The sequence below is a fragment of the Sminthopsis crassicaudata genome, chromosome X (genome assembly GCF_048593235.1).
Source record: "Sminthopsis crassicaudata isolate SCR6 chromosome X, ASM4859323v1, whole genome shotgun sequence".
Taxonomy (NCBI): Eukaryota; Metazoa; Chordata; class Mammalia; order Dasyuromorphia; family Dasyuridae; genus Sminthopsis; species Sminthopsis crassicaudata.
Genome location: NC_133623.1, coordinates 15887668 through 17041100, shown reverse-complemented (window position 1 = coordinate 17041100; position 1153433 = coordinate 15887668). Strand labels below are relative to the sequence as shown.

Genomic DNA, 1153433 nt, shown 5'->3' with positions numbered 1-1153433 from the left:
AATTGGCTTCTCAAGTACCCTATTCTGTGCTTCATGGATAAAATGTCTATACATTAACACCATAGTAAAGCTCATGCCAAACACTTAAAACTCCATTAAGAATGCCACCATCCCTTGAGCACTTCAGAGCCTTACATTCTGTATTTATGTGTGCACCTTTTCCAGGCCAACTCGGGAAACTCAGAGCAGAGGGCAAGGTCAGGGGCAAGAGCTTAATAAATGATCAAGACAAAAGGAAAGGGGATCAAGTATTGGCCCCAAACTGTATGTGGGCAAACAGACTGAACGGGACTCATAATTTTAGCAGGGGTCAACTGGGGGTGGGGCAAAACACAAAATCCTTTTAGCATCTGGTACTCCTACACTGAAGCAGCAATGGCGTTCTTAGTTATTGAAAATTCACACTGTGGTAATTATCCCACCTCTGACTTAGAAAACATGTGGGACCTTAAGGACGTCCCTTCCCCAGGCCTCAGTTTTAGGCTCTATGAATGAAGTATTGGGAGAGTTGGCACCTGAGGCCCCTTCTAGTACAAGAGCTTGGATCCTTCAATAATCACAATTTGAGAAAACACCAAGCTGGCGCTTTAGCAGCTCTCTGGTTCTTCAGCATTTCCATTTAGCACATTCTTTTATAAAAAAGCCTGCCATGCAACTATTTAAGCAATAGTAAACAACTAAGAATAATGGACTTAACAAAGATTTGTGTAGTTTTGTGTAGTTCTATAGTTTTGTGCAGTGGGATTCCTAATGGTGAAAATCAAATGGGGGCAAAAATTTTGTCTACTTCAAAGTGTGCGGAAGGGCAACATTTGTTTTCCATGTTCATGTCGTGAATATTCAACCAAAGCATCCGTATTGCAAATTTTGCCTTTGTATGTATCTCTTTCCATATATATTGTAAAGGGATATTGATAAGATAGAGACCAAGGAGAGAAAAATACCCATGATTGTAAGTACCCTTGAGATCGCAGCAAAAGATTACCTGGGTCTTATGAGTTTCCAGAAAAGATTTAGGGAATGGGGTCATAGGAGGTGTGATAACTGTGTGAAGCTATGTTTTTGGCTTGGAGGGTAGTACAAAACATGGTGGAAGGTACAAAGAGGTAAACTTTAATTTGATGAGAGAAAAAATAAAATCCTATCTATTAGAAGTAACCACAGTGGAATGTGTTGCCTCTGAAGATATAGTCTTTCCCCTCCTTAGATTTCTTCAAGCCAAATCTAGATGATCAGTTATCAGAAAAGGTGTAGAGAAGATTTTTTGCTGTACTAGAAGACCTAAAAGGCTCCCACCAACTTTGAGATTGTGTGAAGGACATACATTTGTATGTTTGCAGACACAGTTTCATCCTAAAACCTTCCCTAATATTTCTAAATGGCACTCATGATTCAGGTACTAGACAGACAGAATGGATTCCTTCACACGTGATTTGAGTGTCACCACATGTAAGGTCTATAGTTCTGGGTAAGATGCTTGTCTCAACATATTTTCCCCAAGCTCATGTAAGAACAATTTTACACATTCATTTATTAAAAATCATGAGTTCCATCGAAAAAAAAGAAAGAAATCAAAAGCCAAAGTTCTGAAAATAGCCAAGTAAAGAAGAGGGAGAGTTTGGATACATTTAGCCTTCCAACAATCTTCTCTTGAACAAAGATGCTAGATTGTTATATAGCAAGCTTGTTTTCCTTCATTCATTAAATGCTCCTACTATTCAAGGAATTGTTGGCATTGAGATCTGGCTTTGTAATTTCTAGCTCCTGAACTAGTACTCAAGAAATAACATGCAGATATTACTATAAAACATTAACTTTTTGTGTAACAGGTTAGATCACTTTTACTTAGCACTCCAAAGTACCTCAAGAACAGATGAATGCTTTTAGGGAACAATCATTTCTCATCATGAGTCATAATAATTTAGAGAACTTTTCATCCTGAAAGACTTCAAGGTCTAATGGACACTTGTTGATATGTGACACCCTACTGTTTTTCATTCTTAAGGATCACTGTGGAGTAACAGGGAGATAAGAGGGAAAATTTAAATGTATGTCATCATTGTGTAACACATCAGAGCCATGTGTTTGCTACATTTTTCTTAAGAACAAAACAAATAAAATGGTTTTAACCTTAAGTTTTCTTCCCCAAAGGACTCATCTACATCTTGGGACCACTTTTATCAAGTGAAGAAAAATAGCATCTAAGTCACTTTCTAAGTAAAGGTAAGGAGGACAGGTCCTTTTCATTTGTCTTCACAGCCCTTTCCAAGCCCGGCTGTGTTTGTTCCCTTCTCCCTGAAAGGTGAATGAATGGAAATGTCAACACTCTTGGAAAGAGACACATGGAAGAATAGGAATAAGAAGTTGCCTAAACTTCTTAGCAAAAAGGACCTGACAAAGGAACCAAATAATAATGCCCATTCAGTGGTACTTCTGGGACTTCATCAATCTGGCTTTTCTCAGTTCAAAAGGCAGAGCAAAATGTGACATGAGCAAGTGCTTCCTATGCAACTGATTTGAGCCAATAAACAGAAGGAATCCGACGGCTCCATCTATCTGTAATCCATCTGCAAATGGAGTAGTCAGCTACCAAATATGGACTATAACAGATATTGTAAATGGTTATAACTTACTATCTGCATATTTTATTATTTCATTTTTAGAGAATATAGAGCTATGATCAATCAATGAATAAATTTACTAATTCCTGGGACTTAACAATCCATCTCCTGTTCCCAGCCTGGAATGCTCTCACTCCTCACTTCTCTTAGAATTACTATTCTTTCAAGGCTCTTCTCCCTCTTACAGCAATCCTTTCCTGAGCTTCCAATTAGAATCCATATATTCCTCAAATTACGTTATATTTACTATGTTTATGTATATATATACACATACATAAACACAGTACAGTACACACACACACACACACACACACACTCACACACACACAGACACACACATTTACTTATCAGCAGGCATGTTATTTCCTTTAGTAAAATGTGAGCTTCTTGAGGATGACAATTAATTTTCATTATGTCTTTGTATCCCCAGCAACTCATATCAACCTTTACTTAGGACTGAATATTTGTTTCATTGGATTGAATTGAAGGACTGAAAGATGAAATCAGGAATCAACACGAGAGATCCTAGGGCAAAAGAAGCAAAGGTAGCAATAGGCTGAGCCTCAGAGAACAAAAATGGGCTCATTGCACATCATAGTTTCATTGATAGAAGAAACTTGAGCTCTGGCTAATGTATGAGTAAGATAACAAATGAAAATCATATTTTCAAATCAGTAGGCTGATGAACTCCTCAGTGAAGACAGAACACACATCAGTCATGGGTGACAAAATCCCCCATTTATATCTTCTACAGACTCCCAGGAAGTGTTCAACCATTATCCCAAATGAAGAAAGTTCATGCAACATGAAGGGTTCTATAGGTAGATGCAGAATGGCTTCTAAATTCCCAGAAGACTTAGAGGAGACGCAGGGGTAGCTCCCCAGGATACTTTAAGGGTAGCAGCTGAGTAATAGTGATAATACCAATTCCTTCTGATACTTTAGGAAAACTATCCATAGTCATAGCTAGGAAGGTCCAGGATTTGGATCTAGTTTTCTACTGGGTCCAACTACAGCAAAGTTTCCACAATGCTATGTAGTGGTAATGAGAAAAGTGGCAACATTTCCCTTACTCAATTAGCTATATAGTTTGAGACTGGATTTACTCTACCAGAGTCAGTACCACATTCTTAGTCTGGCTAATTTTGAATGTCAAAGAACAGCAACGTTAAAATTAGCAGCGTTTATACCTGGGGCAACACGGACTGGGATCCAGTCAGTTGGTCCAAAATGACTTCAAATCAACTTTTCAAGTCAGAACACTAGGAGCTCAGAACCAGAGAGCCCAAGACACCAGAGGCTGCTGCTGAAGAATCCAATTAGAAGGCAGTTAAAGGATAAGGCTAGGGAGGAGCTTAATAGCTTAATACAAGATATATTTGGCTGCCATAGGGAGTAGCAGGGCATCTGGTAACTTCCTCTTTCACCTAATTCTATTTCTTAACTAGGTAATAAGCTCCGTTTCTCCTCTGCTGAAGGACTGGAAGTGTTTTCAACACCTTCCAAATCTGGTGCTCTCCATCTAAGGTCCAAGTGCCCTGCCCTAGGCACAGCTCTATAGAACAACACCAAAAGGAGTTGGAGCCTATATGAAAATAGCATTATTCCAACTCTAGAATAGGTTATAGGATCTAGGGCACAAATCATAGGTATAGTGGAATTTGTGAGCAACTGAGGAAAAAGAAGAGATTCTTGAGGAAGAAGAGCTAGACAATCTATCATTCTGTGAAAGCTTCCTACTGTAGGTTTAGAAAAGTTCCACTGAGGTCTAGAGAAAGAGAATTGTACTTGCTACAATTAAACATTAGGATCATATACCTAGAACCAGTTATTAGAGAATAGCTAGTCTCTCGTGGTGAAGAACAGCAATGAGAGGCTTAGTGAGATGTGACTTGCCCCAAAAACCACAAAGCCAGGCTCAAACCTCATTCTGGGGACTCCAAATTCTGGACTCTTTCCCCCTTGGACTGTTAACATCTATCTGGGTTGAAAAAAAATTACCCACTGGTTCAAATCACTATGGTAGTACACAGATGTTCAAGTGCCTAACTGGGCACAATTCAGTTCTCTTGTATTGGAAATTGGTCAGGACATTTTAACTCTGAGAAGTCGTCCCAGGAGACTGCCAGGGTAACGTTTACTAGGTGGTCCTGGAAATCCCATAAAACCCACACATTTTTGCAGGTCTTTTTTTTTTTTAAAGCAAGTTCTGTTTTTTGTCGTAACTGAATCAGAGAGGTACAAAGAAACACCAAAATCAGATGTGTTTATTTGGAAAACTTAGCAAAAATTATGTCATCAACTAAAGCATTATCAAATCAATTCCATGCAATTTAGGGCCGGATGAGATCTATATGGGAACAAAGCTTAAAAGTAGAATGTATTGCTTTAAAAATACCAGTAGGTATGTTTGACTCTTTGTATATAATTAATTGATTTATTCCTTACACTTGAGTGTCTTTTGAAAGTTGCATTATAACTAATAAAACTAATACTGTCATATAATAAAATGTACCACTTAATTTAAAGTTAATTACTTTCTTTTATTCAACATTAACTGACAAAGCAAGAACTTTCATTTGGTGCCAGGATTTTACAAAGTTGCTTTGAATTTATAATACAATTTAATGTCAAATGACACTGAAGCAATTTAGAAATGAAGTCACGGAAATAGAAGTGGCCACATCTTCCATGGTTTAAGCAAGAGGAACCCTTTTAAGTAGTTGTGGAAACCAATACCCAGTCCAATGCCCAACCAGGCCTATTGTCCAAAATTCACATGGACTTCTCTCTGGGTGAGGATCCCAAGCCTAGGGGGAAGAACTCCGATATGAGAAAGATCAGCTCACCTCCCAGAAGCATACAGTACTGCTTTGGGGGTATAGTGCTTAAGGAAAGTGGGTAGCAGAGCAGAACTTTAGGGGTAGGACCCTGGGTAGCCAGGACTCCATAAGAAGTCAATCTGGCCTCTGTTAGGAAGCTGGGTTGAATCTTTTCCCATTTTTCCACCCGCTGATAATTTCTAACATAGGTAGAAGTTATTCTGGCAAGTCAGCTTGAGACATTGAAACATGCTAATAAATGTGGCTACAGCAATTACAAAAATAGAGAAAATAAGTTCTAAACAATAGACAAATAGGATTCTTCGACATGTAAGCTAGATGTGAAACAGGTTTCTTCCCTAGGATTCTAAATAAAGCACAATCAGTATTGGGTTTTCTTTTTCTTTTTCTTTTTTTTTTTTTTTTTGTTTGTTTTGTTTTGTTTTTTTTGTTTTTTGTCTTATTTGGTTTTTTAATAAAATATCACACACCCTTGACAGGAAGCTTTTCCAGGACTCTAGCATTCATGCATGTGGAACCTGATTCCCATCTCATTTCCTAGAAGGTGTTCTGCTTCTTTCCCCAATCTTCCCAGCACATATATTTATTCTCAACTACACAGAGAAGAGAGTAACAGAAACTAGAAGGTTGTGTATCCCACTGGCTTTCCAGCTGTTCAAAACTGGTACAAGCTGGATCAGGAGCAGCCGGGGTCAAACCTCAATAAACCATAGATATGAAAATACTTGGGAAACTTAAAAATCAGAGACAAATGCAAATGCAATATTCAGACTAACACCAGAGAAGACCTTTGGGTTTTTCCCTAATAACCCTAGGCAGTGGCTGGGATTTAGAATGTGTCAAGAATTCAAGTCAGTTCCCTGTTTCTTACATGCCTGATATATCCAAGCACAAAAATAAAATAATCTTTATCCTCAAGAAACTTTCAACCTAGTAGAGGGTGTGGAGTGGATAACATGTACATACATAAGTAATAGTATGAGAAGCTAACATTTACATAGCACTTTGAGTTAGTTACTATTATTAACCCCAATTTACAGATTGGAAAATTGAGGCCTACAGAAATGAAGTGACTTACTCAGGATCACGTGTCTTAAGTGTTAACTAGTCAGGTTCTAACTCAGATCTTCCTTACTCCAAGTCTGGTGCCTTTATTTACTACTTAAGCACCTCTAATATAAAGCCTTTTAAGGTGCTACTAACTGGAGAAAAAGGAAGACCTCAGAAAGGCTTCATAAGAAGTAGTACCTAGCTGTGCTTTCAGTAGATTGTAAGTTAAACAAAACCAAATCCTGAACTAATTCTATCCTTGACTGCAAATAACAGTCTTATTGTAGGAGTGGCATTTTAGGACAGACACTGAAAAGCTGTGACTTATCACAGGAGAGGGAGGCTATGACAGGAAGCAGTCTGGACCATAATCTATACAAAGGGAAGTGGAAGTGGTAAGGTAAAGGTAGGTGGTAAGTGGAAGTGGGAAATACGGATGTTCAGGGAGGACCAGCACTTGTGCTGTGAAGGCGGTTCATCCATATCTACCTAGCACCCAGCTCTCTCTCGAGACTCTAAGATTAGCTGCACCCTGTGCACACCCCAGGAAAATTCTCTCTGGAGATGGTCCAAGCCAGGCGAGAGTAACTAAGAAACCCTCTGGTCAGGGAAGTGTGTACCTCAAGCAGGTCAACACTTCTCTGGCAGAATGGCTATGGAGAACCCTTTGTTCCAACAGCCAGAAAGGCAGCTGAAGTAGGAGCTGTGGAGGGTTTAGAGTTTTGTCAGACATCAAAACCACCAAAGCCGTCTACTACATCCTGAGCTATCGCCAGTCCTCTTAACTTTTGTCTTGCTACCGGACTTCCATGACTCTGGAAGACAGTGAGGCTTGTGACCTTGTACAACTCGGTCTCACTTAAATCCAATTCATGCTCTGGTCCAAAGGCCCAAGAGATGCCTGTTTTAGATCAATATCAGCAAAATCATCCTAATTACCCAAAGTCTCCCAACATGGGATGGGTCATATCTGCAAATCACAGTTCCCCTCCGTGAATATTTTTCCATCAAGATCACATAATTACTTAATAGCAAAAGTGTAGAAGGGACTCCTGGTCACCTTCAACTAGATGGTCCCGAAGACATCTTCCAATTTTGGGACTCTCTGAATTGGAGATTCTCCTAAGGTGGGAGTTATTTTATGGTATGCAGCTAGACAGCATTACTGGGAGAATATTAGTGCTACAGAAAGGGTTTGGGGGTCTGGAAGAACCTTGGAGTGCTTTGGAAGAGCTGTGAAATTTCCAGGAATTTCATTGTCATGGACTCTCTCCTGTAATATGGATCTGTTTTACATATTAAAACACTGCCGCCCATCCCCAGAGGCACTGGTTTATTCCTTTACAAAATGTTAATTTGCAATCTAACAGACATGGCTTAACTAAAAAAATGATCAAGGGGTCATTTTTTAAAGCATTTTCCCACTCCTCAGCTCATGGCAGTCTCAGAAATGAGCTTCACTATTCTAGTCAACAATATGAAATGAATAAAATAAAAGAGAGAAGTCAATTCAGACTTTAACATTGCCCGGTTCCCCGTCACCTCTCTTGGGAAATTCACTCTTTCTCTTTAGATGATATAACTGATCCTATCCAGCACAGGATGTACATGGAATGGAAGGCAATGGAGATGTGAGAAGAGCAAGCTGATCTTAAAACAAGTATTGTGGAAATGACTTGATTTAAAGGGATGCATCTGTCTCTCTGTCAGTGCTGCTCAGGACTGACTTCAGGCCAGGAACAAGTTATTCCCCATCTATGCTTTAGCCTCCTAATAGGCCAATTTATGACCGCTTTCCTTCCAGAGACACAGTACAGCTTGTCTGCGGATTATCGATGGCCTTCATGGTACAGCACGCAACAGGACAGGCTGCTGTTAGCCTTATGACTGCCCTGGGAGATGTGGCAGTCTTCTCTACTGAGGACCATGCTATAGCATTTGGGAGCCAAGTTAAGCTTTCTTCATCTCTCAGAGGAAGGCACAAAGATGGCAAAGTTTCTACATCACTACAAAAATCTAGTATAAGATTTCAAGCTCAGCTTCCATCAAACTTACTAAAAGTCTAAGATACAAAATGTAGCGTTCTGTTCGAGCCATGAACAATTGGAGTTGTCCCGGAGTGACCAACAAATAAGAGGCACTTGATAAATGCTTCTTGGTTGATTCAGAGTGGGAATGAGCTGTACATGATGGGAGAGGCCCCAACAAAAGCCCCATCAGTCCAGATGGTTAGAATGACTTCTGACCACATGCTCCGTAACCCAACACTGGACTAAGGGTTGAGGGAGGGAAAAGAGAACTCTGAAGATGTGATCCTCAATTCAGAGGAGCCAACACTCTGGTTGAGGAGATATGAGCTTCAGGTTCCATACCACAAAGCTTAAAACTCCTTGAGGAACCCCTGTTCTTTTGAAAGCTAGTATCCGAAGACCACAAGATCATAGCTTTTGAGAACTTGGAGCTCCTCTAGTCTAACCATTCCGTTTGACAGATGAAGAAACTGAGGGTCAGAAAGGGCAACCATTTACTTAAGGTGACTCAGAGAATAGGTGGCAAATCTTGGTTTCCAGCATGGGTCCTTAGACTCCAAATCTAGGCTTTATCATTGCACTGCAAGGTGTGAAATGTCATTCAATGTATCATGATATTCCTGGACCATCAAAAGCCCAAGGTGCTTGACTTGAATGAGAGCCTTTCTAGCTCTAAAAAGATGTGGGGGGTGTTGGGATGGGTGAAAGGGTGGGACGGTAGCAGGAGACAAGGTAGAGAAGGAATGGGATTGCTTCCATTGTGAACATGATGGTCCCATTTTGCACGCTTTTTTTCTAACACATGCTTTTTTTCTTTGCTATGCTACCCCAGCAAAAACAGTTCCCCTAACAGACAGGGACAGCCCAAGACATCCTTAAGGGACAGGGGCATTCCATTATCTGACGTGAAATTCTGACCAATCACAGTCTGATTTTCCCTTTGTGTCACTATTTGACACCAAGTGGTAAGCATCAAGGGGGATACCATGTGCTATGGCTGGGCAAGGTATAAATATATGAAGCAATTCTGAGTCTAGCCTTCTCCTCTATAGTTGGTCAGGGAAAAGGGGTAAGCTCTGTGACTATACATCCTCTGACTAGGGTAAGTAAAGGACACAGGCTCCCACTGTTTATAGAGAGGATGAACTCTTGGTCCCAGACCTCACAAGAATATTAGGTATAAATCTGCACTGGATCTTACTGATGCCTTCGATATATAAAGAAAATACATAAGACAACAAAAACTAGAGAATGGAATGAGAGCCCTTTCAGATTTATGGTTTTGTGGGAAGATTCAAAGCCAAACAGAGGAGAGAAGAGAGCACAAAAGACAAAGGAGACAATTTTTATTCTATGAAACACAAAGCTCTTGCATGAATGGAATCAAGGTAACTAGAATAAGAAGAGAAATTAATGACTTGGGGGGGAATCAATTTATCAAATGTCTTTGATAAAGCATTGATATCAGATACACAGGTAATTGGTATAATCACATAAAACATGAGCTATTTTCCAAGACATAAATGGCCAAAAAGTATGAAGAGTTTTTAGAAGATGGATGCAAATGATAAATAACCATAGGAAAAACATTCCAAATTCCTAACAATAAGACAAGTGCTAATTAAAACAATTCTGAAGTTTAATTTCACACCCATCAAATGGAGGAAGGATGATAAAAGGTAGAAATAGTCAGTGTTAGGAAAGCTCTGGGAAGACAGTCATGCTCATATATTGTTGGCGAGCTGTGAATCTGACTGACCATCTGGAAAATAATCTGTAATGATGGTGACAAAGTTTGCGATGGGGAATTTACTAACCCTCAAGAAGTCAGAAGCAGAAGGTAAGATGTTACACATAACAAAATGCAGAGAACATCAAGTCTTGTTTGTGGCAAGAAGAATTTAGTAACACAGCAGTTTACCCATTGATTAGAAAGAAGAAAATGCAATGTGAATGTTGGGAAAAGGACTGAATTTGTGATTTCTCTGATTTAAGGAATTTCCTGGTGAGGAAATTCCCTGTAACACTGCAAATCTGTATGTAATTTGCACTTCTACTCCAATAGCAGTTCAAAGACTGGTGCAGGGACATGCAGCCAGGATGCAGCAGGGTTAGGGTAAAAACCCACTTCCTTCTGACTTCAGTGCCAGTACTTTATCAACTATAGAGCAAATGTAATGTGATGCAGGCCCTATACTGACTTAGAAAACCACAAACAAACATCACCTATGTCATATTATGTTTTTTATTTATTTTCTTGAACATTCCCAACAACATTTTGGGGGAGTCTATTAGACAACAAGGAGATCAAATCAGTCAATACTAGTTCTTGGACGGTCAAATATTGAAAGTGAAGCTTAAATCCTGTAGCCATCTAATATCAAGACAGAACTCACTGGAAAAGACTCTGACACTGGGAAAGATTGAAGGCAAAAGAAAAAGGGGATGGCAAAGGATGAGACAGATATAGGGAATCATGGAAATATGGAACTTTGGGAAATAACAGACATTAGAAGGAAGGGGCTTATGATCCATAGGGTCACAGAGAGTTGGACTGAATCAGTAAGCAACAAAAAACTGGTTCTTGTCTTGAGAAGCTTGTGGCTTCCAGGCAGGGAGTTTGGCTCCCATGAATTCTAATGGACAGCTACTGAGCTGTAACAAATGGTGGATGTGAAACAGAAAAAACTTGGGAAAATTTGTAGGAGATGACATGGAGTAAAGTAATCAGAATCAAGAAAGCAACTGACTTAATAAGCACGATGCTATAAAGGAAAACAATGAAAGATATTTGAATTCAAATGAGAGGGAGGGGAAGCAAAAGAAGAAAAAGAAGAAGAAAAGAATGGAGCCTGTTTGGGACTCACAGCCTCTTGTGCATTGGGGTTATTTGCTTCTTAGTCCCTATTTCCTGTGGCTGCCATCAGATTGTCTCAGAGTCCAGTCTTGTCTCTATTTTCCTTTCTTGTTAACAGAGCAGTGGATACAATTCCTGCAATTAAGTCCCACCAGGTTTCCAGAATTAATTTTAGAAGGCTTTCATTATTTCATCCCCATGAAATTTCTTTCCATTTAGGAGCAGATGCTATAAACACCAGTCTGGCTCCATGTATCATTGTGAAAGTATGACACTGAAAAATAAGTAGGATTTTTAAATAGACTCTTCGGAAGTAAAATGTCATCTTTGTTGTTTATGACCTTTGCTTTATGGATGGAGACAGGTCACATCCACCCCAGCAGCACCTGGCTTCTTTGGGGATTCAGGGATTTTAAATATCCATCTTCCAACTCCTGGTTGTATTAGAGAATCACAAAATCTCCGAGGCCAGATACTCTAATATATAATTGTACAAGACTCCCCTTTTCCAACAAACATGCTGGAAAAATGGTCACCTTTCCTTCACGTGAAGACTTCCTGAGAGGGAGGCCAACTGCCTTTGGAGGCGGCCCATTTCGGTCTGAAAGGTTTGTTCTTCCCACTTAGGACAAGAACAAGAAGTCTAATCTTTCTTTCACCAAAAAAGCACTTCATATGCTCAAACATGGCAACCATTCCCTAAACTTCAACTTCTCCAGGAAGATGGATAATAGGGGTGGCTGGGGGATATATACACAAATGACAAAGATAGGAGATGAGGGTGCTGAGTGCAAAAGAAACATCAGGGTAAAGTACTACGTGGGGAAAAAAAGTGACAGAATATTCCTGGCTGAGAGAAATCAGGGACAATTCAAGAAGTAGTTCCCAACTGAGCTGGAGTTAATTTGAAAGGAAGGAAGGGAGTAATCTAAACAAGAAAAAAAATAAAGATAAAAATGAGGCTGGCATGGTTAAGAAAGAATGGATGGAAATATATAGGAAAAATATGCAAACAATAGTGCCTAGAAACTAAGTGAATACGGTAATATAGGGAAGGGAGTGATAAGGGAGAGAGAAAGAGCAAGGAGGACTCTGAAGTTAATGAATTGTAGATAACTAAGAAGATGCTGTTATCATGAAAGGCAATAAAATTAATGGAGATTTGGCTGGGAAAGGTAAGTTCAGTTTTTGACACGATGACTTTGAAGTGCCAGGGAGACATCAAGGTATAGATACTCAGCAGGCAACTGAAAGTACAACATGAAAAGTGAGGGCAGAGATAAGTTTCATAAAGATTATAAATACAGCCATGAGAATAGATGTCAGCACAAATGAAAGTTAATGGAAAGAGAATATGAGGGCTGAGGAGAACATTGAGAGACATCCATGTTTCATGGGGCAGGAAGAAGATGAGGCATCAACAGTGAAGAATGAGATGGTACAGAGGCAGAAGAAAATCCATACGTACATTTCCATGGAAAGCATGGGATTAAAAATGTATTAAATCTATCAAGTACTTCAGGGAAGTCCAACAGGATGGGGCTAATACAAATGGCCACTTAATTTAAAAGAAAAGTACATTAGTATAGAAATCATTATTTTTGTACCATATTCCTATTCAAAAAGACCTATTTAGCCTGAAGCAACATATTCACAACTTTCACACCTTGCAACAGTCATTCAGGCTTAGGTGGAATCTTCAGAAAGGACGAAGTTAGAAAAGGAAGAAGAGGAGAATGTTGGTAATGAAAGTGGGACTTGCTTTTGTCCTCAGCTTACACTGAGGAGATGGTATTTAAGGATGGAGGGAATCTATTAGAAACTCTTCAATTAATATTATTGTTGTACAAGAAACAATCAGCAAGATGATTTCAGAAAGGCTTGGAGAGTCTTACATGCATTGATGCTGAGTGAAATGAGAAGAACCAGGAGATCATTATACATGAAAACAAGAAGATTATACCATGATCAATTCTGATGGACTTGGCTCTCTTCAACAGTGACATCATTCAGACCAGTTTCAATTATGTTGTGATGAAAAAGCCATCTACACCCAGAGAGAGAACTGTGGGAACTGAGTATGGATCACAGCATTATCACTCTTTTTGTTGTTGTTTGCTTGCATCTTATTTTCTTTCTCATTTTTTTCTAGTTTGATTAGATTTTTCTTGTGCAGCAAAATAATTGTATAAATATGTGTGCATATATTGCATTTAACATAGATTTCTACCCCGTTTAACATATATTGGATTACTTGCCATGTAGGGAAGGGGGTGGGGAGTGGGAGGGGAAATTGGAACACAATGTTTTGCAAGGATTAATGTTGAAGAATTATCCATGCATATCTTATGAAAAATAAAAAGCTTTAATTAAAAAATCTCTCCAATTTCACCTGAGCATGTGGCAGACTGCTTCGTGGAAGAGAAAAAGAAGGAGAGGGGAAGCAAGAAAGAAGGAAAACCAAGGAAAAGAGAAGGAGAGGGAAAGGAAAAATGATAGGGAGAAAAAAAGAGCAGGAAGAGGGATAGGGAATGAGAGAAAAGGAATCTCAGTCCTTTGTGCTATGAATCTGGGACACAAGCTTGCGGGTAGATTGCCAGAAAGAGCTTCTTTGGTGGAACAATGAAGAAAGTAGCTAACTCCTAAGATGCAGAGACGTAAGGGAGTGGATACTAAAGTAGTAGAGGATTTACTGCTGTCAAGGACAGGGGCTTGCCTTTCTTTAAGGATAGTGCTTTTATCATGTTCCACAGGTACTATCTGCATCTTTTTCTTCATTTTCATCTTTGTCACGTATCACATGAGATTGTAGATTAGATGGAACCTTTGCACCTAGCCCCATACTTTTAGCCATTACAGTTCCAATAATTGCCATTACCTAATGCTTTGTCTTAGCATGAGAAATCTACCTTGGGAAGAATATGCTTACAAAGTAGAGAAATATTTTATTCTCTTCAGTGTAGCATATGTCTGCATCTATATATTAACAATAGCCAAGACTCTGAATATGCAATGTGACAGGATTTTGAGTGCTTGCATGTTAGCAGACAGTTGCAGTATTAATTAATGCCACTTAATGTGAAACAGAGCCTGTTTTCTTAAGTTATCTCCTTCAAGAACATTGTATTTTTGCCCTCATTGATATTCGACTCTTTGCTCCCTTATCTAGCAGAGTTAAAATTAGACTTTTCTGACTAAGCATAATTCTAGCTAAAAAAATTATTTTGATTGCCTTATTCCTTGCTTCAGAAAGGATAGGGTTTACAGAGCAAATCAGCACTCATATAGCACAAGATGTCATCATTTTTCCATTAAGGTAATGGAGAGGAAGTAAGTCTTTCAAAAAAAGGTACCCACCCATTTCACAGAGGAAGTTGGCTCCATATGGCTCCACAGGGCACCATTTGGGCAGCTTTTGGGCTCAGGTAGAAAGCAACTACTTTCTTTTTCTTTGTGAAATGGTAGCTGACCCCCACCTAAAAACTGCAAGAGTCAGGAGAAAGAGCTCTGCAGATCCAATTTCAGCTACGTGTGTATTTGCTCAGTGAAAATAATAAAAACTGGAGGAAACAACGAAAGGAAAAATGCAAGCATGGACTTTTATTATCATAATATACTGACATTGACAGATCCATAATTTCATCTGTGAGAGTCCTCCAGCACCCACAGATACTGCAACCCTTCCCTGAATCTGACCTTGAACAATACCTCAAAAGATTAGGGTCCATGTAAAGACTACAGCCCTGCTAAGCCTTGTGGGCTCTGTAGATTGGAATGGCCAATGTTCCTCGTTGAGGTAGGCGCCAACTTGGATTGCTGGGATGTGTGTGCTGGGCTGTTCCATCTGGCTGGGGCTAACTGACTGGATTGGGGCTCAGGAGAGCTTTAACTACACTGCCGTAGCCTTTGATGTCCTTGATAAACCATTTTGCTGAGTGGGTGATGTCACATCAAAATAGAGCTTTGTCAGAGTACCAAAGTCATGAAGATGATGATGACAGTGATGATGATGATGAGAACTTTCCGCGCATATGTTTTGAAAAATAAAAAGCTTTAATAAAATAAAAAAAATTAAAAAGATAGATACCCAAGACCAGCAAGGTACGATGTGGAAGCCTCGGAACTACCCATCTGAAGTGTAACAGAGTTATCAACCTCTCCTATAGGTCTACCACTAGATTCTAATATAGATCTTTTTGATAAAGGTAATTTTGATCACGAACATAAGCCTGACCATTAAATATAGTGCAGTATGCTAAACCACTCACCTTACACAGCTTTGCAACTAGCTGCTACTGCAGTAACCACCTCTGGGCAATGGCCGTGATAATAATGTTAAATTATTAAGAAGAATGGAGATATAGAAGAGGAAAGACCCACATTTAGAACTGCAGAAAGAAGTTAGTGAAATATCATTCAATGTAAAATATAGCTTTTAGAGTTTTGGCAACAAGTTACATCATTTGAGTTTACATCTTTTTACATCAGGGCAATTTGTGATCATGTAGAACATATTTTGACAAAATGTATTGACAGAAAAAAAGTCAATGCTTATAACATTCCCTATTCACAATTAAAAGCTACACCCCACAAGAACTCTTGACATTTATTTTTGCATCTCTTGCTTGTATCTAAGACATTTCATTTAGTCCACATGTCACACAAGTCCTTGTAAAAGTAGGCCACATTTTACCCGCAGATAAGGAGATCATCTCTGTGTATATAGGTCAGAGTGGTTAGAATGAAAGTCTATACAGGTCAATTTCACTTTGCATAGAGTTACTAGGGATGCTTTTATCTACATACAGGATGAATTGACTAGAGCACCAATTCAATAGACCAATTGGTATAATTCACTCAAGTGTCTCCTCTGGATCACGTTCTGCCCAAAGCAAAATTCAACTACAAACCTCAAAGACTTGGGTTAAAGACTGAAGGCTTCCAGAATTGAACAACACCTAGAAACTTTTATCTACCTCTCTGGAGGATCTGACAGAGAACTGGGCTAGATACATATATATATATATATATATATATATATATATATATATATATATATATATATATATATATATATATATATATATATATATATAAAATAAAAATATATATAATATATATATAAATTTTTTTACATTAATTCCAAATTTATTTGAATTCCAATTTTTTTTCTTTTTTTCCTCCCTCACTGTCCCCCTCCCTGATACAGTAAGCAATTTGATATAGGTTTAATAAGCATTTTAAAGAAAATAACTTTTCTTTTTCTTTGCTACCATATTTAAGACAAAGAGAATCTCAAATTATGTGTCAGTCCTGCTCTCTCTGACTCCATTATAATGACTTCTTAAACTCCCTACTGAATATCATACTGAGTGTAGCAAACAGAGCACTAGACCAGGAGTCAAGAAAACCAAAGGGTAATGTCACTAGGACCTAACTAATGAGACTTTCAAGGAGCCATGTACACATCTCTGGAGTATACTCAAGATGAATGACCATTCATTTGGCATCCTTAGCCCTGGATCTGCAGAAAATAGACTAATTATGGGCATAGGGCATACTCTGTCATTTTCAATATACCCACATATAATCTCTATATTTAGACCTAGATCTAGCACGCTCTCTCTCTCTTTCTCTTTTTATATATATACATATATATATATAATATATATATAATATATATATATATAATATATATATATATATATGTGTGTGTGTGTATGTGTATACATGTGTGAATATGTACCTATATTTGTATGTTGAAATATTCATATTTTGTGATGTTTGATGTGTCATTCTGTTAAAACAATTAGATAATTTCTTGCCTTGCTTTGTCAAAAAATTTGCTTTAGAAGATAGAGGAACTTACAAGAACCACTATGCTGGACATTTTTTGGTCCAAAAATGGAAAGGCCTGCCTAATTAGGTAGTAAGTTTTCACCCCTTACAAATATTTAAGCAGATAGGTTCTTTTTAAACCACTTGAATTCTTAGCATCTACCTGACTCAGAGTAAGAACTCAATAAATACTTGTAGACTGAATTACATAATTCAATATCTGTCATGATGAATCTTAATTGAGAAACCAGTAAAGTCTAACAGTGGAACTTTTTAAAAAATGACTGTACAAGAAGAGAATACACAGCCGGAGTATATCATACAAAAGAAAGGGGTCATGGGCTTTAGTAGACTGCACACCATGAGTGAACACTGACATGGAAGTCAAAAGAGGTAATGCAATTATAACCTTTATTGAAGGAAGTATGGTACCTGGAATGGGTCAGGGAACTGTTACCAAGAGGGTAACTGTGCTGGCAGGACAAATTCTCCAGTATTCCATTCAGTTAGGAGAACTACACTGTAGGAAAGACAAATAAAGACAAACAGAATTACTGCCTAAGGAGAATGAGGTGAGGGGATAGAAAGGAGACTCAGAAATGTCGTACATAAGAATTGGTTGAAGTATTTGAGGCTAAGTCATGTTAAAATTGCTTTAAATTTTTTTTGATGTATGTTAAGTAGAAAAGAGAAAAGACCCAAGAGGGGACAACTAAGAGCAACGAGTATAAACTACAGGGCCAGATGTTGGCTTGATATGAGGAAAATTTTCCAATCAATTATTGGAGTTGAATGAGTGGTCTAGAAAAATTAATTTTATATCAAAGTTTTAAGCCATTTTCCAAAATAAGTTCAAGATTAACATGTGACTAGTATATTAAAGATCATACCATAAAAATTAGAAGAGAATCAGATCATTTATCTTTCACAACTTTGGGAACAAAATGAATTTTTAATCTAACTAAAGAGAGGGGCAACTCCAGAAGATAAAACTGACAGTTTTGATTTTAATTGAAAATATTTTTGCTTACAGAATAGCTAAACAAAATGCAATATATGAATGCAAAGAATGATAATTATTATACTGTAAGAAACAACACATGTGATAAATAAAAAAAAATTGGAAGGAATAAAGCAACTGTTTTGGAATGAATTAAGAAAAACCTGGAAATAATATACACAACACTACAATAATAATCATTAGGCAACAGAAACTGAATGTTGTACATGATGAAGAACAACCTTGGACCCATCAAAATGTTGAGCGGGTTGAATTAATAATTCTGTTCAGAGAAACAAAGGACCAAAAAAAGTAAAAGGAGATATTTGGGTTTCAGTCCTGAGGAGGAACAAAGTAAATAAATATTTCTAATTAGATAACTGGATTTCTGTTTTTTGGCATGGTTCCTCAATTGTGCTAGGTATGATGTGAATACGGTAATTATAGGTATCTGAGCAAAGAGGTTGCCCTTTATAAGAAAAATAGGAAGCTAGATATGAATAAATAAAAGTCATAATATCGTAGTGACAGGGGCTTCAATTATCTACCTATCTACTGGAACTCTGTTTTAGGCAGAGAAGGTGAGATGGCATAATTTGACTCAATAATTTCATCATGAAAAAACACAGGAAAAGAAAAAGATAAATGTCATTTCAAACCTGATTTTGACCTATAAGAAAGAATTCATTGTCAAAGAAGAAATGATTGGATCTTTGAGGGCTTCCCTAGGTGACTTCCATCATGGACTTAATAAGAAAGAATGAAAGACAAGTCATATTTATTTTAATCAATTGTGGAACAATAGATTTCCTAAAAAAAATCAGAGAAGAGATAGAGGATTCAGCTACCTAATATTCTATACTTGTAGCTTGGCCAAGAATGATAAACAACTACTTGTGAATAACCCAAACAGAAATGATTTCAATGTGAAGTCAAACGACAAGTAGGGTAAAATAAATCTGACCTGACCACAAAAAATAGTAACTAAATCAAATTTTTAGAAATTACCTCATAATATGAATCAACTGTAGGTAAGGGAAGCAGAAACTGAATATAAAAGATTAGAATACTCTTACAGAAACAGGGACAAGAATACCAAAGTACAGATTGACCTTTGAGATTCCATCTAACTGAGAAATATCATATGTTATAAAGGAAGTATTAACTCCATAAGTTCAAAAAAGCTACAATTGAACATGAAATTTATCATTTCCAATATTTCTCTCTAGGAAGGAAAGTATTTCTGTTTGGTTTCTATAGCCCTTTACAACTTGGGCCTTTTGACTTTTCCAAAACTTCCTATACTTTACTCTTTTCCAAATGTTGTACAATTGGCCTTCTTGCTGTTCTTTGTATGATTTTTTTTTGCTGTTTTTAAACAGTATTTTACTTTTTCCTATCACAAGTAAAAATAGTCTTTAACATTCATTTTTAAAAATTTTAATTCCATTCTCTCTCTCTCTCTCTCTCTCTCTCTCTCTCTCTCTCTCTCTCTCTCTTTGTCCTCCACTTCCTAAGATAGCAAGCAATCTGATATAGGTTCTACAAGTACAACCATGGAAATATTTCCACATTAGTCATGTTGTCAAAGAAGAAACAGAAAAGGGAAAAGCCATTAAAAAAGGTACAAAAATGTGAAAATAGTAGGCTTCAATCTGCATTCAGATTCTTTAGTTCTTTCCCTGGAAACAGAGCATTTTTTATTATGAGTCATTGGGAATTGTCTTAGATAATTGTATTCCTGAGAGAACTAAGTCAATATAGCTGATAATCACACAATGGTAGTATTACAGTGTACAATGTTCTCCTGGTTCTGCTAACATCACTCAGCATCAGTTCATGTAGATCTCTCCAGGCCTCTCTAAAATCATCCTGCTGATCTTTTCTTACACAACAATAATATTCCATAACATACACACACACACACACACACACACACACATATATATATATATATATACATATATATATGTATATATATATATATATATATGTATATATATATATATATATATCATAACTTATTCAGTCATTCTCCAACTGATGGGCATCTACTCATTTTCCAGTTCCTTGCCACTACAAAAAGGGGTGCCAAAACATTTTTGCACATGTGGGGCCCAGTAGAGACACTGTTGGATCAAAGGGTATGCACAGTTTGATAACCCTTTGAGCATAGATCCAAATTGCTCTCCAGAATGGTTGGATAAGTTCACAACTCCACCAACAATGTATTAGTGTCCCAGTTTTCCCACATCCCCTCCAACATTTATCATTATCTTTTCCTGCCATCTTAGCCAATCTGACAGGTGTGTAGTGGTATCTCAGAGCTATATTAATTTGCATTTCTTTGGTCAATAGTGATTTAGAACACCTTTTCATCTGACTAGAAATAGTTTCAATTTCTTCATCTGAAAACTGTCTATTCATATCCTTTGACCAATTATCAACTGGAGAATGGCTCAAATTCTTAAAAAAAATTGAGTCAATTCTCTATATATTTTAGAAATGATGTCTCTATCAGAACTCTCTGAATTTAAGAGTTTTCCCTAGTTTATTGCTTCCCTTCTCATCTTGTCTGCACTGGTTATGTTTGTACAAAACTTTTTAACAACATAATCAAAATTATCCATTTTGCATTCAATAATATATTCCCATTCTTCTTTGGCCACAAATTCCTTCCTTCTCCACAGATCTAAGAGATAAACTGTCCTTTGTGCTTCCAATTTGCTTATAATATCTCTCTATGTTTAAATCATGAACCCATTCCAATCTTATCTTGGTATAGCGTGTTAAGTGTGCATCGGTGCCTAGTTTCTGCCATACTAATTTCCAGTTTTCCCAGGAATTTTTGTATAGTGAGCTCTTATCCCAGAAGCTGCAATCTTTGGGTTTATCAAACACTAGATTACTACAGTCAATGACTATTGTGTCTTGGGAACCTAACCCATCCCACTGATCAACTACTCTTTTAGCCAATACCAAATGCTGATTTATAATATAGTTTTAGGTCTGATATAGCTAGGCCATTTTCCTTTGCATTATTTTTCATAAATTCCCTAGAAATTCTTGGCCTTTTGTTTTTCCAGATGAATTTTGTTATTTTTTTTTTTAGCTCTGTAAAATAATTTCTTGGGAGCTTGACTGGTATGGCACTGAATAAGTAGATCAATCTAGATAGAATTGTCATTTTTATTATATTAGCTCGGCCTACCCATGAGCACTTGATATTTTTCTAATTGATTAAATCTGACTTTGTGTGGAAAGTCTTTGTAATTGCCTTCTTATATTTCCTGGCTTTGCTTGACAAGTAAACTCCCAAATATTTTATATGTTCTACAATTATTTTGAATAGAATTTCTCTCTATATTTTTTGCTGCTGGACATTGTTGGTGATCAAGTCACTTCACCCTGTTTGCCTCAGTTTCCTCATCTGTAAAATGAGCAGGAGAAGGAAATAGCTTGGAAAACCCCAAGTGGGATCAAAGAGTTGGACATGACTAAAAAGGAACTGAACAACAACAACAACAACAACAAAGATACTAGAAGCAGCCTCTAATGAACATATTCTTTTTCCCTCCCTTATTTGATTCCTATGACAGATGAAAGTTTTGTAAAGGACTTTCTTTCCCACAGTTGTGAGGCTTATAAAGCCAGGTCCTATGGAAAAAGATAATTTGGTTTATTGCTTATTTTACAATATATCCTAGCAGTTATTTTACATTACTGATGTTGAATTAAAAAGAAGCCAGGAGACAAATAATCATGGTTTTAACAACAAGTGGGATGGTTGAATACTCAGAATATATGAAATGTGAAAATGCCACAAAGTTAGGAGGGATAGAGAGTGCATTTGATGATAGGCATTTGAAATCCAAAAAGACCATAATGGGCTATATCACTAGACTGAATCTAATAAGACAAAATGAATTAAGCATGGATATTCTGATTTGCACTTGTGTTAAAAAATTCAGCCAGAGTTAAAGATGAAAGAGTTATATATACTTAGAAGTGTCCCTGAAAAAGATTTGGGAGTTTTAGTTGACTGCAAGTTCAATGTGAGTCAGCAATGGGACTGGCACCCAAGAGAGCTAATTGGGTTGTGGGCTATATTATTAAAGTCATGGGCTCCAAGAGTAAGGAACTGATCATTCCACTGTCTTTTGCCCACATGAGTCCATCCCAGCAGATCTCTGCTCAGCTGTATATACTATAGCTTCAAAAGGGCTTGGATAAGCTGAATAATGTCCAGAAGAGAGCAAGCAGGGTACTGAAGGGACTGGGAATCATGTTACAGGATGAGAGGTTGAAGCAAATAAAGATATTTGTTCTGAAAAAGAGAAAGCTCATGATGGTTATCTTAAAGAGCTTAAAAAGACTATCATATGGCAGAGGTATCAGAGTTGTTCTGTTTGGTTCCAGAAGGCAAAATTGGGAGCAATGGATAGGAATTATAAAGAAACAAATGTATGGAAACAGATTTTAATCTAAAACATTGTCCTAGAGTAAAAAGGGCTATTTTTACCAATGATATTTTCTTCTGTCCCCAGGCAGATGCTAGATGACTGCCGGTCTAGCATATTGTACTGGGGATTCCTTTTGGGATGATATTTTGACTCCAAGGCTGCTGAGTCTTCATCTATCATCAATTATATGGCATATTTTCTATGGAACATTCTGTCTTGATTGTTTCTCAGTATTGAATAACATCCAGATATTGTGGCCTTCATATTTAAATGCAAGACCCGTCTATTCAATCAGGACTTCCTTGATTAATTTGTTCATATCCTCTAGTTAGGTTGCTGCAATGCAAGTTGAGTTCTAACCTTAACATCATGGGATCTGATTAAACCTTGTTTTGTGGGATGTGCATACAAATATCCTTTGTAAAGCTGGCCTCATTTTATGAACTTTTCCACCTGTGCCTTGAACCAAGTTGAAACTTAGCATAAATATTCAACTGAATCTTATTTGTTACCTGGGCATTAGCAGGTGAACTCATGTATCTCAGATTCCTCAGAGAAATTCAGCTTCAGGACCTGATGAATTCTGGGATAGATTTTGGTTATGTATCACAAGTCAACTGTTTTTGCAATACTGTTTTCTCCTGATTTTCCTTCAAAGTGTCTGAATATTCCTCAGTCTCCTTTTCTGTTTCTGTAGATATTCAGTCTGCTAATTCTGAGTATAGCTTGAGATGATATTTTGAGTCCTCTTCATTTTCTATACTTATTAGATTTCATGAGTTTAATGATCATCTCTATGGAAATGTCCCCGACATCTATATATCAAGACTCATTCTCTCTTCTGAGCTTTAGTTCTTTATCACCCAATGCCTTTTGTACTTTTGTCAGATGTCCCAAAAACACATTAGACTCAACATGACCAAAAGAGAATTCATGAATTTTCTTCCAAATGATCCCATTCCAAATTTCCCTATTTCTATAAAAAGGACCACCCTTCCTCCAGGCTCTCAGGTTCAGTTTTATCTTCAATTCTTCAGTTTCCCCCATGCCACATATGCCATCACTTGCCAAATCTTGCCATCTTTCAGTTCAACCCTTTCTTCAATCCTCTGCTCCACTTCTCTCTCTCACGCTACCTCCCTCGCACGCATATGCACGTGTGCATACACACACACATACACACACACACACACACATACACACACACAGCCATGACTAGTGCTCAGGCCTCTCACATACTACTAATTCAATGGCTTCTGTGTGGCCTCCAGACTTTTGCCATTTTCATTCATTTTTTTATGTAGTTGCCAAAGTGATTTTCCTTAAGCACAGATCTAAGCATATCACTCCTCATTCCACAATAGCAACTCTTTGTTATCAGTAGGATAAAATAGAAACTTCTCTATTTTGTATTGAAAGCTCTTCACAACTTGGCTTCAACAGTCAAGCTAATAGACTCACTTGAAGCTTCTCTCTTTTTCCCTTTTGGGAAAATGAGCCTGCCCATAAAGGTCTAGGCAATCAGAAGACAGTTCTGTTGAAGTTTCTTATTTCTGTACAAATTTTATAGTTTCTCTGTATCCTATTTTTTCAATCAATAGGTCTAAGAGTGAGCTGGCATAAAATTACTCAGTGATTCTTTAGGTTATGTGGTCACTGAATGGTTCTAAGGGACACATTATATCCAGAAAATAAGATTTAAGGTGAAAGATCCCTGAATCCAAATGCATTATTTGTTCATGAGTATGTGTGGGCATGCAACTGTAGCTAAAATGACAGGCAGCTGTAGCTTGTGAAAAGGCCTTTTCAAAGTAACAGAATAATACAGCAAATCTAAGACTAATTTAGAGTTCCCAGTTTTGAGTGTTTTTTTGATAACACTGGTTTTACAAAAGGTGATCATTTCTTCACACAGCTTGAACTGGGCTCCCATAGGGATAATGACCAAAATGATATCATTTTTTTCTAAGGAAGTTGAGTGCAACAAAAGAATCATCAATTCCAATTTGAGTTAAACATAAAATTACTTCCAAATGTATATAGATGCCAAAAGATTTGCTAATAATGTGAACTTCCAAAGAAGTATGCCGAGAAAAAAATGGCATACTTAACTTATCATTTTAGCTCAGGGTTTGACAACATCTAAAAGGATGAAATAGTTCTTGGACTAGTAGGGAGATTAGAATCCAGTTTTCAAAATTCTTATCCATTCGAGAGTAAGACAACTCATCTAAGGATGCAGATGATATCTGGTATAATACCAAACCTTTGCTTAAATAGAATTAAATGTCATTTTGGGGGAATACATTGGGGAAATTAATGCTATCTCTGATTGAAGAAAAATAAAAACATCTCAAGGATACCAAGTCAACCCATAATCATATAAAAAGAAGCTATAATGCATTTTATTATAATCAAAACCATTATTCCAATGCGGAATATATATATATATATATATATATATATATATATATATATATATTAAAAACAGTGAGGGGAGATCTAATGTATAATGTCCACAAGTTAGAAAAAATTATCTAAAAGTGAACCAGTATTATCAGAGAAGTTTTGGTAAAGCTTCAAAAAGTGTCCAGTAAGTCTTCTGAAATTATGCTGTATACTCACTGTAAGTCAAATGAGCCTCATTCATCAGTATCATAGAACAAAAGAGATAACACTCCCAAACATACTAAAAGAACAAAAAGAAAGTACATAAATCATAGATTTTCCAGCATTCCACAATGAATCTTAGAGGTTATCAAGTTCAAACTCTACTTTCTGCATAAATCAAAGGATACAGTATTTGTAAAGCATTTAACACAGTACCTGGAACATAGAAGGCACTACATAAATGCTAACTATTATTACTGTTGTTAATACCATTTTATATTGTAAATCATAATGCTATTAGTGTTCATAACAACAACAACAATAACGATAGTAATAATAATAAATAGTTCTTCCACAAAGTACAAATATAGAAAATCTTCCAGAGATGGGAAACATCACTTTATAAGGGAACCTATTCTATTTTTGGACAACTCTGATTATCAGAAAATTGCTGATATCAGAAAATTATATTTAATCTTGCCCTCCTTTATATGCTTTTCACATTGTTGTAATGTAAGTCATTTGATGAACCCCCATATGCATAATAAAGGTCTAAACCAGAGGTGACAAGCTGCAAAACATCTGAGTGCATCCTGAATCAGATTAAAATTTAACTGGAGAATAAACAGATACACAATAGATAATGTTAACTTGTGGCTTTCTAAGTCAATATGTGATCATCAGGGATCCATTTCTATATGAGCTGGTCTAAAGCACTTTTCCCGTAAGATCCTCAGCACAGAGATCTCTGCCCAACATTTGACAGACCTGACCAGCCCTTTGGGACTGTGCTAAGGACGTCATGAGGGGTAGGCGGGAGTACTTTAGATCTTTGCTAAATAAGCAGATGTCTGTGAAACAGCTGTTGTGCTGGAATTTAATATTAAACTTGTAAATGTTTGTATTTCATTCTAGGTTTCTTGTTGTTTTGGTAATGAAACTGATTCTGAAGAATTCATCTGGAAAATTTTGCTGTGTCATTTGGGGGACATTACATCACTTCTTTAGGCCTTGGTTTTCTCATCTGTAAAAAAAGCCTACAACTTTAAGCAAACATCTGGGAGAACCCATTAAGAAAATGTATTTTAATTATGTTGGTGTTTTTTTATTTTTTTTTAAAGCAATAGCTAACATAGAATGGCAGAGTCAAGAATCTTGACATTCTATAAAGGTCAGAACAGCAGGCTGAATTAAGTAAGGTACTTTTTCATAGGGATAAACACAATCTTCTACTTATATTAAAAAATGGAATCCAAAATAAATAAAGGCCATAGGTACAACATAGGGAAAGTATGACAAGACAATAAAGAAAAAACTCTTGGCATTTTAGTGTAGTACAAGCTCAATGGTTTGATATGGCAGTCAAAACAGCTAACGTGACTGTAGTCTACATTAAGAGAGGACTACTATTAAGGAAGAGGAGATGGGAGTTGCAGTACTGCCTGTCCTAGACAGACAAAATATAGAATCATAGATTTAGAGCTGGAAGAGACCTTAGAGAACATGTGATCTCTCTTAACTGAGGGCCAAAAAAAGTCAAATGATCTGTCCATGGTTAGATTTGTAAAGTGGCAGCTCTTTCATTGAGCCACATTGCCACCTCACCTTGAAATAACATTGATTCCTGCATACCATATTTGAGAAGGAGACTAATGGCTCAGAATAAGCCCAGACGCTTGTGATAAGGATGGTAAAGGAAATAAAAGTTCAGGCATGCATGGTTAGAATTCAGGAACTTAAACTAGAGACAAGAAGGTGTGGGGGTGGAAATGAAAAGCCGCATTCAAGAATTGGAAAGAATGCCATTGTAGAACAGAAATAAGTACTGTTTGTTGACCTAAAGCAAGGAATACTGGGTAGAGGATTAAGAGTGATTGATTGGGGTAAAGTATAATAAGAAAATTCGTAACTGTATAAAAGTGGAACAGACTTCCTCAAGTAGTGTGTTCCTCTTTAATGGAGGCCTTCACAAAGAAGTTGGAATAACCATTTGCCAGAGCTGGTATTGATGTAATACCATATTTGTTGTGGGCTGGATTACATGATCTCGGCGGTATCTGTTTTTTGAGATTTCAAAATTTTGTGATTCTGAAATGTCTACTACTACTGATGCCATAGTATATAAGGTACATTAAAAATCAGAAAGTCTCTTCAATAGTTAATGGATCCATTTTCATAAAAAGGACACATGGAACATATTATCTGCCTCTCTTCTAAACCTACCTTTATTTAGCATACAGTGAAAGTGGGTTCTCTAAGAATTATGATTGCTTTCCTTCTTAATCCTTTCTATTCCACAAGGGAGAGAGAAATGAAAATGCAGAGTAAGATGTGTCAGTTTGCCTATATAATTGTGTGATTTAAGTTGAGAAAAATCAATCTCGTTTCCTCTGGGGTCCCTGCATGATGATATTAGGAGTAGCCAAAAGGATAGATATCTACACATCTCCTAATTCTCCTTCTTTCTTGATTTTTCACAATTCTCTTAGAAGAGCTGATTACTGTTGAAGTACCATTTTATGAACTAAAAATGAGACAATCTATCAAATTATATGTTTCTAATTTATGAAGGGGACAAAATCAGAACTTTACTCTTTTTTGCCATTGGCTTTAGAACACAATGACTAATAACTGATTTCTATTCCCTTGTCAAAAATGTTTCACTGTTTTAGGGTTACTGTTAAAATTATATTATCAACCTCTAGAACAGTCATTTTGATAAGTTAAGCGTTCCCCCAACATTTCAGTCATTTGGTAAGCTTCAATAAATTTCTCTCTCTGGACCAAAAACAATTTGTTTATTTAGAAGGACTTAATCAATTATAAGAATTTATTAAATGTTTACAAACATTGTGCTAGATGCAGAAGATATACAGATATATAGAGAGATTGTATTCTGTTGAAGATCCTATTGAAGTTAGAGATCTATGCACAATAAATACAAATTGATTTCATGGGAATAGGGATAGCAACTTGGAAAAACCAATTAATTTCCTCGGATAGGAAGTGACATTTAATTTGAACCTTAAAAGGTGCCAGGAATTCTAAGAGGTTAAGATAAGGAGGAAAATACTCCAAGCATGAAGAAAATGTTATACAAACACATAGAAATGAGAGGTGGAATGTTGTGAATAAGTAACATCAGGCAGGACACTAAGGTCGGAAAACAGAATTATGAGGCGGGGGATAAGGTGGACCAGGTCCTGAATGACATGCTAGAGTTAGATTGCAAAGGTCTTTAATGTCTAACAAAGGAGTTCCCATGGTCCTTGAGATAGGAAAGAGGAGGGACACATAGCATACTGTAGTAATATCAAAACAGAAAACATGAATTAAAAGTTATTTTAAAAGAAGAAAAGGAAACTCCTCAGATCTCCTAGAATCAGAGGGTGAAGTAGAAATAGAAAAAAAATCAACTGCTGACCTCCTCAAAGAAACTCCAAAATGAGGATCAAATGAGATAATATATGTAAAGTGCTTATCACAGTGCCTGGCACACAGTAAATACTACAGAAATGTGCTGGGGGTCTATAAGTTTTTGTTGCTTCCAAGGTGGTGTGATCCTGGGACAGATATGGTCACCTTGTCCCCTTGTCTGTGCTCTGGTGTTTATGAAGGAAGGGCCCCTCAACTCTAGAAGCCAAGTAGTATCAATCAACAAAGAAAGCAGTTTGAGGAGAGGCTTAACAGTCTTGTCAGGATGAAGATCTGTGTTCTAGCTGACACATATTGGTTCTAGGGCACTGAGTCAAGTCACATGCCCTCTCAGTGCCTACATCACTTTCTAAGACTGAAGAGGCAGGCACTGATCTGCATTGTGCAGAGGGAGTTCCATCCCTGGGGGGTTCCTTACACTGATAAAATAACACGTCTGAGCTAGAACATTGCAAAAATTTAAGATTTCCTTGTTGTATTCATGAATAATTCTCTATAATCTCTGAAACATATTCAAGTTGCCAGTCTCCAGTGAAGAAGAGCATGAGAGATGAAGAGGTTACATAAGTTGCCTACAGTAATAGAGAGCCAGTGGTAACAAGAAGAGGAAAACTCAGGATTTCTTTTTTCTATTTTTATGCCTGTTCCACTAGGCTACACTTCCTCTGAAGCAAAGCTCCATTTTTTTTTTTGAAGTTTTCTTCTCGAAATACTCTTTGCAGTATTTTTGTAACAATCGGCTAATGAGTCCCAACCCACACAGTAATCTTAATACCCACACAGCCAGCTAGGGTCCTTTCATAATTCTAAAATTGTCATAATTAATCTGGAATTCAAATTAACTATATTAATGTGATAACACTTCTGCCTGAACAATAAGAGAAAAATGTCTACTGAAGTTTTCTTTCCTATGAAGTTATTGAAAACCTCCATTTTGACACCATATCGATACAGTGATATCTCAGTTAACAGTTGCTTAAAAAAACTGAATTTCCAATAATCTCAGCAGCATTGAGAATTCCTGTAATGTTATATATACTAAACAGTATACTTTTAGAACATCTATTTTTCTCGATTTAAAAATGATTTGATGCTTTTATTTTTTTCCTTTTTGAATTTTACTTCATTCTCAAAAAAGTTAAGTCTATTAGAACAACTTTTATTGTGAAAAATTGTAAGTGTTCGAAAGCTTTAGCATTTGTATAGAACACTATTCCTATCTACAATGACCTCATCCTTCCTCTCTGTTACTCTCTTTAGGAATTAAATCAAATTTTATCTCCATAAAAAAGCCTATAAGTTCTATGAGGACCTAATTATGTTATTATATATTCCCTAGCTTCACTGTGACATCAAGATGACCCTGGGTTCTCAAAGACTATGCCAGCAGAGTGGAGTCCCTGGCAGGCTCTCCAATGTTGGAAAGGATTCAAATGTACTCCCAACAATAGAGTATCTGCTTTGCAAGGCCTTGCTCAGCTAAGTGCAGAGGGGCACATCACCTATCAGCCATCCATTTGTTTTTGGCTACAGTAAGCTATGAAGTAAAAAAAGGAAGACTCTTAATGACCCTTAATCCTGTGTATTCTTCCATGATGATGACAAAGAGGGTCAAGAGTGCTTAGAATCGCATAGTTTCTAGATAGACTATAAGTAATAATTTGGATGTTAATACTCAAAACATAAGATCCTTATCCAGTGACTCATTATGGACAATAATAGGGATATATTATTAAAGCAACTTAATAAGATTAATCTTCAGTCTTGTAATAAGTAAAGCAAGAAGTCAAAAACTATGGAGTAAAAGAAAAAAAATACTAGATCCACCATCAGAGTTCCTCAGTTTGAATTGAGCTTCTAATATAACCAGTGCAAACTTGGGCAAAACTCTGTCTACACTTTGGTTTCCTAATTACCAAAAAAAAACCAAAAACAAAAACAAAAAAAAACAAAAAAAAAAACAAAACAAAACAAAACAAAAAACAAACAAACAAAAAAAAAACAGGGTTGCAGGCAATAACCACTGAGATCCATTGTGCCTAAAAATCCAATTCCAGTGCCTGGATTCTAGGAGCACATCTCCTAATGGAGGTGATGTGATGTAAATTAAGAAGATATATTGATTGAGGGAAGATAATCTAAGAGAAGAAAGCAGTAGACACTGACCTGACTGAGAAAGGCCTCTTGTAGAAGGTGAGCATTGAGTTTTGAAGAAAGCTAGGCAAACAAAAAGCCAGAAGTGAAGGGACAGTGTCCACTTAAGGTTGACCCTAGATGACTAACGACAGCATGAAAAAGTCTGGTGCATCATCCAGGTAGCCTTTGATCAACTGAGTCCAAGAAATCTGGGCCACAATCAGCAGGGACCAAGGCAAGAGTGTTATTATAGAAGGTGGGACCTCATCTTAGTTACTAAACTCAGTACCAAGTTAGGCATGCCCGTATTATCTAGCAGCATGAACATGAAACCTGAGCCAAGCACAAGGCAGCTAGGGATATGAATACATAGAAGAAAAAACACAATGAGAAAATCCCTTGTACAGGAAGAAGACAAAGAAGTAAGTCCAGAATCAGAGAATATCCACACAAATCCAAGCACAGTCTCAGAGAAAAATACACACTCTGTTTCTTTTTGTCTTTCTGTATTTCTGTCTTTGTTTCTGTCTCTCTTTGTCTTTGTATGTCCATGTCTGTCTCTGTCTGTCTTTCAGTGTCTGTGTCTGTGTCTGGCTATATCTCTCTGATGTATACTTGCATACAAACACAAATAGAACATGATGTAGACATACATCATGCAAAATAAGAGATGGGAAGAGAGATCTTTAACACAGGATAGGTGAAAAAATAGTCATGACTGAAACAAACTCGAGTGTTGAACTGGGGAGCACAAAGAGGTTATTAATGAAATGAAGAACAACTGGAAAAAAAAACTATGCTAGGAGATGAGGCAAAGGGAAGAGCTAAATCATGGCAGAAACAGGTTGTTTTGTTTATTGATAAGTATAAGGAACATTCATTTTATCACTTTTTTATTTGTAAAGAGAGACAGAAAAACATACAAGAAGACAGGATGGAGGGAAATCAATAAGTAACAATCATAGCTATGAACATAAATTGTTGAATTCATCCATAAGATGGAATAAGATAGGAAAATGGATTAGAAAACAGAATCTGATGCTACTTTGATTACAAGAAATATATTTGAAATATAAAGATTGACAAAAAATTACAATTAGGGGTTGGAGTTCAGGTGAACTCCAAAAAATATGAGCTGCTACTGATTTCAGATAAGGCTATAGTAAAATAGTTATGTTGAAAAGGTATAAACAAAGAAACTAGCACTTTTGATATTAGTCAATATAAACACAATATATATGCACTAAATAGCACGGTATCTAACTACTTAAAATATAAATTAATCAAAAGCAGGGAGAAATAGTAAAATTATGAAAGGAAGGATAGTAATGTACTTCTTTCGCTTTCACACATAGAAATATCTAGCCAAAAGGCAAATGAAAAAGAAATTGAATACCTAAACAAAACTTTAGAAAAAATAGTGACAGTACAACTCTGACAATTACTAAATGGCAACAGGAATGAGTTTACTTAACATATGGCTAAGCTATGCACGGCACCTTTAAACACACTGATCATATATTGGAATCTTGCACTAGGACATAAACCATTGACAAGATGCAGAAAAGCAGAAATACTAAAGATCGTTTACTGATCAAGGTATCAACAGCTACATGGAAAAAATACTTTGGACCACAAAAAAATTAGAAAAATATTAATTAAAGTAACTATGAAGTTTAATTTTATACCCCTCGGATTACCAAAAATAACATGGGAAAATTACCAAAATTAGAGGATGTAAAGGAAAACAGATAAACTAAATATAGACATATAGAGATAACAGTGATGAAGTATATCTCATAGATGTATCCAGAAGGGGCCTAGGAAATGAAGACTAGAGTTCAGTAAGACAATATTTCCCAGAGCAGGTGTTACATGAGCTGTGATTTGAAAAAATAATAATATTCAGGTAACTTTTGAAGTAGTTATCCCATGTCAAGAAGAGTGAATAACCAACCTAAATAAAGGAAGGAAAAAGGAAGGAAAAAAGCCCTGGCCAAACAAAAGTCCAACATATGACATCAGTAAGTGATCATTTTTAGATAGCACTAATTGTTAGGAAATTTATCTTTGTTTAAGTTGAATTCTGTTCCTTTCAAACTTTGAAATATTTCTAGTTCCACCCTAAGAGACCAAAAAGATTAAGTATAATTCCTCTTTCATATAACAGCCCTTCAAATACTTGAAGGCAGCTCTGGCCTAAATAAATGTCCAAGGTCCTCTGATTCTTAAGGGGCTTGGTCTCCTCAACATCCTAGTTGCCTTCTTCTAGACATATTCCAACTTTTCAACATCCATCAGAAAAATGTAGTATACAGATTTGGATAGAATATAATAAGTATTACAAGTAAAGTTAGAGCATTTATTAAGTGGTTACACAATGCCAAGTGTTGAAGATACAAATTCAAGCAAAACAGATCATTACTCTGAAGGACTTGTGATGAAAAATGCTATCCATACCCAGAGAAAGAACTGATTGTATCTGAATATAGAATGAAGCTTACTTTTTTTCAACTTTCTCTTTTTTGGGTGTTTTTTGGGGGGGCTATGTATGTTTTCTTTTGCAAGATGACTGTTATGGCAATGTTTCACATAACTTCACATCTAACTTCTGGCAGATCCCAGAGAGAAACTGGAATCAAAAGTTTTAAAAAAACAAATGTTAAAGACTGTTTTATATATGATTGAGAAAAATAAAGTATAAAATAAATGGAAAAATAAATTAAAGTTCAATTTTAAAACGATCAAAAAAGGAGAGGGGGACAATATGAAGAAAGGGAAGTGAGAAGAGAGAAGAAAAAGCAAAATGTGAGGAGATAGGAAGGTAAGAAAAAAAGGAAAATAAGGGAAGGAGAATATATTAGTAAAAGGTAGGAGAAAAAAGAGTTGAGAAAAGAAAAAGGTGAGGAAGACAGAAAACAGAGAAAAGAAAGGAAGGAAAATGAAGGCTAAGCTATACATCATAAACTCAAGTCACATCTTGGTTGAATTTCTTCAGAGTACCAACTATTTGTAACACAATGTCAAGCATCACAAGCTCAGAATCTTTACTAATATTAGTGAGTATACTTTTATAAGTGATAAGTCTGTTTTGTTAGTAATTATCTAAATTGTCTCCTACATAGAAAAATATAAAATCCCTCTCTGGAAGGGAGATTTAATCACAACACTGCTATATGCTGATACCCTATACTAAATGTGGTTCACAAAGTATTATCCTAGGTAGAAACAAGGGAAACATACAATTGCATAGATCAAGCGATCTAGAAGTATAGTCATTTTTTCCTTTTGCCTTTTGCTCAACTTTGATGGATATTCTAATTATGATATCTTCTGAATGAAATCTATTAAATGTGGGGAAAATATCGTAAGAATTTTGAGATGCCTTGTGGAATAATTATACTGATAACAATCCGACAACTATACCTGGGCCATTATATTAATTAGAACTCACTTTATCCAATAATATAAAATTGTTTTCTTTTAGAAAAAAGCTTTCTACACAAGCACACCTGGTATTTTTGCAAATTACTATATGTAAGAATAGTGTCACACTTCTACAATAGCAAGTACATCATTTACATAGAATTTATATGAAAAAGGCCACCATCATCTCCATAGTGCCATTCTCAAATCTCCCTATCTTGCCTTTCTGATCTACTGATTTCCATTCTCATTTATGTAACCGCCTTTCAGACATCTCAAACTGGATGCTTAGAAGACATCTTAAACTCACTTTGTCTGAAAGTGAACTTAACTTCCTTCCCATAAATTTTGACTTCCTTCTATCATTTCTATTAGTGCAGGGAGCCACAACATCCTCCACTATTTCAGGTTTACAATCTATGTTACCCTTGACTCATTATTTCTTATGCCCATATCCAGTACATGACCAGGGCCTACCAATTTGACTTTTGCAACATTTCTCATATATGCCTCTTCTCTCACCTCTGATATTGTGTGTGCAGAACCTCACTAATTCATACCTAGTACTGCAATAACTACTGGTAGGTGTGCCTGCCTCAAGTCTCTTCCCACACCAGTACATCTACATTCAGCCATTCAAGTGATTTTCCTGGGGCAGCTATGTGGTGCAGTGGATAGAGCACCGGCCCTGAAGCTAGGAGGACCTGAGTTCAAATCTAATCTCAGACACTTAGCACTTCCTAGCTGTGTGACCCTGGGCAAGTCACTTAACTTGCCTCAGGGGGAAAAAAAAGGAATTAAGTGATTTTCCTATAGTGATATCAAACTCAAATAAGAATAGAGGCCATTAACTATGCACAAAGGGCTATAAAACTATGCATACCCTTTGATCCATCAATGTCTCCATTAGGCCTGTATCCTAAAGAGATCTTACAGGAGGGAAAGGGACCTGTGTGTGCAAGAATGTTTGTGGCAGCCCTCTTTGTGGTGGCCAGAAACTGGAAACTGAGTGGATGCCCATCAGTTGGAGAATGGCTGAATAAGTGATGGTATATGAATGTTATGGCATATTATTGTTCTGTGAGAAATGATCAACACTAGGAGATGATTATATACCACAACAGCAAGATTATATGATGATCAATTCTGATGGTTGTGGCTCTTTCCAACAATGAGATGATTCAGGCCAGTTCCAATGATTTTGTGGTGAAGAGAGCCATCTGTACCCAGAGATAATGCTATGGAGACTGAATGAGGATCACAACATAGTACTCTTACCTTTTTTCTGTTGTTTTCTTGGTTATTTTTTTCCTTCTTATTTTTCTTTTCCTTTTGATCTGATTCTTCTTGTGCAGCATGATAAATGTGGAAATAAGTTTAGAAGAACTGCACATTAATGTTTAACCTATATTGGATTATTTGCTGTGTATGGGAAGGCAGGGAGAAAATGTTGAAACACAGAGTTTTTCAAGGATGAGTGTTGAAAATTATCTGCATATATTTTGAAAAATAAAAAGGTATTATTATGAAAAAGAGAATAGAGTCCATTAATCCACATATAAGAATTCCTATAGACAACATCAATTTAATTTTAAAATAGGATATTATTTATGTTTTATTGTATTTTTATTTTATTAAATATATCTGAATAACACTTTAATCTAATTTCCTTCCCTCAGGAATACAGTGGACAATACATAGTTTATTCTGCTTATTTGATACCTCTGTCCTAAAGCGCAAGTCTAATCCTATCACTTTCCTACTAAATAAACTGTTGTGGCTCCCTATCACCTCTAGGATCAAACATAAAATACTTTGCATCCACTCCTGGCACACCTTGCTCCCTGTCATGTATTCTTCAATAAATCCAGTGACACTGGTCTCCTGGCTGATCCATTAAAAAGACATTCCGGCTCTCAACTAGAGACATTTTTTTTGGCTGTCTCCCATTTGTGGAATGTTGTTGCAACACATGACTGACTATCCCTTGGCTTCATTGATTTCCTTCAGATTCCACCTAAAATCCCATCTTCTACAGGAAACCTTTCCCAACCCCTCTTAATTCTAGTGCCTACTCTCTGTTAATTATTTCCTCTCCCATACATAGCATCTTTGTACATATTTGTTTGCTTGTTGTCTCCCCATTAGATTGTGAGTGGCTTGAGCACCCAAATTGTCTTTCCCTTCTTTTTTGTATCTCCAGGATTTAGTACCATGCCTGACGCATAGTAGGTGATTAATAAATGTTTGCTTAATAACTAACTAATATGGCCTCAAGTTAAGGAGCTCCTATTGTCCTAATCCTGATTCTATTTGGGGCTCTGGTCTCTCTCTCTAGCAACCTCATCTGCTACTTCTGAATCTTACAAAGAGCAAGATATCTTGCTGAAGTTTACCTTCCATAGAAACTAGATCTCCTTACACTATTATATTCTTCCTCAGTTCACATTCTTTTAGAAAAAACAGTCACCTACATTAAGTCTATACCTTTTTATTTGGCTGATATAATTAACTTAATCTTAGTTATTTCCTATATGAGATGGAGTCGATTTTTGAAAATCACAAAAATCTTTTTCTTCATGGCACATTAAACATGGCTACAGTCCAATGTAGTGAAAATTGTACTGGACTTAGACTCAGAAAAGACCTAGGCTAGAATCCCCCTACTGTGTCTCCATGCGAATTACCTAGAGGTCATTTAATCTCTCTAGCCATGATATACATACATACGTGTCTGTATATGTGTGTATAAATATAATTATTATTATATTAGTGGTTCTACCACAGGGTTGCTACTGGCATTAAATAAAATAATATAGGCAAAATTCTTTGTAAGCCTGAAATGTCAGCTATTTTCTCGATTATTTCATGGTTCAAGGACAACACAGTCTTTTTTTCCATCATGTACTATGAATAAGGTATTTTTCCACTATGGACTGTTAAAATCAGGAAACATCATGCACCAGATAAAATCATAGTCACTTTTTCAGGCAACATGGACCATTTACAAATCTGCACATTACATATTTAATAGATTTAGTAGCAAAAAAAGCAAAAGTGTTCCTCATAGGAACGCTCTCTCACCATTTTGTTCCATTGGAAGAAAGTGTTACAAAAGAATGATGAAGCCCTTTGGACATTTTATAGGGTGAGAACTTAGCTAGTTCTGGTTTGTTGGTGCCAATTCCAGGAAATGAGGAGGACAAGAGCTATACTCTGAGGCTTCATATTTGGTAATTGTTACCAAGTCACTGTAACTGGCTCACTTGATGCCCTGCCATTTTTATGGATGCACAAATAGCCTAGTGTAGGAATACATGGACACAGGTAAAGAGCAGAGCCCTTATAACTGAACCAACAGAGAGAGGGCAGCAAACATGATTTCTTACAATTTTATCAGGTTTTAATAAGGGAGAGTCTTTAAACCAAGGTTGTAGCATGAAGCAACATGTATGTGGAAGAGGGAGGAGAGGCTGTGGAGGAGATGGAGCAGTAAAATAAGCTTCCCTCAAACACCCTGTCATTGTCTTTGAAAGCAAAAAGGTAATGCCACTGTGAAATGCTTGCAATTTTTGAAATTGTCCCTCTATCCATCTTATTTTCTGGTTTCTCTCTAATTTCCCTGGAAAAGGGAACTAGGACTTTTAAAAATCTTCTGACAATGATTTCCAAACATTCTAAATATTCTAGGCAAGCTTCTTGAGTATTCTATTTTTCAGGAAGCCCTACTCTTCATAGTTCTTTCCAAATACTCCTAGCTTTTCATTCTAACTACATTTAGCACCCCAACTTCTGCTTTTCTACCCTTCTCTTGATATCAGACATAAAACTTGGGACCCCAGGATGTAACTTAGGCTAATTCAATCAAGTCCTTCACATTACATGCATTAGGGAGGAAAATCAATATTGGCAGTGATAATGATGGTTGATCTATTATTAACCTTGCCTCTAAGACTGGAATTTTAAAATGATGGTCATCCATTCCCAAATCTAGAGTCAAACTAATCAATAAGAGACAAGTACTGATACTAACTAGTAACATTATTTCCAGACCCTTCAATGAGCAAATTAAACTTTTTCAGATTTTGGTTCCTACCAAATTGCTAAAGGCATATGAATCTCATGAAATAGGAAATCATATGCTATTGGAAATTACTGGGATTTATACATTGTTTTTAAAATGATGCTCTGGTCCCTTTATAAGCAGACACTTGCTTTTATACTTATTTATATGTACCCTATGAAGGCATAACTTTCAATATGATATGTTAATTACTGTGCAGTCATGATATTGAAATCACTTTCCTTACCCATTTAAATTTTGGGGGCCCCTACAATTCTCCTAGACTTGCCTGCAGTGCTATTTTATTGTCACATACTTGCAAAATGCTGGGAAAACCAGGGGGGGAAAATATGGTTTTTCAGGTGATGAGTGCATTTGGGAGATCCTAAGCTCTGTGTTCCCAGATGAAAGAGGCCCAAACGGGAACTTCCGTTACTCAGTAGGGACAAGGTCAATCTATGTTCCTGGAAAACTATGTCATGGCTTCTTCTTGGAAAGTATTCAATTCCACTAACCTATTTAGAGAAACACTTGACAATCTAAAGAAACTCAAATCCTCCTGCCCCAACCATACTTTTGAAATGCAGATGAAGGGGGATGTTGATTTTAAAATCTGATTATAATGGGGACTCAAACAGCAAGAGTCAACTAACAGAATCACTAAGAAACACTGTTTAGTGAACGTTTCTTATGTGCAGATGCTACAAAAGTTCCAGGTTATTACGATTCCAAGTTACAAATTTAAGTGATTTGATGACAAAATCCCTCTTTCCCTTCTCTTTCAAGATCAAGAGAACCATGTAAAAACAGCATCTCATTTTGTGTTACAGTAGTTTCCTCTTATCCAAGTAGAAAACAACTTTTCAAATGACCATGTAGAATGAAAGATTTTATATATATAGCTCATAAGAAAGGCCTTACAGTGAAAGAACACACAAGGCCATAGGTAGAGGAACAAGTGAAAGGAGATATGGGAGATTTATAGAGGAGTAAAAAGTCATAGAACCAAAAGATTTAGGGAGATTTACTCATTCCAGTTCTTCCATTCCCCTAGTAGGTTTCTGCCTAGGTTAAAAGATCTAGGATCTTGGAAAAGAGGATGAATTACAAAATGGACTCCATTATATTCATATAGTGCCTTAAAAACCTAGGGGGAGTGAGGGAAGAGGTGATAAGTAATTGCTGTTCCTTTTTAGGCAGCAACAAAGAACATAAAGGCCTGGGTTGCAATTCTGTCAAGAAAATGAAAGGGAATGAACCGGCTTATCATTCCAGGTAAAGGAAAGAATGGCCTTCCACCCCAAATGCCAACTTCAAAAGAAAAAGAATTCCATAAATAACAAATAAGATAATTTATTATAAACTACCAGGAAAAAGTACAAGACTTGAGCTTACCAAAAACCTGGGTCCAAATCTCAATTCTGATATTACAACTTGGGTAACTAGAGACAAGGAGTCTACTTAGTCTCTGTATTTAAAATAGAGACAGTAACATCTGGAGAATCTTTTTGAGGGGCTGTTATGAGAGTCCAGGGCTATAATGAGTATAATGCATGTGGCAAAAATTCAAGAGCTATATAAAAATCAGCTCTTATTATTAGGTTATTACTGTCATCAGGGAAGGTTAAACAGTCAAGTTCTTAGGAATCTATCTTGAAATGCAAATATCCAAGAAGCAAGGCATTCCTTCTGTCAATCCTAACATATTAAGAGTTCCTTGTTGACTGTCCCCAGCCTTCTATCCAGGTAGCTCTGGGGAGGGAAAAAGTCACTGCATTTAAATGCATGTTGCAAAGCTCATATCCATGAAGGACTACCCAGTGATTGGAAAAGATGCTTCAGTTTCACTACCCAGAAGGAATTGAAAACTCTACCTTACTGCTTTGTGCTTCATGGAGAGCTTCATGGAGAGCACAATGTTATGTATTAGGGAACAGAATATAAAAGAAATTCACAGCATCAGGGCTTAGCTTTGCTCACCCTCATAATACATGCTGAGAACTCTAGTATTATTTTCCTCATGTGGAAGGGAGTTTGCATATAGCAAATTATAAATCTAGCTGGTCATTAAGGTCATGGGAGTCCAAAGATTAAGCTACATACACACACACACACACACACACACACACACACACACACACACACACACTTGGCGTGCACACGCCTTACCCAGCAATAGACTAGTCATAGAGGGAATGAATAGGATTTATATTTAATAGGGAATTTCTCATTAAGTTTTGGTTATAAACCACTTAATGTGGTAGCTAATTGTGGAGGGCTAGGCTCAGAATTCTAGGTGATGGACTAAATTTTAATTGATGTCCATATTTTACTAAAGGCTATCTAACCAAGATACTGCCTGCCTTGTGAATCAAATGACTATTTACGTCTGCTGTCTAGAAAAGGAGTCTTCGTCTCATTACCACGTATTTACACAAGGCAAGTTTTAGTTCAGCAATGCATCTGCTAAATAAATAATAAAAAGTCCCCCTGAAATATCTAATTACTACTTCCCTTCCCATTGCTTCCCATCTCAAATAACCACACACACATTCGGGCACACGTGCGTGCACATACACACACGTATGTGTCAACATTTATTTACTGCCAACTGAGAGACTGAGGAAGCCACCAACCATGGCAGCCCTGTAATTAACTGAATTTGAGTACAAGTTAGGGAGAAAACTCAGAACACATTACAATGATAAGGAAGCTTCAGCAATTTCTTTCAGAGCTAATGCCTAAGAGTTTATAGCCTCTGCTTGCAGTCTGGTTTATTAAACAGCTAAAGTCTCTTAAAACAACAACATACAAAAAGTATTTGATGATTTTCAATATAGGGAGGAAACTACCTTCAGTCAAGAGAAAAGTTTTAATAATAAGTGCTTGATGGAATTAAATTATTTTCTTTTAATATTCACATTTAATTCACAAAAACGGAAATAAACATGGAAGAAGCCTATATTGTTTTGGATGTATAAAGGGGCATAGCTGGGGCACTGAATCAGTAGGTCAACCCTTACACAAAACCTTTGGCTAAAATGATAAGAAAAACGGGAAGTCTCACATAAAGAACTCATGTTTCCAAAGGTCGGGAACAAAATGCACAATCACCAGCAGGTGGGGGAAAGTAGGAATGCAACGAGCTCACTACCTGAAATCAAAATGGATGGTTTAAAAGCTGACAGGTAGAAAACTGTATTCTTATCTTCAAAATGAAATAATGATATCATTTTTATTTCATATATTTTGAAGTCGAATACACTAGTGAATATGATAATGACAATGATATAATTGGGAACCGTTTTAATAGTGAAGGAAGGGAAAAGACAACAAAATTATGCATCCCCAATGTGGATATAAGTTATAGAAGAAAATAGCACCAACTAATGAAAAACAAAATTGAAGGAAACAGATAAAACAATGTTATTGAGGATAGAAATAAGAATAAATTCTCTTGTGTTTTCCTCAAACATTCCAGAACAGAAAAGATTCTAAAGCTTTGAGGTAGCACTTTATAACCTAGGTTGATTTCAGAGAAGCATCCAAATGGAGTTGCATACAATTTACAACTCACTTGAAGTCTCCACTGTTTATAAAGTGAAGAATACATGAGGGATTTTAACTGATGTAAAAAGGAGACAAAATTTCCTAAAACCTGTCCCCTGTTCATCCTGTCTCCAAGCAGGAACTTCTACAATATCCTCAAACAGGTCATCCAGACACCAAGTGAATACTTCCAGTAATGGAAAACTCTTTGCCCCCAGGTGCTTAGTTCACCTTCTGCCATCTATAATTGTTAGCAAGATTTTTTTTGTTTCTTTTTTTGTTTTTTTTTTATATTGAGTCAAAATATGCCTCTGTGCAATTTCTGACTATTGCTCACAGTTCTTGTCCTTTGGAGTCCACTGTAAGTCTATTCTATTTTTCACATGATGTTGTTTTTCAGCTGTTCATTTGTGACTGATTCTTAATGCCCCCATGGATCACGGCATGTTAGGCCTTTTTTATCCTCCCCTATCTCCTAAAGTCTGTCCAAATTCATGGTCCATGTTTCCATGATACTATCTACTTGTCTCATCCTCTGCCATACCCTTCTCCTTTGGCCTCCAATCTTTCCCAACATCAGGAAGTTTCTGATAAATCCTGTCTATTTAAAGCTTTTAACAGGATCTGCAATCTTTTGTAATTATATAATCTAGGTAAGACACTTTGAATATGTTAAATAGTAACAACCATTAAGCATGGTTCACACTCTTTCAACTTTTTCTTTGTTGTACTTTTAACTGTCAGTTTTTAGCTAGTTAACAGATTAAAAGCAAAATTGTGCCATAAATAATATTCAAATGCAGCAAGTCTTTAATCTCCAAGTTTTTAAGTCTTCAATCAAAAACAATGCTATGTCCTTTAACTGGTCTGTCTATGGGATGGTTTTAAAACCATTCAGCATCAGTGTTTTATAGCATGTCTTCCCTACTATGTGCTTGAAGAAGTCATTCATTTGAACCTAGTTATAAGATTTGATATTTAATCTTACTGAATTTCATCTTACCAGATTCCAGGCACAATCCTAATTCCTACCTCTTTTTGTACTGCTTCTACTAGTCCATTTCCCAAGAGACACATGGTCAAAGGACACGAAAAAATGTTTCAAAAAATTAATAGCATCAAAAATCATAAGAAAGACTGCTCTAAATCACTTATAAAAGAAATGCAAATTTAAAAAATATCTTTGGTTTTACTTCACACTCAGGAAATTGACAAAAATGAAAAAAAAAAGATGGGAACAGTCAAGCTTGAATGAATTTTATTAAAGTAGGCCAAGTCATACTTCTGCTAGTGAATTAGTCTAACTGCTATGGAAGACAATCTGGAAAAGTCACTAAGTTGTATAGATCTCTGACCTAGAGATCTCAATACTGTGGAACAGAAGCAGAACCTCTGTGGATACCAAAATATTGGTACAGCACTTTCTGGGATAGTGAAAACCTGGAAACAGAATAGATGCCCATTGCCACAAAAAAAAAAAACAAAACAGAGAGAGAGAATATAAGAACTATGGAAATACATGGGAATGCTTGTATGAACTTGAGACAAGCATAGAGGTAATCGATACAAATAAACAGAAGGAAAGGAATATTTGAAATGTCTAGAATCATATAAAACAAAGAATCATGTGTTTCATATCGAGCAAGACTCTGAGGATTTATGACCAATTTTGTCCCCAGAGAAGACATGAGGAAAAGGATCCGAATCCTTTGGTTAGGGAGTCCTGCAGAGGCTCTAGTCTGCAAATGACATTGAAGGGAGTACAGCAAGCTCCACGGCATTGCAGAGCCTCCTGGAAGAAATCTGTTATCACTCAAAGGAGTGGGGTGGATTTATCTGCACAGGAAGGAAGGGTTAGATGAAGAATATCTACTGCCAGATTTCAACATGCATTTGGATGAATAAATAGAGCATGGCCAACAGTATGTACATGTGGGACAAAAAGTACAGATGTACAATGAGCTGGGCCCAGAGATGAAGAAGGGATGGAGACTGGAGTAGATTGATTTCAGGAAATTGCAAAGCTCCATTTACTGATTCCAAGCTTTCCATGAAATAAAGACCCATATTTTCAATATGAATATTATAGTAGTATGGTATAAAAATATGGATACAACTGCCTATTAAGAATCCAAAATGGGGACTTCCAGCCAAATGGTGGAGAGGACACACACATCTCTCTAAGCTTCTTCTTGCTCTCAGAATACTTTATTTCATGACAAGCCTTGGAATTAGGGCTTGACTGAAAAAAAAACACAAATAATTGCCAAGAGAAGACATCCTCAAATTTCACTAGAAAAGGTCTGTTTTTGCTCGTGTGTGAGGACAGTTAGATCAGGCCCAGACTGAAGGCAGGCAGGGAGAGAGTGGCAGGCAGCTCACACTGAGCAGACCTGAGGGGGATGAGGTGTGATCTCAGCCATTTCTGCAGGGAGAACTTTACCACAGTGTGGCAAATTTGCCCTGGCAGTAAGCTAGTAGATCAGCAGAGAAGCGGTAAACACAGGGGGTAAAGACTATAACCCCAAAAAGCTAGAGCCTCTCCATACCTGGCCACACCCATCCAGAGTGACTCAGCATGTTCTCAGAGTCTCAGAATGCAGATACAATGCAGCCATTGCTGTCCTGCTTGTGCCTCACTGCTGTCCCCTGCAGTCTATGGAGGTAGCTGGAAATGCATGAGATGACTTATCCAGACTCTGTTGCCAAGGTTCTCACAAGAGAGCTAGAAGAAAAAGGGGAAAAGGAAAGGGAAGCTTGGCAAGAGAGTCTGGATAAGTCATCCCATGCATTTAAAGATAGAGTGGATAAAGAAATCAAATCCTTGAAAAACAAAATTAGTGAGTTGGAAAAAGAAAATAGCTCTCTAAAAAATAAAATTGGCAAAATGGAAAAAAAATTCCATACAACAAAACAACTCAGTTAAAAACTCAATTGGACAATTAGAAAAAGATATAAAAAAGTGAGTGGAGAAAATACGTTCAAAATATGTTCAAATAAAGTCAGATTTAAATAATTGAAAAATATTAAGTGTTCTTGGATAGGCCGAGTGAATATAATAAAGATGACAATACTCCCTAAAATAATCTATGTATTTAGTGCTATACCAATCAGACTCCCAAGAAACTATTTCAATGACCTAGAAAAAATAACAACAAAATTCATATGGAAAAACAAAAGGTTGAGAATTTCAAGGGAACTAATGAAAAAAAAAATCAAATGAAGGAGGCTTAGCTGTACCTGATCTAAAACTATATTACAAAACAGAAGTCACCAAAACCATTTGGTATTGGCTAAGAAATAGACTAGTTGAGCAGTGGAATAGGTTAGGTTCAAAGGACAAAATAGTCAATAACTATAGCCATCTAGTGCTTGACAAACCCAAAGATCCCAACTTTTGGGATAAGAATTCATTATTTGACAAAAACTGCTGGGAAAACTGGAAATTAGTATGGCAGAAACTAGGCATGGACCACACTTAACACCATATACTAAGATAAGCTCAAAATGGTTTAGGCATAAAGAATGAGATCATAAATAAATTAGAGGAACATAGGATAGTTTACCTCTCAGACTTGTGGAGGAGGAAGGAGTTTGTGTCCAAGGGAGAAGCCGTGGCTAGAAACTGGAAGTTGAATGGATGTCCATCAGTTGGAGAATGGTTGGGTAAATTGTGGTATATGAAGGTTATGGAATATTACTGCTCTGTAAGAAATGACCAGCAGGAGGAATACAGAGAGGCTTGGAGAGACTTACATCAACTGATGCTGAGTGAAATGAGCAGAACCAGAAGATCGCTGTACACTTCAATACTGTATGAGGATGTATTCTGATGGAAGCGGAAATCTTCAACATAAAGAAGAGCTAATCCAATTCCAACTGATCAATGATGGACAGAATCACCCACACCCAGAGAAGGAACACTGGGAAATGAGTGTAAATTGTTTGCATTTTTGTTTTTCTTCCCAGGTTATTTTTACCTTCTAAATCCAATTCTCTCTGTGCAACAACAGAACTGTTCAGTTCTGCACACATATACTGTACCTAGGATATACTATAACATATTTAACATGTATAACATTGCCTGCCATCTAGGGGAGGGGGTGGAGAGAGGGAAGGGAAAAGTTGGAACAGGAGTGCAAGGGAAAATGTTGTAAAAAAATTACCCAGTCATGTGTTCTGTCAATAAAACATTATTTAAAAAAAGAATAAAAAATGGGTATCATATAAGGTATTGAAGAGGCATACATGGTGTGTATGAACTGGCTGAAATAACCAACGGAGAAATCCTGAAGTAAAAGATATCATTAAGAAAGTATGTAACATGAAGAAAATACATACATTACATGGCAAAAAGGAGAGCTGCCCAGTAGCAAGAGTGCTCTGTGGTGTTCCCAAAATGTCAGGAGAAGCTGTTACCTATATCTGTAGCTTGACAGCAGTGGAAAACTGGACATTAGACTTATGTGAGCACATGCAATACTTAGGGTGAAAAACATCAGTATCTGCACACATTCCTAGAGTGGAGCCACAACTTGTGCAGGGCATACAGGGATCTGAGCACAGATGGTATCATCATTCAATATTATTTTCAGATACAGGGGCCCATCACCATGCCTGGGCCTACTACATCCAGATTATGAAAATGGAAGAAACTCCTTTCAGCAAGTACCAGTAGCCTGCAGTCAAGAATTTTCACAACTCTAAAATCAAATTCCCTCTGTCCCACAGAGTCCTGACTTGCCAGTACTGACCATGTTTTATTGCCAAGAGGCCCACCATGTTCTTCCAAATGCAGAGACAAGGTACATGTTTCATGTGATATGGTAAAATCAAATTTTCAGTTGAAAAAACAATTCTATCCCTTAGAAATCAATACAATGTTATCAGTCAACTTTTTCTTAGACTCAGTCAACAGCTTTGTGGACCTCTTTGCTCATCCCACAGATTTTTTTCCTTTCAGCTTCATTTTTTCCACACTTCTAATGTCGTTTGTTTGTTTCATTTGGGGGAATGGGCAAGACAATTAGGGTTATATGATTTGCCCAGTGTCGTATAGGCAGTAAATGTCTGAGGCCAAATTTGAACTCAGATCCTCTGAACTCCAGGATCAGTGCTCTATCCACTGCACCATCTAGCTGCCTGCTTTTTATATATACATATGTATATATGTACACACACAGAAAGACCAGAACTATGTTTCATCAAAGAGAAGTCTGTATTTTTCTTTTTTTTTTTCTTTTACCTCTTTTTGATCTGGATCTATCATTCTGTCTATGTGGGGCAACTGACCTCTTGGCACAAGTAAATGACTCAGAATTCCTCCTCTCCTCCTGTCTCAGGCTCTAACCCAATCCTTCACCTCCAACTGTGCCTCCAACTGTAGCCAACTTCACCTCTGACTCTCCCTACAACCTATGTTGTAGAGGTGTTGTGATGTCAGGGAATTATCCATGGTCCCAAAAAGCCAGCTGTTCCTGGCCTCATGGCTTTTAGAACCACTATTCTGATTCTGAAATGATTCCCAAGACAACTAAAAATAAAACTTCCTCCTGCCCAGCATCCTCTCCTCCTAATACTTTAATCAGAATTCATGAGATGTCATCAAGATGTCTTTTGCTGAATTTCAAATGGCTCAGTATAGAAGGGTGGGGCACTGATTGAAGACTAAGGGGGAGCCTGAAGCCTAAGGGGCCACTTTTGACATTGAATCAGTCCCCCAGTCCAATCAGTGCTGATTGTCTTTGAGATGAGCTGCAAAGCTCCTCTAGCCCCTACTATGTGGAGGCACTAAATTCCAGACAGTATTTCATATAATAGCAGAGCTAATAACTCTACTGTCCAGGTCATATTCCACGTGAGCTACTTCTCTCTATGAACATCATTTCCCCTTACTGTCTGAATGTGATAGTATACCCTATTTCATCCATCTAACTTGTCTTATAGGATGGCTGAGAAGCAGTTAAAATAATCCCTCACCAAAGTAATCTTCCACTCATTTTGCTTCAAACAGTAAATCCCCTTGTTCAGGCTCATAAATTCATTTTTATTTTTGCACTACATTAAAATTCGATTCTTTCATAGCTCTCTTTTGCCACCTCCACTTCCTGATCTGCAAGATGAAACTCTTTCCAGGGCCACTGGCCATTAGACCATTCTGCCATATTCCTTATCAAACACTTAACTCGGAATTGTTTTCCCTGGGAGCAAAAAGAGTTGGGGGGGGGGGGAGGTAGCTAGCTGTGCAGTGGCAACAGCTGGAAAAAGGGTAGCCTGTAGGTAAAAGAAACGATTTCTTTGCTTTTTTTTCTCCTCCAACCTCCTTCAATCTTTCTCCTACTACTTGCTCTAGCATTTGGCTACAGACTCTAGAACAGGCACAGAGATCAAGAGAATAGTCTAGGGACCATCAGACAGAGGAAACAGCTCCTGAGGGTGATATTCCAGGCAAAGCCCTCACACTTTCACTCTACTTATGAATGGCAGCTTTAGAAAATTCCCAGTGCATTTTGGGAACAAAAACCAATCCCTCCAAAAAGCAAAGCAAAAGAAAACCAAAGGTCTTTCCTTTTCCAAACTGGGATGCTGGAACCAGGTAGGCTGAGAAGGGAAGTCAAAGAAAAACTGAAGGATAGGTAGAATGCTTGTTAAGGGGGTAGAGGTGTATAATAAATGATCAAGATAATAAGAAGGTAGAGCTGCTTAAAGATGCTATTTTTTGATGTTTTCTCTGTTAAGGAGAGGGCCACAGCCAAAATGTCTATTAAAGAAGTAATATCTCGTATAAGCAGGGAAACACTGAAAGCTCACCAAACAGTCTTTCATAAGTTCAGGGCCTAGACCTAGTACATCAGAGAGTACCAAAAGAATTGGTAAATGGGATTTCTGAGCTGTTGTCAGGAATCTCTAAGGATTGTGGGGAACAGAAGGAGTATAGCAGGATTAGAGATAAAGGATAATATCTACATTTTGCATCAAACAGGTGTAGGGAAGGGAATTGCAAACACTAGGCTTCACTTCTGTTTCAGCCAAATTTTCAAATATATTATGAAAGGGATAACTAGGGAACATCTGTAAAAGAAAGTGTTCATACAGAGATGTATTACTTTGTTCCTAAAAAGGTCATGCCTAATAAATCTTATTTCCTTTGTTGATATTGTCAATAATTATGAGAATGGAATAGAGTACACTAAGATTTTAGTAAATCTTTTAACAGTTTTTCTTGATATTCTTGTGAGAAAAAAAAGGTACTCATACTACTTATTTAGATTTGAAATGAAAAAAATGGATGGACCCAAAGGCTTTAATTTAAAAGTAGGTCTCCGGTAGAATGTACCAGATCTCTGCTCAACCTCTTGGAGTTTATTCATGTTGTTATCAATGAATCTGGCAAAGACGTAATGTATACCCATAAAATTTGTGGAAAACACAAGCTGGGAGGGTTAGGTAATACAATGGAGAGCAGAATCTGAATTTTTGGATATGTGGTCAAGTAAAAACATTGGCCTATATCTGTGAGATGCTGCATAAAGAACATCCATTGGAGAAGGACCTAGATGATCAAGGCCCTCAAGTTTATAGGAGGACTCTTTGAACAAAATGGGGATCCTGCTCTAGAAAAGAGTTGTTCAGGGATGTCTTTGATGCCTGGAACAAAACCCCCCTTTTCACTTTTACCCTAAATATTCCTTCAAAGTTTAGCTTGGGCCAAACATTCAACATGAGGCCATTCCTGATTCTTCTCGGCTTCTAAAATGATCTGTCTACATGTTGTTTCTCTCAACAGAGAAGCAGAGACACTATTCGATTTTGTCTCTCAAGAAATGAGGTCAGTGACTGGCATATAGAAGGTGTCTACTAGATGCCTAGTGACTGACACGATAGCTGTCTCATGATTGTTTTGCTTGATTCCACAGGGCAGAATCAGGAGCAATGAATGAATTGCAAAGAAATAAATTTAGTGGGGGAAACCATCTTTCTACTAACAAAAGTCACTAAGGAACAAGTGTAATGGGCTGGCTTAGGAAGGGCAAGAAGAAGTCTTTAAGCAAAAAAATGGAATGGCATCCTACATTAGAGATGGGATTTGTGTTCAGATACTGTTTACTTCTTATCTGTATATATCCAGCACCTTGCATAGTATCTGACTCGTAGTAATGCTTGCTGAATTAAGAGTAATAGTAGTAGTAGTTGTAGTAGGAGTAATGGCTGTAGTGGTGGTGGTAGTAGTAACTGTTATTCTTTGTCCTCTTTTCTTTGATTGTAGCTACGCACATATGATATATATGTTGATGTCCACACATATAATTAGAATTGGAATCGCACTTCACTGGTGTAAGGTCAGGAGGAATGCCCTGTATCACTGCAAATAATAGTGCTCTGTAACTTGTATTAGATATTGCCTGATTCTCCTAAGTCACCGTCTCCTCCCTCTTTCTTTTCTATTCCTTCATTTGGGGCTGAGGAGGCTAAGTGAGATGGCATAGGAGGTCCTACCAAAACTAATGATTCCAGGAAATGCAGCTGGGGTCCACTGGAAGCATTCTTTTTGTCTGTTTCCAGTTTTCCATTTGTAGCCATGAAAAAGGAACCACATCTGTCACTACTGCTTTCTCTGGGTAAGTGATTTACCATGTAGCCAAACAGCCATTTCTTCAGCTTTCACACATAAAAAATGGAGAAGGTAATACTTAGTGCCATTTGTATAGCATTCCACAGTTTGTAACCTGTTTATGCCAGGTCCTTTGAAGATCCCAACAGCCTTGTGGGAGAAATCCTACAGGGTCTTTATTTTATAGTGGGAAAAAAATGTGGCCTTAGAAAGGTATAATGACTTGGCCAGGTCACGTGCATGATTGAAATTTAGCTCTTCCTAAGAAGCATCCTAGACACTATACCATAATGCCAGAGGAAAACTGTCTGTAAGAAGGGGAGGAGTAAATATTAACCTTTTCCAATAGCCAAAGATAAAAAAAATTGCATTTTCCTTTTGTTTTTGAAAATTATTTGTTTTGCAAATCTAGGTCTGTTCCAAGTACAATATGATGACTGGTAGTGATAAGACTAAGAGATAGGTCTCTCAGGCATTTCTCCAAAAGCTGTATTATTTTTATCAAAACAACAAAATAACTTTAACGAGAGTACATACATTAAAAACTCCCTTCCTTCCCTTTAGGGGAAAAAGCTGTTCTACATTTCCTTTTCCTGCCCTCTAATTGACATGTTTTCTATCCAGTATCCTCTTCCTTTGAACATTTGCTGTCAGGGATGACCCAGCTATAAAGTAAAATTAATTTGGCTGAATCCCTAATTTTGTTCTCTTGTTAAAAAACAAAACAAACCAAAGCTCTGTCAACTGATGCAAACCACTGCCAATGGAACATCTTATCCAACATTCAGATCTTATTTTTTATAGCAATAATGTGCAAAGAAAATGTTTCCTTGAGGATTCATTCACTCTCTAGCTTCAAATTAGGATTTATAATTTTTAAATATTCGGCTTTTCTACAGCTTGGTTGTTAAAACCATTTCAGCCTTACTTTTTATTCATCAGGGTATTTGACGTCAAAACAGCATGATAAGTTACAAAGACGTTTATTAAGGCAATATCTAGGTCCAAATGAGATTTTTGGGCCATATGCAGAAGGCCAAAGAGCACTTACTTGTTTTTACCTTTTTCCCAGAGAGAAGAGAACTTTTTTAATTCAATAAAAATTTCCACCATGAACATGAAGCATTTCCCTCTTGACTTCACACTGGAAATCTTACTTGGGTCCCTGTTTTAGTAACAGAAAGAGAAAGATGTGCTCCTAAGAAATAAAAACACATTTGACATGAGCAATCACTTAGATTGTCCAGGAGAGCTTCTCAATTTTGCTCTGGACGGAATGAGAAAATGAAGAAGGTGGGATATCAACTGAGTCCTGATGAAAGCCAGGGAAGCTAGGAGATGGAAAGTAAGACAGTATTTCAGACATGAGGGATCGCCATTATAAAGACATGGAATTTGGAGATGGAGTTCGGGGAACTGCAATTAAGTGAGTGTAGATGGATCATAGGATAGGGAAAGGGAAATTAAAGTATGAGAAAACTGTAAAGTTAGGAAGAGGACAGAATATGATGGGCTTTTAAGGCCCAAAAGGGGACTCTAGGGACTATCATTTGCCTTTATTTCCACCCTCAGGACTTAGCACCATGTTTACTATTAATAAAGGATGTGTTGATTTTATTCAGTCAGCTGATAGAGGAGAGGACCAGGAGCCATTGCAGTTTATTGACTAGTTGGAATACCAATGTGATCAGACTTGCCCTTTGGGAAAATCACTTTGGGAGCTTTGCTAACAGTGGATTAAAGTGGAGAGAAGTTTGAGAATGGTAAAAAAACAAGAAAATTTAGAAAAGTTCAGACATAAAGTGAAGAAGGCCTAATTGTGTGAGCAGAGACAAGAGAAAAACATGAAAAATGTTATGAAGGTTGCAACTAGCAACAGCATAGATAGGAGGGAACTGTAGGAAGACTAACTGTTGGCACCCAGGAGGTAAAGATAACATTGAACTTTAGACCTGCATGATTAGGATGATGGGGCTAGCCTATATCTACAGAACCATATGTGTAGATTTCATATAGACACACATATTTGGATATACATACCTTGGTATATACAATACATACATTGATGTATACATGTGTGTATATATATGCATATATATACACATACTATACACATACACACACACACACACACACACACACACACACATGGGATTAGCCACTTTCCTCACACACTTCTGATGATGTAAGAGCTATGGAATGGGTCTCACTAGGATGGGAGAAGACAGAAAGAATCAATGAGCTACCCAGGAAGTCCAGCCCTATGTGGTCTTGGGGTAAAAGGGCTCTGTAAAAAAAAAAAGGGGGGGGCAACATAAAAACACTAGCAACCAGGGATTGTGTGATGGCATTTACAAAGGAATAGAAAGCCCGGAATAGGGATGGAGGAGGAATCAAGGCAAATTTCTGCAATTTCACAATTTTCCAGCTTCACATTCTGACACCAGAATAAACATGTTCTACATCGTTATGAGTGAAAATTTTAAACTAATCAGAACTCCTACATTCACTTTGAAAATCACCAAGTTTGGATTTGTGACCACTAATGATCCCACTTTGTACTATTTCAGAGCAAGATAAAGTTAGCACAAAGCTTTAGAGAGCACATCTACGCCATTCGCCAGACCTTAAGTAAACCATTCCAGAACCAATAGATCTGTTTTTAAACATCCCCTTTGGTTAAATTTTGCCAAAGGGTTAGGTCTTGAGTATGTTGAGTACTTTTTGCCTCTCAATTTCCTCAAATTTATGGAACTCTCTGGGGTTATTTTTTTGTATGTAATGCAATAGGAGCCATGGACAATGGAACTGACATCAATTAAATATCTCTTTCATGGCCACACATTCTCTGGAATACCCCCAAATGCTTTTTGGAACAGTGAGGAACAGAGCCTGGGAACATGCTTCCATCTAATCCTGCAGCTGGCTCCTTGAGCTCTCCACTGACCTACCATAACTTCTACCCCCTAATTAGACATCTGGAAAAACCCAGAATTGTATAATGGGAAGCAGGGGGTGGTGGAGGAGGGAGAACTTATAGAGAGGCTGTTCAAGGTAATTTAGCTATACCTCTATCTCTTCCATAACTGCACCTATTCTATGTAATACACAGTTCTAGGCCCTGAGGGAGATACAAAGATAAATTAGGCCCACTTCAGGCTTTTCTGGATTTGATGGTTTACCCAATAGTTAGAGAATGCTTGCCAGAAATCTTTGCTGGACTATTAAATTCTGAGGAAACTATCACCCTTAAAGCAGACGGCCTCAGGTTCTCACTGAACTTTCCTTTCTCACCCAACCTCCAAACCTTACTCTGTATTCTAGGATCAAGGTGTTTCCAAGATAAAGAGAGGTAGATGAATTGGGTGCTGGGTCAGGGCAGGGAATGCCCATATCCCTGAGGTGCAGAGTCACTGGGATACTGAAGTATGTGGGAAGATAGAGAGGAAATGTATATAACACACCCAAGGACATGAGTAGTTGGGCGGGGGGGCAGCAAGCATGCTATAGAAGGAAAAGTTAAAAAACAGCAAGATTCAGATCCTGCCTGGCTTCTTATTATATCTGTGTGATTTAGGCTAATCTCTGTGCTTCAATTTCCTCATCTAGTATATGGAGGATGGAAGGGAAATTAAGATCTGGAAGGGCTCTGAGAAATCATCTAGACTCTATGGGATTCCAAAGGCAAGGCTGTTTCATCTCTAGAAGAGTAGACGAATAATCTGGTTGGTGTCCAAACTCAGTAAACCTTGAGTAATCCTCAACTCCAGAGTCCTGATCAGCTGGATGTCAGCTAAACTCCCTCTTTTCAGAGATTCTGTTTATGAGAATGGCATAGGCCTTTTATAAAATACCGTGCTCTTTTTCCCAGTGTCTAGACTGGAACAATAGTGGAAGTTCAAAACACTCCTATATTAATGTACAAAATATTGTAATATGTAATATGATAATAATAAAGTACCAATATCACACACAGGTACACAATACAAATGTGGGGAAAGGAGAGGGGAGGTAGAGACCCATCTCTGATTTCACTCTCATAGGGAACCCCCAGCATTAATATATTTTTTTTGAGGCTGGGGTTAAGTGACTTGCCCAGGGTCACACAGCTAGCAAAAGTGTTAAGTGTGTGAGAAGAGATGTGAACTCGGGTCCTCCTGCTGGTGCTCTATGTACTGCACCACTTAGCTGGCCCAATAATTTTTATTCATATAAAGAACAGCAACAAGAAATGAAATGATTTGTCAATAGTCTCTAGGCTACTTTATACTAGTGGCAGTGTGTGAATATAGGTCTTCCCAACTCCAAGGTTGATCCTAATCATACTACATTATTATTTTAATAGTTTTTATTTACCAGATATATGCATGGGTAATTTTACAGCACTGACAATTGCCAAACCTTTTGTTCTAATTTTTCCCCTCCTTCCCCGCCCCCCCCCCCCCAGATGGCTGGTTGACCAATACATGTTCAATATATTAAATTATAAATTAAATACAATTTATGTATACATGTCCAAACAGTTGTTTTGCTGAACAAAAAGAATCGGACTTTGAAATAGTTTGTACTACATTATTTTGCCTCCAGAAACACAATTAGTATCACTGTTGTTAGTTTCTGTCCACAGGGACTAACTCTGTGAATGCTAGCTAAGTCTCTTTCTTCTCCTGACTGGAGGCAGCCAGGGAGAACAGTGGATAATGAGCCAGGCCTGGAATCAGGAAGACCATTCAAAGTCAGCCTCAGAAACTTAGTAGTCTGTAACCCTGAGCAAGTGACTTAATCTTTGTTTGCCTCAGTTTACTCATTTGTAACATAATGATAGCACCTACCTTCTAGGGTGGTTGTGTAGCTTAAATGAAATAATATTCAAAAAGTGCTTAGCACAGTGCCTGCTACATAGGTAGTATATAATTGCTTTTTCCCTTTCCTTGCCCAATCAACCTGGGAAGAAAAGAAAATGGGAGTTCAAGCATAATAGAAGCATGGTGCTTGTAACCCCCAAATGTTTCCTTACCACTTCATTAAGATGCTAGGACTCATTCTTGACTTTGCTTCTGTTCACGTTCTCTTTGCCGTTAGAGCTTCGAGCAGATAATGGAGTCTACAAGAAGGAGCGCTTGGTAAGGTAGCACAAGGCTTGAGTTTTGAGTCTTACTTCTGCCCCATACTGACTGTGACCATGAACAACTGAACCCCTCCATACTTCAGTTTCCTCATCTTTGCAATGGACATAGTAATACTTCCATATCTGACTTTCCAGGGTTGTTGCCAGCAGAGAACTTTGAAAGTGACCAAGGTCATTAATACATCCATAATGGCTTCCCCTTTCTTTCTTCTCCAAAGGTACCAAGCTCTCCATCTGAAACATATGCTGGACTGCCTCACGGGAGACCACCATTCCTTAATCTTTAAATATTTATTATTACATCGCCTGTGGTTATAGTCACATATGATAAATATACAAAAGTTTAAAAAGCGAAGAATGCTGGTAATCAGGTAGTTGCTGTGTCCCCAGCAAGCCAAACAAGCATTTGTGCTGATTTTGGTCCCTTGATTGACAGGTTGTTTTGTATTACATCAAGCCCACCATAGTCTTGTCAATATCACCACTTTCTTCAACTGGTTAAAATATGGTTCTAATGAGACCAAGGTGACAGGCTCAATCAGTGCAATCAGCCCACACATACCAATCAACCAGTCTCTCCATCAGAGCACATTGCCTAGCTTATGTCTGCTTGACAGGAAACAGGACGGTAGTTTGCGTAAGCCTCTTAAAGTCAGGGATTTGGCTATCATCCCCTTTCTCTGATAACCAATCATAGCTCCCATCTGCAAAGAGATGTTTGAATGAAACAAAATCTTTTACAGGCAGAGGATCACCCTGGAGGGGCTTCATTTTCTAGATGTGAAAGCAGAAGCTTGGGAAATTACATATAAACACCTTCTGAGTCACTTAGCCGCAGAGCTAAGACTACAACCAAGGTCGCATGGTTCCCCAATCTGGTGTCTATTCTACCTGGTAGCCAGCTTATCCACTGAATGGCTACCAGGGAGGTTTAAAATGACATCTTAAAACTTAAGAAAAAAAGAATAGAAAAAGGATTCTTTAAGGAAGACCACTTCTCCATGGTAGATCACAAGCTAACATTTAAAGGGCTGCAAAAATGTGATCATCTTTCTTAGAAATCAAACAGGAAATTCATTGTGTACCTCCTTTTAAACTTATGCTTATTTGAATATAGGCCTTTAAAGAAAGTAAACAAACTCACTTGAGTAGAAGAAACTTCTAGCACTGGTTCTGGAGTTCAGTCTCTTCTTGATGTTTCCTTAAAATGCATAGGTTGGACTGGATAGGTTCTGAGGTCCCTTTCTGTTTTAGATTCTATAATCTTATGACCATAGGAAAAGCTGGGCTGTTTTAAGGGCCAAGGATAAGGCTTTCATTTTGTCAGATGAGTTTCTGCAGTGTTCTTGGCAAATGTGCAAGTTAAAAGTCCTTTTTAGTATCAAGGTCATTTTTCTATGTGGATAAAGTTCTTTCCAAAAACTCTCAAATTTTGCTATGGAAATGAAGTAATTTTAAGTAAAAAAAATGCAGTTTTGACAACAATTCAGGAACCCCATGTGAATTTGTTCAAACTTCTCAGTACAAAAAGAATGCCAAGGGATAGCATAAGTCTATCGTGACCACCCTAAGAGTCTGATGTGCCATCAATATTTGGACTCACTCTTCCAATATATTCTTATTTGTAGAAAAAAATAGTGTCCATCTCTGAATGATGATTCAACCTAAACCACTTATTACTCAAGGCATTTCATAAACCATCCTGGGTTTAATAACAACAATATGCATAACCTTAATTCTAAGTACTCTGTGTCAGCAGATCCCTTTCAAGACACCAAGCTCATAAAACAAGAAATTATTTTGTACTAACCTGTACATACTTGGATATGAAAAGTTTGGGGTACATGAAAAGGCAAGGAAAAATGGTTATGTTCTTTTACTTGTAAATGAGACTGAGAGACAGAAAGGTAAAAGTGTAAAACAGGCCACAGGATCATAGACTTCTGAGCTGAGAAGGACCTTAGACAGAAAATGCTCCAATCTCCTCATTCTGTGGATGAATCCCAGAGATGTCAACTAATCTAGCCATGGCCATGCACGCAGCAGAGTCAGGAAGCAAAGCTGACCTTCCAATTCGAAAGCTAGAACTTCTTTTACTACATAAGGATGATGTGTTTAACCTAAAGATTTACTTCCTTTCTGCACCAAGAGGTTTTCAACAATTGGTTGAATTGGGCAGTTCATGAGTGACAAACAGAATACGGTGCTTCCTATGTTCTTCTGAACATTTTTTGGTTGGCCCATAATGGCAATTCCCTCTTCATGGTTGGTTTTAATTTGCTAAATCAATTGATTAAATTTAAAAGAGAGACTTAATTAAAAGGCAAGGATGGGAAAGCAAAATCAGAAAGTACTTATTAGGACTCTCTGATCTAACATATCTAAGCTCATTCTCTTTTACTTGAATGTTGGCCAGATGAAATTTTATGAAAGCTTGAAAATAATGGCTGGGTCCCAGCCTTTATCTGGAGATACTGCACTTCCTAAGTGGAGTCTTTAGATCAATGACACCCCCGTGTCCGGTAAATGGGCCAGACTGTTTAAATATTGGCTTGTAACCTATATCATGTGTCATCAAATCATGAAACTAATGTTCTTAGCAAAGGCTTCTCAAAATAGCATTACCTAATTTTCCACAAGGTTTTCGGTTACATATGAACAAATCATGGTAGGCCTTATTGCCTGGGATTAAAAAAAATGTCCTAGAATGTATCTGCCACCATTCATATGGGAAGCTCAACATACTTCATCTATATCACTTCATTGATTTCAGTAATTTTTCTGAGAATAACATGGCTTATGTTAGATTTGGAAACAGGGCATAGATTGCAAAGTTGGACTCAGGTTATTCTTTGTTCCCCAAACCTCCATTTGAATAGGGCCAGAAGTAGGGCCCAGAATACATTTCCCCCAATGTTCTGGTGTGTCAGCCAGGCTCCAGGCATTGTTCTGCGCATTGGGGAAGCCACACATTTCACTGAGTCAGTCCCTGCCCACAGCACATCATTCCCAGAAAGCAATTCCAACTCAGCATATGGACCCAAAGGGTCCAAAGCACAGAACACAACTCACAGGAGTCACATAATATATGTTTTTTTTAACTGAATTAATTTAAATTCTTGGTACTCACTCACTACCATCATCCTAGTAAGTGAAATAACAAAGTGGACAGATGACGAGACCACAAGCATTATAAAGTACAAAAGAGAGAACAGATTAAGAGAGAAAGTAGGCATCATTTCTTCTCTGTGGCTGCATTATTTTCATCTGTACAATAAGTGAGGTGGACTCAATGAGTTCTAAGGGTAATCTCAGACAGAGAGAGACAGACAAAGAAAGACAGAGAGACATAGAGGGACAGACACAGAGAGAAACACACACACACAGAGAAAGACAGAGACAGAAAGAGACAGGGAAAGAGACAGAGAGAAGGACAAACAGAGAGTGAGACAGAGATAAAGACAGAGAGACAGACAGAGACAGAAAGAGAGACAGAGAGAGAGACAGAGAGAGAGAGAGATTGAGAGAGAGAGAGAAAGAGAGACAGAGAGAGAGAGAGAGAGAGATTGAGAGAGAGAGAGAGAGAGAGAGAGAGAGAGAAAGAGAGAGAGATTGAGAGAGAGAGAGAAGGAGAGACAGAGAGAGAGAGAGAGAGAGAGAGAGAGAGAGAGAGAGAGAGAGAGAGAGAGAGAGAGAGAGAGAGAAACTCTGCCAAAGGCCAGCATTGGTCAATCATAGCTACCCTCAGAGTGGGACATGCTGTTAGCATTTGGCTGCACGCCCTACTTCATTCTTCTAGTATGTTTTAATTTGTAGAAAAATTGGTTGACATGATTGAATGATAATCAAACTTAGCCCTCTTATGAAAGAGAGGCAGAAATAAAGACAGAGAATGGGTGAAGTGGAGAGAGACAGAAACACATTACTTCTGGTTGGTGGAATCACAGAAGGCATCTGCACTTGTGACTGGCTTTGGAAAATGGGTGGAGATAGGAGCAGAAAGGATTATTCAAAGTTGAAAATGATATTCAAAAACACTAGCAAAAGCATGGGGGTAGAAAAGTATGGTTATGGAAATAGTCCATAATATATGTGTAGGAGAACAGTGAAAATAAAAGTACAAAGGTAAATGGCCTACTACTCATAAAAATCCTGAATTCCAACCTTGGGCAGCAGGCAGTCATTAAATGTTTATGAGTAAGAGAGCAGCTTGATCACAGAGCTCCCCCATGGAAGAACAAGACAATATCCTTGCTAAGAGCCTAGCACATATAGTCCCAACCTAAACAAGCCAAAAATACTCACACACTTGAATGAAAGGATCAATTTTTTATTTTTAATCTCAAAATTCACAGTTCTTTGTTTTTTCTGCCATGCATCCCTCTGGCAATCTAAGGAACCTTATGGATGGATTACTTTCCAGAATTTTTCTTTTTAAAGAAATAAAATAAAATATATAATATTACAAAGAAAACCAGTTATTTTAAAGTTAAGTTATCAAAACTAAAAAAAAAAAAAAAAGATTACATGGGCAGGTAGAAGCTTCAGTGGATAGAGCACCAGCCCTGAATTCAGGAGGACCCGAGTTCAAATCCAGACTCAGACACTTAACACTTCCTGGCTGTGTTACCCTGGGCAAGTCACTTAACCCCAATTGCCTCATGGAAAAAAAAGTTTACAGATAAAGAAATCCTGCTCTAAGTAGACAACCTACAGGATACTTTATCTACCCTCCCCCATCTACATTTCCCACAATCATACAAAGTACTCTGGCTTAAAAAAATCAGTCAATAGTTAATAAAACACCTTCCATGTACTCTAAATCTTATAGAAGAGAAGTAAAAGATAAGATAATTTCCATGACTTGAGACATCCTATGTAGTGGACATAATATTTTCATCTCTGATCCTAGGCCTGATGGGGCTCACTAAGCTGCAGGGACCATTTAGATATGTAATCTTACTTATATAACACAGAAATCTAGAACAATGATACTGATGGCACCAAAATAGGGTACTGTTCATCAGACACACGTAACCTGCTAAAGTTCTAAAGTACACACTAGAACCCTGCTGTATAAGTATTGCTAAGGTGGGAGCAAGACTCAAATTTCAATCATTTTTAGCAAGTACTGGTGAAAGGGATATTTGGTGTGAATCCCATTTCTTCCATTAAAATTTATGGATTAAGCTCAGTGAACAATGAATCTTCCATTTCACTTCGTGACATGTATTTCTTTTCTAATTGTTTCATAGGTACTGATGAATTCACCCTTCTGTCCAAGTAGACTGTAAGCTGATTCACTGATTGGTTAAATGTGCTAAGTTCAACCATGATGATGAGAGGAACCATATATAAGTCAGGCCAAAGAAAGAAGTATGACTTTTAGGACCTGACAGACTCCTTACTCCCATGAAGGCAGCTGCTGCTGCTGCTGCTCCTGAACAGGATATAGCCTCCTAAGAAACTAGGGGACTTAGAGAAGAATGTTCCACAATCTAGTACATATCCTGATGAAGTGTCTGCACTTATTTAGTCCTCTCATTCTTATCTATTAAAAAGGGATATGTGTGTCTGTGTTTGTGTGTGTGTGTGTGTGTGTGTGTGTGTGTTATATTTATCTTTTTAAGGTTTTTTGACATCTGTTTTGTTAACACAAGCTCACCAGACTGCTAATACTTCTTTGGGGACCAGCAGGCACCTAACCTATAGCAGCTTACAATCTAGTTGAGCAGAAAGGTGACTTTATTGGTTGCTTTAAAACAGCTGGAAAACAATATAGATATTTCCAAATGGTATAGGGAATATGTTGTACACAGGGCTGAGTTCATAAATTTTAATGGAAGAAATGAGATCCACAACAAATATTGTTTCCAGCAATTCTTTCCCCCCCCCAAATTGCCCTATCAAAGTTTGATTCTTGCTCCCACTTGAACAACATTTACATTTCCCCATGTCTCTAAAGGACCTCTATAGATATGAAATAAAATAGCAACCATAAAGATGGAATGAATCATCATCATACAGCAGATAAGTAATCAAAGGTTGTGAAGAGTTTCAAATGAATTCTAAATTATACACGACTATAAGAATTTAAGCATCGCATGAATAACAGTAAGAGAAATAGGAACTCTGAGGTTTCACATCACACCATGCAAAGTGGCAAAGATAAGGAAGTGAGGGATAGCACAATGGGCAGAATCAAGAGAATAACACATACAATGAATAGCACATAACTGAAAAGTCATTAAAGTAAAGATGAACTCTGAAGAAATAGAAACAACAACAACAACAAAGGATCCAGAAATATCTGCCCTTGCTCAAGAACAGAGAGTGGAGGATTGTTGGGTCAAAATATTGTACACAGTGTCAGATAGGAGCAACGAATCAGACTTGGCTAACTTTATTTTGGTCAAAAAAAGGGATGAATTTAAAGTACTGGGTGAGAGATGACTGTGATAGAGAAAAAGGGCATCAGCAGCAACTATACTTTAAAAGAAGGCGTACATCTCATTAGAGTCCATATGAATTCTGTTCTTCCTGCTTACAAATGCAATTTTATTTTTCCTTTAAGTAAACCAACTCAGAAGTAGTTTTATTTGAAATTTAGAATCTATTCAGCTATTCTTTTCTTTTTTCTTTCACTAAATAGATGAGGATAGGTTGTTGCTCTGTGTTATTTTATTCCTCACCTGAACGGAAAATTTGCTTTATATTTTGCACTGTTGTGGACAATTATATGTTCTGGACTTTCATTAAGGCAATAATAAAGAGGTCATTATTAAGATCATGGTGACTAGCTGAGAGACTGATACAAAGCAGTTCCCTTGTGAAATTATTTACAGAACAATCTGAAAATATTTAACAAAAGATCCCATGGTTTAGTCAAATGAGAAAGTTTCAATCTAAGGCATTTTTCCTTTATGCGTATATACACCTGAAATGTGTTTCCTACAAGGAGCAATTTAATCCCACAGACTTTTACCAGAATAAGCAACATCAACAGCCCCAAGTGCAAAGCCACATCTATGTTTCTTACTGGTAATGACCATTACCTTTAATGTGGTTTGTTATTTCTTTTTTTTATTTTTATTAAAGCTTTTTATTTACAAAACACAGGCATGGGTAATTTTTCAACATTGACCTTTGCAAAGCCTTCTATTCCAACTTTTCCCCTCCTTCCCCCCACTCCTACCCCAGATGGCAGGTAGTCCAATACATGTTAAATATGTTAAAATATATGTTAAATCCAATATATGTATACATATTTATACAGTTATCTAGCTGTACAAGAAAAATCAAATCTAGGAAGAAAAAAAAAAGCCTAAGAAGGAAAACAAAATGCAAGCAAACAACAACAGAAAGACTGAAAATGCTATGTTGTGTTCCACACTCAGTTCCCATGGTCCTCGTTCTGGGTGTTGATGGCTCTCTTCATCACTGAACAAGTAGAACTGGTTTGAATCTTCTCATTGTTGAAGAGAGCCACATGAAGGTTTGTTATTTCAATGGATCTATAATCTCAATGACAAAGGCCTTTTCTTTTTCAATGCAGGCCTTCTTAGGGTCTCCTATAAATTCCCTTCTGGGGGCCACATGAAATACCAAAAGCCTTTCTCCCCACCTCTTGACACTGCTAATGGAACACAGAGACTGGCCACCGGAGTATTTCTGGATCTGTCCTTATGACCAGTCTGCTCTCTTTTCCAAGGAGACCTGTCTCTCATGAAATCTTCTAAGCCAGTCCTTCTACTAACTCTACTAACTAATCTCTAACTGGTAATGTGCTGGGAACTACTCATAGCTACCAGGTACTTCTTCTCTGCCCTGCTAGGAATTCTACAACTTTAAATTTTAGGAAGTTATGGTATTCCATGAATTAAAGATATAAAACATTAACTAGAAAAGTATCAATATTAAAATATGGTATTTAATTTAAAGGAGAAACTTGGATCATTAAAAGTAACCTATAGTTTCTCAAAGACAATCAAACTTGCTCTTTCCTATTTACTTTGGTGCCTAGTTCATTTTAAGAGCGTTTAAAAGTAGGGGAACAACAAACAGACGAAAAATGGCCAAGAGATTTGTGACAAACTGTTCTATTTCAGTTATAGCAATTAGAGCTGTTGTATTTAGATTTGAAAATCATTGTGCCGGATGCGCTTACAAGAAAGGGGACCTAGCACCAAAGAATACATATATGGGAAGAGAAGTGAGGGTGGACCAAGTATATGGGAGGAAACCCAAGACCAACAAAAACTTTCCAGATAAAGAATAAAGTAAGGATAGCCAATGGCTTTATTAATATTTTATATAGTGTTAGAAATTTCAGCTATAGTTAGAAGAAAAATAAATTAAAGGAATAAATATAGGTCAAGAAAAGGCAAAATCATCTCCATTTGCAGATGATATATTTTTACTTAGAAATTCTGGAAATCAACATCAAAATGCATTAAAACAACAAATACTTTGTGGTGAAGTATCAGAAGACAACTTACTATCAATATCTTGCAAACAGAAAGAAACACACCATCTAAAATAACTACAAAGTGCAAAAAAAAGAATGTTTACCTACCAAGATACATTGAGAATTTTCATAAATACAACTACAAAACATTTTAAAAACCCACTCATGTTTGCACTGTACCAATATAATAAACATTATTATAATAACTTAAATAAATGTATTTACATATTTAGCACTATGGCCAACTACTGGGAGTAGGTGTCACTTTATGGAGCTAGATAAAATAAACAAAATTTATCTGTAGAAGTAAGAGAACAACAAATCTGAAAGAAGATAATAAAAGGTAAAGCAAAGTAGGGGATAACAATATCAGATTTCAAAATTCATTGAAAGTACATCATCAAAGGTATTTGGTAATGAACAGACTAAAACATAGGAAAAAATCAGCAGAACCAACTAGAGAAGCAAGGGCCAAAAGCAAAAAGGATTGAACACAAACAGCTCTCTAATTGATAAGAAGTTTGGGAAAACTAAAAAACAACAGGGCAAAAACTGAATATAAACCATCAACTCACACCATTTACCACTATAACCTCAAGATGGACAAGTAATCATAAGATGACAAAATGTCACATGACTTTTAACATAAGAGAATGGAAGGAAGTGCCTTTTCAAATCTAAAGTTTTGAAGAAAATCCATAACCAAAGAATAAAGATCTCAACAGATAAAAATGAAAAACATTACTATAAAAACCTAAAAAGTTTTTGCATAAATAAACTAATATAACTAAAGTGAAAAGAAAAATATCAATTGAAAAACCTCATGAGTAGTCATGGATAAAGATACAGGATCAGAAAAATGTGATGGATTTATATAAAAATGTAAGAGCAAGAACATCCCAATAAATAAGTAGTCAAAATATATGAATAAATAGTTCTAAAAATAAATGGGAACTATTGACAACCATATGAAAAATGTTCCAAATTATTAATAATTTTTAAAAATGTATATTAAAATATTGGCGAGGTTTAATCTCATAGCCAGGAAATTGGCAAAAAAAAAAAAAAAAAAGACAAAAGACAGAAATAGTTAATAGAGTAAGTGCTCTGGAAAGACAAACACACTAATCCACTGCTGGAAGAGCTATAAATTGGTCTAAAAAACCATTTGAAACAACATTAAAATAGAGAATTAACTATTCATTCCCTTTAACTTAGAAATACTGCCACTAATTAGAGACAAAAGGAAAGATCCACATTTGTCAAAATCTCTATGGCAGCCCTTGTTGGGGTAGCAAAAATGTGGGTACTCACTGATTTATGAATGTATGTTCATAATAAAACATCACTGTATACTTAGGAATGACATATATGAGGAATTCAGTGAAACTTTGGGAAGACATAGATGAACTAAGGGAAATAAGGAATCAGGAAAAACAATAATGAAATCAACAATAATGAAAATGGAAATATTTTTTTAAAAAAACACAAAACAATTCAGACAAGAAATATAAGCAGCCAGTATTTCAAAAGATTCATGATGAAACATACTTCATTCCTCTCAGAAAAGAGTTGGAGAACTAAAGGTAAAGAAAAAGATATAGACTGTTATTGCCAAGAGCTAAATTTCTTTTGTTGAACCTCACTTCCATGTTACAAGAGAGAAGTTGATCAGAGTGCTGGATTGGGAAGTGACAGTGATTTTTTTTTAAAGAAGCAAAACTTTAAAAAAAGACATAAAGAAGATAGAAGCAAGATCAAATAACAAAATAAATACAAAACCATGATCTTTTAAGAATAGTATCAGGACTGCTAAAATTCCCAAATGAGTTGAAGTTGGTGAGAAAAGCTAAGAATAACCAAAAAAGATTGTTTTTAAGCTATACTGATGGAAAAAAGGAAGATCAAAGAAAGGATAAAAAGAGTGCTTGGAATGAATAGTATGATTGACAAGGATAAATGACAACAGAGAAAAGTTAGAAATACACATTTTTCTTCTGTTTTCTCTAGCAAAAAGTATGGTTTTTGGACTAGAGATGAAAGAAAAAAATTTTGTAATGTAGTAAGAAGTTGATTTAAAAAAAAAAAAGGTAAGAAGCACTTAAATGCCCTCAATAAGCCAAACCTGAAAAGGCTAGAGGCCAAGTCAAATACAATGAGACAATTTCAATCTGTTAAATTTTAAGTGTAGTACTTTGGTTCAAAAAATCAACTTCATAAGTTGATAACTAAGTGACAACTAGACGAGAGTCTGCAAAAGATCCAGTGTTTTAGTGGGATGTAAACAATATGAATCAATACTGTGATATGGTGGCAAAAGAAAATTGATATAATCTTAGGGTACACTCAGAGAGAAGGGGCCCAGGACTGAAGAAGTGGTAGTCTACTGTGTCAGACCACATGTGGACTAGTGTGTGCAGTTCTGGCAAGTATTCAGAATAGCGGGTCTAGATAGCAGATGGCTCAGATATTTATACATGCTAATCAGTTTAGGGAGGTGGAATTTTTTTTTTCCTGGAAGAGAAAAAGACTAACTATTTGCAGTATGTGAAGGACTTTCACGTAAGAAAGGAATTACAATTGTTCTTGGCCCTAGAAGGCACTATAAGGAACAAGAGATATAGTTTCAAAGAGACCAATTTAGACCTGATATTAGGAAAACTTCCCAAAAGTTGGAAATATCACAAAATACAAAGGGTTGCCTAAGTAGGTAGTACCTGTTATGTCACAGGAGGACTTCAGGGAAAGGCTGGATGACCACATAAATATGTTAGAAAGGATACTTGTTCAGGTATGATGTCTAGAATCCACTCCGGCTTTGAGATTCTAGGATACATCTATGCACGAAAAGGTTAATTAGGATTCCAGGTGATAGGAGTTAACAGAGGTCGTAAGAATTCCAGAAGTCCATCTTCAGAAGTTCATGTACAGAAGGTAGAGAAGAAGAAGTAGGACTTGTGGTAGAAGGGGTACTTTGGCAATGTAGATGTTCTTGTCATAGTTTGTGATACGTAAAAACCTTTGTAGAAAAAGATTCTTGTCAACTACTTGGATTTTTTTTTCTTCTACAACTTCAAACATCCTGACGTTTCAAAACCTCTGGATACTCAATTTCATCGTTCAGCTGTCCAACAGATGCTCACTGTCATAATGACATAGGCCAGAATCAACTTTTTCATTTACTCTCAATCAGCCATTTATCTTCAAACACTGCCACCCCAGTAACTTTTCAAAGTTGCAGAATCTGAGGAGCTCCTTGTGGAGACAGTTCACATCTTCTAAATGTTTCACATTCTACACCACACCTGGGACATAGTAAGTACTCAATTACTGACAGAATTGAATCAAATTAAACATGCCCGCAGGTATATGGACCATTTTCATGGGGATTTTGAGAACAGTGTGCTTTTATCTTACAAAGTAAGAAGCAAGTACAGATATGCCATTACTCCCCCCTGCCAACTCAAGAAAAATGTGCATTTACTTATCCACAAATAAACTTTTATATTTGAACTGAATTCTCACAGCTCATACTCAAAACCCTAACTAAACCACACTATATTACAACAATATGATGAAACAAGCTCAGACAAGACAGCAGCAGAAGCTTATTTTCATGAGAAGGGAAATGTTAAATAAATGGTGTTGTTTCTGCTGAGTGTTCTCATACAAGGATATATCTCGACAGAAAAAGACTGAGAGACTCTTCATTTTCGTGGCTTGTAGAGACTAAGAGCACTGACATTCTGACTCTCAGGCCTTTAGACAGTGATTTTCCCCAGCTTCCATGTCTGGCTATTCCTTTAAAGCCGCATTGTCCTAGGTTCTGCCAGCCAGAGGCACTGGAGCTGCAATCTCACTGAAGTGTGGCAGGAACTGAAGCAAATGATAGTTACAAAAAGAAAAATCCATTCCCACAGCCACCCAACAAAGCCACAAAAGAAATTTTAGTGAGGAAAATAACCATCCAGACCATGGCTTTGCTGCATTTGACAGGATGTGCCCTAGTAGAGCTGAAGTCCAAACATTAGTTAACTTAAAACAAAGAATCCAGTATATTTTCAGTCAAATCCATAAACTTTCTTGTACTTTATAATGGCTGCCAGTTAAAGTTTATCCATCATGTTCAATTATGTTGAGACTTGGTTGTTTTGTGATGGAGAGAAAAGAGAAAAGATTCAGAAGGAGGACTACGGGGACTGAATATGGATCACAACACCACATTGTCGCTTTTTTGTAGTTGTTTGCTTGCTTTTTTTTTTTTCTTTCTCAATTTTCCTTTTTTTGATCTGATTTTTCTTGTGCAACATGATAACTGCACACGTTTAACCTGTATTGAATTACTTACCTTGTAAGGCAGGGGGGTAGGGGGAAGGGAAGGAAAAAAATGAAGCACAAGGTTTTTCAAGGGTGAATGTTGAAAACTATTTCTGCATGTACTTTGAAAATTAAAAAAAAACATTATTAAAAAAAACATAAAAAGACATTGTTGCCATTTGTTCTCAAAGAGGACCAAAATAACAACACTGTGTTAGAGTAAATTTGGAGTGTGTTTGACTGTGGCTGATCAGATCAATATGAGCTCAGAATGCTCTGCCACGGATTAGAGACAAGTAGTCCCTATGAAGTCCCTATGAACTTTTGGGGTGCTTCTCTAACTTTGCTAATCTCAGGTTTTCTGAATTAATTCGATTCTGCCTTGCTCATAGAGCACAGCACCTTCCCTGATGAGGGCACGCCATGCCGGGCAGTCCCATGCCAGCGTCTCCCTCATCATAAATTGATTCTAAAGTTCTTAAGAGAGACCTTGAGAGTGTTCTTGTATCATTTTTTTCTGACTACCTTGTGAGTTTGCCCTGTGTGAGTTTTCCATAAAATTATCTTTTTGGCAAGCTCATATGTGGCATTCAAACAATGTGGCCAACCCAACAGAGTTATGCTCACTATGGTAGAGTTGGAATGCCTGATAATTTATTTCAAGAAAAGACCATAGTATCTGGTACCTTCTTTTGCTAGGTGATCTTTTAAACTCTCCTAAGACAGTTCATATGGAAGCAATTCAATTTCGTGGCATGGAACTGATAATAACAATTCAAAGTTTTGGGGGGGAGTTTGTTTTTCGATGTTGTTTTTAAGAGTACTAGCATTAATAATTAATGTGCAATAAGAAAATGGCATTTACACACATATATTGTATCTAGGTTATATTGTAACACATGTAAAATGTATGGGATTACCTGCCATCGGGGGGAGGGAGTGGAGGGAGGGGGGGATAATTTGGAAAAATGAATTAAAAAAAAAAAGAGTACTAGCATCCATTAGGACATGACCTGTGGATAGCCTAGTATAAAGGCTATCAACCAACTCCTGGATCATCCTCTTACCTTTAGACTAAGCTATTCACAAATCATTACTTGTAGATGTCTGTCTGTCTTATTTTTTTTCCCAAACATCCAGTGAAGATTAAAAAATAAAAACCCTCCCTTAGCAGACAAATCTTGCCTTTATCTTTATAGGCCATAATTCTGTGTTCCAACACCAGAGGCTAAAAAGATAGATTCTTTGTCCATAAACCCAATCTGCTTATTGAAACCATCACCAAAACAGTATCTCATGGAGGACTTATACAGGACATGCGGTGATGAGCTTTCAGAAAGAGTTCTAGACTTCGCATAAATTCTGTAGACCTGCCCTAGTCTGGATTTGTACTGTCAAGAACTCAGTGTAGATTTCCCTATAGGGTACACCATGACAAGGAGAAAGCCTACCTATCCTGAGACAAAATTACTCTAAACCAGGCTACAGGTGGTATAGTTAAGGGTGATTGCATCCTTAGAATTCAGATTAAGGGAAATAACTTAAACATCACAATACTTGATTTCTAAAAGGGCCTCATTTGTTTTCGTTGATAATACTAGAAAAATATTCACAATTTTCATGGATAATAAGATGCCTTAAGAAGCAAACTATAAACTAGCTTCTCTGTTCCATTATTTTGTATTAAGCTGCTTTGTATTTTCTTTGAAAACAAATATGATTGTATCTTATTAAATATTCAAAGATTTATGTCTAACATCTTTGTTTGTTTTCCATTTTCAAGGAAGTACCAAGGAGTTAAAAATACTTTCATTGATGTGTAATTTCTTCTTCCTATTTCATCTAGTATTCACTAATCAACTTTACTAAAGTAATGAATTAATGAAAATATGAGTGAAATTACCACATATCTCGAAGTTATAAATCTCAAAAAAAAAAAAAGCTTCAAAATGTGTTTTCCCCAGAATTTAATTAGCTAAAACTATTTGGTGAATCAGCCCTTCCTTTCTTCAGCCTAATTAAATGAATATTTATATGTCCAAATTAAAATAAAATCTTAGCTGAACTAACTTTTCAATTTGGGCACAATCCTGATCCTGATATCTAATAAGGCATATGCATTTTGGGGGTGTTTGGTTTGTTTTATTCACCTAAACCTAAGTTTTCCTATAAATCTGTTCAAGGGGGTCATTCGGGCCCCAATCCAGTAAAAAACGAAAATAGATTGGGACTCTGAAAAAGTTATCAGTTAGCAAGTTTAAATACGACCTAAACCAATAGATGCCGCTCTCCAAGGAGAACATCATCTCAAGGTACACAACATTCTGACACCGTTTCTCCAAAGAGATGTGGCTTGCTTCGGCAGGCAGTAAATTCACTTGCCAAGGAAATGCCAAGCTCCCTCACATGTTTCTGCCTAGTGGGAGAAAGCAGCAGGTAGCTTCTCCTGAGGAGGGAGAGAAGGAGGCAGTTGGCAAGAGCCATGGGTGGCCTCCGAGGGGGAGGTGTCATCTGGGATGCTTGACAGGTGGCTGTAGCTCTAGAGAAGGAGGTGACAGTTGGAGGGAGCAGCAGGTGTTTGCTTTGGAAGAGAGGGACCTCTCACCAGACTTGTCAGTGACTGCTTCTGCGTGCAACTCTGCAATAATCTGGTACCAAGCATTTCCCCTGACAGCTCAGATATGCCTAAAAATAATTTCAGAGCCTATTCTTTCGTTCGTTGAACAAAAGGAATAAGGTACTATTGGAGCTTATGATTAGGCCAAGAACTCAGCAGCTGGTAGAAGGTTAAGGGTGGCCACATTTTCCAATTGCTGCTCAACAAAATTGCTAAAGCTAAGATGAAAATTCAACATCTTTTGCAAGAATCCGAACATTGTAAATAGGCTCCATTTTCAGAGCATACAGGATGTAATCATCTAAATTGACCAGAAAAGTAAGAGCAGTGAAACAGAACGATGGTCAAGTTACAAAAATTAGTTTCAAAAAACCAAATTCACCACTACCATCATTTTATTTTTGGTGTGTCTGGGACATTCCTCCTCATGTCTTGAGGTTCAGGTGGCTCTCAGATATAATCTCAGTCAATAGGAGCCATCAAAAAGCCTAGTACTTGATCCATTTTCCTTGAGATAACTACAGAAAGGGAGGGTGTGGACATTCCTAGGAACACTCTTGTTCCCCTCTTTTTCTTAGGACTTGACAAGACTTCACTGTGGTTAGCTGAGGCAGGGAGTAGAGAAGATAATGAACAAGGAAAATGATGATGATCTAGAGCAGAGTCCTCACTGGAAAATTTTGCCCCCAGGGCAAATACTTCAATTGGAGGGAATGGAGTGGGAAAGCAAAGAAAGCAAAGGAAAAAGAAGTTGAATCCCATTCACCACTTGTTACCTTTTTCAACTAATGATTAAGTGCTTTTGGTTTTGTACCAATGAATGACTATAACTATTGTCAACATCCTCAAACATATTTCCCCCAGAACAAAACCCTAGTAACTCTATTCTAGTGACAACTTCAATCTGGGGTCACAGGAAGAGAAATATACCATCACATTCAATATCGCTACCCATTGGGCTGTGATGTTCAGAGAGATATTTGCCCTTCATTTTTGAAGAGGACTAATGACATTGCAGGGTGATGTCTTGATTCCTATTGAGCTGGACTTAAGCGAGGCAAAGTTGCACAAAGATCTCAACCTCATTCTCCCAGAGTCATCAAAGCCCAGTAACAGGACTTGTCCACCATTCTATGATTGGTTACTAGTAGAGCTAAAACCAGACCTTCTAAGTAGTCCCCCATTGCTAACATTACAATTAGTACCTGTCCAATGTAAACTTTCTCAAAATACAAGAGATACCTACGTCTCAGTTGATTAAAAGTGAATTCTTCATGTCTCTGTTCTTCATGGGGTAATAAAAAAGGAAAAGAAAGCAAACTGGAATGAGAAGGAGGAAGAGGAGGGAAATTGTCTTCCCCATGCCTTCTTTCTTCCTCACCAAAGGCTTAAATACTTCTGGGTAGTTCCTATGTGACAGTGAAAGGATTAGGAATTAAGGATCTGTTTATTTTATAGTTAACCCAAGAGAAGGGAATTTGTTGTTTTAACTATCTCAGAAGCCACAATTTTTTAGTGACCATTCATTAGTAGGACATAAAAATGCACATAAAAAACAGCTTGGAAAACTATAAATAGAAGTAATGGTGACCCTCCTCTTGAAGGCCTTCCATGAAGTCTTTTTCTTCATCTATTCTATGAAGTCTTTCTTAAGGACCTAAGTCTAAAATGATCCCCCTCCATTCTTTTATTCAACTGACTTGTTTTTTGTATTATAATTGCTTTTATACTTGTTTAATATTTTCTACTAGACTTCAAAGTCTTTAAGAATGGAGACTGAGCCTAATTCATCTTTCTGTCTCTCTCAAGACTTAGCTAAGAACCTTGGCAGGTAGGTTCTAAGCAAAGGCTTGTTGAATTGAATGGAAGAGAAATCGGATTGAAGAAAAAAGGGAAAAGAGAATACATTTTTCCTATGTTTGCCTCATGTCCATCCTTTCCAGCACAGGGGCTCTTTCAAGTGCCTGGAAAACTGGAGAATTTCAAGGAAGATGGGTTTATATCCACCTTCTCTGAAGTAGCAAGTGAAAGGGCCTCCCTGAGCAAGCAGGCCATGAAGGCAACAAAGGTCAGACTTGTTCATCTCAGGTACACCGTCTTCCTTGCCAATTCTGCTGTACTTATGTAGGAATAGGGAAGGTAAAAATACCACATGTGTTAGGTCTCAAAACTAGCTTTTTCCTATGACCTTCTGTCATGTTATCCTTCCCCAAAAGCAAACTCACATCAAAAAATGAAAACACTTCAATATTCTTTCTTTGAAAATTAAAGATGAGCTACAAAGAAAAGAAATATCTGTGGTACATTACATATTCTGCTAGAAAATGAATTTAAGCAACAGAGAGAAAAACTGTAACTGAGGTTCCACTCCCAGAAGACAAGGAGACATGAATAAAGTTTTCATTGACCTAACTCTGAGGGCTTTTGGTCTTCAATATGATTAATGTATCACAATCAACTTTAGAAGAGATCTTTGAAGTGAGGTGAGCAAAACCAGAAGAACAAGCTACACAATCAGTAGTACAATAAGGGAAACCACCTGTGAAAGACTAAACCAGTCAGATCCACCACAATTGCAAAGGACTCGTGAAAAAATATCCATCTATCCAATTCCAGATGGAGAATTGACAAACTCACACTTGGCCTAATTGTTTTTCTTGATTTTTTTCCTCTCTTTCTTGTTCTTCCTTCCTCCCTCCCTCCCTCCCTTCCTTCCTTCCTTCCTCCCTCCCTCCCTCCCTTCCTTCCTTCCTTCCTTCCTTCCTCCCTCCCTCCCTCCTCCTTTCCTTTCTTTCTTTGAACATGTAAAATGTTCAAATGTGTTTTGCATAACAAAACAAAAAAGTTTTTAATACCTTTTTATTCTCTTCTCAAAGGTGGAGGAAGGGGAAGAGAGAAAGAAGAGAATTTGATAATGGAGAGAAAAAATGTTTCAGTTTAAAAATAAATTTAAAAAACAGAGTTGTGGAAACTTTGAAGGGTTTTCCCAATCATTTCAAGCCCTCAGATGGCTATATACAAAAAAACCTTCACCATTCCTTTTTATTATTGCAATAATATAGCTGATCAGTGTAGATACTGTGGTCCTCAGGTAAAAAACCAACAATTTACAGATCAGTACTGTTTCAAATAAAGTGTTAAGTATCCCATTTTGCCCTTGTTACAGCAAAGAGCCTTATTTAAGCTTTTTAGCAACCTTATTTAACTAGAAATCCAGTGAACTGCATGGATTTGAAAAAAAAATTTCCATAAATAATGTTTTAGATATATTTAATAATTTCTTTTCAAAGAGATAGAAGTGGCTTTGTTTTCATTCGATGTTTTTGGGATTTAATGCAATTTAAATGATATGCCCCATGAGGTTAGCTTTGGCCTTAGACCTAGGGCTAATTTGTGTTCCTAGAGATTTTGCTCTAGATATTAATCCTCATTTAGTGGTTCAGATCTTTGTTTTGGACATATTTTCCATTATCTGTTTTGCTTCCTATTAAAGATAAAAGATCTCTGTAAATAGTTAACATTGAATTTAGATTCATAGTATTAGGAAACTTAATATCTCATGCCTGGATTATCATTCCATTTTAGATCTCTAACATACTACAGGCATCGTTAGTGGATGTCTTCAAATAACTTAACACACTTTGAAGTAATTTAATGATGCTTTCCAATTCTTGAAGTGATAAGGAACTTAGCTCAGCTCCTTCTACTTCAAGTGAACATAATTGCTCCAAATGAGGTAGGAAGATATTCCCAACTCCAATACTTCAACTCTGTGGGCAATTTAGGCTTTTTGAGCAGGATCAGAGTTGATCTCTGGAAAATTATGGGATGTTCCAAGATCAATGTGATAGTCTCATAAGATCGAGAACTGGACAAGATATCTGATTCAACCCCACTGTTTTATGGGTGAGGAACTTGAAGCCAAAAGAATTTAAGTGCTGTATCCATGATCTCATGAATATTAACTAATGAAATTAGGACTCCAACCCAAATATCTTTGGTACAAATTTAAGAATTGACCCACTCCACTATGTTTCCCTTCACTATTGAGTCTCTCCTTTGTGGTGTATGCCTTCATTTTTGAAGAACAAAAAAGAACATCTACCTCCAACTTATCATTACATATTGACAAAAATGATAACAGACTATTTTATATCTAGCAAATTGGAGACATCAAATTTTTGGAGCAAACTTTCATTAATTATATAAATAATTCATTCCTCGAAGAAACTCTGAAGACAAGGTACAAGCCCCATGCCCATTCAAAATCCAAATCTTTACCTTGGCTTTCTTCTCTTTCTCTCAGAAACATAGATTTGTATGACCACTTTATGGACCTTTCCAAAAGGCATACATCAGAAAGAAGTCTTAACTTCCACAAAATTAGGAACCATGCCACATAATTTTCTTTTATTCCCTGCTGCCTAGAACAGTGTCTTACTCATAGTAGTTGCCAATACTTTTTTTTTCTGATGGATTTACATGTTTTTAAAATGCCTCAAAACCTTCTGTATAATGTAATGTTTAACCCAATTTGTTTTGTCTTGAGATTCATCCCATTTCAGTGTACAAAATAATGTTCTGTGTTCAGAAATAAATATAGAAAAACTGTGAATGGAATAATTTTCTTTCCAATCTGTTCAATATCCTACAATTCTAGGTATGCAACACATAATATCTGATGGCATTTCTCCATGAGTTACAATAGCTTTTTATATACTGGATATCTAAATAATTTCTTAAACTTTCTCATAACACTCCATTAAAGAAGTTTAAAAAATCTGTTTCCTAGTTTCCCTTTTAGGAAGATGAAAAATATATTCTAATTGAGAACTCTTCCTAAAGTGTAGCACTTGGGGGACTGAAAGAAAAAAAAAAGTTTAAAAGCAATATTGGAAAAGACAAACCCAAAACCATTAGAAAAGGACACAACAGCCAGAAAAGCTGATAAGGATAGAGATGTGAATCTCCAGGAAGATCTGAAGAACTCATCTTAACCAAGAACCAGCTTGATCATAATCACTTTATTCCTATTGATACCTGAAAGGATAGTATCAATGATTTCTCTTTTATCCCTCTTGGTCACTGTTACCTATTTTCTTACACACATGGACATGGCTTCACTGATACATGGAAGAGGTTAGACTAGTAATAAGTAAGTTAGATGATGAAGACATCTTATACCTGAAACTAATGAATAAAAAATATTGGAGATTTCTCTTATCAAACAACACGGGAGCCTGTGTTATCAGCAGTAACCTAGTTTATGAGTACATCTATTGAGTGTGATCAGGACACTAAGGACTACAGAAAAGTACTGATGTCACTGTCTGTGGTACTCAGTGTCTACAAAAGACATAAAACACTAGATGAGAAATAAAAAAGGATTTTTTTCTCCTTAAATTTCTTTATCTCTTCTTGACAGTTTTAAAGATATAATAATAGTAATGTACATAAATAGTAAAAGACACCAAATGATCCAAAACAGATAAATGCTCTTTACACAAAGAATTACATGGTCACGGTGAAGAAGCACAGGCTTTTGGAGACTCATTCAGAAATTATAAGTGTCCAGAAAGCATTACAGACACTGTGAGTTGAAAGGGAACTTAGAGGTCATCTGTTTCTCAACTACAACAGAACAAGAATCCCCTCCACAAAACTAGAACAAGAAATCACCTAGCCTTTGCTTAAAAAGCTTCTGAGGAAGTACCTCCAACTTTTGGAGAGCTATGCTTGTTATGGAAAGTTTCTTGATATGAAGCCTACCTCCATCTTTGTGAAATGCCTACTGATGGCTCTTGGTTCCACTCCCTGAAGCCAAGCAGAAATGATCTTGTCCCTTTCCCATGTGACAGGTCTTCAAACAACTGAGGACAACTATTATGTCACCACTAAGCCTTAGCTTTTCCAGGCTTTCATACATCACCGCTTCCTTCAAATGATCCTCAAATGACACGATCCTGTGGTTCTTCACCATTCCAGTTGCCTTTTATTAGATGCTCTTTGGTTCATCAATGTCCTGCTGGAAATCTGGTGCTCTGAACAGAACACAACATCCTAGAAGTTGTCTCACCAAAGTACCATAGAACTATTCAACTTGACTACCACTTATTAGGTTTAAAACCACATGCAAGAATTGTGTTAAGCATGGGAATAAACAGCCAAAAATGAAACAATAGCTGCCATCAAAATAAGTAAATACAAAATAACTTAATGAGGGAGAAACCTTAATAAATTCCTGTTGTGTACTGCATTATACTAGGGGAACAGGGGTGGATGGGTCAGGAAATTTGACATAGGTGGTGACACCTAAGCTGATAATTAAAGGAAGATGTCAGTAAATGTCAAAAACTATTTGTAAGATGGATAATTGCTACTGAAGAAATATTGCTTAAATATCTGCTAAGCATTCTAAGAGGGAGGATTATAGGGGACTGTATTCTAAGCACAGGGTGGGCACGAAGAAGGGAGAAGTATTGTAACATTTAGGGGATTCTAGCAACCCAGTATGGCTGGACTGCAAAGGGCATGAAGAGGAATGATAAGAAATAAATCTTGAAAAGTAGGTGGGAGATAAATTGTGGGTGTTAAATGTCAGGAAATGTTTGTATTTTATCCCAGATGCATTAGGTAATCATTGAAGATTTTCTAATCAACATGGGTAGCATTATCAGACTTGTGTTTTAAGAAAATGAATATAAAAATCAATCCAACTTATTAAGCACCTACTCTGAACCACAGATTTTTGTCAGATACCAGAGATACAGAGACAAAAAAATGAGAGACATTTCTCCTCTCAAGGAGATTATTTTCAATGATGGAGACAACGTGTATATACATAAATACATACAGAATAAAACAAAAGAAATATAGAGTGTTTAAGGAGGAAGTGCACTAACAGTTGGAGGAAGAATCAAGTTATATTTCATGTAAAAGGTGGAGGCTGAGTTGTGTCTTGAAGGAAATCAGGGATTCTTGGAGGCAGAAATTAGGCAAAAGTGCATTCTAGGTATGTGGGGAGGGAAAAAGTGTGAGGGGTAATCAGTACAAAGGCACAGAAATGAGCTCCATGAAGGATAAATTAGAGGTAAGATTAGAACTTCCTGGTTTTAGTCCAATGAAAGGACTATTGCAAAACCCAAGATTAGAAGGCCTAAACTAAGAGAGTAGCTATCAAATTGAAGATATGTGTGATATACAAAATGTGGAAGCAGAATCCATAAGATTTGATCACCAACTGTCCATGAGAAGAAAGGATGATGGAAGAATCAAAGATGATTCTAAAGTTGCAAAATTTACTGACTGGAAAAAAGCCAGGAGAATTCTGAGTGAGGCATACATAGATTTAGAGGGGAAGCTGTTGAGCTCCATTTTCAATGGAAATGTGCCATTTCCGAAGCAATGTGCCAGGAGTATTTTTCCTTATCGCTTGACACTGCATGGATACCAGGAGAACATGGAGGCCCTTCAGTGTATATACTCTGTTCTGGCTACACGATTATCTCAATTCCAGATCATGCATGTCTCTCACATAATTTCTGCTGGTTTTTGCATATTTCGTTACTGGCAATAATAGTATAGCCTATTCACATTCACTATGCAACTCTTCCATTATCACCAAAATTTAATTCTTTGTAGACCATGGCATTGCATTACTTATAGCCATAATAACAGCCCAGTTCTTTTTTTCAGATGAACTATCTTCTATGCTAACTCATCTTGTACTTTCAGAGCTGATTTTTGAACCGATGCCTAAAATTTTGCATTTATTTATTCAACTTTATCATCTTAAAATTTTACTCAATATTCTCATCTGTCAAGATCACTATGGAGTCTAACTCTAGAATCCAACATTTAAGCTATCCCTCCTAGCTTCTATCTCATCTATGTATTTTGTGAGGACATGCTCCTAAGGCAGTATTAAAAATATTAAAGGACACAGGATCAAGTACAGGTCCCTGAATAAAAGCAAGTATATGTGGATAAAGCTTTTAGCTTGATAAAAGTTATATGTCTTATGGAGAGATAGATGTATAGATATACACAAATATGTACTTACATTTATGTAAATATGGCATACATATACAGACAGATATAAAATAATAAATTACAGTGTTTGGTGTCAATCTGAATATATACATAAATGCATTTAAAAAGCAGGGAGAGGTCAAGGCTAAAAAAAAAAAAAAAGCTGTTTCTGAGCAAATAAGAATTCATCAGATCAATAGTCTTGTTCCTGCCAAGGTTGCTTATTACACTGACATACAGGAACTGCTCACAGGTTCAGGAATACAAATGAGAGGCATCAACTTTCCTGCAAGGTAAATGGTCTGCCATTTCAGCTTTGATTACAAGGAAAGTCCTAGTACACTATCACAAACTGTTTTCAGGGTAATCCAGTGGCCCTTCCCTACAAATGGTGGTACATCTATCACTGACCAACCAGTTCTCTTCAGTCAAATCTTGCCTATCATATCAGTAATAATAATAACAGCTTGCTTTTCCAGAAGTCAGTAATCTCAGCCATTTAGAATGTATCCAAGAACCAGAAGAAATGAAAAGAACTCTGAGTAATTAACATAGTATAAAATTGATGAACTAAAGCTCATATACTTTACTCAAAGAGAGCTCCCTAGGCTCTCACTGAGAAACTACTTATTCTCCCTTTATTTATTATTATTTTAACAAGCTAGATTATCTACTGCTCCAGACCATAGAAGATTAAAAATAAGAAATCTGACAAAGGAAGGAGGTGCTGCTCGCCATGAGGAGACAGCATCAGAAAAAGTATAATTTTAGTGAGAGATGGTATTAGAGCAAGGGAGAGGATCCCAATCTGGGAAGAAGTTGGAGACGCTACTAAGAGGGAATGCCCAATTTCTTTGGGGGGGGCTAGTATAGTACCTTGCACAGAAGAGTTAATTATAATACACTTGATTGGATTCAATTAGTTAAGTATTGCTCCTAAAGACACAGGCTTTTGCATTTGTGATCATTGAAAACAGCAATTTCTCAAATTCATTAAAATCTGCTTGCACCCAGTTTTCGATTTAGCTCAATCATCTGTATCCATTCTTCAAGAAAGATATTTTTATGGAATAATTCCATTCCACCCACCTGCATGTCAAAGTTTGGGGCAGTATGTGGTTTTAACCTACTTTATTTTTCACAATGTAACTGTTAAACCAATGTCTTTCACATTGCTATGGATTCTACTCAGAAGGCTTTCTAGTGCTTGATGCAATACAAATATTACAGAACAGGAACATCTGGAGAACCATCCTTTAGCGAGGGCCTTCCATGTGATTACTGACACAGAATTTGGAGTTATTTTTTAACAAGTCTTGTTCATCTCTGGTTGTAGCTCTTGCAATTGCTTTCTGACTTTTGTCGCCTCTATCATTTCTTCTAATTTGATGTTTACTTGGACTTTTGCTCTTAGCTGATAATCTGACAGCTGATTATGAAATGACTACTAGCTCTGTCACCAGCTGCTTCCTGCCTGTTAAGATCACAAATTTCATGATTTTATGACATTGTTAAGTGCTCTCCAGATCAAGCATCTTCTGACTCCCTTCTAGAAGCATATGGAATGTACAGGCATGAGTCTTCTGAATAGTCTACCAGTCTGTGACCTCTTTCAATTCTGTGCCCATTACCATATTTTCCAAGTACTTTTTATAGTTATTTTCTGTGCCTGCTTTCACTCTGAAGTCACTGAACATCAGATTATTCATCGAGTTAGTTTGGAAAACTTGTCAGTTGTGCTGTAAACCTTCCCAGGGTCTTCATTTTTTTTTTTTGCACCAGATGTTGGGGAGTAAGCTCCAGTTATCTGCTGCGTTTGCTTTCATTCTACATGAATACTACAATACCAAGGAGCTAAGAAACTGATGTTTCCTGTTACTTTAGGGAACATTTTGACATTAAATCCTGCAACTGCTTTATTGTTTCTCCAAGAAGAACATAAGAAGTAACCTTCTGTTTAGCAATCATCTTTCGTTAAGTCTTACAAAGACATTTAGAGCATGGCTGGCAACCATGATATGGCTTAGTTGCTCCAATAGCCATTGGGCAAATATTGTGCCTTGAGAGTACAAAGATTAATTAGGATTTGTAGATGATTTAAGAACAGTGTGACTTATCAGCAGTTTCTGGCCCCTTTCCCTAGTGTCACCACAGAAATCAACCTTACACTACTGAAGACCAGTACAAATTCATTTCCTAGGACATTATACCAGAAAACCATCACCTTCTAGCAATAAAAGTCAAAAGAGTAAATTGAAAAATTTACTTCTGTAGAACTCTCTTAGACTTCACTCATGAGGTTTTCATATAATATGATCAGTTAGCAGACATTTGGTAAATGCTAACTAGGTGCTAGGCATTGTGCTAATTGCTCAAGATAACAAGACAAGGCAAAAAACAAAACAAAATTAAACATATACATGTGCATGCAAACACATATACAAAACCAGCTTCTGTCTTCAAGGAGATCATATTCTAACTGGGAAGGCAACATGTAAATAACTAGGTACATAGCAATTTACATACGAAGTGCTTAGAAACCTAGATGAAAGGGGAAGAAGGTTGAAAAAATTATCCTTTAGTGGTCAGATTCCAGCACTGAGTCTGTGAATTTTCTTTGGCAAATCCTGTATTCAAAGCCTTTCCATTTTCAGGGAGCATGACAGAGCTTCCACTCTAAGACTGAGAAGCACTTCTGCATCTTCCTGAGGCATACCCCAAGGAGTTGAGCAGAAGATTTTCCAAAAGTTAGTCTCCAAATACTTTACTTTGACAGGTACTGATTTGTTCATGATTAAGACTCTGGTGCCAAATTTCATTTCCTTGCTCACTAATATTTTCTTATTTACTGTGACAAAAAAGTTTAGACCGTATGGGCTAGATTTGTGGGTGAAAAAAGTAATTAATGCTCAGAAATCAAACTTTTTTCACCTTAGAATTAATTATTATGCCTATTTAAGACAATACAAGAATGGAAAACAGGTGCACAAAACATTTTTTTTTTCTGATGACCATGAAGACCTTGAATATTTCAATGTTTGAAAAAGATCTGTTTTCTCTCATGATGGTACTGCCTCCATCAATGCAAACTGCAATGCTTCTATACCCTGATGTAGATGATTTCATGAGTGATCATCAGCTTCTGGCCAGCCTTTCAGTGATAAGCATCTCTGCATAAAGCCAATTCTTGGATACGAATACATTGGTGGTTCATAGTCAGTCATTTTGGTTATTTCCCACTCTCTATGGCCCCATTTGGAGTTTTCTTGGAAAAGATACAAGAATGGTCTGCCATTTTCTTCTCCAGATCATTTTATAGATGAGGTAACTGAGGCAAATAGAGTAAAGTGAATAGCCTAGGATCACACAGCTAGTAAATGTCTAAACCAGATTTGAACTCAGGAAGATGAGCCTTCCTGATTCCAAGCCTAGTGCTCTGTGTACTGTGGTGCCCTCTAGCTGCCCATTGCCAGACCCATCCTATTTTGCCTTTTTATTTGGTGGTAGCTGCCAATTCTTGCTCTCTGGAGAAATGTCTTAGAGAAGGCCACACTGAAGTGCCAGAGGAGGATTTTTTAGATGATGGGGGAAAAAATCAAAAGGTGATGTTACCTCTCAATGGTCTATTTGACTTCCTATTTGAAGACTAAAACTGTTAAAACCTAAAAGATACTTTGGTTTTCCTATGAGTGGCAATATTAAACATTATATGGTTTCCAGTGCCCTAGGCAACTTTCAAAGACTTTAAGGTGCAGGATAGGTATGAATTTAAATGAAAAGAAAGAGTTCATTGCTGGCAGCTCCCTATACCTGAGGTGTCAAACATACACTAGAACCAGGACCAAAACGTGAACAGGAATCAGATTCAAATATCACTGGGGAATTTTTAACGAAATAAATCAAAATGTAGTAAAACAGAGATAACATTCCATTTTAAAACTAAATCAATATGTGGCCCAAAAGGACGCTTACGCATAGATTATTGCCTGCTCCCATTTCTATTTGAATTTGATACAACTGATCTACACCAAGTAGATTAAAAAGGTTTACAAAACATTCTCATTACTAACAAAAATAATAGTTAGGCCTTGAACATGCTATGAAGTCATTTTAACAGGCTATACATACTTTTTCATGATGTCAACTTATTCATTTGCAGTACCTTTGTAAAATGAGAAAAAAACAAAGTATCTGTTGATATGGTTTACATGAAAGCCAAGGTCAATGAAAAAGAAAAACTACATTTTTAATTCGCAAAATGAATAGTAACAACAGCAACTTGCTCTAAATAAACAGATAAGGAGTCAGCTATTTAAGTTAGCAGGGGAAAGAGAGTTTATATGGAAATCTACTAAAAATAAGAAATTTAAAACCCGATACCCTTAAACTGTCTCTGGCTTCCATAAGGAGTTGGTGAAAGGCAAAAAAAAAAAGCCTCATAATCTAAATCATTTGTATCACTTCAACAACAAATGGAAATGGAATCATGAGCAATAATAAGCCTATTGCTTCTAAGGCAAAGGTTGTTAGACTTTCATCCTCCAAGACATCAAGGAGATGATGCCATGACATACAAATTAATTTGATTTAAGTGAAGGAGGGCTGTATAATATTAACAGCTGCACATTCTCCTCCAGAGCCATCTGGGTGCAGGGGTCATATCTAGGATGATTGGAAATGTCCCTGGATACAGTGGGTGTCTTGGCCTTTTCAAGGTAAGGTCTTTAACAGGTCTAACTTTTCCCTTCAAGTCTCATTGCTAACACTGGGCAAACCATATAGAATCTAAGTGACTCCCATAGAACTCTTCAAGACCCCAAATTGCAGAGCAAGGGTGTTTTACATTGATCGGGGTTTTTTTCGTTTTAAATTTGTTTGATTCTGAATAAATAGCAAAAATAAGAGAGTATTTCCATAGACAAAATAGGAAAAAGTAGATTATTTGTGAAAACACAAATATGTATTATATAGTGTATTTTTTAAAAAATATATCAGAAATTCAAAACATTATTTTCTAAGATATTCTACTTGTCTGTGTTTTGGTTTTACATATATATATATATCCTATCAATAATAATAATTATTGATATTTAATAATATTTAATAATTTAGTAATAAATATTGATATAGGGAAGTAGGCTATCCCCATCCCTAAGGAAACTGAGGTTTAGAGAGGTACTGAGTGACTAATTGAAGTCAAGAATTGGATTTGGAATAACTTACAGCTCTAGCAGTCTTTCATTCCATGCATTTGGTATAAGGAAACAGTACAAATGTTAAATCCATTACTACACTCTGTCTTTAGCCAGAAATTAAAGGTCCCACATATGTTGTTGTCATTCTTCCTTTTCTCTTTTATTTTACCAAAGTCACTCCCCTCCATCTGCTCCATTCTCAAAACAGGGTTTCTCCCATTCCTATACATAGTTCCCAGTTGGTTCTCTGAGAAATATTCTTTCCCCCATTCCCAACTTTAAAGAACAACTGAAATGCTGCCTTTTCTGGGACATCTTCCATCTCAAGTACTCGTAGAACCCTTTGTTTTGTAGTCCCAGTAGGCTTACTGTTTATAATTATTTGTTGATAATTATTTATTATAATTATGTGCTTGTCACAGCTCTCTAGCAGAGGATGAGCTTTATGAGGGTGGTGACCGTCTTAGCAAAGTTTTATCCCTACTACCTAGTGCAATGGACACTGAATGTAGGAACGAATGATCGCTGTGTGTTTAAAATATTTGTAAAGTACTTTGTACAACATCTGCCACATAGAAGGTACTTAATAAATGCATGTTTTCTTCTTCCTTCCCATTGGCAAAGTCAGCAAAGACACTCTACGAAATGCTTCTACCACAGGGCCCATTTTGCTGTGATTTCACTTCCATCCAGTACAACTCCTTTGGGAGTCACGGAGATGAGGCCAGGACATCTTTAGTAGTATCTGACCTTATTGTATTCAGTATTTGTGGATATGGGATATACAAAGGCACACAAGCAAGTGATATGCAATTAGACAAGTGAATAATAGAGATACTATCTAGCTCAGGGCTCCTTAAACCACTTGACACCTTTTTACCTGAGAAATTTTTATGTAACCCCAGCTATATAGGTATATAAAACAGGTATACAAATCAAACGGTTTCTGATAAGAAATCATTATTTTGTGACCCCCACATTCAGGTGTGTAACCTCATGTGGAGTCACAACCCACAGTTTAAGAAACTTTGGATCTAGCTTACACACGTGGAAACAATTTTAGGCTTCAGAAACTCTACTGCGAGAAAAGGCTTTATTGTAACCTTCCACATTGGGATGGGTCTAATTGGCAGGTACTTCATGCAGATGTCAAACCTACATGAGCTGCTTTCCAACTTTCACCCACTGTTCCTGGCTTTGCCCTCATAGACAAAAGTCAACAATTCTTCTCTCTCAGCCATATGGCATATTTTCAAATGCTTGAGTTGTGCTATTATTTCCAGAAGTCTTATCTTCTCCAAATTAAGCATCCCCATTATCCCACAGCAGGATCTGAAGGCTCTTCACCATCCTAGTTGTGCTATAATTTATCAACGTCCTTTCTAAAATGTGGCAGTCAGAAATGAACATAGTTCCCCAGATGTGGTCTGACCAATAGCTTTACAAGAGGGATTGACGTTTTCCTCCCCATTCCTGGAAGCTCAGCCTCTCTTACTGCAACCAAAGAGTGAATGAACTTTGGTGGATGTGAATCACACACACTGCGATCTAGCCATGGCTCCTCCATCTTGTATTTAAAAAGTCAATTTGGTAGTCCATGTTAAACTTTGTATTTACTGTCCCTATGAAATTTGATCTTGGCCATTTCAGCCTGTTGAGATCATTCGGAATCTTCCCACTGTCCCAGAGAGTATTATCTCTCCCTCCTACCCTTGTAACATCTATAACTCTTCTCTTAATTCTTGATTTAAAAAAGCACAGGACTAACTGGAGATACATGGGGAAATGTATGGAAGACCTTCTTCCAAGTAGACACCATTCATTCTTTCAATAAAGATTTTAAGTGTTTACTATGTGCCGGACACTGTGCTAAATGCAAGAGAATATAAAAAGAGCCAAAAGATCATTAATGACAATTCTTGGGATCTAGTAATTCAATTAATACTGAATCTAGCTCATTATATTATCCTGTAGCCAACAAATGTCTATATTTTTTTCTGAAGAACAACGTAAGTCTTTCTCAAATGCTTTCCTATAATCTAAACAAACTATAGCTATAGCATTTTGGTAGACCTGTCAAAAAAGGAAATTAGTTTGCTATAGTATGGACTGTCATTGATGCAACCATATTAGGTCTCAGAGAGTATTGCTTCCATTTCTATGTGCTGAATAACTATCTTCTTAATAAAATAATAAGTAAAGAAAAAAGCTCACTTTATTTCTAAATCTGGGGTTCTTTGCATCACATCATGTAAAAACCAAGTGTACAATTAATTCCAGCAAACCATTGGGGAAAGAATCCAGGAGAAGATGATAATTGGAACCAAGGGGTACATAACAGCAAAGCAGGGGCTTAGGCAGCATGTACACTCATCATCTTGGGGGCTGGAAGAATGGCAAAAGTTGGAAAGAGATTTTCATGATCAATTTGGAAACACAGTCCTCATTAAAAAGAGACAAAGTCCATAATCCACATAAAAATAATTGGTGTTATATAGCAAGGCAAGATTCAAAGCAAATAATGACTTTTCTCAACATTCTTTGTATTTTTAAGAAAATGTTATTCCTTAGCCATATAGCCATGTTCTAGTTTATCCTCCTTTGAAGTCTTTCTCTGACATCATCAATGATTCTGAGTTACACTTTAACTGTAGCAACATTTCCTTACAATCAGCCTAAATCAGCATCGTCTCTTTTCCTCCCTTTTCTCCTTGTTGTATCCTTTGGAGTCAAGCAAAAGAAGTCTTTTACCTGCTCTATTCCCTCTAGTCCTTTCTTCTCAAAACTAACCATTCCTAGTTTCTTCAAGTAATTTTCATAGACCATGAAATCAAAGCCCTTCATCAACCCGGTTGCCCAGGGATGGTCACACTTCAACTAATTAATGTCTCTCCTAAACCATAGCACTCATAAATGAACACAGTACTAGAAAAGTAATATGACAAATGCAGAGTATGGCAGCTCTATTAAGTCCCTCAAAATACTGCCTAAAATTATTTGAGTAATTTGCAGTTCTCTTTGGGGTCTGTTTCTTAACCGACCAAGATTGACATTTAAAAGTCCTTTAATTGCAGTCCAGTACTTGGCACTAGGCTGAACTGGAATGGTTTCAGAGAAGGCTGCATACAACATACGCCGTATGGGGATAAGATAACCTTGAGATAACTGAATGCCTTTGCCTATTTTGCCTGACCTTTATGTCGTTTCAGTCCCTACGATCCATGGCCAAGCACTGCTTCCCATTTGTTTATTTCCCCCATGACTAATTGGGTTTGATGCCAACATGTTTAATAAGAAGCCATGGTATACGAGGGAATTTTCAAGCCTCTTCTTGATAATCTCTTCATGTAAGAAGAAGAGAAGAAGCTTTACAATTTATTAATGGATTATTTAAGATGATAGATTTCAAGAAATTATACAGAAAAAAAGAAAAGTTAGCTGGGATTTGATCCTTCTTTTCAACTTATGACTTCAATGCTACAGTTTGATGGGTTAAAATGAACAAGATAGAGAGAGAACATTTCTACAGGAAAAAAAAAATCCCTTTCTTCTACCCCTTCTATGGAGAGCAGCAGACGCAAATGGGAAATTTGCACAGCTGAAATATGTGATTTGTGGGAAAGAAGATACATTAATGGCAGAATGGACTAGAGATCTCAATAAGTATTTTAAATCTTTATTTTCAAAGTTCTCTGATCAGACATTGATGTTTAACAGTATTGGCCTGTTCAACAGAAAATCTTGAGTCCAAAAGATCTAAACATGGGGAAAAGTGGAGTTTCTGCCCATTTGGAGAGCAGGAGACAAAGGCTCTATACAAATTCACAGGGTTAGTAAAACCTCAACATTTATTTCCCAATTTCTCCATTTCCCCCAGAAGAAGATAGATATTTAGATTTGTTCTATGTGACAAGGATGCTCTTATTTAACAGTGCCAAAAAAGAAATCCTAACAATTTTACATCAGAAATATTATACATAGGACTGGGGTATCATGGTTAATGATATGTAATTAAAAAGTAGAAGAAACTTCAGTAATCACCAAATCATAAATTATATCTCTAGAGCTGAAAGGCATCCAAGGTCATCCACTTTACCCTGGCATTTGACAGATGGGGAAAAAGTGAAGTGACTTCCCCAAGATCATATACTTCACAGAGTGTACAAAAAGGCATCTATTCTCCTGGTGGCAGCAACACAGACACAATTCAGACAAGTCCTGATTTCTGGTCCAATGTTCTTTTCATGGAACCATACTACCTCTTCATTACAACTACTCATTTTGATGACTTGTTTTCTGTTATAAAATTTAAGGAACATGGATTCAAATTTAAACAGAGCTTTCACTCAAGAGGAGACACAGTGAAACTCTAATGGCCTTTTGCATTTTTCATCCTGAAACTGTTTTCCCATATGCCTTATGGCAACCTCATGTGAGTTGATTGATAAGTTGAAATCGATGAGTAGTAATGTCTATATTGACTTGGGGAGGAATCTTGCTAAGGCCCTCACAGGTTTTTCTCATGCTACTTTTTCTTTGCAACAAACCACAATGCTTATTTTCTAAATACCATCAGTTATGTCTTTTTACTTACCCTCATCATGACTACAGTTGCGAAATGACAATGAGGCCTCAAGAGTATGTGGCACTGCTTTTGGATACAAGTTAAAACCAATTCTGCTGGATTTTTAAAAACTTTTCCTTTCCAAGGAGCCATCCTTCTATTTACATACTCTTTGTCCAGCTTTTCCTTCCCCATAGAACAAGACGATAAGCATTAACATGGTTTATTTTCCAAGTTGACATTCATGTATTTTACTCAGTTGGTCACCAGAGCAGGATCTCGCATTCAGAAGCCCAAAAGTTAAATTAAGATGAACAGACAGTCGAAACCTTTGCAATTCTAGGAATAGTATGGCATAGTGAATGGAGTAGCAAATTTGGACTCAGGATATGAGTTTTAATCCTTCTTCCAACACTTAGTATCACTGTGATGCTAGGTAAGTAATTTTCCCACTTAGGGCCTCGGTTTTCTTCTCTGAAAAGGGACAGGTTTGTATTCATTGACTCTGAAATCCCTTCTAGTTTGAAGTCTACAATGCAAAAATTGTAGGACTTTCTCTACTCCAGCCCGGTCCTCATAGATGTGCAATGGGACTTTGTGGAACTCAGAGCATCTTGGTATTTTGATCTCCCATTGTTCGTCATGTAGTGGACATTACACTGGGGACCAGTTGCTTTATACTCAGCTGGTTGACATCTCAAGCAGACACTGAGTCATGAGACCTTCCTCACTCAACTGAAGCTTCAAAACCTAAGTGGTGTCACTAGCCTCAGCCTTTGAGGATCCAGGATTATATCTACATCAAGGATGACTGGGTGCCTGAAGCCTGACTCAACAAAAAGAGGCTCCAGATAACTTTCTCTTTAAGCTCCTTTTGCATTTCATGGGCATCTGTTTTTTTTCCTTGAACATAAAATTTCCTCTATGATGTGCTCCATGTAAATTTGTGGTCATGAAAAGCACTAGAGTTAAAAGTCTGAAGAAGTGAATTCCTATTTCAATTCTCTCATTAGCTAGTGATTTGATCTTAGGGAGGTCACTTCTCTATATCTCACTTTATACATTTACAAAATGAGGGTGTTCTGCTAAGAGAGGGAGGGGGTATGGTGAGTTATTAGAGAAAATATCCAAAAATTTCTAGTGGACTACAAGTTCCATAAGAGTCAGCAGCATGATGTGGCAGCCAAAAAAGCTAGTGAGCTATTGGACTGCATTAAGAGGGGAATGTCCTCCAACAATAAAAAAGGCAATAGGCCCATTCTACTCTGCCTTCGTATGATCTCATCTGGAGTATTTGGGGCAGTTCTGGGTAACCCAGGTTAAGAAGGATACTCAAGTGGTGAGTATATTGAGAAAGGAAGTGATGTTAAAAGGCCTTGAAGCTATAGCCTATGAATATCAGTTAAAGGATGGTTAAAGGCCTGGACAAAAGAAGATCTATGAGCTGTATTCAAGTATCTGAAGGCCTGTAGCATGAAGAAAGGATTACACATCTTCTATTTGGATTCACAAGGCAGAACCAGAGGCAAGGAGTGGTTGCTGCACAGAAGTAAGTTTATGCTCTAAGTCAGAAACGACTCCCTTACCATGAGAGCTTCCCCAAAGGGTAACAGGCTGCCACAATGGATAGTGAGTTACCCTTAATGCACTACTGGTGGAGCTGCCATCTGAGATTATGCAAGATAAGTGACTAAACTGTCCCAATCATGTGAGTCATTCCTGAACATATAATTCAAAGATAAAAACAAAAACCTGAACGCTGCCAAAATGTTCATAATGGAATTCCTTGAGGTAGCAAAAGACCGGAAACAAAGGGGAAATTGAAAACCACTGAATATCCCAGAGAGCAGATATTCTTCCATTCTCATGGCAAAGAAACAGGGACTATGAGGATTGAGAGCTGTGTACCTTGTCAAATACAGTCACTCTATCAGATATTTGTGTTTAATTGTCTCCCTTTGTTACAAGGAAGAGCTCAGTTTTGTGGGGAGGAGGAGTAGATATTTTGAGAACTGGTTGTGATGAATAGACAGAAGGTATATATAAAAATCATTTTAAGGGAGTTAATTTTTCTTGCTTCAGTACACATTCCTTTATATTTCTTCCCTCTATCTCTCTTGTCAGGTCTTTGTATAAGCAATTTCAAAATCTCATTCCTCCCAATAAAAATACAGGATTATTAATTTGAATTGGAATAACAGAAATGCCAAAAAAAAATTTAAACCTTAGTATTCTATAAATACAATTTTTCTTTGTTATTAAAGTGACTGCTAAAATGATGAATAATGAAACTTTATATTTTAATTCTGGCTTATTTTATAGTAGATAAATTAGAATTATCCACTGATTGATTCATTCATCTATTCAATATCCTTGGAGCACCTACTACAATTACAAGCACTATGCTAGGTCCTGAGAAGGTAGAAAAATGAATAAAAGGAGACTATCAACTAGTTTGTACACAAAGAAGTAAAGCCAAATAGAATGTGGTAGGCGCATTAGAGTATTCAGAAGGCTACAATGTTAAGATACCCAAGAAAAGGTATTTGGGGAAGGAAGCATCTTTGCTGGGATTTGCTGCAAGATGGGTAAGATATCAATAGGTACGTATGAGGAACAAGATATGCCATCTCCCAACTCCGGGCATTTCAAGTGGCTGTGACTCAAGCCTGGAACTTTCTTCTTCCCTATCTCTGCTTCGTGGTTTCCCTGACTTCCTTCAAGTTCCAGCTCAAATCTCATTTTCTATAGGAAGCCTTTCCCAATTCCCATAATCCTAGTGTCTTCCCTCTACTGATCACCTCTAATACTCTTGTATCTCAAGCTTGGGGGTACATAATTGTTTGCAGACTGTGAGCTCCTTCAGGGCAAGAACTGTCTTTTGCTTTGCTATATATCTCCAGAGCTTGACACAGCACCTATCACACTTTTGGAACTTCAGAAATGTTTACTGACTGACTGGAGCAGATGTTAGCAAAAACCTGGAACATGCTCTGAGAATGGTGACTCATCTGGGTGACCTAAAGAATACAGTACCTAAATGGAGGTAGTAAAAAAGAAGGCTAAGAAAGCAAATGGGATCAAATAGAATAGGAATCTATGATGGAACAAGGGTAAGGGACTGGGGCTTTAGTTTACAGACAATGAGGAGCCATTGAAGGCTGGAGATCAGGAAAGAGTTCAAAGTTATCCTTTTAGAGGTACAGTCTGGCAACAAAAGGGAGTGCAGTTGGGAGAGACTGGAGGCAGAAAGGCTAGCTAACAAAGTTATTACAGTAGCCTCATTTTGAATGAATGTAAAATTGTAAGAATGCAGATACCTTGACCGGGACATCTTAAGACTGTTGGTAATTCAGAAACAATCAATCTTAAACTCCCTTAGATTGTACTCATGAATGATTACATTACATTAACATATCACCAGTATGTAAGGATGGGGCTGTACTAGTGATAAAGGAAAGGAAAAATGAAAGAAAGAATGTGCTCTTTCCTGAAGCCATATTCACTTGGATACCCCTGAAGTGACTCAACAAATGAACTAAACAAATCGCACCTCAGCCAGGACCAATACGTCCAATATGAGGTTCCGTGAGCCCCAGTCAGCTTAGAAACTAAGATCTCTATGATCGAAATGACAGGGAAACTATCTGCCCAAGGAGAGTGGATGGAGAGAATCATTTGTTTAGGAAAAATTCGCTTTTAAATAGTGAAAAGGTTCTCATGGTCTTTTCATTCCAATGTTAAAGAACACTTGACAAGGAATTTTAAAAATTAAGTCGGACTAACCAATACCTCTGAGAAATCAAATAGGACTTCTGCAACAAGTTGCATAAACAAACTTTTAAAAAGCAAAAAAAATTAATTCTTACTTTTAAAAGGAAAAATAATTAGAGTTCAAAAAACATATAAATGACATGTTCTACTGACCTATGGAAAAATTCATCTTAAGAATGAGTTTAGAATTGGTTATTTTTGAATTACCAACAGATCTAAGATGGCCCAGTCAAGGTTCTATTGACAACCATATAACTAGAAAGTACTGGATACTCACTAATGACTCAATAAGAAATGACTTTTTTTTTCTGGAAATTCAATCCAATATTGTACTATCTACCTTATTTATTTGGCATTGTAATGGAAAACTAGATTGAATGGAGGCGGAAAGGGAGCAGTTGAGTGGGGGAGAATGCTTATAGGTTTTCCTAAGAACAGAGTGAAAAGGATAATTTCCCAGAAAAAATAATTCACTGTAGAAAACTAGCTCAATCATCTTCATAAGAAAAGCAGAAATTTGGATTATTAGAAAGAACAATTGGAAAAGGACAGTCAGTACCCCTCATTCTGCCACTCACTTCACTTCTGATTTTGGAAATAGGTATTCTTTAACCCAAATAAAGAAGAGAAACTGGAGATAAAGGATATAAATTGTCATATTCCATTATGCATGGAGAATCAGGGCACAAGCGATAGATGACATACAAAACTCAGAGATACTGTCACATGGTTACCAAGTACCCTAGCTGCCAAGAGAGACTAATGGGGCCACTTTTTAAGTATAAGGAGCCCATGTACATTTTTCCAAGGGCCCAGGCAACTTCAGGTTTGGGGGAATGAATGGTATGACTCCCAGACCACCTGAAGCAACCTCAGAAGCCATTGGATGTCACCAAGACCAAGTTGTACTTGTTGCCCAAGAATGCACTTTCCAACCTACCAACAAAGTTATCTCCAGGCTCTTCCTGAAGACCTCGTGAAGGAAGACTAACAGCCCCCTGAAGCAGTCTATTTCACTGTTTGATTCACATTGTTGTTAGAAAATTTTCCTGACGTTGAGCCTAAATTTGTCATCTTACAACTTCCACTCATTGTTCCTGCCTCTGCCCCATGAGGCTATCTGGAATACAATTTTACATTTCCAATAATATTACAGATCTAGAATGACGGATGACGAAATTGAGGGTAACAAAGTTGTGCCAAGTAATAAGCTTCAGAAGAAGGATTTGAAACTAGGCCCATCAAAACATTGTACTATATCACTTTGCACCTAATAACTCTCCCACATGACAACGAATATGTTAAGATACGTGAAAGCCATTCCTTGGTCTTCTCCAGGCTAAACATCTCCAGGGCTTCAGGCTCCTCACCACTTCTATCATCTAAATCTCCATGTAGATAGAGTGTCCAGAGATAAATATCCATAGGTGGTCTAGACACCAAACCCTTCCATGTACCCTAAGAATGCATTTGTGGTTGCTTTATCACACCATTGTGTGAATCATACCGACTCATATTGGGCTTTTGTTACTATCAAGTTATTTCACTTGTATGTGACTCTTCATGGCCCCATTTGGCATTTTCTTGGCAAAGGTACTGGAGTGGTACTTTCTAGCTCCTCTTCGTGTGCTTTTTTCTTCCAAATAAATGTAAGCTTCTCAAGGGCTTGCTTTGATTGTATTTGCATCTCTTGGCACTGTGACTGGAACATAGTGCTTAAGAAATGCTCTGCCTCATTAGTTTCAGTCTTATGTTGTAATCCGTCAAGACCCATTATTTTGACATGTTATGTGTTATTTAAATCCACCAATTTTGTGTCACTTGTAAGTCTGATAAGTGTTCAATCTATGCCTATCCAAGTCCTTAGTAAAAATGTTAGACGGCTCAATTTTAAATACAGATTTCGGAAGCATTTCACTGAAGACCTCTTTCCCAGTTGCTATTAAATCACTAATGATATACTTCGTTCTGGCAGGCATCTACATGGTGCTGTGGATAGAGTGTCTGGACAGATACTTCCAAGCTGGGTGACCATAGGTAAGTCACTTCATCTCTGATTGCCTTTGAACTATAATATGAGGATTATAACAACACTTCACTTCCAGGGTTGTTGTGAGGATAAGATGAGATCAGATGAGAATATCTGTAAAATACTTAACCCAGTGCTTGGTACATAGCAGGCACTTAATAAATGCTTGTTTCCATTATTGTCTTCATTTCAGAAGTTAGGCATCTAACTAAGTATGCTAATATATTCCATATCCTTCCATCATTTTCACAAGTATATCACAAACATGTTTGTGGAATAGAGTGCTAAAATCTAGGCTAGTCAAAAAAAAATGGAAAATAAGGTTACTCTGCTCTATCATGCACTTGATGAAACCAAGCTAGGTCTCTAGGACTGCATTCTCCTTTTCTAGATATTTACTAATCATGCTTTTCATGCTATGTTCTACAAATTTACTAAAAACCAAAGTCAAGTTTACTAATCTATAATTTGTATACATTTTTCTCTTCCCTTTTATGCAAACTGAGCTATTTGTTTTTCTCCAGTACTACAGTTCTTCTCCAATTCTCAATGATATATATTTTTAAAAATCATTATTAGTGACTTGGGAATCATCTATTAGTTCTTCCAGAACTCAAGAAAATTGTTCATTTGGGCATGGTAACTAGAAAGTATGGAATATAGCAGGTGGTTAATGAACATTAACTTTCCATTAGCCCTTTTGTTCCATCCTTTCTAGGGAAAGTGGATTCTCCTGGGCAGAGAAAACATTGCTTTACCTTACTTCTTTCTTCTGTCCCTGTATTTTAAAATCAAAGGTGCTCAATGAATTGTCTATACATCACCTGTGGCCACTTTGGACAACTATCTGTTTTCTTCTTTGTTAGAATGAATGAGATTTTAGTTTTGAGTGGCTCCCATTTCTCCTGGTTTGACTCCACTTCTACAACTTCATTCCACAGCATTGTGTTTTTGTTTTTTTTTTAATTCTTTGAAAGAGTAGGGTATGCATGGCTTTCCTTTCCCTGGCACTAAGAGAGGGCTATCCATCATTATTAGTTCTCCAAAGTTCTCCTGACATTGTTTTAGGACCCCAAGCTCAGCTTCAAGAGTTTGAGTACAGAGTTTATATTAGCCAACCCTCTGTGGACACACAGAAGTTCCACTTTAGACAATAGAAGGTACAATGAATTCTCTGATTCCTCACTTACTTAAGCAAAATAATCCTATTTCTCCAAGTCATTTCTTCTAAAGAAGAACCTAGAATCTCTAGATCAAAATTTAAGATAAAGAATGAAATACCAAGAATTAGCAAGCACGAAAAACAGAGGGTTATTTAAATGTAGATATAAGGCACTATGGATGACAGCATCAAGGAACTTACTGTTTGGCTCCACATAACAGATCTAGGCACAAGAGGTAGAAAAAGCAAAGAGGCAAATTAAATTTGAAATCAGGCAAAACTTCCTATGTATTAGTTTGATTTGAAAAGTGCAATGGGCTACCCCAAAGGATACTGGGTTACCTCTCACTAGTAATCTTTGAACAATGGCTGGATAGCCACTTGTTGAGGATGGAGATACAAGGATTCTTGTTCAGATACACATCAGATGTGATGGCTTCCCAAAGTCTCTTCCAGTTCAAATCTTATGATTTTGGTATTTTCTCTTGATTTAATAGATTTGAGTAAGTTCTCATCACTCTCTGAAAACAGTAATCTAATCAAATCAAGAATACTACAATACTCTTCCCAGGGCACTATTCCCTCATATGGGTAGTCTTTTCTTATTATTGTCATAATAATGACAGCAGGAATTTATACAGCTCTTTTAAATTTTCAAACTATTTTATATATGTCATTCCAATACTCTCACAACAACCCTGAGGGGAAGTGGTTCTCAGTAAGCCCATTTTACAGATGATAAAACTGATGTTTAGAGAAGTGAAGTGAATGAATTGGGTTCATAAAACTAGCAAATCTCTTGAGCCTGAATTAGAATTCAAGTCTTCCTAACTAAAAGTGAGGCACTCTTGTCACCTACTAAGCTTCTTGAGGACAGGGGCTATTTTTGCTTATTTCTACTATATTTACATATCCACATGACCTGAGAATAAAGAACAGACAAAGACAACAAACTGGGCAGGGCACATGGAAAGCAGTTAAGAAAGGTTTTTTCATTCATTTGTTCACTGATTCACTCAGTAGCAAAAAGTCCTGTAGAGAACAGGAGGGCTAGATTTGCCTTGAAAAGCTGGTGAGTTAAAAAAACCAAAAAAACAAAAACAAAAACAAAAAAAAAACTGTCAGGAATCAAACAAGATATTTGTGGGTGTTATTATTTGGCCTTGGGCCTTGGAAGTTTTGACGGCTGCTGCTGCTCCTTCTGCTGATGTGGGTTGATTGATATCTTAATTGGAAAACTGAATCTGGTTCCTAGCAGTTAGGCACCTCAAATGTCCGAATTAGTCTGAGAAACCCCAAAATATGTTTACCACGTCCAAGGCCTACACTTGCTTAAGTACAAGTGATGACAGCAGAGGGAATGGCACCAAATACCACAAATTACTATGATATCAATTTAGGAGTAAACTATAGATTGGGGACTTTGTGTATGAAGAACAATTGGAAGCAGTTACTTTAATGGATTTTCCTTCAGTTACCTCTTGGTTGGTATTGTTCTGTTGGCAAGGAGGAGGGAAGGCAGGTCAGGTCAAAATAATTTATATAATTTAAATGATCTGCCCATATAACAGAACTTCATTTCAGGATAATTACCATATTCCCTCAGCTGTAACTATCAAATAACATTTAACTGTCTCTGCAGCGCCTATATGTGATACTGACAAATGGAGTCTTTCATTGGGTTTCTAAGAGGATGTTAGTTAAAATAATAATTTATATAGAGCGGTTAGACCACAGGGTTAAAGTTCCATATTTGACACTCACTGGCTGAGTAGTCCTAGGCAAGTCATTTAATACCTCAGTGCCTCAGGCAACTTTCTAACATAATAATTACAATGGAAGTAACCAGCTGCATAGGGAGAGGAAGTGTCCTTATGGAAAACACCCTACACCAATGAAATGACAAAACCCCAAATAACAATTTCAAGGGGCTTGAACAGAAGAACTGGGAGTCAGAGATCATAGCTTCCAACTTTGGTTCTGCCTGATAGCTTCGGGATTCAGGGCAAGTCTCATCAGATACAAATTGGGGAGATTAGACCAGAGGACTTTTAAGGACTCTTCCAGTTCAAAGTCTGTGGTTTTATAATTCCTTTTTAATTTTTTTTTACCAGTGCTTTAGAATTTCCAAAAGAGATTTCACAACCATTATCACAACCAATCAATATGGATTTACTAAGCAACTTCTATGTACCAGGCCCTATGCCATGCATGCACAGGGAATATAAAAGGCAAACATACAGGCAGTCCCCAAAGTCCTAGGGCAGCTTTAAGCCATGGCAGTTTTAACGGCTTAAAATTACACCAAGACTTTGAGAACACGATGGATGATCCTTGAAGAGCTTATATTCTAATAGGTAAGACAGTCCATATTATATAATATATGTATATACACACACACAAAGTACATATCCTTAGAGACAGAGAGAGGAAGATTCTCTCCAGTGGGAAGACAGGAAAAGGTCTCCTACAAAAGAAAAGCTGACATGAGTTGAGTATTAAAAGAATCTGGATCTTCTAGGAGGTGGGGTTGATGAAATAGCATGGAGGGCAGGAGGAAGGATAGTCAACAGAAAGGCATGGAAATGGGAGCTGGAGTGCCATGGGCAACAAACATCAAGTAGGCCGCTGTGGTTGTATTGTCTGGTCTGTGGAGGGGAACAGCAAAGAGCTAAGTTATCCTGAACAGTGAAGAAAGTCCATAAGGCACTGAATGAATTGGTTTGGATCAGGGTGAAAGAATTTGAGGCAGCACAGAAAATTCATAGCAGGATTGAATATATTTTTAAATACAGTTTTTGTGAATAGAGTGCTGGATCTAAAATCAGAGAGACTCATTTCTTGAGTTCAAGTCCAGCTTCAGACACTTCCTAGTAATGTGACTCTATACAAATGAGTTGGAGAAGAAAATGGCCAAGCACTCCAGTATCTTTGCCAAGAAAGTTCCCAAAGGGATCCCAAAAAGTTGTGCACGAATGAAATGACTAAAGAACAACAGCAGCAAGGTGGTACAACACATCTGGAGTCAAGAACACCTGGATTCGAATCCTAACTCACATACTAGCTATGTAATTCTAGGCAAGCCACTTAACCTCTGTCTGCCTCAGTTTCTTCATTTCTTAAATGGAGATAATTATAGCATCTACTTCCTAGGATTGTTGTGAGGAACAAATAAGATAATAATTGTAAAAATAAAAACAAAAAACTTTACATGTTCCAATTGATCAATGGTCAGAGGATATGAACACTTTTCAGATGAAGAAATTGAAACTATTTCCACTCACATGAAAGAGTGTTCCAAATCACTATTGATCAGAGAAATGCAAATTAAGACAACTCTGAGATACCACTACACACCTGTAACATTGGCTAAGATGACAGGAACAAATAATGATGAATGTTGGAGGGGAATGTGGGAAAACTGGGACACTGATACATTGCTGGTGGAGTTGTGAAAGAATCCAGCCATTCTGGAGAGCAATCTGGAACTATTCCCAAAAAGTTATCAAACTGTGCATACCCTTTGATCCAGCAGTGCTACTACTGGGCTTATATCCCAAGGAAATACTAAAGAAGGGAAAGGGACCTGTATGTGCCAAAATGTTTGTGGCAGCCTTTTCGTAGTGGCTAGAAGCTGGAAGATGAATGGATGTCCATCAGTTGGAGAATGGTTGGGTAAATTATGGTATATGAAGGTTATGGAATATTATTGTTCTGTAAGAAATGACCAGCAGGAGGAATTCAGAGAGGCTTGGAGAGACTTACATCAACTGATACTGAGTGAAATGAGCAGAACCAAGAGAATATTGCACATAGAAAAAAGAAGATCATATACTGATTATGGATGGGGCTCTTCTCAACAATGAAGTGATCCACACCAGTTCCAATAGTCTTGTGATGAGGAGAGCCATCTGCACCCAAAGAAAGGACTATGGAGACTGAGTCTGTATCAATGTAGTATTTTCACTTCTTGTGTTGTTTCCTTGCATTTTATTTTCTTTCTTATTTTTCTTCCTTTTTGATCAGATTTTTCTTGTGCAGCAAGATAATTGCATAAATATTTATGTCTATATTCAATTTACATACATTTTACCATGCTTAACATATATTAGATTACTTACCCTCTAGGGGAGAGCATGAGAGGAAGAGGAGGAAATTGGAACACAAGGTTTTGCAACGATCAATGTTGAAAAATTATCCTTCCATATGTTTTGGAAATAAAAAGCTTCAATTAAAAAAATTACAAACAAAACTATTTAGCATAATGTGTATCACATAGCAAGCACTATGTAATGGTTATTTATTCTTCTTAAAGGAGGAGGGGCAGGGAAGAAAGAGCCAGAGAATAAGTGAGGTGCTGGGGGTACTGTAGGAAAGAGCGAAAGGATTTTGAGAGGCAGAAAAGGGCTGCATGTGGGTACTAGCATCCTTTGTTTCTGCCTTACTTCCATCATAAGAAGCTTCTTAGTTTTTGCAGCTCAACCCAGGGACACATTCTAGGCCTTGTTATTTCTATCCTTGATTAGAGAAGATCAACAAATAGAATACACAGGTCTATCACTGTTTTATTCATTAAGCTAAAAAGTCTGGGGTTTAGGAAGCACTGAAGACTGGATTTATGGGTTTCTCTTTGGAGAGTCTTTTCTTCCAGTTATTTTGAGGCCACAATAGACAATGAAAATCCCAGAATTCACATACTCAAGTAGACTGAGCCCAGAATGTTCTAATACATGAGTCATAATCTAACAGATGAGTTACTTCAAAAATTACTTGAGACTTCCTTTCTTAAAACCTCCAAAGTGCTCAATCTGAAAGAATGGACAGATAAGACTCAGAAAATGAAAGGTGGACCAAAAGCAAAACTAAGCTGGCTGACAAACAAACGATACACATTTTACTTTTTTGGCCCCTGAAAACCACTATTAAACCTCATTCAATCATTTGTTAAAAGTCTTCATTTTCACAAAGCTTAAGCTGAAACAAACCCAAGAGGTCAAACAGTCCAAGCCCCTCATTTTACAGTTTTGGAAACTGAGGATTGAGAAGGTAACCTGATTTGCCCAAGGTCAAAGAGATAGTAAACATTAGAGGAAATATGTGAATGCACACTCTCTGACTCTAGAACCTGGTTTTTTTTTTTTGTTTTTGTTTTTTGTTTTTTTTGTTTCAACTGAACAATGCACTATAAGCTTTACTTTAAAATATACAGCTAGAGGAGGAAAAGGATTCAAGCTGTCAATGAAGTTAACTATAAAGCAAGCTACAAATGATGAAAACAACCAAGAAAATTATTTGCTGAAGGTAAATTTCTAACTCCCCAAGATCTCCCTCCTGAAGGTGATTTTTCATCTTTTGTGAAATGTTAACTGAATCAAATATTGATTGTTCCATGTCCAGGATTTTACCATCAACTTTATAATAAGTGTAAATTAGTACTTGGCAATAGGCTGGATAACTTTTAGGAGATTAACAACCTTTGATAAAATCCATGCAGACAGAAATAATATATAAAATTTGAAAAGACTGAATAGTCTTAATTTCTGTTAAGCTTTGCATTTGATTGGGGGGGGGGACATCAATGTAATTAGACAGGAATCAATGGTATAGCTATGTTGTATTCCCTTAGAAAACCAAAAACTTGGGCTTTGAAAGTTTTTACGTACTACACTGAATGTTTGCAATCCCATCTAGAGAAGGTTACAAGGCAAATAGCCCTGAGAGAATGATTGGACTTTTGAAGGACAAGGGTCTTTCTAAAATCCACAATATCCCGTTTACTTGCCCTGCCTGTTTTTACATCAAGAATATTGCTTTGCTTTGCTTTGTGTGTCCAGCTCAGAGGGCCTCTTTCCATTTGATGCCTTGGACTAAATCAGAGTTCGATGTTGCTTCTAAAACCATTCCTCCTAAAGTTAGGTCTCTATGAAGATGGTGAATAGATGCTTAAAATTATGTGTCCCAAGATGCATTTTTCCTGTTCCTCTTTCTCTGTCTTCACTGTATGTAGTGAAATATTTCATATGGGTATATGGCTTTGCTTTTCAGCCCAACTCATCCCTTTAGTGGGAATGCTCTGATAATAACTGGTGTTAGCCTAATAACATTGAAATGAAACTGTCTAGATTTAGGCTGCCAGGTCAGCCCAGAGGGTACCACCCACATGTCCTTCTAGGAAGGGAGGACAGAAAAGACTCTTTCCCTCGGTTCACTTTTGTTGCCTAGAATAACTGGGTTTATGTCCAAAGACTCACTTCCTGAGGGTGTACTCCCAGTCAGCAAAGGTGGCTATTATACTATGCAACCACAAACAGTCTTGTCTTTTAGCAGGAATCCCAGAAGAGCATCTCCTTCCTCAGAACAGTGACCCTTCAACTGTGCCAAAAGATCTCATTTAAACATCTACCAAGCAATGACAAATCAGAATGGCTTCGACGGAAACATATAGCTAAGAAAAGAGCATCTTTGGCTCCTCTGAACTATCTAGCTCTGCCTCCCTGTCCTGGAATTTTGTCTTCTTGGAGATATGGACCGAGAAAACAAGATAAGAGTTAAATCAAACGGTGGTATATATGGAATCAGGATTCCCATTACTTCTGACTGTTAGAAGAGAGGTTTTCAAAAGGAGAAAAAAATGGACTGAATTTATGGCAGAATCCTCTTGAAGTACTCTGGGAGGATAGTGGATATATCAGCACATATTTAAAGTATCTTTTTCATATACTTAAAAGGAAGGGAAACCTAACCCATGATACTATAAGACAACCAAGCCCTTAAAATGAGGAATATTATTTTCTTTTCCAAAGGCATACATTTGCATGATTTAAACTAGAGACATTTAGAAAGTAAGTGGATAATGAAAATTACAATGGATCAAAAACCAATATATTATTATAAAATCTAGTCAGTGGGAAACCAATTAAACTGAACAAGGAAATGAAAAATATAAGAGTGGAAAAGATGGAAGGAACAGAAGGTCTATGCTTTTTAACCCTCACATTCAGTTAAGTACTGGAGGAAGCATCTAATATTAAATTAAACTAAAAAACTTTCAGTCTTCTATTTATAAGGTTATGATGAGGCTAATTTTCAGAATCAGGTGATTTCTTTCAATCTTTGGAGAAAATTATTCTGAAGATTTACCCAAAGGAGAAGAAAAAATGAACTTAAGAGTTAAAAGAATCCCAGAAGCCCCAAGCTGGGAAGGACTTAAGTAGTCCAACTCTGACCTGAACAAGAATCCATACATACAAATCATTTAATCCCTTTCCCATGTCCTAAGGCAATCAAGTCCATTCCATTCACTGACCCCAAATGGAGGGCATTACACAATGACTTGGAACCCCGCCTCCCCCCCCAAAGTGTCTTAGCAGGTACATGACCATGAACTTAGAATGGGATACTCAACTCACTAATCTAATACGGCAGGATGCCCCATTGAGAAGCCCACCTGGATAGTGCTGATGATGATCCCTTGGTTTCATGTAAACATGGGATGGAATTCCAGTCACAGTTTTAGAATGAAATAAGGAAGGACACATTGTTATATCCTTCCCTAGATGGCTGGGAATACAGAATAGATCACAGGGATTCTAGATCAGGGCTTCTTCTTTTTTTCCACTCTTGACCCCTTTTTGCTCAAGAAATTTTTATGTGACTCTGGGTATATGTGACTCTGTAAAATCAGTATACAAATCAAACATTTACCAATCATAAATCATAATTTCAAACCTCTACATTCAGTTACAAGACTCATGTGAAATCCTGAACCAGTTTATGAAGCTGAGCTCTAGAATACCAGAGGAAATCTTAAAGATTCCATAATCCAACCCTCTTGCTTAATGAGGAAGAAACTGAATCCTAAAGAGGTTAAGGGAGAAGCATGGAATAGTTGGGGATTAGGGGGAGGAAAGAACAGCAAGAATAGCAGCAACATCAACTCTGCAATTGCAGTGAGGAAAGCTGGGTTCACATGTCAGTCCCATGACATTCTCCTGGCTATGTGGCTCGAGCCAAATTGCTTCACTTTGGTGTGGGTGCCTTGTTTTTCATATCAAAAAAAAAAAAAATAGAGAATACCTCCAGATTTGTCTCACACGTTAAGGAAAAAAGTTCTTTATAAATCTTCAATTACAAAGTACATGATTTTGTTAAGATTTAGCAAGGTCACCTAGCTGATGGATGATCGGTGGCACTGGCACTTGAAGTCAACTATTGCTATGTTCTTAGCTCTGAACCATCCTGTGCTGAATGAAATGGCAGCTTGTAATGTTGGTCTTGCCAGGAAACAAGTAAGTGAAGATCCTACATACTCTCCCTGCAAAACATTAAACAGAGGCTGATGCGATAGGAAGTAAAACAGGTCTACAAAGAAGTAATATCCCATCACTTCATTTCACTGCTTAACTTCATACTTCCTGCAAGTTTTGAAACCTGCCAGGCATTGAGGGCCAGGAGAAGAGGTGAAGGAGGAGGAGAACCTAGAAGTAGCTCTTGGTCCAGGACAAGAGATTCAAAGAAGTGAGCTGAATAGCACAGAGCAAATTCTAGGACCAAAAGATTTATTGAAAGCCATTCCAGAAGGTAGATTTGGGTTAGCCTCAATTCCTGGCCAGGCAAGGTTCTCAGACAGGAGAGGCCATACTTGGGTGCTAAATAATCATGCTGCATTTTGTTTTCTTGTGCTTCTGTGCAATGAAACAGGAACGCAACACTTCCTAAATGAAATGGCATTCCATTAAGGTATAATTGCCAGACTTCTTTGATGGTGACCCTTAAAAAAGACATAACTCTTAAAAAAGAAATGTGACTGCAGGAAAGCAAAATGGACAGAAATCCATCCTGACACCATCCGCCTTCCATGCTGAGATAAAATGTTATTAGCTACATGACACATTCATTCATAAGCAAGATAGAAGCAGACCAACTGTGATCCATTTCTTTCACCATGATTATTAGAAAAAAATCATAGTAATTTTACTTTGATGTAATATTTAAAAATCCCCATGAATTCTACCAGTCTGCATTCAACCAATGACTATAAGAGTTATGTTTCTGTAGGTTATGAGGGTAATTTAGACTGTGCTTTCTGAGTTTCATGTCTCTCAACTTGTGATATATGGGATTAATGGGAACTTCCACTTTAAAATTTTCCCTCTCCTCCTCCTAAGCAATCCTTAATGACTGAACAATAAGATGAAGAAGGGGGGGGCGGGGAACCTACAGCTTTCTGGGGCATTTACTAACTTTTTTTCTTTATATATCACCAAGAGCAGTAATGTTTCTTGTTATGCAGACAGCTTTAAATTGGGATTGGAAGGAAGGTGATTGATGGCTACATTTGCGGACCCTTAAGTCAAATGTATTCCACTCCCATTTCAAAATATGTCCAGTTTTGAAATATTCCTTTCTGTTAGGAAATATTCCATTAGTTAGTTCTGATGAAAGCAAATCAATGGGAACAAGTCTGACTTTCGGAGTAAAAAATTATGACATTCAAAGAAAGCCGATGGCATTTCTAATGTTTCTGCACAAACAATGGACCTTTTCCATTCCTTGTACTGAACTGTGATACCAACACAGCCATGGAAATGTACTTTCCGGGAAGGAAAGGAAAGAGCAAGCATTTATATAGTGCCTACTATATGCAAGCCACTGTACTAAGTGCTCTTTACAAATATTATATAATTTCATCCTCAAAATAACTGAAATATAGGTGCTTTTATTATCTCCATTTTACAGTTGAAGAAACTAAGGCAAACAGAGTTTAAGTGACTGACTTGGGGTCCCATAGCTAGAAAAGATCTAAAGCTGAATTTGAACTCCAAGCCCAGTATTTTATCCACTATGCCATCAGCTGCTTCTTTCCAGAAGGAAGAAAAAAAACTGTGCCCAAAATGAGGAACCTTGCTTTAAAACTGGCAAGTCTCAAAGGCCAACTCGTGAGATCCATTCACAAGTGAGAGGCAGAGAGACAAGGAATGGCTACCTACCAGTTCATGATTCTGTAACTGGCAGGACCTTGGAAAGGTCATTGGTCCAAGCATATCATTTTGTGGAGAAAGAAATGATTCTGCCAGCCACAAAGATCACTGTCAAAGATAAGATGGGAATCTAGGCCTTTCTAACTCCAAAGACAACATCCTACCTCCCTGTACCAAGTTTGGCAAATCCAAAAATAACCCAACATTGAGAAATTGAGTTGAAACCATAGAGGAGTCAAAATTAACCTTCTCTTTGTTAAGTAGCAGAAAGAAAATCTTAAGTAGAGTTTATATGACTAGAAGTAAATGGATATTCTTCCTTCAGTTATGGACTTTCTCTAGTGATTGACTATCTCTAGTCCCTATTCTTAGATTGCTCAAGTGTATGAATCTATATTAGAAATGTGTTGTCTCAGAGTTTACTGTGATACAGATGTGAAATCACAACCCTCCAATAATCAGATCTGTCTATTTTGCATCTAGTAGCTGCCATTGAAATGGTTTGCCACTAAGACAGGCGCTCATCCTGCTCTCCCACGCCAACAGAAAGAGGTTTCCCTACATTTACAGGCACCATGAAGACCACAGGAAAACTTTTTTCAACTTTCAGAATGAGTTCTGCCTCAAGTATCTTTGGAACAATTCTTCAAACTACTTAGCAAAAAAAAAAAGACCTATATGTTATTTGTTTTTTCTCTTATTTCTAGTGTTAGGTCCTTTTTTTCACAGCTTGTGCTTACTTTTGTTCAGTTTAAAGTCATAGTCTGCTTAGTCATATGTCTACGATTTCAATTTAAGAAGCATTTATAAGTGCCTAGTATATGCAAGGTGCTAAGTTAGGCACTGGGTCCTTACCCTCAGGGAACTTAGATTTTGGAGTTAATAGGGTGGGATGGCAAGAGATTTATATTCAGAAAGATGAGAATCCAAAATGAAAATTGATTTGAGGCATAGAAGAAATCCTAAATGAATGCTGTAGCAACATTTAAGGAGGAATTATCTCATTTCCTATTACATATCCACTATTCCCTAGGCAGGGATTGGGACAAGAGGTAGAGGGACCAGAAAAAGTTACATAGAAGTAGCACACGAACTGAACTTCAAAAGAAAATAAGCATTCTTAAACATATAAGACAGAAGAATGTATTCCTGACATTGGGGAGAGCTTGGATAAATGCTCACAGGTAAGATCTTAAGTTCAGATAACAATAGCAGAGTCTAGCTAGAACACAGAATATGTAAAGAATACAATATGTAGAAAGAGCTTCCTTCATTTTCCGACAAGATGGAAACTTTTTTTGAACAGTAGCGTTTAAAGAAAACAGAAAGGAAAAAGGTATGGCTTTCATGAAAGGAAGAATGTCCTCAGGGCCGAGACAAGGCCATGTCAAAGCCAGTGGCCCAAGAATATTCATGAGCTGAGAGAACTTACTCATGGAAAGATGCCAAGCAAAGATATACCTAACACCTAAAGGGATGGTTTGATTCCTGTTTAAGGGAAGGGAAAATTGAGATAAACTTAGAGAATTTTCTTTTCTCTACCAGACCTTCCCTTGCAGGTTAACAGTGGATAGACTGACAAATCTGGAATCTCGAAGACTGAGTTCAAATCTGGCTACTTACTAGCTGTGTGACTCTGGAGAAGTTACTTAATCCTGTTTGTCTCAGTTTTCTCATCTGTAACATGAGCTGGAGGAAGAAATTACAAACTGCTTCAATATCTTTGTGAAGAAAGCTCCCAAAGTGGGCATGAAAAATCATGTAGGATTGAAATGACTTGAACAACAACAAGAGCAATCCTTCAGTACTTTAATATCCACAAAACACCTTTCTTTCATTAACTCAGTGTGAGAAGCAGGCTTATTGTAGGCTTCTTGGTTTCACATTCAAAGGCAGCATCATGAAATAATATGATATGTTTTAGAAAAAATCCAGCCTCTCTTTGCTTGACCTCTTCCCAAGGCATCTATCATATTTTGTCACACAAACAGAAGCTAAAGCAAAACACGGAGATTTGGGGGAACAAAGCATACTTGTGCTAACTGACCCTCATTTTCCCCAAGATTCTTCCTCCTACTGGGTATACCTTATCTTTTTCACAACCAACTTCTGGCAATCTATGGGGGTTCTTTGTCTGGACCACAAATCTACTAACTTAGAATGGAGCCTCAGAGGTCAGGAAGAGGGAGTGGGCTGGGCAGTACTATTGGTCATAGCCTTCAGGCATTAAGGGGCTGGACAGGCCCCAAGCCAGAATGGCTATAACAGTAAGGCCAGCAGTCCACCAAAGCTGATAACTCTTTCCACTTCCCCCAAAAGCAGCACCACTACTTGAACCCTACTGAAGTGAGGGAGAAGGGTGGTAAATGTGACTATACTGATAATTGGATATTTTTAGAGGACATATTAGTTGACATTTTCTCTAAGTTATAAACACTGTTCTTCTAAAAGACCAAATTCTCTGCTCATTTTATGTTCACACCTCCCACTTCATTGGGAAAGAAAAGCACATAAGCAGATGAGAAAGATTAAAGGCACCTTTTTCTCCCCTCTGCAATCCTATTGAGAATCCGAATGGCGCCTGATTTCCTCAGGGCAGTGGGCTGGTTAATTGGTACTAGATATGTCATAAAGGTGATTCAGGCACTAATTCAACCTTAGGGATAGGTTTATATAGCTTTACCCGCTTATGCATTTTCATCCTCCCCTCTCCCTGCTAGAGGTGTCAGTGGGATGATGTGTCTGAAAAAATCAATATCAAGCGCCAGAAGAACAATACTTCCTGAATGGCTTTTCCTGACATGATTTCTTCCTTTCAGGCTGATTTCTAACTCCAGTGGCCAATCCTGTTAGAACAGCCCAAAGGATGCAGCAGCATTCAAAAACTTAAATGTATAACTTACTGCAATAAAAATCTCATTTATTCAGATCCCATTCATTCCAAAGTTATAATCATTCAAAGACAGGCTGAGCTGAACTTGGTCTCTGAACTCTAAGGAAAGGATTTCCTCTGCAAAGTAATCATGGAAATACAAATAAGAGGAGGCTGTTTAGCCTCCCTAAGAGCAAGGACTGTACCTAACACTTGTGAATGAGGAATTTTAGAGTAAGATTATGAGGGCTAGAACGCCCCTTAGAGATCATCTGTATAGATCATCATCCTTAGCTTCTCACTGTATAGTTTGGGAAACTGAGGTACAAAAAAGAAAAGTCACTTGCCCAAGTCACTTGAAGCCTTCTTTACCACAGAGTAAGAGGGAAGACTTCAGAGCTCTTGGCCTTCAGGCCAAAGCTCTTTCTACTCCAATACAGGGGTTAAGATGCTAAGTACTATTCATTTTAATAAGAGATTGCATTTTTCTATCTATGTGCAAACAGATACACACACACATATATTAATTTGAGATTTAGAAATACTTTTTTTAGCTAAAATAGGTAGGAAGGAAGGAAGGAAGGAAGGAAGGAGGGAAGGAAGGAGGGAAGGAAGGAAGGAAGGAAGGAAGGAAGGAAGGAAGGAAGGAAGGAAGGAAGGAAGGAAGGAAGGAAGGAAGGAAGGAAGGAAGGAGGGAAGGAAGGAAGGAAGGAAGGAAGGAAGGAAGGAAGGAAGGAAGGAAGGAAGGAAGGAAGGAAGGAAGGAAGGAAGGAAGGAAGGAAGAAGGAAGGAAGGAAGGAAGGAAGGAAGGAAGGAAGGAAGGAAGGAAGGAAGGAAGGAAACATTTATTAAGTATCTTACTATGTGCCAAGCACCTTACACATATTATTTCATTTGAAGTAGAGAAATGATAATATTTTGGATCAAAGAGGTTAAGTGATTTACCCACAGTTAGAGTTAGAAAATGTTGGGTCTAGGACTGGAAACCACTTTTCTTCTTACTCCAAGTTTAACACACTCGCCATCATACTGTTGTTCCATTAGCAATGCAGAAAAGTCAATTTGGAAGGAGGCACATCATGTTAACATCCCGTTATCTACCATGTGTCATATATATATGAAGGCAAACTTATCTTTCTTTTCAACGAAAAATGTTCAGCAATTGAGGTTTTCCACAAATTCAGATGGTCATCTAACATGTTTTCCAAATTGATGAATTCTGGATGCTTGTGTAAGACACCAAATAGTCATAAAGTACTATATTTTACAAAGGTGGTCTTTTGTTCCCCAGGTAGCTATTTTGCCTCTCGTCCCTGAGTACATGTGGTCGTTTTCCCATTTCACTTGGCATCACTCATTCCAGGCCATCAGGAACAGGAACTCTTTGAATACCTTTCCCCCAGCACAACTTCCTGCAGTCTCACTGTTTTAAGTCCTGGTCTGGCCTAGCCCATCACCTAATCAGGATGCCAGGGCACACCTGAACCTCTTCCTTGGGTTGTAAGAATCAAATTAACATTCTTATTTCTATTGGAAAGGACGGGGACCTATCTGTCTCCACACAGCATCCTTATTATACAGACTTTGGGTGCTGCTTCTACTGAAGCTCCATGCCCTGCCTCCCACTCTCAGTTCTTTGGCGTCCATCACAGCTGCACATCAATTCTTTTATTCTGCTTGAGCAATTCTCTCCCCTACTTCCCACAGTAGCTGTCCCAAGGCTTCTATCGTTTGCTGAAGTCTCCTGTACAATCACCTCTGCACTCTCTTCAGAGACCCTCACCTGACAATTCATTTAAAAAATTTGGAACCACCTTTCCTCCCCATTTCCCAAATCCAAATCACCTCATTGCTTTCTTGCAGTCTTTCCTCCAGTCACTGAGGAGGAAGGGCCTGTTATCCTTGCCAGTGCTGACCTTTTTGTTTGTTCTCTAAATCCCCTCCACTCTCTTCTCTTTTAGGAATTTGTTCTCTCGTTGTCCCATTTCCATAATTTTCAAATTCTTAGCCACTAGTAGTTCCTTCCTTTTCCACTATTTAAAAGCATGCTCAGATCATTGTCTCACCCCTCTAAAAAATTCCCCTGATCCTACCACCTTGTCTTATCCTGTATTTCTTCTCTCTTCAAAGCCCATTTCTTCAGAAAAGTTGTCTGGACTTATTGTCTTTACTTTTTCACCATTCATCCCTTACCCTCTTGCGATCTGGCTTCCACCTCTACTTCTATGACTGTAACTACTCCCTCCAAGGTCATCACTGATCTCTTCATTATTAAATACATGGGAGTATTTTCAGTCTTCATCTTTGTCAGAAGTTATTTCTGAACCATTTGAAAGCACTGAGCAGCCCTCCTTCTAGAAATTCCTCTTCTCCCTAAGTTTTCTGGATACCTGTCTGTAATGTTTCTTTTCCTATCAATCCTTCTCCACACTCCCCCCCCATGGGGTTGTCTTCCACATCCTGTTTCTATGTGTGGGTGTAGCCAGGGTTCCTTCCTGACCTTTCTTTTCCTCCTTCACAGAAATCTCATCAACTCCCTCAGGTTCAACCATTTCCTATATGCAGCTGGCTCCCAAATGTAGACACTCACAGCTCGCATCTCTTTTTTGACCTGTAGTCATACATCTCTAACAATCTGATGGAATTCTTTGGATGTTCCATAAGTCACCTTAGACTCAACATGTCTGAAGATGAATTCCAACCCCTCTTCCTAAACTCTTCATTTCTACTTCTTGGCATCAGAGTTTGCAATCATCCTCAATTCTTCCTCTGTACTCACTTCCCATACCAGTCTCATCAGTTCTCCCCCTACTGCTGGCCCTGTCCATCCCCTTCTTTTTGTACACATAGCAGCCATTATACTTCAGGTATTCATCACCTCTCCTGTGAATTTACCACAAAAGCCTGCTCATCTGTTTCCCTCTATTCAGTTTTTATTCTTCCTAATCTGTGCAACATACAGGTTCCAATTCAATGATAAAATACTGCATCATAAAGGCTGGAGCATAGCCCATTACCTATGGAGTAAAATCTAAATTCATTCCTTGATTTGATTTTTCAATGAAGGCTGGTTTTGTATTTCTCCCACTCATGAACTCTAAATTCCTTGAGGTCAGGGACTGTTTCACTTTTATCTTTATATTCTGATACTTAACACAGTGACTTAATAAGTGCATGTTGGTTTTCATCGAAAGCAGAAGTTTTTTGCACCGTCTTCTAAACTGTTTCACGATTCTGCCACATTTGTCTGGAGCCCGGGATTGCGAACACCAGTAAATGGCTTCCCAATCACGCTGAGCTTCTGGAACTCAACGCAAATGCCAAGCGTTCTTGAAGGGCATAAAAAAGTAAGTTTCAACATTTCCTTTCTGACAAGCTCTCGGATTTTGTAAACATATGTCACAAAGACATTATCTAGCAAGATCACCCCAACCTCCCAAAAGAAGCACACTAGGAAGAGTACAATTTTTTGAGCATCTGTTTTTCACCTTTTAGGATTGGATCAAAGCGCCATTGTTTTTGTTCTCTGAGTTCAAATAACAGGCAAATATTCATAGGAGGTTAATTTGCCATGTTAAGAACTGTCAGATGTGACAATTTGCCAAATTTCCTGGGCATGCGTTTCTGTTTTCTTGTGGGCAGATATCTGCATGTGACATTTCCTTGTCTTCAGTATCTCACTTCCTATCCATATGTGTTCTCCAAGAAAATTCATCACCACTGATTTTTTTTTCTTGGCTAGAAAAGTGCCAACTGCTCACTCATTGATCTTACATTAATAGGGCTAGCTCTGAACACACCAATTCCTACTTTTGGACTTTACAAGTACCAATGTTATTTCTTCCAAGCAGGGCTGGGCACACCTATAAGCCCTCAATGAATAAGAAAACCTTTTGATGTGGGTGGGCTTGGCATTGACCATTTCACCAGTGGAAAGGGCCCGAGAGGCCATTTTGTCCAACCAGCTCATTTTAAAGGTGAAGAAACTGAAACCCAAAAGAGGAGTAATGACTTCCTCAAGGTCATACAGCCAGGACTGGAATTAGAACCCAGGTCTTTGAACTCCAAATGTATTTGTCTTTCCACTATACAAAAAGAAAGGTACTTTAAATTCCCCCAAAAAAATCATTGCAAAAATGTCCTAAAAGGTTTCCTAAGGAATATGCACTATTTTCATGTATCTTAAGTGTTGCTTAGAAACCACATGGATTTGCCAGGTCACTCGGGTCTACAGCATCAGATACTTAACCAGAACATTCTTTTTGGTTCTTTTAGCAGCCATGTCCAAGAAAATATCAGACTTCCTCTTTAGGTTTAATACATATTTATGAACTGAGTCCTGGGGCAGGTAGGTGGCACTGGAGTAGAGAGAGCACCAGTCCTGGAGCAAGGAGAACCCGCGTTCAAATCTGGCCTCAGTCATTCAACTCTTACTAGCTGTTTGACCCTGAGCAAGTCATTTAACCCTGACTGTCTCACAAGACAATAAGTAAGCAAACAAACCAATAAACTCAGTCCTCTTACTTCTGAATTATTCATGTTCAGGACTCTCTCACTCCTCATGGATTATGTTTGCAAAACACTTTCTTCTTAACAAAAGTAAAGGAAAACAAACACCATTTTTCTAGTTTGGAAAGTTCAGTATTATGCACAAACATTTTCATTTTGTTGAGTGTAAATTCAAATGTAACATCCTAATAAAAAAATTAACTAAGGGAATAAGGAAAAATATATTTTGTTGAAGGTTACATCTGGTACTTGGCACCTACCACATTTTGCTATATGTCCCAACCAACTGTGGCAGCACCAAGCTATAGAAAATGCTATCATGAAGTGCACTGATTGCATCCCTTCCGGTTAGTTCTACCACCAAGTAAAAATACCCTGACATGACATAGCAAGGGTTAAATGTTGGTGGAATAATTGATACCTTTTACTACTGCCAAATTTTTGTGACCCCCCACATTTACTTAGATTGTGCTTATGGGATCATAGCCCACAGTTTAAGAAGCATATACTAAATACAATATATGTATACATATTTATATAATTATCTTGCTGCATAAGAAAAATCAGTTCAAAAAGGAAAAAAAATGAGAAAAAATACAAACAACAGAAAGAGTAAGAATGCTATGTTGTGATCCACACTCACTTCCCATAGTTTCCTCTCTGGGCATAGCTGATTCTCTTTATCACTAAACAACTGAAGCTGATTTGGTGCATCTCTATGTTGAAGATTTCCACTTCCATCAGAATACCTCTTCATACAACATTGAAGTGTACAGTGATCTTCTGGTTCTGTTCATTTCACTCAGCATCAGTGGATGTAAGTCTCTCCAGGCCTCTCTGTATTCCTCCTGCTGGTCATTTCTTACAGAGCAATAATACTCCATAACCTTCATATACCATAATTTACCCAACCATTCTCCAATTGATGGGCATCCATTCATTTTCCAGTTTCTAGCTACAACAAAGAGAGCTGCCACAAACATTCTGGCACATACAGGTCCCTTTCCCTTTTTTATGATCTCTTTGGGATACAATACAAGACCAATAGAGACACTGCTGGATCAAAGGGTATGCACAGTTGGATAGCCTTTAGCCATGGTTCCAATCATTCTCCAGAATGGCTGGATGTATTCACAACTCCACCAGCAATGTATCAGTGTCCCAGTTTTCCCACATCCCCTCCTACATTGCGTATTATCTTTTCCTGTCATCTTAGGCAATCTGAGATGTGTGAAGTAGTACCTCAGAGTTGTTTTAATTTCCATTTCTCTAATCCATACTGATTTATATTTTTTCATATGACTATAGATAGCTTTAATTTCATCATCTGAAAATTATCTGTTCATATCCTTTGACCATTTATCAATGAAGAAATGACTTGTATTCTTATAAATTTGACACAGTTCTCTCTATATAACTTCAGAAATTAGACCTTTATCATAAGCATTGGCTGTAGATTTTCCCTAGTCATCCTCTTTTTAAATGTACACCTGGACAAGGGGCAAGGAATCAAAATGTAATGCCTGTAGCAGATAATTCTTTTAAATGTCAAGTCCAGTATCCCATAAAAAAGTTTATTTTCGTTTTCTGGAAATCTGAAAGGCCAGCCAGCCATCAGTGGCTTTTGAAGAGCCCTGTAGAAATTTGGAAATGGTCATGAAATCATCGTTTGGCCTTCCCCTCTTTAATCTGAATAATGCTAGTTTCTGGAATCTTCTTTGCCCACAAGACTTTTGCTCCCTCTGACATTTGGAAAAAATTTTACTCTCTTTCTGAGAGAATTCTCTTTTCTTTTACTTTTGATAGTAATTGTCACATATTGGTATTGCTCGAGGAAAATAATGTTGTTACAGTACAGCTGTAGGAAAGGGATCCTGAAAAACTATTCTGGCACAGATTCATCAGAGAAACCATCTAGTTAAGAGCTGGACGCAGCCCTCAGATAGGAAAAACAAATCAAAAGCAAACAACACAACTTTCTTCCTGTGTGGGCCAGTGCTGGACAAGGATTTCAAAGGGAAAAAACAAACATGTCTTGGGGCCATTGGAATCAGGGGAGCTGATATAATGCAGATGGTCTCTGGGGAAAGCAAAGCCAAAAGGCCTCTAGGAAAACTAGGCCTGGGTACTAGCATAGGCCATTCCGTGAAGGCTCAGTGTTCACAAGTTAGAGTAAGACTAACATTTGAATATGAAGGATGTTTCAGCCAGTACAATTTCCAGGAGGGGGAGAGATAAGATAGTCTGACTTGAGGGCAAACAAAAGGCCTGCAGCATGAGGAAGAATCTTTGCAAGCCATGGTACAGTTGCTCTTTCCTAGCCTCTTGGAACACAAGGCAACAGTGGTTTAGTGGCTGTCTTGCCTGCATGAAGAGATCTTGCTCTAGGCTATCTCCATAAGGAAAGCTTCTGCAACTTCTTAAATGCATTTGTCACAGTAAGTTGGTGATCAAAATTAGGTTCTTTGATCTCAAAGTTAAGGTTAGTGTTGGAATGGCTAGGTAATGATGGGAAAGAATCCACTGATTAACTACTCTATTCCTAAGCCACTATCTAATGTTTTTGATGATTGCTGCTTTATAATATAGTTTGAAATTGGGTACAGCTAGGCCACCTTTTCTTAAGTTCACCAGTTTAAGGGAGACACAGTGTTATAGTGGAAAGAACACTGTAGAGTCAGGAGCTATAGGTTCAAATATCCACTATCTCTGTGCCTTTGGGCAAGTATCTTCCCCTCCCTGGGTTTCAGTTTCCTCCTCTGTAAAATGAGAACTAGAACACTTCCTCCTCTGACTATGTCCTCTCAATTGTCATGGAGGTGATATTTACTTTCATTTCTTCAGAGATTATAGGCTCCTGTGCTTCAGTCATTACAACACAAAAATAATATGTGGTATAAATAATAAAATATGGTATAATAATAATAATAATAATAATAATAATATGTGGTATAAAAAGGTAGGCTAGGTCTCATAAAGAAAGACCGAGGAGTACAAATATATTCATTATCTAGATTATGGCAAGCTGTTCTAAGGACATTTCCTAGCGTTTGTCTATCATTGGAATAGGTTAGATTCACAAGACACAATTCAATGACTAGTAATCTAGTGTTTGATAAATCCAATAACTGGGATAAGAACTCACTATATGACAAAAATTGCTGGGAAAACTGGAAAACAGTATAGCAGAAACTAGGTAGTGACCAATATCTAACACCGTGCACCAAGATAAGATCAAAATGGATCCATAATTTAGACATAAACAATGACATTATTTTTTTCCTCTTGAACTCTTTTTTTTCTTTATTTGGTATATTTTATTTTATTATTATTATTGGACTAAGTTGGAACTATGTCCAAAGGGTTATCAAATTGTGCATACCCTTTGATCCAACAGTATTTCTACTGGGACACTATCCCAAAGAGATATTAAAAGAGGGTAGAGGACCCACATGTGCAAAAATGTTTGTGACAGCCCTCTTTGTAGTGGTACGGAACTGGAAACTGAGTGGATGCCCATCAGATGGAGAATGGCCAAATAAGTTATGGTACATGAATGTTAGGTTCTTACTAAGTGCTAAGTCAGTACTTAACAATTCTCAGACTTCTGGAGAGGAGTTTACATGCTTAGGAGGAGCAAGTTCATTGGTTGAAGTATTTTTCCCACAAGCCCCTGAGTTATTCCATGTCCATTCTCTGGGAGGATAAAAGAAGAAGTTAGAGTCTGGGAAGTCAGTTCTGGATTGGGTCAAGGAGAAGATGTCCTTTGGATTTGCAAGTCCAGCAATCCCATACTTTTGGAGGGGAAGAAGAGGACAGAGAAAAAGACAGAGAAAAGAAACCTCCTCCTAGAGAAGGATTACAACTGAGAGAAAATCAGAACTTTACAAATGAATGTTATGGAATATTATTATTCTGTAAGAAATGACCAGCAGGAAGAATACAGAGAGGCCTGGAGACACTTACATGAACTGAAGCTGAGTGAAATGAGCAGGACCAGGAGAACTTTGCATGCAGCAACAACAAGACTATATGATGATCAATTCTGATGGATGTGTCTCTTTTCAACAATGAGGTGATTCAGCCCATTCCAATAGACTTGTGATGGAGAGAGCCATCTGCATCCAGAGAGAGGACCGGGGAGACTGAACATGTATTAATAGTATTTTCACTTTTTTAGTATTATTGTTGATTGCTTGCTCAGATTTTTTTCTTTCTTTTTTTTTTTTTACCTTCTGATCTGATTTTTCTTGCACAACATGACAAATATAGAAATATGTTTAGAAGAATTACACTTGTTATCCTATATGTATTGCTTGTTGTCTAGGAGGGGGAGGGAAAGGGAGAAAAATTTGGAACACAAGGTTTTACAAGAGTGAATGTTAAAAACTCTCTGCATGTATTTGGAAAAATAAAAAGCTATTATATTTTTAAATGATGAGCTTAGTATGGATAAGTTGTTAGTCACACCATAATATTTTCTTCAAATTCTCTCCATCCCTCCTTTGTTATGAAATCTATAACTAGCCCTTAGTGAGGAGATGCTGAAAATAAGTTGTTAGCTTTTAGGTTCTCCAACTTCACTCTCACTCTTTCTCTCTCTCTCTCTCTCTCTCTCTCTCTCTCTCTCTCTCTCTCTCTCTCTCTCTCTCTTTATATATATATATATATATATATATATATATATATATATATATATATATATATATATATATATATATATATATATATATATATATATATATTTAATTGGCACTATCCAGCACTAACAAGGCCACAAAAAGATTTACATCAATTTTCAAAATAGTAATGTTGTTAGCCATCCCAAATGACCTTCCCCTTTGTATCCTCACTCTTCAGCACAATGCCTGATATATAATAGGTGTTTGATAAATGTTTGATGAAGTAACTTGCAATCAATATTCTAGTTGTTAGAGATTTAAAAGGCAAAACCTACACCATTCAACAGAAATACTATGAATATACTTGAAAAAGCAATGTCCCAGATGACTTGAACTCACATTACCACCCTCACAGCCTACCTGCTCAAAATCACATCATCTACTGAAGTCACCAAGTATCACAAAGTCGTGCCCAAGTTGAAGGAATACTTACTTTCATCTGGAAGCAATTGGGGAGTTTCCTGGAGGCATTGGCATATGATCTGGGTCTTAAAAACAGATTGCATTTCAATAGGCCCATTAGTGTATCCTTCATAGACACAAACATAAAAATCACTGTCTAGCTCGGTCATAAAAGGGATGAAGTGCTGAGCTTAAAGTCAGAAAGATCTGAGTTCAAAACCAACCTCAGACACATATTAGCTCATGATTCTGGGAAACTGACTTAACCTGTCTGCCTCAGTTCCTTCAAGTGTAAAATGGGATGATAATATCACCTATCTCCAAGGGTTTCTATGTGGGTCAAATGAAATAATATTTGGAAAGTGCTTTATAAATCTCAAAGTGCTAGCTATAATTACTATCATTATTAGTGATCCATTGGTTCTTGATTGGCCAGAACTCTGAACTTGAAACAAAGGATTCTTACAAGGTGCTAAGTCAGTGGAATTGATAGAGACAATGGTTATTTAATATGATGCTTAACAGTTCTCTAATTGAGTACATGTACTTAGTCCTTACTGTAGTTCTACAAGATTCACATCTATGATAAGAGAGCATATAAGCTCGGACAAACTCAGCCAGAATCAGAACCAGGGAAGACAGAGAAGTGGTGGCAGGCTGTCCTCCTTCACTTCTCCACTGAAACCAAGACTCTGGGAGGCCTCCAGAAAAACTAGCCGAGCCCTAAGTGAAGGAGACAAGACTTTGAAGGAGACAATAAAGGATCTGGGCTTTAACCCCTGGCTGCATTTGGGGTGATTACACTGAATTGAAAGGAAGGCTGCCTCCAGAAGCCCCTCAAGAAACCTCAACAGAGAATATAATATTTTAGAGAGAATATTACAGGTTCTAAATATCAAGTCAAACAAAACACAGAGCAAGGAGATGCATACTTACCAACAGTATGTTGCTCAGCATATGCAGGCAAGACGTGCTGAACAGAACTCTTTAGATGGTGACAGCCTCAGGAGGTTCCTGTTTGTAGACAACATTGTGCTGATGGCATCAAGCCCTAGAAAGTTTCCAGACTTGCTTAATATAATTGACAACCAGTCCATAAGCAGCAATCTAACAATCTACCTTGCATCTAATAGTAAGATATGGATGGGTGGGAACTCCAATGAGATAATCTATCATTAAAAAGCTATGGGATAAACAATCGGATCCAAAATGAAACAGGAGCAAGAAAGAAAACTGAATTGTCTTGTGGAAATTGTGCAGCACTTTTAAATATCAATTACCTTGAGATGCTCTCTAGCCAAAAAACAACTACTTTTCAACACTATGATTATGTTTATGAATCACGTAATACACCAAACATTCAAAGCCCTGAGGAAGGTCTTTAGCATTGGTGAATATATCCATGATGAAGGACTTAGGAGAAACTATGCACAAGCGCTTATGCAGCAGATAAAAAAAAATGTGCTTGTGCTGCAATCTGTCTCCGTGAATAGCATGTTCACATTAGGAAGAGCACAACTCTTGAGCAGCATTATTCCCAACATCATTCCTTCTTTACTATAGCTCCCTGAGCTGTCTGTTTAACTATAATACAGCAAAGAGGCAATTTAATTTTCATGCTTCCAGGTACAGCCAAAAAAGTCATGGAAGCTAAAACAGTTGGGGAGGGGGAAAAGGTTTCTTAGGAGATGTCCTGACAAAGAGTTATGATTGGAGAGAAAGTTGACCAGTCAGAAACTAAAGAGAATAGGCTTTTTCTTCTATCCCTCCATCACACCTCCCCTCTCCTTCAAAGCAGAGATCATAATATTAAGTTCCTTGGTACAGATTTGAAATAAAATTTGGTGAAGCATTGCCTTGAAACTTGCAAATTGAAAACTGCCATATAAATATAAGACATTTTATTGTACAGGATCTTGTCTAATTCTCTTCCAGAAGCAAGGTCACTTTTAAGGAATGTTTCTAAAAGAGAAGTATCAGAGGTAAATTGAAGCTGAGCCACAAGCAAAGGCTTTATTGAACCAAAATTTTATTCCTATTCCTCCTCTCATTTTCACTGGACAAGAGGAAGCCATGCACTATAAATTCCTATATGTCTGACACATAAATGTAGTATCTAACAAAATAGAACCCCCAATCATAAATCAATTTTTCCATAAATCAAATCAGAGATCAATTTTATCTATCCTGCTATATATTTCAATAGAATATGCCTAACCCCATAAAAATAACACCTGATCATTAGCTTTTCTCTTTCGGGGTAGAAAGACTATTGATTCAAAGTTTCAATGGTGACCTGGAATCGAAGCAAATATTTCAAACACAAGGTTATTGATAACTTATGGTGTATCCATAAGAACCCGCTAAGCCATGTAACTTCTAAAGTTGGCAGCACACCCAATGTTTTATTTGCCCCCAAAATATGTGGTATAAATAGCTAAAGTGAACAACCAAAAGTAAATGAAGTCCCATTTTGAAGATAAAGGACTCCACAGCTCATGGGCAAAATGTCAAAGATATTCTAAGCACGTTTCCCAAAAAGTCAGAGCTAAATTAGAGATTTGCCATCTCCAAGGTCCTGTGTCCATAGCTTTAGGATCCATCTCTGAAGAGTTAATTAGGCCTTCATTAACTGAATGTTGATTACATTTAATACAGTTGGCATTTTAGCAGCTCACATTTTCCACTGCCTTTTCAAAGGTAAGACGACTTCTCTGTTCTCGCTAGCAAATCATCATCATGTGATGGCTTTTAGGCTGTATGTTAACAGATTATACCTCATTATCCTGGAATCAGACTGCCATTTGTGACGAGACAGTGTATTTATTGAAAGGTAAATAAATTATACTGATATAAATTTATGAGTACATGATTGTCACTGTGGAATAGTATATAGTAGGACAATTTTGTGGGGTTTTTGTTTTTGTTATTTATCTTTAAGACTGCCACCCATCAAAAAGTATCTGATATCTGTGGGCCTTAATCTCAGGTCATCTGGCATATAGAAAAAGGTCCAGTTAGTGTTTGGAAAGTACAGTCAATCTTCCCTTTGAAGCTGTAATAAGCTATCATTTTCCTGAGTGCTTAGACAGTACTGCTTTGGAGGCCCTGGTAGTGAATTGAAGATTGGTAATAAGATGAGCAAAAGATTCCTTTTTGCATATCATCAGTACGAGAAAATGTCTAATGCAAAATGAATTGGTTTGGGTTCAGGTGGGATTTCGTCAGTCTAATCATTATTGCTCATTTTGCATATTTAAGACCCAATAGTTGGGGCTTTTTTCTCTTTCCTCGAGAATTTTGTAGGAACTCCAGGGAAGAGAGAGCCCACTAAAAAGAGCTATCAAATTCTAAGGCAGAACAATAATTATTCACATGTATATAGCACTGCGGTTTATGAATGACTGCATAAATGCATTAACAAAGCCAATGAAATAATATCAATTACCCATTTAGCTAGGGATTAGGATTCAGCAATGCACATGACTGAAAAGAAACACCACATGAAGCTCCAACTTGTTTTGGCCCTGGGTCCTCAAGGGAATGATAGGTCAGTCCAAGAAGAGAAGAGACAGAGGAAAAACACTATGGAGAAATGAACACGTTTTAGGAAGGATACTCTGAAAGGAAAAAAAAAACTCATTTAGAAAACCAAATGGGAAAAAATGTAAAACTCCCACTCTAGCCCAACAGTGCTACTGGTAGAAGAAGAGAACAGATATGAAGAGAAGACTTGATTTTTCCATCTATTAAAAGAGAAAAAAATCCCTGACTTAAAACAAGAATTTTTCAATAAAGGGCTGGAAAAACGAGGGCCTAATGATTGGAGGAGGTATAATAGCCCCTGCCAAGTTTCCAGCCAACACCGCTGCCGACAAGCAAAGGAGAGAGCTCATCTACTGACTATATCAAACCCCGAACTGGAATGATGACACTTCAAGAAGGGAGAGAAGCAGCTTCCAGGGCCAGGGGACAATCCTCAGTCACATGTAGGATTTGTATTTTAGTACCTTTTGCTTCAAGCCTACTCTCCCCAGGGACCTTTTATAAAGGAGAGATGATGTATACCCCATATGAGTGTGGGGATGTTTTATCTCCACCACTTAAAACTTGAGTCTACTCTGCAGGGACCTAGTGTGTGCCAAGAGGAAAGTGTGCCCCAGTTTGGGAGACATTTTTGTACTTCTGTTCTTGCTATACCTTCTCAGCAAATATGCCTTTATCAGAGCTAAATGATGTTTGACTTATAATGAGAAATATGAACTGATTAATCAGTATTGTGGAGTAGCCCAGATAGGATTCTGTGAGAAGTATGAGTCCCCAATCCTCTGGAATAACTAAAATCATGATGGGAAGAGTAATGCTCACTCTCTAAAGAACAACCCTGACAGATAAAATGGAAGTTCAGAGAGAAAACCAAAAGGGACATCATTCCTCCAAAACACACACACATGTATGTATATAAACCTGGGGAAGGAAGACCCTCAGGGTTTCTGGATAAAACAGAAAAGACTGCTATTTACATTCATTCAGAGAGGAGAAGACAGGAGAAGCTATGTTTTCTAACTGGTCAATTCCAGTCGAATCCCCCAAAGGACAACTCCTACTACTACTCACAGAGGCTGTTGTTTGTCTTTTGTTCTCTGGAGAGGACCATAACATCAGAGAATCCTAAATATGGGGTAGGAATATAGATCAAGAGCCAAAATGGACCTCAAAGGTCACCTAGTTGAACCCTCTTGTTTTGTAGCTGAGAAACCTGGGGCTAAGGAAGGGTAAGTGGCTTGTCCCAGATGATAAAGGTAATGTCAATCTAGTAGTAAATAGATGGCCCTAGAATATCTGGAGAGATTTTATAAAAAGAACATTAATGGAATATGTCCTTAATTTCAACCACCAAGTTATTGTACCCAATTGTGAAAGGAAAGCCACAGGGAGAAAGTCAGAATATTCTATTCCATTACTTCATTATCATTTCCAATTTTTTTTAAAAAAAGTATATTCATTGAAATGGAAACTATTAGGTGCTCGTGGAAAATTATAGAGCACTAATTAAATGCTTCTAGGATTGCTTGGCCAAAAGTCTGTCTAAAGCAACTGAAAAACTTTATCTTAATACCCTTAAGGTTTACATTAGTAGAGGCTTGGGGAGAAAGAAATTCAGAGACTGTCTTGACTTTTCATTCAATCCAACGCTACTTCTAAAGTCAAACCACTTAGACCATCTTCTAGAGAATTCTAGGTAATAGCTTTTATGCAAGTCTCTTTTGAACTTTATACTAAAAGATAATAAAGTAATCACACTGGTCCTAATACCATTACTACCACTGCTCCACTTACATATTTTTAATACACAGGAACTGGCCAGTAAGCAACTAAACAGAAGATTGCGGTACTATTTTATATACCACCTAGACTTTATATTATTTCTTTTTCTATAGTATTGTTTCTGAACTCAACCATTCACACCCTTATAAAGGACTCACTATGTGTTAAATATTATATTAGGAATCATGTGAAGACACAGGGATGTCTCCAACTCTAACCCTCTGACTCCACCATGACTGCAGCTTATGGGAAGTTTGTCATCTAGTCAGTAAAATAAGTTACCCATACAGGAAAAGTTGGATAACACGAGGCAGAATGTGAAAAGAACAGAAAGAAAGTGATAAGGGAAATGAAAGGATGGAGAGAAATTGATACAGGTTAGACTGGTTGTTAGAAGCTTCAAGGAATAAGAAGGCCTTGAGACATTGCAGTATGAGTGATATTTGGGTAAACAGAGACTAGGATGAAATTTTTAATTTGATAGAGTTATGGTAGTCTGTGAACCTCAGTGGGGGAAAAACGATAGTTTTATTTTTCTTTTCCCTCCCCCAAATGAAACGTAATATTTCCTTCAAAGATGTTCAGACATGATTCTGAGAAAGGTTAGAGGCCATGGGCTTCACCAGAATGCCAAAGGAGAATCCTGGGAAGGTTGTAATTTCAGGTCAAATGACTTGACCAGGCCACTTGGAAAATAGAGTTCATGCTGAGGAATAGTTGGAGGTAAAGTCAGAAAAGTAGACTGAAGGAGATGGTGAGAGAACTGAATTCTGTTCTAAGTAAGCAACAGAGAATGATGGAAAGTTGTGAATAGGGAACTGATAGGAAACAAATGGTGTTTTAAGAAGGAAAATATGGCACAGATGTCTAGAGGGAGACAAGAAAAGGACAGTGAATAAATGTAAAAAGGAGGCCAGTAACATTTTCTTGAGAGGTTGGACATGAACAAGTATCACGAGGAAAAGAAAAGAAAGGACAGAGACAAGAGACATGAAAGAATAATCTTTAGGCTTGGAGTGGCTACATAAAAAGGACAGAAAAAGGCCAAAATAGAGGGAAAACTCAAAGACAATTTCAAAGTTTCCAATACAAATGGTCTGGAAGAAAGAAAGTGGCCTATCAAGAGAATGGGTCAGTCTGTACAAAGTTGGAAATAATAAATCTAAAATTGCTCTTAGATATGGCGAATTTGGGCTGAGACTTCCATGTGGAAATATCTGGTTAGTAAAGTCCAGAAGAGACTAGAGAAAGAAAAAAAAAGCAGGGCTAACAATATGATTTGGCAATCACCTTCAAAAGAAGTGTATGAATTAAGAGGCAGCTGCCATGGAAAGAGTGCAGGTGTCCACAGGACCTTAGTTCAGATACAAACTCAGCCTCTTCCCAGCTGGGTGGCCCTGCTCACGTCACTTAACTCCAACTGCCTTTAAAAAAAGTGTGTGTATTCCTTGAATAGAGGGAGCACAGTAGATGAAGCTGACTAGGAGGTGAACCTTGCAAAGCGTTATTGAAATCAGATTTTCTGGTTTCCCCTGGGGTCTCAATGCTACTTGGCAAGGTTTCCCTTCTCTCTCTCATTTTCCCCTCAATGGCTATTTGGAATGCTTGCTATTCTCAAGTTCTGCTCTCTCTCATCATTCCTGCTTTGCTTAAATTGCATATTAAGTCCATCTAGCATCTACAAACTGCCCTCTTCTACACAGCAACAATTCTTCAAGATCTTTACTCATCTCTTCCTTTCATTCTTTCTGTTTCTTTCCTTTTCTCTTTCTTCTTCATCATTAAAGACCTTGTGTACCTTGGATACCATCAAAGATGAGTACCTTGCCAGTACCCATCCTCTTTTTGAAGGAATAAAAGACAATTCCTTCCTCTCAAATTTTACTTCAGGATTTCCACTCCCTTGAACTCTACCCTCAAAGGTTTATATTAGGACACAGAAATAGAAAGCCAACCTCTCAAAGTGACACCAAATTAAAGAGTTGAGAAGGCGACAAATTAGTTAATCCAGTTGCTAATTTAGTATCATGATCAATCAGCTATTTTTTTTTTCAGAAGAGGTTGTATTGATCTATTCCTCTATGTCTCTGTTCACCATTCTTTGAATATTCCTGACCCCAAATTCTCATCCTTGACCATCATCCTCTGACATGTGTTACTTCTCCAATTAGAGTGCATAATTCTTGAGAGAAGAGGGTACTACTGTACCCTCTTTTTGTAGTCCAGGGCTTATCATGATGGCTGTCACATAATAAGGACTAAAAGAAGTTTTTTTTCTTTCATTAGTTCATTAATATCACATTGGATTCAACAAGATAACATTCTATAAGCATGGAAGTATAAAAGTGGCCTAAGGATATTAAAGAGCATCTACTTTATCCTTTTAATTTTACAATAGAACAAAGGCTCAGACAATTTGTGTAACATGACCAAAGTCACAGGGGTAAACAGCAGAACGGCGACCGAAACTCAGACGTTATGATTTACAAAATAATCTAAGTCCAGTCCTTTTTATGTTGTATAACACTGACTCCTTTCAAGTTATCTTCTGGTCATTTTTTCTTTTAATAAATATGCTGAAGAAGTGTTCTATCACATTTTAAACAAAACTAACATCTTCAGAGTCAGAAGAAAATAGTGTGGTTCTGTAGTCCAAATCATATCTAAAAAGGAATTCATACTTTTCCTTCTTTCTCAAAACCAAGTGGTCATCCATCCTTTAATTGCAGAGCTTTTGATAGCAGATGACTAACTCCAAAAGGAGTTCATTCTACTTTGGAGTAGTTAGTCAATTTCTCCTGACATAACTTAAACTAATTTAGTTTTGGTCACTGCTAATAATCCAGCCCTCTGGCATCATGAACAAGATTTATGCAAGAGATATACCCTTTCAAATATTGAAGTCCTATATCAATATTCCTACCTCATAACACAAGACTATTTATCACCTTCATTGTCCTCCTTCACCCAGTATTTGCCATATCAATATACATCCTACGATGGAACACTGAGAACATGATATTCCAGATGTGGTCTCACCAGGGTAGAGTACACGGAAAATAAACTTATCCACAAAAATGGAAACTATTTCAGACTGGATTATCAAATATCACCATCATTTTCGGAATATGAGAAATACAATAAGAATAATTATGTAACTCGTGTTTACATAGCCCTGCCATGTGCCAAGAACTATACTAGCACTTTACAAATATAATCTCTGATCCCCACAACAACCCCATGAGCTAGTTGCTGATATTATCTTCATTTTCCAAGTGAAGAAACTTTGATAAAAAGAGGTGAAGTGACTTTGCAGGGTCAAACAGTCAGTAAATGTCTAAAGCCAGATTGTAGTTCAGAATTCCTGATTCCAACCCCAGTACTCTATCCACTATTGCTACTTAAAGGATTAAAGTAGAGGAGAAACTAGAATAAAATTAATTCTGCTTAAGTTGACTCCCCCAAAGCAGTAGTTACAACCAGGAGACACTGTAGGAGGCATCTCTGGGTGAGTAGGAAAAGATAGGATATCTAAAGAGACCAAGGCCAGGGGTACTCAAAGATTCACTGATCAACTTAGATTTTTTTTAAAGAAATAAAGAGAAAAATTAAATAAGAATAGGTAATGAAGGATGACTACAAAAGTATAGCACTGACCTGTTTCAATGTAATGGAAGTGCTAGAGACTATTCAAGAAGATTATAAAAATAAACCTACAAAAAATAAAGGCATTTCTATAGGAAAATAAAAAAAAAATCAAGGAGGTAATATTAGTCTTGTTCAAAATAACTAAAAAAGTATAAATTATATAGGAAATATACCAAAACACATTCACTGCTTATCTAAAATCAATTTTAATTTTTTCCTTAAAGAAGTAAAGAATTTAGGGGCAGCTAGGTGGTGCAGTGGATAGAGCACCAGCTTTGAAGTCAGGAGGACCTGAGTTGAAATCTGGTCTCAGACACTTCACACTTCCTAGCTGTGTGACCCTGGGCAAGTCACTTAACCCCAATTGCCTCAGGAGGGAGAAAGAAAGAAAGAAAGAAAGAAAGAAAGAAAGAAAGAAAGAAAGAAAGAAAGAAAGAAAGAAAGAAAGAAAGAAAGAAAGAAAGAAAGAAAGAAAGAAAGAAAGAAAGAAAGAAAGAAAGAAAGAAAGAAAGAAAGAAAGAAAGAAAGAAAGAAAGAAAGAAAGAAAGAAAGAAAGAAAGAAAGAAAGAAAGAAAGAAAGAAAGAAAGAAAGAAAGAAAGAAAGAAAGAAAGAAAGAAAGAAAGAAAGAAAGAAAGAAAGAAAGAAAGAAAGAAAGAAAGAAAGAAAGAAAGAAAGAAAGAAAGAAAGAAAGAAAGAAAGGAAAAGAAAAGAAAAGAAAAGAAAAGAAAAGAAAAGAAAAGAAAAGAAAAGGAAAGAAAAGAAAAGAAAAGAAAAGGAAAGAAAGAAAGAAAGAAAGAAAGAAAGAAAGAAAGGAAGGAAGGAAGGAAGGAAGGAAGGAAGGAAGGAAGGAAGGAAGGAAGGAAGGAAGGAAGGAAGGAAGGAAGGAAGGAAGGAAGGAAGGAAGAAAGAATTTAGATAGATGGTTCATGCCAATATATGATTACCTCAGAAAACATCATTTACAGAGTTGATGCTGTGCCAATCCTACTAGGAAAATATATTTTACATATCTAGATAAATCAGCAAATTCCTATGGAGGAACAAAAGACCTAAATATGAAGGGAAATAAAGGAAAAATGAACAGTACTTCTACACTTTAAGTATATCATAAAGCAGCTCTCATCAAAATTGTTTGGTTAGAGTTATAAAATAGAAAAGTAGATAAATAGAACAAACTAGCTAAAGGAGAATCAGAAATAATGTTTTATAAACATAAAAATATAAATTATCTAAGAATGATACAAATTACTTGACAATAACTTCTTGGGAAACTAGAAAGTAATCTAGTAGAAGTTGAACTTAGACCAGTATTTTATATTCCATCTCATGATAACTGTGAAATGGAAAATGACCTGAATATTAAAAATAACACTATTAAAAATTATATAAAGATTTTATACCTGTCACACATATGGAGAGGGGATAAATTCTTAACAAAACAAAGGATAGAAGCAGTTAGAAAAGTAAAGTAGATCATTTCAAATATATAAGAAATACTTTTTACACAAAATTAATGTATTTAAGATAAGAGAGGAAGCAGTCAAATGGGAAAATATATCTCTGTTAAACACATCTGGAAAAGATTTGAAATCCAAGATATATAGGCATCTGACAGAAATATATAACTCTAAAATTCTTTCATCAGTAGAGAAATGGCCAAAGAATCTGAATTAATAGTTAATGACTCCAAAAGATTACAAGAAATATTAAGATAAAATCAAAAGAATTAAAAATAAAACAAAATATAAGGTATTGGATATAAAAATCAATCAACCCATATCAAGGAAAAATAATTTAATAATTACTAGGCTGCATGAAAAGCATGACAAAAAGGTTAGAAATATTATAAGAAATAAAACTTTTCAAAGCCATTACAACTAGAGAACCAGAGGATGATGAAAGTATATACTCATTACCTCTCTTCCTCTTTCTCCTCCTCTTCCTCTTCCTCTTTTTCTTTTTTGTTCTGTTTTTTTTTCCCTTTTGACACAATCAGGGATAAGTGACTTGCCCAGGCTCACTTAGCTAGTAAGAATCAAGCATCTGAGGTAGGATTTGAACTCAGATCTTCATGACTCCATGGCCAGTGCTCCATCCACTGTGCCCCATAGCTACATCTCATTTCTTCCTAAGAAAATACAGTGTATTCTAAAAACTTTAGTTTGATTTCAAGTTTTCAATAGATATTAAAATTAGGGTTTAAATTTTACTATGTATTAAAGCTTAAAACTATACTAAATCTTTGGGGGGTGGGGCATGCTGGATAAACTCCTAGCAATCTTGAAGCAAAAACAGGAAATGGTCAGATCAGAGAAAAAAATTACCACCAACAGCGTAAAAAAAGTCAGATACCAAGGAATAACAGTCAAGATCACCCATGATTCAGTAGCTGCTACAACAGAGCAAAAACATCGAACATGATATTCCAAAAGGCAAGAGAGAGAAGCATAAAACCAAATAACATTTCCAGCAAAAGTTAGTATAATTCTATATAGAGAAAAAGGAGATGAGTAGAAACTTAGAAATACAAATACAAATCACAAAAAACCATAAAAAAGTAAATACAAGTGAACAACTTGAAAGAAATAATGTATAAGGATGGAAAGATATTACATGGGTCTCTTTACAAGCTGAATGTAATAGGAGGTCATAGAGGATAGCAGGCCTGGGCATGTTTATCTTATGTTTTGATGAAGTTAAAAGAAGAGAGGAAAAAGATGGGGAAAGAATAAAGGAGGGGGAGAGGCAAAGTAGGTGGAACTTACTTTGTATAAATGGGGTATGCAATCAGCAGTCTATTCAAAAATGGAGTGGATTAGGGACAATAAAACAAAAATTTGAGGATGTTGCTAAAGGAGTTCTGAAGGGAAAATTTATATCTCTAAACTATTTTATTAATCAAAGATAGAAAGAAAAGGATTGAGGAATTGGGCATGCAATTAAAAACAAATCAAATTAGCAAAACTAAAAATAAAATGAAATATCAAAACAGAAATTGTGTCAACTAAAGAAACTGAAGTTATTGAAAGCATAAATAATATTGAATTTCAAATTAAACTAGAAACTTTTTTTTTAAATTAAAAGAGAAACCATTAGCTAATTTAATTAAAAAGAAAACCAAACTTTAAGTATTAAAGAGGAATAAGAATATGCAACAGATGAAGAAGAAATAAAACACATTAGTAGAAACAATTTTGCCAAATTCGATGCCCATAAATCCAGCAGCTTAAATGGAATGGAAGAATACTTCTATGTAAAATAACCAGATTAACATAAAAGGAAATAGACATTTTAAACGATCAGTCTCAAAAAAAAAAAAGAAACTAAATAAGCCAGAAATTAATTTCCAAAGAAAAAATTCCTGGAATCAAATGGATTCACAAGAAAGTATCAAGTATTCAGTAGGTGGTTAATTTCAATATTACACAATGTGTTTGCAAAAATTTTAAAAGGAAGTGATTCTATTTCAAAAATGGTCTTGATACCTGAACCAGATAAAGTCAAAACAGAGAAAGAAAACTATAGATCAATATCCCAAAAGAAAATGTCAACAAAGAAGCTACAGCAGCATTTAGGTCAGTAATGTAGTACTGATTTAATATGAGGAAAACTTTAAACATAATTAATTGTCTTTAATAACAACAGCAAGGTCTAGTATAATAAGTAATGAAGATAAAACAAAGTTCTTTCCAACAAGATCAAAGATTAAGTAAGATGTACACTGAAAGTACCACTTTTAAGCACAGTCTTAGAAATGCTAGTTATAACAACAAGCCAGGCAAAATTAATGGAAGGAATAAGCACAGGCAAAGAAGCAGCACAAGCACTACTTTTTTGCAAATGATAGGATGGTGTACTTAGAGTAAACCCCCAAAGGCCTAATAAAAAAGGAAATTGGAAGCGCTAATAAGTTCAGCAAAGTTAGATAATATAATATAATTTGACATAAATCATCAGCTTCTTCAATATGTTACCAATAAATCCCAGCTTTCAAAGAAAGCTTGAGAAAATTTAAATTTAAAATAACAACATAATGTATACAATCATTGGGAGTCTACAAACTGATATTCATAAGGAAACTATTTGAATATACATTTCAAAACATTGTTTAAAGAACTACAGACTTAAATATTTGGGAAAATATTAATTATTCATCAGTAGCTTGATATGAGGCACTAAATGGGTCAGAGGACAAAATACTGGGCCTAGAATCAAGAAGACCCAAGTTGAAAACTGACCTCAGATATTTACTAACTGTGTGAAGCTGGGTAAATCAGTTAAGCTCTGTTTGCCTTAATCCATAGGAGAAGGAAATAATCTATTCCAAAATATTTGTGAAGAAAACCTCATGGACAATTGATTACGGTCCATTGGATCACTAAGAATAGGACACAATTGAATGACTGAAAAGCAAGGTTGAATCAACATAATAAAAATGAAAACACTACCTCATTTAATTTCCTTGCACAGAACCATACCAATCAAACTACCAAAGAATGTGATTTTTTTTTAAACAAAATCCATCATTTGGAACAAAAGATCATGAATCTTAAGGAAATAGTGAAAAAAGTGGGAAGGGGCCCAAGAGCACCAAGTCTCTCTCAAATTATAGTAGAAAGTAGCAATCATAAGGACATAATCATACTGCTTAAGAAATAGACAGATCAAGCAGTGGAACAGATTAAGTAGACAGCAAGCATATGGAAGTAAATAAACCTAGTAATCTAGTGTTTGATAAACTAAAAGACCCCAGCTATTATGGGTAAAGTTTCACGATTCTGCAAAAAAAACAAAAAACAAAAAAATAAAAAAAAAAACAAAACAAAACAAAAAAAAAAACAAAAACAAAACAAAACAAAACAAAAAACTGCTGAGAAAATTAGGCCCTTAGACCAGTATCTTATATGAAATACCATGATAAACTCCAAATGCATACATGATTTATAAAAGGTCACATCAAGAGCAGATTAGAAAAATAAGGAAGAAATTATCTTGTAAATTTCTGGAGAGGAAGAGTTCATAACCAAACAAGGGATCCAGAGGATCAGAAAAGATAACATGAACACTTCTGATTATATAAAAATTTAAAAGTTTGTGCATAAACAAATCCAAATACATCTAAGATTAGAAGAAAAAAGTTAAATGGGAAAAATAATCTTCACAATAATTTTCTCTGCTAAAGCTGACATGTATAAAATACAGAAGGAACTCATTCAAATTTATAAGAATAAAAGATATTTCCCAAGTAATAAATGCTCAAAAATAATAGCACGTTTTTCTTTATTATTGTTGATAATTTTTTCTATTTTTAATTAGATAAGCTAATAACGTATTGTGTTTTTTAAGCAGCACTTAGTTTTATTTCTGCATTAAATTTGTTAACTTCATTTTCAGAATTTCTATTTTATTGTTATTTTTTAGTTGAATGTCTAATTCATTGATCAGCATTTTTCTCTCTCTCTTTTGTTTAAGGGTCTAGAGATATAAATTCTCCCCTGAGGAATACTTTGTTTGCATCTCCAAAATCCTGGTATTTTTCTCATTATTGCCATTATCCTTAATGAAATTATCTATTGATTCTATTACTCTGACAACCATTTCTTTAGAACTAAGTTTTCAATTATTTCAAAATTATTTTCAGAACAAATGAATATGAAATGAAGGAAATAATGAGAAACTACATTACACAATTATGGGAACCCAGGTCATCAATATAAGAGAGAATTATAGAAAAGGGTATAGAAGAATGTCTATATATGTCCTATCATAAGTCCTGTCCAGGGATCTACTCGGCAAGCTGACGGATTGTCTTACTTCTAGCCTACGGATATTATTGGAACACTCAGATTATTGGAACACTGCTGTTATTCCTCACTATTTGACCATGAAACTCACCTGTCATTTTTTTTCAATCACATTTCCCTGTTGTCAATCTTTTACCTCTAATTCATTGACAGAGTTCCTTGTTTATTATTTGCTACAACCTAATTATATAATGTACTTCTCCATTGTCCTTTATGAGGTAGTCATTCTCAAGTTTTTGAAACTATATTGTTTCTTGATTAGCAGTTATATAACACCACAGTACAATACTGCTATTAAAAAGATTCTAAATAGTCTGCAATCAGAAAGGAATTCTGCAAGCTTCCAAAGGCATTTTTCCCTTATGGCTAAAGATAGCTTGGATTTCTCTTCCTTTTAAATTTACACAAATTCCTCTTAAAATTTTAAATTTACAGAAATACCTCTTAAATTTTTAAATTTACACAAACACATATGTACTATATAGATATATTTGTGGAGAGCTTGCCCATCATATATACATACATACATACATATACATACATACAAATACACACACATATACTCAAAATGTATACTTAGCTATTTAATTGGATTTTTAAAATTTATTGGTTTTCAAGGATTTTTTTTTGGAGTTTCAATCCCAATTCACTGATCTTTTCCTTCTCTCCTTTGTGAATAAAGGAGTCTAGAGATATAAATTCTTCCCTAAGCACTACCTTGGATACATCCCTCAGATTCTGGTGTGTTGTCTCATTGTTATCATTATCTTTGTGTTTGCATATATGCTTTCATGCATAATATATGGAATGCATATATATGCATATACCTATATATATATATATATATATTGATTTATATGAATGATATGGGCAAGCTACATAAGTTATTCAATGGTTTGCCATGATTGAGACATAGACAGACACATATACACACATGCATAATAGTGTATAAATACGAATGAATATATATGTACATACATATATGTGTATACACACACACACACACACACACACACTGATATTTGTATACACCGAGCTACATAGGCTTTACCTTTAATGGTGCACAATGATTTGAACAGCAGACATCTTTCACCCACTTTGCTTTCCTGCATACATTGTTAGATCATATTGTTTTTCTCAAATGATCATACATACCTTTGAAGAAACTCCTCAGTGTTTTAGGATTTCATACAACTGTCATCACAATTATAATCCTACTAATAATAAGCCAAAAGCATAGTAATACTAATGTGCAATAAAACAGACACAGAGCCAATAGATGGATGGTTGAGTGACCCTGATAGCAGAAAATCCTACTTCTCATGCATTTTAGCCACATAACAAATGTCAGGGTTCTCTTTCTTACTATTTTTGCTTATTAGTCCATTTCTCCCCTCTTTTTTTCTAATATGAGCAGAAAATATTCTTTTTTTTTTCTTTCCCACTATTGTCTCTGTCTTCTCTCTTTTCCTTTCTCTCCTCTTCCCACCCTTCATCTCTGAAAGTGTTGCATAACCTATAGTGTTATAATAATGCCAGGTACAGTCATCACTTATCCCTCTTCCTCTATCTCCTTCAACAGGACTTCTCTTGTCCCCTCAGTTGTTAGTGTCCCCTGGCCCCACCAAAAAAAAAAACCCCAACAGAATTATTGTGTGTTATAGAAGGTGAGATGGTCCAGAATATTAATAATTGAATTTGTAGCCAAGAAAAAGTTGATTTAGAATTCCACTCTTCCCAAGTTCCACACACTTAGTACGTTTACTTTAGTCAAGTCAATTGAATCACCCTGAGACTCAGTTTCCTTGTCTGTAAATTAGGGATAAAAACAGTACCTGCTTCAAGAGGTGAACTTGAGGATTAAGTTTGAGGATGTAGGTTTCAGGTTTAGGTGTAGGATTAGGTTTGAGGACTAAAGTACTTGGCAGCCCTTGAACTACTTTGGGAATGTGACTTTTAATTATTATTATTAATATTGATTGTCGGTTTCTTACATTCACTTATTTCTGAATGTGTTCTAACAGAAGATAGAAAGAACCATATTTTTATATCCTGAGTACCCGAGATTTTTCAAAGATAGGTACACTGTCTGGAGTGTTGAAGATCAGAATGAGCAAAAGCTGATAAGGAAACCTATAAAAGCAGTAAGAATGAATTTTCAGACTGAGATTTTTTTCTTTTTCTTTACTATTTGGGTGGAAAGAAGAGGCTCAAAACTAGGATAGGTATGTGTTTTAGAATAATCTGGATGATGCTAAGAGGATTTTCAGTAGTAAAGCATTCTGAAGCCCCTTCCACATTGTAAGGGACAGGTGCCCAAGTCTCTGACCTTTGGCCAAGATGCCACAAAATACTGCCCTTCCAAATTATGGTAAGAAACAGTTGGCTACATAAAGTGTCATGGAGGGAGAGGGACTTCACAAAGGACTCACTCCTTTGAGACTCATTGCTCCTACTTCATTGTAGTTCTCCAGTTCTTGAAGAATTTTTTCTTACAAAAGTTCCTTGCAGAAACATTTTTATGTCCCAAAATCCCTCAAATGTTGTCTTTCTTTGACCCAGATTAGAAACTCCAGCAGGGAGGGATTGCAAGATAGGGTATGAGCCCCGGATCAGAAGTGTTAAACCCACTGCCTACAGGGAGCATCCAGTCCCAACACTTGCAAGAGGGCCCCAACCAGACTGAAATGTATTTGGGAAATGTAACTTAACAAAATAAATTAAAATATAGTAAAACAAAGGTGATAGAATACTTTAAAACTAAGTCAAGTAGGCAGATGAGGGCATCTTTATGTAGGGATTGGTGACCCTCTTTTTCTCTTGGGTTTAATGAAACTAGACAAGACAGTCCTGAGCATACCGTTAGCACTTAGCAAATGTACATTGAACTGAACTGGAATGAAGAAGCAGAAAAAGGTGGGTGTGGGTTGGGGATATGAAATTTCACACAAAAAAAACCCATCTTCTGAAACAGACAAATTCTCTTAATGGAATTTCTTTTCTTCCTGAAATGGCACTGTTGAGTTGCCACAGATCTGAGGACTGCGTTACTTACCTATTCTTCTAAGAAGCCAAGATATGCCATTAGGAAATAGCTCTTTCTTAATCTTGGCTATTTTTTCCTATGTTCTGCATTTTGCAATTGACAAAATTTAATAACAAAATGGAATTTTTAAATTGGTGATAAATTTTGTGCTAATAACTTTCAAGTAATAATGAAAGGTACATAAAACATAACCAGGTTACAGGATAATAAAATGAGTTACAAAGAAATGTAGCTATAATATTAAGATTTAAGGTTTTTTTAAGTTTAAATGAGGTAGCCCCTTAACTGCAGCAATTTTGAATTCATGCTAATTAAAATGGTTGTACAATATTACCAAGTGGACACAGAAATGCTGATTAATAGAAAATAAAGTCCAGAGAAAACCTTCATCCCTAAGTGAGACAGAACTTGAAAATAAAAGAGCTTTGAAGAAGGTGTTAACTTTATTACCATTTTATTGTGGCAAATCTTTGAATTAACTATTATTATGGATTTCTAGATATACCAGGGATTGTTCTCTTAACTTTTCAGTTCAAAGCTATGGTTGTGTGTTTATTTGTTATTGTTCTTTTTTTTTTTTTCTTTTTGAAATTATGGAGTCTTTGTTTGGACATTTCAGCCTGGCTTCCAATCTGTATCTATAGAGTTAAATGGACTACATGCATTGACACATTTTGAACAGTAGCCCCTTCATCAGTACCAAAGGAAGACAACAAAATGTCCAGTCACCTATCTTTTATATGCCAGAGCCAACAGTCCAGGCATGCAACCTTCACCTACTTTCCTAAAATTTTTAACCAACAGTCTAAGGTAATATTCTTTGTGATTATACAATACAAACACAACTGTTTGAAAGATGAAAATTTTAATGAAACAAAGTCACATGGAATATTTTGTTTTGTCTAATTTTCATTCAATTTATCATCCATAAACATTTATTAAGGGTCTAATATGTACCACTTCTATTAAATTTTAATTAATTTAATCTAATCAAAATAATTAATTTCATTGATTCTCAAAGGATCCTCTAATTCATATACAAAGTGGGTCCTAATATTACAGGGGGACTTTGAACCAGAACACCACATTTTGAGCTCCACTTCACTACTTCCTAGCTGTGAAATCGTGGATACTTAATTATTTTGCATATAAGGCTCTTAATCTGGAAAATGGGGATTATACTACTAGTATTCTGTTGCAAGAAAAAAAAATTATAGAGGTAGTGAAACAGTGTACAGGATGTCCTAAGCCTTAAGCCTTAGACTAAATAAAGACTTTGGGGATACCATCTAGAAATGTAAAATACTCCCCCCCCCCAAAAAAAAAATCACTCATTTATAAGATTAAATTAAACATAGATATGGTCTGTGTTTCCTTGAGAGTATATACATCTGTCAGACCATTTTATAGAGTTTTTACATGAGTATTTGAGGGGGAAATAGAAATAGATCCATATTTTTATGCATTTACTCTACACTATAAATTTATATATACTATACCTATACAGATACTATACATTTTTATCTATAACATAGCCCCTCTGTCTTTAACTTTTTCATACATACATTTTTTGCTATACAAGATGAAAATCTAAAGATCTTTTCATATTTCAGATCCATTATCTAAACAGCAAAGAGCTAAAGAATGATTTGCTAAATAAAATAACTGTACTAAAATGCTTCAAAAGGAAACTCTACTAGGTTGATTCAAGATGCAATTTTTTTCCAAAAGGAAACATTAACTAACATTAAATTCACTCTTTTTAGCAGTAAAAGAAAACTTATTTTCTAGAAAAAGAAGTTATTTTAACAGGAAATCTTTACTTAAGTAAATATACAAAGTCAGTAACAGACCATTTCCATGAATGTTCTAAAAACCAAACTGGTCCCCACAGGAGTGAGTCCATGCTCTTCTAAAGTTGGATGATGAAGGCAAACTGTTCATGGAAAATCTTGTTTTGTCCTTACTCTCAAAACTGAAAACATAAATCTGAGCATAAAGTTCAAGTCAACATAACATAACTCCAAACAATTCTGAAATGTGTAAACTGTTCAAAACAAATCAAGGACATTTTCATTTAGACGAAACTATAAAGATCGTGCATTGATAGGGAAGGACGTAGGTGGGGACGTCACTTTCAAATAAAAGCTTCTTGAAGCCTTTTAAACTTTGTTACCTGTGCCCTAGTCATCTACTTTACAGCAGTAGGCCTCAAAAGGGTTCTTCTAGGGATGCAGAGGTGGTATCTGGGGATGGTACTTCTAGCTCAGTTTCTTCTGGGGACTTGGCCACAAATAAAAACTGCTCATCCAAGGATGACACATCCTGAAGCTCTTCAGCATTCATGAAGACTTTCTGCTGAGTCTCAGAGCTATCTGAGAAGCTGGCTAGGTTTTCTGTTTCTACTATCATTTCATCCAGGTGATTCTCACTGGTCATCTCCAACTCTGCCAACTGGGTCACCTGTTCAAAGGCTGGCAAGATATTTGCTTCAGGCCCTACCCACCGGACAAGATTCTTGGCCTTCTTCTCCAGGAGGCCAATGCCATCCAGCACATTGGTGATATCATACAAACGCCGCTTGTGGACATTCAGCTTAATTGCCACATCATTGAGGTCCATGACCCCTCGAGGAACTGATTTAAGGATAGCCACAAACTTCTGAGTCAGGTACACCAGAGATCCGCTCTTGTCATTCCTCCTGGCAAACTTTCTCTTGGACTTTAGCTTGTATGGTAAAGTTAATTGCTTTGGTACAGGCCTCTCTATCTGTCTAGGCTGCAGCATAGGCCCCTTCCCCTGCACAGGTTGCACCATAAGCTCTTCCGTCTGCATAGGCTGTAGCATAGGTCCCTCATTCTGTCCAGGTTGCAGTATAAATTGCTCCATCTGTCCAGGCTGTATCATAAGGTCCTCTATTTGCCCAGGCAGAGTCATAAACTGCTCCATCTTCCCAGACTGCATCATATGCCCCTCCACCTCCCCAGGCGGCATCATAGTCGGCTTCATCTTCACAGACTGCATCATAAGCCCTTCATTCTGTCCCGACTGCATCATAAGCCCCTCCATCTGCCCAGGCTGTATAATAATACCTTCATTCTGTCCAGGTGGCATCATAATACTATCATCCAGTCCAGATTGAATCACATGCCTTTCATTCTGCCCAGATTGAAGCACAAGCCCTCCCACCTGTCCAGGTTGCGGCACAAGCTCCTTCACCTGTTCAGGCTCCAGGATGGGTCCCTCTATCTGTGCAGGTTGCAACAAATAGGTTCCCACCTGTCCAGGCTGCATTAGACGCCCCTCCATCTGTCCAGGCGGCAGCCCGATCCCGTCATTCTGCCGAGGCAGCAGCCCGATCCCTTCATTCTGCCGAGGCAGCAGCCCGATCCCTTCATTCTGCCGAGGCAGCAGCCCGATCCCGTCATTCTGCCGAGGCAGCAGCCCGATCCCTTCATTCTGCCGAGGCAGCAGCCCGATCCCTTCATTCTGCCGAGGCAGCAGCCCGATCCCTTCATTCTGCCGAGGCAGCAGCCCGATCCCTTCATTCTGCAGAGGCTGCAGCCCGATCCCGTCATTCTGCCGAGGCAGCAGCCCGATCCCGTCATTCTGCAGAGGCTGCAGCCCGATCCCTTCATTCTGCAGAGGCTGCAGCCCGATCCCTTCATTCTGCTGAGGCTGCAGCCCAATCCCGCCATTCTGCCGAGGTGGAAGCCCGATCCCGTCATTCTGTCGAGGCTGCAGCATGATTCCCTTGTCCTGTCTAGGTTGCAGCACATGCCCTTCATTCTGCCCAGGCTGCTGCACAAGCGCTTCATTCCGTCCACGTTGCAGCAGAAGCGCTTCATTCTTCCCATGTTGCAGCAGAAGAGCTTCATTCTGTCCACGTTGCAGGAGAAGCGCTTCATTTTGCCCATGTCGCAGCAGAAGCGCTTCATTCTTCCCATGTTGCAGCACAAGCGCTTCATTCCGTCCACGTTGCAGCAGAAGCGCTTGATTCCGCCCATGTTGCAGCACAAGGGCTTCATTCCGTCCACGTTGCAGCAGAAGTGCTTCATTCTGCCCGTGTTGCAGCAGAAGCGCTTCATTCTTCCCATGTTGCAGCAGAAGTGCTTCATTCTTTCCATGTTGCAGCAGAAGAGCTTCATTTTGCCCATGTTGCAGCACAAGCGCTTCTTTCTTCCCATGTTGCAGCACAAGCGCTTCATTTCGCCCATGTTGCAGCACAAGCGCTTCATTTTGCCCACGTTGCAGCACAAGCCTCCTGACCTGTCCAGGCTGTAGCACAAGGCCTTCATTCTGCCCACGTTGCATCACAAGCCCTCCAACCTGTCCAGGTTGCAGCACAAGCCCTTCGTTCCGCCCAGGTTGCAGCACAAGCCCTTCATTCCGCCCAGGTTGCAGCACAAGCCCTTCGTTCCGCCCAGGTTGCAGCACAAGCCCTTCGTTCCGCCCAGGTTGCAGCACAAGCCCTTCGTTCCGCCCAGGTTGCAGCACAAGTCCTCCAATCTGTCCAGGTTGCAGCACAAGTCTCTCACTCTGTCCAGGTTGCAGCACAAGGCCTTCATTCTGTCCAGGTTGCAACAGAAGCCTCTCACCCTGTCCAGGCTGTAGCACAAGCCCTTCATTCTGCCCATGTTGCATCACAAGCCCTCCAACCTGTCCAGGTTGCAGCACAAGGCCTTCATTCTGCCCACGTTGCAACACAAGCCTCTCACCCTGTCCAGGTTGCATCACAAGCCCTCTGACATGTCCAGGTTGCAGCACAAGCCCTTCATTCTGCCCATGTTGCAACACAAGTGCTTCATTCTGGCCAGACTGCAACACAAGCCTCTCACTTTGTCCAGGTTGCAGCACGAGGCCTTCATTCTGTCCAGGTTGCAACACAAGCCTCTCACCCTGTCCAGGCTGCAGCACAAGGCCTTCATTCTGTCCAGGTTGCAGCACAAGCCCCCCGATCTGTCCAGGACATATCACAAGCCTCTCATTCTGTCCAGGCTGCATCTGTCCAGGTTGCAGCAAACGCCGCGCCATCTGTCCAGATTACAGCACAAGGTCTCCCACCTGTCCAGGTTGTAGCACAAGCCTCTCCAGCTGTCCAGGCTCCAATCCGGTCACTTTTATCTGCTCAATCCTTTTCACGCTTCTTCTGCCACCAGCACTGCTGCTCCCAGCGGTAGTCTCCACATTCTGCACCAAAGCCACAGGAGATTATGAAAAGGCCTTTTTTCCAAACCCAGTCAAACCACAATTGGGCACATCACAGTAAGCCGCATTATAGCTCGTCTGGTTGCAGGGGACCAGACTACAGCCTTCAACATTGCAGCTACCTGCATCACAAGGGCCCACAACACAAGGGTCCATATTACAAGTGCCCTTATCACCACAGGCACCCATTTTGCAACTGGGCACATCAAAAACGCTCATAGCGCAAGTACTTAGATCGTAGGTGGTCACTTCATAAGCGCCCATAAAGGGAAGGGGTTATATTGAAAGTGGCCATATCACAAGCACCCACCACTAAACAGCTGGTGAGGTTGAAGCCCCGGCTTATAGGGAACCAACTCACAGCTAATCAGAATACAGGGAGGCAGGCTGAAGCTGTCTATATTACACGCTTCTGGGATCAGAATCTTACCCTTTGAGCCACCTAGCGTGATCACGCGGCAGCGGCCTGTAGGCCAGATCTGGCTGAGGCGTCTTTGGGGCTTCTGAGGAGAGTACTGAGTTTAGCCTAGTACATAGAATATTTTCCCAGTGGGTTGATAACTCATCTTGCCAAAGGGAAGGGAGAGCTAGGTTTTGAAATGTTTGAGGGATGGCTTAAAGACTCGGCACCTTGATCTCTAATGGCCGCCTGCCCAATCACCACCTCCTTAGAATTATAGTCTGCGCAAAATCACCACTTCCTCGGGACTGTGACTTTCCCCGGCAGGATTCGACCTTTCCCAGCAGAATGGCAGGATTATCGCCTTCCTGGCAGAATTACTGCCTTCCCGGCAAGATCGCCACTTAGAGACTGTGACTTTCCCCGAAGTGATTACGGCCTTCCCGGCAAAATGGCAGGATTAAGGCTTTCCCCTGGCAGGATGGCAGGATTACTTCCTTCCACCCCACGATGGCAGGATTACGACCTTCCCCTGGCAAAATGGCAGAATTACTGCCTTCTTGGCAAAATCACCACTTCCTCGGGACTGCGACTTTCCCGGAGTGTTTATGGCCTTCCCCCGGTAGCATGGCAGCATTACCACTTGCCCCCAGAATGGTAGGATTATGGCTTTCCCAGTGGGGTGGCAGGATTACGGCCTTTCCCCGTTCCCGGCAGAATTACTGCCTTCCCGGATGGCCACTTCCTCGGGACTGACACTTTCTGGGAAGGATTACGGCCTTCCCACCCCACCCCGCCCCCCCTCCTGCAGGATGGCAGGATTACAGTCTTCCCACCCCACCCCGCCCCCCCTCCTGCAGGATGGCAGGATTACAGTCTTCCCACCCCACCCCGCCCCCCCTCCTGCAGGATGGCAGGATTACAGTCTTCCCACCCCACCCCGCCCCCCCTCCTGCAGGATGGCAGGATTACAGTCTTCCCACCCCACCCCGCCCCCCCTCCTGCAGGATGGCAGGATTACCGTCTTCCCACCCAACCCCGCCCCCCCCCTCCTGCAGGATGGCAGGATTACAGTCTTCCCACCCCAGAATGTTGAGATAATGGCTTTCCCCTGGCATAATGGCGGGATTGCGGCCTTCTCGGCAAAATCGCTACCCTCCAAAAGATGGTGGCCTTCCCGCAGGATTAAGATCTTACCGGTGGGATAATGGCTTTTCTGGCAGGATTGCTTTCCCAGGAGCCCAGGACAGCGAGTTTTCGGGTTCCCAGGATCACTTCGAGGACTCCCAGTTCATTCTGTGCACACATTATTCCACAGGCGCACGAGCTCCTGGTCAAGTGTTTCTGCACCAGCAGGCTGCTCGAGAGAGCCTCCGCATGGCACAACCCAGAGGGTCTTTGCTGCTTGTCTCCGCCCTCAGACGCAGTCTGGGGGAGATTCTCACCAACCACAAGCTCCAAGGGCTCGCGTTGCTTGCAAATTTTTGCACCCTGCTCCTCAGCTCTTTTGGAATGACCCACTTGCCTGTGACCCCTCAAATGCAAGGACTGACTTTTGCATTCTAACACTTGAAAAGCACAAAGAACATTAAGGCAAAGGGTCTTTGCAAATGCTCCCGATGTACTGCAAAGACCAGAAGGGAAGGGCGCCTGGCAGACATATCCAACTAGATTGAAAATCCCCCTCTGAAAAAATAGAATGACTCACCTTTCATGGGTCAGGGAAAATAGGAACAGCCTTTTTTTTTTTTTTTTTTTTTTTTTTTTTTTTTTTTTGAACAGCCCTTCTTACAGGAGACAAAATAGAACATACTTCTGCTTAACTTTCACACAGTAATATTTACTTCAAAGACTTTGATAATCAACCATATACAAACTTGCAGTTGCATAGATTATTTCATATGAGCAAGTGGAAGATTGCTGAGTTAGTTATCAGAGGACCAGGGTTCCAATTTGAACTTGTCCACTTAGGATGAGCACAGTCTCGGTCGAGACACTTCAGACGGGCACTCGGGTTCTCATCCTGAAAATGAGCAGGTTGCACTAGACCGCTTCTGAGTAGCCATTCTCCCCTAAATCTCTATCACTGATCCCTTTTTACCAATGAGTAGTGGAAACATGCTAATGCCGAAGAGGTTTGCCCAGGGCTCCACAGATCTGCAAGACCACATGTGTGCTATGAGATTAGCTTCTTGTTGGCAAATCTAGAAGCATCCTGCCCCACAACAGCATGGAATCGTTTCACAGCAATCTTTTCACAGGAATTGAATTTCAAGAGTCAACAATATTTGGGAATTCTCTGAATTATTAGAAGTACCTTCCAAGAGGGATCCTAAAATCACAGAGTATCATTTACACAAACCCGATTTGTCTTTTCAAATCACATCCAATTTACAGGATTCACCAAATTCTAAAACACCACCTAATGTCCCCTGTAAGACTAAGTTCAAGTGTCTCACCATATCTGACTTTCTATATTGTTGTGATCCCTCCTCCTGATTTTTCTCCTTCCCACTTGCTCAAAGGCTTTGTCTCTAGAAAAACAGCACAAAACTATGACAGAAGTTAGATGAGGAGCAAAATATCGTTTAAGCCCATGTGGAGAGAAATTGCCCTAGGAAATCTGAGTTTGAAAAACTTTGGGTTTTGCAGTTCAAAGAGAGTAATGTTGCATTCTGATATGATGAAAAGGATATCCTCAGTAAAATAGACTATTTCAATGAAATACTTAGTACATTAACTCTGGGACCTGGGTTTCTTAGAATGTTTCCTGAAAGAGGTTCCCAAACTTGAAAACACACACACACACAGAGAGATAAAAAAAACTAACTCTGGCATTTTAATAGCTGATTGGTGTTATTTAATTGATTATGGCATGTAAGTCAGTTTAACAAAAAACAAAACAAACTAACCAAATGGCATGCAAATGATAGCCCCACATCAATATTATGATTTATTATGAGGCTTTCTTATTAGGAAAAGACTGCTTAAGCAGGCTCTCTCACCAAATACATCTACTCATCCTACTTTGCATCAAAATGCTATTAGTAAATTCATTAATTGGGAGGGGTTTCTTATTATATTGTGGAGGATAAGAAAGGATTTTGAAGGACACAGGGCTGAGCAGTGGAAAGTTACTGACCTTAAGACTCAATTGGAATTCCCATTCTGGCATTTAGTTGTGTAACTCTGGGCAAGTCACATAAAGTTGGGGTGCCGCAAGCAGTGTCCTAATGGGGTAAAATCTACTCTACTGAGGAAAGGAAAGAGGGAGAAAGGATTACCTGCCTATTAAGCCCTAGATAGAAATTTGAAAGTGAAACCATATTTCATTCCAAATTGATTATAGTTATCTGTTTTTAATTTGTAATTTAAAATGAATTGTGAAAAGGTGACCTCATGTTTTACTGAGAACAGAGTTTATTTGCAAATTTTCTCACATTCTTCTTTTTCTTGGCTCTGCCATTTATTTACCTCTATGTACTTGGGGAAAGTCCATAACTTCTCTGGACCTCAGTCTTCTCAATTATAAGAGGAAGAATCTGGGAGGCCTCACATGGCCCCAAAGTAATAATACTATAAGTTCTATCCCCAACATACAACAATCCTAGTACTGTCAATATCCATTTGTTGTTATTTAATCAATAATTATCCTCCTTTTGAATAATATTCCTAGAATTTAAATTACACAAAGTAAATAAAGACACATCTATTTTTAAAACTTCCCTGAATCTCAAGATTAACTGGAATGTAATTGTTTTGCTACTAATTTTATTAAATTGTCTATTCCATTCTCTGCCTGGCAGATTTTGAAAACAACTCTCTAACCACTATCTTGAACAGGTCTGGATTTTAAAAAACCAGAAGCAGTTTCACTGTCTGTACATTTCACAACTTACTTCTGAAAAAGGAAAACAATAACCAGTTGTATGCCTCATTAGAAAACAAAATCAAGGATTTAATTCATCTCTAGAGCTGCTTAAATGGAAAAGTGCAGTGTGTTAACTGTTTAATTAAAAACACAAGCCTAGTTCATTGTTTTTCAAAAGAATGATGTGTATCTTGACTTGGAAGATGCTTGGGAGATTAGATGCATTCTAACCTATACCTACTTTAGAAGTGGTAATTGTCAAGACCTTTCTCTGGAAAGTTGTTACTGAGTCTATAATTTTTTGGTTCTCATTTATTTTCTTCTATTGTTCAGTCTTCATCAAGCTTGATGGAGGGAAAAGACAGTATTTCTAGTTAGTACCCCCATATATGCCAGTCTTTACAAAATTCTTATTGTCAGGTAAAAATATTTTATTTTCTCCCAACTATATGAAAAGACAATTTTAACATTCTTTTTTTTTTAATTGAGTTCCAAATTTTCTCTCTCCCTTTCTCATCTCTCCTTTACCTGAGACAATCTGATATAGGTTATACAAGTTCAATCAGGAAAAAGATATTAGTGTATTAGTCATGTTTTAAAAGAAGTCACAAAACTGAAAGGGGAAACACACACACACACACACACACACACACACACACACACACACCAGAAAATGAAAAAATAATGTGATCTGTATTCAGACTCTATCATTTCTCTCTCCTGGAGACAGTATTTTTATATATAAGTACGCTGGAACTTTCTTATTGTACTACAGAAAAAAAGTCATTCACAGCTGATCATCAGATAGATCTCATGGTTCTGCTCACTTCTCTCAGCATCAGTTCATAGAAGGGTTTCCAGATTTCTCAGAATCTGCCTGCTCATCATTTCTCATAGCATAATAATGTCCCACTCTTATTTGATTATTCATTTACCACAACTTATTTCAGCCATTCCCCAAATGATGGGCATACTCTCAATTTCTAATTTTTGCTGCCATAAATGTTTTTGTACAAATAGGAACTTGCTGCTCCCCCTCTTTTTATCACTTTAAATATAGATCTAGTAATGCTATAGCTGGATCAAAGGTTATGCACAGTTTTCTCTACTCAATAGTGACTTAAAGCATTTTTATATGACTGCAAATAGCTTCAATATCTTTTTTTTGTGTGTGTAACAATCTCATTCTTGCTTTATTTATTGACATTGGGAAGAATTTTCAAGCTCTCTCAATGGCCCTATGTATGAAATGGGTTTCTGTAGGTAATTGAACAATAAAGTCCACAGCAAATCTACAAGCTGCTTTCTATCCAACTGCAGGTTAACACACTGGAGACTTAAGGGAGAAGCAAAAAAGCCTGGCTTTGGTAATAAGAAATTTCTTTTAAAAAAAATTATACAGTGAATTGAAATAGGAACAGATGAATTAAAATACTCCCCACAAAAAGTCTACATTATGCTGGAGGAAAAAAAAAGTCAGTACCATATGACCAAAATTTTTTATTTAACTAAATCTCTATTTCATGCATAAACCTGATGATTTTCCCCAGTTTATTGGACTTAGGCAATTTAAAAAATAAAACAAAAGGAAAAACACAAGCAGCCTTGTACAGAACAGTGAAATGCCAAGGATAAGGGTCGTCTACAGTTTTACTGTAAGATAAATATACATACATATATATATATAAATATAAATATAAATATATATATATATATATATATATATATATATATATATACATATACACACACACACAAGGATGAGGGTCGTCTACAGTTTTACTGTAAGATAAATATATATATTTAAAGGCCTCCCTCCTTTTGGCTACATCAACTATGACTTCAGGTTATTAAATACAGACTAATTTTTAAAACCACTTCTTTATTTCTCCACAATCCTCAATGCTGTCATCATTGACCTGGGACCACTTTTCCTGAATTACATCACTAATGTCATCTTTAAAGTCTCCCTGAATGATGACTTCATCCTCTCCTGTAAACTGAGGCACCACAGGAGAATTTCTGAGCATAAAACCTTTGTGCTTCTTTAAGGTCAATCTCAAAAGTTGCAAGGTCACACACTCTTGTTATGTGTTTCTTCTTTGCTCTGGGAATTTTGGGTATCATGAACTTTTGTGAACCGGCTTCTTTTGTTGTTGTTGTTTTATTTGACCCTTCCACCTCTCTTTTGCTTTTTCTGCTCCTCCTCTTCTCTTGCCGTTCCTTGACCTTCCCCAATTCCAGGTTCTTGTTTGGGTGAATTTTCTACAGTGAGTTTTGCAAACTCATTTGGAAAATTTTGCTCTAGCCACTGTCTACATTTAGCAACATCAGGCATATATTCACAGTCCTCTGTTGGTAAAGAACAGACTCCACAGTACAGGACCGGAAGTGAGTAATCCATGTCTAGCTTGGTGTTGCTCTTCGGGTCTCCTTTGCAGTCTGGGGCAATGGACTCAGAAAAGTCTGCAGCCAACTCACAAATCTGTGCGATCGTACAGCCCCCACTGCCTCCGGTCACAGAAGCGACACATGCAGCTCCCCAGCCCGGCCCAGACCCCGCAGCCCCCGCAGCCCTGCTCACTCCTAGCTTCGATATCTTTAACTGAAAACTGTGCGTATCTTTTGGCCATTTACCAATTGGGGAGTGGCTTGTGTTCTTATAAATTGGACTTAAATCTTTATATATTTGAGAAAGAAGGCCTTTGACAGAGACAGGTGCTGTACAAGTTTTTCATAGCATTCTGCTTTTTTCTAATCTTGGGTGCTTTGGTTTTGTTTGTGCAAACCCTTTTTAATTTAATATTAATCAGAATTGTACATTTTACATCTAGTAATACTTTCCATCTGCTGTTTGATGATAAATTCTTCTCTTCTCCATAGATCTAACAGGTAAATTATTCCCTGCTCTTCTAATTTGCTTATGGTATCACTCTTTACATTTTAATCATATACCCATTTTGAATTTACTTTGGTATATGGTATAAGGTGCTAGTCTATGGCTAATTTCTGTCATATTGTTTTCCGGTTTTCCCAGAAGTTGTTCTCATTTCTATTCTCACAGCATCTTATGAGATTAGTATTTCTGATAGTGAAAATACTATAAACGGACAATGTCTTCTTTATACCAAGAAGAGTATTTGCCAAGATATAGGTGGAGTGAGAAAAGAATTCATGATTTTGACAGTGATGAGCCTTATTTCTAAGGTTTAAAAAATTATAACAGTTATCTAGTTGTGACAGTTTTGAAAACTTCTTCCACAATATGCTTTACATAAAAGTTATTTATGAACTAGTTTATTGACTATCCTACTTCTTCCCACTGAAGGACATGATAATTTGATATTTGAGGGGAGAAAAAAGGGGAACAAAAGCAAAAGAAAAGAGAAATCTAGAAAAATTAGAGAAAATAACTCTCCTACTCTACTCTGAATTTCTGAACTCTGTCGCTGCCATTTATATTCCCAAAGTCAATGGTAAATCTTTCACCTTGGTTGCCAGTTAGGAACAAAATAAAATATGGAAGTAACAGTCTACTTAGAAATATGATGCTTAATTTGTATTGTGGGTGAGTTTATTTTATATCCATCTATTTTACTCTAGGGCAGCTAATTGGTGCAGTGGATAAAGCATTGGGTTTGGAGTCAGGAAGACCTCAGTTCAAACACAGCCTCAGACCCTTACATAGTTGTGGGACCCTGGGCAAGTCATTTAGCCTTGTGTACCTCAGTTTACTCATCTGTCAAATGAGCTTAAAGAGGAAATGGCAAACCACTCCAATATCTTTTTATAAGAAAAACTTAAATGGGGCCCAGAAGAGTTAGATAGGATTGAAATGAATAAATACTAACAACTTTGCTATCGTTGAAATGACACTTCAATCTCTAGCATCCTGGAACTTGATGATATCATCCACAAAACCCAAGCATTTTGCTTCCTCTCTATTTTTGCTCATTCCCTCAATTTTTTCTTGTTTTGCCACCTTAGGAAGTAGTTTAAAAACTATATAAAATAATAGTGGTCACTCTAGGCATCCGTACTTTTTTTTTTTTTTTTTTTTTTTGCCCAGGGAATTGGAGTTAAATGACTTGCCTAGACTCACACCTTAGGAAGTGAAGTGTCTGAGGTCATATTTGAACTCAGGTCCTCCTGAGATTAGAGCAGCAGCTCTAACCAACTAACTGACTTTTTTGTCCAGGCAATTGGAGATCACACAGTTAGGAAGGATGAAGTGTCTAAGGCCAGATTTGAACTCAGGTCCTCGTGACTTCAGGGCTGATGCTCTAACCACTGCGCCACCTAGCTGCCCTTTTTTTTTTGTCCTGAGTCAATTGGGGTTGAGTGACTTGCTGCAGTATCAGTCAGCTAGGAAGTGTAAAATGTCTGAGGCAAAATTCGAACTCAGGTCCTCCTGAAGTTAGAGCTACTGCTCTAACCACTGTACCAAACAACTGCCTTTTTTTTTTTTAACTTACTTATCTTACTAAAGTTTCCAGAATTCTCAATTACATTTATTAACTATTGGTTCCTTGATAGTATATAGCATATTAAAGAAACGTTCAGTATTCCTTTGTTTTCTTTTAAGAGAAATGTGTATTTGATGCATTTATTCACTTTGTTCTTAAGTCAGCTCCTACTCTTCATGTACCCAATTGTTTTTTTGGCTAACCTACTGGAATGAATTGCCATTTCCTTTTCTAGTTCATTTTCCAGATTAAAAAAAATTGAAGCAAACACTGTTAAGTATCTTGCTTAGGGTCACACAGCTAAGTATCTGAGGTTGGATTTAAACCCAGGGAGATAAATATTTCTGATTCCAGGACCAGTATTTTATCTACTTCACCACCTGGCTGCCCCATATTTATTGCTGCAATCACATAATTTTTTTTCTCTTATTAATGTACTTAATTATATTTATAGCTTTCCTACTACTGAACCAATCTTGCAATGAGATAACAAATTCAACCTGGTCATGGTGTTTAATTGCTTAAATATGTTCTTGAAGTCTCTTAGCTAATATTTTACATGATGATAGGCACCTATGTGAACAGGAAATAGAGCACTAGAATTGGGACAAGAAGATCTGAGTTCCAATGCTGACTAGCTATGTGATTCTGGGCATATCACCTAACCTTTCAGCCTCAGTTTCTTCTGTATGGAGAAAAATAGCATCTAGCTCATAAGATTACTGAGGCAAAACCTTAAATGCTATATAATCACTATCATTAATATGTTTACATTGATATTCAACATTTTCTCTGTTTTGACACTACTTATTTTAGGGATCATTTAGATACATTTATATCACAAAAGGAATTTGGTAGGGTATAGTTTCTTATTTTAACAAGGTTTATATAAATGTTGGGGCAAACTGCTCTTTGAATGTTTGCTGTGATTTAACTATAAATCTATCTTGTCCTTTTTTCCTTTGGAAATTCATTTATCACTTTTTTGATTTCCTTTTCTGAAATTGGGCTACTCTAATTCTCTACTTCTTATTCTCTTAATCTATATTTTTTAGATTTTTGCAAATCTGTATCTATTCCATTAAAATTGTTGGCTTTGGTTATAATCAGATGAAATCAAAAGAGACTTTTCCCTTATTCTTCATTATTTCTTACAAATTTTCCTTTTTTTTTCTTTTTGATACTTGCAGAAAAAGATTAGGTAATAATATTGTTAGTCTATCTTTTAGTTTGTCTAATATTTCCTAGTTTTATATAACAATTCAATAAAGTCTTATTTTTATTTTGTGCTCTAGTTATAACAAAGCCGGAAAGTTTTTATTTGTGTTTTTTTTTAAATACAGCATCCAATTTAACACATACTTTAACATATTTAATATGTATTGGACTACCTGCCATCTTGGGGAGGGGATGGGGGGAAGGAGGGGAAAAGTTGGAACAGATTTTGCAAAAGTCAATGTTGAAAAATTACCCATGCATATGTTTTATATATAAAAAAGCTATAATAATAATAAAACAAATAGATAAAAAGTACAGTATTCAATCTTTCTCTTTGGTCATAGTTTTCAAGCACTTTAATGATTCCTAGATTACCTCTCTCAGATCTTTTTTTGCTGGTCAGTAGACATTTGGCATTTTCTTTTATTTTTCAGTGTTTTCACTTTAAATATTTCTTGTAATCTCAGAAAGTCATTGATTTCTGTTTTCAATCTAATTTTCAGGATGAAGTTTAGAGAAGATTTAACACTTTTTCTACTAAGACATTAAGTTTCCTTCTTTTTCCCATCACTCTCATTTCATTTCCAGTTACATTTGTTAGTTTCTCAGTTCATTTCTGTCAGGTATTTACATAATACCTGTGGCCAGACCGTTTTTCTTCTCTGAGATTTTGCTTGTGATTGTTGTGTAGTGCCTTTTCAAAGGCACAGTGTAGTACAATGGAAAAGAGCTATGGATTTGAAGCAGAGCATAGGGGGTTCAAATCAAATGATCTATCTGTATGACCTTGGCCAAATCATTTAACCACTACAGACCTCAATTGCTTCATCTATAAAATAAGAAAGTTGGATTGAATGATCTCCATATTCCTTTACAACACAATACCCATAATCTTATAAGATAAAGTGTCAAAGTTGGGTAAAAGAAGTTGGGTAAGCATTTATTAAGCACCTACTATATCCCAGGCACTGTGCTAAGTACTTTATAAATATTCTTTCATTTGATTCTCACAACAAACCTATTCTTGATATCTCAATTTTACATTCAAGGAAATAAAAGGCAGTCAGGAGTTAAGCTATTTGCTGAGGATCACACAATTGCTAGTCAGTATTTGAGGCTGTTTGAGCTCCAGTTTTTCTGACTCCAGGCCTAATGGTTTATCCACTTTTCCACCTCACTGAAAGGATCAGTTTTACTATAATGCAGTGGTATCAAACTCAAAGAAAAACAGGTTTGAGCCACATATTGACTCAGAAAACTGCAAATTAACTATCTATGTCTTATTTATTTTATCTATGTTTTCCATTGTCTGTTATTTTATTTTTATTGATTTTGTTAAATATTTCTCAATTATATTTTAATCTGGCCCAGACCAAATTTAAGACTTTTGAAGGCACTAGTTATAAGCTGCGAGTTTCATGTATCTGTAGAGTTCATGGAAGCAAACAATACACAAGATGCCTGGAAAGGTTGTCTGGAGTCATACTGTGAAGGTCTTTCAAATGCTAAACAAAGGCATTTCTTATCTGAAAAGCAAGAGGAAGCCAGTGAAGCTTCTTGAGGAGAGAAGTGACAGGTTTTGCTTTTGGAAGATGTTGATTTTGGAATTTCTGTGGAGGAAAGATTATTGAGAGAAAGAGCTTGGCAGCTGAGAGTCCCATGAGAAGACGGAAACAGTCCAGCTGAGAGGTGACAAGAGCCTGAAATACAACGGTTCCCTGTGAGTAGAGGGAACTGAATATGCAAGAGACACTAGAGATTTGAAAACTGGATGTGGAGCACAGGGGGCTGGCGAAAGATAAGAGTTGATAATGATATTGAGACTGCAAACCTGGTGCCTACAAGTATGGTAGTATCTCTCTTAGAAAGATCGAGTTAAGATTTAAGTGGAAAGAAAATGAATTTTGTTTTAGACACTGATTTTGAGATACCCACAAAACACTCCATTAGAGAAGCTTAGGCACAGAGGCAAAATCATTTTGGAAATAATCTACATACAATCTCTATGTTACTGTCTGTCTCACACATATACACATGCAACCTGGCACTCACACAGTTGATTTAGGTGAGTTTCCTCCTTGATGATATTTTACCCCAAAACATCATCAAATAATATTACCAGAGCACACTGACAGCTGATGGATGGTGCAAAGACATGGAGAATAAACTTAATGCATGAGTCAAAGAGTAGATAATCTCCAGATAGACATTTCAAAACTGAATATAATTCCGAATTCTCTCTCTCCCTTGTTAGCATTATTTTAGGATTTCAAAAATATTTTTCATTTTACATAGCTGATTTCTTTCCCCCCAAATTCATGATTCCTTAAGCATTATTATAGAAAATAACAATATAGGCAATAATTACATTATAATCATTCATAATTAGTATAAGCGTTAATTTTACAATTACGCAAAGGATTAATGATTTTGTCAGTGTGAGGAAACCTCTTCTACCAATGCATATCACAACCCATTTGTGACTCACATAAACAGATGAGACTTCATTTGTAAAGTGCTTGGCATATTGTGTGGTACACAACAGGCACTATATAAATGTTAGTTATCATCATCATCATCATCATTTCAGAGCTGAAAGGGATTGCAGAGGCCAGTTGGTCCAATTTATACTAGAAATAGGGACCCTACCTCAACATGTCCAATAAGTAGTCTTCCAGCCTTGGCATGGAAAACTCTAAGAAGGAGGGTATCATTCCCAAAGTCATACGCTGAATTTTTAGACAGCTCTAATTGTTAGGAAATTTTCTCCTGATGTCAAGTCTAAATTTACTTTCTTTTCAACTTGCACATACTTTTCTGAGTTTTGTATTCTGGGGGCAAAAAAAGTTTTCTCTTCTTCCAGTTAAATATTCCTTCAACGGGCACTCATACATTATGTATTTAAGGTGCTTCACTATCCTGAATGCTTCCATATTCTGTGCATATTTTTGAAATTTAAGTTTATGATTTTTCTGTACATTCATAATAGTTTCTTGGGATAACATAGTTTTCTCTATCTGAATTTTTCTTCTTTGTGTTTTCATAGTTGATTTCCACTTGTAGAATCTTTGTTGATGGAATCTACTTTTCCTTTTTATGAACTTATCATTGTATATTTGAAATCTGCTCTCCTAAAATCTATGGTTTATGCCAGGCTATGTCCAGCTTTCCTTTTCTCTATCATATACTCTAAGAGAGATTGACTGCTCCCCCTCCAAGCTTTCCATTTTTCCATCTAAGAAACTAGTTTTTCTCTGTTGGGAAAAAATCAGATCTAGCACAAAATAAGACTCCCTTATTTGTCCCTTTATCTTTTTAAAGACTGAATTATCATTAAGCAAGGGAAAATGTTGTGAGTTGCTCTGCATTAAGCAGAGAGACAATTCTTGTGAGTACTGGGACAACTGAGTTTCACTATTGTTACTATATTCATTCATTTAACAGTAAATGAAACAGCAAGCACTCTTTCAGCACCTCCCATGCCTCAGTTTCCTCGTCAGTAAAATGAGAAGGAAAGGGCCGGCCACTTTGTGAAGAAAACTCCAAATGGATTACAGAGACATGACTAAAAAAACAACTAAATGACAAAATGAAGGAAAAATTACCCCTATGTTACCTTGAATTCCATCTTTCAGTATTCCTCTTCCATTTCAATTTTGGAAAATCAGAAGTTTTAGGGTATTTTCCTTTATGTATATCAAAAACCCACCTCTTAGCAATTCTATCAATCTCATTGCATTGTTTCTAGTACTATCTATCCTTAAAGTCAAGAAGAAAAAGGCTTGTCATCCCTCTGGCACATACTACATGATTATATAGTCTGTATTGATTTGACTTTTTCTCATGACACCTCTTCAAATGATTAAAAGTAACATCATATCCATCCCCAATTTTTCTCCAGAAAAAAAAAAAAAAACTTTCCTAGGAACTTTTTTGTTTCCTTCATAAAAAAAAATCATCATGTATTTCCTGAGGGTCTACTATGCGACCAGCAGAAGGTAGATTCCAGACATTTACATTAATCTTAGACCTCTCATATGATCTTGAACATCTTGTTAGAGAAAATTGATCAATGAAAACATAGTTAAAATACTGAAGTCAATGAAGAAATATAATTCTTCTCAGTTACATGTTAAACAATTTTAAACATTTATTTTTAAAACTTTGAGTTACAGATTCTCTCCCTTCTTCCCTCTCTCCACCTTTCCCATTAAGAAGGCACATATGAAACATTTTTTATAAAAGTCACATTATGAAAGAAAACATAGATTTCCCCCAAAAAATATTTTCAAGAAAAATAAAGTTAAAAAAGAGTATGCTTCAATTTGTATTCAGACCCAGTTTTTTTTTCTCTGGGTATAGATCGTATTTTTCATTCTAAGTCCTTCAGAGTAATCATGGATCATTGTATTGATTTCTGCTAATCTTCATATACATGTTGCTTTACTCTCAAGGAGGAGCCTAAGACTCCTCGAGGTTAAATGATTCACCCTCGGGCACACAGCTAGCACACATCAGAAACAAAGCTTGAACTCAAGTTTTGCTTACTCCAAAGACAATCAATTGTGCCACCCTGTCAATCTCTGTGAGCTTATAGATACATGTATATATATTTACATGAGATAGAACCTACATTGTTAGCTCTATCATTGTAAATGGAAGGGAAACTGTTCTCTCTGGGCCACAAAAAGTAGGGGATTTGTCCTTTTTAAACCCTTTCTTAGTTCACAGAGATTCTTGTAACTCAGTGATAAATGACATTTAGCAAACACTAGTATCTGTTTTTGGCCTAGACTGTAAAAAGTAACTGAACTATTCACTCTTTTTGTTGTTGTTTGCTTGCATTATGTTTTCTTTCTCATTTTCTTTCTTTTGGATCTAAACTTCCTTGTGTAGCATGACATTTGTGGAAAATACCTATAGAGAAATTGCACATATTTAACTTATATTGGATCACTTGGTGACAGAAGGAGGGGATGGGGAGAAGGGGGGAAAAAGTAGAACACAGGGTTTTGTAGGAGTGAATGTCAAAATGTATCCATGTATATATTTTGGAAATAAAAAGCTTTAATTAAAAAAAAATTAACTGAACTCGACCTGGAGGCCCAGATGTGATAAGGGAAAAGGCAAGTGAACACAAAGAAATGACAAAATACAATAAGCATTTCTCAACTTCCATACAGGATCTACAGACTTTTACTTCCAAAATACTTTGTACCAACATTATAATTGACTTCATTATATTTGAAAATTGCTGCTGCAAGTCAGACTGGCTGACTACACAGCTCCTATCATCAGAAAATAATACTAGAAAAAGCTAATTGCTGAATGAAATTTTTAACTGCAATTTATTTCCATAGAGTGTATTTATGTGTTCAACACTAAAAACGACTGCAATGAATTTGATTGGAAAAATGTCACAAAAGTCCAAAGCTGCCTAGTCCCAAGTTTAAAAACAAGGCATAGTGACATGTAGACAAATTCTATATTTAAAAGTGCCCATATTTCCTATAAGGTAGTTTCTAAACAAAAAAAATCTTCACTTGTTGGGTAAAAGGATGGAGTAGCCCAAAGCATAGAGCACTGGATTTGGAAATCAAGAAAATCTCAGTTGAAATCTAACCCTAAACATTCAATAGCTGTATGACCCTGGTCAAGACACTAAATCTCTCAGCATCAGTTTCCTTATCCTTAAAATGGTGTTGAGAATAGTACCCAACTCATAGATTTATTTGTAGGAATCAAATAAGAGAAACTAAGTGAAGAGCTTTGCAAACACAAAAGTGCTAAATTAATTATTATTATTGTCATTATTTTAATATTTTATTTTAATAATTTAATAAAAATAATAGAATTGTTATTTTAGTAGTAATGACAAGAGCAAGAACAAGGAATATTATGAAGCATTTGACTGGCATAATGAAAATAGCACTGGATCTGGAGTCAGGAAAATCTGAGTTCAAATCCAGTCTGAGATATTTACTGTCTGTGTAACCCTAGGCAAGTCATTTAACCTCAGTCTGCTTCCATTTCCTCATATGTAAAATATAAATAATAATAGAACCTACATTACAGGGTTGATGTAAGAGCAAATGAAATGAATAATTTTCAAAATTCAGCACATTGACTGGCTCATAGTAAGTGCTATATAAATGAAAGCTATTATTATTAATATTTTATTGCAAATTTCAAATGATTTAGTAACTTACAGATTCAAAGTCAGAAGCCTGAATTCCTAGGCTATTTATGAAAAATAAAAATCAATTTCAGAGAAAAAGAAGCATGACTTAATGGGTAGTGAGCTGGTTTTGAAAAGGACTATCTAGATTCAAATCCTGTCTGAAACACAGGTTGTGTGGTCCTGGGAAAGTCATTTACTCTCTTATAACTATAGGTAACTGTAAGTTACAGTGAAGTTACTGACTTGTGCTAAAAGAGTGTTATTATGTCTAGGAGTTTTCTTTTTTACTCTTTTTCTTTTCTTTTCTTTTTAACATCCATTTTGAAAAAAAAATTTTTGAGTTCCCAGTCATGAAGTCAGCAGGACCTGAGTTCAAATCTTGTCTCAGACACTTAACCCTTCCTGGCTGTGTGACCCTGAGCAAGTCACTTAACCCCAATTGCCTCAGCAAAACAAGTAAATAAATAAATAAAAAGGGAAGCTAGTATGTGCAGTGGTTAGAACACCATCCCTTAAGTCAGGAGGACCTGAGTTCAAATCTGTCCTCAGATACTTAACACTTTCTAGCTGTGTGACCCTGGGCAAGTCACTTAACCCCAATTGCCTCAGGAAAAATAAATAAATAAATAAACAAAATAAGATAAAATAAAAATTTGAGTTCTAACTTCTCTCTTTGCAGTCCCTTCGCTATTCATTGAGAAGGCAAGAAGTATAACACCCATTACACATGGGAAGTCAAGCAAAATATAGTTGTACATTAACCATGTTAGGGGTGAAAAGAAGCAAAAAACATAAAGTGAGAAACAATGTGCTTCAGTGGTAATTCTAAGTTCATCAGTTCTCTTTCTGGAGGTGAATAGCATTTCTTATCATTAGTTCTTTGGATTTGTCTTGGGTCATCTGTATTGATCACGGTAGCAAAGTCTTTTGCAATGGATAATCATTATAAGATCGTTGTTGCTATAACCCGTGTTTTTCTGGTTTTCCTCTCTTTAGTTTACACCACTTAATATAATTCAAGATTTTTGTGAAACCATCCCCTTCAGCATCATTTATCCTACAACCATATTCTTATCAAAACAATATGCCATAACTTTTCCAGTCATTTTCTGACTAATGGACATCCCCATTATTTCTAATTATTTAACACTAAAACTAAAGCTACTAAAATATTTATGTACATAGAGAGTTTTTTTCCCATTTTTTTATTACTTTAGGACACATATCTGATAGTGACAGTTCTAGGTCAAAGAGTATGCATAATTTTATTTTCCTTTGGGTGTAGTTCCAGATTGTGTTCCAGAATGATTGTACCTCTTCACAGCTCCACCAATAATATATTATATGTGCCTATTTTTCTACATCCCTTCTAGATTTGACATTTTCTTTTTCTTTCACGTCAGCCAATCTAACAGGCATGAGGTGAGTTATTTTGATTTGTATTGCTCTAATAATTATGATTTAGAGCATTTTTTACAAGAGCATTCGTCTGAAAACTGCCAGTTCATATTCTCTGGCCATTAATTGGGGGATGGTTCATATTTTTACAGATTTGGGGGGGAAGCTAAGTGGTAGAGTAGATAGAATACCAGGTCTAGAGTCAGAAAGACCTGAGTTAAAATTTCATCCCACATACTTAGTAGTTGTGTGATTCTGGACAAGTTACTTAAACTTCAGTGTCTCACCTGTAAAATAAGCTGGAAAGGTAAATAGCAAACAATTCTAGTATCTTTGCCAAGAAAACCCTAAATAGGGTCATGGAGAATTGGACACAACTGAAGAACACTAAAAAACTCTAAAAAGAAATAAAAGTTTTAGTTAAATAAAATTTTAAATTAGATTTGGCTCAATTTCCTTTATATTTGGAAATAGACTATCAGAAAAACTTGCTGAAACAAGTTTTGCCCATATTGACCTATTTTCTTTGCAATTTTAACTGCATTGGTTTCTGAGAATTTTCCTTACCTATGACATCCCAGGTCCAGACTTTATCCATATCCCAATGACTGTCCTTCAGTGTCCATTTGAAGCTATCAGAGAGTTATTTTTTTTTTCAGGCACATAGCTTTTTTATTTATAATTTGTTTTTTTTAATCAATTTCTCACAGTATTTTATTGCTTTTTCCTGGTATTTTTAATAGTTTTTATTTACCAGATATATGCATGGGTAATTTTACAACATTGACAATTGCCAAACCTTTTGTTCTAATTTTTCCCCTTCTTCCCCCCCTCCCCTAGATGGCAGGTAGTCCAATACATGTTAAATTTGTTAAAGTATAAATTAAATACAATATATGTATACATGTCCATACAGTTGTTTTGCTGCACAAGAAGAATCGGACTTTGAAATAGTGTACAATTAGCCTGTGAAGGAAATTAAAAATGCAGGTGGACAAAAATAGAGGGATTGGGAATTCTGTGTAGTGCTTCATAGTCATCTCCCAGAGTTCTTTCACTGGGTGTAACTGGTTGAGTTCATTACTGCTCTATTGGAACTAATTTGGTTCATCTCAGTGTTGGAGAGGGCCACGTCCATCAGAATTGATCATCATACAGTATTGTTGTTGAAGTATATAATGATCGTCCTGATCCTGCTCATTTCACTCAGCATCAGTTCATGTAAGTGTCTCCAGGTCTCTCTGAAATCCTCCTGCTGGTCATGTCTTACAGAGCAATAATATTCCATCATATTCATAGACCACAATTTATTCAGCCATTCTCCAATTGATGGGCATTCGCTCAGTTTCCAGTTTCTGACCACTACAAAGAGGGCTGCCACAAACATTTTGGCACATACAGGTCCCTTTCCCTTCTTTAAGATCTCTTTAGGATATAAGCCCAGTAGCACTGCTGGATCAAAGGGTATGCACAGTTTGATAACTCTTTGAACATAGTTCCAAATGGCTCTCCAGAATGGCTGGATGTATTCATAATTCCACCAACAATATATCAGTGTCCCTGTTTTCCAACATCCCCTCCAACATTTGTCATTATCTTTCCCTGTCATTCTAGCCAATCTGACAGGTGTGTAGTGGCATCTCAGAGTTGTGCTAATTGGCATTTCTTGCTACCAGAGAGTTCTAATTGTCACAGCCATATAACCCTAGCATTTCAACTGTGTTTTGCACATCAGACCAGAAAAAGAAACATTCTATGCAATGGAGAAAGTGTTTGATGTATCACCTCTGGAAAATGTATGTGCAATGGGGAGCAGCAAGTAAAAAAGACAATCTAATTTAGTAGAATTGTGGATGGATTAATAACTCTAGCAAAAAATTACACCTTTTCTCTAGAGTTCCAAAATTTAGAGGTCATTTAACAGACCCTTCCTTCCTTCAGCAGGACAACAAAATGGGTTTAGCATCTAATTAGTAAGAATAATTGCTTAAAAGAGAAAACTACCAAATGACCACTTTTATTTCTCTTCCCCATTATCCCTTGGCAATTGCCTCTTTGGTAGTTCTGCTCCTTTTATGTCTAAATAATTCCCAACCCCACCAAGATCTCTGTGTCTTACTCAGGTATATTTCAAGGTGTCAGGATTATTCATTATGAACAATATTTTGGTTATAAATTTTATTTATTGTCTAGGAAACAGGCTAAACCAGAAATTGTTTGCCATGCCAGAGTTTCCGAGAGGTTCTTCTCCAAACCTGAAGACATTTCCATTTCTGCCTCTGTAGAGCAAATGGATTGCTTTGCTTTTTTTTTTCTTGCTTTAGAACTGCCCCTCCGATTAAAATAGCTGTCAATGTTTTTGAGTATACAAATTTTCTTGTCCTCAGATTCATCAGTTCATCTTCTAATTATGAAGTTTAGTATTCACACTATGAGGAAAATATCTTTGGAGGTACATACAAAATCAATCCTTTCTTTACTTTGCTGTCAAATCCATTACCAATATATCTAGACATTTGACATCTCTCTCTTTTTCTGTTATCTCCAAGTGGCCTTCATTTTGCCCACTTTCAATAAGTGCCCCTCATTACAAAAGGAATGGGAAACCATTGATTCTAAACAAAATTCCAAATTATTTTTTTTAATTTTCCCCTACTACCTATTGCTTTGAGACTGTATCCTGTGGATTATACCTTAAGAATCCTAAATTTTCTAATTCGAAGGTAAAATAAATACCAAATTTGAGCTTCAACACTATTCTTGCTTTATTAGCAGTTTAAACAAACAAGTATTTCAAGCATTTTTGTTTCTTCTGGGTTTGTAATCTTACTACTGGAATCCCTTAGGTTTTCTAATCAAAATAATTTGAGCTATAAACAAACAGAGAAGGGTCTGCAAGCTCCACAACTGGACCGAATATCTTGAATGACAATACTGCATTGTTCTATTATGTGAATTGCTTGTGTAAGGTGTGCATGATGCTGACATGGATAACATATATCCAGATGAGTTGTCTAAATGGATCTCTGGGAGAGGCATTAATAAGTGAATTTTGATCACTTGAATCTTGCTCACCCCTCTCTAAGAGAAAGGGCCATGCTCTTCTCCATGATAGAAGAGTACCAGACGAGAATTATTTGTCTGCCTCCCTAAGTATATTGCTGGTCTAGGAGAAATTTTATTTTGCTTTTATTTTTGCTCTGTTTTATTTTTAAATTTCAAACTAGTTTGCCTGGCCGTGATCCATTAAATTGGAAAAGATACCCTAATTTTATGTCCATAGAAATGACTTCTACCTATTAAATACTATTTTATTTATTTATTATGATTAGTTTATTAAATACTAAATTTAAATACTAAAAAATTAAATACTAAATATTATTTACACAAAAGACTATCACAAATAGTGAATCATGACTAACCAATCCAAGAAATCAGAAAATGAACAGAAATTGGAGAAGTTACACTGTTTAGAATATGCCAGAAAATAGAATAAATGAGCATTTCTACTGGAAATGATATATCTGAGAGACAGAGACAGAGAGACACACACAGAGAGGCAGAGACAGAGATAGAGAGGGTGGGAGGGAGAGAGGGAGGACTCAAGCCCACACTATATCCTCACTGGAAAAATATTCTAAAATCTCTAGGGAGAAAAGCTAGAAATCAGAGACATGTTGAGAAACCAGCTCATTCCTACAAGTCTGCCTTCCAAATAATATCATGAACAGATTCGAGAACTATATATATTCTCCCTTAAGGCAGGAATGAAGAGCAATGAGTCCCTTTCCAAAGCTATCACACAGGCTTGCAGCACTGAGTCATCACTTTCTCTACCAATATGGAGAGCCTCATGCAAATGGTCCAGGCTTGAAACTAGAGTTATACTTGAAAAACCATGGCATAATAAAAGAATAGGAACACTGACTTATTCTGCATATGCATATCACATCATAGAATTAGTAGTATCTTCTACAAAGCTGTACAGTGTCTATCATAAATAGCATCACTATTCATCATGAAGCAAAGTTTTGTTGATAATGTTATTACCAACAATGGTAAGTACAACCTAGACAGATAAGAGTTCAAGTAAAGAAAAACAAACAAACAAAAAACCCAGAAAATTCCTTCTGTTTTTAGTACTCAACTATAAATCATTCAAAATCTGGCAATTCACTGGGGATTATGTTATATGTCAAGAGTTCAATAAATTCCCCACAAAAAAAATATAAAGCCTGCAGGAAGGAATTTGTCAACTAGTGTAAGCACGAAAAAGGTGTGAATTTGTTACAAAAATATATTTAGTTTATTTTGAATTTATTTTAAAAACAGTATCAGTTCAAATGTGGATTTGTTTAAAGTCATTTTATAGAGTACATGAAATCAACATTTTACACGCTACCTTGCTTAATCATATGACAACAGAAATAATGTGAATATTTAGGAAAGCCAATAAAGAGAAAATAATGAAAGATGAAGGACTAACTTATTTGGGCCACCCATTTTTTTAGCCTGTATATTATTTTCAATGGTTTTATTCTTATAAAGAAGTTAAATTTCTTTTAAACATTCAGATAAGAAATTTAATTGAGTGCAGCAAGCATATATAATTGTCTATTGTGAGTCACCTCAGGATTAGACTGAGGTAATCAATAAACTTCTTAGTGCTACATGTACAATCAATAATAAATATGTGTACATATATAGAATGTTAAGATATTTTATCCTCAGCAATACAATTTTTGAATGAAAAAAAAAAAACTCCTTGCATTATGTAACTTATATCAGGCATATTATGTATTAGTTCTAATAATAATAAATGATTACCACTAAAGATTAAGAAGTATTATAACAAAGGTATGGAATTATTAATATCTGAGTTCAAATCATTTAAAATCACTTCTGGCACATATTGGTTGAGAAACCATGGTAAAGACATCTTATCTCTCAATGTTTCAAGAAACTCTCAGACTAGAATTTAATTTTGAGTTGCCAGTATGCATTGGTGAAAGGAATTTCCATACCAGGAGTTTCATCAACAAAGAAGTTGTGGGTTTGGTAATTTTTTTAAAGTAGGAAGGAAGAAAAGGAAGAAATATAATTTCCTTGTCATAGCAACCATAATGTTAGCAAACTGGAAATTCAAAAGAAGTGAAATAAATATCATCAGTTTTCAATTAAAGCATTTAAAATATTATTTAATCATTAAGAATATATTTTCTGGCCTGGAGAGACTTCCATGATCTGATGCTGAGTGACATGAGATCGTTGTATACTTCAACAACAACACTATATGATGATCAATTCTGATGGACGTGGCCATTTTCAAGGATGAGATGAACCAGATCAGTTCCAATAGAGCAGTAATGAATTGAACCAGCTACACCCAGCCAAAGAACTCTGGGAGATGACTATGATATGAATATAGAATTCCCAATACCCCTATTTTTGTCCGCCTGCATTTTGGATTTCCTTCACAGGTTAATTGTACACTATATCATTCTTTTTGTACAGCAAAATAACTGTATGGACATGTATACAATATTGTATTTAACATATACTTTAACATATTTAACATGTATTAGTCTACCTGCCATCTGGGGGAGGGGGTGGGGGGAAGGAGGGGAAAATTGGAACAAAAGGTTTTGCAATTGTCGGTGCTGAAAATATATCTGGTAAATAAAAAGCTATAATAATAAAAAGAATATATTTTCTCTCACTCCCAAAAACCTGTCTATGGAGGTAACAAGTCCGTAATAAATATGTGTAGCCTTGTAACAAATATATGTAGCCAAGAAAAACAAATTTACACATTGGCTGTATTTTTAAAATGTATGTCTTGTTATGAATCTTGAGTCCATCACCTCACTAGCTGAAGGTAAGTAGCATTATTGATCATAAATCCTCTTATACTGTGGTTGATTATAACATTAATCATCCCTCTTAAGTGTTCCATAATTGTTTTTCTTTCTAGAATTGTTATTAAGTAAGTAGTTTTAGTTTCACTTCACACTGGATAAGTTCCTTCAGATCTTTGCAGGTTTCTCTGAACCCATCCCTTTCATTAATTATTACTGTACAAGAGTACTCTTCCCATATCATAACTTATATATTAGTCATTCTTCAGTTGATGGACACCACTATAATTTCCAGTTCTTTGCTGCTATGGAAAGAAAGGCTATCCATGTTTTTGTAATATACCTCTCTTCTTTCTTTGATCTCTCTGGAAGAGTGGTGTCAGCCTCAAATATAACCAAACATATATTGACTAAGGAAACCACAAATTAACATCTAAATTGCACTGTATTTTCATTTATTTTGTAAAACATTTTCCAATTATATTTTAATTTGGTTCAAACGGTATTTGGGAGTTGGACTGCTCTGAAATCTAGGCCTAAATAAAAGTATTACAATTCTCTTTTAAAGGGCTGCTAATATATGGTCATATTCTTTTACCATATCTGTTTTAAGAAAATTTCTGGATTATATGTGTGTGTTTGTATGTGTGTGTATATATATATATGTATATATATATATATACACACATATATATGTATATATATGTGTGTGTATATATATGTATATATATACATATATTTGTAAATATATAAATCCCCATATATATTGAATGTCACATTTTTTCATACTTAATAGTTTTTCTTCTTTTAATAACTGCATTGATTTTGTTCCTGAACAATAAGTATAATATTAATAATAATAATTGACATTGGCAACACTCTTTACAAATATTATTTTATTTGATTCTTATAACTTACTTCCTTTAGGGCAGATGCTACTATTATCTCCATTTTACAGATGAGGAAACTGAGTCTAAAATATTATGTGATTTACTCAGTGTCACACAGCTACTTAAAAGTCTAAGGTAGGATCTGGATTTAGTTCTTCTTGATTTTAGCTCCTCTAAGTACTATACCAGAAGTATTAAATTCTCAACCAGAGGACTTCAAGGGATCTGGAAAATTCTTAAATGCCTCAGGAATAAGATTAAAATGTAATTGGGACATATATATATATGTATATATATGTATGTATATATATATATATATATATATATATATATATATATACAAATATATATAATATATATACATATATATATATAAAGAAATAAAATAGAATATAGCAGAGATAATTTTAATTTGTCATTTTCTAAGTTAATATATAGCTAGTAAGGATCTGTTTCTCTTTGAGTGTGACATCCACTACTATACTATACTACCCTAGTTATCTCAAAAACATAAGATGATGATTATTATTTTTGGTTCATAGTGGTTTAAGTACTCCTGATAAGGAAAATCCCTCTATAAAGAACTTGTAGTCTTAGAGAGTTGCCTCAGGAATTTAGATGCTAAGTGACATTCCCAGAGTCACACAACTAGTATGTCTTGGAAATAAAACTTGAATTCTGGTCTTTCTGATTTACTCTGTCTACTAGGTTGTGCTTTCTTTTTCTTATAAAATTTTATGGAATAAAAAATGTCATTTCAATTTATTTTTTGATTAGGAATGCAATTGTAAAAGATACTCTTTTTTACTATATTATGATGTATGGTATAAGATGCTGCTCAAAAACTATTACTTTTCCAAAATGCTTTCTAATTTTTCTAGCAGGTAGCAAATAGGGAATTCTTTCCTAAGTAGTAGAGGTCCTTGAATTTATTGAACACTGATTATTAGCTTGACTTCCTCTCACCCAGATTTATCTAGATTGTACCACTGATTTACTCCTTTAATTTTGTCAGCACGTGTTAATAATTACTGCTTGATAATTGGCTGTAGGCCTTTATGCTTGAAGAGGACCAAAATGATATCACAATGCTGAGGTCAAGATAAAGTGTGTTCAAACTGTGGCTGATCAGACCAATATGAGTTTGGAAGGTTCTATCACAGGTGTAAGTTAAAATGATATAATGGTATGGGTGATGTCTTTTGGCACACACATAAATTGGATTTATGTGAGGCAGAGCTGCACAAATTCATCAGCCTCCCTACCTGGTCTAGAGACATCAACGTCCAAAAGTAAGAGAAAAGTCAAGATGACTTGAGATGTCCTGGGAAGCAGTGAATGACTTTGGAATCTTCAATGACTGAGCAAGCTCTAAGTGCACCACAGAACCTATTTCAGCCACATTGGCTACTAGAACAAATTTCTCATCCACCTATTCTGTCAGGGGAAATCTTCATATGCTAGAGCTCCTTAAACATCCATATTTTCCCTTTGTTATATATATGGAAGAATATTTAAGAAGTCTCATATATGCGCTCTCAATGATTCTTTGCTTATGGGGTCCAATGAAGAGAATATAATCTCTGATCTTGACAGTTTCAAAGGGTTGGGAAAGCAAGCCACAGGAATCTGGGAGACTTATTCCAAGTCAAGTATTGAAGCCAGCACAGAATAGATGTCTTAAGGAGCAAGAAGTGTTCTTAAGGAAGAATATTAGGCTCCCTATTCAGAAAAAAAGCTAAGATACAAGGAGTCCTCAAATGAAGATGCTGGTTTTAGATATAAATTTTGTGAGGTCAGCATAGGAAAGGAGATAAATTGGGCTTATTCTCTTCCAGAGAATAAGGTGGTATAGGGGAGAGTATGCCCTGAACATGGTAAGAGAAATATCTGTATGTTTGTTCTGGCTAGTTTTTGAAGTAAATATACATTTGTATAAGCAAATCAATATGAAATGTTTAAATGGAACTAGGATGTTAGTCACTTAGCCTTTATCAATGTAAGAAATGTGGACTCCCGTCAGTGGCAATAGAGAAAAGGCTGCCCCAAAGAACTCTGGAACTTAGAGTGCAGAGATTTAGACTGCTTGGTCTTGAGAGAGAGAACTTCAATAACAAAATCTTTTTCAATTTATTTTACAAGGGTAATTTTGCCAAGCCTCAGCTTTCTCATCTAAATATGGGGATCATATTTAAAATAAGCATCTTACAGTACTGGTATAAGAAAAGTGCTTTGTAAACCTTAAAATACTATAAAAACTAAAATGACTGTGATTTGGTAAAGAATTAGTGCATTATTAGGGAGATAATATACTTTAATGCCGAGTGGTTGGATTTTGGATTTTTACTATCTTGCTATATATTCTTGGACAAATCACTGTGGCAACCATTATCATTTACCTTGTGATTGGTAAGAATATCTATTTATAAGGATAAAAGTAAGGATGGACCTATAACTTCATCAGCACAAAAAGGTCTTGAATGAGGACATTCCCCCTTCCTATGCACAGAGCCAACTTCTTAGGAAGTATCAAATTTATGGTATTCAGCCAAAGCAGATCTTAGGAGAAATTTTATATCTCTAGATGCTTAATTGCATAAAATACAAAAAGAGAAGATCAATGAATTGGGCTTGCAACTAAAATGCTAGGAAAAGAACAAATTAAAAACCCCCAATTAAATACCAAAGCTGAAATTCTGAAAATAAAAGGGGAGATTAATAAAATTGAAAGTAAGAAAACTACTGAATTAATAAACAAAACTTAAGAGGTGGTTTTATAGAAACAACAACAAAATAGATATCCATTTAGTTAATTTGATTAGAACAAGAAAAGAAGAAAATCAAATTGTTGCTATCAAAAATGAAAAGGAAGAACTTTTCACCAATGAAAAGGAAATTAGAACAATAATTAGGAGCTATTTTGCTCAACTACATGTCAATAAATCTGATAATCTAAGTGAATGGAGGAATGCTTACAAAAATATAGACTGCTCAGATTAACAAAAGTGAAATAAATTACTGAAATAGTCCTATTTTAAAAAAAGAAATTGAACAACCTATTAATCAACTCCCTTAGAAAAAATCTCCAGGGCCAGATGGATTTACATGTGAATTCTACCAAACATTTAAAGAATGATCAATTTCAGTACTATGCAAACTATTTGAAAAAATAGGGAAAGAAGCAGTCCTACCAAATTCCCTTTATGACACAGATTTGGTGCTGATACCTAAACCGGATAGAGTGAAAACAGAGAAAGAAAATTATAGACCAATTTCCCTAATAAATATTGATGCAAAAATCTTAAATAAGATATAAGCAAAGAGATTAGAGCAAGTCATCTTCAGGATAGCACACTATGACCAATTAGGATTTATACCAAGAATGCAGGGCTGGTTCAATATTAGGAAAACTATAAGCATAGTTGACTATATCAATAACTAAAATAACAAAAATCATATGCTCATCTCAATAGATGCAGACAAAATTAGAAGGGAAGCAATAAAGTGGAAAAAAATTTACACTAAAGGGTTCTGATAAAGACCTCATTTCTAAAATATACAGAGAATTGACTTTAATTTATAAGAAATCAAGCCATTCTCCAATTGATAAATGGTCAAAGGATATGAACAGACAATTTTCAGATGAAGAAATTGAAACCATTTCTAGTCATATGAAAAGTTGCTCTAAATCACTATTGATCAGAGAAATGCAAATTGAGACAACTCTGAGATACAACTACACACCTGTCAGATTGGCTAAGATGACAAGAAAAGATAATGACGATTGTTGGAGGGGATGTGAGAAAACTGGGACACTGATGCATTGTTGATGGAGTTGTGACCTGATGCAAACATTCTGAAGAGTAATTTGGAACTATGTCCAAAGGGCTATCAAACTGTGCAAACCCTTTGATCCAGCAGTATTACTACTGGCAAAAATGTATGTGGCAGCCTTTTTTGTAGTGGCAAGAAACTGGAAGCTGAGAGGTTGCCTATCTGTTGGGGAAGGGCTGAATTAATCATGGTATATGAATGTCACAGGATATTATTGTTCTATAAGAAACGATCAGCAGGATGATTTTAGAGACGCCTGGAGAGACTTAAATAAACTGATACTGAGTGAAGTGAGCAGAACCAGGAGATCACTGTACACGGCAACAGCAAGACTATACAATGATCAATTCTGATGGAGGTGGCTCTTTTCAACAATGAGATGATTCAGAACAGTTCCAATAATCTTGTGATGAAGAGAGCCATATGTACCCAAAGCAAGGACTATGGGGACCGAGTATGGATCACAACAAAGCATTTTCACTCTTTTTGTTTGTTAGCCTTTTGTTTTCTTTCTCATTTTTTTAAATTTTTTGATCTGATTTTTCTTATGTATAACTATGTATAGAAGAATTGCACATGTTTAACATATATTGGATTACTTGCTATGTAGGGAAGGGTGTGGGGGGAAGGGCGGAGGAAATTTGGAACACAAGGTTTTGCAAAAGTCAATGTTGAAAAATTATCCATACTTATGTTTTGAATATAAAAAGTTTTAATAAAAAAATGTTTCCTGGAACACCGACACTACTTGTCAAGGTTCAGTGAAACAGTATAGAGGTACTTCTTGAACCTAGTTTCTCCTGACACTTGACAACCTCACAGTCACTGTCACATTATCTCTATTACTAATATTTTCTTATTGATAAAAATAATGCCTAACATGTACCTAGCACATTAAAGTTCAGAAGATACTTTACACAAACTAACTTCAAACCTCATAATAACTTCATTAAGTAGGTAATATAGGCATTGTATACACCTCTTACAGATTAGGAAAGTAAGAGTAAGAAATTTTAAATAACTTGCCAAATATACCAGAGACAAGATTTAAATTCAGATCTAACTTATGTCAGTTCCAATATTCCATCAGTCTCCCATAATTATCTTCATATCTTGGCTGGAATTACCAGGGGTCCAGTCTTTAACCTCATCTACTCACCTGTGCAGCCTTGTAGTTTTCCTCTCTATTTCCCCAATATGTAGGAATATCCACCAAATGAATATGTCTTTACAATATTTACTTCATATGAACTTTTCTAAAACAAAACTATTCTAATAAAGGAATATCCACACAAGCATAGTCATGAGGACAGCAAATAAAACGTATAAACATGAGAATAACATTCATCTTCCAACAGCAAATACATGGACAATCCAGCCTAATTACTTAGGTTTATCAATTTTATAGACCTCATCCTAGATTTTTCTCAAACAATATTTGAATCAAGGGGTGCTAAATACATCCTAATAAGATAATTCTATGCACTCACCCAGATCATCTACTTAAAACATTGCATATTCAGGAGAATATAAAACTCTCTGTCTATTCAGTGATGACAAAAGCATAATATTCATGGAAGCAAATAAACATTATTAATACCAATAAGCACTAAGAAGAGCTTCCATAAAATTCAGAATCTGTGTAATTTACAGGAAGTTTTGAGTTACAGGTTATAAAGTACAGTCTGATAGAAAGAAAGTGTAATGACCTGGGAGTGAATTTCCTCATCACTAAATTGAAAAAAATATTTGATCCTTTCAAAGTTCTTGAAGGATCATTAAAATATTCCATTTGGAATGTCTTCACCAAAAATAAATTAAATCACCTAGAACCGCAGAAAGTTAGAATTGGAAGGATAATAGGACCACATATTTGGGGAAAGAAGGAACCCTAGAAGTCTTCTTGTCCAGTTCTTTTATTTTCAGATGAAGAAACTGAGACTTATAGCATTAAATGATTTATCCAATAAATGGTTTATTACACAGGTAATAAGTTGCAGAGCTGGGACACAAATTCAGATCCTGGGATTGCAAAGATAACACAGTTGAACTTCACTCATTTTACAAATGAAAGAACAGATTTCCAAAATGAGGAAATGACTTGCCCGAGGTTATACTGTTAGTAAATAATAATAAGTAGCATTTTGTTTTGCTTTCAATGTTATAGCATTTTTCCATACTAATAGTGAAATGGCTGTGGGATGAGGTTTTACAAATAGCTGAGGAGAGAAGGAAAATGGAAAGATAAGGAGAAAGGGAAAGCTATAACCAACTGAATGCAGAATTCCAGAAAAAAACTAGGTTAGAAAGATAGAAAGATTTTCTTAAATGAACAAATGCAAAGTAATAAGAGAAAACAATGGAATGGGGAAGACAAGAAATTGTTTCAAGAAATTTAGAGATATCAAAAGGAATGTTTCATGCAAAAACGATATAAGAAAAAATGGTAGAGCCTTAAGAGAAGCACAAGATTAAGAAGTGTCAAGAATACACAAAAGAATTATACAAGAAAGATCTTAATATCACCAATAAATATGATGGAGTGGTTACGGAACCAGAGCCAGACATTCTGGAGAATGAAGTCAAGTGGGCCTTAGGAAGCATTGCTAACAATAAGGTTTGTAGAGGTGATAGAATTCCAGTCATGTTATTTTAAGCTCTAAATGATACTATTATTCAATATGCCATCAAATCTGGAAAACTCAGCAGGGGCCACTGATAGGAAAAGATCAGTTTATGTCCCAATCCTACAGAAGAAAAATGTCAAAAAAAATTCAAATCACCAAACTATTATACTCATTTCATATTCAAGGAAGGATATGCTTGAGATTCTGCAAACGAGGCTTTAGCAATACATGAACCTAGAATTACCAAAAAAAAAAAAGGGGGGGGCAGGCTGATTAGAAAGCAAATTGTCAATATTCTCTGAATTATGGAGAAAGCAAGAGAAATACAAGAACAACAACAACAATGACTACGACATCTACTTCTGCTTCAATGACTGCACTTAAGTCTTTGACCATGGGGATCACAACAAAATGTGACAAGTCCTAAAAGAGAATGGAGTACCACATCATCTTGCTTGATTCCTGAGGTGCATCTATGCAGGCCAAGAAACAACAATTAAAACCAAACATGGAAAAATTGGTTTAAGATTGGAAAAGGAGTATGACAAGGCTGTATATTATCATCTATTGCCTATGCTAGACTAGAAGGTTCCTTTCCACTCCTAATTCTATGGATTAATCCTTATACTAGCTTCTGAAAATCACATTGGTGAGGTCAATTTTATAGAAACAAAATTTCTCAATGTGTTTTTGGTGGTGAGTAAACATATTTTTGCATAATAGTGGCATGATTACCAATGTCATGACTATATTCCTCTTTCCATACATCAACAATAAGGACATTTTTTTGGTGGATTGACAGTTTTTCCAAGGATTCTGTAAAGGTTATGCAAATCCGATGAGATTAATCCCAAATCTTTACCCTTTAATCTGGTTTAATGGAAAAGCAAGTTGCACAAAGCCACCCTCAGTTGAGTCATAGTGGTGAATCTGGACCCTGAGACAGTGGCAGGAAGCTATTGCTGAAAATCTTTTATGCCAAGAATTTTGGGAAGCATCTCAGTCCAACATCTAGTAGTTTTGTAGCTAACTGATTATTCTTCTTTCTCTGACTCTGTTGAGTACTGCCCACACCCTCAAAATTCAACACTCTCTAATGTCCATGTCCTGAAACAAAGTTCCAACTGTTTTACTCCAGTTACTTCTCTATCTTTGCCACATGTTCCAAATTCAATGGAAAATAAATATTTTTAAACAATTATTAATTTTCCAGAGCTGAGAGAAGTTTCAGTATACTTTAGAAATTGGAATGTCTTTTGATCATTCATATTTCAGATGATAGAGGAGTAAACTCATTTAAATTCTCTACTTCAAATAGGCACAAGGGCCTATCTGAAATAGCTATTTTATCTATTAAGATGATCAATTAAGTAGCACAAATTAAAAGGGTGACTATGGCCTTTAGCCTCCAAATGTGATTAAAAGTCAATTCATTGTTCCAAATAATACCTGCTATAAAGTAGGTTATGCCATGAAAATTGAGTCTACACTCCTTGGTGCTATAAAACGTGTTATGACTAGATAGAATAGCAGCAGAATGTTATATTTGTGTTTGAATCTGTCTTTCTCAGACTGCTGTACTGTAGTTATAAATTTCCCAAGTGATGACAGCTTAAACTAAGACATTAATTCAAGGAAAATCTCATGGTTTAGACAGTTCTCTTCTTCACACATCACAGAAATCCTACAAGTTAGTGGTGAAAGCCCCAAATTAAATAAGATATACTTATACCAGCAGAGCTTTAAAAATGGGGGGGGGGGCAAAGGAAATTCAAAGATCAAGTATAGAAATTTGTTAAGTTAAAATGCATAGTGGAAATGAAGGTGGCATTTACAAATTGTTTTAAATAAAAATGGGCAGGCTCCCAAATCTAAGGGTGAATTTTTCCCACTCAATATGCTATTTGATTTTTACAACACCAATAGTAGGTCTTGAGACACCTCTTCTCATTGAGGACTCAAGGCTATTTGTAATCTTTCAAAAGTTATCATCAGACTCCAAGTTAAACAGAGACAAATACTGATAGCTAGGAAATGACTTACCCCACACCATAAAAGTCTACTTCTTTTTGTTAAATATCCATGGGCCAGATTTTTCTTGTTTAGCAAGATAACTGTATAAACATGTATACATATATTTAACATATACTTTAACTTATGTAACATGTATTGGTCAACCTGCCATCTGGGGGAGGAGATGGAGGGAAGGAGGGGAAAAGTTGGAACAAAAGGTTTTGCAAGAGTCAGTGTTGAAAGATTACCCATGCATATGTTCTGTCAATAAAAAGCTATAATAACAATAATAATAATAATAATAATAATAATAATAATAATAATAATATCCATTGGCTAGCTTCTCAATTTTCTCAAACAACTGGTGGCTTTATGGGTCTATATGAGACCAAGATATTCCAATGATTGTCTAGTGTGGTTCTTGTCCCAATCTTTCTATAAGTACACCACTCAACTTTTTTTTTCTTTTGATATTTTAAGGATATCAATGGACTATATAGACTGTCCACTAATTATCCCTGGGTTTTGAGATGTTACCAGTCCATCTTCTTTTTCACACATACATTTCTTTGCTAATATGTTTTATTTCACTTCTCCCTCATAATTTCTACTTAGTGTACCCAGCCACTGTGCACCTGTCTGTTCCCTTCTAGATTTCAATTCCTAGGAAACTGGACTCATGGGCAGATAACAACTGGTAAAAATTGAAACTTAAAAAAAAAAACCTTGTGAATCTCATTGACTGAATCCTGGCTCTGAATCTCCTGAAGTCCCCAGCCAGCACAAAGGTGGAAGCTCAAGAGTAGGCTTGTGGGTTTCTTCTTATATAAACTCTCTTAAAGGTGTGAACTCCTTTGAAGGTGTGAACTAAGTACATAAGCATTAGCACCTTGTTTCAAGTTCTGGACCACAACAAAGTAGTATCATGATTGCTCTGAGATGATTGAAAATTACTCCTGTTGAGAGCAGTATGGAATCCAGGTCCAAATCCTGTGTCTAAACCGTACTTGTTGGGTGACCATAAGCAAGTCACTCAATCTTGCTATGGCCCTATGCAAATTTCTAACATTATAAATCAGAGTTGCCTTACCCGTATCATTTAGGGTTTCTAAACACTGGAAGTTCTCTACAGTGATACATTCATAGACTTGGACAAAAACAGAAACAAAAAAAAATGAATTAGCAAAAAGTTTAAAATGAATGTAGCTTGGGGAATTAAGGTCTTGTTGGAAAATGATCAAAATTATTTTATTAAGAAATTTGTCACTGGGGGCCATATTGGGCAGATTGGTTTCAGTGAAATGACAAGTAATGATAAGTGTAGATGGCAGGGGATTTCTAGAAGATAGGTCTTTGGCACAAAACATGTAAGGAGAGTGCCTAACGAATGCAAAAGGGAGGGGAGTTCGGTTTGGCCCAGGCTGATCCAAATTGTTATCATGTCATCACTTCTTTTCTGGCCTCTCTCTCACATCCATATCTATCCACCACCATTCCCTTGCCCCAGCCTATCACTGTCTACACCTAGCTTGGCACTCTGACCAATGAAAGCTACTGACAGAGTGCGGAAACTCAGAGTTTTGAAAATAGAAACCTGCCTATAAAGAATGCCCACTTTGACTTGGTATCAGTAAGAAAGAAAAGTTCCATAATAATCCTTTACTCTGACAGATTTCAGAATGGTGTTATCCAAGGGGAAGAAAAAGATTTTGAAAGCCCAGATCCACACTCAAGAGAAAAGAATATCATCTCTGCAGTACCTACCCAAAGAGTTTCCTGATCTTTAATGCTTTTTCCTTTTGAAAAAATGCAATTTTATGATTTCCTTATAAACAGATCTACATAATTATACCGTAATCAGCTTATACAATGATACAAAGCTACAATTTTAGAATCCATTATGTCATGTGACATTGTTTGGAACGTTCCAGATTCCCTTAGAGGGTTGTAATATGGAAAAGTGTTTGGGGGTTCAGAACCCCCAGTACAGTAAGTCTTTCCCTCCATGCAGATAAGTAACCCTTCTGTAACTTTGAGCTTTTAAGAGGTGGGCAGTGGAAGATTAACTGACCTAGGGGCAGTAAATGAAGCCATGTCTTCCTAAGTCAAAGGCACTCTGCCTACTCTACTATGATACTTTTTCAAAAAGTTACCAGATATTATCATTCCCTTGGCACATCACCAGAAGAGGAGAGAGCCATATATTTGCTATTGAGAAAACAAACCACTAAGGCACAGGATTGATATGTTTCATTACAAGGAAAGATATCCCATGGACCTGAAAATCTTATGGCAATCTTACTGAATTCTCTCCTCTTCTTTCTGTGGCCTCTACAATTGACCCTATGACTTTACTTGGTCTGAAATCTTCAGCTGCAATTTGTTTTGTAAATAGTCTTCCTAGTCTTGTATAGACCTAAGGACTTCTGACTCAAAGTATAGTGTATTATGGAGAGCAATATTTTTTTAGCACGTATTGTAAATTTTCACATCCAGAGTTTTATGTCAATAGTTTCTAGTAAACCAAGGAATGAATTTAAAAGCATATTTAGGTGAAGAGACCCTAGCTGAAGCTGAAAATGTTTGTTCAGAAAATGATTATATTCAGGTAAGCACAATGCAACAAATCAGGAAGATTGATGAAAACCCAAACCCCACATTTTTCTCCGGTATCTCAGGGCAATCTCTAGCTCTCCCTTGCTGAGTGCTGTTAATACTAACAAGCCAGTCACATAAACTGGAATCTAGTTCTTGCTAGCATGGTCACATACAGTTTGTGGTCAAAAGAAACATTTCTGAAGGAGGCTTTACTGGACAGAGTAGTGGATGTGGCATCAAATCCCACTCACTAGCTATGGGACCCTGGGCCAGTCATTTAATTTCTGGGTGCCTCAGTTTCTGCATCTGTCCAGTCATATTTAATGGCTTCTCCTGTCACTCACAACTCTAAATCTATAATGTTATGAAAAACAGGCCTTAAAATATTTGGGCAGACCTGGATTATTTCCTTCAATGTTGCTCCCTAGGGTCCCATATCACAGTTTGCCTGTAAAGGAAGTGGAACAGTAGTGATACATGTTCTTTTGTTTGATCTCTGCCTCTCTCTTGGACTTGGAATTCAGGGAACAGCTCTTCATCGAGCTTAAAGAGAATGTAGGGAGGGAAGAATAATATACAATAAGGCTATAAAGATACATTAGAAGCAGACCGTGGAGGGCCTAATTGCTAGGGTGAAGTGGCAATAAGGGGCAAGGGGAGAGCTATTGGCAGACTTGTATTTTAAATATCAATAATACTATGCCTATAGCATCCCCACACTCCTAGGTTAAGTAAAGCATCAAGCTAGGAATTAAAGCTAAATCTGGTATAACCTCCTGTGTTAACTTCCTCCTATTCTGATCCCACCCAAAGTTCACAAAAATCACTATTTTAATACTATACTCTAGAATGCTGCTGGAAGGTGAACTCAGACTCAGGGTCTATGGCTTGCTGACTCTTCCCTTGCTTTAAAAAAAAAAAAACCACAGGAGAATATTTGCCTTGCTCTAGTCTTACAACACCTCTCATTCTGCTTAGTCTCTCAAATATCGAAGAGAGCAGAGCAACCATCAAATTGGAGAGTTCTTTCATGACCCTGGGATGCAATTTGTCTGAGCCCAGAGTAACCTGAATACTTTATGAATGAATTAAAAAGCAATTATTCAACACATCCTTGGTATTAAGCACTGCAGATTGTGAAAATGGAATGGTGAATGACCTTACTAATCACCTTGATTGCTTCATATCCCTTACTATAGGGAGGAGACCAGACTGAGCCAGGAATCAAAACCAGCCCCACAAGAGAGGAAACTGAACAATCCTGAAGCTGAGAATATGGGAAGCTCCTTGGAGTACTATCTCAGCTAGGCCAGATAACTAACTCAGATTGATTCATGCCAACTGTCATTTCTAAAAAACAACCCAGCCCAGGGATAACCCCAGGGGACCACTGTGGGTTTACTTCCTCTCCCCCCCCCCCCATTTACTTGACTTGTCTGGGTATATTGTTCAGCCGGGGTCTTTTTGGTCTTTCTTTTTAGTCTTTCTGACCATATGCTGCTTGAGCCCAGCCCTAGCTCAATTCTAGCTGTGCTCCCATGTATACATATCCACCTACTTAGAAGGAACAAACCCTTTGGTACAATCTAACTTTATTTGTCTTTCTTAGCCCCAACTCTGAGGGAAAACGTTTACAAGATATAAATAGAGAAGCAAAATAAGGTATTGATATTTTAATTGGTAGAGATGGCACATGTAGGAGAATAGAAGCCAGGGAAAGGAGTTTTTGGTGTAGCAAAAGTAGTAAATGTGAGATTTTTTTAGTTGATATTGCAAGGCCTACCCAAGATCCTTTACCCTAAACATTTTTCAACATAGTACTGCCAAGTCCTATTCCCAAGCAGGCTAAAAGTGCCTATCTTCTGTAATTGTATAAAGTGCCTTGCTGGTACATCCTCAGCTCTCAAACAATATTTTCTACAGGTAGTCTGTAGCTCTTTCATTGAGATCACTTATGTTTAGTACATGTGCCATACATGTGTACAGACTATGAGTTTCCTCTATGGGCAAGAACTGGTACACCTGACCTATGCTCCATGTATCATGGATGATCTCTGCCTATGTAACCGATGCCACTGAAGCCCATTAAATTTTACAAAAGTCATGTGCATTTGGCAAGTTACACTAATTATCATTTTGTTTAAATATGGCCAGAGATGGCACTCATTGCCTATGACTAGTGTATAAACTGGATGACCACTAAAAACAGAAACCAAATTGCAAGCTGTTGGGGTAAAACGAAGCCAACCCTTACTTGGGTTATTAATGAGAGTAGTCATTTCTATAACTTCATAATAACACTTAAACCCAACAAAGGGGACCCAATGAGCCAGAGAAGCTGCCCTGGATATTTCAGTGACCAATAATCACTCATTCATTCCATCAACCAGTCGACAAAAATTGTGTAAGTACCTTTATACAATGTGCCAGGCACTGTTTTGCTACTGGAGAATACAAAGATGAAAAAGAGCCCTCAAGGAATTTATGCTATATTCTCTTAGGGAAGAATCACTGCTGAGCTTTCATTAGTTGAAGGAATTTTGCCAAGGATCCATGATTTTGTTACTAAGAGGAAATTCCCTCTACCAACTCAGAGAGCAGCCTGTGTATGACTTAACATATCTAGCGTGTTAGTCGTCAGAAATGCATAATGGGTAAATGACTTACTTGTCCACAGCCATGATGCTAAAGAGCGTAATGTCATATCTGAAACTGGGTGTTCCTGGTACTCCATTCACTACGTACCCGGGCCCAAAGAGTTTCAACTCAAGTCACAGTATAATGAAACTTACTAATCCTGTGTCAAAATTCAGCTTTTAATGTCAATTCTTCTATCCTGAATTATCTTTCTTGCAATCAAATATTGCAGTGCAACTGAAATCCCAGTTTTTGAAGAGAACCCAGGGTCCTTAAAGTCAATGGTAACAATCCTGGGAAGTTTCCAGGGCCCACAAGAGCTTTTTCATTGTTTTAAGTTTCTTTATTCCTTCTTGATGTGGGAAATTAAAAAAAAGACCTTCAGCTAATAGGGCCTTGCTGTTAGGTCTTAGGTGTTGCTACAATTCCGTGACTAAGTCCTCTCAGTGATCTGCTTTACATCGAAGAGCCAGCATCACTGATGGCTTTTTACTAGGGGAAAATAGAGTAATTAGAATGTACATTTCTTTTCCTAATTAAAGGGAGGAATTTACTTTAGGAGACTTGGGATTTTCTGCATGGCTGTACATTTTCAGTCTATATTCTCACTGTTTGGGTTCCTGTACACTGCAATTAGACTCATACATAAATTAACAAGGCAATGTAAAGAATTAAATTTATTTTCCAAGTGTGAAAGCATTCATTGTTATGGTATTGTGTAGTTCTAATTCCTGTTCCCTCCAACCTACCACCCAAGGAAAAAAAAATGAAGGGGAATTGAGTATGGAAGAATCTTTCCCTCGGCAGCTTGTATGGAATTGACATAAAGCATTCTAAAAATGATTTATGCCTACTCAGAAGTCAAAGGGCAAATACCAAAAAGAAGACAAGGGAAGACATGAAACTCTGGATCATTAGTGTTCATTTCCATATTTTAAGTGATTTTTGGTTTGTTTTTGGTTTTGCTCTATGGTGCCATGATTACAAATTCTTCTTCCTTGGGGACAAAATATCTGGTTGGGGAGAAATGTTGATGGGGAAGAGAATTTCAGCACAAATGGATTAATGACAAGAAATATACTGTCTTGGGGAGGAGAGAAGGACAACAGAACAGGGGCCTTGCACTTCCTCTGCTACTTTCACCCCTGAAGAGACCCCCAGGATGATGGGAAACTGCTATTCCAGAGGAAGATAAATGCTGAAAGACGGAGTGAGGCAGACCAAATAAAGGACAAACTTCATGGGCTTGTGGTTGCTGGAAAGAGGACTGTGCCTTTGGGTAGCTTCATCTTTTAACTAGTTATTCCAGCTAACTAGGTGTTTAATTTCACTTGTTTGTGTCAATTGAAGGAGAAGAACCTAGTTGAGCACTAGTTGAGTTGTCAGCACTCTGGGGCAAATCTGTGGAATGAAATCTCAGTGATCTACCAGGTTCTAGCTGAAGATGGTCACAGGGGAGCTATTACAGTTTTGTGGTGTCATGAACTCTGATGTAACTTGGGCTCTCTGACCATGCTCAGTTCTAACATGAGCCCAGCTACATCCCCTACCACGTGGGAAGGGGGAGCTTCCTTTCTTTAGTTGTCTATGTCTTTACACCTGGTGGAGCTGAGGTTTCCTGCTTTGGCATGGCAACTTCAGAGCCAGTCTGGGAGACAGGGTGGTGCAACAGCCAGCTGAGCATGAACACTGGGAAACCAAGATGCCCAACACTTGAACTTTCTGTCTCATGAAGATCACCTCTAAAACATGAAACTGAGAAGGACAAATAACACAGAAAAGAAGTAAACACTCCCAGGTCCATTTCTGGGAACTGGGGTAAAAGGGAAATAAGTCAGAGGACAGTCTTTCCCCTTTGACTAGTTTAGTCTAGTCAGTCTGAAAGGAGGCTATTCCCACCCAGGTGGTAGAGGATGTAGCAGAGCTGCATCTTAGAACTGGACCTATTCACAGAGCCTAGTTTGCACACAAGAGCAAATATCAATCCAAGTGTTCTTCACAAAACTGTTATAGAATTCCCAAATGACATCTTGGACTTCACTGGCCAGGGATTCCAGGAAAAGGAAATTCTAGAATTCTCTAGTCCAAAGGTCTTAATCCAAAATGGAATACAAGGTCAATGAGCCTCTTCTCTCCCAGGACAAAGGAGGGCGCAGAGAACTGAAGCAATTGTTTTAATTGCCAGTAAAGGGCCTGATGGCAAGGGTCAAAGGAGCATAGCCTGGTAGGAAATAGTGGCATAGTTGTCTTGAATACTCTCCTTACATGTAGGTTCAGGAAGGAACTCTTCAACCCAACTATTCTCTAATCAGGAGAGACCCTACAGTAGAGGGTACTGAGGAAGTGTGAATTCCAGGGTTGAACTGATCTTGCAGAATAATGAGCTACCTGGGGTATGATGGGAAAATAAAAAGGAAGGACACTGGGTGGGAAATGAAATGTGCATGCAGGCACAAGTAAATAATTTTTAGAGCACAGATTTACTCACTTCTTCATTCACAGGAACTGAAAGAACTGTCATAGAAATCAAAACTTTTTATTTAGCATACTCTATGTTACTCAGTAAACCTTTACCAGAGCATAAACATCAGTTCTTACTGACTTATGGGCTCAAAGACCAAATGGCAAAGCTGTTGATTTAAGGTAAGACCTCCTTCTCTGAAATATTACTGTCCTGCACATCTTGTTTAATCCTTCTGAGAATGCACTATCAATAAAGTTTACAAAGATGTCCCTGAAAAACAGATTTCACTTTTTTTTACACAAAATCATCTTCTGGTGGCTTTTCTCCAGGACAAATAAGATGCCTGTGATTTAGCGAGTATAATCAGACATTTTTCCCCTTTAATGGTAGATAAGCTTAGTACATGGTCCTCAACAGACAGATGGTTTGCTTGAGATACCTTGTAGTGATACTCTTCCTACCTTGTTTCAATATATTATAATATAATAATAATAACAATAATAATAATAATAAAATATAATACTTCATTACTACAGCAATATGTGTTAAACACATCTCTACATAGACTCAACTGGGAACACTCAGCAGCAATACCAGAGCACTGAGTTCAAAGGTGACATTGCATTTATTTATCTGAAAAGAGTGGGTGAGTAGGGAAACACAAAGAAAATACAAGAAGCATATAGGGCTACCCTATTAGAAACATTATCCAAACATCAAAGTGAATGTACACTTGTATGCGTCTTACAGGGAAAATTTGAGGCTAGAAGTGAGATGGGACAGAATCTCTTCATGCCTTCAAACTTCAAGTAACACTCCTTTTTAGTCAGTTTTTTATGTAAACTATAAAGTGAAATTTTCCTATTTAATTAAGGTAACAGCTTTTTTGTAGAAAAGCAATGTACATAGTTGATAGAAAGTTGGTCTCTGAGTCAAAAGACCTGGGTTCAAGTCACTTCTGACATACCCTGACTATGTGACCAGGGGCAGGTCATTAGCAATCCAGAATACACTCTCAAGACTACATATTTGAGAGGATTGCCAACCTTTAATGTTAGAGATAGTTAGTTTTCCCACCTAGGAATTCCTTAGAATAATTAAATAATAGATCTACTCTCTCTCCTTTTCTCACCTTCATCTAATCTCACATCTGGGTTTTTAGGGAAGACCTACTGGAGCAAGTGATTTTGGAACTTGTGGTCATTGGTTTTCTTATGGATTTAAAAGCATGAGTCAAATTAAAATTATATCTTGTATTTGATTTGTCTTCAAAACATACTGAAAAATACACAGAAATCTCTGTTCTTTACTTTAGACACCTTCTTCAGCATTAATCATTAAAATGTAAAATCATAATGTACGTACAAGAGTTTCTGTTGGTTGGTTTTCCAAGGGCTGTTGTTTATCCCAAGAGAACTGATCTGTTCAATCTTCTTCACATTCAAGACAGTATAACACTGTGAAGAGAACAGCACACTTATAGTCAGGGAGATCTGAGATCTGATGCTACCTTATATGCTTAGCAGTGGGACCCATGGCTCCATTAGCAGGGCCCATGGACTTTGATCAAATATCTAGGATTGAATTAATTTCAGAAGTACCTATTTTCCCTTTTGGATGGATGTGAGCAAGACAAGATAGGTGAATGGATAAATGAATGACAAAGCATTTAATTAATGTTGACTAGGTGTCATGCAATGTTCTATGCATTGAGGATTCTCTTAGTCTTCAGGAACTTAAATTCTAAATGGTAAATACAGTAATGATAATGAAGTGGTAGTCAGGGAAAGAAACTGTGGTTTAGAAACTTTTAGGTGGGGCAGCTAGGTGCCATAGTGGATAGAGTACTGGCACTGGAGTCAGGAGGACCCCTGATTTCAAATCCAATCTGAGACACTTGACACAGCTGTGTAACCCTTGATAAGTCACTTAATGGAAGGAAGGAAGGAAGGAAGGAAGGAAGGAAGGAAGGAAGGAAGGAAGGAAGGAAGGAAGGAAGGAAGGAAGGAAGGAAGGAAGGAAGGAAGGAAGGAAGGAAGGAAGCAGAGAAGGAAGGAAGGAGGAAAGGAAAGAAGGAGGGAAGGAAGGAAAAAAAGAAGGAAAAAAGGAAGGAAGGAAGAAAAGGGAAGGGAATGGAGGGAGGGAGGAGTTAGAGGGATAGTGAAGGGAGCCATAAGGAACTAAAGTGAAATATGCTTTTTAGGAATAAGGACAGCACTGATTTGATTATGGTTTTAAAACTGGATAGGAAGGAGTTGACTAGGAGTGGATGGTCATTATATGCATGGAAACATGGAAGCTGGTTAGGTTGATAGAGAGTCAAATGTATGGATGGTTAATCCAAGGCTTAGCAAGTAAATGGAGTAACCATCAATCAGCACTGGAAGTCCCCAAGGTAGGAGTTCTAGGCATGAAAGTCTTCCAAGACTTGGTTTCCATCTAGTTTGTGAAGCACATAGGCTTGAGAAATAGACACAAAGGAAAATACCTTAATAATGTCTATAATTTAAATCTGAATCTATGAGAACAAAGAGGTGAGAGGAAATAAAGCTTGTAGAACTCAATAGAAATTCTATTGAAAATATGGCCAAATTTTTTTTTTTATTTTAAGCATTCCCACTAGTTGATTGTCACAATGAACAGCCAAAATACAGCCTCTCATCTAAATTGGAATAAGTAGTTCATATTCTTTCCATCTTTATAATGTGGCTTCTCTATGGAAGTAAAACAAAATCCAATACATAGGAGCATAGTACCTAGACTTACTTTGGACTGTAGTTCTAAATTTAGAACTAGAAGAGACTTCAAATATTGTCTAGTCCAACTCCCTTTTTTTTTAACAGATGAGGAAATTGAACAAGAGAGCTTAAGCAATTTGCCCAATGCCATAGGGATAAGTGTCAGAGTCAAGATGGAACCCCAGGACTTCTCATTCTAAAGTTAGCCCTTTTCCCACTGGGCTTCTAATATTTCAGGAATCTCACCAATGCAGATCCCAATCCTTCTACAACTTAATAGATGGTCTTTCAGAGCTACCACAACCATATTGTTCCATTTTTTACACTTGAGGTCAGAGGTACAAAATGTATCTGGAGGAATAGCATAAAACATTCTAACTAACTTTAGATGACAAATTCAAAAGGAAAATGGGTTGGCTTTCATGGCCTCAGATATAGTAAACAGAGCTTCTGGGGTGATTACTGTCTAGGACGGAGGCAGGACCAAACTAGAGTACTGTGGCAGAGTGAGAAAAGAAGAAGCTCTCCATATAACTAATTATTCTTGGTAACTAGCTATTAAGCTCAGTTGTTTCCATGCTGCTTAAGAACTATACATCTTTGTCATAGTGCTTTCTCTGTTTCAGAACCCTGAGGCAAAGCTTCAGTTCTCCTACCCAAGTTACAATTGTCAGAGTTGTCATGAATGAAAAAGCCATCATTTGTGAATAAACTTACAATGAAGCATCTCTAGTCTGAGCTAGACTAGTTGTCAGACAAAAGATTTACTATATTAATAGACACCTGGACAATTTTTTCTAAAATAGATTTTTGCAATTATTAAATACTTATTTTTTTTTCTAAATCTCATTTCCCCTTTACAAAAAAGGAAAACCCTTTTATCAAATGTGAAGCAAAACAAATTGTGACACTGGCTGTGTCCAAAAAGAAAGGTCTCGTTTTGCATCTTGAATTGTTCAGTTGTCTGTCAGAAGATAAGTAACATTTTTCACCAATGATCAGAGCTCTTAAGTCATTCCAACTCTTCACAGGTTTCTCAGAAAGCATTCTTTTCATCATGGCTCATGGCACAATAGTATTCTCTTACATTCATTCACCATAATTTGTTTAGCCATTATTCAGGTGACAAGCAGCACCTTAGTTTCCAGGGTTTCTTTGTTTACTTTGCTACTACAAAAAGAGCTATTATCAAATGTTTTGTGTGTATAGGCTCTTTTTAAAAATTTCTTTTACCTTTTTGGTGATCTTAACACCAATTTGATTGGCAAAGACAAGAAAAGAAGAAAATGATAAAATGGGCAAACAGGCACAATATGCCATATTGGTGGAGCTCTGAATTTCTCCAACCATTTTGAAAACTAATTTGGAACTGTATCCTAAAACTCATTATCACAACACACACACACACACACACACACACACACACACACACACATTATATAAAATCACTGAAGTAATTTCAAAGTTCCTTTGTGTTTCCCTAATTAATCATTATTTAGAGTCTTTTGTCATGTAGCAGTTGAAAATTTGTTTTTCTACCTTTGATAACTGACAGTTAATATCTTTTGACTATTTATCAGGTGGTGAATGTGAGTATTTGTACAATTAGAAAACACAAAAAAAAATTCTAAAGAATACCGAGAAATCGCATTGGAATTCAATCTTTATGATGACAGAGACCTTTCCTTTTTTTGTTTTTGGTTTTGGTTTTGTACCCTCTGAACCTAGTATTAGTGACTTGTACATAATCAATGCTTAAAACATGGTTAATTGAATGGATCACTTATTGTTTTTCTTTTTGCAATTATAACCTTTTTGAGGTCCTTATCCAAGATGTGAGGAGTTATATGTATAATTTTTAAAAAGGTCTGGGCATTTTCCAATGATAAGGTTGAAATGTCTTTCTGAAACATCCAAATACTTCAAAGCCCCTGAGAGATATCTAAAACCATCCCAAACAATGTGAGAATGAAATTCCAATCTCACCCTCCACTCCACAACTTGCCAGCTTATGTTGAAATTCATAATTAATTTTGCACAAAGTGCGTGAACCTTTAAGTATTAACTTTGCCTTCATGTATTAATTATACATTCACCATTGATTTGGCCACTTTTATCTTTATAACCAAGCCCTTTTGTGGTGGTGATTATGGGGGCAACGTAACGTCAAAGTTGTATGGCACTAAGATCCTGTTAAAAGCCATTTTATGGTCCTCTAATCATTAGAACCGGGAGTATCACTGGGGCAGAGAACACAACTTTTTACCTACTACCTTGGGATAAGTGCTACCATTATGCTGAGGCCTAATGGAGTAGGTAAAAAGGCCAAGCACAACAAAAAGGCCCTGTGTTATGTTCGACCTCTGAGCAGTTAGCACTACATGGGGAGGGAAGCACAGCTGTCAACTTGTACTCTCCAATATACATAGAAAGCAGACAAGTGATAGCCTCTTTTCCAGGCCAAAGCAAACCAGGGAAGGAAATTTTAAAAACATATGGGAGGTAAGCAAGCTTGAAAGAGAGGAAAATATATTCCCCAGCTGAAGCAAAGTTAGTTCTGCATGGATGCCAGAAATGCACATCATCATGGTACACAGTAGTGAGACCCATACACAAGGCTGTGTTTTGTCTGATAGGTGATTTGGCTACCTCTTCATGGAGCTGTTCATTTGAGTTTCCAGTGACATATGAGAAAAGCTTTGAAAACAAGGGGACCATTTTCTTCACTTGAAGAGCCCACTTGTCTTTCAAGGTGAAAATAATGTGTTGAATCTTCACTTCACTTAGTTCAACCTAAAAATACCGCACCTGGCAACTTCTTTTAACATGTCTAAGGCACCCATCCCTTTCCTCTGTTTTCCTTTTGAAGTGAGGCATACAATTGTTTATAAAGGGAGTTTTCAGTTTCACCTCCATCCTCTATACTTGAGCTAACTCTTTCCCCAGGTTTCTGGGGCAACAGGAGTTATCATAGTGTATAACCAAATGTGAACACATTTTACATTTTATCTTGGACCAATTTCATTCTGTATATGGTTATTCTGAAAAGGTCAAGTAGCACGAGGGAAAGAGGGAATTCAAATAGGCCTAACTACTGTTAAAATATACATTGGAGGGATTTGCAAAACTGCCAAATACCTCCTGAGGCAGGATGGAAAAATGAAGAAAAGGCACTCGTTTCTATTGGAACACAAACGCCCGCGGGGATTTTCAATTTTCATTGAAATGTTTAATTTCTCCTATTCTTGGCCATCTTTTAGAAACTATCATACCACAAGAAGCCTAAGTGTGAACAAAATTACCTCAACAGCTTGAAACAGCAACAAAGCACACAAAGGGTACGTTAATTATTTCTTGGCACAGGGAAACTAGCAAATAAAAAAATTAATTTTGGCATTTACTAGTCAACTTAGGAATAGTCAATGTACTTCAAGTTTCATTTCCTAGTAGGCCCAGACACCATAACACACTCCAAATCATGTTCACAGAAAAGGAAAAATTAAGACTATCACTTAGTATTTCCATCTTAGCTTATTAATGGTCAGTTTGGGGAGATTTTGCTGTGGAAAAAACTACAGTTTTAGTAATGTTTCTCTGAGTTCTTCTCTGGGTAATGAAGAACAATAAAATGTGTGCTGAGATAAAATTTTAGCTCAATAAAAAAATTGCAGATGAATGTTTCTATTTAAGGGAAACACCTGAGACAGGAAGATAAAATGACGTTACAAATAGATGTCCCATCTATGGATAAGGGAAGAGTTTATGATAAAAGAAATAATAGAGAAGATCAGGATGACAGAGTGGAAAATTTATGACATAAAACTTAAAAGTTTTTGTACAAACAAAACTAATACTGCTAAGACTAGAAGAGAAAACAGTTAACTGGGAAAAATATCTTTGCAACAAATATCTCTGCCAAAGGTCTCCTTTCTAAGACATATATAAGGAACAGATTCTAATTTATAAGAGCCACTCTCCAATTAACAAAAAGTCAAGAGTTAAGAACAGACGCTTTACAAAGAAAGAAATCCAAATTATCAATATCCACATGAAAAAAATGTTCCAAATCTCTAATAATTAGAGAGTGTAAAAGAAAAGCAACGCTGAATTTCTGTCACATAATTGGCCAATATGAGAAAAAAAGGACAATAATAAATGTTAGAGAACAACAGGAAAAGAAAAATACTAATACACTATTAGTGGGGCTGTGAAATGATGCTGCCATTTTTGAAAACAATTTGGATCAAAGTCTCAAGGTTACTAAAATGAACACATTTTAACAGAGAGAACAAAGGAAGAGAAAACTAATCCATACGTACAAAAATATTTGTAGCATGCTCTTTGTGGTACAATTGGAAGGTATTAGTAGATATTGGAAACAAAGGGAAATTTGATAAATTGGAAAGACCTAAAAAATACATTATAGGAATAATTAAATACTACTGAGCCAAAAGAAATGATGAAGAGATTGGTTTCAGATAAACTTGGGAAGGCTTAAATGAATTGATACAGAGTAAAATAAACAGAACAAAGGAACAATTTATAGAGTAACAACAACGTGTTACAGGCAACAACTTGAGAAAACACTTTGGAGCTCTGATCACTGCAATAATTAACCATGATGCCAGTGAACCAGTGATAAAGTAGACTACCTAGCCCCTGACAGAAAGGTATTGAACTCTTTTTGTTTTTCTTTTTATTTATTTTCAAATTTTTAATTATAACTTTTTATTGACAGAACATATGCCCGGGTAATTTTTTTACAACATTATCCTTTGCACTCACTTCTGTTCCAACTTTTCCCTTCCCTCCCTCCACCCCTTCCCCTAGATGACAGGCGGTCTCATACATGTTAAACATGTTAAAAGTATATCTTAGATACTGTTTTCTTGTTGCACAAGAAAAATTGGATTCAGAAGGTAAAAATAATCTGGGAAGAAAACAAAAATGCAAGTAGTCCACATTCATTTCCCAGTGTTGCTTCTCTGGGTGTAGCTGATTCTGTCCATCATTGATCCATTGGAACTGAATTGGATCTTCTCTTTGTCAAAGATATCTACTTCCATCAGAATACATCCTCATACAGTATTGTTGTTGAAGTGTATAATTATATCCTGGTTCTCCTCATTTCACTCAGTATCAGTTGATGTAAGTCTCTCCAGGCCTTTCTGAAATCTTCCTATTGGTCATTTCTTACAGAACAATAATATCCCATAACCTTCATATACCACAATTTACCCAACCATTCTCCAATGGATGGACATCCACTCATTTTCCAGTTTCTAGGCACTACAAAAAGAGTTGCCACAAACATTTTGGCACATACAGGTCCCTTTCCCTTCTTTAGTATCTTTTTGGGATATAAGCCCAGTAGTAGGTGTTGAACTCTGAATGAGGAATGAGACATAATTTTTTATGTGATCAATGTTAGGATTTCATTAATGTGGTTATACAGATTTCCTATAAGGATTTTCATTTTTTTTCTCCCTTCAATAGCAGAGAAATGAAAGGAATTGAAAAAAAGAACATCAGAATTTATTAATTCTTTAAACTAATAATTAAATATGCAAAATGCGTTAATGAATTTATGATTTCATCAATGTGGATTCTCCTTCTAGCCAAGCAAAGGGCAATTCAGCCACACATCCATGTCTGTCCATCCAATGTGACTCGCCTATATTTCTCCATCAACTTGTCCTTGAGGTCCACCCGGTATTCTAGGGTATTCATCATTTTTTCTGTACCTCACAACAATATCATTGTATGTAATATGATGGTTGTCCCTTACTCATCCCTCCCTTACTCTCTCCAGGTGACTAGCTTATCTTCTTTATTATTAATATGTTGCACTGATGACCTCTTTTTCTTTAGTAATTTTTCTTCTTTGTAATTTTTGAGATGTGTTATAGCCTTCTCATGTTGATCATGTGCCTCTCTATTCTCCTTTGGATGATCCTCACTTTGAATTCTTTGGAGAATCTAGGATACCATGATTCACAGCTATATTAACCACACTGATCAAATTTAAATTTTATATTCTTTTTTCAGGGAGAAACTTGGGATTATCTAATTGATTTTGAAAGAAAGACCTACTCATCTAGAAAAAAATAAATTTGGACAACAGGACCAAGAGCAACAAAAGTGATTTTTTGGTAATGTGGTAATTTAGAATAAGTTAATGAGTTATTACTTCTCCACCTGGGCTATTTATCACTTCTTAAGTCTATGTTGAATGAGATGAGCACAGAATCCCTGAGGGACCAATGGTTGTCCATGTGAGATTAATAAATTTTCATATCAGCATGTTATTTATTGACCATGAACTATAACCTACCAAATGGTTCCCTGGAGTCCCAAAAGAATTCACATACCTCATGTGGCTTCAAAGAAGGACAGCCAAGATTCTCTAACAATCTAGCATTAGAAATCTGAGACAAGAGGTTTAAATGATGAAGAATACAAATATTGAGGAAAACGTTCTGTGAACCTTCAAAAAATTAACTACAAGTACCTCAAAAGTCCAAGTCATTTTTTTAAAGACTGTCCATTTAGCACCCCAAAAAGGGGAACCGTCATCACAATCACTACATTCCCCATTAAAGGTTTGTTGCATTAGCAGTTTTTAATAGAGTGCTTTAGGGAGACTGCAGTGAAAGGGATGAGTGCTGATACAGTATGGTATGACTGTCTCAGTCATCACAGTAAATTAGTTTCTTTGTTTTAGAACTAATCATAAATGAAACACCATATGTTGGCATCTTTTGTATGAAAAAATAAGCCTCCTGTGATGTAGAATAAATAATTTTGCATCCGTTTGGGGCCCATTTAAGACTTGCAAAAGGGTAAATGATGCCTTTGAAAAATCAAGGACTTTTTTTTTCTTAAACGACATTTGAGAGATAATTTAACACTAATTCTAAGGTAATTGGTACAGAATGGCAAAGACATTTTTTATTCCAATTCAAGACTAGGCTTGGGATATGCTCATTTCCTTTTTTTTTTTTTACTTTTTAAATTAATTTTATAATTATAACATTTTTGACAGTACCTATGCATAGGTAATTTTTTACAACATTTTCCCTTGCACTCACTTCTGTTCTGAATTTCCCCCTCCTTCCTTCCACCCCCTCCCCTAGAAGGCAGGCAGTCCCATACATGTTAAATATGTTATAGTATATCCTAGATACAATATATGTGTGCAGAACCAAATTTCTTGGTTGCATAGGAAGAATTGGATTTAGAAGGTAAAAATAACCTGGGAAGAAAAACAAAAATGCATACAATTTATACTCATTTCCCAGTGTTCCTTCTCTGGGTGTAGGCTCATTTCCTGAACAAAAAGTTTAGAGGCTTTTCTGTGGCATTACTTCAGGAAGGCCAAACTAGATGTTACTTAATTGTCTGATTCTGCAACTAAAAAAAATTTCAGATTGAGGTAAAGCAAGAAATGGTTTCCTATATACCAATTAAGGGTAGCTTTATTACATCACAGTGAGAGTAAAAACAACACAACTCAAAAAAATGTATTTCCCTGGGATTCATTGCTGGAACAGATAAATTAGATGGAATAAGCAGAGGGCTGAGTTGGGCAAGTGTGGTTTAGAGAGTGGTGGTGCAGATGACCTAGTTCCCATGTAAATGACAAAAAAGGAACTTGATTAAAAAGTGTTCAAGAATGCAAGTCCTCAACTGTCGTCTGTAGACGGAACAGGAGTAGACTGACTGAATCCTTAATGTTGGACACTGCCAGGTTACCCATGTTCCTTAAAGTGAGTTTTAATGAATTACAAACTGCTCATGCTAAGTTTCAAGTTACTTTCTGTCATCCATCTGAAGGAAACAGTAACCAGCTGTTACTGGACCACTGGGACATGGTATACATGGGTGGAGAGCCCTTAAATCATGTTCTACTCATCGTCTAACTGGTACACCGTCCGTGTGCCAGCTCCATATCTTCTCCTTTCAAAGCCATATTCAAGTCCTGCTCCACAAAAGCTCCTTTGTAATGTTTTTCATGTATTTGGCATTTTATCCACTTCTTAGATGGAAGTTCTAGTTTTGCATGCTTGCACTAAACTCAACATGAAAGACTGTTGTATATTCACTGCCCACATGCAAATGCACTTAGCTGCCATTACTTTTCTTGTTGATGAAAATTCTACATCAAATCTTAAGCACTAAAGCTTCAGACAAAATTTGAAATCATGGCTTTATGGGGGAAAAATGAAAAATGTGTTACCGGTATAGAGTGGAGCAAATTGGATCCCCAAGAAGTGTCTATAGCCAATGTAAACCAATGACAAGGTAATTTTTTCCCCCTAAAATAAGCAGTAAGAACAAAAGGAAATATATAATTCATGGTTTTAGGGGAATGGCATTGGTTTATGTTTTCTAAGCAGAACCATAGGTTACACTCAAAGAACTAACCTATTGTGACAACTTTGGCCATGTGTGACCTAATTCAGATACCCTCTAAGCTAACTTTGGTGTATACTTTTCACCCAAAGACAAGAAAGAAGTGAGATTCATTTCTTATGAATATCAGCAATATTAGATCTTCATAAAACTACTGACAAGTACTGGAATTTATACAGCATTTTCAAATTTGTGAAATGTTTTGCATACATGATCTCATCAGAGACTCAGAATAATCCTTGCTGCTAGTACCACTGGTATGGTTGTTTTTCCTCCTTTGTTTTTGAAGAGGGCCAATAACATCATTAGATGATGGCTTGACTTGTGCATGAATTGGGATTTAAGTGAGGGAGAGTTGCACAAAACTGTCAGCCTCATTCTCCTTTTCAGAGACATCAAAAATTCACTGACAAGACAAAAGTCAAGAAGTCTGACCAAGGTCCAAGATGAAGTGATTAACCTTGGTGTCTTCAATACCTTATCAACACCTAAGCACTTCAAAGCTGCTTCAAGCTGCCTTCATGGCCTGTGCAACAAATTGTTCTCATCTGTGCATTATTCTGAGGAAATCTTCATATGCTTGGGGTATTGTTGATATTAACCCCATTTGATAGAATGAGAGGTTGAAAGAACCTGAGGCTGACATGAGGCATTTCCTGGGATCACAAAATCAGTAAATATTAGTGATAGGATTTCCCAAGCTTAACAATCTATTCACAATACTATGCAGAGGATAAGAAAATTTGTATAAATTCCTATCCTGAAATTTTCAAATAAATCTCCCCTGTTGTAGGTAGTTTTTCTAAGGCCAATGTAGATTTCCAGTTTTATCTCATGTTTAGAAAAGGAGATGAAAAACATAAAAAGGGTTTTAGGGAAATCATTGTGTTTCAATACTGAAGTTATTTTGATATGTTTTAATGAGCCAAGACAAATCTGTAAATAACATTTTCTGATTTTAAGATTATGGCCAAACCCAAAGGCAAAAGGGGAAAATTAAGTTCCTGTATACTTTCACTATAAATATCTGAATATTTAGTTCTAGGTCTAGCTAAAGACCTGTTAGAATTTGTACATGATATCTGAGATCAACTGAGTAGGGGGTCAGGTTTGTGAATATGCCATCTAAAGATATATATCCATAGCTCATGTTAGTGGGACTAATAATTGAAGGCCTAACTAATATATTCCAGTGGTTGGCCAATAATAAGACAGGAAATATATTTTAAATGAGGCTTCTCTAAATTTGTAACCTGAAGTTTATTTAATGATTGAAAAACTTTATAAGAACCAAAGCAATCTTAATAGTTAATAAATAAGAAGGCCATAAGTTTCAGCCATACAAATTAACCTAGCAGCTTTTAAGTGCAGAACCATGAGTATCTGGGGAACAATGTTTTTCACTTTGTGTTTATATGTCCATTGCATGTATATTATATATACACAGATTCATATGCAGTAGACACTAAGCAAGTACTTACTGGATTCAACTAGACTAAATAAAATAAATCTGATGTAATAATAAAAACAAGACAAAGAAAGCCTATTATAAATATCTGCTGATGTTTCAAACAATGGTACTTTGGCATTTAATCTTTTTTAGTTAGTAATACTTTACTGAGCTCTGTAACAAAGGATCTATAAAATATGGAATGACAGCCTGTCCACTGTCAGGCCTGATCACTGACAAATCATACTTCATACAAAAACAATTTATCTACATTTTTCATCCCAAGAATTTCAAAGATAGAATTGGAAGAGAATGAAAGTTAGGTCAAGAATAGTCATTTTGCAAATGTTGGAGGGAATGAGAGGAAAATGAGACCCTTATACATTGCTGGTGGAGTTGTGACCTGATTCTTCCCTTCTGGAGAGCAATTTGGAACTATGCTATAAAGTCAGGCTTACACTTTGAGCCATCAATACCACTAATAGGCCTGTATCTCAGAGAAAATAACCACAAAGGAAAATGACTCATCTGTACAACAACATTTATAACAGATCTTTTAGTGGTGGCAAAGAGTTTAAAAAATTGAGGGTATATGCATCATATGGATAATGGCTTAAACAAATTGTGGTATGTGATTGTGATGGAATATTATTGTGCTATAAGAAATAATGAGCAAGATAGTTTCAGAAAAATCAGGACTTAAATCAATGCAAAGTCACATGTACTGTGTTCAAAGTAACAGCATTGTTGTAAGATGATCAGTGGTGAATGACTTAGTCATTCTCAGAAACACAGTGATCCAACACAACTCTGGAGGATTTAGGATGAAAAATGCTATCCATTCCCAGAGAAAGCAGTGATAGTGTCTGAATACAGATTGAAGCTTACTTTATTTTTTTCCTTTTTTTCTTTTTGTTGAGTTTTTTGTCTGTATTTTCTTTTACAACATGACTGATGTGGAAATATATTTTGTGTGAATACACATGTATAAAACCTATGTGAATTGTTTATCTTCTCAATGGGGGGGTGGTGAGGGAGGAAGGGAGTGAATCTGGAACTCAAAGTTTTCAAAACAAATGTTAAAATTGTTTAATATGAAATTGGGGGAAAAACAAAATACTAAACAACGGAAGAAAAGCCATTTTGTTCATTTGTTTTATATCAGTTTCTTTTGTGGGTGATTTTCTCATCTTCTCCTGAGATAATTTCATACAAACTGAAAGGTGCCATTTTTGTAATTAGCCACCATGTAGTAAACATCCAAGAACAACATTTTCCAAACTGTATTCTGTGGAGCCCTCATTATTATCCCCATTAAAGATGATGATACATCTATCAAAAATCATTTTATGTGCAGCTTATATTTTTGGTCATAGCTAAAGCCAATCTTGTGGCATGAGTAAGGGATAATCGACGGATGACCCACATACTGCACTGGCAGTCATGAAAGAGTCTTTTGGATGGATTACTTTAAAAGGTTTTAGGAGAAGTCATCAATTTTACTCCTTTCCCATTACCTAGATATCTTATCCATCTTTAAGCAAAAAAGTTTTTACTAATATAAGGTGGCACAAAGGGTTAAAAAAAATCATTGTGGCTGGCTTATCCCAGGTTAAAACTCCACACATTTTTTAAAAGATCACAGTCCAATTATATACATTGTGTTTGTTATCAACTACAATGAACAGATAACTGTGAATGAATGGCCCTGAGGCTAGGACTGCATATGCTCTACTGGTTGGTGGTTAAAAAAAAAAAAAAAAAAAAAAAAAAAAAGCAAAACAAAACAATACTGATTATATGCAAATTAGGGTTTTAAATTCAAAGGTGAATAAAGTGAGAGACTTTTGCAAATTAAAAAAAAATGTTGATGATGGTGATTAGTGACTTGATTTCCCTCTTCATTACTTATTACTTCAGGACTTTGGATTTTGCAACTGAGTCTGAATAGGAGTGACAATTTTGCCAATAGAACTTGCTTAAACTGAAGGTTACCACCTTACTATTTCAGCAGGTGAACGTGGTCTAGGCATGATGTTTATTCATGGTAAATCCCAGTCTGGCCTTCAATGAAGGAAGTATCTGATTTGTAGCTTCCCAATGCAGACTGTATTTTTGGGTGGAGAATCCATTTTCAACATTTCTAGGAATGATCATTCCCTTTTTTAAAAATTAACTGACTCTGTAAAGATTACTGAATAGAACGTGAGTCCTCACCTTGATTTTTCAACCCTGCTTTTATAATATTGCCCAAGTTAATGTGACTCTGGACCACTTGTAAGTTTGAAAGACAGTTGGTTGAAAAACATCTTTTATTCAATAAATGTCCAACAGGAAGAGAAGATGAGCTACTCATTTGGTGAAGAAGAGGTTAAGGGATTAGAGGCAGATAATCTAAGTGTTCTCCTAATACTCCTGCAATAATCAGGGGAAATCAAGAATGCCTTTGGTATAGGGGCAGAACTCTTGTAGCAAAATTATAGGAATATTTGGACAAGCAGCCCACCAGGTGGGCTGATAAGGATAAGCTATAATGTAATTGAAGGGAATATATGTGTGTATATGTGTGTGTGAGTATATACACACATATACATATTTGTATGTATATGAGTAAATCTAAACACACACATATATAGCCTTAATCCCTTTGAATATCTGGGCCAATTTGAAAAAGGACTGGCCAGTTTCTTTATGTGAATACACACACACACACACACACACGCACACACATATATCTCATATAGTTAATTCAATATTTAAGAGACCCTTAATTACTATAGTGTATATATACCCATTGCCCTTAGGCATAATCACAACTGTTACAAGCTATGGATTAGTGTCCACAATGCTAGACTGGAAGACAGGATCATGTGTGTCTGAATCTCACCTCTAAAACTTACTAGTTATTTGACCATAGTCAAGTCACCCAAGTTCTCTGGCACCTCAGTTTTTTCCACTTTAAAACTGATAATGATGGGGGCAGCTAGGTGGCGCAGTGGATAGAGCACCAGCCCTGAATTCAGGAGGACCCGAGTTCAAATCTGGTCTCAGACACTTAACACTTCCTAGCTGAGTGACCCTGGGCAAGTCACTTAACCGCAGCCTCAGGGGGGAAAAAAAAAACAAAAACTTGATAATGATGTCATGGAAAACTACCTTGGAAGATTGAGATAATGATATAAAATAGTTTGCAATCCTTAAAATTCTATATAAATCCTAATAGTTCTTAAGTAAATACTTCATGACTTGTTATGGCTAAAATTATTAATTATCTGGTAGCAAATCTGTTCAAGAGGCTTTCTGAACTTAGCTAGGTTGGTCCCAGAGTAAGAGAAACATAATGTGTTTTTGAGACAATATTTAAAGCTTTTCCAACTTGATAAAGGCTTCTAGCACTTATACTTCACTGATAGCTTTCAATAGCCCCGAATCTTCATTAGAATTGAACTTTAGTAAAATAATACATACATATTTATACATAAAATCTATATCTTTCTATCTATATATCTAAACACATATGGATACAATATATACATATGTAATTCAATATAAATAAGGTATGTACATACTGCCTTAAAGGTTTTCATTCTTTATTCTCTCTCCTGTACTTGTTAACTATGTTTCTTATTTTATCCAAAGTCATTTAGTGTCACTGAACATATTCTATATTATTGGGCTGATGATCTAGACAGATTCTATAGGAAGATCAGATCCAAAAGGATTAGGAGTCACATTATTTTTCATCATCAGGGAACATGCCATAGTTGAATGCTTAATTTTTATCATTAATTGTTTACTAATGAATGGAAATGGGAAAAAAGCTCAGCTCCAATTAAATTCAATCAATGGTCCTTTGGATATCAGAGTTGCTCTTTTGGTACTCTAAGAAATATTTTCAGTAGAGTTACAGAAAGTTAGGAGAAACTTTAAGAACAACACTCTAGCTTATTTTCTATAATTATTGTGAAAACATCAGAAATGGGACCTCTGTAATTCTCCCCAAAGAGTAAGAGATGACATTTTTCAGTACACTATTTTGTTACATAACTGTATATAAAAGCAACATTTTAACTGGCAATATAAATTGATGTTCTTATGGGTAATTGAGGCATGGAGAAAGAATGGAGTTGTCCTGGAAAATAATGTTGGAATCTGTGAACCCAATTATTGACCATCAAAGTGTTGTCTAAAACACAAGAACATTTTTCTTGGGATCAATAAAGTATAAAGGAGTAAAAAGCAACAGCAGCAGCATGACATGATAAAGCTATCCGATTCCTCTAATATTACTAAAAGAACAGGCCTGTCCCTCTGTTGGTTTGAGCCCCATGATGAGAATTGAGTTGGTAATATGAAAACCATTACTCTCCATGATCATATTCAAAGTCAAAATAATTTCATATGATTACTTTTAAATTATTTGATAACAGTCCAATTTCCAGCTATTCTACTCTCACAACAGGCCCTATATATTTCTTTATATAGCTACATATTTAACTGGAAGTAACAATAACTCAATTCAGAATTTTGAAAAGAGAAGCTAGTGATAAGAAAGGAACAATGAAGGAAAAAAAGTCACACTACAACTAGAATAGATCTCTTCAATTTTGTTATAGGATACTGTTGGGAAGATTCCACAATAGAATTTGTGATACGTGAGAGGGACAGAATATTTCCGTTTCCACTGCTGTCAACCAGGCACCTAATTCACTTGAGAAAATAATAAAAGAATTCAATCTGCAATCATGAATGAAACGTTTTGGACTGTCAAAGAGATGAGAGTTTATGGGGGATGGTTACCTGTGTTCAAAGAAGAAAATAACGTGTCAGAAATGGAATCAGACTTTTTAAACTGCATAGGTAGTTGTGGATGGTCTTATACCAATCCTAGACATGCTCCAAATACAGTTCCCCACTTTCCTATACATCTGTAAAGTTATAGTTTCAGACACTTAAAACAATCCCAGGTACTCAAGACAGCTGGGAACACCATGGAGTGGAACCAAGACACTGTGTGGTAATGTAGTTTTGAATTGGTGAGAGAAGGAAGAAGGGCAGAGGACCAGGGAGAAGGAAGAAGGAATAGAGAAGAGGGAAGATGGCAGAGGAAGAGGGAATATGTCTCTTATTATTTCTGTATTAGGAAACGTAAATTACCTGTATTGCCTCCTCAATACATGAAAGAATTCAAGAGATTGATGTGACTGGCCCTAGAGGAAAACAACTTGATGTACATTTTTTAAACAATTCAAGTTTAGTGGAAGTGGCGCTCCTTCAAACAGATCTTGCAAAAATGATTTAAAGGTTACATTGAGATAATTTCTTTTATTGTTAAACTATTCATTTTATGCATATATTCTTATATGTTTGCTTTATTTGCATGCATGGCATAACAGCTCAATATATTGGAAAAAAATGGCTGATTTAGTACCGATGGGCCTATGATGTCATCAATTTCCACCTGTTGCTCTAAGGACAGTCATTACATATTAGTTACTACTGGGGAGGTTGTGACAACCTGCCTTGCGGCTCCTCAGAACACAACTCCCTGCCCTGGCCACCACTTCTCTATGTGTATTGTCTTTCCTATTAGCTACGTGGTCAGCTAAGTGGCACAGTGGATAAAGTGTCAAGTCTGGAGACAAGAAGTCCAACGTTCAAATCTGGTTTAACCCTTTAGTAGCTGTGTGACCCTTGCCAAGTCACTTTACCCTGCTGGCCTCGGGTCCTCATATGTAAAATGAGCTGGAGAGGAAAATTCCAGTGTTTTTGCAAAGAAAACCCCAAATAGAATCATAAAGAATTAGACACGACTGAAAATGACTGAACAAAATAAAATCCTTGAACTTGAGACAAAGATTATCTAATGTTTATATGTGAATCTAAAGAGCACTTTTCATCCATTCATTCATCTTTCACTCTTGACATTTGACCAGTCCATCTTCTTTGTAGCTGATTCATTTCATTCATGATATCCTTCACTCTACTTCTCCTTCCTAACACCTTATTTGTGATACAATAGAACTTGCTCCTAACTACTGTTTTTCTCAGTACTTCCTCTGAAAGATGCTCATTTTAAATTCTTCTGAGATTGCAATATTTCAGGGCTTGTAGTCATACATCACTGTTAAAACAACATGAAAGTTTGCAACTATATTATCTGATAACCTTTACTTTGCTATTACCTATAAACACATGCTATATATGTACAAACTTTTCTTGGAAACTTGAAAATTCATTCTATGCATCTACACCCACATGTAATAAATAGAAAATTTTTTCATGTGACAGAATGAAAAACAATGGGGTCAAGAGATCAGAATCATGAAAAGCCTCATGTAGAAACATTTTAAATGAGCCCTGAAGATGCCTAGATATTCTAAGAGACAGGGATGAGGAAGGAGCCAAATGAGAGCCAAGATGTGCAAGGGCATGGAGAAGAGAGAGAGGGAAGGGGAATCGAATTTCAATAGATACCAAATAAGATATTATTTGTAAAGTGCTTAGCATAGGGCCTCGTGCATAATATGTAATTAATGAATGCTTATATCCTTCCTTCCCTGAATAAAATGAAAGAAAATAAATAATTAGCAGAAAATAATCAGAAGACAGAAGAGTCATTGCTCTTAATTTGGAATTCTGATGGTAATAATCAGTAAATGTTCAAGCTTTTGGCATGTCTATCATGGCACCGACAAGTAGAAAGTACTTTTCAGTGAGGTATGTATCCAGGGAATTTATTTTTTTAAGGCAAACATATTGCCTTATAAATAAAATGAAAACACAATCCCTAAAATTTAACAATTTATTTCAACATTAACAACAAGACTCTAAAAATACAGATTTTGCAAAAGGATCCTTCTAAACAGACCCCAAAATACAGAACAATTTTTAAAATTCTTATCTTCTTGGCTAAAAAAGCCTGCTTCCAACTGATCCTTGTTTTGCTGTCCTCACAATTTGCATTAGAAGCAGAGTTTAAGGATGGGTCACCAGAAGTGCCTGCTTTCAAAATATAAAATTTTAATATTATTTATCTTCCTTGTCCATGCTAAACAGAGCTCTAGGGTTACATATTATGGAAGGAGGTGCTTTGACAGAAAATTAAGTGTCCAGAGTAGTCAAAAGAGGAAAAAATAACTAATTGATTTTTTTCCCTGCTCTAGCTATCTCTGGAGTCCTAGGAGGGGGAAGGAAGATGATCACAGCCTGGGAAGATTGATCTAATTCAGTGGGCCTACCCGTGGCACAGAGAGCTGCTGGCACTTTGTCACCTAGGCTCACCTAATATGGTCCAGACTCATTTCTAGGGACCAAGTATCACATCTTTGAATAACAAAAGCAACAATTATTTTCAAAGTGCTTTGAGGCCCTTGAAGGTTACTCTGTAGACACAAAATGGTGTTTCTGTTACCATAAAAGTACATTAGTAAATAGTATTAAACTTAAAATATTATGTTTGGGAAAATAATGAAAAGCTAAACAAATTCATATAGCTTTATAAACATATAACTCTCCCACTCTCCCTCCTCCACCAACCATTTCCTAAACTCTTCTTAGCCACTTGGACCCGACATCCTGATTTCTGCCATCCTATGACACAGACTTCACCCATATCTTACATAGCCTACACAGCCGAGCAGATCCCAAACTATATACCTATTTAAAAAAATAACACCACTGCCCTTAATGTACATTCCAAGTTTTTAATACCATGTATGGGTCTTTCCATAACTTTAAGACAAATGTGCATTAGTAATTAACCTGATACAAAGTGCTTTTCCAACTGTAACAATGATAAGGGGTAGATGGTTAAAATGCTTTTTAAATCCCATTTTACAGATGGAGAAACCAGAATCTTGGCAAAGCAGAATTTATCAAGTGGAAAGAACTTCCTGGCCAACTAATGCAACTCCTGTAGAGAAGGAATTCCTACCACAACATATAGCATATGGGGCCATTCTGCTTCTGTTTTAAGCTCTTCAACAAGGGATAGCCCAACACCTTTAAAGGCAGTCCATTCTACTTTGGAACAGTTTGAATTATGGGAAAGATTTCTTATCTCCTTTCCTTCCTCCCTTCCTTCTTTCCTTCCTTTCTTTCTCCCTCCCTTTTCTTTAAAATCTCTTCTCTGACTATATGTCTTCCTATTCCTGGGTGTCAGCTGCTCCTAGGATCTCTTATTTCCCTTCTCCTGAGGCAGGCTATATAATATCATCAAGTAATAAATGCTTAAAGATAAGATCCACTGTAAGTTTCTAGTCTCACTTTACAGAATACATTTCTTTTAATTTTTTTCCCACCATTGAAAAAAATTTTTTAAATGTATTTACTTTTAACATTCTTATTTTTAAATTGAATCATTTTCTCTTTTCTTCTATCTTTTTGTCATGTAAAGCTAGGTATATAAGCACAGGTTTATAGCCCTTCACCAACAAAGCCTAAGCGTACCTATTTTTCCAAATTCCTTCTGCCATTGGTCATTTTCCTTTTCTGTTATTTTGGTCAATGTGATAGGTGTGAGGTAATATCTCAAAGTTATTTAAATTTGCATTCTTTTTATCAACAGTAATTTAGAGAACTCTTTCTTTTGAAAATGGTTTCTATCCTGTTATATCAATTGGGGAATGACTTATTTTTATAAATTTGGCTCAGCTTCCCATATATTTGAGAAATAAAGGCTTTTTGAGAGAAACCTACTATAAACATTTTCCCCAATTTCCTATTTTCCTTATAATTTTGGATGCATTGATTTTGTCTGTGCCCTTAAGAATTTGGATACTCTGACGTTTGGTATATAAGCACACATACATAATTGATATTACTTGGGTTTATTTAATATTTTAGTAAAATGTAGTTTGCTTGATTGTCTCTTTTAATTGCAGCTACTTGGACTTTTGTTCTCTGAAATCATGACTGCTACTCTTGCTTTTTATATCTCAGTTGAAGCATAATAGATTCAGTTCTAGCAGCTTAGTTAAACTGTGTGTTTTTCTGTTTCAAGTATGTTTCTTGTAAACAACATATTGCTGGATTCTGATTTCTAATCTATTATGCTATTTACTTCTGTTTTATGGGTGAATTCAACCATGCACACCCACATTTAAAATTACTTATCTTAACTGCATGGCCAACCATATTATTTTCTTCTGTTTTATTATTCACTATCTCCCTTTTTACCCTATCCCTCCACTAAAGTCTGGTTTGCTTTTAACTACTCCCTTAATCTTTCTTTTTATCACCCCACCTTCTCTTATCCCCTTCCCCTTTTATTTCCCTGTTGGATAAGATAGATTTCTTTGCCCAGCTGAGCTCTTCCCTTTTTGAACCAATTCTGATAAGAATAAGTTTTAAACATAGTCCATCCCCCTACATGAGATACATTTTCTCATGCTTCCTTTGTTTTCCCCCTTCTCCCAGTGTATCCCTCTCTCACCTCTTCTCTTTTTTTAAAGCTCATCCCAGCATAATCAACCAACACCCAAGTCATCTGTCTACATAAACTCCTTTTAACTGCCCTGATTATGATAAAATTCTTAAGAGTTACATGTATTATCTTCCTATATAGGTATGTAAACAGTTTAATCATTGTAAATTATTACTCTTTCATATTTATATGTTTATATACTTCCCTGAATCTTTTTTTTTTAATTTTCTATTCAGTTCTGATCTTTTCATCAGGAATGATTGAAAGTCTTCTATTTCATTAAATATTCATCCCCCTCCAAAAAAACAAACCCTAACCCTCTGTTTTGTTGGGTGAGACATTTTTTGGTGTAATCCTAACTTCTCTACATTCCGGAATATCATTTTTCAAACCATCTTCTCCTTTAATGCAGAAGCCACTAACTATTATGTGACCCTGACTGTGGAACCAAGACAGAGTTGCTTTCTAGGAGCTTGATCTGAGAGCACTGGTATTTAGCTATAATACTCATGGAAGTTTTAATGTGGGGATCTCATTTATCAAAATGGTCAGTGAATTATTTCAATTTCTTTTCTACCTTCTTGTTCTAAGATATCACAAAAGTTTTCCTTGATAATTTCTTGATATATGATGTTTATGCTCTTTTGTTGATCATCACTCTCATGCAGACCAAATTCTGTTCTCCATTTTCCAGCTTTCTTCCTGGTTTTGGCTAAATGTATTTGGGTAAAAACTTAAGTTTTCAAAATTATCATTTTGTCCTCCTGTTATCTTTTCTATCTTTTGTTTAGTCATAAACTCTTCCCTTATCTATATATTGCAGGTAATTTTTTCCTTTCTCCCCTAATTTGTTTATATCACCCTTTATGTTTAAATCATATACTTATCTTAAACTTAAATTGGTATAGAGTGTGAAATGCTGTTTTATGCTTACTTTCTGCCAGATTGTTTTACTGTTTTCCTGGCAGCATTTGTCAGATAGTGAGTTCTTGCCCTAATAGCCCTTGAATCTTTAGATTTTAGCAAACACTAGGTTACTGAAGTCCTTTCATTTTGTATGTTGTGTTCCATTAATTAATAACTATATTTGTCATCTAGCAGTTGGATCTTTAGGTTTAGCAAACACTAGGTTACTGTAGTAACTTACTTTTGTATATTGCTCTCATGATTAACCACTGCTGCTGGACTCCTGGACTGCTTTGATGAGTTTTATAGTACAATTTGAAATCTGGTACTTCTAGACCAGCTTACTTCATTTTTTAAATAGATTTCATTAATAATCTTGACTTATTTTTTTTACTATTTTTCTAGTTCCATAAAATAATTTTAATAGTTTGCTTGGTATGGTACTGAATAACTAAATTGATTTAGAAAATATTTGTTATTTTTATTCTATTGGCTTGGACTTACCTATGAGTAGCTAAAATTTCTCCAATTTCTAAGATGCCTTTATTTGTGTGAAAAATTGTTTTGCAAATGTGTTCATACAGGTCCTATGTAATCTTGGGAATTAGACTTCCAAGAAATTTATACTATCCTCAGTTATTTTAAGTGGGATTTCTCCATCTCTGACTGCTAGATTTGTCAGTAATATAATAGAAATGCTGATGATTTATGAGGGGAGATAAATTTCAGTTTAGGATATGCTTTGTTTCTAGGATTGTCATTGACAAAGTGGAGAACATCCAGAAGAGTATGATCAGGATGATGAGTGGATGGGAAATTGTTTGAAAGGAGTAAGGGTTTGGTCTAAGGAGAGAAGATCAGGCAGGAGGCAGCAGTGATGATTGCTATCTGGATTTGGAAGCCTGTAATGTAAAAAAGAGATCAGATATATTCTACTTGGTCCCACAGGGGGAAAAATTAAGAGCAATGCATAGAGGTTACAAAAACGTAAATTTGGGCTTCATGTAACCACCAAATATCCTTAGAATATTCCTTAGTAAAATGGGCTACCTTGAGAAGGAATGAGTTCCTCCTCACTGGAGGTCTTAAATGATAGATTGTATGAACATTTCTCGGGTATATTACAGAGATTCCATCTCTGACAGTATGTGATTGATAAAAGAAAACAAAGAGGGAAGAGAAAGCAAATTCTCAGCATCAAGACAAATCATATTCTCTGAACAAACTAAATAGCAGGTCGATAAGCCTTAAAAATTCCCTCCCTCTACATGAGAATGCAAAAAGAAATGTTCCAAGAAATGTAACTTTGAAGGCACAATGCAATATTGGTAGAGAAACTTGATTGAGTAGTTGATAGAGTTCAAGAAATATCCAACTTTTTTTGCAAACAAACTCCTTCAAATAGCTAAGTAAACAATTTCAATAGACCCATGAGGTACCACTACTTCTTTAATTCCCTTCCAACTTGCTGCTCTTCAATTCACCAAACATTTATTGAGCATGCACAAAGTGCCTGGCACAGCATTCAGCAAAGCAGGACTGTAATTGCTGTATATCACAGAGATGACACACTCTCTCTCCCAGGGGGGTCGGAAATACCAGGAAAGAGCTTGTTGTCCAGATGTCAGCCATGTTTAAACACTCAGTGCAGTACTTAGAGTTCTTTGAGACTCTCGTGTCCTAATTTGAAGCAGAAATAAGTTCTTTTCTATTTGGTAGACAAGTTAATGTTCTCAATGGAAAACAGGTCTTACTTCTGCTTGGAAAAAGAAACTTCTAACATTGAAACTTTTGGACAGGCAATGACAATGGGATTCTTTTATGGGGAGATCATGTTTTAAATGCTTGACTCAAAGTTTTAAGCCGTGAAGTAAGTTGAAATGAAGACAAAATCTCTAGTTCATTTAATTTAACAAGTATTGAGCACAATAAGTATGATAGTCGTCTCAGAGTTATGGAAAAAGAAATATATTCCATATTCTTTATCCTTGAGAATCTTACAATTTTCTGGGCAGAAGACAGGAAACAAAAAATTAGGTTAAATACTAAATTGAGTATACACAAGAGCCAAAATACAATGGTATAGACTATATATATGATAAAGTAAACAAGATGAAACATATTGACTAGAATTATCAATCATTAAAGGAGGTCAGATTGAGCCAATTAATATTTGATTCCTTTACTCTACCAAAAAACCACCAAGAAAATTCAATATTTTCTACTCAGTCTTTCTTTAATAACAATAATATATAATAGCTAGCATTTATAGAGAAGTTTAAGGTTTGCAAATTGCTCTGGAGATTTTGTCTCATCTGATCTTCACAAGAACCCTGTGAAGTAGTACTATTAATGTTTTGTTTTGGTTTGGGCTTTTTTGAAAATGGGGAAATAAGGTTGAGAGAGGTTAAATACTTTGTCCAAGGTCACAGAGCCTGTGAATGTCTGAGGTAGGATTTGAAGTCAGGTATTTCTGATTACATGTCCAGTGCTGATCCACTGTGTCACTTGGATTCCTTCCTTTAAGGTTTGATCCTAGATTATGTCAGTTACGAGGGATCTTGACATTGTGGACATATCTAGACAAAGGTCACTGGGAGATGGGTAGACATCTCACCCTATAAAGACTGAATGAAGGAACATGGAATATGAAGCTGAGAAAAAGAACACTTAGGCATCAAATAATGGGAGTCATCATGTATTCCAAAAATACAGTTCAGGGGCTTCATTAGGGGAGTAGAGGTGACACAAACCAAACGGCAGAGGAAAATAAACTCATTGCGAATCTACCAAAAAAAAAGCTTTAAGTGATACCCTAGCAGTAAAATACTAGAGTCTGTCTGAGGGTCAGCCTAAGTGTAGACAGGACATCACTAGGAGATAGGGTAATAGCTCCAACACAGGATGAAGGAAAAGAATAAGGTTACACAGGCCTAATGCCAAGATACTTACAACTAAATCACCACTGTATACTGAAACTCAGCAGCCTAAATATGAATGCTGACACAGGGGAAGACAATTAAAATATTTGGGAAAATAAGGATTATTTTAAGGCTTGTGTTTTACTCAGAGGCCTAATGATTCTATATCATTAATGGCAATCACTATACACTGATTTTTTAATGTAATTGATTTTATCTTATCACATAAGACATCAGTGGTTACTAATACGATAAGAGCAAAATGAACACCAGATTAAAAGGATAAAGGAGAAGAAAAGATAAAGATGAGGTTCCCATCTTGTACTGACAATACAACACCAGTATTTTCCTGGTAAACCTAGTTGGCTACCAGTGAAGTTGACTACCATTTTGGAAAGATGAGCACTAGAGATAAGTCAAAGAGTAGGAAAAAAAAATTAGGCTATTTGACTTTATCAATAATGACTTTATAACAAAAAAACTTTCCATTTTTAGGCAGCTGTAATTGCTATGAAAAATATTTTATGTTATCTCAAAATTGGATTTATTTATTCACTAACTTATACCTACTGGTCCTCATTCTGTCTTCTAAGTCACACAGAACTCTAGTCCCTCTTTCCCACAGCATACTTTGATAGATCAGTAAGGCTGTGGTCTCATCAATACATGCATTCTTTCCAAAGGTGAACTGGTTTCCCAAAGGGAAGCTGACTAGCTTTCTCATGAAGGCCTACTGCCTCTCACAGGCCCCCATTTAATGTGTTCTCTAATACTATTTAACCAGTTGATAGCTCCCAGGGCAGAAAGAAGGTACAGTAGATAAAGAGTGGAGGCTGGAAACAGGAAGATTCATCTTCATGAGTTCAACTCCCACTTCAGACATTTTACTACCTCTGTGACCCTAAGCTAGTCACTTCATCCTGCTTGCCTCAGTTTCCTCACCTGTAAAAGGAGCTGAAGAAGGAAAAGGCAAAGCACTCCAGGATCTTTGCCAAGAAAACCCCAGATGGGGTCATGAATAGTTGGATATGACTAGAAAACGACTGAACAACAATATCTTCCCAGTTTACCAGCTAGCTATTTTATTTTCAACTAGCCATTTTAAAGTGATACTTACTGAAAAGGTAGGGCAGGGACAAGAGTACAATATTCTCTCCACATATGTAAACAGAAATCTGGAACACAATTTCACACAAGTATCTAGTGAATCTACAGTACATCATCAAGAATGACTGAGTATGTTAGGTTATATAAAGGTAATGGAATATTATTACTCTATAAAAAGTAATAAAGAATCTGATTTTAGAAAGGCCTGGAAAGATTTACACAAACTGACGCTGAGCAAAACAAGTAGAAACAGGAATAGTGTGTACGCAGTAACAGTAAGATTGTGAAAGGATCAACTATAAAAGACTTTGAATAGAAAACACTATCTGCATCCAGAGAGAGAACTATGGAAAACATGTGCTATGTTCACTTTTTTTTCTTTTTCTTCTGTTTTTTTTTTCCTCTCATGGTTTTTCCCTTTTGTTCTGATATTTTTCTCCCAACATGCTTCATAAAGAAATGTGCATTTTAAAAAATTAATTTAAAAATTTTAAATTAAGTATGTCATTATCCATTGCTGTTGGGTCATCATTCTTACGAGCAATAGGAAGTTTAAAGTTTATGACTTTTCAAAGTTTACAGATGTTTTCCTCTAGTAGGGGGCATGAGAAAGAGAGAGATACTCACTACTCTCCAGTTCCTTCCAAGAAATGCCCCTCAAGGGCTTTCCAGGAATTGTTGTACCACTAAAATGGCCTGCTATTTTGAAATATCAGATTATGAACTGGCTGACCTTTTTTGATTCAAACCCCACAAGGGATGAATAATTCTCTTTAATTAGCCCTAATGCACTTCCTTTGTAGTCTTTTCTCAGTTCATCTTAGTGGTCTGGAAATGTTTAACTTCTTCCAAACTTTTTTCCCCACCTAGTAGATGTCTTTGATTGACTGATTCAGTAGAAATGTCTAGCAATTGTTCACATCAATTGGATACGTTTCATTGATTCTGTAGCTCAAAGATGTTTTCTTAGCCTATAAGGGTAACAGACCAGGAATCCAGCTTGGTAGTTACATTAACTGAAGATAGGAGTATAAAAATATCCTTCAAAAACGTACATTCAAACAATGACATAAAAGATATTTTAAGGACACATACAATTATAAAAGGAGTCATGTAGTGAGCATCAGGAATAGGCAATAAGAGTTTTGAGCTGCTCTCCATGGAATATTAAAATATCTAAAGTAATATATACAGTGTACTAAGTATATATTTTGTAGGGTATTTATGAAGGGAGCATGGACACAATTTGGATACAGCAAAGTGTAGGTGAATCATAATTTGTCCTTATAGAAACTCTACTGACCAATCAAAGTATGCTTTACGAAAGAGGAACTAGAGTTTTGGGTGATTTCAGAAGACAGAACGGGGACCAGTGAGTGTGAGTTATACAGTGAATAAATCTAATTTTGATACAATGTAAAAAAATTTTCCTAAAAATTACAACTGCCTAAAAATACAAAGGTCATTATGTAAGATATTATTCCTATCATTGGAGATGGTAAAGAAAAACCTGAATGATCATTAGTTAAATATATTACATAATAATAGTGATAAAGATACTACTCTGCTACTACCATAAGAATAATTATTATCATTATTATATATAAATTTTGAGATTTCCAGATGAATAATATCATTTCATTTTATTCTCATAACAATTCTGGGAGGTAGGTACTATTATTATCTCAATTTAATAGATGAAGAAAATGAGGTCGAAGTTAAATGCCTTGCTCAGGATGACAGAGCTAATATCTGAAACTGGATTTGAATTCAGGTCTTCCTGATTCCTGGCCCAGGGCTCTGGTGTATAGAGTATACTTATATACTGGGGAACAAGAGACTAAATGTCATAAGGCAGTGTGGTACTGTGTAAAGTATGATGGCTTGGGAGTCATAGTTCAAATACCACCTCTCCTACTTATCCCATCTTGATTTCTCATTTTGATGAATTGCTCAAGGAGAGGGAAAAAATGTGGTTTAAAAAATAAAAGTGTGGGAGTTGGTAAATAATTCACTAAAGAAGGCTTGTTTTTATTATTATTCTCTCAAAAAAGTAGTCTTGGAAATACATGGGTACTGAGGAAGAAGCCAGAAATGAGAATTAAACACAGAAGTTACTATTTCAAGAATCATCAAATCATAAAATATAGATCAAGAAAGCATGTGAAGGTTATCTCATGTCCAGTATCGTTCATCACTTCATAGAAACAAAAAAAACTCTATTAAAGCTAATGATGATGGTGATGATAATAGAGATAACAATACCAAAATTTATGGAATGTTGCTAAAAAAGATGTCAGAGGCAAATTATTTTCCATAAATAATATAAGTCAAATTATCTTTTTTATTAACTTTATAATTATAAAAAATTTTGACAGTATATATGCATGAGTAATTTTTTTATAACATTATCCCTTGTAGTCATTTTTCCAAATTTTCCCCTCCTTCCCTCCATTCCCTTCCCTAGATGACAGGCAATCCCATACATTTTACATGTGTTACAGTATAACCTAGATACAATAGTAAGTCAAATTATCAAAAGTAAAGGAGAAGATTACTAAATTGGACCTGCAGTTCAAAGAATTAAGAAGTCTAAAATAAACAGACATGAGATGGTTAAATAAGATCAAAGAAGAAATTATCAGCATTGAAAATCAAAGAAAATATGAGTAATCAAAGAGCTGCTTTTTAAAAAAAAAGCAATGAAATCAATAAATCATCAGCTAAATTAACCAAAAATAAGGGGAAATAAAACCAAATTATTAAAGAAAAACAATGAAAAAATAAAATAATATTAGGGAATATCATGACTGATTACATGACAACAAATCTGAGCATGCTAAAAGTCATGAATTAATATGAAACCCCCAAACTGATCAAGAAAGAAATAGAAAATCAAAATAATAGAATATCATGAGAATGACAGAGTAGAACATTCCCAAATCACTATGTTAAAAAGAAGTCAGGTCCCGATTAATTCCTGAGTGAATTCTATAGAATATTCAAAGAAAAAACAATTACAATACTATATAGTTTTTTTTTTTTTCAAAAACAGAGAAATGCAGATCTCTACAATTCTTTCTATGGGATGAATAAGGTTCTTATCCTCAAACCACAGAATGCACCAGAGAAAGAACAATAAATGAATATAATTAACAAATACTAAACAGAAATATAATTGCTAAAATTAAATAAAAATGACAAGTAGCATACAACAGATTAAAATTTAGTTGTATTATCAAATGTTACCAAGTAAATTAACCAGAAAAGTAAAAATGGTTCTATTTTAGGGAAAAGAGCTAAGCTCATATCTCATCAACAAGAAAATAATGAAAACCATATGATTTGATAAAAATGTAATGCCCATCTGCTTAGTGTAATGTGAGGTAGTTCAGCAGGACAATACTGATCAAGTGATTTCCCTCCCATCCCCAGAAAGTAAGGAACAGATAATGGAGATTGTAGTCTTGAACCAAGTGCAAAGAAGTGTCTGTAATGTGTTATTTTTTTGTAAAAAAAATTCTTAAGTCAAGGTGATAGAATTGGAAAGTAGCTAGTCTTAGGGTGACTGAAAGACTACTGAAATTAAGGGCTCTTTAGATAGCTCTTTAAAAAGCAAACTAACCTCTGTAGAGAAGAGTTGAGGCAGAATACAGTTTTGGAGTGTGAGTGCTTGTAGTGTTGAAGAGCGTCAGATAGACATGACATGAAATTTCACAGTTCATGAAAGTGAAATAATCTGAGTCTTGGGACTAATTAGGATTTCTTTCTCCATCTTCCACTTTAACATTTTTTTTTGTTTTACTGTTGTAGTAAATTTATTTTTTTAAATACACATTGCTTTATAAATCATGTTGGGAGAGAAAAATCAGAGCAAAAAGGAAAACTATAGGAGAGAGAAAAAAACAGAAAAAAGAAATGTATATAGCATATGTTAATTTACATTCAATCTCCTTAGATCTTTTTTTGGATGTAGATGGCATTTTCTGTCCAAAGTCTATTGGGATTGCTTTGGATCACTGAACCACTGAGAGGAACCAAACCTTTCATACTTGACCATCACACAGTCTTACTGTTATTGTGTACAATGTTCTGTTGTTTCGCTCAGCATCAGTTCATGTAAATCTTTCCAGGCCTTTCTAGAATCAGCTTGTTCCTCATTTTTTTACAGAACAGTAATATTCTATCACCTTCATGTACCACAACTTGTTCAGCCATTCACCAGCTGATGGGCATCCACTCCTTTTCTAGTTCTTTGCTACCACAAAAAGAGGTGCCACAAACATTTTTGTACATGTGGGTCCTTTTCCTTCCTTTATGATTTCCTTGGGATACAGACACAATTATGGCACTGCTGAACCAAAGGGTATGCACAGTATAATAGCCTTTTGGGTATAGTTCCAGATTGTTCTACAGAATAGCTGGATCCGTTCTGAGTTTCACCAACAATGTATTAGTGTCCCAGTTTCCCCACATCCCCTTCAACATTTACCATTATGAGGTCTTCTTTTTTATCCCTATTTTTCCTGTATATAATATATTGTACAGAGTTGTTAGCACATTGTCTCCCCATTAGGTTATGAGATGCTGTCCTGAGGAAACAATGTACTCAGAGAATAGCACAAGAAATCCATAGGAAGGCAAAGGACAATGGGACACTTCAGTGCTAAGGATATGAATTGTGTGAGATCTTTCAAGGGTCATAGCTACTACTGACACACTGTGCATAGCTGTGTGAGAGTGTGCCCAAACCTTCTGGAAAGAAAGTTTTATAGCCCCAGTTCTTTTTTTGTTTTTGTTTTTTTTAATTTTATAATTATACATTTTTTGACAATATATATGCATGAGTAATTTTTTTTATATAACCTCAGTTCTTATGGTGTTACTTTAATAAATGCCTTTGCTTTGAGCTTACTATATGCTCTGCCTGAGTTTTAAAGGTTAAACACTGTTGGGATGGTTATAAGCTATAGACCCACAGAGAACCTGGATATGAGGGTGAGGCATTGGTGTCTCTCTAGACACCCAAAGAACAAGTGGCAAGTGCTGAGTTGGAGATAGGGACTATCCTGAGGAGACTGCTACATTTAAACTAGATTTTTTAAAGTATAGGAATGAGGGCAGCTAGGTGGCACAGTGGATAGAACACCAGCCCTGAGGTCAGGAGGACCTGACTTAAAATCTGGTCTCAGACACTTAACACGGCCTAGCTGTATGATCTTAGACAAGTCACTTAACCCCAATTTTCTCATCAAAAATTTAAAAAAAAATTTAAAAAAAAATTAAAGTATAGGAATGGAAGGATTTTCCTTAATATAATGGAAACCATTTATTGAATTCAAAATCCAGTATTCTATCTAATGGGAAAACATCAGACCTTTTCAACTCTTAGCATTATTAGATAGTCTAGGAAAACTTAGCAGCAGCAACAAAGTAATTTTTAATAGTATTTTAAGAATAGATATTGGTTAAAGGGAGGCTAAAACATCTCTTATTGTAGATAATACAATGTTTTATTATAATACCTAAGAGAATCAACAAAAAATACTAATAAAAAAAACTTCAGCACAATAGTAAGATATAAAGTAGTGGAAAGGATCTGGATCTAATTTCACTGGTACATAAAAATCCTGGATGCAGAAACCCTCAATGCAAGGGATACCTTCTTTATAATATTAGATATTTCCCTAAATCATTGAAAAGTAAAATGACTTGCCCAGAGTCACAGAATCAATATGTATCAGAAGCAGGACTTGAACTTACATCTTCCTGGATCCATGGGCCAACCTCTACCCACTATACCACAATGCCAAGATAAAACTATGCAAATAATTAGCATTTCTACATGCACCAATACAATTTTCAAATAGGTTATAAGAAGAGAAATAGTATTAGAAATAATTAAACATTCTGTGAATTAAATGGACAGTTGACTATTCACTTAGTTAACCAATATTATTTCATCAATAAGTATTTCTTGTTGGCAACTACAAAATGCTAGGTACTGAGGACACAACAGCACAGTAAAAAAAGCTTTGTCCTCAAGAACTTTATATTCTGGGGCAGCTAGGTGGCACAGTGGATGGAGCACCAGCCTTGAATTCAGGAGGACCCGAGTTCGAATCCAGACTCAGACACTTAACACTTCCTGGCTGTGTGACCCTGGGCAAGTCACTTAACCCCAGCCTCAGGGGAAAAAAGAACTTTACATTCTAACTAGACATATAATATATGTAGGTAGTGGGTATGTTGGTAGAGATGTATGTGTATATAAAATGTATACAAGACTGAAAAAGAAATGTATTTAGAATCTACTCTATACCAAACATTTTACTAAACATTAGTTATACATATAGAAAACTGAGATAGTTCCTGCTCTCAAGGAGCTTACATTCTATTTGGGGGAGATAATATATGAGAGTTCAGGAAGAGGGAAGATAAAGAGACTAAGTGACCCCCTCAGAAAAAAATGTCTGGACAGATAGATTCAGACCAGCATACAGATATACATGTGTATAGGCATATAGATAGATAGATACATAGATATACTATACTTACCATAAATATTACAAACACTCACACACACACACACACACACACACACATATATATATATATATACTATATATAATGTAAATCTGAAGGTCATTTTAGGGAAAGATGAACTAATAGATGGGGACTTCAAAAAAGGCCTCACAAAGAATGCAACACCTGAGCTGAGCTTCAAAGGAAGCTCGATATTTTGAGAATGAGGCGATGAATTAAAGCATTTCCCACAATGCCATGAAAAGTAGTTGATTATGTATCACATCTGAAGACCAATGAGAAGGCCAAGAAACTACTCTGTTGGGACTCGATGGTATGTGGTGATGGCCTTCAGTATTCAAGAGACAACCTAAAGACTCCCTTTAGAGGGTAGGGCCCAGAGGACTAAAGAGAAGAAAGAAGACAAGGAGTAGAAAACTGTACAGAGGCCTGAAAAAAAATGTCACCTACTCTACCACTCAGCAATTCTGCTTCTTCATTTTTCCTTCAGTACAAATTATCTCAGTTTCAATCACAACATTTATAAGGAATCAGATCTTGCCCATGGTGCCCCAGAAGTATTATCATAAATAATTAAAAATTTAACTACACTTGGAAAAATAAGTTAAGCTACATTTGAATAATTCCTTGTATTTCTATCCTACATATCTCCAAAGTGTCTGAAAGATTTTACAGTCTCTTCTCATTAATATTCACAATAGCCTTGTGAGGTAATTATCTGGTATTACTATTGTTGCCCAATAGTGCTGGGGTAGAAACAGTATCATTCTTGATTGCCACTATGGCCATGGGCTGGCTCTCATTCTTTCCGCCAAGCCTCATGTGGTAAAACTGGCCTCATCAATTGTTCAATTGGTATGAGCAAACATAGGAAGGATGAAAGGAAGACATGGTTTTCCAGTTGAAAAAGAAAAATTATTTAACTTATAGTATTTTCCCTTTGCACAGAATTAAAGGAGAGAGCATATAATTTCTATATATTACTACTAATATATGATACTTAATTCAATGGATTTGTGATCTTATCAATGCGACTAATTCCTGCAACAACACAGATGATAACCAAATCCCTCATTCTCACCATAACTCCTTGTAGTCCATATTTTTTCAATGTTCTGGGACGTTCCCTGAGATATGAGGGAACAATGAATAACATTATGCAGCTACTAACAGAAGAAACAAGTTGTTAGACCTCATTTTCACTCTATCACTCACCCACCTCCTTGTCTACTTAGAAATTTCTCTGATGATATTTTTGACGCTTCCTTCTATACAATCCTATGGAGGTAACTTCACACTCACTACAGTTTTTTTCCACTATTGCTTAAATGAGCCACAACTTTAAATCTCTAATGATAGGTATTTCATGACTGACACCTATGCAGAATCACAAGTACTGTTTTTTCAAAGATTCATTTTTTCTTTTAGGAAGAAGCTTTAGAATCAATGAAAGGCCAGCCCAATTTCCCAAAGTCATCCAGCCCATTTTCCTCCTCCTAGTCATTTCTGGGTCCAGTTTACTATTTAGTCCAGCATCACGCCAAATAAAATGTAAAAAGAGACGGTTCGACAGGCTATCCAACCAACTATGGATCATGTTCAGGACAATAGGCTTTGTTCCTTCATTTACTTTTAAAGATTATGACTTCAAAATCTCTTGAGAGATTTTAGCTCTTACTTGGCTCTACAGTACTCCAGTTATGCAATTGGCACAAATCACTCATGAACAAGATCACCTGGAGAACTTCACCATCTATAGCTAATCTTCATGTTTATAGTGTCTGTGGATGAACTGATGCTGAGTGAAAGGAGCAGGACCAGGAGATCGTTGTACACTTCAACAACAATATTATATGATGATCAGTTCTGATGGAGGTGGCCCTCTTCAACAATGAGATGAACCAAATCAGTTCCAATAGAGCAGTAATGAACTCAACCAGCTACACCCAGCTAAAGAACTCTGGGAGATGACTATGAACCACTACATAGAATTCCCAATTCCTCTAATTTTGCCCGCCTGCATTTTTGACTTCCTTCACAGGCTAATTGTACACTATTCCAAAGTCTGATTCTTTTTGTACAGCAAAACAACTGTTTGGACAAATATACATATATGGTATATAACATGTATACTTTAATATATTTTAACATATATTGGTCAACATGCCATCTGGGGGGGGAAGGAGGGTAAAAATTGGAACAAAATGTTTTGCAATTATCAATGCTGAAAAATTACCCATGCATATATCTGGTAAATAAAAAGTTATAATAAAAAATAATAGTATCTGTGGAGCATCTTCCATGACCATACAAAAAGCTACGTATGGGGGCAGCTAGTTGGTGCAGTGGATAAAACAACCAGCCCTGAAGTCAAGAGGGCATAAATTCAAATCTGGCCTAAGATACTTGACACTGCCTGGCTGTGTGATCCTGGGCAAGTCACTTAACCCTAATTGCCTCAGGGGAAAAAAAAGCTATATATGGTAAGTCTATGTCTCCAAGCATTAAACCTCATTTGATATTAATAATCAGAAACAAAGTCCTCAAAGTTATCTTTGTTGTTAAATCTTTCAAGGAATCTTATACCATTAAAATAACCTTTTGCTGCACCAAATTCAGAGAATATTTTAGTCAACAAATAATAAATACAGTTCAATTTTTTACTTCTGATACATTTTAGTTACTTATATAACTATTAAGGTATGGTTTACTGTAAAATGTCAAATATCTAAGCTTGTTTATTCCATTTTAGCACCTTTTTAGCATTTTAATTTATTATTCATTTATTTTTAATATTCTTTTCTTTTTAAATTCCTAGTTCCAAATTTTCTCCCTCCCATTCCCTCCTTCACCAACTGAAAAGACAAACAATATATCAATTATATATGTGAAATCATATCAAATATATTCCATAGTAGCTCTATTTCAAAAAAAAGCAAGAAAAATAAAAGGAGAAATTATATTTCAATTTGCACTTAGAATTCATCAATTCTGTCTTTGAAATAGTATCTGTTTCATTGAAAATAATGATCTTCTGGTTTTTCTCACTTCACTTTATGTCAGTTCATTTACGTTTTGTCATGTTTTTTTCTAAAATCTCCCCCTTCATTATTTTCCATACCACAATAATACTCCACTACAATCATATGTCATAACTTGTTTAGCCACTTACCACTTGATGAGCACCCCCTCAATTTCCAGTTCTTTACTACCACAAAAGAGCTGTATAAATATTTTTTTGCACATACATGTCCTTTTCCTTTTTCTTTGATTTCTATGAGATATAGAATGAGTAGTGGTATTGCTAGGTCTAAGAGTATCAAAAGTTTTAGAAGCCTGTGTACCTAGTTACAAGTTGCTCTCCAGAATGGATGGTTAAATACATACTCCATCAGTACATCCATACATCCATAAACCATACTAATGAGTATGGGTATTTTTCCCTCATCCCCTCTGGAATTTTTCATTTCTGATAGATGTAAGGTGATACCTCGGTTATTTTAATTTCGATCTTTCTAATCAATGATATTTAGAGCACTTTTTTCATGTGACTATAGATAGCTTTGATTTCTTCTTCTGGAAACTGTCTGTTTATATCCTCTAAATGTTTATCAATTTGGAGAATGGTTCTTATTTTTATAGATTTTCTTCAATTCTATACCCATTTTATATTTGAGAAATGAGGTAATATTAGAAAAATAGGTTGGAAATTTTAAAATATTACTTCATTGTCTATGATACCTTTTGGCATAATATAGTTTCCCTGATTATCTTTTATAATTTGGTCAGTTTTTGCTTTTGCTCTGTCTGAGATTATGATTGTTACCTCTGCCTTTTTTACTTAGCTGATCAGCTTTGTGCCTTTTTGTTTCAAGCATGTTTCTTGTAAATAACATATTGTCGCATTCTTTTTTTTTCCCCTGAGGCTGGGGTTAAGTGACTTGCCCAGGGTCACACAGCCATCAAGTGTTAAGTGTCTGAGACCAGATTTGAACTCGGGTCCTCCTGAATTCAGGGCTGGTGCTCTATCCACGGCACCACCTAGCTGCCTCCTGCATTCTTATTCCTTATGCATTTTGCTATCCTCCTCTATTTTATGGGTGAATAAGACTATTAATTATGTATTTCTCTACAACCCAATTTTTTCTTCTCTCTCTCTCCCTCTCTCTCTCTTCCCTTTCTATCCCTCCTCAAAAGCCTATTTTGCTTTTCATTACTGCCTTCCTTAATCTAGCTTTCTTTTTATCATCTCTCTCCTTTCTCTTATCCTGATCCCCTGCTATTTCTCAATTGGGTAAGTTACATTTCTATAAATAATGGAGTATGTGTATACATATAGATGCATGTATATATTCTTCCCTTTTGAATCAATTCCAATGAAAGTAAAACTCAAAAATTGACTCTCACCCTCCCTACTACCTCTTCCCTTGTAATATCCCTTCCCTGCAAACCTCTTTTATGTGAGATAATTTTTCCTATTCTTCTTCTCCATTACTGCTTTTTGCAATGCATTCCTCTTTCTCATTCCTTCATTTTTAGAGCTCATCCAAGTATAATCAAATTACACACACGCCTTCTGTGTCCCTAAATTCCTTTTAACTACCCTAATGATGGTAGAGTTCTTAGGAGTTACATACAACATGTTCCTAGATGAGAATGCAAAAAGTACAACTTCATGTAGTCCCTTATGATTCCACTTTCATGGTTACCTTTTTGAAGCTTTTACTCTGTTTTATGTTTTAATGTCAAATTTTCTATTCAGCTCTGGTCTTTTCATCAGAAATGCTTGAAATTCCTCCCCCTCCCCCTAAAAAATTTACACTCAGTTTTGCTGGGTAGGTTATTATTGAATATACTCCTAAATCCTTTATCTTCCAGAATATCATATCCCAAGCCCTCTTCTCCTTTTATGTGAAAACCACTAAATCTTGTGTGACCCAATCATTGAATTGTTTCTGGCTGCTTGAAGTATTTCTTCTTTGACAAGGGAACTCTGGAATTTGGCTATAATTTATCTTGGAGGTTTCATTTTGGAATCTTTTTCAGGAAGTGGTCAGTACATGTTACCCTTTTGTTGTAAGATATCAGAAAGGAGTTTTTCTTGATAATTTCTTGAAATATGTTGTCAAGGCACTTTTTTGATCATAGGTCTTCAATAGTTCAATAATTCTTAATTATCTCTCCTTAATCTATTTTTAAGTCATTTGTTGTCCTGATGAGATGTTTCACATTTCTTTTGTTAAAGTTGGCCTCTTCTCATCTAGGAGTGGGGATGGGAACACAGCCCCATGCTTCAAGCTTTTTCATGCTAAAGTTTTCAAACCTAGTTCTGAGGATCTGCAAGTTTTTGGTGCTTCCTAGGTGGTGTGATCCTGGGAGAGGTATGGTTACTGCTCTCCTGCTCTGGTACCCAGGAAGGATGTTCCACTGAAGCCTCAAATATCAGCTAGTGCTCCTCTTTGATCTGGAACCATGGGCAGGTCCCTTGTTTTAACTTGTGACCAACCACTAGCATTCTTCTCTGCCCTGAAACTGTTACCCAGAATTGTGTATAGGCAATAGGCCAATCAGAGATAACACAGTGACAGCATTAGGTCCCCTATAATTTCTTTCTGAACAGCTGTTCCATCCTGGGCTCTGGGCTGAGAGGAAGTTTCTACTGTTGCTGTTGTAGGAGCTGTGTATGGGGGCTCTAACAATCCTCTCCCTAGTACTCACAGACTTCTATTGTCAACCTCAAATTTTATTAGGCTTGGAAAGTGTCTTATCCCCAACCTTTTTTAAAATTCTGCCACTCCCAAACTTGATGTATGGTGTTATTTTAAAGTTGTTTGGAGGGGAATATGGGGAGACTTCAGTTTGGTGGCTGTCCTTAATTCACCATCTTGGTTCCATTGCTCTCCATCTTCATCACAGATGTGCCTGATGTCTGTGTATAGTATTGTCATGAATATTTGGTCAAGATGAGAAAGAAGGCATGAGGTCAATAATTATTAATATTTTCTTGATCAGCTTTTAATTGGTAGCAATAAGAGATTTTTCTAATATATTTGCCATAAAACTCTAAAAATTGTATTGCCTTCAGCACAGACTTCCTCTAAATATACTTGGTTTTGATGCTGTTAATAGAGAAAAATGTCTGTTAAAGTCTTTAAAGATTTTTTTCACTCTTCAACCATTCATTCTTGTTTCATTCTTATATGTCTTTAGGACGATCTAAGTCATGCCTCTTGAAACGTTTTCTGGAAAGTTATTTTTCTCTCCATTAATTCTTAGTCTTTTATTAAATGGTGCTGATCATAATATCCTACCATCCTCCGTAAGACCTTGTTAGTAAGTTTATATTCTAAATTGGTATTTATCTTGGAAAATTTATCTCTCTGTTTGACAAAGAGATCAAGCATTTACTGGCTGAGATTTATTCTAGGCCCTTTTGGTCTCTTTGTTGTGCCAAATGATTTACATTAGTTAACCCTCCTCATTAAATAATGATGGTTTATGTGAATGTTCATTCTTTTATCCAGTTACTACTTTATTTTATTAACTTATTGTAACAGACCAGACTGGAGTTGCCTCCATTGTGTTTTTGTCCAATGTGATATCATCTATCACATTTATTCTAATTTAGTATTGATTTTGACTTCTGTTATAAAAACTTGGTGGCCTGACTACATAGGTTAACTGAGAAATGACTCAAATCTACAATCATTTCTTCTCTTTTTAAATATCAATTCCTTTTCTTGCAATTATTATTTAGTATTCATTGTCCATTGCCTTCAAATTATCTTCTTGAAGAAAGTCGTCATGATTTTTAAGAAAGTGGCTTCTGTGAAATCTACAAACCTTTGTCATCTCTTGTTTTTACTGCAACATATTTTTCATTATTTTCCCCAGGGCCATCTTTGCATTGAATTCACTCATTATTAAATCACAATTTAACTCAGATTATCTTGTCAAGTCTTTGTCATGGAACTTCTCTACCACCTCAAACTCAGAAACAGATAATGGAGCACAAATTTCATATATTTTCAGTGTTTTTTAAATGACTATCATGAGTTCTGCAATATAAAATGATGACAAAATGACATTTTTTCATTGCCTTTAGATGCATGATAAAATTCATTCTGCCAAGTCCTTTATTTGCCTATGAAGCATGCTTCCATTAGGCTGTGCTATGCTTTTGATTTCTCATTTGATTTATAATAATAATGTCAAGATTATTATGATTTTGTTCCTCTACTTGTATACCCATTCACTGGTCCTGGACAAGTGTCTTACAAAGTACTGCCATACAAGATACTGTTTATAGATCACTGAAAACCATGTGATTTTTAATCATCCTTGAACTTATTCATCAATTCTGTCTTAGGGCATAAACAGAAAGGACTAAAGAGCATTTTGAATTTTTCTTTGTACATGGGTTACAATGGCTAAAGATTGCAACCATAAGTAGCCAACCAACTGGTTGAAGAGCTGCTCTATTCTTACCTTGATTTCTCAGAAATCCATCACAGGCTGTTACTGTGACTGTACTTGAAGCTCTTCAGATATAATATAACTTGTTAGTGCTTGTCCTCAGCTGATATTGTTTCCAAGAATCCATGGTCATTTCTAAGCCTTAATGATGCATTGGAGAAGGATGCTGTGGCATATTATTATGCTGAAACTTCTTTTATAGGATGACAGAATAGTGCTATCATTTCAGAGTTGTGAAAAGAGTCTCAAAGATTCTCCAGTTCAACTCACTAATTTTACAGATGAGGAAGGTATGATCCAAAGGGATAAAATGACTTGCTCAAGGTTATACAGTTGGGAAATGACAAAGCAAAGATTTGAATATGTATGTCTCCAAATTCAGAATTTTTCCCTATATTATATTATGAAAAATAATTTTTATTTCATAGTAGTATCCCAATGTGGAAAAGGCTGTGTAGGAAAAGCAATACAATAGGAAAGCAAATTTAGAAAGAAAAAAACCCTTCTTTCCAAGTATTTTGCCAACACTTACTCTTGTAGGATTCAATTCTAAATCCATTCCAATATCTTAGGGATTTTGAGTTTACTTTACTTTTAGAGATTTACTGCTAAATCCCCTCAGTTCTTTCCCCTGCGTCTACTAGCTGAACCAGTTTTCTAGGTACATTTTAACATAGGATCATGCTTTCTAAAACCCCAAAGCATTGATGTATTCAGGAGATTTTATAAATAATGATAATAAGATAAGCTAGTAACTAATAACTGAAGTCCAGAACATAAAGTACTATCACATTATCATGATGAGAATCAAAGAATGTCAGATTGGGAAGGCACCGAGCAATTTATCTTTTCTTAGCCTTACTTGAACAAAGAGTGTGAGATGAGTATGTCATCTATGTCTTTGTCGAAGCAATTGATAAAAATGTTAGCTAGTGCAAGGCCAAAACCAGATCTTTGGAGTACAGCAACAGGGAACTCTTTTGAAGCCAAGATAGAATCATTTTTTTCTTTTTTTATAAGCTGAATTTTGCTTTTTTTTTCTTCCGTTAACAAGCATCTTTCTTTTATTCCTCCCAACTTAAACTCCCCCATAGTGAAAAAAGAAAAAGAAAAACAAAATCCATGCAACAAATAAGCAGAATAAAACTTAGTCCCGCATTGGCCATATCAAAAAATCTTCATCATACTCTGCATACTCATACATAGCCATCATCTTACTGGTAGGAGCTGAGCAGCATTTTAAATCTCTTGTTGCTGTTGTTCAGTCAATTCAGTATGTCTGACCCTTCGTGACCCATCTGGGTTTTTCTTGGCAAAGATACTGAAACTGAAGTTGTTTAACATTTTGTTCTCTAGTGGATCCATTTTGACAGAGGTTAAGTGACTTGTCCAGGATCACACAGCTAGAAAGTATCTGAGGCTGGATTTGAACTTAGCTCTTTCTGACTCCAGTCCCAGTGCTCTATCCACTGAACCACTAGCTGCCTTGCTAAGTCTTTGGTCTTTTAGAATCATGGTGGATTATTAGAGAGATAAGGTTTTAAGTTATTTGTATTTTTCAAAAAGTCAACATTTCTGAGAATATTTTTCTACTAATGTCTGCAAGTCATGGAATGTCTCAGTTACCAAAGAATTAAGTCAACCTAAAGGTAATGGCTGGGGTCCTGTTGGGGGGCAAATACAGTGTCGCATGTCACCAAAGAACAACTGCACAGGAGAAGTGATATGAAGAATGTGATCAGGAAGACATAAAAAAAGAAGTGATGTGTCAGGAGTGAACAAAAGACCTGTGTTCTCCACTGCTATCACATAATATCAGGCGCTATAAAGGAAGGCCTATGGCATACTGGATAGACTCTGCCATGAGTGATGCATGGGAGAACATACACAAAAGTCACATAGCATGAGAAAAGTATGGATGGGAAGCAATCTGCATTGTTCAAGGAAGAATTTAAATCAAATATATATTGGGGGATAAAGACATATAGATATAGATATGTCACACACATAATCTGCAAGCCATTTAGTAAATTCTCACAAAATGAGTCAACTGTACAAAGCAGATCTATTTGTAAGCACTGCTTTTAGTGAGAAAATCTTAATATAGTAACAAAGAACACAGCAACTTGTCAAAGAATCAAGTTTCAACTTGACCCAAAGAGACTTGACTTGAACAAACAAGTTGCCGATTTTTTTGGCCCCAAACCATAATTCTATTCAAAATGATTAAAGGTAAAAGCTAACTGATACTGGTCTTGAGTAATTTGTAAGATGATTTTTCTCAATGTGTTGACTGGCCACCTTTCAGAATGAATTTTCCCACTGAAAAAGTAAGTATTCAAGAGTTGCTTCATTAAGCAGCTAGAAGGTAATTTCAAAATGGGGAAAGACTACAAAAGCAAAGGATATTTGACACCAATACTTATAAAAGCCTGACTCTAGTAGCTTTTAGCAATAAAGTATTCTGAGAGAAGACAAAATATAATAAGACCAAGGAAACTGCTGGCTTTGAACAAAAGGTAGAAAAAGCTTATCCAAGTTGGCCTGTTGGTAGTTACTGAAAACTTGGGAAAGGAAAAAAAAACCAAAAAACACTGAAATCCATCAACCATATTTAAATTCAGGCAGGGAAAGTCAATGTCATATGTCTTTTTGTTGCTGTTGATAGAAAAAAAAGGAGTCCATACAAACACAAGGCTGATAATGAAATTATTACAACTTCTTTGTATTTGATTTGATGTGGCAGGAAAAAACCATCGGATTCATTGGAATCTCGCTGATGTTCCCCTCTTTGTAACAGTGGCTTATTTGTCCTGTGGGTTTTCTGAGTTGATCTTTGCGATTGTCAGTATAATTAAAGGAGATATTTGTCAAAATAACCTCCGCACTGTCCTTGAGACTTCATGCCAAAATCAAGGTGGCACAATGTGCAGAACCTAAGCATCCTTAGTGAGAAAGTAAATGATTGCTTTTCTGACATCATTTTAGCTTAGGTAATTCATCTCAGCTCTACTCCCGACTGACTGCAACAATATTTATGATGCTGCTGACAATGTGTGTGGGTTGAAAGAGAAGAGGTGGGAAGCAGCGGTGGGAGTTGAACTCTGTGGTCAAACATAGGGGATGCTTGATTGAATGGTGCATTTGAAGAACACATTCCCTAAGGACAAGTCACCCACAGTAGGCCTCAGTCCACAGTGAGATTTTTGCCTCCATCTTTAATATGAATAGAGTTAGAGACCACATTCAGCTTGAGTATAGAGTCTGCCAAATCAATTACTCAATTAACAAAAACTCATCAAGAACCTATTATGTTCTAGGCTCTGTGCTAAATGCAGAAGATACAAATATTTTTTATTTTATAAATAAAATAATAAAATTATAAATAATAAAATAATCCCTACTTACAACCCAGCAGACATCAAAACAAAAGGGCTGAGAATAAGTCTCAAGCAAAAGGGCTATTTATTTTCCACTGTATGTTTTTGCAGTTCTTGACCCAATCTTTCATTCCAGCGTTTTCCCATTCAAGTGAGTCTCTGGGAGAAAATTTCAATGCTAGGAATTTTTCTCATATAAAATATTAATTTTTCAAAATTTATATTTTGAAGTTTTATTTTATAAAGCGCCATCATTTTCCAGCATCATCCCTGGCCCACATTATTAAGCGAAGTCGAACTACCAAACAACCACCACTAACACTGTCTGTAGCATTGTTTTCCCACAGTTACCAGTTTTCCACCAAGAAGATGTGTTTCTTTGTATATTTCCTGGGTCTGACTGGTCATTATATTTCACTTAAGCCTTTTAAATTTGTTTTCATTTCCATTATCATAGTGTGTGTGTGTATAGACACACACACACACACATATATATTTCCTTTTTAATTTAAACTGTTTCAATGTAAACTACATACATATATACTGTTCTCTTGATTCTGCTCACTTTGCCATAAATCAGTTCATTCAAGTCTTCCCAGGATTTTTCTGAAATACCTTTTAATATATTAAATAAGATATATCTGAAATGTTGTTTCTTTTATATATAAAAGTATGCTTGATTCCTTTGACTTTTGCTTCAAATCCAATTGTCCCTTCAATTGAGAGACATTCTAGGTTCCCCATGGTGGTCTATCAATATATTTCAAATACAAAAATGTCCTAGAGCCAAATTAGTTTGGGAAAGGCAGCCTTAAACAATTTTCCACTGAATAGAAAAGGAGGAGTTAAGTTAATAGCAAGGAGTTGCTCAATACACAACCATGCATGAAGTTCTGTACTCTAATCTATGTGTGGGTTTAACTGGGATCATTATTTCTTAGGTTGAGGGATTTAAGTTTGAAAGGAGGGGGCTGAAGCTGAAATTACCTTCATGATGAACTGCATTGTCTGAAAGACACGTGATCACATTTTCATCAAGTTGAGTGCCCCAATTTCTTTTGGCCCTGTGATTTAGTTTCGTTAGAAAAGTCAAACTTAGACTGCAGCTGAACTAGACAGCTCCATTTGGATACCCTCAGTAACCTGGGTGGTATGCTGTAGGACAAAACAGCCCTCCATGTCATTCCAAGGCTGGTCTCAATAAGCCTCCTTGGTGCTTTTCCAGAGTCCTGAATTCTCTGGGCCAAAATTTTGCTGCCTTACTTCTTTCTACATAGGATTAAACATAACACCTGGAGGTAGTGTGGAAGGGAGCAGAGGGCAGTAAGAAAATGATGGATGGCTTCAACAACCAAATAAATAATAAAATGTTTTGTACAAGAGAATCAGTTCAGGTTTTCAGAAATGAATGCCCAAATATACTAGATAATTCCTTTCTAAGAATTCTGTTGTTAGGTGAGGAACACAGTACTAACTGGAATTGAACTCGATATCTCTGGCAACACATATAAGTGATTTTTCATTTATTGGTAGGCTATATCTGATTCCAATGAACTCTTCCTAATTTTTCCTACTCCTCCTCTTGGCTATCTCAAAACCATCTTTATGTGGACAATAGAAATTACTGGGGAATTTTCCCTGGAATAAAGGAGGGGTAACAGAGAATTCATTTTACTGTACTTCTTGTATGTTTGGAGCCAAAGGCCTTTCTTCCCCCTTTTTATTTTCCTTAGCTACCCTGAAGTTCCTAAAAATCTTAACTCCAATCTGGTGCTATGTTGTGAGGCTTACCCTCCCTTCCCCAGGGAGAAACCAATACTCTAAAACCATTCCATAAGCATACATCACTTTAAAAAAAAATCTTAGACAAACTCACACTTAAGTATTAATAACTAAAAAAGTTTAAAGAGTTACCTCTCACAAGAGGATGGAAATTTCCTCTGGAAACTTTTCCTTGTCAGATGGCATATATGCTTCTTCTATTAAAAAGTCAAATATCTTTAAAAAGGGCTAATACTTTACATTGTTATCCATCATTAAGAATTCTTCCCCCAAAGTTTCACACTGATACCTTATCCTGATATCCCAGGTGATCCTGAACTCTCCTAGTCTGAGTAGAGATGAAAAGGCTCTGACCCTAAACAAAGAGACCACAGTGAAGAGAGTACCTACATCAGAAGACAAAGCATGAGATTCTTTCAAAAAGCTGACAATCTTCTAAACTGCCTTGAGATTTGAAATTCTCAATTCAGAGGTAAGCACATGAGAGAACAATGTTAGAAAATATGTTTCAGGATCAAGAAATGAAAGGCCAAAGGTCTCATACCTGTTCAACATGAATTCTTTCTTCACAAGAGATGGAAGCTGTATAAGGGGAGCACCAGAAAACATCACAAAAAGTGAAACTGACTATATCATAACCAAAAGGATATGAGTGGCTCTGTCATCAGCCCATCCACTAGATATACAAGTCAAAATCAATGCTCAATTAGAAGAGAGAATAAATATGAGAAGATATCTTGGGCGATTTGTAGCGGTTGTAACCATACCTTAACCAAGTTATTGACCTCAAAATACAGGACATAGCAAAAAGCAAACATTATCACTATTTCTAAAAGAAATTTACTGCTTCAAGGATCTTATGTCCAGGACTGCTTGAGTCCTCTTTGTGGGTCCTACTGTCCCGTGACACAATCTTTCACAGTTTCTATGGCTGAGGTGATCATCATGCAGCAAAGTTGATGAGGAACTCAGAACTCAGCTCATCTAGCACTGAGCCAATAGACAGCAGTCTACCATGAAGCCAATACTTTCCTTGGCACATTATATGGCTGAAATTGATAGAATACCATGATCTCAGAAAATGAAAAGTTTTATGTGAGCTGAAGGGCAGAGGGAAGACACATGGCAGAAGTTAGCAGGCTACCGTACATTACCAAAGATGACTTGAATTTAAGAGGTGACAAATAGTTAATCAGGCACATAATTCAAAAAGGTGATAAACTGATCCTGTAACAAGAGAGATAAAAGCTAGAGTCATAGCACTACACTTGTGTCTGCAACATGACCCCCCATATCAGAGCAAGGACTACAATACATGAGGTGTATTGTATAAGGAGGATTTACCAGAAGGTATGGATAAGATTTACACAGAATGAGGAATGGGGGGTCTGCAATCTGTACAAGAGAAAGGATTTCCTCATCAATGAAAATATAGACCAAATGAAGCAAGCAGGGATTATCAGTGGCTTCATCCAAAGAAAGATACCATCTCAGGGGAATTTCAGACACTTCAGTGGATCAGTGGAGAAGACGTTGAGTTAATGGGTCTTGTTATCACTTCCCAAACCAACAAGAAAAACTTCAATTGCTCTAGTACTTTAAGGTTCATAAAGAAAAGTTCTCAAATCCTATGAGGCAGACAATGCAAATTCCATCCCATTAATTCTACAGATAGGGAAACTGAGATCCAAAAAGGTAATAATAATAATAACAGGATTTATATGGCATCTACTATGTGTCAGGCACTATGCATACTACTTTTACTATTGCCTCTTTTGATCCTCAGAAGAACCAATGAGATAGGTGCTGCTGTTTATCCTATTTTACAGATGGGGAAACTGAGGCAGACATAAGAAAAATGACTTGCCCAGCTAATACATGTCCAAGACCAGATCTGAACTGTGGGCTTCTGGACTCCAAGCCCAGTGTATAGCACTACCGAGATGCCAAGAGGCAATGGTACATTCTCATTGACACAACTAAGAGATGTTAGAGCCAATATTTGAACTTAGATCTCGTGCCTCTAAGGCCAGCACTCTTTTACTTCAGGATAGCTGGCCTTTCTTGACTGTCATCCTCTTAGCCTCTTGGGAACAGTCTGGATGGTAGATTTCTGACTTGGGTTGGGAACAGATTAGGTGAATTACAAACACCAAGCTAGACATGCATATTCTTCCCTCTCCTCACTAGAATATTTCTTACACTTGCAGTCAAAGCTGTTTTTGATTCAAAATGTAAAAGAAAGGAATACACAAAGAATTTTCTCAGAACAAAAAGAAAAGCCCTTCCTTCTGGAAAAAAAGAACTTAGCCAAGGAGCAGTTTTTCCTTGATATTTTGCATTTCTTCCATCTTCATGCTGCCTCAGGGCTCTGAGCCCAAAGGGCAAGTGCTGCTCACAGATTTCAGCAAGATTCCTAGAAAGCTGGAGCAGCCTGGCACTTGGGTACCACAGAATTCAACCCTTACTTGCGCACTTAGGGAAAGCCAGCCTAAAAGAGAAGCCTGCTCTCTATGGCATCGCTAGGTTATGGCTGAGCTCCACTCAAGTTCCAGCCTCCTAAGATCCCCCTCTGGCCTTCTTTTCCAAACATCATCTGTCTTTCCCAATATACTCAAGTCTTGCTCCTTTCAGAGTTCCACTGAACCATTACCTCATACCTGAGGCTTGGGCTCATTCTGCAGACTCACCTCCCAAGGACATATAGTTATTTGATATCCTAGTTCTGTGGGTAGATGGGCTCACAGCTCAGAAGATATGAGTTCAAGTCCTGCCCCTGACATCCTGGCAAGTCACATCAGCTCCCAGCACCCCAGGCAACTCAGTAGCACTGTAAGTGGGAGAGCACATGCTAAGCTGTGTCGGGAACAAGTTTCCTCACTAAGAATGGCCTATATCAAAGCAACCACAGGGCCAAGCCTAAATAATGCTTTCTAGCTATTTATTTCTTTGCCCCCAGTCAAATGAGATCTCCTTAAGAAAAAGTCTATTTGTTTTGGGGTACCTGCAGAATGCCTAGACTTTAGCAAAGTTATGGTGAATGAATTAGAGTTAGAGCCAGAACTGGGCTCTGAAACTATCTCAATCTGCTATTTCATTACTCTGCTGAGGTCCAAAGCAGGGCAACTTGCTCCAGATCACACAGATGGTGGTTAGGAAGAACAGGATTCAAAACAAAGTCTGTTGGCTCCAAAATGGGTTCCCAAACTACAGAAGCAAAGAACTCTCTATCTCAGCTCTACATAGCTTTTCTCTTCCCCCCCTCCCCCCCACTCCAGTTCCACTAATTTTCTCCTTGTAATACATTAAGATGGCAGAGGCTAGCAAGTAGATCATTGAAAATCAGACCCTCCCAGGCTCTGGGCCCAGGAAAAATTCCCTGAGGGTTGAAGATGGGAAGTTGGGAGTTGGGGGGGAAGGGAGAAGATTTCTGATCCTCTGACTAGATCTAGACTCCTGATCTCCTTGGTAATTCAGAAACACTACTACTCATACAGTTTCCTCTCCCCTCCCCCCTTTTGAGGGCAAGGACATTATTTTGACTATGTATTTTCAGTACCTAGCACAGTACCTGATACACAGTAGTCACTTATGAAATGTTCTTGAATTATTCCATTTAATTCAATATCACTAAATAACTACCCATAGGAGAAAACCATTTTCTATAAATGAATGAGCTTCTTAGTAAAAATCTGCAAAGATAATAAATGTTCTTTTCTTCTGAATCGCCTCCAACACTAATTTTATAGTAAATTAATGCAAAGAGGCACAAACATTACTGAAGTAATACATTTGATTGTTCTGAGTGGTTATAAATGGTATTGGCAGTCATGGAAACAAACAGAGTAGATTTAGCAGCAATTATCGGAAGCAAACTGCAGACACCCACCATAGCAGCTTTTCCACATAAGAGTGCTGAAATGGGACTAAGCAAGGCACCTGATAGGACCTCAGATCTCATATCTTTTCCAAAGTAAATGATGGAGCATGGGAGAAAGGGTCCAGCTTCAACTGGCATTTCTAGCCTTGTCTCATCTTTCTCCCTTTCCCCTCCTCTGTTCTACCCAGCCTGGCATACCCATGATACCTCGGTGCCTTCTCTCAGGTCATCTCTCACTTCAATGCCTCTCTCACTCAGTATCTTCTTTTGAAATGTGCCATTTCCTTAGGCAAGTCCTTTCTGACTCAGCTACTTGCCAGCCTTTTCTCCTTCCTTAAACTGGTCTGCTGTGACTTCACTGTGTACATGCTAAATCCTGTCAGTGAACTCTATGCTCTTTGAAGACAAGGATTGTGTGTGCTAACACACATCTGTTTCCTTAGTCCCTGCCTTTAACAGACAATTTATCACAAGATGTGTATTGCGAGCCTCTAGGAAGGGAAAGTGACTTCTCCCAACTCAGACAAATGGTAAGGGAGTTTCAGAGCCAAGGTCCAGACGCATGTTCTTGGGTGGTAAATCCAAAGCCTTTCATGCTGGATCATGCTATCTCCATATTTGCTGAAATGTCAAGAAAGATACCTTGTCTTTGAAATCCTGAGTCACTTTCAAAATACTTGACTTTGGCAAAATAATTCCAAGAAAGAGCTTCTTTGCCCCTTGGTTTGTGAAATATCTCTTCATCCTCGTGTAATCAATAATGGAGGGAAAAAGACAAGGGAGCAGACAGGCCAAGATGGCTCCTGAGGTCCCTTCCTGCTCTAGATTTCATGGTCTCTGAAAGTATTTGGCAGGGAGGTTTGATAACACTGCAAGGACCAGATTGTACATTTGTTATTCAATTAAAAAACAAATGGCTAGTGTCCTTGGAAGGGACGGACCAAGACAAACGGGGTTTCTCCTGACTTGCTCCCCAAGTCTGTCCCCTATAGACTTAGCTTTCAAAAAAAAAAAAAAAAGGAGAAAGAAAAGAAGGAGGAAGAAGAGGAAAAGAAGAACAGAAAAAGGCAAACAGAACATCTTCATGCCTTCTTTTTTATTTTGTTTTGTTTTTGCAAGCAATTGTGATTAAGTGATTTGCCCAGGGTTACACACAGCTAGTGTTGAGTATTGAGGAAAATTTGAATTCTTATCTTCCTGACTCTAGGACCAGTGCTCTATTCACTGCACAATCTAACTGCCCCTCCTCATAACTTCTTTCAGAGTCAAATTCAACGAGGAATTTCATATTATCTCATATATTAAAAGAGATATTACTTTCTAGCGGTGTGGTGTTTGATAAATTGCTTAACTTCTCTGAGCCTCAATAAAATGTGAGTTTTAGAGTAGATTATGTCTAAAGTTCTTTCCCTCTTCTAACAATCTTTGATCCCATTGTAAGGATATACTTTTGCCCAGAGGCTTGGGAGTTCATGGCTCCATACTGATAAAGACTCTCATGTGGATAGGATCTACAACTGAACTAGAAACAGTACACACACACACACACACACACACACACACACACACACACACACACACACACGGCATGGGAGAGAAGTGCTATAGATAGAATGTGGATTTCAGGGAAGCATTGCTAACAATTTTACCTTAAGAAAGTTGGGAGGGCATTTTTCTTCTAACCATTTTATACAGATAGAAAATGAAGTTTATGAAAATGTCATCTCTCAAACATCTATGAAAATCCATAACACTGGCTTATGAGTCCTGTTTGGCAAAGTAATAGCAGTTTCAATTACTTACCTTTTAAATGTCGAATGTCAAGTTTCAACAGTCAAACTGTCAACATGTCAAAAATATATATCATAGGGATTTCTTTCTTATCATTGTTGAGAAATATGTAAATATAGCACAGCAGGCTTGTTCAAAGAAGTAATAATGTTTTTTCCTCATGAGTAATAACATTTTCAGAGTGAAACTTACTGAAATGTATTCCCTAATTTGATGTAATTTTCCTTGGGCTCGGACTGAGCAATGCTTGAATTGGTAGGGCTATTGCTTTTACATCAGCTATTTCTTTGACCAAAAGTACTTTTTTAGAGACAGCTTGCTCTATCAGATAGATCACTTCAAGTCAGGAAGACCTGAATTTAATTTCTACCTCTGAATACATAGTGGCTGTGTGACCACTTCCTAATATGTCAAGCTACTCTCTAAGTAATAGATAAATTGACAGCCTCTATCAATGCAGCTTACCAGAATGGAAAGTTTTCTAGATTTTCTGTAAGCTTGAATTTGAATTCTTCTTGTCCTCTTCGGTGTACATAATAAACTTGTCATATGTTGTATGCCTTGGTAGAAACAGTTCCTCACAAATGAACTGAAGACCTCTAGGAAAGAGCTAGAAATGACTCAAATTCAAGGGTTCTCTGGCTTTGAATCATACATGGAGGCAAATATGATCCAAAGAGTACAAATAATTTTAAAGGCTCCCAGAGTTGAACATATTAATATAATTTCCAAGCTTGGATTCTTAAAACAAGAGTCACATTTACTTTCTTTGTATTTTGTACACTGCGATGCACACAAATTAGATAGTCTTGTTCGGGGTATTGCGGTTGAATCACATAAAACTTGAGCAAGATAAAGTTCCTGCCTTCAAGGAGTTTTCCATCTTAAAGAAAACTATTTCAGTACTGCCTATTAGACGCTAAGAGGAAGGATAGAGTTTCTCATGTGGCTGAAATAAAGATGATCAAGAGAGTAAATAAGAATTTCCCTTCAATTCACACAAAGTTGGAAAAGGGAGAGTCTTCAGACTGGAAAGTATGGACTAAGCTTGTAAACTTGTAAATGAGCATTTGTGGGTTATTATTGTTAGTGTTATGAGAACTATGCCCAAGGCCAGAATATTTAACTTTAGACTTGCTATTAGACTTTCAATCAAGCATTTTTTATTGTACTTTCATTCTGGAAAAGTGCTAGTTCTTCATTTCTCTGTCTCCTAATTCATCTTCTTGTCCTGCTTGCTCAGGAAGTTAGGTACTAATGCTCCATGTGTGACATTCTTTGCTATAGCTATGATTATAATTGCAATTTTGCAAGGCCAGATTTATGCACAGTGATCAGTATAATGCTTAGGATGAAGAGTATATGAAATAACAAAGGCTTCCTTTTTTTAAAGGCACTAATAAAAGTTCTGTGCTTCTGAATTTAAATTAAATACCATTAGCATAGTTGTCATTATTTAATATTTTTACATATCATCCAGAAGAATCTTTGCTATTATTCTATGATTTTTCTTACTTAATCTGCAACTTGGTTTAAAAGGACCATATTGTTGAAGGAATTCCTCATTGTTATATTCACTGAGCTTGAGGATAAGTCCTGATTTTAATAGGCTCAACAGGCTAGAAAGCATCAGGTCACAACATCAAGTCTTGCTTGCAGGTCAGCAACTAAATAGTACAAGACAGTTGGCTCTTTATCTTATTCAAAAAAGAAAAACAACTTAAAAACCCTATTTTTCTCTTTTCTGCCATTTAAATCCCTTTTGTCTCTCAACTGGCAGTGCAAAAGGGGAGCAAATCAGGACCATTCATTCAAGATTCCACTTCAAGACTGCTTTGTCTTTTGAGGGTCCTAAGCTTTGTATCTCAACTTCCCTCCTTTGTTTCCTCAGTAACAATTTCCCTTTTCCCACCAAACTTGAAAAACCCCCAAAGAGAAATCCTGGGAAGTAGAGAGATAGTTAATGAAGGAAGCCTTTGACATAATTAGGCCCACTCCATATTTTGTTTAGAGATTACTGGATTTTCTTGCAAAGAATAATTGTTACACCAAGAGACCAGCTCCAATTGCCTGAAATGCTTAGAGACTTAAGACCATTTGGTTTTTCTATTCTTTAATGAACTTCACAACAGTCCTTTAGACAAATCCCCAAATTCTCTAAAGCAATTCTGTCCAATTGTCTTCCCTCCAAATCAGACATAACAGAAAAGAGGTAGCAAAAAGAAAGGACTAGTGGGAGAGGTAGTGAAGAACAAGCTGCCCTTTCAGTCAAAAAACCTCAGGTTCAAACTCATTGTGCAACCCTGTGCAAATTGGACACGTAACCTTTCTGAGCTCTAGTGTGCTCCTGTATAAAACAGGGCAAAGAACAACGGTCGTGACCTCCTCCAGGATTGAAATAGCATAGGATGTAAATCACTTTATAAAAGAGATGAAGTTCTCTAAAAAAGTGTAAAGGTCAATGTTGATCTAACTGATTGCCCGGTTCTTCCCCTAGACCTGATACTTTCATCATTACTTGTACAGATTAGGCAGATATGTAAATTAGATATGAATAAAGCTTAAACATGCTTCCTTGAATGAACAGCTCAATCAAGCAAAGGAAATTCAAGTAGAGATAAAACCCAGACTATTTGGAATGGTAGAACAGTTTGAGCATTCCTTATGGGCATTAAACAAAACCATCAAGCTAGTTAGAAATCTGGGATTCGAGGCAGTGGGGAGCCAGCAAAGAGTGATTCCAGCCAAACCTCTGGGCAAAACTTTTCGGGTGGGAGGAAGGGAGGGAGAAGAACATCACCTTAGTTTTGGTCTCAAACTCCTATTCACCTCCTAGCCTCTTAGCTGAAGGAAGACTTGGGACCTTCAAAAGGCTGGACGTTATGGGTCTTCCCAACAGCACCCCACACTTAAAAGCATCATGGGAATCAGCAATGCTGAAGCTGTGTGGGTATCAGGAGCCAAAGACAGGGGAGACAAAGTGGACAGGCGGCTTCAAGACTCCACAAGGGACTTCACAGAAGAACTGGTGACACATGCTTAAGGACAATTTCATGAGCACCCTATGAAGGAGGGGGAAGAAAACGAAACAAAAATAAAACTTCTAGCAACCAAGAATTGAGTTATCCCTTTACCACATGAGTCCTCTGAGCCTGGGCCTACTTTCTCCTAACCTCTATTAAGTGCTGCTGGGAGAGGGTGTCACATATGTTTAGTGGATGTTTTCAACTAATCATTCTTTAACTAACTACTTTGATAAATCACACTTTCTAAAATCTGTATCAGCTAATAATCACTGGGGAAGTGGAGGAAGTACAATGATAAGGGTTAATAAGTTGCATCATTACAACCCAATCCCTCAAGCTTCACCATCCTATGAGGAGCTAACTCTCCAGTGAAAGGAGGACTTAAAGGAGCAACCCCAGAACACATCCTACAAAAGTCTATTCTATTGTTATCAATGAGGAAAGTGGGTGGAGTGATCAGAGACAAAAAGCTTCAAGTAAAGCCTCCAGGGGAACAATTGATAGGATGGGACTTTGAGATGAAAACAGGCATCTCTACTCCAAGGGCAAGGATAACAGTTTAGGTCTTAGCTCAGAGACTGAGAAATAAAAATGTTTATGTAGCATTTTAAAGTTTACAAAGAGTTTGATGTATTAAGCTAATCTGAGTCCCTCAATAATCCTATGAGAAAAGGTTTATTATTGTTACTTTTGCCATTTTATAACTGAGGACATTAAGACATTAAGGGATTTACCCAAGGTCATAAAGCTAATAGGTTTCATAGGCAGGACTTGAACCTGGTCCTCTCCTGAGTCTATCCACTCTCTCCTGCGGCTTCTAATAAGAAATTCTAAAATAGAAAGCTGCTGTATTCAAATAAGGTCTTCTCCTTACCTTTAATTTTCAACAACTTTTCTCACATCATTAACTTCTTTAATTAACTAATTCATTTTTTTAAAATGTGCTTTCAATTTTGTTTTTTCAAGATGCTATTTGGGAAATAAACTCAATTTAAAATGTGTATGTGTTAATAGAATGACAACACATTTTTCTAAACTAGCCCAACTTTGTTCAGTTGTCTGCAATCATATGGCTGGAAGAGACCTTAAAAATCATCTTGTCCCTCCCCCTCCTTCCAGTAGCACCCCTTTTCTACTCTTCCAGGTGGATAACAATCTTTTTTTCATTTTAAAGACATTAGAGGTAATTCAGACAAGAGTAACTTTGGTCCAAATCCCTCAATTTCTGTTGAAACCATAGTCTTCTTGTTCTATCTTTGAGGAAGAACTTTTTGTTGTTCAGTCATTCAGTCATATCCAACTATTCATGCCCCCATGGACCATAACATACCAATACGGACTCCCGGGTTTTCTTGACAAAAGTATTGGAGTGGATTGCTCCTTCCTTCTCCACTGGATTAAGGCAAATGGAGGTTAAATGACTATTGGGTCACACAGCTAGTAAGTTTTGAGACCAGATTTGAACTCGGGTTTTTCCAAGTCCAGACTCAGCACTCCTACACACTAAGGCACCTAGCCATCTTCTTGATGAGAAGCTATCATCCTTTTACATTAGATACTACGAAAAGGAGGGTATTTCTATAGTCATAGTCTAAATATGATGAGAGTTGGAGGGAAATAATATAAGGGATTAAATAAATCCCCTACTCCAAATCAGATAAGGAAACTGACCCTCATAAAAAAAGGAATGACTTCCCCAAGTTCAAACCCATAATAAGGAGTCATGGCAAGATTTGTCCCAGGGTCTCTAAGTCTCACATCCTTTCCTCTTTTCTGACTAATCCTCTGCTGTAACTAATGTTCTTACTTGCTAGCTAATAGCTGTGCAATTTATCCCATACATTAGACCCCTTAGTGGGGCGATTCTGGGAAAGTCATTTATCTTAAAATTGTTTCCTCATTGATAATGTGGGTATAAGAAGAAAAAAAGATGCCATCAAGGAGATGTGTAGCCCCAAAGCTATCAGTCATGTGATATTGGACTTAGAGATGGGAAGACCTGATATTTAGTACAGCCTCAGACACTTACTACCCATGTATCCCTGGATAAATCACTTAATATCCCATCCTTCAATTTCCTTTTCCATAAAATGGCAGAAGATAATAGTACCGACCTCACAGAATTGTTGTGAGGATCAAATGAGGTAATATAGGCAAAGTGCTTTGCAAATCTTAAAGTGTAACATAAGTGTCAGATATCAGTATTATTATTTACAAAGAAAGAGAAATAACCAATAGAGAACCTCTGAGTGTACTCAGTAGTAAAATACACTGAAATAGGTCTTCAACACTTTGCGTGGACTCCAGTGGAAGATAGCTAGGAAGCACTGAATGAGAGGATCCAGGATGCACAATTATGGATGGACTTCAGTCTCCATCTGTGGAGAACCTACTTATACCAATAAGGTCCAAGCTCTATCAGAGTATCAATTAGGTAGTTCCAAAGCTTCTTTGTACTGTGTAAGTACCCTAAGTTCTCCCAAATTCTGCCAGGTAAGTGTCAGCTCTGGCATTTCATACCAATTTAGAAAGGCTCTGAGAAGGGGCCGAATGACATATTGGATGGAGATAATCTGGGTCGCAACCTAGCAAAGGTTAAAGAGGCTCCTCATCATGTTCAACTCAGGGGGATACATTCTGGGGCACAAGAAAATGTGAAAACTCTGAAGAAGTTTCCAACTTAGATGGTTGCTTGCACGAATGACTTTTCCCACATCTTCCTGAACAAAGTTCAAGCATTTGTATCTTTGTTCTCTACACTGTCTTGACCAGTTCGATTACATATATTTAGCTGCTCTTGAACCCCTTGCTCTGCTGTCCTACTGCTCATTCTACTTCTACCCCATCTTCTACCTCTGTTCTCCCTTAGATGTTATGAAAAATTCTTGAATAAAGTCAACATATATTCTAAACCCATAACGAATATTCTCTAATCCCAAATAGAAACTCACTATAAAGTGGAAATCTTATCACTCACCCTCAATTAATTTGCTTCTCCAAAAGCATTGATTTCTAATTTTCTCTTCTTTCTACATAATTCACCTAAAAAAGTCATATCTTGTAAAGTCCCTCTTCTCCCCCACTCAAAATGTCAGAATTCTTCTTTATTATCCCTCATCTCTTGTTCGTTGTTCCAGTCTCACAGAAAGAAAGGGATCTTCTCTTTGTCAAGGCCATCTCCACTTGTACTCTTGAGCTCATCCTCTTCCTCCTTCTTGGGAACTTCCCCCTCTCAAATTATTTCCTTTCTCTTTCCATCTTCAGTCTCTCCTTATTCACTGTTTCCTTTCCCACAATTTAAAACATCCCTGTATCTCCTCATCTTAGCAATCATCTCCTTGATCCCTTATAGAGTCTGGTTTCCAACTCCAACACTCAACTGAAACCATTGGCTGGGAGTCTCCAGGAGCTTTTCACTGCAAAATCCCAAGGCCTATTTTTGTGACTCTTTTTTTACTTGTCTTCTATGCAGTTTTTGGCCTTCTCAAGCACCTCATTCTTTTTTGGGGCACTCCATCTTCCCTTTCTTTCTTTACTTAAAACTTAATTGTAAAAGCAAAGTAAAAAAACAAACTTTGCCATGTGAATAGCAGAACATAGAAGATAATTCAAAATAGAAAACAATGTTTCCATTTTAAGAAAGCCTATTTAATAGTACTTGTCATGTTCAAAGCTGTCTATCTTTGCTTGCTTGTTTTCTTCTAAGCTGTACACTTTCTTTCTCCTTTTACAAATAGGAAAACTGAGGCTCATAAAGATTAAGCGACTTATTATGAATCACACAGTTAGTAAGAAAGAGGCAGCATTTCAACTCAATTATCCTGACCCTCAACCTAATACTCTTTCTGTTCCACCACACTGCTCCAAATTTCTACCTAGAAGTTCCATAGGCTTCTCAAGGTCAACATGTCCAAAAAAAGACAGCGATATATTTTCTAACTTGTCTGCTTTCTGTTGGGGGATAGCACCTTGTTTCATTTAACTGGCACTTTCCTCCATTCTTTTCTCTTCCTTAACTCCTAGGTTCAATCATATAATAAATGTATAAATTACAATATAAAAATCAGTTTTTAATATTTTCAATCTCAAAGTAAAGCAATAAATGTATAAAATAAATGATTAAACAAACTTAATCTTGAAATTCAACTTCCTTATAACTCAAAAAGGGGATAGAAGAGCATGAAATGTCACTTTGAATCATTTGTTCAATCAACTGTTGGCCAGCAATCAACAATAGACAAACCAATTGCTATATAAGACGAATACCTAAATATTGCATTTGATGGATGTACTACTTATGTTCTCTGTCAGAGTGTCTATAACTCGTCACTTGCATAAATTAAAATAAAATGTACATAACCAATTGCTCTCAGAGGTAAATTCCAATTTGATGAACAGGAAATGAGAGTCATCATTGTATTAAAACAAGACTCCTTCATGAAAATTTGTTTTCCTCATTCAAATCTTGATGCCTTTACCCAATGTCTATCTGGATAACTAGCAATGGTCAGGAATTGGAGGATCATCCTTCCCAAATGAAATTGAAAAAGATAACAATCTAATTCTTGAGTTAAAGAGACAACATTTCTCTCTAATTCCCAAGACCTGTTTTTTTTTTCCATTCTTAGCTTTTATTTTGAAATATTCTGCTATCAGCTACTTAGATTGCATGTGGCACCTGTGCCCAGTTCACAGGATGAGAAAATAATTTGGCTTTGTTTTGTCTCTGTGGACTTAGTCCATGCACATAAAATCATAAAGGGCCAGTGCTTCTCTTTGTGCTCTGAAACCATGGAGAACAAACTCTGAGTCTGAGACCCTTCCTCTATCCTCTCCTTGAGCAAAGTACAGTAGAATTCAAGCAGAGAACTGACCCCCTAGCAGGAATGAAATTCTGAATCATTTGTAAAAAAAACATGTATCTAAAGAAACTGGTGTGGAGGCACAGGAAAGCAACTCACTGAACCAGGATTTAAAAAAACAAAACAAAACAAAACAAAAACTGTTCACAAAGAGCCAGCAAGGACAGATAACTGAGTAATAATACAAAAAGTGGCTTGACCCTATAAGAACAGTATCAGGAACATGGTGCCTGGTACATTGTAAGTCCTTAATGAATGCTTATTCAACTGAACTGCATTAAATTGAGCAGTAAGGTTTAGAATGAACTTATGCTGGGAATAAATAAGAAGAACAACAACAATCACTACCAAAGCTTGTAGAACTCTGCTGGAAGCAAGACAAAGCCCAAGGGAAAAATAGGACCGCTGCTCAGGAGGTTGGGGAGATGAAGGGAAGGCAGAATTATTCAAATCTTTCAATGCTTCCATTTTCTCTACCAAGAATACATTTTTTTCAAATAAAGAGGAGAGGATCCAAAAAGTTGCAAAGGGAATTGAAAGCCCAGAAAAGGGAGGGACTAGTAAGGTAACAATAAGCTACCTTCAATGAATTTAGACTGTGGGTACTGAATGAGCTACATCCTAGGATTCTATAGGTGCATGCAAATGGCACTACAGAACCACCCACTATAAGGATCTATGCAAAAGTAAGGGGAAAGGAGCAAAGGCATGGAGAAAGGCAAATGGGATCCCTGGATCTAAAAAAAAAAAAAAATTATGGGAAGCTAGACTTCACTTCCTGGAAAAATAATTCTAGAAGACTTTATGTGAAAAAAAAATAATTTAGAACATGTAGAAAGGATGGTCAGGAAGAGTCAACAGAGATTCATCAAAAGTTCATTGTGTTGGAGGATGCTAGACTTAGAGTTAGAAAAAGCAAAGCAACAACTAGCATTTAAAGGGAGCAAAATGTTTTATGTGTATTATATCATTTGAGCCTCATAACAACCCGTGAGGATTCAAATTCAAGTCTTCCCGAACGCAAGTCCAGCACACAATCCCCTCTACTCTGTTGCCGGTAAGATAGCTTCTAACAACCAGCCAATTGGACATATACAAGCCACTTAAAACAAAACAAAACAAAACAAAAAAAATAAAACTGTTCACAAAGAGCCAGAAAGGACAGATAACTGAGTAATAATACAAAAAGTGGCTTGACCCTGTAAGAACAGTATCAGGAACATGGTGCCTAGTACATTGTAGGCCCTTTTTGATTTTGTGCTCAGCAACTGAGAAAGGAGTTCCCACACCAACGGAAAGACTGATAATCATGCCATTTCAAAGAAATGGACAGACACGGAAATGCTGTGCACACAGTATGCCTGGATTTCAGGAAGCCATCTGACAGATTCTAATGACATCTGGACAGAGGTGTGCTAGACAAATAAACAGATGAGTAGAAAACTGGTGCACTCTCCAAAGATGATTAATTAGTGGGTCAATGCCACACTGACAGGGAGCATTTGGTGGATTGACTCAGGGATCTGCTTTGACCTCTTCTGCTCAGCACTTTTATCCATGCCACAGAAGAACAGGAGGCATGCTTGTCAACTTTGTAGGTGGAAAAGGGGAGGGACAGCTGACATGCTGGCTGAGCAAACTTTGATCCAAAAGAGCTTCAAACAATGAGCTGAATCTTATAAAATACCCATTGAGAGTATCACACTCCCCCCAGTCTGCCAGGCTAGGTTTCATCCTTAACTTTTCACTCTCACTTGAGCAAACCTGGGTTCAAGTTCAATCTTACAAATCTCAACTAAACGATATTAGCAAGCCACATAACCTCTAACTGTCCCTGGCAACTTGGAGCATAAGTCATAACTTAGTTCTTAATATTCACTGTTTCAATTAGTGAGAGAAAAAGTTCAGCTAATGTGAAGTGTGAGAGTTAGGTGAGGGTTTTAACATGCTAAGTATCATCAGACTGCATCTCAATGTGGATATAATATGTCGCTATGTGCCATATTACCAACAGTGAACAGACTAATCACTTTTGGAGTACTCAGGAAAACTGAAGGAACTCAAATTAGGCTTTGAGTGACGGGGCAAAATTTGAAAAGTAAGAGAGGAGGTTCCTGAAAAGAAATGGTATATGCAAAATTAAATAGCTTTACCAGGTTTTATACCAAGAAGATAAGGCATACAATGAAAACTTGGACACAAATGGCAGACTTCTGACTGACAGTTTTAAGACTTTGGAGTTAGGAAAGTTTCTGAGCAGTTGAGTGACTTGATAAAGGAAATGTTTTAAGAAGATGAATTTAGCAGTGGTGTGGAAGATAGACTGGAGGAGGAAAGTCAGAGAAACCAATTAGGAGGTTATTGTTGCATTGGAGAAATGAGATAAGGACTTGAATGAGGATGGAATGACAATGAATGAATGAAGGGGAGGAGACAGAATTTGGTGACTTGCTTTAGAGGAGAGCAAGGGTCAATGTCACTTTTATGTAGCTATCATTCCCATATCTTCTGCCACATCTGGTACAGTACATCTGGAAGATCTATCTTCCTACATCTACATATTTATATATTAAATATATAACTAAATAGCTCTCAAGACAGACAGGGAACTTAATGACTTCTCAATGACACTAGTACTTTCCTCACAAGTTTTATCCCTAATTAACAGAAGAAAAAACTGAGTTTTGAAGTGAAATGATTTGCCTGTGATCACAAAGTAACTCAATATCTAAAGCAGGATGTAAGTTCAGGCCTATGAATTTCAACTCAAACACTCTCTCTACTGCACCATGATGCTATATGTTGAATTAATAACCAAGATTTCAAACCAAGATGAATGCATTTGGGGTAAATGAGATCATGTACATAGAGTGCTTTTTAGAGTATAAAGTACCTCTTAATATAAGCCATTTTTCTCTGTTATGTTAATGATATTTTTGCTAGACTAAAGGGAATTCTTGTACTTACACTTACTTCTGAACATGTGTTGTATTTAATAAAACAACAAGCACGCTATTCACACACAATTTTTGTGTTTTTTTCTTCTGGCATAAATTTTTGAGCCAGTGTTTGAAAATAAATACTACATCTTTATTATATATGATGGTTCTCTAATCAAGTCACTCAACATACATATTGAATAATTTTAGGAATGGGGCCCTAGGGCACTCTTAGCATCCTTCCTATAAAACAAAGAAAAGGAAGTATGACCCATTCTAACCTCTTTAACATTTAACTACAAAAATTTTAAATGGGGTTAATATTGCTGTACAACAAGTTTTCCAAAATAAAACATTAGAAATTTGCAAAATGCCTTGCATAGACTTTACCTCTCACAAATTATTTTTGTTCTCTTGCTTCAATGAATTGATTGGCAAGCCTTTGGGAGGTGCCCGATATATGCTGGATGCCATGCTAGATATTAGGAAGGCAAACAGAGAAATGAAGCAATATCTACCCATGAGGAGTTCATATCTTGTCCAAGGATAAAATATATGGGAAATAAATATAAAGTAGTTTTTAGAGAGAAAGCACTAGCAGGCAGGGATGGGGGATAATTAAGAAAAACTTCCTGTAAAATCTTCCTGAAGATCTGTTTTTATTTTGCATGTGGACATTCTGTAACTGGCTGTGGTCAGGATAGTCTTTGACTAGTTACGGAGGCACTCAAAAAGGCCCATCGGCATGATTCCACTCGCAACATCTGGCAAGAGACCACAGTGGAAGTAAGGAGAAACACCTTAAAGACTGGTCCCCTCTAAATCCATGTCAATTCAAGAAACAGGTCTGGGTCTCTGGAATTTTTGTTTGTCCTTTTCAATTCTAGATGCATGAAGTCTCATGACCTATTAAATCCAAAAGGTCATTGGAATTTTAGCATTCTACAGTTTAAGTTCCAGAATCAGTATAGTATTGACTCCCTGCATATAGTATTGACTCCCTAGACATAAACATGGATGGATGAGCCAAAGCTCTAAAGGAACACAGATAAATGTTGAGCTCATTCCCCTGGAGCCTGAAATGGTACAAGTGACAGTAGGCCCTGCTTCAAACTAAGCAACAGATAATTAGACTTTTCCCAGAAGAGGGAATATGACCTTCCAAGGAAGAAGTAGTTGCAAGTACCCAGGAGTGAAAATACACATCCAGTTGCCCTCAGGTAAGATAAAACTTAAGGATGAGCCTAAACAGAAATGAGGGCTATTAAAATGTCAAATTGATGATAACACAATAAAATCTTTAATTGATAAAGCAGAGGATACAGATTTAAATGGAGCCTAATTAATGATAGCTTGAATAATAAATCCACTAAAGGTCAAATAAAAACAGTAGTTATGTTAAAAGAAAAAGAAGGTAAGAAATGGAATACTTCCAATACAGTTAGGTATTCTCTGAACTAATTGATGGCTGGCCCTGAAGTGTAATTTTTAATGATTTGATATCAATGTGGAAAGAGGTGACTACTGGAGTGCCACAGGAATCTATACTTGACTCTTTGCTACTTGTTTTCATTAATGAGATGGATAAAGGTAGAGATGACAAATTTATGAAATTTGCAGATAACATAAAACTAAGAGGAAGAGCTCCTAATGATTAGATGATCAGTTAGAGCCTAATAACATCATGACAGCCTAGAAAACTATCAAAAGAAGATGAAATGAAATTGAATAGGGAGAAGTATAAAGGGTCACGAGAGTTAGGGTTAGAGTCTGCAGGGAGGCAGGTTGGGGTTAGGGAGTCAGGAAGCATTTAGGGTAAGGGTTAGAATCCGAGTTGGGAGGAGTGTGCATTCAGGATTAGAATAAGGGTTTAGTGTTACATTTAGATTTACTTTGAAAAATCAGATAGGAAAAGCAAGGCATGGTATTATAAAAAAGACTGGGGAGTTGCAGTTGACTCTAAACGCGCTTAAAAAACTCTGAGCAAATAGCATAATATGGCATTCAAAAAAGCTCCAGCAATTTTGAACTACATCAAGAAAATACGGTCTTCTTTCCTACTAGTCTTTATGGATTGTCTTCCCCCACTAGAATCAAAGTTTCTTGGGGACAAATGTGGTCTTTTGTATTTGTAGCTTTAGCACTTAGCAGAATGCCTGACACATAGCACATAGTAAGTATTTAATGAATATGTGCCACGCTGCCTTCTTTGCCACACAGAATCCTCTGAAGCCCTGAAAATGTAGCCTGGAGAAAGTGACACGGAGGACAAATGCCTTAGGCATAAAATACACAAAAGCAGGATGTGCAATATGAAGTCCAGATTGAGAACAGTATCAAGTGAAGGAAGGAGAGGATCAGAAGAAGATTAACAAGGCCATAGTACTTTGGATTGAGAACTAGAAGAACTCTCCTGATACAAATCCTTGGTTCAACAGATGAGCAATTTGAGGGTGAAGACAGAAAAGCTAGTTTTTCCAAGTTCATTCAGCTATTAAGTGGCAGAACTGCATTTTATACTCAGTTCTTTTGAATCTATGCCTAGTGCTGTTTTTCTAGCATCACACTGGTTGCATCTGGATATAGAGGTAGCTGCAAGGTTAATGCAGTATTTCATAGCCTTGCTGGATATTTTCAAAGACTCTTCTTCCCATGAGAAATTTATTTTTATTGAAATAACTGTCAAATGACTTAACTGATTTGTATACACAGATTTATTCTCAAATTTACAAGCAATACAGGTTGGGTTCTCTGTCTCTCTTTGTATCTGAGTGTCTGTGTCTACGTCTCTGTACATCTCTGTCTCTGTCTCTCCCTCCATTCCTTCCTTCCTTCCTTCCTTCCTTCCTTCCTTCCTTCCTTCCTTCCTTCCTTCCTCCCTCCCTCCCTCCCTCCCTCCTTCCCTCCCTCCCTCCCTCCCTCTCTTCCTTCCTTCCTTCCTTCCTTCCTTCCTTCCTTCCTTCCTTCCTTCCTTCCTTCCTTCCTTCCTTCCTTCCTCCCTCCTTCCTTCCTCCCTCCCTCCCTCCCTCCTTCCCTCCCTCCCTCCCTCCCTCTCTTCCTTCCTTCCTTCCTTCCTTCCTTCCTTCCTTCCTTCCTTCCTTCCTTCCTTCCTTCCTTCCTTCCTTCCTCCCTTCCTCCCTCCCTCCCTCCCTCCCTTCCTTCCTCCCTCCCTTCCTTCCTTCCTTCCTTCCTTCCTTCCTTCCTTCCTTCCTTCCTTCCTTCCTTCCTTCCTTCCTTCTTCCTTTCCTCCTTCCTTCCTTCCTTCCTTCTTCCTTCTTTCCCTCCTTCCTTCCTTCCTTCTTCCTTCTTTCCCTCCTTCCTTCCTTCCTTCCTTCCATCCTTTCTTCCTTCTTCTCTCTGTCTGTTTCTCTCCTTTCCTTGAAGAGCAGAGTTTATTTCAGCTTTTAATGAGTATCTGTAAATGGCACTTAAGCCTTTATTAGGCAGAGCCATGATAGGCCTCTACCTAATAAAAGCTTAAGTGCCATTTATAGATATTCATTAAAAGTTGAAATATTCTTAAAAATAATTACACAGCATGGATAATAAAGATAATCAAAATCAATAGAAGATGGCGGATCAGTAGGTTGCTATTGTTTTAAAAGATGACAAGTGGGGACTTGGCGATTATCAAAACGGTACATGTTCTTCATTTTGAAAACACTGAATAAATATGGACTCCTACCGTGGCTTTTGATGAATCATGTGGAAATTATTCATTGTGCATGAAGGCAAAACCATATGGCCCATCATCTGCTGAGAATGTTTGTGTTCAATGATGCCCACAGTTCTAGCACTAGCAAGTCATCCTAAGCTGTTTGCTATTTAGAGAACTGAGCAAAATGAGTAGGTAGTCTCCATTTGGCTCCTGGTGCTGAATGGGTCCTTGTTTACATTAAAGCAACAGCTCCTTGACCCTTCCCCACTGGCCACTAGCCTGAGGTTCCCCAGCACTGAGGTTTGGTCATACAAAAAAGGCCCAGACTTAACTGTCCTAGCTAAAGAAGAATAAAGAAGCTTCTGAATTTGCTTCTCTCCAGCTTAGCCTGGAAAGAAAATGTCATTAAGTAACTGAAATGTGCACTCCCTAAATTCACATAAAGCCTTCACCTTTCTCTTCTCCACTTACACAGTCCAATTAGTTTCAACTGCCAAGTTTTGTTCCCCTTACAATAGACAAGCCTGAGTAAATAGGAGTGGGCAATTGGCTGAAAACCTGTTGGGGGAAAATACCCTCAAGCAGAAAGGGTGCTGCAGTAATTACTCTCAGGCAGCAGTGCCTTAAAAAAGCCAATAGTCTCTGTTCCAGTGATTCAAAATAAGATCAGATTAAACAGGTTTATAATCACCTGGACCCAAATAATCACATTAAAAGGACATTCTTGAATTACTCATTAATTGAGAGAGAAATGCCTCATTGGTCACAATCACATTAACATGAGGATTCTGGGAACACCAAAGAGAATAATGCCTGCTATGACAGACAAGGAAAAACTTCACCTGGGGCTTTGCTTATTTAGCCCATCAGGTAGTACATGGGCACACTAGGAAAATCTAATAAGTGACGGTAGCCAGGATGAAAGAAAGAGGGGGAGCAGTCACATGGCATTTCCCACTGCTGGCCAAAGAGAAATGCAAAGGGGATGTTTAGGAAGAAACAAAGAGGCTCCCTTTAGAAAGTTTGTGGGGTCTGGGACCATGCCAGTTGCTGACTCTCTCTGTTAGCAAGTCCAATCAGACAATCCAAAACTAACAATCAAGCTGTCCTTGAGATTCCTTATTTGGAACTATGCGATAATGGTGGGTCCAGACACCTCTGAGAAGTCCAGTGGTGATTTCAGACAGTTCTTGATAGTGTATTGGCTAATCCATGCTCTCATGAGTGACCTGAAAGCAAGGACTGCTTTATTTCTGTCTTTGCATCCAGCTAGGACGGAGCCTAAGGTATAGCGTCATTAAACAGAATAAGTGAACAGAGTCTAGTAAATCGTTTCTGGGCTCCCCTCCCTCTGACACCCAACCACAATGCTCTTTTGCTTCTACCATATCTATCTTGGGTCTACGCATCCCTCCTCCATACCCCATTTCTTTTTTTATTATTATTATAACCTTTTATTGACAGTACCACAATTTACCCAACCAACCATTCTCCAATTGATGGGCATCCACTCAGTTTCCAGTTTCTGGCCACCACAAAGAGGGCTGCCACAAACATTCTTGCACATGCAGGTCCCTTTCCCTTCTTTAAGATCTCTTTGGGATATAAGCCCAGTAATAACACTGCTGGATCAAAGGGGATGCACAGTTTGATAACTTTTTGGGCATAATTCCAGATTGCTCTCCAGAATGGCTGGATTCTTTCACAACTCCACCAACAATGCATCACTGTCCCAGTTTTCCTGCACCCCCTCCAACATTCATCATTGTTTTTTCTGTCATTCTAGCCAATCTGACAGATATGTAGTCACACCCCATTTCTTAATTTAAAGAGAACAAAGTAGAGATAAGCTAGTCTATTTGATGAAAGGCAATGCAGCATAAAATTGCTCATTTTAGTATGTAATATTCATATTATATAATTATTTTGCAATATTTTATGCATATCCATACATGGCCCTTAAATGTGGTATTTGTAATAGCCTTAGGTGATATTCAGGTGTGTGCTGGACTAGAAAACAACTTAGGCCTTTTCCAGTTTTGAGATTCTCATATTTTCCAACTTTAATTTAAAAGTCATAATACAGAGATCTGAATTCAACTCTAATTACATTATAGCTAGGTGACTTTAAGAAAGTTATTTGACTTTTCAGTTACCTGTCCTTCTCAGCTGTAAAACGGGGACCATAATAGCTTTTCCTTGATCAGAGGATTGTTACGAGGAGAAGTACTTGAGAAAACTTAAAGCATTAGAGAAATGTGAATAGTTACTCTATCTTCTAAGATTACTACTCAACTTCCTTTGGTTCAGTTTAGATTTCCTTTAATTCTTTGATAGTGAATCAGTAGTTATTTTCATGGCTGAATGACTATCAAGCATCTTTGGAAATTAAAACCAAAATTGTCATTCTGAGCTTTTCTATGTTGGGTTTATTTCCACAATTCAACCCAAACAGTTTATTGACAGATGCTGAGGAGAGAAGTAAGGAGTGAGACAGGGAATGATGAGTCAATTTTGTAAGCTTGATGAAGAGTTGAATGGTAAAGTAATCAATAGTCCTGAACAGTTGATATTTGTCCACAAGAGAGTTGAGAGTCCACATCTGACAGCCAACTCTATCTCATTAGACACAGCCAGACACAAATCATTTCAGTGGGTTATGAAACATGTCAAAACATCATGTTCATAACAACTGTACTTTTCTCATAGGACAGTGACATAATTTAATAGGGGGCAAATTAATTGTTTTGCTCTTCTAGGAGGAAAAATCTACAATTAGGCTTCATAAAAGCCTATCCCCCTGTGACCAAGATATCTGACATTCTCTCTCCCCACTTTCTTCCTCCTCCTCCTCTCTCTTTTTCTCTCTTTCCTTTCTGCATTTTTTTTTACTTTTTTTCAAAGTTCTAGGAGAAGAAATTTCACCAGAATAACTACCTTTCATATCACAGCAAAATTTGCATCATGAAAGCCCCAGTAACAGAAGAAAATGATTGACAACTGGAGAATAATTTGAAAAACATTTCTCAGAGTCCCATCAGAAAGATGAGAGAGACCCTGTTTAAGTTGGAAAGGGCTTTCAAGACCATCTAGACCAGGTGTTCTTAAACATTTTCTCTATGCCCTTTGATATCCTGGTGAAGCCTATGAACTCCTTCTCAGGATAATCCTTTTAAAAATATGAAATAAAATGCATAGGATTATAACAGGAACCAATTAAATCAAATACTTAGCAAAATATTTTTTCCTAAAAAAGTTTATGAGGCGCAGCTAGGTGGTACAGTGGATAGAGCACCAGCCCCAAAGTCAGGAGGACCTGAGTTCCAGTCTGGTCTCAGACACTTAATACTTCCTAGCTGTGTGACCCTGGGCAAGTCACTTAACTCCAATTTCGTCAGGAAAAAAAAAAAAAAGCTAAGAACCTAAGATCTAGTCCAACCTTACGTATTATATATATATATATATATATATATATATATATATATATATATATATATATATATATATATATATATATATATATATATATGTATGTGCAAATAGCCTTAGAAAAGGAAAAGGCCTTTTCCTAGGTCATCAATGCAATGTGACAATTTTCATCCAACAAAAATAATCAAGACAATATGGAGTTGTAGAGAAGCTTCTAATCTGCATTCATAGGAATTTCTATGTCTTCTCTATACTCATGAAAACATAAGCCCTATACCCTATGCCTAACCATCAGCTTGGGTTGGAACAACCAGTCTATTTATCTTCATTTAGTGGAGAAAAAAAATCAAATTGGTTATTTGTTTTTTAAACAAAAAACCTGGATAAATTGGCTCAACTAGTCTGTACATGAGTATAATGAGATTCGCTCAGGAATGGAGTTTGGCAAAGTGTCCAATTCTTTTTTTGTAAACCGCCATATCGGCTAGTAAAAGGAGGTCCAGATTGGGTAGCAGATTTCCTTTCCCAAAATAAAAGTCATTTTCTTCTTCCATTTAAGAATCTTACTTTGGTCAGATTTACCTTTACCTTGGCAATTCCATTCCAAGAAGAAACACTACGACACTGAAATGAAGTCAGCTCTCTCTAGAAAAGAAGCAGGATGTCCTTGTAATGTATTTACCCATTTATGGGAACCATTTTATATAGAGATATGACACACATCTTTTGGCCAAGTTAATTAAATTATTTTTTTTTCTTAAAGCAATGGACTCTTGAGAACTGTAGAGAAAGGGAGAAAAATTCTTCCAACACCTCTCTCCCTAAAGTTTTGAGTTCCAAAGGCAAAGAAAGGAGCCTGAGAAAAGTGAGATTTAGAACCTCCATTATCTGTCCTAGGGCCAAGGCAACGGCTTATACTGACTCCACAGGAACATATAAAGAGAAAACATTTGCTGTTGACTACTTCCTTGCTGCCTAAAAGCAGCTGCCTTCCTTTATGCATGGTTCAACTAGGATTTCAGCATAATCCTAACTTTTAAAAAGGCCCAAGTTTTCTCCGATTCCACTGTAGTGTTAGTGTGGTTCCCACAGGTTTCCTAGACTATAATGCAGAAGGTTTGTGTCACATTGAGGAAGTCTTGGCACTAAGTCTCCATGGTAGACGAGCCAAGAGCAGAAAAATTCCCAGACACATGTTTGTTCAAACACATGGAATATTATTCCAGTGCGGGTTTTCTTCCTTTAGAATGTGTGGCAATGTCATGCCATGCATGTGTAGGCTGAGGCTCCAAAAGGCTCCCTGTGTTTATTGCCCCCACCCATTTTTTTCTTCATAAATGACAGAGCAGACTGTCCAGACCTTGTGGTTCCCTTTCATTAGCTTTCTTGTTAAATGGTTCTGTTAGCAGATGCTTAACAGAGTGGGAACAAGTGATGACTGTAGGACACCTGAAATGTACCACAGATTGTGGTCCTCAAGGCTCCCCAGAGGAACATCTCCCTTGTCGTCCTACTGATGCCAGTTGCTTGTTGCTTAAGAGACTGTGTGCTCTGTTAACTCAAGTGTGTCAGCACAGTAAAGCAGTGTGATGAGCAAGATGAAATCCGAAAATTTCAGAGAAAGAAAGGCCCTCAGAGGCCTAACCTAACCTGTACCTGAATGAGAAGCCTCCACAATAATAGACCCAAAAAGGTCAGTCAGCAGAGCCCAGCCTCTGCCCAAAGTCCTACAAGGACTGGGCGGAAGGCCCACTTACCTCTCTGCCTAACACATTCTACTTTGCTCCTCTTCTCATTTTAGGGCATATTTTTTCTTTACATGAAGCCCCTTTCTCAGCTTTCTTCAAGGGCTGCAGGTTCTGTCTTTGGAGGCCAAGAAAAACAAAGACAATTCCTCTTTCACAAGGCATTGCTTTGGATATTTACATTAGCATGTCCTTCTACTAGGTATGATCTTCTCCAGGCCAAATTATATCCTCAGGTCCTGGACAAGATAAAATATTACATCACCATAATTGCTTTCCTCTACACATTCTCAAATTATTCAATGTTAGCCCTAAAATGTGCTGTCCAGAACTGAATACAATCCTCTAGATGTGATCTGCCCAATTCAGAAGGAAGTGGATCATCCCCTTCTTATTGTTTCATGTTATGCATCTCTTCATAAATCTTAATACTGGTCTTTTTGCATTTTAACTCTGTAATCTAGTGTAATGAAGCCTACTAGCGTATGACCAGTGCTAATCCTACGTGGCCTGTGTCATTTCCAAGTTTGATAAGGACATCATCTATACATTTATCCAAGTCAGCCACAAAAATGTTCAATAGCAGAGGGTCAAGAACAGGTAACAAACAGGGGCACCCCTTTGCAGACCTCCTTCCAAGGTGCCAGGGAACCAGGAAACACTAAATTTTGTACCTAATTCAACTCAATGAGCATTTATTGAGGGTTTACTCTGTGCCAGGCACTGTGCTGGACACTTGGGGCCAGACATAAATTAAATTAAATTAAAAGATGCAAAAAGAACTTGACAGGATGGGGTATTGGTCTGAACCAAATGAGATGAAATTTGACAAAGGTAAATGTAAAATCTCAAACTTGGGTTTAAATATATTTCATAAGCCTAAGATGGGGGAGACATTGCTAAATCGTATTCAGAAAAAGATCTGGAAGTTATTTGGAAAAAGTACAATATGGAAAGTCAAGAAAGTTAATGAGGTTTATGAATTTATGAAGAGATGCATAACATACAACAGTAAGAAGGGGATGGTCCCATGAACTGATCAGTCCATATCAAGAGGATTGTATTCAGTTCTGGATAGCACATTTTAGGGCTAATGTTGAATAATTCAAAAATGTGTCGAGGAAAGCAATCATAGCAGAGTAGTATTTTATCTAGTCCAGGGTTTGGAGATGTCCTTTGGGCTGGAGAAGATCACACCTAGGAGGAGGATGAAATCATTCTGCAAAATGAAATCACCTCTGAAGCTCACACCTCCTCAATATTTCCTGGCCCTGGGGCCCCTTCCTCCTTTTTTGTTGGACAGGGTTGGTGGCAGTCAGCTGACAGCTTCTCCCAGATCCTGCCTGCACCATTTAAGAATGGTGAACAAGGCATTCACTTCATCATTCTCCACCTGGCTGATCTTTTGAAGTTCATGATCTTCAGAAACTCATCATCCTCCAAAATGAAATCATATTTCCTCAGATCATTTCTCACCTCAGCCCCCATACCTGGCATTCTCCCTCCCCCATTTTCCAGTTACTTTCTATGTATTGTATTCCTCTATTAAATTGTGAACTCTTTGGTGGCAGATACTATCTTATGCCTTTCTTTGTATCTTCAGCACCTAGCATGGTGCCTGGACTATAGTAGCTGCTTAATCTATGTTTATTGACTGACTCAGCTAAAGGGATGGTTGGTGAATATATAAAGAAGGAAACAATCATCACTTAGTGCTAGCATGGCTTAATTAAGAATGCCATGCCAGACTAATCTAATTTAGTTTCTTGACAAATTTATGAGAAAGATAGATTAAGAGAATGCTGTAACATTAACATATGTGCATTTAGCAATACATTTGAAAAGGCATTCATGCAAGTCTTGTGGAAAAGATGGAGATACTGGGGGATAGAAAATACAGTTTGGTGAATTCAGAAATGGTTGGATGGCCTTGTCTGATTCTAATAAAATGTAAGCAGAATGATGAAGCCTAGTGGGAAAATCTGAGGTTAAATACCTCTTTAAGTGTGCCTAGAATTAAGGTGTCACAATGACCAGTTGTATGTCAAATCTACTCTCTTACTTTTTTTCAAAACCACAATAATATTTCCAGTTCTCTCATCTCATCATACCTCCCTATTTCCTATGATCTTACAAAGATCATTAGCAATGACTTAGCAATCATATCCACTAGATGCTTCCTTCATGAGAGCTAGAAGGAACCTCAAATTCCATCTTCAACACCTTCACTGTCAGATGAGGAAACCGAGACTCAGAAATGATAAGCGACTGGCACAAAATCATTCAGGAGGTAAGCAATGGGGGTGGAATATGAATCTTGGTCTTCCTAAGTAAGACTCTTTCCAGATTTAAACTCATCAATGGTAAGTGCTGTCTTACTGTCTCCTTATTGATGTTAAGTTTCAACTGCTATATCATAGGAATGCCAGTTTCTAAATGTAAATATAATACATTTTCCTTATGCTATTTTCCTAATGATTTTTAAGTATGAAAGTTGGAAAGAATTAAGTTTAACAACGGGTTCTTCCTTTTATCTATCATTAATCAATACATTTTGGAGGACGATGCCACTGGGTGGAGATTTCTCCAATAGATGGTACAGAAAAAATACAAAAGAACTATATCAACCATGTGAGAAAAAGTTTGAATTACAGGTACTATAAGGAACTTAACAATAACCAGCTACTCTATAATTATAAATCATTCTACCCAAGGAATTAAATCCATTAATTACCAATTAAAAATAAGTTAAGTGCCATATTCATCAATACAATATGGGTATCAAAGTGAGAGTGATTTGTTTTATTGGCTGTAATCATACCTCATCTAATCTCATTTGTAAATGCAAAACAGAAGTTCCATCTGCCTTTACTTTGAATCTTTATAAAACACATTTCTTAAAACCTCAAAATTTATGTTGGGTCATGTAAAATAAGAGAGGGTCAGAAAAAGTGTTATAATGAAACAAAATCTATTATAACTCATTGTAATGTAATTCAGATATTAATTTATCACATTCTGTTACTTCCTTTCCTAGACACTATCCAGAACTCTATTAGGGAAGGTTTTCTTCTTCCTTTTTTTTTTTTTTTTTTTTTTAAATACGCTAAGTAGTTGAAGAGTACATTTTAGCACTTCAACAATTCTGTTTCTGATTTTTAAAAACAATGATCACTATAGAGATATCCCTGAAAATTAAAAATAGCTTTCTCTGTAAAGCACTGGCTAATGGAGGGAATACTTCATCTCATACAAAGAAACAGAAAATTTGCTTAAGCAAGAACTTGTTAAGTAATCTCTGACATTGTAGAAATGTAAAAGGACCAGTTTTCATTTTGTATTGGGTGTCTTGTTCTAACTAATAGAGAGATGCTTCAAGAAAAAAAATGAACATTTCTTCCCCCTCTATCCCCTTGGCACAAATGGGCATGGTTAGTAAAAGGAAATCATTAGACTCCATAGGGATCAGGTAAGTTGGATGTGGCAGCAAGATGCACTAGACGGAATGCCATATTTAAAGTCAGAGTCTCGGTCTCACATTCGTTACTTGCCATGTCTGTGAATCTAAGCAAGTATCTTGTCCTTTCTCCTCAGTTTTCTCTTCAGAAAGATAAGATTGGACCAGATGGCTGTGGGATTTAAAGTTATGATACTACGGTCCTGATGCACTGAGACTTTGGATATTAATTTCACCTATCAACTAGACATAATAATGATAGTAACAGCTAAGGTAGTATTTTGAAGTTTGCAACATATTTGACATACGTTCTCATTTTATCCTCAAAACCACCATTCAAATCAAATGTTATTATTAATCCATTGAGATAAGGAAACTGAAGAGCAGGTAAAATAACTTGCCTACCATCATATGGGGGGAAATAGCCAAAGCGGGGTTTGAAACAAGGACCTCTACAAATCCATAGTCTCTTCCCATATATACCATACTGTCTCTCTATTCAATGTCTTCTTGGATCCTCAATCACGGATGAAGAAGCCAGCAGACACTGCAAAAGCAGGTGCTTAAGAAGAAACAAGTAAAAAGGGATGAAGTAAAAAATGATTATCCTAATTCAGGTCCTCCTCAATGTCAAGGGAAAGAAATGAAGGGTAAATGAGCCCCAGTTCACCGACACTTCTTCCTAAATGGCACTGAGTCTTAAGTAAAACTTTCTAATCTAGCCAAGACTGAAAAAAATAGCTTACTTGGATCTTGTCAAAATTTTGGAAAATTAGTATTACTTTCCAGCTTACAAATGAAAGAAACTGAGGCTCAAATAGAACAAATGACTTTTCGGTGCTTTCACAATTGTTAAGTATCAGAGGATGAATTCAAACCTTAGATGTCATCTGACTTCAAATGTGACATTCTTTTTCAGTACACCACACTGAATGGTTTGAATCAGTGGAAGGATGAGCTTGGACATATGAGTACAGAATAAAAAACATCTAGAAGATAATTTCCAAAGAAAACATCTAGATCCTTATCTGTGGGCAGAATCTGCTCATGGTCACAGAGTTTAGTCTTTGTTTTCCAAGATACTGTCAGAGAAGAACTCCACCTTTTAGAATGCTGCATATTATAATATGCTTGACTTCAGAGAAGAGATGAGAAAATGTCCCTTCCTCCTTACTTCACAGAATTTGAGCAATATGGGGTGTTGACCTTTGCATATTCTATCTAACTTTGTGGATGGTGTTCATTAGCTTTGCTTGATTAGATTTTTTTGTTTGTTTGTTTGTTTGTTTTTTATTCTTTGTTATAAGAGAAGGCTCACTGGATAGGAGAAAGGGGAGAAATATATTTGGAAATAATGATGGAAAACCAAAAGCTATCAATACAATGTTTTCAAACATTTTAAGATTTATTAGCGAAATAGAACTTTACAACCACCCACAAAGGTAGGCGGGGCAGGTATTATGTACATTTTACCAATGAGAAAAATGAATCAGAGAAGTTAACTTGGATAGTCTCTGAACTAGCTAATGGTAGAATTAAGACCAAGACCCAGATCTCCTGACTTTCAGCTGCTCTATATTACTCCCATTACAATATAGGCTATATTTTCTGTCTTGAAATTTTCATGGCATCTACTTATTTCAAAATATTTCAATGGATCTGAGATCTACGGAACCGGCCTATACCATTTTTTTTTCTGGCTGTACATTTGAAGATATATTATATCCTTTATGCATGCAACTTGTGATCAGTAATATTCTCTAGCCTAGGAAAGCCATTGACCATTGGGTGACTTGCAGTTTTTTTCTCCTAATGACTTTGCCTCAAAAGAACTCAAAAATTCCAATGGAAAATCTACTACTCGAGAATAATAGTATTTACACTTAAAAAGCACTTTCCAGTTCCTAAGGTACCTTCCAAACTTGATCTTATGGGATCTCGGTAACTACCTCGTGAGATGTTACTTAACAGAGAGAGACTCAAAGGGCTTAATAGGCATGCCCAAGATGAGACAGAATGAAGGCTGCAGCAGGACCAGCTCCTGATCTTGGGCATAAAGTGCTTGATTCACTGTACTTTCACCTTCCCAGTAAAGAGAGAGCACTAAGCAAGAGTTGGGTTTTTTCTATTGCTTATTCTTTCTTAGCTAGAGTTAATTTGGAAGCAAAAACTATAACTCTTTTTCCTTTAATTTCTTTAGAGTTAGGGAGGGAATGGTCACTATTTTCTGTAGTCTTAAAGATCATTACTCTGTTGTTTTCTTAGCTTGCTCCTTCTGGGCTAAAAGATTCATTTTTATTTGAGAAGACTCCTTGAACAAAGACATTTTCACACATGTTATAAAGCAATAAAAAGCAGAGAGAGAATAATTAAAATAAATTTTAACATCCTTTCTTACTAAGGTGCTTCAGTCACTGCACATTTAGGAAGTTAATAAATCATCATAAAAATGAAAAAAATGAGTAATAACTGAAGGCCTATTCTTAGAATAAGACCTTTAGTGGCGAGATTGCAAATAATACATATGAAGAAATATTTCTAATCCTTTGTTTATGAAATGAGAGAATATACTAAGACTTAAGTATATTAACATTCAACTAAATTACAACATAGCAGCAGGTAACTGAGATGTAATTGACACATCCTCTGTTCATTAATGTGAGATTCAATTTTCAAATGCATCTACAGAGTTTGCTATCATAAAACAGGAATACTAAAGACTTTAATTTAGGTTCTGACTAAATGGAGTTGATCTTTCAAAATGTCTTGATAGTCTAAAAGTCTTGCTTTTCTTTCAGATGGCTAGCAAGGAAACTGAACTCAGTTCTTTGGGGCAAGTTCCTGTTGAGGACAAGTAATAGTAGGTTACAATAACATGTCTACGGCTAAAGATTCATTGATATAACAGTTAAAGGTTCTGAGTTCTCAAATATCTTCAAAGTAGATGAGTCTTTACTAACAAGAAAGGACCTATAGGCCTAGAAATAATGATTATTCCATTTACTTATGTGACAGAAATGCTATGACAGTTAGCTTGAGTTCCTAAGGGTTCTGGGTACGTATGTTTGTGTGCATGTCCGTGTGTTTGTGTTTTAAAGACAAACGCCCCTGCTGACCCATTTATTGAGGTGTGGGAGGTCCCACAGGTCGGTGAAGCAATACAGAGATTTGTGTATAAGACATATGTGACCACTGGGAGCCATATAGGGCTTAGTTAAGCATGGATTTTGTGAGCAATTTATTCAAGACCTTATTCTCATTCACACAAGACTGCTCAACAGGACACCTTTGATTCTCTGGAATGTGAATGGCATCTGGCGCTTAGGCAGGCAGGATCCTCAAAATCCCCTGTATTCCAGTGTTTGATTTAGCAAGGAAAAAAAAAAAACATATGTACAGACAATAGATGTCTTCAAACAGGAGAAGAAACTAGGTCATTCTTTTCTAACTCAATTTTTTCTCTCTCTGTTTAACAAATTATTTCTCTTCATCTCTAAACAACATCTTCAATTTTTAAATTACCAATTTAGAATTTTCCAAATCCAATCTGGGTCAAGTAGCAGCCCCCAAAATTTATTTGAAATTACTTAAACTTAAAGAAGCATTTGTATACTGGCTCTTTCTTTCACTCTTCTTCCCTATAATTATTCTCTTCCTCCCTACAAAATAATGGCCATCCCCCACTCTTCAAACTCACCTCTTTCAAGAAATCTACTGATGAATCCACCTCCTCTCAGCTTCAGTAGGGTCCTCTCTAAGAGTTGTTATTGATGAACAATATATCCTTTGGCCTCAGCTCAGAATGGTCCTTGGTCCGCAGATCATTATCAGACTCTCATTTGAAGCTTGACTAGTTTGGAAATAACTGGACTCAACTTTGTAGAGTTAAGAGTCACCTGCCTTCAGACTGATGCAGCAGAGAAGAATTTTACTGTAGGAAAAACACAAAACCAAAAAAAGAGATTCAGCTCATTACTTTCTTACTTTGAAGCCTATTAGCAAAACATATTTAGATATATATAGGAAGATCTTCTTCCAAAAGGGATTTGATTGTGTCTCAGCCAAATTTCAGACGTGTTTAGCACGATATTAAGTGTATCAATGAATAAATGTTTACTGAATGCAACTGAAACAAAATTTTTAAGCTAGAAAGTATTTCTCCCTCTTGATAGCTGGCCAAACTTCTTTTCCCTTTTCACAACCACAGCGCAATCTTTCCAGAGCTTCCTTTTGGTATTTTCTAGAATGTTCAGTAATATAAATGTTAAAAAAAAACATTTTAAACAATTTATTAATGTTCTACTTAACTAAAATCTATTTAGAGTTATGAAGTTATTCCAATTCTATCTTTGTGTAGCTTTAAAAATGGATGTATAGAAAAGGGAAGAGGTACAGTACACATTTAAGGGCTTTAAAATGCTATTACCTTCCAGGTCACAAGACTAACAAGATGACAGGTTATGTTCTCTCAAAATCTCTCCCCACCTCCAATCAGTTTAAAAAAAAAGAATTATGCATAAGATACAGAACAATTCCAGCTGAATCCATAGAAATGAATCACCAAAATAGAATAAATTAATCTAAATGCTATAAAATTGTAATCACCAGGAATGTCCCTGAAGAAGAGAGATGTAAAGGCACTTTCCCTCCTTATTTGCAGCACTTGGAGAAACTATGGGTATGGAATTCTACAGATAATGTCAGACTCTTTTTATGTGATGATTAGTTTTGCTGAATTATTTTTTCTCTTTTTTTTCTTTGTTATAAGGGATGGCAGATAGAAGGGAAGCACTACATGGATACACACAGATGATACAAAAACAAAAAAATGATAAAATTTATTTCAACAAAGCAAATGCTATTACTATTACATATGATCCATTCTAATTAACCAAAAATATCATTTCACCTAAGCAAATTTTGTCCTGAGTGTTTTAGCCTCAAGTCACGAGATTACTTACTTACTTTAATGTATAAATAAATACTGCAATTAGAAAGAGGAATGTAGGAGTTATAGAGTTCTGCATGTGAAAATAATAAGTGTTAGCATGAAAATAAATAATGGCCATTGGTAAAAGATACATCTAAGTTTATAGCATATTATGCATTACCTTTTAATTTATGTTAAAAATACCATAGCCATCAATAATATTAAATTGGGTGTGATTTTTGCAATAATGTCACTAAACAAATAGAATAACAACATTTAAAGCAAATATAATACTAAAGCACTTATTTGTTTTGGTTGTTTAGTATATTATTGTTATTACTAATTGTCCATCTTAAGCTTTGAATAATGACAATGGAAGTAGAGATAACTTGTTTAAAATTCACAACTGCTCAGGGTACTCTGTGAATTGTTCTCTCATGGAACTATCAGAAGTTATTTTCTTTAGTAATTGCTAACCAAGCCCAAGCTAAATTTAATCAGTTTTTATTATATTAGTTAGTATTTGTTTGGTACTATACATTTGAATGGTGGGTTACAATCATATTTATTCATTATTCTCATACTTGAGAAATAGCTCTCATCTCTCTCGATCTCATTCTCGTTCTTCTCTCTCTATCACTCTTGCTCTTCTCAGTCCAGAGGGCCTGGACTATTTTCTGTGGACATACAAATTCCTGAGTATGGAACTATGGATGGCCATGAGAAATGCCATCTCATTAGGCTTGGCAGGACTCCAAACCAAATAAACAAATATTTGAGTTATTCAACACTGTGCTAGATGCTATAAAGTAAGAAGGACTCAGAATTTAGTAGATGCTTCCCTTATTTATCATATTAGCAGAGATGATTCTCTAATGGAAAGAATAAAGCATGTTCTTGACCCCTCCCAAGCCAGACTTTTCCTCCTTCCCTCTAACTCATTAATTGTGTAGCCAAGGGCTCATTCCTACAGATGGGAATACTCTTGTGTGGCAATGTGTGAGGAGTGCTAACTGGCCTGGCACTATGCTAGGTACAGGGTATATAAAAACAAAAAGAAAACAATTCCTAAACACAAGGTGTTTACATTCTAATGGCAGGTGTATAGCAAATACATGAATAAGTATAAATACAATGAATATAAAATAAGTAAATAAAAATTTTACATAAAGCATTTAAATAGATGGTAGTTTGGGAAGGAGGGTTCCAGGAGATGAGAAGAATAGTCAGAAAAGACTTCATGTAGAAAAGTGTGCATAAGCTGTATCTGAAAAGAAGAGGGAGGTTGTATGAAATGGAAGTAAGGATGTGGTACATGTTAAAGAAAGGAGACAGCCAGCACAAAGACAAAGAAAAAGGAGATGGAGTGTTATAATTGAGGAACAGAGAAAAGACCACCTTCACCGCACCACAGAATAAAGGAAAGGAATAATGTTTAGTGGGTCTGGAAAGATGACCTGAAGTTTGGTTTTGAAGTTCTGACCAAGATATAAAAGCTCTTAAGTCTAGGCCCTGAAACAGAGCATGGAACTCATTCAGTCACAGAATATTTATTAAGTGCCCATTATGCACCAGGATGATAGGCAATGGGAGAGAAACAAATTCTAGGTAGGACACGGTCCTCAACTTTATGAAATTTACAGGCACAAATAGTGATAACTATTCTACAGTGTTATATAAGTACATTAAGGAGGTGTAAAACAAAGGATCTTATAAGTTCCAAGTGGGAAGGTCTTTAGTGACCAAAAAGATAACACTTTAGGAAAAAAGATATTTAAGTTGGACTTTAAAAGATAAGTAGAATTTCAAGCAAAAAAAAAAAAAAAGAAAGAAAAAAAAAGAAAAAAGAAAGAAAAAGTAAAAGGGCATTCAAAACACAAAAACAAATTGCCCAGAGCTAGCACTCTGATTTTATACAGATCCATTTCAAATGGGCTTCAAATTGATCTTTGATTCATTCTACCACCCATCTCCCCAGAAAATCCAAATTCTGTTCCTTTTGCCTGCACCCAGGAGCCCCTCTGGGAAAATCAGGATGGAGTTCATGATTATGTATCTACATTAAAGATAAAAAGGGTTCTCAACTTCCATGCAAGCTCTCAAAGCACCAATATGTCAAATTTAAGATACACTTTATTTTGTCAGACAGAAAATACAAAACAAAGGATTCACTGCAGCCCTTTCAGAGAACTATGTGTTTGAAGGAATGATATGGCTCCAAGAGAGAACAAACTGATTTCATCAAACAAAGGAACAGAAACTAAATAAAAGAATCAATTTTCTTCAGTACCTAGAGCAAGACAAATTTATTAAAAAAAAGACTGAAAAGAAATCTGATTGAAGGCTAAAAGAAAGAACAAAGAGGGATTACCAAGGGACATGAAGATCAAGGATCTCTGAGGCTTAAGCATTTAAATCAAGAGAAGGGAAAAATGAAGAAGAGAATTAATAATCATATCTACCTATGTTTCTTATACATGAACCAATATTTTAGGGAGGTACATAACAAAAGAAAGTCATTCCAGGTGAGAGAGAGAAGGAAAGAGGTGAAATGAAGTTTAAGATGTACTCACCACCACCAAAGTCAAGCATTATCCAGCTACTACTCATGGGCAGGCAAGTACAAGAGCCATAGGAACATCAATGTCCCCCATAAAATAGCTCTTGCTTCCAGCCCATTCCAGCCATCATCCAGGGAAGCAACTGTAGAGAACAGTCCAGTCATTTATAGCCACAGAGCAACCAAGCCATTCAAGCAGCAAGTCAGCTTGAGGGAGAGTGAGGAGGTTCCATGTACCAAGCAAGTCAAACTACCCATATCATCCTGACCATACTTCCCTTCGGATCCTTATTGCCACTGCCGCTACCGAATTGTCACTGCCCAGAACCCTGGACCTCAAAGCCACAGCTTCCTAAGGACCATAGCACCTTTCTATCTGACTCGTAGCTAAAACCTTCTTTATGAGTTCTGTCCTTTTAGAATTTGCATTTCTTGAGAGGAAGGACTATCTAATTTTTCTATTTGTATCCCTGGACCTAAGCATAGTGCTGTGCACATTTATAATATATAGTTAATGAATGTATATTCATTCATTCATTTCTATTCAGCCTGTATATTAACCAAGAAGGAATACTAATTTCTTCATTCTCTCTGCAAAACTGGTAGAGGGAGAAGAATGATAGGCTAAGAGCAACTGAGGGACCAGCTCAAAGAGAGGTAGGGAAATGGGTGTCAAAGTTGACCCTCTGATTGGGGAAATTAAAGGGTTTCCTTGGAGACATGTCAGCTTCATAATAGGTTTGACCAAGAGAAAACAAGCACATTAAGAGTTTACTTTCACTAGGAAGATTTGTGATTTTCAAGACTGCATATTATTCCAAAAAAAGGAAATGATGAATGGACTCTCCTAGGGATGGTGAGCATCCAGGACAGCAAGAGAAAAATGGATTGAGATGTAAGATGTAATGGTCTTATCATGGGTACGTAATCACAGTAAAGGCAGGTGGATAGGACTCATAACTTAAGACCCAGTCTCTTAAAATGTAATTTTCAAAGACTAGATACAGTGCTCCTCAAACTTTTTAAATAGGGGGCCAGTTCACTGTCCCTCAGACTGTTGGAGGGCGGGACTATAGTGAAAACAAAAACTCAGGCTCTTCTCCGCCCCTCAGCCCATTTGCCATAACCGGGCGGGCCGCATAAAGGTCCTCAGAGGGCCGCATCTGGCCCCATGGGCCATAGTTTGAGAACCCCTGCTATATAGGGTCTCATAACTCCATAACAGGAAAGAGATTCCAGAAGTCCTACTTTTCATGAGGATAGATATGGAAGTATAAAGAAAAATCTGTGTGTGTGTGTATGTGAATGTGGGTGTGTTTGTGTGTATAACAAATAGCTGGGAAAAGTAGAATTTAAAATAAGTTAACTAAAGAAAGAAAGAAGGTGAAAAAGTCAATTAACATTTCTGTGAAAGGACCACCAGGAAAAGAATGGTACATAAGGTAAGAGGTTGGATGGGAAAAGGGGAATGAAGGAAGAAGCACAGTCTAATCTAAGCAAAAACAAGGAAGCTTCATAAGGGAAAATATGTAAATGATAGAAAAAAAAATGAACAAAAATAATTTCAGGGCACTGTGCTGACTCAGGAGTTAGGACAGTAAAAGTCAATAAAAAAGAGGAAAGTATAAACTTTTCCTTCAAAATCTTAAATGTAAATACAGATTTTAAAAAATCAATAAAATGAAAGCAAACTTCAGAAAGATAAGAAAACCAAGCACAACAATTTATTACCCAGAAATATAGACATGTGTGTGAGAGAGAGAAAGAGAGAGAGAATATACTTCAATCTGTATTCAAACACAATCAGTTTCTTTTCTGAGTATAGATAAGATTTTTCATTATAAGTCCTCCAGAGAAGTCGTGAATCATTGTACTGTTGAGGAAAGCAAAGTCATTTACAGCTGATCATCCCAGAACATTTCTATTATTTTATATATAGTATATTTCACTTTGAGTTCATGGAGGACTTTGCAGGTATTTTCTAAGAACATCCTGCTTATCATTTCCCACAGAACAGTGATATTCCATCATACTCACATACCACAATTTATTCAGCCATTCCCCAATTGATGGGCATCCCACCAATTTTCAATTTTTTGCCCTGAGAAGAAAGATGCTATAAATAGTTTTGTACACAGAGTTTCTTTTCCTTTTTTTTTTTTCACTCTTTTTGGAGTCATGCCTAGTAGTGGTATTCTTAGATCAAAGGATCTGCATGAATTCATAGCCCTTTGGACATAGATTATATCTTCTGATCATTTACCAATTTTATCAGTTTTTGTAAATTTATAAATATAAATTTATAAATTTTTATAATTTTTAATTTTTTAATAAATTAGATTTCTATAACTCTATTGAGTGTGTATGTCATTTCCTATTTAAGCTAATTCTGATGAGAGTAAGGTTCACTCACTCATCCTTTCCTCCCCCTCTTCCCCTTCACTGTAAAAGCTTTGTCTTGCCTCTTTTTATGGCAGATAATTTACACCATTCCATATCCCCCTTTTCCTATCTCCCAATATACTTGTCTCTCACCCCTTTCATTTTTATATTATCCCTTCATATTCAACTCACACCTGTGCCCTCTGTCTATATATACTTCTTCTAATTGCCATAATAATAACATTCTGAATTATAAGCATCATCCTCCCATATCAGAATGTAAACAGATAAACTTTATTAAGTCCCTTATGATATCATTTTCCTGTTACCTCCTTAAGCTTCTTATAAGTCCTATATTTCAAAATCAAATTTGCTATTCAGCTCTGTTCTTTTCATCATGAATGCATGAAAATTCTCTATTTCATTGAATGTCCACCTTTGCCTCTGAAGGACTATATTCACTTTTGCTGGGTAGATGATTTTTGTTTGTATTCCCAGCTCCTTGCTCTCTAGAATGTCATATTACAAGCCTTCTGGTCCTTTAATGTAGAAGCTATTAAATCTTTTGTTATACTGACTGTGGTTCCATTATAATTAAATTGTTTCTTTCTTTCTGGAAACTTGCAATATTTTCTCCTTGACCTGGGAATTCAGAAATTTATCTAAACATTCCTAGGATTTACCCTCTGGTTCTAGAACCTCAAAACAGTTTTCCTTGATAATTTCTTGAAAGTGGATATCCAGGCTCTTTTTTTTTCATCATGACTTTCAGGAAGATCATTAATTTTTAAATTATCTCTCCTGGATCAATTTTCCAGGTCAGTTTTTTTGATAAGACATTTCACATTTTTCTAGCTTTTCTTTTTTTGTTTTGCTTTACTATATTTTGATTACTCATAAAGTCATTAGCTTCCATGTGCAGGATTACAATTTTTAAGGGATTATTTTCTTCCAAAAAATGAAGCAATTACTCAACATCTTATCCCTAAACTACTATAGTTACCTGCTGCTTAGTCTCTGCACCAGAAGTCTCTCCCAATTCCATTTCATTTTGTGCTCAATTATCAACGGGATCTTCCTCAAGTACAAACATAACCATGCCACCGCTCTACTTAATATACTCCTTATCACCTTTAAGATCAAATATAAAATCATTTCTTTTATGTACAAAGTTCTTCATACTCTTCTACTTTTCCAGTCTTCTTATACATGATACACCATGTCCAACTCTGTGATCCAGTAACACTGTCATCCTTGCTATTCTTCAAACAAGACACTCCATCTCTTGACTCTAGGCATTTTTACCAGGTATCTCTCATGCTTTGAATGCTCTCCCGCCTTATATCTACTTCCTGACTTCTTTGGATTCTTTTAAGTTCCAACTAAAATAGGAATCCTTTCCTGATCTCCTTTAATTCTAGTGTCTTTTCTCTGTTAATTATTTTTAATATATGCATAACCATATATAACCTGAATATATACATTTGTTTTTATTGTTTTGAGTTGTTTTTCAGTCATGTATGACTCTTTGTGAACCTCTTTGGGGCTTTCTTGGCAAAATTATTGGAGTGGTTTGTTATTTTCCTCTATATCTCATTTTACAGATTAGAAAACTGAAGCAAACAGAGTTAAGTGACTTGTCAAGAATCATATACTTAAGAAGTGTCTGAGACTAGATTTGAAACTTGGGTCTTCTTAACTCCAAGCCCAATGGTGTACTTAAACTGTGACATCTAGTTTATTCAATATACACATAGTTATTTGCATATTGTCTCCTCTCTTATACTGTGAGTTACAAGAGAGAAAAAAATGAACTCTCTTTCCACCAAGCATTGAGCATATAGCACCTAGAATGTAGTAGCTAATTAATAAGTGTGTAAACTATTTAGGAGATAAATATAATTTTAATATTTAAAGCAAGGGGAGATAAAGCAGAGAAAGAAAATTATAAATCAGTATTATTGATGAATATTAACAATGTTTAAAGTACTAAGAATATATTTTAAAAATCATTAAGAATAAATTTAGTTTATACCAGGAATGCAAGAATGATTTTACATCAGAAAACCAATTGTCATAATTAATCTAATTATTAAAATGCTATCCATATAATTCTGAAGATGTAAAAAAAAAAGCCTTTGGTTTGATAAAAGTTAGAACTTGTTTTTGTTTTTAAAAAAATTCCTTAAAAGACATAGGAATAGAAAATCTTTTTTCACATGATAAAAATGACATATCTAAAAATTTCAAACTAGTGCTATCCATAATATAGAAACTTGAGATGCTTTTGCAATAAATATAGGAATTAAATAAGGATGCTTTTCCTCCTTTCCCTTGTGTTCTAGAAATGCTAGCTATAGCAATAGGACAAAAGGAGATACTTAAATATATAAATATAAACAAAGAAGAAATGAGAATATCTCTTATTTGCAGATAATATCACTGTTTACTTTAAAAAACCTCAGATAATCAGCAAAGAAACTACTAGGAAAAAGTTAATATCTTCAGTCAAATAGTAGCATACAAAATAAATACAAAAAAGTAAATTCTTTAATATAGTAATAATTTTTTTTAAAACTAGGAAATTATCATGGAAAGATATACCTCACTCAAAATAATTAGAACATGTATACAATCCTAGGTAGTCAATATGCCTAGGTACACTCAAAACTGATACAAATAAAATGACAAAATACTCTTTACAAAAATAAAAACATAATAGGAGGGATATTCATTGCTCCTGTTTTGTCACACCAATATAGTAACAAATGTCATTATTACTAAACCAACCAGGCAACAAAGGGATTATTTCATAGAATTAGACACAATAATAAAAAGGTTCATCTCATAGAACAAAAGGTCTAGAATCTCAAGGGAAATAATAAAAAAGAGATGAAGGAAATGGGAATAGCACTTCAAGATCTCTAACTACATTATAAAGCCGTAATCATCAAAGTTGGTTAAAAATAGAAAAACAGATCAATAGAAGAAACTGGATAAACACTCACCAGAAACACTCAGTAAGCCAGTGACTAAAATTAACTACTTAGAGAAGGATTTTTTTTTGTATTTCACAGAAATTTCTGAGGAAACTGGAAAGCACTCTGACAAAAAATAATTTTGATCAATAACTCCACTAAATACCACGATGAATTCCAAATGAATCCGCGACATAAAGATTCTCATAATATTTTAAAATGGGTGGGGGGAAGAAAGGAAGTATTTAGATTTTTAGTAAGGGAGAGAGTTATTAACAGAAAATTATACCAAATGGGAAATTGACAATCTTGATCAAAATAGGAGTGGAAAACTTTTATAAGAACAAAATAAGAGTACCAAGAATATGAAAAGAATTCATCAAGTGGGGAAAATTTGTATCAAATATATCTGATAAAAGTCTTATATCCCTGATATAAAAAGGAATTAACATAAACATTAAAACAGGAATCAACAATTCTTGAAAGAGATACAAACCCTTAACAACCACATGAAAGGTTGCTCCAAAGCACTAAGAATAAGAAAAAGACAAATTAAACTAACTCTGATGTTTCACTTCATATCATAAAACTGGCAAAGAAGTCAAATGATAGAAATGATCAATGTTAGAGGGGCTATAGAAGGAAAGGCATAATAATACATTGTTGGAGCTGTGTCCTAGTTGAACCATTCTGGGAAGCAAATAGAATTAATCAAAAAAGTGATTCAACTTTTAATTCTCTTGGACCCACAGATCCCAGTGTTGTGTCTATATCACAAGAAGATCAAAGACAAAAAGAGCTCAGAACAAAATTTTGATAGCAGTACATTTTGTCAAAGAAAAAAAAGTTCCCAATAATTAGAGAGCAGGTGAACAAACTGTGGTATATTATTAACTTAATGGAATATTATTGTTTCATGAGAAATTACATAATGTAATTCAAAGAAACACCAGAAAACTCATATGAGCTGTTGCAGAATAACGCAAGTATAACAAGGAAAAGAACATACATAATAACACTGATGAAAAGATAACTAAAAACAAGCCAAATGCTGTAATTTTAATAAACTATCTTGACCTTAGAAAAGAAATGAAGAAATATATATTGCTCCTTTCAGTAGAGGTGGGGAAGAGAGAATATGGGCATGGAACGTTACATGTTATGATGAGAAGTAGACAGAAGGTCAGTTGGTTTTGCCATTATATTAAGTACATAAGTAGGCTCATTGTATTAGGTGGAGTTATATCTGGAAATGATGGTGATTTAAAAGCAAAAGCCCATGTGTGTGTGCATGTATACACATATACACATATCTCTATCTTTCTAGGTAAACTATATCAATTTTCCCCAATCTATCAGTCTGTCACCAATATATATATATAATCTTTCATCGTGATAGCCTCTTTAGAACTTTGAAAAGCCACCTTTTGTTATCAAACATGTTAATCTTCCCAGATTTATTTCTTCTGCAATTTTTTACTAGGCTGATGAGTTCATATAAGTCAATGATAAAAATGGTGACTAGAATTTGGCTAAGTATGGAGCCTTTTTCTAGCAATGGAGATTTTCCATTCCTTCTAGTTCTGATTATTCAACAATTTGGCTTGAGGTGTTGGTGAGAAGGTTTTGAGAGGGTTTCATAATGGGATAATTTTATATGGTCAGTGTTATGGGCCAGAACTCTGAACTTGAAACAAAGGGTTCTTACAAGGTACTAAGTCAGTGGAATTGATAGAAACAACAGTTATCTAATTTAGCGTGGTTGATTGCTCTGATCCTACAAGAAGATGTGATGGGCCAGAACTTGAAACAAGGTACTGAGTGGAATTGAGGAGACAATGGTTGAATCTAGTTTAGCAATGATTTAATCCTACAACAAATAATGGTTTCCTAGGGATGTAATGATTGGTGTATACTCAGGGTAGGGAATATAAGTAAGAAGCTCTCAGGGCCAGAAAGACAAGCACACTAGAAGCTCTCAGAGCCTCAGCAAGGATGCAGTCAGGGAGATGCAGATGCCAGAGAAGGCAGGCAGGAGCTCAAGCTCTTGGAACCAAGGCCAGACCGAGAGGCTCTCTAGAAAGCTGCCCAGCCCCAGGAAGGAGATAATAAAGAATCTGCAGTATAAGAAAGCTAATCGGGCCACAGGAAAGGAGAAAAGACTTCGAAAGGGACAATAAAGGATTTGGACTTTAATTCCTGGCTGCACTTGTGATGATTACTGAACTGAAAGGAAGGATGCCTCAAAGACCCCCAAGAAAACCTCAACAAGAGAACATTACATTTTAGAGAAAAAATATTACATTTCAGTCTTTGTAACAGTGACTGAGAAAAAGTGTTTTCTTACAATTAGGAATCTGCAAGTAAGGTAAAGTAAATTTAAATTAGTAAAATCTAACATTTCTTTTAATCCGTTATCATTAGGAAGATAATAACTATACTGTGAATGAAGCTTAGAAATATTTGTTCAAATAGTATGTTGAGATTTCACTATTCACATGACAGCTGCATCCTAAAGTATATTGTCAAATACAATGGCTATGAAAACCTGAGAAGTTAATCAGATTTCAAAGTATTGCTCATTTATAGCAAAAATTGAAACAAGGTCATCCTGGAAACAATTTTTCCCCTAATTAAAGCCAAATTGGCAGAGATTCTGCATGTGTCAAGACACTTTTTGCTAACAAGATACGTGAATGGCTTCTCAAAATATGGGACCTATCAGTATATCCTGAAGAAGTCTTATGAGGGAGGTCTCTAATCAAATGGCATTATCATGCTCCTTCTTTCCATTATTTTCTTTGGTTTGTATGGAGCTTGGGGAAGGAGCTGATAGCAACATTCCTTGCTTCATTCAGAGATTTTATTTTAAGGCTCAGCATTCTTCCATTCAGAGAGGACTGAGTATTACATTCCCTTCTATCTCTTCTCTCAGTAAGGTTTCAGGAAAATGAAAAGTAGTTTTATCATGCAAAAATTTGAGGGACCCCCAAGCTTAGAACTTCATGTTCCATGTTTCAGCACTGATTAAAACATGTTTTTCCTTGGACAGACAAGTTGCATTTGCTATATGACTGTCTTTTTGGAATGTACTTATCTTTTATCTCCCCTCCACTTCCACAGCCCTTAGAAGTAGAATATCTTCAGTTCTTTCTGGCTTCAGCCAAGTCCATTCTCATTTTGACCCTTCACAGATCATCTCAGTTGTCAGAGGTTTTTCACCATTACTACAGTCAGGCTTTGGACCTCCCAGGCTTCTAATTCATTATTTCTGCTTTCATTACAATTGAAACAAGACTAGAAAAAAAGCACTGAACCTTTAATGACATTAAGGTTAGCTCATCATCCCTTTATGTAACTAGACTGCTGCTTTGAATGTTTAACAACTGCATCACTTGGTAGAAGTGCTCTTATTGGGAATTTTCTAGTGAAATGAGGACTCTGCAACAGTGTACAGAACTGATGGACGTAATGTCAGAAGTAGAGTTTTTACAACTCAAACCAGTAATATTTTACACTAAAGTCTCATAGCTGATGGTAATGATGATTTCTAAGTACATACATATATATATGCCAGTAGAATCAATGTGCCAGTTTCAAAGAAGATAGCAATATTTATAAGCTAAAAACTGAAATGCCATGTACCAAATTCTGGTTAGTTATCACAACAGATTGTCCCATTAACAACTTTGAAAAACTTAATTTTAAAAGCGGCACATGAACCATGGCCCAGTAGAATAAGTGAATAATAATATCTCATATTCATATAGTGCTTACTATTTGCTAAGTGCTTTACAAGTATTTCTCCTACAACAGGGGTTAGGGTGCAACATCCCACAATCTGGAAAATTTGTATAAAATGTTTTGGCCCTTCCTTCATAGCAGAGTGAGTTATTATGGCATTAAAAGACAAAATATGTTAACATTACACCATTACATAAGCATATATATATATATATATATATATATATATATATATATATATATATATATATATATATATATATATATATATATATATGAAAGCATTTCTGTGTCTCAAACTTTTTCTGTCATCTGCTGGCCTCTGTATGTCATTTGAAGCTTCTGTAAACCCTTCCTCCCAAATTCCCATTGAATTTCTTATGCCAAGACAAGATGCATTGAAAACATAAAGGGATAACTATACAAACTTTTTCTCATTTGAACTTGAAGAGGAGAGATTTTTATTTGCAGATTAAGAAACTCAGGCAAACATTTTTTATTTTATTGATATTTATTGAAAATAATAATTTTTTTCAAAGGTACCATCAAAAAAGGTTTTCATCCATAAGAATAATAAAGAAACTGAAGTTAACAGTAGATTTTGTCAAGCTGTGGAGACCTTGAATATAAGACCACTGAAGAGCTATAAGTTGTCTGATGACTGACCTAAGTTTGGAAAAGCAGTAAGATAGTCATTAGGAGTGGGAAGAGACTGGACTTATTATTTCATGAGAACTCTTAGGTGAAGAAACTCCCTCTACTAATGCAGGTTGATGCATATAAATTGCAGAATTTCCCTTGTAAAGTTTCCTAGAGCATTAAGAGGAATAAAGTAACTTATTCAAGGTCACAACTGTCAAAAATATAACATGCACTCAGGTCTTCCTAATTCCAAGACCAGCTTTCTATTTTCTACACATTGGGAGCCACCCAGAGATTTGGGTTTGGGATTTAATGAGTCATACATTAAGAGCTGTTCAGGGTTGCAATTAGCATCAGTAGAGAGAGTACCTACAGAGAGATAAACAAAATCTGGAAGAAAGGAAAATAATGTATTAGAAAGTGTTGAATCAGTGCGTATGAAAAAATAGGTCTTGTCTCCATGTTTCCATGTTTTTTAAAAAGAAGAATTACATAGTAAGGAAAGAATATATCCTATTTTAATATAATTTCCCTGCCCTTGAAGAAGGGGATGGTAGAGTTAAAACAAGTACATGTATATAAAATACTTATATATATGTATATACATACATAAATATGCATATATATGTATGTATATACATATATATGCATATTTATGTATGTATATACATATATATACACATATATATGTATGTATGTGTGTATATATATATATATGTATATATATATATATATATATATATATATATATATATATATATATATATATATATATATATATATTTGAGGAACTGAAACAAATGTGAAACTTCTAGCACTCAGAGAAAAGAAAACCAAGCTGATGCCATCTATCATCTTTGGTTACAGAAGGCCTCCCTTCTTCTTTCCTCTCTCCCTCCTCATTCATCTCTTACTGTTTCTCCTCTATCTCTCAACTTCATCCTTAAGGAGGAAGATCTCAAAATGGACTTTATTACTGTAATACAATTAAGCAAAAATGAGATAAGCACTAGGTGACAAAAGCTCATTAATTAAATGATCAAAGAGCATAGCATGCTGCTCAAGATGAAATACTTATGAAAAAGCAAATATATGTAACTATGGCTCAATGATAGAGTCAACATTAATAGCAAAGAGGTACTAAATAGTAGAGTCATGCCTTTTAAATCACATATAATAGCCTTTTAAAAATCACAGTTCACAATGTAAAATATCTAGACTGATATAGGCCAAACTGGTCCAGTTTAGCTTTACTGTGCCTTATTTTATATCTCCCTCCCCTCAGTCAGTTTCTTTTTCAAGTTGTTAAGCAACAAGAAAAGATTATTTATCAAGGCTATTTATGAATATGCACATATTCCACTTTTTATAATAATCTATCATTTTTCTTTAAAGAATAAGACTTATTTCAGTATAAAAAGATCATATATGAGCAACCTAAACTTGCTATGTGCCATTACGCCCATGAATAATTCTAGCTGCTAGCTCTGAGACTGTGGAGGGAAATGTATTAGCATGTAAAATCTGAGCTGCCTCACTCAGTACCTGTCTTGAACATGTCACATTAATGCCACATGGTGATACTTTTTGGAACTACTCGACTTGATATGGTTTTCGGAACATTGTCCTATGAATATCATTTGCTTTCAATGAAACTCAATCACAGGGTATTGAGAGTCCCAAAAATAATGATCTCAGAAAGGATGTCTAGATATTGACATCTGTGCCCCAAGTGACTGCATTGTTTCCAGTCCGGCTTGAATTGTGAATACATGTCTGCTAGTCCATACACAGCAATAGAGTTTAATCAGTCTGCTGGAGGCAGATTGGCCTGCTGGCATCAACTTTGATCCCACCCTCTGTCTGAGAGCCTAGATTCCACAATATGGGCTATCATCCCAACCTTTTGTCATATCTGACTCTTGATGACCCCATTTGGGGTTTTCTTAGCAAAGGCATCCAAGTGGTTTGTCATTTCTTCTGTCAGTCCTCATTTGAGGAATGGAGGCAAATGAGGGTTAAGTGATTTGCCAAGGGTCACACAGCTAATGTCTGAGGGGGAATGTGAACTCAGGTCTTTCTGACTCCAGATCCACAATTCTATACACTAAAGTGGTACCTAGTCAATTTCATGTTCTTATGATGTAGCAATGGGGGGAAAGCTGAGACTCAATGGTCTTTTTAGAAATCTGTATCTCCCTGGATTATAAACTCACTTGAGATAAACTAGTCTATGTACTTTAAAAACATTTACCTGTGAGATAGCAAGGCATCAGAAAGCAGTTCAAATCTAGCCTCAAATACTCACCAGCTATGTGACTGGACAAGTCACTTAACTTTCTTTGCCTCCATTTCCTTATCTATAAGAATAAGCTGGAGATGGAAATGGCAAACTTACTCCAGTATCTTTTTTTTTCACTTTTTTTACTCTTGTATCTTTGTCAAGAAAACCCCAGAAGGGGTCCCAAAGAGCTGAACAACTACTATTAAACTACTAAACTACTAAACTAAATGACAATTGCCTACCAGGACTGGCAATTTAAAAGTGACTGGCAATTTGAAATTTGAGACTTAAAGTGGTCTCTCCTGTCCATCCAACCAAGGCATTTCGGCCTTGGCGTTTTTTTAATAAACTCATTTTAATTTTATCTACCTCAGTTTTGCCTCTTAATTGGAGGAAAGACCTGAACAAAGATTTTTTTAAAACAATTCTGACTAGCACAGACAGGAAAATATTTTGCCTAGAGATAGTAACAGGAGAATTATAATTTGAATTGCAGTGAGCAAACTGGGCAAAAAATCAGGGGATAGTGGAGAATAGTTCTCATAATGCAAATTTTCGTAATTTTCCTTTCACTTGTGCATGAAGAATAGCAAGTAAAGGTAACACTCAAGCAGAAAATAAAGGGTTAGTGAGATGTTTGCAGGGCAGGCACTGGACTACCCCTATTTACAAGGGAATATATCTATTCAAATTCACTTAGGGATCTGGAGGAGCCAGTTTCCTCCTGACTATCTGGGAGACAATTCATTAAAACTTGGGGGAAAAAAAGAAACCCTGCTGGGTTTTGTCTACTGGGCTTCAGCATTATATAGGGACTGAGAAAGTTGTGGGAAAAAAAATAAGGGAAAAAAGAAGGATCAGTCAGATAAAGGATGAGATATTGGGAATTATAGTCAGTCAGATATGCTGTCCAAAATAAGACTTAAATATCAGCAGCCTAGGCAAAATGGGATTTAGGTGTAATTGAGAGGTGCTTTCCATTCATTATCAATACAACTAAAACCAAAATCCCCTTGAGGGAAGAGACTGAGGAGAAGGGATTAAGGAGAGATAAGGAGGAAAACCTCACCAGCTGGTCTTTCTATGTTTCTGTCTAGTCCTACTGTCTGTGTTTTGAATCTTGGGAAATTAAACTAACTTTTTCTCATGGCTCAATCAAACAAAGAAAAAGGGATATAAAGAGTGGAAACCTTTCTGTAGTACTTTCAAAGTCTTCAAAAATCTCTCTCTCGATTTACATGAACTGATGCTAAATGGAGTAGAACATTGTACACAGCAACAAGATTATTATACAATGATCATTTCTATGGAAGTGGCTCTCTTCAACAATGAGATGATTCAGGCCAGTTCCAATGATGGTCTTGTGATGGAGAGAGCTATCTTCACCCCAACAGAGGACTGAGGTGACTGAGTGTGGGTCACAACATAGTGTTTTCACTTTTTTTATTTGCTTGCATTTTGTTTGTTTTCTCATTTTTTTTCCTTTTTGATCTGATTTTTCTTATGCAGCAAGATAATTGTGGAAATATGTGTAGAAGAATTGTACTTGTTCAACATATACTGGATTACTTGTGAATGGGACCAAGTGAAGAATTCTCAAAAAATCTATGAGATGAGTGGGTCAGACCTTAGGACTAAGTTTCAGGAAATCACATGATTCCTATGCTTAGAGGGCTATAGGGCAGAAAAGGTCAGACCCTAGGCCTAAGTTTCAGGAAGTCATGTGACCTACAGGAAGTAGACAGCATTGCTGACCATGGATCAATGGTATCCAATGAACCCAAGTCTTTTGCTATTTAATCAGTTAAGCAGTTTGGACTCACCAGGCCAGACACAATCTGGAAGATGAGAGCAGAGAGGCTCTGTGTCTGCTCAGCTGAAGTGCTTGGATCACTCCTTGCAAGGACCGAATAAACGCTTCCTGTTTGTTTCTGAAGATGCCTCTGAGTAGTCGATTTGGGTAAGGGGCTCCAACACCTACCTATTCCACATACTTGCCACCTAGAGGAGGGAGTGGGGGAAAGGGAGGGAGAGAAAAAATATTTGGAACAAAAGGTTCTGCAACAGTGAATGATGAAAACTATGCATATGTTTTGAAAATAAAAAGCTTTAAAAATAAACTCTTCTCTCTCCTCCCTCCCTCCCTCCCTCCCTCTCTTTCCCTCTCCCTCTGCCTCCCTCCTTTTCCAACTAACCAAGTTGAGACACAGATAATAGACAACATTAGATAAGAGAGAAGGCAATTCTTTTCTCTAGTCTAAAGGAATTAATGGCCTTACAAAGTAATTAGAGATTAAATTTGTGATTGAAAAAGAATTTCACTATTGTTAATTTTCATGTTGTGCTTTGAATATTTTTATGAATGCTAAAATGCTTTAGTGAATTTTGTGGTATTTGTTGTAAAAGAAAATAAGAATAAAACTTTGTGAAAATCACATGGAAATAACACAAACTTTTTTTATCACTTTTTCCTTGAAGAGTGACAATTTATTGTTTGGTGCAAAGGAAGAAATGATTTCACTGATTGGGGGTAGAGAATGGGGAGAAGTGAAGTTAGTTTGAAAGTAGTATCAATGAAGTTCCAAAGTTTTAAAAATGGGTTTGTAATTTGCTATTTAAATTATAAGAAGAGTCTAGTATTAACTCTTTTCTTGAAAATGAAAAAGAGAGAAGCTTGTTTAAATCAAGGAACAACTTAAAAGTAAGTAAAAATTAATTTGGAAGAATGTTTTGTTACCTCTGTATTTTCTTCTTTGAATGATATGACAGAACTGAATTGTTTAGGTTAACTAGAAGCAAAATTCCCCAAAGATAGTGGAATACATGATGTGTTTGGAAGCTTTTAAAAATCCAAAGACAACAGTATTGCAATTAATTGATATAATATAAGAAAGACATGAAATTGAAAGGGAAAAATTAAGTAGAGTGAAGATCAGCTCTATAGATAGTCTGTGATGCGATTGGGAAATAAAGAATTGAGGAATTAAGAAAATAGAAGAAAGTAAAAGAAGTATCAGATCAGAATATAAAAAGGTTTTCTTTGAAAGAGGTTTTAGCAAGGGTTTTGATCTCATTCAGATAAGAAGGATATTAATTTGAATATTCTTTATGATATGGAAAATATATTTGTAGCACTGAATTATTTGGGGAGAACATCAAAATTTTGGCTTTGAATAATCATTGGACAGGTATAATTTAGTCCTTATGCAAGAAATATAATTCTTCATTTCACTGCCATATAACTGAGGTTATGTTTTCAAATTTCAGCTTCTGAAAATCTTCATGGATCCTAAAAGAGTGATGACAACATAAGACTATGTCTCTAAGTACTTGGCCATAGACTAACTGAAAGTATTTGGCCCTATTATTTGAAGAAGTTGGGAAAATTGAGGCTCTAAACATTACTATTTGAGATTGTAAAACCAAACTTGATTTGACAGAAATTTTGTCCTGAAATTAAATGATGTGGCCTCATTTATAGTGAAATGTGTTGTCCTATTTAGAAGAGGGAGTGATCTCTGTTGGCAGACTCATGTTATGTGGGACATGCCTTATACAATAATACAATTTGGGGCATTAGATAGTACAGTGGATAGAGCACTGAATTTGTAATTAGGAAGACTCATCTTAATGAGTTCAAATCTGGCCTCAGACACTTCCTAATTGTGTGACCCCAGGCAAGTCTCTTAACTATGTTTGCCTCAGTTCCTCATCCATAAAAATGAGCTGGACTAGAAAATGACAAACCATTCCACTATCTTTGCCAATAAAACACAAATAACAACAACAACAAATAGCATGATTTAATTTGTGATCTAAAATGATCACTGTCAAAATGAGTATAGGATGGTGAGGAAGAGAGAACACGAAGACTTTGGTATGACTTGCTCTAAGTGGAAAAATGTATGGAAAAATGCCCTCCTATAAGAATTTTCAATTCTAAATACATTCCATTCTACACTGTGAAAATAACCATTGCACAGTTGCTAAACTGTCTATAAACAATTAAGATGGAATATATTCTAAGAATTATTTTTATGTAGAGTTGATTTAAGTTCCAGACTAGTGTCAGTTTCTTTTTCAAGATAGAAAACTTGTAATTTAAATTTTGTACTTTATTTTATCTTTCAGCATCCAACTGCTATTATAGTGAGTATTTTGTCTAAAAAGTTTTTTTCGAATTATACTTGAAGATTGTAGCAATTTAGTGGCATATCACAAAATATATTTACAAACTGATATACTCAAGAACAAAGCACCATAAATGAATAAAAAGGCAGCTGTTTGACTTACATGTCAGGGAAGGTCAGAATTTGCCTAAAAGGCAACTGAATAGTTCAATTCAACTCAATTCAATTCACAAACATTGGTGTCTAGCCTACTAAATGCCAGGCACTAATCATACTCAAATTTCATACTCAAATGGACCTTTGACCTCATCAGTGAGGTTCTTTCCATCAGTAATGCAAATCTCATCCCATCCATACTTAACCATTCCATGAAATTCTTGTTCAAGTGTTCTCAAAAACCTGAGACCCCTCTTTCTTTTTCCTGACATCACAAGGATGGTGTAGAGTTCTTGTGTTCTTCTTTGCTCTAACCCCACGATCAGAACATCTTTTTTTTTTAACCACTCATTTCTCAGATGCTATCTACCTCATCTTTTCTATGGAATTTCTCATTTGTTCTATGTTGCAGTCTATTCACATCAATGATGCACCACTGTCTTTTGTGTACTGTTTATTTTCAGTAATTCTTAAATTGCTGTATTGCAAATCTCAAAGTCATATAATGATAAAAAGTGAAACTTCCTTTCTAGGGCAAGGGTGCTAGAACCCCCTTTGGCAGTCTGGTAAAGTTGAAGGACTTCTTTTCAGAATAATGATTTTAAATGCACAAAAATATGCAGGATTACAAATAAACCAATAATACTGAAATCGTTATCATTTTTTTAAGTTCATGGACCCAAGTTTAAGAATTCCTGATCCAGGAAAAGTTTGGGGTCACTAAAAGAAATGAGCAACTTCCTGAAGGCAATACAATTCACTCTCTTTGTTCTATTCAACATTGAGCCAAGTTCATCATCCATCTGTAGTGAAACTGATGGGCAAGCTCTTGAAACTACCCATCCAACTGAACACAAGGGAATAAGCATACAAATATAATAAGGAAATAGTTGTACCCTCAAGGAGCTTGCACTATTTAAAGAAGAAAGAGTATTGAAAACTGGGAGTAAATCAGGAAAGCTGTGTTAGAAGACATATCTAAGTGGGATATTGGGAAAATGAGAGGTGAGGAAAAAGTGTAGTTTGGACCGAGGGAACCACTTATGCAAAAGCATGGAGACATGAAATAGAAAGGAAAGTTCTTGGAAGAGTGACCAGCCTAGTTTGCATGAAAAGATAAGGCTGGGAAGAGTACTAATAGGAATTAAAACTCGAAAGCTAGCAGAGAGCTAAATTGTAGAGGACTCTAAATGCCATACTAAATTGTGAAGATTTTTGTTGGTGTGATCCTTTATAAACATTATCATCAGATATTCTACTTAAAAACAACATGAAAGATTTTACCTATAGTCTTTCCTCCTTAACAAAAAGGAAGAGAGGCTGTACTGTAGATGAAAAGCAAGCTGGCTTATAAGACTATAGCAGAGACCCCTAAATGTTTGTGACCATGAACCACACAATAAAATACTTTGGGACATAATGTTCCCATCATATGCATATTTACTTATTTGTAGATTACATTATATGTATACTTGTATTAATAATTATTTCTTTTATAAATTCTAGACAAAGAAGAGAAACAGAAAAAAGATTGAAATGAAGATGAAATAATGTTTGATCCTAGAGTCAACAAGAAATCACTGGAGTTTACTGAATAGGGAAAAATGTGGTCAGATGAATTTTAGGACATCCACTCTGGCAACTGTGTGGAGGACTAGAGCAGGGAGACTAACTCTGAGAACAAATAAGGTTATTACAGTAGTCAGGGAGAGAAGTGATGAGATTTTGTCCAGGTAGAAATGACAAGATTTGACATATGACTAGAACACTGGCAGAAGGGGAATAAAGGCATAGAAAATCAGGAATTGAAAATGACACCAAGCATGTGAATACATATTACTAGAAAGATGACAGTACTTTCTCAAATGACAGGAACGTCTGTGAAAGGGGCAGGTTTGGGGAGGGAGAAAGATAATGTAACAACAGCTGTGATACAGATTGTAAGACATCCCTGTCAGTTCATCTGATAAAACTCTTAGGCCCTCCAAAACAAAAAGGAGTAGGGACAAGAGTCATTATCTTCCATCCTGGAGACCTTCCTCCAAACCACACTTCACACAGCCATGAGGAGAAGGGTGGGGCGAGGGTGGATTATTTCATCAGTACCTATGGGTCCCCAGTTAGTAGTCAGTTTATAGATACCCTAGCTGTCTACTGGTGGTTTAGAAGGGAAGAGGTTGGAAGCCTGTACATCAGAGGGAGAGAGCAGAGTATAAGGGGAGTGGGAGGCAGAAGGATAATGGTAAGTGTAGTTGTGCTGGAGACAAGCTTCAAAACTAGTTATTGTAGGGAGGGTGGGGTGTGACCCTTCTTTCTACTCTCAGATTGCCTGATCTCATAATCCTTAGGAATCTAGCTCTGGTTCTGGCCCTGCCTTTTCAGGTGGTCTCACACTTACTACTTGTATAACCTTTGTAAAAACATTTAACTCCTCTGGACTTCAGCTTCCATGTATTGTTAATAAGGAGAAGGCATATAGGAACTCTAAGGTCTTTTCCAATTCTAGATCTGTGATTATGGTGTTCTTTTGGGGTTTTATCATGTGTCTGGAAATTAAAGAATTTTGAAATTATAGAGAGTCACAGAAGTAATCTAATTCAACTCAGTTTTTATAGAGAAGGAAACTGAGATCCCAGAAAATTAAGTAATTTGCCCAAGGTCACCCAACTAATAAGTAGTACACCTGAGATTTGTACCTGAGATCTTCAGTTCCCAATCTGATACTCATTCAATGCCACCCTTCCATGCTAGCAGCATTTTGGTTAAACTTTTTCAAATGTTATAATTTGATAAAAGCTGATTTTTTGCAAGTATTCAAAATATAAAATATAAAGAGAATTCAACTAGAACAAGTTATAATGAAATCATCTAAATATTTAAAAGCTTATCAATATCCTAATTCTTTTTTTTTCACTATTTTTTATTATTATAGCTTTTTTTTTTCACAAAACATATGCATGGTTAATTTTTTCAACATTGACCCTTGCAAAACCTTCTGTTCCAAATTTTCCCCTCCTTTCCCCCACTCCCTCTCCTAGATGGCAGGTAGTCCAATACATGTTAAATATAATACCCTAATTCTTGAGGAAACCCATTTTTCTAAGTGCTGGGTCCTGTTTCTCCAAATTCAAAAAAGGAAGATCTACTTTCAGCAAAGTTACCTTCCATGTTGACTGCTTTCCTCTACTTACTGATCACTATTTTAAACAGACATTAATGTGATTGGAAGAACAATTCTAACACGCTATTTTTTTTTCTGATAAGCTATAAAGATGAACACTAAGTATCTATATGTTCATCTCCTTGTACTACAGACACCATAGACAAAAAAAAATCTTATTGCTAAGTAATCATGTTTTGGGGCCAAACATCTGTACACCTGTACACTATAATTCATAAGGGTTAACACTGTAGGGAATGTTTTGGAAATGACCAGCTCCCTTTGCTGCCTGCATACTGAAGGGGTGGTCATAAAGTAAATGAAACTGAGGACCTACCTTACTCTCTGCAGTTCTCTTAATAGTTTTTTTTTTTATAATTTTAATTAGGTCCCTCCTTCTACCAAAGCCTCAAAGGACTTCTCAAGAGATGAAAGAAGTGAGACAAAAGCAAAAAATGGCACTGATGGTGCCTGAGGTTAATCGATGGCCCCAAATGTTACAGTTATTTTTCAAGTTTACTCGTTCTCTATAATGGAAACTATCAAAAAGGCAAATTTCCTTAGTAGCAAAAAATCATCAGAGAACATGCAGTATAGCTGCTTCTTTACATCCTTTACACATTAAGTATGGGCTATTTAGGGCTGTCACATTTCTTTTTTAAAAAAATGTTCAAAAGATTTAGGGTAAAATGTTCCTTGTGTACTTTTAGATTAAAATGGAATCTAAGAAAATCTCATAAAAGAGATATTAAGTACAATTAGGTCCCAATTAATGCTAATAACAAATTCCCTGAAGTAGTCATATTATTTGAATTTGTACTATATATTTCCACTGGACTGGAACCAATTACCATATTTTATATAACTATAACCTCAAATGGTGACAATTTAAATAAATATGACCATTTCAGGGAACCCATTATTCATATCATTCAGGATCTAGCTGTACCCTTTGAAACAATGTGAACCAGTACAAAAAATGCTTCTTTAGAATAGAGAGTATTTGGTTCAGATCCCAAAGCCAATACTTATTACTTCTGTGGTGCTGTGTAACTTGCAACCTCTGGGTCTCTGCTTCCTCATTTGTTAAATTGGGTTAGGAGACTAGATTATCTCTTAAGACCCTTCTAGCTCTAAATCCTATTGTTCCATGAACTAAGGAACTTACATATTGGTAACAACTACGGTGTTGTACTCAAAGTTAAATAGAAATGGCAAACACTAATCTTCATATAATAATATCTGTAGGCTCCGTATTGATTTAGATTTAAATTTTAATGTTATCTATGTTTTATTTTATGTTATTTATTTTAATAACTATTTCCCAATTATATTTTAATCTGGTTAATCTTGCTCATGCTCAGGAGTATTGTGGGCTTCATGAAACCTGAAAGCCATGTGTTTGACACCTGTGACCAGGAAGATAACTCCTTATTAAGTTAATGTGTAATACATGTAATAGAGTGGTTAAAACACACTGGAATAGAAAGTAGCTCCACATTATAGATCTATTGTTGGAAGGGAACCTAGCAGCCATCTTGTCCAACCCCCTTCCCCGTTCCATCACCCCTCCCATATAACAAATGGAAAAGTATAGGCTGGAAGTAAATACTTTGCACAAAGCCATTGATTTAATATGTGGCAGAACTCAAAACCATGATGAGAATGGTTCTATGGTCTTTCTTGATTCTATGGTACCGCTGCTTTCTTGAAAAGAAATCTACATTTGGCATTTGAAGGGTTTCTTAGGTAGCTTAAAAGAGCAGAAAATCTTTCTAAATGTCTAATATAGACCAGAAGATTCTAATAAATTGCAACAATGGGATATGGTGACCACTGCCTAGAAAAAGTTGGGCACATTTTAACTGAGGAGCTTCAGAGCACCACAGGTACCCCACATAAAGCACATTTTTATCTTAACTATTATGTAAATGAAAATATCTCCCCATTCCTTAAGATAATCAAAACACTAAGGGGGCCTTGGTCTTTAAGATTCATAGACAGTGATACAGTAAAATATTCTACACAGTTAGCTGACTTTATGAGATTTAATTCTCAGTTCAGAAGCTAACTGTAATAACTTTGGCACACATACTAAATTAGCATAAATGCTCATGGTAGCAACACTAATGTAAAAGTGACAGTGATGCATGCCAGGCACACAAGTCAGTAAGGGCTGCAGCTGAAGAAAGACCAGACCCTTTAGGACCTTCATACAATATTCATACTTTCCAATGGCAAGTACTAATTTGCCACTTAAGCTATAGATCAGGGGCAAGAATAGCAAAGCACTTACATAATATAATGATTCTGATCCAAGTTATTTTACTTGTTGAGAGAAAAAAGTCATTTATAAAATGGAAATTCTGCTCTGCTAGAGGCAGGAATGAGAGCAATCCTTTTGTCACTTTGCCCAGAGCACTACTATGACTGCCAGTAACACAAAATTAGTGATCGAGTTTCTATGAATGGCTATCATTTACGATAATTTCTAACCAAAATATTGCCTTGATTGAGTTGCAATATGGCACTTTTTTAAAAGATTGCTTTGTGAGAATCTGGTCATTCCCAGTATTATAATTACAATGAGTAAGAATACACTAAACATTACTTAGGATGGTTCGCTGGTAGAGATGACTGAATTATCGTCTGTTAGAATCAAGGATATTTAGATATTTTTACAGGTCATGATATCCATTATGAATACACTAGTCAAAATAAGTTGTTTTTTTCCATCAGTACTTACATATCAAATAAACTTTATAAATAACTCCTGTTAACAAAAGAAGAGCAATGTGACCTCCAAACTCTCACTGAATATCTATGGTCAGATATTCAAAGCAACAAAGAGGACACTGGACTAGAGGAGAAATGGGTCATACGATGAAAAAGAGTACAGAAACTCATTGAGGTTAGACTGGAATATAGACTGCATGAGGCTGCTGAAGGAAGAAAATGATGAAGGAGATCTAGCATTTTGCATGTATAGGGGGGAAGGAGGTGGAAAATATATTAAGCAACTCACAAACCCACTATCTGGCCATTTATAAAACAATCCTTGAAAAGTGAAATGATTCCATTTGAATTACTGTGTACTCTGAGGATGATCTTAGCCAAAAAAAAAAAAAAGCCTAAAGAGTTCCTTTCCAGAAAGTAGCAAGAACAGGAAGAGTTTGGTAGTGACTTCTATAAAATGTGACATGTTTGTGTAACTGCAATGACTAATAACTATTCCCTACATTTTAAATGCAGACTCTTCAGAAGGTAAGGGGACTTGAATAATGTCTCTATAGTCTCCAGTTAATCAGGGAAAATGGTAAATTTCTTTTATTTATTTTTATTATAACTTTTTATTGACAGAACACATGCATGGGTAATTTTTACAACATTATCCCTTGCACTCACTTCTGTTCCGACTTTTCCCTTCCCTCCCTCTACCCCCTCCCCTAGATAGCAAGCAGTCTTATACATGTTAAATATGATATAGTATATCCTAGATACCATAAATGTGTGCAGAACCAAATAGTTCTCTTGTTCCACAGGAAGAATCGGATTCAGAAGGTAAAAATAACCTGGGAAGAAAAGCAAAAATGCAGGTAGTCCATATTCATTTCCTTCTCTGTGTTCCTTCTCTGGGTATCGCTGATTCTGTCCATCATTGATCAATGATCAATGTTCCTCTAATTTATTTATAATCTTGTTCTTTTTGCCTACCCATTTTGACCTTATCTTGGTGTATAGTGTTAAGTGTGGGTCCATATCTAATTTCTGCCATACTAATTTCGAGTTTTCCCAGCAGTTTTTGTCAAATAGTGAATTCTTACCCCAAAAGTTGGGGTCTTTGGGTTTGTCAAACACTAGATGGCTATAGTTAGTGACTATTTTGTCCTTTGAACCTAACCTATTCCACTGATCAACTAATCTATTTCTTAGCCAGTACCAAATGGTTTTGATGTCTGCTGCTTTATAATATAGTTCTAGACCAGGTATAGCTAGGCCACCTTCATTTAATTTTTTTTTCATTACTTCCCTTAAAATTCTCGACTTTTTGTTGTTCCATATGAATTCTGTTGTTATTTTTTCTAGGTCATTAAAATAGTTTCTTGGGAGTCTGATTGGTATAGCACTAAATAAATAGATTAGTTTAGGGAGTATTGTCATCTTGATTATATTCGCTCAGCCTATCCAAGAGCACTGAATGTCTTTCCAATTTTTAAAATCTGACTTTATTTTTGTGGCAAGTGTTTTGTAGTTTTGCTCATATAGTTCCTGACTTTCCTTTGGCAGAGAGATTCACAAATATTTTATGCTATCGACAAGTTATTTTGAATGGAATTTCTCTTTGTATTTCTTGCTGTTGGATTTTGTTGGTGAGGTATAAAAATGCTGAGGATTTATGTGGATTTATTTTGTATCCTGCAACTTTGCTAATCTGACAAAGAAGAAAGGGAAAAAGATGGATCACAAAATACTTGAAGCTAAGTGACAGATAAGAGAATCTTCCTCAAGAGGAAGAAGCTTGATTCTCTGAGGAAGGGGTACCTACTTGTTCTCTAAGAAATGATATGCAATCACAAGTTTTAGTAACATGTGCAGGAAGAGGAGAAAAAGTAGCAGTGGTTGAGAACTCTTTTCTGATCATTACTGAGGAAGCAACCTGTTAGGCAAATAATAAAAGAAATTTCTGCCATATTGCCAGGGCCTTAGGCCCTGTCCTAACAGATTGAACCCTTGAGATTTTCTTTTTTTAAACAGATGATAATTACTATTCAATTTTGATGATTTACTTGAGCACAAAAAACAGTCAGAACAAAGCTAGGAATTAGTGATAAGATTATGATCATGGAAGACTTTAGGAACACAAGTACTCTTTTTATTGCTACTGACTGAATAAAGGCAAAGACTTCCAGAGAGGAAGGCACATTTAGGGATTAAATAGTTGGTTTAGAAGAAGGAATTGAGGATGCAATTTGGATTTCTTGGCTAGGGTTTCAAGTAAATGAATTATATACCTCTGGTCAAGGGACTAATTTTTATTTTAAAATATTTTTATTTTCAATTCTAAACCCTAACTCTGACGCCCCTACCTCTCCCCCCTTCACTAAATTGAGAAGTCAAGAAATACAATATTATATACACAGTTATTTTTAAAAATATTTCCTCCAATTACATATAAAATTTTTTAACATTTGCTTTTTAAAACTGAATTCCAAATTCTCTATCATCCTCCCTTCCTCCTCATTAAGAAGGGAAGCAATTTAATATAAGTAATACATGTGCAGTCATCCAAAACATATTTCCATATTAGTCATATTGTGAAAAGAAACACAATCTCCCCCTCCAAAAAAAAAAACTCTAATAAGAAAAATTAAATGAAAAAGGATGTTTTGATCTGTATTCAGACTCTATCAGTTCTTTCTCTGGAGGTAGACAGAATTTTTCATCACAAGTCTTTCAAAACTGTCTCAGATCATTGTATTGTTCAGAATAGCTAAGTCATTCACAGCTGTTATTGTGTACAATGTTCTTCCGGGTCTGTTTACTTCACTTTGTACCAATTTATGTAAAATTTCCCCAAATTTTTCTGAAAGCATCTTGCTCACCATTTCTTAAAAGCACAATAATACTTTATCATAATCATATATCACAACTTGTTCAGTTATTCCCCAATTGATGGGCATCCCCTCAATTTCTACTTCTTTGCCATCACAAAAAGGTACTATAAATATCTATGTACATATATGCCCTTTTCCCTTTTAAAAAAATCTCTCTGGGATATAGACCTAATAGGGCACTGTTGCTGAGTCAAAGGGTATACACAGTTTTATAATGCTTGGGTATAGTTTCAAACTGCTCTCCAGAAAAGGTTGAGTCAGTTCACTACTCCACAAACAGTGCATTAGTACCCCAATTTTCCAATATCCTCTTCATCATTTATTATTTTTATTTTCTGTCATATTAGGTAATCTGATGGGTAGCATCTCAAAGTTGTTTTAATTTTAACATTTAATTTGCATTTTTTAAAATCAATAGTGATTTAGAGCATTTTTTTTCATAAGACTATAAATAGCTCTGATTTCTTCATCTGAAAACTGCCTGTTCATATGCTTTGATCATTTACAAATTGGAAAGTGATGTATATTTTATATATATATATATGTATATTATACATACAATTATACATATTATATGTACAAAAACTTATTTCTACAACAGACATCCTACCCTCCCAAAAGCTAGAAAAATTAGGAAAGTGGGAGAAAAAAGGTCTCAATTTGTATTCAGAGTTTATCAGTTCTATCTCTGAGGATAAAAAGCATTTTTCAGCTTGACTCCTTTGGAATTATGGATCACTGTATTGATCAGAATCGCTAAATCTTTCACAGATGATCATCAATATTGCTGTACATTGTACACAAATCACTTCACTTATCACAAGCTCATATAAGTCTGCCCAGGTTTTTCCTGAAACTATCCCCCTCTTCATTTCTTATAACACAATAGTATTTCATCACAATCATATACCATAATTTGTTTAGTCATTCCTCAGTTGATGGGCATTTCTTCAATTTTTAATTCTTTGTCACCAAAAGTAGCAGATGAAAATGTTTTTGTACATACAGGTCCTTTTTCTTTTTTCTTGATCTCTTTGGGATAGAGAACTAGTAGGGGTATTGCTTGATCAGAGGGTATACACAATTTTACCCTTGCCTTTGTTAATTTTAGCCAAAATATAACAGATTCTACATGTCTTGTATATGTCTTATGGTTTCAAGAATGCCTTAGTTTCTAATTTGTTCTGCTATCTACTTCTATTTTATGGGTGAGTACAAGTTATCCATATTTACAGTTATGACTGATAACTATGTAGTTCCTTCTATCTCCTCTATTTATCCTTCTATCTTTTTTTTTTTTTTAACATTTCCATCTCAATATTCTATTTGCTTCCAATCACTGCTTCTCTTAATCAGCCCTCCCTTTTATTGCCCATACCAGCTTTTGTTAGCCACTTCTTGATAAGCTCTAAAAGTCAATGAATAAAGCTATACTTTAATTTCTTCATCTAGTCTAAGGAGAAAGCAAAGGGGAAAAAAAAACAAACAAATAACAAATGGCATTGAAACTGTTTTTAAAAGTGTGTTCAAGATTTGGAACTATGCTCAAAAAGTTATCAAACTGTGCATACCCTTTGATCCAGGAGCATTACTACTGGGCTTATAAAGAAGGGAAAGGGACCTGTATGTGCAAGAATGTTTGTGGCAGCCCTTTTTGTAGTGGCCAGAAACTGGAAACTGAGTGGATGCCCATCAATTGGAGAATGGCTGAATAAATTGTGGTATATGAATATTTTGGAATATTATTGTTCTGTAAGAAATGACCAACAGGAAGAATACAGAGAGGCTTGGAGAGACTTACATCAACTGATACTGAGTGAAATGAGCAAGACCAGGAGATCATTATACACTTCAACAATACTACATGATGACCAATTCTGATGGACGTGGCTCTCTTCAACAATGAGATGAACCAAATCAATTCCAATAGAGCAGTAATGAACTGAACCAGCTATACCCAGCCAAAGAACTCTGGGAGACGACTATGAACCACTACATAGAATTCCCAATCCCTCTATTTTTGTCCACCTACATTTTTTATTTCCTTCTCAGGTTAATTGTACACTATTTCAAAGTCTGATTCTTTTTGTACAGCAAAACAACTGTATGGATATGTATACATATATTGTATTTTACTTATACTTTAACTTAAATATTTAACATGTATTGGTCAACCTGCCATCTGGGGGAGGGGGTGGGGGGAAGGAGGGGAAAAGTTGGAACAAAAGGTTTTTCAATTGTCAATGCTGAAAAATTGCCCATGCACATATCTTGTAAATAAAAAGCTATAAAAAAAAGTGTGTTCAATTGTATCCAACTTTTTTTTTATTTCACTTAGAGGTTTCTTGGCAGAAATAGTAGCTATCCCCAGTTGGGTAAAATGAATTTCTGTACCCAATTGTTTCTGTGTATGCATTATTCCCATTTAGAACCAGTTCAAATGCAAGAGAGGTTCAAGCTTTGCACTCTTCCCATCCCTGCACCATTTTCCCCCTCCATTATAAAACTTCTTTCTTGCATGTCTCTTTTAAATGAAATAATTGCCCCCATTCTTCCTCTGCCTCCCTCCTCTTCCCCATACACCCTTCTTTCTAAGCTTTCTATTCTTTTAGATCATGTCACTCTAACAGAATCACATTTATGCCCTCTAAGTCAACTCCTAACTTTGTGAGTAATGAAAATGTTCTTAGTGACTATGTATCGTCTTTCCATTTGGGAATATAACTAGTTTAAACTTATTTAAACTTGCATTTATCAGTCATACTTTTAGGTTTCTCTTGAGTCTTGTCTTTGAATGTCAAATTTTCTATTCGGTTCCAGTCTTTTCATCAGAAATGCTTAGAAATCTTCTATTTCATTGAATATCCATTTTCCCCCTTCAGGATTATACTGTCTAGCTAGGGAAGTTACTAAGTTTTGTGTGATCGTGGCTATGGCTCCATTATATTTGAATGGTTTCTTTCTGGCTTTTTAAAGTAGTTCCTCAACGACTTAGGAGCTCTTGAATTTGGTTATAATATTCCTGGGAATTTTCATTTTGGGTACTCTCTTAGGAGGTAATCAGTACATTCTTCCAATTTCTGTTTTGCCCTGTTTCTAAGATTTCTGAACAGTTTTCCTTTACAATTTTTTTTTTGAAATAGGAAATGTAGGCTCTATTTTTGACCACGGCTTACAGGTGGTCCAATAATTCTTAATTATCTCTACTTGAACCATTTTGAAGTCCATTGTGTTTTTTTCAATGTGATGTTTAACATTTTCTATTTTTAATTTTTTTTGCTTTATTTTATTGTTTCTTCCAGGAAAAAAAAAAATGTTTTTTTATCTCTTGGAATCATCAGCTTTTGCCTGCACAAATCTAAGTTTTAAAGATATTTTTTCCAGCGAAATTGTATAACTCTTTTATCACTTGGCTAATTCTTATTTTAAGGGGGTATTTTCTTCAGTGAGTTCTGGTACCTCATTTTTACACTTATTCATATGTATGAATCAAATTAGATAATGTTTGACTTCAAAGTGCTGAAATGGTTCCTTATTAAGTTTCAAGTGAAGCTTTACCTATCTGCTTGCCATTTGAGGCCCTCTACAATTGAAAAACATTTGATCTGGAACAGATCACAGAACTGGAAGATTGGAAGGGACCTCAGCAAGCACCTAGTCCAACCAATACAAGAAGCAATCTCCTTACTATAACAGCTCTGATAAGGAGTTGTCTAGCCTCTGCTTGAAGACCTCCATGGAGAGGAATCTATCAGCACTCAAGGAAAATCATTTCACTTTAGGACAGTGTGAATTGTTACAGTTTTTTTTTTTTTTTTTCTGAGATCAACTCACATTTGGTGTATTTGTAACTTTTGCCCACTACTTGTTTCTACCTTCCGGGGCTAAATGAAACCAGTCTCATTTCTACTCCACTAGACAACCTTCAAATATTTTAGTTGAACATAGTTATTATGGCCTCTCTCCTGTCCCGGGCCAATCTTCTTTTTATTTATTTATTTTTTTGATTAACATGCCCAGTTCCTTCAATTAATCCTTATGTCATGAAGTCAAGGTCCTTCACCATACCAGGTTCCTTCCTCTACACACTCTGGCTTATCAGTATTCCTCCTAAACTGGCTTGCCTGGGACTGAGTGTGATCCATTCAATTGGGTCTGTGAAGGGCACAATTTGGGGGATTCTCACCTCCTTGTCCATGGAAACCCTGCCCCTTCTAATACAGCCCAGGGTCTCATTAGCTTTTATGACTATCATATCACACTGCTGACTGACAAAGCTTGCAGGCCATGAAAATCTTCATATCCTTTATAGAACTGCTATCAACTCACGCTTCCCCCATCTTATATTCATGGAGATTTTTGTACATTAGTATAAATAAGGCTCTATATTTATCCCTATTAAAACCTATCTAATTGGATTCAGCCAAATTTCCTAGGTTTGGCACGGGATCCATGAACTTTGATAAAATATTTTAATGATTATGTTGTATTACAATAAGTTTCCTTTTTAGTGATATGTATTTTATTTTATGTATAACAAATATATTTCTAGGACTGGAAAATTATATGAGAGTAACCTCTATCCCTTTATCCAAGTCAATTACTTTAAAAATATGTATACAAATATGTATGTATACTTATGTGTACATGTACACATATGTATATATGTATATGTATATATATGTTTATGTGTGTATGCGTGTCCTTTATTGGGATCCTCCAGTTGCACAATCACTGAACCATTATCAGCTTCTCCTTGCATCTGCCCACTCCAGCCCTTTCCTGCCTTATCTTATACTGTTATTGTCCGGTCTTTCTATTTTCTGGTGAAAGCACAACAGTCTTTCTTCCTGACACATCCCCTGCTATTCGACCTCCATCCTTTGCACATATTTCTCTCGATGATTTTTGCTTGCTTACCCTTGCCCACCTTTAAGAGTTTATGAAAACTTCCATGAAGAATTTCCTGATTCCATTTCACCAGTCAACAGGGATCTTCTCTCTTATATTTTCTTTCACAAATGTCTAACATGCTAATCATGAAATAATGTGTAGCAGAGTTATTGATCTGTATCTCCTCCCCCACCGTGATATTGTGAGCTCATTGAAAGTAACAATATTTTCTTATTAAACTTTTCCATCAACTCCAGTGCCTAAAATAAAGACAAAAGGCAACTCAAACGATTTACAAAATATCTACTAGGTCCTATGTGCCATACGAATCATTTCTTTAAGAACAATCTCTTTCCTTTGTAGATTAAAGATTCTTGGCAATTTCTAAAAAGCAAGTGGAGTAAACATGAAGTACAGATAGAACAACAACAAAAAGAGTTGTTCAGGGAGCAGAGATGAAAGTCACAGACTCATAGTTGGAAATAACATCAGATATTACTGAGTCCCAATTGGACCTGAACAAGAACCACTCCTGAAACAACTCCAAAAAGTGCACAAAGGCTTGCAGTAAAAGACTCTGTTAGTTCCAAAGAAACCCAATGCCCTTCCAGAAATCGTATGTGCTCTCTGTATAATCTGCCCAGTAAACTAAATAGCCTCTTACGTTTAAGTTGGGGGAAGGAGATAGAACACCAGTCCTGGAGTCAAGAGGACCTGAATTAAGATCAGACCACAAACATTTAGTAGTTGGGCAAGTCACTTCTCTGTGTGTTTCAGTTTCCTCATCTGTAAAATGGCCAATCACTCCAAGATCTTTGCCAAGAAAACCTCAAATGGGCTCATGAAGAGTCAGACATGACTAGAACGACTGAACGAGAATAAAATTTACATCAGCCGTGAGAATTGATGAGAATATAAGGTATATAAAATTAAAAATAATTTCCATAAGCTTTCAGACTTGTTAAATATTTCTTGAACAACTAATGTGTAAAAAGGGGCTCTTTGTTAAAAGCCGTAGGAGAAAGCTTAATAGTATAAATGCTGAATAAATGGAAATGTCTTAAAAATACTGTCATATATTTAGCTACTTAAGCCCTAGTTACATAGTCTAACAGAATATTGTGTAAACACATTTGTTTGGTTTTCAGGAAATACTAAAAATACAATTTGATCTTATTTGCTATACCCATCACTAACTTCCCATATTTGGGAAGCTAGGTGGCATAGTGGATAGAGCAGTGGGCTTGAAATCAGGAACACTCATCTTTATGAGTTCAAATCCATCCTCAGACACCTCCTAGCTGTGTGACTCTACTCAAGTCACTTCATCCTCTCTGCCTCAGTTTTCCTCATGTTAGATGAAAAAGGTGATGTTGGGGCTAATATAAGGCTGAGTTAGATTAAATAACTACCTTATATAGCATCTCTAAGTAGTACTGAATATTCTTCATTGTCCCTCTGGGCCTAGAAGTTTTTCCTTCCTCACCTTCACCTCAGGGAATCCTCCTCCTCCTCCTTTTGCAAAGGTATGCCCAACAAGAACCTATTCTGGTAGCTCCAATTTCCAGTTCCCTCTCTCATTAATAGAAAGTTGAAGATCCAGATAGTTTATATGTGTACATCAATGTTCACACACATATAATGCCCCTGTGTTTAATGTTTAATTTTTGTCTGCATCTTCAGTGATTGAATCTAATAACGTTTAATAAATGCTTGAATAATTAAATTGAATTTTCTTATTCAAACGATTCCCAGATCATCTAGATTTGAGTTACAAGTGCATGTATTTGTCTTGGAGGGTTTCGTGAATAAGTGCTAAAACACTACAGGAAAACAACAGCCAGAACATTGCTCTATCATTCAAGTGCTACTCTAAACAAAACGTCTTAGACAATTATGCCCTGGGAAAAGAGAATTTTCTGGCCAATTAGGGTTCAAAGTCTAGTTTGAGAAGGTTCATGGGGAACAGGAAATATTTCTCCAGGATTTATTGATGTTTGTCTTACTTATTCCAATAGTCTCATCGGATGAACTGTATAAAACTATGCCTGTGTACAATTCCAAGGAAACAACAGTACAAAAAGAAGGGGACAATTTCAATAGAAAGAATGCTTCGGGCTACCAATCTGACTGGATAATCCATATCCCAACAACTAGAGGAGAAAATTAGTCTGCTCTACCACCTACAAAGGGACAGAGAAAAGAGAAGAATGGCAGTTAGCTCTGAACTCTTACACTCAGGTAATAGAGATGAAGAGGGGAGTAAGTGCTTGAGACACAGCACAAACTGTTCCCTACAAGCGAAGAGGATCAGGCACTGTAGGTGCCCTTCTCCTGATATGCATGAAGCTCTCAAAAGGGATCAAAGATAAAGAAATGACACTACCCCACCCATCCATCCTTTCTTTCCCTCCTGTTATGAAGTGTAAGTATTATAGTTCTGCTCAAGTGGCCAGAGAGGAAGGATGCTAGGTTCTATTAATAAGATTATCTCCTCCTCTTTACTCTTTTACCTTAAAAATCACAAGCTGTCCTGTCACTGCCCTTTCACCTGACATTCCTTCAAGTGCAGGGGATCTTGGATGTAAAAGAGGCAGAAGAAGCTAGGTTCAAAGATTAACATACCGACAAATGAGTGACATTTCCAGCGGCTTTTGATGGCCAAAGACTTGGGGATTGTAGAGAAGCCTCACATTTATATATCATTCTCTATTTAAGGGAAGAAATGAGAAAAATAAACATGACAAAAATAGCACACAAAAGAATAAATAGACAATATGAGACAAGAAATAAGTGGTTACTGGTATGGAAACAATTTTCCTATCAGCTGCCTGTGCATAGTTAGATAACCAATTCATTATAACAAAGATTGAATTTGATACCAAATCAGAAATGGGAAGATCTGGTATGCAATTAAAGAGTATTTCATCCTGATCTATTTAAAGTCTATTGATAAAGAAAAAATGGATAAAAGAATAGAGGTTGACAGATTAACACCATTCCTTAAGAAAATGTAGCCAATGCAAGGAACTGGTAATTGAGTGGATGCCCATCAGTTGGGGAATGGCTGAATACATTATGGTATATGAATGTAATGGAATATTATTGTTCTATAAGAAATGGCCAACAGGATGATTTCATAAAGGGCTGGAGAGACCTACATGAACTGATGGTAAGTGAGGTGAGTAGAACCAAGAGAATATTTGTACACAGCAACAACAAGATTAGGTGATGATCAAGTCTGATAGACGTGGCTCTTTTCAACAATGAAGTGATTCAGGCCAAATCCATCTGCACCCAGAAAGAGGACAATGGGGAATGAGTGTGAATCACATCATTTTTTTTCTACATTTTTTGCTTCCTTTTTGTTTTCTTATTTTTTTTTCATTTTTGATCTGATTTTTGTTGTGCAGCACGATAAATGTGGAGGTGTGTTCAAGGCATGCTTTAACATGTATTAAATTGTCAGCTGTCTAGGGGAGGGAGTGGAGGAAGGGAGGGAAAGAAATTTGGAACATGGGGTTTTGCAGGGGTGAATGTTGAAGACTATCTTTGCATGTGTTTTGAGAATTGAAAGCTATTTTTTAAAAAGAAAATAAAATTTCGGTAACTTAAACATATTGCCAAAATGAATAGACCAGAAGAAACTAGAAACTGCTTCAATAAACAAACACTCATTTGTTTTATCAAATAAAGAGATGTAAAAATCAACAACACCAGGTGAGAATATATATTCCTATGGAAAATCTCAGAGGGGAGGTTGGTGGCAGATTGTAAGCAGCCTTATCTCATAAAATAGAAAAATAATTGGTGGAGGAATAAACAAGTTTATAGAAATTCATGCATTTAAGAATGAAACTGGAAGAGTCCTTTACAGATAAAAAATGGGAAAGTACAAAGATTTCTATGACAAATCTTTCTCCCTCGTGAGGAAGTGGAAGTGGCATGAAAGAAAACAAAAATGTAAAAAATAATTGCGCTAGATTAGAGAAAATATGTACACAGGAGATCTGTACCAAGGGTAACACAATTTTGAGGGTATCAAAGAACTGATTCTCAAGGTACCTGACAGTAGTGCTTACTAAAGCTTCAGAGAAAGGCACAGTCTTTATCACTGCAAAAAGGGGGGAGGAGTAATTAACACTATATCACATTTCAACATCTCTAAAAAAGCTCTAAGAAAATAATTTACAAGTGCATCAAGTGATTCTTTAATGAATGTTGGAAAATGGAAGAAACAGCAAGTTTTCACAAACAATATTCCATAGGAGACTCCATTTTTAGAACCAAATTGCTGATTGAAAACTGTATAAAATATAACATCCCACTGTGGCTTTTTTTGTTGACTATGAAGAAGCTTTTGAATCGGTGAAACAAATTACTGTTCCAAAGACTACTCTAATCAGATTATTCCATGCAAATGTTGACAATTTCTTAAGATTTGATAAAAATGGAATTCTGGAGTTCCCTTGGACAATTTTACAATTATTAATATGAGGCAAGGCATAAAATAGTGAGATGTATGTGCATTGAAGATATTTGTCAATGTCGTAGAGGATGGTTGGCCCATAGGCTCTACTGCATTCAAACGAAGTCATGATAGCTACAATAAGGACTTCAGCATACTGAGTGAGCCCCTGTGTAGGATTTGAACAATGGTCATGAACAGTGATAAAAAACATGAGAATGGGGTGTGCCCTGCATTGTTGAAGGGACTATCCATATAGATGAGATCATAGGTCTATCAATGTAAATGCTTTTCAATAAAACAAATTGGTTCTCTAATTTCCAGTCATACCCTGTGTCCCAACTTCTACTTCTGTTGTGCCCTCAAATATCTTTACACTATTTCTCCCAACTGTTCACATCAAAAGTACCTGGTGTTCCATATAAATATATAATGCCAGACATCTTTTTGTAGTTCAGTCTTTTCAGTCACATCCAACTCTTTAAGACTTCATTTGGAGTTTTTCTTAACAGAGATACTAGAGTGGTTGGCCATTTCCTTCTCCAGCTCATTTTACAGTCGACCAAACTAAAGCAAACAGGATTAAATGACTTGCCTAGGGTTATATGTGTGTGTGGATATGAATTCAGATCTTCTTGACTTCTACAGTCAACCCACTGTGTCATCACCTAGCTGACTTGAAGTCTGCAGTGTCTTTTAAAAAGCTAAGATGGCTACCAGAAGAGACACTTCCCATATACCTCCACCAGCAAAACTAGGAAATTTTCACTAAATGGAAATCCAATAATAAACTATAGTAACTGATTTCTTGTATCACAGAATTGCACATAAAGGTGACCAAAAGCCCACAAGTTTAGGAAAAGGTGCATGAACGCAATTAGCACAGGATACTCAGTGACAGTGAAAATAAACAGCATAATCAGGGACACTGTGGCTTTCAGGTTCTGTCCAAGGATGACAAGAGAAGTTCACCTGAGAAAGCCTCAGTGTGGGAATATTAGAAGTTCAGGGGGAAAACAGGGACCAGCATGGACATGGCAGTGCCTCCATTGGGAGAGCTCAATTGCCCAGAGATGCCACAGAGAGCCCTGAAGATCTGACACTCTGACCCTCCCAGATCCAAGGGGGAATGATCCTGGGAGATGGAGGAAAGATAGCACAAGAATCCAGAGACCAAGTCAAGACAGCTCCCTCAGTCAAAAGCACAGCTAGAAACAGAGCCTGCCTCAGCTTATTTGTTACCACAATCTAGATTGTTCTCTTCTCTTTTTTCAAGGGTGGAGAGGCAAAAATGAGAAACAGAGATTCTTTAAAATAAAGGGACAATGAAAACTACCCCCCACACATTAGAGAACTGAAGGAAGCACAGAGAAGGAAGTCAGTTTTGAAAGGAATGTTTGGATTTCATTACTTTTTAAAACACAAATATAGGAAACAAAGCTCAGTTTGACATGCAGTATTTATGGCTTCTGCTGAATTTATGGGAATGTTCTTTTAAAGTCCTGAATAAAATTTCAAAGTCTAACTCACATGTTTGGAACACCAGAGAGGATGTGGCAGCGCTTTATTTCCAGATTTACACACAAAAAATCTTGATTGGGTCTGGAGCATGTGACAACAGAAGTTAACCACTTACTTTGTTTCTATCACAAGTCTCATAATGTTCAGGAACTGGCAAATAGTTTAATTCCTGTGTCACTCACTACCTAAGTAGCATTTCAGTTATATGTGAGGACATCCAATCAAATTTAAAGCGATTAAAAACCGTACAGATACACATACACACATATTTAAACTACTGGTCTATTATAATGGAAAAAATCTATGGTTAAAACTTCAAAAGCTTCCAAGACTGTACATATGCTGTAATATAATCAAAATTCCAGCTAAGTGAGTGGGTTCAAGATCTTAATGAAATAGAATATCTGTTTATATGGAAAAATCTCCTTGGTGATATGATGTTAAAAGAAATAAAAGGGTAAGGTGTTACAGTTTGCTTGCCCATGATACAGAAAACAAGAGAGAAGCAGAGGCAAAAATGAACATTAAAAACAGACATAAAATATCGGGACTTAAAAATTTGTTTCCTACTTTTGTCCTCAGAGATTTTTTTAAGTTATCCTCACATGTTGACCCACAAAGCAAGAAACCTTGTGCATTATTATCCCTATTTTACCAAGTCTTTTTTTAATATTACAAAGACAATTACTAGGGCTAACACCTGCACAGAATGAGGCCCACAGCCCAGGTAGAGCATGGGAGCAAGTAGATGAGAGGAGGGATAGAGTCCCAGGCCATCTAACTACCTGTGTGTCCTTGAGCAAGGCACTTGAACTCTCTGAGCCTCAGTTTCCTCCTCTGTAAAATGGGGCAAATCCCCTAATGATCTTGCAGCCTTCTAAGAGGCTCAAGATTTCTAAGAACTCCTGAATTCAAGTCCCAATGTCACTATTTAACTACCACTGGACAAAGATTTCTCCAAACAGGTGCCTGAAGAAACTGGAGCCGGAAGCCTAATGAACACGTATGGGAGTTACTTGTATTCCAACTATCTCTCTAAGTTATCAGAGTCAAGAGAGCAGTTTTCAAAGTCTTGTTAAAAACAAGCATTGGGGCAAGAGCTAGGCCCAACTCTAAGGTCCTGGGACATCCAGGTCACTTTGGCACCTTCAAAAAGTAGATTTACTGAAGGGAAGATATTCTTGTCTTTAAAAACATTGATATGTCCTAAAAAATTCTTTTAATAAAAAACTCCATTTCTGGAATAGTGAAGTGTTGAAGTCAGAAAGACTTAGATGAAAATGATAGGTCTGACATTGAATAGTTGTGTGACCAGAAGGCACAAGTATATGTTCACTTGTGAAATAAAGAGAACCATTCCTGCAGCATTCACCTTAGGGAGTCTGGGAGTTAAATGAGATAAGGTAAGTAGGGTTCTAGAAGTCACAATTAGAACTAAAGAATTTCCAAAGGCTAATGCTAGGGAACCTTAATGTATGGCTATGAATGGCTTCTACTGTCCCATCCAGCTCTAAGAATCTGTGGGTTTGGAAAGCACAGGACCTGAAGCAGGCTGGGAGGAGCAGAGGGCTAGCTCCAAGGCAAGGGAAAATCAGCGCTGGGTTTCTGGTCTTTGATGATGCTGGACAAAAAGAAACAGATCTAGAGATGGATGAGGTCAGACAGGAAGCTGAAATATAAGAGGTAAAAGAGCATATTTACCAGGCAACTTCACTGCAGAGGAAGTTATGCTTCCAAACTTTTGCTCTCAATTTGATTTTTAAAAAATCTAAAAGGACTTGGAAGTAAGTTTTTTTGCCAGTTAAGGACTGACTTTTTATGTTAAAAGTTCTTGCGGACAAGGCCATCTTTATGTGATGAAGAGCTAAAGAAGATTATATAAAATAAATTACAGATCTGTAAGACGTGTATATGTGCATATGTGTATTCACATGGGCATACATATATGCATATAGACATACAGTCTACATTCAGAAACTCTATTCTCCATTTTGACACATCAATCTGTTAATTATTATCATTAATCTGAATGATACAAGGCATATTTTTGTGCTATCGGAATACTGATGTGTTTTTTTTTTTCTGGCTGCATATGGAATAATGGATTTTCAATTTCATTTTTAGTAATTTGGGGGCATTGTTGGAATTAATGATGTTTCCTGTATCCTACTGTCCACAATTTTTTCTAGAAAGATATTTGGCATATATTTACTAGAAAACTTCCAGAAGAAATAGCAGAAGCAAACCTGCTCAGTATAGTATAGAATGTCTCATTTTCAGTCCTTGAAATAGTTTGTACCAACTAATATTTTTTCTAGGTTACCCGACCGTACAATCTTTAGGAATCTCTCCTCCGGTGCAAGCTGACCTGACTAAAATCAGGTCCTCCTAATAGTTTTGAAAATGCCAAAAATAAAAATAATAACATCTACCTGTCAGTATCATATCTTACCACCTCTTCATCTCACTGTACCTACTAACATGTCTGCATGAAACATAAAATCAGGGTGCACATGGACTATCAGGTACCTGCTCTGGCAACAGTGCCATTTACTTTGTAAAGGGGAAGGGGAGAGAAACTGCATTGCATAGGAGGCACCACTATGTTGAGGTGATCAGGGAACAATTATCCTCCCCTCCTTTTCCCAATCCCAGGCAATCTCCAACACATTTTATTGGATGGATTCAAATTAAACCTCTCACCCCTCCATCATCCCCGGTATTTATATAATGCCTTTGTGCCACACACTGGGATAAATGCTTTCCCAATATTATTTTGTCTGATCATCACAACCACCCTGGGAGAAAGGTGCTATTATGATCTCCATCTTACAGATGAGGAAACTGAGGCAAGTAGAGGTTCAGTGATTTGCCCAGGATCATACTAATCTTCCCATCCCCAGGCCCTCTGCTCTGTCTATTGTGATATCCCTTTGCTACTCCTGCTTCCATATTTGCATTTAATTATTGGTGTACCTGTTACTTCTCAGCCCCAACTCCCAGAAAGTTCAGCCTTTCTCTTCTGAGCACCTCAAAAAGAGATGCTTGCTGAATCAACCTGGTTGGGAGCTAAGTGACCGGGAGCAAAGCACCAAGGCCCAACTGAGCATTTGTTTTCATTTTGTTCCACTGCACACAGCCAGTCCCTACTGGAGTGAATCCCTGCACACATCACTAAGATCATCACACGCTTCTCTCCCCACCCCACCGGCAAGCTTACTAGCATTTCCTCTTTAATGTATCTAAAATAGACTAGAGATGACACAGTTTTATTTGTTAAAATCCAAAAATGCTAATTTGTCTTTCAACTATTGCAGTCTAAACAGCTTTAACTGTATACAAAGTGAGTGTGAGTGGGAAGCCCAAATTGGGCATGACTTAGCTCCTTCCCTCATCTACTTCAAGTCAAGAGGCACTGATGAAGCATTTTCTATATACTAGGCCCCATGCTCAGCACAGGGGATACAAAGCTCAGTCCTTGCACCCAAGGAACTCAAGTCCTAATGGGGAGAACACATAAATAACTAGATAGGTACAAGATATATAGATGTCCAAAGTGTAAATGGAAGATAATCTGAAGAGGAGAGCACTAACACCTAGGAAGACTAGTGGTGGTAAAGTCCTCTGTAAATCCCTAAGAGCAAGAGAAGTGAAAATGTGCACTGATGTAAAGGATTCCTTGGTTCTGGTGACCCAATCCCAAAAGAATGTTGTCCTTTCAGGATATTTTTGAGCTAAGCATACTGCAAAGTCAGCTCTAGAAGAAGGTGTGTATCTCCTTTAAAATAATATGGCATTTATAGAAGAGCTAGAGTTACATTAACCTGACTTCTGGTTGATGGTGTGACATTCACTTCTTGTATTATTTTCCAGTCACTCCTCAGATTATTTGGGGTCCTGATTCAGTTCTTTTTTTTTCAGTGGCTTGAGCATAAAGCCAGAGGAATTCACAGAACATTCAGGATAGGGATGAAAGGGATAGAAGGAACACAGTACATTGGTTCCTGACTTAGAGGTTAGCGAGAACAGTGAGTTACTGCAAATGGTCCATGAAACTATTCACGTATCAAGCGCTGACATTTGGATCTTTTATTAGCTCCAACAAAATATGCAGTGAGACTCAGTATAATAAATAATAAGCAGCTATGCCTTCTATAAACTGCATAATGTCTCACACATGCATATTACTACTTTTTTAACATATGTACATGCTGTTATGATTAATATAATTCATCCATTTAGAAAGTATTACTGAATTCATATTACTTTTTTGTAGTATATTATTTCAATCAATAGATAGTAGTAATATAAGCATTGGGGGGTGGGGGAGGTAATGGAAGGGAAAACATTCCAACATTTTTCCACGTCAAAAAATGTCCCCGTGCTGAAAAAAAGTTCCTAGTTACGCCATGTGTGCATTAGACCTGTCGGGTGGCAGTTCAAAGGGCCACCAAAGACCACATGTTACTAGCATGAGACTTCTCCAGCAAATAATCACTAACTGAATAGTTTCATTAGGCCACTGTATTGATTTCTGAATTGACTTCATTTCCTTTTAGCCAATATCAATACAGAATACCAGGACTAAAGGGCCACATTTTTGGTTTTTTGTTTGTTTTTCTTTTTTTATAAAAGCTTTTCATTTTTTCAAAATACAAGATAGTTTTCAACATTCACCCTTGCAAAACCTTGCGTTCCAATTTTTTTTTCCTTCCCCCCCCCCAGACAACAAGCAATCCAATATAGGTTACACACATGCAATTCTTCTATTTCCACATTTATCATGCTAGGGCCATGTTTTGAGAATTTATTAAAGCATCCAATATGGCAGCTCAGTATAGTGGCCAGAAGACTGGAGTGGAAGTCAGGATAACCTGAGATCACATCTTATCTATCCCACACTTATTAGCTCTATGGCCAGATACAAGGAAATCCCAGCTTTTTGCCTTCAAATAGTATTTTTTAGGAAAGCCTTTTTAATGGAAGACAACACTGGTGTAAGTTTGTAATAGAGCATAATTTAATAATGCTCTAACTTGCTACTATAATCCAGTACATTCTCCTGTATAACAGAAAGAACACAAATCCACATTAGTGGTAGCAGAGAGCAAAGAATATTCAGTGGAAGAAAAGGTAACCCTTATTTCTCAGGGATAATTAAAATCATTGAGCTTATTTTTTAATACTGAAGAGTCCACTCTCTTTGAAAGGGAAAAATTTACACAATTTCCCCCCCAACTGCCTTGATGTAAAGTAGCATTCTTCAAAATTACCTTACCCACAGGCACAGTAAGCACAGCAAGAGGAAATTGACCCAGGAGACCAAAAACAGAGTTCTTTTGGGGAAATGGCAGCCAGAGAAATCATTGACACATGCAAAAGAAATATTATCACGGGTATATTTTTGCAGAGTCCATAATATGCAAATACCCAACAACCCCCCCAAATCATCCAAACAGCATTATGGGCATTCAAGGAAAACAACATTGTGCAATATACAGTAATTCATTTTTACTGAAGCAGCAAAGTGTCAGAAAACCCTCACGGTAGCCATTAGTATGGAAACAGAAATGACTTGGGTTAGATTTTCCTGTTAACTAGTCTGAAAATAGCCCCCCACCAAAAGCTAGAGAGCAAATAAATAACAATTAAAGAACAATTTGACTCTTTAAATCTAATTCAATCCAATCCAATCTCAAAGGCATTTATCAAAAGCCCTACTATATGCAACGGATGTTAATGGGTGTTAAAGATACAAAGACAAAACAGAAAAATGGTCCTACCATTACTGAAGTTTATATTTCATAGAAAGAATGAAACATATAAGTGCCTAAGAACATTGATGATAATTGAGAAAAATTGGGGCTTGAAAGCAGCCAGGTAGCCCAATGAATCCAGTACAGGACCGGGGTCAGGAAGACCCAAGCTCAAATCAGACACATAGTAGCTATGTGACACTGGGCCCAGGTTTTTAACCCTGTTTGCCTCAGTTTCCTCATTTATAAAATGAGTGGAGAAAGAAATGGCAAACCACTCCACTATCTTTGTCAAAAAAAACCAAAAACCAAAACCAAAACCAAAAACCAAAAAACAATGTAAAAAAAGAGTCAGCCAAAACAAACTACTTAACAAGAACCGTAACAACTAAGGGGAAAGGGTTTCCCAAAAGAGGTGGCACAGGTGTCAAGTCTTAAAAGAAAGGAAGGAAATCTTCCTTTTTGAGAGGTGAAGGAATACATTATAGCCACAGGGAACAACAACCGATATAAAGACTGGAAGCTGAGACTGAAATGATTGAAAGAAAGGTTCTAAAATTACTGACCAACTGGGTCTGTGTTCCAAAGAGATAATAAAAGAGGGAAAAGGATCCATACATGCAAAATTGTATGCAGGAGTCCTTATGTGGCAGTCCTGTATTAGCAAAGAACTAGAAGCTGAGTGGATGCTCATCAATAGAGGAATGGCTGAATGAGTTATGATGGCATATGAATGTTGTGGAATATTATTGTTCTGTAAGAAATGCAGCAGAAGGTTCATTTCAGAAAACCTGGAAAGAATTACATGAACAATACTAAGTGAGTAGAAACAAAAGAACACTGTGCACAGCAACAAGATTATGTGATGATCAATTATGACAGACTGAGCTCTTCTTAGCAGTGTAGTGATCCAAGATGATTCCAATAGACTTGGGATAGAAAATGCCCTCCACATCTAGAGAAAGAAATATGGAGACTGAATGTGGATCAAAGCACAGTATTTTCACTTTTTTTCTTTGTTTGCTTTTTCTTTCTCAGGTTTTTAACCCTTTTGTCTGACTTTTCTTGCACCACATGACAAATATGAAAATATATTTCAAATGACTATACATGTATAATTCATATCACACTGTTTGCTGTCCTGGGATGGAGGCAGGTAATTCAGGTAGGGCAAAAAAATCTGGAACTCAAAATTTTACAAAAAAATTAATATTGAAAATTATCTTTACATGTAATTTGAAAAATAAAATACTATTAAGAAAAAAGTTTTAGCTAAAGAATATAAACTTAAACTGACATTTCTATTTAAAAAAAGAAAAAAAACCAGAGTTATTGCATTCATTCCTCCTCCTGTAAAAACTGCACTGTACAATTCACTGAGACAAAGTAAAATAATTAAATTTCTTGTTTAGACAATAAAATGTACAACTTTTTACAACTTTAAAAAGAGTTTAATGTCACATGTCCTCTTGAATGCAACCACATGCAATTGTGTCCTACATGATCTGGCATTAAATTCACAAAATCTTGCTATATAGCTTTTAGTTCATCATGTGATCACGCATCACAATGCATAGAGTAAACATAACTTCGACAACAATCCATTTTCCAGTTTCCACCTTGACTACCAACCATAGATTTTTAATGGTACTTAAAGTCCAGACTTCTTAAAGTATGTTTGCCTCCATCACTTAGCTAAATTTCTAAATCCTTTGTGATATGGGTCACAGTGTAACATCATGTTATAGTATTCAATTTGTATCTCCTATTGGGAATTTCTGCAACAACTCTAAATCTCAATAGTTATGTTTACAGTTAGATTTCCTTAATGGAAATTATTTCAAAAGCACAATAGATGTATATTTAGAAAAATCCCTTCCTTCCCAGTTTTTAGAGCGTAAATATGTTGTCAGATACAGATTTCCAGGTCTTATAGGCTCATTTCTACAGTAAAAAGGTTACTTTTCCCCCCAATCTAACTGCCATTGTGAATTTAAAATGTTTGTTACAGGCAGTGCAAAACAAATACTTGTTTCTTTACTGGTCTTCTTTCTGTTCTTCCAAATCCAAGAAGCCTACAACTGGGGAATCATGAACTAGCCTCCTAAGGTTCCAAGTAGCTGTGAAGGACTTTAACTAATCCTGTTTAATCATTAGCTTTAAGGGTCCTTGCAACATTGAACTTCCTCATGTGAACAGCTTCTTCAATAACTCTTATAGTGACTAAAGTGTGCTCTTTAAGAGCTACAATTTTAGCAATTTTCTGCAGTGTATTATCTGTTCTTAAAAACCACAGAATTAAAAAACAAAACAAAAGAAATCAAAGAAACACATATGCATGGTATAAAATTCAACCCTCAACTGACAAAGAATAAAGATAAGGAAAACAGCTCATCTGGTCAAGGTAAGGAATTCTAAGCCACCTAAGGGTCAAGAGAAGCACATGCATATGATTATTGCAGCCACAAAATAATAAAAAAAATATTAAAATTACAGCTTGCTTCAAGTAATTTATATATGACTATATACATAAGTTAAAACACAGTTCTTTTTAAAAAAATGCTTAAAGAAAGTAATTGCCTAGAATGTTGTAGTGGCTAGAAACTGGAAACTACGTGGATGCCCATCAATTGGAGAATGGTTGAATAAATTGTGGTATATGAATATTAGGGAATATTATTGTTCTGTAAGAAATGACCAGCAGGAGGAATACAGAGAGGCCTGGAGAGACTGACAGGAACTGATGCTAAGTGAAATGAGCAGGACAGGAGATCATTATACACTTCAACAATGATACCGTATGAGGATAGATTCTGATGGACGTGGCTCTCTTCAACAATGAGATGAACCAAACCAGTTCCAATAGAGCAGTAATGAACTGAAGCAGCTGCACCCAGCGAAATAACTCTGGGAGATGATTATGAACCACTACATAGAATTCCCAATCCCTCTATTTCTGTCTGCCTGCATTTTTGATTTTTCACAGGCTAATTGTACACTATCTCAAAGTCCAGTTCTTTTTGTACAGCAAAGCAACTGGACGTGTATACATATATTATATTTAATTTATACTTTAACATATTTAACATGTATTGGTCAACCTTTCCATCTGGGGTGGGGGAAGGAGGGGAAAATTAGAACAAAAGGTTTGGCAATTATCACTGCTATAAAATTACCCATGCATATATCTGGTAAATAAAAACTATTTAAAAAAAAAAGAAAGTAATTGCCTTAGCCAAAATAGACAAGACCAAGGAAATATTTAAGGAGAACCATACATGCTATATTTGTTAGATTTTTCCATTCAGTCTTCTATTTTGTCTGAGTAGACAGTATGCTATCCAGGTCACAAGTCTTGATGAGAGTATTCAGTCTCAGGTTGTGATAAAAATCTTTCCTTTTTGGGGGGAAGGGAGGAGAGAAGGGGATGGGAAATTAGGAAGAGGTTGATATATGGATGGTTCTCTAAAGCAGAGTTTTACTAAGTACTCTGCTAGTGATTTGGAATATCACAAGTATGTCCTCCCACTCCCAAAATCTAATGACAATGAAGCTGTCATATGTTCAATAAATGAACTAAAGCCTGGCTTTCCTATTCACAGAACCATAGCAGTGAATATGAATTAATTACAGGAGCCAATATATAAAAGAACAATCTCCACCTCAGATCTCAAGGATCAGTGGTACTTATATTGAAGATTTTTGTTCTCCAACTTAAAAAAAAAAAAAAAAACTTCTCTCCTTAGCAAATATGCCCTGTATTGCTAACTCCCTCCTATTTATTCTTCCCCTTAGCAAACAAAGCAGAAAGCCTTATAGCTTTCTAAAAACCATAGAGAAATGAGTACTTGTAACTTGCATCTGCCTAATAGGCTGTAATAGGAAAGAATCGAAAAGTACACTGTGACTGAGTCTTGTTCAGAAGTCTTTAGGAAGGAGAAAGAATTGGTATCTCATTCTCCCCAGAAGAAAGGACCGACTCTAGGAAGATGGCTTCTCTTGGATGTGGGGAACTCCCCACACCACAAAGGCATTTTATTTACAACTGAGCCTTGTTCGTTCTCTAACACCTTCCTATTATTTGCTCTCAGGTTTACTTTGAGAGTAATGGAATACTATGAGTATAAGAATCAGTCACTCAAAACTGAAAAAAAATGTTCTAAAAGTGTTGATAATTTTCTTTCCAAACACAGTTAGTTGATTTGGGAAAATTAGAACAAAACAGGATGGAGGAAATAAGATAAATTTCATCCTTGTTTTCTTTACCTTTCCCTGCTTCCCTCTTCATGGGCACACTGAAGCAAGGAGAAGTGTAGTATAGAGAAAATCAAAGGGGAGAGTGAGTACAAAGTCTTTCCAAAGGGAATACTGAGCCAAAGATCCTAAAGGGTAGAACACATTGAGGGCATTTCAGAAGTACATAAAGGCACACAGGGCTCAAGAGAAACCATTTTGTACAGAGAAGGTATGGACACGTTTATCTTGAATAGACGGTCACATTGGGTACACAAAGCCTTGAAAAGACAGAACCCGAAATATGTTATGATTGCAGGCATGTGTGTACAAATATAACGGATGCTTGCTTAACTTTACAAACTAATGCCAAAGTCTATATTTGGCATATAAATATACAAAGTTAGCACAGAGCCTGGCTTATAAGTAAGGGCTCCATAAGTGTTTGTTTCCTATTTGCTTCCAAACTCAGGGCAAAGCTCTTGACTTTGCTATTAAAAAAATCCAATTAAGACAAACATTTGGGAAACACCTACCAGAGAAGCCTTCACAGGCTGGGGAGAGTATTGAGGGGTAGAGAGTAGGAGGTAGTAAAAAATGCAATCAAGTGGGAGTAAAAACACTTGTGGAGTGATCTTGGTCCAAACACAGACTACAGGTCCTTGGGGACAGCATTTAATCTTTCTAGCCATTAGGGTCCTCATCTCTATATAACCCATGTGTCCTATCCTGCCAGAAACAAAACAAACAAGGTGTGATGACGGCTAAGAATAATCTCTATTTCACAATCTTCCCTAGTGCAATTCAGCAAGAATTTTTTAAAGTTCCTACTATATTTCATACTGGACATATAATGATAAAAATAAAAATTTCTTGACTTCGTGGAGCTCACATTCTACTTGGGGTAAAACAACTTACACACAAATAAGTAAATGCAAAAGACATACACTACAAAACAATTTCTAGGTAAATACTAACAATGGGAGGGATTATTCAAGGCATGTTGGTTTTTGTTTTGTTTTGTTTTTGATTGATATAATCTTGGATATAATCAAAAACCATTTGCATTCCATTTCTAAATCTTCCTTGATCATAATGGGGCATGATGGGATGACTTGATGGTGCTGCAATGGACAGAGCCCAGAACTTGGAGTCCAGAAGTCCTGAGGTCAAATCCCCCCTCAGATGCTTCCTGACCTTGGGCCAGCCACTTAACTTCTGTTTGCCTCAGTTTCCTCCTCTCTAAAATGATGACAATAGCAACATCTGATTTGCAAGGTTGTTGTGAGGATTAAATAGATATTTGTAAAGTATTTAGCACAGTGACAGGCACGATAGAAATACTAGCTATAATGATGGTGGTTGTGGATATTTTTTGATGGACCATTGGACACTATTTGGGGCAATTTTACTTAGTATTTTTGTGTCAGGACTAAATACTCCATTGTGATCCTCCCTGTGTCAGTACAAAACAAGGGAAGCCTCTATTATATTGGATAAACAATCTATGGTTATTTTTTACTGGAGGATATAGATAAGCATGGCCTAGGGTAGGCAGGTACAGATGGGCTGTAATTTTCATTGTTGGACAGAACAACCAAACCAAGAAATTACTGATCCATTAGAATGTTGAATAGAGACCACTAACATTCATTAATATTGGTGAAACAATTTTAATTGAAAGTTTTGTATTTATTCAGCCAATGAAATGATATTCATATTGCCTCTTAGAAGACCTGAAGGGGAAGAGTATCACTGTGGGACAGGAAATTGGTGGTCAGAACAAACATCTTTTTTATATGTTTGGAAACACTCTGTTTGTATTACTTGGTCTTTTAAAGTCCTATAGGATTTATTTATGTCTAATGTCTTTTTGTAGGAGAGCTCTTTAATGAAATATCTGATTTCTCCTTCAGAGATTGCTTATTACATTGTCTACTTTGCTGAATGACCCTGGGCAAGACAGTTTCCTTATCTATAAAATGAGGGAGTTAAACTCGATGGCCACTAAGTACCTTCCAGTTCTAAATCTATACTCCCATGAAATTCCCTTTTTATTTATATGAGCATCCCATTTGTGTATATCAACATCCATTTCTTTTAGTATGTCTAGAGTATGACCATAGGAACTAAGTATAATAATAACTGATAATTTTATTGACTTCTTTTGCTCTAGTTGTGATCTTTCTTTTCTCTGTATCTCATTTTGGTGATTTAGATTTCTTCTCTTCCCTTTTTTATTAGACTCACTAATTGTTGATCAATTTTGCTAGTCTTTGTATCATTTCAATTGTTTTCTTATTTTCGGCTGTATTGATCTTTGCTCTAATCTTGGTTATTTTTCTTCCATTTTCTATTGGTTTGTTTCTTTGTACGTTTTGTAAGTTTTTATTTTTGAGGTGTCGGCTGGATTTGTTAATTTTCTGTTTCTTCTTTATTGATATAGACATTCAGGATTATGGATTGGCCTCTGAACACAGCCTTCCCTACAGCAAAGATATCTCAATAGATAGTATCTGCATTGTCATTATCTTGATGTAATCAGTACTATTTTTATCCTTTCCTTACATAATAACAGACTTCGGTGGTTGGAAAAGACTTAAGCAGCATTGTAGACTAAACCTATACACAAAAGGAATCTCTGCTATAAAATGGCCAATAGATCTTCACCTGTTACTACTTGATGACCTCCAAGGAGAGAAACTCACTACCTCTTAAGGCAGTTCATTACACTTTGGAACTCTATTCACAAGTTTTTTTCTTTACAGAAAGTCCAAGTTTGCCTCTGAAGCTTCCTCCCCTTCCCAGTGATCCTGATTCTATCCCTGGGGCCAAAGAGAACAAATCTAAGCCCTCATCCACATGAAAGCCCTTCCGATACCTGATGCTTGCTTTCAGTTCCCTGCTGACTCTTCTGTTCTACATGTTCAATATACTCATTTCCTTTAACTAGTCCCCATATGTCATGAATGGTCTTTTACCATTGTGATGAAACTCCTCCAGATAGTCTACACAGTATCATATCCTTCTGAAACTGTAGCACCCAAACCTAACCATAATTTTCCTGATGACATCTGATAATGGCAGAGGACAATCAATGCCTTTATAAATTTTGATACTTAACTATTAGATACATACATACTTTAGATTTGGCCATGATAAATTTTAAAAGAGCTCACCATTTTGAACTTTTAAAAAAATGTTTCTGGATTTTTATTCTGATGTTTAGCATTCAATCAACAAGCATTTATTAAGTGCCTACTTTATACCAGGATACAGAGACAAAAATCCAACAGTCCCTGCTCTCAGAGAACATGCATTCTATCAGGAGAAATAACATATATTTATGTAAGAAGATAATGAATAAATAAAAAAAAATAAAGACAAGGTTGTTTTCAGAAGGAGGGAGGGCTTTAGAAGCTAGGGGTAGGGGCCGCTAGGTGGCGCAGTGATTAGAGCACCAGCCCTGAATTCAGGAGGATCCGAGTTCAAATTTGATCTCAGACACTTAACACTTCACACTTCCTAGCTGTGTGACCCTGGGCAAGTCACTTAACCCCAGCCTCAGAAAAGGAAAAAAAAAAAAAGAAGCTAGGGGTATTGGGAATGCTTCATGTAACCGGTGGTGCTTGAACTGAGTCCTGAAAGGACTAAGAGATTCTAAGAGACAAAGAGATGTGCCATAAAATGCTCTGCTTGAGGAATAGTAAGAAGAGCAATTTGACTGACTCATAGAGTGTGGGAAGGAAATCATCTATGAAACTGAAAAAAGTAGGTTGCAGCAAATCTGTCTTTTAAATTCCATCAGGTGTTTATATTTTCTTCTAGAGGCTATATGGAACTGTTGGAGTTTACTAAGTACAGGACTGATGCGGACAGATTTGAGCATAAGGAAAAACACTTGGGCAGCTGCACGAACAGTGCTACCTCACTTAAAGCAATCCCCTTGGAAGTTAAGAGATCACCCTCCTGATGTCATTGGAGTTCTTCAAGAATGAAGGACCGATGAAAACTTAATTGCAACATTGAAAGGGAAAGAGATCTGAGACAAGGAGACGGTAGAAATGCCATTATTATAGGTCAGGTGACAAGTAAATGAGAGTGGTAACTGTAGAGAGGAGTCAGAAATGAGAGATGTTGAGAGTTGTAAAGAGACAGCTAGCAGATGCAGCAGTGGATAGGATGCTGGATGCAGACTCAGAAAGACTCCTCGTTATGAGTTCAAATCCAGCCTCAGACACATTAGCTCTGTGATCCTGAACAGATCACTTTACCCTGGTTTGCTTGAGTTTTTACAATCTATAAAATGAACTGGAGAAGGAATTGGCAAGCCACTCTTGTGTCTCTGCCAAGAAAACTCCAAATGGGATCACAGAGATTCAAAGAAAAATAAAAATAATTTAGCAACAACTTTGAGTTGTAAGCAGCAAAACTTAGCAATGGCCGAGCTAATGGGGGGGGGAATAAAGGAAAGAGAGGAGGTGAAAATAGCATTAAAGGTTCAAAACCTAGAAGACCAGAAGGATGATGATAGCTTTAACAGAAATAAGTCTAAAAGTGAAGGATGTTGGAGAGGGAAAGATAATGAGTTAAGTTTTGGACATGTTTGAGTTTGATTATGAATTCAATCTATTTGTACTTAGCATTACAATGTTAAATTAATCATGCTATTGGAAGGGAATACACTCGTCATTATTATTTCTATTATTAGTTCAAATTAAACAGAAGCTTCTGTCTTACACATCACTGCTTGTCTGAATGTCATACTTCTTTTTAAACTTTTTAAAGTTTATTTTTAACATTCCTTTTTTAATTGAGTCCTAAATTCTCTTTCGCCTTCTTGCCCCTACTACACCCATTGGGAAATCAAGCAATATATTGATTATATATGTGAATTCATGCAAAGTAAATTTTCATATTAGCCATGCTGCAAAAAAAAAAAGAAAAGAAAAAGAAAGAAAATGGGAAAAGTATACTTCAATCTGTACCTAAAGATCATCAGTTCTCTTTTTTTAAATAGATAGCATTTTTTTTTTCATGAGCCTCTTAGAATTGTCATAGATCAGTTTATTGATCAGACTGACCAAGTCTTTCACAGTTGATCATTACAATATTACTCTGTGTACACTATTCTCCTGATTGTGCTCACTTCATTTTGCATCACTTCATATTAGTATTCCCAGATTTTTCTAAAATATCTAGCCTGCTCATTTCCAAGATATATAGAGAATTGATTCTAATTTATAAGAAATCAAGCCATTCTCCAATTGATAAATGGTCAAAGGATATGAACAATTTTCAGATGATGAAATTGAAACTATATCCACTCATATGAAAGAGTGTTCCAAATCACTATTGAGCAGAGAAATGCAAATTAAGACAATTCTGAGATACCACTACACACCTGTCAGATTGGCTAAGATGACAGGAACAAATAATGATGAATGTTGGAGGGAATGTGGGAAAACTGGGACACTAATACATTGTTGGTGGAGTTGTGAAAGAATCCAACCATTCTGGAGACAAACTGGAATTATGCCCCAAAAGTTATCAAACTGTGTGTACCCTTTGACCCAGCAGTGCTACTATTGGGCTTATATCCCAAAGAAATACTAAAGAGTAGAAAGGGACCTGTGTGTGCCAAAATGTTTGTGGCAGCTCTTTTTGTAGTGGCTAGAAACTGGAAGTTGAATGGATGCCCATCAATTGGAGAATGGTTGAGTAAATTGTGGTATATGAATGTTATGGAATATTATTGTTCTGTAAGAAATGACCAGCAGGAGGAATACAGAGAGGCTTGGAGAGACATCAACTGATGCTAAGTGAAACGAGCAGAACTAGGGGATCATTATACACTTCAACAACAATACTGTATGAGGATGGATTCTGATGGAAGTGGAAATCTTCAACGTAGAGAAGATCTAATCCAATTCCAATTGATCAATGACGGACAGAATCAGCTACATCCAGAGAAGGAACACTGGGAAATGAGTGTAAACTGTTTGCATTTTTGTCTTTCTTCCCAGGTTATTTTTACCTTCTAAGTCCAATTCTCCCTGTGCAACAAGAGAACTGGACAGTTCTGCACACATATATTGTATCTAAGATATACTATAACATATTTAACATGTATGGGACTGCCTGCCATCTAGGGGAGGGGGTGGAGGGAAGGAAGGGAAAAGTTGGAACAGAAGTGAGTGCAAGGGATAATGTGGTAAAAAATTACCCATGCATGTGTTCTGTCAATAAAAAGTTATAATAAAAAAAGAAAATATCTTGCCTGTCACATCTTATATTACAACATGTTGCATCAAATATATGTGTGTGTGTGTGTGTGTGTGTGTGTGTGTGTGTGTATATATATATATATCTCATAAATTTTCAGCCATTTGCCAGTTGATAGGCATTATCTCAATTTCCAATTGTTTGCCAACACAAAAAGAGCTGCTATAAATATCCTTATGTCCTTTGGCTCAATTTATAGTGAGAATGAAAATCACATATTGGCCTTTTCTTCCAGCTGGCTATCAACTCATTGGTCATTGGGTATTAAGCATAACAACCATTAAATTATTTTTAGCAGACATTAAGATTCTTAGCACTCTCTGGCACCATTATTGGGGCAGAAGATTGGAACTATTTAACATTTTTATCGGATTTAACAGTGGCCATGGTAAAAAAAAATCATTACTTTGTGGTCATATTTCTAATATTGAGTATTTAGACTGGCTGATCCATAGACTGCTGACACAATCTATATCCAGGATCAAACTAGGAGAGCAGAGAGGGGGGAAAAGATTAATTAATTAATATGACAAAATAAAGCAATGTTTCCGAAAGCGACCATTTTATTCTGTTTTTTTTTCCCACCTGCCAAAACATGTGTGCCAATATTTGGTTGCAGTTTCTAGCTTAACAAATGGAGACATTTGCTTTCATCACAAGCTAAAACATTCTAGGGCTAAAAAGATAGCCAAATGCTGTCACAGATCAGTAGCCTCTTCCCAAGTGACTCAAAGCAATTTCTGTTAATACATTGGTGCAATAGGAACAGTCTTTGCAGATGAATTTAAGTTCTCTTGAATGGGCCCACCCTCTAATATGGCCAGTTGTACTAAGTAACTAGCTTTGAAAAACCACTTCACTGTTTATTTAAGGGATCTTTACTGTTGGCAACTGGTTTGGGATGTTGGAGGGCTTAGTACATATTTTGAGGACTTTTGCCTACTATCCCTGACTTTAGAGGGACCACAGCTATAGATAAGAACCACAGGATTCCTCTAGTCCAGAAGTTCTTCATTTCTTTGGTGCCATGAACTCTTGTGGCAATCTGATGAAAGATTTTAAACTGTTTCTCAGAATCATGTATTGAAATGATTGAAGGAGATACCAAATTTCGATCAGAAGTTAAAGAAAATAAAGATTATTTTTTCTTTTCCAAGTTCACAGACCCTTTGAAATCCATCCCTGGATCTCTGGAGATTCGTGGACTCTGGGTTCAGTACCCCTTATCTTGTCTTCACCCTTTCATTTTTTTAGATGAAGAACCAGAGGCCCAAGAGGTTTCAGTGACTTTCTTAAGGTCACGTAGGTCCTATTAAAAGTGGGGTTTGAACCCAGATCCTCTGTATTGACAATTTAGAAACAGGTTAATTCCTGCCACTTAGCATTCTTCAGCCAGCTTCAGGAAGAGTAAACTGCCATCCAGCTTCTCTCCCAGGCACACAGTTAAACCAGGATTTCATAGAGTGTTGTCTCCCCAAAATGGAATGGGTTGCTGTGGGAGCTAGTAGGTTGTCCTCATACACAAAAGGCTCTGGGGTACGTGGCAGAGACCTAATGGGGGAATGTTCCCCAGCTTACCAAGCAGCTGGCCACGTCTGCTGACTCTTTGTTAGTGTTTATTGAACTAAGAACTCCAGCTTACACACAGGCATATATCCCATGTCATTTAATACAACACATTAAAAGAAATTCTCCTCTGTACTCTCCAAGTAATTTGGTACTTCAGGGAGATAGAGTTTTAATGTGAAAGATCAAGGACTTTCCTTCTTTTTGGTGTCTTTTCTATAACATGTCTTCTTCACCTTATTACAGTCTGGATTGAAAAATGGAAATCAATGATTGTTCTTTTCACTTTTCTGAAAAATACATTTGTGCCCGAACCTCGTTTTCCCAGACAGCTTATTATAGTTTGTGAAACAATCATTAGCAGCCACAGTAATTCCTGTGTTTATGCAGTACCTTCTTCTCCCCCCCCCCCCCACTGTGGAGCCCAAAATTAGTAGCAGTTAGGCCTCCAGCTTCACTGCTTGCTCTGGGCCCCTGCACAGCTCATCATCATCAAAAATATTTATGAAGCACCGTCCCCCTCATCCTTTTGTGGGCCAGCTGCTCCAAAGACCCAATCATTTCCATCTGGGAGTTCTCAGAACAACAAAAAAAGACAGTAAAATACAAACCAAGGCCAGCACATTAACACCCCCAGTTCTTTTGTATCCTCACACACAATGTCTTGTTTTAGTGTGAGGCAATATAACAATGTCAAGATCAATCAGAAGAAACTAGGGATGTTTACCCTGGGGAAGAGAAGGCAGAGGGGGTGACTTGAGAGCTGTCTTTAAGTCTTTGAATGGCTGACAAAGTAAGGAATAGGACTTGCTCTGTCGGCTCCCAGAGGGGGAAGAGAAGCAATAAACACTAGTTTCAAGGTGGCGAACAGGTTGGCTGTCTGGCCCTACCCCCTGACAAGTGGTGCTAGCCCCCCAAAATGGCATGGGTTGCTATGGGAGATGGTGAGTTGTCCTCACTCATGGAAGGCTCTGGGGTATGTGGTAGAGACCTCTGAAGGCCTGTAAGGGCCTTTCTTTCACTGCTGTAGATTTCAGAAGCATTTCCCAGCATACCAAGTACCACTTCAGCTGAACCATGGCACTGCCTCAGCAAGACCCCGGGAAGGTTCTCAGGATGAAGTGGGGCAAATCACTCGGCCCACCTGGACCCCTGTCTGTAAAGAATTCAGCATTGCCGTGAGGTAGATGATATGGTTATCAGTCTTTTCCTGATTTTGGAGATGAGGAAGCCAAGGTTCAGTGACTGGTCTAGGATCTCATGGCTTCACCATACTTTTAAGGTCCCTGCTGCTGGCTGCCTGTGAGACCTTGGGCAAGCCAATTTGCACTTCTGAGCTCAGTGTTCTCTTCCGTTGGTCTAGCTGGGTTCCAAGGGTCCCTTTCAGCTTTAACTTCCCCGATCCAGGGGTTCCGTTGTCCAGCGCCTGTCCCCAGTCACTCTACAGGGCTCGTGAGCCACACGTGATGGAATGGCCCAAATCTAAATAGCTCTAAGAACCAAGCGGAGATGCAGGCCGGGTTTTATCTAATAACTTCCAGGAGCACTTGGGTTTTCTATTTCTCCTGGAAGCATTAACGACCCAAAATGTCATTTATCTGATCTCAAATGTCTCTGGCTCTCTGAAGCCTGCCACTTCAAAACAAGAGTAAGGGGGATCAGTGCATTTGTGAGAGTAGAAAAGCAATACTCCTGGGCTGCTTTTCAATTCATAGATTTATTTCCTCCAGCAAACAGGCTAATGAATCAAAGTGGTGATTATCTCTCTGAGCATTCCATTCCACCTTGAATTTACATAGCACCTAATTACCCCAGCTTCTCAGCACTTTCAAGATGGAAAATAAAGATCCCAAGGCCTGCTTGTCTGGTGCTCCCGGGCAAAGTGTTTTGCAGAGCAATTTAGGGTCTTGCACTCCAAGGCAGCCACCAGAGCCTGGAACAGACAGAATCTAGAGGAGGAATTTAAATATAGACTGGATACACAAATAGACAGGATTTATTTGCTCCATCAATCATCCTCACTCTCTCTTTCATCTTTAATCTCTCTCCCTCTCTGCTGCTTCTTCCTCTCTGCCCACAAACAGACTGGGGCCTAAAAAAACAAGGCCAATGCCAAACAGCTCACATGGGCTCTCCTCCCTCTCTCCTCGGGGTCACTCTCAGCCTTTCAGAGAGAAGAGGTCACACCCACTCATCCCTTCCAAGTCAAGGTCTCCCCTAGCCCAGAGCCCCATCCTGGCTGTCTTTCCTTCCCTGTGCTCACTCTCCAAAGTCCCGACTCACCTCAGAGTTGCCCCATTTGTCACTGCAGACATCCCATTCTTCCTGCCATGACTACACCTTCCCTAAGGGCTCCTTCTTTTGAACTTTCATGGTTCACTGCAGTGAACTTCTTATAAAGAGAGGCAGGATCAGAGGAGCTAAGTTCAAATCCTGACTTTAGCTGAGCATCCTTTAACTCTCTGAGCCTCAGTTTCTGCCTGAAAAAGGCAGGCGTTGGACAAAGGGATCTCTAAGGCCTCCTACATCCATGAGCTTCCTCCCCTGTGATATCTAACTAAAGTCATGATTTTCAAGCAGGGGAGAAACCAATGAAAGAGGTTAGTATAAAAGGAACGCACACACAAATATGTGTTTTCGATCAGGAAAGCTGGCTCTAGGCGAAATGTAGAGTTGGTGTTGTTTATCTTTACTTTCTCTGCTACTCCATTCTGTACCCTTTCCCTAGAGATGGCATAATGCCATAAGAGAGCCCTAAGCAGATCAAATTGGAAGAGAGAGGAGGAATATTGCCATAATGGCATGCTAGGAAGAACTCTGAATTTAGAGCTAGGGCAGCTGGGTTAAAGTCTTCATCTTGCCACTAATTGCTCTAAGACTCTTCTTTCTTATCTGTAAAATGGGAACAATAATGCTTACTCTGGATACCTCTGGTTCTATTGGGAGGAACAAAAGAGATATATACTTAGTGCTTGGTAGATTGTAAAGCACTCTATCAGAGTGTTGGAGGGAACTAGGTAGGTTTGGGTCTATTCATAGTTAAGGAATAGAGCGGTCCTGATTCACACAGGTTGAGGCAGTGTTCATACCCATAAAATTACTGGATCACAAACTCTTATGAGTCCCCAGGATCTTCTGTATGACTGGTTCTGTCAGTCTGATGCTGAAAAATTAAAGCTTTTTATTTCGCTTAGTGAGCATCTGAAAGTGGGTAGAGAAGAATTTTCACTTTCTATATACACCTTTGGCAGAGGCAGTGAGTCATAAATACAAGCCATTGCACCCAGCAGTTGAATGCTCTTCTAAATGTTAACACCCCCATTTGGATAAGCTACCTGAGGGCAGGGATTATCTTGCTTGTCTATTTGTATCCTCAGTACTTCGCAAAGGAACATAGGAAGATCTTGATAAAGTTACTTTCATTCATTCTTCTATCACAATCATTTCCACTTGCTCTGTGTTAGATGCTGTGTTAGCCTCTTGTAGCGAGCTGTCGTCTCCAGAAGCTGCCAGATCGCTCTCTGGGAAGAGATCTGCTGTGTCTACTCAAATCTCTCAGACAGATTCTTCTTCCTGTAACGAACAGTTGTCTCCAGACAGTTGCTGTTAACTCTTGTCCAGAGAAGTGACTTCCCTTCCTGCAGAGAGCCCCGTCAGGCCTGATGTAGTGCAGAGACTTCTTCTTGAATCCTGGCTCTGAATCTCCTCCAGCTCTTATCCTTCTCCAGGCAGACTGCTCTCCAGGCCCAATGTTGCCTCTTTTATCCTCCCAGAGAATGGGCGTGGGATAATGCAAGGGCTTCTGGGAAGAACCACTTCAGCCAATGAGCTTGCTCCTTCTATCAAGTCAACCTGAGTTCTCACCTTGTAATTGTCCAGACAACCTGAATTCTCACCTTGTCATTGTCCAGACAACTTGAGTTCTCACCTAGTATTCCTAACAGCCTCTTGGGCTAGAAGGACAAAAACAAGAATGAGAAAAACTGAATTTCCGGGATTACATAATGAAAATATAAAGCCACGAGCTGCATTTCCAAGCTTCTCTATATTCATCATGGAAAGAAAAGCACTTCATGATGGAATGAAAAGACTTCTATGAAGTGATAGAAAGGAAAGCAAGCAGAACACAGAAAAGAGTCTCCACAATGATTACAACAATGTCAGTGGAAAGCTCCTGACAACAAATGATCAAAAGTGAAACTGTGAAATTATGATGAGCAAGCTTGAAGGTAAAGAAAAGCAAGAAGACACTTTCCTTCTTTCTCTGCCAAAGGAGGAGATTATGGATATAGATACCACAAACAACATCTCATTTATTTTGATATGTTGTTTACTTTTATGAATATTTTCTTCTGTTTCATAGTTTTTATAAGGATGGAGAGAATATATTGAGAAATATAGATGAAGTAAAACCGAAATATATCATTACAATTTTGTTTAAAAAAAAACCATGAGCTACACAGCAAAAATCCCCCCTCACCTGCCAGTCATGTTCTACTAGATCGAAAATTCCCTGTCTCTTTTGGGGTTTCTGAATTAGGACATCAGGTCATTGAGAAGGAGAAGCACATGATTATAGTCACACACTAATGCAGAAGGGTCTATCTGACTACCTCATCAGTAGGCATTGTCACTCCACCGAATACAAGATCCAAAGGGAATAAGAGAAGTGGGAGGAAATTGGGAAGGTGTGGGAACATGGGAAGCATTCTGCTGGCTCTAGCTAGGCGTTACAGTGAGGTGTTCTGGGTTGAGGGAGCAGAATATGTAACCACTGGGCATTCAAAGGTAAGAGGTGTTCAATGTGGTCGAGCTCTGCTGCTTCCAGCCTATGGGACTTTGGAAAAGCCCCTTCAATCAATCACTAATCATTAAGGTGCATTAAGCATCTACTATTTGCCAGGCACTAGGCTAAAAAAAAAATCCTGAAGAAATACTATCCCTGCCCTCCAGAAGCGCAGTCTAATGGGAAAGGCAGCATATGTAACTCAGGTAGCACAGTGGATAGTATGGTAAGTTGAGAGGACAACCTCAGTTCAAATGTAGGCTCAGACACTTACTAACTGTGTGAACCCAGGCAAGTCACTTCACCTCTGTCTCCCTCAGTTTCCTCATCTGTAAAAAAAGGGCATTGCATTCAGTGCTCTTTGAGGTCCCTTCCAGCTCTAAATCTCAGAGGCTGTGACTTATGTCAGGCTTTAAAGTTTACAAAATACTTTTCAGAACTGAGGCCATTTAAGTCTCAGGACAACTGGATGTATCTATTATACAGAAAAGGAACCTGAAGTTTAGAGAGGTTGAGATTCTCCAAAGATTATACAGAATCTCAGTGTATTGGTGATCCATTCAGGAGGAGGTGAAAACATATCAATTGGTAAGTTGCTTTTTACCTCAATCCGGGTCATTACATGGCTTTTGAGTTAGCCAGATGATTAAACATTTGTTGCCATACTATAAAGGTCCCCCCAGCCAGTATTATTATCAGATGAAGAAGAGAATGACTACAGCCCTAGCTTCTGGTAACAGCTGGGAAGAGATGGCATTAAAATGGAGCAGAAGCACTGTGAGTCAATGGGAAATATGGATATGGAAGATAAAACAATACTTTGTTAGCTATACATAATTATAATTTTGGTTGCCTGTGGAAACAGCTCTCAACATATTAAGCAATCGTACTCATTTTAATTGAATTTGGTATTGCACGCCTCCTTTAATCTTTATCGGATAATTAACTGATTGCTTGTACTGCGGCACCCAAAGAAGTGTCTGGGTTTTAAATTAAAATGTTGTGAAAGTTCACGGAAGCCTCAGATGGACAAAAAGAAGAGGGCAAAAAACACCCACACAGGAGAAGAGGAAATTAATTGTTCTATGTGGATTTCTAAGGCATGCAATCATTTCTTTTATTTAATTAAATCTCACTGGAGCTTGTGTGTCTTTTATCTTTGATTCTTGGTGAATTGATTGTGCGTATGGTCTCAAGCCTAAGGGCAGCATGAAATTTCCAAACCCAGTAGAAAAAAATATTTTTGTTTCAGTATTAAAATATAGACATGGGGATGAAATGATCAAGAGGCAAAATAGTTCTAGAAGTTGAATCCCTTATCTTTGACAAAGAGAAGATCTAATTCAGTTCCAATTGATCAATGATGGACAGAATCAACTACACTCAGAAAAGGAACACTGGGAAATGAGTGTAAACTGTTTGCATTTTTGTTTTTCTTCCCAGGTTATTTTTACCTTCTGAATCCAATTCTTCCTGTGCATCAAGAGAACTGTTCGGTTCTGCACACATAGATTATATCTAGGATATGCTATAACACATATAACATGTATAAGACTGCCTGCCATCTAGGGGAGGGGGTGGAGGGAGGGAAGGGAAAAGTCGGAACAAAAGTGAGTGCAAGGGATAATGTTGTAAAAAATTACCCAGGCATATGTACTGTCAAAAAAAAAGTTACAATAATAAAAATGTTGAATCCCTAGAGAAATTGGAAGATGGCCATATAAAAACTTTTCAATGCGATCCCCAAGAGGCTACTTCATTCCATCCTTTGAATCTGGTAGTTAATAGCTACTCTGGGTCATATCAAAATAAAATCTCATCTCCCAATCTTTTCCAAATGAAAACTTGATACAGTTACCCTGTGATTTAAAAGCTGATGAAAATCCAATTGCTGCAAAAAAAATCAACCGATTCCCAATGTATCCATCTGGAGCTAGGAAATTTGCTCCAAAGTGCAATAAGACCATTTTGTGCCATATGGTACTTCCAGAAGGAGATGAAAGACCACTACCAGGAAAGGGGAGGCTTGATCCATGATCTAGGAGCAACGGATCTCACCAATGTCTCAACAGCACTTAGAAAGGGCTGGAAAGTCTACATTCCCTTCTCATAATTATACCTCCCACTTCCAAAATACCATAGCTGGTCTGGATACATGTGTGGCAAGAGAAATAGAATGGATAACCAATATTGTTTTCCTTCAGTCAAGGAGGAATCAAAAACTGTGCCTGGCATTTCTAATCTCAAAGTCAGTATTAAGAGCTGAGCTTCAGATGAAAAGATGAGGGACAAAAACACATTTTAAAATTCTCCTCGGGGCAAGTAGTGCCTAATAGATCATTTCCTGCTTGATTCAAAGTCACCCCTGTTGGCACATGGCTTTTTCCTACAGGCAGCTTGGAATCCAGTTGTGCACAGGTCCATTCCTCTGCACAGGTATTTAAACTTCTGCTTGCTCTCTGGCTGGAAGGGGGGCATTTTTCTCTAGTCAGGGGTGGGGACTAAGTCACCAAGATCTTCCTTCCCTTTCAACAAGGAGGATCTCTATTTGATTTTATGATTCATGTCTGTGACATCATTCATTTCTGAGACTTAACATGTATCTACCAAAGCCAGCCTCTTGACAGACTGCTAATGCCTTTTAGGTTCCAAAAGTCTTATAACTCAGTCTCATTATATTGACCAGCAGCTTTTGATCCCCAAAAAGACATTGGTGCTGCAAAGGTGCACTTATCTGACACACGACCACCAAGTTCCATTGCTATCGCCCACACTGTCTGTATCTCTTTGGCTAGGCTTCCTTTCTTTGAGGTACTCATGGCCTGCCTTTGGATCAGATGAAATTGCACCAGAGGTTAAAGCTAGAGAATATGGATTTCGTATTGAACAGGTGAAACTATGCCCACTTGAAATCCCAGTGCTGACATCTGGCAGATTTCTAGTCAGAAAATTATATTTCGTGGCTTCTTTTTAGATCATTTCGTCTCTTAAAAATTGAAACTTACAAGTATTAAGCTTATGTTTCATTCAGAACATAAAATCACAATTACAAATAATAATACGTGGTGTTTATAACACCTTAAGATTTGCCAAATATATTACAGTAATCATTATCTCATGTGATCCTCACTACAACTCTAGAAAGGCCAAAATCTTTGCCTCTTGACAGCCTCCTCCCACAGGCTGATCCTCTGTTAACCACTTAATGGACAGCAAATGAATTTGAAATATTGTCCAATCTATATATAGTCTAGTCCAGAGACTAGACTAAGTCTCATCTGCTCTCACACAGCTAGAGGGGAAGAAAAATCAAAGTAGACCATATGACCTTGCAGAAATACAGAAATATTTGATTGGATAACTTATTTTCCACTTTGAGGCATTTTTTTTCATCATCTATGTAATTTCAGTTCCTTCGAAGGGAAACACTCTTAGAAGCTCTTCCATAGTGAGGGAGGGGAAGAGAAGGCCCAGGCATGGAGATCTTTTATGTCAGAAAAGGCCAATTTTTTAAGGAAGGGAGAGTGAAAAGTTCTGACCTAAGAAGCAAATTAGGCATTTAGGGATGAGCATTAAGATTCTTAGCATAGTGGCTAGAAGACCAGCCTCATAGTCCAGATGACCTGAGTCCAAGCCTCTAATAAGTAGTAGTATAATAATAATAGGTAGGATTAGCATAATGCTCCAAGACTTGCAAAGCACTTTACAGAAATTATTTCATGTGAATCTCACAATAAGTCTGGGAGAGAAGAATGATTATTATTCCCATTTCATCAATGAGGAAACTGAGGCAGACAGAGGTTAAGTGACTTGCCTAAGATTATACACCTGAGTAAGTGACTGAGGCCACCTCTGACCTCAGGTCTTCCTGATTCCAGACCTAGAACTCATGACCACATAATCCAGTTAATTTCTGTGAACCTCAGGCAAATGTCTAAGGATATCATTTTCAGACAAGGTATAAAATGTACAGTGGTAGAAAGAGTTCCCTACACAGTTTAAATCACAGTTTTGAATTTTATAAACAAAGGACATTAAGTAAGGGACACCTTAGTTAGACAAGTAAGGGAACCATTTAGGTGATGAAAGTACATTTTTAACTCAAGCCATTCTCCAACTGATAAATGGCCAAAGTATATGAACAGATGATTTTCAGATAAAGAGATTAAAACCATTTCTAGTCATCTGAAAAGGTGTTCCAAATAACTATTGATCAGAGAAATGCAAATTAAGATAAATCTATGATACCACTGTATACCTCTAAGATTTGCTAAGATGACAGGAAAAGACGATGACAAATCTTGGAGGGGCTGTGGGAAAACTAGGATAATGATACAGTGTTAGTTGGAGTTGATCTAGCTATTCATTCAACCAGAATGGTTGGATTCTGGAGAGGAATTTGGAACTATACCCAAAGGGCTATCAAACTGTGCATACCCTTTGACCGAGCAGTGTTTCCATTGGGCTTATATCCAAAGAGATCTTAAAGGAGGGAAAGGGACCCATATGTGCAAAAATATTTGTGGCGGCCCTTCTTGTAGTGGCAAAAAAACTGGAAACTGAGTGGCTGCCCATCAGCTGGAGAATGGCTGAATAAGTTATGTTATATGAATGTGATGGAATTACTGTTCTAGGAGAAACAATCAGCAGGATGATTTCAGAGAGGCTTGGAGAGACTGACAGGAACTGATGCTGAGTGAAGTGAGCAGAACCAGGAAATCATTGTACATGGCAACAAGAAGATTATGGTATGATCAATTCTGATAAACATGGCTCTTTTCAACAATGAGACAATTCAGGCCAGTTCCAATGGTCTTGTGAAGTAGAGAGCCATCTACACTCAGAGAGAGGACCATGGGAACTGAGTGTGGAACACAACATAGCATTTTCACTTTTTGTTATTGTTTGCTTGTTTTTTGTTTTCTTTTTCAGTTTTTCCTTTTTGATCCTATTTTTCTTGTGCAATGCAATAATTGTGGAAATGTGCATAGAATAATTGCACATGTTTAACATATATTGGATTACTTGCCATCTAGGGGAAGGGGGAAAGGAGGGGAAAATATTTGGAACACAAGGTTGTGCAAGGGTGAATGCTGAAAATTATCTATGCATATGTTTTGAAAATAAAAGGCTTTAATAAAAATAAAATAAATAGGTTCAAAAAAGTACATTTTCATGAACCAAAGCCTAATGTAATAAAAAAGCCCATGGACTTAGAATGAGGAGAAGACTAGGTTTGGGTCCTTCCTTTGCCACAGAGAAGCTGCATGACTCCGGGTTAATCCCTTCTCTATGCCTCAGTTTCCTCATCTCTCAAATGAGGTTACAGTACACCATCATCACGACCTTGTTCATCACACAGGAACCAACATCACTTAGTAGTTATTATGAGGCTCCAATAAGAGACTGTGCTTCAGAACAGTTCATGATGTGTTTGTGCACATGTGTGCATGCATATAGTAAAAGCAATCGATGTGACTGCAGAAGGTTGGAATAATTGGCTTAAAGATTCCTCAGTCCTTTCCAGTTCTAAATCCATGGACCCAAGAGCTTAGTAAATCCCCAAATACTCTAAAACCATTAGTTATTATTAACAAGTGGACTCCACAAAGATTCTCTCTCTTGGTTTTTCCTCCCAGGAAGCAGTTTGCACCTGAGGACAACCCCCCCCTCCGATTTATTTTCCATGCTCAAGAGTTTGGGGAACAGTAACACTGTGTGTAGGAGTTGACACACTTGGCTTTCTCACTTCATCATTTTTCCACATTTGGATTTCAGGGAGGAAAAGACCATTTTAATTATAAATACCATTTGGTTCAGAGTTTAATGTGAAACTGTTTTCTGCTCTGGTAGGAATGAAGCCCTCATAAAATGAACTGTGAGTTCTTTCTGAATCAGTCTTAGGAGAAAACACAATTTTGCTTTCAATTACAAGACAGGTTTAAAAATAAGGAATTTCTCTACTGCATGTTAAAGCTCATGCCGGACGAATCAATCATTTTACCAGTTCCCTAGAAATAAATCTGGCGTTTTGAATGGGAAAAGTCTGAAATGAGTAATTTTAGTTATCTGTTTCAAATGGGACACTAGGTTTTGCCCATCACATAAATCTCATAATTAGAGTTTGAAGCCTCCCATTTGTCTTTTCTCTTGACACACTCTGTGTATAATTTGAAGCCATTTGAGGATTCCAGACAATTTTCTAAAAGGCCTGGCCTGGTGTCTTAGTCCAGTACATCTGATCAGGTCCTTCCGGAGACAAAAAGAAGCCAGGAATTTAGCATTATTAGCATATTCAATCGAGAGAAAGACAGGGAAGCAAGAGACGTGTTATCATGTTTCAAATGAGAAATTCTGTGTAGTGAGAGGAAGTCCATTAACACTTTTGGGAGGGCTGCTCACTAGATTGAAAACTGCCTGAACAATCAGAAAGCACTGAGAAAACAGCAGGACCCACGTCTCCCAATGACCTGACAACATTGCACTTTTTCTGGAAAGAATCTGATGCCATATTAAAGAAGGACTACTTAACTAAACTTCCAATGCGCGGAGTCATCCCTGGTCCTTCCTGGGCAGTTTTAGCTGGGCAGGATAGCTGATCTCTGAAGAATAATGGGGATCATTCTTCCTTCTATTTCTGAGATCACTCAAAGAACAGGGTACATGCCAAAATCCAAAGCAACAGCAGGGAAGTGAAGCTAACAAATCCAACTTAACATTTATTATGTGTTGGAAAGTGTAAGACTTCCCACAAAAGGCACAGACCTGTAAGTCTTCAGACTTAGAAGAACAAGAGTCAGAAAATGGGTTCCATAAATCAATCATGAATCTGCTGGGATCCTATCATCCTCAATAGCTCCTCCCCTTGCTCCTACTCCTGTTCCTGTTCTTTGGGGTAAGAGAGAGAAGAGAGACTTCCAGGAGTGAGATGGGATAGGTTGTTTTTGTTTCTTTTTCCTAACACGCTTCTGGGAGTAGTGTGGCTATGGAGGTGCTGCCAGCCTCTGACAAGATCTTATCACCACAGAGAAGTGTTTTCAGAGGCACTGCTCCAATAAAAGGTGCTGCTGAAAATGTCAGGCTTTAAGATCTCCCTATGGAGCTTTCAATAATGCATAGAGAGCTATTCATTCTTCTTGAAGCCTGAGAATTAACGTTTTCATTAACCCTTGATGCTGAGCCGTCATAGCCCAATATTTAAAATTGTCTTGGCTGCAATGGTCCACCCAGTTTTCTTTACTGTTGCTTTCTACTGCTCAGTTCTCCATTCTCCTCAGTTTTTCTTGACTCTAACTCATGAATTGATTTTTATGCATGTGAACAGGGAAAGGGAATGGACTTTTGATTTAATTAGCATAGGGAACTTCCAGGTGAAGGCATTTCTTCCACCAAGGCAGGATAGCAGGACAGCAACTTATAATCTAGAACCTTGAAGAGGTAAGCAAATTGAACAATCACACAGTCAGACTGTGTCAGATGTTGCCTCTGTGCATTTAGGTACATGTATATTTCTGGTTAAGCCATATATGCTAAGACGATAGAGACCATTCTATCACATAGGTCTAAAATACTCTAAAGAGCATGGAAGCAAGATAAAATTAGATTGCATTCATAGCAAGTACCACACATCAGAGAGAGGAATACTAGTGTGGTGCTAATTAGAGAGATGTCTGAAAATATAACTTTCTTCTCTTTTTGTTACTAGGACTGTGCGTATGTAACAGACTTCCAGGTCCTGAGACTAGAAATGATCCCATCTCTGGAGTTTGGGGCTTCTGAGCCTATTTGTTAGAATATAATGAGAAGTAAATGAAGGCACAGGCTCTAGCCTCATTTGGATCATTTAGCTTTCCTCAGCCACAGCCATCTGTCAGTGCCATGGAGGCGTGAAAACAGCTCCAGGCCCCATACCCATCGCTCTACCAAAAGAGCAGCTTCAAGTGGAGACCCTACAGAACATGAAAATCACCAGTATCATATATATGCACGGCACAAGACAAGAACTTTCTCAACCCATTTCCAAATGCAACTTTGATTTTGTTGTTTCACTGAAAAAAAAGTTGTTTAACTCAATACCTACAAACTTGGAATCCTAAGCCATTCCAGTGAGCAAAGAGCCAGATACACAGATATCTGATCAGCTAGAGAGACAATGCAGCACTGTGGAAAGCACACTGGATTTAGCATCTGAGGACCTGATTTTCCTTCTTAACTTTGCTATCTTAGACAAGTTACTTCCCTTTTGGATTAAAATGAGAGAGGCTGAACTAAATGCTCCTGAGGATTCTTGCCTAAATTGATCATTCTTTGATTATACCACTTATTACTGTACCACTTTCTGTACATTGAAGATTTTTAGTTTATTCTCTGTTAATGCTGAAGCATTACAGAGTCTACATACTCTTCAAATCCCTTCAAAATGCTTAAGAGTTGTTACCAAGCATTAACCAGGGGGCTGAAATAATGGCAATGAATGAAAACATCAAGATCTTCATATACTTACTTGTAAGAGGGCCTGCCAACCCCCCGCCAGCCTTGGACATTACACGGGGCACGGCTCAGGTAATCCGAGGGTAGCCTTGTAAGGGTGAACAAGATGGTGTTGGGAGGAAGGGGGTCCCACCCTAAGGAGCAACATGGCAGTTCCCAGGAGAGGCGTGCCGGACCTTGGAGGGGAGTATCTTGAATGTCCTTACTAGGAAAGGAATGCACACATCATATCTACGTGTAGCTTCCTGTAGGGAATCATGTATCTACTATAGGCCAGAATGTGATTACTTATGAAGTAGGAAGTAGAAACAAGCACCAAGATGATAAAAGGACCTGCAGTCTTTGTAATAAATGGAGTCTCACACCACCCTGGCTCTTGCCCCCCACTGCTCACAGTCTTCGCCATTTCAGGTGGGCAGGCAGTGCTGGTCACATAAGGCTTGTTCCACTCGGGGGTTGAGGTCGTGACCCCTAACACTTACTATCCTCCCATGCAAGAGGATCCACTATTCTCAATGTAGCACTGGCCATGTTAAGGGTGTTATAATTAAGATACCTTCTCCCCTGCTCAACTAAGACGCCATCTTCTCTATGTAGCCTCCTTTGTCAAATCTCTCCAAGCATTTGGATTATGTTCTTCCTCTTCTACTTCTCAAGAAATGCATTGGATACCCGTTTGTCACTTTTACCTACTACTTGTTATTCTACTTATGTGTGTACAAGCTTGAGTCAATTTCATAATTCAACAGGGTCTTACCACATGTTGGGTACTGTGGTACTACCCTCAAGGTACTACATTATCTTAGAGGGAATATTTCATGTACACAGGTAAGTGTACATGAAGTATGTGTAGAGTAAATACCAAGTATTTTTTGAGTGGGATGGGGAATTAGGAATAATGCCCTTTAGGGGAGAGTACAAACTTGGTGGAATCAGAAGTTATGCCCAACTGAGCTGGACTTTCAAAGAAAATACTGCTCCTGCAAGGTGGAGGCCAAGAAGAAGATTTAAAAGCTGGGAGATATCCTGTGCAAAGACAAAGGTACAGATGTGGGTGACAGAATGCTATGGTCAGGGAGTGATAGGGCACTTTGGCTGAAACACATAGTAGGTGAAAGGAAATAATATGCAATTAGTCTGGAAAGATAGGTTGGAGTCACATAGCTAAGAGTTTTAAATGATGGAAACAGGAGCTTCTAGTTTAATCTTCTATCTGAACCTATCCTAGGCACCAGAAATCGCCCAATGGCCTGTTTCATAAATGTAAGACAAATCAATACATAAAGTACTAAACAAAAAACAGTGATTGTTAACCTGTTTATGTTAATGTTTTAGGGCCCGGATGAGATTAGATCAGAAGAGTTGAGTTACATCAGAAATTCAGGCCATGAAAAAACTCAGTGACCTTTGGTTCTTTGTTTTTACCTTAAGCTAATGGCCACCTGTATGGAGGGGCAAAGGAGTGGGAAATTCACCAAATATTGTTTTCCAGAGTCCAGCCAAAACCATGAGAGCAGGTGCCAGTTGGGGCCAAGAAATATAGAAGGTCAGCTTTGGCATGAATTGGACTCTTTGCCCTCCTTCCCTTTTTCTTTCCTTGGGTTCTCCTCTAATGATTATGTTCAGAGTTGTAAAAATATAGATCTAAGAATGGCAGTATCAGATCCTCATCATTCCTTGTCCTACAACCAATGGAACAAAAGAAAAGTGATGAAACATCACCCTGATACGGGTGATGTGAGATGGGGATTTCCCTGCATTAAGTGGGAAAATGGGAAGCTATCTTTGGAGCTGCCAGGTCTGGAGCTTAAGAATTTCTAGCATCACACTCTCTTGGTTAGATACAAAGGATATTCTTCTAGCATTACAAGCTACTAATAATCATTGGAAAGAACCTCCAAAACATCCATATAAAAGAAATATAAACTTAAAATACCTCGAGGGTTTTACCTTACACTCAAAAAACCTGACAAAGATGACAAGAGATCGGAATAGGCAATGTGAAAGGGCCTGTGGGTAGACAGGCACGCTAGTGTATTATTGGTGGAGCTGTGAATCAGTACAACCATTCTGTAAAGCAATTTGGCATTATGTGAAAAAATGTGTTCACACCCACTGTTCCAGAGATTCTGCTACTAGGAATATATCCCAAAGAGGTCACTGGTAAGAAGAAAATCCCATACTGACTGCAGAATTTTTGTAACTGCAAACAACTAGAAACAAGGCTGATGGCCACTGAATGTGAATTAATGACTGTAGCACAATAACTTTCAATAAAACTAATTTGTAAGCACAAGTTTTATGCATGTGCCTTTGTTCAAATCCGACATTTGACACTGTGTAATCACGGGCAGGTCTTTTAGGCTTTCTGAGCTTCATGAACCTCTCTAAAATTTATCTATTACATTAGAGGAGCTGATGAAATCAGAGTCCTTGATGCATTAAAGTGACTTTCTTGTGTTCATGCAGTCCAAGAGTGGCACAACCAGTATGAGAAGCCAGGCCTCTTGATTTCAAGGCTTTGTTGTTTTTTTTTTTTTTTTTGCTGAGGCAATTGGGGTTAAGTGACCTACCCAGGGCCACACAACCAGGAAGTGTTAAGTGTCTGAGACCAGATACTCCTGACTTCAGGGCTGGTGTTCCAAGGCTTTCTTTACGCTAAATTGAGCTGTATGAATAGTTTATATAAAGCAATGAACAGTCCATCGCAACAATTTCTAAACAACACTTCCTAGAAAATCATCATCATTGCCAAAGTTATATGAAGACTTTAACAAACATGGACACTTTGGCAGAGTCCCTGTGGTGAGTTGGATGTCCACTCTCTGCATACTTGTGTCTGGGGAGACACTGAAAATACCCCAAAAAGCTAACTGACAATACAAGGCAGTAAATGGCGAGACTGATAAAAGCCCTAGAAGTTCATTAAAGGGAGAGAGCATTGAGTATGCTCAGAGATGTCTCAAGATGTATGAGAAAGGCATTCTATGGAGGGGAACAGAAAGAATCACAGAGGTCTCAGATCACAGGATCATAGATGATTTAAAACTAGAAGGAAGTTCTTATAGGGCATCTAATCTGGTCCAATCCTTTTATATTGCTGGTGAGAAAACTGAGGTTCAAACTGGGCTTAAGATCACAAAGCCAACAAGTATCAGAGGTGAAAGGTGAACCCAGGTCTTTCTAACGCCAAGTCCAGAGCTCTCTCCACTATGGCATGCTGCTGTTCTCAGCTAGGAATGGGTATTGACATAACTGACATGGACCAATAATGAGACAAGTGTATCTGAACCTGATAGGGTGATCATAGAGGCTCCCAAGTTTGCATAGCAATCTGGAGACAGGGAGAAGTCATAAACTGATTTTCAAGAAGGGAATGTCCCGACAGAAATTTGATTTTGATTTTTTATCCTAAAGAGAATATGCAGACAATGAAGATTTTTGAGGTGGCAGAAAAGGAGGGGCCATGGTCAGATCTGGGTTTAGGAAGATTACTCCAGCTTTGCTATGCAGGGCGCATTGCAAGAAGGAGATCACAAACTAGTTCAGACTCTAACCTGATGTAATGGGCAAGGGCAGAGATCAAAGAGAGCAGCAAAAGAAGTAGACATCCATGATGGTAGAAATGTCCCCTTCTCCTTTCTCCATGCATTCATCCCATCTCATCCCATTTTTATTACTTTGGGCACTTTCCCCCCATTATGTTAGTTTCTCTCTATATATACCTTGGATCTTCAAGTTCTCCTCCATGGGATTCTTCCCCCTCCCCTTTAAATATTGGAGCTCTTTTGAAATCAACTTTCTCTTTCTATGTGGTGCAGGAGCTAGAGCCTTAGGCTTGAAATCAGATTAGCTCTAAATTCAAATCCAGTGTCAGTCACTTCATAGCTGTGGTGATTTTGGGCAAATCACTTAGCCTCTGTTGACCTCAGTTTCCCCAACTATAAAAGTAACACCTTCCTCACGAGATTGTTGTCATGATTAAATTTTGGAGCCCTAAATTCCCTTCTCCTTTTGTAAAAGTTAATCATGAAGTTGAACCTGCTGTATGACTGAGGTGGGGGGCACTAGCAGATGGGGCGGGAGAAAATGGGAATCACAGAAAAAGAAAGGAGAAGGGATATGAATAATGGGGTTCAAGAACTCACCGTTGGTTGGCTACAGCAAAGTGTAAATGTGAAACTACACAGTAAGTGAGCCAAGCAACCCATCTGGAGTGTGATTCCATGTCCTATTTCCTCACAGATCCAGAATCAGCATAAAATTATGGGACCAATGAAGATGTAGTTACTTGTCCATGCTGTATCTCCCCATTCTTGCTGACCTGGAAGTTTTGGCAGATTGAGCCAAGCCAAATATAGCTCACCTTTGTCACCTAGTCAAATCTCTGGGACACAAGCTAAATTAGGGGCTTCATCCACAATTAAGATACAGAGAAAACTTTATTAGCTGACCAACTAAGCTACTCACTCAGGGCCCTGAGAAGGGAATCCTGGAGGAGCATCAGCACTGACAGAAGATGTCAGAAGCCTGGCAGATATTTAAGAGCTAATTGCTTTCTTCCATGTGCCCAAGAAAAGCATTCAAGGGCATTCACCCCAGGAATAAGGCTTCCCGTGTACCTTCTTATGGATGACTGGCCTTTGCAGGGCTGTCGGAATTCAAAGTTGAGCCTGGATCAGCAAATAGGGAGTGAGAGACAAACCTTAGCAGCTTCAGAGCCAGGGTGACAACAGTGGTCTGAGAGCCACTGAATCCAATGATGGAATCTCTGAATTGGCTTCTATCCAAGGGATGAGGAGCCATTATTGGAAGGTGAGGAACCAATGAATGTTACTTTACCTGGAATGATATGTGAGTTGTTTTTAAGATTGTGACTAAAGGAGATAGTTCTTGCTTACCTAAGAAAAGGAGCATTCATTGGCTATTGGGAAGGTGGGGAGGGGGGGGGATACATCAAGAGAGATAAGCTAAGGCTACTGGGAAGATGAGTAGACCCCCTAAGGCTCATGGGATCTTGGCTTGGAGGAAAAAAAAGATCCTGTAAGTCATTCATTTCCCAAATGATAAAATCAGGGCCTCTGGAAATGCCCTACTCAGGGTCTCACAGATAATGCCAATCTGGGATCGGAGCCCAAGTCCTTTAACCCCAAATCCAGCACTTATTATACATTATCTGCTTTTAAAGAAAAAAAAAAGAATTGAGCCATCAGGTAGGTAGAAAGACCACTAGTAGGGAGTATATAGAGAGAAGCCAAGGGAATATTCATGAAGAGATGACAAGAATTAAGAGACATAACCACATAGTATGTGATTGTAGATCATCATAGATTTCATAGCTCATCAGGCCACTGAAGCATCGAAGTAAATATCACTTGGGAAGTGAAGGCAGTCATTATTTATTATTTTAATTTTTTTTTATTAACTCTCCTCTTTTACGATGAAGTCAAGCACTATCTTCTACATGAAACCTTTCAAAAAATCTACCCATTTGCCAGTTCCCTCCTTCTCTATCTTATATTTAACTGTGTTGTATTTATTTGTTTGTTTATATCATGCTGCACATATTTTTATAGGCATTTGTTGTTTCCTCCATTAGGCTAAACACTGTTTGAGTAAGGGTTATTTAATTTTTCACACTTGTATTCCTAGGGCTTATCATACTGTCTGATACATAGTAGGTGCTTAATAAATACTTTTTGATTATTTAACCTAAAAATTAAGTGCATCTTAAGAAACATAGAGATGTAAAGGCACTTGGAAATCATCTAGTTGAACCCCTTCAAATTGCACATGAGTAAATTGAGGCCCTGAAAGATTAAGTTACTTGAATAAGATTGTATAGATATTAAGTAATAGAGCCAGGATTTGTACCCAGGTTCTGAGACTGTAGATCCAGGGTTCTTTCCACTGTGGTCTTTTATGTACCTACTTTTAATTCAAAATGATGACAAAGTACAGAAATAAGCAATAATTCTTCTAGAGGATGAAGATTCCTTTTATAAAATCACTCTGGGTGTTCTGACGCGCCACCTTCCCCTAGCAACACCATTTAGAATATGAAGAATACAGAGCACTTTTGATTTGTGTCTAAATGGCTCATTGCTTTTCTGCAATCAAAACCAATTTGCCAACCAAACATTTTTTGTCATTACCATTTCATATAAAGGTGACTTGGCCTCCTGGTGCAAATACCAGTTGCATAGAGAAGAGAGGACCCCCTCCCTATCTTGGCAGAATGATGGTAGTAGGACAATGGCTCTGGTATTTGGATATTTAGGCTTTAAATGACTCTAATTAGCATCATGTGACAGGGACACTTCCCTTTGAATGGATAAGACAATATGTGGCTCCAAACTTAGCCCGCATAGGGCATTTGGGGGTATGTATTTCAGAGGGAGGGTCTCTGGCTTACTTGTGCCTCTCCAGAGACTTCAGATAGAAATCATGTCACTGTCTTGTGCCAAAAGCTGCATTACTCACAAGCTATTGAGAGTACAACCCAAACTCATCGAAAAGAATGAGTAAATGAGCCTCTGGGGAAGAGGTACAGGCTTTTCTCTGAAAATGGAAGGGAAGGGAATTCACATCCCGTCCTTCTTTCTGCAGTGGAAATAAATGGAGCGATAGGAGTGTTTGTGTTAGTGTTATTGGATTTGGTGCTATTTCTGGGGAGTAATCTGAGTAGCTGCCACAGGTCTCAAGCTGCCTTCTCCCTGAGCCTTTCAGAATGTCTAATGGCCATTTTGTAAGGGGAATAGCAGTAAGCATGCCAATAGTGCTCTCCATTTCTCAGATGCAGATAGCAGCCCTCTCAGCCTCCATGAGTGTATTAATGTTATCATGTCCAAAATCTCTGAGGAGGGTGTAGTAATAGACATATGCATAAGCATGTGTGAAGAAGTGGTTGCAAATGGAGAAAAGTATTTAGTTGAACTGAAAATTGTGCTAAGAGTAAGAAGCTGCAAACTTTATCTTCTCCTGGAATAAAACATTTTCAAGTACCTGCTTCAAAGGCAGCCCGGGGTGATAGTTGTCAAGAAATTGATCACAAACCTTGTGGAAGAAGAGGAATATGTCAGGTTGTATTCTATCTGATGGCTAAGTAATGTCTAAAGGCCCCTCCTTCTTCCCCCCCCTTTCCCCTTCTCTTTCCTTCTTCCTCAACAAAGCTTAATAGCCAGTCTCAATATTTTGTACAGGTAAATTTTACTCATAACATTTTTACTTCTTTTCTATTGAGGAAACAGAAGCAATGTGTAGAAAATCATTATTAAAGAAAAGTATGAAAAATAACAATGGAAAACTATTTAACTTTGATGACTTACAAAATATTTTAAATGTAAAAAGGAATAAATATAGTATATACACTATTTATTATATGTAAATATATAGTATAATATATATATATATAAATAATATATAGTATATATAGTCTATCTTTTATATTTTACTATATATAGTTTATACATGTGTATATATATATATATATATATATATATATATATTATGTGTGTGTGTGTGTATATATATATATGTGTGTGTCTGTGTGTATAACCTTTCTTGTATTTCTTTCTTTGCTTTTCCCATCCATACTTTTTTTAAAAGCTCAACTCCAATACAGAGATAGTTCTGTCCTTTCAGCAGTCCAAGTACTCCCTCCAATAATCCAGATGACAACCCAGCCAATGTTCAGCCTGTGTAACTCTGGTCCTTGTTCTCCCATACATTTGTTGTAGGGGCTTCCCGTAAGATGCTAGACAGGGGCCTTTCTTGTTTTCTCTCATTATCTTGAGGGTAATACTACAGCACATGAACTGTCCATAGATTACCTCTAACAATTGTTTTTGCTTGTTTATTTTGTTTTTTTTCCCCTCTAACCAAGACCTTCATCATTTTAAAAATGAAGTAGGAATGTTAAGATAATTATTTTTCCTCAGTAAAGTTTCCTTTACCATTATTACATCTTCTTTTAAAAACTGTAATTATTACAATTAGAGCTTTTTTTGTCCCCTGGTAATACCCTGCATGCATAGATCTAAATAGCCCAAATTACACTATTTTGTACAGTTGAGTTTTATTCCTATCCTCTTACCATTTATCTGCTGGGCAAATAGATATAAAATATAGAAAACTATAAGAGAAAAATATGGGAAAGAACAAATAAGAAACTTTATTTGATTTATTGGCTAACAACATAAAACACTTGAAATGGGATAAAGGGATTAAATACTGAAATTGACTTTAAAAAAAACTGGTGGAATTTGACCAATTTGGATTTTAAATATATACTTATGAATTTAAGCTTAATTTTTCATAGATAAGAGTCATCAGTTCATGATATTTAGAAGTACAAGGGGCCACAGTTTCTACCTAGTCCAATTTCTCCATTCTCCAGATGAGAATATCAGGGTCCAAAGAATAGAAATGATTGACCCATAGTCACATTCTTAATGACAAAAATGATATTCGATCCCACAGCTTTTGACTCCAAAGAGAATGTTTTGTCCACTAAATCCAGATACTGATTTTTTAATTACTTAATCTATTTATTAAAATTATTTTCTTGTTTAAAATTATTTATTTCTAGTAGCACTGTGATAGAAGAGATGGAAAGCCAACTTTCAAGCCAGGAAGATCTAGGTTCAAATGCTACCTTTGAAATATACTGATTGTGTCACTCTGGGAAAGGTACGTAACCATTCATTGATCTAAGTAGCTCTCTAAAAACTATAAATTGCAAAGAAAAAAGTACCAATTTGAATTAGGACAGGCCATTTTCTGATCCTGAAGTTCCTTAAACTAATGAAATTATAGGTCCAATCCCTATCCCATCCCTTTTTCTAGAATATTTTGAAAGAAATATAGAAAGCAGCATGGCACAATAGATGATGCCCTGGAGTGAAAGTCAGAAAATCTGACTTTATATATGGTCACTTACTTGCTAGCTTGGGCAAAACACCTAAGAATTCTGAATCCCAGTTTTCTTACTTGTAAAATCAATGGGGAAGAATAGATCAGACTCCCTCTAGCTCTAACATTCAATTATTCAATAAAGATCCATAGATCATGCCTACCTCTAAGCCCAATTAAATGCACTTGTAATGTATCTTATAAAACGGTGCTGTATACAGTGGTTTTTTCATGGCCAATGGGGGAATATCAACACATGAATCTATTATTTTTATGTTTCCATTTTTAATAAAAAATAAGAAATCATCTCTAAATCAAGTAAGTCACTTACTTAGTAAGGATGCAGACGTTCAGTACTTGAATGGAATCAAAGTGTGGAGAAGGGAGAATTGTTTTCATTTCTTTCCCAACCATTCATTACCCTGAGGAGAATTTTGTGCTGCATATTGGACACCTAGAATGAGAAGACTAACAGTCAGTTAACTATATAGGCCACAAAAAGGGACTATATGAATTTAGGAATCATCTAAAGAGAAATGAAAATTAAACCAATAGGAGCTAATGAATTCACCAGAAAAAGACAGATACAGAAGAGGGCTCAACATTTGAGATATTCCTTGAGGTATTCAAAAAACTTGAAATATTCCTATCCTTCATATTTGGCTACCTCTTGGTATTAATTCACTGTATTAGGAGTTCATTTTGTGTTTACTCATGATATCAGCCTCTTGGCTGGTTTTTAGTGAGGTTTTCTTTTGAGGAAATTTCTTCCATTTCTCCTCCTTTTTTGTGTTTTTGGTTTGGGTCTATTAATTTTCTTGGTATATTTCTTATTCCAGTGAAGTGATAAATGGGAACTTGGGTTCAACATGGTTCTTATTTAACCATCTTTTTGGAAGTTTGAAAAAGATCTTTATCTGATGGAGGCATGGGGAGTTTGGTGTAGCATTTTGCTGGGTCTTGAAAGACTGGCGGAATCTCAGGAGATGGAAAGAACATTCTAAGCATAGAAAATGGGATAAATGTAGGCATGAAGGGGTTGTGTATATGAAAGAGGCAGTTTGGCTGAAGTGCACTGTATGTACTTGGGTATAATATGAGACAAAGTTAGAAAGGTAAGGAGATATCAAGTCATGAGGACTCTGACTGCCAAGCTATGGCCTTAGTGAATGTAAAACCAAGAAAACATGTGAATAGTGACATGATCATGTATAAGGCAGATGAAAGGATTAATTAAAGAAGGGACACATTGAAGGAAGGCACAGAGGTTGTTCATGGAGTTCTTGAGGTGATTCAGATGAATGGAATTTAAAATAATAGCCATAGCACCCAGAGTGATTTTTTTTAGGTTACTCCTATTTCATACCATCTGATATACCCTCATTCTGACACTTATAGAGGTCACGCTAATAAACATTTCATTGTCTGTTCACCCTTCTATTTTCATGCATTCCTTCATTGAATATACTGTGTAAAGTGCTGGGGCCAATACTAGGTCAAATAAAGCATGGCCTCTGCCATCACAGTGCTTACAGATATGTACAGCTAAATATAACATAAATGGACGTTTTGAACCTATCTGTATGAGAGAAAAGCAACTCTCTTTTGTAAAAAGTCCATTCCTGCTAATTAATGCCTGAACTACAACTAGTATGTAGACATTCCCCAAGATCCTGCAGGTGAAGTTAAAAGGGAACATAGAGCTTTGCTGTTGTTACTGTTCTTCTTCTTCTTACAGATAAGAAAACCGAGAAGACCTGAAAAAATTAAGCAACTGAGCCAAGAGGACAAAGGTAGTAAGTGGTAGAGCTGGGATTAAAACACAGATCCTTCAACTCCAAACTCAACATGCTCTCTACTGAGTGAGGCTGCTTACTGCCTTAATGACTTTGGGTTAAACTGTTTTTTCCCCTACTGGGAATAAGTACTCTTTCCTCCAGAAAATATTCACTGTAAAAAGTGACTTGTATTTTTTTTAAAATCACCTTAGATAGTAGACAGCACAACCTTTATGGCAGAAGGGTCACTAATAAAGGTAGGATTTAAAGAGTCAGCTTCATCATCAATACTCTGACAAATAAAAGGTTTAAGAAATAGTGAGTGAGTGCTTCCTTTGATATTCATGTACTGTTATATACTGTACCTTATCTTTCTTATATCTTACAACTGTAGGCATAAATAGGATAAAAATTCATCTCCTCAGTATGTTGCACATTTTCAGACTAATTGGCATGGCGAAGCCATCTGCTCCCATAATTAGACACAATAGTCCAGCAGTAGTCCAGCTGTTGCCATCATATAGAACTTCCAATTGTCCAATAGGTTGACACAGACGTCGCATGAATAATTGAGACATCTGTGTGTATAATCCAATGGGGTGTTTGTGGGTGTTTGGAGGGATGGGAGGGGGAATGCAAATGGGAAGGACAAACATGCTGGGACTCCTCTGCTCAGCTGCTGACTCCTTGTGTAGCCACATAAAATATATCCATTAGTCAGGGTTGAAAATTAGCTGGTTTTATTTCAATATTTTGAGTGACACTTCAGTAGGATGTTGTACTTGGAGTCAAGAAGAACTGGTTTCAAATCCAGTCTCTGACTCTCAATGAACTGCATGACCTTGAGCAGAAGACTAAAGCTTCGAACAACTCTCAAAGATCTGTCCATTGAGCAATAGATGGGTTTCAATCTGCCTCAGGTAGAAGTAGGTCCCTCACTAATAAAATCACAGCTCCTTTTTGTATTGACATATTATCTTGATATTGGGATACTGCACAGATCCATATTTTCTCACAGATCATCTCATGTCTTTAGAACAAAGTCTTATGCAGTTTTAATAAAGCAATAATGCAGCTTTGTTACAGATTAGTATTACCTATCACAGCTATTAAAGCTTTAGATTACAGTTTGAGTTTTATTCCCATCAGACAAGTGCGCTCTCTCTCTCTCTGTCTCTCTGTCTCTCTCCCATCTCTCTCTCTCTCTCCCTCTCTCTCTCTCTCTCTCTCTCTCTCTCTCTCTCTCTCTCTCTCTCTCTCTGTCTTTCTCTCCTCTCTCTCTCTCTCTCTCTCTCTCTCTCTCTCTCTCTCTCTGTCTCTCTCTCCTCTCTCTCTGTCTCTCTCTCTGTCTCTCTCTCTGTCTCTCTCTCTCTCTCTCTCTCTGTCTCTCTCTCCTCTCTCTCTGTCTCTCTCTCTCTGTCTCTCTCCTCTCTCTCTCTCTCTGTCTTTCTCTCTCTCTCTCTCTCTGTCTCTCTCTCTCTCTCTCTGTCTCTCTCTCTCTCTCTCTGTCTCTCTCTCTCTCTCTCTGTCTCTCTCTCCTCTCTCTCTGTCTCTCTCTCTCTGTCTCTCTCCTCTCTCTGTCTCTGTCTCTGTCTCTGTCTCTCTCTCTCTCTTTTCTCTCTCTCTCTGTCTCTCTCTCTCTGTGTCTCTCTCTCCTCTCTCTCTGTCTCTCTGTCTCTGTCTCTCTCTGTCTCTGTCTCTCTCTGTCTCTCTGTCTCTCTCTCTCTCTCTCTCTCTCTCTCTGTCTCTCTCTCCCTCTCCCTCTCTCCTCTCTCTCTCCCTCTCTCTCTCTCTCTCTCTCTCTCTCTCTCTCTCTCTCTCTCTCTCTCTCTCTCTCTCTCTCCCCTTCCCTCCCTCCCCCCCACATGCATCTAGATTTTTGCCCATGATGTTGTCTAACCTTTAAATGTTCTCCAACTCAATATTTGTGTACTGAATTCCTAATCTTTCTTTTAAGCCAACTCAAGAGTCACCTATCCTGTGAAGTCTTCCATGACTCCCATTTACTAATACAAAGTTCCCCTCAAGATTTAACAAAACACTTTCTTTTGCATTTCTTTACATTTTCTTACAATAAAATATTCTTCCTTAGAACTATTTTTGTTTCAGTCTTTTTCTTCTACTCTACTGGAAGCTCCACCAGCTCAAAGTGGCTTGTCTTACCTAAGCCTTATAACTCCTGCAAGAAGATAAATGCAGTGTAGGAGCTTAATAAGTGCTCATGGAAATTATCTGAGTACCTCCTATTGGCAAGGCACTGTTGGAGACAAAAAAAATATGGGGCCAAGATATTGACATCTCCAGTTATAGAACAGCTGACATGTCTTCTCCTCTCTGTCCTTGCCCCACCCAGGGCTAGGCATAATACAAGCACGATATTTTCATCATTTATTCATAGAATTGTATTGTTATTAGTTTTCTCTTAAAATGACAGACAAGAAAGTGGAAATATACATTTTATGAAAACTCCATTTGTGATGATTTGAGTTATGGTACATCTCCTGAATGGATACTAGGAGGAGTTTGAAGAGTAGCAAAGGAATTGTAATGATGTGCGACCATTTGTGAACATCTGGATGATGTTTAACTAAGGGAGCACTTATCATGGATCAAATATAATTATAGGAAAACATCTTATTAAACCAATGGTGCTGAAATAGACAAAGCATTTTACATAGTGTTCATTTGTCTAGAAATAATCCAAGCAATAAAAAAAACCAACCCTACCAACTATGGTTCAAGGCAAACTTTGAACAAAGAAAGATTTTCAATGTTCTGCTTCCCACTGGTTGATTTCCCAGCACCTTCTCATTAGACATTAGTTTTCAGAGAAGTCACGGTGTTGATTAGCATCCTCTCTGCCTATGTCATCCACTAGAGCCACAGCACAGCACGGAGGTAACTCTGGTTTCTCAAGGGCTATATTTGTAGAGCACTACTCCTGCCATGTTCCACCAAGCCAGAATGGCTCCAACTATATGGCCAGCTATGAAGTGGTATCTTTTTGCACCATACCTCGGTTCACAGAGGACCATTACCAATTTGACTTCAGGGAGATGAATTTTTGAGCCAAGGTGGCTATGGTGGCTATGCAGTTTCACCTGAAATCAGAGATCCCTGGAATATGGAATTTCCAGGATCCTTACATAGGCCTCAGCTGAGTGTCACCCTGACTACTGGGAAGGCCACATAACCTAGAAATTCACCTGCCTGTTCTTTTTTCTTATTTTAAAATAATCTAAGTCTTGAGAAATATGTTGCCCCATTAATGACAGGAGTACAATAACAATTTCCTTTTGCAATCAAATGGACAGCATGAAAGTCCATTCATAATCCACAGATAAAGAAATTGAGCATAAGTTCCTTGAGGGTAGGGACTAGGTCAGTTGTTTTGGTCAATATTGCTCAGAATCTAGAATGTAGGAGGGACTCAATACATTATTGAATGGTGAATTGTTGAGTCAACACTAGTATCAGACATCACCAAAACAAAAGGAAAGAGATATAGCTAGATGGCAGTTCTTGCCCTTCCTCTCAAAAAAGATCTGGAGGCTTCAGTGGACAATGTACTCAATACATACAAGAGTATAACATGGGAAGCAAAAAGACTAGTCAGATCTTAGGTTGCATTAAAAGACTCATAGTGACCCAGACTAAAGAGGTGATAAGTCACATCATACGCTGGAGTACTCTAAACAGTTGTGGTCTGAGCATCACATTTTAGAAAGACCATTGACAAAATGGAGAGTAACCAAGATGGTGACTCAAGATCATGCCATATAAAAATTAATAGGTGGACCTAAGAAAATACACTCTGAAGAAAAATCTAGGGGAAGGAGAAGCATGAAACCTCTCTTCAAGTATGTAAAGGGCTAACACACAGAAGAAGGATTAGCTTTGTTCTACCAGGCCCCTGAGGGAAGAACCAGGAACAGCTTGATGTCCAAAAAATTTCTAGCTATTACAGTTGCTTAAAAGTGGGATGGACGACCTTGGAGGTCTTGAGCTCCCCTCAATGGAAGAGTAGACTAAGTGATGATAGCTATAAATCTGATTACTGGCATGGAGCACACTTCCTTGTCCTAGGAGAAATATCTGACCATAGACCTCTGGACCTGACAACAGCTCCATGAAGGAATTTGTGTTGAATTGGCCCTCACATAGGTAGACAAAGATGGGAAAGGAAGGCAGTATAGGCTAGGCTAAGAAATAATACTCATTGCTTGTTAAATAAATGAATAAATGGTGGATAGATGGATGGACACTCTTCATTAGTATTCCTTGAACATTGACCACAGCGCTTACATAGCACTTGCTATAAATGCTAGTTGATTCCATTCAGTTTACTAAATATGGAGTAAGCATAGAATCATAGATTCACAGCTGAAAAAGACTTTCGAGGCCATCTAGAAGAATTCTCTTTTTTTTTAACTTGAAATTAAGTACAAAAAGGTAAAAGGACTTGTCTAGGATCATACAATTAGTAACTATCTAAAACAGGATTCAAACTCAGGTCTTCCTCATTCCAAGTCTAACATCCAACCACTAAGCAGCTGCTTCCAAGGCATTATTGTGGACTAAAAGGATAAAAATGACATAGTCCCTATGCTCAAAGAGTTTATAGTTGGATGCAGTAGAATAAAAAAAGCTTATTAGTAAGTATGATAAGGAAGAATGTGATAGAAATGGAAAAAATCATTCAAAAAAAGGAGAAATTGCTTCCTTGGAAGACTCTAACCCTAACTCTTCCAGTTTTGAAGTTCAATGACCTGAGAACTAGAAGTACATCATGAGATCACCAAATAGGAGACCTTCTGAGTTAGAAGGATATCAAAGTTTGTAGGGAAAAAAATGAATTTCTAGCATAAGGATTTCATTCTAGGGCAGAGAGTTCTGTCCTCAATCTTCTTCCAGTGAACACCTGAAAACTTCAGTAAAATAGATTCCTCTACTAGAACTGGTGGTGGAGGGAAGGAGTTAGTATTATCTGGAGAGGTCTGATGGCTTTGTTTCCATGAGACAAAACTCAGAAGTAGAAAAAGAAATAGAAGCAGAGGTGTTAAATATTTGGGGGATCAACTATCTTAACTAACTAGAAATACAGCATGAACCTATGATTTCAGTGATATAGGATAGTCTCGGGTGAGGAAATTCCTTCTACCAGTATAGGTTGGAACTTTTTCTTCAAATCCTAGTCTCAGAAAGCTGCCTAGAGCAATGAAAAATTAAGCAATTTTCCCAGAGGCCTATGGCCATTAATGCCAAGCAGTACCAGAACCCAAATTTTCCTGATTCTGAGGCTGGCTCTGAATTTGTTATATCATGCTATGGTTAGGGGGTATTTTTCCACTTCAGCAATACTCTATGAATATTTCTTTTGTTAGGTACAAGACTAAGAAAAATAAGGGTTTCCCACTGCATTGCTGCCTCTTTGTTTAACCTGGCACATTAATACAAGAAGCCAAGACTATCTAATTCAAAACAACCAAATTAAGGCACTGAGTCCCTTTCCATGTTCCTTCTTCTCTTCCCTGCTGCCTTAAACTCATTTATCATTCTGGTTTCCATTCACTGTCAAAAGAGAAGGATTACAGTCAAATCATCTTATGACTTTTGAACCTTTTGTTCATGAATCTTCTCATTCCTTGCTCACTGACGTCAAGAAAAGAGTGATCTGCAGATATTTGCAGGGCAGGGAGTGAATCTTAACCTTAGGGCTTCATTTGGGAAGGAAAGCAATAAACACTAGCTAAAGATTGATCCTTTCTTTGACATGGGTCCCTGTCTTCCAATTTAATCAAACTGTAACGTCCATCATCTGGGAGAATCTCAAGACTGCTTGGCAATAGGTCTCTTGGACTGAAATGAACAGAAATCATCTCCTCTGTCATCATTTGGTTCACACTTGTACACAGAGAACATTTGAATGGACAATAAGAAATGGCTTGATACTTCTGGCAGGTCTATGTCATTTTGCTTTTAATTAACCAGAGGTAGCCATCCCCGTTGGTCACAACCTAGGCCAGTGTGTACTGGCACCTCTAATTACCACAGCATCAACAGGTGATGAGAGATTATTCAAACCGAATTTGAGCATTTCTTACTTTCCTGGAATATTATAAAATAGCCATAGGAAAGAAGAGTTTGTTTTCATGAATATTTGTCTAGGTAACTGGTATCCAAAACTCCTTTGGGTTGTGCTAGTAGCCTAGGCAGTGGGCAGGGAAGGATAGGTGGTAGCCATGTAGGCCCGTAGATGGTATGGGCCATGACTTAGTGTTAAAACATTCCTCTTCCTGTGGGCCTGACTTTATGAGAGAGATCAACACAGAAGGAACAGAGATGTCAGGAGTTGGCAATGGGAGTAGGGAGAAAGGCACAATCTACTAAATTCTAAGTTCCTTGAGGGTAGTGATAATGGCAGTATATTTACCAGTACAGAACAGAGTAGGATCTATTCAATAAATGTCTACTCAGTGAATGAGTGACAGTCTGAAACTCTTGCTCTTCTGAAGCTGGCCTTTTGTGGGACAGTCTATCTCTGATCTAGCTATTACTGTCCCCCTCCCGCCTGATATAATGCCCTTCCACCTCCTACCAATCCTGCTAGTCTAGAATCTTCCATGCTGAAAACTTTTCATCCTCACTAATTGGCATTTCTTTGATCATACAAAATACAGGAAACCAATCAGTTAATACATCACCCTACCCTAGAAAATGCCTGACTCTCTCCCTCCTGTATGAGCAGGAGTTAGGACCTATTGCTTAGGTCCTAACATCTGTTTTGGCAGCAAAATAAGAGAAATGACCAGATTTTGGCATAACTTGAAAGCCAGTTTGGGGCGGGGTCAACTCTCACTGACCACAGATGGCTTTTAATTTCCTGTAAAATGAGTGGGTTGGGTTGGACAAGGTGGCCTCTGAGGTCCCTTCCAGCATTATATCTATGGTCCAAGACACTAAATTACCATAGGCCACACAAATACAGAGTTCTGTCTATGAAGAAGAGATAAAGCATCAAACTGCATGTTGATATATACCCAATGAAAATGAGAACTTGATGATCAGAATATTGGGAAAGTGCTATGATTTCAGCTTTTCCATTCTCCTTTATTTAATTTTGTATGAATCACTGTATTTTATCTTTGACAGATAATAACCCAATAACGTTACTCTTAGTACCCTGGGAGGCCTTTGGATTTAAGAAATCTTTAAAAAAATGAAAGAGAAAGAAAATCAGAAAAAAAAAAAAAACTGGTAAGTAGAATACAACCCCCCTAATGGTTTTAGCTTGTCATTTTTTTTCTCCTTTTTGTATGAGACACAGAGATGCAACTGTGCTGCATTATCAAAAAATTAAATCAAAAATTAAAACATCAGGGAGCCTGAATGTCTGCTTCCAGTGACACAACACTTAGTCAATATCTATCATTTAGATTTGCTCATGGAGCCGACGTTTTGTTGCACTGTTTAATCGTCTCCATGTTAAGTCACATTTAAATGAGAAAAGACTAAGAATGTTTGTTGAAGGGAGCTAAGCACCTCAGTACTTTTTCTGAAGTTATATTCACTCTGATCACAATAAAAACCCAATCTATTTGTCTTTATCCCTCATCGCTGTCTGTTCCCCAGCCCCCAACCTCCTTGGATAACAGAACAAAACAAAACATGTTTTGTTTTTCTTTTTCTCTAAAATACAAAGGAGATTCGTGGAATATTACAGTGAACGAACTCAAAGTTGGGGTGCGGATATAGACCAGAAAGCAAAATCACAATATTAAAGGAAAATAGAGATACTTGCAATCAGTCAAAGAAATGATGTTGATATGAATGAAAAATGACTTCTAATGATTTATAGTTTCATGCAACTAAGGTGCTGAAACTTTTGAAGCCACTTAGCACAACCATCCATTTTCTAGAAAAGAGAATTAAGGTCCAGAAAGTTGGAGCGACCCAAGGTTGCAGGGGGAGCAATAGGATTCAAGTCCCATTCCTCTGAAACTGAAGGTAGCACACTCTCTACAGCAGCCCATCAGCTTCCTAACAGGATCGTGCATCCCACACAAAAATCATTCCTCCCAGGAGAATTAGAATCTGATTCATCTTCTATATGGGCTTTTGTTTTCACATACTGGAACAATCAACTCTCAAACAGTAAAAGTTTTCAATTTCATTCTCTCAATATTTCTTACCTCATTAGAAAATTTTCACAATCTTCTCATGCAACAAAATAGCAGGAGCAAAAATAACTTACTAGTGGTTTCAACCAACAGCAACACTGAAAATGCTATTCTTTTCTCATCTCAACACAGGATTCTCAGTTGTTCAGCTAAGGGTTCCTGGTTCAAATGCATTGTTTGGTCTCACTTAATCGAAGTGTGCCATCCCTAGAGACAGCTAGATGGTACAATGATTAGAGCAGTGGGCTTAAAATCAAGAAGACTCATATTGGTGAGTTCAAATCCTGCTTCACTAACTGTGTGACCCAGTGTTAACCCAGTTTTCCTCAGTTTCCTCATATGTGAAAGGAGCTGGAGAAAGAAAGAGCAAATCACTCCAGTATCTTTGCCAAGAAAATCCCAGAGGATATCATGAAGAATCAGATACAACAGCAGCGACCCATCATCATGATTTGGAGCCAAGAAGTTTCATAATTTTTCCCTCAAGGTCCAGTTACCTTTTAGTCATTAACTCCTTCACAGCTCCACTGATTAACTGTCATTTTGTATGAGAGGAGAAAAGGGATATCAGATCCAGTTTCCTATATTCTCCTAGAAATTATCCTTCTTGAGTCTTTTTGAATCAATCAAGTGATTCTAACTCTGTTTTTTTTTGTTTGTTTATTTTTTTACAAACTGGTGATGGTATGTTATGCGATACAAAACATAATTACTAAGGACAATAAGTAAAAAAAAATGATATTAATACAGGGCTCATTCCAAAACAATGACGAACTACCCATTTTTATAAAATCAATCTTAATAATTATTTGTGCAAATATTTTAACATTTGCATTTCATTTATTGAACAATTTCTGTGATTATTCACGATTATTCAATAAATACTGTCTAGACAGTTTGATCCATCTGTTTAATATTAAAGGTTAAGTAGATATTCCTAACTCCTCAAAACTAAATGTTTCATTTTCTCTTCAGTGTTATATATTTTAGTAAAAAGGAGAAACAATTCTGAAGAGAGTAAAATGTTTTATTATCATTTTGCATGACTATTATTTATTTCAAGTACCTATTCAATATTCTCTGTTGTTAGAGTCTGTCACTGTTCAACCTACTTGAGTTAAATAACTTTAAAGAGTGTATAAGTCATCCAGAAATGTTGGCTGTTAGCTGGAGCTTGTCATATATATTATTAAGTCAGTTATGGCATTTGAAAAAAAATTCCATTAATTTGAGCTATTAATATACAAGGAAATAACATCTTGGATGTTTTGTCACAGAAAATAAGAAACTGAACAAGATGTTTCTGTGTTGCATCCAATTGTCCCTTCTGCATTCCTACACAGGTGGAGTGAGGGAGGAGGTGGAAGGAGAGGTGATAATACTGCTTTTCAACTCTGCACAGGTCTGAGATGGGTTCATCTTACTGTGTAGAGGGCAGAGGGAAGATGATTTGGGATAGGCTGGTAGCTTGCCTCAGTTTGTCCCATCCCCTTAATCTCTTAATAGTCCTCTGTAAAGAAGAGAACAATTATGTTTTCCCAGCTTGGAACCTCAGCACGGCCTCACTGTGGTTTTCTAGTATCAGTGCCCCAGTTTTGTTCCTTACTTGGACCTAGTCACAATCTGCAGAGCCACTTTCACTGCCAGATTCCAGCTTTCCTGTTTTCTCCGGGTCGCAGCCCAAGTATGGTGAGTGAAGTGGGTAGATGAGAGCAAAACCACAAACCATCTCCTAGTCAAATGATAACCATTTCCCAATATTATTCCAAAATCCTGAGGGTCACAGAATCCTAGAATCTCAGGGCTTCATCTGAAGGACCTAATATGCTTGATTCTGGATCAGTGAATTAGGAAGTATCAGATTTTTTGCTGCAGTGATATATATGTGTTCTAAGTGATATAGTAAAAACCAGATTCTGATAAAATAGTCAGATAACACGTAGGAGACATTGCCCTCCTCACCTTCCCCAGGGAGACACAATAGGTATAAACAAACCAAAAGTGGTACAATCTGTTCCTAAATAATTCTGGGTTAACAAGATAAATGTTTCTCAAAATCCACATGAAATATAACCTACTGGTCAAAGCAAAATTAGAACATATGATTGAGCTTCAATTCCACTGACATTCGAAAAGGTTTCTTCTGTAGTTTTGTTCCTAGAAACACCATGTTCCTACCCAACCCCAAAGGAAAATACATTACAAACGCTCAGCTCTCTATAGAGAAGGGAATAAGAAGATTTTCCATGATGAATAATTAAATGGCCGGATAGCTTGAATAGATGGCTACCCAGAGCAGCAGTCTAGACATTAAGAGTGAACCCTTAACCAAAGGTCTGATTTACATGGCTGAGGGAGAAAACCCGTGACGCTAGCAAAGCAGGCAGGAGCCAAAATGCCCTCAGCTGAAATTCATTAGCAGCGGCGGAAATTGTTTTTATTCAAATATTTGGACCAAAGATTTAAATCTTGTCTCAAATGCACCGAGCCTTTACCACCACAAGAAATGCTAAAATTTCTACATGAACCTCTCTTGATTTTAAAGCCAATCTTTTGGTTTATGGCTCCCGAGATAGAGAGGTTTTTGGACTCTTTTATGGAGAGAAAAAATAATGAGAAAATGATAGTTTGGGGAACATTTTTTATTTCCAATTGATTGGGAGGTAGTTAAGGGATGCCTAGTTAGCAAGCCAAGCACATTGCTTTGCGATTCTAAACACTAGACAGAAGATCATATAACTAAAAATAAATTCTGTTTGCAAATTGCCATTATTTTTTATTCTTCGGGTATAAGGAAATAATGTGCTTTGAGTTGCTTACATGTTTGTATAATGTGCTGCTCTGTTATACTTTCAGTGCTTAAAAATACATAATGCATAATTTTTTTGCTACTGTCAAAAGCTTTGGTGTGCTGATAAGCTGCAATTCCAAAGGAGAGGAGAGATATATAGGACAGAGGTATTGTTATATTTTCAGTGATCTTTTGGCTGTTAGTTTTCAACAGGGAAAGAGTCATGGAGGAAGACTGCTAGCTGTACAGAAAGATGGTATTCTCCTGGCTCATACTTTGAGTTTAGAAGAACAAAGAGGCATATGTCAGGATAATGCACTCTGTATTCTTCAGGTTAGATAATACAAACAGCGTCAATACTTCGTTTTGAAAAACCACTTTGTATGTATACTTTGCTTGTAGTCAACATGCATTAATTAAGCACCTATTACATACAAAATATGCAGGATGCCAGACACATAGGATTTCAAGATCAAAAGTGATACTATCATAAAGGCATTTAGTCTATGGGATGGGGAGGAGATAAATAAGGTGGTGACATCTCATCTAGTGAAACCTGAGCTAGAGGTCAAAGGAAAAGGACTTCAGCTGAAAGAAATATTGAAGAAGTATGTCCCAGTGATAGGAGATGGCCCACTAAGCAAAGAAAAGAGAAGGACAAGCTAGATGAACAGCTACTGTCCAGCGTGGCCAGGATATAGAGTATGTCAAATGGAGAATATTTGAAGATACTTTAGGTTAGATACACACTGTGTATCCAAAATGTGAAAATAAGGAGTTGCATTTTGTCCTAAAGATAATAGGGATGACTAAAGGTTTTGGAGTCTATGTAATGATTTATGATTCTAATTGCTTTTTCTTTTAACCATTTGAAATCTACCCTCTGAACATCTAGTGTACTTATCATCCTCCTGTTGCCTCATTTCCCTCTCTCTGTCATGCATTTTAAGTTGGAAGGGTTGTTTCCCCATAAGGTCCCCCTTAACTTCAACATTAGCAGCCAGATCCTCTGTGTTCATAAGAATCTGATACAGAATAAAAGCTTCCCTAATTGTTTCCTCCACCTTTTGATGGGTAGAATTAGAATTAAGGTTAGTCAAGAAATAGTTAACTGATCAGCATTTGACAGAGAGAAAGCTCTAACAGTTGTACAGATGACAAAAGCGACCTATCACTACTGTATCATACCATTATATCAATTTTATTTTCTATTTCCTAAACTCATCTATCTCCTCTTTCTGTCCAGGTGGTCTATAGTGACCTGATGGTAATAGCATTCATTACTGTGTGCACTGATATTACACTTGTTCTCTATCATTTCTTCTCCCTCTAGTTCCTGGATTTTCTAACACTAACAGATCTTAATATATACTCCCATTCCACCACCCATCCCATCCTCACTTTTTAGCTAACTTACTTAAGTTTTCTGATTCAAGCATATGTTTCAAGGGGCAAAATTACTGATTAATTAAATTTGTATTTAGTATTCAAGTCAAATGATTGAAGTTTTCCACCTTTTATCCCATTTTTCTGCCATAACAGATGGAGTTTAAGACAAGTCGATGACAAGGGAAGAGATGATACTAATAAAATCTCAGATTGGTTGTGGGAAAACAGTTGAGAAGGCATAATAAAACAAGCAGATTTCCTTGACCTAACTCACCAACTTCTGCAAGCAGAAGGATGGCAAATAAGGACACACTACCCTAGATAAGGAATTACTTGGGAGAAATAGTGATGCTATTAGACATAACGTTAGAATGTAAACTCAAAATACGAATTACTTTTAACAAATTAGGTCACCACTAGAATGGCAAACAACATTCTATTTTTAAGAAAATTATTATAACATGTAAAAGAGAAATATGAGCTTGTCTAATGTTTTGATATTTGATGGTTTTGTTTAAAGTAAGCTATTTCCAAGGGCATGGAGCTTTTACTGTGAATTTGTTTACTCTAAGTATGTTTATATGGTAATGACCAAAAATCCTTAGGCTTGGAGTGATGATTAAATCATTTCATTATTTGGTTATTACATTCAATTAGTTAAAAATACTTATTAACCAGTAATATTCTAATCATGGTACAAAGGTATCATTTTTGTCAATGAAAATCAAGTGACTTAATGGATGCTTTTAAAGTCTTGTGGAAAAGTTACTACTAATTTGGAGGTTCTTTTTGAAGATGACTCCAAAATATATTAAAGACCATCCACTTTAGTTCTTAATGAACAGAATGGAAATAGTAGAAAGAGGTCTTGATTCGGAGCTGGTAAGCATGGGTTCAAATCCTGGCACTCCTTTTACAGTATAGCTTCACTTCTTTGACTTTTGGGTTTCTCATATGTCAGATGGGGAAAACAATACTAATAATAGCAATTCCATGGGGCTGTTAGGCAGATGAAATGGGATTTTGGCAAAGTGTTTTGCTAACTTTAAAGCACCATGTGAATTTCATTTATGAAGAAGGCAATAAAGATGATGATACAGTAGGAAGGGGATGAGAACAAAAACAATAAGAAAAAGAACAAGAAGAACAAAAATGACAATGAGAGCAAGAACAACAACGACAAGAATGACAAGAAGTATGAGAACAACAATAAGGATAAGAACCACAAGAATGCAGAAGAGGAGGAGGAAGAGAAAATAGAGGGAAAGTAGGGAGAGGAGGAAGAGGGAAGGAAGAGAAGAAATCATTTTCCCAATTAATTTTTCATATCAAATTAGTGTCAGGACTCAATTTTAGATCTGATGTCAATTGAATTCATTTCCCAAATAATTAATGAAGCTCTTATTATGTACAAAGCTTTGTTCTAGGCCTGAAAATAAAAAAGATAAGGAAAAAGCATCTTAGTTGCCTCCCTTAAGAAGTTTACATTAGATTCTTAATCTCCTGGTTTCCAATATGAAACTTTCCCGCTCTACTTTGCTGTCTCCTATCTGTGTTTTCTTAATAACAATAATTTGTTAGCATTTCTTTTTTCTAAACATATCAGAAAATAATTCTTCCTTTTACAGATGGAGTATAGATAGAATGTGATATTGTCAGTATTTTTAAATTCTCTTCCCACCCCCAGCCTTTCCCTAGGTAGTCAGTGTCCTTGCTTTGTGAATATGGGCCTAGTCCAATCTGACTGATGGAGACAGTCTAATTTAGTGTAAAATGGGAGTGGGGTATTTGGTCAAGGTCACTTGCTAAGGTTGTATCAGTGCTAGAAATCATAGTGAGAACTCATCTGAAATATTATAAAAGAGCCATGCATCATACCCTCAAGGCTACAGCCAAAAACTGAAAAAGAATTACCTTACAAATACCTGTCTTTTTTTCTTACTAATCTTCTCTCCTTCAAATTCCACACGAAGAAGGTAATTTCATCATGCCCACTCTAGGCCAATAATTGTGTTGGTTCAATATTTTGATCTTTGTAGCTTCAGCAAAATCTGAATCTTTCTTCCTACAAAGGGCCAGGCTGAGAAATGTCTCTTCTCCGAATAACTTTCTCCGAAGCCATTCGATTATGACTGCTTGTCAAATAATCAGATGGCAAACAGGCTTCTTCTCTCTGCCCGCCAAATACGCTGGCACAGAGTTGGTGCTGAGCACGATGCCTACGTTCCTACTCATTAGCTGGAGTGACTCTTGGGAAAATGGGGCATGTTTTAATGATGTGTTTTATAATAAAGTTCTTATGTGAAAAAAAAATTTAACCTAAATTAGGTCATTTATTTCTTTTAATAGCAGGTTAATCCTCCCCATTCACATTGTTCAGACAACAGCCGCCCTTCTCTTGTGCAGGATTTCAAAGTTGTTTTTAGCCCAGGTGACAAGGATGGGCTGAATCCAGCATCCTAGATGAATTTACAGCTTCCTCCATCAAAATCCAGCTGCTGACAGCAAGCATGATGAAAATGCCAAGCCAGCCCTTCCCAGAAGGGCAGCACTCCCTGAGGTAATAGGCAGAGAACTTCTCTTGCACCCCGTTCATTAAAATGCTGCTTTTTTGTTCAAATGAATTGTAAATTAGTTATTTACTGTACTTACAACCCTTCAGCTTATGTCACTTTCAGTATATGATATATGAATGAATAAATATTTCATACAAATTCTATACTAAAAGTCATAAGAATAAGAGACATATTGATTTTGGATCTTATCATGGAGACTCCTATCTATATGGTTTGCAGGACTTCCTCCCAACCCATGCATGTGGTCAATTCTCCCTCTGTCTCTCTCTTTCCCTCTTTCTTCCCCCCCCAAACACATACAATTTATTTTCTGGGATTTCCATTTACAATATGAAATTTTCAGGTTTACAAGAGAACAAATTCTCAGGCCCATATTGCATGTCAGGTAAGAAGATCTCCATCTACTGTGCTGACATTTAGCTTCCTGTAATATTGTACTCTATCAAAGAGCATCAAAATGACATTTCTGTTCGGATTTCAAATAAACTTTCATTGACATTTGATGGAATTGAATAGTACGTCAGCTTTCATTGGGAAACCGTCCAAGCTATGTGGCTGTGTAGATTCTCTGGACCTTGGTTTTATTCGGGGTTAAAGAGAATCTTTGGCCAATCACTGAATGAGGGGCTTTTTCCAAAGCATATCTCCCTGCACGTATTCTGAAGACTTTTTTTTTTTGGTGGGCGGATTGGCACAACCACATCGCTTCCCCAGAGCTGGGAAGTTTGTTTCTTATGAGCTACTTCACCCTAATCATTAAGAGAAAATTCTTTTCTGTAAAGTTTCCCACTTGAAACAGATTTTCTTTCTGTTTGTCACATTTGAACATATCTCCTGCTGCTGTTCTGTAAGTGCATTTTATAGGGCATAGTAACCAGGTCAACAAATGAAGCATAGAAAGCACATTAACACAATGTTAATAGTACAAATGCCAGCACAATATCACTGCCAGGAAAGACTTCACCATGAAAGAAAAAAGTCTCTGATCCCTATGATGCTCATTGCTGAGGAGCCACCAAAGATCTTAAGATCCCTAGAGAAAGTGCTATAATATTCCATACATGTAGCCAGGAGCATACTGTAATTGGAAAGCGAGGCCTTTTTGGAGAGGCACTTGGTGCAACGCATCACCAATGAGGGATTGCAAAGAAGTGGTATAAAGGATGTATATAAGGTACATGTGTGTTTAAAATACAAGATGGGTTGGTGGTGTAGGAAGAGTAAAGGATAAGTGATGGATGGTACATATGGGTCCTAATTGTGTCAAAAAGCTGAGAAGACGGATCCTTTGGTTAACTTATGGGAAAACAGAGACAAGCGTCCCAAACTAACAGGCATAAATGGATTGTGATCCACATCCTTGGAGTACTCATACTGATAAGATTCAAGATTCAGTGGGGAATTACAATACAGGATATGAATGAGTAAAAAAGCATCTCTTGCTGTTTATTATATGCCACACACTGTGCCACATTTTGAGGAGCAAAGACAGTCTCTGCCCTCAACAATCTACATGCTAATGAAGAAGACCAAACATATTCAGGGAGTGGAGGCCAGGAAGGAATACTTCTTGATCCACAGAGTTACAGGATTGGTGAATAGAACCCTAGAAAAACAGGTTTCCTAAACTATTTGGTTACCTTTGGTTTCCTTCAGTAGAGTAGATAAATGAAAGTAGCGGGGGGAAATGTTTTTGTTGTTATTAAAGTTGCAATTTGAAATTCTAAAACTTTGGAATCCCTTTTCTTTGTTTTATAAAAGTAGAATAATGAGACAATGGGAAAAGCTCACTGGTTCCAAAGTTAGAGCACCTGAGTTCAAATACTACCTTAGCCAAATGATGAATAATCCTTCATTTTCAGGTTTGTAACAGAACAAATTCTCAGAGTCATGTCAAGTATGGGTCTTCGGGCCTTGGTTTCCTCATTGTAAAAAGAAGCGATTGTGTTGGAGAACCTCTGAAGTCTCTTCCAATTCAAGATGATCTTATGAAGAAAGGTCCTAAGCATCAGAAGAAACAATATATAATGTATAAAATAAAAGACATGTTGGGGAAGGCAAGTTAGCTCAGAATTGTTTGCAACCTTAAACTAAATATATTCACTTAAGCTCCACAGTGACACTCCACTGAGTTAAATAAGGTAGGAAATGAGGCATTGCTGATTCCTGAGAACTGGTTAATATTAGTATTCCTAGGTCACACACATTATAACAGCTATAGTTTCACCAAAGAAGCCATTCATATAATAAACTTCTGGTGGAGTTTAAGGATTTCAGGACACTGAAAAATTAGACTCCATAAAATAAATCCCATCATGTTCCTCCTCCTTCCCCAAGTTTTCTTCCTTAAATATAATACGATGCAGAGGCTCTATGAATTGTAAAGGTCTAAACAAATGTCAGCTAGGGTTAGAGTTATAATGGAGTCATTCAGGTCTCAGAGGCCCCTTGGAGAAGAATTCCACTGGCAAATTTAAAAAAAGAACAAAAATGAAGATGTGGGGAGCTTCCCCCACCCAGGGATGCTTAGGAATACAGTTATGATAGAGATGTTAGAGGAGCTGTTGCTGCAGAGCAGAAAGAAGGTGAAGGAGACCATGACCCCAGAGATAATTGAGTAACTGCAAAATTCCAATTTAGAGCACAGGCTGTGGGATGAAGCTTAAGAGAAGAAACCAAAACCCTATTTAATCTTGTACAGAGCATGGGAAGGCTTGAAGTAGCCAATTTATTCTCCTTTTAAAATTATGTTTTCCAATTACCAAGTCTTCATTATCTCTTTTACCTCCCACCCTCCTACTAGAAAAAAGAAAACCTTTTAACAGATAAACCTAGTCAATCAAAAGAAATTCTCCCTCTGACTAGATACAAAACTGACTTCTTCTGCAACTTGAGTCCATCACTGTCAGAAGGTGAGCTGTGTACTCCATCAATACTATGCTACAATCATATCTGATCATTGAATCGCTTAGAGTTTTGAAGTCTTTCAAGTTGTATTAAGAGTCTTGCTACAATCTAATTGGTCTCCTGGTTCTGCTCATTTCATTCATTATCAGTTCGTACAAGTCTTCCCAAGTTTATCAGAAACCACTGCTTTCATCACTTCTTACAGCACGGTAATATTCCAATTATATTTATATACCATAATTTGTTCGGCTTTTCCCCAGTTGATGCCCCTTCCCTATAGTTTCTAGTTCTTTGTTATCACACAAAAAAAGAAACCTCGTTGACTGGATCCACTACAAATTTATGTGACATAATTTCAACTGGGTCCTCATAGTAGCAAGACAAACTTTTTACCCTATAGTACTCAACATAGAGGCTTTTCCAAATCTTTTCATCCTTCCTCAGACCTCCCATAACTTCCCTTCTCTCCCACAACCTTGTCTATTATTCCACCAAAAAATGAGGCAATTCACCAACAGCTTCCTCTTCTTCCTTATTCATCATCTGACATCACTTTGAAGTCTTCCTTGACTACCATCTTCCTCACTCCTGTCTCACCTGCTGAGTTCATCCTTCTTGTGAAAACAAAGCACTGTGCATGTAATCCATTGGATCAAGTGATCCAATCTCCTTATGTCTTCTTCAGAAGATTCCCCCACCCTCCCACCAGCACTCTCTCACATTTTCAATCTTTTCCTGTCTACTGGCCGGTTCCCTGTTACATATAAATATGCCCATGTCTTCCCCATCATCAAAAGACATTCATCATTCATGAAAATTGTTTTCTGCAAAGTTACCCATGGTCTCTTAATTGCCAAATCTAATGACCTTTATTCAATCCTGATTTTTCTTGATCTCTCTATGACCTTTCAAAAATGTCCAAAACCATCTTCTCCTTGACAGTGTTTTCTCAAGAGATTTCTGTGACAATTGCTCTCTCACAGTTCTCCTACCCATATGATTTCTCTTTCTTAATTTCCTTTTCTGGGTTCTCATCCTGGTCACAGAGTTCTCAGCCTTTTTCTCTGTTCCTTCCATACTATTTTGTTTGGTAACCTTAACAGCTCCCAAGGATTACATTATTATCTCTATGCGGATGATTCTCAAATCTACTTATGCATTCTTAACTTCCAGTCTTGCACCTTCAAGTACTTGATAAAAATCTTGAACTAGATGTTATGTAGACATTGTAAACACAATATGTTCAAAACTGAACTCCTGATCTTTCCCCCCAAATCTTCCCTTTTCAGAACTGTTTTACTTTCTAAGAGCACCACTACCCTCCTCTCAGTCACCCAGACCCAATACTAAGTGTCATTTTCAACTCCTCATTTTCTCTGAATTCCCACAATGCTGCCAAATCTTTTTTTTTTATCTTTAGGACATCTTTCCTCTTTGACATTGCCACAAACCCTTCCTTTATAGCAGAACTACTGTTAGTTGGGCCTCTTGCTCTCTCCTCACTTCAGTCTATCCCATATAGTATCAAACTCATCTTCAGCAAAGCACAAATGTGACCACTCCATAAACTCCAGTGCTGTTTAAAATCCAAAGCCCTTTATGACCTTGCCTCTTCCTACTTTTCCCATCTCCTTATATCTTAACTTACCCCAATGTACTCTGCAATTCAGTGATAAAGCCTTGATATTCCTCATTCTTCCAAGCATTTGCACTGGATATCAGCATGTCCCCCATGCCTGAAATTGTCTCTCTTCTCTTCTTTGTCTCCTGACTTCCTTCAAACACTACCACAAATCCTACCTTTTATAGGAGATCTTGCCTGATTACCTTTAATTCTAATTCCCTTTTCCATGTTTGTACTGTATGCAGTTTGTTTATTCACAATTATTTTCATATTAACTTTCCTATTGCACAATGAGATTCTTGAGAGCAGGGATTTTGCCTTTTTCTGTATTCCCAGTATTTAGCATAGTGCCTGGAAAATAGTAGATGTTTAATAAATGCTTACTGACTGACTTATTTACAAAAAAAGAGCTGTTACATATTATTTGTATATATGGGACCTTCTCTTCTTTCTTTAATTTCTTTGGAGTATAAATTTAATAATAGTATTACTGGGTCAAAGGGTATGCAACAGTTTCATAATTTTGGAGGCATAATTTCCAAAATGATTTCCAGAATAGCTGCAACAATTCACAACTCCATCAAAAGGGCATTGGTGTGCCCATTTCCCTGTAGCCTTCCAATATTTGTTTTCCTGTTGTGTCAAATTTATAAATCTGATGGATGTGAGGTAGAGTATATTTCTTCATATGGGATTTCTTTTCCCTTGAGAATTGACTTCATATCTCTGACCATGTCACTTGGATAATAGCTTCTGTTTTTATAAATTTAAATAAATTCCTCATCTACCTTGGATATGAAACCTTTATCAGAAAAATTTACTGCAAAGATTTTTTTCACTTAAGTTTTTCACTTCTAATCTTAGCTGCATTAATTTTGTTATATAAAAACTTTTAAATTCTATGCAATCAAAATTGTCTGTTTTCATCCTCTGGCATGCTTTCCATGCTTTATTTATTTGTTCATGAGCTCTTCCCCTCTCCATATATCTTAAAAGTAATTTCTTCCTGGTTCCTCTAATCTGTTTATTGTGTGACTGTATATCTGTTATATATCTATTTGGAGCTTATCTTGGGAGAGAGTATAAGGTGTTGGTGTATACTTAATTTCTGCCATAATGTTTTCCAATTATTCCAATTATTTTGTTTTGTTCCAATTTGTTTTGTTTCCATTTTTTTTGTTTTCCAATTTGTGAGTATTTACTTTACTAGCTAATCTTTCTCTGTATGTTTTATGCATAATATGTTTCACTGATCAAACTATTTTTAACCCATATCAAATCATCTTGATGATTAGAGATATGTATTATGATTTGAGATCTGGTACTTCTAGGCTACTTTATTTCCCACTTAATTAATTCTTTGGTAAATTGTATTGCACTAAGGAAATTATTTTAGATAGTATTGTCATTTTTATTATATAAATTCAGTTTATTTCTAATGAGGTAAATCTGCATTTATTACTATAAGAGGTTAGTGACTCACCCCCAAATCACACAGATGATAAATTGCAGTTAGGAAATGAACTCAGTTTCTCTGACTCCAAATCAAGTACACTTTCCAGATGAAACTGCCTTTCAATGGCTGGATTTAAGGTTTCTACCAGTGGGCTACTCAGGACCATCGAGGTCCTTGGTAATGTGAGCTAAACCTCTGGAGAAACATTTAACTAGGGATAGAAGTTTGGAAGTCACCTATAAGGACATGATCACTGAATCCATGTGAATAGATCACAAGGGGAGAGTATAAAAAGTGAAGAGAGCCTAGGATTAGACTTTGGGGGATTCCTACATTTAAGGGAAAGGAAGTTGAGAAACAAGCAAAAAAATTAGTAAAAGGGCTCAATCAATAAATCAATAAACATTTATGAAGTGCTTACTATGTGCCAGGCACTGAGGTAAGAGCTGGAGATACAAAAATATATTCCTTGCCCTCAAGGAGCTTATAAGAAAAATGGTAAGGAGAAAATCATGAGAGTACTGTGGCATGGGGAGAGGTTGAAGAGCCAAGAATAAAGAAAAAAGAAAACCACCCAAGGAAACAAAGAGAATATGAACAGCCCGGAACACAATGTATAGCATTTATTATGTAAGCTTTCTTGAAATGGAAATTTATTGCTTTATATTTTAGATCCTCTCATGTTCTGCTGTGCACATGGCAATGCTTTTTTTTCATTTTCTATTTTATAATGGTTTCAAAAAAGAATCATTCAAGCATCAACAATACAAAAAAAAATTCTTTGATTTGTCAGCAAGGAAGTTATTGAGTTATTAATTAGCTATTTCAGGAGAATTGTAAGAATGGAAGCCAAAGTGTCAAAGTTTGAAAAATAAATGGGCACTCTTTTCCCTTAGTTTGGCAGTGATGTGAGAGACTAAGAGAGACAGACAGACAGAGAAAATTACTACTTCATTCTTCTTCATATTAAGAAAGCAGATGCGCCACTGTACATATTTTCCTATCAGATTAGTTAGACCCATTCAACTTGACATGTCCATGTGTTTTCCCTTAAACTCCCCTCTCCTCTAAGTTTGCCTATTTCTTTTGAAGGTGTCATCACATCCTTGTAGTCACCCAGCCTTTGACTCTTGAGCCTTTCTTGCCCTCTACATTCGACCAGCTGCTAAACCTTATTATTGCATCTGCCAGACAGCTCTTGTATATGCTTCTTTCTCTGTACTTTCAGGGCCACAACCCTAACCTGTTTTTACAACAGCAGAATGTAAATTCTTTGAGGACAGACTCTGTTTTCCATTTTCATCTCTGCATCCCTAGTGCCTGGGACAGTGGCTGGCACACAAGAAGTACTTAATAAATGTCTGTTGAATGAAGTTCAATCATAGGATCATAGATGTAGATATGAAAGGGAGGGTAGAGATTATATAGTCCAACCCTTTCATTTTATGAGTGAAGCAAGTGAGAGTCATAAAAGTGAAGTGGTTTCCCTAAAGTTACACAGGTAGTGATAAAGACAGGATTTGAATCCATATCTTCTGATCCTAAAGATAGTGAACTTCTGTATCTAATTATGCTGTAGGTGTTCAAAAGCAAGGATCATCAGGGATAATGAGTGAAAAGTTTGTGGAAGAAACTGGACTAGAGTGGGATGTGAAGAGTTGAAATAGGCAGAGAAAAGAGGGAGGAACTGAGTAGAGGGAACAGAGAGGTCATTAGTTTATCCAATATTTCAAATTTTTTTAGAGGGAAAGGAGACCAAGAGTATTAACTATGGTAGATAACCCCAAATTTCCAGTTTGTGTTTCATACTGTGCTTTTCCCACATTTATTTCTACACTAGAACCCACTTTGAAATAAATATTTTTGGCCTTCTCTGTGAGCAAAATCTAGGTGATTGTCTATTTATACTACATTAGTAACTCCTAAATGAGACCAATTGTCCTAAGCCATTCTATAAAGTTGTCTTTTAAGAGAATCAATGCACTTTGTAGTGGGAAAAATAAGAGTAGTGAAGTGTATAAGAATTATGTTCCTGTTGGCATAGAAATGGAATGTTGCAAAATCACTTCTTTCAAATGTTCAACAGCTTATAATTAAACATATCAACTTATTATCCTACAGAATTGTAAGTAAACACATACTTCTTTTAACTTGTATTTGTTATTTTCTTTTAAACAATGCTTTCATTTTAGGGAATAGTCACTCTTATAAATCTTCTGTCAGGCCTCTTCTTTGTTTTATGGGGGAAATGTTATTTCTTGCTATTTCTTATAAGGGACAGGAAAGAAAGGAGCTGATTTTAGACATCTTTCTTCTACTCTGGGGAAATATTCACAACTGAATTTTTATGAGTTTCTCCTGTCTTTGTTCCAATCCTCCATGTACAATCCTCCTACAAGATGCTCTCCCCAAATGGGGGACTAGTAGATTACATTAGCCCAATTATCCTCTACTGTGACTCATGAAATTACACCTTTCTTTAAAAGGGGCCTGCCATTTTTTTACTGAGTCAGCATCTCAGGTGGAACAGTTTCCCCCTCTTTTTATAGTAAGCATGCATTTTGATACCCTAAATTGCTCAAAGACAGTTTTAAAATAGTATTTGCCACCCTATTCAAGCTTTCCTAACAGTTCTGTCGAGAGGTTACTGTCTGATAGCGTTAGTATCATAGGACTAGAAGCTAGGGGTGATTGCCTTATTCCTGAGATTGTGCTCAAGTGAAAAGCTTCACATTTAAGTTTCATGCTACCTGCTATAAATGACAAGAAAGAACATAGTTTGAGTGTAATGTTCAAATCATTCACTCAGTATTTCTCATTTTGCTTGCTAATGAAGCTGTTCATTTTGTTCAATAAATTATACTGTGCCCAAAAATGCCAAGAGGTTTTTTTTAAATATATTTTTCCTATATGCTAGCTGATAAAATATAACATCATGATGGCACTGAGTTTCCAAGTGAAATGCTATTTTCTAAATAAATGAAGAAATGGCTGATGGGACAAGACTTTTCATAGTACCATGGGATATAAAAATTGGAAGAGACTCTACCTAAACAAGAACATCCTTTACATCTATGATTCTTAAACTATTTTTGATCATGGCACAGAATTCTTAGCCATGAGGAATCATGGCAACTCATTACCTGGACAGTTCTCTGCTTTTCCACCCCCACTTTATTCTTTTTATTTTTTATAGCACATTATTCTTTTTTTTAAGTTTTTTTTTATTTTAAAGCTTTTTATTTTCTAAATATATGCAGTTTTCAATCTTCACCTTTATAAAATCTTGTGTTCCAAAGTTTTTTCTCCTTCCCTTTTCCTACCTACTCCTCTAGATGGCACGTGATCCCACATATGTCAAAGATGTGCAATTCTTCATAACATATATATATATATATATATATATATATATATATATATATATCCACAATTATTGCGCTGCACAAGAAAAATCAGATCAAAAAGGGAAAAAATGAGAAAGAAAACAAAAAGCAAGCAAATAAGAACAAGGTGAAAATACTGTGCTGTGATCTACATTCAGTCCCCACAGTCCTCTCTCTGGGTGTAGGTGGCTCTCTCCATCCTAAGACCTTTCTTTCTGTGCTTCCTGAAGATTCAAAATGGAAAAGATGGCTTTGTGCCTCTACGAGGGCAGAATTGCTATGGTGACTTTGATGCATGATAATCAGGAATACTTAGAAGCAAAGTGCATCTGGAGCCAAGGGCTGGGGAATATGGAAGTCCCTGGTATGGGAAAGGATTTTAGTCAAATTTACACCACTTGAGAACTATTGTTTTCCTTCAATATCTACAAACCCTTCACTAGATCTGTGATCTCACTGATTTTAGTATTCCCTCTATGGGTTTCAGTGAGAACCCATCTATGGGCATTTATCTTCTGGGATTCTTTTCATGTTCTCCTTTAGATCTTCCACAGAGAGTCTTCCCATTGTAACAGAGACTTTCTCCTAAGTCTTTAACGTTTTGTGGGTATTACTGCAATACTTGAAATATCTGTTGTACCTCAATTTTTGCTTTGTGATTGCCTTACCCCTTTATCTGATCAAATATTTCTTCGATGATATTACTTGTCATTTATTCAATTCAATTCATCCAGAATTCACTAAGCTTCTAGTATGTCTGGCACTGTGTCAGGTTCTGAGTACATAAAGACAAAAATAAACCTGTCCCTGGCCACAAAGAACTTAGGTTTTGTACTTTTTGCACACATGCCATCATTGGAAACGTGCCTACTAGAACTCATTATGCATCTTTTCATTGTTCTTTCAGTCAGCCACAACTCTGATTCCTTGGATATTGTACTCTTCTAAATCTTATGGAGTCACCCTGCAAGTATCACCTGGAGATCATGTATGTAAAAATGGTATTTTGTGCCTGGAAAAAACCCCAAAGCATTATCACACACAATGTTGACCACGCACTTCTTTGTATTCCATTCTGATACCAATTCATTGCTCATCTACAAAGCTTTCCCCAAATATCTGCATTCTTACAAATGACTGGCCATCTAATTGTCAGCACCTGAACAAGAAATAATTTTGCTTGTTTTGTGTCAGTTTCCATTTGGTTTTTCTATATGGAGTCTCCATGTGGCTCAGTGGATAGTGTGCCAGCAGGAAGCCAGGACGACTCCTCTTCCTGAGTTTAAACCTGACCTCATATACTTTCTAGCTGTATGACTCTGGGCAAGTCACTGAACTGTTTGCCTCAGTTTCCTCATCTGTAAAATTAGAGAAGAAAATGACAGGGTCACTCCAGTATCTTTGCCAAGAAAACACCAAGTGGGGTCACATAGATTTGGTCATGACTGCAATGACTGAACAAGAACAATATGTATTAATTATTAGACCTTTTCATTTGAATAAAATGAACATTTGTTCAAATAATAAATCATTTCTACAAAACATGGAACAAACGGTCCTCTAACCTCTACTTGAACACATCCTAACATAAGCAACTCATTACCTCAAGACATAGCCTATTAGTTTCTGAATTTTGAAATTTGAGGGAAATTGTTTCTTATATTTAACTAAAATCTGCCTCTCTAGAACTTCAACTAAATTCATCCTAGTTATGGCCTCTGGAGCCAAACAGAACAAGTCAAACCTTTCATCCACATGAGGGACCCTCAGGAATTTAAATACTATCCTCAGATACCCCTTAAGATCTGTCTTTTCCAGGCTAAGTAGCTTGTTTTCTTAAGCTGCTCCTCTGTCTTGGTTTCTAGCTTCCTCACTATGCTAACTGCCCAACTCAGGATTTGTTCCATCTTGCCAGACTAGGATTCTCCAGATGTGGCCTGATCAGATGATAATCCAGAGCAATTATTCTCCACCTTTCCACTGTACACTATGCTTTGCTTTTTTATTTTTATTTGTTATTTTTTTCACATTATGTCTCTCTTAATGTTAGCATTAAATCACTGAGAGATGCCGGTGTGCGTGAAAATCGCTGGGGAGCCAGCCCCAAAATAGAAACATGATTGTAAGCATTTCAGGGAGATCACAAGTTCCTTGAGTGCGGGCAGCAATGGAGCCTTTAGCCCCAAAGTCCCAAGGACAATGCCCAGAAAAGGAGGGAGCTCAAAAAAGTTTAATTTTTTATAGGGGGAACGGTGTTGCTTCACCTTACAAAGATTTCATTAAAACTTGTTTTTCTAAATGCTTCAACAATTTGGATCCTGATTGACTCTAAGCAAAGGGAGAAAATACTAGGTTTGCAGTCAGATTTGTATTTATCCAGCATAGTATCTGTCACACAGTGAACCCTCAAAAATGCAAAAATGCATGTGTTATAGAGAACACAGGATGAGGAAACATCCACTCCCTGGGGAGAAGATCAATAACTGTTCAAGCACTTAGCACTTCAGTGTCTGGGGCACTTAGAGGTTAAATGATGTGTCCAAAGTCACACAGCCAATCTGTGTCAAAGATAGGGCTGGAAATGAGGCCTTCCTGACTCAAAGGCCAGCTTTCTGGTCCTTCCTCCATTCTTCCTCTCACTTCTGAAAATGCTTTGTGAGCAGCTGCCTATGTTGTCCGCCCTCCCCATTTTCTCTGGATTTATCATTAGAGCAAATGGTTTGGTATGGAGGAGGCATGAGGAGGAAGACGACGCTAATGATAGTAAGAATGACATACTAACAGTGCTTTTAAGTTTACAAAGTTTCCCCCTCACAACAAACCATTGACTGCAAGCATTCTAATTTTACAGATTGGGAAACGGTGGCTTACGGAGTGACTTGTTGTGTACTAGGATCTTTAGAAAAACATCAATCCAAAAAACTAATCATAACTTACATACTTTCTCCTGATTGATGTTCTCTCAAGTGTGCGGAGTTTGGGAGTGGGAAAAGTATGTGATTGTCTGTGGGAGGTGGAGTTGATGGCACTGACAAAGATACCAAAAGAGAAAGCAAAAGAAATGACTATATAGGAGAAAATTTAAAGTTCAGGAGATACAAATAGGACAATTTTGTTACTACCATGTTGGATTTTCTTTATACTTTTAAATAACTTCATAGGTAACGCTCTTTTTTTCTCCTTTTTTTTAACTGAAATATCCACGCTTGTGTTCAAGCTCCTAATGAAAAAGAAAATTTAGTAAAGGCGAGGGGGATTCTTCAATTCTCTTAACTAGTCTTCAGAAGGCAGTCTTCACAAAGTGACAGAAATTTCCCTCAAAGAGACTGGACCACAATGATTGGGTTGGACAATAGTCACTTGTAAAAAGCTCCCGCCCTTCCCTTCCTTAATGTTAATCAACTCCACCCTGGCCCATAGACCTGGCTGCTGCTCAGAAAGCACCTGTATTCTGGACCAAAGCATCAGGTAGTGTAGGCTCTCTTGAGAAGCTAAGAATCTTTCTGGTATCCGATTTGTATATAGTACCACTGATGGTTTGCTTCAATAAACTGGAGAATAAGTTCTAAGTTGGTCCCCAGTGGTATTTCTGTTACTTAATAATTAGAACCATATTCAAAGATACTAATTTTATTTCTAAAAGCCTAGTGTTTTCAGACTAAATTCATATCACTCTCCATCCTACATCAGCCCAATACGTGACACCTTATCTCCCATCTCAGGGCCTTTGCAATCTTTATATGTCTTATTCCCTCATCTTGTTTTTTCTTTTGTTTGTTCACTCATGTAACTCATTAATATGCTTACTTCCTCACTTTGTCTCACTCCACACATCCAATCAGTCGCCAGATATTTCCTTTTCTACCTTCACAACCCTGTCTTCAGTCTGCCCCATCTCTCCACTAAGAAGCCACCCCCTAATTTAGGCCCTCCTTATCTCTCATTCAAACTATTGTAACACACTCCCAACTGGTCTCCCAGAGTGTGATTACTCCCTACTCTAGCCTATCTTCCACATACGTGCCAAAGGGATTTGCCCTAAACACGAACAGGATCCTCCCTAATAAATTCCCCTGGTTCCCTATTGTATCTAGCCCTAGGGAATAAAGTGCTAGACTTGGAACTAAGAATCCCTAAGTTTGAATCCTGCTTCAGACACATACAAGGTGTATAATGCTGTTCAAGTGACATAGCTATCTGCCTCAGTTCCCTCAACTGTAAACTGCAGATCACAATAGCATCTACCTCCCAGGGTTGTGGTGAGAATCAAGTGAAATGGCATCTGTAAAGTACACTGTGAACCTTCAAGTGTTCTAGAAATCCTGGCTATTAGCAGCATATTATTTTAAATCTGTGCCAATCTGGCTTTGAGCTATCTTTTCAGCCTCATTGTATATTATTCCCTATCTTAAATTCTGCAATCCAGCCAAGCAAGTCTTCTGTTTAAATATATGCATACATATATTAAAAATACATACATACATTAAATATATACATATATATTCATATTTATGTGAAATTCATATTCAGAGAACTACTGAAACTTCCTAGGCAGGAAATTAATCAATTATTCAATCATCAAGCAATTATGAAGCACCATAGATACCAGCAAGGTAGTATGGTAGACAGAAAACACTGGGTCTGGATTCAGGAAGACCTTTCTAGCTGTGGGACCCTGAGCAAGTGACTTCATCTCTTTTCCCCTCAGTTTCTTCCATTGTAAAATGGGGATAATTATGGCAGTTACCTCATAGAACTATTGTGAAATATTTTTCAAGCTAAGAGCACAATACCTGCCACATAGTCGGTGCTATATAAATGCTTGTTTCCTTTCTTTCCCTTCTTCGTTTGTTAGTTATGAGGATACAAAAATAAAAAACAAAGACCACCTCTAACCTCAAGTCCTTAGGGTACTTCCATTCTTTTAAGGGAATGATACTGTTGTGTCCTGTTTTCTAGAGCCCCCAAGTTGGGGTGACAAAACATACCATGATTTCTAGAGCCCCCACACTGGGATGATTAAAATACTCTTCCTTGTGGAGAAGTGATGAGGTGCAACTCCTGAGGACGGTGGAAAAATGGAGTCCATTTATTTCAAGGGCTTTGCCTTTTTTATAATGTAACAAAAACAACACTGAACAATAGGACCACATGAACAACTTGCTATTATATGTAGTTTGCCACCTACTATCACTCTGCTTCAACACAGGTCGTCACCACCCCCTGACTTCTCAGGAAGGCCGAGAGTCCTTAGGGGAGATGGGGAGCCCGACCAGGCACTGTTAGCAGGTTCCCTCTGGGCTGAAGGGTCATATACCTCACCAAGACTTTCCCCACTGACTGTGACCCTCTACATGACACGATCAGAACTGTGCTTGAGCAGTACCATTTTGTCTGCTAAGTAGAAGATGGACCACAATGAGGAGAGACTTGAGACAGAGAGTCCAGGACAAAGACAAAGTGGGCCTGAGCTAGAAGAGTGGAGGTATGAGTGGGGAGAGGAGGATGGAGGAGAGGGAGGGCAAGGGGATTTCAAATTCTGACTCTGGGGAGTGCCCATTCAATCCAAATGTCTTCACTACTTCCCTACGGGGGAAGCCCTGGAAGTAAACATGGGACAGAACATTAGCTGAAAAGCAGGGCTCCCTTAAGGGCAAGATTCAGAGCCCCACATTCTATGGCTATACTCCATACTATTTGCCTTGGGCTACATTAAAGATGGGGGAGCAATCACCCCAAGTGTTTGGTGCCTAGCTTCTGCTTTCCAGGGGAGCACCCAGAAAGGTGAATAGAGAAAGACTAGGTGCTCCTTCTTGCCCTCCCACCCTTGGGCCTGACAACAGGATGGCTGGTGACAGCAGAATCCTGCCTTTGTCTCCATCCCCAAGTCCAGAAATATCTTTAAAATATCCTAGGCTAAGCTCAAAATGATGTCTTCTCACTTGTATATTTCAACAGTAACTAATCATTGGCTTAAACCTTAGTTGAAAATGTGTTTAATTGCTGACAATCTAAATAAGTAGCACTCTGTCTAATGAACAAGTTACAAGTATATTATGAAATCCCATTTTCCTAGATTTTGCAGATACAGCAGCAGAAGTCAGTTACAAGGGGCTAACTAATGTTAAAAAGCCTTCTAAAATATTTCTGGATTGACATTTTTCTGGATTGGGATTGCCCACAGTGTGCCAAGTTGTCTTGCTCCAAGTCACAAGAGACAGGATATTTTTGCGTGGTTTTGTTTTTTCCCCTAAGTGATTCCTGAGAAGAAGGCACAAAATCCCTGCCTGGGGTAGATAGCCTTGATGTAAAATGCATTAAAGTCTGTGGGAATTCTGAGCACCTACTGCCTCTTCCCCAATCCCTAGCACCAAAGCGAAAAGCAGCATAAATCAAAATACTGAAATACTTTCCTTTTAAGTCCTATATGCTAATGTGACCATGAGTTGCAATGTAAAGGGAGTGGGGAGGGGAGGAAGGAGAAGAAAGTGATTAATCTAACATCTGTAAAAATCATTCCTCTACTAAAAATCCCTGTCTGCCAATCTAAAACCAGAAGAGACACACTCCATTCCTTCAAGCCTTTACTGTGTAAATGGAAAACTCTGTCCCAGGGTTTATGGGAGATTTTACCAGGTGTACTCAGGAAATCAAGCAAGGTGGATGCAACTGATTTTCTCTCTGACCTTTCCTACTGTCAGCTCAAAACAACCCAGTCCATTTTAAGTCATTTAAGAACACTATGAACATTATCAGAGGGGTTCAGAACCATCTCACATGACCTTTGAAGCTCACAGATGACAGAACACCTCATACAATAAGCTATCTTAAAAAGCAATATGAGAAACAAAGTAATCTCTTATCCTGCTAAAACTGGAAAGGAATGTTTTTCTATCATTTATTATTGCAATTTTTGCTGTTGTTTTTGTAAATATTATTATTAACTTGTCTGAAACAAAAATACTTGCTGAAATCAATCCCCAACCTATTGCTAAGACTTGTCAGTTCAGCTGCCTCACCATCTCAAACATTATCTGTTCCTTTCTCTCCATTCACTCAGCCTCTCATCACATTTCATCTAGCAAGAGCCTCCTCCTGGGTATTCCTACTTTCTGTCTTGCCCGTGTCACATCAGCCTCTACAGTTGAAAAAATAAGCTTCCTCAAGTTAAAGCTCTGAGCAAATTGCTACCTATGGCTCAACACGCCCTTCTTTAAATCATATTTTATTTTTCCAATTACATGTAAAGAAAGTTTTCGACATGCATTTTTATAAGATTTTGAATTCCCTATTTTCTGCTCCCTACCCTCCTTCCTTACCCTCTCCCCAAGATATCAAATAATCTGATATATATGTATATACACACACATATATAAATCATATTAAATATATTTTCACTTTAGTCATGTTGTGAAAGAATAAGAACAAAAGGAAAAAGTTACAAGAAAGAAAAATAAGTGAAAATAGTATGCTATGATCTTCATGTAAACCCCATTGTTCTTTCTCTGGATGTGGATACTATTTCCCTTCATGGGTCTTGTGGAATTGTCATTTTTCATTGCATTACCGAGGAGAGCTAAAACTATTAAAATTGATCATCACACAATACTATTGTTACCGTGTCCATGTTCTCCCAGTTTTGCTCACTTCACTCAGAATCAGTTCATTTAAGTGTTTACAGGTTTTTCTGAAATTCACCTGCTCTTCAATTCTTATAAAACAATAGTATTCCATTACATTCATATACCAAAACTTGTTCAGCCATTCCCCAAATGATAAACGTCACCTAAATTTCCAATTCTTTGCTACCACAAAAAAGAATTGGTATAAATATTTGTGTACACATCTTTTGTTTTAAGGAAATGTTTTATTGTTTCATATGTATTTGATAGTGTAATAAAAAACCTATGAAATTCTCAGTTACTCACTATTATCAAGATATCCCTAAATTTTGATATAAGGCATGTCACATGAGGAACTGACAAAGTAAAGCTTCCTTAAAGGGGCAAGGATATGGGAAGATCTTGAGAAGTCTAACATTGGCTTGTTCTTGTCTTCTAAATGAAGTTCCAACTCATATGTTGTGTGGCAAGGCAAGGGGGAAACAAGTTCTGCAATGAAACTCCTTACATCTATCAGTTGTGTCTTAGATATCATTGGGTTAAACTTCACCATGGCTTCTAATCTTGCTTTTTTTCCAAGCTTTGTGCTCTTTAGAGCTCTTCACAGGCATTACTTAATGTCTTGGCAAGCCTCTTAATTATGCCAACTGGCTGAACAGTTTTGATTATGTATATGGCCAACTAACTTCTAGAGCTCAGAAACAAAATTTTACTCCTTTCTGTGAGAAAACCTCTGAATTCTATTTTAGTTGTACAAGACATGGTGAGAATAAGGCTTGGACCATTTGTACTGTATCACTTGGGTTAGTTGACTACTGTTTTTTATCACATGATGTTACAGTTCCTATGATTTGGAAAAAAACAAAAAGTCCATTCAATAGACAATTATTTTTGCCTCACAAATATACAAATTACCACCCTCAAGTCTAAACATATTATATGATACCCAAATCAAAAAGAATAACTGGTAAGTGCCCCATGTGATAATCAAATCAATGAATGCCTCCCTTGCTGGTGGAAAGGATGCGTCAGTGGACTCTCTTGCCACTCCCCTCACTATCCTAACATAAGACAACTGATGAAAGAACAGTTGGATGAAGGTGAAAGACCTTCATGGATATGTTTTTTTTTTTTTAAGTTAGCAATAACTTTTGGGAAACCACAAGGCAGAAATTTACCAAAAAAAATTGCAAATGATCTTCTCAAAGTCCATAAAGTTATGGTATACAATGTGTCATGCAAGAGCCATTTCTCTGATTCATATTTGAACTTCTTCCTGGAAAATCTGGGCACTTATCAGTGATGATCCCTGAGAACAAATCCATCATCAGCTGTCCACGATGGCTGTTGCTGCTTGTCTTTCATTCTCAAAGGCGTCCATGAAGTCAGAAAGGAGACACCATGACTTGCAAATGAACTGGACTGAAATGAGGGAGGGCTAGGCAAAGTCACCTATCTCACTCTGTGGCCAGTGGCAAGAAATAGATCATAACTACTAGAAATGAAGTGGGAGGCGTTTGCCTTTTTAAACCAAAGTCTTTCCTGGGTCTCAGTCTCACTGAAGCAATGTCCATTCAATGATTAGGACTAAGTAAAAAATGAGGTGGAGAATGGCCTCTTTTAACTAGTCAAAAAAATCAATCTGCATGAAGATACTCAGGATTTCTGGCCAAAATAGAAACTGCAATTTACATTTACTCTGAGCCATTGGGGACCAAACAATGATCTGTAAGGCTTGGGCTAGGACTTATTATTGGCCAATCAATGAAACACAGAGCAATTTGGGTTTAAGACATGGCCCTTGAAAAAGAAGTATTGCCCTTAAACTCCAAGATATCTTGTGAGGATTCAGGGATCAAAATTTATATTAAAAAAGGAAATGAAGGGCAGGCACAAGAGTGACTGGGCAGGCGGATAGGCTGCAATCTCTACTCTCTGGAAAAGGTTGAGCCTTAACATATACTCAGGGTCTGGGTTCATACCAGTCAATCCAGTTCTCACCCTCTCACAGACACCGGCTAAATAAAGCCCAAACATGATGGATGACTGCAATTCATACTGAGCAAAGCTATATCACAGGTAAAATACCATAGGAAATCACCAGCACCTACCTTTTAGGTAAGCTAAACAAATACAATTTTGTTTAATAAATAAAAATATACACACAGAAACTTGCATATGCACACATGTATGTGCATATGTGTGTTTGTATATATGTATTTGGTGTGATTCCCAAAGAAAAGGAAAGGAATAGCCAAAATCTGAGGGCACATTTAAAATCAACACAAAAATACTACAAAGTTTTACAAGGACTACAATATTTTGGTGGGTATGAGAAAAAAAAATCACAAAATGTTGTTTGTTTAAATTTTGATTGTTATTGTCTGATGGCTCCTTATAAAATTCTTTAGGGGCTCTCTACTGCTTCTGGGATCAAATCTAAAACATCTAAAACCTGGCATTCAGAATATCTAACAGTCTAGCTCTAGCCCACCTTTCTATAATTGTTTCACAATCTTCTTCCCGCAACCTCAGTTTCAAACTCATCTATTTGTCTTGCTCCGAAATCACCATTCTGTCTCCTGTTTCTATGCCTTTGTAAAGGTTTCCTATATACCTGGGATACATCCCCTTTCCATCTCTGACTCTAAGAAATTTTAGCAACCTCAAGGCTCAGCTCAGTTATCATTTTATATGGGAAAGCTTTCCTGATCCCCTAGTTGTTAATGATCTGCCTTTTCTCAAGATAGCTCATATTTACCTACTGGTTACATCCTCCAGGAGTATAATTTCTTTGATGGCAGGAACTGTTTTTCATTTTTTTCTTTGTATCCCCAGTATCTTGTGTGTAGTAGACACATCTATCTATCTGTCTGGATGTCTAAGACTCATTTTCTCTATCTGGTTTAGAGGGGCAGTACAGCAGCCACTTATGAGTGGATCCCACTTGTGATTAGTGGGGAAACTTTTTTTAATTAAAGCTTTTTATTTTCAAAAAATATATATGGATAATTTTTGACATTTACCTTTGCAAAATCTTGTGTTCTAAACTTTTCCCCTCCTTTCTCCCCATCCCTTCCCCTAGATGGCAAGTAATCCAATATATGTTAAACATGTGCAATTCTATATATCTTTCCACAAATATCATGGTGCACAAGCAAAATCAGATCAAAAAGGGAAATATGAAAAAGAAGACAAAACGCAAGCAAACAACAACAAAAAGAGTGGCTATATTGTGATCCACACTCAGTTCCCACAAGTCTCTCTGGATGTAGATGGCTCTCTTCATCACAAGATCATTGGAAGTGGCCTGAATCATCTCATTGTTGAAGAGAGCCACGTCCATCAGAATTGATCATCATATGATCTTGCTGTTATCATGTATGATGACATTCTTAGTTCTGCTCACTTCTCTTACCATCTGTTCATATATGTCTCTCCAGGACTCTCTGAAATCATCCTGCTAATAGTTTCTTATAGAACAATAATATTCCACAACATTTATATACCATAACTTATTCAGCCATTCTCCAACTTATGGACATCCATAGTGGGAGAACTTCAACTTACTCCACTTCCAAGCTAGGCAAGTTCACCCCTCCTGAGATAGCCTAATGACTGCTGACTCCCAGGAGCGCACTATATTTGTGTCAGACACATTACAGATTTCCAATAGGTTTGGGTCCTACTGAAGCTCAGAACTCCTGAGCTCAAGTGATCTACCAGTCTCAGCATCTTTCATAAGGTAAAATGTATCACTTGTACTAGGGAGCATTTCAATATCTAATCACAATAGTGATTTTTTTCCTTTAGAGAACAAAATGATTGCTTCAAATATCTCTTTTATTGTTGATTTGAACAATTAATGAAAATAAATGGAAAAGGTTCTGATTACAAAAATGTGCCTTTCTCCTTTGTTGCTTTTGGGTGTGGTCTATACAGAGGAGGTGACTTAATTTCAATTCATTAAGCATTTATAAAGCATCTGCAATATATCAGACATTGTACTGGATAATTAGGATATAAAGTCTAAGCCAATTTATCAATTAAGTGTTTATTAGGCCCTTTCTCTACTGATAGATGAAGCCATTATTAAACAGTATGTGCCAAGTACTCTTCTAGGCTCCAAGGATACAATTAGGAAAACCATCTTTACCTTCAAGAAGCTTACATTCTAATTAATGTAAGACAATACAGAAAAGGGAGCTAGTAAGGGTATAGGAGGGTGGTATGTATGTATCTGTCTCCCTCTATTTGCTGATCTAACTTTTCTTATCTACACACACACACACACACACACACACACACACACACACAAATTGACACTGATACACTTCTTACCATCCTTAGGACATCCAGACAATATAAAGTACCGCATTTTATAGTTCATGTAGGAACAAGAGCTCCCTTTCTCCAACATCTAGCACAGTAACAGGCACATAGTGGATGTGAAAAATACTTGTGGATTTATTCATTTTAAATCAATATCCTCATCATCTAACATAGTTCCCAGTATATGATAGATGCTTGATAAATGCTTGTTGAATGTGAAGTCACTTGCTTTATACAGGCTAACTGCAACTGAGGGTAACAATTTTGATGACCTTGGGAAGGGAGGGTGGCATATTCTTGTAGTTGGAACCTTTTTATTAATCATTAAAATAAATAATAAAATGTATATGTAAAGCAATCATTCTGTTCTCTAAATGAAAAAAAAAAGAACATTATTGTGCTTAGATACTAAAATACTTTCTGGTACAAGTAACACATTTCACATTATTCACAGAAATTGTAAAGATTGCTTCCTGACCTCTGATGAAATTGCATAATTCTTTATATATGCCGCTGCTTTTCTTAATGACATTTGTTAAATGATTAAAGGTATATAGATTTTCAGACATCATAGATTACAACCTCATTATTCATTACCTTGGGAAAGAAACTCATCTTCAGCTTTAGTGTGAACAAAGATTGCTTGCAAAATAGGCCTTCCTCTTTAATAATGCTTCATGCTTACAACGATCACTCCTTTTTTCCTCCTAGTTCGGAGCACTGTTCATCTGCCTTGTTAATACTTGAGGATGCTCCATTTGGTAGATGGCAGTTATTATCCCCATTCTCATATGGAAAAGCAGAAACCCAACAAAGTTGCAGCTAAACACTGACACAGTGACAGGGCTGACAACAGAATTTCTATCTCCTGACCCTAGACAGAGGCCTTGAAATCTCTTTGGCTGCTTAACAAAAGTAAGAGCACTTTGAGAAAGGCTAATTAATTCAAAAAAGGGAGTACACCCTTAAGCTCAAAAGTATTTAAAGGAGTGATTTTTAACTGACATGAGAAATTTGGAATTGGAGGTCCAATCTTCCATCATGCTTTGTATTGTTCTCTCTCTCTATAGGGAACTAACTCTCTTAGAAGGGAAAGGGGGCAGAAGAGGCTGATTCGTGGTACAAAAGAATGAATGGCACACTAAAATAATGAGACTTTTGCATTTAGCATCATGAAAATTGCTTAGGATCCACTAGGCATCACAGTTTATGGATTGACAGCCCAAAGTGCACATAAAAATAGAAAGGAGGAGGAGCCAGAAAAAGAAGCCAAGCTTCAGGGTGGTTAGTTTTCAATGTAGCACACATCAAAAGCGATCAACATCTGAAAAGGATTTGGTGTATTAAAGAGAGGAGAGCAACACATTTCAATGTTTAATGTACCCAAATGGCTAAGAAAAGTTCAGGGAGGTTAAGATTTGACAAGTGAAGCAAAAAAAAAAAAAAATCCAGAGGGGCCTGGGATTCACACATTAATTCTTTTTCAGGAAATAGCAAAGAGTCCTAGTGTCCTGGAGGTTTGCCTTGGCTATTTACATGGTTCCCGTAATTGAGGAGACCATTTCTGGACCATGCTAGCTCACATTTGTGATTTCTTAAGGCCCTGGTCAGATATTTGTCTTTGATGGGTTATCCAAATAATGTTTCTCAAGGAGAAAAATAGCTATGGAACAAAAATCAAGAGGACCAGCGGAAACTTTCCCATGTCAGCTGAAAGTGCTCAAATGATGGTGCTGTATTTTTGGCAGTTCATGAAACAGAAAGAAGTGGGACTCTTCCAGATCACAAGTCATTGAGGCTGTGACATTGATAAGAATAGGGAATTTATTGAGTCCTGGCCATGTTGTAACTGGGAGGCAAGATTTGTATCACTTGAAGAAGAGGCCCCCCAATAATTTATGTTTATACATCTCTAAATAGCCAGTTTTATATATATATGCATGTGTGTGTGTGTGTGTGTGTGTGTGTGTGTTATGATTAATTTTGATCAAAGAGAAGGAAACATAAAATGTAAAACATCAACTCAAACAGACCATTCATTCCTACAACAACATTTACTAGCACCTACTATGGGCCAAGCACAGTGCTAGGGATAAAAAAAAAATCAACAACCACTTCCCTCAAGGATTTTACATTCTACTGGAAGGACACAACAGTAACAGAGAAATGAGAATATCAAATTTCATGTTTGTTTTTCAGAGACATTAGTCCAATCCATGCCTAAGGAAAAGAGCTGGGGCTTTGAGCGGCCTGCAAGCTGAATAGTGGTCAGCAGTATGATGTAGCATCTGTCTTTCTGGTATAGCTTCTACTACAGTCCCACTGTACACTACTCTTGTCATACCTCATCTGAAGTATTGTACTCTGTTCTGGGTGCTTTGAAGGACCCCGATAAGCCTTAGATTTCCAGATAAGATGAACCAGAATAGAGAAGGGGCCTGAGGTCATGAAATATAAAGAATGGTTTAGGGAACTAGGCTTATTTGGTCTGGATGGAGGACATGATGACTGCACTCACAGATTTGAAAAGCTGGCATGTGGAGGGGAAGGAAAAAGAGAAAACACTTACTATGCTCCAGGCATCGTCTAAGTACTTTACAAATATTATCTCGCTTGATTCTCTGTAACATCATTTTAAAAATGAGGAGACCGAGGCAAAGAGAAGTTAAGTGATTTTCCTAGGGTCCCACAGCTAGTAAGTGTCTGAGGCCAAATTTCAACTCAGGTTTTCCTGACTCTTTACCCAGCATCCTCTCCAAGATGGAAACTTTAATTTCAACATCAGAGAAAAAAATACTAATGATGCAAGCTGGTAGAATGTGTATCCTCCAGCAGCTAGACTGCTATCATCTCAGGGTTCGACCAGATGGCCACTGAAGTTCCTTCCAATTTCAGTTTGGCCATTCTGTATTCCCTTCTACACAATTTCTCGAAAAAGATGACTGTCGCCTCCTTGATCTTAGACATGAAAGTTCTCTAGATGCAACCTAAGACTGCTTTAGCTTGTGACTGAATATAAAAGGCCATATCACAAAAATATTAGGCAAGAAGGAAACAAGGGACTCACAGTTCTTGGCCTCCCAGCTTGGTACAGGAGCCATCAGAACTTGTGCTCAGCGGGCATACCTTTCAAAAGGCCAAGGACATATCCATACCATGAGGAGCTACTGGAAGGGCACTTTATTGTAGTAATATTCATAATAACAATTCACTTTATAATAATAATACTTCATAAAATATAATATCATATATAACAAGCAATAGTTCATGTAAACAGTTCCTGTTTGTAATATTTCTTATGTATAACTATAATAATCTTTTGCATTATAGTTATACTTAAAGATTCATAAAGTGATTTCAACTCATTTCAGTTTCATTCAGCAAATATTTACCAAGTATCTGCTATACACAAAGCACTGGGCTATGTGCTGGTGATGCAGAACAACAAAGAAAGTCATCTCTGCCCTCAAGTAAACAGTGCAAATATTCTGATCCTCATTTTCGCAGATGGAGAAAATGAGGCTAAGGAAGGAAGACTGACTTGTCAGAAGTTATCCAGAAAAGTGGTGTTTGAGCTGGACCTCAAGCACGTGTCTTTGAGGTCAAATTCAGTGACTCTTAAGGGGTAGCTATTATAGCTCAAAGTAAAAAGTGGCATGGTGAATAACTCATCATTGGTACCCACAACAGTTACAGGATCGAAAATAAAATGGAAATTGACAAGCATGGGGAAAAATCTGGAATTAAATCTTAAGCAAAATCATATACTAGAAAATATGCTAGTGACGTACAGTCTCCTAATGGGTTTTCCATTAAAATTAATTTTTCAATTTTCTCTGAACCATGGTTTATATTTTCTCCAAAGATGCCATGTTGAATAATTGAAGGCTGAACTGATTCTGAACATTTCCTGCACTAAGGAAAAGAGAACAGGAACATTCAACAACTGGTAGATCATTTGAAATAGTAGTGCAATGGCTAAAAAAGCAGATTTTAAAAATCAATATGGGGATAATATAGTATATGGTTTAATTAATCCCCTTGCTATTCATAATAGTTTCTAAATGGCTAACTATGATTAAAGAATCAAACACAAACAAAAAGCGGGAGATTAAGACAAGTCCAACCATTTTCAAAATACAATCAGTTGCTTTAACTAATAGAGGCAGACATTTAGCACTTTAAAGTTTCAAAGTACTTTGTAAGAATTAATCCATTTCATTCTTATAATAACCATGTGAAAACTGTAGGCATCACAAGTCTCATTATCTCCAGTTTACAGATGTAGAAACTGAGGCTTAGTGAAATTGAACAACTTGCTCAAGATGAGAGGGCCAGTAAATATCAAGGCAAAACTTTGACTGTTTGAGCTTCAACTCCAATATTCCTTTCACTAAATTGCACTAACTCTCAGAGCCAAACTACTGAAGACAGTCTTAGTAATCATAAACTTGCAAACTTTCCACTGACTATCGACTGTCATCATCTATTATTTGAAATTTCTGAAGCATATCCATTTTTACCAGCTTCAAGGAAGAAATGTTCCCCTCTCCTTTGATACGCCTATTGGGGACTTTAAAAAACTGTTTTAGGATGATGAATGCATTCTTTGTGACAGAAATACATTCTTAATGCATAGAAGTGGCCAAAGAGATATAATAGGACCAGGAGCATTGAGAGGAAACCATACTTCAGAACACTTGCTCAGAGAAACAGGATGTTCTGAGAATCAAAAATCGCCACCCATACACTTTAATTGCAGATCTCACAGAGGCCAAGAGTTGACTGTAGCTACTCCAAGGAATACAAGGAGAGCTAGATATGAACTTGAAGCTGACAGACTTTATTGCGATCCTTTGTCATCATCATCATTGTTCTGAAGCTCAAACTGCCTGCTCTTAACTATTAAGATTTATGAGGCAACCTCTTGTGTTGGTCACAGTCTAAACTGAAAATGCATTTCATGTACCAAAAATAGAGGAAGGCAGATCATTGAAAATGAGAAAGTCTCCATTGTAATAAAGAGGATGATTGGTTCTTTCAATGGCTTCCCTCTTTCTTAGTACCCAAAGGCACCAATGTCCTCTTCAGCAATTCAACAATTCTCTGAGGCAAGCCAACTTTAGGTACAATTGAATGTCTCCACTTGTTAGGTGGAAATAAAGGAAGCTGTCGAATCTATTAGAAGCCTTGGGAAATTAAATCTTTGGTGCTGGGAAAACTTTTTGTATGTGTCTTAAGTGACCTTATTCTAAAGCAGATAGACACCTGGAAACTGACTTCTTATAATATTCTACTCATAGCACTGAGTGGGGAGGAAGGGAAATAGAGAACTTGGTTGGGAAAAGGCTGGCCAGGGGGATACATTTCTAGAAACAAATGAAATAACAAAATTAAAAGGACTTATGGCAGGGGGAAGAGAGAGGGACCTAAACTATTGTCCCATGCTAATAACATACCTGCAGAAATTTCCCTGGGGAATGTTAGAAATGTTGGGAAGCAAAATTGAAAGTGCCTTAATTCAACCACATTTTCAAATCAATCATCTTCTAAACTGCTCAATCAAGTTAAAATTCAAAATTTCCCTTCAGAAGTTATCTTCCCCTTCCAACTGTCTCCTCCTCAAAACTTCCCCTTAGTTGTTAAGGACACCACCAACTTCCAAAAACCCATGTTTGCAACCTCTCTGTTATACTCGATTTCTCATTCACAGATCCAATGCAGACAGAATCGTGGCCCCCATTTGACTGTGAGCCCCCTGAGGACAAGGACACTATTTTCTTTGTAAACCCAAGCACTTAGTACAGTGCCTGAAATGGAGTAAGTCCCTAACATATGCTCACTAACTGACTGGCACCATAATACACTACATGATAGAGTAAGATACACAATAACAATAACTTATGTTTGCATAATACTTTAAGATTTAAAAGCACTTTAAATACATTGGATTTCATCTTCACAACAATTCTGTGAAGTAGGTCTACTATTATGCCCATTTTACAGACTGAACTGAGTCTAAGAGAGGTTAAGTAACTTGCTTGGGTCACACAGAAATTAGCATCTGAAGTAGCATTCAAATGTATGTCTTCCTGATTCCAAGCCCAGCACTTTATCTATTATGGCACACTTCAGGAAAAGAGGACTAGGTTAGGAACTGTAAGGCATGGAATCTATGAGCTATGATTTAGCTGGTCCTGATTTAAATGTGTAACTCTGTCATTCACTCTCAGCTTCAGTTGCCTTATCTGGGAAATTAAAGTAGTAAGATTGATGATCTTTAACCTCCTTTCCAGTTCAATAATTATAGGACTCTAAATTCATCCCCAAATGTGATTCTCTTCCCAAAGCATAACTAAAGACAAGCAGATTGTTCCTTGCTCCAAAAGAAAGACCTCTAAATCAAAGGAAGGTATATGGTTGCTATGTCACAGAAACATCCAGAAGCTGACTGGTTTTTTGTTTTGTTTTGTTTTGTTTTGTTTTGTTTTGTTTTGTTTTTTGAGGAACAGGGAGCAGATTTTAGACCTGGCAGATATACCAAAAACTCAATGGAATACCTACTTTACTACAAATAACAGATATGTCCTAGGCAGACAAGCAAATAATTTATAAGATGACACTTTTTAAAAGACATTAATCTGTTTTTTTTTCCTGGCAGGGTCAAGCAAAATGTTAGGACAGAAAATCATCATCTTATTTAGTACAGAACCAAATCTAGGATTCAAGAGAGATGTGAAAGAAAGAAGCTCATGCGATTCTGGGATCCAGAGCTAGGAGAGATCTCAAATCTAAGATACTGAGGGAGATCTGGAGAAAGTAACTGGTTTAACAATTGGCAAAATATCTTGTCACACTAATTAACTTGCCCAGTGGTATGATATAAAAGAACATGAGGAATGATGACTACGTTTTTGATCATATACCCCTAACAGAAAAAAAGGATCTCTTAATGTGAATATTTACTTTTTCTGAATTATATACACGTACTACTACTGCTATAGTAATACACACATATATATATATATACATATATATATATATTTATCTTCTACTATAGTAATAATTATGTATTTTGTAAAACATGAGTACAATTAGGGGACTGACCAGTGGGGATGAAACTTGTCCTTGGAGCATGTTAAATCTTCCACGGCTGGAGCCGATCCAGATGCTTGGGGAGCCTGCTTTCAGATACAGGAGATGGAGGAGACCTTTGCCCTCCACTTCAGAGCATGCTCAAGTAGTCAATGACTGTTTCCTCTGTAGTTAATGTGTAGTGATGAAAAGCTTTTTTTTTTTTTTTGTCTCTCAATTCTGTTTTCTTTTTCTTTCTTTCTTTTGATGAAAAACTTTTTAAAATTAGCTGTTGAACTGGGACTGAGGGTTCATACAAAATATTCCATCAGAGGCCCTGTGCTCCTGTTCTCATTCTATCTGCCTGTCTGTCTCTCCGCCTGTGTCTATCTCTCTGTGTCTGTGTATCTCTGTCTCTCTCTGAATCTCTGTCTCTGTCTCCAAATCTCTGTGTCTCTGTCTATCTCTCTGTGTGCCTGTCTTTGTCTCTGTCTCTATCTGTCTCTGTCTCTGGGTATGTGTGCATTTCTGTCTTTTGTCTCTGTGCATGTTTCCCTCTATGTGCCTCTTAGTCTGATTCAGTCTCTGTCTCTCTGTGCGTTCATTACTGTCTTTTGTCTCTTTGTGTGGATTTCTATGTGTCTGTTTCAGTCTCTGTCTCTGTGTCTCTATCTCTGTCTTTCTCTCCCTCTATTCTTCCCCTCTAGAGATCCAGAGCTCATATGAGTAGTCAGCAGCAGAACCAGAATTTGAACTAAAGTCCTTTCAAATTTCATATTCATTTCCCAACACTGCACTGCACTGCCTTGGCAGAGGGAATACCCACTGCACTCCTGATTTTCTAATGAGTTCCCCCAGGGATTCCCTGGGACTCCCTCCTCACTTCCACTCTCAGTGGGAGCTTTTACCTCTTGTTCCTCTGATAGTTCCAGACAGCCAACAACAAATTCCCTCCCCTCCCCTCAGCTATTCTCAATATATCTCTGTCATTAACTTATCTTTTCATGTTTCCTTCTGACTCTGAGACTCAGAGAAAGTGGGGTGTCCTTGCCCTACATTTCATCCCTTTCAGATTAATGAGGGAATTTGCTCTGATAATTATCCTTTCTCTGGTCACTATCTTCGATTTCTCCCCTTTCACTGTTTCCTTCTCCTCTGCTTTTGAGTACTCAGTGCTCCTTTCCTTCCTCAAATTCCCTGTCTCTGAATCACTGCTCATTAGAGTTCCAGTTCTAGTACCAGAGAACGTTAAGGTAAAACAGACCCTTCCTTGTTAAGTCTATCCTCACCCCAAAGGGGGATCCCTTCTAAACCACACTTCCCAAGACACCACTGAGATATATAGATATAGATATAGATATATAGATAGAAACATATAGATATAGATATAGATATAGATAGATTTAGATAGATATAGATAGATACAGATAGATATAGATATAGATAGATATAGATATGGATAGATATTTATATCTATCTATCCATATCTATATCTATCCATATCTATATCTATCTGTATCTATCTATATCTATATGCATATCTATATCTATATCTATCTATCTATCTATATACATATATATAATATTTCTGGCAAGCTCTTAGAAGGCAGCTAGGTAGCCCAGTGGATAGAGCACTGGACCTAGAGTCAGGAAAATCTGGGTTGAAATCCAGCTTTAGATACTTCCTAGCTGTGTGAACCCAAATAAGTTATTTAGCCTCCGCCAAGCTTAATTTTCTACCTTTCAGGGTTCATTGTGAGGATCAAATAACATCATATTTGAAAAGTTATTACCAAACTGTGAAGTGCTCTAGAAATGCTGACTATCATTTAGCCAGTGCTATTGTTTAGGACCAACATCTGACTACCTGCTGGACAGAGCTCTGTCATTTGTCATGACACAAAATAAATCGAATCTTGTTCCATATGACAGCCCTTCAAATATTTATCATAGAATTTTACTGGTGAAAGACATTCTAACCTTCAACCCAATGTAGGAAACCCCTCCAAAACTTGCCAATTTTGACATGAATTCCTCCAGGGATGGAGAACTCAGTAGTTCTCAAGGCAGCCCATTTCATCTTTAGACAGCCATTATGTGCCCCTCCCCAATTTGTCTTGTTTCTGGGCTAAGCAGCCACTGTTCCTTCCCCTACCCACACATGACATGGTTCTCACCCTCTTTACCAGCCTGGTCTCCTTTGATCCATGTGCTCACAGATCCCAGTGTCCCCAATAGGTAGGTAGAATGGTCTGTGACCAGAAATTTGAATAACAAGTTCACAATGATTAAGTCTGTGCATCACTACTTATTTTCAGTATCCAATACCAGGACACAATGCCTCTGTGACACTCTTAGTATTTTTGCAGGATCCAATGAGCACATTTTGAAATATTCATCAATCAGCTAACCATCAAGCATCTATTAACCATTTACTACATACCAGGCACTGGGCTAAGTGCTGAGGATACAAAGAAAGACAAAAACATGGAACCTACCCTCAAAGAAATTATATTCCAATGCAGAAGACAAAATGTAAGGGATAGGTATATATAAGCTAAATAAAGAAGAGGCAAAAGCCTGACCTTAGGTGGGAAGGAATGAGTGGCTGGGGGAGCAAGAAAATTCTTCAAGCAGACAGTTGTATTTGAGCTGAATCTTAAAGAAGCCTGGGAAACTGAGAGGTGAAGGGGAGGAAGAAGTGTGAACAGAACTATACTCTTCCAAACACTCCCTTCTGAATTGCTCATTTAAATTAGGACAGACCCACTTGAACCAGAAAATGTCTTGAATTCATACCCCCTGTAGGATTTTTGATTGAAGTGTGAAGGAACATAAAATCAGCCAAAAGCATACTCTGTTGAGCTTATTGGAAAAATGACTGGAATAAAAAGGCTAAATATTCTCTTTGGAATTTTGTGGAGAGGGAGAAAATCTGTAATTTTATCAGTATGTTCCATTGGGAAATTGCTTCCACTGACTGGGGTCAGCGATTCCTCTGTAATTTATACTCTTGAAGAGCTGTCTGAGGCACTGAGAAGTTAAGCAATTGCTCAAAGTCACACAGCCAGTGAGTGTCAGATGTTCCACCACACTATCTTATTTACTTCTAAAAACTCATTTTCAAGAATAGAAAGTAAAGGAAAAGAATGTCTGTGTTAGCAGTGAACTTCTTTCGATCAAATTAGGGTGTGAGCAAACGATGTCTTAAATAGAATGTGAAAGCATTCTTCTAAAGCTCTGCTCTCCTAAGATCTCTTTGTAACTTTGGACTGCCCCTGAACCTCCCAAGAGCCCTTTTTGTGGCAGCAGTACTAGGTACTTCATGTAGGGATGCTGGGAAAGCCAGAAATCTTTCTGGGGAGGTTAGGAAGGAGGGGAGGAGAGGAAATCATAAAGATGCCATCTGCAAGATAGACTGTTCCTTTTCAGCTGAATTCACTTCACAGCTCAACTTTCATGGAAATAACTATGAACATGGTATTCACATTTACATATGAGTTGACCAATCGGTGGTATTGTTGAGCAGAGATCCAAACCTCCATGGGACCCTTCATTTCTATCTAAGACACCATTTTTTAGTGATAACTCCCTTTGAAAGCAATACTGTTACCCAGGTTTAGCATAAGTGGGCTTCAAGGAGGGCCAGGAAAAACACCAAAACACCAGATCATCTTTTTTGATTAAATAAAGTAAGTCTGAGAATTTTTTTTTATTCTCTGGCTGAATAAATCAAACACTTATGGATATTCTCGTCCTTGTTATGCTTTAAATGCAAACATCCATTTGGAGAATATGCATTGGTTAAGGTGCCTCTGGCAATTCATGTCTATGTTACAGATTACAAAATGCTTTCTCTTCTCAGCAATGTTGAGAAGTTGATAGTGCAAGCATTATTTTTGTTTTACAGATGGGTAAACTGAGGTTCCCATGGGATGAAGTAAACATGAAGAACACATGGTGTTCTGAGTACAGGTTAGGAAGATCATTCCTTAGCCATCTTCATTGCCTGCTGCTTATATCCTGGCTTCCTCTCATTATAACTCAGACTCTTATCCCTGAGACTTTGGGCTCTGAGGAATGATCTTTTCCTTTATCTTAATTCCTGGCCTACTATATCACTTCAAAGAGATCTCTGCCCCCTTCCCCTTCAATTATTGCTTCCTTATTAGAAGGTAAATTCTCTGGGAGCAGGGACTGTCTTGCTTATTTATACTGGTATCTTCAACACTCAGAGCACTGCTTCTAACTCAGGAAGTACTTAATAATCTGGTTTTTGCCCATTCTTTCACATTGATAAACTGAAAAATATCCAAGAGAGAATGAGGGTTGTAAAGGGACTTACATTTATGTCATATGAAGACTGAATGAAGGAGCTAGGGAACTGAGTTTAGTATGGAGAAGAGAAGACTCGGAGGGAATATAGCCATGTTCAAATAAATGAGGTGTTATCATGTATAGAAGGGATGGATTAGTCTTGTTCTCTTTGTCCCAAGAAGGTACAAACAAGAGCAATAGGTGGCAGTTACGAAGAAGAAAAGTAAGGCTGAGGAATGAGGGGGCAAAACAATGTCCTAACAATTAGAGTATCTAAAAATGGAAAGGACTTCCCAGGAAGGTTCCCTCTCCTTGGAGCTATTCAAGTAGAAGCCAGATGATCACTAAGCAGATATTGTAGAAGGGACATATTTCTGGTTATGATTTTGATGGGATGTCCACTGAGTACTTTTCATGCTGAGTTGGCCAGTGGCATCTTGCTAGTACATGGAAGAATCAAGTCTATCTCCAAGTCTGCCACCCTGGGAAGACACCCACTGATGTCGAGGCCATTCTACTTTATTATCTTATGTATTCATAATTTCATTGCAAGTTTGAGTCATCACCAAGCCAAAAACAGGATGCTATCATCTCAATGGCATGCTTCAGAGAAATATTGAAATCCTTCTTAATGTCTAACTCAAGCAAATCTATTTTCTAGATCAATTCCAATGTGTTTGGGTTGGGTTGGATTGGGTTGTAACTAAGCAAGGTTAAAAAACAAATCTCAAGGAAATTTCAAAAGACTTGGGATGGAAAATGCCATCCACTTCCAGAGAGAGAATTATGGAAGCTGAATGTGGATCAAAGCATAGGGTTTTCACTTTCTTGTTTCTTTGTTTTTTTCTTTCTCGTGGTTTTTTTCCCTTTTGGTTTGATTTTTCTTGCTCAACATAACAAATATAGAAATATGTTTAAAAGCATTGTACATATTTAACCTATATCAGATTGCTTGCTATCTTGGGTAGGTGGGTGATGAGGGAAGAAGGGAAAAAATCTGGAACACAAAGTCTCACAAAAATGAATGTTGATGATCAATTCTGATGGACGTGGCTCTCTTCAACAATAAGATGATTCAGGCCAGTTCCATTGGTTTTATGATGAAGAAAGTCATCCACATCCAGAGAGAGGACTGTGGGAACTGAGTGTGGTTCACTACATAGCATTTTCACTCTTTTTGTTGTTGTTTGCTTGCATTTTATTTTGCTTCTCTTTTTTTTTCCTTGTGTGGCATGATAATTGTATAAATATGTATACATATATTAGATTTAACATATATTTCTGCCATGTTTAACATTTAGTGGACTACTTGCCATCCAGGAGAGGTTGAGGGGGAAGAGGGGAAATTGGAACACAGGGTTTTGTAAGGGCTAATGTTGAAGAGTTGTCCATGCATATGTTTTAAAAATAAAAAAAGCTTTAATTAAAAAAATGTTGAAAACTATTGTTATGTGTGTATGGAAAAATAAAATACTATTGAGAAAAAAAAAGAAAAATACTAAACAAATAAACTTTAAAAATAAAAAAAAAAGCTTTCAGTTATTGCCTTTTATAAGATATTCTTTTTTTTTTAAGTATACTTTGCACTTAGCACTTTGTATTGTAGGAATCTTCCAAAACTTTATCAGAGAAAAGCATATAAAGAGAGGGAAAAGGTATTGAACTTGTCATTGACACAACCAGAATTGGGTCAAAGAGATCTGGTTCCAGGCCCTCATCATCCACTAAAGTTTTCTAATATATTTTGGCAGTTAAATAAGCCTGTATTTAATGATACCTTCTGAAAGTGAGATTTAGTGATAAAACCATGTTTGGAAGGGAATCAAATGATCTGCTTGGAAGCCCTAATATATTCACTTTCAACTGGGAGAAGATGTTAAATGACCATTAATACTGATATTTTTAATAATGACATTTTAAAACATGCACTGAATAACAATAATATGTTAGTCATTTAGAAGTACTGATTGCACACATGTAGTTTATTTTAATTATACCCATATGAAAAAGATGTTTGTAACATAAAGCTCTCAATTTTTCAGAGCATTATTTTTTTAAATTGCCCCCTTCCCTTTATATCAAACCTCACAGATTACAAATATTCAACCCCTAAGAAATTTCAGAATAAATAACTGCCAAAAAATTACTTTATCAACCTAAAGTCTGAAGATATTTGAAAAACACAAACAAACCAGGGGGTAGAATCTAGATAAGGGTGAAAATCGACATTTTTGCCTAGTTCTCCCAACGTGTTCCTTAAGTAATACACAAGATTGAATTCTGATTTCTGACTGGAAACCAACAAAAAAATTATGAGTCATTTTTCCAGCTCAGAGAAGCTTAGAAAGACAGACAAAGAAGTCAGTGAACACTATGGTTGGGAGCACAGTGTGACAGCAGCAACCAATACTGATAGTGTGACCATTGCCAGGATCGGAAGGAAAACAATCCCAACAAACCTCTGGCAGTATAAATTATCAATGACATTTCTGTTCATTGCCCAGTTCTGGGTCACAGGCATAGTGAGCACAAAAGAAATTCCAGAAATTACCTGTGTGCTCTGAGACAAGGAGTAGAGGGTGCCTCAGTTCTAACCTTTATGGGCAGGATAATCGAGGCAGGAGACTAAGATCATAAGAAAGCCAGCAATTCAATTGCTCTAAACCTGCAGAGCCTTCCAGGAAGCTAGCAGTCACTCATTTCATCAGTACTCTGCTGAAACTATACTATATAGAAGTCAACAGACCTAAAACTGAGGCAGGAATTTGTATATCTTAGACAAGGAATTCAGTGGAAAGATGTTTCCCTTGATCATGCAACTTTGAGCAAACTGTAAATTTTCTGATCCCCAGATTGAGTTGCTAAATAGCAAAAGGTCAAGGCAAACATCCCCCCCAGAGGTAAGCAGAACTCACTCCTAACAAAAAAAAATTCCAAAGGCAAGAAGGATACTGGAAGAATGAGTAATTTTTTAAAAAAATCTAACATAAAAAGTCATTATGATGACAGGAAAACTCATGATAAAAAAAGACAGAAGATTGATGAGGTGAAGTCTAATTTTCAGGGCTCCCGGTATAGGAACCAAAATATGATGAGGTTTTGGGGTCCCTTTTAGTAGGGAACCAAATGATGAGGTCTAGATTTAGGGAACCAAAATGAGATTAGGGTTTCTGGTGGTCAAGGAGTTAAATGATAAGGTCTAGTGGCAGGTTCAGGGAACCAAATGGAGAGGTTTGGCTCCCGTGCATTCCCTTGGGATTTGGCACAAGAGTAGAGAGTTTTGGGGAAACCCCCCTTCTGGCAGCGTAGGGAGTCTCTGTAAGGGAATTTACAAACCTGAAAACCTAAACTGATAAAAGGTTTATTATAGGGATTGGGAAGTAAGGTTAGAAATCCTGAGTGGTAGAGGAAAAATAAAAAGGAAAATAAGAGCTAACCAGGAAAGCTATGAAAAGAGAATTAATAGAGAGTTAATAGCTTAGTAAAAGTTTCAAAACCTCAGTGAAGAAAATAACTTCTTAAAAATTAGAATTTACTGAATGGAAGCTAATGACTCCAAGAGTTATCAAGAAATAATAAAATAAAGACAGAAAAATTAAGTATAAGAAAATATGAAATATTTAAGAGGAAGACAAATGACCCAAAAAACGGATTAAAGAGAAAGAACTTAGGAATCATTGGTCCACTTGAAAACCATCAACAAAAAGGAGCCTAGATATCATATAAATTAAATAAATAAATTATAAAGGAAAACTGTCTAGATATTTTAGAACCAGACCCAGAGGTCAAAATAGAAAGTAAAAGAATCTACTGCTCTCCTAAGAGAAACTCCAAAAAGAAAATTCCCAGGAATATTAAAGCCCAGAACCAGAATTCCCAGATCAGAGAGAAAATATTGTCAATAGTCAAAAATGAAATAATTTAGTCACCATGGAATGATGATCAGGACCTCATAAGATTTAGCAGTCACCACTATAAGATACAGAGAGTTTGGAATATGATATCCCAAAAAGCAAAAGCTCTAGGATTACAACCAAGAAAATTCTGCAATGATGATATACTCAACTAAATTAAAGATAATGCTATGAGGATTAAAATGGGCATTTGGAGCAGAAAATTTTCAAACATTCCTGATGAAAACACCAGAGCTGAATAGAAAATCTGACATTCAAACATTGAACTTAAAAGAAGCATAAACAGTTATATGTGACTGAGAAATAATATAGAACTAAAAAAAGTTAAACTTTTTACATTATTATATTAAGAGATAAATGATGCATATAAACCTTAAAAACATAATCATCACTAGGGCTCTCAGGAGTCTAATTAGAGAGATGAACAACACTGAAAGTTAAAAAAAAGAACACTGAACTAATAAATAAATCCAGATTTTATTAAACTAATAAAATAGTTAAATGATTGCCTAATTTGATTTTTAAAAATAAAGAAGAAAATTAAATTATCAGTGTCAGAAATTAAGAAGGTAAGTTTACAATTAATAAAGATAAATAAAAGAAATCATGAGCAGCTATTTTATCCAACCAACTACATGACAATGAAACCGATCATCATAATGAAATCGATAAATGTTTACAAAAATTTCAGTTGGTCAGATTAACAGAACATGAATTAGAATATTTAAATAACACTATCTTAGAAAAAGAAATTTTAAAATCCACAAAAACATCAGGATAAGATACATTTGCAAGGTACGTCAAGCAAATATTTAAAGAACAAGTAATTTCAATACTACATAAGCTGTGTGAAAAAAAAAAATTAGGTGAAGAAAGAATCCTACCAAATTTCTGTCGTGATATAATTTGTTCTTGATATTTAAATCATAACGAGTCAAAACTGAGAAAGAATATAAATCAATTTCTCTAATGAACACTGATGCAAAGAGACTACAGCAACTTATCACAAAGATCATACAATATTACCAGGCTATATTCAATATACCAGGAATGCAAAGCTGGTTCAATATTGGGAAAATCATAAACATAAATGACAATTAAAAACAAAACCAAAAGAATCATATGACTATTTTAATAGATACATTATAAACATCTCACAAGATGTTAGGCCCATTTCTTTTAAAAACACCAGAAACCAAAGGAATTAATGGACCCACCCTTAAAATGCTAAGTAGTATCTATGTTAATCAAAGAGCAAGCATTATCTGTAATGAGAATATGCTAAAGACCTTTTCAATAAGATCTAGGATGAAGCAAACTTGCCCTTTATAGTCACTACAATTAAAATTTGTGCTAGAAATGCTAGCTATAGCAATAAAACAAGGAAAAAGATACTGAAAGATTAAGCATAAGGAGGAAACAAAACTATCACTCTTTACAAAAGATATGAAAATATATTTAGAAAAACCTAGAAAATCAACAAAAAACCCAAGCAAAACAACAACTTCAAAAAAACTGGAGGATATAAACCTATACAAATCATCAATGTTTCTATATATTACCACTAAAACCCAGCAGAAAGAGAAATTCCACTTGAATACTTGGAAGTTTACCTGCTAAGAGACCCAGTAATATAAGGATGCATTTTAAAAACTGTTCACTCAAATAAAGACTGGGTTAAATATTTGGAGTACTATTAATTGCCCATGAGTAAGTTGAGCCAATATGATAAAGATAATGTTACTACCTAACTCAATTTACTTATTCAGTGCCATACCAATCAAATTACCAAAAAAAGTTATAAAATTCATGTGGAGGAACAAAAGGTCAAGAATATCCAAGTAATCAATTAAAAATGGGAAGAAAACACGACCAGCAGTGTCACACATCAAACTATATTACAAAACTGTAAATATCAAAACAAATTTAAACTGGGAAATAGAAAGGCTGATCATTGCAAAAGACTAGGTATACAACACACAGAAGCAAATAAGCACAGTAATAATGACTGATAAATCCAAAGATCCCAGCTACTTGAATAAAAACTCACATTTTGACAAAAACTGTTTGGAAAACAAAAGCAGTCTGGTAGAAACTGGGTACAAAGCAGCATTTAACATCGACTACCAAGATAAACTTGAAATAGGTTAAATAATTTAAAAATAAAGACTATCAAAAGCAAATTAGTAGAGTGTGAAAGAAATTACCTGACACATCTATGGATGGGCAAAAGTTCAAGCTCAGGCAACATATAGAGTTCTCTGGCAGGGAATAAAAGAGATATTTTAGATTGTATAAAAATATTAAGTTTTTACACAAAAAAAAAAACCAATGCAGATAAAATTAGAAGAAAAGCAAGCCACAACTTTCTCTCATAAAGGACTTATTTCTAAAATAAAGATAACTGATTCAAATTTATAAAAATAAGAACCATTCTCCAATTGATAAATTCGTAAACCGATAAAAGGATAGGAATAGGCAGTTTTCAGAGGGAAAAGCCTAAGTTATCAATAGCCATATGAAAAAATGCTTAAATACTGATAGAGAAATGCAAATTAAAATAACTCAGAAGTACCACCACATATGCATCAGATCGGTTAAATTAACAGAAAAAGAAAATGACATATGCTGTAAATGAATATTGTAATGCATTGTTGGTGCACCTGTGAACTAGTCCAACCATTTTAAAAAGTAGTTTGGGGACTATTCTCAAAAAAAGCTATTAAATTTTGACTCAACAATACCAGCACTAGGTTCTAACACAAAGAGGTCAAAGAAAGAGGAAAGGGTCTATATATACAAGAATAATTATAGCAGTTCTTTCTGTTGTAGCAAAGAACTAGAAACTGAGGGGAAGCCTGTCAATTGGCAAATGGCTAACTAAACAAGCTATGTTATACAAATATGATGCAATACATTGTGCTATAAGAAAAGATGAAGGGATTGATTTCAGAAAAACCTGGGAAGATCTGTATAAAATGACATAGCAAAGTCCCTCAGGACTCTGTCCTGGGTCCTCTTCTCTTCTCCTTCTATATTGCTCCACTTGGTGATCTCATCACCATCATGGATTTAATTATCATTTCTATGTTGATGATTCTCAGATCAACTTATCCTATCTCATACTCTTGCATCCCTGCCATTTAGACATCTCAAATTGTCCATTAGACTTCTGAAGTTCAATATATTCAAAATCGAACTCATTATATTTTCCCTTAACCACCTTCCCTGAATTTCTGTACTATAACAGAGATCAGCATCATTTTCCTAGTCCCTCATGCTCATAACCTAAGAGTTAAGCTCAACTCATTATCTTTCACCCCCAAATCCAATCTGTTGCTAAGGCCTGTTGATTATATCTCTGCCCTTTTAATTCCAGTGCCTTTTCTTGGTTAATTATGTTCCACTTTTGTTCTATGTAGCTTGCTTTATATACATTTGTTTGCATATTGTCTCCCCTTGTAGATTATAAACTCCTTGAGGGCACAGATGTCTCTTTTTTTTGTTTGTTTGTTTTGTTTTGTTTTTGTATCCCCACTGTTTTGAACTGTGCCTTGAACAAAGAAGGTGATAAATAAATGTTTATTGGTTGACTGATTAATAAATGAGCAGAATTAGGAAAATAATTTTTGCAATAACAGTAAAATTATAAGGCTAATCACATGTGAAAGACTTAGTAACTGATCAATACAAGGACCAACTACAATTTCTAAGGATTCTTGAGGGAAAATGCTATCCACTTCTATACAGAGAACTGATGGACTCAGAGTATAAATTGAAGCAAATTTTCTTCTATTCCTTTTTTTATTGCTTTTTTTTCTTGAAACAAGGTTAATGCTGGTTTATTATACATGCCTGTATATACTTGTAATGAGTTTTATTTTTCTTGACTTCTCAGTGGATGGTAGAAGGGGAAGGGAGAAGGAGCGAATTTGAAACTAAAATCAGAAAATGGAAAAAATAAGATGTTAGTAAAAAAAATTTAAATGGAGTGAAGTTGAAACAGAATTAAAAACTGATCATGATTTTTGCTTGTTTTAAATAATAATAGCTGACATTAATATGGGGTATTAGAGTTTGAAAAGGCCATTATATCTATTCTTATTTTATCCTCATAAGAACATTGTAAAATAGTTATTACGGATGAGATCCTTGAGGCACAGGGAACTGGAATGCCTTGCTCACAGGCTTTCACACCACTTATAAGTATCTGAAGCAAAATTCCAACCTAGGCCAACAATACTATCCCCTACACACACTACTTCTCAGCACACCACACAATGATTTCAGCAAAAAAGGGTTGCAATATCAAAAGGCTCTCCAATAAAATGCAAAGGTAAGTTAGGTGGTGGGTGGCTTGACCCCACAGAGATGCCGGCTGAGCACATAGTGTGAAATATATTCTGCCCAATTTAACACAGGCCATAGTAATAGAGAAAGGATAGTATGTCCATCTTTCATTCTAGGATGGAATGTGTATATGTATACAGAACAGCCAAAGTGAATTAGATTGGCCTCTCAAACTTGGCCATAGTTGTATAGACAAGCCACTATGTTTTCCAAATAATGGAAGAATCAGCCTTATTGGCTCATTATCTTTTTTTCCTCTTCTTTTTTTTCCCCTCAGAAAATCCACTGTAAATTACTTTGCAGAATCGTAAAAAGAATCCCTCAACTCTTCAGTATTTTGTTAAAGGACACTCTTGTTATTCTGGGGCAGTTCTTTTAGTATGTTTAATTTGCATATCTCCAATCAACAGTGTATTTGAGTATTTTTCCATATGACTATATAGGTAGTTTTGATTACTTCATCTGAAACTATTCATATATTTTGATCATTTATCAATTGGGGAATGGCTGTTCTTTTTTATAAATGTAAGACTTACCAGAGAAACATGCTTCAAATTTTGTTTACAGTTACTTTTGTTAACTGTATTTTTCTCCATCTTATACCCAACACAGTTTATTCTATTATTTCTCCTTTCATCCTGTCCGTTCTCAAAAGTGTTTTGCTTTTGATGATCCCCTTCCCCAAACTTCCCTCCCTTCCATCACTCCACCCCTTCTCTTATCCCTCTCCCCTCCTACTTTTCTATAGGGTAAGACAGATTTCTATATCCAATTGAGTGTGTATGCTATTCCTTCTCTGATCTAATTCTGAGGAGAGTAAGGTTCACTCAGTTCCCCTTACCCCCTCTACTATAAAAGTTTTTTTCTTGACTCTTTTTTTGTGAGATAATTTACCCCTTTCCCTTTCTCCTAGTACATTCCTCTCTCACCCATTAATCATATTTTTAAATATTATTATTATCCCTTCATATTCAACTCACACCTGTGGAGCAGAATTTTTAAGGGTGTCATGGTATGGAGAGAGAATAAATTGTCAATGAGTCCCAAAGTTTATCACAGAGTTCACAGCCCAGAAAATCTAATTGAATATTAGATCTGGAGAAGAGATGATGTGTTTAGCTTCTGTACATCCATTCTACTTTTAAATTCATAGAACTGTTTGTCATTATTATTCTATATTTACTTTGGACCCTTTTCTGCTATTCAATGAAGGCATGTGACCATTTAAGGCAATCTAAAAAACCATAATTGATTACCACAAACAGTCTTTAAATCAGACTATTAGAAGGGAAAACCATTTTTAGATTCAGAAATTTAATTAGAGAAGGATCTGAGCTATAGTATTTCTGTGTTCTTTTCAAGAGAACAAAGAGAAAACACGATTCCTATTTCCTTGATAATATTTTAGTTTGTCTTATGAAGGATCATAATTTGGGATTCATTTCAACTTTGGACAAATGTAAAGTTTTGAAATTCTTGACAAATCTTGGGGCCTCCTAGGGTGTTTGTTGTTTGCAACACCAAACTAATATAACAAGTCTGCTTTTTTTAGTCTAGTTTTCTTTCATGTTTAAACATATAACTTATGTGGGCTTTTGTTCAGTATTTGCCATTTAATGACTAGCTATAACAGGGGATACCCTGTAAATGAGATGAAATAACACAAGCGTGTGCATCCTGGTAAGATATATTTAATAAAAATGTAAATCAATCAATTTATCTCTCTCCTCAGGCAGGAAAGGTGTATGAATTTATATGCATCACTTTAAATTCTACTGAGTGTACTAAAAGTCTTTCCAGGAAAGAAAATTTAAATTTTGTTTCTGTCATATGGACAGACAATATTGGCAACAATGTGTATAGCTTTTTAGTTCAAATTCAGAATGACCAACTTAAATATGAAAAGTCATATTATTTGCTAGTCAAACGTCATGATACAGAGGGCAAATGATTTCAAGCAGACTCAGAATTACATTTATATTATCTAATCTAAGATGAGACAAATGTGGTGTGTGAACATCATTACTTCAAGAACTGAAGTGACTTGGAATTAAGAAATTTCTCACTGGTCATGTGACCTTGGGGAGGTCACTTTGACATGTCAGTTTCCTCAAAAGTAAATAGAGCAAATAATATTTTCTAGATTTAATTCAAAGGCTTATTGGAAGGATCAAATGTAGCACTGCACAGCAGATAGAATACTAGATCTGGAGTCATAGGTCCAAATGGTGCTTCAGCTGCCTGCTCCTCAGCTGCCTCATAAGTAAAATAGTACTTACTTTCCAAAAATGTTTGATGTTAAAAATAGACAATATAGATACGCAGGGCTCTGTGTAATGTTCTAATACATATGCTAGTTATTGTTTTTTTTGTGATGTATTCTTGTGATGTACCAAAAAAAACATATTAATATAAGCTAGATGAAGATGATGTTTGTCCAGTATGAGATAAAATGAATTTCCTCTTTACATTTGTGAGAGAAAGCAAAAGGTACTCCAAATGAAATTACTAAATACAAATATTGGACTACAATCATATTCATGAGAGAGCCTATATATTAAAACTGACCTGGAGAATTAAGGCAAATATCTAGATAACTCAAGCTAAGGAAATATGTTTGTCTTGATTTCCTCTCTATTCTAGACCAGGAGTTCTCAACTTTTCTATGCGTGTCATTAGACCTCTTTGCCAGTCTGCTAAAACCCCAAAACTCATGAGAATACTATTTTTAAATGAATAAAATACATACAGTTAGAAAGGAAATCAATCCCACTGCAATGAAACTATCAACCTTTTTTTTTAAGTTCATAGACTCCAGCTTAATAACTCCTGCTCTGAACAAATGGACTTTTTACTCTGAATTATTCAGATACTTGCTTCAGTTTTCCCCTTCACTTTACTTGTATAGACATGATCTATGTGTCCTTCAGAATAGTCTACAGCCATTTCAAATGTCCTATTTTGAAAATAAAAAATCAGTGCTTCATTCAATTAGATTCTCACAAAATAAACCTAATAAAATGAACCAAAAAGCCTCTTAATATTCCATAGGCAACATATATAGACTATAATTAGTACCACATGACATTAAATTAATCTTCAATCAGGTCTAGTAGTCTGTCTCTTGCAATGACAACAAGGGACAATTTGTAAACAGTCCTAAGGTATCCTACTGGGTGCCAACTTTGAAAGAAGAAGGTCTATCACAAACCAGTCTTGTTACCTGAGCCCAACTTAGATCCATTGTCCATGTGTTCATCTAACTTGCTTTTGAACTCAAATGCCTTTTTCAATCATGAGTTCCAAAAGTTCACTGTCTACTACATAAAACATTGATTGCTTCTCTTTATTTGCCATAATCTAACTATTTCTTCTCTAGCTTCAAAGGCTAGCTTACTTTTTTCTTGACTTCAGAGTCCTGACTTTTTCAGTTGGTCTTCAGAGGACACTGCAGTGTCTGTTTTCTGCTCAAGGAGTGGTGCTTTACATTTTGAGTGATTTGGGAAACACAATCAATATGTTTTTAAGCAAAGAAAGACCTATATGTAATATCATTGAATTATCTTATATGGTAGTGACACTATTCTATCATTTTAGAGAAATCAAAATAGATTCCAGAAAAAGAAAGTGGTAGAAGACTGAAGACAGAGAAAAGTCATAAAGATTGCCTAAAAAGAAGAAAAGGGCAAGTTGGGGCAGATTATTGGGCATTTGGGCATCATGCATGTGTAGAAAGGCAAGTGCTGATCACCAGGACTCAGCTTGACTTCACTTAGAACCAGTCCTGCCAAATTTCCATCATTTCATGTTCAATAGTCTAGACCAGCAGAACCTTCTGCACATCTTTGATTTTTCAGGACATTTTACAAAGGTTCTTAGGATTTGCCTCAATAAAAGAAAAACCTTTCTAACAATCAGGATAATCCAAAAAGTAGAATAGACTCTCTTTGAGGTAATAAGTATTCTGTCCATAAAATTATTCAAACAGTGGATGATAACCAGCTGATGGAAATGCCTAGAGATGATTTTTATGTTGGGTGGAAGTTAGATAAGATGACCTTCAAATTCCTTCTCAAGTCAGATCTCAATTTTTTTTTTTTTGAGCTGTTTGATCTAGTTCTTCCTCCTATATGAATATGTTGTCCAGAATTAGGGCATGCAATGTAAATAAGAGATAATAAGGCAATCTTTCTTTCTTTCTTTTTGTAGTTTCACATTCCACTGAGTGAGTCGATTCTTCCCAATGAATACCTCCCCTTCATTCACATTCAAGAATTCCCCCATTGGCGCCCATGAATCAATTCAGATACTGCCTTGCCAGTGATTAGTGCCATCTACTGGAAGAAATTGGCATAAAAGACCCATCTGCCTATTTTATGGTCACAAAGTTCTATAAAGGGATCATTTTATTTGACCATTATAATAGTGGGTGATGGTAGCAAGAGAAGTACTTTTTTTTTTTTAATAAATGAGGAAACAAAAGGTTAAATAGATTAAGTGACTTGCCCAACAACATACATCAAGTCAGTGGTGGAGCTTGGACTAGAGATCCAGATTTCTCCTGACTTCAAAATCACTGCTTTGGCTACCACAGTGGATCTACTTTTGCAAACAGTTTCCAAAACCATGTTGCAATTTAAAAAAGAGAGAACTGCTTATATTTATTCTTGTTCATTAACAACCACAGAACCATCTACCTACATTCCCATCTATTTAAATTTTTTGCTGAAAATAATATACACATATTGATGAGGGAATTAGGAGATAATAGACTTTCGCAAGTGATATTCCATAGTGGAATGAATTTTTGTTATTATACAATTATATTATATAATTATATAATTACCATTATACAATTGTAGATAATATAGAATGTAGAAATCATATTGTGATTTTTGTTAGTTGATTTTAAAAAAGACTTCTGATTCAGTAGAGCAGAACACAGTATTGAAGATTTTCTTCTAAAAGGCTGTCTGCCATTCATACTTCAAAATTTAATAAGATTTCTTGAAAGATGTAACAAAAAAGATAAATGCGTTCAACAATCTTCTGAACATAAACATCAGGTGAGCATACAAAATGGAGACATCCACTCACCAAAGATGTTCACTACTGTGATGGAGGAAACCCAGTTCAAGATGAAGACTCATCATGGTGGTAATACCTAAACAGATGCTTCTCACCGCAGATGCCACTGTATAGACTTCATTACGTCTTAGAATAATATGGAGTCTCCTAAAAGAGATGCAAAAAGAGTTTCGATGAGTCATCTACACAGGAAAAAACAGAAACAAAGAAATGGGAGGAAGAATGACTTCTAACTAGAGCAAGTCTTAATCTTTTTCATGCCAGGGACCCCTTAGACAAACTGCTCAGACTCTTTTTAAACACATAAAATAAAAGACATAGGATTAAAAGGAAACCAAGTATATTAAAATTGAAGATTAAATCTTTTCTAAGCTAAGTTCACAGACCCCTTGAAATCTCCCCATGAAGCAGGAAAAGAAAAAAATCCATCTTAATTTGCCCTGACATCTAATTGAAATTTAGTACTTCTTTCCATTATGGATTTTTTTAATGTGAGAAGGGGTCCAAATACCTAAATTGCTTAGCCAAAAAGATTAAGAATCCCTAAATTAAGTGGGATTACCTATACAGTTTGCTCATTGGTGTACATTTCATATGGAGCAGCGCTCCTTAAACTTTTCCCACTCAATCCTGAGAAAATTTTGCCTGAGAAAATTTTAAACAACTCCAGGTATACAGGTATATAAAATAGATAAGAAAATCAAACATTCACTGATAATAAATCATAATTGTGTGGTCACTGCAGTTACCACAACTTCATAAGTTTTGATATAGATAAAGCAAATGGCTAACAAAGGACCCATAATTAAACAGAAGAAAAAAAGTAAGCTGGATTGCCTTCTGAAAACTTCAAAGTTTCTTTAATGACCCCCAAACCCTCTCCAGAAACAAAGGTCCATTTTTGTAGCATTATTATTCTATCACTGTTGTTGTATTGCTATCAAGCAGAAAACAACCATAGTCTCCAAAGAGTGAAAAAATCAGTTTCCCTCAGAATACAAGGGAGAGATGTAGAGTAGGTGTGAGTCAGCAACAACACATAACAAATCAGGAGTTGTAAAGAAAATCTAGAATAAAGATTATCTCTGAAGAGATGTATGAATAGAAGAAAAGATAGACTGATCATTTGCAAGAGCAAAAGAATTAGTAGACGCCCTTGCTATGCTCACAATGTCAAAAGAAACTGAGGACCGCCAAGGTCACACGGCAAATAGGAAGCAAAGTTAGGACTTGAACCCAGCTCTCCCTAGGTACATTGGGTGATAAGCAAGCGTCAGCATCAGGAAGGCCTGGGTTTAATGTGCTCTCTGACATGCATTGGCTATATGGCTCAAAAAAAGTCACTTATGATCTCTGTGCCTCAGAAACCTTCTAAGACTACAAAGTAGCTACTTGGTGCTGACTTTCCCTACAGCAAAGAAATCACAGATCAGTTCATCTTCTTCTCCTATTATTATTATATTTGTATGATCTCATATTAGCAATGTAGGTCCAAGGCAAAATGGTAAAGGAAGAGATATTTTACATACTCAAAATAAAATATATAGGATTAAAAGGACACCAACTGTATTAAAATTAAAAATAGAATTTTTTTATCCAAATTCACAGACCCTTTGAAATCTCCCTATTAAGTAGGATAGGAAAAAAATTCATATTTCACCCCTTTCTGGGATTCCTGATAGACTCATAATCCTCTCTGATAGCCTTTAGCCTCTCATGCATCACTCCCAATTCTCCAGACCTTTTCCTACCCATTGCTTCTTCACATCAAACCATACCTACCTGAGGCTCACTCTCTGATGGCCTCCCTACATGACTTGAATATGATCTAAGAAAAACTCAATGGAATCAGGATCAAAAAGGATCTGCATTTTTAACTTGAAAGTTAATGGCAAAAGTGAAAGACCCAGACTTTCAGGAACGCAAAAGCTTAAGAAAAAGGATATGGATTGACGATTCTGGAAATCATTTTGGAACTATGACCAAAAAGTTACTAAAGCTTGCATAGAAGTTGGCCTAACATTAAGACCTATGCTTCACAAATACTTTTTTTAAGTACACATATGGACCAAAGTATGGAAAACTGCTTTTTTTAGTACTGGCAAAAAAACCAAAAAATAAAAAATAAAAAACACCAACCTATAAACCAAGAGAATGAACCTCAACTGCAGTACTGATGAACAAATTATGATATGTGGATGAATACCATTTGAAGTAATGAAAGGAACAGTTTCAGAGAAACCTGAGAAGACTCTTGTAAACTGGTACAGACTGAAGTCAGCAGAAACAGAATGGTTTATAGAGCATTATAAAGACAAACAACTGTCTGAATTCTATGATCATTGCAACAACCAATCAGTTTTAGAAGACTGATGATGAAGCACGCTACTAACCTAACAGATATGTGAAGAACTCAAGATGCAGAAAGTGACAGTTTTTGACATGTCCAATGGGAGTTTTTTCCCCTTGATTCTCCATACCTGTTAAGACATCTTTGATTTCCTTTTTTATTTTTCCCTGATTGGAAGGGGGAGTAGGAAAGCTGAGGAATAGGAGGGAGAGAATTTTTTTTTGTCAATTGAAAAAAACAATCAAATAAAGTATTTTTAAAATATAGAAAGAGAAAGAATTTTCAACTTTTCCCAAAACAAACCCCTGATCACCTGCCTAGAAAGCTACCATAGCTATCTAGCATACTAGACTGGCCCAAGGCATGCAAGAGTCAACGTGGTCAAGTAGAGCTAATACAGCCTTCCACTAGAAAGAACAAGAGAACGCTCTGCTGTGATGAGGGGGAGAACACAATTATGATTTATTATCAGATTTATTATCAGATCACAGATATACAGAGGGAGGAGTCACAGAGCTCACCTTCAGTTTGCAAGTCTCTGACAAAATGCCAGCCAGCAGCTGAGAGCCTCTTTAGAAAGACAAAAAGAAACTAGGTGCATAGCTACCCAAGAGTCAGCTAAAGGATACACTATTTCAAATCAAATGGTTCTGGGACTTTGCTGCTAACCATACCCAGAGACATTCACGGAGATCCTCATTCCTGTTGACTTTTCCAAATCTTCAAGTAAAAGGTATGTATTCATCAATGATTTCACGTGAAGTGGTTCCCCCTCATGATCCTTTAATGGCTAGTATAATAATCAACAATAACCATTCTTTTGTGTTCCATTACAAAGTTGGAGCCATTCCTTTTTAAGGAACCTTGTTTCTGAACATTAATTTTTGCTTTCTTTCTTAAACTTAAAAAAACTTTGCATTTATTTGACTTTTAATGAAGTAAACCCCATAAAAAATTCAAAGGGAAATCTCACAGAAAATATCACTCTATGAGTAATCTAGTTAAAAACAGAAGAGACATTTGTCACTCAAGAAGATAGGAACCCATCTCAGGACCTGTGGTCTGTTTATTTGTAAAAAAGACAAGTCACCCAAAGTCTCCTCTGGGTGAATTAGCACAAGAGATGTATCTCACTAGTAAGTATTCATCCAATAGCACTGTGATGCCTGTTTTTATTTTGTTTATGTAACAGACCTCTCAGAAGTCACTGAGGCACTCAGTCAACAAACCTTTATTACCCACTTAATTATGTGTCAGATAATATGCTAAGAGGTGGCGATACAAAGAAAGGAAAAAGCATAGTCCCTGCCATCCAGGGGCTCACATTCTAATGAGGGAGACAACAAGCAAGGAACTATGAACATACAAGATCAAATAACTTTGTCCATAGAATATATATACTATATAATTGCAAAGTAATCTCAAAGGAAGGTACAAGAAGTGGAAGAGATCTGAAAAAGACTCACAATGAAGCTGGAGACTAAGTGGAAGACCTGTCTTGGAACAAGAAGGGAGTCCCTCCAATCTACAGAGGGTGACAGAAGCTCAGGAAGAAACACACTCCAATCCCAGAAGCAGCTTCAGTACCAAGTGTTCTTTGGCTCCCCAATTTGGGGTGGATTCCTTTAGCTTATACCTCACTGCCCGGTATCCCACTTGCATGCTTATCACAAACTCTTAGATACTTGAGTCTTACAGTTAGTTGAGCTAGCTTGGTCTTCAGATTTCCTCCCCTCTCTTTCCAGCTCAAACCTCCCCTTTTTCCCACTTCTGCAGCACTCTGCAGTTTATGAAATGTCTTTTTAATGTAGCCTCTCATTCACTACTCACTGTGTTATTTGTCCCCTTTTGCAAACTCTAAGGAAAGCTGAGAGATCTGGAAAGAAGTCAACCCCATATTCCACATTTTATGGATCAGGAAAATGAAACCCAAGGATAGCAAGCTGCCCAAGTTGTTTTAGGATGCCTTGTGTCTTCTCCTGTGTGCAGCCATCTTACTCTCAGCACCCTTCCCAGGATTATTTATATTCCAATTAAAAAAAAAAACCCTGGAGTCTAAAACACCTTTGACACCCAGTAGGTGTCCAAAGGCAACTACTCCAAAGTGGAAAGTGGGAAAAGGGTGGGAGAAGTATCTTTCCCCCTGCCCTCTTCCTCACTTTGAGAATGAAGAACAAACACCTTTACATTGTGAAGGTAGCTACGAACTCTGCCTACTGGTCAGACTGGTCCTATTTAAATCAATATCATATAGGACTAGCTTAAGCAAATCTATCTTAGCATATCATTATTTGATTCTATTCTTGGCTCCCATCCAATGAAACAAGCAAGACAGAAGTTGGTTTACACAGATGTGTTATACTTGAAGCTACATGAGTTGGCAATATTGCCAGATAAGCTTCAAGCTGAAGAAGTATAAAAATACATTTCACAAAAAAATTATCCAAAGTATCCTACAAAATGATAGTCTTTATACTATCACATAGATCCCAGGAAAGTGATCCTAAATGAAGTACCGTCAACTCTCTCTTCTGGACTAATGCAATAGCCTCCTACTTGGTCTCCCTGTTTGCAATCCAAGCTTGTTCCCACTCCATTCTATCCCCACCCAGATTCCAAAGTGATATTCCTAAAGGACAGTTATGACCATGGTACTCACCTGCTCAAGAAGCTCTTGTCTCTAGGATGAAAGAACAACTCCTATGTCTGGCTTTTAAGGGCACCCACCTACCTATCTTGCTTTTTGCACATTACTACTCTCATTTACACACTGGGATGACCCACCTCACATTTTTTATACTCCATATGCCATTTTCATGCCTTTTCAGAGGTTGTTGCCATTGCCTAGGATGTTCTTCCTCCTCAACTTCATCTCTTGAAATGCCAGCTCCCTTCATGAATCAGCTCAAGAGCCACATTCTTAATGAAAAGCATTTCCTGAATCCTCCCACCTATTAATGCCCCATCCTGGAAAAAAAAGATATATGTGTGTGTGCACACCCTTATGATTTCCTAGGTATCTTCTCTGGAATGAAATAATGGCTATGCTGCAGGCAAGAACTATATTGCTGCCATGAACATCGTATAGGATTTGGAGGTATGGACTTCAGCTCTGATAACAATAATGGCTAGCATTTCTACAGTACGTGACTTTTTGCTATTGTTTGTCCTTTCTTCTTGAAGATGACCTTGACATGAAGATGACCCAAAAGATTGTCACTCTTCAGTCGGTAACTAAAAATGCTAACACAAATAAAAATAAAAAGGGAAGATCAGAGTTCATGAAATTAAAGAAGTCAAAGAAAGACTTCTTCACCAAGTTCTAGAAAACCACTAAGATATCTCTTCTGGGGCCCTAAAAGAAGCAACTAAAATTGCCTTAATAGAAGAACTACTGGACTGGAGGGGGGAGGAGGTCAAAAAATTTGAGTTCTTACCTCACTTGTTCTACTACTATTTATATGACCTTGGACAAGACAGTTCCCTTCTCTGGACTTCAGTTTCCTTTTCTGAAAACGGTAGGCTAGATGATCATATGGTTCCTTCCAGATTTAATATTCCTTTATTTTAAGTACATCTTCAAATGGCAGGGAATAAAGTGAAGGAATTCATTAGCCAAGGAGATAACAGATGGAAAACATCCATCAACTCAAAAAAGTGATAAATACATGGATGACAGATTCATAATAATTATTAATACTATCCAGAATATTTGAGAATATATACTCAAACTTTCAAAGTCAACATCCAGAAAGAAAAATAGTTTCTTCCACAAAACATTCTTAGATATCACTTATAAGAGACAGAATTCAGGGTTGGGCAGACCCATAGAAATGACTGGTTTTGGTAATTCTCATGTAATCACCCCAGCAATTCCAGGCTCTGAGTTTCCACTCTAGGCTTCTTTGAAATTATATGTATGGATTTTAAAAAAACCTAGTTGTCCACTGTACACCAAGATAAGGTCAAAATGGGTCCATGATTTAGGCATAAAGAATGAGATTATAAATAAATTAGGAGAACATAGGATTAGTTTACCTCTCAGATCTGCAGAGGAGGAAGGAATTTGTCACCAAAGAAGAACTAGAGATCATTATTGATCACAAAATAGAAAATTTTGAATATATCAAATTAAAAAGCTTTTGTACAAACAAAACTAACACAGACAAGATTAGAAGGGAAGCAATAAACTAGAAAAAATTTTTACAGCTAAAGGTTCTGATAAAGGCCTCATCTCCAAAATATATAGAGAATTGACTCTAATTTACAAGAAATCAAACCAAATGGTCAAAAGATATGAACAGACAATTCTCAGATGAAGAAATTTGAAACTATTTCTACTCATATGAAAGAATGTTCCAAATCATTATTGATCAGAGAAATGCAAATTAAGACAACTCTGAGATACCACTACACACCTGTCAGATTGGCTAAGATGACAGGAACAAATAATGATGAATGTTGGAGGGGCTGTGGGAAAACAGGGACACTGATGCATTGTTGGTGGAACTGTGAATGGATCTAGACATTCTGGAGAGCAATTTGGAACTATGCTCAAAAAGTTATCAAACTGTGCATATCCTTTGACCCAACAGTACTACTACTGGGTTTACATCCCAAAAAGATCTTAAAGAAGGGAAAGGGACCTGCATGTACAAAAATGTTTGTGGCAGCCATCTTTGTAGTGACCAGAAACTGGAAACTGAGTGGATGCCCATCAACTGGAGAATGGCTGAATAAATTGTGGTATATGATTGTTATGGAATATTATTGTTCTGTAAGAAATGACCAACAGGATAATTTCAGAAAGGCCTGGAGAGACTTACATGAACTGATGCTGAGTAAAATGAACAGGACCAGAAGATCGTTATACACTTCAACAACAATACTATATGATGATCAATTCTGATGGATGTGACTCTCTTCAACAATGAGATGAACCAAATCAGTTCCATTTGTTCAATAATGAAGAGAACCAGTTACACCCAGCGAAAGAACTCTGGGAAATCAGTGTGAACCACTACATACCATTTCCAATCCCTCTGTTTTTGTCTGCTTACATTTTTGATTTCCTTCTCAGGTTATTTTTACCTTATGCCTAAGTCTGATTTTTCTTGTGCAGCAAAATAACTGTATGGACATGTATATATATATATATATATATATATATATATATATATATATATATATATATATATATATATTGTATTTAACATATACTTTAACATATTTAACATGTATTGGTCTACCTGCCATCTAGGGGAAGGAGGGGAAAAGTTGGAACAGAAAGTTTAGCAAGGGTCAATGCTGAAAAATTGCCCATGCATATATCTCGTAAATAAAAAGCTACAATAAAAAAATTAAAAAGTGGGAAAAACCCTAGTTGTTTCCTGATCTTAGTTCTTCTCCTCTCCTAATAGTCAAAAAGGAGTAATTCAAAAGAGATGAACAAGATTTAAAGAGCCTCTTTGCTGAACTATTTGTTGATCCCTCTGATACAGTTCAATCCAAATCAAACCAATCTTCAACTAAGCATAGGAAAAGCCACGTACTAGTCCCTGGGGCTATAAAAAGAAAAGCCAAAGCAGACATTACCCTCAAGGAACTTACCTTCTATTGAAGGATACAACTCATATAAACATAAGTAAATACAATATAATTTGAAGAGAAAAAGACAGAAACACAGAAACAAGCAGACACAAAAGAGACACAGAGAGAGACACAGAAAGACATACACACAGAGACAGATAGAGACAGAGAGAGACACACAGAAAGACAGAGAGATAGAGATGGACAGACACAGAGAGACAGAAATAGAAAACATACACAGAGAGACAAAGACAAACTCACAGACACAGAGAAACAGAGAAAAAGAAAAAGACAGAGACACACAGAAAAAAGAGACAAACATATAGAGAATGACAGACACAAACATACACAGAGACAGAGAAATATATACATAGAGAGACAGACAGACACACAGAAAGAGATTGACAAAGAGAGAAAGAGACAGAGATAGAAAAAACCCAGAGAGACAGAGAGAGCACTGATGATTGGGTGGGGGGGATCATGAGAGGCTTGAGTGGGGCAAATGACATCTAAGCTAAAACCTGAAGAAAGCTAAAGATTCTAAGAAGCAGAAGTGAGGAGGGGAGACATTCTAGGTTCAGAAGAGCTGGATCCAACCATTCTGGAGAGCAATTTGGAACTAAGCCCAGAGAAAGGGCTATCAAACTGCGCATACCCTTTGACCCAGCAGTGTTACTACTGGGCTTATATCCCAAAGAGATCTTAAAGGAGGAAAAGGGACCTGCATATACAAAAATGTTTGCGTCAGCCCTCTTTGTAGTGGCCAGAAACTGGAAACTGAGTGGATGCCCATCCATTGGAGAATGGCTGAATAAATTGTGGTATATGAATGTTATGCAATATTACTGTTCTGTAAGAAGCAGGATGATTTCCTGGAGAAACTTACATGAACTGATGCTGAGTGAAGTGAGCAGAACCAGATCATTGTACAAGGCAATAGCAAGATTATACAGTGATCAATTCTAATGGGTGTGGCTCTCTTCAACAATGAGATGATTCAGTCCAGTTCCAATGGTTTTATGATGGAGAGAGTCATTTACACACAGAGAGAGAACTGTGGGGGCTGAGTGTGGATCACAACATAGTATTTTCACACTTTCTGTTGTTGGCTTGCATTTCATTTTCTTTTTCATTTTTTTCTTGTTTAATTTGATTTTTCTTGTGCAGCAAGATACTTGTATAAATATGTAGGCATATATTAGATTTAACATATATTTTAACATGTTTAACATATATTGGATTATTTGCCATCTAGGGGAGGGGGTAGGGGGAAGGGGGGGAAATTGTAACACAAGGTTTTGCAAGGTTTATGTTGAAATATTATCCATGCATATGTTGTGAAAATAAAAGGCTTGACTTTAAAAAAAGCAAAAAAAAATTTAAAAAAAGGCAGCCTGGAATAAGGCCTGGTGATGAAAAGGGGAATGCTGAGGTCAGGAACATCAAGTAGGCCAGGTTGGCTAGAATGTGGAGAATATGCAGGATGCTTGGAAGAGAAGTGTCACATGACTAGTTTTGAAGAAAACAGTTTCACTGTATAAAGAGAGTAGCTAGAGCTTTAATAAATTAAACCTTGCTTTTTATAAAACTTGCTGACTCCATTTACATCCTTTCCTCTAGTTCTTTCATGATACGTCCATGCTATTTATCTACACTTTTGAGGACAGAATTGTTTGTTTCTGTACAAATCAGACCACACTGTTAGTCCTTAATGAATGGGAGGTGGAACTGTATATTTCATTTGATTATTATCAAATAATAATTTTAAATTTAGAAATATTCAAAATGGAGATTTTCCTACTGTATTTGAAAACATTTGAAAGGAGACACTGAACTCTTTTCAGAGTTAACCTCACAGTACAAAGGTACAATAATTCTCTCTGAAATAGATGATCTGCTACAGATTTCAATCTACTTCAGCTTTCAAAAAAAATTGGATATTTTTTTTCAATTGCAAATAAGAGCCCATTCTCTATTCAGTGACAGTTACATAAATATTCATCCCCTCTGTTATTATGAACAATACAAAATACAGTAAAACTTGCCCTTTTCTGAACTAAATAATATATCCCCAAATCTGGCATTAAAAGCTCATAAACCAATTATTTCTATTTCAAATTATAAATAAATCACTGGAAAAACCATGGACCTAATGGGAATGGAATCCAATTGCTCTCCCTTTCCTTCGTCAAATCTATTTCTTCTCCTTTATTCTACTTTTCACAGGTGGTTTCCACCTTACCTCCCATTTTACTGCCTAAATTTGTCACTTCCTGCACACCTTCTCCCTCTCTCCCACAGTAAGTAGGAAAGTGCAAAAGTGAAGGTTTGTTAACACCTACATGAGGTGCCAAACTTTCTCTTCCTTTTACTGTACATAACATAACATCTGTCTGAATGGCCTATTGGAGTGACTTCAGTCCCAACAATGGCTTTTAGTCTGGATGGTAATGGTTAATGGTAAAAATCACAGTTATACAGTTGGGAAACAAAATGTGAAATTGCATACATACATACACACACATATGTGTGTGTGTATATATATATGTATGTATGTATATATACATATATGTATGTATGTATGTATGTATGTATTGAGAGATAGAGGAAATGTGGCATAATGAGTAAAAGACAGGCTTCGGAGCCAGGAAAACTGAGGTTTATGTCCTAATACATCCATATGAGTTATATGACAATGGGAAAGTAATTTAATTTCTTGTGCTCCAGATAAGTCTTTTTAACTGCTTTGATAGAAGGAGTCTCCTCATTAAGAGTTCCCTATACCAATGAAACCACAGATCTGCTCCAGTCATACTGAAATACTCCATTAGAGCAGGGATTTCACGGGGGGGGGTACTCCCTCCAACAGTGCAGCTTGCAAACCATCTATGTCTTCTCAGTCTATAAACAGTTTTTTAGTATCAAAACACCTCTCAGTAGTTACGCTATCAGTATCCACTGACTAAGAAAATACCTCATGACAAAAAAACTACTATAAATTTCCAAATACTTTTATATGAATTTCTTCTTTACTAATCACAACATCTATGTGTGAAGATGTTGATATAGATTTATATATATATATATACATACATATATATGTATATATACATACATACATATATATATATAACATATTAATTATCCAGGCTTCAGAAAGAATGTTTGCATATTATATTAGAGTAATTTAATGAAGCAAACCCCTTGCAAAGTGCTTAGTTGTCCCACAGGTTGGAAATCAAGATCAGGTCTTTTGAAATTTGACAGATACATCTAGCCTACCCATCTTTCACTACATGACCAGCCCACTTCCCTTTCTGATCACTTGTTTCTTACATGATAGACTTTACATCATTTTCTGCTGTAGTCTATATATACATATGTCTCCCATGTGTCTCTCTATATCACCTTCTGAGTCATCATAATTCTGGATTTTTAGAAACAGTCATGTTCCTTGATCCACCGCCATACAGCATCACTGGGAAGATACTCTTATTTTAAAAGATGGGTTTTCATATCAATAAGTATCTTGGGATTGTTGAAAGTTCTATAAAATTTCCCCAAAGAAAACCATCCTTTCCCTCCCTCCTATTCAAACCATTTATCTACTGAGCCTGTTTGATATATATACATATATATATGTATGTATATATATATATATATATATATATATATATATATATATATATATATGTATGTATGTATATATATATATAGAGAGAGATCTACATATATATAGATAGATAGATAGATATTGAGATATTAACTTACTTGACTGTCTATTAAACTACATAAAATAATCTAAGCAAGAGATATTTCTCTGGCCTGGAATCAGGAAGGCAAAAGTTCAAATTCATTCTCAAAACCTCAGTATCTGTATGACTGAATAAGTTATTTAACCTTTATCTGTAAAATGGAGATATTAATAGCAATCTTATAGTTTTGAGAATAAAATGAAATAATATTCATAAGAAGCACTTGCACTGTGCCTGGCACATAACAGGTGCTACAGAATTGTTTATTTCCTTATCTTTCCCTAGTTCTGTACATTACAACTCTCTTAATGCAAGTTGACAGTCATGTTGCACTCTGAACTAATATTTACCTTAGAGCTCAGTGTGGTTGTGAGAATCAAATTAGTTCAAGTGAATAAAGCAGCTTGCAAACCTTGAAATGCTTTATAAATGCTTATTTCTTATTACTATTAGTAAAATTCCCAGATAGTTTTCACAGAAATGATTGGCTAGCCATAAGCATTTCATAGGATATGTAGATCTAAAGCTAGAACTAAATTTACAGGTCATCTAGTCTAGGAAAAATTTTTTCCACTTGCAACCCCTTTTTACATGAGAAATTTTTATGAAACTCTGGGTATACAGGTATAAAAAAACAGCAATACAAACCAAACATTTACTTAGAATAAAGTATTATTTTGTGACCCTCACATTCAGTAAAGCGACCCCATGTTGTCAAACATTAAGAAGTTTGATCTAGTTCAATCTTTTCATTTTCTGAGGAGGAAATAAACACCCAGAGAAGTAAAATGACTTGCTTATACTCAGGCAAGTAGTAAGTGGCATATCTGAGTTGAATTCAAACTTGGGTACCACTATTCTAAGCTCAGTGCTCTTTTCATACTCAGTCAGAGAGCCCGGGTTCTAATCCTAATTCTGTCATTAAATATTTGTGTGATCTTCCTCACACTGCAAATGAGGGGGATAGGCTAGATGCTGTGCCAGCTCTGGTTTCCTTGGCCCCTTCCCAAGAAGCCTTTCCCCAGTATTCTTTATTTTACTGGCTTTCATTTGAAATGATCTCCAGTGTATCCTGTATTTATCAGGGTTGAACATAGATGTTTGCATGTCATCTTCCCAGTTTAGATTGTGAGAAGCTTGATAAGGAACTATTTGTTTTGGTTTGGATTGGTTGTGCCTTTCTTTGTCTCCCTGGCATTAGCAGTGCCTATTGTTTAATAAATACAAGTTGATTAATCATTTGGCTAATGATCTGCAGCTCTAAATGTAGTGAAGTTGATTTTGTAACCCAAATGTAGACATTTATATCTTTTTCAATTTCTGTTCACCCTACTAGCCTATCAGACTTGATTTTAGGTTCTGACTCGTTCACCAAAAATTATTCCAGTTTAGTGTGATGTGCAAACATATCAACTTTGACTTCATCTAAATCACTGATAAAGGTGTTGAAGTGTTCAGAGAAAAGGATGGATCCCTGGGGCACTTCAGTAGAGACTTTTCTCTAATTGACACCAACCTGTTTTGATTAGGTCAAGCAAGTAGTAATGTATCTACCTCTGTTATTTGGTCCACATGTCTCCAGTGAGAGAGACTCTGTCAAGTACTTTTTCCCTCTGAGGCAATTGGAGTTAAGTGACTTGCCCAGGGTCACACAGCTAGGAAGTGTTCGAGGTCACATTTGAACTCAGGTTCTCCTGATTTGAGGGGTGGTGCTCTATCTACTGTGCCACCTAGCTGCCCATTCAAGTACTTTCTTGAAACTTAAGTAAACTTATCAACATTCCCCTACTAATAAAGTAACACTATCCAAAAAAGAAAATGACATCCAACAGGGGAATAGAAATGATGTTAATTTTTCCAATGTCTGCCTCATGTAGTTATTGTAAGAAACACATGGTATAAACCTTAATGTGCTTAATGAAGTGCCTTAAACATAATAAATGCTCATTGACTGATGGGAGCTATTATCATTATTATTCTAACTGCCAAATCACAAAAAAGCAAGAATGACACTTATAATATCAAGGTTGTATTCAAACCAGGAAGTATTTTTAAACAAAGGAACATTATATTTTGACAAAGGTCTCTATACCAAAGGAGAGTGTACCTTAAATATATATGCATCTAATAAATATGCTGCAAAATCCATGAAGATAAACCTCACAGCCTTGCAAAAAATTAAAATAAAACATCTATAAGTATGTGTTAAAACAAAAGTAAAAATTCACACTCTTCAATGGTCAATGGACATGAGTGGTTCATTTATGAAGGATAAATAACCACATGAATATGTGCTCAGACTCTTTTTAAGCTATACAAGTACAGATCAAAGCCGCTTTAAGATATCACCTGATACCCCCAGAGTGCCAAAATTGGTTAGCAATACCATGTTGGCTGAATTGTGGAGAAACAGCCACTGTAATACATTGATCTGGGTATGCGCACTAGAACAAATATTTTGGAGAGTATTATGAAACTATATAATGAACACAAAACATCATAGTTTTCAGCCCAACAAGTCTTGACTTATAAGAGGACTTTGTCACCAAAACAACATAAAAAGGAATAAAGCTTCCTATGTGCTTCAAAATGTTTCTAATTACTTTAACTGAAATAAAATTGAAATAAAAAATCAGAAGCAATCTGGCTGTCCATCAATTAGTGAACTTCTGAATAAATTGATATGTATATCATACATGATGTTATAATGAAATATTATGATATCCCCTCAAATGATAACTATTAAGCTTATGAGGAAATATGACAAGACCTCTATGAGGTAAGATACAGCAAAATCAATAGAACTAGTATTCTATACAAGTTAATAGTGGTAATTGAAAAGAAAGAAGGCAGGAAAGCAATGTACCTTGTTAAATGTGCTAAAACTCTCAGAGACCTACAAACGGACAAGGAATCAAAGCATTTTCTTTGTTGGTTGGTTGGTTTTAAATTACTTTGGTTCCAGATTGTTAAAGGCTAGATTCGACTGTAAGATTTTTTTAGATTGTGTTATTTACAGTTACCAAATTTATAATAATTTTTTCCAGAGAAAATAAGATTAATTTGACATGACCTATGAAACCATGATAATTTTGAGCAATTACTGTTTCCATACCTGGAGGGAGTATACCAGTTTCTGAGGAAGTTAGAACATAATATAATGCTTCTCCCTCCCCCCCCCCAAAAAAAAAACCCTCTGAAAAATTTTACAAGCTTTATTTTCTGTCAAGAAACTAAGAGTTTCTCAAAACCGATGAAAATGCTAAATGAGTTATTGAACTATATTAAAAAACAGTATTTCCTTGCACATTACAAGGTACTGGTCAATCAAAAAAGCATAACAAAGGAAGTCTACTACATATAAGATCCCTTAAATAGTGCATCCTAGAATTCTGTCAGAAATAGAAATCAAGGATTACTGGTTGGAAGAACCAATCTTCTTACCTTTGTGAATATTGGGATATTAATAGTAGTGGAGTGGATATATAGAGCTCATCTGGAGATATTAGATCTATTTAGGATAAGGAGAGGAAAGAATGATTGTGCTTCTTACTCCCAATTTCACAAATAAAAAGTAAACTCTTTCCTTGCTTAAGAATAGCTTAAACCCATATTATCTACTTAACACATTGCAAAGAGTTTTAATCTGGTTAAAGTAGAAATTGTTATGACATGGCTTTGAGTGCATATAAATAAAATATAACAAAGATTATAGTGTTCTTAACAATAATTGATTTGTACATTTAATGTCTCAGAATACTATCATATTAGAGTAATGTGATACTAAGGCATTCCAAATGTACATGCCAGAAGTTCTAATAAGCTACTTATGCCTTGCATTCATATGCAGGGAGACACAATTTATCTTACTCTTCATTTCTTCAAATGGGTTGTGTTTTTTTTTTCCCCTTGCTTAGCCTTTACCAAATTCTACATATCTCTTACCTTGAAAAGAGACACTTGGCTTCCATGTGACCAACTTTTATGCTGCACTAAAGATGGACTACAATATGGATTTTTCCCCTGTCTTTCCATTTCAACCAATTTAGGTAGTATAAAAGCCTGACTGGTGATCACCTTCCAACTGGATCCCTTGCCAGTGCCTGGATGGGTGATTCCCTTCTCTCTCAGCACCCAAGTGGGGTGCCTCATCCATATGTTGATACTTCCCTGGATACTGGACCAGAGGTTAACCTTTTTTGTGTGTGCAAAGGATTTTTTTTGATAACCTGGTGAAGCCTATGAACCCCTTCTCAAAGCAAGATTTTGAATGGATAACATACATAAGATTATAAAGGATCCCAACAACACTGAAATACTGACATCAAACTATTTAAATAACAAGTTCATTGACTAGAGGTTAAGAACCTTTGGTCTAAAGACTTAGTGGCTCTTCCCTTTCCTCCCTCTCTTAATAACCATTGAGGCTATTGACATTTCAAGAGGCTGCTTCTTATAACATCCAGGGCACATGGGTGAGTCTGGGGAGAAGGTGGGAACAAGGATGTCTTTGCCATTGACCTAGGCTTAGGCAGAAGAGAAAAATTTCCAATCTCTGCTATGTGTTCTATTAAACAGTCCCTTAAAATTTGCATTATGGCTTTTTTTAACATTATATGGTAAGCACCGTTATATATTAGTATGTTTCAAATTCATACAAGCTAAATAACCAGGTAGGAAAGATAAGAAATAGAAGTTTAAATACATTTCATTGGACTTTTATTTACCCTAGACTGAGTGATAAAAATAATGCTTTAGTATCCTTTTCTGAAAATTCCAGAACATTAAGATTCTAGAAAAAAACGGACCATGTGGGCTGCAATTCTGCAAATTCTTCTAAATATGCAAATAATCTCCTTTTTGAACAAGAATCTCTGAATGATTGGTAATTTCTAATGGAAAGTGATTTACCCTAGGACATGAGCCACCAACAAATAGCTCTGTGTGTATACTGTTTACCTTTTAAAACCTTTCTCCATAATAAAGGTTCCTTTGCAAGGAATTTTCCTCTGAAACTGCAATATTTTTGCAATAAAGAGCCTTTTATTAGTCTAGCACAAAGACTCGTTGGGGCACCAGCTCTAGAGGAGCCAGAGCTCCTTTCTCCAGGATGAAGGTGATAACTGACGAAAGAACCTTTGAGAACTCCTAAGCTTGTTCACCTCTTGTTTTATATCCATCTCATAAAAATGTGGCTGCTTCCCTGGTTCTGCTGTCTAGTTTAGTAGTCAAGGACTACGTTTTACAATAAATCATTTTCAAGACTCTTTTGATATCCATTCCCTTGATTCAGCAACAGAATCCTGAAATGGCAAAAGTAGAATAAATCTCTCTAAGAAGATTTCCCATTGTACAGCTGTAATATATCTGGTATACAGACTCCCAGGATCACAACTGTTCTCCCAGATTATAACAATTTCAGCTGCAAACTTACACTTAACAGAATGGAAGGGAAAGGAATATGATCTTTCAGTATAACACAAGCTTTACAATCATTGTATAAAACCATTAGGACCAGAATCTTAGATCAACAAATGTTTCATGTTTCTTCCTCCTTTTCTTAGTCTCTAATAAGGAATTATGTGATACCCATTACGAGCATGACATTTATTTAGGTTGCATGGGTTGCAAAGTCTAGTCACACATAGAATCACATAATAATTGATCTGGAGCCAATCTTAGAGGTCAAGTCCAACTCCCACATAGTACAGATGAGGTAACTCAGGTCCAGAGAGTTAAAGAGACTAGCCCAACTTTTCCAAGCAATTAAGATGAAGTAGAACTCAAAACCAAGTATCACAAAGCCAAGTTTGCCATTTATTCTGCTACACTATTAGGTATCTAGAAAAATATAAGGTCATATTGAACTCTCCTTTTTCTTGGTACAATATCAGGGAGGAAAACTACCAATTAGGATCATGGATTCTGAGCTAGAGATACATCAGGGGCCATTTAGTTCAACTTGCTTATTTTACTGATGAGGAAACTGAGGCTCAGAGACCAATAGGCTTGCCTGTATACAAGAGTTCATAAGTGATGGAGTCATTGTGATGCAGCCTCCTCAGAGTCCTCCCAATGATAACACCTCTTCAGGAAATTTTGGTAGTTTGAGAGATTTGCTTAGCATTCAATTCTGTGTGGAAAATTAACCACATTGTTCTATATCGGTCATCAATTATCTGACTACCCACAGGACTCTACCAGAAGCTGTCAGTGAAACACCCCAGATATGTTAAGGGCTAGTATTTTTGGAATCAAGAGATCTTAGTCAATGTTCACCAGATGGGTCAACACAAAACAGGAGCAAATTATTATTTCTCTTTATACCTCTTACCTAAAGTGACAGATGACCAGTAGAGAATCCTAAAGCATTCTCTGTTGTCAATAAAGTCTGAAGAAGGCTCCCTAGCATAGACATTGCCATAGAGAACTACCTAATTAACTCAACATGAGACAATCTTATCTGGCCACAATGGGACAAACTTTAAGGATTCTATGGAACTCATAAAAATGTAAGAGGTTACTATTTGTATCTTGATAAAAGAGAGAAGATTTGTCTCTTTCCTGGAATAAGTGCATCCTATCTTCCTAAAATGGATTGCCCATCAAAAGGATACTATCCTTATCAATGATGTAAATATGATGAGGTAGTCCTTAAAATAGAAATAAAAATCAATCACTTAGAAAGACAGGTATCTTTAAGATTCATGAATCAAACCAGAAAATGCTAACACTGCTCTCCAAGAAGTATATTTAGAAGGGAGTCAGCATTTGCATATCAGATTTGGTACAGCAATATCTATTTCCAAATCATTTTCTTTTCTCCTACTGCCAGATGGATCACACTTTTTGCATTTGAATTTGGGACATTTTCAAAACTGATCTCCCTTTTCCATCTAACTAAGATCTTTCCTATGTCAGGAACAGAAAGGAGAGTAGACTTTTAGCTTTTCAAAGTACTTGGTAAAAGAAGAATAAAGTAACACCTAAGTAGGAACGCATCATTTCAAGAGACTATTTTCATCATGAATTCTCAAACATAAGAATGAGGTGCAGATGTTTTCCTTCCAAATCAGTTTTTACAGAAATTAAGAACCCCCTCCTCAAAAATCATTGAATTAACACCTGATAGAGTTTTGGGTAATTTTCTGCCATTTTAGAAATTGCATATTTACCAACACAACCTCTGACCACCTGCTCCTTGACTCCCTAAAAATGGCAAGGACATATAGACAGGTGGTTTGACTTTGAAGGAGCATCTTTTTCTAAATCTAAAAAGTAATACCCACCACTTCTCAAGTGAACATATTACTCTTGGCCAGAATTACTTCACTTCTGCAAGTATATATTCCTATAGTTTACATTTCCTTCCATGTGTGAGTGTATGCATGTGTATGTATATCAATATATTACCTATTTATATATACAATTACACATCTGTAAAATAACATTTTATGTTTATGTATTCCCTTGATCCTTTCATATTTTTATAACTTCAACTGTCTTTAGTTCCGCATCTTCTAGTGGACTTCCTCTGTGTAAATGTAGACTCTGAAATAGGTGATACCATTTCATTGAGTGAGTTCATTTCTGTTATCTTAGCAAAAACAAAATAATAGTGGAGCCTACATCATGACAAGATAACATGCATAACAGAATGCAGAGCAACCAAGAGACCTCCTTCCTTGAGAGTATGCTGTCCTAACTCTATTTGGCAAATGGTCTCATTTCAGGTCCTAATTATATGAAGGGGATATGTTCTAAATTGTTTGCATTTGTTGCCAAATGACTGGAAATTTGCTCATTAAGTGTTCAGGTGGAGGGAAAAGCTTTCTCAGGTGCAAGAAGATGCAATGCCGTGCAGTCGGTGGAAAGAAACATTCAAACAATTATATGGCCCACTGCTCTAAGCCATATTAAAACAATATGTAAACTAATGCAACACAAGACCTCATAAATAGCAAAGAGGCTCCATGTCTTCAAATTTAAAAAAAAACCAAATTACCCAATCATTGCTTTATTCTACAAGAGTTTAAATGCCATGTCTGTTCTATTCATGGGATGCAGAATTGGAGTTTTCTACATGGATAGTAAGTTCTGTATAAATAAGCATGTGATAAATTTCCCCCCTTTTAGAAATTCTAGTCTCAAATAATCAGAGAAAAGACAAGGTAAAAGTTGTTATAATATTTTAGGTTCCTGCCTTCAGGATTCTTCATATCCCTGGCTGTGAGAATATAGCCACAACGTGAAATGTACAGTCACAAAAATACAGCTTTCTTATCCAAGAGAGGTAGTGAAGAGGGGTCTGCTGCAGAGTAATGAAGACCTGCTTCTAACATTCCCTAGTCGTGACTTTACTCCAAGGGTCCCAGGCAATTAGCAAAGATTCCAAGTTACAAATGAATTATTGTTTTGCTTCAGTGAAGGGAATGTCCCCAGCCAGATGAGACCACAGGCTGAATCCTTCTCCTATATTCTCCCTTCACCCCCTTTACCCCCTCCCCCAATCTCATGCATAGCTTTGGAGTTTGTAGCTCATATTTCCATTACAAAATTCCATTTGTAGCAACTATTACCTTAAGAGCATAAAATGCTTACCATTAGTTATAAGAAACAGCATGCTGTCATGGAAAACACACTGCACATGGAGCCAGAAAATCTGAGTTCTAGTATATCTCCACCTCTTAGCTTAGTGACATTGGGCAAGCTAATTAACCTCAATACTCCTCAGTTTCCTCCCCATGAGGATGGATAGAAAACCCTATATCTCTCACAATATTGTTATAAAGATGGTTTTACATGCAAATGCCTAGGAGTTTATAAAGCTCTATACAAATGTAGCCACATACTACAATCTTGTCATTCTACAATTTGACCCCTGTGGGAATTTCCTAGAGCAACGAATGCAGAGCACAACTCCTGCACACTTGCCCATGCCTAGCAAGTCTCAAAAAATCTTCCCAGAGCGAACCATCATTATTATTATGAATAAGGAAATTGATCCAGAATGTGCATCTATATACCGCCAAAACATGTCAAGTCAGTGAAAAAGAGAATCAAATTGGATATTTGACAGTTGGGGGGAAAAAAAACACCCGGTGGCAAAATATTCCTCTTTTCAGCCAGTTGCTTTGGGCCTAGCATAGACAGCTGACCAAGAGGATGCTTGTGACATTGCAGAAGACTTGGTGAGGGGGCAAAAATTTGTGCAGAGGAGATTTCTGAGTGAATGGACCATAACTCAGTAGAGATCCAAACAATCCCTTGGATACCCCAAGTGAGGAAAGCTTTCCTATGTAAACTTCAGAACTTCAGAGAGTTATATTAGTTGGTACCAAAGTGAAGAGGTCACAGAATCTCCTTTTTAAAATGTACATATCTCTAAAAAAACTCCCAAATTCTAAAGAGCATCTTTCAGAAAAATATGATGCCCGCTGAACAATTAAGGAAGCAAAGTTTTACATCCTCTTTGCTTATTTTGTCCTGTGACTTCATTTGAAAAAAAATGGATAGTACTAACAGGAAATAATACAGCATTTGAAGGCAGGCATAGATGATTAGGTTGTATAACTGCGAGACACATCAGCCCACCAGCCCCTGGATCAAGTTTGGTATTTTCCAAGGGTGCCGACATAATCAAAGCCAAACTCAATCGAGCTCCTGTCAAGATATCCAGGAAAAATCATAGCCTGGAAGATTAAGGTCACACTCAAAAAATAAATGTAACATGAGCAGTTGAGAATAAGGCTGAGCAGAGGAGTGACCATATATCATGGCCAAAAGGCCAAAAAGACAACTCTGGTTGTGAAGGGAGATGCCACCCTGGACTCCAAAGGAGATGGAGCAGGCCCAATGGAGCCAATCTTCAGACAGAAACATGCTTAATTTTCTGACAGATTTTCACTTGGGAAGAGTGTAAAAAGTGTATTTTCTAATCTCCTTAGTGCTCACCAGATCCTCAGGGATTATTTTCTCTCCCACATTGATAATGGGCCAGAGAGAAAGAAAGGGGAAACTATTTGCTTCCAGAGGCTGTCTGTTTATTTTGTAATTAGTAGAAGGCAACAGATGATACCCCATGATACCCCAGTTTAAAGGGCTTTTCCAATCTTCAAAGCATACATTTCATAGGATCTTCAGCTGGCTCAAAGAAATTGGACATGCTACCTAGTCTATACCTGTCATTTATAAATAGAGAAAACGGAACCCAGAAAAGATATGGTGAAGGTCACAAAGGTATTAAGACAGCAGGGATTCAAATGCAGCCTTTCAACACCAGTGTCCACCCTTTTACAATCAAACCAAACACTTTCATCTCGAAAATTTTCATTTCGGGAAACTGAATTGAAGTAAACTCTGGTGATTAGACTTCCTACTTCCATTTTTACCCTTATGGGAATAAAAGATTATGAAAGAATGATATATTTGAGGGACAGAGGAGAGAAAGGAATAAGCATTCATATAGTACCTACTATGCTCTAGGCATTATGCTGAGTTCTTTTTACAAATATTCTCTCACATGAGCCTCTTCAGAGGAGTGACTACAAGGTATAAAGAAAATTTCCCCTGGTTCCTCCCTTTGATCACTGGAATGGAATTGTGTGTCAATGGACTTTAAGATCAATCAATGAGTCAACAATCATATATTAAGCGCCTATTGTGTCTGTACCAATCCAGGTGTTTGAGAATGCAAATATAATAAAAAAGCAACTCTTACTCATTTTCTAATGAGGTTTCTCAATATCATGGCAACCATCTTTATTCTGCCCCTGTGTGTTCTGAGCTTACTTGCAAAGTTCATTCTCATGAGCTCACCTAGCTCAGGTCTATAAGGTTAACTTCTTAAAAGCTACAAAAAGTAGAAGTGTCTTTGAAAATATACTGTATTCTGATGGAAGTAGATATCTTTGACAAAGAGAAGATCTAATTCAGTTCCAACTGATCAATGATGGACAGAATCAGCTACACCCAGAGAAGGAACACTGGGAAATGAATGTGAACTGTTTGCATTTTTGTTTTTCTTCTCAGGTTATGTTTACCTTCTGAATCCAATTTTCCTTGTGCAACAAGAGAACTGTTTGTTCTGCTCACATATATTGCATCTAGGATATGCTATAACATATTTAACATGTATAAGATTGCTTTAGGGGATTTAGGGGAGGGGGTGGAGGGAGGTAGAGGAAAAGTTGGAACAGAAGTGAGTGAGTGCAAGGGATAATGTTGTAAAAAAAATTACCCATGCATATGTTCTGTCAATAAAAAGTTATAATAATAAAAAATTTTCTAAAAAATTAAGAAGAATCCTTATACAACATCCACCAGGAGAGGATGAACATAAAACCACAAAAAGGGATTAGAGTACAGGGAAATAGGAATGGAATGGATATCATCACAGAAAAATTCACTAGATATGGCAAAGGGGAACGTGGCAAAACTGGTGCACGACCACTGTCATCATAATCAGTAATGGGCATTGATACAAGGAATCTACAGAACCATCAAGGGGGAACAGAGTGGAGTTCTGGCATCCAAAATCATCACCTAGGTACCAGGTTGAGATACAGGAGTTTTAATGTGTCTGCTGGCAAAAAAAATGGTCAGAGGCACCAGATAAATTGTTTTCTTGGATCTTGAGCACAGAAAAAAAGCAGAAGACAAAGGCTAGTCCAAGATCTGCTCTGCTTTTCACAGGGGCTGTGTGAAAGCAAGCATACCCTAGACCAGAATGAAATCCAAATGCTAAAGCAGGTGACAGCTAAGCTACCTCCAGAGTGAAATTTAAGATAGAAAAAACAAAGGAGGTAAAAACAAAAGAATCTGTTTTTCAGCTCTTTGGAAGGAAAAAAATGTTTCCAAGAATGTTTCCAGAAATTAGGCTAGAACAATTTTTTTCATTTTAAATAAAACCAAAATTAATATACTTTTTTAAAAAGTACAAGTATACTTCAAATATTTCTGAAATTCTTTATCCTCATTGGAGGTAGCAAGTGCAACCCTTTTGCACTTTGGCAGATGGTGTTGAACAGTTGACTTGAGCAAGGAATTCTTGAGTGTCTGGCTAGCCTGGTGAAATACCCTTCCAAGCCTATAGAATCTGGTCCTAGGACAGCAGACATCCATCCGTCCCATCACTGGGCCCAGACACAAAGTCTTTCCAGCTTGGTAGGAATTATGTCAGCTGGCATAGTTTTTGAAGATCTAGTGTCACTTCTCCACCATATACAAGACATTGATGGAGGACTTTAGTGGAAAGGGAAAAAATGTAACCTGAATAAAATATGGATCTGGAAAAGGTATCATTCACTGTTTAGGCCTTTTACACAGTGACATGGAGAAAAGGGTAAATAGTTCATGAGACCATAGATTTAAAACCAGAAGAGGTCTTTAATGTCATTCAACCTAATTCCATTTTCCAGAGGAGAAATCTGAGGTCCTGAGAATAAAGAGATATGCTCAAATAGTGTGCTTACTGAGGTAGTTAGGGGGAAAAGGAAAGAGGAACATCTATGAAGATTTAGAAAAATGTACAGAAGAGAATAGAAGAAGATTTAGAGGCAAACAGATGAGTGAGACTATTTCAGAAACTAATGTGCTGACTTTAGTATATAACTAAAGAAAAAAACAAACAAACTGTACATAATGAGATTTGCAATTTCATATACAACAACCTTCTGTTCTTTGTCTATCGAAATGTTTGTGGGCGTTGGTGTTTGTCAAGATCAGAATAACAAAACATATTTCTTTAATTAAAAAAAAGAATGGGTTTCCTTTAGGGTCACTGAGTCTTTGTAATATTAATATATAACAGAGCTGCTGGATGCCAAGGCCTATGGCTATCTGAGCAGGATAGGAAAATGACACTGCTATTTTTACATAGAAAGACAAAGCATTCTTGTTCTCTGGTATTGCTGAAACTTCAGGCTGAAAAGCTTGGGTTTACTTCTACCTTACGGACAAAGCAGTAATGAGACAGATGCAATCAACAGTGGCCAAACCAAGATCGAGCCACTAAAGGGCATTATTATTTCTGTCAGTGACTTTGACTGTATTTAACAGAATAGCAGAATCAGTGAGAATGAAGGCCCACAGCTTCATAGGATTTAATATTGGAAAGGACTTTAGAAACCATTTATAATGCTCAACTACTTCCTTTTACAACAGAGAAAACTGAGAAGGAAAAAGACTTACCCACAGTCATACTTAAAGGAAGCATGAAAATTAAACTCAATACAAATGTGAAAAGGGACTTTGGCTCCTTGAAAATTATCCTTGCTTTTGTCCCTTTCCCTCCTCTTCTCAGCATGTTCCCATAACCATCTCTGATGCCTTGATTCTACTATTTCAGTTCTATTATCTTATTCTGTCTTTTCCCATCCAAGACACTAAAATGACTGGAAAAACCAATTCAAGTGGAATTTACCTTTTCATTAGCTTCTGAACATGACAAAGAATTCAAAAAACAGTTTCTCTTTAATGATGCATCAGCTTACTCCTAGTATTTTTTTTCAAATACAATATCTGCTGGCAGAAAGTGGGTACATTTAACTAATAACACTCTGAACAGGCTAATTTATATTTTGCCCTTTATGAAGTAAGCATTCAGTGATCTGGATTATGATAAAATGGTCAGGTAAAACTTTTCAAAGAAAGTAGAACAGCACTTGAAAGCTGGAGGGATAGAGTAGGGATGCGTTTAGAGGTTAGACAACTAAGGTACAGGACATACATAACTTGCTGAGATAAATTAATCCCACTAAGAGTTCTAAAACAACCCCTTCTCTCTTCATCATACATACACCACCCACTGATTTCCCTGAGAACTGTGCATGCACATCTAGCAAGTGATTGTAAGCTGCAATGAATGGGAAAGATTTCTATGTGGAATTACTAAATTACACAAAACAACCTATACAGGGACTACCTACTTTCCCCAGGACAAATCTTAATAAGCAGGAAATTACATTTGCAGATGCTTAGTATTGCCATAAATTTGATGTAGTTTATAAAGTATCAGCATGAATGAATAAAAGTTGCATTTTAAAGAAGGAGTTCTGGGTTTGTTGAGTGGGATAAACTAAGGGGGAACCAAAAAGCATCTTAAATTGGGGGATTGACAGGACTTTGCTCTTCAAATTGAAAATGAGAACCAATAAAAGGCTTCAGATGAAAAATCTGATCCACATTTGGTAGTTGATTATCTTTATTAGTGGATAGATGTGGTCACATGTATAGTGTTTTGTTTTTATAAATACAGGCAGTGGTGACAGTCGGTTCATTTATTAAGGGCCTACTTAGGCTCAAAGATTACTGTAGATTACAACTGCAGCCATGAAATTAAAAAAATGTTCCCTCCTTAGAAGCCATGACAATTCTGAGAGCAGACTAAAAAGCAGAGACATCACCTCACCAACAAAGGTAGGTACATTCAAAACTATGGTTTTCCATAGCAATGTATGGCTGGGAGAGTTGAGCTATAAGGAAAGCTGAGTGTCACAAAATCAACACTTTCCAGTTGTGCTGCTATAGGAAACTTTTGCAAATCCCTTGAACAGGATGGAAATTAAATCAGTCAATATTTAAATTAATTCAGGTTATTCACAGGAAGTTCAAATACTGATGCTGAAGTTTAAATACTTGAGCCACAATGAGAAGAAAGGACTCATTGGAACACAAAGATTCAAATAGAACTGAACAACATGAGCTAGTGCTAAGTAGTGGGGATACAAAATGAGGCCAAAAAAAAACAGTCCTGCCCTCAAGGAACTTAGTCTCAATGCAGGCAAACAACAAGCCAATATGTACAAATAAGCAATGCACAGGATAACTCAGGAGTTAGAGAGGGAAGCCATTGGAATTAAGAGGGATTAGGAAAGCCTTCCTACAGAAGATTGAGTTGGTCTTAAAAGAAGTCAGGCAAGTCAGGGAAGCATAGGGCAATGTCTGCCTCAAAGTATGTGCTGAATAATTTGTTGATTGACCAGCAAGTATGGATAGAATGGCTTTGGCTTTGAATCTAACCTTACAAATTCATTCTCTTACCCTAGCAAATAAATCACTTCATCTCTCTGAGCTTCAGTTTCCTCATCTGTAAAGTAAGATAATCAAATCTACTTCAGAGGGTTATTGTAAGGATTAAATGAGATAATGTGGAGATTAAATAATATTAATATTAAAGTAGCTTTTCAAAGAACATGCCACAAAAATTTGAATTATTTTAATATTCTGTTGCTGACATCTTTAATTTTCATATCTACCTTATTTCCTTACCTGGTGAGCTAGTTTATGAAATAAATTTTTCAGCACAAATTTATGATTTTTAAGCAATTTCATTCATATAGAATTATGGAATCAGAATCAAATGTCATGTAGTTCAAATACCCAACCAACACAGGATTCCATTCTTAAAGGGCATCCAGGATCTCCTTGAACAATGCAACAAAAAAAAATATTAAAAGAAAACAAACTAGCTATACCAACCACCATAAGAACTGTCTCTGAAAGTAAATAAAATGTTACACATCCAGTATCCTACTTCTACAAGGAAGGTTGTGGGTGGGAGACAGAGAAGAGACAGTGCATTTTCTCTATTCTTCTCTGGGTCCCAGCTTGATCATAAAAAAATAGGTAGAAACTAATTTTGGTCTTTAGGATTTTTTTCCACTTGCATTTCTTTGTACTCACTGAATGCATTGTTTGCCTGCCTCTGCTTATTTCATTCTACATCAATTTGTCTAAGTCTTCTCATGGTTTTTGTTTTTTTGTTTGTTTTGTTTTGTTTTGTTTTGTTTTTTTAATTCTTGTTTCTTATCATGCGGTAATACTCTATTGCATTCATATACCATAATCTGTTTAATTGTTCTCTAATTTGCTTCAAGTTCTCTGCTACAACAAAAAGTGCTGCTATGACTAGTTTGGTAGGCATGAGACATTTCTTTTGGGCTTTGATCTTCTTAGAGCATATACCTAAACAGGGGGATCTCTAGTTCAAAGGGTATGGCCATAATAGTTACTTTCTTAGTATAAGTTGTTTTCCAGAATGTTTAGACCAATTCACAAATTCACAGGTTCCCTAATAGTGTGCCAGTGCCCCTGTCTTTCTGAAGTCATGCCCCCAATTCTAGCTTCATTTTCTGTATGTGAGATGAAATGTTATTATTAATATTAATCCATAGTGACTCTAATAAACATTTTTGTGCATTCACATAAATGTAAGCATGGTCTGATGTTCTGGAATTTTGCAGTAAAAAAAAAACAAAACTGATATAAGCACACGTAGAGAAAACATCCAAGTGCTAGTACCCATTCTGTGCATGGGTTGTACCACCACTCATTTTATTTTGATAAAATGCTATTCATATGCACAGTATTATTTTTATTGTCATTGTTGAATATTTTTCAGTAAATCTCATTTGAAGTCTATAATATTCCAAATGGGATCTCTGAGTGGATTTTTAAATTTAAGAAAAACATAAATGCCTTATTCATGCTTTTCATTCCCTTTGCCTTTCAAAATGACTTTGAAGTGATTTGTATGCCAGTAATTAAGAATAATGGACATTTAGGTAGTAGTGATCCTCATGACAACTCTAGAAGGTAAATGCTACAAATATTGCCAGAATCATTCAACAGATGAGAAAATTGAAGCTGAAAAAGGTTGCATGGACTTGCAAGGGTCACAAAGCTACTAAGCATCAGAGATAAAGTTGGAACCCAGATAGTCTGAAAATCAAGTCCAATATTTAATTCACAATGATCTTTACTAGCCTAATTCCTAGGAGTCCTTCAAAGCCCAAATTTAGAAGCCATCTCTTATGTCTGTCCTCTGGTTCTCCGAAACATATTTTATTGTCTTTAACCCTAAAGCATTTGCCATGTAATACTTTGTATCTTAGTTTTCTGGGGTGGTTTCTTATCATCCTATTTAGAAGGTAAGATTTTTGAGGGTAAGAACTATTTTAGCTAAGCTTTATATTTTCTTCAGGGACCATAAATAAATGCTTAATATTTTCTTTTGTCAAAAACAGACAGACATGCACACATACACACACACACCCTGATCCTAAATACCTCTACCGGCTTCTGTGAGAGAGTCCCTACTCGGTTTCCCTGTTAGCTAGCTAACTACTTCTTGTTAGTCTTGTCTTCCCTTACTCCGTCTTTTTCTTTTATCTCTATCTTCAATTTCAGGAATCTCATTGGCCTTTGTAACTTCAATTATTTCCTCTCTAACGAGAATCCCCAAATCTCTACCTTCAATACTGATCTTTCCCCCAAATTGTAGTCCCATGTTGTTGTCAGTTGACAACTTCAGACAGGTATCTAACATTTCAAATGTCTCTCCATCACAATTTCCCCATTTTTACTGATAGCATATTTCCCTAAGCTTTAAAACCTAAAAGTCTTCCTTGATTCTTTGTTCTCCCTCTTGTCTCACATTCAATTAGTTGCCAAATCCAGTCTTACTTCTGCACCACACATTCCCCCCTAATCTAATTGCCACCTCCATTACCTTTCAACTGAGCTATTAAAATTGACTCTTACCAGACATCCCTGTCTTCAAACCTCTCCACTTATCATTGCACCCATTCTTCAGGGGCTGTTTGAATCCCATCTCATTCATGAAGCTTTAGCAAACCATTCTAGCTCATAGTGATCTGTCCCTTCACTAAACACACAATATTAATTGGTCTGTACTATTTAATTAATAATTAAGTGTCTTACTGTGCCATAACAATAATCAATGTTTATATGGTATTTTAAGAATTAGAAAGCACTTTCCTTACAACCACTGTAAGGTTGTGAAAATAAGTACTGTTGTGTGAAAACTGTGATAAATGTGGGGGTAGAAAAGAACAAGAGTCCAAAAGGCATGGGTGAGCAAACTTTAATCTACATTGTTAGGGAGACTACACAAATTGATGAGGTTACAGATCCATATGAGTATTAGAGCTGAAAAAACTAAGACTCAGAAATATTAAGTGACATACTCATGGTCACACAGCTGGGAAATGCCAGAGCCAGCCCTGAAACCCAGACCTCTTAACTTTTAAGATTAGTCCTCCTTCTACCAAACTAAGATATTGCTTTTATTTGGCAAATTTTCATTTTTTTTTTGGTTTTAGCTTCTCAGAAAGGTTTATTAGCTTTATAGGAACTATATTTTATTTATTATTAAAATACCCTCTAAAACCTAGTATTTGTTAAAAAAAAGTTTGTCAAAATATCAAAAAGAGCAAATACTTAATAACTGATTATTAAAATATGTGTTTATCCAGACAAAAATTGCATGGCTCTCACTTTTGATACTAATATGAACCCTAAATTTGGACTGATTCCATCTCCATGTCAGACTTCCAATTCCACTTGACCATTAGCTTTCTGAGCCATTTTAATCTTCATGCCCATCTCCCATTAGGCTTTCTTTGCCTTCCTTCAGACTCTTGGCACCTGCTCCTTACCCTGTATCTACACCCCCACTTGGAGTCCATGCCTGATGCTAATATGATCACTTTCATATGGTCAACCCATTAAAAAAACAAACAGGATTTATAATAATATATTAACAGCTGTACCCTTAGAAATTGTTCTCTATAGAAAATCATGTGACTCAACATAGTATTCCAACTTCTCAGTTTAGCCCAACTCGATAAATATGCTGAAAGTGATATCCTTATTAATATCTCGGCTTTTTTCTTAAATGATGCAAAAGGAAGTAACTGCAGCCCTAAGAAAATGTAGATTGGTTTCAAATCACTGTCTGACATTTTTCAGATCAGCATTTCAATTTTTAAAAAATAATGACAAATAATTACATTGGTATTTCAATTTTGTTGTAACTGGAAGATAATTTTGGGAAAGGGAAATGGTAAGCATAAGCAAAAGAAAATCTTTAGAACGAGTTATTACAAGAAAGTCAAGGAATTTTCAGGTTCTTAGGAGAAAAAAATACTGTACCTAAGTTGCTGGTTTTTTCTTTTCTTTTCTTTTTTTTTTTTTTTTTTTTTTTTTTTTTTGACTGAAGGAACAAACATAGTTTTGTTTATATGACACAAAAGCCTTATCCAATGCGGTCTACTTTTTAAGCTGTTGTGACTGCCCCACAGTGGTATCTAAATATAAAAATAAAACCTCAGAGCTTTTTTATTATTTTACCTCTATATGTGGAGGAGGGAGAAGAAAGAAAAGGTTGGGGTAGGGAGAGACAAGGAAGATGGAAGAAGGAATAGGAATCATTATCACTTTCTTCCAGAAAGTCATGTTAATGATCCATACCTATCAGCCAAAGAAAAGCGACCAAAACATTGCAGCATTTTTCTTTGGAGATTTCTTATCAAAGGCATTATAAATGTGCGCCATTTTCCATTTCTCAACAGTACTTTAGATTGCATGGATTAGAGCTGAGTGTAGCTAAATAACACAGATTCAGACAATAAGAAAAAGAAGGAAGGTCTAAACAGGCATCTATAAAATGTAAAAATCTCAATGTAGATGCTCTACACAGCTGCACAAATGAATGTATTATTTCAAAAAACAAAACTGAGAACCACTAATTGTAATGCAATGATTTGTGGCATGCTAAATAATGATGACATTTATGGATGCTTTGCAAAGTGCTTTATATGCATGAGTTTATTGGATCTGATAGAAACTGGTCTTACAGTCAGAAAAGTTTAGGCCCAGTACTGCTTCTAGTCTACTCTAGGAATACAATCGTGAGTCCCAAATCAACCCTCAAGACAATAAGCTATGATTGCTGCTATTGGGCTTATATCCCAAAGAAATACTGAGGAGGGGAAAGGGACCTGTATGTGCCAAAATGTTTGTGGCAGCTCTTTTTGTAGTAGCTAGAAACTGAAAGATGAATGGATGCCCATCAATTGGAGAATGGCTGGGTAAATTATGGTATATGAATGTTATGGAATATTATTGTTCTGTAAGAAATGACCAACAGGAGGAATACAGAGAGGCCTGGAGAGACTTACATCAACTGATGCTGAGTGAAACGAGCAGAACTAGGAGATCATTATACACTTCAACAATGATACTGTATGAGGATGGATTCTGATGGAAGTGGATATCTTCAACATAGAGAAGAGCTAATCCAATTCCAATTGATCAATGATGGACAGAATCAGCTACACCCAGAAAAGGAACACTGGGAAATGAGTGTAAACTGTGAGCATTGGGTTTTTTGTTTTGTTTTGTTTTGTTTTTCTTCCCAGATTATTTTTACCTTACGAATACAATCCTTCCTTTGCAACAACAACAACAACAAAATTCGGTTCTGCACATATATATTGTACCTAGAATATACTATAAGATATTTAATATGTATGGGAATGCCTGCCATCTAGGGGAGGGGGTGGAGGGAAGGAGGGGAAAAACTCGGAACAGAAGGGAGTACAAGGGATAATGTTGTAAAAAAATACCTATGCATATGTATTGTCAAAGAAAATGTTATAATTATAAAAATTAATAAAAAAATAAAAATTAAAAAAACATCAAACAAACAAAAAACAAAAAAACAAAAAAAAAGACAATAAGCTATGGAAATGTTGCTGTCTTGAGTGAATGTTTGTGCTTAATGGTGATTAATAATAAAGGATTTATCAAATGTTTTAGTTAAGAAATATTTTCAGTCTTTCCTGAAAATCTGCTACTTCCCTCCTCCCCCTTTCTAAACTCTTGTTTGGCTTCTTGATTTGCCAGCATCTAGACACATTGTTTATTCTGATGTCTTCACTGTTGAACACAGAGCTTGGCACCCAGTAAATACTTAATACATGATTTTCAATTGATTTAGTGATTACTAACTTCCAGGCACCGTGCTAGATACTGAGGATGCAAAAATCAAAACAGTATTATCTACCCATTTCTAGCAGTTTGCATTGTATGGGAGGACACAGAGAGACAGAAAGAGGAGAGAGGGAGAGGTGGAGAGGGAGGAAGGAAGGGAGAATCTGAGAGAGGAGTAACTGCCAAATATGTAAAATCAATACAATTAAATTTTGGAGCAGGGAAAGGTGCTACTAGAAGAAGGAAAGGTTTCATGAAGGGAGGTTGTAGTAATTCATAAGTTAAACTCTGAAGGCAGCTAGGGATTCAAAGAAGTAAAGGTGAGGAAGGACCATGCTCCAGACCTGGGGAAACGTATGGAGGTGGGAAATGGAATTTCATTATGACAAGAGGAGCAAGTCAGTTTGCCTGGAGTGGAGAGTGTGTGAAGGATATTATTGTGTAATAAATCTGAAAAGGTAAGCTGGAGTGAGATTATGAAAAGCTTTAAACGTCAAAAAGAAAGATTTGTGGTTTATCCTCAAGGCTTCATTTATGAGAAAATATACAGCACCTTCATCTGGTCATAGTAGCTTTCACTTTCAGTCATCTCATTGGGAGACACTAGATTTAGGGTGAGAGATATAAATTCAGTTTTACTTCAGAACAATAAAGTCTGACACGTTACATAATACTGAGTGTTACAGGTCAATGAGCCACTCTTAGCTTTAGACCTGAGTAGTTCAAATTCCTTCTACTTTTTAATTGAACCTGTGCCACATTGATTTCATGTAGTAATCGATTCTCTATCTACCAGCCCTAGTTGGTGATCAACAAAGTTGGGACCCATGATCACAGAACACTTGAGTTCACATTATAGTAACACTTTCATAGGAAGTTCAAAACTAATTTGAATAGTTGATACTCTTTGCTTCTATATGTTTCCCTTTTTTATTTTACTTTGTTTTTTAAATCAGCAGGATAGGGATATGCATTTTTTCAACAATGGAAATGGTACAGATGATTGTTCTCTCTCCAGCTTCCCTTCCCTGGGCTCACTTCTCTGAGTCCTTTTAACTGTAGAAACCTGTCTTATAAGTATGCAATAAAATTCCTGAATAATAAAATTAATTACCTTCAGACTACTATAATGCATTTCAAAGATCATCTAAAATCAATTTAGCAGAATGCTTTCAATTTTCAATGTCATGTTTCCTGTTTTATACAAGTGCTGTTCTACCTTTGTCAGGGAAAGTATTTAGAAAATTTTCCCACCTGGTTCACCTAAACATTGCGTGCTATCAAATTAAAGCCTTAATGAATTACCTCTACTTCATGGCTATTTGTACCAGGAATTACCATTCAAAGTTCATATATGCCCTTCAGAATAGATTCAAAATCCACATCAATAACTGAAGCCAAGACATTTCTCAAGAGGTGCCTGGCCTAGAGAAGAGACCTAAATAAAATTCCAGGACTTCAAATCCTACCAGACTAAGTGATTACAATATCCAGTTACTATATAAGAAGGGCAATAGACACTAAGGGCATGTTGTAGATCAAGTGTTTCAGAAGCATCCAGAAGTTCTGGAACATACCTAAGGCCCAAAGGATCAAGGAGGGACAGTTGCTGAGAGACCCATGCTAGAAGCAATAATATGCAAGCCAGAATTCCTTCGGTGAACATAAGAGATAAAAAGAGAGTGAGGGAGAGCAACCCAGAGCAAGCCATAAAGGGAGTGACAAGACAAAGGGAGGGGGAAAGAGAAAAAGAAAGGGGAGAGAGGGAAAAGGAGACAGAGAGTCTTTTCCCCATTTTGAAAACATGAATTTCCCACACTATTCACCTTTGGAAAAGACCTTAATCTTCGAAGTGGTATTTGTGTGTATTTATTTATATATATAAAAATACTTATACCAGCTTTTTATAGTAGCAAAGAATTGAAATTGAAGGGATTCTCATAAATTGGGGAATGGCTAAATAAGTTTTGGTATATGGTTTGACAGAATATTATTGTGGTTTTAAAAATGACAAGCAGGCTGATTTCAGAAAAGCCCAGAAGAATCTCCATGAACTGATATTGAGTGAAGTGAACAGGCCCAAGAGAACATTGTATACACAATAACAACAAGATTATGTGATGATTGACTGTGATGGACTTGGCTCTTTGCAAAAATGCAGTGATTCAATTCAATGCCAATAGACTTGTGATAGAAGGTGCCATCCACATCCAGAGAGAGAACTATATGTTCTCAATATGGATCAAATCATAGTATTTTCACCCTTTTTGTTGCTGTTGTTTGTTTGCTTGTTTTTTTCTCATGTATTTTTCCCTTTTGATCTGATTTTTCTTGCATAGGGAATTGCACATGTTTAACCTATATCAGATTGTTTGCTGTTTTGGGGAGGGAGGGAGTGGGAGGGAGAAAAATTTGGAATACAAAGTTTTGCAAAGGTGAATTTTGAAAACTATCTTTGCATGTATTTGTAAAAATAAAATACTATCAGAAGAAAAATTAAGGTTAAAATATCTTTATATGTAATCGGAAAAAAATAAAATAACTATTTCAAAGAAAAAAGAACCTATATATTATAGGCATTGTGCAAAGCAGTGAAACATATACTAGAGTGACCCAATCCCTGTCCTTAGAGAGCTTAACTTCTTTTTATCTGCCTCTTCTTGATCTGCCTACTCTCATTCAACTGAACATTCCTGGAAAAAGTCCAAGAGCCTTGATAATTGAGTGTATTATAAGTTTACATTATATAATTTCAACAGATGTCTTCCAACTACTATAGGGCAAACCTTTTATTCTGCTCTATCACAATCTTCACAAAGGCTTTTCCAAATCTTCCCATCTTTCCTTATCCTTTCTGCTCAGCAAAGCTCTCTTAATTCATCTCCAGTCATCTATCTACTACTGACTCTTTTCCTTTTATCTACAAATTATCTACAAAGATGCTCAAGTCTCCTCCATCCCTGTGTTTCTAGATATTGGAAACCTGTATTAATTCTAATAATTTTAGTCCCAGGAAGACAGCATTTGTTCTTTCTCTCTATGAGAGGACAGACACTATTGCAAATGCTGGACTGGGCTGAACTGAGATGGAGCAGCAGCAAGAGTCACTTAGTAAATAAAACATTTATTAACCATGTGTTATGTGTCAGGCATTATGCTGAGTGCTAAAGATACAAAGAAAAGCAAATGATAGTCCCTGCAATTGAGGGGGATGTTATTTAATGAAGAAAACAACATGCAAACAATTAGGTGCAAAGAACTAAGAACAAACAAGCTTTATACAGACAAATATAAAATATTCAAGAATGGAAACAGATTGATATAAGCTTCCTGTAGAAGATGGACTTAATCTGGGACTTGAAGAAAGCTAGGATGAGAAGGGAGAGCATTGCAACCTTAGGGGACAGCCAATGAGAGCTAGCTAGAATCCTAAAATGAAGTGTCTTGTTTGAAGAATAGCAAGGAGGTCACTAGATCAAAGAATACTTGGGTAGTGTAAGGTGTGAGAAGAATGGAAAGAGGTGGGAAGCTGTGTGGAGTTGATTGTAAAGGGCTTTAAATGCCAGAAGATTCTGTATTTAATCCTGAAGGTGACAGAGAGCCATTGGAGCTGATTGGGGGGGGGGGGCTGACATGATTGGACTTGCAATTGAGAAAAAGTATTTTGATGGACAACGGGAGAATAGCAGGGGCATAAAGGAGGTCAGAGAGGAAAATCGAGAAGCCCTGGCAAGTGTTTTGGCAATAAACATTCAGAGATTAAATTGGGAAGGATACAGGCTTGCATTAAAAGGCCACAATATAGGCTCTAATAAAATACTTCTGAGAGTGGTTGGAATAGTGCTGGTGACTGCCACTCCATGGTATCAATAAAAGGATAGGAAATATAGAAAACCCTTCTTCAGTGACTATCACACAGAGTTAGAAGTATTCCTTTTCAACTTCTCTGTTCCCTTCAGAAGATAAGAGAAATCATCTTCTATATTACATGTTATAAGAGACAGACAAATGTGGAACTAGCTATCATGCACATGTTGGGAAATGGATATAAACCCCAATTCATACCATATTCTCAGTAAATTCCAGCTGGATAAGAAATAAACAGAAGGATTGAAACAAATTCAATAGATGAGGAATGAAAATGACATTTTCTATTTAATAAATAAAAAGAATTATTAGAGAAGCAACAGATATACTTGGCTGAATTAATATACATCTCTACCTAACACAACATGTAATTGAAAGAACAAACAATACACTGGGAAATATTTATGGTGTATGTGATAAATTAAAACCAGATATCTAAAACATATAAGGAACTATTAAAAGTTAACAACTATGAGTCCCAGGTGATAATGGTCAAATTATATAACTAAGTTTTCTTCATTGGTTATAGAAATAGAAGGGATGGAATGGAATAGAGGGAGGGAAGAAAAACAATCTTAAAATTAGAGGGGAGAAGCAGTTGTTACTTCTTACTGAAAATAATTATTCTATAACCCTCTCATATATTTCCTGCCACAAATCTGTACTAGTGGATAGACAGTCAACCAGGTGGGCCACTGGATAGATATTATGTCTGGAATCAGGAATATCTGAGTTCAAATGTGGTCTCAGACACAAACTAGCTATGTGAACTTGCACAAGTCACATAGACTGTCTGTCTCAGTTTCCTCATCTGTTAAATGAAGATATAACAGCATCTGCCCCACCCCCCTAGGGTTGTGAGGAATAAATTTAATATTTGTTAAGCACTTATAGTGCCTATCACATAGTAAGCAGTATGTAAACTTTTATTTCCTTTCTCTTCTCAGAAATAGGGAGTTGAAGCATTTGGGACACAATGGTAGAAGTTTCCTTCCTAGACATCCACATTCTAGGCCTCTCAGTCTTGGAATCTGTTTATCAGTCAAAATGGCAAACCTGCTTTTCAGTTGGCATTGCATTCAATCAACCCCTGTCGCCAGTTCTCCATTAACTTTTTACAGCGGTTCCTCAGCAGACTGAAGGTAGCAGAAATCTTGATGGACTTCCTTTCTCTGACTTTTCAGGTTCTGCACATCCCTGGTTTAAGATGACATAAAGAGGACAAATGGAGGATTCAAGAGTCATTTTCTTTCCATTTGACAATTTTCATACTAGTGAAGGAGAAGTAAGAGAAAAAAATTGAGAAAAAGAGACCTACAAAGAAAAGAAGAGAAAAAGGAGGGTGAAGAAAAGGGTGAACCAGAAGTGCAGAAGAAAGGAATACAAAGGTGTGATTCATAATTTATGAGCTAGGTGCTTAAAAGGTATGAGAAAGCCACAGATAGCTGCTCTTCCATGAAACAAAAGTCTACTTTTGCCAGTGCTAATTACTGACCCAGTGAGTTGGGAGGAATCAGAAATTTCCAGGGAGGCAACAGGTGATTTAAATGCTCAAAAGCACCAAGTTTTAAGGGCAAATTTTGCTTAATACAAAGAAAGACCTTAAAACTTAATTGGAAAAACTCAAGGTCCTTAGTAGAGTTTTAAGAAAGGAAAAGGAGGCAAAGAATATATCTTGGATCTCTGACAACCAGTAAAGTAGAAAGAAGGATACAAAGTAAAAGGATATCTGGGATATAGACACAGAATATGCAGGGTATAGATACAATAATGTATGAGCCATGTAAGAAAAAGGAGATGCTCTAGGTGATAATGCACCCTCTCTTTCATTCATGGTACTTTAGCAGTTCAATATAACAAGCTGGTGGAAAGAGGGTCAATCATTTTACCATATTTTGAGAAACACCAGGTTGGTTGTTACAAGCTACAGATGAGTAGCAGCACAAGCCAACTATGAGTTCAGCATGTATTACCAGCTAGGGAAGACGAACAGCAATACAGAGATGGGTTTATTTTATAGGTCTCATATGTTCAAAATCATGGTGTGCCCATAGAACGGATGAAAGGGATTTGTGACATCCAGGGACTTTAGCCACTAATATGAAATTGCACTTAAATCTGGAACTTGCACTAAAAAGTATACTAAATGTTTTATGTTTCATCTAATCCTTCTGGCTCTATTTTTCCTTAGATGGGAAACAAATGTAATGGGAACAAATACATGAAAGCTGTTTACAAAAAAAATGATACAGGTGACATTTTCCTTAGGACTCCAATGTCATTCATGTTATTGAGAAAGAGAGACAGACAAACAGAGACACAGAGAGACAGAGGAAGAGAGAAACAGAGATAAACGCACACAGAGATGGGAGAGAGAGAGAGAGAGAGAGAAACAGAGAGGGGGGGGAGGAAGGGAAAGACAGACAAAGAGACGGAAAAAGACAGAGACAGAGAGAGACACAGAGACAGAGGAAACAGAGAGAGAAAAAGAGAAAGACACAGAGAGGAAACAGAGAGACAGAAAGAAAGACACAGAGACAGACACACAGAGATAGACATACAGATGCACAGAGAGAGACAAAGAAAGGGAGGAAAAGAGACATACAGACAGAGACATACAGACAGAGACAGAGAGACAGAGACAGAGAGAGAAAAGAGAGGAGAGAGGAGAGCTGTGAAAGGACTAAAGAACTAATCCAGCATGAGAGGGAAGCAGGTGCTGCTCTCCAAAGCCTTCTGCTGCAAAAAACTCAATGACTTTTGAAGTCAAAGAAGCCAGGTCCCAATACCACCTTGTGGTGACCTATGTGACCCCTGAATCTGTTAAACTTTCTGGATTTCAGTTTCCTGAAAGGTAAAAGATGAGCAGGAGGGAGGAAGATGGTAAAATAAGGCAGAAAATTCCCTAACTCTCTGAAATTCCCCCCACCCCCACCCAATGAACCTATTTGCAGTGGTCCTCAAACTTTTTAAATAGGGGCCAGTTCACTGTCCCTCAGACTGTGGGAGGGCCGGACTATAGTAAAAACAAAAGCTCACACTCTGTCTCCGCCCCTCAGCCTTTTGCCATAACCCGACGGGCCGCATAGACGTCCTCCGGGGGCCACATCTGGCCCGTGGGCTGTAGTTTGAGAACTCCTGTATTAAAGTGACAGAAAGCCTGTCAGGGTAAAGCAGTCCCTCAGCCACTTGGGAGGACATTAGAAAAGTTGTGCCCTATTAGGGTGGTAGTATTGGGGGGGAGGGTCGAATACCCGCAAGTCTTCAAGCAGCCATGCCTGAGGGCAGTTGTGTGGACAGCAGCCTCCGCTTCTCGAACTTTCACTCGACTATGGCATGGGGGTTGGGCAGTTGCTCAAGGGAAGCTGGCAGGGCCTGGGGCAGGGCTTGGGGCAGGGCCCAGGCCTTCCCGGCTGGGCACGGGCTCTGGGCACCACAGGGCAGAATGCAGGGCCGGGCCTGCTGGCGCTGGGCGTGGGCTCCAAGCACTCACCCGCCTCAGTCTCACCCTGTGGCTCACCAGCCTCAATCTCACCCTGTGGCTGAGGGGAGGAAGTGTGCAGCCGTCCCAGAGGGGCGGGACCCCGCTGGCCTTGTCACTCAGGGGTCCTGGAGTTCAGTTCCGGGTAGAGGGCAAGCTGTCGCTTCAAGCTGCCGGAAGGCCCTCCTGAAGAGTTTTTGAAGTGAAAGTATTACTGAGGAGCACTGGTTGAGGCTCGGGGGTGTAGAGAGGAGTTCCTGAGGTCACTTAGAGACGGAGGCCTGAGGTGCAGGAGCAAGGAACAAGGAACACTGGAAGAACCAAGAGGTTAAAGAACCCCAGAAAGAGGTCACACAACTTTAGTAAGAAGCATCCAGAAACCTGAGCTGCCATTCCCCCATTCTCCGGGAGCAGAATTTGACTCTAATAGCCAGGTAACAATCCAAAAATAGGCTGTTAAGTAACGAGTAAACTAGAGAGAACCTGAGCCTAGATATTATGGTGTTAGAAAAGCTCAGGATTCAAACTCAGAAGACAATGAAGACAGGAAAGCTACTTGTAAAGAAAAATGCAAAAGCCCCCAAAGGATTCCTAGAAAAGGACTTTCAAAATCCAATAAAAGAGTAAAAACAGTAAAAAGTGAGGGGAAGAAATAGGAGTGATGCAAGAAAATTAGGAAAAGGGCCCATGAATTGGAAAAAGAGATTTTTAAAACTCACTGAAGCAAATAACTCTTTAAAAATTAGAATTGGGCCAGGGGAAGTGAATGACTTCACAAGACATCAAGAAATAATAAAACTAAATCAAAAGAATGATAAAAATAGATGAGAATATGAAATATCTCATTGGAAAAACAAATGCCCTGAAAAACAGATGCAGGGATAATAAGACAATTGTTGGATAACCTGAAAGTCATGATTAAAAAGAGTCTAGCCATTATCCTTCAAGAAATTAAGGAAAATTGCTCTGCAGTTTTTGAACTAGAGAGTAAAATAGTAATTGGAAAAAAATCCAACAATCACCAATTGAAAGAAATCTTCAAATGAAAACTCAAAAAAAATATAGCTAATATTCTAAGCTCCTAAGTCAAGGAGAAAATATTATAAGCAACTAGCAAGAAACAATTCAAGAATTAGTAGCTTTTACATGAAAAGACTGAAGGACTTGGAATATGATATTTCAAAGAGTGAAGGAGCTAGGTTTTGCAAGCAGGAATAACCCATCCAACAAAGAAATCTGAATATAAACTTGCAAGGGGAAAAAAAAGGATGTTTACTTAATGAAGAGACTTTCAAGCTTTCTTGAGGAAAAGACCAGAACTGAACAGAACATTTGACTAATAAATAGAAGAATCAGAAGAAACTTTAAAAGGTAAACATGAAAGAGTAATCATAAGAATTTTTTGAGGTTAAATTGTTTACTTTTTACATGGGAAAAACATATTTATGACTATTAAGAATATTATCTTTGCTAGGATAGTTAGAAAGAAAATACAAAGAGGACTTGGGCTTGAGTTGATCATAACTTATTGTCATTGTAACTGGGTAAAAGGGAGATTAACATGTGTGTGTATTTGGGTATAAAACTTAACTTAAAGAGGAGTAGGGAGTCAAAGGGATAAGATATGAGAGGGACTCTTTAAAAATGTATATGGATTAGGGAAGCAGTGGTCAGAAATAAATTAGACTTCTGAGGAGCAGTAGTGGAAAGACAGAAAGAAGGATAAACAATGGGGGGAAATAGAATGGAGAGAAATATACAGCTAGTATTATGGCTCTTGATTGTGAATGAGATGAATTTACCCATAAAGTAGAGATGAAGAACAAAATTGGTGAAAAACCAGAAGCCAACAATATGTTATTTACAAGAAAGACATTTTAAAATGGGAGATGCACATCAAGTAAAAATAAAGGGCTTGCATAGAATTTATTATGCTTCAGCTGATGTAAAAAAATCAAGGATAGTAAATTCTAATCTCTCTACAAGTTAAAGCTAAAATAGATTTAATTAAAGGAGATAAGATGGAAAACTGTCTTAAAAGGGACCATGGATAACAAAGAACTATCAATACTAATATAATATCCAAATTTATAAAGGAAAAGATAAATGAAGTGCTTGTGGAAATATATAGAAACACTATAATAGTGTGATATTTCAACCTTTGCCTGTCAGAACTAGATTAATCTAACCAAAAATAAATAAGAAAGAAGTCAAGGAGATTAATAGAATCTTAAATGAGACAAATATGATGTCTATCTGAAAAGAACTGAATGTGAATAGAACTTTTTCTCAGCAATATAGGGCCACTTTACAAAAATTTGATCACATATTAGGGCATAAAAATCGAATAACCAAATACAGAAAAGCAGAAATTTTGAATGCATTCTATTCAAATCTTAATGCAATAAAAATTACATTTAATAAGAAACCATGGAAGCAAAGATTGAAAACTAATTAGAAAGTAAATAACCTTTAAAATGATTGGATAAATGAATATATCTTAGAAACAATAATTTTATTAAAGATAATGACAATAATGAAACAACATATCAGAACCTGTGGATGCAGCAAAAGCAATAATCAGAAGAAAATTCTTATCTCTAAATGATTATATCAATAAAACAAAGAAAGAACAGATCAATGAATTGAGCATGCAATTAGAAAATCAGAAAATGAACAAATTAAAATTCACCAAATAAATAACAAATTACAAATACTGAAAATTTAAGGTGAAATTAATAAAATTGAATTAAGAAAACCATTGAATTAATAAAGCTAGGAGTTAGATTTATGAAATGAACAATAAAATAGATAAGCCATTGGTTACAATATTTTTTAAAGAGAGGGAAAACCAAATCACTAGTATCAAAAATGAAAAGATTGACTACATACTAATGAAGATGAAATCAAATCAATTAATAGGAGTTATTTTGTCCAATTATATGCCAATAAATTTGACATTTTAAGTGAAATGGAAGAATACTTAAAAATATAAACCATTCAGATTAATAGAAGAGGAAATACATCTAAATAAACCTATTTTAGAAATAAAATTGAATAGTTCACAAATCAGCTTTCTAAGAAAAAAGCCTCAGGACCAGATGGGTTTACAAGTGAATTCTACCAAACAGGTACAGATCAATTAATTCCAAAATTAAATAATTATTTAAAATAATAGACTAAAAGAAGTCCTATGACACTCCTTTTATGAAACAAATATGGTGCTGATACCTAAACTGGGAAGAGCAAAAATAGAGAAAGAAAATTATAAACCAATTTTACTAATGAATATTGATCAAAAAATCCTCTATGAAATACTAACTAGGAGATTACCACAATGAATCACAAAAATTATACATTATAACCAATTGGGACTCATACCAGGAATGTAGTGCTGGGTGCTGGTTTAGTATAAGAAAATCTATTAACATAATTTATTATATCAATAACAAAAGCTACAGAAATCATGATGCTATCATTAGATGCAAAAAAAAAAACAAAACTTCCAATTAAATGCAACATTCCTTCCTCTTAAAATAACTATAAATAGTATAAATGGATTTTTCCTTAAAATGATAAGAAACATATATATATAACTATGAGCAAGAATTACCTGCAATAGGGATAAGCAAGAAGCCTTCTCAATAAGATCAGTAGTGAAGCAAGGATACCCATTATCACCTATATTATTTAATATTATACTAGAAATGTTAGCAATGCCAGGAAGAGAAGAAAAAGAAATTGAAGGAATAAGAATGAGAAATGGGGAAATAAAACTCTCTTTTTGAAGACATGATGGTATACTTGGAAAATCTTAGAGATTGGTTAGCAGTTATTGTTTGGCAAAATTGGTTAGCAAAGTAGTGAGATATAAAATAAAACCACATAAATCATCAGCATTGCTATATCACTACCATAGCACTGCAAAAAGAGATAGTAAGAGATATTTAATTTAAAATAGCTAGAGACAATATAAAAGATCTGCTAAGACAAACCAAAGAACTATATGAATATAATTTTAAATATTTTCATATAAATAAAATCAGATTTACATTAGAGAAATATTGATTGTTCATCAGTGGGCTGAAACAATTTTTAAAAATTACAGTTCTACCTAAGCTAATCTGCTTGTGTCAGTCCCATCTCAATTAAACTACCAAAAGTTATGTTATTGGACTAGAAAAAATAATAACATAATTCATTTGGAAGAACAAAAATGTAAATAAAGGAAGTCTAGCAATATCAGTTTTATGCTATATTGTAAGATGTTAATGATCAAAGCTATCTAGTAATGGCTAAGAAATAGAATGATAGATAAGTGGAAGAGAGCAGGTATACAATGATTAAAGTATGATTATAGTGACTTTATGGTTGATAAATGTGAAGATATAAGCTTTTGGTATATAAAAGTTGCTGAGAAAACTGGAAAGCAGGCAGACAGAAACTAGGTTTAGCTCAATATCTTATACCATTTACTAAGATAAGGTCAAAATAGATATACAACGTTGACATAAAGGTCATTAAGTTATTTGAGAAGAGCATGGAACATATTTAAAAGATGTATAGATAAGAGAAGAATTTATTAATAAGTAAAAAATAGAGATCATTGTGAATCATAAAATGGACAATTTTGGTTATATTAAATAAACAAGGTCTTGTACAAATAAAAGCAACATAGCTAAGATTTGAAGGAAAGCAGAAAATTGGGCAGGAAATTATCTTAAATATATAGAGAACTCAGTCAAATTTGTAAAGATGTGAATTTTCCCCAATTGATAAATGATCAAAGGATGAAAGAAATCACTGCAATATATAGTCATATGAAAAAATGTTTTTATTGATTAGAAAAACACAAATTAAATTAAGTTTCAAAAACCATTTCAAAAAATGGATTAATTTTACATATACATTGGTGGAACTGTGAAGTGATCCAACCATTTTGGAGAACAATCTGGAATTGTATCCAAAGAGTTATAAAACTGTGTATATCTTTTGTCTGTGCAATACCACTATTAGGTTTGTGTCCCAAGGTGATCAAGGAAAAATGGAAAGAACCTATATGTTCTAAAATATTTCTAGTAGCTTTCTTTGTGGTAACAAAGAACTGGAAACTGAGGGGATGCTCATCAATGGGGGAATGAATAAATAAACTTGTGATGTATGTTTGGGAGGAAATACCACTGTGCTGTAAGAAATGATTAGCTGGCTGATTTTTGAAAAACATGGAAAGATTTACATAAAGTAATAAAGAATGAAATGAGCAGTTCCAAGAAAATATAGTATATAATAAAAGCAATATTGTTCAAAGAATAACTGTGAATGACTAAGCTATTCTGAGTAATATTTATATTCAAATCAGCTAAGAAGGATTTGAGAAGGAAACTGCTATCCACCTCCAGAGCAAGAAGTGATTGTGGAGGCATATATTGTTTTGTTGTTGTGGCTATTGTTGTTCAGCCATTTCAATTTCTCCGTGACTCTTTTTAAGGTTTTCTTAGTAAAGATACTGGAGTAGTTTGCCATTTCCTTCTCCACCTTATTTTACAGAAGAGGAAGCTGAGGCAAATAGGGTGAAGTGACTTGCCCAGGAACTCACAGCTAGGAAATGTCTGAGATCAGATTTGACCTCAGGAAAATAAGTCTTCCTAACTCCAGGCCCAGCATTCTATCCACTAGCCAGTTAGCTGCCCCATGTATTATATGATCCCCCCCCCACATATATATATATATATATATATACACATACACATAAGTACATGTATACATATGCATGTATACATATATACTACAGAAGACCAATATTTTATTATGGTATGTATATGGATATATAATAAAATGTTGGCCCTCTCTAACATGGGATTGGGGGTGGAGAGAGAGACAATTTAGAACTCAAAATGTAACAGAAAATAAATATTTTAAATAAAATGGAGGTGTTATTTAAATAGACAATCTCTAAAGTTCATTCTAACTCTAACCTAATTCTAATTCTAACCTGTGAAAGATATACATGGCAATTTGGACCACTTGTTCCAAGAATTCTGGAGCTGCTACAAAGTATTCTACTGACCCAAAAAAAGGGCAGGTGTACATACAGGAAGGGTGAGACCCATAATCAATGTTTTCAAACTACTGTTTATCTGATGAGTGTACCAGCAAACCTGTGGAGAATGTGTACAGATTTTTTTTACAACTCTTGGAGAAGAAAGAAAGCAATATGGTAAAAAAAAATTTTAATACTAACAACCAATTAATCGAGTACAGAAAAGTATACTGAGTCACAAACCAAAAAAATGTCTAGGTTGACAAGATGCTAAGGTATTATTGGATAAGTTTCCATTAGTATATGGCTTGCCTGCCTGGAAACATTCTGGCCAAAGTCAAAATTTTGATAACATGCTTCTCAAAAATCATCAAGAAGTTCACAACTATGCCTTAACTTCAAGAAGATTATCAACCAGTGTTTTAATTGGGTGTTATGAAAGTGAACTCAGATAGGTACATGATGCTTTAACTGACTCCTAGGGATGACAGCTAAGGAATAAAATCCAGCTAAGAAATCCTGTTCAGAGGAAATACAAGATATCAGGCTAGAAGGCTGGGCCACTTGATAATCTACAAAATCATCCCCAAAGAATGGTCAGGAACCTGGAGAAACAGTAATGTATAACTACCTTCTGTCAGTACTCAAGACTCCTTGGGAAACAGAATAAGCAAATGGACAATTGGTCAAGCTGATTTTAAAGAGACTTAGCTGCATATTGACTGTGGAGATCATTGATGAAATGAAGTTTAATGGGTGCTTTTTAAATAACAAAAAGGGATGTTAAGTGTTTGGTCTGCAATATGCTACTTTGTTTCTTACATGTACTGTTTCTGAATGTGATCCATATGTTTGGTCTGTTATATATAATTCAAGTGATTGTCCTTTACTTGGGAACTGTACATATAGTGTAAATTTGGGATAATCAACTCTAACCACACAACTTCCAAATTATGTTTGATTTGTTTGTAATTGTACGGTGTGGTCCCACACTGTTCAAAGGTTATAGAGGGCCTTATTGCTAATGCGTTAAGTTAGTTGAAATACATTTCCCAAAAGTTTTATGAGCTCTACAGTAAGGCAATACTAATCTATATGGTCTATGTAATTGGAGAGAGTCCAGGTTAAAAGACTGAGCAATCTTTTAAGAGAGGCAGGTGGCTTGGGAGGTAGTGCCAAAAAGATAGAAGCAAGACACAAACCACTATATCCAAACTATGCTAGTACTAGAATGACCAGAAGTGACTACAAGGCTAGGGAGGTATAACCTAGACAAGCTGCTGCACCAAGAGAAGCCAACACATCTCAATGCATTATAGTTGCCATGCTAAAATAAAAGACATTGAACAAAAGAATCTCTGGTCAAGTTTATAAGGATTGAAGTTTTGTTGGCATCAGGAAAGTATTTCTCACAATAGAGTCTGGGCACCCGTACTGACATCTTGTTAAAAATGATAATGAACAGTTCCTGATTTCTTTCAAGTGAGTAAGGTCCAAATGATTGGGTTCTACTCCTGAGATTGTTCATTGGCCATTTCTTTGGAGAATAAATTACCCTTTTGCGCTGGCCATAAAACAGTGATAGCTTCCAGCCCTCTTGAACATCTTTTTCTTTTTCATAGTTCACAAGACAGGACAGCCTGAAACAAAAATGTAGCTCTTTGGGAGCAAAAGGATATGAGAGTTGTTTGCTCATTCTACCCCAGAGACTTTGCTGGAATAAAACTCCAAGTGAGCACAACAAGCCAACAAAGAAAACCCTACTTTCTTTTGGTTCATCTCCCAGGATAAGACCCAGTCTGCACCAGAACACATAAGAATTTTGGGGAGAAAAGGGAAGTATTCTATATGCAAAACTCTGCCACCCAGAGAGAGGCTGTGCACCAAGGCAAGAGTAAGTCCTAGGCCCATACCAAGTACCAACTCACAGCCTTATCACCCACTACCTAGTTCCAAGTCACAAAACTAAAGCAGAGTTCGAAGGGGACCTGAGCAAGAGAGTGACATTCCACAATAGGAAGACATTGAGCAGAATCCTGAGAAAGGAGACAGTTCAGAAAAAAAGAGCAGTGTTGTGTCTCAGACCTTAAAAGCAGAACAGCATTTCAGTTCTGGTATCTAGCCCAGCCTTAAGAAGAATATCTAGGTCAGGAATTGAAAACCTAAGAGGAACCTACAATTCTGTCAGTCTGAATTAAGAGTTTTCCATTTGGTTGATAGGGACTGTATCCAGTGGGATCTACTCTTGCTTCGGATGTTAACCCAGGTCAGGAGCTTACAGGGCTTAGATTATGAGCCCAGAAATAACACTTTGCTCTGGATCAAACCCTTTGGGGAGCACCAACAGCTTGCAGGTCCCCAGTCTGTCCCTGAGATCCTGGATAACACAACACTTAATACGTCCAATAAAATAGCAATGTAACCATCCCAGACTGTCCCTCCAGGAATACTGCAGAGTTCAACCCTGACATCAAAACCAATATCGGTAAATAGGATGGAAGAAGAGGCAAACAAAAAAGAATCCCACCATAATGGACTACTATGGTGGCAGGAATGCTCAAGACCAAACAAAATGAGAGAATGACAACCAAACAACTGCAAGCAAAGCCATGGAAAAACACAGCTTAGCCGCAAACTCAAATTGCATTTCCCCAAAAAATTAAGGGGAAAAATTAAAGAGTTTAAAATTAATAAATGAAATGAGAGGGGAAATGGAAAAGAAATGACAATTGTGGAATAATTGGAAAGGAAATTAACTGCTAGGCAAAGAAAAGGCCTTTGACAAAGTACAAGGTCCATTTAATTTAAAAATATGACAATGTACTGACAAAGACATATTTTTAAAAATATGTTAAACAGTATTTATCCATCTAAAAACAAAAAACTTGAATAATCTGCAGTGAAAATAATCAAAGGAAGAAAGGAAGAGTGCCTCTTCCCTGATGTTATTTAGCATAGTTTTACCAAGCTCAGCAATAACAATAAAAAAGAAAGAAATTAAAGTTATAAAGAAAAGTGAAAAGAAAATTATCTTTATTTGCTGATAATATGATGGCTACTTAGGATGTCCCAGGAAATAAGCAAAAGAAATAAATTGAGAAAATCATTTGCTTTGCTAAAGTTATCAGGATACAAAAGATGAGTATTTCTATATTAGCAATCACAAAATCCATAAGAGAATAATAGAAATGGAAGTTATATTCAAAGCAACTACAAAACACATAAAATGTCTAGGACTCAGTCTACCAAAACACACTCAATACTTGCATAGATATGATTGCAAAATGTCCCTTAGAGAAATAAAGACAAATGTTATACCAATACAATAAAAAAGGCAATAAATGTGAAATTATTTTAAAGAAATCTTGCCCTAGCAACAAACACTCTGAAAATGAGAATGGACCAAATAGAGGCTAATAACTTACTCCATGAGACAGCAACAAATAATAAAACAAAGTCAAAACACTGGGGAAAACAAAGAGATCTTAAAGAAAGGAAAGGGACCTATATGTGCAAGAATGTTTGTGGCAACCCTCTTTATAGTGTCCAGAAACTGGAAACTGAGTGGATGCCCATCCATTGGAGAATGCCTGAATAAATTATGGTATATGAATATTATAGAATACTATTTTTCTGTAAGAAATGACCAGCAGGGTGATTACAGAAAGGCTTGGAAAGACTTACATGAACTGATGCTGAGTAAAATGAGCAGGACCAGGAGATCAATATATACTTCAACAACAATACTGTATGATGATCAATTCTGGTGGACGTGGCCTTCTTCAACAATGAGATGAAGCAAATCAGTTCTAATAGAGCAGTAATGAATTGACCCAGCTATACTAGGGAAAGAACTCTGGGAGATGACTATGAAGCACTACATAGAATTCCCAATCCCTCTATTTTTGTTCGCCTGCATTGTTGATTTCCTTCACAGGTTAATTGTACACTATTTCAAAGTCAGATTCTTTTTGTACAGCAAAATAACTGTATGGACATGTATGCATATATGGTATTTAACATATACTTTAACATATTTAACATGTATTGGTCAATCTGCCATCTGGGGGAGGGGGTAAGGGAAAGGAGGGGAAAAATTTAAGCATCTGCCAATGCTCAAAAATTGCCCATGTATATATCTTGTAAATAAAAAGCTATAATAAAAAGGCTAGGGAAAAAGGAAAAGACCAGGTATCTGTTAGCTAAAACAATTGACCTGCAAAACAGATTGAGTAGATAAAATTTAAGAATCATTAGACTACCTGAATGCCACGACCAAAAAAGAGAGCCTGAACATTCTATTTCTTTTTTCTTTTTTTGAACATTGTATTTCAATAAATATTTGAAGAAAACTTCTCAGATCTTTTAGGAACAAAAGACAAAATCAAAATATAAAAGAATCCCCAGTTACCTCCTAAAAGAAAGTTAAAAACTCCAAGCCCACCACTCCAGCCACAGTGCCACTTAGCTGCAACAAACTTTATTTGTACAAAAATATTTACAACTCTTTTTAAAGTGGCAAAAAATGGCAATCTGAAGGGATGCCTATAAATCTGGGAATGCATAAACAAGTTTTGGTATATAAATGTGATGGAATACTACTGTGTTGAACTATTATCAATTATCAATCTACCAGGATTCCAGAGGACTGACATTGAAATATGCTAATAGTAATTGAATACCCTGATAGTAAAGTGAATGCAAGATGAAAAAAAAAATCTGTTTTGAACATGGTCAGTGTGGAAATTTGTTTTAATTAGCTATAGTTTATGTGTGTGTGTGTGTGTGTGCATGTGTGTGTGTGTTTAGCCTCAAATGGAAAGTGGGTGAGGGAGGGTTGAATGGGAGCTTGATGAGACAGATTTTTACAGATTGAAAAAGTTGAATAATTTTTAAAAACACTAAGGATTTCATGGAAGGCAACAGTTTTCAAATTTAGGGTGAGAGCCATTTCTAAAAATGTTCACCTTCTTTCAACTTTATGTTATTAATATATTCAATTTCATGACTATGACTACTGAATAATATTTCAGGTAAATAATTAGTAGATTAAGTTTAATATAGTACATATAGTAATAACCAATTCAATTTTTGTTTTATTTTATGGGTTTTAAAGGTGGTTTAAATAGTTGATCTCATTTGATTCTTATAAGATAGATAGTAGAAATACTTTTCCTATCTTTCAAATGGGGAAACTGAGGGTCAAAGCCAAACATCGAATTCAGAGAAAGCTGAATTGTGACCAACATGCCAAAGGTCATGGAACTACTAAATAGCACAGATAAGATTGGAATTCACTCACCTAAAGTTTAGCAATCTGTGCTGGAGCTTTCTTTTGGGAGAGGACATCAGAAGAGGAAAGCTAACTACACAATTTTTTGTGTTTGTTTTTTCCCTTGCAGTCTTGAGGTAGCTTATGATTTAAAATACCTAGCTCTATGAGAGAGGACAAAAAACATCTCATTCACGCATAACTGGGTCAACTGTTTTAGGAAAAGATGCACTAAGTGGTGCTCAGTGTGTATCTAAATGTTTTTCAATTTCCTTTCTCATTGTTTATGTGTGTTATACTGACAAACTTGGTTTTAAGTTTCAGTAATAAAGCTAACAGTCAGATAACATTCTGAGGTTAATTACATGCCCCCTTCCAGATTCATTCAAAGACGACTCAGGTTTCATGTTGACCTTGCCCTAAGAAGAGTTTTCTAAAATCCCAGGAGGTAATCTCCCTTCTAAATGTACTTTCCTTCATGGCATTATGCTACTTTATAAAAGTTACTCTGTTTTACAGATCAACCCTGAAGAAATAAAATTGGCTTTCTTAATGAACAAAACCTGTATTTATCTTGTGCAAGAGTCAGAAATATATTTGACACCCCAGAGGTGAATTTTTGTTCTTTATAGTTATATATCTGACAAGGCAAGGATTTGATCATCTGAAAAGACGATGGCAGCTTCCCAAATAATGAAATTAGAACTGTCATATAAAAAATGTATTATTTCTCTGGTGAGCTATTATACAAATCAAGAAATTAATTTTTATTTGTTTTCTAAAATAATTGGTAAACTTCAAGTTGCACTGTTTGCTGTACTCCCTCTAGTGCTCTTGCCATGATTACTACCATTATTTATATTAATCAAGTGCAGAGAATCATTGCAAAAATCTAAGACAGGATTATTCTAGTAGTCATGGGATATTCTTAGCAATGGTAACTGATTTTACAATGAATGTCCTCTCAAAAAAACTACAGCGACACTACTGATATTAATAGATTAATAGAAATATTCGGATTGTATTAGACTAAGTATTTTTAGAAACAAATAATTTGTTTCTTTCCAGATGATGCAAATTGAGTTTGTGACAACAGAAGTATATGGAATTCCTGGGATATTTCTTAAAGGATGATTAAAAATAACTAGCTAACAATGCATGAAGTGGTTATCACAAATCCATGCAGCTACATAATGAATTGAATCACCCTTCTAGTCTGGTTAACAATTAGTTATTAATCATTTAGTATTTTATATAGAATAGTTAATACAAGATAACTTGTAACCCCAAGAAGTTTTATATCTAGTTAAGTGAAGTATAATGGATGATTTTTTCCCCTGAAGTTCAGAATTCTATTTGAAAAACCTGATAAAGACCAAATCTAATCACAAAGTTCCACTTAGGAATAAATGTTTACAACCATAAGGGTATTATTCTGCCTTACAATTAGAAGCATAATTCTAAAGCTGATTGAAGATTTATACTGAGTTCTATTACAGGTTATTTTTGGAAAAGAACATGTTTGATAGGTTTAAATATGAATGCAAATAGAATTGGGAAGTTAGTTCTATAAATTCCTTAATTATTTTTCAAAAATGACTTTGGCTAACAGAATAAAACTGCAGATGTCATTGATCTATTAAGTATATTATTGCCTGTGGAGAGTTTAATAAAAAATACCAAAAATAAGTGTTATTTCCAAATTTCTTATACTAGGAGACTATTTTTAACTTCAACTAAAAAGAGAGATTTGTACATACAGATTTAAAACCCAAAGTTGACGGCCAAAATTGATATGGTAGACCATAATTGCATAGTAGGTCAATAATCCACAAAGTGAAATTGACATATAAGATAATATGGCTCCTTACAGTTAGTCTGATGAATTATACACATTTTCATGTGAACATGTATATTCTCAATGTTTTTTAACAGTTGAATACTTAACGAAAAGGAAAGGAAATTAACACAGAAGTTATAGCCAAGTGATAATGACTTACATTTGTATTGTGCCTTTCTAGTGAGCACTTTAGAAGACCATTAATATCAGTCATCAGAGGGGGTGAAACTTGGCAACTATTTAACATAATACAACATAACAGAGTAGTTTAGGACAGGAAGTGGAAGAAAATGATATTTAATTATTGTAAGGGGAATTTTAATTAGGCAGAATGTCATTTAGCAAAAGTTGGACTTCCATCCAACAACTAATTTTACCATTCCTATAATCTTGGATGTTTTGATACATTAAAATTAAAAAGTATGATACAGAAGCCTGTGATGAACAAGGGTGCCTACTCACTCAGAATCCTTCTGATTAGGGGAGAGGTTTAATATTATTCAATATAATATTAAGAAACAAATTCATCAGAATTTTAGAACATTAACATCATTAATAAAGAATGCTTTCCATATTTGCATTTAATCATTTTTATGACATTTTTATAACACATAAGCATTTTTCTTATTATATACTCCACTGCCAAGAAAAATATTAGTAAATAGTGAATGAATTATTGCTTTGTCCCTATAAAGATCACAAATACAGTTCGAGGCTTGAGATTTGTTTTCAGGTGGTCAGGGACTTTTCCCACTGGAATAAGGAAGAGGCTAAAACTGGTACCAAAGTACTGGGCCTGGAATCAAGAATACCAGAGTTCAAAACTGGCTTGAGACCCTTCCTAACTATGGGATCCTGGGCAAATCACTTTACCCTGTTTGACTCAATTTCCTCATCTGTAAAATGAGCTGGAAAAAGTTAATAACAAACCACTTCAGTACCTTTGCCAAAAAAAATAAACAAAAAACCCAAATGGGCTCACAAAGAGTCAGACATGACCTAACTGAATGAACAACAACAAACCTGGGAAGCATACATTGTAAATTCTAGGTCTCAGCTAGCAGTATGAGAAGTTGGAAGCTTTGGTCATTAGAGTAGATTATAACAGAACTGAGTTAAAAAAGAATTGAAGTACTGCTCCATTAGTATCTGCTTGATGGAATTAAAGAACTTGTTGTCATGTTTGTATGCAGAGATACCTTTCCTTTACTCCCACAATCCAAAATTTTTAAAGTTATCTCTGCAATATCTATGACATGCATCCTTTCCTTCCATTCTTATTGCTATCATCTCTTCTTTAAACTGTAATAGCCTTCTTAGTTGGACTCTGCCTTCAATTTCTTCTTCTAATCCATCTCACTTGTCGATGTCAGGTTGTCTTGATAATTTTAGTACACAAAAAATACAAATAGTTTAGTATTCCCTTGCTGCTTTGATCACGAACTATATCAAACTTCCATCTTTGGAAGAGGGAGGGAGAGAAAAAAATACGGAATTCCAAAATCTCATAAAAATGAATACTAAAATTTCCTTGACATGTAACTGTAGTAAAAATAAAATACTATTTAAAATGAAAAAATAGCATTTTAGAAACCTGCTCTGAAATTTATAATCTTAGAGATGTGATTAATTAAGTGACTTGTTTTTTTATACATAGTGAGTACATCAAAGGCTGACTTGAAGCAAGTCTTCTAGGCTTTAAGACCCAGTCTTTAAATATGATGACATAGGTTAATAAAATATTAATTAAAGTTATAGATTAGATTCATTTACATTATTTTGGGCATTAAGACAACAAAAGGAATCAACTAATTGGCATTTCTTTGATGAAATACCAAAACAAACTAATTTTCAAACAATTGACATGGCCTTTGACCCAACATTAAATGTTTCAGAAGTCCAAACATCTTGCATCTCCTAATTTCTAAAATTGTTTTCCTAAGTCCATGTTATCTTTTAAATTTTCTTTATAGGGTCAATCTTTAAACCCTTTATTGTTCTTTGAGATGCTCCTATAAAAATTAGCATTTTTAAGTAATTTCACTGCTTGGGCTATTGAAAATTAGTATATGTTGCTTTCTTTCTTCATATGCCAACATATTCTATTAGGAAAAAAAAAAGAGTAAAATGTCATTCTGCTTTCTCATTTCATGGGGCGGAGAGGGAAGAACGAGTTCCTTCCTTAGTGAGATTTCAGGAAGTTGTTAGCACATTTTTTACATATTTGACTAATGGTCTGTATCTTTTTAACAAGCCAAGAAAACAGAATATCTCATTTCTTTGGCACTTATCTCCTTTTGAGCATTTGTTATTATTTTAAAGGCAGATGAGTTTAGTTACTTAAAGTTCCATGCTAAAGTGAAACCTAGATCGCAAATCTAAAGAAAGCCAAGTTGCCAAATACCATGCTAAGTGATTTTGAAATCTTTCAACTGATTCTCACAACAACCTGGGAGCTATGTGCTATCATTATCCTTACTTTACAGATGAGGAAATTAAGGGACAGGAAGGTAAAGTGACTTACCAGGATTAGACAGATTGCAAATATGTGAGGTGGGATTTGAGCTCTTATCTTAATGACTCTAAGACCTGTGCTCTCTCTGTTCACCTTGCTATCTTGATATCAGACTAGGAAATTTTGAACAGAGGCTCAGTGAAAGGACATTGCTCCCTTTATCCCAGGTAACTATCTTACCAATGTGTGAGGTCACAAGAGAGCTTCATCAGTATCACTTTAAAAACTACTTGAGAAGAGTTTGACAGTGAATTTTAATTCAGTCCTATTCAGCATATAATTATTTTGAAACTACTATGTGTACATCATTGTGCTGGATATTTGGAACACTGGAAAAAAATCTAAGACCTCATGAACATGTATCATTCTATCAAGAAGCATCTATTAAGCACCTGCTATATGAGATGCAATATGGAGTCATATACTAAGAGTTAGCCTTGGAGTTATAGAGACTTGAGATCAGGTTCCAAATTTGACAAATACTGGATGCTTGACCATAGGCAACTTTTAAAGTCTATAACCTAATGAATTTCCCATCAGAATTAGTAGTGGTTTACTACTAGAAGTAAGATTGCTGTTTCCAAACCAATGGGATAATAGATCCTGTCTAAAAAATGCCAGGAACTCTGTGAGTGTTGGGAATACAAGAACAATAATGGAACAATTTCTGCCCTCAAACAGCTTTTTTTCTACTTGGCATACTATTGTGTTCATTACTAGTATTATATTTATATCTAAAGAACAGCACACATTGATTATCTTTACCTCAGATATTTAAATATACCTTACATCACCTACAATGGCTTGGCAAAAATGATTCTGTGTTTCGGGGGGGTTGTTAACTCTTATTATACATATATATATATATGTATATACATATACATATACATATATACATATGTATATATACATATGTATATATACATATACATATACATATATACATATGTATATATACATATATGTATGCGTATATATATATATATATATATATATATATATGCATATACAGGTTGTTCAATTACTTAAAGCTTAGGTTACTCACTTCAATATATCAAAAACTGTAATTTTCCTAGGAAAACATTTCCCCGTTAGCAACATGAAAGTTTGAAAAAATGAATCAGAAATGTACAAATAAGGTCTGTGGTTGATTATTATTTCTTGCTAAAGTAAAGTAAATTTATTGTCACATTCTGTATAATCATATTAGTCTATGGAACATTTAACATTTTTGTTGAAAACAGGTTGAAAAAATACAGGCCAACAGTTAGGGGTAGATGAAATTAGAGAAATCACTTCTTGTCCTTAGTCATTTATGATGGCAACTGAACTGTTCAAATTCTACACAGGAATTTTTTAAAGAAAAATTTAGAGGAATTTTATACAATAGCATGCTCAAGGGAATGACTGATGTGATCATTTTCTAAATTAAATTCAGTTTTAAAACTGAATTTCACATAATTTCTTAGGCATTTCATATGTACTTTAAATTTGAAAAGAAAAAAAAATTCCTCAACTAAAGTTACAAATGTTAATATTGGGATTCATGAGGAACATACATTGAGGCTATAAAAGTCTTTTTGGATCATACAGACCAACTCCCATTTTTTTTATAAAGATTTTAAGTTAAGCAACTGGCCCATGGTCACAGAGCTGGCAGAGACAGGATTTAAACCCAGGTTTTTCCATATTGCCATTATAACTAGTCATAAGTAGAAGTCTATTCACCTAGTCCTAAAAGGAAAGCTTCAGTCTTCCAGCCCACAGGAGTTTTATGTAGAAATTCTGGGTGAGTTTAGCAGTGTTGAAGTGGATACAGGGGTCTAGGTGAGTCAGGTCAGACACATCCACAATCAAACATTTAGAAGGGATATCACAAGCAGAATAGAAACTTGGCAGGGAGATGAGTGGCGGGCCATCACCAGAGGACAAAACCCCAAATGGCTCCATTCTCCAGTAGGAGCATTCACAATAAAGCAGGGATCCAGAGATACAGAGTTCATTCAACAAAGGGTCTCAGGCAGGGAACCCAAGACAGATAACCTATCTGTTGTTGCTCATTCATAGCAGCTGTATTTGACTTCATGACCCCGTTGGCGGTTTTCTTGACAAAGATACTGGAGGAGTTGGCCATTTCCTTCTCTGGCTCTTTTTTACAGATGAGGAAACTGAGGCCAACAGGATGAAGTGACTTGCCCAGGGTCACATAGTTACTAAGGATCTAAGGCTGGATTTGAAGGTCTTCCTAGGTCTAGGTTCTGCACTCTATCTATTGCTCCACCTACTGGTCCTAACTACTTGGATACATGTCCCAAAGAATGAGGGGTGTTCAGTTCCTGGAATTAGGTTCGAGGTCACTGCAGGACCAATAGCAAAGTTAGCTTGCTGCTCAGTTCTCTGAGCTATGGATCCATGAGGTCTTATATTTTCTCTGGCTACAGTGGGGTTAAGTGTGCTGACCTAGCAAACATAGAAGCAAAGGAGCAAGGTTGGTCCGGACACTTAACAACAACAACAATAACAACAACAAAACCTAACCTGCTGTGTAATTTCCTAGATAACAATGACCAATTCTACTTTAGAGTTCTATACCATCGTGTTCTAATTTGTCCTTTAATTAAAGGAACAAATCTGTTCCACTAAAGATGTTTGTGTAATTTTTTCTAATGTGGGCAAAGATTTAAGTCCAAGAGGAGTGGGGGGAAATTGCTGCAAGGACTCTCAAATGCTAGTCTAAGAAAAAATGATTTTATAGAGGCAAATTAACCCACTCAGTGGGTTAAACTAAAACTGCTAAAAGTGTTATTTATGTTCCATTCTTAAAGGTGCTTTACCTCCGGTTTGTCCAAGTGTGAAATATAGTGACCTAGTCACATATTAAACATTCTATCAGTCATTCTGCCAGCTTGGCTACCATTCCAAGATCTACACTTAGAACAAGCTGCTGTTGCCAAAACATGAATGACCTACAGTCAACTCAATACTTATGATCATCCATATGCTGCCTAAATTATCAGTCTACTCAGTTTGTACCCAACTAAGGTCTCTTAGAAGAGAACTATTTTAGGGGCAGAAATATTTCACGGGCAGACCAGAATCAGTTTAGTGGGCTTACTCTCCCTTTTCCACCCCAGTCCTCCCCATCCCTCACGAATAACATTTTGTTCAGATGTGGAACTCTAAGTCAAGATCCATATAGCATAATGTGAAGGAGAGATTTTGGTTAATTTTATTCAAGCAGTGTAGACAGTTATTATACTAAGGATTTTTTGGAATGAACCAATTGGATAATTGCCAGCTTCCCTGTTCCTGTAATACTATACAGACATAGCCTAAAGCAGATTTTATGCATAAAATGATTTTCAAAGGGCTGCCAGAAGAAATGAAAATGATGTTAAATAAAAGTATAAATGTTTCTAAACAAAAATGTGAAAGAATTATGCCAAAATTAGCAATAGTGAAGTTCTTTATTTATAAAATTACAATTTACAGTTTCCTTTAATTTACATTTTTTTTTTTGGTCTCCAAAACCTTGAATATTTGTACTGCATTTCCTACTGGCTAAGATTGAATGGGTCACACTGGGACCGAAGAGTAGAAAAAGTGCAGGAATCAATCAACAAGCATTCATTAATCACTTACCAAGTGCAGGGGATACAACAAAAATGCATAAATAACCCTTGGGCTAAAGGAAATTGCATTCTAATGGATAATGCATCTACACAAATAGATACCTAGATACATACAGGGAAAGGGAAAGTAACTTTAGAAGGGAAGACCCTAGTCCTGAGGAAGCCTGAAAAGGAAATGAATCTTGATGGATGCTGGTGATTGGAGGCAAGAGTTACGAAGGAGGGCATTCCTGCCAGGAGGATCATCCATTGCAAAAGCACTGGAGATAGGAGATGGAGCACTGTGTATGAGGAATGGTGAGTAGGAAAATTGTTCAGGGAAGGATAAATGGCCCAGTTTAGCTGGAATGTAGTGTATGCTAGGGAGGGTGTTGTTGTTGTTCTGTGTGTTACCACAGTTTGGGACCTCTTGGGGGATTTTCTTGGCAAAGATATGGAGTGGTTTGCCATTTCTTATTTCAGCTCATTTGACAGATGAGAGAACTGAGGCAAACAGAGTTAAGTGATTTGCTCAGGGTTATATAGCTAGTAAGTGTCTGAGGCTGGGTTTAATCTTAAGCTTTCCTGACTCCAGGCCCATCACTCTATCTACTGTGCCACTTAAATGCCCACTAAAGAGAGTAGAGGGGTCTCAAATTGAAAAGACTGTTGGATATAATTTAACATATTTAACATGTATTGGACTACCTTCCATCTAGAGGAGGGGGTGGGGGGAAGGAGGGGAAAATTTGGAACAGTAGGCTTTGCAAGGGTCAATGTTGCAAAAAATTACCCATGTATATGTTTTGTAAATAAAAAGACATAATACTAAAAAAGAAGGAAAAGATCGCTGGAGGGCAATGAATGCCATGTTAAGGCATTTCTTATATTCATATTGCTTATGCAAGAGATTGATATGGATTTTTTAAAAGTAGAGAAGTGACACGAAATGTGGCAGTAGTATTTTGGATAGACTGGAGGGGGCAGAGACTACTAGATAACACCAAATCTCATGTAAATAGCAAAAAGGACCTTTCCATTTTTAAGATTTACCCCCTTAAAGTAAAACAATAGCTGAGTAACTGTTTTGTTTCCTTCCTCAGCTATTTACTGAGTGAGACTTTTTAAAATATTAGTTTCGGTCTCTATAAATGCAGAGTGTTGAACTAGATGGTCTTTGTAAGGTTAACTCAACTCTAAATCCTATGCCATTAGATCTTATCCACTCTGACCCTATCTCTTTGATCTTTTTGCCCCAACATTGTTAAATCCTATTAGAAATATTTCCTTACTGCTTAGAGTTTTTAATATTTTGAGTTTTAAAAGATCAGTCATATCAGCTCATTTTTCCATCATATTTGTACTGCCCACCCAAAAGGTACCTCCAAAAAGAGCTTTTCTATGTCAGAAGATTTAAGAATACCTGCTCTCTGTCAGTTCTTCCAATCCAAAAGCCACCCCCTGGCAGCATAAAGGCAGCATTCCTGCTGTTTCCAGGCTTTCTCCTTTCTACACCAGACTAGCCTAAACTGTTCTGTGTGGCCAGGGGCCCAGACACTATCCCTCTCCCTTCTCCCAGGGGATTGTCTTGACAGGAAAGGGCTGAAAGGGAACTTATTCTTCCTCTCCTGATATTTCTCAACATGTATTTTTGAGTATTACTGCATCTCTTCCCATACAAGGTTTGCCTGTGATGCTAAGGATCCAGTTTAAAAAAAAATAGTTTTTTTTTTCCTGCCATCAAAAGAATGTAAGGGTAAAGGTCATAAATGTTAAACTTCACTTAAATAACTTTGTATTTTCAATTCTTTGAAAAAAATAATCTCACCTTTGTATTAATAGAAAATATCCAATTATAATTTATCCTCATGATTGAAACCTATTTTATGACAAAAGTATTTTTGTACATTCTCATGTCTTGATTGCATTTCTCTACAAGCTATCCTACAGGACAAACAGACTTTTTTTTTTAACCACTCATTAACCCAGGAATACTTTGGAAGAGGTAAATACTCTAGAATTGTACTCTTAAGATTTTGAAAGTTAATTGCAGTACCTGAAGCTTTTCATCTTCCTTCAAGAGCTATTCTATTTAACAGTGGTTGACAAATATAGTTGAATACTTCTAGGGTTTCTACTGAACTTGTTTAACTTGGAGATCCTCGACAACCCAGGATTTAAGTTTCATTGTGCCAGCAACTGAGATAACACTTCAAATTTGACATATCTTTTGTCTGTAAATCTCTTTCCAAAAACATAGTGGTATTGTTAGCAAATGTATACAAGATAAACCTCGAATGAGTTCTGTAAAAAGGGGGATAATAACTTCAAAAATTCATGAGACATTTAGAAGAAACTGTTGTTGCCACATTAATACTTGAGCAACTTAGGGCAAATTGCTTTTTTAAATGTGGTTTAATAAGTAAAATGACCAGTTGTCATCTAAAGTTCCTTCCCATTCTAAATCTATAATAAGAAAGTAATTTTATGACAAAGTTGATTTTACATTCCTTTACATTTTGCCCTGATTACTATAGTCTTATAATCATTTTTTCCTGGAGAAGAATTTATAATTAGAAAGGACAAGTCTTAGTGTTGTTTGTCATTACAGTAACATTTTTATTAATCTTAGAAAATCACAGAAAAGTTGCTAATATAGTCTGACTATTCCATCTTTTTTCTAGACTGTGAGCCAAGGTAAAACATTAAATGAGAGACTAAAAGACATTCCCCTCTCTATTTTTCTGTTGCAGCACAGCTTCTGTAAAGAGCAAATAGCATTCTAAAAAATAAATAATACTGACGTCAACATTTGTGGACTAACAGAGAACTTACTGAAGTTGCAATTAGACATCTTATGTTAATACTGATACAATGTTTAAAAAGTTAAATTAAGATTTCTATTAAAATCAGAAACATTATCAATTATAGTTTTTATATTAGTAAGGTACTCTCTCCACTCTGCCATCTAATTACCCCTGTCTCCTGATTTTGTAGCTTTTCACTGGTTCACAGGCATTTATTTCCCCCATGCCCGAAATGCTCTGTCATCTCTCTCCAGCTTCCTTAGCCTCCTTCAAAACTTCAATCTCATCTGTTCCAAGAAGTCTTTCCATTTCCCTACATCACTAGTACTTTTCCCTCTGCTATTTTTGTGTACATATTTTTTAAAATATATTGTCTCTCATTGGAATGTGAATTCCTTGCAGGTAGGGGTCACATTTTTGCCTTTCTTTGTATGGCAAGCACTTAGTTCAATGCCTGCATATAGTAAGTGCTTAATAAATATTTGTTAATTAACTCCCAGATAACATGTGTTTTATCATGATAAGAGAACTGGATTTGAAGTCAAAAGAAGTGTTTGAATCTTGGTTTTGCCACTTACATAAAGAAGTCATTTCTAAATTTCAGTTTCCTCATCTGTAGAATAAGAGGGTTTTGTTTTCTCCAGTTGTAACTCATTCAATTGAATAGCCCTGTGCCAATAGGGATTTTCTAGCTGTCTTGGTTTGCTTTTACTCTTTTTTTTTCAGATTCAAAGTATTCTCTGTCCAGAATTTCAAAGGCATATTTTGGGACAGATGGACTCCTGTTGTGCTTTGTGTTAAGATTTTTGTTGCTTGTTAAATATAAATTTCCCCTTTTTATGAACCTAATAAACATGAATAATGTATATGAAATTGTGAACTGTTAGATATATAGATTTAGTTTTTAATTATATATTACAGTTAACATGATAATAACAAAACTCCCTTGTTTGTGGTTGTTCCTGACTGAATTATCTTCAGCTTTCTTGTGTACATGTTGTTCATCTTTCATCGATGCTCTTTTCTTTCACATTCTCTTTTTTATTTCCCTATCATTATCCAACAATCTCCCTTCCTATAGAATCCCTCCCTTATAATACATATAGTAAAGTCAAACAAATCATTATATTGGCTTATACCAAAAAGTGTTTATATATATTCATCCTGGAACTCTAGGCAATATCCTCTCTGCCAAGAGGTGAGAGGCATGTTTCTTTATCAGTCTGATGGTTTTGTAACATTGTTTTGCTTGACATTATTGTGGCCATTGCATAAATTATCCAACTGGTTTTGTTGGAATGTAATAAATGTTTTTTAACTAGGTGGTTCCTTTCCCTCAGTCTTTGACCTTTTTGTAATATATGCGGGGTAGTATCAATGGATCAATTTAGTGAATATAGTGGTGGAATATAGTTCCAAATCATTTCTTAGAATGATTAGACTAATAATACACAGATCCTCTTGAGTAATGAATAGTGCATTTGCATATCTGTCTTCACACATGCATTCAACACCTGTCATCTTTCTTCAGAGTCATTTTTGCCAATCTGAAGGGTGAGGTGGAAACTCATCTATGTTTTAATATGCTTTTCTTTATTTTTAGTAATTTGTAACATTTCATATGGTTTCATTTCTTCTTTTAAAAACTGCTTATGCATATCCATATCCATTGGCTATTAGCAAATAACTCTTAGTCTTAAAGCACTTATTATATATTAATATCAATTCTCTGTATGTGTTGGATAGCAAATCTTCATCTGAGAAATTTGGTATAAAGATTTTCCCCAGGTAACTTTTTCCCTTCCAATTCTAATTGCATTGATTTTATTTCAGCAATAGCTTTTCATTTTTTGTAATCAGAATTGTTCATTTTGTCTTTTGTGATTATGTCTATCCCTTATTTAGTTAAGAATTCCCCTCTTTAGTTATACCTGTCTAAGATATCACCTCCCCTTCTTCAATTCTGATGCTATGAATTTTTATAGTTTCAATTGGATATCCAATTGATCTATATTGTGGTATATGGTGTGAACTTTTTGTGGTATGTGGTATGGGTATAAGCTTCAACTCATGCCAAGGAGGCAACAATCTATTCTACCAGAATAGAGATTTAGCTTTGATTCAAAAATATAAAAAGAAATGCACTGCATTTTTCCTAACTCCTAAGTCTCCATAAAATATAGAGTTTCTGGTTTAGTACATTTTGGAAATTCCATAGACACAATTGAACTATTATTTTTTGCAAAGCATTTGACAAAGTTTCCTGTGCTGTTTTCATGGGCAAGATGGAGACATAGAAGTGAATACAGAAAGAAGATCTGTTTCCCATAACTGCTGCTGCTGCTGCTCTGCTACTGCTTACTGCTACTGCTGATAATGGTGATGATGATGATAATGGTGATGATGAATAAAAAGAACAACAACAATAATTAACAGCTTAAATGTAAAAAACATCTATTAATTTGCAAAGTTCTTTGCATGGGTATTGTTGATCTTTATTGATCCTCACAACTCTTCTTTAAGGTAGTTGATGTAAGTCTCTCCCATTATAGAAGGATGACAATTGAGGTTCAAAGAGGTTAAGATCATAGCACTAGTAAATGGTCATGTTGGGATTCCAACCTCAGTGTTCTCATTACAGCTTTCCTTCCCTTCCCTTCCCATTATACTATTCCTGTGCTAAAAAGTTTGGTTCCAAATATAATAAAATTGCACACAAGAATGCAGCCAGCCATTTTAAAAAATTGTATGGAATTAAAAATCAATAATGTTATAAAATATAAAAATATTAGATATATGCCAGATAACTAGAGTTCTTTATTTTAGGCAATTGGAGTTAAGTGATTTGTCCAAGGTCACACACCTAGTAAGTATCTGAGGCTGGATTTGAACTCAGGTTTTCCTGACAGCAGGGACAGTTATATTCACGCAGCCACTTAGATATTTCTACAATTCATTTTATATTTGACAAATACCACAAAGTTCCAAAGTTTAAAAAAAACATTGACTGTTTAGCTTAATTGAAATCATTATCTTTATCAAGTCTTTATCAAGTTCCCTTCTTCAAACATACAAAGCAAGAAAACTGCAACTACCCTAATTGTGCTTTGTTTTCTAGTGTTTTCATGGAGTTGCTGACTTAGAGAAATGAGAAAGTTTAGTATGGATTGTAGGGAGTCAACAAAAGCACAGTAGAATCAACTATTTACACTTTACTTATATGTCCTTATTCTCCCCCCCTAATAACTACTGATTAAATGCTTTTTCTGATGTAAACAGAAGACTTAATGATTTTTTTTTTCAAGACTTTAAGGATTGTATTTTGATTTTGTTTCTATAATAGAGTCAACTGCAATTATCAGGGCCCATGCTTTGGGCAACAGTGGAGGAGAGCAGAAGCAAGCCGGTAACCTAGGACCAGAGCAACCAGGAATATGCTGAAGGTCAGGGGTCTAGACAACCAGGCAAGTAATCAGGATTCCTGAAACAAAAAAAAATAATAATGATGATAATGATAAACATGGCAAATAGAAAAGAAAAAAAAATCCAAAAATAGATTTGGAATAAGCAGAGCTGCTAAAAAAAAGTATATATACCATTGGATTTGCAAAAACTTAACCAGAAGTTGTTTACTTCTGGATGGAGTCTCTGAAATGACTAAGATCCAAGAATGGAACATGGGTAACATCTACATGAAGTCAGTTGGCTATATGTTGAAAAGGGAGTATTGAGCTAATGGCTGACTGGTGTTTAGGATAATGAAGGGCTTTATGATTGAGATTCAGAACCAGATTATTGTCACCAGAAATTGTCTTTGTGACCCTAGATTTCATCCTTGATATAGATTCTGCAAGGAAACTATGCAAACCACAATACATCTCCGTGGGTTATTAAAGTTCAGTGCCTATCAAATACCAAATATCCAGTCATCAAGACTGGATACCAGAGGCTCACTTTCTTTCATGGACTGACATGACAAATCTTCACACTATAAATGCAGACCTCAAAGCATCCTATCAAACCCTATTGGACCTTGACCATTATCACAAAACAAATGATTACTCACAGCTGTCTAAACATACCATACATACTCCTATATTTTCTAATCTATATGTGAAATGAAAAGCTTTCAAAACATAAAAACCTATTCATAGCTGTGTGACTTTGGGCAAATCACTTAACCCCAATTGCCTCGCAAAAAACCAACCAAACAAACAAACAAAAAAGTGATTAAAGGAGATCCAAATCATGGGGGAACAGGGTGAGATAATGATTATCCCAGTTGTACTGCTTGCTACTGGGTTTGTACTGAGTATGCTCTCAGTGAACATACAGAAGAGGAACTTAGATCCTAATGCTTTTATTTAACTACAAAGAGCAGTTTTGTTCACCGGGTGCAATCATTTCTGTAATATGAAATATAAAATTATAGGAGTGGGAAATTGACTTTTCCCCAGGGTTGTTTCCATGTAAACCTGGTAGATACAGATGAGATTAATGAGATGATAAAAACAAAAAGAATGTTCACAAACCATGTTCACATTCACTACCGTTTGATCCTCACAATCATACCCTTATAAGATAATCAAGTAAAAGTGTTATTTTACATATCAGAAAACTCGGACATAGAGAGCTTAAGTGCACTTCAATTGTACAATAAGTCAAAGGAAGCAATAGGTCAGGAAGTAAGAAGATAAGCAAATGCAAATACTGGACTTGGGGGAATGAGGTAGCCCAGAAAATCACCTTAGAGGTTAATAAGTCCAATCTGCCACCCAGTGGAGAAATCCCCTTACTAAGGACTGACAACTCTAGCTACTCGCTCCATCGAATTTGTGATCTGTTTTCTGTGTTCCAACTGTTTAAAGAAGCAAAGGACCCACTGTTTATAGTGAGGATGGAGGTACAGTGAAAAATGCAACTTCTTGTCCCTAGAGAAAGAATAGCAGAAAGCTATAAATCAGCTGTCTTCTGACCTATGTACTGGAGGCAGTCTAGAAAACTAAACTTCATATATCGGGGATGTGAGAATCAATCCCAGAGGTAGATAGAAGCTGTCACCATGAAGGAATGTTTTTATTAATATTTTGTGTCATCCACAGAATTTAACTTAGTGCTGAACACATAGTAGGCACTCAATATCTATCTTTCTATTTATCTATCTTTGGATATACTTCCTACTTTAAAAATTGCATTATACTGAATTTTATGACAGAAATACTTATGACCATTTCTATCATTATCTACAATTGTCAAATCTGCTATGAAAAAAGATCTATACATTTATCTCTCATGAACAATTTTGCTCAGATAATTATTTTCCCCTTGAAAATGGAATCTGCTATTTACTCAAGTTTCCTTGAATATCTAGCCCATCAGGAGGAAAAAATAACCACAATAATGTGGCAAACTCTCCGTGGTTTAATATGATCTGAATTGAATCTGATCCATGAGAAGGCAATATTTTTTAAACCAAGGAATCTTATTTTCTTATTAAAATAAAATAAATCTCTATCCCTTTACATTTATGAAAGGGGCATAAAATAAATGTTATCATATTGAAAAGTAAGACACTGTAGGGGGTAGATGGCCAGCCTCAAAAATAAAAAGACATGGGTCCAAGACTGTCCTGTGACATATATTAGCTGTAATTTAGCAAAGGTACTTATCTCCAAGATTATAAACCGTTGCAAAGGTGCCCTCCCTTGTTTTGAGAGTGCATTCCCAGGAGTTCCCTATACTGAGAAATCAATTTTGGTCCATATCCCTATTTAACTGTATCGTGGGAAACTATCTTAACAAACAGTAGAGACAGAGACTGAAAAGAATATTTTTCCAGATTTCATTCTGTGATAAAAAATGAATCCATTTATTCATGAAATCATTCAACTGAGTTAAATAGTAAAATATAAACTGTTTATTTTTAAAATCACCTGTTGATTATATAGTTCCATAATTAATCAATATATTTTTATTGAACAAATGAAACAAGATAAATGCTATAGCTGTTATATAGTAGTTAAGGGGAAAATAGACAAAAATAGCCATCCACTAAATGGTTTCTTGGATTATCTAAACCAGAGTCAGAGTTGTTAGTTATTAAAGGAAGACAAATCATTTTTCCTATTTCTTTTAAGTTTAATGTACAATCTAATATCAGAAATCACACATATAAATATATCTAATGCTAGTTGAGTTGCATCATGTAATTGTAGAAAGAACACAGTAAAATCTGGGGTGAGGTTAGAAAAGACTTACAATAGATCACATTACAGTTTCCTCTCTGTATCCTTGTAATTCTCTTTCCCCCACATTTATATATATATACTGTAAATTTAAAGTCATAGCTAATGTTACTGTTAATGGCTATTACCTAGTTCTTCTAAGCTATGGATATATAAGACTTCCTTAGGATGTAAAGATGAATTTCCACCATTATAAGAAACAACAAAAAAATAGGTCTGCTTTACTTGGCAAACAAAATCTCTGAGTGTCTCACCCTACTATGTAATATTTGGACAATTGGAGCCAAAGCTTGTCCTAAGGAAAGGAAGAAAAAGACTGCTAAAAGCACCTTGAAAACTATTGTATATATCATGTATACTCTCAGAACACACAAACACCACACATACACACATACATGCACCCAAATTATTTTCTGCCCCTTTCCCGCTGGGGCAAACGTCACACATCCCTCTCACCCCCTCTCCATGGTACCCCAGGGTGGCAAAAGACACCCCTGGGAGGTCTAATGTCATCGTAGTAGGCTAAGACCCTAATATTCCCAAGATCGGCTTTACTTAAGGGGAGGGGAGTAACTTGGCTAGCTGCTATGGATAGGAATTGTGAAAGAAAGAAAAGGGAGGGGGTAGTACTAGGAGCTGTGTTAAAAGAATATGGCCAGAATATTTAGAGCTCCCCCAACAGACCAAAAAAATATTGCAGTCTGTTTTCCAATTTTCAGCATCTGACAAAAAAAAAAAAAACGGAGAAAGGGAAAAAATTCATCCTGATTTCTGAACCGTTACATTAGCTTCCCCAGAAAGGATCCATAGCACCTGGGGAATATCTAAGTAATAGAAATAGGACCCTTAGACAAAAGAGAATATTTTTTAAAAAGGGAGAGCATAATAGTAAGTGTATAAAATGTGTTACCCTGCTAATAAATCAACCTGAGGATGTGGATGGGTTTGTAATGATGGTTGAGGGGTACAGGCTATGATCAATTAAAGTTAGAGGGAGCAAAGTAAATGAAATCTAACATTTTTTCAGGGAAAATGATTTAAGTGAGCCTATTGTGAGTTACAAGGCCAGCTGGATTTGAGGAGACTTGGAGGGGGGAAAAAAACAAAAAAAAAAAGGATAGGATATGAGAATTATCAGCTCCACAGATGGGCAAAAGAGAAAAATCAGAAGGCTTCTGGATTCTGGCAAAACAATTGTAATTAGGAGAATTTATTGTCCTAGACTTTCAATCTAGCATTTATATCTATTGGTAATTAGCAGAGCCTCCCGGTTTGGGGGGAATAGACAATTAAAAGCTACTAATAATATTTGGCTGCTGTTTTAGGATTACAATATGTTTTTTTTTTTTTTTTAATACATGATCCAGGGTGATCGCATGTAAGCTAAAAGTGAAGCATCTTCATACATGCCCTGTGCTCCCCATCAGATCAAAAGTTACTGTGGCTAATGTGTTCATTAAGATAGAAGCGCTCTGCTCAGAACTCATTCCCTCTCGGAGAAAAATGCGGGAGTAAAGGATGAGCTTGGCGGCTCACAAAAGCGGCGCTCTCAGGAGCTCCGGGAGCAGCCTGACGGCGTCCTGGCCGGTGTCTGAGTGAAACAGCAGGAGGAGAAATTCCCCGGCCCCTCAGTCCCTTCCCGAGGAAAGGTTTCCCGGCTAGGTGAGCTCTCCTAGGGAATTCTTAGGAGCCGGAGACCTCCTCATAGGCAAACGGCAATTCCCCTAGCTCTTCAGACCTGTGGGAACCGTGCCCCTCCCAGCAAAGTTTCCCCCAAACAAGCATCTGTTGCACGGATTCTAACCGGGAGGGATTTTGTGCTCCTAGCAGCCAACTTTTTCATCTTCTCGCGGCCGAGAAGACGGGCTTAATTGCCAGAAAGGTACCGAGCTAGGGAGATGCTTTTCCCCACTGAGTCCCCAAAGAGAAAATTCATTTTGCTAGAATCACGGAGTTTATAGAAGAGGAAGCTTAGGGGGGGAAATTGAGCCGAGTCATCTGCCTGGAGGCAAGAATCGGGACCCTCCCCACCCACTAACTCCGAATCCCGAGCCCCCATGGGCAGATTAGGGGGGCGGGAGACGGTTTGGCTTCCGAGTGCCCTGACCTAAGAGAGCAGGGGCCAGGCAGCCGGCCCCTTGCTGAAAGAATGCAAAAGGATCCGGGTCCCTGGGGCGCGCTGGGCAGAAAGGCAGACCGAAGACTGCGCTGGACGCCTCCCTCCCAGCCCACCCTCCTACCTCCAGAGTGCTTCCCCGGACGGCTACCGCTACGACCACGCCACGGCCGCGGGCACGCTTCCACCCAGACAACCGGCGGGACACTTCGGAACGTCCTGGCGCACCGCCACCTCCCTCACGCCGCGGCTCTAGGTAGCGAGAAAGCACAGCTAACGCCTAAAGCCGCGGCGCTCCGGCCGGCGCCGAGCCCCTCTCCCAGTTTCGTAGGCACGGTGCAGCCGCGGCGGCTCTGCTCCCGGGCCCCCCGTGGACGCTACTCTAGCTAAGGAAGCCCCTGTGTGGGAGAGCGAAGCGGCTGGCCGCCTCGTCTGCCCGTGTGCTGCCGAGAAAAGGCAGCTGGGAAACTTGCCTAGGAAAATGTGAATGAGTTCAACTTGAAGGGGACGGGATGGCTTCCGCCGCGGGGAGAGAACCTGGGCACCCGGCGCTCGCGGGCTCCGGGGGAGCCGAGGCCCCGGCCCAGCAGCTTTTCCGTTATTCTACCTCGGGCGAGCGAGCCGGCTAGGGGCAGCCCGGCTCCTGCCTCCTTTCCCGAGCCATTGGTAACTTCCAGATTTACCTCCTGGCGGCCCCCACCCTCTCCCCCGTTTCCCGCGTCAGCAGGCAGAGGCCGCCCCTTAGAGGTGGGGAGAGAGGGGTGCGGGGGTGGCGGGAGCGGGGGGGGCAGTGTGTGCGTCCGTAAGTGTGCGCGCCTGTGTGAGTGTGGGGAGGGGGCCCGGCCCCCGGCGCTGCACCAGCCCCTCCCGGCCGGCGGCTAGGCACGACGTCTCCCCCTCCCTCTCCGGAGCCCCTGTCTCCTCCTCCCTCCTCGTCTCCCCCCGCTTTTTTGGTCCCTCCCCCTCAGTATTGAAAAGGGGCTGCACCACCCCGGCTCCTTGCAGTCTGCGAAACTGTCAAGCAGCAGCCGGAGGAAGAAGAGCGCCCGCAGCCCGAAGTCCCCGAAGAAGAGCCTCCGCTGGCGAAGAGGGGCTGAAGAGCCTCGGAAGCCGCTGCGGAGGAAGACCCCCGGACCCCGAAGAGCCCGGAGAGCCCCCCAAGTCCGAGCCGGGCCAGCGTGCCCTTCCCGGCCGCCGCTGCGGCGGCTCTGCCGCCGCAGCGGCGGCACTGCCACGGCTGCGGTCGCCCCCGCGGTCAGCCAGCAGCGCCGCGGGCCCCGTCTCCGCGGCCAGTCGCCACTGTCGCCGTAGCTCCAGTGGTCACTTGCCGCCACTTTGGCTACCGCGCTCAGTCGCCGCCGCTACGGGCGTTCCGCGGCGAAATGCGGAGGTAGCCGGCCGGCGGTGGGGGAAGCGCCAGTTCGGGCCGACTGAAGACCTTGCTAATCCGGTGAGTATCTCGGTATCAAGAAACACCACTGTCAATTTATTCTGCCTTAGACCATCTATTACGCTTAGCTGTCCTGCCGTCCGTCTGGAGAGGATGCGGTGGACTTCCTAGTCCCAGACGCTTTGGGGCGTCCTCCTCTCCGCCCCTCTTTCCCAGGGGTAAAAGAGAGATCTTCGGGCGAGGGGGAGATCTAGCGTTCGCTAAAGACGGAGATTCTCCCCCTCCCCCTTCCCAGTCTTCCACCCCGTTTGCCCGGTGACTTTAGAAAAACTCCCACATTAACTGTCAGCGAGTGCACGTGGGGCTACTGCTCTCACTTGAGCGTCACTCCTCTAAGCTAAGCGCGGAGGACGTGATAACTACGATCCCGGGCAGACCTTGAAGGCTGCTCCCCGCACCGGTTCCCCGACCGGAGCGGGTAGGGGCGGGCGACGCGACTGGGAGAAAACAGCCCAGGCTCGACCTGACGGCCATCCTGTGTCCTCCTCAGGCCGTGTCGTTCCCCCGTGGCTCGCCTCTCCGCCCCTCTGCCCTGGCTGGCCTCCCGCCGGCTCTATCTCCCACTCCCACCTCTCTTCTAACGGCTGCTGCGCGCACCCAGCTGCAGGTAGTGCAGCACGCTCGGTCGCCCAAGCCGAACTAATCCCGAGACTTTTCCGTTTTCTCCCTTTCCTCGCCTCTCTTTTCACCCTCCCTCCTCCCCAATTGGCTAGGTGGGAAAACTTCTGCAGTGAAAACTGCCCCTTTTCTTGAGAAAATGTCTTTAAATGAGTTTACATGAAAACTCGCAGGTAAAGGCTTTTCCTTTGCCTAACGAATGACCTCATAGGAGATTCGGGATCTGGAGATATGGACAGGCTGCGAGAATAGATCGGATCTAAATGAAAAAATGGAAAGATATGTCAAGTCCCGTACTTAAATTCAAAATACCAATGCAGAGAATAAGGGAGAACTGGCTTAATAGCAGTTCAGGTGGGGGGGGAAGGAGGGGGAAAGCTTTGGACGAAAGGGTGGGGAGGCTAGAATGGTTGGGAGGAAGCTGGGAGGGGGAGGTGGGGGGGGCGGCTGGTGGGGGAGATGGGTGGGAGGGGAATGAGAAAAGGGAGGTAGGTGGGAGGAGATTGGAAGGAGGGCGGGCGGGTGGGAGGGGACTAAGAATGGGGGGGTGGGAGGGGCGGGGAGTAGGCGGGGGAATGGGAGGGGAGGGGCGGAGAATGAGAAGAAGGCGGGGAATAAAATGGGGGCGGGACAAGTGGGAGGAGTGGGGCGGAGGTGGGTGGGTCAAGGGGCGGGGCAGAAGTGGGGAGGGAGGGTGGGTCGAGGGGCGGGGTGGAGGTGGGGAGGGAGGGTGGGGCCAGGAGAAAGGAGGGGCACTGCAAGCCCAGCCGGAGTCAAAAAAAAAAAAAAAAAAAAAAATGTAATGCGGTATTACCCTGCATTAATAAAAGTGTCCAGAATGAGGTAAGTGATAGTCCCACTTAAGTCTGCCCTGGTCAGACCCCATCTGGAATACTGTACTGTCTTCATTTAAAGGCACCACATTTTAGAGGTTACATTGATAAACCACAGGATGACTAGGGTTAGGAAGGAATTTTAAATTATGAATTTCTCTAGACAATAAGCCTTGTGCGTGATTATGGGGAGGGGATAAGGAGGTGAGATGGCCTGTGGGCATTAGGAACCCAAGGCAAAAGCAAAAGCACTGCAAAGCACTTGGCTGAAGTTTCCCTTCAGTCACCTGTAGAGTGGGACTTTAGGACTTTCCCCAAATAGGTTGGAAAATGCACCAAGTAGCACTAGAAGAAATGCAATATAAATAAATGTGAAGTCATCCTCTTAGGATGAGCAATTCAACTACACACATAAAGGATAGGCGAGACCAAACTCTTGGGGGGAAAAAAAAACACAAAAAACCCTGGTGGGGTTTAGTGGACTCCAAGCTCACTAAAAGCAAGAGATTGAGACCTGGTAGTCCAAAGAGTTAATGCCGTTTTTGACTACATTATTAAAAGTATAGTTTACATGATCTATGGAACAGAGGGGAGAAATTATTTTAATGTCCAAAAGGATCTTCATGAACTATATCTGACATGATGACATTCAATTGAGGTAGATATAAAGTCTTGCTCTTCAGTTCAGATTATCAACTGTACCAGTAAAAACTGAGAGGTTAATTAGTGTTTAATTCCCTCATTAATTAATTAATGGGGAAATCACTCTCTTTCTTCAAGAAATAGCTAGTAAGGGCTTAGAAAAAACCTAATCCTAATTGTTTGTTACCTTTGCAGTTTGTGGGTGGCAGAATAGCCAAGGGGAAATTGTGTTTGCTGGTGTTGCATTTCCAAAATCTTGCCAGTCTCCTTAAACCTAGGTGTCTCTTCTCATACTAATAGTGTTTAAATACATTAAAATAAAACAAAGTCATTCCAAAGGAAACCAATTATATTGAAATACAATTATCCTGATCTATTTTTTCAAAAGCATCCCTAATCCTAGTTTAGGAACTCCTGCTTTAGAAGCTTATACTTTAAATGTAGGCCACTGTAACACGCAAAAAAGAGAGAGGAGAGGTGAGAGAAGGAGACTAAGAATCAGGAATACATGTGAAGGTAAAAGATTGGCTTTAGAAAGTTTGGGGTTTTTTTTCCTGGATGAAGGAGCAAGGTATAAGTAGGAGATAGAAGAGGAGTGATCTGAGAAAAGAATAGGGGGGGAAAGAATTGCGCACCCCCCCACACACACACATACACACTAGCTAGACGCAGCCCGTGGGCTGTGCAGGGAGCATTCCAGAAACGAGATTCCAACTGCGTCCCTTTCCAAATTCCCGAGGGCTCAGTGAATTGCGAGCTCTTGTGTGTGAGCCAAAGAAACCAGGTTTGGGGAGCAGCTTCTAAACCTGGTAACAACTATGTGGCATTTGACCATGTACTTGTTTGAAACAAATCACTCCTAAACAACCTAGAAATCCCTGGAGGGAAGGTGAGTGTGTGTGTGTGTTGGGGGCGGGGGGGGGGGGGGAAGGAGGGAGTTAAATCCTAGGAAACTCGAATTCCTCCTGGTAAGAAAAACTAAGCCGTTTTAACTCAAAGTATCATTTCATTTCTTCTCTCGTTCCCTTCTTTGGGCAACTAGAGAACAAATGCACTCACCGTATGAATTTCTCTCCTGGTGAAAGACAGTCAAGGGGACAGCCACCTGAGACTGGGGAGGGGGGAACCACCCAAAACCTGCCCCTTGAGGGCTGCTTCGGCTCTAAAGTTGCATTTGAGAAATGCGCGTGTGCGTGCACACACACATACACACACATACACACACATACACACACACGCATACACACATACACACACATACACACACATGCATACACACACACATACACACTCACACACAGAGATACCCAAAGAGACAGAGATAGAAAGAGACAGAGGTAGGTGGAGAGACAGCAAGAGAGCGGGCACCTTTAAGAGGGGGGAAAACTCCCTTCTCCCTTTGCATTTCCATTTTACGCCCCTCCTTTTTTGCTATGATGTCAGCGCCAGAGAGCACTTGCTTTCTGGCTGGAGGGAGAGCAGAGTACAGAAAGCCTAGGAAGCTGTGCTAGCACGCCCAGAGTTCAGGGAGCTTCCCACTCATCCATCCTGCTCTCTTCCTCCCCCCTTCCTCTCTCCCCTCCCCTCCCTCCTTTCTAAACGTCTTTTCCCTCTTCTTTACCCCATTCCTCTCTCCTCCATCCGATTTCCCCCAAAGGTAGCCGATTTCTTATTCGGGGACCAAAGCCATCCCCCCCCACACACACCACCACCGTTCTCATTCCCTCTCCGTGTTCCCTATGACTCGTGCTTTCCCCACTTCATTTTCTCCTTTTCTTTCTCTCCAAGGAGAGAGTAAGTTGCTTTTAAGATAATAAGTAAATAAATACCCCCGCCCCCCCCCTTCTCAGTGTTGTTAGTTCGAGGCTGTTGCCCCACAAATGGGAAAATGAGCGGGTTTGGAGGGCAGGACCAGCCTTAGCGCCCTAAACGCCCAATGATGCTTGCCGTGTTAGCACTACTAAAAAATGCCGGCCTGGATCAAAAAGTTCAGCTCCTTCGGGCCGTGGCAATCTCCGTGAATCAGTGTTTCCGTGTCTTTTTCTCCCGTCCTCCATTCTGCCCTGGCAGAATGCCCTGAGGTACTCAGGAGGGGCTTCTCAGACTCTGCTCCTGGGCTGCCTGGCTCCGGCGAAGACGCCCTGCTGCTGTAACGAGCAGCCAGCCCGTGGAGATTGACGTCTTGGCCAGAGCAGGAGCTGAAGGTAAGCAGAAAGGGGGCACGACAGTAAGCAGCTGTCATGTCCAGAAGCCCGTCTCTCTCCCCCCCACGCACACCCGCTGCCCCCCTTCCTTTCCCCCTCCCCGCCCTTCAGCTGGGGGGGGGGCGAGTTCCCGGAGACACTGAGGAAGTCCCCTGGGCTGGGGGGAAAAGTGCCCCGAGTTAGAGAAGGCGATAGAGCAAGTGCTGCGGCAGAGTACAGGGGACACACATACACACACACACACACACACACACACACACACACGGGCACACACACACACACACACACACGCACGTACGCACGCAGCATCTGTGGGGCAGCTGCGGAGCCAAAAGCCGGCCGGCCCCGCAGCCCGAACTTGAGCAAAGGACAGGGCTCTCACGCCAGCTGCCAATCCTTTCTCTTCCCACATGGCGTCCCGGCACCCCCTCGAAATCGGGGCGTTTCGGGAATGTGTGGGAACAGACATGGTTGCCCTAGCGAGAGAGGGAAAGGGGAGCGCAGGAAGGCGTTTTATGGAGCCGCTCGCGGTCCTCCCGTGGGAACGGCATTAAGTCGGGATCGCAGCAAAATACGTAAGTGCTCTTTGGTGGGTCCAAGGGTAGGAGTCGGGTTATGCGGGGCAAGGAGCGAAACGCAAGCAAAGAACTCCTCCGGTCTCGGAAACCAAGTTCTCTGCCCTAAGGTCTCCCCCTCTCCATTCTGGGCTAGTCAGAGCGCTGGCAGCCAGGAGAAGGGGACCCAGGACAGCGCACGTTAGTCAGCCAGACGGGGACGTTGATTTTTGAGAGATCCGAGAACCCTTTGCAAAGATGGGAGCATCTCTTCCTCCCAACCCAACGCCGAGCGCTGTCCAAAAGACGCTGGGCTTCAGCAGCAGGGAGAGCACGGGGCATTGTGCAGATGCCTCTGCCTACAACCTTTGTGGCTTTTGCGACATAGAAATTGCCTCTGGAAGGCTTCCTCACTGCCACTGGCAGGGCCCAGTGCGGTAGGGGAAGAGGAGAGCAGAGGGCCGTTCTCTTCTCCTTAGGTTTACGCAGGGGATGGGGGCCAGGAGCAGGACCGGGCAAGGGGAGCTTCTGGCAGCCCTCTCGGAGGACTTGCCCAAATCTAGAGGTCTCTCCAGAGCAGGTGCTTGTCTGTACGGCTCCATACTTTCTTTTAGTACGAGGGGAAGTTGAGGAAAGAAAATTTGGAGGACATATTTTGCTCCCTAATTCCTGCTTAACATATTTGGGGAAATGGGGGCTGAAAAAAGAATGTAGGATCAGACGATCAGAAGAGCCAGTGCTACCTCTTCGTCCTTGTCTGCGAGATTCAGTTATGACTCAAGAGGGCTAAAGCCCCACTCAGGTGTAGTGAGATTCTCTTTCTGACAATCCGAGGGATCTTTAAAGAAAGTACCCAGAACAGGCAGACTCCCCCCCCCACACACAGAGGAACTTAGAGGGATAGCCAAAAACAATTGGGGAAAGGGTTGTGGTTGTTTTTTCGGGGAGAGGGAGCAGCACGAGGGAGAGGTAAAAGTGTCTACTTTTAGTTACAAATATAAATATTCTACATGTCCTTAATCCAGTGAACAATCTGACGTACCCCAGGAATTTCTTTATTGGAATTGTCACGATGACATCATTGGGTAAGCATATTCGGTTGCACATAGAGTAGGATTTACAGAGCACACTTTCCATTTGTTTTAAAATACATAATAAAGCTTCTGTACATATGTAGAGCAAAGGTGCTGATTAAATGTAAAGATTGCTCAGAATGCAAAAATATTTCCTGTGATCTAAAGTCATTTGTTTTTCCATTTGAAATGTGTACATAAGCCTGGGTAATGGCTGCACACTTGAATGACTTCAAAACTGTAAATTTTGTAGCAGAGAAAGGTAAGAGAATGGAATGCTGGCTTGAGAAAGGTAAGAATATCCCTTGCACTGTGAAAGAGAAAATCGGAAGAAGCCTGACCTCTTCTTTTAAGTGTTTGATCTTCAAGTAAGGCCCTTGATGATTTTGAAATATTAGTGTCAAAGTTTTTAGGAAAGAAGGGTCTAGCTCTAGAAGACATTTTTCCTTTTAAGTTGTTTTCAGAAAGATACCTAATGGAGCCAAGCCAAGCTTTGTTTAATCCCTTATACATATTTTCACGCTAAGTATTAAAATGGCATCATGCAAAAAGAGGTCAATATGCATGTCGATGTATTTGCCAACATACAAGAGCCTCTGAAATCAGAATTTCAGATTCTGATAGAATAATTTTTTACATTTATATAGAATAGTTTTTATTCTTATAGAATAATTTTTTAAATGGAAAAGAAGGATAATAATTTAAAAAAACTTTTCCTGTGATGAAATGCTTTCTGCTCTCTCAGGTTCCTGGATATACAGTTCATCCTTACAGCTTTTCTTTTAATTTGAATATAAGAATATCTCAATATGGCAGAAGGATAATTTATATGCAGCATAATACTATATGCTCAGTGGAATTGGTTTTATCTATCATAGCCTTTGCAAAAAGGGAGATCAAAGATCTGACCCTGTGGTCCTGGGCTGAATTTGTATTCTTCATGGACTTAAGCAAGAGGCCTATTGACAGTCCTCACACTTTTAAAGTTAGAGGTTTGTCAGCAGTTCTGTTATAACCCCCATTTCTGAGGGGTTCATAATTAGGAATGAAACACTTTTCTTCCTGAAAATCCCAATTAATATATCAGGAACCTTTTTTGAGTGCTGAGATTGGTCAGTAATCTATTGGACATTTTAAAAAGAGGCACAAACACACATAATGACCTCCTTTTCCATTACACCATTTTATCATTTTAAAACCAAAATCAAGCTTAAAAGTGACAAAAGGCAAGGTAAACAAAGTTTGACTTCTACCTATAGTGTTCTTCTGATTTTTTTTGGGGGGGGGGAGAGGCAATCAGGGTTAAGTGATTTGCCCAGAGTCACATAAGTAGTAAGCTACAGCTAAGTGTCAAATTTGAATTCAGGTCCTCCTGATATCAGGATCAGTGCTCTATCCACTGTGCCAACTAGCTGCCCCTTAATATTGTTCTTCAAAAGAACCTTGCAGAAGGACTATAATATCAGAATCAATCTCACTGGAAGTGAGATTAAAAAAAAAATTGTTATTGACTTGTGTTACTAGGAGATGTTATGAACTAGAATGCCTTCCGCTCTCTATGGAATAAGATAAAATATATATTTGGACACTAATAATTTAAAATCACATTAAAGGCACCCTAATCTAAAGTAAGGAAAATATGAACCAATTTTTCCAGGTTATCATTTGCTCAGTTCTCCTGAACTGGAGCATTGCAATGTAGCTGATTTTCCAATCAGAGACGATTACAGCAATAGGAGAAACCATGGGATTCATTCAACAAGCCCTCATTAAATACCTACTGTGTGCAAAGCACATAGAGAATAGAAAATACTAATCTAGTTCTGCCCTTGAGGAATTTCTCAAGGCGATGAAACAGAGACATACAAAAATAAACATAATATAGAATATAACATTACTTCATAAGAGTCCTAAGCAAAGGATTCTGAGTGGAGAAACCTTTAGGAATAATACAATTTATAAGTGCATCTAATTAGATTCACATAATAGGTCATTAAAACTGTGCAGAGTTCTATTAAAAAAAGATCTGATCAGTGCTTTAGAGTATGGAATGAAAGCACCAAATGAAGTAATGAAAAACCCTTGGCTTTATATTCATTGTTTTTAAAGGGTTAAACTGACTAGTCTAATATTGTTTGGAAAAGGTTTGAATATTTAAGAGAACTTAATCAAAAAGACTGCTCCCCCCCTTAAAATGTTGTCATTTTGTGTAACATTATTGAAATGGAAAGCCTGGCTTTGTCACATAGGCATTTTAGAGAGAAAACTCAATTGAGATCTGATTAGACAGACCTCATTCTCATCATGCAAGGGTATTAATGGGCAGGGATAGGGGTAGAAAGAAAAAGCAAGTCTTTCTCAGTTAGAGTTTCTCCATATAGAAATGACTTGCCAGAAATCATAAAAGCTTCTTCCAGTTTTTGTGCTTTTAAAAGCTTTGCTGTTTAGGGATTCAAACTGCCCTTATAATTGGCTATAATGTGCTATGCAGTGAAGAAGAGTAGGATTGGTAGAAAAAAAATTTGAAACAGTGGCCATATCTGCATTTTTCATTTGTGACACAAATATAAAGAAATGATCCCTGTGTCGTCCCCCTCAATGTCTTTGAATGTGCAAAATTTTTGAAAAGCCGATAGCCGAGTTACCTCTAGCTAAATATATAAAATGATGTTATGATAATTTAATATATTTTGATGTGCCAATAACAATTTGCAGAAAAATATTAATTTATTGCCATATATTCTCATTAAGATTCAAAAAACATTTACATGATGAAAATATAAGTACAAGCTTTGCAGTGATTCTTGCAATCTGCTGCTTTTTCTAGCTTTCTTATTTCAATTCATAGATACTATTTAGATTAAGAAGTAGTTTACTGACATTGACTAAAGCTAAGCTTTCTTGACATGGCAAATTCTCCAGAATTCTTTGCCATTGTTTTCTAATTATTTTCCATGCTAATTATATTCTTCCAACATGCTACTTTAGAAGCAGCAATTTTCTCTTAAGTTCCTATGTATCCTTTATCAAACCAACACATATTTCTTGAGTGCCTGTTGAATATATTATTTGATTTTCTAGCGGATTGATTCCAGTCCTTCCCTCATGTTTTGTTCCCCTCTGAAACTCTGCCTACTCATCTTAATCATTTATTTAATAAGCATTTATGAAGCAACTACAATATACCAGTGACTGTGCTAGAAGCTGAGAATACAATGACAAAAAATAAAACACTTTTAATTGGATTAATATCATTCCCTCAAATAACAGAGAATTGGGGGGGGGGAATTTGAGATTTCATTGAAGTAGGAAAACAATCTTGATCAATACAGTTAGCCAACTGTTGACTATAATTTTTTAAATTATCTTTCATTTTTTTTACTAAAAATGTAAAGTTTAAAAAGGATGCAACAGTTAGTGAATGTGAGTACCTTATAGAACTTTTAAAATTCACCTACTTTTAGGAATTGGCTAGTTTGTTTTTTTTAATCTGAGGTATCATTACATCATGATAATTGTATCAATCTTGCTAATCAAGCAGTTGTATTCTTTTAGATGAGGGATTTGTTTGTTTGTATATGTTCAAAAGAATGATTTAGAAATATATTACATTCTTATTTTAATAAATAGAACTAGAAAGTAACAATAGGCAAATCACTTTCTATCTCTGCTCCTCAGTTCCCTTCATTGGAAAATGAGATAGAAGAAGAAATTAGTCTAGATCAGTGATTCTGAAACTTTTTCATCTCAAGAACCCTTTCTACCCTTAAAATTTTTGAGCCCCCCCAAAGATAATGTGTTTTAGTGGTTTTATCTTTTGATATTTCCCATATTAGATATTAAGCTATTTTAGTATTGTTATAAAAATAGTTTTGTCCTTATAGACTCCCCAAAAGGGTCTTGAGGACTCCAGGGGTCTCTGAACTGCACTTTAAGAATCACCGGCCTAGATGATTTAAGGTCCCTTTCTGCGCTAACCTTCCATGATTCCTGTGTAACAGGTAGCATTCATATAGAACATACTTCCATTATCCTAATCCTGCATTATATAATGTAGTGTTATCAGGAAAACGATCATGGTAATCAAGAATGTATTATGTGGAAAAAAACAAAACAAAAAAAGAATGTATTGTATGCCCAGCACCGTACTAGGTACTCTGGAAAATAAGAATAACTTAGCTTTATATAACACTTTACCAAGTACTATATGAAGCTTGCCTGGGAGATTGCCAATTTGAGTGAACAAAGGCTAGCACTCGAAGAAGAGAATGATAGAAGATAGTCTGTACTCAAGATGCTTTGATGTTGACTTATCTTAATTATGGGATTTGGGACAATATCTAGAACTATAACATTGCATTGTTTCTTTTCATTCTTTCCTTCAAGTGTTTCTTGAACAGATGGGGCCAGCACTAATGACCATCACTTTATAGTTTGGAATTAGCCTTGGCCAGAATAGTGATGATTGAACTTCTTGTCTTTGCAAATTAAATGTGGCTAATGTAGTTGACATCTTTTATTGGAGGATTTTCTCCTCTCTAGTTCAATGTCAGGCATTTTAAAATTTAAAATTTAATAATTCTAATCCAATCAAGGCAAAACAAAACAAAACAAATGTTCTGCATACCAGGCAAACCACATAGCAGTGAAGGGAATGGCATAAAGGTGAGCAATATAGAAGATAAAATTTAAAAAAAGCCTCGGGTTGAGGCTTTTAAAAAATTATTACTGGCAACTTGAAATAAGCAGTTTGTTTAAAATCTAGTTTTATCTGTTAAATTGGTACTGTCATTAGGGGCCATTACACATTTTATTCTTCTATCTTGAGTTCTCCTTGAGTAAGGCTTTTTAAATATACATTTTTGGATTTTTGATAGTGACTTTCAACTAGCTAGTATAGGCAACTTATCCCATATGTAAGTCATTAGGGATGAGGAAAAACAGGTAACAAAAGGCAATCTTTCAGATTTGATTAGTGAATACATTTATTAGCTACTTAGTGTATGCTAGGCGCTGTGTCTACAAAGCATGTTTTCTCTTTTTTCCTACCGGATCTTGTTCCAATTTGTTTTATTTAAGGCTAGCATTAGGGGAACATGGAACAATGGGAAACAAGAAAAAACAGAAACCAAAATGAAAACAGGGTCCAGCATCATTACATGATAAGCCTTTGCTTGAGCAGGCAACTGCTTTGGAATTGCTTCCGATGGTTTTCCCCTTCGATTAAAACTCATTTGTACGGGGAAATGGCTTGATTTCTTGGTTACTTGGCCAGGTATAGCGATAGTGGCATCGAATGAAAATGATTTCAGTTTTGACTAAAGCTAAAAAAAATGCACTGGAATACGGGCCACGTCCTTTTTATGAGAGAACTTTTCCAAGTGTATTCATAGCTCTCAGTTTAGAATTACATCTTTATTCTCAGGGGTTATAAGAAGTTGAGTCTAAGCAAATATCGGAAATCTTCACAATCTTATAGTAATGCCAGATGTTTTTAATTAGCATCAGGAAGTCTTCCTTTCATTAAACATGAGATAATAGCATTCGTAATTTTTTTGGTGGCTTGTCGAATAAAACAAATGAGTACAAAATAGAACATTTAAGGAAAACCTGGGCAATCATGCTTTTGTATGCTGTAGATTTTCATGGACAGCTGGTCAAACAAAGACTGTGAAGGTCTTTACTTAAAATGTAATGATTAGGCAGCTTTAAGAAAAGGAAAGCAAAATAGAAAGAATAAGAGCCAGTAAAACATTTCTAATCACAACCATTACTAATGAGATAATATACTAAATTCCATAAAAATAATTTGTACAAATTCATATTCAATGTAATCTTAGGAAAGTAGCATATAAGATAATATTTATACTTCTATTCCCAATGTAGGTATTTTATCAATAATTTCAAGATATTTTTTTTTGCTTATTTCATTTCATTTCTTTCAAGTTATGCAGATCGATTTTTAGTCCCTTTTGTTTAAGGTTATTTTACAGATTTTTATAATAAGTTCCAATATTTAAATTTCAATCTTTGGTTTAACCTTCCAATAAAAATAATAATGTTTTATTTTGTTTAAAGGACAAAATGAAATATCTTACTATCCCCTTTTGAAGACAATCATTTTGCAGGCAATTATTATTTATCTACAAAAGCTTTTGCACAGCTTCCAAAAATGTTATTTTTAAATTATTCAATTTATTTTTTAATTAACAAAATTTATTTTATCTTTTTCGCTCCTCTCCCCTACTATTCAAAACAAAACAAAACCTTTGTAACAAATATACACAAAACAAACTCCACACATTGACCATTTCTAAAATATATCAAAATGAGACTTCTATTAGCATATATAGGATTACCTGAGGCAAATGTTTAAATCTTGATCACAGCTACAGTTGTCGGATGGTATTTAAGGTTTTGGTTTGGAATCTTTTGGTCATAGTACCTGATTGTCCGTTAAGATCAATGACTGCTTATAAATTCGGGGCTTATATCATGATCTAAGAAAAATTGTGAAATTAAATGGGGATTCAGCTTGGTAATGATTTGTAATGGCAATCTATATATTTTTTTAACTTTTGATTTTGGCAACCTTAAGTGATAATGAATTTTAAATACTTGATAATTTCTGTACTCCTATATCCAAGCATAAAATTGACAGTGAAAAAAATGATTACATTTGTAGACTAAAGATAGCCAGTCAAATTGCTTTTAACAAAATTCAAAAGTAATTTTTCTACCTTCTTATTAGAATGTGATATTTCCTAGAACAACAAAAAAATTATTGATAGAGATTTTCACATGACAAAACAAAACAAAACAAAACAAAAAAACCCATAACTAATGAATGGCAAATTCAAACTAAAGTATTAGAATGCAGAATAATTTCTTATGCCAAATTTTTATCTTTGTTATTTAGTGGAATAATAGAGTAGTATGAAATCACTCAGTCTCTTGGAGAAAAGGATCTAGTCTCCTTCAATTATGTATCATTTATCTTGCCAAATAGAATCATTCTGTATCTTTCGTAGCTGTCTCAAACTTGAAAAAGGTATTAACTCTTAGTTGGCCTTAGAGCTAAGAATATGAGGGGTTGAGCCATACCTTTGACACATACTGACCATGATTGGGGCCTTACTGAACCTCTCAATTATCTTAAGAAATTCATTAAGACTATGAAGTTGCAGAGATGGTGCCAATCTGCACCTGTGAAAAGATTTCTCTAACCTGGGAGTTTCCTATACCATTGAAATTGCAAGTAAAATTTCTGTCCTTCTTGCCAATTAAAAACTATTTTGAAATCAGCCACTAGAATAGCTGAAATATAAATGTTTTTGATAGGAAGCATAATGTAGTTCTGTCAGGGTTATTGTCAAGTTACTGTCAAGGTTACATTTAAAGAGCTGTCACTTCAAAAACCTTGACTGAATTTAGGAACCATCACCTTCCTAGTCAAACAGTTAACTAAGTCTTTGTAAGTTGGAAAGAACAAAATTTGTTTTGTAGCCTCTTCAGAATCCTGATGAACTAAAAGACCAGTTGGATTAAAGAAATTTTTGTAAGTGCTAATGAACTTGGTTGTCTGCCAATATTGCCTTGAATTTCATTATTTTTAACTTTATCAGTAAATAATGCTAGGCTAAAGGTATTTCACAGCCTTTATGACTGTGGGTAACAACAAAAAACATACCCCATGTTTTATAGAAAAACTATGAAATGTATGTTAGAAAGAAGAAATGCCAAAAAAGAATACAATGTAATCTTTTAAAAATTAGAGCATATATAGACAAAACTTAATCATAAACTACATTTCTATGAAATGAGACTCAGAACCAAATGACACATTTATAGAGACAAGGGATACATCTGTTATTTCATAAAAGAACTGATTGTTATTTCCTCAGAGGGAACTCCCAGATGAGGAAATTCCTCCACTAATTCAGGCTCATTCATAATATTTTGAAATCTGAATTACAAATTTTCTCAAGTTTCCTAGAGCAGAGGTTATCAAATATGTGGCCTGCTGGCCACAGAGGTGCACAGTACTTCTGAGTGTTGTCCCAAACAGATGAAAATGTAATTGGGAAATTATTGAACAAAATAAATAAAAATACTATAAGATTTACATTTTAAAATTAAGTCAATTTTCAGAGTGGACATCCTCATGTGGGGTTACTGCCCCTCTACTCCTTAAATTGAGCTTGCACCACTGTCCTCTACAAAACATTTGCCCAAGGTCACACGGTCACATTTGAAGTACGTATCAGAGAAGGGACTTTTGAATCTCTGGCTTCCTGGCTCTAAGGGTAGTAGTCTTTCTCTCGCTAGCTAAGCTGCCTCACTAATATTAAACATTCATGGCAATTTCTAAAAGTGGATTTATCTTATAACCCTACAAAACTTGTAATAGTAATAATAGAATTCCAGCTACCAACATAAAAAAAACCTTGGAAATATTGATAATGAGGCTCCCCCAAAAATCTGACTTGGCATTTGAAACGACTTTGACCCATCATTTTCAACTTGTCAACCTTTGCTTCAATTCTGACAAGTATTTGGAAAAAAGGTTTGTGGGTTTTTTTATCTGGTGAAAGAAAAAACACTGAATACAAGTTGAATTAAGCAGGTACAACTTCTTAGACTTTAACAGAGTACTTAAAGACATTATTGAAAATATATGAGAACTTTAGCAAAATTTCTCAGTAAACAATGCCATATGGACATCCATGATTTATAAAGAAACAGAAGGTTCCTCTAAGCATTGTTAGATGAAACAGAATGGCAAATATTGCAGAAGTGCTAAAAATGGACTTTGTAATGTCTATTAATCCATAGTAGAGTAAAGTTTTATTGAACTGCATCTATATTATACAATGCTCCCATTGAAGGACATAAGTTACTTTAGTTCTCCAATTAGAGAGGTATTAAAATCTGAAATTAGGATTAGGTTCTAAATTGAAATGAGCTCTCTGGATCAATAGTTTACTTCTTCTCATTCCTTTAGAAAGGTGAAGATATTCTGCATTTTTTTTTTTGGACAGAAAGTGCCCTTAAATGTGATGTCATTTTTTTAGTCTTCCTTTTTAATTCTAAGCAATTAACTGGATCTTTGAAGGAAGTTAAAATGTACAATTCTTGAAAAGAAAAGAAAAAAAAAAGAAAAAATCCCGATGAATAAGGACCTTCAGATTGGTTTGGGAACTTTGAAGATTAATCCCTATGAAACTACAATTACATTATATCAGTACAGTTAATTTCAGCATCTTAACTCATTAGCTCAGTATATTGGGCTTAAAAGGTTGGTTCTGTTTATAACCTGAGACGTAGTAAGTAAGACTGCGGTTTTCTCTTACTGTTAGAGATAGAGATTAGGATTTTAGTAAAATAAATATTTTGTAATAATGCATATGGATTTAACAATGTGATCCACTGGGAAATCACACTTCAGTTTCCCCTGAAATAAACGGATTGTTGAGTTGCACAAAATAAAAAAGAAAAAGAAGCAAACCTTGCATAGGCCCTTTAATTAATCTCATGGGATAATTTGTTTATTTAAAAGCATAAATGACTATGAATATTCTATAGGGGGTAACCAGGAACAGAAAAATCAAATATTATCCTTCAAAATATATTGCAAAATTTTATTAGGACCACAATTATTCTTTATGCATAATATAAATAATTTCTTTATGTAGCATCTTTTAAAATAATTACCTATTGCTTTTAGGTTTACAAAGGATTTCTTCATGGTGACTTTGTGAGATAGTTAGTGAAAGTATTATGTCGATTGTACTTATGAAGAAGTAAACTTCAAAAGGGTAAGTGATTTCCTTAAGGATACACAAAAGGCAACCAAACAGATTGAACTCAAACCTAAGTTTTCTGATTGGAGGCGCAAATCTTTGATTGTAGATAATTTATCTTGGAAAGTCTATATTGATTTGAATTAGAAAAGATGAAAGGAAAGATTATTTCCTAGATTTCAAGGTCAGAAAGGGTTTATAAATTTAAAAAACAAAATAAAAGAATAAGTAATTAGTTGTATAGTTTCTGAACTGTGTCAATTGTGGAGTCAATTGTTTCCAAAAAGTTATATCTTTTTTTTTTCTCCTAATAGTATCAATAACAAAATAACACAGTCAAAGTGTTCATGGAGTAGAATGTGTTTCAGCTGAAAGATCAATTCACTCAGTGACTTGGCAAATTTAATAGATATATTTGTAGAGCTAAATATTTGAACCACATTTCATCAAGTTAACTTATTGCTTTAATGATATATGCTTTCTAAAATGACTCATTAAATAACCAATTTCTGTGCTTATTGGTGTGTTAACATTACTTTTCTAATTGGTATTAAATTTGGTGAAAGTTTAAAAAAAAGTCTCACTTATGCCACCGGCCTAATAGGAGACTGGCCAAGATTGCCTAACTTTCCTACATTTGTAAATATTAGCCTCGCAGTAGTCATAGAATTAGGAAATGTTGGAGCTACATGGAACTTTAGAGCTCGCCCTCTCATTTTATTGAGATCCCCAAAGAAGAATGCCTTGTCCCAAATCACACAGCTAGTAAATGACAGATAATAGATTCTGGATCTCCTGGCTAAAACTTGTTGGGTTTTCCATACTGTGTCATACTTCTAGAGTATTTTTCCTACTAGGAACACATAGACACAAACACACACATTTACAAATGTAAATATCTATAAATAAGAATCCTTTAGTAGCAAAATTAGTAGTACCCACGTGGATAAGTTGTTTTGAGATTGCTTAAAAACCAAAACAAGATAAATTTTACTCACTGAAGCTTTGATTTTTATAATATGATTATAATTATCATTTTAAAATCACATTATTCTTCAGGGTTATTTGTCTGCCACCTTAACATTTAAATAGAATTTCATGAGAATAGCACCTACTATATAAGGGAATTTGATATAAAAATGAACCTATCCTGAATGTAAGAGTATGAATTTCCAAAAGTGCTATAATAATCTGGTTGTATCCTCTCTTGCCTGTAACATGATTCTGTGGAGTACAACCACAAAATATTTTACAATAAAGATTCAGTCTTTATTGAAGTGCTCCTGGTAGAACAAGTCAATGAAGGTTATGCTTCATATATTTAATGAAAACAAAATATTTTCACTTTTTATTTTAAAGGTGTTTGCTTCCCTGCTAAAAATGTCTAACACTCTTGGCTTTTAATAGATTGTTGGAGTAGAGTGGCAAACTTTTTTTGTTTAGTAAAAGCACCTTCAAAGGTCATGTTGTTTTTCAAAATGAAGATTAGGAGCCTGTAATCTATACTTCTCATTGATCTGAGAACAGTTGATTAATTGCCAACAAATCCTAGAGCAAAAAGGCTCTCTCCATTTTTGACCATACCTCTATTTGAATTTATGACAAATTCATCTATCTTATCTGCCAGAGAATAGGGTCTTACCTAAATTGCAAATTTTGCATATGATTCCCTCATGAGTAAAATCATTTTGCCACTGAATTTGAATTAGGAAAATTATATTTGCATTATCCTTTTCTATCCTTGTCCCCAAACAAAATATATAGTTCAGGTCCTCTGCTCAAGCCACATGTTTATCCTTTCCGTGTGGTTTTAGTTCTACTACAATTTTAATATTAAGGAGAATCAGAATTGCTATTCTGTTGCCAAATACTCACAATTTCTTTATAGGAAAAATGGGTTTTATGAAACCACCTTATGGATAGATATAGAAAACTTAGCTTTGTAGGAAGAAAGGGAAGGTTAATATCCCAGTGGCCAAAAGAACACCCCAAATAGGGAATAGGCTTGTGATTTCATGAGTAGCAGGAACTTGTAGGTGAGGAAACTTCCTGTACCTGTGTTGGTAGACCAAATCTCTGAAATTTAATGACCTGGTTATCCCAAGAACCAGGAGAATCCTAAGAGATTTGCTCCAAGTTGAAGAAGCTTAAATGGCAGGGGGAAAACTTGAACACTTATCTCCTTGGTTTTAAGGATGGCTCTCCATTAATTACTCCATGATAGTCATTTTAGTTGATTGACATATGTCCAAGATTCAAAAATTGTTAATAGCCTAATTCTTTAAAACATGTTCCCAAAATAGATCTTTAAAAATTCTAGTTATCTTGAAAATTAGTTTACTAATATGTGGAACACTGCCTTCCCTGTTGAGGCTTGAAAAATGAGGCATTATTTGATTTGCAAGAATATCACTTTTCTAGGTCTTAGACTCCCCTTGTGTAAAATGAGAGGATTGGTCTCTAGAGTAGCTTTAAGGTTCCTTTCAGCTCTAACATTTGGTATTCTATTTATGTGTACACATACTTAGTTTGTTGAAGCTTACACACAGTCTCATTATAGCTCTCTAGACCGTGAATTTTGTTACAATCAATTTTGCAAATGTCTATTCTGGAGAGTATACCTGTCTACTAAGAGTTGACCTGATGCTACATTTAGCACTTGTTAGAGAACTCTTGATTGTTTAGAGTTTAACGGTTTGGTTTTGGTGAAGTCCAGGTACCACTTATCCTTTATTTTGTTGTAAGAAGGAATGTATTTTGGTTTTAAGATAATGGAAAGGAGACTCACTTCTGAAAGAAATATGAAAGTAGAATGTCGTACTCAAATTGAAACTACCAAGAAAATCTTGTTTCAATATAAATATGTCCAGTCAGATCTATTTTCTTCCAAAAGTATTTCAGATCTTGAAGAATCGTGCCTTGGTAGTTTTCTCGATTATTATTGCTATGATTAATTTAATTATTAATTCAATTAAGTATTAATTAATTGTCAAGATAGATGATGAATTTGTTTATTCTGTACATAGAAGAAGAGCTGGCAGGGAAAAGCTGTCTTTCAAAAATCAGATAATTACTTCCATGTTCTAGGGAAGCAATGAGCTAGCTATTTTGCTGAGACTGTCCTGCCTCACTGTAGGGGTCCATGATAGTAAAATGAGATTATCAGGCTTTTAGAGTGTAGTTGTATCTCATAAGTATTTATTGTGAATTCCTGGAAGAGTATTTTAAAATATTAATTTAATTGAAAGTACAAACACATTTTAGAAGAAAAAAAATATACACACATATGTATATATATATATATATTTCCAAACTACCATTTTGGAGTGTCTGTGCTACTGTTCACTTATGTTATGATAGACAATGAACAGATGACTGGATATACATGCATACTCATATGTAACATATATGTATATATGTCTGCATATGTAATATCTCTCCATCAACATATGTATGTTAGATAATTTATGAATGATTGCCTTCTACTTCTACCTCTTGTCATTTGACACCTGTTTCAATAACCAGAGAAATATACTTTATATAAGCTAATATGAGGCCTTTGAAACTTACTTTATTAGATCAGATAGGAATTAACGGGGCCCTCTGTTGAGTAATTTCACTTTGAATCTTTAAATTGGAGTCATTAATGTAGTCTGAAGGGCCATTAATGCAGTGTGGATCTATTAATGCCAATGTTGAATAATTTTGGCAACAATTATTAGGATGCCTACTATGTACCCTGAGCTTTTCTAGAGGTTGCTCTGTGTAATGAGAATAAGTATGATACAGTTCTAGAAAGACAAGCTGAAAAGATGAGAGAATTTAAAGAAAGCATGAAACAAACAAACAAAAAAGCAGTATCTTCAATATACTCCAACTATATATACATATATATGTATATGCTGTATGCTTATATTACTGGTATATTTCTGTTTCTATGAATACAAGCTATAGAACAATGGTCTAAAATTTTTAATTTGTTATATAGACAGAAAATTTAAAGCCTGTTGACTAATGGCACAAATGAATTCATTCTTTAAGGTTTTACTTCCAAGACATCCATTTGTAAATTCTTATGGCATCAGCCTCTTCTGATATATCCCTGTCCCTTGTTCTTCAGAATTTAAAGATTTGAGTTCTGCTATTTTCTAATTCTTTAGAATCAGTTTTTAATTGGATTGCTTGGCCTTTCCCCTTTTCACCTCTCATTTTAGCAGGGAAGGAATGAGAGAAATAGAATAGTAAGATCGTAAGATGGTGACATTTAAGTTCTAGCAAAATCCACAAGTTAAAGATTCCAAGAAATTTGAAGGATAAAAGTATAGCTAAAATTTTAGAGCTTTGCAATTGCTAAACACTTTTCTGTGGTTGAAAGCTATAATAGAAATGGGTAACATGCAATTTGGTTTTTTCCCATGATTCCACCTGTACAGCAAATATTTGAATTTAGCATGCTGAATATTGATATATACTTCCATTATTATTTCTAGAATATCAAAAACATATATGCTCCTTTGTAATTAAAATATTTTAAATTTAATATACATTATATTCTTTGGATAAATAAGTCATAATATGGGAAGAGATTTTTTCTTAATGAACTTCAGATTTACTAATCTTAGGCCCTACAAAGACAAAGTAGTAGAGTAGATGGAACACTGGTGTCAGGATGAACTGGGTTCAAAATTTGCTTCTGACATTTATTAAGTGAGTGATTTATGGCAAGTTACCCAGGCTCCTCTAAGACTGTTAAGTTACATAAGATGTAATCTACATCAGATGTATTGAGATGTCAATACTACTGGTCAATTCCTTAGTTCTCTGGCTGACTGTTAAAGTAAATGTGACAACAAATGCCCCCCAAAAAGGCCCATTCTTCTCTAGAGGAATAGTATTGATTGTTGCACAGTGTTTAAAAGCAGCAAAATTGATATAAATTTATATGAGTAAATTATCAAGTATTCTTATAGAGATATTGCCAAATGACATTGGAATGCCAAGCATTAGATGCGACTTGTTACAAAACAGATGAAATGTTAGAAGATGGAAATAGTTTGTATTTGTCTCTAAATTTTTTGATAACTGAATATACTGTATCTAATTAAGAGACACTCATTGTATATTAACCATAGCTATTGAGAGCCATATGGGATACATATGCTCATATATTCTTGCCTAAATGATTGGCATTATAACGATCACTTAGTACAAATCCTCAAACAAAGAATTATGTATAAGTGATGTGACAAAATAATAGAGGCATTGTGACAGCATATGAGAAAGGAGGCTTCAGTAACATGAAGACTTGGGTTCAAGTTCTGCCTCTGAGACATACTAGTTTGATGCTTCTGAGAACATCATTAATCTCTTGATGAGCAAGCCAAGTCTCTAAGATTTTAAATGATAGAGCATCTCAGCTAGTGGAGGAAGTTTGTTCATTAGGACTTCCCCATACCAATGAAATTACCACCTTTTCCTCATGTCCACCCAATCTCCCCAAGTGTCACTTATGGTACCACACTTTTCTTGTGACCTCTGTCCCTGGAATCTTTGTTTCATCTCCTCAGTTCAATGTCTGCCTATTTCAAGGGTCCCCTTTCTATGAGAATTCCAATCACCCATTATCCTTCTTCTTTCCTGTTTCCAGTCATTCAGCCATATGCCTCCTAGTAAATAGCACTGTGTTCCAAGTGGAGCCATGTGGGAGTCAAGACGCCAAATTAAAAATGGACAGGCTCTGTGTAGAATACAGACAGGCTAAGGAAATTATTCTAATAGGAAAGGCAGGACTCAGTTAAAAAGTAATGAGACTGCTTTTATAGCTCAAAACTGTATTTAAATAAATAACCTTGTAAATGAAAATTTTTTTTCAAATTTTTTGCTCAGTTTTATTTTTGCAATAGTTAAATGCTGATATCATTTTTTCCTCTCCAGCTAAGTATAACTTGTGACAATATGCAGTAGGAAGGATTAACACCCAGGACAAGGAATTCTGAGTGGTAGAATCAGCTGGGTTAAAATCCTGCTTCTGATACTTAATCCCTGCATGACCTTGGGGACCTAGGAACCTCACTTTCCTGACCTGGAGAATGAGGGGAATTAGACTAGATGAGCTTTACTCTCCCTTCCAGCTCTAAATAAGATGATAAACGAATAGTCATCAGCAATAGGGAAAGGCAACCTGATTTAGTGGGGAAAAAGTCTGGGCTGAAAGTGCAGTAAGAGGAGTTCTAGTCTCAGCTCTGCCACTTGCTAACTGTGTCATCTTGAGCAAGTCACTTCCCCCTTTGTGAGCTTCAGATACCCAATCTGTAAAATGAGTGTGTTTTAGAAATATGATTTCTAAGATATCTTCTAGCATTATCATTCCAGGTTTCTAAATTCTCTTTAGAGGTGTATTTATCTCCAAAGAATTATGGGAAACACTAAAGAGTGGCAAAATGGTCTTCAGTCCAAAAGGATGTACAAGGATAGATTTTAAATAAGACTTTCCAACAGGCCTTCTCTGCTTCGCTTCTTTAATCCCTCCTCCTCCAATCATGCTATAAACCATGTTTTGCATTCACTTGGCACTTAGTGAATTTTTATAATTAAAATATCATTTCTCAGCCCATTTCTTCTCCTCCCCTTATAGCTGTCTTCTTCCAATTCCTTTTTCTTTTCTTAGAAATCACCTAGAACTGTTTCTCTTCCCCACCCTTTGTTCATATCAAGGACATTTCAAAGCAAAGTCCACTAGAAAGATACTTATTTCTGCTATTCTTTTATCTCCATTAATGCTTCAAGGAATAATCTTATCCACTAGAAGAAAATAAATAGCTTTTCTGGCACAACTTGTCTGAATATTCCCAGATTATCTTTTCTTCCTGATAAGAAATTTATGTATGAAATTTAACATTAGAAATTCTAACTATAAAATTTATTCATGCATTAATTGAAGATTAGAGTCTAAGTGATTTAAGAAAAACACCATGATCATATCTTTTTTTCTCAGTCTCTTATAAATTCAAATGATTTCTCAGCATAGAAATTCTCTTGTACATATTCCTTGTGTATGCAAATTGGTCACTAGCCTTGTTTGAAAGGGATACAGAAATCAGAGCTGACAAAGTCTTTGTGACGAATTTATGCCTGTAGAAAAAAAAAGAGCAACTTTGAGGTTGGATTGTTTATTACATTTTAGTACAATTCTCAGAGTACGTTTTCTCATAAAAAAAATGAATGATCGAGAAATTTCCATGAAAATGTATATGTACCAAATATGTATTTGCATGTTTTTGACTCCCATGTGATTCTGCAATAAGTAGATGAATTTCCTTAAGTCTCCGTGACTATTTAAATTAAATTTATCGTTTATAGAAAAGTAGCTGCTCCTTTTCAAGAGAAGCATTTTTTAAAATGCCTATTAATGTTATTTCAGTTTTCAGAAAAGAAAAAAGATGGTTTCATTACCATCTACCCACCGAAATTTTATTCAAATCTCTTTAAAATAAAATGTCATCAGAACCCATTCTAGTGGAAGGACAGATTTCCCTGACATCATCTCCTTCCAAGCTGCCCTTTATGCAATTATTGAAAGGATTTGAAGTGTAGATCCCATTCTGAAAATCTGGGTCATGAAGGTAGAGAGAGGAATGGTATTTCTATATTTTACACCTCAGAAAACTCATAATTTGTGTTTGAAATAATGTTTAGAATTTATATGTAGACCAAAATGATGAAGTGGCAATCAGATGCTATGGAAGAAGAAAGGTATCCACAATCTCCAAATTTATATTTTGTCAAAATCCTAATAAGAATCTGATTTGCATAAAGATTGTAAGAAAACAATGAATGTGCTACTGTTACTAGCTATGCTATGGTCTGTGATTCATGAACTTTTTCACTTAATTTTAATATATCTGTTAATCTGCAGAAACTTTAAAAATTTTGGGAACTTTTGTAAAACATTTTCCTGCAATTTGGAAGCATTTATCACAGGACTATAACCTTGGTGAATAATTAATTAGAATGTTAGAGCTGGGAAAGGACATTGGAAATCATTTAGTCTTACCTCCTTTAGTTTTACACATGACTGAAGAGGGACAGAGGCATCAACAGATATGGTCAGTGCCACACATTTATTAGGAACTCGGATGTTTCTTTTGAAATGAATTACCAGATGCTGCACAATAGCTTGTGCTTACAGGGGTCTAGCTGATAAGGGATTCTATATTAGGAAGATGGCTAATAATCAACAGCAGAATGACCTTTTGTATATATTGCATTGGCCTCCTCTACATTTAATATTACCATACCCCTTCCTTTGTTGCAAGGGATTCAACTTATATTTGGAGATTATGATGTTATAAACATTTGTAGTAATTACAATCAAAACCTTCAGAAACACACAATTCTCAGGAAAGCCAGACTAAGTCCCTGAAAAATGAGAAATTTGATGAATTATATTGATACTGTATATTCTAGGTCATTGCCATATGGAGCCTCATTATTTTCATAGCTATTCTAAAGGTTTATGATAGTTGCAATTGAGTTCAATTTAAAGGGAAAAACACACAATCCCTTAATATTTTCCCAAAAATAAAAGTTGTTAAGGAAAAGGAAGGTAGCACAATTGTATATGTCATTGAGTTTTGTGCAAAGCTCGACTTTCTCAGACTAGTCTCCCTACTCTGAAGAAAATTGAAATCCTGTGCAATTGTCCGCTTAATGTCCTGAAATAAGAAGGAGGACTGGCTTAAAGTCCCAATTGCTTGCACATCAACATAACATAATTGTTATCAATGTTGAAGAAGGTCTTTAATGGATTGTTGAAATTGTAGAAGAGAAAGAAGTCAACTAAATGTTACATCCTCTTCCTCCCTAGTATTCCTTGACTACTCATTTCCAAACATTATTGTTAAATAAAATACTGACTAGATAGATATGTTTTCTGTGGAATAGAAATGTTTGCTTAAAAATCAGGGCTTTATCAGGATTTTTTAAAAGTAGGGTTTTAAAATGTGCTCTTTACTCCTCACCTCTTCCAATAGTTTCTGAGTCCAAGTTCCTTGTACAGCATGATACCTTTTTTTATACCTAGTACAACTCATGTCTGAACATGAGTTCTTTATTATTTTTTTTTGTAACAGGATTACAATTTACAGGTAACTTTCTAGGATGTAGATAATCCTGGCAAGCAGGAGTTCCACAGAGTCTGGTTAGAAAGCTAGCCAAATGCCTCTTGGTTTCTCAGCTTCATATTGAGAGTACGCTGGGGAAATTTATCTCTTTATTGAGAAATTTCAGAATTTCCTTAGCAGGTAGACCTTTTTTGTCCTCTCTGAGTTGTATTACAAGTAAGAATAATATCCTTCTCAGTAATGCTTAGCATTGGAAACCTTATAATAAAGGATGGTTCTTGTAAACAAGCAATCATGTTTGCAGAAAGCAGAGAGAAATAGTAATTGTTCCTTCTGAGTATGTAGGATTCTTTTCAGACCCTCAGTTTTTTGGAGGGAAGGAGTAGTTTCGAGGTAGTCAGGGTTAAGTGATTCATCCAGTGTCACACAGCTCATAAGTGTCAAGTGCCTGGTGCCAAATTTGAACTCACATCCTCCTGAATCCCAGGCTGATATTCTATCTACTGCTACTTAGCTGCCCCAAATCTCAGCTCTTAAACAACCATATAGAACGATTTTCATTCTTGTTGCCATGAGCACTGAGGATTGTCACAAATTTTCATTCTTTGGAGATTGACTAGTTTCAAATATACCACCCAATAAAATGTGCCAGTGTTTATTTATACTGACTCTGGTCATTTATAATCTCCATTTCAGAAGCAATGTAGAAATACAGATTGTTAAAAAAAACAAAACCCAAAAAACAAACTTCAACATTGGAAAGATCATTGTATGCATAGTTAGATGACTTAGGCAACTAGCAGAGCTAAGATCTAAAACTATGTCAGCATGGGAAAATGATTCAAATTTGCTGGGACTCATTTCCTCATCTTTAACATGAGGGGGTTGGACCACCCCTTAATCAATGATCTTAACTTTGCAAACTTCAAAGAACTATATTAAATATCACTTGTCGTCGTTATTATCTTATGACCTTTCAGTTCATGAGATTGCCATTTTAGTGAAATGTTTCATTCAATAGAGTACTCTCCTAAATTGTGATCAGAAAAAAAGACTATGTTCAGTTTTAAAACTGTTTATTTGATCTACTTGTTCTCACTTCAGCACTCAGTCAGCATTAGTGCATATATATTTACTTATTCCTTGGCTAGATGCCAGTCAGTAGAATTCTTAAAGTCTTGGATCCATTTACTGTAGAAAGCCCTAGAGATTGTTGTGTAAAATTTCTGAGTGGGGAAATTGCTGCTTTTTTCCCTCCTCTTGTTTTAAAAGGTCTATTTTTTTACATGCATGGAAGGAAAGCACATTAGGGAAAAAAATCATGCAGCCTTTTTCTCCTGAGCTAATGCTGAGGTCAGTGGGACCAGTGGCATTTTGAACTTTTAGTAACACTAAAAACATATTTGGCATTTCTTTACCCATTTGACAAAGTAATGTTATTATATTTATCCACATTTCTAAATGAAGTTGCTAGCAAATTGGCTTTTTTTAAAAAAAGTGTATTGAGCTATGTAGAGGTCAGCCAATGAATATGTTCTGTTTCTAGATTGAGCACTTTATTTGGTCAATAGAGACATAGTTTAAAACCCAACTGTTTACTCTTAAATGGTGTATTGTGTTTTTTCAGTATCTATAGACTTTAATAGTCAATAGTCATATGCTTAAGAGGCCAAAATGATTCTGAAAGAAAAAAGTGTTCTTTAAGAAGTGAGAGTAAAAGTAATTTTGAAGAGATATAATTCACATTCAACAACAATAAAGATAGCCTATATATATATATATATATATATATATATATATATATATATATATATGGAGAATATAAGATTTTAAAAGTCCATAGATAACCAGGCCAAAGAATTTCATATTGGACTAGAGAGTAAGTCAATAAGTCTGAAATATTCAAAGAACCTATCAGAGAGAACTTTTTGAAGCCTGGTTCTTATGGATAATATCTATAATAAAAATAGTTTATAAGAGTCTTCAAGTTTCATTGAGGCAAAGAATGAAGATGCCCCAGAGGATTGACAAAATGACTTATTTCTTTTATTCCTATAAATTGCAGTTCCATTTTTTGGTAAGATATCAAAATATGATGAATATACAATACTTCATTCTAGCAGGCTGTTTCATGAATTTTAAGAGAAATGCACAGATTTAAAGATTTTTCTATGCTGTTTCTTTTTTAATGGTTCTATTCTGTCTCACTTGATATATTTAGAAAGTGTTTAGTGCCACATTTTCACACACAGCTGTGATTTTGGTAGGAATCTAGTCTTTTCCGTTAGGTGAATCTAGCTAGAAGAAGCTTTTCTGATCCTTAGATTTTAGATGCTGGGATTTCAAGCAGTGTAGCACCTTTGTTGGACCATCTACTCCTACTCTCTTGGTTTCCACTAAGGAAATGACATCCCAGAGCAGGAATTTATTTTTCCTGAAGCACGCTTTATTTCTTTAGTTTCCTCCCTCTCTAGCACTATATAGTAGAATGTAAGCTTCTTGAAGGCTAAGAATATTTTTTCTTTGTTTCTCCAGTGTCCTTCACAGTGCTTTGAATGTAAGTGCTTAATAGATGTATGCTGAATTCACCTGAATCCAAATAGATAGCTACTCCTCTTCAATTTTTTTTGTAGCACCTTGGACTCCAAAAAGGTTGCCCAGAGTCTTTGCTTTGTATTTTGTTCATTAGAATGTGTTGTTTTACTTTATAAAAATCCATTTACCAGCCTCTATTGACCATTTTACATCAAAATGACAGATTAAGCCATATACTATATAATGCCAAAGAATTAAATAAGAAGCACAAAAACGAATGAGAAAGGAAGGCTTTAGCTGTAGTAAAGCATCATTGAACAAAAACAGTTTCTAGGACTTATTCCTCAATAATTCAGCATATTTTACGTGAATAATTTAAGGATATGAAAAGAATACAAGAAAAAAGGGAAAGAACAGGATTCATACTGCAAATTAGAAGAAAAGGATTGCTTTTAAAACAGGATGGATTTGAAATCTTTATCCTTATACATTGAGTATTCCAAGGGTTTATTAATTATTTGAAAATTTAGAAGAAACCTTAATTCCACTCCCTATTGCTAAAAGTAAAACTGAGTAGAAAGGGAAAGGAAATAAAAGATGGAGAAAATTAGTTGTGCTATTTTTCAGATACCAACAGGCTAGGGCTTCACTCAGAACCTGCCTGTGCTGTAAAAGAGGAAATAGAGATGTGATCCTTTGTATCCTCTATAGTTATGAAAATTCCCTGAAATAGTTTAAACTGCCTACTAAAGATCTAACATTGGCTTATAGAGTTATTTTGAAAATTATAGCCACTAGAAATCAATTTTCTGATGATGATATCTCAGAAGAGAGGTAAAGATTCCTTTAAAATAATATAGCTCCTGAAAGTATCAGAGAATTTTGATTTATGAATTTTTACTTTTAGACTAAATTCCTTATCTATATTTTACATTTTATTTTGTATCTTTCTCAAAAAATATTTAAATCCAGCTGAAAGAAGTCCTGCTGAGAGGAGTTGTAAGGATAGTGTTGCCCATATTTGGCCTTTTGAGTTTGGCTTCCATTGCAATTTCATTTCTAGGGTTTTGTTTTGAAGAGGTATTATTTTTTCCATCCAACAAAGAATATCTTAACCTAAGTAGAATGAGTGAAATGATTCAGAGATTCACATTAATTATCTAGGATCTAAATGTTTTAAATATTTGGGCTGTCTGTGAGTCATTATTTGCTTGAATTTTCAGTCTTGAAATAGAAAACTATGTTATAAGAGAACATATCGTATGTCTTGTTTTTTTTTTTTTTTTAAAGAGGCAGGGATATGACATGAAGATGGTTTAAAATACCAATTACAAATATAATACTAAAGCTAGAAATCCACAATTTAGGTTAGAGTTAATACTGCTTGATCTATGGCACACCAAATATTTATTGTAACTTGAAATATTGTTAACCATTTCCAAGCTCTAGTACTTTAGAACTGCCGTTACTCAAAGAGAATTATAATGAGATCATCTCCTGGTCCTAGAGCAGTGAACAATTTTGTGCTGTAATTCTTTGGTAAATGATTATATTTGCTCTTAATTAAATGGTACCTCTTCTGGCCAGTTATGGGCATTGTTTCATGTGTGTGTTGGTACTCCTTGCTTTTACATTCTCATTTGAAGATAAAGTGGTTTTGTGTTTATTTGTTTAGCCTCAAGGCTCATATGTTTTAAAATTGAACCTCAATTTATCTATGAATTTTTCATGGTGTTATTTTAAAATTTCTCTGCTAGTGGACCTCATGCAATGATTAAGCACATCTGGAACTTGCCTATGAATCTAAAACCTTTAAATTTATTAAGAAATTTATAGTAAAAAAGGAAAACAACAAAATGGATCTTTAGCATAGCTTTTTATGTACCTGTATTTTACTTGTGTTGATTCATTAATAGCTTATTCAGCAGAGACTTATGCACATACTCCACTGGTAATTTGCTCTCTTAGCACAGAATGTTTTGTAAAATTTGTAGGTCGGGCTGAACATGCTGGCTGCTTTTAGGTGTGTTCTGTAATTCTTGCTTTCAAAAAAAAAATAAGCTATGAAACAAACCTTAAATCTGTATTCTTTGAACATAGTAGGTGTGGATGTAATAAGTATAAGTATGAGGTAATGGATATAAAGTACTTGGCAGATCTTCAAGCCCTTTATAAATGTCATTTTGGGGAATATTTAGATGCAGTAACACTTTGATAGTCTATTTTTAACATATTGTGGATATCTTATGATATCTGTTCTCCAGGTCCATTCCCTTGCTGGTAGATAGTATTACTCACATGTACAAGAGTAATGGCAAAATGCTGGAATAGTTGGTCATTTCCTTCTCTACTTCATTTTACTGATGAGGAAACTGAGCCAGACAGGGTGAAGTGACTTGCCCAGGATCACACAGCTAGAAAGTATGAGGCTGGATTTGAACTCAGATCTTCTTAATTCCAGGTCCACTACTCTGTCTACTATTGCACCACCAAATAGGAAGAGTGCAGCAGAATTTTATATAGGAGGTTTTAGATGGAAAAGAGCTTTTAGAGATCAGCCAAACAGAAATATCAAAAGTTAGAGCTTGAAAAACACTTCAGAGACCATCCAATCTAATCTCCTCATTGTAGAAACAAGGAAATGAAAGCCTAGAGAGGTGAGATCCCAGGTAAGATGGCTGTTTCTAATGCATCTCTTAAGTAGTAGAAAAACAAATAGTTTCCTGGATTCACTGGACACCTTTTCCTGATGTTGATAGGGGATACAGTTGAGGGGAAAATGTATTCAGACTTGGGCATATATAACAGCTTCTTTTTGCCCAAGCTTAGTAGTATAGTTTAAAATATATTTAGTAACTATTTAGTGTGACACCTGGATACACAGTTGTTATTTTTCAGGATTGTAGTATAGACAGCCAGGAAAATAGACATAAAAGGTATTTTTCATTGCTTCAAAATTCTGTTTAACCTAAGGTGTACCACTGCTTCATATAGTTATTGAGCTTTCTCTTGTAGTCCATCCGAATGCTAAATTCAATGGTAGGGATTTTATTACTTGTCATTTTCCAGGATGACTGAAAGAGGAATAAGTCTTTACCTTGAGATGGATTATGTGCACTTAGTACAATTGCCTATTTAATGACATATCTATGAAAGGAAATCTAAGCAAGTGAGGGGGCCAAAGCCCTAAATAAAAGATGAAGGAAAGCACTTTAAAGATGGGATGATGAGGATTTAGTAAACAAAAGTAATTAATGGTTATAGATTCCCTGAAATTTATATCAAGGGATATATATATATATATATATATATTCAAAGGAAAATTCAATTACATATTTTATTCTTCTGTGTGATACTTTTAGAATAGAATGTTCATAAACTTCTACCCCACTGTTGGACAACTTGTATATTTTTCCAGGGAAATTTAGAAGTAAGGCCAGTAAATATTTTCTATTTTTTCCCAAAGAAATATGCAGCTCATCCTAGTCCTTAAATCCTATTTATTAGGTGTTCAGTAAAATCAAAAAGAACAAAATGCAAAGAGACAATCAAGTACTTTATGGGGGGAGCTTTATAAAAAATAGAAGATGATTTGTAGCTATTTATAGGAATTTCTCAGTAAAGCTCTATTTATGTGAAGAGGATACACAGAGAGGTAACACCTAAGGCAAGCAAGGCCCAACCTTCAAAGATTACATTCACCAGGACAAATTATCCCAAGAAATTAAAAGGCTGCCATTGTAGATTACTGAGCATAGGCCTGATGGTTGTTTTCATTCACAGTCTAAAATGTGAATAAGATACATGCTCTAGTATGTACTATTGAAACACTGAAGTGATTGTTAAAGGAATCGCTTAAATGAATGCTTTGGTTTCATCAAATTTCCACAACACAATAGCATACATGAATAATTTCACTGAAGGAAAATGGGTTAAACTGACATGGAACTAGTATGTAAAAATGTGCTTCAAGATATAGTGGTTTCCCATAAATATTCCCATAAATATATTAAGAGGTCCCTAATTATTCTCCCTGCACTCTTCAAATCTCAGATTATACTGAAGTCTAATCTATCTCTATTTTAACACCTGTTTGAAAAAAAAAATAGTTAAGTTTTATCAATACCAATTGAATAGTACGTTTTGTCAGTTATTTTTGAAGAAAATTCACTGTCTGTGATATTTCTATTACATTAATAGGTTAATCTGCTTAGTATGAAGTACGTTAATGGTCATAGTTTTGATATTGTATGTTTTTACCCTGAAGGTTTTTATTATGGTATCTTTTTACCCTAAGGGTTTTCATTATGGTATGGCAATAATAATCCACGATTGGTATAAACTGTTGTATCATTTTTTTTTTTTTTTTTTTTTTTAGGCTGGGGTTAAGTGACTTGCCCAGGGTCACACAGCCAGGAAGTGTTAAGTGTCTGAGGCCAGATTTGAACTCGGGTCCTCCTGAATTCAAGGCTGGTGCTCTATCCACTGTGCCACCTAGCTGCCCCTGTTGTATCAAAATTAATTCTGTGCAACGCACATAGTAAGTGCTTAAAATAAGCCACTGTAAAATCAAATATCAAGACAGCTTATGGTTCCAATGTTAACCCATGACTTTAGATGGGCAACTGTAATGATACCTACACACGCCTACACACGAGTTATTTGAATAAGTCTCTTTCCTGATTAGTAAAATGGTCTTTTCAGTATTTTTAGTTTTCTTAAAAACCAAAGGGGGTTGATTGTATATCCAGTAAAAAGTTATACAAAATCAGTTAAGATTATTTGATGAGGGAAAATAAAAGAATTGGCTTAAAAATGAATGAGCTTCAGTGAATACTTGTACATCTAGCCTAAGGCATGCATTCCAACTACCTTTATGTTTGTCAGGCTTCTTAATCAGTATTCCTAAAGACTACCAGAATTCTTTTCTATCCTTAGAAATCATTATGAGCAATGGATGGCACTAAATATTGGTGATCTAAAGTACTGCCCCCTTAGGAATGTGGGGTTTTATTTTTGTGTCTTTTTTAAATTGCCTTTTCTTTCCCAAAGAATTCCATTTAGCAAAATTATTATAAAGGGCATATGGACAAAAGGCCAGACCACTACAGGTACAGTCAGTCAATCAGTAAGCATTTATTGAGTGCTTACCATCCTCTAGGCACTGTGCCAAAGTGTTGGAGAAAGAAAGAAAGGCAAAATACTTGTTCACATTCTCAAGGAGCTCACATTTTAATGGGGGAAATGGCATTTAATATCTGGGGAGTATGAAATTCAGTGTCTGGGGAGGGGGAAGCATTAAGAAGAGGGTCTGTTAAGGACAAGTGGAGAAGTCTCCTGCCAGTGGTAGGACTTCGCTGAATCTCAAAGGAACTCAGAGAAACTGAAGGGCAGAAATAAGGGAGCAGGACATTTCAGTCATGGTGGAGAATGACATTTAGTTGTTGGAGCTCATAAAAGTATATGGCCATAGTCAACACTTTGTAGAATTTGTCATCTACTCTTTGGGATGAAGGTTTTTAAAGTGTCTTATCATTTGAACTGTACAGATTTTTCTACATTCTGGAAAGTTGTTCATTGCCTCACTAGCACATATAGAAATCATTATTGCTGGACTGAACACTTGGCAGGTAGTTCATTGTAGTATGGAAAACACTTTAACTAACATTTGGTCTTGTGTCCAACATCTGGGGTACCCACAATAAATGTGCATGTGCTTTTTGCTTTACTTTGCACTTAGAGAAATTTACTCAATTTAGTCATTCAGTTAAGCAAAAGGTGTATGGAGGGGATGGGAGGAACCAAGAAACCAAAGCATCACAGATTTTCTTACGGAGCAATATGTCCTATTCAAACCTAGCTCTGCTAGAGGCCAAAGGGTCCTCTACAGAGTAGGTACTGTGTAGCTTCCTCTTCCTTTTGGAAGTCAGTTCTGATCACAGCAGCAAAAATCCTGGGTAGATACCTATCTAAAAGCTCATTCAAAGGTGCCTTGCTGCCAAAGGTTATATACTATCAGGATTTAAATAGGCCCACATTATTTTCTCTCAACCATTTGTCTTAGTTGAAACTTGTCTTCGTAGGAATAGCAACCATATGTAAGATCAGGGGAGTAGCAAAACTCTACTATAGTTGTTTACCCCAATGATTTAAACAAATAATTGGGTGGCATGTTTAACTATGATAGTTGTGGTGGTGGTCTGGAGGGTAAACAGTTGATGAATCAGTAATCTTATGTTTGGGTAGTCCCAGGTAGGGGGAAATGTCTAAGTAGACACACAATATGGAGTACCTGTTTCACAAAATGTTAAATGGGAAAGGCTACAACTTTTAAACTTTGATCACTTACAAAAATGTTTTATAACACAAATTTCAAAACAGCCGTAGAATCTCATTTTATTCTTGATGATACAAGTGAAACTTTTTAGAGTTTCCCAAAAGGCTAGTTGTGATCAAGTGGCAGCCGTGGCCTCTGCATCTGTCCGGAGGTGAGGGCAAGTTAGAAAACAAACGCTCTCTTCCTGTAGCACACACACACACACATACATGCATATACTCTTAGCACCTAGAAAGTGTTTGTAAATGTTTGTTCAATTATATTATTGAATTCAACAACTTGTGAGGAGAGATTTAAATGTCAGAAGGTAAAGGATTCTTATGTCAAGAAAAGAGCTTTTCTAGCTATTCATCAGTTCCCTCCTCTATACCATCTCTCAAGAGGGTGGGACTAAAAAAAATCAATTAGATCCTGCTCTCCTTTCAGCCCAAGAAATAGTTAATTTATTTATCATGAATCTATGTCATGCTAAGTTAAAGTTATATTGACCACAAAATAAAGTGTAAATATACAAGCTATGCAAAATAATATATACAAAATAAAGTGTAAATATACCCCAATGTATATATTTTAAGCCATCAGCTCTGTTTTTAATTGTACAAATGTGCCTTTATAGACTGACAAAAGTTTAAAAGCTTTTTTAATTGAAAAAAACTGCAGGTACCTCTCAAACAAATTTCACCTACACTGTGATTCCATTTCTTTCTGTTATATGTATTTGTGTGTGTGTGTGTGTGTGTGTGTGTGTGTGTGTGTGTGTGTATGTTATTGACCATTTATTATAGTTCTTGTTTCCTCAATTCCAGTGGAAGTATATATCTGGACAAAGTTAAAATCTTGTGACAAATATTAGCCCTTTCTTGTTTTATTCCCATTATAGCCAGTTGGAAGATGGTAGCATAGAATGAAAGGTTTTTTAAAATAATGAGTTGTTTATTCAGTTAAGATTTGATTCCTTATATTTTGACTCAAAATCTTTGGCCTACCTCTGGAATATCTTTTGGTGAGTAAGAAAAGGTTCTATAGCTCACACATCAATGGCATTTTACTCTCCCTATTCTCAAATCAGGTAACTATGATGAAGACAGTAACAAGTATGTTCAGTCTAATGTGTTAAGATGTGATCAAGGGAAACTGATGTGGTCCTCTGATTAAAACAAATCTATATTTTATCTCTGATCTATGTTGCTTTTTTGTTTTTGCAAATTTTCTCCTTAGGGTCCCCAGAGCTCAAACTGCCAAGTATGAACTCAGCTGTACAGTGATTGATGAAGACTAAACAACTAACCATCCTGCATCCTTGCCATATTTGGCAATACTAAGACTCAACTCGATGTCTCTTTCCTCTCAGCAGTAAGTTGTATTTTTGTTTCCACCTCATAATTTTTCTAGATAGCCTACTAATGTAAAATTTTAACATGTGACCCTTGATGAGCAGTTAACATTTTCCTCAGAATGGTTCACCCAAGCTTCATGTAGAATTGTCCCTTAAGCTGTTTTTAGCAGATGCATAAGACTATGTTATAGCACTTGGGGAAATGTAGGTTTATGCCAAAGACTGAGAGTTCCAATGATAATCTGTTTTATGCTTCTCAGTCCTTTAGATATCAAGGAACATCACTCCCAGTGCTTTAGAAACATCACAAATGATGACATTTTACTGGAGGCAAAGGCATTTTTATCTCTTTCCTTTCCTCTTTCTACTCATTCTTACCCACCCTCCTTTGCAGAAGGCAGAGAATTATGAGGAGAAAACAAGGGTCCTACAGTTTGCTTATTTAAAGGTGAGTTTTCTATAAGGTCAATAATTAGTTTATAATTCTATAGCCACCCTTCCAATGACTCCTTTTACTTGCCAACTTTTCTTTTTCCCTTCTCTAAGGAGAAAAAGGCCATTAAACACATAGTAGAATATTCCAGTGTCATCTCAATGTGATTTCTGCTATCACTTTAGGTTTGCAATTTCAGCCCTGGAGGTTTCCCCCTCCCCCTCCTAGATTCCTTTTCTGCAATTAGGGTGACTGTAAGTGCCTTCATTCAAGTGATCCAACTACAAGGTAAGGGTGCTATCTCTAATCTTGACTAAAGAATCAATTGCCCATTCACCTCTAAGTAGTTGTTGAACATGTATATCTTACTAATGTTACCAGCTTCTCAAATCTGAGACCACTGTGCTATGGCCAGGGGCATTGTTCTTTCAGAGGTCAATAAAGATAGCAAAGAAAAGATGGGATGAAAAAGACCTCAAATAGGGATTTTGTGGCAAATATATGGGGAGAATATTCTTCAATGTCATGTCCTTTGTCAATAGGGTAGAGGGCAAAAAGAGAGTAAATATCTCCCACTGAAATATATCATAGCCAAATATAGTGGTGAAAATGGAGTTATCAGAAAATAAACCCATTTCATAGAATAAAGATAATTGCAAAAGAGAAAAAAATGGAAAGATTATTAAAACATCACGGTCGGCCGTGCAGGCCACCTAGATGCCTGAGACATAAAGAGAAAGGAAATGGTTCTGGATTTAAAGTGATTTAAAAATTGTTTCAACATTTTCTACTTTAGTACTACTGCAGTCTATGAAGATCATTGAACACAGAACAAATTTACTTGAAAATATGCTACTCTTGGTATTCAGAGACATAAATAAAAAAAGATAGCCACTATACTCATGACAATGCCATATTTCATGTATGACTAGATTCATGGGTAGTTGTGGAAATGAATAAAAATCTTGTTGAAATACATAGAAAATTTCATTTAAGTATAGCTGTTTTTTAAAAAAAATTCTCTAGATATTTGCCTAGAAACACAAGAAGAATAATAAAATCAACACATTTAAAATAAAACTTAATATTAGACCTTTCAAGATAATAAACATGATCTAAGAAGCATAGACAATTAAATATAGCTCCTGAATTTTGGCCAGGGATATTTTAGCACTATCTATGAAGTTGTGAATTATTTTTTTATTAAAACCTTAATATATTACTCTGGAAGTGCCATTTCAAGACAATTACCACACAAAGAAGCTCAGTATAATTTGTTGATCAAAATACAATAATGTACGTGAAAGTGCCTTATAAACTATGAAAGACAATTCCAAAGCAATGACTACGTTGTTATGACTGTTTCTCCTTATCCCTCTTGTTCTACATGACGGCATAGTTGCAAGCAGGGAAAAACTGGGGATAGGATTCCATTTTGTCCATTATCTCTGATTTTCTAGGTATGACAAAGAAACTACCATGTTTAGTGGATGCAACTGACTTATTTTGTGGGCTGAGGTACAAGGCTTAAGAAATGTGTCAGGAGAGCAGGCCAATAGAGCACCTTTAATGGGAGTTTCAATATACTAAGTCATTAAAAAATCCAAAAGAGTTTTTTGTGTCAGGAATCATAGGAGCTTTGAATCCATACATTTACAGCTAGGAGGAACCTCCAAACGCTTCTATTTAGCTCCTACTTTTACAATGATGAAAGAGTTGAAGTGATTTGTCCAAGGTCTTATGGTCATAAAGGGGCAGAACTAGGTCCCTTTGATTCCCAAACAAATGTTCTTTCCAGTACACCATGAAAGAAAGTTTTAAGAAATAATAAAGACCCCCCCCCCCGACCCGTTCTCTAGTAGTGGTCCACAAATCAGAGTCCCTGATTTTTACCACTGTTTTGTTGAAAAGATTTTTTTTTTGTTTTCTCCCTTGGAAAGAGGTGGAGGAGCTTTTGCTATGTCAAATCTGACTCACTTTAACAGTTCTTGTTAAAAGGTAGCAGCTGTAATTAGTGCAAAATTTTCAAGGTGCAATGTTGTAACTGTCAGCTATACTAGATTTTAATTATCTTTTTTTTCTTTTAAAAATGATCACCTCTGCATTCAGAAGTTGATTTTTATGTCATTTTCATTACAGAAATGAGATGACATATTTCACATATTCTAAACAGAAATATAATTTCAAAAACCACGCGAGTTTGTGACATTTATTATCTTAAACACGGTGGTCGGTCATAGGATTCAAAGGAATTTTTACCTTTTTCCAATTAAAATTGTATCTTCCTATTCCCCACTCCCCCACCTCTATCCAGGCACCTTTTCTAGTATTTAATTGCTCTTAAATTTCAAAATACCAGTTCACTGTAGCCAAACATTGACTGACTAGGTCCCATAGGTCCAATCCTTTTGTGATATTTTTATAGTACCATATAGATGGATATGGCATAAATAAATCATTTAGAGGTAGAAGTAGAAAGGAAACACACACACACACACACATATAGCATGCCATAGATTGAACCAGTCAACACAGCTTTATGGGCTTTGATTTTTATATTAGAAGAAAGTGGAAGATAGAAAAAACACAAAATGATGAATTTTCAGTGATTTGGTCTTAAGAATTCACAGTTAGTAAGTAGTTTTTCTTTGGAGTTGCTTTTTAATTTTCAATATTTTTAGTTTTAAAAACCTCATCAGTGTAGTTATATAAATTTGTTGAGGTAATGTGAAGCATAGATTACAAAGGAAGTTCCCAAAGGAAAAAAAAATTAATTGACAAGTTTCTCTTGGACAATTCTTACCCTTTCCCCGATTTTTAGTAAAAGGAAGAAAGTCTTAGAAGTTTTAGGTCTATCTTACTTTAGTTTGCCTTCTTGTCATAGATAATGAAAGAAGTCACTAATAGCATAGCTATAATCTTCCCAGTCAAGAATTATAACAAGGGTAGAAATGAGAGTGTCCTTAGTTTTTGTGTCAGTCTCCCAAAGACTGTAACAAATGCTCAAATTCGAATCCCTTCTTATAATTTCTGACTTTTTTAGAATTCTATATTAAAATGCCAGACTCCCCCCCAAAAATAACCAAGATTAATTTGATATCCAATTAAGGTTCTGCAAACTCTTCCTCAGTGTTCGGTTTCGACAGATTAGTTAACCAGTATGTTAGATTCAGAACCCTGAATATCACTGAAGAAAATTAAGAGTGGATTATTTTTAATATATAAGATTCTAAGGATGCCAGATGTAGATACTGCATTTTAGAAAGAAAATGAAGCTGGCAAACTTAGAGATCTGATCAGCAGACTGAAAATTGAACTCTAATTAAACAAAAATGTAAGGCCCAGTTTTGAGAACAAAAGCCATGTTTCTCTTTTCTGGGAAAAGATACTACAAATTAAAGGAATAAATATTTACTAATGATTGTCTTTCCATAGAATAAGAAAGAATAGAAAGTTAGGAAAATCTAAATTGCCTAATGCAAACCTCTTATTTCCTCCTCTGGGAGGCTTTATCTTGCCTACGGTCTCATTCCTAGTCCAAATATTCTTCCAAATATTCTTTCTACTACACCATACTTTTGCTTATAATTAGATTGTATGTTTATATATGTGGTATATCTGCATATATCCACATATATCCACACATGTGTATGTTTGTGCCTTTTAGAAGAAAAGAGCTGGGAACCATAAATAACAAAGAAGTAGCTTGAGTTCATTTTGACTCACCTATAACTTGGCAGCAGTTAAAACAGATTACTACCTATTCTTTATGTAAAGACAGAAATGATACCTTGCAATTTAATACATTTTAGCCCAAGATAACATAAAATAAAAAATAAAATAAAAATAGTCTTTTTTATCTCCCTTTCAAAGTGCCTTTATTGTTTTGAAAAGCTCAAGTCCAATCATAACCACAATAAAAAATTCAATTTTGAGATCCTTGAAATTAATTAAAGCAAAAATAAGCAAAACACATATGATGTCCAAAATAGCCCAAAGGAATTTGGTAGTTATTGACTAAAACTGGAAGCTAATTAGTGAAGGACCCTAACAAGAATATTTTCTTTCTTTTAATTCTCTCTGGTCTTTCTCCAAGAGTCACACCCATTGCCCCCAGTGTTGTCTAAATGAAAAAAAAAAAAACAAAAACAACCTAATATTGTCTGATTTATTACAAATGATAGCATTTGTTTTATCTTAACAAATGAAGTAAATCATTGATTTGGGACAATCTCTTGGTGACAGTTGGGGTCAGAAGAGCTTCCATTAAAGCGAATGTATTTTGTTTTAGCCCAGTGCATTCTCATAGTCACACCTCCCATCAACAGAGTAACTATAAAGATTTGAGCTGGTTTCCACTAAAATAATTTTTAAAACTAGTGAATATAGAAGCAACCCAAGTTTTATTTAGCAACCCACCTTTTTGATTTTGCTGAATTTTGTAAAATTCTATTAAAACTATGCCAACACAGTATTTGATACACTGACAAAGTTGTTTATCCCCTAATATCTTCATGAATTTAAAACACAAAGGTCATATCTAAACACAAAACACATGCAGGCCATACCTAAAGTCTATAGAAAAAATAATTCAGATGATGAGAGGGATATTTTCCTGTCCCCATCCCTCCTGGAGAGAACTACCTTTTCCTCTCACCTTTTTCTTTCTTATCTTTGATACTCCAACCTGATGTGAAGCCCTTTTATTGAGAGAATTAATGCAGCATGTGATTGGTTTCCTACAGTAAATGTGAGTCATAGCCTGTGGGAAATATTTTCAGTTTGATGGCCCACTCCGTTTTCTTCAACAAGGACCCTTTTCTATACTTATGAATCTAGTATTTCTCCAGATTTCTTATAGTAACAAGCTCAGAGTGGGGGAAAACCCTCAATTTGTTAAGTGAAGGGCATTAACAATGCGAAGTCAGAACCCTGATGTGAGTTTACAAAATATGACAATTAGGCATTAGACCACCTTTGTTCAATTTCAAAGGAAGCATTTACCTTGCTTCAGGTGGAAATGACTAATGTTAGTAGTAATTCCTGTAAAGTAATGCTAATGAACATCTGGAGGTCTTCTGAAATACTTTGGACACCTAATATCTAAGGACTGTAGTTTCTTCTAATTTGAGATTTTTGTCTTGGAGTGACTCCAAGCCACAATTTTAATTTTCTTTCATTGTTCTTTCATAGCCCCTTCCTTTTAAAAACTGAAAGCAATGAGAAATTCAAATGGGGCTTATTAGAAAAAAAAATTTGCCTAACTTTTCACAAAATAGAACTTAAAATTGTTTCCTGCAAATGCAAAATATTTTGGACACTGATGAAAAGTAGACTATAAGAGTTGTAGCCAACACTCAAGAAAAATAAAACTTGATGGGGGAACCTTTCTTTCAGTCCCTTCCACCTTCATTGCCACTTTGATTATTTCTTCTAAAGAACTCTCCTGGAATCAGTGGCCATAAACCTTTTTGTGTTTTATAAGGAAGTTACAGTAAAAAGAATGGATCAGGGATGTACAGGGTGATGGACCCTCCACTTCTGATCATTCATTCTCTTAAATTCAACACTCTCTCCAGGAGGGACACTTTTCTTTTTAATTGCCAGGCAGCTATAAATAAATCAACCCCTACGCCACTCCATTCTATTATAATTAAATTGATGGAAAAGGCAGCTTTCAAATTTGGGGAGAAAAATGGTAAAATAGTAGGTGAGGCTGGAAACTTCAATGAGACCATCTTTTCCTTGTATTTAAGAATCTAAGGACACTAGGTGAAGCAATGGAAAGAAGGCAGGGTTTGTAGTCAGAAGACCTTGATTTGTATCTTGGCTCTGCTGTTTATAAGGCAAGTGACCTTGGACAAGTCACTTAAACTCCATGAATGTCAGTTTTCTTATCTATGGAATGACTGCATTGGACCTGATAGCCACTAAGGTTTCTTTCTGCTCTAAATCCATGATCTTGGAATATCTGGGCAATCATTTACTCGGTACTTGAGGGTAGTCCAAGTGTGACCCACTTTAAAGAGGACTTCCATTTGATGCAGGCGTCTAGAAAGACTTCAAAGATTAAGGATGATGTAGGTGATTTAGCCTGAAGTGGGGTGGGGTTGAGTAGGGAGACAGCATCTCAAATTAGGTTTCATTCTTTAATCTTAATTTCCATAGGGGGAAGACTAGTTTTCTGTCAGTTGTAATGAGTAACACTTAAAGGTGAATGATGGCAATTGATTGCATTTCTGTTTTTTGCAAATCTTATATGGTATTTATGAGATGGCATGCTTAGATTTCTTAGATGAATAGTGAATAGAAAAATATAGAGATTATATATGTGCATGTGAATGGTATAGTAAATATCAATGAGGTATTTTTATCCTCACTTTAATAAAGACGTGTAAAGCCTGTAATTCACAAGAGAGAGAGACTCAAGTTAGTATCTCTATTATATAATCCCAGTGTTGAGCAGCATAAAAGTAGTGCTAAAAATACTAGGCCACAGACAACAGTTGGGTGTTGTTTACTAGGATACTGCAGTCTCCTCTCCAATGGGATTGCCTAATTTTCACAAGGAATATTTAACATTCATACTCCTGATTCATCAGTGCTGAGAAGTATATGGGAACAACCTTTTAAAAAATTAATTGTTTATGAATTGTGACATCAGAAGACCAGAAAGTTTGCCTAGTTCAGGGCTTCTTAAACTTTTTCTATTTGTGACCTCTTCTCAGCCGAGAAATTTTTTTTTTGCGGGACTCCAGGCATACAGGTATATAAGATAGGTGTACAAATTAAACATTTGCTAATAATAAAATCTTAATTTCATGACTTCCATATTCAGTTATGAGATCCCATATGAGGTCACAAACTACCATTTAAGAAGCTGGGACCTAGTTAAGTTCCTATTTCAAGCAATGACTTAAACTAGCTTATTTTCTTAATAACTCTCTCTTGTGACTTACTGTAAGCAAGAAATTCACACGTCATAAAATTTTCAACTATTATGGTCCTATATGTATGCCAATCCATAATTTAAAAAATAAAATATGCCTATTTTCATTGGTACATATCCTTAGGATAATTCATTACCTGCATAAAATAGACCATACCATCCTTGTACAGATATTTATATCTTATTATCATAAATCCTATCATTATAACCATTGCAAAAAAACATTGCTAATGTTATTGATCACCAACAAATGGACACTTCCTTAATTAGATGCATACATGCATTAATACCTTTCCATAATGGCTTTTTAAATGACTATGATGTTAGCAGTTCTTTTTGACTACTAAGTGTCTCATGGCTGCATTAACCTCTGTTTAATTATAATTCACCATCTGGTAGAATATGATGTAGTTCAATGAAATTTTTGCATTATTTTTTCTACAGCAAATGCCTATCAACCAGTTAATCAGCAAGCATTTGTAACTGTCTAATATATGCTAGTCATTGTTCTAGGTGCTAGAGATACAAAGATGATAAAAGTCTCTACTCTTGAGGACCTTACATTCTACCAGGAGGCACATGCACATATATAAGAGTATACAAAAGATGCAGAAAATGAATTCAGGTTTGTTTAGGGGAAGAGGCATTAGTAGCTAGGGGGTTAGGAAAGACTTATTGTAAAGAATGAAGTTTCTTGAAGTAAGTGAGGGATTCTGTGTTGGAAGTAAGAAGATAGTCTTTTTTAGGCATGGGGACAGTCAGTATAAAGGCATAGATATGGGAAATGGAGTGATATGTGTAAAGGACAGCAAGAAAACCAATTTGGCTGGCCTGTGAAGGAATGTAAAATAAGACAGAAGAGCTAGGTCAGGATCAGATTAGAAAGAGCTTTAAAAGCCACGTGAGAACTTTACAAATTGGATTGTAAAGACAATAGGGAACCATTGGAATTTGAGTAGAGGAGCATGATAAACTATTCTGTGGTGGTAGAAATCAAATAGAAAAGGAAGAATTCCTTCTCCCCCCTCTATAGAATGCCAGAAGAGGAGAGGCAAGAATGAGTGAGTTTTGAACAGGAAGCTCACATTGGTATAATCCAAGATGCTGCCCAATCTTTGAGAGAGAAAAGGAAATCAAGAAAATTTTCCAATTGAGAAAATGTGATTTGAGATGATTTTTGAAAAGAGAGCTGATGAGGAAAAATGAGAAAATATTTGCAAGTTTTAAAGAGTTGGAAGGGACTTTTATCAAAAGATAAAAGCTTCCATATAAAAATTGTTAAGATTGTTTGGAATTATTGAGTTTATTCCATACTTGGTGGCTATCATGGATGCAAGATGCAGTTCAAAACCCTTACTTCTCCCATTGCAATTTTTAAATGTTTTTATAGCCATATTTGGCTCAGTGGTCTCATGGTTTCAATCCAGAACATACTACAGTTAAAAAAATACATTGAAAGATAGATCTTTTTCTTTTCTATTCCCCTAAGCTATCCCCCTTCTTCCTCTATTGAAAGACATTTATTTCCCCATCTGACTTCTTTTTCTCCTTTCTTCCCTTCTTCTTTTCCTTCCTTCCTCCCTCTGTCTTTCTCTTTCCTCTTCCTCCCTTTCTCCTCTTCCATCTTCTCTCTTCTCATTTCCTTTCCTTCCTCTTTCTCTCCTTTGTTGCCCCTCACTCCCTTCTCCTTTCTGTACTTTACTTCCTCTCCTCCCTCTTTCATTTTTGCTTCCTTTTTCCTCCCTTTGCTCTCATGTCCTTTAAATGAGACACCCTCACATGCATAAATCAGCTCACTTGAAGATGTTAAAAAATTTAGGTAGTTTTAAAGGCATTTTTGTTAAATTTTTTTAAATGGTGAACACAAAGATATATATATTTTTAAATTTTTAAACAGTGAGTTTTAAAAGTAAACTGAATTTAGTTGATTTTTCTTGCAAATAAAACACCCAGACTTAGAAAATTCCAATGTATTAAAAGTCACTTTTAAATTACTTTTTTTTTTTTTTTTTTTTTGTAAAGCCTTGGTTCCAGCTCATTTCTGATTTCAGGCAACGAAGATACCTATGGATGGTAGAAAGGATATTTTCTGAGAATGTAAAATGAGATCGATTTTCACATACAGGTTTTATGAAAGTCAGTGATGTGTCACTGCGGTGAGTATATTACACTTAAATTATGCCTAATTCTTCAAGTTCTGTGTATACGCCGGTGGTATCGATCTCACCTGTAGCTTCCTCTGGCTTTACCCATGGCAGGTCCCCACTCTTGTACACTGATTTAAGCTGCAAGGGAGTCGAGGACTTTAGCTCTGATGATAGCATTGGATTAAGAACTTTTGCCAGACCACCTACCAGAACTTTTTCTGGTAGTTCTACTTATGTGATGTTTTGCTTTTTTCTGTACCTTTACATAAAGCACAAATCATCAATTTAGCGAGCATGAGTATCAGAAAACAGTCTACCTTGGCAATAGATATTGCAGTTCTCAGAAAAAAATGGAAAATAACTGACGAGAGAAGAAAAGAGTAATAAAGTATCGTAATCTAACCTTCTACTTGTGAACTATCATTAAGAGTATTAAGTCAGATTTTAAAGATATGACATAAAGGAAATGCAGATAATGGCTTTTAGAACTATGCCATTTTCTGCATTTAGCATGTCTTAGAGGGAATTAGCAATTTGAAATCCTGACTGAGAGAATGGACTAATGGTGAATAATTAGATGTTCTCTGGTCTCATTCTTAACTTGCCTATGGAGGAACAAGATTGTGGGAGGAAAGGAGAGATAATACTAATCATCTCTTAGTTGTTTATCCTTTTTAGTTTATAAAATATTTTCTCGTACATTGTTTTATTTGATCAATAGGTCCAATTGTAGTCACTGGACAGTAAATGTCATTGCAGTGTCTTTTCTCAGAATAGATACTAATAATTCTATGGCACTTTTCACATCTCTAGGTACTAATATAATATCCTTGGACAAAATTCAGAAACTGCCCTCGAATGTTTATACTTAAATGATTTATTTCTGCTGAGATCATGTCTTCCTGTCATCTATAGCAAGCCATTTTAAGAAAAATAGTAACATTCAAATGAAATACTTAGATCACTAATATAGAATTGGTATATTAATAGCCAAACTATATGGCTGAAATGATTGAACATCATTGATCATTACTCATATATATGTCCTCTGCTTTTTCTTTTTTATACTAAAATATGCCCCTTGCTCAAAGATTATGAAATAATCTTTTAACCTTTTTCATTGTTAAATGAGAAAACGTATGTAAAACCTTTGGTGCCAGTAGTTAGACATCACTATCATAATGTTTCTATAGACAGTGGCATTGCATTAATGTGAGTTGAAACAATCTCCAATCACTTGCATTCAGAAGTGTTTCCTTTCTATAACTTTATGTTTTCCGCATTTAGTTAGCCTGTACGCTTAATGATGTTTTGCTACTCTTTTCTTCTTTCTCTCTTTGTCAGTTATTTTTCGCTTTATTCTGAGGACCGAAATATCCATTGCTGAGATGGTTTTTTTTTCTGGAACTCGATTGTTCACTCTCCTGCTGGCTTGTGTCATATTTCAGTCTGATGCGCAGGAAAAAAATTACACCATAAGAGAAGAGTTGCCAGAAAATGTTCTGATAGGTGACCTAGTGAAAGATCTCGGTCTGACGTTTTCGCCAGAGAAGAAGCTTTCGACTCCCTTGCAGTTTAAGTTAGTGTACAAGAGTAGGGATCTGCCATTGGTGAGGGTAGAAGAGACAACTGGTGAGATCTATACCACCAGTGTACGCATAGACCGTGAAAAATTATGCTCTGGTGTATTTGGTGAAACTCACTGTTTTTATGAAGTAGAAGTAGCTATTTTGCCAGATGAAATCTTTAAACTGGTCAAGGTCCGTTTCCTGATCGAAGATGTCAATGATAATGCACCACTGTTTCCTGCGACGGTCATCAACATTTCGATTCCTGAGAACACTGCTATCAATTCCCGATATCCAATACCTTCAGCCTTTGATCCTGATGTTGGCATTAATGGAATTCAACAATACCATTTGATTAAGGTGAGTTTTAAAGTATTTGTTCTGTAAAATCTCTTGCTTTTGTTAAGATATGGAATGCTCATGTCAGACTTGGAGTACATCAAAAAAATAGATATCATCTCCAAATTTTGTAGGGCTCAACCTGATTTATTAAACCAGAATGGGCTTGGTTGAGAGAACTCATCAAAAAATTTAGCAACTACATAGGGTTTTATGATATTTAATTTAGATATATGTGTGTGTGTATTCCCCATGTAAATTGGCAGTTGTGTTCATGTTAGTTAATTAATGAATGATAAGCATGGTGCCTAGTATTACCATCCAAAAGGCAAAGGTCAATGCGATATTTTAATTTTATGTCTTTTGTTTGGTTGTCGTTTCTCTGCCTAGGAATATACAACATATAGGTCTCTTGATGGAAATGAACTAAACACATAAAACCCACTCTTTCAAGAATATATTTAAAGGCCTTTATGAAAAGTTTGCCTGTAATTACAGGCAATTGTGATTGTCATTTGAAAACCCTATATCTGACTTTGAAGAGAGATCATTATGACCATTATATTTTAGAAAGTATTACTTAAAGATAAGTTATACAGCATTCAAATCAATCAAATCAAATTTTGAGTATAGGACCATAAATTCAGGGCTTTAGGGGTCATCTAGAGCAGCCCCTTCATTTTACATTTAAGAGAACTGCGTCTCAGAGTGAAAATACCTTGCCCAAGACTATGTACATGGAAAGAGTTGTCATTTCAACCTGGATCTTCTCATTCCAAATCTAGTGCTCTTTCTGTAGCCTTGGGAAAATGTTATCCATAGGAAAATAATTGGGTTCCTTATATTGGTGGGCTGCTACTGAAATGTTCATGAAAGATATACTTACTATCTTTCCTCCTAACCCCTGCCTTTCCCTGTGCACTAACATGCTCCCAGTCACCCAGGTCCACCACCTTGGTGTCATAGTGGATACTTCCCTTTCACTTAGCCCACAATTAATCCACATATTCAATTTGTTGCCAAATCTTCTCATTTTTATCATGATAATATGTCCTCTTCTCTCTACTCAGTCACAATCCTAATGAAGCCCTTCAGCAACTCTACAGGACTATTGCGTTGCCTTCTAGCTGATCTCCTTATTTCAAGTCTCTCTCCTTTCCAATACTTTCTCTGCTCAGCAGTGGGGGGATTTTTCTGAAGGGATCTCGTCAAGTTACCCTATCTGCTCAGGGCTTACTTTCAGTTTCTAGAACAATGAATTCAACCTATCTCCCTTCTCTTTGCCTTTGTACTGGCTAGTTGCCATTCCTAAAAAGGTCTGTCCCTACCCCACTCTCTTTCCTCTTCCTTTTTTTTTCTTTTTGGATTTCCTTCAAGGCTCAGCCCAAATACTGTATTCTATGAGTGTAACCTTTTCTCTTTCCTCTGTATTCTATATGAGGGTAACCTTTTCTCTTTCCTCAACTAGTACTATCTCCTTCTTTCAGATCAATTTTAAATCAATTTTTTAGGGTTTTTTTTCATCTTTACGTCAATTTTAAGCATTAAAAGTGGGAGTATTCTTTCTAAAATGTAATTTCATTGGGAGAATTTGAAATTTTGGTCAGTCAAACTAAACTTGAGAGCAGGTCAAATATAAATATGAGATCGACACTTCAGCCCTCTTCTTCCTGAAAAAAAAAATGTATTCTTGGCAGTATCCAGAGCTCAGTGGCCTAGTGAATGAGGAATTTTGTCAGATTTTCTCCAGGGCAACTCTTCTACAAAATCTCCAGGTTGGCTTGAAGATTAACTGATTCTGATCCATGCCAACAATTTAATGGAAATAAAATGCTGGCCTAATTTTAGCTTTGTTAAAAAAAGTGTTGTCATTTGGCTGACTTTGAAAGAATGTCAGCAGATGACAAAGGGAAAGGTTGCCCTTCCACCTTTAAGAGAGTTTTATAAGTAGAGTTACTCTGAAGTTTTTTGTTTGTTTTTGTTTTTTTTTGGATGTGTGATGTACCTAGTTCAAAGGTGCACCTGTATAGCCATGTGGACATACACAATGAGCCCTCAATGCTCGTTAAAAATAATGAGAATGTGACACAAAGCCTGGTCTTGGACATACAGAGGGACATGGCATGGCAGGTATTAATTGAGTGTACTTTTGACTTGCAAAAGGGTACTGCCATGAAAGTGATGCATTAGGGAAAGTGAGAAAGAAGAAATGGCTTAGGATTCATCTGTGATCTTTCTAAACTTTTACAAGTTGAAAGTAAGTAGACCTTGTGTAATCGTTTCTTTTAAGTGATCACAAGTCACTCCTGAAAAAAAAGGACTAACATGAAATTAATGATCTTGCTCTATTTTTTGAAAATAGACAGGGATACCAAAATAGTACAATGAATTCATGCTAATCAAGGATTACAAGAAAACATGGAAGCTTTAAAAATGTTTAATAGGAGAAAAAGGTAGAGAAAGAGATAGCATGGTAAAGAAATTCTAGGGGAAACTATATGTTAAAAAATACTGCACAAAAGTCTTGATTATGATATAAAAGTGGCCCAGTGTCTTGTGTACTCTGTGCCAGCAGAGCCCAAATTTGGGTAGGTCTCTCTCATCGAGTTGGAAAAGCTTTCATTCTAGATTGGTGAAAGCTTGTGCATGTGTAATCTGAGGACCACTATAACTTAGTTAGGAGATATCCCTTATCTGAGTAGTTAAAGGGGGATTAATTTTTCAGCTATAAAAGCTCTTGAAGAGGGTCTGCCATTTTACAGAGAGACTGGCATTTGAGTTGGTAGAAGGAGTGCCTATGCCAGTAGAATTACAGATTTTTGAGTCTGCAAATAAGTAAGAAATTCATTACAACTTTATTTATTAGGGAAAAACTCCATGTTGGTATAATAAGAAATCCAGTTTCCAATGACCCTATTTGCTATTGCTCTGTACAGACGAATACTCACCTATAACATCTTGTATCCTTCCATTACTATGGACTCTATTTTCATCTGGTTGATCAGTCCCAGCATTTAGTAGATGTTTAATATTTGTTCTCCTGGTTCTGTTCATTTCACGCTACAACACTTCAGAGAAGTCTTCCCATATTGCTCTGAAATAGTCTACTTTCATCATTTCCTAGGCCTTAACTTGTTGTTCCAAGTCATTTCAAGAGAAGGCAAGCACTAGTAACTGGGGGAAGATGGGAAGCAATAAAGGTGTCACCTAGGTAGGAATTAACTTCTGAATGAATATACTTTGAAGGAAAATAGGGTCATGGGAAACTGAATGCATGTGATTCTTACCATAAGAAATCTACTCAGGGAAAGAGAAACTTTTCTGCTATCCACATTGGGCATTGTCTTAATGCATCACACTGAACAATTGTCTCTTCTCTCTCACAGCTGCCAAACTGATATTTCTAAAGCCTAGGTCCAAATATGTCCCTTTGTCACTTACTAGAATCAGATACAAACTCTTGTTTGGCATTTTAACTCCCTTCACAATGTGAGCTCTGGTTTAATTTCCAGCCCTATTATAGTGGAATATTTACTACCCTTCACACATTCTCTAGTCCAGCTAAACTGGCCTTGTTGTTCTTCCTTCAACACTCCATCTCTTGTCTCCTTGCCTCTCTAAAGGCCGTCTTTCACATTTGGAAAACACTCCATTTTCTGTCTGTCTCAGAATTCCTAGTTTTCCTTCATGGCTCAGTCCAAAAACAGCCTCTTGTCTGACACCTTTCCTGGTCTCCTCAGCTGCTAGTGTACCTGCCCCTTCCAAGGAAATGACCTTGATCTCTTTTAGGCATACTTAGGTACACAGAGTATCTCTCCTGAAAGAAGGTGGTATTCTCCAGGACGGGGTTAGTTTTGTTAGTCTTAGCCTAGCACAGACACTGGCCCATAGTAGGTATCTGATAAATGCTGGTTAATTAATGGATAGTTGAATCATGGGATTTTATTCCATTCTGTGATCAAAAGTATATCTGAATTAACTGAATTAAACATTAAAGACATTTCTGAGAGCATCAATAAAGAAAAGATCAGGTAGCTAATTTCTTTATAGATTATGAGGTGTATTGTTGATCAGCTGTTATAATAACTTTGCAGGGAGGGAATGTAAAACAAAGCAAATTGAATAGCCTTGCACCTTCATGTGCCCTACTTAAAGGTGAATTTCACCTTTTCAGCAAATCAGGTCAACCCCTCTAGGGAATGATTCCCATCCATCAAGCAAATTTACTTGTTGGCCTCCACTTACTCCTCTGATTCAGTCAGCTGCATGCACCCCCACAAGAATTTATTCTAAGCTTGATGTATTTGTGTTAAAGAAAGTGGTGCTATTACAGAAATTCTCTAGAATGAGTATAATAGTTTTATTCTTTAACTTGGAGAAACTGTGTGAGGGATTCATAACATTATTCTATTTCATTGTGGCATTTAAAGAACAAGACAAATTATTCAAGTCATTGAGCACTCTAGACTCTGAGAGAGCTGCTGGCCTAGAGCAGGAAGTGACAGTGTCTCTTTCACTTTTATAAATTTGATTGCTTTTTATGTATGAAGCTACCTTTCATATTATATGTCTTACTGACAGAGGAGCTAATACTTTCACAAATAGAAATGTCCCTCAAGTACCCAACTTAACCCAGGACATATACACCAGAGGGACCTTCTCTCCAAGGCAGGATCTTGAGGGAAATTCATTTCTATGATACCGTTATATAAGTCTTCATTTCCTGCTTTAGATTTCCATCACTCTTCCCACATATCAGCAGATAAATTCACACACTGACCCAGTGACATACTTATGGGTTCCCTTGAGACAGACATGACATTGCTCCCATGGCTGGCAGTGCCTGCTGCAGAGTGACATGCTACACACACTTTTCTCAGGAGAGTTTTTTCATGATTCACTCCTCCCTTTCCCCATGTAATGCCTTAGGAACTAGAGATCTTGGTCTGATCCCTAATTTCTCTTTTTAATAGAATAAGATATGGTAGGTGGTTGTCCGCACACAGAATGAAAACTATGCAACTTTTTATGAAACAAAGGTTGGAGTTGTAATTATGAGGATCAGCTTTTGGGTGATGAAGTTGAATTTGAATTTATAATCAAACCTGGGTTATAAAAGCCAAGTTGTGAAATAATCATCTAAGAGAGTTACGAATTTTGATTCAAATTGCCTTGGTTGTGGAATTCAATACCAGTAATCAAAAGATGGAGACAAAGGCAATATGATGCTTTCTGAGCCAGAGGAAGGAATTTTTCTTTATCTTTTACTGAAGGAACTCTAAGCCCACTTTTCAACTTCTATAAAACTACAGCACGTTCATATAGTCAATGACAATTTGGACAGATGGAGTTGCATAGAAGAGCACTTCAAAGAAATGTATGATTGGAAAAAGAGCCAGAACAAGGAGGAGCAATAGCTGCCCAGTTCATTTGTTTCATTGTTCCCTCATCTTTAGAATGTGAGCATTGAACTAGATGGCTTCTGGGTCCTTTCAGGCTCTTGGAGCTATAGTGTTTTTTTTTAATTTTAATAGTTTTTATTTACCAGATATGTGCATGGGTAATTTTACAACATTGACACTTGCCAAACCTTTTGTTCTAATTTTTCCCCTCCCCCCCAGATGGCAGGTTGACCAATACATGTTCAATATGTTAAAGTATAAATTAAATACAATATATTTATACATGCCCAAACAGTTGTTTTGCTGTCCAAAAAGAATCGGACTTTGAAATAGTGTACAATTAGCCTGTGAAGGAAATCCAAAATTCAGGCGGACAAAAATAGAGGGATTGGGAATTCTGTGTAGTGGTTCACAGTCATCTCCCAGAGTTCTTTCGCTGGGTGTAGCTGGTTCAGTTCATTACTGCTCTATTGGAACTGATTTGGTTCATCTCAGTGTTGGAGAGGGCCACATCCATCAGAATTGATCATCATATAGTATTGTTGTTGAAGTGTATAATGCTCTCCTGGTTCTGCTCATTTCACTCAGCATCAGTTCCTGTGAGTCTCTCCAGGCCTCTCTGAAATCATCCTGCTGGTCCTTTCTTACAGAACAATAATATTCCATAACCTTCATGTACCACAATTTATTCAGCCATTCTCCAATTGATGGGCATCTACTCAGTTTCCAGTTTCTAGCCACTACAAAGAGGGCTGCCACAAACATTCTTGCACATATAGGTCCCTTTCCCTTCTTTAGATCTCTTTGGAATACAAGCCCAGTAATAACACTGCTGGGTCAAAGGATATGTACAGTTTGATAACTTTTTCAGCATAGTTCCAAATTGGAGCTATAGTGTTTTAAAAGAATATCAACACATTTTTTGCCCATCTTCCCTAGGGAAATTTACAAGAGGATATGGACAAAAGTCATATAGAATAATGCATGTATGGATTGTGAATTGTGTTGTCAGAGGAGGTTAGAGATTTATCAAAGTATCTAAGGATCTTAGTTTAAAATTAGAATTTCACTAAAATTAATACAAGATTATGCTTGAATTAAGTGAAGAGGCAAGAAGCAGATAAATCACTCAGTGGCTTTCATAGTTGTCCAGGTGAAAGGCAATAAAGGCCTGAAAAAGGCTTGGTTTAAAGAAAATGAAGAGAAGGGGATAGATGCAATAATAAACAATTAGTACCATTATCTTTGGGGAAAATATTAATTTCTTTCTAAAAGACTCATGCCAGTTTTAATGTACTCATCTCTTCATTTCCTCCCTTTACATTTACATTTACATTTCCCTCCATGGACTCTGTTTGAAACTTGGTTTTGGTTTGCTTTGTTGTTTCTTTTTGTTATTTGGTGGTTTGGGTTTTTTTTGGGGGGGAGTTTGGTGTTTTGGATTTTTTTTTGGTTGTAGTTGTTTTTAATCTGAAGGGAAGTAGAGCTTTGAGTGGCATTTGTGCTCTCCAGGAGCTGGAATTACTCATAAGATCCCCTCACATTTCATATAGATTAGCTTTTTCCTTAGCTGTGCTGGAATCACAATAGAGTACAGTAAAATGATGGATTGGGTGTTCCTTTAGTCCTAAAAGCCTGGAATATCAAAGTCCACCTTCTGTAGGGAAAAAATGTAAACAGAAAATTCATTCCTCTCTAGAAAGGACCTTTATTACTGATGTCATATCTTATTAAAATTAGACCTTGCTACTAATAGAATTAAGTAGTTTTTTGACTTCTTTAACTGTTCTGTTATTAAAGAATCCCAGTTAATATTTGTAAGCCACTAATGCCCTCAGGTATAATCACCTGCCATTAACAATCCCTCAAGAAGCACGTGATAGAAAGTGTAGATAACTGTTCTCAACAGTATCACTTCAAAGTCTGGTGAAGTAGAATATTGTGGAGTTACTAAATACTTGAATATATTCACATCACATCAGTTAGCTCATTGATACAAATTAACAAAGGTATCATTGAGTTTTAAGATAATTTTGTTAAGTTGAGATTTATTGATCTTTACTATCTCAGTATTCTCATAAAAACAATTTGATGCTTAATTTTTATGCCTGCTAACAGCTATTATAGTTTACAAATAAGACATGAAATCATGATGTCTAAATATAGTCTAAGAAACAAAAGATGTTAAAGCCTAATCTCAAATTATTTTGCTTAGACTCAACCATATGTATATATGTGCATGTGTGTGTATATATGTGTGTGTGTGCATTTTTTCTATCATCAGATTTTTATTCTTTCAGCCTATGCCTACAAAGTGCAAAATGAAGTACATAGATAGCAATTATCTCCTGATATTGATCAATGTAGACAGCCAAACCCAATAACCCAGGCCTCAAAGTGAACATTAAGTGAATTTGTTTGGCATGAATTATCCTATTCAGCTGTCTACACTGATCATGTTACCTGGATAACTGCCTTCTGTGCTTATGTAATGGCCACTTTACATGCTCAAGCATAATATTTCTATCAGACAATTTTGATAAAAGAAAATCAGACCAATTATGTTGAGGGCAGTCTCTGATTTTATTTGGCTGATTACATATTTTTTTATTAAGATAAATGAGTATAAACTATTGATCTTAGAAATAGTTTTTGTCAAAAACTATACAATGTCCATCAAAAAATAGCTCACATTTTAAAATTAGATACAAAAGAAATTAATACTCATTTGCCTTCGTATTTATTAGTGTATAGTCTTCATAAAATCAATCTCCAAATTGTGAATAATTAAATAATGAAAGAACATAATAGATCAAATAAATTGCTTTGGCCACATATCAAGTTTTAATAGATCTTTACTGAAGTACCTTTTTGTTTCTCTAAGCAGGTAGAATTTGGAGGAGAAAGAGCACTATTGAAGTCAATCTAATTTAAGAAGTTTGTACTAAATTTTTATTATAGTGCTTGAAATTATTTTTTCCTTGGTATTTTGCCTTTCAAGGAACAATCATTTCCTTACCAAAGCCTCTAATTATTGCAAACATGACATATGTATGTAATCTTTACAAATTTTAGTGTGTAAGGTTACCCAGTCCTGCTAAATGTCTATTACTTGACTGGTAAAAAGTCACGTCCAAAAGAAGTGGGCAGTCATTAGCAAGTTGACTGATAAGGGAAAAACCTTGGAGAATTTTTCATTTTATGTGTATGGAGCTTCAAAAGGGAAAAGCTAAGTCTATTTGTAAGCACTCCTTACCAACCCATTAGCTTTCCCTAAAATGTATTGGAAGCCATTGTGGAGTAGATGTATGTGAGAAAGAGGATGATGTCTGGGAATGAAAAAAATCTGGCTTCAAATTCTGCTTCTGAAACATATTAGTTTACTAGGCAAATTTCTTAATGCTAGAAATACCTCACCTTCTCACTCCTCTCCATTGTTCTATATATGCATGGAGAAAGAAAAGGCCTGATTTATTTGTAAAAGCTATCCATTGAAATGCTATTGTAACTTCACAAAAATGAGGTACAGCTGTATTATGGGAATAAAATCTCTAGCCATAGGCCACAAAAATATTGATGTGAGTTTTCATTAATTATTATACTGAAAGAAATGATTACAAAAAGATTTAGGAAAGATAATAGCATTTATCATGATGAGAATATCCAGATAAAATTAATTTTTCACTTCACTTCAATATAATTCAGATAATTTGACCACAAGTAATACTGGTTCGAAATAGAACATTCTTTGTTCATAATAAGCAGGCCCTCTTAATTTACAAGGGAGAATTGTAATATTCTTCTCTAAAATGTAATGTTCTCTAGGAACAGGTTTCTTTGGGGGCTTCTGGAGGCAGCCTTCCTTTCAGTTTAGCAATCACTCCCAAATGCAGCCAGGGGTTAAAGTCCAAATTCTTTATTGTCTCCTTCAAAATCTTGTCTCCTTCACTTAGTGCTCAGCTAGTTTTTCTGGAGGTCTGTCTCTCTCCAAGAGCTTCTGCTCCCGCCTGCCTTGTCTGGCTTCTGAATCTCCCTGACTGAATCCTGGCTGAGGCTCCTAGCTTATATATTCTCTCTTAAAGGTGTGAATCTTGTAGAACCCTAGTAAGAACTAAAGAACTGTTAAATACCATACTAAATAATCATTGTCTCTTATCAATTCCACTGACTTAGCACCTTGTTTGAATCCTTTGTTTCAAGTTTAGAGTTCTGGCCTATAACAGAGAATGAAAGTAAGAGGAAAATGCATGGGATTCAGTGTGATTAAGTTGTTTAATACCATGTTGGAAGTAACTACATCACGAAGTCAGTTTTAACTGCCTTACTTCAGTAAAGAAGTTCTTTTGAGGTGGGGGGGAAATTTCATGGAAACATTGATTTTAGACTTGGAAGGGACCTTTCAGATAACCCAACCTCCTTCTAGAGAAGAGAAAATAAAAGGCCTGAAAACCTCAAAAAATTAAATTTGCTTTTAGAATAGAATAGGCAAGGGAGGTTCTATACATGAGAATACATGTCTATCAGCTGTTCCCCAACTTGACACTAAGGTCAGACCAAGAAAAAAAAATTATCTCCTATTTAGTCCAGATAGTTTGATAAGTTGGAAGAAGTTTCGTAATCATAACCATTCTTAGCTACTGTGCTTGAGGATGTGGAGGATGCAGCAGGGAGTTAAAATAGTTACTAGTTTATCTATCTTCATCATTTTCATTCTAGTGAACTATGTGATCTTTGAAAATGGCTCTGGAGCTGGAATAAGAACTTTTATTTGAAAATAAGAAAAGCATTTATTAAATGTTTACTGGGTCTCAAATATTGTTAAGAACTAAGACTTTAAATAAAAATCAAAGGTAGACCTTGCCTACAAGGATACAGAAAGATACATAGATGGATAGATGGATGGATAGACAGGTCGATATAGATATATAGGAAAGCCAAATATAAGTGTATATAGATATATATTTTTAAATAAGAACTTTTGGATGATTGTAGTGATTTCATTCTTCTCCCTAATACTTTGCTTTATTTTTGTAATCTTTTTGGCCAGTTTATTTCCCACATTATGAAGTAAATTATATTTCTTTACCTGAAAATCAGGTATATTTTTAAAAGTAATAAAATTAGAATCCTAAAAAGGCTTATTTTTTTTACCATCCTTATATCATTCTTTCATAAAATATGTACAGTGGTTTCCTAACCATATAGAATATCAATCAAGTTATGCAGTAGAAAAATTATGACAGCATTACTCTTCTTTCTCAATCAATCCACCAGCTCCCCATTTGTTTTTGGATTCAGTTCAACTTTTAAAAAAATCTTTCATTGACCTGTTTTAGCTTATCTCTTGAATGATACATCTCTTTCTTTGCATTTATCTTTGCCTACTCATGACCTTGTGTATTACCATTAATTTATGAAAGTTTTATGCATTAGAGCTTCTGCTATTTGAAATTGCCTTACTAAACTCCTATCTTTTAGCATCCCTCTTAAAATTGTCTCTCTTTAAATTTCTCTACCCTTTTATTGTTCCTCGAAACACAAATGTCTGTTGGGACTTCTTAGGAATAATACCATTAAACCAAATTAAAAACTATATGAAATAAAAATTGGCATACAATTTAAAAATATGTTCCCAAACTAAGTCTGAAAGTTGGTAGAGCCAGTCTTTAAAGGAAGCCAAGCAGCTCATTTAGGAAGGCAGATTACTTAGAAGTACCCACTTAAAATAGTTTTGTCTGGACAAAAGATGCTTGAATAAGCAAGTTATCTCCCCAAGGACTTTGTCTAGTGCAGAGGAAGAAGCAAGGATCTGGTTTTCCAAAAAAAGAAGAAAAAGGCCAGATTTGTATAATGCAATTGATGAAGTAGCTTGTTAGTCTCAGAATAAGCAAAAATAAAGTTCTTCTCTAAACTAGCAAATTGTCCCAAAACTTAAAAACAACAACAAAAAACTTAATGGATTACTGAAGAAATGATAATATATACATGTGTTCATAAATATGAATTACCTAGAAAGAAGGGATGGCTTGTTATCTCTCAGTGAAAAAAGCTCCTTCATTAGGAGTTTTCTATACTGACAATTACATATTCCCCAAATATTTGTGTGTAAATATACATATACACAATCACCAAAGTGATCCCTACTTTGCCACACTGGTAATTGATAATTTTTATCTTCCGTGGCCATTAATTAAACAGTCTTAAAGTTTTTATTGCCTCATGATGAACTTCATTCATCTATAACTGCAGCAACTAGAGTTGTAATTGTCCAACCAGAGTCAGTTATTTGTACTTCTTTTTTCTTTTTTTACTGATAACAACTCCAGTGTGTCTTGTGCTATAGTGAGTTATGGTGCGTTTTTCATAGATAACTATGGGGAAGCACAGAATTAAGCAGTTATCAATTATTGTTTCATGAATAACTGTCTTAGCTTTTCCTATTGCAGTTATCAATAGTTCCTTAAATGGGCAACTTCTTATTATGGTATTTCCCTGTTTGAAACTTATTGTTAACTCATCACTAACTGGACAAAATGCTTAGCCCAGATACTTTTCCACAGGGAAGTAGAAGGAGGAAGGGGGAAGAGGGAAGAGGGAGAGGGTTGAGCCTACAGAGTTCAGCTTTGATTTGTAAGTATGCAAAGGAATAATTAATAGGATTATCTTGGTATATTTATTTTTAAATATGTCTGCCTGGTTTTTCCCCTCCAGCTCTTTCCTGAGTTGACTTTGAAAACCCATCCTGTTTTACATTTGCTTTGGGTAAATCTGTATACTGGGAGCTCAGCAGACCAGTTCAGATAACATAGAAGTCATGAGTAGCTTTGAGAGTTAAACTCCGACCAATATTTCCGAGTTTATTGTCAAAACTCATGGTACTTTCATTATTTTCTATCTCTCCTGGACAGCCTCTGCCTTTTAATCCTAGTGCCTAGCATAACACTTAGCACATAATAAACAGCTAACCCTTACTTGGACTATTTAAATACCTTCTTCAACTACTTGTTCTCACTCTCCACACATGTCCAATCACCTGTCAAATGCTATATTTTCTAGCTCCAAGATCTCCTTCCTTTTTACTCAGATGAACTCAATATTAGGTCAAGCCCTCATTGCCTCTTACTTGGACTATTTCAATAGCCTCCCTCTTGATCTCCTCATCTAATTACTTTCTGGAGCAATCTCTCAATTTCATGGATAACTTGAGGCTTTTACATAGTATTTTTAGACCTGTGCCTTTTTTTTTCTCATTGGTACTAAATAGAATCATTTTTATAATATTCCAAATATATGAAAATCCAATTTAATGACATGATCTAGTTCATTTATTCTTTTCCTTCTTTTCCTCCTTTCCCTCTTCCATTTTCATCTCCTGATTCTCTCCTGCAATTAGCAATGGCTTCTGTTCTGATTGACTAAGACCCTGCCCCAGAGCTTTATTTGGAAGTGCTAGTTGAACTCTAAAGGTATCTGGAAAAATCAGGATTTCTCTTATTCTATAGCCAAGTGGCCTATTCATTAAACTATTTAGATTTACTTTAATTCTGAAGTTTTATTTTAAAAATTGTCAATTGATTCCACCACCTCCAATTTCAAACCATTGTATAAACTGTGGGGCTGGTACCTCACTAACCACAAATAGAAATTAATTTGTTGCTGCTGTGGCTCAGCATACAAATAAGCTAAATCCAAAGTTTGCCTGCTAGCATCATTGGCCCTTGTACATTTTCTTGAATTTAGTGCAGTGTATTGATGACTGGTGGTATTTTTAGTGTAATTAATATGAGACATCTGAGTTATACAATGATATGTGTGGTTACAGATGTTTAAGTACCCTGAAGTCAAAATGGATATTCTTGGAAACTAGAGCCAAGTTCTTTGTTACTAAGTTGATTCTAATACATGAATATGATTTTATACCCGACTATATTCCTAAGTATCTTAAATGATACAATCACTGTATTCTGGCCACTAAATTAAAAAAAAAAAAAAGCAGAAAAGGTGTTTTCAGTATGATTATGTATCTAGATAGTATAGTGTTTAGCTGTATCCTTGAAGGCTTCAGTTCTCTTGGTGTGGGTATATTCAGGATAGTGTTTTGCTGCTCCTTGAGGTTATTAAAGCAGAATTGTGATAGTGAGAGGTTCTGAAAGGCAAAAGGTATGCATACTTGTACTGAAAAGTTAAACAAATGGCTATGATGCATATTTCGATAAGCATTTATTAAGTACCTACTTCATGACAGGTACTATGCTAGGTGCTGGTGAAGAGGGGCCCCCAAAACTCTAAAAATCCTTAAAGGAGAAAATCTCCTTCAGCTCTACCTCAGTGAGGGACCCCTGCCCGGAGGGATGAACAGTTTCATCCTTGTTATCTTAAGTGGGGTCAGCTCAGTCTGGAAACTCAATTAGTTGAGGGTGGGGTACCTAATGATAATGAGTTCATTTGGACAGTTGAGTTGGAGATGTCAATGGGATCATCCAGTTCAAAATTCTCAGGAGTTGGTGATGTGTGACTGGAGTTCAAGACAGAACCGGTCTCCATATATAGATCTGCCAGTCATGTGTGGAGAAATGATGATTAAATTAGTAGTAACTGGTATAGCTAACAAGTAAGCGAATATAATGAGAGATGAGAAGAAAGGATAGAACATGTAGTTAGTAGTTATGAAATGGATAATGATCCAAAAAATGATCCCCCAAGAAAGAGACTGAGAAAGAGTATTCGGAGAGGAAGGGAAAAAAATTGGAAGAGAACATTTTCATGAAAAAAAAGGATAGGAGGATAGAATATCTGGGAGGAAAGCGTTACCAACAGTACCAAATGTAGAAGAGAGGTCAAGAAAAAAAAGCGTTGAGGAAAGGTCATCAAATTAGTCTATTAATAGATCATTAGTAACTCTGGAGAGTGCAGCTTCAGCCATATTGCATAGGGTTAAGAAGTGACAAAAAGGACTGAAGTAGAGGTTATGAGCATAGATTGTTTTTTCAAGAAGTTTGGATGAAAGGAAAAAGTAATAGAGGGTAATATTTTGAGGGAGTGGTAGGGCCTACTGCAGTTTTTTTTTTTTTTTCAGGATTAGAGAGAATTGGATATGTTTTTGGTAGCAGGGAATTAAACAGTAGAAAGGGAAATATTTTATATTGGCATGGGAAGGGACAATTTTGGGGACAATCTCCTGGAGAAGTCAAGAAGAGATAGATTAAGTGTAAGTTTAGAAAAGGACAACCTTGATGAAGAAAAAGATGAATCCTTTATCAGACTGTTGAATAGAGGAGGAGAATTGGGTGAATGCCTGGATTGGGTTAGAGGTATTAAGAACATTTCGAAAGTGGAAAAAGATGAAATTTCTCGAATTATTTAATAATCAGTACCATTATTCTGATAGGATGGAGGAAGAGTTCAGTATTATTATCCCTTTATGCTTTTTTTTTTCTTTTTGAGAATTTGTAAAGGGTTTATTTGCTATTATCATTAGTAAATGACTCAGTTCAATATTTTCTGAATATTTGACATGATAAACTAAAATCTGTGTAGGACATTTTTTTCTGTTGGTGTAAGTTAAAACCACATCTAAATGTATGCAATTCAACAATAGTCCCAGCTTGTTTCTTTCTGTTTTGATGCTCACTACTAATCATTCTGGACAAATTAGTTATTTAGACTCTTGAATGAGCAAAGTGATATATAAACAGTTGTACCAGCATCTGACAACATTAGCGTGGCCCTTTTAAAATTCTATCTATGTTCTTAGGTCAAACATTATGAATTTCTTTAATTTCCTTGTCTTTTAGAAATTCTTTTAGCCGACATTCAGAATTTAAGACATTTTCATAGTAACAAGAAGAAAGAAAAACCTTTCTGTTTGAAACAGAATTCTTTGTCTTCACTTGTCACATTTCACATTCCTTTTTTATATCATTGAATCATAATTTCTGATTCCATTAATATGCTTTACTTTATGATGGTGTGTCCAAGTCAAAATATAATTTTTAAATATTTCTGCTTTTTTTCTCTTATCCAAAAATATCATTTTAAAAAATGCTTTTCCTTTAATGTGGTGGGATGTTCCTTTAAATTCTGGATTGTGAATTTTATACCACCTCTTCCTCCTTCCACCATTACTTTGCCCTAAGTAATCTCTTCTTTTAATGGTCATTGGCATAAGAAGTGTATATTATTCAATTCTCTTATGCTCTTAAAGGAGCTTCAGTTCATATTAGTCTGCTCCTTTTAAAATGTTAATTGTTAAGCTCTCCATCTGGATGTTTCCCTTACATTTCAAGGAAATATTTAAAACCAGATTTCTTCTTAATTTAAGACTTTCAAGATTACTGTTGTAAGTGATGGCATTGTAGGGGGATCACTAAAGTATAAAGGTTTAGTTTATAGTAACTCTCAGGCACCTATGGACTTATCTAACCAAGCTACATTACATTCAAAGAACCATCTTAAGAAATGATGTGGGATTTTATTTTATTGACCCAGATATTCTATGAGTGTTGTAGTCATTCTTTTAGTTTACCAGCATCTCATCCACTTACTGACTGATGACTAATTCTCCCTGATTTCCCCAAACAACAGTGGAGGCAGCATTTTCATCATTATCGTCATTGTTAAGCAACAAGAACCACAAACCACCACCTTAATTACTCTAGGACCTGGCATTGAATGCATTTGTGACTTTGTACAAAAGTACCTTAGGATTTTTTTGATTGTAGAAAAAACATAATGAAGAGCTTTTAAAGTTTATGAGGGATGGCATATGACTAATTTATGTGACACCTGATGTGATCAAATATTTTATTTTGAAGTGAAGTATTAATTATCTATCTACATATAGATTTTTATCCTTGCTATCCCTAAAGTATAAACAGATACATTTTCTTAGTCATTGTGATTAAGGGAGAACGTTCTAAAAACTAGAATTATAAAATGATTTCCCCTTTTTATGGACAGACATATTTATAGTAAAATCATTTTTTTTTCTCCAGTGAAGGGTGGTGGTACATCTACTGTGCCACTTATTTAGTAATATAACAATGAGATATTATTAGGTTCTAGATGTTAATAAAATTAATTCTTAATTGTGTGCAAATACCTACTTAAAATTTTCGGTTTTGCCTTGATGGTTCCATGTGTTTATAAAAAAAGGTACCTTATGGGGCCTCAGGACCTGTTGGAGTCCCTGCCCATGAACTAAAGGAGATAAAATTAGGAGACGGTAAATTCTGGAATGAATGCATTGATGATGACCAGAATTGTGCCGCAATTAAAGCAATAGGATTCCCTGAGGACTATATTGAAGATCTTAAATACCATGAAGAAGACTATGATCAATCATCTGTAGCTCATGACCTCAAACTCCTGAAGCCTCCTAGGGATGAATGGTTGTTTTTTGATGAAGATTAAAGCCAGAGCACATATAGCCAGAGCACATATGTCAGGCCCCTTTAATCACCAGAAAGTTTGACTGAGAGGGTGAAGCCACCTGAGTAGCTCTGGAATTCTGAAGAAAAAAAAGTTCTTTCGGGTTTTTCAGTGAGACATGTGCAGGAGGGATCCAGTTCTCTTCAGGACTGGAGCTCCATATTGCCCACTAGGCCAGCCTTCTGTCTTTCAGCCTGACTTTCTGCTTCCAATTATCTTGAATTTTGTTGTCTGCCCTAAATCTAAGCATAATGAACTTTTGCAGTCAGCTACCTGCCCTGACCTCACCTACTAACTTTTCTCCCCCTCCTCTGCAACCCAACCTTGTTGTGATCCTTTATATTCAATAATTAAAGACAATTACCTTTCTGGCCTAGTTCCAGGCCAAAAGTATGTGCAGACAGATGAATATACCATACACACACACACACACACACACACACACACACACACACACATATATATGTGGCCAAGGACTTTGGGACAAAATTAGTTCAGGACTGCTTCTTACACCATAGACAAAGGTTATATTTGCTGATGGGTCACTCATTGACTCCAACCTAGTGTTGGATGTTATTGAAGCTTTCATCCATGATTTATGGTTGGCTCCTAAAGACCTGCAATACAAAGAAGTTACAAATTGCTGGACATAGTAATTATACCAGAGGATAGTTGCTGGGCTATTTTAAGAACTGGATTTTAATGAGCTATTCTGAATTGATCAATTTCAGGAAGGTTTTCTATAACTACCTTGAAAGAACACTTCTAAGTAGAGATTACGGAGACCATGCCTATCCTGATTAGCCATTGTCTAACATTTAATCAACCAATGACTTAGCTACAAGAAGATGGAAAAGCAAGATGATGCTCTGCATTTTCTAAGCTCATCAAGTTGAAGTCTTGGTTTCTACCATGATGGCACCCAATCAGGAATTAATGCTAATGTTTTTGAGACTTATCTGATTCCAAGTAAAACAAGCCAGAGCCTTGGAAATCCCTGGACATTTATAATCTATGCCAGAATTTGAGAAGCAGGTCCTTTGGGATCCCAGGAACAAAAGAGAATTACATATAATCTATTTCTCAGTCTCCTATTTAAACACTATATATGTTGAGCTTTTCCTCTCCAATAAAACATTTATAGACTATGAGGATAGCAAAAATGAGAAAGCACAGACAAAGAGTACACTAATATGCATATTAGTATGCAATGTGTGGTTGGACATTTCTTCTGGGTAGCTGTTAAAGTTAATCAGTACCTAAGAGCATAATAAGGAAAATAATAAGAAATACTCAAGATGATCTCAGTTCTAACAGCCTAACAGCTCCCTTATTTCATTTCTTTAAACTGCATTCAGTGATTTCTTCTGGTTTTCTATGAGAAAATCACAAAAATTAATAAATCTGTATTCTTTATGAGACATCTTTTTTTATTATTATTTTTGTACCTTTAGACTGGCTAAATTTTCTTCCTGTATAAAATAGAGTTGGCTCTTGCTAAAAGTGAGGAGACAGTAGTAAGTGGTTATCATTTATATTCAAGAAAGCAAATTCCAGTATGAAGTCTGAGGAAAGACTTTATGCTAATCTATTGATGGCCTCTACATCATTATAAACATGTATTAAGCATCTGCTTCTAGGTAGCAGTAGTCTAGGTGCTATGCAGCACAAGTAGATAATAATGCTAGCAATTTACAGATTTATTTAAGGTTTAAAAAGTGCTGTCTCTCATATGAAATTAGGCATAATCTCTTATTTCCAGGTTTTCCTTTATAGAACTATTTTTAAAAATTCCATTAAAACTATTATTAAATCACCAAATTAAGCTTATAAACGCATATGACTTAGAAAAAATTCAGAAAAATACAATAAGGCAATTAAGGCAATAAAAGTTTTTTTTTAATGCACTCATTCTCCATTATTCTAGCAGAGGGTTTATTAACCTGAAGCCTTTGACTTTAGGTTTTTTAAAATATTTTGATAAATGAAATTTAATACAATTGCTTTCCATATATTTTCTTTGATGTAATTAAGGACAATATTCTTAGAAGGGATCCATGGGCTTTACCAGACAACAGCCAAAGTGGGTTCTACCAGAGAAAAACTTTAAGAATCCTCAGATTAGTAGATATATGATTTATTTTATAAAAACATCCCCTGAATCTGTGAAAATCATCCTTCATCCATACCTCATCCTTGGCAATATGTGCCAATGTTCTCACACAGAAGGTCTTCCTCTAGTTCTTTTGACATTTTATAGCTTCTCATACTTTTGATTTATCTTTGTGTGGGTTAGTCCACTCTCTTTGCCTCAGTGATGGTACTCAATCAATCTTATCCCTACTTATCTTCACTAGGTTGTGGCAAAACAATCATGATTTCTGATATTTGCTGAATAGTATTCCACTGAGATAGGTATAGGTAGGAGTATCATCCAATTTTCAAACTTGGAAACATTGACATAAACAGAGAAATTGGTTAAAAGAGTCCACAGCAAGAATAATGCTAGGATTAGGGCCCAGACCAGCTTACTAGAATTTTTTTTCCTTTAATCATACTTTATGTGTGTGCTAGAACACATATTGTAGAGATAATGCACAGTTTAAAGTATCACATGATATTGATGAATTTGTCTTAAATTCTTTTTAAAAAAATTAACATAATTTTAGACAGCCCTTATATAACATAGAGCCATAAAAGAAAGAGGGGGAAAAGATTATTAGAAAACCTAACCAACATGTTAGCTGAGTCTAATAGTCTATGTAATGTTTCACACCTGTAGTTCCCTCACTCTGTAAATAGGGGGGGAGGTACAGTTTTTTTTTATCTATTTAGGGCCCTGCTTGGTTGTTATACTAACTGGTCAAAGGATCAATCAATGAACACTTATTAAACACCTCTTTTGTGTCAGACACTGTGTTCAGTGTTGGGGATAAAAATGCAAAGAATGAAACAATCATTTTCCTCAAGTAGCTTACCTTGTAATGGAAAGACAAATGCATATAAAGTATATATTAAATAAATACAAATAGAATAATACAAATAAATTCAAGGTAGTGTGAGAAAGAGGGTAAGAGCAGTTGAAGGCTGAGGGAATGAGGAAAGATGATATAGAAGGTGGTACCTTAGCCGCACCTTGAAAGAATAAAGACTTTCTGTGAGGCAGAGATGAGGAGAGGTGCATTCCAGGCACTGGGGGTAGCTAGTGCAAGGGTATGGAGCTAGAAAACAGGAAATGGAAGAGGAAGTGTTGGGTGTTTGGAGTTCAGAGAAAGGCAGTTGGGATTGCCCAAGTACAATTCTCATTTTAGAGGAGGTATGATGTCTCATAAGGTGGAAAAGATAGTCAAGGGCTAGCTAGGCTATAAGGAACGTCAGAAAATAAGCAGAGAATTTTTTCTTTAATCTAAGAGGAAGGAGGGCCCCCTGGAATTTATTAGTGTGGTAGAGTAATAAACTTAGAGTCAGAAGGAACTGGAATTGAATCTCACCTCTGATGTTTACTAGCTATATGCCCCTGCTAAAGTCAACTAATCCCTCTGGGCCTAAGTTTCTTCATCTCTAAAAGGAAGGGGTTAGACTTCATGAACTTTAAAGTCCTTTCGAGCCAGTAGTGTGCTGGTAAATGCTTATCAACCCAATCTCCTGAAAAACAAATGTAGTCATGATGCACTTTTACTATATATCTATAATTGAACATTTTTGTCTTCCTTTTATTACGTCTAACCTATTAAAAATCTATAAATCAAGCCCTGATTTGTAGGTTTGACAGTTACTGAAATATAAATGCTCACAATGAAAATTTAACAATATATCTGGTAAATAAAAACTATAATAAAAAAAAGAAAATTTAACAGAGAGATCAGAAGAGGTGCTGCAATATTGTAAGGAAAATAGTGAGGAAGTCTTAAACTCAAGAGGTAACTCTGGGTAGAGAAACTGGGCCAGAGGTGATAGATATATTGGAGATTAAAATGGCATGATTTGGCAATTGGTAATACAAATGGGATGATGGAAAGTGAGGACTTGAGGATTAGTGATGTTCATCTCAAATAGAAAGGGATCCTTGCCAGCCATCATATAGCCTTAGAAAATCACAAATGAACATTTCTTATGTTTTATTGTATTTTATTTATTATCCTAAACATTTCCTAATGACATTTTAATCTACTTATCATTGTACTCTGAAGTGCTGGCAGAAAATCTGACACTTCTGTTCAAGATTAGTCTAATGTTATAAAATTGAGGGATGGGAAAAAAAGGTGGTGCCATGGACAGAAATAAGGAAAATTTGAAGAAGTTTGGGGTTTGGAGGAAAGATAATGAATTCTGTTTGGGATAGTTTTAATTTGAGACATCTGGAGCATCCAAATTGGAAAGTCCAACAGACAATGACATGACGTTGAAACTTGAGATGGACTGGGGCTGGATTTATCCAAGGATGTTAATAAAGTGACCAAGAAAGAGGAGAGGACCTGGAAACAGCCTTGGAAAACACCCCTAATTGGAGGGCATATTATGAACAGTGAATCAGTAAAGGAAGCAGGGAAAGAGCAGTCTGATGAGTAGGGGGCAAATCAGGGAAGAATAGTGTCACAAAATTTGAGGGAGTAGAGAATATCCAACAAAGAGAAAGTGGTTAACAGTGTCAAATGAAGTAGACTAAGTATGCTGAGGACTAAGAAAAGGCCATCAAATTTGGTAATTAAAATCATTGGTACCTCTGGAGAGAACAATTTCTTTTGAATGATAGAGTTGGAAGTCGTATCACTACATCCCGTTAGAGATTTTTACAATATGTTGCTAACCTCTAGATGTTAATGAGTAATATGATAAATACTTAGTGTAATTTACTGGAGCACTCTCTAAATTTCCGCTGAGAATCATTTTTCCCCTTCTTTTTGCTGCAGTCTTTGAAAGTAGTCATATTCTTGAGATAGAGGAAAATAGTTTATCATCTGGATACTTTTTCTTCCATTTCTTAGGCCCAGATGTATATCAGTCAGGGATAGTAGATAAAACAGAAAATGAAAAAAATTGGGTTGGTTTTTGACAAATTAAGCAGTGGAAAAGCAGAGAAATAAATTTTTGGTCTTTCCCCAGCATTCTCTGAACAACACAGTAAACAGCCTTTATTTAATCAGTTTTAGAATCCAATCTCTCTGGAACTATTTTTAGTACTTACTGGCACTATATGCTTCTTCTGGGCAACAGTACTAGATTTATAGCTCTGGAAGTGCGGGGTTATTTAGTACCTCCTGATCAGCACCAAAGTGGTGTCTTACACATGCATATGTCAAAAATGTTAAAGGTTTAGTAAGGTGGCTCAGCTATTTCTTTCCTAGAACAATATATTTTAAAAGATAGCTTTTTATTTGATGAAACATATCTTTTTCTTTTTTTTCAAAATTTGAAATATTTCTCTTGAGAATTCAATATTCAACACAAGCTTTCTCCTCCTGGATTCTCCAAATCCCTACAAAGAACAAAGGTCTCAGAAGGCCTTATCATCTTACCTATTTTAGTAATTTTTGCCCCAGGCTTATCATTCCAAAGCTCATCTGTAAATCTGAACTCACGAAGGAGATTAAAAACGAACAAAAAAAAACTTGCATTATAAGAAATTATTTCACATTCCATAAATTTTCCTGACCCTTTGCTAGAAATGAGATCTATGTACTTCAGCTATCAGAAATCATAAATACTGCCATCAGCATGTGGAATCTATGTGAAAGATGGAGTTCTTATGGTCTAAAGAAAGATTTATTTTTCTTTTTAAGCCCATGTATGCATTTGAGTGAAGGATATAGGTACCTTTATTGGTTTTGTAAATGTGCTGTCCGCATATAAAAGTTAGTGTTTGTCAGCATGCTCTAGAAAAGCAAGATTAAATAGGTCAAATTCTACATGAATTAATCTATTTGGTGATATTAAGTTACTTAAAAGTCAACATTCATGCATGAAATGGTGGATGGTTTGAAACTAGTGGTTAACTGGGTACTTTATACCTGAAGTGTACTTCCCAGGAACACTTTGGCTAGTAAGCAGTGTCTGCCCCTATATGTTCTAGCAAGGACTTGCAAATTCTATTTATCACTGGATCTTAAAGTATGGATTGTAGTAGTCCTCATTTCCTTCCTCTTCTTCCCTCAAACGAGAGGATGAGTTATAAGAAACGCACATCTTTGCTAATCCTGATGTAGACCACTTGGTGGAGTCATGAGTTCGATTGCCTTTATAAGAGCTTCATTTAGAAAGGAGGATCAGCCTTGGGTAGCCATTCAATTCATTATATTCAACTGTCTTGGATACTCACCACAATTTTAATATATCTACAACTGTACTAGTACCTTTGTGCAAAATTTTCTCTTTTTTGCATAATTTTCCATTTTGCTGATAGACAATATTTATTCCAACCTCTTGGACAGTTTAAGTGATAAAATAGTAATTTACTTGAAAATATGTGTTTTGCTGCAGCTTTCCTGTCTACTCATAGGTTTTATAATCTGTACAATTTCACATATTTTTTTAAATTAAAGTAAAAAGCTAAAAAAAGACTTGTCTCAGTATAAAAAAGATCAATTGAATAACCTTCTATTAGTTGGCATATTTCTTTAAGAGTCATCATTCTCTGAAACAGAAGAAATTGTCCAAATCTGGCACTGGTAATTACTTTATCTGCTGTATATGAACATTTCAAAATCCTATTTTTCAAGTCAAGTGACTTTACATGATACAAATAACACATAGTAAACAGATAGTTTGTAGATTTACAAATTACATTTTCTTTCAGATGTAAAGGAAACAGAGACAGAAAGCCCATTTCAAGGTTTATGTGAAAACTGTTATTTACACAGTTCTTCTCCAAATATTGAATAATCATGAAACATATTGATAGTTTAACCTCACTAGGCCATGATTTTCTTGTCTATAAAATGAGGGAGATTAGATCAGGGCTTTTTAAACTTTTTCTACTTGTGATCCCTTTTCATCTGAAAAATTTTTACATGACACAGAGTATATAGGTATATAAATCAAACATTTACTGATAATAAATCATAATTTCATGACCCCCACATGAGGTCCTATATATGTGGTCACAAACCACAGTTTAAGACATTGAAAAATAAATCATCCCCAAAGCCTTTTCTAGTACAAATATTTTTTAAAAATTTTATTAAAGTAAATGTGCTTTTGGAGAGTATAGTCTGAACTCTAGCTGTAGATGAGTAGTTTAGTTAGAGTTGTTTAGTTTAAGAGCATTTATTGCTTCTTGAGCATAACTAAGTAGTATTTGCTACAGTGTTTCCCCCATATCCTCTCTTTTCCTTAGTAGAACATATTCTGTCCTCACTATTTCTTTAAAAATGTTTTTTTTTCTTTTTTTGTCTCAAGAGTAAATGAGGCAAGCAACTTTGTGGCAGACAATGTCATAATGTCTTTTTAGGAGGTGTTATCCTGAAGTAGGTTATGCTTAGATTTGCTCTTTCATATCTGTTTTTCTTGCCTTAGTATCCTTACTTATCACTGGGCCACTCTCCATGCTCTGGGCCTATCCCTTGCTTTGCTATCTTCCTCCAATTATCCCATCAAAACTCCATGGCTGGTCCCTTTTTGTCCCTGAGCTTATAGGGCAAGCTCATGTTCTTATAGGTTATTTCAAGCTTAAGTATGCCTTAATGGCCAGTAAAAGTTTAATGTGTTATCCACCTAACCTTTTCATTTTAATAACTTTTAATGTTTAACATAAATGAATGAATCAGTTGGAAATTTCAGACATCATGGCCATGGAGAAATTTTGGGGAGAGAGAAAGTCTAGCTAATAGGTCTATATCCATCTAGCTCTAAATATACCAGACCAGAAATATATCTGTATATTTCTGGGAATTTCAGTTGTATTCCTTGAAAATTCCAAGTGTAAATGTGTCTTTCATTGTAGCTACATAGTTTTGGTTGATGATATCAATCCGATATGAGAAGTTAGCCATCCTTTGGAATACCATAGAATTTTGACATGGCTGTAAATTGAATGGTTATCATTGACACTAGTTTAAAAAGGGGTCATCTGTTTGCAAATAATGCATAGACTATAATTGCAATTTGTTAAAATAACTAAAATTGGATTCTAGTTCACTTTTAAGTAGCTTAGGATTTGCTATAAGAACATGGTTACTTTTTCCATTAGTAGACATCTGTTGAAAGGAAAAAAAATGAAAAAAGGCAAGTTTTACACTAAATGACAATTTTTCCACATGTCTTAGTGATGCCATATGACAGACCAGATTGAGTATTAGGTTTTACATCTTGAAGATCTGAGTTCATCTCCTGTCTCTAGTACTTATTAGCTGGCTATGCATGGGCTAATCATTCTACATTCCTAAACTTCAGTTTCCTTATCTGTAAAACTGTGCTAAGTGATACTTCTAGGATGTCCTTAGTGAAGTGGTTGCAAGCCTTTAATGAAAAATACACCTACTCCTGGCAAAAGTCCCCAAAACTGAGACATAGACAGATTGAGATCTACATAGGTGGAGTAAGTCTGTGTGCCTAAATCACAGTTTCTTAAAACCTTGACCCAAAATTAGTTGTCCATATTATCAGATCACTGATATCTTGACTGAAAATTGACACAAAGTAGTCTCAGTATCAGGATAATCCTATAAGAACTAGGGATGCTAACCAATTTATTAATGTTTTTGAGAGTACATGGGTAAGTAGATCTCTAATAATGTTTTTTTCCCTTGCTGAGACAGTTGGGGTGAGGTGACTTTCCCAGGGTCACACAGCTAGGAAGTGTTAAGTGTCTGAGACTAGATTTGAACTCAGGTCCTATTGACTTCAGGGTTGGTGCTCTATCCACTACACCAGCTAAGGGCCACTAATGTCAATATAAGTGGATTTTTCACATTTAAAAATGTTAACTTTGCCTTTAGCTGACAGTTCAAAACTACTTTTAAATAAATATTTAGAAGAAATTTAGCAACACATATGAATGAGTAAAATGAAATACAGTCCCTAAGACTTCCCAAAAAAGGAAGTAAACTTAGAGCTGATGCTATGAGCAAATCTTGACACTTTTGAATTGATTGCCTTCTGTGCCTTAATTATATGGTTCCAGTTTTTGCCTCAAAACACAGTGCCAGGTTATAACCAAAGGCAAGATTTCTACTAGTTCTCTATCATTTTGCATTATCTCACACAGTGTCATCTTATGCCTGATTATCATACTTAGTTATTCAGCTTTGGGTAATTAATAATTAGTAACTTAATTTAAAATTAGTAAAATAATAATTAGTAAGAAATGTAACAGTTATTCTGATTAAAAACAGTATAAATCTGATGGAATAATCAGCAGTAGTAAAAAAAAAAGAGAGAGAGAGAGAGAGAGCTATTATATTGTCTTTACTGAAAATTTTTTTTAGGAAATTTTTCCAATCCTCACCTAATCTTACCTCAGAGGGGAACATTAGGATCTATGAGAGGAAGTTTCAGAGAGGTAGATTTAGGCTCCCTCTGAGAAGGAAAAACTTTTTAAAAAAGTGAAGACAATGGGTTTCTCTTCAATGGGATCCTTTAGATGAAATGTAGAGGATCATGTGTCTGATGTTCCATAGAGGGGATTTCTGTTTAGGTGTAGGGCATCTCAGGTGACATATGAGATCCCAATCCTGGGATTGGGACTTTGCATTTTGTGTATTTATTCAATTGTATCATATAAACCCTCTTAAGGCTGTATGGGGCAGGTAGGTAGTTCTGCAGTATATAGAGTATTGGGCTTCATCTTCCTAAGTTCAAATCTAGCCTCACACTCTTACTAGCTTTGTAACCCTGGGCAAGTCATTTAATTGTGTTTGCTTGTTTCCTCACCTGTAAAATGAGCTGGAGAAGGAAATGGTCAACAACTCTAGCATCTTTGCCAAGAAAACCCCAAAAGTGTTTACAAACGGTTCTCATGGCTGAAAACAAACAATAGCCACAAAGTTTAAGTAGATTCATAGAGTTCTATGAAGAGAGCATAAAAACAAAAAAAAATTATGATAACTTAAAATGACAACTGAAACATTATTTTAGTGTTTTAGTGATGAAAATTCTAAAAATTCATTTTTCAATAGAATCTCTCAGTTTGGTAAATTTATCATTTGCCCTATATCAGGAATGCTCCTAAGGCAGATTTCTAAGCAGCATTTAAGGGGAAACCTTGCCTCCTGTTATTTATTGCATTTAAAGTTATGCTAATTGGAGATTAGTTTATATGTATAAAAATTTGTGTAGAGTGCTTATTTTACTTTATGAGGTAATGCCATAATAATCAATATACAACCTTTAGCTTGTATGCAAAATTCAAAAAGAGAAAGAAAGCAAAGCTGGGGGTTTTATGTTTGGGTAGCATCGCTTTTAGTTTCATAATAAATATCCAATACTTTCATCAGGGCATAAAAATGATTCTGTTTAAATGTTTAAAGCACAATTGAGTTCTATCACCTATTTGGAACTCTGTATTAATGCCACCAAAGAGCTACATATAGCAAGAGATTCAAGAAGGTGTGGACTACTGATGCATTGAAGAATACAGATAATGATATAGAAAATAATCAGAATAAAGTTAGCCATTCTAACACTTACTGAAGAATTCATGTCTCCATTTGAATTATCATCTTGCAGTATCTCATGTGAAATCCTGGCATAACAGTATTATGAATTAATCATAGATGAATTGTTTGTAGGATTAATTCACAAATTACAGATTAATATCTGGGTTTTGTTGCCATGTCAGGATTTGTCTTTTATTACCACAAATGAACACTGGAGAATTTTAAAAAATATTCAGAATAATAAATCACTCATTTCAAAAATCTCTCAAAGTGTCTTTCTCATCTCCTGTCTTCATTTCACACTTGGCCCATTGCAATCTTCAAAGTCAAATTCAGTCTCCTGTAAATAAGTGACCTTTTCTTATAACTTTTAAAATCATGACCCAGTAGGCATTGAGAGGGAATATTTACTGACCCAAGACATTTGACTTTTCAGAGCTCCTCCTTAGGATTCTTGTGCTTATTCTAAACTTGCTGCAAATTAAACTTTGTATGATTTATCCCTTTTACATTCTCCTCTATAGTCATTTTCTGCCCTCAATGCTTTCATTAGCATGATATTGTAAATAGAGTCAGCCTGTGACTTAGACCAAAGCGTCACTTCTGCCACATACTGGCTGACACACTTTTCTCCTACAGTTGGGTGTTTCAAAATTTGGCTTTGATATGCCTGTAGGTTTTCCTCAAAGGATCCCTTTTAGGTGATGATCAGTGGATTTTTTTCCACTTCTACTTTCTCTTCTTGTTCTAACACTTCAGGACAATTTCTTTAATTTGTGTATTATTGTATTGTTTCTGTGGAGCTTGCCTGGATGTGTTTACACTTAACACAGGTTAAACCTTGGTTCCTGGAATCTTTCTTTGGGACTTCTCAGGTTGTTCCAGGAAGACTCCCCATTATTCCCCCAATCTTTTTTTTTTTTTTTTTTTTTTTTGCTTTTTACTGGTCTTTGTTCACCGTGAGGTACTATTCTGTTTTGTTTGTGGAGGAACTGCTTGACCTCCTTTCCCATCTTTCTAGAATCCTCTTTATATATTTTATCCAGATTATGCGATGTACAGAATCAAGTAGATATATTGTGTTGTATCAAAGATTATATGTTTAAATAATCAGAAATGTACTCTGTGACTTTAGGAAAGATTTTTTGAAACATACCTGGGGGTTCTGGCTCTGATCCTACCACTAGCTAGCAAGTCATAAAATCTTTTCTTATGTGTAATCTGGAAGACTTGGACTTATGACATCAAAGAGCCTTTCCATGTTAAAAATTCTGTGGTGGTACCAGATTGATTAGGGGTGGGAAAAGACTGAAAATCTTGGTATTCCATCAATTTATTAAGCAAACATTTATTGAGTACATACTATATTTGAGGCCCTAGGCTACAAACTAAAGGTAATTATGGCATAGTCCCTATGTCCTATATCCTTAACAATATAGTCAGAGGAAAGATGAAATACAAATGTATTTATAAAAAAGGTGAAAGTATGAGAGGCAACAAAGTGCTCTTGAGGGTTTATAGGAATTGTCTCGAAATTCTTGCCAGTATGGCGCTTTTAACAAAGTGGGTTTTGATGAATATGTTTTAGTTGACAAATTAACCTACAAGATATTTTAATTAAAAATTTTATTGGCCTACAACAAAATGCTTACATATTTTGCATGATATTTTTAATGGTAATGACAGTCATAGAGAACAAAGAATTATGGTAGAACATTTTAATTAAATTAATTATAACTTCTTTTTGATTGCTTGATTCATCACATGAAACTGAATTTGTGATAATCTTGTTAATACCATTTGCTTGAGTATATGGTCTACTGGAATTATATTGGGACTCTTAAAACCTAATTGTATAATAAAAATCTTCATGTATTTGTATTTTCTAGGGTTTAGATATTTTTGGACTTGATGTCATTGAAACACCTGAGGGAGAAAAATGGCCCCAACTAATTGTCCAAAAGATGCTGGATCGGGAGGAGAAAGATATGTATGTGATGAAATTGAAAGTTGAAGATGGTGGGTCACCTCCAAGATCCAGCACAGCCATTTTGCAAGTTTCTGTGATTGACATGAATGACAATCGTCCCATCTTTCGGGAGACAGAGGTTGAAGTTGCCATCCCTGAAAATGCTCCTGTGGGCTCTTCAGTCTATCAGCTCCATGCCACTGATGCTGATGTGGGTGCAAATGCACAGATCCAGTACTTCTTCAGCAATCTGATGAACCAGCTTGCTAGAAAGCTTTTCAGTCTCAACAATACCACTGGCCTCATTACCGTCAAGGAGCCCTTGGACAGGGAGCAGGCACCTGTTCATAAGTTGATGATTGTAGCAACCGATGGAGGTCCAATGCCAGCTAGGGCCATGGTAGTAGTCAATGTCACAGATGTCAATGACAACCCCCCGGTAATTGACGTCAGATTCATCATCGAGACGACCAACGGGACTGTATTTTTGTCAGAAAATGCTTCACTCAACACTAAAATTGCCCTAATTACACTAATAGACAAAGATGCTGACCGTAATGGTAGAGTGACCTGTTTCACAGAGAATGATGTTCCTTTCAGATTAAGGCCAGTTTTTGAAAATCAATTCCTGATGGAGACTTCCTCTTTCCTAGACTATGAGACTACAAAAGAATATGAAGTAAAATTGTTGGCTTCAGATGCTGGCAAACCTCCTTTGAATTGTACAACTTCTGTTTTCATCAAAGTCAGAGATGAAAATGACAATACACCCATCTTCAGCCAGTCTAGCATAGGGATTTCTGTCCCAGAGAACAATGCTCCTGGCGCTCAACTGACAAAAATCAGCGCAACTGATGCAGACACTGGAAAGAATGGAGAGATCACTTACCTGTTAGCTGGTGAACCTCCCTCTGCTTTTAGCCTGGATAATCGTACAGGCATTCTGACAGCAGTGGAACAACTGGATAGAGAAACGAAAGATAAATATACCTTCACAGTCACTGCAAGGGACAATGGGGTGCCTCGCCTGCAGTCCAGTGCTACAGTGACTGTAACAGTCCTTGATCAAAATGACAACAGCCCTACTTTCACCCACAGTGAATACAACTTCTATGTCCCAGAAAACCTGCCCAAACATGGCACAGTGGGACTCATCACCATAACTGATCCTGATGCTGGAGAAAATGGAGTTATCACTCTCACCATTCTAAATAACAATGGTAGCTTCATCATTGATTCAATAAATGGAGTCATCCGACCTAATATATCTTTTGATAGAGAGAAACAAGAGTCTTACACTTTCATAGTAATGGCCACAGATGGAGGAAGAGTGCCACGCTCTTCATCTGCCAAGGTGACCATCAACGTAGTAGATATTAATGACAACAAACCGGTTTTCATCTTCCCTCCTACCAACTACACTTTTGAGTTTGTGCCATTAGCTACTGAAATTGGCACACTTCTGTACGTAGTAATGGCTATTGATGAGGACACTGGCATGAATGCCGAAATCCGTTACCACATTGAAGAGGGAAACAAAAAGAAATTGTTTGAAATGGAAGGAGCATCAGGGAACATAACCCTGAAATCTAGATTTGTTCCTGCAGACCAAGGTTTACACAAGCTGTTGATCAAAGCTAGGGACTTAGGACAACCTGACTCTATGAATAGCAAAATACTCTTAAACCTATTTGTGAATGATTCTCTGTACAATTCTACTTTCGTCGATGAACTGCTACGCAGAACTCGGGGAAGATCAGTGACCCGTAAAGTTGCAAAGACTGATGTTGCAAGCACTTCAAGCAGCGACTATATCAAGTACATCATTGCTATCATTTCTGGTTCCATGACTGCTGTTCTGACCATCGTCATTGCTGCTCTTCTACGGTGCCGCCGATTTCCGCGCCTCAAAGGGGCAAGAAAGCAGAATTCAGAATGGGCTACTCCAAATCCAGAAAACAGCGAGACAATAACAATTAGCACAAGCAACAATAGTGGACCTAATAATGTCATCCTTAACCTCGTCTCCTTTGGCGAATCTGGGACTGAGGAGCTAGAAAATGAGGAGGAAGAGGCCTCTACCTCCTTAGATGTTGTCATTGATATTGATCAAGATACCATGGAGAAGTACAACTGGGGTACCCATTCTTCTACTTTTAAGCCTGATGGTCCTGATTTGGCCCAACACTACAAAGCTACATCTCCTCAGCCAGCCTTCCATATTGAGCCTGAGACTCCGATGCACTCAAAGCACCATGGCATCCAGGTGCTGCCTGTGGACAACACTTTTGTGCTGGGTTGTGACTCTCTTTCCAAATGTTCCTCTAGCAGCTCAGATCCATACAGCATTTCTGACTGCAGCTGTCAAGGAACCATCAAGACTACAGCCACCATTCATCCCCGACAGGTAACCCCAAGTTCCTAGAGGAATTTGGCATTTTCCTTCACTTTTTTAAAAGCTGTTTTGACTTTAAAGTATTGTAAGATTGTCTAGCCTTAAAATATAAACAGCTCTACTCTCAAGTATTGCAACTTATTGATTATGTTGAACTGATATTAGATATAAAGAATCAGAATTAACTATGAGCTAGGGGGAAATTTTGAATGTTGAATGATTCTATTAGGGACACTCCTGTCTGTAGATGGCAGTATGGTACTTCCTGTGTTAATGTAGAATATCGTTGCATAATTTGTTAAAAAAAAAAAAGGGGGGGGGGTTATGGCATTGTCCTAAACTCTATGAGATGCATAGAAATATGTTATCAAGACCAGATACAGAGCAATAAAGTGTTTCAGGACCTAATAAGTAACTTATAATGCTAATGGAGCATGGAATTGCAGCCTTCACTTGGACAAAGCCATACTACCTAAGTGTCTTTCAAAAGTAAGCAAGATATTTCCCCCCTCCCCCCACAAAGAAATGAGAGTGCCATTTTCAGAGCAGAAACTCATTCTCTTACTTTGGCTCATGGAAATCGTTTCTAAGTCACACAATATGGTGAAAATGAGAGTAGAAAGAGAAATGCAGAGAAATGTAGAAATGTATTATACTTTGCCTTTATTTTTATAGCAGAGTAAAATGTGTAAATGAGAAGTATTTCTAGATATTCTTCTTAGCATTTGTGTATTGATGAGAAATAGCCAGTATCCTTTAAGAGCCCTTCTTCAGTACGATTTTTTTTGAAGCAAATTGTGTTGTATATGATATGTGGAAGGGAAAGTAGGACGAATGAGTGTGGCAACATTGATTATCAATGAATATCAAATCTAGGGAATTAATTAAAGAGAGCTTCCAAAAGTTCTTATATAGCCTTATCTATCTGCATTTGAGAAGAAATATGTCAAAGTTGCTTTATATTAGGCATCAGCATTCACAAATGAGTTCAGTTGTTTCCATTTCTTTGATTGTTTTCTTAATGAAGCCAAGGCACATAATTCTTTGATACGTTTTGTTCCCTCCAGTGGAAGCCACACTTTAAGCTGTGCTTTTCTTTCCTTGTGTTTAGCTATAATGAATCTAACAAACAATTCCAGTCTCTCTATCACAAGTGGTACAGAAAAGCTTTGAAAAACTGTATCTGATAAGAGCATTTAAAAGTAGGAACAAATTTCCTCTTCTCTGAAGTTAAAGACACATTGAGCCAGTTTGTCATCAAGCTGGAAGAAATTACAAAAATGGGTCACTGATGAGTTTGAAAACTTTCATTTCAGATAATATGTATGATCCAACTGTAACACAAGGTGAAATTCCCTTTGTCAATCACATAATGGTCAGAAATATTTGCTATAGTGTGAATTCTTATTGCAATTCTAGGACTTCTTTTTTTAGAGTAGGTCTGCTGAGATAAGAAAAGGCAACTGGAACTTCAGGTCGTTTTTGCCTGAGAAAACGTAAAGGGAAAATATTATTTTCACAGGTTTGAACACCATGTGTAGTGAGTCTATGTTCTTTCTCTATGTTTGAGAGCATCAGCTCTCTCTTATTTTCCAATTCTTATCTCTAAGTTATTTTTTCCTAATGACTTTTTTTCAACAGAAAATTATGGTGGGACATCAAGGTTGTCATGTACACCTTTGTATATTTTTTACTTTTAAGAGACTTTAAAAGACCTTGCAGCACATATATAAAAATGTCTATGTAAAAAAAGATTGGTTTGTATTCTATGAGAAGCGTCATTCAGAAAATGGATAAGTTAGTTACAAAGAAGCTAGTATTTTTAGTCTTGTTTTTTTTTTTTTACATTTTTCTTAACCTCTGAAAGTGATTCCCAGGTGAAAATATTTTTAACTAAAAGAAAAAGATGAGAGAAATTCACTTATTTTGCTATTTTTGATGCTGTATAAAATGCCTGCAAACACATCTAAATCTTTCTCACCCTTAAAAATCTCTCCTTAAAACTCACCATGACTGTCAAGTCTATTTCCCCCTCCCTTTCTCATTCAGTTTCCTTGAAAAAGCTGACTACAGAATTCCACTACCTCCTCTCCTCTTACTCTTCTTAACCTTCTGAAATCTGTCTTCTGATCTCACTCCTCAGTTTAAACTTCTATCCAAAGTCAAAGATTGCTAGATTGCTTTTCTCAATATTTATCCTTTTTGAGCTCTTTTTAAAACATTTGACACTATTTAATCACCTTCTTTTAGGTATTCTTTTCTCTCTAGGTTTTCATAACACTACTTTCTTTTGGTTGTGCTGGTCGTTTTCAGTCTCCTTCCCTGGATCTTCATACTTCTTCCAAGTCAAGTCAAGAATTTTATTAAGTACCTACTATATGCCTGGTCCTGTGCTAAGAGCTCATACCCATTAACTGTGGGTATGCCTACAAGTTCTACTTTGGGCCCTCTTTTTTCTTCTCTCTACATTCTATCACTTGGTGATCACATCAGCTCTTCTTGTCCTAATGCCATTTTAATGTCAGTGACTCCCAGATCTATATATGCAGCCTAATCGAACTCTTTAGTTAAAAATGGATATCCCATCTATGTCTGTGACTCAGTAAGACAAATGCTAAAATCATCTTTTCACTCAAACTCATTCATTCTCAGAACTTCCCTATTTCTGCCCAAGACTGGACAATCCTTCCAATCACCCAACTTCCCAACATCAGAATGACCTTTAACGTTCCACTTTCCCTCTGCATTTAAAACCCTTCTAGTTCTGGATACAAATTAATGCATGTTAAACATTCTTCCCATTCACACATTTTATAGATCAGCCCAACTGGTCTTCTTGTTTTGCTCCACATTATAACACTATTTTCTTTGTGCTTTTGTACAAGTTTTCCTTCGTGACTGGAAAGCAGTACTTCATCTCCTCCATTTCTTAGAACCTCCATTTTCCTTTAAATCTCTAATTTCCTCAAACACCAGATTTCTTGATCAACTCTATCTAGTATACTCTCCTAGTACCTTGTGTATATTTGGTATATATCTTCCAAATATTGTATTTATGTATTTACTTATTGCCTCCCCAAGAAGCTTCTTGAAAGTACAACTTTCATTTTTGTCCTTATAGCAACAGCATCTGCCACATAAGAGATGTTTAATGAATGTTTGTTGAGTGATTGAATGTAGAAAACTTAGTCCATATTATTTTTCAATCAATTTTATTTTGTTTTTAGCTCCAGATTATCTAACCTACAATCTCTTCTCTACCCAATGAGAAGGCAAGAAACCCAAAAGCAATTACAAATACGATGTCTTTAGTCTGTATTATAACACTGATTATGGAAGAATAATGGCAAGCCATAATGTTAAGCTATACCTTAAATTGCACCATAGGAGCAGTCCTGTGGATACAAGAAACAATTATACATTTTTTTTTTTTTTTTTTTGCTGAGGCAGTTGGGGTTAGGAGACTTGCCCAGGGTCACACAGCTAGGAAGTGTAAAGTGTCTGAGACCAGATTTGAACTCAGGTCCTTTTCAGTTCAGGGCTGTTGCTCTATCCACTGTTTCATCTAGCTGCTAACTACTATATATTTTTGATAGACAAAGGTCTTTGTATGTAAAAAGGCTATTATTCCATATCAGCAATGTACTTAGTAAAATGCCTGTGTATACAAACTTTACATTGGCTACTAAATTTTGAACCCAGTGGAAAAGACATACCCCATCAGAATTCAGATTATCCACATATATTATTATGACAATTAAATCTACTTACAATAATAATATGAATAGAGGATCAGCACTAAGTATAAAGAAAATCAATTGATTCCTTCTTCAGACTGTTCTTCACATGATTAAAAAATTGAGTTGAGAAGGCAAGGCTTGTTTTGCTTCTATCATTTTTCTTTTTAAAATTTTCTTCTCTTTCGTTTCCACTTTTTTCTTAACATTGAAAGTGTTGCTATGAATATTGAGGGCCTTTCTGACTTTGACCTTCTTGGGGCTTATGCCCAATAATGGGATCTTTGGATTGAAATATATCAACAGATCCGATGAAATAATTGAACATTATTTTCTGGAACTATTATACCAATTCACATCTCTAGCAATAGACTATTAATATACTTTTCTAGGTCCCATCCAGAATTCTTTTATTTTGTCTTTTATCATCTTTGCCAATTTGATGGATGTGAAGTGAAACCTCAAAGTTTAAATTTGAATGTTGCTTTTTATATTTAGAACTTTTTTTTGACATTTCTTCTGAATGATGTTCTTATTCTTTGATCACTCATCTTTGCAACTCATGTTCTTTTTATACATGCCAGTCTGGTGTGTATCTTTTTGAATCATTTCCCATAAAGTATCAAAACAATTTCACTAGATTTCATGCCTTATCATATTTTACATGCCTATGATATACTCAATATAAATAACAAACATCAAGGTTAAACAAATATCTGTTGACCATATTGGGAAATTAAGACCACAAAATGCTTTTGAATACTTTTGACCAAGCACAAATTCTGTGATATGATTACTTCAAATAATAATAGAATTTTCTGGCTATGGTATATATATAATATATCTTCATATAAGTATCATCTTACAAAAGCTGCCCCATTCAAAATATTCCCTCTTAGATTAAAAAAAATCATAATTATTAATTTTGTGATCATAGGAAAAGATAGTGAAAATCAGGGATCATCAAATGTAGTTAATGTCTAAATCATACCTTGACAGATTTACTTTGAAAATTGAGAAATCATCTCCTATCCATGAGGATCAAAGTTCATAATTAAATCTTAAAGGTTCTAGTTCTTGACAACTATGTAGAAAGCACAAATATAGTCTGCTTCATGATAAGAAAAATTAAAATGAGTCATATATATTTTGTGGAGAAAGGGAGTGTTTTCTAATGGCAGGCCTGAAAATCTGCCATACAGTTACCCCCCTAGCCCTTTATCTTTTGTCTATGTTTTTGTTGGAAATTCCTTTGTAAGAAAGGAATGTTCATTGACATTTTCACTTTCTTGGAGATATAGCCTCTCTCTGTGTTTGTCCTCAGGACAACAGAAAAGCCACTGGCATTATTCAGTATTGACACTTGACTTGATATTTTTAAGTGTTATACAATCATCAATTATTTTACCTCCTGTTGAAATGGAAATGGGTTTTATCTGGTGTGAAGCTATTTATCTTGATCAGAATTTAGTAATAGTAGTCCAACATTATCTAACTGTTGGATGAAATCTATGTAACCTTCAAGGTTTAGAAGAATAAAATCTGCATTGATGGATTGGGGGGGAATGGGCTTCCGTAAAGGCTGTCTAAAATTCTTAGGATAGGTACAACAAAAATTTAAGGAACTAGTGACAGTATCATATCCTATTTTCTTTATTACCTTGTTTTCACATTGTTTTATACTTGTTGAAGTCCTTTTCAATCTGATGTCTTTTGGAGAGAGAAGAGCAATTGCTTACAATATATTTCAGTTATTCTGATAGGATTATTTCTAAGGTACATAAATAAAAACTGGAAAAATACATCTTGGATTCCAATTAAAATGAGTCCTGCTGGGAAAATATTTTAAATATGTGCTATATCTGCCTTATCTAGTATTCTGACCTCATTTATGTGTGAAATATGAAATATGGTGGTCATTCCTTTTATTACATGGAAGGAAATATATGATTTTTCTTTCCATATGAAATCCTCAGAGTAGACCCTAAAATGGAGTTGCTCCATTGTTTCTCCCCACAATTGGCCTAGCACATGGAAAGGAAGGAACTTTTTAACTTTCTTTTAAATACAGCATTCTCTAATGATTCATTAAAATTTTATTTTAAGTACAATTTTTTGAAAAAAAAATAATAAAAAATAGAGAAGACATACTTCATGTGGGAGAAAACAAAAATTTATGTCTAGAAAAGTATTTTGACAATGATGTTGATTGCCCTGGTCTATTCTAGCTAACCAATGGATTCTCATGTATAAGTTAAACTGATCAGGACAATTAGTACAGTGAATTTTTTTTCCATATGCTCTGTTTAATTTGGTTTTAATTTTATTATCTTTGTGTGGCAACATTATTGAATGACTGGAATACTGATATTTGTAGTTAGGAAGGACCGAGTCTCCAATCCTGTCTCTGATAGGATTAGTCATATGATTAACCATATAATTTTTGACAAGTCATTTAATCTGTTCACATCCCTGATAGCTCCATAGGATTTACCTAGTAAGTCATAGATGTACTGGGATCTATACTGGTAAAATATATATCCTATATACTTGCATATTTTTATTTTTCTTTGAATTATCTTGCCATGGCTGAAGGCTTTTATTCATGCAGTTGTGTTTAAGTTAGAATGATGTCTCTTTTTTAAATTGTCCAATCAGTTAACAAGTTTTTATTAGTACCTACTTCATGCTACATACAGTACAAGTGCTTAGGATACAAAGACAAAAAAAAACACATTTCCGTCTTCAAAGGGCTTCCATTCTATTAGCAAGAAAGACCACATGTACTAATAAACACAACATGGACATGGTAAATGCCAGATCATTTTACAGGGAAAGCATGGAACACTTGCAGAGATTAGGAAAGAGCTCATGTAGGGAGCAACATTTGAATTGAGTTGAACAGAAAATTAGGAATTTAAATAAGTAAAGATAAGGGAGTGCATTCTAAGCTTGGATACAGCCTATGCAAGGACAGACTGATAGGCAATAGAATGTTGTATGTGAGAAGCAGCTAGGAGGCCAGGGATTTGATTTATGTGAATGAGGATTGCAAAAAAAAAAGTCAAATTACTCCATTTCTACCACAAAAGAAATACAATATTCCCTTTCAGATATTCTTAGCTGTGAACACATTTCCTCTGAGAACAAGTCTCCTTGCAAAAATATCCCACACTTCTATTCCATCACTTAAAAATTAGTAAAGAAATCATTTTATCCATTTGGTTAGTTATAAAAAAATAATTTTATTGATATCATGTAGATTTTTTTATTAGTATAATGAATTCCTGGTGTGGAATGTTCCTCTACTGAGAGAATTTATAATTTAAACTCTTAGAGAGTTTCCTTGGGAGACTGAGAGGTTCAATGATTTGCCTATGGTCACAGAGCTAGTACAAGCAAGATTTGAACTTGGGTCTTTTTGATTCCCAAACTGTTCTTCCATACACTATATCACGCAGTTCTTTCCATTTAGGCAGGCCTCAGGAAACTTTTTCAACATAATAGCAGGAGCAAAATGTATAAATAAATTATAAACCTGAAAGCTGGAGAAGCATTCTCTAGTAAGTGACTATGAAAACTTACACAACTACTCTAGAGGAGTTGATTTAATTTCCAAATATAAATATGTTTTCCTGGCTTTGGGACTAGAGAATGGATGAAAGATAAATCCGAGTGTGAGCTACTCAGTCCACCAAAAGATTTTTACTGTTAAAATGCCTTAATGATAGTAAAAGGAAAAAAGAAAAAAAATTTGAAAGAAAATTCAAAAAAGGAAAGAACCATTTTGGGCATTACAACAAGTTTTGCCTATGTTAGTGTTTGTATGACCTGAGCTGTCTTGAATCTTATCCATGGTTGCTATCAGTAAGTTACTATTATGCTGTTAAAAGAAGAATGTCTGGTCTAGGCAGTCTAGACAGATGTCTAATTGAAACTCTGTCTTTGTCAAAGCTTATTTCTTTTTGGTACTACTAGTTGCCTGTGACATAGTTGAAACATTTGGATTACATTGGACCATATTCTCTTCCTGCCAAATAGAAGTCGTGAACAGTTTGAGGCTACTTGTTTGTTGTTCTGAAGTCATTCTTTAAATTCACAGTATCATTTTTTTTTATCAAGGATCAACATTATATTAATATCGAATGACACATAACAAATGAAGCTTCAAATAGACAATGGGAGGGTTAAAGTATTGAAAGTTATTGGTCGCAATTATGACAGTGCCAATAAACCAGTGTCCGGAACAACTAATTTCTGTGCAAAATAAAAGAATTATTGGTTCATATGATGAATTAGACAAATGTTCTTTCTAGATAAGGTATTCAAAAATTCATTCTTTCCTTCAATCCATAGTCATTGAGTAAATATGGTATGCAAAGCAATTTAATTGGCACAGTAGAAGGGACAGCTTTGCTGCAGCTTTGTACTAGGACAAGGAAACTCCTCTCAATTAATAATTTAAGAGTCTGAATTTGCAGAGATTTAGGCCTCCTTCATGGGAGTATCTATACAAACTTAAGTATTTTAATTATTGTTACCATTAACACTTCCATTCTCTCTGAGCTGTCTTCACTTCCTATTTCATATTCTTTTCTCAAACTTATTGACTATGAAGTTGGACCAGCAAAAGACAGTGCAGGATAGATAAGTATGATTAATATGTGCTTTGGACAGATTGTCAAAATGCCTAATTCATAGATGGTATTTTTTAAATTGGGTGGGGGAATGGGACATGGGGGCTACATACTGGGATCATAGTCAGGAAGACTGGGCTTCAAAGCCTACTTCTGATTTTTATTTCAGCAGTATGATCACTGGTAAAGCGTTTAACTTTGCTGTGCCTTAGGAAACTCATTTGGACTTAATTGTCAATTTTTGATCTGCTTGGTGCCAAAGTTCTTCAAAAAAAAATCTCTTCCATGAAATCACCAGTAAGAGGCAGATGAAAAAGTACATGGCCTCCAGTCCACTAAAGTTAAAAGATCCTCCTCCAGCTGAGGTGAGAGAGGAAGCTGAAGCTGGGGCTCTTTTCACCTAATGATTCCCTCTCAGGGTCTTCACCAGAAAGCTTCTAACCCTAAATTCCCATATATTTGAATCCTCCATTCCAATTTAACTTTATAGTTTTACACACACCCTACATGGCTTTAGTAACTATTTAGATTGTGTTATTGTTGTTAGTATCAATAGTTCATAACCTCTAAGTCATACCCCTCCTAGAAAAATGCTGAAATGCTGTGAAGGAAACAGATACAGCTAGATGTAGAGGGATAGAACACTGGGCCTGAATTTAGAGGAAGACTCAAATTCAAATCCTGCCTTAGAAATTTACTAGGTGCATGATTTTGGGCAAAACACAATCTCTGTTTGTCTTTGTTTCTTCCTCTGCGGAGATAATCATAGCAACTTCCTCCTAGTCTTGTTGTGAGAACCAGTTGAAATAATGTTTGTAAAGTGCTCAGCATAGTGTATAGCTCAGCACTATAAAAAGGCTATAATAATAATAATAATAAATGGTAATAGTAATATATTCTTGTATGCAATGAACATCATTGCTTTGATATTTATTTAGTTTCAAAAACTAGGCAGGGTGACTCAGTACAATAAATAAGGAAACATAACAGAAAGAGTGTAAATGCTATGTTGTGGTTTACACTCATTTCCCAGTGTTCCTTTTCTGGGTGTAGCTGATTCTGTCCATCATTGATCAATTGGAACTGAATTAGATCTTCTCTATGTTGAAGATATACCCTTCCATCAGAATATATCCTCATACAGTATTGTTGTTGAAGTGTATAATGATCTCCTGGTTCTGCTCACTTCACTCAGCATCAGTTCATCTAAGTCTCTCCAGGCCTCTCTGTATTCATCCTGCTGGTCATTTCTTACAGAACAGTAATACTCCATAACCTTCATATACCACAATTTATTCAGCCATTCTCCTGATGGCCATCCACTTAGTTTCCAGTTTCTGGCCACTACAAAAAGGGCTGCCGCAAACATTTTGGCACATGTGGGTCTCTTTCCCTTCTTTAAGATCTCTTTGGGATATAAGACCAGGAGTAACACTGCTGTAACAAAGGATACGCACAGTTTGATAACTTTTTGAGCACAGTTCCAAATTGCTCTCCAGAATAGCTAGATGTATTCACAGTTCCACCAACAATTATCAATGCCCCAGTTTTCCCACATTCCCTCCAATATTCATCATTATCTTTTCCTGTCATCTTAACCAATCTGAGCTATGTGTAGTGGTATCTCAGAGCTGTCTTAATTTGCATTTCTCTGATCAATAATGATTTGGAGCATCTTTTCATGTGACTAGAAATAATTTCAATTTCTTCATCCAAAAATTGTCTGTTCATATGCTTTGCAGGTCTCTTAATTTTGGGGGCTCTATTTTTCCCCTCTGTATAATGTTGGTAGTAATAGAAGTATTTTCATAAAATTAGCATTGCATTTTTAAGCATTTTTTACTTCAAAAAAGGAAATATATGTATCTGTTTTCTACTTTTAAAACTTTAAAAATTGCATGAAATATTTACATTCTGGAGAAAAAAAAAGTCATCTTACTAAAGACCAACAATCTAATTTTGGTGAAAGTAAAGAAAGCTAGTTTGTGATGTATATGTGCAAGGGTGATTAATTTCAGGTAAGAACAATTTAACTTTAGGAATTGAAATAGTAACTCAATGGAGTTCTAGGAAGGTGTAATGTGAACACATTGTATACTCCAGGGAGGGCAACAATTTCTCTCCTTCACCCTCTATGCCAATCGATGTCTAAGTATTATTAATTTTACCTTTTTCAAATCAGTCACTTCTGCCATATTATTATCTCCTACAGAGAAACTAAAATTTCACTGGTTTGAACTTGATTCAAAGATTACAGCTTTGTAATTGAAGCTAGGGCAATATTAAGAAATCTCACTTGCAAATTTTAAGCCCTGAGACTAGAAAACCAAATGCATTTGTGTATAAATCTTTCTCTTGAGGCCCAAAATCTAGCAACATAATTCACACTGAGACAAGTCCTGGAGGCTACATTTGGCTGGTATCTTTGTTTATAGATTATATATCTTTTTATATTCAACAATTTAATTTGTATGTCTTAAAGCATGTAATTAAACTTGTGGCTTTTTCTAGGTTTGGAAAAGGGCAATGAAAGAGGAGAAAAATTTAGATGTAATCTACTCTAATCCCCTTGAGGGTAAAAAACAATGCTGAAGAAATGAAGTGCCTTGCTTAAGGGCACAGAGACTTTAAGTACTCCATCTAGAATTCAAATCAGGTCTTTAGACTGGGAATGACCATACTCCGATTTATACAACCGTTACCCAGACACCATCTCATTTTGCCTATAGGGTTTTAGAAAAATCACATATTACTTTTGCAGGCAAAAATATAGATTTAAATTGAAATGTTTTTTAAATGTAATTTAAATGTAATGATGCTGAAGTCCTTAGAATTGTATCGAAGTCAGTAGCATAAAAAGAATCCCATGAGCAGTTATTCTCTCCCTACCAAATCAGTCGATTCCCATATTCAAAGATATATCTGTTCTCACAGAAATATTATCCTATTAAAAAGGAGACCCAAACTCAAGTTCCACTGGTGTAGGAATATGTCTTATGAGGCCTCCTCCTGCCATCTTATCAAGGCCACATGACACAGCAGAAAGAGCTTTGAGCTGGATTCAACTCTTGGTTCTGTTCCTGACTACCTTGAGAATTGGTGTCAGTCACTAGTAAGTAGCTCTCTGGGCCTTGGTTTGCTCCTCTATAAGATGAGGCTTTGGATCTCTAAAATCCCTTCCATATCTAGAGAGATGAGTTTATGACTTCTCTCTCACACTGTGAAGATTATTGAAGGCTTTGAGAAAGAATCACTTGCTGCTTTTTATGAACATCTTCAAAAATCATTTGGGCAGATCACATACACTTGTAATCAGCCCCCAAATAATCTTTGTTCCTGAATTTTCTTTTAATATTCTTTCTAAAGAAATTCTATTAGAGTTTAATCCAAATCTTTTTTTTTCTTCAGTCAAATTTAGCATGCTCTTTCTGACTATTTCAGCTTGATATTTGCCTTTCCCAAGGAGTTTACTTGCGGTGGCTACTGGGTTCTTTGTTTAAAAACACTCTTGCTTGTACCACCTGTCTCCTTGTAACAAAGTAGGCTTCTTTGTGGCCTTAGAGTCATCAGCATTAATGGAGCATTCACAACTTTCATGGCTCTGGGAGGCCTGGAAGACATTACAATCAATAATTTATTCAGTCTACAAGGGTACCATTTACTGGCCTGATCTATCAATTAATGAATGCTACCTTTGTGCCTTGAAAGAGTTAATTGTCCATCTTGTTTGCTGTGTCATCTAAAAGAATTGCATTAGACATCTCCTGAGCTTACTCTGAAACTGACTTTTTATAGAGAAATAGGGGGGGACCTGTAAAAGAACACATTTCTGCTTTTAATTTAAATTTTTAAGCTACTGATAGTTATTTCCTCATATGTCCAGTGACTTGAGAGCAATGATCCTAATGGTCTAGGAGTGGATGGATTTGATGATAATGTAATTATAGTATTCATTGTTGAAATAGAATAAGTAATGCTAAAAAAGAGAAAAGGGAATAAACGTCTATTTAGAACCTACTATGTGTCAGACACTGTGCTGAGTCATATTACAAATATTGTCTCATTTAAGCCTTAGAGCAACTCTGCACCCCATTTTACGGAGATAAGGAAACCAAAGTAAACAGGGGTTTGCTTTGACACACCCGGGGTCACAAAGCTACAAGCTTCGAGGCTAGCTTTGAAATCAGTCTTCTCGAGTCATTCCACTCTTTCCATTGGGCTAATCAATTGTCTCAGAAGGTATTTCTAATTTAGGGGAACATGAAGAAAAATTGAAAAACAATGTAATCCATATCTTCTTTTACTATAAGAGAGTTTCTTTGCTGATTCAAACAATATACCTTCCTTTTACTTTTCCTTTCTCCCTCCCACAACGTTTTCCTTTCCTCTTACACTAAATGAAAAACAGTACTTTGTTCATAAGTAAAAGTTTCCTGACTTTTTGTTGACATCATTTTTCTTCTTGAAAGTTTATATAATTGCAATGATCATTTTTCTGAAACAGAAGAGTTCTTTGAAACCAAATGCAAGTATGACATAATGAATAATGTCTGACATTGAGGCATTATGGGAGAAAGTCTTCTAAGGATTCAAAGAAATAGATTGCATGAGAGATTAACAAGGAAGCAAACAATAAAAATCCAAGGTCTAACAGGGCCACAATATAGGAAGAATCACTTTCATTATTTTCATTGGCTTTATTCAACATGGTTTTTCATGGGTCTCAAAAGCTGAAAAAGGATGGATCTTGGATCCAAATAATCAATGGAGATAGTCACAAAGTTGCATATCTAAAGATGTACAGATAGGTAGATACATAGAAATGTTATCTATATCTATATCTATCTATCTATATATGTATGTATGAGGAACAATATATATATATATATTAATATAACATCATGTAATTGACATAACTACATATATGCACACACATTTATATATACAACCCATTTCTAACTGAAACATGGAAGGATAAGAAACACAAAGATAAATTATTAATTAGTATTTATCACTATAGGGAGAGTTACTGGAAAGAAGTTTTTACTATTTGTCTAATGATGAGCTTTCTACTTTTAATCAAGAAAATGTTCCCAGTGACTTCAGGGGAATTTTATCTCATTAAAGTTTATTGTAATTCCCCTTAATTATAGATTCAGACGTGCAACTTGTTTGTTGTTTTTTCTTTTTTTGGTGGGGGTGGGGCATTGATCATGGGTATATTGCAGTTGTCTCTTTCAAACTGACACTGGTAGTTTCTCTAACTCAGAGACATCCATATTGATGCACACAGAAAAACATATTTCCCTTGCTGAAGGAGATAAAAGATACTAATACTTTGGGGGAAAATATGTATAACATTGGCTTAGGCAAAATGTAAAGAATAGTAACTTCATTCTGTCTATGCCATCACCCCCAGATTGTCTCAGATAGATGGATAGAAAATGAAAGTCAGTTGCTTTGGGACTATAAAGGAAAAGATGGCTTTTTAGTTCAGTGGGGGTCCATAGCGCTCTACCATTCACTAGCAGATAAAAACTTCCCAGGTCAGATGCAAATAGTTTCAGTAAGGGATAGCACTGTAACTAATGAGCCAAATTGTCTGCTGAGTCCATCATAGCCAACTGCCTGTTTAAAATGTCAAAATTGTTAAGGTCTGTTAACATTCAGATAATGGCAGAACTCACCCAGTGTCACTTACTTGGAGTATAAAAATTACATTTAAAGGCCCCCAAAAGAATTATCTTGGTTTAAAAGGCAATATTAGAATCAATACACGTTTGAGAAAGAGAGGGGGAACAGAAACAAGGGAGAGACAGAGAAGAAGAGAGAGACAGAGAGAAGGGATGGGGTGGAGTTGGGGATGAATTGATTAATTTGCAAGCTATGGACAATTGTCCATTAAAGCGATTGCATTAGCACATCAGGCTGGTTAGAAATCAATACAAATGAAAAATCAAACATTTGCATAACTATGTCATATTGCCCACCCTAAAGCTTTTAGATGTTGCTGTTTAAAATGGACCCACTCTGGTATCTTTGCCAAGAAAACCCCAAAATAGGGTCATGAAGAGTAAGACACAATTGAAACAACTCAATAGCAACAAAATTTCATAATTTAAGAAGAAATAACCTTTGGCTGAGCAAAAACAATAGCAACAAAATTTCATAATTTAAGAAGAAATAATCTTCCTTTGGCTGAGCAAAAACAAGTGCTACTAAACTTTTTTATTCCCATGAACTATTTCTTCCTGCCTCACAGTTACAAGTCTCATTAGGTATTCTCTCTCTCTCTCTCTCTCTCTCTCTCTCTCTCTCTCTCTCTCTCTCTCTCTCTCTCTCTCTCTCTCTCTCTCTCTCTCTCTCTCTGAATAAAAACTGCAGACAGAGGAGTGCTATCCAAAAATCTGGAATAAAAACAATTATGCCAGCTGTTACAATGAAAAGTACTATTGTTTCTTTTTATAATATTTAAACTAATAATCGATCCAGCTTTTTCACTATGGGATATTGTTAAGGGTCTAATTTCCTCCAATAGAATTTTTTACAATGTACACATAACTGAAAGACAACTATTTTTTAGACCCGACTTATAATTTCATTTTTATGTATGAGGAAAAACACAAGGAACACATTACAAGATTAAAATTGGAAATCAGTTTAACATGTGAGTATCACACCATTCTACTTTAGAATGAAATTTTTTGGAAGCCAAAATCCATGCTATACCTGTTTCTCTCAAGTGAGAATCTTCCTTTATATCCCTTTATTCTTATGGTGCTCACATGATTTTCTTCTGGGAAAAAATGGATTTTTTTTAAGAAGGAATACTTAACATATCAACTTGATCATATTCTACGTTTGTTGTTTCAATTTTTCATTTGCTTTAGTCTGTCACACATTTTTAATGGATACAAATATAAGTCCAATTAATTGAAGAAAGTTAGGAGAATGAGAATATCTGTTTAATATAAAATGATATAATTTTTAAAGCACTCAAGACAGTTCTTGGAACATGGTAGAACTTAATCCATGTTTGTTCTCTTCTCCTGCTCCTCATTATATCTATGAATGTTTTCAAGTGAGGTGAGATTTGAGAAGAAAATCAACAAGCATTGTTAGTGCCAAGTCAATCAAGTTTAAGTGATAGAAAGAAATACAAAAATGGCTTCTATCATCCAGGAATTCACATATTCTAAAGGAGAAAACAACCCAAGATAAATCCAGAGGAGATTTGAGATCACCTAAGAGAGGAAGGCACTAACAATTGCAAGTAATGGGACAGGCTTTCAATAGAAAGTGGCTTTTGAGTTGAACCTTGTAGAGTCCAGGGAAACCATGAAGTAGAGGTAAGAGGTGAAGAATATTTTAGTCATGGAGAACAATTAGTACAAAAGCTCAGTACCTCTAGGCTTAAAGTGGTTAGGGTTAGTGACCTATAACTAGAAATAAAGGGGAAAAGTAACTTAGATGAGAGGAGTGGGAATAAAGATGATTAAGTTTTCTGTTGGAGAGAAAGGGTTTTGGAAGGGATTTTTTTTTCTTGGAATAAAGTGAATGGATAGAGTGAAGCTAATGAGGATCATAATTTATTGTAAGAATACTGGGAAAACATGTTAGCTGCGTGACCCTAGCAAGTCACTTAACCCCAATTGCCTCAGCAAAAAAAATTAAAAATAATAATAATCCTGGGAAAGATTGGAGTGTGTTTGTGTGTGTGTGTGTATCAAAACATTTACCTATTTAAATAGGACTGTAAATATTTTCAAGGTAATGTTTGTGAATGTCCTATAAAGAAGTCATATTTCTAAATAAAAGGGCTATCTATCTCTCTTTTCTAAGAGTGAAAGTAATTTTTGCAATATAATAGGAAATAATAATGAAAAATAATTTCAATGAATACCCAAGATGAGGAAAGAATGACCTAGAGAGACTTGCCAAGATCACATAGGTAATCAGTGGCATCAATCAATGCAAGTGCAAAGAAACTACAGCAAGGAACCTGTAGTTGTCCTCTTTTAAGGGTGAATAGACATGTTGTAAAGGATACTGGATGATGGAGAACATATATAAAGGGAAACTGACCACGGACCTCGAACTGCATTTTGCATATACACAATGGCATTTTAAAATCTCACAGAGGAGTAATAATAATAAGTGATGTTAATAGCTAATATTTCTCTTTCACTTCGGATTTTGTTTCTAAGTGCTTTTGCATCTCTTAAAATGTTCTTGCATTGTGGGGGTGAGGACAAAGGAGAGATATGTATAAAGTCCACCAGTTGGTCAGAAAAATAATTTTAAACGACTTCTCTCCAAGTCATGACAGTTTATGCCCCCTCCCCCAGTTACATACTGCTGTGTCTGGGAGAACAGAGGTTTAATTAGATTCCAAATGAATGACCCAGAAAAAATTGCCCCTTTCTCAAGCAAAAGGTTGAAAGAAATGGTCAAAATTGCCTTTAAACTGAATTTCTTTCTGGTGTTTCATTTTATCTGTACTTACTACTGACAGCAGACACTGAGTACACTCTTAACTGCTGTACTGAATTATGCTTTCCTCACTATGCATGTAAAAAGGCTAGACTTTTTATCTTGGGGTTTTGTTAAATGCACAGCCCACTCAAACTTGGCTTTTGTGGTTTATATTCTCCTCAGACACTCTTAGCAAAAATATAGCTGTTAACTCTCATTTATTCACATGTATTACATAAAAGGGTAGCTGTTTTGAATGGAAGAGATGTTAAAAAGGGCTATGATTAAATTAAATTGATTAGACAATGAAACAGCTAGATAAATAACATTTCCAAGTCAAGAAACAAATCTGTGCTCTAAATCTAATGGAAATATTAATGGGAGGGGAAGGAAATTGTGATCCTATTACATTTCTTGACTTTATATTTAGTAGGACTTTGTGCAGACTGTCCACTTTCAGACACTCTCTATAATTTGGCAATTAGTGGTTTTGTTTTGAAGCAAAAGTCTTTACAGAGGGAAATGAGTGGCTGGTAGCTAAGAATGTGCGATGGAAATAGTTATGGGGCAGAGTTCTTAACAAATGGCATTTAGTTGAAATGGCATAGATTGAGGCTGGTTGTAAGTGCTATTATAATATCCTTATAAATTCACACATGTTGCCATATACCAGCTATGGAGTTCATTACTCCAGAACATTATTATATCAAATTTTGTGGTTGGATTATCTTTTAAAATTGGAACTACATAGAATGGTTAAAGGGACCTTAGAAATTCCATAGTCAAATTCCTCATTTAACAAATGAAGACACTGGGGCCCCAAAAGGTAGTATATGTAATTTGTCCAAGGTCCTATAAGTTAATGAAAACTAGATGAACCTAGGGGCCTTGACTTACCCTTCCCCACCTCACCCCTGAGTTTTTCTAAAGGCTCCCTATGGGAGTGTACTTTGCACAACTGAGTTTAACATTTGATGTGATAACTTCACCTTGGTAATTCCCATCTGAAATTTGGTAATAATTGATAGTAGATCCACAAGCCAGATTTCCTGATTCCTAGTCCTGTGATCTTTCCATTATACCATGCTGCCTTTGGAGATTAATTTTAGTAGAATGAACCTAATATAATTAAACTTTTTTCATCATATGCCATTTTGTCCAAATGGATTTTTCACTTTTAATTTTCAGAGAAATAAAGATCTAAATTGAATATGATGAAATTTCTCTTAGCCTAAAAATAAACAGGATTATCTTCCATGTATATAGTCATTGTTTTAGAAAAGTAAGCTAAAAGAATGAATTGAAATTTAGATATAAAGTCAATCAAATTTTACTACTTTTCTTCAAAGCTGGGGTTATATGACTGCAATAACTTGCAATTGCAAATCAGTGCAATCATTTCAGCAATGTACAGGTCTCATAGACAGCTTATGAGACAACAGTTCTTGTTGCAGAAAAATTGGTCATATGGCAGTCCAGTTCATTAGCTTTATATATGTATTAATTAAATCTACCTGAAAATATGAAATACATTTGTTTTATTGAATGCCATGGTTATTTGGTACAATGGAGAAATCTTTGATAAATCTTTTCGAATTAAACATCATATCAAGAGTTGAGTTTTTAAAGATTTGCAGGTGAGACGGAGATACAATGAAATCAACTTGATTCTAAGAAGTAGTAAGATATAAGAGATGAGTAATCTCTCCCTGCATTTTTTAAATCTATGAGACAAATTTTATAGCTCTACATTTTATTAATCCTAGCAAGATTTACAGGCATAATTATAAGAAATGTTTGCTTTTTCATGAAAATGATATATGATTTTCTAGTAGTTTCATTTTTTAGAAAAGGAAAATCAAATTCTATTTATGTAATCAGGTAATAGAGAGTCAGAGAAGTTCAGTAAGAGATAGCTACCTTAAACATAGGGAAATCCAACCGGAAAAAGAGTGGGAAGGAAAAGGGTCTTATATTATTTGAGGCATTCCTAATTCTCCATCTTTGGTTCTCAGATCCAAAACTATAGTTGTTGATTGAACCTCTCTGCCATTCAGTCCCATCAACCACCTAGATGCTAAAATGGAGCAACATTTGTCAAAGTCAGTCCTGTAAGAGTCACTATTATAAATTTTTACTCTTTGGGGACCTGAGTCTTTAATAAAAAAACAAACAAATAAAACCACTTAACTAAGTGAATAAAAATTATTCAATGGTGGCTTACATTCAAGATAAGAGGACTAGGAAAAGACATCTGGTGGTAGAACCAGAAGTCATGTTGGAGCTAAATTCTTGAGAAAACTTGGTATTCTATCAATGAAGGAAGTTGCCATTTTGTTTAATTTTGTTTTGGCATTCAGATTTTGTGCCTATATGTGGCCAAAATTAAAATGTGTCTTTATGTGCAAATGGGTTACCAAGTAAATTTAGGCCAAACTGTCAATGTAGATTCCTAAACACATAACACATAGAAACAATCAAGAAATAATAAAATGAACAAAAGTACTGAACAGTACTTGAGTAGTTTTGGCCCAGAGTAACCTACCATGTATTTACTATATTATATTCATTACTGTGGATTTATTATATTTTGTGTCAGATTCATGCAATTTTTTCCATTAAAGGACCAACTTTGGAACTGTAGACATTTTTAAAAATAGGGTAATTCTGAAACAATTGTCAGCATAAGTTGGTATGGATCTGTCCCTTTGTGAAATTTTTCAAAATGTTCTAATTAAACATGTAATTAAAAACAACACAATTTTATGCATTCTTGATTACCAAGAATTTTTAATGAAGGTCATAATTGCATTGAAAAATATGAAAATTATCAGTTTAGATTTAGTGAAGTTATTTAGCAGTGGTTTCTGGATTGTGTGATATATAGTCATTATTTCTGAAGAGAAACTTGACTGATAACAACAGTCATATAGCAACTTCTAATCAGTTAATTTTGAAATACTGAGCCTCCAGGAGTCAAGCAAAGTGATAGGCATATTAGTAAAGGCCAATAAAAAAGATGCTAAAACCCAGGTGATGCTTCTGTGGATACAAATCTGGGCAAAGAGTAAGACCCATCTTCCTGAGTTCAAATCCAACTCAGACAGTCACTAGCTGTGTGTTCCTGGGCAAGTTATTTAATCCTGTTTGCCTCAGTTTCCTCATCTATAAAATGAGATGGAGAAGTAAATGATCAGCCTCTTTAGTTTCTATGACAAGAAAACTCCAGATGGGATAGTGAAGAATCAGACATGACTGAAATGACACAACCACAATAACAAAAACATAAACCCCCTTTGGTTTTCAGTGTAAATAATCTCATCAGAGAAATGTTCATTCCCAGTGGGTTTGTTAGGCTTAATAATTATTCCTTAATAGGCCAAGCATTGCTCCTGGTAGATATATGTGTTCCATTCATCTTAGCTCAAGGTAATGACTACAACTCATATGTATTGTTCAAATAATGTAGGATTTCCATCATTACAGCTGAATTTTAAAATATTACCGTCCAAATTGGAGTTACACTGGGGAATATCTGAAAAGAACTCTGAGTGATAATAACAGTCATATAGCCAATTTCTTTGACAAAGCAGTCAAACAAAATTGTTTAAATACTTTGAATGACATGATTTATTACAACTCCTTCTTTATATTGTTTGATTGGTTCTGCTTACTTCACTCTACATCAGTTCATGTAAATATTCCTAGGCTTCTTTGGGTACTTAATGTTTGTCATTGATTATGACAAACTGACATTATATTGTATGCAAATGCCAAAAATCTGCATAGCCATTCACCAAGCAGTGGGTATTACAAATAATTTCTTGCAACAAATAGTATTACATAATTATCCCAAAATAATACTCTTTCACATAGCTGGTTACTTTTTACATACGCTTTGTGGCCCTCATATTTTGATCAGTAACTTTTTGGGGGAGGGATCTAATTTGGCAAAAATGATTTCATAGCATTCTGTTGGCATTCACCAAACAATTGTACCTGAAGAACACATGCTGTTATCTTCAAGTCAGAAAATGTTTAAAATAGACTTTTCCTTAGTGTGTAAAGCTAATTTAATCCCACAGTGGAGAGTGATTTAGATTTTAATTTATGGAAAAAAAACTTCTACTCAATGCTAAGTGATGTGGCAGTGGTGGTATTATTACGGTTTTCTTTGGTCCTAGTAAAATCCTAGGCTGGAAACCTCTTTAAATCCATCCTCATGTAGAAGAGGCTTTGTATAGAAAATGACATGTTGTCTAATGCCCCTGATAAAGGATTGTAGACACAGAGAGAAAAGGGCAACTCTGCATAGGAATATGGGGCTTTTTTCCTTCAGTTTTATTTAAGTGATAATGTAAATGATCTTTTCCCTTTGACACCTTTGTAGTTTTCATCTTGTCTTGAGTTTTCAATTTATTTGCCAAAAAAGACATTTTAGGTAGAAGGTCCAGATGACCTTGGAAGTCTACCATCTAAGAAAGCTTTCAGTTTTTTTGTGGTTCATCCCTGTAAGTGATCCTCTCACCGTCTCACTCCTTCCCCTTTTGGAAAAAAACACCCCCATCTATATACCCTCTTGACATAGAATTGAAACTGAATTTTCTGCTCACCTCATGAAAATAAAATAACGGCTGATTATAATCAACACTATTTATTTCACTGCCTGGTTTCCTAAACATCAATGCCTGGATTATAAGGTTGTCTGAGGATAATCAAGAAAAATCTAATATTACCTCTTCTGAAAATTGTCTCTTTAGAAAATGTCCTCTAGTAAGGGCAAACATCTGCACTTGACAAAGCTGCTCTTATTTCTTAATTTCTGATTAGAGCCAAGTGCAAGGCTGCAGTAATTAAGTGGCCCACAGTAATCACAAAATACAGAGATAGTGAGAAAACTCCATCCACAATCTCCAGCACTGTTTGCTTAATGATGGAGGATAGGCTACCCATTCCATTAATGACTGGGTCTTTGCCCATCCTTTTGTGGTTCCATGCTGTTGCTATAAGCTGGAATGGTCTCCCCCTCCTCTGCTTGCCTACATGTTGAAATATTACCATGTCCTCCAAGATGTCCTAGGTCTCCCTCAAGTGCAAATAATTAGCCTTCTCCCCTTAAAACATAGGTTGTCGTGCTTTATTTTGTACCACAGGTATTTTTTGTATTCTTTTCTTCCTTTACTATTTTGTATTTATGTTTATTTGCCTAATTTATATTTGCAAATCCTTTCATACCTAGCATAGTGCCTTGCCATATAGAAAATATTTCAAATGCATGTTGAATGAATAAAAAGGAATGAACAAGCTAAGCCAAGAATTAAAAAAGAGAATCAGTTAGGTTGCCTTTTTTTTTTTTTTTTTTTTTTTTTTTTTTTTTTTTTTTTTTTTGCTGAGGCAATTGGGATTAAGTGACTTGCCCAAGATCACACAAATTAGGTTTCTTTTAAGAATTTAGTGAGCCTCTGCTTCTGACCTCAAGCTTCTCATCGAAGCAAAGGCCCATGTTTTCCCAGTGCAATGTTTCTGCATGTCAATGAGACATGAAACATGTCTCTGAAGAATAGATGATCAGCGTTATATACAAGGCAAAGGAGAGAAGCATGGCAGATATAAGTAGACTGAGACACATAGCCAATCAGGGACTCTTAAATAAGAGAATGGGAATAAAAAATATCATCAAGGAGTTTATGATAGTAGGAAAGATGGGCTGGCCACATGAAAAGAGAGAAAGATGACAAGTGGACATCTAGAGTGTTCCCATGTAACAGCAGGAGAAAGTGAAGAAGCCCTTTAGCAGGCAAAGTGACCCCACTGTGGTGAACTTAGGGAGAACATGGATAAGAGAAACTCAAGATGAGTTCACTTGCATTGTTGGAGGAAATTCCTCAAATGATGATATCATATATCCATTTGATTCTTTTAGCATGTCTCGTGTATGAACATTTCTACATAAAGCAATAGAATACAGTTTGATTTTGATTTTTGGCAGAGGACAGTTCTCCTCTCTTCTGGAGCTTCTCAGACATAGCTTTACAAGTTTTGTGTTTAGCATTTTTCTTCAGTTGGTACTTTTTTTTAAAAAAAACAGCAGTATTTCCTTCCTGTCTTCAGTTCATTTTCTTCTGGAAAATTTGGACTAGTTTTAGAAATTAAATTAAAATACAATTGGTACATTGTAAGTAAACTCAACCCAAAATATCCTGTCTAAAATGAAAAATTATATCATAAATTTAGAGCTGAATGTGTCTCATTTTACAGATAAAGAAACTGAGGCAGAGAGAAGTTAATTGACTTGACCAAGGTTACATCATCAAGTTAGAAAACAAGCTGATGTCAATTATTGTAATTAAGATGAATATAGTTAACATAAGCTGGGAAATTATTGCTATATTTAACTATGATTTTCAGGGAGAGAATGACAGTATTTGAAGTCAATTTTTATGAGATACAACTCCACAAGTTTCCAAGTAATGTAATTCAAGAGACACAGCTTAATGAACAACAAAAATTTGAAAGGGAGAAAAAAAAGTATTTTTTCAATGTATGCTAATTCAGGTAGAAAATATCTCAGCAAGATGTGTTATTCCAATTACATATCAAGGCCTAGAAATTCAAATTTAAAAGCCATTGTTCAAAAAGATGATTAAAAATACTGGAGAACAATAATGATAATAATAACTGATATTTGTATTTCACTTTAAAGGTTGCAATGTACTTTATATGCATCCTCTTCCTTTTTGTTCAGTTTCTAAGTATTCCATTTAAGGACTAGAGAGATAAGAAAATGATTTCATTGTAGAAGGTAAATAACAGTAAGTAGGTTGAAAGAGAGGATCACAGTTAAATTTTGAGAAGTAGTTGTATTTTGCTGGAATGGAGACATTGAATCCTAAGCTGACTTTGAAGACTCAAATGTCCTCAAGACCCAAAGAGTCTTTGATATGGCATCATGATTATATGCATATATGACCCTTATGGAAATTGAGGTCCCTTTCAACATGCATTGGTATGATCATTGCCAAGTTGTTTTTCCCCTAACTTACTTTTTTATGCCACTGGTATACTTATTTACACTCAGTGAAGATCCTATTCAGTATAATTAGAGAAGTCTAGAGGGAACATCCCTTCCTGTAAGCAGCATACCCATTGTCTGACATGGCTCCCTTAAAGATTGATTTCTAAATAGCCCTGGACGGAGTTAAGGCCTTAAACAGTTATTATCTAATTTAGTTGTCAACCTAGAGTAAAGTATTGTGAGATTAAAGGAGAATATGAGGAGGTAAAATGGTAAATTTTGCAGAAAAAAAAAGAGGACAACAGAGAACAATTTTGCTTTGCATAAATCTATAAGAAAGTCACTGAAATGTTTGCCTTGACTTAGGCTAATTATTTGATTATTTTGCATGTTGATTTTGTAAAAAAAACTTTAATTACAGAAGAAAGTAGAATCATAGAATATTCTAAATGAGATTCTATAGAATATTGTCTTTTAGATTTTTTTACAGGGTTGTATTACAGTTCAAATAATACAAAACTTTGTACATTTTATAGTGCTAAGTAAATGCCAGTTATGACTTTATACCTATATAATAAGAATACCACCTATTTTACTTTGTTTTCCTTAATTCAGTAATTGCTGCACTTGAGTCTCAGGTCTATTGCCATTATATTGTTCCTCTTAACTTTGATTTTTCAGTTAGGCAGCATTTTGAATTATATCATTAGTGTTTTTAAAAATGTTCTTTAAGGGCTGGTAAAAATATATTTGGCATTAGTTGCAACACTTTAATATTGTTCACCTGCATGCCCTCTGGTTTAATATTTTGTTCAAGATTTTAAAATTGCTTTTAAATATGCAATTAATCTCAAACAATTACCCATTTGTAGAATTTTCTTTTGTCTTTCTAAACTTTTTCTAGGATATTATTGTATGCAATTAGTTCCATAAAAAAGCACCCAGGGTGAATGCATAGTTGACTCTTCATAAATATCAGTTGACTTGACTTGACAAAATGTGTCAAGAGAAGTACCAGGCTAGAACTGAAACTGTTTTCTAGGCCATGTGTTTCTGAGATTTGTAAATAGCCATATTGTCCCACAATACTTGATTTGCTTTTGTTTTTGCATCAGTCCTTTTGTCCAAATGGGTTTTCACTTTTTTTTCTGACTTCACATATAGACACACACACACACACACACTATTTAAAATAATAAATATAAGCTTGAAAGAATCTATCTTGAGCAGTCATTCTGTTCTTCACCTGGTTGGGGTTAACAGGTACTGAGTGAGTGACTGCTTTAAGCGTTATCTGCTTTCTTCCTTGTTCAGCATTTAGGAATAGATTTGTAATTCCTTTGCTCTTTTTAAAAAAAAAAACACTCATGTACAGAGTGGAACTGTTGCTGATTTCACTTGACATAGGGAGTTCTCTCATGGTAAGAAAATGTTGTATGCAAATTTTTCATTTATAAACTATGGTTAATTTCAAGCCCATATCTTGAAAGTATTCCTTTATATATTTAAATGAGGTCACATTAAACTACTCAAATACTATGCCAGTTCATTTTGTTCAGTTTATCACACTGGCAGTCAAAATTAAGATACTGAGATTATAATTATAAAGTATAAAAGAAATTATAAATAATCCTAGCCTTTCCAATTAGTCAAGCATCAGATCTCAGTAAGATTTTTAAATGAACATAAGAAATTTGACACAGAAAATACTGAATCCACATTGATTTATCTCCTCATGAACAAGGTTGTGGGCAGGGTGGAGAGATGACTTTGAATTACAACACTTGTACTATGTCATTTATGTTATTCCAAACATCACTTTCACTTGGCAGTGTATTTTAAGTGAATTGCTTTATATTCTTAAATGACTTTAAAAGTTTCCCCTCCAAAAGTACAGCCTAGTGGGGGTTTTTTAAAGTATGTTTAGATTGAATCCTTTTAGAAAACTTCTGATACTTTTAATCACAAATTTCTCATTTCAGAACAAAATTATGTTATCTCTTCAAAAGCTAACCTCATTTTAGCCAGATCTTGAGTTTAGTCATTCCTTTAAACATATTTCTTCTCTGTGGCCTGATCTTAGGATAAATATGCACCTATTTGTTTGGTCATTTTCAATCATGTCCAACTTTTCATGATCCCATTTGGGATTTTCTTGGCAGAGATACTGTTTTGCCATTTTTTTTCAACAGCTTATTTTATATATGAGGAAATTGAGGCAAACAGGGTGAAGTGACTTGCCCGGGGTCACACAGTAAGTGTCTGAGGCTAGATTTGCATTCAGGAAGGTGAATCTTCTTGACTCTAGGGTCAGCACTTTTTCCAGCGTAGTGCCACCTAGGTGGCTGGTTTTGGATAATATGCACATTTTCAAATTGCTTGAGGTCCCTAAACTGAATTTGGATTTTGTTCATATCCTGCCTCTTGACTGGAGGCAATAACTTGTCAAGCTTGGAGTAAGCTTGACATATTATGCCCTACCCCAGCTAGATTTATGCCTTCATTCACATTTGAACAAATGGTCATTTTCATGCTTGTAAAGTAAAATTATACCCTTTCCTGTTGTTCCATAGTAGCAGGATCTCGGTTGTGACATCTTTCCTGAGTTCCAAAACATCAGAAAAAATCTTCAAATAATTTAAGAAAACAAAAGTTTATTTGACAGCCATAGATTGTAAATGACCATCTAAACACTATGCAGTTGTCTATTCCGCTATTGACGCTGAATGCTTGATACCGTAGGTTAATAATTGTTTTCAGTATTGTTACTTTCTTCTCTTCTAACTATGTAGGATATTCATCTAAGAAAGATTAATTATATTTCTATTTTTTCAAGAATGTGCAAGTAAAATTTTTAGAGGGGTGATTGTTAAGCAGCAATCTATAATCCCCCACCCCCACCAAACTACTTATAGTCTTTCCTATTTACAGAGAAGGGTCTTCACAAAGGACTTCAAGGCAGCTGTTTTAGAGGAAACATGTTGGATTAAATTCCACTTTAATTGCTGAATTCCAAATCCTGTGATATTATGTGCTTTTTTCTTCTTGGATGTATTTCAGTTATTGATAAATAGCCCTGTTCTTTCTATCTTGATGGAAAAAAATGGCAGATTATAAATTCATTCAAATTCCATGAAACCTAGTTATTCTTGAATAGAGTGTGGGGTTTGGAGAATGGTCGTCCTCAGGTTTATACAAGAGAGGAGTGATTAGGCTTGGCAAGGGATAGAAGAATCATTGTGTAGACCATTCCAGAATTCCCCTATGTGTATTTTTACTCTTTTAAAATCAGTATTTATGGCTTCTCCTAAGTACATAAAATGTAGAGACAGTAACAACGAGAGGAAATGAATCAACCAATAAGCAGTGTTTCTACTATGTGCTGGGAACCCTGCTAGGCAGTGGAGATACAAATAAAAAAGGAAAGTCACTGTTCTCTAAGAGCTTACCTTCTTTCAGGAGAAACAACTTGTCTATACAGAATTGTATGCAAAATAAGTAAAAGTTCTGAGGAGGACCTTAGGAACTAAGGGCTCCACGTAGAAGCTGCTGTTTGAGCTGAGTCTCAAAGAAAGCCGCAGAGATGAGGAAGGAGAGTGCATTCCAAGCATGCATGAGGAACAGACAGTTCAAAGAAATGGAAGGGGAGATGAGCCACCATGTTTAGAAAAAATGAGGTCACTTTGCCTAAACCCTAAGGAACTTTATGTTTAAAGAGTCTGAAAAGATAGGTTGGGGCCAGATTGGGAAGAACTTGAAAAGCCAAACAGAAGAAATGTTTGATGCCAGAGGCAATATAGGACCACTGGAGTTTATTCAGGTGAGAAGCGCCACAATATGTGCAGACAGCTTAGAGTGGAGTGGGGAAGGGTATAGGAAGGGGAATAATATTTAATGAGCCTAGGAAGGAAGTCATCACAAGGAGAATGGCTCCCAGAAATATCTGGAGTATCATGGCCAGTATCAACCATTTCAGCAAGAGCATGGGGTAGAATGCAGCAAAAGAACTGGGGAAGGATTAAGCAGCCTGGTCCGAGGAGGGATAGAGGATGTTCTTTCCCATCATCAGTCAACCAACTCGCATTTAGAAAGCACTTACTATGTGTGAAGCCCTGTGCTAAGCGTGGAAGAGATAAAATAAAGCAAAACCCTGTCCCATTGGTACCTAAGGAATACAAACACTGGATGATATTAGTTGAACAAACAAATCCGGATTTCATGGTCGGTCATTTGTATGCCTTAATACAATCTACAGATCTAGATTGGCTTTTATTATGAGTATTGAGAGTCCACCTAAGTAAATATGGACATAATTTGGCCTTCTATTCATAACTGCTCATCCCCTTTTTCATGAAACTATTTATCCCTAATCTTTTCTTGAAGCAAGTTAATGATGTTTGCTCTGTTTATCCTTTTCCTCATGTCAACAGCTTTATTATCTGTGGACTTTTAGATTTCAAGTGTTCTGAATTACAGATGACCCTTAAATTATGATTCTGAGTAATCATTCTAAAAAGAACCCTTTGTTCCAACAAGGGGAAGTTGAGATGAGCATTTGTTTCTTTTCACAATATATTACTTGAAAAAGCAAAAGCTATGATAACATCAACATCAGGAGAAGAACAAAGCAGAATTTAATGGCACTTGGCATTTCTACCTACCCCAGTGCTGCCAACTCAGTGTAGGCCAAAGAGAGGCAGATGACCTCCTGTAGCTTATCTGCTAGTGCCAGGGGCTATGGATGCTACCATATCTGACAGCAAGTGCAGAAAAAAATGCTGGGCCCTGCAGTTGATCTGACAATATTCCCGGGATTGGGGACAATGGATTTTATAAGCATCTCCACGTTGCTTTCAGTTACATTGGATTGCTTTTTAGAAGAGAAGAGTGTGCTGACATGCTGTTGTTAGCCATCACTTTGTAATCTGACTCTTTCAAACATTTCTGCCTTTGATTTCCATTTTCTAGATATTTAGTAAATGTGGTCCAGTCAAAAGTCCACTGGATTTAGAACCAAAGAACCTGGATTTGAAACCCATTGGCTACTAACTACTTGTTATGACTTATCTGCTGCTTATTCAGAAATGCTCATTGAATAGTGTATATCAGTTACACCGTAGCGAGCTTTAAGAACTCAAGCAGGCTCTTCAAAGTATACTTTGGGTTCAAGCAGACAAAAAGGAAGAAGGGGGCATTTCTAGCAAAGGGACTAAAGAAGAAAAGTATAAAGGTGAGAACAAACATTTTGAGTTTGCTTAAGAATGCAACGTACAACGGTAGTCTCAAAAAGGTCTGCCAAAAGGGATTTAATTTTTTCACTTGTGTCTATATGTTCTGGCTTATTAAAATAGCTCCATAAGTCATATGCTTAGATATCATTCTTTCATGATGCAGAAATCAGCTGCCTTATTTAACTTAACTAGTACCATCCTTCACATCACCTAGATTTTCATCTCTTAGTATTCTTGGGCTCTTCATTGTCCCTCATAGCCCAAATCCCTTCCTTTGTCCGATTGTATTCTACTTTAGAGGCATGTGTTGTCATATACTTCAATTTCTTGTGATTGTTGTAGTTCTGGCTTTCATGATGCCCAGAGATAATAGATCCTCAATATCTGTTCTTCTCTCCCTGCTCAAATCTATCAACCATCCAGTTTCCCAAAGGCTAAGCCTGATTGTACCATTCCCTTGTTCATGAGTTTTCTATGTTTTACCCTGTTATCTCAGGGATAAAATATAGATTCATTACCTTGTCACTTCAAGTTCTTCACAATCTGGTTCACCTTTGGACTGGCCATGTTTCCACCAAACTGACCTAGTTGCTCTTCTCTGAACTCAGTTTTTAATTTCTGCTGTTATGACTTTGCCCAGGCTGTTTTTCATACTTCTAATGTTCTCTGTCCTTTTTGCTTCTTTGAATCCTTGGCTTTCTTCAAGGTTTAGCTCATGGGCCATTTCCTTGGGAAAATCTTTCAAGGTGTACTTTCAAGGTGCCAGTTAATGCTCTTGCTCAATTGATTTATGTACTGTACATATACAAAAGTTCAAATGTACATATGTAGTTCTCCACTTACATGGAGTAATGCACCATCCCTCTGAGACTAATAGAAGTACTTTAAAGACCAAAACTGTTTGGCTTTGTCTTTGCATATCCAGCTTCTTGTACATGGTATGGGATTATTAAGTAGGGAATTAGATTTGATCGTATTGAAAGTAGTCCATAAGTGTAAGTTAAAATAAGATAGATGTAGTTTTGATGCAATATTTTTAAATGAAGGGGGCATTTAAAAAGTTTCACCAAAAGAAATTTATACACAAAACCCTAAGTGTTTGTATATACAGAATCTTTATGTCTAAGGTATCCATGGTATATGATATTGCTCTAGGAAAACCATGGAAAATGTAAGTAAAATTATAGAAAGACCCACTTCCCTTTGAGTGAAAGTCATTAAAAAGTCAGCAAACTGTATCTGCTATTTGCCATAGACTACTGTGCACAGAGTATAACAGCAGGATGGTAACTCTGCTGAATGCACCAATATCTCCCTCTGTATTTCTTTTCCTGCGAACATAAAACAAAAGATAACATAACTAGTCTTTCTGTCATTTCATTTGAAGCTCAAATTCAGTTCTAAGATCTGATTATTGATAACAGATTCAATTCAATTCAACAACTATTTCATTAAGTACTTGCCATATACAAAGAAAGTACTGTGCTAGATGCTAGAGGTGCAAAGGGGCACACACACACACACACACACACACACACAAAAAAAAAAAAACCAAAACCCCACAATCCTTACTCTCTTGGATCATGAATTTAGTGTGCCAAAATATTTTTATCAGAAGTCTTTGAAATTTAATTAAAAGTCATTGAAATATATAATTTAGGATCGTTTTACAGGGTATATTGTGATCGACTACTCTGCTAGCTTATGGAGGTACCCTAAAAGAATTTATGTTCTAGAGGACATTTTAGTTCTTGGTCAGAGTAGATCTACTTATAAGCAAAGGACAGAATTATAAGCAATGGGCTTATAGTGAAAAAAAGTCAATTTGGGCTTCATATCAGGAAAAACTTTTGCCAAATGGGAGCTATCTTGAAATAGAGTAGCCTTTCTAAAGAGGTGCTACATTATATTAATGAGTATGGTCTTTGTTTTTGAAAACCCAGCTATGATAGTTATATGAAGTCCAATGAAAAGCAAGGGATAATGCAGGCTACAGAATTTCTAATCCATTAGATTGAAATGGTGTGTATGCAAAATCAAATCTCTCCTCTCTCCAACCCATCCCCCATGGAGCTGAAGGAATATTCCCAAAGTACAGATTTGAATATGTTATTCTCCTGTTCAAGAAACTATTGTCTCTAGGATGAAACCCAAGCTCCTCTCTTTGCCCATGAAAGCCTCCTCAACATGATTCTTTCGTAGCTTTCCAGCCTTATGATTCATTAGTCCTTCATGTTAGAATACAGTCTCCCTCCTCACCACCACGTCTTACAATCCCATTTTTTCTTCAAAGCTCAATTCAATACCCAACTCCTTCAGGAGGATTTTCCTGATCCCTTCTCATGGATATACGTACCCATGAGATCTCCCTTTAATAGATTATAAGCTTCTTTGAAGGACGGGCTTGTTTCACTTTGGTCTTTGTATCATTAACAACAGCACCATATCTGGTACAAAGAAGGCACTTTCTGGATACATAATGATTGATAATTCTACTTCCCATTGGAAGGTGTCCTGGATTAAGAAACATCTGTTCTATTTCCTGTGGTAGGCTTTTCTCCATCAGAAGGATATGCCTTTTCTTAGATTAGGTTATCTTGCATCAGAACATCTAAATTCCTCTTTCTGGACCTCTATGACCAAGCAACATGTTGAGAGGCCCCCTTGAAGCTATGAGAGCAGGAGATAGCAGTTAAAGACAGGAGAACTTGATATGAACTGAATCCCAACAAACCTTTTCCATATAATATAAATGGTGCCGAACATTGCTGGAGTTTGTGTCACTGAATAATTAACACGGATTTTCTCTAGTTCCTATAGTCACCTTTGCATAACAATGACAGATACTGAACCTGGAATAGACTTGTCTTGTGAACTTGGCCAGAGAGAGACAGAGACAGAAAGACAAGAGACATAAAGAGACAGAGATACATGCACACAGAGACTGAATTTTGCTTTTAGAAGCTGAATGTTTAAGGAATTAGAAATGAAATAACAAGGAACAGAAAATGTGACTCATTTATTTTGTAAAATGGAGAATATAGCTTATAACATCTCAAATTATTTCTCTAGAATTTGGGTAGAATTTTTAGTAGAATTTTATATATGAAGATGTGCAATTGCAGCCATCAAAGCTGTCATAAGGGCTGGCACTGAACAGAAAATTGTGGGCATTGGGTGGGAAGAAGAGTATAAAGAATTAGAGCCAAGATTACAGTGCCTGCAGAGAATGGCAGAAGACTTTTCTTGATTGGGTGAGTGGCTGGCTTAGGTTCTGGGGGACAACTTGTGAGATTCACTTCTAGATAATATTACCTTTAATATGCATGCTAGCATTGGTGAAAGCCTAAACACCCACCATTTCAAATGCCCATTATTGCTCCTTGACAGCAGGAGTCATGTATAGTCCCTTTAAGCACTGCCTGCCTATGTGAAGTAAATTAAATTTAATTTATGGTAGACAAGCCATGACAAAAAGAGGCACCACAACTTTCTTAACAACACACCATCGGAATCACCAAAAGATATGGAGGTACTATTCCTAAAACTGCTCATTTTCCATTCTGAAGACTAGTAAAGTACCCATTTTCTCCCCAATGGGATGTTTCTCCGACTTTTTCTTTTAATAGTCATGATTGAAAGGGCAACTAGATGGGATGATGGACAGAACACCCACCCTGGACTCAAGAGGACCTGAGTTCAAATCCAGCCTCAGATACATAAGGCTTACTAGCTGCTAAAAGAGAATTCCAGTTTACACTAGTGAAGGGAGGGTTCACACCTAGGAAACCATGGGTCATTAAAATCTCGAAGTCAGAAGATAGGAAAACGTAGTCTGAGTTAAGGGTCTTTAGTTCCTTAAGGAAATAAAAATAAGAAGGCTCTCCTCCTCCCTCTTTTTCTCCATAATGTTTATACAATTTGAAAAACAAATATTTTTGAAGTATTTAAGAGACATATCTTTTTACTATAGGGAATGATTGTGTAACATTCTACATCTCACATTATAACTCATAGGAACACCAGGGATTTTTTAATTAATTAAGTTTGTTCACAATTTAGAGAAGAGCAGATTAATTTTATAAGCATTTATTTTAATCTGGTGAAGAGTTCTTTGTCTGCCAAAGGGTGACATTTACATATGCTTTCTTATGTCATAACGGCTTCAGCTCTGTACTCCTGGACTTCTAAATGAGGAACCAAATAAAGACTTGACTCAGTAAGCATTTGCTTTGGATAATGGGGGATTGTTAGTCTGAAGAAAAAGAATCATTTCTGGCATTTACATAGTGTTTTAAGAGTTTTTGGAATTGTTTTAGAATTGCCCTTACTGCTTTTACTACAAGTCAAATCAACCTGCTGAGATTTCACTGTGTCCAGGTAGGAAAAATTAGAAGGAGCATGTATTGGTAAAACTTTATGACCTGTGCTGTAGCCACCAAATTAGGGTTTTTTGCTTGTACAAAACTGTTGAGTCCAGGAACTTGTTTCAAGAGAAAACCCCATTAACATGATCAAAAGACACCATGAAGAAGAGATGACTAAAGAGTATAACTGAATAGTCTTTTCCTACCAGTTATATCGCTTTTCTATTAATCTGGAAGTCTTCAAATAAAGGGGAAGGATCCCTAGCTACTTGTTAGTGATTGTGTTATTGAATAAGACAAGAAAGTGAAATGAAAAGGAAAAGTAGAGATTATTCTATTCATTTGTTGTTGAACTTTGAATTTAGGGATTTCCCCCTTTATTCCTTTCCTTTCAAAGAAGGGAAGAATGCTCTTAAAATACTCCGAGGTTCTGAATGAAAAAAGAGAGACCCACAACTTTATCTTCTTGAATAAACACACACACACACACAATCATTCAGTTTTTCTTGGCTTTTAGAAAAAGCTGGGGAAAATTATTGCCTTCTATTGTTATTAAGGGGTTTTGTGATTAAAAGATAGAGGTAGAGGGTAGCAGGAGGCATAGAAAGAATCTCATCTTTCAGTTGAGGACTTACCAGAGGTAGAGAGTATAAAATGGAGAGCTCAGACCAAGAAGATTTTTCACTTCCAGGAATAATGAATCCAGTGTACAAGATAAATTGTACCCCCAAGTTAAGGTGCCTCAGTCTGGACTATAAGTCTGTATGATCATGAGAGCTTCACCTCTGATGATAACAAAGCTGCTGCTTCTTGAAAACAAAGTAACCTCACCTTGAGTAAATAATTTGTCTTCTATACTTGATGCATTACCCTTTTAAGTGACTTTTTTGCCTTTTCTGAAAACCAGTTGGCAGAAATCTGACAGTGAATAGAAGCTGTCAGACAAATCCTTGATCCCTCTTTGAGAAGCTGATTTGTTCAGTTTTAAGCCTTAGAATCTCAAGGGAAACTAGAAGAAAATTTAATTGTAGGTTTCTCTTGTCATACTGTCCCCACATTACTCTGTTGGTCGTTATAATGTGTTGACTTAATTTCATATATACTTTTGGTTCTTTTAAAGAGTCTACTCAATAAACTAGCTTGGAAGGCATTTTTTTTTTGCAATAGTTCCCCCTTGAATCTGTCTCTATCACCTTCAAAGAATGGTTTTTTCCTATAACATGACTTTTCATGCATGAGAACTATTTTAAAAATTAACAAATGCTCAAGGTATTTCATCAAATTATCAATTACTATTATAGTATCACAAACCACGGCACTCAATAGTTCTTGTGGATGCATATATGTTCATCAGTTTATGGAACAAATACAGAAAGGTTATTTCCTATGAATTGTGGTGTAAATTACATCAATCCTTTGGCTATGGAAATAAAACTGGACAGATTAGGTTATTCTACAGGGTAGCTTAGGGCAACTAGATAGCATTTCAGTGGATAGAATGCCAGGTATGAAGTCAGAAAGACTCATATTCTTGAGTTCAAATCTAGCTTCAAAAATGTACTAGCTGTGGGACTCCAGGCAAGCCACTTCACCCTGTTTGCCTCAGTTTCCTCATCAGTAAAATGAGAACAGTAATTAATAGTGATGACCTCACAAGATTATCATGAAGGTTACATGTAATCATTCCCAAGCTTTAAAAGATTTATATTTTATAGTTAGTCATATATAACTCTTTGTGAACCCATTTGTTTTGGAGGGGGTTGGGCAAAGAGGTTCTGGAGTTATTTACTATTTTCTTCTCCAGCTCTTTTTACAGAAGAGGAAGCTGAGGCAAACAGAGTGAACTGGCTTGCCCAGAGTCACACAGCTAGGGAGTGTGTGATGCAAGATTTGAACACTGGTCTTCTTGACTCCTGGCCTAGCATTCTATCCAGTAGGCCACCTAACTTCCCTTAAAACATTCTATAAGTATTAGTTATTATTAGTATCACTATGATTTGAATAATACTAGCAACTGTTTGTTTTAGGGAGGCATAGTATATTCCCAACATGTAGGAGGGACCTGAACAAGAGAGTATTTTGAGAGAAGATGTTACAGTGGAGAAAACACTGAATTTGGAGTCAGAGGGCCAGCTCTACTTTCTCCGTAACCTTGGGCAAGATACCCCACCTATCTCAGACCCAGTTTTCCCCTCTTTAAAACGAGGGGATTGGTTCAAATGCTTTCAGAGGTCCTTCCCAGGCTTATATTTATGATCCTCTCAATGATTTCTAGTGATTCTATATGTATTAGATCCATGGTTTTAGTTTATACTTTGAATTCTAAGACCTGAGATCCCAAAATTAAAGAATTTCCAGGTAATAGTAATTTATCATGTTGTTCACTCCTTCCTCATGTCCACCCATGTCTTAGATCCATTCCATTTGATATGTTCTGCTTATTATCAGTGAAGTTATAAGCATTGTAGGTAGAGAGGGACTTAGGATCCCAGATTGTGTTGGAAAGGACTACAGACATCCAGTCTGACTTCTTCATTTTATAGGCAAGATAACTTACATCACTGGTCAAATAACTCTTTGATAATAATGCTGGAACTAGATTTCAACTCTTTTGACTCCCAGTTATGAGATTCTACATTATGATTCATTAAGAAAACAGGATTTTATTGACCACCAAATGTCAATAAGGCATTGTACTAACCTACTGTTAGGCATAAAGCAGAAAATTTCTATGAAGCCTTTTAAAAAATAATTATTGTCACCAGAAAACATAAAATATACACTCAACTCCATAGAATCTTATTGTGATAAGATCACATGAAGTAGTTTTTCAAAGTTATGTTTCTCAATAATGTCTCAGGAATAATTCGTGATCAGGTTGGGTTAAGAGGGGAAAAGGCATATTAATTCACAGTTGGGTTTGCAGATAATCACCACTGTGCAGTAAGACATAGCATCTCCATCCATTAGAATTCCATTTTTGTCCAGAACGTATTCATCCTTGAGAATCCTGTCTCCTTACTTCCTCTTATTATTTTCTCATTCCAAGGCTAAATAGATACCACATCTGCAACCTTTTCTGCCATACAAGATTGTCAATACTAAGACTTTCAACCAGGGTTGTAGGAAGAAGAGGAATAATGGCAGAGGATTGGTTCAATGGCCATTAAATGACTCTTTTACTTATAAAATAATTTTCTGTTATAGAATATTGCTCTCTATCCCTTCCCTGCTCCCAACCAGGTGTTTAATCCAAGCATAATCCATTTTGGCACAGTGTCAGAACTGAAGCTAGAGCAGAGGTCTGGCTATGCAAGATGCTGAAGTGACTTGAGGCTAGAGTGAAGTTGGAGAATGCATTACTTCCTCTCTTATTCATGTTCTGTCTACTCCATCGTTTACTCTTAACTAGCCCAGGCTGAAATCCATGCTAGCCTCACATATTTGCTAGTCTCCTCCCTGCTATATACTGCATAATATCCCCATGGTGTAGTTCTAATAATTAGAGCTATCTTTTCTCAGAGGATTTCTTCTGGGGAAAACAGACCTTTGAAGATACCTTTGAATAATTTCAAGTTTGGCAATTATCTAGTTCATCATTTCATATGGTGTATTTGTGATACACTATGGACTTTTCAAAAGGCCATATATGAATGTGATAAATAAAAGCAACTGCATTGGACATATATCTGAACGTGCTCTTGGGAGACTATTTGAATGTCGATCCAGCAACCCTTAGGATGCCCATGTACAATGACTGATGAGCATTGTTTGTACCCTTATGACAAATGTGACTAGGGTGTCAGTATAGACAGAAGCCTAAGTCAGGCGAGAAATATGATGCAGATTTGAAAACATCTAATTTGCTATTTGGGCAGATATGATTTATGAACATTTTAGCTGTATTGGATTTAAGTTCACGTTTGTTCATTTGAAACAGTTTGGGGAAAATGTTGCTCCTTCCTTCAAAAAGGGAACTTGATACTTGTGAGAAAACAAGTGACAAGGACTGCTAGTTCTTATCCTCTTTCCATTTCTCTGCAAAAATAATTTTATTTCTATCGTACAAATCTATGCAGATTAGCTTACTCCTTAGTAAAATGTTATTTCTTTTTAAGATTATTGTAATGGTGTTGAACAATTTATTCAAGATTACATTAAAGAAAATATTGGAAATGCTCAGAGGCATTACACCTGAGGAATTATAACCAAAAGATAAATATTGAATGGAAAAGCTGCCTTGATGAAACCAATATAATTGTTTCAATGTGCTGCTCAGTAGCACAAATTGGAAAATCAGCAGAACACACTGATTTGGTACCTCAATTTCCTTATCTGTAAAATGAGTTGGAGAAGGAAATGACACACCACTCTAGGATCTTTGCCAAGAAAACCCTAAATGGGGTCACAGAGTCAAACATGACTGTGAGACAACTCAATGCCAACATAGACAGAGTCCCTGAAATATTGAAATTTTAAGCAAGTTGAGGAGGATGCTGAAGAACAAAGAGAATAGGGTGTAGGGAGTGATGACTCAAGGAAATTGGTAAAGGCAGAAGGGAAAGTCTGATCATTGCTTTGAAAGAGGAAGGAAAGAATGAACTGTTTTCTACATATCCCGGCTGCTAGGTAAACTTGGGTTAACCCACTCATGAGTCTTTATGTACGATAATGGTTTTTTTTTTGTTTGTTTGTTTTACTTCTTTATTTTCAATTTAGTTTTTTCTTGCACTCAAGGCAGACACTATAGGTGTCATATTTATCAGAAGTCAAAATGCAAACAGAATCTTGCTAAGGATGGCATACCTAGCTCTGGAATAATGATGAGGAAACTGAGAAAAACTGCATGGAGTGATTTGCCCAGGGTCATGCAACTAGTAAGTGTCTCAGGTCAGATTTGAACTTGGGAAAATGAGCCTTCCTGACTCCAGGCCATCACTGTATTCACTGAGGCAGTTAGGTGGCACAGTCAGGCAGTTCCATCTATAGTCCCCTCCAAAAAAATCCAGATCCCATGTTATTTTTGTCTAGAGTCTCCTCTAACCCATATCTACTTTACACACTAGAGTACTTCAAGTTCTTTAATGTTTTGTGCAGCCCAGTGAAGTCCTTCTGCTCCCTCTTTCTTATTTCTCATTCTTGCTGTATGATCATCATATTTCCTTTTATATTGTTCATTTCCTAAATGAGGTCTCTCTTTTAGAATTTGTGTGCATTGGTTTTTGATTATTCTCATGCCGCGCAGGTGTGGGCATTATAGAATTCATAGTATGTTGTCACTTCCCAGGTAGATTAACGTAAGCTCATCTCTTTTTATTATTTTTTTTTGGTCTCTTTTCCATCTTCAAAGAGTCTAGGATATTGTTCTCTGTGGTAGAGACTGAATAATGCTTCTTAAATGAGTCACTTTGAGGACAGGATTTGAGGAATGGGCTACAGCTGCAGTAGAGAAACAGATTTCCATCTTTCAAGGGTGAATTAATTCTAGTCCTCACTGAATACAGAAAGTCACATTAGATAGGTGGTCTTTCAAGTTCCTTACAACCCGATGGCTATATTATTTTAGCTACTTTAGCAAAAAAGATTTTGAACATGCAGAATGTAAAAAAAAAAAAAAAAAGAAACCAAAAGACTTGGGGATTTTAAAGACTGTTTTGTATTTCTTTAGTGAAAAATGCTTTATGTCAGCAAATGAATAAGAAATGTGCTTCTCTTTATTTTCTATAATCATAGAAAGGAAGAATAACAACAGCCCACATTTATAGAGCACTTTACAGTTAAAAAAAAGCATTTTCACTTTATATACCTATATATGTATATACATATACACATAAATGCATATGTATACGCACACACACATACACACACACATATATGATTTGATATTTGCAACAAAGATGTAAGTCTGGAGGTGCCAGGATTAATATCTTTATTTTGTAGTTGTGAAAAACAGAGCTCAGAAGGTTTAAATGATGTGCCCACACATAAAATAAGTAAGAGAGCTAGGACTCATGCTCAGGACATCAACTGACTTTCTTTTGACATGCCTGACAAGTTCTTATTGCTCATGCTTGAATCACCATATGGACTAGAAGAAACAAAAAGGACAAATCTGTTTCACCAAGCTCCAACATGGAGCCAAGTAGCATTTCTTCCTTTTCCCTAAATACAAAAAAACTTCCGGCAGGAGATCTGACCACTCCCTACAGACAATAAAGAGATCATAAAATAGTGACTTAGAGAAAATAGCTATAAATCCCTATGATGTTCTGCAATGGACCTAATAACCCTGATGAGCAACAACAAAAGCCTGGTCCTGTCCAGATCTCCCTCCACTTGCTGCCATGACAAGAAAGACCATAAAATGACTATAGTAAAAGGCTTGGTCTCTGAAATTCTGCACTCAATTTCTGGACCAACCACTGACTTTTGGTTTTATTTCTATACTTCTCTTCTGGAAAAAAATAAAATAACAAATCTTTTTAGGAAAATGATAAAGGAGAACGCATGTGTATAAACTGTAAAATTTTAAGTGTAATATACTGCAACTAACATAAAATTATGGCAAAAACTTACTCATTAGCCTAATTTAAACATACAAAATATTATCCATAAGTCGTCTAAGACTAGTACATGAATGGGATTTAACGTGAAAACTGGGGACAATTCCTATAGTTTAGTTGTCCTAGTTATTGTCTTCCCTATTGTGTATGTGTGTGTATACTTCACACAAACCTATGATTTTTAGTAGTGTAGGAAACTCCTAGCATGAGAATTCCATCCACCAAAACAGATCAGCAGCGCATTTCTAATTTACAGATTCAGATCCTGGCAGAGTGAGAGTTTAAGTGACTTGTCTCTTATAAAAAAAATCTAATTTGTGCCCGATGCAATTTGGACTCTGACTGGAACTTTGTCCATATACACTTTAGATACATACAACAGGTGTTGTGTATTTGTGAAAGGTTTCGATATTTCTTTGTTCATTGCACTCAAACAATCATGAGATTTTTATTTTTAAAAGTTTCTACTAGGTTTTACATTTTTCAATGATGGACTAATTCCACTTGTATCTTTTTTAAGACAATCTTTTTTCTTCAGAGAGTATGGTAAAATTTAAATAGAAACTCTGGGATTTCTATAGGAATTATGTCATTGTTCTTATTTGAGCTTCTCTGTAAATTCACCCTTTCTCCTCCCCCCCCCAACATAGAACTATAATTTCAAAGAAACTGCTAAAGGATATTACTTTATTTGAAATCTTAAGAATTAGGCCAAGAACTAGCTGGGAAATGAGCCCACTAACATAAATGCTTAAAGAAAGTAGAAAAACTTTTAGAATACCTACTAGTTAAATTTGCTGTCATAGGAAATTAATTTTTTCAAAAGTTACCTGACATAAAAAGTAGACTGAAAATTCTGAAAGTAAAGCATAATTCTTCCACTAAAGGGGAATTAAATAGCACCAATGGTCTCCATCTACCCATCCTCCTACAGGGATATTTCCACCCACAATGAGGCAACAGATGCCTCTTTTCCCACCTCCTTATCTGGCTCAATTTCTGAGGAATCATTTCTTTCTGTTATTAGCTCGAATACGTTTATTTCAACAAGGTTAATCTCAGCACCTCATTGAAAGTGGAAGTTAGGAATGAGGTAGAGAGGAAATGATATGCCACAGACTAAATCAATGAGGAATCCTGACAGTTCACACTCTTGTCTTCAGAGCATCATTTTAGATCATGTCACACCTACAATCTCTCTAGGCAATGAAAACATTTCAGGAAATACAACCTAAAATAGGCTCTGTTGCTTATTTTATTTAATGTGTCTGTTTCAAATTATGGGAGTTATGAATGGAACACACCGGAGAAATTCCATAAGCTTGATAGGTTTCACATTGAGACCATATTCCTATGAAAGAAATGAATCATACTTTTTGGAGAGGAGGAGCAAATTTTGGTCACCTTTTTTATTAAGTTTTATATGCTCATTTGCCATGTAATCCAATTCAACTTTACAATAAGCTGGAAGAGAAGGTTGTTGGCTTGAGTTTTTAATTGTTGTTTTGTAGGGTTAGGAAAGAAATTCAATACTTTAGAAATATCTTTAGCCAATCAGGCATCTGGCTAGCTAAAGAACGACTTTTGACAATAGCCACAAACTTAAATCCATTGCCACTTAATGTCATTTATGTGACTTTGTTGGGTCAATGGTTAATGTAAACCTTTGTGAGACTTCTGGCACAGATTTTCTTAGTGTTGCAGTGGGTTAGAGATCAGAGTTGGCAAATGCATAGATGCAGCACTAGGCACAGAGATAGGCATATTCTTGGGGAACTAGACTAGTTAAAGGACCAATGGAGAATGACATTCATTTTGGTGAGCAAGCATCTCTTATTCGAAATATGATTTTTAATTAAACAATGATGAAAACATCAGGATGAGTGAATTTAGAAATTACATTTGGGAGACTGTAGCGACTTCAGAATACATTATATGTATCCTGTAAAATTTGCAGGAATTTGAAAAATGAAAAGGCTATCACATGTCTTTTTGAACCCATTGAATCAATAATAAGAAATCACTCGAATCTCTTGTGTTCTTTAGTAAGTATATTCTCAGGGACCCATGTCCTATGTGGTCATATACACTGTCCCCATGGTTAAAGCTTAATGAAATCTAGTGAGGCAAGAATTTTTTTTTCTCTTAAAAATGAAGTTTGCCATTTGACTTAAATTTTGGTGTTACTCTTTGTTTTTGATAGAGAATATGAACTTAAGGATCCAGGATCTGAAAAAGTTAAAAATATAATCCAGCTGTGTCATGTAGATCTATGGGCAAAGTAGTTTTTAAGGACAAAAGTTTTGATACTGAGGATGTTTTTGTAAGAGGTAATTGTTTCCTAACTTGTGTCTAAGTAAGGATATGTGAAGAGACTTCCCAGCTTGCTGCTAAATGGACAGGGTCTACAAAAACAAATATTTAAAAAAAGAAGGTGGAAACAGAAAGATATCCTATAACTAATTTGGATCCTTTTCAATTTGCACTCTTTTATCCCTTCTGAAAATGTTTATCATTATTTAGACAGCTAGAGGTTTGTACACATTTGTAACACTGTAAAGATATGGGTGTTGCTGAGGCTGACAATGCTGGATAAAAATATGGAAGAGAAAAGTCCATTGCCTTGTTATCACATTTACATAAGCAACTGAAGACTAAGATTATCTGTTCCTGGACATTGCTTATGTAACATAATTAACTCTCTCTGCCTCTCTGTCTCTCTGTCTCTCTCTGTCTCTGTCTTTATGTTTGTCTCTCTGTTTCTGCCTCTCTTGTCTCTCTCTGTCTCTCTCTGTCTCTCTCTGTCTCTCTCTGTCTCTGTCTCTGTCTCTCTCTCTCTCTCTCTCTCTCTCTCTCTCTCTCTCTCTCTCTCTCTCTCACACACACACACACACACACACACACACACACACACACACACACATGAAATTAATTAAAGGTTTGTTTTCTTTTCTTTTTTTTTAATTGTTGCTGGTCTTTCTGTTCTCTCAAAACCTATCAGGCAATTTACTTCTCTCTGTTTCATACAAATAACCACATCCTAATTATAGTAATCAATTTACATGCAGTAATCACATTAGCTGCAGTAATTATAATATGCATCACCTGGACCTGTATTTGTTGTAATCGGAATCAATAATTCTCAAGTGGGCACAAGTGGGAAACTGATTAGATGTTCAAGTGATCAGAGATTAGGCTGCATTTGATTAAATGAGCTGCTTAGAATTTTTGCAATTAATTTTGATCAGTAAAATAGAAGATGTTTATGGCAAACCTAAATAAGGAATGCATAGCTACTATATTTCTGCATCCTTGCTTGTGGTTTCTTGCTCACATCATGTTCCATGTTGCCTTTGATTTTACTTATCTCTTTTTATATCTATGTTTCCACTAAGAAGGAGAAAAACGAGCATTTATTAAGCGCCTACTATGTGCCAGGTACCATGCTAAGAACTTTACAGACATTATCTCATTTGATTCTCACTACAATCCTGGGAGGTATTGTTCTCTTCATTTTATGGTTGAGGGAATTGAGACAGGAAGAGGTTAAGTGATTTATCCAGTCACACAGCTAGTCTGAGGACACATTGGGATAAATAAGCCTCCTGATCCCAGGCCCAGAATTCTGTCCATTATACAACTTGGTGGGTTCTAGATTGTGTGTTTCTTAATAGCTGAGATGAACACTGTTTCCATATTTATTTTTACAATTCCCTCAGGGCTTACCATAGAACTCTGTTCCTAGAAGGCATTTGAAAATCATCTATTGAATCAATTAATCATTCAACTGTCAGAAAATAACATTTTTATAGTTAGACAACTCTTCGATTCAGTCAAATTTAGTTCAACATTTTTATTAAGCACCTAATATGTACCTTGTTAAGAAAATATGAAGTAACTTAAGGAGGAAAAGAAAAGGCCAGTAGAAAAGCCCTAAGAAAGGCTTCAAGAGATGGCAGCCAAGCTGAGATGAAGTTGATCCAGGCCTGGGGACAAAGAAGATACATATAACCTGTTGACTCTGGGACTCAGCTAGTTGGTTTGGCTCGGAGTGTGTGAAGGGAGTTTTATGAAATTAGTCTGGAAAGGCAGGTGGGAGTCAGATTGTAGAGAGCCCCTATGCTAAGGTTGTAATTTGTCCTGGAAGCAAATGATAGTTTTGACTGGGTGTGTTCACTGACTTGAGCAAATTACTCATTTAGCATTGTCCCCTTGGAATTAAAACTTGAAGAGCAAAGATTAGAAGGAAAGGAAGTTTTCATCAGAAATGCAAATGGCCATGTGTATATACATATACATATATACGCATATATATATACATATATACGCATATATATATACATATATACGCATATATATATACATATATACGCATATATATACATATATACGCATATATATATATATATATATATATATATATATATATATATATATATATATATATATAGTGGATAGAGAACAGATCTTAATAAATATTTTACTAATATGGGGCAGTGGATAGAACTCCAACCCTTGGAATCAGGAAACTTATCTTCCTGAGTTCAAATCTGGCCTCAGACATTTCCTAGCTGTGTGTCCCTGGGCAAGTTACTTCACTCTGCCTCCGTTTTCTCATCTGGAAAATGAACTGGATAAGGAAATAGCAAACCACTCCAGTATCTTTGCCATAAAAACCCCAAATGAGATCGAGAAGAGGTGGCCGCAGTTGAAAAATGAGTGAACAACAATTTATGAAACTCTTACTTTGTATCCTGCTCTGTATTATTTATCAATATCATCTTATTTGAGGTTATTATTACCTCCATTTTAAAGGTGACAAAACTGAAGCAGAAAAAGGTTGTGTCTTGCCCAGGCCCAGTGTCTTCCTGAATTCAGCATTCTGGCCGCTACACCACTCAGTTGGGTTACAATTCTGCCTTTGATACTGACTTCGTCATACTGGTTTACGAGAATGGATAAGTCATTAAATTTGTCAGTGTTCCAGGCAACTCTTGTAAAGTTTCTCCCTCCAGCAGTTCCCTGTATTGAAATCACTGGACTGGTCTTCCCTCTCCAGCTCCCCATCTCTCTACCTATATGTAGGTGTTGTGTGAAAGTCCACAGGCAGGAGGAACTGATCTCTTTGTAATGCCAGAAGGTGGGATTGAGTGGAGAGGCAACATTTACTCAGAAAATTCACTAGAGGAAGAAAAGACCTCCAACAATTAAGCAGGATCTGGGTGATCTTGATCGCAATGCTTGATTTTAGGACTTCTCAAAGAACTACATCAATTTAAACAGTGTTTTTAATGAAGTGAAAAACAATAAGTTTAAAACCATTGCTAATAAAGAAATAATCTTACATTTTTCATTCTGGGAAAGGTTTTAAAATTGTTTTTAACTTAATTCAGGTGTCCAAAAGATGGACGACTTAAAGCTCACTAATTTTAAACTCAAAAAATTGTTTTGCAATGAATTATATTCCATTTTAAGCACCAAACTAAGAATTTCTCTTCATTGGTCAGGTCCCATCTGCCAATTGACAAATTGGCAGGCCCATTTGCAAAATGCTTGTTTCTGCGTATGGGCCCGTATATAGACGCATACATATATACGTGTGTATATACATGCCCATATGCAGAGATCAGCCCATTTGCTGGTGGACAGACTGGGAACTGGGCTCTTACAGAGAAGTGCTTTATTTAGGGCTTAAAAATACAGATTTATTCATAAAATACTTTGAGTTAAAAAAGAGTGAGCTCAGAACAATTAAGGTATTCAATCACTATTCATCTCTCCTTTTTATTAACCAAAATCTAAAAGGGGAACCTATTTTTAACAACTATAGCTACCATCTAAAAGAAGTATCCTGAAGAAAAGGAGTGCCACAGATTTCCTACCACAAGAGTTATCTTAAGGTTCAAATGAGACAACCAAGCTCTAACCTTAAAGGATTATTCAAATGTAGTATTCTTTATATTATTATCATTTGCATCACTCATCTCATTTTCATTTTTTAAAAGGGTTCAGATGGAAATGGTCAGAAGACAAGTTGATGTCTTGCTCTTATTTTTCTTATTCCCTGATCTGTGGACTATTTTGCAAGTGGGTAAATTCACTTTTTTTTGCATCTGAATAAGTGTATTGGTTTGCAAACTTATCTTTTATAGCCACATTGAATACATCTTTTTGACAACTCCACTAGCAGACAGAATGACAGATGATAAATAGCTTTTTTCCACATGATATTAATTTCTTCACCTTGATCTTTAGCTCTTGAAAAGTATTCATTCTATGTAGTTTGGAGATTATGAATGTTTGATATGGTGATTTCTAGTTTTAAAAATTTGATCTTAAATTTTTATGCATTAATATGATATTTGGATGGTTGTAGACAACAATTCTGTTCATAACAATGTTCTGGCTCTAGGACAATTCACCTACTGAATTCTAAAGGACATTCTATACTTTGTAGTACAGGGACTCGAGGATAATAAACTTCTCATGTCTAGAGTTTAGGAAAGGACATTGAGCTTTAACTACCCAATTGTATCTTTCCATATATTTTATTATTGTACTTTTCTCAACTATTTGATAGTTTAGAGAGTCTGATGACAAGTCACTCTCCTACCATTTGTTATTCTATCGTATTAATATTGTCCGGGTGGACAAAATATAATTGCTTTTGTGTGATTGAATGCTAGTATTGTGATTTAAACTCACTTTCTGTAGCTTCTCTGAAATGATCTTTGGAACAATCCCAGTAGCAAACAGGATGCCTGGAATGATGTATACCTCCTACTGTTCCATGTACTTTTAATTTATTCTTCTTTCTATATTTTTTAAATTCCATGTGGTTTGGAGATTAAGTATTCAGTATGATGACATCTATTTAAAATGTTATTTTTAACTTTTATGTCTCAATGTTATATTGAAATAGTTGTAGACAACCATTTGGTCTATAATGATACTCAGGTTCTAATTAGTTTATCAATTGAATTCTTAAGGATGTTTGGGCGTTTGCAATTGTAGCATGGGAATTTGTTATCTGATTTTTAAATTTATTAAAGAAAAAAATATTAAGGATAATGACATAAGTCTGAATGATCCAGTATTTCCACCAAATCCAGACTTTTACTATTATTATTGTTGTTATTATTATTTTTGACAGCAGCATCTCTTCTTTTTTTTCTCTTGTTTTCATCTTTATCGTAATATTACAATATTATCTTCAAACAAATCATTTTCCTGCTATTATTATTCTTTATATTTAATGTTGAACAGTTGGTTATGCAGATAGATAAAATGACTACTTTTTGTAGTTGAATTGGATGATTAGGATGTAAGGTCTTCCTTAGACTCATTAAAAGTATCTCTGGAGCAAAAAATGATGAAATGAATCTCATCATTTTGCCAAATTATTAGTTTATGAATTTCTCTTCATAAAATGGATGATGAGGGGTTTATTATTTATATTCATTGATGTTTAGAGGGAAATAAGGAACAATTTAAAGAGGATAAATATAGCACATATAACACATCCATCCATATATTTCACATAATAGTGCTAGTAGTACTAATTTTAAGCTAGGGGGAGCATGAGCCTTTTATTCAAGTATTTGGAGGGCTCTCATGTAGAAGAGGTATTGGATTTACTCTGTTTGGCCTCAGAAGGCATGAGTAGAAGCGAGGGGTAGAAGATGCAAAGAGGCAAACTTACGCTTGATGTAAGGAAAACAAATTTTTTCTTAAAATTTTTTTCTTAAAAAAGAAACTTCCTAACAATGAAAACGGTCCAAAAGTTAAATGGACTGTTTGGAGAATAGAAGGAGGGTAAGCAAGTCCCTTCTCTTTGGAAACCTCTAAATAGGGGCAACGAACAACTTCTTGTCAGATGTGTTATATTGACGATTCCTTTTGTGTCATAGTTTAATTTAGATGTCTTCTGAAGTCCCTAACAAATCCCAATCTCCTGTGATTCTCTAATTGTTATTTCAATTAGTCATCATTGAAGGGAGAACTAAAATGTTAGAATTTAAACAAGTTTATAGACCCACTAATATGCAGAGGCAGTGTATTTGAATCCTTTTCCTATTCTAAAACATGAATCCTCCATTTCTAGAGTAATGCTATGGCTCTAGGTTTAGAGCTTTCCAAAGAAAGACATACTCTGATTTCAAATTCAATTGCAGTTGTGAAAGTTCTCATCTTAGCCTCAGGGAATTAGACTCAGGGAAAGTGGACATTAAAAGGATCTAGTTGAACTGAGCAGTAAGTCCTGATAATTGATGCTTATATTCTTGCAGACTGAAATTTTAAATCCTTTACTTTCAGGGTGCAATTGGTTAGCACTCCTTAGCAATGAAAATTAGGCATATGCCAAGGATTTATAATTTTCATGGCCTAAAATTGAGCATAGTTTTACTTTTTTTTATAGTTTTATTTTTTAGCACAGTTCCTAAGATAATGAACATTAGAGTTTTTCCATCACTTGGGCTGTGATATAAGCTTCTCTCCTCTATTTGACTTTGATTCTGCTATAATTATAGGATTTTCTTTAAAGAAAACTGAAATCATGATAGTAATATAATGTATTAGAAGTACCTAAGCACAAAAGAGTGCTTTCTAGAAGCATGATGTTCAAATAATCAGTACCAATTACAAATCAGCAACAGAACTAAGTCATGCTAAAATAGAACAAATGGAACCTTTTAAAACTGTTAATGTTAATGCTAGATGGATTCTACTTTGCCTCCTATACTATGATCAAAACACTAGAACTCATTTGTACCATCACCAACTGATGGACATGTTATATTCGGCAGATCAGAAACAAAAGTAGTTCACTTCATTGAAATCTTTCAATTTCTAATTAATTATCTTCAAGTGTCTCTTTAACATAAATCTTAATATTCCTCTTGCTAATTAATGGAATATTAAGACCCAAATTCTTATCTTCATTTTCTTATTTATCCATCTATTGAAATTTTTGAATTTCTATAAGTTTAGGTGTGGGATGGGAACTTGAATCTAAATAAATGTAAAAATACACATTATCTGCTAACATCAAATTGAATACAGAATATAACAAAACAGTTCAGGTCTCTCATAAACTATTATCAGTATTACTACAGTGAAATTAATTTAGAAATTTTTTGAGATGGAAGAAACCCTAGGAATAATGTCAAACCATTTCCTTTAATAAGTCAAGAATTGAGAACCCAAAGAGAGGAAATAATTTATTACACCACATATCGAAGGCTTTGGGATCCCAGAGTTCTTTCCTTATTGTATATTGTTTAACCCCTCAAAGAGATATACTGCGTTACTTTAATCTTGAAAGACATTTTCAGAAACCTCAAAGCAATCACATAGTAAAGCTTGAATAAAATTGGTCAGAAAGGTAAAATCGAAACAGACCAAGTAGCACATTGCCTTACTCACACATCTGCCTACCTCCATTCTGTTTGATGTTGATGGACACTTGACTTTGTTGTGAGGCTGGTTTCAGTGATCTACTTTTCTATTTATGCATGTACACAGGACCTAGAAAACTAAATCATGTGACTAACAGAGGAAAGATGGCAGTGGAAATTATTTGGGAGGAGAGAAATTGACAGAACTCATTTCAGTCTTAACAAAGAAGTTCTCTTAAAGATATGTTAGGAATAGCAATATGTTGAAGATATGAGAAACTGTGTCCGATGAGCAAGTTTGCCAGTTGTTCACCCTTGCTGGGTTTAATGTCTTAAAAATAGTTTTTTTATTGATTTATTTTGCTTTTATATCACCTACAATTCCCGATCTTTTGTAGCAAAGAATAACAGAAGGGGGAAACTAACACATCTAAAAAGTTAGAAATGATATGTAATGGACAGTCTCCATTTTTGATAGTTCTCACAATAAAGGATGTATTTTTATGCCTTTCTTTCCATATCTTCTATGATGGGCATAAGTGATGTCTTCAGAGTACCTCATTTATATTTTATGAAAAGAAAACCTTAAACATATTATACTGTGCTTATTCCATCCAATCAGGCATCTTATGTCTTCTACTAATATTTTACTCCCTTAAAGAAAAAGCAATGATTTATTTTACAAGCCTTAAAAAAGTTGCTATGGTACCACTTTATCAAAACACTATTTTACTAATGGGAAACTTGAGGTTAAATGACAATTGCACATTTCCATTTTTTTAACTATGAACTCTGTTGCATCTCAGACTCAATTTTGACTTCTCTTTGAGGGTAGATGAGAGAATGCCATCTTAATTACTGCAGTCACTATCCATCTAAAACTGGTGAATTTAGGAAAAACTCTGGTTTCTTCCAGATCTAAGAACCCTCAGGGAAACTGACAAACCTACTGATTTCAGGGAAACAAAACAGAACAAAACAAAACAAGACAATACCCTGAGGCCATTAGAGTTTCTCATACTAATTGGTAAAGTACCTCTCTACCCTATTTTTGACTATAGGTTTGACTAATGCTTCTTTCTGGTAATTGGTCTGACTTCATTTACACTCATATTTATTATTCATGGGAACAACAAAATGTTCCAGTTATTGCTCTTGTTTGGTGTAAACTGATCCTTGGCAATTCCTAGCCTGGTATCTTCCACTCTTTCATTCCTCCTCTCCCTTTCCTCTTTCTCCTTTACTTCTCTTCTCTTTTCTTTTTTGGAAGTTGGTAGTAGAAGAAAAGTATACTCACGTCAATCTGTACTTTGGTTTTTCTAGTTATTGTCTGAGGACTTGAAATTTGAAAATGGAAGGACTTTTTTCCCCACTTGGTTTTATATGTTGGATTAAACTTGGAGATTTTTTCCCCCCAATTTCTGAAGGCTTAGAACTAAAAACTTCCCCTTTAAAAAAGCTAGAGTTTAGATAGAATGACTATATTCCTGGCTTTTGAGAGTTCCACTGAGTCATCATTTGTAGACTGGTCCGAGTTCCATTTGTACCAGCTCAGAGCTGTGTAGTGTTGTGTGAATCACTTTTACCTCTCTTGGCTCTCAACTCAAAAATCTAATGATTTGATTTATTGATGCAATTAAATTGCTATGGAGCAAAGATGGCAGTTCAAAGAATGTAGTTAGCAACCTAAGTCCTAAACTCTTATTCAGATGTGCAGGTTCACTCTGATACTTTTTTTTTAAGTGTGTGCGTACTTGTGTATGTGTGTGTGTGCTAGGAGAAAGAGACTGAACCTGTGATTTCATTGTGATGGGGACCTCCCAGATAAGGAACTTCACTACCAATATTCTTTAACACCATCTCTCTAACTTATAACCTTAGGGAATTGCCGCGGGCTATAACAATAGCTACTAGCCCAGATTCTTACAGCTAGGCTTGTCACAGTCAGTCTAGCAAAAGGAAGAACTTGAACTCAGGTCTAGGTCTCTACTAAGTAATCTTACTCTATTAACATCACCATTTAATTGGAAAAGATCCAATATTTTTTTAAAAATACAGGGTAATTTGTTGCATAGGAACATTTTTTTGGTAAAGTTTGGAGATATGGAAAGCTGAAGTAGCTTAGAGATCAGCACTATTATTGAGAAACAGTATAGGTAAGAGCAATTATTTGTGAGATAGGTCTGTATAATAATTTATCAGCCACCAAGGGAAAAAAAAACAATTTAGGAACCAGGTCATTTATTCATGGCATCTTGGCACTTTCAAAGAAGCCTCCTAAAAATTTCCAATTGAACTTACCCTTGATTCTTCAGTTTTAAAAAAAGGTTAACTTATTGAAAAAGAAAAAAAATATATATATATATGTATATATATATATATATATATATATATATATATATATATGTATATCCCCTAAACATCATCCAGGTAGAAAGTACAAAGTTATAAGAACTGACAGAGTAGTTTAAAAATAAGTTTGTTTTGTACTAAACTAAACATCAAGCAAACATTTTTCCTCTGGTCAAAACTTTACTTCTATACTGAAAGTCAACAGATAGAAACTAGAAAGCCTTAGCTATGCAAGGGTAAAGAAAGGTAAATGGATTAAGTACAATTCTAGATTAATTCAATTTCTATCTGGGGGGGGGAATACACAATGATAGATAGATAGATAGACTGACAGACAGACAGACAGATAGATAGATAGATAAGCTTAGATTTGGTTATTCTGTCTTCTTGATTTCTACCCCTTGATCTCTTCCTTTGATCTCTACCCTAAACTTAATGTCTCTCCCTCTTCCTCCCCCTCCCTCTCTGTCTCTGTCTCTCTTCTCCTTTCTTTCCTTTCTTCTCCATCTCCTCTCAGTCTTCTCTCCCTCTCCCTCCTCCTTCTCCTCTTTCTCTTTCTCTCCAGACACAGCAATAGAATGGACAAGTCTCTCATTTCCTTTAGCAATCATTTTTCTTCTCCCCCAAAGGTAGAATAGGGAAATGAAATCAAAGAAGTCAATAAAGTCAAAGAAGGAGAGAATCACTTTTCTGCCAGTCAAAACAGAATAAATTTGTTGAGAAATAATTTTTAAAATCTACTCACTTTTGAGACTTAGGGAGCACTTAATTTTATTTCCTGTAAGGAGTCCACCCTTTCCATCAATTTTCATGTGCCTTCTAGCTTAAAAACAAGGATCAAAAACAAAGGTGGGAGGGGAGAAAGGAGATTAAAAAAAAAACCTTAGTAAGCAGGAAAACCCAGTTTGACTGTGGAAACTTTAAGCAGTGCCTACTGACTGATTAACAAAATATGGTAGCCATCACTATTGAATAAGCCATTCTTATTCTATCTTATTTACTCTTAGCACCTTCCTCTAGCCCTTGTTAAAAATCTGCTATGCTTTTTACTTACTCTTCTTTGTTCAAATGCTTAACATTTTTATCATTTTTCCCACTATATATGAGGCTTCTTAGTCATTTTAGATGAAATAATTTTGTATCAGAAATACATTTTGTAAATATACTCTGAGCTCTCTGAAGTTGGAGGAGTATAATTTTATAAAAAAAATTTTATACTTTTAAAGAAGTTGAGACCACTGGTCTCACTGTCTTTGTTTTCTCTGAACCTAGAATAATGTTACTTCATTATTTTAGAAATAAAATGTTTAATATCTTTTATTTTATATCACTTACATTTTTCAATGTATCCTTCTCCTCTGTATTTCTTGAGAAGTTACCCATTAGTACAAAACATAAAAAAAGGGTTAAAAAACACTTTGGCAAAGGTGACCAACATATCAAAAGAATCAGATTTATTCAGTTTTCTACAAAAATACCCAATATCTGCAAAGAAGAGATAACTCTTCTTTGAATGCAATCTTGTTCATTACAGTTTGACATCACTGAGTTTTGATTGTTTTGTCATTGTTGTTGTTCCATTGTGTTTACATTGTTATGGTAATTGTGTGTATTGTTTTCTGGTTCTGTGTTAATTTCATTTTAAATCAGTTCATGTAATTCTTCTCTGTAATCATTATATTCATTAACTTTTTTTTTTTACAGTAAAATAATATCCATTATATTCATGTGCAGGAACGGTTTCTGGCCCTTTCTCAATTTATGGGCAATGACTTTGTTCCCAATTCTTTTCTGCTACAAAGAAATGTTGATATAAATATATAGGTATATATGGAGTCATGAAAAATTGGTATTGATGTCCTTAAGATATATACCAAGCAGTGGGATGAAAGGTTGGAAAAAGCTATGGACATATTAGTCCCTTTCTTATCATAACTTCAAATTGCTGAGAAAGCTTTTTTTTTATCTTTTAAGTTATTATAATAACCTCCCACTGGTTTTATTATATTTTGTCTAGAGAATTCTATTTTCAAATTTTCCATTTCTTGGCCATGTGTTCTAATAATTTGAAATTTTTCTGAGAAGAAAGATACCTACAATGGAAATAAACAGTTTTTAAAATAGAAACTGTGAGCCATGATCAGTCAGTCAATAAATATTTATTAAGCACTTACTATGTGCCAGGCACTGTGCATAATGTTGAGACTACAAAAAGAGGCAAAAGATGTTGTCCTCAGTAGCTTACAACCTAATGAATAACCCAAACTCTAACACCAATGCTTTGGCCATTTTCATCCTTAGTATCAATCAACTCTGCTGAATCATTCATGTCTTCTCTAGCAATCATGTCATCAAAGATGTATGAAATAAATTGTTTATTTCACATTTCACTTTTTATTTGTGCATTTAGACACACACAAGAATGAATTTATTCAGAGGAATTGGGATATCTATATTTATATATTCATGCATGCATAAACACAATAAATGGTGTTTCCAAAATTCCTCAAAAATATATGAAATTTAACTTTTGTTTTGTAGAAGGTACATGTATGAGGTAGATGAAAAATGCATAAAGAAATGGAAATGTTTTGTGAAAATCAAATAGCTGAAAAGGCAAAAAGTCAGGATTCTCATCTACTCATCTTAATTTCACTTGTGTGATGCTTCATTTACTGAGCATAAAGGATCATTCAAAGTAAGAACCCTTCCCCATTAAGTTCTTAAAAACTGAGGATATAGCCTGCACTAAAAAGTGAGAATCATTCATTAAGCCTTTATTATGCACCAACTAGATACTAGGCACTATACTTGATATTAGGGATTCAGAGATAGAAATGAAAAATCATTTTCCACTAAGAAGCTGATAAATGCATTCAAGTTGACCTCTTCTTTGCAACTTATTTATTCTGCAAGATGAAATAAGCCCCTTAGGTTACCCAGCCAGAGGCAGAGCCTTAATCCAGTTGTTTTTCTGGCTCTGAGGTTAGTTCTTTCCCTATCAAACGATACAGATCAATAAATACAAAATAGGTCCAAAGTAAAGAAACAGTAACTTTGGGGAGCACTTTATGATGGGAAATGGGGGTCTGGAATGGAAGTAGTACCTAAGCTGAGCCTTCACAGGAACTTAAGAGGGAAGAGGAGGAGATGTTCCAGTCATGAAGGATACACATGCAGAAAGACTTGAAAGGACAGAGGAAATTGGGAACCACTGAAATTTCTTGACCTGTAGAGTACCGTGATCATGTGTACTTTAGGAATTTCAATTTGGTAGCTATGTAGAAAATAGCTCAGAGAGAAGAGAGAGATTGGAAGCAGTAAGATCATTTAGCAGGCTATTGCAGTAATCCAGCTGAAAGGTGATGAGGGCCTGGACTAAGTTGGAGAGAAAGTGAAGTGGAGTGGAGAGAGAGAAAGTTGAACTCAAAACATAGTATATATACCCCATTTGCTACTTGTTAGCTTATTAGATTGTCTTCTACCATGGGATACTTTGTGTTGTGTTTGTTGCAGGATTGGAGCAAATAAAAACACTGTAGCTTTTGTCTCCATATTTCTTTCTTACTCTATAATCTATAGCATGAATACATTGCCTTCTGCATATTCTGTGATTGCTTTAATGTGTACTGATGACAATATGATTGCTGGAACAACATGATAATTATAGGTATATTCTCATGAAATTCAGGCTACTTATTTTCTTGAAACATAATAACTAAGGGGCTTGTTGGTCTGTGTTCTGAAACACCTAATGGATATCTAAACACCCCACTAGTGGCTAGACCTCCATCTATTAACTGTACAGAATCCAAAATAAAATGGAGTTGAGGCAATTTTTCCTACTTGGCAATTATTTTCAGACCATGTTAAGCAGCCCTAGAGACAATTGTGTATCATAGCATAAAGAAATTCAAATTATAAATTATCTTTATTAGATGATGTTCACTGCATATAGGAAGAGAGGAATGAGAATGATATTCTTCTGCTCCCCTTTTCATTCATCCATGAATATCAAATTTATCAATTAAGCTTAGAGCAGTATTCCATGCATGAAAAGTGCCATTATCACATGATCCTATAACATAGCTATTGAAATACAGTTCCAAACTAGCAGCATTTTATGTAAACCAAGTTGTAATAATTCTAAGTGAATTGCACTTGGCATTCTAAGTCTCTGCTAAGGAATGGCATCTTAAACTCTCATTATAAATGCATATGTGGCCATTATCATGTTACCTGATTGCAAGAGAATTCAGTCTTCACAGAGATTCATACATTATTCTCCATTGAATGTTTGCCATTTGAAACATGTGCATTTAATTTTTAAGGGTTCATTTACAATGGAGACATTTGTACCTTAGAACTGTCCCACTGCAACTACATTCTCTCTGATTCCATTCCAAGCACTGCAGAGGCATGCCAGGATTTCCGTTCCTTCGCATCTAACATTTCTAAGTGTTTGCTTTTTCACTAAAAGATCACCTGAATCGCCATCAAAATCATGGTTTACAGTTTGCTGATCTTAACTGAGATTAGGAAAACAGGTTTTCAGTCATGTCTACAATTTTCACCTTCTCCGGTCTCCATCACAACTATTATATTTCTGTACTTAGCTGTACTTCTGTTTAATAGATTTCCTGCCTTCAAAGGCTGATACATTTACCATGTTCTCTAGCCCATTTCCTTCTATATCAGGCAATACCTCGTCTCTTGCCATCTTCAGCACCTTTCACTCTCTGCTAACACTTCCTTTGCCTTTAATCCATATCTAGGTGTCCTCTACCTTAAGAAATCCTCCCCCCATCCCTGACCACATCAGGACCACCTGATTCTTTATGTTTTCTCTTCCATTTCATTTCTTACATGGCTATTATTTTGAAAGTTTTGCAAAGGATCGATTGGAGAGGCAAGATATTGGTAACTGGGAGATCAAATAGGAGACCATTGCAGTGGTTCGAGCAAGAGAGGGTAATAATGGACTGAGTTTACATAGTGTTTGCTGAAGTGGTACATGAGGGATAAGGCAAGTTAGAAACAAGACTTGGTCGCTGCATACAATATATCTGTCATGTCTGGAATGCACTCCTTCCTTACCCCCTCAATCTAGATTTTCTAGAGTGCTTTTAAAGCTCAGCTCAGCTTCCAAATTGTACATGAAACCTTGCTCTCCCATTCCAATCGTGAGTGCTCAGGTATCCTTTGTATTACAATGTACAATGTAGTTTCTTATCTATATCTTTGAGATTTCTCTAGAATAAAATTCCTTGAGGGTAGAGGCACTTGTCCATTTCCTAGTATAGAACCCTGCACATATTATACACTTAATAAATATTTGATTCAAATTGAATTCAATGGAATCCAGAGAACTTGGAAACCATGTGGGATGAAGCATGAATGTAGTCAAAGATGACCAAACTTAGGAGTTCTAATGACTAGAAGGAATATAGTGTCATATAAAAACAGCATTGCTAGGAGGAAGGGTAGGGATTTTTCCCACTGGGGAAATGGATGAACTTGACTAGAAGACTGAAATGAAAGTTCAAGCTCCAACATGTGGTCTGTGTGACCTTGGGTAAGTGATTTAATCTCTCAGTCTTGATTCCTTCACCTGCTTAATAAGGCCAATAACATTTTTATTACCTACCTTACAGATTGTTTTGAGAAAAGCCCTTTATAGACGTTATGTGTCAGTTATTCCTAAACTCTCAAGCTCAGGACTGAGTCTAACAGGGTGTCCCAAAAGTCTTAGTGCAGTTTTAAGATATTAAAGCATAAAACTGCACTAAGACTTTTGGGACACTTTGTATTTTCCCTTGGCTTCAAATATAGAGGAAAAAAAAGAAAGTAATGCTACTTGGTTTTCATTTGGCTTCTCTTCTGCCTTGACATTACATATTTTTGGAAGCTGACTTCTTCAAACAGAGAGATGGATATGATCTGCAAATTATGAAAACTAAGTAAAAGTTAATTTTTACTTGTAATAATTCTGAATTGGTTCGTTGGTTTTTCTCTACCTAGAATAGTTTTATGGTTTGCTCAAGATTTTTTGTCCACTTCTTAACAGGATATTTTATAAACCTCTCTGGGTTGTTTTTTTTTTTTTTTTTTTTTTTTAAGCCATAGGAAGTGATCTGACTTTTCCTACATTTTCACATAAAAAAACAAGGTGTGGCACTATCATTTCATACCTTCAGCAGAAAAGGAGTTGTGACATCATGGTGTTCATTGAATATCAACCAGCTTGTTGTCCAACTGTAATGACTTGCTTAAGTTCTTTCCATGTATAAAGAAAAGTGAAGAGCATTTAATAAGTCAGTCTTACAACTCAAAGGTTAATCTAACCACTTTAATACCTGAGAATATAAGAATAAAGTTGGGAGAAATAACACCTATTTTAATGCTTAGATATTTCAGAGAATTTATGCTATTGCTGACATAGATGCTCTCTCCAACTGTGCAGATCATCCACCCATCCATGCTTTCTTATGCTGTCCTGCTCCTTCTATTCATGTTTTTCTATATCTTCCACTGCAGTTCTAACCAATATGCTTGAGAGCATTCCCTCAAATCTCTTGACATTAGAAAGGTTCCAGTGAAATACACGAGTTTTATTTTAATATTTTCTCCTTTGTTCTCCCTTTGTGACTGATCTACCTCTTCTTCCAGTTGTAGATTTTCCTCTTGAATTATTTATTATAACCTACACATCTTTATAATATAGTAGTGATAGATGCATCTCCAAAGTGTTTCAAGGGGGGCACAGCACTTACATTGACTTAGCCTTGTGAGATAGGTGCTATAGGTTTTGTCCTCATTAAAAATGAGGACATTTTAATAAGGAAATGAGATCAGAAAAACTAAGCAAATTAATAATAGCTAGCATTTATATCATACTTTAAAATTCGTAAAAAAATGTTTTACAAATATTGTCTCATGTGATCAACTACTCTGGGAAATAAGAGCTATTATTTTCATCTCCTTTTCGCAGTTGAGGAAACTAAGGCAGTCAGAGGTTAAGTGGCTTAACTTGATACAACTAGTAACTGTTTGAAGCCTGATTCAAAGATCAATTTCTTGTGACTTTCAAGTCCAATCCACTTTTCTATCTACCCTACTTCTTTCCACCGTCTCTTGAGTGAGATAATTTTTGATTCCTCGGAGATTGAGGTACACTATTTTTTTGGGTAACTATATTGTATTACTTGGAGAATATTATTATTAAAATATGTGACCCTGTTTCAGAGAAAAGCTTGAGGCCATTAAAAACTCTGCTAGTTTTCAAATGCATTTCAATCACTTTCTTCTATTATGTTTTTTTGTTCATCTGTAGTGTTAGTCTAAGATGAATATGGATGGACCAACTCCATGAGTTATTAATCCTATTGCATGTCTTAGGCTGGATAATATACCCTCTCCATCCATTTGTTTCTTCCTGTGTCTTGATAATTAGGCTGAATTCTTGTGAGTGATTGTTATAGATTAAAAGTTGATGGGTTAAACACAATGGCATCTGCAAACAAGAACATCAGGAAGACCTCATTATAAAAAGAAAATCCCTCCAGTGTTGACAAATGCATTAAATTCATAATGTAACTCGGGATGCTATTAAAATATGATTAATTATCTATATTAAGATATTTTCTGATAGGGAAGTGAATTGTGAATATTTCCTCTTCAATCCATTAAAAACCTAATGGATAAAATTAAAAACTGTCCTCTATAAATAACCTATCATACCTTAATAGTATTACACTTTAGAGAATGCTTTCAGGTTACTTAGTGAACCAGTTGAAATCTCTGTATTTAATACATTATCAGCTGAATGCATTTATCTTTATTAAAATATATGTGTGGATGTTAGTGAAAATTCATCTCTATACATAGATCTTGCTGAAGATTAACTTATGACACAAATATCTTTGGTCTGATTCAAAGAAAAAAGTGGAGAAATCAACTAGTAAAATATCTTTATCAAATGCTGCATATATATATTTTTTCTTTCCAGTAAATACTTTGAGCAGACTTTCATAGTTCACTACGAATACACCGATTTCTTTTTTTTTTTCTTATCAGATTTTAAAATGTATTTTTATGTTTATTTCAGTATATATTTCCCATTTACATGTAAAAAAAAGTCTTAGAGTTCATTTTTAAAGTTTTTGAGTTTCAAATTATCTTTTGTCCTTCTCTTACCACCAGTCTGAGATCTATTATACAGGCAAAATCATGCAAAACATTACCATATTAGTTATGTTGCAGAAGAAAACATACCAAAAATCCAAGAAAAATGAAGAAAGTAAAAAGCAATATTCTGCAGTCTGTATACAGAGTTCATCTGTTATGTCTTTAGGTAGACAGCATTTTTCATCATGGGTCCTTGGAAATGAAACATACCTATTTCCTTTTTGTCACCAACAGTTGTGTGTTATTCCTCCTTAACTTTATACTGTGTATAATGTACATTTATACATAACAAAAAGAAAAAAAAAGACATCTATGAAGGACAAAAATCTGTGAGGCAGAAAAGTGATCAACTTAAGGGAAAATAATTGCTCAGGAGTTAAGTATTACTCCTTTGATGTATCAGCACTTGAGAATAATAGTAAACATGCAACACTTAGATCATTAGCAGTTCAGCTAAAATCTCACTAAGGTGTCTGCAATTAGGACCTTTTTTCCCCCCTATCAGCACAAATAAATAGTGATCACTTAAATTTTAGTAAATTAGGCAGTAAAGCACTGATTTTTTTCTTAACTGAAGGTTTTTTTTTTTAATTAACCTTTCTAATAGATTATAAAGAGTGTAGGGTCATTAGATGCATGATCCTAAACATATTTCTAGAATAATGTTTTAGAATTCACGTTTTCACACAGGGAACATCTGACCTTCACCCTTTAACAGTTGTCCTGAATGACTTAGCACTTCCACACTGTTGTGGACCATTGATCCATGGCAATAGATTTGATGCATGATGATAAATATGGAAATTGACTGTAGATAGATAAAATATTTTTCCAGGTGCCATGGTTCAGATGCAAGGATTTACTACATTAAATATACTTTACAGAATTTGTTTATTAGGCAAAGTAAATTATAGTTCACTCAATATTCCAGCTATTAGTGGTATAAGCACTAATAAAGGTTGTTTGTTAACAAATAGTGGCATAGAGTAGTGCTTGGGTTGTAAAGTGCTGACATCAATGTATTTATTAGGGACAAGCTTACATTTATAGATGATTGAAAGAATTCATGCCTGTTTATTAGTCTTTATTCTGTCAGATTGAAACAGAACACTGTTTGTTCATTTTCACAGTATTACTACATGTAAATTCAATTTCCTAAAGATATCTTCTAGTTTCCCAATAATGGATTATAAAGAAATTCATTTAAAAGTTTTGTAATATCAAGAGAATATGATTTATTCAAATCTGTCACGTGTTAAATCAGTATTTGACTTTAAAAATATTTACACTTTTTCTTTCTAATGAAGTGGACTTGAAGAGAATTAGCTAAACCCCAGTGGAACTGTGACAAGAATTCTAGTGACTATGTTGTCTATTAACATTTGCACTGACAGAAGCTGTGAGCAGAAGTGAGATGAATGCATTTGCTATTGTTTAGCAGGCCCAGGTAGTTTTTTAGTTTCTTTAAATTTTGTTTGTTTTTTTCTTTTTGGAACTTTAACTTTGGGTCTAGTCACTACCACTAACACCCCCTCTCTCAACTCTTCTGTTCTAGAAGCTCTTCCTTATAACAATTTAGCATAATTAAGCAAAAGAAATCCATATGTTGGCCATATCCACTATTAGTCAATTTTCCCATTACTTTTCATGATATACTTATCTTTCATTTCTGTCGTCTATCACTTTCTGTTTTGAACATTTAATTGATATTTATGTCATAGGATGAGAGTTTGTTAGGATATCCTCTTTCTGTAGTTTTGCTGAAATTTTATATTATAGTGGAGCTAATTATTATTTCAGTGTTAGATTTCACTTGTAAATTAATCTGGGTATTTTAATAGAGGTTAATTTATGGCTTGTTCAATTTCTTTTTCTGTGATTGTTATTTAAATACACAATTTTTATGTTAATCTGTGTAGTCTATATTTTTAAAAATATTGATCCATTTTATTTAAGTTAGTTGTATTGGCACATAATTGAGCAAAATACTTTTTAACAGTTTCTTTTATTTCCTCTTTACATGATGGGAATTCTCCTTTATTTATTATTTTATTTTAAGAAATTATTTTCCCTCCCTGTTTTATGAGATATTTTGAGAAACGACTGGTGTTATTTATCAATTTATTTTGGGGTTATTTACAGTCTCCTGATTTCTTTTTGGATTTTCATAATGTCCATTTTTATTCTTAATTTTTTTATTTGCTGCTTTCTAGATTTTTGTTGTTATCTATTCTTTGTCTTATTTTTATAGTCTTTATTGGCATTAATTTTACTTTCTAAATATTTTAGTATTACCTCAAATATAAACCTTTGACAATTTCTCCAAACTATGGTTTTATTCACTCCCTGACCCCAGGCCCAGAATTCTATCCAAAATACTACCTAGTATCCTATGTATAAGGCAACTAAAAAGGAGAGTGTATAGAAAGAAGAAGACCTAGAAATTTGGGTTCATCCAAGTCTGACAGATAGAAGAGAAAACAAGGAAACAGTAATGCCAGGAAGTCAAGAAAAGAAAAAGTAACTGAGAGGAGGTAGGTAATCTTGATGGATGAGGATTGAGAAAAGCTTATTGGATTTATGATTAAAACCATAGTTTGTATAAATTGTCCCATTACATTTTCAGTTCTTTCCAAAGACACTTAACCAGCCACTAGAAAATGGAGGGAAATGTCTGTAAAAATATTGTGGGGGCAGCTAGGTGGTACAACACCAGCCCTGAAGTCAGGAGGACCTGAGTTCAAATCTGGTCTCAGATATTTAACACTTTCTAGCTGTGTGACCCTGGCCAAGTCACTTAGCCCCAATTGCCTCAGCAAAACAAAACAAAAAAACCAAAACATTATACACACACACACACACACACACACACACACACACACACACACACACACACGTTTCATTGGTTAAAAAGTACATAGATTCTATAATAAGCATAAGATGATCAGAAATTACAGTTTGAGGGCATTCGCTAAAAACCATGTTGCCAATGGATTTCTTATGGCATATATTTACTTAAAGTTCACTGATCATTAAAACATATGCAAATTCTACATTAAGGAATTTCATGATGATTACAGATTAGGGTAGGGATGAGTAAGGGGCCATGAAGAGATACATAAGAATGATGGGATTAGGTAAATGGTAGTCAATATTCATTAAAGTAGAGATTCTTACCTGGGAGAGACACACACACATGCATAAACATACTTCAGCTCTGCTTGTAATTTCATAAAAAGGAAACAATCTAAATGTGTGAAATTGGCATGCATTATACTATAATGTCATTAAAAAGAATAAATATTTGAAATTTGGAAACATGATGTAATATAAAATGAAGAAAGCAAAATCAGAAGAACAGCTTATTCTAAGATTATGATATTATTTTTGTTTATGGTGGGGTAGCCAAACGCCATGGATTATAATGTTTATATACATTTATGTATGTGAATGTTCTTTTATATACAAGTTCTAGTAAGTACAGTATATTCTCTTCTACCAAATATGTTTATTCAACTTATTTTCATAATACATTTGGAAATTAAAGTAGGAGGATTGATATCATCTGCCATCAATATTGATACTGAACTTTATATTTTAAGTACATTGCTAAGTGTTGTGTATATACATTTGCATACAAACATATACATATATTTATCAGAGTTAAGACACAGTATCAAGCAAAGACCTATTACACTGTAGCTTCAATATATTGATCTTTTTCCTACTACAATAGCTTTCCTATGATGTATTTGATCCAGAGATTGAGAGCTAACTGCATTTAGAGTTGCTTCAGACAAATTAATATAGATAATCCTGATTAAAAATGGAAAGCAGATGATGAGGTTGGCAATTTGTTGAAACTTCTATGTGCAAGTCATGGTGTCATGAAAAGAGTTGCAGTACAAAGTCCATACAGTCCTCTCAATGCCTGGATAGTTTAATTTCCTCATTAATTATATAGGGATTTTGTGATAGGTAAGGGGAACATGTATTCTTGTTTCAAATAAATAAAATCCAAATGTTCAAATCAGACTATGAATCTAAGTTAAATGGAAGCTATTATGTAATATGTTGTCACTACAGGGCTATCAGAATATTGTTTCACATTTTATCATGTATTTTGAGTATATTCGTTTTGTACTTAATTATAGAATAGTCCAACTAAAGATAAAAAATGCAAACACATTTAATACATAATTCCATGATGATAATGGAGTTTTGCTTGTTTCCATATAGCAGAGAATTCAGTATCTGATATTCCCAAAGGAAACAGTAAAGGCTTGCTGGATGAGAATATTGGTCTTAACCTCATAACACAATGTTAATCTTCATCTTCAGTAGTGACTACAAGACCAGTGTTTAGCTATTGAATTCTGAAGTCTTAATTTCATAATATATGATCAGCTAGAGCTCCTCATCAATCAATATCTACAAACTTGGAGGAGAAAAGAAAAGCGCAAATAAGGAAGAATATAGATTTAGAGAAGTCATATATTGAGTTTGGGTGATAATATGGATATAATAATTTACTATCTATCCCCCAGAAGTGTTGAAGGTTAGATAAGAAAATGTATGTGAAAGCACTTTGTAAAGATAATGTGTTATGGCAAAAGTTAGTACCAGACTTTTATATAACATTTTAAGGCTTAGACAGCATGTAAAATACAATATCTCTATTATTCTTTTTAAAATAAAAGCTTTTTTTATTTTGAAAACATTTGCAAGGATATTTTTTCAGCATTGACCCTTGCTAAACCTTGTGTTCCAAATTTTCCCCCTTCCCCCACCTCCTTCTCTAGATGGCAAGTAATCCAATATATGTTAAACATGTTAAAAATTTATGCTAAGTCCAATATATGTTCTATTATTCTTTTGTTATAAACTACTACCCCATTTTGCAGGTGAGGAAATTGGTGGTCAGAGAGGTCATGTAATTGGCCTCAAGTCAAAGGCAAAATTTAGACTTGAGTCTTCTGATCCCAAATTCAGAGCTCTTTTCATGACACCATGACTTGCACATAGAAGTTTCAATAATTGCCAACCTCATCATCTGCTTTCCATTTTTAATCAGGATTATCTGTATTAATTTTGTCTGAAGCAAGAAAGAATCTGGAGCATATTAATAGGCATAAAACAGTTGATTATAAGTTGAATTCTGTAGTAAAAAGTTTTCATTTAGCATCCGCCTGTGCTAAAGAATATTCTCAGCAGAAAAATGGGTTTTCTACTCATCTAGAAGATACTAGATTCATTTTCAATTAATATAATCCCTGTGCTGACCTATATTAGTCATTCTCCTACAGAGCAGAAGTTGTTTTTAGTGCTAATTAAAACAATTGATACTATAAGGCTCGTAATTGCTACAACTATGCATCCAATTTCCTTTCTCCTCCAAGTATTACAGAGCTTTTCCTTCTTTTAGAAGCTAGCTTAGTGTCCTTTTATTGAGATTATAAATGTGTCCTACCAAAAGTATTAAAATTATAAATCTAACTCTGATATTTTCCTTAACAAAATCATTCCTATATGCATAGAGTGAAATAAAAAAAAAATATTTCTTTCCCTCTCCTGGCTGGAGAGGTGGAAGTAATGAATGATATCATGCCACATATACTGTGATTTTATCCATTGGGTTTGCTTAACTTTTTTGTTACAAGGGGAGGAATTAGTGAAAGGGATGTTTGGTTTTTATTCAGAAATGATAATGTCATAAAAGGCAACAAGCATCAATAAGACATTAAAAAATATTAAACACATGACTGTAGGGGTACTGCCATATCAACGGTGTTACTGCATTAGATTTGTCATTTGAATTAAGGGTAGATGATATTATACAACTATGAATAGAGGTAAATATCATTAGTTTCACTTTTTACGTTAAGGAGGTAAGATATGTATAAGAGAAACTCCTCAGTGTAGTTGGCAACAGTGGCCCAAAGTGAATTCTCAACTTTTATGACATGTTATGACATACCTTGCAAGTTGGGTTTTAAGAGAACTCTTGAGGAATGGGCGCAGTATTAATTTAACATGCTACCCCCTGCCCTCCAGTAAGTGATGAGAAATTGCTACATTTACTTTAAGCAAATACTAAGGCATATTTCACTTTTTGTCAGAAATAATAAAATGAAAATAAAGGCCATCGAAAATCAGTAAGACAGAAATAATGCATTTTCTATTCTCTCCTGCCATATTATATAAACCAGCTCTGAATTGGAAATCAAATTATTGCTTATTTGTCTGTCTTGTTTATCATAATGTGGTGTTGGTGAGGGGAAAGGACTGAGAAGTTGAATAAGGAACAGATGGATCAGGTAGATGGGCCTAAGGTGAAAGAGGGGAGATTTGGGAGCTTCCTGACAAGAGGGAGGGATAGTCAAAAAACTGCCAAAGAGCCCTTACTGTGGAAAGAAACAGTTGGGCAGTAAGGCCTATGTGTTCAGTCATATGGGAATCATTTTAAAATGGTAGGGGTGGGGTTAATTAGATGGAGCAATTTAGTTGGTTTGCAAAGAACTTTGAGATGTTGGAGCATATAGAAAAAATGCTATGTAATTTCTTGAAGACATTATTAAGGGTCTTTTTCATACTTGAGTTCTAGAATAGCTAATTTATGATTTGGGCTCTATGTAGATCTAGAATACAACATATTTTGGTTCAGTTATTCATTTATTTTTGCTCATGGTGGAGTTAGACTTTCCTGTTGGTTACTGTTGTTTTAGAAGTCACCTTATTTGTTAGATTCAGTTTTTTGTCTTTTTTGCTTGTTCATTACTAATCAGTGTTAACATGGCAGATCAGGGTAATCACCATTGTCTGCTCCCAACCACAGGTAACATGTCTTACTTCCATCAGAATCCATCCTCATACAGTATCATTGTTGAAGTGTATAATGATCTCCTGGTTCTGCTCATTTCACTCAGCATCAGTTGATGTCTCTCCAGGCCTCTCTGTATTCCTCCTGCTGGTCATTTCTTACAGAACAATAATATTTTATAACATTCATATACCATAGTTTACCCAACCATTCTCCCACATCCATTCATCTTCCAGTTTCTAGCCACTACAAAAAGAGCTGCCACAAACATTTTGGCACATACAGGTCCCTTTCCCTTCTTTAGTATTTCTTTGGGATATAAGCCCAATAGCAGCAATGCTGGGTCAAAAGGTATGCACAGTTTGATAACTTTTTGGGCATAGTTCCAGATTGCTCTCCAGAATGGCTGGATTCTTTCACAACTCCACCAACAATGTATCAGTGTCCCAGTTTTCCCACATCCCCTCCAACATTCATCGTTATTTGTTCCTGTCATCTTAGCCAATCTGACAGGTGTGTAGTGGTATCTCAGAGTTGTCTTAATTTGCATTTCTCTGATCAGTAGTGATTTGGAACACTCTTTCATATGAGTGGAAATAGTTTCAATTTCATCATCTGAAAATTGTCTGTTCATATCCTTTGACCATTTATCAATTGGAGAATGGCTTGATTTCTTATAAATTAAAGTCAATTCTCTGTATATTTTGGAGATGAGGCCTTTATCAGAACCTTTAACTATAAAAATATTTTCCCAATTTGTTACTTCCCTTCTAATCTTGTTTGCATTAGTTTTGTTTCTGGAAAAATTTTTTAATTTGATGTAATCAAAATTTTCTATTTAGTGATCAATAATGATCTCTAGTTCTCCTTTGGACACAAATGCCTTCCTCCTCCACAAGTATGAGAGGTAAACTATCCTGTGTTCCTCTAATTTATTTATGATCTCGTTCTTTATGCCTAAATCTTGGAGCCATCACTTTTAAAAGTAAAGAAAATCAATGAAACCCCACCCTTACATAGATGCTAAAATAGCAAACATTAGATAGTCCACACAGAATCCTAAAAGTGAATATCTTCCTTAACAGTTAGGCTGGGAGGAAAGGGAGTGGCATTTCCCTTGTATATATTTTGTTTGCCTTCTTATTGAAGAAAAAGCTTTAGAAAGAAGGATAAATAAGACTTCAGTAAAATTAACCTGGATAATATCAACTGTACCCTACTTATTTGTTTTTTTTATTATTTATTATTTGGTGGAACTTAAAAAAACATTAAAAAAAACTGAGGAGAGAGATACACAGAGAAAGACAGAGACAGATGGAAGTAGAGATACAGAGACAGAGAGACAAAGAAAAAAGGGGTCGGACAGAAGGGAGGAAGGGAAGAAAAAAGAGAGAGAGGAAGTCTGCAAGAGGGAGTATGATCCATTCAAGAACAAATATAATTCTAGGAATAGCAGGGCTATAGGTCCTCACATCACAAAGGATTTTATCTGAATTCATTTTTTAACATTTTAGCTGGACTCCAGAGAAAGATACTGAACAACAGTTTCAGTTGTTTGTAACAGTAGTGATCAAGAATGGGACGCCCTCTTTACAGAGCCTTCCCAGTATCATGAGAGTACAGTGTTTTTCCCTTGTAAAGGAAAGCCCTGGGCCTAGCTACAGTTAATTCTGGGGTGTTTTAAGTGGGCTTTATTATCAGTTACACTATTATTCTGCTAGATTTTATTGAGGCTGCTTTTTGAGGCTCACAGTATGGGACAGACTTCTGTTAAAACTGATGAGCTAGCCATCAACATGACGCAAGAGGGAAAGGGTCCAAAAGAGGACAGAAACCTTTCTGGGCTTTAGGATCTCTTCTTTAAATCTTAAAAATCCTCAAATGATCACATTTCAGTAAAATTCAGTTTGAAACACTTATTGTTTCATTTGGCCACTTTTGTTTCAATGCCAACTAACAAAATGTGTGGGGCTGAATATAATAAAATTAGCATCTGTTCAGCTATATTCACTCATTGCAATTTTGTCCTGGCACTCTACTGCCTAAGGACATGTATTGAATTTAGAAATACTTAGTTAAGCTTTGTTTTTAAGAACACAATCCCAATATCCTTAGCCCTTCTTCAAATTGTTAAAAATAAAGTCCATTTACTTGTTAGCTGGACAAAGCCCTTTTTTTCCTAAGGGATTAGAAAAAGCTATTTCCTCCACGTACCTCTGGGTTCAAGAACAATAGTGCTTGAGTGGAATGGTATGAAAGCTCCATAAAAGCCTCTTTATATTTCTTTCCTCCTGCAGATTTATAAGCTTACACACATCAGGACAACGTCTACTTTTGTCAGCTTTTCTGAAATACTCAGTTATGGAGAGTTAGTATATGTTTTACTGAATCAGTGATGGTACTTACTGTTACAAGAGAAGTCTTTTTGAATTTAGATAGACAGCCATAGCTGGGTGATATTAAAGTATTAAGTAAATAGCTGACAGAAATGTGCTAGTCCTAACCCCCATCCAATACATCAGGGCTTCTTAAACATTTTTCCACTCGTGACCCCTTTGTGCCCAAGAAATTTTTCTGTGAACCCAGATATATAGAAATAAATATACAAATCAAAGATTTACTGATGATAAACCATAATTGCATGATCCTTGCGTTCACTTACATAACCCTATATGAGGTTATGAACCACAGTTTAAGAAGCTGTGCGTTAGGTAACTGTTGGACCTGATGTGAGTCACTTTTCTCTCATATTCATTCACTAAAGTTAGAGCTCTCCAACTCGGTACATTGCAAGTGCTTATCTATCTATCTTTAAAAAATTCTCTTCTTCTAGAATATATTTAAGAAGGAATAGAAGTCTGAAATGAGTGAAGAGGAAGAGAGCTACCTGAATGCTTTTAGTTATCTTAAGCCTAATCCTCTAGGTCCAAAAGTTTTTTATTCAAGGGCACTTGAATAAATGTTTTTGTTTTGGTCTTACAACCATTACCCTCTATTGACGAGAGAATATTGCCTTGATTTTCAGAAAGGATAAAAAAAAGATTCTGAAAACAGAGCAACAAGATTGATGTCAATACTTGGCAGAATTCTAGAACGGATTATCAAACAGAGTTTGTGAACATTTAAAACATGTTCCTACGTGCAAAAAGGTTGATTCAGAAAAATAATTTTCTTTTTTCTTAGAATTTCTAGAATGGTATTTATATCAAGAAGATGACATAAATATGTATGTAGTTCCTCATTTGCACTCAGCAGTGCAGTAGAGCTTACTGGAGGCTTGCAGTGAAGTCTAAGGCAATTGGTCTCAGATTCCCTTTTGATCTTTCCTTCTTTTCACTTTCTACTCCTTTATAGCAAACACTCCTTATATGATAAAAATCAGCTTACTGTTAACTGAAGATAAAACCTTTTCTAAAAGGGTGGAGAGCAAATAAACAAGGTTTAAATAGAGAAGGAAAGTCTGGAGGGGATGAGTTGATGAGGCAGTGAGTGATAAGCAGGGGAGGAGAGAGTGGAGAGAGGATAACATCAGAGGTATTTCCATTCATATGTCCAGTCCACTATCTGCTCTTCACTCCACATCTAGATGCAAAGTTCTGGGCTTCTCTCATACTGTGAGATAGATTTCAATTCACTATGAAGAGTTTTCTAATAATTAAAGACCCACAAGAGTGTATCATTGGAAGTATCTCCAAAAAATGTTCAGACAAGAGACTGGATGGTCGCCTATAGGGGATGTCTTTGAGAGGTAGGATACTTTCTAATGTGTTTATGAAGACTGTCCCATCTGATGATCCTAAATGTAATTGTTATATTCTGAAATGTAACAGTCATATAATCACCCCCTTAATGCTGACTAGATCTACTCTTTTAACACAAAAGAGGAAACTGAGGACAATTAATTAATGAATTGTTCACGATTCCCCTCCTCAGTGGTAGGATGTGTGTTGTTGAAGGGTTATGTTGGTGGGAATGCTCCACAAGAAAGCAAGCTCAGTCTGAGTCTTGCTATTTGACAGTTTCTCATATAACTCTATCTCTAGGTAGCTTTTTGACCACTGGAACCTTATTGCTTATGTTTATGATTGGCTCGTTATCATAATTAAAATGTTAAATTGTGATTGATTATTGTATTGTAACCCATGTCTTGAGTTTCTTAGCAGGGAAAAGGAACACTTTATAAATAGTATTATTATTACTGTCATCATTATTACTCTTCAGATTCCGGGAACCATGGTAGAGCAGTGTCCCTATGGACTCTAGATTATTAAAACTCTTTTGGCTCTATTCTCGTATATTTCTTTGACTTTAATATTCTCATCAGAAGCTTGAGTAGGAAGATATTTATTGCAATGCTTTCACCTTAATTTCCTTAATTTTGTGATAATTACACTCAGTTATGACTAAATTTGTCTATTTATTTCCTTAAAATTAAATTTCAAGCTCTTATTTATCCTTTAAAATGAAAACGCTGGCAACTGCCAAGAATTTCAGTTGCAAGCATGCTACAAGGTCTGTAAGCAATACAAAATATTTCTAAATATCTTATCCAGTGAAGCTAAATGCCAATATGACATTAGCCCAGATTCTTTTCTTCTCCACTTTCAGTCAGTGAGGCAAGCAAACAAGCATGCATTTATTAAAGGTATCCTGTTTGCCAGACACTGCTAAATATTTGCCACAGAAAGAAACCTCAAAGTCTCCACCCTCAGGGTGATTACATTCTACAGGGCACATGTCCCTTTAAGTAAGAGCCTACAGAGCAGAGGAAAAGTAATTTGCACCAAACAGAAAGACATTGGGCTGAGGAAGGCTGCAAGGGCTGTTGGTTAGCCACTTCTCAGTCATATCCAACCCCGACTCCCTTTGGGGTTTAATTGGCAAAGATATTGGAGTGGTTTGTCGTTTCCTTCTCCAAATCATTTTGCAGATGAAGAAATTGAGGCAAACAGGATAGAGTGGCTTACTTAGAATCATACAGCTAGTGAAAGTCTGAGGTCAAATTTGAACTCAGGAAGATGAATCTTCCAGACTCCAGGTCCAGCACTCTATCCACTGAAGTACCACATAACTGCCCACAGACTACAAGGGAGTTAAGTGAAGGATGCATTCTACTAGAAAGGGCTGCAGGTGGGGAAACCAATTAGGAAGTGATTGCTATAGTCCCAGAAAGAGAAGATGAGGACCTGAACTAGAGAGATGAGGAGGGACTATTGTGTGAGTGGAGAGAACAGAACCAAGAAGTGGGAAGGTTACTGCGAACATAAACATGAGAAGATTTCCATAAGATTTTGGATTGGATCTTGCATTTCCTCCAAATCTTCTTTTGGATATTAGACAGCTGAAGTATCAGGAGCGTGTTTCCATGTGTTATTGGGGCAGCATCTTTTCTTGAGAAGTGATTGTCATATTAGAAAAGGGTCCTTCAATGTATTTAAGGGTGCTAATGATTTGAAGTTTGGGGGATGGAATGAGGAGAGATGTAAAAACTACTGTCCTCATTGCATGCCATGACTTTCCTGATTAACAGTGCTTTGCCTTCAGACCTTTGCATAGCTGAGCAGCTGACTCTGCTTATTCTTTAGCACTGATAAACCTTACCCCTTTTTTTTCCTAAGCTGACTTGCCAGGAATAGAAAAAGAAAATAAAATTCTTCAAGGTCAAAGCAAATGAGACCAAGTGACTGCTGCATTGATGTAATCACACAAATCTTACTGCTTGCAAGCCTCTGTTTCTGGACCTCTTGGTCTGCTGCTTGGTTTTGCTGGAACACTTGTATGTAATAGGGAGCTCACTACTTCATGAGGCAAGCAAAAATGAAAAATAGAAGAAATTTTCCCATAGAATGAGAAGAAAAGGGAGACCAAAACAATATGAAATCAAGTTGGGGAAAAAATGGTTTTGATGTTCATGTCAGCCGATTACCACCACTTCATTTAGGCCATTTAGGCCACGTATATTAGGAAATGAAGTATACACACATATTTTTTCCCTTCAACCAACAGAAGAATGTTACCTTTGCAAACATAAAATTTAAATACAACCTGCTATTGTAAACTTGTATGATTGATGTTCAGTTGTTTTTCACTTGTGATTGATCCTTCATGACCCTATATACATAAAGTGAATTTAGGCAAAGCAAGAACTGTTCTGTACCCTCCTTCGGATCATCTCTTCTTCTTATTTGCTGTTTCACACATACAGCATTCCATCTTCCACTTTTGTGTCTGCATAAATGGTTTCCCACATCTGCCATGCATATCCTATTTCCATCAACCTTAGAAGATCCCTGTCTTTCTTTCAGAGAACAAGCTCTGACACAAGGCATTCCTTGACTGCTCCAATTATTCACACTTTTGCCCTCTTGAAATAACTTTTTATTGCTTTGTATAAATTCAAGGAAACATTGAGTAGCTAATAGAATTAAAAAGTTTGAGTTCATCACAACTCTGAGTCTGGCTCTGTGAATTTAGGTAGGCCTCTTAATCTCTCAGTACCTCTAAACAACTGTCTAAGACTACCAATCTGCATTGGTGGAGTGACTTTACTCCCTGGAAGTTCCTTATGTCATTAGTCCTCTTCAAGAATGATTGATGAATACTAATATTAAGGAATTCAAAGGACTAGTTCACAGCCCTTACTCAACAAACAAATAAAACAACATGTGCTCTCCATCTCTGTTAAAATGACAAAGGTTTTTTTTCTGCATCTATGGTAGCATGCCAGCTTGGACATGTTTCTAATATATTTTGCTTACTTGTCTTATGTTTTCATCTGTATAAGCAGGTCCTGGTGAGGTACTCCCTCTATGAATTGTGTTTGCATTTTACATGTGAGCTTGGGCACTGATTTGCTTGGGCACTGAGAGGTTAAGTGATTTTGCAAGATTGCTGAGGTCAACTCTCTTGTTCATTATATTTTCTAATATTGAACTCTTCTCCTATCCCTGAAACAAATCCAACTTTGTCATAGTGAATAATTTTTTAAAAACTCTTTGCTATAAGTTTTTTTTCTAAGGCTGATTTTAAATGTTTACCTCATTCATTAGGAATGTTGTTCTCTTTTTTCTTTGCATTTTTTTTTGCCTCTGATTTAGTGTATCTGTCTTGCAAAAGGGGTTTGGCAGAGTATTTCCTTTCTCCATTTTGGAAAAAAAAGTAGAATTCACTTGTAAATTGGCCTGGACTAGAGGTTTTTATTTTAATACTTTATGATTACTTTATTTTTATCTTCTGACATTGTTGGGTTGTTAGTATTCCTTTAGGGATGTTACACATTATGCTTGTTTTTGGAAATATAAATGTAAAACTGAGCCAACTTTGGGAATGTTGTTTCTGAGATTAAAGAGAAGTTTTTGAAGAGGCCACTATATTTAAAAAGTTGGAAATATCCTAAGTGTTAATAAAATTTCTGTGTTGAGAATATGGTCTAGTTTCTAGAAGCTTTAAAGTTGCTTGTGCTTGAAGAGGTCAGATAAATCTTGGAATCCTCAGCTATGAAATCATGTTTGAGTAAATATAGCCAGAGATCAAAGTGATTTCCATAAATAATTTCTTTACATAGAAAGCTGAAAGAGATTTCACTGTATTAATAAGGGGTCTGTGGGTCTAGAGTCATGATTCCTCTAGTGAATTAGGTCTCACCCTACCTTTACACCCAGAGTTGAGGTCTTTTGATTTCAGAGGGCTTCTGATAGGTATTTTATTGCTGATAGATGATTATGATGATTTTGTTCCTTGGAGCTATAATTCTGATTGCAAAGGACCTTAGGGTGCTTTTGCTAATCCTACACATGCCAATTTTTATCAGATCAATGGTTTCTCTTATGCTAAAAGATAAATATTTGCTAGCTATCACTCTAAGGGATCTAAGCCAAATTGAATGTTGTTCTGGGTCCTGCAAAATTGTTTTAAAAATCACCACCCTTTTCTCCCCCTCTCTTTTCTCTTTTATCCCCCCTTCTCTTTTTCCTCTCTTCCCTCTTCCCTCTCCCTTTCCTTTTTCCCTCTCCCCTTGTTTCCCCTGACCCCCTTCTTCTTTCCTTCTCCTCCCAGCATTCATTCCCATTTTAAATTGTCATTTTCTTTGGAAGCTAAGCATGTTACCCACTTGTGATGGCTGATTATTTTCTCGTACCCTGGAATTCTGCCATACCATAGCAGTACAAACTCAACGTGGTTAAGTCTCTTAATTTTGTCAGTCTTAAATTTGCCAAAATATGAGGAAAGTTGTTATCAGATGGCTGTTTTAATCTCCAAATATATATGTTGTAGCTTAATCTATGAAACCTTTTTAGCGTATTTTAACAATGAAATGGAAAACAATGATGCAAATAAATTATGGAATATAAACTGAAAGCCGTTCTATGTCTACCCCACAGAACTATGTCTTTTTTTATCCCATATCTATATTGAGCTCTTTTGTAGACAATGTTATGTGAACATTAAAGGTGGGGTCTTTTGATCTCAATTTCCCATGATTTTACTCAGATCCCCAAAGAGTAGAAGATGCATTCTCTCATTGTAGAGATTATATGAATATTCTTTATTATTAGATTCATTCTCTGCAGAAATTCTTACAAATATCTCGTGGCAAGTAATGGGGTGAGTAATAATTTATGGTAAATGAGTAATTGGAATGTTGATTTCACTTATTTTACAACTCCAGCCTTTATTTTACTGTGATATTACCATATACTAATATCATAGGCAGACAGCAGAGTGCTTTTAGAGAAAGTGAATTTTTGTATTCATTCATTAAAACTGACTCACAGAAGAATGTAATCTTCCTAAATAATTAATAGTTTTAATAATACATTTTTATTTGAAACTGAGCAGGCTAATCAGGGTAGATGGGAAGTCATTTTTTGTCTTGTAGGGTGATATACAAACAGTGTCATTAAACATTTTTATCAGTGCTTCATGGTGTATTGAGCCCATTTAGGGGAAGGCAGATGATGGAAACCAGTAGGACTGAGAGCCTCAATTTGAGAAGCTTAAGCCTGAAATTTGAATTTCTTTTCGCAATTTTAAGTCTCTCACTACTTTTTAAAAATGAGAATGCCAGGATGTTTAATGATCCTTCAATCATTAAAACCAATCAACCAAACAAATGAATAGATCACTGAAAGTTAAACTCTTATAAGATTTCCAGCTCCCAGCATTCCTGGGGCTTTGTCAGTCTTTTGCAGTCAATTCCTATTTCTGTAGGGGACAGAATAGGCTGCTTTTTGCACATATGGGAAACAGAAATGTTTATTGACAAGTGGATACTGGATATACAGTCTCCTGTTACATTTTAAATGAGTGAGATCTTTTTGGTAGATGATAGTGCCATTTGTTGAATTATAGGGGAAGCAGTGTTTGCTCTTTTCTTTCAAGGGCATGATAAGATAATTATAATATTATTTCCTAGAGTCAAAGTTAAGTAGCAAAGGAGACATCTTAGCATAGACCCATTCCCAAACTTGGTACCAGATATTTTTGGATTTGAGAAATTATATTAAACCCAACTTCCTCCTCCTTATGATAACCAGACACACACACACACACACACACACACACACACATATGTCCCTTTAGAGTTTGAACAGCATGTTTTAGACATTTGTTGTGTCTTACAACAATCTTGTGAGCTAGACACTTTATTAATGTCATTTATCAGATAGGAAACTAAGGCCAGAGAAGTTAAGCGAACTCACAGTTAGACAATTAGTAAATATCAGATGTGACATTTGAAGCTATGTGTTCCTGATTCCTCTGCCAATACCCTTCTCACATCAGGATGCCCAATTAGTTTTGTGGACAGTGCATAATCACCTAGAAGAAAGAAAAAGAAGTTATGACTTGTCAAAGAAATTATGAGTTGTCAATATTTACTTATACTTTAGATGTGTGTGTTAGACGTGTCAGTTTAGCAAAGTAAATAAAGGCAACTTCCTCTGGATCTCACAAAGACTCAGGGTACCCATTCCTCCCTGTTCTTGACCCAGCCATATGGTAATGATCTTATTTACTGCCTCACTTCTTGATGGAGGAAATGGGTTTCTGAATCCTTTTTCTCATACCCACTTCAGATTCCCAAGGAATAATACCATTGTTGGACTTGTTAATGGTTATGGCCTATGGTTAAATTCTATAGTCTAGGATTTTCCTCAGCAAAGGGGGAAAGTTAAAATAATAAGATAGTTATCCCATATACAAAAATCAATCAGATATGGATCAGGAAGTTTATTTCTACATTGAAAATGGAATACTAAGCAACAAAATAAAAACATGTGGAATGATTAGCACAGAATGCAGTAACTTACCATTGTTTTATATCACTTGAGAGCAAAATACATATCTTTATTGGAACGCAGTCTTTGTAAGACTGCTAATTAAATTGACCATCTATATTTCAGCTCTGCATTGGCATTGCCCAGTTATGTAGCTCAGTGAGCACTAGAAACTTTTAATATTCATAGGGTTGAAGCTAGAGCAAAAGATACACAAAAGACAAAGCCAGGATACTGGGGTCTCACTGAGTCCATAGCATTAATCAGGAGGCAAATTGGGAGGGGGGAGGTATTGTGAGATCCCCATCTTCCATTAGGCTAGGTAGGCTGGAAATTTCATAAAGTCTGCCCAAAAGCCTCATCCCAGAGACCAGCTGGAATCTAATTAGTGACTAGGTTTGGTACCCTGCAGTCTTTAGTTTTGTGGGTTCAAGAGTCAGTGGGTATGACCCAGATCAGCTTTCAATCATAGAGAACTTGAAGCTAGCAGAGAATATCATCACATATTCCCACATTCCAAAGGGACTATGGGTAGGGAAGGGCTTACTCTTGACTGGCATGTTAACTGTGCATGCCTTATGGATCATCTGAAATGGCGATGATAAAAATTATTGGGTAACATTTGCAGAATAAACCCAGATATTTTTCTGGCAAACATCTGGGAAAATCATTGATGAACTACCCAGACACAAGGAAGTAGGGCATGTGTGTGAGCGCTCACATATGTGTATGTACATTCACGTCTCCAGATTTTTCTGAAGTAAGCATCAGTAATGAATGGAGACTGAGTATGAGATCCTGCAGTACTTATGACTGCCAGGAGATATATAACAAGTGGTTTTAATTGCTAATGCATTTGTATTAACAGGGTAATCTCTGACAATTGCACTTTCAGTGATTTCTGAGACATGGTTAAAGATTAGACAAAACAGCAAGGCTTGATGTTGTCAGACAAATGGAGGGCCAGTAATTGTCTGAGCTATCAGATACTAAAGTATAATGCCTCCTGAAGGTTGAGGTTTATGAAAGCAGTTCATTATGCATTTCAAACAATGCTCTCATTTGCTATTGTTTCACCATCGACTGTGTAGTAAGTACTGGGGCTAAACTGAGCCCAAGGGAGCCCATGTCTACCAGTTGGTTAACCTTGTGACATTCCACTAAAAAGCCCCTGTTCTTTTGAAATACATAATACATGAACTTCTCTGATTGTTTAGCATTGATCAGCACTTGAATAAATTGAGTTGCTATCATATTAACATAAGTAGTAATGCTTTAGTGAGGTGTCTTTCCCCCCTCCTCCTGTTGTGGATTAAGTTGTTCAGGGATTTCTGCAGTGCTTCAGTCAGGAAGTCAATTTAGAAGATTTCAGAATTTCAAATCCATGGAGCCAGCAGAAGACTGGGAAGTCTCCCATGCCCTACGTTTTACCTCCTAAATTAGGCTGCCAGTATGGATTTGTTCTCAGACTTCTTGTCTTCTGTGTTGTCAAGACATGTCTGTCTGCATTTTTCTGTTCTTGCTATAATTATAGACCTATGCAGGTGGGTCAGTCAGTCAGTCACCTAGCATTTATTAAACTCCACTGTGTGTCATGCACTGTGCTAAGTTCTGGGGTTACAGAGAAAAGGAAGAAAAAAAAACAATTCCTGCTTTCCAGATGGGTTTCTGTAGACATTTCCGTAAGTAGGCAAGGTGTTATCATTTGCTCCTTTAGAATCTGACAGAGCAAGACACTAGAGACATTTATCTTTCTGTAAGGAGGGAAAAGGTAAATATCTTTTTGAAAGTAGTGATCTCCATGTATTTATCAGGAAAATAGAATAGGTTTCTGGAACATTGAGGAACTAAATGATTTCTTGGTGATAATAGGTGTGTCAGGGACAGGAGGTATTCTTAACTTGAGACTTTAGACCTGAAAGTCTGGATAGAAGAAGAGACATTTTGCAACCTTGATTATTACTATAATACATGAATGTTGCAAACTTCTGGTGGGGGAACAATGCAGATCATAAACTATGATGAAGGGATCCCTAGGAGTTGCCTGAAGTGCATGAAAATTCAATGGCTTGTTCAGAGTAAGTTAGCTAATAAGTGTCAAAGAGAGTGTTACATAAAAGAAGGATGTCTGGGCAGAAGACCTCACTTCAACTTTTGAGACTTTGATAGCCGTTGGAAAATCCTATATTTTCGTGGTATACCCAATTTAAAATTTTAATACCAAGATTGTTAGAATGATGGCAAGGTGATGGTTTAGCTACACAGCTGATTGGACATAATTTAGATGCATGATCAAAATTGACATTTCAAAAGAACAATTTCTTGAGGGGAAAATAACAGTAACTTATATTACATAGCTAATATATATTATAGTTTCATTTTCGGCATCCATTTCCATTTAAGCAATCTAATCCACTGGGCTTAGGCCATGACTCCTAATCTCCAAAGATAGCTGAATAGTAATACTGAAAATGTAATCCCCAAAACAGGTGTTAATAGTTTTCCTTTGATTCATTGATGCTATTGTCACTGAAATCATGTTACAAACCTTGGCATCTCAGGTCCCTTCCAATTCTGCACTTCTCTTTATTACTCAGACTCTTTGGGTTTTTAAGTGCCTCTTTCTGCAGAATGAAAATTCTTTGAATTTGTATCATTTCCAAAGTGCCTTATTTTTTCTTTGAAGGGTAAACAACAAAATTGCATTGCTCCTTTTCAAAAAATTTTTGACTGGGATCCAGGAAAGGGGGGTTGCTTTAGTGTTTTTTCACACAAGAGTAACCATTAGAATTAGAAGGAAAAACCAGAGACCATGTGTCTATTGAGGTTTTGTTAGAAGCAAATCTGTGACAACAGTGTGCGTTAGCCACCACTGGGGGAAGCCCATAGGCTCTCTCTACAAACCTGAGCCATACAGACTGATAAACCACTTGTCTCTTTCAGTATAAATTAAATATAAAACCTCTCCCAGACTAGAATTTTCTCACCTTTGAAGTGAGAGGATTGGACTAGATAATCTCTAAAACCCTAGCTAACGAACTGTGGTTCCATTATCTTATATTTTCCCTCTCCTACTCATAAATATTTTTACTAGTTTAAAATGTACAAATAAAATGAAAGGAGAAACTAGAGAAATGATCTGTTTTTCGAAACAAATCCTCAAATGAGTTGCTCTTCTCTTTCTCTTTAAACTTTGTGGGATTAAATTAGTACTTGGTGTGTTTTAGGAAGCTCCCTATGATTTACATCTCATAGATAGTTTGGGATGTGTATGGATTCCCACTCCAGGAATTTGTACATTCATGTATGGCAGTAGCAGTGGAAGTTATAAAATGACCCATCTTTGTGGCAGTTAAGTGGTGCAGTGGATGGAGCATGGGCTCTAGAATCAGGACTTCAAATCTGGCATCAGACACTTAACACTAGCTGTGTGACCTTAGGCTTATCACTTAACCCCAATTGTCTTGCAAAAAAACCCCAAAACCACAAGGCCTCATCTTCCTTATGGACTATCCTTTCTCAAGTTAGGAAGCCCTGGAGTTCAAGTCCCATCTCAAACACATACTGGCATCATGACTACAGGCTACTCACTAAGTTGTTCAGTGTCCCCAGGAAAGCATATCTGTTAAGAGAATAGTTACTGCTTTGCATCAATTGTTTCCCCATCAAAAGAAAAGTTTTTATTCCTATGAAATCAGAGATGTGGACTAAAAGGCTAAAGATTAGCTTTCATCTAAATCTCTTGGTGTCATGGTTGTCACAGACAATTCTGGCGATACTATAACACATAGAGGCTTCATGAGAGAATTAAGAGCCCACCTTGAATTGGTCTGCCTTTCTGTAGTGTGTATCTACAAACATGGTTGTGGTTATCCAGTGCAGGACCTCCACTCTCATGAGGGCCCATGTTTTTCAAATTGACCTCATCAGTCCATTCTCAAAGGCTACAAATATGTCTGCATGTGGAAAATCAATCACCACCTTTGCCATCACTGAAGTTTTCAGACTTGATTCTCTCTCTTTTTTTTTCCTAAATGACTGGAATAAATAAATGATATGGGGAGGTAAGAAAGCCTCCCTTTCCACTTCATTCCACATGCCACGACAGAATCACAGACTCCCTGTTTATGGTGTAGTAACTGAGATGATAGAGGATTTAGGTAAAGAAATCCTCTATCATCTAGTTACTACACCATCTGCCAAGTAGTCTCTAGAGCTTTACGAGCCCTCAAATCTTCCTCATTCCCAGTCAACATGGTAGGCAGTGCCATCCGGAATGCCTTTAGACAAGTGAACTTTTCATGATGACTCTGAATGTAGAGGGAGGATCTTCTGAATTATGCTAATGGGTAAATTTCAACATTTTGAATCACAGTGAAAGGGTTAGCTTGCTCCATCATAGTTAATTTGGCTGACTCCCTAAGGAATATTGTTCTCCTTTATTTGACTCTTGTGTAAAAAGAAAATCCATTTCCCCCTCTCATTAAAGATACCAAAGAGAAGAGTAGTGCCTTTCATGCCAGTAGACATACCTTCCTTAGTCATTACCTAGCCCAGTGAACACAGAATATTTACAGAAGTCATTGAGAATTACTTTCTAGTGAAAGTGGAAGTCAGACCCTGGATCCCTGTTTGAGTTACTCAAGGAAAGCTTATTTATTTTTAAGCTTTATATTTTATTTTTAACCTTTGTTTCTAACCTTTATATTGCCTTTTAGGATTAAAGCTGGTAGATTAGTATTAAGGATTCTAAAGAGTTCATGCGTTTGGTATCCCTTTGCTTACTGTTTTCAATCTGTACAAATCTGTGTTCCCTTTGACTCCTGTCGTTCCTCTTTTTTCTTTCTTTCTTTTATCCTAATTATTCCTTCCTTCCTTCCTTCCTTCCTTCCTTCCTTCCTTCCTTCCTTCCTTCCTTCCTTCCTTCCTTCCTTCCTTCCTTCCTTCCTTCCTTCCTTCCTTCCTTCCTTCCTTCCTTCCTTCCTTCCTTCCTTTCTTTTTGGAACTGGGTGTTTTTACAATACTTTTTGAAACACATATGTCTATTTTTCTATTGTTGGCAGTTTTGAAAGTCTGTTTTTCAGAATGTTGTATGTTTGTTTTCAGAAACATGTATCTTTTGACAAATATTCTTAACATGTATTGCATTCAGAAATATAAAACTCCTGCACCATCAGTGGATTGTTAATGTAATGCATATTAATTGCAGAGGTAATCTGCTTTTACATCATAGTTTTTCTGTTACTCTAAAGCTTTATTTTAGAAAAATGAAAAAATTCTCTGGAAAAATTGGGAAGAAATCACTGTTTTTCAATTTTTTAAAACATTTTCCCAGGCCTCTCTTTAATGATGATAGAACTCATACCTCTAACTACTAAAATGTATTAATTAGTAGGATTACTATTTACTTGCCATTTGATTTTTGTAGATATATGTTAAACACCCAAAACTAGTTATCAGCTGACTTTTCTAAAAACTCAAGATTGGGTGGTTTTCCTATAGAAATGATATTTATTTGTGGGAGTGAAGAAGCTATTATGTCAACCAGAGTCATAGATATTGAAGAGTTTATTACAGACCAGTGGTATCTTCTACAGGGGATTTATTGGGGGAGGAGGGGAAGGGAGACATGCTTGAAGACTAATTCAAGGCTAGTTCAAGCAAACCAGCACTGACCATATTTGATATATATTGCCAAACTGCTATTTCAATTTATATATGCTATGTGGATATAATCTCTCTATAGGAATCAGTCCAGAAGGAATTGAATTCATGTAGGCAAAAAAAGACTTTCTGGGGGAAATGTATATAGCTGTTTGTATGGCATAAATAATAATACATTAGATCCCAGAGCTAGGCAGGTTTAAGGGAGTGTGGGGAGAATAGGTAATCATTAAAGGTCTTGAACTCTTATTGGAAACTAATAAAAATGTTACTTGTGAAATCATAAATCAAAGTTGAAGTATATTGCTTAAAATAGTTGAGATTTCATAATCACTACTTCTTAGAGACCATTTTTATTCCACTCATATCTTTAGAGGAATCCTCTAGAACTCAGCTTCTTTAACTGTGGCTTCTGACTTCACATGGGGTCTCATAACTGAATGTGGGGGGGGTTGCAAATTATGATTTGTTTTCAGTAAATGTTTGATTTGTATACCTATCTTATATAGCTATATACGTAGAGTCATATACAAATTTCTCAGGTGAAGAGGGGTCACGAATGGAAAAAGTTTAAGAAGCCCTGCTTTAGAACCCCTTCAACAAGTAATAATTCAACTATCACTCGAAGAGAAACATCCCACTTCCAAAGTCAGACCACTGTTTTATACATCTTACTCAGTTCTTTACATCTTCTACCCACTTCTCCTTACTCTGTCCTCTGTAGTCAAGTGCAACAAGCAAGATGAATAGTGGCACTTCACATGCTTTCAAACATACCCTCACCAAACTCTTGTCTTTTTCACAGTAAACATTCCCATTTACTCAACTGGACCTTGGATATCTTGGTCTGGAGGTTCCTCAGGTTGTTCCCAGCTTGTCAGTCCCCATACGAAAATGTGTTACCCCAAACTAAAAACCATAATCGGGATGTGGTCTTACCAAGGCAGAGTAGAACAGGATTGTTATCTTTTTCTCGGCACTTCTCTTAATGCAGCCTAAGAATTCAATAATGTTTTTGTCTGCCATGGCATCCTATTGTCTTGTCTTGAGCCTGCAGTCCTCTAAAGTCCTAGATCTTTTTTTTCCCATTCAAACTGTTGTCTGGTCATGTCTTCTTAGTCTGATACTTGAAGATGAATATTTTAAACCCTAATTGTATGACTTATTCCTCCTATATTTGACTCAGCTTTCTAGCATCTTAAAATCTTGTTGTATCCCAACCTTGTAATGTCACATGCTAGCTATCCCCTCAGCTTTGTGTCTTCTACCTATTTAATGCACACACACTACGTGACTTTATCCATGTCTTTGACAAAAAAGGGTGACTTTCATTTCACACCCCCCTCAGATAAGAACTGAAATTTGGCCCCAACCTGTAATACAATGCCACTTCTGGAACCATTCTTAACATCACTGGAAATGAGCTGAGCTGACAGCAGCTGTCCATTGACATTTGCAGTATCCTCTTATTTTGTCACAATGACACATATGGATGTATTCCTGAAAAACATAATGACACTTCCACAATATTGGCTCTGTTGGAAATAGTTTTCAGTGTCCCACCTCTTCTAATCAGATGTATCTGAGAAACATTTCCACAAAGATGTTTAATCATTTTTCTTTCTTGGCTGTCTTTAAATTTTCTGATGAAATTATTTGGTTCATAAGTTGGCCCAATACTTGCTTCATGTGATCCGTTCCATGTGTACAGCTGTTGAGAAACTTTTACTGAGAGTCTGTATTTGCTTCAAAATGAATCCAATTAAGAAATATAAATGACATGTCTCCAAGCTTGGCAGGATCTGTGAAAGGGAAAATATTGCCAAGAGCTTATTATTGCTATGTCTTTTTTCAGCCAACTCCCTTCGAACCTCATTGCAGTAAATCCTGAAGCACCTCATGTATCAAGCTTGCAACAAGCTGTGAACCAGGTGCCTTCTAGTGAGGGTCATATGTTTAGCCACATCCATCTTTATAATATTTTGAATGGGATTCTGAAAAAAAAAAAGTCAGGTTCACTTCACTGAAATTGTGGTTGAACTGACATTCTCTCTTTGGTGACTTTCTATAATGCCCATTATAGTCTTAATTTTCTGCCTTGAGTATTTTTATAAGACTCAAACAACAACTAAGTAATTCAATTATGCAGAAGAAGTATATTGCAGAGAAGCAAGAAGCATAAAGTTATCGAGGACAGGGGCTAGGTAGCTTGTTTTTATGTATTTGGGGCATATAACTAAGGATTCCTTGATCATCTAGAAATTTTCTATTATTTTGGGACTTAATATCAAAGAGTGAATTCATTTTAAAAATAAGTAACAAGTCACTCTTAATATTTACACTATGGGTGAATTACAAATATTGTTTTAAATTTGTAAGTCATACTATTTATCTTGAAAATTCAGAACGTATAGAGCAAGAAGAAAGAGGTAATGTCTGTCTCAAAATTTAATGAGCTAGTGAGTAAAAATCACCTTTTCCCTCAACTGCTATTGATTCTCACCTTTTTCGAGGCTTATCTGGAACTTGTCCCAAACATCTAGCAAAGAATGGAGTTATGGCTGACTACTTTGTTTAATTTAAGTTCTAGTTCATTTTCTTTCACCAGTAACATACTGACAGAAATACCATTTGCAGCAACCAACTATAATATATTCTTCAGTCCATCCATAGACATTGATACTCAAGCATTCTTACTTAAATGATTAAGCTATGATTAATACCAGAATATTTGGCAAATTCTAAAGCCTCACACAGCTCTGTTTGCATTAACTCAAGACGTATGCTTATCTTAAAGTTCAAATGTCGTCAATAGTGCCTGAAGAACTATCTCTTTCTTTTTTTTTTTTATTCATTTTTCCAAATTATCCCCTCCCTTCCTCCACTCCCTCCCCCCGATGGCAGGCAATCCCATACATTTTACATGTGTTACAATATAACCTAGATACAATATATGTGTGTAAATCCCATTTTCTTGTTGCACATTAAGTATTAGATTCCGAAGGTATAAGTAACCTGGGTAGATAGACAGTAGTGCTAACAATTTACATTCGCTCCCCAGTGTTCCTTCTCTGGGTGTGAACTATCTCTTTCTTAAATCATACCAGCGAGCACATTGCTGAACATTGCTTTTTTGGAGGGAAAGTCCAAACTTGCAATGTCATCAGAGTAAGGAACTCCCAGTATGGAAAACCCTCTTGCCTCAGACATTAACTGTGTAACCCTGAGCAAATCACTTTAGTTCTCAGGACCTCTGTACTCTCATCTGTCAAATAAAGGGATTAGTCTTTGTGACGTTCTATAGTCCCTTCCAGCTCTAAATCTATGGACCTATGGTCCTTTAATATAGTACATGAGACATTATTTACATTTTCAAAGCTGTGTGCTTGGGTTTAGCTGTGGGATGCCCTTTGATGTTAATGGTATCTCCCAGGCTAAATCCTCATGAGTTGCTTGGAAATTTGGGGAATATATCATTTAAATGTGTTGCCGACTGTAACACCCTTGTGTCTGCCACATTTTTCATGGTGTTTTTTAATCTTGTCATTCTTCTCTCCATTGATCTTTTGTGATATAACGGTGAGATTCAGGAGTTTTCATCTTTAAAGCAATTTGGGAAGGTTGACTAATTAATTCTAACACCCCTGTAAGGAGGGCAAATAATTTCACCTTCATATCAGCAAGAGGGAAATGAAGTACCGAGGTCAAGTACTTCACTAAAGTAAAAAAAAAAAGTTAATAATTGAACAAAGACTGGAGCTGAGGAAATCTCAGCCCTCAGCTCTAGGCATAGATCACATCTTTAGTAGAAAAGTGATGCATAGAACTAGACCACTTACCTTTAAATGCCTGTCTCTCCTTCCATCCTTAATCATTCCCCTTCACCTCAAATGCCTTTTCTAGCAATATTCCTGTCCTGCTTACTCATTTTTCTCCTTCCATTAGAGCAGTGATTTCTACCCTTAGAGTGCCTCCTGCTATTTTAAGAGGTAAAGCCAAATCTAAAAATATTTCAGGCATTATTTTTATTTGCTTGTGTAATTATTTAGTGAGATTGATAAAGATATTTTGTTAAAACCAACAGTGAGAGTATTACAAGTAGGTTAAAGCTGGAAATCACTATATAATACAGAATATTTTCCCTGCTTTTAAGAATCAATCATAGCTTGTTCTAACTGGCAACCATTACCAAATGCATAGAAAATTTCATGACAAAGTAATTTCTCAGTCTTACTAGTAACTTTCTCTACTGCCTCTTTTTAGAGGTGACAGGAATAGATAAAAAGAAATCATTAGTCCTTACATTAGAGGAGGCCTTTTAAAAACAGACTGAATGAAAAGTATTTGCTAGTTAAGGGATCTTTGCAAGTCAGTCAGCTAGCAAGGTATGGCCCCGAATCTAGTCTTGAAAACACATCTAATATCTGAAATTGAAAAGACTTCTGATTTGAAGCTATCACATCACTTGCTTCAATGTCTCTATCAATATCAAGGAAACTGTGCTCTCCAAACTCCCTATCCCTCCTCCTGGCTTTTTCAGTCACAAGGTCACTAATTTGATGAAGATTCATCATTTTTATCATGTCACGTAGAAAGTATTTAAATAGCTAATTTCCTGATATTTTGAACTAGCATTGGAAATTGGAAAAAATGAGTTCCTTTTGAAGGAAAAGAATCCAAAACAGTGTAATTGTTAAAAACAAATTTAAGATGGTTATATCTCTACAGCTGTTGACATATGAAGCTTCTGACATTCATATTGCTTTCTTAAAAGCTACTATTTGATTGTAGCAGGGCACAGTCACCAAGAGATGACTTTGAGAAATGCAATTCTCTTGGAGGAAACTGTCCAGATAGATATATAAGTATTCTGTGGCATTCTAGCATTTTGCCCACGTATCATACCTAGAAACACATATATGGTTAGGCTCAAAACTCGACCAAAGCCTGTAGAGCTTAAATCATGAAAATCTTCATTTTGAAACAATGGAAATGCACTCTTTTCTATCTTCCATTGGAAGCAATAGAAATGATGCAGTGGATAGAGCACTGACTAGGGTACCCGGAGTTCTGAAAGACTTGAGTTCAAATCCACCTTCAAAAACTTTATAATTACTAATTGTGTCACTGGCTAAGTTATTAATCCCCATTGTCTCACCAAAAAAGAGGTATTACATTATTCCATAATGATTTTCCCTTTCAAAGGCAGGTACCTTCTTTTCTTGTTCCTCCTTTTGGGGGGGAGGGGCATGCACAACTATAGAACTTGGGTATGAATTATTTTTAGACACTGTAATTTAGCAATTAACTTGAAAATTGAGTTGAGGTTAATGATTTTAGCTAATAATAGAAAGCAACTTCCTGTAGTGGATTCCATCTTGTAGAGGGCTTTCCTTCTCCACTCTTCTGAAGAAATTACTGGAGAAATTCCTTTTGACAGCAGCAGTCAAGAAGTAGGACACTGGCCTAAGTGCTGGGACTAGGCCAAAAAACCTTTAAAAACCCTCAGGAAAGTGTGTCCCAATAGTAACTGTAAAGCAGGGTCTCTGAATCTTTCTTGTTCTAAGGATAGCTTTGTCGTTTTGGCAAAACTTGTGGAGCCCTTCTCAGAATCATTTTTAAATGCAAAAATGTACAGAGGATTACAAAAGAAGCCAATTATATTGAATACAGTTTAAAAAAAGTTTATGGGTCTCAGCTTAAGAACTTGTGCTGTTGGGTTCGATGGCACGGTGGGATAGGTCACCTCAGGCTTAGTAACAAATGTGAAGTTGTAAACCTTACACTAGCTAAAAATACTTTGTTTCATAGGGCAAAAAGGAGGGTTGTTGCAGTATTTCAGGTATGACATGAAAAGGCCTCAGTGGCTTTGGGAATGGGAAATAAGAGATGAATGTGAGAGTTGTTGCAAAAGCTTAAACAAGAATTATTAGGAGAGGATGCTCATTGTCTAAGTGGGATAGTTTTCCATAAAATGTGCTTTTATTGTTGCATTTCAGTTTCACCCCTACGCTCTCATCCTAGCATTTTAGGCATAATCATCATTATGAGAACTAAAGCCTAAATCATTACCCAGAGTGATTATAGCGCAACTCTCTTGTTTTGCTCTAGTTGTCAAGAAAAATGCAGATGCAAAAAGAAGGAGGAAGTTTTTTTACTGTAGGGTTCTTACTTAGTATTATGTTCTAGGAAATAATTTGGGCAGTAGAAAGCTATGCCATGTTTGGGATTAAGGAATAAGAAATTCCCAATGGATCTATCACCTTGCTTAATGTCATTCTCTTGTATTACATCCCAATCATATCTTTCAAAGCTTCTTATATATCATAATATAATATATTAAATTTTTGTCATTTTATTTAGCATTATATATTATATGATTTATATACAGATTTATGATGTAAACTTATATGGTATTAAATATTTTATAATCTTATTCCAATTTTTATATATTTTCTTTATAATATTTGTTTTACAATTATATTTTAAAAGCCTGTCTCCTTTTTACTACTCTGCTAACTATTTGAAGATCTAATTCATAACCATTAGATTATATTTGATCATGTATTTGATGATTGAAGATTAAATACATTTGATAATGGGATTATAATGAATTGGTAACACATTTCTTTGTCATGAATTTCCTCCTTTTGTGTCCTATTTTCTTAAGTATAATGTGGAAGTCCTATTTGTTACTGTCCATAGAAGTCATGTGGAGTTCTAAAGTGTTCTTTTCATGTTTTTTAACTATATTTAAGTTTAGTCTAAGGAAAACAATGCCATAGAATCATAGGATCTCAGAATGGAAAAGTTACAAGCGGGGTCATGTTCTACTCTTATCTAACCTAAGAAGGATTGGCCTATTTTCCTTATTCTTACATATAACCTAACACATAACCACTTACTGCATTGAAGACCTCCACCACCAGGGCTTGAATCTTTAAGAAGATTTTCCTTATTTCAAACCAAAATGAACCTATGGCAATTTCTAACCATTTGTTCCAGGTTCTTGTCTCTGGAGCAGATAGCAGGTCTAATCTCTTTCTGTGTCACAGCCATTCACAGAGGTAAAAAATAGCTGTGGCATCTTTCCAAATCTCCAGGCTCCATGATTCCCCTTTCTTTACATCATCCCCTTCAATATGGTTTGTATTTTTCTTGCCATTCAGTCATCTTCCTGAGAATAAGGTCTAATATGTTCTTTAAAGCTCAGCCTGTTGTCATTTCATGGAATTTCCCCTAATCTTTCCTCTTACCACCTACTGAAACTTTTATACTCAATGTCATGTTTCATTTAAAAGGTGAGTTGAGTTTTCAAGGATATACAAGATTCCAAGAAGCAAAGATAGAGGTAGTGCATTCCAAGCATCATGGACACCCCCAGTGAAGGCAAGAGGACAAGAGATGAAATATTATATGTGAGGAACAGCAAAAAAGGCTAAATTGACTAGGTAGTAGAGGAGGGTAGTGAGTAATGAAATTAGAAAGGTGTGTTGGGACCAGATGTGAACATCTTTAAATGTATAAAAGAGTAGTTTATTTTTGATCTTTATAAAAATAATCTGTGTATGTGGTTAGAAAATACTTAACCATAGATTACTTCATAGACATGGCCAAAAGACCATAGAGGTAGAACTTCAAGGTACCTTAGTCTTCTAGGCTAACCCCATATTTTTTTTAAATTGTCTTCATTTTCTTATCAAATATAGACAAAAATTAAGGGTAAGAGTTGATTTCTATGGGCAACGAGAGATTCTGTTTTAAATAGTGAAGGTGGAGGAGTAATCAAATTGTATTTTAAGAGACCTCAAAAAGACCTGAAAAGAAATATTCAATACCATCAATAACCTATGGGCCTTTTCAATAGAAAGATTTAATTTATAAATCAAAGCAAGAACAAGCATGTTGAAACATAAGGTCTGAGTGAAACAACTCAATATTTCTATCAAAATTCCATAGATACAAAGTCCATGAAATGCTTATTAATAAGCTGAGGCAATGGGCATTGAGCATACAGGTTCACCTTTGCATATTAATGAGTAATGTGTAATAACATTTATGGCTCTTGCTGTTCCTCATGCAGGGAACATTGAAATTAGAACTAGGCTATTATAAGTGTCAAATGGATTTATACTCATGCACACTGCTGTTCTAAAGCTGAAGTCTCTTAACAGCTACAAATGCCCCATTTATATGCAGGTACTTGGCACCTATCTTATTTCTTGAGCTATAGAATTTCTCTACTGTAACTTTCCAATCAACATCATAGATCTGCCAAAAGATATTATCAAACCAGATGTAGATCAGAAGCAATGGAATTCTGGTTTCCTCTCCGTGTTAGTATCTGAGATCCATAGGCTTTGTCAAGTTCATATTGCTGCCTGGCCATACTATATTGTGGGAGCAGAATCAAGGTAACATTTAACTTACTCATCTGTTTAACATACAGCTTGGTTCTTAAATAAAATGCTTAAAATACCTCTTTTACAATTCATCAACATGGAACTTGGTCCTTTGATATCAATCTATGATTTCTTCAGGGATGTGATTAAATATGTTTGCTTTTGTAGAAATTGTAAAACCCTTGTACAATTACCTTATTAAATGAAACAAAACATAAGTACCTTGCAAAAGTCTGCTGTGCCAGCTGTTCAAAGAATATGAATAACACAATTTCAGAACAACATTTTTACAGTGATACTGTTTCAGTCATTCAAAAACTGACAATGTGGTGTAATCACATTTTCAATCTTATTTGGTCATTTTTTTTCAGTCATGTTTGACTTTTTATGAACCCAATTGGACTTTTCTTGACAAAGATACTAAGGTGGTTAGCCATTTCCTTCTCCAACTCATTTTACCTGTGAGTGAACTGATACAGAGAGAATTAAGTGCCCAGGGTCACTTGGTGAGGAAATATTTGAGGTCAGATTTGAATTCATAAAGATGAGCCTTTTTGATTCCAGGATTGTGCTCTATCCATTGTGCCACCTAAAAGGTACGCTTTTAGTGTGTGTGTGTGTGTGTGTGTCTGTGTGTGTGTGTATGTGTATACAATAGAGGTAAGTCACTACATTTATTTCAATATCTATATCAATTGATATCAGTATAGAAGCAGTGGCTTATCTCTAAACAGAAGTCAAAGAACACACAGATGAAGAAAAATAAAGCTGTCCATATAATAAACATCAGGGTCCCAGCTCTTATTAATTGCTTTGTCACTCAACAAACAAGAAGTTAATATTAATCTCAGCAAGGCCATGTTGCATAATGCAAAAAGAGGTGGCCTTAGCATCAAGAAAGTGTGGCTTCAAATCTTAGCCATAACAATTCTTGACTGCGCAGCCCTATGCAAGTCAGACCCTCTCAACCCCCCAGACACCTCTCAAAGACAACAAGTTACAGATCAGTTGGAGACATATATCGATGGAGAGAGTTTTCAACACTAAGAGCTCTCTGTACTGATTAAATTTGAGGTCAGAGAACCCTTATCTTCATCCTCAGCCAGGAAACTTTTAAAAAGTCATCTCACTCAATAGGAAGTGGCATTAATCATGTCACTCTAAAGGAATTGGACGAGGCTAAGATTTTTCAAGATTTAATTATTCTGTAAATTCAAATCTCCCATTAACACATTATAACAATGTGGACTCAATTGGCCAAGAATAGTATAATAATCTATTGCTGATAGAGAAATCTCCTGGTAACATAAAATGTTTAAATGAAAAATCTTCTCTCTTGTCATCAAGATGTGATAAAACTACAATTTGATTTTAAATTAGATTAAAAACATAGACTATTATAGTCAGATATTAAGCAAATTAGTGTTTACTGTGAGTGAAGCTATTCATTATAGCAAAGTTAGTTTTTCACTATTTGCATTAATTTGTATTTTTCAAGACCATTCTTGCATTTAAATATAATTAATTGTATTTTATTTCTAAGAGACTTTACAATTCAATGAAAAATAGGCAAATCAATGCAAAGATAAACCAAGCTCTGGCCATATTATAACACGTTCTAGTGCTTCTTTTTATGCTATATTAGGAAGTAGAATTGTAACATATTAGAGCTACAGGGATGCTTAGAGATCATTTATTTCAAAATATTTTTTTCTGAGAGTTTAGTGGATTGCCCCCAGATTTTAATTATACAGACAAGTAGCAGCAGGGCTAGCACTAGAAAACAATTTATAGTACAGATGCCTAGATCACTAATTGAATTAAGCTGCTTCATAATATGGAATCACACATTTTTAAAACTATTTTGTTAGTGTGTGTTTATTTATTTTTCCCCTAATCCTTCATTTCATTAGGGTAGAAAACTCTTAATACAGAAATTTCCACTGGAATAGGTTAGTAACTCACCTTTAAATGGTTACCTTATAGCCTTAACATTTATGTGGGCCTTTCAGCTATAAAGAGTATTTGCAAAGTTGCAGTCTTCAGGTTCCTATTTCACAAATGGGTGCTGTGTTGAAAAATACTGATCCTTTGATAATAGGTCAACTTACAATTTCTGTATGCAACATATTTTAAGTCCTCCCCCAAAAAAAAAACAAACAAAAAAGAAAATCTGACTTTAGGGTCATTAAAGTGGGCCTCTTTTTATATATCTTTTTTCCTGTTCCATTAGTGAGTTCATGTATCTAAATCATTTGCTTCACGATGAACAGTTTTATTGTTCTAAAACAGACAAATATAAACTTTTAAAGACCCTGAAATCTAAAGCCTTCCTGCAGATGTGAACTTATTTCCTATGCTATGGTGTATAGGTAAAGTAATTAGTGATTTTGTTTATAGAGCCCCCAGATAATAGATCCTCTTGCCCTTGTGAACATAATGAAACCATTTCTCAATGTTCTTTATAAAATTAAACGTCACCATGTACTATTACAGTGTACCATTAGCATAGATTTTATAATGTGACAATTAAAAAAAATACAGTGGATTTTTAAAAAAAAATTCTATAAATGAGTAAAAATCTGAATTCTTTTTAAATTAATTTTATAATTTTAACATTTTTTGACAGTACATATTTATAGGTAATTTTTTACAACATTATCCGTTGTACTCCTTCTGTTCCGAATTTTCCCCTCCTTCCTTCCACCTAACCTTCATATACCATAATTTACCCAACCATTCTCCAATTGATGAGCATCCATTCATTTTCCAGTTTCTAGCCACTATGAAAAGGGCTGCCACAAACATTCTTGCACATACAGGTCCCTTTCCTTCTTCAGTATTTCCTTGGGATATAAGCCCAGTAGTAGCACTGCTGGGTCAAAGAGTATGCACAGTTTGATAGCCCTTCAGGCATAGTTCCAAATTGCTCTCCAGAATGGTTGGATTCTTTCACAACTCCACCAACAATGTATCAGTGTCCCAGTTTTCCCACATCCCCTCCAACATTCATCATTATCCTTTCCTGTCATCTTAGCCAATCTGACAGGTGTGTAGTGGCATCTCAGAGTTGTCTTAATTTGCATTTCTCTGATTAGTAATGACTTGGAGCATCTTTTCATATGGCTAGAAATAGTTTCAATTTCTTCATCTGAGAATTGTCTGTTCATATCCTTGGACCATTTATCACTTGGAGAATGGTTTGATTTCTTATAAATTAGAGTCAGTTCTCTATATATTTTGGAAACGAGGCCTTTATCGGAACCTTTAACTGTAAAAATGTTTTCCCAATTTGTTACTTCCCTTCTAATCTTATTTGCATTAGTTTTGTTTGTACAAAAGCTTCTTAATTTGATATAATCAAAATTTTCTCTTTTGTGATCAATAATGATCTCCAGTTCTCCTTTGGTCACAAATTCCTTCCTCCTCCACAGGTCTGAGAGGTAGACTATTCTCTGTTCCTCTAATTTAAAAAATCTGAATTCTTAAGAGGTATTTTTATTCTGAATTTTTTCTAATGTTTAATGATCTATTTAAAGACAACATTGAAATGGTTAGGAGGCAGCTAAGCTGTGGCACAGTGGAAAGAGCACTAGACCTGGAGTCAGGAAGACTTGAGTTCAATCATGGCCTCAGACATTTACTATCTATTGTGACCCTGGTCAAATCTCTTAATCCTGTTTGCCTCCATTTTTGCATCTGTAAAATTAGCTGAAGAAAGAAATAGCAAATCTCTCCAATATCTTTGCCAAGAAAACCCCAAATGGGGTTGTGATTAGTTGGACATGACTACAACAACTGAACAATCACAAACGGATTCAGTGTTAAAAAAATGGAAAAAAAGGAAACTTTGAGAATAAACAAGATGGCTTAGAGGTTCTTTGTGGAGGATAGGTGACCATTTGTTACTGATGCTGCAGAGGAGTTTCCTGTTAAGATATGGTTTAGACTTAGTGACATCCAGAAAGTCCCTTCCTAGAAATTCTGGAAGATTCCTCTTCAAGTGTGGGTTAGATGATTGTCTCTAAGGCCATGTCTAACTTTGAGAGTCTGTGATTCATTTTTTTTTAAAGTAAACATATGAAAGACAAATAGAAAGTAAAAAAAATAACTTATTATTTGAAAGGTCAGGTTATAGTTTTTTTTTTTTTAACAATCTAAATAGCACATTAAAGAGGCATTCTAGCCAGAGTATGATTTTGAGAATTATCTCAAGGACAAAACAGTGTCACTTAAATTTGAGACTTGAACAAAAAAGGCCACTGTCTCCAATATGCAACATACTTCTCCCCATTCTCTGAAGTCAATCTCTTCCTCTCTAACTTAGGTAGAATATTTCATGAGATTAGCTTCCTTTAAGCCAATTGCCAAACTGATCCACAAATTTGGTATTATGTGTTGATATATTGTAGTGACATTGTAGGGAAAACCAAAAGGGTTTTGTGTGTATCTAAACACTCTCTTATGGTAAACCTGGCCTTACAAATATTCTGCTCTTAGTTATTTTCTCTTAGACTGTAAATAAAATTATAAGATTTTGAAATTCATTACACTTGTAGCTTTAGCAGTTATAAATGAGAGCAGACCCAAATACAGGCCAAGCTAGAAATCTTTCTGCACAAAATGGCTCATACATGACTTTTTACACATATCAAGATTATTAATAAAGGAAACATGGTTATATCTGACAGTATTTCTCTGAAAATTTTTTGTCACTCATTGAGGCTCAAGTATTTGCAATCAACTAAGTTTCTGGTAGTATAGGGATTCTCTGACAATATTTCTCTTTGAAGATATCATCTTTCTGTTTTACTTAGTTGTACTTCCCCCACCTTTCTCCTCACTTTCTCCCAAAATGCTATGAGATGCTTTGGTCTCCTTCTGCAGGTTGTTAGGGGTTTTTTGAAGGATTTTAAAGTTATCTTATCTTGCATGAAAATAACTACACATATCTCTCTTGCTTAAAAGTATAAATGCATGATTAGAAGCAATAGAAATTATTTACTGATTTTCTGCAATGACTAGGTAGTATTTTTTCTTTAAGGAAAACATTCTTCTTTCAAACATATCATTTGATATTCCTATTATTCAAGTTAACTATTAACTCTTGTAAACCATTAGGCTACCATTTTGTAAAAGATAATGCTTTGTATATCTGAATATGTTATCATATATGTCAGAAAAGAGTTAATGAACTTTTCTCACCCATTTTTTGAAAATATATAGAAATTCAGGTACATGAGGTAGGACATGACAAAGCTATTACCAATACTGGAACATCATAATATTTCCCCCCCCCCCATGGAGAGGGAAACTCCATAACTTCCCAGTGTACTTTTACCTGTCAGATGTACAAATATGAGGCAGCATCAGGCAACTGTGTGCCCTCTAATGTCTGAGATGTGTTGCAGGGGATGGTTCCTCCCATTCACAATTCTATGCCATAAGAGCCTCTAAGGGGAAGCTGGGGAAACCCATGGTCAGTCTCATCTGAGTCCTTGCTGGACTCATTCTGATGTATAATCTGGCATTAAAAATTCCTTCAGGAAACATTCAAGGAAAGGAGGGAATTTTGAGATCAGGCCAGTTTCTCAGAAGTATTTCCAGAGATTTATCATCCTTTCCTTTGGGGAAGCATTCCAAGAAGACTGGCCCAAGCCTCAGAAACCTTAGAGAAAATCTGCTCTAGGACCTGGGAGCTGTGGTTTGGCAGTGCCCCATACTCCAGTGATGATGCCCGCTGGGTACCAGACCCCTCTCTGTTTGGCAGCTCTCCACAGAAAATATTTGGAGGTATATATGGTCATATTGACACTTTTGCTTCATCTACCCTCATTTTGTATTTGAACTTAGTTTTTCCAAAATATGGCAGAATATAAATGTCCCTTCCTAAAGTACTTCATTTATCACCATTCAGTGGTGTTCAGTATAATATATAATTGCCATGTTTCCATGTCTCCAAGAACAACTGAATAATAAAAAAATCCATATTGCCAGCTAAGGCAGCAGAGGCTTTCAATTCATCTTTGGTTTTATCCTTTTCATTAAAAATTTTACATTTTCTACTCATATTTACTCTAGGATTTTGTTTTGAAATCTGAATATTTATGAGGAAATGTGATAAATTCTGAGTGTCCATGGTTATATGTGACTAATTTTTTTAAAAGACAATTTCACAGGTAACATGTAGTAGTTTGCGTTCCAGAAGAATATTTTCCTTCGTGCCCTTCGATATAAACCTGTTCACAGTCCAAAATCAAGTTACTCTTTTTCCCTTTATTTTCTAAAACTTAATCATCCATTCCTAGGGAAAACAGGCATTGAAAAAGAGCAATTGAAGGGAATGGACCTTTGGAGGCCTTTAGCCATAAGGTTTAGCTCTAGCACAAATAGCTTGAATTAGCTCTGTTCTTGGCATCCTTAAGTGGCAAATTAACAGAGAGAGAGAGAGAGAGAGAGAGAGAGAGAGAGAGAGAGAGAGAGAGAGAGAGAGAGAGAGAGAGACAGAGAGAGAGAGAGACAGAGAGAGAGAGACAGAAAGAGAAAGAGAGAGAGAAAGAGAGAGAGAAAGGTAAAAGAAAGAAATGAGAGATTTAGAGACAGAGAGAGAGAGAGAGAGAGAGAGAGAGAGAGAGAGAGAGAGAGAGAGAGAGAGAGAGAGAAAGGTAAAAGAAAGAAATGAGAGATTTAGAGACAGAGATAGTGACTCTGTGTGTGTGTGTGTGTGTGTGTGTGTGTGTGTGTGTGTGTGAGAGAGAGAGAGAGAGAGAGAGAGAGAGAGAGAGAGAGAGAGAGAGTGTCATCTATTGAAAATCCATACAAGTAGGATATTAACAACTTAATTTCCACTGGCCTTAAAAGGAGCAACATAGGGAATTGAAGAAAATGATATTTGAATATATTGATCAGTAAACCTGGCAGCTTTTTCTTGGTGAACTTCAATGTGTAAATGGTATTTGTGATGGTTACACCAGAAAGAAGGTTACACCTCGTAAGACTCTGGGTCATAATTCATTCTGAAATTCATTGATTTGTACCTGGACTGTCTAAGATTATCCACTGATGATAACGCCTGTATAAAATGCAAAGAAATGCCCCACACATTTGGCTGGAGGCTTAACAATAAGTAATGTCATGGTGATAGTATTGGTTATTATGAAGGTCTTAGGGAAGGGAAACCCCCTTTGATTGCTTGGTCAGTATTTTAAACTGACACTACTGTACATGGTGTGGTGACAAAGTAATGAGACTAGTTTTTGTGTATACTTTAAGAAAACCGGTCCTGTTACTTTATCGTCACACTGTGAATACTTGGCAAGAGGCATCAGGGGGATTAGTTATATATAAGTGAGTTCAACTAGTTCACGCCTGGATAAATGTCAAATGTGACCTTAGCTTTTTTGATATTATACTATTGCTGTAATCTATTAATAGATATTCATATTGTTCTTGATTATTTTAAAATAAATTTTATATTTTAAATGGATTATCGGAATTATTGCTTTCTTGTAATAGGTATGACGATGTGCTATGAATGATCTTGTGATGATTCAAAACATATTTACTGGTAAATTAAAATATAATAATAGTTGTCTAAATTTTGTATTGATGGTTCTAATAACTTAAAATATTTATTTCAGTAAATGAACCCTTATTAGAATCTTTGTTGTCATGTTGTCTAAACACTGTTCGTTTTAGGATAACATTTTCCACTAGGTGGACCATGATCTAATTTCATACATCAAGAAGAAAGAAAAAAAAAACAACCAAGGAGTTTTTGAATTCTTCAGTTTTAAGAAGAATATTATATTTCAAGTATTAACCTCTTAACAGTAGATTGGAAATTCGCTGAAGGCAACAGCTGTTGTATCACTGGCATGTACATGATATGTGTTTAAATGTTTGTTCAATGAGCTCTAACTTATTTTTGTTTGCATTTTTTTTCGAAGATTGTTTCTCAGTACTGTTAGTGTCTTAAGACAGAGGTATGCTGATCTGTATATTTCAATGTAATAATGAATGTTTCACTATATTTTGATTATTATTTTGTTTATTTTATTAAATATTTCCCAATTACATTTTAATCTGATTTTGAAGTAACACCGGGGAGTGTTATTGTGGTCCACAGGCAGTTGATATCTCTATCTTAAGAGGTCAATTGACCAGCTCTTGAATGAAATACAGAAATTTTTGTGTATCAGGAAGCAGGGTCTCTTTCGTTTAAACTTTCCCATTAAGGCATATCTGATACAAACATATTCTTCTTTTGATAGCAACAGAATGTTAAGCATGCTAATGAAAACATATTTAGTATGGTGCGAGAACAATTAACTATATAGGCCAAAATAATTGTATTATTCCTAACAATAACATCATGCACATTTAAAAAACTATGATAACTTTGTTTTGATCCATAGGCAGTGTGGCTCTGGGAGAATCACCTAACCTCTCTGTGTCCCCAACAGCTTTCAGAGGATAAATTGCTAGCAGGTGGTAATCTGTTTTAGTTGAGGGAGTGTGAAATCACAAGTGCAGTCTGTTCAGAGGATGGGAGAGCAATTTTATTTCTTGACCTTTAAGAATGACATAAAGGTGTACATTGATTAAATGTGTTATAAATAGTAATTACAGCTAACAGCCCTATATCATTATATTATTCACTATTAATATATGAGGAAAGATAAGGCCAAACATTATGACTAACTCATTTTTAAGAAACTAACAAAGAAATGAAAACCATATCTCCCTATTTTATGACCAGGCCTGCCTCCCCTTTGCTGCTGATAAATTGTTTAATTACTGTGATCCTATGTGACTTATATTGATTTTTATAATGGCAGAGCTGGATTGAATTCATCAATATGGAAACTCCTTCCAAAGACAGAGATTTCAACTCATCCACACCTTATTTTGTGAAACTTGTTCGTGTTCATTCATCCATCTTCTAAAGAGCCAACATTTTGTTGTTTCCAGAGCAAGTAGTCATCCATTTCTTACCCTCTGCCTTTCTGTGATTGGCTCATTTCCTTTACTGGTCATGTACTTCTTTGGTAATATATGTACTCGAATGATGCATTGTTGGTTTCTTTCTTCCCAAAATCAGCCCTTGGATTACTCCTTCCTTCTGCCTTCCCTGCTCCTGCTCATGAATCTTTCCTTGAACAGAGCTGGAGAAATTATACAATCATCGTCATTTTATATGCCAAACATTTATATCATCTAATTTCCACTGGGTCCTCACTGCAGTAAGGCAATCCTTTATCCCTTCCTAATGGATTCCTTATCTTATACCCCACAGAAGCTATTCCAAACCTTCTATTCTATCCTCAGATTTTCCACATATATCTTTCTACCCTCTCATTTAGAAACCTTAACTCTTTCTTTACTAAGAATATTAGGGGTTTTGACACGAGATTCCTATTCCCCCCTCTCTTCATCACCAAAGCCTTCTTATACTTTGCTTTAGTCTGATAAAGAAAAGACCCTTTGCCAAAAGTCAGTACCTCTACATATGTCCTGACCTCATCCCTTCCTATCTTCTCCAGAAGGCTTTTCCCTAAATAATTCTCTCTTAATTTGTAACTTTTCCCCTATGTCCTTGTTCCTTCTCTACTTCCTTCAAATATACTAAACTTTCCCTCAATTTTAAAAAAGCTTGGCTAAATTCAACCAGTTCCTTAACCTACTGTCACTGTATCTCTCTTTACTCTCAAACTTGTAAAAAAGCTACCTGTACTCCTTGCTTCTATGTCCTCTCATGTCACCCTTCAGTTCACTGCAGTCTGGTTTCTGACCTCGTCCTTTAATACATCAAATGATCCTTTAATTGCCAAATCCAATGGCCATCTTTCTGCCCTCATCTGTCTTAACCTTTCTCTTGCATTTGTTTCCTTCTGTTTCCAATATGAGTTTTTCTGGACACATCTCCCTCCTGGTTCTCCTCCTACCTTTCTGATCTCTCCTGTGTCTCCTTTTCTTGCTCATAATATTTATCTCTTCCCGGAATGAAATTAAGTGTTTCCTAAGTTTCTGAACTGGGATTTCTTTTCTCTTCCTTCTGTATTCCCTGTCTTGGTAACTTCATCAGCTTTCATTGGGGTTAATGATTACATCTAGGCAGATTAGTTCCAGATCCAGAAACTTGTTTCTCCCCTGAAATTCTTTCCTGTACATTACCAACTTCTTTTTAGATATTTCTGTTCAAGTGCCTCGTCACATTTCAAAGTTGTCATGTCCAAAGCAGACCTCATTATCCTTGGTATTTTGTTTTAAGGAAAAGTTTGGGATTATCCATGCTTATGAGATAAATATTCCAAGTGGTATTAACCTAGTTTACAAATGCAGAAACTGAGACTCAGAAAAGTTAAGTGATTTTCTCATGATCTCATAGTTCCTGTGCTAAGATGGAAGCTCAAACCTTTCTAACAACAAGTACAACATAGGATCCATTAGGACACTCTGTCTTAATAGAAATAAAAAAAATATTCTTTGTCTTATTTTCAGACCATATATATTAAAACAGAGCAAAACTATAGACAAAATTCATAGCATTACACTCTAGAATCTATATTGTAACTGATTTTGCAAGATAAATGCAAAAACTAAGTTAATAATGCATGGAATTAGCAAGGATTTCTTACTGCCATCCATTGAATAAACACCTAATAGTACAAAATTAGTCATTTAATGAAATATATGTAGTATGATAGATCTTTTGTGATTTAAGATCTTCCCACTGTGTCAATAATAAATTAATCCATTTCCATCCTTTTTAAGAATGTTTTACGAGTGAGTCAGAGTACAATCCATTATTCAGATTTTCCATCATAAACATGATTGGGTGAATTAAGTAATAGATGAGATTTGGCCTCTAATCATTCTAGGGATGAGTAACTTGTTCAGTCCCATTATAGTGAAGTTGTTTTATAGTAAAGGCTATCATGAAAGATTTGCATACTCAAAGTTGTGTCCCAGCAGGCAGAGAATAGTCATTGATCATATTGTCAACTACCTTCACCCATTTACTCTTTAAACTCAAGTGACCAAGTTGATCTCCTAGTAGATAACTAGTACATACACTTTTGGATGTAACTTAAGTACCTTGAAAGGAGGGAGTTTCATTCTCAGATCATCTATCTGCTATTTGTTCCCCAAATTCTCCCTTGTGCAAACACAGATATGCAAATGCATCATTTTATATATTTATATTTTAAAAGGCTCTTCCATTTTTCATGTAAATAACACCCCCTTCCCCAAAAGAATTCTTGGGTTTATACTCTCATTATTTAGAACCTGATTAAAAGACACACATTGGAGAACTGGTCTAAAGAATTTATCAAAAATCAAAGACTTTATATTTGAAATTTAGATTTTATTTAGTCCTCCATTTACAAATGACAAAACTGAAGTTCAGAGAAGAGAACTGGCTTGCCCAGTACCAGAAAGACATCAATGAGTAGAGTCAGGACTTGAACATAGGTCTAATGGGAGCTAGTGCTTTTGCATTGTACCTGAATGGTTAGGTTATGATCTGAGGGAGCTGAATGATCCCCAAAATGTCTATCATAACATACCCAGTGAATACTTTGGGTTCTAGCAATTTCTTATTTGTTCTATTAGCTAGATTAAATAACTATATTTTCATTAAACTTGTTTTTTAAAGTTTTTTTACACTACATTTCTTTGAATGCTTAAATTTCTTGAAGAAAAATTATTATAAGTACACAAAAATGTATAACACAGAGGCCAACATATTATTGTAGAAAATAAATATTCCCTAAGAAACAGAATATTGAATCTGAGTATTAAGTGAATGAACTTTTGACAATAAATTCTTAGAAGAGATATTTTACTAGGGACACAGAAGAGTTTACTTCTTTTCACTAGGAAAATTAGTTTTATTGTCATCTCCAATAATTTTAAATGCTTGAATTGGAAAAAAAAAACATAGAAATCATCTTACCTTACAAATTTGAAAGTCCAGGTAAATTTTTGATAATCAGTGTTAAGTAAATAAGGCAATAATAAAGAGTAAAGGTTAAGTCAAGAACTGACTGAATTAATTCACAGCAAGTTAAAATTGTCATATTAAATTTGGACAAGCCCAAGACACAAAATTAATTATTTTTAATTGTTTCTGGCTTCTTTCCCAATTTACTGGAAAAGATAAGTCTGATCTTTGAAAATAACAGCTGAGTATGTAGTGCCATCCACTGTATAAAAATCCCATTTTAGATGACTATTCAAAATGAAAGAAACCAAAACCAAATTTTATAGCAATGGTGTTCTGAGATAGGAATAACAGTGAAAAATAGACCTTCACCTTCTGCTTGAGTGTTAGACCTTACTTTGCCCATCCCAGTGTTGTGAGTACAGTAGCCCAATCTGTGCTTGAATATTGGAAGGACACTTAGCCATTGCAGTTGTTATGAAAACCACTGTGAAAAAACTTGGAATTTTTAGAGAATCTTCCATAGTTAAGGAGCTAGGTGATACTGCAGATAGAGTGCCTGTCCTAGGGTCAGAAAGCCTCAAGTTTCAACTTGGACTCAGACATTTACTAGCTGTATGATCCTGGGCAAATCACTTCACCCTGTGTGCCTCAGTTTCCTCATCTGTAAGATGAGCTGGAGAAATAAATGGCCAACCACTACAGTATCTCTGCCAAGAAAACCCCACATGGGATCACAGAGATGAGACTACTGAAAAACCAATGGAACAACAAACTTTACTGTTGAAATAAAAAAAGAAATGATTTTAATGAATCAGTTCAGTCAGATGTGAATTAATGTGAAGAATTTCATTAGGGTTAAATTTTTCTTACTGTTTGAGTGTGGTAAATTATACAGAAGGGATAAGAGTTTCAATTTAGAGGTTTGGGGAAGAGAAAAGGTAATTTTTGGACCAGTTTGAAGATCTCAGTTGACTCTCAGGAAAATAATGGAGATGCCATGGTTGGACAGCAGAAACTTCTTGAGCTTGGTGAAGTCTTCTTATGTCACTCAGTTCATTTCCACTATTCTAATGTGTTAAGCATATAAAATAGATCAAAGATAAGGGATGTGTGCATGCATGCAAAGACAAAAAAAATCACCACCTCCAACCAAAACCTCATTAGGTCTTCTAGGAATTGCTTTGTAATGGAATAGTCTTGTCCTAAATACCCAGGCTCATGTGAGCTTTAATAAATGTAGGTTAGTTTTCTGTATCTTTTCTGGTCTTGCTTTCCTAATAGCCTCCAGTTTCTTCCTTATTTATCTTGTGTTTAATCTTACACCTTTAAAAAAATCTGAACCTTTGAATTTACTGGCATATGGAAATGCCCATGGGAAAACTCCTGCCAGAACAGATGAGCATCTTCTCTACTATTTAAAATCTCATAGATATCTAGGGCTCTTGGAGATTGAACATAGTGAAACTTAACCCCGGGTCTTATTGGTTCCAAGGTTCACTCTTCATCCACTGCTCCATGCTACCTAGCCAACTACTTATTGCAGTAGATAGAAATCATTTGTATGGTTTCCATTTCTTAAAATACCTACTTCTAGGATAATTGCGTACAATCCTTCCTCTTGATTTATTTTTTACTGGATTTGTCCCAACCTGTGTAGTCAATTCTAGAAAAACTTTCATTCTTGAACTGTATTAATACCCAACAAATATGAACCTGCCTAAACAATAATCTAGGTAAGTTTTATCTAATCCTTGATCTATGAGTTAAGTAGTAGTGTCAAGGAAATCAGGTTAGTCTGGTATAATTTATCCTTGTTGAAGTATGACGACTCCTTACTTTTCAAAGTTTAAATAATTCCAATTTAAAAGTGACATAATCCATATCTTTTTGTCTTTTCTTTGATTATCTGTTACTTCTCCCACAACCTACACCTCTCTCTGTTTTCTCACCCTTCCCATACTTTTTTTTGGTCTTGGTATACTATAACTTAAATGGTTTGATAGATTAGGAATAGGATCCTGTCTTCCCTCAATATTCTTTTACATCTGCAGGGCTATTAAGAGAGGGAATGGAGATAATCTTAGATATAGCTAAAGCTTGGAAAGTAAGACTTGGAATTGTTATCCTAATTGTATATTCCTCATTAGTAAACAGTTCACTTCTTTTTCATTACACATTGCAGTTCCCTATCCTGAAGCTTTCATTTGCTCTTCTGATCATTTGTTTTTCATAAGTTTTATTGATCTTTTGGTTTTGCCTATTCCCAGAGAGTAACTCCTTGTGACAAAGAATTTTTTTAAAGACTTTTTTTAAAAACACAAGAGGATTAAGGAAATTATCTTGACTTGTCAGAGGAAACTATATTTGCTGAAAAACAAATGTGATATGTGCATTAAGCTGTAAATTAGACTTGGGAAATTTGATGATATTATCTATATTTTCTTTTTGGAAATTATAGAAGTGAAGGATATGCGTTTTGTGTGTAGTGTACTGTATTAATGTAAATAATAGACTTGGCTAAAGTAATGAGTAATTCTGTTGACCTTTGGTAAGAAAAGAGGCATGGTGAACTCAGGAAATCACATAGAGAGTTATTCATAGATGATGTATGTTTAAAATATTATTCATTATAAATAACAATATTTTAAATGATTGGCTTCTTAGTTATAACTATTTAGTCAATACTAGTTTGCATTTATAAATTACAAAAATACGCTATGGACATATCCTTAAATTAAAAGATTGCAAAGCTAATGAACTCTGTGCTGGCAAGTAATTGGTATTTTGTAGAAGAGCAAAAAGGGTCACAAAACTTGCTAAAGATGCTTTCACATTTAAATCTTAGACATATAATAAAAATAGAAATGATTAGGTGATACAAATCATAAATATGTTGTGTAGTTTTTATTTTCCATTGGGATAAGCGGTTATAGAGATAGATATAGAAATGTGTATATATACATGTTTGTATGTGTATGTATACATGTGTATATATAAATGTACACAGATATGTATTTATACACACATATTTGTTCAGTTATTTGAGTAAATAGCTGACTTTTTATAACCCATATGGGATTTTCTTAGCAGAGATACTGGAATGGTTTGCCATTTCTTTCTCCAATTTCTCCAAGCCATTTTACAAATGAGAAAACTGAGGCAAACAGAGTTAAATGATTTGCTGAAGATTACATAACTAGTAAGTTTCTGAAGCCAGATTTGAAGATGGGTCTTCCTGACTGGTACTCTATTTGTCTCTCTGTCTACCTATCTACATGTATGTATATATGTAGACATATTCTCACAAAAGTTTCTTTTCCTTTATTCATAACTTTTTCCAATGTCTTCTGTATTGATTTACATAAGCAAGCCTTATACCATTATGATAATTTATATACTTATTAAAATAAGTATATGTCACAATCCATTTTTCAATAATTCTAACATATCTAAAAGCATCACATCCCAAGGATAACAGACACTATGCAACTGATCATAGCAGTCATTTAATTTCAAAAGCAAAGAGGTCTAAGGAACTCATCTGAAATGACTATACACTATTTAAGCTTGTAAGTCCACTGTTCCTGGGGCAGCAGGGGCCACTATGTCGCAGTTCTCTTGCAAATAAGCAAGAGTTATTGCCATCTTCAAGGTTTAATGTGTTCTCCTTTGGGATTAATTACATGCCTCCTGATTTATATGAAAATAGAGAGTAGTGGAAATGCTTTGTGTAAACAACAATAAAAACAGTAATCGTCCTGGTAAAGCTTATTATTCGAGCTGAAGGATGTCAGCAGTAACAAAGTTTTCATATTTAGGGTTCTTGAGACAAGCCTAATAGACCTAGAATTCAGTGGTGTCATTAGTTCCAGCAAGAAATGAAGCATATACTCCCTGGAGATTGTCTATTCTTCAGCTTGACTATGGGTAACTTTCTCTGGTATGACATTTTGTCAATATTGTCCTGTCACAAGTACAAACCTATCAGCAGCAGTTGTGGTTTTTTTTCCCTGCCATTTGTTGAAAATATCTTTTAATCTGTGTATAGAAATAGAGTAACATGTTTAATTTGCAAAATATACTTTGAATATTTTATGCTATCTTATGCCATCTGTGTCACCTGAATTAATATATGGTCTCATCAGCTTGTCCTTCAAAATACCCTAAATTCCTTTGGGAGCATATTGCCATGTGCAGTTTAATCTTAATTGGATCATGGATGGCTTCTTGTATTTGTATTGGATCAAATTAGATGGTCTCTGGGGCTCCTTTCAGTTCTAAATCTAGGATTTTATGCAAAATAATTTGCATATCTTTATGTACTATATATTTATAGTCAATTGGTAATAGTGTGATTACTCTCTACTTAGTTTTCAGATAGAAATTACCATAGTTGAAAATTGATCATAACTTCCACCTTAAAAATATTACTAAAAGAAAATCAATAAACCTACAGGATTTTTTTATTTTTAAGGTAAGGAAATGAATATTTTGGGTAACTCTATTCATACTGGAAAAAAATTGTGACTCCATCAAGAACTGACTTTTTGAAACATTGTAGGAGGGGGAAAAGGTAATATGAAGAGAGAACATGTTCCATTTCAGAGGGACCTGGGAAATGATGGTAAGGAATGAGCAGAGGGGGATGTGTTTTTAAAATAGAAAGCATGTTTTCCTCTCACAGTTTTTATGTGAGGTGCCAACTAGGGATTGGGAAAGATGCCAATAGCATCAACACTTTTTCTAACAGTAAATAGGGTTTCTTTTGACCAGGGAAACTGGGTTCCCTGATAAAATGCAGACTAGGACAGTAATGAGTTTTGAGTGGTCTGCTTTAACTTAGAGCAATGCAGCACACAGGACAATAGACAGATGAAATGGTGTTTCTCCTATTTTAATTAACAAAGGGACTGGATTCTAGGGATTAGAAAAATAGATTTTCGCTCTCCTCAAAAGTTATCTATACTTTTAAAGAGAAGCCACCCTGACTCTTTTGCTACAGTCCTCTAGAATGGTGTAACTTGATAAACTAAATTGTAAGATCTTCCTCCTGTAGTTCGTGATGGAGGAGAGTGTTTTTTTAAAGGTGTGGTTTCTTCCTTTTTCCATTACTCCTTCATTTTTCTGTCTCCATCCCAGCCACAGTAAAGTAATGTCTGTATTGATTTTTTAAAACATAATTTTGGAAGTGTAACTTAGAGCTGGAATATTGGAGCAAAATTATAGGATTGTAAAATAATGAAGTTGAAGACAGGTCAATTTCAGTTAGAGGATAGGGGATGGGGAAGAACAGGAAGAAGAAAGGTCAAGATGAGGAAGGTGGCACAGTAGGAAAAGCACTAAACATAGAGTTGCCTACCATTCTGTTCCCTGCTACGTGGGTTACCTGTATGATAAGGTAAATCATTTTGCCTCTCTGGGCTTCAATTTATTCCGTTTTAAAATGAAGCCATTAGAGATCTCTCAGAGATTTTTTTCTAATCCAGAGTGAAATGGTTCTTAAGGCCTGCCCATCTCTTAAATAAGCTGATTCCTCATGAAAAGTATGCAATTTAACAAATAAAAGTAATATATCAGTTGAAAAATAGACTTCTTTATTTTTTTTCAGATTGTTTCCCTGGGGATTTCTGATTTTCCTCTCCCTACCCTCCCAGAGGTGCAAATATCATGTAAACTAATTGATTCTTGCCCAATACCTATTCAAATCCTAATAGATTACCTTTCTTATTTTATTTTATTTTGAAAATGTGTTTAGTGTTATGGCATAATTACCACATCCTCATTTAACCTGTTTGATTTTAAATAAATCTCATCTTTTCTGTTAGCATTCTATTTCTTTTGAAAATCGAGATAGAGCAAATACAAATATTCCACCAAATTCAACATTTGACATCTGCAATCCTACTCATATAGTACTTTTTCTAAGTGAATAATCCTGTATTGAATAAAATAGTTGACATTTGGAGAAGATAGAATTTCATTTTTCAGCTGCACAAAACACAACTTCTTTGTAAAATAGTTTGGAACATAGGAAAAAACAAGAGAGTTCAGTATGTAGCTTAATGTATGTACTTCAGATTCTAGATCATATCACACAAATTTCAGTGTAGATTCTCATGAAATTCAGTAATTTCATTGTGACATAGTTTTTTGGCAGACATTTACATGCAATTGAAAAACTGAATTCTTGGGTGGGGTTTTATTGGCAATTACTGATACTAGATTCTAGAGTTGGTTTTGTGACATTTTTCCTTACAGGTCATTTAGAAAAGTGGTAACATGAAAAAATTTAGCAGATCATATGACTATGAGACTTCAGCTGAACTAATTGCTACATCAACAATTGTAAGGTAAATTATGACAAGGTATTTATTTAAACAACAAATATATTTGAGATTATCAAAATTTAACTTGAGCTAGGCAAAGAGAGGGCTTTGATCTATAAATATGACACTATAAACAATATGAAATAAAAACATTCCCTTCCTTTTGCCTAATTAGGTTGTTTTAATGTGTTCAAATTCCAGAGAACACAATTGTAAATTAAATAAATATTGTCTGTTGGATAATATTTCCATTCCAAGTCAGTTACCAAATATTTTCAACTAAAACAGTACCTACAATATGTTTCATCATGACAAATTAACAAGCTTGCATTTTTCAATGACTATGGTAACCATTTTTCTTTTTCAACTATTTTGTACTTGAAACCCAAGAATTTCAAAACATTTCAGAAATCCATTTTCAGTAAAAAAACAATTGCCACATACAGAAGGCTGTCTCTTTTGATCACATGCTGTGTGCCTTTAATCTGAACATTCTACTTGTTCAAACACTATAGGTCAATTGTAACATTCACCTCCTTATTGCACAAAGCTCTACACTGTTTGAAAACATGACTTTACATATAGATCACATGTACTGTTGAGGGAATGACTTACTAGCTGAAGTAAGATTCTTTAGTGAAATCTAATGTAAGATTCATCAGTGAAATAATTTAAGCTTCTCCCCCACCAGGCAGTATCACAGAATTTTGGCGTTGTATAAGCCTTTAGAGGTAATTTATTCCATAGATTGTGCTTTAGTCTTGGGTAAAATCAAGCAAAAAAAATTTTTGGAAGAAATTTTGAGTATAGTAAATTGTAGTGAGGTCTTAGGAACCAGGGCTCTGACCTCACTGGACAAATTCTCTACAATTTATAGTCTTCCTTTCACTGAGAAGGTTGCTGAAAAGCTAATTATGTAGTGTACTAGAAATTCAATTTATTAAGTATCTATTAAGTACCTACTGGGTGAAAGGTGCTGTGCTAGATACTGGAGAGACAAAGATATTGTCTTAATAGATTTATAAAAGTTCCAAATTTGGCAGATTATTATGCAATATTACCTGTTCTGATTTTGTTTGTATATAATGTTATGTATGTCAACATGATATCTGTATAAAACTTATAATCAGATTCACTTAATAATAATAATTAATTTTATATAGTGCTTATAATGTACCATTGTAGTGTGCTAATAGGTACTTTACAATTGTTAGCTCATTTGTTTTTTGACAACCCTGATTATGCCCATTTTGCAGATGAAGAAACTTGCATAGGGTCACATAGCTACTAGTGTCTGAAGTAGAATGCAAACTCAGTTCTTCCTGACTCTGGAGTCCTGTGAGCACTCTATACATTGTGGTGGCCCCTGGATGCCTAACCAGTTAACTTCTTGCATAGGAGTTGTTGAGAAATGGATTGAATCAATCAAATGAACGAATCTAATCTTGTTTTTCATATGACTAAAATGACAATTATTTTCTAGACTAAATTAAAATTAGATCAAGAATTTTGCACAGAAAACAGTGACAATAATAGCAGCTCACATCTCAAATATCACTTTAAGATATACAGTGTTCTCTTCACACTAGCACTGAGAGATAGGCAGGATATACTCTATTAGCCTCATTTTATAGATGAGGCTCAGAGACTACAGCTACTGGCCTGTGTTCACACCTAATTAACTGCTGAATTTAGGCTTGTATGAGGACTGCAAGGTAGATATCCAGATTTAACTTTATAAAAATGTTTTTTTACCATCTATCTGATTTTCTTACTCATCTTTTACCTGCAATATTTGGACTACACACACACACACACACACACACACACACACACAAGCTTAAACATATGCACACACATACACACACAAGCTTAAACATATGCACACACATACACACACAAGCTTAAACATATGCACACACACACACACACAAGCTTAAACATATGCACACACATACACACACAAGCTTAAACATATGCACACACACACACACACACACATGCTTAAACTCACACATATACACATCCTCAAAGTCACACATATACACCCTTATATAAACACATACACACACTTACTCCCCCTCTTGTTCCCCCAAATGCTCAAATTTGGTGAATTTCTAATTTTTATGTAAAATCTTTGTTAGAGAATAACCAGTATGTGATTGCATTTTAGAAGCAAATCCTAAATTTGCTCCTAATTTAGTTAGTGAAAGTGAGAACATAGATAATTCTATCAGTGTTAGAATTGAAAGTTTAATCTCCTCATTTTATAAATAGGAAATTGAGGCCAGAGGGGAAGATAGCCATTCAGAATCAAAGCATATCAGAGCAAAGTCTTGAGTGCAGGCCTTTTAACTTCAAGTTCAGTGTACATCCCATCAGTCCACACTATCAGATCTTCTGCTTGTTTTCTTTGGCCTTTATACAGCTCATTTTGTATTATTCTTTAATACCGTTCATCAGAAAAAGTCTTTGTTAATTTTTTTGACTTAGTTTTTAATTCTGACTCTCCAGATTCAGTAAATCAGGACAATGGATATTAGAGCGAGGTCACAATGGTCTTAAGATGCAAGCCAAATATTTAAATGGAAAGGAAGTGGTTCCTTGAATAATGTTTTCCAATTACGAATGTCACTTTGGATCCCAAGGCCATAACAATAATTTCAAGTGTACCTAGCAATACAAAAAAATCCCCTAGATTGTTGAGGCTGTGCATTCATTTTTGGTAGAAGGGGATACCCGTTACCTGGATTCTGCACATTCCTTTTTGTCATGTCTGATCCTTGGTGATCTTATTTGGAGTATTCTTGGCAAAGAAATGAGTGATTTGCCATTTTGTTCTCCTTTGTATTTTACAGATGAGGAAACTGAGGCAAACAGGGTCAAGTGACTTGCTCAGGGTCACAGAGCTGGCAAGTGTCTAAAACCAGATTTTCATTCAGAAAGCTGAGTCTTCCTGACTTTAGGCCCAACACTCTTTCCATTGTACCACATAGCTACCCACTTACATTACTACACCTCACTTAACCACAATCTCCCATAGAGAAAATGCATTTCTGAACTTCATATTTGCATTGTTTGAAAATGATAACAGAAGATAAATTATACAAGTTACATCCCAAAGACATAAGTGAGACTAAATGTTGCTGCTGCTTATATAAACTATGATTATCTAAACCCTTTTTAATGTTGCCTATAAAAATATATGGCTCACTTACAATGGAAAGTAAAATATAAAACTTAGTAACGTGAAAGAACAGTTTGTCAAGCACTATTCTTAGGTAATAAATTTTGTCTGTATATACAGTAGCTTTATATATAAATACACATATAAATTACACATGGTATTTTATTCATATAAAGGAGTATATGAATTTTCCAGATGTTCATGTAAGAAAAGAAAATAAAGCCTATTTTTCATTCTAAATTTTACCATAAGTAAGCATATCTTTGATAAGCTTTGCTTAAGCAATGAAAGCCTCAAGTTAAGCAATGTTTCCTAAAGAAGGTGGAAGGAAAGAATGTTGTTGATCAGACTTTGACTACAGAAAACCATTTGGAAAATAACTAATTATAGCTAAAGGCCTCCTCCAATCCTTGACTTAAGTTGTCTAGCGAAGCCGGTTCCCACCTATAAGTTTGTTTCATACAGTATATTGATTTAGTAGTTACTGAGAAGTTGCCCGTAATCCCTTTGTAAGAACAAAAACCAAGAAAAGAATCCCATGTTCAACATAATGTCTTTGTGAGTTAAAGGTGTAATTAGGAAGCAACTAACTGGAGCCATAGCAGACATATGATTTCAGTTGAATAGCTCTTATTGAAGAAGATAACTTCATAATATGTCAATTAGTTCATTATTAGTGTGAAAAATTCCCAAAACCCCATTATTCACAGATTATTCAATAACACTTGTGTTAAGAGAATCTTGTAATTGCCTTGGCCATTGGAGGCTTGAATGTTAAACTTCTTCTTAGTATATTGATGTACTGATGCCTTTTCAGGAGAATTAGAATTTCTAAAAAAAATTATATTCCTTGTGCTTGGAATCTATTTTATGTTACTGTTCCTATATGTTATTTTTTCTTAAGTATAATATGTCCATTTAGAACATTCTAAAACATTGAATTATTGAACTGTCCCCAGTGCAGTGTCTTGCAATTGTGCTTTGCGTATCATTCACAACCCAAAGAAAATTCTTTTTTCCTTTTAACCTAACTTATGAGCCCTCAACAAGTTTTTGATACATACATACACACACACACACAATTTTAAATCTCCAAATTGAGACTATTATTGATCAAATGTCCTGGAAACTGAGTCCAGCCTCAATTCAAGTTGTGACCAGTTTAGTTGGGTAGCAGCAGAATCCCTTCTAACTTAGTACTAAAGTAGCTATGAATGGGCTAAAATGATATATAGAGGAAAAGAGCTCCATTAACATCTTTTTAAGCTATTGAGAATTATAACAAGACAGAGGTTGACCTTGGTGGCTGAATTTTGGAACACAATTGCAGATATATCTGTAATTATATGTTCATGTATATGTATCTCCTGCATATGTATATACTTTGCTTAGAGAGTTAACTGTTTTCATGTACAAATGTTGGATAGAACATCCAATAATGGAAAAGAAGAAAATGGATATTGTATACTCAGTTATAATTTCTGGTAGCATTACTCATATTTTGAATTGAATTACTGCTTCTCTTCCAGCCAAAGGTTTTACACATCAATGCAATGTCATTTTTGTATTCTGTATTCTAGCATTAGGAACATGTGTGGGCCTGATACCAATGTGTTTTGAGTCTCTCTCTGTACCTGGTGCATGGGCACCAAGCCGCCGTAGCAGATGTATTGTAGCACAGATCTGCCAGAGAACCAAAATGTGTGCAACAACAGTCTGGGAAGAACTTTTGTGCTGAGGTGGCACAGGATCTTGGTGAGGTCTTAACCGTAGAATTTAAAATAGATAATATTCCTTCACCTGGAAACTACATTTGTAGAGGAAAAGAGAGCTAGGGCCAGCATTTAAGATTTTGTTTTATAGTTAGGATGCTGCACAGAATTAGTCAAAAGCCCAGACTGGTGTTCATTGGGAAGTAACTGTAGATCTTGGCAAAATCTCCTATGAACCTTGGCTTTCTCCAGAATAGTCCAATCACATCCTGATGTCAGAGAATACAAATGCATTTGCCGCTTCTATCTTGTTGAAAGTAGTGTTCTTTTTTTTTTTTTCATTTGTTTTTCATATAGTTACCAATAATAAAATTTTATATGTTTCTCAATTGCCTATTCGGTTCGTATACCAAGCAAAAGGGCATTTTGTCTATATCCCTATTATATACTCTAGCAAATATGTGTTTTCTTAGGTAGCCTCTGTTGCACTTTATAAAAGGTTCATATATGCTCTGAAAGCTGAAAATGTTTTAAACAATTTAAGAAAAAAACATGAAAACAATTACCTCTTTGGATAAACCATCATTAAGACATGTTTTTGCATAGCCGATTAGGGAAGAGAAGGGTCCAGAGCTATGATTTCATCGGTGTAAGGAATTCATAGTGTAGAAACTTCCTACACGAAAGCAGATAAACATCATCAGCAACATATTTGCATCTTACAGCTTCAGAGAGATGCCTGAGCTGCTATTGATCTTGCCCATGACAACAAAACAAGTGTTTGTCTAAGACAGAATTTAAACACAGATCTTCCTGATTCCATGGCTAATCTTTTATCTGATATGCTATGATGCTTCTCTTTTGACTCTTTAAAAACACATATGTATTTGTATGTTTGTATAGATCTGTGGGTATTTATTTATGTAGAATGTGTGTCTGTACCATTGACATGTAGATAAGATGCTCTCTTGAGTCTTATGTGTCCCTTTAGAAGTTCAACTTTTATTATTTTCCAAATGAAATGTATCAATCTGAACACTGTATCGTTGCTTATCCAATTAAAGTTGGGTTTGATGTGTTTCAATAAGTTTTTCTTTTTTGTCAGGAGTATCCCTGAAACATAACTGATTTGTAAGGGGCTTTAAAGGCTTTCTATTGTAACTTATACCTGGCTTATATCCTCTTTCCAACATATCTGAGGTGTCCACCTGACCTTTATTTAAATTCTTTGATGAAGGGATACCTGAAGGAGTCCTTTGCACTTTTGGATAACTAATCATTAGAAAGTCTTTCTCTTTCTCTATTAAGACTAAATTCTCCTCTTTGTAATTTCCACCCATTTCTATTTCCACTCCCAGCTCTACCCCCTGGGGATAATCAGAATGTCTAATCTCTCTTCCTGAGAGCTCTTCATATATTTAAAGATATCTATCATGTCCCCCTTAATCTTCCCTTTTGCAGACCAAATATGACTCTTTCTTTCAATTGATCCTTATACAGCATGGATTCTCAAGGAATCTATCACTATTTTCTATGCCAGGACTTACCACAATGCTCCAGATGTGCTCTAACCATAACAAAGTATGGGAGAATAATGACTTTCCTCTTTTGAGCATTCTGCTTCTCTTAATGCAATCTAAGATCACATTTGCTTTTTTTGGCTGCCTTATCACAGACTCTACAACTTGTCTACCAAGTTAAAATGGGATTGTGATCTCTGTGGAAAGAGGGATTTCTTAATCCTGGAATCTCAAATGCTGAGAAAACCAGCTCATTTGAATATTCAGGTATTCTCCCTGTTGACTTATAGTTTAAGTTTTCTTTTAAAGATGTGTTCAAATAAAGGGAACGTAAGGCTCAACATCTCGTACGTAGATGGTTAAAGCTAAAATGTACTTGATACAGAATTATTCATTTTCATTTGTCATGAAATAAATCTGAATGAAATAAAATGCTATCCTTATCATCTTTGATGCCATCTTGGGTGATGTATGTACAGAAGGAATAGATAGAACCTTTTCAAAGTATCATCTCCAATAAGTCATTGTTATGGCTTCTTCTTCTTCTTTTTGTCTTTTGCCTTCTGACAAAGGAAATAATTTAGCAAAGGGCAGGGTGCTGTTATCACAGATATCACAGATATTCCATCTCTTGTGGGAAATTATTCATCCTAGAGAATGATGGCATCTTTCAGGTTGTCTGAATATTTATGTATTTTCTCTATACTGTATCAGTCTCATTGTTCAAAGTATTAACTTCATTCAGGGCCACCTGGGAGAGACAGAGGAAACGCTGAGAGAATGTAAGAATTTTGTACTTTAAATCAATTCAGTACACACCGCTAAGTACCTATACTTGGAGGCTTGACTTTTTTTGGATGAACTGCATGTGTAATGGAAACAACTTAGTGTTCTTTTTGGGAAAGCGATTTTATTGGAAATTGGCATTAGTTCTTTATGGCAAATTGAATAATGACAAAGGAAAACAGACGAGCAACAACAGTGACAGCAGGAATGTAAAAACAAAGAATTAGGACTTGGAGTGTGAAGGGAAATACCCATAAACACCACACAAGAACAAATTAAATTGAATAAACTAAATGAAGAACCATCCATTTTACCATTTAACTAATATCCATGATCTCTTTGAGTTACTCATTATTAGGTTAACTTGGATGAACTTTCATCTGACTGGTGTAATATTTTAGCCAAAGATCTATGGATGTATTCCTTGGGAGAAAGGGAAATTGACCATGGCTATACCCATGTTTCACTTATCAAGTAAATCTGATTGATCAAGTCCATTATACTGTGGTATTAAAATAGACTGTGATTCAAGGGTTTTCGGGGGGGTGTCTATGGCTGTTCTGTTTTATCTACTTTTGTGTAATCAAATACAATTTCTTTCTCTAGTCAGATAGAAATGACCTTTTCATTGGTACAGATTAGGAACGAATGCCACTACTACTTACCAACCCATCCAGAAACAAAGGTAGTGGACAAATGTCAGAGTTCTTGGTTAGTCATAGCATCACAGGGTCGTATCTGAGAATTACAGGTGAGAAGAGCAAAAGTAGTTTAGCCATGAATTATAGTCGCATTGAAGTCCTTTTTGTCTCTTGCCTGTTGTTTATGCCGATACTATGTAATATTCTTTTAAGAGATTCCTTTGCTCCAGGGAGGGAGGAGGATTGCCATTGTCAAGTTTGCTCAGAATATCCCATTGACACCTGAATCTCAACATAATCAATATAAAATTCATCACATATTTCGCCCCAAACTCATTCCTCTTCCTCATTTCCCTGTTGTTGTCATCCTTCCATTAACCCAGCTTTACATTCTTGGAGTTATCCTTGATTTTTTTCTCATTCCTTATTCAAACCCCCCCCACCCCAATATTCTAATTATGTGCTAAGTTTTGTTAATTTTACTTCCATAGCTCTCACATCTGTCATCCTTTCTTCACTCACATAAGTACTTCAGGCCCTCTTCACATCTCATCTGACCAATTGCACTAGTCTCCCAATTGGCTTCCCTATTTCCAGTTTCTTACCCTCTCCATCCTATTCTCCACATAGCTTCTAAAATGATATTCTGAAAGCACAGACCTAACAATTGTATTCCCTTGCTCAAGAACCTCTGCTAGCTCCTATGACCTCTAGGAACAAATATAAATTCCTCTGAATTTTAAAGTCCTTCGTAATCTAGCTCCTGGCCTAACACCCTCTCTACTGCAGTACAACCTAACTGCCCAGTGAATGTCCTAATTTATTTCATAAGATAAAAACAAAACAAAACAAACAAAAAAAACAGTGGTACTTAGAGCTAAACTCTCCTTGGAATAATTTTAAAATGATATCTCATAAAAAGGATTTCAATATACTTTGATTTAAATAAGAGAAGTGCTTTAGTTAGCTGATTACTGCTTTAAACTGTGTCTTGTGCATAAAAAACATTGTATCATTTTAAAAAAATCATATATGTCTAATTGTGCCAGAGAACATTATAATAGGATTTTTATGTAGAACTGAAGTTTTTTCCTCCCCAACATTTCTATATCTGATGAGAAAGTATATATTAATGTTAAAAAGAATAATTGTTGATGAGTTCTCACCTATTCAGCTTATTTACTTTCTTGATCATAATCACCATCTATTCAGTAATTTCATCCTGTTGGTCACAAATCTGCTTTACTCTCATCCTGACTTGTCATTATCATCCATTTTTAATGAATTTTTTCCATCCAATTTGACAGAGATCTTTGTGGGATACTGAAAAAGGTCCTTAATTACCTTCTCTAATAATTTAGAAAATAAGACCTTTTTGGAATGTACACACACACACACACACACACACACACACACACACACACACACACATTAAATTTACCTAAGCCTAAGTTAAGATATGTTAAAGATGCATGTAAAACACAATTGTAACTGAAACAGTGTGGCCTAATCAGCAGCGGACAGATTTTGGAATCTAGAAGACCTGGCTTCTAGATCTGTTTCTGAAGCATCCTAGTTGTGTGATCAAGAACAAGTGAGTTAATCTCTCAGTTAATTTGTTGTTGTTTAATCATTTTTCAGTCATGTTCAACTCTTGACCCCATTTGGCTTCTTCTTGTTGTTTTTTGGCAAAGATGCTAGAGCAGTTTGCCATTTCCTTCTCCAGTTCATTTTTTATTAAAGTTTTTAATTTTCAAAACATATGCATGGATAATTTTTCAACACTGGCCCTTGCAAAATCTTGTGTTCCAAATTTTCCCCCTTTTCCCCTGCCACCTCCCTCAGATGACAAATAATCCAATCTATTTTAAACATGTGCAATTCTTCTATATATATTTTGACAATTATTCTTCCAGCTCATGTTTTATAAATGAGAAAACTGAGGCAAACAGGCTTTAATTACTTGTGCAGGGTTCCACAGCTAGTCAGTGTCTGAGGTCAGATTTGAACTCATGAACATGAGTCTTCCTTACTCGACTAGCACTCTCTCCATTGGCTCACCTAACTGCCAATTTCTCATTGTGTCAAGGAGAACTTTTAAGACCAAACTTTTTTTTTAGAATTTAAAGATTTTTTTGTTAAAGCTTTTTAATTTTTAAAACATATGCATATATAATTTTTCAACATTAACCCTTGGAAATCCTTGTGTCCCAGTTTTTCCCCACCTTTCCTCCACCCCCTCCCCTATATGACAAGTAATCCAGTATATGTTAAACATGGTAAAATATATGTTAAATACAATATATGCATACATATTTATATAATTATCTTGCTGCACTGAAAAAAAATCAAATCAAAAAGTAAAAAAAGTAAAATAAAATAAAATGCAAGCAAACAACAAGAAAAAGAGTGAAAATGCTATGTTGTGATCCACACTCAGTTCCCACAGTCCTCTCTCTGGGTTTAGATGGCTTTCTTCATCACTGAAAAATTGGAACTAGTCTGAATCATCTCATTGTTGAGAAGAGCCACATTCATCAGAATTGATCATTGTATGATCTGTTGTTGTATGATCTCCTGGTTTTGCTCACTTCACTCAGCATCAGTTCATGTAAATTCACTGCCCAGTGAATGTCCTAATTTATTTCATAAGATAAAAACAAAACAAAACAAACAAAAAAAACAGTGGTACTTAGAGCTAAACTCTCCTTGGAATAATTTTAAAATGATATCTCATAAAAAGGATTTCAATATACTTTGATTTAAATAAGAGAAGTGCTTTAGTTAGCTGATTACTGCTTTAAACTGTGTCTTGTGCATAAAAAACATTGTATCATTTTAAAAAAATCATATATGTCTAATTGTGCCAGAGAACATTATAATAGGATTTTTATGTAGAACTGAAGTTTTTTCCTCCCCAACATTTCTATATCTGATGAGAAAGTATATATTAATGTTAAAAAGAATAATTGTTGATGAGTTCTCACCTATTCAGCTTATTTACTTTCTTGATCATAATCACCATCTATTCAGTAATTTCATCCTGTTGGTCACAAATCTGCTTTACTCTCATCCTGACTTGTCATTATCATCCATTTTTAATGAATTTTTTCCATCCAATTTGACAGAGATCTTTGTGGGATACTGAAAAAGGTCCTTAATTACCTTCTCTAATAATTTAGAAAATAAGACCTTTTTGGAATGTACACACACACACACACACACACACACACACACACACACATTAAATTTACCTAAGCCTAAGTTAAGATATGTTAAAGATGCATGTAAAACACAATTGTAACTGAAACAGTGTGGCCTAATCAGCAGCGGACAGATTTTGGAATCTAGAAGACCTGGCTTCTAGATCTGTTTCTGAAGCATCCTAGTTGTGTGATCAAGAACAAGTGAGTTAATCTCTCAGTTAATTTGTTGTTGTTTAATCATTTTTCAGTCATGTTCAACTCTTGACCCCATTTGGCTTCTTCTTGTTGTTTTTTGGCAAAGATGCTAGAGCAGTTTGCCATTTCCTTCTCCAGTTCATTTTTTATTAAAGTTTTTAATTTTCAAAACATATGCATGGATAATTTTTCAACACTGGCCCTTGCAAAATCTTGTGTTCCAAATTTTCCCCCTTTTCCCCTGCCACCTCCCTCAGATGACAAATAATCCAATCTATTTTAAACATGTGCAATTCTTCTATATATATTTTGACAATTATTCTTCCAGCTCATGTTTTATAAATGAGAAAACTGAGGCAAACAGGCTTTAATTACTTGTGCAGGGTTCCACAGCTAGTCAGTGTCTGAGGTCAGATTTGAACTCATGAACATGAGTCTTCCTTACTCGACTAGCACTCTCTCCATTGGCTCACCTAACTGCCAATTTCTCATTGTGTCAAGGAGAACTTTTAAGACCAAACTTTTTTTTTAGAATTTAAAGATTTTTTTGTTAAAGCTTTTTAATTTTTAAAACATATGCATATATAATTTTTCAACATTAACCCTTGGAAATCCTTGTGTCCCAGTTTTTCCCCACCTTTCCTCCACCCCCTCCCCTATATGACAAGTAATCCAGTATATGTTAAACATGGTAAAATATATGTTAAATACAATATATGCATACATATTTATATAATTATCTTGCTGCACTGAAAAAAAATCAAATCAAAAAGTAAAAAAAGTAAAATAAAATAAAATGCAAGCAAACAACAAGAAAAAGAGTGAAAATGCTATGTTGTGATCCACACTCAGTTCCCACAGTCCTCTCTCTGGGTTTAGATGGCTTTCTTCATCACTGAAAAATTGGAACTAGTCTGAATCATCTCATTGTTGAGAAGAGCCACATTCATCAGAATTGATCATTGTATGATCTGTTGTTGTATGATCTCCTGGTTTTGCTCACTTCACTCAGCATCAGTTCATGTAAATTTCTCCAGGCCTCTCCGAAATCATCCTACGGATCATTTCTTATAGAACAATAATATTCCATAATATTCATATACCATAACTTTTCAGCCATTCTCCAACTGATGGGCAGCCACTCGGTTTCCAGTTTCTGGCCATTACAAAAAGGGCAGCCAAAAACATTTTTACATGTAGGTTCCTTTCCCTCCTTTATGATCTCTTTGGAATATAACCCTAGTAGAAACACTGCAGGATTAAAGGACATGCACAGTTTGATAGCCCTTTGGGTATAATTTCAAATTGCTCTGCAGAATGGTTGAATCACTTCGTGATGTATCAGTGTCCCAGTTTTCCCATGTCCCCTCCAACTGCCATCGTCATCTTTTCCTGTCATCTTAGCCAATCTGACAGGTGTGTAGTGGTATCTCAGAGTTGTCTTAATTTGCATTTCTCTGATCAATAGTGATTTAGAGCACCTTTTCATATGACTAAAATAATTTTAATTTCTTCATCTGAAAATTATCTGTTCATATACTTTGACCATTTATCAAGTGGAAACTGGCTTAAATTTTAGACTAAATTTTAATTGAATTGCCAATCCATATCATAGAGGGAGTTCCTTTTAGTCCAGAGATTGCCTTTTTTTCCCCATTATTTTATTTCTCAGTCTCTTATTAATTCTGACTTTAACAAGTACTTTTGTCTATTTGTCATTGTTGGAAATGTTGCTTAAGATATTAAGATGCTAATTCTTTGGAAAAGTCTCTAAAAGTCTTCTAAATATCAGTTTCCCTGTCTGTGAAATAAAAGTGGAGTTTGTGAGTTTACGAGCACAGTATTTGGAAGTCCCTGCTAATGGTGACTTCTTTCTCCTAACTATCAAGTTTTTACTATGCTTTTCCAAACAGATTTTGTTCCAATCCATGTTTTTTGCAGAATTTAGTCTTTTTTGTAGTTCCTTCAGAAGGAATATGGAAGTTTTTCATTCTGGAAAAAATTCTAAATAGCAAAATCACAGAATGCATTGTTAATAGATCCTTCATAAGCATAAAATCCTAAGTAATAAAACCTTCAGGAGAGAGGTATCAGTGGTGTGCTACCTTCTTAAAAGGTTGCTGACCCCCAAATCTCTATGAATTCCTCTTCTATGAGGAATTGAAATGAGAAAATAATAATTATGATACCTAACACTTACACAGTACTTGCTATGTGCCAGACGTTGTGCTAAATGCTTTCCAATTATTGTCTCATTTGTTCCTCTCTACAACCCTGGGAGATGGGTGCTGTTATTATCCCCTATTTTACAGATAATGAAATAGAGGCAGACAGAAGTTAAGTAACTTGCTTGGGGTCACATAGCTAGAAAATAACTGAGGTCACATTTGATTTCACTTCTTCCTTATTCCAAGGCTAGAAATGTATCCATTGCACCACCTAGCTGCCTATAAATCTGTTTCTAATAATACAACAATGATGGACTGTAGGAATCTGAGAATAAACGTTTCAGTCTTGATTGTGTTAGAGGGAGAAGATAGAGGGAGAAAGTGCAAAAAAATGGATAATTCATTTTAAAAATCCAAAGAACTTCAAACGATCTACCTTTATCACAAGGTACTCTTAAGTCATGGAAGGGAACAGGGGCTTCTCTCCTCTAATTCTTTGGAACAGGAAAATCACATGCTGGGTTTCTATTGGATGCTCAAAAATTGGTCAGAGTCTTAACCATTTTTTTGCTTCACGGATGCCTTTGGCAATTATTAAATTTTTATGAGAAATAAGTGAAAATAATAAAGATGTAATGTTCATACGAATTTCCTTTAGGTTATGGACTGTCTTTAGTCCTCTGTATCTGTAGTGCTCAGAATAGTGCTTAGCACAGCCTGGGCTCATAAATAGATGCTTATTGACTAACAAAGGTCATTAGCCCACTGAAATCTATTCCTGGATTCTTTATGAGTATGGAAACCCCAAGTTAATTATCCATGAACTAGATTGTTTTTTGCTGAGGCAGTTGGAGTTGAGTGACTTGCCCAGGGTCACACAGCTAGGAAGTGTTAAGTGTCTGAGGCCAGATTTGAACTCAGGTCCTCTTGATTTCAGGGCTGACATTCCATTTACTGCACTATCTAGCTATGAATTAAATTCTTAACAAATAAGAAATATTAGTCTATTAAACATATACTCTAGTGATTACAATAAGAAAAATAGCAATAATCAAAATGGATGCCACTGCTATTTATCAGATAGGTTTTTTTTTTCCTCCTAGCTCCAAACTACCAGACCAACAGACTTCTTTTTCTATGTATCCAACAAGGCTATTTCACAGATCAATTGAAATAAGTTCTAGTAAGTACTTTATAACAATGTAATATACTAATGGAGGCTTTGGTACGTGATGAGAAAGAATTATCAATGATGAGGCTATTGGGTTCTAAAGCTAGAGCTCAACTGAGCCAACTGCCATGATTTTCAATTTGATGTTCCTGGTAATTGGACACAGATCTCTGTCATACAGCCTCCACGATAATCCTTGATGTTTCCTATGGGATTCCATCCTTTGTAAAGGATATTTATTTACTTTTAAAAATAGCTCTTGATTTTCCTTTCCCCTGGGGATTTGATCTAGTACACATGTGACATACTATGTATTTAGAATTCTACAACACAGATATAATACAACTCTGGAGAGAGGGTTCTTGGCCTTGTTTTTAAGTATCATGAAAGCACCATAATAATAAAAGTTAAAGACAATACAGCAGCAACAATTGTACATCTCTTTTGATGTTCTGTAATTATGACCAGTGATATATACTATTGGTTTTAAAGCAATTTAAAACCTAGCCATGATCAGCTCTTGAGTAGCAATGTGCTCTATAATTGCTTTGTTAATGTATCTATGTTATATTTAAATGCTTGAGGAATGTTTGCCAGCTAATGAAAAATCACAGTGGGTACTTGTACATCCCTTATACTGCCTATTAGAAATTCATCAGGCATAGCAAGAAATAACTTTCATGAAATTCCTAAAAGGATTGTGCAAGTAATAATTGGCAACATAAACTCTGTACTTAGTTCTATGACCCAAAAAGGGGAGGGGAGGAAAGGTAATGAAAATTCACAAAACAAAATATTTTTCCTCATATACTAAGTTGAATTTCAGCACTGGCTAGTGATTACGTGCCTTAAGAGGCAGCTGATGGCAGAGAGCTAGAACTGGAGTTCAAATCCAGCTGCAGTTACTTTGTAACTCTTGACGCTGTAAAATGGAGATGATAATAGCATTTACTTCTCAAGGTTATTGTGAGAATCAAATTTGATAAAATGTGCAAAAAACACAGTGCCTAGCCCATATAGGCAATATGTAAGTGTCTACTCTCTTCCCTTCTCCCTTATTCTCCCTCCATAGCCATTATTAGGATTTGTAAGTACAGAGTCACTCTAACTTTTTGTCAATATGGTAGCAAATATGATAAATGAATCCTTAAATATAAAGCAGGCTTTAAACACTTCTGTTTCCCTATTCATTGCCATATCTTTCCTTTTCATTTCTGTCATCTGTTTTGGAAAGGAAGAAAGAAGGAAAGAAAAGACTCCTGCTCATATGAATGGAATGATAATAATTTATAATTTGGTCAGGTATTCCACAGTTAGCAAGCTTTTTGCTAATACTAAAAGTATTGCTATGAATATTTGGACTTATATGGTACCTTTATATCTGTTTTTCATTGCCTCATGGTATAGTTATAGTACTGGGCTCATTGGATTGTAAAGTATGAACAATTAGTGAATTTTTCTTACATAATTCCAATTTTTTTTTTTGAAGGACTTCCAATTTCCAGCTTTTCTAATAGTAGTGTGCCTGCTTTCTCACAGCCCCTTCACCATTGTCTCTTTGACCATTTTGCAGATTGGATGGGTACAATTTGAAATATCCTTGTTTTATTGTTCATTTTTATACTCATCAGTGTTTCAGGGTGTGAATAAAATTATGAATAAGAGGACAATCTATGAATTTGGGAAAATATTTATTGGAGGTCTTTATTTGAATGGCCCAGGGTCACCTGTTTGACCCTGAACTCTTTAGAATTTTTGTCAGCGACATGGATAAAAGCATAGATGGGATGCTTATCCTCACAAAAAGCTAGGAGAGATAAGTAATATTATAAGACTAAATTTTAAAATTCTTGATAGACTAGAACACTGGGCTAATTTAATAAGATAATTTAATAGTAATAAATGTCAAGTCACACACTTGGATTAAAAATCAACTTAAAATTACAAGATGAGGAAGCGGGAGCAAACATTGATTTGTCTGATAAAATATTTGGGGTGTTGAATGGACTGCAAGTGCACCATAAATCAACAGTGTAGTATGACAGCCAATAAGACTAGTGTAATCTTAGGAAGCATTAAGAGAGACATAATGCCTATAGCTAAGGCGATCATAATTGTTATATTCTGAACTGGTCAGACAACAGCAATTATATGGTGTTGAGTTCTAGCTGTCATGTTTTGGGAAATATGATGGTAAACTAGAGTATATGCAGAGGAAGATAATCAGGATGGTTAAAGGTCTAGAGTTCTTAGCATGTCAGTATAAATTGAAGGGGATAACATTGTTGGATGTAGAGAAGAGAAGTTGGGGGGATTGAAAACTATTTTCAAATATATGAAGGGTTATAATAAGGAGAAACAGATAAAACTAAAAAAGGAAGATAGATTTGATTTATTCTGCCTGTCCCCAGAGGGCAGAATCCAATAGCAATGGGTAGAAATTGCAAAGGAGTACAGTTCATCTTGATGTAAGAAGAGATAGAATATCTCTGGCTAATATTCTGTTGGCTACCTGAAGAGGTGATAGGTTCTCTTCATTGAAGGACTTTAATCAGAGGTTGAATACTAGAGGACAATTTCATAGTGGGAATCCTTTATCAAAAATGATAAGATCGAAAAAAGAGAAAGTTCCAGATAAAAATAATTAACAGGAAATTCTTGTCTGAGGAGGGGTTAAAGGAGATAATTTGAGATACAAATGATTAAGAGAAATTCCTGTCTTATTTACAAATATCTCCAGAACCTCTTGGATAACATCTCTGTGCAAATATTGTTTTGATGACCCTAGTTATGTATAAAAGGAAGTTCTAAAAAATGGAATCCTTGCACTTGGTCTACACCAGCCTTGTGCCTGCCAGCTGGCGTCCCCTTGCCAGGCAGTTTGGCCTTCCTGGAGGCCAAATGCCTGTCTATCCCTTTACTATCAATAAATACTTTGTTTTGATACAGCATTGAGTAGCGAATTCATTCCCTACCGAACCTGCCCTTAGGTTACTCTGGGGAAGGAGAGACCCAGGAGGAGAAGAGCTGATCCATCTCGGCTTAGAGCCTCCAAATTTACTCCTCATCAAGAAATAGGTTAGATTTGTTGACCACTGATATCCCTCCTGCTGAGATTTCAAGATTCTTGCTTCTAGAATTCAGTATTAAAATAGATCTATGATGTTATCATTGTACATGTTCCCACCAGTGATATATGCAGCTGATCCATGCTCTATCCTTGCTCATCTTATGTGATTCTTGTCCTTGTTTCCCAATTAAGTCATTATAGAGGCTTCATCTAACGTGGTGGAGACCTTCCTACCAGCAGAATACATGAACTGTCAATGGATCTTTCACTTACTTTTATTATGTGATCATACCATTTTCTTTTTCAGTCATATATTTCTTTAATGACATCTCTCTTTTTGCCACATTCTTTATTTGCAACATGTTGCAGACCTTCTTTATTTTTGATTTATGTTCATTCTATGTGCTTCTTTATTGTCCTTTGATATTCATTTTTAACTCTTTAGAGATCACTGTATTCCGTGACTTATAGCCATATGGAAACACTCTGGCATCCAATATGATAATTAAACATAATTTTAAAGCCACATGTATGTAGACTTTAAAAAATAAAATTTTATCTTCATAAAATTATGAGTTCAGAATACATGCAGTAGTGTGGTTTTTGTATAAGCAACTCTTCCTATGGAAATATATTCACTGTTAAATCATTTGATGTGTCTACTGATAATCCTATTTCAGAAAACATTTTAATGGATGTTCCTTTGAAACTCATAGGCTATAGTTAATATGATAACATGTCATCGATGCAGTACATTGGGTTATGTTTTTCAACATTCATTCAGAAAATGACCTCTCCCCCAAATTTAGCACCTCAGTAATTTGAATAGCATACATGCTGAGAAACACATTGTGTAAAAGATATATTTAAATGCGAGAGCATCTTTATGACCAGACAGAATTTCCTGTGATCTTTAAGTTTAAAGAAATTCCTATTTGACAAGACAAAAGGTGATTAGTTTGCTGAATGACTACAGGAAACTGTCACCAGTGGCTATAAAGTGATTATTCTATTCATTATTAAGTCAGCATCTCTCATTTATATGCTCAAGAAAACATTTAATTTCCTGTCATTTAAAATCTGCACCTACATTTCTCTTTACAGAAGAACCCAACTTTCAGTCACAAATGGTAGTTTTCATGGTTTTTTGCTTCCCCTACCTCCTTAAACTCAGATATTATACTAACAAAAAATAAGGTTGAAACCTTCTCTAATAAGTATAAGCTTTGATGATTGAAATGTTGTATTGATGTTTATTGAGGAACTTTTAAAGCAGATTTTCAGTGAAACATAAGATAGTAACCTATAGCTAGTGAAGAAAATCAATAACCAATAGGCAATAGACATCATCATATCTCATTCTAAGTAAAAGCAATAGTTTCCTGCTAGGAGTGAATGACCTGGATTGCACAAAGGAGCAACCACTTTGACCTTCAACAAATTTTAATGGAATATATTTTCCTTCTTTTCTTTTAAAATTAATTAGTTTAGCTTTTACAATTTGTTTTCACTTTTATATTAATCTGCCAGAGGGGCAATGTGGAAACAGTGAAATGTAAGATGAATAAAACCCAAGTTAGAAAGGTGATGCCAGAAACTTCCCTACTCTTGCAGGAACACGTAGACATGAATGACTGTCATTGTAGCTGCCTCTCTGAGATGAACATAAAGTCTCTCTCTCTCTCTTCTGGGTAGTAGATTAATTATTCTTGTCCACTTCCTACAATGGAGAAATTGAACAAATTTATTATTAAAGTGGTAAATGGTGGGCTTCAAAACCTATGCTAGGAGCACTGCTTTCAGGATCATGAGCCCTTTATGGAATTAGAAGTTTCAATGATATATCAATGTTGGTAAAAAAGAAAATCCCCAAGGAAGGGGATCTTGGGAAAATGATGATCACATTAGATAATGTATATAAAGTCCTTGGTATACCTTAAAGCACGATACAAATATTAGTGATGATAACAATAAGAATAACAAAAATAACAACCAAAACCACAGGCAATGTTGACATTTCCAGCTTTGTGGAAGTGAGATCTGCTACAGAGAACCAAATTCACTTAAAGTAAATACAGAGGGAGAGAGAAATAGAGAGAGAGGGAGGGAAGGGAGAGAAAAAGAGAAATAGAGGCTGGAAGGGAGAGAGGAAGGGAAGGAGAGAGAATAGAAGCTTATTTTCCTCAGTTTAGTTGAAAGCTGTAAGGTTCTTTTGGAACTGTCCCTGGTCTTGAGTTCTGACTGTGGCTCTCAACTTGCATCACTGGATGCCCTTCAAATTCCTGTATTCCTTCTGCACAAGCTGAATTTTGTTTTGTGACAAAAAAAATAAGTAAATAGAAAACTCTTGCCTGTGTCAAATGTTTCCATACTCTGAGACATGTCATATGACTATGACCTTTGATGTTCTTGCCTATCCACACCTTACTTTTATCTGAATTTGTGTCTCCTTAGACCTTTTGCTACCATTTCTCAGCTCTAGAGAGAGTAGTGAGTTAGGTGACTTTTACTGAGTTTCCAAATGGTAGTAATTATATTTTAGAATATTCAGAAATTATACATAAATACTAAGCAGCATAAACAAAGCCTTGAAATGCACACATAACAAATTATAACCTTTTAACAATGTAGCTTCTTCCCTTAATACCTTCTTCAAGCACTTTCTTTTCAGTTCATACTAACTAGCCTACTGATTTAATAATTCCATGCCTATTTAGCACCAAGCAATATTAACACTCATCTCCAAAGCATCAATCTTCCCAGTATGAAAGTGAGTCGTTAATAGTTATAATAATAACATGGGTGACTTTGTAAATAGATCTTAAAATCTTAGGAAAGAAATTTCAATGTGATTCCATGATCTAAAAGATTTAGTGTGTCTACCAAAGTGGATAATTATTAATCAGAAAACATGTAGATAATGAAATAACCAAGGACAATACAAATTGGAACTTGTACCCATTTTACCATTTAAAATCTAGATTTTGCCTCTTATACAAATTTCTCTTATCATTAAGTTCCTACTTTCTAATTAAGGAAGAAAGATTTAAAATTAAATAATCTATATATTTTTTTCTTTTTTCAAGGGTATATAACTTTGGAATAGTGAACTCATTATGTTATTTTACCTTCCCACCACTGCTGGGTTATGAATTTCTGTTTTTTTATATAAGTGGGAGGCTGGTAGAATTGGGGGCACAAAATGAAATGCTCACAATGTTAAATTTTATTATTCAGATAGTTTTTTTTTTCTATTTTCCTATTGGGAAGTTAATATGTGCTTTCACTATGGAGGTACATTGATTAATGGAAACCATAAAAGTATTACTCATTAAATATTACCTTGGGGCTTTCATTAGTATCCTTATGGTCTGATCCTGCGTCTACAACAAAAATATAGTCGCAAAAGAAGCTATCAATCAGATCCTTACCTTGTCTACTCACTGAACTACACAACAGGAAAGCATCTTTTCCCCCTCTACATCTTGCCACTAATAAGTTACATTATCTAAGAGAAAGTCTTTTTTCTTCTCTGACCTCTGTTACTCCATATGTAAAAAAGGAGTTTAGACTTGATTACCTCTCTTCTAGGTTTATAATTCTTTCATTCTCTTCTTATCATAGGGTCAGAGTTTTAGAGATAAAGCCAAGCTAATTACCTCATCTTGCACATAAAGAAACTGAGGCTAAGAGAGATTAAGTGGCTTGCCTAGTGTCACATGGCTAGTATCTTAGGTGGGCTTTGAATCTAAATCTTCTTGACTTCAAGTCCAATGCCCTATGCACTATGCTATGTTGCCTCAAAGGACTTGGGCAAACTTTGATAAGTTAATAAATAATTCATTTGTTAAATATATTTTAGCTTCATGTTAATAATAACCTAAATGCAACTTTGAAAACACCCAACTTCCAGAGAGTAGCTTTGTTTCTTTATGGGGTCTGGACCATTGATATTTATGCCATCGAAGTACTAAGGTACATTCATGTGCCAAAGCGTCGTCAAAATATTCAGTTGATTGTAATTGTTCAGTTTTCATGTATGTGTTCCTTAATCATTAACTTTATATTTTGACTTGGTAGTCAAAGAATAATTAAATATTGCCCATTACTTGAAAAGACATCAGTTCATTACATCTTTACTTCAAAAATAGCTTTTTAAATAACATTGTTAACTTGTATAAAGATAGAATGAAAAGCCCTTTTACATATAAATACATGTTTCTTTTCTTGTAGTATTGATATGAAGATTTGAGTCCAAAAAATAATTTATCATTTGAGTAATGCACAATTCTGCAGTAAGAAAACTGTTATATCTTTGGCAAAGGGAAATGCAAGGAATGTAGTATTGGCTCAGGGTATCAATTATTTCAGGAAATATCTTTTAAAAATAGCATTTTATTTTTCCAAATACATGTAAATGTAGTTTTCAACATGCATTTTTTGTAAAATTTTGTGTTCTAAATTTTTTCTCCCTCTCTCCCTTAATTCCCTTCTCCTCAAGACAGTGCAAGCAATCTGATTTAAGTTAAATATATACAACAGGAAATATCTTTAACCACCTTATATCCTTTTTGATCATAGCTGACAAAATGTTTTACCTAAATGAAATCATGGTAGTCACAGGACCTTCTCTGATAGCTAAGAAATGAGGTACTGTGAAAGTTTCTACACTTATAGTAGATTATCAATGTCTACTATCTAAAAAAAAATTGAAGCTCAGTTTCCACAGACCTGACCTGTTTTAGTGGAATAAGCTAATGTATGAATATCAAGTGAGAGGAAGTGAATGAGCCTTAGGGATCATGAAGTACAATGTATTATCTTTAATAATCAGCATGCAGATATATTAAACCACATGTTTATGTGTAGGTATATACATATATATGCATATGTATATATATATACATATATATGTATATATATATATATATATATATATATATATATATAAAATCAGCAGCCTTTCTGCAAAACAAGATTGAAGTGCTTTTCTATTTACTTGACAAAAATTCTAAGGAATACACTTTTCTTTGTCAGATTTTAATCTTTATGATTATTTCATTAGAGGAAATGGAAAAGAGTAGGATTGACCCCTTAAACAAGAGGATTTGGTTAAAAAAAAAAAGGGATGTTCAATCAAGATTAATGAATGTATCTAAAGAGAGAAGAGCACAGGGAAACAAGAAACTTTTTCAGGAGTCTTTTGATATTGATGTCAGAAAAGGGATTTCAGGAAAATATGACAGAGGCATTGAAGAAATAGGACCATTACCTTAGAAGCTAGATTTTGGGAAAGTAGGAAGAAGCAAAATGTGAGGAGCTTCTCTTTTATAGAAAGGAGAAACTGGTGCCTATATTACATGAGGCCTTAATATTGTGTCTCTGTGATGTCTACCAAGGTACCCTCTTCATTGCTTGCTGTTTGACTAGACAGGATTTGTTCAGTTATTGTCAAGCATGTACAGGGGAAAAATCTCTAAGAAAGCTGAATTCTTAACTCAGCTTTATGAAGTACTTGATTATTTGTGCCTTGAAAGTCATGGACCTTTCAAACCCTCTATTCCAGGGTCACTGTATGACTAGTTTAAGAGTGCAGAAATAATAGTGACATCCCAAAAATGTCTTATGTGCATTAACATTGCAAATGCTTTTATATTTATTGACTTATTCTAAAATGAAGGCTGTCATTACAATTCCTCAGTGACGTAGGTATGTAGGTAGGACAGAAAAAAACAAACTTCATTTACTTCAATCCTCCAATATTGAAAGAGATGAGATTTAGGTCATTATGAAATGGGTTTTCCAACAGTACGGATTGCAACCCACTCCTGACTTTTTAACTTGAATGATTCTTGGCCATGTCCTTCCTTAAATCTTCCACAGGGTTCACTTGAGATGCTAAAGGTGTTTTTCTTGTTTGGTTTTTTTTTTTTTTACATTAAATGAGTACTAAATGCAGGACATGACTTTTTCCAGTGTCACACAGTATTTCTGACAATTGTATTTTTTGGTGGGAAGGAAAAAACAGATTTGATACATATCTCCTGAATGCAGATAATACAGTTCTAACACATTTCTTACAATACCAGTAAGTAGTACAATTGGATTTTAAGATCTAGAACCATAGCTTCTTTGGCTTTCTCATAGTACACAAAATTGTAACTTAATACCTTCCTACATATCAAGAAAGGAAATAATGGTTTCTCAGCAGCTATTAAATGCAGTTAGACACAGTATAGCATTCCTTGGAGATATTAGTTTCAGCATAAATGTATCCAAAATGTGTAGAGCTTTTAAAATGTCATTTTAGCAATTCAGGAAAGAAAAAAAGGTAGAAATTACATATCTGAAACTTCATAAAAAAAGCAGCCAGTGTACAGAAACATTTTTCACCAAGCAGAAGGTTCTCTTTTTCATTGACAGTGGCTGGATTCTGCTAGAATACTTGAGGAATTAAATTGCCAGTGAGCTTGTCTTCCTTCAGGATCTTTTATATAATAATACATTTTTAAACTTAGCAGGAATGTTGCTTGGAAATACCACTGCTAAAGTATGGATGACATTAGTCGTACATAGTAAGTGCTAAGTAGGAGGAAATGACATCATGCATTTTGAGCTATGTCCCATAGCTCTTCCTAGGCCTCTATTGAAAATTTCATATAATTTATGAATTCACATTGATCTCACTCCATTTACTTTCAGCTCAAGGTTACATTTTAGTTACCCCCATGCCCCCCCATCTGTATTCTCCTAGTCATACTGCAAACCCCTCTTTAACATACAGAAGAATTTTGCCAAAGTTTAATATCTTCCCTTTGGCATATTTACAAATATTAACTGTTAACAGTCTCCACTTGTGTTCACAGAGGGGAAAAACGCATTGAGTTATACACCATTGATTTAAAATTGGTGTTATATATATATGTATATATATATATATGTATGTATGTATGTATGTATGTAAAAGATTCATCATTAAGTAAATAAAAAAGAAACTTATAATAAAAGTTAGCATTTATATAACACCTAGTATGTGCCAAGCACTGTACCAGTATTTGGTGCTCACAAAAACCCTGGGAGGTTGGTATTGAATTGTTCCCCATTTTATAGCTGAACGAACTAAGGTAAAGAGAGTTTTAATGATTGGTGCAAGGCTATAGGACTAAGAAATATGTGAGTCTGGATTTGAATTCACATCTTCCTGACTCTGGAATCACCACTCTATAACCAGCACTGTACCACCAAACTGGCTACTGAAATTATTTCTTTCTAACAAAATGTTTAGGATCTAAACAAAAAGGAATGAATAAGTCTTTGAATTTTGGATTATCAGTCAGCTTTTCTGTGATAAATACTTTTATTATTGTGATCTTACAATGTAATATAGAGAAGTTATGATTTAAAACATTATTTCATTAACTTATTATACCTATTGTACAATGTGATATAGTAGACAGAATATGAGTCTTGGAATCAGGAATGAGTGGGTTTAATTCCTGTCTCAAAAATGTATTGACTGTAAAATTCTGGGCAAGTCATTTCATTTCTTTCAGCCTCATCTGTAAAACAGGGTTAGCAACAGTACCTATTATATAGGGTGATTGTGAGGCTGAAGTGAGAGAATATATATAAAACACTTTGCTAGTTTTAAAGTTCTATATGAATATGGAATGCTATTTTATACATTTGTTCAATATGTATTATCAAAAGCAAGCAAACTGCATTTATTTAATTTTTGTGAGTCATTTCTTTAAATATAGACTTTGCATGTTCTGATTGGCCTACATAATTTTTCCTAATTAGTGAGATTTGACTATAAATTATCTCTTATTTGAAAGTTAGAATTCCCTTTCTTAAACAAAAAACCGAAAGAAAATATGAACATATGATTTAGTAAAATAATTAAATAAATATACCAAATCCTAATAGGGAAAAACCAGCTGTCCATTTTGGCTAGAAAGATTAATACATGAAGGAGAATAATTTGAAATAACTCTAAGAAAAAAAGAGTAATAGCTGATATGTTTCTTGCATAATAGTTACCTAGCTGAACTCTTTCATTTTTTCAGTGAGATAAATGATGCTGAGAGGATTGGCCCAAGTGGCATAGCTGGTAATGACACAGCCAGGTCCCTGGTTTGTGATCTCTATCCCATGCTTCCTAATTGCTCAGGGGTACTCTGTTCAACATGGAAGCATGCTTCAGAACAGCAGCCCTTTGGTTCCAAAATGGCAGGCCTGACTATGACTGACTTCCCAGTATCTCTAATACTTTAGCTTCTTTTGAGCTCATTCTCAATAGCTAATGCCACAAGAATTAGTCAAGGTTAGAAGAACAACATTTATAGGTTTTTCCAAATCCCATGCTGAGTTATATGGAAAGTTAAGCTTGGCTAATCTTTCAAGTTGAACCTCTCCATTTCTCCATCACCTGCCAATGCATATATTCAACCCATGTGCAATATAGCGGAAACATTATTTCAGGAACACAATCCAGATTCAACAAGCAGAGCACTTGTCACTTTTTAAAGCTAACCTTTATAAATTCACTTATGTAAACACATGAAGTTCTGTAAATCAAGTTGTCTCCTAATGAATCAGAATTTTAACAAAATAACCAGGATCTTCTCTGTGTAGGGATCCAAAAAGTTATGTTAAAAAAATACATTGCCCTGAGTCTCTCAGTTAAATTTTTCCCTATTCAATTCTACAGTCATGATTAAGCATCTACTACATACAGAATACTGTGTAAGCCATTGAGGGTACAAAGGCAAAACTAAGAAATCAAAAAAAAGGATAAGAAAGCCCCTGCCCTCAGTATGTTAGGCATCATTCTTTCATTGTAATTTAGAATAACTATATTAACCTATAGCATTTATTAAATCCTCACTACATTCCAAGCATTCTGCCAAATACTGAGATTATGAAGACAAAAATCAGACTGGTTATGTCCCTAAGAGCTTACATCCTCTTAAAGAGGGAGACATAATGCATATGTGAGAGAGTGGATATAGACAAACATTTGCCTCTGGTGGGATAAGGAAAGATTTAATGTAGAAATTGACCCTTGGTCTGAGTTTTGGAAGAAAATGCTGGGGGAGGAAGAAAGAAAGCACAATCTTGGCATTGGAGACAGCCAGTGATAAAGCAAAGAGACCAGATCAAAGAAGTAGTATTATTTAGGAATGAAATAAAGGCCAATATGTCTATTGTTGAATGTTTTCAAGGAAAAAAATATATCATAAAATGTGCAAAGATAGTGTCACACGAAATTATAAAGGATTTTGAAAGGCAGATTGAAGAATTTGGATCCTGGAGGTTATAGGGGAGCCACGGGAATTCTTTGAGGAAGAGAGTGACATGATCAAGCTCTCTACTTTAGTGGAATTACTTTGGCAGCTCCATGTAGAATGGATTGGAATGAGAAGACCCTGGAGGCAAGGAGGCCAATTGGGAGAATGTTGCAATAATGCAGGGGAGAGACTATGGGCACCTGATGTGGGGTTGTGACATTGTGAGTAGAGAGAAAGGTAAGATAAGTAGGGCCCCTAGTTTTATAGATGCAGAAATGGAAAGCTAGAAGAAAAGGTAAAATCTATTAGCCACTTATTTGAGGAATTAGATATGCTTTGTCCTTGTTGACTAAAATACTTACTTTTCTATTCTTGTCATATTTCTTTTATAAAACCAGCTCTGTGACAGCATTTGACTTAGGTTCTGGCAAATCCCAAATCACAGTTATTATTTGAAGACGTTCTTTTTCAAGGCTTGAAAAATGCTAGAATATAATACTATATTATTTTCAAATGGCCAAACCTGTCTCTTCCTGAATCCAAAGCTAGCTTTCTCACTGCTATTCAGTGTTGCAATTCCAAAAATATTAATGTTTTGTCTTTGAGGACAGGGATGATGTTGAACTCATCTCCCTATGTAATTTTGCTCATAAGGGCTATTCAATAAATATTTTTGATTGCGTGAATGACTACCCAAATCAGTCCATGGTTCAGGCACGAATTTAGAATATCTTGAGTGAAAGTGTAACAGAAGCTTTTTTTAACCTTGCAAATATGCCGGCCATCCTCTTATTCCATGCTGTGTTAACTGGGAATGCCAATATAGCAGGCACATGGTGATACAATGTTGGTAAGTAGCACACTTCATGCATAATGTAGGATTTGAAAACCAGCATATGTGCTGAATTGCATTAGTATTCAACAGGATGCTGCTGCTAATAGACTGCTACTTTGATATCATGAATATGTAATATTTTAGCAAAAATATGACATAACCATCCTTCAGGAGATACATTTTGCATTTTTATTTAGGTTCCTGAAGATAAATGCATTGTACATTTAACATACATTCAAAAAGAATGGTGGAAATTATAGATGGAAAAAAGCCCTTTAATCACTTCTTCCCACAACTGGAAGAACAATCACTTAAAACATCTACTTTCCATTTGCAGAGCTTGATGCATTTTTCTGTTTTGCTTGAGAGAAGCAAACACAAACTACACAAATCATTCCAATAAGAAGAGCCACATGGTACATGAAGAAAATGTGACATAAGCTGTTTCTTTATTCTGGTTCTAGTTTTCTCCTCTATAAAATTCAAGAGTTGAATCACACGAACTCTGAGGCTCCTTATATCCTCACAATGGGATCAATGGATGTCCTCATAGGCAATCCATGCAATTGTCCTTGTAGGAAAAACCTTCATATTCTGCCATACTCTGTCAATATATGCTTTGAAAATAAAGCATAAAGTTGTCCAATTAAAAACTACTTTCTCCTGAAAATATTAATTCACTTATAGTCTTTGGATTGTCAGCTAATTTTAAAATATATTCTTCAATTAACCAGTAGAACCTAATGACTCACTATAATCTATCCTGATATAGCAGTTGAACATTTAACATTAATGTGACAATGCTGCTATCTCTACCTTTAATTCAAGAGGACTAGAAAGAAAGATTAAAGGATTTTTTTAATCGAAATTCCAACCTTAGCTAAATTTTTTCAAATCCTTCCAAATTTTTGCTTAGGTAAAGCATAATATAAAAATAATGGAACTATTATAAGAATTTATGAGATCTTGGTATTTTATATTATTGAAATTGCTTTCAGATACTCAGAAGAAAGATACACTATATGTCCATAGCATCAGTGCTATAACTAAATTGGGAACAACTGAGGCTTTGTCTCCAAGACCCTGATTTCACTGATTTATCCTCAGTGAGCTTCTTGTCCTACTTTTTGCTGGGTGGCATCATTCCCATAAATTGTCTCAGATTTCAAGCATCTCTTTGAAACAAGTGTATATGTCACATGATACTTCTTTTTTTCTGGATGCCAAAATGAAAAATTATACTCCTCTCATAGCAGTACTATTGGCATAATACAATAATATTAGCTCTGCATATTTCCAGGGTATAGCTAAAATGGATAGGACCAATGGCAATTCTATACTTCCTTCAGTTTTGTGCATTTTAGGAGCAGAAATGTGGAGTCATTGAAAAGTGGAATAGATCAACTTCAAATAACATTTTACATCTGCTTTAGGTGCCAGTTAGCAAGTATCTCAGTTGCTCAATATTCCATAAAAGTTGGATCAATGTGGGCGTTAAGCAAATGCCACATTCTGGAAAAAGTCATAGAAGCAGTAATCTACAAACTTAAACCTTGATTTAGGGGAGTTTAAAGAATAGAAGATAGAGTATTCCTTTTTAATGTTGAAATATTTGCCAAGTTGGAGAGTTTTCTTTTAATAATTTTGAAAAAGCATCATTGTCATTGTCATTTATGATTCCATGATTTGGCTATTCCTTTTTTTTTAAAGAAACATGAGATTAGTAGATCAGTTAATATTTTGGACATAAAGTAAAACATGTGGCACAGATTCTTATGCTACTTTTGGGAACAAGATGGAAATATGGGGCTCTACAACTGTAGATCTGGAAACTGAATGAATAGATACAAAGAATAATCACTAAATTGATGTCAGGAACTTTTGACTCATTTTAACTTCCTAAAGGTCTGGAAATATAACTTTAAGATGCCATGTGTTAGAAGATCTTGACTTTTTGTATTCAATAGTGGTCAGGATTGTCATGGAGCTAGTTGTATAGGAAAAAATGTAAAACTATAATCCTCTTATTAAAAAAAATTGCCACAGCAAAGCAGAAACAGAGAACTATCCAAGACAATTGCTGTCTCATAGTTATCCTGTACTATTTTATTTCAAATATAGAAAAGTAAAAAAATTCCAAAACTTGAATGTGAAAAGTACTGTTATGTTTTTGATATGTACAATATTCACCAGGGTAATTAATTTTTAATGATGATATTGCCATCGACCAAACTATTTCAATGCAACCTGGGTTTTTTGTTGTTTCTTTGTTGTTTTTAAGGAAAAAAGCAGCCTTTTTACCCCATGTTCTTGTTTGGGGCCTTTTTTTGACATGTCTAACTACATGGGAGAAAATCTTTTAAATTCAGATACTTTCAGAAATCTGTATCTTTACCATTAGACATAAACTTGATATGATAGTAATCACCCCAAAGAAGACAAGTCTTTTCTTTTTCATTATTTCTTTTAACACAGTTATCTCCTTTATATTTCCTTGTCAGTACTGGTTGCCAGTTGAGGAAGGACTATCTTTGATAATCTATGGCCAGATTGAGGTCTACAAAAAGGAAATAGTAGTTCTTAATCTTAAAAGGAAAAAGGTTCCTCCTTCAACCCAGGCACAAATATTGATATTCCATCAATAGGACAGTCTTTAGACTATCATCAAAGGGAACTGAAGAAAATGCCTAAATTCATAATTTTCAGAGAGAGTACCTAAAGTTTAAGTGCCCTTTGGGCCTGCGATTTGTCCAGCCTCATGCACAGACCTTCTCCTATATGTGAGTATCATCCTGAAGCTTGCCCACGGTTTCATGTTCTGGTATATATTTCTTCCTTTCAGTACTTGAGCAACTAGATGTCCTTGGATATAAGCCAAAGGGGACCTGATTTATATGGAGACCAGATTCATGGGGGACAGTGTAGCATAGAGCACCAATTAAAATGTGTTTATTTTCAAAGACTCCACAAACAAATTGACATTTCTCTTTCCTGAGTGTAATAAAACAGTTAAGTGTATCACTAATGAAATCAAAAGGACATTGCTTGTATCTTCAAATCTTCAGTCTTATGTACTATGACTTAAACAACAATCTACTGTAAAATAAATAAATAGATTGATAGGTAAATGAATAAGTAAGTGACTTGGCAGATAAATAAATAAATAAATAAATAAACAAACAAACAAACAAATGAAAATAAAAGCCAATCTTATTAGATTGTTCAAAATTAACAAACATCATCTGCATCATCTGGAACTGGAGTATATTTTTGTGTTCATTAGAAAATTCCTTTTCAATCTATAATTTAAATATAGCAATATTTAGTGAGGGCTAGGTCAACTTTAAGGACTAAATATTTCTCTCAGATAATTGTATTACATCTACCCTGCCAGAATATCTTATTACCTTTGAGTTAAATAAACATTTCAACATATGTACCTTTCTCACAATTCTCAGTTTTCTTTTTTTTAGCAATTCATGTGTCTATAAAAACATGTATATTGTAGAAATGAAAGATATTATGTTGTCAAATATACTTTCTAGTAGCAAGTTCATCATTTTGTATATTAGAAATCATGATTTCAGAAGGTGTATTTTCTAAGAAAAAGAAAATACTCTCTTTTTAGCTTTCATGTCAACACATTGCTATCTTCTTTAATTTCACCTTGAATTTTATGATAGCTTTGGAATATGTAACATTTTCCTAGGGTAGTGTTGCTTAATGGAAAAAGAAGAAGACTCATGCATGTTCATTTAGCCCCAACCCTTTTCTATTTCATCGCCGTAGCTGATTAACCTGGACTAGATTGAACTTCAAAACTCTTTGCATTCATCTCTTAGGATTACTAATAGACTCTCAGAAGTAATTGGGAAATCTGCTGAGTTAAGGAGTATATCATCTCAGAGCTAGAAGGAATCTCAGGCATTAGTAATTAGTTCAAATCCAACTTATTTAATACATGAGGAAACTGAAACCAGGAAGAATAAATCAGAGGCTCATAAGATTTGGTGCTGCAGAAAGAGCCTAAGAGACCATCTAGGCCAAGGGTGGGGAAGTTCTCGCCCACAGGCCACATGAAGCCTGAGAAATCATTTGCTAAGGTCACGGTTGGCCATGATGAGTTGAAATGCAGGGACAACAACCTCCTCCTGTTTGAGTTTTTAAACTGATCATTTTGTATGGCTCATGAATGATGTTCTAAACATCCAAAGAGGCCTTGGCAGAAAAAAAGTTCCCCACCATCTATAGATTTATCCCAACACTTTACCAGTGAAGAAATTGAGGCTCACAGATTGTAGATTGTCCAAGGTCACAGATCTTAGTGTTTTATAGAACCCAGTGTAGAACTCAGGTATTCTGAATCCCATTCCGCTTTTCATCACCATATGTATGTATATTTTTCATTTTAGTTTGGTATGGATATAGTGCAAATTTTATCCATGGTCTGGAGCCTCTTGAAAATGAAAATCACACTTAACAATAGCAAATCAGCAAAGTTCTCTTTAGTTCTAGAAAATAATTTTAATTAACAGTATAATTAATCTACATGAATTGCTTTTGATTTTTTCATGCTTTGAGTTTCTGGTCACAAAGCACTGACTGTGTGAAAACAGGGAAGGATAGATAGAAGATAGGGAAGCTGCAACTGACTTTTCATGCTATGGCACCAGAACAGGCATATTGAGTTCAGAGACTAGATCCCCTCTCTAGTTAGTGGGAGTGGCTCTAATAGCCGTTTTAGTTTAGGTACAGCAATTTCCCTTGGATCCACAGATATTTGACAAGAAGTTAATCCAGCTTCCTCTAGGGAAGAGCCAGTCACATTTTAAAGAACTCTGAAAATGTCAGGCCTGTAAGTATCTCTAAGTCTCAGTTTCCTTATCTACAAAATGAAAGGTTTGGAATAAATGATCAATCCAGCTCTAAATGTCTGAGCTCAGAAACTAGGCTGACAAGTTATTGTCTAAAGGCAGGCAATCTTCTGATACTTAGAATTTTAGGACCACCTTAACTTTGTGGATGTCCCTTGTTGGTCTCAGAGGAGATAGAAATTTCAAAATAAATTCCAGCTTATATTTATAGAGTGCTACTACATAGCCCTAAAAATGTATTTTGACAAAATTGTTTCTACAAAGTGCTTTTGATCCAGTCCCCTACTAATTATGCCACATTTTGTATTTAGCTTTTATTCCAGATGCTAAGCTTTGATTTTGGGGAAGTAAAGAAGAAAAACTGCATACATACAAGTTGGCTTATATTGCTGACACCAATTTACAAGCAAAAGGGGGGATTAATCATGGGGTGTAAGGTCTTCTAGATGTGCAGTATGCTCTCTCGCCAGCATGCTGATAAACATAGATTTGCACATCCCTTTAATTCTGATAAATGCTTCCTAATTACTCCATGGACAGGAAACATTAGTAAATTGTGTAGTTTCTAGTCTGTCTCACCTCAAAAACCATGACATAAATTCAGCTGGTGAGCTAGTTTCTTTGGAAAAGTTGAGCCATTATGACTGACCCAACAACAGGAAGTCACCAATACCCACCACAGTCTACCTAGGCCTAGGGAGCCTGGCATACTCTAACTACTGGGATAAAATGAATGCCTTTTTGCCTCTCCACAAACCCTTAGGGTCATACTTACGGTATTTGGAAGCACTTAGGATTACTGGAACCTTAGTTCCAAGGGTTGGGTCATCTGTATTCCTTCGGGTCCTTCAGGACATAGCCCTAATGCCATCTTCTATATGAGGGGTAGGGAACTTTTTTGGATATTTATATCATTTGCAGATCATACAAATTATCAACTTAACATCTCAAGCAGTGGGAGGTTGTCTTACCAAGCTTTTGGGTCATCATTGCCTGTGGTTGCCTTTATTTAACACGTTTGATGAATGCTCAAATATGCCAAGAGGCTGTCTTCTCTAATAAGACAGGGACCTATCTGATAATCAGTAGAGATCCTTCTGCTTCAAGTTAATATCTTACCATCAGATTCTTTCATAACAGGACATGATCAGTTTCTATACCCTCTTCTTAACAGAGATTTTATTGCCAAAATCTCCAGAAAGTGTGGTGGGATAGTAATATAGATGGGAGCTTCCTAGACCTAGAAATGTAGATTATGATCTTCCTTCTCCCTCACTGTGAAACCTGTGAAGGGTTAGTAAAGGTTAGAGGGAGAATAGGAGTTATATGTAGAGTGAGCATCATCAACTCTCTCTCATCACTTAAAAGGCACCAGAATCCTCTCTATTCCATCTAACTTCACAAGTCTTAAGAGAAATTTCTAGTTAAGAGAATGCTAGATGAACCAGCTTTTCTCATGTGTTATTTTTATTATTATTTCTTGATGGAAGCGCTGAGGTACATAGCTGCAAAAGACTTCCAAACTCTGTGAATTATTGTTTTAGCAGATCCATTTCTCTCTTTCTCAGTATTGAACATTGTTTAAATGTGAACCTCAATAAAAGGGGACTTTAACAGAGACTCCATGCTTCCTGTAAGGAACTTTACCCTTTCCTTTGACAATTTGATATCCATTTTCAGGAAGGCAACGTATGATATTGTTAAGATGCATATGAAGAATCATACAAGAATTTTAAGTATGTTTTTTGTTTTTTATTATAGCTTTTTATGTTATAATTATAACTTTTTTGACAGTACATATGCATAGGTAATTTTTTACAACATTATCCCTTGCACTCACTTCTGTTCCGAATTTTCCCTTCTTCTCTCCACCCCCTCCCCTAGATGGCAGGCAGTCCCATACATGTTAAATGTGGTATAGTATATCCTAGATACAATATATGTGTGCAGAACTGAATTTCTTGTTGCACAGGGAGAATTGGATTCAGAAGGTAGAAGTAATCTGGGTAGAAAAACAAAAATGCAAACAATTTACACTCATTTCCTAGTCCTTCTCTGGGTGTAGCTGATTCTTTCCACTTCCATCAGAATACATCCTCATACAGTATCATTGTTAAAGTGTATAATGATCTCCTGGTTCTGCTCATTTCACTCAGCATCAGTTGATATAAGTCTCTCCAGGCCTCTCTGTATTCCTCCTGTTGGTCATTTCTTACAGAACAATAATATTCCATAACCTTCATATACCATAATTTATTCAACCATTCTCCAATTGATGAGCATCCGTTCATTTTCAAGTTTCTGGCCACTACAAAAAGAGCTGCCACAAACATTTTGGCACATATATGTCTCTTTCTGCTCTTTAGTATTTCTTTGGGATATAAGCCCAGTAGTAGCGCTGCTGGGTCAAAGGGTATGCACAGTTTGATAACTTTTTGGGCATAATTCCAGATTGCTCTCCAGAATGGCTGGATTCTTTCACAACTCCACCAACAATGCATTAGTGTCCCAGTTTTCCCACAGCCCCTCCAACATTCATCATTATTTGTTCCTGTCATCTTAGCCAATCTGACAGGTGTGTAGTGGTACCTCAGAGTTGTCTTAATTTGCATTTCTCTAATCAGTAGTGATTTGGAACACTCATATGAGTGGAAATAGTTTCAATTTTCCTTTGACCATTTATCAATTGGAGAATGGCTTGATTCTTATAAATTAGAGTCAGTTATCTATTTTGGAAATGAGGCCTTTATCAGAACCTTTAACTGTAAAAATGCAAACCTAATTTTCTTAACAAAAGCTGGCTAGTCCTGATGGTGCAAACTAGCAGTGTCTGTTACTGGGGAGACTGATGTTAGTGGATCACTTGAATTCAGGAATTCTAAGCTGCATAGTGGGGCTAAAGCCAATAAGTGTCTGTACTACATTCAGCACTGATAGGGTAAGCACCCAGCAGTAAAAGATCAGTAGGCTGCCTGAGGAGGAGTGAATAGGCCCCTATCAGAAATGGAGCCCATCAAAGCTTCCATACCTGGGAGTGAGCACTGTACTATCAGACTGAGTGAGATAGGGAGCCTCAGCCTCTTAATTTAAAAAGAATGATAAAACAATATTACCTGATGTTGCCACTTTTATCCTTGGAGTGAAATTAGGGTCCACCTTTTTTTCCACAATGGAGCCAGCGAATGAAACATTAAAAACCCAAATTTCAATTTCAGCTTATGCTCAGCTCAATATACATCCCTCTTCAGGACAGCTAATATGATGGGTGGTTACTCCACCATTCTGCTGGAAATCTTCCCCATTTAAACCATCTGGATATTGAACCATGAGAAATATTTTACAAAGGGAATTATCCAAACTGGACTCCAAGGACATAATGAGAAATGGATAAAATAGATTTGTATGTCTTCTGCAAATAGGTTGCAGTTGACACAGTAAGGCAAGAAGAAATCCCTCCAGGATCTTAGCATACAGAACTATCCACCCCTGTGTTCTCATAGGGTCACAGTGGACAGAGTGGCATTGATTTAAGCTGAATACCTCTTCTCTTTAAACATGCCAGAACAGATTTGAAAAGTCATGGGATAAATAGAAAGAACTTTTTTTTACCTTTCTTACCCAAAATGTCAGCTCCAACTACCCCCTGTACATTTTGTCTGCTCTTCATCCCTTATTTCTTTGAGAAACAGTGTTTGGACTGGCGTTCTGATCTGGAAGCTTCAAACCTCTACCCATAGTTTGTCATCATCAAACAGTAACTAACAGAATCTAGGACCTCATGAAAGTGGAAAGTCCTCTCAGACAGAAGTAGAGTTTTGTTCTATATTTTTTTAAAGGGAATGAGAATATCTAGATCAGATCTAGATCTAGATCTTTCTTTAACAGAAAGAAGAGGGGGAGATGAGAAAATCATTACCTATAGTCAGGTTCAGATAACATTCTAAACTAGGGAAGGAATTTTCTCAAATTCAGAAAATCTTATTTGACTGATATATATTCCAGTTGTTATTTTGGGTGTTGGGTTGTGATGAAGGATTGGATGAGGACATGATACATTGGTCTTTCTCTACATTTGATGGGCCTGGAGTCAGGAAGACTCACATTTCTGAATCAAAATTCAGCCTCAGACACTTCCTACATGTGTGACTCTGGGCAAATCACTTCACCCTGTGTGTCTCAGTTTCCTCATCTGTAAAATGAACTGGAGAAGGAAATGGCAAACCATTCCAGTATCTTTGCCAAGAAAACCCTCAAATGGCATCACAGATGGACCTAAATGAAAATGACTAAAGACAATAGCAAATGAAAAATTTGATGATATACTTTTGTAAAAAAATTAACAGTTTTTTCACCATTTCACTAATCAAGCACACTTCAATACATTGTTGAGTAGAATTTGCAAATTATAATGATGTCCTAGTTGGACGACTTTAAAACAAGACATATTTCCATAACTTTAAACTTTCCCAGCCCAGACTGCTATTTCTACTTGATGTAACGGGCATTAGAATGCAGTATTCTGTAGGTGGTAGAAGACAGCTCCAACAGCCATCAAACTGTTCACAGTTGACAGAGTGTGTTTAAATCAGATGCTTAAAGTATGCATGGAAAATGTAACTCTAATAGACTTGGTAAAAATACAAACTTCTAAAAGCTGACTACACACATGGCCCTCTCTCGAGATTTGATTGGGAATCTCCTTCAGTAAGTCTTTTTAAAAAGCTTTATACAAACATAATTTCTTATTCTTAAAGCTCCTTCATAGCTAATTCATAAGTTATTTCTCTTCTCATCAAGAACCCTGGATGTGATCTTTGGCACCTTAAGCAACACTGCCAAACTATACTTAATGTTCCTTAGAAAAATGCACTTAATATTGTACTACCAGAAACTTAGGCATTTAAAAAGAAAGTTAAAAAAGCACCTTGGTAGCCTAAAATATAATGTTAGCGCTGAAGTGATTCTTGGAACTGACTAGTCCATTGTCTTCAGTTTACCTACACGAGGAAGCTGAAACTTCAAGAGTTAGCATGGGGTACAAGTTAGTGGCACAGCCAGAGTGAAAAGGGGTTCCTTCTCTCCATATCTTTCACATTGTGTTGCCTTCCCTGCTTCTGTCTTTTATTCTTTGTGTTACAATTCCATATACTTGTGAACACTTTTGTAAATTAGTCATATCATAACAGTGTATAGTTGTTTATTTGTTAAGTCATGTCTGACTCTTTGTGACCCCATTTGGGATTTTCTTGGCAAAGATACTGGAATGATTTCCTATTTCCTTCTCTAGATCATTTTATAGATGAGGAAAGTGAGGCAAACGGGGTGAAGTGACTTGCCCAGGGACACACAACTAGGAATTATCTGAGGCTAGATTTGAACTTGGATCTTCCTCACTCTAGGCCTGATGCTCTATTCACTGCACTATCTAACTGCCCTATATCAGTGTAGACAGATAAGCAAATATGATCACCTTATTATTTCTCTACAAGTTTTGTTTGGTATGTCCTCTAACCATGTAATTGAGTTGCTCCAGTTTTCCTGCAGAATTCATGACCCAAACTTTGGCATTCTAAAAGCTGAAGGAATAACTATTTACTTTTAAATGTTTATTGAAACCCCAATACTCAGAATGTGATCTGTACAGGGTCAGCTCCAAACAAAGGTATCGAGAGGACCCTGATATCTATTGGAAAATCCCCTTGTCATTTGGATCTTGCAGAGGACAACCACAATGATATTGGTGATAAACATATATTAACAGGCTATAATCTTGGGGTGAGATGATGTGCCCAAAGTCAAACAAGAAGTAAATGGTCAGAAATGGGATTTCAGAAGTGATTTGAATCCAGGTTCTCTGATCCTGATCCAATATGCTTTTTTATACTAGGTGTCTAAATAAATAAGATCCATTTCTCAGTATGTCCTTGGAGTCCAGTTTGGATAATTATCAATGATCTTCTCTCTCTGCCCTTTTTTGGGGGTAATAATATCATTGAGCTACCCTATTCCATTTATTTCTCTTCCTCCCTGAGATGTCTTGTAAAATTATTTTTCTATCCTTTAGAGGTAGTTTATACATTTCCTTGGTAAGATATAGCTGACATTTCTAACCTTATATTCAATAGTGTTGTTTCTACTTCTTCTTATGGCATTTGGGCATTTTTTAGAGTCCAATTGTGGTAGCTCTTTTGTCATTGATGATTAAAAATGGTTCCAGAAGCCTTAATTGTTTGAGGTTGTTTGAGTTTCATCTAGAAATGTAGTTGTCATTACATAATTTAAATGAGCCTCATGCTGAGCTTGCTTTAGACGTTTCTCTTTCATTTTTATTGCGTCTTGCTGTTTTATAAAATTGTTTTTTTTCTCCTTTCCTTCCAACATTCTTCTCTCTAGTGTTCTACAAATTTGTTTGTGATTTCAATTGGTGTTACCTCTAACAGAGAGTAACCGATTGCTGGCTAATGTGGTCTCTTAACTTTTAGCCCCCGTGTGGCAACTGCTTTTTATCAGTTAATTTTTTTTCACTCATATCCATCCATTAGGAAATATATCAACAAGTCTTAAGACAAACTTTTACCACCAAAATTTCAAGAACATTGGCTTGTCGTTTAATAAAATAACATTTTCACAGAGGCAAAAATAAGGGAAATAAAAAACTGAAATTAGACTCAGATGGAAATAATTGAAAAAAAGCATAAATGATATCATGTAATTATCTGTTTATGGGTTCTCTAGCCTTACCAAATTTTATGCCAATTATTCTTCTTTTTCCTTTTATTTTTATATAGTTTATTGTTACTGTTGATTTGTTCTTAGCATATAGCTAAACTTTTTTTTTCTGTTTCCCCCCATAAACAGGCTGCAAATGAGCTGGGGATAACTGACTCTGCTTTAAAGGATCCAAATGTGATCACTATCCGGACTTACCCTATGGTAAGAAAGCAAATAATTTTGTAAGCTTGTGTTTGTTTGTTTGTTTTACTTCCTAGAAACCTTTAGCAAATTTGTATGTGAGATTCTAAAGGAGTAGATCTCATTGTATGCTTGGAAAGGCTCTCAAAGTTTTATATAGACCCCATCTTTTGTATTATTTCATTACTTACAGTATGGCATTGTCTCTATAGATAGAGATCAGTGGAGTAATATGGCTCTACCGGGTGCTATTTAACAAGAAATGATAAGATCATTAATAGATTATAACTGAGCTTCATTATAAAGGCTGAAAGTCCCACTGTTACATCATTCAACCCACACACCCCATTTATGATATTTTAGCATCAATTAATGCCTTTAAGTAAGGGCATACTTTATATAATTATCTTTGATGTGAAGAAATTTGATTATACTAGTGTTCATTAGTGTATCATGGGAAGCAAGCCTACTAGTCCCTTAATCCATTTGATTCTGGGGAGATGGCTCTTTTTGGCTTCAAATTGAAGTCAGGACAGGGTGTCCTAGGGTCTTTAGTCTACTGAAATAGTCAGAGCAGAGCTAGGTCAAAGAGAAAAACAAAACAAAATTGTCCTTGGGTGCCTTCAATCTAATCATGAATCATGTTGCTCTCTGACAAGATCTCTATAATTGGCACCTCAACTTCCCCGGGCAGTGCTATTGTATTCTGTAATCATCCCAACCCCATGATATGTGCACCATTAGACCTGTGATTTCATTGGTTTAAGAAACTCATAAGGGACACTCTCTCTACCAATACAAACCTTTTCTTGATTTACAGAATATCTTAGGCCCTGAGGATAAATGACTAGTCAGAGGTGGGCCTTAAAACCAGGTCCTGGTGGCTTCAGCCTGGCTCCTTAACCCTTAGACCACACAACTTCTCTTTAGAAGGGAATATCTACACCAAAAGATCATCTAGAGCTCTTTTACTTACTGATTTAGCCTGATTCTTAAAAGGCATTGAAAAAACTATCCTGGACATAGTGCAAAGTAAGAAAAGTCATTATGAAGTGCTACTATGTATGTGTATATTGCAAAAATACATTGAGATATATTTGTTCCAAGCCATTGCTGATAGTGTTTGCTGTTACCTAACAACAAAATATACTTTTCCATTTTTTTCCCTTAAAAAGCATTTGATGCCTGCTGCTAGACCTCGCACTCCGCTGAGAGAGCCGGCTATTCAGGAGACCCCTGTGGACCTCTGGATTCCTTCTCAGGTATGGGAAAGAATTAGTAAATGAGAAATATTCATTATATTCGTTATGACTTTTCCTCAAGATGATTTGTATTTCATAAAGATAGCTTGTTAGTGGAAGAAATAGCTATTTAAATGATGAAATTATGTCAATACTTTCTCTTATCCTATATAATAGATACACCTATCTACTTTACCCACACGTAAATCAGACCCTGAGTCAGTGGACTGAAAATCAGCTGAGAATGACTTTTCAAAGGAATGATTTGATCTGTAGTCCATATTACTTAGAACTTTATTGATTGAATCTCATTCCAAGTAGGCCCGCTGTTTATAATCAGCCAGTTAGGTGAAATCAAGTTGTGATTGATGAAGGTGGGCACCCATCTAAATAAGTGACAATTTCAAAGACAGAAAGTTTGTAAAGCAATGTGGTTTTATTACTTTCAAATATAAACCACAACTAAAACTATTCTAATCTAGGTTAAATGAAACCTGTAGCTTCATAGTATCCCTTAGAGAACCTTTATAAACGCCTCTGGTCTTAGTTCTCTGTAACTAGGTAACTCAATTGAATAGATTTATCTGGTTAATGAAACAAATCTTTGACTCCCATTTAATGTAGTCATTTTTACTCTTTCATAGACACAGACTAGTTACTTGGAGCTGTATGTCATTGGTTACAAGAGGACTCAAGAAAGAGTGAAGGAATAGATACATATCACTATCACTACTGGCCAGTTTAGTAGCACATTGTATAGAGTGTCACGCCAGAATCAGGAAGGGGATGAGACCCTGGGCTAGTCATTTAACCTCTATTTGCCCCAGTTTCCTCATCTGTTAAACGGGGGTAGAAATAGTAGTATCTACCTCTCAGGCTTGTTGTAAAGATCAAATGAGATAGTGGAAAGCATTTAGCACAGTTCCTGGAACATAGTGAATGCTACTTAAATGTTAGTTATTACTAATATTATTCCTGCAAAAATATTCAGTGTATTTGTAGTACTGATAGTGGATTAGAATCAGCATATTTGTAAGTTATCATTTTGGTGAATACTCCTGAAGTATATGAGGGGGCTTTGTCTTTTTAAGTATTTCAAAGTATTCCCTGGAGGATATTTTTGTAAGAAGAAAGGCCTTGCTAAGCAAAATTAGATTTTGGAAGAGCCTTTTTTTCAACAGATCAAAATGTTGAATTACTGAATTCCCCATACTGAGTTAGACATATTATGTACAGGTCATTTCTGATTCAGGACCTAAGAAAAATTAGGGATCTGTTTTGAAGTGTGACGAAAATAACACTTTCAACTAAATCAGTATCCACAAAGGCCTCTCAGAAAATTACAAATTCCTGACATTCTATATTAGACTCTCTTGAAGTAATGAAAATACTTGCTTTTAAGAGAGGCTCCTGATGTTAGCCTATTCCTCCTAAGGTCCAGTTGTTTGACCTACTCAAATAAAATCCTGCTCTTTGGATTGATAAATAGAAGTAGATTAGTGCCAGGCATACAAAAATACCTCAGGGATGGGAAATATTTAATCTTGATGATTCACATAAGATACACCATCTGCTCAATTGAGTTCTGACAAATTAGTATATTTTTCATAAGCCTCTACCTATATTAGATCAGAATATATTAGAAACATTAGCCTTTTGTTTATCTCAGGTGGTTTCTGTCTGAGATTCTTTGTGTTTATTTTTCTCAATAACTGGAATCTTTTCTAGTCAATAGATTTTATTCTAGTCTAAGTCAAGCCCTAGTATATAATCGTAGAGCTTAGCAGACACCCTATTGTAATACTACTTTGCACAGGCATAGGGAAAAAAGGAGTTTTCAACTAAGTTTCTGTCATACACTATGCTACTTCTAAAAAGATAGACCTGTCTTCCCTGCCTCCAAGCTATTTATGAAGCCAAGACTGTGTTATTTGGAAAACATTTCATTAACTAGATAGCAGAAGATCCATTTGGTGTATGTAAACAACACAATCAAACTAAGCTGAATTACTGATATGATGGTTTCCAAAAATGTCATTTGCTTTCAATTTTCCTACAAACATATTTGAATTCAAATTTCCTACAAACATATATCTATCTTGATATTTAAACAAAAGTTACGAGTCACATTATAGGGAAGAGTTTGGGAAACTGAATGAGCAGTGATCGAGTTCCATAGAGTACCCCTCCCATAGAGGTCCAAGATAACTGTTAAACTATATGGAAATAAAGTGGGAAACATGAAAGCATAGGTCAGCTATTCTTGGAGTGGAGAAAATCAATGCAAATGTGTCCATTTCCTTAGAGAAAGATCAGCAATTTTGTTAAGATCCTTAGAAAACATTTTAGTAGTACAACTGGAAATAAAAAAAATTGGGAGTCCCAAGTCAGCTTTTTATTACCAGTATGAATTTCATCAACCAAAGAAGATAAATCAGATCTCCCATTTCCAATGCACAAAAGGATCAGTAGTCCCAAACATTCAGTAGAGCTTACACTTCCATAACTGTATAGTAACAAGATGACATAGAGATCTGGTCAAAAATGGCAGATTGGTCAGTTTTATACATGCTTCTTTATACATTTATACACACTAGGAATTGGCGTGCATTTTCTTTTTCATACATAAAGACTGTAGCATCCCATGATGGCTTCACCACCATCAGCTTTCAAAGTTCCATCCTTGGCCAGATCCAGGGTCCCAGAAATCAAAATTCAGAGATCATATGGATGTCAGCAATAACATTTGTTATCAGAAACCCCTTGCTTCAAGATTAAGGCTACCCTTAAGAAAGATCTGAGTCCTCTGTACATAGCTGTAGCTTCAGGAGAGAAAACAAAAATCTCCATACTTTCTGAATTTATGTGCTCTAACAGACAAATCTCTCTCCTCTGCCCACTTCCCTGAAGGTGTTTACCTGAATTTGAGTGAAGCGTGTGTGTGTGTGTGTGTGTGTGTGTGTGTGTGTGTGTTTGTATGTATGTATGTGTGTGTATATGTCTTGCCTAAACAAAAATAAGCCGAGTTCCATGCACATATCCTTACTATTTTAATGACAAATTGATAGAATTCATACCTAAGGATATACACTCCCACAGAGCTAAGGGTAGAACTAAGGCAGAGTGAAGGGTAGCTCTTTCTAAAAGAAGCATATATAAGAATCATATGAGACTTGCTTATCTCTAGCTTTCCAGAAAGAATGGATAGAGACATATAAGGGCTTTAAATAAAACCCAGATTATCCATAAAAGCAGTGGGATCCAAAAAAGCATATTCCCCAGTAGAGCTGGTCTCTTTTCTTTATATAACAACTTTTTCCACTTCTACATTCCAAAAAATGAATGTGGTCATTGAGCAGAAACACAGTATGCCAAAAGCATTAAAATAAGACAGAAACTGGCCACTTAGGGTCTTTTTATACTTTCCCCAAATCTAAGTTACAACTCCATGACAATAACAATAGTTATTGCTGATATTCATCAATTATTCACATCTACAATGTGGTTTATGATTTTGTTTTGCTGCAATGAGAAACGCATATGATACATTAATGGACAATGCCTATACTTTAGTCATGTGGAGGTTTCTTTTCAAGTAACAAATATCCCAGTAAGTCATGTCAAGTCTTGACTTCGACATAAATTGTTTGTCTGTTTTTATGCAGTAGGGAAGGAGCCACTGTGCTTTACTGAGTATGGGAGTGACAGGGTCAGACCTTTCTTTTAGGAAAATTATTTGGGCAGTTGGGTGGAGGGTGGTAGTAAGAGATAAAGCAAGGAGACTAATTTGAAAGCCATTGCTAAAGCCCAGGTAAGAGGTGATTTGGCTAGAACTAAAGAGGTAAAGCAGTGCCTATGAGTGATGAAAAGGTGCAGATATGACACATACCATGGAAGTAGAAACAGCAAGATTTGATAACTGAATTAGACTTGGGAGGACAATGAAGAGTAGAGGTAAAGAGTGACATATGACTGAAAAACAACAAAGAAAGATAATGCTAAGGTGGTGAATCTGGGTAACTGGAAGGATGGTGGTACTTTTAAAAGAAGTGGTAGAGAAATAGGATGGAAGATGGGAAGAAAAATAAGGAATTCTCTTTGGGATCTGTTGAGTGAGATATGTGTCCAGGTCACCCTGATTAAAATATCTAGGAGGCAGTTAGTGATTTAGTATGGAATGATTGAGCTGAATATATAGACCTTGAAGTCATCTGTAGTCGGGGATATATAATGACCCATGAACATAGGGAGGAGAGGAATCAGATGAGAAGAGTGTCACAGAAACTCTCAGAGCATAAAGGAGGAAGGGATAATCATCAAAATATGACAATAAAACTGGAAAAGAAGGTTGGGTATCTGTGATCAAATATAATTCAGTCTCCTACAGTTTAAAGTAAAGCAAACCAAACATTCTAGAATCTTGGAATCGTAGCAAATAACACAATTGAGCCAGTATTTTAATTGAAAAAATGTAGTACTTCCTATCATCAGATCCTATATCTTCTCTCTCACTTTCCCTTAAGAAATTCCCAGTTGGGCTGATCAATTTTTACTGAGCAAAGAAACTCTTGAAAATTTAAGTGGTCTCCAGTTCCCAACAGAAACTCACAATCCTTTAAGACTGCTTATGAATAAAGCAACCTTAAATTAAGCTTGAGTGCACAGGTTAGGACCCAGAATCAGAGTCTCTGCTCACCAACAAAGAAGGATTAAGGGATTGAGATAACTGGAAAAAAACATCCTCTTTATATTGGGCCTAATTACATGAGCCAATATCCAAGTATCCTTAAACAGCAAGTCCATTCAGTGCATATTCTTTTAACTGCATGTCCATTCAGTGGAACCATTTCTATTAGGATTTCTCTGTAGCCATAGTGGTTTGTCAATAAGATTGTTCAGGGTAAGGAAACAACAAAATGATTTCCAAGGTACTCATGACCATTAACTTCCTCCAGGCTCCCCCCCCCCCCGCCTCAGTCTTCCCATCAGATGGTACACTGGCAAATGCTTTTAATCTCCACATTTACACACAGAGAAAAACCCCATTCTGTACCATGTAGTATCTACAAAGTGCTGAGCACTTAGCTTTTGACTGAAAGTGCAGGATGTGTTTTTTGGTTTGTTTCTTTTGTTTGTTTGTTTTTGTTTTGCTTTGTTTTGGTTTTTTGGTTTGTTGTTTGTTTTTGTTGTTGTTGTTACATTTGCATTGTGTGATATGGAAAACTCTGTTTTAGGGAAATGTGAGCTGACTGTTACATAGGAAAAAGTTTAGATCGGATTTGCTAAAGTTTCAGTGTGGAAGTCTCATTGATGGAGAATATCTTTGGGGATCCCTTGGGAACAAAAAATGCCAGGTATGGGGGAAATGGAGAGAAGTAGGAATGCTGAGTAGTTAGGCGTAGTGACAGAGTGCCATAATAAATGCAAAAACTTTTAGATAACAAAGTAATAATAGAATTTTAGAGTGCCAAAGATTTCATGGGGGAGTTCAGCTCAACCCAGGGAATCTTTTCCCCAATCAAAGAATATTGTTGGTGGCCACAGGGACTTCTGTGTTGGTTGTGTGGTTGCAGAGGAGGGAAATGATAGAGTTTGAGTGGTAGAGGTAGTGGGAGAGAAATACTTTAGTGCTCCCACACTAAGGGGAGGGAAAATCAGGTGTTGCAATGCTCTCTCTCCCATCCCCTCAGTTTCATCTCTCCTCTCTGGGTAGAGAAGGAGAGAAAGTTCTACTTAGTAGACATTTGGGTGGGGTATGCTTTCAATTATACATTATTTGATGATTACAGTAGTTAAATATAGTACTCATTTAGTACAACTTAATTTTCAAAGAGTACTAGGAGTGTGCAGTCATATGTCATTTTTCTGGTCAAAACATTGCCCTAGATTTTTAGAAAACTATATGAGGTACATTTTCCCAGAACACTTTATGGAAATTTTAGTTTTAACACATGGTAGACATTCAACAAATATTTGATCTCAATAAGAGACTTTATCAGAATAGTGAATGGAAAATACTGCTACCAATGCCTTTTGGAAACTCATCTGCAACTTTAAAAGTCTTCAAAAGTTCATTAGCAGAATGAAAAGTTAAGTTACTATTCATTTTTAAGCTTTTGTAGCTTAATTTAATTTCTTCATTGACAAGCATTGATTTGTTGCTTTTTTCTCTCCCAAAGAAAAAGAAAGAAAAACAAAACCTTGTCAGAAATATGCACAGCCAAGCAAAAACAGATGTCCCTATTAGCTGTGTCTAAACTATGCATCCCATCATCGTGCCTCTCTTGGAGGAGCTGTGTGACACTTTCCATTATGGGTGCTCTAGAATTCTGGGCAACTCTTGTATTTATCAGCATTCTTAAATTTAAAGGACTTTGTTATGAATTCTCAGCAAGTATATGGCAGTGGTAGGGTTTGATCCTGTCTGAATCTAACACAGGCCTGCTATCCATTTAACCAGTGGTAGCTATTATTGTTTTATTAGTACTACCAAAAGCAACAGAATTAGAGGCATTCATTTGATTATCAAAAAAGACTTCTAGCCTGTCAAAAGTATAATTTACTATATCCATAAAAGTCAAAACACACTGACTTGTAGCCTTTGCTAATTCTATTTCAGTGTGAATGGAAGGTCGAACTATAAACCTCCATCCCTTGAGGCACAAACATCATTTGTAAGGATAGTTTTCCAGGCAATGTGGACAGTGCTTATCGTAATCCATACCCTTGTGACCAGACTCCCAAGCCCCAGCTAGTCTGGTCCTTTTATAATATCACTGTTTCTGAATGTTATAGTTCTATTCACAAAGGAACAACACCTGTTCCCAGATTGCATTTCTCAGGTGTGACCTGCCATTCCATTGAGTCCCATGGCATGTTAATAGACCATGGCAGCATGGCAGATGGGTAACAGTCCACAGCCAGCAGGTTTGTGAGCACCCCGAGCTGAGAAATCCCCATTGTCACAACAGATGGCGATCATGCCTCCAGAGCTGTTGAGCACCACAGGACTGGCAATCAACTTTTTATAAGTTGATAAATATGGCATTGGTATTTGCTAACTAGATGGAGGGCATAGTAACAAATGTTTATAGAATATACAAACAAATCTATACCCATTGTCACTGTGATGAAATCAGGTATGGATTTGAGGTTTTCTAGATTTCAGAAGGAAATCTGAAATGTTTAGGAATTTATCCTAAACTTTTGAAACAAATCATTTCCATACACAAATTTGGGCCTGTGCTGTTGCACATGATTCTTCATGCAGTGCCTAATGTCAAAACAAACTTTAACTTAGCTAAATTTGTCCAGACAGCTTTTTACTTCTTTCCAAATTCTCTGACTTATATGCCTTGTGGTTTTAGCCAGCCCTTAATGGCCTGTATGGTTGATTTAGGGAACCCCGTGTGTTTACTTCCAGTAAATCAACAAAGAAGCCCACACAGCACAAGCTGGAATACATTTGACTCTGATGTGTGGAGGTCATGTGAATGATAACTTTTATAGATGCAGATGCAGCAATGACTCCCCTTACCTCTTTGAGAGGCCATGTAGTCACAATGTGAAGAACTGGCTGCCATGTAAAAATGACTCCCCAAAGCCTGGCTTATTAAGACCTTAGTTGAAAGGGACCTTCAGCATTATCTGAAGAAATAACAGAAAAATATCCTATATGTCAAATGCCCAATAAGCTCTATGGCCTTTACACAGGATTAAACCTTCAGGACGAAAAAAGGTGGATTTCCATTCAAATGATGTATTATGTTTTTCCAGACTGGCATCAAATCATAGCCTAAAAATGAGCATATAATAACTAATTTAACTGTTTGCATTTATTTGATAATAAGCTAACAACTTAATGATGGTCCTAGAAGAAAAAAGCCACAATTGGTATTTATCAGCAGTAGCAATTATAAAACATATCCAACTTTTGTAATAAATTCTTGCCAGTATCACTAGAACCAAGTTGCTTTGGTCAAGAAGGCAGAGCTAAAGGAAAAGACTAATGAGGGCTTTTTCCAAAAGACTGATTCCTTGGTGTGTCCATTCCCAATTTCCACCCAAAATCTTGAGTAAACCCACTGCCCGCATGAGACAGTTATCTTCTATGTAGATAAGAGTTTGGCATTCTCTAGAGGGAAGTTGAGTTGACACGTCTTCTGGGACATCTGACACATCTGAGATCACAGTGAGTCTTACATCTTGTGTTTATTGATATAAAATGGCTCTATGTACTGTGAATACACTCAGTGTCAAAGTTGTAGTCCTGGTCTCAAGCTTTTTGAACCTTGAATGTTTTTCCTTTTTCTATTTGCTAATTTTTTTGTACTTTGAAGTCAATAGACCTTCTCCTGGGTTGTTACTTCCTGTGGACATTTCCCCTTAGTATAAATCCTAGAGCACTGTGCTCCTATCATCTCTAAGCCTTTTGTAATTGACTGTAGAGTTCTTGAAAATCAAGCATAACAGTCTAAAACAAGGTACCCCAAAAGACACTGTCATTAGGCCTTTAGAAAGTAAACTTCTGGCCAGATTTGAGTTAACTTAGAAAGAACTTACCAGGGAAGCCTTAAAAAATACTCCATCAGCAAGTCCATGACAGTGAAGAAGAGCACCTGGTTTGTTGAGCAAAAATCTGTTCTCCTAGTTGCTATTGGATTGCTCACCAGAGAAAACCACAGCATTTTCTCTTCATTGACACTATTCTCCAATAATTTATTAGCAGAAAAACAACATTCATGTCTTTCAAAGCCAGTATGACTTCAGCCCAAGATGTTTGCAAGCAGTTGGCCCAATTTTTTTCCAAGTCCGTGACCAAGTAAACTTGGAATCAGCAGATAAACAATTAATTGTGAAAAAGTCCTCATACTAAATTTCTCAGCTAAAGATCTTATATCAATGGTCCATAATGAATCCATGCAAATGTAGAAGACTAAGATATATTACTCAGTAAGTAAGTGGTCAGAAAATAAGAACAGGCAGATCTAAAATGAAGAAATGAAAGCTTTGTATGAAAGAAGATGCAAACCAGCCAGTTAAGAACAATTAAGTAAGTACTTATTCTGGGCTAGATACTTAGTAGAGTGCCTGTTACATAGTAGGTACCTAATACATGTTTATTGATTTAGTGATTCACTCTGACTAGTGCAGATACTATTAATATTCTTCTCTCATTTGCCATATCCAATTGATTAGCAAGTCATATTAATTCTACTTCCAGAGTATCTCTTGAATTGCATCATCTCTTTTCTATTTCTACTACTGTAGCCCTAATACGGACCTTCATTACTGATGTTCTAGAATACTCCAATAGCCTTTCAACAGGTCTTCTCGCCTTTACTCTTGCCTTTTACTAATGCACTCCTCGTATTACTATCACAAACATTTTCCTTATGCGTGGATATATGGTCATGTCGCTTGGCTCCTCAAGCATTTTCACTGGATCCCTTGTGCTTACCAAATAAAATAAAACTCCTTTGGCATTAATGCCCTTGCAAAGTCTGGTAGCAATGGATCTTTAGAAATGTATATCATATTCTCCAAATAGTTTCTGCTTCAGCAAAATAGGATTCCTCAATGCTTCTAAATATACTCTGTTCTCCTTCCTCTATGGCTCTACTCATACTACCTATGGCTTTTATGCCTTCCTGATTCCTCATCACTCCCACCCACGTTCTTCAACTTATGAATCTTCTCCAAGGTAGCTGTTCTTTAGAACCAATTTTAACTGCCACCTCCTTTGTGAGATCTTTCCTAATCTCCCCCAGTCAATAATGACTTTGCCCTAGCCCTTGAACATCACTTAGCTTTTTTGTTTTATACTTTGTTGTTGCTTTTATTCTATATTATTTTATATTATTATTACTCTGTGAATGCCCTCTATTTCTACTAGACTATAGATTTCACAAGGTTGGGGGCTATCTCATTCGAGCTTCGCAGCCCCTCCCCAGTTTTCTACACATAGTATTGAATAAACATTGGATGCTATCCGATTCACCCACAGACAACTCCTGACTGAGCTGGGACTTGATGGCAGATGTCTCACATCCCAAGTCTGTGATCTTGCCACTCCCCTCCAAATCTCCTTTTTTTTTAACTTGATTCCTTTCTGAATAATTGTTGGTGACAAAATGTCATCAGAATCTAGGAAAAAAAGTAGCTTAAAGTGAATCTCGTCTTGAGGACAACCATATATTGAAGCAAAGTTAAGAGAGGAAAAGATAGCAAGTGAAAAACGAATCTTCATCCTGTTGGTGATAAAATAGCAATTAAAAACAAAATACAGAAGAATTCTAAGAACTCACTTGAGAATTCTGAGAAACAAACAGAACCAGATGTTCCTTACAATCTCTGATTCTGAACTTTGATGACAGACGAATATAACAAACTTTATAAGATAAAGAGGCCTCAGCAGGCTGACACTCAACAGTCTTGTTGCATTTAAATGCTAGAAGATATTTCTGTGGCTGCCAAGGAAATGCCCTTGGTTCATGGCTTTATGGATTGAATATGGTGACATTCTTAACTTGAGGCCTTTAGCAGTGAATAAAATTACATGTACCCTCATATCCATCCTCATGTTGCATGTGCTTATGTAAAATATTTCTTTGTATACACAAACGCACAGATCACCTTTTATCCAGAGGTTCATGTCATCTACATTCCCATCATCTTGCTTTTGAGCTCCACTTTGAGCCCATTGCCATGAGGAAATCGGTCCTGCAGAATATGTTTGCTGTGACTTCCTTCCTTCCCTTGAATATTTTTGTTTCTGTCTAGGCTCAGTGTGTGTCAAGTTCTATAAACAAGATGCTAATTTCAGTGAATTCTACTTATTTGTATTCAACCAATTGTATCTTTCTTTTCAGCAATTTGTCCTCTAAGACAGTGTGACAAAGATGCTTGGGAAGCTGAGCATCCCTAATGTAGATAAGAGGTCGAGAGTGATTTCTTTTTCATCTTGCAACTTCAAGAGTTGCTTATTTGGGCACTGCCATTGATATTCAATGTCATTTTCTGGCATTGTTTGTATTGTTGTTGCCTGTGATTCTGAGATGAGATTTTTCTTAAAATTTAGTAATAATTTAACTTAAGAAACAGATTTGTGTGGGCCCTTTTGCTTTTGCTTTGGACAAATCAAAGCCACCGTGACTGTGTGTGCAGGGGAAGTGATATATTTTTTCATACTTTTGAGTCACTGATAACTTTTTCTTTAATCATTTCTTGCCCTTTTTATAAGCAAAGCAGCACGAGTGATCCAGAAAAGAAAATCTTCTGAGCATCCTGTTTCAGAAAGGTTAAACAAGTATATCTATATTTCACAGTGAATATGTGGAATGTTGCTCTAAAATGTGCTTTATGAATAGTACTATTTTTAAGAGTTAAAAAATAATAACAGTGATAAAAATAGGATAACAAAAGAAAAAAACAACATCAAGACATTGTCTTGAAGGAGAGCAGAAAAGCCTATGTAAAATCCTTTAGCAGAGAATGTGTAATTCATTAACCTCTTAGAATTGGTGTTGCCGTTTTCATAAGATCTAAATAGATAAATAGATAGATAGATAGAATAAATAGAATCATCTTTCTGAAACCAAAATGATTTTGTGGAGCTCTATTAAACCTTACAGGTCTTTAAGTTACCATTCTACATGGTAAAACAGCAAGACTCGGTATTCTATTAAGTTAGATAAGTGAATGCCGTTTTTCTGAGACACCTGACTTGTTCTTGGGATGGCTGGGCTCTGGAAGAATCAGGCTTAGGTATTAAAGTATGTCAATATGAACTATTGTTATTAGTTCTTATAGTACTAAACAAAATATGTATGTGTGTGTTCTCATTTCTTAATTAACATTTGATGCTGCGTAGTTTATGAAACATACATAAAACATGGCAGAACAAACATATCTCCTCACCCCCCCCAACTAGCAAAACTATCCCAGCAATCTAGGCCCCTTAAATCATATGTTAATAATAAATATTAGGCCAATTGCTTTAAGGACCATAGAAATCTAGGAAACCTAGTCCTGAAGGTGAGTGACTTCTACAAGGTCACATAAATAATAAATAGCAGAGCTGGGATTCAAACTGTGATTCTCTCACTATCTATCCCATAGTGCCTAACTAGACAGTGATTTAATTTATATTTAGTCCCAAGAGTATCATTCACTTACTCATTCAATCAATCCGTGTTTGTTGTTTACTGTGTACAAAATATCAGGCTGGATAATGGAGGAAACACAAAGTTCTGAAAAGGCACAATTCTCTTTTCACAGAGCTTACAAATTTCTTTGAGCTTATTAAGATGCAAATCCAGATGATAAACATACTACTATCTAAGTTCATTACAGTGTTACAGATGTGCTTCACATGGCAGAGAAGGAATGTTTTCCCCAACCTGGAGTTTAGGGACAGTGCTCTATGGGAGATAGTGGTTGAAGTCATCAGTAAGACATTTAAGCAGACTCCATTTTATCTTTAAATGGTGATATTAAACTGCTTACAAAATCATGAAATAGAGAGATGAGAACACCAACCAGATCACAATTATTGACTCCACCATAACTGAGCCATTGAGCAAACAGTAGCAAAAAGGAAAATATAATATTCCTGCTACAGTCATTTTCTTCTTAGTGGATCTCTCAATGAAATATTATTATTAATTCTTGAATGATTTAGACAATGATCACAGTAGGGTCAAGGGACTGAATGAAGTCATAGTACAAAAGTATTAAAAAACTGGAAATAGAGCCCAGGTTTCATAATTTTCATTCAATTGCTGCCTAGTTTGGAAATATGTCAAGAAGGTAATATTCCCTTTTAATCCATTACCCACTTATCAAATTGATTCCCAGATATTTTATGGATTTTATAGTCATTTTGAATAGAATTTTTCTCTCTCATGCTGGGCAAAACTATCTAAAAATTAGTTTTACCCTGTTTCCTGATATTGCTCTTCTTCCCCTCCCTTTTCGGTAATCACGCCGATCTTTTGTGGGGGATACAATTCAAATCAATCTAACAAGCATATATTAAGTTTAGCCAATAACCAAAGATAGGAACTAAGTGTTAAGTTGTATAGCACATACTATAAAATTAGAGAACTCCAGAGAGGGGGAGATCAATGCAGGGAAGTCCTTGGGAAATACTTCATGGAGGATGTGGCATTTAAGCTGAACCATGAAGATTGTGTAGGATCTTAACAGTGAGAAGAGGATCAAGGATGAGGACATTCTGAGATATGGAGATTAGGAGCTGACCATTGTGCTCATTTGTTCTTTGTTTTTGAAGAGGGCCAGTGACAGTATAGGCTGATGTCTTGGTTCCCCTGTGAATTGAATTTAAGTGAAGCAGAGATGTACAAAGTCATCAACCTCACTAATCTCTTCCTAGAATCATTGTAGTCCAGAGGCAACATAAAAAACCATGGTGGTAGAAATAAACATGGTATCTAAGGAGCCTTTAATCATAGACCGAGAATAGCATCTAATACCATATATTCTTCACCCATCTTGCCATGGCATCCTCATTTATCATCTTAGAAAAGTCAAACAGGTGAGCAGTGGGATCATTCAATACAGAATTGTTTAAATTTGTTGTGTTTTCTGCTAAGTCATTCCGATATATAAATCCTAAAATCTAGACAGTTGAATTCCCAGCTTACTGTGTGATTCCATAAGGAGGTTACTAGGAATGTCAATAGGTTTTAAGAGCCTACAGAAAAAAGATCAAATCATGAACTTGAAAACTTCCATAATGCTACCTGAAGAGTTTAACTAAATATTAGAAAAGTAGTGTGGTTGACATGAGTTTTGTGAAGAATCATATGGTAACTTTTCCATCTTTACATTAATCACAGTTTCAAAATAAGATTAAAGTATTCCATTTGGATAAATGATATCTTGAGCAAGTTTATATATTTCATTTAGCGACATGATATACATTTGCCATTTATTGGGTATTTTTTAAATAGTCACCTTAAAGAAACTTTCTTCACCTGGAGAGCAAGGAAAGGAATTTGGATTTTAACCTCTAGTTTTTCCTCATACTGATTTCTAAGTGACATAAACTCAGAGGGAGAGAGAATACTTTAAAAGAAGGAGTTCTCCAACTTCTGTGACTACCTCATTCATTTACTGGACCCCTCTCTTTGATGTTTAAGGAGGGAAAATTGTCTGGCCTATTTTCTTTTTTCTCTTGAAAAAATAATTAGCATAACCACTCCCAACTCTAGTCCATCTGGTGTTCAAATAGTAAAATGTTAAAACTAGAAGGCACTTTAGGAATCTAAACCCTCATCCCACCCCCATCCATCACTGAGATTAAGAAACTGAGGCCAGAGGGGTTAAATTATTTCCCCTCATGGTTGCACAGCTAACAATGGTACTGCTGCAGTAATCCTCTAGATCTTATGATTTCTAGATATTATAACTTTTGTGATGGTGTTTTTGTTTCCGCACTCGAAATACCAACTGAGACTCAGTATGTATCATTTCACACCAAAACGAATGAAAACCCTTTTCAAGTTTGGAAATCTAGAAATGTTGATGACTTTATTGCTTTGAACTAATGTACTGTGGATTACACTGGGTAATTAAAGTCAATGGACTGCAAGCACTAGGGATTCTAAAGTTAGATGACATTTCTTCTCACGCCAAAAATCAAGACCATTTCTGAAATAGATGTACTTATGCTGAATAGGTATTTTCAGAAAATTTAAGTGTGAGGATATTGGTCTCAGCATGATAATAACACAAAAGGAAATATGCATTAATACTTCTTTGCTACAATATGTAAATTAAGAAAAACTGCCCTAAGAGTATTGATATTTTCTTCTGATGAGTCCTAGATTAAGAGTCTGGGAATTTCTGATTGATTGGTTGCTTTCTCTTTCTGTCTTTGCTTCTCTATTTCTGTGTTTGTGTCTGTCTTTGTCTCTATATCTCTGCCTCTCTGCCTCTCTCTGTGTTTCTCTCTGTTGCTTTTTCTTGCTGTATTTTTCTGTCTTTAGTGCATGCTTTTGTTTTGTTCTATTTTGTTTTATTCATATTACCATTACTTTGTGTCATTACAAAGGTGTCACAAAACCTAATGTCATCAGGCACAGATTGACACCCCGTAGTTTCCCATATACAGAATTGTATTGAATTGTATTGAAGTTTGTTAGGAAGGATGTTGCTCCAGTGACCAAGGGAATAGTAGCGAACTGAAACATATTCCATGTCTCTCGTTTGGCAAAAGGGCAAGTGCTGTTTTTCACCGTAAGTCATAGTTCTGATTCTGCTAGAGGAGTTCTCTTAAGTTGTTAGTGTTATTCACCAGTATCCTGCCACTGACTGTGTCTAGTCAAGAAATCACATGTCTTGGAGATGCAACATCTGTATTCTCCTTTGCTAGTTAGGCTAGAGTAGCAGAGCCAGGGAATAAAAGACATCTGTCACTGGTTAAGATTTTCTCATTTTCATTCTGCCACAATTGTATAATATGGTAACAGTACCAAAAAGGACAACTGAGAATTCACAGTCAAATTATTGCAATCTTTCACTCATTTCTGCTATAACAGTGAGTAAAAACAACAGCTTTAGGCATTCTTACACACACACACACACACACACACACACACACACACACACACACATGTACACACACACACATTTATATATATTTCCTTCTTCCAGTGTAGGAAAAGTCCATATGCCATGGGTAACTTTGTTTACCCTAGAAGAGTTTGTGAGAATAAGAAATTCTCTTTAAAAAGTCATTTTTCATTTAGAAAAGTTTTCCCTCTAAAATATGCCAATAGACATCTAACAGAAAAGAATCCAGTAAATAGATAGTTTTTTTTATGGTTTGCTTCCTTCTAGAAGTGGTAGAGACAAACAGGTTTGGAGGAAAGTGTCATTATTTTGCTCTTTTTATATAAGGCTTGGCTATCCTATATATCCAAGTTAAAAGTGAGCAGCTATTAAATTGCATAGAAACAAATCACTTCTTTTTATATAAAAATATCACTACCACTACACCAAATGTCTGCTTAAGGTCAAGGGAATGAATTAAAGCAAGTTTACAGCAATGAAGGGAGATAATCTTTTGAAAGAAATAGTGGCATTGATCTGAGCTCTTCACCACATTAAGATTATTGCTTGCAAAAAAAAAATAATTAAAAAAAAAGATTATTGCTTGCATTAGAACTCCAGAGACTTGTTCAGCTTTGAGGTTGGCCTCTGCACTTTCAGAAAATTGCAATATTGCATTAACACAAAATGTGTACCATTAAGCTTGCCATCTTTATTTTATATTCATTGAGTTCTGCAACACAGATCATAATTTCAGAGGTGTAGATAGGGCAGGTCTAGAATGGGGCATACTGGAATAGGCTATTCAGGTACATGTCATTGTTGTCTTGAAAGATGGGAGTCCCATGTGATGTTCTACAGATACAGCATCCTTGCTGAAGAATTCGATGTGGTCACAGGGTGCTCTGAATACCCATTCTTATGTCATGCAGATTTCCTTTGAGCCAGAGATTTGGTTTAGTTACAGAGAACTCACACTCTTAAACAATGCTGCAGAGGTAGCTTTCCTGTCAAGCACGCTCTGCCTGACCTTGGACACCATTGGGAAAGTGCTATTCTAAGCTCTCCTCAGGGCTCTATAACTCATCCATAGGTCATGATCTACAGTTGACCTCTACAAACACAACTTAGGTGTTTAACAAATATTTTAAAATCTTATTTTTAAAATCAAAATAATCTCTTTAACATGTTAATTTTTAACAAAAGAAATACTATCAAATTAGGCCATCTGTCTAAGAACTAAGCTCCTATCCAGTACTACTGCAAGTCTTAAGAATCAGGGATAATCCCAAGAATATGATTAGCCAGACAAATAGTAGGATATCTCCTGAAGCACCTAAAGTGCCTTGCCCAAGTCAAGTCAAAGTCAAAGTCAAATGAGTTGCCCAAAGTCAAACAGTAAGATTTTAAGCTGGTTTCCATGATTATAAGCCAAGAAATACTTTATGCCTTCTGCCCCTCTCACTGATATTTCCCCGTAGATAAGTTACTACAGTAAATTTTCATTTCTCTTGAACATTATTAATCTATGAATTACTAAATATCCTCAGTCCTATGTCTAAGGACGTAGTAATGTAATTTCTGAGATAAGAAGTGGGCGACATTTTTGGTACATTTTCCCTAAATAATTTGAATGTGCTCAGAAACATCTTAGTTATTTGACTCAAGCTAATTATAGTCTATTGGATGCATTCATAGATTGGCATCTGGAGAACAGAGGTAAAGCATTCTGAAATTAGGTGTCAAGGAGAGATGTGGGCTGGAAGGTGGCCTCTGAGAAATTATGACTTCTGCATGATCAAAGGCAGGTCACTTTAAGCATTCTGAGCCTAGATGCTCAGATGTCAAATGAGGGTAATGACATACCAACCCTCCCCGGGATGGCTAGGAGTAAAGCATTTTGTAAAGCTTTTACAAATGTGAACTATGACGAAGCTCATTTGCCTCCAATCAGTCATACTGTTCTACCTATCTGAACCCCCTCCTTCTGTGATAGTCCCTACAACCTCCTGCCCTTTGCTGTTCAATAGTAATGAGATTTCTGGATAGAGAAACCAGCCTCTGAAAATTACAACCAAAGTTGACTTCACCTGGATGTACATTATGCAGTGCAATTTGCAGACACTAGATGGTGCCATGTACAGCTTCGTTCATCTCTTTCCCCACATATCTAAAAATGGTCCGTGTCCTCCAAATTCTAAAACTGGCCCTTTGCATTGCCATATTGCTCCTGATTTTTAAAAAAATCTGGGACCTTAGCTGTTGGATTGGTTTCCCTCTCCTCATCAACGATTAAGGTCTCATGAGATAGTTTGGGGAGGAAACAATTTCCTTCAGACATTCTGGAGACATGCAGGATCCACGTTGGCTTGAGGGAGATCTGCTCCAAGTCCTGCCAATCAGGCATAACATTGATGGAACTTAATGATTGAAGGGTTTCTTTAGTGATTCCTACCATGACCAACTCAATGAAATGTTTAACCTTTCATATTTGCATGAAAAACACATTTTTGTGTATTCTCTTAGGCACATATTACACATGTGTGTATACACATGCACAGAACCATAGAATTTAAGAGATGAAAGGAGCCTCAGTGACCACCTCTCCCTTGGCATCCATCACTACCAGAATGTGCCTGAGGAATCTAGTGCTCTCCTAACATCTTTTTTACTTCTTAGGTACAATGAGAGCTAATTCTCTCTCCCTTTTAGGCATTTTGTCAATCTCCTTTGTAGAGAAAAGAAAGAGAATCAAAATTACACATATACACAGTTGAATGAAAAGCAGTCTGCTCTGATCTATGAAAAATAATCATTCCATCATGAATACAGTACCTTGTACATGACTGTGGTTGACACTGTAGAGTAGAGTTACACCATCTACTGGTTTTCTCAAGACAGCGTGACATTTAACAAATCCAGGATGCTGTGAGTGATGAAATCACTTGAATCTAGTCTCATTTCAAGGACATTTTGTGGCATATTTGTTCTTTATTAAATATTTTGTGATTTACAGATGAAGTATTTCTTTTGACTTTTTGACTCGGTGAAAGAGCAGTCATAATTTTATACAATTTCCTAGCAGAAAAAGAAACAATACCACTAAAGCTAACTACTGAAGAGACAGACTAATTCAGAAAATCCAATAATCTCCTAGGAAGTGGGAGTGTTGTTTGCTTTACTCCTTTGTACCCTCAGATTAGTTCTCTTGCAAATAAATCCTGTGGAAGTAATTTAAAGGCCACCCTATTTGGACATAGGAAATAAATATGTCCCCTTTTTCCTTCTGATTTCAGGCAGAGTGCTATACTTTTAAGGTATGATTACATGCACCTAAATCCCCTTAAAATGTTGGCAAGCATAAAATCTGAAATATCAGGTAATTTTGTCAAATATTTGAAAAGTCATGAGGAATATTCTCATTATCATTTTAGCTTTTGAAAATCTTTAGGTACTTTAAAAAAAATTTAGTAATCTCCTTTGTGAAGCCACTTGGAGGATTAAAAAAGGTCTCATTTCTCCTATCGCATAGAGAAGGTATATGCCTTTTTACTTTCTTGCTTTCGTTAAAAATTTAATTTTCTTAAAATTTCACTTAGCAATAGAGAATATGACTACTTTCCTAAGTGGGTCATGGAAAAATCCAAGCAGCTAATGTTGTTTGCTTGTTTTTAGAAGGTAAGATGGTCATTTCAAAAACTGCATATATTAGGAATCACAAAGGGAACCTATCAAATCCTAAATCCTACTAGACCCCTAACCCTAAGCAACTATGAGGGAAAAAGGATTACAGGCACAACACAGATATAGATTAGTTGCTTTACTGAAAAAAGTAAAAGCAATCCACAAATTATATAAATCTCCCAAACTGGAGATAAGAGCATTTCAAAGACATGGCCACTAGAGCAAATAAGAAGTGCAAACACAAAATGCTTCCATTTTCCTTCTCAAGTTAGGTCTTAGTTCTCTGCTTTGACAGATTACTAAACACTACAAATTCCTATTGATTCTTTGAATTTTCAAAGGTAACCTCGAGCCTTCCTGAGGCTTTGCACAGCTGGGTTGTGCTGCTTCCAAGCTGTGGAGCCTCTCTTAGAATTTCAGTGACAGAAGCAATTCTATTACCAATTGCCTCACAGTTTCTGCCAATTAGTCTGGTTTGCCTTGACCTCAACACAGCATGGCTTTTAAAAGGGAAGGTTGGGGGGTGTGGACAATAGCAGTGGGGATCTTTGTATTGAGGAAAACCCCAAGAAACAACTTTGATTTTTCCCTTTTATTTCAGAAACAGCTCTGAATTCTCCTTGCTTCTTCCATATTGCCCTTAATTTGATCATCATTAATACAGAAAATGGCAACATTTATTTGGTTTTTTTTTTCTGTAGTTTGTGAGTGCAGGGCAATATGTAATTATTCAAGGAGAGTTTTTGAATTTCCTCTTCCTCAAGGGGAAGGTGAGAATAAAGAGGCCAGCCTTTGCAAAAAACAATTTAGAAGAGTTTTAGAGAGAACCAGGACTCTCACTAGGAGGAATCCAACTCTTCTCCTGCTTACTCAGCTTGTTTTTGTTGCTAATTTTCACTTGTGTTCAATTCTTGATTCCATTTAGGTTTCTTGGCAATGATATTAGACTGGGTTTGCTATTTTGATGGGTACCTGAAAGCAAAGGAAAGCAATGTGTTGTTGATAGAAAAACAAAAACAAAAACAAAAAACAAAAAAACAAAAAACAGATGCTTCTTGGAATGTCCAAGATTGAGAAGGATATGGTATAACTCATTTAGAAATAGATAGTTTTTATAGATATTTTATTTTGAAATATTGCTAGATGTCTCTACAAATTCCGGTAGAATGGATAGCCTATTCGGTAGAAAAAATATTCTATCCATGCTTTCTCCCTTCTCAAACTTCTGTTGTATATTTTTATCTCTGAATATTGTAGATCTCCAATAGAATATCAACTACTTGAAGACACTATTGAAGTACAGTGTTTTCTTCAGTGTTGGCACTTTATAAACATTTTGTTGGAGTGGCTATGTAGTACCATGGTAGATAAGGTATTGGACCTGGAGTCAGAAAAACTCTTTATCCTGAGTTTCACCTGTTCTCAGATACTTACTAGCTGTGTGACTGTGAACAAGTCACTTTACCCTGTTTGGCTCAGTTTTCTCATCTGTAAAATAGATTAGAGAAAGAAATGGCAAACTACTCATGGATCTTTGTCAAGAAAACCACAAATAGGATCACAAGGAGTTGGGCGTGATTGAAATGACTGAACACCAACAACAGACATTTTATTGGATTGTACTGAACAGAAAAGTAAGCATATTTTAGTCTGTGTTTAGTCTGTTGTCCAGAATCCAAATACAAATTAAGATCTGCCAGAATTTACCTTACTTCTGTTTCCATCTCCTCACATTTCCTTAGGTAATATTTTCTCCCTATATATAGATTTATAAAAAAAAATAATTTAATTAAAAGCCACAAACAGAGGAATAATTTACCATTTTAAGGAATACAGATTCTTTTTTTTTTTGTTGACATTATTTCCTTGGTTACACTGATCTAACTAATCTGTATAATCTAATCACTTACTTAATTCTCAGGCTCTCAAGGAAAGAAGGCAGCATATATTCTTCCTTAATAGTAATCTGTGCTATACAGAGGCATCAGAGACTTGTGTACTATAAGGTCCTCACAAAGTAGTTTAACCTAATGTGACAACAGACACCTGCTACAGCTGAGTCTGGTTCATCGCTTTTAATGGGTCAACTTTTCAAATAGGAAAGGGAAAATTACTATGGCATCCTGCTCAGTCATTGTCAGAATGACTCTTGAGTCTCCTTTTGTGAATCTGGAATGAAGGCCTGGGGGGAAAGGGGCTTGGGACCCTTGGGAATTATGCCCTTAGCTTTCATGGAGTACAGGCAAGTGAGTCCAGGTAGGAAGTGGTGCTGTGTGTAGGCACCCTCTCAAAGCTAGATGAACTCCAGAAGAGTGAGCAAAAACAGAAAGCCTCAATGAAGAGCTGGGGTTCCAGCATGATGAGAATGGCAGCAATAGGCATGCTCATCCCTTCCTGATGCTTTGTTACAATCCCATCACTAGGCACAAATTAATGAAACTTGGAGAGATTTTCCACATAATCAAATGTGTGGATTGTGTGAAATGTGCTTAGTTCAAATGTAACAGACAATATCATCCTGAGATTAATGTGAGCAAAATCCTAATAAGTAGTCAACAAACAACAGAGACCATATTGCATACAGCCCAATATGAATGAGTATGTATTTAGTAATCCTGAAAACCAGTGCTTATGTGCCTCTGGCATGGAGTCACGAAGACCTGGGTTCACGTGATGTCTCTGAGTCTTACCAGCGTGGTGACCATGCTCAGGTTACTTCATTCATCTCTCTGAGCCTCAGTTTCCTCATCTATAAAAGGTGGGTGAAAAGAGTTCTATTGTGGGCTCAAGCTTATTTAAAAAGTTATGTAAATAGAATTTATTCTTATAATGGAAGACCTGTGAATTATTTGGGACCATGAGGTGACCCAATATGCATGACAGATGGTTAGGAAACTATCAAAGATGCTAAAATTTTAGACTAAAAATAATATGGAGATAATATAATCCAGTACCTCCCATTTGAAGTGTGACAAGCCCACCGATATTAAAAGACTTCCCTAGAATCATTTAACTCTTCTTTGGCAGCCTAAATGTTCTTTCCCCAACTCCCCCTTCTTTCTGCCAAAGAGAAAATTGGCTATTAATTAAAATGCTGATATTATACAACACCATCCAGAAATATAACTGTAATCTCTTCTGGTTTTCCAGAAAATCAGTTAAACCAATATTGTTTGAGGCTGATATGGAGAGTAATGGAATATCTTGGAATACCACAAAATGAGTGTGTGATAGACCTGCCTTTTTAGAGAAACAGTTCTATTATTTTATAATGTCTTCATCCTGTTACTCTTTTATAATAGAAATATCACTGTCAGGATAAGTTTTTCCTCAGTGCAAGGTAATAGGTCCCTAAAGAGAAAATGAGCTCCCATAAGAAAGGTGTCTTATTAGAAATCTTTCAAGGCATCCATATGAATTGTAGAACTGAATAACTGGAATCTTACAGTGATTTACATGAAAGGTGTCTCATTTCTTGTTTCTTCCCTAGTAAAGACAAGGAAGGCTAGCAAATCCTTTACCCAGATAGCTAGTGATCATGTGACTCATCTGGGGGCTTGTGATTTGTTAGCTGTTGAGAAGTTAATCATATAAATAGCAAATAATTAGTGTGACATTGATTCAGCTTAGGTTGCAAGCTTAGTTGGGTACTCAGAGATAGAGGGCATATCTACTTGGAGAATATCATACCTTGCTTCCATATTTGGAAATAAGTTCTCTCAATAGGATCATACTTATTTCCTTGCTTTTTCTTGCAAATTTATGGTCTTGGCATTCCTTTATATGGGATAAGCTGTCATAGAAAGTTATTCATTTGATGGTGACATAAGAAGAAAGATAGGGGGGTCAACTAGGTGGCACAGTGGATAGAATGCCAAGCTTGGAATCAGGAAGACTCATCTGTCTAAGTTTAAATCTGGCCTCAGATACTACCTATGTGATCCTGGGCAAGACATTTAACTCTGTTTCCCTCAGTTTCCTCATTAGTAAAATGAGCTGAAGAAGGAAATAGCAAACCACTATATCATCTTTGCTGAGAAAACCCCAAATGTGGTTACAAAGTGTCAGACATGACAGAAATGACTGCATAGCAACAATAGAGTCACACAGTGCTCCCCGAGTCCAGTGCCTTGTCCGCTCTAGTACATAGCTCATTTCTGACACTTGTAACTTTGAGGGGCAGAAAATTCTTCCCTCTCACGTAAATTTTGCCTACTTTAATTTGGGTCACTTATTCAGCTCAGGTTAATGGTTTACCACCATCCTGTATATAATAATCTCTCTTACAGATATTCAGTCTTCCTTCAGCCTTCTCAGTGAATATGAATTCTTGACATTTCCTCCTAAAACTAATTTTTAGGACTTCAGTAAATTTTCCTTGAACCCTCACCATGTGTTTTCCTTTCTTTATATCCCCAGCTCCTAGTATAGTGTCTGCTACAGGGATGCTTATAAAATCCTTGTTGGATTGAATTGTACTAGGCATTTACATACATGTTGTGGTTCTGTGTATTCTCCCACACAATTGCACTGTAGACACTATCTTAAAAAACAGAAATAGACACTATGTTAGAAAACCAGCTTCTCCTCTATGCACATGGAAACAATGGTTTTGAGTATGTGGTCTCAGCTGCCATTTGTAAAACTTGATATTTTTGGTGGCTCTGCCTACTTGAAAATTATTTCACATCAACCCACTGGAGACCATTTATTTGAAGATTGGCCACTTAGCCATCTTCTCGTCATTCATTTGCTGGGTGAATATCAAAGACTAGAACTAGGGGCAAGAGTTGATTAAACGAATAATAGTATCTGTAGTAAGCAAGAATACAGAGTGAGTGGTTGTTGTTAGATTTAATATTTGTTCAAATTGATACTTCCCACTCAATATTTTTCCACTTTATAGTTAATTGACAAATAAGAGTATAATGTACAAGTCTCCCGGAGTAAGCACTAACCTTGTTATGGTGTTATTCATATATAAGTGTCTAAACCCTTTTGGTATGTAAGCGATAGACTGATTTTTAAATCAGTCTTGCACATTATTTGTCATTTCTGTGACAAATTTGGTTTGACATCCAATTAAGCAAATCTTCCCATTAACTCTAACTGCATCAGGAGAGAGACTGTGCAAGAACAATTCAGCTGAAATGATACCATTCACTGCCATAAACTCTAAAGACGTTTTTATGACCTTCTTATAACTGAGCACCTCTATATTACTTGGAGTACACATTAGTAGATTTCCAGACAGCTGAAGAAAGATTTGAACCTTCAGCTCATATATTAACTTACTTAACTGTCTACATATACAGTTTTATGTAACCCTCCCTGCAGGCCTTTGCACATTCACTGAACTCAAATCTATTATCCTCCTTCCACAATTCTGCATTCTCTGGCACAGGATCAGTTGAATCACACCTGAGATGAATAAGTGAGACCTTTTATTTTTCCAGTGAGAATTGACTTTAGGATCATAATTATTAAGTTAGAACTCTCTGCCCATCAGATTTTAAAGCTTGCATTTAAATAAATATTCAATGTTCTAGAAGTGTTAGATCCATTTTTCAAGCTAGAATGCCTTCCTGATACATTTGTGGCTTCATTGATGAAAAATATATAGGGCCGATTTTTAGGAGATACCATAGGGTAAGCTACATGTTTTCTTGTCTAGGAGATTTTTTTCAACTACTATGTTTGCCTTTTGATATTCATGTGGGCCGAAATTGTCTTCTGGTCAGACAACCACAGTTCAATGCCAGGTAGTTTGTTGCTGCTGTATTTTGTTTTCACATCTCAGCAAAGGAATTGGAAGTTACAAATAAAGAGTTTGTATCTGTGTGTGTGTGTGTGTGTGTGTGTGTGTGTGTGTGTGTGTGCGCATGTGTGTATTTGTATTATATATTTAATGCAGACCACTCTAAGGAAAATGCTGCTTGGTTTGTGTATTGCAACCAGGTTACCCTGTAGGAGGCCTGGAGTCAAGACTCCTCTTGAGTTCAAATCTGCCATCAGATACTTACTGGTTGTCTGACTCTCTTCAAGTCCCTTCACCCTGTTTGCCTCAATTTCCTCATCTATAAAATGAGCTGGAGAAGGAAATGGCAAACTACTCCAGTATCTTTGCCAAGAAAAATCCCAACTTGGGTTAGCAAGAATCAGACATAACTGAAACTGAACAATAACAATAAAAATGTATGTATATTCATGTTCTATACATGGGAATCCATATTAAAAGTCATGGTAAAGTTGCATTGATTTTGATGTTATACATCTAATTGTAAATGAAAACAGTGGCATAAACAAGTCAAATCAAATTTTGGGCAGAGTTTATATAAGTTATTATCTTGCTAAGTATGAGTTTAAAAAGACCTTTTGGGAATGATAATTATTGAGGACAAATAGAGATTAATGTGGATTTGAAAAAATGTGGAGAGACATATGATATTATTTTTCTTTTTTTCTCAAATAAACTGCCAAAACAATTGGAAATAAAGAAATTCCAAGGTCTATGCAGTGACTTATGAAATGCAAAATCATCTGTGTGTATCAGTATATTAATAGCAATGAAAGTTGGATGGCAGGGCTATAATGGCATAATTTCTTCATTTTTTTTTCTTTTCTTTTTTTTAGGGAATCATTAATAGCTATAGAGTATAACCAGTTTACTATGTTTTGAAAGTTTGCAAAACCTACAAAAAAAGCTGCCCAGTGGGATTCCATTCTATAGGGAGCTATTTTTTTTTGTTTCCAAATAACATCTCTTTTCTTAGAGATGGCAAATTTATTTCTTTAATAAAAACACTGCTCACTTAGGTCCCACGGACCTTAAGACCTCTCTTTTAAAAAAAGGTTTTATATATCTACCTCTGTGCCAGAAAGACCTCATTATCTCACCAAGATATTCTAAATGATCCTTACAGTCCAGGAAACAAACTTTTTTATTAAGAAAAATCTTATTATAATTCATTAGAATTTTAAAATCACAATCCACTCTCCCAACCACTTAGCACAGCTTCCTTCTTTTCATCTAAATGTACATCTCTTTTATTTGTCTTGTATTAATTCATTTTTGATTAACATAATTTGCTAGTGCAAATTATATGTACTAGTCTTAGATCTGGGTTCAAAATGAGATTGTCTTTCAATAGCTGTCCAACTGTGAACATGTCACTTCCTCTGATGTTCAGTTTCCTCATCTGGAATAGTAAGGCTTTAATGCCCTTTCTCCCAAGCTTGCTGTGAGGAATTACTTAAAGAAGAGACATAATAGTTCAGTAATTAGGATCGTGATCTTAAAGGCTTTTTTTGGATTTGATACATTTTAATTGTGTTATGATGTAAGTTACTTATATTAATCATGTTCCTCCTACCTATGACTTGATTTGGGTTCTGATAAATGGTAGAGTTTTTCCCCACACTGTTTCCAGGTATTATTTAGACAAGGTAGAGAAGCACTGCTGTTTTAATATTGCATAACATATAATTGAAAAAAAGACAGGCGAGGTAACTAATTAATAAGACAGGAGAAGTAATTCATTAAGGTGCTATGCAAATAGTATTAGGTAGCATTATTAGAAAAGCTATAACTTCATTTAACCTTGTTCTCCTAGAACTTGGAGTAGCAAAGGTTGTCATTCTCCCTGAAGACAAAAGATGGGATGCCCCTAATTGGAGACTTGGTGTTCTTTTAAACCCGGAATAGAGTGATAGATCAGCTCCTGTGATTTACTTTTATTCTGGCTTGTATCAAGTATGATTTCTCTGGTCAAGTTTTACCAGCTATAGAATAGCAGTTATAAGAGTTTTTTGTTTGTTTGTTTATTCTTGGTGCATGGTTATTAATTCTTAGCCAAATGGATAAATGAAAGGAAAATGTGGTGAGTACTATTTCATTAATCAGTTAATAATTGTGACCTGTGGTCGAATGGAGACTTTAGTCTTATCTGTCCAAAGGAATGGCCTCAAAATTTCTATTAATTATTGCATCCTTATGCTGACAGAGCTTATTTCTATTAATAAAGCTAATCATGCTCAAATGTGCTATAATTAGAATTAATGTGATAAAAGAGGCCATCTGGATCAATATTCTAACCTTAAGGGGTTGAAATCAATATCTTGGTTACACTCCTTATTTCATACTAAATGTTATACCTTAAATCTTATTTCTCAGTAGAATTAAAAACATTTAAAGTCCTTAATAAATTCAACTTACTTTCCTTGTAGATATTATTCATTGGCTGAATTTTGTTTTGATTAAAATAATTAAGACTATTGATATATTTGGAGGTGACTATCTTGTGACAACCTTATGGACAGCTGGGTGATCCAATGAATAGACTTCTGAGCCTTGAGTCAGGAACAAGTGAGTTCAAATGTGGCCTCAAGATACTTACTAGTTTTGTGATTGTGGGCAAGTCACTCCACACGGTTTGCCTCAGTTTTCTCATCTGTAAAAAGAGCTAGAGAATGAAATGGCAAACCACTCCAGTCTCTTTGGCGAGAAAATCCCAAATGGGGTCAAAAAGAGTCTGACACAACTAAGAAATGATTGAACAACAATAATGTCATCTTGGTTCTGTTTGTCTCTGTTTTCTGGCTGAATCAAACATCTGAAATTCAAGGGCTCTTCTCTTTCCATCCTGAGGACACTAGAGTGATTATGCATTTAGTTGATTGGATATGTCTAACAGTAGTACAGGGAATATATTTTTAGAAGTAGCTCCTAGGTTTGGACTTTATAGTTTCCATTCTTGAAACTTGGCTTAGTAGTATTGCCTCGATATTGGGAATCAAGAGTCACCCACTCTCAGGTCTCACAGATTAAAGTTTCTGAAAAGCATAGCATCTCTTATTCATAGAGCGCTTCAAAGTTTACAAGCCTTTAGTGTTCATTATTACATTTATTCCTCCCAACAAAACTGTGAGGGTATTATTTTTATCATCATCATGTGATGATTTTATAGTTATAAAATATAGATTGTTATTTAAATTATTATCCCCATTTATGGGGAAGAAAGAGTCTATTTAATAGACCAACTAACCTGTGCTTATGATTACCCAGCTAGAAAATCTTGTTGATGGCATTTAGACCCAGATTTCTTCTACTTCTGAAGTTTTGTGATCTTCCTATTATACTATCCTGCCTTCCTCCCCATCCTCTTCTCTCTTCAAAAAGCAGATAAACAGCAAAGTAAAATGACCTACATACAGAGCCAGATCCAAGATAACTAACTGGTCTTCCTTAGGCAAGTTATATTCCATAGGTGTTACTATTTAACTGAGGCTTTGAGCCTTCATTCTCACATAATTATTACCCAGTCAGGCAGTATGGTAAAGTTGAAAGGTCCTGGCTCTAGGATATGGGGACTTGGGTTCAAAGATTGCCTCTGGCACCTTCTTAACTGTGTGACTTTGAGTGACTTTTTTTTTCCATCTATAAAATGGGAAAGTTATACTCTATGGTCTCTGTGCTGTCTTCCAATGATAGGTCTAGGATCATTCGTGATAAGCCAGCATAAAACACATAATATCCAGCATGCAAAGAAATGTTTATAGAATAAATATGGTGGGTATTTGTAAAAAATACTTTTAAAGAGAGTTCATTTGCAATTTCCACCTTAAGCAGTTGCCAGCTTTTTCCTATTCATTGTCCCAGCTCTTTGCAGATTCCCACAGAACTCAAAGTAAATCTAGCTAGAGATAAATGAAAGCTTTGGTATTTTTCTATTGGGCTGAAGTCAGAAAATAAGCACTCCACTGTGGACAAGCAAAGTGTCCCCATCACCCCCCAGTCTGCCTAGCTGATGCATAAAAAGTAGTAGGAAAAGCCTAAGGTTGAAAGCCTGAAGGCAATTTGTGAGCTAAATTGTGGGGAAGTGCCTGCCTGAGCTGGTCTGGTCTCTAGGGAAACAGAATATCTTTTAAAATACCTCACAGGCCCCATCTTATGCAGCTTTAATGGAGTTTTTGATGATTCTGGACTTTTTGGATCACTCAGGAAGACTGTTTTCATTTCAGTAAAACCAAAAACTGCCAGGCTGGTGGATATCTATATTGAGCTGTGGTAAATATTCGCTCATATCACTAATTACTACTGCCTGTAAATCTTTGCCATAGCTCTGCTTTTTACTAAGTGATTGGAAATTCTCTGAGAGGTAAGAAATATATAGTAATCCTTCTTTTTTGTAAAGGAGATGTATTCCAATAGCATAGTTCATTGTCAGTTACTGAATAAGGTGGAGAAATTATATCTGAGGCATAGGGATGTCACCTAACTGGGCATTTGACTTCATTTCTTGGGAACTCTGACCTTTTTCTTTCAAGCGAAACAGATTAAGGTAGCCTGGCCCATTAGGAGAAAATATTCCATCTTTTTTTCAGGGACATATTAGTCATTATCTGATCAATGTTAACTCAAAACTTCGAAAACAGGGGTGTGACTGTCCCAGACATATCATCCTTCCCAATAGCCGGTCAGGTCCAGGATTCTGTATCTGTAACAATGGCAGTGCCCAGCACTGAGAAAACCAGATCTTTTTCTGATTGCCTATCCATCCAAAATTCTTTTTCTTAAACAACCAAGCAAACAAAATGGCTTTGCTGTCAGAGGATTCATTTATGGAGATATCACTATATCTCAAAATGTCAGAGAGACAAAAACATAGCCATTTTCAGGTGACAAGCAAAATAAACCAAAATAAGCACAGGCCCTAGACACGTGAGCAAAAAAGGATTTTTTTTTAAACAGTATTTTGTCCTTAAAGGTGTTTTTCATGTTGAGCACCAGAAGAGCTTTGTATCCTTTGACACATATCATGGCAGGTAATTTAGTAGAGGATCATGTAACCTGTGCAAGCCTCGGGTTCCTCCTCTGTAAAATGAGGGGGTTGGGCTGGATGACCCCTCAAGGTCCCTTCTAGTTAAAAACCTATGAAGCTGTGATCATTTCTTCCTAGTTTCTCTGCTCTTTAGGCCAGTGAAAAAGGTAGATTTGCTTGCAATAGGAAGTGGCACAGATTACTAAATGTATGTCCTTCTTCCTTTGTTTGATTCTTGTTATTTGCCCTTTCTGGAAGAGGACCATGACCACGGGGAAGTGATGCCATGACATCCAAGTGAATTGGATTTGAGTGAGACATGGCTGGGCAAGGTCACCTGCCTCATTTCTCCTCCTTCTCCTGCAGTGGCCAGATAGAGATCAGGATGACTGGAGATGGCCCTGGACACAGTGGGAGACCTTGGCCTTTTTAAGCTCAGATCTTTTACAGGTCTCAGTTTGACTGAAGCAACGCCCATTCAGTGATATGCCTCCTTTCTTTTTTCTTTTCTTCACATATAGGACCCTTTGACAATTCAGTGATCTATCTTATACTTTGGTTATAGAAGGCAATACTTTTTCATCTATAGTAAGAAGATTATCAACTATAAAATAGTACCCCAGTTTGGTACTCCTTTCCTCCTGAGTTCTCCAGATGTATTGTGGCTAAATCTGTACTTGTTTATGGTAAAGAAGAGGCAACTGAGTAGTTCAGTGGATACAGTGCTAGCCATGGAGTCAGGAAGACTCATTTCTGTAGAGTCAAATCGTGCTTCAGGATTTAATCTAACATAATCTAATTAGATCTAATGTGTGCTGTGGTCCTGACCACTCTGTTTGCCTCAGTTTCTTGATTTGTAAAATGAGCTGGGGAAGAAAATGGCCAACCATGGTATCTTTGCCAAGAAGCTGAACATGGCTGAGAAATGATTGAAAAACAAATAGTATATAAAGGGAAAATGATGACTATGATCCCAATTATTCAGTGGATACATGCACCACCGATGCACCTAATCTCTTCTGAATGTCTAAAAATCTCTACCAAAATGGATCTGAACAGTTCCTGTTTTACTAAGTTTATAAAAATGGAACAGAAACATATAATTGCAACCAGGCTACTAAATGAATTGCTATTTGATTGCTGAACAGAATGAATGAATTAATGAATGAATGAATGAATGAATGAATAAATGAATGATTAAAAGAAAATCTCATTTATTGAGTGTTTAACCCTTCATTTTGCAAGATACTCTGCAATATTTTGAGAATAGAATTTTTACAAAGTGAAACTGTTGCCTCTGCACCCAAAGTACTTTTGTTTTAATAAGGCATTCTAATTAGGCAGCTATATGGTATAATGGATGGAGTGTTGAACTTGGATTAAGAGAGATCTGAATTCAAATCTTACCATTGTGACCCTAGGCAAATCACTGAAGATTTTTCAGCCTCAGTGTGCTCATCTGTAGAATGTGAATGGTAATACCTGTAGAGCCTCCCTAATAGGGTTGTTAGTAGAAGGGCTTGGAAAGCCTTCAAAAGCTATAATAATGTGAATATTCACCTGAGGAAAATAATCCTAGCTTCATAGTGATGTCTAGTTTTGCCAGATGACTTATTATGAAGTTAAAAGTGTCAGAGAAAGGAAAAAAGGCAAATTCTAGAAAAAAATTTATAGTACTGATGAAACAGAGGGGAATTTGTCAATATCTAACTAGACGCTCAATTGAAGAAACAATAAAGTGATCTCTGAAGGGAGAGTTTTAATATTGAAGCCTCTACCTGGGAAATAAACAATAAATAGTACCAAGTTAGTTAGACTTCAGGGGCTTAATTAGAGAAGGGCTTAACCTCATCATTAGTTCAGGGATGTTAGCTGAAAAATAAATTACTTGGGGAAAAAGTTAATAGAAAGACAAACACAGGTGACAAACACTACCAATGAGCTGTTATTATTTATACTAGAGTACTAACACAGAAATAAATAAAGTTATAGTTGAGATTTGCCTGGAGCACATACTAATAAAATGGTTCCATTTTTATGTATAGGAACTATCTGTTTTTCAAAAATCATGGCATGGTCATCTTGGAGCTCTATACAGAGGGAGTAATACAATTTTTGTTTTGATATCATTCATGTATCAATCTTTTTGATTATCTGAAATGACAAGGAGGAAAGGCTCCTGCTACTAACTCCTGGTACTATCACATGTTTATAGTGCTCTGAGGTCTCGAAGTCACTTTCTTGACAATAACCCTGAGAAATGAACTGAGTTGATATTATTCTTATGTCACAGATGAGTACACCAGAACATTGAAGTTACTTGTTCACATCCCTTTGTTTGAAGTTAATAAGATAAATTTGTCTGTCCTGTTCATTACCTTTTTTTAGCCACTCTGATTCTCTGATGCTTTCTTGGTGAATTTCTATAAGCTCTCAAAGAGAAAGTGTAATGCACACTCAGTGTGATTTTTCACACGGAATAATAATTATTCATAAGCAGTGTAACAGACAGTTGCGAAAATCTTTAAGGCAAACACATAAAGGTATTGTCATGTACACTGTCTCTTTTCCAATAAGATTTTATAATAGAGAATCACTTGACCTTGACTCACAATGAAAGGCTCAAAGATCTAGACCTAAAAAGAACCTTAGAGACCATCACACCCCCATTTTATGGACAAGCAAATCAAGGCCCAAGAAAATATAGTGATGGGCCCAAAGACACACAAATGGCATAGCAGAGCTTCCATTTGAACCTAGGTCCTCCAGCTTAAAAGCTAGCCTTCTTTACAGTGCTCTGTGCTACCTGCTGCCTACATAAGGCTGTGTATCTGTTCACAAGATCATAGAGTTATGTCATTCTCTTGTTCCTGCTCCAACCTTTCCAAGCTGAATGAAGAAATACACTTCTCTAAGCGATGAGAACTCATGTCTGCTTAACCAGTGCTTTCCTTGAACCTGAATATACCCAAAGCTTTGAAAACACAGATACAAAAGCAAATGCTTCAGTCGCACAAGATAAAAAAGTTTAGGGGGTGATCACCTAAGTTTAACAAACATTTGTCAAATAGAACTAGAAATGAGATCCCCTTTTATTTTATTTTTTTAAATTTTTTATTTATTTTTTTAATAATATCCCTTGTATTCATTTTTCCAAATTATCCCCTCCCTCCCTCCACTCCCTCCCCCCGATGACAGGTAATCCCATACATTGTACATGTGTTACAATATAACCTAGATACAATATATGTGTGTAAATCCAATTTTCTTGTTTCACGTTAAGTATTAGATTCCGAAGGTATAAGTAACCTGGGTAGATAGACAGTAGTGCTAACAATTTACATTCATTTCCCAGTGTTCCTTCTCTGGGTGTAGTTATTTCTGTCCATCATTGATCAACTGGAAGTGAGTTGGATCCCCTTTTATTTTAAAAAAAGATACATTGGATTTTTTTCTTAGTTAAAAATGAGAAAGACAAGATTTCTGAATGACAGCTAGTTATAGAGTTTTCCTAATACAGAGGTAGATATAACAGATTTCACACACCGACTTTGTGACCCTGGGCAAGTCGTTTAATATCTCATTGCCTTATGCAACTGTCTTAGACAGCCACAAAGTCATGTGTTCTAATTCAATGGCTGTCTCCCTTCTCCTTTTCCCTTTCCCTTCTGTCCCTCTTTCCTTTTCTCTTTCCCTCTACCTTTTCCTCTAATCTTCTCTAGTTAATACCTTCAATAAATATAATATAAAGCTTTCTTTTGAAGTGTACTCTAGAGACAGCATGGTATAAGTGAGTAGAGGGCTACCTTCAGAATCAGGAAAATGGGTTTAAGTTTTGCACTGACACATGTTGATTGTATAATTCAAAGCAGCCTCTTAACCTCTAAGTAATTCAGTTATCTCTATGACTATAAATTACAGAGCAAGTACCAATCATCGTGGATACATTGAATTCCTCACTAAGAGCTCCCTAAACTATGGAAATAACAGGTGTGATAAAAATAATAATAATTTTTTGAGAATAGCATTTACTGTGAAAAACTCTTATTTTCAAAATATGTATTGCAGCTAACTGAAATATAGATTATAAACCAGATTCAATGATGAATAAAATAATTTCCATGAATATATTACTAACCAACCTTGAGAAGTGCATTAATTTGCTATTTAATGTGCTGGTTGATGCCAAATTACTGTCTGATATGAAATTTTGGCCATAAGCTTTAAAGACAGGGATGGGAATAGGGGAGAGAAAAGAAAGAAAAACAGCAGCAAGAACTAGAAATACCTAATTGCATTCTCATGACTTTATGCCTTCCTAAAACAGATTTTTGAAAGGGAAATAGATGATAAAGGAATAGCTTTTAAAATAAAAAAATGTAGCATTATTTTCATTATCATTGCTTTCCTTTTTTGAGGAATTTTGGGTTTGTATGTTGATCATTAGTGGAGCATAAAAGGAATATATCCCATGAACAGTTCTATATAGCTAGAAATGTGGGAATTTTAGTGATTCAAAGTCGAAATTATTTGGACAGAGTATTATATCTCTCAAATATTATGTCTGGGTAGTTGAGGCAAAACAAAGATGGAGGAGGCATGAGGCTGAATGAATAATCTGCATGATAGTATTTGTATGTAGCCTTGATTTCTCAGATAAAATTATTCAGCTAGAAGTTGACAAGTATTTCTCCAATTTATAGTCATATCAGTGCTAGAAATCTTATTACGAAAGATGGAACTGGTGCATGAAGTATGACTATTTAAAATGTATTTAAATTTAAAATTGTCAGTACCTTCTCCCATTGAGGCTATCAGGATATTACATGTAGGGGACAGGTAGATGGCACAGTAGAGTATCAGCTCTAGAATCAGGAGAAGCCAAGTTGAAATTCAGCCTCAGGCACTTGAGCACATACATCACTTAACCCTGATTGCCTTGACAAAAACAAAATATTACTTGTGCAGTAGCACAGTTATCCTTTAAATGGCACAAATGTTTTTTTTTTCAATGTATCTACTAGTATACTGTAATGTTCTCTGTTAGGGTTTCCTGGAGGTCTCTGGAGGCAGCCTTCCTTTCAGTTCAGTAATCACCACAAGTACCCCAGGGGTTAAAGTCCAAATTCTTTATTGTCTCCTTCAAAATCTTCTCTCCTTTCCTGGGGCCCTGTTAGCTTTCTTAGAGGCCTACCTCTCTCCTTGGTTCAGAGACCTTGAGCTCCTGCCACCAGTCCTTTGTGTTCTCTGCCTCTGCCAGCTTCTTGAGATCCTCATGGATGTATCTTGGTTTCTGTGGGGGAGGCAGGAGGACCGCCACCAGGGTCTCTGTCTTCCAGTTCTGATTCTGGCTGAGTTTGTCCCAGCTTATATGCTCTCTTATCATAGGTATGAATCTTGTGGAACTATAGTAAATACTAAGTACATGTACTGAATTACCATTGTCTTTATCAATACCACTGACTTAACACCTTGTAAGAGAATCCTTGTTTCAGAGTTCTGGCCCATAACAGTATATCATTGGCAGATGGTTGGACAACTAGCATTTTCTTTTGAAATTTGCATTTGAGACATTCAAATGCTACATAACATTTATGAAATGTTAAAACGACTATTCCATATATTTATTATTTAAAAGTAGACAGGATAGATCTCCATTTAAAATAATCCAAAAATCTTAAGATCATAGTTGTTTTACCAAAAATCTCCATCAGTAATACATCTATTTTTCCCTAAAAGGAAAAAAAATAAAATGGCAAATTTAACACCTTAAAAATGGACATTTTCTTTAAATGTTTTATGGAAATTTTCATATGTATTTCTACATTTCTACACATGGATTATCTAGTAAATTGAGCTCACTAAAATATTTCCATCTGAAAAATATGAATAATTGAGGCCCAAAAGTATGTTTTCTAATTTGTAGTCCAGAAAAAGTCGTTAGATGGTCACCATCAGATTTTAAGAAATGGGATTTCATGTTAGATAGATTCCAAGAGCTACTGATTAGCAACATGCTTTTATACAATGGAGAGTACCTTAGATTAAAGTTGGAGTACCTGAGTTTCAATAGAAGTCTTGATTCTAACTTGTGGGTAAGCTAGTAAATCTTTCTGAACCTTAGTTTATTCATCTTGAAAATGCAACTAACATCACTTATACTAACTCTGAAGTGCTTAGTCAATTATAAAGGTCAAGAACCTATAATTTCCTAGGTATGGATAGTCCCTCTGCTGATAAGTATCATAGCCTCTTCTCACCGTGGTACACAATCTTCTCAAATCACTTTGGCCAGATTTGTAGCATTGAACCTTTTTGCATCTATCTATTTAGCTCCTTATATGAAAAGTACTGCTCATCACCAAACCTCCCAGCTTGAGGTCTTTTTCTTTAGAGCTTTGTAAACCCAAGGATCACTTCTTTGCCACTCATAAAACACCAAAGGAATATGTTAGTGTAGTAATAAATCATAAAATGTTCTTTAAATGTGAGTTGTCATTATTAAACCAACAGGAGTGATTTGCCATTTCCTTTTCCACCTCATTTTACGGATGAGGAAACTGAGGCAGATAGGGTGAAGTGACTTTCCCAGGGTAACACAGCTAGGAAGTGTTTGAAGCTGGATTTGATCTCATGAAGATGAGTCTTCTTGATTTCAGGTCCAGTGCTCTAGTCACTGTTCCACCTAGCTGCCCATATATACTATTCCTGCTGTATATCTAGATATGAATAATATTTTGTCATCTGTTCATTACTTATCATGTCTACCATAAGGCCATAATGAAGAGTTGCCTGAAAAGTTTAGGTTTCCCTTCAATTACATAATTCCATTTGCATATGGCTTCTCTCTCCTTTCTGCCTCCTGCATCTAGTATCCTTTACCTTCTTTCATCAATTAATTACATCCACTTAGCGCTATCAAGCTTGGAAATTAGCAGATAGATTGGAAGACGTTCACCCTTTGGTAGTAGAATTTAGGTTTTATTCACACCATGAGGTTAATAAGAAAGCACTAAGCTACTTAACATAGGAATATGAGAGAAGCAGCTAAGCCACTAAGTGTTAGCTTTTAGGCATTTGCGATTATCCTCCTTTCTTCCTTTGCTCCTTCTTTAGTGGACAGTATTTTAGAGGATTTATAGTTGGTCCAACCAGAACTCATTTTTCAGTTCAGAGAATAAATAATCTCTATCTTTAAAACATAAGTTTCTGTTTTGTATCTGCTTTGAAACTAGCATCCTTGCTAACATCATTGCATCCTTGCCAGGAGATCTCTGGGCTTTCTTACATCTTTGATGTCTGCCCCACCACCCTGCAGAGAAGGCCACATGTTTTAACAGATTTTGCTAGGTCTCTGTAGTATAGCAAATGAGAAGGGCTGTTATTTGGTGTGTATGGGGGGTGTATGTGTGTGTGCACGTGCATGTTCATGTCCATATGTATGTGAAAGACTTTGACCTGTGCCAGCTCATCCCTATGATGTGTAAAGGCAAAAATATCACGGCCAATCTCATTAATTTTTTTTAATCTCATAATAGCGATGGTGAACGTTGTGGTGGGTTTTAAAGACAGAAGGCAAGGGGGAGAAGGGAAAGCTATCCAAGCCTAGGGAACAACCACTTAAATAACAAAGTTGGAAGTGAGTGTTTAAGGCTCAAATAAAAAGGTTTATTTGTAGAAGGACTTTAGGATCAGATGGTAGGAATGGCATTCATGACTTAAATGCTGGCTCCCAAACATGCTTTAGTCATTAACTTTATGACAATCCACTGAATAATTTACCAAGATATTTATAATCAACATTCACAGATCTTCACTTGACTCACTGGCAATTTTGGGGTGGCAGCTTGCCCAGTGTCCAAGTAGTATGTGACTTGGACAGTGACCTTTAATAGGACATATTTAATGAGGCTCTCTTTAGTGCTCCAGAACAAGACTAATATCAAGAATTTTGCTAAAGGAATTTTTTCCCACTGTTAACCACTTGGGAACTGTGATTCTTTTATTCTGTTGGCATTAACACCAGGGAACTTTGCAAACCTTTTCACTAGTGAGTTCTTCTAGTCATAATCAATCATATAATGGAAAGGTTCTGCTCTGTTAAAGTTATTAAAGATCTAGGGACACTTTTCTTCAAAGATATTACTGGAAGCATCCCCCTCCCAGCTGTACGTCATTGATGGTAAATTTGATTAGTGTGAGCAGACTGTAGGAATATTTTTCAATGTTTTGTGTGGGAATCATTTTCTACTCCCCCTGCCTCCATATGGCAGATTTGGGAACTAAAGGATATGTGTACATTTGTGTTTACTTCAATTTTCTACCTGATCAGTATAAAGACAGAGTAGTGCTATTTCAATAGCAAAACAAACAAAGGTTGGGCCTATGAATAAAACAGTGGATGTCCTTAATATGGCATGGATAGATGGATCTATTCCATCCATCATCTTTTTTATATTCTTTTCAAATGTCCCTCCTTCCCCATTGCTCTTTCACTACCCACCTAACTTCCCCCTGCCCTGCAGGGGTTCCATGCTTAACTCCAGCCAGGATGGAATTCAGACACAAACAACAGGAGAGAGAGGCTGATGGAGAGAAATGGGGTTATCTCATTTACTGCCTATGTCAATGTGACAGTACATGGCAGAGTAGGCAAAATATCTGTGGTCCCAATCATGAATTTGACATCTTGAGGGAAAAAATTAGCTAGCAGTGTTAAGATGTTTAAAGATGTTTTTCTTTGTATAGACAGGTTTCTTGGTTAAACTCCAACTCAAGCATTTCCAGCCCTGGTGATTTAGATTTGAATGAAATTGTGTTAAACATCTTTGATTTGTCTTTTTATATGGCCATTACTTTCCCCTTTATTTCAAAAATGTTTGTGTGTCAGAAACAAAGTCCAAATATTTGAATTATTGCTTTCTAATCAAGGGATCGATTTCTTTGTTGTAGCTATCTATATTGGACAAATATGTAATTATGAATAATATAATTAGTAACTTAGCTCAGATACAGAGGTGAAGGCAGCAGGGTATAGTGGCTAAGGTGCTGCCATCAGACTCAAAAAGATCTTTTAAGTCTTGCCTTGGCTACTTACTAGAAGCTAGTATGACTTTGGACAAGTTACTTAGTTTCTCTGTGCGGTTTCCTCATTTGTCAAATGAAGGGTTTTATTCAGTGGTCTCTAAGGTCTCATAGCTTTAAATGTGTTATCATATATGAGCCTCTCATTTAGTATGGTGTTGAATGTTCTATTGGCAATACCACTGTTAGAATAAATCATCGAGACAGAATCAGCTACACCCAGAGAAGGAACACTGGGAAGTGAATGTAAATTGTTAGCACTACTGTCTATCTACCCAAGTTACTTATAGCTTCAGAAGCTAATACTTAATGTGCAACAAGAAAATGGGATTTACACACATATATTGTATCTAGGTTATATTGTAACACATGGAAAATGTATGGGATTGCCCGTCATCTAGTGGAGGGAGTGGAAGGAGGGAAGGGATAATGTTATAAAAAAAATTACTCACGCATATATACTGTCAAAAAATTTTATAAATAAAAAAAAGAATAAATCATCGAACATTATGGCTAGGAGGAGTATGCGAGATAATGCAAACTTGTAGTCCAAACTTTTCATTTAATGAATGGGGAAACTGACACCCAAGTTATATGACTAGCTGATGGCAGAGATGGGCCTTAAACCCCACCTCCTGACACTTGGTAATGCTCTTTCTGCTGTCTCAGTGCTCAAGTGGAAGTAAATAGCAAGGATTGAAATGTGTGTATGCTTTTAAAGGAATGATAACATTGGTTAAGTCAAATTGATACTGATTTTTTTTTCTTTTCTTTGCTTTCATTTCTTGCTGCTGTTTAATCCTAATTCAGAGGAAACTAGAGCCGAAGAAACCAGGAAAGGTAAGACTACAAACTCTCAAGAAAATTGATTTCAAAATGTTTTGTTTGTTGTTTAATCTCTACTCCAAGGTATTAAAACTGTAAGTGCTTAAGATGACATATGTCATGGTTCTGCTTTAAAAGAATTTCAAGCTGAGGTGTCTTCACATATCGTACCACTTACACAGTCCTAGAAGGAATTTTTGAGCCTGGTTTTATTTATCTTTTTTCCACCAATACTCCCTTATCCCACTGTGCCAAAACAACATGCTGCTGACAGCATTTTTTATGAATGCCCCAATAATAGTCAGGATGAATTTTAGCACTAAAAAGGGGGCATTTTGTTGTTAATTCTCAAGACAATGAATGTGAGCCATGAAGAAATATCTCAGAGTCACAGGGGAGACTCCCATAAGGAAACCAAATATGACTATGTGGCAAACTGATGTTCTCTGGGACTCTGAATTGGAGAAATCATTTTTAAGCTCTTTCAAATACAGATGACTACATGATATGAACAACCCTCTTATAGAAGTTAGCTCCTTCCAAAAATTATCATATTATTCCTATGGTTGAGTCATCATTCTAATGATGGGCATGGCTCCAAAATGGTTTGGGAGGCACTCTGTTTGGAGCTGAAAATGTAAGAATCCTTTAAACTCTCTCCCCGTTTTCTTTCCTGTGGGAAGATCTCTTTAATTGGTGGCTCCATATCTGGCATGGTGCTGTAAGATTCAACGAAATGTTTTCCATGCATATAGCTTCCACTGGTGTGTACTAGTTTAAGTATGAGTCCAGTTCTCCCCCATTATAGCTTGATAATACTGGGTTTCAACTTTTAAAGAAAAAATTGTCACAACATGATCCTTACTATGATAATAAATTCTATATTAGACTTGCATGATTGTAACCAGTACAATAACTATGAAAACAATGTCAGTCTGTTAGGTCAAGGTAAATTTTCATGACCAAAGAATTTTAAATCACAAGAAATTGAGAGGTTTTGAAATCACTTCTGTGACCCTGATATTATTTCTCAAGTATCACCATAACTCAGAGTGATTTAAATTTGGATCTTACCCTCCTCCACAGAGGGCAAGCAAGTCACCAGAAATGTCCAGGGGTAAGAGAAAAAAAATATAATGTTATTAGCTCGATCACTAAGCAGAAGCTTTGCATCTGCCTTGAATATTATCGAGTTCTACTTTGAATTTGAATGAGACATATTCATGTTTCATAGGGTTCACACATATATGACCTTTTTAAGAAATGGGGAAGGTCGTTACCTGTCTCCTAATTTTTGTGGTATTTTTTAAAAGCTTAAATTGATGAACTCTCGAATATTGATTTTTTAAAAAGTTCATTTGATCTTTAAGTAGGGGATATGTTTTGCTTTTTATAAAATCTACTTCTCCTAACTGGATCCTGAAGAGAATGTATACTCTTGCTCAGGGGATTCATCCCACTAAGATACTTGGGCCATGAAATTAGAACATATGGTAGACCAAGGGGTGATTGAAAATCCATTTAATCATGTTTTGGGGAGCTATGGAGAGTTGTCTGTTTACTGAATGAACTCTCCAACAGTAACAGAATGTAAGTTTCTGTATTCATTTTATATATTAGCTTTTCACACAAAGATTTAAGGGTCGGGGGTGGGACTAAAACAAAGCAAAAACTATACACTTAGAATATCCATTTTTGGTTTCTATTTCATGTTTTAATGTACCTAATTGTTCTTTCTATGTATTACTCAAAAGACCTCCAGCAAGGGAGACAGAGGAGACTGGGGAAGGACTCCCTGTCTCTTTAGGCAGCCCTTTGCAATTTAGAATATTACTAATTGTTACCGTGGATAACAATTTTTACCAGACATGTAGATAATTGATCAAAAGCGATCTGCAGCTTCTCTTTGGGGATTGTCTTGAGGGTGGTCCTGACTTTCCTCCTATACCTTGCTTTTGACCTAATACTACTGCTCTTCTTAGTTTGATCACCCACTTTATTCACCAGATTGAGTTCTGAATTACTTCTTGATGTTTCCAAAAAAGCCAAATTCAGCCAAAAGGATGTGAAAATTATAGGATTCAGAAATCATCTGAGCAATGATGTCGTTGAAATAAGTACACAGGCTCTGGCAATACATCTGTTTTGAAGGGTACACATATCAAGAGTTGGATGTGGGAGTTTGAGAGTGTCAGGATGGAGGGAGTCATTCACTTTCCAATTGTACTTATATGAGAGTATTGCATGGCAGAATCACAGTATATCACGGCTCCTTATTCACACATTTTGAAATACCAGAGATCCAATCTTGTTTTCTAAATTATGACACCTGTGCCCACTAGCTTTATGTAATATCAGTGTTATTACTGTATTTTAATATTGCCATTACAGAAATTCCTTTGTAGTTGTGGTTCATTGATTTTAATGCATCCTTTTTAAAGGATATTTTAAAAACTGAATTTTTAAAACTATAAACCTCTACTCACCTTGGGAAAGAATATTCATTAACTTTGTATTTAGTGCACTTTTTATAAGAAAATGAATTTATCTCTTGAAATAATGATTTGTACTGAAGTTATTTTTCCAATTTAAAGAAAAAAAAGAAGAAAGGCTATGTAGCTCAATGGAAACTAGAACCAACCTTGTGTTGAGGAAGTCTGAGGGCATATCCTATCTTTGACACCACCTGGGCCAGCCAAGGACACCTTACTACCCCAAGGAAGGGAGGAAGGGAGGAAGGAATGTTATCTCTAACAGCATACTGTCCCCAAATGAACTCCTTAGCTTTTCATTCAGTCAACTGAAAGATCAGAGAGCTCCTCTATAATTGTTCTCCCAAATTGGACTAAAACTGCTTTCCATAGCCATATTCAGTTGAATTGATTGTTTTCAGTAGTTTATAGCTAATTAGAAAATAAATGAAGCCTACCCTATGCTGCTAACACTTAGGAGGGAATTAATTATTTCTTTCCCAAATAATCCCTAGCACAGATGTAGTGATTTTTTAAGGAAAAAGAAGAAAACCCTAAGTGAGCCTCCCTATGGCTCTTCTTTGGGGAAATTTAAGTCAAGCTCTTAGAAAAAAAACACTCATCCTTCCTTCAATAACATTGACCAGAACATCATCTCATGGGTCCATTTCAACTAAGATAATGCATCCTTTTCTTCTGGGACAAGGCTGAATCTATTGTTCCTTGGCTCAGTGAAAATGGCTACCTTGTTGTAGTATCTTCATCAATTGCTAAAATTTAGAGGGCCAGACTGAGTTGTGTGAGATTTTTTTTCTGGAGAATTTTTTCTGGCTTTGCCTGAGGTTAATTTACAAGTGCTTTTGATCATTCTGGGTAAGTGAAATAGAGCTAGGAACTCCAGGAGCATTGCCATCATTTCCTCATATAGTATCTGTCTTTCTAAGTCTTTATCACTAGAGAAGCCAATGAATTTGTTTTTAATATGAAGCTGCTGTAACGTAGCATGGGAGCCTGTGAGGAGACAGATGCAGAAATCCGCTCTTTGCCAGTGCTATATTTATTATGACTCTCTCCTCTTGGAGAATGCAGAAAATTCTAACCATCCTTTTTCTGGGGGAAAAAGTATCCTCTTAAAACTCTGCTTCCCAATTAGATAATTTTTTCAAGAGTTGAGAGATTCCTGGATCTATTCCTAAATAGTTTGATTAAATAATTCCTGTTCTAACTATATGCTTCAAAGAATCACAGAAATTGAGTTAGTTGTGTCTGCAGCATTGGTCTGGTATAACCCACATGGAATCAGTCAGTCATAACATATAAGTGTCCACTCTTTGATCACTCTGTGTCAGGCACTTTGCTAAGCCTCTGGACAACAAAAAGAAGCAAAAGACTAGTCTACCCTCAAGACGCTCACGATTTAATTAGGGAGAGAATAAGCAAATAAATATGTACAAAAATCTAAACAATAAGTAGGAAATAATTAACAGAGGGAAGTCACTGGAATTAAGAGAGGCTGATGAAAGACTTGCTACAAAATAGGAGTTTTTGGTTGAGATTTAAAGAGAGCCAGAGAAGGCAGAGATGAGGAGGCATGGGAAACAGTCCAGAGCTGAGAGAAGTAGTGTCTTGTTTATGGTGTTCATGGATCCACTGTCACTGCATGAAAGAGTGCATGGTGGGGAATAGGATATAAGAAGATTGGAAAGATAGGAGGCAATTAAATTATAAAGGACTTTGAACACCACAAAAAGAATTTTCTAGTTGATTCTAAAGGTGACAGGTTGCTACTAGAGTTTATTGAGTAGAGGGATAATATCGTTGGGCCGGTGCTTTAGGAAAATCAGAGTGGTGACTGAATAGAGAATGCGTTTGACTGGAGAAAGTTAAGGTAGGAAGGCCTAGCATTAGCAGATTGCAGTAGTTCAGGTTTAAGGTGATAAAAGCCTGCCTTAAAGTCTTGACAATGTCAGAAGAGAGAAAGGGGCATATTCCAGAGTTGCTACAATGTTCAACTCAACAGACTCTGGAACCAGGTAGGATGCAAGGGGTGAGAGATAGTGACAAGTCTACGATGATGCCTAGATTTTGAGCCTGATGGATTAGGAGGATAATGAAAAAAATGAGGGTTAGAGGAAAACATAATGAGTTGAGTTTGGGATATATTGATTTTAGTCTACTAGATATCCAATTTGAGATGTTACTACATAGTTGGAAGTATGAGATTGGACATCAGCAGAGACTGGGGCAGGATAGGTGATCTTTAGAATCATCAGCACAGAGATGGTAATTAAATCTATGGTTTTCTGATGCGTTCACTGAAGCAACATAGAGGGAAAAGAAGAGATAGTTTAAGACAGAACCTTCAAGGACATATATAGTTGGAAGAAGTGATCTGGATCTGGATCCAGCAAAGGAGATTTTCATATCTGAGCCAAAGTCCTCTCTGACATGATTCATTCCTTTCCCTTTCTCCTTCCTCTTATTCCTTTTCCTTTTCCTGAGAGATGTTCTGTTGTAGAATTACAGAATCAGGCAGAGAGACGTAGCGATCTATTTAGCATATGCTTGGAGTCAAAGTATTTGCAATTATATTTGTCATTTTCTTCAGTAGTACCCTATTTCCTCTTTCACACAGTTGCAATTTAGTGCTGGCAATATTGCTATAAGAGGATTAAAATAACCGAGAGTTCCCCTTTTACATTACCAGTGCACCTGGTTTAGTCCGACAATTACTTCATTGACATGTTATTCCAGGGATGTTACACCCCAGGGTATGCTGTGATATCTTTTAACAACTTCTTACCTTACTTTAAAATATATTCTTAATGCTTTTAACTCAATAGGTAGCACCTAATGGATAAATAAATCAGAAATAAAATGAGGCCAAATTAGTTGAAGAGCACTGTTTGTACGCTTCCCCTTCATTTTATACTTGAAGGCGTGCTGCAGAATGTCAATGTGTCCTTCACTGTACGTAAGGAGAAAGCTTCACTTTTATTTTTTTTTCACATTGTTGACTCAAAAACCTTCTTCATCTTTGCTACAAAACACAGAATTTCAAAGTTAGAGGAGACGGTGCTGGCCATCTAAAACAATACATGTATGAAAAAGAATCCTTCCACAACACACCCAGCTCTTCTTGAAGACCTACAAGGAGGGGGAAGCCCCTGTCTCTTGAAGCAGCCTACCTTATTTTGAGATGCCTCTAACTGTTGAGAAACTTTTCCTGACATGAAAAGGAAATGTGCTTCTTTGTACTCCTATTCTTGCCCTTTAGACCCAAACAGAACAAGTCGTCAAGCATCCAGAATCCACCAGCACCTTAAACCTTTTGGTCATATCTCATTAACCCACCGTAAATGACTCCAAGTTTTAGTGCTCTCATCATTGTTCCACTTGGCTGCCATATGGAGATCCTCTCAACCCCTCCACCTTGAGGGGAGAAATCATTTGAATCAGCTTTTCTTCCTAGTACCATGCTGTACTCGATCTTTTCAACCTTTCTGTTCCAAAATTATCAGAGACATCTATACTACTTACTTCTTTTTGCACACCACTTATTCTCCTTTTAAATTCCTGCAATCTAACCTTTAACCCCTATCTTGAAAACTATTGAAACTTAATACTTAAAAACAAAAAAAAAATAATTCCCTTTCCCTCCTTGTCAAATCTAATGGCCTGTGAGTGGGAGGAGAGAAGAAAAATTCTTAACGGAAAAGAAGGCTCCTGAGCTGATGGAGAGCGTTAAAGGCATGAATGTGATTGGCATCCATGATATCCAAGGAAGATTCTAGATCTCGTCTTGGGAATAACTCTTAAAAGTTATTCTCATTTTCTTTGAAAATAGAGAGAAATATTTTCCATGTTAAAATGAACCACTTGTTTTGGTAACTCTTCAGAAAGTTATCATTCTGGTTTTGTGTGGAATGGAATCTAGAGAAAATATAGGTTGATGGTGTTTTTCTCCTAACGGTACAAGAATAGCTATATTGTTCCAAACTGAAAGGTTTCTTTTTCCTCTTAAGCCTGAAAATTACTCAAGCAGTCCAGTTTTGATGGACATTTGAGAGAATGGTTTCCTTTTGTTGTTGTTTTTTGGTATCCCACCCACTCTTGCTCACATAGGGATATTAGAAGAGTGCACCATGAAGTCAAGACTATCATGCATTCTGTCTCTTTTTTATAGAACTCCAAGCTAGCTAGAAAGATGCAAGAAACCCTCTGGTCCTCTAGCATCTTATCCTACCCTGAAGTGTCAGAATCCAGCCAGTGTATCTCTGAGAAACAGATATGTACATTCTATATGAAATACGCTATTGAGAACACTCTTAAAATCATCCATATGTATGCTCAGTCCCATTTAAAATGCAGGGGACACAATAAAGAGAGTCATATTAAGCAATATATTAAAAGTTAAAATACTTCTTTATAATATATCTTAAACAAGAGGATGAGCCTTCTTTTAAGTACTTCATCTATCTGTATATTTATAATGTATTCTATGTATTTAGGTTAACTAAAATGATAGATGAATTGAAATTCTATCTATTAAACATGTATAAAGACGCATGTGTGTCTATATAAACACAATACCCATATATGCAAGCACACATGTGTATTATGTTAGTAAACATGTAAGTGTGTATTGCTCATTCAGTTGTCACTGATAGAGACAATTTTCCATTTTCCCCTTTGGTAATCTGGCAGTCAGTGCTTATAGTCAATGCCATCTGATCTCTGGAAGTCATTTAAAATCCCTCTCTGGTCCCATCTCTATCTAGCTCAACAACTGTTATGCTAAAATGTGATACCCCTGAACTCCAGGGTTCAGGACAGTGTCTACATCATCATGTGTTTAAATTGAGCAATCATTAAGAGTTGCTGTCAAATTCCAAATTTCTGTTTTCCTTTTAGGAACAGTCACTGACATTTTCTGATAAATGAATAAATGATATCTCTGAAATAGGAACTCCCTCAGTCATAGGATGAACAGATCAATTTAATGAGACTTGATCTGCCCATCCCTCTCTTCTGATTTCAGGGAGCAATTACCATGAGTAACTCCACAGAGGCAGTTGAGTCAGTGATGTTTTTTAATTGAGAAATATGCTTATCGAGAAAATAGAGATTATTTACTGAGTCCAAACAAGCTAAAAGGTCTTAAAACCCCTTTATATTACATCATCCCCTGTAATGTTCTTGTTCCCTATCTTCTCCTTGGTTCTTCCAGTCTCTGATGAATAGATCACCTTGTTTCTCAATAAGATCAACCCTTCTTCATGCACCTTTGATCTCATCCTGTCCTCTCTTTTCTAGCAAATTGAACCCCCTCCTATTATATTCTCCTTCATAGCTTCATGCTTCATTTTCTCCTTATCTATTAGTTCCTCTTTGCTGCCTAGGTCCCCCCGATCCTTGAAAAACACTCCCTAGTGGTTCCTTCTACTTCTCCCCTCATTCTTTTCCCCTTTGGAAAAGAATGAAGCCTGGCTAGAAGCAGTGTGGCTTCTAGCCTTCTGGTGTAACCATGTATCTGAACTTAAAATCTCTAATTTTATTTCAAAGTTTAACTTACAGGCTATCTCCTAAATGAATCATTTCCTGATTGCCCTAGTTTCTAGTGTTTCCCCCTTAAATTACCTTGTATTCCTTGTGTGTGTGTATAGCACATACTCATACATGTGTGTTGTCTGCCCTGTTTGAATGTAAATTCTATAAACTTCTTAATTTCAGGGGCTGCTTCATTTTTTTTGTCTTTCTAGCACTTTTAACAGTGCAAGAAATTAAACTTGCATAAATCTTAGATTCCTCCCCCCCAAAAAAATGAAGTAATTGGACTTAGGACTCTTCCGGTTCCATAAATGTTGTATGGAATGGTAGAGAGCCATACAGGTTGTGGGACGAAGAGAACTTTCATTTTATATATGCAGATTTTTTTACTAATAACTATTTCCATCCTCAAACCATTTTGTTTTTTCAACTCATTTTTAGTAATTCTCTTTCTCCTTATACTCTGCTAATCCCAGGACCCAACCATTCTGAAGTGAGATGAGCTTCTGAAACTTATTTTTAAAATGCAAAGTCCAAGGATGTTGAAAAGTTTAAAAACTTCAAGCCAACCACAAAGAATAGGATAGTGTCCATCCATAAAATTAAGCTCCCTTCCAACTTCCTGTAAAAATGGGGGCGGTTGCAAAGGGAATTGAAAATGTGATTATTGTCTAGAATAGCCTTTTACTTCCATTTCACAGAAATGTAACAGTGCTTCATTGACTGCTTATGCAGCTAAATTCTTAAAGATAAGACCAATTTTTTTCCTAATATAGTTAAATTGAAGGCTTTATGGTGGGAAGCATGTTTGACACAACTTTTGAGAAGATAGATTTTTTTTTTCTTTTTTGGGAAAACCATTCTCTATCCAGCAATACACTCAGAATAAGAATAATGAAATTATTTACTTCGTTCCCTAAATTCCATGTCTGTGATTAGAGCTTTCAGGGAAACAACAAAGCCCTGCCTCATATTCACTGAGGGATGGAGGTTTAAACTTGAAAATAGATTTTAACCTTAAATGACCTTTCTTCAAATGGTCCAAATATACCAGCAGGGAATAATCATTGTATTTCCTAGTAGTTTGTATTTTCAAGTGTTTGCATTCGCTTGTTCTCCCAGTCTCCTCCCCACTGTAAGACGTTGTTAAGAAAAGAGGATCATTTTAAGTGGCTATAATTACTTTTGCAATCTATAAATCCCATCCAAATAATGTATTAAGATATTAGCTGTTTGTAGACAATCTCTCTAAGGAACCTCTTTTCCTTTCTTTCCAGTAGAGTAGTGGAATGAATCCAATTTAATTTTTGTGCCTCATCAAAAGTTTGTATTATGTTATTATTTTCCCAATCCCTTGCTTCTCGGCATATTTCTAAGTACTTTTAGAAGAAAGAGGATAAGATAAGATTAGAGAAATGATGGTTCTGTGGTTACTGTGGCTGCATAGGAACCTACTAAAGCTCTCCTTTACACAAAGAATAAGGAAATACCAGGGAGGAGGTAAGGGATAACCCCTGAGCTTATTATATGGTTGGAGATGAGGCACTCATGTTCAATGGTAGCTCATATACTGCTTTACGTTTTGAGCTTTCTCATCAGTCACATAAGAGAGTTCTCATAGACGATATCAGGACCCTCCCAGCTCAAAGACTTTGGAAGCCTTTAACTAGAATCTTTCAGTGCTCCCAGACAGCTCGTCCAAAATAGAAGGAATGGCGTAGCTGCCAATCTGTATTGTTAGAGGTAGTTTCCACATTGTGCGTTCTCTGTACTGATGAAATCCCAAGTCCAGGTCACCCCAACATGGCAGAGAAAGAAACAGAGAGATAAACAAAAAGACCAAGAGAGAGGAAGAGGGAAAAGGAGACAGAGAGAAGAGAAGGGAAGGAAAAGATCAGAGAGAGGAGAGACAGAGAAAGGAAAGAGAGAAGAGAGGGAAGAAGAGAGGAGAGAAGGGAAGAGAAAGATCAAAGAGAAGATACAGAAAGAGAAACAGAGACAGAGAGGGATAAAGACACATAGACATAGAGATAGAGGTAGAGAAAGAGACAGAAACAGAAAGAGAGACAGAGACAACGAGACAGAGACAGAGAGAATAAATAGTGTTGTTGGAAAACTTTTCAGAGGACATGGGATTTGAGGCATGCCCTGGGCTCTAGCTCTCTCTTGTTGGACGAATATAAAAATACAAGGAAGGCGGGGTATTGAGGAACAGTGCCCCCTGAAAGTCTCGGCCTGAGCACAACATGAGATTACCTTCTAGTAAGAGAGAACTTGAAATACATCTTGACCCTGATGACAGGAGTATCCATAAAAATCACTTAAAACCATAATTCACTGTCTTGCTTTCTGCTTCTCTCCAACAACCCCCATCCAATGATAGGAGGAAAAGTAAAGCATTTGGAGAGTTGTTATGTTGTTGTTGATAGAAATGTTAGGATATAAGCTTGTGAAAAGAATATGATTAAAGAAATTTTATTCCATTCAACCTTATACATCCTTTCAAGGTAGAATGTGAAATATTTCAGTACCTCAATTATTGTTGCAAGAAGTAAAAGAATGTTCCCTCCAGTGAATTAGCTTACCAAGCAGTGAAGAATTTTTAGCATAACACCTTTATGGTGTCAATTTTCAAAGTTTTCTATGAAAAAAAATGATAACGTTTACTGAAAATGAGTAGTTGATCAGGTGTGTCAACAAATAAAATGTATAAAATATACTCTGTCCACTATGCCAGGTTACCTTTGAAGCAGGAGAATTATTCTTAACGATGAATCAATAAGCATTTATTCTGCACCTACTAAATACTAGGTCCTACTAAGTAAATCAGTCACTGAGCATTTATTTGGCCCTTATTATGCTCCAAGCATTGTTCTAAGTGCTGAAGATACAAAGAAAGGCATGAAAAGAAAATCTAGGTTCTAGAGGTATAAATTCAAAAGCAAGACAGTCAAGACTTTAAATTGAATCTAATACAACCTAATGAATTGCTATTGAGTATCTAATATATGGTAGGTTCTGGGGGTAGTTATTGCCTTCATGTAGCTTATATTCTTCTGGGTAAAAATAAACAGAAATCTGCATAGATGAGAAGGGGAGGAGACAGAGATCTCTTAATAACAAGGAGGGGTCAGGGCAGGGATCATGGATATGGCATGAGTTAATGAAATTTAGGGAATTTAAGAGGAAACATAGCAGAGTGAGTACACCCCTGTGCAAAAAAAAAAATACCCAATAGCTATCTGTTAGTTGATCGAATGATGGATCACATGCATCCATGCATAAGCCCAGAATTCTTTCAGTCTCAATTCCATCATCATCATCATCAAGGATGAAGGCTACACCTCCAAATACTCTCATTTCCATCAATCCCAGGACTGTATCCACTATGTAATTTTCTTGTAATATAAAACAGGACTTCTTTTACTCATCTGAAACTTAAACACTGCAAGTTTGGAGTTGTCATCCAAAGGTTTCATATCATTAGGCTAAATACTCTTGGGAAACATCAGTCACACAAACAATTGCTTTTCTTCTTTGCTCAAATTGTAAACCCTTCCCCCCACCTAACCCCTCCCTGTGATGTTTTACCCATCTAGACCCAAAGCATTTATCAGATGCTCTTCAGGAGCTATTGGATTATTTATGATAGCTAACTGCAGTTATCCAGATATATACATTTTCTATGTTGATTTAGGATTGGGGTTTTTTCCTTCAAGTGCACCGTGCTTCAGATGGGGTAGACTGTGACTACTTTGATAAATAATCCTCCTGCTTTTCACAAAAACAAGGTGTGTGGACATGCAGGCTTCTGACACTGCCCTTCTGTCCTTTCCTCAGTAAGAATTTGTGGATGTGATGTTCAGTAAATCTCTGCCATTAAAGTAGCTATGTCTGAAATCTGGTTCACACTCTGTAATAAAGGTGATTTTGGGGAATTGTTTGTTGAATAACTCCTGAACAGGCCGTGTATCATTTTTATTGATGATACGATGCCATCTCTGTAATGGCTGTATAAAGTTGGCTGGGTATTGAATTGATTTAAAGCACTATCTTCAGGATTAGCCATAAAGATCTCAGTGGCTACTGTAGAATGGGCAATCCCATTGTAGCAAAGGCTTTCCAAGAAACAATATCTAAATTTACACAAAAGGCAGAGAGAAAAGGGGCCACTTCCAATAGAGTAGATCTTTTATCATCTAATGGTAGAAAGGGAAATATCCTAATATTGTAAAAGAAAGGACTCAGACGACTGGATTAGGACTCAGGCTTGTGAAGCAAGCTGAGTAGAAGCACCTTTTCTCCTTTGGTGATATAAAATATAGAGTTACAATACAGACACATACATAGATGCATGAGAAAATCCCTACATGGGGTTTATTCATCAAATCAGGTACTTAGAATCGGGCCTTGTTGATATTAGGTCATTAAAGATGTTTGTTGCTTATTGTTATCTATGATTTAGGTCAACTTTTAAAGAAGTTTCTTATCTATAAATAAGAGGCAATCTGACTTAGCAGCTTGTAGTCCATAAGACCCAGATTCAGAGAAGTCATTTAACACATAGATCTCAACCCATTCCTGCTGCCTATGCTGCCCATGCCCGTGTCATTTTATCATCCCAAAAGCTTACCTCAGGACGTCACTTTGTCTTTCTGGAGGTCTTCGTCACTTTCTCTAGATAGTCCATAGATACTAGTGGAATAATCAAGCTGTTTGCCCATTATCCTTCACTCTTGCTATGTGACCAAGCTTCTCTTTCTTCCATTCAGTTCCTTGATGAAGTCCTATATTCTTCTTCATCGTAATTCCTTGTTGATTACATGTGCAGCAAACTGCAAGGGTTTTTACTGTCCATAAGCATCCCATGAGAAAGGAAAGGTTCATGTTTTGCAAACTAACCTTTTACCGGTGGCAAAGAGACATGGGAAAAATCTTCCCCCAAAGACCTTTCATATATATATATATATATATATATATATATATATATATATATATATATATATATATATATATATATATATATATATATATATATACATTCATACAAATAGTATATTATTTATACATGTATTGCATAAATGTTTGTATATCTTTTCCAACACAATATAAGCTCCATGAGGGGCAAGCACTAGCTCATTTTGTCTGAGTAGTAACCAGGTGCACAGTGCATAAAATGCTGAGCCTGGAGTCAGGAAAACTTAGACAATTTATAGTTTTGTGACCACTGGCAAGTCAATTAACCTGCTTGCCTCAATTTCCTTATCTGTTAAATGGAAAGGATAATAACAGCAACTGTCTCCTAGGGTTGTTGTAAGGATCAAATGAGATATTTGCAAAGTGCTCAGCACAGTACCTGGCACATAATAGGTGAAATATAACAGTCACAGTGCCACAGTAGTAGTTGTCGTGTTGTCATCATTACGTGGTAGTAGTAGTAGTAAGTAGTTAGTAGTATCTAACACAATAATGCCTGACACATAGTAGTTGATGCTTGACATATACACATCAACATATATACATATATATATATATATTTCTATATATATGTATAGAAACCTATCTATACATATATCTATATCTATATCTATATCTATCTATATATCTATATCTATATCTATATATATATGGAGAGAGAGAGAGAGAGAGAGAGAGAGAGAGAGAGAGAGAGAGAGAGAGAGAGAGAGGCAGACCTTGAGTCAAGAAGACCTGAGTTCCAATGTGACCTCAGAACTTATCTGTATGACCCTGGACAAGTCACTTAACCATGTTTACCTCAATTTGTTCATCTGTAAAAACAAGCTGGAGAAGGAAATGGCAAACCACTCCTGTGGTCATGAAGATTCAGATACAATTGAAACATGACTGAACAATTGACCCAGTTAACTCCTTACTACATTATGAACTGTTATGAGCGCTAGGGATTAAAACAAACAAATCCAAAATTGTCCCTTCCCTCAGAGAGCTTCTATTCTAAAGAGGTAGACAACATGCACATCAAAAGGGATCTACAAAATATATACAGATTACCTTCGAGGTAACCTTAGAGGACAAGGCTTAGCAATTTATTTTATACAAGCTTGTTTTTAAGCATATTTCAAAATCTCAGGATGTTCTTTATTTTATAACAATTTATTTTTGTTCTCATTAAACAAACGAGGAAATTAACTGAGATAAAGCAGGCATAACCAACAAAATAAAAACAAATAGCTTATATTGAAGATTTGTAGGAGCCACTCAGCTTGTTTTAAGTGACTCAGCATGGTTCCCTGACATGGTTTTATTCTCCCAAATATGAAAATGCTGCATCTACTTTCTGCCCAACCCTTAGGAAATTTGTTTAGTCCTTATTATTAATAGTTAGCATCCTCCCCACTTTCTACGACTGCACTTTCTTCTGATGCCTTCCCATGACCCCATGGCTAATCAGGGCCCATCACTGTGGGACCCTATCTGACCCTGACAATCTCCAGTAGTATTTGAAGATTTGGAACCTGCCCTTCCTCCTTCCTCCTTCCTCCTTCCTCCTTCCTCCTGCCTCCTGCCAAAACGTATCTTGTACATTCATACTTTTGAGGTCTTATTCTCTGCTTTCCCAGGGTCCATCTCACTAATCTTATGTGTGAAACCCTGCTAATGGATTAGTGGAGGTATTCCTTCATGGTAGTATCTCTATATTGACGAGAAACTTTAGGATAATAGACCAGTGGAGTTCTTCCACTGGTGGTAATTGTAAGCACTAAGGCAAGTAGGAAAGAGACATTTGGGCAGATGGACATCTTCAGCTTCATGCTGACGTCTGTCAGCTCTGGGTTCATCTGGGATTGTTTTCTCCTCATCTTTCTGAGGGTCATCATACAGTGAACTTCGACGGTGTCTGGATGGACATTGCCAGACTCCATTGCTTTCACTTATAAAGTTAACCCAGGCACAGCATGATATCTATCTATCTATCTATCTATCTATCTATCTATCTATCTATCTATCTATGCTGTGGTTTTACTCTATCAATTAAACATTATTTTCAACTGGAGAAAAATGAAAAGCATTGGCAGAGTATCAAGGAGTCATGTAGCTAATTTGGCTTTTCAAGCTAGACCCTTGTTTCTAAGATTACTCTATTCCCTTGAAAGGCAACTAACATTTTTGTATGCCCTTAATAAATTTGATTTTCCAGTGTTGGAAAGCTAGCAACAAGAACATGAGTATTTTCTCTTTAAGTTTACAGCCTTTGGATAGATTTCAGTAATGTCAGGGAGGAACTAAAGGAATTTGTATTATAAAGAAAATCACCCTCTATTCTGTGCTCCTAAAATTGCTTCATACTTAATAACTGTAAAAGTGTCAACAGAAATAATGAAAATAACTTTTTAATAGTGAGGCCTTGTAGACGATGGTCATTTAGTGAATTTTGTACTGAAATCATGAAATATAGCTTCCATTTAATCTTCACCAGCCTTAGATTTAATATTGGACCTTTATGTTCCACACATGTCCATTTCCTGAAATTCTTCCCAAAGAATTCTTGCTAATTCTTGCCCCTTAATTGAAACAATTGGAAATCACAATGAGACATGAATATATACTGAACTCTCAGGAGTATTTATGTAGTTGTGACATGATTGTTGTTGTTCTGTCTAGAGCAGGGCTTCTTAAATTTTTGTCTCTCATGACCCCTTTTTGCCCAAGAAAATTTTACGTGACCCTGAATATATAGATATATAAAACAATTACACAAATCAAATGTTTACCGATAATAAATCCTAATTTGCAACCCTCAAATTCAGTTATAAATGACTTAAGGGACTATATTAAAGATGTTGAAAAATCAACACCTAAGCAAGAAGGCACAAAATAAAAAAATCTCACCCAAAACATCAGTGACTACAAGAATGGATATAAACTTGGACAAAGAATGAAATTTAATATTTAAAGATATTAGCCAAGTGTCTGTGGAGAAATGGAATTTATTGCATTAATGGAAGCTATTCCTAGTGCCCAGAATGTGTACCTTCACCTGTCTTTCAGAATCCTGTGGCTTGTTCAAGGCTCAGCTGGATTGCTCCCTTCTCCCAAATATTCTTCTATGGGTCTGAATCTTTCCATTGAGATATCACTCTCTTGTAACCATTATGTGGTATTCTTACAATATGTGCATCTTATGTTTCCCTTCTTCTCCTGCTCCTACTTATATGTAAGTTCCTAGGGCTGTCATTTTATATTTTAATAAGCTCAGTGCCTGAATAATTCATTCCATATAATAGTCACTTAATTTGTTGTTTATGGGATAAATGATTTCTAAATAATTGGATAGAGTTTGAACCTGTCTTTGTTCTGGCCTTAATGAAAGATATCAAGTGCTAAAAGCCATTTTGATTGAGGGAGCCAAAAATTGTATCTAATACCCAGATGCAATGATCTTTGCCAAGATTAGGGAGATATCTTTGACATCTCATATAAAAATGGTCATTGAGACATCTTTTATGTCATTTCAAAGACATAACATTTATTGGCAACATTTTAACCGAGACAAGGTAAAAATGATTAAGTTTATTTATGTACATTACACCTTATAACTTTTTGCATCTTTTAAAATCTTTTAATTTGAAATGTCTTCTCTTTTTTGCTTTAATTGGTTGTTTCAAATGATTTGGCAATGAATGTACAAAAATTTGGCACATTTTCTTTGATCCTTCATTATATTACTCACACTTTTATCATGATAAGTAAGAAGTGCACCTTTGATGAACCATCCATTTTCCCAAATCTTTCTTTTATTATAACGAGAAGATTTTTCAGTGAGGTTTAAATCCAGAGAGTTTTCAGGCCAGTGAAATATATTTACTCCATTTCTTAGATAAAATTGATATCATTTCATGACTTGTGGCACAGTTCCAGGTCATATTACACTATTCCATCTCAATTTGGGAATTTTTATCATTCTGGAATTATTCTGCTTTTCAGTATAACAATATATATTTATCAGAGTTCATTATTCATTGAATAGTCATAAGACTTCCAGGCCAACAGAAAGCTGTTTTTTTCAATCACCAAAACAGTTTTTGGATGGATATATTACAATCTGATTGAGATGCCCTGGACTTATAGAACCAGTTGGACTTCTGGAAATACTTTTGTTATGATTTTCAATGAAAAAGTTGATTTCATCAGCAAAAATTACTATTTTCCAATCTTGAGAACTCTAATGTTTGTGTTGTGTTGCCTATCACAAGTACTGTCTCTTCTCAGCAGGGGTTATCAACTGTTTGATAACAGTTCTTTGTTTTGTTTTGTTTTGTTTTGTTTTTTTAAACTGGTCTTCTTTTCTTCCATTCTTGAAAAGTCTACATCATAATGTGAACAATCATAATCAATTCATTTTACAGGTTCCACTGAAGATCTTTTCTTGCTTTTAAGGAGTAATTAGTCTGTCTTGAATCATGAGGGTTTTTTTTTTCCATTCTAGCTGTTTTATTTGTTTGTTTGTTTTCATTTTTAATGAATCTATCCTTTGCACTTCAATGAGATTAATCTTGTTTCATTTTGGATTTGAGTGATCTTTGAAACACTTGACTTCTCCAAGCCAATAGCTATGACATCTCTAACAGTCATTGAAACATGCTCTTTACAAGCTATAAATTTTCACATTCCCTAGTAGGAAAACCCATTCTTGAAAAACACCAAGTTAAGAATACAATTAAAGAGAAAAATGACTTGCGTATGGCCCAAAATCAAGCATTTATCAGAGAACTAATGAAAGGTGGGACAATCAGTTCAGTACACTTTTATCTGGTCCAAGCCAGATTTCTCAAGATAGTCTCTTGTCAGTAGAAGGACACACACATGACCACTGCTGTCACCAAATTAAGCTATGTTGGATTTACTGGTTGTCTCTAGCATTATACATATACCTTTATGTGTTAAAGATGGACCTGTATTGTATTGACTGTTCTCTTCCATTTTCAAGAGAACTGGCTTGCTGTCAACAAAATAAATAAGAGTCTTAGGCCCTTCCTTTGGATAATGATGACAACAAAATGATTGTGATGATTTATTAACTCCATTAGTGTTAGCAAAATGATTATTCCATCACCTCTTAGAATAATTTATTATTATTTTTAAGGAGAATAATTGCTAACCAATGGTGACTGATGCAACTTACCCATTACTTTTAAAAACTAACACAATTATGAATAAATTAAGTTAGTGAGTCACTACTAAGCTTCCATTGAAAGCTATTTGACTTCTAATTATACATACATATATTACCAATGACAAGACATGATTGTGGTTAATTTTTAATGCTATAAGAGACACAGCAATACAACAGGAAATGTTTCTGCAGCCTAGGATGAACCTTTGCCCCTCCCCAATACCTCTTTCTACCAATGAGAGGGGGAAATTAAGCACATGCGTGTACCAGCTAAGTGCTGGAGATCCAAAGAAAGGTGGGGGTAAGAAACTATGAAGGATTCGATGGGTTTTTTACAAGGAAATACCTCAGTGAAGCAAGGGAAGATACCACAACCCCCCTCACCACCTTAGTAAACCGATTCTGTCTTTCCCTACCTTCCTGTACCCTCTGATAAATCACAGAGAAGCATAGGAGGCTGGTGAGGCCTGTTATTGACCTTCTCTTCCTTCTCAACCTACTGGGCCTCCCCACATCTCAGCCAAGTTGCTCTTGGCAGAAGGAAGTTCCTTCCAAGTCATCAGCCCCAGGAACTTGAGGAACAATATCACCTCCTTTAGTGTCCCCTGCCATGTCTCTGTGGGGGTGAGACCTGCCTTTGTAAACATGTTCTAGCTACCCCATACTAGAATGAGGCTGTTACTTCTCACCATTTGAGCACAACCGATCTTCTATTAAATATAGGAAAAAGTTTATGCTAGGTTTTTCAAGTATCTTTACATCACTGCTGGCTGCTGTGACCTTCAGGGGTAACTAGGATGTCAGTATAGACTTAGCTCATAATTATTAAAAACTGGAAGTAATTCTCAAAATGAAACTCCATGATTACATTGTTTGCTCAGAAGGAATCAGATTTATGTCTGTGAGTAGAACATAATCCACATGTTATATTATTCAAGTTGCGTTTTGTAGCAATTAGCCTTTTTATTTTTCTCTTACCTCATCTGAGTATGCAATTCAATAATCTTTTCTTTATTAAAAGTATAGTTAAGATTGTGAGTATGGGGAGGAGAGAGGGCAAGTGGTTATCTTTATAAGAAGTCCAGTAAAAATTAATGAACCCAGCACAGGTAAGGGCTAAATGTGCATTAATATTGCTCTGTGGTAATCTCTCAAACTACAATAAATGGGCAGCATATTTTAAAAACACCTCCACGAGGTCTCTTGTAGTACAAGGACTATGAAATATGAACACTACCTGGTTGGCTGAAGAAAATACCTCCTTAGTTTGCCGTGCTATTAGCAAAATGCATTTTTGGCAAACTCTCTCCACAGCTCTATGCAAAGATATAACTATTTTTCTTTTTTTAATTGTAATATTTCTTTTTTTTAAAAAAAAGGCAGCATGGCATAGTGCTTAGAGTGCTGAGCCTGTAGTAAAGAAGATCTGGATTTAAGACCTGTCTCTGATATTAATTAGTTGCGTGGCAAATCGCCACACAGTGGATAATGAATTTCACTTCTCTATGCCTCAAGCACCAGCCTAGGACTTGGTATATAAATCCCTGGTGTGATTTGAGGTCACATCTGTAAATGATCTTGATATTCGTTAATGACTAGAGTCCACATTGATAAAATCCCAGATCCATTATTCATCTGCACTTTAATATCTACTTTATCTAGATATATTGCTAACTCCTTGCTCTTTTGGAGTAACTTTCTATAATCTAGTACATGAGATTTTACTTGGTTCTTATCATTTAATGTTAATGAAAGTTAGCTACATGGTACAGTAGATAGAGCTCTGAGCCTGGAGTCAGGAAAACTTGAGTTCAAATCTAGCCTTAAAAACTTAGTAGCTGTGTGATCCTGGGTGAGTCACTTAACCACTGTTGGTCTCAGCTTCTTCTGCTTTCCAGAGTCATTGTGAGGATGAAATGAGATGATGTGTAGAAAGTACTTTGAAAATCTTAAAGTTCTATATAAATGGTAGCTAAAAGGAGGAGGAGCAAACAAAGGATTATAGCATATTGGGGCAAGAGGAAGGCTTTGTGTCCATTAGCTGAAACATACAGAAAATGTGAGATTAAGGACACCAAAGGGATGGGGACCAGAGAGAGTCTGTACACCTTTCTTATAAGAAAACTAAAGGTCTCATGACCCAAAGAAACAGAGAGTCAGGTGGCTCACTCTTTGACTTTTACTTTCTCTCCTCTGAAAGCCTATTCAAAGATTCATTTGTGAGGGAGATATCAAGGTAATTGCAGAAAACCAAACAAAGAATTGTTGAGTTTTGAACTCTTCTTCCAAAGTCTCACACTCTAGCTGTAGGAAACTTCCACTTCCTACATATTGCATTTACCAATTCAGAATCATAAAGGGCAAGCATATAAGAGGACACAGCAATGCATTGATATCAGGGAACAAAACCAATTTTGTCATTTGCAAAAATAAAAAATAAAACGTTTGAGGAAATCATCTACCCAAGTTGTCAAGTTTATTTAAAATCAGTTTCATATTTGCATGCTAAAATTAATTAGTTAATCAAGTAGAAGCATCACACAATCTAAAAATAACAATTGAAGTTTTTAGATCTTCTTATGAGAGATTATTTGAAAATGCAGTGTTAATATATTGGGATTTAATTTGCATATTACTAAAATACATCACTCACCATTTATTATCTTTTATATGTGTATGTCAAAATAATTTACACAGAAGATATGATTACTGCATTATAAATATGCGGGAAGTAGATTTTGCCCTTAGAAAATCCAAAAACTGATAAAACGCTTACAACCTGTTTTCCTCTACAAATGAAGTGTATTCATAAATAAGCAACTCTCTCTCCCATGGCATATGGCAAACACAGTAATGTAGGAAAAGGTGGAATGGTTTGTAATTAAGGATTGTGGGATAGGATCTATGGCAAAGGAATGTCAAACTTCATTTTTCTGTGGTTGAAGAAGGTTCAAGAAGTCTGTTCCAGAGATGAAGAGTCTAGCTAGAATGTATATGTTCTCTACTTTTTTTTTTTTACAAGCATGTAGGTTTAGGAAAAAAATGGCTTGGCCAAGGATTCTTTGAATAAATGTCCCTTGGTAAACTTGAAGTTGTAGTGCGCATGTGTGCATATTAGCATTATTACTTTCATTCCCACTATTGCCAGTTTATATAACACTTTGAAGTTTTCAAAACTGTTTGGCTACAATAAGATAATGTCCTATTCAAGACTGAGAAAAGTCTTGTGAGGCATCAGTTACAATTGTCTCCATTTTCCAGATGAGGAAACTGAGGCTCAGTGACTTTTCCAGAGTCACATAGATATTGCATTCTATCTATTATGTCATTCTGACTCTACAGTAAGAAACAAGCTCTTGCCACATGAAAATAACGTTTTACTTGAACAAAATAATGGAAAATTTTATTTGAAAATCCCTAAACAAAATGAAAAAAAAAACTGACCCACATCACATGAATAAAATCATATCCTCCCAATGTAACTACTCTCTCTAAACCAAAGTGTAACTTATCTGGAATTGTTCTTGTTTTATGAATAAAAAGGCAAGTAGCTTTCTGTCATCATAAGAGGGTATTTGTTATATTTATTTAATACCTTTTCACCTCCAGTGATGCAGAGGTATTGATGATGATGTTTGCAGTTAATTCTTCTTGTTTCTTGGCACATGAAAACTCAATGGTTACCCTGCTGGTTGAAGTCCAAGATACAGACCGTTGGTACTCTATGGGGGGGCAGTGATGCTGCCAGAGGGCTCTGAATTGAGAGGGTTTTTTCAGGTTTGGTGCCAGCAGATATTTCTAGTAAGCAGAAGAACTGGAAAGGTACAAGAGAAGTGAAATAGTTTGGAAAGTTTGATTTACCAACACCCAAGGATGTCAGCAGCCTGAACACAGGGGAAGAGAGACAGAGACAGACAGAGACAGAGAGGGAGGCAAGAGAGACAGAGAAAGAGAGAGAGAGACAGAGAGAGAGAGAGAGAGAGAGAGAGAGAGAGAGAGAGAGAGAGAGAGAGAGAGAGAGAGAGAGAGAGAGAGAGAGAGAACACAGCGAGCCAGAGAGACACAGAGAGGGAGGTCAAAGTGTGATTTTTTTTTAATATGGAAAAATGTCACCACCACCTCCTAGGAGAGCATTCTCCCTTCCTGCACCACAAACAGTGAAATCCTCACCATGGCATTTTCTTATGCATGGCTCTCTGAATGGACTCAACACAACTTTATTTATTTTTTCTTTTTTTTTTTTTTTACAAAATCAGTTTCCTCATCTTAGATTCTGATCCTCTACTCCATTTACAAGTGTAATTACCTCTCTGAAATCTCCAAGGAATAAGGCTTCAGTAAGATCACAGTGAGGGATTACAGTGATGTACAATTCTGCCATCCTCCCAGAAGAGAGAGTAGAAGACGCTGGCTCAAGTTCTGCATCTTTGAATTTGGCGGGAGGAGCCAGACACTGTGCTCTCCCTGTGCTCTCCCCTTCTCCCATTTCTCTCTGGATATTGCCTGATGCAAGTCCAAATCATAGCTGAGATGAAAGCTATTCCTTCATCTTCTCTCAGATACTTCTAAAATGAAAGGCTTATTTTTCTCCCTCTCCTGCCCCTCAGCCCACAGAGAGAGGCAGTGTGAAAGACATAGTGGAAAGAGTATCCAATTTAGATTCAAAGGACCTGAGTTCAAATCCTTCCTCCTTCTGTATACCTGTATATCTTAGACAAGTCACATACAGAGTGCCTCACTTTTCTTGTCTGTAAAATTAGTGGGCTGGGCTAAATTATCTTTACATTATCTCTGAACTCTCAATCTAAGATGTCTAAGCAAGATTTCAGCTACAGATCTTATGAGCTTCACATGGTTCTGTATTAGTAGGATAACTTTGCCATCACTTTTCGGGCCTCTTCTTTACTGAACTACCATCAATATGGGATGTGTTGTGCTGTCTTTAGACTTTCCACAGGGTGGTTAGGGATGTACCAACTGGCAGATAGAGAAGGCCCTGTCTTGATGGAAGGCCGTTCTATGCCAAGAGTTCCCTGTGCTGAAGAAATCAGAAGGCTTCCACCTAGCCACATGTCCTATTTGTATATGTGTGTGTGCACATGCTTAGAAAAAGTCAAGAAGCACTATACAAACATTGTTTATAAAAAGAGAGAGTTCATTTTAAATTCAGATATAAAATATAAGCTGTCATTTATTTCACTTCTTTAAAGATAAATTCACTTCTCCCCTTCTCAAATAAGAAGCACGTTGTTAAATTTCAATATACACATATTGTTAGTAAGCAAAGGGGTTCTATACAGGCACATAAGAAAGATTTCTTTGATGTAAATATCAGTAATTAGCTACACTGATATAAAAATAACTATAACAATAATAATAACCAACACTTTATAATCCTTTTAAGTTTTATTACAAAGATGAGCTATACTTTCATGTAGCTATATTCCTCTTTGAATGAAGTATTATACTAATAATCCTTGTCACAGAGTGTCACAGTGTTACAGAGTGAAGTGACTTGCTCAGGATCTCATAGCTAGTAAGGAACTGAGGATGGACTTGAATTCATGAAGAGGAGTCTTAGGAGTCTTCTTAATTCCGAGCCCGGCACTCTATCCATTGTGCCATCTAGCCTCCCACAATTCCATTTTATACATATCTAAATAGACATTCATAGAAGCCGACTGAATTGTCCCAAATTTTGTCTCTCAGAGCTTAGCTCATCAAGTGAAAACACAGCCTCACCTTCTGGAGATGAGAAAAAGAAAGCAGAATCTTCCCAGTCATCCTTGGGTAGACGTAGTCAGCATCATTATCATTCACACTTTGGAAAACACTAGGAATAGAAGAAAAAGCATTCTCCTCCTCGTGGTCATTGTTGTTAAGTTATTGGCACTAAGGGAATTCAGAAGCAAAAGCAGAGGTCAGCTGGATTGTTCGTTTATTCAATTAGTTGTCCTTTAATGAAACACCGTGATTTGAGCCAGCAGTAATTAACTCTAGAGGTCCTGCCTAATGAAACCAATACAGGACTGGCTAAGTGTCAGCAGTTGAGGGGCATGGTGGAATCCTCTGGGAAAACAGCCACCTCCTTGCCATGGGCATGCTCAGGCACAACTTGTGGCTGTATCCTGGCAGAGTATTTTAAGTTTCATTTGGACAAGGGGAAAAAGGCAATGCTGGAGAAACAGAGTGGCATCTAATGACTAATTTGTTAGACTGTCAAATGTGATAATTATAGCCTTTGCATTCCTCTGCTGTGCCTTCAATAGTCATTACTGAACAATTTTAGAGAACTAATCTAATTAAAGAAAGATGCAAGCCTTGAGCTTTCGGTGGGGTGTTTCTTGGGGTTCTGGCTCAAAGAAATTGTGGCTGAAAAGATCTGGAAAGGAGGAACAAGGAATGACTATTTTCCCAGAAAAAGTCGAGCTGATGGAAAGGTACTTGAATCTGTTAGATCCTTCTACCTTCTAGAGAAAGCTATTTGATTTCACATCACCCTGGCCTGGTAGCAATTACTAAAACAGTAATTAGCTCTGAGCTTGTTCCAGCCAAGACTCTTGCTTCTATAAGCAGTTCTTATATAGAAAAAGAGATGAGTGTAGTAGCAGCCAGCCCTTCATGGCATCCATAATCCATTGCTGGCAGCAATGAAAAGCAGACAGATGGGGGCATTTCTTTTTTGAAATCAAATGCCGGATTGTGACTAAAAGTGAAATAGAGCACAAATTTGACTGGAATGTATTGAAGCACCATTTAATTTAAGTAGATACTTTCCATTCAAAAAAGTCAGACATTTTATATGTTGATAAGTTTTGCTGAATATTTTCCCCTCTTTTTATTATTGGATTTAAAAGATGGTTCCCCAAGAGGAAAAGGCAGAAAATTGGGAAAAGTAGATGTTGCAAAACCAAAAGGTATCAGTAAGTATTTTTAGAAGCTAGTGGCAGTCATGAAAATCCAGATTTCTGGGACCCTAGCCCATGTTCCAATAAATGGTTTGATATAACATATAGGGAAAAGTGTTTGGTGACTTGAACATTGGATGGAAAGGGGCAAACAGTTGGATTTGAGCTTTCCACAGTTTATTTCACCATGAGAGCTAAAAATGTGTATGCATTCAACGTGTAGTATTGGGTCCAAATTTGCAACTTTGCTACTGTGAAGAACCACCAATGCCAAATTTTCCCCCTTAATGCAGAAATAAAATGGCAATATTCTTCATCCCATCAATGCAACTCAGACTCTCACCTGTAACTTAATTTAACTCATCGTAGTCATAAAAACGTATGCATAGAGGCAAGACAGGGCTTTCTGTATTTTTAGAGTTTTTTTTTCAATTAAAAAACTTTGTAGCAAATATATGCAACCAAGCAAAACAGATTCCCACACTAGGCATGTCTAAAAATGTCTTTCTCATTGATATGTTCAAAGACAGTTGGCTCCAAAGCAAGACTGCCACTGACTTTCATCTGCATATGCATGTATAAATCTATAAAATGTCATTCTATAAGCAAAATATAGGGCAGTTGCATGGCACAGTGGATAGAGCACGGGGCTTGGAGCCAGGAAAATTCATCTTCATGGGTTCAAATCAGGCCTCAGACACTTAGCTGTGGCACCCTGGGCGAGTCATTTCATCTGTTTGCCTCAGTTTACTCATCTGGAAAATAAACTGGAGAAGGAAAGGGCAAAGCACTCCCGCATCTTTGCCAAGAAAACCCTACATGGGGTTACAGAGAGCTGAAATGACTCAACAACAGAAAGAAAAAGCAAAATATGCCATGTCATGATTTGAGGCTTAAAACTATCAGAAACTATCTTTGGAATCTAGTATTAAATAATGATGGAAGTTTTGTTATTCAATTTTATAATTAACTTAGGATGTGCCCACCATATTGATGGTAATGTGTTTCAATATATTTTACGGATCTGTGATTTCTTGAATATAGATACTTTTCTTAAGAGTGCAGCAGAGCTCCTATTTCCAACCTGGCCAATGGTCTCCTAGAGTTGTGGTGCTCAAAGAACTCATCCCTGTTGCCAGCCTGGCCATGGGCTCTTCTGATTTAGATAGAAGATGCATGTCACTGAGCCCTACAACCTTGCATCTTGTCAGAGCTCACACTTTACTGCTGCAGCCTTTGGGAACCCAAAGTCTTTGCTAGGCCAGGGTGCACAAGGAGGTAGCAGAGCTGAAGGCTTTAGAAGGTGGGGTTAGTAACCCCGTAAAAACAGTATCACTATCAAATAAAGGCTGTCAAGGCAGACAAATGGCTTGCTGGTTATACCAGTGAGCTAAAGAGAATACTCCCAGTGTTGACAAAAGAAAGCTTCTTGATTAATGGGGAGGCTAGAACACAAAGATATTAAAGTCTTTTCTAAGAGTTTCATGATGGCAGAGTCAGAGCCAAGAATCTCAAAATCAAGAAGCTGAAGGGCTTAGACAGCATTTCCTGGCAATAGAGATTAGTGAACTGTAATGAGGAGTGCTATTTGAAACTGCTAGAACTACTACAAAAGTTTCAAGTAGTATGACCAAAGGACCTAAGCAAATCTGGAATTCTTCTGGTCCTAGCTCTGCTGTTAGCTGGCTGTGTGTGGAACCTCACCAGTCACTTCACCCTCACATTTCTGGACCTCATCCTTTGAGGAAACTGGATGTAACTGCTAAGGTCTTTACTTCTCTGATGTTTGATATTCTAAACTCAATCCAATACTAAAAAAGAGATATTTTACAGGTGTGGGGGGTGTGGAGGGAGGGAAGCAGAAGTGGAAAAACACTAGGTCAGGGTCATCCAGCTAATTTCAATCCAACTACTTATGTATGACCTTGAGCAAGAAAACTCTCTCCCTGGACCTCGGTTTTCTTCTCTTTAAAATTAGGGGTTTCCTTTCAACTCTAAATGTATGAACTTTTGATACTGATATTATAATACAATATGGGCTATAATCTAATGAAAGCAAAATTCATTTGGAAATTCAATCTGAATTATAAAGCTAGTGATTGTGATTGCTTTAGGGGACCCAAGTGTCTAATCTGAAGTTTCTCGTGTGCTTGGAAGAGAATTTGAGAAATAAAGATTTAGCATGTTTTCCATCAATCTGGGCCTCGGAAGTGGCTGCATTAGAAATGGGCTCCAAAGTGAGCAGCATTTTCGGTCTTAATAGGATGGCAATCCACATGCAAAGAAGAGAGGTGTGACTCTAGGCCTGAAGGCCCTTGTGTCTACTTTGAGATACTGATTAGTCTTCAGTTCTGTCCTGTTATGCCTTTTGGAGTGAACCTATCAGTGATGGCTCTTGACTGTCAGAAGAGGGAACTCTAATTGCCAAAGAAGGGACTCCCCATACAGGGAAGTTTTGTTGGAGTTCACTGTGGAATACTCAGTGCTTGATTCTCTCATGAGCATCCAAAGTTAAGGAATAAATTAACTCATAAAATAGATACTATATCATTTTTCCTTAATATTTTATATTTCCCTGACTATGTAAAAACAACTATTAACACTTTTTCTTTTCAAAATTTCAGTAGCAAAATCTCTCCCTCCCTCCTTCCATTCTCCTATTGAGAAATTAAACAATTTGACATAGATTATACATGCACCGTCCAATGAAACATATTTCCATATAAATCATACTGTGAAAAACAAAACAGACTTTTTTTAAGTGAAGAAAAACCATGCATCTATCTGCATTCAGATTCCAGAAGTTGTTTCTCTGAAGACTGATGGTATTTTTTTTCGTTCTGAGTCTTTTAGCATTATCTTGGATCATTGTATTGCTGAGAATAGTTGATAGTGTCATTTTAAACTGAGGCATTTCACTTGAAATAGACACCAATTGTGATCTATCTTTATAATATTTAAGAACAGATTCTGAAGTTTCTAGTACTGTGGAGATTACTGCTTAAACTGTACATGTGAGCCAATCCTAGGATGGAGGCAAGTTGAAAAAAAGACAAATGTAGCCATGATATGAGAGAAAACTTCCTAATTATTGCTGTTGTACAGTTGTTTCAGTCACGTCCTACTGTCTGTGATCCTCTATTGGGTTTACTTGCCAAAGAGATTAGCATAGTTTGCCATTTCCTTCTCTAGCTCATTTTACAGGTGAGGAAACTGAGGCAAACTGGGTGAATTGACTTGCTCAGGGTCACACAATTATTACATGTGTGAGGCTGGATTTGAACTCAGGAAGATAAGTCTTCCTGACTCCATGTCTGGCACTCCACCACCAACTGCCCGTTTTATAACAATTAGAAATCTCCCATAATGGAACGTTGGCGTGGGTTTTCCCTCTCTTTAAAGGTCTTCAAGTATAGTCTGGATGACGACTCAACAGGTATATGGTAGTGGGGATTCTTTTTTGGACAGCTACCTGAGATTGCGTGGCCACTGAGGTCCCTTCTGACTTTAGAAAATGAAGGACTGTCCTGTTGAATTAGCCCAGGAGAGTTAGTGTATTCTGTCCCATTTTTAGGGAACGTGTCCTTGGAATAAAAGTTTCCAAAGAGGGAAAGACTAGTCTCGAGGGACCAAAACCATTTTTCCTCAGGTTTGAAGAGCTATGAGTCCCTAGAGAGTTAGATCTGGAAATGACCTTTAATGAATTCAGGCTATACATTTGACAGCTGAAGGAAAAGGAAGGCCTAGGTTGCTTTGCCTCAGAAGGGATTATCAAGATCTTCTTGAATGAAAATCTAGTCCTTTAACAGACTAAAATTGGACGGGCATAGGGCTATATGGTAGTGATGCCCCTGCACAGTGCTCACGATGCACTGAGTGCTGACTAAATGTTTCCTAAATGAACGAAGTTAAATTGTTGCCTGGTCCTTATATTCTTTGTCAGTTACAGAGTAAAGCTGGAAAGTCATCCTTACAGATTTGCTGGATCTGGGAGAAACTTCTCTGCTGCAGGGGGGGGGGGGGGGGAACGGGAGGGGGTGTTGGGGGTGGCGGGGAGAGAAGTCTTCCTTTGGTTATTAGGGTGATTTGGAATATAAATTCAGCTATGGGAGGTTTGGCTTTTTCTCTTGAGAAGGGATTATTTATGTCTTTTTGACAAGTTCGACCTCTTGGCTTCTAAAGCATTTGTTAGTCAGCTGTCAAACAGAAAGGCCAAGACCCTGTCTGCAGCAGCATGGCTGTTTGGAAGTGTTAGGGTGCAACCGGAAGTGTGAGACAGCAGGCAAGTGCTGCGCTTCTCCTTGCACGGGAGCCAAGATCTAGGAAGGAGAGAGCATGCACAGTGTGCGTATTTCTGTTGCTGACCTTTTCCATGCTCACGGAAGCAATCCCTGTTAATGGTTTGGAGGACAGGTGGGGGCAGGGAGGGGTATTTGTTTTGATCTTGGATTTATTTTGGTTTTTAGGCAAGGAAAGGCAAGGCTCCCTCCCCCATAATCAGTGCCCGGGATTACCACCCCAGAGCATCCATGTGCCATGTGCGCATGAGTGAGATGTTGAAGGAAGCAGCAGAAAAGCGGAGCCAATCAGTGTGCGGTGCGCTGGCCGCGCCGTCCCGGCCGCCGGCCCCGAAGTGCTTTTCCGGAAGGGGCCGCCCCGCTGTTGGCCTCCGATCCCTGGCGCGAGGCTCCTTCCGGGCTTGGGATGTGACCCCCTCCCCGCCCCCTGTTTCGAACTCCTTAACTGTCTCACTTGCCGGGAGCCCCGCCCCCACCAGCTGCTTTGCGCCTGCGCAGAACTCACTACATTTCCCAGGCATTTTTAGAGAACTCCCTGCACCCCATTCCCACCTCCTCAGGTGTATTCGATGAACCCTAGTACCTCCTTCCCAGCCCCTCCCCCTCCCCCATACTCGTTTGTCTGCCTGTCCACACTCCTCTGGTCCTGTTTTTCCTCTCTCCATCCCCTGGACTGCATCCCCCTGCCCTCCCGTCTTCCTCTGCTTTCATCTTTTTCTCCTCACTCCTTCTCCTTCCTCTCCTCTGTCATTCAGAAACTCTAGCTACATCCTTCCCCACTGTTCCCGGCACCCCCAAGCCTCCTCCTTCCCCTCCTCCCCGGGATTCTTAAGAGGCTTGATGCTTAAGAGACATCCCTACTTCTCCCCTATACACTCTCATGGCTCCTTCCTTCTAAATCTCTGCCTCTCCCTCCCCTCTCCCAAACTGTCCTTCTTCACTTTACCTTCCTTCTGTCTCCTTCCTTTCTTCTCATCCTTTCTTTCTCTTCCTCCTGCCCCCTCTTCTCATGTTCTGTTCTTATCTTCCCCCCTCCCATATTTCTTCTTCCTTTCCTCTCCCTCCTCCTTTCCCACACTATTGCATCTTTCTGGCACTCTCCCATTGTTCTGCCCTCCCATAGTGCCCCATCATCCTTTGTTATCTATCAGGTGCTGGCACAAAACCCTTAACCTTCACTTGCTATGTTCTCCCCTGGCATCCATTTTCCAGGCCCAGGCCCTGTCATATAGATTTCTGACAGTTTTGGCCCTACACTCCCCACTTCTCCCCTCATCCAGCCAACACCCCATTTTCCCCCTAACTCTTCTCCCCCTCCTTCCTTTATGCCTTCCTCTTTATTCCTATTTCTCATTCTTTCTCTCCCATCTTCTTTCTTCGTTCTTCATTTCTCCGTGGTCTTCCCATCCTTCCCCTCTCTTTCTTTCTTCTCCTCCTCCCTCTTTATCCCTCTTCTCTCCTCCTTCCTTGTATCCCCCTTTCCCTTTTCCCTTCCTTTTTCCTCCCTCTTCCCTTCCCCTTTCCTCTCCATCCCCTTCCCCTTTCCTCTCCATCCCCTTCTGCTTTCCTGTCCATCCCCCTCCTTTTCCCTTCTCCTTCCAAACTCCTCCCCTTTCCCTTTCCCTTTTCCATTCCTCTTCCATCCCTCTTCCCTTTCCTTTCCCTTCCCCTTTCCTTTCTCCCTTCCTCATCCATCCCCCTCTCCTTTCTCCCTCTTCTACAAAATCATTTCATTTCTCTTCCCCTCTCCCTTCCCTTTTCTTCCCCGCTTGTTTCCCCCTCCCCCTGCTCCCCCCCACTTCTATTTTCCTCCCCTCCTGTCACGAGGTTCTCTGCTTGCAGCTCCTGCATTCCCCTCTTCTCCCAATTTCCCCCCTCCCCTTCCCGCTACATCACACAAGCCAACACAAGTTTTGCCTCCAGCCATTTTAATGCAGTTTACAGAAGGGACACCACCAAAGAAAGCAAGAGTGGAGAATGGGTCCTGGGGGGTGTGCCAAGCCCATGATTATGATGATGATGATCTTGATCTTGTCTTCTAAGCTTAGAGAAGAAGCCACAGCATTCCTATCAGGACCTCCCCTGTGATCACCGCAGGCAAAGCAGTATCCGTTGAATTCTGGTCCTGGTCCGGCGAGTCAAAGTCCCACAGCTCCCCTGGCCAACCGTCCATGGTGAGGGTGTAGTAAGTCATCCGCAAATAGGTGAAAGACTGCCCCTGCTCAGGGTAGTTAGGCCACATGCAGCCCTTGCTGGAAATCAGTGAGCCATTAGCTTCCTCATGGATGCTCATGTAGCAGTAGTCCTCTTCACAGGACATCAGGATGCCCATGTAGCTGGCCGCATCGGACAGTTCGAAGTAGTAGCAGTGTTTGGCGTTGACCCAGGGGGCCAAGAGGAGGGCCAGAGCAATGCCCATGATTATCAATAGTCCAAAGCGCATGAACTTCACCTCCCGCAAGAAGACTTCTGATCTACAGAGTTGTAAAAGACCACCTGGCCCCAAGCTCTTCTTACAGTAGACCCAACTTTGAAGGGCTCAGATCTCTTATTTTCTTAAAGTCCTTCAAGGCTTTCTTTTGGGATCACTGGGCCCCAGCTCCTGGCCCCATCTGAAGGCTTCCACACGTCTAGTCTTATTCTTCCAAGGGCCTTCGCTCTTGCTGTCAGAGCTGAGGTGACCAGTGACAAGATCTTGGGAGTTACTGGGCCTGGCCCCTCAGTTCAGAGCTGCCCTCCTTCTGTGTTCCCTGTCTGTGTGGATAAGGACATGGCAGGACCTGCTGCCTTTATTACCCAGAAAGACGTGACCTCACAAAGCTCTGTCTGCACACATGTCACGGGCAATACCTGTGAGGTCAGTTGGATACCTAGGTAACTGCTCTCTGACTCCTCCCACACCATGGGGAGCCTGGTGAGGCTCATATCCATGGGGGATGTGTATAGGGGATGTGTATAGCTGCCTAGCAGTGTACCCCAACCACTAATCCCTTCCAGAATATTAAACTTTAGAACAAAAACATGAGGATGATGAAACTGTTTAGATACTCAGAGCCATTTTTACTCAACTGCCCTGTCTACTTTCTACAAAGAGAGTATCGAGTTACCTTGTAACATAGTGTCAAATCTTATTTCATCACTTATTTAATTTGGTCTCGCTCATTTGATAGAGGGCCAGGATGGTTAACTTACCTAAGGTTAGCCGGGTAGCAGATGTCAGATGTGGGAGTCAAAGCCAGATTCTCTGATTCTAAATAGGGCCTACTTTCTTCTTTACTCTCTATAATAAGTTCCTAGTAACTTTTCATCTTTGATTTGAGGTGGGGAGGAGGGTGTAGAATTAAGATTGAAGTCATATTCATAGAGGAGATTCTCTACTTAGGAAGAAGAGGAAGTTCAAATTCAATCCTGAAGGCCCCCTGTAGTGAGGTGGACTTAGGTCAAAGAGACTTGGGATCCCAAATTTAGTGTTACAGATCATTTCATCCAACATACTCATTTTATGGAGAAGAAAACTGAAGTAGAAAGAGGTAAAAAAAATAAAAAGGCAGAACTGTCATTCTGGGTTCCAATGTGCTATGTTTGGACAAAAAGGATGACATATTTTCTATGATTTCTGGACTGTGATGGATTTAAATTTGTCATTCTTTTAACCAACTTGTACTTTGATTTTATATTTAATTTCTTTCCCTATTGAGCACCACCAGGAGCTTTGGGAAATCTGCATTGTCACCCCTTGAAAGTGCATATGGCACTCAGATTATAGTCAATATGTATACACCCCAGGGGGCACTGAGTAAGTGGAGTCACTAGTTTTCAATGTTTACACTTCCAGAGATGCACATGACTGCACACAGTGATATTAGGCAGAAACACTATTCATTGGGGAGGGATTCTGGTTTATGTGTTTTATTCAAGTTTACCCTAAATTGCTGGCAGCTATCAGAATTCATTCCCCTTTGACAGCTGGAATATTCAGCATCCCTATCACTTTCATTCCTTGATAGCTGTGTGGTCATTTGAGTTTATTTATTTCTCCTTGGGGTTATCACCATGAGCACATCCTTAGTAACCAGATGTGGAGCCATAGCCTCCCTATGGCAAGTGGTTGTCTTCAGGTGGCTCCTAATTCTCTGATACAGGCCAAAACAAATAGAATTTTGAGGGCACTTTTACACAGGTGGTTAATGAAAATAAAAAAGGAAGATGCTTATTGCTTTGATCATAGGAATTCAAGGTTTAAAAACATGTGGTGTTGTTTTTTTTTAATGGAAATAAAATCCCAGATGGGGGAGGAAAGAACTGAATCCTCTGTGTTTTCTATTTTACCTTTTAAAGCAGTATGAGAAAAAGGCCTGAGAATGTTTCTTTTCTTTTTTTTTTTTTGCTCAACTGCCGGAATGTCTTTGTGTTCCTGAAGGAGCGGTGGGGGGACAGGGGCAGTATTCCAGATTCTAGAGGTCCTCTGTTCATTCCATTCCTGACAGTTGGCCATCATCATTATCTCTTCCCTGCTTGAACAAGCACAGCCATGAGCAAATACATGGCTGTAGTGCTGTCATTCTCTACAGAAGCTACTTTTGTCAGAAGAGGGTACTATTAGTTCAGAAATTCTAGCACTTTTTATAAGTCATGAGAAAATACTTCAGAAATTCTAGCACTTTTTATAAGTCATGAGAAAATACAGCTATTTTTCACAAATGGGTTGATGTAACAGCAAAGTCAGATGAAGGTGGTAGGAGACATAAAGATATGCCACAGTGAAACATTGCCAATGTCATTCAAGTGACTAGAGATACTTTATTCTCCTTGTGCAGACACATAGGCTAATAGCAGCCCCAAGGTCGGAGAAGTCCCATCTAGGAGAACATGGCAAGGATGGTTCTGATCCGTATCTGAAAGAAAACTGTTTTAGCGTAGTACATTTTAGAGGCCCTGGTGTCTGCCCTGGTGAGGGAGGTTCCCTGTGCTGACATTGCAAATCATTTGCATATTGGCTAGGATGCTGACATCATTTGATTTGAGGTTCACAGCAAGCCTGAGAGATCTGTGGTATGTGTCATTTTCAAAGGCACTTTCTAGATATGTGACCTTGCATGAGCCTCAGTTTCCTCAATGGATTGATAATTCTGCTGCTCCTTTGATGAGGCTTGAGCCTCTATTTAGAAGCAGACCCAAAGCTCTCGAGCTCTTTCTCCATCAGCCAAATCAAGAGTTAGACTGATGGGGTCCAGAAACAGAAGTGAAATTCAAGTTCAGATCCCAAGTCCTGGGGGATGTTTCCCAATGGGAAACAAAATCTGCCATCATCAGTAAGCAAAGAAATTTTATTATATATCTCTGTAACAAAAAAGGATAAATCCAAATCGTGTTCCCTCAGTAGCTTATGTTGTTAACCAATGCTTCTAGTCCCCTCACCTGTAACAGGCCTGGCTCATCCTCCAGCACCCTGAGAGTAATGTGTGCAGTTTTTACAGATGAGGTATTTATATCGTCATTTTGTTGTTTTGTGTGTGCGCTTGTGATTTGATTGAGATAGGGAATTCTAGTTATTAAACTCCTTGTACCGGTGTAGACCTGAGATTTGTCTGAAATAGTCTTACAGAGTTCCTGGGTCACTGAAAGATTAAGTGATTTCTTTTAGAGTCACACAGCAAGAATATATCAAAGACAGGAAGTCCAAACATCTTTATCTTGACTTTTTCAGATCAGCACTCTACCCACTAAGGTACGTCCCCTGTTCAGGATTGCAGAATTCATCCATGTAGGGACCAGAAAGAACAGAATCACCCAGAGGTCCTCACTGGAAGGGTCCTTCCAAATTCAGCAGAGAGAGGGCAGGTTAAGAAGGAGTTTGAAAACCAAAGCGTGGCTTTTATATTTGATCCTGTGAGTGTAATGTATGTCTATCCTGCATAAAATTTGCATTTATAGGAAGGGGCCAGATAAGCCTTAAATTTGGGAATCTCCTTCCCCTTCACCTTGAGGAAAAAAGCAATCAAAGTGATATGCGTTAATGGTAAAACTGAGAGAATAATGCAACAGAGTAACAGACTGGATGACATTTCAAATATATTTGCTGTCTTCTCTGTAAGTCTATTCACAAGCCTAGCTAATTTTCACTTTTTTATATTTAAAGAGTTTGAGTGTCACCTGATTTAATATTTAACATTCAAAGAACTCTAGGAGACACAAAAATAAAATTTCAGGAAAAGGGTTAGAGATTCAAAAACATCATCTCTCCATTCACAATTCTTTGCTCCTCTGCACCTGGGGCATAGATTGCAAACAAGCCTGGCTGAAATATTTACTAATATGCTGCCTTTTTGCAATCTTAACTCCAGCTAAACCCTACTTTTGAATGCCTTTTTAAGACATGTAATCAAGTATATTCCATACCTCATCAGAGCACAAGGGAAAAAAGAAAAAAAAAAAACTTTGGTTGGAAAAAGCTGAAGGTTTAAGAAGGCCATTATAATACAGAAATAGAGGCATTAGCATCAGAACTGAAAAATATACCTAAAGAAAGTCAAGAATTTTGGAGAGCTTTGGAATTTTCAGATTGCTTGAATTGTATCTAGTTTCCCAAATGCCTTCACCCACTCACCTCTGTCTGATTCATAGTGGCCTTTAATTGAGCTCAACTGCCTTCCTGAATTTTACTTTTGCTACTACCTACCTGTTTGGTGAAGTCTCCATGACTATGATTTGACTAGGAGAGCTAATCAAAGGTGCTTCTAATACCACCTACAGGGCTCTGTTGGACAGCCTTTTGCCAGAGTTTAGAATTCCTATATTGAAAAAAAAAGAGCTTTCGTGTCTCTCTCTCTCTCATTTACATCAAGGCCTTGTCTTTGCTCAGTGCAAAATTTTCAGAATGACAGAACGAAGCACTAAATGAGGGAACCAGAGCCCAAATGGAATTGGCGTTGGCCACTTGTCAAAGGATACTTGGCTTACTTCTGGGAGCAATTTTCATCCCCCAAAAGACATATTCACTATGTGGAAACGCTGGAATTCTGTTTCATGTTAGTCATAGATGAAACCAAACAATTTTTGGTTCAACATTAACCTCCCCTTTCTGTTCTGCCCTTTCAGGCCCCCTGTGTCTTCATGCTACTCCTTTATGGCCTGTTATCCTGAAAGCAGATCCTGTTATTAATTAGTTAGCACCTTAGTGTGAATTATTTTAATATAGCTAACTAACTTTATGTTCAAAGATGAGAGTAAACTGAAAGAAAGCCTCTAGAAGGATACAATTCTAGATGTCTTGAATTTTTTATTTTGGTTTGGGAACTGGTGGAGTGCTCTTGTTTTTTGGTTTGGGTTTTATGTTTTTGAGTGAAGGGAACTCTCCCTGGGTCCTACAAGTCTTGTCACATAAGAAAGGAGTATGTGGAACCATTGGCAATACATTGAAAACCCCTAGTGCTACATTTGGTATGTCATATCCAGGAGGATTGTGACATAGATACATAACTAGAAATAGAGATAGATAGATATAGTCATGTGACTAACAACACAGTACTGTTAATGATATGTCTTACCCTATAGAAAAGATTAAACTGCCTTTCTCTGTAGTCCTTTCACACCACTGGCTTATTTTGCTTTTACAGCTCACTGCAATCCCCAGATTTTTTTAGGCATATAATTGATCTCCGTTCATGAATGGGGACCTTCCATGCTACTTAGAAGCACTTAGTGACTCAATAGATAGAACTTTGGAGTTAGGAAGTCCTGGATTCAAATTTAGCTTCCAAAACTTACTAGCTGTGTGACTAAGTCACTTAACCTCTCGGTCTCAGTTTCCTTAGCTACAAGATGGAGAAGCTAAAAGCACCTACCCTCCAGGATTGTTATGAAGATCGAATGAGATTTTTAAAACAGTGTTTAAGCACAGTGCCTGCCTATATAGGTGCTATACAAATATCAATTCCCTTCCCCTTCCCTAAATTCCTTAGAGCTTGAATGTGCTCAGTCTCATTTATACTTCTTGGCAGTGGTACTTTAAAGAGAGTACTTGAAAAGTTTCTTGTGTTTGCAGTCTCCAAGTAGATGATAAGTTATTTGAAAGAAGCAGCATTCATATCTTCCTTGTGTACCCTTTTACCGTGCCTAGCATAGTGCTTGGCAACACCACTAGGCACCTCATGCCAAGCTTGCCGGCTAAGATTTCCATTCACCCAGTCTGACTGGGGTTACAGATAAAAGATGGTTGAGGCAGACAAGTCAACTGCCTGCAAATTTAGGTATAATGAAGTCACTATCATTTGTTAATTGCTTGTTATACATCTAAGAATTGGGGTCAGTGCAAAGTGTTGGAGAAAAGAGCATTAATATTCAGTGTAATTAGATTTACATAAACAGATGAAATTAAGAAAGCTGCTTAACGCCTGTCAAGCTCTCTTTCCCCTGCCTTGTTAATACAGCATATCCGGGGCTCTTTTAAAACTGGGAGAGCATAGGTCAGCTTCTGGTCTCTCGACCCAGTTATTTGGCTGAAACTTTGAAGCCCTGTGGGGCAGAGTAGAAGGTATGAGGTGTGGGGCAGAGGCCGAATCTAAGGTCAGGAGAAGTCCATCACATTAAATTGGATCTTAGGCTACTGTCTTTTCTCACTTTTGATCTGTTACCCTTCTGAGAAGGAAAAGAAAAGCAGTCCCAGCTCCTCTTTTGGGGGGTATATTTGGGGTGATTGAAACCATGGCTTCTCTTTTTTTTTCCTCCTTTAGGAAAAACCAAGACCAACTAAGGGGTCATTCCCAGTTTTGATCCTCTAGCTTGGTAGGAAAATGACTTTGGCCCAGTGGTCTTGCTGATTTGACAGAGCTCTAGGCAGAATGGAGGACACAGTCAAGTGACATCTGTGAATGTGACATGGACCAACAAACTAATAATCAACAGATATTTATTAAGCACCTTCTATTTGAGACACTCTGCCAGGCTTTGTATACAGATGCTCTGACTCTTTCCACAGAATCTGAAAAGTAACAATAATAATAGCTGGGAGACTCACTACCTATTATGATAGCACTTTATGGTTTGCAGAGTAATTAACATTCATTCTTATTTGATCTTCAGAAGAACATTTGAAGGCAAGTTTTTGTTGTTCAGTCGTGGACTCTTCTTGGCAAAGACAACGGTGTTTTGCCATTTCTTTTTTCAGCTTATTTTATGCATAAGAAAACTGAGGCAAACTGGGTGAAATGACTTGCCCAGAGTTACACAGCTAGTTACGTCCCTGAGGCCAGATTTGACCTCAGGAAGATGAGCCTTCCTAATTCCTTCCTAATTCCAGATCTGGCATCATATCTACTGCAGCACCTAGCAGCCCTTGATCACACAGTAAGTACCAAAGGTAGAATTTTAATCTAGGTTTTGCTCTATTCCCACCCTACACTTCTTCTAACAAATGAAATACTTTAATAGAATGATTTTTCTTTTTTTAAAAAATCAGCTACTTGAGAGCTCAGTGTTTGTAGTATAAACCTTTATTTCATCAGTACCTTCCACAGGTGCTTTAAACATAGTGGGTGCTTAATAAATGTTCATTGAGTCAAATTACATTGAATAGGAGAGAAGGGAGAGGGAGAAACAAGACATTATATGTCTCAGGTACTGTGCGAAACACTTCACACATATTTATCTCATTTGACCTTCAAAATGACTTCACATAGTTGTACCTGGAAGATAGTTGTTGTTATCCTCATCTTCCAATTGAGGAAACTGAGGCAGACGGTGGTTAATTATTTGCCTAGAAACACACAGCTAGTAAGTGACTGAGTCTGGATTTGAACTCGGATGTTGCTAAAGTCAAACGCAGCACTCTATCCAATGTACCATTAGATGGTAACCTCAATGATTACTCTTCTAGTTGGCATTTATTTTGCTTGTGTTTTTGATGATTTTAGAAAGTCTGGATTGCTTGCGACACTCTGGGAATAGCAACTGCCTTCAGACATTTTGTCTTTAATCTCTCAGGGTCTCAGGTTTAGAACCAATCAATTGTGTTAAATTATGAGTTCATTTCACTCTACCTACTCTACCTCCTGCTGTATTCTTCGTTGTTGTTGTTTTTTTTTCTTCCAGTTTGAAGACAAGGAATTATTTTCCCTTCCCCGAGTACATGTAACCTTGATTCTGTATAAAATCCATTTTTTTAAAGCCTAAGGCATAGAAATAGCTACTTCAAATTCCTGATGAATTCCCAAGTCCATAGTATTAGACCTCAAGTGATTCTTGATCCAACACGACAGCTTGCTTTCTGTTTGGTTTGCTTTGGGGTCCCTTTTACTGTTTAAAATTTACTTGTATTTCTGACTAAGAATCTAAGGGGAATGTTTCAGGCTTTTATCACTGTTTGTTGACTGCAATGAACACGGCATTTGTACGAAGGTAAAGTGCATTCATCTGACTGAACTGAGAGTGCATAGGCCTCTTTTTCAGTGGTATTGTAGAGCTAGAAGGAGCTGAATGATAAAATTTCTTAAGGATGACAATGAGCCCCTTTCAATTCTGCCAGCCACAGATCAATAGCACTCCCTCTGTTAATGGACTGAGCAGTCTGTCACTCTTGAGTTTTCTAAATGGTGTGAAAATCTCACCTACAACAAGTAACAGGAAACATCTACCTTCGCCCTTCTAAGGTAGACCTCTCTGAACTCCTGGGAGGTGGTAAAGCTGAAACTTCAGCACCCTCAAGTGCTATTCACTTGGAGCTAATCCTGCCTGTTTGCATAGGTTGATAAATATTTCTTAACCTACTTGAAATTGACAGTCAATTGATAAACCTTCTCCTGTTTCTAGACTGTTAACTAGCAGTTTCTAACACCACGTAGCACAAAAATAAAGCTACGATCTCCCATTCAGAAAACCAAGTTTTACATGAAGCCACTCGAAACCAACTAGTGATGAGAAATTGAGAGCAACTTTGGTAGCTGATATACACCCAGAGAAGGAACATTAGGAAATGAATGTGGACTACTTACATTTTTGTTTTTCTTCCCAGCTTATTTTTGCCTTCTGAATCCAATTCTCCCTGTGCAACAAGAAAACTGTTCGGTTCTGCACCCATAGATTGTGTCTAGGCTATACAATAATACATTTAACATGTATAAGACTGCCTGCCATCTAGGAGTAGCGGTGAGGGGTGGGAAAGGAAATGTCGGAACAAAAGTGCAAGGGATAATGTTGTAAAAAATCACCCATGCATATGTTCTATCAATAAAATGTTATAATTTATTTTAAAAAACCACCTTTGGTAGCTGATAAAAGAAAAGAATATATGCTGGGGAGCTACACATACTCTCAAGAAGCTTACTTTCCATTTGGAGAGACACTGTGTAGGACTATACCGGCTAGGATCTGTTACTGTGATTTCATTGGTATTGGAAATTACTTTCTAGGGCGAGGGAACTTGGGGTCACTCAGCCAGTCTATGTCAGAGGTGAAACTTGAACCCAGATCTCCTTGCTTTGAAGCCAATTCTCTATCAGCCAGTCTATGTCAGAGGTGAAACTTGAATTCAACCAGATCTCCTGTGTATGCATATATATAGATAGATAGATACATACATACATACATATATGTGTGTTATATACATATACACACTATCCCCACTCATCACATGTTTGATGTTTCTAGTCTAGATCAACAAACATTTTTAATTCCTATTATTTGCAATCTTTCTTTTCATTTCAACTCATTGGAATATCTGGAATAAAATATAGGTTGAAGCTCTAGTAGATGATTGTCTCCAAGTAGAATGTAAATGTCTGTAGTTTGAATTGAATCTTGGCAGAAACTAGCAATTGTAAGAGGTAGAGGTGAAGAGATGGGGGTTTCTGCTAGTATTTTTCCTTGGAGTGATAGATTAACTGGAGCTTCATGCTACCAAAAATGATGGCATAATTGGTCTTAATCAGAAAGGTGAAGTTGTAGAGAGGCTGACTTCGGATTCATGCAAGATAAAAAATTCTTAACAATTAAAGCTATTTAAAAAAAAAGAAAAAGAAATTAAAGCTCTCCTTTTTTGGAATGGGCTGTTGCAGGCAGTCGTAAAGTAGGCTGTAATACTGTAGTGGGGCAATTGTGGTTCAAGTTCAGTTTAAACTAGGTAACCTCCTAGCTCCCTGCTAGTTCTGGCAATGATCTGCTTTTTCCAATAGGAAGGCTAGGTCCTGTTTCAATTAAACCTGTCCCAGACAGAAAAACAGATAGGAAAAAATGAATATGTTATCATTCTTAATAGAGGCTTTTAAGAACATATTGCTAAGGATAGTTGACATTTATATGGAATTTCAAGGTTGTAAATTTATTTTTCTTACATGAGCCCTTTTAAGCCTCATAAAATCCCTGGAAAGATAATGGGCTGCAGATGTTATTTGTTTAAAAATGAAGAAATAGATTGAGAAAGGGAAAGTCACCCAGGTTCACATAAGGAGTTAAAGGCAAAATTGGAAGCCGGCTCTTCCTGACTCTGAGTAAACATAACACCAACACTTTCCAACACCAAACTGTCTTTCATAATAAGACTGACCTCTTTGATACTGGAGGATTATGGCTAAAATATTAAGGTTACAAATAGCTATTAAAATAATCCCAGAGGGATTCCATGACTCATTGGTTCATCAAGGTCTCTGAAGCACTAAAAAATACATCCTATTGCAGAGAGCCGAAAAATATAGAAAAGGCCCCAATCAATTATTAATTGATTATTCCATTATCACAACACTGATAAAGTCAAAGCCTAATTTCTGACATCATATGCAAATTTTTCCTTTTGAATTGAGCAATACATTCCAGATTAATGTGGTGCAGCTCTTAGGGAGGATGCAGCAATAACCCCAAGGCCACCTGATCTTGGGAGTGATGTAGTTAGAAATGATGAATTTCCTCCTCTAGACTATCCTGCTCCAATTTACTCTATCTGACCAGGATTTTGAGCCCACAAATATTGCTGACTGTCAGATAACAGACTGTTGGTTGGTGATAACAGTTTCTGAGACTAATGAGCAACAATAATGAGGTGCTCAAAGTTGACGCAGATGCAGAACAAAATTGGGTGTCCGCCACTTGACCTAGTAATGTCTCAGGCCTAAAAACACACCTCTGAAAGGTTCCCTCCTCCCCCTAGCTCTGCCCAGAAAATTATGGGTTTTCCATCTAGGCAGAACCAGACCATTCCTCAACTCCACTTCTAAGCCATACAATTAGCATATCAGTGACATGAAGCACCTGGTCTCTTTAATTTTTCCCTGTAAATTTATCTTCTTGCCCCTGGTCCTTTACTTACTTCTTTCAGAACTTAGCCTGCTTTAATTGGCATTGCGATTATAATAAACTTTGCTCTTTGACTTGTAGATGAATCTGAGCCTGCAAATCCTTTTGAGACATCTCACAAAGCAGACCCCAACCTTTTGGGGTCCCTCTTGAACTGCAACAAGACTGTTGCTCATTAATGTGAACAGCTGTGAATTAATTCATTTTCTCGAAGTTTGCAGCACTGCAAACAGTCTTTCCTTTTCAAATTTTCCCCCAAATAAGTGCATCCCTGGGCTTGTAATCTCTTGGCTGCAATATATTCACCTTTATTTCTTTCTGCCGAAACATTTGTTACAGATTCAAGCAAAGTGCAGAATTGGTAATTTCATGACCCCAACTCTGCCAAACTGATCAGAATAAGAGGTTTTGGGATTCAGTTCTGAAAAGTACAATTTTCCACCTCAAAAACTTGCCTTTGCAGGTAACAAAAAGTACAATGACAAGGATTTTGTTTGTTGGAACCCTGGCATGAAAGTAATAATGAGTTTCTGATTTAGCAACTCTGCGAGGCTTTTTTAGTCTGTAACATGTCTAGTGAGTTTTCTGACAAACCCATTTGATTCCACATCCTAAAAAAGAGAGGACATATTTCAATCAGAATGGGCAAAAAGAGGGTAACCCTTGCTGGTGTGTAGAAGCACATCTAAGGTCATAATAGATGACAGATGTGGGTTGAGCGACCTCCGGGGGCAAGAGGATTCTGTCTCCTTACTTGTGAACCTTTGCAGTTAGAACACTGTGAGGGGCCACAGTGGCCATTCCTCTACAGCTCAGTCCCAGACCCTGGAGCCCAACCAGCTTGAATCCCACAGACACTTTCACTTTACAGAGATTCTCATCATATATGCTGTCCAGTGTGTGTACACGCTGGCCTTGGTGTATGGCCCACTCTGTCTTTGTCAGGCTCCATGCAGCCTGTCGTTATCCACTGAAGCAGCATATCAAAAGTGGGTGTTCAAAGGCAGCAGCTAAACCTGATCTAAACACAGGCTGATTTTGGCAGCTATTTAAAGACCTTTTCAAGCCTGACAACTACTGAGGTGGGCCTAATCCAAAGTGCTGTTACTGGAAAGAGGACTGGGAATGATCTTCTAGTATTTAATTCTCTAACCTAGAGGTTAGCTATTGTCCATTCTAGAGAATATCACCAAACCTCTCTGAATCAGTTTCCCTTCTTGCCTCACAGGGTTGTGATCAAGACAACTATTGCAAGTTCACATTTAAATCCCCTAGTAAGATTTGCAACAGCTTCCATGGATCTTCACCATAACTCTGAGCCTGGTTCCACAGATAGTTTTGGCCCTCAAAAATACTCTTCCTAGGACTTGCTTAGGGTCACGTCCCTAAGAAACATCTGATAATGGTAATGTCTGAAGCACTTTCCACTCAGGTCTTCCTGACTCCAAGTTCAGCATTCTCTGCACTTCAGCAACCTCCCTCCTGCTGATTTTATGTGCATAAAAAGTACATGAGAAATCCTATGGGGCTGTACCGCCAGATTAATTTTCTCTTTAACTACCAGTGCTTGTATGCCTACACCAGGCACAGGTCATGTTGCTGGAAACATTGCTGATGGAGTCCCAGATTTGATTTTAGGACAGTCAAACTATTGGTACACTGCATATTTTTGTGCAGGACCAAAAGTACTGCAGAGCAGACCCCTTTGCCAATGATACCAAGTTTCAATATTGAGGACTATTGTTAAGCAAAATTCTACACTTCATGGCTTTGTATCACTTGAGGTCACACAGGCACCAAGTGATTCTTGATGTTTCTTAAGACATAAAGAAAAGTTTGGCCACAATAGATCATTTTGGTCACATGCAGTCTAAATTTCATTAACGTGAATGTTGGGATAATGGGGAACTATGAAAAGATTGGCCCAAAGCCATTTAGGAGGCAAGTACTGACTCCAAATCAAACACTCTTGGCACTGTGCCATGGGAGAAAGCATTTTCCCATTGCTCAATGTGCTGTATCTCACTTTCAAGGAACTGGATTCAATTCCTCACTCTGATACTGTGTGAGTGAGTTTCAGCAAATCACTGCCCATCTCTAAGCTTCAGTTTCTTCATTTGTAAAATGCCAAAAGTAGATTGACTTCTAAGGTCTCTTCCAATTCCGAATCAATGGTCCATCTAAAATTCTTCAATTTTCTAAATTAGACATTACTAACCTGGGGTCCATGAACTTGTAGATAGGTAGACGATAGATAGATAGATAGATAGATAGATAGATAGATAGATAGATAGATAGATAGACAGATAGAAAGATAGATAGATAAACTTCATTTCAATATAATTGGTTTGCTTGTAATTCTATGTATTTTAATGCATTTCAAAAGACTATTCTGAAAATGAGCCCAGTGGTTCCACCAAGTTACCAAAGGGGTCCACAACTTTCAAAAAAGTTAGATACTCCTGTTATAAATGGATTAGATGATACTTTATATTCATCCTCCACTTTTGAAAATCAAATATCCTATTTTGAAGCTAGTGCAATATCTCAGTATATGTATACTAAGTCTTAGGGACATTTTTGGCTAATTTGTTCTTTGGGTTTTTTTTAAACATAAAATGTCTAAGTTCTACAAAGGAGGAGATAGTTTTCTCATGTATTTTCTTAGTTGAGCCATCATGGAAAAGGCAATTCAGCTCCATGACTTAAATATAGGACATCCTATTAGATATTATTTGTCATTTTCTAGCTAGCAGCCAAACTTTGTAGAGGCAATGCTATCGAATGGACAGAATTCTGGGCTTCAAATCAAAAAGACACACATTCATTTCCTGCCTCTGCAATTTACAAAATATGTTATCCTGGACAAATCACTTAACCTCTATTTCTACCAAACCAGACTATTTATGTATTTGGATATCTAGACATTACACAAAAGAAGATAAATTATCTATTTGTGAAACTTTTTTCAGATAACAAAGAGAAGATCTGACTAAGGAATGCTGTGAGATACTGAAGGTCATAGTAGTCCCTTCATTCCAGGAGGAATTGCAAAAATAAGCCACCCACATCAAATGTATTCCCAGGTCTACCTTAGCATTTATAGCAAGTGTACTTCATTTGAACTCTATCTGATAGCCAAGCAACCAGTTGGCCATGGATACAGATCCATAGATTACATGAAAATAGTTTTCCACTATTTGAGATCACAACTGAAATCACCATTACTTTGTCATTACTTTTTATGACAATAGTTTTTATTTCAGCTAATGAGTCTAAGCAACCCAATTGGCATGTGTATTTCTTTACGCTCCAGCAAAATTTAATAAATTAGCAGGGTCTGCTTTAGGGAATTTGCGCTACATTCAGAATTGATCCACCAAATCTATGCTGGGAGCTGAATTTGCAGCAGTGGAGTACTGCCACTGTGTTTTTTAGTTTAATTGAATAATTTGGGCACATCAACAAAAAAGAGTCTATATAAAAACAAGTACAAGCATTTTTAGTGGGGTAGTGTAGTTAATGTTCACTTCCATAATTGAATTCATGAGATTGCACATAAATAAACTTAATCCATTATCAAATGTTGGAAGCTTTCCACTGAATAATAATGCTTTACTGTCTTGGAATATTGGGGGATCATGTCCCCACTTTATATGCTTTTGTTGTTATCTCCTAAAGCAAATTATGCTCATTTGTTTGGAATTTCATCCATTAGAAAGGACCCAGAACATTTGCAGAAAGCCTGAATTGTAAGCTTATTACCTTCTTGCCATTGATTGGAAGCAAGTCAGATAGACATTATTCACTTTTAGTCACTTGTCATCATTGACTCATCTATACTGTTTAACATCCCCAAACTCCAGCAATAGAGCAGATTGTAAGACTCTTTTTCCCCTTCTAGTCAACATCATAGACAAATGAAAAACGGTTCAGTTCCAAACTTCAGCTTTGAGATTAACACCAGAAAGAAATGCATAAATCAAATTTGAGATGCGAAGAAACATGCATATAAATATAAGTGACTTTCATGATTACAATAGCGGAAACTATTGACAAAGTTGACAAAGTGTTTCCCTTTTAGCTCTGTGGAGCTCTGTAAAGGAAGTAGTATTGTGCACATGAGGAAGCTGGGATCCAGGATGGTAAAGTGACTTTTCCAGAGTTGCCCACATGGAAATATTAGTGTCGGGATATAAACTCAGCTCTTCTGACTCCACCGCACCAGTCTCCTGATTTTCCAGTAGCTGAACTAAAACAGTTGAAAGACAGACTGCTTGATAAACTGTAGGAATTTTACTAATCAAGCAGCGTGTTTCATTTAATTATAACTGTTGTGTATCTGCAATGTGGTCTGGGGCTAAAATACCTATTGACTGTACTCACATGGCCTCCTTGTTGCATATGTGTGAAGAACTGTATCCAAGATGGTGAGATCCATTTTCAGATTAGATTCACTCCAGACCACTTAGAGGGCCAACTTTGAAGGTCAGATTGATTTCTGAAATTGTATCTGACTTCCTAAGTGCCACCCCAGAAAGGAATTTGGCTTAGATCAATGAACTATAGCTTCCTAACCCTTAATGCATCTGTCCTTTTTGGAATTAACTTAGATTTTCATAGAAATTGAGACCCAGGTTCATGATGGATAGTCATCAGATCCTAGGACATCTGTAAAACTAGGGTAAGGAGTAAGAGGAAGCACAGATGTCATGATGAAACTATAATGACATTTTAGATCTCAATTCACCCTCACTCATACTGTGCTATTTTCTATTTCATTATGAAGATCAAAATGGAGAACAACTTTTGTGTGACATTTCTAGTTGTTTTCTTTGTGAAAAATAATACATAAAAAGCTGGTGGCTTTATTTTTTAAAGAAAAATTACCATGTTTTGTGAGGTTATGTTGACCTTTTTCTTGAGTTATTAAAATATCCATTCTTTTTAGTTCAATGTTGTAGGAGATCAAATGTCTCTTTATTCAGCAGTGCTAATAAAAGTGGCAGGATCCTCTAGAGTGTGCAAGTGAAATTAAAAAAAAAAACCCTATCCCAAAATGAAAATACCATCATGTGTAGTATCTTTCCCAATTTTATTTAATACTGTTTGCTACATATTAAATAATGAAGTTTATTTCTACTGAATCAGATCCTATGGTCAATATAAACAAATTGAAGAAAATATAGTAATCAAAACTAGACAGTGAATTCTTTGAGGACTAAGAATTTACATTTTCTCCCCAGTTCCCTTTCCCTAGCTCACCCTTCTCTTCCCACATTGTCCTGCACCCAGTAGACATTTAACTTTATTCTACAGTAGAACTGCTTGAGAACGAAATTTGTTGGGTTTTTTGTTTTGTTTTGTTTTGAGTTCATATTTCAAAAATCTTAAGGAAAGTGATAAGGCAATCCAACTTATATTACAAAGTGGGAATTATCAAAACAATCTGATACTGACTAAGAAATAGAGGGGTGATTCAATGGAATAAATTAAGTGCACAACACACAATAGTAAATGATCATAGACATCTAGTGTTTGGTAAACCCATAGACTCTAGCTTTGGGGATAAGAAGTCACCATTTGAAAAAAAATATTGAGAAAACTGGAAAGCGGTTTAGCAGAAACTAGCCATATACCTACATTCATACTATATCCCAAGATAAAGTCAAAATGGGTACATGATTTACACATAAAGGGTGAGAGCATAAGTAAATTAGGGGAGAATGGGAAAATCGACCTGTTAGATTTATATATTTGCAGAGTTTATGACCAAACAGGAGATAGAGAAGATTATAGGATAAAGTAGAGCATATTGATTACCTGGAATTTAAAAGCTTTTCCACAATCAAAATGAATGCTGCCAAAATCGGAAAGAAAACAGGAAAGTAGAGGAAAATATATAGCAAGTTTCTGAGGCCTCACTTTTCAATTATAGGGAACTGAATCAAAATTATAAAAATAAGAAATAAAATGCCCTATACAGACATCCATTACCATACTCTAATAGACAATGTGTGTTGAAAATTAATAGCTTAATTAGGCTTCATGTCCATAATGCTGTCACACTGAAGTAATAACACATTTCAGTACTGTTGAGACATTTCTTTTCATAGGCAGGATGGAAAACAACAGAATCTGATGAAACAGTAGTTAGGGAATAACATTTTATAATTCTGAGAGGAGTTAGTATTCCTGTTTTTATGGTGTATGATATCATCATAGTTAACCTGACTATCCCCCTGTCCATATGAGCACTTAGAATCTCACATCTGATACTTCTTGCCCTCTGAGGTCCCCAGTCAGTCTGCATTTGTGCTCTCTGGTGCTGTGATCACATGCTTAAAAGTGGCGGAATATAATAGTTTGCCCTTCCTTCCTGTCTTTCTCCTACCCTGTCTGCCCCAAATCTACAGAGTACTTTTCATTTTGGAATAGTGACATTTACCTTTAGAGGGAGTCTGATAATTTGCCTCTCTAATGTAGGAAAGCTGGCCAGAATTCCAAGTAGCCTTTCCACAATCCATTGTAATGATTTTTTTTTCTTGACTCATTTATCTGGAGGCCATGGCTAAAGAGAGGTACTCTGGAGGGTAGTGGACCTGTCTCAGCGCTTTTGTTTTTTCTCTCTAACTCTTTGGTGTAATAAGTTAGTTTTTATTTTTTTAAATACCTTGGGTTTGAGTGCTATAGTTATATGATCTGTAGGATGGCTCCCTACTTATATATGCAAGCTGAATTTTTCTTCTTCATCAGGATGTATCTTTCCCAAGGACATGAAGAGGATACAACTTCATCTTCCTCCTCTAATGCCTCATTGTGGTGTATGGATGAATCTATGCTTTTAAAGGCTATGTAAATGGAGGTCTAGCAGCTTCCATCAAACTGCAAAGGTTTTGGGTATCGATGTCTGTTGTCCAAGGAAGGCTCTGGTTTGATCAGAGAGGATCATCTCTATGTTGCCTACAGTAGGTTGCATTTGTCAAATATCTTAGCAATCTTCAAAGACTTCCTGCTGAGTTATTTACATAGATAGAAGAGTTGTGATCTATGTAAGTGGATTAGAGTGAATTAGAGATGCTTGTAGTTTGGGACTATAAAAACATAGCAGTGTGTAGGGAATCATAAAATGATTTCAATGTTATATAAGCAATTTGTGATTTCAGATAGATCAAAACCAGACTTAGCAGATGAGTTCTAGAGAGTTTACTGAAGCTCAGAAAAGTTGGATGACTCCATGACAATCAAAGCACCAGTAGGTATCAGAGGGTAGATTTGAAGGCCTTCCTTACTCCAGGGTCAGCACTGTCTCCTATACAGCACATTCTTTCCATATTATTGAACTTTATTACTCTATCTACTCTAAAATATATCTTTTCTTGTTGTGAAACATTAAAAGAGGAGATGAGGGAAATTGACATCCTTTATTTTATCCTTGGAAGTTTATGCACACTATTTTGCAATTCAGAGAGGGGTAAAGATCTCTGAATTGATTTCAAGATTTTGAGTGATCCACCTTAGGCAAGATGTTTATTGAGAAGGCCCTTGTTTGGCTGGGAGTCTGGGAGACAAGAGTGGCTAGCCAGATCTGTTTGTCTTAAGAACTAAGATGATTCCCACTTGTATAAGAGTCCATTCCATTAAAGGTTCTATTGAACCTTTCTTATCTGGATTTTCCCCATTTGGGGTTATTCCAGATTCAAAAGCATTCATTAAGAACCTGCATGCCAAGGCACTGTGGTGAGCCTTAGGGATTAAAAAATTGTCTCTGGACTCAAGGAGCTAAATTACCACTGGGGAGTTGGGGGCAGGGGGTAAGACAGAAACCAACATGTGACCATACATTAATACAAGATAATTTAGGGAACGAGAAACCACTAACTAGGAGTTTCAGGAAAAGATCCCTGGGAAGGGCACCTGAGTTGAGCTCTGAAGGAAGCTAAAAGATTTTTAAAAGGTATAAGTGAGAAAGGAGTATATGCAAAGGCATAGAGGTGGGAAATGGAATTCCAATTGGGGAATATAATTTAGGCCAGTTTGTCTAGAACAAGAGGGTGTGATGGGAACTAATACAAAATAAAGCTGGAAATGTAGGCAGGAGCTAAAGTGTATTAATGCCATACTGAGGCATTTCTGTTTTATCCTAGAGATCACAGGAAGCCATTGAGTAATCTTGAGTAGGGGAGTAACAGAGTCAAACCTCTTTCTTAAGATTTCGTTGATTATTTGATTTCTTAAGATTATTTGATTATTTGGACAACTATGTGGAAAATGACTTAGAGAGTGGAGAGGAGACAGAGATTCAAACTACTCCCATTGTGAGTTACTGAGGACCTTTATGAGGATAGTGATCAAATGAGGCTAGAGAAAGGGATACATAAAGGATTGACAAGACTCAGAAAGAAACTGATTGAATAGAAGGGGTAGTGGTGAGGGGGCTGTAAGGGGAAAAGAGTAGAGAATGACCAGAATAAACTGCTTGAGAGAAACATGGCTTGTTGAAGATAACAAACATCCTTTCTTCCAACTACATATTTGTTGGGTATTTTCAATCTCATATTAAAAAGTTCTTTACATGTGTTTTCTATATGTGTAACTACTTTCATTCAATTTGAATAATTTGCTTAGGATCAATAGCCACTTTACACATAATTTTTTTCATTACTCTCACTTGTACCAGAGAATAGTGTTTCCCAGGCCTATCATAAAATTTAGAAGTTTGTGTGCTCATTTAATTCAAATATCTTATGAGCCACACAATTAAATTAGATGAAATTTCTTCTTTAATTTAAAATATAAGTTACACAGTTATACCTCTTGATGCCTTTAATTTCTGTCCTTTGTATTTAGAAGAGTTCAGGAATTGTGTATGTGTGTGTGTATGTGTGTGCAAACATGCTTGTGTGTGTCCTTTAAAAAGTTCCCACCATATTCTTATATTTTGTTGGTTTTTTTGTTTGTTTTTTAATCTACCACCTTATTTCAAAACTATGTGGATTCTTGTGCAATTGGCCCAATGCCCTAGCCATATCTTGTCCTGTTCCAAAGATGAAATTTAATTCTTGAAAAGTGTTAGTCACATATGACATACTGTATCTTTCAAAATTACATTGTAATAAAGGATACAAGGAACAGATATTTTTCTTGTATGAGGGAAAAAGTGTTGATGTTGACTGAGACCAAGTCAAGTGGAAAATAGAGTCTGTAATCTGCTGATGTGGAAGAAAAGAACCTGGTAAAATCCTCATAGAATGACAATGAATGAATGAAAGAGAGAGGCAATGTGCTTGTGAGATATGAAGAAACCCTGATAAAGACCAAGCGTGACCACAAAGTAATGAGAGAGATTTTCTTTTTTTCAATGGCTTATTGTGGCTCTTAAATTTTTTTTACATTGCTTTACCTTCTCAATGACCTTCCCACCCTGCATTCTAAAGGATTTTTCATTAAACTCGTTCTGATGGCAATTATAAAAGGCTTTCTGAAATGGTTCATTGGAACAGACCAAGTGGGATGTTGGCATTTTATGTGGAGTGATAAATCCCAACTTTGATACTTCCTAGCTGTGTATCACTGGGCAAGTCCCCACACTTCCGTGAGCCCAAGTCCCCTTAGTGATAAAATGAGGGTAATAAGGCACACCCTACTGGTTCATGGGATTGTAATGAGGAAAACATTTGATAATGTTTAAAGTATGCTTAGAAATAACAGCTGATCAAATGTGTATAACTTCTCAACTTAAAGATACATATGACTTGAAAAGGTGACTATTTTGAAGGATAATACACACTCATTCCAATGTGTTGGTAAGAATATTCATTATATTAACAAAAAGTCAGGCCTACCTGACATAGGATCATAAAACTTATCTGGTAAAGGGGTTCCTTCACTTGTTTTCTGTCAGGGCCCACTTTTCACTTTCTGATGAACTCTGTGGGACCATTCTAAGAATTATTGTTTTAACTGCAAAAGGAAATTGTGATTATAAAGGAAAAAAGTTTATATTAAACAGTTACTTTATATTAATACAGTTACTAAAATATTTCCCTACAACCTAAATGAACAAAAAGATAAATGCATAAATCCCAGGTTAAGAATTCCTGATTGCAGAAATAATTTTAAGCAATCTATGCATAGATTTTGGAGCCTGTCAGAATTTGATAGAAAAGAGCAGTAACTTCTTTCACAGTTGATATGGAAGGGAATCTTATAGTCTTTTCAACAGCAACAACTTGTCAATTCAGAATGGATTGCTTTTAGAGATGACCAAGTGGTGCTCAAGATGCTTTCACTGTAATGAAGGAAAACAGGGAAGAAGGACAGATCGGACCCTTATACTCAGGAGTGGTTATGGAGGCATTTTGAGAAAAAACACTGTGGGCATTTTTAAACTCTGCCTCAATAATCAAAACGCCACTGCTGCTACTTCTTCCCAGTTCCTCTGGCCCAGGAAAGCAGCGACAAAGAAGTGACAATTGTCCCACCACCCACCAAGATACCCTTCTGAGCCAGTCTCCTGGCTCTAATTCTCTTGAGGGACTCCCATCTAAGGAGGAAAAGGAAAGTCAAACTCTTTGTTCCTTGCTTCTTTGGTGCGCTAGAAATTCATTTACTTTATTCACAGAATTGCCTGCCTTGCTTTGCCAGAAAAGAAACTGCAATTTAGAGTGCTTTAAAAAGAGAGAGAGAGAGAGAGAGATCCATTAACAACATTGAAGTGTTTCATGCCTCTAAAATGTGCTATGTAATTACCCAATACAGTTTTTTTAAAGAAGAAAAAAAAAACTTCTATTTGAGCTGCAATATTGTCTGATTATGTTCCTATAGGTTCTATTAAATTAACTATTTATCCCAAGCCATGTAGTTATGAAGTGATTTGTTCTTCAAAATATTTTCCCTGCAGTTACAAAAAATTACAGCACAGCTTACCAATATTATTATAATTAAAAATCAATGGTTTTGCCACTTGATAGAGTGGGTGAAAATGCAACAATGCAAAAGAAAATGCACAAAGGAAAACTTGGGCTTCATGGGGTTTTGTTCCTTTAGTATAGTATAGTATAGTATAGTATAGTATATATTGGTTCTGCAGTGAGGAAACGCAAGAGCCAAAACCATATCCTTTGGAAAGTCACTCTTTAGTTCTTGCTTTTCACTGTGCTATGATACAACCCTCAGAGTAGTTAGATAGGTGATACAATTGTGTACACTACTACTTAGGAGCTTTGGGATTAAGCACTCAGTTACTTCAGTTGCCCAGTCTTTCAACAATAGGAGTCATCTTAAACTGGCAATTATCTTTCAATTATTCGGAGATAAACTGTCCTTATATGATATTCTTTATTCTTGTAGGTTGATTCATTCATTGACCAGAGATTTAAGTAACTGCTAAGTACAAAGCACTTTGATTCAGATGGAATTAAGACATGTTTCTGCTCCAGTGCACTTGCAATCTTAATAGGTGTATGTATATATAAATATATAAAACTTGGCCTATCCATTTATTGTTTCTTCTTATTATTAAATGACCAATTTACTTTCTTTTTTGTCATGCAAATGTCACCACTTCTAAGATTCACTATTGCATTGTTGTGAATATACTCTTTATCAATTAAACCTTTAGTAGTGTAGCAAATTGCACTGGAGCAGGAGCATGCCTTAATTCCACATATTCAAAAATATGGCCAGTGTTCTAATGATGAGCCTCTCCAAACCTAGGGAGGCTGATCTTCAAATAACAATCATATGTGTAGTCCTAGAGGAACTGTGGGATAGTGGAAAGAGCACTGGTTTGGAGTAAGAAGACCTGGATGTAAGTCTCTGCTCAACTTCTTACCACCTGTGTGACCTTTACCAAGTTCCTTTATCTCTCTAGACCTCATTTTTGTCAACTTTAAATTAAAGGGATTGAACTCCATGAACTCTAAGCTTTATTCCATTTTAAAATTCATGATCTTAGGGATCCTTTTACATTTTACAAAATGATTAGCCAGAGTTTAAATTTTGCAGCCACAGCCTGTGAGAATTCAGGGTTCAACTGTCATGCTTCAATGAGACAGTAAGATAAATCTTTCTCTGGAGTCACAGATGAACATTATCACATAATTCCTTGATAATGTATTTTACAATACTTCTTACATGCAAGCCATCATTGATAACATATTGTAATATGTTGTATGTATGTAATGTATGTAATGTATGTATGTAATATGCTGCCATACAACCAACACTCACACCCTTCTAATTATCCTTTGGGTTATTGGTAATTTTGAGTCTTCTGAAATAGTGGGCTACCCAATTTTAAAGCCACTAGCCATCAGTGGAAGAAGGCTGATATTAAAGAAGGGTTTCTTGCAGTAGCAAGCAATGTGGGAACCTCAGATGGACAACACAGTTTTCCAGATAGGACTTAGCCCAGTCCTTCCCTTTCACTCACTTCTGAGCCTAGCTCATTAACTCTTTGCATTGCCTGTGCCTGTCTACAATATGCCTCATTGGTGATCTTCCTTTAAATAAATAACATCCTTGCTTCTTTTATAGTCTTCCTTCCTCCATCTTCACATCTTTCTGTAGAATCTGGTATCTGAGATCCAAAGGGTTTTTGGTTTTGCTTTTTTTTCCTTTGTTTTTGAAGCATTTATTAGACCTTGTGCTATAGTAAGTCAGCTTTTAGTTTTCTGAGAGGTTTATACTTGAGGCAATTTTGTCTGAATAAAGGGCATTTATGATTTCTCTAGTTCTCCCTTACCTGCAATCCCTACCTTAAGAGCTGGTTGATGCCAGAAGTTGTCATTAGGACAACTCCAGCGACTCCAGTAGAATTTCTGCGTAAAAATGGGTTGCGCCACATTGTTCAGTGCTGCAGCTTCCTGCCTAAGGCAACCTGAGCTGTTCTCCCTCTCATTTCATTTCATTCTCTTTTGTTACAACTGACTTCTGTCAAAAATCATATCTGTTGAATTAGTTTGGATTTCACAGAGAAAAACACATTTTAGGGGTAGGTGAGGACAGGGGGATGGAAAAGGGAGAGTGGATAGGAACTTGAATTTGTTTGACTTACTCTTCTGTTAGAAATATTTGGGAGATTTTCAGCATCCAAGAGCACATACCTATTGGGAATTTCTACTTTTATACAAAATGTGAGTGTCTCATTATTTAAAAGAAATAGCCACGGAAGAATGAATAGTAATTACAAGTCTATATGGTACAACATAAATTTGGAACATAAAACATTTCATATGGCCATTAAGATGAACTGCATTCCGTAGTACCTACTCACAGGGGACAGACAACTTGAATTATCCTCAGCATTTTCTGAACTAGACAATGAAAAATCAAATAATTGATTCTAAGCTTATTGAGGTCATGGCTATTATTTTTATAAAGTGGATAAAAATATAGTTACCGTCAGATGGTTTTACATCTTCCTCAGAACACACCTCAGCTGATCAAATGGACCATGTCAAAGCCAATGGGTCTCAGGTAATTGTAAAATTATCCATTTAAGGGCTGGGTACCAGGGTACTAAATAATTTCTCAATCCCTCCAATGCCCCATTTGTCCTTTATTCACAAGTGGCCTCAGTATGGGATCCAGAAAGTCCACCAGAGGTTCCTCAGCTCATGTCCCCAGTGGAGGCTGGCAGGGCCCATGTGCAGGGATCCCCTGCAACGCCCAGCAGAACTGAGAGGAAGACCTTTGGGGAGTACTACAGGCCTTAGCTCTTCACTTGCTTCTTAGTTACTTGTTGCACATTATCAGAACTTGAAGGATCTGATATGCTACTTTTCAAAGCTTAAAATATACTTTAGTTTAAGTCATTTGATTGATTGGAGTTGTTTTTCTTTTTGAGGAAAGCTTTTGCAGAGCTTTCATCACTTTGTGAAAATGAAATCTAGCATTTGCTAAGAGGTTTATGGCATATTTTTTTCCTTACACTGAAGAATCATTTTAAAGAGATACTACCATTTCTGTTTCAACAATTCTGTAAAATATTGGAGAGTTTTAATGTCTGGAATATTTTGAAGCTTTGGAATATACTTTAATAGAAGAGTCTTTCTAAGTGGAATATTCAAAAAGTTAAGTAAATAATTACAGAATGGGAGTTCAGCTATGAAAAAGTTCCACTGAATACTTGAGGGAAAGCCACCACTCTTAAAGAGAGTTTAATCTTTCAATTTCCCATTTTTATATTTCCAAGTATAAAAATGATTTGCTTCATTTAGCAAGATGATTTTTATACATACAACACTGCTGTTGTTTGACCATATCTTTCTTATACATTTGTTGTTTATTTGTATTTTCATTTATTTATTTATGTATTTGTTTATTATTCATTTATTTATATATTGTTTGCCTATTTTATATATATCTTTTTTCCTACAGTTTGCTATTTCTCCTGAAAAGATCAAGGCCATACTAATCTTATATATTGTTGTATGTGCATTCTTTCACATTCACTCTAATGAAACATTCTAAGAGAACAAAAGGTCCCACCTCCATCTTTTTGGTAAATAAAGTCATGGTTAAATCTAGATCATATAAATAAACATGAAGGCAGTCCAAGGCAAAATAGTAAAAGAGATTGACCTCTTTAACTTTCCATTTTCACTTTTTCTCATCCATACAGTATATTAGGTCCCCCCACTCTACTACTCTCCCAAAATGAAGTTTACCTTCCTGATATCACATCTTCTTTAGAACCAGAGATTTTATGTGATCTAAAATTATTACTAAATACTCTATTAAGAAGATAGGATGTACCTCTTATCCATACAGGGAAGAGGAGGGGATTACTCTCTTCCTGTTAGCCTAGTGAAAAGAACATTGTCTATTTTCTGTGACACCTTGAGTATCATCATAAAAAGTGGGATCCCATGCAATAAGAGCCCTAAGTATGGAAGAAAATGTACAAACTGATCATTTAATTAGAATAATTTTAATAAAGTACATATGACACCTGGGGCACCCATCAGTGAGTCCTCGGGTAACTATATCCCAAATTCAAAGTAATCTGTGGCTTTGCCTTCACTTAAAACCATAATTCATGAGCTCCTCCAGGTATGTTTATATTAATTAAGCTGCCAGAGGACAATTAATTCAAAGCAAGAGCATCCAATGAAATAGCATAGTAAGAAAAGTAGCAATAAAATATTTTCCTCAATAAGCCTGGGGAACAATCCTCTACAAGTATATCATTAGTAGGAAAAGTGAATAGGAATTAGTAGGAATTCATGCACCCAACAATGTCAAAGGGCAATTCACACACCCTCTGGGGGGACACTTGTGTCTTTTGGATATGTTATCGAAGTACTTCTGTCAAACCTGCTCCCCAGTAGTCCATTTCCCTCAAGCGTGTAGTCTCTGCTGGGTATAGTTTAATGGATTACAAAGTACTCATAGCCATTGCCCCGGACAGCTCGACTCCACATGTGGTCATAGAACATCTTTTACCTTTCATTTTCTAACTTCATTGATAGTTCTTGATTACAGTAGTTTTGTGCTCCTCACAAAATAGCAGACTCTGCCAGAATCTTGTTGTTTAAAATCCTGATAATTCCTTGATCTTTCTTAGAGAAACAGCCCTTAATTCTTATGTGCCATTTAGGCAAAAAAAGCTTCCTGATGCTGTTGTGTATTATTAGATATAGGCCAACAGATACTCTCACATTTAAGATGTTAGTTTGAGTCTCTCTTTAAAAAATGCTTTAAAGTGGACTGACATTGCCCTTGCTTCAAAGTAGCAAAGTGAATTTCTTGCTCCCCCCACTCCATCTCTACCACCTACTTTAACCATTACTCATTTCTTTAATGGACGAAATAATGAAATGAACCCAAAGTCAGTGACTTTCTACTTTATAGTCAAGACAAAGGAAAGGAATTCAAGATTATACTTTCGTGGAATTAGAGAATTCAGAAGTGAATGAGTCTTTTTTTGATTGTTACACAGTCTTGCCTGCTGTGACTTCCTCATTAATTACACTATCTCTATCACTGTATTCTGTCCAAGAAATTGAAAAACTCTTGATCAGATGTGATTATCATTTTATGGCCATGTGCTAGATTGGGAAAAAGTACAACAATTCTCACAACTGAGGGACACAGGGTGGGATACAATAATTTCCACTATCTAGCTTTTGGATTTTGTAGCTGATCAGAGGTCAAGGTAGTTAAGGAGCTCCAAAGAAATCTTTTAAATGATGTAGTCAAAATAATGCCTGTGAACACATGTGTGTGCGCGCACACACACACACACATGCACACACACATATACAATATCTTCAGGTTTTTATCAGTTCCTTTTTGGATCCTGACTTCTAATAATTTGTTTCCTCCTTTGTGAAGGATTGGAATTTTGGTTCTATAATTTATTTCATTAATGGTTACTTTTTATATATTTTATTTTTTTTATTAATTTTATAGTTATAACTTTTTTGACGGTACATATGCATGGGTAATTTTTTACAGCATTATCCCTTGCACTCACTTCTGTTCTGACTTTTCCCTTCCTTCCCTCCACCCCCTCCCCTACATGGCAGGCAGTCCCATACATGTTGAATGTATTATAGTATATCCTAGATACAATATATATGTGCAGAACCGAATTTCTTGTTGCACAGAAAGAATTGGATTCAGAAGGTAAAAGTAACCTGGGTAGAAAGACAATAATGCAAACAGTTTACACTCATTTCCCAGTGTTACTTCTCTGGGTGTAGCTGGTTGTGTCCATCATTGACCAATTGGAATTGGATTAGCTCTTCTCTATGTTGAAGAAATCCACTTCCATCAGCATACATCCTTATACAGTATTGTTGTTGAAGTGTACAGCGATCTTCTGGTTCTGCTCGTTTCACTCAGCATCAGTTGATGTAAGTCTCTCCAGGCCTCTCTGTATTCCTCCTGCTGGTCATTTCTTACAGAGCAATAATATTCCATAACCTTCATATACCATAATTTACCCAACCATTCTCCAATGGATGGGCATCCATTCATCTTCCAGTTTGTAGCCACTACAAAAAGGGCTGCCACAAACATTTAGGCACATACAGAGAGTTTAATTTAATTTTCTTCAAGATGAAGAATATAAGCTTGATGATAGATTGCAATCCTGTTTGATATTGGTAGCAGTAGAAACAAAACCTAGAGGTCTTAGAATTCCCTTAGAGAAAGCATTTCTTAGGTGAATCTAATTCCTAAAATCACTGTACTCTATAATTTCCTATATTCCCTACTCAGATATTGCTTGATTTGCAAAGATTTCTTTAGTCAAGACTAGTTTGGGTCTCTTGAAGTGGTTAGATTGAGCATTGCCCAGAACATTAGGCTTTGGAGTCAGGAAATCCTCAGTTCAAATGTGGGCTCCAAGTACTTCCTAGCATTTGTATGACTCAGGCAAATAACTTAACCTCTGTTTGCTGCAGTTTCCTCAACTTTAAAATAGTTATAATAGCACCTGCCTTGTAGTTTTGTGGTGAGGGTAAAATGAAATAACATTTTAAAAATGCTTTGCACACCATAGTAATTGCTTAATAAATGCTTATTCCCTTATACCTTCTCTTCCCCGTCTATTGTATTTTCTCTATTGTATTTAAGACTTGTTTGTATTTTCTGAGAGGGCTGAAGGTATCTTACTTGATTTTTAATTTCCCTTAAAATTCCTAAATGTGTTATTATAAGGGAACCATTTTCTTTTAGGGAGATGCATTTCCAAAATGTTTCTCAAGAATTTATTTAATATTTTTGGTTTCTTTATAATTTTCAGCAATTTACCTTTAATTTTAGGGAAATACTCTAATACTATTTGCATATTTATCATTTTAATGGGGCTCTCTGCAAGAGGTTTGTAGTAATCAAGTTCCCAAAGTAGTTAAATAAGGAAGTCAGGAACAGAAGGTAACACTTATAGGGCAGAGGTATGATGCCTTGAATATTTACTTCATTTTAAAAGATAATTTCACAAAGAATACATGTGTTTTGGTGAGGGAGCTGCCAGTATTTTTTTTTATCAAAGTAGGATTAACTATCTATGATATTCCCCCCAAGTCAATAAATAAACTTCAGATATCATTGGGAATGACAGGGAATGTCACAGTTCCTCTTTCTTATGATTGATAATAGCTGATCTCTACATAGCTATTTAAGGTTTACATAAAGAACAATTCACAAACATTATCTCAGTGAATCCTCATGACATTCCCTATTATTATTCCCCTTATACATATGGGAAAACCGAGGTTCAATGTGATAAAGTGGCTTGTCCATGATCATCCAGCTTCTGTCAGGTATAAACCAGGAATCTTCTACCTCCAAATCCAGGACTCTTTCTGCTATTTTGTTAAAATACCAGAAGCACATGGATACGTAGATAATTTTCAGTTTTTCTAATGTTTTAGCTATTTTTTATGCACAGAAATATAAATTTCTGGGGGAAATGATATATACTAAGCATATGTAGTTCCAAAAGGAATTTGAAAAAGGTAAATTATTTAGGTCATATGAATATAACATCCATATAATCTGATTCCTGTAGACTACAGTAGTTATTTAACAATTTCTGAATTAGATGGGGGGAGGAGACGAAATATCTACAGGCAGCTAGGTGACCCTGCAATGAATAGAGTGTGGGACCTGAAATCAGGAAGACATCTTCCTGAGTTCAAATCTGGCTTCAGATATTTACTAGCTGTGTGTCCTTAGGCAAGTCACTTTACCCTGTTTGCCTCAACTTCCTCATCTGTAACATGAGTTGTAGAAGGAAATGGCCTACCACTCTAGTGTCTTTGCCAAGAAAAGTCCAAATGGGGTTAAGAAGAATCAGTCATGACTGAAATGAATCAACAACAGTAAAAGAATAACTATTAGGTTTCATATTAAGTTTCACCAGTTTGAGTAGATATTTCATTTCTAGATATTGGATATTTTTAAATTGTTTCATAATCACGGCAGAGTTTGATGCTGTGCTTTTCCAATCAACTAGCAATGTAATTCCATAATGAACCCTAATTTCCTTTTGGACGTTCTGGTTAAGAAGCAGAAGAACTTCTCTGGTATATCTCTAAATCAAAAATGAGTAAAAACCCAGAACAGTCTAGTGCAAATTTGTGCCAAGCCTCCAACCTCCTCATCAACTTTTTTTGGAAGTGAATCTTCTTATCTTACATCATCAAATTTAGTATCAAATCAATCACATGGATTTTCTGATTATTTTCCTCCTAAACACACCCACCAACATGGCTGCTGAGAGAGAAATATATATTTTGAAGACTGCATTGAATTTCTGACTAAAAAAACAGCAGATTCCTTCTGCTAAAGGAGACACCATATGAATTTTAAAGTGATAATATTAAATATAATGCAGGTTTTCCTTTAGTGAAGTTAAAATTAAGTGAAATGCACCATTTGTTATATTTTTCTAACAGTTTATCAAAAGTAGATGTTAAGTAGGATTCATTTATAAGCATAATTATCTCTCTTCTTTCAAAACAAACCTATGTATTTAAAACAAAATCTGGAGGGTGATATTTCTTTGAATTAACTCCATGTTTAAACAGTATTCAAGATCAATGTCAATTTCATCTCACTCACCAAAAGACTGGTTTCCAGTAGTCCCAGTCCCTCCAGTTCCATTGTCTGGAACCTCAGATTTAGAAATTGTCCCATTATTACTTTTTAAGTCTGTAAGTTATTTTTTCTATCACTGGAAAATAAGTAAGTTGAATCCTTAAAAAACTCTAAATGAAAAAATAAAAACTTTAAAAAAGATGTCTTCCTTAGCTACATGTAATTTTCCTAAGGCTAAAATTAGAAGCAAACTATAGTATAACTGACTTTTTTCTTTCGCTTTTGTGTAGCTTTCTAACTAAACTTCTAATTATATTATTGTCAGCACCCTCTCATACCCTGAATTCTTATTTATAAGGGGACACTACCTGATTTCTCAAGTAGTGTCCCCTTACAAATAATATCAATATATCTCTGACCGATTTTTTACCTTTGGCAGGGAAAATACCATTTAAGTTGCTGTTCTGCGTTATAGTGTATTTGTACATATAGATGCATGAATATATACATACATGCATGCATATATGACAATGTTATTAACTCCTACTTATATTTAGGATCACTTGTAAAGGTCTTGTTTTCAAGAAATTATATGGCTGTATGTTTTTTTCTGGGATAAGTAGGTGGCACAGTGGACAGAATATCAGATTTGGAGTCAGGAAGAATTGTGTGACTCTGGACCAGTCATTTAACGCTGCTTGACTCAGTTTTCTCATCTCTTTAATGAACTGGAAAAAAATGGCAAGCTATCCTGGTAGCTTTGCTAGGAAAACCCCAATTGGGGTCACAAAGAGTTGAACACAACCGAAATGACTAAACATTAATAATAAATATTTTTCTGGGTTTAGATAGGAAACTCTACAGGCATTTTTGTTAATCTGAAATTTGAAAAATTGTTTTTATCACTATATTATATTTTAGAGCATTTTTTCCTAGAAATTTTTAAAAGTTAGTAGTATATCTTATAAAAGATAATAAAATGTGCTAGTCATAGTCCACTTCTATAGATGGAGAAACTGAGGCATAGAAAATTTAAGTTATATTACACATATATATATGTATGTGTGTGTGTATATATATATATATGTATATATATGTATGTATATATATACACATATATATACATATATATACATATAAAATAAAATGTAACTAGTTAAGTGAAAGTAAAGAGCCTAATTTAAATAAGGAGTTAAAGATGTTGTGTCCTAATAATTTTTGAACTTCTGAAAAATTTTCCAACTTGATCCAATTCTCTGTTTTCTCAGTCATTCTTTGATACTATGGGCCCAGAAAACAAGACTAAAAGCAACATATGTAAATTATACTGAAGTGATTTCACCTTAATGTCAGGAACATCTAATATATGGAGATTTGCAATAATGAAATCTTCTGACTTGTCACTTAGAGTTCCTTTTCCTAGGAAGAGTGAGGTTCTTGGGAGTCACATTTTATTATAACATTATTAATAAGCTGGAGAGCCATCTAGAGGACTACCAGAATATTTTATGTGCTTTAATACCATGTAATATGAGAAGTGGTCCAAGGAACTAGGGGTATTGTATTAGAAAAACTGTTACACAGAAATAGACCTTTTTTTTCTTGATCCCATAGGGCAGAATTAAGGAGACCAATTCTATAGATTTTGTCTTATTTCTATTTCCTAAGATTTTAAACTACTTAAAAAATAGAATGGGCTTCCGTGGGAGATTGTGGATGTTTTCTCATTAGATATTCAGTTGAAAATTGATTGACCACTTGTGTGGCTCTCATATGAGGGACTCTTGTATGATTACTAATCAGCGTAGGTGGCCTTGTGGAAGGTTCCTTTAAAATCAGAGATTCTCTGATTCTCTCTACCTGTTGGAATGGGGCTGAGGAAGTTCATCCACCATATCAGGAGGAGAACACTTGAATTGTAAAATAAGTCAAGTGTAGGATCACTGTCATAGATGATGCTTTTAAAAGCCTCATTATCTCTAAATTGACAATGAAGCTGATATATGGAACTAGGGCAATTTGGTAAAAAGTACATTGCAATGAAACATGCCAATTTTGACAAACACTTGTGACTAAAATAGTGTATATGTGTTATGATTTTGTCACTTTGTAAAATGCCTTGTTTCATTGTCAGCAGGATATTGTGAAATATCAATTTTAATGACTCATTTGGCATAACTCCTAGAAATGGAATTCTAAAAAGTAAGAAACGACATTGGATTATAAAATAGCATCATTTTTCATAATCTTATTTATTAAAATTTTTACCAAATCTTAGGCTACTCATATAAATAGCAATAACAGGGATTATTTTTATTTTAATCGGTACGATCTCTTTGAAATATTTGGCTAATTTTGACAAAATAAGTTGTTTGTTTTGAATCAGCCTTAATATATTATCTCATCATTCTCAATTATGCTATTGAATTTGCCTGTCTTCAGAAAGAATTCATTTAAATTCCAAATGTCACTAAAATAGTTTAAATAATTTAAAGATAACGAAGGGGTGAAAGATAAGAAAAGTTATTGAATTTAGAATTCAAGTAAATTCCCATCAGCTACAGTCACTTAAAAGATGCACACAAATCCCCAAATATGATTTTGCTAAGCTCCAACATTTTGCCTTTAACTAGTGTGAATACACAGCTGGTCTGCTATTTTAAGAGATGGAAATCTGTAGATTATTTGTTTATTTCCATATTAAAATGAAAGTGTCAGATTGAAAAACTGTTTCATATAAGGAATTTTTTTTGGTGATATGAATTGGTACCTAAGTGTAGTCAAAATGTCCTTTGAAACAAAATAAAATATTTTCAAAGTTTATGGTTGGCTACCTCTACACTTTTCTAGACCAGAGAAGTGTTACCTTGTCTTTCTCCCATCCCTCCCAATAACCTATTCCACAGCTTGTTTTTAAATGGATATTATACAGAATCATAAACTCTCCAAATTTGAAGGCCCCCAGTCTACTTGTACTTGATCAAGAATTCCAAAAACAATGTACTTAAAAAGCAGTCATATGCCCCATGTGCTTGCCTTGAAGATATCTCTGTGTGTCTGTGGGCAAGTGTGTGCCCACATATGCATGCTTATGCCTTTGAGTGGAGAGGATAGAGAGCCATTGCACCCTGGGATAGCTATAATTGGTGAGAAGTTATTCTCATTTTGTTTCTTAGAAGTTTCTCCCTATTGATTCTCATTCTGCCCTCATGAGTCAGGTGCATATGTCTAATTCCTGTCACATGATCACTATCATGTCTTCCTTGAGTCTCCTGGAGACTTCTCAAGACTATTCCAAGTTCTTCACCTGCTCTTCACATAACATGACCTGTAATCCCTTTACCATCTTATCCCTCTCTTGTACAATTTTTTTTTCATTTCAAAAATGACCTTGCAAAAGATCTTGTTCCCATGAATGTGGTAGGTTGTCAGAATATTAAGTATGTGAGTGATAGCTTAATTATTCCCTTCTCACCTAGGCCTCTTAGTTTCCTTGGCTTCCTTCAAGGCCAGGCTCAAATGCCATTTTGTACAAGAAAGATTTACTTCCCCCTTTCCCCAAATATTTTCACTTTTAAGTTACCTTCCATTGACTATGTATGTATTTTGTTATGTACCTGCTGTTTCCACCACTGGAATGTAACCACCTTGAGAGCAGGAACTATTTTTGCTTTTCTTTGTATTGACTAGCATATAATAACCACTTATCAGATGCTTGTTGAGTGATTAATTTTACAGTCGCATGTCAGATAAAGGCAATTTGGCATTTTATGGTTGGTGAAATTGTATTCTACTTTCTTTGGTGCTTCTTTATCTTTAGTAAAACTCATTCAAGGTGTGTGACTGATCCTTCTGCCCAAAGTCATTCTGCACTAATAGGTTGAGTTGAAGTGGAGGAAGAATTAGCTATGGAATCAGGAACACAGATCTTTTGGTGAATGACCATCTATATTCTCTTGGGCTTTCAATCCCCTACATTTAAGCCATGTGGAATCATGCTTCTTCCTTCCTTTATGAAATATAATTCTTTGCATTGATGTTAAGCTTTAAGATTCTTGCATACAAGGACATGTTTGATACAAATTGTTATTAATAGTAAGATGAATACTGTAGAGGCAAGAATGTAATGTTATAGAACTTAAACATTAAAAGTTCAGTACATTAGAAAATGAAGGAAATTAACACACAAAAGATGGCCAAATTTTATCTTAAAATTAATTTACCCTCAAATTTGGTTGTACATTTTGATAAGTTTGTCCTTTAAAATGGTATTGCTGTTAATATTTTGTATGTCAATGAAGAATTCTTTAATAATTTACTTTCATTAAATAATGAAAGCATAGTTACTGCTTTTTTATTTCTCTCATGGGGGACACCAACATTCAGGAAACTATCTTTTAAATCTCTTTACTTGAGAAAATGCTTAAGTTAAGCAGTAACTTTGTTGATTCTTATTTGAAGCACTGAGTGTATAACCAAAAGAAATTAAGTTGTCTGGCCCTCTAAACAGCGTTTCCTTTATATGCCATATCATATATCATATATATATCATATCATTTATATGCCCTATCTCTTGAGATTACTTTATTTTGAACAAGGTCAATGTCATTACAAAGGTTATAAATCTTACAGAGAAAATACTCAACAGTTGCTAGGAAAAATGTTTCCCAAAATGAAACTATGAACAAAGAAGAAAGCACATCTCTGTTTTTTAAATTGGATATTTTAAAATTAGTTATGTGATTAGAATCCTAGTAATTGTCTTTAGTCTGATGCTGTCCTAACCCTTCCTATCTTGCTTCCAGTTTTAGACTTAGGCTGTTTGATCCTTTTTTGCTTTGAGGTGTAAATTTCTCACAAAAACCTTTCACTAGGTTAGCCATGGGCTACTTCATAGTAGCATTAAAAGTAATCTAATGCAACCTAAACAACATGCCTAGATTTAACACTTAATACATTTTCCCCAAAGCTTTTGAGCAAAACTTATCCTTTAGTAATCTTTTAACCACAGAGCTGAATTAATTCTTTTATGCTATCTTCCAATTGAGCAAGAAAGTGACAAGGATGTGAAGTTGGCTGGTTACCAAGCATCTCTGAGGGAAGGCAAATTCTTGATTAGCTCAAGGTTTTTAGAGAATGATGTTGAAACAACAGCAGACACATGTTTAGGAGTCTGAAACAACACTCTGGAGTACCTGCTAATTTTTGAAACATTTGAATTAGTGCTAAGGAAAATGGGCATCAAAGATGCTGTTTTGCCAATCGTTTTTATACTCACACACTTAAAGTTCCCATTCTCCTGAAACCTTGCCTCATAACTTGAGCATATCTGGAGCAATCTAGTGCATCTAGGGAAATGTTTGAAAAAATTATATTTTAAGGTAATTGTTTGACAGGATTCTCTTATTAAAGTCCTTTAAACAAATTTTCTTATGAAAAAATGTAAAGCCTTTATTTTATTTATATGATAATCTATAGATAAGTAAAAATACTGAATCATACTTCTTGTCTCACCTCTACATATCAGGAATAAAATCTTTTTTTTTTCTTTGCCTGGCATATAAAGCACATGTTTATTTTGTTATGATGGGATCTCTTTTTTTGTTTGTTTTCTTTACTCTTCTACCTCTCCTTCTTCCCTCCTTCTTTTGTCATTTCTTCTGTCCCTCCTTTCTTCCTCTTCTTCCTCCCTTCCTTCCTTCTTCCTTTCCTACTATGGCTAGCTTATTCAAAGAGCATTGGATTTCTATGTACTGTATTTCCACTTTCAAAGCACAGTTCATGATGTCCTTCATAAAGGATGCCCTGTCTATATGAAGATATATTACTCTTACAGAATGAACTAACAATTTCTTATTGCAATAGCTTTGTGAGCAATATCTCTCCAGTTGGAGGTAACAAATATTTATCTGTAGGCTAAGAAAATAGAGGAGGTTGCTCTAAAAGAGGTATGTAAAGTTAATGAAGTCCAAAGAAATTCTGAGCTTCTTCACTAATGGTCTTAATTCAGTCTATGGTCAAAGTTTCTTCCTTTTAAAATAATAATATAGGAAATCTGGAGTGTTAAACAAGGTGGTTCATATGGATCAACTTCTTAGCTGTTATCTACATTCAAGTTGTTATTGTGGTTGTCATTGCTATTCATAAATTCATTCTTTAATTCATATATCTATGATATGAATCATCCATCTAAAATTAAGCTGGACAGACAAAAGTATTACTATTGTGACAAAATAACCATTTTGAGTTTATATTTCTTTGCAAATATCTGACTTTGGGTCAATAGTCAAATTATTGATTACAGATGAATTTTCTTTAAACTTTCATCAAGAGATGTCTAAATCTACAAGCACTGTCATTCACTAAGAAGAAGGCTGTAGGTACAGTTATAGAAGGGACTCGGCTTAAACCCCTGACTTTATTAGAAACTCCTTGGGTAAACTTGGGTATGCCAGTTAGCATTAGTGGATTTCAGGGTCCTCAACCACAAAAGGAGATATCCAAAGAAGATATCACAATTTCCTGGAGCAAAATCTCTTAAACTTTTTGTCATGAACCTCTTTGGTGGTCTGGTGAAGACAGTGGGCTCCTCACAATCATGTCTGTTACCTACATTCATAATAGAAGAAAATGTGAACTTTCAGTTAGACATGAGTGAAAATAAAGTTTCAATTTTTCTTTTCCCAACCAAATTCATAGATATCCTGAAATCTCTATATGGGCCTTAGATTAAAAACCTTCACTTAAAGGGAGCAAAACCAACATCCTTTAGTTGGAGTGAGAAGTTCCTTCTAGTTGGAGCCCAGTAAATTATCTGAAACTAAAAGAATCCCCCATCATAAATTCCAATAAGATCAGCAGTCTAACTTTTAAATCATCATCAAATTTGAAGAGAAAGGAATACATCTGTCTGATCAGTGGAGGAGAAGGGCATCTTTATGAGGAAAATTGAATAAATCACTGGCAAAATTAAAAGAGAACATATTTATATCAAACTGAAATCTAGAATTAATAAGGGATTCATCAATATCTCTAAGACTATACATACTTTGCAATTGAGCAATGGCTAAAAGATATTAATTGAAAGTTACAAAAGGAGTTAATGAGTACATGAAAAGATATTAAAATTCCATAATAATCCTAAACATTCAAAACAACAAAATATTAAGGTCCTACATTATATGCACTATAACAGAGGTTCATTTAATCTGGGGTCTAATGAAATTGTTTAGTTTTTAACATTTTGATAATTATCTCAATATAATTGGTTTCTTTTTTAATCCTAAGTATTTGGTTATGTATTTAAGACTATCATTCTGAGAAGGGGTTTCACCAGGCTGCCAAAGGGGTTCTTGATACATACAAAAATGGTTGAAAACTGCTGCCCTACAATGACAAAAATAGCAAAAAAAATATGAATTCCCTGTGCTGGTGGGATTGTGGGAACTACATTATTGTTGCACCTGTAAACCAGTTCAAACAGTTTGGAGATAAATATAGTAATGTACACTGAGATATCTTCTAACCTAGCCATTCCATCGCTAGCACATTATGCTCAAATTATATATATAAATATATATATTTATATATATAAATATATATATATATATATATATATATATAAATATATATAAAATCGGGGCAACTATGTGGTGCAGTGGATAGAACACTAGCCGTGAAATCAGGAGGATGAGTTCATATATGGTCTCAGACACTTAATACTTCCTAACTGTGCGATACTGGGGAAGTCACTTAACTCTAATTGCCTCAGCCAAAAAAAAAATCATAATTTTTTTAAAAGTACTTATATGAAAATATTTAGAGCTCTGTTCTAAACAACAAAAAATAGAACACAATTTATTTATTCAGCCTTTCTCTAATAGTTAAGGAAAACTGAATAAATTATGTTATATTAATGAAATGGAATAGTTTGGTGCTCTAGATAATGATAAATAGGAATTCTGCAATCATGGAAAGACCTATGCAAAATCAAAAAAGGGAAAGTGGCAGAGCCAAAACTGTTTTATGAACCAGAAACTTTTCAAGTATATGTGTATATGGATTCATATACATCCATATGAACTTTTTCCTTGCCTATACGTTCCTTTAGATTTTTCAAATCTTATTGTTGTCACTAATGTATATATTCTTCATTTTACCCATTGAGTTCTCTCTAAGTAACTATTAGATCTAATTATTTTAATAATCTGTTAAACTCTAATACTTATTTTTTTATTTATCTTGATGGACATATTGATGATGTGGCATTAAGATCACTTGGTTTTTAACTGTTTATTTTTGCAGTGCTGTGAGTTTTTTTTTCCAAGAAATTTTTGTAGAAAAAAAATTATGTGTGTAAATTCTAAGACAAAGTAATATTTTGCTGCTTGTAGGAAAACATCAAACAAGAAAGTTCTACATATATTAAAAAGATGCTCTAAAATTAGTCCTCTTTTTGCAGTACAATAAAATCTTAAGATTTTATCTATGTAGGGAATTCCCAGTAAGAAAAATTCTTCTACCAACATAGTTGAACAATTGTCCTACAACTTATAGTCTTAAAAATTTGCCTGGGACAGTGAGAAGTTAATTAATACATAGATAAATAATAATATGAGAGAAGCCCCTCCCCCTGCAACATGAAACGGCAAAAAATAATTTTAGCTATTTTGCCATATGTCTAATGTGGCTACAATCTTACTCCCTACCCACTGGACATTTATATTTTATTTTGAAGGAGGAGAAGAAAAGGTAGAAATGATGCAAATACATACTAAATGTTGATTTTTCTATAAACCTCAACCCTTTGTGTTAGCAATGTTTTGAATTCATAAAACATTTATTAATTTCTGCCTTTTGGCAGAAGCCCTTGTGACTTAATCTTATGCCATTGTGACTTATTTTACATATATTAAACTTTAAAATGTATACATTAACTATGATTTAGATATTTAGCATTCAAGAAATTACTTTCTAGTGCTAAATTACATTTTAAATACTGCTATGCTTTTTACAAGGTTTGCAAGTATGAAAAATGATAATTCAAGTCACTGGGAAAATATTAAGAATATGCATTTTTTTACATGACAAAAAGGATTGAACTCATCACAAGTTAAGACTGTGACTTTTTATTCATGAAACAGGAAAATCAGCTTTGAATAGATTGACAACTATTAGCTAGAGATAAAAAGGAGATTCTGAGGGATAAAGAATTGATCAATTTTCAAATTACATATTAATTCTATGCAAACTTTATGATCATCACCCTGTCTTTTTTAAACCTATCAAACAGGTGGTATCCATTTTAATATACTTTATTGGAACTGGGTTTCCTAGAACCCTTCAAATGACTTCTCCAAAAAGTAAAGATCTGGTAATAGAGCCTGAATACATTTTTGAGCTTTTTTAATTGATAGTAGAAGCGATTCTTCTCCATCAGTCATATGTGTAAGAGAAAGGGTTTAAGGAAGGATAGGAGCAGAAATTCAAGGAAAGGGAACGAATAGTGAGCATATACCTGAATTCATTTCAAATCTGTGGTTTTGCCAACGACTGTTACATATGACAGCCAGTTTTAGAATCAATAGAAAACCATATTTAACATGTATTGGACTACTTGCCATCTAGGGGAGGATGTGGGGGAAGGAGGGGAAAACTACACAGGGTTTTGCAAGGATTAATGTTGAAGATTTGTTCATACATATGGTTTGAAAAATAAAAATTTTTAATAAAGAAAAAAAGAATCCACAAGAATCTCCCTGAGACCCATAAAATCTGAGTTAGCTTGCTCAGTAACATGCTCTTTAACAAATGGCAGGAATTTGCACCCAAGTTTTTCTGAGTTCCTGCCTCGGCACCCCAGTGAATATGCCAGGAACTCTTTCTGGAGTAGATGAAAGTGTGGGAAAACAAATTCCACATGGAAAGAAAGCATTTTTAGTTTTTCTCAATTTAGCTGTTCTTGATCCTTACAAATTAGAAAATTTGACTGACAGTACCTAAAAAAAAATAGGATCTCTACTTAGTAATAATAGGTCCTTCTTTGCTAAGCATTCCAGCTCTGAGTTGTCCTCATAAAACCCATTACCACCAAATACTGCTTGTGAAAATTTACACATTCAACTACCTAAAATCTGGAGTAGCCCCCAAATAGTGCAGTGCCTAATGGAGAATGATAATCCTAATCTTAACAGCATGTTGTCTGTGTATACTGAGGTGGTCAGTTAGAGTGTTTTAAAATTATTTTTTTATCTCAGAAGCAAAATGCAAACATGGATTTTGATTTTGATATTTATCTTGTTATTGATCTCTTTTCTAGCCTCTTCTCTAAACACACTGCTGTTCTGGGGTCTTAGCCTGAAAATATTCCATTTGTCTTTGTACTATTTTTCAGCTTATTTTAAACTGATATCATCTCTGAGCAGAATTGGGTGCTGTATCAAAGTCAAGTATATAAGGAACCAAATATTCCTAACTAAAAGCCTTTGCTAGTGTTCTGGTGATTCTAATATCATTGGCCTCAGTGTGTAGCTGAAAAGAGTAGATTGTGTTGTGACCTTTAGAGTGCATTTCTTGTATGGATGGTCCTGACCCATTCAGGAACATACATTTCTCTTAGAAGTCAGCTCCTTGTGTTGTATTCAAAGGAAAGGCTTGTGAAAAAGGACCGCTCCGGTTGATGTTGAAGTTTTTATTGTTTGGAAAGTAGCATCAAGTGTTCCTTTTAAACAAGCAGCACTATAAGAGAACTATTATTGTATCACTTGGACCTACATAGATTCCCACAGAAAGAAAAAAGGACCATTTCTTCACATATCACAAAATCTGAAGCCAAACCTCTTGATGCCTTCTCTAAGCTCCCTATACAATGGGAGCCAGGCACCAGGTTGTTAGCTGTGGACATTAACAGACTACCTACCATCCTCAGATTTGCAGAAGAGAAAGTGATGGCCAGCCTTACTGCTACTCCTGGAAATAGGGGATCTGAGCTGGAGCCCTTTGGCACCATCATGGAGCAAAAGATACTTTCACTTTGTCATGGGAAAACTAAGTAGAAAAAAAGATGCATCAAATCATCTGCAGAACATGGAAAATGCAAACAACATTTGTTTGGGCCCTGACGCCCAGTTGTTTTTTTTTTTTTTTTTTTTTTTTTTTTTTTTAAGAAAAAATACCATTAAGAAATGAGTAGTCATGGTGTCAATTTACAAAAATATCATAAACCATTTCTCACTACCCCACATACATAAACACATTCCCTGTATGTTATGCCAAAGTCTGACTCTACCAGGAATTGAAATCAGTACCATGGACAGAAATCCTTTCAGCCTATGGGGATACGGAGTTGTGATGCCTCAATTAAGAAATGAGGGGCAGCTAGGTGGCACAGTGGATAGAACACCAGCCCTAAACCAGCCCTAAATTAAGGAGGACCCCAGTTCAAATCTAACCTCAGACACTTAACACTTCCTAGCTGTGTGACCCTGGGCAAATCACTTAACCCCAGCCTCAGGGGAAAAAAAAAAAGAAATGAGAACTACTTACTGTGTTACATTGGAAAGAATACAAGATTGGGAGCCAGGAGATCTTACTTTCTATTCCAGATTTTTAACTACATAGCCAAGTGACCTTAGTCAAGGCACTTCCTTTTTCTGGGCCTCAGTTTCCTCATATGTCAAGAGAGTGAAGTACATAATTTCTGTGATCCCTTAGAAGCCCTGGCTGTGAATAAATATGGATAAATCAAGAAGTTCTCCCATTTATGCTTGCCCAAGAGAAATAATATAATTGTCCTAACTGTCCAGGCAAAGAATCATGAGGAAAAAACCATGTAGTCTTAGTTATCAACGCAGAACAATACACTTTGTTGACTAACAAAAAGTGAAAAGGCAAATCAAGTATGAGAAAGAGAGAGAGACAGAGAGAGAGGATTACAGTAAGTTACTTAATCTTAAAATCTCCAGAATATCTTCTTGAGGAAAAAAGAGTAAAGGACATAAAAATGTGAGGACATATATTTGTAATGGAACATTGCTTTCTAAGTGTAATTTTTGAATGTCTTCTTCTTTTTGGGAAGACTAATTTTTACACTTAAACTCCTGAGTGTTATAATCAAATGAAACATGGTTATAAAAGAAAAGTATGTATTCAAAGGATATCTAGATTACATATGCAAAGCTCTTCATTCATCTTTGCAATATTTGAAAACTATCTCCAAAGAGTTTGCAAGAATTCCTGGAATTGTGAAGTTAGAATGTATCTTAAAGATTATCCAATCAAATATTTCATTTTTCAAAAAAGGAAAAGTTTATTTAAATAACTTCAAGGCAAACCTTCCTTTGAACAGACAAAGTCATTGAAAACATCGTTTTTACCAAATAATTTGAGTTTTTACTCTTGTCATACAATTTTATTATAAAAATCAAATCATATGATCATAATCTCTAAACTACATGCAATGGAAAACTTTCAAAATAGAAACCTAGCCCCAAAATTCAAAACCATAGTGGAACAGAATGAAAAATATAAGATTCCTACTATCCTGTTTACTATTAAAACTTGTCCTGAATGTACTTTCAGTGAGCCCCTAGAGATGGAATTGAATGGAAGAATATTTATTCAGCACTTACTGTGTGCCAAACATCTTGCTAAGTACTGGGAGTACATGAAGAAAATCAAAATAGTCCCTGTTCTTAACTCATATTTGAATCAGGGGAGATGATAATAGCTGCTGAGAAGCAGTGTTGCATAAAGGATAAAAGGCAGACATTGGAGTCAGGAATATCTGTCCTTACATCCTGCTTCTGACACATACAGGTGTATGTATGATCATGGGAAAGTCATTCAACCTCTGTGTGCCAGAAACCACTCCAATCCAATGCAAAAACCACCGACTTTGTATAAGACACTGTTCTAGGAACTTAGATCACCAAAATAAACAAGCAGACAAACAACATCTACTGCCCTAAAGGAGCTTGTTTTCTACTTCAGGACATATATTTGCAAACAGAAGTTTACACCCTATAATTTGACTGAATAATAATCAGTCAGGAAAAGGCTTTCCTAGGTGGAAATAAACAGACATGGGGGACAGCCTATACAAAGGCATGAAAATAGAATAACATCCTGTGACTTATTTGCTGAGTCAGAGAGCATTTGCAATTTGTATTGGTGGAGAATGACTCCATTACCAGGAGTCCCATATAGTAACAAAATTCACAGGTCCTTTTCTTTGTTGGTTTTGAAAAACTGTTGATGCTTAAGCAGCAATCTTACAGACTGAGGCTCACTTTTAAGTAGTGAAATATCAAGCCAATGGATTCAATTTAAATTCCTCCTGCTGTGCTTGTCCCCCACACATAAATGAGAATACCCATTTAGTTGAAAATTAGGGCTAGGCATGTAGTGGTCTGAGTTTCTGCAATATACAACTGTATCTTCTTAAATTATTTTTCCTTATAAGTCCCAGTTGTACTAAGTCCAGTAGTTGGCTTCTAGCAAAGAACAAAGTTCTGATAGCACCATAGTTAAGGAGGAATCTGCCTAAACTAAGTGACAGGAAGCTATAATATTGGAAGCATTTTTCTATAATTACTTTTACAATTGATCATTAGAGTAAGTTTTTTTTTGCTATTCTTATCTCCCTTACCATGTTACTCGCTTGATCTTTTGTCAACTAAAAAAAGATTGCATTCTATTTTTCAAGAGAGTTTCAAACTAAAATCTTATCACTAATCTATTGTTGAAGATTATACGTGATTTTAATTCCCTGATAGTTGATATATTGTTTTTTGTTAATTCTGATGTTCTAACTTTGCAGAGTGAACCATAACATTTAACAGATGCTACCCTGTGTCTTAAATAGCTGGAGCAATTTATAAACAAAATATTAAAGTAGTTTTGAAAAGTAACTTAATAAATTCATTTCCCAAAGTTGATGGATATCCCAAAGCTAATCTATAGAAACCATCACTTGTCAGTGAAGGCTGACATCAATTCTCTATAGGACCAAATGGTTTGCATATATCAGAGTTTGAGCATTTGAAAAATAGGGACAGCTCTGCTATCAGGTAAGACAGGTTTGAACACAGAGTTGCCTGTCCATAAAATCCTGAAACTGCACATTTGTACATAATGTTAATCTATCTTCACCAGATATCTGAAATGATACATTTTCTAAATTGGATGCATTGAGCAATTTTTTAAGATCAGTGTTGAAACTATATCATTTTCTCTCTTCCTTGTAGGCTCAGCGTCGTGTCACTTTCCACCTTCCAGAAAGCACCCAAGAGAGCGTACCTTTTGAGGCAGAAGCCGGTGCCACTGCTAGTGCCAGGCCTGGCTATGCCCGGAGAGAATATTATGAACATACGACTACTACACACAGCAACCGTACTGAAGGAGATGGCAACTCTGATCCTGAAACTGGTAAGTGATACTATATGTTCCTAAGATCCACAGTTTTACTGTCAGTATGTCAAAATGTGGAAAATTGTATACTCACTGCAAGTTAAGCATTTGAATGAGAGGAAGACACAGGTAAAAAGCAAAAATATAATGCTGATGATAATGATAATGCTGATGAATGATAATTATGCATCTTTCAGAATATCACTGTGATTTAAAAAATACCTTCCTTATGTTCATTAAAGAAACAAATATGGGAACCAAACCGAACCAATGAGTTCAGTGTAGTTTGGGAGTCTTAGCTTTACTAGATAAATGCCACGAACTGTCTAGAGTTTTGTCCCAGAACACTGTATTTAGGGGTCCATGGCAGTGATTACATAGAATCAACAGAATTTTGGTCTGTATTAACAAGGGTACTTAGTTACAATATGAAGCCATTAGATGGCAGGCTGGGGTAAGTACTGATCCGTTCACACTCTTGCCCATTTGTGCTCAATAGCCCCTCACTGAAAGGTCTTTTAGTGACCCTCATCCTGGGCATTGTTTGTATGTAGTACTTGCCCTGGGTTTAACAAATTTATAGTCAACTTGTGGGGCTTTTTAATTAATCTAATGAACCTAAATTAGTACCAGTGATGTGTATTTGAGGGTCATAATTTGATAATACTTCAAAGGACCTATGTGAACTGATACACTGCATTTGTACATACTAGAAAAAAGTAGGATACAAATTTTGATTTCAAAGCAAAATTATAATATCTTCTTGAACTTATATTTAAATTATATCTGTATACATGGTAAACCTTATAGTACAATTTGATGAAATTATTAAGTAATATTTTAGAAATATTTTAAAATCCTTGCATTGATTGACATACTTCAAATCCTTTATATCCCAATCAGACTGTGGCAGTCATCTTTCTTTTGAACGACTTTTTATTTTACTGTGATGATGAGACAGAACCAAGTGCCATAAAACAATTCCCTTTTTGGTGCTTTAGAGAATATTTATGACTATCTATAAATTCATACCTCGTGCTATCTTGCTGCTTAAAAATATGCTCAGATTTGGTCTGCACATAGGCTGGCATGAAGGCAATGGGAAAGGAAGGAATAGAAAAGAAATGTATTTGAAGATCAGACTTCTGAATGAGTATCAAATCTGACATGATTTGTATTGCCTCACAGTGCTGCCTTCATTTACATTACTGTAGTTATTTTGCATATTCTTTTTTGTTTTGCATCAGTTCGTGTAATTTTTTCAATGCTTCTCTATTTTTTTTTCATGTTGAGCATTTCTCATGGCACAGTAGCATTCCATTATTTTCATATACCATAATTTTCAGTGATTCCCCATCTTTGGGCATATAATTTGTCTCCAGCTTTCTCCTATTACAAATAGTGCTCTTATTAATAGTTCAGCGATATATGGAACTTTTCTTTCTGTCTTGACCTTTAGCTAGTATTAGGATCACTAGGTTAAAAAGGTTGTGAACATTTTAAGAACCTTAAAACATGATCATGAGTTGCATAACAAAATTTCAGGGAGGAAATTACATACCAAATTGTTGTGGCTCAGAATAACATTTTAGGAAATACAGAGTTGGTAAGGTATATAGAGGATTTCTTTTTATTTCTGAAGCCGTTTTTCCCAAAAATACATTTTTACCTTCATAATTGATGTCTGTTTATAGACTAGTAGTGACAGTGCCTTATTCTTCCCACTAGTATGGCTGTCATCAGTATACACAGTGCCATGCCAGTAATACAGAGCCTGCTCAAGGCATGCACACACAAGTTACAACTCTGCTGGGCCTCCTCAACAAATATTTAAAGCAGAGGACTGAAATGAGTAGAGGTGACATGCTTGAACAACTAAATCAAGCACCTGTGTTTGATTCAAAACAGTTACTCTACCATCTACTCTGTATACTCTTTTTTTGAAACCTAACAAAATATAGATTGTATAGACATGACAAAGGATTACTTGCCATCTAGATATCATCAGTGTAGCATTGCACTTGCAGAGGTACTAAATGGTTATCAAATGCTCTTAGAGAATGAAGTTCAGACAATCCCAATTATCTGTACCCTTTCATGCTTGATACTCAGTTAACATCTCTTCTGGAAATCACAATTTTCTTCAATAGGCATCAAGAAGGAAACTTCGTAGCCTATATGTCAAACAGTGCAATGAGAAAGAGTATTGTAAATAGAATACAGTTGCTTTGAGATCTGATTTCAGAATGAGTTGCATACCAGTTTATTATTTCAAGTGTTGAAGAGTAAATTATCTTTGTTACTTTATACCATGTAACTTGCACCAATTTTATCTTTCTGCCATCATCCTTTCAACCAAAAAGCAGAGATGCAGCTTTCTTTAGTACCATATATGAGATCCATCTTCTATGTATGATCATCACACCATTTTATCATCTATCAGATAGTAAATATGATTTGAATAAGATCTAAGCTACAAGGTAAAATCCCCAAGGAGAGATCTAATACCATGAAAATGAAGAGATGATTTCACCTAAAAAACCTTGTCCAATGAAAAAGGGCTAGTGTGGGGGACAGTGACATGGTCAGATTTCCTAATTAGGATTCAGGGCAAGGGAGCAAGGTCAGTGAGAATTTTTTTTAATTTGAATTATAAAATCTTTTGAAAGAAAATCAGTTTTGATTTACCCTTAGTTTGTGTGAAAATAGGTGATTTAACAAATGATCCTGAAGAATTGGCCCTCCCTTTGAGCCTTTGCCTTAACAAACTAAAAGAATCATTTATAATTAAAGTAATAATTGTATATTAAAAATAGAGGTATGGGTATAGAAAGTGTTTTGTTGAATAAGCTATTTGCACACCAATCACAATTGAATTTGTTTCTCAGGAAACTATTTTTCTCCAGTAGAAAATATAAAGGTTAATACTAATCCTAATTGAAGACAAATTGCAAATTAGTTTTTTTTTTTTTGGTAAATGACATTCTGCTATGGAAACCAACTGGTTCCACAAAATAATTATAAGGAAAAATAATACAATTTTTGCCAGTTGGCAAACTTATCAAACTTATCAAAGGAAAAAAGTATCCAAAGAGAGTGGACAGGTTTACATGAGCTATGATAATTACTTTACAGTTTCATTGTCTGAAGTGGGTCTTCTTAAACTTTTTCCTCTCACAACCTCTTTTCACCCAAGAATCTTTATGACTCTAGGTGTGTAGGTACACATATACATTACACATTGTTATACAATAGATACACAAATGAAACATTTACTGATGATAAATCATAATTTTATTGCCCCCACCTTCAGTTATGAGATCTATATGGGGTCTCTAACCCACATTTTAAGAAGCTGGGGTCTAGAGTGCTTATAACAGATTGAAGACAAATGAACAGGAATAATAATTTTTAGATAAAAACTAAAAACATACCATTTTTTGTTTATTACTTTGGAAACTCATTATCACATGACAAAAAAAATGAACACCATAAAAAGTATTATTGAACCTTGTCCAAGGAAGCTTTTTATTGCATGACCCCATTTCATCTCTGCTGTGATCTGGTTATATGCATCCCAAGGAAAACATATAGTTGAGATGTAAGCCTAAGACTTTTATTGATGTTGTTGATGTTGTTCAACAATAGAAAATAATCATGATTGAGATGATCCCAGATTTAATCTCCTTTTGCTAGGAATGAGGACTAAGGTACTTTTGTTCTGAAAGAAAACTTTCTGGGGCACTAACCACCCTTATTTGTGGCTGGGAGCAGATGCCAGTAAGCTGTATGCTCTTAGTCAATGGCACCACAAATGGGAATGTAAACTGTTAGAGGCAGTTAATGCTGTCCTTGAGCAATTGAACTAAATTATGCAGCTCCATTTTCATATTTTGAAATGTATCACATCCTCAATCTGGTTTTTTTTCCTGCTAATGAATTGCCTATAATAGTACATTGTACTGAAAATTGCCTTCTTGTGAGCTCACAGATTTAGGTGTCAACGCAACTTTTTATGAATAATTTTTTTAAAGTTGCCAGAGGGATTTAAAAGTATTACTTTAAAAAAAATAAGAACCTGGTTTGTTAAACTCCTAAAAGAATAAAAGAAGTTCTGTGATCTGTCCTCCAGTGCATTTTGCCAAGGATATCTTCTTCTATAATGCGAAATGAAACTGTCATGAATTCTTGTCTTATAATTTCTCTACAGGAGATATCAGTTCCACCCCCCACTTTATGTTTGGATAAAAATAAATAGCACAGCTGTAGGTCAAATTTGTCTTTCATTTCCCAAAAGGGAAGTACATACTCTGAATACCATGAGCTGGTCTTTCAAGATGCTTAGATAATTTATACATTAGTCAACTGGATGACTTTAGTTTCTGGTATCGATAGGCACAGAAAGTTATTTAGACATATGTGTTCAGAGCTGGCTCTAGATACAACTGCATTTGTATGCAGTCCTCCTCCCCCTATTTTTCCTATAATAACCAAAGCCCTCCCTTTGTTCCATAACTCTCCTGAGCTCTCCATGTTTGAGTACTTCTCTCCATGCCCCGCCCAGGTCTGGACCTTGCTTCTTGCTACCCAGCTCCTATTGAAATACCTAGCTCCAAAACATTTATTCAGTCGAAGTCCTATTCTGTAGGATTAGCTAACATTATAAATCAACTTATAGTAAGGCATGATTAATGGGTGCCCATAAGTTAGTATGTTGCCTCACTCAGGTAGAACATTTGATATTTAACAAGGACCTTTCAAAGACAGTCACAGGAGAAACGATCATTTAGAAGTTGAACTATCACATAGAGATATCATTAAGGCATTTGTACAACATTCGAATCAAACCAGAGCTGGGCTTACATATAGCCAAATATTTATGGAAGGAATCATAAAGAATAGCAGCATGGATTAGATGGAAAACCAGACAGGATTCCAGTCCTACTTCTGATGCAAGTCACTTAATTTCTCAGTGCCATCTCACAAATCAATGAGAAGATTGCCGAGAATATGCTAGTTTGCATTGGTAGAGTTTTCTTATTCAGATTATCCCTATGCCAAGGAAATCAGAAAATTCTAGTGTAATACAATTCACAGTTAATGCTTTTATTTAAAGATGGATTTAGAAAGATGGTTTTTCCTAGCCCACCTTGAGGTTATTCTCTCATTGTAATCCAGAAAGTTTAGACATTATTGGGCATTCGAGCCAACAATGTTCTGAGATTCATGTAGCAGAATCTATGTACATAGAGGCGTCATGGTGAGTATCATGATAGAGTAGACATAGTGCTATATTTGTCATTTCTACCTCATCCAACACTACTTCTAGAATTGACTGGCTGTGTAACCCTGGACATGCCAGTTAAGCTCTGTGAGCCCTCAGAAATTTTCTGAAGCTATCCATGGCAGAAAAAAAAATGTTGATCTGCATAAGAGAGTTTCTTAACTGGGAGTGACCCATACTGATAAAATGGTAGGCCCAATAAAAACAACAAAAAAGCTTAGGTATTTTTATTATTATATAAGGTAATCCCCTATAATGGCATCAGACATGTTAAAACTGGAAAGGATCTTAGAGATCCAACACACTCATTTTATGGATGAGGAAATCTAAGGCCCGGGGAAGAGCTGTGACTTGCTTAAAGTTATACAGATATTAGCAGAGGAATGGATGCCCTTTAACTCCACATCTGGTGCTCTTCCTCCTTATCCTACCGTCTCTGCATCATCAAGTAGAGAGAAGGGAATTGCCACTTAATTTCTCTAGGATTTATTAATTCATTCCAATTTGTTGTGTTAAGAGGCTCTTGGCAGGTCATGGAGAAGCATTGTGTTCCTTGGGAAGCATCATGAAGGGAAAGGGAAGAGAAGAGCAAAAACTCAAGTGGGAAATTGGTGGACTGCCTCTCCAGGGACTTACCTGGCCTTTGGTTTACCAAACATAAATATCTTATTTCAGAAAAGTTCCCTGAAAATGAAAGGCCATGTCATATCTGTATTTTTCAAAACCTCAATATTGTACATGGTTATCTTCTCTAAAAATACTACATCTGGCTAGCAGCTATCACATCAGAACAATGCAATTGAATGCTGATGAGCAACTTTTTACCCCTTTTCAAGAGGTATTTATTAATCTTTTTCCTTTCCTCTTCTGATTCCAAATGTATATCTGTAAGGTAGCTTCAAAAGAGGTTACCCAAGAACCATATTTAAGACCTAAATGAAAGACTGCATAATTAGTCATTTGCAACTGATGCTAAGTGTTGATTTTGGAATGTGGCCTAGGCTAGCATATCTGTCTATCTGCCCCTCTTCTCCCTGCCCCTACATTAGGTTTGCTTAGCCCTGTAGTTGAACACTAATAATTAATTCGCATTGAGCTGGAGTAATTAATCTTTCCCATGTAGTACAAGTTGATTGATCCTCTAGCTTTTATCTAATTAGCAAAAAAAACTGGGAAGACTATAATGATTGGTGAGGATATCATGCTTCTCTGCAAACTGCTGGCCTTTTTGAAGACCATCTGAGACTGGTGTCATGAATTGCATCTTTTGAAATACTTGGCTAACCTTTTTTACATATTTGAGTCAAGCAATGGCAATTTGCAAAATTAGTCCAGTTGTAATAGTCTCACCTAAAGAATGCATCCTTTGGAACGAGATGAATAGTGCCATTTGCTATCCTAATAGCTTGTGGATAAACACAGTAGGGGTCATATATTTAAAGGCTAACTAGTGTCTTTTGAATATCCTACAGCTTACTTGTTACAAAGAAATATGATAGAGACAGAGACAAGAAAGTGTGTGGGATACCATTAATTATGCTGCATATATAGTCATAGCCAAGAAGAAGGTCCCACGTGGAATGTGTAGCATAGTCATGGTTCAGCCTTAGGACTCAGAAACTCTCAGAGTTTATCTAGTCCAACCTCTACTTAACCAAAAATCCTTTCTACAGCACATCCAGCAGGTGGTTATCTATATTAATCTACATTAAAAGACCATCTGTGGCCTCTCACAATAGTAAGCTTTCAGTCTTCTCCAATGTTATATTTGTGAATATGATTTGTGAATCCAATTGTAAAGCTTTATATTTATTCCTATTCCAGTTCACTGGCCTATAGTTTGCAGACATTTACCATTCTCTGATCCTGGGATACCTCTTCTTTTCTCCATAATCATTCAGGAGCACCAGGAATAGCTTCAGAAGCACATCCGCTAGTTTCTTCATTCAGTCAGTCTGTCATGTGCCAGATACTGAGTAATGAAACAATCCCCATTGGAAAGGACTTTACTTCCTAACTTCAAAAATCCCCCAGAGGGTGATTCATCTAAGATTCATGATCTGAACTCATCATAGGTGTTTCCTTAATATTTCCTTAGTTTGGACATTCCCTATTCAATTCCACAGGAAAGAAAGGCCAGAGAAAGAGATATCTAGGTAGTGACCTTTTAATGAAACCAAATGAACTTTTTCGGGCCTTCACATTTCTGATTCAAAACTATCCTCAGTCACTTCTCTTGGGACTCTATTAGCAGTAGCTTGAAAATGTCAAAAATGCAACTATTCAACACAATAATCCAAGCCAAGTACAAAGTGCTCATGAAGGAAAATGCTGTCCATAACCAGATAAAGAACTAATAGACTCTGAATCCAGATCAAAACGTATTTTTGCACTTACCTTATTCTTTCTCTTTTTTTTTTCCTTTTGATCTGTTTTTTTTCTTTCACAACTGTAACTAATATGGAAATATGTTTTATATGATAGCACATTTATAAGCTGTATCAAACTGCCTACCATCTTTGAAGGAGAAAAATTCACAACTTAAAATCATGTAAAAATTAATGCTAAAAATTTCCTTGACATGTAACTGGGGGGGGGAAATAAAATACTATTTAATAAAATAATACAATATCCAGAAATGTAACTATTATGCTCTAATTGCTTAATCTGAATTTTAGAATTTGGTAAAATCACGTCCATACTTCCTCCCCCAAACCCCACATCACTTGAATTTTAATACAATTATACATGGCCAACCATAATTGAAGAAGGTCATTAATTATAGAAATATACATAATGATTTCAAATGCAAAGAGTTCTAATGTCCTAACCAAAGGAGTAACTACATGTGTATGTTGACACACTTGTACATATATATATATATATATATATATATATATATATACATATATATGCCTAATATCAATAATCAATCAATCAGTACGGATGTCTAATATCAATATGGGAATTTAGAGTATGGCAACAAGCATAAGAATTGTTGGTGAACTCAACTCCATCAGTGTGCATTGCCATCTATCTAGCATTTATAGTCTTAGATAGTTGCCTGTGACTCAGAGAGATTAAATGACTTGGCTACAGTTTCCCACCTGCTGTCAGAGACAGGATATATAATGAAAAGTTCCTTGAGGCAATCAAGGCCTGTGATTTTGTCTGTGTGCAGAGAATGTCCAGTGTGGAAACTCCCTCCACTGGTAGAGATCAGTAACTTGTCTCCAACTTAGAATTTTAGAGTCAGGACAGTGATGTCAAATGACTTACTCAGGGTGAAACAACTTGTATGTGTCAGAAGCAGGGCTCCAACCCAGGTATTCAAAGTTGATTCTCTGTTAACCCACACAACCTCTCAGTAACCTGTACACCAAATAGTATTAGAAAATCAGGAAAATTAAAGCATTTGTCAAATGGCAGAATGCTATTCCAATTCTCCAGTTATTAAGATTCACTCTGAAAATGAGCTGAGTGTTTGGTCAGGTTATTATGGCTAGGTGTCTCCTTGGGAATTCTTAGCTTGGCTCCAAGAACACTACCTCAGAGAATAAGGACATGAGCCTTGAAAAATCTTGTTCATGGTTGAAATACTCTGTGGAAGACACAGTGAAGAGAGAGAGAGAGAGAGAGAGAGAGAGAGAGAGAGAGAGAGAGAGAGAGAGAGAGAGAGAGAGAGAGAGAGAGAGAGAGAGAGAGAGAGAGAGAGAGAGAGAGAGAGAAGAGAAGAGAAGAGGAGAGGAGAGGAGAGGAGAGGAGAGGAGAGGAGAGGAGAGGAGAGGAGAGGAGAGGAGAGGAGAGGAGAGGAGAGGAGAGGAGAGGAGAGGAGAGGAGAGGAGAGAGAGAGAGACACACAGAGACAGAGACAGACAGAGAGACAGAGACAGAGAGAGACAGAGAGACAGAGAAAACCGATTTCTCAGGAACCAAAAAAATCAACATTTTGACCAGACTGCTAACAAAAATATGCATTTGCCCCACTAAAAGAACTCCAAAACACTGTTTGGGGACAAAAGGCATGGAACTATAGATTGAGACCTGGAAGGGAAGTGATCGACTCTTATCCCATCACTTTTCCGAAGAGAAAACTAGAGCTAATGGAGCTTAACTGACAAGGCTACTTGTCAAGGGCCGGATCTCGGGACTTGGGACTTGAACTCAGTTCCTTTGATTCTGAATCCAACACTATTTCTACTGTATAATACTAATTCAATTCTATTTACTTTAGTGGAGGCTATAGATCTAGGAGGCTATAGATCTATTCCTTCTATGGCCTTTTCAGTATTTCTTTTAAAATGACAGATACAGCAACAACTAGAAGGCTCAGTGCATAGAGTATTGGCGCTGGAGTCAGAAGGATCCAAAATCAAATTCCAACTGAGACAGTAGTTGTGTGATTCTGGGCAGGTTACTTTACTTCAATTGCCTCAAAAATAATTCGCAAGATACAAAGCACTTGTATATTGGAGGGGCAAAGCAGAACTAAGATATGAATCAGATGGTAAATATATTCTATTTCAAAACATTAACTAGCCACCTAGGCTATATTTTTTTCTCTTTGGCATAGTAAACTATTTTTAATATATGTGTTTCTGCATTTATAGTGCTGAAAACTAATACTAGTCTTTTGTAGGGGACCCCTTAAAAACTCTAACGAACTTAGCAAGCTTGAGATTAGACATTGAGCAAAAGAAAGAATTTTCAGCATCTCTTAAGGGGAAATGTTATCATCATTATTATTATCACAGTCATCATATATTACCTCCTGAGTATAAGACATAATACTGCTGTCATATGTTGTGGGGGAAAACATCTTTAAATTTTTTTTTTAAATTTCTTCCTCCATCTCTCTACTTTCCATCAATTTGTCAAGAGAAAGTGTCCTGTCTGTATATAAACCACATACAAATATGCATAATGATATAGTATACATATGCACACTCCTTCAGATCGTGTCAGTAGAGAGCTATTTTTATTTTTAAGGTAATAAGAAAATCAAAACTGCTTTTACTCTCTTTGTGTTATATTTTCCTCAGGTCGGAAGAAGACTGCTCTTTTCAGTCATTAATACTGGGCTAGTGAATTCGTGCTTGTTTTAGTACCGGCTATGATATATAAATAATAAATAATAATAATGTAATGAATAATACTTGGTGTATAGCAAGAATGGCCCAATCCAAGAGTTCCACGCTCCCTCCCACCCCCTCACCTCCCCCCTTGCCTACACTTGGGCAGTGTGTATAATCCACGCACTACAACCACTACAAACATTGATGGAGTAGCAGATGCTCCGTGATTTGCATTCATGTGGTCGCTCAGCCAAACACACTTAGAGAAAATCTACATTTCTCCATTTGTGGAGTATGAAAAGTAAGAGTGAACAAAGCAAATCTTACTGTGCTTTCATATCATTTCAGGCCACAGACATTCTATGTAAGAGACATGATAAATTTGGAGACTAGTTGGAAAATGCCATCATATTTGGAGGCTCTGATTTAAAGGAGGACCACAAAAAATCAAAAGTGGTAATGGCCTCAAAAACAAACCAGCAAGGGCCCAGGTCCAAATGGCAAGTAATATACTCTGACGTTGGACAGTGCCATTCTGGTGACAGCCTTGAAGATGAGTGTATCTTCAGTATCTTAAATCGAATATGGATTAGATAGAGCTTTATCATGCTGAAACAGGCCACTCAAAGAAAAGCAATCCTTTATCCTGTCCATTCTGTTTGAAAATGACAAGCACTGATAGCTTGGCACATGTTGCCAATTGCAAAGCAATGTCATGAGGTCTGCAATGTCATTGAGCTTGAATAACTACCCTCAGCAACAAGGAGTAGGTGGGTTTCTCTTCACAATCAGCCTTTCTTTGCTCCCAAATTTTTATTAGGCCACCTACAGCATAAAATAAAGTTCCTATGACATTTATGTTCTGTTATTTATGAGCCATGAGGTGATTCATTTTGTGGCTTTCTTCTACTTATTTTCTCTTACATTCTCACTTCTCATTTAGCTTTGAGCATAAGAAAACAACACTGTGTCTCCCCTCCTTATTCTTTTTTATAGTCTCTTACATGTCTCTTACAATCAGGCGTAGACCTTTTTTATGTCAACTGAAATATCAACCAGCCACACACTGATTTCTTGTCTTCTTCTTAAAATACAAAATCACTGCAATGATTAGATAAGACACTGACCCCATGAGTACTTTTTAAAGCCTATAGATGGTACTTGTAACTCCTTGCACTAGTGAAACATGTCACACTTAAAATATACGAAGGCATTCATTATATAATAACTGATTACAGTCCATTTTCATAAGAATTCTGGGGTTTGATTTTTTTTTAAATTGGAGAAATATTGAAGCTCCCCAATAAGCAATGCCAGTGACTACAATCTGCTGATTCAGTGTGTCAATGTTTTATTCATATTCAAAATTTATTAACCTTAGTTAATAATAACCTTAGTTAACCCATTCCAACAAAGTGGATGATCTTGTACTAACATTTTCATTTTGACATTTTTGTCACCATTTATTGTCTTTAGGGAAATGGTAGGTGTTTTGAGGAATTTGCAGGGATGCTAAGGACAAGAGGAATTAACTGTCCTCTGCTTGGTCCTAGAAAGGGGCAGGTAGATTCCTTGTTAGTTTTTCAAAATTCATTTGAATTCATCCATCTTTGGAGGAGCATAATGAAAAGAAGGCTGGGCTTGGAGTATAAGACCCAAGAAGAGACAGATTTGAATCCCCTCGGAAACTTATTTGCTGCGTAACCTTGCATAAGCCAGTTTTCCTCATTTTTAAAATAAAGGTAATGAAGTCACCTACCTCACATGATTGTTGCAAGAATTAAATGAATTAACACATGCAAGGAGTTTAGCCAGCTTTAAAGCTATAAAAAAAATATGGTCAATGTTGATGAAATCTGGGAAGAGAAACTGAAGTCCATAGAAACACCAAGTATGGGGTTGGTTGGTTGTTTCATTTTGTATTGCTTCCCCCCCCCTCACTTTTGCCTATTAAAGACAAAGGATATGTACAAGGATATAGGTAATGTGGGAGGTAAAGAGCTAGATAAGAAGGTGATATTTGAGAATGGGATTGGGATTTAGGAATAAGGGTTTAACAAGAGAGAGTTGACAGATTCCTGGCCAGAGATGGAGTAGCCTCCTGAGGCTGCTAAGAGTGTACCTGCAGGTGTCTTGCTAATCTAATCAAAAGGATTTAAAACTTAAAGGGGTGGGGGAGGGAGAAGACAGCCAGTATATAGCTTCAAAGTTAGATATGATAGAAAACAACCAGAAAGAAAGAATAATGGTTCAGACACACCAAAATTGACAGAAGAGAAACATGCAAGAAAGGAGTCTGTAGTAAAACCCGAGGCTTCAGGTGTTTGTATGCAAGTACCCAAAGTTAAGGCAAAAACGAGAGGAACTAGAGATCCTACCAAAGATGGGGTAAGTTTGTCCTCATATTTCTCTCTAACTTCTTGAAGAGGTCAGATCTAGAACAGGACGATGGTTCTGGATATGGATACCTTAAATCACCAAAAAACAGAATGAGAAAAGGTGGTAGGGAGATGGAATCACATTGTCAATTAAGAAAGTATGATCATGGGATGAAATGCAGGAACCTCAGGTTCTAGATCAGTGGTCCTCAAACTTTTTAAATAGGGGCCAGTTAGTTCACTGTCCCTCAGACTGTTGGAGGGCCGGACTATAGTAAAAACAAAAGCTCACACTCTGCCTCTACCCCTCAGCCCATTTGCCATAACCCAGTGGGGCTCATAAGCATCCTCAGCGGGCCGCATCTGGCCCATGGGCCATAACTTGAGATCCCCTGTTCTAAACCTAGAGTTTTGGGGAAAGGTAAAAGGAGGGAGAAACAAAAGTCATTTTATCATTGACATTTTCTACAGACCACCTGGACAAAATGAGGAAATAGATAAGGAATTTGGAAAATAAATCAGCAGCCTGGTATAGTAAGGAGGGACTTCTGGCATCCAAGAGTCTCCCAGCACCTACTCTCTCTGTCCAAAGCAGAGTGAGAACTGTAGTATTTGTTCCCTCCTTCAAAGATAGATGAAGGCTTTCAATGTCAAATTCTTATTTGCAATCCACACCAGTGAGAAATATTTCCCAACTGAAATATGTCTTCTTTTTCCCTTCCCCCACACCCAGTTTGGGTTCCCAGTGCCTTCTTTCACTATCTGGAGTGACTTTCAAACGAATGACCCAAAGGAAAAAAAGCTGGCAAATGGACTACAAATCCCCCAACACTAACAATAAAGAGATGAAACAGCCTCCTTACTTTTGTTAGAAAGATGTTTCTTTATGGCAATCATCTAGGACCAAAGCAGCAGCTGGGCCCAGGTTGAATTCATTTTTAGCTGATGCGAACAGAAATAACCTATCTTTCACATCCTTCTTCCTAGCCAAAATACAAACATTCCTTAATTATACAAAATCTTCCAGGAAATGCATAGAGTCATGGATTTTTAACTGAAGGAGACCTTTGCATAATTTAGGCAAACTAGACAAGTGTAGGAGTTAGGGTTCGATGTATTTTCTTCTTTCTCGAAAACTTTCTCTCTTACCACATCATCCAGTGGCCAATGATCCCGTCAAACAAGTGAGAATATTATTATGCTATCTTCTTGCCTCTACTAAATTTTTAATCCACACCATGTTTAGGCTCTATATTGAGGCACACTGTCAAATATTAAAGATTATCATTAACAAAATATTTATTATGCAAATACAATTATGCAAATAAAAATGGTTTAAAACTTGAGCTTCAAGCAAATTGTCTATGATCTATTTAAGTTGCAAAGAAGCAAATAGAGAAAATGTAAAGGGAATAATGATATGATGAGATACCAATAGCTAATTATTACAGACTTCAGTCAAGATCAATCCAACATGTAAGCAGTGAGATTTAGCTCCCCAAATTTCACCAGCCTGAAATTCCTCCTGGAATTAGAACTACTCTTTTGTTTCAAGGCATTATCTTGAAAAGGCCTCTGTTAAAATATGTTTGCTAACCAGGAGGAAATAGCCCATGAGAACAGATTAATTTATCAAATTAGGTAACTATCTTTCAAGAAAGGGTGATCATTAGGGAATAGAGGATAGAGCAATTAACTTTTGATGTTGGTGGGAAAGGTCCAAGTCATGGGGCACTCTTATAAATGTCAAAACCTAGCTTGGGGCAGCCTTATGGGAAACCACTAACTTTGCTTTTGTTCACCAGGCAATCCTTGGGCTAGCACTTTGATTGCTCCTCAGAAAATAAATATTCTGTGAAAGAACCAATCCTTGAATATGGATTGCAAGGGGCCTGGTTCTGACCTCGAAATCAATTGTTACAAGTGTAACCTCTAACATGTTTTTTTTTAACGTGGAAGAGATCATTTTCTCTAACTTTATTTTACAACTGCAGAAATCATACCTGGTATTTATATAACACAGTAAGGTTTGCAAAGAGTTTTCAGTGCATTTCATGTCCCATTTGAATCAAACAGCCCTGGAAGGTATATGTCACTTTTATACCCATTTTACAGCTGAGGAAACTGAGGCTAAGAGAGGCTGAATGACTAGCTCAGGGTCACATATCTAGTAAGTATCTAAGACAGAATTTCAAGTTGGATCTTCTTGACTCCAAGCCCATCATTCTGTCTATCTGGGTGCCTCAGAAAACTGAGTTTGGTGTCAATTGAAACATTGCTTTTTTACTTTCGAACTCCAGATAAAAATTTTAATTTTTATTAATTTAATATAATCACAATTGCCATTTGCTTCCTGTGATCCTCTCTGTCTCTTTTTGGTCACAAATTCTTCCCTTGTCCATAGATTAGACAGAGATATTTTTCCTTGTTTCCCTTATTTGCTTATGCTATCATTCTTTATATCTAAATCATGTACTTATTTTGACCTTATCTTGAAATACAGGATAAGATACTGATCTGGACTTAGAAATTAGGCATTTCTAAAAGAAAAAAAAGACACTTACTTGATCCCAGGATTAGTGCCTTTGAGCTGTATCTGCATCATGACCTGAGTCTAGAAAGGTTTTTTTCTAGCTGTAGGCTATAAGCCCCTTGACAATAGGGACACTTTCATTTTTGTCTTTGTCCATAGTTCTCACTTCTACCTGCTGAATGAATGAAGAGGGACCTAGTTGGGGTACATAAACTTTCTAATTCTGAAGAAATCTTGCAAGAGTAAAGCAAGTAGTCATGTACTACGTATCTGTGGCATATACTTGTAGTAGGCAAGGGCATTGCATTCTACATAGAAAATCAGAATAAAATAAGAGGAAAGAAAAAATGTGTCTCAGATCAGAGGCAGATCATGTTGAGCTAAATACTTTAACTAGCATTGCCTCAATCCAAAAGAAACTGCTGCTAATCTATGCATCTTGAGTTATAACCAAATGTTTTGAGGTTAAAGTCCTAAGAGTTTTGAGGCACTGATTTTGTTTGGCAATTCAATGTCTCTATGGTCTATTATGAAGAGCTCTAATTGGGTAACTGTTGATTACATGTGAGTTTTATTTCTTTTTCTAGCTCATTGCTTACTCATTTATCTGTTTAGTTTGAAACTAGTAAAGAGTTATTGACTTATTTTTTTGTTCTTAGATCTCATTTTAGCATCACGTTCTCACCCCCTTGCTCCCTTGATCCAATATATTTTTAGAAGGCAATATGCCTGAATTCTTATAGACATAAAATGAAGGAAAAGCTGTCTCTTCAGTGTGATGCTCCCTGAATATAAATGCTCAGGGAGTTGTTGCAGATGTGACTTATCTCTTATGGGTGTTTTTTGTTTGTTTGTTTGTTTGTTTTGCTTTCCAGTTTCTATAAAAGAATGAGGGATGGCTAAGTCTCATTTGGAGGCTTAGTAATGTGTAGCCACAGATTATTGGGCTTTCAAAATTTGAAGATTATTATGGAATTCTCAAAAATAATTTCAGCACATTACTAAGAAATGAGCAGATACATGAATTAAAAGCCAAAACATGAAGCTGAACAGTACGTTTTCCAGTGTAGATTGCTAGTGTTTATAGGAAGATGGAACTTTGAGAAACTTTAGCTATTGTCTAATTCAACCTACTTCTTTGACAGTAGAGTAAACTAAGTCCCAAAATAGGGAAGGTTTGTGTATTGAAGTCCTTCCAGGACAGGGATTACTTTCTCAGGCTTCTCTTTATTAAAGAAACAGAAATCTGGCTTTGCTTATGTCCGCTAAGTTTACCCCCACCAGTAATCAAAGATTTGCCAACAACCCCACCCATGAGAAATGAAAAGAAAGGAACAAGGGATTATTTGAAGGCCCTAAAAGTTACAAACTGTAATGGAAAAAGAACTGGATTTGGAGCCAAAAATTTGGGTTCATATTGGTCTGTTGAAAACTGACCCTGAAAAAGTCACTTAACTTCTCTCAGATTGTGTTTTCTCATTGTAGTAATACTTGTAGCATTTACCTAACAGGGTTTTGTGAGCAGTAAATGAACTAAAGTTAAATAAGTGCTTTCTTATTATTACTCTCATCAGAAAGTGTATCGTAATCTTTTATTTGTATTGCACCTTTGTTTTGTCAAATCTTTCAAATTTATAGAAATAAAGTAATATTTTAGAAGTATTTTACAACCCTTAACATTATATATAAATTCTAACTATTATTATTAATATTCAAAATGATTCTTAGATTTGTTAATAGGGAATTTAACTTGAGAAGAACACTTTATTCTTTTACCATCCCTGTACACCAACTCCTTTCTTCTGAACCTGGGAAAGTTTTGTACTGCCCCTTCATCACCATGCTCACCATTTCTGGATGTCAGATCTTCTGTCTCCAATCTGTAGCCCTGTATTGGGCTCCCTCCCTCCAATATCACTTATTCTATCTATTGAAGGCATATTGACTTATTTGTTATCACACCACAAATTTTGTTGGCACTAAATTAAGATCCCAAAGACAGTTTGTATATAAATTTGTGACTCCCAAGAGCATGGGTGACGCCAGATTTAGGTGGATCTAGAGGGGACTAAAGGGGAAAGATTTCCTTTAGAACATACATATAATTTTATTTTTAAATGAAGTATTTGATTTATTTATTCAAATGAAGTCCAGGCAAGTGTTAGGAGGTCTGGAATTAATGCCTTTATCCTTGTGGCTGATTTATGACTCCTGGCTTGCCTCAGTCATCTGGCCCATTCATCTCTCACTATCCATGGATACTTGTCCACTGTCTTCACCACTACCATCTCCAAAAAGTTTCTAAGTCTTTCTTATGGTCTTATTTCAGTCACCCCCCGATTCTGTTTGTTTCACATGTGTACCTAGACTACAGCATTTTGGGAAAGTGTTACCTTTTATTTGGGATTATAGGGCTGTCTTTTTTTCCCAATATCTCTCCTATTTCCTTCTTTTATTCTTTAATACTGCTGCATATACCTGTGGCAAAATAGTTGATTTCAGTACTTAATATGACTTATTGCAAGACATTACAAGGCAGAAAACATTTTTCCTACAAACTTTATAGCAGACAATAAAAATCGGTTTCAACCAATGATATTTGTTGTACTTTATTGTAAGGTTATCAGAGAAGTTGTTATCCATGTGGGATGTTGAAATGCCTAATCAGACTTTGGCCTGATTTAGAAAGAATTATTTATTGTCTAATGAAGATGGTATAATGGTATGCAGGAGAGCATTCAGAGCAGTGATTTGCAATTTTGAGAAAAATGCTGTAAATCAAACAATATTTCTTTTATAATTTGTTTACTCTAATATCTACAGCTTTACTGAAAGTCAGTGTGGGAAAAGATTCAAAGAGTAGACATTATTGCATGAGCTAGGAAACGCCCCTTTACATAGCTCCAACAGCATCTCCTTTGAGAGAAAGCACCATACAAAGGAAGCTTTCCTCTCTTGGGTTTTTGATAGTGAGTCAGCATTAATATATAATGAATGTATTTGGAGGGGTGGTATAGTGAAAACAATCACTGAACTGGGATTCAACGGACAGATTCTACTCCTAGTTTGGCCCCTAAGGAGTTACATGACATTGGTTTTATCATCCCTGCCCTTGCATCATATTTGGACATTTATAAAATAAAGGGGTTAAATTGTGATCTAAAAACAGACCAGGTAGAACATAATAGAATTTTACTTGTGTTTCTGTATTTTAAAAACACAATTAAAACACAATTATATGAATTTCAATCATTTTATTTTTTTCACTTTTATTTAGATTAATTTCTATTAGTTTTTATTATGTATAAAATTTTTTATATGGAGATGTAACTATATATTAGTTTTATTGCCTTTAGAATTTATTATGAATTGTTCATTTTGATTACTGGATTTCTTGTCACATCTGGATTTGAATCCCTGTTCTTCCACTTAGTTCCTCGGTGATCCTGTGTGAGTCATTTAACTTTTGTGCACCCTGGCTCTCTCTGCTATAAAATGAGAAAGATTGATTAGGTGACTCCTTATCCCTACCACCTTCCTCTTCCTCTCTATGGGGAACCTGTGAGCCAACTTCCCATTTAGCTACACTTTGCTTTTGTTTTCAGTATATAATTTTTTTGTATATAATAAGAGTATTAAAATGGATATAATTCAGTTCCTCCTGTAATATCACCTGATTGGTCTTTGGACAAGAAATTTGTCTTTAGAGTAATAGGGGTTGATGCTTATAGTCTAAAAATCATGTGATTCTTAGTACCCTCACCTAGTTTTCATGGCTACCACATTGCATTTTTGACTTATATCGAGTATGCTGTGTACTAATACACTCGAGTTTTTTTTTTTTCCCAGAAAACTGCTATCTAAAAATATCTTTCCCACCTTCCAAACACCTGCCAAAATTTGTACTCCAATGTCATAACCTTCAATATCCCAGAGTCACCTGTACACACACACACACACACACACACAAATATATATATATACATACATAGAGAGAGAGCTATGACTTCTTTGTCACTAAGTATTTATTGATGATTTGTTTATTGCCAGCCTTCCATCTGCTTTTTCATTTTCCTGTAATGCAGTCCATAACAAGATAATCTTTTAGAGTCAAAGAGGGAAAATAGTTGTCACCATTTGGGACTTTTGTTCTTTTATCCCTTTGAAAACCTACAGAGACTTTTCTCTACAGATTAATGAAATCCCAATTCCAGTCCAATGTTGCTAGAGAATCACTTTGGTCATCCCTTCATTGGGGGTTGGAGGGTGTGAGGGAAAGAATAGGGGGGAAGCTCCGGACTGCTTCATTAGTTACATACCTCGTTCTTTTAGAATACACCAGAAAACACACTTAGAAAAGACTTGCTTCGTTCAGCATTGCCCTGGTAATAATGTTTAATGATTGTTCTCTTTGTTAGAAAACATAGTTCAGGTAAAAGAGGGTAATGAATGCCCTTCAGTGTATATAGAATCTCATTGGGAGCAATTAAGTGGACTATTTACACAACACACATATTTCAATAACAGTATATGTCTTCAGATATTCCTAGAGTGATCTATAAAGTGTGCCCCTGAGTGCCTATGAAAATGTAAAAGGTTCATATTATGGATCCAGTATACCCCCCAAATTTAATTATTTAAAAATACCTCAAATTCCATTTAAAACATAATTGCTGAGAAATGCAGCATACACAGTATGCTACAAAAGCCCTTATTCTGTGCTCAGGCCATTAATTTGGCTATGACATGGTGAGTTTCTGATAGAAATTGAAAACCAATTTTCAATTTCTGATGTGATTAACCCTTACCAAACAGAAGGCAGAAATAAATGACTTCATTTGTCATTGGTTTGAATTAATGAGCCATCTGTAAATTTATATACTTAAAGATACTGGGTCTTTGAGCCGAATTATGCTAAGTATCATTTTGCAGCCCCCATGCTTATGCAATCCACATAGAACCAATAAGAAACTTTTGGGAATTTGTAGAGGCCCAGAGTTTGATTAAAGCCTTGGAAAGAATTTTTTTTTTTTGCTTTTAAGACCCTTTAAGTCTAGTTTGTTTTGATTCTCTAGGAAATCAAGATTTTATCATTTCTTGCTATTATATTCAACTTCAAAAGGTCTGCTACTGGCAAATTCATATTCCAGGAGCTTTGATAAACCATAGAATATCCAGAAATTCACATATTAGAATGTGTATTCCCCTGTATGTTGGAAAAATCAAGAGAAAATATGATACATTCTGAACTAGAACCCAGTTCTAGCTTTTCTCTAAAATTATAATAAAAGAAACCTCTATTCCTTTCTCCTACCATCTCCTTAAGTGGTATATGATTTAAAGCTAATGTATTGTTCCTCATTTGTGCAGCCTGAATCTATACAAAATAATCTGCGCGCTTTTCGTTACCTCCCTGGGAGTCAAAAAGAGAAGACTCATGTTTCCTTCAACTCTCTCATCTTTTTGTCACCCAACTCACCTTCAAATCAAAGAGGACAAAGGATGTCTTTGTCAATTCAAGTTATCTTCCCACTTTCACCTGGAGACCAGAAAGTCCACTGTCAATTTTTTTTTTTGCCTGATCGGAAACCAACGCTGGCTGTAAGCTTTCACATTGCTCCCACTTTTTGAATTCCACTTTGATTTCTCATTTGGAATTCTCTAAAACACATGAAGATTTCTATATATGTGTGTGTACACACAGACACACACAAACATACACATATGCTTAACTGATATTTATTTTTCAAAATATGAATTGTAATCCTTTCATACTTTGTTCCCAATAAGTTAAAAATAAAAATTCATTTCTCCTAGCTTATAAGTCACGCTGACAAAAATGAAATTTTGTCTGCTGGTAAAACGACTAATCTGAGTAGGGAAGAATTGGCTTTCTGTATTTTTACCTCTGGCTTCATCTTGATGCCAGTGACTGCTGATTATAAGGACTATTAGGGAAACTGAAATCAGCATGGAACACTCAGGTTGCTTTTCAAATAAAGTTCTTGTTTCAGCATTCAGGTTCCCAGTAGGCTTTTAATCAAGGTTATGGCAAAGTCCATAAACTTGCTGCTGAATATTTAACAAGCTGGAGGTCATAGCAAACACAATTTACCAAGGGCAAGTGAAAAGAGATTGCAATCAGGAAAAGAGAAGACCTGATGATAAGCAAAGCTTTGTCTTTCTCGATAAAATCTGACCAGAAAAATCTATCAATGTGACTCACATTTTCAAGTTTCTTTTGTGAGAGTTAATTTTCCAAGAATGAGCTGTGAGATAAATGGCTATGTATGTATGTCTACATATATTATTGAATAGAATTCTGTAACTCCCTTAATTTTAATCCCCATCCTATCTTTGAGGCTATGATTGAAATACAGGGTGAGCAGTGCTGAAGCAGACAGAATTTCACTAAGGGCAAGTTCACTTAGAGGATGTCTGTCTGGTGTTACAAAATAGTTTCTACAAAAATGAGCTGATGAGTTCACCCAATGCTCTGGGGAACTTTGATAATGAAACTCCCCTGCTTTTAAGAGCACTTACACCAAACAGATAATAAGATCCTCCGTGCCTGTCTGTACCCCATGAAACCAAACTTGAAAATGCAGGCAACTGCAACAGATGTATTCTATAATGATCTACTACAATTGATCTGCCAATGTAAGTTATGCCAAACACATTGTTAACGTGTGCTGATGATGATAGTAGCAATAAATAACATAACTTTTTTCAGGCAACAGAGTTCTCTTCTTGCTATTTAGAGTAGTTAGCTGACAGTTATTGTCATGTGTTTTCCCAGTGAACAAGCTTAAAAATTAACTTATGTGCCTGGATCACACAGAAAATTATAGTGAAGAAAAGCTCAAAAGTATTCTGCCTCCAGCCCCCTCTCCATTCAGCGATTCCCAGAACCCCATGCAAGTCATTTAACCTTGCTACAACTCCAATTTTCTATCAGTATGGCAGAAATTATAATGCGTGCCATTTACCTTATGGTCATGCTTATGAAGATAATGAGCCCAATTTTCTTCAACAAGGGAAAATGTTTTCTTAGAAAGACAAAAGAGTGTAGTAGCAGTACAGAGTCAGCATAACTGGCTTTCTGCTTGGGTACACAGCTCAATCATTGAAGGGGTAGAGCAGATCTGTGAAAGAATGACACAGTCCCCACAGTGGATCCTCACTGGAAGCAAGTTTCTTTTTCAAGTCCCAATCATCTGGGACCAAAAAAGTGTATGAGAGCACAGCTGGTCTTGATCTTATTCTCGAGGCCTTTTCAAGGACACTCTCCCATTTGAGGACATGATCTGAGATCTTTTCACCAATTATGTGTCACCATCCATTTGCATCAAGCACTGGTGGCCAAGTGGATGATCTGCTGGCTGAGCCCAAGTCTCATTTCTCCATAGAATGAATAGTGCATTGGCTAGGGACCAATGACAAGGACTGTAGTTATTTTTGGTGCGGTCTTGGCCTAGCTCATTTTGGCTCTCTAGCCAAGCATCTTGTTCTAAGGAACTGTGAGGAGTTGTATATTTTTTTTCCTAGGAGGAGAAAGGCAGCATGGAAGGGAGAGGACATAATGTTTTGATGAAGCCTTTTATTCTCACCTGTCCATGTAATCACTGCTTTTCTGTACTACAAGATATGGACTTTAGTTATATGGGTTCTTTCATCTACACCAATCACAACCAGTCTATTAAGTGTTGGGGGATTACCTGAAGTTGAGATAAATTAAATACCAATCCTCTTATTCCGTAATCAATGGGAGATAGGACTACATTAGTCTTCCTAACTTGAATCCCAGTATCCAGCATAGGTACACAGCTGTTCTCACATACCTCCACCCCAAACGTGTATATATCTTCCCTTAGAATATCTTGAAGATTAAAACAATGAATTACCTCTGCAGATTAAACACATGGTTACAATTTCCTTTTCTTTAAGCTTATCTCAAATATTTTCTTTTGCAAGAGACAAAGTATTCAGATTAAATTTCCCATCCATCCAAGTGCAATCCCAGCCCTTCTCAGTCGTTTCCAGCAGAGCTGTAATTATTTTGAATAAGTGGGGCTTTGTTGCCAAGGCACTATTATGGAGGTATATCTTCTACTGGCCTTGGGCTGTGGGGTACAGCTGCTACAAGAAGTAAGCACCATCACTTCCCACTTGACTTTGGATTCTGAACTCCCTCAGGATCAAAGGATCACAATATTTGAAACAGGTTTTCAAGGGTCCCTTTTTCCTTCCCCAAAGGGGGGAGGAAATCTTCTACCTTGGGGACCCATATCATGTAGAATCAGAAGCAATGGTAACTATACTAGTCTTGATATCTTGGGGTCTCCATCCCTCCTACCCTCTCTACTGCCCAGTGTAAAATGGTCTGTAAGTCTAAAGCCCTGCCAATACAAGAAATACTTGAGATCAGCTCAGGTGATGAATACAGGCCTCAGGGTATCTTGGAATCTGTGTCTTTCCTTCAACCCCTACCCATGCAGGATCCTGGGTAACATATCCTGGTGGAAGCAGATAGTAGGCTCAGTGTCCCAAGTTGTTTCCCTATCTCTACCCTCTCCCAATTTGCTCCTGCTGTCAGAGTACTCAATTATGGTTCTGATTTATAGTTCTGGGGATGGTAAAAATCAATGAGACAGCCTACATTATTCTTCAGAATAACTGAATAATTAGGGCATTTTGTCCAACTGATCTGCCTTCATCGATCCTTTTCCTTCCATCTTGAGGGTGTCTCTTCAGGGTGGTGCTCTGGATGATCAAATCACTTTATCCATTCCTTAGATGAAAAATACAGTGGGATTGAGGGAGACAAAAAGGTCGACTCTTTATTTCTTTAATCATTCCATTTTGTTCAATAACTAGTTGAGCATAAGGATGAAGATTTTGCATTCACTCTTCCTACACACATAGATCTGACTCAATTAACTGAACTGACTAAATCTATTCCTAGCTCTGGAGTTTTGGCAATCATAATTTGTTGTAAAATGAATTCACCAGAATTTTTATTTAAATCATGAAAAAACAAAATATAGTTTAATAAAACGTTGCACCTTTTGCAGATGATAAGGGTGGAAGAAACAAGCTAATTTTAAAGCGTGCCGGCATTGAAGAACCAGAAAATTGATTTGTATTGTCAATAGCAAGATGTTGAAGAACATTTGTATTCATATTGACCAGTAAAATGAAATTGTATGTAACACTTTATTAATAGAATCACAGATATTTTCCACACATTTGTAGACTGTTTTCCTGTAAAAGCAAATTTTCAATTAACATGGCAAAAAGTATGGGCAGGTGCTAATTAGTACTATGAAGGGGTCACCTTCAAAAGAATATATCTGGGGGGGGGGAGAAACAGTGCTATAAATGAATAAATTGTTTTATGATTGTATGATTTTGTTAGGTGGATAGGGGAAAATGAGTTCTATTGGGAACTAGCTATTTTGGTTTTCATTGTGTTTTTTTTTTTTCTCTCCCTCACCCTTTCCAATTAAAGACATGGACTTTGAAAATCAGGTCTCTTCTTCTGGAAGATTGGAGATAGAAGTAGTTTTCAAATTTTTGAATAGAAGTATTCCTTTTAATATCCAAATCACAATAGAATCTCATATAGAGAGGTACTATGGACAACTTATCAGTCTCATGTGCTGTTTCAGACACATACTAGCTTTTTGAAACTGAGAAAGCTATTTAAATCTTTCAGTGTTCTTAAATACTTCTCATCAGAAAGTTCCCTACAGTGTTGAAATGATATATTCATTCCCTAGCCTTCATCCTTTAAATATCTTATATCTTTTGAGACAGACAACAACGCCGGGGGGCAGACATTATCCCAATTTTACAGAGTTCTAGAGAAATTTTCAGGTCACATATCCAGAACCAGAGGTAATCTGTGAACCCAGATTTACCTGACTTCAAGTCACAATATGTTTAGCCATTCCCCAGTAGATAAGCCATTCCTTAGTTTCCAGTTTTTTGCTACCACAAAAAAAGAGCTGCTAGAAATATTTTTACCTCTTTGGAATACAGATCCAGTGGTGTCATGGCTGGCTTAACAGGTATGCAGAGTTGTGTTAAGTCTTTGGGGATAATTCCAAATTGCTCTAGACAATGGTTAGATCATTTCAGAAGTCCACCAGCAGTACTTTAGTGTCTCACTTTTTCGAAATCCCCTCCAACATTTTTCATTTTCCTTTTCTGTCATATTATCCCATCTGATAGGAACGAGATGTTATCTCAGAGTAGTTTATAGTTTGCATTTCTTTAATCAGTTGTGATTTAGAGTATTTTTCTATATGAATACAGATAGCTAATTTCTTCATTTGAAAATTTCTCATTCTTATCCTTTGATCATTTGTTGATTGAGCAATGGCTTGTATTCTTATAAACTTGATTCACTTCTCTATATATTTGAGAAATGACGCCTTTATCAAAAACAGTGGCATTAAATATTGTTTCCAGTTTTTTGCTTTCCTTCTAATCTTGGTTGTATTGGTTTTGTATGAACCCTTTTTACTTTAAGCCATAAAAGTTATCCATTTTACATCCCATAATACTTTCTATGTTTTGTTTGGTGATAAATGCTTTCCTTATCCACATATCCAAAAAGTCAGATATTCCATGCTCTCCTAATTTGCTTGTGGTATCATCCTTTATGTCTGAATCATGTAATCAACTTTGCTGTCCACTTCTGTCTTATGTGAGTTCATCCCATTCATATTCGTAGTTATGATTACTACCTATTTATTTCCCTCTATCCCACTTCTTTCCTCTGTTTATCCTTCTTTCTCTTCCCTTCTGTGATTTCTTTTTGGAAAGGCACTAAAAAAAGGAAGAAATCAGCAGTACATTTTTCTTTGACAAGTTGAAAATTGGACAGATTTTGTGCAACCAAAAATGCTTGATGGTCTCTGGATGCTCATTGCTAAAAACAAAACAAAACAAAAAAAAAAAAAAAAGCAACATGGCTATAGTTTACTTTATTAACTGAATAAAGAAAAGTATTTGTGGCCACACAAATAAGTTAAAGGTCTTAAGTTAAAGATCTTTCTATTTGTCACTTAATAGGACTTTTCAGTACTCCTTAGCTTTTCAGGCATATGTTAATATGTCTTTAACTTGAAAAGGAAATATAATTCTTATCTCTTAATGAAAGAAAGTGATCTCATCTTTCAAAGTTTCTCTTTGTTAGCATGCTTTAAGTAGGATTCAGTATTAAATAGAATATGACTACGTGAGGGTGTCAATGATAAGAGAGGGCCTGAAATAATATAACTATTATAGCAAAAGAAGGAAAATGGTCTCTATAACATGAGCACTGGAGCCTCATATACCTGTAAGTTTTCAATGTGCTAAAGACCATTCCCTGTGTCATTTTCATCATTAAGAGCTGCCTTACTCCACCAAGTTAAAATCCATATTTACAAACAGAAAGACAGCATGAAAAGACAGCTTTGGATTCTGATTCTGCCATCCATCACATTAGTTATTCATTCAAGTTTTATGTCATCTACTGATGTGTCAAACAAGCCATCTATAGTTTTATCTATATCTATATGAAAGTCATTAATAAAAATGCTAACATACATAGGACCAAGCTGTTTGGAGTGAGTACCCAGAGCCCTGGGCTACCTCACTGCAAAACTTCTGCTTTTTTGTGGTCATCAAGCTGTTTAGAATCCACATAGTTATCTACTGTCAAACACTTCATGAAAATCTAGGTAAACTGCATAAAGTACTGCTCTGAGGTACCAGGTTAGCACCCAAGGCAGAAAAGGAACTAAGACTGATTCTTCCTTCTCCAATTTCCTGGGATAATTCCCGTCCCCTTCTGACATTATGATGTATATTTACTAACCTTGAATACAATGTAGTACAACTTTTTATTATAGCTTTTTATTTACCAGATATATGCATGGGTAATTTTTTTTAGCATTGACAATTGAAAAACCTTTTGTTCTAGCTTTTCCCCTCCCTTTCCCCCTAGATGTCAGGTTGAACAATACATGTTAAATATGTTAAAGTATAAGTTAAATACAATATGTATACATGTCCAAACAGTTGTTTTGCTGTACAAAAAGAATCGGACTTTGAAATAGTGTACCAAAGGAAGGAAATCGGAAATGCAGGCAGACAAAATTAGAGGGATTGGGAATTCTATGTAGTGGTTCACACTCATTTCCCAGAGTTCTTTCACTGGGTGTAGCTGGTTCAGTTCATTACTGCTCTATGGGAACTAATTTGGTTCATCTCAGTGTTGAAGAGGGCCACGTCCATCAGAATTGATCATCATACAGTATTGTTGAAGTATACAACGATCTCCTGCTCCTGCTCATTTCACTCAGCATCAGTTGATGTAAGTCTCTCCAAGCCTCTCTGTATTCCTCCTGCTGGTCATTTCTTACAGAACAATAATATTCCATAACATTCATATACCACAATTTATTCAGCCATTCTCCATTTGAGGGGTAGCCACTCAGTTTCTGGCCACTACAAAAGAGCTGCCACAAACATTCTTGCACATACAGGTCCCTTTCCCTCCTTTAAGCTCTCTTTGGGATATAAGTCCAGTAGTAGCACTGCTGGGTTAAAGGGTATGCACAGTTTGATAACTTTTTAAGCATAGTTCCAAATTATTCTCCAGAATGGTTGGATGTATTCACAACTCCACCAACAATGTAACAGTGTCCCAGTTTTCCCACATCCCCTCCAACATTCCATATTATCTTTCCCTGTCATCTCAGCCACTCTGAAAGGTGTGTAGTGATATCTCAGAGTTGTCTTAATTTGCATTTCTATGATTAATAATGACGTGGAGCATCTTTTCATATGGCTAGAAATAGTTTCAATTTCTCGACTTTTAAAAGCAGATGAGAAGAGTAATAGGAATTATCACATGGAATTAAAATACTAATTTTTGGGTTGGTGTTTTATAAACAAAATAAATCCAATCTCATTTTTTCTTCTCTTTCCCCAAAATGAAGTGTTTTAAATACATGTCTTATTATTATTTCCTTACTGTCAATGTAACTGCATAAGATTATATTGTCTTGGTTCATAAAAAACAAATTTCACCTCTTAAATATGATAAGACCTAGTAAAGGTAGTTTTAGAGAAGATTGAGATCAACTCATGAAGGGACTCCAAGCTGTGCTCTTAAAATGATGAATGTGCTTCACAAATAATAGAGGATTTTAGCTAGTAAGTCCTTGGCTCTTCTGTAAAGCATATACTTTAAAACTTAACAATACCAAAAAACAAAAAATTACATACTAGTGAAAAAAGAAATTTAATAATACATATAGTTATTGAATGAAATGTGGGGAATTAGGGGATTTTGTTTTTATTTTCTTTTTTGCTTTCCTGTTAAACATTTAAAACATTACAGTGTAACATTTTCCAACTGCTTTTCACCTTTCACTTTCTACCAGAAGAGACCATAGTAAGTAGAAAGTATCTCTCTTTAATGATCATCATTATTATTCCCTCCAAGCACAGCCCACTGTCCCTAAATGGGCTGGTAGTGAGGGGACAGCAAAGCAGAGAAATGAAAGGAAGGGTGATGTCCACCAGGGAATTCATCTATCCTGAGACTTGATTACAGGAACTATGAGGTTCGGGCAGAGATCCTCAAATGCTGAACCATTGGGTTATGGCAATATCTCTGTGTGGTCCTAACTTCCTAGCCAGTGTGATGTAATTGCTCCTATGAATCTCAGCTATAGACAGGGAAGCACGAAGTTTCAGACTGGCCCTTTTCAGAGCAATCATAATGATTAACTTATGTTCATTTTACATATGGGGAAACCGAGGTTCAAAGGGGTAAAGTGATATTGTAGTGGCTGTTCATCTAGTGTTAGAGCCAAGATTCTTGAGTAAGGGTTGATACACAGTTATAATACAATTGGAATTAAATAGGGGAATTCATTTATCTCTTGCCTAATTGGACAAGTTCTCTCTGCCCTCCACCCATTAACAGCTGGATGCATTAGCGGGTACCCTTTGATCTCTCTTATAAATCTGTGAAGTCTTGCTGGTGGGATGGGGTACTAGAGTGGGGAGGAGGTTTTCCTAAGTTAAAATTAAAATTAAGATAAATAATATCATTTAAACATTGTGTTGAAAGATTGGTGATTTGGAGAATTGAGAAGATAATAATAGCGGCAATAGTAATAGGATCTGTCAAAGGTGAAGATTGTTTTCATAATGATTATTTTCCCTCCTTCCCCTTTTCATTAAACCAATCCACTAACGAGATTGGAGCTCATATTTCTCCAAAGGGTAGGTTACAGTATAGTAGAGATTTCTGTAACAGTATAAAATGGGACTGTCTTCTGATTTTGGAGCACACATCCTCTGGATGGCTTCTGCCTGGAAATGATCCGTCCATAAAAGATTAAGCTATATAAATATTTATGATCTTTCTTGATCAAGTGGGTCAAGAAAAAGCATATTTTCTTACAACCTATTTTAAGTGGGTCATCCTTGGAACTTTAACTGAATGTCTATTTTTTTCTTTCAGAAATTCTAAGACCTAAGCACACATCTTTGGAAATGTTGGTAGTAGGCACAAAGCTAGCACAGAGATAGTAGACCTTATGAAGCCCCTTAGAATGGGTGCAGTGATGTTGTCCTGTCGTTTACTCTGCTGATTAATACACTGGGCTTTCAAAGTATTAAGGGTCAGATGACTGCAGGAAATAAACTTAACCTAAAATAATTTTGTCCTTGTCTATTTGAAATAGTCTCATATTTAGCATCCCTTGGTTTACTTTCATAAATATCGTATCTCTTTCTGTCTCTAACTCGTGCCATATCAAGCATCTGTGATATAGGAAGAAGCAATACTTGGCAGGAGATGAAAATCAAAGTAAAAAAAAATTACTAAAGCCCCAAAGTTAGAAGGGAATGCGGTGAACAATTTTAATCCATTGGATGCATAGAAGATGATTTGTAATGTGACTTTAAACTCTGGGTATCATAGATAGGACTCATGGTCCCTGTTTTATCATCTCTTGGACAATTGATTGAAGTAGCAGTTCTAGCCAATATGGGAAGATGGGGAAAAGCATGGTTCTACAATCTTCTATGTATTACTAGGTCCTTTTTGTGTCCCCCCCAACATATTATTGAGTATTGTAAATGTCTAACTTCCTAATAATGATCCATCATAGGGAAGTTAGGTTGTACAGTGGATAGAGTGCTGGCCTGAAGTCAGGAAGGCTCATTTTCCTGAGTTCAAATTCAGCATCAGATACTTACTAGCTGGGTGATCCTGGCCAAGCAACAACTCAACAACCACCATCCCATCAGTTGTTTGCCAAGGTGAATGCAATACATTTCAAGTGCTGTGGGGAAAGAAAACTGCATTCTTCCATTTATGTGATACTACCGCTTTCAGCCAGTCAATGTGGCTTCCTATAAGAAATGATTTGCCTTCCATAAGTGAACACTTTGCTTTGAAGAAAATATATTTCATTCACCTTCTTTCACTTGAACCTATTATTTTGATCATCTGTGCTGTTGGTTTTCCCTTATAAATTTCTATCAAGAGAATGTGGCTTCTTATGAGCTCTTAGGCATTTGTATTTCATTACTAGTTACGTAGAGCAGGGCTTCTTAAACTTTTTACACTCACAACCTCTTTTCACCAAAGAAATTTTGACACAACCCTGGGCATATAAGCATATAAAATAGATATGCAAATCAAAATTTGCGTATAAGAAATCATAATTTTGCAATTCCCACAATTGGTTATGTAAAGGTCATGTTGTGCAGTTTAAGCAGTTTTGATCCAGAAAACTTCAGGGACATTCGGCTACTAACAAAAGTTTTCCTTGTTTGGTCTTTCAATCATGCCCGACTCGCTATGACTCCATTCGGGGTTTTCTTGGTGAAGTGGTTTGCCATTTCCTTCTCCAGCTCATTTTACAGATTAAAAAAACCAGCCAAACAGGATAAAGTGACTTGCCTAGGATCACACAGCTAGTTTGAGGCTGGATTTGAACTCAGATCTTCCTGACATCTGTTCTGGTAATCTATCCACTGAACCACATAACACAAGGTGTGTCCTCTGAAGAATCTACAAGTATGAAAATGTTTTTCTTTGGCAAACTCTACAGGTAATAACTAACATCACCACCACATCCCCTGCCCCTTGTACACAATTTTTTTTAATGTGTCAAAAATGGAAGTAAACTCCAGAAACTCACCCAAAGTAATACACCTGGTTGAGTCTCGTTTCCTTAAAATAGCCATCCAGATCCAGTTTGTGAAGCTTAATCCTATGTGTCTTAAAGCTGGACTGAAGCATCTGGGTCCTCTGGTGGGAAGGAGGATTCCTTGATTACTGGATAGAATTTTTCAGCCCTCACTGTTACATAGAACTTAACATTACATAATCCTTCCACTCCAGGGAAAATGGAATTCTCTGATATCAAAAATATGTGCATTTAGAGAAGAAAATAATATTAAAAAGCATGTTTTGTGTCCCACTGCATGTCGCATCCTAGGCAGAAACTTAGCCTTTCTGCCAAGTTCCAGTTCTGCTACATCTGATCCCATAGTATAGGTGAGGAGAGAAGATTTTTGGTGACTTCAAAGACATATTTGGGGACATAATGTAAATGAAGGAGAATTGGGTACACATGTAAAGTCACATTCAGAGGGAATTTTGCCTGTTTGGCAACAAATGGAAAGAATGCCTGAAAGGTAACTCCTCAGATGTGAATTACTCTTGACAATTTAGTTCATGTTCTAACTATATAACACATCCTAAGTCAATATAATGATTGCCATATTAACATTGCACCTTTCCCTTAAGGTAATAAAAAGGATCTTTTACTTCCCAAACCTTGAAATGACAGGGAAATGTATGTAGCCATCTGTCTGGTATGATTGGAATAGTTTAATTTGTATTTCTGGGCCAGTAAACTGTTTTATTATTTCACCTGAGAGGAAATTGAATGTGTAAATCTGTTTCAGTGAATTTTCCTAAGTGGCCTGTCTTTAAAAAAAGATATTTCTAAAATGATTCAAATGATTTGGAAGTGACAGGTATCTTATTGCTTGGTGAGTAATTCTATATGTTCAGGATACGCAGGTAAGATAAGGCACGGAGAAGGAAACAAGATTGACTTGCCTACTTGGTGCCAGTCATAGGCACAAGGAATACAATGACAAGAATGGGAAATATTTTCTACTCTCAAGGAGTTGACACTCTATCAGGGCTAGAATATATACATCGATAAGTATATGCAAAATAAATACATGGTAAAATGGGGAGCTGCCAGTAGCTTGGAGGATGAGAAAGATGCTTCATCCAGATGGTGTTGCCTAAGAACAATCTGGTAGGAAACCAGAAAATATAAAATGCAGAGGTGAGGAGAGAGAACATTCTCAGCTTGCTGGCCAGCTGAGATTTAGACACAGCTAAGGAAGATGGTATTAGCCTGGGTATAGAACCATAAGTAGGCTGGGATGGCTAGATTGTAGGGCACAATGAGGACATTTCCATGTTCAGACTAGAAAGGTAGGAAAGGGCCAGGTAATGAAGGGATTGAAATGTCAGACAGAGGAATCTCTGTTCAGTCCTGGAGATACTAGGGAGCCTGGGGAGTTTATTTAGCAGGAGGCTGATACTATCAGAATTATGCTTGACACAAGTCAATTTGATGGCTGTATGGAGGGTAGAATGTACCTAGAAGAGGCCTTAGGCAGAGACACCAAATAAGAGACAAGTTGGCAAATTCTGAGAGGAGAAAATGTGGAGATAGGAAAGAGAAGCTTTAGCAACTAAATTGGATCTTTGGGGTAAGGGAAAATGAGGAGCCAAGGATGATGCTGAGCTTGTTAAAACTGGGTGACTGGAAAGCTTGTGGTGTTGCAAAAAGTACTATAGAATTTCAGGAAAGGAAGGGATGGGGGAAGAGTTCTCTTTTAGAAATGTTCTCTTTGAAATGTCAAAGGCCTTTCAGTTTGAAATACCTTACAGGCCATTTGTGATGTGGGACAGGAGCTCAGTAGAGACATTAGTGCTAGATAGATGTGAAAAGCATCTATAGAGTTTTCCATTGAAGCCATGGGAAGTGAGAAGATCACCAAGCAAGATGATACTCAGAGCAAAGAGCTTTGTGGGTGTGGCACAGGTAATGTATCGGCACAGAGAGAAATGGTCAGACTGGTCAAGAGTAGAACCAGGAGGTGACAGTGTCACACAAACAGCGTTGTTTCCAGAGAGGGAAAGGTGGACAACAGAGAGGTCAAGGAGGCTGAATATGAGATGAAATTGTTAGCTTCAGTGATTGAGAGATTGTTAAATATTTTGGGGAAAGTGGCAATTGAAGGATGAAGTTGGAAGCCAGATTGTTGGGGGTTAAGAAGAGTGTGAAAACAGAGGTATAGAAACCATGCAGAAACAGTTTTTTTTTCGAGGAGTTTGGTTAAGAAGGGGGATAAGTGATGATTGAGATGGTAGATCTTATGAGAGCATTTTAAGGATGATGAAAAATGGGCCATGTTTGTGGTCAATTGGGAAGAAACCAGTAGACAGAGATTGGAGGTTTGGTAGCTTATGGATGATGATGAGGGCAATATGTTGGGGAAGACAAGAGGACGTGGGATGAAGAATGCTTTGTAGAATGCTTGACCTTAAAAAGAAAGGCCACCCTTTTGCAAGAGACTGAAGTAAATAAAGAAATGGTTGGGGCTAATACCTAAGGAGTCAGTTGAGAAGTGGAGTGGGGCATATCAAATGAGGAAGAAAAATAAGTCAGTTTTTGGAGGATAACACAAGTTTTTTTTTCAATAAAGTTTGAGGCGAGAGCCTCTGTTGAGAGGTTGTGGGGGAAAGGATATTGTTGGAGGATTGAGGAGAAAGGGTATGAAAGAGCTATTTTAGGTGAGTGAGGTAAAGAATCAGTTAGGAAGGGGAAAACTGATTGCTTCGAAGCCCTGAGAAACCAGATGAGATTTGATAAATCTGTCATGGATCTAGTCAGTACAGTTGCAAGACTTCCTCTACTTCCATTCAGTAGCCTATGAATAGAGAAGGCAAATGGTGGAAGTAATCAAGAGTTGTGATTTGACAAGGTTTAAATGAGAAAGGGAGATGAAGGAGTAAGAGAATGGAAGATGAGTAGAATGGAACTGGGTTTCTAAAGAGTCTGGATTGGGAAAGCAATGACACCCGAGCAGGAATGATGATCTAAGAACATAGGAAACAGCAGAGAGCACAAAAACAGAAAGAGAAGATGGCATGTCCTGCATCAAGAATAGAGAGAAGGCTCATTATTTAGATTGTGGAATGCAGGAAATGGAATAATATATACAGAGGCTGGCCAGATAGTTTGAGACCAAATTGTGATAGACTTTAAGAGTCAAACCGAAGTATGTTTATATTTTATCCTAGAGAAAATACGCAACCTTTGGAGTTTATTGAGTAGGAGAATGACATGGTCTTATTTGCTATCAAGGAAAGTACTTTTTATATATACAATGGCTTTGCTAAGCTCATTATAGAATAAAAATGGAATTACTCAATGATTGTCATTTTCTATGACAATATTAATAATAAGAAGAAGAATTCTGAAATAAGGAGCTATATAATCCCTTCTCTGGGTCTTATGAATATATGATATGTAGTATGGCTGATACAGTAAACGTAGTAAAATAGTAAATCAAATATTTTATTAAAATAACAAATAGGCTTGAAAGGTTCTGTCAGGCTGGAAAGGTATTGAGTATGGTACCAGAGAGAAATAGGATTTGATGTCCAAGAGTCAACCCAGGTAAGAAGAGAAAAGGCGGTATAATAGGTTAACCCCCTGACTGATGAATTCTTTAGCTTGCCAATCCATGAATCAAAGGAAAATTGAAAAGGGACCTCAGTCTGATGGGAAACCTTTGAGTGTTTGCAATGATTATGGTGAAGTGATAGAAAGGAAATCTCATATCCTAAGAATCCACAAGGTTTTAGATCATTTTGTGAAGTTCATTTAACTCTTGGTACTTTGAGTATGAGACCTTTGTCCAATTAGCAGCAACTCGATACAGTATTGGAATGATTCTTACTTGTTTAAGTGAGAAAGTAACTAGCAATGCCTAGCACCCACTACACATTTAATAAATGCTTATTGATTGATTAAAAGCTATCAAATCCCTAAGAGAACTGTTTGCATTCTGTGCTGCTATTTGATCATTTTAAAAGTAGTGCTTCTGTCACCAGTTAACCATTTACTATTTATTAAATGTGAAAAGAAGATATACATGATTAATTATGTTTTCAGTTTTCCTGGATACTTCTAGAACACCTTTTTGAAGTTCAGCACTACTCCATGTTGATGAGAGTTCATATACAACAGACAAAGATTTTTTGGTGCCATTAGGAATTCAGCTCTTTGGTTTTTAAAATTTTTTTTCAAAGTAATGGTAGAGGTGACAGTCAGCTCTCTGATAGCTATTATCTTGCCTTTCTTCCTGGTCATGTAGTTTGACTTATGATTTGACTAAATGTCATTTATAAACAGATTCATCTGTAAAATAAGGTTAGTAAGAGCTCTAGTGCTTATCTCCAGGGATCAAATGAACTAATAAATGCCAGGTACTTGACAGACCTTAGAGAGCTATGTAAATAGAATCATGTATCGTTCTTACATAGTATTTGGTTTACTGGATGGAGATTCATTTTTTGTTTTTTTTTCCTCTCGTATAAATTTCAGTCAGTGGTGAAGAAAAGCAGAGGCATAGCTTCTTGCAGTCTTATAGTTGATATGCTTGTGACATTTCCTTGTAGCTTGAACATGGGACCTGTGTGATGTTGCCACCTTTTGTTTTCCTTTGAAAATGAAAGTATGCATTATTCCAAAAGTTGAAAACAAAGAAGGAGCCATTCTACTCTCAAATCATTTTCCTTTGCCTCACTGAGTTCTAACTTGTGAATATATGGGTTTTTCAATCTCCCACCATCCTACTCTATCTGCCTCTTCTCATATTGGAGGAAAAATTTCTGGCTAAGGAAGGTTGTGAAAGCACCATGTGATTCCATAGGAGAGAGGCTTTGTAGGAAAAGCCGATGAGCCTGATGAATGATGAGAACTGACATATCCCATTGGCCCAAGGCCACGGTCAGAACCAGTGTGGAGTGGTGCAAAGAAACTGAGAGGGGATAGAAGGGACAGCCCTAAACGTGGGAAGTCCTGGGTTCAGGCACAACCTTGGACACATATGCTACTTTGCATTAAAATTTTTTTTAAAAGATATAGCGCTCATTTTTGTGGAAGTCCCCTCTGCAGATAGCACAAATGAATTTTATACATCCTTTTGTTGGGGTACTATTACCCAAATCTAAAAGGATGTTGATGTGACCATGAGTAAGTTACTTAATCTTTGGGTGCCACAGACAACACTGACATTTTGAGTGCTTCAGAGAAATTGCCAGGGGATTTTCCATACGTGAAGTACCTCACAAGATGACATTCTAGGCTCAGTCCAGAAATCCCCAGAAAAAAGCAAGCATTGTCTATAAATTTAGTCATCATAATATTTAGTGTATTAGAATATTAAGCAAAATATCTGGTAGTACTTCTGAAGTTCCTCGATTCCTACATTTAATCCACGATTAGCAAAGTAAATGCATGCTCTCAGATGTTTTCTACAAAGTACCTCCTGAACTGTTCATGCCCTATGAATTTTTTTTTATCCCCACTCTCCCTTCTGCCCTTTGGGAACTGACTTTGTTGCCAGCAGATACTTGTGGCACAGAAAGGAATCTCTAGTAATAAAAGTTCACTTTTCACCCTAGCTTGATTTACTTTACAAGTAGCATCAAGGCCACTTTCTTCACAGCAGCTAAGATCAAAGGATTTTTAAAGTAATAAGGCAAAAATATATCCTTGAAACTTTGAAACTATGGAGAAAGGATTTCTTAACCCTGAATAACATGTTGAGCTCCTAGGAGATATTAATGAATTATTCATCATATTATCCAACAAAAGGCATAAAATTACCTTGTGCTGTTTGCATAAGGGACTTCAACCAAAATGAGAGCTATGTAAATTTCCTTTTTAATGCAATGTGGCATATGTGGAGTCATGAGAAAGTGGTGTCATATTATCTATTTAACAGTGTCTAAAGCTTTCCACTCACTTTCCTAGCATCATTTCCCTAAATTTACACACTGTTTTAGTTCATTTAATAATTTGTTTACCAGGAAAAAGAACTATTTGATAGACAAATGTCATTTCGTGAACAAGATCTCCCAGGGCAACCAACTGGAGCCTAATCGACATAAGCATCAACCTTACTATAAAACCTGCTACGTTATTATTGGAGTTTAAATGTTTGCTGCCTTAGCAGCAGTGTATGAAAATAACCACTGAATATTCATACAGTAGAAGGAAAACAAAGAAATATAGACCACAAAGAGTAGATTTATAATTTTTTTTTAATTTACATATTTGGGGGCAGCTAGGTGGCGCAGTGGGTAGAGCACAGGCCTGAATTCAGGAGGACCCGAGTTCAAATCTGGTCTCAGACACTTAACACTTCCTAGCTGTGTGACCCTGGGCAAGTCACTTACCCTGATTGCCTCAGAAAAAAATAATAATAAAAATAAAAGTAACTACAATAACCAAACCATCGATGCTAAATGTTAAAAAAACAACACTTTATAATCCATTTCCATTTGTATCCAGTGTTGTGGTGTTTAATATTTCTTAAAGCACAGTAATACTCCATTTCATCCCCATACAACAATTTGTTTACCCATTCCTCAATTGGCTAAATTGGCCTCTGTTTTATTTCTGGTTCTTTACAACCATGCAAAAATTGCTACAAATATCATAGTATATATGGGACCTTTCTTTTTGTTACTGATTTCTTTGGGATTAATACCTAACAGTGGAACTTTTGGGTCAAAGATTATGAACATTTTACTTTCTTGACATAATTCCAAATTGTTTTCTATAGTGATTATAGCATTTCATAATTTTACAACAATTCATTTGTTTGCTGGTTTCCCTAGAACTCTTCCACCATTGATTATTCTTGCCTTTTATCACATTTAACCATTCGGCCCTTTGAAGTAAAACCTCAGGGAGATATGTTTATGCCTTTCTCTTATTATTAGTGTTGAAGTTTCTTTCAAATAGTAATAGTTTGTAACTCTTCTTTGGGGAACTCTTCACATCCTTTGAGCAAATCTGTATTGGGAAATGGTTTCTGATCTCATATTGTTCTGTTAGGTGTCTTTATATCTTAGATATCAAACACTTATAGATATTTGGTGCAATGATTTTTATATCCCAGTTGACCATTTCTCTTCTTATCCTGGATATGCTAATTCTGTTCTTACAAAAATCTTTCAAATTAATGTAACAAATATTATCTATTCTGTATTTCTCTATCCCTTGTTTTGTTAAAAAAAAACTTCCTTCCCCAGCTATACCTGTGAAAGGGAGATGTGGATCTGTTTCTGATCTTCCTGGGTTTCAACCTACATGCTAGCATTCTAAGCTGTCCTGCTTCTCTATGATTCTTTCATCCCTCTATTCTTTCCTGTACATTAAAATTATTCAATAACCCAATTACCATTTATTTTTCTTTCTTTTTTTTTTGGAGGGTATCATATCCCTTGTTGCCCTCACCCTTCAGTCTCCTATAACGACAAATAAAATCCATGTAACAAATATGCAAGGTCAAACAAATTAGTTCCCTCATTGACCAGGTCCCCAAATGCATCTTTCCTTCTGCACCATGGGTTTCACCTCTCTGTCAGGATGTGGATAAAATGCTTCATCAAAAAATCTCTTGATATATGGTTGGTCAATGAAGTGATCAGAATTCTGAAGTTTTTCAAGATGGCCTTTTCTTTACAAGGTTATATTAATTGTATTAATTTTTCTCTGACTTCTGTTTACTTCACTAGATTCCAATTCATACAGATGTTCCTAGATCTGTATGGAACCACACCTTTTGTAATTTTATCATAGTAGCAGTTCATGACATAGAAATACCACCATTTATTCAAATATTCCCTATTCGCTGGGCACCCCCTTGGTTTTCAGTTCTTCTCTACTACAAAAGAAGTTTCCCTCACCTTTTTTGTCCATAGGAATACTTTTCTTCTGCTTTTTCATCCATTTGGGTCTTAGTAACAATATCACTGGGGCAGATGAATAGTCTAGTGACTTTGGAAGCATGAGTTCAACCCGTTTTCTCTAATGCCTGAACCTATTGGGAGATTGATTGCAAGCTTATTTTCTTAATGCTTGACTTTGTTATTTAATAAGAATACAGTGCATCAAATTCATGGAATATTAAATCTGGATAAGATCCATAAAGATGATCTTGCCTGATTCTTAACTCTGTGATGAACTCTAGGATTCTTATTATGAAGTCCAGGAACTTTCAAAAATATTTGCTAACTGTATTACTTTTGTAATCTTGTATTTTATTTTGTGTTTTTCATACCATTATTCGGAGAAGAGCTGCACAGGCTTCAGCGGCTTACCAGAGGCTCCTTCTGAGGCCTACGGAGGTGAAGTGACTTGCCAAGGTTGTTCATGTGTTATCTTAAGCAAGTCCCTTCCCCTCTCTACCCTCAGTATACTCTTCCATAAATTGAAGATAATAACAGCTCATAGGGTTCTCAGAGGACTCAAAGGAGCTAAGGAATGGAAAATTCTTTTGCCATCACTGTAAGGAGCTGTTTCTGTTGCTGTTGGTATCGGATGCAAAACCTCCCAACCTAGGCCTTTTCACTCGAAGCTTCCACTCCTGGAGGAGAAAAGCCTTTGTATAAAATGATTAATCTTGTTCCTTTCCTTCTTAACCTATCCTCTCATCCTCTCCTCTCCCAAAGTGTAAGAGAAAAACATGAGAGTTATAGGGTAAGATGGCAAGGGAAAAAAGAAGAGGGTGGCTATTCCAGCTCTCCTCAACTCCTTATTGTCACCTACTGTAACATAAAACCACTTAGAAAACAGGAACAGTTTCTAAAATCTCTTAAGTGTTCGATCCAGTGCACTGGGCTTAGGTCATGGGTTTATATAGATGTTTCTTGAAAAAGCAGTTACACAGCAGGCTGTGAATCCTTTTGTGGCTTTCTGATTGAGCACTTAAATGTCTTCCTGTAGGTCATATTGCTCTTTTGTTTCTACACAGGGCCAAGTGTGGTGCAGCTGACCAACCGCATTGGCCACTTTTTGCTTTATTCTTGAATGTAAATGACAAACTGCTGCTTCTCTTCACTTTAAGCCATCTCTTGTGCTTGTTTGAATTTTCAGGATAAGAAAGCCAAATCTTAAAAATGATTAGCCCTGTTCTCTAGGATTTCATTATGTTGTTGAAGTTGTGCTGTGTTGTTCCATTGTGATGTGTGATTCTACATGGGTCACTGAGCCACCAAGAAGAACTGATTTCCATGGTATATGGCATCTCTGCCATCAGATTAAAGCTTGTGAGGAACATATAGGTTCTTAGTAGCAAAATTGGCAGTTGTTTCCTCTGAGAACATATTGGGGCAGAGCCAAGATGGTGGAGAGTAGACCAGAGTTAGCCTGAGCGCTTCCTGGCATCCTTCAGAATCAAGACTCTGAATGGGTTTGGGACTGACAGAACCCACAAAATTTTGGAGTGTAAGAAATTTCCAGCAGAAGATATCCTGGAAGGACTTTAGGAAAGGTCTGTCTCAATGGGGGGCAGGGGAAGGGGGGGAACAGACACTGCCCAGTGCAAGTGCAGAGCAGGGAGGCCCAGGGTGGAGTGTCCTCCGCCTGCCAGGGCGATCTAGTGGGAGGCTCTCAGACAAAATAAGCAGCATTAGCTGCTCTGTCCTGGTTCAAAAGCCACTGGATCAGCAGACCAGTTGTGAGACCTCTAGTGCAACTATAAGAGGCAAATAGTGATAACAGGCAGGATTTGGTCACGCCCAGCCAACAGGAGAAAGAAGGTATTATAACCGGCCCCAGGACAGCATGAACCCCTGCTGTCTGTAGAGTAAGCTAGAGGTAATCTTCCCTTTGCCCTAAAAGCAGACCTCTACCTTTAAAATGAGAACATATTAACAGGAAATCCTGGGTTACCTGCACCAAACAAACTGAGTTGTCAGGCTGGGAGAATTTCAAACACATGTTCTTGCTTTTTCCCTTCAATTTCTCCTATATTGTGCTTGTAAGAGTAATAATGAGTTTTTGACTAGCTCTTTTGAAGCTGATGGGTTTTTTGGTTTGTTTTGTTGGCAAGACAATCAGGGTTAAGTGACTTGCCCAAGGTTCACATTAGCTAATGTCTGAGGCCAGATTTGAAGTCAGATGCTCCTGACTCCAGGGCCACTGTCCTATCCACTGAGCCACCTAGCTGCACTACAGTTGGAGGTTTCTGAAACATTTTACAAATTATCTCATTTGATTCTCACAACAACCCTGGAAGGAAGATGCTTTGGTTATTTGTACTTTACAGATGAGGATGCTGAGGCAAATAGAGTTTAAGTGACTTGCCCAGGTTCACATTAGCAGTAAGTGTCTGAGGCAGGGTTTGAAGTTGTCTTTCTGATTAAAGCCCAGAACTTTATTACCAACCCCACATCACTTTTCTCTTATCCAGTGCTTCCATTTAAGAATGGCTGTTTCATTGCCTGACATCCCTGCTATATGGATGGATAGGAGGGCTTGGAGGATGAATGGGCCCCATCCTCTCATCATCTGTGCCCATCACAGCTATGGCCCCATAGTCAGTTGATGACATGTGCCTGACTGCCCTTTATGATACCTTCTCTGTGACTTTGTTTACCTTGATATTCAAATTGGGATATGTGTGACCAAAGATATTTTGCCAGAATTTGGTGCCTTGACTTATTCATCATTTTTGCTGTAGGTGATCATGCTGTTAATGTGCCTTCTGTAATGTAGCCCTTTAGTTTCTCTAATAATAATTAGCCTGAAGGAAATTGGGTCCATTATTAAGGCACCTGTATATATCAGGGTTCACCTCGTCTCCTGCCATAGGGATACTTTCATAACTGATATCAGAGGGGGGCCAAGAAGAAGGTAGCATCAGATGCTCTTGCCATTTCTGTGACAAGCAAGGATAGTACATAAACTCTATCACAATTTCTTGAGGACACCGAGAGAGAGACAGAGAAAGAGAGGGACATTAAAAGAGACACACAGAGGGGGGCAAAGAGAGACAGAAAGGCACAAAGAAACAGAGAAAGAGACGGAGACAATGCTTTGTGTCAGAAGTTCCGGGTTGAAAACCTAATTCTTGGTCAACCCTGGAAGTTCCAGCTGTTAATTTCATCCATGGACTTCTAAGTCCTAGCTTTTAAATAATAAGCTGGAGTCTCTCTTCCTTATGATGGTTGTTAGGTATCTGACCTTGGACTTGTCCACATGGAAGCAAGCACCTAAAAGCACAGAGTGCCTTATTCACCTGTCTGCTAAGGATGCCTGATATTTTGCATAAGAGAGGATCACATGAAAAAATGTTTTAATTTTGCTTTCCTTTTTTTTCCTGTTTCTGCCCTTTTTTCTCCCTATGGGAAAAACATAGCAGCTATAGGATTACTAGGCTGTCAGTGTAGTGAGAGGCTTGGAGATTTCCCTATGTGACCGTAGCGAGATTCTTGGGACAGACATGCAGACCCATAGCTGCTTTGAGTGCAGATCCTTACCAGCTCGGGAACGTCGATTCTTCAGGGTTGCCTGAGACACACACACAGAATGTATGTAATGTGCCCAGACTAGTGCAGCCATCACGTGTCACAGGCCAGTTGAAGCCATTGAGGCCATCTTTCTGGCCTCTGTGCCATGCACTCACACCCTCTAGTTGGAGTGATGCAATGATTTGTTTTGAGAGGCACTCACCTTTTTTCTTTGCAGTAGTCCCTTCAGAGAACTGTTAAGGACCATTCTGTTCACTAGATGGCGATCTCCCTATGATCTGGGATCATACCCCCAAAACAGACCCAGTCTACTTACTGAGAGAGGAAAATGGGTCTCTGGTCACACAGTTAATTCATGACCCTGAAGTCCCTGGCTACAAACCTTTGGGAACATAGCATCTTTTGATATTTTTCTGTTTCAACTGTTTCCAAGGCCCTCATCAGTCCCTAGGTATTCCACATGAATTAGAAAGTATAGAAAAGTGTAGGAGGGATAGCTGCACTGAAGCTAGAGCCAAACAAGATGGAATTCCCTCTAGCTCAAAGTATTAAATGATGACAAAATGATAGAAATTCACATCTCTTGGAACTTTCAAGTATTTTCTCATATGTGGTACACGGCTATTAAACGGGAAGGTACTTCCAGATAGAGCATTATAGTTTATCATTCAACAGAAGTCAGGTTTACATCCATCTGCAATGCATGAGAGCATATGTTTTATAGTGCTGACTATAAGAAAATATATCTTTCCTTTCTAAAAACTTTGACTTTGAAAACTTGCTGCTGATCAGAATTAATGGTTCAATTACAGACTGAAGTGAATTCCATCGTGCTTAGCCGTCTAGCTAGTCTACCAAATGCAGCTTCCATTAAAATTGATGTTGTTTGTATAAAATTAAGAAAACAGAAATCACCAACCAGTTGTATTTTGGTAACTTCCATCCATCCGTCCATCCATCCATTCCACAAACACTAATTAGTTCCTATGTGCTATGCTGGGTCCTGGCGATACACTTAGCAATGGAAACCAACTCCAGCCCTCAGGGAGTTTCTGTCCTGCAATAAATGCACAGATATATCATTTGAGAGGAGATAGCACACTAATGACTTGGAACTGAGACACAGGTTTGGGGTTTCATGGAGAATAACACCCAAGCTGAGTATTGAAGAAAGTTAAGGATACCACGTACATGAAGATGGAGTACATTTTAGACATATGCAAATAGTTGGAGAGATAGAATAGAGGCAGCAGATGAATGGTGGCCTGGGGAGGGGGACAGACTAGTAGTCTATCTGGCATGGAACATAGAAAGTATGAAAGGAAATCAGGAGAAATAAGGCTAGGAGGGTAGGCTGGAGCCAGATTGTGCTCGGCTTTAAAATGCTGGACTGATGAGATTTTTTTTTTCAAATTCCAGTGGCAAGAGGAAACCACTGAAGGTTTTTGGATAGGAAGGTGACATGGATAGGTGCATTTCACTGGTTAAAATGTACAGATAGAAAGATTCTTGGTCTTCTCTCTTACTTGAAAATATAAAGGATATTTTCTTGTGACTACCACTCTGGCTCATTTGTTCCCTCGGGCCCTCTGGAAGCTCTGTTGTTCTACATATCCACATTTGGGATGTAGTTTTTGCCCCAGAGAAGGCACTGCTGCGTAATGTTTCTAGACGCTTTGCCTGAAGGTACTTGCTTTTTCACTAGCTGCTTTTTGAAAAGTGTCCCTTGAACACTCCTGGCTGATATTGCTGTTGACTTAGCACTCTGGTAAAATAGCTTCAGAATTCATTGCTGTGTGTGACTCCCTAGTGTTCAGTGTGTCCTTTTAACAGAGAGAGAAGATCCATGGGAAGGGTTATAGGAGATATGCTAAGTTCATATCCTAAAAGTAACAAGATATTTGTGTTGCTAGGTTATGGTTTTTTTTCTTTTAGAGAAAGGTTACATCCTAAAAACTGCCCTCTCCCAGTAAGATAGAAGCTGGTTTTGTTTTACCACTGCAGCTAATTCTCTTGTTCTTCAGAGAACTGCTCAGGTCCCCTGTAGGGTTACGGAGGCGATTGAACAGTAAGGCAAAGAGTCACAAATCCAAGCCAAGTTGAGATTAACCTGAGGAGCAAATGCTGTTTCATTTTTGTTTGTTTGTTTTTATCCCACAAAGCCCTACAAATTGAGCTTTTGTGGCTTTTCAGTATTGGAAAAATCAAGTTCCTTTCTCTAATGCTAATAAATGGTAGGGTAGTCTGGGATTAATATCAGTTCCCACTTTCCCAGGATGTTTGTGCTTTCTTCAAGAAGATTAAGTATCCAGAAGAAGCTGTGCCTCCTTGTAAGTTCACAGAGGGCTTTTCAAATGACCACCTGCAAGACTTGCCAAAGTAACTCCAGTCACAGATGCCACGAATCCTCTTTGCTTAGGAAACAGTGATCCTGGGCTTCCAGGGTATGTTCCTATCCATACCCTGGAAGCCCAGGATTTCTGTTTCCAAAGTGATCCTCTCCATTCTGCATTCCAACCAAACTGGACCACTGGCCATTCCTGGAAGCCATCATTCATCTGCATTTGTACCTTCTCATTCTTCATTCCGGTATGACCAGGAGAACTGGCCTTCCTCCATCATTTGCTTTAAGATAAATTGATTCTGCATATGTCTTTTCCACAGCCTCTAACTCCGGATCCCAAAGGTTCTAAGTAAATGCTATGTAGTTCCTGAATATATACTTGTCTAGTTCTCCATCGACATTCATTGGTAGACCTCCCAGAATCCACGTTGTTAGTCTTTGTTAGTCTTCTACCAACTTAGATGTATTTAGAATTCAGATCAGAATCACAAATCTATTTGTTAACTAAATAACAGAGAAACCTCTATTCTAACTGTGCATTTAATTTTAAATCAAACCAGACTCTAATGATATCATTTTCTTCTGTCTTGAAGATGAACAAAAGTAGAAATGCGTGAAAAGTATGTTGTCTTCATTTTTGTTTAGCTCAGCTGCATATCACCTGATCTAATAAATCCAAATACATTAACCTTAAAAATTATTCATCATGAATTTACCTATTTGTCCTAGTTAAAGGATCTTCTGAAATTTTCATGCCGGAGGTGATGAAGCTCATTTTTGTTCCTATTGGATCCAGGACCTTCTGAAATTTCATTTTCATTTATGGGGATTTTAATGGGTTAGTAATATATAGCACTGTTCTCTTGAAGTATTTATTGCTTTTTTCCCCTTGTATCCAGCTTATACATTTTAAATTGGTAGCTTTCAACAGAAATGATCTTTAAGCTGTTTCCAAAGATTTCAAGGATCAGACTTTGCCTTTGACATTTGATTTTCAATGGGCTGTTTTTGAGACAGTACACCATATGTTTGGGGGTTTTGCCCTCAGCATGTGATGTCACCTGATCTCAGCAGGGTTCTTGGGACACCAAAAGCAGCTTTTGAAAAGCAAATCATTCCAAGTAACTATTTCTTGGTGTAAGGCAGGCCTTCCAAGTTCTGTGTTTTGGGCAGCATGAGCATTCTCTCCAGCAATGCAGATTGAAGCCCCCTACAATTAGGAGATGAGCCCCTCTGAAAAGAGCTGAGTTTGAAATGCAGCTCATCCATTTGTCCCAGACAAGCTTCAATTCTTTTGGGCTCCCTACAGGGTTCAGTGTCTAGTGGGGATGTAGTAAAATCTTGATGAATACAGAGAGTTAAAACTACTGAAGAATCCCTCAAAGAATGTTGCTGGCATTTTCTGATTTGGAAAACGTGACAAAGTAAATATTGGGACAAAAATCTGTTGAGTGTCATTACATCTGTTTTATCACCATTGACGAGAGAGGTTTTGATCAGAGCATTGAAGGGCTGGAGGAATCTACCTGGTGAGCACTTCCTCTTAAGCTTTCACGATTTGAGCTTTAAAAATCAAATGATTCACTAAATTTAACTACAACTTAATTATGAAGTAGAAAATCATCTTTAATAGAACTTTAAAACAAGTTGCTGTGGTTGGTGAAACTGAAGATGCAATGTTTATGCTAGCCCCCAACAGGAATGGTTTTAAAATTAAATTTAAATATAAATATATTTGGGACAGACATGCAGACTATATATATATTTATAACCTATATATATATATATACATATATATATATATTTAAAAATAAATATATATTAGTTTATATATATATATTATATAGATATAATTATAAATAGATATAGATATAAATAATAAATTTGGGTCTTATGAAACAGAGTTCCTTTGGTCCAGCAATTGATAAGAATAATACTTTGCATTTTTAAAATGCTTAAGTTTTAAAGTACTCACATATACATGACTTTTTATTTGGAAGGCATCATGACTAGTATTTAGAGCAGTGGATTTGGAGCCAGGCAGAACTTAGAACACACCCCATCTTATAATTATAATGCCCTTAATAATGCCTAAATGTGCTGGAGGGCATTATTGTGCACAGAGCCCAAGGCCTGGAATCAGGAAAACCTTAGTTCAAATCCAGCCCCAGACACTATGCATGTGACCCCGGGCAAGTCATTTAATTTCTATCTGCCTCAGTTTTCTCAGCTGTAAAATGAGGTTCATAATAATAGCATCTATCTCCCAGGGTTGTTTTGAAAATTAAAGGAGACAGTAATTCATTATAAAGCCCTGAGCATAGTGACAGGCACTGAGTTGACTCTGTATAAATGTTAGCTAGTATCATTATCAACACTGATAGTGCTTATCTCCATCATTAAATTGTTCTGAAGGTCAAATGAAAATAATGTATGTAAAGTGCTTTGCAAATTTTCAAGTGCTAGGTCAAAGTCATCTTTTGTTACTGATGATCACAGTAACTGAGGTAGAAGTCCCTTTTCTTACATGGGAAAACTGAGGGTCTGAATAGTTGTATTATGTTACAGATTCAGCACTTGAAACCAGGTCTTCTATCCTTTTACTCTTAATCCAGTGTTCTGTATACTTCTACTCTGTTCTGGTTGTTCTAGGTCCCCCTATCAGAAATAACGATTGTGTTTTGTTGGGTTTTGTTCTGTTTTCCTCACTGGTTGCATTAGCCACTGTGTTCTCCCTCTAACAAAAAGCAAGCTTGCTCTGGAATCCCCCCCATGTCTTCTGTATGTAGCTCAGATAACAGGCAGGAGGAGGCTTGGCACCAAGTGGTCATTTCTCATTTTAGTGTTATACTTTTGTTGTGCTCAAAGGTTTTTATTTGTATTAACATACAAGAAGAGGCTTTATCTAGAGCTCATTCTTTGATTTCAGGGCTCCTCAAGGTGAGAGTCATTTCTTTGGAACTTTGCTCACAAGCACATAGTTGTGATGTGAAATGCAGCTATCTTGTACTGAACTACTTTCTATTTGTGTTTATTCTTTTTATATACTTTTCTCTTCATACGTATATCCGTGTCCTTTTTGTCATTGCCCCCTTTTGTTTATTTTGTTTATTTGAATTCCCAGCCCCTCCAAGATGCCTGAACATAGGAGGCATTTAGGGAACGTTTGTTGATTTATTTAATAATATGATAAAAAAATGAAACCAGAGAGAAAAATGCTTCATTTCATGAGATTCCTGGGGAGAAAGCTTAGATAGTGTGCCGTACAGCCCAATACAGGGGAGTGACCCAAGTGTAAGAGGGCACCAGTCTCACTGGGATTCTGCACTCTTGCCCAAGGAGGTTCCAAACAAAGGTGCGTCACAAAGCACAAGCACAAGTTGCTTCTAAGCAAGTTCCTTCTTATTGCCAAGTCTCTTTGGCCAGCCAGACACTTGGACGAACCTCTCGCTAGAGCTCTGGTCCTCAGGTAGCCCATTCATCTTGCTGTTCCATAAGACCAAAGAGGAGATCCAAGGCATGTTGTGTGCAAGGCAAAAGAGTGAATAAATGAGATAGGAAAGGGGCACTTGGCACTTTATGGATTTGAGTCTGAGTAATACCTAAAGTGTGGGTGTTGATACTTCTTATATTCAAGATTATCAGCTAGCCTTTTGGGTAAGGTGCAATATATTGCCTTTCTAATCAGAGAAATGATTCCAGATATGACCAGGAATGTGTTGATATTATGATAATAATAATAAACTTAAGATGTAAACATGTGATGCGACACAAAGTTAAACATAAATAAAGATGTTTTTATCAATACCACACATACCATATTGAAAAAATATATATATATATATATAATGTTAGTAAGACAATACACATTGGCATGACACCTTGCTTTCTTTTGGCTTCCATGGTAGAGGACAGAGCTGCAGGGCATACTGATCTGTGATTTCCTCCTTATGGAGAACTCCCAGGATGCAAACTCCTTCCATTCATATAGATCAGTGATTCATCTGTAACTTACAATTTTAGAGCATTACTTGGAGTAGTGAAAAATTAAGTGATTTATGTAGGGTCATTCATCTGTATATGTCAAAGGCAAGTTTGAATCCAATCTTCTTGCCTCTAAGGCTGACCCTTTTTCCATTCTCTCTCCTTAGGCTCATCTAAGGTGACAAAGACACACACACACACAAACACACACACACACACACACACACACACACACACACACACACCACAGTCAAGTCAAGAGACATTCTTTGGCAAAGAATGTTCTTGTATCTTTGCTAGCAAATGCAATTGTTAATTTTCAAAAAGGAAGCAAATTCAGTGAACAAGATAACAGGACTTTTTTTGGAAACCCACTCACAACATGGTAGGAAGAGAACTGCCTTTGGAGTTCCAAGCATAGGTTTTAATTACTACTCTGCCACTTAATAGCTGAATGACATTAGGCAAGTCATTTCATATCAAGTCTCAATGCTGTCATCTTTAAATTGGGAATGATACTTGTACTATCTAATCCGCAAAATTGTCATGAGGACCCCATGAGATGATGTGAAAAATTTTATAAACTTTATCATCCTAATAGGATCCTATTATCCTTTTACAACAGGAAGAGCAAAGAAAATCCAAAATTTTGGTAACTACTTTGATCTTGTGTTCTGAGACATTCTCTTTGCTTAGCAGCTATCTTGAGATTATGATAACAAGGGATAAGATTAAGCATGAACAATTGTGCTTTGATCTTGTGAATCTGCAGTGAAAAAAACTGTGTAATACAGGAGTGTTGCCACAGTGTTACATGTCTTCATCCTAGAGTCATTCAGCCTATTGAAGGTAGAATAAAAGCACATTTTGATCAGATCTCAAGCAGAACTATAAGAACCCCAAATGTGTAATTCTTCTGAAGGGTGTACTTTCCTTTACTATTCTAATTCGTTGGCTAAATGCAGGCAGAGAGAATGGCAACTTCAAGGATAGGGATAATAAGGAAGAATGGATATGGAATAAGGAAAGTGTAGCCAGGTCCAGGGCTCTTAACTTGGGGTCTGTAAATGTGGGTTTTTTTAAAATATTTTGATAAATGTATTTCAGTCTACTGCTAGTTCTATGTATTCACATTTATTTAAAATGGGATTCTGAGGAGGACAGGATCCAAAAGTTTCACCACAATGAGGGGCAGAGAGAGGTCCATGGTGCCAAGAAAGCAGCCAAGCCCTGTTCTCAAGGGAGAATAAGTAGGAAAAAGCAGTGCTAGACATATCATGGGGAACTGGGAAGTGAAAAGAACTAGTGAGTCCAGGAAGAACTGATGTCAGGTTTCTAATGGATTCTCTAGGCAGAATTGTACTGATTGGTTGTCTGTAAATCCAGTATCCCCAGAAAACTGTGCAACCTTCTCTTGACTTAACCTCCCTATATAGACTCAGTCCCAAGCTATTATTATTTTGCTACTACAACTCACACAAGTACCAAGTTTCACATTCCACATTCTCCTGCAGATTAGCCATCCCACCATGCATTGGTAACTTCATTAAAAGAGACAATAGTGAGAAACCAGGAACGTCAGTCCACGCTGGTGTTTAAGGACCGGGTCTCACTCCTGAACAGCTCAAAAGGCAAATGCATTTCTTATTTAGGTGCATCATGATATACTCAGGGGTACTGACAAATGGATTCTTTAGCATATTTTAGCATACAATTGCAACTGTGAGCTACTATGTATAAATATTTCTGGGAAAAGAAACTCAAATGACATCTTGGCCTCCATTTGAGAATCAAATACATGCTTATAACTGATTTATGTGATGTGTCTTGATGGGTTTATGAGTTTCTTAGACTTAGTCATTTCTATTTTCTCCTCTTTACCTTTACATCATTTGTCTGAGCTTGCCCCCTGTCTGTGCCACGAAGTCACGCTGAATCTATGTTTTGGGAAGGTGTGGGATGGGCAGGTAAATCAAGGACTGTGCTATTTAGACTGCCACCGTGTCTTGCAATTGCTGTTTTAATCTTAAGAGGGAATGAACCATATGATCCTGTATCAAACTGATCTAAGAGAAATAAACGAAATGACAAAATAACTAGTAAACCAATATTGCTCGGGTTGGAAAGAACTAACCTTATAATTTAGAATTCCTAAACGCAGACTTTCTGGAACTTGGCCTTGTCCAGTCAAGGGGGTTTACTAATTCATTTGAAATAGACAACAAGATTCCAAAGGCAAAACCTAGCAGTTGAAATTTTATATGTAAATTCGAAACACTGTGGGGAACGAGTCTCACTTTTAATTTAGTCAGTTATAGCTGAAGACCAAGCAATCATTAATGTCCACACACCCCCCAAAAAGAAAAAAAAATACTTGGTTTGTGAGCTCTCATTTGAATTTGAGTTCTCTAAAGAAGAAGAATCTTGTGATTACTTACGTCAGATACCGTATCTTGATGGCAGGTGTCACTGTGGCCTAGGGAACCTCTGTTCTTGTTTGAAATTATTCAGACGTGCTTGTGGAAAAGCTGGGATCTTTATCATCATTTACTCTTGGCTACTAATGTGTTTAATGAATGTACATAATCTTACTGAAATTATTGACATTAACAGGAGAGACAGAAATAGAACAACATTTAATTACCCTGGTTTTGCTTTGTACAGCTCACCTTCTGTGTTTACCCTCAACATCTGTTCATTTTTTCATTGAATCAATATTTTTAAGGGCCTACTGTGTTCTCAGTAGTATAGTAAAACCTTTCAGCAACATCAAGGAAACAGGAGATATTATTTCTAATTTGGAATAGCCAAAAATATAATTAGGAAGCTAAGACACATCTGTAGGGGGAAAAAAAACTAAAGAATCATTGTTAAAGAAGCACACATAACTGTCTATGTTATGAAACTATGTTTCATGTCTACACTCTATGCATATCTAAACTAATTCAGAGGGAAAAACTTACTCTGAGTCTGAATTGGTCTAAGACACCTGAGAAAGAAATTGGGCTTAAACTGGGCTTTGAAGAAAGTTTAGGATTTTGAGAGGTGAAGAGAGAGAAGAGTTCCCTTTCAAATGTGAGCAACAGCATGAGTAGCAATACAGAGGCAGAAACCCTACATAAGCAGACCCCTAGGCAGTTATGTCAGTTAAGTTGGTGAAGAAATGATATGTCTAGTTGATGACTAGCTTTGAATGTCAAGTTGAAAAATTTAGACTTGATCTGGAAAGTTGAGGGGGAACCATTTTGGGTGTGTCTTTCAGCAAAATCTCTTTTTGATTCAGAGATTCTTAGAGCTAAAGGGAACTTGAAATCATCTAGTCTACCCTCCGCATAACTGTGGGTGTCCTGTTGATAAAGCAAAAAATTCAGAATCTCATCCCCTTTTCAATGATTTCTTTTGCATGGAGGTAGTGATATAGCGGGTAGAACACTTAGTTTGAAGTCAGGAACATTGCAGTTCAAATCCCACATCAGCTATTTACTCAGAGAGTTGTGTGATTTGCTAAGTTACTTATCTTCTCTCTGATTACCATCAAGTTATAAACTGGATAAGATAATAACAGCTACTAGGAAAATATATGTGTGTATATGTGTGTCTATCTATATATAGTGTATATGTATAGATACAGATATGTAAAGTTAAAATTTTTTCTTTTATCACTGCTTGCTCTCCCCCTCCTCCCCGCACTGCCTATGATTCTAACGGTCAAGGATGTTTTCTTTAAAACATAGGACTTTTATGTCAAATGTTTGAATGGCAGAAAATTCCTTTCAGGATAATCTCTGATTCATGTATCTTTGTAAATCTGATAGCTTTACCCTCTGAACATAAAGGCTTATTACCTTTAATAGTCATAACAGGGTAGAAGTAGACATTGATCTCAAAATGGAATTTGTAATCATTGTGCATTCGAAAAATTCAGAGGAAAAATCTGTCTTTTCAATGAATTAAAATTTACCTCATCAAAAATAGCCTCCTTTCCATAGATGATGTAGCCTTCTTTTTGTATTTTTCTGAGATAATATGAAAGATTTGCATTTAGATAAGTAAGATGACTTATCCCAGAAACAAATACAATGACAATGATAACCAGAGGAGAATGATATTAACTACTTGTCCCTCATTTTGACTTAGCAATCAGCCTCAGATTTTGCCTGTTTTCTTTATTTGATGATAAATAATCAGATATTCAAATCAGAAAATAATTTAGTATAAGATGGCATTTAGAAAAAGCTAGCCTAGTGTTTTCCAATCAGTGAGACACCACTGAGAACTTCTAGGCTGAATCAAAAGGATGCTCCCTCCCTGGGAAAGCAAAGGCAGTGTTGTTCAGAACTGCCACTGACCATACTGAACATAGTCACTGCTCTAAAAGACTGGTATCCCCATTAAAAAGGACAAACTATGTGTACATGTAAAAGAAATCTTGCTGCAGTTTCCCTTCATTAAAAAAAGTCATTTTAGTAATTGCCACATTTTGAAATATCCATTTCAAATGGCTTTCCTTCTTTATGAGAGTTCCAGATTTAAATACATCACAGTTTGCTCTCAAAAGTTTCATGGTTTTTAGAAAAATTTTCTTGCTGTTTCTGATGTGTTAGGAAAATTGTAGGCAAACTTCTCAATAAGAGACTTTTGAAAAACAACAGCAAAAATATCCTAAGGTACACGTAACACAAGAATGTTGCTGATAGGGAAGTCCTTTACAGACCTATCTGTGTTCATTAGATATACTTCACTACTTGTCTTTTATTATAGGAAGTTTCCTTTATATACCTTTGTTTCATTTTAGTCCATGGTGTTTTCTCTTCTTTCTTTATTAAATCTCTGGATTCTAAAGATCATGTTGTTTTATTTCTTAATAAAAGCAATGCCATCATGGGGATGGGTTGGTAAATAATCCTTTCTTACCTATCTTTTATTTTTTCATCTACTCCTCGAAGGATTATGCATTCCAATACTTGAGAAGTAGTGTTTTCAACACCAGAAATTCTAAGTTGCTTGGAAAATGTCTAGTAATAATAATAATAGTATCACTTCTTAAAACAGTGATAGGTGGGTCCAAGCAAATGCTGCTCTGGAGAGCAGGCTTAGTATATAATATAAAAGGAATGTTCCTTTAAATACTTGGGTAGTGAGGATCATGAATAAATTGACTCCCTCCATGCTAGGGATCTGCCCAACTAGAAAGTGTTCAGAAAAGAATTTGTGGATAGACAGTCCTGAAAATTATAAGCTGTTCATGATAACTTAGTGTGAGCCAGAAGACACTGAAATAAATCACCACATTAGCCATTTGTGCAAACTAGAAAATGCACAGAGGACAGAAAAGTCACCAATCTGAAATTCTGAACCATTACTCGTACCCCATTTAATATCCATTAGATGAAATCAATTTGATTCCGATTTCTTCCAACACACAGTCTTGTGAATAAAAGGGTTCTAATAGACTTGATCTTGAGTACGATTTCAAACCCACCTCCCGCCATGAAATTTTCATTAAGAAGGTAGCAAACCATATCCAAGGTCTAGTTAGCGAGGGCTAGAGTCAAACTTCTGTCTGCCACACACCTGCCTTATGAGCATGGACAGATCATTCAGTCTTTCAGTTCTCCAAACAACTCCTGAAGAGTCTAAGTTACAGGATGAATTGTGGGTCTGCCTACATGGAAGAGAGATTTCACACTGCACATTCCCCACATTAAAAGGGATATGAGAAAAAAAATAAGAAGAAAAAAGAATATAGGGAAACTGGAAGGAACCCAGAATAAAGAAACAAAAGAATTCTGAATTTGGGAGCTGGGAAAAGACCTAGGGTGAAAATTGGTTAAGGAGAGTAAAAAAAATGTGTGAAATGTGGCATTACATCTATATTCTTCAATATTTGCAAACGAACTCGTTTGTTTTCATTAAGGCAGAACAAGAATCCATTCATGTAAATGGCAATTACATTTTATAAAACCTAAGGAACAAATTCTTGAAAGCCAGTAGATAACTGAAATGGGCCATTCAGGGAAGTTGGGGTATCTTCTTCCCTGAAGAGGTTTGAAGGAGCATTGTAGTAACTCCATTCATTTACTTAGATGTTAAGGGAGGCATAGCTCTGTAATGTTATGATCATTTTGGAAGTATAGCCATTTTTCTTTCAAAGTTTTCACTCAACAGATGATGCCACCTTCAGTTGCAGTGTTCACTTCCAATGATTTTTTTTAATCATTGCTCAGTGTTTTGCATAAAGGCAGGTCAAATGTGAAATTTTATAGTTTCATATCTCAGTTCAAATCTCAGAAGTTCTCTTCCACAAGGGCCTGTGCCAAACAATTAACATAGAAATGAATATGGAAGAAAACTCTTCTGAAAGCTGCTTAATATTTAACCACTGATGTATTCCAAACCATCTTCTTTCCTAAATATCATGGTGGGTTTTCTTTTTAACTTATTTCCAGGTTGAGTGGATAGGAATTAGCATATGCAGTCAAGGCCATGATAAAACATCGCCTGACAGTTAGCTTCTACAATGTCTACCATTTCCTTAATGAGAATTAGAGATTGAACCTATGGGCCAAAAAAAAAAAAAGTCACCCAAAGTAGAACTTTGATAGAAGGTTTAGCTGTAGTTGTTTTAATAGCTTTCAGTAACTTCCAGTCTCAGTGTTATTGTTCATTAGTTGGCAGAAGTGGTCCCTTTTAAAATATTCATCGAGTCATTACTTTTTTGGTGTTTATGTGGGTTTTAGATGTGATGCCTCACCTGAAGATATCTGCTCATTTGCAAGCAGGTTTCTCACTGACCTTATGGGTTTTATTCATATGAGAATAACACATGTGTTCACGTAAATCCAGGAGTTAAGATCTGGTCCTGACTAAATGAAAAGTCTTAAGTATAAGAAGCCGCTCTGAATTTTAGTTATAAATTAGTTATATATAAGTTATAAAACCAAAATCCTGAAAACGGCAACTAACTGACTTATTGTTCATTGAGAAAGAAGGATAATATATAGAGGAAAGAATTCCAGCCTTCGAGTCTGAAGTCCCCCAAATTCAATCTTCTCTCTGATACTTTTGAGCTATGTAACTGTGGTGAAGTCTTTCTACTTCTCTGAGTCTTAATCCCTTACTCATAAAATGCAGAGAATTATGTGATTAATTATGGTAAAACATAAATTAGCCACTAAGTTATTATTAATATTATTATTAATTTTTATTAATGTCATTACCCTTGAGGATTCTAACATTTTAAGGCAACTTAGTTTTTTGGGTGGAGCTCTAGATTCAGATTGAGAGGAGCTCAAATTTGGACTCTACTTACTGCCACCAGTGTGATCTGAATCAAGTTGCCAATCTCCTATTCCATCTATACAATAAGGACGTTGGCTTAGGTCACCCCCCCCCCAAATCTCTTCCAGCACAAAATCTTGTAGGGAGAAGTGAGGGCATTAGTGATATTGTAGATTATAATATAAGAAGATCAACATATTTGAGGAAATCCAGAAACCAGGCATGGAGAAGGGGTGGAGGAAAGTGTGGTGGAGATCAGCACACAAACACTTAAGTGATATTATCAACCGACTATATAGAGAGGGCACTTGGACAGAAAGGGGAAATTGAGGTTTAGGAAACAAATCACAAGAATGACATAGACTGTGAGAAGGGGCTTCACTTATTTACATAACTGTGTCTCAGGTGGTAGCTGAACCCAGAATTTGCTGGTTCTAATATGCTAAGCTGTGAAGAGTTTATGATCTGGTGGATAAAAGGAGCTGCTATACAAGGAATTCTATCCTGATGAAATCAGGCAAGCAAAACAAAATGAATGAGTCTGGGGAATGCTATAGTTACCATTTACCTAGAAATTATTGAAACTTTTTTTCCCCAGTTTCCTAGGCTCTTTGTGGATCAGATGCAGACATTCATGGCTCAGTGTTACCTTGGAAGTCCTTCCCTAGCAGAATGCCCCAGGGATCTCTGCTTGCATCTCTGCATTATTGGCGATATTGTTAGTAGAAACTTGGATAAAAGCAATAAAGGCACACTTATCAAAAGGACAGAAGGAAAACTAGTAGGGAGCTAAGAGATGGTCTCAAATTTCAAAATGAACTAAATGGACTAGAAAGGCTTGCGATTAAAAGCCAAGTGTTCTGGCCTTCAAGCCAGTACTTCTTGTACCAGTACTTCCACAACCTGAAGGCCTTTGATTGTTTTCTTATCAGATCTGGAAGTTTAGTGCACTCTCCATCACACTACAGAGCCCAAAATAGACTTGGCAGTTTGGTCAAAAAAGAACCTGTTTATGAAAACCTATTCATTGTGTGTATATTGACCTGACCTAAAGGTCACATTTAACCAAAAGAGTTCATTCCTAGGCCTGTGTGATTCATAAAGAATATCATGTACCAAGACACAGAATTTTGAAAAAAAAAAAAAAAGGGGGTTTTAATTTTCAGTTTTTTAATTTTATTTTTCCAAATACATGCAGTTTTCAGTATTGACTTTTGCAAAATCTTGTGTTCCGAATTTTTCTCCCTCCCTTCCCTCCTCTCTCTTCCCCAGGAAAACAAAAACTCTGATATGTTAGATGTCCAATTCTTTTAAACATAAAAAATACATTCTTTACGCTCATTCTTCCCCACCTTCCCTCCCTCTCTCCCCCTCTTTCCCTCTTTAGAATTCTAACCCGGACATAGAAACTAGGGCAATCTTTCTTTCAATATGTTAAAAAATCATTGGGTCAGAGGAGTGCAGAATTTCAGCAATCCTTCTGAAAGCATATTTCCCATGTAATTATTGGTATTGTGTTATTTTTGGTATCCAAAAAAAGGGTTTTTTGAAATGGGATCAGAACCAATTACAATTAGAATTTTTTTTTTGTCTTTTTTTTTTGTTTTTGTTTTTTGTTTTTTTTTGTTTGTTTGTTTTTTGTTTTGGTTTTGGTTTTTTTTTGGTTTTTTTGGGTTTTTTTGTTTTTTTTGTTTTTTTTTTTTGTTTTTTTTTTTGTTTTTTTTTGTTTTTTTTGTTTTTTTTGTTTTTTTTGTTTTTTTTTTTTTGGTTTTTGGTTTTTGTTTTTTAACATGGGTATGTTAGTTGAATGGCCAAAAACTTAAGAGTGGGTGTTTTCAGAGAACTCTGCTATCTCAAATACTTTGTTACTAAAGTGGCTCAGTCTGGCACACCCTATGGGTACATGAGGGCTGAGGCTCAACCTTTAAAAATCAGGAATGTTTTAAAAGATTGTTTGAATTAATATATAAAGTAATAATTTTATTTTAACAGTGGAATAAATGCAAGCTCTCAAGATGCTCTCTGATCTTTCTGTATCAGAGATACAGATTTATCTCTGAGTCTATCGATTTTGTCACCCAGAATAAAAACATGCCTACCAACCAGATAAACCTTGAGAACCCATTTGGAACAAAATATAACACGGCAAATGTTTAAGAGTGGGGGAAAAAAGGAACAAGGAAAAGTAGGCCTGAGAACTGTGCCTGTTAAGTCCTGTGAAGAATCACAGACTGTTTTAATTGTGATAGAATAGGCTCCTGAGAGTGCTGCTTTAAGCAGCACAAGCATTCAGGCAGGCAGGCAGAAGCAAAGGGCTCCTGTAGCTTTTGTTCATTAGTATCCCCTTTTTAGTTCATCTTAAAGATTCTTTTCTATAATGTATGGGAATACATTTTAGGATGACTGTTCTTAGGAGGGACAAGTCACTTGGCAGTCATTTGGATAGATTCATGTTGAGACTGATATTCATGGAGCTTTTTTCTAAACTCTAATTTTTAGACTTGAAACATAAAATCTTAACCCAGTGAATGTTAATACAGCAATGCAGAAGAATGTGGGAATTTGGAACTTTAACAGCATGTCTGCTCCAAATTTTCCCCAAGGAAAATGCTCACTGGGGGTAATTCTTTGTTTTTTTTTGTTGTTGTTGTTTGTTTTGTTTTTTGTTTGTTTTGTTTTTGGATATTGCTGATCTAGGCAGTGTACCTGTAGCTTTAATGACATAGGAATTCCTTATACCAAGGAAATTACAGGCACATTCCCTCTCTATTCCTAGATGAGGGGAGAGGAAAATCCCACCACCAAGATAGGTCAGCAGTTTCTCTACAAATTATCCATTGAGAAAAAAAGGTGAGGAAGCCGGCCTCCAACTGCGACAGTGATACAGGAACTGGAGTTGTGGCCTTAGAGGCAAGATGACCTGGCTTTAAATCCTCCCTTAAATATGAATTGATTAGGGTTGTGTGTTTCTGGGAAAGTTGCTTTCCCTTGCATTCGCCTTGAAGCTAAATGCCTCCAAGATTGTTGTGAAGTTCTTCATATAAGATACCTGGAGAGAACTTTACAAATCTGCTGACATAAATGCCAGCCATCATTAATAGCATTGTTGTGTCTTCTCCAATTATCACAATATCCTTCCCACAGTTAAATTGTGGACCTTCGCCCTGCCTTGCAGAACACCAGACTGCCCAGACACTCTAAAATAAGTCTTTGTTGAGTTCTAGCAATGTGCAGTGTACTTTAAGCTAAGTTCAGGATCAAAAGACAAAAACCAATTCCTAGTGCATACTTCTCTTTTCAACCTCATTTGCATATGAAGCACAGCCACTTTGTACCTCTGTTGCACCATTGTGTACCTCTGCAGTCATGGATTGTGATGAAGAAGACAGCAGTGGGGGGAAAAAAAAAAAGGTGTAACCAGAGAGAAATCACCTTCCAACAAAAGATAATTTCCTCATTCTGGTGGCCTTGCTGGTTCTGTCTAGAAACTGAAGTCTGAAATATCTGATGAGGACCAGAATGCTTTATTTTTAGAGATAGGGATAAAATGGGCACTTTCTTCAATGGTTAGAAAGAATTTAAGCTACCCAACAAACCCCCAAAGAGTCTTTTTCTAGAATGTGGAATGGTCCCACCACGACTGAAATGAAGTGAGCACAGAAGTTCACTGCAAACTAAGGAAACTGTGCTTTTAGCAAGACATTTTGCTTATTCTTTTCCTTGTCATTCAGATTTGTCATATTGATTGTCAAACAGCCTTTTTTTTTTGTTATAACTGTTTCCTCGTACACAACCATAACATGTGAAAAATGCTCTCTTAACTGAGCATTTTCAAGAAATTTCTAGCTTCAGCATGTATCATTAAACTTTGTCAGTATTTGATAGGCAATCCTGCCTTTTCTCTGGGGAGCCTGGCTTTGCACTCAGAGAAGCCTGAGGTGGTGCCCACCCACAATAATTGGTCCACCTGTGATGATGACAAGTAGATCCAGATACTCATTGTAATTCTCACCAGGCTGGGTTAAGCCCAATGTCTAGAGAGCCCAGGCACACAAAGGGTGCTGCTAAATACACAATATGTTTAACCACAATGCCAATATATAAAAATGACAGTATGCATAGGAAATCATCTTTGAACATGTTTTGCACTATTGCCTACTTTTTACTAAGTATGTCTCAAGTCTCCTCCACCTTTACTTGGTTCTACTCAAATGATTCTTTTAGTCTTGGGATTACTCAATACTTCAATTATAAAATAGACTTCAATTATAAAATATGTCTCACATTTGTATCTTAAGCTTAATCTACTAAAGAAAGAATAGATAGGTTGGCTTTGCTTCAGGAACCAATAATCACTTTTCTAGTTCCCAAAGCTCCAGTAGCAATTTTACTTCTCTTACTTGTTAGGGTACTCTTGGTTTAAGAGAGTACGAGCCCTCATTAAGTGCCCACCCTGTACCCGGCTTTCCAACAAGGGTTTCCCATGGATAGCCTGTAGGAAAAGCAACTTAAGAAGAAACAACTTCTCCTGGAGATGAAATGGCATGATCCCTCCCACCACCTGCACCATGCGGCCCCGAAAACCCTCGATCTGCATCTCCACGTCCAGGGCGGTGATGTCATCAGCTTGCTGGGTTGGTGGTCTGAATCTTCTGGTTATCTCCTTTCTTTCCCGGAAGGGAGTACGCAAATGTTCAGTCAGAATCTTGTGGTAGCTGATGAGAAGAAACTGCAAGTGTTGGACCAGTTCATCCCAGCTCTCCCACTTGACGCCTTCGTTTTGGTGGTAGAGGATTGTTGCGTTGTTCAGAAAATAGAGGATCTGGGCATAGGAGAGGGGCATGGTGGTAGGCCTGTCGCAGCTGTGAATCAGGAGGACCTCGAGGACTTTGCTTCTGAGGAGGTGGTTTTCCATGGAAGTGAAGAAGATCTCTCTCTGGTTTCTTTCAGGAATGTTTAATACAAATCCAAATAGCATTTCAGCAATCTTACTGGAAGTGCAAGTTGGGGTTCTGTCCACCTCTACGGCCATCGCCAGGAACTTCTGCAGGTACAGGACAATCGCTTGGTTAGGGTTCCTGTCGGCCGATGGCCCGTAGGATAAGGCCATGGTTTGCTGGCGTGTGCATTCTTTTGTTGAGTATTTTTCAAACTGGGGGAATGCAGGCCCAGCCAGTACCTGTATCATCCATCTGATGATGTCCTTGATGTGCTGAGGCTGTTTGTCACATGAAATTACAGAACTGGCAATGGTATCTTGCACTTGCGCACGTGGCTTTTTCATGATTTCCTGGAAGTCATACTCCAGGGTCTGGAGCACATAACGAAGGAAGAAGATTTGGCCCGGCTTGTCGCAGTCCTGTTCTTGCATGGCAAAGGTCATCAGGTCCCAGTCCCATGCCACGTAAGTAAAAGTGGCTGGATGCATCTCTTGTATTTTGATCAAAAGTTTGTAAGTGTCCTCTACTAGACTACCAATACTGGGGCCCAGGAGGATCTTGCGAATCACATGGGATAAAATCTCCATGGGTGGGAAGAACTGTGGAGTCACAAACTCTTCCAGGCACTGCAGAGTAGCTTCTGAGAAGTTGGCTTCGATGGTGTTGATGATTATCTGCACTCTGCCTTGAGGGATTGGCTCAGGCTTTGGCTCCTCTATCACTCTCTCTTCACTGGTGTCCAAAAGGACCTGGTAGAAGTTTTCTAGCATGCAGGGCAAATTACTGCTGCTACTGCTAGATGTAGAAATGGTAGTTGCATCTGTGTTCTGTTGGAAACTCTCAAAATGTTCTGAATCTCTTTCAAAGGTAGAGCCAGAGGGCTGCTCCCCGGTGCTATAAGAATTGCAGTAGCTGGCTGCAGTGGAAATAAAGCCCTGGAAGGCATTTAGTGACTCCTGGTCATCTGTTGTGTCGTCACATTCTGTCCCCTCGGACATCAAAGTCAGTCTTTCACGTGATGGTAAGCTATGGGCTCCCATGCGGAAGTTGAATTCTGAAGCAGTAGCATTTAGCAAACAGTCGGGATCTAAGTCACGCATATCAATCTGTATACCTCTTGGAGCATTCCTCCCAGGACAGATAAAATCAGACAGACTTCTATCATCATCATCTGCTTCGGTCAGATCAATCACACTGGTACTGGCCATTCCGACAACATTGCTTATCATCATACCTGTGTCATCTGTCAAGTCGATAAGATCCAAAGGTCTGTCGGAGCCAGACAGGGATATCAGCGGGCTTAAAGGCATACCAGGGCTTATAGGCGAGACTAATGGTTCGGTCATTGGTTCTTCTTGTTTTGGCGTCGAAGTCGATATTTCGGTGGTCGAGGAGGTCGTGACCATGGAGCGGCAGACTTCAGTGGATGTAGAGCCCGCGGCCATCGGATAGCTGACTTCAGTGGATGATGAGGCCGGGGCTACTGCATAGTTGGGGTTCCGATTTACATCCAGGGGCTGAGGTGGGCGCCAGTTTGTATAGCTAGAACTCCACTCAGTATCACTGTCATCGGAAATTACTATGGGTTCTGCCATGGTCTTGAGGTGAGCCAAGAGACCAGATAACAGACCTGACTGGAACTCAGAAAGAATTGTGATCCAATCTCCACTCCTCTCCTGAGCAAAGGATCTGGCTCGGCTGCCCTCAGGCGACAAGGGCTTTGCCTGTACACCTCAACTGAACACAGCTCTGATTGGTCCCTCGTTCTGGCCTGGCCCCACTTACCCAGACTGAACGTAGCTGATTGGCCCTTGGATTTGGCTTGGGTCCGCCTTATTCTGACAGAGCCATAAATCTGATTGGCCTTTGGATTTGGTTTGCCCTCGCCACACCTCAACTGAGAAAGAAGTCTGATTGGCTTTGAATCTGGCTTTCCTCATCCCTACTGGCTTGCTCTCGACACACCTTGATTGAACAACAGGTCTGATTGGCCTTTGAATTTGACCTCCCCACTCGTTCCCCCCCACCCTTGCCCCCCCACCTTGACTCATCCCCTTGACTGAACAACAGCTCTGATTGGCCTTTGAGGCTCTTTTCCTGCCTCCATCTCAGGTTGTTTGCTGCCCATTCCCCCCCCCCTTCACCCATAACCACCTCTCCCCTCAGGCAGCTGCACCCTGACTAGACCGTAGATATGAAGTGCTGGAAATAAAGCCTAGAGTCCATTTCATTGAAGGTCATCTTTTGGTTTTTGATCGTTTGAATCACAAATTGAATTCGGCTTAGGAACCATTAACTTGTCCAAAATAGGAACAGGCCGGATGGGAGAATGGATGAGTTAATGAAACTGGTGCCACAAATGTTTGTTCAAATATAGCCCCAAACTTTGATCTTAGGCAAGTCATTCTGTAGGCTCCATTTTCCACTACTATAAAATGGGAATCATGATAGCATTTACTTCAAGAGTTGTTGTGAGGATCGAGTGAAATACTATTTATAAAGGCCGTAGTACCTAGCTGTACAAAGCCAGCTAAGTGGTTCATTGGATAGTGTGGAGCTTGAATCAGGCAGATCTCAGTTGGATCCTGCCCCAGATACTTACTAGATGTGTCTGCTTTGGTTTACTCATGTGCAAAATGAGCTGGAAAAGGAAATGACAAACGACTCCAGTGTTTGTGCTAAGATCTTAGATGTAATAGAACCCTTAGATTTTGGAGAGGAAAAGTCTGAAGCAGAAAAATGTCTCAGAATCGTTCATCATTATGGTAAAGAACAGGCAGAAACTGCTACTTGCTACAGTGGATTTAGAGAACCAAGTCCCAGCTTCCAATTCCAGCTCTGAAAGCTTAAGCTTGAGCCTTGACTTGTCTGGGTCTCAGTTTCTTCATCTGTAAAATCTGTTGACCTCTCTGGTCCTTTTGACCCATGTTATGCTAGCATCATTTCCTGGGAGTACCTTGTCCATTCCTAACTCTCAAATATAGATTTGCTTGCAGAGGACATGCTCTTGTTCTAGCTTAGCTAGGGATATTCCTTTGAGGGATACCCTTGTCCCCCTTGGAACCAGTATCCTGTGTTGCTTGCTAATTTTTACTCCCTCCCGTCAGTCATAAAACAGAGCCTTGTAACTTTAAGAAGCCTGCTCTGAGCTCTGTTCTTATTAACTGATGACCTGAGGCTAGCAGGTATTTGGCCATTTCCTTCATCTCCTTCTCTGTAAAATGCCGGAGGCAGGCTTGATAAGCAATAATATTATTACTAATAATATCAATTATATAGCACTTTTAAAACCAGCAAAGCTTTGACATGGATAATCTCATTTGAGATCCCCTTTAGCTGTAAATCTGTGTTCCTAAAACCTTGACCACATTTCTCAGTGAAATTTCCCCTCCATTTACCAAGAAATGTTTATCTCCCATCCCCTTGTTTGCGGCATGAACAGTCCAATATAGTCTTTGCTACCTGAAAACCTAAGGTAGGCAGACAGCTCTGATAGAGGGACTTGTGAAAAGAATGGAGAGCTGTGAGCACCACTTTCAATAGCTAGCCGGCATGTTTCTATAGAATACAGGAGCCCACAGCCCAGAAAAATCAACTTTCCATTCTTTGATGGCATTAAGCACCTTGGATGACTTTTTTCTAGAGTTGTTTGTCCAAAGTAGGAACTATAACATGGTACAGTGACCAGAGGAACACGACGCCCGTGGCAACGTGTGGAGAATGCATCCAGGGAAGTGGGAGATATCTTGGAAAAACACTCTCGTCACAAATGTGCTTGAAAAGGGGAAAGGGTGATACGCATTATAGCGGGAGAACCAAGGGAAATAAGTTAAGGCTATCTGACAGGAGGCTTGCAAAAATAGAAGAAAAGCTAAAGTGGACAGTTTTGACCCCATTTGAAGTCTTCTTAGCAAAGACAGTTGAGTGCTCTGCCATTTCTTTCCCCACCCTATTTTTCAAATGAGGAAACTAAGGCAAATGGGTTGAAGCGAATTGCCCTGGCTCACACAGCCAGTGAATGTCTGAGTCTGGATTTGAACTCACGTTCTTCTGACTCCAAGCCTGACATGCACCACCTAAAGACCATAGAGAAATGGTAACATGGGGGAAATTCTACTCTGATTGCATTGCTATAAGGAATTCCAAATAAGGAATTTCTGTCCACTGACACTAATTACCACCTTTTCTGCAACCTAGAGTCTTGGTGAGCTGTCTAGAGCAGGATTTCTTAAACTTTTTCCACTCAGAATCCCTTTATGCCTGAGAAATGTTTACATGACCCCAAGTATATAAATATATAAAATAGGTATACACATTAAACATATATTGATGACAAATCACAATTCTACGACCCCCCACATTCAATTGTGAGACCCCATATAGGGTCATGACACCCAGTTTCAGAAGAGTATTAAAGGTTATGACTTTGCCAGGATCCTGCTTTGAGGCCAATTCTCTGTCTACCAAGTCACACTGCCTTTCATATATATCACTGATGAGTCGGATATCCAAGCCATCCAAAGAATTGACAAAAATCCACGAACAGTGTGTGGGCAAAGAGAAGAGTATGTATATAATAACTATCACACAGAAATGAAAAGAATTTGAGCTCTGAATAACAAAAGATGCTGAAGCAGAGAAGCTACGCACTTCCTGGACACAGCACTGTACACATTATCAGAAGTGGTCTTGCTGTTATGTTTTTTGTTACAAGGAAAGGTTTAACTAATGGAAGATCGCAACTCTCCACCTTTTCCCCCAAACCAATCCTGCCAAACTCTCCTTTTTTTAAAGCACTTACCTCCCTTTGATCTTCCTAGTTCACATATTCACTATTTTTTCACCCATCCTCACTTCCACCATTCCACATCTTATTCATTCCACTCCCAGTGTCTATCTACCTTTCTTCACCATTGCCACAGCCAATGCTTTCATTTGGATTTCCCATTGCTTCTTGCCTGAGCTTGGCAGACGCTTACAATTTCCTTTTCCTCAAATCTCTCCCCTACATGGGGGATCCGGTCTCCATATAAGTGACAAACCAATTTTGAGACAACTATGCAGCACTACAGTGGATTGAGCACTATAGCCTTAGACAGGCATTAACTGTGTGAGTTGAACAGGTGATTTCACCTCTATCTGCCTTAGTTTCCTCATCTGTAAAATAAGGATTAATAATAGCACCTACCTTATCGAGTTGTCAGGTGGGTCATATGGAACAATCTTTGTAAAGAGTTTAGCACAGTGTCTCACACCTATTGGTGCTATAGAAATATTAGCTATTTTTAGCTATAATTATATTGCTTAAGCATAAAGCTGTGTCTTTTTCCCTATTTGGCAAACATTCGATGACTATGGCCTCCTGGATCAAAGAAATATAAGCCCCTCTTGTTGTCTTTTAAAGCCCTGAACAGTCCAGCAGCTCCCTCCCTTTGAGACCTTATTCAAGGGTCCTTTGCTTCGGTGCTCTAGCCAAGCTCATTATCCTCCACAGGTAACACTCCAGCTCTTCTCCACCCTTGTCCATTACCATCCATTATTCCTCTAGAGGACTTCCCATTAACCCCTGCCTTACGTTTTTCAAGACTCTTTGCCAGGTGCAGAACACCAGGCCTGGAGTCAGGAAGACCTCATTTCAAATGTGACCTCGAGTAAACTTATTAGCTGCATGACACTGGGCAAGTCACATACCTCTGTTTGCTTCATCATCCTCAACTGTAAAAATTGGGGGAAAGTAATACTTTCCTTTCAGAGTTATTGTAAGGATCAAATGAGATAATTGAAAAAAGCACTTAGCTCCATGTCTGGCAAATTGGAGCCGCTATATCAATGCTTGTTTCCCTTTCCTTCTCTCTGCATCCCAAGCCTTACTTGCCCCTCACAGTCACTACTTCTTTTCTTTCCTGCACTACCCGCCATTGATTTCTGTAGGTTTTATATATTTACTGTATATACACTCAGGTCGTCTTGCTGGATATAATGTAAGCTCCATGACAGCATGAGTTCAGTCCTTTTTGTCTTCGTAATCCAGGGGCAATCACAATGTCTGGCACTTAATAAATGCTTGCTTGAAATGCTTAGAATTCAGACATAGAATAAAGAAATAAATGAAATAAAATAAAACTAATAGAAATTCAAACTTTTTTTAAAAAAGGAAAAACCTATGAACTTGGGAACTGGTAAATATTATAATGAACTCATCCTTACTTTTCTCAAATTCAAAATCTTTTATTGATATGTTTTGTTTTAACATAAACAGCATTTCTCTTCATCTCCCCACAAACAGAATACGTTTCCCTATCCTAATAAGTAAGACCTTAGAAGAGAGTTATTGCAAGTGATGGTACTTACAACTTTCACAGTTTGATTTTTAGCACAAACGAAAGATGAGTGCTTTAACTGTGATAATATGGTACCAACATTGTCCTTTATGTTTAACTTGAATTTTGTTGTCTCCTTTGGTTTTCTTTATTTTCATTATTGTAGTCGTCATGTATGTTGTTCTTTTGGTTGCTTTTTCCCGACTGTGGTCTCATGCATTTTCATGGCTTCACTTCCTCTGCAGATAGATGCATCTCAAATCTCTGTTTGCAGCCATGTATCTTGCCATAAACCTTTCAGTAGGTGTCCAGATTTGTATGTGATAACATAATCTCACCTTGAATCTCACACATCCCAAACTCAGCCTGCCCCATCTTCTCTAGAATGAATCCCACCCTCACCTTGCCCCATTTCGGTCAATTGTACCACTCTCTATCCAGCTAGCAAGATGTTTTTTCCTTCTCCTTCCTTCCCTATCAGTCACCAAAAAGTGAAATGCCTTCTTTACAATCTCTTGGTTCTTTTCCATCCCAACTTTCTTAAGTGCATGCAGACCTCTTCATGTGGTATTCCACTCTTAGATTATTTCAATAATCTACTAACTGGTGTTCCTACTTGTGGCCTCTCACCTTTCCAATCTATCCCATATCCCCAGCTATTTAATGAATATTATTAAAACACTACTTTCATTTTGCTACTGCATTGGAGGTACTTTTTCATGACCTCTCCTGGTCTGCAGGATAATGCCCAGCATGTTATTGAAGGGCTCCCCAAAGCTTCTCCCTAGCTAACTAACCATCTCACCTTATCCCATCCTTCTACTGAGTGTGGGGATTTACAGCTATCCAAAGGGAACCTCAGGTTCCAACAAAGCCAATCACCTCCTCATTCTTCAAATATCCAATCCTTGGAGCTTTTTCTTACTCTGTATTCCTCATGCCTGGAATATCTTCTTTCTGCTTTTCCACCAGGAGACTCTTCTTGTTTTTCCCCACAACTCCTGCTCACAGCATCTCCTCCACACCTAAGATTATCTCCTGGAGCCCTTACTATCTGGCTCACTCATCTGAACATTTTATCATGTAATCCATATTTTTTTTTTAACAGCTTAATGTCTATATGTTTTATCTCCGCGATGGGATGGTTGCTCCTCCAAGGTACAGACCATGTCTTCCACATCATCTAGCCAAATGATGGACACATAAATAATACTTGCTAACCTGAACTAACTTGAAGTTACTCTAGGGCTTCAAGTAAAGGGGTGGCCTGCACAGGTACTCCCGGAGCGTCACATGAGGAAACATGCTGAGTGACTTACATGAGTATCCGGAATCTTGAGGTCAGTATGCGTGTCTTTGTTACGATGGCACGCCCGCAGACCTCAACAGTTCCTGGTTCTCCAGAAAGTGCCAGAAGGACACTGTTCAGGTAGGACCATGAGAAGACGCTCTCACCCTCCCCTACCCCTTCCTTCCACTTCCCTCCTAGACACACATATAGACACACGCCGAGAAGATGTGGAAAGAACAAGGATTTGTTTAAGGTCACACAGGTAATAAATGGTTGGGCAACAACTTTTAACTTCTTTGACCTCCATTTTCCTTGTCTGTAAAATGGGACTAATTAGACTTGCCTTATCTGTCTCACGGGAATGGCGTTAGGAACATTTAGCAATTAAAAAGTGCTTCATAATCACAATGGTGGGGTAGAAAAAAGCATTTGGCTAGGATTTCTAAGATCTGAGGCTCAGCTTTGGCTCCGGCACCAGCTGGTGTTACAACTAGAGAGTTGCCACCGTGCCCAGAACACTAAATCTGGAGTCGGATCCTAAATTTGAATCTGCCCTCAGATATTTACTAGTTGTGGGACCCTGGACAAGTCACTTACCCTCTGTTTGTCTCAGTTTTGTCATATGTAAAGTGGGAAGAATAATGGCATCATCCCTGGACTGTCACGTGGATCAAACCAGATTTTAAAGTACTTCACATGGTGTCTGGCAAACCTGAATAAGTGTTTCCTACTCCCCTCCCCGTAGCTGTGTGATTGTGAACATGTAATTTCATGTCTCTAAACTATCATTTCTTGTGTGTCATTTAGAGGGATTGCAACCTACATTATCTAGAAGGTCCCTTCTGGCCTGAAAACTGAATTTATTGTGTCATAAAGTACTCTGTGAATGTCTATCATTGTTGTCCTTAGAGACAGCTGGGGCTTGTAGGTCGGGAAATCTGAAGCTAACCCTTATTGTCTGTACTAAGCATTTGACACTTAGTAATTATGATCTTTTCTTTGTATCTCCATGCCCATATTTTATCTCCCTAATTGGATTAGAAACTCAAGGAGAGTGAACGAAGCATACCCTTCTTTATGCCCTCTAAAGTATCCAGTGTGCAATGCTAGGCAGTCATGTGTGCTGCCTCTTTTTGGGTGGTTGAATGGCCAACCTCGAGTATGAAAGATGAGCTGCTTAGGAAGAGGAGAGAGATAGAGGTGCTGAGCGTTATACTAAGAAGCCCATCTCTTTTTTTTTTTCTGGTCATAGAGTGTCTGATGATATACTTAATGCTACTTTTCTGCATCCTTATTTATTTTATCAGTGAGAACTTGTGAAGTCACCTATGCCTTTGACTTATATATTATGCTTTAAGGTTCACAGAGCCCTTTATATCTGTTATCTCATTTATAGCTACAAATATCAAGGGAATGCGATTCATTTCTGCCAGTAGTATGTCCATTGTGGTGCTAGATAAATGATCTCACATGTGATAAAAGTCAAGGATTTAGTTTTATTTTCTTTGCTGGAAATCTTTTGGGAAGTTCTGTTGGGTTTTTCGAGCATGCCTTTTACCACTATGATGCGGTAAAAAGAATCCTGGGCTGAGGTGAAGGACACAGGAAGAGTCCTCCTCTTTCACTGAAAAGCAGTAGCGTCTCTACAAAATTACCCTGAAATCCCCAAGATTCACTTTCCTCCATAATCCCTGCCCTGCTACCTCTCAGGCTGAGGCTTTTGAGGAGGCTTCAGTGAGAGAAAGTAAGTGAAAGGAAAAGTGAGTCACAAAGAGATAGGTATATGTCAGCAATTAGTATCAATAAAATTGTGTACACGTACCTTTTAAAATGCATTTTATGTGCTTATTTTCCACAAACTAAAAAAAATTTAATTAAAAAAAGAAAAAACATCAGGCTCAAATTTAAGCCTATATCTAAGTCATGTATTTCATTAGAAAAGTTTGCCCTGAGATCTCACTATAAATGAGTAGGGTAGCTTTCCAGGCACTGGGTAGTCCTACAATGGATATAGGATTATGTAAGGCAAAGTGTCCCCTAGGAATGCTAGGTTTTCTTTTAAAAATCCTAGAAATGTCCTGAATTGTCCCTTCTTACACATCTTGGGATCAAGCTAATGCATCAGAGGGCAATGAGTTGGAGAAACCACAGGTTTGAAGTTTGGTATTAATTTGGAATAATGGATTTCTTGGTCGTGCCATGAATTTCCAGTAACCCCTGTTGAGACTCATCTATAATGGTTGGGTTGATTTGCATCTTCTCTATAAGCTAACAAATGGTATGATTCTCGTATTACAGATGTGCAGAAACAGGGAAACTTCTTTCAAGAAATAGATAATTACAGAGCCTGAATGAGTCTAAGCAAAAGATTTGTGGGATTTTTTTCTCTATTATGAACAGAACCTATCTGAACCCTATTTTAGTTCTTGGTGGTATACCCTCCTGGTTCAAATATGCCAAATATGCTATTTATATTCCAAGCATCCATGAGAACTGTTACCTTGATTTCCTAGGCCTCCCAATCAAAAAGTACAGATAATTTCTAAGGTAGGAATTGTTTGTTTTCATTCAGGAAAACCTTTTAACTTGCCTTTGCAGTCAGTTAATCTGTCAGACTGATAAAATAGTCCTTAGTACTCCCAGTCCTTTTCCTGTGCACAAAAGCTTGTATTTAAATCAGTATGAAATAGTATGCTTCTCCTTTTCATTTCCTCTTTATTCTCATAACACTGTAGTTTCACTACTTGTTCTTGGCTGACTTAAAATATTGATTTTATAAAATATAATATTCTCAAAGAGGATTGCTAATTGATTTAAGCCACATAGAACTTCTCTTGTTGATTTCTCCACTCCATAAATTCCATCTTTCCATCTGACAGTTGTGTCTACCAATCCTTGAAATGCATACTTAAATGTCAGACATTCGTTCCATGTCAGCCTTTTTACAATGGACAAGACCTAATCAATCATTCCAAACTTCCTTTTCTTTTCAACTTTGACTTCATTTTCCAAGATTCTCCAGTGGTCTCAAGATCAGTGGTCTGAAGTGACTTAAAGAGGTGTTTTCCTGTCCGTTCTTTAGTACATCATTTCTTCAGATGTTGAATTTTTCAGCAGCAGCCTCAGTCATCTGTTGGACCATGAATTGAAGATATTGACCATCACTCACATTACTAGTACTCTGTGTGTGATCAACTGAGTGTCCTCAGTAAACCAATCCTAGTTGTTGAGAACACATGATTAGATTTTCCAAATGTCAATATAGAGTGTAAGAACCACATTCATAGGAATGTTCTTGAATGTTATTTGACATTCTCAGAGGCATAGATATTTGATTTGCACAATACATCTTCCATCTTGCTTCTGCATTTCAGTGCATTTTGTATGAATGCTTTTTTTTTGTTTTTTATAAACATGTACATATGAACAAATTTGTTTGACATGCTTAAGTATTGTCCTACCAGCAGCCCCTTTATTGAATGACTGTGTGTGTATGTTGGGGGGGGAGGAGGGGAATGGTTGCTGCATTCAGAGTTTACTTTAACCAAATTGGTAAATTTAACAACATATTAAGATTTTATACAAAATTTGAGTGGAATGGAATTATAGAAAGTGACAGACCTGATAAGATTTTGATGACTTGAGAGGCCATTTCAGGGTTATTTTACTATGGAAAAGAGAAACGATATTTGAAAACCTTAGTTTCAACCAATTTATAAACTCCATAGATTACTGAGTTTGTAAATGCACATTAATGTGCAAGAACCATAAACAATTAATTTCTACTAATGAAAGAAAAGTCTCAAGTGGATCAGTTAAAAAAAATTCTATTATAGTTGTGTCCACTTTTGCTACAAGGGAATTTTAATGATCATTTCTTTTTCCCTTACCACAACAGATATTTATTTAGCTATTGATAGAGCAGATACAGAAGGCATGGGAATATTTTTTCAAAGTTTTTTTTTTATTTTCAAAATAATGGCTCTGAAATATGTATCTTAAATAAACTGGAATATGCATGTCTCAATACATTTGAGATACTGTATCACTTGAGGAAATGCAAAAGTAATTATAGATTAAGTTAGAGAATCAAATTAAGTTTCATGTGTATGCCAATGAAAATTTAAGATGTTTTACTAGTGGACAGACTGAAAATCTCCCTGTTCAAATATATTTATTCCAAGTTCTCATCAGTGTTCTAAGTTAGATAATGATAAAAGAATGTGAACTTTTAAGTATTTATTTATGATCCTCAACTCAAAAATTTGCCCTCCATACTCTTGTCTGAGAATGGTGTTAGTGGGGAATTTATTTTCATTCTATAGTATCTTTTCACAAACTTTTACCACTGAAGAATAGATTGAATATTAAAAGGTATGAAATATCTGAATGTTCTGGAATTCTTTTAAATGAGCACTTCAGCTAGCTCAGAAATGTATTTGAAAAATATCACCTTTATTATATTTTCTAAATCATGGGCTAAGAGAGCCTGAGGACCTCCCTTTTCTTCATATGCCTTTCTCGGGTCCTTCTTCTCAACTTTTCTCTGAGCGTCACTTTTGGATTGAGGTCATCCAGTGAAAGGCTGGCCTAAAATACCTTAAAGTGACATTCCATCTCATATATGGTCCAGCACAAACTACTTGAAAATAATCATTTTGTAGATATGGTAACAATTTAGAAATTTGATTGGTGAGATTCAAATATTTGAAAGAAAAGAATGAGGAGTACTTCAGAATCAGTTTCTTTGTTCAGTTCTCTGTTCCTATTCAAGAAAGGAGGAGAAAGGGTTGTTCTTATTCACTTTTATCCACCTATGTAGGAAACCAGAGGAGGTATGTTCTATGAGACTCAACTCTGTCCTAACAAAAAGACAGATAATGTGACCTTTGACTTGAAGTAGCAAAGGCTGTGATCAGTAGTTTCTTCCAATGGATCTCTATTCACTATTCACTCTGTTCACAGTATTAATCCCAGGAAGTTCCTCTGCTTTCTTTCCCCTTTCCCTCCCATCCCGTGCCATCTCCTTCTCTTGCCTCAATCCAAGACACACTCACTATTTTACTATTAGGTTGTATGTGAAAAAGGAAAGAAAATTATTTTTGATGTGAGCCTAAGAAAGGATACCCATCAACCCTCCCCAAAATGATGCTTGTGCACCAGAACTACCATTTTGATTTTAAAAGTACACCATACTCTAGAAGTGTCTGACCTTCACACATGATTAAGAAGTCATCATGCCTCACATACATGAATCTTTTAGATTGACACCATTTACAATGTGTTATACTATAACCAACCAGTACTTTGTTTCTAAAATTCTTATTCTTACATACACAAGAAAAACAGAACAAGTAGATTATAGTTCAATGTTATAAAAATCATCCTTATTTTAACATAAATACCCTGTCTTCAAGACTGAAGTTAGGAAGACCTGAGTTCAAATGTGATATAACAATTAGTGAATTGTGTGACCCTGGCCAAGTCACTTAATCTTGTTTGCCTGTAAAATGAGCTAGAAAAAGGAAATGGTGAACCATTCCAGTATCTTTGTCAAGAAAAACTTCAAAGGGTCACAAAGCGTTGGACATGACTGAAAAATGATTGAATAACAGCAATCATTACTTCAGATTTGTGTATGTCATTTGAAGAAAATTCAGCCACACTGGCCAGCAAAAATTAGAAATTCAGTAAATGTGGTCAGTGTGGGTGGCTATCTAGATAATTCAGGTGGAAGGGATGCCTTTTTCTTCTTTTTCATAATTTAAAAAATTAATAATAGATTTTTATTTTCAAATATATGCAAAGATAGTTTTCAGTATTCACTCTTGCAAATCCTTGTGTTCCAAATTTTTCTTCCTCATTTCCTTCCACTCTCCTCCCTTAGACAGCAAGTAATTCAATATAAGATAAACATGTGCAATTCTTCTGTACGTATTTTCACATTTATCATGCTGCACAAGAACAATCAGATAAAAAAAGGAAAAAAAAGCTAGCAAATGCCAACAAAAAAAGGTGAAAATACTGTGTTGTGATGGCTCTCTACATCACAAGGGTATTGGAATTGATGCCTTTTTCTTCAATAGCAAATGTGAGAAGGCCAGAGCTACCATTTGCTTTGTGGTGCTATCCTCCCTCTATACCCCCAGCCCTCATCAGAAATTGTTAAGTTAATGATACAACTGAATTCTTTATTCCTGTATCTAGTATATAAAGTAAATGTAGGACCTTTCAGCTTCCACTTATCTGGGAATGTAAAACTTCCTAGGGACAATGGGCCTTATCAAACAATATGTTCTGCAGCAGAATGAATTTACAAACTTCCACAGCACTTAGATCTCTCTCTAAATAAGGCACCCTTTTTTATTAATCATTTGGGTGTGTGTAGCCTTAATGGGAACATAGGTTATGCTCAAATAGAATTCAAGCCAATGTTCTCTTCTCCATATTAAACAATACACTCTGTATGAGTATAGTGACACTACTCTTTATTAGATTGTACTCAAAGAGTCATCAGTGTGGTTTGAATTGACATCAAGAAGACTTATATTTTTGCATATTTTTCCTCTGTTATACTTATAAGCAGGATGTTTGTCATACTGACAACTCTATCCTTTGGCCTTCAATAAAAGATGCTTTTTTAACTCTTCCTGAAAATAAGTAAAGAAAAGAAAAAGCCTGTTTGGAGGTTGGTTCATGATACATGAGCATTTTATTTTAGGCAACATAACCAAAGTTCATTGGATATTATCTGTGCTAGGAAAGGTACATATAAAAGTCTTACGTGAGTAGTAGTAAAAAAGACCTATATAAAAGATCCCTCTATATTTTAACTTAGAAAATATTAAATTTTCTTAATCAAATGCTTTAAGGAAAGCATACTTTTTACAGTTGTTATTGCTCTGTAATCCATGTGATTATATGGCATTCTTTTCTTTGAAAATGGGTCTACTAAAAATATAATTTAAAAATGGATTGTTGCTGAGTGGACCTCTTACTGATCCCTTAAAATTACTAGAAATGGGGAATTAAGTGGTGCAGTGGATAGAGTACCAACTCTGGAGTCAGGAGGACCTGAGTTCAAATCTGGTCTCAGACACTTAACACATCCTAGCTGTGTGACCCTGGGCAAGTCACTTAACCCCAATTGCCTCAGCAAATAATAATAATAATAATAATAAATTACTAGAAACAATTATTTAAAGAATGTATTTTCTGCTTTCCTATAGCTAATCTGCTTACCCTAGGAAGAGTGATCTCAATTGTATTCATTGAACTAGTTAGGACAAGGATCAGGAAACAAGAAATGTATGTTTGGTGACCAATTATGACCACTGCCACACATTAGGTTGCTCAGTAAACATCTACTGGAACAGATCAAAATTTTTTTAACATTGTTTACAAAATTAATTCCTTGATCTATTTATAATAAAGATTCGGAGTTTTCCTTCCTTCCTTTCCTTTATAATTCAATGAAAAAAAAAATAGCTGTTCCTTTTATTTTATTTTATAGATCAAGGAATATAAAATCAAGTCCAGACAAAATACAGAACAACTATCCTAGGCAATAAAAGAAATAACAATAAACAAATATGGCTTATCTCTCATTGTTGCCATGATTTCTACAGCAAAACACACACACACACACACACACACACACACACACACACACACACACCCCTGTTTTTAGTTTGTTCCCCCAGTGAATTTGAGAATGGAATATAGAATTACTCTGAAAATATTCACCTTGATGAAACAAAATCTTAAGTCACTTCTAGTTTACATTGATGTGTACAAATTCTTTGTATAGCATTTGTTCACATATACAACATTATATAAAATTATTCTACTATATATAGAGAGAGGTACCATGATATACTAGCAAGAACACTGGGCTGGGGAGTCAGGAGCCTTGGGTTCTAGTCCCAATTCCGCCACTAAGGTTACATAAGTGGAAGAACTGGGATTAGAACCCAAGGAATATGTCTTCTCTGTGTCCTACAGATGTGTCTAGAACAGTACTATGGATTTAATGGATATTTAGAAAATACTAATGATTATTATGGAGGAAATTGTATAATACTTTATAGCATTAAAATGCGATTTCTGGATTTTGTGTGAGAGGATGTATATACACATATACATACATACATATTATTTTTCTAGATAATTATATTATTATATATTCTAGATAATTATTTTTCTAGATATACCGTCTACTACTACTCTTTCATTGAACCTTAACTTCGTATTTACTTTTCAATGAACAAATCTACTTTCTTTCCCTCCCACTTTCCTCCTCCTTTGGAAAAAGAAAAACAAAACATTTATAACCATTAATACCTTAGAGCTGTTGTAACAAATATGCATTTTGGCCATGTCCAAAAGCATCTGTGTCTCATTCTGCAACCTTAAGTCCTCACCTGTCTTCCTGGAGGTGGAAAGTATGTTTAATCATCTTTTGTTACCAAAAAAAAATCTTTTTAAGCAAAAGCAACTGATAAAGTGACTGCTAATGATCTGCTCTAATAGTCCCCTGCCTCTCTGTGGAGTAGCAAAAGGGAACTATTATTGGATTTTCAGTTATTTGGTTCAGTTTCCTTTTAGTTAACACTTGAGTCTTTTGAGATCTATTTGAGTATCAGCTACACATATACCCACAGCATTTTTATTTCCTTTTTTGTGGAGTTCAAGACATTTTCTAATCATCACTAGCATTCCTTCCTTGTGACCATTTCTTATTTCTTTGGCCTTATTATCTAATTAATAATACATTGTAAAATGTATTCAGACTAGGTTTCTGAGTGTGCTATGCCTCTTCTTCCTGAGTTCAAATCTGGCCTCAGACACTTTCTAGCTGTGTGACTTGCCAAGTCACTTAACCCTGTTCAACTTGCCTGCTCATCTGTAAAATTATCTGGAGAAGAAAATGGCAAAGTACTGTAGGATCTTTATCAGGAACACCCCAAATGGGGTCACAAAGAGTCAGACATGATTGAAACAACTGAACAACAACAAGAAAAATCCAATAGATAGGCTATTTAGGTTTTTACTATAATGCTAGTGGTCTTATTTCACCTATTTCTTCTAAAAGTTACACTAAAACTCTGAATTCTTTAGGGGTGGGTAGATATTATTGACTGCGGTCCCCATATTCTCCAATAAAGATTATTTTCCACTAATCTATGGGTTTCTATTAAAGTATAAACAAGCCACAGTATTCGTGTTCCAAAGATGACAAAGAATTAAAAATACCTTAGAATCAACCCTAATTAATTTTAAATATGCTTGTGTTCTCAGTGTCTTGTGTGGGTATGGGTATGAGGGAGGAGAGGGAAAAGGAGGAGAAATAGGGAGGGGAAGGAAGAGAGAATATGTCAACATCTTCATGAATGATTAAATAACCTGATAGTTTTGATTAAATTTAAGGGTTAATTCAGGCAAATGATAGAGCTGTGTACTATAAGCAATTAAAGAACTGTGTCTCAAAACGGCCTAATATACATTATATTTTCATTATGAATGGTCCATAATGTATCTTCTGATTTTAGGGGGAAAATGTTTTACTGATAGTATTGAATTTTATTGACTATCTCCACTTTCTGTTGCATGCACTTTAAAAGGAGGAGAAAATCTATTTATACTGTAGTTGAATTTGGAATGTTTGATTTTAAGAGAATATGTTATATAAAGAAAATGTCTTATCTATTGAGTTTAACTTTATGAAAATCTTTTTTTAGCTTGCATTAATGGACTCAAGAAAGGTACAGTATAATCTAACAAACCATAATCATCATGCATGTAACATTTTAAATGACATTGATTTCTGTTCATTTTTTAGCTTTTTTGACAGATAAAGTTATATATTTTTGATAATTCACTTAAGTTTTAACTGCTTGCTTCAAAAGCTTTTCAGTCTATTTTATATAAGATGGCATTTAACAATTACATTTTATTATATATTATAGATATAATATTTATAATATATAATTATGTATTATATATACCTATATTATATGTGATATAATAACAATTATATATTATATAATATAATAACAATTATATTATTTTTGGTTTGATCACACTCCCCCCTCCAAAAAATGTGTGTTATCTTTCAGATAATCTAATTGATAATACCCATATTAGTGGTAAACTTGTTGTAGGTGCCTTTACATTTTAGGAGTTCAAAATATATTTTCTGCTGGGAGGGCAGATGCACTGTTTGATTTTCTTTGCAGAAGTCTTGGAGGAAGATTTCCTAGTAGATACTATTTTTCTATAATTTTGGATTTGTATTCAAACTTGATTTGCTAGCAAGCAAATCCAAAACAAATTTTCAGCAGGACAAAGCCAAGTTCACCTTATTTGTAGACTGGGAGAAAAAGGCTTACTATTTATTTCTCCCTGCCCAAATTCAAGGTTATTTTGTATATCTATATATTCAACTGTAGTTCTTTATTAAATGTATTGTAAGCAGTTAAATTCTTATAAGTTCTAAATTGTATTACAATACAAAAATCTGTTATTTTCAATGTTCTTAATATACCACAAATATGCACTTATTTCTTCTTAGCCAAAGTCACCATTTTCATTACTGTTTCATATTCATATGCCTTTATTTTAAAATATGGTCGGTTGCCCTGTAGCCAAATAGAAATTACAAGTATAAGAAATGTTCCTGCCTGAAGGTAACATTGATTTGTGACTGAAAAAGACCACATGTCAAGGCTCATTGTTTTGAACATTCATCAGTACTTCAGAGACATGTTGATATTTTGATTATCATATTTGTCTTTCTGTTGCATTAGAGAATCAGGTTTTCTTCTAATAGTTGTGCCTTGATTCCAAAGTCCTTATGGATGTTTCTGGCCATCTTTTGAGGACTAGTGGAGATGACCGTGATCTCTCCTTCACCATATAAGCTTGAAATAATTTGTTTCATTGACTTCAGGAACATCTGGGGATTGGTTGTATCTTAGTTGTATAGGTAACTCTTCTGGTTTCTTGTATAGCCCATTTTCTTGTTCTGAATGTTGCCATCCATATGCACTTGTCTCTTGCATTCCCTTGTGCTTATGGTCTAAGATCCAAGTCTTGGAATGGTTGGTTCATTGGGTTAATGAATATTGTATTATAACATATACTGTCGGCAAGTAGCTTCGCTTAGCTCCTTCCCCAGGTAGTTCTGGAGAAGGTATATTCTGCATGGTATATTCTTCTTTGGCGAATTTTGGCCATCCTAATTCACTTCAATTCAGCATGCATTTATTAGGCACCTATTGTGTGCCAGATACTCATTATAGTAGACCTAGGAGATACAAAAACAAAATAGACCTTTCCTTCCAAGAAGGTTACATTACATTATGAGTAAATAGCAATTACACAGAAATATAGATAAAAGTTTATGCAAAGAAAATATAGCAATAAGACAAAAGTGAACAAATACAAATGAGGGCTATCAAAAAAAAAAGGCCTCTGATAGAAAGGAGCCTTTTAGCTGATGCTGAAGAGAGCCAGGGCTTCTAAGAGGAGGAGATGAAGGGGGGAGCAAGTATTCCAAGCACGCAGGATAGCCTGCTCAGAGGGGCACATTTGGGATATAGAAATTTAAAAGGTGAGAATGAAAAATAGGCCAGTTTGGTTGGGATTGGAGGGCATGAGAAGGGAGTAGCCGGAAATGAGTCTAAAATGATAGGATGAAGCCAGATGGTGGATGACTTAAAATAGCCAACAGAAAATTGTATTTTATACTTGAGGTTATAAGAAGCCATTGAAGTTTCTTCAAGATGGAAATGTCAGTCAGACCTGTGGTGGCAAATGTTTATTGAATTGAGTAGAGCCTACATATTATATGTATAGGTATATAATATATAGGTGCCTGTATATTAGTTACTCATGTGACTATGGCCATCATACATTTTTCCTCTAAATAGGAAGAGAATTTAACATATACCTTAACATATTTAACATGTATTAGTCTACCTGCTATCTGGGGGAGGAGGTGGGAGAAGGAGGGGAAAAGTTTCAACAGAAGGTTTTGCAAGGGTCAATGCTGAAAGGTTTACCCATGCATATATCTTGCAAATAAAAAGCTATAATAATAAAAAAATAGAAAGAGAAGAGGTTAGGAATTCCCTGAGGATAATGATTACACCATGAATAGTTTTTCTGTCCTAGGTTATATTATAATGTTTTAAATAGTGGCTGATCCCAATTCATGATCGTTTTCCAACAACTATCGTGGTCTAAGATGGAATTATCAAACTGGAAGCCTGCAAAATTCCTGGCTCAAACCTGATTAAAATGTAATTGGGAAATGTTTAATAAAATAAACAAATATACACCACAGTCATCTGTGATTTTTTTTAAGTCAATGAGCCAACTGGTAGGGATCCGTTTCTATCTGAGTTTGACACAACTGGTCTAAGAAATCACTTTCAGACAACATTTCTAACATCCCTTCCAACTCTAGAATGTTTATAACAGTCTCTAGTACCAGTCAGTTTTGTTGGGTTTGGGGGTTATTTTGGAATCTTATGAAATGTCATATAAAACACTGTTTCATAGTCATAACTAATTCTTAAATACCAACACACTTAAGTGACCTCTTGTAGTCTTACCCAGTTGTTTTAAGTTGTTCTCAAGACAGATGTTCCCATCTAACTTACATGTCCACCCATGCTTGACATAATAAGGTGGCTTCTCATTAAGGGGCCACTCATCTATCTATCTGTTCTGTGTGACTAATCTAATGCAAGCCAGGATTTCTTAGTAAGCTAAGTTGCTGCAATTTCTTAAGGTGTTCCCAGTTTAGTGCTAAAGAGACATTTGTGACTGTAACCCAAGGCATGTAGTATTTGGTGTAGTGAGATAAAGAAAGCATCTGGCTCTACTATGGCTCTACTTAATGAAAATTGTCTAAAGTGGTGACCATGGCAGTAGATAGGATTTTCGGTATTTATCTGTAGGACTACTTTTTGTGCACCTGCTTTATTCCATAGCTTAGACGTTTTCTGCTAAAATGTTTTCATGCAGTCACTAACATTTAGGGGTTGCAGGCAACAGTGTACCAACTAGTTCTGTCACTTGAAATCATAGCCCTGTTCTCAAGAGAGAGGCTTGATTTCTTCAGGTAAGTTTTCAGCATAGTCTTAAAGGGTTTCACTTGAGAGTCTTGAATATATATGCTTTCCTCCCTCAAAAACTGTTTACCACTCAGCAGTTAATCCTTATCTTGATAAGGCTTGATGAATGATGCTTTTTGATAGAATTATTGCCTCAGTACTCAAGTATTAACTGAATTTTAAGACTTCATCATTGCGAACTTTTTCTGACATGGAATGCTTAGCTCCAAGCACTTAAAGCTCTTAAAATGTGAACCGTTTTATTCTTATTTTTGACTGAGGAAGTAACGTGGGGATTTCGAGGAGAGGATAAATGCTGTTTACATAGGGATGCAAGGCACAAGGCTATGCTGGAGGAATTCTTTCTGGTTTCTCATTCCCCAGATGCTCTACTCATCCTTCATCACCTGACCACTGAGTTAGAATTCCTAAACAGAAGGCATATTTCATACTTCTATATAATGGATATGGAGCTAGTCGATCTCATTGTCAGTTAATGACAAAGCTGATATCTTCTGACTAACTATTCTTTTTTCTTGTTCCGGAGCAAATGAAAGGGTATGTATCTATCCCAAAGTGCCAACTTAACAGCAAACTTTTAAAACTCTTTCATGTTAAGTTCACATTATTTAAGATACCAAAAATAAAATTCTAAGGCAGAAATGTTTAACCATGTTTGTGTCATTGATCCCTTTGACAATGTGATGGGGCCAAGTACCCCTCCCCAGGATCATGTTTTGAAAATCATAAAATATGATGATAAAAGAAACCAATTTTACTGAAATATAGTTATCTAAATATTTTTAAAAGTCACATACCCGAGAGTAAGGACTCTTGTTCTAAGGTAACATACAGGTAATGATATAAAAATGGATGTTTTATCATTATCATTATTGTTACTTTCCTGGCCATATCCTCAGCAACTGTGACCAAATATTATATCCTGGATGATTTAACCTTTCCTTCTTGGAATCCCTTGTTGCCTATCACTTATTTCCCCTTGGCCAGTTCTGGCACCAAATCAAACCATAGTATTCACATTACTAAAGGAAAGTGAATGAGTCTTATCCTTAGTGGTTCTACTTACCTTAAAAGCTTCTCAGGTCCAAATCTCTTCCTCCCATATAGGTTCTCTCTCATTATTAGTATATAAATTTCTTAAGCCTAGGAACTATATTTCCTTTTTATATGTGTCCACATTACTTACTAATGCTTGATACATACTTATCACACAATAGCTTTTTCATTCACATATTCTTTATTCAAGGACTTGAAGACAGCTGTAATATCCCCTTCCCCACCTCCCCCCACTAAGCCCTCTCTTCTACAGGCCTAATGGTGATGGTTCATTCAGATTGTCCTCATGTAGTGTGAAGTTAAAGCCCTTTATTCCCCTGGCCCAAGACACAATTGTTGCTTGAAATTATATTTACTTTGTTGAATTCTACATCAAACTGTTGACTTATATGGAGCTTGTTGTGCATTAAACCCACCAGTTCCTTTCTCAAACAAGGTGCTGTCTAGCCATGATCTCTTCACCTCATACTTGGGAAGTTATTTTGGAAACCAAGTATAAGATGACGCTAATCCCTATTAAATTGCGTCTTTTTGAATCCTGACTCTGACATTCAAATACATAAACTGCATGAGTGAGCATAACCTCCATTCAAGTCATTCCAAAAATGCATATAATTGTCAGACACAATAGTGTCAAGTAAACATACATGGGCCCTCCCATGGAGTGTCCCTTTTCTAGTGACATGAAAGGATTCAGGAAAATGAATTCACCTAATTTTGCCCATCCTTTACCTGTTGTCCTTTCTTCCATCCATCTGTTTTCCTTAATAGAAGCAAAACAACACTTACAATAACCAAAGATACTAAAAACAAACTTTGCCCTTTTTGCCTTAGATCTTCATGCCAATTTTAGCTAAAATTACACTTTGTCACTCCTGGCATAATTCTTACAAAACTGGTTACTTTTTTGTGTTGATTTTCACTTCGTCATTCTCGATTCTATCTTAGAGACTTTTGTTTTATATTCAAAAAAATCTAAGTTATGTGAAGAATTCCCTAAGCCTCTGAATTCATCTCTAGGTGACTAAGTTAATTGAGCCAGGTAGTAACATTATTTAGCTCCATGAAAAAGCTAATTTCTGCCTCAAGAACTCACCTTTAGCTAACCTGTTCCCCCATAAAGTAAAAGAAGATCTATGTTCAAGTCCTGGAATTTCACATAAGCAGATTGTGCTTGGAGATCCCTTCAGCATTATTATGGCTCTTTGAATCTTGTAAACTTTAGTTTCATCATCTATAAAATAATAATTATTATAGTACCATAAGCTCAAGGGACTTGCTGATATACACAGATGAGATAAGGTAAAAAGGCCTGAAAACTTGAAAGTAATAGATTTTTTATCACAGCAGCAAATTGTTGAACTATAGAAAGCTGATGTCAGCTTGAACTCTGGTCGTCCTGACTCCAAAGCCAGTGCTCATTCCATTGCGTCACCTAGATGCCCCAGGACGTGTGTATATTATTTTTCAAAGATCAGTCCTCTATTTTGATAATTGGTGCTTTCACATATGACTTACCTAGTGACATGGAGATTCATTACTAAGATGAATCAAGGTTTTATTTTAATAAAAAATATTCTCATGGATAATTATCAACTTATATGCCCCTGTTCCTCCTTTTTCTAGAAGGCTCCCATTCTTTGGCTGAACTCAACTGGCATATCGTTCCAAGTTTACTTTATAGTCAGGGAAACTGAGGCCCAAAAGAAGTGAAGTCCAGCGGGTAGTAATTGACAGAATTCTCTTCTGAACCTCAAGTCCTTCCTCTGACTCCCAACCCAACACCCCTCCCCTGTAGCACAAACTTGTAAATCTTACCTTGGAAAAAAATCTAGAAATGATACACTGCTTTTTGACTCTCTTAGGCATCATGTGTCTTGTCACCACTTGTAGGTAATAAATGTCTCACCTAAGATATGCCATGATGCAAACTTTGAGGCTAAAAATGGCTCCACTTTGGGGGCCTTTATATCCACTTGCTTTCTGTAGAAGAAATTGATGACCAATTAGTTCTAGTGACTCAACACTCAGCATTATACATTAAGCAGTTCATCAATATTAAAACAGAACCTAGGAGTCTTGACTCCTAAGCTCCTCAGTGACCCCAACAAGAAAGATTACTCTTTGTCCCCAGGGAACAAAGAGCTCTACAGGAATAAACAGGAAGAGAGGTAAAATACATGGATTTTACATTTTACCTTGAAATTAAGCAAGAAACACACACACACACACACACACACACACACACACACACACACACACACACACACACATACACCTGTGGAACAGATCTTAGGAATAATCTTGACTCCTCACAGAATGCTTTTCCCCTGCAGAAAGGTTAGGGAAATGTTTCAACTCTTCCTCACTTCCCAATCATGGGAAGTTAAATCTCCCATGGCTAAGAGTCTCCCTTAGCGATCACCTTCATTCTTCAATAGCTCCAGCAGCACCACCTTGCACCCCAATAGCAGCATTAGTTTTCATACTTAGGTTTGAGATATTTAAAAACATAAATGATTGCATTTTGCTTTCTTGGACTTTCAGAATGGTTTTCCAGCAGAGTTTGCTGTTTACAGCTGGTCAGTTGGGAGGTTAAGAAGACTTAGGTGATTGGGAAAGATGTGCTGTAGATTTTATTACAGAAACAAAGCCAAAAAATTAGGCACAAGTTGATGCTTTAATCTCGTAATCAATAAGCATTCATTAAGTGCCTACTGTGTGCTAGACCCCATTTAAGTGCTGTTTTTAGGACGAAAATTTCATGCTAAGAATTTTAGCATGTCTCTGAACAGCAAAGAAGTACAGTGAATAACAGCCTGATTTAAAGTATAAAATGTACATAATAGTCATCCACATATGGTGTTAAAAGTTCAAGTGTGGAGTTCTAAGGTATGAGAGGCCCCACAATGATTCTGAGTAATGTGGCAATCTAGAGACAAAGTAAGGCGATCTATTTAAACCTTTATAGTCTTCGCCTGATAATTGTCATTTGCTTGAAAATGATGTCCAAAATCAAGCTTGGAATTTGGTGAAAATGTTAAAAGAATTCGGCAATATCAACTTGGTGCAACAGTGTCCATAGGGACTGAGTTGTTCAACATCACCTACGGCAACCGAACTAATTACTGGCTGCCTGACTGGTAGAATTGTAGAAGGGAGGATTGAAAAATTATCCTCAATCTCAGTAAAATTTAGTAAATGTGTTATAACAGTTTGCCACTTTGAGAAAGCAGCTGTTGGGTGCTTTACACAGTTTGTCTGAATTTATATCAGATTTACAAGTTATATTTACTTTTCAGAAAAATGATGATTGAGAGAGATGGAGGGAAGAGAGGGGGGAGGGGAGAAGAGAGAGAGATGGAAAAGAAAGATTAAAAGTTTAAAATTTTAGGAAAAAACATGCAAATCAAAGGTTTGGATTTTTTTAAACTAGATTTCCACAAAGAAGCAATGATTACATGACCTGAATTACTGAAATTTGTTCTAAAATACAGATGGAACAAAGTTGGGGTGTGGGGCAGAATAGAAATAGGAAAAAATTCTAGCTCATTTTGTTAGCCAATTACATGTCACAAACCATCTAAGGGGGAGGCACATTAGAAGGATTTGAAACCATAAGCCATGTCTCCACATGCAGTGACAAAACCACTCTAAAATTATTTTTAACAGGGTGGGCTCATGGGAATAACAGATATTTCTGACTCTCTGTCAAGCTGAATTTTCATGACTGGATGAAGTTCATTTAAGGCTCCAGAACGGCCCTTAAACTGAGTATGGATATCAATCAGTCAGCTAATATTTATGAAGTGCCTACTGTATATCAGAGGCTATGCTAAGTACTTCGAATTCAAAAGGAGTCAAAAAGCAGATCCTGCCCTCATGGAGTTTACAGTCTAGTGGGGGAGATGATATGTGACCAAATAAATACAAGCCAAGCCATATTCAGGAGGAATTGGCGATAATTAACAGAGTAGGCATTGGAAGTAAGAAAGCTTAAACTAGGCTTCCTTTAGGAGGGAGAATTCTAGTTGGAACTTAAAAGTAGCTAGGGAGTTCAGTGTGCAGAGTGGAGAAGGAAGAACATTCCAGGCATGGGAGATAGCCAGAGAGAGGGTCTTTTTTGTGGAACAGCCAGGAAGTTAAGGTCATTGAATCAAGAGTAGGTGTTGGAGAGTGAAGTAGAAGGAGACTGGAAGGGAGGAAAAGACTAAGTCATGAAGGGCTTTTTATGCCAAGCAGAGCATTTTCCTTTTGCTCCTGGAGGCAATAGGGAACCACCAGAATTTCTTGAGAAAAGAGGCAGTATGTATGATCAGACTTGTGCTTTTGAAAAATCATGTTAATGGCTGAACGGAGAGTAGATTGGAGAGGAGAGAGTCTGGAGGCGGGTAGGCCTACCCAGCGGGCATGAGGTGATGAGGGCAGGTATCAGAGGAGAGAAGGGGTCATATTTGAGAGATGTTGCAAAGGTGAAAGTGACAGACCTTGGCAACAGATTGGTTGTGGTGGGTGATAGATAGCAAGGAATCTAGAAACTCCTCAGTGGCGAGCCTGAGGGACTGGAACTATAGTGTTGCTCTCCCCATTATTAGAAAAAGATGATGCTTAAGGGGAGCTTAAAGGAAAAGGTAATGAATTCCACTTTGGATATGTTAAGCTTAAAATGTCTACTGGATGTCTATTTTGAGATGTCTGAAAGGAAATTGGTGATGCAAGAATGAAATTCATCAGAGACTTTGGGGCAGCAAAGGTAGATTTGAGAATTATTAATATCAGAATGATCAACTAATCCATGGCAACTGATGAGATCACCCACTGAGGTAGCATAGAGAGAAGAGAAGGCTCAGGGCAGAACCCTAAGGGACACCCAAGTTTAGAGGGTGATTTGGATGCAGATCCAGCAAAAGAGACAGCAGTCAGAAATGTAGGAGAGCCAGAAAGAAGTACCTAGAGAAGAGAGAAGCATCAATGAACAATAATATTGTTCATAGGCTATGGAGTAGCAGAGAAGAATGAAGACTGAGGAAAAGCCTTTGGATTTGGCTATGAAGACATCCTTAGTAAGGTTAGAGAGAAAGTGAAGGGCTTTAAGGGAATGGTGAGGTAAGAAGCCCACTTGTAAAGAGTTAAGGAGGGAGTAAAAAGGGAGAAAGGGAAGTATTCTATTGTAGTGGGATACAGCTGAAATATCTGTCATTTGCGATTCACTAGCTATTTCACTTAAACGCTCTATGTTCTTTTATAAAGAGAATAATTACGAGACTCATCAAGTGTATCTCTGAATAATAGGAGAAAAGGGATTGCAGTCCTTTCCTTTTCTCATATATATGTAAATGGTATACAAAGCTGAAATTTTCATCACATGTACTGAGATGACATTTTCAGAAAGAAAAAAATAAGGATTTTCCAAACATCTTCCCATTTAAAAAATGGAGTGTGTCCAAAAGATGCTGTCATACGGTCTTGCTCTTCTTACATTTTAGGGGGAAATAGAAAGAGATTGACATTGTTAAGAAATGAGTATTCTTAAGCATCACAAAGACATCTATTTACTTCAGAACTTCAGTCTCCTGTTGACTATGAGCCATGTCCTGATACAGTGCTTCACAGATTTAGAGCTAGAAAGGACCCTCCAAGGGATATAGTCCAGTCCTCTCATTTTAAATATGAGGAAATCGAGGCTTCCCCAAGGACACATAGGTTTTAAGTGGAAAAACCAGAATACAAACCCAAATCTTTCCACTCCAAATCAGACATGTTTACCATTGTGAGTGAGTGTATGAGAAGGTGGGGACGTCTACATCTCTGGTGTTCTTTGTGTAGAGAACTCCTGCTGTGGAAACTTTCCCACTAATGCAGTCTGACTACTCATCTACTTAAGACAGTTATGTGGGGCATGTGCTCACCCTTGATAGTATCAAGCCACGATCTTCCAGAGAGGATGTGACAATGGAAGGATTTGAACCCATCTTCCTGATTCCAAGGCCAATCCTCCAGCTCCTCTTCCATGCTTCTTCTCATCAGTGTTAGTAATTCCTATAATGTTGTTTTAGGTTTTGAATGACATGAATGAGATTTTGGGAGGGGGGAAATGCGTAATTAAGTCACATCAACCATCACAGTCACAGCCTCATAATTTAGAAAGGAACATGGAAACACAAAGGGTAGGATAAGGTGGGAGGAAGGTAGTAAGTGGTGCAATTTGATTAAAATTATGAGTACAGGAGGAAGATAAGATCAAACTGGAAATGTGGTTGAAGCCAGATAGGATCCAGACCCTGCAATACAAGGCATGAATGCCAGAATGAGGACTTTATCCTTCACTCCATAAACAAATGGGTACCATTAAAAGCACCCAGCAGAGAAATATGACTGGGAAAGTGCATTAAGATGATGGCTAAGGCAGTAGGATGAAAAACAGATTGGTGAGAGAATTTAAGGAGGAAGAAATGGCATTCTGGTCGTGGTTCCCGTCCAGATCAAAGCATTATGGATGAGGTGAGATAAGCTTCTGGCCCAGAAGGGGTGCCAGATGTGAGAAGTATGTCCAAAGCAACATCCCAAAGGACTTGCCAACTGATTAGATTTGAGGGCTGTGAGGGCAGGGGAAGAATACAAAATAATCCTGAGACTGTGAATTCAGGTGCCTGGAAAGGAAGACGGGGCTATCAAAAGAAAGAGAGATGTCAATTTAATTTATGCCAAACTACAAATTTCCCCCCCCCCAGCACAATCATTCGTAGGTTGATGAGTTTATGGTAATTTTCCAAAGACATCAAGAAATAGATGAATTAGAGGGAGAGCCAAGGGTTGGAGAAATGAGAGCCATCTTTAAGGATTTGGCAAACTGTCATGTGAAAAAGGGTGTTCTTTTTGGCTCCTCAAGGGGAAGAATGAAGAGCAATTGGGAGAGTTGCAAAGAAGCAAAAAGCAATGGAAGGAGATTCAGGAAATGGAATGAGATGTCTGGAAGGTTGTGGGTAAAAGATAGGCTGGAGAGCATGCTTCAGGGATATTGTCAAGGGAATCTTTAGTCAAGTACATATCACACTGAGTAGGTCTCTGAGAGTAGGGTTTCTTCCCTCAGGATAGAGAGAAGGGAAAAAAAAGCTGCTTTAATTTCTTTTGCTAGTGACCTATCAAAATCCTTTCTAATCTTGATAAAGGAGCCAAAAAGTTGAAGCATTTTTAAATTGCCTAGAGTGTGATAACACCTTTGGTGATTTTAAAAATTCATTCGGGCCCTAACATTCTCTATCTCTTAGAAAAGCACTGCTTCTTCACCTCTCCATATTCAGTTGCAGTGGGATTTTTTTTGACTATTTTGCATTTGGCTGTCATTTCTACAATTACTAGGAATATAGTATGTTTATACACATAAAGTCACTTGAAAAAAATTCTATTAAATCCAGGCAAACAATTGACTTTTAAAAAGACTCCTTGATTGAATTCAGCCTTTTAAAAATGATTTGTGTATAAATCCTATTTTTAATTTTTCTATGCAGTATTATATTTCTCTGCCTGTTTTCCAGTTTCCTTCCTCTCTGTTTCTTTCTCTATTTTTTTTCTTTGATGGGGAAGAAAGCATGGAAGAGGATCAAGAACAGGATGACAATACTCCATCTCTATTGAGGTGGAGTAGGTACACATACAACCTAGAAAGCCTTTTCCAGGAAATTATTTCCTAGTAATATTTTTTAATTTTTGCATCAAGACTTAATGCAACCTGTAACATGACTGAGGTAGATGTCACTGAACAAAGTTAGGATGCCATCCTGAATATTTCATCAGTCAGTGAAAAGAGAGAAAGAGGGAACTCATGTTCCTTACTGGGTCATTCTTAAATTTGCTCTTGCACCCTAACTCTAAGGATGTTTTAATCCAAGGCATTTTTAAAAGTTAAGTGAATAGTCCTTTCATATATAATAATACTAGCAGTAAAAGTATCTTATAATAGTGATATTCTTATGAAACACAATATTCAGCATATTGCTAAAGCTCTATAGGTCAGGTTATTCTGTGATCCAGAGTATATTCTTGTCTCATAATATATGAATACTTTTACTATCACTGACTCTCCTGGAGCTTCTATTGTAACATTCACACACACACACACACATACACACACACACACACACACACACACACACACACACACACACACAGCCTTTTATACTTTTTTAAAAAGAAACCTCACAATAACCATTCCTCTTCTTGCCCTCCTTGATCTACATGATGGTTTCAGTCCAATTCAATATACATCATTTAAAAGCTTCCACTCTCCTAGGAAAAAAATAATATAGACAAAGAAATCTGGGGTGGGAGAGTATGTTAACACTTTGTCAAGAAGTCAGGAAGCTGGAGAGTCTTCAGGAGACAGTTGTGATCTGAGCTCAGTCTTAAAAGAAGACTTGGCCTTTGAGAGGCAGAAAGAGCAAGGCAAAATGATACCTCGTTTTCATGTATTCTCTTCTCTTAAGGTTGTCACCTCCAAACTTTGAGGCTACATTTCATTTCTACTTAGTTTATAATTAGAATTCATATTCACAGTCAAACAATGGCTCAATATCAATGTCGTAACATGTACTGTTGGGGTCCTCGGCTGGTACAGACTTACTGACACCAGCAGAGGTCTGAGCACTTAGCCAGAGTTATCATCGCCTCTATGACCTTTGGACATCTTTGGATCTGACAGAGTAGACAGACACCACTATCAGTTAAGAAGCTTTATTGCTCGGTTACATCATCCTCTCTGATTCTTTCTCTCTACAGTCCTATACTTATATCTCTCTCTTCTACTCTTGCCCACATGCCCCAGCAACAAGTATGAGTATGGCTTGTGTATCTCAGAGCCCAACCCTTGTGATGATGGAGGTTATCTCAATCTGGTGCGTGCTCAAGGCCTAAGCTGACATGTTGACAGAATATACTCCAGACCTTTAGTCAGCCAGGAAGAACACACACCCGAGAACCTCAACATCCGTGCCCAAGAGTGTGCTGACCGAGAACTAACCAACTACAGACCACAAGGTCAGGCTGCACAAGATTTGTTTTTGCACATACTTTGATGCTTCTCAAATGGGGCATTGCGTGCAGGGTATACATTGATAAGATTAATACAGACTCTTGTTTTCTTGTTCCCTAGTATCTCCCCCTTTTTGTTTCCTTTGAAGGGGGTGCCACTCGGCCACTAGCACTATAAGGGACTGCTGTATGAGTGAGAGAAAGCATTGCAAAATACAAGGTAAAAGTAAAAGCAATACAACAAAAAAGACAATAACAGGAGATGAGATAACCATGAAGGAATTGTTGTTGTATGTCGGTATATCCAATCAATAAGGTCATGAGAAGCGTCACTAGGGAGACTGAATTTTTTTGCTAATACATTAATGTCAGCAACAAGCTTTGCCAATTCTTGGATTTAATTAGACACATTGGCATCTAGCAGTGCCCCTAAGATATCTAACTTTTCCCCAAGTGTAATTCAGTGAGGTAGCATTCCATTGCAAAAAAGTCACACAAACAGGTAGATAGTCAAAATGGCATGGAAGAGCTTGTAATGCCTCATCTACACGTTCCTACTCCCCCCATATCGGTCCAAATTACATCAGGAGCTATGATCTCAATCTTAGCTGTTTCAGGCTGAGAAATGGGCGAAAGCTCTCAATCCATGCAGGGGTGTGGTGTCAATCTAAACTTCAGATGGGCTGATCCATGTCTAGAAGAGGTTCAATAATCTATAATTTGACCAAAATCTAGAACTACAGAAAACCAAATCTAACAAGGTTAGAAAAGTCTGAGATACAAAGACTTGATTCACCAGACTGCTGCCAAATGCGAAAAGAGCCAGCAGCTGAGCTTGCTTCCCAAGGCAGGCAAATGGCTGTCAGCTATATTCCCAATAAATAAAACAGCAGTTAGATTTCACAGACCATTGTTAATTGTCCTCTTATCATTTAGAAACATTTAAAAACAAAACACAAATATCCAGTAACAGATGACCAGACTAAATACTTTTTGCCTAAGTATTTAGGATATAATGATTACATATAACCAGATTGGAAACAACAAGGTATGACATAATTGAATTGCATTAACAGTTTCTAATAACTAGTGTTCTGATCATAGAAATAGTCACAGGAAGAAAAAATGCAAGAATATAAGTATACCATTACATAAGCAGTTAAAACTTCAGCACATCAGAGCATGGAGCTTTAAAACTCCCGAATAGTATTAACTATAAGCCCAAGAGATTTTATCTCCAAAGTTTCAGATAAATCCCAAACAGTTACTTACCATAACCTTATATCGGTAACAGTAAGAAATTTATCCCAGAAAATTCACACAATTCTTACATACCCAAGTAGACGTTGAATCTTGAATAAGTTGAATATTATACCAATCATTTTGCTTTTAAAATACCCAATACACAGAAAATCCCAAACTAAATATTGTTCACAACAAAAATATTTTCAAAAGGAAGAAGGCAAAAACTATTATTCTTGGACTCCCTTTCAGATAATTGGCATCAATATAGTTAATTAAAATTTCCTATTTTCACATAAAAAGAATCTGAAAAGTTCTTGAAAATGTCAATTAAACTTTTTGAAATAACCCTTTCAAAAAAAATATATATATATCACATTTCTGATCATATTCTTTAATATTCATATCTAAAGAAACAAATATTCAATCAATTAGCATCTTGTAAGAACAGCCTGTCCCTTTAAATCAGTTTGTTTTCTTCAGCCAAAAGCGGTTGTAGCTTTCCACTGCTGCTCTGCTGCTCTCCCCACTCAAAAGAGCCTCCGTGTTCAGCTATTTACCTCTCTTACTCTATTTTTATTCCTCCCTTCCAATATCTGCACTTTCTTATTTCCAATCTTAACACATATAACAATTTAAAGTTATTTTAAAATTAACCAGTACTTCACTTTGTGAGATTTCCTAAAATCTACCTAGATACTCCATTCAAACTTCTTTTCTTTAGTAAGCCAAGAAAGAGTTAAGTACCAAACTTTGTTTTACCTTGAGAATTTTTTTTTCTGGCTGACTTCTGATAACAGGCTCCTTGTTTACAGGAGTAATAGCCACTGTTCTTCTGTTTTCTCAAAATTTTCTAAACTTTCAATCTATGTTTTTATTTTTCCCCTTTTCTCCCCCTTTCTACAAAGCCACTGCCAGAGGCAGAGGGAGAGAAAGAGAAAAAAAAAAAAGATTTTCTTTTCTTGAGAAGCCCAAAACTACCCAATTATCAATACATGTTGAGCCACTCTGAAAGAATTACTATTTCCAATTCCCACAATTCAGCCTGATATTTTTCTAAGCCTGTCTATCTGATTTGTTCCTACTGTTCCCTTATGCTTAGGCTCTCTAGTTTCTGTAGAGGTCTTTGAAGTGCTGGGAGTGGGATGCTCATACCTTGGCAACAATGGATACAGTCGTGCCTGTGGGGGAGGAGAAAGTGGAGAGAAGGCAGAGGCAGAAGTTCTAACTATGGCTCTGAAGCCACTTCTTCCCCTCACAAGGATCCTCCAGTCTGGCATTGTGTATTCAGCATGAAGGGACAGCAGGTGGGACCTTTAAGAGCTGCTCTAACTATCTCAAAGAGCATAAAATCTGTATCTTCTAAAACACCAGGAGTTGTATCCTCATAAGACGTCATTTGGTACCCTATGGTGTCAATCTTATCAGGGTCAAATCCTGTATTTTCCAACCATGGGGATACCATCAAAAGGGTTTTTACAAATTTTCTGCATTGTTTTAAGATGTGCTGTGATGTGTTTCTGCTTAGCCAATTTATGTACCTATTTACTATACACATCAACATTTGAGGGTGTCACTAGGGGCAAACTGAATTCAGATCTCATCCCTAAAGGCTTATAGCACTTCCCCAGCCTCAACCATTCCACTTAGTTTAGGCTAAGCGGCTACTCTGTCTCTGAGTGCTCAAAACCTTAATTCCCCTCAGCTTCTGCCCAATCTGCCCTACATTCAGGGCCAGTTGTTGCGGTCCTCAGCTGGTGCAGACCTGGTGACACCAGCAGAGGTTTGAGCACTTACTCATAGTTATCATCGCCTCTATGGCCTTTGGACATCTTTGGATCTGACAGAGTAGACAGACACCACTATCTGCTTGGTTACATCATCCTCTCTGATTCTTTCTCTCTATAGTCCTATACTTATATCCCTCTCTTCTGCCCTTGCCCACATGCCCCAGCAACAAGTATGAGTATGGCTTGTGTATCTCAGAGCCCAACCCTTGTGATGATGGAGGTTATCTCAATCTGGTGCGTGCTCAAGGCCTAAGCTGACATGTTGACAGAATATACTCCAGACCTTTAGTCAGCCAGGAAGAACACACACCCGAGAACCTCAACATCCGTGCCCAAGAGTGTGCTGACCAAGAACTAACCAACTACAGACCACAAGGTCAGGCTGCACAAGATTTGTTTTTGCACATACTTTGTTGCTTACTCAAATGGGGCACTGCATGTAGGGTACACATTGATAAGATTAATACAGACTCTTGTTTTCCTGTTCCCTAGCAATGTACCACTTACTTTTGAGACCTTACTATTTGTTACTAACAAATACCAGCCCATCAATGAAGTAAATAATGCTTGCATGAGGAAGATTCTCCACTAGAAATGGTAAAGACTTTTCTGCTAATTAATTAGTAATAAAAAACCCTTCTTCCTCCACATGCTTTTGGGATCTCATGATGATGTACTTTTAATATTTCTTCACCCTTCCACTGTAACTGATTGAATATGACAATTTTTTTCAATTTCATTTCTAACTATAATATAGAAATAATATGTACCTTTAGTTTCCTTTCCATTTTTTTCCTGTATTTACTTGTGCTTACTGGTTTATTTCATATAATTAAATGACCAAGCTGGATATCAAGAATAAACCAAATTATCTTAGTGGGCCAATAAGAACCTTAGAAATAAGAGTCAGGCTTGATTCCTTTTGTGCTACAATGTTCCCTACTGATCTGTAAGATAGAATAAAACTTCCAAATGGCTTACAGAACTTGTAATGGCAACTGAAAGGCAGTGGGATCATGGTATCACAAATGGAATTTTTCCCTTAGAGTAAAGAAGAGACCTATGTTCAAATCCTGGCATTTGACATAAGCAGATTGTGCTTGAGCATCATTCCAGAATTATTATGGCTCTTTGAAACTTGTAAACCTTAGTTTCATCATCTGTAAAATAGGAATATTAATCATTATTATTATTGCGGTTCCATTAACTCAGAGACTTGCCACTGTACTCAGATGAGATAATGCAAAGTAACCTGAAAACTTTAAAGCAATAGATGTTCATTTTTATTATGGCAGCAAATTGTTGACATATAAAAACTTACATCAAATAACATTATAAAGGCCTAGAAATAAGAATATTCAGAAGGATGGGGAGAGAAACAGTGTTAAGTGCTTCAGGAAGGTTCAGGAAGCTGAGGATGAAGGAGGGAGAGGTCTTTAGATGTGACAATGAAATCAGTAGTAAATTTAATCACTAGTTAGGAGAGAGAGGGGAGAGCTGAACCCTGATTTCAAAGTGGGAGAAACAAGTGAGAGTTGAGGCAATTCATTTTCTAATACACTGTTAGTTCTGAAAAAGAGAAGAGAGAAAAAGTGGAAGTTTGAGGGGATGGCAATGTAAAATTAGGGAAATTTTTTCAATTACTTTTCTTTTTTTATTTTTAGGATAGGGAAAACCTGGGTATATTTGTGAGCAGCAGAAAATGTACTAAGAAGGAGAAATTGAAGATAAAAGAAAGAGATGATTGGGGAAATAATCTTGTTGGAATATACAGAAGGGAATGAGATCAAGTGTAGCAGTAGAGAGGGTGGCCTTTGTGAGGAAGGATGTATTATAGGGAACCTCAAAGGAGCAATCCCTCAGTGACATATTATCTCCTAAGAAGAGCTATAACTTCCATGCTGGCACAAAACTAAAGGAACCGCTAGGACTATGATGAAGGAAAGATTATTGAAATCAAGTCGAAATTTATTAGCTTGGTGATTTGGGGCAAGAGCCTTTAACTCCTTCAACCTCAGTTTTCTGTTTTGTAAAATGGAGTTAATAGTCCCTAACTCAAAAGTTCTTTGGAAGATCAATTGGAATGATAGATAAATAGACAGATGTAGCCTTGCAACCTTTAAAGTAATGTAAAAATGTTATCATGGATAAAATGCAGCCTTTCATAGCCTCATTTTCCTTATCTGCACAATTTAGAATAAACTATTCTTGTACTACCAAACTTAAGGGCAGTTGTAAGAAAAACAGTACAGAAATGAGTTATTGTTTGGAAATTATTGTTTATCAGAGTCCAAAATTCAGACTCAGAAAAACAACAAAATCAGTAGCCTCCAAAAAAGTTTAGTGTAGTGGGAAGAGAGGGAAGGTGTGCTTCACTGCTATAGGAGGAATGATATTCAGCTGTATTTCAAATATTTTTTTCCATTACTTAAGATTGCCTTGCCAATTTCGAAGTCAACTAACTACTTATATTTCTTTTGTAAAACTTTGTTTTGATCCTCTTTTTAACACATACTGGCATTTTTCTCTTTAAAATGTGGGTATCTAATTTGTATATGGGTGCATAAAAGCCATAGTCCTTTATCTGCAGCTATTTGAGGCATTTATTTCTTAAAGACCGTGGAATATGATTGCCATCAGGATACCTTCTGCAATTTTGCATTTCTTTATATTTTTGAAGGCAATATTTTGGAAGCAGTGAGGTTGCTCAGTGTGCTGAGGTTGAAGTTGAGAAGACCTGACTTCAAATGAGGCTTTGTACACTCATTGCCTGTGCAACTCTAGACAAAGCATTGGATCTCCTTATGCCTCAGTTTCCTCATCTGTAAAAGTGAGATCATAATATCTACCTCCAATGGTTGTTGGGAAGAGCAAATGAAATGGTATTTGTAAAGCCCTTTTGTGAACTCTAAAGCACTAAACATATGCTACCTATTACTATTACTGAGGCAGCAAGGTGGTGCTATAGGGACTGGAGTGAGGAAGACTCATGAGTTCAAATCTGTCTAAGATACTTCTTATCTGTATGATCCTCCGGGAAAAAGCCATTGGACACTTTTTGCCTCAGTTTCCTCATCTGTAATGATGGAGAAGAAAATTTCAGATCTCTAGAGTGTCTGCCAAAAAAACCTCAAATGGGGGTCTCCAAAAATTAAGGGATGACTAAAAACAACTGAACCTCAACATTCTATTATTGATCATCACATTGAGTCTTTTTCTATTAGGAGTAATACGTGCTCTGGTTCTTAACAAAGCTGTTCTTTGTCTTAACATATTTTGAGCTTCTTTTCAAACCTCTATACAAATTCTTGCACTGACATCACTGTAACTATAGTTACTGCTAAGAAAACTATGGAAAATCTGTGTCTTGGTTTTAAAAATCATGAGAAGTTATTGCAAGAAATCAAAAAGAGGAGTGAGTGTGATAATTTTCTCTATCTCCATCATCTCCAGTGGTCATGAGACATATTTCAGAAGAAGAAAATCCCCATGATTAGTATTTACTCTGTTCAGGCAAGAGTCTTTGTTGTCTTTCCCTCTGTGCCCTTTCTTTTCAGGGGTCTCTAAAGTGTTGAAAATAAAGGAAGCAAAAAATAAGGCAAAAATAATAATGAAAATGGTTTCGATCAGTGTCTTTAAAGGATACACGGGGTCGGCCCATGAATAATTCAAGTAACTGTGCCCCTTCTGATAATTAAAAAAAAAAACCAAACATGTCAGATATGTACGACATGCCAGAAAGGTAGAAAATTATATTGGGCTGCTAGCAACATTTCTGCTAGTATGCCTCAAATTAATTCCAGAATATTTTGATATTAAATAATATGCATAAAGTATTGTTTCCAAGTTAAAACTTTGGTAACCTGAACTTGGGGGCTGTTCCTAGCCACAAAAAATGACTATATTCTAAGGAATGGTTCTGTTCTCTCCAGATTTTTCCATTCTGACCCTATTTTCGAGAACTTGTGTACTTAGATAAGACAAGCCACATACCCACTGGGGTTTACAGAAGGGTCATTGTAGCTAATTCTTCTGAGGACATGTGTGGTTCCCTCCCTTCTGCCCCATCCTTCCCCAGTTAATTAGAAGCCCTCTAGTCCATCCTTCTCCTATTACATGAAGCAACTGAGGCCTAGAGATGAAGGGACTTAAACTCAAGTTTCTGAGGAAGAAGGAGCTGGTTCTCTTTCCACTCCAGAGCTGGCCCACCAGTTCCATCTAAGAACTAACCCTCCTCCCCCAAACAAACAAACGTGAAATTATTATTGATATTCCTGTTTACTGAATCCTAACATTTTAACTTCTAGGCTACACATAAAGACAGAGTCCCCTTTTTGAAACATTCTATTTTCTTTAGCCTACTTTCTCCTGCATCTGGATGGGAGGTTTTAACTATGTGGATATACCAATCGACTTCAAAGCCTTTAGAAAAAGCATCTTTATTTGTAGTTTCTTCAAAAACTGAAAAAAAAAGATGGAATTCATACCTCTTATTGTCTTCTCAATCACATGTGCTGAGATTTAAGCATGAAGATAAACAAAAAAGGAATATCTTTTCTTTTACTACCTGAGGTTCTCAGCCAATGACCTGACAAGTCCCTTCAAACTCCAACTCTATATTTTGCTAGTCCCTATGACCATGAAATTAAAATAATTGGGCTTACTAAAAACTTAATCTTTGGAAGTTTCTATCTCTAATCTGCAAAATGTTTTTATTTTGAATTAAATATTCTTATTCCAGGAGAGTTATTTTAGCCTTTAGCCTTCAGCTAGCTGCTCCATAAACTTAATTAGTCCCTCTCCTTGACTACGTGAAGCAAGAGAGTGGACTTATTTTCACTTTTTTCTGAGCATATTTTTACATCTAAGTAATGTTTTGATAGATAGAAACAAATATATGCCTGGACATCTATGCATATTTTGTATCTCTCACATAGACTGTACTCATTAAAACAGTGTGGCTTTTTCCTCCTTTATTCCTTTCTTAACCTTCAATTCAGTTACATTTAATTATGTTAGAGATTTTCTGATGCTTTATTTGGCTGTTGCTTAAGATGAGGAAAATGGAGGGAGAAAAGGCAACAGGACCAAAAAGGAAGATATGGGCCCGTTGGTTTCCTTTTTTGTGAAAGCAATTTCTTTCCTTTCCCATGAGATGTGTTATAATTCTAGAATCTCTGTAAAAATTACATCAAAATCCTATTATGAATGACATTAGTTATATCTACCACCTCCCCCCCATCAACAAAATAGAAGTTTCTTGAGGACAGAAATGATTTGGTTTTTGGCTTTGGATATCTACTATCTGAGTATCTTCATATAGGTTCTTGATTAAGAATTATGGAATTGAATTGAAATCTTAATTTACTCTTTGACAGAGAATGCACAGATGTTACTGCAGTAAAAGCTGTGTGAAAATCAATTTGACTTCTTTTTCTCCAGTAAGACCAGGGTGTCCTTTAAATTCCTTGAAGGGAAAGGATACATATTTTCAAGTGAAATTTCATTTCCCAGCAATTGCTGTAGTACAGTATGTCTTTCTGATGACCCAGATTTTGTGTAACTCAATAACAAGATGATTTTCATTAGTAAATGTAGACACAGGTTAAAGTCATCTTGTGAAGACAAAGAGAATTTCTGCATTTTACCAACAGCATGTCTTTGGAAACCCATGGCAGGCCTTCCATACAAGTACTGGCTGGTTATAACAAGTGGTGACAAGGAAACTTATTTTCCTCTGGGTTCTTATTATGTGACAGTTGCAGAATAGAGGCCCAGAAGTCTAAGTTGTTCTTGTCCAGTGAGATTTCTGTTGTCTTTAGAGCAGATGTAGGACATAAGTTCTCCTGTATCCAGTAAATGCAAACATATTTGGCTCTAATATGTCTATTTAATAGAGATTTCCCCAGCCAGAAAACCAGGGCTAAATAAAGGTGCAAAGGAGACAGTCTTCTTAGTGGTTTTTACCTCACTTTTTGTTGCCTCCCTGTCTTTCATCTGTTTGAGTCCTACACTTGAGGCTTCCCTCATGTTTCTTGTGTTTCCTTGCGTTTCTGCTCTAGAATAGAAAGGACCATGGATTTGGAATTAGGGGACCTACATTCAAATCTTAGTTATGATATTGATTTGTTTATGCAAATCACTTCATCTCTCCAGGGTTTGGTTTCCTCATTTGTAAAACTGGGATCATAATACCTATGATACCTATATCCTAAGGTGGTTATTTGGCTCAAATTAGATAATGTATGGCAAACAGTATATCAATATCAGCTTCCAGTATCATAGTTATTACTATAAGCAATTGATTTTTCTTATTTAGTGGAGGGTAGGTAGAAACTGTCCTATGACAAGCTACTTACCTGCTACTATTTTTATCTTTAATGTCTCATAGACTGTTATTGCAGAGGTGGATAAAGTCCTCTGAGTCTATACAAGTTCAATCCCAGACAATGAAGGGAATGATAAGTGCTTCATCCTATTCCCAAATGTGTGTGATTTCTTCTACCATATCTCTATATGCTGAAAGCCTTTCAGTGGATGTTAAAGTAGCTTGGAAATTATGAATATGTAGTATGGCAATATTACATAAAAACATTGTTGCTAAATTCTTATAGATCGGTGTCATATCTTTGTTATTATAATCTACGATATCGGGTTAAACTCTGGTACAGCTTATTAAAGGCGTTATCTAGAACATTTGTAAGTGTGTATTTGTGGTGGGCAAATTTGTTGTCTGTCAGTCCATGACAGTTAATAACTTCACTGTGTGACTCTAGCGTATAATTCATGTATTGCTGTGTCCAGGAGATGGTAAGCTTTTGCATCCTACAATGATGTTGCAGACTTTCTTCTGCTTCCTTTCATGATAAACAATGATTTAATGTAATAATAAAAAACTAATAAACATAGTGGTGATTCCCTGGTCCTGTTTACATAAACAAATCTCCATCTCATTTTGTCTTGTATGTGGACATAGCCTATAGAGACATTTTTGATTCCAGCGTTTGAGCTTAGCTCTTTTAGAGGCTCTATGTGGAAATGATTTTGGGTTACATAAAACAAATCTTGTAGCATGTATGTATAATCAGCCTTTGCTATTGCTTAATGCAGATAGATTTGTTTTTCCCCAAAAGTATTTCCATAAGTTTGTTATTGTGTTGCCTGTAAACTTATCATGAGCTCTGAGAATATATCTGTCATTTTCTTTTCCTTTTGCTCAAGAAGTGTTAATCTTTCTATATAATGTATCAGGGTACTCGGCCCTGTGTCTTATTAATTATTATACAGGTTTTGTTGGTATTCTTGCCAAATTTTGGTCCATTTTGCAGTTCCAAAAAATATACATTAAGGTGGTTGGTGCATAGATGTTGATTGCTCTACATGTTTCCTTTCTATTCAATTTGGATTTCAAGATGCTACTAAGTTTCAGTATAACCAATTTAGCAGCAATTCTTTCCTTGATTGGTTTTACATTCAATGTGTCTCATCTGTAGAAAAGTAATAGTGGTGTCTGTTCTTTGCCTTTTTGTAGCTGAATTCATTTTATCCATGGATTCATAGTCAAAGCCTTACCAAAGTATACTACCCTAATCTAAAATACATAGTATTGTGCTTTACCACCGAGCTGGAAGAAAGATTAGATAAATTATCTTGTGAAGAGGGAAGAAAAATATTTAAAACTCAAATGTCCATCATTTTAACATCTCTAATCCCCACAGTGAAGCAATAGATCTTGCTGCTGGTAGCACTAACTGGTTGTCCATGAAATCAAAATGTCTTCTAACACTTGATGTTATAGATTACTTGCCTATAAAATTCCACACAAAGCTTCTCAAGATCTGTGATTTGCACATCTTACAGATGTGGATCAATAATTTCATTTGTAGTTAAAGAAAAGGGTTATAAAATACTGGACCTGTTGCCAAAAGTGGGAATCAGTAGGGGGTCCTGCTTTGTCAGAATGAACCACTGTCTTTGCCTGCTTCCCTGAGACATTCTCCCGTAATGGAAGTAAGCTAGTCACTTGGTGTTTTGCACATGGCCTTTACATGTATTAACACCTTGCTGGAGAGAAAAGTTTCCTGTGCCCCAGTCAACTTCAGATTTAGTAAGTGCTTGGTTTTTTTTTCCTGGCCTCTTTTGCTTCCCATAAAGAACTCTTAGTAAAGTCTTCTGCTAGGAGTGGACAGATGTGATCGTCTAAGCTAAAATGCTGACAGTTTTGTCCTGTACGTTTCCGTGGAACAATATTGACATATGTAAGCTATTTTAAAAGATGCCATAGAGTTTTCATGATTTTAGAAGAAGGAATTTCTGAATTAACTGTTCTTTGCATATAAAGAGGGAGAGATCCTGTCTATGAATAAGCAGAGCCACATATGCACATTATAAATGCATCATGTGCTGGTGTTTATCATAGCCTATACTTAAAAAAAAAAACTCCATACTGAGTTCTTTTTTAAATGTTTCTAAAATATGGTTGTCCCAAGTTTCTGCCTAACTCATTATGGCAGAGTTAGAAATAGAGAACAGGGCATAATCTATAGTAAAATTTGCTGATGGACTGAAACTCACTTCAACCCAATAAACAAGCATTTGGTCATTGTCTACAAAGTACCAAGCACTGGGCATATCAGTAATATAAACCAAACCATCCCACCCTCAACAAATTTGCATTCTGTTAGGGAAAACTATATGTCCATATGGATACAAAAATATTTATAAGGTACTGGGAGAAGGCACTCACTGTTGGGAGTAAGGGTAGGGACCATTGGAAGGGGAATCAGGAAAGACTTCAGGTAAGAAAGGGGACTTGCACTGAGTTTAGAAGAAAACTTCGTATTCTAAGAGAGAGAGAGATAAAGAGGCATGGCACACCAAACACAGGAATTGCAAGTGCAAAGGTGTACAGACAGAACATCATGGAAGGGATAGGCAGGAGGATAAGATGACAGTCAAAAAAGGGAATGCATTTTAGGCTGCATTATGAGAGGCCCAGGACTGTGGTATATAGTCTTTCTTGGTAAGAACACAGTATTTCATTCATCTCTGGCCACCCCAAGGATGCTATTAGGCTAGAGAGTGCTTTAGGAGACTGATTGAGAAGCTTATTGTACAAGTACCATTTTAAAGAACCTGGAATATTTAGCTTGGAGAACAGAAGATCTGGGTTGGGTGAGAGTATGAGGTAGAGTGTAACTTTATAATAATCTTCAGGTTTTTGAATGACTATAAAATGAAGGTTGTGTTCTGTTTAGTCCCAGAAGGAAAAGCAGCACGAATAGTGGATAGATTGTTGGATTAGAGTCTGAAAGATCTAGACTCAGACCTTACCTCAGGTGGTTGCTGGGTCACTCGGAATGGTCACTTCCATGTCTGAACCCCAATTTCCTCTTTTGCACAATAGGAATAAAAGTAATACCTATCTAATAGGATTATTGGGAGGCTCAAATGAGGTAACGTAATACGGTAAGTGCTTTGTTACCCGGAGAATGCAATAGAAATATAAGTTGCTGTTGTTGTTAATGAATGGAAGGTGTAAAGGGGGTAAACTGAGGCTTAATGTCAGCAGAAGAAAATTAGAACTGTTCCAGTGTGGCACAGGATGCCTTAGGAAGTTGTCAGTCTTTCCTTTGGTGGTCTTCAATCAGAGGTCGGACAACCACCCATCTTTGGGGTACATTATAGAATGGATTCCTGTTTGCACCCTGGTAAGATGAGATGAGCTCTGAGATCCCGTCCAACTCTGAGATTCTGAGATTCTGGGATATGTCACAGAATTTGAGAGTTGGAAGAGACTTTAGAGTTCTCTTTTCAAGAGAAGCAACTCTTCTTGCCAAGTCAGAAATGAGTGACAATGTGGAATATGTAGAGTCTGAGCATCAGGTGGCACCGTGAGGTCTGTGTGCGCAGAGCATGGGAAGCAGAAACCAAGTGCTGCAAGAACCCCAGAGAAAGATATGGCCAGGGAAGGCAGAAGGATACGTGTCATGGAAATCCGCGTGCATCCCGAGGCATAAAAAGTGTCTTTGGCAAAGATTCCCTCTAACTGTGAGACTGTATACCTAGTCATTGTAATCATGAATAGAATGGTTAATAAATGAAAACATTATATAGATATACATATAAATATAGATAGATGGATGAAATTCTGATAACCAATGGCTGTTCTAAATACATTTTTCATATGCCTGCTATTTATCTCTAGTCTTCAAAAATACTGTTTTCACTAGCTGTTGAGACACCTCCTTCAAAATGTTAGGGATGTCATAGTTTTATGTATAGCTAAGTTCTGTAGCATTTCAACAATATGACTTTAAAAAGAGCACCCAGGAAAGCTCCTTATCATCTGATGTGAGATATGAATGAGATTGAGAAAGTGAAGCTCTTCTGCTAAGTGCAGACCTTACTAGGGTATCTCATTCCATTTCAAACTAAGCCTGTTTTTGAGATAAGGAGGAAGCGACCCTCATGGTCACACGATTGATAGTGTTTGGGGTTGGTGCATACTCTTTGTATATTTCCAGTTTCCTGAAAGTCCTTCAAAAATCTGAGAAGTAGCAGCAGCACTTGGCTTAGCAGGGAGAGTTCTACCTTTTGTTAAAAGCTGGCTGATTCTGGATGGTTTACTAATTGTCACCTTCTCAGCACCCTTCTCTCCAGAGGCCCAGACTTCATTCATTTTAGAGCCTCACACAGAAGAGAAGCTCTAGTTTATCGAAGCTCAGTTTGCACATCCCGCCTGTCGGGAGGGCTGTGAAGGAAAGCCCCAACCAAACCAAAAACAGTAGCCCAAGGCCGGCAGACCTGCCATCATTTACCAGTTCCGGTGCCTGTCCAAAATATAGCAGCCTCAGTCTCCTGAAGCTAAAATCTAAGCTTCGGTTTTTATGGGTGACTTCAACTCAAGCTTAGAAAAAGAGCAGCTCCTTTATTTCTCATCTTTCACGTCCCCCTCCATAAAGGATCTGCTTCTAGGTAGTGAGCAAGGTTACAAATCTTGTCAATGCCTTCCACTCTATATATTAAAAAGACCCCGATGGTCCCACCCTAGTCCAAAGCTTATTTATGGTTTGGAGCTGTATCAGTTACAAAAAGTAAGCTGACCTTGAAGGAGAAGTACAGCATCCAGCCTTGGAGCCCTGTGACCAAAGGAGTCTACCTCTTCTCGCATGTCAGATTAAAAAAAATTGAACAATAGCCCTCAGTTGCCATCATCTGATAAATGGGAATAACAGTGCCTCTGTTACCCTCCTCAAATGGTTGTTAGACTCAGATAAAATAATATGCTTGCTGCAGCTGCTTGAGCAAGGAAGTTAAGAATCAGGAAAATTGAGGTCATATCTCATGTCAGACACTTACCATGTGTATGACTGAGGAAGTCACTTACACTGATAGAATCTCATTCTTTATCTATAAAATGGGGATGGTTGCAATACCTGCCTCTCGGGGCTGTGGTGAAGCTCAAATGAAAAAATGCATGTAAAATTATTTACAATTCCTAGAGTGCTATAAACATGGCAGTTCTTTTCCTTCTTTTCCTCCTCTTCCTCTTTTTCCTCCTCTTCTTCCTCCTCCTTCTTCTTCCTTTCCTATTTTTAGCTTTTTGTCTTCAGATATAATATTGTTATGAGTAGTTTTTACACGTGAGGCTTTTCTTGTTGTCAGGAACCTCCTTAGAGTAGAATCTCAAGTATGAGTCATAGGACATGAATAAGTTAATACCTTTTCTTACATGATGGAAAATTGTTTTACAAAATGCTTGCACCCATTCACAACTCTACCAGCAGGGAACTGTCATGTCTGTGCTCTTTTGTTAGAAACAATAAAATTTCCCATCTTTTATCATCTTTTCACATTCTTTGAGTATAAATTCATATCTCAGAGTTATTTCAACTTAAATTTCCCTGGTTGTTCATAAGTTTAAACATTTTGCAGAAAAAATATTGATAGTAATTTTAAATTTATTTTTGTGGTTAATTTCATTAATCATATTAATAAGTTTCCTGATGCTGAATTCTCCTTGGTTCCTTGTATATAGCTAGTCTAGGCATAGTAAATAATTTTGGCAATATTTTTAAAATATTCATTATTAATGGTTATCTAGAGTTTTATTCTCTATTTTGTCCCTCATTTGAGTATCTGGATCACATTTGTGTCATAGAAAGAGTTTGGTAAGGTACCATCTTCATTTCGGTGAACACTATATGTTCTAACACATTACATAGTCTTTATACATTTGATAGAATACATTTTTAAGTTAATATTGATATTGCATTTATGTGCCAGGCTTCTTATAAGCACTTTACAAATATTAACTCATTTGAGTTTCACAATAGCTCTGGGAGGTAGGCACTATTATTATTCCCATTTTATAGATGAAGGAACCAACAACTAAAGCAGGATTGTTTTAGAAAAGAAAAGGCGTTAATTTATAGTGTGTTCAGTTGCTCTTTCAGAGATTTGCTTGGTTATTCTCTGTATTCTGTTTTATTATTTTGTGTATTTTATACTTTGTAAATATACATCCATTTCATTTTCATTATATTTTATAATCATATAATTGGTTATAGTCATGTGTGGTCTTCTTAATTAATGTTGATGTGAATTTTTCTTACTCATTTAGAGTGTGGTCATTTTGTTTTCCTCTTTGGTGAAAATGATGAATGATTTACAGCTTTTCTTGGTCTTTTTGTTTATGTCTTAGATTTATAAGCATTTTCAATTTCATTCATTTTACCTATCCAATGATTTTTAAAGTTTCTAATGTATTTTGCAAAAATTGATTTTAAAGTTTTTAAAAATCTGTTATTTTATGTTTACTTTATTACTGTTTTGTTTCTTATTTAGAGATATGTATTTCCTGCAAAGACTATTTTATCTACATCTCATAAGTTTTGGTATGTGGTCTCATTGTCACGTTCCTTAATAAAATAATTGTTTCCATTATCTCATTGGCTCACTAATTATTTAACGTAAGATCATTTAACCTCCATTTGATTTTATTTCTTTTACATATTTTCTTTGTAGATTGCTGGGGTGGGGTTTTTTTGTATGTTGATTATGCAAAAGAGATGGTTGATATTTCTACTTTTCTGTACATGCTTATGAGGTTTTTTGCTTTAAGATATGATCAATTTTTTTAAAATGTCACATGATTTTAAGAACTAAGTATATTTTAAAAAATTAGTATAAAGTAATCACTAAAGATCTGTTCTATCTAGTTGTTACATCATTATATTCAAATCCTAATATTTTTGTTAATATTCTCTTCCAAGTTTAACAGAGACATTTTGGTTGTTTTCTTCATAGATATTTTTTAAAATTATTCAGTATTTTATTTTTCCCAATTACATGTACAAACCATTTTTAACATTGCTTTTAAAGTTATGAGTTCCCAATTATTTTTTCCTCCCTCCCTATTCTCCTCGTTGAGAAGGCAAGCAATTTGATAAAGGTTATGCATATGTAGGCATACAAAACATATTTCCATATTAATCAGGTTGTGAAAGAAAACATAGCTCAAAAAATGTAAAACTCAAGAAAAATATAGTTTGTAAGGATGCTTCAATCAGATACTATCAGTTCTTTTCATGGGAATGGATAGCTTTTTTCATAATAAGCTCTTCAGAGTTGTCTTGGATCATTGTGTTGCTGAGAATAGCTAAGTCATTCACAGTTAGTTGATCATCTTATAATAGTACTGTGTGCGAAGTAACAGTAAATATCACTTTGCACCAGTTCACATAAGTCTTTCCAGGTTTTTCTAAGACCATCCCACTCATCATTTCTTATAGCACAATAGTATTCCATCACAATAACATATTTCAATTTGTTCAGCTATTACCCAATTAATGGGTATCCTCCCAATTTCCAAATCTCTGCCACCAGAAAAGAGATGCTATAAATATCTCCATATATATAGTTCCTTAAAAGATATTTAGAAGTCACTTCTAATTCATATGTTGTTACCTTTGTCTTTCTGTAAAATGGTTAGCTTTTTCTTTAACTACTTAGCTCCTATACCATTCATATATGGACAGACATATAACACTACTCACTAACTCACATCACATAATAGAATACCATAAGTGTAGTGAACCAACTCATTGGCCATGACTGAAATTGTATTATCATATTCCATACATGTAAAGCATCACCTCTAAATTGGGAGTCAGGAAGCATGCTCACTTTTCATCAATGTACCGAAATCATGTTCATCAGTGCTTTGATCAGCATTCTGAAGTCTTTCAAAGTTGGTTTCCTTTTACCTTATTTTAAAATGGTTATCCTGATTATGATGTGATCTTTTGAGTTTGTGGGGACATGTTTCTTGTTTGTGTTTAATTGTCTTAACATGGTGTCTCACCTTTCCAACATATCATGGTAAAATGTCATAGGCAGATTCTGGGTTGAAAAACCACCTACTTTCTTTTTGTGCATTATGTGTTATAACAGTATAAAGCTGAGTATCATAACTTCATATTTAAAACTCATCTATTTACATATGTATATTAAACCCTCTGAATATAGTCTATGTGAACAAATTCTAATATATTCAACAGTTTTCATCAAACTATATGATAATATTCTAACTTTCAGTAAAATTTGGTTTTCTTTTTCTCTTTTCCTTCCTTCATTCCTCTCTTTCTTCCTTTCTTCCATTCTTTGCTAAATGGGAGGCTAAAAGAAGCCATGTTGCAGTGACTGAAGAATTCACTGTATCCTAATTATACTACATCTGTTATACCAGTAGGTTTTATAAATATTATGAGCAGTAACACTTGTCAGGTTATTGTCTATGGCTGTATGCCTAAAATTGTTCAAAATATGTAAAATAGTAAGCATACATACATAAATAATTTCCAAATAATACTGAATAGAATTTAGGGCCATTAGAAACTAGCTAAAATGACCTAGGGAAGGCCCAGGAACGCTTTAAAGAACATGGTGAGCAACTATAAACAAGACCTCTAAGTGATGTTTCATTATTTACCACAACTGAAGGGTTAATTATACAGCCAAGTATAAATCAAATGTTTGAATTTAAGTCTTCTATTAAAGTATATTAAATATATGAACTTATTTTCAAAAATTCCTCTCTGGGCCTCCATGTCCCAGTTTGGAAAATAAAGAAGTTGAGCTAGATGAGCTCAGAGGCTCCTTCTAATTCAAAATCTCTGATCTTATTAGGCTCTATTTTGAGGGACTGCATTACTGCTTTCATTGATGTACAATTGATATGCAAAAGGGGAGCTAGATTTACAGGTAATTTACAGCTAAAGATAATTTACAGTTATCTTCCTTCAAGATGCTTCTTCAGTTCTTGAAGTACTTATAAATGCCATCAATAGTATAGCCCACCAGTGTAGAGTCAAGACATCCAATGCTCCATATCGTGGGGTACTCTTGTGCCCATACTTGCATAAATCCTTCACAAAAGGTTCACCCAACATGGCCGGGCTCTTCCATTATATCTTTTGATGTTGCATGGGCACCACTGGAATGACTTAGCCATTGATTATCCTTCACTCTCAGGATATGAACGGCTCACTTTTTCCCTGATCAAACATTTCATTAATAATGTGTTTTATTATCACTTTTCTTGTCCAATTTCTCTTTACAAACGGAGCATAGTGCTACATACTAATGCTGACCAAGCATTTCTCCATTCCACTCTGGGTGACTGAGAGTGGTAATTCGTTAGAGATGATGACATACCATGACTCACAGCCATAAAACATCATCAGACGAATGCTGATTTTTTAAAAATGGCACTTGAACTTAGGGAAAATCTTGGCATCGGGAAAAGTACTTCATATTTCGTAAAGGCAGTGAAACTTATTCTCTTCCTCTTTTTGAATTCTTGGTCTGGTGTATGGTGGATCTGTGATGTTTAGACAAGATTTAAGTTCTAATTGACCTGCTCTGTAAATCGTTATCAACCCCACTGTATTTCACAATCAGGACATTAGATGTTCTTCATCCATTTGGCATTTTCTGCTGAATGATTTTGCATAAGCGTAAGTCCTATTTAAGATGTTCTACCTTATTTGGGGACTTGATGCAGTCAGAATAATTACGACCATAAATAGGATGATCTGAAGGCCCTCACCTTTTATAGGGTTCCATTTTCATTTTGGATTATAGGCTGTAAATTCTCCTAGACTGTAGAAAATACCTTTGGCAAACACATATCTACTCCTTGATGTCTCAACTGATTTCTTTTTGAGACTGGGTCTATTTATCTTGCTCTAGAAATTCAGTGGCTGCCACTGAATTGCACATCCGATAAGCACGGGAGCTTTGACTCAAGGTATTTCCAGCCTGGACCAGTTACATGATAGTCTATATTGGTGCTAGACATCGTAGGTACCCAATCAATTTATTCCACTGCACTTGAAAACTCTCAAGCTCTAGTGATATGCCAGCCTGAGTCATATTTTCCAATATATTTTCTTACCATTTTCCCTCTGCTTACCTCTGCATTGAAGTCACCCCGTATTAAAAACATATGATCATTTAATATGGAAAATAATTTTTTATTTCTTCATGGAATTTCTCTACTTCTTCATTTCTACAAAAGATTTGGTACATGCCCACAAACTTTTTTATGCTGATCATGTTTGAAGGTTCTTCTCATAAACACTGTGATAAGAAATAACCAAGTATCCCATGAATGATATGTCTTTCTGCCTTTGAATACATGACTTGCCTCTCAAAGGAAAATCTCCTATACTAATGTCCATTTCAGTGTCATTGACAAAAATCTCACATTTAGAACACTACTAGTTAAATTAATGTTTACAGATGGTCAAAAGCCTGCGTTAGGTTTAGCCTTGTTGTGAAATTCATCTTTAAGTCACCCAATTCTCTTGGCTGACTCTTGACCAGGGAGCATTGATCAAAGAGCTCCCTTTTTGTACTGGTAATTGGTCATTGTAATATGGTAAGAAGCTTTCCCTCCAGTTTTATGACTATATTAAGGCTTAATACAAAAAGAGAGATTTTAAGATAAAGTACTACTGTCAAGATGCAAAAGAAAAGCATCTTAATATTCAACCATATAATATCAGGCAACAAGAAGACGATTTTTTATATTAAGAAAAGTATTAGTCAAATCTAAGGAATGGAGGAAAATGTAGGTTGTTGGTTTAAGTTACTTCCTAGTGGGAGCAGGGAGAAAATGATGGCAATTTGCTGAACCAATCATGGCAAAGTCTCTTTTCCAAAGTAGTTAACATTAACACCTATTTGTATATCTATTGAAGTAATTGGTATGAAAAAATAAGTTTTTTTAACCTTGTTTTATTTTGTGATGATGGGAAGTGTACAATGCAACATTTCATAAATCACCCTTAGTGAGCTGTCCAAAGCTCAGAGACATGAAATCACTTGGCCCTAGTAACCTTGCTGGTCATTTTCACAGATAGGATTTGAATTCAAGTCTTCTTGACTCCAAATGTAGCACCATATCTGCTATATACCATGCAGCTCCTTCTGATTTAGAGTAAACATTCTATCAAATTCTTTTTGAAAAAACTATGAAAATACAGCACCATGACTCTTGCTTGGATCTTGTTAGCATCTATACTCTCTAATGCAAACAGACAAATCCATATCCTCAAAACTATGAGGCGATTTTGTTGAATTGCAGAATGTCAGTGCTACAAGGCATCTTAAAACATGGGAATGTTAAATCTAAAATGTCAGAGCTGAAAAGGGACTTTAGAAGTTCAGAGTATTAAAACATGAAAGAAGACAGGCTCATAGATTTAAAGCTAGAAAGGAACCTTAGTTCAATAGAATATTAGATAAAGAATATCAAGATCTGAAAGGACCTTTGAGATCCTCTAGTCCAATCCCACCCCTAACTATGGGTAACTTTGATTGGCTTTTTTTAGCTACATTCATGATCTTATTCAATTCATTGTTTTCATTGCTGATTTCTGTTCAAACGATGAACAAAACCATATATCCAGCATGAATCTCCATGATTGACATAAGTTTTATTCTATTAAGAAGCAGCAGGAACATAGAAAAAAATCAGTCCCAAACTAGCCAGTCTTGCTCATGGGGGCTTCTTCTATAGGAGGGGCACATGCTAGTCATGGATATCAGGTCATACAAAGGTGCGATGGCAAGAAATAGCATATCTTGTGTGGAGCAGGCATCTTTGTGCAGCCACACAAACCATATAAGAGGGAGTGGGGCCAAACTGGTCTTGGGATATTGAATGGAGCCAGATCATGAAGGCTTCTAAATGCCTAAGAGAGGAGTTTGCAGTTTAGCTTGGAAACAGTAAGGAGCCACCAGAGCTTCTTGAAATCAGAGGATGACATGGCCGGACCTTTGCTTTATGAGAGAATATCAACTGAGAGTTGTGTAGAAAATAGACTGGAGGGGGTAAAGAATACAGTGGGGAGGGGAACAGTTTGGTAAAAGACCCTCCTTATGTTCTCATTTATTTTTATAAAGCTTCTATCCTCCTCTTCACTGAGGATTGAAATGTATCCTTTCCTCTTGCCTCTCTTTCTATGTTTTCACTCACCTTTTCCTTTTGCACTTCGGCCTTTCTCTTCCACAGGGATAAACTCTGATTGTACCTCAGTCCTCTTTCCTTCCTTCTCCTTCCTTTCAGCTCCCTCGTGGTCAATCTCCTCCATCTAATGGCCTTTTCTCTACTATCCACAAACATTCCTAGATCTCTCCTAGCCTGAAAAACCACAGAAAGAAAAAGAAAACAAACCTGTCCTTGATCTTTCTATTGCTTTATATTTTTCCTTCAAATGGTTTTGCCCAACATTTACAACCTGCTGCTATCTGGCTTAAAGATACCTTTCCAAACTCATTTCCCCTCACTCACCTTCATACGGTCGGCATTACAGCCAAATGGACAACTAGCTGTTTTTCATCCATCTTGTCTTGTCCTCCATCTCCATACATTTTATATAGGCCATTCCTCATGCCCCGGATCATATACCCTTCAGGTCCCTGCTATTTGAAATCTTTCTCTTTCTTTGAAGCCCAATTTGGCAGTATCCTATGATCACTTCCACCTTTGAGGGAATACTTTTTCTGGATCTTTGTTTGACCACTGTCCCATTTTCTCGTTACATAATTATTTTTATATATATTGTATTCTGCTTAATAAGCAATATGCTCTCTGAGGAAATGCCAGTACTATTTTCCTCTGCACCTAGCACAGTTCCTTGCAAAGAACAGGTATTCAGTAAGTGATGGTTGAATTTAGTACTTTATAGTTGATGGATCAATGTTACAGATTATGACTAATGTCTCTTATGGGCTGAATTAGTCTTAACTATGCATTTTAAAAGAGGAATCTTGGGTAGGCAGGGTTAAACCAGAAAGTAGAGGGTGATAAACAACTAGTTGGTTTGATCTTTTGTAAACATTAATGAAGTCCAGAGAGGTTCCTACAAATAAGGTATAGGGTCAGGGAATAATACTGAGTTTAGATACAACAGAATCACAGTTCAATCCTGTACATATGATGGACAGCTATTTTAAAAAAAGGAAAGGAAAAAACACACTATGCTCCCACTTTAATCTCTAGTCAAACTGTTATGTTCTAATTTAATTTTCTGAAGAAAATGCATTCATTTGTCAAAATGCCCCAAGTGTAATTGAATTTCATTTTTTCCCTAACCCTTTTCATTTCATTTTCCCCCAGGGAACAAATTTTGCTTGTGCAAACATATTGAGATGAGCAAATCAGCTTACTGCAAATTGCTGATTTCTTATCATTGCACACTAAATTAGGTGGACAAATTGAGACCAATATTTTCTACATGTGTTTTTAAGCAGTGGTAAGATCGTTCTCCTGTCAAAGATGGACTTGGCAATATCTACTTAGAGACAGTGTATTATAGTAGTTGTCCTGATTGTCATACCTACCTGTGGTTAGGTATTAAAATTGAAGCCACGGAATATTCCTAAAATGGGGGTGGACCATATTTTCCTTACAGAGGGTCCTGGGACAAGGAAGTTCTTCTCTTTCCCTTTTCATTGAACTTGGATTTCTTTGTTTACCTCCTTGATATCTTTGGATTTTCTGATCATCATTATAGTTTAACTTGAAAGAGAATCATTAGGAAATGATCAGCTGTACAATAAAGAAAGAAATGGCTCCCTGAAAGAGATAGATATTCTAGCTTGCTCTGAGGTTTAAACTCTTGAGTTGGCTGCCAGGCAGCATAGTAACTTGAGAAATCTGGGGAGCAGCATCAACTCTGGGAGCTTGGGGAATGTTCAGCATATCCTCACTCATTCATTTATTTTACAAGCATCTTTTAATTTTCAGTTGTGTGCCACTCAAATACAAAACAGCCCCTATTCTTAAGGACCTTATGTCTAATAGGAAAGGGGAAAGAAATACAAAATTGAAAGCCATTTTATTGAAAAGGAGAATGAGAAGGGCACTACCTCTTTCTGCAGTAGCTGCCATTTGAGCTGAGCCTTGAAAGGAGTGAGGGAGAAGGCTTTAGCAGAGGCAGAGCATGAGTGCCAAGAAGGGGAGTTTGGATGTTATCCAAGAAGCAGTAAAGAGATGGATCTTGAGCTGGAAGTGACATAATAGGATTGTGCTTTAGAGATACCAAACTTTGAATTGGAAGAAGGGAAAGATTTATCCATCAGTTAATTCTAGACATGAAATGAACACATTTTCTTTTCCAATTGTACTGTCTTTGATACCTTTTTTCCAACTTCTTTCCAATGTAGCAAAAAATACATTTGTTCAAAAGATGAATTTCATAGACTAAATTCTATTAAGTTTCTGAATATAAAAATGCGCTCTCCATGTACTTCTTATAATCAGTATTTGTTGCTTTATAAGTGAATAGAGCAGTACAAGAAACATGAAAAGAATGTCAAAGAGTTGAAGGATTCTCTTACCCTTTGCTGCCTCTATGGGAATTTTTCTGTGATTGCATAGTTCTAAAGTTTTTGGTTTTGTTTTGTAATTGTCGTCATTGTTTTTACTTTTTTTTTCCTGAGGCATTTGGGGTTAAGTGACTTGTCCAGGGTCACACAATTAGGAAGTATTAAATGTCTGAGGTCAGATTTGAACTCAGGTTCTCCTGACTTCAGAGTGTTGTCTTTGTCTTTAAATAAGGACATACACCACATCTGGTCAATTCCAAAGGTAAATTCACAGCTTGGTTGGACTTTGCATCGATAATTAAATTTTTTCACATTGTCATTAGATTATAGATCTAGGGAAAATGGAAAGAAATGACAAGAAAAATTAAAGCAATCATTTAAATTTACCAGGTATTTTATATTGCCCATTAGATGCAAGGCTCTGGACAAAGTTCTAAAGACTAAAACAAATAGTTAAGGCAGGGGGAATGATTTGTACACAAATAAACAAATACAATTATATACAAATTAGTTCGGGGGTATTGATAACTGTGGGCTTCGAAAAGATCTTTTGCAGGAGCTTGCATTTGAGCTGTTCTTTGAAGGAAACTAAGGATTCTCAGAAGTATAGGAAAGAAGAACGAGCTCCAGACACAGGGGAAAAGAAAACTTGAAAATTCAGATTTCACGCTCTTACTCTTCCCTCTACTCAACTCTCCCAACCCAAAGGTTAAGAACTAAGAGGTTCAGTGTGAGAATAGAAGTTGAGATGAGAACAAAAAAGTGAAAGTTGATATTACATCCCGGAGGCCCAGATGTCAAATCTGCTTTAGGCAGACCCCCCAGGCTGCAGGTCTCTTGAGCCCAGGGGTGTGCTGGAATCCTCTCTAATCCACTTTGGATTGTTTAGTTTATAATATGAACATTTACATCCCCAAAACTCACAAGAGCTAAATTGCTGGTTGTGTCGACTTAGAGAGTTGTTAATAATGTGGATTAAATTTCTAAGTACTTGATGATATTCTTGTACTCCTTAGTGTCCCCACCCCACTCTCAGTATACCCCTAATTAAAGCCTTGTCCATCATTCTCTCCTTTGCACTCACTGTACCACCTGGCCTTAGTTGCTAAAGGAGTTCAGAAATGGGTTCTAAAATCATCATTAACAAACAGACTAAGGCATTCTTTTGGGTTTCCCCCTTTTGCTATATCCATCTATGGTTGGTGCTTATTATAACCTGGAAATATGCAACTATACTCACTAAGAGTGCTATTTACTATGCTGATCTAGCACAGTCATCTTGTGTTTGAGCACGAGTCACATATATTAATTATTATAATATTATTCTGACAGACTTTTCAAGTGGTGAGGGCTTGTTTTGGGGGTTGTTTGGCATTCTAGTGTGATGAATTACCATAGTGTACAATTCAGATGAATAATAGTGCACGAAAGAAGCAGCATTTTAAAATGTCAATTTCCTCTATTAAAAATAAGAAATAAGAAGCATTTTATCTGTTATTTTCCCCACCGTGGCAACACGGAAGTCTTATTTGCCTGCTGAGAGCTAACATGAGCCTCTTAGGACACTTACTATTAGCAAATTAATGATGTGTATGCACCCCTGACAAGAACATTTTAACCTTCCATGAGCATCCTGGAGAGTGATTAAATTGCCTTCCAATTAATCTTGGATCCTGATTATTACTAAGAGGTGAACCTGGTTTGTGTTTTTCTAGAGGCAGTTCTCACTGATATTGCCCTCCCCCAAGCCTTATGGGGGGACACCTCTGTTTTAGTCCCTTCCTTTGCAGGAGATGGCAAGGTCAAAAGGATGAGAAGTAATGGGAAGCCAATACTAATAGGGAGCTTGGCTCTATCGGTCCGGTAATACGCTCAGGAGCTTTGTATTCCAGCAAACAGAGAAAAAGTCTCCTTCAAGTTGTCCCCATTTGCTTTGTGCCAGGAAATAGGAATCTGGTGCATCAGATATTCCATAAGCATATAAAATGTCCCGGTTCCATGGTTGGATAATAATGATGAATGATAGACAGTGAGGTCTCTGCCAGCCACACCACTTTTGTACTTCTCTGACTCCTTTGGATATGTGGTTAGTTACTAGAAACATCAGTGGATGCTAGCTAAATGAGGAACTGATGAGGGTGAGTGATGGTGGCACTGCTCTAGGCAAGGCCGGATTTACAATGGCTGTGGAGGGACCTGCATATTGGAGACTGCGCTCCAGAGCAGGTGCTAGTACTCAGTAGATCTTACCTGCCATCTAAAGCCCAGTGCCAGGACTTGATTGCCGCTTGCTGCCCCGAGCCTCTATGTGGGGGTTCTTCAGAATTCTGGTCTGACTGGAATAGTAAACAAGAGAAGAACAGGGCACTGACCAGTCAGCTCTCCCTGGGAAGCTGCATCAATTTTTTTTTTTGGGGGGGGGGATTCTGTGCTGAAGTCAAACTGAGGCCTGTTCTGGGAAGAAGTAGTTGTGTAGAAGAATAGATAGTGAGTTTTTTCGATCACATCTGACTCTTTTTCTTGGCCAAGATAACAGAATGGTTTGCCATTCCCTTCTCCAACTCATTTTACAGATGAGGAAACTGAGACAAATAGGGTTAAGTAACTTGCCCAGGGTCATACAGCTAGTATCTGAAGACCCACTTGAACTCAGATTCCAGGTCCAACTCTTGGTATCCACTGTTCCATTACCGATTTTCTTAGGGAGTAATAAAAAAAAAATTAAAGCACATTGGCTGACTGATGCCTCTTGCTGTGTCTTCAACTGTATAGTAATCACTTAGCTCTGAAGTCTTATGGTGAGGAGAAGCATCGAGTAAGCGCCGAGTCCCAACTGGCCACCCCCATCCCTACACACTGCCAGAATAATACCAAAGTAGGTAGTTTCCTTATCTTACTTAGCTTTAACTTCCTCTGGGCAGGAAGGTAGTGATTTTCACATCTGCCTTCTCATTGGATAAAGATTCCCAGCCACTCTTTCCACCCCTTATATTAACTTGTCTGCTCACAGGCTAGATCCATTCATTCAGGAGGGCAAGGGCTGCTTTCATTTTTCCCTCTCTCCCCAGCACCTTGATTACAGTAAACACTGAATGCCCCAAACATAGTTCCACCTAACCAAAGAGTAGAGTTTAGCAGAAGGAAGCAACCCATTGGTCACCAACTCATTCAAATCCTGTAGGCCATTCCCTCTCCATCAATAAGAGGGCATACTTCCCTACCAGGTAGATACAAAGGATGCAGGATGTCATTGGCAGGGATTTGGGCTAGTCCAAGGACAAGTGAGGATTCGGGATGGGTGATGAACATATTTTAGTGGATACTGGGCACCCAACTACATGATCACTCTAAGTCCTCATGGGAAGTGCTGCAAGATAGCTGGGACCACTGGGGAGTGAGAGTGGGCTATGTGTGCACTCCCAGGTGAGGAGCAGAGGAAAAGGCCATATGTTTGGAAGTTGGGGGACCCGTGTCAGCTCAAGGTGCTTCTTCTTGTATTTGTATGTGCAGCGAGATTTCCCGTTGAATGGATTCCTTACGACTTCCCTGGACGCTGGCCTCCCGGGAGCTCCCTCTCATGTTATCCTTTGTTTTCCTCCTCATGCTTTGTAGTGGAAACCAAAAAAAAAAAAAAGGTATGTTTCATGCCAGTAACTAGGACAGCAGTAAGACTGAATCCAAGCCAGGGTTAGTCCAGTGCTTTAGGAAGTTTTCTCTCTAAAAATCAGAACCCACCTTCCTTTAGGATAAACCATGTTTCACTGACCTTCCCAGGTGTATCTGTGCATTTCTACTGAGGCTGCCTTTCCATCAAATCTAAGCCAGATGTCACCTAGACCCCAGAGACCACAGCTGGTTCTCAATATCCTAAATAGAAATGACAGGGACAGTGGTGCTCTGCTGAGGGGAAAAGGCTTCAGTGAGCCATTCACTCTTTAGCATATTTAGTGACCCTGCCAGGGACAAGAATGATGAGTGACAGACAGCTGTGAGGCTGAGGACAGGAGCCTCGAGAAGCTTTGCTAAGCTGGGATCCAGGAGCATCTGAACGGCCTGGACTTTGAAAAGCATGTGGCACAGACCTCAAGGGTAACTTGTTAAGTGGCTTCAGAACTGAGTTCATGTTGGAACTAGTTTTGCTTTCAAAAAGAAGAACAATTTGGGTAAAGCATGAGTGAGCACCGTGCCATTCATGTCTTTTTCCAGGGAGGTAAAGTAGCCTTTCAGCAGTTTGTAAAATCATCACTGAAATTAAATTTAGTAAATTTACAAATAGGGAAAGAGGTAAAAGTGGCCTAGAACAATACATATTATGATAAAGCTAGATTTCAAGAGTGTCAGAGTTGAGGAAAGGGTATACTCAAGAAGATAAGTGGAAAGGATTAGTGCATCTGGCCCTTCATAATGAGTTATGCTCTCTCAATAATTTCCATTTCCTGGGGCCTGAGTTCTACTTGTTTGGGGATTTCTGTTATTGTTGTTGTTGTTAAGACTGCAAATTCATTATTATTAAGCCCTTCCTCCATCAGGAATCATATTCTACTCTGCGGATCCAAAACTTAATAATGAGATAATTCTTGCTTTCAAAGAGTGTGCATTCTTCCAGGGGATGGGGAACAATATGCATGGGAGCAAAGTCTTTCCAAAATACATATGTCAAGAACCATTAAAGAAAGACCAGCTTAATTATCTTTTAAAATATTTTTATTTTCCTGATAATTGATTTTGAGTCTCTGTGTAACTACCAGAAGGATTAAAAGCGACTTAGATTTCCATAGGGAAAAAAATTAAAGCACTTTAACTTCAAGGCAAACTATAATCCATTAGCAGAATTCATTATTATATTAGTAACCTGCAAAAAAAATTTAAATGTGTTTAGTTGCTTTTTCACTTGTATTTGCAAACATGGCTATCTTTTCATTGAGAAGATCTTTCCCCTCAGCACTCCCAGCCTAAGAACTAGTTGCTGACTCAGAAGAAGATGCTTTTTCCCACCCCTAACCCAATTTATTTTCCCACCCACTGCCAATTTATCCACTCATTTTCTGTCATGGATTTTAAAAATGAATAGAAAAACTGAAGAACTGAAGAAGTGACCTGTTTCCACATGCTAGGTCTCTAAATCTGGACGACCAAGCATATGTAATCACAGGATGTTATCACATAGGAAAGGAAATTCCTGCTGCAAAAAAAGCTGAAATGTACTAATGTCTAATTATTCCCCAATTCAATAGGACCCATGTGCCATAGGTTTGTCTTATACTTCCAGTTGAGTATAGGGTGCCAAGGTTTATAGCAGAAAGAGATTGAGAGTTTTGGGTTCACCTTCTTCCATTATATAGATGAGAAAGGAGGCACAGAGGGTAAAAATGGTTTGTACGAGATCAGAAGCAGAAATAAGGTTTCCAACCCAAGTGTTCCAGTTCCAAGTGCTCTTTCCACAGCACAGGCACAGCACTGCCTCTTGGAATTGCCCATTGCCAGTGCATGGTGCTCATTTTACAGTGAGGTACAAATACACCCAGAGAGCCTTTTAGCAGAGGGTAACTTTCTTAATCAGTTTTAAAATTTACTACCTTATCTATGATATCTTTGCCTCATGAAGTCATCACTGACCAGGAATCGCTATGGGACTCCTTTCTAAAAACTCAATGAACGTCTCTACTCTGAACATTTAGGTCTAGAGTGAGATCGAAACATAGACATACACACATATACACCCACAAAAACACATACATGTACCCCAAATTCATTGAAAGCCTCCTGTATAAGAAATCTGCCCTGGGCACCCTCGTATTGGAGAGGGATGCAAAAGAAAATGCCTGTTTCCTGCCTGGATGAGGTGAGGAAGAGCAAATGAATATAAATGGAAAGTCAATGAGAAAAAGAGGAGGAAAAGGAGGTAGGGAAGATATTAGTACCCCACAAGGTGTCCTTTTCCATCTCAGTGATTTCTGATGATGAATTCTCCCTATTGGAAAATGAGTAACATTTTAAAATAATAAATGCCTTCCTTAAAAACAGAAATCATTGGAAGCAGTCGATTCAGTCATTCCTCTTAGCCTCAAGAACTCATCATTTCTTAAGTCATGCGATTAAGTATGCAAAATGTCAAAAGACATTTTGAGCACTTGCCTCACCTCGTTGCTTTTAGTAGGATTTAGAAGTGGCGTTGGTTAATTGAATGACAGTTTTGTAAGCTGTAAAGGAGATGAGAGAGATGAATAATATTTGTAGTTGGGCCAGAAAAAACAATTTGTAAATTTCAGAGCATCAATTAATAATGTCTGAAGCAGATCCTACACCATTTTCCTTTCAAGGCATGACCGTTGCCTTACTAGAGGTCATGTACTATAGTGTCTCCCTGGACCACTTCTGGAGCAGGTTTTCTAGAGTATAGTTAGGCTACAGTCATAGGAGTAGGACAACACCCAGCATGACCTGTCCTGCTGTAATAGTACCGGGAACACTGGGGCAGATTTTGAAGCAATAGAACCAGAATGTGAGTAAATGATACCAGAACCTAAAGGGGAAATGGCATTAGCCCTCACTAAATACAATAAAAAGAGGACCCCACTAAATACTCAGTGGAGTAACACAGCAAATGAAACATACCAGGAGTAGTTATTTTCCAATAACCCACTCCCTCTTCTTTTTGCTCTTCTCTCAGTATCACTGACCCAAAATCCCATTGTAAAAGGAAGACAGAACATGGTCCTAGATGGCCAGGCGGGGGGCCTGGATTCTTGTCCCAACTCCACCACTAATCTCTTAGCACTTCTCGCTGATTCTCAGGGTAAAGTAACAGTTTTCAAATCTTTAAAAGATCCCTTCCATGTTCTATGTCATCAATAATATATCAATTCAACTTCAGTGAGAAACTTTTCGTACTATCTTCATTGCTCTGTCTTGTTTCTCTTGATCTCTGTTGGGTTCTCCTGGGGAAATACAAGCTCCTTGGAAGTAGGGCCTGTGCCCAGTACCTAGTTCTAGACCTGCTACATAGTAGATGCTTATTAATGCTTATTGAACTGAATTGAAAATGTACTATGGCACCCCTAAGCTGCTTCCTAAATAGGCAATAAGGCAACTCTTAAACCTGAGATATGAAGGCATCTGTGGCTTGCTTTTCATCTTGTTGTCATAAAATTATATATTTAGAGCTGACAAGAATAGAAAAGGAATTTAATATAAATGATTCCGTGTTTTCTCCACTCCATCATACCGTATGTAAACAAGTGCATCCCTCTGGATGCAATCTCAAATGCCCCCTCATTGGTCTATGTGTAAAAGTGATAAGGTTGACCTGGGATTAGCAAACCATGTTTTCACTTCTGTTTTATCCAGAGAACTGTTGGATTTGTGCTCCCCACACTCTCACCTATTCTTCCTTTTGACCAAAGAGGCACATTTCTCAAGTAGTTGATAAGGAGTAAGAACAATGAGCATTTGTTCTGGAACCTGTTGAACCAATTTGGGTATTCAAATAATATCTCATTATTATTTCCCAAAGAGATTTTCAAAAACCTGATCCTTTTGTTGAGACCTCTGTGAGATGAATGTCTTTCATACTCTGATTAATCTCCACCTAAGTTTGGAGTTTTTTAATTCAGACAGAAATCTACCTTTAATAAGACTTGTTTCAACTATTAGTAGAAACTCACTTCAAACAAGTCCATGGGATCAAAATGCTGATGTGTTGGTATAGTTCTCCTCATTAATTAACAGTTCATCTGATGTACCACCAGAGCATTTATTAGTGCAGCATTTAATAGCATTTACAAGCATAACAAAGTCCCTCTTACATTAGAAACGTGATTAGAAGGATAGCATCAGTCTCGAGTAAGGAACGGATATAGATGGGGCCTATGATTCATTGTTATCTGTGACATGTGAAAACTTCCTGTGCCGATACAATTCGGTATTTCTCTTCAGCTAATGGTTTTAAAGCATTGTCTAAGGCAGAGGTGTTGAACACACTGCATCCACTTGCTGCATTGCACCTTCAAAATCCTCCGTCGTGGCTTGAGCCAGATCAAAACGTAACAGATATATTTTTAAAAATAAATGAAAATACAGTAGATCATACACAATGTTAACACGTGGTTTTTTGAAGTCAATATGTCACCCACAGGACAGTAAGGTTCAACGGCCCCATTTCTAGTTGAGTTTGACACTACAAGTCTACGGCAGCAATAAGGGTAAATGACTTGCCCGACTTGTCCAATGCTACAGAAGGTCCCGGAACCAGTAATGTCAAACCTGTAGCTTTTTGGTTTCCAGATCAGTTTCTCATTCTCAAGTCCCCCAAATTATCTGAATGATATAAGTGTTGCTGTTGTCATTGGGCGTATACCTTTTTATTACTGCCCAAAGTGACAGAAATATTGAGCATTTAAATTGAATCCTAACAACTGGAAAGTGGCGCAGTACACAGAGCACCAGGTTTGGAGTCAGGAAAACCTGACTTCAAATCCAACCATAGCCACTTACTAGCCAGGTGGCTTAATGTGTTTCCTCATCTGCAAAATGGAGATAATTAGCACCTACCTCCCAGAGTTGTTGCAAAGATCAAAGTAGATGGTAGTTGTAAAGAGCTTAGCACAGTGCGTGGCAATTAATAAGCATTTATTATTAATATTATAGAGACAAAACCTAAGTCACCATTGTGCACAGACCCCACTTTGGGATTGTTTGGATTTTTCTCCAGGGAAAGTATTTGCCTTAAGATACTGCATAGTTATAGAACATTATGTTTGGATCTAAAATCTACCACATCCTGCAAGGCTTTTTCCCTATTCCCCTCGTTTCCTTTCTTCCTTCCTTATCTTTTTCCTTTCTTTATGAAATGAGCATTTTCTGTGTGTGTGTGTGTGTGTGTGTGTGTGTGTGTGTGTGTTTTCTCTCTCTTTAAAAGAGGAACATTTGGATTTTACTGTAACTTGGAGAAAGTCATCCCATTGCCAAAAGGTACCTTCCCATAATAATTTTAAAAATGTTTCTATAGCAAAACAAGTCTGTCTTCAGCCCATCCGTCCTGTTGGGACAGTGCGCGGCACATATGGTGTGTAAAATCACCCCCTTTTTGGAGACACCTGTGACTCATTAACACAACATGGTGGGTTAATTCTAAATATTCCGACAGTAATTGGTTCTTCTTGCTCAAATATTCTGCTATTCACTTTTTGGAGCAATGACACTAGAAAGCAATTAGAGGCAGGTTGACTTGAGCAAGAATCTAATTACCTTGGGAATTTATTATTTGACCAGTGAGGGGAAAAAGAATAATCTCTTTACTGTGCAGTAAATATACATTGTATGCCCGTCTATAGCTATGGTGAAATATCTGTTATCACATCTATGTGCATAAAGAGCAAACATAAGGCACAGAGTCCTGAATGTAAATGTCTTCATCTAAAACTAATTTCTAAATGGGAAAATCAGCCAGTTTTCAAAACTGAATAATCCCAACATAGTAGATATCATGTACGTACTCTTCAGGGAAGTTGTGTCTTAAAAACAGCAACTTTAGTTATTTTGTCTAGCTTTTTGTTAAACAATCCACAAATTTCTCATAATGTTTCTGAAATTCAAACCTTCTAAATATCTCACAATCCTATTGTAACCATTTCCTGATATATCATCTGTGGAAATGGGCAAGAGAGAGGCCTAGGATTCTTATTCATAACTTTTTGCAAGCCAATAATCAGCTTTTCTTTTCTAGGCTCTCTTAATTGCTGGGGGGGGGGGAGCATTAGGGGGGAAGAGCACTAGGTGAAGCTACAGTATCTAGAGTGCCAGGCACTCTTCTCCCTGGGTTCAAATCTGCAGATACTAACTGCATGACTCTGTGCAAGTCACTTAACCCGATGCCTCAGTTTCCTCATCTGCAAAATGAAGTAAAGAAGGAAATGGCAAACCACTCCAGTATCGTTGGCAAGAAGACTCCAAGTGGGACCACAGAGAATCTACCAGGTCTGGAAAACCACTGAAAAGCAACCCTCATGCAATGCTAGTTCAAGGGAACCTTTGGCCTCCCTTCATTTTAGATCCCCTTTGGATACAGCCCCTTTTCAACAAAATCCAAATTATCTCATACTCTTTAGATTGTAGATTTAGATCTGGAAATGATCTTGAAGGTCACCTAGTCCAACCAGGTATCTAGTCCAATAAATCATGTACAGATAGGGCATTTGGTATCATTTATAGAGGAGTACCATGATCAAAGTTAGACAGGGTGTCCCAAAATTCTTAGTGCAATCTTAAGCTTCCATAACCTTTTTGGAGTTGTTTTCTTCTATTGTGGCCATTTTGTAAAATGTTTTGATCCTGTATGTTTCTCTCTGACTTTTTGGTCAAGTTTTCTGAATTCCTCATGTTTGCATTCCTAGCACATGTTTACATCATATTCCTATGCTCCCAGTTCTTCAACTATTTCTAAAATTATACATACCCACTTCGCAGATTCTTTTAAAAGCCTATGAATATTAAAAGGAGCGATACTGCTCCAAGTGTAGCATTGCACCAGCAAATAGTATGCTCTTTTCTTCTCTTAGAATATCACTCCTGATTCAGTAAACTCCAATGGCTCCCTCGTTTTTTCAGGACCAAATCTAAACTTCTTCTTGGCGTTTAAAGTTCTTTACAGCCTGGCCTCGCCATATTTAGATATTTTTATTAACATGATGCTGTCCTTGCTATTCCTCACACATACCCTTCTGTTTTCCATTTTGGTGTCTTTGTTCCAAAGGCTGTTCCAAATGGCTGAAATGCTCTCTCTCTCTTCACTTCTATCTGGTTGTAGCCCCTCGCCTGCCATTTTTGGTGGGCCTTCCTCGATTCCCCAAGAGATCAATCCTTGTCTCCTCAGCATGGCTCTTGTAGCTTTTCTTCTCTGTCTTCAAGATACTATTTTCTTTTATCCTTGTTTTCCCAGAACCTAGCACTGTGTTGCAATAGGCTTACAATGAATTCTTGTTGATTAATTGAACTGTATTCTCAAATATGTTCTTCTCGCCCTGATCTCTCGCCTGAATTCCTCCCCCATTTCATGAAGTATCTGCTCAATTTCTTCACCTGAATATCCAGTGGGCATCTCATTCTCAGCCAGTCAACAGTGTCACTAATAACACTTCTGTCCTCCCTCCCTCCCAAGTTCACCCAGCCTGAATTTTACATATTGTGTGGAAGCAGGGAAATCCAGAAGGATTAGGAAGTCAACATCTCCTTGAGAGTCATTGGATCCTAGGGAATATGCCTGGAAAGTGGCAGCTGCATCTGTCACCACTGTGGTCTGCCAAGAACTGGAGAGGCCTCTGAAGAAGAAAACCAGGTTTCCATTCCTTCCCAAGGAAACTTGCTTATAATGTAAAGAGTGCAAACACGTGCTCAGCTGAAGCAGCTTGAGGGATCCCTTCACAGATCCCTTCCATGGAGTGGGAAATTGTAAGGGTGGTGGAAAGGAGGACAGCCTGGAAAATCTAGGAAGCTCTGTAGGGTTTCCAGAATGATTTCTGTAGGGTGCCTGTGTTATTTAGCTTGAAACAACAGATGCCGTGCATGTCCCCAAAAAAACAGGTAGAGGATACTAAATGTTTGGCAAGTGATTCCCACTCTGCCCCTTTTCCATCAGTGCAGAAAGGTGTACCTGATTCTGGGTTTGTTTAGACCGTGACAGGTCTAATTTGAAAATGAGAGAAGTCTCTCTAAGAACTTGCATTTCATCTATTTGAAAAATGATTTCCAAGTCACTGGCCAGATGACCCCTGTGAATCGTGCATTTGATGACCACCCCATGATCTGTTTTGTGCCTTTGGCAAAGCCTTCATTTCAGCCCCTTTGGAAACATAAGTAGATGTTGAGATTTTTGTGAAAGCTAAAATAAACACTTAAATGGAGTTTTTAGTAATGAACGAATGTTCAGAGCACCGAGGTTGCAGATGGTGCAAATGTAAAAACAGAAGTTGAGGATTATAGTCCAGGTAGAATTGTTAGATGTGCCAGAAAGTCAATTCTCTAGGAACGATGTCCCCTTCAGGAGGCTGTCCATGGCCTTGAATTCCTATTCTGCCTTTGTGACCATGGGCAGACAAGTCCCATAATCCTTAGTGCTCCCAGACACCAACTTCAGATTATACATTCCAAGTCTTTATCATACTGGTTGTCCCCTGAATGTATAAAATGCCAAGTCTAGCTCAAAACCTGTTTTTGTGTGTACATGTGTATACTTCAACCTATGCACACAGACACACATGACATATGTATGTACCTGGAACACAGGTCTATGGGAGGCTGATCTTTAAAGTGCTTTGGAGAAGCTCTGTTTTCCCTGATGCTCCATTTTCAAGCAAGACAAAGGGAAAATGTGAATGCCTTGAGCCTCTCCTCGTTTCTTCCCCAAAAGCAAGGAGGGGAAATGCATTTTGTCTAGAAGAAACATAGGTTCTTGGTTCACATGCACGAGAATACTGTCAAACACTGGTCCCCACTTCTTTGGGCACCATGATTATGTTAGACAGAAAATGCCTTGGCTTTGGGGGAAGATCCTTCACAGCTCTCTATTTTTATTCACTTTCTTAACAATTTTCTGGGGGAATCAGACATATCCAAATACAAACAACAGCAGGGAAATAATTTACGGAGGTAAAGCAGAACTTAGCAGTGATCAGAGGCAGCAGCAGCAGCGTTTGTGCTCGAAGCTCTTTTGTCACATAGTATCTGTCGGACAATTAACTGGGGCAAGAGGCCTGTGATCGCTTGTCAGATCTCCTTCAGAGACAAAATGATGGGATGGAAATTGGGCCCATGTATTTTCTGTGGTTCCCTGCTTTGTCCATACTTAAGTGCCACTGTGAATGACACCTCTGATATCTGACAGAGCATCTTGAAAACCTCTCAGGGGAAACGGGATGGGGCAGTTTGGTTAGCCTGACTCTTTGGGGTCAGAAAGATTAGCTAAAAAGAGAGGCCACAAATACATTTCCTCACACCGATCAAATAAAATGGCTTTAGTATCCAATTTTAATCGTCTTTTTGATGAAACTTATGTGGGAGTTGAACCTAGACAGCCTCTGAATTCTTGGGTTCCTATCAGCCAATCCACAAAACACATAGTAATCACTTACTCTTTGCCAAGTGTCGGCCCTTAATATGTGCACTGTATATATCTTAGTGTATATGTATAGTAGAAGTACAAAGGAAAAAAACCCGAAAACTCCTGATCTGCAAAGAGGTTACATGCTCTGGGAGAAGACCATCTGGTCTTAGATATAAAATACATATTAGATAACAGGGGGTGTAGAAGAACTTGGGAAAGACACAGTGCCTGAGAGAGGTCTTGAAGGAAAGTCAGTTTTGTAAGAGATGGAGGTGGGGGTAGGGACAGCAAGTAGGCCAAGCAGGGTAGAAGATAAGAGGGTACAAAGGAGGACAATGAGAAATTTGCCAAGAAATAGGGAGTGGAGTCAGATTATGAAGGGCTCTCCAGGAGCTAAAATGAGGAATTCACATTTTATCCTTTTATAGAGAGAATATTTTTATGTAGAGATCCTTTAATATAAATTATTAAAATACATTTGATACATTTGATCCAGTTACATAAAAGCAGTAAGGAGTCAGTGAGTGTCCTTGAGCAGAGGAAGCATGTGACCTTAGGATTATTGTGTGGCAACTCTGTAGCAAATGGACCGAAGAGAGGAAAGCCTGGAAGTTGAGCTACAATTTGAAAGCTATTGCAGTGTCCCAGGCAAGAAGAATGAGAACTCAGACTAGGAGAACACTCAGGTAAAAGGAAAGGAGGCACATGGGACCATGCCATGTAGGTAGAACCAACCGGACTTGGCAACTGATGCTTAATAACGGGAGACGAGAGGGAAGAGTCAAACGTGATGCAAAATTTCAAACCTGGGTAACTGACAAGCTGGTGATATACTGGACAGCAAAAGGTAAGTTGAGAAGGGAAAGGGGGTTTGAAAAATGATAAGAGTTCTTGTTTTGCACACTCCTATTTCTCTAAGATACTATTCCCCACTTTGGGCTTGATGCCACACAAGGGGGGGAAATGAGATGTCATGTTATCAATGGAGTGGTCACAGAGGGTGGAATGATATTGCACAAAGTCAATTTCAAATAAGGCCAAATTTCATAACAATGAGAGCCATCTAGATGGCTGCCTCAGAAGCTCCCCAGTTCTCTGTCATTAGAATTCCTTGAGACAAGATTAATTATCCACTAGCCAGGGACTCCTTTTAGATATAGGCTGAGCTAAATGTCTCTCTGTCTCTCTGTTTGTCTGTCTGTCTGTCTGTCTCTCTCAACTCAGGTTCTGTAATTAGATTTCTGCTTTAGGTACTTGTGTGCATGCTAGAATACAAAGGAAAGATGAAGAGGGAAAAGATCAGTTTAAAAGCTCCTGCTCTCTAGGTGAGAGGGCCAGAATTGGATTTATCACTCCTATTGCATAGGCTACATCTACATCCCTCTATCTAGATATATAATTATCATTGTTTTCAACAGCCCTTCTAGGATAGGTTCTCAACCCCAACCCTGCATTTTCAGTTACCTGCTGGAACTCACTCCTCAGATTCTAGAGCTTGAAATCTGAGCTCATCTTAGTCCCACTCAACCCTGATCTTCCTTGAGATTTCTCTATTTCTGCTCCTGGACCCATCATGCCCAGAGTCGCCCAGCCCCAAATTCTCAGTCATCTCTGCCTCTTCCTTCTTCCTTGGCAATGACCTTGCTGATAGTGAAGTTCCCCCCCCCCCCACGTCTAGCTTTCCAGTCTCACTGCCATAAATCCAATCCCTGCCCTCTCTCTGAAACTAATGCAATGACCGGACAGTTTCCCATTGCAAATGCACAAGCCTCCAGAACATATTCCACTTGGCATGTGGTGAATGCTCTCCAGGTTGTGAGCTGCCTAAAGCTAGGGGAATCACCGAGAATGCCAAAGGAGGGGATGGGCAAGGCAGAGAAGACCAAGATATAGGAAAGGCTGCTGCTGCAGGTTCTTGTCCCAAATGCCACATGCTATCCGAAGCACTGACAAACCGGCTCCTTTAGAGGCCCGACCATCCATGAAGCAGATTTCCCGTGCCATCTGTTGTGCCAGAGGGACACCCTAGAGTAATACGCACTTTCTCTAAAAGAGCAACACATTCATGCAAGTGCTTCTTTTTTGGCCTGGCTTTCTCAAAGTGAAATTGGGAAGTAGCCTGTTCTGACCCTGGATATCTTAGAATCAGCCGGACTCAGGATAAGCAAAAGTCTTTTTCTTGGTCTTTTGGGGTCGCCGTCAGTAGCCCATGCTTCACAGAGCAAAAAAGCTTCTTCTTCTGGAGAAGAAAGCCTAGAGCCATTGGCAAGAAGTGGAATATGTTCTGGAGGCTTCTGCATGGGATTGGGAAGCTGCCTGGTTGTTCATCTTGGTAACTGAGTGGACTTAAATAGAACTATGTAAAATCACCAAAATGCTCCCGCCGCTGCTAAAACACGTTCTTAGAAATCCAACGTAAATAATTAGAGAAGCCTTAGCATATCAAGTAGGAAGCTAAGATCAATTTCTCCTAAAAATTATTAATAGCAAATTTGAAATTTCTAAATGTACTAAATGCTTATAATTAGCAATTAACCTTATTTGTTATGCTTATAATTAGCAATTAACCTTATTTGTTTATATTCATGTATTAAATAAAATTATATGTAATGCATAATATAGATATAAAATTTAATATATAATGTAATAATTCTAATTGGTAACTAACTCCAATCTCTGCAGAGGGAGAAAGTACATTTTCTCCTCTCTCTTTTGCAGCCTAGCTTGATCCTTATAGTTAGCATTCAGTTCCAGGGTCTTTCCAGTTATAGTAGTCATTGTATAAAGTGTTCTCCTGGTTCTGCTTACTCACTCCACTCTGTGTCAACTCACAAAAGTCTCTTCATGCTTTCCATGAGTACTTTTCCTACTAGTTCTTCTTATAAGACAGTGATATCCCGTTACAGTTATGTCGCTGGTTTAGCCATTCTCTGCTTCTAAGAGTCTGTTTTGTTTTCTGTGCTACATGAAATGCTTCTAAGGGTTGGAATAGAAAAGTGGGCAATCTTCACTCTTTTAAACACTTAAAGTTGATTTCAGTCCTTGCCAAGATCCTAAACATTTGTCCTGATCTCAGTTTTCTAGCCCAATGATGGGCTTTTGATCCATTGACTTCATCCTCGAGACTGATGTCCTAATTGGCACATGGAAATTTTCTTTGATACTCATGATTTAAGCACATGATATACACAAACTACATATTTATTACTGAGCACTTGAATATCCACTGAAATTAATAGGGGGTGCTATTTCCCATTGGGAAGAAAACTCTATTTATTTGCAGATATAAGAATGGGACATACAGATTAAATTAAGAAAACATTGAGTTAGTTTTTGATAGGCACAGAGCACACACATTATGTATAAAGGCCAAAAGGCTGAGTCTGTGCTTTTTCCTGCTAGGTAGCCTTTGACTTTTTGTAATCTGAGGCCTGATGAGTTTGGCTAGCATTGAAAACAGGAGCAAAATTTGAGAAATCTGTTGCTTTTTTTTTTTCCTCTTGGCTACTTAAACCTAATTCTGCATATTGAATCGGAAGCTTGCTCATCCTTTTCAGTTCTGTTCCTCCCAATTAAGTGGCTAAGTTTTAAATATTTTCATTTAGTCACAAGAGATTCCATTGTTAGTGTAAAGGGGAGACAGACGGGGAGAAAGACAGACAGACAGCTTTCTGTCTAAACATCCTTTTATTTGGAGAAAAGTGGGCTGCAAACAAGTCTGCAAATGGTAGAGTTGAGAAAATAAAAGATCCAAGACAATGGTCTGGTCCGCTGGAGAGGTGAAGCAATACAATTGGGATTTTCAATTTGATTAGAATTTGTTTTATGAGTTGCTTGTTGTTAAAAGAATAGGATTTACCTTCTAAGGCAGAAAATGTCTTTGGAAAATGCATTCCAGTTCAGGAAGGTTAACGCCCCAAAATCCTGTAATAATAGTTGAGACTTCTGGAGCCAGAAAAATCACTGAAAAAATGTGTTACTGAATGATATAATTGACAGTTCCATGTCATTTAGACACATGTATTTTGTCTCAATAATATTTATTATACACTTCTGGATCTTTCAAGGAATGTTTATGTATTATTAAATTCCATTTCAAGGAGTGATCTAGGAAATCCCTCCTGGTCAAATTTTCCCTTACAGTGGGGCCGGAAATCTTTGTTACACTAGATACCCAGCCTAGACAGAGTTGGGCCATTCTTGCTGGGCAGGGGACACCACGTGGATCTTGTTCCTTCCTCTAAATGCTTTTGCTGTGTCTCTGTGAAGAATGTCAGCTCCTGGAGGAAACGAACAAATTCACTTTTGTCTTCATATCCCCAGCACTTGGCACCCAGTGGGCACTAACTAAGTGCTTGCTTATTGACTAATGACCCGGGTCTCCAGGCCCAGGGGGGGATTTCCTTGGCCAGAGGCATTCAGTAACACCTGCCTGGGTCTGGCTGCCCTGGAAATTCAGGAACAAAAAGAGCAATTTTCTCCTCTTAAATCTTGGGAAGGAAGATCTCTTGTCAGCACCCTCCCAGACAGGAGAGAAAAATTAATCCAACTCTTTAAAAGAGGGGGAGAAGATGTATAATGCATAATCAATGTAATATTTCAATCATGATGTCAATCAGAAGATTGGTGGTTCATTTGCATGAACAAGTACCAAATACTTGATTGAAATTAACAATTTTAAAAAGGAAAAATTCAAAACTGCAAAGATTAAGTGTTTGCAAAATGCCATATTACCCTGAATGCTAAAATGAGAGCAAGGAAGATGCTCTTTACCTATTACTGCATCAGGTAATATTGTACTAGACCTGGGGGCCCCTTAATGTGTAACTTCTCCCAGGGCAGGAATGGAGTTAGTTTTTAATGGTATTATTAGGCCAGTGAGTCTTTAAGAAGGCTCAGTCAGTGGAACTCAAAACTTTAGCAGATCCTGCCCAGTTATAATAACTTCAGAGTGGGCATAGGGACAGACTGTTCTGGGGACCAGCTTAGCTGAGGACAGGACAGGCCCGGGGCGATTATTTCTTCAGAGCATCTACTCAATCACAGAGAGCTTGTGATCTTCTCCCTTGAAGAGGGCACTTACCCCAGTCACATCAGAGTCTCAAAATACTTTAGTATGGAACAGGTCTTTTTTGGATAGCAGCTTTTTCTGTTCAAAATACTTACAAAGATAGTTTTCAACATTCTAAGACAGAATGTATATCTTAATACTTCATTTGATCCATTAAACCATAGATACGGGTAGATCCTACAAAGGGACATAATAGCATTCTGTTCACATCTTCTCATACTGTCTCCCTGCCTGAAACCTTTACTAAATCCTCCATACTGGATCAGTTCCATGTGCCCAAAGTCTTACGTTAGGTCTTTTGGTATGTTATGGGAACCACTTCAGCACTTAGGTTGAGCTACTATCAGTGATCTTTGGCAGATCATGGAGGCTATCCAAAGTACCACAAGATTACAAAAGGGTAAATGTCCTGATTTTCAGTAAAAGAGTCTGAAAGTTAAAGTCCATGATTTCTACTTTAATTCCTGGTAGAATTCTAGAATATATTCTTACAGAGATGGTTAGTGACTAATACAGAAATTAAACAGTGATCACGAAGAACCAACATCACTTGGCTGGCACTTAGAAGAAGACTTTCTGGAATAACACTGTTCCCTTTGTTGACAAGACAATTAGGCTGATCAGGGAGAGTGATGATGTAGATATAATTCTAGTAAAACATTTAACCATCTCGCAGCACTATGCTTGTGGAAACAATTAAGAGGGATGGGCTAGACAGTGGTACAATTAAGTGATTGAATAGCTAGACTCAAAGAAGAGCCATTAGACTTTCTGTTAAAAAAAAATCAACTTCCTAAGTACAAGACGAAGAATGTATAGCTGGATAATAGTTGCCAGTTGAGAGATTTGCATGGTTTAGAAGCTCAATATGTTGACATTGGGATGTCATGCTTAGAGATGAATGCTGAACCTGGCATCAGGAGGAATAGCGTTTAAATCTAAGTGCAGTCATTTACTAGCTGTGCAACCCTGAGTAAGACCTTTGTTCTGTTTGGCTCAGTTCCCTCATCTGTAAAATAAGGATAACAATAGCATCTAATTCCCACTGTGGTTATGAGTATCAGATGAGATGATATTTGTAAGATGATCTTAGCACGGGGCCTGGAACATAGCAGATGATCCTTCCTTTTTTTGTTTCTCCTTCCCTAATGGAATTTTAGGCTCTTACTGAAAAGAGTGAGAGTATTCAGAACTGAGGTGATGATAATTCCACGTGCTCCACCTCTCTGGAGAACTGATTTGATTTCTGGGTGCCACAGTTCTGAAAGGATGTTAATGTGCTATAGGGCATCCAAAGGAAAGCCAAAAAGATAGTCAACGTCATCAAGATTGAAAAAGTGGGGAAAGTTTAATCCATACATGACTGAGGGGGGGGGTGACAGGTGCATTCAAGTATTTGCAAAGTTGTTGCTTAGAGGAAGGGTTAGGCTTGTTTTGATTGATCCCAGAAGGAAAAAGTAGAAGGGGAGGAATGGCAAAGAAGCAGAATTGTGTGTAAATAAAAGTTTCCTATCAATTAGGAATGGTTTCATTGGGGAAGAGCTCAAGAGACTATAGTACATGAATATCCTGGAATAGTACTGTGCCTTAAGAAATGATGAATATGAAGATTATAAAGCAGCATCAGAAGATTTATATGAACAGATGTCAAATAAGCAGAATTTATACACTGAATATATATGTATATATATCCATGCACATTTATTGTGAATAATACATACAGCTATTATTAGAACGGAGAGGCATTCTTCATTTTATTGTGCTTCAAAGATAATGTGTTTCTTTTTTTTTTGCAAAATGAAGGTTTGTGGCAACCCTATGTAGGGCAAGGCCATCAGTGCTATTTTTTTCCAACAGCATAGACTCCCAGCATGTCTCTGTTACATTTTGTTCTAGTGATATTTCTTACTTTTTCACGATTCTTATATCTTTTGTAATGATCTGTGATAAGTGTTTCTTGATGTTACTATTCTAATGGTTTTAGGGCCATGAACCACCCCCACAGAAAGACTGTGTGTTCTAACTGCTCAACTGAGACAAGATATTGACATTAGGTCAGTTAATAGCCCTACAATTGTTTCTAAGTGTTCAGATGAAAGGAAGATTGGATCAATGAGCCCAAGTTCATTTTCTTATTTTAAGAAACTGTCCCAACCATCAACAATCACTCCCTTGATCAATCCATAGCCATCAACATCAAAGCAGGAGTCTCCGCCAGCAAAGATTTTAAGTTGCTGAAGGTTCAGATGATGGGTAAGCATTTTTTTTTTTGGCAATAAAGTTGTTTGTTTTTTTTTTCGTAATTAAGGCATGCACATTGTTTTAGACATGATATTAGTACACACTCAGACTAAGACTAATGTAAACAGACTTTTCTATGTACTGGGAAATCAGTATGTGACTCATCTTATTGTGATCTTCACTTTGTTGTGGTGGTCTGGAACCAAAACAGAAACATCTCTGAGGTAGGCCTATAAATAGAAACCACCGCCACAGCCTCTCAATATAATGACAGTGACAAAGATTTTCTTATTCCTTCTTCAATGTCAAGCTATCCCCTTCTCTTCTTTGTAGAGATGGCTTATTACTACTAGTACAAAAGTCTAAATATGTTGTCAGACTCGATTGATGTGTTGGTTCCTTTTGTCAGTATGCCTTTCTCCTATTTCTATTCATCATTAGAATGATCCAAATCTGAATTTATTCAGAAAGAAATTGATGTCATTTGGCACAGAAGAAAAGAGGGAAGAAGCCCCCTCATCCCAGTCTCTACAAAACGTATGTTCCAGAGAATATTACTTAGTAGTAAAGCTATTTTGAGAAGAGGTCAGTTCCTGGGCAAAGTTCATTGAGATGTATATCTGTAAGCATAAACATTCAAATTAAGGTCAACTGAGATAAAAATATAAACATTCAAATTGGAGGATTCAGAAATACATGGAGTAGACCTCAAACTTCCCCTTTGGGATATTAAGAATCCCTATGGCTCTCCAGCTTAGGACCTCTTTTGTAAGATTTTGAATTCAGCAGTTTCTAGCCACATCAAGGAAGATTCAAACAATGTTAATACAGAAGGTTTTCTGAACAACAAAATATTTCCCTACACTCTCTTATTCTTTGTTCCAGAGAAGTACTCTTGGAGTAGATGAGGGAGAAGGGAAACATATGGAAATGAAGCTTATGTACAAAGCAAAAGGTATCAATAATAATGTTTTAAAATGGCATGGGGCGGGGACTTCCGGCCAAGATGGCGGCGTGGAGGCAGACAGCTGCTTGAGCTCCTCGTTTTCTCTCAGAACTTACTTCATGACAAGCCTCTGACTTAATGCTTGACCCAGAAAGAAATCCACAAATTATCACCAAGAGAAGACATCCTTGAAAGTCGCCAGAAAAGGTCTGTGTTTGTTCGGGGGAGGGTCAATCAGACTGGGTGCAGACTGAGGGCAGACAGCCAGAGCAAGACAGGCAGCTCACACAGCTCAGACCGGAGGGGGAGGGGTGTGATCTCTGCCGTTTCTGTGAAAGGGCTTTTGCCCCAGTGTGGATGCTCCGTCTTGGCAGCAAGCCAGGAGCGGTGGAGAGGGTGTAAACACCGGAGGTGAAGATTAAAACCCCGGAAAGCCAGCGTCTCTCAGAGCCCGGCCACCCCCAACCCCCACCTGGACTGACTCGGTGCGTTCTCAGAGCCTCAGAGCACAGACTCAGTACAGTCATTGCTGTTCTGTTAGTGGCTCTCTGCTGCCCTACCCCCAGTCTGTAGAGGAAGCCCATTAATACCATCCAGCCCTATCCCCCGCAAAACAGACCAATTGTTTCTCTTGTCAGTTTGTTTTCTTTGATTCCTACTCTGACAAAATGAACAAAAAATTCAAAAGGGCTCTCACCATTGACAGCTTCTGTGTGGAGAGGGAGCAGACTTCAAATGCTGAGGAGACTAGGAACAGAATGTCCCCAGATGTATCCCCTGGGAGGGATATGAGCTGCTCCTCAATACAGAAGAACCTCATAGAGGAAATCAAAAAGGCTCTCACAAGAGAGCTGGAAGAGAAATGGGAAAAGGAAAGGGAAGCTTGGCAAGAGAGCCTGGAGAAGTCATCCCATGCATTCAAAGACAGAGTGGATAAGGAAATCAAATCATTGAGAAACAAGATTAGTGAGCTGGAAAAGGTAAACAACTCCAAGGAAAACAGGATTAGAGAGCTGGAAAAAGAAATCAGCTCTCTAAAAAATAAAATGGATACAATGGAAAAAAATTCCATAGAAGATAAAAACTCAATTGGACAATTACAAAGAGATATAAAAAAAGTGAGTGAAGAAAATACATCATTGAAAATTAGACTGGAACAAGTAGAAATGAATGACTCAAGGAGAAACCAAGAGGGAGTCAAGCAAAACCAGAGAAATGAAACAATTGAAAAGACTGTCAAGTACCTTACCAGAAAGACAACAGACCTGGAAAACAGATCCAGGAGAGACAATTTGAGAATAATCGGGCTCCCTGAAAAATGGGAGGAAAAAAAGAGCTTGGACACCATTTTCGAGGAAATTATCAAAGAGAACTGCCCAGACGTTTTGGAAACAGAGGGTAAAATAGACATCGAGAAAATTCATCGATCACCTACTGAAAGGGACCCTAAAATCAAAACGCCAAGAAATATAGTGGCCAAGTTCAAGAACCATCAGACAAAGGAAAAGATATTGGAAGCTGCTAGAAAAAAACAATTCAGATATGGAGGATCCACAATAAGGATAACACAGGATCTAGCAGCGTCCACATTAAAAGAACGCAGGGCCTGGAACATGATATTCCGAAAGGCTAAGGAACTTGGTATGCAGCCAAGAATAACTTACCCAGCAAGAATGAGCATCGTTTTCCAGGGAAGAAGATGGACATTTAACGAAATAAATGAATTCCATCTATTTTTGATGAAAAAACCAGACCTACATAAAAGGTTTGATCTTCAAATACAGAACTCAAGAGACTTCTAAAAAAGGTAAAAAGAAATCTTGAGAACTATACTTCTGTCAAAAAATATGTAAAGAACATATGTACAATTTGTCTTAGAAACTAGAGGTGGAAAGGAGATTATATCATAAAAAAGTATAAAGTGGTGGTACTACATCTCATGAAGAGGCAAAGGTAACCTATTATATCTGAGAGAAAGAAAGGAGGGAGATGAACATAGCGTGTATCAATAGACATATTCGATTTATGGTGAAACTTCTTCCACTTCATTGAAAAGTGAAAGGGAAGGAGTAAGCTAAGGGGAAGGGAATACAGTAATTTCGAGGAAAAGGGATAAAATAAGGGGAGGATCTTTAAGGTGGGGGAGGGATCCTAAAAAGGGAGGGCTGTGAAAAGCAAGTGGTGTTTACCAGTTTAATACTGGATAGGAGGGTAAAAGGGAAGGAAAGGGGAAAAGCATAAGCAGGGGTTAATAGGATGGCAAGCAATATAGAATTAGTCCTTCTAACCATAAATGTGAATGGGGCAAACTGCCTCATAAAGAGGAAGCAGTTAGCAGACTGGATTAAAAGTCAGAATCCTACTATATGTTGTTTACAGGAAACACACCTGAAACAGGATGAGACATTCAAACTAAAAGTAAAAGGGTGGAGCAGAATCTATTATGCTTCAGGCAAAACCAAAAAAGCAGGAGTAGCCATCCTCATCTCAGATCAGGCAAAAACAAAAATTGATCTAATTAAAAGAGATAAGGAAGGGCATTATATCCTGCTAAAGGGAAGCATCAATAGTGAAGCAGTATCAATATTAAACATGTATGCACCAAGTGGTGCAGCATCTAAATTCTTAAAAGAGAAATTAAGAGAGCTGCAAGAGGAAATAGATAGCAAAACTATAATAGCGGGAGATCTCAACCTTGCACTATCAGAATTAGATAAATCAAACCACAAAATAAATAAGAAAGAAGTCAAAGAGGTAAATAGAATACTAGAAAAGTTTGATATGATAGATCTTTGGCGAAAGCTAAATGGAGACAGAAAGGAATATACTTTCTTCTCAGCAGTTCATGGAACCTATACAAAAATTGATCATATACTAGGGCATAAAAACCTCAAAATCAAATGCAGTAAGGCAGAAATAGTAAATGCATCCTTTTCAGACCATAATGCAATCAAAATAACATTTAATAAAAAGCCAGGGGAAAATAGACCAAAAAATAATTGGAAACTAAATAATCTTATACTAAAGAATGATTGGGTAAAACAGCAAATCATAGACATAATTAATAACTTCACCCAAGAAAATGACAATAATGAGACATCATACCAAAATGTGTGGGATACAGCCAAAGCAGTAATTAGGGGAAGTTTTATATCTCTACAGGCCTACTTGCATAAAGTAGAGAAAGAGAGGGCCAACGAATTGGGTTTACAACTAAAATTGCTAGAAAAGGAACAAATTAAAAACCCCCAGACAAACACGAAACTTGAAATTCAAAAAATAAAAGGTGAGATTAATAAAATTGAAAGTAAAAAAACTATTGAATTAATTAATAAAACTAAGAGTTGGTTTTATGAAAAAACCAACAAAATAGACAAACCCTTAGTAAACCTGATTAAAAAAAGGAAAGAGAAAAAGCAAATTGATAGTCTTGAAAATGAAAAGGGTGAACTCACCACTAATGAAGAGGAAATTAGAACAATAGTTAGGAGCTACTTTGCTCAACTTTATGCCGATAAATTCGATAACTTAAATGAAATGGAAGAATACCTTCAAAAATATAGCTTGCCCAGATTAACAGAGGAAGAAGTAAGTAGTCTAAATAGTCCCATCTCAGAAAAAGAAATAGACCAAGCTATTAACCAACTTCCTAAGAAAAAGTCCCCAGGACCAGATGGATTTACAGGTGAATTCTACCAAACATTTAAAGAACAACTAACTCCAATGCTATGTAAACTATTTGAAAAAATAGGGATTGAAGGAGTCCTACCAAATTCCTTCTATGACACAGACATGGTACTGATACCTAAACCAGGTAGATCGAAAACTGAGAAAGAAAACTATAGACCAATTTCCTTAATGAATATTGATGCTAAAATATTAAATAAGATATTAGCAAATAGACTTCAGAAAATCATCCCCAGGATAATACACTATGACCAAGTGGGATTTATACCAGGAATGCAGGGCTGGTTTAATATTAGGAAAACTATTAGTATAATTGACCATATTAATAATCAAATTAATAAAAACCATATGATCATCTCAATAGATGCAGAAAAGGCATTTGATAAAATCCAACATCCATTCCTACTAAAAACGCTTGAGAGTATAGGAATAAATGGACTATTCCTTAAAATAATAAGGAGCATATATTTAAAACCTTCAGTAAACATCATATGTAATGGTGATAAACTAGAACCTTTCCCTGTAAGATCAGGAGTGAAACAAGGTTGCCCACTATCACCATTACTATTCAATATAGTACTAGAAACTCTAGCCTTGGCAATAAGAGCCGAGAAAGAGATCCAAGGAATTAGAGTAGGAAATGAAGAAATCAAATTGTCACTTTTTGCAGATGACATGATGGTATACTTAGAGAACCCCAAAGACTCTGCTAAAAAGCTATTAGAAATAATTCAGAATTTTAGCAAAGTCGCAGGATACAAAATAAATCCACATAAATCCTCAGGATTTTTATACATTACCAACACAATCCAACAGCAAGAGATACAAAGAGAAATTCCATTCAAAATAACAGTCGATAGTATCAAATATTTGGGAATATATCTACCAAAGGAGAGTCAGGAATTATATGAGCAAAATTACAAAGCACTTGCCACAAAAATAAAGTCAGATTTAAATAATTGGAAAGACATTGAGTGCTCTTGGATAGGCCGAGCGAATATAATAAAGATGACAATACTCCCCAAACTAATCTATTTATTTAGTGCTATACCAATCAGACTCCCAAGAAACTATTTTAATGACCTAGAAAAAATAACAACAAAATTCATATGGAAGAATAAAAGGTCGAGAATTGCAAGGGAACTAATGAAAAAAAAGTCAGAGGAAGGTGGTCTAAGTGTACCTGATTTAAAGCTATATTATAAAGCAACAGTCACCAAAACCATTTGGTATTGGCTAAGAAATAGACTAGTTGATCAGTGGCATAGGTTAGGTTCACAGGACAAGATAGTGAATAAAAATAGCAATCTAATCTTTGACAAACCCAGAGATCCCAAATTTTGGGATAAGAATTCATTATTTGACAAAAACTGCTGGGAAAACTGGAAATTAGTATGGCAGAAACTAGGCATGGACCCACATTTAACACCACATACTAAGATTAGATCAAAATGGGTCCAAGATTTAGGCATAAAGAACGAAATCATAAATAAATTGGAGGAACATGGGATGGTTTACCTCTCAGACTTGTGGAGGAGGAAGGAGTTTGTGTCCAAGGGAGAACTAGAGACCATTATTGATCACAAAATAGAACATTTTGATTACACCAAATTAAAAAGTTTCTGCACAAACAAAACTAATGCAAACAAGATTAGAAGGGAAGTAACAAATTGGGAAAAAATTTTTACAGTTAAAGGTTCTGATAAAGGCCTCATCTCCAAAATATACAGAGAATTGACTTTAATTTATAAGAAATCAAGCCATTCTCCAATTGATAAATGGTCAAAGGATATGAACAGACAATTTTCAGATGATGAAATTAAAACTATTTCCACTCATATGAAAGAGTGTTCCAAATCACTATTGATCAGAGAAATGCAAATTAAGACAACTCTGAGGTATCATTACACACCTGTCAGATTGGCTAAGATGACAGGAACAAATAACGATGAATGTTGGAGGGGCTGTGGGAAAACTGGGACACTGATGCATTGTTGCTGGAGTTGTGAAAGAATCCAACCATTCTGGAGAGCAATCTGGAATTATGCCCAAAAAGTTGTCAAAATGTGCATACCCTTTGACCCAGCCATACTACTACTGGGATTATACCCCAAGGAACTACTAGAGAAGGGAAAGGGTCCTGTATGTGCCAAAATGTTTGTGGCAGCCCTTTTCATAGTGGCTAGAAGCTGGAAGATGAATGGATGTCCATCAATTGGAGAATGGTTGGGTAAACTATGGTATATGAATGTTATGGAATATTATTGTTCTATAAGAAATGACCAACAGGAGAAATACAGAGAGGCTTGGAGAGACTTACATCAACTGATGCTGAGTGAAACGAGCAGAACCAGAAGATCATTATACACTTCAACAATGATACTGTACGAGGATGTATGCTGATGGAAGTGGATTTCTTCAACATAGAGAAGAGCTAATCCAATTCCAATTGATTAATGATGGACAGAACCAGCTACATCCAGAAAAGGAACACTGGGAAATGAATGTAAACTGTTATTTTTACCTTCTGAATCCAATTCTTCCTGTGCAACAAAAAATTCGGTTCTACACACATATATTGTATCTAAATTATACTGTAATATATTTAATATATATAAGACTGCTTGCCATCTGGGGGAGGGGGTTGGGGGAGGAAGGGAAAAAATCTGAATAGAAGTAAGTGCAAGGGATAATGTTGTAAAAAATTACCCATGCATATGTACTGTCAAAAATGTTATAATTATAAAATAAAATAAAAAATTTAAAAAAAAAAAAAAAAAAAAAAAAAAAAAAAAAAAAAAAAAGAAAAGCAAAATGAAAAAAAAAAAAAAAAAAAAAAAAAAAAAAAAAAAAAAAAAAAATGGCATGGGGCCAGGAAATAGTTCTTTCTCTTTGGAAGTGTTCTAGTCAAGACCAGTGAAAATCGAATAGAGGAGAAATTTATTCGAGTACAGATTACACTCTTAAGGCCCTCGATGTCTGTTCCATCTGAGATTCTGTGCTTCTCAAGTCTTTCACATAGCATCCATGACCTTTTGTGGCAATTTAATGATCACTAGTTAAATATCTCTTGTACGGCATGAGGAGGAAGGAGAAATTGCTGACAAAAACAAAGCAACATTCCTCACACTCCTGGGGCGGGGGGGGGGGGGGGGGGGAATGAGATTTATTCTGGAGAAGTTTTGTTCAGCTCACATAGACATGGTATAAATATGCAAGCAATACCATGCAGTGAGCTATCTTTATGAAAAGCAGTTTTCCCCAGAATAACATCACAGCAGCAGTCAATCCATTTTGTCACTGCTATCCAACGCCATCTCACTTTTCCTCAGCGAAGCACCACTTTTCAGCCAAAATGATGATATTTATTAGTTAGGATGAGTCACCTCCTTTGCTTACCCACTTTGCCCACAGGCTCTTTCTGAATCCCCCTCTAGATGTATTCTAGAATATAGTTGGGCTATCTCTAAAAAGTTCATATCATTAAATTGGCCTACAATTGTTTTATCCACTCATCTCATTATTTTATTTCTCTTATTGTGTTAGATAGCCGTGAGGTACATTTTCTTTCTATAAATAGGAATAATATTTGCAAATCTTGCCCCTCAAAGCCATTTTCAATAAAGGTTGGAGTTTGGACATTAGCTAAAGTTCTTCCACGTTTAAAACCCTAACCAATCACAGGAGCATTTCAAGCTACTTGTCCAGTACATTTGTACTGGTAAGACTCAAAGTGAGAAGACTGGGAAAACAGTAACTCCGAATAATACTGTGTTCAATGTCCTACCTTTATGAGAATGAGCTGAGATTGGCCCAAGTAAATTGGATGAGGAGGGCTGGAACCCTGAGGGTGACTCTCAGTGTTCCTGGCGTGGCCTCCTCATTTCATTCTGTCTCTGATTCTGTTATGATTCTTAGTACCTGCCCCTAGCTTCAAGTGGCAATAGGCTGTCCTTCATCTGTATATTTCTCTAAAGGGGATCCTTTCAGGACCTCTCAACATGGCCCTTGGTGATCAAGGTCAGAAACTGAAAGGTGTTTCTGTGAGAGAGGAAAACAATGGGCTCATGCTTATTTTTCACAGAGGACTATGAATTTGCACCAGGAAAAAAAAAAGAGTCCTTAACAGGGAAACTGTGGAACACTTAAAAATGACAGATCTCCTCAATCAAAGCCCTCAAATGAAGTTAAACTCAGTTTCTAGGCAGCCTTAGGATTGCTACTGTCAGATCATTGTCAACTGAGCTGGCTTTCCTTTTCATTAACATTTCCTTTTAAAATTTGGTCCTTTGTTCTTCTTGTTTGCTTCTTGGTAGAGCAGCTAAGATGCTTATCACCCACAGCTTTCTGAGTGATAGCTATTCTTGCCCTTTGTGAAAGGCTGTGCCCAGTAATAGGTGAAATGGTAGCAAGTAGAGCAGTATAATGTAAATGATTCTTGAGAATCTCAACTTGGGAAAATTGCTATTCAATGACCTTTGGCCAGGAAGTCATTATCTCATGCAATCAACTCTTAATTTACTCACTTGAGTAGAGTTGTGATTTAGAGCTTTGGAAGCTTAAGACCACCTTAAGAGTAGGTGAATCTTTGAGCAGGAGAGCTCTTTGGACAAAGAGGTCCTCCTTTGGCATCCAGGAGCTGGATTTGAATCTTTATCTGGGTGAACTTGAAAAAGACAGTGCCCCTCTTTGGGCCTTCTTTGGCTTATCAGGAAAATGAAGAGAATCAGAGTAGATAAGGTAAGAAGACATTTAACTGTATTCCAGGCTCTTTGCTCTAAATCTGGGGTCCTAGGAGCTCAAGTTGGTGGTATTTGGAGTCAGAAGACCAAGTTTCAAATCTTAAAAGTGCAACTTGATCCCAGGGTGCATGTGAGCATGTGGCTTCCTCTCTCTGTTTCCTATCCTGTAAAAGGAATTGCAGTTTCAGATCTCTTCCAATTGGAAATCTCTGAGTTTAGGATGTCTGGCATAGTTCAGTTGTAGTTCCTCTTCCTTTTTCCCTGGCCCCTACCTACCATTGCTGTTAACTGGTCAGTTTAGAATTTGGGGAAACAACCCACCCCCCACCCCCACTAAGGCAGGGTATTGAGAAAGAAAAGAAAGAAATGTACTCTAGGAAATCTGGGAATCCCAGTACACTCCCCTGAGAGAGAGGGATATATTTGCATTTGCAGGACTACCATTTCTTTCAAAGCTCAACTTTTGACCTATTCTGTTTTTACACATGAAAAGGGTTGATCTGGAGGTACCTGCACACAAAACAAAGCCAAAAACACCACACAAGGTGACTGCCAGCTGCTCTTTGGGAACCTTCTACCTTTTAGACTTTCTTCCAGGGCAGCACTGGGAGCATCTAGTTCTTATTTTTAGTTAGAACAAATGGTTGGGAAATGATCAGATGGGGAAGGATGTTGTCAGGGTAAGGCTGCAATGTGGCTACGGTATTACACATTTTCATATTCATCTATTTCAGACAGTCTAATAGATCGATTTAGTGAAGTCATCAGAGTATCTCTTGTGTTAGGTTTATACCAGTGTGCATACAGAAAACACAATGGTTATTGTTTAAAAAAAACAAAACAAAACCAAAACCAAAACCAAAACCAAAACCAACAAACTTAGCTTTTGGAGATGTATTTTGTTCCCCAAATTCTTTTTCCTAAGTAATGTGCAAAAAAAACAAAACAAAAAAAAAAAAAACCCAAAAAACCAAACTGAATAAAACTGCTTTTAGAACTCTTTTGTTAGCCTGGGGAATTTAGAGTAGAAAGGTAACCTCCTCTTGGGAAATCCTAAAAAAGAATTACATGATTAATTATAAAATGTATTAAAATGGAATTTCTATAAGAAAGAACTCATAGTTACATGGAATATAATTTAGGTTAGGAATAAATGCATTTTAATTTGGAGGTTAAAAACAAAACTTCTTAAACGTCCATACTTAATTTGAACTACCATATTTACAGTGTGGTGATTCTGATCACTATGAATTAAGCTGAATCAGTGAATCCTCATTCACCGATGTCATATCTTGGAGAGAATGAAAAGTTGTGTTAATTGTTTTTTCTTTTAGGTAAGAAAGCTATTCATAGTTATTCGGGCTTTGCTTAGCCTGGAATTTAAGGGTGAATGATTTTTTTTTTTATCATCAATTACAAGAGTGCTTCTGACAGATTGTATGCATACATCAAGATGTCAGTGCTTTTGCTAGGAATACGATATGTTGATATGAAATAAGCTGCATTTTTACAAATAGCACAGTGGTCCAATTTCTCAGATTCTAGGCCATACAACTATACGGTTTATTTTAATTGTATATTTGTAATACAAAATGTCCAGAAGGATGGGGTGAGCGTAAACTGTCATTTCCTTGATTCTCTCAGAGTCTAATAAGAGAAACTATTAAAATGATGAGATTCGGTCACTCGTTGAGAATAAGAGGGCATTTCCCTACTTTTACAGGAAAACAAAGCACATGCTGTATTTTAAGTCTTTTGTAATTATGCCGTCTAACAAAATTAACTTTCCTGTTCAAGCTTTGGAGACAGTAAAGCTTATTAAATTGCCCCTAGTGGGTCTCTGAAAGTGGCTTATAAGGCCATACCTTTCTAGAACTTGAACTGCATACTTACTAATAGGATCAGGCCTTTACTTTTGATTAGGAGAACCAAACTGTTATCTTGGATTGAATTTCAAAGACTTAATGTGGAAAGAGTTGAATAAAGGGTGAATGGGCAGGACAATCAATTAGCAAATCTCCTGGAAGACTCCAGGGATGGGAAACCTGACCAGAATATCTTTGCAGATTAAAAGAAAGGAGATAAAAGTGTTAAATCCATTTCCTCTCTGGAGCTTTCCCAGCTACTCAAAAAAAGAGAAAGGAATCCATGTCTTCTATAGTATAGTATAGATGACCATTGGCTAACTTCAGGAATTTGGATATTCTTCACCAAAAATAAGTAAACAAAGCTAGTCACTTTAGAGAAATGCACATGAAATTCTAAAAATCTCCAAGCGGTCCACTTAGGTGTTTTTGTTTTCTGCCAAAATCCTTCTGGAGTAAGGAAGCAGCATGACATTAACTAAACATGTCAAGGGTGAACAAAAGAAGGTCTTTTGATTGTTCTTACCTAAATTTCAGATCTTAGGATATTTTCCATATGCTCATTTGTAACTTGGAGGATGATAAAGGAGATTTTGAAAAATGAATGCTGCTTTGCTCGAAAATTTTCTTTAAAAAAAAAAAAGTTCACTGATGCTTTTTAGGAATACTCTTTTGTAACAAAAAAAGGAATCAAACAAGTCAAAAACAAGTTGGTCATCAGTATATGCTAGGCAATTTTAAAAAAAAGTTCAATATAAACACCCATTATGACCACATAGGAGAAGGAATGCAACATTTAATTCCTCACCCCACCCTTTGGTCCCTTGCCAATCTGCAAAGATGGAAGTTAGTTATCTTTAATATTCTGTTTTTCAGTGCCATTGAGAGTTTTTCAGTTGCTCAGAATTTTGCATTTAAATGGGGGAAATAAGCCTTCCTGAAGACTGGTCACTTGACAAATATCAATTTGATCCTCACAATAACCCTGGGAGCCCTACTTTATAGTTAAGAAAACTGAGGCAGAAAGGTATGTGGCTATCACTGCATCATAGTTGTAGATAGAGCTTGAAAGGACCATTGAGGTCATCTAGTTAAACACCCTCAATTTTTTTTATCATTAAAACTTCTTGTTTTCAAAATATATGCAAAGATAGTTTTCAGCCTTCATCCTCCCTCCCTTCCCTCTCCCCTCTCCTAGACAGCAAGTAATCCAGTGTATGTTAAACATGTGCAGTTCTTCTATCCATATTTCCACATTTATCATTCTGTCCTAGAAAAATCAGATCAAAAAGGGAAAATTGAGAAAGAAAACAAAATGCAACAAAAAGAGTGAAAATGCTATGTTGAGTCACAGTCCTCTCTCTGAAACACGCTCATTTTTACAGATGAGCAAACTGAGGCCAAGAATACGTGCTAGCTCAAACTAACACAGGCAGCAATGGGAACCACATCTCTTCCTCTTCATGTGGGGTTCATTCCATTGCATACTGCCATCTCCCCTTTGCCAACCCCCGTTTTCACTAAATGATGAACTTATCCTCTTAAAGCTATATCACTGAGGGCCATGCCACTCCCCAAACATACGAGCTTAATTTTCCTTCTTATATTTGGACGAAGCACCCGGGTGGGCCAAGGATGAACGGCAACTATTTGCAGGAGTAAGCGATCCTTCCTGCTTGGCCTGAGAACCCAGATTTCAGTTGGAGGTGATGTGTTAGTAAGTTAGAAATCACGAATGAGCAAGAATGGAAGGAAAAAAAAATAGATATTCTTCCAACTTTTGGAGGTCCATCTAGGTTAAAAACAAAAAAAAAAAAAAAAAAAAAAAAAGCCCTAGACTGTTAGAGTATTTGTTCTTTAATATTTTACTTATGATTTCATGGGGAAGCCTCTCCCCACTCCAATCTATTCCCTGTTCAGCTACTAAAGGGATTTCCCTAAAATGCAGGTCTTATCATGTCACCACACCCCCCTCCCTCAGTAAACTCCTGTGGCTCCCCATTGCCGCCCAGGGCAAATACATGTATTTGCTGTTTGTCATTCAGAATCCTTCCTAACCTAACCCCCTCCAGTTTTCTTATAACTTATTTTACTCCTAGACATCTGCTCTTTGATGCAGTGACATCCGCCATTTTCTCTGGTGAAGCAACTGCTCAAAATGTCTTTTGCACTGTCCCAAACTTTGATGCCTCATTGAATTTCATCCAGGGAATCAGTAATTCAGTCCACAGATGTGATGATGTGAACTGGTTCAGTAGTTTCAAGTAAAAATCCTAGCTGTTTTACTTAGGAGATGAAATGCTTTAGATGCACATAATTGCTCAGTTTTGAGTTTTAATTTTTTCAAGATTTGTTTTACTGTGCTCTTGATCTAGTTTCTAAATATCTGGGCTAAACAAAATATTTTCATACCTATAAATGAAATGGTCAAGTTTCTCTTGGCCATGAGCACAACAATTCAAGGACCTGTAACTCTGTGAATTTGGATACATTCCCAAAGGCAGACTTGAGAGTTGCTACTGCTGAAAAATTCATTGCCCCATCCATGGGCAGCCTGATGATACATGCCCTCTGAGAATGGCCAGGGAGGGTCCTCAGACAGCAAAGGCAACATGGCTCCCACTCAAAGTCTATCCACTTTAGCCAGAAGCTCGCCCTTCACTGGTATAGCTTCTGAGGAACCAGGGTTGCTTTCCTACCAAGATGAAGCTTCGGTAAGGATGATAATAAAACCAAGAAAAAACAAACCATCTTTTTTTGACTCAACAAGTGAGGACAAGAATAAAGATACTAGGAGAGGCTTAGAAATAGGACACTTGAGTGTGTTCCCTAATATACATATATATCTTGAATGATCAGTACTCTATCTAGGTACACAACCTAAAACATCCTGCCCTCAGAAAGAAGAATTCGATAATGGTGGAGGGTTTTTGTAAGAGTAGGCAAAAATCACCCTTTATCAAAGCTTTGCAACTTGTAACTGAGTAGCCAAATTCAAAACTTAAAACCTCTCAGGTGACAAATCCACAAAGTACAAGACAGTTCTAATAGAAAAAATACATATTTTTCTTTTAAAGATACAATAAATAGAACAACTTTTTTTCTTTTCAAGAGAACCTTCTTTCTAGATCCTTCTAGTATAAGAGAAAAATGCATGCTTTTACCCATATTCAAGATTCCTGAATGAGATTATTTCTTAGAAGCAATTCAGAACACTGCAATGTGCAAGTTGATTATTACAACCAGATTTACTTAAAATTATATTGCTACATATTCATTTACAACTCTAGAATAAATGTGATTTTCCATAGGCTACAATACCCAGAACTTTCTTCTCTTTCGGAGATAAGAAAAGAATTCTTATTCTTTCTCTAGCCACAGAAGTGACCTGATGTGCTTGGATATTCAGGAAAACTGGCTAGGCAGAGAGAGTTTGGAAGGGGAGCAGCCCTCAAAGTAGTCTGTTAGGACAAAATGAGATTTTATTTTCAAACTCGCCCTGGATTTCTTTTAGACAAAATCAAGTCTCTAAATGTCACTTGAAGGCAAAGGTGACAAAAATCCCTCAACCCTCTGCTGTGAAGGTGATCTGGATTTGATGGCCATCTGACCAGAGTATAATTCCAGTCAGATTCAATAAGTATAGGCTAGAAACTCTTCCTTTAAGAAATAAGAAAAAAATGTTCGAATTAGGGTTCAGTTTAGGTGCTCATGGGAACAAAGAGTTTTTTTTCCCCTCTTTGGGCTTCTGCCATGGGGCCAGTTACCATCAAAGTTCCCTTAGCATTTATCTCCATTTATGACTTGATTTCATTTCAGAGAGTTAATTACCTTTATTGAAGAAATAGCAAGAGAAGACATTTCCACCACTCTTTATTTAGATTATTTGCATTGAGCCTCTCAACAACCCTTATGACTTAAGACATTATTATTGTCTTACAAATGAGGAAACTGAGGCTTGGAGGGATTGAGTAACTTGCATGTGATACCACAACTGATAAGTGTCAGTGGGAGGATTCAGACTCAGGCCCTGTGATTCAGAAGCTTGTCCTCTCTCCCTGTTGCTGCATTCCCTTTGAAAACTAACATGGGTTCCCTCCGCCCTTCTGCGTTAGGCCTCTCCCTTGAAATCTTGAGCTTCCTTCAAGCTTTCTTCAGTTCAGGGATCACTTCTCAGGGAATTCTGAGGTTATCCTGTTCACCAAGAGACCCTTTCAGCTCAAGTGAGCTGCTATCTATTTACCCATTCAGGTAATCTACTCTTTTGTAGAACATAAGCTCTTTAAGGGCAGTGTTTTTTGTTTTGTTTTTTTGTTGTTGTTGTTGGTGGTGGTGGTGGTGGTGGTGTTTTTTTTTTTTTTTATCTTTGCACCCCCATCATCTAGAATAGGATCCTGCACATGGTAGGTACCTATTGAATTGAATTCCTTTGTAATTCTCACAATGCAGCTAGAACTATATTGAACAGAAAGTTCTAATGAAGTTTAATGACATCCAATTAAGAAAAGGCATTGTTTGATGGTAATAGAATGTCCTAAAGACATAGTACAAGCACTAAAAGTGCTATCTGCATATATGTGTGCTTGTGGTACTATCTATCATCACATAGAACTTACCTACAACTGTGCCAAGCCCGATACCTCTATGTCTTTGTATCCCCATTTTAGAGCAGGGGAAAATGAAACTCAGAAAGATCCCAATGGCAGTGACAGAAGCAAGACTCATGGAATTTCAGAGCTGGCAAGACAATTCAGAAGCCAACCCCAAAACTCATAGCATCCCAGGTGTAGGCCATGTTGATTCTTCAGGCACAAAGTCCTTCGTCTGATATGATCAGCACTGTCTATTTTCTCTTTTAAGATGGCCTCTACCCTTATTTTGGTTAAGAATGCTACCTCCCATCATACTTGGGGGTTGTAATATGCCTACTGCCTTACGTTTGTCCATCTCCAGAAAAAGAACTGGCAGAGCCTGAACGTAGATCAAAGATACTCTTTCTTCACTTTCTCTATTTTTCTTGTGTTTTTTGATGTTTTCTTTCTCACCACCACTTACATAAAAATGTGTTTTTCATAATTATGCCATAACCTATGCCAAATTGCTTCCTTTTTCCATGGGGGGTGGAGGGTGAGGGAGAGAATTCAGAATTCACAATTTAAATTATTTTTACGTGTAATTGAGAAAAATATTAAATAAGAAAAAATCACTTAAAAAAGAAATGTACAACCTAGCTTTCTGTTTTTAAATCGCGTAACCTTTTATGTTTAAGTTGCTTATCCATTTGGAACTTCTTATAACAGATGGTTGAAGATGTTGATTTAAAACTCCAAATATAGCCAACTCCATTTTCAGAATGGGGCGCTGCTTGATTTCTTCATCATGATACAACTAGGGATTAATGCTTTTAAAATGTCACTTTGTCTGCATGAAAATGACAGTGACCGTTTTAGAATGTGGGAATGGAAAAGGGAAGGAAAGAAAATTTCTTCACTACAATCAGCTCATAATATTAGGAAGAGCTGAAAGCATCAGTATGGTTCCCCCCTGCAGACACCACAGGTTTATTTTTTATGCATCTAGGCAGAACTGAGGGAAGACCCTTACCCAAAATGAATTTCCCCCAATACACCATTCTTCTGGAGTGTGAGCCAAATTCACAATTGTAATGTCAAAATTTATACTTAATCTTCCTTCTTTCCCAGAATTCTTTGGGAGATGAATACCTGAAGGGATGCCACAGGTTTTAAGCATCAAATGACACAAGCTAAAGCTGAAATCCTTGAACACAAGGTCAAAAAAAAAAAGATCCATTATCATGGAAAGTTGAAAACATTACTTAGGCTATTGAAATTATGTTAAATGAAGCAACAATCATACCATAAATCAAGAATGCTTTCAGAATTGTTTAATCAGGCTCTTTAATGTACAAAGATAAGAGCAAGAATGGTAGTCTATTAAAATTAGGCTTTCCTTTGTAAATGTAGGCAATAGAATTAAATAGGAGGGGAAAAGTTAAGAAAAAGGGAAAAAAAAACCCAGGATGTCTTTCTCCTCAACTCCTTGTTCATCCCTACACAAAACATCCTATATTTTCATGCCTTCCCAAGGTACTACAACCTATAATTACTAAATCTCAATACCATCTGATGGTATTCATTAATTCAACAGGGTATTTATTATACACCTACTATGTGCCATGTTCTCTGTTAAATGTAGAGTGAGCTACAAAGAGGAATTCTACTGCATGGATCTAGATGCATTCTCATTAATGAATTACGCTTGTGAGTATAGGCTATTTTAGAACATAATTTTTAAAATTCTTACTTTAGTTTAAAAGTCCTAGGTATCCTTCCCCATCATTCCATAATTTATGCAAGATGATTTCAAGAAATCAAAATAGTCTAGTATCCTAGGAGAATATGACTCAGGAATACTCATATTATGTTTTTTCCAGGAAATTTCTACTGAACTTAAGAGACAAATTATTTTGCTTTTTCCAAAATGATTCAATCAATGTAAATAGAATGAATCTATAGAAAGATAGCCTTTTCCAGAAATGTTAATGAAATGACTATTATCCACTGTGTATGATTCAAGGGTCTTCTCAATATGGCTCCAAACGACCTTTCCAGACTGAGCTACCTACACTCACTTTGCATTCCTGCCAATTGGACAACTTTTGGTACCCAAATATACCTTTTTTTGCTCTCTCTACCTTTGTCTGTCATTCCTTCTTTCTAAAATGGTTTCCATCTAATCAATCTTGTCCTATTGCAGTTGGCTTCATCCTGCATCCAAGTGGTACTCCCTTTATGAAGCTTTCCCTGACCCCACTGTCTGGAGAGTTTCCCTTCTTTCCATGGCACTTTGAACCTTTTTCTGTCCCATTTCATATTCTGCTCTGACAGTTATTACCATCCTCATGTAAAATTATTTGTGTACTAACTCCTTTTCTATCACCCGATTAAACTGTGGGGCAGGGAATACCACATCCAGTATCTAGAATTGTACAAAGTAGGCAACTGATATTTGTACTCTCATAGTGCTCAACAGAGTGGTGTTATGAAAGAAACACTAAAATTACTAATCAAAGAAGTTCTATCTGTATGCATAAAATGGTTCGATGGTGAAATGATTTTGTACATTTAGATACAATCACAGAATATGTGTCATATTCTTTAAGGAAGAAATCAGAATATTTTTCACCCTTCTTTCTTAAATAAGTTGTTGCATTCTAAGAGAAGATTTGGTAGCTTATCCTACTATTAGAGACTGAGTTGCCTAATCTGTTGCACATTACTGGAAATTGTGCGACATAAATAATCATCCCTTTGTAGTCAATATCTATGAAGGAAAAAAGAGATTCCATGTATGTCATTGTGCTTTGAATGTACTCAAGAGCCTCCAGTGGTTCTGTATTACCTACAGCATGAAGTCTAGGCGCTTCCATGATCTGTCTATCACTTATCTCTCCAGCGTGACATACCACTACTCCCTTAAATAAAGCCCCACATTTATGATAGCTCAATTTTTCTTTTCTTCCCATTAATACACTGTGCATATGCCTCCTCTTGAAATACCCTTTCTTTTAATAACTCTGGTTATTAAAGTCCTATCCTTCATTCGAGGTTCAGTTGACAACTCACCTCCTACAAGAAGCCTGCTCTGATCAATCTTGTCTTTGCAAAGCTTTTGGAGAAGTCCAAGTTGATTTGGCTTTCCATTATATTGCACTTGGAAATGGGGAAGGTTGTTTCTCCGTCATCCAAGTTGTTAGTATTTACCTGTCATAAAGAATAGTAGTCCCCCCCATACCATGTATTTCTATGGAGATCTCCCGTCATGGCATCTGATTGCTGAGATGCCAGGGTCATGAAATTCACAATTAGCTTCTTTGTTCACTTATTTCGCAGTTCTTTGGAGATTCAGGCAAAGTTGTGTTTAGGATCTTTTTCATGTATAGGTTAACACTGTAATTCAGATAAAACCAGGGAAAATAAGAATTGTACAGATGGGAAATTTCAACAGAGCACTTGCTAATTCTCTATATGTAATACTTGAGATATGGGGACAGCTGGGATTTAAGCACTTTGTGCTTAGTATAGTTACTGGTTTTCACAGCTATCAATTCCATCAATGCAGTTGCACTGCCACATTTTCAATCAGTTCTATCAAGGACTGGCATTTCAGCTACACAATTTAACTGATCGCTTAGATGATGTAATTTGAGATGAACCCGAAACCTCCCTTGGATCCAAAATAAATTCCCCATCCAGTTGATACAGTGTCTGAGATGTATTTCTTCAGGTTAAACATGGTCTTCGTTCTCTGGCCAGTTTGACACTGGCCCCATCGGAAATGAAACATCCTTCTGAAACTTAAGAGCTCGTCACTTCAGAGTGACACCGTGTATCATATCATGCCAGTTTCCAGATGACCTGGCTTTTGGCTGCAGAATCCAAGTGACCAGACTTTAAGTCCCAGCTTTACATTCTTGGACATTTTGCGTCGCCTCCTCATCTTGGTGTTCAAGCAAACCAGGCTGATTACTGGCTCTTCTCAGGTTCTTGTCTTCACCTCTCCTATGATGGCCATATGCTTATTCATGTACCAAGCATTTCTTAAGCCCCTTCTCTTCGCCAATCAATGTGAGAGAGTCCTCTTCTTCATTTAAAACTTATATTTGGTGTCACTTCATCACTGAAGCTTCCTTTAATTACATTGTTCCCTCCCACTAAAAGTGATCTCTTCCTCCTCAAATGTTCTGATAATATATTCCTACCTTCCTTTGGATTGACCGATTCACTCTTATCCTTTTGTCATACCTGTTTTGAGCTCTATTATTAGCTACTAAATGACAGATTGCAACAGATGTCACAACAAGATAGAAAGCAACCCTTTGTTAAAAGAAGTGTGCTATGTAGAGAGCCTTTTGAAATGGCTACTTGGTTATAAGAAATCAAGCCATTCTCCAATTGATAAATGGTCAAATGATATAAACAGACAATTTTCAGATGATGAAATTGAAACTATTTCCACTCATATGAAAGAGTGTTCCAAATCACTACTGATCAGAGAAATGCAAATTAAGACAACTCTGAGATACCACTACACACCTCTCAGATTGGCTAAGATGACAGGAACAAATAACGATGAATGTTGGAGGGGATGTGGGAAAACTGGGACACTAATACATTGTTGGTGGAGTTGCGAAAGAATCCGGCCATTCTGGAGAGCAATCTGGAATTATGTCCAAAAAGTTATCAAAATGTGCATACCCTTTGACCCAGCAGTGCTACTACTGGGCTTATATCCCAAGGAAATACTAAAGAAGGGAAAGGGACCTGTATGTGCCAAAATGTTTGTGGCAGCCCTTTTCTTAGTAGCCAGAAACTGGAAAATGAACGGATGTCCATCAATTGGAGAATGGCTGGGTACATTGCAGTATATGAATGCTATGGAATATAATTGTTCTGTAAGAAATGACCAGCAGGATGAATACAGACAGGCTTGGAGAGACTCACATGAACTGATGCTAAGTGAAATGAGCAGAACCAGGAGATCATTATACACGTCAACAGCAATGCTGTATGAGCATGTATTTTGATGGAAGTGGTTTTCTTTGAAAAAGAGAAATTGAATTCAGTTCAATGATGGACAGAATCAGCCACACCTAGAAAAGGAACACTGTTTGCACTTTTGCTTTTTTCCCAGGTTATTTTTACCTTCTGAATCAAATTCTCTCTGTTCAACAAGAGAACTCTTCGGTTCTGCACACATATATTGTATCTAGGATATACTATAACTTATTTAACACGTATGGGACTGCCTGCCATCTGGGGTAGGGGATGGAGGGAGGGAAGGGAAAAGTTGGAACAGAAGTGAGTGCAAGGGATAATGTTGTAAAAAAATTACCCAGGCATATGTTCTGTCAAAAATAAGTTATAATAAAAAAAAAAGAAAGAAAATGGCTATTTGGGAAAGTTTCCTTAAATGACATCACCTATAAAATGGTCATTTTTGCACATATGTGCATATACACACTTTTCTAACCTGTTTAAAAATCTGCCGAGGTAAACTGCAAGAACTTTGAATCAGTTGGCAAGAATAACTGAAATCAAGAAAGATGAAGATCTACCAGACAAATTTCAACAAAAACTTTTGCAAAATTAGTGAATGGTACTGAATAAAATGTATCATGATTTAATAAGTTCAGCCACTTAGGTACCAGTTCTGTTTGGAGTGGTGTATCTCTATGGGGTATCTTTCTCAGCTATAACAGCCGTTAAAACCCAAATGTAAAAATAAACTGAATTTAGAACCATATATAGGTGTATAATTATAAATAAATAGACAAATGTTGGGGTGTAACAAATTTTGCAGTTTACTGAAGGCAATGCAGCCTACTCTTACTCATAATTCAACTGCAGACCCAGTTTATTTTCTTTCTATACTGTCTGGCCCAACTATACATGCAAGCTTTCAAGGTTGTTCATCCACATACATGTAGAAAGCTGGACAAGTAGATTCATCCACTGGGACTTTCCTGTGTTAAGGATCAGAATATATTCCTTTCAATCATCATGGATCTCTTCCAGGAGGCTCCACAATGTTTGCAACTTTAAATAATGAGCATAATGTCATTCATACAAAAAAGGGAGCATTTGGAGTATTAGTGACTACAGAAAATCTCTCTTCTTCCCCAACTCTGCACTGGATTTCCTGCAGTGTGGTGAACACCTTTGGCATCCTTTCATCTCCCTGTTCTATGTCTCACCTGATAAATGTTTATTATCGATGGATCATTAAACAGGGTGATTTCTATTGTTTTATCTTAAGAGAAACTTTAAGTGGTTTTGATGGATGGTTGGGAGATGCTTTTTTTTAAAGCCCACAAGGCAGTATTTTCTTTTACTGAATCAAAAGCATTTATTTTCCTTATCAACTGACAAAAAGCACAGTCAGTTCTCTATATCTTTCAGTTAATTGTGAGATGGTAAATACATGTTCTTGTTGAATATCACTTGTGATATCGTTGTGATATCACTTGTTGAATATCATCTTGTGATTAATATCACACATTAAATTTGATATGTGACTATTCTGAAGATTTTAGATGATAGACAAAACATACACTTGGCAGTTGTTTTCTCTGTTCCCTGTTCTCAGTATTCATAGAGTCCAAGATTTTTTTCTACCTCCCTTGTGTATCCCTCTCCTTCCCAACCTCTATATATTTGTGTCTTAACATCCTCCCGATTGTGTCACCTCCTTCAAGGATCTTCTCTACATGCTTAGTTCAAGCTGCCTTCTTTTTCCATCATTTTAATAGTTCATTTGAGTGGTATCCATAATGTGCTTCCATAAGCACATTTGAGACTAGTATCTAAGTTATCCTTGATGTGGAAAGATGTTTTTTATAATGATTTCAGAGAAGTTTGAGATTTATCTTCTCTTTGTAGTCCTTCTACTGTCATCATGAAGTGCTTGGGGGATGATTTTGGCTATGTTGCCAAGCTTTCTTAAAGTAGTTTCACCTTCCACTATTTGAGAGATGATACTACTAATAACCAGCTGTAATCCATCATAAGATTTTACAAACAAGGTCATATTCTCTCCTAGGGTCTATTTTGATAGTTCTCTCTCTCCATTTGGCAAGTCAAACATATGGTGACTAAGGTGCTTTCTGGATTCTTTGTTGTGGCAATTAACTTAGACTGGTTAAATTTCTGGGCAAAATTATCATAGATGTTATTGATGTCATTGCTGTTGTCTCTTTTTCAATTTTGATTTTCAATTTTTAAAAAAATTTCTGGGCTAAGATGTTTCCATTGTATATCATATATTTTCTTCATTATTCTTTCTTCCTATTTTTTTTTTTTTTTGCTGAGGCAGTTGGGGTTAAGTGACTTGGCCAGGGTCACACAGCTAGGAAGGTTAAAGTGTTTGAGGCCAAATTTGAATTCAGGTCCTCCTGACTAACAGGCTGGTGCTCTATCCACTGCACCATCTAGCTGCCCCATTTTTTACCATTTCTGATTTTAGCTTCAATGAGTCTATGGTTTCTATACAGAGAGCTAGCTCAGAAATAGCTCTCACATCAATAAGTCTTTTTCCTATCTGTTAAAATACAATATATTTTATCATTCATGTTTTTTGGAAACAAAAAAAGTGGAGAAAGATCAAAACCAGTCTGTGGCATTAAGAAAATGCTACCTCCCAGCCTTACTTACTGAAAAAGTTATTTGCCATTTGTGAGAATAAAGTTCTATAAGTCACAACTCACAGAATGTTTTTTAAAAATCTTTTAAAAATAGGTTAGGTGTCATCTTTCAATTTACTTCTTGAAGTACTAACTAAAATCTAATGGAGGATCACTGCCAGTTTCCCTTTGTACACATGGTTTATATAGCCATTCTCTCATTCAGAGTAGTCAACAAGTTCTTCGAAGATGTGTGAAAGCCATCTGGGCATCTAGCAGAGTATTTAGAAACTGTTCTATGAAAAACAGATGTCAACAAAATTCTGATCATTATCAAATTCTTTCCTTTGAGGGGTGCAAATCTATAAAAAGATTTTCGTTTGAAAGACCAAAAAGAAGGTGTCGGAATGTAAACCATGTCAAGAAATCTCTGACCGACATAATAATTTAATTTACTAAATGTGGTATGAGGATTAGCCAGCCTACAGCCATATGACAAAAAAAAATCTTTGGGAATATATTTAGATTAACAATGGCGCCAAGAGCAATTTGTTTCTACTGAATCAGCTTACTGTTTGGTGTTGTGTAGACATAGCTTGTATATTCAGAAAAGTCAAGAGTAATTAATGACATGTGGATCTGAGGCTATGAATACTTCAGCGGGATTTGGTAAGTCAAATCTCAGTCTAAGACTAAGTCTAAGGTCAAGAGGTCTTAGACTCTTGTGTCCAGAGCACACTCCAAAAACAAGGTAATTGAGACAAATTATTCATTCAGCATTTTTTTAATGAAGAGGGACGTGAACTGAAAAATATGAAATAGTCAAGCAAAGTCAAGTTCCAAAGGACTTAAATATTATTTCACTAGACTGTTGGCTAAATCACTTGGTTTAGTTAAATGGAAATGGGAAGGATCTGCAAGAATCTATCGGGACCCAGTGTCAATATAAAATCCTAGCAAAAAACTTTGTTTTACTAATGCCTCTGGAGAAAAAGAGTTCACTTGAACTGTTAGAATAGCAATTAAATAGAGTAGTAGTGTTTTCACTGTGCACCCTAGGGAAAGTATACAACATTGAGCACATCTGTTAAAAAGCAAAAAAAGTTAAAAGTTAGCACCATTGACACTGTGGGACACATGGAAATGAATTATGAGCTTCATGACAGTTGTTAGAATAGGAAATTCCAGTGGGGAAAAATGTTTAGATACTTAAAAAGCAAATGTATGCATATGCATCTGTCTGAGGACATAAGATAATGTTTTTATATAACAATCCATTTGTGGCATTATAATAGATAAATCCGAATTTAGAAATAGCAAATAAAAACAAACACATTAGCTTAATTTGTTCTCCCAACCTGTAAAAACACACACTGTTTTGCACCAGTCACCCTGGTAAACAAAGGCATAAGGATATCACTTTGGAACCCTGCAAAGGTTGCCCACGTTTCTAATAAGTTAAAAGTTCTCTGCAGTTCATGTTTCATTATTCAAAACTGTAGAAGTTGATGAGATGAGGGTGATTGTAATTAGGGAAAAAAAGTGAAGGTTGCTTTCGATTTCTTAACTATAACTAAAGATCTAGTTACTATTTGCCACCTTTAGCCTCATTGCTTTCTATTTCAGATCTTTATTTCTACCCTTGCGGGAGTTCCACATACCTCATTTTAGGACAGTCCCCAAATATTGTATGGCACGTGTTTAAATGGAACAGCATTTCAGTGAAGTTTTGCGGGTGCCTGGAAATACCCTAGGGTATCACAAAGCTATACTTTGGAATCACTCCTTGTAATGTGTCAATAATAGAGTTTATACATTGCCCCCAAGTGACTCTGATAGTGAAAACGAATGACCCCCAACAGAAAATTTGTATTCTTCATTTTCTCCAGAGAAGGGAAATGTGAGTTTGCAGTTCCCTTTCTGCTTTCTCGTCAGTATTTATTAAGCTCAAATGCTCACTTTTTGACTAATTTAAGGAAAGTGATCCCTGCCATTTCATCAACAAGGGAAGATCATTCATTTCTCCTAGAGTTATTATGTGAAGGCAGACTTAGTAGGACAATTTATTATGAGAGGGAAGAGATGGGAAAGAGGTAAAAAATACCAAATTTTTAGATACCTCCTTTTATTTCAACAATCATTTAAGATGACTTCTGTTCTAACATTCATACCTCATCAATATCCCCCTTCCCTAAAGATGAGAGCTTCTCCCAGAACATCCATTTAAAGAGGGCCCCAAACCCACCATCTCCTGAAGTGTATTTCTCTGAACTTTGCCATCATTCCCCCTCCCGCTCCTTTCCCTTTTGTGTTTTGTCTTCTGCCAATAGATCAGGAGCTCCTTGAGGGCAGGGACTGTCCATTTCATATTTGTATGTTGCCAGCTCTTAGTAGCCCAGCACGGATTAGATGCATATAAATATCCACTGCCTATTAAGTACCTGCTATGTGCCTGGCCCGCTGCGTGGTACTAATTACATAATGGTAATATATCACACATACACACACACACACACACACACACACATATCCCTTACCCTTGGGGAACATATTGAAATAGGGAGAGAAGACCTATTCCAAAACTTTGGAGAATTGGTAAATGGACTTGCTTCTGACAGAACTGACAGAGTCCAATGTCTCAGAGCAGTAGGCGATGTTGACTTGGAGCTCTGGAGTGAGATCAGTACTATATATAAAGGGTCAACTGTCTGTTTAAATGTATTTGGAAGTCTTGGGGGTAAAAGTATAAAGAGAAAATAAAAAGGACCAAGATATGAATTTTGAAGGGCGGCCATTTTAAAGAGTTAGAAAAAGGATGAGTAATCTACAAAGGAGACAACAATGGATTATTGCTAAGAGAGGGTCCTGTCTCTGAAGACCAGTCAGGAGAAAGTATCCTGCAATAGGGTGGTAAAAAGCTGTTAATTACTTCAGAGATGGGAAGGAAGCCTGAAAAAAATCTATCTGTGAAGTACAGAGGACCCCAGTTACTTTGGGGCAAGCAGAAAACAAGACTGTGAATTGTGGATATGGCAAGGGAAGAAGAAAAGGAGGTATTTATGTAAACAGATTTCTTGTGAAGTTTGTCCATGAGGAGGAAAAGAGAGGTGAAATATCATTTCAGCTATGCTATCAGCATTATGTTGTTGTTTGTTGTTGCTGTTGTTTTTAAGTTCTGAAAACAGGCCAGCAATGAGTGACTGAAGTTGCTAAAGAGCTAGGGAATGGTTGCCGGAATAATGATAGCTAGCACAGCATCTATGTTGTACTTTAGGCATTGCAAAGCATCTTATGTATGTTCTCTCACTGGATTTTCCTGCCAACATAGAAGTTAGGCGCCATTATTTTTTTCCAATTTTACAGAAGAGGAAATGAGAATTAAATGGCTTGCCTGGGGCCACTTGGCTACTAAATATGGCAATATTTTAGTACAGATCCTTCAGTCCCCAAGTCTAACAACCTATCTGTTGCATCACTGAGCTAAGCCCACCGTGTTCTGGGGTTCATTGCTAAGAGAGAAGATCAAGGAGATAAGAAGGAGATTTCAAAATAGCCTTAACCATGTAGATGAAGGCATCAGACTCAAGTTCTAAAACTATAAATCTATGAGATGTCTGATCCTTCAGTTCCAGTTTTCAAGTGTTTACAGATGAATCCATCCTCTTCCTCTGTGGCTTAAATGGAAAAGGAAAGCAAGTGACAATTCTAAGAATTTGTGAAGAGTAGTTTTGAGGAATCACATGTCTTATCACCATAATTGGGTTGGATAAACCCCAGGTCTGGAATTGCCTTTAACTATGACTGACCTTTTTAAGGCAAATTCGCCATGGGGGATTAGGCTAAATAGAGTGTCCCATACAATTCTGTAGTTGCTAGAGTTGCGATGAAGGTAGGGTTCTTGCTGAAATGTTTATGATACAAAAAGATGAAGTTCAATGTATCACTGGTGACATTAACAAAAGCACATGCTTTCTGAGATTTCCTCCACAGACCTTTACTCCCCTACAAAGAAAGTCGATCTAATAGGTGTAAGCAGTCTAGCTCAGAGGCACAATTGGAGCCAGGAAGCTGCCAGAAACAGTGTGTTTGTGTGTCAAAATAATACGAATAGAGGAAAGTGCTGTGATGCTATGGAACAGGACCCTTAGAGAAAACCAGTAGGTCTTTAATGTTTGGTATCAGCAGTAGACCAGAGTGGGGTGGAAAATGATTTTTTTAAAGTTTACTTACAAAATTATTTTGAGGGGATAACATATCAGCGTAACTGCATGTTTCTATAGTTCCTATCCTCTTGGACAGGGGTCAGCAATCTCTTTAGATACAAACTGAGCAATGTCTATGATCGCTATCCATTGCCAATCAGGGGGAGCTGAGCATTTATAAGGAAAAAAGCAGGAGATGGAGAAGGAAAGGAATAGTTGGGGAAGAAAATGGAGGAGGAAAAAAAAAGATACAGATGGTGGGAGAGTGTCTAAGGGTAAATGAAAGATTCAAACTTCTCTAAACCAAAGAATCACACTTCTTCATGTTTTATCTTTTTCTTTGCAGTACTTTGTACATTTTAATTTATCACACTGCTACAATTTTGTATACAAATGTAATGTGTGATTCAGCCTAGTATAGCAGAGAGAATTCTAGTCTTGGTATCAGGAAGATGTGGGGTATTTACAACATCACCTCCCTAACCCTTAAAAACACGCTAGTATTTACCCACCAAATCAGAGACCAAATATAGACTGCCTGGGTGGAGAGGACTCCCGTGTGACAAAACCAGAGCTCTTTTGTGTATAAATGGGATTTATTACCTGTGCTCTTATTCTAGTACCCACAAACAAGTGAGCAAAAATGTTATTGAACTTCCCACTATTATTCCCTGACTTTGTGTTTGGACAGTTTTACATCAAGGTTGTATAGACGATTATCTGATCCCTGCCATTATCAGGGGGCATGAAGGCAGACTGCTGTTTTTGGCTTGGTCTTTATTTCAACCCTAAGAATAGGTCAACTTCTATACTACAACAGTGATCTTCAAATTTTTTCGATTCTAAGTCCCTAGCAGTAAAACGGCCTCTGGTTTTTCTAAAGCTTTTCCCCTAATTTCTCTCATATTGAAAAGAAAGTAAAAGAAACTGTTACCTTGTATCAGATAATTAAAATAATTCTCAAACTTATGCATATACATATATGTTCCTCTCCCTACTCTAGCCTTCCCATCAATGATCTATAGCCCTACCTCTATCCTGTGGAGAGAAAAATAAGATATATCCCTCATAAAATACAGAACCTGTCAACATGAGAAGGCTCTCAAGGAGCTCAGTTTAGCCTGCACACTGTACTACACTAAAACCATCTCAGATAGACAATTACCATGTTGACTTGTTAAAATTTTAAGGAGAGATATTCCAACACAATCATGATTCTGTGCTTTAACTCGGGGGTGACAGTAATCATATGTTCTCTCGGGTACATGGAAGGTGGACTGGAGATGTCACGGGGATCTATGTCTCAAACTCTTTTTACAAATATACTTCATTTGGTCCTCATATCAATGCTGTTAAGTAGGTGTTTTTATCCTCATTTTACAGTTGAGAAAACTGAGGTAGAGAGAAGTAAAGTGTCTTGCCCAGGGTCATAGAGCTATTAAGAGCCTGCGGTTGGATTAGGATTCCAGACCCACCACTTTGGCCCAAATGGTAGTTGACCGTAGTTGCTCATCTGGTAATAATGAACAATAAAGTCTGAATCACTTCTGAATACTGCCTGAACCAGATGAAAATTTATTGGGGAAATATTTAACCAAAAAATATAGAAAATGTCACATTTTCAAGTAAAGGCAGTATGGGCTTGCAGAGATCCTTGTTTATGGATTAATGGTGCTCATTTCTTTCTATCTGGTTTGACACCAGTGCTCAACATAAGGGCTTCTTAAACCTTTTCCACTCATGACCCCTTTTTGAGCAAGAAATTTTTACCTGGACCCAGCCATATATTTATATAAAACAGGTATAAAATCAAACATTTACTGGTAAGAAATCAGCATTTTCTCTGTTAAGTTAAGTGATACCATATGGAATTGTGACCCACAGCTTAAGAGGCTTTTCTTTAAAACACTCAAAATTTGATTTTAAGAAGATATTGTGTAATGTTAGTGAAAACATAAGGCTTTCTTTCCATTTTACAGAGATATATCATATATCCAACAGCAAGAACAAGATAGGTATATGATGCAGCATTCAGAGTAACACAATCGCACTGACTGAAGTTCCATGTGCAGCATATTCTGTTGTTCTCTAATATCCACTATCATTTTCATCATTGTTGTAATTATTCAAATAATGGTGGAGATTTTAGAAAATCGAGGGAATCTGCATTAATATGCCCCGATGTTATCAATTTAAAAAAAAAAGTAGCAAAGGAAAGTGAGAACTGGCCCTTCTCTTAATAGAACAGATTATATGTTCCAACAGGTCCTGTTTCCTTTTATCAGCTCAGTCATGGCCTATAGGAAGTAGATGTGTATGGCCTTAGATCCATACCTTATTAGAAAGTCTCACATAATAAACAGTACTATTTCTCTCTTAAAACAATGCTAGTCATTTTTTTTTTTACATAGAATATAGTTATATCCAGTAAAGTGGAAGGGGAAAAATAATTTTCTGTAAAGTTGTAACTATTGATTAGCAGCTTATAACTCTCTGTGAATCGGTGACATTTCTGCAAAGCATAGCGACTCCTCGCCAGTGATTTTTCTCCTCTGAAGTGCCAGGGCTGGCAAGGAGGGAAGAACGCAATGGAAGCTTTTAGCCGCTCTTTCTGACCCCTTTCCCATTCAGCATGTGGACGTGCACATGTATGTGTATGTGTGTTTCCTTCTGAGTACTGTATTCATTACATTTTCATTTCTCAACTTTCAAAAATCCCAGTTGGTTAGAGGCTTGTTGATAGCCGTGATGAATTATGTTCTGTCAGAATCCAAATCTGTGTTTTCAGATCTTATGGGTTTTGATGAATATATTCTGCAAATATGAGCAAGAATGGAAGTAGTGGCCTATAATGAATTAACTATGGGCCTATTAATAGCATTTTTAGGGGAAGAGAGATGAATTACAAAATAAATATGAATAGAGAACAAATTGAGGGCAGGGAGATGTTTAATAGATGCCTCTTTAGGCCTCGAATCCAACAATGCCAAAATGAATAGTAAAGGTATTAATAAAATGTTGTTTTTTTTAGGACTTATGCAAATGACCTTTCATTTTTTAAAGGGATGGGAGAGCCGACACTCCCCAAATTGCAAATTGCAAAGTCTTTCAGCATTATTTATTTCCCTTGCTCTCCAGGCAGACTTTCTGGGCCATATAGGTGAACTGTGGCAGGTGCTTACCAGCCACTATGGTTCTTATTGCTGAGGAGACTGTGTTAGGACAAAGAAACATGAAGCCAGTTTCAAGCCACTGGAAGGGCAGTCCCTCTTTATTTTGTTATGTCAACAACTCCGAATCAGAAAACAAGAAAAGTCCATCCCACTATTTGATATCTTAAACATCTGGGCTAAAAACTAAAAAACAAAACAAAACAAAACAAACAAAAAAACAAATTTATATAGTGAGTAAGTACAGAATCAAAATTTGGATATGTAACAGAGCTGAGAAAACTGAGGTTTTTCCAGTAAGTCTTTGCTATCATAAATCATGTTGACTGACCATGAGATATGCAGCATAAGAATGACCACAGTGATTCACACTAACAGTGACTAGCGAATAGTCCACATTTCAAGACAGGGGTACTTCCCCTTGCAAATCCCTACCTATGTACCATGACTCTTGCTGATATTGTTTCTCAGATTCTTGTCATACAATCTTATAATGTCATAGCAGAAAGACACCTTCTGAAAACTCTAGTTTAAAATTTAGAGGGCTAAAAGATGGGAAAGAAATTGTCAAGACTCACAACTAGCAAGTGGTGATTCATCTATAAAGGGCTAACTGGAACTTAAAGGATTCTCCCAGCTGGGATTCTATGACTCTGAAATAGCTCAAACTAAAAAGAACATGTCAAATATTGCTATGAGGACTGAAATCTGAATATAAGTCAGAATCATATCCCACCTCTTGGCACTTGCTAGAGGAACAAAGTGAAGAAATCACTTAGCCTCAGTTTCTTCATTTGTTAATAATAGCAGTAGTAGCTACCTCGCAGAATTTTTAATGTGATTTTAATAAAATAGGGTTCAAAAACGGCCTCTAAGGAAAATGCTTTGCAAACACTAGGAATTTAAATAGATGTGAGGGATTTTTATTATTCCCTGAATGAGATAATGTCAGAAATGTTTATAAGCTAGAGCTTTTTCAGAATAAAAAAAGCATACAGTGCAAATAAATATTCAAATGGACCCAGTGTTTTAACTACATATTATTTGTAAATTAGCTTATGAGCTAATTTCTTAACAATCTGTTTGGTTTGGAAACTGGAAGTCCTAATCTTAGAGAAAGAAAGATACCTAGAGTCAAATTACTTTGTTAAGGAAAATGGAATAAAAGAACTGCTGGAGCCAAGGCCCCTTGGACCTGAGAAAATAATATACATTCTGATATGACACAGTAAACCACCAAGCTAAAGATTAACATAGTCCTAGCCAAATATCTCTTTTGAACATTTGATATTATAGAATATTCTGTAGCAGTGGGACAAGTCACTATTAAGTCTCTGAGCATCGGTTTTGTCATCAGGTAAAAAAAAAAAAAAAAAAAAAAAAAGACTAGATAGTGTCTATTTCCTGTTCCAGCTCTATAACTAGAATCCTATGATTCTTCCCCTGGACATTTGAATATTCCATAGACATCCTAAACTCAACATGTCTAAAGCTGAACTTATCTCTCCCCCCCTTCTCTGAGCTTTTTCCTTCTTACCTTCCATGTTATTGGAGGGAGCAACACAATTCCTTCTGGCTGTCCTTTGACCTCCCATCCTTGGAAGTCATCTTCAATTATTGACTCTCGCCTCTCATATCCGAGCTGTTGCCAAGGCCCGTCAATTTCACTTTCACAAGATCTCTTGAATATGCCCCTGTTTCTCCTCTGAGATGCTCACCCTGGGATGCGGGCCCTCATCACCTCACGCCCAGACCATTACAGCAGTCTGCTGGTGGCTCGGCCTGCCGCATATTTCCCGTGCCAATCCATCGGTCTTCCATTTGGCTGCCAAAGCACTTTTCCTAAAGCACAGGTCACCCTAGTACTCGGTAATCTCCAGTGGCTCACTTTTGCCTCCAAGATTCAATACAAAATCATCTGTTTGGCATTTAAAGCTCCTCATAAACTTGACACCACAGTCCCAGACCCATTCTCACTTCCCAGTCTTTCTATGCCTTAGAGCCCCCAAAACTCAATCTAGTTACACTGAACAAGACACTCCCTTTTCTAAGCTTCAGACATTTTCTCAGAGTCTCCCCAATGCCTACAGTGCTCTCCTTCAATGTTCCCTGGCTTCCTTCAAGCCCCTGCTAAAATCCTACTTTCTAAAGGATATTTTTCCCAATCTGCCTCAATTGCAGTGCCTTCCTTCTGTTGCTTATTTTCTGTTTATCCTGCACTGAGCTTGTTTGGATGTTTTTGTTTTCATTTTGTTTTTCCAATCAGATTGTGAACTCCTCAAGGGCAGGAACTGTCTTCTGCCTTTCTTTGCTCTTAGCATTGTGCCTGACACATAGCAGTAATAAATGCTCACTGAGTGACCATCTTCTGTATACTGTCATTTATCCTAAGACAGAGTGAAATTTGTATGTAGTGTAGGCCGCCTGCCATATGTTGAAAAGATAGATGATAAAAATGTATACAAGAAGTAAAAATTCATCCCATTTTTATGTAGATTCCGCTGGGTAAAACATAGATTATCACATTTCACAGAGAAAAGAAATTTCAACATATGTCTAAGCAAAAGAATGTCATCTTTACTACTGTGAGATATGCTTAAAATTATGTTTTCTTTTTCCTTTTTGAACTCTGACCTTCAGAATGTAGAACTTCTTCCCTATGTGGCACATCTCAGCCCATCCAAAGATGCGCACGAGCTCAGTAACAGAAGTGCAGCAATGAAATTGAGAATGTTCTTATGTCAACATAGTGTGGTGGTACCGAGAGCCACATCTCCCTCCCCTTTAGATGCTCCTAAAGGACCGACACTGTTATTGCCTTCATTCTCCCAGTAGAACGTTCAATACTTTGAAATATCTTGCATCTTCAAAGGAGAGGACGGTGGCAATTTACTAAGCATAGGAGAGAAATTTTTGTAGAACTTGGTTACTGCTCTTAAGACTAATCCTCCCGTGAGTTATTTTTGGTAAAGCCAAGTTCCTTTGGGATTTTAGAAAAATGAATCAGATCACTGTAGTGATTTGTATTAATAGTCCAGCTCTAAGACCAATAAATCTTAAACATAAATAAATGACTTGAGCATGGCAGTCTGACAATAGACTAATGCTGAATTTATAAAAGTGATTATCTTGAGAGTGTGAGGTGAGGAGGTTGAGGGGAGTCTAAAAAGCTGTGGCCCAAAACCAAGTATGTGTTTATCTGCAATCCTTAAGTTATCCTCTGAATTCTCCTGTGTTTTGCTATAAGCAGCAGATGTGAAGGCATCATTTCGTTCTCTTAGACAAATATAATTAACCCCTCAGCTGATTCTCCATGATGAGACTTCTGTTCGAACCTTTTATATACTGTGCTTGATAGTAGCTTTTTTGTCATCTTGTATCTTGGAGGAAAGCGCTCAGAACATAATGGGCACTTCATAGTTTCAATGGGATTTATCAGATCAGCTGAGAAAAGCAAATGGTTATTTTGATCTCCTTAGCCTGATTGTGAACTCAACTTTGAATTAAGTAGAATTTGGCTGAGTTAGTGCACTGAGTAGTACTGTTCTTGGCCACTTTGGTGGTGGTGCTCAAAATCCCCTTAAAGGACCACCTCTTTCTTTCCTTGCTCCTCTCAGATGACTGACCAATGACCCTTTCTTAGAGCTGATCTTTACAGAATTATCCAACACTCCTCTTTCTTATCCCTTACATCTTCAACTGAGTCACACACTATGAGGATGAATATTAAGACTGGGAAGTATTGACAACTGTTTTAGAACAAAGAGAGGCACTGTTACACAGAAACAAGAGAGTTGGCCTTGAATCAAGGAAGACTTGGGGCAAGTTCCACCTCTGACAGGGTAGTCCTGAACAGGTCATTTAACTTTTCTGTACTCTGATCAGCTCTAAGACTAAGTTATGGAGAAAGGGTTTCCACACTTAGGCCTTTCCTAGATTAGTAAAATATCCTATGTCCAATCCCTATTCCTAAAGATATGACCTCCATTGGGTATCTTGGCTTGGTTTTAATGGTTGTGTAAATGACTGAAAAACAACAAAAATAAATCCTCCATATTTCTTCTAGTATGTTAAATGCAAAACTGTAACCTTTGTTCAATGTATATTTCCACAATTTCAATATGTGTTGTTTCTAATATTTAATACTCTTAATTTGAAAGAAAAATATTCTCAAGGCTGTTTTACATTCATTAAGTTTACCTTTGTCAGAAATTGGAACAGAAGATTACATAAGTTCAGACTAAGAGTTAATTCTTCATTGTTCTTATTGTATAAGCTCTTCCAGGGCTGTGAATAATATGAATACTTTGGCTTTCTGTTGTCCCTTTTTTCTTTAGGTTTTAAAGCACTTTGGATTCATATTATTTATCTTATTGAAAAAGTGATATAAATATGTAAAAACACATGAATTATATATAATGACAATATATAACATATATGATGCATATGAACTCACTTGCCTTGTTCCTCTTAAATCGAAGATCCTTTTCAATGGCTCTATTCATTATTAATCACATTTGCATACAGAATTCTCACCTGGCTCTCAGACTTTGCTAGCAAGCCATATGTATACCTTTTGCCCTTTAAAAAGCATTCCTTTGCTCTGTAGCTCCTGCCTTTTGTGTTATTTCCCCTTCTTCCTTCTAATTTTTGAAATATCCTGCAGGCAGCTTCTCAGCTCCCTATCTGTTGGGTGCCATGCATTTTTCCTCTTCTTTCAGTCTTTGGTGTTTTTAAGCATTTCCTCCCAAGCCTCTAGAGTCCAATAAGGATAGAGCTTCTCTGCCTTTATTTGGACGTTTGATCCAAATATTCATCTTGTCTTGCCATAAACCAGACTTGCCCTTCTCTCTTTCTCTTCCCTGAACTCTGACGTTAAGAAACAGGCACTGAAATCTGTACTATAAGGAAACGTAGCATCTGTAGTGAGCCAGCCATCAGTGTGTGGACATTCAGAAAGGCAAAATATAAAGGCTTACAAACAAGAGTAACTTAGGCTACAAAAGTCTGCATAACCCTACGGGGAGTTTAATATATAATGAAATATATAATTTCATAGATAAGTCCAGATAGAACATTGATTAAGCACTTACTACATAACAGGCCTTGTGTTAAGCACCAGGTATATAAATAGAAGCAAAAACCAAGGTGGTACCTTCCTCAAGGAGCTTTTAATCTAATGGGGGAAGGTAACAAATAAACGGGAGCGGAAAAGTGTTGGGGGAGGAAGGTCCAGAAGGAATCCTGGGAATTCCGAGCTGAAGCCGGTTCAGAGTCAGCATGGCTGGCGTGGGGGCGTCTTCACAACCAGAGAAGGAGACTGTAGAGGTAAAGGCATTGCCAGCATGAAGATGGCACCTGGGGTGGAATTCCAGGAGTCCCAGGAACCATGGATGAGGAATAGCTGGGCTTTCAAACATTAATGATGGAATAAAACGAGAAGTGACTAGAGACTCTGAAATGTAAACGTAGGAAACGAGCCACCTAGAAGGGTATATCCAACTGAGCAACTGGAAGGGGCTAAATGATGCTACTGAAGTGCTTACAGGAGACGAGTATCTCTTCAGAGTCTTCAAGGGTCACAGAAGGAGGCTAATAAGACAAACCTGAGAAGAACTGAGGAAGAAGGTCTACGATTGTGCAGAAGTGGCATAGAAGATGGAGCAACGGGTATGGCGAAAAGGTACGTCTTGAAGCTCACTCTTATCTCAACTAGAAAATTAGACTTGACCCCCCCATCTCTTTGACCCCCATAGAGTTTTATAGAGATCTCTTTTTCCAGCACTGGGTTCTTTCCTGAATTCCAGTCCCTCGTCAGCAACTGCCAATAGGCAGTTTTTGAATTTGCTATTCTGCAGCCATCTCAAAGTAAATGTGCCCAAAACAAAACTGAGTATTATTTTCTTCAATTTCATCCCTCTTTGGAACCAGCTGATTATTGTCAAACACACCACTGTTCTTTCAGTCATATAGTGAAACAGTTGCCAAATCTTATGGTTCCCTTCTTTCACATCTATTCTCAAATCAAACTATCACCACCTTAGTTCTGGACCTTCTCTCTTCTCTTCTGAACTGTTGCAACACTTTTCTAATTACTACCCTTCTTTAATTTGCATATATCTTGAATATGTATGGCTATGTGTGTTACTCTCCCATGAGGGCAGGAACTTCTCATTTTTTCTTTGTATTCCTCCTTCACTTAAGATTTAGTATAAAGTAGCTTATACATGTTGGTTGACTGATGAGCAATCCTCAGAGAAAGGAGAGGATGAGGCAGTCTAAGAGCTTGTCATAGCCTGAGAGGAAAGGTGAACAAGAAGCTTCTCATTTCTCCCACCGGCTTTGAAGGAGAAGCGCAAGGGGAGGATAGAACGCTGAAGGGGCAGATTATAAAGGAATCTGGATATAGCCACCAGAAAGGGAAGCACGTAGAAACGTTGTAAAGTGCCTCAGAAGAGTGAGAATGGATGAAACAGTTGATTTATGATGAGCTCTCCTGAGTATGGGAATGAGAGGATAAAGATGTGGCTATCTCAAGACATCAGCCTCTGCAAGGTGGGTTTTGTTCCACTAGTGCAGCTGAAGTGGTTGGGACCAGGACTGGAAATTGGGGAGCTCAGCTAAGCCAAAGAGGGGGCAAAACTACAGAGGGACAGTGGAGAATTATCAAAAGACCATAAGAGGAAAAGGCCAAGAACAAGGTCAGGCTCCCCACACTAGAAGTTGTCCAATCCCTTTTCACTGCAACCTGCTAAAGGCTTCTCCCTGTCCCCTATGTCTAGATGCTAATCTAGTACATATCCATCTGCCTGAATTGGGCAGGGAATACTGAGTTTTGAGTCTTTCCAAAATCGAACCTCCTGGGTCTCACAAAAAAAAATACAAATGATGATCTGTGGCCATTGCATTATCTTAGCACAGAAAAACACCAGGTTTCTGAATGAAGATATTTTAACTACTTCCTCCTCCTGGCTATCATCCTCCTGCTTCATTTTCTCAATATCCACTGAAGAACTAACTGCCTGGTATTCTAATCCTTCCTTGCAGATGTCTCAGTACCCAACTTCTCTTTGCCCCATGAGTTCCACCCTTTCCCTACACTTTGACCATTACAGCTTTTACTCCAAGTTTCTTCAGCTCAATCTAGTTTGCATTTCACAACATCTTTCAATAGCATCATGTAGTTTTCATTCACAGTTTTGTTACTCTCCCTCTGCTTCTCTTTGATTTCCTACATCACCCCACTTCTACGTAACGTACCTGTGCCACGTTTGTTGCCTTCCACCTTTCCTGGCGTTTGCCATAAATGTCAGCTTCTGTCTTTTGTGCCTGTGAGCCCTTAAGAGCTGCAGGCAAACTATCTTTGGTTGCACCTTCTGTCTTAGCAAAGCTTCTTTGACATGGCTATTCTCTTCTTACTATAGATAACAGGAGTGAGAGACAATTCCTCACAGATTTGGGTTCCAACAATTATTATTTTTACCTTGATACTCTAGTGATCTCTCAACCTGCAACTTTGACTCCCCAATATATTCACCACATTCTGAGATGGTTTTGAAATACGTATGCATGACAAGATCAGGGCTACCTGGTTTACCTGCAATGACCCCTGCCTTTGCTCATGTATGAATCTCATGTATCTTATGATAGTGTTGGTTTCATTATATATTTGAGATTAGACTACAGAATTTGCTGCCTTTTGAAATATAGAAATATTTTCATGTAATAATTTCTGCCTTACACTTATAGAACTATTGGAAGCTATCAAGTGTGTACTAGGCAAATAGTTAAGTTAGTCACTAATAAGAATATAGGGGTGGTTTTTTTATTTTTAAAGAGCTATAATAAGTATATGAGTAAGCAAGCTAATAATCCCTTACCCTACTCTCCCTTTCCATTAAAAAGATACTTTTCTGGGGCATCCAAAATAGTATGTAGCAATACCAGATGAAATAAATTTCTCAGAAACACACTACATCACTACATTTAGCTTTGATCGGAGCAAAATAAAATCTGGATTATTTTCTTTTAAATTATCATTCATTTCAAGTAATTTTCTTTATCCGACAGGACAAAAAATGACTAATTCCAAACATTTTCACCTCCAACTGATGTGAAAATTATAGAACTCATGTTGTCAGTCTGGCTAGGCCTTTTTTCTCTCTTTAGTTAGAAAGAAATGAAATTGATGTTTCATAGAATGTTTCACTGAAAGTTTGTTCTTTATTGCAACTACCTAATAATGACAATATATGTCCCTGTGTCTACTGAGGCTATTTCCCCACTCTCCTTAGTCTCATTAAGAGATAGGAAAAGAGCATTCCAGTACAGTGATGGAAATGGAAGCTAGGTTGTGAGGAATCAATCAATAAATGAGCGAGAAATGAAAAAGTAGAGGCAAAGATACATATAACCTTAGGAGTTTGGTTGCAAAAAAAAAAAAAAAAAAAAAAGGAGAATTATAGAATAATAGCTTGAATGAAATGATAGGGTCAAGTGAAGACTGGTTTTGTGTGTGTGTGTGTGTGTGTGTGTGTGTGTGTGTGTGTGTGTGTGTGTGTAGTCATTACAGGCTGGATAGCTGGAGGAAGAATAGTTTTCCCAACTGGAAAAAATGACTTAAGGATTAGAGGAGACAGGATCAGTCATAGGAAGGGATTTCTGTAGTTCCTGCCTCACATGAAGTCCCACTTCCTTTCTGTACTTCTAGCAATGAATTGTGGATATCCAGGCAAGTTTGTAGGCAGCAGAGGACAGGAAAATGGTCAGTCAGTAAACATTTATTAAACACTTACTGTGTGCCAGGCATTTTTGCCAAGTGCAAAATTTCTTTTGCAGAAATATTTAATTCACATGCATTGGGAGAATTTAAAAATAATCATAGCAAAAATCACTATAGGAAAATAAAGAACTGTGATTCCTGCTTAAAGCCTCTGCATGATTATAGGTAATTAATTGGGATGTCACATCAGGAAGTACTTTAAATCCCTTTCATTTGAGTCTAAAAAATGGTCTCTGAGTACTCTCCAAAGCTGGTTGCATTTCCATTGATGACAGATGACATCTTTCTCCTTGTAAGTGCCTACAGAATTAAATGAATTTATTATTATTAATGAGAAATTGCTCCATCTGCTTGGAAAAGGAGAGAAAACACAAGATTCTTGACTTTGAGCAATTATAAATATAATTATTGCCTTTCAAATTTCACTTATTTGGTGATTGCAATATTATCAGTTGAACATCATCCTTCCTTTCCAATTCTTATTTTCCTTTACCTTAAAAAAAGAGTGATCACATTTAGTATTTTTCCAGGGGCAGCCTGTAGGAGATAAAAAAATTAGGGAGCTGTGTAACACTACAGTGAAGACTTGGTATAAATCCATCCTTAATACTGCAGATCTGAGTGTTTTCCCAAAGAGAAAGCATCCTAAAGAGATCATGTTTTAGAAATGAAAGAGATAAAAGCAGTGGAAGGGGCTGCCTCATTCTAGCAAGCTACACTTATTTTGTACAAAGTTTTTCTAGTGAGCAAAGATTTATCGAGCCCAATGTGTACAAGAGAACTAAAATGAAGAGGTTTAAGAATAAGGTCAGACATACAATAAGGAGAATGCTAACTGTTCCATCCTAAATTAACTCTCCCTTTTTTAAAAATAAGAAGTAGAAAGGATATACAAATTTTATAGTGGAAATTTGGAAGGTTCTTATTATTTAGTTTTCCTTAACTAATAAATTCACTGTGTGCAGATTTAGGTGACATGACCAATAGTATAGGCAGATGATGATCCTCAAAAGGATCGATCATGATGCTGATCAGTCCAATTCCTGCAAAGGCTAGGTACCTAACTTAGTTCCATGGTGACTATTGTATCCCTGAATCTGGAACAAGAAATTTTCATAAAGTTATCTTACTGGTCACAAGAAGAAGAGAATTCCACAAGGAATAAGGAATGTAACAGAGGGATTAAATCCACAATTCAGCCAATCATTTGGCACCACCGCGAGAACAATTCAAAATACATACCCTCTTGTTAGTGGATCAATATTACCATCTGGAAAAGCAAAAATAGCATGGATGGAGAAATATTAACAAAAATTTGTTTCAGTGATGTTGTTAAAATTGTACAAAAATTCTAAGCTTAGGAGCTAGTTTCTTTTTCATTCTAGCACAAGGGACACTGTACCCTAATAAAACAATCTCCAGTTGTTAAATTCCATTTAACAGAAGCTGTAGAAATAGATAATTTTCCTTAAGGGAAGGAAAAAGATGTTAATGATAAAGTAGCATAATTTTGAGGAAGAGTATTGTTAGGAAATTTTCTGATACATAGAACAAGTTTCAAAAGTACTGTTATAGACAATATGTCCTCTAAATCATGTCCCTAAGCACTATTCCAGGCCCAGTCTTTTTATACTCCCAAAGGCCAACTAACGTGTGAAAGCATAAGTATTCCTTTTGAGAATTCTCTCTTCTGAAAGTTGTAAATTCTCCTCCAAAGGAAACTGTTCTCTATCTTACCTTTTTACTTCCCTCTACCATATAAACCCCAACACTAAGAATTATGATTAAGAACTGAACATGTTAAATAAACCGCATACTTATCCTGTATCCTCCTTCTCGCTGACACAACCATACTAGCTCTCCTCAAAGATGTAAGCAGTATTTTTGGCTGGAATGATGTCACAGATGAATGGCTGGTTCCCATCCTCTGGACTATGGACCCCTTAGGAGCCATAGAGACATTAAAAGGGATCATGTAAATACACATGTGCCAGCATTGCCACTTGGTAATTTTCTCTAAAGATATTAATAATGTTTTTCATATATTAAAAATCATTTTCATATTTGAAAAGGGTGGGTACTACCACCACAATCTAGCCCACATGTGTGTACAGATATAGAAACACATATACACACACTATATTATACACACATATGATATATACAAACTTGTATATATAGCCAATTATATGTACACAGAGAGGTATTTTTGAAGAGGAAAAGAGCGGGCTGGATTGCATTAGAAAATTGCTCGTTTTAGCTACCCTAAATAATTTTCCAGCATAAAACACAGTTTTTCACAATACAGGTTTTCCTAGTGATTCTCCATGATTATTAATCTTGGAACGCAATCAATGCCTGAGTAATCAGTTACAGTTACCAAAAGGTCAGTGGAAAAAGAGAGGAGGGGCACAAATGAGAAGCAGATATTTGCAGTGATGATATCAAAGCAAAAAAAAATTGGCTTAATTCATGTTCAATGTTTATGTTTATATGTGTTTATGTCAATATAGGTTGTTAAAGAAATGTATGAATGACAAAGAGGTGGATTAGTTATGTAGGAGTAAAGAATAAGAAATTTACCATCTCAGTGCTGCAGCACTACTCAGGGAATGGTTAAAGGCTGACAGAAAGACCTCTAGCAGATAAGGTACATCTTCAGGGGTCTAGTGGAAAAGTTAAACAACAAGTGTGTCATAAGGTATAGACAAGTTGTGATTTGCACTAAAAAAAAAATCACAGACCCACTAAATGCAGGGTATATGTATGTGTATTTTTTAAACACCGAGAACACCTATTAACTGTTTCTTTACTAACCACCTTCATCCTCTCCTTGAAAATAAAGTAGGTTTGTTTCATAAAGTCACTTCTTTTGTCCAGTAGAGTCATTAGAGCTTCTTTAATTTACTGTAAAGAGAGCTGGGTTTAAACACAAGAGACATTTCCCCTTGGCTATATGTAGGGGGTCCATATCTTTGTATTTTGGCATCTCATACAAACCCATTCAAATATAAATTATCTTTGGTGTGAATTTCAAGGTTGAAGTCATTAGAGGTTGAATGAGATTCACTGCCTGTCTTTCTTTCTACTCTACAAGTGTTTTAAAGCTTCTCTTTCCAAAATGGTAGTAAGCCGATCGAATCTAATATGCAAAACTCACCTGAGATGTTGATTGTTATTTCTATAAAATTAAATTGAAAAGAAAAAGCCCTATGTAACCTCTATCGCCCACACAAGAAGTCCATATTAATAAAAGCAGACAATTATCTTTATCTTTTGCATACTGAAAAATAAGGTTATAATTATACTAGTATAAAAAGTCACACTGATGATATTTCTTACTTTGATTACCCACTACAACACTTATGATTCAGACAGGACAGCTAAAATTTTCTTCCAAATGAAATTTTTCTTTCTCCCTCAGAGGCAAACAGTACACTAGCACCAGGAGGTAGAAGTGATTTTTTTTTTTTTTTGTCTTTTGTCTTCCTTTGTTAAAACACTTGGATAGTGAATAAATGTCTAAGTAGTGATGTCATGAAAATACACGAGAATTTCAATGAAAGTTGTATATCAAAAATATTCATTCAGTCCAACACAAAGGATGAAGTGTCCTCTCTTCTGTCTCCCTTTCTCTGTAAATTCCCCAAATTATGCTAAAAGCAAACTCCTTTTGGAGACAGGGATAAAAAGCCCCAGACTATCGGACCTTCTTCTAGGCTACGCTCCCAATTTGGCTCTAATCAATTTGTATGTTGGCTCCCCAGCTGGACATACATCATGGACCTCTCCTAATAAAAGCTTCTGAACCCCTACTTTGCTTCCCAGTGACAGTCAACCAGTAGACATAGTTAACTCTTATTAAATGGATTTACTAAGGGGCAGCTAGATAGCACAATGGATAGAGTACCAAGCCTGAAGTCAGGAGGACCGAGTTTAAATTTGACTTCAGACACTTACCACTTCTCAGCTGTGTGACCCTTGGCAGGTCACCTAACTTCTCAGTGCTCTAGGAGACTGTCTAGGATTTTAAATTGCAGAAAGGGGGCTGATGGGAAGAGGTAGTTTTCACACCTGTGAGCTCCCTGTACCAATGAAACTGGAAGTCTAGTCCCCATCATTTGACCCTAATTTTTTTTCCTAACGAAGGACTTGCATCTGACTGAAAATTGCAAATGAAACAGTTCACAAACTGTTCACAGAAATGTGAGAGAATTTCTATTATGAAAAGAGTCTCACCTGAGTTTTTCCAAACATCATACTTGATGGGAAAGACTTTTTTTGGTAAATAGACTCAAAATGTTGTTGAACATCAACGCATAGTTTTAAATATTTATGTTCTGTCTGGGAGGGGTTTTCTTACAAGCAACTTACAGTGGCATCTTGAATGTAAAGGGAAATTTAAATAATTGTCATAATATTGATTTTTAAGGGTTTGTAAAATTCTGCTCAGACAGCAGGATAATGTAGGCATTCAGAGGTGGTATTGAAAACCCTCTACAGACTAGTGGAGTGAAGAGAATGTGTTCGAGAAGGATGCATAACTTGTCAGCCCAATGATTTCTTGCACCCACACAGCTGTGTCCCACTTTTGCCACTGACTAAGTATGGGCTTTCTGCTTAGTCTAGAAGTAGTCATGATTATCCAGCCCACTTCATTAGCACCAAAAGACATGGATTATTGGGTGAAAGGCATCAGTTATACTTGGTGGCCATTAATAACTCTATAAGCTTTTCTGGAGTCTGTGGCCTTGGAGCAAAAAGCTCTTTTCCCCATCTCCTGAAATAAGATTTTTATCCTGTCAGATATCCATAAGCTTTCTGCAAACTGAAAAGCAGAAAGACTGAAGGCCTTGCTACGTTTTCAAGTTTTGGCCTTCAGCAAATAACTCTTTTAAGAGACACTAAAAAAAAAGTGGCAGAAGTCCTTTGTCTTTAAGGGCTAGAAAAACCAATCTTTCCTCTGTGTGAAGACTTTTGTGTCTCTACAGGACTTCCAGATGAACTTTCTTCTCATCATGCAAGTATGTGATTGGTGAACTATGCAGTGAGAAAGCTATTTTTTGATCTAACTGTAATTAGCCTTCAACTTGCTAAATCTAGCTCTATTACCTTGCATAATTAGCCCAAGTGTTTCATAGAAACAATATTGTACCTAGATTGGGCTAGTTCTTTAGTTCCTCTCCACCCCCTTCCCGTTCATTAAGAAAAGAAAAGCTACAATGAGCTCCGAGTAACACCAGTAAAATCCTGTTAAGAAACCACCTCCACTCACTCTTTTCAAGACTGGTATCCTGCTTCAGCTTCCTTAGGAGTAATACAGATTCCGAGACAGCAACATGTTGGTATTAGAAGTCCTTTACAGACCAAGAAATTGAAGCCCAGACAGTCCCTTCCTTTGACCATTCATCTCACACTGACCTAACCGAGTAATGTCTTAACTAACACAGGAGTAAGTGAATTGTAGACTTCCTGATGAATGGTCCCTAGATATATTGGGAATCATTCCACAGAATTACAGGATGTTAATGTTAGATGGGACCTTTCAGAAATCATCCAGTTCACGTGTAATGTAATTTTATCTTCATTCGACTTCCTTCAGTATTCTAGATACTATGATCTCTGGGTGCTTTCGTGTTTGGGAATTGCTAATCATACGGTATCTATCAACTCAAGTCTGATTTCTTCTGACCTGCAGAATAGCCTGGGTTTTTTTGGTTTGTTTGTTTTTTGATAAGCAAGATCATGGAATCAGAGATCAAAGGTTTCTAGACCTAGAGTTTACAGGGACCTCAGACAGGCCATCTAGTCTAACCCCTTCATTCTCCTGAAAGAACAGACCCAGAAAGGTGAAATGGCTTACTTGAGATCCCCAAGTATAAGTGATAAAGCCAAGATTTGAACCCAGGTCCATCGCCTCTTGAGAAAAGAGATGAAGGAGGCAATTAAGCAAATGTTTGGGATACATGGAAGGAAACCATTTTCTTTACCTCTACCTCTTGGGATTTATGGTTAGGTGTTGGCACCTCCTCCAAAGAATAGCTTTGGCTTTCTTTTTGTATTTACTTCTTATGTATGTACATAAACTCATAGCATCACTGGTACATTCTCTGTCTTTGTATCCCGAGCAACCAGCACAGTGCTTGGCAAATACTACAAACTTCATAGTTGCCAAATGATTGATACAGGGCATCAAAACAGTAAGCTAAGGAAAGGATCATAATTTGCTTGGCACCACATAAACAGAAGCCAAGTTTGTTTGGCCAAATGCATTTTATGGTACAAATATGATACCTAAACTAGAAAGAGGAAAAACAGAGAAAGAATGCTATGTACCAATTTCCTTAATGAATATAAATGTGAAAATTTTAAATAAAATACCAGACAGGAGATTTTAGTAATTTACCACAAAGAACACTCTATGACCAAGTAGAATTTATACCAGGTATGCAGGCCCAGTTCAATATTAGGCAAACAATTGTATAATTTACCATATCGATAACAAAACTAACAGCAATCATAAAAGGTTCTGACAAAATCAAATACTGTTAAACTTTCTAAAGAGGCTAGAAAGCCTGGGAATAAAGGGGAAATTCCTTAAAAAGCTAAGCAGTCCCTATCTAAAACCAACAGCAAACATTATCTGTAACAGGGATAAGCCCAAATGCTGGTTATAGCAGTAAGAGAATCAGAACAAATTAAAGGAACTAGAATAGGCAGTGAAGAATCAAAACTATCACTCTGTAGATGATAAGATGGCATATTTTTAAAATCCTAGAGAATCAGATAAAACACTGATAATAACTTTAGCAGAGTTGCAGGATATAAAATAAGTCCACCTAAGTCATCAGAATTTCTATATTTTACCAACAAAGTCTAGCAGGAAGATGTAGGAAGAGAAATTTCATTCAAAATAACTGCAGGCAATATACAGTATTTGGGAGTCCATCAAATCCAGGGATTATATGAATTCAATTGCAAGACCCTTTTCACACAAATAAAGACATCTAAAAAATTGGGGAAAGATTATTCATGGGTAGACCACTACAATATAATAAAAATGACAGTTCTACCTACACTAACTTACTTATTCACTACCATACCAAAGTATCAAAGAATTATTTTATCAAGCTAGAAAAAATAATAATAGAATTCATCTGGAAGAACAAAAGGTCAAAGAGTAACAAGGGAATCAATGAAAAAGATGTGAAGGAAAGTGGCCGAACAGTTCTAGATTCCAAACTATCTTACAAAATGGTACCAGCTAAGAAAGAGACTGGTGGATCACTGGGATAAGTTTTTGGAACAAGAACTCAACATTTAACAAACATCTCTGGCAAAACTGGGAAGTAGTATAGCAGAAACTAGGCATATAGCAACGTCTCAAACCATATACCAAGATAAGGTCAAAAGGGATACATGATTTAGGCAAAAGTGTGATATCATAAGTTAATTAATAAAGCATGGCAAGATCTATCTGCCAGAGCTACAGATAATATAAGAATTGATGACTAAAAAAGGGATTAAGAGAAGTAAAATATATAATTTTGACTACATGAAATTATACAAAACCTTTTGCAAAAACAAAACCAATACAACCAAAATTAGAAGGAAAACTGTAAATGAGGGGAATTTTATAGCAAGTTTCTCTGATATTGGTCTCATTTTTCAAATAAATAGGGTCCTGCCCACATTTATAAAAATAGGGCCATTCCCCAGGGTGATAAAGATATCAAGAGGCAGTTTTCAGATGAAGAAATCAGATTTATTCATAGCCACAACAACAAAACAGCTCTGAATCACTATTGATTAGAGAAATACAAATTAAAACAACTCAGACAGGACCTCACATCTGTCAAACTAACATGACAGAAAATACTCTTGAGGACATGAACAAAAGTTAGGAAATTAATACCCTCGTGTGGTAGTGTTGTGAACTAGTCCAATCATTCTGGAGAACAATTTAGAAGTGTGCTCAGAGGGCTATACAAGTCTGCATACCCTTTGACCCATAAATCCCACTCAAAGAAATCAAAGGACTTATTTGTACAAAAAATATTTATAGCAGTTCTTCTGGTTGTAGCAAAGAATTGGAAATTGAGGGGATAGTCATCAATCAGGAAATGGCTGAACAAGTTATGGCATATGATTATAATGACATCTTGTGCTACAAGAGATGATGAGCAGCATTTCCAAAAAACCTGGGGAGAATCAGATGAAATGACTCAAAGTGAAATAAGCAGAACAAAGAGAGAACAGTGTTCACAAGAACAGCAATATTTTAAGAATAAGCAGCCGGGAAAGACTTAGCTACTCTGATGTGATCCATGACCATTTCAAAGGACTCATGATCAAAACTATTATCCACCTCCCAGGAAAGGACTGGTGAACTCTGAATTCAGATAGAAGCATACTTCTTTTTACTATATTTTTCTTGTTGTACTTTGTGCTTTCTTTTATAACACGGCTAATATGGGTATGTGTTTTGTGAACTTACATGTATGAGAGAAGAGAAATTGCTTGCCTTCTTGAGGAGATGGAAGAGGCAAGAGAACTTGGAACTCATTTTTTTAAAAGACTTAATTTTTGTACATGTCATTAGGAAATATCTAATGAAATAAGTAAATTCTTAAAGGTTAAAAAAAGAGAAAAGGAAAGATGTTTTAAATGTACATTTGATAAGACTTGGAAATAGAGATAGAGGGAAGAATTAAAATTGACATCAGATTGCTAATCTGGATGACAAGATTGTAGTTTTCTCAGCAAATATAAAGATGGTTTGATTTTAGGGAGACTGAAGGACAACAAGATCAGTTATGTGTTAATTGATGACATCAACAGGGTGTCTAAGAGGAAATATCTAGGAATGGATAACTGATGGTATGAAAGTTAAAGACTAGAGTAGTAAATATGGATTTGGGAGTAATTTGCTAAAGAGAATTGACTTCATGTAACTGTTCAGATTAACCAAAGGAGACATTATAAAAAGCAAATAAAAGCATTCAGGACATACCCCTCACTATGATTTAATAAATCCTAGGTAAATGCCAGGCTGTACAGTGGTTAAATGACTTGCTTGCAAAGAATCCCAAAAATATTAAGTGTTAAAGATAGAATCTGAATTTGGCTTCTTGACTACTGTCACATAACTCAATTAATAAGCCTTCATTAAGTACCTACTATTTGCTACACACTGTGTATATAAAGAATGCAAAAAAAAATCCATCCTCTCAATTTCAAATTCTAATGGAGAGATAAGCACATATATTAGTACGTGCAAAATAAATATAAATAAAAATATTCAAATACATGATTATGGGAGATGGAGGGCTCTAGCAAGTGGGGAAATCAGTAAAAGCAGCATGTAGAAGTAAGCTGTGTCTTCAAAGAAGAGCTGGGATTCTATGACTCAGAGGTGAAGAGCAAGGTCATTCTATGGCCCAGGGAATTTCTACTGTAAAGGCAGAGAGGAAGAAGATGGAATATTGTGTTTAAGAAACAAGGTCAGTTTGCTTAGATCACAGCATGGAGGTGACAGTAATATTCATTAAGGCTGGAAATCTAAGTTGGGAACAAGTTGCCAAGGGCCTTACAAGCTAAAGAGGTGTTTTGAAAGAATTTTTAAAAGTTATTCTTTTGAAAGACTAGAGAACCACTGGAGTTTAATTTGGGGGAATGGTATAATGAGATCTTTTACTTAAAGAATGTCACTTTTGGTAGCTTTTCAGGGGCCAGAGTGAAGAGAGACTTGAGTCAGGGAAGCAATTCAGAGGCCATCGCAACAATCCAGATGAGAAGGCATAAGGTTCTGAACAAAGGTGGTAGCTATGTGCACTGAGAGAAGGTCTCATATTTTAGACATGTTGGAAATGGGGAAATGGCAAGATCTGGCAATTAATTGAATATGTGGGATGAACAATAAGTAAGGGGTTGAGGACAGTGCTGTTTGTAGACATGAAAGAAGAGAAGTAGACAAGTTTGAAAGAGGGGTGACTGAGGCAGCGGGGAGAGATAATGAATTCCTGTTTGGGGCAAGGTGAGAACTTTTCAGACAGAATAAAAAGATTACATGACAATATTCCGGCAGAATTCACTAAGACTCTTGGGTACCACAGAAAATAAAAATTCTGAAAGGGACTCTAGAGGCAGAGTACCTGATATCAGAGCATCTTATAAGCCAAGGAAATAGTGGTATCTCAGGCCAAGGTCCATATATTTATGTTTATTTCAAGAATCTTTATATCAATCTGCGTACTCTATCACCATGAGCCTTTGTAACAGGGATAGCAATAGTTAACATCATAATGTTACATATAAGCAAAAGCATTTGTTATAACTGAGAATCAGGTGCTGTTATTATCCTTACTTGGCAGATATGAAGCTAAGGAGAAGGTCCAATGTCTCAAGAACCACCAATCCCTTTAATGCTTACTTGTCCATCCTTGCCCTAGGATCTCTCTGCACTGGCTCAGTTTGTTGATAACTGCTCCCAGTGGGGTCACCCTCCTGAAAGAGGAAAAAGAGTGGCAAAAGATTTGACTGTAGTAGTGAAGTTTGGTGCTGCTATTAACAGAAATAGAGATTTCTGGGGTCAACACAGTTGTTTGGGAAGCTGAAATCCCTCCTATAAACCATGTTAACTTTTGAATATCCTGGTCTTGATAATCCTGGTGGAGCACTAAATGAAAAGTTCTAGAGTCAGTGCTGCAAATTTCTTCTCTGTTTCTTTGTGTTAATAAAAATAATGCATAAAGATTCAAGGAAGATACTGAGTCAAGGCATCATTTAAGACATTCAATTACTTAGTGATATACCTTTTGAGGGGGTTAGGACAGGCTTGTCCAAACGTCATGCTTTCACAAAGTGATGCTCACTTCTTTCTGTGAGACCATTTTCAAGGCTAGTTAAAAGCTTGATGCTTTGGCAGGGGGCAGGGCTAGTCTGATGGCATAAGTCCTCCTGTGGCAAACGAAGCCTTTCAACCATCCAGCACATTTTCAGAATCAAGGAAATGAATAGCTATAGAAAATGGAATGATTTTTGACTGGACTCAATTATCAACAAAATGAACTTGAAATTTGTCTTATGGGATACAACTAAAGATAATACAGAAAATATTATTAAGCAAGAAATCGCTAGGAGTTGGAGACTTAAAAGGGAACATATCGAATCAGACCAATTGATTCTGGTTTCTGAATTTTAAAGATAAGCTATTCACTTGTCTCTGTTATTTTGTTTTTCACCAGCCCAGTTGTTAAGTACCCATAATCTCACTGTTCTCACAAATCATTTGATGTTTAAATAACAAGCGTAAGCATTTTTTAATGAAAGAAAAAAGTCTGTCCAAAAGATATGAAAACTTTTATCATGGAAAGGGATTTTTTTTCTGTAATGAGGCAATAATAAATAATTGCCTCATTAAAGTACATCATTTTATACTATTAATAAGGAGAATATATGTAAAGGTAGAAAATGCAAACAGAAACCTTATTTAAATGCCAGGAAAGCAGGGCATTCTTATTTAGGAAGCTTTCAGACTGAAAACAAAGAGATAGTGAGAAAAAGAGAAGAAAGAAAAAATTCAGTGTGGAAATAGCAAAGGCAAAGATCATGTTTGGGAAATATCCGCACAAAATAACGCTCACTTCCAATGCAAGTTGAGCCAGAAGAGGCCAGATCATTCTCTTATTGTTTTTTTTTTTTTAATTTCACCATCCTAAAATGATATTTCAAACTTCTGTCTCTCCTTTTCTCTTTACTCACCTGGGAATTCCCTGTACCAGTGATAGGTTCAGTTTCTAGGACTTCTTGCATAGGCAAACTCCTCAGGATCTTTATGTTTTCTCTTAAGATCAGCATGGGCAAAATGTAGCTGATTATTAATCCTCCTAAATCTGCACCTCATTCTCCCCATTTCTGGTGAGAGTACCACGGTCCTTCCAGTCATCTAGGTTGACAAAAATCATTCCTGAATTATTCACCTTTCTGCACAGTTAATCTCTCACATCTGTCCATTCCGAAAGTACCTCCCAGTACACTTCAATTCAATTCTAGTGTAGTCTATTTGAATTGTCTAATTAGTACAGACCTGTGCAGGCTTCGATTTCTACAATTTCCCACACACCTGCAAGTGATCTTACTAAGCATAAGCATATCCTTGACAGTCACATCCTCAAAAACCTGCAGGGGCTCCCCATTTTTGTATCACTTAAAATGCAAACGTTTCAATTTGGCATTTAAATCTCTCTATAATTAGGGAGCATACGTGGATAGAGTTTTGGCCTTGAATTCAGCAAGACCTGAGTTAGAATTCTCCATGACAAACTTGTTCTTTGTTGGGCAACTCTGAGCAAGGCATGTAATTTCTCAACCTCAGACTAGTCATTGGTAAAATGGGGATACTAAAAACACCTACTTCACCTGGTTGCAGTGAGGAACAAATGAGGACACCAAAAGCACTTGGCAAATTTTAAAACGCTATTTAAGTTCTAGTTGCTGTTACTACCGGCACCACCTTTTCAGCTTTCCTTACATCATTTCATACTATCCTGCTTCGTGCACTCTCCATCCAGGTAGATGTGTCATCTACCTTGTGTGGAAGAAACCACTGAAGACTCGCTTTCGATACCAACACCTCTTGAACCTTTCAGTGGTTAGGGCTTTGTCTGTGTTTACCTGGATTTTGTGTGTGTCCTTTACCCCTGTGGAATAATAACTCTGAGAGTAGGGACTCTCCATTGTGATTTTGTGGCTTTCAAGCCTAGCACTGCCCCTTCCTTACACATGGGAAACACTGAGAATCTATTCTTTGAATTGTTGAACTGAAATGTATACTTAGTAAAGGAGATAAGTATTCATGAAATGAGAGTAAAAGAGAACCAGGACCGCACCAGTATCTAGGAAATCAAGCAAAAAAATATTTTTTAAAGCACCCATTGTGTCAGGTGTTAAAAATTCAATTACAAATGTTAAAAAGAAGAAGCTAATATTTTCTCTGGTGGTACACATAAAAAAGCCACTACTGACAAAATACACAGAAGAGGCATTTCTGGAAGGGAGCAATTCAAGAGCAAGATCAGGAAAGGTTTCTGTACAAGGTGGCACTTGAGTGACCAGTTCAATAGTCAACACACTTTTACTAAGTACATGATAAATACCAGGGACTGTGATGAGCAGTAGAGATACAAATATGAACAAGAGAGACAGTCTTTACCCTCAAAGAGCTTACCATCTAATGGGGGAAAGACAATACACAGAAGAGAGCTGAAAAACCAGAAGGGGGGCATTAAGTGCCAACTGGCAAGTGAATAGGAGATTCTAAGGAGTAAAATGCACGATAGGCCTTGGAGACCTACTGGTTTTTATATGTGACGAGCTGTAAAGCCAGTTTGATTTGACATAGCATACACCAAAGAGGATAGAAAGTTAAATTGAGACCAGGCTGTCAAGGGCTTTAAAGGACTAAACAGGAGCTACTATTTGATGTTAGAGGAAATTTCTAGTAGCTTCTGTCTGAAGAGAAGGGGAGAGGAAGAATGAGAAAAGCATGGGGAAAAAACAAAGGGAGAGAAAGAAAAGTTTGAAACATAAAACCATTTTCTCTGATGTATTATAAACACCCAGTGGAGGCTCTCTAGGATGACACAGCTAGGAATAAATCATACAAGATGATAAATCGTGGCTGGGTTATAGATTGTATTGATGGAAGGAATCCCCACTTGAATGAGATTACAAAGCTAATAAAGTACTGACATTTGCAAGTATGATAGAACTCAAATTCAGGAAAAATGCTGGGGGCTGCATCGCTTTATTGTTGACAAGGTATTTGTTTGCTATGCAGTCGAATACAGGCTAATATTCAGTCCCACACATAGCCCTTTATTCATCATAAATGGATTACTGGTTCAGTAGACAAGTGCCAAATCAAAGGTAGGGTGCCATTTGTGGGATTTTTTGAGATAAATTGTCTAGAGAGGTAATGAATTACCGAGTCACGAGGGGGTGTGAAATGCTTTTGCAAATAATCAAATAGTCAACTTCTAGACTTGTGCTTTTCCAGTAATATTTTATGTGAAATAATCTTAAATCATCTTATTGCTTGGGGTTACATAATTACATGAAAATATTATATATATGTATGTATATATATATATATGTATATACATATATACAATATGTACATTGTATATGTATACATTTTAGCTGAACAAATCAAATAATACTTATTGTTTCCCATGTGTAAGGGACAGTGCTGGGCTAATAGTTCTATCTATATATAAGATTCTTATGAGTGCTGATATTATAAAGGAGCTCATTTATTACTCTTACTACATGACCAGCCCAGTTTCTTTTCTAGTTGTATCTCTCTCTAAAGGTATCCTAAACACATTTTTCATGGGTGTCAACTAAGTATGTAAACAGGTCAGGTTGAAACTGTTCAAACTCAAAGCCATTTCTTCTCTTTTTTTTATTCTTTCTCCAAATTAAAAAGCTCTCCCACAATCTTACCATCTGTACTAGCAAGCATCTTTTAACTTCAATTTTTTTTAGCTCAACTCTTTGAAAAAGGCATCTCAAAGCAGTCTCCACTTTTTTCACTTAAATCCAAACTCTCTGAAATCTGTCTTCTGGCATCATCACCCTAAACCTAGAATTCATCCCTTAAAATGTCTAATCTAATGACTTTTTCTTCTATCCTCACCTGCGTGACTTCTCTGCAGCTTTTCAAGCTGTTTATTATTCACTTCTTTTCAACATCCTCCTCTCTAGGTTTTCATGATCCTTTTTCCTTCTGAGTCTCCTTCTATCTGCCTGCCCACTGCTTCACAGTCTGCCTGAACTGGATCTTCCTCCAGGTGACACCCGCAAACAACAGATATTCCCCAAGACTCTGACCTGGGGCCTCTTTTCCCTCTATGATGTCTCATTTGGTGATCTCATCTAATCACCAACTGAACATCTGATACTGGATATCCTGTGGGAACCTCAAACTCAACAAGTTCAAAAAAGAACTTGTTATTTTTCCCCTAAATCACTTCCCTCTTTCGGCAGCTCTTTCTGTGGTGGCAAAGAATTGGAAATTGAGGTGATGTCCATCGATTGTGGAATGGCTGAACAAGTTGTGATAGGTGAATGTAAAGCAATACTGCTGTGCTCTAATAGATGATGAGAAGGAAGATTTCATAAAAATCTGGACAGACTTACATGAACTGATGAAGTGAGCAGAACCAGGAGAACACTACATAGTAACAGTAATATTGTACAATGATCGACTTAGATAGATTTAAGTCTTCTCTGCAATACAATCATCCAAGACAGTTCCAAAAGACTCCTAATGGAAAATGCTATCTAAACGCAGAGAAAGAACTATGAAATCTGAGTGCATGTTGAAGCATACTATTTTCACTTGGTTTGAGGTTTTTTCCCCTTTCTCATCGTTTCTCCCTTTTGTTCTGATTCTCCTTTCACATTATAACTAAGGTGAAAACATGTTTTAAATGATTTCATATGTATAACCTCGATTACATCGCTTGCCATCTTAGAGAGGGGATGTTGAGGCAGGGATGGAGAAAAAAAAATTGGAACTCAAGATCTCATAAAAGTGAATGTTAAAACTATTAAAATAACTTAAAAATTTGACAATTTAAAAGCTTAATAACTGACCACATAACATTAAGGTTTGCAAAGAACATTTAGTATCCTAATTAGTCCCTAGAAATTACTGTGAAATAAGTGCTATTATTATTCCCATTTTACAAATAAGGAAACTGAGGCTGGGAAAAGTTAATCAGCTTGCCCAAGATCTGAGAGTAAGCCTAAGAGGGAGGGTTTAAAACAAACCTTCTCAAGTCTAAGTCCAGAACTCCAGCTAGTATACCACACTGCCTCTCGAAGGCCACTGACAACTAGACATGTTTTAGAAATATATTCACATTTCTTATCACCTTGACTCACAGATTTGGACCCCCAGGTGGGGAAAGTGAAACTCAGAGAGAGCAAGGCACTTGCTAGTGTTTAAAGTAGAATTCAAAACCAGGTTTTCCCCACTCTAGCTCCAGTGTCTATTCCACTCTGCCATACTACCTGAAAATCATTTCTTACCCAAAAGACATAGCCCTCTGGAGAGCCACAAATGAATCTCTTAACCGGGCTCTACACTAGCTCAAGTAAATGATTTAGATTCCTACAGTAACTTCTCTAACAAATGTCACAGCAGTATATGCAACAGTAAAGTGGCATTTGTACATAGAATATGGATGGCTGTATAACAGTTTACATACAGTATCTTATCTGAGCTTTATAACTCTATGAAATAGGTGCTCCAGGTATTATCATCGTCCCCACTTTACAAATCAGGAAACTGAGGCTTAGAGAGGTTAAGTGAGTTGCCTATGGCCTCAATGTCAGGGGGAGAATATCCACTCAAATCTTCCTCCTTCCACTTCTGTTTACTGTGCCAGTGCCTCTCTCAAAAGGTGCCTTTTAACCACAAGTTTTATTTGCTTCTAGAATAGCTTATCAGAACTTCAGACTGCTTATCTCTGGTTTGACTATAACTGTTCTACTTCTAACAGCTCCTGAAATCACGTACTTCTCTGTTTCATTCTTTCACCATCTGCATTTGTATATGTATACATCTACAAGTATACACACATACATATATATTTGTGACTGTGTATGTAAACTCTGCTTAACATTTTTAAAAAGACATTTGATGTTTTTTCTTTGCTGTCAACTACTTTGGACTAAACAGGAATCAGTCCACCGATGTGGCTATATGTTATTTCTAGTTGGAAATATGTAAATCTCTCAATCTCTATAAGGGTTTAGGCTGTTTGAAGTTACCACTTTGTTATTTGTGGTTCCAATTGAATTGTTGGTGGCTTTTCTCAATCCCTTGAATCAGTGAAATCAAAATGTGCTTTGGATTCCTTACTTTGATCCTTTACTCATTTGTCCAGTGTTTTCAAATATCTTATTATTCACTTCTTTGAAAGTTTGAACCCAACATAAAGAGTTGTTAACTTACATAGTGAGTGGATTCTTGCACGGGACATTATGAGTACCACTAGGCTTCAGTGTGTTGCAATAATTGCATTCGGTTGGGGAATAACACAATTGAAATTTCAGCACAGTAGATTGATAAACTGTTTTACTCTTTAGCATTCAGATATTTATATACTTATGGACTATATCACAGTTCAAGGCTGTGCCTTAGGTCCTATCATTTATCACGTTACCAACACCTGTTTTGTCATGGTTTCACGAAATCAGTTGCTTTTAAAGTTTACTACAGTCATAGCTGATTCTTGAAATTGAGGCACATCTTAGAATCTAACAGACTAACTTTCCAAATTACTTGAATATACTTGAACTGCCCATTTAACATTTAAAAATTCCCTAAGATTTTGGATGTTTCTACATTTACATCTACCATGAAATTTCAGCACACATCAGAATGGGGGAATAATTATTTAGTATATCATTTAGGAGCATATTTATAAGATGCTTTAACATACAAAAGAACATTTCACATTGGGGGAAAAAAAATTGCCCCGTTACCTGAAGTAGTGCAGCAAAATTTGCAAAACCTTCTTAACGTAACCTTAATTGTAAGGCATTCAAAGTTTTTAAAGTCAACATTCCTTAAAACACTCTTGGGGATCCGATTTGAAAACAATTTAGAAATCCAGGATCTGGTTTTCTACTGGTTATATATGTTTGTAGCTATATTTTTACAAAATTATCAGCAGATTTTGTTCTAAGTGGAGAGCATGACAGTTGTTTCTCTTTTTTTTCAGCTTCAGAAATAACTGTCCAACCAACTCTTGAAGAAGCCTCTGACAACTGTACTCAAGAATGCCTTATCCTCGGTCATTCTGACTCCTGCTGGATGCCTGCTGCTGTGCCCCAGTACCAGCAGCCGCGTTCTCCCGAACCTGTCTTAACCCGCCAGAGTTCTCCTGCTTCACATCTGATCACTACTACTGCCATGTGCCACAATCCTCCAGAGCCCCAGGCTGCAGCTATTTGCACCACTCCACCCCGGGCACTGAGCCAAGAGCTGAGGCTTGGTGCTAGGTATGAAGCAAGGGATGCTCAAGGAAGAGTTGTTATACAGGATGACTCTAATCAGGGACGAAGATGCAGTCCCAGAGCCCTGTTCTGTACAGCTCAACATGACGACTCCATCAAAGTTATTCCCATGACGACCTTCACTCCTGGCCAGCCTTCCAGGGGCTCTCCCAACATTAAAGAGGATCCCATGTAAGGCTCATCAGCTAACTAAACTAGCTGCTTCAGGAGTCATTGTATATAATCAAACAACCGAACTACATGCATATTAAAAACTGCTACGCTTGTATATATGTAAATAGAAACTAAAACTGGAATCAATTTCAAGAGCTAGAACTAGATCCCTAGTTTCACCTTTAAAAAAAGTCAAGTTTGAATCAAATATGGATAAAGAAAAATCAAAGATGAATCTTTTACAGGAGAAAAAGGGCAATTGTTATGGATGAAAGCTCTGTGGTTTCTGCCATCTCTGGATGCAACTGAACACTGTACCAACATCACTGCCTTTGTGTGAATTATACCAACTTTTTCACACGCTGTACAAAATCAATACAAATGATACCACAAAGCCTCTATTTGCCCTTAATGCACCACTGCTTGGTGGGTACTAAATGTTAGAATGCATTGCACTGTGCCAAAAGAGGCTACTGGATTTCCAAGGGGACTTTTTTTTCTTTTCAGATTTACCTTCCTAGTTTAATGTAAGCGATATCAAGACTCATTGCCTCTGTCGTTGTTTAGCCATTCTTCCATTACTAATCAGGTTTTTTCTTTCCCAAGTTCATATTGGTTAATGTCCCTGGAAATTGAACGTAAGAGGACTTAAAACACAAGGAAGCCGAATAGATTTGGTGGCTGATTCAGGGCTGTGGCTGTAAACTACTGTCGCCTAGAGAATATGCTGGTGATTTAAATGTTAATTTTACAGCACTTTAGGCACTTATAGAAAGATTTTCCATAAAGGATTCAATATAACTATAGATAACCACACACTAAGCCCATTAGACTAAGGGATTTTTGTCATTCTAGCTCAACTTATTGAAAAAAATAACTGACATTATGCAGATGAAAAGCAGGAAGCAAACGTTGGAGAGACATAATTATAAATATACTTCAAACATATTCTTGTACAGAATTTCTAAGCGATGTGCTGGAGGAGATTAGGAGTTGCCAACTGCTTCTTGCGGTGGATAAGAAATACTTGTTCCACCATAAAAGGAAAACCAAGAAGTCCCAGACAGGAATCAAAAGATATCCTTCTGTGGCAAAAGGAATACACTTGTGTTCCTAAGGAAATTATTTCCTTCCGGTTGTCTGTTGTTTTGCTTTTTTTTTCTCTTTTAAGCAGTCATTATCTTCTATGTGTACATTTCACTAAGTCACAAAACTCCACCCAAAATTGATTTCTCATAGCACAACCCGGGTAACTTGTCTAGTTTCAGTGTTACTATAACCAAGAGACAATCTGTGTTTAGGGGATGAAAAACATCCCTAACACAAGTAACAAAGAAAGAAATAAGCAAAGAACAAACAAACCAAAAAACAAAAAAACAAAAAAACAAAACAAAACAAACAAACAAAAAAAAAAAAAAACCAAAAAAAGCGTAACTTTCTTGTGGATAAATTAGATATAAGCTCCATAATTGTGTAACTTAAAATTATAATTTATGAGTAATACGTGTGTGTAAAATGTTGTGATATAAGCTTCTGGAAAAAAAATTTTAAAAACAAAAAACAAAAAAAAAACCAAAAAACAAAAAAACACCCTAAAAATGTTCCAATTGGTAGTGAGGATTTCACTGGATATTGAGACATCGTCTCTCTATGTGCCCAGCAGGTATAAGTAGCTTTGTAACTGTATATTTAATTTCATTGATTTCAGCCTATTGAAATGTTTGATTTTTAGTTTGTAGAAGAACTTCAGGTGTAAACTCAGAATTTAATTAACAAATTTGCAAAATAGCAGATGGCAGGTGTTTTGTTTTGTTTTGTTTTCCTTCTTTATATTTTTCAGTACTATAGAGAGAGATTTGTGGTACACTGGTTTCCAGTCCCATGCGAATCCTGAAAAAGCAATGTGAATCCTTTGGAAACTGACGCACAGTAGCTGTAACTTTACATTCTTCAGATAAAATGGAATGGCCAATTGGAGTGAGAGAGGTAGAATAGGACCACCTATAGCTATTAACATCTGTTTTCTTAATGAACAAAAACCAGAACAGACAAAGCAAAGTCATTTCCCAGGAATTTCTGAGTCTGGGATAGATGTTTGGAAGCTTATTTGAATCTTATAGTGCATATGACATGAATATATATAAAACATGCATAGTTGTAAAGGCCAATAGAAAACAAATCTAGAACTATAAAATTCCCATGGCATTTCCAAATTTATTTTATCTCAAAATGCCCCATGTTTGATAAAGATCATTTAAATAATAAGCTAAGAACATAAACTAGAATACTGTCACTATGGTGCATGTCTTTAACAAACTCCAGTGATGCCTGGAAATAGCCTAATGCCAAACACTTGGTTGTCCATCATGAAGAGATACTACCAAATTTTCAGTGATTCCATCATGACAAGTACTTTCCCTTCTAAGCTTAGAAAATATAACAAGTTGCATCTGTTAGCCAAAGGCACACATTTAACTTGGGTTTCATGACTTTTAAGGGATGCTGAGAACTTAGCACTTGGACAACCATGAAAATAATTCAAAGGATGGGGAAAAAACAGAAGAGGGAAAAGAATTAGGACTAAAATTCAATTATAAAATAATACATCAGAAATATGGATAATTATCCCACATCAACAAAGAATAGAATCAAAACAAATCATCTTATCTAAATCAGAAGGTATGTGTCATATATATGCATATATATGAAAACCTGAAAAGTAGGGTTATTTCATGTGTAATCAAGGGAAGCTATTTACTCTCCATCCCTGAAGCTTTGGATACTCACTCACCCTTCTAGAGGTATAGGGATGGGCTACATGAACTCTGAAGGTCATTGACAGCTCTCCGATCCTACAAAAGGATTTAGGGGTTAGAGAAAGGGTTCGTTTTTGTTTGTTTTCCAGAGATTTTGATCTGTTATTTCATCAGTGGGCTAACTCCCTAATGCAGATCCACAACTCATCTTTAATAGATTTGTAGTTGTCTGGAGCACCGAGAAGTTAATTTGCCCAGAGTCATAGCCGGTTTGCATCAGTTGCAGAACTCGTTCCCTAGTTCTCCTGATTGTAGAACTGGCCCCCCCTGTACCTTTGTTCCTACTGCCTGTCTAGATTATTTAGTATATGTCAAAAACCTAGGCCCCCTACTCTGTTACTGAAACAGGGTATGTTGAAGCTGGAATCAGACCAACTTTAACAAAAGGCAGACGTGTGAGTTCAGATATTCTGTCCAATGCATGCTTGAACCAAGTTTCTACTCAATCAGGCATTTTTGACTTAAGTGACATCATTTTCTAGTGAGAACTTGATAGCATCCCAGATTAGGAGAGGAGCCATCCATGGGAATTTATCAATGTGAGAATAATTTAATCCTGACATTCACTTTACTAACAGATGAAATGGTTCCCACTTAGGAGGGAGGAGAGGAAGAATTACTTCTTTAAAAAAAACCAAACCCAAATATTGATATATCTTTCAATTTCATCTGCAAATTGACCCACCAGAAAAACAACTATGCATGATAAAATCTTTCTAAACTAACTTTTTCCCAATGTTTGACAACACAGATCCAAAATAAATTTGATTACATGATTATATATTTTATTCCTATAATAATACACATCCAATAGGGAGCATATGTAAGACTGTGCCTATCCACTAGAATCTTATACCAAGAATGTATACACATCCTCTAAACTTTTTTTTGCAACTTCAGCAAATGCTGTGTCAGTGTCTTAAGAACGAATATCAGTAGATTTCTATATGATGTATAACTATTATCTAAGATCTAGAAGCAATCTAGTGAGTGCACAAAGTGTACATTTTTGTGTAGTCTTATTTAGTAACTTGACATTTTACTTTTAATTATGTGAATTTATGGAGCTAAAACAATTATATCTATGTTATAACAGTAAGCTAAATGATTAACTTTGTTATTGTGTATTATGGTAACAAAAGAAACAAACCTTGCCTTCCTAAACAAACATTTGTCACACCATATTTAAAATGGTAAAAGAAACATGCAAAATCCACCAATTTGCATTTCTAAATTATCCTGATAAAGGAAAACGATTCTGCCTTACTTTTGAAGAAATTGATTGGTTTCCATTCATGAAGATTTCAACCTAAGTTTCTTTTTTTAAGTTAAATATACATATTTTTTATATTTAACCACATATACATGTATAATACTGTTCATATTTTTTCTTTACTCAAGTTTAACCAGACTTAAAATTTCAAGTTAAAGATGTCATTTTGCTACTTGAAAGTTTTATTTTTCTTGCATAAGGAAAATTATTTTATAATTTTCATTAAAATGTTTCTAGGCACACAACAAATTCTTTTTTAGAAAATACATTTCTATTTTAAGATAGCACAAGTGGTTCAGAAAACCTGGAAGCAAAAGCAGTCTAAAACTTGGACAGGAATACTGATTACATTATGTGCCAATGACTACATCAGAGGAATTTGGTATGATGGTCTCAAAAAGGGTTTTTCATTTACAATAGTTTTTATAAACAAACCATCAATGGATTCATAGTAAATACAACATTAAAACAAAATCTGACAACCAATAGTGACCAGCACAAATGGTATCAAAGAGGCTGGTGTTAAGTATGTGTGTGTGCAAAAATAGATTTTTAAAGATTTGAAGGCAAAGAATTTATATGGTAACTTACAAAAATGTTGTGTGTGGATTATGTTATACATAATTATGATATTTGAAAAAAATTTGAAATATATATTTATGTTTGTATTTGGGGCAAATTCTTTGTGATATCTTACAGGATCTGAAAGCGAACAGAGTGTGTACCGAAGCAGCTTTAACCATATTATGGAAGTAAGCTAGGTGGATACTGTATGGCCTAGGCTAGCAGTGTAGAGTCCCGAAGTAACTCTGTAGAAGTAGTTCTATTTCAGGTTCTGTATAGCATGATGTCTTATAATTAACATAATTATTAATAAACTCATTCTATAAAGCAAAAACCCTCTCATCTCTGGTTGGTTGTTTTTCCAAGTCAAACTGAAAGATTTAATGAAATATTATCAAATGATTTTGTGTAAACAAGCTTCTTATGTCTTTTCCCCCTTTGGGTTAGTTCTCTAACCTCTGACTTGACCTACACTGAATTTCTAAAATTTATATTTTATCACATTGAGCAATACTGATCAGCTCTGACACTAACCCAATGTCTTTTAACTTAGAAAATTTAGGAAATGCCATTAAAAACTCCAAGACAATTGACCCTTCGTTTTGGCCACTGAAGTGTATGGACATTGAATTTTCTCTAAAACCTATCCTCAAAACATTTAGTGCACTATAACAAACCCCCTGTGTGCATGTTCTGCTAATACTACCATTAACTATCTATATAGAAAACAAAAATTTGCAGAAAACAATACACTAATCGGGACTGTGGAACACTAGGATACTTAGAATAGAGGCTAGTTTGAATTTTATGAACCTAGGAACAAAAAATAAAAATGTTTGTTTAGAATTTTTTTATCAATGCATAATTAAGGGGGAACCTATTTCTATACTTGACTAATGTTCACGTTTAAGGTTATATTAAAATACTATTCAATACTCATTACTCTAGCCCTCTGAAACAGATAACTGCTACAACTCATTCAGATCTCCTAAATTATTGCCATTCTGATCCACCCCCTTCTCTATGTAGCACCCCCTCTTACCCCACCTCCTACAACCTGTACTAGCTAGTACCTGAGGGTTAAATTCTGAGAAAAGTAGCCAGACTGTTTAGCTGTGGGATTTGGCCTTTTGCAGGAAGGAAAGAGAAACCTGAGATTTCTGGTCTTTCTGGTCTTCTTTCTCCTATGCTTAATCACTTTGTCAGATGGTTGCACCACTGTTTTGTTTCTACTTGCTCCTTTCCCCAGTGCTGTGCGTCAGGCTTCTTGCATTTCCACGGTAAGGACTATCCCACCGGGAAGTAGTGGAAGTTACTCTAGAACAAATGTGTCAAACACACAGTTCACTACCCTCAAGTATTAGAGGGCCAGATTAAAATATGATTGAGAAATATTTAACAGAATAAAGCAAAGCTAATACTACATTGCAAAACAAAGTCAATATGCATCTGTAGGGATGCTCATGTATCTATTAATGTCTTTCCCTGTACTTGTTTCTATTTGAGTGTGACATCTGTGCTTTAAAAGACCATCAGACCCTTAAAACCAAGGAGTGGAGTGTGGTGGGGAAAATGTCCTAAAGCCATAGTAGCTCTTCATACCTCCATTCACCCATGTACCTTCTTGGTTGCTCGGACAGGAAACAGCCAGGCCATGACAGGGTGGACGTTGTACTTGAGGCTTCTGACTAGACTGGCAAAGTTGTCCAAACTAGCATAGGACAGCTGTGCTCAGCTGAATCGAGTCTGTATCCTGGATGTATATCAGTTTTCTGCTCTTAACATTCTTCCCCTAATTTACCAATCATCAGCCCTCTTCCCTTTGTTAACTTATGTGGACTATAATTATGTTATTTCATCCCAATTTTAAACGTAAACTACCAAGGTACTGGTCTGAATCAGAACCAGTTCATGACACCAGGCTTTCTGGTTCCAATGTCAGTTCTCTTTTACATGAAATTAGATTCTAATTCAGTGGTGTCAAACTCCAAGAGGGACAGAGAGATAGATCCCTGTGGGCCACACAGTAGGAAAAAATAAACATTATCTATGTTGTATTTTTATTTTTAGGTGAAACATTTCCCAATTCCTTTTTAATCTTGTTCTGATCACACTAGGACATTTTGTAGGTCACTAAAAGTAAAAGAAATACAAATTTTATACCTCTGAAGTTCTGCCCCATACCATATAAACTGACAAAGAATATTAACAGTCTATGTTTGAGGAACAACAGGAAAACAGGCACATATATGTCAACTTGGTGCAGCTGTGGAGTTCAACTATTTTGGTTATCAATTTGGAATTATGCAAAAGAGTGTGATTAAACTACCCATTTGATTTAATCCAAGAAATCACTTATGGGCATCTACTCCAAGAAAGTCTAATATAAATACAAAAACTCAATGTATACGGAAATATTCATAGCAACACTTTTTATGCTAAGAAATATCTGCAAATAAAATGGATGTTTACCAAATGACTACTATATGGATGAAAAAACTATGATGTAGGTATAGCACTTTATGTGAACTACCTCTTCAACTTACAGTTCTATAGGTTGGGTCCCTTGGCTCTTGGGTACCCTGAGGATCTGGCTTCCTACCACTTTAGCTTAAAAACTACAACTGGTTGACACAATTTACTCTTAGCCAAGATATTTGCTAATGTAGGATAGAAATAATACCTCTCACCAAATTTGGACTGCACATGTGCACATGCGTGTACGCACGCACACACACACACACACACACAGAATCCACATGATAAGTGAGCACAAACTTAAAAAACAAGTTATGAAACACGTAGCCAAAGCAACTCACTGCTCTATTACCATTGGATATCCTTTTTTCCTTTTCACAGAATTATCACAGAATTCATCAGGGGCAACGTTGGGCAGTTGGGTTCCCAGAGTGTACTCTCCTACACAGCTCCATCATTAATTGTAGGGACAGGAATTTCTTGACTTCATATTCAAGTATCCTCTTTACTTCTAGAAGTTCCTTCTTGAATACTGCCTCTATGTCCTCATCTGTCTGGAAAAAATGTCTTCTACTGCTTGACCAGCTCTGTTTCAATTTAACATGGTTAATAATGCAATGTGGGGAAGGATGAAAAAAAATCCTCTCCTGTCCTATAAAGGATGATTTCCTTTTATGGTAAAAGTTATCTTCCCAAGGCTAACTCTAGCCTGGACTCACTCCTAAGCTGGTCAACTCAGTTTTTAAAGAGCCTCATTGGAAGCATAGCCATTTTCTACCACCCAATAGCAAGTTACCTTCATACGTGGTAAATATTTCATAAATGTATGGCAAGGCATAAATATAGCTGGTCACACTTAGTTTAACATCCCATTATCTGTGAAAGTATCCTACTGACAACACACCTGGTCATACTGTGATTTATGGCTGAGCTGAAAGAAGGGGAATGAAATCCCCACTGCCTTAGGTATAAAAACAATAGAATATTATTCTGTAGTAAAAAAAAAATGAGTATGAGGAATTCAGAGAAACATGCAACAATTCTGTATTAACATAACAGAGTAAAAAAAAATAATCTCATCAACGATAGTGCAAATGAAAGATCATAATAAGGAAGCTGAGCTCCAAGAAACCAGAACAAAAGAAAGCCCCCCCAAAACAGATGATGAAAATGCTAGCACAGAATATTTTATATATTGTCAAATGTTGTCTCTATATCAGATATTTTTGCTTTAAGTGTCTTCGTCACAAGAGTGAATTCAATGGGGAGGAGTCAAATGATCAAGATCTTAAAATGAAAGGCATTGGAAAAAACCATCTTAAACAATAAAGACTTACAAGGAGTGGAAATGAGAGACTGGAAAAACATTCACTGTGTCTCAGGGGATTCCAGAAAAAGAATTATAATCATGGTACCAGAAAAGACAAAAATGAAAATAATTCACAACGTCAAAAGAGATAAGCAGGGAAACTCCATTCTACTGCAAGGCACTGTAAACAGTGAAATAATATATCATTAGGGATTGGGAGGTAACATGATTTTGCTAGAAGAATGTACTTCTATGGAGAAGCACATTTAATTTAGGTCAGCACCTTCTCGACAATGAACAATCTTTAGAGTTCACCGGGGCACTGAGAGAGGTGAAATGATTTGCCCAGGATTTCACAGCAAGTATGTGTCAGATGTTGAATCCCCCGGCTTCAAAGACCACTCACCATCCATACTAGTACAGCGTCTCATACTATTAGCGTTATTAAACCTATACATACCTAAATGACATAGGGTCTAAATTCATAAAGGAAAAGCTAAATGAATCATAAAAATACATCAACAGTAAAACAATAGAGAAGTTTTTAATGTTTCTTTCTCAAAGTAAAAGAAATTTCAAAAACTTAAGCAAAAAACGAAAAATAAATAAAATTGAGTACACTGTGGGGAAAAGTGAACCAGGTATGACATATCTTTTGAATGTAAGCACTAAAGAATTTAAAGCTGCTTCTCGTCATTCACAGTAGTTAAGTTCTATAATGTCACCAGAAACACTGAATTATTAAATACTGAACCAGTCTTCCTAGGAGCAAGAGAGACAAGATTCTTGCAAGCATATGGTCATAACAGGTAATTTAGCACTTGGCCTCAAGTGCTGATCATCAAATTTTTTTCTTCCTTTTTTTCTGGACTTACCCTATATTATTGATTGATACTGAACGCATAGTACCATGTGCTATAACTCGTGGCTGAATGAAGCTCATCTAACAGAAGTACTTTCTCCATAATGCACATCGCAATCTCCTTGCAGTTAGGAACAAGCAGCACAAAAATATAAAAACCATGACATTAAATAGGTTGCATAAAGGATACTCCTTTACAATCTAAAAGCTGAAACAAGAAGCATCATCTTGTTGACCTCGGCAGGAAAACCTTTGGGCAATTCAGATTTTTCATTCCTCTGCATATGTCCATCAATGACTAAAGAAATGTCAAACGTATTAATTTTGGAGTTTCCGATACATTTTAATGAGCAGGCAAATTTGCAGTTTAATGAGGACTGACTACATATTTCCTACCTACCACATAACACTGTTACAAACCCACACTGTATGGTAGGTACAGGGCCAAAATATAAATATAAAAATATAAAAATATAAAGCTAAAAAGGTACAACTACTAAACATTTTTCAGACTGTCACTATATATATATATATATATATATATATATATATATATATGCTTACTACAAGAAACACCTGCAAGAGAACACTCCAAACAGAGGATAGATCAACGAGCCAAAAGAAAAAAAAAATGAAGACAAAGGATGGAGGAGACAGCAAGTGTCAGGAAAGACCAACTTTGAGCACCATTTCATCTCATACCTTGATGGAGACAGACTAGGACCCTCAACTCCAAAGCCTTGAGAAAAGCAGTGTCCTCCCAGCCAGCAGACATGCTTCTAGCCTAGCCACCACAGGCATCCTTGAGAAGAGGTGTCACAGAAGAAAGGGGGCTTACCTTCCTTCTACTCACCACCAGCAACAATTGCTGAGCAACTCACCAATAAGCAGAGAATGGCAGCAATTCCTGGCCCAGCATTCCTGTGTCTAGCTCAACTGTCACAGTCATCATGTAAGAAGTAACTTCTGTGGAGGAAAAAGTCAGCCTTTTTCACCAAGTGAAAACCAGTTGTTACCCGTCAGTCAATCCAGCCTGGCTGAAGCAGCCAGGCAACCCGAGTGACAAAGAAGAGACTGCATAGTACCTAGCAAGCCAAAACAGCACCATCTTCCCACTGACCTTTATAGGCACGGCTTGGGACCCTGAATCCAGAAGTCTTGGGAATAGTGGCATTAGAAAGTGATGGCAAAGAAGATGGATTAGCATCTGCTTTGTAGCCACACACAAGAACCTTAAGGTTTTTCTGTCTTCTAGTTGAAGCCTTCTATTATGTGTCGGCTTCTCCACGGAGAGCAGGGGTTGTCTTACTTTACTATCTGGATCACCAGAGCCCAGCATAGTGCTTTACACAAAGTAAGCACTTAACCCATGCTTTCCACATTCATACCCACAGCTAATTAGTGTCTTTCTTCCCCCACAAATCACTTTATACATACTTTGTATGTGCCTCTGCATCTACATCTTGTTTCCCACATCTAGATTGTAAACTCCTTGAAAGTGGGGACCATTTACAATTTTATTTTTGCATTCACAGTGTCTAACGCATGGTAGATGAATAATGAAATTTTGCTGACCTGTCTCTTAAACAATAACAAATGAAAAAGTGAAGAGTAATCAAATGAGCATGCAACTAAGAAAAAGCTAGATTAAACAAATTAACAATCCAAAATAAAAACAATTCTTAAAGTTAGAGAAGAGGAGCAATGAAAAGTACAAAGTTGATAAAATACTCTAGATCAGTGCTCCTCAAACTTTTTAAATAGGGGGCCAGTTCACTGTCCCTCAGACTGTGGGAGGGCCGGACTATAGTAAAAACAAAAGCTCACACTCTGTCTCAGCCCCTCAGCCCATTTGCCATAACCGGGCGGGCCCATAAACGTCCTCAGTGGGCTGCATTTGGCCTGTGGGCTGTAGCTTGAGAACTCCTGCTCTAGCTAACCTGATAAAATAAAAATAGGGTGACTTTGTAATAAGTTTATATTTATTCTTTATAATGAGGTAAAATTACATTGAAGACAATAATAATCAGAACATATGACAGTTGTATGTTAGCAAAACCAAAATTTGAAGGGAAAACACTAATTTACAGGCATATTAAATGGCCAGATTAACAAAATAATAAATAGATATGAATCTGTTCTCAAAAAGTGAAACAGAAGTAATAAAGCAACTTCCAAGAAGATAAAAACAAATTTGCTCCAGACACATTTGTAGGTGAATCCTATCAAAAGTTTCAATATCAGGTGATATTCATGGTAGAAAAGATATCTCAAAAAAAGTCTGTATATATGTGATTATTTTAGCAGCACTTTCTGTAATACAAAGAGCTTGAAACAGTAAGATGTCCATCAGTTGGGGAATGACGAAATACATTATGGTACATGAATGTAAAGGAGAGGCAAGGCAACACAGCACCTACTATGTGCTGAGCACTTCAATTATTTTTAGAAATATTTTCTGTTGATCCTCACAGCAACTCTTTAAGGTTATTCTCCAACTTTCCAGTTGAGGAAACTGAGGCAGGCAATGGTTAAGTGACTTGCCTTGGCTCACACAACTAGTAACTCTCACATTTGGATTTAAACTCCGGTGGTTCCTGACTCTAGGCCCAATACTATTGCCTGCCTCTGGATATTGAAATATTCAGGTATGGGATACTAGAATATTAGAATAATGAAATACTCTCATCACAGTTCCCAAGGATTCATAACGGAAAATGCTACTCACCTCCAGATAGAGAACTGATGGATTCCTCTAAAAGAATGACTCAAATGAATCATTGGAGTAAGTGATTACACAGTGATTCTGGGATCACTGACTACACAGAACTGCCCCCAATTCTGTTTCTGCCAGTCCACTTCTATGTAGAAATTCAATAAAGATGTTATTTAAATTCATCAAAAAAGAAGAACTATTTCTGTTTTGTGAGAAATTACAAATAGAAATACAGAAGATTCAGATGAACTGATGCAAAATGGAGATCTAAGCAAACAACAGTGACTACAACAACGGAAATCCAAAGAATCAAACAAAAGTGAATGTTGCAGTATCAAAAGATAAGCATGGCTCCCCAGAAGACATATGAGAAGATATCCCTGTCCCACTTCTATTCTGACCCAGGAGCTACACAGGTCTGCACTCCACATAACTGCAAACTTGTTTTCCATATTGTGAAAGTTTTTGCTAATTTTTTTCTATTTTTTTTTACTGGTCTAATTTTTAATTTCAATTTCATTTTAATTTTAATTAAATTTCATTTAATTTTAATTTCATTTCAAATTTCTCTCTTTCAAGTTTTCCATTTTGGCACCTAATTGGTCATTTTATATTTTTTGTTCTAGATTTTGTTGTTTTGTTTTGTTTTCTTTTGGTTTTGGATATGCTCTTTCTGTGTTGTGAAGATTAGACGTTTTGAGACCCTGGATAAAATTTCTCTTCAGTTCTGCTTTAGCTGCATTTCCCAAATTATGAACCTCTTTTGTCCCTTTTTGCCAATTCGGTTTTCAAGGTGTTATTGGGTATGGTATCCCACTGAATAGAGATTTTTAAGAAACAGTATTAGACAAGTATGCTAAACCCTTCAGAAGTGGCTCTAGAACCCGAGAGTGAGAAAGTACCAGCCATGCTCTGGCAGTCTAATCTGCTCACCAGAGTGTGTGTTGTAAGAACGAAACATTCAAATGAAATTCTGCTAAAAGATTAAAAATTCGACAGCAGCTAATAAAAGAATTAGAAAAAAAAAAGATAAGACAAAGATGAGGAAAACCTGCCCAATAAAAAGAAGCCGACGTTTGTCCCCTCCCCACGCCCAAGGGTCCCACAGCTTCCACAGGCTGATCTGAAGTGCTCGATTCCCCTCCTCAGGGGGGCAAGAATCCTTTTCACAAGCGGGCAATGGCGACTCCCAGGACTTAGGAAGGGGCGCGCCAAGGGTTGGGTCTCGCTCTGGCCAGGGTCCTAGATCCTACTACCGCCATTGCCGCCACCTGTTACGTCCACCATACCGCTGTGGCCCCACAAGCGCCAGCCAAGGGCCCGGCCCGGAAGCTTTCCCACCCCCGCTGGGCACGGCCTCCCGCTTCTGCTTTCCCGAGTGCACACTGGGTGCCCGCTCCTCCCCTCCTCGCCTCAAAGCTCTTCCCTACCCTCTGTCCCTCCCCGCCTGGAACAATAGCTCCCGGCATTCCCTGGGGCTATCCCTTCAGAATGTCAAGGCTCTGGCGGAGGTGTGGATCTCAGGCAGAGAAAGTGTAGTGAGGGCCTCCTTCCCTGTCACCTGCTGCTGCCTAGACCGCTCTGCGGAGGCCTCAAGTCCGCCTTCAAGGTGGGGCTAGGAGCACTTTCCCTCCGGGTGCTTTCAGGTGGCCGTTGGCAGAACCTTGTGGACCTCAGGCCGTATTTTGTGGCCCTGCTTTGGGGAGGGGGCAGTTGGGTCTTTGGAGGGAAGGGATCGGGACAATAGGGCAGGCTTCCGAGGGTGAGTCTCCTTATAGGCCGGTGTGGGCAGAAGTGTGAACGGCTGGCTGTAACTGTGGTTTTAGCGCTTTTAACAAAGCGGGCGGAGCTGGGATAAGTGGGGGTCGAGGCCGTTCCCTGTTCCTGATGCGCCCTCCTGGGGTACGCTGTGGACTAGGCGGGGGTCTTTGGGGAGCGGGTCCCTCCATCTCAAAGTGCTGTGGTGTAGCACAGCAGAAGGAATGGGGACAGTGGGGCGGGCTTCTGAGGGTGAGCGGCCATATGGGCATGGGGTGGCAAGGGCAGTGGTGGGACCCCAGGGAATTGTATGGTAACTGCGGCTTTAGCGGTTTTTACCAAGCCGGGGGAGCTGGGATAGGTGGGGCTCGAGGCCGTTCCCTGTCCCTGATGAGCCCTCCTGGGGTACGCTGTGGACTAGGCGGGGGTCTTTGAAGGGCGGGCCCTTCTGACAAGGCGCTGTGACGCGGCACAGGGGAAGGGATGGGGAAAATGGGACAGGCTTCTGAGGGTGAGCCACAATATTGGTCTGTGGGCTGTGGTGGCAAGGGCGGTTGTGTGAACTCAGGGGAATTGTGGGATGCCTGCAAGTGTGGTTTTAGCAGTTTTAACAAAACCGGGGGAGCTGGACAGGTGAGGCTCGAGGCAGTTCCCTGTCCCTGACGCGCCCTCCTGGGGTACGCTGTGGACTAGGCGGGGGTCTTTGGAGAGAGGGCCCTTCCATCTCAAGGCGCTGTGGCACAGCACCCAAGAACCTCTGGGGGAAATAGGGCAGGCTTCTGAGGGTGAGAGGTTATATGGGCAACGCGGGTGGTGTGAACCCCAGGGAATTGTGGGATGCCTATAACTGCGGTTTTTACGAAGTGGGGAGCTGGGATGGGTGGGGCTCGGGGCAGTTCCTTGTCCCTGACGTGCCCTCCTGGGGTACGCTGTGGACTAGGCAGGAGTATTTGGGGGGGGTGGGTCCTTCCGTCTCAAGGTGCTGTGGTGTAGCACAGCAGAAAGAATGGGGACAATGGGGAAAGCTTCCGAGAGTGAGCGGTCATATGGGCCTGTGGTGGCAAGGCGGGTGGTGTGAACCCCAGGGAATTGTGGGATGCCAGTCACTGTGGTTTTAGCGGTTTTAACAAAGCCCTGGGGGAGCTGGATAGGTCTGGCTCGCGGCAGTTCCCTGTCCCTGACGCACCCTCCTGAGGTATGCTGTGGACTAGGCGGGGGTCTTTGGGGAGAGGGCCCTTCCATCTCAAGGTGCTGTGGCACAGCACAGGGGAAGGGATGGGGAAAATGGGGCAGGCTTCCGAGGGTAATTGGTCATATGGGCCTGAGGTGGCAAGACGGCTGTGTGAACCCCAGGGAATTGTGGGGTAACTGCAGTTTTAGCGGGTTTTATGAAGCCTGGGAAGCTGGGATAGGTGGGGCTCCAGGCAGTTGGCTGTTCCTGATATGCCCTCCTGGGATATGCTGTGGACTAGGGGGGGGGTCTTTGGGGGGAGGACCCTTCCATCTCTAGGTGCTATGGCATAGCACCCGGGAAGTGATGGGGAAAATGGAGGAGGCTTCCGAGGGTGAGCGGTCATATGGGCCTGTGGTTTGTGTGAACCCCAGGGAATTATGGGATGCCTGTAACTGCGGTTTTTAGGGTTTTTTACAAAGCGGGAGGAGCTGGGATAGGTGGGGCTCCAGGCAGTTCCCTGTTCCTGATGCGCCCTCCTGGGGTATGCTGTGGACTGGGCGGGAGTCTTTGCTGGGAAGGGCCCTTCCATCTCAAGGCGCTGTGACACAGCACCCGGAAAACGCTGGGGGAAATAGGGCAGGCTTCTGAGGGTGAGTGGTCATATGGGCCTGAGGTGGCAAGGGCAGTGGTGTGAACTGAGGGGAATTGTGGGGTAACTGCGGTTTTAGGGTTTTTTACAAAGCGGGCGGAGCTGGGCTAGGTGGGGCTCCAGGCAGTTCCCTGTTCCTGATACACCCTCCTGTTGTACACTGTGGACTAGGCAGGGGTCTTTGGAGGGCAGGCTCTTCCATTTCAAGGTGCTGTGGTGTAGCACAGTAGAAGGAATGGGGACAATGGGACAAGCTTCAGAGTTTGAGCCGCCATATCGGCCTGTGGGCGGTGGTGGCAAGGGAAATGTGAACCGTGGAGAATTGCGGGATGCCTGCAAGTGCAGTTTTAGTGGAACTTGGGAGCTGAGATAGGTAGGGCTCTGGGGCAGTTCCCTCTCCCTGGCACACCTCTTGGGGTGTGTTGTCAACGTGGTTGGAAGTCTTTGGAGGGAGATCCATTTTATCCCAATGTGCTGTGATGCAGAAAAGAGAAGAGATCAGGACAATGGGGCAAGGTTCCCATCTTACTTGAATTGTGAGCTCAGTAGCTTGTCACCCTAATGGTTCTTTCCTCATAGCCCTAATATGGGCACAATCTTGTTTCTCTGTTTTGAATGTGCCCGCAAGGCAAAGAATAGTGTGGCCCTGAACACTGGGTGTGACTAAGGGCTTTTCTTGTGTCTGTTTGCCCAGGTCCCGTGTGCATCCTTGGATAACCATTTTGTGCCAGAAGGTCCTGTGAGTTGTGGCCATTTGTAGACATTGAGAGTGAGGATTTGACTGTACTGATTCACTATTAAGAGGTAAGTGTCAGTTTAAATCTTTGAGTTTTTTATTTTATTTTAGAAGACAGTTGGGAGTGATTTGACTTGTTAGGGTCACACAGCTAGGAAGGATTAAATATCTGAGGTCAGAACTTAAATTGTCCTGACTCCAGGGCCACTGCTCTATCCACTGCCCCATCTAGCTGACAGTTAATTTTATGAAAACACCTTTGAATCATTTTGAATTTTCTATTGCTTGCTGCACTGACATCTTGATCAGCTGAGGCAAAATATATAGTATTTGTGTGAAAGTGTTTTTTTTTTCCAATTTATTTAGTCCAATAAATACAAAATAAGAAAAAAATATATAAGAAAGAAGGACAGAAAAGGGAAATTAAAAAAACCCAGAACATTATCATGTTCTCTAATATTTTACATATTTCTTTTCTGTCATATTCATCAATTATCATAAAAGTTCAAGGACATAAAATAAACCCACAGAAGCCATTCACACATCTATACATTACCAACAAATTCCAGCAGGAAGAAATAGAGAAATTCCATTTAAAGTAATCACAGATAACATAAAATACTTTGGATTTTACCTGCCCAGAAGAGAAACCCAGGAAGTATGCTAACATAACTACAAAACACTTTTCACATAAATAAAATCAGGTTTATACAGTTAGAGAAATATTAATTGTTCACAAGTAGGCTGAGCCAACAGAATAAAAATGACATTTTCCTCAAGTTAATTTATATGTTCACTGCCAAAGAAATCAAACTTCCAAAAATTGTTTCATAGAGCAAAGGGAGAAATGACAAAATTTATCTGGAGGAACAAAAAGGTTAAGAATATCAAGAGAATCAATGAAAAAAATGTGAAGGAAGTTAGCCTAGTAGTACCAGATTTGAAACTGTAGTACAAAGCAATAATCACCATAACAATCTGGCAAAGAGATAAGAATGGTGAATCAATGAACTAGATTATGGACACACAGACAGTAGTAAATGACCACAGTAATTCAAATATTTGATAAGTGCAAATATCAAAGATTTGGGAATAAGAGTTCACTAATTTGACAAAAACTGCTGGGAAAACTGGCAGCAACTAGGTACAGACGCATAGCTCACACTGTATAACAATATAAGGTCAAAACAAATACATGGTTTGGTCATAAAAGGCAATACATACCCTGGGCAAATAGGGATGATGTGGTACCTAAGAATTGTATTAATTGCCATTTCTTTTATCAGTAGTGATTTAGAACATTTCATGTGATTGTAGATAGCTTTGATTTCTTTAGCTGAAAACTTCATATCATTTGAATATTTATCAGTTGAGCAGTGAATTTTCTTTGTCTCATTTCTCTATATTTTGGAGAAATGAGGCTTTAATTAGAAAAATTTGGTGTAAATTCCCCTCCCCAGTTTTCTCCTTTTCTTCTAATCTTAGTTGCATTCGTTTTCTTTGTCCAACCCCTTTTTTAATTTAATGTAATTGAAATTGTACATTTTACAATATGCAATTACAGTGTAACATCTGTGAGTATTTTATTTAAATTTTTACATCAGGGAAATTGGAAATTAGTCTGTCATTTTCTTTCTGATTTTGCTCTTTGTGGCTTAGTGTCAGTGACGAATTTGTATCGTAAAATGAATTTGGTAGAACTCCTTGTCTATTTTCCCCAAATAGTTTATTATTGGAATTGAATATTAAGTATTTGGTAGAATTCACTTGTGTATCCATCTAGTTGTGAAGATTTTTCTTAGGGTGCTCATTTGTTTTGTATTTGATTTATTTTTCTAAGATAGAGTTATTTAATTATTCTATTTCCACTTCTGGTAATTGGGTCAATTTATATTTTTGTAAATGTTTTTTTAATATTCATTTTTTCTTAGATGGTCAGTTTTGTTGGCATACAGTTTGGCAAAATAGCCCTGATAATTGCTTTATTTTCATAGTTTAAATTTTATTTTCATTGCTTAAATTTGCCTTTTTACATTTTTGATACTAGTGACTTGATTTTCCTCTTTTAAAAAAAATCAAATTAGCCAGTAGTTTATCTCTTTAATTGGTTTTTTTTTTTTTAATAAAACCAGTTCCCAGTTTAATTTCATTAGTTCAGTGATGTTCTTACTTTTATTTTATTAATGTCTACTTCAATTTTCAGAATTTCCAATTTGGTATTTAACTGAGGATTTTAAATTTGCTGTTTTTCTAAATTTTTAGTTGCGTGTTCGTTTTGCTGACCTCTTTTTCTGTTTTAGTGTTATAAATATTGAAAGCAGTAAATTTTCTTCTAAGTATTACTTTTGCTATACTCTGTAAATTTTGTATGTTGTCTCATTCTCCATTTTCTTAAATGAAATTACTTATTTTTTCTATGATTTGTTCTTTAACTTACTCCTTATTTAGGATTAGATTATTTCATTTCCAATTATTTTTATTGGAAAGTCAACAGATACCATATTCTCCAAAGCTAGTAAATGAGGAAACCTAGTGCTCTATATTGTGCTTAACTATTATTTGAACTCTTTTTGTGGGTCTTGGTACTGGAGAAGCCTAATTCTCAGACAGCTCATAGAATCCACAAATCAAGTCATCCAGGTGTCAATATGATAATCTCTGATAGGATTTGTGTATTTGGTGGTCTGAGGTGAGGAGGAGGGAAATAGAACCAGAAAGTCTTTATATAGGGTTTCAACATCAGAGATTGAGGGAGATTGAATTGCTATCTCAGGTAGAGGAAATGACTTAAGTAAAGGATCTAGAATCAGAAAGTAGGGACACTATTTGGGAAATGTGGAGGACTCCAATTTGGATGGAACATAGAGTGTGGGAAGAAAAGCAGTGTCAGACAAAGCTGCAGAATGAGGTTGGAGTCAGATCAGCAAAGGCCTTAAAAGATAGTCAGAGGATTTTGTCTTTTGTTCTGAAGGCAATGGAGAAGCACCAAGGTCTTTTGGCTGGGAGACTAATGTGATCAGAGCGATGCATTAAGGCAGAATAATCTGTCCACAAAAAAAAGCATGAAGCAGTATAAGAAAAATGAGTAGAAACTATTGGGACTAGGAGTAGAGAAGATTTTACCTGTCTGATCTCTAGATAAGGGAAGAAAGGATGACCAAACAAGAGACAGGGATGTAAAACTTCAATTTTAATTATATTAAATTAAAAGAAGATATTACATAAAGAAAACCAGTAGTTTTATAATAGTCCAAGTGTAAGCTGGATCTTTTTTTTTTTTTTTTTTTTTTTTTTTTTTTTTGCAAAGATAGATACACCTTAGCTGGGATCAACAACTAACTTGGTGTGGGAAAAGAAGGGGCAGAAGTCAGCTATAATTGCAATGGCTCTGGTCTTGGTGACTGCTGATTGGTAGTGCTGGTAATCAAAATGAGAGGTCAGTGGTAGGAATACCAGTTTTGGGGGGGGGAATAACTCCAGTTTGGGAATTGTTAGGGTTAAGGTGCTGCTAGCATAGGCGTGTGTAGATATTCAGGAGGCAAATGAGCATGGGAAGGGGTAGAGTTCTGGGGACAGAGAGACAGATCAGGAAGCCCATAATGCTAAAATGATGGGAAGTAGAAGTGTATGGCCTAACACTGTCTGCTGATCTCTCTTATTTTCCACACTGCTGGAGGCACTGAGGATCCCTTGTCAGCATTATTTCACCTTGCTCCATTTCATATCATCTCTTTGTTTCCGCCCAACATCACTATTATTTGTTTCCTAATTTTTCTCTGCCTTCTCCCAATCCCCTGCTTTTGCTTAAACTATCTTCCGATGCCTGCCATACCTTCTCTTCGTAACTGTCTTCCTCTTAATATTCTTTCATTATTTTAAGGCTTGTGGGAGTAGCCCACTCTTCCAGTTTTAAGGACACTGCTTTCAGGAACACCTCACCCCTGCAGGTTTCCATCCCTGCTTCTTCCCTAACCTCTCAGATTGTCACTTAATACTTGGGTCAGAAAGATGATATCAATGTGGAGAGTGTTGGCCTGGGTGTGCCAGAAAAAAACCTGAGTGCAAGTTCCTGCCTAGCTGTGTGACAGTAAGTCACTTTACCTATAAGAGCCTCAGTTTCCTCATCTCTAAAATGGAGATAATAATACTCTAGTAGCAGTCTTAGGAAGATGTTCTGAGGCTCAGGTATTACTCTCTTGCACTCTCTTTCTCTACTCTCCCTCCCTCCCCCCACCCCAGCATCTAGCACCGTACATTGTACTATTAGGAGCTCAACTGATGTGGATTAGATTGAAGTAAACTTTAAAATTTTAATCAGGACTACGGGCATGCCTCATTATCTGACTTAGGCCCATTACAGTTTCACTTGCATCACAATGGGAGAGTAGTCCTCAGAGATCAACTATTTCTCCTCTCCCTTTCCAAGCAAAAAGAGCTTCAGGAAGTATTTAAAGCAGTGCACAGTTTGTTATAGTTCTTAAGAGTGACTGGTTAAAGACTGATAAATGTCTTTGGCTACTGTTGAGTTGTTTTTGGTTTTGTTTTTTTTGTTTTGTTTTGTTTTGTTTTCTTTCTGTTTTAGCATCTCTTCAGTAAATAAAGCACTAGGCCTGAATCTGGAAGCCCCAGTTCAAATACAACTTCAGACAACCCTGTGATCCTTGGGCAAGTGATTTAACCTTAGTTAATCCTTAGTTTTTCCCCAATTGTAAAATGATAGTAATAATTGCAACTGTCTGCCTGGGTTGCTGTGAGAATGAAATGAGTTGGTGTTTGTAAAGTTTAGCACACTGCCAGGCACACAGTAGCAGCTTTTTGCATCAGAACAATGGTATGGAAATGACTGGAGAAGGGCTGCAGGGGTTCTGTTGAAAAGGCTTTGTTAATGTGAGTAGCAAGCAGCTTTTCCCCATCTTTTTGTTTTGCTCTACTGGCTGTGCAGTAAACTTATTCTCTACAGTCCTGACTGTTCCGTATAGATGGTCACTGCCCAGCAGACAACCTAGAGAAAATAGAGAGTGTGTATTTTAGGCTAGCACGAGAATACTTGTTTTTCCTGGTCCTTGGTGCAAATTCTTGCTCTCCTAATCCCCTCCCTCCCCCTTTCAAAAAGTATTCCCCTCTTTTCCTCTATTCCTTTTAAATTCTACTGACTGCTAGGGAGAATTGAATTCAATGCAATAAACATTTATTAAACGCTTACTGGTTTCCAGGGACTGTGCTAAACACCGGGGATACAGAAAGTGGCCAAAGACAGTTCCCGTTCCAAGCTTGCCCATCCAATGGGAGAGACGACACACAAATGAAAACAAAGCAAGCTATGTACAAAATAAGAAATAATTAAAAGAGACAACGCACTGGGATTGAGAGGAGCTGGGGAAGGCTTTCTGTATAAGGTGGGATTTTAGTTGAGACTTTAAGGAAGCCAGGGAGGTCAGTGGTTGGAGCAGAGGGTGGAGATTGTTCCAGACTCTGGGGACAGTGAGAAAAAATGCTTAGAGCTGAGAGCTGGAGTGTCTTCTTACTGGAATAGCCAAGAGGCCAGTATTACTGGATTGACGAGTATGTATAGGTAAGTAAGGTGTAAAAAGACTGGAAAGGTAGGGGGGCTAGACTATGAAGGGTTTGGAATGGCAAACAGCATTTTGTGCTGGAGGCGGTAGTAACCCCTGGAGTGTATTGGGGGAAGGCTGACAGGACCAGAGTTGCACTTCAGGAAAATCAATTTAGTGGCTGAATGGAAGATGGATTGGAGTGGGAAGAGACTGGAGGTAGGCAGACCCACCAGCAACTATTGAGATAGGTTTTTTGGAGATAATGAGGTGATGAGGGCCTGCACCAGAACGCAGGCAGGAGCAAAAAAGAGAAAGGGGAGTTTTCAAGTCACGCCGTAAAGGTGAAATTGATGGGCTTTGGCAACAGATTGGATATGGTGTGTGTGGGGGGGGACTGAAACAGAAATATATCCAGAATGGCCGCTAGCTTTTGAGTCTGAAGGACTGGGAGGATGATATTGCTCTGTACAGTAATAGGGAAGGGAACAGCTGGGAGTGGGGGGGGGGGAGGGTGCTCAGGGAGAAAGATACTGCGTTCTGTTTCAGACAAAGTGAGTTTAAGGTGTCTACTGGGCACCCAGTTGGACCTATTTAAAAGGCAGTTTGAGCTGCGAGATTAGAGATCAGCTCAGAGATTGAAGTAGTAAAGGTAGATTTGAGAATCATCACCTTAAAGATGGTAATTAAATCCATGGCTGCTGAAGAGGCCATCAAGTGAAGTAGCAGAGAGGGAGAAAAGACAAGGGCCCTCCAGAAGCCTGAGGGACACCTACGGTTAGAGAATGTGGATGTGGCAGAGGATTCAACAAAGGAGACAAAAGGAGGAGTGGTCAGATAAGTAGGAGGAGAAACAAGACTGGGGCATTCGCTAAACTGAGCTTTGTCCCTTTATCTTTTGGTTCAACTTGTTGGGTTGTGTTTTAGCTTCTACCATTTATTTGAGTTTCTTTTTCCTTCCCAAAGGATACATTGACCTTGTGTTTCTTTTGTCCCAACTTGCATATTCCCTATCTGTACTGCTCAAAATTAAGTTTCAAAACCTATACCATTTGCTTTTTTCCCCAGTCTTTCATCTCTCTCTCTCTTTTTTTTTTAAATCAAGAATTCTTATCTTTTGGGAAGTCATAGACCTCTTTGGCAGCCTAGTGAAGACTATGGACTTTTCAGAAATAACATCTTTAAATGCATAAAATACATAGTATAAAAGGAAACCAATCATATTGAAATACCCTCATAAAATATATATTTTTAGAAACTAAGTCCAAGAATCCCAAGTTAAGAACTCTCTGGCATGATACCTTCCCCTGACCTTTGCTCAAATTTATTTTGTTTTTCTGTTCGTTCCCCTTTCCTTCTACCCATATTTGGCTTCTTGCAACCCTGTATCTTGGGAGCTATTGTGCAAAGAACCCGGTGGAATTTCCAAAATCGCAACCAAAATGCCCCCTCTGCTGCTGCCCCCTTCTATTTCCCACTTCTTTTCTATTAGAGTAAACTTCCTTTGAATCCTGACTATTCAGATTTGTTAATGATTTGTGGAGGATCCGCTTTTAGTTTAGCATGACAAAACCTTCCCTAAACAGCTCAGTAGAGTAAATAATCTAGGTTACAAGGGATTTGTTTCTCTGCCTAAGAGATAATATTGTGAAACCTCTTTTCAATATTCCACTTAGCAAATCATATACCAAATTTAGATCTTTCCATTAAAGTATGTACTTTATGAATGTGTACTTGGCTACATTTCATTAGCTTAGGTAGAGTTCATGAAATAATAAAACTTCATTTCTTTAAAAACAAACCATAATTTGTGGTTGGTGTTTATTTTCACTTTATTTCTGTCTGGCTTTTAAATTCTATGAATTACCCTTTAAATGAAAGGGAATCTAAAAGCTCAAAGGAGTAAATCTGTTCCTTTGTGTTCTTATAACCTCTGCTAGGAGTCCTCCAATGAGGGGAGAGTAATTCCACTGTTAGGAAGCTTTTCCTTATTTGCCTCCTAGCTTCTTCCTGCCCCTTTGTTGTGGTGTCTCTCTTAAAGATTCTGTGAACAACCCTTTCAATAAAAAAGAATTAAGAAAGCGTGGGAGAAAGCTTTCTTTACTTCAAATGAGTTTACTACTACAATTCCTACTACTATCACTTTTCCTGGGAGTAGCATATCTCTTCTCCCTTGTCCTCCTCAGTATCCAATCTGAATTTTATTTTTTAAAATAGATGCTTCTTGTTTAAGTGGAAATTTGAAGGAACAGTTTTGTGAAGTCTACAGTCTTCCCTTCAGAATAATATTTTAAATACATTAAAATATTAACCATTAAAATTAAAGACCAGAATTCCCAAAGTGCTATAAAATGTTAGGTATTATTACCTACTATTAATTTTTTTTAAATCATAGATTGTAGATTTAGAACTTCTGAACTGTATCATCTCTAAAGCTGTAAAAATTAAAAGATCTTGTAACCTAATAATTGAAATATTTTCTATTTAATTACTTATATGAAATCATTTTATTTATTTATTTTTTTAAAAATTTGCTAGCCATGTATGGTTTATTTCAAAAATCAAAACCCTTGATTCAAATGCTACTTGGGCCTGGGCACCCATTCAGATAACATTTATCCAAATTAAAAATTCATTTTCTAGGAAATTTTTGAGTGAATTTAGGAAAGATTAACCGAATTGATAGTTGCTTATCCCATTGCAATCTATTCATTCTCAAAATAGATACTTCGATGAAAAGTATTTATCTTTTTAATTAAAGTGATTTTAGGTTATGAATGTACATTCATTTTTTACATATTTCCATGAGTCATGTTGGGAGAGAAAAATTAGAACAAAGGGGGAAAAACACGAGAAAAAAAATAAAAAGAAAGGGGGAAGTGAAAATAGTATGCATTGATCCACATTCAGTCTCCATGGGTCTCTCTCTGGAGGCAGATGGTGTTTTCCAGCCAAAGTTTATTAACAAGGATGACAATTGCTGAGAAGAACTAAATCTATCATAGTTGATCATCACACAGTCTTGTTGCTGTGTATAATATTTTCCTGGTTCTTGCTTCAGTCAGCATCAGTTCATGTAAATCTTTCCAGGCTTTTCTAAAATGAGTCTGTTCCTCATTTTTATAGAACAATAATATTTCATTATTTTCATATAGCATAATTTATTTAGCCATTCCCCAATTAATGAACTTCCATTCATTTTCCTATTCTTTGCCTCCACAAAAAGAGAGACTACAAACATTTTTGCAAATGTGGGTTCTTTTCCCTCTTATATGATCTTTTTGGAATACAGACCCAGTAGTGATACTACTGGAACAAAAGGCACTATGCACTGTTTTATTGCCTTTAGGACATCTTTCCAAATTATTCTCTAGACCGAAGGTTTTTCAAGGGCAAATGTTGAAAAATTGTCTTTGCGTATGTTTTGAAAATAAAAAAAAAAAAGCCATTAATAAAACTTAAATAAATTAAATTTCCAAAGAAAAGAAAAATACCTGCTACATAGTAAGCACATATCTGGTAATGGCAAGTAGTTGTTATTGTTAATGTCTGACGTGAGAGGCCCATCATGCGCCCATGGTCGCTCTTATCTCTGCAAAGAAAAGTGTGTTTCATCATCTTTTCTCTTAGATCAACACATCATTTCAATTTTTCTGAATTCAATTGTCTTTTAGTTTTGTTTATAATAATGATCATGTATTTAGTGTTGTATTAGAACACTAGATCATCCCTGCATCTTCATATACATCTTCCCATGTTCCTCTGAATATGTTATAATTCTCTTTTTTGTTGAATAATAACAGTCCATATATTTACATAATAGAATAAGCTTAGGGGTTAATACAAATGCATGCTTTTTTTTAATCACAAAAGTGCTACTCTTAAGTATTTTGCTAAATGTAGGACCTCTCTGTCACAAAATATATTATTTATGAGTAAAATATTAATTTGTTTTAAAATTGCCCCCCAGAATGGTTGAATCAGCTCACAACTTCACCCAATGATGCATTAGTGTCCCAGTTTTCCCACATCCATCTCCAACATTTATCATTATCTCTTCCTGTCATTTTAGCCAATCTGAGAGGTATAAAGTGGTACCTCAGAATTGTTTCAATTTGCATTTCTCCAATCAGTAGTGATTTAAAGCATTTTTCATATGACTAGAAATGGCTTTATTTTCTTCATCTGAAAATTGTTCATATCCTTTGACCATTTATCAATTGGAGAATGGTTTGTATTCTTAGAAATTTGACTTGGTTCTCTATGTATTTTAGAAATGAGGCCTTTTTCGGAAACACTGGATGTAAAAAAAAAAAAAATTCCCCCCAGCTTCCTGTTTCCCTGCCAATCTTGGCTACATTTGTTTTGCTTGTGCAAAACCTTTTTAATTTAATATAATCAAAATTATCCATTTTGCATTTTAAAAGTTCTCTAGATTTTCTTTGGCCATAAATTCCTCTCTTCTCCAAAGATATGATAGGTAAACCATCCCCTGCTCCCCTAATTTGCTTATAGTGCCCTTTATGCTTAAATCATGTACCCATTTTGACCTTATTTTGGTATGAGTGCTCTGTGCCAAGTATGTGACATACTGGTTTCTAGTGTTCCCTGTAATTTTTAACAAATAGTAAACTCTTATCCCAGAATCTGGAGTCTTTGGGTTTATCTAATAGGTTACTATAGTCATCACTCATTGTGTATTATACCTAACTAATCCATCACTCTGTTTCTCAACCAGTACTAACTAGTTTTGATGACTTCCGTTAGGACATCATCCTTTGTATTTTATTTTCATCAATTCCCTTGATATTCTTGACCCTTTCTTTTTTCCAGAAGAATTATTATTTTTTCTAGCTCTACAAAATGATTTTTGACAGTTGGATTGGTATGACATCGAATGAGTAGATTTATTTATGTAGTGTTGTCATTTTTATTATATTTGCTCGACCTACCAATGAGTGATAGATATTTTTTTAGTTGTTTAAATCTGACTTTGTGTGAAAAATGTTTTGTAATTGTATTCATATAATTTCTAGATTTGTCTTGGCAGGTACACAGCCAACTGTCTTATTTCTGCAGTTATTTTAAATGGAATTTATCTTTCTATGTCTTGCTACTGGGCTATGTCGCTATCATATAGAAATGCTTATGATTCGTGGGAGTTTATTTTCCGTCCTGTAACTTTGCAAAAGTTGTTAATGTTTCAAGTAGTTTTTTGGTTGATTCTCCAGGATTTTATCTAAATTATATTAATTTAATGTTGGAAACATTTTGAAAGCAAGATTAAGTTTTCTTAGAATACTGCCTTCTCCAAAATCTAGTTTAGGTACTCAACTATTAAGTTTCCTGGCCATTAGCTATCTGCCATCTAGAAATTGCTCTAAACCATTCTCACACATAGGACTGAAGACAGAATCCTAGAGTTGGAGGGGTCCATAATTTAGTCCAATTCCCAGACTACTCCCACCTCCATGAGCCTCTTAAAACTAAGGCCAAGAGAAGTGGGGGCTTTTCCAAGGTCACATACCTGTTTAGTGGCAGAACTGGAACCAGAACTTGTCAGTATTAAAAGTGTATGTTTCCTGCTCATAATTGGGAAGCATACTCAATCTCATAGTATAGTTGCCTTTGGGAGTCATATAAAGCTATTGAATCCGAAGCATTTCTTAAAATATTCTACATAATTTTTCTGCCAACAAAAATACTTTTCTCCTTGAATAAAATTATCTAATGATCTTAGTGGTCTTTTAAGGAGTGCAATTAAGTTAAGCAGAAGTGCCATTTCCATGGCATTAGCCATGAAAATTATTTAGGGTGTCAGATGTAATATGTTTAGGCTTTCCCTCCCCTCAAAAAATCCTATTTGTAAAATGGATAAAATAATGGCAGCAAAATTTTTGAATACTTAAGACACTAAATAGGGTCAAGGAATCTCAGTTTTTGGCCAAGGCATCGATTTATTTTTAATCTAATGGGTGAAAATGAACTCTGATAAAGTTTTCCTGGTGACCTTGCTGTTGAAGAAATGAGCAGGCTGGTTTTTCTTTGTTGAATTCCTTAGAAAGCAGCAAGAAGAGGAAGTCTACTAGGGGATTGGGCTAATTATTTCAACTTGCTCCAAGGCCCTCAAATGCAAAGAGACTACCTTGTTATTGTTATTCTCTGGAGTGCAGTTAGACTCAGGGTCAGTGATCAAGGAAATTTTCCAAGGAGGAATAGAGAAAAGTTATCTTCATCCTGACAAGAACTAATAGAAATACTTGATTACTGACCTAATAGATTTTTCTAGAAGCAGCTGGGAACCTATAAGGTACTGAGAACCAGCAATTAGTCTGGGCAATCTGATAAGGCACTGGAGAAATGTGGACTCCTTTAAAGCAGGGCTTCTTAAAATTTTTCTTTTAGAATGTGAAATTTTTACTCAACCCTGGGCACAGAGGAATGTAAAATAAGTATATAAACCAAACATTTACTGCTAATAAAGCATAAAGACATTTGTTTTAAAACAATTCTTTGATATACATATAATTTTACCATTTATGAAAGATGCAAACAAGTTTACATACTAATCAGATGGATGTGTTTGTTTATTTTTACATAAAGAATTAAACTTGGTGAAATAGTTGATACATTTTACTGTTGCCAAATTTTTCCATGACCCCTCACATTCATTTACATGAAATAGGGTTGTGATTGACAGTTTAAGATAAATTTTAACCATCTCCATTATTCACTCTCATTGCATCACTGTCTATAGTTATTACAGTTAAAACAAGCAGCATGGTAAAGTGAAAAGAACTTGCAATTGGGAGCTGAGAAACCTGAGTTCCAGTTCTAGCTCTGCCATACACTAGTAGGATGATCTTCATTAAGGCTTTTCTTCTCTCTGGGTTTCAGTTTCCCAGTCTTGTGGAATAGAGGCTAGAATTCGCATTTGGAGAGGACATGACACAGGGTTAATATCAAGTTGTGGAGAAGATATTTTCTTGTAAATGATTACCATGGTCATCTCAGTTACATTAAACATCCCCAAGCTTAACCTTGTCTTGATGGCCCCTCAGTTACATTTTCCTGCAGTTCCTCATATGTTACCAACTTCCTTAAAGTGACCACGATGACAGTGAAATAACCCTTGCAAATTTCTTTTTAATAAACTAATTTATGAATTGATTTTCTGTTGATGAAATTAAGTACTTTGAGTTAGAAGGGACCTTAATGGGTCCATCAAGTGCACTCTCCCCATCTTAGAGGAGGAAACAAGGCTAACACAGCTGAGTTACCATATCCCTCCCTTACTGAAGATGTTCTATATTGCTACTTGGATCAATTGCAACTTCTACAGTTGGGTATTTAGAGGTTTTCATAGCCTGCTGGATTTCCACCTATATTTTGATCTGTTTTATAAAATCACCCTCTGGCATGTAGCCCATGAGTCAATCAGACTAACCTCTATGTAGTTCTCCATTCATGATATTCAATCTGCTATTTCCTTGCTTTTGCACAGGCTGTCCTTGTTCAAAATATCCTCTGTCCTCATTTGCATCTCTTGAAATTCTCATGTTATTTCAAAGCCCAGTTTAATTTCATCTTCTACTTGAGGCATATATAATTAATCTACAATCATATATACATGCATATGTGTGTATATGTTTGTTTTGTTTTATATACACACATAATTGTTTCAGTTTTGTCTGACCCTTTTGTGACCCTATTTGGGATTTTCTTGGCTAAGATATTAGAATAGTTTATTTCTTTCTCTAGCTTGTTTTACAGATGAGGAAACTGAGGCAAAGAAGGTTAAGTGACTTGCCTAGAGTCACACACCTACTAAGTGTTGTCTGAGGCCATATTTGAACTTAGAAAGATGAGTCTTCCTGACTTCAGGTCCAGCAATCTCTCTACTGGACCACTTAGTAATATGTATATATTTATATATCTATATTTCTCTATCTATTACTAATAAATGACTGTTGATTGATGATTGTACATGGATTATCTAAGTAAGGCCTGAGAGCTGGTAGAAAGAAGGAAGGATCAAACATTTATGTAGCCACCTACTATGTGTAAGATGCTATGCTGATCACTTTACAAATATTATCTCATTTGATCCTCATCATAACACAGAGATAGGTGACATTATTATTATTCTCATTTTTACATTTGAGGAAACTGAGGCAAATAGTGACTTGCCCAGGATCACTCAGCTACTAAGTCTAACAATTCACTTAGGGTCTGAGGTTAAATTTCAGTTTGGATCTTGCTGATTCCAGGTCCATCTTTCTAGTCACTACACCATTTAGTTGTTTATAGGCGGCCAAGCTAGTTGGCAAAGTGGATACCCTCAGCTGCTGACGCATAATTTAGCATGATAAGATATTTTCCATATTCCTAATATTTTTGAAAATTAAAATAAAAATTTATTCACTGTTGGAAATTTAATTATAGAACTATAAAAGTATATTAATATTTCCAAATTTTCAGAAAATAGGTCACATAAAAACTAATGGGAAAAAATACATGATGACCAGAAATAGGGGAAATTAAATCCTCAACTCTCTTATTTAGATTTATTTAAGTAGCTCTGTAACATGGAAGATGGGCAATAATATATCTATACAGATATATAGTTCACCTCTCTGGGCATAGTCCATGTCTCTTTGGTAAATAAAGGTTAACTTACACAAATCAAGAAGAATGTAAGGTAGTATATAATAAAGTGATCCAGAGGGTAATAGAGAGACACCTGACATAAATACTCTAGGCTGCAATGATTTGCAATGATGATTTACACATGAGAAATAGAATATTATTATCCAAGAAATGTCTGATCAGAAAAGGAGGTGGGGAGAGACATAAAGGGAGAGTAAGGACAGAAGGATGGAAAGCCTAAGCTACATTGGTGCCTGTGAAATGTTAAAAAGACATACCTCCAGGGCATTGGGTATAAATAACCCCAGAAGGGTGGTAGTGTTCAGTATGACTCTTTGTGAGCCTATAGACTATAGAAAGTCAGGTCCCACTATCCTCTGCTATCTCTTGATATCTGCTCAGTCTCAGAATGTGGAAGGTCACTATCAAAAATCACACAGAGTGAGCATATCTTCACTTGCCTCACTGATGTGATCAGATATCCTTTGGAAATACTGGTGCATAAATATAATCATTGGTGCTCTTGATGATCTTTTAACCTCATAGGAGAGACAAAGCAGTAAAAGATGGTTCTCTTTCCACAGTGCTGTCTAGCTGCCCCAATGAATGTAATTTTGAAAGCTGGCAGGATGAAATCACAGGAGGGGAGGTGAAGGGAGGAGTCCAAATGAATGCAGCAGGACGTTAAGAAGATAATTGAGACAAACTGGACGACTCATTGTCCCCAAGAGATACTGGGCCCTCTGTCTTTTCTCAGATAGTCACCCATCCTTGGCATATGTATCTCATAGAACACCCACAGCTGGGCATCCCCCTCGATGGGGGGGGTCTTTCTCAGTTGGTGGCAGCATATGCGCGGGGGTATGGGCATCCTTCTCTCCAGGGGAGGAATCTTTGGGTACCCACACAGCTGTATTGCCATATGAGTCCCTCCTCTGGTCCAGCTCAGGGGCTGGCATGTGCAGTTCCCCGCATCCCACCCCTTCCAAATGAGAGCCCTTTTTACCAGTGCCAGGTACACCAAGCCCTCTCTCTTCTCCTGGGTCTCTAGCTCTACCCTACAATACTTCAAAATCAACCATCCAGCACCACTGAGCATATAGTAAGAAATCAAGCAGTGTCTCTCTGCTTCGGGAAATGAAATTAAATTCTTTTAAATGGTAGTGTTGGATGAGGTGGAGAAACATTGCATGGGGTGGGGGCTGGGATTGGTTGGAATGAGGTGGGGGTTGGATGGGGTGGAGATACGATCTGCCCCCTAACTCTCTAGGAGCATGCTCAGGCAGGGTAGGTGGTGGGAATGGCAGGTATTGGCCAAAGTTAATCATCTCCAAGGTGGTGTATGGTTATCGATGGTGGAAGAGATTGGGATTTGTCATATGATAAAAGAGTGCTGAGGTGTTAGAGGGCAGATCGTACTCCATCTTAGCATGATCTGAGATGCTAATGAGTTTCCATCTTCTGTGGCAGGTCCTTCCGAGAAATCCCACTCAGGTCACAGTTTCTAACGCTCAGATCCAAATCTGGGAGTGCAGGCGGTCTGTCGAGAGGCACCGAGTGAGGCACAGAGAGGCTGAAACGCAGATTGGTGGCAGAAAGCAGCAGGCAGGTGGAGAGCCTTTGTGTAAAAGATGGCTCCCAAAAAGGATATCAAAAAGCGCCCCAGAAAGCCCAGATTCCAAGAGGGTGATCGTGTGCTGTGCTTCCGTGGGCCTTTCCTGTACAAAGCTGAGTGTTTGAATGTGTCTGTGAAATACAGGAAGGTGAAATATCAGGTCCGTTACTCTGGAGTGAAAGAAAAGAATTCCCTGAAGGCTGGGATCATCGATCTTACTCAGCCTGATCTTTGCCAGCCAAGCACCAGTGAGGCCAGGGACACTGTAGTCCTCGATGCTGATGACTATGATGCTGGCCAGGCCTTCCAAAAGCGCCCCCCACCCCAGGCTGACTGGGAGAAGGAATGGATTCCACAAAGCAAATTACTCAAATACAACCCCGCCAATCTGAAGAAACTAAAAGATCTTAACCGAGCAAATCAGTGGCAATCTGCAGAAGGGCCTGTGGCAGGGCCAGTTACCAGAGAAAAGGCCTCTTCTCTCCAGAAGAATAATGCCGAAGCCTCGGCTACAGCAGGACCCAGACGTACAGTTGTCCGAAGAAACATTACTCAAGTCGAAGAGTCTCCCAGTACCATCGGTGATCAACCAAAACGAGGAAGAGGGCGTCCTCCTGGGAGCGGGAGCAGGCACAGGCGTGGGCGTGTGGTGGTACCTCGGAAGAAACGGATTCGGCTCAACCTTGCTGCAGATGACAACATCGATGACGACCGCTATCAAAAATTCCTCAAAAACACCAAGACCAAAGTCCGTATTCCCGAGGAACTGAAACCATGGCTTTTGGATGACTGGGACTTGATTGTTAAACAAAACCAGCTTTTTCATCTCCCTGCTAGGAAGACCGTGAATTCAATTTTGGATGACTATGAAGATTATGAAAGACTCTCAAGAAGTGCAGACGATAAGTGGATGCAAGATGTTAGTGAAGTGGTGATAGGGATCAAAGCCTACTTCAATGTCATCCTGGGCTCTCAACTGCTTTACAGATTTGAAAGACTACAATATGCTGAAATCCTGGCCAGTCTACCTAATGTGCCCATGTGTCAAATTTATGGAGCCCCACATCTGTTGAGATTATTTGTCAAAGTCGAAGAAATGCTGACCTATACACCTCTTCAGGAGCAGAATTTGGTTTTATTGTTACAGCACATGCATAGTTTCTTAGATTACTTTGCAAAAAATGTTTCCGTTTTGTTTAGTTCCAGTGAGTATGATGTTGCTCTTCCATCGTATTATCGTATGGCTTTATTCTGATGGTCTGTCATCACAGACCATCATATATCATCATAAAAGTGATAACATTTGTCCAACTTGGATTTTGAAAGTTGAAGATATATAGCAGATTACACAGAAAATTGTACTTGTGGCAAACATGACCAATGTTTCTTCACGATTTCAAAGTAAAAATGTTAAAGGCTGTTTCAGTAGCTTTCCTTTTAGAGCTGCTACTTGTTAAATGTACTAGTGTGGGATGGATGTTATTTTACATTGACAAAAATACTTTCATTCTGTTGAACTTCTTTTACAATAAGCACTTCTACAAACTGCCTTCCTAGGGAATACCAAAGCATCTTGTGCCAGAGGTTGAGCTTCTTATAGATATAAAGACTTACTCACGTGTGTTAATGTTCTTCCATGGTTTTGAAGTATTCAGCAACACCTGGATTTCAATACATGTGGAATGGGAAATGCCAATCCCACCCAGAGAGGGGACTATGGACTCTAAATGTGGATGTAGAATTAACATTCTCATCTTTTTGTTTGTTTGTTTGTTTGTTTGTTTTTTTACTATTAGTTTTATTTTTCTGGCACAAAATGACATATGGAAATATGCTTAAAAGAATTACATATATTTAGCCTGTAACGGATTTCTTACTGTTTTGGGGAGGGGGAGGGGGTATGTAAGAGGAGGGAGAAAAAACTTAGAACATAAAGTTTTACAAAAAATGAATTTGGAAAGTTATGTGTATTTGAAAAATAAAACTATTAAAAAACTAAAAAAAAGTTCATAGCCCCTGCTTGAAATTTGTCTATCATTCTGGGACCATATTTTCTTTTCCAGATTATTGAAGATGATTTATTAGTATTAAGATTATCCAGGGAGCATGAATTTTTGAGAGCTGCTTTATAAATCCCAGAAAAAAAGTCTTTACTTAAAGTTAAAATTGTTTTGAACTTTATCACCTTGTTTAAACCTAATGCCCACAGAAGCCTATTTTACTTCAGGTTAGAGGTCATAAACAATGAAGTAAAATAATTGATTACTCCTGAAGTCAGCAGTCTGAATATTTTAAAATTCACCATCTTTAGGAATAAAAAGATAAGATGCTTTTCCCGAATTTGACTCTCACTTAGAAAAAATTCCTAAGAATCACTGAGTTGATAAGTGGTCCATCTCTCATTTGTTTTTGGTTTTTTACTTCTTTGGTTCTGTGGGACTGTAAAGGAACTGCTTTCATTTGAAATACCCGTGTCTGGCTTAAGAGATTAAGAGTAATTAATAGTATATGATATACTGTTTCTGAAATCATTCCTCCCTAGCTAAGTTTAGAACAATTGAATGAAATTTTCCATCAGATTGACTTGTTCCCATGATTCAACAAAAATATCTATCTTTTCTAACTCAGTATATATGGTATCAGGGTGCCAAGAGACTGAGTTTTGGTCATGACGTTGAAATTGAGAATGGTCCACAAAAGTTTGGGGGTCACAGATTGATGTTAGCAAGGTATCTCAGAAGAATTTGCAGGCTTGAACCCATCTCCAAGTCAAGGGCCAAAGTTTATTGCAATTGTAATGCCAATTGAAGCGGGCTAAGTTCTAAATGAATTTAGCAAGGAACCTGGAGAAAGCAAACACCTTTATCCAGTTCTTCTTGTCACTGCTATGCTCATTTTATGGCCTAGAGGTAGAACTGAGGAGTGGTCTCAGGAATTTGGTTATCACTGTCCCATAGATCTAGGCCTATCCTACGGCCAGACTTTAGAATTGATGACAGAGACAAATAGCTCTTAAAGCCAGAGGACCTTGGGATCACTAATATATCTTTCCTAAAATCTAAGGGAAGAAATATTATATTCCTAGGCCAGAAGACTCTTATAATCAGACGGATTACCAGAACAATCTTGGGATCACAGATTCCAAAGCCAGAAGACTTTAGAATTGTTGACAGATTGTTAGGACAGAAGTCCTCCTGAGGTTAGGGGACCTTAAAATTATTGCTGTCTCCCCTAGAAGCTATTACATCATTTCCATTCTCAAGCAGTTTGGCCTCTGAAATTCATTTGGAACAAAGGGAGGGAAATATCTTCTGGAGCTGCTTCACGCTGATAAGGACCATAGAGCTATCCTTGCTTAGGGGGCGCAAACTGAGGAGGGGGAGTCTTACAACTTGAAGATGGCAGCAGCAGCATTCCGAAGGGTACCGAATGTCAGGATCAGTTAGCTGATGGTATTCAGGGTGAATGATTATTTGGAAGTTCATAATTTGGAGTCTGGAGGAAACAAATCTATGAGTAGGAATGTTAGTTCTCAAAAGCTTCAAGGAAGGTAATGTAGAAGCATTATGAGGACGTTTATTTTTGCCATCAAAAGTCTGTTTTCTTTGCATATAGCTCCACAGGCATGCAAAATGTGTCAGTATAGATGGTCACACATTCCTTTCCCCAGTTCTAAAATTCTGAGGGCAAAAATGCTCTGAACCTGGTGGAGGGTTAGAACTGCCAATGATTGGCCTAGGGTGAGAGCTTAGAGGCTTCCTCAATTAGAAGGGCTGTGGCAGCTAGCTCTAAGGCAGAAGGGTCACCCAAGACACCATGTTTCTTTGAGAAGTAAACAAGGGGTTTGGGATAGGGTTCCAGAGACACTTATGACCTGGCCCCACCTTCCATGGAAGTACAGTGTTGGGCTAAGGCGGGGCAAGAGATTGGTTTAGCTTTCAGGGTCTTAACAGACTGGTTAAGGAGTGATAAGACTGTGTGGACCTTTAGACAAAGAAACTTTATAGCCCTGGGTGTGGGAGGAGGTCTGGAAGTTTGGGTTTTTTAATGGCTGCAGCCAGAGAAGCCTCTGGGGTAGGACTGCAGATCAAGATGCCATCTACATACTGGCTAGCCAGGGCCTCTCCAAATATGTGGGGGTTGTCATGGAAGCCCTCCATGTTCTGGACATGATTGCCCATGTTAATTGGTGGAGGGTTATGTTTCCCTGGATTTGCCCCTTCAAGGACAAAAAGAGATTGTGAGTCTTTTTTGTGATGCTCTGCAAAAGAAAGGATCTTTATGATCTAAGGTACCAAAGCATTTTGTCCCCTGAGATTCTTGTTGTACTGCGCTCATGGCTTCTACTGATGATTGGCTCTGATGATAGAAATTTGCTATAAGAGGAAAAAGCATCAAGACAGGTCCTTCAGACTGAGTCGGCCTGAGAGCACACACACATGACAGGATAAAGCATCCTTAGATCTGTTTGACAACCAAATTGGTACAGTAATATTTCCACCTCATAGCAGGCGCAGAAACAAAGAAACAACTTGGAAACTGAGTCAGATGGATCCCACCTTAAGAAGAGGCTAAGATTCTGCTCCCAGCTCTTGCCCAGGTAAGACCTCCACCTGACAGTAAAGGAAGGCATTCCTCTGAGTAACTTACAGCATTTTTCTTGAATGGTGGGCTACTGCCTTAATGATCAAGCGATCAAATTCAAAACACAAAAGAATATCCCTTACAGTCCCAATAGATTTTATCTCTAATGGCAAATTTCACCAATTGCAGCTTAGAGGGCTACCTACATTATTTTTAAACATTGATCATAAATATGTAGGAGATTTTGTTTGATATGTTTGGTATGTTTAAACTTATCCTGGTACAAAGAATTGATCATTAAACACATTTGTATGTTTTTAGTAAATACATTCCTTTTTTTAGGAGCTATACATCCTAGACAGACTCAGTTCTTAGGGCTGATGATGACCTTGCTTACCCCGATGCTTTCAAGAGAACTGGCAAGATCACAAATTAAGGGGACTTGACAGAGACCCCAGGGAAGAGATTGAGCTTGCTGTTGTCCACCCCAACTATTCTTAGTGTTTTGTACGGACAGTGCTGTTTGACACCTCCTCCCACTCTGTGAAAGGGGGAAAAGGTATTGCACACCTCATACTCAGAGGTGAACTGATAAGTCTTTCACCTCATCCCTCTTGTTCCATACACAGTAATTACCAATTTTAGGTTTCGCACGATGACAGTAACTCTAAATAGCTTAATTAACAATTAAAAATTTTCCTAATAGCCAAATAGTCTTAGCTGTAATTTCTATTCCCTTAAATAAGTTTCCCTTTCATTTTAGGGAGAAAATAAGGCAATCCTGAAAATTGAGATAGAACAGATTTTTAAATTGACTTAACTTCAGTTAATGAGATTCCCTCAATTCTGATTAAATGTTCTAGACAAACAATTGTCGTTTGGTTTTTTTCCAATTCACACAAATCGTTTCTCTTTTGTGAGCCAAAAAAAAGGAGTTAAGGTGCCAGTTTTTTACTGATGAGGCCCTCAGAAGTCTGACCCTTGATAACTCAAAAGCAGGCAGTTTTAAAAGTAATAGCCAACTGCTTTTCTGCTTTCCTAAAGTTCCCAGACTTGTAAATGTTCTGTTAACACTCTCCATTGCAAATAGATTGCAAGTTACAGATCCCTTTAATTTGAGCTCTTTGAAAATCACTTTTACTATCATATCTCAGATAACAAATTTCCAAATTACTTTACACACACCTAGAAATCATTTGCCTCAACACTGGCATTGTATATCGGTCCCATCTAAAAACCCAGAAAGTTAGGAGATAGGAAGCAATTATATCCAAGAAAGCAGTTACCACTCATATAGCATGATTTATGCTAAGCACTTTTGCAATTGTGTGATCTTCCCCACAGAAGTTATTTCTCTTAACAAATCAGAAAACTGGGCAGAGATAAAATAATTTGCCATCAATTACATAGCTAATAGATACTCACAACAGAGAACTGTGGGTTTGCCAAATGCAGAGGCTGACTGGCTCTCACCTTACTCTGCCATGCTGGGTGCTACCAGGGGTACCCACATCCTTCCCAGGCAGTTGTTGGACAGAAGCTACTGAAGGCTGGGGTGACTGGTGCCTCCCTTTGATGGTAGTTTCAGGTCCAGACCTCAGGGAATGCTGACCACAGAGCCTGACCCCCGCTCCATCCTCAGTCCCCCAAACTGGGTTGGGGAGGTGTTTGGGCAAGGTTTTGTGGGATCCCTGTGGTTGCTTCCCCTATTTCCACAGGTGAGACAGAATTGGAGTTTCCCTACAATACTTTAGCATTCTCTTTTCTTAATATGATCTGAGATGAGAGGAATTAGCAAACAGAGGGACTTGGGGTAGATTGATCTTGTGAGCAATGTTTTACAACTTAGATGCACTCAGATACACTCTGGGAAGTGGAGTGCGTCCCATAACAACTTCTGGGGTTCTTTCCCAAAGGAGCAGAAGGGGACTCCAGACAAGATAGGGTTAGTAAAAAGTTGCTATTTACCTAGGGTTTTATTTTTGCCTTTTTTCTTTCAGAATTGGGTACATTTCTAGAATTATCCCCAATTTTTCAGGAAGTTTTCTTGCCATTTTAAAATGACTGATTGCCAAACCTTTTCATCATTGTTCTCAAACTTTGAGAATCTGCTAAGATGTTATTTTAATTTTCATTAGCTAACTTTTTTGTGCAACCCCTAGCTTGGGCAGAGCTGAAGTCCACAGGAAAAAGTTAGGCTTTTAATGATTCTTCCCAACATTCTAACTGCAGGAGTTTTTTTGTTTTTTTGGTTTTTTTTTGTTTTTTTTATTTTTACTGGTTGCATTTTAAATCTTTCCAGGTAACAAAATCTAGTTCACAGAACAAATGTGACACAGACGTTCTGCACAGAGATGCAGACTTAGACAATAATGACATGAAAGAGGACTGTCCCATCTTTTCCAAAAGCCATAAAATTTTGCCAGCAGCCTTTGTCTCCTATAGCATCCCAGAGAAAGTGAAAAGGTGGCAAAGGTTCCCTAGGAACTTTGCTGAAAATTGCAAGAATTTCTAAGCCTGGGCATCCCCAGTCAAGGAAAATTTTCTGAGTGTGGAGCTCAGGACAACCCAGAGAAGCCTTCTCCCAGTGGCTTGGGGTGTCCCAGCTATAGGATTGAGGGAGAAAAATGGTGGGAGGCTCAATTTGACAAGAAGGGAATCAAGCCAGGGGAGGCCAGACTCTCCCTGTGCCAGGCCACCAAATGTTGAGGTTATCATTGACAGACAAGCCTGTCAGAACAATAGCACTCTAAGGTCAGAGAGTCTCAGGGTCCCTAATGTATCTTCTCTCAAGTCTAAGGGAAGAAATATTATTATATTCATAGGCCAGAAGACTTTTACAGTCATTTACAGACATTACCAGAACATATATTTGAGGGAGTTTTACATTAGGAGAGGCAAAGTAGCCTTGGGGATAGGGAGATGAACATATTTAGTTTTAAGATTCAAATCTTGCTTCTGACACAAAGCAACCGGGATCTTGAGGAAATTACTTAACCTGCCGATGCTTTCTCCAGGCTGCTTTCTAGCACTTTTTAATTGTAGAAAAGGTCTGATGCTGGATCCTCAGACCAGTTCAAGTGCAGGTCTAGTTCTTAACTCTTTCATTGATAGTGATAGGCCAGCTTTGGGTGCTGACAATATTTCATATGACTTTTTGCCTTTGGTTATGGGTTGGTGTCAAGAATGATCAAATGCATATTTTTAAATACTTTGTAAATGAGAGACTTGATCTATAATCTTCTAAAAGTAATACAGTGAGATGAGTTTCATATTTCATATTTAGAAAAATCTGTAGTCCATTTCTAACCAAATTAACCACAAGATCTGCACTAAGGGTAAAGCTTCTTGATTCTTCCCAGAAAATTGGTTAGAAATTTGTCAGCGATGTCACATACTGAAATCTCTAAAGGTCAATCATCATTCACCATCAACTTCATTAGGTCTGGTGAATTCTTCCTTGGCTCACTTCTTAAATCTCCATTCAGATAAGCTTTCACAAACCTCTTCCAGTACGTCATTATTGTAGGGATGGTGACTGGACCAGCAATTTCAATACAGATCAGCATCTTCTCTGCAGTTGATAGTCTAAAGGGCCCAGGGTTGCAGCCAGTAGTTTTCAGAGGCTTGACTGGATCCTGTCTTTGTATTCTTTCAAACTGGTTTTCTCCCCATTCTTCCATGCTGCCACTCAAATGAAGGACCACAGACCAGTGAGAACATTTCTTTGTGTCTAAGGAAAGTCTTAGATAATAGTGCAGTTTAGTCCTACCTTGTTTTAGTGTTATCCAGTAGTTGGCCAATTGGTACAGATTTTTGATGATTAATTCTCCGCTGGGTATAGTGCTTCTTAATGGTCATTTCCTGTCTAGCCTATCCTACACAGATGCTCACCTGTGGTAAACTAATGAAATATTCAGTGACATTTCTTCTGCTTCTTTTTATCTAGAGTGTAGAAAATGTGAAGAGGAACAAAACGTATCTCAGTGTAGCAGAAAGGAAATCGTGTTGTTGTTGTTGTTTTTTAATCCAAGGGACTAGGCTAGGAACTTAATCACAGTTAGAACTGTAATCACAATTGTAACAGCAGTATTTGCCTCATTTCAGTTTTACTCAGGCTCTTGTTCATCCTTCGTTTCCAAAGAGGACTAATGACATCACAGGATAATATTATGACTAGCTGATGGACTGGATTTACATGAGGCTCAGTTGTACAAAGTCATTGAAGTCCAGGGGCAAGACAAGAGCTAGGATGATTGGGGACAGCCTGGGATGCAGTAGATGACCTCGGTGTCTTTGACACCTGAGCGCCTGCCTTCAGCTAACTGATTCATGGCCCTTGGACCAAAATTTTCATTTGGACCCAAATTCTGCCAGGGGAAGTTTTCACATGATTGGGATAGATAAATCCTAACTCACTGGAGGGTTTGAGGTCTGTTAGTTACCTTTAGCCTCGCTGCTGAGATGGTTTAGTGGAACTTAGATGCCTTCTCCGCATGCTGGAGCTTTTAGGAGCCACAGGAGAGAGTGGAGGGCCAGGTGGACACCAAAGGCAGATGAGCAGTTCTGAAAAGGACTTAGTGAGCCCTCACACCAGAGATGCTAATCCTCCCTGGACACCTCATACATGCAGATTATTGGTAAAGGTGTTGTCTTCAGCTCACCAAGCATTTTCATAAGATCTGGTTATGATGATTAGATCTTTTAGAACAGTGATTGAAGTTCACTCAGTGGTCCCCAGTAAAACATATCCAAAGAGGCTTACTTAGCCTTTCTTCCTCTAGAGAGTTAGAATTCAGTGGTAAGCAAGTGAGCTCTCTAATGCAGATACATGATTTCCAGTACAGAAAACAAAATTATGATGTGGTCTTTTCATTTGTGCCCAACATATATCTTGAGTACAATATTTTTCATATCAAAGTGATATCTTTCATTTCTTTGATAATCTGAACGTGTGAGACTTATTAGAATTAGAAAGCTGACTCAACTCTGTAAATCATTTACCTCAACTACAACTGGAGGCAAATTGTCTAACCAACTCAACCTTAATATGTGGAGGACAGAACTTGAGGCAGAAGTCATTAATAAAATTACTTTTTAAATAAGACAAATAAACTCTCCAGAACTCCTCCAGCATTTGTGCTTTCTCTCCCTCTCTCTCTCTCTCTCTCTCTCTCTCTCTCTCTCTCTCTCTCTCTCTCTCTCATGCATGCTCTTGCACTTTCTCAAGGCCTCACTTTCATTCTTTCTCTTCCCCCTTCTATTCCCCCTCTTTTTTTTTTTTTTTTGGCTCCACATCTAATAGAAATATGCTCATATTTTCAAAGAGTACCTCAGTAGAGTAAATGACCTGCCATACTTCTCAGCACAAGTTATCTTTCTGCTTCCCTTTTTGGATACCACTTCAGATAGCTTAGGTATAAAGAGAGAAATTAAGTGGAATACAGTATGTATTGATGACTCATTGCATATATAGGAACCTTTAAAAAGCGTTTGGGTCTAAAAACTGACACATTTTGCTTGTCATAGCTTCAGGGGTCCAGTTTAATTGGCACAATGTTCTTCCTCTGAGTGTTTATAGAACTTTAGTTGCTGAATTTCTAATTTTTTATTTCCTTTTCTAGAATCTATGCAATATTTCCAAGTTTTTCTACTGATTATGAACAATAAACTACTTCTATACATTTAGAACAGGCTCTACTGTAGTGTGGCTCAGGTTATTTTCTATAAAGAAGGAAATGGAAGTTGTATTTGTAATTTTTTAAATCTCAAGGATATATTTCCCATTTAGTAATCTTTCATTATAGTCTTCATCTAGCATTTCATAATAGCTAATAATAACTAATATTTAAGTAGTGCCTACTGTATACCAGGCACTTTATAATTATTATGTCATTTGATACCAAAAACAACCCCTTCTGGATAGATCCTATTATCATTACCATTTTACATGTAAAGAAACTGCGGCATACAAGAGTTAAGTGACTTGGCCAGGAAATAAGTGTTTGAAGCCATATTTGAATTTAGGTCTTTTTGACTCCAAGCCACTATATTAAGACCTAGGGATCCAAAGATAGGTGAAAAGTCCTCACCCTTCTTGATCTTACCTTCTAATTGTGGAGATGACATGCAGAGAACTATGTATACTAGATGTATACAGTTTGAATCAAAGGTAATATTAGGAGGAAGGAGAGACAGGTGTATTTTCTGGGTATGTTTGGAGAAGTTTTATGGATGAGAGCTTGGCTATACTGTTTGTTCCTTATACCACCGTATTGGCTCCAGTGCAAAAGCTTTTCAGTTTCACAGAATGAAAACTATCTTTCCTATCTTTTGTGATCACTTCTCTCCCTTGTAGAATTAATAATTATCTCCTAGCCAGATCTATGAAAGGTATTTGCTCTAGTTCTCTTTAAATTTTTTCATGTTTTGAAATTTAGTATTCAAGTTAAGTAGGCATTTTGAATTTACTGTAATACGTTGGGCTAAACATAATTTCTGCCAAATCACTTTCCAATTTCCCTGTCAAATTTTGTCAGGACTTCTTTTTCAAATAATTTATGTTGTTGACTTTATTAAACAAATTATTCAGTAAGTACAGTTAATTCTGATTTTTCCTTATCTAATTATCTCTACTTACCTACTTTTCTGTTCATTTACTAGTACTAAATGTTTTTGACAATTACTACTTTATAGTATACTTTGCATTCTGAAAGTGTTATTACTCATTAGTACTCTTTTTTTCATTTATCTTAAAATGAATTTTGCTGTTATTTCCCCTACTCTGTGAAGTATGTTATTGATAGTTTGATTAGTATAGTTCTAAATGAAAAAATCCATCAAGGTAGTATGATCCTTTTTAGTATGTTGGAATTGCTCAGTTATGAGCACTGAATTCCTTCTAATTGCTTATGCGATCCTTTATTTTTCTTTGAAGGGTTTACATCCTTCAGAGAGAGAGAGAGAGAGAGAGAGAGAGAGAGAGAGAGAGAGAGAGAGAGAGAGAGAGAGAGAGAGAGAGAGAGAATATATTGGGTATCTGGTAGATTGACTCCAATGTTGTAGTTATTTTGATAAAAGTGTTAATGATTTTGTGCTGCATATATCCTCTTAAAAACTCAAGTTGAAAAAGAAAAAGAAAAAACAACCTCAAGTTGTTTGGTGAGTTCCTTATACACATCATTCTCTTTAGCTAATAGACACTATACTTTCCTTTTATTCTCATTAGAATTTTTTCTGTTTGGAGCTTCATTCTCAATAACTTTATATATCTCAATAGTTGATTATCTGTAACTTTTAGTCCATATGGTGATTCCTGTTCTTTCTTTAAACCTTTGAAATCTCTCCAAATCTAGGGTATATGTCATTTTTTCCCTGAGTATTCATCTCTTGTCAAAAGGCTGTAGTAAGTGGTTGTTTCTCTCACTACCTGTCTGGACATCGAATTCCTCAAATATAAAACAAATTGGCTGGACTATATGATCTATTATATCCCTTCTTTCTTGAATCTCTTATGATTTAAACATGTTGGCTGTCATCTCACTCCACGGCCACAAAGGGATTCCACTGTGTTTACTACCTTCCTGTACTTTTTTCCTTGTCCAAGTGGCTTAATTTACACCTTTCTTCAAGTTCTTACATTTTTTTAATGCAAGTCAAGAAGCTGATTAGTGATTGAAGTCTCCTCAACACTAGCATGAATTTAGAAGTGAAACAGAATGTGGGAGGTGGTAGCAGGAGGCATTTAGGGAATATATGTTCTCCAGAGACAGTGGGGAGAAGCAAGAAGCGAATTTTCTTAGGAATCTGAAATGCCATAATCTCCATAGTATTTCATGGCAATTGGCTGTGTTTATGACCCAAGGAAATATGAGGCAAGTGTATTTGCATGTATGTGTGTGTGTGCATGCTCATGTCAAATGAAATATATCTAATAACCTAAAGAAAAAATGCTGAATGGGGGGCACTTAAATTCATTTGAGCAGTGATCTTTTCTGTCTTGCCATCAGTAGGCATTTTTGGAGCCATGGGCATATGGAAGAGTTACTGCATGAACATGAGCTTGTCTGTGTGAGTGTGTTGTGTGAGTAGGGCCACTGACATTCACAGAACATCTGTGAGTTTTGTTTATTCTGGCAAAAGACACCTTTTGGATTTAAAGCAAATGAACTTTAAAGAAAATCTTGACTCCCTTATAAAATTCCTTATGATGATTCTCCATGACCTCGATTTCATATCTCAGCCTAAAGTCTCTGTTTTGATCCAGGGTTTTCACTCTAGTTCCAGTGTAGAACAAAAGAAAATCCTCATCAGCTGGGAGATACTACTGCACCCTCACATACATAGATGGCTATGTTTTGAACACAATCTGTAATTCAATAAAAGATTCTATATACATTTTAATTCAATAGTTTGTTATTGTACAATCTGTTAACTTCAAAAAGGATGGCTCCTAGGAAATGAGTGTTGATGATTCATGATAGAACAAAGAAAGAGTAAACTATTGGCATGAAAGATATTTAAAATAAAAGGTTTTGAAGAAAATAATGAATTCTGTCTTTGCAGTGCTTTATGGGGTGATTGGGATTATGTATAGTTATTCCAGAACCATCAGCACTAGAAAGGCTAATCTTAAAACTTATTCAAAAGTTTCCTAAGGATGCTAAAAAAACACATGACTTTCTAGAAAGTTAAATATAATGCAATTTCCTTCAAATAAGTAATATTTGCAAATGTTGAAAACCTTACAAATATTTTGTTGTCATGGCAATTATAGGTATTCATAAAAAATTACACAAGAAGATGATGTTTTTGAATGGATGATGAGTGAAATGAGCAGAACCAGGAGATCACTGTACACAGCAACAAGAAGATTATAAGATGATCAATTCTGATGGACCTGGCTTTTTTCAGCAGTGAGGTGATTCAGGTCAGTTCCAATGGTCTTGTGATAAAGAGAGCCATCTACACCCAGAGAGAGGACAGTGGGAACTGAGGGTGATTCACAACACAGTATTTTCACTCTTTCTGTTCTTGTTTGCTTGCAATTTAATTTCTTTCTCATTTTTTTCTGGTTTGATTTGATTTTTCTTGTGCAGCACAATAACTGTATAAATATGTATGCATATATTGTATTTAACATATATTTCTACCATGTTTAACATATATTGGACTACTTGCCCTCTAGGAAAGGGGGTGGAGGATGAATATTTATAAAAATATATGATTTCTTCAATTAACAGAATAAGAAATAATTTAAATAATCCATTCTCAGAAAAAGAAGTTGAATAAATTATAAATTAGTAATGAAAAGAAAATCCAGATACCAGATGGATTTAAAAGCAAATTCTATGAAATGTTTAAGGAATAGCTGACTCTAATATATTTGGACATTAAAAGTGAAAAATTAGGAAAAGGTTCTGTAAAATTCTTCAATGACACAAATAGGTTTCTTATATCTATACTAAGAAGAGTCAAAATAGGGAAAACTATAGACATATCTTTCTAATGAATATGGATTCAAAAATTTAAAATAAATAATTAGCAAAGGCTTCAGCAATATGTTACAAAGACAATATGCTGCTATAGCCTGGTTGTACTTATACCAGGAATTCAGGGCTATTTCAATATTGAAAAAAATTATTAACATAATCGAATATACTAATAAAAATAACAAAAGTTTGTAATTATATAAATAAATGAGGAAAAAACTTTTGACAAGATACAACTCCCATTCCTGTTTAATACTACCACCACTACTAGAAAACAAGAATAAATGCACCTTTTCTTAATTGAAATAATATCTCTCTGTAGGGGTAATAATATCGAGATCTGGGCATACAGTCAGGATGAATCCTCTTCCTGAGTTGTAATCTGGCCTCAGACACTGACTAGCTGTGTGACCCTGGGCAAGTGATTTTACCTTGCCTGCCTCAGTTTCTTCCTCTGTAAAATGAGCTGGAGAAAGAAAAGGCCAACCAATCCAGTATCTTTGCAAAGAAAACTCAAATGGGATCAAAAAGAGTAAAGTGTGACTGAAACTACAGAATAGTACATCTATTGTAAACTGAGCAAGAGGGAAAGGGAAGGGAATAAATGTTTAGATAGCACCTACTATATTCTAAATGCTTTAGAAATATCCTCACAACAACCTTGCAAGATAGTTACTATTATTTTATCTTAACTTAACAATTGAAAAAACTAAGATAAAGAGAAGCAAAGTGACTTGTCCAGAATCACAAAGCCAGGAAGCCTTGAGGTGGCATTTGAACTCATAAAGAGGAGTCTTCCAGACTCCAGGCCCCATGCACTGTGCTTTATGGTGCCCCCTGGCTGCAGAATAAGACATAATGGAGATTAACCAGAGGCTTTTCTCAGTAAGATCTGGAACTACACAAGTATATTATTATCACCTGTGCTATTTGATATAATGCTAAAAAATAGTAGTATAGCAATAAGAAAAAATAATTGAAAGAAACAGGCTAACAAGAAACAAAATTGTTGCTTTTTGCACATAGTATGATGGTATACTTGGAGAATGCTAGAGTAGCAAATGAAATTAATTAAAACAGTTCAGCAAAATTTCAGCTGTAGTCACATAAATCATAACTTTTTTCTGAATGTTACCAACAATTCCAAGCAGAAAGAGATTCAATTCATGACCCAAAAAAGGATAAAGGTTATTGAAGCTAAATAGATAATTTTAATTATATCAAATCAAAAAGGCTTTTTACAAGTAAAAACAAGACAGCTAAAATTAGAAAAGAAACAAATACTGAAAAAAAATTTTGTAACAAGTTTCTCTGATAAAGATCTGTCTCATTTCTAAACTATACAAAAACGGATATAAATTTTTAAGACATTGTCCAATTGATAGACAGATAATATGAACCAGCAGGTTTCAGAGGAAGAAATCTAAGTTATCAGTAGCTCTACGAAAAACATACTCCAAATTACTCATAATCACACAAATGCAAATTAAAGCAATTCTGAGGTTTCACATCATGCTTATCAGATTGGCAAAGCTGATGACAAAGAAAAATGACAAATGTTAGAGTGCTGTAGGAAAACACATTAATGCACTTTTGGAGCTGTGGATTAGTCCATCCATTCTGGAAAGCAATTTATAACTTTTCTACAAGTTGCTAAATTTATATATCTTTTGATGCTCATATCCCAAAGTGAAGTAAATAAGCGGAAAAGGGCCCATTCTGTACAAGTGATATTCATTGCAGCTTTTTTTTTTTTTTTTTTTTTTTAAGGCTAAGAACTGGAAATAAAAGGGTGTCCATCAATTCCAGAATGGCTAAACAAATTATGGCATAGGATTGAAATGGAGTATTGTACTATAAGACATGATGAAAGGGGCTGTTTCAGAAAAACGTAGGAAGACTTCTGTGGTCTAAAGTAGAGTGAAATGAGAAGAATAAAGGGGGAAATTGATACAGCAACAATAGGTCTGTAAAGATGGACAACTTTTTAAAGATTTGATAATTGAATAATAACTCTGATGAATAAAATGACCAACCAAAAGTCCAGAACTCTGATTATGATGTATGCCACCTACCTTCTGATTGAAAAATAATGGGATCAGGATGTAGAAAGAGATATATTTGTGGACATGGTCAATGTAGATATTTGTTTTGCTCCTTGAAATATGTTAGATGCTTCCCTGCCTTATTTTCAGAGTATACTGAAAATAATCTCATATTATTATTATTATTAAATTAATAATAAAATTATATATTAATTATAATATATTATGTATTAATTATATATTATAATTAATAATAATAATATTATTATTAAATCCTCATTAAGAATATCATTTATTATATGATACTACATTGTTCCCTCAAATGCTATTGGTGCTCCTGCCCAGTAGTAGTCTTGCACTTTGATTATATTAATGTTTGTATTTTCTTGTTCATTTTTCATGCTCTGATTTGCATTATGGTATCTCCCTTACTAAATGAAGACAAGAATTATATCATATTTATCTTTTTGTCTGCTTCAGGGTAGGACAATGATTAAATGATTAAACACTTGTGTTTAATAAATTTTCATTGAACAAAATATCACAGAATGTCAGAGTAGGAAAAAGCTGCAAATACACCTGTGTGCAGATGTACAATCTCTTCCTCAACCAAATATCTGCATAATTTTAAGCAATATTCATCTCGACTCTCACTTGAATTCTGACATTACTGAATTTCTACCACACAACGCATCTCATTTCACTTTTTGGACTGTTTGGATTTTTACAAAGTTTTTCCCTTATTTTATCCTTAAATATTCCTCTCAAAAAATCCTACCTATTGTTCCTTGTTTTGCTCCCTTTTCTCATGAAAGCCCTTCAAATAGCTGAAAATAGCAGTTCCATTTGTGAAATATTCAAAATTCCTTCAACTTTATCTCATGTAGTAGTATATCCTAGCTTCTTACCTCCCAAACTTAATTGTCTTCCATTGGATGCACTCCAGCTTGTCACTATCTTCACTAAAATGTGTTGCCCGGAATACAATATGGCATTCTAACAGTAAATGATCTGAAAAAAAAAATAGAGATTACAGAATTGTTTTAGCTTACTTATTGTAGACACTAAACTTACAGTAACATAAAATTGTATTTACTTTTGAGTTGCTAGGATTAGACTAATAGTTTTTTTTTTTAATTCTTTAACGATATTTTTCTTTGTGAAATTTGTATTTTCCCCAGTTATCCTCATTTCCAAATATAGCACTATCAGTCCCCTGCCAAGCAAGCTATGCCTTGTAACAAAGAATAAAAAAGAAAGAGGAAAAAAAAGCATTTTAACAAAACCAACCAACATATCAGACACATCTGATAGTGTATATAATACTTCATACCTTTCTATTTTAAGAATAGAAAGAGGTACATTTCTCTCACTTGTCTTTCAATGCTTAGTTTGGTCATTATAATTATACAGTATTCAGTTTTGTTATTTCTGTTAATATTGTTATAGCCATTGTATATATTGTTTTTCTGTTCTTATTTGCTTCAAGCAGTATCAGTTCATATAAATCTTCCCATGTTTCTCTAAATTCTTCAAATTCATTGTTTCTTGTGGCATAATAACATTCCATTATATTTATGTTCCAGTCTTTTTACTCATTTCCCAACTAATGGATATCTTATTAATCTGTTACCACAAAAAGTGCTACTATGAGTATTTAATATATAAGGAACTTTTTTGGTAGTCTTTGGACTCTTTAGTCTATGTGTCTTACAGTGGGATTTCTGGGTCAGACAGTGTGGATTTTTAGTCAGTTATTACCATAATTCCAAATTTCTGCTCAGAATAGTACACCAGTTTATACCTCTACTAATAGTGTACTACTTTGTTTTTGGTTTTTTTTTTTTCTGATATTTCCCTGATATTGACTAGTCCTATTTTTTGTCATCTTCGATGGTTTGCTTGGTATGAAGTAAGAGTTTCAGATCATTTCAATTTCACTGTTATTGAAATTATTTTATCTTTTGTGACAGCCTCAGTCCTACTAAGGACAAAGCTAAATCCTCCTCATAGTATTATCTTGGAAAGATACTTGATCTGGTTCAATTTTATATTCAGTTCATGTAGCTTATATGGAGCCCATTCTATCAATAAGCATTTATTAAGCACTCACTATGGGTTAGGAACTGAAAATAAAAACAATATAAATAAATAAACCCCTACTCACAAATATGTTGCATTCTACCAACAGGAGAGACAATAAGGAAATACATAACAAGTACATAACTAATAAATATAAAAAATAAATTCAAATAAATACAAAGTAATTAAATTATAAAGTTATTTGAAGCAGAGGGCACTAGTGGTTTTTGAGATAAGGAAAGACTTCACAAAGATGGTGCTTTTAGTTGTGTCTTAAAGGAAAAGACAGAGATTCTATGAGTAGAATGTGGAGAGGGAGTATATTTCGACAAATTAAGAACAGCCAGTACAAAGGTCTAGAGATGGTGTATGGATTGTCATGTGAGGAAGAAAGCAGGCCCATTTGGCTAGATCACAGAATATGAGAGATATAGTAATGTCCAAAAAGTCTGGAAAGATAGGTTAAGATTAGATGGTGTAGAATTTTACTTTGATTTGAGAAGCAACAGGAAACTACTGGAAGTAATTGAGTAGGGAAAAGAAATCTGATATGTTCAAATTTGCACTTGTGGAAAATCACTTTGACTTTGGAGAATGAACTAAAGTAAAGAGAGACTCAAAAACAGCAAGATCAGTTAGACCTGCCATTGCAATAATCTTAGGTAGATGGCTATGTAGATAGCAAAAAATGAGTCAGATGTTGGAAATGTTATGGAAGGAGAAACAGAAAGATTTGGGCACTGTTTGGATATGTGGAGCAAGAAAGAGTAAAGAGTACAAGGTAATGCCAAACTTAAGAACCTGTGAAAATGACTGGGGAACTGATAGGGTGGTTTAGAGGGGGACAGGTAGTCTGATAGGGTGGTTTAGAGGGGGACAGGTAGTGAGTTCTCTTTTGGACATATTAAATATGGAATGTCCCTAGTAGTGATAAAGGACTGAAACTCAGGAAAGAGACAAGAGTGACAGATCAGTCAATTGATCTAGGAGTTCTCCACATAGAAATGAATGCTGAATAGTTTAGTAAAAGAGAACATGGAAAAAGAAGGAACAGGGAGCCTTGGACAGAGCTTTGAGGATGAGTTACAGTTAGGGGGTATTATTTGGATGACTAACAAAAGAGATTGAGAATGAACACTTGGATAGGAAATAGAATTAGAAGAGAAAAATGTCATGATGAAGGCCCAGAGATGAAAGACTCTCAGATTTAACAATTAAAATATCATTGGTAACTTTGGAGTAACTGCTTCAGTCAAATGATGAGTTTTGAAGCCAAATGGCAAGAAGATAAGGAGCAGGTAAGGGGAAAGGAAGTAAAAGCAAGAAACTGAGACAGCTTTTTCTATGAGTTTGGTTGAAAAACAGAGGAAATATACAGGGTAAGTGCTTAAAGAGATGGTAGATTCTAATGAAAAGGGTTTTTTTTATGGAAGAACACACTTGTGGTTGTTTCAAGGTAATAGAAAAGGAACAAATAAGTTCTGAGAGGTTGGAGACTAGAAAGGGGAGACATGACTGAAAGACCAATCTGCTCAAAAAGGTAGGAAGGAATGGGATCAAGTTCCCATGTAAAGGAATTGGCCTTAGAAAAGAGAATGGCTGCTTCATTGTTAGAGACTAGGGGAAAGGAGAGTCAGAGATGAAATCAAGGAGTTTTGAGGTGAAAACAAAGAAGGTGAGGGAGCTCATGTTGAATTTTCTCAACAAAGCAGAATTCCAGGCGGGGTATAGAACTAAGATGGTATAGTAAAAATCAGGATTCACCTAAACTCTACCAAAATCCCCTGCAAATAACTTTAAAATAACTGCTCAAAATGATTTCTGAAATGACAGAACAAACAAAAAAATAGAGGAAACACTTTCTTAGCCCAAGATCTCTTAGAAAGTTGGAAGGAAAGGCCTGTCTCACTAGGGTGAGAAGTGGAGCACAGTCCGGCACAGGTATCCCAGCAAACCGGCAACAGTCCATTGGGGTAACCAAATTGGAGTAGTGGCTTCCAGAGCTCTCAGCCCAAAAATGGTAAATTGAGGAGATTACAGGGGACCATTTGCTGGCACTGGGTGCAGATCTCTTTTGCATTGTCCATTTCAGGTTCCAGTCCCAGAGCAAGGAGGAGCACTAGCACCCTAGAGCATGTGGCCACAGAGGATCTAGGATACCGGTGATAGTTCCAGGGCAGAGAAGAGTACTTATGATTACTCACAGACCAGAGCATAGATTATTTTTTAATCTGTCTACTCTTTTAATCTCTGCTGCCATTTCTTTCCATTCCCCATACTGAGATATTAATACACTATTGCTTGAGTTTTGAACTGATCTAACCATTCTGGAATGCCATTTGGAACTATGCCCAAAGGGCTTAAAACTGTGCGTACCCTTTGACCAAGCAATACCACTGCTGGGTCTACAATCTAAAGAGATTATTTAAAAATAGGAAAAAGAACCTATATATGCAAAAAATATTTCTAGGAGCTCATTTTGTGGTGGTAAAGAATTGGAAATGAAGGGATTCCTATCAATTAGGGAATGGTTGAACATGTTGTGGTATATGATTGTGATGGAATACTATTGTGATCTAAGAAATTAAGAACAGAATAGTTTTAGAAAAACCTGGAAAGATTTATGTGAATTGATGCAAAGTGAAGTGACAAAAACTAGGAGTACAGTACACATAGTAACAGCAATATTGTAGGATGATCAACTATAAATCCTAGTTTGTTCTCAACAATACAGTGATCCAAGACAATATGAAAAAACTTGTGATGAAAAATACTATCCATCTCCAGAGAAAGAACTATTGAAGTCAGAATGCAGATTGAAGCATATTTTTTAAATTTTATTTTTCTTGTTTTTGAGAGCAGTTCTGTGTTTTCTTTCATAATGTATCTAATATAGAAATATATTTTACATTACTGCATATGTATAATCTATATAAAATTGCTTACCTTTTCAAATGAGGGAGTATGAGATGGAGTGGATAAGAATTTGGAATTTAAAAATTTCTGGGATTGGAAAACATAAAATATTTGAGAAAAATAAACTAAAGTAAAAATTAAGGTCATCATCTTAATGGTAAAAGGTATTGTGGTTTATAGCGTCTATGTTGGTATAAATCTAATTTTTGCCAAATGACTGTATACGGTTCCCAAAGATTTTTGACCAATGGGGCATTCTTCCTCAAGTAATTTCTATTTTTGTTTTAATGAACCCTAACTTTAAGATAAGTCATTTCTATTTCTTCATTACCTAATGTATTCCACTGATCTTTTTAAAAAATATCAAATAGTTTTAATGATTACTAATTTATGATGTTTTGAGATTTAGGGGCATTGGTCCCCATTCATTCTGTGATTTGTGTAGTACAGTTATTTGATCACTATGTCATCTATGCCCTTTCAGTGATAAAAAAAATATTGAACAACACAGGGTTAAGGATAGATAACTAGAAGAAACTACCAAAGACCTCCCTCCATGCTGACATCATTGAAACATCCCTTTTTAGATATATCCAGTCATTCATCTAGTTCTCAGTCCTGCAGGGTTTACTATCTTTGCCCACATCTCTTCATTTTGTCCAGCAGAGTATCATAGGAAGCTTTGTAGAATGTTTTGCTAAAATCCAGATATTATTATGTCTGTGCCATTCCCTTGTTTCATCATCAAAGGAAATGAGATAAAGATGTCATGACCTAATCTTGATTTCCCCCATTTAAATGTAAGCTCTTTGATGGCATGGACTGTTTTCTTCCTGTTTTGAATCCACAGTGCCTAACATATTTAGTTCATTAATCTCTATTTGTGTGGCTTTTTTTCTTTCCAGATGATCCAGAAAACACCAAAATGACATGCCTATTGAGGCAGCTGTGACCCTGCCAAGTCATGCCAGAGTCAATGTGCACAGCATAACAACATTGAAGCTCTTAGACTGATAAGTGCTTGTTGATTAATTAATAGAACCAAACTAGCTTTCAGTGATAATCACTTTTTTGGGGAAGCAATTAGGATTAAATGACTAGCCCAGGGTTTCCCATCTAGTAAGTATCTGAGGCCAGATCTGAACTCAGGTTCTCCTGACTCTAGAGCTGGTGCTCTATCTTCCTAGTTGCCCTGACCATTTTTCACTTTCATATAACTCAGAATCCATTTTTTAAAAAATGTGATCTAGTACTTTGCCAGGAAAGTCAAAGACAACAACCTTTGAAAATATCTTCTCTTACTTACATGAACTGATGCTGAGTGAAATGAGCCGGACCAGAAGATCATTATATACTTCAACAATAATACTATACAATGATCAATTCTGATGGACGTGGCCATTTTCAACAATGAGATGAACCAGATCAGTTCCAATAGAGCATAATGAATTAAACCAGTTATACCCAGCAAAAGAACTCTAGGAGATGACTATGAACCACTACATAGAATTCCCAATCCCTCTAATTTTGACTGCCTGCATTTTGGATTTCCTTCACAGGCTAATGGTACACTATTTCAAAGTCCGAGTCTCTTTTTGTACAGCAAAACAACTGTTTGGACATGTGTACGTATATTGTATTTAATTTATACTTTAACATATTTAACATGTATTGGTCAACCTGCCAACTGGGGGAGGGGGTGGGGAGAAGGAGGGGAAAAATTGGAACAAAAGGTTTGGCAATTGTCAATGCTGTAAAATTACCCATGCATATATCTGCTAAATAAAAACTATAATTAATCAAAAAAAGAAAAGAAAAGAAAATATCTTCTCTCTCTCTCTCTCTCTCTCTCTCTCTCTCTCTCTCTCTCTCTCTCTCTCTCTCTCTCTCTCTCTCTCTTTTTTTTGCTGAGGCAGTTGATGTTAAGTGACTTTCCCAGTGTTATACAGCTAGAAAGTGTTAAGTGTCTGAGGCCACATTTGAACTCAGGTCCTCCTGACTTCAGGGCTGGTGCTCTATCTACTGTACCCACCTAGTTTTCTCCATATTGTCTCATTTTTGAGAATTAGAACATTAACCAACTTCTAGCTCTGTAGCATATATCTTAATTCTCTATAATTTTTCAGAAAAAATTATTGTAGCTCAGGAATAACACCCACCATTCTTTTCATCACCCTTGGATATAATTAATTGTAACATAGAAGATCACTACTTTGGATTTTTTCCATCATTTACTGCCTACATTCCTACACACGTGGGGAAAAAATCACAAAACCCATGCAAAGTCCAAATACCATATTTATATTACATATTCTCAACTGGGCCCCTTACTAAGGCAAGGCAATCATTTTTTACTTCTCTAATTGAGTCACTACTCCACTCACCACAGCAGCAGCTCCAGACTTTTTCATCCTTCCTCAAACCTTCCAGAGTATCTTTCTCCTACCCACTTAGGTAAGAACCTTGCTTCATGTTTCATTGAAAAAAATGAAGTCATTTGTAGGGAGCTTCCTCTTCCCTCCTTCTTTCCTCTTCATCTCACATTACCCAAACATCTTTTGCCACTATCTCTTCCTTCATCCCTATCTCATAGGAAGAGGTGAGTCTTCTTGCCGAGATGAACCATCCCTGCCACATGTACTTGTACGACTTTCTCCAAAATTATCAGTGATCTCATTTTTGGTCAAATCTAATAATTGATTTTTCCCAGTCCTCATCCTGCTCATTGTCTCTGCATCTTTTGACACTATCTACCATCCTTTACTCCTAGATAGCCCCTTCTCTCTAGGTTTTTGTAATCCTACTCTCTCCTGGTTCTCCTCCTCCCTGTTTGAAGACTCTTTATCTCCTTTGTTGTTTATCTCTGATTAAGGGATTATGAGGTTCAGATTCCCTCCTTCAATAAGTCACTACTTTTAGCTTAATAAGATAGTTTAATGATTACAATAAAAGTGGAATAGTACAATTATAACACCCAAATCCCCATGCCCCTGGCCTAGAACCCAACAAGCTTCAAAGGCTTTCTGCTGCCTGACTTTTGGGGAGAGGGGGGATAGGGAATGGAAAGAAATGGAATGGGCAGCTTTGAGAAGTAGAGCAGCCATGGAAATCTAGTTAGCTTGGGCTCTTTCCCACACTCTTGCCAGATTGAACCACAGATAAACACCTCCTTTGGGAGAGTATTTGGCCTTTGGGGTCTCTGGGAATAGGAGATGCTTTGGGGAGCAGGCAAAAGGAAAGGTAGAAAAGCTGTCTATTCCTGGCCCTGGCCTGATATAGTCAGGAAACCAGAGTTTACTTCTTCCCACTTGCCACCCATGCCTACCTTCAATCCAGGTCCTGCTCTCAAAGGTTCAGAAATCAGAATCAGCATCCAATAACTCAGAGATGGGGCACTAGCCAGCCCTCACAGTGAGGCTCTCACAAGTTGTTTTGGTTTCAGTGAACTGGCTCCTGAAGATACTCAAGATGTTTTGAGTTTAAAGAACTGTCCAGATGCCTCAAGGTTATACACTGGCCTTCGTCTAAAGTCTATCACATCTCCAGGCTTAGGTTCATATTTAGAGCCTATGTATTTCCCAATCAGTTTTTTAAACAGAATTCATGTTCACTAATTATGAGTATCTTCCTAGGCTTTGTTCTGGGCCATATTCTCTTCCCCCCTTTCTTCTCCTGTCTTTTCCTTCCCTTCCCTTCTCCTCCCTTTTTTCATTTCCCATTTCTGCTCTTCCTTTCTCTCCTCTCTTCTGCTCTACATATCAAAACTTCATAGCTCTATTGAATGCCTCCTAGACATCTCAAACCCAACATATTAAAAAAACTCATTTTCGGCTCCCTCCCAAAAAGCTCTCTTCTTCCTAACTCCACTCTCTGCTCAGTCACCTGGGTCACAGCTTGGGAGTCATCCTCTTCTTCCTTACTCTCGTTTCTATATTTGCAATATCTCTCATAAATGTCTTTGCTTTTTTCTTTTCTGATAATGTCACTATCCTGGTACAAACACTCATCACCTCTTACCTAGACTTTTGTAGTGGCCTACTGCTTAGTCTCCCTGTCTCAAGTCTTTCCCACTCTAATCCATCCTTCACTTAGTTATCAAACCCATCTTAAAGAGCATATCTAACCATATCATTCCTCAATTCATTCAACTCAAGGAGCTCTCTATTGCCTCTATAATAAGATACATTTTTTTTTTTGCTTTTAAAGTTCTTTATAACATCCTCTTCATACCTTTTCAAGTCTCCTCCTCCTCCTCTTTCTTCTCCTTCTCCTCTTCCTCCTTCTTCTCCTCCTTCTCCTCTCCTCCTCCTCCCCTTCCCCTTTCTCTCCTTCCCATAATCTGTGATACAATGACACTGACCTCCTTGCTGTTCCTTGCACAATTCATTCTTTCTCCTCTCTCTGGTCATCACATCACAGACCTTCCATGACTAGAGGTTCTTTCTGCACTCATCTCTGTGTCCTGACTTCCACAGCTCCCTTCAAGAGTCAGCTTAAGTCTTCCTTTGCACAAAATGCCTTTCCAAATCCTCCTTACTTTTAGTGCCTTTCCTCATATAGTTTGTCCATACATGTTTGCCAGTTGATTCTCCTATTAGATAGTGAGATCCTTAAAAGTGGGAATTTTTACAGAGCCTTTCTTTGAATTCCCAGAACTTAATGCAATACCTAGGACATAATAGGTGCTTGCACTTGATAATTATATATATCTTCTTTGCATGTTCATATACGCTTATATTGTCTTCCCCATAGGATGTAAGCTCTTTGAGAACAGGGATTGTTTCCTATTTTATCTTTGTATTTCCAATATCTAGTACAGTGCCTGCATGTACATATATAGTATGTACATAATCAATACTAGTTTATTGGATGAGCAGCCCTGAAAAAGGCTTAGCAAGCCATCACACCAGAGGTGTTGATCCTCCATATCCCATACACTTCATAAACTAAGCACAGAGCTATTACTCAGTCAACAAGCATTTTAGCTCATTTGAGTCCCTTAATACTGATAGTTGGCATTAAAAATTGTATGACTCTGAGCAAGTCACTTAAGTTTCCTCAACTGTGCAATGGTGATAATAAAAACACTTGCCTCACAAGGTTGTTGTGAGGATCAAATAAGATAATTATAAACTACATAGATGGTTAGTCCTCTGAGTGTCTCTATTGTCTCTTCCTTCATCGTTAGCTGCCTATTCTTAATTTTTAAAGTTCTAAGAACCTTTTCCTCTTTCTTAAAATCTATTGTTATATAATTCTCAGATCTCTCTAGCTTGAGGATTGCCCTAGGGAAATTCTGTAAGTAAAAGTTTGTGAATTTTCCTCAGTCTTTTTACTGCTTATTTCCATATTGTTGGATGTGTTTGTGATGGTAGAAGTCTGAATGACAGCTAAGTGCATATTAATGTTTTTCTTTTTCAACTGAGTTTGCAAGAGTCCAGGTAAAACTCAACTGTGCAGCAGCATCCATTGTGTTTCCAAACAGTAACTCATTCTTGAATTTGGTTTCATCCGGACATTTGCTTGTGCTCTCGGGTATATCTTGAAACTTTGAATATAATACCACCAAGGTAATACACAGCATAGAAAGGGACACGAATTTTATCTTCCTGCTTACCAAAATCTTTGTAGGGAAATAGCATGGACCTTAGCTGGGAAAATAGCTAAAGGTGGTTTTTTTTTTTCCTTCATAAAAAGTTTTTGTTAGCTGCCATTTATTAATTGTTTAAATAGTTAAACAGTTAAGTGTGTTCTCTTTTCACTTCTGTGGGTATGTTAAGTAAGAAAAAAGTATTTTTTATTAAAGATCAATTCATTTCTCATTGAATAAATGGAAGTTTGTTGAAATCCACTAATGAAAGATGAATATCTCACACACAAACATATATCTTTAGTAGCAATTTAGTAATAATTTTATCATAATTTAGATTGGTGCCTTACTTGTCCATAGGATTTAATCTTCTGTCAGAGTTAACATTATTCTAGTAGTTACTGCTCTTGTGTACTGTTCAGGTCATATTCCTGATGATCCTTGGACTGTTAATTTTACCAGGAAAAAGGGAGAAAATAAGTACCACGTTGTAGCAGACACTGTGTTAAGTGCTTTGTAATTATCTTTTTTGATCCCCCAGCAATTATGGGAAACAAATCATTATCATCATTTCACAACTGAGGAAACTAAGGCAGTGCTCTGGTCACACAGCTAGTAAGTATCTGATGTCATATTGGAACTTGGAGCTTTCTGACTCAAGGCCTGGCACTATGTGTATCCACCACCTAGTGTTGCGATAGACATCCATTCCTCTCTCTGCCTCTTTGGATCTTTCATGCTTTTGTGTCTGCCAGTAACTTGTGCTCTGCCCTCTGAGTTCTTGTGGATATAGGGGTTTTAAAAAAGGATGTTTCCTCCTTCAACTGTGACATTTTCTGTATTACCTGCATAGGCCAAATTGTCTGGGGTGTAGTTTCTGACCTACAATGCATTACCCGCTTGACTGAGTTTGGGGTTGTTTATCACTCATGACATATTTTTCTCCAAGAAAGTACCATTTTTCTTGTCACTACTTTACCACTGTAAATGCTGAGATGAACCTAGAATTTTCCAGCAAATGTATGAAAGAAATCAAAGCAATTACTTCACATTGACTCTGGGCCCAGAGGGGGGGGAAATCCTTTTGGAGTAGGTTTCCTTTTTTATTGGAACAAGTACCTCAGTAATATAGAGAAAATGTCTGTCAAGAGCTGAAGTCCTGGTGAATATGGAGTGCTTGTTTTAGTAATCCTTTGCAGTGTTGCAAATTGTAAATTGCAGTGAGGAGGACATTTTTTTTTTTCAAGCTGAGCAAAAGGCCTCGGGATAACTAAGTCACTGTCTGCCTTTTGGAAAACAAACTCTTAACTCATTGACCAGATTCGGATTAACAGGATCTGAATCTAAAGCGTTGTTGGAAAAGTACAAGCATCATTGCTTTATGGCAATTTCTCTGTTCTTGAAGCCATTGTGATAACACCCTGTACCTTCCGATTTTTGCTAAAATGTGGGAATTTTCCTCTCTTCATGGATTATTAAATTGCATCCATAAAAAGGAATCAGCTTGTATCAAGAATTGCCACAAGGAGGATGCTGGGAAGATGGCAGAGTAGGTCAGAAAAATCCAAGCTCTCCGGGTTTCCTCCACAAACAACAAAATCAAGCCTCAGGGCTGGTGGAAAACCTTGTCAATTGGGTCAAAATTGGGACGGAGACCCCAGGCAGTGGTGTGAAGTAGAAATGCCTTTGGGCTAACTCCCAGAAACAACAAGTGGAGATCCCTAAGGAGAGCTGGCTTTGGGAAGAGCTTAAGCAGAAAGCATGAGAACTTTCACCTCCCTGATAGCCTGGGGAGTCTGGGCTCTGAGGCCTGGGGAGCTGGGGGAGCCTCAGTCGGACCCTCGGGAAGTGGGGGGTTTGGGCCTGAGTCTAGGCCGACTAAGGGAGCTTCACTCTCTCATGCAGGAAGTGAGGGATCTGGGTCCCAGTCCGGGGAGACTGATGGAGCCTCACTATTACCTTCAGGAAGTGGGGAGTTTGGGTCTCAGTTCGGGCAGATTGAGGGAGCCTAGCTTTGTCCCTCAGGAAGTGTGTGGGGTTTAGGTCTGAGTCCAGGCAGACTGAGGAAGCCTCGCTCTAATCCACAAGAACTTTTACCTCCGGGGAAGTGGGGACTTTCTATCTCAGTGGGGGAGACTGAGAGAACCTCGCTTTGACCCTCAGTAAGTGGGGGGTCTGGTTTGTGTCCGGTAGACTTAGGGAGCCTCACTCTTACCGTCAGGAAATGGGTGGTTTAGGTTTGAGTCCGGGCAGACTGAGGGAGCCTCGCTCTGACCCACAGGAAGTGGGGGGAGTTGTGGCCTGAATTCGGGCAGACTGAGGGAGCCTCGCTCTGACCCACAGGAAGTGGGGGGGTTAGGTCTGAGTCCGGGCAGACTGAGGGAGCCTCACTCTGACCCACAGGAAGTGGGGGGAGTTGCGGCCTGAATTCGGGCAGACTGAGGGAGCCTCGCTCTGACCCACAGGAAGTGGGGGGAGTTGCGGCCTGAATTCGGGCAGACTGAGGGAGCCTCACTCTGACCCACAGGAAGTGGGGGGAGTTAGGTCTGAGTCCGGGCAGACTGAGGGAGCCTCGCTCTGACCCACAGGAAGTGGGGGGGTTAGGTCTGAGTCCGGGCAGACTGAGGGAGCCTCACTCTGACCCACAGGAAGTGGGGGAAGTTGCGGCCTGAATTCGGGCAGACTGAGGGAGCCTCACTCTGACCCACAGGAAGTGGGGGGGTTAGGTCTGAGTCCGGGCAGACTGAGGGAGCCTCACTCTGACCCACAGGAAGTGGGGGGAGTTGGGGTCTGAATTCGGGCAGACAGAGGGAGCCTCACTCTGACCCACAGGAAGTGGGGGGGGGAGGTTAGGTCTGAGTCCGGGCAGACTGAGGGAGCCTCGCTCTGACCTACAGGAAGTGGGGGGTTTGGACCTGAATCCCATAGACTGAGGGAGCCTCACTCTGACCAAGAAAGCCAGCGCCCTGTGGAACCTGCCTTAGGCCAGAAGGAGCCACCCCCGCTGGTGAGTGCAGAGGCAGGGGGAAGGGGCAGGAATGGTGCTGGTTTCCCGCACTTGCAGAAGAGGGAAGGTCTTGGTCAGAGGGGAGAGCGGAAGTGCAATCACCACCTCAGAGGGAAACACCTGGTTTCTGGGTACATGGCAAGGAAAACACATGGGAACATTATTGCTAAGATTTGAAACTCTTGAAAAGTGAAAATTTTATAAGAAACAAACAAAATTCAAATATACTGGAGCTACAATTCAAATTGTATAGAACTTAGTAGCAGCCATAATAAAAGACCACAGGTCCTGGAATAACATATATTGACAATCAGAAGAAATAGCCCTATGTCCAAAAATATCATATCCAGCAAAACTACCCATGATATTGAATGAAAAAAAATGGACTTAGAAATTTTATGGACTTTGTCTCAACCAAATTTTGACTCAATAGAATATTTAACATATAAGGGCCAACATCAAAGATTAATTTCAAGGGACTCAACAAGGACAAATGGTTTATATTTTTTATGTGGATATGCAAAGCAGTGATTGGGTAGCTCAAAAGAAAATTTGAGTATGATGTGACTCTAAAAAGCAAAGTTGTTTAGGAAAAGGTAAAAATAGGTATTAAAGGAGAGGGGGAACTGATAATTCTGAAAACCTACTCATATCAGATATGGGTTAAATAGGGAACACTACTATATATATATATATATATATATATATATATATATATATATATATATATATATATATATATATATATATATATGTATTCCTTTATAGATTTTGGGCAGTACTATAAACTTCACGGTATGTATGTGTATGAAATATATAGTATCCTCCAAAATCTTAAGGAGAGGAAATAGAATAAGGTAGAAGGATGTGTAAATTTATGGCAATGGGACGAAGTGTATAGATGAATAGGCTAGAGATAAAGGATAAAGTGGGGTCCAGAAGGGTGTTTAGATTAAGGGAGTAGGATAAGGTCTGCAAATTAATGGGATTTAGAAATAGGGGGAGAAAAAGTTGGGGGGGGTAAGACAATAAAGGAGGGATCCATGGGTGGGGATTCAGGAGAAGATTTTATTAGAAAAAAAGGTAGGGTTAGTAGTAATTGATCTCAAAGTCAAAGATTCAATCAAGAGAAAAATCTATTTTATATATTGTTTTAGATGCATGCCTACATATATATGCACATGTATATATGTATATGACTTGGACTGGGATGTTGAAAGGGGAAATAAAAAGTATACAGAAGAGAACAAAAGAATAACCCACAAGGAAAGAAAGCAAAGATGGAAAGTTATGAGTACAATATCTTCTATTACTATATATGCTTTCTTGAAATGAAAATTCATTGTTACATATTTTGCATCCTCCTTGGTCTTCTTCTAGGCACATGACAATGTTTTGTTCTGTTTTAAATTTTCCTTTTCTATTTTTTTCTTATTTTATATTTAATTTTAAATAAATAATTATATTTTTCCAAAAAAAGAATTGACTCTAAGTATCAATAACTACAATCTATGTTTTCCTACCCATTTTTTCCAATTTGCAAATTGATATAACTTAAATAGTGGCTTCCTCTGTATTTTCTGTTTTTTTTTTTTTTTTGACAGCTTCCTAGAGTTTTGAGAGTTTACCAAATTGATAAATGTCCAGTTGTATCCAGTTCTTTCTTTCTGGGCTATTTGGACAGCAATTATAAAACCTATTTAGTGAATTATTACAGCTATTTTTCCATTGTTTGTAGGACATAGGAAAAACACAGATAGCTCATCATCAGTCAGTCCAACACCTTCACCCTAAAATTTTTCAGCCATCCTTCTCCATTAAACCTTTTTATGAGAGGTATTACTACAAAATACCAAAGTTGCCCTATAGGAGTTTCATATTCCTTTTGCCTTTTATCCAGTCTCATCTTTCTATGTGAGCCTAAATGAGTTAAAATATTTTAAAAATACTTTCCTTTGTAGCTTTCCAGGTTAGACTTCAAAGGAATTCATGTCTCTCTTCCTTCAAATAGGACTGCATCTACGTTTGTTACAACATGTGGCTGTATCGGAATTTTTTGACATTTGACAAAAAGACTTCTCTCCAGTCTCTTCAGGGGAATCTGTTTTGAAACCATCTTTTTGCAGCTGCTCCAATTGCTGTCCAAATTGCACCCACAATTAATTACAGTAAGTGTGCATATAATTGTATAAATTTCTTCACTCACTTGTAACTTAATTTTAGAGCTAGAGATCACTTTTTCCTCACCCCACTAGATTTGTTTTTCTGCTTTCCTGTCATGGTAAAATGTAAACCATTTTCATCTGTCTCTTGAAATCCAAAAATTTTGATATCACCATATATTGTCAAAGCTCTCACATGACTTCTGCCCCCTACTGAAACTGCTTCCTTGACCTTAATCATTGACCAACTTCTTGCTGCCCAAATCCAGTGTCTTTTTATCGTTAACCTCTCTGTGGCATTTGACACTGTTGCCTATCCAGTCCTCCCTGAAATTCTTTCTTTGGCTTCAATGTATTGCAACGCCATCTCTTATCCACCATGTCTAAAATTGAATTTATCATCTATTCCCCAAAGGTAGCTACTGCACAAAAATCTGTATTTTGCTTACTGGTATCAGCCTTTTCCCTACCTCAAAGTTTGAAATTTTGATATTGTTTTTGTCACAGGTATTTTGGATCCTCTAGCGAGTTTATCTTCATAGTAAATTACAGCCCACATGCCAATAATATATTTTCTAAAACCCACATTGGTGCATTTTGCCTTTAAATCACCAACATTTCCTCCTTTCCCTTGTGACAAGGAATAAAAGGTCATGGGCAATTGACTTAACTTTTTTCCAATAATTCCATAATGATTTTTAACATTTCATAGCTTCCCCAATTGTGCCTCTTTTCTGTCAGGCCTTCCAGCAGTAATGTGTTTTTTATTTTCCTTTGTCAGTTTGCATGGAATAAGCTAAAACTTTAGAGGTGTTTTAATGTTTTTAATTTGTTTTTTTCCCTTGTATTCTTACAGATGTAGAGCATGTATTCCTGTGGTTATATATAGTTTTCAATTATTCTTCTGAATTATATTTAGTCACTTATGGAGGAAGCACTGTTTATTTTGGGAATGGTTTTAGAATTTTTTTTATATTCCCTTTTTAGCTTGAATATCAAATTTTTATCAGTGATATTTGATGAAAACATTTTCTTACCCTACTGTTTCTCTTCTAAAAATTGTAATGCTATGTAGTTGAAATATCGTTTACATGTAAAAAATTTATCCAATCAGTATTTTTTGTATAACACAACATCTTTGAATTAAATTAGTTTGTAATTATTTTTATTATATTGAATTGGCCCAATTATGATAGTTAATACTTTTGCAGGTTGTTTCTATTTGTCCAAAGCAAAAACTTTTTAACCTCTGATCCCACAAACTCCCAAGGGACCACAAATAGGTTTCAAGGGGCCCACAGATTTGATGGGAACAAATGCATCTTTATTTCAGTATAATAGGTTTCCTTTGGAATCTTAGGTATTCTATTTCATGCATTAAAAACATCATTCTGAAAGGGTTCCATAGACTTTTCCATATAGCCAAAGGTGCACATGTCAGAAAAAAAAGATTAAAAGCTCCAAGTCTAAAGAGTGTTTCATACAGTATTTTTCTAAAACTTGAATTTTGGGAGGTTCAAATCTAGATATTTAATGCATTTTATGGTTATTTTGAGGGGAATGTCTCTTACAATTTCTTCTTGTTTTTTGTTTATACTCTAGAAATGATGAGCTTTGTGGATTTGCTACCTTGGTCTAGTTTTTAATTATCCATTTGTCTTTTTGAAAACTGTGATTTTCTATGTTCACCATCATGACATCTGCCAACAGGTATAGTTTTTGTCTCCTTTTTAAAAATTTATACATACAATTTTGTCCACATTGCTGTAAATTACATTTCTTCAAATGAGTTCAAGACATCCTTGCTTAATTCCTTTTTGTATTGTGAAAACTTCTAGAGTTTTTCCATTATATAAAAGGCTCTATTTTAAATTTAAATACCTGCTTCTGTTCATATTAAAAAGGGCTCTCCTCTGCCTGTGTTTTTAAGTATTTTTAATATAAATGAATACTACATTTTGACCAAAGTTTTTTCAGCATGTTTTGAAATAATTGAGATTTTTGTTCTCTTTCTTCATGGCAATTAATCCAGCACTTAGTATAATGTCTGACACATAATGGGGGCAGCTAGATGCCAACCCTGGAATCAGGAGAACCTGAATTCAAAGTTAGTCTAAGACACTTACTCTCTGTATGATCCTTGTTGTGAAAAGAGGGAAGACAGAGGAACAGGGTTGAGACTTGAGGTAGGTATGTCTTGTGTCATCTCTATGCAGCTGATTTTCAGATTAATTTCTTGCTGTAGGGTGAGAGGTGGCAGAAAAAGTGCTGAATGAGCTCAGGGTCATTGAACATCAGTTCTTGGGTTGTTTTCTTTTTAAATCTTATTTTGCCATCCTAGACAATGGAAACCAGCAGAAGTTGCTTTATCTTTGGTACATAAATTCTTTTTTGGAAAGATCTGAGAAGTTATATAGAATGTCTAGTCCTCTATCTTGTTGCTTATGTGATGAAAAATCCAGACTTACTAATGCAAATGGAGGTTGGGGAGAAGAGATCTGGAGCATGTGCTATATATATTTTCTTTTAGAGGCAATAGACAGTCACTAGAATAAGGGTTTGACATCAAATGGGTGCTTAAGGATAGTCTCTTTGACAGCTTCAGGATGAATTGGAATTGAGGGAGACCTGAGATAGGGACACCAGTTATGAGGTCATTGAAGTGGACAAGAGATGATGAGCCTGTGAACTAAGGTGGTAGCTGTGGGTACAGAGTACAAGTTGTTTGCAAAAGATGGTGTTGAGGTAGAAATGGCAAAGTCTGTTAACTGATTGGATGTGTAGGGATGAGTGAGAGTAAAGAGTTGAAGATAATTTTAATGTTATGATCCTGAGACTGTAGAAAAATGGCGGTACCTTAGACAGAAAACAAAAGTTTGGAAAGAGAAGTGGGTTTGGAGGGGAAAAGAATTAGTTTTTTTTTTTATTCATTTTTCCAAATTATCCCCTCCCTCCCTCCACTCCCTCCCCCCGATGACAGGTAATCCCATACATTTTACATGTGTTACAATATAACCTAGATACAATATATGTGTGCAAATACCATTTTCTTGTTGCACATTAATTATTAGCTTCCAAAGGTATAAGTAACCTGGGTAGATAGACAGTAGTGCTAACAATTTACATTCGCTTCCCAGTGTTCCTTCTCTGGGTATAGTTATTTCTGTCCATCATTGATCAACTGGAAGTGAGTTGGATCTAAAAGAATTAGTTTTGTTTTAAACAAGGTGATAAAGTTTTTTTCTACATTTCCACATATTTTTCATTACTCTACAATATAGACTTTGTACTCCTACAAAACCACAAAATCAGAATCACAGAATGTCAGATTTATAAGGGCCTTCTCTAACTGTTCCAGTTCATATTGGCCCTTCTGTGAATTTTTATTACATTTATAACCACATATCTCAGGTATTAATATCACAAAAGCTCTGTGATAGATGCCACAGCAGAAATGATTTTTTAATAATTGAGTATCAGTGTCAAGTTAGGTATAAAGTCAGAAGATGTAGGTATGATAAAGAAGTTGGTAATGCTTTAGAAGATGTCATATGCAAAGTACAAATGAATGGGATATTATTATAGATTATTTAGATTTATTATAGATTATTATAATCTGCTATTATTTGTTGCCTATCTTCATCAGTAGCATTGGCCTGGTATATTAAGCCTCAGAAGAGTAATTGCAATAAGATATAAATATTCAGAAAAGCTGTATTTAGTAATTCATGTAGGAAAATGTGCCCAGATTAGTTCAGCAGTACGTTTTTATTAGGCAAACCCTGTCAATGGATGTTGACCTGGACTCAGAAATAAAAATTAGGAGTAAAACATTTTTGGCTCCATTTGGAGAAATCGACATTTTCAACGATTTTGCTAATGTACTAGCCCACCTTTTTGACCATATTGATCTACAGATGCTATATTATTGTGAATCATGGAACATCACAATTTTGGGAAGAAACCAAAATCTTATGTGACTCAAAGAGCAAAGAAATAGATATGTAATGAGATTGGGAGGGCTGAAGAATATCAGCAATGCTCTCAGCAAGGACAAGTAGTACTGCCAAAGAAGGTGGAACAGCCGCATAGAAAAAAAAACAAGTGATGATAGCCAAGGATAAGAATATGGGGATGGATTACTTCTGTCTATACCAAGTAACCATATTAGAGAGGTCAGAGATTCATCTGAGCATCAAATACATCAATATCATGCTGTTAGCTTTACTACTTTCACTACGAAAGTTCTTTTATGGGTAATGCAATATGAGTCTTCTCACCACAGGACCATGGAATGACAGAGAAAGATGTCCTAGGCCAGCCCCCTATTTAATAGATGACAAAACTGAGCTCCATAGAGGCACACTGAGTTGCACACAGTCATAGTGCCAGTTAATCAAATTGAATGGTAGTGGTACTGAATCTCAACTCCTGGACATGCAGGGGCTCCTCTTGGAGTTCCTATTGGGCTCCTTTTATTGTTGCTTATATCAGCTTTGTTTTTCAAACTAAATTGCAAGCACCTTGTGTCCAGGGACAATATCTTATAGAAACATTTCTCCAAGAGGTCACATATTAAGAACATATACAATATAATATTATTAAACTTAGGATCAAACTTAGGTTGTTCTTTATATAATGCTAATGAACAACACGTGGTGCAGTACTAATTGGATCCCTTTTGATAATCTGAACATTGCTGAATCAGAGTATTCAGGATTAAAAATTCATCTATGTTCCAGTTATTTAAGAATGAGTGAATAAATGAGCAAATGAAAAAAGCATTTATTAAGACTTTATTGTGTGCCAAACTTTGGGGATACAATCTCTGACATCAAGAAATTTATGGATTGTTTTTTTAGAGGAAGACAACAAACATGAAGTGATAGTAAGAAACATTTTGGTACAAAAAGTTATGAAGATGACGAGTGGAGTCATAGAGAAGTAGACTGACATATCTCTTGTAGCAACAATGGCAGAGTCTTTTGATTATTGTTTCAAACTGGAGCACAAATATAGATGAATATGGGAGTGATATGGGGAAAGGATTAGAAATGTATAAGCACAGGAGCAAGAGAACTATGACTGGTGTCTGCCTGAAAGAGTAGGTCAAGCTCAGCACTCGTTAATCTGAATGGCAGGGTTCACGGTGGAAGTTCTAATTGTAAAAGAGGTAAAGCTTTCAGGATATGGGTTTTGGTCTCAGCTTAGAGGTGGTTAGGGAAATTATGACTGAATTTATTCCTCTAGGGTAGTCTAATGGAGATTAAAATAGATTTCATGTGCCTATAAATACTGTTTAATACATACTCCAACCTATATATGCTAATTATAAATCAATAGATTTCCTATACAGAGTAATTAAACTTCCAAAGAGAGTCCTGTTTATTACATAAATTGATCTTTCACAAACCTATGCACTCAAGAAAGAAATCAATATATTTAAAAATTAGTTTAATTAAGACACAAAATAATCTATTATTTAGCTCAGTCAATAATATTAAAAGATGTCAGTATGCAAAACAGTAAACCTTTGAGTTTTCAGTTGGTCACATTGGCATAGAATTATAGAAACTCAAGAGTTGGAAAAGTCAGAATCCTAGAGTTGTTATCTCCAATTTCTCCAATTGATCCTCAAAAGCACCCCACAATCAAGATTCTTATTGCCTCTCTAGTATTATTCCCCTCAATGCATTTGCTGTCCTAGCCAAACTGGACTGCCAGCCAATAGCCCACTCTCAAGCCTTTACTCCTCTGCAAGTTCCTTTTCACAAATTGTAACTCTTATCTATAATGAGCTCTTATTTCCAACTCTTAGAATCCTCAGCTTCCCTAAGGGCTCACCTCAGATGCTACCTCCTGAGCTTTTCGTGATCCCCCTAAGCTATTAGTGTTTTTGTCTGCCTTTGACATTGCATTTTATTTATTTTCCTGTATCTTGAATCTGCCTAGTAGAGTGTAAGCTCTTTGAGGTCTCCTTTCTCATTTTTCTATATATCTGTAGTACTCCCACAGAGCTCTTATTTGAACCTCATGGTGTAGAGGTGATTCTGGGTTCTTGAGGACCTTAGGCACTTCTAACAGGCTAGAATGGCTTCAAGTATAAAATCCAGAAAAAAAAGTATCAACAGTATCATAGCCATGTCATAATGAAGCCTTTCATTAAAATGTAATCTAAAACCCAAAGCCCATTGACATAGGAATACCTTTTCATTAGTGCCCTGTGCTTATGTGAATAATGGGATAAAATTGACAGGAGTGGGAGACAAGAGAAATCTGAATGTTTTCCAGAGAGAAAAAGTCTCTGGGAAGACGCTGACAATGGAGAGTTTTGATCATATCCTCCTTTTCAGCTTGCTACAGGGAATTTTTCTTTTTGTCTGAGATCTGGGAGTCTCCCTCTCTTGGTTGAGCTAGATTTTCTTGCTCTTATTAGGATAATTTATTAAATCTATACTATCTGGAATATGTATACTTTCTCTGATTATTCTTTCCTTATTGACTTGCTGTTCAAAAAGAATCGGACTTTGAAATAGTGTACCATTAGCCTGTGAAGGAAATAAAAAATGCAGGCGGACAAAGGTAGAGGGATTGGGAATTCTATGTAGTGGTTCATAGTCGCCTCCCAAAGTTCTTTCCCTGGGTGTAGCTGGTTCAGTTCATTACTGCTCTATTGGAGCTGATTTGGTTCATATCACTGTTGAAGAGGGCCACGTCCATCAGCATACATCCTCATACAGTACTGTTGTTGAAGTATATAATGATCTCCTGTCCTGCTCATTTCACTCAGCATCAGTTCGTGGAAGTCTCTCCAGGCCTTTCTGAAATCATCCTGCTGGTCATTTCTTACAGAAGAGTAATATTCCATAATATTCACATAACACAATTTACCCAACCATTCTCCAATTGATGGGCATCCATTCATTTTCCAGTTTCTGGCCACTACAAAAATGGCTGCCGCAAACATTCTTGTACATATAGGTCCCTTTCCCTTCTTTAAGATCTCTTTGGGATATAAGCCCAGTAGAAACATTGTTGGATCAAAGGGAATGCACAGTTTGATAACTTTTTGAGCATAGTTCCAGATTGCTCTCCAGAATAGCTGGATGTATTCACAATTCCACCAACAATGTATCAGTGTCCCTGTTTTCCCACATCCCCTCCAACATTCCTCTTTATCTTTCCCTGTCATTCTAGCCATTATGACAGGTGTGTAGTGATATCTCAGAGTTGTCTTAATTTGGATTTCTCTGATTAATAATGACTTGGAGCATCTTTTCATATGGCAAGAAATAGTTTCAATTTCTTTGTCTGAGAATCGTCTGTTCATATCATTTGACCATTTATCAATGGGAGAATGGCTTGATTTCTTATAGAGTCAGTTCTCTATATATTTTGGAAATGAGGCCTTTATCAGAACCTTTAACTGTAAAAACATTTTCCCAAGTTTATTGCTTCCCTTCTAATCTTGTCTGCATTCGTGTTGTTTATACAAAAAACTTTTCAATTTGATATAATCAGATTTTTCTATTTTGTGATCAATAATGATATCTAGTTCTTATTTGGTCATAAATTCCTTCCTCTTCCACAGGTCTGAGAGGTAAACTATCCTATATTCTTCTAATTTATTTATAATCTCATTCTTTATGCCTAGGTCATGAACCCATTTTGACCTTATATTGGTGTACGGTGTTAAATGTGAGTCAATGCCTAGTTTCTGCCATATTAATTTCCAATTTTCCCAGCGATTTTTGTCAAATAGTGAATTCTTATCCCAAAAGCTGGGATCTTTGGGTTTTTCAGACACTAGATTATTAAGGTTATTGACTCTTTTGTCCTTTGAACCTAACCTATTCCATTGATCAACTATTCTATTTCTTAGCCAGTACCAAATGTGTAACCTGGATTTCTTGATGCCATTTTGGGGGAGAGTGTTTGTAGGATTGATTATTGATGATAGGGTTCTTTATTTGGCCATGTGTACACTGTGCTAGTGATATTTACTTATTTCGATGGCAAAGGTGAGGAGAGGTGAGGGTGGTAATAAATATATAGGAAATATATAGGAAAGTGTGGGTCAGAAGGAACAATGAGACTAAAGACATGTAACCTGCATTGAAACAGAATGCCTGTAAATCATAAACCTCCTCTTCAAAAACATTAGTAGAAACTAGATATAGCAAGCAACAAATATCATCAGAAAATTCCAATTTACTTATATTGTAACTAACATGAAAAGCTCATCATTGATATGGAAGCCATAAATACCTAGCATAGTGCCTGGCACATAGTAGGCATTTAAGAAATTCTTGTTGATCCAGGACTATGAAAACAAAACAAAAAAATCAGTAGTCTCTACTCCTGAGAAGCTTACACTCATTTAGAGGAGACAATGTGTACATTACAAATATATACAGAAAACTTTTGTGTGTATGACCCACATGTATAGGATAAATACATCATTATAGTGAGTGAAATGCAAGATACTTAGGAAGGGAGAACTAGTGGTTGTAACAGTGCTTGCATTTGGACCCTGAAGAAAACTAATTATACTCTGTGGATGGGTTAATGAGGGGAATATGCTCCAGGTGTGTGAGCCAGTCAGTTCCCAAGATATGGAGAGGGGAGATGGAATGTTCTTTGTGAAGACTAGAGAAAAGGTAAGCTTTTTAACTGTGAATGTGAATGGGGTGAACTCTCCCATAAAACAGAAGCATATAGCAGAGTGGATTAAAAGCCAGAACCTTACAATATGTTGTTTACAAGAAGCACATTTAAAGCAGAGCGATACATATAGATTAATAGTAAAAGCCTGGAGGAGAATCTCTTATGCTTCAGCTGAAGTAAGAAAAAAATAAGCTTGTTTAAACAGTATAAAAAGAGGAGGGAAAAATAAGTAAAGGCCTGTTTGTAAAGAGGGATAGGGGTATGGCAGTAATCTGAGGGGATCATGAAATACATTCTTTAGAAGGTGAGGCTTGAGGCAAGTCGGGAAGGAAACCTGGGATTCTTTTTTTATTTTATAATTATAATTTTTGACAGTACATATGCATGAGTAATTTTTTTATAACATTATCCCTTGTAATCATTTTTCCAAATTATCCCCTCCCTCCCTCTACTCCCTTCCCTAGATGACAGGCAATCCCATACATTTTACATGTGTTACAGTATAACCTAGATATAATATATGTGTGTAAATCCCATTTTCTTGTTGCACATTAATTATTAGCTTCCGAAGGTATAAGTAACCTGGGTAGATAGACAGTAGTGCTAACAATTTACATTCACCTCCCAGTGCTCCTTCTCTGGGTGTAGTTATTTCTGTTCATCATTGATCAGCTGGAAGTGAGTTGGATCTTCTTTATGTTGAAGATATCCACTTCCATCAGGATACATCTTCATACAGCATTGAAGTGTACAGAGATCTTCTGGTTCTATTCATTTCACTCAGCATCAGTTGATGTAAGTCTCTCCAAGCCTCTCTGTATTCCTCCTGCTGGTTATTTCTTACAGAGCAATAATATTCCATAACCTTCATATACCATAATTTACCCAACCATTCTCCAACTGATGGACATCCATTCATCTTCCAGTTTCTAGCCACTCCGAAAAGAGCTGCCACAAACATTTTGGCACACACAGGTCCCTTTCCCCTCTTTAGTATTTCTTTGGGATATAAGCCCAATAGCAGCAATTCTGGGTCAAAGGGTATGCACAGTTTGATAACTTTTTGGGCACAGTTCCAAATTGCTCTCCAGAATGGCTGGATTCTTTCACAACTCCACCAACAATGTATTAGTGTCCCAGTTTTCCCACAGCCCCTCCAACATTCATCATTCTTTGTTCCTGTCATCTTGGCCAATCTGACAGGTGTGTAGTGGTATCTCAGAGTTGTCTTAATTTGCATTTCTCTGATCAGTAGTGATTTGGAACACTCTTTCATGTGAGTGGATATAGTTTCAATTTCATCATCTGAGAATTGTCTGTTCATATTCTTTGACCATTTATCAATTGGAGAATGGTTTGATTTCTTATAAATTAGGGTCAGTTCTCTATATATTTTGGAAATGAGAACTTAATCAGAACCTTTAACTGTAAAAATATTTTCCCAATTTGTTACTTCCCTTCTAATCTTGAAACCTGAGATTCTAAGAAGACAGAGGGTGGGCAATGGAACCCAGACATTGGATTATGGTCTTTTTATGTTCCTATACACATTCTCTTTTAGGCATCAATGTGCTTTGCTTATATAAATTACATGTTATTGCTTTTTGCTTTTCTCCTGCTAGATTGTTCTTTATATTCATTATATTTGTATTCCCATTTACTTACTCTCACTTTGGAGGTACTTATCACCATAGATCACTTGTGCTAATTAGTTTTTAGGTGTAGGCCATAAATTCTGCCATTTATTCTCCTCTGATTTTCAGTATTCTCATTTCTCTTTTGAACCATTCTGGAACATCCAGCTGTGGTTCCACAGCCTCTTGGCAATTCAAGGAGTTCTATGTTTCATCAAGTACTGCTTTAATTTCCTTTGCCTTGCAATATTTATGTGTAGTATTTATGTGTTTAATTTATGGATACTGTGCAAGTTATCTTCCCTTCTAATTTTAGCATATTCCTTTTTGATTTATATGTTTGTGCTCTAGATTTTTCATTAAATTGTCTTCCTCCTGAGATCTTTGGTTGTTTTAGTGGGGACCAATTTCCCTCCTTTCTGTAGTTTCTTGGCTGGAATATATGTCAGTCATATATTGTCATTTTAGTTTATAGAAACCTAAAGAGTTCTAATTTTGCTATCTTCTGATTTTCCTCTAATGTTTTAACGTAGGCTCATACACCTAGAGTAGGAAGGGACCTCTGAGGTCACAGGCCAAACCCTTGACAGATGTAGAAATTCTGGGGTCTAAGGAGCTTGCTACTTCTGTCCATCCTTCAATTTCTTTCCATTCTTCATTAATTGCACTGAGCAATGATGATTCCATGGACAAATGATAGAGCATGTTACCTATCTTGAAAAAGAGAAAAGTTATTGACTCAAGTTGCAGATCCTGCTAATGTGAGCAAAATGGAGGCTTTAAGAGGAACTTAATGGAAGAAGGGGACAGGCAGGCTTTGTGGAGGGATGTTCTTTAGTAAGCAGGTCACCTAAGTGGTAGACTATTCCAGAGTGAGGAGACCCCAGACAGTAAGGGAAATTCCAGAATGAGGCAGTAATAGGGGCAGGATTTTGATGTCCTGAAGATCACAATTGGAATCAAAAGAAGAGAAAGTCAGGAGTGGAATTTGGAGAGAAATGGGGAAGTAGAGCTTGAATAACTTGGACAAACCCTCACTTAGGGAGTTCAGGGAGAAGCTCATCAGTAGGAGAAGAGCTAGATGGCTCCTGGAGGGTGAGAAGGCTGCTGGGATCTTGTGGAGAAATCCGGGGAGTCAGGGGTGGAGCTAGAAGAGGAGTGGGGGACAGGGCTATATAAAGTGATACAAACACTTGAAGTTGAAGCCCAGGGGACCAAGAGTTTGCAGATGGAAATGTGTATCACTTAGTTTGGGAGTATGATTTTATACTTTAAGCCTTTTCAGTAAATATTACTTTGCAATAGCTAATTGATGCTGCCTGGTTGATTAATATTGGGAAAATGTTAGCTGGTTAATTGATATTAGAGAGCACAGGAACTGGAGGCTCTAAAATGATAGTACTAGCAACTGCTTCAGTCCCTTAGGCTACCTCTAGGACCTTGAGGGGTATAGATTTTGCTACTGACATGTGAGGAACCAGGCTACTAAGTCAAGTAGGAGTTGGGAAAGTGAGCCCAGTAAGGATTCTTCATATTCATCATTTCTTAAGGTGTGGAAGATTCTATTATATATATATATATATATATATATATATATATATATATATATATATATATATATATATATATATATATATATATATATATATATATATATATGTAACACAGTTTGTTTAACCATTCTCTGGCTCATGGGTAGGTACTTTCTTTCCAAATCTTTGGTGCCCTAAAATATTGTTATAAATATTTTATTTGTGTATAGATTTTTCTTTCTGTCCTTGACCTTCTTTAGTATATAGCTAGCAGATACCTTTGGGCCAAAGGATTTGATTATATTAATCACTTTTTTAGCATCCTCTCTTAGCATAATTAGTAGAATAACTTATTCTTTAGCATAGTTTGTATGACTTTAAGTTTATTTCTAATAAATTCCATCCAATGCCCATCAGTTAAGGAATGGCTGAATAAGTTGTGGTATGTGAATGTTCTGGCATATTATTGTTCCATAAGATGATCAGCAGCATGATTTCAGAAAAGCCTGGAAAGACTTAAATGAACTAATGCTAAGTGAAGTGAACAAAACTAAGAGAACATTTTATTTAGTAACAAGATTATATAATGATCAACTTTGATGGTCATGGCTCTTTTCAACACTGAGGTATTTCAAGGCAACTCCAATAAACTTAGACTTGAGATGGAAGAGAGAGAGAGAGAGAGAGAGAGAGAGAGAGAGAGAGAGAGAGAGAGAGAGAGAGAGAGAGAGAGAGAGAGAGAGACTATGCAGACTGAATGTTGACAAAAGCATAGTATTTTCACATTTTTGTTGTTATTATTTGCTTGTTTTTTTGTTTTTCATGGAATTTTTCACTTTTTGATCTGATTTTTCTGGAGCAGCATGACAAATGTGAAAATGTATTTGGAAGAATTGCCCATGTTTGACAAATATGGATTACTTGCTGTCTAGAGGAGGGAGAGAGGGAGGTAGAAAAATTTGGAACAAAATGTTTTGTAAGACTGAATTTTGAAAACTATCTTTGCATGTTTTTTGAAAAATAAAAAAGCTATTATTATCGAAAAAAATTAAAAAGGAAAAAATACGTTCCAACCTATTTGGCTTATTCATTCTTTTGACCTATCAAAGACATGTGGTTTGCTCCCAGATAGATGTTATCTTTCTGATTCCTCTGTTGCCTTTCATTTCCACTCCAATCCTTCTCTTTAGGTACAGAGTAGTAGTCTCTAATGATCAGCTAAGCTTCTTCAGCCATGCACCTAAGTTATCAGATTTAGAAAATCTTATAAACATCTCCAGTTTTGCTTCACTTAGACACTAGTATATATCAGAGCAATGTCTCTTTACCTAAGGATCAACTATTATTTAGTGAGCTGGGCAGAGAAGAATATTGTGGTCACACTCAACTCTTTGTAAAAATTATATGTTTTGTAAACTGAGATCACTTTGCTGGTTGCATAAAAATCTAGATTTATATTCTCCCATAATGTAAGATTTAAGGAAATATATGTTATCTAGTATATTCCTTCAACACTACATCATTAAGAATATTTATTTTTATGCATCTCCAGAAAACACAACTTGATTTACCAGCAATTCATATTTCTTTACATTTCTGATTATCCAAACAATTTTATAGCCTACTTTCTAGACTAATAAATTATATAATTTCATGTTTCTGCCTGGACATTATATAGCATTTATCTCTCCTAGATACATTAGGAATTTTCAACTACCTGTAATAATTTTCTTAGTACAATTTCCATTTCATTGATATTTTTAGTATTAGTAAATTTACAGTTAAATAATTTTCCCTCTCTAGCTGGCATCATGCATGCAGAATATATAACTGTTTTGAACTGCCTTGAAGGCTCTCCAAAGACGATGATACCAAATGGGAATTAACTTCAAAGTGAAATTATATTGCCTGAAAGAGATTTTATGAAGTTGTGAACTCTGAAGAGCAAAGCATTAAATCTTTCCTTTAAGTTCATTCTTTTTTGCCTTCTGGTCTCATTGTCTAATATAAAATTAGCTGAAAAATTCGCATAAATAAATTATTTTTGTAATTCCATATAGGAATTATATCTGCAAAAGAAGTCCTTACAAGGAAAGCATGATGGACTTGTGGAGGAAGAGAATGATGATAGTCATTAAAACTCTGGAAGGAGAAAAAAATATAAACTGAGAGATAGGAAAGTAGCAAATAGAACCAATATGGAAAGGAAAATTCCCTTCTTGTACTTTGTAGTATTTTACCTCTTTTTAAATGCTTAAATGCTTACTGTCCTTAAAAAGTAAGTTTTAGGAGGAGGCAATGATAGCTTAGTATTTTCAGGCATAATTAGGAATACATCTCAGAAAAGATGACAGATGAGAACTTAAGAGTGCAATTACATTTTGTCTCTCCTATGAAGTGCAAATGTGTAGGGGTGCCTTTCAAAGTTTTCTTTTTCTGTTTATTTGCAGGCTGAAATTGTAATTTTGCTGTGATTCTGAAATATACTCTGACAAATTTAACACATTTACACTTGAAGTACTTCTAGGTCCATCACCATATGTTTGCCTTTTTTTGAATCCCTAGCTTTTGCCATAATTTCTGGCACATAGAAAGTGTTCAATAAATGCTTGATAATTGGGTAAAATTATGTTATACTCTTTACATTTTTACTGAAATATTATTTGTACAAATAGAAAAATAGCCTTTGGGGCAATGCTGCTATAAGAGATGGAGAGGAAAGATTCCTGTAATGTACAAGGTACAGATAGCTCCTTGAAGTCATCACCTGAGGAAGCAATTCCTATGGAGAAGAGGCCAGAAATTCCTCACTAGCTGTTGGGGACAGAGTGAGCAACTCAGGCTAGCTGAAGCAGCTAGACACCCAGAGGGAGAAAGGGGAGTTAACTTGAACCAGTACATCATACTACCATCACTATCTCCTCTCAGGCCCTTCTGTAGAGAGGTTGGCATTCTGAACTCAATGGCTTTGGCAATATCTATGCTTCTAGGACAGGAAACACAACTATCCTCTTGGGAAGATGTCTCTGTAGAGATATTTCCTGGGCACTGCTCCCACAATGACTACAGCCGCAGATACTAAAGACCCAGAAAAGAAAAATTGAAGTCCTTTGGAATGTCAAATGATTCAGGATCAGAATGCCACTGACAATGAGGCATTATCATCTGATTTGCTGCTGTGCCTATTGCCTCTTCCATTAAAATATGAGCTCCCTCAGAGCAGAGATTGTCCCCAGTGCTTAAAATAGTGCTAAACATATAGTAAACTCCTAATAAAATTTATTCATTATGTTCACAGTTTTGAATGTAGCAAACAATAAATGCTTATCCATTCATTTCTGTGGAGAATTGAAATATGCTCATTAAACTTATTTTTTCAGTATGTGGATGTTAAGTTCAAGAATGTCGTTAAAAATATAGATGATAAACATCTAAAAAGGGAAATGAAGATTTCAAAGAGCCAGTTCCATCAATGGTTCCATCAATAACAGGTTGTGCTAGACTGATCTCATTTCCTTTTCTGAATCTAAAGTAAAAGGAAAGTTGTGGGTATAGTTGATCTAAATTTTAGCAAAGCTTTAATTATGTACCTCATAGTTTTCTTATGGAAAAGATGAATAAATATAGTTTAGATAGTACTGATTCAATAGCTTGAGAACATGTTAGTATGTCATATTTTAAATAATAGTTGTTAAACTTCAGTGTTGGCTCTACAGAAAGTCACTAGTCAGTTAACCTAGGGATCAGTGCTTCAGGCAGTTAAGAAGTGCAGTAGAGTCTGGAAAATCCTAGTTCTAATCCTGCCTCACACACTTAGCAACTGTAACACTAGGTGAGCCATTCTGAATCTTAAATTTCTTTCTCTGTAAAATGGGGATGATTATGCCTCACAGATTTATTCTGAATGTTAAATGAGGTAATATGTCAGTCAACAAGGATTTATTAAATCCTAAGTATATTCCAGGCAGTATGCTAAGTGTTGGAGTTATCAAAAAAGGCAAAAACATCAACTTTACTCTCAAGAGACTAATATTGTAGTGAGGAAGAGAATATTAATCTCTGTTTATATTAAATATATAAAGTGTAATAGAAAAAATTTATAGGAAAGGGACTAGCCACAGAGGGGAATGAGAAAGATCTATATAAGAAAAGATTTAAGCCAAGTCTTGAAGGAAACCAGACAAGCTGGATTTTAGGGGTGAGTAGGGAGAGTCAGCACAAAGACTTAGAAGATGTGCCCTGTGTAAAGAGCTGCAAGTACAGCAGTGTAGCTAGATTGTCGATTATTTAAAGGGGAATGAGGTCTAAGATGATAGAAAGGAAGGAAGTGGCCTACTTGTCAAGGGATTTGGGTACTCCACCAAGAAGTCTTAGTTTCTGAATTTGGATTTGTTTATGGTTCAGATTCTGTTCCTTTTCATACTCTTACATGTGTAATCAGCATTTGCTTGGTCCTAAAAAAGGTTGATAAGACTAGGCCCAGCCTTCTATGGGAATTTTTGGTTCAGTCTCCTATTGCTTTCACTCAAGTTTTTGCCTTGGATCCTTCTATTTCCATCTTGCACAATTTGAACTTTATCTTTATCCTTTGCTATGAGTCTCTCCATGTTGTTGCAGATGTACCAGACCTAAAACTGTATTATAATGCAGTGGTCACTAAAACTATATGGTACTGGTTAAGAAATAAGAGTAGTGGATCAGTGGAATAGAATAGGTTCACAAGACACAATAGCCAAAGACTGTAGTAATCTACTGTTTGATAAACCCAAAGATTGCAACTTCTGGGATAAGAACTCACTATTTGATAAAAATTGGGAATTTTGGATGATTTTTTTGGGGGGAATTTGGGAATTCCAGATTTGGGAAATTTGGAAAATAGTGTAGTAGAAACTCTAGGCATTTTTCTCTAAATGGGTTAATGATTTGAAAATAAAGGGTGGTACTATAAGCAAATTAGGAGAAGAAGGGATCATCTGCCTCTCAGATATGTGGAGAAGGAAGGAATTTATGGCCAAAGAAGAACTAGAGAACGTTATGGAATGCAAAGTGGATAATTTTGATTGTTTCAAATTTAAAAAAGATTTTGTACAAACAAAACCAATGGAGCCATGATTAGAAGGAAAGCAAAAAAACTGGGGAAAAGTTTTACATTTAAGGTTTTTGATAAATGCTTATTTTTTTGGTTATAGTTTTTTTATATAAAAAGCTTATGCATGGGTAATTTTTCAACATTGACCCTTGCAAACCTTCTGTTTCAACTTTTCCCCTCTTTCCTTCTACCCCCTCCCCTAGATGTCAGGTAGTCCCATTCATGTTAAACATGTTAAAGTATATGTTAAATACAATATATGTATACATATTTATACAGTTATCTTGTTGCACAAGAAAGAGTGGATTTAGAAAGAAGGTAAAAATAACCTGAGAAGAAAAAACAAAAATGCAAGCAAACAATAACAGAAAGAGTAGAAATGTTATGTTGTGGTCCACACTCATTTCCCAGTGTTCTTTCTCTGGGTGTAGCTGATTCTGTTCATTACAGATCAATTGGAACTGATATGGATCCTCTCATTGTTAAAGAGGGCCATGTCCATCAGAATTGATCATCATATAGTATTGTTATTGAAGTGTGTAATGATCTGCTGGTTCTGCTTATTTCACTCAGCATCAGTTCCTGTAAGTCTCTCCAAGCCTTTCTGAAATCCTCCTGCTGGTCATTTCTTACAGAACAATAATATTTCATAACTTTCATGTACCACAGTTTATTCAGCCATTCTCCAATTGATGGGCATCCATTCAATTTCCAGTTTTTGGCCACTCCAAAGAGGGCTGCCACAAACATTCTGACAGGTCCCTTTTCCTTCTTTAAAATCTCTTTGGGATATAAGCCTAGTAGTAACACCGGCAGGATTATTTTAGAAAGGATTGGAGAGACTTAAATGAACTGATGCTGAGTGAAGTGAGGAGAACCAAGAGAACACTGTACACAGCAATAACAAGATTATGTGATGGATCACATATGAGGGTGGATTATAGCATGGTATTTTCACCTTTTTTGTTGTTGCTATTGTTTGCTTGTTTTTTTTTTCTTTCTCTTTTTTCCCTTTTGATCTGTTATTTCATTCACAGCATAATAAATGTGGAAATATGCTTAGAAGAACTGTACATGTTTAACCTGTGTTGGATTGCTTGCTGCCTTGGGGAGAGAATAGGGGGAAGCAAGGAAGTAAAATTTGGAACACAAGGTTATGCAGGGTTGAATATTGAAAGCTATCTTTGCATGTAATTCGGAAAAATAAAAAGCTGTTATAAAATTTTTAAAAGGCGTAGCAGGCCTCTTGTGAGACTCTAAGTGCTTGTTCTGGCTTTTTCTCCTTCTGGTTGGGTGCTGTCATGTTCAGGTTGGGAAATTGGGATGCCTGGGTCCTGGTTTGTCTCTAGTCTTAGTTTTTATTTAAGTTCTACTACCAAAGTACTGAACTGTCTGGACTCTGGTGAATGTGCTGGTTGGGTGCTGTGAACTACACATTAGCCCTAGTCTTCTGGTAGGCCTCTGGTGGCTGATCTAGTTACCAAATTACCTGAGCCATGGTCTGGCCTTATCTCCAGATTTGTTTTTTGCCTTCTTGGGCTTGTCTCCAGTCTTGCCATTTGCAGGATTCTGGCAAACTTGTTTGTTTTGTTGTGTATTCCTAAGCTGGGTAGAGTCACTTATAATTGTTTCTCTTGGGTTTTATTTATTTCCATTCCTTCTGATGCATTCATAAAGATTTTATGGGGTTTTTGCGGTGGACTTGAGCTTCTCTAGCTCCTAATACCCTACCACCTTCCCACCAATTAACTCCATAAGTCATAACATTTAAGTTTGATGTCAGGAAAGGATATGGTCTAACACCAAAAGAGTTCTGTGGCCACTGCTGATTCTTAATAGCCTCCATTTTTCCATGTGGATACAAACACAGCAGTAATACCCATTATTCCTCTGTCTTCTTAGAAGTTTCCTCATTAATCTGCTCCATAGTGGGAATATACAGGGTTATTCTCTTCTAATGAGCCGATGTGCTCAGGGTCCTGGTATTCTAGAAAATATAGTCCTCTTCTACCTTAGCCATGCCTGGTTCATTTGTTTATAAAGCCTAAGTAATAAAATGGAGAAGACCATTTTTGTACCTTACTAATTAGAGCAACCTGAAATGGTCATAACTAAGATAGTATATTAATTAATATAGAACAGCCACTGATGGTACAGACTAACTCAGGGAATCATAAAGCTCTCAGCACCAAGGAAGTAAATTCAGCTGGATTCAGTGAAGCTTTCTATCTTATTTGAGTAATCATACTATGCATGTAAAATTGCCCTGATTGCTTTTCCTGGTCATCTCCATTTTAGTTGTAAATAGTCTGCCAGTAAAAATTAATTGTAGATGTTTCTAGTTCTTGGCAATAACTTTCCGGTTCCTTGGTTTTACATTTAGCTTTACTGTCTCTTTTCAGTCATACATTTAGTTGTGTTTCATTTTCAAGAAGTGGTCAATATAAAACCTTCTAAAATCTTCATGGCTAGATTTACATTTTTAATATGGCTCCTCTGTAACTCAATCTTTCAGATCTTTTATCACTGCCTTTGTTATATGCAGCAGACAAACACAGATAACTGGAATATTTCTCCATTTCAGTTTTCCCCTACAGCAATAAAAATACTGTTGTTTCAAATATTTATGGATCATCAGATGCTTAATTATCAATATATCTTAAAATCTTTTTATTTATGGTCGTTCTAGAAATGTTTTTGTAATGGAACTTGTGTAGTCATAGTTCCTAGGGAAAAAGATTTCAATGACATCTGTCTGTGACCCAATTGTGATCCACCTAAAACTTAATGATACAGTTCTAGGGAGATGTACAGCAAAACTAATAAACGATGAAAAAAACTAATAAACCTGATAAATTCACATGGAAATCTGTGGTATATTAATATGTTGAAATTTTTCTTTCTTATATTATCAAAGAAGTCGCTTTTTATATATTTCCTGATTTCCAGAAGACTTCTACAGAAAGTCAAAAGGGGAGAACTGTGGCTCTTTGGATTTTTTTGGTAGTAAAGAATATTAAAGAAAAAGCACAGTTATCATGATTTTCTATAAATTTTAGAGAGGCAGTGTAGAATAAAAATCTATCAATAAGCATTTATTATTTATTGATTATATGCCAAGCACGCTGTTGGGGACTAATGATACAAATACAAATATGAAACAATCTCTGTCTCCAAGAAACTTACTTTGTATCAGGAATGTGCTTTATCACATATCTATAAATAAATAATTACATAAAATCATCCAGAGTATTTCTTCACTTCTACCTCTATAGTTTTCACTTGGTGATCTCACAAGCTGCTATAGACTTATTTCTATGAAGTTATTATTTCTATGAAGATGATTCTCAGGTCTGTGTATACAACTCTGACCTTTTTCTAGATTTCCTATCTCAGACCTTCAGCTGTTTGTCGAAGATTCTAAACAGAATGTCTCATCAACATCTTAAATTCAATATGTTTACAACTGAACTCATTATCTTTTCTAGAAACTCTCCCCACCTTTCAAATTTTCTTTTACTTTTGAGTTTTCCACCATCTACCTAATCCCTCAGGCTTCCAACTTAGGTATGATCCTCACTTCCTCACAGTATCTACTCTTCATATGTGTGGCTGAGGTCTGTCAATTTTATATATATACCCTTTCTCTTCTGACACTGCCATCACCATAGTGCAGGGACTCATCACCTGCCTTGACTACTGCTTCAGGTCCCTTCCCATATAAATTCATCTTCCACTCAGTTGTCAAGAAGAGGTTCCTAAAATACAGGTCTAACCATGTCCCTCCTATTCAGTAAACTCCAGTGGCTCTCTTTAACACCCACAATTAAATATTTTTAAAAATCTTTTATTTGCCTTTAAAATCCTTTATAGCATGGACTCTATTTACCTTTCCAGTCTTCTTAAAATTCACTCTTGTTTAAATACCATGTGATCTACTGACTGGCTTCCTTGCTGTTCCTCAGAGAAAATATGCCATTTCTCCATTCCAGGTAGTTTCAATGTCTGTCCCTTGTACTTAGTATAGCTCACACTTCCTCTATGCCTCCCTACATCCATTGCTTTCTGCAAGTCTCAGCTAATGCTCCATATTCTCCAGGAAGTCTTTCACCTTGCTCCTTAATCTTCATTCTAGTTTTCAGATTACTTCCAATTTATTATATATATATTCATTCATAATTGATTGATTGTATATATATATATTCATTCATAATTGATTGATTGTGAGCTCCTTTTGAGCAGAAGCTGTTTTTTACATTCTTTGGATCCCCAGAACTAATACCTGACCAATGTGGAATTAAGAGATGAGAGACTTCAAATTCAGTGAACTTCTAGCAGAAGAGAGGTGAAAAATTTTGAATTAGAATGATAGTTCTGTGAGTAGAGAGAAGAGAGTGGTTGCAAGAGATATTGTGAAAATAGAGACAAGATAAGATAAATGGTCAAATATGTGTTGTGGTAAAGAATAAGATATTGACTCCAGTGCTTAGCACTGGAGTTGGGAGTAAACTGGGTTCTAATGCCAGTGTGAAATTTGCTTATTGTATGATCATAGGCAAGGGACTTAATTGAATCTAAGTTTCTGCATCTATTAAGTTATGATTATTTTAATGATGATAGGAGTAAAAAGTAAGATTGTATACCTTCAAGGATTGTTATGGCACAAACAGTATGAATTTTGAAGTGTTATATAATAGCTATTAATACATATTCTTAATAGTTTAAAATAACTTTTGCTTGATATTTAAACAGAGAAGATCATGTTTTCAAAGAGAGAGGAGCATTTATAACATTATAGATTTAGAGCTCACATTTAGTATTAACAGTTGTGTTACAAATAGAGAAACAGGCTCAAAAAATTTACTTTTTTGTCCAACAGGTGTTGTTTCAGAGTTGGCATTAGAACCTAGGTGCTATAGATATAAATTCAATCGTTCTATGCTGCTTCCCGATATTCCTGAAGGGAATGGGTCTTCTATCTTAGATAGCAAGCATCGATATATTTAGCTTAGTCTGCAACCAAGGAACTTTAAAACATTCTTTTTTCAAGTAGCACATTAGCAAGATTCTTTGAATTGTTCAGTTGAAGGACCCTTTTTCAATCCTCATTGGTAGATTTTGACATTTTGGCCAGCCTTCCCTATACCTGCCTCTGCTTTCTTCTGGTGAACTTTCTACATGTCTGACTATTTCTTTGAAGGAATCCTTGCTTAGATCAATATCTCACTCTCACAACCATCCTCAATGCTTTATCATGGACCATCTTCTCTGTTCTGATTATACTCTCTCCTCTAGTGATCTCATTCTTCCCAGGGGTTCATTTTATTATCTCTAAGTTAATATCCCAAACATAGATGTCCATTTGTATACCTGTCTGTCCTCCATGCCTGGAACACTCTCCCTCTCCCTGATTGATTTCTGACTTCCCTGGCTTCCTTTACGTCCCAGATAAAATCTTACCTCATGAGACTATCCCAACTGCTTTTAATCCTGGTGTCTTTTCTCTCTTAATTATTTTCTATTTATCTTTTATATAGCTTCTCTGTACGTGTTTACCTGTCTTCCTCATTAGATTGTGAGTTTCTTGAGTCCAGGGACTTTGTTTTATCTCTCTTGGTATCCTTAACACTTGGAATGGTGCCTGGCACATAGTAAGTGCTTAACAAATATTTATTATTTATGCATATCTAGATGTATACATATACACAAATATGTATATGCAGAATTGATATAAAGGTAATGATATAGTTAGCTCAATATCAGTTTATAATGCTGTATGTGAAGGAAATGTTGAGAAGGTGTTAGACTCTTGGTACATAAGAGCCTCTGGTGATAATGGAGGCCATGTTTCTTTCTCCTCATAATTAGGATTACTAGGTAAGGCATATACCTTTTCCTTAGGTAAAGTTGGATAAATTAAAAGGAACCTTAACAGGCTCTTGATTCTAATCAGTTTCTTTCTTTCCTCATATTGATATCCTACCTCAAATGTCCTTCATTGTTGTAAATCTTCAGGACTTCCCATACATACTTTAATAATGTTATACAGAGAAAATATGTGAGGAAGGAAAGCAGAAGGCCCTACTATATTATAATATTCAGTCAACTGCTTTCCTACCACCTTCCATTTTTTTTAGGCTCTAGAGTTCCTTCTTTTGGTAGCCATGGTGAAGTTTTTTTCCAACTATATCTAGGAAGTGTTTAATTTGTTGTGTGGTTATTTTAAGTCCTCGTTCCTTTATCAATTTCACTAAACATTTTTCATAAATCTCCCGGCTCAAGCCTTTGATGTGAATTTGGCCCATTTTAATTACCCTGACTGAAAAATGTCTTACTGGGTCTTCCTTACTCTCTGTCCCTATGAAGGGACTTCTGCTTATTCGAGGGATCCTGTCACAAACAGCTTTTGAGCACTACTGCTTCTTTGTTTCTTGTGCATCACATTGGGCACCACTTGTTATGGGAGCCACCAGCTGGTGGCTGCTGGGGATCTAATCCTGACCAGCAGAATAGATCCTGTCTTGTGACAGGATGATAATGATGCAAGAAGACTGAGAGGCAGTTGCATTTTTTGACTTCTTACCTTACTTCTTTTCTTACCTCTGATTTATTTCATTCTCTATACAGAATATATATTTTCTATACACAGCAAGGTTATTATTGTTTAAAGAAAAGCATATATTCTTTCACAAGTAACATCTGTGTCAGGAAATTTATTTTATGACCTCAGACAGATATCTCTAATTTCTCTAGGTTATTTGGTCTTTCCTTGAGCCTTTCAGCTCTACTCAAAGAGTAAAATAAAGATTGTAATAACAAAACATTCCTTTAGTTTCTCTAGTGTGTTGTGATTCACAGCCTTGGGGGCTGGGATTCACAACCATGAGGACTTTTGAGAATGGACCTATCCTTATGGCGCAGTCCCCTTTAACCTTTTTACAGGTTTCTGGGTTGCACACTTAAGTGTGGTCCTTAACACTTAGCATTAAGAAGAAAATAAGATTTACTTGAGCTGGATAATCCATTTTCAAAATTACTTTTTCTTCAGATTCTTCAAATTACTATTGTAATCTCCAAGCAAAATCAAAGTCTATCACTGATTTTGGCTTCCATAATTTATTATGAACAAATTTATATATCTCTGCCTTCCAGACAATATGGCTTACTGAAAGGAGTTGTCATTAGTTTATAGTGTGACCTCCTCAAGTCACATTTAGTCTCAGTTTTATTTTTGTGAAATCGGGCTATCTACACTACTAAACTCATAGCAGAGTTCTGAAGACCATATGAAATAATGTCTATGAAAATAGATTGTAAACTCTAAACTATTTTATAAGTGAATTTCAGCCTCAGATTCAAAGACTTCTTGAATTAATTTGAAATGATTAAGCTCATATTCAGTCACTTAGCTTTCCTAATTCACTCAAAATTATTTGATTTAGGTAGAGAAAACTAGAAAAAATTTACATAACCACCTTTATATAAAGGTCATTATAGTATCTACGTTAACTGTTTTTGTGCTTTTGAAATGTAAATTAAAATTCTGAAAATAGAAATATATCCAAAACAATATAAGGCTTGTATGCTTGATTTGCATTTTTAATCAGCTTGTAGACCTTTAAAGACATCAGTTATCCATACAGAATGTTTTGAAAATTATTATTCTACACACTTTGATGCTTAAATAGATCTATAATCCCATTAATGTAGAACAAGGCTTCTCAACTATGGGTCACAACCTACATGTGGGGGGTCATGAAAATATGATTTATTATCAGTAAATGTTTGATTTGTACACCTATTTTATATATCTATATACCCTGTGTTTCATAAAAAATTTTGGTTGAAAAGGGGTTGTGAGAGGAAAAAGTTTAAGAAGCTCTGGTGTAAAATACTTTCTTCACTAAAACAGATGACAAACTATGTATGTCTTTGTATCCTATGTGATTCCTGTTCATTTCCCTTGATAAATTCTCAAAAGAGTAGTTACCCACCATAGTGAAGGCCTTCCTTTAGGTTCTTTGCTATTTTGTGGGTAACATTATAAGACCTGAGTTGTTGATTTGTTATTTCTTGCTCTAGCAAGACTAGCCTATATCCTTTTGGTTCATTTGTGTCCTTGATGAAGTGTCTGAGTCATAACAAGCATGCAGGTCATAAATGAAAATGTATTGTGGTCTACCAACACATACTCCTATTGCTTTTATATAATTTTGATTGTTGAGACAGTTCCATTGAGCTATATGATTTGCCAGATTTCTAGTTCATTCAATGCTGCTTAGATATGATCTTAAACAAAGAAACCAATTGCAGAGTAAAACTAAAGAAAATTTCTCTCTTTAGGTTCCATAGTGCTGATCATTACCCCCATGTTTCTGTTGTATTCATTCTCAAATATGTCTAATGCCCCTATATTTTTAATAAGCAATTACTGAAAATATAACTTTTGAAGGAAAAGAGAGAGTTGTTTATTGCCTTCATTAAGCATGGATCATCCTCCTTAAAGGAAAATATACATTTCCAAATGCATAAACATGTATGTACATACATTTGTATGCATCCATGTTTATACATGTATACACATATATGTCATTTGTACGTGAGCATATGTCTCTCTTCTTTTTCTCTTTGTCTTTGTCTTTCTCTTCTCCCCCTACCCCATGTTTTCTTTTTGTAACCTGTAGCCTAGTGGCAGTAATGTTGAAAGTTATAGCACAGGAAGACAGGTTGCTCTTTGTGCCTCCAGATAGTAAACTATGGTACTGGTGTAGTACCTATACTAGCACATTTAAGGATATATGCAAACTGGGGGGATTTTTGGTAATATTCTCAAATCAGTGGGTGGTAACTTTGATTTAATATATAATGTATTAGATTCAGAAGCTGATATATCTAATTCAGCAAGTGATGTTTCTAGTTCAAGAGGTGATATATGTGATTCAGGAGATATATCTGATTCAGCAAGTAATATATCTCATTCAGCAAGTGATATACTTTATTCAGTGTGTGATGTATATGATACAGAAGGTGATATATCTAAATCAGGAGATAATATATCAGATTCAGAATGTGATCCATTTTTTCCAGTAAGTAATTATTTTTCACTATAAATGATTTATCTATTTTAACATGTTCAGTAAGTTATTTATTTCAGGACATGGTGTATGAATTTTCTTGATGTGGTATATGAATTTTCATTGAAAAATAGTTGACAAATTCCCGGGTTAGTCTTATTATAGTTTGGATCTAAGCTAGTATATTTAAGGATGTAAACAAATTGAGAAGATTCTTTGTAATGCGATGTTTCTTATGAAAAGTCCTTGATTTCTCCAAAATGTCTTCTACTGAAACAAGGAAGAATGGAAAGTACTGGGTCCAGTTAAAATTTAATAATGAATTTATCATATTCTTTAAGCTTATAAATCTTGACTACTACCTGCTGTAGTCATTTAATCTTATCTTTACCTTACTTCATAACAAAACTAGGAATTCCAGCACACAGAGCAGATTTAGTGGTGGTGAGGGGCGTCTAAATATTGTGCATGCTTATGGTAGACTATAGACAGGTTATGGGAGTTAAGAAAGTTGTGAACTTGGAGGTCATGATCTTTGTTCAAATGGGACAGGGACTGGGGTGAGTAGTATGGGCCTTGTGCTTTTGAGGAAAGGCCATAGATGATGCCAGCAAGATTATAGATAGGATTAAATGTACTTCAGAGAAATAGAAGAGTGTGGGGGGATATTTTTAAAATGATGGTGTGAAATAGGAACATGGAAACTCTTCCTTTATCTCTGTGGATATGAAAGAGAGCTAACCAGCACTGGAGAAAATGCCAAGTGATTTGGTATCTGTAGCAAGCTAGATTTCAGTAAACACCAGAAAATAAAAAGAATGTGAGAGGAAGAGAGATAGCACTTTAAAAACCTGTGATTCTTTTTTTTTTAAGTTTTTTACTTTTCAAAACATATACATAAAAATTTTAGCATTCACCCTTGCAACACCTTGTGTTCCAAATTTTTTCTACCTCCCTCCTACCTGTCCCCTAAACAGCAAGTAATACAGTATATGTTAAACATATGCAATTCTTCTATACATATTTCACCAGGTATCGTGTTGCACAAGAAAAATCAGATTAAAAAGGGAAAAAATGAGAAAGAAAACAAAATAAAATGCAAGCAAACGACAACAACAACAAATGAAAATACTATATTGTGATCCACATTGAGTCCCCTCAGTCCTCTCTCTGGGTGCAGATGGCTCTCTCCATCACAAGAACATTGGAACTAGCTTGAATCACCTCACTTTTGAAAAGATCCACGCCCATCAGAATTGATCATCACATAATCTTGCTGTTGCCGTGTACAATGATCTTGTGGTTCTGCTCACTTCACTCAGCATCAGTTCATGTAAGTCTCTCCAGGTCTCTCTGAAATCATCCTGCTGATTGTTTCTTATAGAACAATAATATTCCATAACATTTATATATCACAATCTATTCAGCCATTCTCCAATTGACAGGCATCCACTCAGCTTCCAGTTTCTGGCCACTACAAAAAGGAGTGCCACAAACATTTTTGCACATGTGGGTCCCTTTCCGTCCTTTAAGATCTCTTTGGAATATAAGCTCAGTAGAAATACTGCTGAATCAAAAGGTATGCACAGTTTGATAGCCTTTTGGCTATAGTTTTATATTGCTCTAAAGATCACTTCACAACTCTACCAACAATGTATTAGTGTCCCAGAAAAATCTGTGATTCTGAAATCTAACACAAATTATAGTTCCTTTTTGACTCAGTGAACAGTCTTTGTGAGTTGCTGAGGCTAAATAATTCATCCCTCTGTGATCTAACTAGTGATGAAATTTTCTCTATTTACCTTACTAGTCTTTAATGTAAAGCCATGCATTTGATTGCTTGGCTTATACTCACTGTTCTTCCAGTTTGTAGTCTGCTTACCTTAATCTCTGGGAACTTGAGTAGAGAGATAGGTATCATAAAATAAATTCTATCATAAATTGTAAAAATATTTTAAAAATAAATCAGTAAACATTTATTAAGTGCCATCTATTTTTTTTTTACCTTAAGCTTCAGACTTCCCCTGTCCTCCAGATCTGCTTAATTAGCCTACTAACTAGAATGACTAAGAAATTGTTTTAACTCCCTGCTTCTTAAACTGTGGCTTGCAACTTTATATGGGGTTTTGTAACTATTGTGGGGTTTGCAAAATTATGCTTTATTATTACTAAATGTTTTATTTTTATATTTATTTTGTATACCAATATACCAGGAATCATGTACAAATTTCTCTGATGAAAAGGGGTACAGAGTAGAAAAAAAAGAAGCCCTGGCTAGATGATCAAAGTATTGGCCCACTCATAGTTTAATCAGTCCTGCTATTTTTTACATGATTCTCAGAGTTAACTAATATGATTTCATTGATTTTGTTATAAACTGATTATAGATAGCTGAATTGATTTATATTGATATGGATTTAATAAGAATCTTTTGTCCTTATTTCATTTAGCCTCTATGCTGATTCAACCAACATAGGTGAACTTACCAGCTATTACAATAAGAAACAGAGAAAGCTTTGACATTTTAAAATTTCTAGCAAAGGGTGTATAAATAATCAGAGGAGAACCTCCTAAGGGATTTTCAGGCCTTTTAATTTGACTTGTATAAATATTTGAAATGTCCATTTTTAATTTATCTTGAAATTACCATTTAATAGAAGCACTTATCTTGAGATTCTCAATTTGTATTTTTATTTTATAACTTTATTTTGTATTTTTCAAAATTAGGTACAAAGTTTCATGCCTTTCCTCATATATGCGATAAATGTGATTAATGCTATAATTAGGATGAAGGGTTCTAAAAATACCTGAGAAAATCCACCTGGAAATGTTAAATAGCCTCTGTGTAATTTGTTAAACTGTATCCAGTCTTCCTTTTAAAAAGAAAATAGGTGGAGGTAAGCAAAGAAGTCAACAGTAATAAATAAACAAGTATTTATTAAATACCCACAATGTGCCAGGCGCTGTACTAAGTGCTGGGGATACAAAGGCAGAATAAAACAAAAAAAAAATCCCCTCTGTTCTCACTCTCAAGATGCTCACAGTTTAATGGAAAAGACAACTGCTAAACAACTAAAATCAGACAAAATATATTCAGGATAAGTTAGAAATCATCTCAGTGGAAAGACACTAAGATTAAGGAGGACTGGAAAAGATTTCTTGTAGAAGATACTACTTTACCTGAGATGTATAAAAAGCCAGAGAAGTATGGAATGAAAGGAAGGGAGAGAACAAACATTTTACAAAATGACATCCTTAGGATGAGTAAAGATCATAAGAACATTGAGCCTTACGGGAGAATTGGGGTAACATGTAATGGAAGGAGGAAGGATGCAGAAAACAGGGTTTTCCTCCTTTGAAATCAGTCTATCCTATGAGGACCAGGGCGTAGGCTGACTGGGAGAAAAAGTGAAAGTTGTCATCCATGTCATCTTTAGCAAAAAATGATGACTGACAGCCAAAAACTAATGGGTGGGCTTTATCCATTGATTTTTTTGTGCCACTTTCTTATAAATTAATAGTCATCACTTGTTCTATTGTCATTTTTAAACACAGAGAACAGTGACTTTATATTATACATTTGTTAAATGCTCTGGTTACTCACTTTAAATAATAGCCTGTTTTGCTCACTAGTGGCCTATTTACTTCCTGATGTTGATAGGCTTTTCATATAATGTCTATTAGTTAGATCCTCTGATTTTTTTTTATGGGCCACAGAAGAATAGTCCCGGTGAAGATTCTTCACATATAAAAATTTTTGATCTTGTGTTTATTTTTTACAATCCATGATTCAGTATTCCATTTTTAGGATCTCAGTGGCTCCTTTTAGTAACACTTGAGATGTATCATTGTATACATTTTGAAAATGGTAGGTAGGAAATATGGGGAAATGTATACTCAGCTAAATGTGCTTTTTAAAAAACCCCTAATTTTTAAAAAAGCTTTTTATTTTCAAAACATATACACAGATTATTTTCAACATTCCCCCTTGAAAAACCTTGTGTTCCAAAATTTTCCCTTCCTTTTCCCTACCCCTTCCACTTGATGTCAAGTAATCTAATATATGTTCTTCTTCGCATATACACAATTATGCTGCATAAGAAAAATCATGTAAAAAAGGAAAAAAAAAAACGAGAAAGAAAACAAGATGCAAACAATGCCAAAAAGAGTGAAAATACTATAAAAACCTAATTTTAATAGAGTATGAGTATAAAGTCAATTAAATGACATTAGTTATAAGAGAAACTAAAATTCTTTTTTTCAATTATAGCTTTTTTTAAACAAAACCTATGCATGGGTAATTTTTCAGCATTGACCCTTGTAGAAACCTTGGTTTGAACTTTTCCCCTTCTTCCTTTCACACCCTCCCCTAGATGGCAGGTAGTCTCATACATGAAACTAAAATTCTTGATTGTAATTATGGCTAAAAGACAAAATGCAAGATGAGCTTCACAAAAATCTATTCACTCCAAAAGATGTTATAAGTAAGAGAAACAACAAAATTGAGTCCCGGTACATTTTTTTAATCAAATGAAAATGTCAGAAATATTGATTAATGGTATCTCAACAGCATTTAAATTATGAGAATATTTGGTTATAAGTAAGGATATCTCCCAATTGAGTAACTTGATAAGATGATTTAATATCTACTTGAAGATAACATGTTAAAGAGCCTTTAGCTGACTTTTCCCCGTTTTCAGATATTTGCAGAGAACACAGATCATAAAATAGCTACTGAAAAATAATTGAAGAAAGTTCCCTTAAGAAAAATAAAATTGAAAACTCATCCATCAACAATTTAGAATATGTTCTTCATATGAATGTAGCTGTGATGAACTGAATAGTGAGAAGGAGAGATAGGTAGGGTCTGTTGGCAGGTTAGGCCATTATGGAATTGTAGTATCAAATTGAAACTAATGTGTAATTATTTTTTTCAATTAAACAACCAAATATTAAATGCCCACTCTATGTTAAACCTATAGTATTAGGCACTGGGAATACCAAGATGAAAGTGAAGCAAGTGTAATTAATTCTTTTTTTTAAAAGAAGATTATTTTATTAAAGTAATAAGACAATCAGGAATGAGTATTTGAAAGATTATATTTCCAGTCATGTGAAGGATTGATTAAAGAAGAAAAATTCTACAGAACAGGAAAGCTGTAAGAGGCTCTTAAACCTAAGAATTCTTTTTTTAATTAATTTTATAATTATAAATTTTTTTTGACAGTACATATGCATGAGTAATTTTTTAATAACATTATCCCTTGTATTAATTTAGTGTAATTAATTCTTAACGGAGTTACCATAGGTAGGTGTCTACCCAGGGAATTCTGAATTTGTATTATGTGGATGGATTTTAATCTGGCTTTCATTTCTAAGGAGGTTTTTTTTTTGTTTTTGTTTTTTTCTTTCTGTATGATGACACCCTGCTTTCTTAGAGGGGTTTTCTTCTTGGTAAATCTGAATGAATCTGTTTTAAATTTGGTTTCTCTTTTCATTGAGTGTCGGGTAATTGATGGCAAGATGATGTTACATCCGTTGGGGATTAGAGCAACCATTGGAGGTCTTTGAGAGAAATGACTGTAATATAGAACTGATCAGCAAAATGAAAAGAGTCGAGTTAAATCATCCTTGTGTGATTAGATCATAAGTGTCCTTTGTTATGCTTTTGCTAACAGGGCTCAGTCCACTTCAGGTCATAAATTTTCCTTTTTTCTTTGCAGTGGAAGAAATCATAATGCATTTATGGCGTTCTCAGCAGAGATAATAGGAGAAATAGGAAAGTAATAAAATTGCCTTAAAATAGTACAATGTATGTTTTAAAATAATAATAGCTTTTTTTTGCCTAATACATGCAGAGATAGTTTTCAGCATTAACCCTTGCAAAACCTTGTGTTCAAAATTTCATCTTCCCTAGACAGCAAGAAATCTGATATAGGTTAAGTGTGTGCAATACTTCTAAATGTATTTCCACATTATCATGCCAGTGCCATATATTTGGAGTCAGAGGATCAGCTTTTGCCAAAATCTTGATTTTGCCACTTTGTACCTGTGTGACCTTGGACAAATCACTTAACTGATCTGGGACTTAGTTTCCAGCCTTCTAAAAAGAAGGGAGTTAGCTCTATGACTTGTAAGGTCCTTTCTAGCTCTAAATCTATGATCTTTATGAACCTCAACAAAGAGAATTTCATAAATAGGTCAAACATCACAGGTTTAACGTCCTAGTGGTAACTATAAGCATTCTGGAGGTGGCAGATTACCTCTTGGTGCTTAGTATAGATGATTCTTATGTACAAACAAGTTCATTAAAATTTCAGGAGCCTTTAACACCTCAGTAACAGCTTGCCCCAAGGTTAACATTTATTGTTCAGTGCTGCCAACATCTTGCTTTTATGGGGCACATTTATGTGCTAAATTGCCTATTATGTTAAGCTGTGAGTTCCCATTTAGCAGCTTCAGGAATAAGAAGTGACTATAAGTGTTTATATTTTATTAGTCCTATGCCAGATTTCTTACTGGCTCACAATTTTTGAAGGCTAAAATTCATTGCTTTTTCATATGAAATTTGTTATAAATTCTATTTGCAGACATGAAGCTTTCAGGCTTTGTTTATCATGAAGAAAAAAAATTCCTCATTTTAGTTTGCCTTTAAGCAAATCATAGCTGCCATTATTTAAGCAATTACGTGTGGAAAATAAAACTGCAATCTAAATATTGACTATTATTGTCCTAATGATTCCAGGGTAAAGCAATAGGAAATCTTTAAGGGGACAGAAATAGAATCATATTTCAATAACATAGTCATTAGTGCTCATACATGGAGTTGCTGTGCATTCTGCAGCATCCCCAAATACAGAATGAGTTCAATGTGACATGGCACTGTATAGCAGATTTAACACAGAAACCCCAAATGTCAAATTTCTATTTGATGTAGCAATAAGAAGAAATGATTGATTATAAGCACAGATTGAAAAGAAAATTGAAAAGTCCTAGTCAAAAATAGCTTGTCTTCACTAGTGGATAGCACAGAGCTGAAATATGTTTCATTTGGGAAATCTCCTTCCACCTTTCAGCCTTCCTTTAAAAAATGGCTACCTTTACCACTAATGTATTTTATTGCATTAGCTTTGGAAAAGGAGGAACACTTATTTGTGGAATTTCCGAAGCAAATCATTAATATTTAGCCCTCAGAGAGAGTTATGCAAATTATGGCAGATTCAAGCTTGTTTTAGAATTCTACTGCAGTGACATGGCATGGTGACTAGAGTGCTGAGCCTGCACTCTGCAAGACTTGAATTTGTATCTGGCTTCAGATGTGTGTCAACTATGTGGCTTTGAGCAAGTCACTTGTCTTCTGTTTACGTCATCTTTCTCATCTGTAAGAGTAGGATGATAATACTTCTTACCTTGCAGGACTGTTGTAAGGATCAAAAGAGATATTTGTAAAGTGCTTAGTACAATGCCTGGCATGTAGAAGGGGTATATAAATGCTAGCTATTGATAATAATAAGTTTTTCTGATATTAAAAGTACTGTTTAATATACTATGCCTTTTTTACTACTGAAATTAATCATATCTATAGGATAGATACACTCATACCATATTTATAGCTTGACAAATAATTAAAACTAGCATTTATATAGTTCTAAGTTATACAAGACCTGTTAAGTACCTTACTTCATTTGAACTTCATAATAATCAAATGAAGTAGGTACCAGAGGCATTATTCTCTTTTACATGAAAAAACAGGATCAACAAGATAATGTCACTTGCTTTACCCAGTTGGAAAGTGTCAAAAGTGTGATTTGAACCCATGACTATTTGTCTCCAAGACTAGCACTGTATTCTCTATCTATGAAATAAAAACAAAAACAAAAACACCCTCCATTTTTCCTGCCTATTGTTAACCACTTGAACACTGAAATTGATTATAAGCACAGTTTATGCCAAAGCTCATATCATTTAAAACAAAACTTAGTTTTTAAATTAATTTTATAATTATAACATTTTTGACAGTACATATGCATAGGTATTTTTTTTACATTATCCCTTGTACTCCCTTCTGTTCTGAAATTTTCCCCTCCTTCCCTCCACCCCCTCCCCTAGATGGCAGGCATTCCCATACATATTAAATATCTTATAGTATATCCTAGGTACATTATATATGTGCAGAACCGAATTTTGTTGTTGTTGTTGTTGCAAAGGAAAAAATGTATTCGGAAGGTAAAAATAATCTGGGAAGAAAAACAAAAAAAAAATGCTCACAGTTTATACTCATTTCCAAGTGTTCCTTTTCTGGGTGTAGCTGATTCTGTCCATCGTTGATCAATTGGAATTGGATTAGCTCTCCTCTATGTTGAAGATATCTACTTCCATCAGAATACATCCTCATACAGTATCATTGTTGAAGTGTATAATGATCTCCTAGTTCTGCTCGTTTCACTCAGCATCAGTTGATGTAAGTCTCTCCAAGCCTCTCTGCATTCCTCCTGTTGGTCATTTCTTTCAGAACAATAATATTCCATCACATTCATATACCATAATTTACCCAACCATTCTCCGATTGATGGGCATCCATTCATTTTCCAGTTTCTAGCCACTACAAAAAGGGCTGCCACAAACATTTTGGCACATACAGGTCCCTTTCCCTTCTTTAGTATTTCCTTGGGATATAAGCCCAGTAGTAGCACTGCTGGGTCAAAGGGTATGCACATTTTGATAATTTTTTGGGCATAATTCCAGATTGCTCTCCAGAATGGTTGGATTCTTTCACAACTCCACCAACAATGCATCAGTGTCCCAGTTTTTGCACAGCCCCTCCAACATTCATCATTATTTGTTCCTGTCATCTTAGCCAATCTGACAGGTGTGTAGTGGTATCTCATAGTTGTCTTAATTTACATTTCTCTGATCAATAGTGATTTGGAACACTCTTTCATATGAGTGGAAATAGACAATTTTCAGATGATGAAATTAAAACTGTTCATATCCTTTGACTATTTATCAATTGGAGAATGGCTTGATTTCTTATAAATTAAAGTCAATTATCTGTATATTTTGGAGATGAGGCCTTTATCAGAACCTTTAGCTGTAAACATGTTTTCCCAATTTGTTATTTCCCTTCTAATCTTGTTTGCATTAAACTTTTAATTTAATATAATCAAAATTTTCTATTTTGTGATCAATAATGATCTCTAGTTCTCCTTTGGACACAAATTCCTTCCTCTTCCACAAGTCTGAGAGGTAAACTATCCTATGTTCCTCTAATTTATTTATGATCTTGTTCTTTATGCCTAAATCTTGGACCCATTTTGATCTTATCTTAGTATGTGGTGTTAAATGTAGGTCCATGTCTAGTTTCTGCCATACTAATTTCCAGTTTTCCCAGCAGTTTTTGTCAAATAATAAATTCTTATCCGTTTGTCAAACACTAGATTGCTATTTTTATTCACTGTCTTGCCCTGTGAACCTAATCTATTCCACTGATCAACTAGTCTATTTCTTAGCCAATACCAAATGGTTTTGGTGACTGTTGCTTTATAATATAGTTCTAGATCAGGTATAGCTAGACCACCTTCATTTAATTTTTTTTTTCATTACTTCCCTTAAAATTCTCGACTTTTGTTGTTCCATATGAATTCTGTTGTTATTTTTTCTAGGTCATTAAAATAGTTTCTTGGGAGTCTGATTGGTATAGCACATAGTTTAGGGAGTATTGTCATCTTAATTATATTCACTCAGCCTATCCAAGAGCATTCAATATCTTTCCAATTATTTAAATCTGACTTTATTTTTGTGGCAAGTGTTTTGTAATTTTGCTCATATAATTCCTGACTTTCCCTTGGTAGATATATTCCCAAATATTTTATACTATCGACTGTTATTTTGAATGGAATTTCTCTTTATATCTCTTGCTCTTGGATTGTGTTGGTAATGTATAAAAATTCTGGGGATTTATGAGGATTTATTTTGTATTCTGCAACTTTGCTAAAACTCTGAATTATTTCTAATAGCTTTTTAGCAGAGTCTTTGGGGTTCTCTAAGTATACCATCATGTCATCTGCAAAGAGTGATAGTTTGATTTCCTCATTTCCTACTCTAATTCCTTGAATCTCTTTCTCGGCTCTTATTGCCGAGGCTAGCGTTTCCAGTACTATATTGAATAGTAATGGGGATAGTGGGCAACCTTGTTTCACTCCTGATCTTACAGGGAAAGGTTCCACTTTATCGCCATTACATAGGATGTTTACTGACGGTTTTAAATATATGCTAGTTATTATTTTAAGGAATAGTCCATTTATTCCTATACTCTCAAGCGTTTTTTAGTAGGAATGGATGTTGGATTTTATCAAATGCTTTTTCTGCATCTATTGAGATGATCATATGGTTTTTATTAATTTTATTATTAATATGGTCAACCATACTAATAGTTTTCCTAATATTAAACCAGCCATGCATTCCTGGTATAAATCCTACTTGATCATAGTGTATTATCCTGGGGATGATTTTCTGAAGTCTTTTTTCTAATATCTTATTTAAGATTTTAACATCAACAAAACTTAATTTTCAAGGGGAAAAATTACCGTATGGGTTTGGTAAATTTCATCTAAGCTGCTAAAGTGATTGGGAAAAGGAATAGTCTGTGACTACCCTTTGATCCTGGTGATTAGTGTCTCCTTTTAAAAACAGTATGAAATACAAAATCTGTGGCCATCTGTCAGTCTCTGGTTATATTTAGAATAGCAATCAGTAGCAGTGGAAGGCTTTCCATATGTCAACAAATCCTGATACATTCTAACTTCTGAATTTGATTGGTGTTTAGGTCAAACCCCTAGTCTTATTTTCACTTATTTGTTATTCTCTCCAAGACCAAGTTTAATTTCAATGATAGCAACAAGTGAGAGTATCTATCAAGTGTTCTTTGATAATCTTAATTCAACCGCAGTGAAGTCCTTTTACATGAATGTCGTGCAAGTGGTGTTGCAGAATATCAAGACGACACCAAAGACTGGCATATTTCTTCCTCCTTTTCCTTTCCTTTACCTACCCCAACCAAGTAAGCTTATCTTGTCCTTTTCTAAAAAATATCAATTATTTGACAGGTATTACTTGACAGCTGCTTTGATAGACACTGAGGAGAGGAAAAAGTTAGTCTCTATTAGGAACTTAGTTTCCATAGGAATAACAAGTCAAACCATTGAATGTGTAAAAGACAGTAGTGTGTGATAAGCTTAGAAAAGTCAATCAGAGTAAGTTTGTGAAGGTTTTTGTGAAACGACATGGTAGGATAGGACCTATACTGTTCTGAGTATAAGAATCCATTCCAATTTTGTGTCCTAATGGCATTCTTCCAGAATCCAGGAGTGGATTTTATGTGTTCCATACCAACTTGATAATTTTTTAACATTTGCTTCTCCAATGATGGGAATAATAGCCTCTCCATTCCTATATAAACTGTGCTTTGGAACTAGAAGGCCCAAATTCAAGCTCTGGCTCTATTTTTTGTTTGTTTTGTTTTTTTGTTATTTTATTATAGCTTTTTATTTACAAGACATATTCATGGGTAATTTTTCAGCATTGACAATTGCAAAACCGTTTGTTTCAACTTTTCCCCTCCTTTCCCCTAGATGGCAGGTTGACCAATACATGTTTAATATGTTAAAGTATAAATTAGATACAATATATGTATATATGTCCAAACAGTTATTTTGCTGCACAGAAAGAATCGGACTTTGAAATAGTGTACATTTAGCCTGTGAAGGAAATCCAAAATGCAGGCAGACAAAAATAGAGGGATTGGGAATTCTATGTAGTGGTTCATACTTATGTCCCAGAGTTCTTTTGCTGGGTGTAACCGGTTCAGTTCATTACTGCTCCATTGGAACTGATTTGGTTCATCTCATTGTTGAAAATGGCCACATCCATCAGAATTGATCATCATATAAACTTGTTGTTGCCATGTACAATGATCTCCTGGTTCTGCTCATTTCACTCAGCATCAGTTCATGTCAATCTCTCCAGGCCTCTCTGAAATCATCCTGCTGGTCATTTCTTACAGAACAATAATATTCCATAATATTCATATACCACAATTTATTCAGCCATTCTCCAATGGATGGGCATTCGCTCAGTTTCCAGTTTCTGGCCACTACGAAGAGGGCTGCCACACACATTATTGCACATACAGGTCCCTTTCCCTTCTTTAAAATCTCTTTGGGATATAAGGCCAGTAGTAACACTTCTGGGTCAAAGGATATGCACAGTTTGATAACTTTTTGAAGCTCTGGCTCTATTACTTAATCTTGTTATTCAGTTGTGCCCAACTCTTCATGTCCCTATGGACCCTTCTATCCCTCGCTATTTCTCAAAGTTTGTCCAAGTTCATGTTTTTTCCCGTGACACTAACTGTTCATCTCATTCTCTGCTATCCCTTTTTTTCCTTTTGCTTGCAGTCTTTCCCAACATCATGGTCTTTTCCAATCACTACCATCTCTTCATCATGTGGTCAGAGTATTTAAGCTTCATCTTCAACATTTGACCTTCCAGTGAATAGCCTGGATGAATTTCTTTAAGTATTGACTGATTTGATCACCTTGTTGTCCCACAAATTCTCAAAAGTTCTTAGATTATTACTGTCTGTGTGACTCTTAACTTGTGTCTGCCATAGTTCTTTCATCTGTAAAATGGGAATGTGATTGCACCTATCAGCCAGGGCCTTTGTGGAGATCAAATAAGATAATATTTGAAAAAAAAAAAAAAAACCCTTAGTATAGTACCTAGCACATAACACTGTATCAATGCTTATTTTTCCCTTTCATTTCCCCTTCCTCTTTGTAACATGAAACTGTACAGTTAAATAAATACAAGGAAATTGGGGAGGAAAAGTAGACTTTAGTGATAGGATGGAATCAGAAAAGACTTGATCGGTGAGGTGCCTTATGAGCTGAGACTTAAAGGATAAAAAGGATTCTGGGAGGGGAAAATGAGAAGGTAGTGTACTCTGGGCATGGGGAACAGCTTATACAGTTGCACATGGATATGAGATGGAATGTCAGAACCTGGCAAAAGCTAATATTCCAGTTTGGCTATATTATAAATTATGCAAAAGGGAATACGGTGTGAGCCAAGATTGTGACTCAGTGTTAAAGTGGAGACAGATTGTAGAGTTATTAAGCATTTATTAAGTGCCTAAGATGTGCCAGATATTGTGTTAAGTGTTGATAATACAAAGAAAAGCTAAAGATACTCCTGGATTTTGCTGCACTAAAGTCTTTACAAATATTATCTCATTTGAAGAATAGCAAGGAGGCTAGTGTCACTGAACTGCAGAGAATATCCTTGAGGATGTAAGGTGTAGGAAGCTTAATAAGATTGTTCAAGGAGATTCATAAAGTATCACAGTCTCTAAAAGATCAAAATTTCTATAACTCCCAAAAAACAAATATTAAATTAAATGTATGACTAGGACTCACCATACAAGAGAATGAAGGTAAAGAAAAGGAGCAGCAAAGAAAGTATAACAGTATTGTCTTAAGGACAACTAATGGCTTGCTTGTTTGCCTCTCATGTAATGTCAGGTTATCTGGAAGAATGTTCATAGAACATCACATGGATCCTTTATGTATGATCTCTGAGAAGACATGGAAAAGAATAGCACAACTTGTGCATGAATGGAGGGGCTGTGACTTTTGTGCCATAGGAGAAGGAAGTGCTAAAAATAGCAATTTGGTATAGAACACACACTCTCACACATATTTAGCACTGTTAAAAGAAATTCAACTCCTTTGGAAGCCTATTGCCTATGATGAAATATCTTCAACAGGAAAATATTTTATAAGGCCATATAGAAAACTAAATAATAAACATTTGTATTTGATATAAACAAGAGGGGATTGTAGCAACTGAGTGGATTTGAGAGAAAATAGCTATTTATGTAAAATATTAAATCTTATCAAGTTTGGCAACCCTCTGAAACCTAAATAACTCTCTTTCTAGGAGCCTAAATTATCCAGTTTGACCATCGACAATGATGTGATTAATCACTGTATACCATGTAGACATGGTCCATAATTCCAAGTCAGAAAGGAAAAAAAACACCTTAATCTCTTCATGCCATGAAATGTTAATAAATCCAGCTGACTCCAGCAGATGAGAAGTAAAAAGAGAGAGGATGATATATCATCCTATGGGGTATATTGCACAAGGTGTCTGAGAGAGAATACAAGGTTCTTTATGGGAAGCATTTTAGAAATGGAACTTCCTGTCTTCTCTTTTCTTTTTTTAATTAGAAGTTATTTTGCCGCATTATAGTATCTGAGTTTCTCTTGTCATCTTATACTGCATCAACTGGACAATTATTCTTTGTTTTATGATTACAAATAAAGAATGAATTTGAGGAGTGTACATAGTGGCACACTTTGCATTCTCATCGCTGCATATTCTTGTTTCCCTTGTGATTTCACAAGAAGATATGGCTCCATTGGGATCTAAGATGACAAATGACATTCATAAACATAAATACATGACTTTACTTCTCCATTTCAATGTTTGATAAGAGGGTTTTTTACTAGTCATTAGTTGAAAAATACTCAATGATTTATATGCAGTTATTTACATTTTTTAAAAAAAACTTAACTGTGATATGACCTTCTTGCTCTTCCTCAAACTCAGGGATCAATCTTCTACTTTTCTGCCTTTGCATGCACTGAACCCCATAGTGCAAGGCCTACAGTCAGGAATACCTGAGTCCAAGTGACCCTAGAAAATTACTTAACCTTGGTGTAGCTTCCTTTATAGAATTCTGTACTTGTTCCTTCCACAGTTATTTAAGTTCCTTCTCTCTTCTTTCCCCTCTCTTCCATAAGATGTTTAATTTCCCCTCTTTTTCCTTTTTTTTTTAATCCAAACAAAAGAAAACTATTCAGTGAACATTCTCTATGAATCCTAATGACATTAAAGTTATGAGGAAACATATGTATCATCTCCTCCATACAATACTTTGACCTTGTTTATTCCCTTCAGACTGTTCTGTGTGTTTTTCATTTTTCTTTACTCATGTATTTCTGTTTCCCAGTTTCTCCTCAGCTCTAGCCTTATCTTCAGAAACACTTTGAAATCCTCTATTTCATTAAATGTCCATTCTCTCCCCTCCCACTCTTCTTACCCTGTGGAGTGATTCTTGCTTGTAATAGGTAAGATATTCTGAATTGCAAACCTCTATTTTTTGCCTTTTGTAATGTAATATTCCATATACTCTTTTCTTCTACAGTACCTCTGCTAAATCTCTTGTGATCTTGACTGTGGTTCCTCAGTACTTGAACTTTTTCTTTTATTACGTTCTTCTTTGATCTGGAAATCTCAATTTTGTCTATGATCTTTTAAGTACTTTCCGTTTTGCTTTTCTTTCAGAAGATTACTGATGATTCTTTTTGTTTGCACTTTATCCACTGGACAGGTAAAGGAATTTGACACCGATAAAAGTTTTACCCTTGCATAGGCAGTTTTTATGCATGATTTGATATTCAGGTACTTTTTTTTTAGCCATGGTTTTTAGAAAATCCAATGATTTTTAATTAATCTTTCCTTGATTTCCTGGGTTGCTTGTTTCCCAGGTTGTTTTTTATTTTCAGTATAAGATATCTTACATTTTCTTCTATCTTTTAACTCTTTTGACTTTGTTTTAATATTTATTATCTAATTTGGTCAACTTGTTTTTAGATCATGCTAATTAATAAGTTGTCTGTTGATTATGTTGGTTTGTTACCTTTTAGGATAAAATGTTAACTTTTCTGACCTCAGTTTGGGTTTGGGTAGATCTGCTCTTGTTTGGCACTCCAGTGAAGTGCTGTGGGTCTAGCTCCTCTTACTGGCTAGAAGGCTCTATCTATAGCTTCAAAGAACTGAATTTTTCTTTCCCCTCCACTTTCTTTTTCACGCAGCTAATTTTCTTCCTAATTCCTGCTTAGTGTAAAGCCTCAACACACAACTACTCCATTTCCTGGAAAGTCAGCCTCCTGTCCTTGATCCACACTGGATCTGTGACATATATCTGTGAGGTGAATGGCAAAACTGCCTTTTGGCCTCAGTTCCTTATCCCTTACTTGCATCAAGCCAGACCCTCCTCGATCTAGAACCAATTTTTGCCATGTACATAAATGTTTAGTCTCCTCTTCATGACACTTTTTAGTGAGGACTGATCTGTAGTGCCATCAGAACTTTGGCTCCTTGCATTAGCTTCACCTAAACAGATGATTCAGGGTTATTTTTCTGTGAATTTTCTGATCATGACTTAGTCTGGTTCTCTTTCTGTCTTTGTTAGTAGCAGTTATGAGAAAGAGTTGAGTTATACTTACTTCCTCCTAATTGGTCATGTTTGATGTACAGCTAAAATAAGCATTTTAAGGATTGCTTTAAATACGCAGAGATATTTAGTAATGAACTGTTACCCTCTTAATCAGAGAAGTAGCTTTGTTTTTGATAAAAGTGATATGCGCTGATCACAAACCAGAATATCAAACAGCTATCTTCTAATTCATTAAATATCATATAGTCTATAAAACAATTGTATTGTTAAAATTCACTATATTTCCATGGAAATTGAACAACTTACAGTATTTTACATAATTATGGTTGAGAGTAGTACAAATTCAAATACGTGTAATCAAGGGCAGAGTCAAGATGATGGAATGAATAGAAACATTTTTGTCCAGCTTACCCAGTATACCTATCCACAACAACCTAAAAATGGTAGACTGACAAAAACAGGCCTCTAGACCCTGGAGTGGGACAAGCCAGGAGTGCAGCATTAATGATTGGGGCAATAGGAAGCTTTTCACATTCAGGGATAGAAAATAAATCCCAAGGGGGAAAAGAGACACTCAATAAAAGCCTTGAGTTAGTGCTAGGAATGAATGTCATTAGGCACTTGTTTTGCTTGTTACCCAGTTCCATGTCATAGACCTGAGGTGAAAAGGAATGGTCACAAGCAAGTTAAATCTAGTTTAAGCCTGAGCAAAGAAAAAGTTTCCTAAATTTATCTGAGCTCAGGACCAGAGCTCATATGCCTGCAGTAGGAGATCCAGACCAAAAAAGAAGCCAGCTGTTCAGTTACCCTGAACCTGCAGAACCCCTCAGTGGCCTAGTAATGCAGTGACTGAGTCCAGCAGCAATCTATTAAAACTTAACACAATACTACTGGGCTTATATCCCAAAGAAATCTTAAAGAAGGGAAAGGAACCTGTGTGTGCCAGAATGTTTGTGGCAGCCCTTTTTGTAGTGGCTAGAAACTGGAAACTGAGTGGATGCCCATCCATTGGAGAATGGCTGAATAAATGGTGGTATATGAATATTATGGAATATTATTGTTCTGTAAGAAATGACCAGCGGGATGATTTCAGAAAGACCTGGAGAGACTCACATGAACTGATGCTGAATGAAATGAGCAGGACCAGGAGATCATTATATACTTCAACAACAATACTGTATGATGATCAATTCTGATGGACATGGCCCTCTCCAACACTGAGATGAACCAAATCAGTTCCAATCGAGCAGTAATGAACTGAACCAGCTACACCCAGTGAAAGAACTCTGGGAGACGAGCATGAACCACTATATAGAATTCCCAATCCCTCTATTTTTGCCTGCCTGCATTTTAGATTTCATTCTTTTTGTACAGCAATAACTCTATGGACGTGTATACATATAGTGTATGTAACTTATACTTTAAAATATTTAACATGTATTGGTCAACCTGCCATCTGCGGGGGGGGGGGGGATGTGGGGAAAAATTGAAACAAAAGGTTTTGCAACTGTCAATGCTGAAAAATTACCCTTGCATATATCTTGTAAATAAAAAGGTATAATAAAAAAATTAATGAATTAATTTAAAAAAAAAAGAAAAGAAAACTTAACCAAGCCCACCAAACCTGGGTTGGGAACTTATAGAGTTCAGAACAGGAAAACAGGACTCAGATAATCTCTACCCAGATCATAGTGCTTGGAAAGCACTGATAGTTGCTGTCCCCTAGACCTGCTGTGAATGGAATGAAAGTTCAGACTAGACATGCCTCCTAGAAATGAGCAGAACCCAACATTAACACAAAGTCCTAAGTCAAGGAGTCTGGAAAAATGAGGAAACAGAAAAACAAACAAAACCCTGACCATGATCAGCTACTGTGGTAATAGGAAGCTCAAGACTCAAACCAGGAAACGTCGATCTGAACACATCTATGAGCAAAGTGTCAAAGAAAAAATACAAATTGGACATAAGACCAACAAAAATTCGTAAAGAAGGTACAGAAGGAGCTAAAATGATTTTTTAAATGTTGGCATTCCAGCAAAACCTCTGAACCTCTTCTCAAAATATTTTAAATGTATAAAATAAAATGCATAGGATTACAAAGGAAACTATACAAATTTGAGATTTGTTAAATTATTTTTGGAATACAGACCTAGGATAGTTAAGAACCTCTGTTTTAAAGTTTTACTTTGTTGCATGGCTCTTTCTCTGTATACTGTTTTTAAAAATTAATCTTGGTTCCTTTATATAATGAGTTCTTCATTGATTTGATGAATATTCCTGTAAATATCACCAAGTGTGATCACTGGGAGACTGGGACACAACTTTGAGGAGGTTTATATTTTTTGGAAAATATAGACTAAGTTCTTGGTCATTATTTGGTTCTCAATTGGTAGTCATTGGACATTATTTACCTTTCTGCATTCTGACATCTTTCGGCTTACCTTGCGACTACATCTTAGGCAGTCTGATCTTTTATCTTTATACTTGATCTCCTCAGTTCCTATGGGTTCAATTCATCTCTACAGAGGCTTTCTAAATCACTAAATCTGACCACTACTCTCTTCCTGAGATGAGATATTACATCTTCCATATCCATGTATTTTTCATGGACTTTGCATTATTCCTGGAGTGCATTAATTCTTTGTATCTGCCTGACAAAGTCCCTCTCTTCGAGATGCAGTTCAGGCACCATCTACTGCTGACGTCATTGTGTTCCCCTAGATGCTTATCCCTTTCCTCCCATACTACTTGTATTTAACTACTTTGTATATATTTGTTAATTATCTGCTTTACATTTATGCTTTCTGTTTGTATATCTGTATGTATTTCCCCTAAGAGCACTGGAGCAAAGAGGCAGGGGAGGACTTTTCCAATGAGTCTTCTGCCAGAGTCTTCTCTTTAACACATACTTAGCTAACTTGAATCACTTATAGAATGTCCATATATGTTCTACAGTTTCTGCAAGGCACTTCCATTCCATTTTATTTGAGAAATGAGGGCTTTTTAAAGAAAGTTGCTATAACAATTTCCCCCATTTTCCTACTTATCTTTTGTTTGAAGATTAATGGGTTTGAAAGTTCAGAGTATGTATGTGTGTATATACGTATACATACACACATGTAGATGGCTAAATGATATTGTGTAAGGTGATTGATTTTTAAAAACATTTTCATTTTTTCATCTGGTTGTTTAAAGTTCTTTTCCTATAATCTTTCCTTAGAATATCTCTGATTAGCAGTATAAGGTCCAGACCCACAGCTATTTCCAAACTGACTAGAATATCTTCTGATATGTTTATGGTAATCTCCCTTGTGGAAATAAAGGATCCCATAAATAAAAGAAAGACATCAGGGTATAGTAGATAGTGTCTTGGAAATCAAGAAACTTGCCTTCAAATCTCACTTCATACATTTGCTAGGTGTGCAAAGGCATACACAACAATTAACCTCTCTGAGCTTCTGTTACCTTATCTATAAAACAGGGAATGCACTAGCTACTTACTTTTCAGGGTTCGCTGTAAGCAAAAAACTTTGCAAATATCACATGAGGTATTAATATTTACAACCCTCCAGTCCCATAGGTAAAACTTAAGTGTTTATGTGATGTTATAAAATGAAATTAGCACTGGATTTGGAGTCAGAGGAAGCAACTTTGAATCCCAGCTCAGGCATTTATTACCTTCTTTTAACCTCTTTGAACTTTAGGTTATTAACTTGTAGAATGAGGAGGTTGTGCTAGGCATTTCCCAAGGTTTCTCCCAGATATAGATCTATGATTCCATCATTCAAGTTCTTTTGCTAGTATATAAATATGATCTTTGTTATTGAGTGGAAAACACATCTAATACTACTCAAGATGTTCAACATGACGGCTGTGAGTTGCAGTCTCTGAGCATCTGAAGCACCCACACAGACTATGTTAGTCAGAAAAAATAGGTGACTTTGGAAAGAAGATGACATTAAGGAGATGATGGAAACGTTGAATTACAAAACTCCAATTTTGCTTTTTTTTGTTTAGTAACTGAGATTTTTATGGAATACTATACAGGCTTACTTATGTAAACTTCATATAAAATGACTTCATTCAACATAGCCTAACACATATTTCAGTCATAGAATCACAGAGCCTGAACTGGAAAGTAACTTCAGAGGCCACATCAGTATTTGAACAAAATATTCATTCTTTTTTAATAGTTACAATCAATTTATTAAACAAATGAATGATTAGTTATCTGGAGTGGTGACTCATGTGGCTCAATGCTGATAGAAGTAACATTTTCAAAAGGACTGTGCAAATCAATAAAGCATCTGTGGATCCTCATCTGGAACCCATCTCAAGTCTTTTAACTGTTTCTCTACTTATGACTTGAAGTGTCTTAGTAGGCATTCGAAAAGGTTCCTTCACTTTCAAGTTCTTTTCTTTGGCTCCTCTAATTTTTTTCTTGATTGATCTCAGATTGCAGCTGGTGAGAGGCAGATAGTGATGTGGGTCTAGTGAATGGCTCCTTTGGGGTCCAAAAGGGTCTTGTGGGTATCTTTGAATGGCTTAACAGTAGAATGGCTTCCTGACCTACTTAGTCCATTGGTGTCTCAGGTGGAGGAGAAGTAGTGAGCGGTACCTTCACCAAAGAGAAAAATATCCTTTCTAATATACAGTTTGGGGAAGCTCACTTGGCTGTTTTCTGACAGCTCTTATGTATAAAAAGTTTTTCCTTCAAACTGACATCTGTTTAACTGCAGTTCAGCACAGTGCCTGGTGCATATTAAGCACTTAATTAATGTTTATTGATTGACTGAACCTCCATCTATTCCTTCTAATTCTACCCACTAGGGCCAAACAAAGAAAACATTCTCTCACCCATGTGGTAAGGGTTCAGATTCCTAACAACAGTTCTCTACCCCTTAACTCTTTTCTTTACCAGTCTAAATATCAGAAATCTTGAGCAAATTTATTTCCTGAGAATAGAGCCAGCAAAAGAGTCAAATCTATTTATTACACATCTGCTCTGGACTAGGCTTGTAATATAGTATTGCAGTAATCCTTGCTATCATGGAGTTCCTATGCTATTGGACGGAGGCAAAATACATACATATAAATTACAAAGAAATAAATTTTTAACAAGTAGGGGAATCAGGAGAGGCCTCATGTACGAGGTGGTGCTTATACTGAGTTTTGAAGGAAACTAGGATTTCTGAGAGACAATGATTAAGAGGGCATTCATTCCAGGCTTGGATGGCAAGCCTGCACAAATACAGAGAGATAGGAGATGGAATGAAATTGTCTAGAGCACCTAGTTAAATTTGAAGTTGGAAGTTGATGATTTTTTTCAGCCTTAGCAAACTCTTGAATGCTCTTTGTATAAAGATTTCTTACAATAACAAAATCTCACGTCCTTGAAGTAGTATGTATACATTCTACAATTCTACAACAATCTTCTGATCCAGGAAAAAATGATCTCATTGATCCTCAAACATTTTTTGCTTATTCTGGCTCTTATTGGCATATGGTTTAGCTTCCTATCTTATATGACTATTTTTTTAATTACCTATATTCTATCCGTCCTTCAAAACTCACTCCCTTTTTTACTTGAAATTGTGGATAATGATTGCCAGCCCATTGTGATAACTGTTCTTTGAAGTTCTACAGCACTTATTTGATGCTCAATCATGTATTGTCTTGTATTACTCGACTTTTTATATGTGCTTATTCTTCAAGGGCAAAAATGGTATCTTCTAGTTTTTGTGTCCCCTAGAGTATCTATGAGAATTGGAGCCACACAGGGAATTGTCAATAAATACTTGTAGAATGAATGGATTGAGCCAAATGGATGCACTGTTGAGCCTGTCATAAATCTCAGCCAAGATTTTTCACTTGGCTATTATAGACCTGTTCATTGTGGATTGTGGGGAACAAAGATCTAGTTTATGTCTCTCTTTTTCAAGGGCAATAAAGCATAGCAGAATGCTTGATTTAAGTTAGGTATGCCTCAGAGTAAAGATTGAGAGAATGTAGATGCCATCCTTATGGAAATTGTACTTTTTCATTTGCTCTTTCTTCACTATTAAAAATGAAAACCATCGCTGTGGAATTGGTTCACTTTTCTGTATAAGTTCCCAAGTCTATTTTGACTTCATTTAGAGCTCTTGCATATTAATACCTCTTGAAACTTCATGGCAAAAAGTTAATTGTATCTATTGAATTCAAATAAAAATCACTATCCTATTGAGTTCACTTATTCATCCTGTATTATTTTCCCCCTCTCTTTGTTTCTGTTTATAAATCATATAATATTTATTCCTCTTATATGCTGCTTTGAGATAGTTGAAGAATAGTCCAACATGATTATTTTTGTTCTAAAAATCTTATCCTGATGATTTTACTTTTACTTTGAATTATACAGTTGCAGATTGTATATACGTTACAAACATCTCTAATAGTAGAGAACATTGGTTCAGCTTAATACATCTGAAAAAAGAGGGGAGAAATACATAGCTCTCTGACCTAGATATTAAAAATTTTAGAGTCAGCTCTTTTTGGAAACAGTCATTTAATTCTACACCACTTTTAAGTTACTTTAATGGTAGGTTTTATTCTTTTTCAAATTGCATCTAATGTAATCCCTCCAAGTCTTTCTTATTTTCCCTCATCCTCATCGCTTCCCTCCCTTTACAATGCCCCATTATTGACACTGGCCATGAATGTCTGTTCACATAATTCAACTATGCATTTTATTTTGCTGTATCCTTCTACAACTATTTCAATTTCTTGAGCACTTCTAAGATCCTTTGAACTCTTTTAGAAAAAGACATGGACACAACAACATTCATTCATCTTCTATGAGAGGGTATGTGACAAATATCTTTTTTGTCTTCTTGGATCTTGATAATAGTAACAAGATTATTAGAGAGGTAATAAAAGTGAAAGGACCAAAAGGTAGTAAAACGTCAATTCAGTTAAATCAGGTGCCCCCACCCATTTGATCATCTCTACCAAGAAGAACAACAATTGGATTTTTTTTAGGACTATGTAACTTTTTTTCTTTGCTCTTCCTGTAATATTTGAGTTCATATAGTCTCTTCCATTGTTACTTTAAGAACATCTATTTTCTATGCTCAATTGACCATTAGGGTCTCCCGTGGGGCTACTTAGAAATTTGAATAAAGCTGAAACTCCCTCACTTGTAATCCTAGATCTTTGAGTCTTTTTTATATATTCTAAATTATGGAACTGGAAAGTACAGGGACAGCAACACATAAATGAATGAATATTTATTAAATACTTACTATGAGACAAGCAATATTCTAAGCCCTTGAGATACAAATGAAGAAAAGAAAGACAATCTCTGATGTGTGGTACTTGACATTTTAATTAGAAGGGATACCATATAGTTTTCAAAGGAGATGGAAAGGCTCAGTGGACCTTCTGGTTCAGCCACTGGAAAGCTAGGAAAGTTCTGGAGTCCCTAGAGGTCACTAGATCAGGTGACAATACTTTGGGGTCTGATGTGTTTCTTAGACACACTTAAAAAGCTGGTGGTCCTTGAATTTACATTAAGAATTGTAGTTGGTGACTTCCTGCTCAGCTAAGATTCAGAAGTGGTCATGTACATTCTGTAGAATGAGTAGAAGGTGTGAAGGTATTTTTTTTTTACCAACCCTTTAATAAAAATGCCCAATTATTGATTTAAGATAATTGAATTTCTGTCTGCCTTTGAAGACTCAGATCAGATGTCATGTCATCCAAGATGCCCGATTACCCCAGCTGAAAGCTCTCTCTCTCTTCTTAGGTCTTTTGTACCTCTCATACACCTTCTACTTTATATTGTCTTTATTTATATACATATGCTTGCTTTTAAGATCTTTATGGACAGGTTTTCTAATTTATCCTCATATGCTACTCAATGCCTGGCATAATGACCAGCAATTAATTACTAATCATTTACTAAATGCTTACTATATGACAATTTCTGTGCTATATACTAGAAACAGTCCCTGTCCTCAAGGAGCTTACATTATTTTTTTCTTTAAATATTTTATTTTTTCCCCAACTACATGTAAATACAATTTTACATTCCTTTTTAAAAATTACCTGAGATGGTAAGTAGTTTGATGTTATACATGGTCAGTCCTAAAAACGTGTTACCATATTTTTCATGGTAAGAAAGAAGACAGACTCAAGGGAGAAAAACACACAAAAATATAGAAAGTAAAGAACAGTGTGCTTTGATCTGATTCCAATTCCATTAGTTCTTTCTTTGGAGGTAGATAGCATTATCATGAGACCTTTGGAATTGTCTTGGATCATTAAATTTCTGAGAAGAGCCAAGTCATTTGCAGCTGATCCATTGTAAGACATTGCTATTACAGTGTACAATGTTCTCCTTCTGCTCACTTTACTTTGCATCAGTTTATATGTCTTTCCAGATTTTTCTAAAATCCGCTTGCTCACCATTTCTTTTTTTTTCTTCTCAATAGTATTTTATTTTTCCAATTATATATAGATATTTTTCAACATTAATTTCTGTAAGATTTCAAGTTCCAATTTTTTTCTCCCTATCTCCTTTACCTTCCCCAATGCAGCAAGCAATCTGATATACGTTATACATGTAAAATACTTTTAAAAGTATTTCCATATTAGTCATGCTGCTAAAGAAAAATCAGAACAAAAGGGAAAAATCATGAGAAAGAAACAAAAAGAGGTGAAACTAATATGGGTTGATCCACTTTCAATCTTCATAGGTCTCTCTGGATATGGATGGCATTTTCCATCCCATGCATGTCTTTTGGAATCATCTTGGATCACTGAACCGACTGAGAATAGCTAACTGTTGCATTGTTGATCATCACATAATCTTGCTGTTACTGAGTACAGTGTTCTCCTGGGTCTGCTCACTTCACTCAGTATCAGTTAATGTAAATCTTTCCAGGCCTGTTTATTATTTCTTAAAAAGCATTAGCATTTCATTACCTTCATATGCCATAACTTATTCAACCATTTCTGAATTGGGCATGCACTTAATTTCCAGTTCCTTGCCACTACAAAAAGAGCTGCCATAAACATTTTGCACAAGTTGGTCTGTTTTTCTCTTTTATGATCTCTTCAGGATGTCAATCCATTAGTGACACAGCTGGATCAAAGGATATGCATTATTATATTGCCTTTTGGTCATAGTTCCAAATTGCTCTCCAGAATGGTTGGATCAGTTCATCAGCAATGCATTAGTATCCCAATTTTCCTCACATTTATCATTTATCTTCATCATTTATCATTATCTTTTTTTCTGTCATCTTAGCCAATCTGATGTGTGTGAGATGATGCCTCAGAATTGTTTTAATTTTTGTCTCTCTAAAAAATAATGATTTAGACCATTTTTTTCACATGACTGTAGATGGTTTTAATTTCTTCACCTGAAAATTTCCTGCTCATTTCCTTTGACCATTTATTATTTGGGAAATAGCTTATAGTCTTATAAATTTTAATCAGTTCTCTATATATTTTAGAAATGACACCTTCATAAGAAACACTTGCTGTGAAAATTGTTCTCTAGTTTTCTGTTTCCCTTCTCATGTGGGCTGCATTTGGTTTTTTGTTTGGGCAGAAGTTTTTTAATTGAATGTGATCAAAATTATCCATTTTGCATTTCATAATGTTCTCTTTTTCTTGTTTGGTAATAAATTTTTCTTTTCCCAAAGATCTGACAGGCAGAGACTATCCTTTGCTTTCCTAATTTGCTTATAATATCATTTAGGTCTAAATCATGAATCTATTTTGACCTTATCTTGTTATAGTGTGTGATATGTTGGTCTATGCCTAGTTTCTGCCAATTTTCCAATTTTCTCAGCAATTTTTGTCACGTAGTGAATTTTTAGTCCAGAAGCTAGAGTCTTTGGATTTATCAAACACTAGATTACTGTAGTCATTCACTGTTGTGTCTTCTGTACCTAACCTATTCCACTGATCCATTACTCCATTTCTTAGCCAGTACCTAATGATTTTGATGACTACTGCTTAATAATACAGTTTTAGGTCTGGGATGGCCAAGCCATCTTCCTTTGCATTTTTATCATTAGTTCCTTTGATATTCTTGACCTTTTATTTTTCTAGATGAATTTTGTTACTTATTCTCAATCTATAAAATTATTTTTTGGCAATTTGATTGTTATGGAACTTAATAAGCAGAATGACTTATGTAGAATTGTAATTTTTATTATGTTAGCTCAGCCTACCCATGTTGCTCATCATTTCTTATAGCACAGTAATATTGTATTACAGTGATATATGGCAACTTTTTCAGCCATTCCTGAGTTAATGGGCAAACCTTAAATTTCTACTTTTTGCCACTACAAAAAATAGCTGCTGTAACTATTTTTTTGTACAAGAACAACTTAAATTATAAATGACAGAGACAACAGACAAATAAATAGGTACATCCAAAATACATAAGTACATATATAGTTGGAAGGTAACTTCAGAAGGTTAGTTGGGGGGAAACTGGAAAGGCCTTCTGTAGAAGATGGAATTTGAACTGAATCTTAGAGCAAGTAATTTTCTAAGTTAGAGGTGAAAAACATTCCAAACATAAGCAGTGAAAAGGCAGAACTGGCAGATGGAATGTTATGTGCAACAGTGCTAAGTGCTGGATTGTGGAGTATGTGAAGGAGAATAAAGTGTAAGAAGACTAAGAAGGTAAGAAGGGACAGGGCTATGAAGAGCTTTTAATTGCCAAACAAAAGAGTTCAAATTTGATCCTGGGGTTAATAGGAAGCTACCAGAGTTTGAATGAATATGGGGCAGGGCATGATATGGTTCCACTTATGAAGGATCAGTTTCCTATTATATGGAGGATGGATTATAGTGCTGAAACACTTGAGGCAGGAAGATCAGTTATTAAGCATATCCAGTAAGTATTTAATAAATGTTGTTTAATTTATAAAATTAAATCACTTTTCTCTATAGTAAGGACATAGAAGTAACTCTAAGTGGTTTGTTTTTATAGATATGTAGGTATTCACCTATACGGCGAGATTTGAAGGATCCAGAGAATTCTATTAAATTCAACAGAGGTTTGTCTTCGATGTCCAAAACCCTGTGGTAAGTACTGGTGACTTATTTAGTTCTATTCCTCCACTTCCTCCTAACTATGGCCAACTTAACCCCTACTAGTGGACTCAGCCCTGCCCCCACAGCAATCATGATTTTAAGCAAGGTGGAACTCTGCTTTACTAATTCTCTAACTCAGTTTTAAGGAAACTTTCCTCTAGTACAATTGCAAATACCAGCAGCAGCAGCACCCCTCTCCACCACATTATGAATCATACTTTCCCCACTCTAAGAAGGATTTGGGGCTTAAAAAGCTTAATTGCATATCAAGAGAAGAACTATAAAACAAAATTGTCTTGAGGGCACACACTATATTTGTTCCATTCCCCCTACTATTCATCTTTATAAAACTCCCAGTAATTATGGCAGGATAAACTGATGGAATTGAAACTGAGTATCCTAAGGCAATATAGATTGTTTTAGTGAGGAAAGGGAATCTTGAATCATTACCTAGTAGGAGAGATAGGGCCTTCCTCATATCTTGCTTGGCAATTACAACCTCAAAGTTAAGGCTCAATTGCAATCAAAGGGAAAAGGCATCTACCAATACTGAACTAAGGGATGAATCAATAACCTAAATGGCACTGCAGCTGAAGAGCACATGCAGTCAGTCCAGTGGCTAATGGTAGAAAGGACTACAACTACATATAGAGAAGTGATCCAGGAAGTACTATGCATCAGTTTGCACCTTGAATAGACACCAGCAACTGAATGACCTGTCTTGTTTAGGCCAGGAGCATCTACTCAACAGCAAAACAGCCTTCCTGGCACCTTTTGGTAGCTAGTGTCCAGTGGCAGCACAATATGTAGGGTACCATCTGACAGAAGCTGCTCAGTGGCTGAGCAGCCTACCCCATCCATTCCAGTGTAGCAGCAACCAAGCTTAGTGAGAAATCAGCACAGACAGGTGAACTGCTTGCTCAAGCTTAGCAGTGAATTAGTTTGTCTACCTCAGGTACCTGGACCTTCGAGGAACAAGTCAAGCTGAGCAACCTTTCCAGTACATATATCGTGCCCTTTAAGGAGACAATCCAACTGAGCAGTAGAACAAATTATCTTTTGCCTAGTAGCCAGCATTGTGAGGATTCTTGTGAAATTATAAGAGAAATTAAGGCCCTTAGAGTTTTGAGTTGGTGTTGCTTGACAACTTGTGTTCCTTGCACATGTGTCTCTTTACCACAGTACTTGCTGTTCACCCCTAGTAGATGCTGTGTGTCTGGGAGAGTGTAGCTGGTGATCTAATTGCTGTTCTTTCTATACCTTTGTTAAAGAACTGAGCTACTGGCTGATTGTTAACAGGTAGCCTATGGGTGGGGTCTAATAAGCTAATGATGATAAACGTATAATTACCAGTACAGTTACCCCTAGAAAAGTGAGAAGAGGAGGAGGAGTCACCTTTCTGAGAACCCAATGTGTCTTGCCCAGTTCAAGTAGGGTGAATGAGCCCTGAGTGTGGGAGGAGTAGAAAAAGGGGAGGAGTAGAAAGAGGAGGAGCTACTACATTACACTTTTAGGAAATCAATGGTTGATTATACAGAAGCAGCTTACATATTAGTTTCATAAAGAGGCAAAATCTCCACTTAAAAAAGTTTAAAATTTATATTAAAATGCAAGATCAAATTAAAACTGAGATATTCTAAACTTATATTCTCTTCTTCATACCTTTTTTTTTCAATCAAAACTTTTAGATTAGAATTGAAATGAAAAAGTCAATTTAACCGAACTCTGTTTAATATTTTGTGATTTTATACTAAACAATTATATTTAGAAGCAATTATCTTTTATTGCTTTCTAGCACATTTTGCCAGGTTATTACATTTTCAACCTTAGATGAATGATATTATAGGAATTTGATTATGCATATAAATGCAAGGGCCTTAGTTTTCACATGGATATATTTGCTCTGAGTACCTAGAATTAGATGGAACAAGAGGGTAGAAATGTGTGGGATTATATATATATATATATATATATATATATATATATATATATATATATATATATATATATATATATTACATAGACTGTGATCTAATTTCATCCTACTTAGAGAAAGGGATACTCATATTCAAATATTCATTTGTATTCTGTGATTTCATTGATGTCAGTATTCTTTCCCATACTAGCATAATTTTTATTATGCTTCACAGATAATGCTTTTTTATATATTGAAGGTTTGTGGCAACTCTTAAGTCAAGCAAGTCTTTTGGTGTCGTTTTCGCAGTAGCCAGTTCTCACATCATTTCTCTGTCACATTTTGGTAATTCTTGCAACATGTCAAGCTTTTTTATTATTTTTGTACCTGTTAGGATGTTCTGTGATCAGCGATCTTAGATGTTATTTTTATTTTTGTTTTGGGGTACTACAAACTATACCCATACAGTATGATGAATAAATGTGTGTTCTGACTGTACCACCAACAGTTGTTCCCCCATCTGTCTCTGTCTCCTTGAACCTCCTTATTCCCTGAGACACAACAACAGTTAGGCTACTTAATAATACTACAAAGTCCTCTATGTGTTCTCAAGTGAAAGGAAGAGTTAATGAGGCAAACTTCACTATTGTCTAATTTTAAGAAATTGCTACAGCTGCCCAAATCTTCAGCAATGATCACCCTGATCAGTGGGCGGTCATCAACATCTAAGCAAGACTGTGCACCAGCAAAAAGATTATGAGTAGCATCGAAGACTCAGGAGACAAATAGCATTTCTTAGCAATAAAATATTTTAATTAAGGTTTGTACATTTTATAAACATTATAGTGTTGCACACTTTATAGACTACAATTTTGTGTAAATATAATTTTTTCATGCAGTGGGAAACCAACAAATTTGTGTGACTTGCTTCATTTTGATATTTGCTTTACTGTGGTTTTCTGGAACTGAATCCAAAATATCTCTGAATTATACCCATATTTGAAACTGATTCCCATCTGTGCCTGCCCTTGTCATGTGACTAGTTCACATCCTCCTGGGATTTTCCACACTTTGTCTTCATATTGCAAATATTCTCATTAAAAAACATGAGATATTCATCATTGGTCTTGCTATTTTCTGTATGACCAGCTCATCTTTTTCATCCATATGTTTCTAGAGTGTTTCTTTATTATGTTTCTCTTTAATCATTCCTTGCCTCTATATATGTTATAATATATTCACACCCGTTGAATACATTTCCATTGCCCTTTGGGTTCTTTGGAGACTGAATATATGTAAAGTCAGGCTAGTTCCCTGGAGGCCTCGGGGTCAACCAGAGTCAGGATAAGTAAAAGTCCTTGAAGTGAAAGAAACAGGCAAACTGCCATGAGGCTCGCCAAAGATGTATCCTCGATTTTCGAGTTCAGAGTCACCAACTTCTCTCCTCCTCCTCCTGCAACAAAATTCATCAACCCCCTTCTCCCTTCCTGCCCTCCAATCCTTGCCTTTGATTATCTCACTATCAAGCATTCAGCAAGCCTCAATCATGAGGAGAGCCATTGTCTTACATTGAATAGGTAATTAACCTTAAATGCTCTGAATTCTCAGATTTAAGTACACCTATTCAGAGTTTCTGTCCTCTATAAATATAGACCATGCTTCACAGCCACACAGTAAATAAAGGATATCAACTATAAATTATTTGATCAAAAAAAGGAAGTGTATGGGTAACATGACAAAATAAACACATCTAAATGGTCCAAGTGCTGAACTGGCATCCTCCACAATCTAAAAAGATCTAGAGTAAGATTTCCAGCATGTTAGGTATGTCATTCTTTAAGGATCTGTAGGAAACCATGAGCAAGGATTTCAGTACATAAGAAGGCATGAATATGTTGTAATCTGTACCAATCAAGAGAATATTTGTAGCATTGACTTAATAATATCACTTGAAGCATTATGATCAAAAGGATCAGTGATGAAAAATTCAATATATTGTTGAGTATTCTACATGCATTAAGCCAACTCAGCAATATTGCCATAGCAGCTTAACCTTCTTAATTAATTTCAAATGTATAAAGTTAACTTTATTGTAGTGGTAATTTTGATGTAGTATGATACCATTAATCCTCAAAACACTGACATTAAAGTAATAGTACTAGTGTGACCATGTTCAAACTGTGGAAGTGCCCTTGGTCATCTGTGTAGGGGGGTATCTAGATTGGTAAAAAATCAAAAGGTATCTCTCTCTTCGAGAGATAGTTGAATCTGCTATATCTACCCACCCAGTATTTTCCGTATGAGATGTTCTGATTTTGTTGTTCTTGATTCTAATGTCTTTCCTCAATAATCAGCATATGTCCTAGAGTAGAGAAATAACCAACTTAGGGGCAGCTAGGTGGTGCAATGGATACAGCACCAACCCTGAAGTCAGGAGGACTTGAGCTCAAATCTGGCCTCAGACACTTAACACTTCCTAGCTGTGTGACCCTGGGTAAGTTACTTAACCTCAGTTGCCTCAGCAAAAAAGAAAAAAAAGAGAAATAGCCAACTTTTCAGTTAGTAACATTAATTGAGCAACATAAGACCCTGTGACACTGCTGAATTATCAGCAGGGTTGAAAGAAAAGGAGATAGTTTTTTAAAACTATTTCTCAACTGGTAGATGAGGGAAATGTTATAAATCGAGTATGCCTAGATGTCAACAAAGCATTTGAGAAAGTGTTTTTATAACATCTTTGATGGACAGATTTGGAATTTGTTTTTCAGGACAAGTATACAACATGAAAATGCCTTGAGTAGAGTAAGTGAGGGTGAGAGGTAAGGGAAGGAGAGAGAAAAATTTGGAATACAAAGTTTTACAGAAACAAATGTGGAAAGCTATCTTTACATATCTTTGGGGAAAAAAATAAAATACTACTGAGAAAAAAATTCTATATTTCTCTTTCTTTGTTGCCCAGAGGTTTTCCTAGTGCCTGGTACATAAATAGTGCTTAATAATGTTTATTGACTGACTATACTGGACATAGAGGTGAAACTTCCAACCCAGAAAGAAAATATTTTACCAGATTGAGATGGATGACAAGAAGAAAGTCTTCCCAACAAAGGTACACTGTAACAACACCATGCATTTTTGCAAACTAAACAACCAACACAACATATACCTTCAATTGATCAAAAAGGAGTGGATGGGTGGTGGGGGTAGAATAAAAAGAATCTAGTTCAGTAGATTTTTTTTAAGGGTAGGAATAACAATGAGGGAGCAGTTTACCTAGTCTGCCATATGATAGCTTTCAATTTTCATTAAATTGTCCTGCTAACTAGATTTCCATGTGTATATAAATGCAATGAACTCCTTAAAAATCAGAACATGGGATTATGGACTCCTTTGGTGGTATAGTAAAGCCTATGTACCCATTCTCCAAGTAATGTTTTAAATGTATAAAATAAAACCCAAAGATTTACATAGGAAATAAATTATATGAAAATACAGTTACCCAAATATTTTTTCAACACTTCACAGTGTTAAGAAATTCTAGGTTAAGAACCCCAGATCTGCAGCAGTGTCAGTACTGGATCTGTATCCCAAAGAGATCATAAAAGAGGGTAGAGGATCCACATGTGCAAAAATGTTTGTAGTAGCTCTTTTTGTACTGGCAAGGAATTAGAAACTGAGTAGATACCTATTAATTGGGGAATAGCTGAATAATTTATGTTATATGAATATAATAGAATATTATTATCTGGTAAGAAATGGTCAGCAGGCTCATTTCATAAAAGCCTGGAAAGACTTACATGAAATGATGCTGAATGAAGTGACCAATCAGAACATAGTATATACAATAACAGCAACATCCTGTGATGATTAACTATAATTGACTTAGATCTCCTCAGTAGTCAGTAATTCAAGGCAATTCCAGTAGACCTGGGACAGAAAATGCCATCCCCATTCAGAGAGAGAACTGTGGAGACTGAATGTGGTTCAAAGCATAATATTTTCACCTTTTTGTTTGCTTTTTTTTTCTTGTATTTTTTTTCCTCTTTGGTCTGAATTTTCTTGTACAACATGAAAAATATAGAATTTTTTCTCAGTAGTATTTTATTTTTCCCAAAGATATGTAAAGATAGTTTTCCACATTTGTTTTTGTAAAACTTTGTGTTCAGATTTTTCTCTCTCCTTCCCTTACCTCTCACCCTCCCAAGATAGCAAGCAATCTGATACAGATTAAATATGTGCAATTCTTTTACACATATTGCCATATTTGTTATGTTGTGCAAGAAAAAAATCAGATCAAAAGGGAAAAAACACACAGATAAACAGTAACAACAAAAAGGTGAAAATACTGTGCTTTGATTCCATTCAGTCTCTCTAGTTCTCTCTCTGCATTGGATGACACTTTCCATCTCAAGTCTGTTGTAATTGCCTTAAATCACCACATTGTTGAAAAGAGCCAAGTCTGTCACAGTTGATCATCATATAATCTTGTTAATGTACATTATGCTTTCTTGGTTCTCCTCATTTCACTCAGTACCAGCTCATGTAACTCTTTCCAGACTTTCCTAAAATTAGCCTGCCCATTATTTCTTACAGAACAATGATATAGAAATATGTTTAAAAGAATTGTACATGCCTAACATATGTCAGATTGCTTGCTGTCTTGAGGAGGGGGGAGGTAAGGAAGAGATGGAGAAAAAATTTGGAACACAAAATCTTGCAAAAATGAATGGTGAAAATTTTTGCATGTATTTGGAAAAATAAATTGCTCTTGAGGAAAAAAAACCTTGATCTAAATTCTGTGCCTACTGGACAAAGTCTTAGTTATCCTGTCCTAATCATATTTCTGCCTACTCTGAATTTACCAAAGTCTACCTCCATTTTCCCTTCTCTGATTAACATGTGAAATCAAGTCACTTACCTAATAAGATCTTAAGATTCTTCCCATAAATTTGCTTCAGATAATTTCCAGACCTATTTTAAGATAATTTAAAAAGAACAGTGGTGCATTTACTTTTGCATCATTTCTTTTTTTTTTAAGTCCTAAGATGCCTTGGACCATATGGTTTCATTTATACTACTAAATTGTCCAGTCTGTGTGAAGGCCATGTGTAATCAGAATGAGTAGATGAAAGGAACAGAAATGTCACCCTGTTATCCTAATATATTTCCCAGCAACCTGCTGTGTAGTCTGAAATTCTATCCTTGGAGTGGTGATTTGGATTAATACTTTAAAATCTTATACTTGTGTGGCACTTTATAACTTGTTAAATGTTTTTTTTTTTTACTTTAGTTATTTAATTTATCTCCTCACTGGGTAATACATAGGGTAGATATTTTTATTCCCATTGAGAGGAGATGAAAAACAGGAGAAAGAGCAGACATATGATTTCCTCATATTAGGAGCTACCAATATATGCCAGAGGCAGTACTAGAACCTCAGTACCGACCAACTGACCTGAGGTCAGTTCACAATCCAATATCCCTTAGTGCCATCCATTTCCATTATGTAGTTGAGCAAACTGAAACGTTTTGCTAAGCCAACTTGTTTCAATAATCAGACCCAGAGTCTGGTCATCAGTGGATCCACTTGTCATCTTTCACTATTGCCACATGGGCAGTATGTCTTCTCTTTATATTTCTTGATTATATAATTTACTCCTATCCTTTAGATTGATTATCTATTACAGCCTATTCATACCCTGCTTGAGAGTCTCCACTGGTCTCTGTGATACCCATTTTTAGTTATTTATAATTATCAATTTGCCATATAGCAACACTTTGTAGCATGTTAATATTAGCACACTTAGAAAACCATATGATAAGAGAGCCAGAAAAGCAAACTTGATCCTTGGCCACATTAAGAGATATATGGTGCTAGAATGATGTTATGTTGGTGACTTTACCCTCTATCATGGTCAAACCATGCCTAGAAGATTGCGTTTACTGAGAGGTATCAGATTGGAAGGACACTGAGAAACTGGTGTTCATCCAGAGGAGAGTGAACCCAACTAGCGTGGAAACTGAATGCCATCATATGAGGATCAATTGAATGGATCCTTAAAAAGAGAAGCCAGAGTGGGGAGACCGGATAACTGTTTTAGGTTGTTTGCAGAGCTGTCATACAAAAGAGGAATTAAACTTGTTTTACTTCTTCCCAGAGGGAAAACTTAGAAACAACAGATGGAAATTACAAAAAGTCACTGCTAAGCTCAAAGGAAGATAGAACTTCCTAGTAATTAGAGCTATTTATTGCTGGATTGTGTTGCTTTGGAAGGCAGTGGTTCCTTTCCACCAAAGGTCTCCCAGTGGGACCTGGATGAATATATAGTGTAGAGAAGATTCTTGTTTAGACATGAGTTGAAGGAGATCACCTCTTAAGTGCCTTGCAACTCTGAGATGTGATTCTGTGAAAAGTAAAATGACAATATGAAGTGACTCACCTACAACATGTGGCTAGTAAGTGGTGGACCAGAGGCTGGATCCATGTCTTCTAAAGCCCTGACCTACTGCTCTTCTCTTTCTAACTAGCTGTTAAAATGAGACCTAGACCATTAAGTGATTATCTGCGCTAGAACTTGAATACCAATGGAGAAAAAATAAAAATCTGGAACAAGATAGGTCACAGATAAGTGAATATATAAGCACTGAGTGTAGTAAGAAGGAGGAGAGTTCAAGGCCTTGGATTCTCAGGGGTGAAGAGCACTGAAATTAGAGGTAAAGGCATGCAGTGCATGGAAAGGAAATTTCACTTAAAGCCAGGCACTTTTGTACTAAAGCATATTGTAAGAGAAGGAACCTTGGACTTAAAGACTTGGATGTTGCTCTTGTAGCATATGTATAAGAAGTTTGACTGTGGGCAAGTCTTAAGCTCCAAGAACTAGTTTTCTCACTTGTAAATTGAGGATAAAACTATTGTACTTACTTCAGACAGCTACTGTGAGGATCAACTTAGCTAATAAATACAAAGTTCTCTGGAAACCTAAAGATGGCATATAAATGTCAGCTTTTATTATTATTATTATTATCTGAAGAGTTTCTTTTCCTGGGAGAGCCTGGGGAAGTTACTACCTAAAATAGTGAGCCCAATGTCTCTTGATTAATGATAATCTGTGTTTGGAGTCATAGCCCTCTTTGTGCCTAAGGAGGGCTTATAGTTGTTTTTCATTCATTCTTGAAGAGGACCATGAAGTAGGGAACATGATGCCATGGCATGTAAATTATTTGGATTTAGGTAAAGTGTAGGCTTTGAAGTGTCAGTAATCTCACTTTCTTTTCCAGAGCCCTCTGGATCTGGTGGCTGGCTATAGATCACAAGGACTGGAGCCATCATTCAGAGTGCCCTGGAAACATTGACCTTTATAAGCTAAGGTCTTTAATAGTTTGACTGTTGGACTGAGGTAATGCCCATTCACTGATTAGGCCTAGTGAGTTAGAGAATGGCCTCTTTTACCTAGTCAAAGAAAAAAATCAATCTGGGTGGCCTTATACAATTTGTTTGGATGACCATGTTGCATTAAGTAGTAATGCTTTTATTCAGTGCCCAGATCTGGCTTAACTATATTCTGGTTGGTTCCATCTCCTCGGGGGTATGTGGCATTGCAATATTGAAAGGGGAATCTTGTTTTCTTTTTCTTTAGTGTAATTTTCTGATAAAATGAATATCCTATAATTGTCTGAAGGTAACTAAAAGAGTCTCTACATAGGTAACCACTTCTAAATGCAAAGTTAATTTGGGGCAATCATTTCATGGTAAGATTTCTCACTTGCTTCTGGTCTTAAATCTCTCTTTTGTTCACAATACCTGAGGAGTTCTATGGTTTTGTTAACCGGAAAGATTTTTTCAGAGGGTGGAAAAAAAGATCTGATAAGGTTGTTTTTCACAATTCTGTTCTGCAGTTGCCTGGGCTTGAATAGCATTGTAGTTCATCAGTTTTGACACCTGAATTCAAGCCTTTAGAATAGAGGATCTACAGTACCATAAAATGTATTTTACTTTTAGTATATCTTGCAGGGGAAAAATCATTTGGAAGAGGATCAAAATGCTATTAGTTTTGAGTCATCATCTTCTTGTTTTCAGAAAGAGATATATTCTAACAAATATTATATGACTATTCTATTCTTATTTTCATAAAGAGAATATTTATTGAATAGACATATTAAATACAAAAAGAAAATACAATGCATTCCTTGTATTTTTATTAAAGCTTTTTATTTTCAAAACATATGCATGGATAATTTTTCAACAATAACCCTTGCAAAACCTTGTGTTCGAATTCCCCCCTTTCCTGCTACCCCTTCCCCTAGATGGCAAGTAATCCAATGTATGTTAAACATAGAAATATATATGTAATCTAATATATGCCTACATATTTATACAATTATCTTGCTGCACAAGAAAAATCAAATCAAAAAGGTAAACCTGAGAAAGAAAACAAAATTCAAGCAAACAACAAGAAAAAGAGTGAAAATGTTATGTTGTGATCCACACTGAGTTCCTACAGTCCTCTCTCTGGGTGTAGATGGCTCTCTTCATCACAAGATCATTTGAACTGGCCTCTCATTTTTGGAAAGAGCCAAGTTCATCAGAATTGATCATTGTGTAATTTTGTTGTTGCCGTGTACAATGATCCCCTGAGTTCTGCTCATTTCACTCAGCATCAGTTCATTTAAGTCTCTCCAGGTGTCTCTGAAATCGTGCTGCTGATTATTTTTTACAGAACAATAATATTCCATAACATTAATTTACCATAACTGATTTAGCCATTCTCCAACTGAGTGGCATCTACTCAATTTCCAGTTTCTTAACACTACAAAGAAGGCTGACACAAACATTCTTGCACATACAGGTCCCTTTCCCTCCTTTAAGATCTCTTTGGGATATAAGCCCAGTAGTAGTACTGCTGGATCAAAGGGGATGCACATTTTGATAACTTTTTGAGCATAGTTCCAGATTGCTCTCCAGAATGGTTGGATTCGTTCACAACTCCATCAACAATGCATCAGTGTCCCACTTTTCCCACATCCCCTCCAACATTCATCGTTATCCTTTCCTGTCATCTTAGCCAATCTGACAGGCATGTAGTGGTATCTCAGAGTTGTCTTAATTATGAATTCCTTATCTTATAAGTGATAAAAATTATTTAAGTTTGTAAGTTGCCATTAGATTCAATTCAATTAAAATAGCATATGTTAAGTAGTTAATTACATGCCAGGCACTAGGATACAAAGATAAAACAGTCTCTGCCCTCAAGCAGCTTACATTCAGTTGGGGTAAGAAATATAGAAACATAAACAGATACAAAAATAAAGAAAATTCTGAGGGTGGAGAGAAGGAATACAAGTCTAATATAAAGGGGAGTTTGTTAATAATACATTGAGATTACAGAGGACACTAGGAAAGGGGAAGGAAGAGAGAGATATAAATGGAAGAAGAATAAGGTAGCCATGGATGGCTTAAAAGGAACTATCAAGAAGTGATAGTTAAGAAATGGATCTTGGCCCAGGTAGTCTGGAACTCCAAGTCACAGGGATTCTAAATAGAGTCAAAGACCAGTAGATTTTCACATCCTTCATAATGCCAAAGATAATATTGATTTGATTATCCTCAAGAAAGAGGTGGAAAATGAGATTGGGGAGGGACAAGTATTCATGTAGTAGAAATGCAGCCCTGTTCCTAATGATGATCAAGTCAGTGGACTCTTCTTAGAGAGAAGATGATTATAGAAGGTGAAACACATTTGAAGAAAATTTCCTCACCTCAGTCCATTCTGTTCCAGAAAACACTTTGTTGTCAGATAGATAATAAAATACATTCTCTTTTTTAGTCTATGTCTCTAGGGTTTTGAGACAAGTTCACTAGTACTTTTTTTAATTAAATATTTTTCATTTTTCCAATTACATGTAAACACAATTTTAACATTAGGTTTTTTAAAATTTTGAGTTCCAGATTCTCTCCATCTCTCCTCTCCCCCTTCTTTTCAAAGGCAAGTAATTTTATATGCTATGTATGTGCAGTTATTCAAAATGTATTTCCATATTAGCCAAGTTCGATGATTTCTAAGTGCTTACAAAGATTTAGATCCAAGGCCAATTAGAAAATTCCTTCATTCTTTTAATATGTCATTTCACCAAATGAACCAAAATATCCAGCTCCTCATTTACTTTATTTGAGTCATCAAAGCAGAGCATTTAAAAAGTAGTATATAATGTGGCAGCCCAGGCATCCAAAATAGGCTATTCAGGGCCAAGGTCTCATAATACAGAGAACATTCAGTTGACTGCACTAGCATTTGGTCTTCTGATCTGTAACCTATTGACTACTCTCAGGTTTTTGATACTACAGAAGTAATTAGATAATGCAATTCATAATTCATCAATTCACACTTTGACTAAATGTATGCAATCCTCACTGAATGAACTTGTGACATCAGCATAAGGAAATGAGTTAAACGAAAAGGAAAGCTTTCCTACCACCCCTTTCCTCAAACCACCACATCTCTAACCCTTAGGACCCACAGGCTACAAGTTCAGTCACTACTTTTCCTACTCCCACCCCCAGTCCATATTTCCAAAATATAACAGAAGAGGAACCTGTTCTGTTTATGTGCTGTTCTGTTGAAGAGATTAACATTTATTAATGGCTTCATTGGATTATGTCAAGTCTTTCTAGTTTCCTGTATCTGGAGGAGCAGTGGTATGCTGGTTTACTGGCTCTACAGGGGGGAAAAAAAAGTGTGACTTTTGACCTCACTTCTTCATTGCCTGAATACAGAGCAGTCAGGAGTTCCAGGGGGTGCTCTGGTGTTTGACTGCAAGATCACCAAGTGTAATTTATACAATGGAGCTTCCTTCAGCTCAATTAACTCAAAATATTCTCAATGTCTATTTTTGTTGAATATTAATCTCCTGTGATGGTCCACAATATTCACCTTTTTTTGTTAACTGTGCTAAATGACCTATAGTGTCCTATTCTGATCCATAATCAAACCTAAACTACCAGGGAACTAGCCCCAGTCTAGCTCATCCCAGAAAAACCAGTCTTCAAGATTTCCCATACAGCTGAGAGCTGAAACCACAGTGTCTGAAAGTCATTGTATCTCATTATGAAAACTGTAGATCATTCTTAAGAGCCTTGTTATTTCTACTTCAGGAAGTGGAATTGGTGAATGCTTCCTACTACAATCCCTACCTGTGAGTCCCCATATAATTATAGAAGTATCTATGTGGGTCAAGGGTGGAGCTGTAATTAAGAAGATGAGTTCAAAGCTAGTTTTAGACCCTGAATAACTGATATAATGGATTGGGGGAGGAGGGAGTAGTCTTTCTTCTCTCCCTTTAACTCCCTTTCACTTCCCACTCCTTTCTTCCACTGAACATGTCCCTGGAGATAAAGGACCAGTAGGATACAAGAAAGAGTAATAGTCATCTCCCTTCTGGGAACCATTGTGAGAAGGGCTTGGGGAACTCATATAAAAGAATCATATAAAAAGCCATTAAAATGATATAAGGATTAGGTCTTATTTTGTTGAAGCTTTTTATTTTCGAAACATATGCAAGGATAATTTTTCACCATTGACCCATGCAAAACCTTGTGCTCCAATATCCCCCTCCCTTTCCCCCATCTCCTCTGGATGGCAAGTAATCCAATATATGTTAAACATGGTAAAATATATGTAAATCCAATATAGGCATACATATTGATACAATTGCCTTGCTGCACAAGAAAAATGAGATCAAAAAGGAAAAAAAATGAAAGAAAATATAATTCAAGCAAACAACAACAAAATAAGTGAAAATGCTATGTTGTGATCCACACTCAGTTCCCACAGTCCCCTCTCTGGATGTACATGACTCTCATCATCATAAGACCATTGGAACTGGCCTGAATCATCTCATTGTTGAGAAGAGCCACTTCTATCTCTGAAATCAAGCCTCTAATTCAACACTGAACATCCTTGTGATTATAGTGTTTGCCTTTAGGGGACTGAAGTAGAAGCATTGGGCAGAAGTTGCAAAGTAACAAACTTAGACATGTCAAGAAAAACTTTGTTAACTATTAAATAAATCCCAAAGTTGAAGCTTCCTGTGAAGTAAACGTTTCCTTCTTATTGGAAGCTTTCAAGAAATAGCTTGGATGCGACTAGTTGGGCATCAGATATCATTGAATTGTAGATTTAAGGTTGGAACACATCATCAAATGCAACCCCTCATTTTATAGATTATGGAACAAGGGAGCCAGAGAGAAAAAAATAGTAGATAAGTACCATAGACAGTACTCTAACCCAAGTGCTCAGAATTTTCTATTCACTGCTCTTGTACCACCTTGCCTTCGATTCCTTTTGTAATAGGGATGATTATTCAGGAACGGATTGAAGTAGATGGCCTCTGTGAGATCCTTTCCAACTCTGAGGTTCTGTGATTCTATTACTGCTGAATATTTCTATAACAGTGAAAGGATAAAATGTAAAATGCCTCTCTTCCATATAGGATAACAAAAAGTCCCAGTACTAAGGAGATCTATGCAGTTGCAGACTGTCTTAGAAAGATTAAAGATGCCAAAATAAAGATAAATTGAAAGCCTAAATACACTAGATTTCATTAAGCTTTGCATTTATATAGATTCATAGGGACATGCAAGGGGAAATATACCTAGAAAACCTTATATAGCATAGCAAAAAGTATGCATTTTGTCAAGAAGAGAGTGGGATGAGAGCTACCATGATGTCAAGATCCATTTCATTAAAAATTCTGAAAAATAGGTGATTATTGTGAAAAAGAATAATGCCTTAACTTGCATTTACCTTATGCACTAGACTATAGAGCTGAATCAGCTCTGAAATAAATAACACCCCTGTGCTTCTCTTTACAATTTTATCATGATTTTGCCTAATCTTCCTCTGAGTTTCAAAACAATAAAAGAATGATGTCTGCATAGTCTCAAAGAAATGAATGATATCCAAAATCAAGGGGAGGGTTTGGTAAATGGATGCACATTCATATTTAAATCATCAATTAATTTCTATCCTTATTTTGAAGTTCCTAGTTGGGACATGCGTGTATCCAAACATCTTAAAGCACCTGATAGACTCTTAAGGATGTCTTATCACAGGAAACATTTAAGATCATCCCATTAGAGAAAATAAGGGATCAGAAAAGAAAAGAATCAGCCCTTCAGTAGCTCTCAGGAAGGATATAAGTTTGTATGAATTTTTAGAAGAAAGTAAGATCCAAATACTTCATTGGCATTTTCTTTATCTTAAAAGGGCATATAATAAATTATAACTCTTTAGAATCACCTTGAATCTTATCTTCTGTTCTTTGCAGCATTTGAAAATCATGATCTGCATTTAATGTTCTACTTTCATGTTCTAAAGATGCACCATGTTTAGTATAGGACTATAATCTTGATCAGGTTCCAGACAACATTCAAAGCAAGGATTATTCACAACTAAAGATATATGCAAAAACAAAAACATGCCTTCTGAAAGATATCACTGTATATGTTTATAGCTCTTAGTTTATGTAGATGTATATATAGCTTTTAGCTTGTAAAATATACAATTAAATATTGAAGACTTTAAATATGCATCTTCATAAGACATTTCCTACTTTCTGTACAAAAATCCATTCTTTTCAAATTCATATGTTTTGAGTGATCAGTCAGGAAACAAGCAGTCTATATAAAGGTTGGTTTTAGTTTGAGTTTGACATTTATTAAATATCTACTATAATCCAGGTATCATGTTAGATGATGGAGGCAGATAAAAAGGTACAAATATAAACATGTCCCTGTTCTCAAGGAGCTTACAATCTGGACTTAAAAGGGGAAGTATGACAGTGATACAGGTAAATATATTTACTTTGTTTATACCTTGTTTTTGAAGTATATGCACTGATTTCAAGAAAGAGAGCAAATTAACTACTAAAAGGAAGCAGGAAAGACCTTATGTTAACAGCTGGTACCTGAGTTATACTTTGAAGAAAGTTAGATGTTCTCTGAGGTGAGAAATCGTATTCAGAAGAGGATATAATATCCAGAACATGTATAGCATTTTAATATTTGCAAAACACTTTAGAAATTCTGTTCTTGCAATACTCCTGGAAGATGGGTACTCTTGTTATCCCCATTTTACTGATGAGTTAACTAAATGGTCAAGTGATTTGTTTAGGGTCACACATCATTTTAGACTAACCTTTTTTTGAAATTAAGAGATAAAGGAAATATGGTAGATATTGTTTATTTAGTGTTAGCAAATATTTGAAAAAGCTCATGCTATTTTTGAGGAAAATATGGAGGGACGCAGGATAGATAATAGTTAAATGGATTCAGAACTGGTTGAATAATTGCTAATATATCAGCAACAGCTAGGCAGGACATCTGTAGTGGAAAGCCTTAAGGATTGTTAAATGAGTACTAACTAGGATATAAGAATTTTTGGCATGGTTTTGCCCTGGGCAGATTCAGTGGGAGTAGTTCAAGAAGCAGAATGGAAAGGACAATCTGAAAGAGATACAATTGGAGGGGTGGGGAGGATAGAAAGGGATACCAAAATCTCCCAGATGGTAATGTTCCATGCCTTCTGAGGTCCATAAAGTGAGGATTGTCAGGTGGCAGACATCATGGGAAAGTACTAAGGAGGAAGTACCATCTTCTCTCTCTGTTTATACCCTAGTTGGGTCTCTTTCATCCTATGTTGATTTCATCTGTGCCTCTGAGCCAAGCGCTAATGAGGCAGGTTTTTCATTTGTGTCCATTATGCATCTGATTACAAATAAATTGTATTCCTGATTAAGAAGATGATGCCATTTATCCCTTCTCAGTTCATCTAATTTTGTCCACTGAGAGAAAATTTGACATGGCTTTTAAATCATAGGAATATAAAGCCCCATCACTTCTGTAGTATAACTTCCATATATCTCTATACCCTTTACTCTGCCACATAGATTTTTTTTTTACCAGACAGTAGTATTGTAAGTCCTCTGCTACTTAAAGAACTACTTAGAATTAGGCAAATTGACTTCTGCAGACAGATTGATAGTTAGCCCTGTACATTTCTTAAAGAATACTTTTATTTTGGACGATTTTAAATAGCCACACATAATGATATTCATACTCATCTCATCATTATTCATATGTATTCTATTTCCCTGTCCAAGAATTCCACAGTTCCTGTATTGGACCTTAAATATAAATTGTTCCAACTCTCTCTATGCCTCACTCCTCCTAAACCTACACTTCATAATCACTGTCACCTCTATTTCCTCTATCCCTCACTGTTCCCCCAGGCCGTCCGAGGTTTCACATTTCTCCCTTTCCAATCCTGACCATATCATTAACCAGTTCAATTCCACTCTGCCCTCTATACCTGAATCTCTTGCCCCCTTGTTCTATCACCTTTTATGCCTTGCTAAACACTAAATTTGAATACCTCCTATTATTGACCTCTTTTAATCCTGCTCAGGTTCACTGAAGAGAATTCAAGAAAGTAAAACACATATTAAATCTACTAGAGATGTGTATTGTATAATCAAAATAGGGCTTTCAGAGCAGCAGTGGAATCCTTGGTCTCCATAACTGATTCCATATCCCTTTACCTACAACAGCTATCAGTAGTAAATCAAGAAGCATTTATGAGGAGCTTTCTGTGCCAGGCATTGTAAATACTGGAGATAGAAAGAAAATCAATAATGGTCTTTTCCTCAAAAAGTTTATATGCTAATATGTGAGACGAGCAAACAACTTGTGTGTGTGTGTGTGTGTGTGTGTAATTTTCAGGGAGAATTGGAGATAATTTCAGGGAAAGAACACTATAAAGAAGGGGAGAGGTCAAGAAAGGTCTCTTAAAGAAAGATTTCAGTTTATTCTTGAAGGAAGTCAGAGAAGCCAAGAGGTAAAGGTAAGGAGAAACAGTATTATGGGAATGGGGATCAGCCAATGAAAAAAAAAATGTCTTAAGTCATAAGATTAGCATGATGGACAAGGATGAGCAAAAAGGCTAGTGTCATTGGATTGTAGAAAACATGGTAAGACATACAAGAATACTAGAAAGTTAGGAACCTGTCATGTTGTAAAAGGTCTTAAATAGAGCATTTTACATCTGATCATAGGGAACTATTAGAGTTTGTTGATGAGGGTGGAGTGAGAAGTGTGTGACACTAAGAGTCTTACATTTTAAGACCATCACTTTCAGCCCTGAGTATAAGATAGAATATATTGGAGAGAGACTTGAGACTAACTGGAGGGCTATTCTAGTCGTCCAGATGTGAAGCAATCGAGGGCCTGCTACACAGTAGCAACTGGGTTAGAGGGAAAATGTATGTGAATAATATTGTGAAGGTAGACAATGAAGTGACATGATAATGATTGAATACGTAATTGCATGCAATTGAACATGGTGGAGCTCTTGATGGAAGCAGGTAAGTTCAGAAGATGGAGGGTCTGGGAGAAAGATAGCGTTTTCCTTTGGACATGCTAAGTTTAAGATGTCTAGACATCCAGCTAGAGAGGTCCAGTAAGCAATTGATATACATATATATATATATATATATATATATATATATATATATATAAATTTTTTTTTGAGGCTGGGGTTAAGTGACTTGCCCAGGGTCACACAGCTAGGAAGTGTTAAGTGTCTGACCAGATTTGAACTCGGGTCCTCCTGAATTCAGGGCTGGTGCTCTATCCACTGCGCCACCTAGCTGCCCCCAGACTACATAACTATATCTGAGAATCATAGAGATGATCATTGAATCCAGGGAAACTGGTGAGCTCACTAAGTGAGGTAATATGGAAGTAGAAATGAAGATTAAGGATGAACCCTTGGGGAAAATCCACAGTTGGTGAGCTTGCAAGACCTGGTTGAAGATCTAGCAGAAGAAACTGAGGAAAGCCATGTCACAAAAACCTAGAAAGGAGATTATATCTAGGAGGACAGGATGATTGACAGTATAAAAGAACTAACTCAAGTATAACTCCCACATCAGTAACATCTTTTGCTGTCAAATATGATATATTTTGTTCTCTGTGGTTTTATTTGGTGCTTTCTGTGTCCAGTGCCTATCATTTCTTTAATTGAAGAAAATGTTTATGATATAGAGTAAAGGAGTTCATAACAACAGAGAGTCCATGGATAGATTTTAAGGAATCTGTAAACTCTATCACAAATTTTAAAAGTATTCTGATATTTATATTTTAATGTAATTGATTTCCTTTGTAATTTTTTGTTTTATTTTATGCTTTTAGAAAGTTATTTCAAGGAGAAAACAAAGATGTCCATGGTACCAATAATGCATGGGTAATTTTACAACATTGACAATTGCCAAACCTTTTGTTCTAATTTTTCCCCTCCTTCCCCCCACCCCTTCCCCTAGGTAGCAGGTTAACCAATACATGTTAACTATGTTAAAGTATAAATTAAATACAATATATGTATGCATGTCCAAATAGTTGTTTTGTTGTACAAAAAGAATCGGACTTTGAAATAGTGTACCATTAGCCTGTGAAGGAAATAAAAAATGCAGGTGGACAAAAATAGAGGGATTGGGAATTCTATGTAGTGGTTCACACTCATCTCCCAGAGTTCTTTGCTGGGTGTAGCTGGTTCTATTAATTACTGCTCTATTGGAATTGGTTTGTTCATCTCATTGTTGAAGATATCCACTTCCATCAGAATCTATCCTCATACAGTATTGTTGTTGAAGTGTATAATGATCTTCTGGTTCTACTCATTTCACTCAACATCAGTTGATGTAAGTCTCTCTAAGCCTCTCTGTATTCTTCCTGCTGGTCATTTCTTATACAACAATAATATTCCATAACATTCATATACCACAGTTTATTCAGCCATTCTCCAATTGATGGGCATCCACTCAGTTTCCAGTTTCTGACCACTACAAAAAGAGGGCTGCCACAAACATTCTTGCACATACAGCTCCATTTCCTTTCTTTAATATCTCCTTGGAATATAATCCTAGTAGTAACACTGCTGGATCAAAGGATATGCACAGTTTGATAACTTTTTGAGCATAGTTCCAAATTGCTCTCCAGAATGTATGGATCCGTTCACAACTCCACCATCAATGTCCCAGTTTTCCCACATCCCCTCCAACATTCGTCATCATCTTTTCCTGTCATCTTAGCCAATCTCACAGGTGTGTAGTGGTATCTCAGAGTTGTCTTAATTTGCATTTCTCTGATCAATAGTGATTTAGAGCACCTTTTCATATGACTAGAAATAGTTTCAATTTCTTCATCTGAGAATTGTCTGTTCATATCCTTTGACCATTTATCAATTGGAGAATGGCTTGATTTCTTATAAATTAAAGTCAATTCTCTATATATTTTGGAGATGAGGCCTTTACCCAAACCTTTAGCTGTAAAAATGTTTTGCCAGTTTATTGATTCCCTTCTAATCCTGTCTGCATTAGTTTTATTTGTACAAAAGCTTTTTAACTTAAATAATAGAAATGTTTTATTTTGTGATCAATAATGATCTCTAGTTCTTCTTTGGTCACAAATTCCTTCCTCCTCTGCACGTCTGAGAGGTAAACTATCCTATGTTCCTCTTATTTATACTCTCATTCTTTAAGCCTAGATCATGAACCCATTTTGATCTTATCTTGGTATGTTGTGTTAAGTGTGGGTCCATGCCTAGTTTCTTCCATCCTAATTTCCAATTTTCCCAGCAAGTTTGGTCAAATAATGAATTCTTATCCCAAAAGCTGGGGTCTTTGGGTTTGTCAAACACTAGATTGCTATAGTCATTGACTATTTTGTCATGTGAATCTAACCTATTTCACTGATCAAAATTTCTTAGTCTGTTTCTTAGCCAATACCAAAGGGTTTTGATGTCTGCTGCTTTATAATATAGTTCTAGACCAGGTACAGCTAGGCCACATTCATTTGCTTTTTTTTTTCATTAATTCCCTTGAAATTCTCAACCTTTTATTCTTCCATATGAACTTTGTTGTTTTCTTCTAGGCCAGTAAAATAGTTTCTTGGGAGTCTGATTGGTATAGCACTAAAAAAAATAGATTAGTTTAGGGAGTATTCTCATCTTTATAGCTTCTCTGCTGATCTACTGGCATACTGACAAGGCAAAGTAGCTCACAATGTGATAAAGTTCTCCCTGCAAATTTTCCCATGGCTGAGACCACACCCTGCCCCACTTTGGTCTGTTCAGAGTGAGCTGTTTTCCCTGCTCTCACTGCCTGCCTAAGGTCTGTGCCTGGGCAAACCCCCTTGTGTCCTCGCTCATGAGCAAAACAAACCTTTTATGGCGAATTCTAGGTTGATAATGTGTTGTACTCCCAATATTCATGGGTTCTGACAGTCGAGCACTAATTCCGAGGCTAAATATTGTTAAAGTAGATTGAGGGAAAAGGAGAGTTTAGGAAGATGCATGTGTCCTCTCTGCCATCTTGGCTCCGCCCCCTAATCATTTTCATTCATACAACTCTTAATTTGTTAGCAATTGCCAGATTGTTTTAGTAATTTCCACTTTGTAATATGGTTCTGGTACTGCTAGTGCAACTTTTTCACATTTTTTTCATTGATTCCCTTCCTGATTTCTTGATTTTATTTTTTTTTGCTGAAACAATTGGGGTTAAGTGACGTTGCCCAGGGTCACACAGCCAGGAAGTGTTAAGTGTCTGAACTCAGGTCCTCCTGACTTCAGGGCTGGTGCTCTATCCACTTTACCACTTAACTTGCTCCACATATTCTTGATCTTTTGTTCTTCAAGATGAATTAA

At 36.5% G+C, this 1153433-nt stretch overlaps 1 protein-coding gene, 1 long non-coding RNA gene and 2 pseudogenes across 9 annotated transcripts; 3 read left to right on the top strand and 1 right to left on the bottom strand.

Annotated features, from left to right (window-relative positions):
* Window positions 1–147435: 147435 nt before the first annotated feature.
* Window positions 147436–179331, bottom strand: LOC141548997 (density-regulated protein pseudogene; annotated as a pseudogene).
* A 295226-nt stretch (window positions 179332–474557) lies between these two features.
* LOC141548465 (protocadherin-11 X-linked-like) lies at window positions 474558–1046475 on the top strand. 8 transcript variants are annotated; one of them, XM_074277361.1, is made up of 11 exons: window positions 474558–474696; window positions 509636–509770; window positions 510148–510201; window positions 521043–521210; window positions 550503–552989; window positions 701898–701972; window positions 703127–703213; window positions 743170–743199; window positions 819652–819832; window positions 898661–898684; window positions 1013890–1019324. In XM_074277361.1, the coding sequence occupies exons 5-11, from the start codon at window positions 550578–550580 to the stop codon at window positions 1014357–1014359; spliced, it is 3279 nt and encodes a 1092-aa protein (XP_074133462.1). In that variant the 5' UTR covers window positions 474558–474696; window positions 509636–509770; window positions 510148–510201; window positions 521043–521210; window positions 550503–550577; the 3' UTR covers window positions 1014360–1019324. The 8 variants fall into 8 exon arrangements, 7 of the variants coding, with proteins under 7 accessions (XP_074133462.1, XP_074133457.1, XP_074133461.1 ...); XM_074277356.1 differs by having other exon boundaries at window positions 520627–521210; XR_012483963.1 differs by lacking the exons at window positions 510148–510201; window positions 898661–898684; window positions 1013890–1019324 and adding exons at window positions 1030631–1030740; window positions 1046344–1046475 and having other exon boundaries at window positions 520627–521210.
* A 28-nt stretch (window positions 1046476–1046503) lies between these two features.
* Window positions 1046504–1048411, top strand: LOC141548466 (mortality factor 4-like protein 1 pseudogene; annotated as a pseudogene).
* Window positions 1048412–1078219: 29808 nt separating this feature from the next.
* LOC141548504 (uncharacterized) lies at window positions 1078220–1131759 on the top strand. Its single transcript, XR_012483984.1, has 3 exons — window positions 1078220–1078371; window positions 1079968–1080075; window positions 1131664–1131759. It is a non-coding gene; the product is annotated as an uncharacterized LOC141548504 (long non-coding RNA).
* The last annotated feature ends 21674 nt before the right edge of the window (window positions 1131760–1153433 follow it).

What these genes read in the sequence shown, in the direction of transcription:
- LOC141548465 (XM_074277352.1), top strand. Translation starts at nt 520,671, where the DNA reads ATGGTTTTTTTTTCTGGAACTCGATTGTTCACTCTCCTGCTGGCTTGT. An exon ending in CCACCATTCATCCCCGACAG is followed by an intron (nt 552,990 to 701,897) that starts GTAACCCCAAGT and finishes CCCCATAAACAG; the next exon opens with GCTGCAAATGAGCTGGGGAT. An exon ending in CTATCCGGACTTACCCTATG is followed by an intron (nt 701,973 to 703,126) that starts GTAAGAAAGCAA and finishes TCCCTTAAAAAG; the next exon opens with CATTTGATGCCTGCTGCTAG.